The sequence below is a fragment of the Nyctereutes procyonoides genome, unplaced genomic scaffold (assembly GCF_905146905.1).
Source record: "Nyctereutes procyonoides isolate TBG_1078 unplaced genomic scaffold, NYPRO_anot_genome, whole genome shotgun sequence".
In the NCBI taxonomy this organism is placed as follows: domain Eukaryota; kingdom Metazoa; phylum Chordata; class Mammalia; order Carnivora; family Canidae; genus Nyctereutes; species Nyctereutes procyonoides.
The window spans coordinates 26,546,866-27,700,298 of record NW_026575139.1 but is presented as its reverse complement, the minus strand read 5'-3'; the positions used below and the strand labels follow the sequence as shown (position 1 = coordinate 27,700,298).

General features: G+C 41.1%; 4 protein-coding genes and 2 pseudogenes across 22 annotated transcripts in view; 3 read left to right on the top strand and 3 right to left on the bottom strand.

Moving 5' to 3' along the window:
• Window positions 1-3,338: 3,338 nt before the first annotated feature.
• Window positions 3,339-375,613, top strand: SIPA1L1 (signal induced proliferation associated 1 like 1). 12 transcript variants are annotated; one of them, XM_055303823.1, is made up of 26 exons: window positions 3,339-3,401; window positions 4,042-4,101; window positions 39,679-39,767; window positions 85,723-85,789; window positions 114,199-114,291; window positions 181,276-181,337; window positions 233,889-235,688; window positions 256,527-256,657; window positions 261,458-261,646; window positions 277,237-277,411; window positions 286,487-286,590; window positions 289,443-289,600; window positions 299,183-299,756; window positions 300,386-300,660; window positions 308,362-308,631; window positions 324,663-324,812; window positions 329,117-329,241; window positions 332,021-332,139; window positions 334,983-335,425; window positions 348,555-348,797; window positions 349,516-349,681; window positions 354,475-354,721; window positions 369,041-369,187; window positions 370,544-370,658; window positions 372,927-373,011; window positions 373,648-375,613. In XM_055303823.1, the coding sequence occupies exons 7-26, from the start codon at window positions 234,191-234,193 to the stop codon at window positions 373,789-373,791; spliced, it is 5,358 nt and encodes a 1,785-aa protein (XP_055159798.1). In that variant the 5' UTR covers window positions 3,339-3,401; window positions 4,042-4,101; window positions 39,679-39,767; window positions 85,723-85,789; window positions 114,199-114,291; window positions 181,276-181,337; window positions 233,889-234,190; the 3' UTR covers window positions 373,792-375,613. The 12 variants fall into 12 exon arrangements, with proteins under 12 accessions (XP_055159798.1, XP_055159807.1, XP_055159810.1 ...); XM_055303826.1 differs by lacking the exon at window positions 3,339-3,401 and adding an exon at window positions 124,920-125,085 and having other exon boundaries at window positions 3,956-4,101; XM_055303825.1 differs by lacking the exon at window positions 3,339-3,401 and adding an exon at window positions 67,196-67,285 and having other exon boundaries at window positions 3,956-4,101.
• On the top strand, window positions 276,137-276,652 carry LOC129496301 (39S ribosomal protein L42, mitochondrial-like). Its single transcript, XM_055304402.1, has one exon. The coding sequence runs from the start codon at window positions 276,143-276,145 to the stop codon at window positions 276,650-276,652; it is 510 nt and encodes a 169-aa protein (XP_055160377.1). The 5' UTR covers window positions 276,137-276,142.
• Window positions 355,129-355,195, bottom strand: LOC129496504 (U4 spliceosomal RNA; annotated as a pseudogene).
• Window positions 375,614-508,311: 132,698 nt separating the features above from the next.
• On the top strand, window positions 508,312-1,072,695 carry RGS6 (regulator of G protein signaling 6). Of its 8 annotated transcripts, XM_055304454.1 has the most exons (20): window positions 508,312-508,331; window positions 508,799-508,948; window positions 553,473-553,576; window positions 897,038-897,137; window positions 976,297-976,347; window positions 979,290-979,396; window positions 980,618-980,669; window positions 986,597-986,661; window positions 990,117-990,193; window positions 992,585-992,666; window positions 994,409-994,483; window positions 996,146-996,244; window positions 997,352-997,413; window positions 1,014,995-1,015,105; window positions 1,025,369-1,025,494; window positions 1,033,284-1,033,470; window positions 1,046,922-1,047,011; window positions 1,050,681-1,050,734; window positions 1,063,210-1,063,276; window positions 1,071,925-1,072,695. In XM_055304454.1, exons 3-20 carry the CDS (start codon window positions 553,493-553,495, stop codon window positions 1,072,089-1,072,091), a joined length of 1,656 nt encoding a protein of 551 aa, XP_055160429.1. In that variant the 5' UTR covers window positions 508,312-508,331; window positions 508,799-508,948; window positions 553,473-553,492; the 3' UTR covers window positions 1,072,092-1,072,695. The 8 variants fall into 8 exon arrangements, with proteins under 8 accessions (XP_055160429.1, XP_055160428.1, XP_055160430.1 ...); XM_055304453.1 differs by lacking the exons at window positions 508,312-508,331; window positions 508,799-508,948 and adding an exon at window positions 510,208-510,455; XM_055304455.1 differs by lacking the exons at window positions 508,312-508,331; window positions 508,799-508,948 and adding an exon at window positions 529,212-529,497 and having other exon boundaries at window positions 994,409-994,474.
• Window positions 580,654-580,769, bottom strand: LOC129496507 (U4 spliceosomal RNA; annotated as a pseudogene).
• Window positions 1,072,696-1,130,227: 57,532 nt separating the features above from the next.
• DPF3 (double PHD fingers 3) overlaps window positions 1,130,228-1,153,433 on the bottom strand; it is a 249,962-nt gene continuing 226,756 nt past the window's right edge. Inside the window, exons 9-11 of the mRNA XM_055303605.1 lie at window positions 1,141,357-1,141,469; window positions 1,131,150-1,131,231; window positions 1,130,228-1,130,631 (exon numbers count right to left, since the gene is read on the bottom strand). Coding sequence (XP_055159580.1) covers window positions 1,130,561-1,130,631; window positions 1,131,150-1,131,231; window positions 1,141,357-1,141,469 — 266 coding nt within the window. The 3' untranslated portion in view covers window positions 1,130,228-1,130,560. The remainder of the gene's footprint in view (window positions 1,130,632-1,131,149; window positions 1,131,232-1,141,356; window positions 1,141,470-1,153,433) is intronic.

Genomic DNA, 1,153,433 nt, shown 5'->3' with positions numbered 1-1,153,433 from the left:
TTCTGTTACCAGTGACGAGTAAATAGTAGGCCAGGGCCTTGAAAGAGCAGTTTTAGGTCCCCGGGACGGTATCTCCTATTCTACTCTATCTGAAGGTTAGAGAAGTTCACTTCATAATCTGAGGCCAATATCTACTCTGGAGCCTCATAAGCATCGAATAAAGTTAATAGATTTGGCTAGCACTTGGGTCAGTTATTTCAAATGTTATCAAATGGCCATCTGGGAGTCATAAAACAGGTGGCTCTGAAATTGTATTGTGTTAGTGGGTACAGATTGGCAGCCATCCTTTCTTTACAGGTAAAACTGTGTTAAAAGTTGAGCCAGAGCAAATAAACAACTGATTTACAATAGTGTACTGTGCTATGAAAGATAGTTCCTTAAAACACATCAGCAGGGTGGTTGGTGATGTGTTGAGTTTCTCTGTAAAAATTTTTATATTAAAAATACCAGCATGTGAATATTAGCCCTGCCCTCCCACCCTCTCTTCCTTCTCTCCTTCCTTTTTTCTCACTTTCTTTCCTTCTCTCTTTCCTTATAGTTATTTTGGTGGGAGTGTGGACATATTCAGTTTAGGTCTTTGGTTTGAGTTAGCATATTTATAAAATAACAGGGAATCTGTTTTGAGTTAGTGAAAAAACAAATCATGAACAATGCATTCCCTGTGAAATTACTGTAGCATGGTTAATATTTTTGTTGTTTTTACAGTTGGGACAAGAGAAACTTTAAAATCAACTTGTCAACAGCTAGCTAAACTTTGTGAAACTGACCTATAAAATGAAATACTCATTTTTTTCTTTGTAAAAGGAAAATATGTTATTTATTAGAACATTTTTATAGGTCTAAGAGCTATTGAATTGTAAAGCTGACCTCATATCTGGACTACTCCTTCATTTTACAAATGAAGAATCAGCAATTAATTGACTTCTCAAGGAGTCTCAATTATTAGTGACACAGAAAAACTCAAAGTTAGTCTCCTAAAGTTGTCTAGTGCTTTTCAATCATTGTATTCACTCAGGTTTCAAGTGTAAAAACTTTCACCAACCTAGGATTTAAGCTTGACCTAGAGTCTTAACTGCCTACTCTTCATGTACTTTTATGAGTTTTCTAGTTTTTTTTTTAATTTTTATTTATTTATGATAGTCACAGAGAGAGAAATAGAGAGAGGCAGAGACACAGGCAGAGGGAGAAGCAGGCTCCATGCACCGGGAGCCCGATGTGGGATTCGATCCCGGGTCTCCAGGATCGCGCCCTGGGCCAAAGGCAGGCGCCAAACCGCTGCGCCACCCAGGGATCCCCAAGGGTTTTCTAGTTTTGTGGGATTGAATTAAAAATCACAGTTTTCTCATATTAATGTAAGTCGGGATGGGATTTATTAGTTTTTTTTTTTAATTGAGATATAATTCACATGCCATGGAATGTGTTTTTCACTCATCCCTTCTGAAATCTAAAGTTCAAGCTTACTTCTATTCACAGCATCCATTTTATTTAGGCAGTGACTATTTAACCGCCCCCCCAAAGAAAAATTGTAGTTTCTACAATTAAAAGAATAAACAGGGCACGAAAAGATTTCCTCTTGATCCTTAACAGCATTGAAGTAGGTTTTAAGGCATCTGAAAAGCTTAATGATTAAAAAAAAAAAATCTGAACAACAAACCTCCCCCTACCCCAGGGTGTTGTTTTTTTTTTTTTTTCCTTAACAGCACTGAAGTAGGTTTGAAGGCATCTGAAAAGCTTAATGATTAAAAAAAAAAAATCTGAACAACAAACCTCCCCCCACCCCAGGGTGTTTTTTTTTAAAAGATTTTATTTATTTATTTATTTATGAGAGACACTGAGAGAGAGAGAGAGATTGAGAGAGGCAGAGACACAGGCAGAGGGAGAAGCAGGCTGCACACTGGGAGCCCAATGCGGAATTCGATCCGAGGACCTCAGGATCACGCCCTGAGCTGAAGGCAGGTGCTAAACTGCTGAGCCACCCAGGGATCCCAGCACCCCAGGGTTTTTCTGAGACAAAGTTGGAGAAAGGAAGGACTCTAACTACTGAAAAGGACATATTCTATGTGAACAGAAACAGACAGTAATGGAGTAAGAAAATAAAGACTCCTAACTCTGGGAAACGAACTAGGGGTGGTGGAAGGGGAGGAGGGTGGGGGGTGGGGGTGATGGGTGACGGGTACTGAGGGGGGCACTTGACGGGATGAGCACTGGGTGGTATTCTGTATGTTGGCAAATTGAACACCAATAAAAAATAAATTTATTATTAAAAAAAATATGGCGGGATCCCTGGGTGGCGCAGCGGTTTGGCGCCTGCCTTTGGCCCAGGGCGGGGGATCCTGGAGACCCGGGATCGAATCCCACGTCGGGCTCCCGGTGCATGGAGCCTGCTTCTCCCTCTGCCTGTGTCTCTGCCTCTCTCTCTCTCTCTCTGTGACTATCATAAATAAATAAAAATTAAAAAAAAATTTTAAAAAAATATGGCTGTGGAGCAGAATTCTAGGCCTAGGTAGGTACATACTCTATGGGGGTGGGGTGGGGGTGGGCGGTGGGTAGTGAAAGCCAAGTAATGAGGACCCTTGCAGGCTGCCACGCTCATTTTCTGCCCTCAATGGACGTTAAGTAAATACCTACTATGTTCCCAAGCTTGTGGAGGGCTGAGAACACAAAGATGAGTGAGGCTGACCCTCAAGGAGCGCAATCTGGTGGTGGTGGTGGTGGTGGTGGGAGGTGGGGGCGGGGCAAGGGACGAGAGAGGGAGTCTACGGAGTGGTGGTTGGGGGATGAGATTGGGCGGGAGGGTGCAAGGAGTGACTATATGGTAGATATTTGGGGGTACAGATACATGCTGACATGCTGTGTCAGAAATCTCCCCCCAGAACCTCTGGAGGAAAAACCCCAAGGCGAGCGAGCCATTTGCCAAACCCGGCCAGAGGATCATGACGCTGGTCTACAGATGCTCTCTCAAATAGGTTTAAAAAATCCTCCTCCCGCTTCGAGCCGCGCTTCCCCCACCATCAGGGTGTCGGGCAAGGGAGGGGGCAGGCTCAAAACTGCACCCACGTTCGCCGTCTCCGCTCCCTGCGGGAGACAGGAATCCAGGGCTTTGCCGTCGTCATAGCAACTAGGAGTTCCGCGGGCCCCCACCTCCCCGCGACTCCCACTTCCCCCGCCGGCCGGGCCGAGCGGCCGCTTCTCTCGCGAGATTTGCGCGTGGTGCCGAGCAGCCCAGCGGTGATCTCACCCGAGGCTTGCGGAGGGAGGGGAAGGAATGGGGCGGGGAGGCGGGGAGGCCGGGAGGCGGGGAGGCGAGGGGAGTGCAGGGGAGGGAAGGGCGAGCGCGGCGCCGCCACCGCCGGCAACTTTGTGAGCGAGTTCAGTGCGTGCGTGAGCGAGTGAGCGAAAAAGTCAGTGCGGCGCCGACTTCCCGGGAGGAGGGTCCCCGGGCGGGGAGGGCCAGGTCTGGGCTTCGGAGGCCGCCCCCGGCCACTCCATCCCTTCCCGCCTCCGGGGCTCCCTCCCCATTTCCTCCCCCCCCCGCGGTCCTCCCGGGCCTTCCCGCCCCCGGCGGCAGTTACCTGTCCCCTCCCCCACTCGGCACGCACGTCCCCTCCCCGGCGCCCGCCTCCGACCTCCGGACCCCCAAGCAACCCCAAACCCGCTCTGCCCGCCGCCCCCTCCCCCCACCCCGCCCCAGCTTCTCCTCCTGGGGGGCGGGCGGGCGGGATGGGGGGCGCTGAGCTCCGGAGGCGGCGTGAGCGGGGACCAGGGCGCCCAGACAATAGTTGATGCCCGGGGACGAGGGAGGGCACCGCTGCCCGCCCTGCTCCGGGAAAGCGGCCCCCGCCGCCTGCTCCCCAGCCTCGGAGCCGGGCTCAGGAGTTGGGCAGATTCCGCCCCCACCTCCCCCGGGCCCCCCTCCCGCCCCGGCCCGGCCCGGCCCGGCCCCGCCGCCCGCCGCCCGCCGCCCGCCGCCCGCGGCTCTCCGCAGAGGAGGCGGCGAGAGAGCGCGCGCCGGCCGGCCACACGGTTTCTCTTTCTCCCCAGGGAGAGCGCGCGGCGGACGCGCCCCGGACGCGCGGCGGCACCGGGAGGCCGTGCAGGGCGGTAAGTGGCTCCCGCGACCCGAGGCCCGGCTGGGGGGGCCGGGGCTGCAGGATTGTCCCCAGCCCCCGCCAGCGCCCTTCTGGCCGGTGCTTGGGGCCAGGGCCGGGAGCGGGACCCCGGGACCCCGGGACCCCGGGACCCCGGTCAAAGTTTTTATTTCCGATGTGCTGGCTCGCCGGTAGCGCAGCGCGGCGGGGGCGAGTCCGGGCTGCACCGCGCACGGCGCGCGCGCACGCACCTCGGAGTCGGGAGCTGCGGGACTCCCGGCGGGCGCCTCGCAGAGGGGCCGGGAGACCCGCGCCCCGCTCGGGGCGGCTGCGCCCACCCCGGCCCGGCCTCCAGCCGGCACCCTTCGCCTTCAGCCACCTGGGTGAGCGCGTTGCAGGCTGCGCCGGGGAGGACAGGCCGAGGGGTGCAATCCTGGGAAAGGCAGGAGGGAGCTCGGTGCCCGCGGGTGGTTCATTTCTCTCCCCGGGGGGTGGGGTGGGGGGTGGTGCCTGGGGGTGCGCGGCGAAAGTCAGGGATGCTCCGACCTGCTTTTTTCCTTGGAGCGAGTGAACCTCGAGAGGGCTGGAGAGGCGTGGGCGAGCTTCCAGGAGAACTTTTCCTCCGTAGCCTCATCTGTTTCCAACTTCTCCTGACCCTCGAGGGGGTTTGCGAGGCTCCCGCATCGCGTCACGGCATTTCTAGGTGGACAAGGAGCCTCACGGGGGCAGGTTGCAATGTCCTCGCGTTTCACCGTTGTTAAGTCTAGGGGCGAGGGAAGTGGTTCACTTCAGGGAAGACGGTTTTTTTTTTTTTTTTTAATTGAGTTGTTGGAATTCGTTTTTGCAGGGAAGCATTTGGGGTCTGATGGCTCCTGGAGACTGCGTTTGCCCTAATAGATTGGATTTTTCATGACGGGTATTTTTAGAAGTAGCCTTCGCTGAAATTCTTACTACCTGCTAGACGATTATATTTCTCAACTGGGAGCCAGTGATGCGATGCAAATTTCAGAGTAAAGGTGTCGACTTTCATCAGGTTCCAGGTCTATCTGGATGAACTGGGGTTGGCGTTTCCTCTATAAAGTGAGCCTTTCATGTTGAAACTCTGACTCAGACTCTTAAAGCCATTGTTTTTATACTGGTACTCTGTGGGAGTTAAGTGTCAACTTTCTCTTCTTTTCTCATATGGAATATTTGTCCAAGGCAAAGATTCTCTGACTTAATCTTTAGGAAAAGTACAAGATTAAGTCCTGTAGAATCATTCTCTGCAGCCAGTTTAGTAATAGTATTAATTTTCTATATAATCCTGGTTTAATGACTTTCACTCTTCTCTTTTTCATTTTTTTGAAGGCTGCAATTAAACCACCTTTACCAGGATGAAAAGAAAAAAAAAAAAAAACCTGATGGGAATAATGTAGAATAGTGTTAACAGCAGTAGTCTCAAATAAAAGGTTTACGTAAAGCAGTTTATGATCACTGATGTGTCCAACTGTTAGATGACATACTAGTTATTAACAAGAGTATTAATATTAAAACATTTTCCCAGGGAATAAATTATTCATACTCAGGCATCAGCAATTAACAGTGCATTTTAAAATGACTTGGGTGATGATTTGCTTGTAAATGGTTAGGGGCAAAATAAGAGATTTTGGGGATGAATGGCTTTATGTGGGTGACAACTTCTTTTCTTATCTCATTATGCTTAAGTAAAGGACTCTTGAAGTTGACTGTATCATTAGATTTCTCTAGTTTGACTAAGAGAACAAGTTTGGCAGGTGGCTCAAGATAGTCAGTAGGTGTTGCTGTTAGCTTCTCTGCAGTTCCTGGTGCTGCTCCTCTGGTTTGAAACTGCAATTCTGATAGAACTTTTTAGATCTGAAGTGTCAGTCAGTCGTTACGATGCCATGGCAAGGTTGACCAGAACTCTTAGTGATAAATCCAAAGCACTTAGATTTTGTACTGAGATTCATTTAACTCTGTCCTTTCAATACTATTTCCTGGGTTTCGTATTTATTTACTTTCCTTTTGGTTGAATTACATGAGTAATTTTAGGGAACCTACCCCCCCCCCCCCGATTTTTTTAAAACAACTTAAAAATCTTCATGTAATTTTATTGAAGCCATAGTTGGAAGATTGCTTGAGGTTGGTGGTTTTGTAGACTTCGGGGGATCTTCCTTGACTCTGAGTTGAGATGTGTATATATACGTTCTATGTTAACTTTGCAGCTTGAATTTTTCAATAAATGGGTGTTTTCTGACTCTTTGAGCTGTGAAACAGAAGCCCGAGGAGAGGTGGGACAGTGTAAGAGTACAGATTCCCTGAATCTTTCCAATTTAGGGGAAAGTATGTAGTGATTCATGAGAGTATGATTATGTGCTTCCTGTCATTTCTTGTGGTTGTGTTATCATTTCTGCTGGTTCATATCAGTGTACACATAAGGTATGGACATGAAGATATTCAGGTAACATTTCACATTTGAGACTTTTGGTTCACTGATGAAATTGGACTTTGTCAGAGGAAGATAGATTTATTCCTGTAATGGAGAGCTAGATCTCTGATATAGAATGCTTCTTTCTTCCTTTTGATACCAATCATGGAAGTTTGTATCTGAAATTCAGAAAAAAAATCCTCCCCCCCCCAAATAATATTACTATATTCCTAACCTTTCAAGGTTTATGGTGAGTCAGGTGCTATTTACTGAATGTCTTTATCCATGAAGTGTTGCTATTGGGCTCCATGATTCCAGTGGTGAATAAAAGTGTGTTTCGTGGAACTTACAGTCCAGTGGAACCATTTGTAGTAACCTTTCTGGGTTTGCTTTTATGGTACACTGATGCCTCCACAAAGGTTTTACATAGCAAGCTATCAATTATTTTTAAATTTTAACTTATTAAATTAGTTTCTGAAATAATGAAGCCCAGTATTTGTCCTCAGAAGTTCTGGGTTTCAAGTTTTCTGGCTATGGGATCTTAAAAAATAATCAAGCCTCTCTGAACTTTCTGAAAAACTCTTTTTATGCAAAGATGGGTGTAATGCTTCACAGCTTTGCTGCAAGAATTAATGAGAAAATATGTATGAAAGTACTTTGCAAATCATGAATTTTTATTTGCAGTTGCATTTTCTTTCTGATGAACAGGTTCATACTTTTTTGAAGCTAGAAGGTATTTTGAATTTAAATCATTTGGCCCATTTTCTCCATTTTACAGATGATGAAACTGAGGCCCACAAAGTTGAAGTGATTTATCCAAGGTTATAGAAGAACTAGTTAGTGATCAGGCAATGATTGGAAGGCAGGTTTCCAGATTTAACTGTACTCCTTTATTTCCTGCATTGGCTTTAGTTTTTTTTTTCTTTTGAGCCTCTAGGTTACAATTCATTTACTGCTCCCCACTCAAGTATTCAGTGTTTATTAAGTATCTAAAATGAGAAACAAAACTTAAGGAAACAGACAAAATCAACATTAAGATTGAAGAGCTATGAGAAGAGTATTGATGTAGTGTTTGGTAAGTTAGCTTTAGAGTTACTCAAATTACAAAGTTATGGAAAAAGAAATTATGAGTTAGTTAAAATACCTACATGGTAGAGTCTGTAAGCTTTTTCGCCCTTTTTTGGATAGGGGGTGGGGAATAGACTCTGTTAACTCAGAGCATAATATACTTGTATGCTCTTTAGAGAAGCCAAACTTAATTTGTTCTAGCTTACCATTTTCTTTCCTTTGCATCAGTTTTCATTTGTAAAAGAAAGTCACTGTTCCTTCCTTATTTCTGGGAACAGTAGCAGCTTGTGGCCCTTCTCTGTTGTCAGTTACACGTAAGTGTGATGGGTGGTGGTGGTGGTGGTGATGGATCAGGTGGAGGGATAATTGCACATAAAACGGGAACATGTTGAAGGAGCTTCCTGTTGTAGATATGACTGATTTATGTAGCACCACCCTCCCTTCCAGTAGGGTAATCTGAGCCAGGAGAGAAGAAATATCTCTGCCAGTTGAGTGACTGCCCTTTAGATGAGGGGCTGGCTCTCCCTTTCCCTGGGAGGGTTGAATGTTACCTTACTCTTCAGTGCTCATCCAAAAATTTGGGTCTTGTTCCATATCCGGTGCTATTTAAGATTGACAGTCCAACCTTAAGATAGAAGGTTGACAGTCCAACCTTCAGTCCACTGCACTTCTACTTTTTTGGTATATGAAGTAAATGGGCCTCATTGGTTTTTTTTTTTTTTTTTCCCCTTCCTGTGTCTAGCTAATTGGAAAAAAAAAAAAACACAAAAACCCAAACCAAAGCCCATACTACCTACATGGCATTTTATTTTCCAAAGGTTAGGTAAAAGTTAATTATCCTTTAGATGATTGTTCTTTGATTCTTTCAGTGGGCTCTGAAGTAAGTCAGAAGTATGGGAAAAGTTCCCTTTGCTTTGGATCTCTCAAACACAGAGGGTTTGAGTGAAGGATGGAAGAACTTGAGTGTGATTGGGTTTGCGATCAGGAGGCTAAGAAAATCTATTGGGGTTTATCTTTTGAGGGTAGGGGCCAGTGCACATTTTCATTTTCTCTTTTTATTCTGGTCTGGGGGAGAGTAAAGAGAACATGAGTGTTTTCTTGAAGATAAGAGGGATGACCCTGATATGACATGGAAGAACTTCAGGAGCTTTTTTAGTTGGACTCTAGTCAGTAGCCGTGCCTCGGTGGGTGTGCCGTGGAGTCAGGTGAAGCCTTTGCTGTTTGCCTCTGGAGGTCTGAGAGGAGAATTTGCAGTCTTTAGATTTCTAATTTGTTACTTGTCATGTTGCACTGACTTTTCCCTCTAATTAGGATTATAGTATGCCTCACTTTAAATTGTGGGAAACAGGCAATTACATAATGTTAGATTTCCGTCTTTTCAACCCAGGAGAGGCAGGAGCATGTATGCTTCTTGGAGTGTGCCGGCTTGGAGAGGGAGGGTTTCTGGTTTGCACAAGCACAGGGGTCACACAGAGGCGATTTGAGCAGACAGGACAGGATAGGACAGGACAGGACAGGACGTCCAGCCTCGGCTACCACTGGATTCTTTTTCCTTTCTCCTCCCCCAGAATAGGTCTGGGTTAAATGCCTTTTGCAGATACAGTAGTTAATTTTGCTTATTTTCTTTTTTCTTCTACTTTTTTTTTTTTTTACAAGATCTTTTACCAAAGCTATAGGTATAATTACTAATTGGTTTCTGTGGTTCAGGATCTTACTTCCTTTTAGAATGAATTCTCAACTACTCAGAGGATGGCTAGTGAGAAATAAAAAGCAAAGAGCTTCATAGTGAATGATCATGTATCTTTTTTTTTTTTTTTAATGATCATGTTTCTATATCCAGTTTCTTTCCTTGGCTCTTATATTATCTCCCCCCCCCCCACCCCCTATTCTAGAGTGTTTGCTTAGATAGGTATTCTGGTTAGATGTATTGTGAGCTCCTTGTGTTCCCTTTAACAGTCTTAGTTACCAGAATTGATTGACAATTGGTTTTTACAAGTTTCTTTGTGGCTCTTGATGCTCTTAGAGAAGCAACTGATAACCGAACTGTGGTACCTCGCGCCTTCAAGAAGACACAGTACTTGTCAGGAGATGCCTGTAAGATACATCATGTCAGTTAGTTGCATGTACTAAAATTCTCACGCAATTTGACTGTTATTGTTTGCTTCACTTCTGCGTACTGAGGAAAATGGAAAGGAGTGTTTTCACAGATTTTTGCAAGAAATTTAAGTTTATGACTTGTTGGAACTAAACTGTTTTCCTTCAGAAGGCTTCGGAAACATGTTCTTACTCTGGCACCGCAGGTCAGTATGTGGTTGATTGACCTCCTCCCTCTTCCTAAGGCCCAGTTCTGGCTGCTGCAGTGAAGACCTTAGAAGTTTCTGCCCATATACTTTGTCTAAGTGTAATTTCTGAGTAGTTGGCATTTCCTGTGTAAAGCAAGTGTGCTATGTGTCTGTGTTTGGGTGGGGTTTGACGGTGGTTCTTAACCTTTGTCTCTTTTCCAGTTCGGAGTGTGTCCATGTTACTTTATTTTTTTTAATGAGGATCTTAGTGCTGATCCTTTGTAATAGGAAGGTGAGGTATAATAATTGCATCACAAAATGTTTCAGTAGGTAAATGATAGGTTATGGAGAGCTACTGTGTTCACAGGCAAGGCTTATTTAGAGTTCAAGAATGTCAGTCTAATAATTGCTTTCGGTGGGATTGTTCTGAAGGCCATTTTCAAGGTAGTTTTCAAAATAGTGGTTTTCAGTGGGTTGGGGAGGATGTGTGTTTGGAGGAGCAGTAGCGTGCTTGGGTGGAGAGAGTAGAGGATCCCAGTGAACTCTGGGGCAGCATGCTAGATATCAAATGGCTGGGGTGTGAAGAAAGTCAGTGGATGATTCTGTTCTGTTTCTCCTCCACCCACTTGAGAGCACAATAGTTTTCATATCGTTTTTGAACGATACTGCTTGACAGTAAGGTAAACAAGTAGTAGGCTTATACCAGAGAGCAGCTGACTGGGGATTGTGGAATCTTCGTTTTAACTGGGTGAGAAGGGGAGCCTCTGATCCTATCTGCTATCCCATTGATTAAAAAAGACAACTTGGAAAAAACTCTGGAAATACCTGCCAACAGCTGAAAAGATCAGGCTGCTTAGATTCCTACAGTGGATGTAGAACATGTAAATCCAATTTGGTATTTTTTATTTACCATCTTAACCATTTTTAAGTAAACAATGTAAACAGTGTAGCGAAGTACATTCATGTTGTTGGGAAACAGATCTCCAGAACTTCATCTTGCAGATCTGAAACGATACTTGGGAACTCACTCACCTTTCCCTCTTTCCTTATCTCCAGCTATTGCCATTCTTCTTCTGTTTTTGTGAATTTCTCTACTTTAGACACCTCATATAAGTAGAATCAGGCAGTATTTTTGTCTTTTTGTGAGTGGCTTATTTGACTCAGCATAATGTCCTTCAAAGTTCATCCATGTTGGCATATAGCAGAATTTCCTTCTTTTGGGCTGAATAATATTCCATGATATGTATAGACCATATTTTGTCTATGCGTCCATTTATGGACAGTGAGGTTGCTCCTACCTCTTCTGTGAATAATGCCAGTGTGAACATGGGTATATCTTTAAGACATTCGTTTTAATTCTTTTGAATATACACACAGAAGTTGGATTGCTGGATCATATGGCAGTTCTATTTTTAATTTTTTGAGTAATCTCTGTACAGTTTTTCATAGTAGTTGTAAAACCACAGTGGTTTTACATTCCTACCACCAGTACACAAGGGTTCCGGTTTCTCCACATCCTCATCAACACTTGTTATTTTCTGTGTGTGGTTTTTTTTTTTTTTTTTTTTTTTTTTTTTAATAGTAGCCATCCTAATGCACGTGAGGTGAGATCTCACTGTGGTTTTGATGTGCGTTTCTCTGATGATAAGTGATTTTGAGCATCTTTCGTATGTTTGTTGGCCAGTCTATCATCTTTGGAGAAATGTCTATTCTGGTCCTTTGTCCATTTTTTAATCTGGTTATTTCATTTCTTATTGTTGAGTTGTAGGTTCTTTATATATTCTACATATTAACCCCTCATCAGATGTATTGTTTGCAGATATTTTCTTCTATTCTGTGGGTTGCTTTTTTACTCTATTGGTTCTATTTTTTTGATGCACAACACAGTTTTAAAATTTGTCTATTTTTGCTTTTTTTGCCTGTACTTTTAGGATCATATCCAAGAAGTTGTTGCTAGGGTCGGTGTCATGAAGCTTTCCTCCTGTGTTTTCTTCTAGAAATGTTATAGTTTTAGTTCTTATGTTAAGGTCTTTAATCCATTTTGAGTTAGTCTTTTGTACGTGGTGTAAGGTGAGGGTTCAACTTCATTCTTTTGCATGTGAATGTCCAGTTTTCTCAACACTTATTTGTTGAAGAGATTGTCCTTTCTCCCCTGAGTGGTCTTGACTCCCTTGTTGAAGATCAATTGATCACATACATGAAGGTTTATTTCTGGGCTGTCTGTTCTGTTGGTCTATTTGTCTTTACACTAGTACCACAACTGTTTTGATTACATTCGCTTTGTAATCCGGAAATGTGAGTGGCACTTACTTTTAATTTATGCTATTCTAGGTGTTAAATAATAGAGAATAGAGAAGTTGACAATTGAGAAGGCAATTTGAAGAATTTTTCATTTTTTTTAAGGGGATCAGACACTTAAAGAGTGAGGTAACATGATTTAAGTGGCAGAATGTTTGCAAGGCTATCAGTTGGCAGCTTGTATAGTAAGAGCTGAGTGTCTAGCACTTCCTGGTTTGCAAAGTGCTTTCACAGATACTTATTCCAATGGCTTGGGAAAACTTCAAAAAGGTGGTGGACCTTGAATTGAGGATTGGATGTGTACTCCACTGGATGTAAATACTGCAGACCATCTGTGTCAGTTGTGTCACCGTGTTAACAGGGAGATCTTTAATGAAAGTCACTAGTGGTAATCTCAAGATTTTCAGTGGTATCAGTTGTTAGAAGAGCTGTCACTTGTATTGTTTTCCTTGGCGTTATATTGTTTTTCCTATTCCATTCCTGTAGATTCTGCTTTTCCCCGTCTGCTCCTTGAATAGCAGTAGGCCGCATACAAAGAGGGAATAGTTAGCCACGGAAGTGTTTCTTTTCTGGGATGTGCAATGAGAAAACTAACCTGGCTGGGTTGTGTAGGATGAATCGAGTGAGAGAGATTGGAACCAGAACAGCAGTTTAGGTGGCTGTTTTATTTAGTAAGTACTTTAGGCTACTTAAGATGTAGTTTCTTACCTTCTTAATGAAACTGGGGGGATAATTTTGGTTGAGTGTATTACTTGAGGGAAAATTGGTAGAATTGCTAAGGAGGAAAAATGTAGCACACTTGCATGTAGTAGGCCTGAAATAAAAGGTTTGATTAGTGGTAACCAGATGCATTTATGTCTACATGGGTGAATCTCTAAGGAGTAACTTAGTCATTTGTCCCATAAATATTTATTGACTACCCCTGTAATGCCAGGGGTTCAGTGGCTGCTTTTAGTGACAAGGGAATATATGGTTCCTGCTCTCATGTGGCTGATACACTTCTCGTGATTGATATGGTCATTTTCAGCGTTCTGTTCTTCTCATCTCGTTGATTTTTCTTTTAGTCAAAGGCCATCTATTTTACTGCGGATGCAAAAACAGTTTTGGTTGTTTATTACGAAAATAGTCCTGTGTTAAATATTCTTTGTATAGAAGAAAAAAGAAACCCTAGACAGTTCTGCCTTTTTGGTTTCCAAGGAGATAGATCTTGGCAAAATTTATTTTATCAAGTGCTTTTCTAAGTAACAGAACTAAAGGAGACAGGCTTTAATGAATTTTGGTTAAGCTTTTCCTGAGGGTCCAGATAAGGTTTTCAGGTCTTGGTTTCCTCTACTTCTACTTCTGTTCCAAAGGAATCTAGAAACCTAGTTTTGGTTAATCTAGATTTTTCCATTAAGTGTCAGATTTTAAAAAAGTCATACACCCTTTTTGGATCTTCATTCATTCACTCATTTAAATTTTATTGTTCACTTTATTATATACCAAATATCTTTTCCTTTGAAAAGAGGAAGAAGGTTGAGGGTTGAATTAAGTTTCCTTTAAGGCTGTTAGAATTCTGTGAATTTATTATTGTGATTTATTGAGACTGAAGGAAGGCTTTCTGCAGATAGAAATGTTTTTGAAAGAACTAAAGAAAAATTTGGAGACTTTGTTTTTAACTCTAAAACATTTTAGTGAGAAAATTCTGTAATGGTGGATAATTTTAGCATTAGTTTCACTTTGATTTGAAAACAATCAACATTGTAACTCAACTCTGAGAGTCTTTATAATTTTGGTAGGAGATTGTACCTTTCTGCTGTGACTTGTTCTAACCTTTCTACTGTGACTTGTAATACTCTAGAAACTTAATTCCTATTTCAGATGATTGGTATAGTGCTAGTATGGGAGATTTAGAAATGCTTACCACCCCTTTTTCTAGGTGTTTGTGTCTGAGTCTTTTAGAGCCCTTGTCATTAATGTGTGTGGTAGTCTTGAGAGGTGGTGCCATCATGTTACCAAATACAGAAGAGTCACAGATCTGAGTACCAATGCTGTGATACTGAAGCTGGCAATTGCCCATGCTGCCAGATATGTCATATTCAGATAACCTAGTATGAGATTTTATGGCTTTATAAAATAAAAATGATATTTTCATATTAATTTGTTGTTAGAAATTCAACATTGTATTGATTCTGTGCGATAGGATTCAGTTATTCAAAGTAAGATTTAAGAATTTCATCTGATGTAGATTATTTGCTGTTGTAAATGTGGTTTCACTGTCACCAAGAGCACCAGAAGATTTGTGTAATCCTGCTTTGTGAATTTGGTATTTTTATTTTGTTTACTAATCATCAGTATTCACTGAGCACCTTCTAGATGGCAGATAACTGCTCTCATCCTGGATATACAGTAATGAGATGGGAAGCCACCAGAGGGTTTTCCACAAAGGGTTCGATCTGACGTATTTTTAAAGCAAAAAACTCAGTTGTGCTGAGAATAGAATAAAGTATGTATGTGGGGTTGACTAAGGTGGAAGCAGGGAGATTTCAGGGAGTTCTAGCAATAAGCTGGGTCAGATATGATAACCAGTGGAGGTGATGAGAAGTGGCTGGATTCTGGACATATCTCAAGTGGGTCTGACATGATTCCCTGAAGGGTGAAATGATGTAGAGTGTGAGAAGTAGAGTCAAGGATAACACCAAGGTTTTTGGCCTGAGCAAGTGGTGTGATGGAGGTGCCATTCATTGAAATGCGGAAGACAGAGGAAGAGGTTTTGGTGGGGAATTAAGAGCTGATGTGTATTTGCTGGGTATGAGATAGTAGTTGATGTGCAGGTGGAGAAGTGAGGTTGGCAGCTGGCAGGTCTGTTAATCTTGAGGAGCTTCAGCTTTCTCATCTGTGAAATGGGGAAAGTATTTGCTCTTCTCAGAATTCTGGAATTGAAATGAAAAAAAAAAAAGTTAAGGGGCTCCTGGGTGGCTCAGTGTTTGAGCATATGCCTTCATCTCAGGTTGTGATTTGGGGGTCCTGGGATCAAGTTCCACATCAGGCTCCCGATGGGGAACCTGCCCCTCCCTCTGTGTTTCTCATGAATGAATAAATAAAATCTTAAAAAAAAAGAGGAAAAGTTAAAACTTCTAAAGTTATGTCTTGTAATGTTGGTATTATTTCTGGAAAGTAGACTGGTTACTATCGTATGTACTTTGTGGTCTCTTTTGAACTACGTATGTCATAGGCTATAGGCCAGAATGGATTGTGGAAAGTTGGCACTTGCCTTTCAAAGGCTGGTTTTCTTTCCGAATAGATGGAATAGCTTTCTTTTTTATTCATTTTGTGATTCCTGAGCAGCTTCTGGGAGACCTTGGCATTTTGGTTCCCTTCAGAGTGTCAGAGGGCTTCATTTTGTGCAGAGCCCCTGGAGTACCACATGGGCGTGTGGTGCCAGATTTGCCTCTTAATAAACATAGCTGTGAGCCACAGTGATTTTATTTAGGTAGGAGGATATTAATGTAGAAAAACCCTAGCTCTTTCCTTTCTCAAAGACTTTATTATATGAGGCGTCCCATGACTTGCATCAGTTAACAAATAGGGTCTAATAGGTCAGATTTACTAGGGAGACCACTCTTCATGTTACTTGATTCAGAATACCTATTTATATATTCCTAGGATTTTGGATTACTCAGAGTTTTGTGATAGGCAAATGAGATATGTTCAACATGTATTTGACCCTACTGAGTTAAAATTTAAGATCCGAGTGAAACGAGTGAAAAAGTTGAGAGGATCAGTCTTCTAGTTCAATAAATGGTATTTTGAACTTCTTAAAAGCCCTTCCTTAGAGATTATAGTAAATAGTTGTGTCCTTGAGATGCCACCTTTGCTGATGATTGATACCTTGCCAACAGTTAGATGTTGCTTTAGGGGCATCTTTAGTCCAGAGATGTATGTGCTGGATCTTGGCTCTTCCTGTGCACCAGCTGGTTTGAACAGAGCCACTGCCACTTTTTTCACTGCCCTCCTGGTTTGGTTCTTCTGTGCACAGGATTCCATTGGGGGGATCCCTGGGTGGCGCAGCGGTTTGGCGCCTGCCTTTGGCCCAGGGCGCGATCCTGGAGACCAGGGATCGAATCCCACATCGGGCTCCCGGTGCATGGAGCCTGCTTCTCCCTCTGCCTGTGTCTCTGCCTCTCTCTCTCTCTGTGACTATCATAAATAAATAAAAAAAAAAAAAAAAAAAAGGATTCCATTGGGCAGTCGGCTGGGGGCCCACTCCACTGCAGGTTATGTGATTTAGAAAGAGAGAAGGTAAGGGTGCCTTTGAGGGCCTGACACATGCAGTGAGTGTAAATGTTGATGACAGTTGTTAGGAACCGTGTCTAAGTAAAGTATGCTAGGTGTTGAGCATATTAAGAGGGGTAATGGCTTTAATGATGTGGGGAGGCATTGAGGGAACAGGAACCATGTGTTTTAGAGCATGTTGTGGAGGCAGAAATGCTTTGGATATTCCCTTGTATCTCTTTTTTCTGTCAGGCCCTCAAATTTATAAAATAAGTTTACCCTTCTGCTCAGTAATGGTTAAGTTATATAACCTTTTGCTTTTCATTGAATTGACTTACTATATATTATCTTATTTCAGCTTGTAAGAAACTGAACAATAGGTATCTATTGTAATATCACTTGACATGATTGAAAAAAACCCAAGCCTTTGCCTTTACTTTTGAAGTACATATTAGGAAATTTAGACCAGTTTTAAGAAATAATTTGAAAGGGATCTATATATTTAAATCTCTGGCTTATCCAGGCTTAATAATTTTTTCCCCCTCAAAGGAATGCAGCTTACTTAAAATATTTTTTAGAATATTTCCAAATTGTGCCTGATGGCTTTTTATTTGAAGTTGAGTCTAGCCTAATCATTTTTATTGGGTAGATAGGCTCTAAGTTTCTGAGGTTGCAGTACTTGTTTATGGACTCTTAAGTTTTTAACAAATTTCTTTTCTTTATGCAGTGCTTTTATTGAGTTATAATTAAGTTATTACACGGTTCTCCGATTTGAAGCATACATTCACTGAATTGTGTTGTTACCTCCATCATCCCCCAAAGAAACTCCAACCCCTTTTGCAGTCACCCCGTTTGTCCCCAGCCCTAGGCTACCACTAATCAACTTGTTCCCTCTGGGTGTTTTTCCCCCCGTAAATGGGCTTGCACAATATGTGGTCTTTTGTGGCTGACTTCTTTCAGCTAGTTCTACCAGAACACTTTTAATTTTTTTTCAAGCACTTTAACTTTGCTGGTAATATTACAGATTTTGGACTCAAAATCAGATACTCCTTGTCTGCTGGCACAGAAACTACAGCCTGTGCCGGGACCAGAGAAAAGCAAAACCATGAACTACCATGTGTATTTATGGGGTAGGGGGTGAACTGTGAAGCTTTCTGCAGGTGCACTCAGTGCATGAGATTGCATGGTTATTTTGCCTCTTCTTCTCTGAGCCTTGCCTGCTTCTTTCTTGAATTGTCCACGTGGCTCTCGATGTTCTCTCTGATTCTTCCCTTTCTTCTCTCTTTGGGCCGGTCTGAGACCAAGCACTGCCCCCATTTTTTCTCTCAAATTGATTCTTGTTTTTAACTTTTCCTCTCTTAATTGCCACCATTTTAGGACAGACCCTTTACCTTTTTATCTGGGTGGCCGGAGCAGGCTTCTTTGAGAGCATCTCCCCTCCTGCTGTCCCAACATCTAGGCCATCTTGTCTGATTATTCTTTCTAACGTAGTACCTAGTGGGCCATGCTCAGGGAGCTAAAGTGGTTTCATTACTTTGCTACTTCAAACTCACACTCTCCTGCTGGCTCTCGTTACTTTTCTTTTTTCTTTTTTAAAGACTTTTTATTTATTTATTTATTCATGAGAGAGAGAGAGAGAGAGAGAGAGAGAAAGAGAGAAAGAGAGAAAGAGACACAGGCAGAGGGAGAAGCATGCTCCACGCAGGTAGCCTGATGTGGGACTTGATCCCAGGACTCCAGGACCATGCCCTGGGCCAAAGGCAGGCGCTAACCCCCTGAGCCAGCCAGGGATCCCCTCTCATGACTTTGCTCTTGGGTTCCTTCCCTCCTGCTTATCTGATTTCTTTGGCCTCTCCACTGCTGTGTCTCTGCCTTCATATGGGTTTCTGCTTTCTCTCCTCTTCCCAACCATTCTTTCTTTTTTTTTTTTTTTAAGATTTTATTCATTTATGAGAGAGGGAGAGAGAGAGAGAGAGAGAGAGAGAGAGAGAGAGAGAGAGAGAGAGAGAGACAAGCAGGCTCCATGCAGGGAGCCCGACGTGGGACTCCAGGATCAGGCCCTGGGCTGAAGGCGGGGCTAAACCGCTGAGCCACTTGGGCTGCCCCCCTTCTGACTTTCTTTGAGCCTTTGTTCATGATCCATGTTAGTTCTATTCAATTTAAAACACTAAATGCATAAAGACTTCTAACTCTGGGAAATGAACTAGGGGTGGTGGAAGGGGAGGAGGGCGGGGGGTGGGGGTGAATGGGTGACGGGCACTGAGGGGGACACTTGACGGGATGAGCACTGGGTGTTATTCTGTATGTTGGTAAACTGAACACCAATAAAAATTAATTTATTAAAAAAAATAAATAAAACACTAAATGCCTCACCCGGAGCTTTCTTTCTCTTATCCCCTTCCCTGCATATCATGCTCCTTATCATTATTTTGTTTTCTCTCTTATCCCCTCTGATGCAGTACCAGCCCAGGTTCCAGTTTTATCTGTGTCTCTCTCAGCCTTCTGGGCCTACTTCCTTCATTGGCTCTCTCTGGTTAGTGTAACTCACCTTGAGTTCTCCCTTATCTGATTTGATGTTGTATTGTGTTATATACTTAAGAAGCTTAGCATTAAATAATTAATGCATAATTCATCAAGGATGTTTACCCTGGAGAAGACTCAGAAGGGATGTTCTCCCTGTCCCAAGGGTTGAAGGTCCATCAATACTGAAGGAGGAGAGATTACCTTTGTCTTCCTAGGCCCCACAGAGAAGGACACGAATAGAGTAAATACAGGCATTTGAAGGAGCATCAGAAAGGGCTTTGCCTATAGAGCCTTCTGCAGGTGTGACAGGCTGCATTCCCCATCGCCAGCCTAGGCCAGATCATTGTGGATGTGGTCCTGGTAAAGACAGTTCATGGGGGCTCAATGAGGTTAGTGGTTCTTAGTCTCACTGGTGTGTTAGATAGGCTCTAAGGTGCACACCTGGGGAGCGCACCAAGTACATGGGGTCTCTGTCTGCATTTTGGATGATCACATGGAGTAGTCTGTGAAGCCAGGCTTAGAAACTTGTGAGGCAGGTAGCTCTTTGAGATCCTTTGAGTGTCTCATTTGTTTAACACATTTTTGTTGAGTGCTTGCACTGTAAAGCAATGTGAAGTTGTGGGTTTTGCCTTTAGAGGATTTTGAGTTTGAGGGGGGAGTGCAGACAGGTGAAACCGTGTGCTTTCTTCTTAGATGGAGACCTTTGGAGGATAGGGAACATTTCCTACTTTTTGTATGTTTACTTGCCCCAGATTAATGGGCACATTGGCATTCATTCTTGGGTGGCAAACTGATTAACCTGCCATTTACTAATTTTTTTCACTGTCATAAGGCTCGTTACTGTGTTCTTTATCCAACACCTTTTCATACAACTTAATTTCTTAGTTGAAAAGGAGTCACTCTCTTTTCAGTTGCTTCCTGGCATGCTCAGCCTTTGGATTTTGTTGCTTCCTAGTTATAAAATTTACAAAGGCTACTATTTATTGAGTACCCAGTGTGCCAGGCACTTTGTGTCCCATCACTGCTAATCTTTATAACAAGCCTACAGGATAGACATTTGGATGATTCCATGAGTGGGAGCCAAGCTGTTGAGTTCTTGTTATAAATCTTCCTATATTAACTTATATTGTAGAAGCTACTGAGTTGGGAAATTGTCAAGTGCAGTCACCTGTTAGGACTAGAGTAGTTGCAGTCGTGTTTTGGCTGTGTGCATAGAATCTGTTTTCCTGTTGGAATTGCCAGAAAGGCTGTCTACATACCATAGAGTAGCTGTGACCATCACCCTATTTTCATTTATTTATTTATTTATTTATTTATTTATTTATTTATTTATTTATTTATTCATTCATTCATTCATTCATTCATTTATTTATATTTTTAAGATTTTATTTATTCATGAGACACAGAGAGAGAGAGAGAGAGAGAGGAGGCAGAGACATAGGCAGAGGGACAAGCAGGCCCCATGCAGGGAGCCCGACGTGGGACTGGATCCTGGGTCTCCAGGATCACACCCTGGGCTGAAGGCGGTGCTAAACCACTGAGCCACCTGGGCTGCCCCATCACCCTATTTATTTTAAACATTGTGCTGATGATGGAAGCTCTCCACTCATTTCTCCAGTGAAGGGCTGGTCTTGCTGGTAGAATTTTTAAGCATGATATTTAAAAAAAATTTTGTTTTACACACTGTTCACCCTGATGATAGAGGCTCTCCACCCATTTCTTCAATGAAAGGCTAATTTGTAATTTGTTTTAAACACTATCCACACTGATGAAAGAAGCTCTCCACCCATTTCTCCAGTGAAAGGCTAGTCATGCTGGTAGAATTTTTAAGCATGGTATGTAGTTTATCATTTATGTTGTGCCACAGCAGAGAGTTGGAGACTGTTTTTTGTATCTGCAGTGATGATCTGGATTTCCGAGAACTGTCATATGACCCATTTGGCAGTTTCTTTTCTTGTATCTCCTGTAGGACTTTGGCCTGTCAAGGTGACCTCCATAGTGCTCAGTTAATAATAGTCATAAATATCTTTTGCTGAGCTCTACCAATGAATAGGTCCTCTGCTCAGATCGCCTGATTTTATCCCAATGGATTTTCTGTGAAACAGGTATTGTCAACAGACGATAAAGCCGAGAAAGGCTAAGTGACTTGCCTAGCTTGCAGACCCTTGGATATTCGTGTTTTCCTGGAGAGTGAGGCATGGTTTGCACAGGCATTATACTATTTCTTTTCATTTCTCTCACCTCCTCCTGTTGTTGGATTCACTAAGAAAAGTTAGGTGGTACGTGACTGCACTTTCCCGAGGTGCATAAGAGCAAGTATCTTGGACTTTTAGAGAAAATTCTTGGTTAATATATTTATGTTCTCCCTTCCAGTGGAGTCAAGCCATTGGCTGTTGTTGAATATTCTCTCTGGCTAACTGAACTTACTGAGATATGGGAAACAACCTTATGTGGGGCTCACACCTGCTGGAGAAGTTCAAGGCCCAGGGTTGCAAATGTTTCTAGTGCAGATCCTAGACGAAATATAAATATTTATGGTTGTGGCAAAATAAATATAAATCTTTGCAGGGTTTGTAATAGCCACAGAATTATTTTCTAGTAAGAACACTTTCACTTTACTTCCCACTGAAGGCAAGACAGGAAACGTGAGAAATGCATTTACTGGGTGAAATTCTTTCTCATCTTTCAGCATGGGTTCTGCTGTGAAGTTGTCATCCTGTCATTGACTTCCGCCTATTGCCCTAAAATTATCATACTGTCATCAAGTCGGCATCTGCTTTGTTTTGAAATAAGTGGGTTTTAGGAGCCAGGAGGCATGTTAGCGATGTATAGATTTTTAAAGAGGTTAATAGAACTGAAGTTATTTGAAAATACAAAAACAGGTATAAGGTCAGTCCTGGCAAACAGGTGTGCTCCTAGGAATTACACATTCAGTTGATCAAACAGAATTTGAAGTCACTAGTAAAAGCTAATTTAGGTAACTTTGATCATGGTGAAAAAGGAAAACATTTTTACTACCTTAACTTTTCTGTTGACTTGTTGGCTTTGTATGTTTATTGAATCCAGTATACTCTTCTTTAAACTTTCTGTTCAGGTCATTTCTCCAAACCAAATATTTGATAATTCTCTTTCATGTTAAAACAGTCCTTAAAACTTTCTGCTTTAGTTTATTGGATAAGGATTTTTGGTGGAGTGATAACATAGCTGGGGTGGTTTTATCTTAATCCCCTGTTTGCTTTTGTATATCGGCTTTTTATTTAATCTTAAAAACAAAGATCAATTTTAAAGAGTGCTCTTTAACTTTGGTAGCTGAGCATGGTAGTTGAGTAGGGTGGTGATGTGCCCTCTAAATGGGGCAGAGAGCATTTGGGGTTATTTAATGAATCCAGTTTCTGGGGTGCTTACTTACTTTATTTATTTATTTTAAATATTTATTTATTTATTCATGAGAGACACACATAGAGGAGAGAAAGAGAGGCAGAGACACAGGCAGAGGGAGAAACAGGCTCCATGCAGGGAGCCTGACACTGGACCGGATTCCGGGTCTTCAGGATCACGTCCTGGGCTGAAGGTGGCGCTAAACCGCTGAGCCATCCGGGCTGCCCGAAAGCTGTTTTTTTAATAATGATCTATAATTATGATAAGGACATGCCACACTCATACCTTGGTCCACCCACTATTGGTTCAGAAAGCCCGTTTTTTAATATTACCAGAATAATCCTCATTCACTCAGCAGACACTCACTGAACTGTTTTGTGTCAGGCGTCTGCTGTCAATGAGACGCTGTGCTGAGTGTTGTGCAGAGGATTTAGCAGGCCTGTTCTCAAGATGCTTCCAGCTCTCCAGGGAGTTGGGAAGAAGAGAGATAGATGTCTAGCAGGAGACACAGGAGATCATTTAAATGCATTGGCTTTTCTTTCCTTTTCTCTTTCTTTTTTTTGTATTAGGAAGGCACTGCATAAGGATTTTGTTTGTTTGTTTTTTTAGATTTAGAGAATACCAGAAAGTATGAAGAAGAAGAAAAAAGTTCTCCATTATTTTACCACCCAGTAATAACTAACTACAATTATTGTTTTCGGTTTCCTGTCTTTTAAAAATGGCTTCTGAAAGCAAGCAAAAGGGGCTCGAGGGTGAAATCTGATGGGGGAGAAGGAAGAAGCCCTGGAAAGACTGCAGCATTTTCCACCGTGGGCTTCTGGCCGGGGGTGCAGCAGCCCTGCGGGCCGGGTGTCTGCTATTCCTCAGGAAGATGCCATTGAGAGGGAAACAAAACTGAGAGCAGCTTTGACCTTAGGTCTCTGTGAAGTTTGAGTTGCAAGCGAGTTGTGTTCTGAAACTTTGTAAGATGGTTGTTGGCCTTCTGGATGCTTTTCTCAAACGCTGATTTTATTTTAACCTGTCGGATATGAGCAGACCAGAGCCAGCAGTCAAGGACAGGGTGTGAGAGCTGATTTGCAAATTACAGCGCGTCCACTGTGTGCTCCTGGTTTAAGGCCATGAAGTTACAACAGAAGAAGCAGAAAAACAAAACAAAACAAAACAAAACAAAACAAAAGGCATTAAGAAAGAAACAGTTTTATTTTTGAGAGTCTGTTGTGTACTAGTACTTTTTTGGATATATCGTCTCATTTAATTTTCAAAGCCAACTTTTGAGGAAGGAATTTCCCTCCTTTTTACCGTTTAGAGAATATGGGTACAGACACTAAGTTGCATTCTCATGTTACACAGTGTTTCTTGGTAAGTGGAAGCAGCACATGCAGGCTTTGGGAGGAGACCTGGTTTCCACCCCACCACTGGGGCCTCAGGCGGTTCCTCAACCTTTTCCCTCTTTTTTTTTCTTTAAGATTTTATTTATTTATTCACGAGAGACTCAGAGAGAGAGAGAGAGAGAGAGGCAGACATAGGCAGAGGGAGAAGCTGACTCTGCAGGACTCTGATGCAGGACTCAATCCCAGGACACCGGGATGAGGACTTGAGCTGAAGGCAGATGCTCAACCACTGAGCCACTCTGGTGTCCCTCTTCCCTCTTTTTTAAAAAGGGGACAGTGATGATGCTTTCATTCACAAGGTTATTGTCAAGAAGAAATGAGACGATGTATATCATGCCCTCCCCACAGTTTGGGTTTGGTACCAATAGATGGAAACTCTAATAGTAATAATAATAACAACAATAATAATAATTACTATTATTATTGGAGTTGGGACAAGCAGGCTCTCCACTGAGTGGAGAACCTGATACAGGCTTGATACCAGGACCCTGAGGATCATGACCTGAGCTGAAGGCAGACATTAGACTGATTAATAATATAATAATAATAATTATTATTATTATTTTTAAGTAGGCTCCACATCCAGCATGGAGCCCAGTGCGGGGCTTGAACTCATGATCATGAGGTCAAGACCTGAGTTCAGATTAAGAGCTGGGTGCTCAACCCAATAAGCTACCCAGGCGCCCCTGGGAACTCTCATTATGATGGCAGTTGTATGGCAGCAGGTACAGGGTCTGGCACATAATAGATACTCAGCCTAATCCATGTCAACTGCCCGTTTTCCCTTCTTGCAAACTCTCCCAGCTTTCCAGCAAGCCCTGGTTTCTTTCCCTTGGGTTTTTAAAGACTCTGATGGAAAAATGTATTTCATTTGGGCTATAATTATGGGTTCTTGGAGATAATAAATTTTGTCTATGTTACATGGGAACATCCCATCTCATCCTGGTTATCTTTGAAAGGTTATCCTGAGCATTTTCCCCCAGGTGTCAGATGGAGGACAGGCTAGGGGTAGGAAGGCCAAGAGCTCAGATGAAGGAGAGGTCAGGGGGCAAAGAGGCAGGAATCAACCTGGGTTATCTTCTCAGCTTAATTCACTCCCCTGCTGGCCTCCGCAAGGGCTGCACCAAGGCCAAGTATGGCTGGTATTTGTCACTGAGAAGAGGTTAAGAGGGCAGGATGGGTGCTTATGTAGGACGTACTTTGTTCTCCTTGTGTATTCATACTTTCTCATTCACAGACTCAATCAAGACTTTGTTGAAGCTCTCCCATTCAGGTCATTGTCAGTCCTTGGGACTCAAAGGGCACATCCCTTCTCATGAAAGTAAGCTAGGTTGACATACGGGTAACAGAAAATTACAAGTCACTTATTCAGTGCCAGGATAGAGAGAACCTGGCAGAGCTTTGTCAGAATATGTTAATTTTATTTTTCTGTGTTTGCTTCTCCTGTTAGACCTTGAAGGCCAGGACTGTGTCTTTTGCAATTTTGTATTCCTAGAGCCTAATCTTACAGGCATCCCTGAATAAATATGTGTAAGTTCAAAGCTGGCACAAGGATAAGTTAGTTTATAAATGGTGCATTTCAACTATCTGTATATTTGTGGAAATCTCAACCTGATAAATGGAGACATCTGATAAGTCCTTGGTCTACTTTTAGAAGGTAGAAGATGAAAGTTGTGACTCACTGATTCATGCTAAGAACTTTGGGTAAAAGTGGCTTCCATTTCTACATGATGGAAGAGCCTTACAGCCTAGATTTTTAGAAGGAGAGTTCACAAAGCTCAGAGAAAGGATAGGGTACCTCCAAGGCCAGCAGAACTATAAAAAGGAGTATGGTTTCATCCAGATGGATGGGAAGCTCCAAGAAACAAAAGTTGTGATTGTAGATTCCAAATCACACTGATAAGCAAAAATGGATCCGGCTTCTGTAGAAGGCAGCACAGCTGTTTGGGGCCATTGCAAAAGAAGCCAGATTTTAAAAAAAAATAACAGCTTTATTGATATATAATTCACATACCATAATTAGCCCATTGAAAATGCACAATTCACTGGTTTTTAGGATATTCACAGCTTTGTGCAACCACCATCATAGTCAGTATGACAACATTTTTATCACTTCAAAAAGAAACTTAAGCCCTTTAGCTCTTGCCCACCTTTCCACCCCCAGCCCTGCTGATCCCTTCAGACCTAAGCAAGCACTACTCTTGCTGTCTATAGAGTTACCTATTCTGAATGTTTCATATAAATGGAATCCTATAGCATGTGGTCTTTTGTGTCTGGCTTCTTTGAGTTAGCATAATGTTTTCAAGGACCATCCGTGTTGTAGTATTACCGAGTTATATTCCATTGTATGGTTATACACTATTTTGTATATCCATCATTTGATGAACATTGGGGTTATTTTCACTTTTGTGTATTAAGAAGAATGTTACTGTTCATGTGTACTTTTTTTTTAAGAATTTTTTTTTAAATTTTTTTATTTATTTATGATAGTCACAGAGAGAGAGAGAGAGAGAGAGAGAGAGAGAGAGAGAGAGAGAGAGAGAGGCAGAGACACAGGCAGAGGGAGAAGCAGGCTCCATGCACCGGGAGCCCGACGTGGGATTCGATCCGGGGTCTCCAGGATCGCGCCCTGGGCCAAAGGCAAGCGCCAAACCACTGCGCCACCCAGGGATCCCTCATGTGTACTTTTTTGTGTGCACATGTCTTCATCTCTCTTGGGTGCATACCTATCAGTGGAATTACTGGCGACTTTAGTAACCATATGTATAAGCTGTCAGACTTTCCAAAGTAGCTGTACTGCCACATTCCCAATGGCAGTGTGTGAAGACTCCTGTTTGTCCACATTCTTGCCAACACTTGTTGGCAGCACTTGTTGGTGTACTGTTTGGTGTTTTTATTTTAGCAGTCCTAGTGGGTGTGGAGTGGAATTTCATCATGGCTTTGATTTGCATTTCCATAATGACTAATGATGTTGATCATCATTCATGTGTTTATTGGTCATTGTATATCTTCTTTGGAGAAATGTCTGTTCAGATCTTCTGCCCATTTTAAAATTGAGTTGTAGGTCTTTTTATTGTTGAGTCTTTTTTTTTTTTAAGATTTTATTTATTTGAGAGAGAGAAAACACAAGTAGGGGGAGGGGCAGAGGGAGAATTGGGACAAGCAGACTTCCCACTGGGCAGGAAGCCTGATGCGGGCTCCATCCCAGGACCCTGAGGATCATGACCTGAGCCTAAGGCAGACGTTTACCTGACGGAGCCACCCAGTCGCCCCTTTCCTGTTGAGTCATAAGAGTTGTTTATATACCCTAGATCCAAATCTTTTAACAGAAATGATTTGAAAAAGTTTTCTGCTATTCTGTGGATTGTTTCTACTTTCTTAGGAAGGCAGTTTTTAAGTGGTGTACAAAAGAAAGGGGTACATAGTAGTAAGCATTCAAACAAAAGAACAGCCTGAAGGACAAAAAAATATTTAGAAAGGTTATATCTAAGATGACCCATGACTTGGAGAGAAGGATTTGAAATTACCATAGTGATCTAAAAACTTTTTGTAAATATAACACGCATCAAGTGCATTGTAAAGATAGAACTTAATAAATCACCAGTAGATGAAGACGTGTGTAATCACTGTGCAGGGTTGAGAAAGAGAACATTATGAGCCCCCTGAAGCCTTCTCATACACCTTTGCCATCACTAGCCTTGTTCTCCAAAGATAACCACTCTACTTCCTAACATCATAGATTTGTTTTTACATATTTTTGAAATTTGTAGAAATGGGATCGCAAAGCATCTTTTTATTTGTGCCTGGTTTCTTTTGTTTAACGTGTAAAATTTCTTCATATGTTGTTTATAGCTGCAGTTCTTTTTTATTGCTCTATAGTTTTCCAGTGTATGGATATACAGATATTTATATGTTCTGCTCTTCATTGGCATTTGGGTTTCAGTTTTTGATCTTTGGCTATTAGGTCCTTTGAGGTGCATGTGGGCAAGCATTTCTGTTGGGTACATGTCTAAGAGTGGACTTGCTGTGTCATAAAATATATTTTGTGTTCAGCTTTAATAAAGATTAGGTATATGCAAATTAGTTTTCAGTCTATACAAGATGAGGAAGAAGAATGAAGCTAGACTCACTTTACTATTAAAAGAGGGAGTGCAAAGCCATTCACTCCTCCTATCTTCCCTAGCAAAGAGTGGTTTTCAGACCGAGAAAGGTAGAATACAAAAGATGCAGTAAAGTGAGAGCATTCTCACTCAGTTCAAGTAGGTAAAAATCTCCAGGCTGAAATGAGTTGTTTCCTAGGATACTGAAAACTGCAATTATTTTCCAGGAACCCGGTTGGAAACTTCAAGAAATGAGAAGGTGAGAGAAGCTTCTGAAATCAGTGTTTTTGTTTTCTAAAGAAAGAAAAATGGATTGAGTTGCATGTGAATTTCTGGCAGAAATTGAATCTAGGTTTAAACAGGTGATTTGATAACCCTGAGAGAAAGAGGTAGTAGTTATCTGGATCCAGCATGATTTCTGTCATTCCAAAAATATTTATTAGGCTTCCAGTTCTCATAGGTTCCTGGTAGTCCTGGTGCTAGGAATACAAAGATGAATGTCAAGCCCCCTATTTAGGATATCAGCCTGTAGCAGGTATTCTTAGTGCATTTCCTTGCATGCATCTTTTCAGTGGCTCAACTCTGGGGGAAAACGGACCCATCCTGATGAGCAAGTATTACCAAATGTATGCAGAGTGCCTGTGAAGCTGGTTATGAGGTGCTTTGTGACCTTGGGAAGGAGAGGGAAAGAAGAGGAAGTCTTTGTTGCTTCTAAAATAGGAAGATACTAAGGGCTGAGGGAATGAGATGGGTGGGCAAGTATGAGCTGGCATGGGCATAAGAGCATTTCTGCCATCCTGGGCAAAGTGATTATGAAAAACTTTCTAGAAACGAGAAGATGTGGCTGGCCAGTGATTGGCCTTGCAGTGAAAAATCCTTGCAGATCATGCCGAGGAGTTGGGACTTTTATCTCATAGGCTGCAGAAGCTCCAGAAAGATTTAAAATATCCTGGGAGCCACAGATCAGATTTGCATTTAAACAGTTTACTAGTAATGTGGAAAATAAAAAGTACTAATCTGAACCTAGGGCAAGGGGAACCTCCTACAAGAGTCAAGGTAGGGCGGACGCAGGCCAGGAGGCCAAGAATAGGAACATATTCTTAGAGGGATTTAGGAGAGACTGAAATAAGTCATTTTGTGCTAATCTTGTGTTCTTTTTAAAAATAGATTTTAAGAAGTTTAGATAGATTACGAGCTAAGGGACAGCTTTTGAATTCAACAAAGTGTCTAGTTTAACAGAATGCTGTCCTTATGAATGAGAAAATAAATCTGGGTATTTGGTGGGTTTCTTGCTTGTTGGAGAAGTATACTTTAAAAATAGTAGTTTTAATGGATTAGTGTCAGCTGGGAGGGAAGCCTTTCCTACTGTGCTGTTGAACTCTGTACTTCCCTGGGTTACAACTTTTATCTTTTTTTTTTTTTTAAAGTAGGCTCCACACCCAACATGGGGCTTGAACTCACAGTCCTGAGATCAAGAGTAACACGCCTGAGCCAGTCAGTGGAGTGTACAACTTTTATCTTTTACTGAAATGGTTTTATTGTTGACAAATGTCCAAGTGAAGCAAAATTAGAAAGGTAAGGTAGTGTAGTTGATAGAAGTGGGGTTTTAAAATACACACATTCAAGGAAGTGAAATTGAGGGGGCCCAGAAATTTTATTCTTTAATATTTGAAGTGTGATATACATTAGTACATAAATAGACATACAGTATATTTGTGGTATTATAATTTCATGGGGAAGTGTGATTAAGGAAAATGTCTAAGAAGTCTCCTTGGGGACTGACTTAAAAAAAAAAAAGTTGAGAAACACTGCCTTAAAAGAATTCAAGCATTGGGGCTCAGTCGGAGGAGCATGCGACTCTTGATCTTGGAGTTGATGAGGTTTTGGAATATAGGTGAGATCTGGAGCCGATGACCAAGAAAGAATTCTTGAGACGTTTTTGGTACAAAATGATGATTTTATTAAAGCACAGAGACAGGACCTGTGGGCAGGAAGAGCTGCTGCCCGGGGCCTGTGAGGGGTAGCTGATTATATACCTGGGAGTTGAGAGGGGTTTGAGGATACACTCTAAGGAATTTTGGAAGCAAGGTTTCCAGGAGCTTGAGGGGGCTAGCTATTGTTGGGAAAAGGTCACTTACTACGTCTAATAAAACCTGAGTCATGAGACCCTGCAGATGTGTATCGGTGGCCTGTGTGCTTGGAGGATGATTGCCAACATGTACCTTGGGGGTTTAGAGATAAAGGAAATTTCTAAAGGAATTTTTATATCTTGAAGTAGACTCACAGGATCCCCAGGGGTCAGGCTAAGATTGCATTTTGCCCTTAGCAAAGTATAAACATTGAGGCAGTTGAGTCCAGAGAAGGAATGTCCCTCTGCCTGTTTCAAGGACTTGTCCTGTGCTGCCCCAGACTCATGCCCTGTCCTCAGCTAGCCCTGTGTTTTCCCATCAGGGTTGTGGGTTCAAGCCCCCACTGGGCATAGACATACTTAAAAATAATAAAATCCTTAACAAAAGATAAAAAAATGCAAGGGTTGGAATGAAGAGCTAAAACTTGCTCTTGGGATCAGGGAGAGAGACCCCCGAAAATGTCTACATTTAGGTCCAGAAGCCAAAGACCCCAGTATAAGATGGGACTATTTCTTGATTTATGTGTTTATGTGAACAACAACAAAAAATTGAATAGAGATAAGTTTCTTTGTTATGTTTATTTGACCTTAAAACTCAGTATGAGTCCATAGGGTAGATTTTGCTAAGAAAGAAGTTAATGCAGCCTTAGGTTTTATTTATAAATGTGGATGTTACAGAACTTAGAGTGTTAGTGTTGTACCCCAAACTGGCCAGAACCTGATCTGGAAATAGGAAAAATGGGAGCATCCAGCGAGTGATCAGGCAAATGAGAAGTCTGGGAACCACGTGTAGAAGTATGAAGCCAGAACAGAACAGAACTGGCTTCTTGTTGAGCATACCCTGCTTACCGGGGGAGTAAAATTGAATTTACTCCAATCCACGAGCATAATTGCATTGGGCAAGGCTGTGTAATTAACACATGAATTAAATCAGTGTTTATTAAGTGCCTCCTATCGATGCTGGCATTGTTATAGGCACCGGAGACTCAGTAGTGTGTACTCAGCAGAGTGGACAAAATAGTTGTGCTCATTGAACTTTGAGTTTAGTGTGTGGAGATAGACAGTAAGCAAGGTAAGTTTGTAAAATCTATCTGGTATGTAAAATAGACAATATTGAGATATTGGCAAGTGCTAAAGAGGAAAAATAAGGGGGAGGGTGGAAAGGATATGGAATACTCAGCAGTGGTAGACATAGTCATTAAGCCAGGCCAGAGAAAGCCTTACTGAGAAGGTCATTAAAAACAAAACAATATTTTGTGTTATAGTGTAAAAAACATATAGAAGAGTGCAAAAAGCACAAGTGTGCAGTGGGATGAGTTTTTATAAAGTGAATACATTTTTGTAATTGGCACTCAGATTAGTGTAGACCATTACTAGCCCCTAGGGCTCCTGAGTAGTTCAGTCTGTTGAGTGTCTGCCTTCGGCCCAGGTCATATCCCAGGGTCCTGGGATTGAGCCCCACATCGAGCTCCCTGCTCAGCGGGGAACATGCTTCTTCCTCTCCCTCTCCCTGCCACTCCCCCTGCTTGTGCTCTCTCTCACACACACACTCTCTCTAATATATAAAATCTTTTTTAAAAAAAGAATATTACTAGCTCCTCAGAAGGCTCAGTCACCCCTTCCCAAAGTATTACTCCTTGACTACTAATTCCATAATTTGTGAGCTTTATATTAATGCAGTCATATGTAATATATTCTTTTGTTCCCGACTTCTTGCATTCAACATGGTGTTTGTGAGATTCATCCATGTTCTTACAAGTATTTGTAGTTCATTCATTTTTTTGTTGCTGTAGGGCATTCCATTGTATGATGACACCACGGTTGTTTCCTGTCCTTGGCAAGTGAATAGTGCTGCCTTTTCTGTGTATGTCTTTTTGGTGGGGATATAATTAGAAGTGGACTTGCTGGGTCATGGGGTATATGTATATTCATTTTAGTAGATACTGAGAAACAGCTTTCCAAAATGGTTATCCATCAGCACCGTATGGGAGCTCCACATTCTTGGCAACACTTTGTATTGCCTGCCATTTAACTGTAGCTGTTCTGGTGGGTGTTAGAGGTGTTCATTCATGGCTTTAATTTGTATTTCCCTGTAGACTAAGGCAGTTGAGGACTTTTTCATATTTTTTTTTTAAAGATTTTATTTATTCATAGAGAGAGACACACACACACACACACAGAGAGAGAGAGAGAGAGAGAGAGAGAGAGGCAGAGGCAGAGACACAGGTAGAGGGAGAAGCAGGCTCCATGCAGAGAGCCTGACGCGGGACTCCAGGGTCTCCAGGATCACGCCCTGGGCTGCAGGCGGCGCTAAACCGCTGCGCCACCGGGGCTGCCCCTTTTTCATATGTTTATTGGGCTATTTTGATATCATGTTTTGGGGTGATGGAAATATTCTGTATCTTCATTATGGTGGTGAGAAGTAATTGATATGGATGTGTTTTGAGAGCAAGGCTGACAGGATATGCTCATGATCTGGAAGTGGGGAGGGGATAAAGAGGAGCCAAGAGTAGCATTAGGTTTTATTTTATTTTTATTTTTTGCCTGAGCAACTGGAAGAAGGGGAGTTGGGATGTTGGAGATAGAAAAGGCACAGAAAATCTGGAGCAGTGGTACCCAAACTTGCATGTTATAGATCAAATTTTAAAATTTTCATGATTTCAAAATAAGTCAATCAGAGAAAGACAATTTTATGATTTTACTTATATGTGGAATTTAAGAAACAAAAACAGAGGATGATAGGAGAAGGGAGAGAAAACAAAATATGCTGAAATCAGAGAGAGAGATAAGCCATAAGAGACTCTTAACTATAGGAAACAAACTGAAGGTTACTGGAGGGGAGGTGGGTAGGGGATAGGGTAACTGGGTGATGGGCATTTAAGGAGGGCACGTGATGTAATGAGTACTGGGTGTTATATGCAACAGATGAATCACAAAACTCTACCTCTGAAACTAGTAATATATATGTTAATTAATTGAATTTAAATTAAAAAATTTTAAAAATTCAGCATTTCATAAAGAAAGGCTATTTGAATACCAAATGAGTAGAAAGGACATAGTCTCAGAATAAAGAGCGACCCTTTAAATTGGATACATTTAGCTAGCTTTATGAAATACTCATGAACAATTTTTTTTCCCCTCATTTCTCTGAGGACCTATAATTGCAGGTATGGTTTTGCAGACTAGCTTTGAGAATCACTCATCTGCAACATTACATATGTGTTTTTGACTTTGATACTATTAATGAATGAGCATCATATCTATCCTTAAACCTGCAGTGGATTGAGGTTAGAGTCTAAATATGAGAAACCATAAAAAACCTCCAAAGTAGGCTATGTGTCATTTCTAGCCCAGAAATACTTCATTTCTTAAAGAGAGAGAGAGAGAGAGAGAGAGAGAGCCAGATGCATCTCAAGGACACATATGGTGCACGTGTAATCATAGTAAAGCTCCATACTCATCTTAGTAACTTCCTTGCCTAGAAGCTCCATGAAATTATTGTTCTTAAAATTTTGTTTTGAAGAAGCCAAGCTCTGAGTTTTCTTTAGCAACTTGATTTGCCTTGTCCATAGGGAAAAATACAGTTATTTTTGACTTTTGTGGATTCCCATTCTCCCCACCACCAGTGTTAAAGCTAAATGTGCCGCCGAGTATTTGATAAAAGTGATTTGGGGGGGGGGTGGTGCTGCAGTAAGGAAGCTGGAATTGCTCTGAGTGCCTGGGACCCTGGGCGAGGTTGGCACTAACTTTGGTAGACTTGTCTGGAGTCTCTGTTGATGCATACTTGTGCTTTCCTTTGAATTGAATACCCGCTTTCTATTTGGCAGAGTGCTGAGTTGCCTTCTGAGTATCAGTGTCATTAATTGGCTTCAGAAGTGTGTAAGTGATCTTTTTCTACAAAAGTTTGGCCTTTGAGTATTACCTGAGAAATATTTTTGTGCAGTTTGATAGTACAGAGTAATTTGATAATTCAGAGATATCAAATGTCCTTTGTAAGATTCTTCTGCCATTTCAAAGAACAGTATTACTAACAACTGATTACTTTTCTCATTTTTGTCAACTGATTTTAGGGACTTAGTGTCTTTCTGCCGAGAAGAGAATTTTAACATGCATAATCACTTCTCAGCATTTCTCGTCTGCTTTTGGTGTTAGGTCATAGGATTATATTTTAGTTACCTGATGTGTCTGTGATTTTACTATGATTATCTTGCCCTGAGGGATGGGTGAAAATAAGTGAAAAGTTCATTGCTGCTTTGTGAATTAAGGTATGCCTTGGCATAGAGTGCTGATCATTTTGGCATCGCAACACAGCATTAGATCACCTTGTCTGCAGTTTGGGAATGTTCTCAAAGTGCTGCCTAACACTGCAGGCTTCTCCATAAACTTGAACTGGTATGGAAAACGATGTTTATTATATCCTGTTCTCAAATATCTCGCCAAGTTACTGTCATCAGACTCTTTATTGATAGAAAATTAGTTAGGCAAAAATCATTTTCTTCTCCGTGCATGGCAGAGGCGATGAAATTTATGAGAAAGTACGTATAAGGAAAGGTTGCAAGTGTTGATTGTGGATTTGAGCCCTGGCTGGAAACAAAGAACTCTTGACTTATGGTGGAATGTTCTATGTGTTTCTTGTGTCTTTCAATCTCAGCTCTTGTGTATGGAAATAATGAAAGGAATATGTGCTACGTGAATTGGTCAGAGTTTTTGGTTACAGATACTAAGATCTATTCTAGTTAGTGTAAACAGAGGGGGATTTATTAGAGGTGATAGGTAGCTTAGCAAATCATCAGGAGGGCTGAAGAAAGAGCCTGTAGGCCAAGTTTCTGGGAATGGTTGCCCGTACAGCACTGTGGGATTGGCCCTTTGAGGGGCTGCTGCCCCTGCCTGGGTTGGGATGCTCCAAGTCAGGGAGCCAGAGCCAGAAGCACTGCATGTTGCCAGCAAAGTGGGTGCCACATACCCTTCCACCTTGCTTCTTTTCCCAAGTAACATGACTCTGTTCTAACAGAGTCCTGTGTGCTGCGCCTGGTTGGCAGAACCTAATTTACTTTGCCTGTACCATAGGGCAAAGAAGTCAGGAAACAATTCTTCCATCCTCAGTTCGTTTATTTGCTTCCTTTTTAAATCTGCATCGAGAAGGTGGGCTTTACACAGAAGGGAGCTGTTAATGGTGGTGGGAAGTGTAGATCTTGGGGCTCTCTGAATAAGATGCTAATCATAGCACCTATTTGAAATAATATAGTAGTAAGAAGACTAATGGATCGCAAGTAACTTTTATGGAAGCCTACTCTTTAAAAACACATTTTTAAAAATTGGGATTGGTGGTCCATGAAGAATATTTAAAACCCCTCAGCAGGTGCATGCTTGTGTTAGTTTAGGATTTCCATATTAGTCTACTTAAGAGTATGTTGATAATAAAGCAAAGACAAAAATACTATCTTTTTTTGCAAGTTCTTTTGTCTTTGGTGAACTAGTCCAGACCCATCCTTGTGAATCTTTTTTGATCTGAGAGGGAGAGTTGAGACTTGATGCATGAGTTAAGACAAATTCATTACTGTTCTCAGAAGAACAAATTAAAGTGTATGGATCTCTGATGGTGGATTAGCAGTGTTATAATTTTTTGGATATGGTTATTAACTTTTTTTCTGAAGTGAACCCAGCCTTGGAATGGGCTTGGAAATAACTATTCAAACTATAAAATTAATGTGGTCCAGTGGCCTGATGCTATAGTTGAGGAAATCCAATCCCAGAGAGTGAAGAGATTTGCTCAAGGTTAGACAGCTGGTTGGTGGGGGGAGGCCTCCTGGTTTCACAGCTTGCCTGGTCTTTCCCCACCAACCCCTCTGGGAAAGCACAGGATTCTCCCCAGTGGGATGAAGCTCCAGTGCCTCGTGGGTTCTCATACTGAGATTTAAGTCCTCATGTGATAGTTGGGATGTCTCAGTGGCTTGCTGGTTGAATAATACTGTTATTTCATGCTTCAAGGAATACTTGGAAAATTGTTCTGGACTTTTAAGGAAAATGGATCAGGCACTAAGAATTTTGTTCAAACTAACAGGGAAGAAAAAAATGCATAATGAGCATGCCTAATTGAAGATGTAAGTTTCAACTTAGTACACTGAGTTACAAAAATGAAGGCAGTTGATGCACAGTTCTCTTCTGTTTACTCTTCTGGGATGTTCATAAATTTGCTCATATGTCGTTGTTTTGATAAGGCATTTCTGTTACATGCTTGGTCAGTGCAAGGTAAAAATTATAAGGAAAATTTAGTTTGACTCACTTCTCAGCCCTTTGAAGTCTGTGCTCCGATGCTGCCCTTGCTGTGAGTCTTACCCTGACCCACGTAAGATTGCAGTTCGCCTTCCCTCCATTCATGCCTGAATCCCCTTCCTCTGCTGTTCTGGCCACCTCCTTTTCAATAGCACATAGTCCCTCTCACATTGTATGTATTTCCCATGTCATATGTCTCTGTGTTAATTTGACTGTTTATGAGTACGTAGTATATATCATGTCTCTATTATGTCCATATAGTCTGTGTGTCCTGTTGTGTGTCTCCTCCCTTAGACCACAAGCCCCATGAAGGCTGACTTTGTATCAGTTTTTGGATTTCCAGCACAGAGAATAAATATTGCCTACCCTGTAGGAGATGCTCAGTCAGTATATGAATGAATGAACCGGCAAAAAGCAACTACTCTTTAGGATTTCTACTAGTAAAATGCCAGATTCTCAGTCCTAGTGCTTATTTTATTCATAAACTCACTGGGGATGGCACAGTCACTAGTTGGTACATAAAGAAAATTATCTTAAGGTTATGAGTTGTGTTATAAATAGTGTTCTGGAACTTCCTTGCTTATTTGGCAGTAAGGAACTCGGCTTCAGATGAAAAAATCATTAAATTTTCAGATATTATCAGTGGAACATTCTCTAGACGTTAAAAATCTAGATTTCTCTGGTCAAAATGTACAGATTTAGATACAGATATAGATATTTGGATGGTAGCTGGTTTGAAACCTAATTGATAGAAAAGGTTTTCATTTTCAGTATTGTGGCAGATAGAGCCAGATTTCAGGGTATCAGGGTCCTGAGGCAGCAGGGTTGGGAAGAGGAAGGAAGGAGTCAAAGCCTGGGGAGAGTTGGGGAAAACTCTTCAACAGAGTCATCCAGATGTGAAAGTGCATTTTTACGCTTGCTCAGAGAAGCTGGACCACGAGACAGGGAGATACATTTAATGCAGATAAAGTCCACAATGTTCTGAAATTTTCATTTATCTAAACTGCTGGCAGCTTTCTGGTAAGTTCTGGGGCATAATGTAACTTATAAAATGCTTGTTTGTATTATTTAAAGATATATTTAATTTTTAGGATTCAAAGGAAATGAAGATGATCCTTAATGTCTGAGGAGGATGTTCAGAAACCTAGAAAATATCTTAGAAGTTGACTATTTTGGCTTGTTATGTTAGCTTAAGCCCAAAGGTTAAATGACTTGCCCAATATTGCACAACTAATTCATGGCAGAATTGGTACTAGCTTTTGTCACAAATTATGACTGAAATATCCTTAATAATAGGCCTCTCTGATAACCTATGAATTTGTTCAAAGATTTAGGTTTTATCTTAAAAGTTTTAAAAATGCATGCAGATATTCCATCCTATACAAATGGCCTTCTTCTCTTTTTATATGTATAAGCAAGCATATTTTTGTTATTTGTGGAATTGTGATCTGGAATTGGAGAAAATGAACAGAGTGAAAGATTACTTTATTGTTACAGTCTTTGAAGAATTAAATCAGAGTTTTAAAGAAAACTACAATAGGGGAATAAAATCTACTTGATTTGCTCTGAAGTTTAATATATTGTAATAGAGGAAATTAATTATAGCATGGTGAAAATACTTTATTTAGAAAATATTTTCAACCTCAACTTGTGAAGAAAGGATTGTTATTTTTGTCAGTTCAACATTCTGTGTCAGTAAAGTAAGGCATTATGCTTTGTGTTTTTTTGCTGGAGGTGCAAGTTTGGAAGCGATGTATTTTTTTAAAGAAAGAGATGATCTTTGTATATAATTTTGTATGTACATTTTCCCTGGAGATTAGATCGTGTTTGTATGGAGAAAGATGGCCAACCCTGCCCTACCCCTTCTCCAGCAGGGAATTACTCTAAAGGTTTTGCTTCTTAATCTTTTATGTTAATCTTTTTTTTTTTTTTTGCAACACATGGTTAAATGAGATTTTTATCCTGCAGTGGGGTTGTAGCTTGATTTTGATATGCTCCAAAAGATCATTTCCCTAGTTGATTGAAGAGCAGGGTGTGATAGGAAGAGCACTGGGCTGGCAGTTAGGAGATTCTGACTTCATCTTATCTGTAGGATGATGGTTTTACAGTGGTAATGGGGTATTACAGCCTCTTCCAGCTCGGAGAGCTTATGTTATGTATTTGCTCATAATCTGCTTAGTGCCTCCATACCCAAACTTCCTGAAATTTAAAAGTACAGATGGTGCATGTATTTCAAGTTTCACGGTCTCGCCACAGAGCAGTTCCCTTGGGATGCATCCTTTGGGAGCCAGTGCCCCTTGCTTTAGTCTGGCTGATAGATTCTCCTCTGTGACTGCAGGGAGGTTGATGTGTAAGAGCATGCTGGGCGGTCATGGGTGGCTCACGAAAGGCCCTTCTTGGCTAAGCAAGGGGAGCTCTCTGAGCCTCTTAGCATTTCTGAGACAGCCTCCTGAGGCAGGAGGGATATTCAGATGGGGCCTGCAGATGGGGCCTGGAATCTTTAGGACCTGGACAGTTGCTCTTCTTGAGTGGTTTGCCACTTGGAGTCCTTGTATTAATGTTGGAAGTAGCCATCTAAATTGTTATGGTCTTATATTTGCATATTTTCCACTGATTACTGGTGTAAAGGTGAGGAGGCCTTTGGCTGAAGGGTGTACATGATATACCATGCTAGTATCTCCTACCCACGGTCTCTTTCTCCTTGAAGGTGTCCCACAGTGTGTGTGTTTTCAGTTGTCTCTATCACACTGGCTGGTTGACTAGCTCTAGGTGGATATGCAGAAATACCCTGTAGAATTACTGGATTCGTATCCCAGTCTGGCAGACTTGTATGTTGAGAAGCCCAAATACAGTATCTGTTGGCAGGCAGGTCTTGGCAAATGGTATGTGACTTGTGGGTGGGAAGGAGTGCAACTTTGGTTACATGGACTGGGCTGGAAGCCTCTGCTCCACAGTCACACTGCAATTGTAGTCTTGTATCCAGGAGAGATTAGTTTGTAATTTTTTTAGAAATAGTAGCTCCAGTCAGAGACAGCTGTAAAGCCCCTGAATTACTTTGTGATGCAGCTCTCATTATTTTTCACATCTGGATTTGAAGTTTTGAAGATTTGAAGTTTTGTACTCAAATAGAGTCTAGATGGAATAAGGAACCTGTTAAAGCCTGACTTTGAGGCTGAAGAAAGCCTTTATTTTTCTTTCATTTCCCTAAGGTATGACAGTATTAGAGCAGATGGAAGGCTGAAGTTTGAGCTTAAGTTGTGTGAAAACTTCATCAGCCAATTGGCTGACTCTTAATGGTGAGACAGGAAGAACCACCCACGTTTTCCATTTTGGATTTGAGTCACAGAAAACAGGTTTCCTGCAGAAACCATTTGGCTTCAACAAGTGTACGGAAATTTCATCTTTGATCGAATCGATGTTTTTATCTTCATTGTGCATGTATTTCAAATTAATTATTTCCTCCCTTTCAGTCCATAGGTTCAGTTTCAAATGTGAATGGCAGTAAACTAATATCCAAGATTTCTGTATAAGAAGTAGATCGAAAGGACTGTACTTTCAGGTAAGGATCTAATTTTACTTTATCTTTAATCATACACGGCTCCTTTGGCAGAAGGCCGGCATGCCCCCTACCTCCTTTCCCATGAACGGAAGTATAGGTGAACTTTCTAAAAGATAGCAAATTGACATCTCTAGACAGGTTTCTACCTCTTTGGGATTACAGACATGTCACAGGGGTTGGCTACTTAAAACCCTTAGAGAAGCAGTATGTGATGGTAGTTACACGTACACATACTCATTTAAAATGGCTTATAAAATTGTATTTAAGTTTTTTCTTTTTTTAGGCAGAGGAAATCTTCCTTCTAATACCTACCACTTCCTTCCCATGACTGATTGATTGATCTATCATCTGATTTCCATGTATTCAAAGTTTAAAGACGTAGATGGTTTTCACATTAATTTATTTACCTCTGTGGCATCCCAAAGTACTCTAATAGTTGTGGGCATAAGAAGATTATAGAAAAAGCTCTGTACTTGAAGTAATTTGGAATGTATAGGGCCAGAATGAATTTCCCCCAGGAGGAAAGGGGACTGTGTAGACCAAAGATAAACATCTCCCCCCTCACACCAAGTAAAACTCACATTTACACATAGAGCATTGTGCTGAGTTGGGATTGTCATAGTGTTTCTGGATACAAATGAAAGCATATTTCAGAGAAGTGATAAGTTGGTTTTTAATCAGTTATCTAGTTTTCCTAATTGATTTTGAGGTATTGAAGTTCCCCTCCATATTAGCTTTTTGTACCTCCTCAGGATGGTTATTTTTCAAGTTTAAAATCTATAAAACTCAGTTTTAAATTATTGGCATCGTTTGAAGAGTGAGTAATCCCCAAATCACTTATTAGTAATGCATTGTAGAATGGCTCTTTTAGCAGGTTTCATCTCCTGACTTTATTACTAGCTGACAGAAATTCATTTGCAAAACATTAACACACCAACATAGAGAGCTCAGTAGAGAGACACTGGCTTGGGCTTGTAACAAGCTGCAGATGGTGTGTGGACATAGTTTCTTTCTGTTCCTTCCTGGGATCAGCCTTAGTCAGACCTCTGTAGTAACTCTTTTTTTTTTTTCCAAAATTTATTTTTATTTATTTGAGGGAGTGGGGTAGAATGAGAGGGAGAGGGTCTTTTAAGCAGGTGCCACACGGAGCAGGGAGCCCGATGTGGGGCTCCATCTCAAAGCCCTGAGATTAGCACCTGAACCGAAAACAAGAGTTGGCAGCTTAATTGACTGAGCCCCCCCAGGCGCCCAGGTAGTGTCTCTTTACTCATCTCCCTGCACGACTCTTCCTGGGGGTTTAGATACCCTGACCCTCTGCTTAGAATTCTTCTGGGCCTCCCTACCACCTATAGCAGTGGTTGTCAAACTTTTGGGTCTCAGAAACTAATTTAAAATTGTTGAAGCCCCAAGAGAGCTTTTGTGTTTATGTTGATTATATCCATCACTGTGTTGAAGTGGAGAAAAATTTAGAACATTAAGAATATACAAGCTTGCATTCTCGTAGCTGGAGAGTGATGACACCATTAGTCATGCGGCTTCTGGCAAACACTGTACATTTAGGAGAGAAAGAGAAGGAAAAAGGCAAATAGCATACTATTATTTTTACAAGTTAAAATTATTGAAGTGTAACTTCTATACAGTGCAATCCACCCTATTTTAGTGTACAGTTCTCTGGGTTTTGACAAATGCATGTGGTTGTGTAACCACAGTGAAGATATAGAACATTTCCATCACCCCAAAATGTTCCCCTGCCCTTAGCCTTAGCACCCTCTGACCTTTTTTCTGTCCTATAGTTGTGCTTTTTTCCAAATGTCATGTAAATGGAATTGTATGGTCGTAGCCTTTTGAATTTGGCTTTCATTTAATATAGTGCATTTGAAATTCATCCATGCTGTTGTGTGTATCAATAATTTATTTTTTAATTTTTTTATTGTTCAGTCTTATTCCAGTGTATGAATGTACTGTAGTGTGTCCATTTACCAGTTGGAGAACATTTGGTTTATTCCTAAGTTTTGGTGGTGATGTGTGCTAATATTAAAACAGTTAATATTTAATATTAAAACAGTTAATATTTAATATTAAAAGTTTTTTTAAAAGATTTTATTTATTCATGAGAGACACAGAGAGAGAGAGAGAGAGAAGCAGAGACATAGGCAGAGGGAGAGCAGGTTCCCTGTGAGGAGTCTGATGTGAGTGAGACTCAATCCCAGGACCAGGTCATAAGCCAAAGGCAGATGCTTAACCACTGAGCCACCCAGGAGCCCCATATTAAAACAATTTTAACCTCACAGACCCTCGGAAAGGGTCTTAAGGACCCTTAGGATCCTGAGACCATCCTTTGAGGGACCTCTGGCCATCTTGAACTACTAGCCTGCTGGTGGTGTGCCCTCTGTTCAGAATACCAGGATCTAGCTGAGGGTCTCCTCTTTGCAGGCCTTTTTTTTCTTCAAAGGTTTATTTATTGGGCAGCCCAGGTGGCTCAGCAGTTTAGTGCTGCCTTCAGCCCAGGGCCTGACCCTGGAGACCTGGGGTCAAGTCCCACATCGGGCTCCCTGTGAGGAACCTGCTTCTCCCTCTGCCTGTGTCTCTGCCTCGCTTTCTCTCTGTGTCTCTCATGAATAAATAAATAAAATCTTAAAAAAAAAAGTTTTATTTATCATTTGAAAGAGATTGTTTGCATATGCCAGTGGTGGGGGGAACGGCAGAGGGAGCAGGAGAGAGAATCTCAAGCAGACTCCATGCTGAGTGTGGAGCCCCACAATGGGCTTGATCTCACAACCCTGAGATCATGACCTGAGTCAAAATCAAGAGTCAGACACTTGACTGAGTTGCCTAGGCACCTCTCTGAGGGCCATTCTAAGCCCTCTTCCCACCATCACCTAAGGCTGGACCCTAAGGCTGGACTGGTCACCACCACCTTTGTGCCTCTGCTGTGCCTTTTTCCATGGCTCAGCAATTATTGAGGGCATGGCAGTTCTCGAGCTTCTGGAAGGTGATGCCTTCTCTCTCTGGCCTGGCACATGGAAGACATGGTACATCTTTGAATGAATGAATAATAATTCCTTTACATTTGTGAGGTGTTTTATTGTTTATAGGGGACTTTCCCATATAACATGCATCCCTTGTTTCAGCTTTGCAAAGTATATATATATATAGCATAAGTGGTTTTTAATATCTTTTATTTTTAGTTTTTATCAGATAAGGATATCTGTGGTCTTAACTAAGCCCTACCTTAAAATAACCTGGGAAGCTTATAATAAACCTACTAATGACCCAGATTAAGTTCTAATATCTGGAGATCAGGCTTGAGTATTAGAATTATTTAAAAACATTACTGTTGAACCTGATGTGCAGTCCCCTAGAGAATCATTGTTGTAGAGTTTGATTTACCATGAAGTCTTAGTAATGATGTAGTTGAGACTGGACCCTAATCCTGGACTCCTACCAGAATGCCTTTTCCTCCACATTCCAGACTCTCATATGAGTAGAAGCAGTATGGAGATTTAGAGAGTCTTGTAGATGACTGCATGTTCAGTTTCTGGATATACTAATAGTGTGAAGACCAGAACACTGAATTTAGGGTAAGGGGGTTTCTATTTGACTCTGCGTTTATTAACCGAGGATTAATAAATACCTGAGTCTGTTCTCACTTTAAATATAAAAGCTAAAGAAGATCAAGTTAGATACTATGTTAAAGGATTTTTTTTTTTTTAAGTAGGTTCCATACTAGGTGTGGAACACAACATGGGGCCCAACATGGGGCTTGACCTCAAGATCCTGAGATAAAGATCTGAGTGGAAATTGAGAGTCAGATACTTAACAGACACCCCTATTTATTAAAGGATTTTAAAGGATTTATTTAAAGAATTGTAAAATCCTTTTGTAAAGTATACAGTGCTTTCTAAAACTTATTTTTAACTTTCCTTGAGGTTCATAAATTACATAAGTAATGTGTAAGTATGATCTCACTGATATAGTAAAATAACAGATTTATGAAGAATGAAACCAAGAGGTCACCATTGGTTGCATACTTTTGATCCTTTGTGTATGAATTTAAATATGTAAATATGTATGCATGTGACATACTTTTTTTTCTTTGGTTGTATTAATATAGAGTCTTAAGTATTTTGTATTTTTTTAAGTTTAACACCATGTCTTGTATCATTCCATATTAGTATATATAAACTCCTCTTGTTCTTTTTATAGCTGCAAGATTTTTTTCATGTATTTCCATTTTGGTGGACACTTAGTCTGTTTCCAATCTTTTACTTTTATAAAAAATGCTCATGAACATTCTTAATTCTTATTAAACCATTAGTTAATTCTTACTAAAACATTTATTCTGTTTTACAAATACTGGGATATGAAGTAATAAAGTAATAAATGTTTTGTGAATGAAATCTTAGACATTTTCTACTCAAGTCAGTATAGAACTTAGACTTTAAAAAAATTTGGTGAAATATACTAGATTGTGGAGAACTTTTTCATGTGATCTTTGTAAATTTTGTTTTATTTTGTGGTATTATCATTTCACTATTTGGATAAACTTTTAAAGATTAGTATGCATATTTCTTAACTCCTTTAGGTGTGATTGCTCTATACTTTTCCCTTGACTAACATAGGCAATGCAGCAAGCTGGCCAGTACTTACTTATGTCGGGTGTTGGGTTAAGAGCTTATTATATAAATGGCCCTATTAATTCCTTTCAGTAACCTAGTGAAACTGGTGGTGGTCTCCAGGTTAAACATTTAGAAATGGAGGATCAGAGAGGTCAGATCACTTGCCCATGGCTAGTTATGGGTCTAGGATTCAAAGGGCCTGCTTCCACCTATGATGCTAACAGTGCCAGAAATTCACTGAATCAGAGATGGTACATCTCCTTGATGACATCACAGTTTACTTTGTCAATTACTTATATTTGTATATTTTGCTTTTTAGTACCAGTAATAATTTAACCTTTGCAAACACAGTCCATGCTTTGGAGTATCCATTTTGTAGAAAGTATTTATAATAAAAGCAGTATCATAATATAATGAAAGCAAATGCTTATTGAATAAGTAGTTGGTATTTTGGAGTGAAAGAGGCCATTAAAAGGGAAGTTGATACTGAATTCTATTTATTAACTAACAGGATAACCTTGATAAATGAATATTGTTTCCTCAATGGTAACATATTTGACTAAATAGTTCACTGTATACTTCATCTGCCGCTAGTCCTAAATTATAGTAGCGTGAGTAAGAAATAACTTGCGAGAACATTCATCAGTGGTAATGTAGATGAATTGCGAAATGGAATTCTAGTAATGCTTCCCCTAGCCTTGAGTAATAAGGAAAATACTGCCGGAAGGGTTTGTTCATTCATGACAAATGAAAGATTAAAGTGATCTATTCTCCGGTGATTGAAGTACCAGAATGCAGCCTCAAATTTATTTTATTTTTAAATTAAATTAATTATTTTTTTAGAGAAGGAGAGAATGAGAGAGAAAGAGAAAGTGAGAGGCAGGCAGAGGGAGAGGGAGAGAGAGAATTTTAAACAGGTTCCATGCCCAGCACGACTCTGATGGGGGGCTTAATCTCATGACCCTGAGATCATGACCTGAGCTGAAATCAAGAATCACCACTTAATTGACTGAGCCACCTAGCTGCCCCAGCCTGTGATGTTTTTTTAAGTACATTGAAATACAGGCTCTTATGATTTTATTATAGGCATAGTTTTGATATTTTAAGTGGCTATGGGTGGTTATTTCTCAAAAATAATCATTATAGATGGAGTTTTAGCAAAGATATGGTTTCACGTATTTGTGTAGTCTTATGTCACTTTTCACTTGAATGATAAAATTGAGGTCTAAGTGGCATCATAGAGTACCACCATCACATTGATGGTGGGTATCAACTTCTTAACCTTTACTCGGTCTCCTTAAAGCATCTCTCCTTTTTAAGCCTTAAAATATGGTGGCTGGTTAATTGAAATAGATCTTTTTCTGGACTCTTAGCCTTATAGACCGAACTGTTTATTTTATTAAAAAGTAAGAAAACATATGGTAAAGGACACTTCAAACATCAGTGTATTGTCTCATTCCTGGTTTTTAATTTCTAAGCATTTTTAAAAAGAAATATTTTTGGCCAGTACATCTTTGATAATTGTTGACAGGCAGAAGAGAATGAATGTGCTTGTTAACTTTCCTGTGTGGATTTGTTCGCCAAGAGTTAGTCTGGCACCCACAAAGTGGGCTTTGATCCTAGGAAGTAATTAGGTGGTAGTGACTTTTTTTTTTTTTTTTTTTTTTTTTTTTGGTGGTGGTAGTGACTTTTGTTATTGATAGGCAGTAGATTATAGTCAATAACCTAGTGCAGTGTACTCCATACAGCACATTGTAAAACTGTTCTCAGATTCATTTTTTTTCTCTTGTTTGTAGATTTACTGATTTGGTTGGGTAGATCCAGAAACAACATTGTATTTGGGGCAGCTTCTTGAGATGACACACCCCACCCTTCAGAGGAATTCATTTCTTTTTGGAATTTGGCATTTGTTATTTTTATCTCTGTTCTGTATTTAAATTTTCAGTTTTTAGGATGTAAATTCTCAAGTACATTTTCCGTGGTGACTAAGGGGTATTATGTAAGGATCCCTGCCCCCCCCTTTTAGTATGTGGACATCCCATTTCTTAGCTTATTATTTGTTTTGTGTCTGTATCTCAGAATAATCCTAACAAGTTCATTCAGGCAGTGGTTAAACTGAGGTTAAGTGGTATAATGGTTGTTTGGCAGGATATAGACATAAACACGTCTCTTTATACACAGAATGGCCTGAGGTGGCTGTAAGGTTCAATTGCATAATCATAGATTACACTTCACAAACACTGGAATGAGTACATGGGCCACATACATCTTCAGTGAGAAATTGCCCCACAGGATGGAGTCTACTCTAGAAACTATCTATAGAGTTCCCTTGAGTGTTTTCTTAGATAATTACATTAATATCATTCATTTAATTGGAATGTTTCTGATTAGATGGAGCTATGAATAGTATTTCAGGGTTTCCAGAAAGCCTCCTACTTAACATCCAGAGGAATGAGTTAAAATGTTACAAGAATTTTAAAAATGTGTATGTTTCTCAGAATTTTGTCATATTTTCTCGTCTCTTTCTCCCCTTCCTTCCTGGTATTTTTGTGACTTGAAAGCTGTTTTTCAAAACATACCCTCATAAGTAATTCACCTTTTAGAGATTGGATGGGTTGGAGTTTAGAGTCATTCTGTTAGAAATGACTGGTAATGTGCCCTCTGAGGGGTATTGAGGAATATCTCTGTATGAATGTGAGAAACTGGTCTTTGGAGCTCTTAGGTGGTATGGGAAAGTAGCCCGTGTTACTGTGGGGAGCCGAACAACAGAAATAAAGTGCCTATTACTGTGGGTAGAAAGGCCCTTTGGGCATATTAAATATGCTTTGAGGCTGAATTTTTGAAAAAAAATTTTTTTAAGGATTTTATTTATTTATTCATGAGAGACACGGAGAGAGGCAGAGACACAGGCAGAGGGGAGGAGCAGGCTCCATGCAGGGAGCCCGATGTGGGACTCCTCTTGGGACTAAGGAATCACACCCTGAGCTGAAGGCAGACGCTCAACTGCTGAGCCACCCAGGTGCCCGTGATGGGAATATTTTTGAAAAAATATTCTGCTTTCTTAATTATTATTTGTGGTATTTATCAGGAAATTGGATATATTTGATATGGGCCTTAGTGTTTCTGTAATCTTAATTTTTGCTAAATGTTTTTATTCAACTACTTGTTTTTTAAAAAGTAAGTTTCTAAATTTTTTGTAATGGTTTATATATATTTCATGTGTTTTATTCAAACTGATTTTGTCTGAGACTTGCTTAGAGAAAGCAAATTCAGTTAAAAATATTTCCTTGACAGAGACCCCAAGGTTGACAGTATAGATTTTTATTTGAAATATTTATTTTTTATTTTAAACTATTATTTTACTTTTTAGCAAAGTGAAAATATCCCTGGTTTAAATAGTAAGTAAAATTGTAATCAGACTTGAGAAAACGCTGTACTCCACCTGTTGTTCTTCAGAAGCAACCATTTTCAGGTTTTCTTTTTTAGCGTTTACTCTGGGATTTACTGCCATATATTTAAGTACCTTATTTTTACTCCTAGGACTCAGCTTTTCAACTCTTAAGCATTATCTTTTGACTATTTCCCATAGAGGATGAGGATTTAATTAACTTCCTGACTTTTCTTTCTCCATCCTCCCAGTGATAATTAAATAATTTTTTTTTTTTTTAAATTTTAAGTAGGCTCACACCCAATGTAGGGCTTGAACTCATGACCCCAAGACCAAGAGTCACATGCTCTACCAGCTGAGCCAGCTGGGCACCCACTCCTAGTGATAGTTTTATCTAATTTTTGGTCAAGCTGTTATTTAATATTTACAGTATTATTTAAAAATTGCCAGGGTGGGTCAATGGTTTGGCGCCTGCCTTCGGCCCAGGGTGTGATCCTGGAGACCTGGGATCGGGTCCCACATCGGGCTCCCTGCATGGAGCCTGCTTCTCCCTCTGCCTGTGTCTCTGCCTCTCTCTCTCTCTCTCTCTCTCTCTCTCTCTCTCTCTCTGGTCTCTCATGAATAAATAAATAAAATCTTTAAAAAAAATTGCTGACAACAGCCACAGAATACTCAATAATTACTTGCTCTTTCTCTAACTTGGAGATACTGGTTACTTTGTTTTTAATTGGCTTAGCTTTCTACTCATCAGTGATTTTGCTCTAAACATTCTGCTGGAACTGTAAAGACTCAAATAATAAAACATATTAGGGTGTCTGTCAGTTCCAGTTTTTCTGGTGTTGTCACTCCCAGAGTTTCACGTCCTATTGGTGAATGACTTGCTGTCCAGCCTCCACAGGACTGCCATTTTGGGACTCCTCTTTATCACCATCTTGGTCGGGGAGTGGGGATTCCCTTGGTTGTTTTTTCTTTGATTTGTCTTCTATTTTCTGGGTTCTGTGTTGTCATCTCTGTTGATTCTCTCATTTTGGTGGGATGTACACACACACACACACACACACACAGCAATATCCATATGCTCAAGAGTGGGATTTAAAAAAGTTTATTTTCTAATTGTTTGCTGCTAATTTGTAAGAAAATACTTGGCTGTCTATTTTTGCATCAACTTTGTATCCTACAGTCTTGCTAAATTCATTTATTAGTTCTAGTAGTTGTTTTGTACGTTCCCTGGAGTGTTGTACATAAACAATTGTGGGATTTGCAGATAAGTTTTACTTCTTCCTTTCAGATCTTTATGCCTTTTATTTTTATTTTTTTTCTTGCCCTCCTGAATGGCTAGGACCTCCTGCTAGTACTGGCCAAGATGTGGTGTAAGTAGAGCCTATTCTTTGTCTCGGGAAAACAAGTTAGTTTTTCATCTTTGAGCATGATGTTGGCTTTAGCAATTTTTCCGCAGTTGGTCTTCATCAGTTTCAGGAAGTTCTCTAACTCTTCCTACTCTGTGGGGAGTATTATCATGAATTGTTGGATTTTGTCAAATACCTGTTCTGTATCTGATCCTGATCTTGAGATTTTTCTCTTTTACTGTATGTTGATTGATTTTTCAAATGTTAACCAGTTGTTTGGATAAACTGTACTACTTGCTCATAATGTTCCTTTTAATATATTACTGGATTTAATTTGCTAAAATTTTGTGAAAGATATTTGTGTTTATATTTATGAAGCATACAGCTCTGTCGTTTTCATTTTTTATAATGTTTTTGTTGGGTTTTAGTATTGGCGTTATGCTAACCTTATAAAATGAGTTGGGTGGGCAGCCCCCGGGGCGCAGCAGTTTAGCGCCGCCTGCAGCCTGTGGTATGATCCTGGAGACCGGAATCGAGTCCCATGTCGGGGTCCCTGCATGGAGCCTGCTTCTCCCTCTGCCTGTGTCTCTGCCTCTCTCTCTCTCTCTGAATAAATAAATAAAATATTAAAAAAAATGAGTTGGGTGGTGATCCTTTCTCTATTTTCTGAAAAAGTTAAATTTCCTTCTTGAATGTTTGATAGAATCTAACAGTGAAATCATCTGGAGTTGTTCTTTTGTGCTTTAAGAATGTTTTTGATAACAAACTTACTATCTTTATTTTTTTTTTAATTTTTTTTTTTTTTTTTAATTTATGATAGTCACAGAGAGAGAGAGAGAGGCAGAGACACAGGCAGAGGGAGAAGCAGGCTCCATGCACCGGGAGCCCGACGTGGGATTCGATCCCGGGTCTCCAGGATCGCGCCCTGGGCCAAAGGCAGGCGCCAAACCGCTGCGCCACCCAGGAATCCCCAAACTTACTATCTTTAAAAAGATAAAGGCTACTTAGATTTTCTGTTTCTTCTTACGCCAATTTTGATAGATTCTATTTTTCGGCATATTTGTCCATCGTATGTAAGTTGTGCTCAAATTGTTGGCATAAAGTTACACATTTTATTCTCTTGTTATCTTTTTAAATGTTTGTAAGATCTCTGGTGGTATGTTTTTTCCATTTCTGGTACTGGTGACTTATTTGTCTTTTGTCTCTATTTTCGATCTAACTACAGGTCTGTCAGTTATGACAGGTGTTTTAAAGATGTCTCTTTTAGTTTTATTAGTTTTCTCTGGTGTTTGTATGTTTTCTATTTCATTGACTTCTGCTTTTATTATTTTCTTCCTTCTATTTTGAGTTTAGTTTGCTGTGTTCTTTATGATTTCTGAAGGGAGAACCTTAGGGTCATGGTGGCAGATCCTTTTTATTTTCTTATATTAAGCATTTTAAAGTTTTAAGTTTCCCTTTAAGTACTATTTTAGCTGCATCCAGATTTTGATATGTTTTATTTTTGTTGCTCTTTGGTTAAAAATATTTCCTAAATTCCTTTTTGATCTTATCTTTGATCCATGAACTATTTAGAGGTGTGTTGTTCAGTTTTCATACAGTTGGAACTTTCCTAGATATCTTATTGTTACTGATTTCTAATTTAATTCTATGTTGTCAGAGAATATACTTTGTGTGATTACAGTCCTTTTACATTTGTTGAGACTTGCTTTATAGTGCACCATATGGTCTATCTTGGTAATGTGCCATGTGCATTTGAAGGGAATGTGTGTTCTTCAGTTTTAGATTGTCTGTGAATGTCAGTTAGGTCAAGGTAGTTGATCATGTTGTTCAGATCTTCTGAGTCTTTCCTGATTTCTTTTGGGTCTAATTTTATCAATTACTAAGATATAATGTGAACATCTCTTAATATAATCATGTCATTGTCTTTTTCTTTCCTTAATTCTATTTTTGCTTCTATTTTGAGATGCATATACATTTGTAATTGTTATATCTTATGACAAATTGTTCATTTTATAATGTTCTTTTTTCTCTGGTCTTGCTCTTCATTTTAAAAGTTGATTAGAAACTCATCGTGCATGGTGGGGCTAGTGTCTGATGTTCTCCTCTGGATGATGAGCTTGGGCACTGCTGTTTCATTGGGAGTCCCTAAGTGCCAGTTTCAGTTTGTCCTTTCTTTCAGGTTGGTCATTTTCTTTAGAAGAGTCATCCAGTCTGAGTCTGGCTGGCCCTCTACTCATGGTTTCAGTGCAGAGACTCATTCCTTCCCTGAGTCATGCTCATTAGCTGCATTCAGAAAAAACCCTGTTCTCATGCTTATTAATAAGTTGCTCAGTTGTTGGGTTAAGGAATTGGTTCTTTAATACAGACCTGTAAACCAATTCCTTTTGTTTTCAGCCTCAACCCTTACATAGTAACTCAGTTTCTAGCCTTTCTGGAATTCTCCATCATGAACAGACCTTTAATTTTAGTTGAATACTCTTCCTGATGGCCTCATCACTCTTGGTCTTTGGAAGTTAGGTTTCAACTTTCTCCAGTTTCTAAATCAGTTTCCAGTTATGCACTGGTTTCTCATCTTTTGGAATTTTGTAGACATCTCTAATATTCTATTGTCTCTAATTTCATTTTTCTTTTATTTATTGTTCTTTCTGGAGGGAATAGAAGTAATCATATATTCAGTCATCTACTTTTGTCCTATTCTTTTGTCCATCTACTTTCTGGTTTATTTACATGAAGCTTTTAAAATTAATGTACGTTATTTTTAAACTGATCTTTAGTATGTAAATCCCTAATTCAATGTTACTTCTTTGCTGTGTATGGAAAAGAAGAAAGTGCAAGCGCGCGCGTGTGTGTGTGTGTGTGCGTGCACGTGTGCACGTGTGTGTTGGGAGGCAATTTCAGTGATTTGAAAACTAATGTATTTCCTGCTGTGGATTTCATTTACATTAGAAAATGTTAGTGGTGTTTACTTTGGGTTTGGTAGACAATGAGCAGCTATTTGTACATTTTCCATTTTATAGTTTTCCTAGTACTGTCATTTTTTTGGTGGAGGAGTCTAACAGATGTTAGACATGTTATAAATGATTCATTACCCTTTGAATTTTGAGAATTTATTAATTGTTGCCATATTATTTTTTTAAAGATTTTATTTATTTATTTATTTGAGATAGAGCATGGTGGGAGGAGCAGAGGGAGAGGGCAAGGCAGACTCTGTACAGAGTGTGGAACCTGACGTGGGGCTGGATCCCATGACCCTGAGATAGTCATATGACCTGAGCTGAAATCAAGAATCTGAAGCTTAATTGACTGAATCAGCCAGGCACCCCAGTTGTTGCCATATCCTTTCACGTGCCTTCTTTTTGAAGATAAACACATTATGCCTGTTGTATACAATATATGCTTCCTTGACCCAGAATTCAAAAATCACTGAGTTACTGTTTTAATTTGGGTAAGTCATTTGAATACACTGCCTTTCTTCACCTATGAGTGGGAAATGTAAACTTCACAGGCTTGCTAAGGGCACCATCCTTGTAGTCTTTAAAAAATTATAAAGTGGGGCATCTGTGTAAGGCAGTATATTGAGTAATTAATGTGCTCTTGGACAGTCAGGAAGTTAAGTATTTGTATTTATGCTCTTTGGTAATTGAATGGTTCTTGCAAATAACTTTTAGTATAATGTTCTTCATAGTGGAAAACTTGTCCTATGCTTCTCAAAATAAGCTCATTTTGTAACAGTTTCATAGCCTGGTTCTAGTCCAGCGTGAAGGCAGAACAGACAGCTCGTTAAATGCTATTATTGCTAAGTGTTGTTATTTAAAAGATGCTCGAGAATTTACAGACCTCTAATTTGCTCCATGTTTGTCCTGGTATTTTGAGATGCTTTCTAAAGACTCCTGTTTACTATCACTGAAGAAGTTATATGTTGAGGTATCATCTGCCTCTGGCATTCCAGCTCAATATAGTTTACCTGGAGAATGGGACCTTAAGGAAATAGGATATAGGTCCATTGGGTTTTTTTAAAAGGGAGAGAACAAATATAAAATCCAGGGCAATGTCAGGGATAGGAGGCCTTGATAGGAAAGCATAGCTATTAGTGTTGGAAAGCAAGGCCGTGATCTCAGTAGAGTATGGATAATATGGCTGTTTCACAGTGCTTTTAGATCCAGCCATGTCTGATCTCTTAATCACATAATACTTTCATGGTTATGGTCATATTTGAACATAAGGTCCATGGCAGTGGAAGACCAAAGACTAACTACTAGTAGTGGCTTAGCAGCATTTATATGCTGCTCGTGTAAGCCTCTTAAAACATGTTCCAGATGTGAGAAAAATGGAAGTTTTCCCCCTCTTAATAGGGAAAACTAGAAAAAAAGATACTAGTAAGCTCTTACCATAACACAATTAATATTTGCACAGAGTATAAAGCATTTATTGGCATGTCATCCCTCCCCCTCTGTTCTTGTTGAGTCTCTTTAGAAATACCTAGATCATAGAGGAAATAGTAAATTTGTAGTGATTTTGTCAATTTTGGGATAATGGTGATCAATATATTAGAAATTTTTTGTTTTTAAATAAAAGAGTCATGTAGCTATGAACTTTTACATTTTTTGACATAAGGTGTAAACAGTTTAAGTGCTTGGAAAATCATGTGGATATTGGTTTTAGAAGCTACACTACAGCATTGCCTTTCCTCATGATCTTTTTGGTCCTAGAGATATTTAAAACAATCTTAATTATAAGGTAGCCTTATTTTTGAATTGAACAATCCTGTTTTGTTACTTTGTTAGCAACTGCAATGTGATGATTTTGTGGATTTTTAATATATTCTGTGTGCTGGTCAGGTTGTACGTTCTTGGTACCCTCATGTCTGACTATATTTCTGGGCTGATAATCTCACTTCTGTTTGCCTGATTCCTTTGTTTTGAATCCATGATATCCAGTGGGATACTATGGAAAACAATTGCACATTTATTTTAAAAGACAGAGAAGTACTCGAGCTCTGTTTTCTCTTCTTATTTTTGCTTTGTTGAACCATATTTCTTAAGGCTTTATTTTATTTATCTATCTATCTATCTATCTATATTTATTTATTAAGATTTTATTTATTTATTCATGAGAGACAGAGAGAGAGAGAGGCAGAGACACAGGCAGAGGGAGAAGCAGGCTCCACACAGGGAGCTCATGTGGGACTCGATCCCTGGTTCCCAGGACCACACTCTGGACTGGAGGTGGCGCTAAACCACTGAGCCACCCGGGCTGCACAGGCTTTTCTTTAGAAAAGTCACCTATACGGAATTGTAAATGAAGACTGTCTTTGAATTGCTTAAATGTCAAAATATTTTTATTGTAAGAGGAAGCCAATCCTAGTTAACTTTTTCCTTTGCTAATTAAAGTTTAGGATTTTAATCAAGTTGTACTTAGCAATAATTATGTTTTGAGTTAGGTAGGTTTTGGAGAAGAGTAGTATTCTGGTTTTCTAGTGTATTTTCACTGAGTACAGGGACACCACAGGTAAGAATCCTCTGTACCTTGTATTGATGCTATAGTTGTGTGAACCACATGGTCTGGGTGGTTTCAGGCTAGCATTTCTTTACATGGGCGGTAGAAAGTGGTAAAACCAGACAGAATAAGCTTCTGAATCAGGATAAACAATGAAATTGGCATTACTATTGAAACTGTGTCCCACCTTTTGTAAATATGGAACAGAAAAGTAACAATAGCCTAAACAGATTTACGTTAGAACCTGTTCAGAAAATGGAGAAAGGAGAGGGATTACTGTGCCCAGCATTGTTAACTGTTTTACTCCGTTTTGTCAGTTGTCACTCACTTTAAGAATATCTTATTATTGACTTTTCTTAAGATTCCCTTACAAAGGAGCCATGTAAAATTGCACTGAGTTTCTTTCTGGGTAAGGGTTTTTATTAGGAAGAATAGCTTGGTAGATGCTACAGCAATTTTAAAAGCTCTAGTCTATTCTTGACTTAATTAAAGGAGAGAGTATTTTAATTTGTTCAACAGCAGACACTGAGTACCCATATGTGAAAAGGCCTCTCAGTTCCCCAGGGAAGCGAAGATTGGGAAGGTGTAGTCCGTGCTCTTAAAGAGCTGTAGGCCTGTAGGGAAATGAGATATGGGTGTAACGACACTGTAGTGAAGAGTGCCCCAAGTGCCCCAACACCTGCAGACTGCTCTGGGAGTTTAGAGGAGGGAGGGAGATGATCATTTCCCTCATGTGAGAGGCGAGTGGGCTCAGTGAAGAAGCTTCGTGCAGGCGTGCATGCCGTGGGATGTAAGCAGTGTCTTGCTGGGTGGGGTTTGGACGTAGGAAGAGTTTGTCCTGTGGAGACATGGGCAGGTGTTGGGGACAAGAACTTTCATATCTGCTACTATGTCCGGCATGGACAAGTAGATAATCATAGTCATAATAATACGAACACAAGCATTTATTGATTGCCTCATTTATGATAATTCTTGTTTGTTTCAATTCATTTTCTCATAACAATAATTTACCAACCCTGTGAGGTAGGCATACTGTCATCCCCATGTTGCAGATGAAGAAAGTGAGGCACAGATAGGTAAAGAAACTTGTATAAGGTTACATAGTAGAATTTGACCCCAGGCTGGTTCCAAAGAGCCCACCCTTACTTGCTGTGTTATACTTTGAGAAATGTAGAAAAAGTGGATTGGGGACTGTTATATAGAGCCTCAAATGCCCCCAGGAATAATTTAATATATTGGAAAAAATATTTTTTTTTGGTGGTTCTGTATGAGGATTTTAAACACATTCTCTGATTTCTTTCAATGTGCCGTGCTTTACTGCCTGTGAAGGGCCTTTTCTGTGTTACCTAGTCAGTTTCAACTTCTTTCTCAATTTTTTGCTTATGTATTCACTTCCTGGGAGAGGCTTTCCTCAGTCACCCAGGAAGAAGAGCCCTCTTGTGGGCTTGCATGGCACTTTGCCCGCACCTTTAATACGGTAGTCCGTGTCCGTTAGGATCATTGTTTACTTTGTTTCTCAGCTAGACTGAATTAGGTGAGTATTGGGATTGTGTATACTTTTTGTATCCCTGGCGTTAGGTTCATCTGTGTTGCTGAATAAAACTCAGATAAATTGCAGCTGATTGAAAGGGAGGGTGATAAATTTTCAGACATCATACTGACTTTTTAAATTGCTTTCCTTCTGAGTTACTGGTGTTTGAGTACCTAGAGAAGAGATAAATAGATGATAAAATGTTTTGGTTGACTGAGTTCCCCTGAGAAAGAAGGAGAGAGATTATTTGGTGTGAGGTTGCTAGGGACAACTTCTGGGAGGGCCAGGCTCTGGGCTGGGCTCTCATGGAGGCATAATCTGTAAGTTGGCAGAGGGGCAGGGCACCCTGGCTGAGAGAACAGCATGAGCAGGGGACATAGATGGGGTCAATTATGAAAGAACGCTATCTACCCTGACACCTGAGCCTTTCAGCTTTCTGCTACACCCACTAGAGCATATTATAGCACAGAATCTCTTGAAAGCCCCAGTTTTCTTTATAATCTGCCAGAAAGATGTTTGGGCCAGCAGTACATTTGCTGTGGTGTGGTCTGAATTTAAGGTAAGGTAACACATAGAATACGAAATTCAAATATGCACGATGCCTTTTTGGTAGGAAAAGTGCGATTAAAAAAATAGGCCCAGGGATCCGTGGGTGGCGCAGCAGTTTAGCACCTGCCTTTGGCCCAGGGTGTGATCCTGGAGACCCGGGATCGAATCCCACGTCGGGCTCCCGGTGCATGGAGCCTGCTTCTCCCTCTGCCTGTGTCTCTGCCTCTCTCTCTCTCTCTGTGTGACTATCATAAATAAATAAAAATTAAAAAAAAATAGGCCCATTTAGACTAAAACAGCTCACCCTTTAGAAATTTCTTAAAATCTTACAACAAGTAGCCTCACTTTTAGCTTTCATCTGGTCAACCTGACTCGAGGTTTTTTTGTTTTTTTTGACTGCCTTGGGCCTGTAGGGACCTTGAAATTACCATCCTGATTTGTGCTGTTTGAAATCAGCCCCTTGCCCTTTATCTGGAAGCACAGGTGGCTGTGATTCGGGGAGCTGAAGATATGTAGGAGAGTGTAGGAGAGGTGTGGTTCATTGGACCTGTGGAGAGGAAGATGATGAAGAACTCTCATAATGGAGTGTTGGAATCCAGACAGCTGTCTTTGTTAAGAACAACCTCTTTGTACCTACTGTCGGAAATCTTTTAAAAGTGCTTTTGAGGCACGAGCCAAAGTAGCACATATGATGCCAGGAAACCAGTGATAGCCCCAAATTAAAAGCTTTGTTCTTCACTAAGTTTGGATGGATAATGGTCGTGTTTTTAGGAGTGCCTAGCATAACAGGGAAGGGGCAGTCTTTTCCAAGATGGTTGAGGTCATAGCTCACCATTTTACTGCCTGATAATTCTGGGGACCATGGGTCCTACCATGGGCAGAAGGAGGGGCCAGAGGGAAGGCCTGTCTCTTATGTGTGTGACCTCCATCCCAGGCTCCTCTCTACACACAGTTGCTTGTTTTAGTTTTCCTTTTCTACTGATTATTGAAGGTCTTAGGGCCATAGATGTTGAAACATAAGCTTCATGAGGTTAAGAACTTGGTTTTGTTCCCTAAAATATCCCCAGGGTCTAGAATAGCATTTTTAAATAGAAATATAATGTGAGCCTTTTGTGTATTTAACAATTTTTGAACTTCTAGTTGCCATGTTAAAATAAAGTACAAAGAAAGACCAGAATTAATTGGAATAATACATAGGTTTAACCTAATATCCAAAATTTTATCTTTTCAACATGTAATCTGTATAAAAAAATTGAGATAATTTTATTTTCTTTTGGTCACACCAAGTCTTCAAAACCCAGTGTGTATTTTATGTTTATGGGATGTCTCAATTTGGACTAGTGCCATTTTGAATGCCTAATAGCTACATGTTTTACTGCTTTTGATATTGGATGGTGCAAGTCTGGAACCGTATCTGGTCTTTGGTGGAAACCTGGCAAATATCTGTTACATGAAAGAAGAAAGGGCAGGGTGAGAGGGAGGAGGAAATGGCAAAACCTAAAAGACGAGTAAACAGAGGAACACTGACTTGTTTTGGGATGTCCTAGTGGTTTCTAATTAGAATAGCAGCTGAATGGTGTTTCACGTTTTTAGTTTAAGACCATTTGCAAATGTGTTATCTTATTGATACGTACTTTAAACAACACTCTTTAGACAGGTCAAGTTGTACCTCTCATCCTGTCTTTAATTTATGGGTGGCTTAGCTGAGGGTTAGCTAGGTTCAGCGAGTGTTTGGTTTAGCCAGGATTCAAAAGACCTGAGTTTTTTGTCTCAGGTCTTTTGAATCACCAGGTCTTTTGAATCCTCATGCAGTACTCTGTGCTCCCTACTGTGTACCTTCTCATTTGGCTTCTAGAAGGTGTGCTCATATTTCCCTGTGAATACTAGTAGGCTCTTAGATATGAATAGATACTAAAGGATAGACAATCCAGAGCTACTTAAAAATAGTAAAGGTCAGAACTTAAGTTTTTTTTTTTTCCGTCTAAAGATTATTTATTTATTTATTCATGAGAGGTGCAGAGAGAGGCCAGAGACATAGGCAAAAGAAGCAGGCTCCCTGCTGGGAGCCCAATGTGGGACTCCATTGCAGGACTCTGGGATCACAACCTGAGCCAAAGGCCGACACTCCATCACTGAGTCGCCCAGGTGCCCCTTAAAGTTTGTTTTTAATTTAGAAATCAAAGATAGGACTGGGTACGATAGCCAGGAAGGTTATGTGTGTGGCTTTTCTAGGTGATAGGATCTTCTGAATGATAGCACATAAAAGTTGAGCGAAAAGATTGTTCATGGTATGCATACATGTGTTTGACACTCTCCCTCTGCATAACTGTTTATTTCTCAGATTGTTCTCTAGTAGGCATGTGTCATGATTTTCTGTTCTAGCACTTGGAAAAACGTCTTGTCTCTTTCACAGAGGGAAAGTGGCTTCACCAGCAATAATAACCCTCCAGTACTATGTTACTGGATTTTGCAGCTTTCTGGTTTCTCAAGCCATTAAAATGGTTTTATTGTGCTTAATGTTTAAATAAAACCCTAAAGCAGATACTTCTGATATGATCCAGTTTGTTGTGACTAAAAGGCTGAAGAGGAGTTGAGGTTAAATTCTAGAGCATCAGTATGATGTTATGGAAACATCTTTCTGGAGAGAAGCCAACACTGATCACCTTTGTATCCAAATTCTGCTCTGCAGAGCGTAGCATGTTAGTGAGGTATTGATGCACAGTAAGTACTTTATCCAGGGTATTCAAATATTTGAGTTTGAGAGAAACAACTCTAGCTTACAGAAAACGGCAATGTGATTTTAAGGCTTTCCCACAGTCAGAAGATACTGCAAAATACTTTGTTTGCTTTTTCCCAATTTAAGATAATGTGCCGTGAATTTGAAAACAGCAGTGCAAAAGTTACTTAGCAAAAAATGTATATGCAGGTCTTTGTCATAGCAAAAGCCACCACATTGATTTTAATTGATCCAAGCTGTAAGCAAGGAAGTTAATTCTAATTTATCTTGCATACTTGAGAAATCGTTTGTAAGGAATTTCCTACAAAACCACATGAATATCGTTACTACCAAGTATGCTAAGGATTTCAGTGTGGAGAGGTTCTATACATGATTCAGCTTCTCTTTTCATAGCCTAGGGAATGCCATGAATTCACATAAGTGGATTTTTAACATGACTGAAGCTGACCCTTTCTGTGCCAGGTTCCAGACTCCGGAGTTGGTCAAAGTCACACCTGCTCTTTTTTTTTTTTTTTTAAGATTTTTATTTATTTATTCATGAGAGACATAAAGAGAGACAGAGACATAGGCAGGCTCCCTGCAGGGGAGTCTGATGCGGGACTCGATCCTAGGACCCAGGGATCACGCCCTGAGCCAAAGGCGGACGCTCAACCACTGAGCCACCCAGGTGTCCCACACTTGCTCTTTTTTTCCAGCCAGCTAGCCTAGCACCTGAATGGCTGGGGAACCTGGAGGTCCTTCCTGCAGAAGGTGGTGGGATCTTGAATATACTTCCTGCACGAAGGATAGGCGACTGAGGGAACGACAGCAGTTCCCAGACTCGGCTCAACCTCACAAACAACCGAGGAGCTTCAGGACCCTAGAGCTGCCCAGACCCGTTTGTTTCACACCCAGGCTCCCATTACTACCTACATTTCAGCTTTTCTACCTGTTGAAGAGCTTTCTTGACTTTCTAATCGTGGTGTGTCTTTTTTTCTTTTCTTTTTTTTTTAAACCACCGTACCTGTTTATTAGTAATGATTTCTGAGGAATCTCCAAAGTATTCAGGAAAGTTGGTGTGTTTCAGAGACAGGGAAACTTGGGTAAAAGGTGCAGGCTCCTCTGCTAGAAGTCCCGAGGGGAGCAGGCCCCTGGAATTGGGTAGTGGGTGGCACCTGGAAAGAAGGGGGCATGCAGGCCAAAGCTTAGAGCTTGTAAGGGGAGAGAGAGAGATGGGGGTTGTGCATGGAGTCTTAGATGGTTCAGTGGGCTGCAGGTTTGACTCTGTAAACTGCATTTCTTCATAATTTGTACGTTTCCCTTTTGTCATTCTTTGTCATGGTAAGGAAGAGACTGTGTTTGATGGCCATCACTCAGAGAACCTTCCACTGCCTTTTAGATGGTTTTTGAGTTAGTACTGTTTGTAGGAAGTCTGACATCTATTTAAAGTGGTAGTTTTTCCGCCACTGCTTTTATATTTTGTTGTTTTAGATATAGAAGGGTACTCTAGACTCTCAGATTTCTAGGAGATCAACGGGGACAAGCTGGATGCTCCATGTGTCAGAAGACAGTATGGTTTCCTTTTTTGTTTGGTAATGACAGTATTTTGTGGCATGCTTCTTGTTAACTGCAGACTAAGGTATCTCTTAATTCAAAGAGTGGACTTTTATTTAAAGATTTTATTTATTTACTTATTTGGGAGAGAGCAAGGGAGCACACAAGCCTGACTCCCTGCTGAGTGCAGAGCCCCATGGTGGACTGGATCTCATGACTCTGGGATCATGACCTAGGCTGAAACCAAGAGTTGGTCGCTCATCTGACTGAGCCAGCCAGGCGCCTCGAGTGGACCTTTGTTTTATAATAATGTCTAGCTGTTCTCAGAGCCCTTCCATTCCTCGGCTTGATATGCTGAGTGCAGTGTGGTGGTGTCGGTGTGTATTTCATCGTTCGAAGGGCCCAGCTGGGGGCGTGAAAGGCAATCGATGTTCTGTTGGAGCAGTGCAGTCACTGACGCTGGCTTCTGATTTCCTGGTATTAACCTGTAAATTCAAGTCCATTCATGCCAGTCGTCAAGATGCAAAGAAGTAGATCAGAGAATAAATGTAATTTTGGGGGAGGGTGGGAGCACGGTTTGTAATGTTTCTTTAGGACTGAACTCTGTTACCTAGCATTCCTTCTGCTTTACAACATTCACATAAGTATGACCATGAAAAAAACCAAAAAACCCCAAAACAGTCTAGGAACCTTTTCTGAAGCCTAAAGACTTAAAATGTCATTACAGTTTCATCCTAAATGACTTTAAAAATCCAAATGTTTCCCGTAATGATTATGAAGATCTTTATTATAGAATATTTTGGAAACTACAATAGACGGTAAAGAAGAAAATAAAGATGGCTCAGCAGTGACTCTTGTTAATATTTAAACCATCTCCCTTCAGGGTTTTTGTGTTATGTGTGTGAGAGGGAGGTGCAGACTGTTTTGTGTTCTGCTTATTAACTTAATATTATGAACAATTTCCCATATAAATGATGATCCTTCAAATATATTGTTTTCCTTGGTTGTTTTGTTGCCCAGATATTTTCTTTGGTTTGAATTTTCTGGTTGAAACACCACTCACTCAGGAATTGGCTCAGATGCTTTTCTGCCCCTACAATGCCTTTCCTTCACAGAGGAAGTTGAAAGAATCTCCACAGAAGGTTGATTTCAACACTCCTATCACACTTATCGTATCTTGCCTCATGTAATTTTTTTGCGTGCACATCTACTTCTTCATCTGACATTTCTTTTTTTTTAATTTTTATTTATTTATTTATTTATTTATTTATGATAGTCACACAGAGAGAGAGAGAGAGAGGCAGAGACACAGGCAGAGGGAGAAGCAGGCTCCATGCACCGGGAGCCTGACGTGGGATTCGATCCCGGGTCTCCAGGATCGCGCCCTGGGCCGAAGGCAGGCGCCAAACCGCTGCGCCACCCAGGGATCCCTCGTCTGACATTTCTTGAACCCTTTCTTTGGAACAGGGACTATGCCAAGACCTCATAATACATTGGTAATGGAAAATAAAAGCAAAATACCATAAGGTAGTTTTGTGCTGCCTTTGGGATACTGGTGCCTGGGCTGGGGATACAGAGCCATTATTCAAGTAATCATACAAATAAGTGTTAATTTACAATGATCATGAGTGATTTAAAGGAGAGGTAAACAGTGCTTATGAGAACAGTTCAAAGGAAGAAGGACAAGGTGTTTTATTTGACCAAGGATTTATTTTATTTATTTATTTTTTTAAAGATTTATTTATTTATTTATCATAGAGAGAGAGAGAGAGGCAGAGACACAGGCATAGGGAGAAGCAAGCTCCATGCCGGGAGCCTGACGCGGGACTCGATCCCGGGACTCCAGGATCGTGCCCTGGGCCAAAGGCAGGTGCTAAACCGCTGAGCCACCTAGGGATCCCCCTGACCAAGGATTTAGTCTGATTCAGGTCTTGCACTTTTATAAAGGTCTGTGCGATTGAGAGATACCTTGTCCATACCAAGAACCTGATGTGGTTCAGTGCTCTGCTGTGGTTGGAGGGCACTGGGGTCCTTTGTGATCAGCTCTGACCAACAAGAGTGCATTGTAAGGTGGAGAAGATGTTAGAAAGGATTTCAAATGAGGCCAGGTTAGAAAAACTGTAGTAAGTGATTCTGAGTAAGAGAGGATACAGGGAGGACATTTTAGTTAACATTCTAGTTGTTGCCCAATATGGAGCCACTTATCATGGTACATAGAAGGGATTCCAGTAGTTGATGGGAAGTGAGACTGTTCTCCTGGTTCACCCATCTCCCTGCCCAGCAACCCCTCCCATTTCCACTTTTCAGAAGCTTGAGGACCTGAGGGAAAGCTGTGACTCCCAATAACTGGTATCTCCTGAGCACAGGCTCCTGCCGGCAAACACTATAGGAATTCTCATAACACAGAGGAAGAAGTCTGAAGGCCTTAATAATGGCAGAAGGCTATCTTGCTTCCTCTGACCCCCTCCTCCTTACTCTGTCACCGAGCCTTGTTTATCCCAGTGATGGGGAAATTTCTTGCGTAAGATGACTTCTTGTCCTTGGTGCCCTTACTGTTTCTTTTTCTTAAGTACTCCTCTCTCTTGCTAAATAAAAATTTTTTAATTCCGTTTTTAGGACTAGCTTAAAAGTTACCATCTGTAGATCTGTAGAGTTTTTTCTGGTTTCCTAGAGTTAGTTACTTTAGAACACATACCTCTATTATAGTATTACTGGAATTTTTTATCTAGTTTCTTACCTTGCTCCTTTGGATTGTAAAGTATTTGGGATTTTGTATTCTCTTTGACTTTTCAGTGCCTGAAAGGCACTCCATAAGTGGCATATCTAGGGTATTCAGTAACTTGTGAATGAATGAATTTCTTTTTATTAATTAATTAATTATTTTAGAGAGAGTGATCATGTGTGCATGGTTAGGGAGAGGGAGAGGGAGAGAGAATCACAGGCAGACTCCTTATTGAGCATGGAGCCTGATGCTAGGCTCGATCTCACAACCCTGAGATGATGACCAGAGTCGAAACCAAGAGTTGAACCCTTAGTGGACTGTGCCACTCAGGATCCCCATGAGTGGATGAATTTAACTCACATTTGCTTTACCATATTGATACCTTACTAGGGCTTTGCACTTAACAAATGTGCGATAAATAGCTGAGCTTTTTAATTGGCCAGTTTGCACCGTGGAAAGTCAGGAGTACGGTTTTCTTGAATTCTTTATCAAAGATGATAAACATATAAAGATATGTTCCAAATAAAATTGAATGTACACTGTGGGCGACTCAGGAACATACTGTATTCTAATATGACATAGAACACATAGTTTGCAAAAGCTGATTTATAACTGATCATGCTCATGTGTGCAGTAATTGCTTGAAAAGGATCTTGGTAGTTCATCAGCACCAGTAGTCTAGTTATCCAGGGCTGATGGGACCCTGGGAAATCTGATGTGCTTAAACAGAAATTTCTGAACATTGATATCTACTGGAAAATCAGTTGTTAACAATCAGAAATGTATTTCCAAGGAGAAAAGTATTTTATACTGTGTTAAGAGAATCCTGTTCCCAGGTGATAGATTACTAGGGCAGGGTTGTTTCTTCCACTGTGGCAAAGTTCGCTTTATGCCACTTCACTTTTACAAAAGACCTATATTACTACCTGTTTTCACTAACCGAAAGAAATCCAAAGAGGATTTTCGCTTTTATGAAATGGTAATTGTTTTTTTGCTTCACGTTGTTTTGGCTTATGAAAGGTCTCATAAGAATATTCTTCTTTTGGGTAGCAAGGGAAATCTATATTACTATCTTCAGAAAGCTTCCTGGTGCGTATGTGGCATCAAAGCTGGCAAGGATAGACCGAGTTGCCGAAACTCCTATGGGTGAAGCATAGGACTTGCTGCGTGAGTTTTTTCTTTGTTTCTGCCAACATACCGTCCTAGATTTCTTCAGAGAGTTGTTCTACTGGGCACAAATCCTTTTTCTCAGCTTCTGGCTGATTCCAATAAAAATAGGGTGTACCTTCCCCTACTATTCTAAATAGCTTCAGTTCCTCTGTTCATGAAATTATATCGTACTCCTTTCCAAATGTTGATTCATTAACTGCAATCCTCTGTAAGGGACTATTACTTTGTCAATAGAGATTTTGTAAATTGGTTTAAGTTATGAGAATATGGTGCTATCAATCTCTTGTTCCATTGCTACCCTCTGGACTTGATGATTGATAACCAGTTTTTTGTTTATAAGATAGAACTTTCTTAATTGAGAGAATTTCTCTGGTGTGATTATCTCCCTCTACTCAAATTTTTTTCTCTTATTCTCTACCTCCCCAGCTATATGTGTCCTTAATTAGAATGTTTATTTAAAATCAGCAGTGGATAAATGAAATGTCCTTTGTCCAAAAGCAAACTATTCAACTGCATATTTGAATTTAGTGATTTTGGATTCAGGTTTGATTTAAATGATGTGGATTTATGTTGCAAAAAACCAAACCTTTTAGGTATTCCTGATGCTGTAGTTGAATAATATACTCAAAGCATCTTCTAAAGTTAATTTTCTCACTGATTGATTTAAGAGGACTTCACCTGATGAAGAAGCAATAATTAGAAAGATAATATATAAAAATTGTAATTTATTTTGCTACTAACTCACAAGAGAAAACTATTAGAACTCTGTAAAAAAACTATTTACTTTCAATTATATGTCCAAAATTTGGGGATATTAGTCATGTTTTATAATTGGGCTGCATTGTATGATATGATGTTTTGGAAGTATGAAAGGGAATACACAAGGGCATAATTAGAGCCAAATGTGCACTTACATTGGTCTCTTAGAGACAAAGCCTGGATAGGCCCCTGGGGCATTTTTCTTGAAAAGAGTCCTTGATGATCCATAATGTCATCAAATAAAAAATAAATACAACTGACTCTTGAACAACATCAGGGTTAGGAGTGCAGCCCCCCCCCCCCCCGCACAGTTGAAAATCTGAGTATGAGTTTTGAATTCTTAAAAATGTAACTACTAATAGCCTTCTGTTGACTGGAAGGCTTACCGTTGACCTAAATTAGTCAATTAACACATATGTTATATGTATTATATACTGTATTCTTGCAATAAAATAAGCTAGAAAAAAGAGAATATTGCTAAGAAAATCATAAGAGAAAATAGATTGCAGTGCTGTATTGTAATTATTAGAAAATAAATCTGTGGATAAGTGGACCCATGCAGTTCAAACCCATATTATTCAAGGACCAACTGTATACTTCAAATATTGTCAATAAAGTAGATTTGACATATAATAGTAAAGAAAAGTATACCTAATTTTGAAAGTGTGAAATTGTCAGGCACAGAACATATGCTAGTGATTTTGTTTTATATTTCCTTGTACTGGCAGAGGCCACTACCCTCTTTGAATTTTATGTAGGTCCATGCTATGATTGTTAATTTCCTCCAACATGATATAATGAGCCAGGCTTTTGGATTGACATTTTATTTATTTATTAAGGATTTTATTTATTTATTCATGAGAGACACAGAGGCAGAGACACAGGCAGAGGGAGAAGCAGGCTCCCTGTGGGACCTGATGGGGGACTCGATCCTGGAACTTCAGGATCAAGCCCTGGATGGAAGGCAGATGCTCAATCGCTGAGCTACCCAGGTGTCCCTGGATTGACATTTTAAAGTGATGTGAGCTGTCCTGCTGTGGACTGCACTAAGATTCCTTTCACTGAGACCTCTTCCTTGCACTCTTTCCCTAAGACCCAGACTGTAAGAGCACTAGTGTCGTTTCCCTTGGCCCAGGTGTGGAGAGATTTATATTTATTAAGCACTAATTATGTGCTAGATATTTGCTAGATACTCTACCTATGTTATTTCAGTTAAAGCCTTTTTACAACTTCAAGATTAAAGAATTAGTCTATGCATTTCAGTCATGGAGTAATAACTTATCCAGGGACCCACTAAAGGAAAGTCTGAAACTTGGCTTCCCCTCCAGGTCTGACAGTGGATCCCATGCTTTTTCCACTCTACTGTGATAACCTGTATTTTGCGGGAAGAGAATTTAGTGGCTTGGAGAACATTTCTTTCTTCCTTTCTCCTAAGCTGCCAGGATCTCTTTTGGTATACCTAAGCTATGCCATCATTATTATTAAAAACAGTTATTCACTCATCCACCAGCCATCTAGCCATTCATCCATTCATCCACACATCTAACAAATATTTATTGAGTGCTTATATTGTGCCAGGTGCTGTTTGAGAACCTGCTGATAAGCTGGTTACCAAGCCCTCTCTGCCTTATGAAGCTTATACCTGATTATCCAAAGACTCATTATACAGTGAGTATGGGGTGGGAAAGAGGGTCTGCTTAGCCCAATGTTAGACTTCTAGGAAGCCCTCAACAAGTGTGTTTCTTTTGCCCCACTTCTTTTTACCTAATTTTTATGTGCCTGGTCACATATTGCCTCTTGTTTGTTCATTTATGGTTGTACTTTGAATTGTTGACTTGGGTTTGTGTTTTTCTCAGTTCAGGATCAGCCTGTTAATCTTTAGAAACCAGCATGTTCTGCAAAGAGATTTTATCTAAATGTTCAGTTACTGATTTTGAATATTAAGAAGGTAGTATGGGATATAAACTTTCAATTATGAGACAAGTTCTGAGGATCTAATGTATAACATAGTGACTGTAGTTGAGTAGCACTGTATTATTTAATTGAAAAGTTTTTTTTTAAAGGTAAATATGTGAAGTGATGATTGTGTTAATTAACTTGATGGAAGGAATCATGTCACCGTGTATACATATATACATATATCACATCATCTGTTGTACACTGTAAATACTGTATAATTTTTTAAAGATATATTTATTTATTTGAGAGAGAGAAAGAGTGAGAGTGGGGTTTGGGGCAGAGGGAGAGGGAGAGAGAAAAAGTCTTGAGCAGGATTCCCTGCTGAGCATGGAATCTGATGCAGGGCTCAGTTCTATGACCCATGAGATCTTTTTTTTTTTTTTTTAATTTTTATTTATGATAGTCACAGAGAGAGAGAGAGAGAGAGAGAGAGAGAGAGAGAGAGAGAGGCAGAAACACAGGCAGAGGGAGAAGCAGGCTCCATGCACAGGGAGCCCGACGTGGGATTCGATCCCAGGTCTCCAAGATCGCGCTCTGGGCCAAAGGCAGGCGCTAAACCGCTGCGCCACCCAGGGATCCCCTGACCCATGAGATCTTGACCAGACCTAAAACCAAGAGTCAGAAGCTTAACCAACTGAGCCACTCAGGTGTGTGTCCTAATTTTATTTGTTGATAATACTTCAAAGCCAGAAAAAGGAGGCAGTATGATAAAAATGATGAATTTTTTGCTAAAATAGTACCTTTTTAGTTCTTATATAGGCATTAATCTTAACTACATTTTATATGTATACTTTTTATTTTATTGATTTATTTATTTGAGAGAGAGTGTGCGTGCATATGTGCACAAGTGAGGGGGGAGGGGCAGGGAGAGGGGAAAAGCATCTTCCCTGCTGAGCAGGGAGCCGGATATGGGGCTCCATTCCAGGACCCAGGGATCATGACCTGAGCGGAAGGCAGATACTTAACCCACTGAGCCACCCAGGTGTCCCTGTATATGTATACTTTTATATTGTATTCAGTGTCATTGTTAATAATTTACCATATATTATGTTGCATGTCATTTTAAAAGATTTATTATATTTTACAATGTGAGGTAATGAGTTAATGCCAAAACTCATTAACTGGAGCATGAAACTTAGATCCTATTATGAAATTCATTGAGCAAATGTTACTCATTGTGGAGAATCTTGACTTAGTCCTATTTTTGGAATGTTTCTTTTGTACATTATCTTGTATCTTTGATAAATTTAAACTATTTACTGACAGATTTTCAAGTGAAATTAAACTGACACATTTCAACATGCTCCTTTAGAGCTGAGTGTTTCTTGAACTGGTCTCTGCTTGGCTACTGGATGACTTTAGACTCTGGTGAAGATAAATATTAATAATCTCAAACGTTACTTAATGTAACTTTAATAAAAATATTATTTTTGAGAATAGCATAGTTCATTCCATGGTGGCACAATTTCTTATTTTGGTTCCATTTTTCATTATTGTTACATCTAATTGTTTTCCAGGAGGTGTCAGTTTTATGTCCAAGTCTTTCTCAGATTCCTTCATTTCTCAATCCCCACTCTCCTGGTTCAGGCCCCAGTCATCACTTACCTAAGAAGTTGCAACAGCCTTGTTACTAGTGTTTCCTTATTCAGTGTCCTTCTTCTTTCAGGGCTCTCTTCCATATTATTGTTGAAGTTTTTTTGGGGGAAAAGGAAAAAATACATAGATGCGTGTGTGGGGCACACATACATGGAGGCACATTTGTTTCTGATTGTGACGAGCCCTCGTGAATCCCCTGTAGTTCCTCTCTGCCTACAGGGCAGTGGAAGCTCCTTATTAGCAGGTTGTTTGAAAACTTTGTGGAGTAGTTCCAGCTTTCTATCACCAGCCCCTCTGTCCTTCTCCTTGCTCTTCCAGTTGGTTCCAGCCAATGAACGACTTTCTTTGCAATTTGGTTGTTAGTGGTGCTTGGTTGGCATTATTTGCATGTACACTATTCAGTCTTTTGTCCAGGTAGCCTTTTAACTGTGAAAGCCACTAATTTATCTTGTTTGAACACCTCACCTAGGGGGACCACAGGCCAGTTCTGCCATCTAAGGTAGCTGAATTTGCTTTATGTGCTTTGTAAGATGTGAAAATTTTTTTCTTGAAAGCCTTATGGCTTTAGTGGAATTAAATAACTGAAATTTAATTTTCATTCTTTAGACTGATTTGTTGAAGGTTTTTATTTTTCAATTTAGGCACTACCTGAAAATTCTGAACTATTTTTTACTATTACATTTTCATATTTATCATTAAACTTGTAGCATTTTCTTTTGTAATAGTATTCATAGCTGCAGGAGGTGATGGGTGTTAACTCAAATTATTGTGCTGATCATTTTGTGATATATACACATTTCAAATCATATGTTGTATACCTTAAGCTAATATAATTTTATATGGCAATTTGATTTCAGTAAAACTGGGAGGAAAAACCAAACACACTTGCTCACTCTGCTAGCCTACCTCTCCTTGTACAGTGAACATAACAAAAACTTTGTAAGTCATTAGCATCAGCATAGATTAAAAAAAAATACTCCTACTTCCTTGGCCTGATAGAATTGCAAGTCATTCCAAGTTCAGCTGAATGCTTCTCAGTATTTGAAGGTGAGTATTCACACTATAGCAATTCTGAATGACATGCCCTATGCCCATAACTGACAGGATGACGAGATTTGCTAAGTCGTATTTGTAATCGCTTAGTGATGGATCCCCCACAAGTTCATGGATGTGTGTTGAGGGAGGCATTTGGTTCCCTGGCTTTGAGGCCAAAGCTAGATGAGACACTGGATTGATAGTAAAGCCAGTCTAGCTCCAGTGGCTCTCAGGGAAAATTTCTATATGGTCTTTAGAGTTTAAGTTTTTCTTCATATATTTGATATTTAAAACCTGTCTCCATGGTTTATACTCTTTGTTACTCATACACCATGGGCATTGCAGCCTTTTCTGTCTTTATCCTCTATTTCCAACTCCTCATTGATTTTCCTCCTCTTTTTTGCCCTTATTTGTTATTCTTCCCTGATCCTATTGAGTTGATCTTAGAAGCTTTATGTTCTTTTGCCATTTCTTGAGGTAGAACCTGTCAACACTTCGGCTTTTATTTTTGCTGTTTTTACATGTCCTTCACCATGATTTGAACTGTAAGCTTTTTGAGAGGAAGGTCTGCCACTGGGACCTTTAGAGTTCTGCAGCTTTTGGAAACTCAGAGCCTTATACTCAATTGATGTTTAGGAAGTGTTTGAATTATACAACAGAGGAAGTAGTCAATAAAATTAAAAGCCTACTGAACATGAGAAAATATTTGTAAATGGCATATCTGATAAAAGGTTAGTATCCAAAATATTTAAAGAATTTATACAACTCCAAAAAACCCCAACTAGTCCAGTTAAAAAGTGACCAGAAGACATAAATAGACATTTCTCCAAAGAAGACTTACAGATGGCCAACACATGAAAAGATGCTCAAACGTCACTAATCATCAGGGAAATGCAAATCAGAACCATAGTGAGATCTCACCTTATGCTTGTCAGAATGCCTAAAATCAAAAACACAAACAAGTGTTGGTGAGGATGTGGAGAAAAAGTTCACAGTTCACCCTTGTGAATGGTGGTTAGGAAGCAAACTGAAACAACCACTGTGGAAAACATCATGGAGATTCCTCAAAAAATTAAAAATAGAGTTAGTTAGCATAGGATCCAGTAATTTCACCAATGGGTACTTACCTAAGGAATATGAAAACTTGAATTCAATAGATACATGCTCCCCTACGTTTATTGCAACATTATTTACAATACCAAGATATGAAGTAGCCCAAGTGTCCGTTGACTGATGAATGAATAAAAAAGTATATATATATACACATACACATACACACAACGGAATGTTAGTCATAAAAAAGAAGGAAATCTTAACATTTGCAGTGACTTGGATGGATATAGAGAGTATAATAACCATGTGAAATATGTCAATCAAAGAAGACAAATACCATATGCTCTCACTCATATGTGAAACTTAATAAACAAAACAAACAAGCAAAGGAAAAGAAAAGAGAGAGAGATAGAGGACATACCCAAGAAACAGGCTTTGCTATAGAGAACAAACTGATGGTTACCAGAGGGGAGGAGTTTGTGCATTGAGTAATATATGGAACTGGTGAATCACTGTATTGTAACTAATATGAAACTATGTTAACTAACTGGAATTAAAATTTTAAAAGAAGTGTATTTACTTAAATACTTGTTCTTAAGTACAGCAAGTAATTGCACCTTGGTTAAAGTGACTTGCTTGGTTGGTGAAGGTACAGAGAGCTAGGTCTTAGCTTTTGTTGAGACTATGACAAGTGTAACTTTCGTTTTTGAGTGAGGAGACATGGTTGAAACTTCCTTTGTCATTTAGCTCTAACTCTGAGTGGTGCTAGTAACCTGTTCTTCCATGAGTTCAAGTCCTGCGTCAACTGTGAACTTCTGCTTTACTAGAAAGTTTGCTTCATTATTAACTGAATGTTTTTTACATTCTGGTAAAGGGAAGAGGGGGCAGTTGCTTATCTAGTTGCATTATCCACCCCATCTGTTTCCTGTATATGACAGTAATTTCCACCTCGTGCCTTTGCACATGGGGTCAGAAGCACATACAGATGTGATTCTGGTTCTTTCAGTGAAGAGAAAGTTAACTACTCAACTTTCTTAAGATCTGTTTGCTTTTTTTCAGGCCTCAAGCTTGTCATTAATATATTCTCTTGTCACTTTAATACCAAAAGTGACTTTTCTAGTGTGAAGAGTAGGTGGCACACTTTGTAAGGTGTCTCGAGCCTGTGCTTTCCTGTGGGAGATTAGGACTGTCTGTTCTGGAAGTATGCTATTTTGAGAGTTAAACCTATTATTTTCATTTTAGAAATGGATTCGAGGCATACACATAAAACATCTTGGGATTTATGACTAGTTTGGCATCATTGCATAAATAAATTTCAATTTTTTTATTCTATCATATGGGAACTTTTCTGAATTCATGCTTTGCAAAGGAACAAACTAAATATTAGGGATTGTTTGGTATTCATGTCAACAGTGGCTTCGTTGGGTGGTAAAATGTCACAGGTTGGGCTGAAGGGATGTTGAGATGGTGTGTGTGTGTGTTTTAACTAATACAAATATACTAAGAGGAATGAATATTGACTTACAGATATTAAACCTTATTACTTTTCTTAATTTAAAAATATTTCAAGTAGACTTTTATATAATACTATCTTCATCAGATCTTAACCTTCTGCCATATTTGTGTGAGATCATAAAACATTTTGGAAAAAGTTGAAGGCTCCCCCTTTCTCTAATTCCAGACTGGTTTCTTTTGTTGGAATGCACATTATTTGATGGCTTTTAAAATAAATACTATATTTCTGTCAGTTTACCCAGTAAGTAGTTGAGTGGTGGTTTCCATTAGGGAAATGAAATTTATACCCCTCCCATCTGCAGGTTATGGTTATACTGCTTCTGAAGAGGTTTTAGGGAGAGGATGTGGGGTCAGTGAACAAGATGAGAAGTATATATATTTTGGAAAGTAAATTTGACTAAATGTGAGCATTCAATTCTGGTTAGTTGTTTAGTTTAAATGATATTGCAGAGTTACTAAGTCATTTCTTCAGATTAATTGTTAATCTGCTCAAATGTCTGGATGGTCACTAAAACGGACTTTTTTTCTGTGAAGATTTTGTCCTGTAGGTTCTAAGCATGTTTTCTTGCGTTGCATGAACTTGGTTGGTTTTGGCTAATTTTCCTCTAAGTGTTTTTTTTTTTTAATATTTTATTCATTTATTCATGAGAGACAGAGAGAGAGAGAGAGAGGCAGAGACAGGCAGAGGGAGAAGCAGGCTCCATGCAGGAAGCCTGATGTGGGACTCCATCCCAGGTCCCCAGGATCATGTCCCAGGCTGAAGGCGGCGCTAAACCGCTGTGCCACCCGGGCTGCCCTCCTCTAAGCGTTTCATCCAATTTACAGAATTCTGAATATCTGTCTCTTTTACTTCTTTTTTTTTTTCCTTGTGGAAGTATGATACAAAAATCGAAAGCTATTTATTTTTCCTTAATGCTATCGCAGTCTGGTTTAATTCTGTGGCAAAGTTTTCATCGTTCAATTTTCGTTCAATTCTGGATATGTTAAACTTGTATCATGTTTTCGAATTGAAATTGAGTTTTGATAGGTTCCAGAAAACAGAGGGAAAAAAAAATTACTAAAAAGTAGGGCTTGTGTGTGTGTGTGCGTGTGTGTTTTACCATTGCTTGTATATCATAATTAAGGAAAAACTAGGAAAACAGATTAAAAAAAGACTGCCAGTGATCCTGTCACTCATATATCTTAATTTTTTTTGCCATATACCTTTACAGTTTTTTTTTTGAAAAAATAGCATATTTTAATAAATATATAGTTTATCATATATATTTTCATTTAATATTATAAACAGTAAAGTAGTAATTTATAAGTAATTCCCAAGTTGCAATTATTCTAAACACTATAAGGTAGATGTTAAGTAATACAGTAGTAGGAACACAGGCTTTGTTTCAGATGGATTTAGTTTTGGGTTCCTGCTTGTTTCTACTATTAAGTTAACTGTGTTACCTCGGCAGTTATTTAACTACTCTGTTTCCTCAAGTGAAAAAATGTGGCTCATAATAACCATCTTGCAGGGTTATTTAAAGATTAGATGGAATAATGAACAGCTCGTTCATATTGTGCTGGGAACACACAGTGCATATTAACTTATTATTGGAGGTTACATGACAAGAACAAGAATATTAGAAAAGGATTGGTTGTCTTGGGTTTAAATACTGATGCCATCACTTTTTAATTTGCTTTGGGCAAATTGAGCTTTAGGACCTCACTGATTCCTACTTGTATTCCTTGTAAAAGGGGATAATAAAAAAAGGGATAATAATATCCATCTGCTAGGATTATTATATTGATTATATGAGATAGAGACTTATGTGACTGGCATATTGTGGGCACTCAAAGAGTAATTATTGTTATTAATAAGGAGGATTACTTAATTGAAAGGTTGAGACATCGAGGGCTCTGTGAATAGTGTGAATAGGACTGCTGCTGCCACCTGCCCCAATTTTGGAGTAGGTAGCTATCATTAAAATAGCATATTAGGAGGCAGTTTTTAGAGACCTTCAACATGTAATGAAAATCTACCAAATATAATTGGACATGTATGCTGAAATATATAACTGTTTGTGTTTCTCATGTGTAGGTTGTAGATTGCCTCCATCCCTCTCAAGCTGCATATCTTTCTTAGCTCTCATGAGCCTTCCCATGTTCTTTCCCTCATTTCTGTATTTTCTTGATTTTAGTATTTAGAAGCACCAGTTCATGTTGTTATTTCTCCCCTTTACTATCATGATGTACCTCTTAGTTATTTATATGCGTGTGTATAAAATTTGAGAAAGGTTGTAGGAAAGGAATCTTGATCATATTATTCTCACATTCTACTCTGTTGCTTTGGTGATGAATGCTGCCTAGACCCTCCTTTTTTATTACTTTTTATGTCATTTTGTATCATAGAAGCAATATCCCTTTTAATTAATCTCTCTGTAATTGTATGGTTAGGTTATGGAAGGTGAGTTGGGTGGTGAACTCATGTCAGGTGGGTGGCTTGTTGGAGTTGATCAAGGTCCTTGTTTGTGGTCAAGTTGATGCAACCCCCCCCCAACACACACACACACACCCTGCTTATACCTCAGTGTGATCACTCTGTTTCCTCCTGTTGGCCACCCAGTGCCCTGACTCTGAAGCTACTTTTTCTATAAAAAATGTAAGGTGGAGCTTACTTCTTCTTTTTCTTTAAAGATTTTATTTATTTATTCATAAGAGACAAACAGAGAGAGGCAGAGACTTAGGCAGAGGGAAAAGCAGGATTCCCATGGGGAGCCCAATGCAGGACTCGATCCTCGGACTCCAGGATCACACCCTGAGCGGAAGGCAGACATTCAACCACTGAGTCACCCAGGTGCCCAGAGCTTACTTTGTCTTCACTACACACATGTGTGCACATATGTGTAAATGCAGAGATACACATATACACATAACACACATACACATACCCACCCCACTTGGCAGTAAAGAGACTGCATTTGGTTTTATTATTATTATTATTATTATTATATTTATTTATTTATGATAGTCACAGAGAGAGAGAGAGAGAGAGAGAGAGAGAGAGGAAAGGCAGAGACACAGGCAGAGGGAGAAGCAGGCTCCATGCACCGGGAGCCCGATGTGGGACTCGATCCCGGGTCCCCAGGATCGCGCCCTGGGCCAAAGGCAGGCGCCAAACTGCTGTGCCACCCAGGGATCCCCTTATTATTTTTATTTTTAAAACAATTTTATTTATTTATTCATGAGAGACACAGAGAGAGAGGCAAAGACACAGGCAGAGGGAGAAGCAGGTTTCATGCAGGGAGCCGGACAGGAGACTTGATCCCAGGACTCCAGGATCACGCCCTGGGCCGAAGGTGGCGCTAAACCGCTGAGCCTCCCAGGCGTTCCTGCATTTGGTTTTGGATGAGGTCAGTAAAAGGAGACAAAATTAATAAATGCACAAGTTTTGCCAGAAATCTAAAAAATTTCTGTTTTGGAGATTGGCATTCAAGGGTGTAAATATAGTCTAAAATTTTTCTAAGAGGCTTGCTTAAAAATAAGTAACCAGAAGACATTCTTTTTTTTTTTTTTTTTTTTAGAAGACATTCTTTTAATATTCTGGGATTAGGAGCTGGTAAAAGTGACTCACCTTTTGTCTGAAAGTTTTTGAAGCATGTCCAAAGGGTACTTAAAGGGGAAAAACTGTTCTCCTTCAAGTTTATTAAAGGACTAACCATATTCTAATTTCATTTTAAGTTACACATTTTTAATTCACATGTTGATATGCATTTTAATTTTCATTAATAGTTACCCTCATAGTAGGGATCTAGTATATTCTTAATGACTATTTCATGACTATTAACTATTAATTTGTTACTGCTTTTAAGTTATGTTTAGCATTTGCAAGGGCTTCTTAACAGACTCTGTCATTTGATCCTCATAATCTTAGGAGTTAGATAGGGGAGGAATTTTTTCCATATTGCAGGGAACTTAGTGGAATTGCTCAGGTGCCACTAAATGATAACTCCAGGGTTTGAATTTAGTACTTGTAGCTTCTAATGCTATGCTTTTTGGTCAGCGCTATGGTGTTTTCCCATACAGATGTGGAAATATTTCAATACTTTGTGTGGTAAAAGTTGTTCACTCATTCAACAAAGTTTTGTTGAGGGTACGATTGATTTTAAGTTCTAGGCCTTTGTGGATGAATGTAAAGACACGCTTTCCACTGTGAAGGAAGACTGTTCATAAATAAATAAGTAGATGAGGTAATTACTGTGCCTACAGTAATAATGATGGGTACATAGTAGGTGCCCAATAAATGTTTACTAAGTGAATAAATAAGTGAGCAAAGTGATAAAAAGGGAATAAACAGTGAGTGTCTCATATAGATAGATGGACGACAGAAGGTATTTCTGAGGAAGTGATGTCTAAGCCAGAGGAAGAGCATTTCAGACAAAAGGACAGCATATACAAAGATCTAGGGCAGGAAAGAACTTGACCTCGTTGAGGATACCGAAGACGGCTGTGGAGCTAGCGCATAGTAAGCTAAAGAGGCAGGAGTCCAACATGAAATTGAAGAGAAAGAGACCAATTATGTAGGACCGCTCTTAGACCATGGTAAGAAATTTGGCTTTTATTCCAATGTTGGGAGACAATTTCCATGTGTATTGTGTTTCCATATTGATTACCTTTTTTCTGGACTGTAGTTTCAGGGGTGATTTGTGTAGTCATCAGCCTTGGAGGCTACCCTCCAGAGCAAAGATCAGTCACATTTTACTATCTATATAATCAACACAATGTCTCCTTCTGGGGTAAAGTTCAGGCAGGCATACTGCCCATTATAAAAGATTTGGGTTCATTAAGCTCAGGGTTACTCTCCTGTAACAACCCACTGCTGTGTGGGTATTACCTGGTGGGAATTGGGACTTAAGGGACTGGCACCAAAAAATGCTGATACTCTGACTACTGCTATTGCTGTGAGTAATGAAGTCCTTTGTCTCTGACCCGAGTGTCTCATGTCCTCAGTGGTATCCGTACACCTGGGACAGTCTAACTTACTAGCTTGGAAGTTAGGGTAAAATCTTACATCTTGCATACTTCTTGATGTCTCAGGATATGGAAAGCCAGTGGTAGGTTTTCAGCAGGGGAATAATAATACGCAGTTTAACCTTTTAAGAAGTCAGTTCTAAGTACCCTGTGGAAAATGATCATGGCTAGAAGTTAACAAGGAATCTGGGCCAGTTGTCTAGTTGAGAGATAATAGTGGCTTAGACTGGTGTGTTGCCAGTGGATATGGAGAGGAGGGAATTATTCAGGATGGTCTTCAGGAGGTAGAATTTAGAGGTCTTACAGAATGGATATGGGCTGTGGAAGAAAGTAATAGACAGTCAAAAAAAGGAATAGACCGTCAATCTTAGGTTTTTGCTACAACAAATGGGTAGATAGAAGTGACTTTCAGTTGGAGAAGCATCAAGATTAAGATAATTAGCTTGCAAAAGGACTTATTTCTAACTTTTGTGTTTATTTATTTAAAAGATTTTATATATTTATTTGAGAGAGAGAGAGAGAGGCAGAGAGAGGCAGAGACATAGGCAGAGAGAGAAGTAGGCTCCATCTATCCTGGGTCTCCAGATCAGGCTCTGGGCTGAAGGCGGCACTAAACTGCTTTTGTGTTTAGAAGTGCAGGGAAAGGAAGAATAAGTAGTAGGTTGTACAACCTGGGATCAAAGGACCATTATGTGTACTTTCCAGGGGAAGAGTATTTTTCTTTTCTTTTTTTTTTTTTTTAGGATTTTTATTTATTCATGAGAGACGCACACACAGAGAGAGAGAGAGGCAGAGATACAGGCAGAGGGAGAAGCAGGCTCCATGCAGGGAGCCCGATGCGGGACTTGATCCTGGAACCCCAGTATCACGCCCTGAGCTGAAGGCAGGTGCTCAATTGCTGAGCCACCCAGGTGTCCCAAAGAACATTTTTCTTGTGTCTTCATGAGTTGTAAAATCCATTAATGTTTAATGTTTAGAAATTCAAGTCTTGCAGTCCCTTATTAATTGAGTTGTCTCAATAACACTAAATTAGATTAGCTTGCAAGGATTTATTTCTTAAATAGCTGTATTGATTTTTACCCCAAATTCATTATCTGGGAGTTTACAAGGAAACTCTTTAATATGTTTCAAGGTTTTCCCCTTTCCAACATTAAAATAAGAATGAATTTTTTTCATATTTATTTTTTAGATTCTAAATTTAATTTTTTAAAAAAGAATTATTTATCTTAGAGAGAGAGAGCAGGGGGAGGGGCAGATGGAGAGGGAGAGAAGCAGACTCTCCACTGAGCACGGAGCCTGATTTGGGGCTTGATTTCTTAATACTGAGATCATGACCTGAGCTGAAATCAAGAGTCAGAGGATTAACTGACTGAGCCTCCCGGGTGCCCTGAGATTGTGAATTTCTTTTAAAGCTGGGCTGTTGTCCCTAAATTCTCAAGGATAATTATTGCTTGTCCTGTGATCATGTAAGCTTAATATAGTAAGATGTAAGAAACAAGTGCCTATGAATTATTCTTTGTCATTTTCATTTGGAAATACCTCAAGATAACTTCTTGTCTTTCTAATACAGGTTACTGATTTCAGCAGCACCTGATTGCTTTTCATAAAGAAAGTAACTAAAAAGCTTGGGGAGGGGGTGGCCCTGGCCCTGCTTTCTTTTTTATCTAAAGAGATTTATTCTTTTGTGTGCTTCTCATGCGCTTATTGTCTTTACAGGATCATTTTGCATTTCTTAACCTTTATGTATTGTAGACCGTTTTAGGTTACAGCATGAAGTCTGCAATGAGTTTTGAATTAGTTTTGCACCATCTTGCATGTATTCTTTGTTTTCTTTCGTTCTATGGTATTTTCTTTAGTCTGTGGCCTAGGTCTAGATGTTTCCTCTTTGGAAAGAAAAGGAAAGGGAAGATAGAACTTATTAACAGGCTTTTGGGGAGTTGGGGAGGAGGCTAAGCCAAAAATTATTTCTGCTTTAATTTATATTCCACCCCTTGGAAATCAGCAGTGGGAAAACATATTCCACTGTAAAGACAGTCGTCCCCCCCCCGCACCCCGCTAAAATCAAGATCACAAAATCATTAGTGCTGATCATGAGACTTTTCTAGGTGGTATGAGTTGTTATTAATCACTAATAGACTCTGGAGATACTTCTACCAGAAATGCAGTTAGAATGCGGTTATTTCTGACTTTTTGAGAAGATAAATATGCTTTTTTCTTTTCTTCCCATGGAGATCCATCTTTTTGACTTTTAACAATTTTAAACCATGCCTAGGTAGCAGAGTGGGATTTGAACTTTCTGGGATGTGTGGTCTTTCCTTCAGAGAACTGTTGTTGCTGTGCCTCAGTATTCCATTAAACAAATTCTTAAAAAAAAAACAAAACAAAAAACAAAAAAAACAAAAAAAAATTCTTTAAAAGGGCTCAACATTTGTCACTAATTTCAAATTTCACGCAGTGTGCATAAGTGATGTATAGTTTCGCCCTATTTAGGCTGTTTGGAACTTCATGAATGAGTTGCTAGTCTTCTCTCTCGTTTCCTGATTTCAAAACAAAGCAGAACTATTAGTAATAAGATTTTACCAGGGCCTTCTGAGGGATTTTATGTATTGACTTACTTGAGCCCGAATGTGTAGCCTATGGAATGTGCTGGAAACTCCCTGAAGGATTCTTTATATTGTTCTTGCAGTCTCATTAGCCCTTGATCTATAATTCCATCTCTCCTGCCCATCTTCTTCCATTTGAGGTAAAGCTGAGGGCACAGTAATTAGAGGATTTGAGTCAGACCTGGTTTGTGCCTGAGCTCCCGCTTGTTGATCTGTGACCCCAGGCAACACACTTAACCTTTCTTGGCTTCAGAGCTTCACTGTAAAATTCAGACTCTGCTGATGACCTCCTCACGGTTTAGTGAGACATAGTTGTATATGTCAAAGAACTTGTGTTTAGGGCTGGTAGGTTCTCACCAAGAACTAGAACACAATCAGTATTTTGAAGTTGTGTGTTCCCCTATGATCTCATCCTTCTACCTCTGTCTGGATGTGACTACTATCCTGAATTTTCAGCATTCCCTTGCTTTAAAAAATGAATATATTTGTAAACTATATTTTAGCCTTGCCTGTTTGGGTTCTGCAAAAAATGGTATAATATATAGTCTCTAATAATGTTTTTGTCTCTGTGGGCTTCTCCCTTACTGGTCCCTTAAAGAGAGTAGGCTTTTTCTGATACTAGATCAGAGGTTGGGGTAGCATTAAGGTGACATGGGGCACTGAGTCCAAGTAGAAAAAGGGATTATTGGGAGCTGGGTTTACTACTATTATAGGGAAGGGAGAGGGGAAAGCTAGAAAGACCCCATGGTTGGGCAGGAATTCAGGCCATCTGCATGAACTCCTGATCTGGAATAGACATAGATATAGAAAGAAAGAAGGAGGTGTGTGTATATGTATGCATGTACTTCTGTTCTCCTGGCTAGGAGCAGCTATAACCCATTTGCAATAAGCACACCCTGATCTTGGTTTCTAAATACCACTTTTCCCCCTTCTAGAATAGTAGGAGTTACTAGACTAGAAATCACTTTTTGGCAGCCATCATAAAATAATTAATTTGGCCAAGAATTATCCCAGGACACAAATACTGGGTCAAAGTTTGTTGGTAGGATATTTATATAGTCTGAAAGTATCCTACCACAAAGTACGTAAAAATTACAAAGTAGAAAGAATAACTTTGCAGTGAAAATCTGACAGAGTCCCCCCCTTAAATCAGGTGATAGAAGTTCATGTTACCAGTATGGGAAAAAGATTAACATAGTGTATCACCTGGTAGGATACAACAAGGGGAACTATCTTCCTTGGCATTCCTGCTGAAAATTCGTAACTAGAAACTAATCATAAGAGAGTATTAGACAAACCCAAATTAAGGAACATGTTACAAAATTGGCCTGGTCTTCACTGTTGTCAAGGTCACGAATGTCAAAGAAAGTCAGGAATTCTAGATTGAAATACACTAATGAGATGTGAAAACTAAGTACAGTATGAGATCCTGAATGGATTGGACCCTTTTACTAAAATGGACATTATTGGGATAATTGGAGGGTGTAAGATCTGGTCTGCAGATTAGATGATGGTACTATGTAATTTTGATGATTTTCCTGACCATAATTGCAGTTTTGTAGAATGCCCTCATTTATAGAAATTACTGTCTAAACTCTGTAGGGGTGATACTACATGTTGGCTACTTACTCTTAAGTGACTCTGAGAAATAAAGTTATTTGTATGAACTAGTCTTGGGTTGTTTTTTTTTTTTTTTTTTTTGATCTGAGATTATTAAGCAAAACAACAAAAAGCCCCTCGTATTAGTTGACTTAGTAGTTACTTGTTGGCTTATCGGACAAATCATTTGTAAGGTTTAAGAGGTTTGCTTTTTCATGTTGTCTTGTCTTGCAGCTGCCCCATAGTGTAGGCTTTATGCCACATCTTGACTTGTCTTTTGGTGTATTGGTTTTAGAGTATTTGCCATTATTTCATGGGGTGCCTGGGTGGCTCCCTCCATTAAGCATCTGACTTTTGATCTAAGCTCAAATCTTGATATCAGAGTTGTTAGTTCAAGCCCCATATTGGGCTCCACACTGGACGTAGAGCCAACTAAAATAGAACAATACAAAAGAAAATAAAACAAAAATAAAAAAGTATTTACCATCATTTCATTAATATGTTCTTTCCCCTGCTCATTATTTATTGTGACAAACTCCTTTTCATGGAAAGTATGATTTATAGAAATAGGGCCTTTTATTGTTACAATTTAGTGATAATACTATATATAATTTTGACTTTGTATGTTTTACTCTTTTATCCTCAATTTGCTGGGGAGCTATTCAAGCGCTCCTTTTCTCTCTCTCTCTCCTTTTCTTTCAGCACACTGTATCTACCTTAGCATTGAACATATTTCATTAGGCTTTTAGTATAAGGTATTGGGCTGGTTGATTGCTGTTTTAGAATTTAGAGTTTCAGAAAGCATAAACAGGGTAAGGGGAATTACATAGACAGAGTGATGAATTCGATGTTATACTAAATCATAAGCTGGGCAGTTACCTGAGTGGTTAGCCCCCAGAGGTTTAGGATGAAGCATATCAGGACCAAGCTGGTCATACTTTAAAAGTTCTAAGGTTTGGGAGGAGGGTCAGGGAAAGGTAGGGGAACTAAGGGAGAAGGTTAATTGTCAGAGCAGCCTTCCCTCTCTGAAAACATGATGTGCTAGTTATCTGTTTGGTAGAAGTCTGCCCTTTCTTGTTAGAACAAAGAATCATGGGTTAAAGGCATTGAATGTCCACCCATACTTTTTTCTGTGGTGGAACTGAAATCCATCATCGGACTTGTTTTCCTTAGGTAGGGTGGAGGACAAATTTCTCTTTAGCAGCTACACTAATTTTAATATTTTTCAGAATGATCAAGGAAAAAAAGCGTTTAAAAACCCAGAGTGGTAGTTACATTGCACTTAGTATACACCCACACATGCAGGCTTTTCTTCAGCATTTTGTTATTTTTTTTCTTGCTGCTTTTACAGTGTAGGTGGCCTTCTCTGGATTGCTTTTGACAGGAAATTGAGCAACCTTTCTTTTTTGGAACAGAATATATTTTACTGGTGAGAGGAAAAAAAATAAAGTGTTTATGTTTTGAAATTTGATTATGAATTTTTATTTGAAGACTGATTTTAAGTCTAGAAAAATGAGGTTGGGTTAAGTAGATTTCACACTGTGTGTTAATATTTCTGAGCCTCCCTAGTAATTTTTAGGCCTTCCCTTCTTCCTTTTTTATAGAAAAAAAGGAAGGCCTGGAAATTATTTTGCTTAATAAAAAAAAAAAAGTACTCTGCTTTGTTCTCTTAGCCGCTGATGGGTATTAAGAAGTCATCTTTGACCAGGTCATTAGTTTTTTGGCTTTTGTTTGAGGCTGCCTTCCCCAGTGGTCTTCTATCTATAGTGGAGAAGTGATGGGCTCTACACTGGTTTCACAGGCATCTTGAATCTAGAATGGATATTAGCCCTTCCTTTGGACAAGAACATTATTCAGTAAAGCTTCCTAATGATTTGGCTTTTGTAGAGGTTCCCGGAGCACGGGTAGGGGGCTCCAGATGGGAGGGCTGCCTCTGACACAGATCCAGCCTACCCTGCCAGCCCCCCCACCGATCCTTGGGGATGCGAATGCCAGTCTGCCCGCCGCACACCCAGGTGCTCACTGCCTGGGTAATTGTGGTTGAGTACGATTTACATAGTTCCTTTCTACACTGGGGACTCAGAGAAAGAATTCAGTCTATAATTAAAATATAAACTCACATGCTACATCGAGGAAACGTCCAGTCAGAATGGACTAATTCTGATGGAATCTTCCTAAGTGTGTTCATGTAGCATATCCTTTCATTTGGTTTAAACTTTGCATGTTTGTTCATGAATCTAGCCAGATTACTGGTGCATGTCAGCTGTCAGATATGTCTTCGTTATGTAATTAGTTAGTTACAGCTCATTAATTAAGCTCGACAAAACAAAGCATGTGTTTTGAGTGTTACAGGTGTCCTTACTTATTTTCTTAGGCTGTGGATGCAGCCTAAGGAAATAAGTTGACTAAGTGTATTGGTCAATCGTGTAGAAACTGCAGGGTTTAGTATGTGGGAAACTTGACTTTATAGGTTTCTTTTCCCCATAGTGCCCCCCTGCTCTTTGCACCATGTGATTGCAGTAGGGGAGGAAAGACCTGCTACAAGGTCTTGCCAGGGTCTGTTTTGCTGTCTGCATAAAGTCATGGTAGGCTCCGTTTGAACATTTAAAGTGGATTTTGAAGTACCTAGCTGCATATTTGGCTTAATCAGTGATGGGAGTCCTACTATCTAGGGTGAGAAGCCGGGAAGAGGAACTTCACCCCTCTTGGCCTTGCCAGGAATGGGGAATATCTGTGAGGGAAACTAAGCCCTGGTTCTTTTCACTCTTCTTAGTTTCCATTTTCTATGTCTGGGAACAAAGTTGTGGGGCTAATAAGTTAGCATAGTTGTAGTCTGACACAGCATTTCACCTCAGTGAACGTTAAAAAAATTAGTTTCTTGGAAGGCTCTTAAGGGCATGTGTACTTGATTATTTTAATATTTTTAGAATGGATACATGTACTGTATATTATTAATATGGAGCATGGTCATATTCCTTTAAGTAATGATAAGCTTACCAGTCACAGGAAATGTTACTGTCTCTAGTGGGAGCTTATAGCCTATCTGAAAGGACCAGTTGAGAATTGTAAAATTTCTAAGTGATCAGAATAGCTGTTTGCTTTGGAACAGGGTTTCTCAACCTTACTGCTGTGACCTTTGGGGCTGGATTATTCTTTGTAGTGAGGAGCTGTCCCGTGCAGTAGGATGGGGTTAGCAGCATCCCTGGCTTCTACCCATTAAATGCTGGCAGCATACCTCCTCCCCATGTTGAGACAACCAAAAATATTTCCAGACATTGCAAGATATCTCCTGGTGTTCTCACCCCCTGTTGAGAACCACTGGTTCGGAACAGTGGTTCCCCTGGGCACGGACAGGCTGACTACATCAGCATCACCTTGTTGGTGCACTTCGTACACATTCGAGTTCCTGAGTTTCTCCTCAGACTTCCTGAATGGATGATACGGGCTGCAGCCCTGGATCAGCAACCTGCCTAGAGACTGAATAACTGGGTTTAGGAATTTGTTGTTTAAGTAGGAGTGGCTGTTGGTTGGCTTATGTTTAAATATGTGTTGAACTACACATAAAGAGATGACCAGTGAAGGAGAGTTTTAGAGGTAGAGTAAGTATATCCTCTCACAGTTAGGATTTGGTTTGTAGCAGTGATCTTTCCCCCCTTAATATTGTGAGGGACAATTGTATGTTTTTCAGAATTCGAAAATAACCTTATTATGCTAAAGTTGATAATTATTTTAATCCAGGTGTTGAGAGAATACCTCAAGTTGGACTCAAAAGCAGGATTCATTACTAACTCTGACGTGGAAGAAGGTGAGTTGGTGAAGTAGTCACGAAGTCCTGTGGGGGAAGGGAGTGCCACTTGGCTGCCGATGCTTAGGAGGCCTGTTCCTTGTAGGGATATGCAGATTTGTCACACGTGGACCCTGTGTTTGTTCTTCACTGGTTTTTCCTCCTTCATTGTTTTTGCTGCTGAAAGGCAGAAATGGAATTGGGGAGGAAAGGAAACTCTTGTGCAGTTTGTACTCGTTGATTTCTGAATTCAGATTGTCATCTTTACAGATAAAATAGTTCAGGGTTTTTTTTCTGGCTACTTAAATTAACAATAAGAAGGTTTTTATTACCTACTTATGTTCCTGTTGCACAGTAAATCCGTTCCAAAAAATCTATGTGTTTCTTAAAATTTGATGGAAGTTGACACCTTAGCCCATGCTAACCGTGTTGCATTAGTGTGTGATTTCGAATGTCAGGCTTATCCTGAAAAAGTGAGAGGTGGTTGGATGATCTGCCTGACATTTATCATGTGGGTGTCACCCCTGGTCTCAGAGTGGTTCCCCTTGGTTATTACTCCCAGGTATGAACCCAGGCCCACTTTAGGCCTGTTGTAATGTTTCAATGGACATTTTCATCAGTTGTAAAAGGGTATGTACTCTTACTGAGAAAAACAACAGTGTCATTCAGATTGAGAGAGACATTTCCACAAGCTCCAAATGGTGTAATAAGTTAAACTCTTAAATTCAGATAAAATAAGTGTCTTGGGGATGTGTAGGTTTCTTTGGTTTTGCTGAAGCAAAGACTTGGGGATTTTTCTTACCTGTTAACTTCTTTAGAAGCAGAAGCAAATTGCCTAAGGAGTTGGCTCTTCTGGAGCACTACAGCCTACAAAGGATGGTCAAGGTTATCTGAGCATCTCCTGTAGTAAACCTTTGTGCAGAGCCTAAGGCTTCTTTTCCAAAGCCTGCTGAGTAATTGGAGCAGTGCTTTCAAAGTGGCTGGCTGTCTCCGACCTTCCTTGCATTTCAGTAAGAGGAACTGAAGAATGATAATCTCTGACGATGTTTTTAAAGTGTATTAGGACACTTTACTGGTAACATTTATTTGATCAAACTCAGCGTTGTTCTTTAATAAAGTGAAATCTAGGAAGGATTTTTAAGTCTCCGTAATCTGTAGCCATTTGAAAAGCCCAAGTCTTTATTAGCAACAAATTAAAAACCTGTCTTTGAGAATGTAGCATCTGTGGAACCATCAAGAATTGCTTAGTGGTGCAGCAAGCAGCCTATAGACATGCCCCATGACTAGCTCGGGTGTTTTGTGGAGGAAGAGAAATCAGTGGCTGGCATTCAGTGCCCTCTGGTCTTCACTTTAGTCTTGGAAGTTGTTTTTCAAGATAGACTTTTTCCCCTCCAGAGCGCCTGTATACAATGGAAACATGTACCTTCTATGCAGTCCCTGTGTGCCTTACGGTATTTTAAACACTCTTAGGTAAGGATCAGTCTCCTAGTATGGCCGTTGTTAGCAGAAGCTGTAAATTCTGGGATTTCTGTGAGGCTAAGCTTGCTTAGCTCTTGTATTGTAGCAGCTACACCGTGTCTTTTGAATTTTGTTCAGCCTTAATAACCTTAACCTGGGGCACTTAAAACATTCTGTTTAAGTGATTAAAACACTGTTTAATAGCGGGAATATCTGATGGTGCTAGGTTGGTCTATCTGTCCGGTCAGGTGGGAGATTCTTCTCGTAAGCATTCTTACTAGCTCAGGTCTGCTCAGACAGACAAGGGAGGCTTCAATTGGGCCATTTTCCAGACCTCTTGGTGGCATAACTCTTTCTTGGCCTTCTAAATGTGCGCTTCCTTTCTAAAGACTCTATCTCCACTTTAGGGATATCTGAATCAATTCCCTTCTTCAGAAGGAAACAAAAATCCAAAAAACCAAACCAAACCAAATGAACCCACACAACCTTGTATTTTCTAGGCAGTCATATGTAGATTTTATTAAATCCATCATTCTTAAACATTTTTATTTATTTTTTGAGTAACATTATTCTAGAATACAGAAAGCATACTTTTCCTTCCCTTAAAAAAATTGTATTGCTATTTTCTTTCTAAATCCCCAGCGAAAAACAGAGTGCTGTTAATTGATGATAATCTCTCACTAAATCATTTGCTTTCACACATTGAAACATTTGAATAATTTTTCCCAAGTATTGTATTTTTGCTTTGGATTTTCCCTTGTATAGATAGTTATATGCTGGTAGGTGAGATGTTGCTTAAATTTTTCTCTTATTTCAGTCTGATTATTGCATCCCATTCTTCTGCTTTTAATGGGAGAGTAGTTGAGGAAATTTTAAAAAGCTGTGCACTTCTTTCTTTTCCTGAAAATAAAATTTAAAAAGAATAACTGGTCACATTTACATAGACTAATAATTTGCTGACATGATATGCAAAGTAAAGACATACTTCTTACTGTTTTCACAGGAAGTCCCGGTCATTTAGTAAATATAAAAGGAAAAGAAGGGATCCCTGGGTGGCGCAGCGGTTTGGCACCTGCCTTTGGCCCAGGGCGCGATCCTGGAGACCCGGGATCAAATCCCACGTCGGGCTCCCGGTGCATGGAGCCTGCTTCTCCCTCTGCCTGTGTCTCTGCCTCTCTCTCTCTCTCTCTCTCTGTGTGACTATCATAAATAAATAAAAAAAAAACTTAAAAAAAATAAAAGGAAAAGAAAAAGAACACATGTTGGTGCATTCTCCTAGACTTTTCTTGGCATTGTATCAGGTAGTAGCAAGAAATCCAATAATCATAGTGCCTTATATCAGCCATCCACACAGTAGAATGACCATAGCAGATTCAGAGGTCAGCTGAAAAATGGAACCTCCTCCCTGGCTGTCCAGCCTCATGTCCAGTGATGTACCTCATCTCTTTCTTCTGCCTATAACCCTAACAAATCATGTCTTCCTTAAAACTGAAGGGAACGGATTCCTCGTTAAAGGTAGTCCAGTGACAGACAACAGATTAATTAATAAAGGACTTTGAATATAGTAACTTTTAGAAGGGATGAAGTCAGATGCTTCCCTCGAGCACACTTGTGAGGTTCTTTGGGTCAGCTTACCTTGAAGTTTCCCAGTGGCACTGAGAGTACAAAAGGAAGACAGCTTTTTAGGATATAAATAGTGGATGGAATTTTATTAACTAAATGCTAACTATAATATAATATGAAAATACTAAAATTTTATAGTAGTGAAGGGATGCTTGCAGAGTTTTTCCTTTCATCTTTGGCCACGACTAATGGGAATGGGGCTCGGCATGCCTCGTGGTCACTTCAGAATTATTTCACTCTTCTTATTTATTATTCAGAGCCTTCTTTTTTGTTCTTAAAAAAGAAGATTCTGTGAAATCCTTTGGCCTAGCAGACATTTTTACCAGCCTATAGAACTGTGGCATCACTCCTTCACATTGACTGATAATATCATGCCCCTTTTCTCTGGAGTAGGGACAACTTACTCTCACTGAAGTTTTACCCCTTATGTTCTTCAAAACATAAGAGCACAACTGGCCCACATCAAATAAAGAGTTGCCTCTTTTAAACTCATTCTTATGACAAACAGAACAAATGCTAATAGGAATTGATTTAGGTTGTCTTTGGAAGAGTGCCTTATTTCTTAGTACCTGGTCCTTATTTTGGTCCTGGGTTTGTATGGCTATGATCTTGTATACTAATACCATGTTACCTAGTCAGTTCCTCAAACTATTTGTTTTCTAGTTGACTGTCTAATAAATGTAAAATGTGCTAATAGGAGTGGATTTGAGCAAATATCTAAAGAAGAAAGAAAGAGAAGCAAGGACATGAACATTGAATGGATGTGGATGGACATCCGGGTAGGAATGGTGCAGATCTGCCACTGCTTGCCTTAAAAAGTTGGGTCGGTGAAGGAATTTTGAAGACTTGGCTTCTGGGAACAGATCGCAGAGTGGAACTAGACATGAAACTTGTGGGGAGCTCGCCTCTGCTAGTTCTTCACAATATACCTTTTCTCAAAGGGTTTGGGAGACTGTTTGTGGTAGTTGTTTTATTTTACAACCTAGGCTTTATTTTAATGTTTGTCAATACTTGAGCATATTTCATATAAAAAGTTGTAAATATCTTCACGAGCATTTGAATGGCTTTCATCAAAACCATGTGTTCGAAATTAAGGCCATGGTGGGTGAAGTCTTCCATTTAGGGAAGTGCAGTCAGTATGCCATGTTTTGGGGGGTTTTGCTGCACCCAGGAGATGCCTTTATTGTACCTTTTTGGAAATGATTTTTAATCAAGAGAGTATAGAGGTGAATGCCCTAGGCTTGAAGAAAGCTATTGCTCCTATCTGCACAAAACCTGCCAAGGCCCCTAATGAGTAGATGATAAAAAAAGACATGGGAAAGGTGTGGACATGTTGCCTTTCCACATGGCACCAGCCTCTTCAGAGGTAAGGATGTTCCCTGAACCATTGTTTGTCTCAGCTTATGGTTGGCTGTGGGTTCTTGCCATGATGGTGTCCTTAATAAAAATGCACTCATGCACTGCTGTTCTAGGTGAGTCTTCAGTAGGTTAAGTAATGAAATGGTTGCTGAAGAACTAATGGACTTCGATTTTTTTTCCCTCCTCAGAGAGTAAATTTTTTTTTTTAAGTATATAACTTAATTCAGTAACTGGCCTTTTTCTGCCACTGACTGTTTTTCCCCCCAGTGAGTTGGAATACAAATGGCTTGAGAAATTGATAAGGTAACATTTGCTGGGTATTGTTCTATGTATAGGGACCTCTGGGTATGTCTTAGCCTTAAAGCTTTTGTAGTTACAAGAAGTAAGATATTCTACTTCAGTAGCCATTTATCTCCCCTCTGGATTTATTAGTGGAGAAGTTAATTCAATTAAGTAAACAACTTAATGTATATAGAGAGTTTTTTCTGGTTGATGTTGACCAGGCTAGAAGTACTAAAAAACCAAATGCTTCTTGTAATCAAGTTGTTTTTCTAGAGGAGAAGATAAGACATAATTAAAATTTGCCATTACAAATGACCAAATGTAATATGGCCTTTTGTGGAAATACAAGTACAATGCATTGAAGTGTCTATAGAGGGAGAAGTAAATCTGTGGAGATGGTGTCATTGGAACTGAGCATTGAAAGATCCATCCATCCATTCTCTAAAAGGATAACATTTGTTTCTTTAGGTAACCGAAGTAATTCTTACTTATTGTATAGAATCTGGATGTTCCTAAAAGGTGCACAGATAAAAATAAAAATCACCCAGTTCATACCAGGTCACTCAGTCCCCATCACTCAGAGGTAGCTATCCCTGTTAACATTTTTGCTTTTTATTTGTGAAAAATTTTAGACATACACTGAAGTAGAAAGAAGCGCACAGTGAGGCCCCACATCCTCATCATCTAGCTTTAACAATTATAGACATTCTGTCATGCTTGTTACATTCATCTTCTTTTGTGGTTTTTTTTTTTTAAATTTCAAAGCACTACTTAGATATTATATCATTTTACCTGTAAATATTTCAGTGAATATTTTTTAATAGATAGTGACTTTAAAAAAGTCACAATATCTTTACTCTTAACAAAATTAACAATTATTCTTTAATATTACTTACTAGCCAGTCCTGTAATCCCCAGTTCATGTTCAGTGTCTTCCATTCTCTCAAAATTTTGATTTCACAGTTAGTTTGTTAGACCCAGGATCCAAGCAGGTTAAATCCTGGCATTCGTCTCTTTTAAGTCTTTCTTAATCAAACATTTCCTTTCCCTTTCTCATGTAATTTATTGTAGAAGAAACCAGGTCATTTGTTGTTTAGGACTGCTAATATCTTAATAGTGTTCTTTTAGGTTTGTTCTACTTTGTGACCATGTGTATATTTTATTTATTTATTTTTTTAAAGGATTTTTAAAAATTTATTTATCAGAGACAGAGAGACGGGTAGGGGCAGAGGGAAAAGCAGGCTCCATTCAGGAAGCCTGACGTGGGACTCGATCCTGGGTCTCCAGGATCACGCCCTGGGCTGAAGGCGGTGCTATATCGGTAAGCCACCGGGGCTGCCCACCATGTGTTTATTTTATTTTATTTTATTTTATTTTATTTTATTTTATTTTATTTTATTTTATTTTATTTTATTTATTTTATTTTATTTATTTTATTTATTTTTATTTTATTTTATTTTATATTTCATTTCATTTCATTTCATTTATTTTATTTTATTCTTTAATTTTTCCAAAGATTTATTCATTTATTTATTTATTTATTTATTTATTTATTTATTTATTTATTTATTTATTTATGTATTTATGTATTTATGTATTTATTTATTTATTTATTAGAGAGAGAGAGAGAGAGAGAGAGAGAGAGGCAGTGACACAGGAGGAAGGAGAAGCAGGCTCCATGCCCGGAGCCTGATGTGGGACTTGATCCTGGGACTCCAGGATCGTGCCCTGGGCCAAAGGCAGGCACCAAACCGCTGAGCCACCCAGGGATCCCACCTTGTGTAGATTTTAAAAGCAAAATTGAAATCCTGTGCATGCTGTTTTAGAAGCTGTTTTTATACTTAGTGATATAAGGAGGACATTTTCCTGTTATTTACCCTTCCACAATTTTCTTTTTTTTTTAAGATTTTATTTACTTAGCTTGAACAGGAGGGAGGGAGAGGGAGAAGTAGACTCTCTGCTGAGCATGGAGCCTGATGCGGGACTCCATCCCAGAACCCTGAGATCATAACTTGAGCCAAAGGCAGGTGCTTAACCAACTCTGATGACCAGAGTCATTCAGGTGCCTTTACAATTTATTTTCTGTTAAGTCATGGCATTACAGTAACTAAAAATGAGAAAGATGCATTTGGTTATATTTAAAGTATATCTTACTTACATTAGTGATCGGTATTATAACATCAAATTGCTCATTCCTTCCCTTCCTCCCTCCCTCTTCTAGTTCTTCCTTCCCTTCCTCCTTTTTCTCCCCCACCCCTTTTTAAAAGATTTTATTTATTCATGAGAGATACACAGAGAGAGGCAGAGACATAGGCAGAGGGTGAAGCAGGCTCCCTGCAGGGAGCCTGATGTGGTACTTGATCCCAGGGCCCTGGGATCATGACCTGAGCCAAAGGCAGATGCTCAACCACTGAGCCATGCAGGTGTCCCTCCTTCCTTCCTTCTTTTCTTCCCCACCCAGCAGCTAGCTGTTATGGGTAGCTATAACATTGGTGATGCAGTTCCCGGAACCCAGAGTGCGTTTTATGTCCCATGAGCCATGTGGATAAAGGGTTGTGTAAAACCCAGGCTTATGGTATGCTGACAGTGTTGAAAATAGAGGAGTTTGAGGGTGTCCATCCAGCCCAGATTTTCTGGAGAGTCCATGAAAAGAAGGGGACCCTCATTATTGTTATTGTAAGCTGACCTTTATGAAAAAAGTTAAGTTTGCATTCTTACAAAGTGTAGGCCACTGGTGGGAAACCATTCCTAAGTAGTTAAAAGGGAGCATGCCTGTTTTAGTTGAGATGTTAATGTAATGTTTTTATTTTAAAACATTTATTTATTTATTTTAGAGATAGAGAGAGGGAGGAAGTGAAGGGAGAGAATCTCAAGCAGACGGTCTGCTTAGCCCGGTGCAGAGCTTGATCTCTGGACCCTGAGATCATGACCTGAGCTGAAATCAAGAGTCAGACACTTAACTGACTGAGCCACCCAGGCACCCCTTTTTCATCTTATTCTTTAATCCAAAGTTACCTAATAACCCTGTAAAGTCCTTGTCAGATGTTTTTAAGTTAATTTTACTAAGAGTAATAAATGAGTCTGCTTATAAGGTTTTCTCTGTACCATCCCCTTCCCGTTTCCGTATAGCTCTCCAGAGCTAAGTACTTTGTTGATGTGGGGTTTATATTTTCATTTCTAATGTGAAGATTTGGTATTTTTTTGTTTCAAAACTTCATATAATTGGTATTGTATTGAATATCAGTAACTTCTTGTCATTCAGGTACATGCTTTGGAGATCTCTCTTCATATAAACCTAGTTCATCTTTTTCAATAGCTGCCTATTCTGTAGACTCATCAGGGGAATATAGCATGGTTTTTCTGCCATTCTCTGATTCATTCTCCTGAATTCCTAGGTAGTTTTCAGTATTCCTGGTTACAAATCAGACTGCAGAAAATAGCCTTGTCCTTGGCTATGTGCATGTGGGCATAGGTTTCTCTCTGCGGTTGTCAGGCCAGGGGATATTGTAATAGATACTCTCAAATTGTTCTACCAGAATGACTCCCATTAGAAGAAGGAGTTTATCTAGAGAAAGGTTCTCAAATTCCACATATTTATCGAGAGAAATGGGACAGCACAGGAGCTAAATCTAAGAACTAACTTACGGTTTACAAATAAGTAGACCTTATTAACTTTTAATATTTGACTTTGAAATTTCTTTTTTTAAATTATTACTATTTTTTAAGTAGGCTCCATGCCCAGCATGGAGCCCAGTGTGGGGCCTAAACTCATGACCCTGAGATCAAGACCTGAACTGAGATCAAGAGTTGGACACTTAATGGACTGAGCCACCCTAGCGCCCTGAAGTTTTCTTTTTTAAAAGACTAGTTTTATTTATTGGGCTAGATTTTGCTACCAGATGTGAATTTATTTCTATGTAAAGATTTCTGCAATTAAATGATTAACAAGTGAATTATTACAATGGCTACTGTGCTCTCACATGAAAATAACACTTAGTTTTAGAATCTGTGTACTGGGGGTGGAGCTGGGTGTGGGGCTTGTATTAAGTGTCTGTGGTCTGCAAGGCCTTCTCAGTGAACCGCTAATCTGTGTTCTAATGGCTGAGGAATGTTTTGTGTCTCCGGCATCACCCCTGCCACATTATGGACACCACAGGCAGAGGGAATACATAATTAGATGAGGGCCTCCTCCAGGGGAGGGGTAGGCACGCTGCCCTGTCCTTAGGTTTCCTGTAAAGAACATTCTTCACAGTAAAGAATGTTTCCTTTGCATGGTTGTATGGCATGTCAGGGAAGACAGGCACAGTTCTTCATTCCTTCAATGTTGTAAGAAAAGAAGGTAATAATTGTTTTATCAGTTGATCATGTTCAGGAGCTCTGGATTTTGAAGTTGTCAGTCTTTTTTTTTTTAAGTTGTCAGTCTTAAAATGCGACTTCTTTCTCCTGCAGTAGTATTCCTTTTAATTTCCAAAACCCTTTACATGAGGCCTCATGGAGCTTTTGAGCCTTGCACTTTGCATCTGTCAGATGGGGCTCATGAGCCACGGGCCTCACACGGCTGCAGGGATGCCAGGTGCCTGTGGGGTGTGCCTGGTAGGGAGTAGGCTCCCAGCTGCCTGGGCCAGGCAGGGAAGCCTTGTGGCCCCACCTTCTCCTGTAACAGATGAGGAGACAGACAGAGCTGGTTTCTCCCCCTTTGGTTTTTCCTAATGACTAAGATAACCTTTGCCACACACACATCAGGTCACCGTGCGGCTCTGCCTCTTGAGCAACCAGAGGGGCAGCTTTTACGCACAGCTTCTTTTTGCCTGGAATTCCCCTTTCTCCTCACCACCTGTCAGTCACCTTTCCCTCCTTTGAAATACGTTCAAGTTCATTTCCTCAGGAAGGCATTGCTGGCCTATCCTACAGGTGGATATCATTTCATATCCTCACCCACTCAAGTATATCTTTCCCTGTGGAAATCTGTACTTATTTGTATGTTTCTTGGGAAAGTTCTTCTCTGTTCCTAAATTATTTATAAACAACCTTACACCATAAAATGCTGATTGTTCAGGGAGAAAGAACTATAGAAGAAAACCATACTTATTAGTGGCACAATGTTATTTCTATGTATTGAAAGGGAGAATGTCACATAGAGGTGAAGTCTCTGTGTTAGTTCCTAATCCCCTTTCAAGCCAGTAGGTCAAGGTTGAGGCTTATGTTAAATAAATTAGAAAAAAACAAAACAAAACCCAGCAACTATCTACTGATAGTTCATGTATATTTGCATGTGGATGAATATGTCCGCAACTTTCCCTAACATTCTCTTTTTTCCGTGCTACGAAAAGTGGTGAGCAAAATAAAAATATCAAGTAGCAGTATACACTCTTAAAGATAACTCACAGAAGTTATATGTAGACTAACTCGTACATGAAAGATCTACGGAAGCCAAGTTTGAAGCTTAAGTAATCCTAAACATGAATGAACAATGGAGTGGATATTTCACTTACAGCATACACAATTTAATTTCAACACAGAATTCAGTAAATCTTTCCTTATTCACTTGAGAACACATATGTATGCCTTCAGTTTGTAAATAAATGTTTTTTTTTTTTTGTGTGTGTGTGTGTGTGTGTGTGTGTGTTGGGTCACTCCGGAAATAGGAAGGAAACATTACAGGTGGCTCCTTCCCCAGTATATACAGGCAAATGCCTGTTTGGATGGTGTGTTTGTATGAAAGGACTCCAAGGTCTTCGTTTATATTCGGGATATAAGAAAAGAGACGTAATCAACTTTTAGACCTAAAAGGAGCCTTAGCTACTCTGTTTTATAGATGGAAAATGAGTATTCATAGAGATCAGAAGTTTTGCCCAAGTTATATTACTTCATGGTGTTGGTCCTAGGCTCAGATGTGAGTTTGTGGAGATGGATGGTGCTCTGGGGAGAAACTCAGTAGTATTTCTTTGCCCATTCAGGGACCTCTGTATTCTGTGGGACCTATGTTGTCTATCTTTTGCATTTTGAATATTTAGAAAATTAGGTATTGATGGGACTTGAGGCTAGAATTTCTTCTTCAGACATTCTTAAGCATGCTACCTACAAGTTTTTTCCTGAGGAGGCATCATAGAAAACCAAAAATTAGAGTTTTATTATTGTCTTAAATTGCAAAATAAGTAATTTTCCTTGAAAAGTATTTTTTTTTAAGATTTTATTTATTCATGAAAGACACACAGAGAGAGAGAGAGAGAGAGAGAGAGAGAGAAAGAGGAACAGACACAGGCAGAGGGAGAAGCAGGCTCCATGCAGGGAGCCCAATGTGGGACTCGATCCCGGGTCTCCAGGATCACATCCTGGGCTGAAGGCAGTGCCAAACCACTGAGCCACCTGGGCTGCCCGAAAAGTATTTTAAGTAAAACATTTTTGAAAATGTAAGGGAGCATCAGAGTTTCACCTTTTCAAGAGTTGATTTGAATTTTCCCTAACTTTACTCCAGAGACTGTCTTATTTGTCCTTCTATTCCCTACAGCTCCCGGCACAGAGCTGTATTTGCCTCTGTTTTCCTACCCCCATCTTTGGTGAAAATTACTTACCTTTCTTTTCTCTTCTGTGTCATTGTGAACTAAGGACCAAAGGAAACCCCTAGAAGGATTGTTTGGCTGTTTGAAATACAAAATTTCTTACTAATCAAAACTTGGATCACTGACCCAGAACATATGAATTTTGACTTTCATTTGTTGAACCTTTATCACATGGCAAATATTCTCCAGATTCTTTAAGTACAGAGATGAGTTCTCATGGCCTCTATGTTGGGGACCAAAAATATGGTAGGTGAAGCAGGTGGGTATTTAGGTGCAATAATTGGAGTATTAGAAGTGTTGAAGCCATGTATCTACTCTTGATGTTTCTCTTTAGCAGTATATAGAAGGACATGAATACCATGGATGATAATAAATTTAATCACAAAATTGCTTTTTTTTAAATTAAACTTTATGTCTTAAATAGCTAATATATTCCTATAGAGTAAAATCTAAAAGGTTATATATAGTGAACCTAAATGGTATAGATTTTATTCAGATTTCATGAGTATTTCTACTAATGCCCTTTTTCCAGGATCCAGTCTAGAAATGTCATATTGCATTTAGTATGTATGCATTTTAAAGTTTATTTTTACACAAATTGCGGTATATACCACACTATGTTTTCATTCTGTTCCATTCCAGTTTATGGTTGTACTTTATTATCCAATTTCTTATTGATGGACTTTAAGTTGTTTCTAATCTTTCAATTTTGTTAACAATGCCTCGGTGGCTGTCTTTGAACTTGAGTGTGTTCAGGTTTATATAGAAGCAGTTCCAGATTCAAGTATATGTATCTTCCTGTCTGGGATAAATATTGCCAAACTGCCCTCCATAGGCGTTGAACAAGTTTACACTCCCATCACCAATGTATACCTTTCTCCTTCCTCCTGCCAGTAGTGTGTGATTAAACCTTTTAATCTTTGCCAATTTCATAACTGAAAAAGGGAATCTTTTTGTCATTTTCCTTTGCATTTCTCATTATAAATGAGCTTATACATACTGTTGTGTGTTTAAGAGCAATTTCTCTTCCTGTGAATTGACTTTTGTGATCCTTTGTCCATTTATCTGAGATAAGCTCTTTGTATAAAAAGAGAAATTATCCCACTGGGTGTGTATTTTGTCATTTATGTTAACTTGAGATGAATACATTTATTATGTTTGGATAATCAAATTTATGTTTTACTTTATGGAATTTGGGTTTCATGTCCTTCTTAAAAAGGTCTTATGTTCTCTCCAGGAGTGTGAAAAATGTCTCCTGCTTTCCTTTCATATGTATATATTTTTTAATGTTTAGATTGTTTTGACCAATTTGAAATTTTTTTTGGTGTGAATTGGTATCCCATTCTCTTTTGCATGTGGCTGTATAGTTGTGCCAAAACCATTATAGAGTAATTTATTTTTTTCTGCATGGATTTAAATGTCACATTTTATCTTTTAGCAATACGCTCTCCAAAGCATTTTTAGAATTTTTATTTTATCTTTTGGTTTGATGGTCTATTCATGAACCAATTTCATGCCTTTAAAATTATTATGTATTTATAACATGTTTAACTAGGCAAGTATTAAACCTTGGTCTCTTTTATTATTCTTTTTTGTAATTACTCTCATTATTTTTGCTGATTTATTTTTCTGTATGAACTTGACCCTTAGATTCTGAATTTCCAAAAGAATATCCTGTTAATCTTAGTGGGATTGTGATACATTTCCGTATTAATTTAGATTTTTTTTTTTTTGTTAAAGCATTGATTTTCTGGGAATTTGCTTTGTATGGCTCAAATATTTCTCATCTGTTTTTTTTTAAATATAAAAATATTTGATTTTAAAGAGATTTATCACTGGTAACATAAAGGGCAGTCTTTCATAATTGTACTTTCCTATCCTAATAAAGTTTATTGTTTCCATAGCTCACCTTCTATATCCTCTCAGTTTTTGGTAATGCTGAGTCATGTTTTTGGATCTTTATTTTATTACTTTATATTCTGTTATTAGCACAGTGCCATGAATCCAGTAGGTAAATGTTTAAAGAACTCACTCATACTGCAGTGGGACCCTCACTAGAAAGTGGCTTGGGAGTATCTGTTAAGATTTAGCATGTGTGCCTGCATATGCTGTAGCCCTGCAGGTTCGTTACTTAGCATCTTCCTTAATGATAGAATGTGTGTCCCATTGGTGAGGCTTGGAGTCCAAGGGCAATGACAGGTCCTCCTTCTGTAGCACCTCCTATCACCTTCATTGTCTCCTTTTTTTCAGCCATTAAATTCTGTTGAAGATGTGAAATCTTACAGAACAGATTCATAGCCCACGCTGAGCACGTTTGATTCTCTACTTTTTTAGTTAAAAAAAAAAACTCTTCAACATAGTAATCCTTTAGAGAAACATGTCAGAATCAGCTGAATATTTTTTTCCTCCCAAACTGCTTAAATCATCACCTACATCTTCCCTCAATTTTGATCATTCTACTTTTCCTTGTTGAAAATCACCGGGTATGATTTTCATATCATCTAAGCCAATCACCGTCATGAGCCATGGTTCCTGATCGCAGTGCCCTTGGTGAGTATGTTGAGTACAGAAATACTGTCAGTTTCTATATGTGGCTTTCCTCCTCCTGTTCCCACTCCTGCTCGTTCAGCATAAGGAATCCTATTCTCAAAGATAAGGTGGTCTCAACACACTTCAGTGCCCCTTTATCTGATCTTCATTCCTTTTGGGAGTATAGCCTCTTCGTCCCCAGTTCTCGATCTCAAATATTCACCCTGTGTCTTTGAAATCTTTATTTCTATACCAGAGGATTTCTTCATTCAGCAAACATTTATGCACACTGTGATTGGGGAACATGATTGCTTTAGTACCCAGTAGACCTGAACCAAGATTGCATCAGAAAACAGGAAATTGTTTTGTGCAGAGTCCTAGGAAAATAGCCCCTTCATTGTCTCAGCCACACATTAAAAGGAGAAAGGAGAGAAGCATCTGGTAGCCTGGGAATTAAGGGCAGCAGGGAGATAGAATGGGAATGTTTAAGGCACACTGGATGGGTGCCTGGGGCCTGGGTCATGCTCCCATGTGCTTCTGTCTACAGCATGCCTGCCTCCCTCTTGGATGAATTGGAAAGCCGTGGGCTGGTTACTATGGGAATTGATGGGTGCTGCTGGCAGTGAGAGAAGGAAAGTTCTTGGAATTGATACAAAAATCCTAGGAGAGCAGGGTTTTCCCTCCTCTGGTTCCCTGCCTACTGTTCTTGGATTGGATGAGCGAACTTGATTTTAGCTTGGGGAGACCATTTCCAATAGCTCACCTCTGGCATCTTGAGAAGAGGTTGGGGGTGAGGGGGAAGGTCTTCTCTCAGGCAGACTTCATGGAGGACAGGGCAACACAAAGGATCACTAGTTTGCCCAATGACAAATTTCTGTTTTCGCAGTTGGCTCCTCATGCTTTAGTGAGCTCAGAATGAAATTCAAGCTTCTGTTTCTTTTTACACTGTCAGGGAATATGCCACAGACAAGGAGAGGGGAAGTCAATATTTAATTCTGGAATCACAACGTTCCCCCCTTCTTCACTGCCATTACCCCTTACCAAAGTAGGGCTGGGGGTGCGCATTCAGTGTTTGTTACTGGTTTGCTGATTCTGAAATGTCAGAAATAGAAAACAGATGTTTTAATGAAGGTGATACCCACAGTGGAAAATAGTGAATTCAAAATATATTTTATAAGTTAACTTTTATTAATTTGATTAATTAGTAATTGAAAAAAGCTCTACCATTGTTGTGATGGTTTATTTTTATAACTACTCATGAAAATGGAATGTAAAGCATTGACTTGTTTCTCCAAGAAAAGTATTTGGCTTGAGGAGAGAAGAATATTAAAGTACCATGAACATTACACAGTTCTAAAGGACAGAGAGAGTTTTCCTCCCCGATCTTTTTGTTCCGGTTCATTTTTCTGCTGTTTCTGACTCTTTTTACCACTAATGAAAACCTCATTCAGAGAATAGCTTTTCTTTTGATCCTGAGAGATTTTGTTGAATTCCTCCTATAGATGTAAGAGTGCTGTCTAAATCTATTCAGACCTTGACTTTAGGGTCTTAGAGGTGATGAATCACTTGGCCGAGCAACCATGTGATGTTGAGTTACCTTGTGATTTGGATGATTTTGTTCTAGAAGCTTTAACACTCCTTTTTAATTCATTTAATTCCCTTTTCTGTGGTGTGGAAGAGGGGCTGGATAGGAAGGCCAATCACATACAGGCCTTGTTCTTGAGCTTCAGGTCAGGGAGGTAAGATGATTAAAAAAAAAAACAAAACCAAAACATACAAGGAAGTACATGTGGTGCGTTGTGTTAGAGATGAATTGATGAGGTGTGGTGGTGGCTCCAAAGTTAAGTGCCTTTCCTGGGGAAGCCCCAGAAGCCTTCCTGGAGGCTACCCTGTCAAGTGCTGGCACAGCTCCAATGCTAGTATTTAAATAAGTCACAAGTATAATTATTTGAATTAGATCTGAAAGAATAAGCTGGATTTCAACAGATGTTTTCCCTTGTTTCTCAGCCTCAGAATCTCTCAGTGTCCTGATTTTTTGCGTGTGCTTTGGTTTATACTTCCCACCTAAAAATACTTCTTTTTAGCATATGTATTTATCAGGGTGCCGAACAGTCTAGACTTGGCCTATAAATGTGCCACTGAATGGAAGAGACAGGTAATACTGTGACAGAGAGGAGCACAGGGTGTGGTGGGAGCCCACTCAGGCTGAGGATGGGGTGTTGGGGTGTCAGGGCCTAGGGCACAGGAGTCAGAGCTGTGCAGTGGCTTCTTGACCCTTGTCATTCCACCATGAAATGGATGGAGCTCCTCCCAGTTGACCACTGGGAAAGCTGAGGCTTGTGGTGTGTCAGGTTCTTTTCCATGGTCCATCAGTCTGCAGTTGTCAGCAAGGAGATTTGAACACTTGGCAAAAATGTTGCCCAGAAACCCCCAACCCTTGCTGAGTAGTTATTGTAACCGCTATATTGTTCAGATTGAGGCTAGTGAGCAAGTCCTTGCTCAAGGCCTATCTTGTCATGGCAGAGTCGAGATTTCAGTGATTTTTTTTCCCCCCAAAGCACATACCTTTCCATGTAGAGAGCCTACCTTGGAGAAGTTCGGCAGGAGGGACACACACAGGCTGGAGAAGCAGCAGCACTTCTGCTAGGCACAATAGGGTGGATGTAATTTGTAATTGATAAGTAGGCACTTTATCAGTGGGCACTTAGTACAGAGGGAATACATGAAAGAAGGCGTGGAAAAAGTAAAGTGACAGGTGTGTTCAGGTATGAGAGTATGAGAGGACAGTTCACAGGTTGCCTGGAGTGATGGCTCTGTGGCGTGGGTAGGGGGAAATGTGTTGAAAAATCAGTTTGAAAACTCAACTCGTCTTAGACCTGGAGTGCCTCCTTAAAGAATTTGTATCCTTTTTATCTAATTATGGAGAAACCCTTGATGGTTTGGGGTGGGTGAAGGTGGCCAATAGGGATTCTTTTTCATACTGACTTTGAGTTTTAGAACTTTTATTGATATCTTTGAAACTGCTTCTAAATCTTTTAAAAGATAGGGGAAGGAAAGTTAAGATTCAGTAGGAAAAAAAAAACAAGGTTTACTGTCTAGGAAAGATCATGAAACCTAGTTGTTTTATGGACTATAATTCTGTTTATATGAATTTTCACAGTCTTATCAGCTTGGTGAGTTCATGGCTGTGAGATGCTTGGAAACACGGTATTGGTATAAATCTAATTGAATAGTGGTACTTCTTATTTGACTTATTTTATATATACAGCCACTAAGTAGTCTACCACAGATGGAGGTTATTTATGGGTCTGTTTCAGATCCAAGGTCTTACAGAGGGACTTTTCCCCGTGGGATAGGCTGGTAAGCGTTTCGACAGGGGTTCTGTGTGGCCTTCCTGGCCTGGCTTCCTTAGTCCCAGGAAAGAGTCCAGGAAAGAGCCAACTCTGGCCAGACTTCCAGTGGCCACTGTCCTTGTGTTATTGGCCAGAAAAGAATTCTGCTTGAACTTTTGGCCATCTAGATTATTTATAAAAATACAGCCACCGTACTGGTTTTTGGAAAGGATTATAATTTTATCCCCCTTAATAAAAAATTTCTCATTTATTGGTATCATTGTAATGAGAATATTTGTTCAGCACAAATGAGAACTGATGATGAAGCACATTTTCTCTTTGAGCCCAGGGCTGGTGGCAGGCACAGGAGGGTAGTCTGTACAAGTCTTGCAGTCAGGTGCTGTGTTTGTCTTATTCCTCATTGTCTCTCCTCTGCTGAGTATACTGTGGGGAACACAGCAAGTACTACATACATGCTTGTGGGGGGAAAGTTGTGTGAATCTTGGGTAATTGTTCCTATGGAGTAGCTATTGTCATTGATGGAAAAACTGCTTAATTAAAATTGCTTAATTCAGACTCCCTTTCCTGGTTCTAGAGGTTTTGTTTGAGTAAAGATTTTAAAATACTTTTTGATATGTTGCTTCAAAATGTTAATGACACTTTAAAATTCTTTTAAGATGAAATAACCAAATGGAACAGGAGTAACTAAAAATACATACAGTGTGACTGACATGCTGTCCCATTCTCTTTAGAAAGGGTCACTCACTATAAATTAATGTATCTCCTTTCTAGCCAAGATTTCACTTTACTTGACTCAAAGCCGACAGTATAGATTCAAGTACAAGGTTTGCCAAAGCATGGAACAGTAATAATTTTTTTTTGTCTGTGGCAACTTGGAATTTATTTTTGTAATTCTGATAATTATGAAAAAAATTATTTTGTTAACAATTAATGGAAAGTTGAAATAAATGTGTGTTAATATTAAATATGACTTGTTTTCTGATAGAGCGATAGCAAAATAAGAGGAAAAGGTGACTCAGAAGATTAGATCATCCTAATAGAGCCTATGTTTCTGTGACTCCCTTTATTTTCTTCTAGATAATATAGCATTGTAATATGGCATATTGCATGCTGAGGTGATTGTTGGAATATCCTTTGGATATCATTCATTTATCTCCCTGCCTGTTTACAGTAGTAGATGGGAGATAAGTTATATCCTTATAGGTCTTGAGTTTAAAAAGTTCTGAGATTTGATTTTTATACTATAAGAAATTTCACAGTGGTCATTCTGTCTCTGAATATATTTAGACTTTCATAATTCTATTTTGTAATTTTGTAACTCAGTGTCTAGTGTGAAGGAGGTAATTGATGCATTATACATAAGGCCTTAGTGGTATTCTGGGTACTGTCTGCTGTATTTAATATTCCTTTTTTTTTTTTTTAGGTTGATTTTATTTATCTTAGAGAGAGAGTGAGCGAGCATGTGATTTGGGGTGAGGAGCAGAGAGAGAGAATCTTCATGCAGATTCCCTGCTGAGCATGGAGCTCTATCTCTGAGGGGGGGCGGGGGGCCTGTATCTCATGACTCCTGAGATCATGACCTGAGCTGAAATCAAGAGTCAGACACAGAACCAACTGAGCCACCCAGGCACCCCTATTTTTAATATTTTTTTGTAAGGACATTATCTTTTAGGTTAATACCAGTTTTGAAAACTGTCAGGACACCTGGCTGGCTCAGGGGTTGAGTGTCTGCCTTCGGTTCAGGGCGTGATCCTAGGATCTGGGATTGAGTCCCACATTGGGCTCCTTGGGGAGGGGGGGCCTGCTTCTCCCTCTGCCTATGTCGCAGCCTCATTCTGTGTCTCTCATAAATAAATAAATAAAATCTTAAAAAAAAAAAGCTGGTCAAATTTAATCACTGGTAAGAAATTTTGTCTTTTTATACTTGATACAGTTTCTTGTAATCCTTTTGATGGGGTTTTGAATGAGTAAAGATGAAATTGATTTTCAAACAAGCCACATGCCAAATTGAAGCAGAGGATTTGCTGATATTTAATATACTTGAGATGATTTATGTAACAGAATCCTTGGAAAACCAACGAATATACTTGCAGGAGCCCTTCCTGGCACTCTCTGCTAAGACTCCATGATTTTTCCTGATGGTTACAGTTATGCTAAGCAAGTTAAGTAGAATTATTTCTATGTAGAATTTAGATTTTTAAGACCAAACTGAGCTCAGAATATTAAGTGGCTCATATGTACAGCTGTAGTTATAGTTGCAGCAACCCTTGTCTTAGAGAAGAAGGGTGGTCAAGAGAGACCACTTCCATGCAGTGGTACCACACTGTCCCAGTGATGACTCACTCTTGTCCTCCTGCTGCAGAAAATAACTTGCACCAGCCCCCCCCCCCCCCCCCCGCAACCCCATGAGTTCTATGAGTCTGTCTCTTGGCACCTGGCTAGGTGGGAGGAAGGAGAAGAGCCTCGAGTTACACATTTTATCTTTTGGACCCACAGGAGATAAATAACACGTGAAATCCAGCCAGTCTTGGACATGTTTTCCTTTAGTTATCAGTTCCTGTCCAGGCAATCCTATTATAGTCATTAAAACAAAACAGAACAATACATTTTTGAAGGATAGATGTCAGTAGTGTTAACAGAGTTCTGTTTTTTTTTATGTGTGTTCAGGTACTCTAAACTGGGGCTCTAGTTTCTGGGTGTACTTCACCAGGTGCATTAGAGACAGAGCCAGGTTAATTCATGTTTCTGAAAGTAATACTCACAGGCTCCTGTTAGGTGCCCAGAGCCTTTACAAATCGTGGGGAACTGTAGCCCTTCCCAGCCTTCTGTGGACACAAAGAATGACTCCATTTACTTCAATGGGACTATATAAAATTCTGAATCAAATTAGAATTCATTCTGAAATATGCCATTTAGTACTTTTCCTTGGGGTTATAGGAGAATGTTTTGAAATCAGAGCAACTTCAGAAGACACAGATTTAAAGAAATTCCCAGATTCTCTTGACTTGTAGTTCTTAGGACAGGGAAAGAAGATGCCCCTAGCTTCTCAGTGCCTGGAATGACTTCCTCTCTGTTGTTCCCAGGTTGGTATTTCTTTCGCTCATCCTGGGACATCAGGAGACGTGTGTGTTTTTTTTTTTTGTTTTTGTTTTTGTTTTTTTTTTTGCACTTTGCCCATGTACTTTGCCAGGCTGTGAGAAACCAGGCTGACCTCTTTTCCTCTGGTTCCTGGAGAAGGGTATTGACATTAGGCATTATTGAGCTAGAGTCAGGAGGTGTGTGTGCTGCCCACTCCTTGGTTGTGACTCTAGACTTTACCCCCACGTACTGTTGAGTTACAGATCTTGGATAATGTGAGGGGATGGTGAATGATCCTTTAGCTTCGGGAGATTTTGAAGGAAGTGATGACGATGTGGTCCCTGCTGCTAAAGCCTGGAATGGGGAGCTGCCTGAGCTTGTTCTGTGCCCATCAGAGCTAGTTCCTAAACATGGAGGCACCTCCACCCAAGGGCCGATTGGTTGGCCAGAGTTAGAAGGCTGAGTGAAAGCTAGTAGATACCAAATTTAAGTGTAAAATATCTGTGATGGGTTAAAAATGAGCTCATATTCTACTCGGGGAGAGAAAACTTGTTCATATGAGACGATTATAGTTAATGGAATGCAACATACTATCTCATTGCTTCATGGACAGTTTTTATTTATCCCAAAGTTAGAAAGAAAATCCATGTACCAGGCTGAAAATATGAGCGGGAACTTCTGTTGACTTCTGATGTCTGAAGGTGACGGGTGGCGGGTTGGGGGGTAGATAGAGAAACTCTGTTCGTTAAGAAGTGTAAGCTCCTCCGTGTTCCCTGATCCATAGAGGATCCTCAGTTGCCTGGCGCTTTGATGAGAGTCTAGGATTAGAATCAAGGTAAAATTTTCCCCCTTAGGTGAAAATATTTGTTGATTGTTGTCTACCCTATATATTAAGAAAGATAAACAGTTTTCCCCTATCTCTTGTTTTCTTGAAATGAGAGAAGTTATCAGCCTGAAGCTGAAGCTGAATCCTGTTTATCTATACTGATTACTGTTTCTTTCTTGGGAAATCTGTTCTAAAACCAAATTAGGTTTTAGCCTGGCCGAATCTGTCCATACTGTAACATGGACACATGAACTGTGAATGGGAGAGACTGGACAGTTTCTCTCTGATTGATTGTGCTGGTGGTTAATCAACTGAATGCAATTGTGCTATATGGAGATACGCATTTGATACTAATATTAGTAAAGTTACCTCTTACTGAAATGTAAAACACTGATGAGTATAAAAATCTCTTATATTCGTTGATTGTAACAGTTGGATGACAGATATTTCTTTTTTTTTATTTTTTTGGATGACAGATATTTCTTATCCAAATTTCTTTTGCAAAATACATTTCCCCTTCCAGTTACTGTAGTTTTTGTGCCAAACAAAATAAGTAAAATAGATATCAGATAATTTACCAGAATTTTCAGTTGAAATCATATAGTTTTCTTACCTTTTTTGTCTATTTTAAAGACTTCCTTTTTGTTAACTAGGTAAGTAATAGGTGCTAATTTTAGATAATTTGGAAAATAGAATGGGACCAAAAAGAAATCCTCATTTATATTCTTATGTTTTCTTAATTAAAATTATTAAAATACTCAGATGTATCTGAAAGCGCATTTGTCGATTAATGAGCTGGGTAGATCCTACAGATAGAGATTGCATGTTTTTAGAAAATTTCACAGGACTGGAGTCGTCTGGTATCTGTGAGCTTACAAAATTGAACACAAGATTAAAATAGTGCCAGAAGCTTTTGTGTATGTGTGTTTGAAGTTGTGGAAGCCTGAATTGGAAACTTCACCTTCTATTAACTTTTACAATTAGTATTGTAGTGAAAGGACTTTTCGTAAGACATAGTAAAATAAAGAATTAAGTTTGAAAATCTCTTTATTCAGATGTTCACAGCTGAAATAAAATGCAGCTTAGATCTGCATGGTGTTGCCTTGTGGTGCCCCAAACCAGCCTGTGGTTGATGCAGTCGGGTTTCTCAGCACTTGGGGATTGCCTTTAAAACTGATGTTAAAAAAAAAAAAAAAAAAAAAAAAAAAAGGATGTCCAGTACCTGGCTCAAAGTTCTGATTATTCTGTCAGTGGAAGGCTCCAGGTATGTTATTTGGTGTCATTAGGTAGTGGAGAGTTTACCATGCTTTTTATGTATCTGTCGTGAGATTTTAAAAAAGCATACTTGTGATGTTCTTTGTTGTTAGAGTGATGTCTAGAATATTCATTTTATGCCCATAGTTACTTATGGCTCATTGAGAAGTTCATTTTTTTCTAAGGTGTGTTGAAGTCCTCTGGCCAGTGATAAGAGTATGGTGTTAACTTTGCGTCCTATGGCTAAAGATGCTTTCTTGTGGCCCCAGGACAGCCCTATGAGGAGGAGGATGGTGCAGGTGGTCTTATCTCATTTTATACATGAGGAAGCTGAAGGAACTTGTATAATGCCCTTTAACTATGAATGGCCACTCTTATTCTTCTTTCTTGTAGAGCTCTTCCTTTTTTTCTTGGTTGCCTTTCCATTGATAATAACACCAACCACACTGATGATGATGATGATAATAATAATAATAATAGCTGATTTTTATCAATCAGTTGCTACGTGCTGGGCAGTGTTCTCTGTGTTTTTACATGTATTGACTCACCTCACTGCCATAGAGTAGTTGTTACCTTCTTTTTGGAGACAAACTGAGGCAGAGAGAGGATAAGGAATTTGTCCAACATTTGTAACACTTATGTGATAGAGCAATTATTGCGAATGTCAAATGAAAATATGTGAAATTCTAAGCTGGTTCTAAACTCTCAGTAAATGATAGTAGTTATTATGATTATAGCATACATCCATTGATAATTTCTTACTGATATGTCTTCATCCTCATTAGCCATTGAGTTCATTGAGTGTAGTGGATGTGTCTTGCTGGCTGCTATAGCCCCAGGGTATGGTCCAAACTTGGTACCTTGTTGATATTCCTGCCGAGTGATCCTTCGAATATATGGTGTGACTGTACTCTGGGGTTTAGGATTTGATATTAGTTTTGCTCTCTGTCATCTGGTTGATCAGCTGGTTAATCAAGTCTTCATGCTTAATCTGCATTGATTGGTGATACATTGAACACATAGGGGCTAATACTCTGACCACTTTATTCCTTGTCTTCTATTGCACTAGGGGCATGACCCCCTGGGACTGGTTATGTTCTGAGGCATTGATACACTTGAAATGGCCTTTGTGCTAACTCTAGCCACTGGGATTCTGTATTTTGAAGAGCTGCTGGACATTTAAAACAAGTATAACACGAATTTTCTAGTTGAGATGAGGAGAACTTTCCAAAATTGGCTGAAAGAAGTGGAATTCGGGGAAGCTGAAAATGTTTTTTGAATTAGGATATTCTTTTTCCTTTGAACTGTAGCCAAGAGGCTCTTCATAATAGCCTCTATTTAAAATCCAATTGTTAAAAAAAAAAGTGACAACACATTGTGGCTGTTTACTCTCTTAGTTTTGTTTTGTTTGATGTTAGGATGGGAGAACAGGCCAGTATTATCAGTGGGGTATTTACTCTTTGAGTCAGCCTATTCCAAAGTAGGAGTGTTTCTGGTTGAGTCAAGACTGAGTAACTTTCTCGGTGGTTGGAGCCAAAGGGACACCAAGAAAGCTGCTGCTGTTTTAATCCGAGGGTTTGATCTTTGGTTTGCTAAAGCCATGTTCTTAATTACTGTTAATAAGCAAGATACAAATTTAAAGAAAGAAATCAGGAAATTTGGATTCTAATTCTGGTTTCAATTTTGTAACTCACTGTGGATGATTTGATTGGCTAGGAGAGAAAACTCCAATTGGCTTTTGTTTCCCTCTGAACAAATGAAGTGAGCTTAGTCCTCTTAAGGAAGGGTAATTGAGATAATGGGTAAAATTCTAATGGTGAGTAACTTACTCCTGTGTTCCTAGGGAGTGGAAGGAACCTTTGTGTGTGGGTCTCTAGGATATAACCAACATTAGACCTGAGGCTACACTTCTGGCAACAGGGAAGTCTCTAGGTCCTTATTCTTGTTCAAATATAGAGTACCTGTAAGTAATGGTATTTTGATAGCAAACCAGGAAATACCAATATATTTAATTCCATCTTAGAAACTGGGAGGGACTTTATTAACAGAAAATGACCACCTTTGTGAAGTCAAGTCAGGAGCCCTGGCTCAGGTTTAAAGGTGAGGTGGCAAGCTATCTCAACTGAGCATGACTTTTTTTGTGTGTTTGTGGGGGTGCCAGTTTCCCTCTGGTATCCTTTCCTTACTTGTTCTCCTGTCTGTGCTTTGTTGAAAAACCCTGTGTCAGAGGCCAGAAGATTCATGAAAAGCGTATGGGAGAAACATCTTAAAACTGAGAAAATTTTCTTTTGCCAATTTAATTTGTTTTTGTGAACAGGGAAGAAGATGTTGTTGTCTTATTTTAATCAGGGGACTTAATTTCAGATCTTCTAGCTTATTTTTTAATCTTAACAATGATAACTGTTCATCGCAAATAATGTAAGCAATAAAAGAAAACTTAAAAAATAAGGTAAAAAAAAAATAAAGTAAAAATCACCTAACTCCTAAACCTGGCAATGTATTTTAACATTTTGTTAAATACCCTTATAGAATTTTTCTGTATGTGTGTAACATAAAATACATATATATCACATTTTGTTTGGTTTTATATTCTGTTATATTTCTGTTTGGGGACTTCATTGAAGTTTTTTTTTTTTTTTGGGGGGGGGTGTCAGTCCTGTACTGATGTCAATAGATTTATTTCTCAGGGTATCCATTTATAGCCAGAAAGTATTTTCTCCAAGATTCTATACCCATTTATATGAAATGCTTTAAAATTTTTGTGAGAAGAGGAGGCTATTAATTAAGCAAAACTTCAGAGAAATTATTTATTCTGGGTAACCAAGTTTTTCACGTAGTGAAGTGTAAGCTAATGATTAGTAAGATTTCTTAAACAATATTGATGAAAAATTTTCCAGAGTTCTTGTACACTTTTATCATGTTTAAATGTATAATTTGGCCCTAGGGATTTATTTCTAGGAATTTGTCTTCATGAAGCAGAGAACATGTACAAACATGTCTGTACAGTGCTGTTCACTGCACATTGCTTATGAAGGCAAAGTTTTGGAAAAGATGTGCAGTAATTTATGGGTGTGTTCAATACTGTATCCAACAATGCATCCATAAAAATTTACATTCTAAAATATTTGAGAGAAGACAAAGCAGTCATGGTATAGTAAGAAAAATGCATGTTAGGAATTGTACACAGTGCCAACTTTATGAAGAAAAAAAGTCTGTTCTTCCAAATATAAAAAGAACTGTGTCTTTATCCTTAACATAAAATACATAGATACATACACTTATGAATACCTTGATTTTTTCTTATAAATAGAAAAAAATAAAGTGTAACAAGCATATAGAAAAAGCACACAGACTCTAAGCATTTTACCAATGATAAACTTTTGCAAACCCAAAACGTGTATAACCATTAATTCAATTAAAAATTTAGAATATTATCAAATTTCAAAAGCTCCTTCATGTTTTCTTTCATTTTATTACCCTTTCCCACCCCTCCCCAGTACAAGAAAAAGTAACCTTGACTTTTATTGCCATGGGCTAGTTGTGTCTGATTTTGAACTTTATAAAAATGGGAGGGGGGCACTTGGCGGGATGAGCACTGGGTGTTATGCTAGATGTTGGCAAATTGAACTCCAATAAAAAAAAAATTACCCCCCCCTCAATGGGATAATATAGCAATATACTCCTTAGTCTGGCTGCTTTTGCTCAATATTATATTTGTGGGTATGACAGCTCCTCTCTCCCCATGTAGTATTTTGACATGTAACTATACTGCAATTTATTTATTTACTACTAAACATCTGTTTTGTTTGTTTCTGGTTTGTTCTTTTTTTTTTTTCTTTCAGTTTTTGCTATTGTAACTAATGCTGTTACGAGCCTTCCTGTATTTGTTTTTGGGGCACCTATGTGTACACTTCTCTTGGGCATCTGTACCTAGGAGTGTGTTACTGAGGCTGGATATGTGTTCATTTTTAGTAGATAACACAGAACCTTTTAAAGTAGTTGCACCAGTTCACTGTTGCTCATAGTGTTTGAGAGTTCCAGTGGCTCCGTGTCTTCAACAACACTTATTTTTATTTTTTACTTTCAGCCATTCTAGTGGATATGGAGTGGTATCCATTGTTGTTTAGCTTGCATTTTCCTGAATACTAGTGTTTAGCTTGCATTTTCCTGAGGACTAGTGAGAAATTGCACTTTGATTTGAATCAATTCCCTTCTGGAGAAATCTTACGTTTTAAATCTTGTGCTAATGGACTTCATTTTAATAGTAACAAACTGTTATCTTCCTCTGCCATGTTGTACTCTCAAGTTCTTTAATTGTCAGACCCAGCATTGATCCTTCTGCATCATTTAAGCGGGTAGTCCCTAATAGATACAACTTATCACCCATGTAAATTTTGCTGCTTGATGATCCAATTTATGTGGTTTTCTATTCTGTATTAGAGCAAGATTTAAAATTGTGAAATATTTCAAGTTACCTGTTTATTTCACAACATTTAAAATGCTGGCCAAATAATTCAATTTAAGAAATCTAAAAGGAAAAACTTACTGGCTTTAATGCACTGATTTTCTTCAGACCAGTATATTAAGAATGACTCATCCCATTTTATTCAGAATAACTTTTAAAATAATCTCACACAGTAGAAAATTGCAAGTAAATTTAATGCAGGTGGAAAGTGTATTTGAGACTTAAGGCTGGTCTAATTGCTACACAGAATATTTGGAGAAAAGTTCTCAGCTTTTAGTATTGAATTTTTTTTTGATTATGAAACTAAGAGATCTGTGAATTATCAAATTATTGATCTTAGTGTAGAGAGACTTCGTGGTAGAACTTCAGCCTGCCATCTTGAAATATCATTGATACTGAGCAAGTCCTGTGTAACCAGGCTCAATGGCAGGCATTGTCATCCATGTTTTGTCATTTAACCCTCACCAATAGTGAGACAGGGAATGTTATACCCATTTCATATGTGAGGAAGTTGAGGTTGAACGAGGCTAATGGAGGCCTCATCATGACAAGGGTGAGTGGAAATTTCCTAACCCTGATTTTATGATTATGTGATGGAAAATTATAGTGTTTAGGGCCTTTGGTTTAAATCGAACAACTCTATCAACTCTTTAGATGTCCCGGGGGCACCAGTAATGTGTAAAAATGGAGCCGGTAGTGTTTGAATCTCATTTGAAGACCAAGTAGGGTATTTTACGGAGAAAGTTGTTCTTCTAGCTTCATTCTTTCTCATATGGTGTCAAGGTTTTCAGGCAATCACCCTGATTAGAGACACGTTTTTAAGTAAATATAATACTATCAGTAGTGGTGATAAAGTTACGGAAATTTATGACTGAGCTTCAATCTTAAAGGAACAAAACCTTGCACTTGTTAATGTTTATTTTGAACTTTGCAGCTCTTGCAGGGCTCTCTGCCTTAGGGAAATCATATATGAGCCTGTTCCCTGGGAGCCTGAGTTTTTATGGACATATGAGATGTCTAGGAAGGAAACTTAAATATGAGGTAGAAAGGGAAACTGGTAGTTCGTTGTAGGCAAAATGCTATAGGAATTCATGACAAATGACAACTTTCAGCTGAAGCTATCAAGAAATGATCTCTGGAGAAGGTGGTCCTGGAACTACTCTTGAAGGGCAGACAGAATATGGGTACTTAAAAATTGGTATCTCACTGGGATACTATAGAGTTTATCTTTTTATAACTCTGAATAAATATGCCAATTAAATGAGTACTGTAAATAAAATTTAAGAAATTTACTTTATCAACAAAAAGTGGTATATGTTGGAAAACCATGATGTTTAGAATGAAGGTTAGGCAAAAGCCCCTTTTACTTTTGGCTCTGTCACTCCAATTTCTACCTTTATCTGCCCTTTCACTCTGGTGGTTTAAAACGTGCTTTGTGTGAGCCAGGACATCATCGGCTGTGCCTCTTTACACGTTTCATAGATGCCCTTTCCCCTGCAGGAATTGCTCTTGTTATCCTGTAAATATTTGGCAGAGCCTGGCACAGAACTTGATCGATCCTTCATGAGTGGAACACGAATGAAGAATTAAATGAAACAGAATGTTGTGACTTTTTACTAAATTCATATTTTTAGCATGCACAGGTACTTGCTCAGTTAGCTGCAGCCTGTCCCAGAAAATCATTGTAGTGTAACTGCGTCAAGCTGGTTTACAAGCAAGAGGAACAGAGTGTGCAGGTTTGTGACTTTATGTTGAAACAGTTTTACCGTTAGCTACGATTGGATGTGGGCAGTTATTTGATCACATGAATAATTGCCTATAATGGTTGATTCTGAATGATTGTTTTCTGTTTTTTCCCCCTTTTCTTAAATTGTTTGGACCAGAAGGAAAGGAGAAGAACCTATTCCCTCTGACACTATTGCTAGTTTAAAGTTTAAAATTCTGTCAGTTTCCTGCAGTGTTGTTGGGACCATGAGATAAAATTCCTAAACTACAAATCTTTAATTGGCATTTTTTTGTATGATGAACTTTGTTTCTTCTACATTACAGCCTTTTAGCAATTCCAAATCCTTATTGAGGAAATTTTAACTATAAGAGTAACCATTATTGAATAATTTGTACTCAGAAATTTGCCAGACTTTTGCCTCCATGATCTCATTGAATCTCGACATCATCCTGTGAGATGTTGACCGATATCTTTGCGTTATGTGTAAGGCTAATGATTTTGACAAGGTCTCATTACTCATCCGTGGCTGGGCTAGGATTTGAACCTTCATCTGTCTGTTTCAATGTTGAATTGTTCTTTTCTCTTTCTTTCTGTGTATTTATGCTTCTCTCTTCACATATTTTGGGGATAGGATATATCCCTGTTTTAGCTTAAAATAACATACTTTTAGTTATCACTAATCATTTATGTAACAATATTTGTTGGTTTGACATCTTAGCTACTCTGGTCAAAACTCTTTCATTTACGGTGGTGTTAACAGTACTTAGAAATTGTATGGTTTTTCCCCTTTACAGCTAAAAAGTGTATCATTTAGTTTTCACATGAGGTATTCCTTTTTAACTGGCAGTTTATTTTGAACAGGTTCTAACAGTCCTCTGAGACTGAACCCTGGAGTTTAGATATTTATTTTGTTAACTTGTATGAAACAGGGACGCCTGGGTGGCTTAGTGATTGAGCCTCTGCCTTCGGCTTGGGGCGTGGTCCCAGAGTCTCGGGGTCAGGTCCCACATAGGGCTCCCTGCAGGGAGCCTGCTTCTCCTTCTGCCTGTGTCTCTGCCTCTCACTCTCTGTGTCTCTCATGAATGAATGAATAAAATCTTTAAAAAAAATTTTTGTGCGAAACAGCATCTCAAGTTCTTGTGTGGTATAACTGTGCCAAGAGGGCAGCGCATGAATAGCAACAAAGCACCCCTTACGCACTGTTGGTCAAATTGCAGAGAGAAGGGTAAATCAAATGAGAAAGTATAGGTACACATTAACCAATCCATCATTCATAACATGTTTAGATTTGCATTAGAAAAACTTGTGATAAAACCATAAGAGAGATTCTTACAAAAAAAGGTAGATGGGGGAGGGTCTAGATGTGGGCTAGGCATTAAGGAGAGCACTTATGATGAGCACTGGGTGTTATATGTAAGTTATGAATCACTGAACTCTGCTCCTGAAACTACTACTACGTTATATGTTAACTGGAATTTAAATACAAACTTGAAAAAAAAAAAACAAAACCAAAACAAAACCAAAATACCCTTGCAGTGTCAAAAATTCTTACTGTTTCAAGTGGTTAACATCTACATTTTAAAAACATAAAAACATAACTATCAATTTCATGTCTTATAATGCTACAGTGCATAACTGTTTATTATATATTGGTCTGCCAGTGCTTGTGGGGTAGGGTGGTATGCTTTACCAATCTAACATGTCTAGACAGAACCAAATGTATAATTATATAAAATCACAGTTCAGGGATTATGGTTGAAAACCTTTAAAAATTATTGGTAACCATGCACCATTTTGTATTACTTTGCATCCTTACTTTCTTGGCCTGTTGCTGTAAAGGAGTTAAAGTTTATTTTTAGGCAGAACAGATAATATCTAAATTGTGATATGATTTGAATCTAGTTTTTTAAGTTAAATATATTTTCCATGCAAATACATGCTTCTTGAGTTGGAGAATTGAATAAACCTAAATAAGAATTATTGCTTCCAGCATTAAATTTGGATAGAAGCTCTCTGAAACCAGTGTAATACGACAACAAAACTGCCACTTTAAATCCAGATTTCTTTTAAATGTGCATTGACTGGCACTGTGTACAATGTGTTTTTTAGGAGTTCAGACTGTCCTGGCACCTGTCTAGTTTTTATTTTCTGTCTTCTCCCTCAAGTAGTCTTCTACGCAGTCTAGCTACTAACCCTTTATTCTTTGTAGGAGAGAAATTGCCAGCATCTCCTTTTCCCCTGTTGAGCTTTCCCCTCCAAAACAGGCTGTGTTATAAACAAGCTGTTGGGAACATTTTATTATTGAGTGTAGGAGTTCCTTATAGAGACTATATACCAGTCCTTCTTTTTTAGATTTCTATTTTGCCAGGATTTTCCTCCAGTTGTTTTTTTTAGCAGTGTCATTTGATAATCACAAGTTTTAAATAGGATTAAATCTAATGTGTCAATTTAAAAAATGGTTATTGCTTTCTGTGTTTTAGGAAACCTTCACCAATCCCCTCCCCCCCCCATGCATCCTGAAATTTCTTCTGAGAGCTTCATGGATTTAGCTTATGTTTAGGTCTGTGATCCACCTTGAATTCATTGTTTTTGAATAAATCTTACTGATATTCAGTATTTAAGAAAGATTTTTATCTCTTTTATAAATGGAGATTTTGGCACATGGTATGTAATAGTAGATATGATTCTAGCACTTTTTGTGGATAATCATGTTGAGGTTATATGGTAGGGCATATCTGTATATACCATTTTGCTCAAAACTTTTTTGAGTTGTATCTTCATTGTTACAAAAAATGTTACTAACAAATAAATGTCCTTTTGGTGACTGGGTTCATCCCCCTAATGAAACCAGTGGTGTTAAGTGCGGAACAAGACTGCAGCCTTGGTGTACATGTATTTTATCAGGAAGAGATATTCTGTTTATGTGCAAACATCCTATGAAGCTGTCTGCTGTAATTTGCCTGTTAAGATACTTACCTGGTGATAAGAAATTGAAGTGAAATGAGGGCTCAGTGGGTTCAGTATCTGACTCTTGGCTTCAGCAAGGATCATGATCTCAGGGTCGTGAGAGAGAGCCCCAAGTTAGGCTCTGAGCTGCGTGTGGAGTCTGCTTGAGATTCTCTCTCTTCCTCTGCCCCTTCCCCTTCTCTCTCTCTCTCTCTGTGTGTGTGTGTGTGTGTGTGTGTGCATGCGCACGCGGGCAAACTCTCACTCTTTCTCCCCCTCCCCAAAATAAATAAATCTTAAAAGGAAAAAAAAAGAAAATAAATTGAGGTGAAACAGTCAACATGTTTCAGCTATTTAATGTGGCCTATTGAATGGTTTTGACTAGATACAGTATGGGTTCAAAACCAGTGTCAGATTTTTGTTGTCTCAGGGTTATCCTTTATTCCTACCATTTGAGTTCCCTCTTCTGACCCTGTAGTACTAACCATCACTAGTACCAGCATCTGAGGCTCAAGAGAATGTTCAGCAATCGACGTGTCGTTGAGGGTATATGCTTTGGCTGTTTCCTAGGTGCTAGCTGTGCAGGGACCATTATATTTTTCATAACCCTCTCCTTATCAAGCAGAAGTAAAGAAAGATTTTCACAACACACACTTGGGGGTGGCATGTGGGGGGAACACACTCTAGTTCTCTAGTAAAGCTTTAGAATGGTGATTTCTCACACGTCCTTTCATGTGTCTGGGTTGAAGGGAGCAATTGTACATTGTACTGGTAACTTAGTTCAGAGATATGGGTGGAGTACTCTGGGGAAAGACATGGGGCTCCGTGTATTGCACGTCTGTATGTCCAAGACACTGTACTGTAGGGGTAATGCAGAGGTGAATGGGACAAGGGGGAAGAAGCTAATGCTACCCTTAAAGGGAGCTTTACTCTGTCATCAGGCCGCCATCCATTAGAATGTATGATTTAACTCATTTGAAGCTTGCTGTTTATTGGGGAGAAAGGCCGCCCTTTATTTTGAGCTGAGCAGATGAGCATAATGGAGACTGTGCAGACACATCATTTTAAGGACACTCAGATTCTATGGCAAAGCTGTTGTTGCCCATGCTGCAGATCGGGCTTGTGTCTGTGTAAATAGCAAGGGAAACTGGCCAGGCTCACGGCACTCTTTTAGAGTGGCCTTCTCACTAAGGAAACATTAGCTTCAGTTGATAACTCTCAAAGAAACTAGGGCAGTTCTCAGGCTGTTCTTTATTTGTGTAGATAAACAACAGGCATTAATGGAGCCATGCTGAAAGGGACAGTAAAACAAGTCACTATGTTTTAATTGAATTCTCTTAGCAAGGTTATGCTAATTTTTTAAATCTAAAAATTGTGACTAAAGTAGAGATTTGTGTGTATTATGAACCAGATTAAACAGTTTTTCTTAACTAGTATTTGTTTTGCTTAATGTTTGCTACTCTTTCTGATTAAAATGGATGTTTTTCATCTCAAACATGTTGACTGGTTTTCACAATCTGTTCTATATTGTGCACAGGAACCAAATTTAATGGACATAGTTATTTGTTCTTTTGTTATATTTTGAGAACAATTTTCTCTTTCATATTCTCTCCATTTTGATTGAATGAAGTTTTGCTGAGTGCTTTTGATCTATGAATCAGTTACTGATGTATGTAATAGTAATAATTTTAAGGATATAAGTAAAACTGGCTTCTTGGTCCTAGAACTCACAGACAAGGTTTTAGAATGTTTCTACAGAAAAATGTTCTGACTGCTTGGACCAACATTTTTAATTGTGAAAACAGCCCATTGATTTCATTGCCATTTCTCTGTCCAGATTTATGTCAGCATTAATTACAGTCAGTAGGGGATTCTTTGAGTCAACACTGTATGTGGGCATTTAGAAATGCACCGTTGGATGCTACTGTGTCTAAGTGAGTGTTGACTATATTTTATAGGTAAAGAACTCTCTTGTTTTTTGTGGATATTAGGTTATCTGAATCAAGTAATATTTGCTTAGCTATTTATATGTTAATATGTTTAAAAAGAAATTTCTCTACGAAGAGGCATTAATCATTCACTATTTGTTTGATCAGATGATAGCACTGACATTCTATTGTGTAATCATAAAATAGCTTGTCATGTTTAATGCCAAGAGCAGATGCACTTCCTAGTATAAACAGCATGCAAAGCCCAAATCTAAATGCGTTATTTAGGAGCATATTAAAATCTTCGTATTTTTTGTGATTTAAAAAAGTAATTGTGGATTGCATTGTGTCAAATTTTTTAAAAAATGTGATTGCTGCCACAGTTTAAAACTGAAGAAGCAAAATCTGGCCCATATGCTTTCAAGTATAATGTGTTATTCTTGGAGACTATGTCATACATAGAAGTTTAGTGCATTAACTCTGGAACCAGACTGCCTGGATTCAAATCTTACCTGTACCACTTACCAGCTTTGTGATGTTGGGCAAGTTACTTAAACTCTCTGTGCTTTAGTTTCCTCTTTTGTAAGATAGTAATATTTGATAATAGTATATACCTTATAGGGTTGTTAACGAGGATGATATAATATAAATAAAGTGTTTAGGATTGTGTCTGGCACAATGTAAGTACAAATGAGCAGGACTGCAAGGGGTGAAACAGGTAGATATGTATGTTACAGGGGCTTCTCCTACAATCCGCTCCAATTCCTTTAAAAAAAAAATTAGTTATTTGAGAGAGAAAGTGTGGGGGGCGGGCAGAGAGAGAGGGAGCAAGAGTATCTTAGGCATATACCCTGCTGAGTGTGGAGCCCAACGTAGTGCTATGTGGTTGGATCTCCTGACCCTGAGATCATGACGTGAACTGAAATCAAGAGTTGTATGCTTAATCGACTGAGCCACCCAGGCGCCTCACCAATTCATTTAAAATAAGTCTGTGATGTCCTGATCAGTCAGTGATATTTAGAGGATGACTTTCATAATAATAAGTATTATTCCAGATTTTCTGGTGCATACAGAAGGAATAAGAGGTATGGTTCCTTCCTTGAAAGCTTGCACCATATTTAAATAGGTACCCAAAAGGAGATATATGCAAATGAGTGTTACGTAGCAATGTGTAAGTGAAAAGATGTGAATCTTCAGTAAAAACAGAGGGGATGAAGAAGTATAAAAGGTGAATTTTGACCTTGGAGGAAGGAAATGTAAAATCCTATCACAAAAAGTCTCAGCTTTGTGTCTAGGAGAACCACATTACTTTATGGAAGAAAGCTCATGTCCGTTGTTCTCTTATAGAGCTAGTCATTTATCTTAGATGTGTTCTAAGTCCCCTGATTTTGTTTAAACATCTCCCTTGTTTTCATCTGTAGCTCCCATTCTTCCTGTGTAAAAACAGCGTGCTCTCCTCCTGAGTAAAAACAGAGTGCTCTAGCCTAGAGCACCCTGGCTCTCCAGGTCTTTAATATTTTTGGGCCATTCTGGTTTGCATTGGTTCTGGAGTGCTCTGGAATGCCCATCTTTCTCACCTTAGCCTCTCTGAGATCTATTATATATTTATCCTGTCATTCCTCCACAGATCCCACCCCCCACCTTCCTGCCCCAAATCAAGGCAGTAGGGAGCTGTGATGAATGGGTGCACTGAAGGGTGCTCTGCTAGGTGTAGCATCTCTGTGAGGGGGCTGAAGTGGACATGGGTACAGCTCTCATGAGAGCCCATGTAGTTAGTTTGGGCAGAGGAGCAAGGGCTTCCATTTTGAAAGACTGGTGCAGTTAGGACTTGACTTCACTGTGACATTGACAGCTTCCCCTCTCTTCCCACCACCCCTTTGACCGTTCACATTGTCATGTGAAAAATGAGGAAGGCAATGCTGATGCTTACTCTATGGGGTGGTGTTGATGAGATGAGGTGTTTGTGGAAATCTGTTTGCTAATGTTAAAGTGCCTCTTTAGTTGTTTTGAATAAAAACAAATGTTGGGCAAGAACTCCTCATTATGCACTGGATCAGTTTCCACATTGTGCTTAGCCCTAGCCAGGAAGTTGATGTGGTTCGTGAATAGGAGATGGGGGTTTGGGATGACACGGGGCTTCCTGACCTTGACTGCCTCAGTGGTTGTGGTTCTGAGCTGGTAACAGCAGCTGGGGGTGCCTGGCAGGCTTTTTACAGTATGTTGGGGAGCCTGATGAAGTGATAACCACAAGCTTTGTAAACACCAGGGTATTCAGATGGGGACTGGGAAACGATAAAGTCTGTGAGGTGATAACATCCTTCATACCTGTGGGAAGTTTACCTTGAGGGGCTTTCTAGTGTAGGGGGTGTGGAAGTAGAGCTTATGTTACTGCATTTTTTGAAGAACCTGGGAACAAAATATATGAAGCCGAATGACAAGTACCAGATTACAGACACCCAGCTTCTCTCTCTCTCTCTCTGTACTGGAAATTCATAGTAGATTCTAATAGGGAAGAGTTTGTAAAAGAGTGGAGAGAAGTTAACACCTTCCTGCAGTGACTTGGGGAATTTGAATCCAGACAACTAGACTTTTAGTTTCTGTCTGCTGTGTATTGTTTTCTGGTGCTTCAGGACTCTCCAGACTAGTTGTGGGCTTTTCAAGTGGCTGTGCCATTGGGGAAATTGCAAGAAGCCTCTTAAATACCTCAGAATGAAAAAATAAACATCTCTGATTTAACCACTCTCTTCTCCAAATACTTGCAGGAGATGTGTACAAACAAAAGGAGAAGGGATGCCAGAGGTGATGGTTTGGTGGCGTTGCTTGTATATCATCAGACATTTACATTAGGAGCTGTACTCTGATGATCTTGTAAATTCTTTAAAGTTATTTGGACTTTAAGGTTCATGTCTGTAAAATGAGTGTTGGAATACTAGTCCATTGTCATGCCCAAGCCATGAATATTGTAGATTTCAAAAGGGGTTGGAAAATTTTCTCCTGGTCTTCTAATTATACAAGGAAAACTTCCTAAAGGAGTCTATAAGTTTTTAGGAACTCTTTTCACTCAACAGTGTTTAGTAAGGACTTACTGTGTACCCGATACTACTTTGGGGGCTGGAGATAGGTCCGAGAAATAAGGCAAGGTCCCTGCCCTCTAGACACTTACATTTTAAGGAGAAGGAATAAATCCATAAATACATGAAGAGGTGCTAGGAATTACTATTACATTGGATGTGGAGTTACAAATGGGAAAAGTTAAGGACAGCAGCCTCTTGGCCTGAATGGATGGTGGTGGTGGTCACTAGTCTGGTGAGTGGAGCAGGTCTGTGAGGTGAGGAATCCACATTCTGTTCTTTGACATGCATATAGAATTTTAAATTTTATAGTCTTTATACATTTAAAGCTGTGAGGCTGGATGAGCTCAACTGATGACTGAGTTTAGAAAGAAAGGGGCAAGAGATGGGGCCTAAGCCTGGGCTCTGTTTGGAGGTTGGTTGGAGGAGGGAGTAGGAGAGAGAACTTGGTTGGCTGCTCTTGACTTCCATTTGGTAAGTCTGTTAAATGCTAACATGTGCTTTTGCTCTTCCTCTGAGTTCAGGGACTACCCGTGTCTGTGTAAGTGTATACTGAACCTGCATGTATACATAAAGTTTAAAAAATGCCTTTTAACACAGTACTGAGTACTTGCAAAGGGTTGAGAGATGAAGCTCTCTGGCAACTTCCATCTCCCTCCTGCCCAGCTCATCAGTGCCCGTAATGACTCCAACGTGTGTGGGCAGGCACTCTCTAGACTCACATCCTTCTAAGTCAACCGATTGAGTTGAATATTGATCAAGAGTTGGTTTTAGGGGATCCCTGGGTGGCCTTAGGGGTTTAGTGACTGCCTTCGGCCCAGAGCATGATCCTGGGATTGAGTCCCACATGGGGCTCCCTGCATGGAGCTTTCTCCCTCTGCCTGTGTCTCTGCCTTTCTCTCTCTCTCTCTCTCTCTCTCTCTCTCTCTGTGTCTCTCATGAATAAATAAATAAAATCTTAAAAAAAAGAATTGTTTTTGTTTATAACAAAAGCCTGCTTATGTCAGTAGTACTTGTTATTGTGTAATTACATAATTGAAATTTTATGTAATACAATTAAAATGTATAATTTTTCTACAAAAATATGCTAAATACTTTTGAAAGATTCCAAAGGCAGGCCTCCAAAAAGAATGCTGTGAAGTTAGGTATGGTCATGGCAACTGTAAAGGATTGGGGGAGTAAACTTTTTTTTTTTTTTTTAAATTTTATTTATTTACTCATGAGAGACACAGAGAGAGGCAGAGATACAGGCAGAGGGAAGAGCAGGCTCCATGCAGGGAGCCTGATGCAAGACTTGATCCCAGGACTCCAGGATCACACCGTGGGCTGAAGGCAGACACCCAACCACTGAGCCACTCAGGCATCCCTGGGGGGAGTAAACTTCTGTAAGGATTCTCAACTTGTTTCCTGAGAACCTTTGAGTTTGTATTCCATTCTAATAAAACAGGGAGAGTGGGAGTTGTGGATGATGGTTTTTGTTTGTGGTTTGTATAAGAACGATTAGCCTGCAGTCAGTTTGAAGACTGGTTATCCATGGAAAAGATGTTCACTCATCATCAGGAAATTGATATAAGAATGTGTGTTTCAAATTAGAGGGCTAAGCTGTGTGTGTGTGTGTGTGTGTGTGTGTGTGTGTGTGTGTGTGTGAATGTTTATGGTTCTCTGTTTAAATCAGCCTTTTCAGTTTTTAAATCAATTATCATCTTGTTTGTTACCTTAGTTAAGTGGTATTTTACTATGTGGACTTTGTGAAAAAGTTTTATAGTATGTGCCCAAAGCCTTCATGGTGATTATGCCCTGCTTTACCATTTCTAGGACTTTTTCTGTGGCAAAACTATTTTTTTTAAATTCATAAAAATTTATGTTCAGGGATGTTTATCACTGTAATATTTGTAACATAAAAATTAGGTGCAGCCTATCTGTCACATAGTATGCAAAATGGTTTACTTGTGACCCGTGATGTATAGAAGATGGTGATGGTCAAGCACCTGATTTTTGAGGAACACTAAAGAAATGGAGAAGTGTGCGAAGGATAACGTGACATTACAAAAGATACAAAGCATTTTACATAATCTCTTAAAAACTATACCACAATATTAAGAGTTTACCCCTTGGGTGGTAGGATTGTGGGTGACTTTTGAGTTTATATTTTATACTTAAATTTTGTGATTTTCTACTTGTGGTATTTCTGTAATTATATAGTTACTTTATTACAGCAGTAGATGGTTTGAAACTTTACAAAGAGGCCTTTTGAACTTATTTGCTGGTGAGAGGTGGTGCTTAACTAAGAGAGAATGTGAATAAAAACAGTAAGTTTACTTTTAGTTTTTAAAATAATCATTATTTATTTATAATCAAAAATACAAACAAAATTACCTTTATTTTTATATTAAGTACATATACATATAGGTCAATTTACTGTTCATCTATATAATAATGAAGATGACTATAATATATAATTAATATAGGTTAGTATTTATAGGTATAGAAATAAAATTGCTTTTAATCTTCTTAGTTGTTATTAATCATTTGTAATAGTTTTTAATCTTTTTTTATGATAACCAAGATAGGTGAACAAAATAGAATTTTTCTCCTTTTAGAAATAAACAGTCTTAGAAAGGGTCATTTCCCCTGCCCCAAGTTACACGGCTGGTTGGTAATGGTAGGTTTGTTTTTGTTTTTGTTATTTTTAGATTTTATTTATTTATTCACGAGAGACACACAGAGAGAGGCAAAAACAGGCAGAGGGAGAAGCAGACTTCCTGTGAGGAACCCGATGTGGGACTCAATCCCAAGACACCAGAATCACACCCTGAGCCAAAGGCAGATGCTCAACCACTGAGCCACCCAAGTGTCCTGGTAATGGCAGGTTTTGAACTCAGATGTTGTGTTTCTGAATCTGTTGGTCTTTCTGCTCCTGGCACTGTGTTCCAGTCTGTTCTCCAGCAAAGTTGGATGTTGAAAGAAGGAGTCATGGGAATCTGGCTTAAAAGTCCTAAACTGAGGAACTGCTTATGGATAGTAGAAGTTGAAGTAAACTGGCTGAGGTACAAGTCTCTCTTTGAAATGAGAACTTGAGGGACACATGGCCGACTCAGTTGGTGGAATGTACGCCTCTTGATCTCAGGGTCGTGAGTTTGAGTCCCATGTTGGCAGGACATAGAGTTTACTTAAAGAAACAAGAAAATTGAGGGCAGAAATGCTATCAGAAGGAGTCTAGGTTTATGTTTTCCAGGATGGGTACATATGTTAGACAGCAGGAAAAAAATAGTAGAGCAATTACTAAGCTGTTCTAAGAAATAAACTAAAATTTACTAACATTCAACATGGGGATTGAAGCTGGGACCTTTGTGTGGGTCCTGTGGCAGATGGTGTCTTGTTTGGAGCACAGCTCTCCTGGAGCTGGCTTGTGTGGGACTTGCACGATGCAGAGGGTGCGGAGGGGCAGCCTTCCTCTCTTGTTTGCTGTCAGCCTATTGTGACTTGCTGTATTTGTTCAATAGGCTTATGGGTTATGTTAATCAGTTTTAATTAAAACAGCAGTTACAAAATTGACACCTGGCTTAAAAAGATTTCTACAAAGAACCCTAGGTTGAAGGTAATGTTGATGATGCTAACACAAATGAGCTGTGAAAAATTGGCAGTGCTGAGACTTCTCTGTACAAGCTATTATCAACTATGAAATTAGCTGAAGAGTGAATTTTGTTTAAGAAAATTCTGTTCTCCTTTGTGGGATGATGGTAAAAACCCTTCCAAAGTGGAGGAGGTGTTGCTGACGGTCACTACCAGAAGTCCTGGGAGTGCTTCCAGGGGAACAGTGGGTAACACCTACTGGGGGTTATGGCCCTTTTCATTAGGACGGTTTCTTTTTACATTCTTTCTGTTCTGCAAGCATTTACTGAGTATCTCTGAGGTACCGGCACCGTGCTGGCATGGATGAAGAAGACAACGCCTTTCAGGAGCTCACAGTCTAAAAAAGGTCTCAAAAAGGTCTCAAAGTCTAAAAAGGTCTCATTCTTATGCTAAAATTATAGACTGAGAATTTTTTAGTTGTAGAAGATTTGTGGAGTATCTCATCCAATCCTAATACTGCTTAGGTTAGGACTCCTCTGCCCCGCACTTCGAGCTATTGACGCTATAGGTACCTAGGAGCCATTGAAATTTCTCCCCTGACTTAGTAGCATCACAAAATGGCATCTGGTTTTTCCTTTCTGCATTTGGCTGTTTACAGTTACGTTCTTAGTCCTGATTTTCTAACTTGCATTTTTGCTAGGAGGCATTGCTAATATATTCCAGCCTGAAAAAAAAATCTCTAACTTAAGGCTCTAAATCATGTAAAATGAATGAGTTTTCTTTAAAAAAAATTTTGTGTGTGCGTGAAGTTCTGTGTATTGATTTTCTTTTGAATGCAGAATATCTTTGCTGGCTAAGACTAATAGAAATCATAGCATCTTAGGCAGCAGAAAGGAGAGCATGGCCATGATGGCTCACTTGGCATCACATTCTACTTCTAATGTTGAATAGAAAGCAGCATTCACTGTGTGTGAGTCAAGGTTCAGTCCTTTATAGGTTAGCTTATTATTTTTTCACTACATAAAGAACCCTAAGAAGTTAGCACTTTCTAAAAAATAGCATAATATGTACCTCAGGCTTGAAATACTATAATCAGAGTAGGCTTATTAAATGTTCATATGTTCCTCTGTACTGTTCTCAAACAAGTTAAACAGATCAAGGAAGAGTCTCTCCCATTTGAAAATACTCAGTCTCTCCTTATGTTTGTATTTGAATTATTTTTGTAGTAATTGGTGAGAGCATTGTCGGTTTTAGGTTTCAGCTTTCACTAAAATCTGAAAGTTTAATGTATGTTATTCCTGCCCCCTTTGATGATGATAGTAGGATATTAGATCAAACTTAGAAGTGTTTATAATGAAAACGTAATGGTTGTAAGCCATAATTTATGGCAGATTACGTTGGGAGGAGAAGAAAGGGAACTCCACTATTTTAATGTTTCAGTAGAGGGAACCTTTGAAAAGCAGAGAACAATAGAAAGGAAGAGAAACTATCTGTAGCTTCATCATTAAAATAAAAATCCTATCTCAAGAATACTTTTTAAAGTAACACAGTTTTGATTACCTTACACCATTGCATGGCTAGCGCTGAATTGTGTAGGGCATACTTGAAAAAGAAAGGAATATCTTTGAACGTGGGATGGGGCAACATTTGCATTACTCTTTTAATGATTATTATTTTATTTTTTTGAAATAGGCAAAAATGACTCCATAAAAAAATGCTTTGAGGAAATGGAAGACTAACCTATTTTGACAGAAATAGTGCAGAGATGTGTTTTTAAATATGATTTTATCATAGTATCTTAGCCCTGGGTTGGATCATTGGCGATTGAAAGCTCTTCCTCCCTTTCTCTCACTCTGTTGGGTAGAGCAGCAGTTCTAACAGGTATGTAGAATTAGGGACAGACGCGGGCACATTGTGGAGGCACCCACCTTTTGTGGTGGTCATGATAACACGCAGGCGTTCTCAGTGAGACTGGTTTCCCTGACCTCTTCCTTTTGTGACCGTACTCCTCGAGTTAAGTTAACACAAACTGTATGTTCATTGACTGCTTCCTGTTGAGGAATTGGAGGTTTGTGGGCCTGGAAATGAGACCGGGCAGTAGTTGACATGCTGTGGATGGCTTCAAGATCATGCATCTGGTGCCCTGATGATTCATCTGCTTGGTAACGTCAGCATCTTAAAAGCCAGATGCCCATATGACTAGAACTGTTGGCTCTGTCGGATATTGACTTTCTTCTGTTGAACAGTCTATATATATATATATATATATATATATTTGTGTGTGTGTGTGATTGATCAGTTAACTTTGGGAAGAAACAGTTTTGTGGCATCTTTTAAAATGTTTTATAAATAAATTTGGTTTAAATAATACTGAAGACTGTGTGTTCCGTTGTCTTTAAAACCCATTTCTATGGCACTATTCAGTACAATTAATTACACAATTTAGTTATGCAAGATGTTACTGTAAATTCGAGGTATCTTTGTGTTGGTTAAAGATTAACATGGATTAAAATTGCTTTTTTTTTTTTTTTTTGCTGTACAGTTCTGTGAGTTTTAATACATATGTAGATTTGTGTACCCAGCATACAACTGTTTCATCCCCTCAGAAAGTGTCCTTATGCTACATTCTTTCCCACCCCCTAAATCTTGGCAACCACTGGTCTGTTCTCCATCTCTATAGTTTGATCTTTGTAAAGGTATTTAAATGGAAGCATGTAGTGTGTTATTTTTTGAAGTGGGTTTCTTTCATTCAGTGTAATGCCTTTTTATTCAGTGTCATTCCATTTGTGGTTATCGATAGCATGTTCCTTTGAATCCCACACAATAGGATTCCATTGTGTGGAACTATTACTGTGTCCATTAACCCATTGAAGAATATTTGTGGTGTTCTAATTGGTGAGTATTACAAGTAAAGCTAACTATGAACCTTTATGTGTAGGTCTTTACATGAACATATGCTTTCTGTACTCTTGAGTAAATACTTGGGAGTAGAATGGCTAGATTATGTGATAGGTGTACATTCAACTTTTTAAGGAAATATCAAATCACTTTCTAGAGTTAAATATCAGTCTATCAATTTGCATTCCCACAAGCAATGTATGAGAGCTTCAAGTGCTTGACATCCTTGTCAGCACTTGATATTGCCAGTATTTTTTTGTTTTAGCCACTCTAATAGGTATGAAGTGGTATTTCATTGTGGTTTTAATCTGCATTTCCCTAATGGCTAATGATGTTGAACATTTTTTTAGTGTGCTTACCTACAGCCATTTGTATACCCTTTCTGGAGAAGTGTCTGTTCAAGTCTTTTTTTTTTTTTTTAATTTTTAAGTTGACATAAAATATTATTAGTTTCAGGTATAAACATAGGGATTCAACAATTACATACTTTATGAAATGCCTTGATAAATGTAGTAACCATCTGTCACTCTACAAAGTTATTATTATAATATTATTGACTATACACCCTTTGCTGTTCTTTTCATCCCTATGACTTACTTATTTTGTAACTGGAAGTTTGTTCCTCTTAATCCTCTTCACCCGTTGGTCCATCCCTCCACGATGCTTCTATCTGGCAACCACTAGTTTGTTCTCTGTATTTATGAGTCTTTTTCTGTTTTTGTTTTTGTTTTTAGACACAAATTCTGAATGAGATCATATGGTATCTGTCTTTCTTTGACTTATTTCACCTGGCATAATACCCTCTAGGGCCATCTGTGTTGTCATGAATGGCAAGATTTCATTCCTTTTTATGGCTGAGTAATATTTCATCATGTGTGTATACTACATCTTCTTTATTCATTTATCAGTGGACACTTTGGTTTTTTTCCGTATTTTAGCCATTGCGAATAAGGCCACAATAATCATAGTGGTGCATATATCTTTTTGAATTAGTGTTTTTGTTTTTTTTGGGTTAATACTCAGAAGTAGAATTACTGGATCATATTGTATTTCTATTTTTACTTTTTTGAGAAACTTCTTTACTAGTCTTTATAGTGGCTGCATGAATTTACATTCCTACCAACAATGAGTAAGAGTTCCCTTTTCTCCATATCCATACCAACACTTATTATTTCTTGTCTTCTTGATACTAGCCATTCTGACTGGTGTGAGGTGCTTACTAGTTGTGATTTTGATTTGCGTTTTCCTGATGAGTAGTGATGTTGAGCAATTTTTCATGTGTCTGTTGGTCATCTGTGTCTTTGGAAAATTATTCAAGTCCTCTGCCCATTGTTAATTGGATTGCTTACATTTCAATGTTGAGTTAGAGTTTTTTTTTAATACATTTATATTTTGAATATTAAACTTTTTGTCAGATATAACAGTTACAAAAATCTCCTGTTTAGTATTTTTTTTTTTCATTCTGTTGATTGTTTCCTTTGCTGTGTAAAAAAAGCCTTTTAGTTTGATGTAGTCCCAGTTGTTCATTTTTGCTTTTGTTTCTGTTAATGGAAGACATAGTTCCAGGAAAACATTGCTAAGGCCGATGTTTAAGAGTTTATTGCCTATATTTTCTTTTAGGATTTCACATTTAGGTTTTTCATCCATTTTGAGTTTATTTTTGTGTATGGTGTAAGAAAGTGGTCCAATTTTATTCTTTTGCATGTAGCAGTTCAGTGTTCTCAACACCATTTATTGAAGAGATTGTCTTTTCCCTGTTGTATATTCTTGCCTCTTTTGTTGTAGATTAATTGGCCACATAAGTTTAGGTTTATTTCTGGAGTTTCTATTCTGTTTCATTGATCCATGTATCTATTTTTGTGCCAGTACTATACTGTTCTGATTATAGCTGTGTAGTATAATTTGAAATCTGAGATTGTAAATACGCCAGCTTTGTTCTTCCTTAAGATTGGTTTGGCTATTGGGGGGTCTTTTCTGGTTCCAAACTAATATTAGGATATTTGTTCTAGTTCTGTGAGAAATACTGTTAGTATTTTGATAAGGATTTAATTGAATCTGTAGATTATTTTGGGTACTATTGAAATTTTGACAGTATCCTTCAATCCATGAGCATAGTATATTTATCTTCTCTTTTATTTGTGTCGTTTTTAATTTCTTTTATCATTGTCTTAAAGTTTTCAGACTATAGGTCTTTCACTTCCTTGGTTACATTTTTTCCAAAATATTTTATTTTTTGGTGCAATTATAAATGGAATTATTTTCTTAATTTATCTTTCTGCTAGTCTTTTATTAGTATATAGAAACACAACACATTTCTGCACATTAATTTTGTATCCTTCAACTTTACTGGATTCATTTATTCTGATAGTTTTTTGGTGGAGTCTTTAGGGTTTTCTGTATATAGTATCTTGTGATCTGCAAATAGTGAAAATTTTACTTCTTCCATACCAATTTGAATGCTTTTTATTTCTTTTTCTTGTCTGATTGCTGCAGCTGGGACTTCCAGTATTGTGTTGAATAAAAGAAGCAAAAGTGGATATCCTTTTCTTATTCCTGACGTTCAAGGAAAAAGTTTCAGCTTTTCATGTTGAGTATGATGTTAGTTGTGTGTTTGTTATACATAGCTTTTATTACATTGTGGTATGTTCCCTCTAAACCCAGTTTGTTGAGACTTTTATCCTGAATGGTGTTGAATTTTGCGAAATGCTTTTTCTCTGTCTATTGAGACGATTATGTGATTTTTATCCTTCATTTTGTTACTCTGGTGTCATGTTGATTGATTTGCAGATATTGAATCATCTGTGCACTGCTGAGATAAATCTTACTTGATCATGGTGAAAGATCCTTTTAACATATTGTGGAGTTTGGTTTTGCTAATACTTGTTGAGGATTTTTTGCATCTATGTTCATCAGTTACTGGTTTGTAATTTTATTTTTTTGTAATATCTTTGTCTGGTTTTAGTATCAGGGTAATGCCGACCTCTTAGAATGAATGTGGAAAAATTCTTTCCTCTTCTGTTTTTGGGAATATTATTAATATTGTTTAAATGTTTTATAGAATTCACCTGTGAATCCACCTGGTCCTGAACTTCTGCTAGTTGGGAGTTTTTTTGATAACTGATTCAATTTCATTACTAGTAATCAGTCTGTTTGGATTTTCTATTTCTTGTTTCAATCTCAGAAGTTTTTTTGATTTTTTTTATTTATTTTAGTAATTTATACATTTCTTCTAGATTGTCTAATTTGTTAGTGTATAACTTTTTATAGTAGTCTCTTATAATCCTTTGTATTTCTGTGGTGTTTGTTGTAACTTTTCTTTTGTTTCTGATTTTATTTGAATGAGTCCTTTCTAGCTTGCCCCCCCCTTTTTTTAATTAGTCTGACTAAAGGTTTATCAGTTTTTTATTTATCTTTTCAAAGAACCAACTCTTAGTTTCATTAATTTTTTCTGTTTTTCTGTTTTTTAATTCTCCATTTTACTATTTGTGTTCAAGTCTTCTGCCTATTTTTACTTGAGTTTCTTTTCTTGGCTTAGTTTTCATTTTTTTGGAAGCATATTCTAGATAAAAATTCTTTGTTGCCTGTGTGATTTGGAAATATTTTTCCTAGACTGTAGCTATTTTTTCATTTTCTTAGCAGTGATTTTCTCAGAGCAAGAATTTTTAAATTTGAAACTGTGATTTATCTATTGTCTTTTTAATGACTCATGCTTTTGGGGGTGATGTCCATGAATCCTTTGTTTAACTCCACATCCTAAAGATTTTCCTTTATTTTGTTCTAAAAGGTTTATAGTTTTCCATTTTGTGCTTAGATCCATATGATCTATTTTGAATTTATAGTTATATAAGATCTGAGATTTAGGTCAAGGTTGGATGTCTAATTGTTTCAACAGTGGTTGTTGAAAAGACAGTCTTTTCTCCATTCAATTGCCTTTATATCTTGGCCCCAAGTCAGTTGGCTGTCTTTGTGTGGGTCAGTTTCTCCAGTGCTTCTTATTTCTCTGATGCAAAATGGTGCTTTAGAATGGGGCAGTGTGTTTCCTGTGACTGTCTACTTCTTGCCATTTCACTGGCAAGAAGACAGTGAAAAAGCAGTAGACTTAGACCATGAGAGCGTAGCTCCTCTGATCAGTGAGGAAAAAAGGATCCTTTCCCTTGAGGTTTAAATGACTGTTTCCTTCTGTCTACTACCCCCTTGTGATTACCTTGGACTGGGAAGCTAGACCATAGAGAAATAAAAAAGAAGAAAATTGAGGAATTTCCCCCACTTTACAAAGTGTTAGGAACCCTTTCTCCTGCTTCTTAAGCTAGAACTTGGAGTATTTCAGGATTTTCTCCCTCTTTCTACATCCTGGTGCTCACTTTTAGGTGATTTTCCAAGGTGGGAGATTTTGGAGGAAAAAAATGGAGGAAATTCATCACTAGTTTGGTATTACTTTGAGTTTTACTCTTCTCCCCCCCATCAGCCTGCTGTGGTCATTTACTTTCCAGAGCCAGCTCTCAAACAGCTGTTTCAGATACTCTGTCCAAGTGTTATAGCTGCCTGCGGTAGAGAGGCTGGATGGAGTGTGCTTCCTACGTCTTACCCGGAACCAGTCCTGCCATGTTGTTTTTAAACACAAAAGTTGGAGTACTGTTTTAGGCGGATTATGTAAATCCTAAAATAACAGGTATTCTGTGGACGCTTGTGTCTCACAGATCTTTATTTTTTTTTAAATCCTTGTATCTTGGCTGAATTGAATTATTTGTATTCGTGAATAGGATCACAGAGTGGAAACCTTTCAGTTTTGTGGAAATCCTGTGTTGAGGTTACAATGGGATTTTTCTCTTGCTTTTCCTCCCTACTAAAAATGAACAGTTTAACACAAACATTTTAGTGCTGTATGCAAATTTACTTTTAGTACTATTTGATTTTAGGCACACTAATACGTGGGAAGCCAGTAACTGTTCGCTAATCTGTTTGTGTTGTAATTCTTACCTTTTGTGACATCAAGAATTGTCTGACTTTATATCCTCAATATCCATTATTGAGCTGCCGCTGAGATGTGAGTTGACACATCTTCATTCTGAACCCCTTGCTTAAACTTTGAGAGGAATTATAGAGGACTAAGAGAAGTCCAAAAAAGAGTGGCTAATTATTAACATATTCATTCTCTTCTGACTTTAAAAAAATTTAGACTAAATATAATTATCCAGACAGCTGGTAAAAAGCAAATATAGCTCAGTGGACTCCTAGTGGAAACAACTACATGGTCTAGAAATTAGCTAATTTAAGTAATTATTTATCAGTAGAAATCCATTAAAAATTAGTGGGGGAGGAATCAACTGTAGGTGATCATAAATCTCTTGAAATCAACCTTAGGAGGCCTGTTAATGGGATGACAGCAGGTTATAGGAGTAGACAATTAGAAAGGCCAAGTTTAAGGTAATAAAGAATTAACTCCTTTTGGCATTAAAATAATAGAAAGTGACAGTAATATATGAAGAGGGAAGATAGTGGTATAATCTTATGATATCTCTTTATAGAAACAGCACAGTGGTTGTTATTACTGGTGTTTTTATGTTTTTGGCATCTATTTTACACAAAATGATGGAGTTTTTGAGGACTATTCCATTCGCTCTCCTAGTGTTGCCATGCTTTTCCTATTTAAGATTATTAACAATTGGGATCATTTCTGGAACTTCGTAGCAGACCCTGTGCTGAGCACCCTCCATTGTTATCCCGTGTCATCCTCACAAGAACCTCGTGAGACTGGTCCTGATTGACAAGAGAGAGAATAGGCACGGGGTAGGGGGGTGGGGGTGGGGGCGGTAAGTGCTAAGATTGTATTCATGTGGTCTGGCTCTAAAGCTTTACTTTTAACATTTTAACCGTATGATTACTCAGTTGTATGGGGAAGATTCTCAGAAGAAAGGGATTGAGAAGTCCAAATTAAATTCTGAAAATTAACCGTACATTTAAAAGTAAAGAATACTTCGACTAGGTACATAGGAGCTTCAAAAATCATGTGCTGGGTTTAGTGATTATTTAGCTTAAACCAAAGAAAGAGTGGGAACAGTCTCAATTTTATGATTCATCCTGTCATCAGAACATTTCCTCTGCCAGTTTTCCTCATGTCAGCTTGGTGTAAGTCACCACTTTTTATCATCACCCTCTTCCTGAGTCCACCTCGCTCAGTAGAACTGTACCACAGTGCGCTTTCTTAACCTGATGCCAGAGGACTGCATCTAAAGGAAGACTTGGATGGGTTGAGATTCATGGAAATAAGAACTTGGCACTTTTTTCGTATGAGTAATTTAGGGTCCTAATACACTTAATCTTTTAAGCATCCCAAGTGATAGTAGGAAATGAGTCCTTATTTGTTTTCAAAAGAGATGACTCCTCTCTGACTTCCTTCTTACCCAAATGAAGTAAAGTGCTCTTAAACCAGTTGGTTGATTTTATACTTCTAAGAGAGAATAAGACCCTTAAGGAATTGAGGAATGGTGTTAACATCCTGTCCAGATGGATCTTCGTGCCTGGAGGTTCATGTTTATCACATTTTTCTTTGTGAATCCACAGACAGCAGCCAACTCCGAGTCAGCCAGACAACTTGTGTGGTATTCTTCCTTTCTATGAACAATTTGGGCCGATAGCTAAGTATAGAGAAGATCTCTTCTTGATACCTACAGAGCTGTTTTGCTCTCTTTTTAATAAGTGACTTCATAGTTCTAAGCCAAGGACATACTAAAAATCATTGGGGGAAAAGTCTTAGGTCAAAGGTCCTAGGGGGTAAAAGGTCAAAATTTGAGGACTATCAAAATTTTATTCTTTGCCTAACTCTTAAACACTTGTTTAGTCGGTAGTTTATCCATGTTACATAGACAAATGACAAGTGTTTGAGATATTGTTTTTATTTCCGTTCATAACAATTGGTCATAAGTAGAGGCATTTGAGTGTGAAACTGGTAGTGAGAAATGTGTTCAGTGGGATCCTCTTATGTGAAGGTGTGCATTTCTTGCTATGAAGATATCTTCAAATTCATCCTTTGTTCACATGGTACTATGCTTATTGACCATTTAAAACCAGACCACTTTATTCTGTTCTTCTGGAGCTATTGGTATTATTGGGACATTACATATATGCAAAATGTCTACAGAAACTAAGGAAGACCCAGCTTAATTCTGATTCCTTAGAAAAAGCTTATAATAACTTAGATGAACTTAAAATGCAAATTTTAACTCTGTAGCCTTATTCTTGCTCACCTGGATACTAGTTTACTATCCTTTTCTGCCTCTGCACCCTGTTCATTTCCCACATTGCCACCATAATTTCTGTGCAAAACATGTCTAACCATGTCCTTCTCCTGCTTAAAACATTTCCATGTCTCCCTCTAGACTGAGAAAGTCTGGGGTTATTTATGTGTCCTTCCAGATCTCTGATGGAAACCTGGGTAACCTCATCATCTGCCAGCCCTGCTTTGAACTTTGTACTTTTGGCATGCTTGGCAGTCTCTCACCTCAGGGTGCTTGTGCTGTTCTCACTCAGTGCTTCCTCTTTTACTCCCCTTGTTCTGAAAGGTTTTCTTCAAGGAGTTCCTTCCTTCTGATGCCCCTATGTTGGGTGGTATGCCTCGCTACTGTGCACTCTGTATATGCCTGTCTTGTTGCCTCTCACTATATTGTATTTGTCTGTTGATGTGAGGATGCTGGGAATTCCTTGAGAGCAGGGGGCCGTGTCTTAACTACCTGCTCCCTGAAGCCTGATACAGAAACTGACTCAGGGAGTCTTAATGCAGCATTGCAGGAGTGATAGAGTTGCCTTTCCAGCTCCTGAGTTCCCAGCCCTAGAATGTTTCAGGAAGGAGGTGAGAGAACTCTTACTCAGAAGTTATTCTAGTTCTCATTTTACTTTTTATTTTACTTGACGCTTTTAGTTAGCTTTTTTTTTTAAGATTTTATTTATTCATGAGAGACAGAGAGAGAGAGAGAGAGAGAGAGAGGTGCCGAGACACAGGCAGAAGGAGAAGCAGGCTGCATGCAGGGACACGATCCCGGGTCTCCAGGATCCCACCCTGGGCCAAAAGCGGTGCGAAACCACTGAGCCACCCAGGCTGCCCTAGTTAGTTTTTTAAAAAAATTTTATCTTAAAAAAAAAAATATATATATATATATATCATTCACCTCTGACAACCAAATAAATAAAACTTTTTAATAATTAACATCATATTAATAGCTACATAATGCCTAACACATACATAGGACTGATTTTTCCAACAATGTTGGGAGGGGACTGATAGCATTATATTCAGTTTATAGTTGTAGGAGGTGGGGTGGGGGGCGGTGTAAATTAGCCTGCCCAAGGTTTTACCTACAGTTAGTAGAATTAGAATCAGGATTCAAACTGAGGTTTGAACCTGGACATTATGTACATTTCAGTGTCCCATTTTGCCCATAAAGAAAGCTGATGTTCGTATAACATCATGTTCTCTGGCCCCCACTCACTCCGCAGTTCAGCTCTCAGAGTGGGTCCGATGTTTCAAGAATGAGATGTCTTCTGTGCTTAAGGGAAAAAATTGAAAAGATTTACTATAATTTAAAAGGTTGTTCAGTAATGATGTGGATATGTGATTTAGATGACAAAAAGGCAGGGAATCATGAAATAATATGTTTTAGTACTGTAAAACTTTATGAAACTGCTTTTTTGCCAAATCTTACCATATATACCTTAACTATTTTCTAGCATCTGCAATGAGAGTTGTATTTTACTAGTAGGAACATGGATCTGATTTAGCAGGGTTGATTTCTCATGTAAAATATCTGTAGGGAAACCGTCAATGAGTGGTGGTGCAATCAAGTCACTGGGGAGGGACTCAGGCTATTCCGGCTTTTAGCATCCCAAGCAGCATAAGGCCATCATCCATTAAACACGGGACACTGTTGCAGCTCTAGCCAAGCTGTCTGCAGGAGAAGAGGAAAAGAAAAGTGGCAAAAGTAACTTTCTGGACTCTCCACCCACTGGCTTCTTGAAACTCCTTGGCGACCACTGTCTTCAAGGTAGGCTCAACTGTGGTGTTTAAGTGGGCACATTGCCAGCCTAAATAAAGTCAGATTTCTATGACTAAAGAAGGCGGCAATGGACATTAGGTTTGAAAGGGTCGACTCTGCCACCAAATAGGTAGTTTATTTTTTAAGTCATGAATCTGCCTACCCATCTTTTCAGAGTTTAAAGGGAGCCGTATTATGTAAGGCTATTTTAAGGAAATATTTCAGTTTTAAGGAAAGTTTTTTTTCAGTCCACTGCTGTGCTTTTTTGTAAAATGTTCTATTATTTCTCTTGAATAAGTAATCTTTTAAAATTATAAATATTAATAATCTGGGCTTAAAAATAGAGCAGGGTTGATATTATTACATGCTTCAGAATAAAACATTCTTTCATGCTTCTCCTAAAGGCACATAGTTTTAGAAATATCTGTGAAAAATCATGAGGTCTTTCTCACCGAGCCCCTTCTTTTCAATATAACATGTGATAGCCTGTCAGGCGGCAAAAACAGCTTTGGGTGTCTTCATAAGCTGATACCAAAGTCTGCCACCCTCCTCTGTGGTCCCGTGGTCTGTCTTACCTCTAGATTTTTCTGCTTCTACTTTTCAACCCAGGAAAGTTCTCATTTTTCTCCTCAGCTTCCCTGCTTAGCTTTACCCCCTACCTGCCCCCTACGCTCTGCGTCCCATGACCTCCTAATAGGTGTGGTGGCTCAGGTGCTCTTGCTGAGTGTCACCGGGTCTCTGCTGCCTGTGGCATTGAGGGGATCTCCAACAGTGATGACGTGTTCATGAGGTAGCCTCCCGAGGGAAGTGCATGTTGTGCAGATCCATTTTTCACGTTGTGTTGTAATCACTTCTGTGCTTTTTTCTTGCTTTTCTGGATGATAGGTTCCTTCAGGAGAGTCGCCACGTCTGTTCGCTAGAGTTATTCCTGGCACCCTGTACAGTGTGTGGTGGGTAGCAGGTGCTCAATGTCATGAGTGAGCGAGTGTGAGTGAGGAACAAGGGAAAGGAAGACGGGAGCTTCCCAGCGTCCTCAGCCTTCATCCTCCTCCCTCCTCAGCCGCCAAAACATGTGTGAGGGAGGTCCCCGCCCCCCGGGAGGAGCCACAGCGTCCCCACCGCTCTTTGGTCTTGGTCAGTGAGCTGGCCCTCTTTCGTAGTTTTGAAACCTAGAATTCTCTGTCATTGAAAGACTCTGAGTTTAGCAGGTCTGGGATTCATTTGCTTCACGAATTGAGTGTCTGCCTTATGCTGGGTCCTAGAGCTGCAGAAGTGAGGAATGGTAGTCCTTACCTTTAAGTTCTTTTAGGATAGTGGGGGACATGGCACATGGTCTTTAGTGTGTAAATGCTTCAGTGAAAGATTAAAGGTATGGACAGAGACGGAATTGATGTTATGATGCATATGCTTTTTTTTCTTCTTTAAGAACATCAGGTTCTCATGTGACAGGTTAAGTACTGTTCCTTAAGCCCTGTTCTTCATGAGATTTTGTAAGTCTGTTTGTAGTCAAATGCATGAGACAGCAGGCTGTTGCTGGCTTAGTGAGACAAAAGCAGTGCTAGAGGTGATCAGATAGCCTGTGCAGTCCAGTGTCTTTGACCACTCCTACCTTGAGTGTGGCAGCACTGACAAATACACTGCTTAGACCTTGTCTTCAAGTTGTTGGCCATCATCCTTAAGGTGATGGCTTGATAGAAGATAGCTACTGGAAGCATCACATTCATATTCTAGGAGGTGGAAGAAGAGAGAAAAAAGGGTGAAATTCTGAAGAGAGTCAGCTCCTTTTAAGCAACCTTTCTTTGCCTAATTTTCTCGAAACACATATGCCTGTTTCTCATTGGCCAAAACTTAGTCATGTGCACTCACCTGGCTGCAGAGGAGGCTCTGAAAAGTAGTCTTTTAGTTAGATACCTTGCTTTTCTGATCAGTGGGGATTCTGTTAGGAACAAGAGAAGAGTAGGTATTGGGTCTAACAAGCAGCTGTCGGCCATGGGGCAGCTCAAGAAATGTTCTTTGGGTGAATGGGTAAGGCATGACCAAATCAGGGCCTTTGGTGCAGACTCTAAGCATTTACTTTTCCTGGTCTGCAGTTTTTGAATCTTAAAATCAGATTGCCCTTTCAGATATCTAGAAGGATCCCTGGGTGGCGCAGTGGTTTAGCGCCTACCTTTGGCCCAGGGCACGATCCTGGAGACCCAGGATCGAATCCCACGTCAGGCTCCCGGTGCATGGAGCCCTGCTTCTCCCTCTGCCTCTATCTCTGCCTCTCTCTCTCTCTCTCTGTGACTATCATTAAAAAAAAAAAATTAGAAAGTGAAATACGTGGATTTGCCCTGCCCTCTGAATCATGGTGTTGATTTGTCTTTAGGCATGGCAGACTGGGCCAGAATTGTAGGCTAGGGAGAAGACACAGATTTTATGTGTGGTGACATGTACATATGGCCATGTCTGGTGTTTTACTTTTATTCTTGATTTGTAATAGTTTATTTATGGATTTTGCTGAATTACTGCTATTTTAGTGTATAGAAATAGATAATTTATGTAGTTTTATATTTTCAGACATTTTTATATTTATGTACAATTTGCAGTCTGTTAGTGATGTTTCAGAGTTATATATGTCTTATTTTTTCACCTCTGTTTTGATGGCAGTTTTCCCAATGTGGATGCTAAGGTCGATAGGCAGTTTCCTAAGTGAGATGGTATGTGGTGCCAATCTTATACCACTGTGGTATCCTTGAAATAGAATTTTAAAAAATTGTGGAAGTTCTAAGTACTTTGAGACTTCCTCAAAATTGAGGATAACAACTTCCAAAATTATCATCAATTGGTGCTGTAATTATTTAACGGATATTATGAAAGGATATTGATGGTTTTCTTTTATCTTCCAGTTTGTGAACATAAATGCAACAGAAAACTGTCTTTATTGTCAGTGAGACTATTTTGGTCATTATGGCCTTATGAACTTGTACTTTCTAAAAAGAAATGTTCTGTGAGGAACCTTAAAAATAGGATTTTGTTAGCTACTCTTTGGGATGATATTCATGTACTCTGCACTCCATTGAAAATATGTCCTAATACTTCATTCCATTGTGCCGGCAATCGGAAATTGGTTTCTCCAAACTTTCTAAATATGAAGAATGGCCTGCTTTTATTAGTTATGTGAAGAAGTAAACTCCAGAGACCCTCAGCTGCAGGATGGCTCACTCTTCACAGCTGCCGTTCTTCCTTTGTGGAGGATGCCAGTTGCTAAGAGAAGGCTTTGTCTGTTGCATATAAAATGAACTTTGTTTGGACCTCCCTCGAGCAACTTGAACTGTGTATGCGTCCAGCTGGACATTCCTCAGGAGATGATAATTTAAATGCAGGTCAAATTTAGAACCCGACTTATATTAGTTTAAAAATAGCACTGCCTTTAGAAAGCTGACCTCTGGTATATTTGGGATTTGGGATCTGGTATAGAGTATTCCTTATAATTCCCATAACTCTGTCTTAGATTCTGAAAGGCAGTATGCAGTTAGGCTAGATGAATCCAGTGTCCTTGTAACCTGGGACCCTGGTCTCCATGCCATACATCGTTTTTTCCAATGAATTCATGGCAAGATGAGAGATTATGCATCATAGAATAGAATCTGATTTCTGTACATTTTACTGGATATTTTATTGACTAGGCCAGGCTGGAGAACATAGAAAATCTAGCAGATTAATTTTAAGGTAATAAGACCTTTAGATGATAGGTTCTTTTGTTTTCTTTAGATGAGTCGGAACGGAGCTCAAAGTTTATCAAATGATGTAAGTTAACAGTCGTCACGTGCAACTGAATAATCAGTCATCAGAATATGGAGTAATTCTTTCATGTTTCATTTAGCACACCCAAGTCTAAGGTTTGCATAGGGTGTGTTCAACAGAAAAGTTAATAAAGTAAGGTTGAGGTTGTGAAGAAGTTTATAACTAGCTTTTTAATGATCAGAGAAGCAAGCGTATATTGAGCTTGTATGGCTGTATGAATTACTGCCAAAAATTGTCCCAAATTAAAACAAAATGATAAGCTTAAAGTTTTAGATAGTTGAATTAGACTTTGTTAAAAAAAGTAAGCTTTAAGGACAGATTTTTTTCCTTCATGATTTTCCTTCATGGCTAAAACAGACATTTCTTTTTACTCAGTAAAATCTGTTCTCATTTCTAGACACCACATTTCTTATAGTCTTAATGGTTATCATCTTTACTTAATACCTTTATATAAGTGTCTTTGAGGCTTTTATACTTTTTTTTTTTTTTTTTATAAATTAATTTTTATTGGTGTTCAATTTACCAACATACAGAATAACACCCAGTGCTTGAGGCTTTTATACTTTTAAACAGAGTTAGTGTTTAATATTGAGTCGCTGGTATATTTAGCAACACAAAGTTATATATTGTGATCATCCTTTATAATGTAATTTTTTTACATCAAAAAATGTCTTTTAAGAGAAGTAATATGAGTTTTTTGCTTGCTTTTTGTTTATTAGGAGGTCAGATTACGTTGTGTGTACTGTGTGTGTATGTGTGTGGTGTGTGTGGTTCATGTTACAATAATTGATATGTTTCCAACAGAGGTCTGCTGTACACGTAATGTTTAGAAATCTCCCATGATTACTGTGCCATACTAGGATAGAAATGTTATACATCGACAGTTTAAACATTTGTGGAAGTATTTACACATTTTTTTTCTTTGTTGTATGCTTATTTGGATAAAGGCAAAATATTTGCAATAGTCATTTTTCATCATAACATAAAAGCTGAAACTATAAAAAAGTAGAATATTCTTCATTTCTTTAAAAAAGATTTTATTTATTTATTCATGAGAGACACACAGAGAGACAGAGAGAGGCAGAGACATAGGCAGAGGGAGAAGCAGGCTCCACACAGAAACCCGATGTGGGACTAGATCCCGGGGTTCCAGGATCACGCCCTGAGCTGAAGGGAGATGCTCAACCACTAAGCCACCTAGGCATCCCTAGAAGTTCCCTTCAAAAATGGTAGCCTTAGGGATTGAGTAGCTATATTATAAAGAACATTTTTTAAGTTAGTGTTTTAATAGGAATGAAGATCCTGTTCCTGATGCTGGAAAGTTTGTTCCTTTAGCTTAAAAGTAGTATTTGTAATATCTTAATTTTTTATACTGCTCTGTAGCTTGCTGAATGCTTAAGTAATTAACACCCTTTTGATCCTTGGAGTCATCCTCTCAAATAGGATATCCACATTTAAAAACAAAATGAAATCAAATCCACATATAAGGTACATTCCTAACTGAATGGAAAGGAAGTATCAACTACAAATTGGATTGTCAGCAGTCTCTTAATCAGTCTGGTATTTGTTTTCCTCAGTAAACCCTTCATTGTAGTAGAAAATTCAAGCAAAACAAAATGTGGCTCTTAGAAAAAGAGCTATCTCAAGGTGCAATTCTCTGGAGTTCAAATTACATTTGTTCTTATTGCTGGTGATCATCATTCATTTGTGGTTTTCCCTTGAGTCCCTCCTGTGTGTCTAGGCATCATCCTAGGCCCTGGGGGCATTATATTTCTGCACTTGACATAGTACTTGTCTTCAACGAATTTATGACTTAGTGGAAGAGATATGAACAAGTAGTGCGGTCACACAATTCACTGCGTACATGCAAACTGTAGTAAGTGTTCTAGAATCGATGGAACTATGTCCCTCCAGTAACATGCAGGAGCAACCTGATGGTTTATTAAAACACACACATACACACAGACACACACACAAGAAGCAAGAGGTGTGTTTTGTAGACTACATTTTCAGCAGATTGTACACTAACATGTCTTAATTTGGAAATATGAGAATGTACCTGATACTCTTACTTTAGTTCAGGGTGTATGTAAGTTTAAGGTGAGGAAGGGTGTGTGTAAGTTAAAGGTGAGGAAGGAGAAAGGGAAATGGAGGGAGAAAGTACTTCTGAGAAAGATGGGACTTGGGTAGCGGGGAAATGTTGCAGACAAGAAAGCCGAGTGTATTTATTAACAAGCTTGAAATCAGTGTTGCTGGAGCATAGTAACTGGAGAGATGGGTCTCGCCTTCAAGTTGGAAAAATTCATTCGATTATCTTAGGAGGGGAGCTTTTAGAGCCCATCAAGGATTTTTAATTTTATGCTCAGTGCAATGAGAAGCCATTGAATGGCTTTAGGCAAAGGGTATTGTGTTATTACAAAGGGTTGTAGCATGCAGAATGTGTTCAAAGGGAGTGAGAGTCCTGCTGGGAGGACAGTTAGATCTGTTACTGATGTTACTCCAGGGCTTAAAGGGTTGACTGCATTATTTTTTCTTTTCCTGATTAGAGTTGGAATTTTTAGTTTTTTGATTTTGGATAAGCTTTGGTTCCCCCAATAGGGCATAGGCTCCTTGAGGTCCTGCAGTTTGGTCTTTTTCCCTGTGATGTGCCTGCCCATAACTTTGAGCAGAGTTGGACGCAGAGAAAATGCTTAGTGACTCAACTGACCAACTGATGGCCTGAGAAGACTGTGCTTGTTTTCCTGCTCATCCAAGTCCATCAGCGTCTTCTTCTCTGCTACCCAGTGGTCCGACTGTATGGAAACCCATCTAATGTTGGGGGTCAGTGGCAGCCAAGTTGGCACAGACTCTTGTCCTTCACAACAAGGTCTCTGTTGCATACTTTGGGAAATACTGGCTGTTTCCAGGGCTAAAGTGCAAAGAAGTGGTATATTAGCTTAATTTTTGGTGCTAGCCACCCGATGGCAGAGCTATAGGAACGACCTGGCAGTAAGGAGCCAGTTTGGATTGCTTGGAGTTTTAAGTGGGAGGTCAGGTATACCAGAATATTGGAATGTGGTATTGGTTTTATTAGTTCAGAGGTTTTAAATCTCAGTATAACCATGTTTTTTCCAACAGTATTGACAGATCAACTTGATGCTTTATTAAGAAAAAAAGAAGAAACAAGAGGTGGGATTTGAGGCTGCATTGTCAGTTTGTAATCGAGGTCCCCCCCCCCTTTTTTTTCTTAAGGGATAGATCTTTGACTTTGAAACAGCTTGGCAGATAAAATTGTTTAATAGTGTGAACATCCAATGGGGCAGATAGCAGTTTTGTTCTCGGATATAGATCGTATTTGTATAAACTCTGAGTGTAAATGATTTTCGTTCTCTGGTTCAGACTTGTAGACTGTGTGACGGGACCAGACTTATGCATTCACTTTTTAGTGATCTAAAAGTTCAAGTGTCAAAGAAGCATTTGAGGAACCCATTCAGTCTTTGCTCTTGTGGTCAGGAATGGTGGGTAAATGCTCAAGTGTGCTTTTATTCTGCCTTTGGTTTCTAAGCTTCAACAAGGTGGTTACTTGTGCTATAAATGGATCTATAAGTGACTTTAATTGTACTTGTAAAGTTTTAGGTGAATATCTCTCTTTTCTCTTTGAGGGAAGTGAGTGGCATTTTCATACAATTGTCTCTTTTTTTGCTGCCCTTGAAAGCAGGATCTGGGATCCCTTTTACTTCTGTACTGTTCCCCAGTTTCCAATTCATTCTCACCAAAGGAGCACATCAGTGATGGCTGCCCTGCCAGCCCTCCCTTCAAAAATAGTGAACGCCTTGGGTAGATGTGAGGGATTGTTCTGGTGCTATGTTATGAACAGTTCAGTTGCATTTTTTTGTGGATAGGGCTAGAGACTAGTAAAATAATTAAATTGATTGAGCAGTGTGACTGAGGAGACCTTCATTATTTCTCTCCAAGGACAGATAAAGTATTGACAAATGAAGGGGAGCATTTTGTTATAAGTGTCACTGTGAAAGTAACCCTCAGCAAAATATGTAACTTGAGTTCATATTGGAAAGTGGAATAACTGCTTCCTGTGTAACAGTGGAACAAGAGTTATGCCTGTTATGACAAAGTGAAGCTGATATTATAAAGCCTATATAATTTTATTCAAGTAGATTAAGATAAAGTGCATCTACACTTGGAAAATATGTCAGATAATTTAAGATGATTAATTAAATTTTGGCTCAGCACATATATTCTTTTGTTAGTCTTTAAGGTGATATATTCAGTGTGTTGTTTGTGTTTGTTAATTTCATTGAAGAACTTTTGTACTCCTGATCACTGATAATGTTGACAAGTCAGACTAAGGAAAATCAAATCCATGGTTTAATATTGACCACACAGATGGCACATTGATTCTCATTTTTAAACATGAATTGTCTCATTGGGTGGTATATGTGAGATGGGAATATTGGAAATCTAGAAAATTGAGGCTCTGAAAGCTATGTTTCAGGTCTTCCTTTCTAATTGGTATATCTTTAATGTTTTTGCTTTTTTTTTTTTTTTTTTTTGGTTGTTGTTAGCACAGTACTGCAAAAAACCAAACAACTAGAACCTCTAGTCAAATGTTCAGAAGTGATGAAAAATGAACATCCTTAATCTTGTTCCTATGTATGGGGAAAGCTTTTAGTCTTTTACTATTAAAGATGATGTTACTTGTAGTTTTTGTGCAAATACCACAGATTGAGGATATTCCCTTCCATTTCTAGTATGCTGAGGGCCCTTTTTTTTTAATCATGAATGGGTGTTGAATTTTGTCTATATATTGATATGATCATACTTCTTTGTACTTTACTATATTAACATACTGTATTAAATTCTCAGATGTTGTATTACTGATTTTCAGATGTTAAAGCAAACTTTTGTTCCTGGAGTGAATCCTATTTGGTAGTAATTTTTTGTTATTGCTGGATATGATTTACTCATTGAGAGTTGTTTGTGTATATATTCATAAGGGATATTGATTTGTTTTCCTTTTTTGTAATGTCTTTGCATTGTTTTAGTATCAGTATGGTATTGAATTCATAGAATAAGTTGAGAAGTGTTCTCTGTTCTATTTCCTGGAAGAATTTGTGAAGAATTGGCATTATTCTTTATAAATATGTGACAGAATTCACTTTGATATTCATTGTGATAGCTGTGAAACCATCTAGGCCTGGGATTTTCTTTGTTACAAGATTTTTAATTTGCCAGTTCAGTTTCTTGTTACAAGCCTATTCAGATTTCCTGTTTCTTCATATATCAGGTTTGCTAATTTATGTCTTTCTAGAAATTTATCCATTTCATCCAAATTGTCTAATTGGGTGGTGTACGCTTTTTCATAATTATTCTGTAATGATGCCTCTTCTTTTATTCCTGATTTTGGTAATTGGTGTCTTTTTCTTTTTTTCTTGGTCAGTCTAAAGGTTTTGTCAACTTTATTGACCTATTTAAATTAAAAGAACTAATGTTGGTTTCATTGTTTTTTCCTCTGTTTTTTTTTTGGTTTTCAGTTTCATTGATTTCTGCTCTAAACTGTAATTCTCTTCCACTTGTTTGCCTTGGATTTACTTTACCATTTAGTTTCTTAAAGTGGAAATGAATTGAGGTCCTTCTTATTTCTCAATGGCTATAAAATTCTAAGCACTATTTTAGCTATATCTTATAAATTTTAGCTTTTTTTTTTTTGCTTTCATTCATTTCAAAGTATTTCTTAATTTTGCTTACAGTTTTTTTCTTTGACCCATTGGTTGTTTAGAAATTATTGTTTAATTTCTGAGTACCTGGAGATTTCCTAAATTTCTTTTGGTTGTTGATTTAATTCTTTGGAGTTCCATATTTTGTATCATTCAATACTTTAACATGTTTTGTGACATAACAAATGGTTTAATCTTGAGCCTTGAAAAGAATGTGTAAACTGTTATCCGATGGAATGCTCTATAGTTAGGTCTGTATGGTTATTAGTGCTGTTTAGGTGTTCTTATCCTAGCTGAGTTTTTGTCTAGTTGTAGTCATTTTGAATGGAGTATTGAGGTCTCCAGTGAATTGTTGAATTGTCTTTCTCCTTTCAGTGTTTCCATTCTCATTTCTTTTGTTTTGGGGCCTGGTGAGGCAGGGCAAGATGGCAGAAGAGTAGGGTCCCCAAATCACCTGTCCCCACCAACTTACCTAGATAACTTTCAAATCATCCTGAAAACTTATGAATTTGGTCTGAGATTTAAAGAGAGAACAGCTGGAATGCTACAGTGAGAAGAGTTTGCGCTTCTATCAAGTACAACTTGTTTTTGACTACTCTGCACTGAGCAAAATGACTAGAAGGAAAAACTCACCACAAAAGAAAGAATCAGAAACAGTACTCTCTCCCACAGTGTTAGAAAATTTGGATTACAATTCAATGTCAGAGAGTCAATTCAGAAGCACAATTATAAAGCCACTGGTGGCTCTAGAAAAAAGCATAAAGGACTCAAGAGACTTCATGACTGCAGAATTTAGATCTAATCAGGCTGAAATTAAAAATCAATTAAATGAGATGCAATCCAAACTGGAGGTCCTAATGACGAGGGTTAACGAGGTAGAAGAATGAGTGAGTGACATAGAAGACAAGTTGATGGCAAGGAAGGAAACTGAGGAAAAAAGAGAAAAACAATTAAAAGATCATGAGGATAGGTTAAGGGAAATAAATGACAGCCTCAGAAGGAAAAATCTACGTTTAATTGGGGTTCCAGAGGGCGCTGAAAGGGACAGAGGTCCAGAAAGTGTATTTGAACAAATCATAGCTAAGAACTTCCCTAACTTGGGGAGGGAAATAGGCATTCAGATCCAGGAGATAGAGAGATCCCCCCCGAAAATCAATAAAAACCGCTCAACACCTGGACATTTAATAGTGAAACTTGCAAATTCCAAAGATAAAGAGAAGATCCTTAAAGCAACAAGAGACAAGAAATCCCTAACCTTTATGGGGAGAAGTGTTAGGATAACAGCAGACCTCTCCACAGAGACCTGACAGGCCCAAAAAGGCTGGCAGATATATTCAGGGTCCTAAATGAGAAGAACATGCAGCCAAGAATACTTTATCCAGCAAGGCTCTTCAGAATAGAAGGAGAGATAAAGAGCTTCCAAGATAGGCAGAAACTGAAAGAATACGTGACCACCAAACCAGCTCTGCAAGAAATATTAAAGGGGACTCTGTAAAAGAAAGAGGAAGTCCAAGGAAACAATCCACAAAAACAGGGACTAAATAGGTATCATGATGACACTAAATTCATATCTTTCAATAGTAACTCTGAATGTGGATGGGCTTAATGACCCCATCAAAAGGCGTAGGCTTTCATTTGTTTTGGGGCCTGTTAGATTACACAAGCATTTATAATTATTTTATCTCCCTGAATAATCAACCCTTTTATCCTTTTAAACTATTCCTTTTTCTTCAGTAATATTTTTTTGTCTTAAAATCTACTTTGTTTAATAATAGTATGGCTTCTCCTGCTCTCTTATGGTTACTGTTCCTGGTATATGTTTTCCTGTCTTTGAAGGTGATTGAAATCAGTCATTTGTCAATGTGAAAATGCTACTGTGTGATCCTATTATACATTTTTTCAAATCTGCCATATTTTGTTTATATCCATGATAGTGATACCTCTTTTTTTTTAAAGCAAGTAGACTTTATTTTATTTTTATTTTTATTTTTTTTAATTTTTATTTATTTATGATGGTCACACACAGCGAAAGAGAGAGAGGCAGAGACATAGGCAGAGGGAGAAGAAAGCTCCATGCACCGGGAGCCCGACGTGGGATTCGATCCCAGGTCTCCAGGATCGTGCCCTGGGCCAAAGGCAGGCGCCAAACCGCTGCGCCACCCAGGGATCCCAGTGATACCTCTTTAAAGTAAAAGAAGAACCTCTTAAGATTAGCACACAGTTGTAAACTATGATACCTCTGAACGGTTCTGTAAAGTTTAACACCTATTTAGATTCCTGTAACTTCTACCATAGTCAGGCTACAGAACAGTTTCCTAACCCACCTGAGCCCCCTCATGCTATCCCATCATAGTTACTTCTCCCACCCACATCCCCTGGTAATTACTGATCTCTGCTCCATTCCTAGCCTTCTGTCTTTTTGAGGATGTCATTTCACCTTAGGATCATCATATAAATAGAGTTGTACAGTTTTTAACCCTTTGAGACTGGCTTTCTTCATTTAGCGTGCCTTTGAGATTCATCTGAGGCATTGTGTATATCAAGAGTTTGTTCTTTGTTCTTGTTTATTGCTGAAAATTCCATTGTGTGGATGACCCAGTTTGTTTATACATTCATCCATTGAAAGACACTGGGCTTTTTTCCACTTTGGGTGATTTATAAGTAGAAGGACTATGAATATTTGTGTTCAGGCTTTTCTTAAATATAAGTTTTCATTTCTCTTTGATAGACACCCAGGTGTGTAATTTCATAGGCTAAGTGTATATTTAACTTTCCAAAAAAACTGCCGAACTGTTCTCAAGAGTGGTTGTATCATTTTGCATTTCCACCAGCGATGTTTCAGGGTTCTTTTTGCTTCCCATCCTCGCTACTGCATGGTGTGCCAGGATTCTTTATTTTAGCCATTCCAATAGGTATGTAGCAGTACTTGGTCATAGTTTCAATTTGCATTTCCCTGCTGCCAAATGATGCTTCAAATTTTCTAAATTAACCATTTCTGAGAAAAATTATTTTAAGTACAGTGAATGTAAATCTCTTCTTGATAACAGAGATCATTATTATGACCTATAATTATTATATGGGTTTAGAATTACCAGGAAGCTTTTGGGTACTACTGTGCAGTGTTAAGGTTGCTTCTGTCTCTTTCAGGCTTCTTTTCTGTCCTTGGTATGCCTGATTGTAGCAGCAGTCCCATCTCCCATTCCCTTTCTGGTTTACTGCTATTATGAAATGATCATGAATAATCCTATTAGAATTGTGTCTGAAAAAGAATAGTGAAGTGCCTCTCTAAATGCTACAGGAGCTCTTCCCCAAGTAAAGTACCTAAACTTGGTTTTAGTGCTTCTTAAGCTGGGGCCATGAAATCGATTAGGAGGGGGTCTGTGTATGTGAGTCTATATGCACTCAGCATTGAATCAACAGTAAAACTTGCAAAACATATTCTGCTGTTCTTCAGAAGTAATGTGGGTGCTGCTGAGCAACCTTTGATTCATTTTAATAATTCTTTGTTTTTCAGTGTAATTTCTCTACCACCTCTTTTGCTCCTTTCCTTTTTCTTGTGCATTGTAGGGTAAGTAGAGGTTGTCATATGGAGCTTTCCTGTTTTATATATTGCTGTTCATGACTAGTCAGGACAGGATGAAGTTTTTTTTTTTTAGTTGAGTAGAGTTCAGTTTATTTATTTATAATTTTTTCATTTGGGATACTTGTAAGCTCTTTGACTTCTTCAAATGAGATTATCTATTTGAATTATTATTAAAAACAATGTAACTGCACTAAAAAGTGACAAGAAGTATGTTCTCCAAATTATTGTTGCATAAATGAGATTTTTAAATCATGGGCTGCAGGGTTTATTCTTTTCTCATATTCATCATGTCATTTTGATGCATTTGTTATAAATAAATCTGATGAGTGGCTTGGTGGTTTAATACATAAATTATAAAATTACAGAAGGAAACAGTTTCTATATATGTAATTTTTGTAAGCACAACGTCTGCCTGTGTGTTCTTGATCAGATTCTTACCTAACTCTCTGAAGTACTTTGCTGCTTTGCATGCCTCATACTGTCAAGCAAGTTCTCGTTCAAAGAATGTGTAATTATATCATAATGTGATAATTTGTTATGCAGATATCATGTCTTAAATTATCAATCTACCAGCTTTATTTTCCTCAGGTTATTTTTGGTTCTCAGATGTAAGAAGTAAGATAATAATTTCTTTATGTTAACAGAATTTATCTGAGCAAAAGTATAAGAAAAAAGGTTGTTGATGATCAGCACCCTAATTTCAGTTATGAGATAGTGATATAATTTATTTAGGGGGCCCTTTTTATCACATTTACTTAGATTCTCAAATTCTTTCATGATATTCACTTAAAACTTATTTTTAAGAACAGTTATTCACAATTGTTTGAATGAGAGTAGAAATTTAAAATAAATGTTCCTGACTCAGGTGGAGATCATTAATATGGGATGTACCCTACCAGAAAGCAGGGATACAGTTCCTAATCACTTCACACTAGAATGACTCAGAAGAGGTTTTTTTTAACTTGGACAATTATCTACACTTAGAAGAAATTAAAATTTTTGTATAGACTTTTAAAAAGTGATTGTTATATTATGAACATGCTAGTATATTAATTAAAAGTCTAATGTTCCTGTTTTCACATTTTACAGTTCCATTGAGATTAACCATAAAGGAAAAAGTTGATAAATTGAACTACATTAAAATTAAAAACTTTCCTTAAAAAACATTCTTAAGACAATGAAAAAGTAAGCCACAGAGTGGGAGAAGATATATGCTGTATATGTATACCTAACAGAAGACTCATATTCAGAATATATAAAGAACTGTAAACCAGTAAAAGTCCGGCCCTCCATTTTGTCTTACCCTCTCCCGGACAAAGACAGAAGACTTGAATAGATAGTTCACAAAAGAAGATAGTAGTTTGGTAATTGGCCTTTTAGAAGGTTCTCAAAATCAGAGAGAAATCAAGATTAAAAAAACCATAATGATGTAATATTCCACAAGGATGACAAATGGAAAAGCCTGATAATTCTAAGTGTAGAGCAACTGGAATGCACACACGTTTCTGGTGGGAATATCAGTCGATACAATCCGTGGTCCAGCAGAATCAACAGAAACTCATGCATATGTGCCCCAAAGAATATGTTTAAAAATATTCATAGAAGCATTATTTGTACTAATGACAAACTAGAAGAAATGCAAATGTTCTTGGTAGTAAATGGGGAAATGCTCTGTGGTATGTTCATTTAGCAGCACTTATGTTCCCTGTTACAGCATACATGGGCTTCACAGGGTTGTGTGGAAAAAGACAGCATACTCTGTGACCTTATTTAAATAAATTGCTTGCCAACCTTATACTTTCCTTAAACCACAAAGTGACTGGTTCATAAATAGGTAGAACCAGACTGTGGTCCTAGAAGTCCTAATGGTTGCTGGCTTTGGATGTTACTGATGACCTATGAGAGAGGCCTCTGAGGTGTTAGTAATGTTCTTTCTAGACGGAATAGTAGTTACATAGGTGGATTCACTTTATGAAAATTCTGAAAGGTGTACCCTTGTATGCTTATATGTATATTTCAATTTTTATATACTTTAAAAAATCCATTTACCCTGACTTTTTTTTAATCTGCTTATTGCACTCTGACATGGAAATGGTAATCAGAATCCTTTCATGTTAGCTGTAATTTTTCTTAGAAGTCTCATTTCCTTCAAGAGTTGATACTTTCATTTGCCTATTTTGGTTTTATTATTTCTTTGGGTTCCTGGACCTACTCCCACTGGGAGGGGAATGGTTTCCCACACCACTGACCAATCCTTTGGACATCAACTGGGTGTCTTATAGTTCAGCCTCATTCTGACACCTGTATACCCAGGCTTGGTAGACTGGGTTTGGTTGATTTGCCACAGTGGCACACAGAACAGGAAACCTGTTTACTAACTAGATAACAAAGAATTTTAAAAGATACTCATCAATGGCCAGAGGAAGAGATGCCCAGGGTGAGGTATGGGGACAGGGTATGGAGCTTTCAGGCCTCCAGTCATGCCACTTTCCCCAGAGCTCTAAGAGTTCACCAACCCAGAAGCTCTCCAAGCCTGTCTCCTGGATTTTTATGGAGGTTTTGTTACAGGGATGATTGATTGTCATTGGCCATTCTCTTGTCCCTCTTCCCTCCCTGGAGGTTGTGGGATGGGACTGAAAGTTCCAGTCCGCCACTTGGTTGCTCCAGTGGCTACCAGCTTCCATCCTTAGTTGCATTACAGAAGTCACATCATTAACACAGCGTAAGAGACACCTTTAAGCTCTGTCACATAGGAGACTCCCAAGGATTTGGGGAACTGTGAACCAAGAACCTTGGAAAAAAGACCAAAAATACACGAGAAACATGTATTTGGTTATCTGAGTGATTAAATATATATTTCTTATTTCTTACAAATCACAGTATTGTACTATTCTAAAGATTATTGTGATGTCTGAGTATTTTAAAGGGTCAGAAAGAAAATTTCTTGGCTGTTAGGTTAGGAATAAATAAATCATGGTGGGTTTATTGAATGTGAAAACCTGTCAATGTTTAAAAAATGTTACAGAGAACTAAAATGAGGTGTTGATAAGGTCCTATTACTTACTGGTGATCCTGTTAGTCCAGAGAGAATATTTTTCACTTGCCATAATGCAGTTCTAGTTATGGCCTAATACACTTCTTGGTTAATATAATTTTATCATCTTTGTGTTCTCATAAAACTCTAGCACTTACCATATTCTGCCATATGTTAAAGTTATTTATATTTCTTTCTACTGTATATTCTAATTTTCTTGAGGGCAGGAACTGTTTCTTTATTTCTTCTAACATAATGCATTGCTTATATTAAATAATCAAAATGTTTTTTTAAAGAAGAATAAAAACAAATTAGCAAGCAAAAAAAGGAAGAAAATGTTGATTGTCTTTACATTTTGTAGAAGATGGTTGATAAAATCCTGAAAGTATGGAATTCTACTGCATTTTCCCTTTTTACATAAGACTAAATTAGCAGCAATTTCTTGCTTGATGATGTGATGATCATGTAACATCTGTTCTGGCTGATGGTCTTGAAATTTTGTAGCAATGATGCCTGTGGTCTTGAAGAAATGTGCTTAAAAGATGTCAGCACGATGCACTGGTGTAAGTTTACCCTCAGATGGTGTAAATAATATTACTTAAAACTGGAAGATCTAGAATTACTATATTTGGTAGGGTAGGAAAGTACTTTGTAAATTAACAGTTAATCATAGTTAATAATAGTTGTATAACTAGAGGGTCATGTAGGAGTTTTCTGGCATGATACCTATTTTGGCATTGATGCTAAACCCATGTTTGTATTTAGAATCACTTTAAAATACTTTATGAGCCAATCACTGGCCTAACATAAGTTGATTGTGCTGAAGAAACATTTTAAGATGCTAATTTCATTGACTTGATTATCTTGTAGGTTTCCAATTTGTATAGGCAGGGGTATAATAAATGAATCGGCTGGCAAAATTGGTTTCCTTATTTGTATAAAACATTAAAGAACTGTAGTGCATGCCAGTTTGGAATGGTTAATTGTTGTAATTATGGTAATTTCCAAAGGTGTTTAATATTGTAAATGTTTCATCATTATTTTTCTTTACATTTTTTTTTGTTTCCAGACAACCCATTTGTTGAGATTAAAACACATAGAGAAATTGCCAGTAAAATGTGTTTGTTTATATATGTGGTGTGTGTGTGTGTGTGTGTGTGTGTGTATACACACACATATGCATATACGCAGAGTTGATCCTTGAACAGGGTTAGGGGTTAGGGGTGCCAACCCCCCCTCACAGCTGAAAATCCATGTATAATTTTTAACTCCCCCAAAACTTAACTACTATTAATAGCCTACTATTGACTGGAAGCCTTACTGATAACATAAACAGTCAACACATATTTTGTATCTTATATGTATAAAACCTGTATTTTAACCACAGGGTAAGCTATGGAATAAATGTTAAGAAAATCATCAGGAAGAGAAAATACCTTAGAGTACTGGACTGAATTTGCTGAAAAAAAAAAAAAAAAAACCCTTGTGTAAGTGGACCCATTAAATTCAAACCCATGTTGTTTGGGAGGTCGACTATATATACTTATTTAGTTTAGTAAACCCTTTATTTTGGAGTAACTTTGGATTTACAGAAAGCTTGCAAAGATGTGAATATATATTTTAAATTATCCTGAATGATAGTTCCTTAATTAGTATTTCTATGAAAAGTTTAATATTTTCAATGAAGAAAGATGTGCTTGCCTCTGATTTTTCTCCAATAGAAAAGTATTTGGTTTTAAAGTATATTATGTTTATGTGAAAGTAGACTGGTTTAGTCCTTTTTTTCTTAAATGCCACTCTCCCTCTGCTGTGAAATGGCTATCACTTACATGGAGAGCTGTGAAACATAAATGTGTGTATGTGTGATTTATGTTCTACATTTATGAGCACGAATAAACTTTATTGAATCAGGACCATGGGGATCATTTAATTATAGATAGAATCAGAAATCTGCCTGGCCAAATGTTCACAGTTTTATATTTGTAAAAATAAAATAGTTTAAAATTGCATTTGCCAAGATTTTATTTCCCTTTCTTCACTTCTATTGTAGTTATGTGGTAATCTGAGAGAGGGGTTTGCAAGGACAGAGGGATACCACATTTTATTGAATTTAAGATACTTTCAATTTGTAAGGCATACCATTATTTTACGTCTTATGGTATCACATTATTTTATGTGTCATTAAGGAAAAAAACCCACAGCCTTTTAAAACTGTTACAATGCTAAGGTGCCCCAGATTATAAGATAGGTCATGATTTCAGTGTTGTTAAAATGAAGAAAAATGTGAATTTTAGATCTGTGCAAAACACTCATCATCACTCTAACACAGGTATTTTATTTGAAGTGTAACTTAGGGCCTCTAGCTTTTTTAGAAGTCAGTGTGAGAAACATTTATTTGAATTGTGTGGCTTTTTATGTGCAATTCTTATTGGAGACATGTTTTAATGTATCTCTTATTCTAAGAAGATAGGAGAATTTTCACTGGAGTATTACCTCTGGAAACAAATTTAGTGCCTTCCGGGGGCCGAGAAGAAGAAGCCACATTCTGCTCCATATAACTCAAGTCCTTAAGTGATACGACCTCTAGGAACCATTCCATTATGTTCCTTCTTTCCAGAAATTTCCATTTTGCTCTTTACTGATTATTCACTCTCCTAGATTGTAACCTGAAAAAACTTGGCTCAACCCCAATCCTTTCCCAAACTACTATCACCTTTCTTTTTCTCCCAGACTACCTACCACCTGCTTTTTTCCCAGCATTGCCCGAGTCACAGGCACTTCCAGGTAACCTCTGTTACCTGTGTATCGGTGCTCTGCAGAAGATTGAGGTCTCTGCTCTTTTGCTGAAACTGCTTTCTCTGAGGTCCCTAGTAGCCGTCTGATTTTCTAAAAGCTGGTAACCTCTTTTTAGTGCATTTGTTCAAACTCATCTTTACGGCTCTCTCATATTTGGCTCTCTCTGACTCTCTTCATACTCTGGCTGCCGTTTCTGTCTTTGTGCCAATTTTATAATTCCATGGTGCCAGATTTTCTTCCTATTTCATCCACTGTATTATTAAAAGAATACTGAAACATGAAAAAATGCTCCATAAATCTATCACTCTCATGTATTATTAATTATTTCTACATTTTGAATATTTCCATCCTTGGCTTGATCACTGCAAACCCTTTTTTATTTTATTTTATTTTATTTTTTTACCTCATTGTAATCTTGGTAGGCATATTGGGTTTTTTGGGGGAAGGGGTTTAGATAGACCTATGGTCTTATTTCTACCTTCACATGATATCAATTATCTGCCCGGGGTCCACATAATCTTCCTTATTCTTACATTATAGGACAGTAAAATAGAGATTATAGTGTTGATGCACTATAAATTTTTATATAGTAGTTCTATTGTTGGATGATTGACTGGTCTCCACATTCTTTGTGTTTTGTTTAAAAAACATTGTAGCAGAGCATATATTCATTCATGTAACGTTTTGCTTCTATAATTGACATAAGATCCATTTCCAGGAGTGCCATTGGTAACAAGGGTTATGAGAATTTTGCTCAACATTACTTATTTTTAAAAGGTGTTATCCCAGTTTATAATGCTGCAAGCAGTTTTAACTCAGACTTACTAGTATCGAAGATATAAGAACTCTTTTCTAATGTAGGAAAGAAAAGCTCTTCCCTTCTTTCACTTTTTTTTTTTTAAGATTTTATTTATTCATGAGAAACAGAGAGAGAGAGAGAGAGAGAGAGGGAGAGAGAGATGGAGACACAGGCAGAGAGAGAAGCAGGCTCCATGCAGGGAGCCCGATATGGGACTTGATCCCAGGTCTCTAGGATCATGCCCTGGGCTGAAGGCTAAACTGCTGAGCCACCCAGGTTGCCCAACCCTTCTTCCATTCTAGGTCCTTTGGCTTATCTAGCAGTTTAATTATATTTTAAGACAGATGAACAGGAGAAAAACAAATTTTATTTCATATGTATGAAATACATATTTTCCCAAAGATATGAGAAGCTCCTCAGCAGTCAGGCACTTGAGGCGTATAGTCCATTATGAGCTAAGGAGAAGGGAGGGAAGACAAATCCCAGGAAGATTAGAAGAGCAGATGTTGGTTGAACAGATGTTTGCCAGGCCATGCAGATATTACTTCCTCATATAAAAAGTTATCTTTGGTATTAGTTGTCTTCCTATTATAGGCCCTATATCTAAATTCTTTTAGGCAGGTAAGGGAGAAGTAAAAGCAAAACAAAGCAAAGCACCTCTTCCTGAGTCTGGAGGCCTTGATTGCCTTCAGCTCAGAATAATCCATTGTTGGAGCCCTCCCCTTCAGTCTCATCTTTGAAACCTCCTTAAGAACTTTCACAGTTCAGAGGTTGAGTTGGTAGATTGCTCTCTCTTAGTGGACCAGTCTGTTAGTGCTGACAATAGGTCAGTTCACTTAAACTCATATCAGGCAAACAATCAGGTATTTAGTACAAAGCAGTTTTGTGGAAACAAAAGAAAAACCATGGTTAATAAGTAGAGAAGACTGTAATCCCAGTTTCTGAGTTCTCAGAATAGCCGGTTGAGATTTCTGGATGTCGAGCTTGAAGCATCTTTAGATAGAGCAAAGGGGAGAGGCAGTGGCAATCTGACATAGATTTTCCTGATTTGCGGTTTGAATGTCTCTGGTGATCTTTTTTTTTTTTTTTTTTTTCCTCTGGTGATCTTTCTGAGTTACTACACAGCATCAAGCATGGAGATTTTTTTTGTACATGAACTATTGTGGTGATTTCTCTAGTTTATATCAGGTTGACCCACTTTAGCTTACATGACTTAAGGAAAAGAGCAGTGTTAGTTCTCAGTGATTTCAAGTTAAGGAAGTGTGCGAGAAAAATTGAAATTGTTAGTTTGGAGAGTTGTAGGCAAATATTGGAGGAAAGTAGAAGAATTAAAGATCTAGTCCATTTTATAGGTAGAAAATGGAATCTTAAAAACAGTGAACCAGTACTAGGCTTTGATACCCACAAAAGTGTATTACTGAGACACAGTTTTTCTCTTTGCAATCACCCCTATATTTATCAACAGAAATCTAATTTGTTTACATTAAACTTGGCCTGGTTATTTCCATAAGTGCAGCAAGAATAGTGATTGACTAGATAGACTCTTTTAATCTGCTTTGCTGGGCCTTTTTATAAGGAATCTCAGATTAGACTTGTAAAAGGCACTCAAGGCTAGGAAGCCATGCCAATGACTTACCATCAATTTTTAGCCTATAATACCTATAGATTTGGGTTAATTCCTTTCTTCTTGAGGTCCCAAAATATCCAGAGGTTGTTGTATCTGCCAGGAAGTGACATTCTTTACTCCCCTGGTAAGGCTACCAGGAACTCTATAAGGAGGTATCAGTTGGATTTTTTCAGTGGACTTTAATGCTTCATAAAGTCAGCCTTAGTTCCTTAATGCTGTCTGGTCATATCTCAGTCTATCTGCATCTCTTTCAAATATGGCATTCCAGTCAAAGCTTTGGTATTATGACCAATTTCCAAGTGTGTCCTGTTATAAGAAGAACAGATTATTATTGCACTTATACAAGTAACTATATTGTCATGAAAATAAGAATACTCGCTAGGAGTTTTTTAATTCTGGAAGGATCAGTAAGGAGAAAAAGGTCAATGTTTTTTCTTTGTTCATAAAGATATATTTTACAAATTGCTGATAGCTTAAGAGAAAAAAAGTTTCTTTAAATCTAGAAGAAAAAAAACATAAGACAATGAATAGTGTTCCAAACAAAAAGTAATAAGAATTAGAATCATCCTCACCCATTCACTCAGTCCCATGATATTCATTCTTAGTGATCTTGATTTTTTTCTTAGCAGTTTTATGAAGCCATCAATTTCTCCATTAGAGTTTTATAAATTCTTACCCAGTTCACTAGTATGATCTTAAAGTGATCAGAAACCTGTACTCTAGATTACTTGCCAGTCCTTTCCATGAATCTCTCTGAAGATGAAATGTGTTTACAAAAACATAAGTAAAACTGTAGCTCTCTGTAAATGACAAAGACTTAAAAAGCCATGGTTAAAGGTCTGATGAGAGTTCATTATAATGATATTGACAAGGAAATTTCGTTATTTCTGTGACATACAACATTTTAAGATAATAACTAGAACAAGTGATAATATTATACCAGGACATCTGAGATTTTTAGGAATTTCACAAATTTCTAGAACACTTATATCAATAACTCTTACCTATACAATGTAACCTAAGGGAAAACAAAATATATAGCCTAAGAAAGTTTATCATCACTTATTTGACAATGCTTCCCATGTAATTTAACACACCAGATAAGTCTAATTGGTGTAACCTCTTTTTTTTTTCCTCCATAAAGAAGAACACATCTTTGGAGATGTTCCAGGACCCTCTGAAAAATCCTAAAGTTAGTTCAAGTCAAAGAAACTTCATTTAGAATTTGATTTTTGGGAAGTTTGTCAAAACATCAAAAACTTTGAACGTTAGACTAAATGCGATCATGGATCATTATGAAATAATGCTTAATTATCTGTTTAATGGAAGTGACAATAGAAGATTTTAAAGGCAATACAGAAGGTTACAGAGTTGGGTTAAAACTTAACTCTTTTCATATTCAGAAGATTGAGTTTTCTTAAGAAATCAGAGACCTGATAAAGACCATATGAAGCATACTAAATTATTTTGGTAAGATACAAAATCTTTGCTTTTCAGGCAGATTTACTTAAAAGATAAAGAAACTTTTTACCATCCGTTACCAATAACAGACCAGAAGTTCAAGAAAACCTTGTCCTTTTAACAAAGAGACAACTGCATTCTGATTTTGCACCAGTACACTTTTGATACTAAAATTCATTTTTAATTAGATCCATTCTAGCCTTAGCCAGCTTGACCACACATGAAATTTCTTTCCCAGATTCCTTTTCCATAATCCTTCTACAACTTTAATTTTTATCTCCATTCAAATTTTGTCTCTTATTTTTTCCTCTTTCCCTCTGAAATAACCAACTTTACTTTAGGACAAGATTACTTTCTTTTTCCTCAACAAAATGCATCTCTACCCCTCATACCTTTGTTTACCAAAACACACATCTTACTTTGCTTTCATGCAGAGATATTTCTGTAGTTATTTCTAGTAGCTTTAGTTATGTGTATTATATTTTCAGACCCTTAAAAAGTTAATTTCTAATGAAAATTAAGAAGTGGACAGTTGTGTGTTACTGGCAAGTTTATGAGTACATTTTATAATTTCTAGAATTATAAGCTGCCTCATAATGCAATCTTTCAGGGTGGCAGAAGACATGCTTACTTACATCCAAATTTATCTTTAGTTTCTCTGTAATAAGCCAAAAGTAAATAAACCTGTTCAATAATTAATGTTCAGTATTTCATATTATTTGGAAGTAATCTAGATATTCAGTGAATTTTCATCATTTAACCTAACTTAGCAAAACTATTGATGGAAGTTACTGAAGATTTGGGAAAGTATTTTTAAGTATACATACCATAAAACATAATTACTGCTGAAAAGTTCACCTAAAAACTTTAGGCCCACTTACATCTATTTAACTCACTTTTTTTATTATTATTTTTTAAAAATTTTATTTATTTATTCATGAGAGACAGAGAGAGAGAGAGAGAGAGAGAGAGAGAGAGAGGCAGAGACACAGGCAGAGGGAGAAGCAGGCTCCATGCAGGGAGCCCAATGTGAGACTCGATTCTGGGACTGCAGGATCACACCCCGAGCCAAAGGCAGATGCTCAACTGCTGAGCCACCCAGGCATCCCCTATGTCACTTATTTTTCATAATCATATTTAGATTATTTATTACGATTTCATGAGCTATTAAATCAGTTAACCATCATCTTCAGTTATTTTTCTTGATGGCAAATTTTAACAGATGTAACATGAGCTTATTTGACTCTTAATAAGGCTAGGTAGACTAAAAAAGTATTATATTTAATGCTGACAAGTTTGAAGACATGTCTGTATTAATTAAACCAACAAACTTAAACTAGCTCTTACTTACCAAAAATTTTCCTAGATCATGTGAACTTAAACATTTGGGTTAGTTTCTTTCATATATCTGAGATTTAGAAATACTTAATTTTATAAGCATTTATGTGTCTTTAGGCCAGTTAAATAGAGCTCTTTACAGATTAATTTTGTCAATACCATCTGGTGGTAGAAAAATATCACCCATATATAACATACATTCATAGACATACATAAACACACAGATGCAAACAGATATCCTCCTACAACTTCTGTTCTAAGATTTTAGCTATGAATCAGGTATAATACAAAACTTACTAGTTTATAAATAATTGTGTCTCTGGCAGAGGAAATGGTTAAGGTTATCCACTTAAATGGTTAAAATTTTTACTAATATTTGTGGAGAAGACTTTTTTATTGTTTTTTGTTCGTTTTTAAAGATTTATTTGAGAGGGAGAGAGTGCATGGGGTAGGGGCAGAGGGCAGAGGGAGGGAGAGAATCTCAGGCAGATGCCCTGATGAGTACGGAACCTGACATCGGGCTCAATCCCACGGCCCTGAGATCATAACCCGAGCCAAAATCAAGAGTCAGATGCCCAACTGATTGAGCCACCCAGGCACCTCACATGATGAAGGCTTTTTAAGATTTATATTTGTCCATGAGAACTAATCTCACGGAGGATGTGGAATAGATTGGGCAAGGGAGCCTTTATAGCAATTTGTATTTTAAAAAGCATGCCCCACACACCTTTTTCCCCTTCCATTTTAGGAGATTGTGGTCTGTGTTTAGTTATCTACTGGGATGTTTACATTTTAAAGACATGCGAAGATTTATACCTTCAAGGGACAGAGAAAGAATGTACATTTTTCACCTACTTTGGGATATATTTGTCTTTTATCAGAAGCCTAGAGTAATTACTATCTAATTTTTACTTTTTCTCACATGCAAGACAATTGTACTTCCAGTGTCTTCAGTTTTTGCACTATCTGCTACTGTCTGAAGACAAACAGGAATGGATCTGAGTGGGTTTTGAGTTGGTCTCAAGAGTTCATGCTTTTGGTTCTCTCAAGATGCAAGTTGCAAATCAAGAATTAGTGATGTTAACTCTTTTTCCCTTGCATTCTTACAAGGTAGCTTCAAAGGATTGGGTAGCTACTTCCATTGTAATGTTTTGAGGTTGACTACCATGTTATTTGGAATTTGTCTTTTTAAATCAGGGAGAAAATGCCCTACTAAGGTGGAAATTAAGAGATATCTGTGTTCTGGAGCTTCAGGGTTTAGTGAAGTATGCCTTTGAAAAGTCTATAAAGTGTTCAGCAGAGGCCTTCAGATGCTCTTCTTTATGTGTATACAATTTAACCTTAAACAAATTCACCTTAGAGAGGAAAGCCTGTACTAATGTTTCTATTAGCCCCTGAATATCAGCCCTAGCTGAGACATTTCCTGGTCATTTGCAGGAGGCCTGGGAGAATTTTAGCCGCCGCCCCCCCCCCATCTTTTTTTGAAGTCTCTTTCCCTCCCACCCTCTCGAGGAGTTCCCTGGCTTCTGATAACTACACTATAATCGTGGGAGGGAAGAACACCAGCAGCAAAACAAAAGTCCTTGTGAGAGGAACTATGGATGGCCATTCACCTTTTAAATTTCTCTTTAAATTTGATAGGATCTTCTGAAAGTGGAGTTAAATGGGCTTTATGATTTAAAAGATGTTGCTATCCATGGGACATGAATTCTTTGTGGTTTGGGGGATCTAGGATATATCCACAAAGGATATTACACAGGAGAGCCTGAAGCTGGCAGAGCCTGATTATAGAGCCCAGCAGAGCAAGCCTTACTATAGTCTGGGTGCTTCTGCTAAATTCACTTCCTGGCTTGCAGCATTGCCATGAGTAACCTATTCATTCTGGGCCTAAAAATTAGGCTGGAGTGCTCCTTGTAAATCTTGCAGGGGAAGGGAAGCTAAAACAGGCAACTGGATGTTTAAGGGATTTTTCTGAGGAAGGTGGAAAGGTTTGGGAGCTAAGGGAATTTGCTGAGGAGGCTGGATTTTAAGAAAGAGGATTAATATTGGTTGTGGACATTAGTTTTAAACTAGGTCTAATTTCTGTTCTTTCATCTTATTAAGGCAGACTCTAAAGTTGGCCATTATATTCCTTTGTGTTCTCTTACTAATTTTGTCTTTCTGTAGGACGAGAGTGCACGAAGTTTTTTTTTCTTTCACATATAGCCAGTTCAGTATGGCCATCATTTGGCCATTGACAAGCAGGATCTTGTATTTATCCCAGTAACCACACAAATCAATAAGCCTTTTTATGGCTTAACCATGGAAATGAGATATCCTCAAAAAAGGTACAAAAGCTGCAGCCCTCACCAGATCCAGAGAGTTCTTTTCCAGAGTTAGCCTAGGAAAGGGAAGACCTTTGTCATAGGCAGTAAGAATAGTATAGTAGAAGAAATGAGACCTGGGAATCTGTGACATGGGGCAGGCACTACCAAAATGGCACTTCTCTAGCACTAATAGGACAGGGAAGGTTGAGAAGACAAAGATCCTTTACAGACCAGGACCCTGTATGACAAACCCCTGAAACCTGGCATGGCTGGACAAAAAGGATACTGCTTGTGACTTTGTGTCTTGGAATCCTAGTCTATTTGGTCACCAGTTGCATCTTCTGGATGGCAGAAACCAGAGAGAACATTCTCACTGGTCACAAAGCCAAGCCCTCAGGGCTTAGAGCAAGACAAAAGGAAAACCTCATCTGGTTTTTACATAGGGCACCCATCGCAAAGTTTGTCTAAACACACCCTGGTCTGGTGAGAACTGTGAACGCACCAGTCTCAGGTTGGCTTGAAGGACGGACCTCTGCCTGCCTTCTGCCATCTATGGTTTTTCTTCTTATGACAAACCATGCAAAAGACAGATAAAAGAAACCAGTGATCATCTCTGAGAGGAAGGAGATCAATAGAAAATAAGAGCACTCGGGATCCCTGGGTGGCGCAGCGGTTTGGCGCCTGCCTTTGGCCCAGGGGCGCGATCCTGGAGACCCGGGATCGAATCCCACATCGGGCTCCCAGTGCATGGGGCCTGCTTCTCCCTCTGCCTGTGTCTCTGCCTCTCTCCCTCTCTCTCTGTGACTATCATAAATAAATAAATTAAAAATTAAAAAAAAAAAGAAAATAAGAGCACTCAAAACTAATCATTACTGGAGTTGCTATCTATACTCAAGGAACTAATTCACACAGAGTAAATATTTTCTCCAGCTGATTCGAAAGACTCTTACCACTCTCACTTCCACATGATCCTGAAGGCAGGGACCCGGGAGATTGGTGTGGTAAGAATTATTAGCTTCTGCTGGATTCTGTCCGCTCCCGCAGCCCCAGAATGTGTAATGTCCAGCCAATGGAGAGCCCCACTTTAGGTGCCAAAACTGCAGGGGAGGAAATTTTTCTCCTTTCCCTTCTAGGATCTTTAGCATAATAAATTGACATAAGACAGATGAATAGGAGAAAACCAGATTTAATTTAGTTTGTTTAAGAGCCCTAATACATGAGAGGTTCCCTGGTAGTCAGGGAATTAGGGCTTATGTTCAGTTCTTAGGAGCTGAGGAGAAGGGAACAGAGGTCTAGGTTCCTTAAGGAGGGAAGACAAATCCCAGGAAGAGGAGAAGAGCAGATGTTTGGTAAACAAATGTTTGCCAGGCCATGCAGATAGGTCTTTTCTTTTCTTTTCTTTCCTTTTCTTTTCTTTTCTTTTCTTTTCTTTTCTTTTCTTTTCTTTTCTTTTTTTTTCTTTTTTTTCTTTTTTTCTTTTTCTTTTCTTTTCTTTTCTTTTTTCTTTTCTTTTCTTTTTTTTCTCTTTTCTTTTTTCTTTTCTCTTTTCCTCTTTCTTTCTTTCTTTCTCTCTCTCTCTCTCTCTCTCTCTCTCTTTCTCTTTTTCTTTTTCTGATTTTACTTATTTATTCATGAGAGACACAGAGAGAGGCAGAGACACAGGCAGAGGAAGAAACGGACTCCCTGTGGGGAGCCTGATGCGGGGCTCAATCCCAGGACCCCGGATCACGACCTGAGCCAAAGGCAGATGATCAACCACTGAGCCACCCAGTTGCCCCAGTAAGTCTTCCTGATATAAAATGTTATCTTTGTGGGCAGCCCCGGTGGCGCAGCGGTTTAGCGCTGCCTGCAGCCCAGGGCATGATCCTGGAGTCCTGGGATCAAGTCCCACGTCAGGCTCTCTGCATGGAGCCTGCTTCTCCCCGGGCCTGTGTCTCTGCCTCTCTCTCTCTCTCTGAATCTCTATGAATAAATAAATAAAATCTTAAAATAAATAAATAAATAAATAAATAAATAAATAAATAAATAAATAAATAAATAAATAAAATGTTATCTTTGCTATTAGCCCCCTTCCTGGTACAGGCCCTCTATTGAAATTCTTTTAGGTAGTGAAGGGAGAGGTGAAAAAAAAACAAGACAACAAAAAACCCCAACTCTTCTTGAATATGTAGGCTTTGATTGCTTTCATCTACATGGTAAAGTAGCATATTTTGGAGTCACATGTTCTGTTCCCCTTCACTAAATAGTTACAGGTATGCAAAATGGTACTTAGGTAATTTGATAGTTCTAAATTGATGACTTGCATTTTCATTTTTGCTTTAATGTGAATTTTTTATTTTAAAGAGATTTCATTTGTTTACTTGACAGAGAGCACACAAGCAGGGGCAGTGGCAGGCAGAGGGAGAGGGAGAAACAGATGCATCCTTCCATTTTTTCCATAACCAATTGCTCTGTAATCTAGTTTCCCAGGTAGTATAAGTTGATTTTGTTGCAGATTTTGATTGATGTTGTTGTTGTTTGTTGATTTTTGTCATTAAATAAGTTACTTTATAGGCGACCCTGACCTCTCTGCGGTGCTAGTGTCACATTTATTTGCTGTAATCTGTGCACCATGCATGTATGTAAATTCTTCTTGAATATCCCACTCTTTGCACTTACCTTTCACTTACTATTACCTTTCTTTTACGGTCTTGAATTATGGGCATTTCCTAGAGTTCCATCCAAGGTTGCTGTCTTCTTTTACATTCTTTTTTGTGTGCTCAACCCTCTTTCATTGAACTTATTTCAAAACCACCTTAAACCACACCTCAAGCCCTGTCTCCTGTGAATAGCTAGAGACCTGTATTTTCTACTCCTTTCTTAACTCTGGCTTCTACAGCAGATTTGCAAGCTTGGGTGCCTGGCCAACAATGTCAGTGAGCAAAAGCAGGCCCAGGGTAAGAACAAATATTATTCTACACTAAGAAACATAAGAGAGTAAGTGGAGTGATAAATGACCGTTGACATAGGCTTAGGGTCAGGAAGACAGAGTTGGGGACAGTGAGGAGGGGAGATTGCAGGCCCCATGTAGGCTCTTTGGCTCTGGCCATTTGATGCTATGTGGGAATGTGGGCCCAAGGTTACCAGATCTCCCGGGTTATTTTATTTTATTTTATTTTATTTTTTAAGAAAAAGTGTAAATGAGGATTTGCTCATTAAACAGTCTGAATTTTAAAGGATGGGTTGAATTTTTAAAACACTGGGTGGGCCAAAAAAAATATATTCACGGACCAAGTTCAGTATATAGGTTTCAGTTTATAAGCTCTTTCTGTAAAGACCTCTTACGTGTTCTGTGTTGTGATCAAGCATTCCCTTGTCCATCTCCCATTCTTCCCTTTTGTCTCTGTACATCTAATGAGAGAACCATCTACTCAGTTATTTAAGTGAGGAACTTCCAAATCATCATTGATACCTTCTTACCTCATTGCTTCTTTACTCTGGAGAGAGATCTGGGTCAAGGGAAAAGGTTTTTATGAATGAAGGGAGATTTGGACTTGTTGATAGGCAGAAGGGATGAAGCCAAAGGGAGAGGATAATGGACAGAGCCCGGGACATCCACTGGGGCTGGATCTAGGGTGTAGAATCCATCTGTGGGACCTACATGATCTGCTGTGATCTGTCCCTCGTTACTTTTATTTCCCAATAATTTTATTTTAACCAAGACCAGTTATTTTCTCTCTCTCTCTTTTTTTTTTTTTTTTTTTGTATCCAGATATCGTATTTCCTTTAGTTTCTTGGGATTTTTCATCCTTTTAGAAACATGTTCTTTGTTTTTTCATTTTAATTCTTTTTTTCTTTAGCATTGTTGAATTTGATGTTTCTTTCCATGCTGCTGATTTTTCTGGAATGGATAGTGATGATGTAGGGGAGGTAAAACTTTACCCTTTTTGGGTCTCTGACTGGGCCTGTTAATTAAGTTGACATAAGACGAATTAGGAAAGCTTACGATTTCTTTCCTTTCTTTTCTTTTCTTTTCTTTTCTTTTCTTTTCTTTTCTTTTCTTTTCTTTCTTTTCTTTCTTTTCTTTCTTTCTTTCTTTCTTTCTTTCTTTCTTTCTTTCTTTTTTCTTTTCTTTTCTTTCTCTTTTTCTTTCTTTCTTTTCTTTTCTCTTCTTTTCTTTCTTACAAACAAACAAACAAACAAACAAACAAACATAAAAACATGTGCTTGAGGTCTTTAGCAGGAAAATGTGAAGACCTGAAGAACCATTTGGGCCTAAGGGTTTCTGTATTAGGTTTGGGTTACTGTATTAGTTTGAAGAGTGGTGATTGTGGAAAAGAAACTAAAATGTATGGAGAGGCTAAAGTAAGATAATAGGCTTCATTTTATAAAGATTTGTTTGTACAGTTTCTTCTCAGCCTCGATTCCCTGTCTCTGGTGAAGAGAATGTCCGTTGCCTCCAGGGGCAGAAACTTCATATGGGAGTTTTATCTCCTGTTTTCAGGAAAAGTGGGGAGGTCAGCGTGCCTTTCTTACCCTCGTGGTTTTTTAAGTCAAAAAAGTCAGTATACCAAATCGACATGCTTTGAGGTGTCATGTTTTAAACTCCTTTGATTGTTTATCATGAATTTCTTCATGGTAAATGATAAAACCAAAAGGTTGGATTCAGCATTGTCATAGAGGTTCTGTTTACCTGATTGTGCGTATGGGCTCTGACTTACAGGAGCCATGGTGGGTGGGCAGGGCAGGCCATATTGGTAGGGTGAGTTTCCATAAGATGTGTGGGTTACTTGTCTTCTGAGTGCAGATAAACTCTGTTATTAGTTATGTGGAACATTGTCCAGCGTCTCTAGTCCAAAGGATCACTGTGGGTGTTTCTCATGGCTTTAATCCAGGGGCTCATACTACCCATTGGGGCCTAAGGGTTTCTGTATTAGGTTTAGGTTTCTGTATTAGTTTGAAGAGTGGTGATTGTGGAGAAGGGACCGGGCAGGTGGCAGGTTCTTTAATTACCTGCCTTGCCATCCAAGGTGTATTTCTGCTGACACTTATTTGTTAGATTTTCCTAGAGTCTGCTAGAAACATTCATTTGGAGGTCTATTCTCTTATTTCTAAGGGGTCTTTCAGCTCTGTTGTATTTCATTTTCAGTCTGCTTTCTATTTCTTAAAATTTGTCACCACTCTGACCTGCCAGTGTCATCTCTACTGGGATTTCCTGTAATTTCTGTGCATTTATTTGGATTTTATATTTCTTACGAAATTTGACTGAGATAGGAGGAAGGTCAAAAGGTAAATTTGTGAGTTATTAGCAGTTTTGAATCAGAAATCCTTAATTTTTATGCATTTTTGCCTTTCTCTTTCTCATGCCGCTTTCCCTCTGTCCCCTCTCTGTGGACAGACCGTAGATGTCATTTGCTGCTTACTTTTGACATGCTATGGCACTGCTCATAATGTTCTTGGGCTTGGAAGGTTTTTGCCCTGTTGTTCTGCCCAGGGAGTACTAGTAGGGAAATGTAGAGCTCGGTAGCTCAACTTTGAGCAGAGGTTCAAAACTGGGATCCAGTACCACTTAGAAGCCGTATCACCTTGTAGAATTATATCTTTAGCTTCCCCGACCCCCCTGAGAATTGTGGACAGTAGTATTACCTGCCCCTTAATGTTGCTGTAAACAGGTGGATGGGATAGACAGGGTCAAACACCTGCGATATAATACGTCCTAAAATACTGTTAGCTGAATTGGGAGGGTCAGCTGAGTAAGTTCTGACTTTGACAGCCCTGCTATTGTGTGACCTTTGCTGTTTTGCCTAACTTCCTTCCAGCTCTCCTTCCTCTTCCTCAGACCCCAAGTTAGAACTCCCGTTCCTCTGTTCTTGTCACATTTTGTCATACTGATACTGTGGTGCCCTTCTCGCAGCCTACTTCTGTTTTAGTTGGGAAGTGTCTTAGTCACCGGGTGTGGTCTTTTGGTGGGCTCAGGATGCTCTTGTTTTCATAGGTAAACTGAATTAAATTAAGGTTTTTCTTTCTTTGTATTGACCCAACCCTTTAAAATTCGTAGAGGGATTCTCATTTTGCCCAGTGTATCAGTCAAGACTCTGGAGAAACAGAACCAATAGGAATACATACATAACGCATATATGTGTGTATATATATATTATACATGTATATAAAATATATTTTCCCCCAGTTTGATTGAGAGATAATCAATGCCCATCGCTGTGTAAGGTTAAGGCACACAGCATGGTGGTTGATTCACATATTTTGTGAAATGATTGCCATAATAGGTTAGCTGATGCCCATTTTCTCATGTAGATAATAGTAAAAAGAAAAGAAAGGGAAAAAAAGGTTTTCCTTGTGATGAGAACTCTTTAGATTTACTCTCTGAATAGCCTCCCTGAGTATTATACAGCGGTGTTATCTGTAGTCATCATGTTGTACATTTCATCCCTCCTACTTATGCATCTTGTAACAGGAGGATTGGAAAATTGTACCTTTTGACCACCTCCTCCTTCCACCTTCTGCCTCTGATAACCACAAATATTTCTTTTTCTGTGAATTTGATTGTTTTGTTTTAGATTTTGCATATAAGTGAGATCATATAGTATTTGTCTTTGTCTTTCTCTGATTTCACTTGGCATAAAACCTTCAAAGTCCATCCATGTTATCGCATATGGTAGGATTTCCTTTATTTTATGGCTGAGTAATATTCCATTGTAAATGTGTACTGCAGTTAATCCATTCATCCTGAGAGGAATACTTAGGTTTATTTTAAAGAAGTGGCTCATGCATTTGTGGGGGCTACAGATCTGAAATGTGTAGGGCATCCTGGCAGGCTGGAAAACTCATGCAGAAGTTAATGCTGATGGTTTGAGGAGTTCTTTCTTTTTTAGGGAACTTTAGTCTTTGGGATTAATGTCTTCAACTAATTGGATGAGGTCTTCCCACATTATCAGGGATAATCTCTTTTACTTAAAGTCAAATGATTGTAGCTGTTAATCGCATCCACAAAATATCTTCAACACTTAAATTCGTGTTTGACTAAATAACTGAGCACTATCTAGCCAAGTTAACATGAAGCTGTTATACCTAGTGTCGGCTTAACCCGTGTAGAAAGATATTATGTGATCGGTTAAGTGTGCTATCAATAAATTTTAGGCCACCAGTGCTTATGTCATCAAACAGCCAATTGAATATTTATGCTTCAAGGTCTTAATGATTCTGTTTTTAGTGGCAGTAGAGCATGTATGGTGATGGTGAGGTCTGTGCATGTTTATACAAATTATCTGAGAAGGCTGTTCACTCCCATTTTGAGTAGTTATAAATTAGACATTTATGATTTGAGCCTGTTTCCTTCATACTTATTTTTAGTGAAAAGATCTGTATATTGGCTTAATTTCAAAAGAACCTGGTTATTTAGAATTCAGGCCAAATGCACAGTTGTTACTGTAGAGAGGAAAGCAAACATTGCCTTCTGATTATTCAGTGTTCTCTAAAGGAAAGAATAACAAATTCGTGTAGCAAAATTATGGCTTAATAAATTCAGTGACTGGTAGACTGATACACTTAGTGCATACCCTTGAGAATGAAAACTAATGGTTTCCCCGGCATACTTCTAGTGTGTGCCACTGCACTTAGTTTTTTCTGTTACCCAGTGTAATTGCTTCTTACATAAGTAAAGATAGTTACCTCTGCTTAAAATAGAAATCTCCTCTATGGGCTGTGGAATTGCTCTTTTTAAAATAATGTTGTTAGAAAGCAAACAATGAATTAGAGGTGAACCAGGTAGAACTGTCACTTGTCTTTATGTGACTTGCAATTCGTTTTGAAGATCTTGCACATACTCCTACCCATATAAAAATATGGACCATAATAAGTCCTGAACTCTATAACAGCCAAAATCAAGAAAAATGTATCTTCGATGCCAAGTTTAAATATGTAGCTTACGATTTTTCCACACTGTTAAAGTATGTTAACCTTACGGTGTAAAGTAACTTTTGCTTTGAGGGTGGTTACTTAGGGGTGCAACTCACTTGAACCTCCCGGCCAGGTCTGCTTAGCAAATGGTGGGTGACTTCAGTGTTGAGCACTATTAGAGGTTTAATGCTGCAATTCTGAGCAGTTGTGTTAGTACAGATGTTATGTTTCTAAACTCATAGCATTGATTTGAAAAGTTACTTATTTTTAGAGAAAGTTAAACTGCTGTAATACATATTTTTAAATGAATCAGTAGTCTAATTGGTATGAGCCTAAGAGAAGCAATCTCATCTGTCCTGGTAGCTGACTGACAGGATAACAGGGATTTTTTTTGTCTTTTCTTAAATATATAAACATATATTTTTTGAAAAACCGCCCTGTGGGTGATGCCTTCTCAAGTGTTTTAATTGCACTTTGGGAAATAAGTATATCCCCTTCCTTAAATAACAAACGAGATCTACAGTTTTTTGTTTTATTTAATCTAATGTTTGCCATGGACTCAGTATTGTGTTCAGAGCTATAGAGAATTATCTTATTATCTCTTGGAGGACTTAATGGCCTATGTCTTCAAAACATTCACAATACCGAGCATAAAACTGTAGGAGGCTTTTAATGACTATTAAGTGGTATTGACCCAGCCTTTAGTGAGCTCGTAATCTAATTCTTTAAAATTTGTATGTAACTAATTCCTTATTGTACAAGTATTTAGGGAGATTGTCCCCTTGAATTTTTCCACATTAATGCATTTAGCATTAGGGTTCACTGATTTTGCTGCAAACAAAACCACATTTTTTTTTTTCCTATTCTGCTGGAATTTGGGTGGCTTGCACTTTTCTGTGGTTACGAACAATTGTATTTGTCTCTGGGTGTCAGTTCTCCTGGTGACCATAAACTTAGGATAGTAATTGTTGGCTAGTAAAATATACCTGTGCCTGACTGTTTTCCAAAGTGTTTGCACCAATGTAATGTACAACTCCAACGGGAGAGTCTGAACATTTGCACTGCTCTACATCTGTGCCACACACTTCACATTGTCCAGCTTGTTAAATTTAGTCAGGTTTGTGGGTATGTAAATGTGCTTTTTATTTGTGTTTCCCTAATTACTAAAGATACTACCATTTTATGTATATAAGGACCTTTAATATTTTATGACTTTAGTCCATTTTTCTCTTGGATTGTCTCTTTCTTAAAAATTCATAAAGATACATTCTAGATAATGTTTTGTTAGTTATAGGTTTTCTAATTTGTGGTTTAGCCTTTTTTATGGTGAGTTTTAATGGACAGAAGTTTTTTATTTTAATGTAGAATGAATTTATCTTTCTTTGTGGTTTTTCTTTTTCTTTTTTATGGTGCTAACCTATTCTGAAGCCAAAGAATATTCTTTTATTGTCTACTAAAAGTTTTACAATTCTGCCTTTTATATGCAAGTCTTTAGTTAAATTAGAATTGATTTTTCTATAGAAAATGGAATAGAGATTCAATTTAATTTTCCTCCACATGAATAAACACATGAGCAAATACCATTTTTAAATAATTTAACCTTTCTGAATTCCTGCTGTGTTGGAATTCAGTGTTGATAGGGCAAGTACCTCACTGATATCTTCTTCTTATGCAGTATCTTAGATTCTTCTTGAGCCTTTGACTTTTCATGTAAACTTTATATATAATTACCTTGTTTGGACCTTGAAAAGTTCTGTGGATATAGATGTAAGAATGTGTGTGTGTGTGTGTGTGTGTGTAAGTGCATATACATGTATATTCCCTAGCTCAATCACTGTGAGAGTGTCTCACAGTACAATGTGAGATGTGCAATGAACACATCTAGCCATTTGGATTTTGCTTTCTAAATACCACTTTCTAATCAAAGGAACCAGGACTCCTTGGCTCATTTCAGGGAAAGAAAGCACAAAATGAGACTGAAACATCTATTTTCAGAAAGTAAGGAAATGCTCAGAGAATGATGGGTCATATAAATATGACCTAGAAGCCATCTTGAAGGGGTTTCCACTGGCCAAATCTGGGACAGGTTGGGCTACAAAATAAATAATGGTAGTAATGTATTATAAGAAAGAATAACAGTGTAGGCATACCTTGTTTCATTCAGTTTCACTTTATTGCAAATCACAGATAATTTTTTTTAATAAATTGAAGGTTTGTGGCAACCTGTTTGAGCTCCATTTTTCCAACCGCATTGGCTTACTTCATGTCACTCTGTCACATTTTGGAAATTCTCATAATATTTCAAACTTTTTCATTATTATTATATTTGTTATGGTGATCTGTGATCAGTGATCTTTGTAATTGTAACTACTGTAATTGTTTTGGGCCTCATAAATCATACCCATATAAGATGATGAACTTACTTGATAAATGTGTGTGTTTTGACTGCTCCACTGACCAGCCTGTACCCATCACTTTCCCTATTCCCTGAGACACAACAATTTGACGTTAGACTGATTAATAACCTTGCAGTGGCCTCTAAGTGTTTCAGTGAAAGGAAGAGTGGCATCTCTCTCACTTTAAATAAAAAGCTAAAAGAGATTAAACTTAGTGAGGAAGGCATGTGGAAAGCCAAGATAGTCCAAAAGCTAGGCCCCTTGTGCCAAAGAGCCAAGTTGTGACTGTAAAGGAAAAGTTCTTGAAGGAAATGAAAAGTGCTACTCCAGTGAACACATGAATGATAAGAAAATGAAACAGGCTTTTGCTGATATGGAGAAACTTTTAGTGGTCTGGAGAGAAGATCAAACCAGCCACAACATTCCCTTAAGCCAAAGCCTAATCCAGGGTACATCCCTAATTCTCTTCAATTCTATAAAGTCTGAGACAGGCGAGGAAGCTGCAGAAGAAAAATCAGAAGCTAGCAGAGGCTGGTTCTTGAGGTTTAAGGAAAGAAGCCATCTCTCCATAACATCGAAGTGTAAGATGAAGCAGCAAGTGCTGATGGAGAAGCTGCAGCGAGTTACCCAGAAGATCCCACTAAGATCATTAATGAAGATGGCTACAGATTTTCAGTGTAGACTACACAGCCTTCTGTTGGAAGGAGATGCCATCTGGAACCTTCTTCACAGCTAGAGAGGAGAAGTCAACACCTGGCTTCAAAGCTTCAAAGGCCAGGCTGACTGTCTTGTTAGGGGCTAACACAGCTGGTGACTTTTCAGTGGAAGCTAGGGCTCGTGGACCGTTCTAAAAATTCTAGGATCCTTCAGAATGATGCTAAATTTACTTTGCCCTTGTTCTCTAAATGGAACAACAATGCCTAGATGACAGCACATCTGTTTACAACATGGTTTACAGAGTATTTTAAGCCCACTGTTGAAAACTGCTCAGAAAAAAAGAGTTTCCTTTCAAAATATTGCTACTCATTTACAGTGAGTGCATCTTGTCACCCAAGAGCTCTGATGGAGAATGTACAAGGTTAAAGTTTTCATGCCTGCTAACACAACATCCATTGTATAGCCCATGGATCAAGGAGTAATTTCAATTTTCAAGTCTTACCATAAGAACCATAAGAAATATATTTACCATATACCTTATATACCATACCTTATATACCATAAGAAATATATTTCATAAGGCTATGGCTGCTACAGATAGTGATTCCTCTAATGGGACTGGACAAAGTAAATTGAAAACCTTCTAGAAAGGATTCACCATTCTAGATGCTATTAAGAACATTCATGATTCATGGGAAGAGGTCAAAATAGCAATATCAATTAACGGGTTTTAAAGAAGTACATTTTAACCCTCATGGATGACTTTGAGGGGTTCAAGACCTTGGTGGAGGATATAACTAGATGTGGTGGAAACGGCAAGAGAACTGGAATTAGAAGTGGAACTAGAAGATGGGACTGAGTTGCTGTGATCTCATGATAAAACTTTAATTGATGCTGCTCATGGATGAGCAGAGAAAGTGGTTTCATGACATGGGATCCACTTCTGGTGAAGATGCTATGAAGATTGTTGAAATGACAGCAGGGATTTAGAATATTACATAAACTTAGTTGATAAAGCAGTGCAGCATATGAGAGAGTTGACTCTGGTTTTGAAAGAAGTTCTGCTGTGTGTGAAATGCTATCGAACAGCTTCACAAGCTATTGAGAAATTGTTCGTTGAAAGGAGCAACCCATTGATGCAGCAATTTCATTGTTGTCTTATTTTAAGAAATTGCCACAGCTACCCTAACCTTCGCCATCCACCACCCTGATCAATAGGGAGCCATTAACATCAAGACTAGATCTTCATCAGCTAAAAGATTACAACTCAATAAAAACTCAAATGATGGTTAGCATTTTTCAATAAACTATTTTTAAGTTAATGTATGTATAATGCTATTGCACACTTAATAGACTATAGTGTAGTGTAAAAGTAACTTGTTTTTGCTGGGAAGCCAAAAAATTTATTTGACTTGGTTTATTGCAATATTAGCTTTCTTGTGGTGGTCTGGAACTGAGCCCACAGTTTCTCCAAGGCATACCTTTATCTATCATTATCTGTTGAAATATATATATTAAAAAGCATAGTATCTCTGACTTGAGTTCAACACCGTAGAGTTTATTCTGGTCTTTCTACTTTCTTTGTTTTGTCTCTAGCCTCGGAGTATGTAGTCAAGATAGTGGTCTCCAAAGAGCTAGGTTAGTTTCCTCCCCAGCATTTCCTTAAGTATGGTTATGTTGTGCATTTATAATGCAGTCCATTTGTCACTGTGTTTCATTTTGAATTATCCCCATGTACAGGTTGATTTTAATTATTTACTTTTCTTGATTTTGTGAAGTATTACAGTGTTTCTGGATTTCAAAACTAGACAAGAAGGTATATTTGGAGACCTGTCACTCCCCTCTATTCCTTGTACTCCATTCCCACCCCCCATTTCCTATCCTGGTGGCTTTGTAATGTCTGCAGAATACAATTCCAACTTAGTATAATTAACAGGTTCCTCTGCCATCTCCATGTTGGCTTGTCCTTGTCCACCATGTTCTGGCTGCTGAAAGTTTCTTGTTACTCCTCAGATATGACTGGCTGACTCCTGCCTTTGCATGTTCTCTCCCTCTGTTCTTCTCCCTCTTCTTACCTTGCTCATCTTTTGAAATTCAAAACCCGTTTTGGCTCTTACCCACTATGTATGGGAAGACTTCCTGTCCTCACCTTTTCTCCCCATCCTCCTCCTCCTCCTCCATAATTCTCTTCTGTTAATTTCTAGCTCCATCACACTTATGAATACTGTGTAACTTATGACATTTAACTTAAATTATTGATGCATAGGCTTGTCAGCTTCTTTCTGACTGAACTCCTTAAAGACAGGAACTTTATCTTGAATTTCCAGCATCTAGGTCAGTTCCTTGCACATACCAGTTATGCAGTAAATGCAGGATAGTAAATGGATTTCACTTTCTTTTGTTCAAGTTTTCTCTACTCCTTTGTTCTTTATTTCATTCATGATATAGACACCAAAAGGAGAATATGTATCCTTATGACATGCCCATGATCTTGTTGTCCATTGCATCTTTGTATTTTCTGCCTTTCCCAATATATTTATTTGGGCATAACCCTGGTAATTTAATAGGTTCCTCTGATCCCTGGAATGTTAAATATCTAATTAAATTTTAGACATGGTATGAATGGTTAAGATGAAGTCAAGATATAGATACTGTTTGAAGTATGCAGATCTAGAAAGTCAAGACTATTTTATCTGTCACGTTTGCTTCCTCAACTTGAGAAGCTGGAAGAAATTGTCCTGAAAACAAATCTATTGAAAACAAATCAACACTATTTTATGAGCCCTAGTTAGCTTTTAAATTCATTATTTTTATCCAAAGGGCAAATTCAGTGACCTTCCAAACTGTGTTTCTAAGCTGCTCATGGATTTATATTCTGTGTTTAGATTATTCAGCAGATGATATTAAAATGTGGGGCTTATATCCACCAGTCTCTTCATCCACCATCTGTTAGTTTCCTCCTTCCCTCCGGATTGCATTCCTTTCCTGCCACTCCTGTGTGTTTTGTCTAATCACAGTTCATCTCCACAACCCGACCTGGAACTCAGAACAGAGGTTTGGTTGTTGGGCAGACATCACACAAGATAATGTGTGTGTGTGTGGGGGGGGTGGGGGGTGGCTTCAGGATCATCCCTTGCGGGGGCTCAAGGCATCCTACTGCTCAGAGTAGTTGATGTCCAGGGAGCCTGGGCTTTGAGGGAGTGTCCACTTACATTACTGGCCTGTATTCTTTTTTTTATTTAAAAAAATACTAAAAATTTTTTTTTATTCTAGTGTAATACATATAAAGATAAGTAAACTGTATGTGAGCACTATGATGAATTTTCCCAAATTGAACATGATCACAAAAACCACCACTCATATCAGGGAGTCCAGTATTACTAGCCCCACCAAAATTCCCTGTTCCACTCCTTTCTGATTTCTTCTTCTCCCTCTTCCCATCTCTAAGGTAACTTTATCCCAATTCACATAGGTCTACCTATTTTTGAACTTCATAAAATGGATCATATAGTGTATTCTCTTGTGTGTGGCTACTTTGTTTCAATGTTGTTTTTGAGATTCATCTGTCGTATTAGTTATAATTCATTTATATGTATTATTGTATGGCAGACCAATTACAGTGTGTGGTCTGGTTGCTTGTTTTTGTAAATAAAGTTTTATTAGTACACAGCCACACCCATTCATTTACATGTTGTCTATGTAAATGCACTCCAAATGCAAAGTTGAGTAGTTGCAACAGGGCACAGTGACTAGATGGTCTGAAAAAACAAAAATATTTACTGTTTGGCCCTTGCAGACAAAGCATACTAACCTCTGTTATGTAATATTTTCTGTGTGAATAGTTGACAATTTATTTGTTGCTGAGTTTTGGCTATTAAAATTTTTTTTTAAATTTTTATTTATTTATGATAGTCACACACAGAGAGAGAGAGAGAGAGGCAGAGACACAGGCAGAGGGAGAAGCAGGCTCCATGCACCGGGAGCCCGACGTGGGATTCGATCCCGGGTCTCCAGGATCGTGCCCTGGGCCAAAGGCAGGCGCCAAACCGCTGCGCCACCCAGGGATCCCTGGCTATTAAAATTAATGCTTGACTATTACTGTGTGTGTGTCCTGGGGGCTAGGCATGTGCATTCCTGGTAGGCATTTTCCTGGGAGTGGAGTTGTTGGGCCACATTGTAAGTTTATGTTCTGCTTTATTAGATTCTTCAACTGTTTTCTAGTTTACCCTCCCACCAGCATTGTATGTATGAGATTTGAATTGCTTACATCCTTAAGACTTGGTATTGTCAGATTTTGGTCTTAGCCATCTTACTCAGTATGTAATTTCATCTCATTGTGGCTTTATTTTGTAGTAAACAAATGAATGAGGTTCAGGACCTGTTCATATGCTTATTGACCATTTGGGTATCTTGTTTAGGTGGCCTTTTTATAGAGTTCTTTATATATTCTAAACTAATTTTTTGATGGATCTATGTGTTGCGAGTATTTTCTTCCATTCTGAGACTTGCACCATTATTATTTTAATGGTGTTTTCATTTCTATGAACCTGAATGAAGATCATCAGAATATGCCACCCCAAAATATGCCACTTGGCACAAGGATTATTTTGAGTGAAGGAAATTGAGAAATAGCAGATGCAAGACGAGTTGTGTGTGTGTGTGGTGTGTTGTGTCATGTCGTGTGCCCCCCCCCCCCTTCAGGCTTCCTGTCTGAAAATTAGGGCATAAATTTCCATTTATAAAGGTACATCCCATCTCTCTACCAGGAAGAGGAGAGCCATTCTTATCACTGGAGAAACTTGAGTCTACATGATCTTACTGAACAGTCCTATTTACCATTTATTTCCTGGTCATCTTTCCACAATTTATCATTCTTAGGAGCTCCAGTCCCCCTTTCCTGTCTCATCACTTCTGCACAATGTATTGCCCCTTATTAAGGTAGTATTTAAGCCCCTGGGTCAAACTGCTTCTTTGCATTTTTTTCTTGTTTTCTATGATATCCCCATGGGTGTAAAAATATTAACATCAATGAAGAAACATGAACCTTTTCTTCTGTTAATTTGTCCTCATCAGTTTAGTTAGCAGGCCCCTAGAAACTAAACATGAAAAGGTAGAGAAAAAGTTCTTTTCTTCCCTACAAACTACTGCCCACGATATTGTTGAACTTACTTTCACTGAAGAAGGTGAAATTAGACCTGATATTTGTAGATATGTGGACAGAGCCTATCCTCAGCCTTGTCAAGGGACACTATCCCCAGGAAATATTATAGGAGAGATTGATTTGTATGTTTTTAAGTCCTTGTGATTTGCTACTTTGTTGTTTGTCCTAAGGTCTGAATAGAGACAGAGTTCTCATCTTAGAATATTTATAACTTTTCCAGAGTCTTGGAGTAGTCTGGGTCCAGTAGTCTGGAGTATGTTTCTTTACTGTTCCATGGTATTCTGAATAGTCAAAGTTTTAATAAACATGCAGTACCGAATATTTGATAGGTGTATTTATTCTGAGACCTATTCTCTCATATCCCTGAGTTTAGAAATTTCGAAATCGAAGCTGATTTATCTAACTGTGATTTGCAGTGATTTGAATAGGGTAGATATGTTTTCTAGGGGATAGACTATATGATTTTTGAGGTCCATTGAATAATTCTGGTTTTGTTTCAGTTTTACAAATAGCGGTCCAGGGCAGTATTAGTTGATCAAAATATAATTAATCAAAATATATTTAGTTTGTTTGACAATAGATGCAGATGATGAACATGAAGGTATTCTAATACTATAGATGGTTTCACTAACTTTTTTTAAAAGATTTTATTTATTTATTTATTTGAGAGAAAGGGGGAGATTGAGAGAGAGCAGGAGGTGGGACAGAGGGATAAGCAGATTCCCTGCTGAGCCCAGAGCCCTAAAAGGGGCTCCCATCCTGATCCCAGCACTCTGAGATATGCCCTGGGCTGAAGTCAGACACTCAACCCAGAAAACAGGTGCCCCTGTTTTCTCAACTTCTAATTTTAATGCAGCTGTCTACTTTCAAAAGGCTGGTTTGCCTCTTTCAGAAAAAAGATAAAACTTTTTTTTGCAACTGTTTCTTTTAATGAAATCTCTTGTACACTTAGCTATTTTTTTCTGTTTTTAAAAACTTTTATATTTTTCTTATCTTTTCAGGTTATTCATTCTTCATATGGATGCTACTGTCTAAATTTCTGCAGCCATGGCACAAGAATATAGTAAGTGCTATACTATACTTTCTATGGCCTACCTGCTTTAAAATGTGTTGACTTTGTGTCTTTAAGTTTCTCATTGGAGCAGTGGAAATATAGAAACAAAGTTTTAAAAAATCTGCTTTTCTCAAAGGGATCAATTCTTTTGTTCCTCTGCTTTTGGAGTCTATAGCTTTATTTTTTTATTTTTTTATTTTTTATTTTTTATATATAAATTCATCATGATAGTGATTAATTTCACCTTCAGATAAACATGTTTGCTCAGGCTATTCCCAGTCAGTACCAGCAGAGCACACATTAGGGGCAGATCCATATCATGCATCTCATCCATCTTCCATATAGGAACTCCAGGATAGGCCCTGGTTAGGGTCAATCCCATCCCTGCTTTGTCCACAATTGACTCATCATGGATAAAGTGTCAGCCAGTGTTGGGTGCTACCTGGACAGAAGGATAATTCAGGAATGGTCCAGTAATCCTGTCCTAGTCAGTGAGACTCCAAGGCAGCTTTGCCAGGAACTTCTGGCAGAAGTCTTCTCATACTTGAAACAGGGCTACAAGAAGAGCCTGCCTCTCTTTCTCTTCTGGATGTTGTTATGTGCTGGCACAAGATGTGCTGTGGCTGCAGCCTGAGCAAGAAGCCACACAGGGCGGAGGACAGAGAAGCAAGCCCTGAGGCCTCCCGAAGTCCAAGCATTTGAGCCAATGCATTTCCTTTTTGTTTAAGCCAGTTTACATTGGGAGCCAAAACATCCTAAGTGATTCACTTAATCTCCATTTTATTTTTAGTAATCCATTAGTTTCTCCCTGGGGAATGTGGGAGTAATTGCAAAGCAAGGCAAAATAATACCGTTAAATTAAACTGGCAGGGTATGCTGGTGTTGACTGGCACCCTCTTCCCTCTTAACAGTTAACTGGTATAGTGATTTGGTATTCAAAGACAGGCGAATAAAATATATCGCTTTCACTCTCTCTCTTTTCCCTCCGGAAGGTTTTGCCTTTTAATCAACCCACTTGAGCTGTGAACTCTGCAAAGGGTCTTGGCCTCCCTGTGTGAGAGCCAGCTCCTTGTAGGGATGTATATTTGGCAGTATGGACCTGTTCTTTCTGTTTCCTTAGAGTACTCTGTGCCCAAACTTCTGATGCCTTGTTTGCTTTGGTTCTTCAAAAATTAACATGAATATTTCAAATATAAAAACAATGGTATAAGGAATAATACAAATACCCAATATGTACTCTCCCTACAATACCCTGGAGAAAACGAATGTTTTCTAATTCTGTGTGGAACAAGTAAAAGTCCGGGGTAATGCCCCCTAACAGCAGCGCCTTTTTCTCCCTCCAAGGAAGCACTCTTCTGATTTTATTCTTTATTTTTCCCTTGCATTTGTCTGTGCTTTTATCACATTGGTGCAGTATGATTTTCTGTCCGCTTTTTAACTTCAGGTAAATGTGGGTACTCTATGTATTTGATTTAAAATCTTTAAAATCACAAAGGAGTTGAGAATAAATTCAGGATCATGAAAAGAGGCTATGAATTTGTTTGAGACACTAGATGTCCCAGTGATCTATAGTAAATGTGTTAGACTTTAAATTGTTGAGTTTAATCAGCTTGTGGACAGCTTTTAATCTTATTCTTTAAACCGGTGTCTGGTCTTCCAGTGAGCTCCCTTCCTTGACCTGCTTCTGCACTCTAATGCACACTTGGCTTTTATGGGATCAGTTGTGTCGTCATGGGGCTTTTCAGGGTGTGGGGGCTGCTTTTTTATTTAAATAGCTTGATTCACCCTCTGCTCAGAATGCATGCTTTTGGCAGACTTGGGTAAATCTGCATTTTCCTGCCATTACAACTTCAAAATTTATTTTTGTGCCTTCTAAATTGTCCGTTCATATTTGTGGCAGCAGTTCCAGCAGAGGCATCCCATCCCCTCCTGTGAACAGGTTGGGAAACATGGTACTTTGAAACACAGTGCCTCAGTCCCTGGCACCGTGTCATTACTTCCTTTTATGTCCAACTTGAGTCTTGGAGATCATTTTGTATCATTCTTACCCGAAATGGATCTTAGGTCATTTAACTTCTACAATCAAATAACTGTTCTGTTGCTCTTGGAGGATTCCTATTACCCTTTGTTCTTGTTTGGGATGTGGCCTCCACAGAACTGAATAGTCATTTCCATTCAGGGATCATTAATCCTTTCAACTTGGGCACATAATTACTGATAGAGTGTCAGAGAAAGATTTATGACAATCGGAAGAGAATTTCTTTCCTTTTTTTCCCCAGGATGTTATTTTTATTTAAATGTTTGACTGTGGTGGGGGGGAGTAAGCTCAAAAAATATTTTTTCCTTCATTCATATAGTATGCACGTTACAGGAAGGAAAACAGTAATATCTTCTGTTGATATAAAATTGGGGATTTTTGGACTGTGCATATACATTTTTTTGTTGTTAAAAAATGGGTCCTCCTTTTAATTTTATTTAAATGTAAGTATCTTTAGCTTTTTTTTCTCCAATGTGGATCCAGGATCTTAAATTAAAATGTTGCCAGTGTGAAAAGATAGCCATCAGTGGAAACACCCAGTCATTGAGGCCCTTGTGAAAAGAGCTACTCTTTCATTGGAAGATGATCAGAATTTAAGATAGCACGCCATGTTGTACGTCAGGCCAAATATAAATACAAGAAATGCAAGACATTTAAATTGTAATCCCATAGTATGTTTTATGTGCATTTTTTATTCAAAATTTAGTGTTATAGTTGCTTTTTGATGGAATAAGCCTATTGAAATTATTCTTTTGAGAAATCAGTCCTGTGAATTGATGTTTTTGTTTTGTGTGTGTATGTGTATGTGTAATGATACCTTCTTATTTATTTTTTTATATAAAGGGATTGTAGACTTGGCTGGATTTTATACCTCATAATGAAATGGTGCCTTTGTGGGGGATGGACCATGGATCTGAGAGAACTGGTAGACAGTGACTCAGACCTGTAATTAGGTCTTGCTCTCCGCACCCTTGTTGACTTGAAAGCACTGGCCATAGACCATTTAGTCTGGGAAAGCGATACATGAATCATCTAAATTGGCACAAATTATCTGGAATGCTACTAAGTGTTTTCTATTCTTTATTCTGATTGAGGGAATAAGAGAGGGAGATTTCTTCTTTGAGTTGGAAAGTACTCTAGAGGATACATTAACATTTGTGGAAGCAGATGTTTAGTCTTTACTTAGAATGGAAAGCAATTGAATATTTGACATTGGTAAAAACAATTTTGATTTTGTGGGTTGGTTTTAGAAGATTTCCTCCAAGCTCTGTATCCTTACCTTTGTGAAGAAGGTTGTGAACTGTTGCCTGTCTCTCTTTCAGGAAGAGGAGTCCAGGGACTGTCTTACTGTCTGTACCCTTAGTTTAACCGCCATACCACAACTGGGGTTATGGGGAAATTCTAGAAGTTGATATTGTATTTATTTTGCTTCCTCCTAACTTGCCACTCATCAATGTCTCTCATATTTAGGATAGAGTTTTGTTATCCCTTTCTTCTCTTTCTCAGAATGAAGGGTCAACAGGCTTGTTGAGACCAGTTAGGTACCTGGCAATGAAGCTGATGAAAATTTTTTATCTTCACTAAATAAGTGTACTTTGTTTCAACTTGTTTTGTAGCAAAAACTTAAAAAAAATCATATTCATTCTAAAGTAGCAGACATTTACAAGTCATTTAGGTTAAAGATAAAATGAAAAATTTCTATAGAAAGTAAGCCTTTTGGGGTGCCTAGGTGGCTCAGTCAGTAGAGTATCTGCCTTTACCTCAGGTCATGATCTCTAGGTTCTGAGATTGAGCACCCTGCTTAGCAGTGAATCTGCTTCTCCCTCTGCACCCCATTCCCCCTGCCCGGCCCCAGCTCATGCTCTCTCTCTGAAATGAATAAATAAAATCTTAAAAAAAAAGAAAGGCTTTTTTTTTTTTATTTTTTTAAAAGAAAGGCTTTTAATTTTTTTTTCTTTTGGGTATTCTCTGATGGTGCATTAGGGGTTTTGCCCAGTGTTTACTATCCTACTAATGTCTGCTCTAAAGAGAAAGACAAGCAGATTTATCTAATCCATAGCAAAAAGACCAGATTTTCAACTTGTAATGTCACTTGACCTTTTGATACATAGATAAATCTTTATTTTCATTTTGGAATATATGTGAGTGGGCATCTCATAGGAATGCATCTTTTGACAGGAAATAGAAGAAAGCCATTGCTCACCGTGTAATTTTGTATTCTGCAGGCATAACTACTGTTTTGTGTCTGTGGGTATATGTGCACAAGCATGTGAGGTTGTTTTTGTTTATCTAGGGCATAGCTCTTTGATAGACATTGCCACATTCATTTTGGTTGTTGAAAATCAGGTGTTCAAATTAGAAAATTATTATTAGCACTTATGCTGAATTAAGCTAATAGATTTTAGAGTAAGCTTCTAAGAAACTGTGAAATAACTCATGAATACCCTTGACAAAATTCTGAATTATGTGGTTAGTTAAGCTTTTTTCCCTAATATGTCACAAAGACCTTCATGTTCACAATTTAAGTTATGTTTATGAAGGATGCCTGTTCATGAAGAGCTGTGATCCTTGTTTGTCACGAGGACTTGTTTAGTACCCAATTAACCTTTCACTTAATCTTTTTCTGCAATTAGGAGCCAAGAGACCCTGCCTCAGTACCAAATACAAATCACCCAACCTTACAACCCTTAGTTTGCATATTGTGTAAATAATTGGGTCATTAGCCAATACCTAAACAGAGGGGCATGAAAGGTATATCTCTAGTTAGAATTTAACATCACTTTATGGTTTCCAGATTAGTTTCTATAAATTATTTCTTCCATGGTAGTCCATACCTCTTGTTTAATGGGTGCAGTGAATTGTTAAACCTCAGTCATGAATTCCAAAGTTCTTAATGAGCGTTAAAGTACCTACAGGAGTTTAAAGTTTGATTCTGTCCTATCCCCTCGGGAGCAAATACCTTCTGACTTTGTGCAAATGAAGTCTCAGTTTTCTGAGTGAATGCTAATCCTCAATGAAAATTTCCCATCTCTCTCTCTCTTTTCTTAAAGTTCTCAAATCAATTAAATAAAATTAGTCTGGTCTGTAGGGTTAGGTGCTCCTTCTGTAATCTGGAGAGCTCTGCTAAACTGTGTGTGAAGGTAGACCAGCTGTCTCTTTCTGTCTGCCTATTTTACCCCATCCCTAAAATTTGATAATGTACCCCCTCTATCCCTTCATTGAGGTACTAGTCGATCGCTATACTCTGCAAATGTTTAGAGTTTATTGGTTGTAAAGATTTAGCCCAAGGCCAAGCATTAGTTGCTGGCATAACTTGATCCTTCAATTGTATTTTGATGATCATTTTGAATACCATCCATTCAGTTCTATTTATTCAAAGCATCAAGAAAATCTCATTTAACACTGAGCATATTTAAAAAATAACATTAATACATGCTTATGGAAATGTAAAGACAGATAAACATAAAGATGAAAGTGAGAACTGTGTATAATTGTACCATCTATAAGTAGATGTTACTAACATTGGTGAATCGTGTGTTCTCACAGGACACAGATCCTATCACTAAAACCGATAAATCTCTCACACCACTTATTAATAAAGGACTGATGGGAAGTTGTGACACCCAGAAACCCTTAAGCACCTCTATCTGGTACGTGTTCAGCCAAATATCATCTAAACTACTGCCAGTGTTTATTTCCACGGGTAGTGACCACTTCCTCACAGGGTAAGGAGAAGCTGGACTGTGGCCCATACTGGTTTCTTTTGTTAACATCCATTTTTAGGGAGAGATTTTCATGGGTAGGGCGTATTTCTTGCTTAAGTGAAGGAGTATTGTGAAATAAGCTGCTATATAGAAAGAGTAGAAGAGTAGTATACTTTTAAAAGAAAGACGTTTTGCTGATAGGAGAGAAAAGTCAAGCGGCCGAAGGCTGTGTGTGCTGATTCTTCAGGGATCACTGAAAGGCAGAGTCTCTCGTGGGCTGGCTGTTTTTGAATCCAGTGTATCTGGCCCCTGGCACATCCTCTCTGATGTGCCTCTTCTCCCTGCTCCCCTCCCTGTCCTGTAGCACCTTCACACGACTTAGCAGCACAACAGGGCAAAGCTGTGGAGCTCTGTTCTGCATTGACTCAGACCTCTCGTTATCCCACTCCGTGCTTTAGTTTACGATAACTTGGGTTATTGTCTGGTTTTCCAGACATCACACCACAAAAACTCAAACAACAGACATCTCCCTGCATCTGAAAGTATTTGTCCTTTGTGGTGGTGTGACAGTTTCTGAGCATTTGTTTGCTGGCCTCCTTCTCTGAGGCCCAAAATAACTTGGTATGCCACAGCCCTCTGAGCTTCCAATGGGATGCTTTTAAGTGGCCTTAAGTGAGGCATTCTCCATGAGCAGGGATGCACTCCAGCCGGTTGGCCAGTAATGACCCCCACAGTTTCTGGTCCTGAAGCCATTGTGGTGTAAACAGAACAAATGAGAAGAGCTCTGGCCTTTGTCCTCTCCTCCAAGGAAAGAGAGTAAAAGTTGCTTTAAAGGAAGTCTCCATTTTGTGGTATCATTCAGTTTTGTTTGGCGCAGTGTCTTTAAATTTTAGCCTGGAATTCTTTGGGAGGCTCCTCCTCTGGAACTGAATGAGGATTTTTAAAAGAGTGTTAATGCTGAAGCTGTGAACATTAGCAAGAACATTCTTTGTTACACAGCTGCAGCTTACTGATTTCACGTTTGCCATTGCAGTGCCTTCCATTGAGAGGCCAGGGAATTATATTAAGCAAAAAAGGTCAGCTTTTACATTACTTGATAAGATTGTATAATTGGAAAACACTTCAACTTAGGTTCTTTGGTGTCACAATGTGTTTTTAGTTTGTTTTGTTTTTAGTTTTAAGCACAAAATTGAGATCTTTGTATTTTAATGGTTGAAGAAAGCAAATTTTAAGTTTTTATAAGTTATTAATAAATAATAATCCTATCTTTTCTACCTGTTCTACCTGTGGAACATTTAGAAATTACATGATGATGTTCAGTAGTTGTGAACCATTGTCTTTTTTTTTCTTTAAGATTTTATTTATTTATTCATGAGAGATAGAGATAGAGATAGAGAGAGAGAGAGAGAGAGAGAGAGAGAGAGGCAGAGACACACAGGCAGAGGGAGAAACAGGCTCCATGCAGGGAGCCTGACCTGGGATTCGATCCCGGGTCTCCAGGATCACACCTGGACTAAAGGTGGCGCTAAACTGCTGAGCCACCTGGGCTGCCCTGAACCATTGTCTTTTTATCCACAACGTTGGGATTGTGTATCAGTTGGATAGCACGAATTAGATTTATTTCAGGCAACTCTTCTCAGCCCTGGTCCTAATGCCATAAGTAAAGAACCCTCTCCATTTGTTTCTTTGCTACTTGTACTCTTAACAAGTTACAAGACTGTCAGTGGGTTCCTAATTTTATTAAGTTTACTACTCCACACCAAGACAGCTTGATGGGTTTTTTGTTTTTAGGTATAACTCCAATGTAATCCCTTTTTGGAAAGGATTTGGAGAAGTCATTTTTAGTGGGTCTCCCAGTCCCCTTGTTCCTTAGAGTGGGCTACCTTTTTCCTTCTCTGCTTCCATTTGTTTCTCCTTTTCAGATGAGATGGAGACATGGAAATGGATATTGGGTTGGGGAGATGTATAGGTAGATAGGTTTGACTTACTTATTTTTTTAAAGATTTTATTTATTTAATAGAGAGCAAATGAGAGGGAGAGAGAATCTGAAGCAGACTCTGCACTGAGCACAAAGCCTGATGTTGGGGCTCGATCCCACAACCATGAGATCATGACCTGAGCTGAAACCAAGAGTTGGACGCTTAACTGATTGAGTCCCCTAGGCACCCCGGGTTGACTTTTTCTAAGTGGAGAATGAGAATAAAATAGAGTTCAGTAAGGAATAAAGTGATGGACCTTATCCGGGGGAAAAAAATTAGGGTAAAGAGTTTGGGTGAGGAATTTGTAGTCTAAAGAGTAAAACACCAAAGAGAAATTGCTAACTCTGCCATTATTCTGTCAACTGTTCACTTGCACTGAGTAGTCGTTATTTGCTGACCAAGGTCTGAAGACAGCTTTTGAGCAATAGTTAACTTGTCAGTGGTTTTTTTCTTTTCTTTCTCCATAGTAGATGCTCAGTTAATAGAATGTTTGATTAGCTTGCTCACTTAACAGCAGGGGAAAAAAAAAAACAAAAACCAGTCCTTAAAATAGCCATTCTAAATTGCTGCTAGGTGAGTTCCTCCTTCATTAATTCTCTGAGGAGGCTAGAAAATAAGTGGACCACTTTTTTTAAAAAAAAATTGGATCTTCTTCCCTACTGTTATACACTGAGATCTCCCACCTCCCCTCATGCTGGGAACGAAAAATGTGAGAAGTTATTCAGGTTTCAAGGTAAGAGGGTGCATTGTTTTTTTTGTTTTGTTTTGTTTTGTTTTAATAAATTAATTTTTATTGGTGTTCAATTTACCAACATACAGAATAACACCCAGTGCTCATCCCGTCAAGTGTCCCCCTCAGTGCCCGTCACCCATTCACCCCCACCCCCCGCCCTCCTCCCCCTCCACCACCCCTAGTTCATTTCCCAGAGTTAGGAGTCTTTATGTTCTGTCTCCCTTTCTGATATTTCCCACACATTTCTTCTCCCTTCCCTTATATTCCCTTTCACTATTATTCATATTCCAAGAGGGTGCATTGTTGTCTAACTCCCAGAGAAGTGATTTCCAACCATTCTTAACATTTCATTGTCCTCTGTAAATTGGTTGAATTACAATTTTGTTCTGAAATTTTGTCACATCCTTTGAGATTCTTGGAATCCCCTAGAGGTAGAGGGGAAGCCACAGCTCAGAATTGCTGTATTAGGGATAATCCCTTGGCCAGAAGGCAGTTAATCTGTCAAGTCTGGAGGAATGGGATCTGGAAGCTAGAGTGTTTCTTTTCTGCCTTTTCTAGTTTGCTACCTCAGATCTCTGTCCTTATCACCGCATCTTTAAACCTCAATGTTAAGTTTACTTTCTTCCTAATGTTACAAAATAGAGGTAAGGTCATGGCGCTTCTTGGAGGAGTTTGTATATGTTTTTTGCTATTTCTGGATGCAAAAGGCAAAGTCGGCCCATTCTTCTAGGTTTTAAATGCTTGAAAAACAGATGAAGGAGAACGAAGGAAAGAAAGTCTGATTTCTTAAGTAGTTACTGTCTTTGTTTTGCAGACTCTTTTTTTTTTTTAATCATGATTATTGAATGTAGTGTACCACTGACTACAGTCATGAAGTGTTTCAAATCTGGGAGAACACTATGATCTGTAAAATAGTTTCTTAGTTACTTTTTCTCAGCTGTTTTTCAGCACAAGAGAGATGCAATTATCTCAGTTTTGTTAGTTGTTTTCCTCTGGAGGCAGAGGAGAACATTGTTTTTCTGTGACTTTCCTAAGGCAGTGTGGTCTGTTTGATGCTGGATGTTCCCTGTAGTCCTGCATAGATTTGGCCCATTTTTCCAAAGGAGATAATGAATACAAAAATGCTCTCCTAGTAAACTGTAAAGTATAATAAATAGTTATGACTGTTATTCTGTGCTAGAGTTGGTGACCATAAATATTCTGTTCAGTTCGTGACCTTCTGTCCAAGAATGGCTACTTTTGACAGTCCTCTTTCCAGGGAATAGCTAGTTCTTGATTACACCATTTTTTATCGGCCTGGACCTTTTGCAGAAGAAAATGATTTGCATATTGAACAAATGTAGTGTACATTGCATTAACATGAGTTTCTGACATTTCACAATATTTACAAACACAGGAGTCACTGCCCTTCATATACGGCAGTAATTGTTGGCAATGACCATGAATTTCCTGGCCATGTGAAAAATTATTTCAGAGTCTTAATCTCCTTGTTCAGCAGAGGGACTGCTTCTCTGGCAGTTGGACGTATTGCCTTTGTGGAGCTTTTGTATAGCATATTGCTTTTTGTTTGGGCTTAACTCTTTGCCCTCAGGCTTTTCAGTGGTACCTATCTATGCGAAAGACTATGCTGATTTAGAGATGGGTAACCTGGTCTACAAAAAGTATAACTTGTAAGGAAAATAAAGAGGGGGCAAAAGATGCTTGCTCTCTCTCCCAGAGGAACCACAAACCAGAACCGTTCTTGTCTGTTTTAAGCCCTAAGCCCCAGTAGGTGAAGAGACGCTGCTTGTGCAGATACTGTTTGAACAGGTGCCTTCTTCAGTGGGACAATGCCATGTGACACTTGCAAGCAGCACTAAAAGTGCTTTTGCATTGGCAGCAACCACCTCATCAGAAATGCTTCCTTGGGTTTCATAGTGAACCTGTGCTGACTTTCTGGGAGCTCTAAAAATACTGTCTTGTGGGGATTTGACATTCACGGTAGCTGGCCGATAGTTTACATCGACAAGCCTCTTGGAATTATTTCCAGATGCTGATCGCTGGCTATCCGAGACTTGTTTCACTGAGGGGAGGAGATGGGCTGATTGATGATTGCGTGTATTCTAAGACTGCCTGATTAGAGGGACATTTCTGAGCGTGTCACTGTATGTTCTTTCCTTTCCAGTATACAGATCTTCCTCAGCTTAGGAGGGGTTCCATTCCAGTAAACCTATCCTAAGCTGAAAATAGTGTAAGTCAAAAATGCATTTAATATACCTAACCTACTGAACATCAGAGCTCAACCTAGCTAGCCTACATGAAACGTGCTTAGAACATTTACATTAGCGTAAAGTTGGGCAAAATCATCCAACATAAAGCCTATCTTACAATAAAGTGTTTAATATCTTGTGTAATTTGCTGAACACTGTACTGAGAGTGAAAAAAAGAATGATCATATGGGTACAGAATGGTTGTCAGTGTACTGGCTGTTTACCTTTATGACCGCACGGCTGACTGGGAGCTGCAGCTGGCTGCTGCTGCCCAGGAGCATGAGAGAAGATATTAACATATCACTAGCCCAGGAAAAGATCAAAATTCCAAGGATGTTTTCTCTTGCTTTTGCACTATTGTAAAGTAAAAAAATCGTGAAGTTGAAGCATCATAAGTTGGGGACCTTCTGTATATTGAAATTACAATGTATGAAAGGCTGTGATAAAGTTGATTCATAGAATTTGTTTTTAGGCATTTTGGGTTTTTTAAAGCACAGTATTATAGCTGGCTAACAAAGTTTTCAGTTATCTTGGAAGTGATGTCTTGGCTAAATATGAAAAAGAAGAATAAAATAGCAGTGGAAACACTTGATTCATCCTGATGAAAACATTTTAAACTCTTGTTAGTATAGAAGTCTCTCCTCTTTGGGGGGGCACCTGGGTGCCTCAGTGGTTGAGCGTCTGCCATAGGCTCAGGTCATGATCATGGGGTCCAGGGATCAAGTTCCAAATCAAGCTCCTCGCAGGGAGCCTGCTTCTCCTTCTGCCTATGTTTCTGTGCCTCTCTCTGTGTGTCTCTCATGAATAAATAAAATCTTTAAAAAAAAAAAAGGTCTCCTCTTTCAAATGAGAGATGATATTTAAACTTAATTATTGGGGCATTTTAAAATGGAATTAGGGTGAGATCAAGAGCGCTCAAACACAGAGAAAACCAAGTGTAAGTTGTAACTTCCGCAGCAACAGACTTGTTTATGCCACAAGGAAGCAATTTCTTGTCTCCACCTGTGGTACATATATATAATTCACTACCCCATATGAGGTGAATTAGCTCTTTTATTGGGCCATTTGTTAAATGTTAAGTTCCATCTATTGGTGAATAAATCAACCTAGTGAGCATGTTCCATATTGTTTGTCTAACCTGAGGATTCTCACGTTTATTACTCTGTGATATCTCCATTTTAAGGATAAGTAAATACAGGCCTAACTGCATAGTTATTTGTTAAAAGTAGCAAACAAGTCACTTGAAGGGCAGGAAACAGATGGATCCTTGCATACTTCTTCCTCTGAAAGATAATCCATGTTGACACAATGCATGCTTCATTCCGACAAGAGAGATTCCAGCCCTTTGCCAGATACTGTCTCATTATCTTGGGTGGGTAGTATGGCTGCTGCGCATGGTACCTAGAGGTCCTCCTCTCCATACCTCTCCCATCAAATGGCACAGAAGAGCTCTGCACACCTGGGGACTGACTGCTGGGGTAGGAGACGTGGAGGAGACAAAGGCAGCTCCTTCATCCTGCCCATCCTATGGTTCTCTTGCCTTCCAGATACTGATCCATCTCTCCCTGCACATCCCAGTTCTGCCTATGAACTCCATGACGGATCTTCCTACCTGTCTCAGGCCTCTCATCCTCTCTGGTTTCCAGTGCTGGGAAGACAAGCGTGGGGGAGGGGATGTTTACATCATCATTCCTTTATGCCTGTCGTCTTCCAAGATTTGTTTTGTTTTGTTTTTTGAGACATAATATATATGCAATAAGATGCATAGACCTTAAGTGTTAAGATTTAGGTTTTGTCTGTTGGCAGTTATGAATAAGGCTGCTGTAATTATGAAGTCATTTTCTGGGCATATATTTTCCTTTCTTTTGGGTAAATACCTGTGGGTAGAATTGTTAGTTCATGGAGTAGATGTATGTTTTGCTGTATAAGAAACTACCAACTTGTTTTTCCAAAGTGGTTGGGCCATTTTACACCAGCAGTTTATGACGTTCTAGTTGCTCCACATTCTTAATCAGCATTTGGTATTGTCAGGTTCTGTTTAGTTTTGTTTCTCATTTTAGCTATTTCTGGTGGACTAAGTGTGAAACAGTATCTCATTGTGATTTTAGTTGTTTCCTGAAGTCTAATAGTTTTGGGGATCTTTTCATGTGCTTCTTGGACGTTTATATATTTTTTTCAGAGTATCTTTTTTTCATGTCTTGACAGTTTTTCTAAATTATTTTTGAATTATCTTTTAACTCCATTTGTAAGATTTTAAATATATATTAAAATACCTATTATGTATATTTTAGTAATAAAGTTACATACAAACAGACACACACACTTATGGTGCCTCTTTAGAAGAAGGCTCTGTTTTAAATTTAATTTATCATTTTTCATGGTCATTGCTTTACTGTGTGTTATTTGAGAAATCCTTGCCTCTCCAATATTGGGAATATATTTTTCCTATATTTACTTAAAGATGCTTTAGGGTTTTATCTTTTGCATTTAGCTTGATAACCTAACTTTAATCTTTTTGGTATGTGAAATAAGGTAATTGTTGAGGTGAACCCCCCCCCCATATGTATATCTAGTACCATTTATTAAAAGACATTTCTATTAACTGAGCTGGTGTTTTGTTGAAAATCAATTGCCCATATATGGGTGAGTCTATTCTTGGGCACTCTTCTGTTTCACAGGTCTGTTGTCTGTTCTTATGCCAGTTACACATTGTCTTGGTAACTTTATAATAAGTTTTGAAATTAAATAATGAAATCTTCCAACTTTGTTTCTTATTTTTATAATTGTTTTGACTATTATAGATTCTTTGCATTTTCAAGTAACTTTAGAGTCAGCTTGGCTTTTTTTTCCCATAAAGCTTTCTAGATTTTTTTCCTTTCCTTTTTTTTTTTTTTAAGGTAATCTCTACACTCAAAATGACGCTCAAACTCACAGCCCCAAGATCAAGAATTGTATGCTCTACCCATTGAGCCAGCCAGGTGCCCCTAGAGCTTGCTAGTTTGTGTGTGTGTGTGTGTGTGTGTGTGTGTGTGTGTGTGTGTGTGTTTAATTCATGAGAGAAAGAGAGACAGAGAGACAGAGGCAGAAGGAGAAGCAGGCTTCTCGCAGGGAGCCTGATGTGGGACTCAAATCCTGGAATAATGCCCTGAGCCAAAGGCAGACACTCAACCACTGAGCCACCCAGGCATCCCAGAGCATGCTAGGTTTTGGGATTTCATTGAGCCTAATTTTCAATTTGTGGAGAATAGACATTTTGGTAATACTAAGTCTTTCATCCACAGACCTCTCCATTTAATTTCTCTGAGCAACATTTTGTAGTTTTTAATATAGAGGCTTCTCACATATTCCAGTAAGTATTATGCTTCTGTAAATGATTTTTTAAAATTTTATTTCCAATTTTTCACTTGCTGCTTATATATTGACCAGCAAAACTCCTACGTTCTCTTGCTGGTTCTAATATTGTGTGCATGTATACTTTATAGGCTTATTGACATACATGATCATGATAGATGTCTGTGAATCGTGACAGTTTCACTTCATCCTTTCCCATCTTTAAATCTTTTTAAAGATTTATGCCTTTTGAAAAGATTTGCTTTTCCTGGCCTTACTGAACTAGCTAAAACTTTCAGCATAAGGCTAACTAGTGGTAAGAATGGAATCCTTGCTTTATTTGTGATCTCAGGAAAAAAGTTTTCAGTGTTTCCCTCTCAGTTTATACCTAAATTTTTTACACAGTGGCTGAGCCCTATAATTCTTGATCTCCTTATTTCCAGGAATGGAGTTCTCAATCTTCATGTTCCTGTTCTTTCCTTTGTTTGTGCATTTGTGCTACATTACCCTCGTTCTTCTCTTTGTTTTCTGCCTCATTTCCCCAGAAGTGACTCTATTCCTCTTCCTCCCCCTTATCCTCCTTTTCTTTTTTATTCTTCTATCTCTGTGAAAATAGCTTCTTTTCTTTTACTGGCTTTTCTTCTCATTCGTTTATTCTTCCATCAAATGTTTATTGAGCAGATACAGTGTGGCTGACTAGGCTGGTGTCTGGGCCTATGTAGGTTGATGAGACCTGGTCTCTGCTCCCAAAGAGGTCACCCTAAAAGCACGGGAAGTGCTTCAAAAGAATGAATGGCTCCTTGGAATCCCTTGGCAGAGGTGAACATCTCACCTAGTCTGGGGGCCAGAGAGGCCTCCTGGGGGAGGGGACTGTACTGTTCTCTCCTCTTCATGTGCGGTCACTTGAGATAGAGGTGGTTGTCCTTTATTCCTCCATGTGCAGTCATACCTCTTCTCAGTCATGTCCATCCCCAGGCAATTTCCACATCCAGCTGGAGGCACAGGTGTTAGAATTACTTTGCTGCTTACTGTTTTGTGTCCTCTGCGGTTTTATGAAGAGCTAGCCTAAGAGTTGTTCAGCACTTAATTGTAGTAACTTGCTTTTTAGCTTCAACAACTGTAGAATTTTATATGACTCAGAAACAATGTTTTTGAATACATGAGCTCCTTGAAAACCTTTTTTTTTTTTTTTTGGTTTATTTGTATCCTGTATTTTACTATTAGATAGATTTTTAAATTATGAAAATGATTTTGGAATGTATTAATTTTCCAGGATTATTTATTTTGCTGGAATGTTTGCAGGCAGGGCTCCTTTACCTCTGAGCTACTGGACAGTAGGATGGCTCTCTGGTTTGTTACTGTTGGCAGAGCAGACTGTCTTTCCTTGACTAGCAGATGTTCATGAGCTATGCTTTTTCAAGATTCCTACCTAGGATTTTCATCTGTTTCTTTATCCAAACAATGTCTGTTTCTTTTCCTTTGTCTGTCAAATTGCTTCCCTTATTAAAAAGCTGTACTGGGATCCCTGGGTGGCGCAGCGGTTTGGCACCTGCCTTTGGCCCAGGGTGCGATCCTGGAGACCCGGGATCGAATCCCACGTCGGGCTCCCAGTGCATGGAGCCTGCTTCTCCCTCTGCCTGTGTCTCTGCTTCTCTCTCTCTCATTCTATGTGACTATCATAAATAAATAAAAATTAAAAAAAAATAAAAAAAAATAAAAAGCTGTACTGATCCTTGTAGAGCCATTATGATGCCACAGAACACATTTCTTAAAGGAGGTACCAACTAAAGATTAATGTATTTTCAGATCATTAAATTATAAAGCTATGAATAGTGTCTTAATGCTAGTGGATCAGATACACTAAGCATTGTTTAGTGATTTCACCAGAGTGAAGGTGAAGCAATGAAATACATTAAATATATACAAATTGAATTATATATTTCTTCTTTCAGGCAAATATATGCTACTTAGTATCCATTAAATGTGTCTGAATAGCTTTACTGTGCTTAAGCATCATGTCAGAAGTCTGTAAACCCAATTATGTAATGAAAAGTCTGTTATCAGCATTTTATTCAATGTGTTTCTGTCATTTACAAAATTTAAATTACTTTGAAAGATAAAGAACTTATCTTTTATTACCAATGGATTTTTCTTTTATCCTTACAGAGAGGAATGTGCTGGTTATAGAAGGTATTTATGTATCAGTTAAAATCAATACATAAGGGTGTATGTTTTATTGTGATTTTTTAAGTGCCCTAAAAATGCAGTTATCAACATATAGTCAACAGGAGAATCACTATTTTAAATATAATTTACACTAGGATGCAAACATTTCTAATATTCTTAATTAAAAATAAAATAAATATTGTATTCAGTGTAAAAGTGAAATGAAAAGACATGATTAGACAATGAAATATTAAACTGTTTGACCAGGAGCAATTATTAAGCCTTATTCCTCAGAGGCTTATTATCATTGTTCTTGTTTTTAAACTCAGGTCTGCCTTTTCTGTTCTTTTTCTTAATACATGATTAAAAATTCTTCACCTTGGGGTATCTGGGTGGCTCAGTAGGTTAAGTGTCTGCCTTCATTCAGCTCAGGTCATCAGGTTATCAGGTCATGAACTCAGGGTCCTGGGATTGAGCCCCACATTGGGCTCCCTGCTCAGCAGGGGGCCTGCTCATCCCTTTCCCTCTGCTCCTCCCTACACACTCTCTCTAAAATAATTAAATAAAATCTTTTTAAAAAAATTGCTTTACTTTTATTGTACCTGTTAATAGTTCATAGTGATTTAGTATGTTTTCAGCTCTGGAGAAAGATTTGGGAAGTCCTCCCAAAGGGCAGTCACAGTGACTCCATTGGCTTTTATAGAGGGCCTCACGATGAGGAGGGTCCATTTATCAGTAGATTGGGATTTGCTAGGTGTAATTTATTTTTATCGGTTGACTTCTCTCTGAATCCTACCTTTTCAATTATCTTACCATCTTTTAGGCAGAGCCTTACTTCTGAGAGGTCACCTTTTTTCTTTCTTTCTTTCTTTCTCCCCTGTTACACCTTGGGTCTTATTTTCCCTATGCAGGATGCTTGCTTGCCCTTGCAGGGAAGGGGCTGTCCCACAGGGAAGCCAGGTAATTCTGCTATGGCCATTCCAAGCCATTGGACCTCTTTTGATTATTTCTGATGTGTTATTTATCCTCTTATTCTCTGTGCCCAGATTGTCCAGATAGAGTAAGACAAGGTCAGCTGCAAACATGTGATATTTTCAATCACAAATTACTCAATCGGGAGAAATCTTTTTCGTTCTTGAACTAGGTCACCAGACACATTGTGTTAATCCCATAGTTTAAATGGGCCATCTGTTGAGTCACCCTGGTAATTGTTCCCTTTTTGAGTGCTAGTGTACTCAAGTTAAGCTGCAGCCAAGGATGTTCAGAGTCTTTTCAAAGAGACTAATGCATTAACTGTGGGCCCCTCTCAACTGAAACTTGCCCTTGGAGAGTTTCTATTGTCTACTTCCTTGCTTCTGTATTCCTTTTCCTCAATTGTGAGAATTTTTTTTTTTTAATTATGAGAGTTTGGGATTGGAAAAGTTGAAGGTCATGCTTGTTGAGGATAATTAGAAAAAAGGAGAAGTGAGATTGGGAGTAGGAAAAAGAGGCCAAACGTTTGTCAGTAGCAATAGTGGATTTCTTTACTTGGGAAGCTTCGGGAAAGGGAAGGAAGAGGATGAACAGTAAACCTGTTCTGTATACTTGGGCTTCTCTGTGACTCAGGAGAGGAGCTTAGAAGGGTAGGATGGGGGTCATCAGAGCTGAGGATTTTAGCAGAAATGGGTTGCCCAGAGCCTCTGGAATGTGCATTTTACCTTGTGTTTCTGATTTTCTGGGGAGATCTGGAAAGAGTAAAAAACATGGAGTGTGAAGTCTGGAAGGCAGTGGCCATGTAGGTGGAGAATTGGACTGTCAACATGTTATCCATGAAAAAGAGAAATGCCAGCTCTGTCATGTTGGCCTCCCTTTCCTCTTGTCTTCTCTCGAGATGATGTCTTCTGGTTCCGGGACTTTCAGTGCTGTCCATGTACCTCTGTGCTACTCCATCCTCTACCTCCAGCTCAGCCTTGCTTCAGATTTGTATTTTCAGCAGCCTCCCTTATATCTCCATATAGATGTCCACTGGAAGTGGTCAACACAAAACTCTTGATTTCTATGTACAGTGAGCAACTTATCTTATCATGGCTTCTCAGGACTCTTAGGTTTTAACACCCTTTGGGGAAACCTCTTAGTCCCAGGCAAATCAGCATGGTTGGTCATCCTATTTCAATCCCTTTTTTAAAAAAATTTTTTTTATTTATTTATTCATGAGAAACACACACACACACACACACAGAGAGAGAGAGAGAGAGAGAGAGAGAGAGAGAGAGAGGCAGAGACACAGGCAGAGGCAGAAGCAGGCTCCATGCAGGGAGCCTGATGTGGGACTCGATCCCTGGCCTCCAGGACCACACCCTGGGCTGAAGGCGTTGCTAAGCCGCTGAGCCACCTGGGCTGCCCCCTATTTCAATTCCTTAAGCCTGCTTCTCTGCCACTCTGAATTTCTCGGGAGATTGATCCCTCAATTCATAGTGTTATACATTCAGCACTGTGTTATGTGGCTTACCAACATCTAAACTGTCAGCATGCCTTGTCTCTGTCTTCAAAAATACCCACCTTGTCCACTTCTCTACATTTCTGCTGATCCTACCTTAACTCATGCCATGTGAGTCTCATGCTGGGTATGTCATAGGACAAAGCTGTGGAACCCTGTGACGAGTTCATATTGCTCTAACCAAGGCCTCCAAACTTTCTTACAGTCTAATGCCATCACCTCTCCCACCTCTGTAGCCATACTGGATCTCTTTACACTGGGCATGCTAAATCTGTTCATATTTTAAGGTCTTTCTTCTTGCTCTTCCTTCTGCCTAGGATGTCCTCCCTTTGTTATTGTGGTGGTGGTTGTTTAAAGATTTGTTTATTTATTTTAGAGGAGGGGGGATGAGGGGCATTTTATCCCTGAGGTCACAACCAGAGCCGAAATCAAGAGTCAGACACCCAACTGACTGTACCACCCAGGTGCCCCAGGAATGTCCTTCCTTTGGGTAGCAGATTCCTTCTTGACATTTAGGTCTTCTTATCTTAAATGACTAATTAACAGAGAGGCCTTCCTTGACCAACCAATGGATGAGAGTAGCCAACAAGACATCTTGACCATATTACTTTTTTTTTTTTAAGATTTTATTTATTTATTCATGAGAGACACACACACAGAGAGAGGCAGAGACACACACAGGCAGAGGGAGAAGCAGGCTCCATGCAGGGAGCCCAGTGTGGGACTCGATCCTGGGACACCGGGATCGTGCCCTGAGCCGAAGGCAGTTGCTCAACCACTGAGCCACCCAGGTGTCCCGACCATATTACTTTTTAATTTTATTTTTCTGGCTAGCACTTTTCATTCTCTGACCTTTATATTATTTGTTGATTTGCTTGTTCTTGCTCTTCCCTACTAGAATGTAAGCTCTTTGAATGACAGCTTTCCCCCTGTGTTCACCATCCTATCCTCAGGTTTTAGAACACTTCACAGAGTAGGTATTCAGGAAATATTAATTGAAGTAAAGAATAAACTTAATTATCTTAGATAAGGCATCTAATTAAAACTTTGAAAGAAAATTTTGAAAGATTTTTAGCAAGCAAAGTCAGTCAGTGGAAATTGTGGGCCATCTGTCATTGCTGTCACAAAATGTGTAGAATATCATTGATGTAATTCATTTAATGACATCATCCTTTGCTTCGTGTTGGTTAAAATTCTTTCAGAACCTTTCCAGGTTTATTTGTAAATATATATTTTCCTATGTCTTATGTTTTCCTATGTCCTATATTTCTTTTTAGCTCATAAGTCATTCAGTGGCGAGCTCCCCTCTGTAGTTTTCATGACTGTACCCCTGAGTGTAAAAGTAGAATCGTGGTGTACATCGGTCTGTGGGCAGTGCAGAGACCCTGAGAGCCTTCCTTACTTGTTTGACCTAAGGAACTAGTCTTGGAACTTGGGTGGTTATAAATCATTGCATTTCATTGTCTACACCAGAGTCTGAACCTCTGGACCCTGGCACTTGAGGCCAGATGATTCTTTGTTATGGAGGCTGTTTTAACCAGAAGATGTTAGCAGTCTCCCTTGGCTTCTGCTCACTGGATGCCAAGAGCACACTGCTCCCCAGTTGTAACCATGAATGACTCCAGATATTGCCGAATGTCCCCTTGGGGACAAAATCGAAACCACGGTTCTAAACAACCCTGTCTTTCCTTCTATATTCTTTACATTGGGAAATTACTATGCAAAGAAATCAAGTTGATGGCTGATTGGGGGGGGGGGGAGGAGGGAATGTAGCGGATTTTTAAAAAGCTATTATAAAGAAAGTTTTTTCATTTTACATCATTACTAAGTTATAAGAATCTATTTTCAACTTAGTTTGCCTCTGTAATTCCACAGTAAGCTTTGCGTTAGAAACCCTAAAATATTCTGAGGGAATTTGTTCTTTCAGTGTTTCTATATTTTTCGCCTGCTCCCATCACCATGGAGCTAAATACTTTGAGAGACATGTTAGGTTAAAAACAGTAATGACAGAAGAGGGAAAAATGTGTTTCTTCTGCTTCATTTTCCCTTCTCTTTAGTTCTTCTTTCCCCCTCAGTCAACTGAATGGGATCTTTAATTTGAATGTTGTTAAATTTGGCATCAAGGTAGGAAAGGCATGTTTTTCAGGAGGCGGTCTTCCCCCCCCCCCCCCCTTGGAGAATGCTCACATCAGAATTTGAGCAGACCTATGAATTGATGATATTCTAAGATAAGGGAAAATGTACCAGAACTGGGTAGGGAGGGAGCCTTTTCCCTTGGCCTGCACCTATTTTATATAGATTTATGTATATTAAAGGTCACATTGAACTGCTTATGACTCTTCTACACCATATAGAATATTTTTACATATGAAAAGCAATTATCAAAATGTGTATATGCTCACTTTTAGTGTAGAGCTGATTCTTTGAAATAAATGCAGTCCTCATCAGCTTTCTTAAACTGAGAACTTAGCACAGTACTGTACGTGAAGCATTAAGTACTCAGATAATTATTAATTGAAGAATTTGAGTTTCTAATCTGCTTTATTAGTAGTGGAGATGTTGCAGATTGGTGAACATACCATGCTGGAATCAGTCATTTCCTATCCACAAGAAACAAAAGATGGCTCTGATTGTTCTTTGTATTTTTCAGGATAGGGTTTTTATTTGAAATATATGCCCTCACCCAATTATATACTTTGAGCCTTGACCTGTCTGAATGGAACATTTGCTAGTACTTTCACAAGGATTACTCTCAAATCTGGGAAAATTCTTTTCACCTAATATTTATGAACAGTAGCATCTTCTGTGAGTTTCTAGGAACGTGTACTGATACATTGTTTCTGTTCAACAAAGGTGGTTTGGAGAGTTCTTCTGTTTAAATACTACATTTTTCTAAACAAATTAATTCATGTCTTTTATTATCAGTAAGCTAGTGGGGGTTTCACTGTGCTGAAACCTTCAAACATTAATTTCAGGAAGCGTAGATGCCTCATTTCTTTTTAAGCAATATTACTGCTTCCTTTTGTATGAGTGAAGACGTGGTATTGAATTTAAGGGTGGATGACTCTTAAACTATGGAATTTAAACATCAGAGACTTAAAAATAACTGCAAAGATTAAAAAACAGGAAGGTTAAAACCTTGTATCTCATTTTGTGCTATGGACTAGTGAGAAAAGACCATCTTTTTCTAGTTTCGTGAAGTCTTTAGCTTCTTATCAGTTACCCCCAGGATGAAACGTAAGGAGACATTCTTTGCATTCTTCAGTTAAACTCCTGCCATGTGATCTTCTGTATAAATTGCTGGTGTGTGCTTTTTCTTTGTTCATTTGTATATTGATCAGAACAAAGATAACAATTCACAAATTACAACATCCTCTGGTTTTATTAAAAAAATATTTCTGGCATGTTTTTCAATGTTTTCTTTCTTGTTCCCCTTGCCTTCAGTACCCAGACTACCCTGCTTTTTATATTTTATAAATATAAACATACATACAGAAAAGTTAATATTACCTCTTACATTTTTAGTATTCCTATTCTTTTTACAAGTATATATAGATACATCCACCCACATGCATGTATATTTACATTTGTATGTATATGTTTCTTTTTCTTTTCTTTCTTTTTTTTTTTTTTTTAAGATTTTTATTTATTCATGAGAGACAGAGAGAGACAGAGACACAGGCAGAGGAAGAAGCAGGCTCCACACAGGGAGCCTGTGGGACTCTATCCCAGGACTCTGGGATCATGCCCTGAGCAGAAGGCCAACGCTCAACTACTGAGCCACACAGGCATCCCATGTGTTTATTTTTCTATGTTAATGTTTTTCTTTTGGCTTTCCGTGTAAGCAAGAGATATTTCTAAGTACCGGCTATGTGCCGAGTGCAGTGCTTGGGAGTGTGATGAGCTGGTAAAGACCCTATCTTCTTAGAGCCCATAGAAAACCTGAGAACAGAGTAGCATGCACAGGGAAGGAAAACAGTCGGTACTCACATTACCGTCCCTGAAATACTGCTTGTTGTGGCATTCTCCCCATCCACGTATGTGCGGTTATTAGGGTTTTTTCTTCTTTCCATTGTTGAGATTGTATTACATAATTTTTTAAATTTAAACTTAACATTATGTTGTGTTCTCTGATGTAGTTAAACACTTGAACATAGTTATGAGGAGTATATGGTGTTGTGTTTGTGGACATTCCATAATCTCTTTAGAGAATCATATGGTATTTATCTTATCTCTGTCTGACTGACTTATTTTGCTCAGGATTATCCTCTCTAGCTACATCCATGTCGTTGCAAATGGTAAGAATTCATTCTTTTTTATAGCTGAGTCATATTCCATCGTGTGTGTGTGTCTGTGTGTGTGTGTATGTGTGTACTTCTTTATCCATTCATCTATTGATGGACACTTGGGTTATTTCCATAGTTTGGCTATTATAAATAATACTGCAGTAAACATAGGGGTGCATGTTTTCTTTTCAGGTAGTGTTCTTGTTTTTTTTGGGTAAATATCCAGTACTGTGATTGCTGGATTATATCTATTTTTAATATTTTGAGGAAGCTCCATACTGTTTTCCATAGTGGTTGCACCAGTTTGCTTTGTCACTGACAGTGCAGGAGGTTTCCTTTTTCTCCACATCCTCGCCAACATTTGTTGTTTCTTGTGTTTTTATGTTAGTCATCTTACAGGTGTGAGGTGATAACTTTTACTGTGGTTTTGATTTGCATTTGCCCAATGATCTGTGATGTTGGGCATCTATTCCAGGGTCTGTGGCCATCTGTATGTCTTCTGCTTTTTTTTTTTTTAAAAAAAAAGATTTTATTTATTTGAGAGAGGGAGAAAGTGAAGGAGAACAGAGGGAGAGGGAGAATCTTAGATAGTTGCCCCACTGAGTGTGAAGCCCAATGCAGGACTCAGTGTCACATCCCTGAGACAATCGAGAGTCATACGTTCAATTGAGCCACTGGGGCACCCCCTCCCCATTTTAAAATTGGATTATTTGTTTCTGGGGTATTGAGCTGTATCAATTCTTTATATATTTTGGATACTAACCCTTTACTGCATATGTTATATTTGCAAATATCCTCTCCTATTCAGTAGGTTGCCTTTTAGTTTTGTTGATTGTTTCCTTTTTTATTTTAATGTAGTCCCAGTTTATTTTTGCTTTTATGTTCCTGCCTTCAGAGACATATCTAGAAAAAGATTGCTACACCCCATGTTGAAGATGACTGCCTGTACTTTCTTCAAAGATTTTTATGGTTTCAGGTCTCACATTAAAGTCTTTAATCCATTTTGAGTTTTCTTTTTGTGTATGGTATAAGAAAGTGGTCTAGTTTCATTCTTTTTCATGTTGTTATCAGGACAGTTTTGCCAACGCCTTTTGTGGAAGAGACTTTTTCCCATTGCATATTCATTCCTCCTTTGTCAAAGATGAACATATAATTGTGGGTTTATGTGTGGTTTTTCTGTTGTGTTCTATTGATCTATAAGTCTGTTTTTATGCCAGTGCCATACTGTTTTAAATACTACCACTTTATAATGTAACCTGAAATCTGGAATTGTGATACCTCCAGTTTTGTTTTCTTTTTCGAGATCACTGACTGTTCGAGGGCTTTTATGATTTCATATAGTTCTTTTCTATTGTAAATAATGCTGTCATGAACATTTTCTCCATAAGATATGTCTTTTGGATATTTCCTTAAGTTAGTTAGTTAGTTAGTTTTATTCATTTATTTATTCATCAGAGACAGAGAGAGGCAGAGACACAGGCAGAGGCAGAAGCAGGCTCCATGTAGGGAGCCCGATGTGGGACTCCGGGATCACAGCCTGAGCTGAAGGCAGAGAGATGCTCAACTGCTGAGCCACCCAGGCATCCCTCCTTAAGATATTTTCAGGAATAAAATAGCTGGGTAAGACTATGTAAACATTTTATAATGACTCTTGGTACTTATTTCTAAAAGTTTTTTTTTTCTTCTTAAACTAGTTTTCACTCCTCCCAGTAGCCAGTGAGCACATTTTACAAAAAATGAGAACAACCCCTACCCCCCCCAAAAAAAACCCTCATTTTTATTTATTTACTGAAAAATTTTCAAAACGTTTAGCCAATTTATTGTTTTCTCCTTTGTGAATTGTCTGTTAACACTACTCTTCCTAATTCTCTTTTAGAGTCTTAGTATCTTTATTTACATGACTCTTCATATATGTTTAGTATGTAAATCTGTATTGAATTCATTCCAGTTTTCTTGCTAGTTTTAGGTTTGCCATTTAATACACAGATGTCTTAAAGTTTTATGTAACCAAATCTATCAGCCTTTCTTTTCTGATTTCTTGCATTACTTTTATACATAGAATATCTTTCTCTATTATATATCATTTCTCCCCTCACATTTTATTATATTTTTCGTTAGGTTCTTTGCAATCATTGATTCTGTAAGAAAGGAGGTCTGCTATTTGTAAACAGGGAGGACGTTGTTGCCAGTGATGGCAGCCACGGGTTGTGTTTTGGTGCTTCTCTCTGAACAGATGGACCCTGAAGCCATTTACCTTCTGACTCTGGTTCTGGATACCAGAGTGCTTGTTGAATTCATAGGCTGTGGTTCTATTAAACATGGTACTTTATTGAATACAAAGAATGGAAATGAACAAAGTAAAATAAAATTAAAGTCACGATTGACTCCTACTTGAGTTCTTACTTGTTTTAAGAGGCCCTGCAATGAAGGTTGACTTCTTTCAGGTGTAACTGATATAAAGAAACATACTTTACTTTTCCGTGGTGGGAATACTGTTACATTAGGCTTGAGTTGACTGCCAGATAGAATGTAAAATATTATTTCTGGCTTATTTTATGATGAAAACCACTGATTTTCTAATTTGTACAAGTTTAGTTTTTTAAAAAATATGTAACTCATTTGAAATGAAAACACTTCCAATTTGCTGGAAAATGAATACTGTTAAGCTATATTGTAGCTAACTATTAAAAGTATTGGTTTGTGATATGTTAATGTTGCCTTTCATGATTTTTAAGCCAAAATTAATTTTTTAGAGTTAATATCTTTGGTGGCATTCTAGGTGCAATAGCTCAAAATAATATTGTATTGAATTCAAAGCCTAAGTACTGTCTGTTACGTTTATGTCATTTTTACCTGTTTATTGTCTCTCCCACTAAATGTAATATTTTTAGGGCAGTGACTAATGCATTAAAAAGTTCCTCAAGTATTTGTTGGATAACAAATACTTGCAAGTGAATATCAGGGCAGACTGAAAAAATAGAAGGAAAAGCAATACTTTTTTGCTTGAGTGTCCAGAACGTATGAAGCATTGCACTAGATACTCACTGTTTTTAATGACTATATATAGATATAGTGCTTTGCTTTTCTAATGATGAAACTGGTTTTTACCTTTTCTGTTAATTTTCTGGATACCTTATGAGCAGTAGATTGTTAGACAGTAGGAAACTAGACATGTGGAGAATGCCAACCAGTTTGAAGTTAGACGTCTATTCTGTGAGAAGTTGTGTCAAGACCCTCCACAAACCACTACCTGTGCTTCCATTTAACCAGCTATAATCCGAAATGGCGTGGAAGGCAGGTGGAAAGCTGGTGGGTGCTATGGAATTGGCATACACACATATAGGTGATTTGCTCATGAAGGTTTAGTTTATGTCTCTAAATAAGTCACCTGTTTTATTTTCTAAAGCATTTTAAATGTGTGCAAACTAGTAGCAGATGTCAACATTTTCATTTGCTGCTCCAACTTAACTATAGCTTCACTTTTTGTAGAGAAATGCAAAGCAAGATAAAAAAAAAGTATTAAAAGCTTTTCTTAATGTGCACATTTCACGGATTTTTTTTCCCCCTCAGTGACATTGGACTCCCCCAAGAAAACCTATATACCGGGATTGTGTCAGAACATTATGAAAGATCAGGGTGCTACCATTTAGGATAGTAATAATCTTACAGAGATAGCCATGTGAAATATCGTAACTTTTTTTTTCTGACAGGTTAATGTAGAATAATCATTTGATTACAGTCAATTTGATTTTTTTTTCAATTTGATTTTTTAATTAAATAATTTGGATTTCATTCCTGATTCTTACTAGAATACTTTGAGGCTGATTCACCTTTACAAACAATACAAAGTTGGGCAACCCGGTGGCTCAGCAGTTTAGCGCTGCCTTGAGCCCAGGGCGTGATCCTGGAGACCTGGGATTGAGTCCCATGTCGGGCTCCCTGCATGGAGCCTGCTTCTCCCTCTGCCTCTTGCTCTCTCTGTGTCTCTCATGAATAAATAAAATCTTCAAACAAACAATACAAAGTTTTCTGCATTTTTTTATATGTAAAATTTAATTTGGGGGTATTTCCAAAAGCAGGTTTTCTAACTGTTGAAAAATAAGAAGCCAGCTCCCATTTAAAGTAGGAAAGAATTACATAAGTTTATTTTTTGTGTAAAGACTCATACTGTTTTCCTGAGAAAGATTTGACATGGTATACTTTTTGTGGCTAATCATTAAAATATAGGCTGAAAAGAGACTTCTTTATTAACACCCCAAATTTATACTTCATGTGTAAGATTTTTCATATATATTCTACTGGACTCTAATTACTGTAGGAGCTAAATTTAGAGAACTATCTTAAAGATCCTATTATAATCTTCCATTTATTTATTCATTTGTTTCTTCATTTCTTCATTCTTCCTACAACCTCTTGTTTAAATATCTTTGATCAAAATAGCATCTACTTTTGGTAAAAATTAAATGGCAAATATTCATAAATAGAAATCACCTTTATGCAGATTTATTTCTTCTATAAGTTAGGAATGTGATCTGCTTCAAGTATTAGAAAATCACAGTGGTTTAGGCAAAGGGAAGTTTATTTTCTCAATAAGTCAACACTTCCAGGTCTGGCACACACGCTCAGGGATGCCATGGAGGAACCTGGGTTTTGTTCTTCATTCCATTAGTGTCTTTTCTCAGGCTGGCCTTTGTAAATATAAGATGCCTGTTGCTCTTCCTTGTTTCCTGTACTTCCAGAAGGAAGAAGGTGATAGGCAAAGGGCCCAGTCCATGATTGATTTAGAGAAGTCCTGCTTTCTTCCCTGGGGCTAGGATAGAGGATGCCTACCAAGGTGCTCCTTGGCTTCCTGAACTAATTAAGATTCTATAGTTAGGGTAGAATTGGGAGGGATAAATTCGAGGTAGGTAATGGAGGTAGGTAATTTGTGTCTTCCATACCTGCTGGAATGAGTACAGTATGTACTAGGTAAGTTTAGAAGCTCTGTGCATTTTCAGTTCCCTAGACCCCTTAACTTCTGGGAATAAATTATAGATATTTTTTCAAAATTTCATTTCAGATATTCTTACGTAGTCATAACCTGTCATTTTCACAGATGACTCATTAGGACAGCAAATGCTGTGTTTTCCTTAATATTATGATGAAAAATGGGACTTTAGGGTAATATTTTAAAATTGGATTTTGAAATCTGAAGAATTTGTACTTTATAAAAGGAGTTCTTTTTAGTAGCTAAGGATTAATTTTGTTTTGTGATTAAAACCTGAAGATGATTCATTTTCAACATGCATAAACAACTGTATATACAATTTTGCATTATACTTTTTAAGTTTAATATTGTATCATAAAATGTTTCCCTTGTAGTATTTATGCCACTTTAAAAATCCTCTGGGGTCTTAATTTATGTAACCATGTTCCAGTTATACATTTAGTTTACTTTCATTTTGTGCTATTAGTAATGCTTTTTCTTTTATATCTTTATTTGTATAGATTGATTTTTAATGTTATGGATTTTTATGTTGTTGTTAAATCCCCATATTTTAATGGCTTTTGAAACAGTTATCTAATTGCATCCTGATAGCATTGTATTAAAGAATTAGTTTGAATTCTGTTTGTTTTTGTTTGGTATGGTAGTAAAGTGAAACATTTTCTTTCATATTTTCTGGTGAATAGACTCTTCCTGTTCCTTTTTTCAGTGTGTTACTTTTTAAAATAAGTACACTTTTTATACTGTGAAATTATACTTTTTCACTTTGAAACATTTGTTAGCCAAGTGCTGTCATCTCACAAACTACTACTAATAGTTTCTGAACAACTTGTGTAAGCTGTTTATGCAAGTGATTATATATTTTATTCAGAATATACATACTATTCATTTGTTTCAGTCTATGTGCCTGATAATATTAGACCCCAGGAATACTGTGGTTAATATAACAGCTATCATGTCCATGATATCAAAAAACTAATGGCACATATGTCTCAGTTTTTTCTAATACTTGTGTCATTTTTATTTTATTTATTTTAGTCATAATGAATTATTCAATTTCCAATAATAATTTATGTTTTTTGTTGCCTAAAATAAGTACTTTTACTAAAAATAGAAGGCATTTGTATAGAATTCTTGTATAGAATTTTATTAAATCCCTACTTTGTGTCTATTAAGTGACCTTACACTTTTGTTCTTTTTTTAGTTATTTATGTGAAATACCAACAGCTTTAATAATGTTGCCTAAAATTTGACTTGTGTTTGTTGATGATGTATGTGAAGTTTTCATTACAGTACTTGGCAAATGGTTATTTCTCAATAAATAAAATACAAGTTTAGTTTTCTTTTCTCTAGTATTTGAATATTGAAATTGGAACTCTATTTAACTTAGAATTGATTAGATAAACTGCCAGCTTTTATTTTATTTTATTTTATGGTTTGTGTTTTGCATGTATTTTTTTCCTATGCATATGAAACATATAATACACGATCTCTTAATTTAATTAAGAAATTAGGATTTCTTCAAGTTGGAAAGAATTTCCAGCTATTTTGTATCTCATATTTGGGAGGTATTTTATTGATATTTTTTTTTGTTTCTTCTTTAGCTTTATTGGTCTTTTTTTGATATTCTAATTCTTCATATTGTTGTTTTAATAGGAAATTACCTGTATCCTTGCTTATTCATTTTCAGAGGTTTAAAAATATTCACTAGTTTATTCTAATCTCCAATTTGCTTCTCTTTTATTTCTACTAATATGACTTCTAGAGATACAAAGATTTTATTATTTTTATCAAAGAATCATGTCTTAGGCATATTTATTTTATCATTTTATATTTATAGCTTATTAAATTTTCCTTTTTCCTTTTTCTCTTGACATTTTCCTGTATTTTCTGAAGGTTACGAGTTGAATTCTCAGTTTATCATTTATATTAAGAGTTACAAATTTATCTCAGTCTGTGACACTGGCTTAGTCCAGTAGGTTAGAAATTTCCCTCTTCAGGTTTCAGGAATTCTAATAGTTCTTTTTTATTTTGAATTTTTTTAGTGAGAGAGAGAGCACATAGGGAGAGGGGCAGAGGGAGAGAGAAAATCTTAAGCCCTCCATTCCCAGCGCAGAGCCTGACTCAGAGCTCAATCTCACAATCCCTGAGATCATGACCTGAGCTGAAACCAAGAGTTGGGTGCTTAACTTACTGAGCCACCCAAGCACCCTACAGTTTTCAGGAATACTAAACATCTTCTCATGTTTTCAGTTTGCTCTGAAGTTATCTGTAGTTATTATTTTGTTTTTATTGGACATGCCTAAAAGTTAAACTTTGATCCAAGTCTATAGACTAAGTTTTTAAAAATCCAATTTAGATTTTTTTTTTTTTTTTTTTTTTTGTGATAGAGACACACACACACACACAGAGAGAGGCAGACATAGGCAGAGGGAGAAGCAGGCTCCATGCACTGGGAGCCCGACGTGGGATTCGATCCCGGGTCTCCAGGATCGCGCCCTGGGCCAAAGGCAGGCGCCAAACCGCTGCGCCACCCAGGGATCCCAATTTAGATTTTTAAAATACTTACTGTTGGCTCAGTTTATATATGTATATACACACACCATAGAGAATGAACTGACTAGAATGGTAATTCTATTTTTAGGGCATAAGAGGTCAGGATAATTTTTATTTGTTTCATGAATTTTGTCCTTCAGTGTCTCTTCTCATTATTGTGTACACTGGATCTGTGTGACACTGCCTGCCTTGTTCCCTTTTCACCTCTTGGCAGAAATGTCCACACCTTACTTTTGGTCTTCTCTGACCTTGTTTAGAATTGAGATTCCCAGGATACGTGGGTGGCTCAGTGGTTGAGTGTCTGCCTTTGGCTCAGGGTGTGATCCCCCGGGGTTGGGGATTGAGTCCTGCATCAAGCTCTCCGTGGGGAGCCAGTTTCTCCCTCTGCCCATGTCTCTGCCTCTCTCTGCCTCTCACGAATAAATAAATAGGGCAGCCTGGGTGGCGCAGCGGTTTGGGGCCGCTTTCAGCCCAGGGCGTGATCCTGGAGACGTGGGATCTAGTCCTGCATCTGGCTTCCTGCGAGGAGCCTGCTTCTCCCTCTGCCTGTGTCTCTGCCTCTTCTCTGTGTCTCTCATGAATAAATAACTAAAATCTTTAAAAAATAAAAAATAAATAAATAAAATATTTTTTTTTAAAAAGAACTGAGATTCCCATCACTCATTCTCTCTTTTACTTTATTCTTTATAGCACTCTGCAGGTATAAAAAATATTATTTATTTTTTGCCTGTCTCTCTCCCTAGACTGTAACTCCACCGAAGGCAAAGAGTTTTGTCACTTTCATTCAGTTCTGTAGCCTGGGTGCCAAGAATAATACCTGGTATAAAGTAGACACACAGTAAATACTTGCCTAATTAATAATTGAATATGATTGTTTTCACTTGATTCCTCCTTTTTATGTTTCAGTTTTTCCTTGATTTCATTTGTTAGGTAGGACTTGATGTAAAATGTCATATTTTATTACACGTTTCTTTTATCGTAGCACCAGCTTGGTGTTTTGTTTTTTTTTTAAAGATTTTTATTTATTTATTCATGAGAGACAGAGAGAGAGAGAGAGAGGCAGAGAGACCCAGGCAGAAGGAGAAGCAGGCTCCATGCAAGGAGCCTGATGTGGGACTCGATCCTGGGACTCCTGGATCATGCCCTGAGCCAAAGGCAGATGCTCAACTGCTGAGCCACCCAGGTGTCCCACTTGATGTTTTTATTTTAAACTTGATATCCATTAATTTTGCCTCCTTTCTGTTTTTTTAATCCAGTTTTGTAAAATATTGCCCTTAAAATTTTCTGTTTTCTTTGGGGTTACACATTTTGAAAACATGTGGGAGTTTTTGTTTTGTTTTATTGCAAATTGGGTTCTTTCTATAAGTTGAAGTAATTTGCTTTTATTTTCATATTTATATTACTAGATTCTTTTAAAATCTGAGAACCTGTATGATAGTGTTAAAAGCTTTGACCCCTTAAAAATTATGATAATTCCTTTTGACATTTGGACCATAATTTGTTTCCATTTATACCTTCATGTAATTTGGAGCATAATCTCTGGACCAAACCATTTCTCAAGACCTATTTATGTATTATATTAATGTTCTTAATCCCATCATAATTATTCTGTATACCTCATAATGCAGCACATATTTTGATTGATTCACCACTGCTTTAGCACCTGTTCCTCTTTTACTGAACTGTTGTCTTCAAGCTTTGCCTCCCAGCTCCCTCCTATTTTATCTTCAGGCAGCAGCTCACTCTACACTCTGTGAAGCCCTCCCTCTGCAAATCTTAAGTCCTTCTCCTGGGTCCTACTGCACTCTGTTCCTCTAATGCAACATGTCTTCCGCGGTCCTTGATACACACTAAGTGCTGAATAAATATTGCTATTTATATTTTTTTATAATATCTTTTGTTATTTATAGCACTTCCTATTCCCAAACAGGAAGTAAGGGAGTAGGGTGACTAGCCACCTGTATTTTTTCATCTTCTTCTTTTTTTTTTTTTAAGCTACAGAACACAACTCACTTTATTTTTTATTTTATTTTTTTAAAGATTTATTTATTTATTCAGAAAGAGAGAGAGGCAGAGACATAGGCAGAGGGAGAAGCAGGCTCCATGCAGGGAGCCTGTTGTGGGACTCGATCCTGAATCTACGGGATCACACCCCAGGCTGCAGGCGGCGCTAAACTGCTGCGCCACCGGGGCTGCCCTTTCATCTTCTTCTTTAATGCTATTTTGTTTTGTAATTTATAAGGTAGTTGTTCCTTTTTGTGTTCCTTTCTCTAGACCCACTTTTCATTGGCTTCATGTGAATAAATGATGTACTTGATGAGTTTTTTTTTTCAAATACCTGGAGGCCTACTATGTTCTGGCATGTAGTCCGCTTAGAAATATGAACAATATTTCTCTTCCTTCCTTGTTGTCATCAGTTTAAAAAATTTTTTTTTGTTTAAAGTAATCTCTTGGGACACCTGGGTAGCTCAGCGATTGAGCATCTGCCTTTAGCTCAGGGTGTGATCCTGCAGTCCCGGGATTGAGTCCCACATTGGGCTCCCTGCATGGAGCCTGCTTCTCCCTCTGCCTGTGTCTCTGCCTCTCCATCGCTCTGGGTCTCTCATGAATAAATAAATAAAATCTTAAAAAAAAAAAAAAGTAATCTCTCCATTCAGTATGGAGTTCAAACTCATGATCCTGGGATTAAGAGTTGCATGCTCTACCAGCTGAGCTAGCCAAGCACCCCACAGATTTTTATCAGTACTTTTCTGTATCCCCAGCTCCTGACTTAAACTATCTTTTTTCCATTTCCTTTCATCCTCTGAATCATGCCCCTCCATTTCTCTCTGTAGAGAAAATACTTGGATTTCACATCATCAAATTGGCAGAAATTAAAAGCTGTTGAAGAGAATGTGGAGAAATGGGTCCTGTCTTGAAGAACATTAGTGCTTTTCTATTTGTTTATATTTTCTCCTTTGGAAATTATCATTTTTCTTCTAGCGTATTTCATTTTCATATATACCCTAATGCCTATCATTCACTTTATTTCTCTGACAATTTTCCCTTCACGTTATTGTCCAATTTTTGTTTTACTTATACCATATACAACTTTTTCAGTTGGTCAGCGTATCATTTTTTCTGTTTTCTAAGTCACTAGGTCTTGGAGACCTAGTCTTTAAGGAGACTTTTTTTGAATTCATTTCTTGTATGTGCTCTGAAATAGAAAGATCCTGAATTTGGTTTTGGGAAGGGGGTGGGTAGCCCTGCCTCATAGTTTCATTGAAGATTAGATCTTGATTTTTTATAATCAAGTCCAAACAGCATTTAAAAATGCTTTTGAAAGTGTAATCAATCTCTTTTCCCTACCAAAATCATAACAAACGTAATGTAAGAACACAACCTAAAGTGTACTCCTTGCCATAGGCTTTAGTGAAGATATTGGGCTGTATGGAGTAGTGTCATATTTGTTAACTGACAGATCCTTTAACATTGCACAAATACCCATATATGATAAGATTTATCCCTTTTTAAAATATTCTGGCATATTTTCATCACTTTCATACTGATTGATCTCTCACTAGTTTTAATAAAAATTATGGAGCATATGTTATTTTGTTGCATATTACTTCCAAAGTAGTTGTGGTTTTTTAAACTACTCTATAGCAAATAGCTATAAAGAAGAAAACCCTTTCTTCCAAAAAAAAAACTATTTCAACTGTTCAACTAAATCAACTCTTTCATTTCCCTTGTATTTGAAGTCCTCGTGTTTTTACATATATAAATATATGTTTATAAAGTAGAATATAGCAAATCTGTTTTTTTTACTCCGTTGTATCTTGGGCAGCCCCGGTGGCTTAGGGGTTTAGCTCCGCCTTCAGCCGGGGTGTGATCCCGGAGACCCGAGATCGAGTCCCACGTCAGGCTCCCTGCATGGAGCCTGCTTCTCCCTCTGCCTGTGTCTCTGCCTGTCTCTTTCTGTGTCTCTCATGAATAAATAAATTTAAAAAAAATGTATCTTAAAGGAAACCATATTAACCATTAGCCAATTCAATAAGGCAACAAAAAGGAAAAAAAAATATCATTTTTGCAAAAAATTAAAAAGAATCATTAAATTTTTAATACTAATAAGAGTTCAGTAAGATTACTGGATATGAAATAAATAAAAAGTCAATAGCTTTTCAGTATACTAGCAACACTGTATTAGGAAATGTGATTATATGAATGAATCTAGTCTGAATAAGAAAATACTATAATGTACCTGATAGTAAATATAACAAATGATAAGCAGTGACCTTTGGATTAAAAGATCTTAAGGAAGATCTAAATACATAGAAACTATGTATGTTATTGAATAGGAAGACTCAATATTACAAAGAATTTAAAGTTTTATGAGTTAATTTATAAATTTAATGCAATTCAAAAACAAAGCACAATGACAAAACCAAGAGAGATTACCATGAAACTTGATAAGAATGATACTAAAATTAATTGAAAAAGGAGAATTAATGGGGTCAGCAGGTTATATTATAATATTATGATATTTGAATTGGTTCAGCATTGGCAGATAGAAAAACAGACCATCCAAATAGATAGGGAGACTATAAGAAACCTCTGTATACATGAGGACTTGGCTTGACATGGTATTAAAAATTAGTATAGAAGAAACAGGCAAAAAATAATGGTAGGGCAGAATGGTAAAATTAAAAATGTATTCCTATAAACAGATTTTGGCTGAAAAAGACATGCATTTTAAAGAGAAACTCTTGGGGTCACTTAGCTGGCTCAGTTGGCACGTGGGACTCCCCATCTCCGGATTGGGAGCTCTAGCCCCACATTGAGCATGGGGCCTACTTAAAAAAATAAACGGGGACTTTGCAACTTTTAGAAGAAAATCTAGGAAAGCATCTGTGTGGTGTTGAGGATTGGGAGGATTTAAAAAACAATTTAGGCTCCACATCCAGAATGGGGCTTGGACTTGTGAGCTCAGTATCAAGAGTCAGATGCTTTGCCAACTGACTGAATCAGGTGCCCTGGAAGGATTTTTTTTGAGCAACATACAAAGAGCCCAAAATATAAAGGGGAAGAATGATAAATTTGTGTTAAAAATTTTAAATGTGTATATGAGAAGATATACTGTAAACAAAGGTAAAAGGCAAGCTACAGAATATAAGAATACATTCAAATACATAGGAAGGATCTCATTAAGGATCAATATCCATAGCATATAAAGAAGTCCTACAAGTCAGTAACAAAAGTGGACAAAATGTAAATAAGACCAATTATTTAAATGGTTTATTAAATTAAATTATTTAATTCTTACTTAGTTATCAGGGAAATGCCAGTGAGAGCAACAAGGTAACATTTTATACTATCATACTGGTAGTAATTTAAAGGCAAAGATGATGGAGCAAGTGATGTCCTGTATGTTGTTGGATTATAAAATTGTTTCAAGCACTTTAGAGAGCAGTTTGATGTATCTAATAATGTTGAAAGATGCTCTGACTCAAGGTTTCAGCAATTCCCTTTCTAGAATCCTTTAGAGAGACTTTCACACATCTTCCCAAATAAGATATAAAAGCAATGGCCATTCTTTTATTGTTTGTAATAGCAAAAAGTTGGAAATAACCTAGATTTCACTCAATAAAATCTGTCATATACAAAGAATGGAAAATATACAGAGGTTATTATAAAGGCTCTATATCTTTTTGTATCAACATGAATAAATCTTTAAAAACAATTTTTTTGTGAAAAAAATTGTAAAAGGATGCGTTCCAAATGATATCATCTGTATAGATTTCATGAATACACAAAATACTTATGGGACGAATGCATAGCATCTTTCGTTGAGAGGTTTCTTCAGAGAAGCTGAGAGTGGAATGGGATTGGAAATTAATATTTTAACTGTATTTGTAACATTTTATTCCTTTGTAATCTGAAGGAAATTGGCAGAATATTGTCATTTATTAAGTCCAGATGATGGGTAATAGGTATGTCTGTGTTTTTGCATATTTCAAATATTTTGTCATTGAAATTTTTCAATTTAGACTAATAGCATCACAGTCTCCAGTTTAACACATCAAATTGAACATATGCCACAGTTCTTTCTTTCCCCTCTTAAAGCCCTATGCCTTATTAGAAATATAAAAAATTGTAAATATTTAAAGACAAGAGGAAAAGTAGATTAGAATTATCAACAGAATTTTGGGAAGCAGAGAGGGATGGATGTTTTGTAACTAATTTCATGATGTGGACAGAGCTGAGAGTGAATGCCTTTACAGAGGGGCTCCAGGTAATGTTGACCTTGTACAACCCCAGAAGTGGAGGACCCAAGTTGGAGGGAAGATTGGAGAGGTCGGACTAGTTGTAGGTAGATATTGGGGTCCCTTCCCTATCCTGGTATAATCATAAAGCCTCCAGAAAGCGGGAAGAATTATTTAAAATAGTTTTTGCTAAGCTTGGTTCTTGGAATGCTGAATGCTAGGCAGGAAGTGGAACTGTTCTTTTCTAGAGAAACTGAAGTGTATCCTAAAAATGACCTATATACACTGGCATTTGTGGGTTCCCCCAGTGGAAAACCCTCTGTCTGACTTATGTTGGAAAAAGAATTTAGGGAAATAATATTTAGTGACTTGCAGAATCACTGGGAAGGCTGCAGAACTAAGTTTGGAAAATAGACGAGTACAAGGGACGCTCAGTCACACAGAACACTGAATGTCCAGCTTTGTGTTACCACTGAGGGCAGCACTAGAATGAGAGGCACTACTGCTGCCACCACTGCCCATGTACATGGATTCACTACCCCTTGCACTCTCCAGATACTGCCTTTCAATTCAGAGTTCAAGATGTGCATATCTCATTGACTGGGGGCAGGTTGTATGTCTGTCTGTACCCTGTCTGTAAGATTGTCTACTTAAGTGACAGTGTGGCATTTGTAGCTTCCATTGTGAAAGATAGACTCTGTATAAAGCAAGGAATTTCCCTGGATATAGGAAGAGAGGTCAGAGACTAAAAAGATGCTAGACAGTGATAATTATATTGTTCCCTATGTTCAGTTTTCACAACTAAAACAACTGGGTATCCTAGGAAAGTTTGTGTGGTAGTCAGCAAACCCTGCTTCAACACAGAGCTTTTGTCTTACTTTTTAATGCCTGAATATGAAATATAAAAGGATAGCTAGTGATAGTAGATCTATGAACAAAAGCCTCCCAAGTGAGAAAGACAGTAATCACAATAAACAGAAGAAAAGTATGTATGTGGAAGATATTCATACTGAATATGAAGAAGCTTTAAAAATTAGTTTAATTTTAGTGAGGATGAGGAAAAAGTATTATAGTTATGAAATAAAAATAGAATTTATTTTTTAATGGAAGAAACAATCACTGAATGCAGTTTTTTTTTTTATTTTTCAAAATTAAGTACGAGAGTCAATATGAAACATTTAATAATATGGTTAGGAAATGAAGGTAAAAAAAATTCTCCCCAGTACCTGAAAGAAAAAGAAATGAGTGGTGGGAGAGAATAGATAACTAACTATTCAGGAGATCCAGTATCCAATAAATACAACTTTCAAAATGAAAGAGAAAAGGAAAGGACGGCAATTATTAAAAAATAAAAAGAAAAGAAAGAAAACTTCACTTAAGTGAAAGACATGGATTTTTTTTAAAGATTTTTATTTATTTATTCATGACAGACAGACAGACAGACAGACAGAGAGGCAGAGACACAGGCAGAGGGAGAAGCAGGCTCCATGCAGGGAGCCTGATGTGGGACCCGATCCCGGATCTCCAGGATCACACCCTGGACCGAAGGTGGCACTAAACCTCTGAGCCACCGGGGCTGCCCAAAAGAGATAGATTTTTGTATTTAAAGGCTTAATGGGTATCCAATACAAGGATTATAAAAAGACTCACAGAAAGGCTACTCCAGTATTTGAAAAGATCTTAAAAACTTCTTGGGGGGAAAAAAAACCCTAAACATGTAATGTATAAAAGAACAGGAATCAGAATATCACTGGACTTTCAGTTCCAACAATGGAAGCTACAAGATAATGAAATAATACTTCTAAATTCCAGTGTTAATGGGCAGCCTGGGTGGCTCAGTGGTTTAGCGCCGCCTTCAGCCCAGGGCCTGATCCTGGAGACCCGAGATCAAGTCCCACATCAGGTTCCCTGCATGGAGCCTGCTTCTCCCTCTCCCTCTGCCTGTCTCTGCCCCTCCTCCTCCCATTAATAAATAAATAAAATCTTTAAAAAATAAATAAATAAATTCCAGTGTTAAATGTTTTCCTACCCAGAGTTCTATACCCAGCCAAACTGTCAGTTTAAGGCTAAGACATGCCAAGTCTCAAAGCTTGTACATACATACTTCTTCTTAGGCATTTGCTAAATGAAGGTAGTGGTCATCAAAATGAGAGAGTAAACTTAAGAATGATAAAGATGTGAGAACTGGGAAGCGTAGGATCCATCAGAGGGGAAGAGAGAAGGAACTGTCAAGATAATAATGATGGGATGCTTCTGAGAATGCCAATGCAGTAGACCTAGTAATCAGCCAGGTCAGGTGGGAGTGCAAGGATGGAGGGCTTAAGGAGAGAGGGTTCCAGAAAAGAGAAATGGAACTGATAGGGCACATGTTATTTTTAACACTGGAAAGCAGTAACAAACTTTTTATTCTTCTGTTGTTGAGTTTAGGGGAGAATTAAGGGTAAGGTATATAGAAACTAAGCAAATGGGGGAAATGAAGCAGTTGGTAACTCCAGGAAAAATAAGGGAAGTAATTGAGCAAATACAGCCACAGTAAGACAAATCATGCTATATATGTATAGCTATGATACACACATGCACATACAAAAATATGTACATAGTATAGGGCTAAGGACAGTGAAGTATGCTTATTTCTCATTTTCCACAATAGAGCTTCAACAGATAATACTTTAGATAAATCAAGAAATAGCAGTATGAACATGTTATTTAGGAATATGGAAATATTGAAGGGAACAATGGCATGAATTGAAAGGGATAGCTCCTGTGAATGGAGAAGACAAAGCACTCTTGTTTTGTTTTTATTTTATGTTGTACTACTATTTGCCTTTAATTATTGTATGCAGTACTTTGATTAAAATGTAAATGAAAAACTAAATAAATAGCATAGCAGTGAGTATTCTTGTACAATAGGTTTTCCTTCTATGGATTGTAAAATCACTTCTTAGTGTTTGTTATCCCACTTGTTCTTGTAATCAAATGTGGATGACATTTATCATTAAACTTCTGTAGGAACTAAGTATCCTAAAGCTAAATAAGGCATAATCCCTTGCCTCATGGCCTACCTGTGGCTTAGTTGATGGTGCATTAGAAAACCTTGAAACAGCAGGATATTTTGTATGATTCTCTTTTGGGAACCAAGGATGTGATGGGAGTGTTAGAGACTTTAAGACAAGAGAGTGAATATATGCCTAGAACTCATAAGGAATGGAAAGTCTGGCAGAGATTCCAGGGTCTGCTGGAGAAATAAAGATAGGAAAGAGCTGGCCTAAGTATGAGGAGGAATTCTGGGGCTTACCAGAGGATAATGCCTTTTGCTTCTGGACAACTATACATTTCCAAATGTTGAAAGAGAGATTACAGAGCTCAACAATATGAATATTTTCTGGTTTATCTTTTTTTGTTTGTTTGTTTCCCCTGAAAGGGTTTTACCAATTTTTATTGCCGTTATCAACATAAGGATGTCTGGTGCTTTTTTTTTTTTTTTTTTTTTAAGGTTTTATTTATTTTAGGGAGAGAGCATGAGCAGGAGGAGGAGCAGAGGGAGAGGGAGAAGCAGACTCTCCCACTGAGCAGGGAGATGGTGCTAAGGATGTCTGTTTTAACTGTGCACCATTACCAGTGAGTACTGGCATTCTTAGGATTTTTCCTAATGGGTATAAAATGATGTACCATTGTTTTGATTTGAATGTCTTTGATGCATATTATACCCATAATTGTTATAACACTAGTTAGGCCTTTTTTTGCACCTGTGTTCTGTTAAAGAATTTTCTTTACTCCAACATATTTTTTCTTTCAAACTTGTTATAACTGCAATTTTGTCAAAAAAAATTTCAAAATCAATTATTTTGTCAGAAGACATCAAACTGAGACTCCTTCATTTATTGCCAGCAGAGCTGGTGTTAGAAGATAATGATGCATAGTAGTAAAGTGATGATTTCTTTTAAAGTAGAGAATCCCTGTCTTGATTTTGAATCACCAGAAGTTACATGCAGTACTCTAAAGGGATGCTGTATAAAAAAAGATAACATGGCAGGGGCTGGGCTGGGGTGTAGACAGTGTCCTAGGAGAGGCTATACCCAAATGCAGTCTTGAGGAGTAAGAGTTGAACAGGAGAAAGAGGGTGGTAGGAACAAGCCAAGAGAATGAGGGAAGAGAATTATAGGAGGCTGTGTTCCATCACAGGTTGCCTACTTGGTTTTTCTGAAGTCTTATTCAAGATACATTCAAGGAATTGTAGCTGGTTCTCTTGCCTTTTGACTGGAGCTGAAGATGTAGAGAGTATAAAGAGACATGCTGTTAGAGGGATCTATCGTGCATTTGGAGATTGTTCTTTTGCCTTGAAAGTGGTGGGAAGTTATTGTGAGGTTGTGTTTTTTTTTTTTTTTTAATTTATTTAATCATGAGAGACACACAGAGAGAGGCAGAAACATAGGCTCCATGCAGGAAGCCTTATGTGGGATTCGAGCCCAGGACCCCAGGATCATGCCCTGAGCCAAAGGCAGACATTCAACCAATGAGCCATCCAGGTGCCCCTATTGTAAGGTTTTAAGCAGAAGAATGTAAGTATTGTGCTTGCATGCATATTATAAACACTCAGTATGGAATGGAGTGATGAATTTTAAAGTTTGAGTGCTAATGAAGACACACAAGATGACATTTGAGGATCAGACTTACCATACCAGTCAGAGGATTTATTTCACTTTGTCACAAAAATGAAAAGCATGGCCAAGAAACAGAAAAAGACTTCTTGCCTCAAAATTCTATCTTTGAGCACTTGGTTTGCATTTTAGTTAGCTTTTTTTTCTCGTTTGTAAATGAAAGTTCAAATGATAAAGTTAATATATTTGAGAGTAATGTGGAATCTAAAAACAAGCCCCTCCCCCCCAAAAAAAATCCAACCTCATGGATATGGAGAATAGATTGGTGGTTGCCTGAGGTTGGGGAGGATGGGGTGAAATGGGTGAAGGTTGGGAACCTGGGTGGCTCAGTAGGTTGAGCATCTGCAGCTAGTCTGCTGCTCCCTCTGCTCGTGATCTCTCTCTTTCTCTCTCAAATAAATAAAACCTTTAAAAACAAAGAATAGAAATGGGTGAAGGTGGTCAAAACGTACAAATTTCTGGGTTTAAAATGAGTAAGTCATGGTGATCTAATGTACAGCATGGTGACTGTAGTTAAGTATGGTATTACATATTTGAAAGTAGGAGAACAGAACTTGAAAGTTCTCATCACAAGAAAAAGCTTTGTAACTATGAATGTTGACAGGTATTAACCAGACTTACAGCTAACATGCAGTTACCATTTTACAGCATATACAAATATTGAATCATTGAGTTGTACACCTGAAACTAACAATGTTATGTCAATTATTCTTCAATTTTTACAAATAATTTGTCAGTAACTCTCTTTAGAAGTCAGAGATTTTTAAGTATGAGAGAATCAATAAAAATAACTTTATTTGAGGGTTACGTATAAATGTGTATGAGTATTTATATACATACATAATTAGTGAAGGAAAAAAACCTGGGGGAATGGTGTACATTGGTTTAAAAAAAAGTTACTTCATTTGTTTTTGTCTTAATTGCTGTTGACAAGTTGCCAGAAACATTTGTAGAGGGCTCATATTTTCAGAACCAGGATTTATATATACATGATTTAAAATATGCCAGTCGTGAAGTGTTTCATCAAGTATTTTATGTCAGCTTGGCAAGGGAGGAAGTCCTCTGCTTCTCCTGGATGCAAGTATACTTTGTACTTCACCATCCACCCCTTTGCCTTGGTTTCCTGGCTCTGTACTGGATTAAGTCTCTTCAGAAGTGAGCTCTCCTATGCTCCAGATCCTTGCCGGCTTCTGTTCTTATCATTCAGTGCCTGTCTTACTGTGAGTGCACAACCCACACAGTGTCTGGAGGAATTCACAAACTATTAGGAGTAACTGCCCATTGAGTTAATATCGGGTGTCCTCAGTAAGAGAGAGATTTTTTTTCCCTTTTTCTGCACTATTTCTGTTTTATGTTTTTTTTTTTTTAATAAAGCATAGAATTCATAAACTTGAAAAACAGTATTGCAAAAGGGGGCAGCACTTGTGTGGGAGAAAAAAATTACATGAGCAAAGAAGATAATTATCTTGACCATAATGAATTTGATGGCAGTTATTTGTAATTTCTGGTTTCTGTTGCCCTTCCCACCTGTGCTGTACTAACCAGCCCCCTCTCTTTTCCTGTGAATGTGTTTATTTTTAAGAGCTGATTTTAAGAGCTGATACTCTTGTGCATTAGTTTACCTTGTGGTGACTTCATTGTGATGGTGCCTTACCCAGTTCTAATGGATGAACTTCTGGTGGCTCTTTTAAAAGATTTGCTCATTTGTGTGGCTATTTTTTCATGCCTTTTGATGGTAACTAGATAGAAGAGAAGAAAGTCAAGTTGTTATTATTTTTGATTCACTTCTGTTGTAGTTGTGAAGTCTCCTAAAGAAAGATGAAGCTGAAATCTCTATTACATTTTGGTTGTGTGGGGTCTTTTTTTTTTTTCCTTGACCCATCCCCCTCAACACTGGTATTTATGAAATGACCATAACTGGGCAGCCCGGGTGCCTCAGCAGTTTAGCGCTGCCTTCAGTCCAGGGTGTGATCCTGGAGACCTGGGATCGAGTCTCACGTCAGGCTTCCTGCATGGAGCCTGCTTCTCTCTCTGCCTGTGTCTCTCTCTCTGTCTCTCATGAGTAAATAAATAAAATAAAAAAAAAGAAATGACCATAACTGCATGTATGCATTTAGTTATAGATTTTATTTATTATTCATGAGAGACACAGAGAGACAGAGACCTAGGCAGAGGGAGAAGCAGACTCCCCGTGGGGAGCCCAATGTGGGATTCGATCCCAGGACTCTAGGATCATGCCCTGAGATGAAGGCAGACGCTCAATCACTGAGCCACCCAGGTATCCCAACCATAATATTAGAATTCTATTCTATTCTGTTAATTTCTAATCCATTTTAACCAAAATCAGGTGATTTTTGTTTCTTAATGATTTCATTTCAAGGATATTAAGCTTAAATGCTTTTGAGATTTAAAAAAAAAAAGCCCTCAGGAAGCTAAACATTTAATTAGGGAGAAAAGGCAAAGCCTCGTGTAGGGTTAATCATGAATTTCAGAAAGGAGGAAGAGGAGAGGCATTTTTAGGAGAGGGCGTGTTCTAGTGCAAGCAGCATGGTTTAGGAATTGGACCCACGCACTGATCCAGTCTCTTTGGATTGGCAGGATCCTCACACATGAATTCTGTGGATCACACCTCCCAGCATTTACTGTGGGGAGTAAACAAGGTTGTGTATAGAAATTGGTACATAACGGATACTCAAACTATAGTTAAAACTGATGGCAACAGATCGTTGGGTGTGTTCGAGAAGAACATCGTGGCATAACTGACAGGATAGGAGCCTGGGAATGAGGAAATCTGGCTTCACACATGGGCTTTGCCCCTCTCTTTTTGCCTTTGGTGAACTGACAGTTGCTGAACCTGAGAGACACTGTGGAAGATGAAGGGTTTGGACAAGGTATTCTTTCTCATAAGTCACAGTTTTAAATTTTGAATGTGAGTTCAGAGAAGGATACGATTCAGGTTCAGTCATCCAGTAGATATCTACGGAAAGGTGCCACAGTTTGTCCAGGCCTACGTCAGACAATAACAGGGTGGCACTTGAGGAGCCATGAAGGTTCCCAAAAGACAAGTAACTTGACACTGGCATTTTAAGGAAGTTAATTATCAATATTTTTCTCCCACTAGATGTATTTCTGCTAGATGTAGAGATTCATACTGGAGTTGGACTTTAGATGTAACAACTAAGGCTATACAGGGAGACTTTTCTTCTTTTATAATATATTTTTGAAGTAGTTGTTTGCCATAAATTCTCTGCCAGTCAGGTATTTACTGGGAGCAAGCTCACTGGATGTGAGCACTTTGTGTCATATGCAATCTACTTATGTCCCTGAACATGGAGATACCACCTCACAGGGGGCTCATGAGGACTGAAGGCATAGGATATGTGTTGGGGAATGAAATGGATGGGAGTCCTGGCACTTCAAAGCTCCATAGGAAGAGCTTATTAACATCAGAAATAAGGGTATGATGATACAGACAAATGAACCATCTGCAGTCTGTATTTAAGGAAATGCTAAGACAGTGTTGGGTGATTTTTATGTTTTAATTATTTTTTTAAAAAAAGATTTTATTTATCTGAGAGTGTATGCACATTAGCAGGGGTAGGGGCAGAGGGAGAGAGAGGATCTTAAGCAGTCTGCAGCCTCCCCACCGAGCTCAGAGCCCCACGTGGGGCTCCATCCCATGACCCTGAGATCATGACCTGAGCCAAAACCAAAGTTGACTGCTCAACCAACTGAGCTACCCAGGTGCCCCTTTAATTTTTTTCTCTTAAGTCTTGGTCTGTGGGTGGTATTTTCAAGTCGTCTTAAGTGAAATATGGTTATTGCTGATATTAATCATGACTACCAATTATTTGGACATCAGAGTTGTACATAGGAATAACTTTATGTTTATCTATTATTCTTACACTACTTTCTACTCTTTATCTAAGCTGAATTTACATGTGCTTTTTCAAGTGTACTTTCTTACTTTCTTTTTGGAATATAAATACTCAATTGAAAGAACTGCAATATCTTTAATAAAGCTGTTTGTGATGTTCTATCTTACTTGACCCTTTGGATTCCCAAATTCCTCTCCTCTTGTTCCAGGTACTTTAGAGGGATTAGAGGGTGGAAATGTTCCCTCTGTGTCTTCTGGGAGGGTAACTTAGCATAGTGCAAAACACTAACCGGTGCCCTGGTGTTCACATTGGCAGCCCGACAAGCTGTCTTAATGATGCGGATTCTCTGCCTTTGATCCACACATGAGGAACTGTGTGTGGATCAAAGGCAGCTTTCATAGCTTATCTAATTTAAATCTGACTTAATACAGTTCAGACCTCTTTTCCTCTGTCCCCAGAGGAGAAGGTCAATACTATTAGACTCTTCCTCTCCAGGTTATGTACTGTTTGAATTTTTTGAGCCATTGATATCTCGTGGGAGAGTCAAATGGTGACATTCTTAACATTGAGTCTGAATCTCTGCAGGAGGGGGACAGTGAGGACAGAAGGTGAGATGTCTTCAGACATGGGGAAGTATCACTCCCCAGGAAGGGGGACGAGTGATGATGGCTCAGCCTCACTCCTGTTAAGCAGCCTCACCTGGTTTCCCAGCTCACCACCACCTGATGAGGTGCTGAAATGGAGGCCTGTTGGGCAGGAGGAGACTTTTATATTGATACTAAGTTTAAAGAAATCATCTGTAAATGAGGAAGTCCAGGCAGTTGTGTTAATCCTGTGTGAAGTAATTCATCAAATCTGTAAATACTGCTGATCTTACAGTCTTGAATACTCTACACTTCATGTAGCCCTCTTTGATTTAATTTAAATCAGGCAATTTAATGGAAGAACCACAAATCTGTTGAACTTTGACTTGTTTGGTGATTTGAGTGGTTGGAGCTTTAACATGTTGCGGTATCTTATAATTAGTATTCAGATGTGTGTTCATTGTACTACATTCCCAGGTCTTTTTTTTCTTTTTAAGTAACAGAGTGAAAGGTTTATTTTTTTTCTCTTAAGTGTTTCTTCTGATTTTTAAAGTTACACATGTTCATTTTAGAAAATAAATAGTACAAGTACCAATAAAAAAAAAAAAGAAAGAAAGAAGAAAGCCCAGAAGTTATTCTTAAATCCAACTATCAAAAGACAAGCATTGTAAATACTTTCAGGAATTCCCTTTGGCTTGCTTATATATCTACATATGACTTTAAAAAAGAGAAAAAACAGCTGTATTTATAATGTACATACAATTTTGTTTGTATCCTAGCTTATCCTAAAATTGAGCATTCTTGTCCCTAATTACATTCTCAGTAGGATGCACAGTGTAAAAATGTTCTATTTTTTGAAAAGTGAATCCATGATCCTATTAGTTAAGAAATCCTAGTCTAAATAAACTAATTTTTTCTTTCATGAAACTTTTAATCTACTAAAAAGTACTATCATGTCCTGAGGGAGGTGATATGTAGTGTGTCCCTGCCTTATTTATGGGACCCTTTTTTGTGGATTAATAACTTGCAGAATTTGAAGCAAAATTTGAGAAAAGCTGACAAGGATTTTCCTCCTGCATATGAGACATTTGTTGGTTGTTCCCCTGGCATCCATTTGTCACATTCTCCTTTCCCTAGATCATATTTAGTATTAATTGGTCTAGCACAGATCAGCTGTGTAGATCACAGTGTACAGTACTGATGAATACAGTTTTTATGTATTTTATATGAATATAAATGTACAAATTAGTACATTAAAAACACACATTTGTTTCACTGATCTAGTCTTGTCACTTAATATCTTGGTGCCAGGCATGGAAATCCTCAGTTCCCCTGATGAGTGGGTATGCTCTGATTTCTTTTCCTTGAAAGTATTTACTGTACCTCAAACACCTATTATTTTCTCTCTAATAATTCTGAGTCACCCTCCTACTTGTTACCTTTTACTTTACTTTCTACCTTGAGCTCTTCAAACCTAGCTTATTAACATTAGTAATTGCTTATTTCAGTCATATTTAGGTACAAGAGATAAATATTTCCATTTATTTCTCTTCTCTTCTTGTTTTGCCAGCTGTTGAATCATTTCATTGTTTATCAGTAAGTCTGCCATATAACTTGCTCAGTACCTTCTTTATTCTAGCATTCTTTTTCTGCCATCAAGCTTTCTGCCAAATTTTGTTGTTTCCTTCATTAGGCCTTTGAAGTGTAACCTTTTTCATTGAGCTTTTTAAGTCAGGCAGGTGGGTAGGAGCCAGATGTTACTCTCACTTTTGGTTCTTGCTCTGGCCTGACAGATACATTTTAAACTGCTTTCTTATCTACAAATTCAAATGTAACTTGATCCTGTTACATAGGTTTTGTATCCCATCAATTTTTTACTCCGTTAATTTCAGAGCAAGTTTTTTGAATCTTTTTTGCCTCCATCAGTGGTGTCTTTTTCAGATAGGGAATATTTTGAGAACAGGAACTAGATTTATCAACCCTGTTTTTCCTCATCCTTCCTGCTTTTTGTTGGAGGGACAGGACGGAAATGAAAGAAGGAGGAAATTCCTGTCTAAAAAGTTGTGTGCTGATTCATGAATCTTAAATTTTACAGGACATTGCACTGAGATGTATGTGTTTCAGGCTCGCTTGAAAGAGTGAGACAACCCTTCCATCTGAGATGGTACTTATATGTAATGTGAGTGAAATTCAGGAAAGTCAGGAAGGGAAATAAAGGAAAGAGTTTACCTTATTTGATTCTCTTAGCTAACCTCATGTTTAAGCACTGTGAGGTTCTATTTCTATTTTATTTTTTTAAAGATTCTATTTATTCATGAGAGACACACAGAGAGAGCAGAGACAGAGGCAGAGGCAGAGGGAGAAGCAGGCTCCCTGTGGGGAGGCTGATGTGGTACTTGATCCCAAAATGCCTGGATCACTAAGCCAAAGGCAGAGGCTCAACCGCTGAGCCACCCAGGTGCACCATTTCTGTTTTAAAATAATGCTTTCTAAAATAAAATATAAAATAAATAATCAAATAAATAAAATAAATAAAGTATATTTATGGGCATTCTAAATCAATGTATATACACAACTTTGTAAACTATTTCTATTGATATTTTCATAAATACTCAAATTTCATAACTAATATTAAATAAATACCAGTGAGAGGAATCTAACAACATCCCATTTTGGAGTGCAGACATATTTGATGAGCAGTGCTACATCTTTTTGGTGAACATACTATATTGTGTTGTAAATCATTTCAGGACAGGAAGTATAATTGTTGGGTTTTTTGGTTTGGGGGTTTTATTTTGTTTTTTCCTTTCCACATTTTCTTGTGTAGCCTTTAAACTATTATTTATGCTCTTGGCACAAAGAAAGTTTCTCATGTTGTTCCTTTCATTTGGTTCCTTCAATTATTTATTGTTCTGACTTCCTTATCCCTCATTCATTTCTTGAAAAAAAAAAGTTGTTTTTCCATTTTTCTGGTAGTTAATTCATTGTACAAAATGGGTAAATAAGGAAGATCTGAAATGAATACTTGCATATATTTTATCTGGAGTTTACAGAGAGGGTCATGAGTAGACATTTGGAGGTAATTGCACAGAGATTATATTTGAAGGTTCAGGTACCTCTGACATCACCAGAGCACACTGGCTACCATGCAGTCATCTCCCCCCATAAATCCATTATTCTGTCTTCATTCAGTTGCATAGGCAGCTGTGATCCAACCAAGTCAACAACATCCTACTCACCAGAATAATATTTTTGAGTGTCCCCATGCCACCCCATACTGCTATCTCATCTTGCTGTACTCAGTTCTCTCAGACATCCTAATACTCTCTAAAGCCCCCCTGCCCAAGGTAGGAAGGATGGTAAGAGAAGCCAGCCAAAAATGCCACTCTGGAGTCATTAGCTTTTAAGTGGAGCCCACCAGTGATACTGAAGAGTGAGCAAAAAGACAAAGCAAGAGAAAACAAAGAACATGGTTATCATGGAAATCTAGAGAAGAGCATTTTAGGAAGGAGGGAGGAATCAAGAGTCTAAATGTCTCAAGGAGCCAGAATGATTAGGATTGTTTTTACACCTATAGGTTCCCTTGAATGGAGGGTTTGTTTCCTCAAATGCCCCTAACACTAAGTGTGTGTTGATGCTCAGAAGGAAATTCAGAAATGCTGGGAATGATTTAAAACAGAGGAGGAAGTCCTTCTGGAAGACTGGCATTATCAAAAAAAGGTGGTGGGTTATGTTGTGGTAGACCTTGAGTGATGAAAAGACCGTCAACCACTAGGATTTGAATGCATCTTCTTGTTTTCTGATAAACAGTGGGTTGATATTCTTGCTGAATGGGTCTACCATAGACTCAAGTAGTAGTACCTAGAGGTGGAAAGTGAAACATGTACAAAGGAAATTTTTATATAGCTTATCCTTCCAACAGATGGAGATGACATGATATAAATTAGTATTGTTCTATTTAAATCTATTGCTTTTTACTGTATGTAATGATGCTTAAGCAGGTTTGCTGATAATTAAGAGAATTATTAATAATTATGAGCATATGTTTGTTCTCTCAACCCTCAGCAATAGGTCTTAGGTGTTACTGATCTGTCACACATGGCTGACATCTTTATTTTTGGCTAGTTTAACAAATGCAAAATATTCATATATTTCTACCTATACCAATCTCTGTCCAAAGTTCATATTGTGCTGAAAGGGGTTTGATGCTATAAACAGGATAGGGAGAAAGAAAGGGGGATGGGGCAGGGAGGGAATGAGAATAGTAGAGAAGATCCAATGACAGCATAAAAACCTCATTATTTAACTTAGTTGTCTGTCTTCAGTGCCTTAGTTTTTACAGGTCATTGAACTATGGGCACGTTCTCTCCCTATGTGCCCATCTGTATTTTGAAATAAAAAGAAAACTTGCAGTGTTTTACAAGATGTAACAAAAGTCTTGGCATTTCTTTCACACTGCAAAGAAATTTTTATGAAATATAAGATTTTTAAAAACTCATTAAAAAAAAAATCCAGGAAGGCTTTGAGATGGTTCTGAAGAGGAGGTCTATAGTAGAGACAGCCAAGCCTGGGCATTTCCAAGTCAGTTCTATTTATTGTCTTTTAGGGCTGGCTTTCAGTTCCCTCCTCCAGTGGACACAACTTCACATATCCTAAAAAAGACAGTTCTGCAACAAAGTATTTTCTAAGGGAAATGAAATGTGACAAGAATGTCTTGTTATCACGGTGGCATTAGTGTGTTGGCCTTTTAGAGACAAAGCTCTGGGAATAGTATATTTATTTGGGTTTCTGTGAGCTGGTGAGAAAGCATCTGATTTTTAGAAGACTCTGCTCAGAATTGTTCTTTATGTCAGTGTATTCTTTGTTTGGAAGATATTTCATAGACTTAAACAGCCCACCCCCCCAGTTACAAAACAGCTCATAAATTCTAGCTTTGGTTGTCTAGAGTTTTTTTTTCCTTTTGGAGATGGACTGGAGATTACTTTGCATTTTGGCTCAGTTGGCTGGTTTTCCTCCCATTTTACGCAGAGCACTTCTCGAACCTCAGCTGTGGCCCCATGTGCTGCCCCTCTGCTTCTGGAAGCAACAGTTAGCACGTTATTCCACTTGAAGGCTTACCGTTCAAGAGGAGCCTGCAACGTTTTGAATTGTAAAGGAAATCCTAGCAATCCGAGGACAGAAGTATCTAGAAAGCTCCAAAGCCAGGTTTAATTAGGTAGCGGTGCAAAGCCTTTATCCGGGTCACAAAAGCAAGGGAAGAGGAGCCAGAGTGAAAACAATTGGCGTTTATCTGCCTGGCCTACGGGCCCTGCCCCGGAGCCCAGCTGGAGCTCAGCCGGCCCTGCATTCTGCAGGCAGCGTGCAGTTTTTGAAACTCCCCTAAATGTTCCAGCCTTTAAATAGCAGCGAGGCTTCTAAAATGATGCTGCGTACTGCAAGAGGAATTAAAGCGGCTGCCTCGGAGGCAGGAGGCCGACTAGCGAGATGCTTAATTACCGTGGAAGTAAGTGCTTGTTACCGAGGAGCGGAGTGCAGCGAGCGCGGGTCGTCCTCGGGGTGTCAGCCGTGATTTGTAGACAATGCAGCCCTGTCAGCGCAGTGCTGGTTCAGCAGCATCCCTCCAAACATGTCTTTGGCAAGAATTTAAAGGCCACCCCTTGGGTAATTTGTGGAGCCTTGGAACAGGGTCCTCTGCCTTTATTTTCAGGATGTATGCAACCGTGCGGGGTGTTGTACTCAGAATGTGTGCCTCTTGCCTCCTGCCTGACGGGCTCACGAGGAAGTTGGTGTTCTTCACCCATCACCTGCAAGGATGCTAACACTCCTCTGTCGTCTGTCGGGGAATATGGAGAGGTCTGTCCAGAGCAGCATTTTGTTTTTGCTGTCTTCATAAATCAGCACCGGAGGGTCGGGGAGGATGCAATGCGTAAGGAAATGCAGGCGTTTTGTTAATTAGCCGAATATTTCTAGCTTCAAGAATAGACTAAGGAGTGCTGGGGAAGAGGTGGTGGTGAATGCGGGATTCATCCCTTCCTCGCAGGGGTAAGTAATAAAGTGAGGGAAATGCAGAGGAGTGCTAATGGACATAATGGCTCCGGGAAAACCCTGTTTATTTTCTCTCTATTGTATTTGCTCTTGCCAACTATGTTAAGCGTTTGTAAAGAAACCGAAAAAGCAAGTCAGGATTTTAAAATGTGAAAGATGGCAAAAAAGTGAGTGTTGCAGTGTACTCGATAACACCATTTTTAGTCTTGTTAAAAAACTGACCGTATGCTGCTCTGATGATTGAACTCTGTTGGTCACGTCTCTCGAACTTCTGGTCGGCACAGTGGTTCGTGATGCTCCACGTTATCGGAGGTCACTGGAGCCTGTACTTGGTCCGTACTTGGGGTGGGAGCCTTGATGTCCTGGAATAAGATCCCCACCCTACCCTCCCTACTGCATGAGACCGTTCAGTGAAGTTAAAGTATTAATAGTCTTTCAAGATGTGTATCATTTAAAAGATGGATTTTATTAAATGCTTTCACGTTCCTCCTTTCTTTCAAACCTGCTTTACTAAAAACATGGGCTCTGAACTGTGAACCACAATCCATTATCGAGTCTTTTATTTTCATGCGTCTGGGTTTAGCAATTGCATATTTATTTTTAGAGATATTTATCAAATGCTAATTCTAATTGTCCTTCCTCTCTCTTTTAGAGAAAGCATGGGATTGTGGCAGTCACGGAGTCCCCGTAATACAAGTTCCATTCAGTTTTTTCTGAAAGAAAGCTGTCTGTGAAAGTAAAGCAAAGGAACCATTGTGGATTATAATGTTGTGGAGATCTGGATTTTCAGCGGTTTGGAAATAAAGGATCGTTTCACCTTTTAAATGAAAAAGATTAAGATCTCATGCAACTGCTGTGTTTTCTGGAAACCGTTCTCCAAAAGGGAAGTGCACATTTAAAACTTAGATATGATGGTCCTTGGTGGAGGGATTTGAGTCTGATTGCTTCTACATCATGACCAGCTTGAAACGGTCGCAGACAGAGCGGCCTGCTGCCCCCGAAAGGGCCTCGGTTGTCACCACAGATGGCGCTCCCAAAGTCCACTCTGACGACTTCTACATGCGGCGCTTCAGGTCCCAGAACGGCAGCTTAGGGTCCTCGGTCATGGCTCCGGTAGGGCCCCCCCGAAGTGAAGGTTCTCACCATATAACCTCCACCCCCGGAGTCCCCAAGATGGGGGTTAGGGCTAGGATTGCGGATTGGCCCCCAAGAAAGGAGAATGTTAAAGACTCGAGCCGTTCAAGCCAGGAAATAGAAACCTCAAGTTGCCTTGAGAGCCTGTCCTCCAAAAGCAGTCCTGTGAGTCAGGGAAGTTCTGTTAGCCTCAATTCCAGTGACTCAGCCATGCTGAAGAGCATTCAGAACACGCTGAAGAACAAGACGAGGCCGGCGGAGAACATGGACTCCAGATTTCTCATGCCCGAGGCCTACCCCAGCTCGCCGAGGAAGGCTCTCCGCAGGATCCGGCAGCGGAGCAACAGCGATATCACCATAAGTGAACTTGACGTGGATAGCTTCGATGAATGTATCTCGCCCACATACAAGACGGGGCCCTCACTGCACAGGGAATATGGTAGCACCTCGTCGATCGACAAGCAGGGAACGTCGGGGGAGAGCTTCTTCGACCTGTTAAAGGGCTACAAAGACGACAAGTCCGATCGGGGTCCCACTCCAACCAAGCTCAGTGACTTTCTCATCGCCGGTGGGGGCAAGGGCTCCGGTTTCTCTCTGGATGTTCTCGACGGGCCCATCTCCCAGAGAGAGAACCTCAGGCTGTTTAAGGAAAGGGAAAAACCACTCAAGCGCCGTTCCAAATCTGAAACTGGAGACTCGTCCATTTTTCGGAAATTACGCAATGCCAAAGGTGAGGAACTTGGGAAATCGTCGGATCTCGAAGACAACCGGTCGGAAGACTCTGTCCGGCCCTGGACGTGCCCAAAGTGCTTTGCCCACTACGATGTCCAGAGTATATTATTTGACTTGAACGAGGCGATTTTGAACAGGCACAATGTTATCAAGAGGAGAAACACCACCACGGGGGCATCGGCCGCTGCCGTGGCCTCCCTGGTCTCGGGCCCTCTGTCCCACTCGGCCAGCTTTAGCTCCCCGATGGGCAGCACGGAGGACCTGAATTCCAAGGGGAGCCTCAGCATGGACCAGGGAGACGATAAGAGCAATGAACTGGTAATGAGCTGCCCGTATTTTCGGAATGAGATCGGTGGAGAAGGCGAAAGGAAGATCAGCCTGTCAAAATCCAATTCTGGTTCATTTAGTGGGTGTGAAAGCGCCTCCTTTGAGTCTACGCTTAGTTCCCATTGCACAAATGCAGGAGTGGCAGTACTCGAGGTGCCCAAAGACAACCTCGTGTTGCATCTGGACAGGGTCAAGAGATACATCGTGGAGCATGTGGATCTGGGTGCATACTACTACAGGAAATTCTTCTATCAGAAGGGTGAGTGGAGATCCTGTAGCATGCTATATAAAATAGTTGAATGTTACTTACTACAACTTACCTCTCTTTGCCTTTTTGAGTTCCTTCCTCCTTTTTGAGTGTAAAAATGTATACTTAATTGTTTTTTAAGTTAAATGGATGAAATTATAGTCTTTATGTAAAAAAACTTGCTCTGTTACGTGGAGAGGGAAATTCATAAAGATGAAAATATTTTCTTATTTTTTTTTTTTAGGATTTTTATTTATTTATTAATGAGAGACACAAAAAGAGGCAGAGACACAGGCAAAGGGAGAAGCAGGCTCCATGCAGGGAGCCCGATGTGGGACTCGATCCTGGGACTCTGGGATCACGCCCTGGGCCAAAGGTAGACGCTCAACCACTGAGCCATCCAGGCATCCCAAAAATAAATTAAATACAGCTTTTTTTTTTTTTTTTTTTTTTAAGGACTGCGGAAACAATCATAGTGCCACCTTTTCTTAGCACTTTTGTAGTTTGTACAGAACCACTTCTTTCCTGCCTCAGTGTTCTCATCAGCAAATGGGACTTCTACATTCCTATCCTTTTGATAGGAATTTTAGTGAACATTAATTACATTATTTGACAAAAGTCACAGAGCTCGTCTTAGGCAGGAATCAAATCTAGGTTTTATTGAATGGGGTAGAAAAGGAACTAAAGAGTTAAGTACCCTGAACATGTTGGAGACTTCCTTTCTAGTCTTTTCTGTTTGGGGTGAGGGGGAATACATATGCATATATTTTTGGGTTGTACTTTATAGTTTTATCTCATGCTTTGAAGAAAGGCCCAGTGATTTACTGAACAGTACGTAGTTTAAAAGAAGTCTGAGGAGCCATCTAATAGTATTTTTGAGCCACATTATTAATTGAAGAGTGAGCTTAAGTTCTGTAAGTACCCAAGCCAAGAAACAGGATGCTTGCCAAGGAAGGACCTACACTGTGATCCATTAGCTGCTCAGGAATCTCTGCAGCCTGGTTAAGTGGTCCCCTGGATGCAAAGTACTTAGAGCAGTGTTCTGACTTTCCACCTACTGCTTTGAGGTTTTTGAATCTTACTTAGTCGACTTCTTCCTAATCAAGTTCCACTTCCAGGGCTCTTGTAGTTATATTGCATTGCTCACATTGGGATAAAACTTACTGTAAGGTTATTACATCATAGACCTTATTCAGGAGGGTTTATTGACCATAGGAATCTTGTCTTGCTGCTAAGTATCCATGTCTTCTAAATATCTCTGTCATATACATTTGACAATATGATAATGGAAATCCCATTTTCACTTTTAAGCAATCTATGCTCTCAATAATTTTATAGAGTTCTGCTTTTATATTTTTTTTGAAATTTATTTATTTATTGATTCAGAGAGAGCGCGAGAGAAGGCAGAGACACAGGCAGAGGGAGAAGCAGGCCCCATGCAGGAAGCCCGATGCGGGACTCCATCCCGGGTCTCCACCGGGTCTACAGGATCACACCCCAGGCTGCAGGCGGCACTAAACCGCTGCGCCACCGGGGCTGCCCGAGTTCTGCTTTTATAAATCACTTTTTCCTTATATACTGTCCTTTAAGGTACAAGGTTTCTCAGTGTTGCCATCTTGGCATTTGGGCCCAGATAATTCTTTGTTGGAGGTGGCTGTCTTGTGTGCATTGTAGAATGTAGGAGGATTAATAGCCAGCCCTGGCTCTATCCTATGCCAGTAGATAGACCTCCCCAACTGTGATGACCTAAAATGTCTCCAGGAATTGCCAGATATCTTTTGGGAGTTGCATCTAGCTGAGAACCCCTGCTTTATTGTACCTGGGGACATTTTCCACAGGTATTTCTGAGTTGTCTGTTGGTGGAGGCCATCTTGTTAAAAAAGACACATTGAGAACATATTGGTTATGAGTTTACTTATGGAGTAGTAGGCACTTTTTCTATTAGGCAGTATAATATTATTAATGAATATTTTTGAACACTAAACTATGTACCAGGAGCTGTTCTTAAGTATTTGGTATGACCTGTGTTTTCTCATTTCAACCTCAAAATGCCCACTGAGATAGGTACTGTTAGTGATGGCATTCTCCAGATGAGAAGACCGGGGGTTATGTGGTTAAGCACATGTAAGCAGTTCAGCTGACATGGAGCTAGTAGTGTGGGAGCCAGGATGCCACTTCTGGTGTGTCTCATGTCATGTTCTTAACCACTGTGCTCTTCTCTCTACTAGACTGAAGGGAAAGAATACGTTTTTATGTTTAAATCTGGTAGAAATTTATATGGGATAAAAATTCGGACATCTATATTCCAGAGGAATCCAGCTTAGATCATAACACTTCATAAATTTAAAAACCACTAATCCAAAGTCATTTCTGTTTTGAAGCATGGAAAATACCCTCTTGCCCAGCATAATTGGAACTGGTTAATTGAAAATAACCAGTTAAAAGCAGGGAATCTTTAAAAAGTTATACATACTCAAAGTATTTTATTTTCATTAAAATATATAAATATATATGAAATATATTCAGACTCTTGTAAAGCCAAGGGTTTTTCTTTGACAGTGTGATCCTACTATTTTGAGTTTTACATTGTATTAAGAGTATAAGCCATAAGCACTACCACAGACACTAGCAAAACAATCCAGTCTTACAGAATCTTAGGTTTCATTTTTTCCCCCTTTTTTATAGTTGTCTTGCTCACTTCTAATCCAGTAGCTTTCTTTTTAGTGACTTACTTTTATTAAGTCTTTCCAAAGCCTTCAGCTTAGATTTTAATAGAAACAAGATTTATCTTTTATACTCTTATTCCACCAGCTTTCATAATACTTAATTAAATTTCATAATTGCAGTAACAAGTCTACTGGCATGAACAGGTTTGGGAAGACACAGCCTGGCTTGGTCAGCATGAAGTCCAGCTGGTGGGAACAGCGTGTGTGGTGCTGGAGATCGCCCATTTGCGTTCTTGGGAATTGCGTTCTTGGAGTAGGGAGAGAACTCTGAGCACGAGTTAATCCAGGAAGTTGGTCCAGTAGGGGGCAGTTTCAGAATGCCTACTGTGTTTTTTGGGGCCACACAACTTAGCATTTTCAAATCAGACAGGTCATTTGTCATAATATGGTAATAAATTATGGCTCTGAATAACCTCATTTGAAGCTGAAATTAAGTCCCTGAAAGTGTAATTGTATATTTAAAAAGTTATATATCTGTATTCAGTCACTATGTAGAATATGGTTAACCTGTAGAACTTGAGGCCTTTCCTTTATAACTTGAGTGTATTAACTCCTTTCTTCCTAATCAGAAGCTGAAAGTGAGTCCTCTTGTTGGAGGAGTACATCGATGTTAGGTGCAATTTCTCTTCGAGCATCAGAGTATAGCACTGCTGATCTGGCTGTCAGTCCAGCCTCTTCATCACCAGTGCTGTGTAATGCATTCCTGACTTCACTGTGGCTCAGTCTCTGGTGGGGAGGGATTCACTTGTGTGAAGTACCCTTGGCAGTCGACGTTATATGTAAAATTTAAGTTTGGCTCATGAAACTGCAGTCACTCTCTGATATCACACTGTTTTTATGCATGTTGTTATTTTGTGTATTTAGACTTCAGAGGCTATCTGGCTATACCGTGTAAGCCCCGTCTGTTGCTGGATAGAGGCTGGGCCAGTGGAGGAAGCCCACTGTTTGCACTTACTAAAATAGGCACCGCACCATCAAGCTTCTGCTCCTCACTCCTTTCTCTTGCCCACTCCCCTTTGCTGGTTTGCTAGTGTGTGTGACACTTTATTATTAAAAGACAGTAATAATATAGTTAACATATATTGTGTTTTTACTTGGGGTTTGATTGATTTATTTATTTATTTATTTATTTATTTATTTATTTATTTATTTATTTATTTATTTATTTATGATAGTCACAGAGAGAGAGAGAGAGAGAGAGAGGCAGAGACACAGGCAGAGGGAGAAGCAGGCTCCATGCTCCGGGAGCCCGATGTGGGATTCGATCCCAGGTCTCCAGGATCACGCCCTGGGCCAAAGGCAGGCGCCAAACCGCTGCGCCACCCAGGGATCCCTTACTTGGGGTTTTATGCGGACTTCTCTCTCTCAGGCCCCTGAAGCAAAGCTGTCCTTGTGATGAGTGCAAGAGATGAACCAGAGCCTTCCTAGAGAGACACAAGACAGGCAGTAGGATAACATTAAAATTAATAGAGTCCTCCTTCTTTGAGTCCATATATGTATTTTTGTATTTAGTTTTTTTTTTTTAAAAAGACTTATTCATGAGAGATGCACAAAGAGAGAGAGAGAGAGAGAGAGGCGCAGAGACACAGGCAGAGGGAGAAGCAGGCTCCACGCAGGGAGTCTGACGTGGTACTTGATCCCGGGTCTCCAGGATCAGGCCCTGGGCTGAAGGCGGCCCTAAACTGCTGAGCCACCTGGGCTGCCCTTGTGTTTAGTTTTTATTTGGATAGCATGATCAAAGTACCAAGGAAGTTTCTAAGTGGAGAAAACTGTTAGAGAATGGTTATGATGTTGCCCAGAGCCAACATGGCCTGTTGAGGAGGAGACTCTCCCAGCCATCAATCCCCTCACTTTCTGTGGCCATATAGGATTTTTCTAATTTTGCACCAGGTGTATAATTGTCAGGGAGACAGGCCTTCTCTGAATCCCATTCAGAGTGATGCATGTATGGAAAAGAGGGGCCCACAGGTTGTCTCAGCAGTGGCGTCTGTTGCATTGTAGATCAACAGTGTTGATAGGCTAGTCCCTATGCCAGGTGGGATGTCGCTCTCAAAGTCCAGTTACTGGAGATGGTGTGGTAGGGACAGGCCTCTCTTTGTTGCTCAGTGGCTGGGAGAGACTGCCATTATCTGGTCTGAAGCTCATCTAAGAATAGTTTCCCACTCCTGATGCTTGTATATCTAATTATTATTCTGATAACCTTAAGCCATAAGATTTGATTGCTTTTATTGTTCACTCCCTGTCTTCTGCCTCTACCTCTCTTCACCCCACCACACATGTTTGGGTGTGTTCTCTATCTCACATACATGTACACATCAGTTATAGCAGTAGTATGCTGAGCCCCAAACAATCAATTGATAATTGGATTTCAGTTGCCCTTGTAATGTCCACTTTTCTGTATAAGAGGGTGAGAGGTAAATCAGCCATCTTCAGCATCATTTCTTTAGAATATATATGCCTTAACTTCATGTGTACATGAAGTGATAGTTTTAGCACTGATATATTCTCAGTTTTGCTATCGAGAGCTCATCTTGAACTCAAGTTTGTTAGATGAGCATCAAGGAGCTGGTGTGAAGTTTTACTGGAGGAGAGTGTGGTGCATGTAGATCATCAGGGAACACTGTCCAGCCAAGCTTACTTGAAAAATCTGTGTTTAGTTTGTTGTTTAATCCTCCTATAAGTATTGCAGCGTTAAACTTGAGAAAAGTTAGGTTGTCTTACAGTTCAGGGTTCTTTAAGGTTAATGATGCTGTTTAGTGTTTTGATGTGGACAGTTTTATTTTTTTTCAGGGAGGTGATAAGCCAACAAGTCTACTTGACTGAAACATGTTGGGCTCTGTGTTCCTGAACTTAACAGTTAATTTTGGCCAACATTCATAAGGAAGGATTTTATATGTGTATAATAATTCGTTGTTTTAATAGCCTTGTTTTTAAACTGAGATCACATAAACTGTACGTGATTGGTTTGAAGGTAGTTCTCTACTTAGGTCACCCTTTCAGGGAGATTCTGGGCACTAAATACCTTCTTGAGCTAACCCAGGAGTGTGATTTGTTACCATCTTTTTATCTGCTCAGGGCTTCCAGAAGTAAGGAGGCCATTAGGTATGAAGGTTTGCATGTGGCTCCTTTGGAAACAATCCTCCCCTTCTTTCTTGGCTGTGATCCCCTGAATTTTAATACTGATGATCTGCACTCTGTACGGAATTCAGGATGCCATATGACCTGAGCCATCTCAACTTTGTGAAGTTGGTTAAAAAGGGTATGTGCCTCAGCTGTTCCTTCCTATGTTTTATTTTTATTTTTTAAAGATTTTACTTATTTATTTATTCCTGAGAGATACACACAGAGAGAGAGAGAGAGAGAGAGAGAGAGAGAGAGAGAGAGAGAAGCAGAGACATAGGCAGAGGGAGAAGCAGGCTCCATGCAGGGAGCCCGATGTGGGACTCGATCCTGAACCCTGGGATCATGCCCTGAGCCAAAGGCAGACAGACGCTCAACTGCTGAGCCACCCAGGCATCCCCCTATGTTTTATTTTTAAGTCAAGATAAACCATCAGAAGGCCACATTTGCGCAAACACTTGACTTTATTCAAGGTCATCTTTTTAAGATGCAGTCATATAAAAACAGAATTTATTGTTGCAATAAAACTAGAGATGAAGCATTGCCCATCATGTCATTTTTTAGCCTCTTTGGAGAGTTCCATACAAGAAATTTATTTTAGAATTTGATGCCAGGACTTGTTTTCTAGTGGCTCCTGAATGCCTGCCCGCTCTCTGGTGATAGGTACGCTTTATTGGTTTGCTTGCTTTGTTTACTGTGTCTCCTGTTCCACTTCTGCTCCAACAACCAAATTTGATTCTCAGCTATCCAACCTTTATTATTAACACATTGTTTCCACTTGGATCTTTTATTTCTATTTCATCAGCATGATTTATTTATTTCCTTTATAATTAATGACCTCAAAAAATTCTCTTTGGAAAAGATAATTAGCATACTTCTCCAGTTGCAATCCCTGTGTGCCCAGGCTTTCCCTTCTGTTCTAGATCCCTTTACTTTTCTTTCTAGTAGGCTCTGTGCCCAGCATGGAACCCAGTGTGGGGCTTGAACTCATGACCCTGAGGTCAAGACCCTGAGTTGAGATCAAGAGTCAGAAGTTAACCAACTGAGCCACATTGGTGCCCCTAGCTACCCTTTTTGTCAGCTGTCACCTGCTTCCAACTAGATGGCTGTCAAGTTGGCAACTCCAAGCCATGCACATAAATGTTGACTTCTTAGTTTTTTCTCCCTAATCAAGCCTTCCTCATCAATGCCCTCTTGCTGTAAATGCCACTGGTTTCACCAGTCACTTGGTTTTGAAGCACTACCGCCTCTTTGACTCCTCTGCTTGTACTCCAGCTCTGATCAGTTGGGAGGGCTCCTTGAGTCTACCTTCAGATGGCTGCTGACTTCCTATTCTCCGTGTCCTGTTCTCAGCATTCTGGCTGTAGGCCCTCATTGCCTCTTTTTTTTTTTTTTAAGGTTTTATTTATTTAATCATGAGAGACACACAGAGAGAGAGAGAGAGAGAGGCAGAGACACAGGCAGAGGGAGAAGTAGGCTCCATGCAGGGAGCCCGACGTGGGACTCAGTCCCGGGTCTCCAGGATCATGCCCTGGGCTGAAGGCAGCGCTAAACCACTGAGCCACCTGGGCTGTCCCCCTCATTGCCTCTTGCCCAAGCTTTAGCTTAGATGTCTTAGTCTCCCCATCTCTAGTCTACCTTACTCAAAATCCAGTCTCTTGACTTTGCCAAATATAATCTAACCTTACAACAATGTAAATTTATATTATGTTGTGAATTTAATCCTGTAACAAATACATTGTGTAACTTGAGTCCTCTGAGAAGAAGATGTTGAGATGGTACAGACTTTCAAGTGGTTTGTGGGGGGTTTGGGAGTGATGCCTGGGACAGAGGAAAGGGGAGGAAGCAGAATTGAGTAGGGAAAGCCTTCAGTCCATGATGTAGATGTGAATCTTGAAAGGAAAAAGAGCAGAAGTAGACAAGAGGAGCCTCAAACCATGGTGCAGATCTCCCAAAGTTGTAGTCAACACAGTGGAGTGAAGAATAAGCTTTAGAGGACTCCTGTGTTGGGGCAGTAATGGCCAACCCCAGCATGCTCAGTTCATGGATGGGAAATGTCCAGGAACAGAGTGGCTGAGCTGGAAAACTCTCAGGAAGGGAGACTCAAGTGTTGCATGTCCATGGCTGTCACATAGGCATGAGTGTGTACATCATGCTTGGCAAGGTTTCAGGTGCTGGAATGGTAGGCAAAACAGACCACCATCATGGAGGGTGGAGGAAACTGGCAATAAACAAGTCACACAAAAAATATACACATGCTTATTATAAAAATTAATAATACAGAAGTGAAGAAAGTAATCCCTCTCCTAATATAATCTTCTATATCTTACATATACGACACACACATTCATTATCCCACTTAGTATTAACAGGAGTGTTCTTCGTGTTTTTTAAAGTAGTTCTAAAGAAAGTAACAAGTAGGGGTACCTGGGTGGGTCAGTCTGACTTGAGCATCTGACTCTTGGTTTCAACCCAGATCATGTTCTCAGGGTGGTAAGATCGAACCCAAAGTCAGGCTCTATGCTTAGAAGGAAGTCTGCTGGAGATTCTCTCCCTCTCCCTCTGCCCTTCCTCCCACTCACATGTGGGCATTCTCTCTCTCTAAAAATAAATAAATCTTAAAAAAAAAAAATCAACAAGTACACATGGAGCACCTGGCTGACTTAGCTGGTAGAGCATATAACCTTTGATCTAGGGATTGTGAGTTTAGGTCCCATGTTAGGCATAAAGCTTACTAGGAAAAAAAAAGGCACATATTTATATCTTCATTCATTAAATAGTATTGATTGAGCATTTACTCTGTCAGCTACTATGCCTGGCAGAGAGCAAAGCACATCCACCGGTCTTCATGGTGTTTAAAGTCTGATGTTGAGACAAATGAGAAACATTTGAGCATTATGAGAAATACTTGAGAATTAGAAATAATTCAAGCATTATTTTTTCTGAATTTTAAGAAGTAGTTTTAAAAAATCTACAGTTTATTTGTGCCTTCTTTCCAGAGTCCATTTAGATGAACAATGGAACCTCTGAATTTATCCTCCGTGCTTTGCTTTTGTAATTTGTTTCTTTTTTATTCTATATTTATCAATTTTACTTCTTGGACAAGGGATTGGTGTACGCCTTTCTGTGTTCTTTTATCTAGGCCTTTCATTTATTTCACTAATTGTATAGTTAATCCCCAGGATCTCATTATTTTTGTTTCCCTGTAGTTATGTTTGACAATAGCTTCTCCTTACTTTTTATACCCCACATTCCTCCATTGCTGTTCATTAGAAGTTTTTTCACCTAAGTTCTTCTGGTGATCTGTATCTTCTTGGATTTATTTTCTGTTTTCTTATTTTTCTCTCTCACACTGTGATTGGTTTTCCTTAGTTGTCTGGTGATCTTGTTTATGGGAGAATTAGTGTGGGTGGCAGGCTTTCCCTCAGCGCTATGGGTCCCTTTCCTCAGCAGGCCTCACTGGACAGGGACAGGGGGATGGAGGGCAGGTGCTGGAACAGTAGTGCAACCTCCTAACACAAAAATGTCCCTGGAGAGTGAGAGGGCAGTGACCACCATGCAGGAGGTGATCCACGTGGGTGTCAGCCTTGGGCAGACTTCATGCTCTGTTCCTGCCTGGAGCTGCCTTTCCTCCTCCACCCCGGTACACACATGTTGTATTCCCCCTCTTAACCACCTGCCAGGCTCCTTCCTCTCATGGGCCTTCCCTATCACTGCCCTAAGTCACCCTGTGCCCGTGTTTCTGTGTAGCGTTTTCCATGATGTGTTGGTTCGTAACCAGTCTGAGCACTCCTTGAAGGCCAGGACCCCAGACCAGGCAGGCTCTGTGAATGTTCCACAGTAGAATGAGTGTTTGGTGTGGATGTGAAGTCTAAGATCTATTGAGTATGTCCCATTTTTATAGTGTCAGGGAGAGGCCACAAGGGTCCTCTGTGCACATGACCTTGTGTTCTACTACAGACCCCAAATAATATGTGGCAGTTCCTTTCCCTCTCTTTTCAGGAAATGAGACCACAGACAAGTGGTCATGGTGGTTTACTGAGAATTAACCAGGACCACCAGCTGATCCTCATAGGCCCAGAACACCCGTATGGAGATTGGATTTTACTTTTGTGAACTGTATTAGACCAACTGATAGATGATCTGTGAGTGGCAGGTGAGGAGTAGCAGGGGTTGTGTAATCTCAAAGGATCTCCCTGCAAGATAGGACCTGGCAGGTGCCACCTTAATGGACTGAACCTCAGGAATTGATACACTGGGAAGGTGACATCATTTCTGTGGCTCTCTTGCCCAAAGTACATACCCTCAGTCCAGTCATGTGAGACCACCAGGCAGACCCCAGTGGATTGGTAAATACTCTGACCACCAGGTGCCATAGTCATGAAAGAATGGCAAAAACCAAGTAGCTGTAACAGACCGTGGGGGACTAAGGAGAAATAACAAAGTACAACATGGGACCCTGCTGGGATTTGACTAAAAGCATTAGTTAATGGGAGTGAACCAGTGTGAGCCTCCTGGTTCTCATTATGATAATTGTTACTAGATGGAGTCACATAAGATGTTAGCTTCTTAGGTGACTCCATCTAGTCCACATCCCAGGAGGACCCTGGGTCATGGATCTATGGAAACTCCCTGTACCATTTTTGCAGCTTTTCTCTAAGTATAAAGTAGTCAAGATGAAAAGCCAAAAACCAAAAACCTCAGGTGTGATCAATTACAGTTGCTCACATAGGATAGGAACCATCCACAGGGGAGGTAGGAGTGCTTCCCCAACTTCCTGTTTCAAAGTGCATCGAAATGACTGCCATGCTTATGGATTCCCATATGCTCTTTCTTCGCTTTGCTGTCCCAAGGGAAGAAGGGTTCTTTAGATCTATTCTTTCAGTACAACTTGACACATAATAAAAGCCTGTCTCACATGTTTTCCAAACATTATAACTTTAGACACCCAGTGATGATCCCTTCATCTTGAGCTCTTAAATTGGATGCTCAAGCTTTACTGTGTCAGTTCCTTTCCTGGGCTTCTCATGGAGCCCCTCTGCTGTACATGGAGGCCATTCAACAGATCTTCAGGGCAGCAAGAGTCTTTTTAAAAGATTTTATTTATTTATTTGAGAAAGAGAGACAGAGCACATCAGTGGCAGGGGAAGGGCAGAGGGAGAGAGAGAATCCTCAAGCAGACACCCCGCTCATCAAGGAGCCTGACACGGGGCTTGATTCCACAATCCTGAAATCATGACCTGAGCTAAAATCAGGAGTCAGGCACTTAACCGACTGAGCCACCAAGGCGACCTCTTTCTAACTGCCTTCAAGTCAAGTAGAAGTTTTGGTGGTAGAGGAGCATCGGCATAAGCAACGTGTGCAGCTGGTGTAGGCAGCCAGTAAGTCTGTGGGCTGTGCTGTTTTGTTGAAGACACCCTGCGTTGTCCCTGACCCCCTGAATAGCAGCAACTTCTCCTTTGACTGCATTTCTGGCTGAGATCTCTGAGGGACATTATTCCAGATCCTTTGAAAGCATTTTTAGGTAGGAAGACCTCTTGCTACAATATCTCTGGTAAGGAGGGACGAAGGGTGTTTTAAGTATAATAAAGTTGAGTTACAGACCGGTGTTTCATTGTAATTTCTCTCATTTGAATGTTAAATGCATTTTTTTTCTGACCTGACATTTGAATTAGTGTTAACATGAAAAGTAGAGTTACTAATACACAACCTTTTAAAGTGTTTTTAAGACTCATTGGCCATTTGCAAGCCAAATACATTTTTTTATATTTTTAAAAATCTTCCCATTATGGGAGTTGCATATATATTCATTACAGAAAAATTAGTAACTATAGAAAATTAGAAAGTTAATCATGGAATTACTAGTGATTTTGTTTCATCTTTTTAATACAAGCCTATTCATTTTTTCAGTAGATAGGATCATTAGATACAGTTTATAAATTTTTTCATGGTTCCATAATTGGCTGTGCCATCATTTATTTAAAGTTTTCCAGCAAATGCAGATATAAGATTTTCCAGATTTTCATTATTACATGTTTATTTCAGATATTCCTAAGGTTTGTTTCTTTCACTTTTGTTTTTATTTTCCCCCATTGGCCTCTTTGGCAGTTTGGCAAAACCTATGGATTCTCCTTAGAATCTTTTTTTTTTTCCTCTTAAATTAGAATAGTATATTTAAGTGTATAAAAATACAAAGCAAACCAGGCATATTAAAATACAATTGCAAAAGTGTTTAAAATTTTGTCGACATACCAATAAATATGTTTCTTTCTTCTACATTGACAAAGTGATCTAGCATCAGGTCTGATAACTTTCAAAGTAGTGATGAGCATAATTGACATTTTGATATGTCTGTAGCAACTATAATATGATGTGAAAATTTCTGTGGTTTCTTTTGGTGTCAAAGTCACATGTACAGCTAGTATATTATTGTAGTTTGTCTTACATTGACAGAAATACTACATTTCATTTAGAAGTTGATGAAAATAAAGATACATATTTTTTCATTCATGTTCATGGGCCCCATAATTTCTATCCATAGATAAGATTAAAAAATCTCTGACCATACATAAATGACCTTGTTACATAACTTTCCCCCCACCTACCCAGTTACTTCCATAAGGTAGAGACCTGTAAATCAAATGCTGTGAACTTTATAGGACCATTGATTTTTACTGCCAAGTTGTTCTTAAGAAAGCTTAGAACAGAAAGGTCCAACTGGTATGTTTAAGATTGTATAGATGAACATTATCTTGTTCATCATTCCATTACTTGGAATACTTATAGTTTACATTTTTGAATACTTATTATAGTCCCAAAGCATTTTTATTTCTTTCAAAATTAGTGAGCTTGAATTATTGGCTAATTGTCATAGATCAGGGTCAATTAAAATTCCTCCATTTTGATTCTGTTACCCTTTATTGTCCCTTTATTTCAAACAGTTTTGTGTTTTTTTCCTTTAATCATTTTGATGTAAGTTATTAATGTCAACATAACTTCATATTAAAGTCTACGTTTTATTGACAAGTTAGGGGGCTGTTATGGGCTGCTTAGTCACATGGTTTCACAAGCCCCACCACTTCATGCAGTTTTGGCAAGTAGATCACTCTCCTTTTTAAGAATTACCTATGGTAAAAAGAATTGGGACTTCAGAGCACTGTGTGCTTTGTCAATGTGCACAATGACTCTTATGCAACAATAATTATAAGCTTAGTGGAGTGCTTTGGGACAGGCTTCTGGCATGTGGCCAGTCCTGTGTAAATGTCCCCATCCATTACTCTGACCTGCTTTTGATTATGATGCAAAGTCCTGGGCTATTTAGTTCTCATGGAACCTCCACCCTTATAATTAGGATGAGCCCTTTGGGGACCAGAGACTGAGAATATCTGAGTGGTGCACTTCTCGGAAAGAGCCATTCTTTACAAAGTTGGCCTCTTATTGCCTCTCCTTTGCCAAGCCTGTGTTTCATTTTTAAAAGTAGAATATGCTGCTGTTGCTTTCTTTTCTTTTTTTTTTAATTCTCCTAACTTTAGACCTGTCCTCTCTTTCTAACCTAATTATTAGTCTTGTTAAGATATAACAAGTTGCATGGAAATGAAACCTCTGTACAATTCGAACAGGCAGAGAGGAGCAGCTCTGCAGAAGCATGTGCTGCAGTGAGGGATCTTCCTGTTGGACTAGGATTCTCTGTCTGATGACAATACTGAAGGTCAGAGTTCAGGTCGACGGCATTACCAGTGCACACTTGTAACCAACCAAGTAGACTGTTGTACGAAAAAATAGCTTAAGATACTGAAAATGGTGAAATAATTGTAATAGTTGTTCCATTCTCTGACCTGTAGACATAGGGAGACCCAAGTCTGTCTGCTCAGCACTTGTATCTATAGAGTTTCCTTCTGCAGGGACTTAAGATGCTTTTTTTTTTGAGAGAAAATGGAAGGGGCCATTTTTCCTCCTGCATAGTCAACCAGGGTAACTAAGATGAAAATCTGAACATTTTTGTGATGTAGCATGTTTAGATGCTGTCTGAAATGGCTGGTATCAATTCACAGTGCCACCAGTGGAGTATGAAGGTGACAGCTCCACCAAGCACCATCTTTCACTTCAGAACTGTGGTTGCTAGTTTGCTAGGTGTGAAATAGTAGCCTAGTTTCATTTGCTTTCCCTTTGTTTTGTGTTTATCATGTCTGTTTTCTCTTTTTAAATTTCTAAATTGACAATTTTGAGGAAATACTTTAACTTTACAAATTACTTATTTAAAAAAATATGCTTCTGTTCATAATTCTACACAGTGCAGATTATGCCAGTCTCTCTAGAGAAATGTACAACTGAAGTATTAATACAGAGTCTGCAAATATCATGAAGACCCAACACAGATGATCCAAAAATTGCTGGTTGAACCCTATAGCTCTTGTGACTGTATTTTTCTTTCTTCCTTTATGGTTAAAATACCAGGCTTATCTTTTTGTTGCCTTGCACACACCTGTTTATATGCAGCTCATAACCAGGTGATGTGACTGTACTTGATCTAATTACTTGGGGGCGTTGAACTACTTACTACTTCCCCTTTCTCAGAATGTGAGATCACTTATTATTGTGAATGTGTTGACCAAAAATATTTATGTGGAATATTCTAGTGATGGCACAACTGCTCAGTAACACTCTTTGTTTCTCCCTTGCTAAAACTCAGGAACCAGAGCTAAGAACTTCAGGGTAATTGTTGGTTTAGGTGTGCAGTGTGAAAAATGAAGGTTGGGGGGGACAATCAACCATCTATGGATAAAATGTTAATATCTCTCCCTTTAAGCACAGGGAAGCCATGACTTATAGTATATCAAGGAATAAAGCTTTTGTTTTGATACAACCTCTATTTTTTAAAAACCTGATTTCAGATATTTTCAGAGATTTCTGATTAAGATACTTCTAAATTATCTTAACTTTTTCTGGTAATATTAAACCAATCCAAAATCCAGGGTGTTTTTTTTTTTCTTCCAGAAAATGCATAAATCGCCCTTCTGTCCACTTGAGCAATTTAAAACTTTCTCTACGCATGATCTAGCTAGTTAATCCCTTTAGGCATCCAATTTTATTAGACTTTTGTATTCATAATATAATTTCAGAAACTTTAGGGAAGATAATGTTAATATAAAATGGCTAAAAAAATGAGCTTTGAAATCAGTAGTTAAAATCCTGTGTTTGAAATCTGTTACAGTTGTTTGCTGGTTGTGGCTGTGCAGCGACTTACTCTCTCTAAATCATAGCTGCCACATCTGTAGAAAAGAAGGGAATACCTATATTTTCACGGTGGATACAAATATTAGAGTGCTTGGCAAAGTGCCTCACTTCCCTGCATTATATCATTCTTATAGAGTGTTTGCAGTATCGGTTTCTGGCATTCTAGTATGCTGGCACTAAAATGTCATTAGTTTTAGTGGCCTAATACCTACCTGCATTTCTTTTTTTTTTTTTTTTTTTTAAGATTTTATTTATTTATTCATGAGAGACACAGTGAGAGACAGAGACACAGGTGGAGAGAGAAGCAGGCTTCCTATAGGAAGCCTGCTATGGGACTCCATCCCAGGACTCCAGGATCACACCCTGAGCTGAAGGCAGGTGCTTTAACTGCTGAGCCACCCAGGCGTCCCAATACCTGCATTTCAACTCTTACAATCAGTCGATTTATCTTTTAAAAAAAAAAATATTTTATTTATTTATTCATGAGAGACACAGACTGAGAGAGAGGCAGAGACACAGGTAGAGGGCAGAAGCAGGCTCCATGCAGGGAGCCCGATGTGGGATTTGATCCCGGGTCTCCAGGATCGCGCCCTAGGCCAAAGGCAGGCACCAAACCGCTGCACCACCCAGGGATCCCTCAGTCGATTTATCTACTCTGCTGTAATACCCACCTCACTACTCTTCCTTCTCTGGCCTCAGACTTCATCATACTGATTTCTCTCATCACAGGTTTCCGGGTTTTCTGTAACTCTCATCCTGTGCAGCTCCCTTTCCTCCTTCCATTCCTGCAAAAGACAAAGCTGATCCGTGGGTTTGGCTGAAAGAGCTCTCTGCAATTGACGAATAACTCCGCTAGCAGAGCTTGCCAGGTGGATGGCCGCTAGGAGGAAGGTTCTGAGTCCACTGAGCTTGAAGGACAGGCAGAGCCAAGACTGGCCAAAAGGACCAGATAGGATACCTCTAAAAAGGCTGGTGTTTTGATTTAAAAAAAAAAAAGTCAGTCATTTGTTTTGAGATCAAAGTTTAAGGACCCAGATTTAATTTAAAGTGATGTACTGAGCCAATGTTCTCTGCTAGAGAGTTACACACTGTGTTGGGATTTTAAACTGAATAAAATTATGTTCACATAGAAAGGGTATGTTTCTAGGCCTCTGTAGTCGTCAGGAGCAGGAAACATAGGGTACACAAAAAACCAAGCTTTTATTATGAGAATAATTCTTACTCAAGTGGAAAGACATTTTGAACAAGCAGTGTCTGATCATGATAGTAGTGAATTTAACATCAGAAACCAGACCAGAATTTCCATCTGAACTAGATAAACAAATGGAAATGCTTTCTTGGAAATAATAGGTAGAGCTCTTTTTCAAGAAAAGAAAATGGAGGTTTCTGCACAGATACACATGTTAAGTTTAAAAGGCTCTTTTTAGAGTTATCAAACTAGAGATGGGTTTGTTTGAAGATAGACTCTGAAGGAAATATTAGAAATTAGTTATAATTATCCCATGAACATTCCCCCAATTCATAAATGTACTTCTTTAACAGCTGCAAAAATTGCAAAAAAAAATATGTATATATACATATATGGTCAGGACTTGATAATAGCATGCATAAAATTTTTAAATGATCTTTTTTATAAATATTCTTCAGTTTTATGTAGTTTAGTTTATTTTCAAAACAATACTATCTTACCAATTTATACTAAAGTGGTAATGCTTAATGTCTACATTTTTATAAATTTATATTTTTGTGTCCTAATATTTCTAAAATTTTATATTTGAAATATTTGACTTTAATAATTTGTCTTTTTATGAATTCTTACTTTAAAACGAAGTATTGGAATTAATGTACAGAGTAAACACTTGGATTTTACTCCAGTGTTGTCACTTTTTAGAGGATGCCTAGATAGCACTTCAGTTGAGACCTGCAGGGTGAGGGGACTTAGTCATATCAAGTGGAGCTGTGGGAAGAATGTTCTAGGCAATCTTTGAGGTGAGAAAGGTATATTAAAGTTTGAGCAACTGAGAAAAATTCAGTATAGTGGGTTTGAGAGGATGATGGAATGGTCTAACTTGGCCTCGAGTGACAGGCTCATGACAGAGAAAGCCATGGATAGGATCCAAGAACCCTTGGGAAACTAGAGCATTTAAAACTGAATAGTGATGATCAGGTCAGCATTGTAGAAGGATCATCTGGCTACTGTGTGAACAATTTGGATATAAGCCAACCAGTTAGAAGACCTACAAATATCTAGGCAGATGATGCTGAGGGTAAGCCCATGGCAGTGGGATGAAAAAGAAGGTAGGTAGATTTGAGAGCTATTTAGGAGCTAGAATTCCCAGGGTGTCTGGCATGGGCAGCTAGGTCAATGTCATAGCAGTTGTTGAAATCAGGACTGCAGGGAAAGCTGTGCAGGCTTCTGTGGACGGTAGTGAGTTCATGTTTGTAAATGCTCATGGACAGAGTACCTTTGGGAAGATGTGAAGATAGTGGGTTTGAGATGTCTATAGTAGGCAACTAGACTTTCGAGAGTCCTCAAGTTTGAGATTATGGTAGAAGTTCTTTCTGAGTGTGGGTGAAATATTCACAATGGGAAGAGGAAGGGCGGGAGTAAGAACAGCCAGAGTGCAGAAGAAAAATCTACAGAAGAGTGTTGTCACAGAAGCTAGGAGGTGAATGTCTTTCTAGAGAAAATGATCATCTGGGCCAAATGTTATGGAGAATTTGGAGCACAATAAGGGCCAAAAATATCTATTTGTTTTAACTTAAAAGCTGGTGTTGGTGGCTGTGCAACAAGAGTCAGGTTGTAATAATTGTAAGGTGAGGAACTAGGCAGGTCTTTCACAAAGTTGCCAGTGGAAGCAAAGACAGAGGAGACAACCTGAAGGGTGATAAGGAGTTGAAAAGTTTTCTGTTTAAAGATGATGGAGACAGGAGTCTGATTCAGTGATGATGGGAATGAGCAAAGTAGAGAGGGAGATGCTAAAGATGAAGAAGGCAATTGAGGCATGAGAGTCCCAGGGAAGGTGGAATGAGTGAAGACCAAACTTTAGGTGGGAGATTGGGTTTGGGATTATAAAGAAAAAGAAGTAAAAGTCTGGCTCCAGGTCAGTTTGTGTGTATGATGGTGGAAAATGATACAGCTCCTTTATTTTCCATGTGGTGTTAGTGCTGTCATTTGCTAAGATTGAAGAGAAGGTAGATTATGGGACGGGGCTATGTGGAATGAGAACAGAGGACCTTTGAAGTATCTGCCCCAGGACAACTTGAAGGGAGTTGAGGTTACTGGCAATGAACTGATAGCAGCTTTGAACCTCTCCAGCCACAGAGAACAGCAGTCTCACCTGCCCTTCCTGAGGTCTATGAGGTGTGTTGGAGACATTTCTAGAGTGTTGGATTCCAGTCAGGTCCACAAAGTGCAAAGAACAGAATATAACGCATGTGGCTCACACTCCCCTTTGACACATCCACTGTATTGTTCTGTTTTGTGGTATTAAAATACTCTCTGAAGTTATTTAAGTGTGTTAATAAGCCCTTTGCTTAAATGGCTAGGACCATTTGTTTTTCTTTAAGTTCTCTCTTGTTTTCCTTTAAGTTCTTGTTCACTTTTTCATACAGTGTCTGTCTCCTGCCTTTCTGTTCTCTTCCTTGTTGTCAGTTGTTCTTTCACATTGCTGTCTGCATGCAAGCCTTTGTCAGCCCTACACTCTGGACTTTGTCAACATCTGGAATGATCACACTTCTGAAATAAAGCCATGAACTTGAAGACCAGATAACCAAGCTTATTAAAATTTTTTGCAAAGTAAGAATAAACAATCTTGGAGTGCAATTCTTACAGTGCTGGATTTTGAGGGTATACGTGAGTGTTTGTACATAAATTTTATGACATCTGTTGGGTTGCTTCTCCCATTGTCCATGTATGAGATGTTTGCTGCCTATATTCCCATTCGTTTCCTTCTTTTGAATTTCCATGGATTATGATAATGTTTTTGGAGAGCCCTCACTGTGTCATTATATCTTCCATAATCATTCTTTAGTACTTGCAAGGTAGCTTCATATACGCCACCTAAATTTTAAAACTACACAATCAGACATTTCATGCCGTTATTTCTTCTTATTCTCATGGATTTTCAAATACTTCTATATTTTATATGGGAAAGACATGTATTTTCAATTGTATACATTTTGTATGAAGATAACTTAACCATGTCATGACTCCATCATCTAGCCTTGTCACATGTAAATGAGATAGGACCATGTGAAGTATTGTGGAGGTTTGAAAAATAAGTTATCTACTTTAGCTTTTCCTGTAGTTCTGTGTTTTATAGACTTCCTTATCTGTGAACATCTAATTTAATTTTTTTAAAGAAGTATATACTTAGTGTGTAGTGAATATCATTTAAAAAATATTTTTGTAAGTTAGTTTAATTTTGATCCTGACTTTCCATCTGGTCCAGAGGAAGAAAGTATTCAACCCAAGTCATTTGGAGACTTTTCCCCAATCCCAAGGTTGTGCTAAGGTTTGGGGTCTTGAGCAGTGCCAGCACACTGAGAAAACAGCCCTGAATCATCAGGCACCTGACCACACTACTTAACCCAGGAGAGACCTGTTATCCCAGCCCAAACCTGCCCTTGAGGTTCATGGCTTTCCAGGGTGTCTCTAGTGCTCACTGTAGGGGAACCAGAGCCCTCTGTCTCTGCTGCTGTCTCCTAGGGGCTCTTAGAAGCTCTTTCCTCATAGACCCCACTCTTGGTGGGAGAGAGTGACTCACAGACCTTTCTCCCCTCTCCAGTTCTGGGAAGTATCATCATCATCATCAATATTATTAATTTGAGAGAGAGAGAGAGAGAGAGAGAGAGAGAGAGAGAGATGGAGAGCACAAGCAGGGGGAGGGGCAGAGGAAAAGGGAGAAGCAGACTTGCCACTTAGCAGGGAGTCCGATGCGGATGCCCACCCTCCATCCCAGGACACTGGGATCATGACCTGAGCCAAAGTCAGATGTTTAATGAACTGAGGCACCAGGTGCCCCCTGGGAAGTCTTTTTAAATCTGGGGGAAATCCCTCAGTCCTCAAATTGTATTCTCAACAGGTGTAGGGTTGTTTTTTGTTTTTTAACAAAAGCTAAGAAGTGCTGGCACAAACCTTCCCTTAGGCAAGGAAGCCCACACTGTGTAGCCTATTTAAATAGTAGAATATAGGGACAGAACACAATTTCTAAAATAAAAAAAAAAAAAAAAAGTAAAGTGTAGTAAGTTGCAAAATAGTTTAAAAAAAAAACCCCAAAAACCTCTGTTCAGTGCTGACCAAACTTGCGAAGCCAAGTCTGGTTTTATTTATTTTATTTTATTTTATTTTATTTTATTTTATTTTATTTTATTTTATTTTATTTTATTTTATTTTATTTTATTTTATTTATTTTTGATAGTCACACACACACAGAGAGAGAGAGAGAGAGAGAGAGAGAGAGAGAGAGAGAGAGAGAGAGAGAGAGGCAGAGACACAGGCAGAGGGAGAAGCAGGCTCCACACAGGGAGCCCAACGTGGGACTCAATCCCAGGACTCCAGGATCACCCCCTGGGCCGAAGGCAGGCTCTCAACCACTGAGCCACCGGGGCTGCCCAAAGTCTGATTTTATAACTTATTGAAGAATATTTATTAAATGTGTTGACATTTTATTGACATAACTTCTGAGTGATCTGAACCTCAAACAGATTATAACATTTTTAAAGTGTTGTGTAAATGTTCTAATTTTGTTTTCTTATTTTGCCTAAGAACACTGGAACTATTTTGGGGCCGATGAGAATCTTGGTCCAGTGGCTGTGAGCATTCGAAGGGAAAAACCAGAAGAAACAAAGGAAAATGGATCTCCATACAACTACCGAATAATTTTTAGAACCAGTGAGGTAAGTTGCAAACCAGAAAGATTGAGGCTTGATTGGAATGAGGAGCAGCAGTAGCGAAGCAATTAAATTTAATAGCACATAGCTGCAAATGTCTTAGAATAAACAATGGCTCTTTTCATTTGTTCTGGTGGTGATGGGGGTGGACCTAATGGTTAGATTTGGGTCCTTCCTTTCCATCTACCCTGGAGTAGATGCAGTGAATGAATGGGAGTTTTGATTCGGAGAAAGATACCGCAGTTAAGCATGGCCCCAGGAAACTGGAGCCTGCAGGATTCCAAATTGGATGTTGCATATCCTGCTCCGTGGGCTGCTCAGTTGGCTGGAAAGCACTGAGCCCCAGCAGCCCTGCAGATGAGAGAGGGTCATCCAGGAGTTAACCGCCCTTCCAAACTGTTGCTTCGGACAGTTCTTGACCCAAAAAGGAGGAAGGAGACTCTTCTTCTGCTTCTACTTTGCCCTCTCCTGGGCCTGTTCCCTAGACTGTGCGGAGGCTTAAAAATAACCCTGCAAACCCGAGGCTCTCTCCAGACTGGCTCTTGGAGCTCTGTAGGAATCAAAGCACACAAAATATTTGAGTTTTTATTTTAAAATGAAATTCAAGTCAGAAAAGAAAAGGGAAAATCAAATGGCCAACAAAGCAGTTTGTTGTTGTTGTTTGTTGTTGTAAACTCATGAACAAGTTTGGGACAATAAGGTTTCTCCTTTGTTTTCTTTCTAAACATGTCAGTGTGAATTTATTATTGCCTCCCTGCGCCAAGTGCACTTTAGCATTGTTGTTATGCATTAATGCCTAATACTCCCCTGAGATATCTAAGAAATAATGGTTTTGAAACTAGTTTAAATAGGGCATTTACTTCATTTCCCCCACTGAATACAAGGCCAGGTTTCAGGGGTTGGCTTCACTTAGTAATTGGTCTTCGGCTTGAACTCCAGGGAAATTAAAAATAGGATTTTTTTAAAGGCATGACTTCAGCATCTAATAGGTTGTGTGTAGTGGTCAGAGAGAACTGAAGAGCTCACATGCTCTAGTGCACTGTCTCTCCACACCAGAGCTGATCGTGAAGAGGGTAAATGCTTTCGTTGAGTGTAAAAAGCACAGAGAACATGCTGGTTTTGAAGTTGGACTTAGGGAGTCGCGCCTTTCTGGCTTCTTGGATTTCTGTGAGCATGTTACTTTGCTTCAGGTATTTTTGTCCTGTTCTCACCTGTTTCCCCTCCCAGGGCCACTCCACTTCCTGCTGTCCTTCATGCTAGAGGTTGGAGTGTTCTAAGTGAAGGATTTCTTCCCCCATCCTGTCACTGGTCTGTTGCCTGCAGCTTGCTCTGCGGGTATCCCCATCTGGTCCCCGCCCCTCTGTCTCCAGCGTAACTGCTGTGCTAGGTGAATGTGATCCCCCGCCGTGGTTGGGGGCTTTGCCTCTCCTACCTCCGTCCTTTCAGCCCTTCATCCCTCGCTACCTGGACCCAAAGTCGGCCCATCCATTGTCCCTTCGGTCCATTGCCTTAGCCTTTGACTGGAACATCCAAGTCAGATGTTGCTCATGGTTTAAGATACCATCATCACTTGCTTTTATGTTCAAATTAACGTTTAACTGACAACTCTGAAGTTACTGAAGTTGTTCAGGCCAGAAACTTAGTCACACTGGACCCTTCTCTCCTCCTTGCCTCCCAACCCCCAGTCAGGTCTGTCAGCACAGCTTGTTGACTACATCTCCAAAATATGCCCAGAATTCAGCCCCTTCTTTCATTCCTCCATTTGGGCCTGGGCCCGGCCGCCACCACCTTTCTCTGCTCTGTGCCGAGCCCTGCAGGGACCCTACAGAAATGTAATCCCTGTCTGTTCTTCCTCAGTGCAGAACTTCCCCCTCTCCTGACTACAAGCCAGTCGGTGCCCTTGCTACTTAGGACACCATGCATGCTGGCCTCCTTTCCCCCTGGGCCACCTCCTCACCTCTGCCTCAGGGCTTCACTGCCCTGTTCCTCCATCCCGCTGCATCTTCCCCTGGTCTCCTCCTGCTGGGGTGCCCTCATTTCCTCCTGACCTTTACTCCTGAATCACAGGGGCCTTCCTTGGCCACTGGATCTAACATTTCTACTCCCACACATCCCATTTCATGTCTAGTGCTAGGCTTTGTTTTTTTTTTCACAAACACTTCATACCATCTCACCTCACTTGTTGCACTTTTTATTGTGTTTGTTTTTTCCCTCCGCTAGAATTTAAGCCCCGTGAGGATGGGGACTGTTGTCTGACTTGCTCATGGCTGCAGGTCTAATGCCTATAATCGAAGGTAGTGCTATCCCTTCCTCCCCATGGCCTGCCCTTCCCTCTCTCATGTGTACATAATGAAGTATCCTTAGCTTTCGTGTCACTTTTTCCTTTCCAATAAAAGTCATCCTTAGATGTGGTTCAACTGTGATAGGTTACTGAAACTTTTCACAGAAATAAACTAACAGAAGTCCTTTGAGAGAAACCTCTCTAGATGGTTGATCCCTGTCCAACAGGCACTTCACTCTTTCCTCTTTTCATTTCAGTAGAAATCGTCATTGTAAAACATAAACAAAAACATTTTTTTAAAGATTTTATTTATTTATTCATGAGAGAGAGAGAGAGAGAGGCAGAGACACAGACATGGGCAGAGGGAGAAGCAGGCTCCATGCAGGGAGCCCAAAGTGGGACTCGATCCCAGGACCGCGGGATCATGCCCTGAGCCAAAGGCAGAGGCTCAACCACTGAGCCACCCAGGTGCCCCAACAACATAAACAAAAACATGAACATATTTGTAAGCCTCACAGTCTATGAACAAAACCTGACAACATGTGAGTGTTTTTAAGCAAAGGTGCACAGGGAATTAAAAGGATTCTTGTCTTGTTTCTGGAAATCATTTAACAAATCTAGATATAAAAATGAGTCCTTCTTTTTCTCCTCTGCTTTGGCTTCCTTGAGGTGAGCTGCTGTCTGTCTGTGGTGCAGGATTAGCATTCCTGGTTTTGGTTTCTCAGCTGAAAAGACTTCCAGCGCCTGCTGCTTCCTGTCTCTCCGGCACAGGTTATCTCATGGAAGGAGGAGCACAGTAACTGGGTTGTTGAGCAGTTTCCTATGACTTAAAACACAAACATACAAAGCCCCAGAAGCCATTTCTGCCAAATTCGGTATTAAGTCACAGGGAAAATTATTTTTTTTTTTACATAAGTGTCATTTGAAAACAAGTGATTCATAAACGAAAGAAAAGACATTAATCAAATGAATAGTACCTTGTTCTTGTTTGGAGAGCAAGATGTTGGTAAATTTTGCTTTTCCTGCCATCTTCTGTCTTACCCATCAGTTGGCAGATGTTAGGGATTCGACTTCCCTGGTGATTCTTCATTTGGTTTCCATTTCCCTGCTAACCCTGTGTCATGTCCTCTTTGACTGATTTCCCAGAATGTCTTGTCTGCCTGCAGCTCCTTCCTCTTGCTGTTCATCTTAGAGTACACGTCACCTTCCCTGTTCAGACAGGGCCTGAGGCTGCCTGTGGGAGCCTGATGGGGTGCACACCCCTCAGGTGCACGCCTCCCCCACCCCGCAACCTGCCGGCTTCACCAGCCACCCTCTCTTCAGATCCCGCTACATCACAGCAGTGGCTCTTTCTGCCCCACTTCCTGTTCTTCCTTACCTCTCCACCTTTCACTTTCTGACATTATTTTTTATAGAATTTCCTCTCAATTCCAGGGCCCCTTCTTAGTGCCCCCCTCTTCCATGAGGGTGTTTTCTTATGCTCTGAGCCACAGCGCTCCACTTCCTGCCTTGGGACCCTTTTCCACCTGAACATGTTACACTTCCCTCAGTAAACACAAGCCTTCTGAATTGCCATCGTGTACTTCTTCCCCCTGCCCTTCGCACACCCCACACCTGCCCATCAGCACGCACTCCTTCCTTGGTTAGCTCTTGCCACTCCTGCTGCGATCCAGGGCCTCACCCTACCCCCTACCGGCTTCATGGGCAGGTGTTCCACATGATGGGTCACCATACAGTGTTTATGGTGTTTACATTGTATTAACAACTGTGCAGCATGACAACGTTTTGGGAAATGAGACTGCTCTAGGCTTCGTATTTACTTCAACAGATCATTATTTCACAGGGAAATTTCTTTGCTTATGTTTCTATTTCATAATAATGGAAAGTATCTTAAGAAATAAGGGGAAATTGAAAGTGACTTGCAGTGCTATTGACTATGCTGCTGTACTAACTACAGTCATGGTCTTACTGTAGTAGCATTTGGGGATACAGATAGCTTGTGCTTGTCAGCAGTATGTTATGAAATTTAAAACTTTATCCTTCCCCTTATCTTTTGTAATTAAATAATGTAATAAAGTTGTGTAATAGAATAACAATGTAAAATAATTGTGTAATACTATAACATAATGTAAAATTTTTTAAAAGGTGCAACATCTAAATCCTGAGCATTTGTTCTTCAGATATTTCTCTGGGATATCTCCTCAATTTGGTTAGTGGCAGTTTACAGCCATATGAAGGCCTTGAGCTTACTGAGGTCTTTATGGAAATGCTTTATTTGTTCTTGAAGTAGGTGTCTTTGGAAGGCCTGATGATGTGTTCCTTTGGACTTGCCTGGGTCTTCTTGGAAGACTTGGCCTCGTTTTTCATATGCAGAGTATTTTCTGTCACCCTCCTCATTCAGAAGCCTCTCCCCACTTTAAGGGTCATCACAGCCTCGGGTACGGGTGCCATGTGGGTGCTGTCAGCGTGTTTGCACCTCTCCCACACCGAGAGAGGCCTCATCAGAGCACATGTCTGTCTTTCAGCTCATGACACTGAGAGGCTCGGTCCTGGAGGATGCCATTCCCTCAACGGCAAAGCACTCGACAGCCAGAGGCCTGCCCCTGAAGGAAGTGCTGGAGCATGTGATTCCTGAGCTTAATGTCCAGTGCCTGCGGCTGGCCTTCAATACCCCCAAGGTCACAGAGCAGCTCATGAAACTGGATGAACAAGGAGTGAGTTTGGTTGCTGGGGGAAAACATTCTTGCTGCCCAGATTTCCAGAATACAGACCTTGATATTTCTCTTTTGACAAGGAAAACAGATACCATTTATTGCCAAGGATGATATCTTTGCAATTATTTATTTTCTTTCTTCTTAAGTCTCTGGGCTCCGAACATTTCTCATTTGATGAAATTTTCTACATCCGAATTGATGGATATGGTTCTTTTTTTTTTTTTTTTAATTTTATTTATTTATTTGTGAGAGAGACACAGAGAGAGAGAGAGAAGCAGAGACACAGGCAGAGGGAGAAGCAGGCTCCATGCAGGGAACCCGATGTGGGACTCCATCCCGGGTCTCCAGGATCACGCCCTGGGCCGAAAGTGGTGCTAAACTGCTGAGCCACCTGGGTTGCCCTGGATATGGTTCTTAAACTGTGTTCAACTCTTCCAGTATAAGATTTTCCAAAACTGCTGTGAGTTTTTCAGGTACTCTAGGAATAAGTAGTAGCAGTAAGAGTAATATATTCACCAGGCTCTGTTGTAAGTGCCTTAAATATGTTACCCCATTTACTCTCCCACACCTATGAGAATGGCACCATTATTTACAAATCCCCATTTAGAGAGGACCCTGAGGACCCTGAGGCACAGAGAAACGGAGTAGTAAACCCAAGTTCATGCGGTTAATAAATTTGGAGCCTGTGCTGTTAGCCACTATACCATGATATTCTTAAACACTTCAGTTTTCAAAAATCTATTTATACCACTAAAGATGTATTCTAGCCAAGATTTCTAAATATGTAATTTTTAAAATTTGTGTCCTAATGAATACAAAAGGAAAATGCTCAAGATTTTCTCACTTCCATACTTCTCATACCCTAATGTGTGGCCATTTGGTCAAGATGCAGATGGGTGATAGGATAATCCATACAGAGACAGCAAAAGGGTAGAAAATGAACCAATGGCTGGACACAACTTTTCTAATCATTACTCTCTCTGTCCATTCATTTCCCCAGTCAACCCAACTGATGTCCGTTCTGTACAAAGAGATCTCAAGTAGGCTCTGTGTGTCCATGTTTATAACATACAATTCAGACCACGTGCAGTGCTTCAGAAGATCACTGATGTAGCAATAAGCTTAACTGTTTGGACAAGCTGAATGTTGTAAATCCTACATGAGAACAGGTTATTTTATAGGAGGGAGGTATTTATCACCATTTCCCCCTTTGTTGTACCCATATGCAGTGAAAAGTAGGTGCCCTCACTATAGACATCTCGTGTGGTCTCTGGCCCATCTTATTAGGCCCTCTCTTAGTGATGAATGAATGCTTTCCGGTCCCATCAACATAGAAAAGATAAGAGCACTATATAGCGAGTTTCACTTAAAGCTAAATGTATTTAATTCACAAAACTGCCTGTTCTAAAATTACAGGCTGCTTATTCTAAGGGGGTATTAAAATATCCTTTCCTTCATAAATTGATGATAATATGTGTTGGTTGTTTAATGGCTCTTCTCTGCAAAATTAAAATTTGGCAACCTAGGATAGTCTCCCTAGTTTTATTTTGGAAATTTTACTAGGCAGCAGAACTTAAGAGTTTAAAACCTATTCTATATAAGCAGCTCTAAATCTGGACAAAGGGGCACCACCCCCCTGGCCTCTGTCTTTTCATTTATATCTCCATAGCTCTCAAAGCCAGGATTGTGCTGATAAAAAGCAGATGACACGCATACTTGGGAGTTTAGTCTGGGGAGTCTTTTTTTTTTTTTTTTGGTAGGAAATCTCATTAACGCCTTGGAATCATTTTGAGAAAATGATTATTTTGGTGCCTTTTACATGTACAGATTTTTAAAAAGAAATGTGTATATATACAGTAGAGTACACATTTAAATCATTGCAAAGCATTTTGTTTCCATCCATGTCATCATTTTAAAAAATTTCATGCTTTGTACATCCTTATATTTAAAAAGATTCATAGAATAAAATCAAGAAACTAGACTCACTGAGAAGGACTTCTAGATCTCCCCTTAAGTTTAATTTAAATAATTCCTTTAGTATCTTTTTTCCCTTTAAACATCTTACATAATTATGCTTGGAAAAAGAAAACACTGTTGGCTTCCTTATTCGTGACATTTTGCCTTTCAGATCTCTGGTGCTTTAATTTCTCATTTTACCACATTTATTTATTTATTTATTTATTTACTTACTTATTTATTTATTTAAAAGTTTTATTTATTTATTCATGAGAGACAGAGAGAGAGGCAGAGACACAGGCAGAGGGAGAAGCAGGCTCCATGCAGGGAGCCCAACATGGGACTCAATCCCAAGTCTCCAGGATCATGACCTGGACCGAAGGCGGTTAAACCACTGAGCCACCCGGGCTGCCCCATTTTACCACTTTTAAACGCTGAAATGAATAGAAGAACAAATTAAAATTATATCTGTAATATATAAAAGAAAGTATGTCACAAAAATAAAAAAAAATGTGTTTTTTATTTTATTAGGCTGATGTGTTTGCAGGAACTGAAGTTAGGCATTTTAATTTTTAGAAAATTTTTAAGTTTTAGAAAATTTTTCTAAATTTAAATTTAAAAATTAAAAATTTTTTAGAAAATTTTTAAGTTTTAGAAAATGAATACGTGCTTATCCAAGTTTTCACATTCTCCTTCCTGATATCCTTCTGGACCTCTCACTATTTATTAATGCCCATGTCCGTCTCCCTATACAGGGCAATAACCTAAGTGATATCACACTGTCAAGAATTTAGAACAGATTGTGGCTCAGAAAATTTAGGTCAACTTTGGATTGACTTTATCTGTCTTGACCCTAAGATGTTCACTTATTAGATAATTAAGAGCATCATTTATGATAAAAACAAGGTAGACCAGTTTTCTTATTACACTGTTGTAAGAACTTCACCATGTCCCAATTTATTCCTCATTGCACCCCGCACAGAGGTTCTAATCATTGGCCTGTTTTATGGTTGAGAAGATGGAGACTTTCTCAGCACTGTTTTCCCTTAGTAGTCCTGATCACTGGGTACACACATTTGTAGAATACTGCCCTTCGTTTTTACAGTTTGCAAGTTTTTATACTTCTGCATGTCTCAAATTATTTAGATCCTCAAAACTGTGCTGTGAAATATCAGGAACTATTCAAGCCAACTTTTTAATGATACAGCTAATAGTTACTTTTAAATTTGCCATGTCAGAGCCATTTTTCTTCATCAGTCATTTAAACAACACGTTTATGTTATCTACTCAGTGCAAGGGGAATGAAAAGCCCCTGGGCTCGGCACATGATACACACCAAAGAACTATTAACTGTGGTTGATAATGATAAAATAAAACCTTGTTAGTAGCCCATTACATGCACTATCTCATTTAATCTTTGTAAGCATCCCATGAGAGAGCTGCTAGTACAGGCAGGATAATGTTATGCTCACCATCATAAGTAAGCACAACTGTTTCAAATCTAATAAATGCTTATTGAGAACCACTCTTTGCAGATTGTTAAATACCATGGAGAATAAATAGGCTAGTAAGACACAGTCCTCACCCATGAAAAAGACAAGGTCATAAATTACTATAATGAAAGTCAGGTTTAATATAATGAATATAATAAGAGAATTGCAAACGAAGAGCAATAGAGGTGCAAGCCAACAGGGCCAAGTCATGATTGGTTAGGCCCATTCCCAAGATGGGCCGTGGAGGGGAAGAGGATTTCATCAGGCCAGAGAGCAAGCAGTGTGGTGGTCTAGATTCAGAACAATAAGAACAAAGCGCAGAGGGATGAAAGCACTCTAGCTGAACAGAAGTACGAGGCACATGGAAAAGAGTAATAAAAATAGATACTTTTTTTATTGAGCAGTGACCAAGCCAGGCACCATGTGAAGCAATTTACATGAATTACTTTAATTAGTCCTCAGAACTCTTTGATGTCAGTGCTGTTAATGTTCTTGTTTTACAGACAAAAACACTGAGACATAGAGGCCAAAAGCCCCTAGCATTCATAATTAGGGTCTGGTGGAGGCAGGTCTTATATCCAGGAATGCAGATTCCAGAGCCTACATTCTTACGCAATGCACCAAACACCCCATTCTCCTTTCCCTCCCATGAGTCGGAGAAGAAACTGGAAAGATGGCTCCAGACATTATTGCTGCTGGCTTGAGTGCCCAATATTAAGTATAACATATTAAAATACAATTGCCAGTTTGTAGTAGAGAAAATCGGTAGTCCTGTTTTCAATAGGAAATGTCAAGTTTCATGTTCACAGTGGTGGTTTTACCTAAATGAGTATCTCTACTATTTTTCTAGATAGTTCTTAAAAATACAAAGAAATGAAAATATTTATTGGGTTTTCTATTCCTTAAAAACTTATCCTTCAAGTTACTGAAGTTAAAGGGGAAAACGATCATATCTAATTAGGTCTGTAATATTTCAAGAATAAATGTTAAGGAAAGCAGCAATGTTTATTTAATAATGGATAGTGTGGATTCTTTGACTAAGGATATGGAGGATATTCTCTCCTGGCGTAGCCTATTCATTGCTATATTGCACTATTTTACTGAGGACAAATGAGTTTGACCAGCCACTTTCTTCTTTGATTCAGGCAGTTAGATTTAAAGAATGAACCATAAGGAAAACATTTTTCCCAAAACCCATGTTATATGAATGAAGTTTTGGCAGAACAATTACCATTCCTGAAATTTTATTCTTCGTCTAGATTATGATAACAGCTAATACACAGTTAAAGTTCAGGTGGACACCACATTGGTTTTAGATAACTCAAGGATGTATATGTACATTATCAGGAGGGAAATACACGTGACAGTCATCAGGTGGCATTGGTAGCTTTATCTTGTCTATTCACAAGTAATGATTACTCTGCACTAGCTCATCTGTGTTCTTTTGCCTGGGTGAGGCTAGGTTTGGATGACTGGTTGGAGTCCTTTCCAGTGGTAAGATTCTGTGATTAACACAGCTGATAGCAGTAGCATTTGGAAGACATTTGGCTATGATAGGACTGCGGTTTACTGTGATGGAGTTGGGCATGGCACAGACATGCAGTGAAGACTCTGGTTTGCAGTCCAAAAAGACAGAGTAATTGGGTGCAGATATTTCAGTCCTGACTTTCAGTGGTGGATTGTGTTTTAAATTCAGTTTTAATATAAAAATCTAAACTAGTTTCTTTCCTGTGGAATGTACCATAACTAGCTGATATCTTCAGGTGGTACAGAAATCAAAGTAATTAAATCAAAGTAATTATGTTTCCTCAGAAGGATTCCATTCCTACTCTGTTCTGTCTGCCGCCCCTTCCTACAGTTACCACTTTTATCAGTTTCTTAAGTATTCCTTTCTTTCTTTATATAGATATCATCAAATATGCATATAGAGACTTAATTCTTCCTTATACAGAATATAACATCTTGTGGACATTTTCTTTTTTCACTGAGTAATGCATTTTGGAGATCTTTCTCTGTCAATATTTAGAAAGCTTTCCCATTGTTTTTATGACTGCATAATATTCTATTGTATTGCTATACTATAATTTATCAGCTTCCCTATTGATGGGCATTTGGATTAATTCCAGTCTTTTCCTATTAAAAACAATGCTGCAGTGAAGAGCCTTTTTCTATATAATAGAAATTCATCTTAATGTCAAATCAAAACCAGGTACATTTGTCACCAATTTAATACCCATTATGAAGCTTTTTATTTTTTTGAGAAATTTCACACATTAGATTATTGTGTTTGTTTAGAATTCTTTTAATGTTATGTGAAGATAAAAATAGCTTAGAATATGTGCACAAATATAAATAATTTTGACAGCATCTCAGTCAGATTTTTTAAATAACTTTCCTACCTAGTATCTATGTCATTTTTAAAAAGCAATCTAATTTTTGTTAGTAATTTCCAATGAGGATAAATTTTCTAATTAGCATTTTTTGCTCACAACAGTGAATTTTTCCAGTCTCTTTGACATTCTTCTTAGGGGGCAGTATAGTGATGAGTCTTTAAGAAGTGGTTAAGAAAGTGGTCATGTATATGAAGAACAAGCCAAAGTAAACACTATCAGTGTGAATCATGAGGATTTTAAAAAATTAGCAAGATCTTCATATCCAATAATGACAGAGTAGCTTGCTGCAGACCAGCCCACCAAATGAGAATAACCAGAAACACTGAACAAAATATTTTTTAGAAGTAAGTTTGTACCTTTGCTCCTGGAAATATGAGATAGATCTATTTTTTGCTTATTCTTCCTGCTAGTACAGGTAAAAACCTTGTACACTGTATATGAAGCAAACATAAAGTAAATTTGCAAAGTAGAGAGGAGGCAGATTGACTAAGGACCATGGGATTTGAGGAACAACACAGTGGTCATTTATGATAAAAATGGAAGTAGGGAGAACTTAATGAGAAGCATCTATAGCTCAAATCCTATTACTGATGAAAGAATTAGTGTTAAGAAGGCAAGGATATACGCTGTCACCATTGCTATTCGACATGGTGCTGGAAGTGCTAGTTAGCACAATAAAGCAAGAAAAGGAAATAAAAGATGTTAGATGAAGGAAGTAAAAGAATAAAACTGTCCCTATTTCAGGTGACATGATGGTCTGTGTACAAAACCCCTGTGAATCTACAAAAACTTCCTATAACTATGGAGATGTGTTCAGCAAGATTGTAGGATTAAGCATCAATTCACAGTAATCAATTTGATATCTTTGTTATTTCTTTTAATTAAAGTATAGTTGACACACAGTGTTATATTAGTTTCAGCTGTACAGGGCAGTGATTCAACAAGAGTATACACTATGTTATGCTCCCCACAGTGTAGCTACCGTCTGTCGGTATTACAGCATTACAGTAATTACAGTACATTACAGTACCATTAACTATATTTCCTATGCTGATCTTTCATCCCCATGACTTACTCATTTCGTATCTGGAAACCTGTACCTCCCACTCCCCTTCACCCATTTTGTCCTTGCTGCACCCACCCACCCCCGCCCTGCAACCACCAGTTTGTTTTCTATATTTATGGGTTTGTTTCTGCTTTGTTTGTTGGTATATATTAGATTTCACATATAAACAAAATCATATGGTATTTGTCTTTCTCTGACTTATTTCACCTAGCACAATGTCTTCTAGGTCCATCCATGTTGTTGTAAATGACAAGATCTAATTCCTTTTTATGATTATAATCATAATATCAGAGTAATATCCCATTGTATATTTATTCTACATCTTCTTTATCCATTCGTCTATTGATGGACACTTAGGTTGCTTGCATATCTTGGCTGTTGGAAGTAATGCTGTAATAATCATAGGGGTTCGTTTATCTTATTGAGTTAGTGTTTTCACTTTCTTTGGGTAAATACGCAATAGTGGAATTACTGGATCATTTTCAATTTTAATTTTTTTGAGAAACCTCCATTCTGTCTTCTACAGGGGCTGCCCCAATTTGCATTCTCACCAATTGTGCATGAGGGTTCCCTTTTCTCCACATCCTCATCAACACTTATTATTTCTTGTGGTTTTGCTTTTAACCATTCTGAGGTAATATCTCATTATGGTTTTGATTTGCATTTCTCTGATGAGTAGTGATGTTGAGCATCTTTTCATGTGTCTCTTGGCCATCTGTATATCTTCTTCAGAAAAATGTCTTCAGGTTCTCTGCCCATATTAATTGGATTACTTATATAGGGTTATTTTTTCTTTATTGTTGAGTTGTATGCATTCTTTATGTGTTTTGGGTATTTATTAATCCCTTATCAGATATATTATTTGCAAATATCTTCTGTTCAGCAGTTTGCCTTTTCCTTTTTTTGATGGTTTCCTTCACTGCACAAAAGCTTTTTACTTTGGAGTAAAAGTAATTTGATTTCTCAATTTGATTTCTCTTAATGTGTGGAACCCAAAATTAAAATACAGTACCACTAACAATTCCACAATAAAAAATGAAGTGCTTGATTATATATCTAACAAAACATATATAGGACTAGTGTGCTAAAAGCTATAAAACGTTGCTGAAAGAAATCAAAGAAGACCTAAGTAAATGGAGAGACATGCCATGTTCATTGATTGGAAGATTCAACGTATTAGTGATTCAGTTCTCTCCTAATGGATATATAGTTAACACAGTATCAAAATCCCAATAAGATATTTTGTAATTGTAGACAGGATTATTCTGAAACTTATATGGAAAGGCAAAGAAACTAGAATAGCTAAAACAATTTTGAAAAAGAAGAATGAAGTGGGAGAAATTATTATTCTTCCTGATTTTTAAGACTTAATATGTGACTATAGTAATCAGAACTATGTTTTATTATTGGGAGGACAGATTAAGGGATCAATGGAACAGAATAGAGAAACTAGAAATACCGTCTATCCCCATATATATCCAAGTGATTTTTAACAAAGGTGTAAGAACAGTTCAGTGTAAGGATAGGTTTTTCAAGCAAAGGTGCTGGGATAATTAAATATCCACAGACAAAATAAGAATCTTGATCTAAATATCACACATCATGCAGAAATTTATTCAAATGGATCATTGAAATGTAAAACTATAAGAGTTTTGACATACTGTCATAGGAAAAAATCTTTGGGACCTAGGACCTGATAAAGAGTTCTGAAACATAACACCAAAAACTTGATCCAGGAAAGAAGTAATTGAGAAAATGGTATTCATCAAAATATCATGCAATGCTTTTTTCCTTAGACATTTGCTATTGTATGAGAGGCTTGAGGCTTAAGTCCACATAAAGCTGCAGATAAAAGTTAGGTGACAGATGAACCTTAATTTCATGAGGGCTACAGAATTCAAAAATGAAGCTCAGGGATCACTGCATCTGTAAGACCATCAAATTGAAATTCTGGAATGGAAAAATATAGCCAAAAGTTAACATTTCAATAGATGTGTTTAAGAACATATTGAGCAAAAGGGAAAATTGATGGATTGAGGATAAGCTATGAGAAAATTGTTTTTCTTCTCCTTTTCCTTTAAAATCATGATAAATGTACTCTTTAATTTCCGTCCCCTTCATCCCCTTCTTCTCCCCCTGCCCACCTCCCCTCTAGTAGCTATCAGTTTGTTCTCTGTAGTTAAGAACAAATGGTTTGTCTTCCCCCCATTTTTTCCTTTGCTTGTTTGTTTTGTTTCTTAAATTCCACATATGAATGAAATCATATGGCATTCGTCTTTCTGTGATTGACGTTTCATTTAGCATGATACTCTCTAAATGCATCCATGTTGTTGCAAATCACAAGATTTCATTCTTTTTTTATGGCTGAGTGATACTCCATTGTGTGTGTATATCCACATCTTTATCCATTCATCAGTCAGTGAGCACTTGGGCTGCTTCCATAGTATGGTTATGTAAATAATGCTGCAACAAACTTAGGAGTGCAATTACCAGAAAAGTTATAACTGAAGAATGGAGACAAAAAAGAACCCCCCAAAAAAATATTTTTTAAAAAATGAGAAATACAGAAAATTACGTTAAAGGCATTGAGCCAAAATGAAATACATATATGTGACGGAATTCCCAGGAGGAAAACAAAGCATTATTTGGGGTACAGAATCAATATTTGAAGAAATATTGGTAGAAAGATTTCCAAAGTTGATGAAAGATAATGGATTAAGATGGATTTATGGAGCACTGCCTGCCCTAACCACAATAAATACAAAGAAAATCAGGCATAAGTCCATCAGGATACAAATTTCTGAAAACAGAAAGAGAAAAATTACAAACCGTTGGAAGAAGGACTGTAAGTAGAATAGAACAATTAGTTGTTAACATCAACCATTTGTTGGGCTCAGAAGCCTAAAGAGAAGGTAGAAGCCAGCACAGGTTTCTAGAGTGCCAGAAGAGTAACCCTCACAGTGGATATTACCCAACAAAAATATTCTTAAAAATGTAGGCAAAACTATTTTATAGTGGGGGAAAAAATACCAGTGAGCATCTGAGTGAGTTCATGCAGAGATTGACTACAACAGGAATCAGGAAACTTGGAGATAATGGAAATTTTCTGTATTTTGATGGTGGTACAGTGTATTAGAGCTCATTACATCAAATGGATGCAGTTTATTATTCAAAAATTATATACCAATAAAGTTAATTTAAAAATTCAAGGCAGATTTCTGCTTCCAGCTACGATTAAGAGGGACTGGATTTATCTTTCCATCTGAAACAACTTTAGAAACAACTAGGCAAAACAATGAAACAGTGATTTTTTTTTTTTTTAGGACATTGGGCATTAGGCAGCAAAGGACAGTGATCTCTGAGAGGTGGGCTACAAATTAAATGAATGGTTAGATCACACCAGCTTTCTGCCTGAAGAGTTTCCAGACCGCACTATTGGGAGGGGCATCTGGGAGAAGCCCAGCAGTCTCTCTGGGTTGAGACTTACATGTGAGTTCAGGGAAGCCAAGGAGGGGTGGGGTTTGCAGAGGTAAGTAAGTACTAGTAAGTGTGCGTGCATTTGAGGAAGCTACTTGAGACTAAGGTAAGAACCACCCTACAGGTTTAGGGGGGCAAATCCTCGGACCTCCCATAAGTCTGGGAATAGTTTCTGCTTCCACCAGAAGCAGATGGCAGAGAGTAATCTCAAAATGATTTTGCCTCAGTAGTGGGGCAAAATTGTCCTCACATTAAACACTGCTGTTGTGCTAATGAACAGAATTTAAAAGCACGAACTGAAAGGATCAAACTTTTTCCAAATAGCTATGTCCCAGAGCAAAGCTCAAGCACCCTCAGGGCTTTATGGCCCACACTCTGAGAACTGCCTCAAAATGAAATACTATGACTCATAGTGACTTTTAAATTTCTGGATTAAGTCAGACAACATGAAGATTTTACAGGAATTTGAGAAGTCAGTTGTTCTCATGGTCTTTGCCACCCCAGTAGCCTTCCTGAGACTGGGACACTAGGCAAAAAGAGTTGAAAATGCAGAACTTCAGATCAGTTCTGAGAAGCTGATGCTTCATCTGTTTCTGTTGCCAGAGGGCTCTGACTTTATCATTCATCTTCCCAGAAACTCAGGGCTTTGCAAATCAGATGGCAGTATTTGTTCCTTTGATTCTGTTGAAATATCCACTTCATTAGAGGAAGAGCAATTTTGTGTACTGATGGTTCCTAGCTGTGAGAGCCCATGTCCCTTTTGGTGGGTTTTAAGGATACTTTGCTTTCAAGAGCTTCATCTCAAATATAGCCTTTGTCCTATTGACCATCATTACTTTTTTTTTTTTTTACCATCATTACTTTTTATGATAGAACATTGTTGAGGTTCCAAACACTTCCGTAATGCTCTCTGTGAAAAGCTGATATGCAAGCATGGACTTTTGTATAGCATGACCTTGAGATTATCCAAAGCAATAATCCTAAACTGTGGATAGATACAACCTGTTCCCCGAATGGCTTCTGGTGTCATCATAACTCCATTTTGAGCATTACGTGGAGGTATTATATATTCATATATGTAAACCCATACAGATGTGTTTGTGTGTGTCTGTTATATATATAACCTAATAATGACTCAAAACCCCAAACCTTAGCTCTGACTCCGTGTACATTTGCTCTTTCTCATGACACATTCCTTATTATATTTACATAACTCCTCCTTAACAGCTCCTCTTACCCTGGCTGGGAACATGGTTGCTGACTAAGGATCCCAGGAGCCTGCATTCAGAGAATACCACCTACCTTGATTTAATTGCAGTAGAAACCAAGAATAGTAGTATTGTCACATTAGAGGATAGAACAGTGACATTTGGCACAGTTTCAAACCGGAGGAAATTTGACATTCTAACACATTTCCTAATCCTCTTAAAGGCTCCTTCTTCTCACAAGCAGCAGACACCAGTTTGTGCTCCTAGTTGCCAATGGAGTTCACTAGAGTAGGAGAAATCCGTCAAAAGACGGCGGCACACTGTCTCATTGGCCTTGGATTCAGCTTCTCCAGAGGTTTGGGGCAAGTCTCTTTACTTCCCCTCTGTAGTGAACTCCTTTTTTATATAAACGAATCCTTTTGAACATTGCCCAGTGAAATCTTAGGCCTTTATCTGAGAAGTTTTAAAAAGCCATCTACAAATCCAGTGTCACTGTGATGCTTTCTCTGGAACAGAGTGACTTTTGTTTTGCATTGTGGCACAAGAAGACTGATCTGAGAGGCACAGAGCCAAACAGCAAATCACTCAAAGCCCCTTCCTTTCTCCACATGGTTTCATCTCTTTGATAGCTTTCCATGCAGGGAGAGAGTAAGGATCTGGCTGTATTAAGGACTTCTTTTGTAGTTGACACAGAGCCTACCACTACTTTTTATTTGTTGAGACCTAACAGGGTAGGTACTCAGATTAATTCTAAAGCCAAGGTGCGATCTCTACCTGTGGGGGTCCCACTGCAAGCATTAGTCAGCCATGGTCAGACATTTGAAGCAGGCCAGCAGAGAGAAGGGTGCAATGTCAGTAGTGTGCAGTAGGTTTTATTCTAACTTCTTCTGTTTCATTTTTCCTACATGTGGTTTATGAAAATAAGTGAAGTCAAATGTGTTTCTGTCAATAACTTAAATGAAATAGAAATAATATTCCATTATTGCTGTATCCAGTTATTTGAAAGTTTCAGACTTGGAACTTTACCTTCTGCTTGCTGGTATAGGCAGAGCAAGGTGGAATCAATTCTGTGCAATTATAGCACTTTTAGGGAGCTCTCATGTCTGGGGGGGTCATATAAAGGCCGTGGAGCTTCCTTGTCAAATAGGTAGTATGCAGTGGAGGGAGGAAGGCAAGTGAGAGATTTTCACCCATGACATTTTCTTGTTACTATTCGGAGTCATTTGGTTTAGAAAGTTGGAAAGAGTAGCTCAGGTTCACAGTCCCTTATGTAAAATGGCAGGGATTGGATGTGTTTCAGAATTCAGAAATGTCCACATTTTATAAGGATAACAATGTATACATCATATAGTAACATTCCAGTCGGTTCTGAGCACCCCACAATCACATTAATATTTCCACAGGGGAAAAATGTGAATATTCATATAATGTAGAATAAATTAAAAGTACTAATGTACTTAAATAAATAATAATTCAATTAATTAAAAGTACTAATCCCATATCAAGTTTTACTGCCAGATGTGTTTGCTTAAATTTGATTTTTAACCTTTCAACTTCAGAAGTGCAAATCAGAGGCTGTGGACTATGTTGGAGTGCTAGAAATCAAGACTGCTTGAATCTTGGTGATATTTAATGGCGCTGAGTCACGGGACTGAGTTTGTGGTTTTGTGTCTCCCTACTAGACCAGTCACTTCCTCTTTCTGTGCTCCTACTCTGCTGATATGTCACACAGGATAATATTAGCTGTATGGGCTGTTGTGAGGATAAGCTAATGTATCTTAAATCTAAACAGCAATTGACATATAGTGAATATTCAGTAAATGTTAGCTATTAAAATTTTGCCTCTTCCCTTCCCCTTTTCACTTTGGGAGATGAAAATTAACTGATGCAGTGGTTGCAGTGCCACTCTGGAAAGAGGACAAAGCAGTATGGAGCACCTCGATTTCTGTGGGGAGTTAAAAGTCTAAATTTTTATATTGGAAGCTAACATCTTGGGGCCCCTGGGTGGTTCAGTCGGTTGAGCGTCTGACTCTTGGTTTCAGCTCAGGTCGTGATCTCAGGGTCTTGGAATCCAGCCCCATGTCAAGCTCCACACTCAGCAGGGAGTCTATTCCAGATCTCTCTCTGTCTACTCTCCCCCCACCTTACTTTCCCACACATGCACTCTTTCTCTCTCAAATAAATAAATAAATAAATAAATAAATAAATAAATAAATAAATCTGAAAAAGAAAAACTAACATCTTGTTAAATGACTAATACCACCTTAAAATTTGTTTGCAGAATGACTAGACTTTTCAATGATGTATAAATATTTTGATTAATGTTATATCATATTTAAATCTCCTGAATGATTTGTTTTAATGTCTCTGAGGAAGGAATATTTGCCACTAGCTGATTTGCCATTATGAAACCCCTTTTAAAGTTTCTATTCAGGCACTCATCTTTTAGAAAAATACTTGAAAAGTACACTGTTGATGATGCTAATGCTCTAACAAAGATATAACTCAGATTTATAATTTAATATATTGAAATACATATTATATATATATATATGAATATATATATATTCAATATATTTAATATATTGAAAAAATGAATGAAATCTTTTCCAGTTTTACCAAAGGCAAAAAACTTCACAAGTAGATTTATGGGCTTTTTAGTGTGAAACAATATATTTTTAAGTATCTTTTATAAAGTGAACCTCTGCTTTTAAATTTGTAAAGCCTTCCCTTTCTAAAAGGATTTTAAAAAATGATTTAAAAAATAACCGGGATTGAGGTAAAATGGCGGGCTCGTGGTGCCACTGACACAGGGATGAAAATAGTTATGTGTGCAAGCAGAATTTAAAATCCATCTCTCTTCAAATCATCTTTCACACCACCCAATAGCATCTTGATTGACCATGGCATTGGCAGCAGTAAAATGGGCAATATCAAACAGAACTGTCTGGAAACCTTTATTTCCAATTCAAAATGGAGCTTTATATTGTGTTTGTCATAAATCTACGTATTCTCCTCTACCAGATGACTATAATTGCAAAGTAGAGCTTGCTTTGACATCTGACGGCAGGACAATAGTATGCTACCACCCTTCTGTGGACATTCCATATGAGCTTACAAAACCTATCCCTCAGCCAGATCCTGTGCATAATAATGAAGAAACACATGACCAAGTGCTGAAAACCAGACTAGAAGAAAAAAATGAACACTCTGAGCAAGGACTCATGATAGAACAACTTAGCAAAATGTTCTTTACTACTAAGAATTGTTGGTATCCTCACGGACAGTATCATAGACGTCTTAGGAAACTGGATCCTCCAAAGACAGATGATACTGAGGTTTTCAGGAATCAAAAAGATGTTGTCTTTTGTCACATTTGCCATTTGAGAAACGCAATTGAGTATATTCACTAATATGTTATATAGCAAAATAATAAAATGTCTTTTCATATGTTAAAAAAATTACCTTTTGTTGTCAAGATGTTTTTTTATAGACTCATTTTGTATTTGTAATCCATTCAGAGAAATTCCCTACAGTATCAAAATCTGTTCTAATGATGTGTGATCTTGGTGTACAGGAAGTGTTAATTTGTTTTCCTAGCCTTTTATCTAAATTTGTGAAGATTATAGTTATAGATGCTTGTTCTACTGTCTTTTTTTTTTCTTTTTCTTTTTTTTGGATTAGAGGCAGAAAAATTAAAACAGAATGGTTTCAAGGGGGCTGTCTGGGTGGCTCAGGGCTTGAGCATCTGCCTATGGCTCAGGTGGTGATCCCAGGGTCCTGGGACTGAGTTCCCCATCAGGGAACTGTTTCTCCCTCTGCCTATGTCTCTGCTGTCTCATGAATAAATAAATAAAATCTTTAAAAAAGGAAAAATGACTTGAAGAGAAGAGAGATGTTAGCTATATGATGGGCGTGTGCTCTATCGACTCCTAAAAGTTAGTGGGCAAGGTGGGTCTGTCTCTATTTATACGCACTGTACTGCCTCTCTCCACAGCTGAACTATCAGCAGAAGGTTGGCATCATGTACTGCAGAGCCGGACAGAGCACTGAAGAAGAGATGTACAACAATGAGTCAGCCGGCCCGGCCTTTGAGGAATTCCTTCAGCTATTGGGAGAGCGTGTTCGGCTCAAAGGATTTGAGAAGTATCGTGCGCAGCTTGACACCAAAAGTAAGAAATACTTAGACTCTCCTGCTAGGCTTATTTCCTTCCTGCTGTGTTGATGTTCATCTGCTAAATTGCCCATAAAACAACATTGCCATTTACTGCAGAACACTGCTGGTGATAGGGGAGAGGAAGCCAGAGAGGGAGGATGTGGCACCAAAACAATTGAAGACTATAATCAGAGTAGCTAGGATTGGACTGTTAAAAAAAAAAAAAAAGTGTTATCAGAAGTGTTGATGAAGTAGTAGAGCAGTGGGTGCAAATCATGCAGAATTGCTCCTGGATAGTGTTGCATAAATTTCACTATATTTAGCTGAATGTTAGAGTGAGTTAAAAATGCCAGAATCTTAGAACCATCTGGTTGTAAGCCCTAGAATTTTTTACTTTCATTAATTTCTTTCGTAATCCTGATGCAGTCATATATGCAGTTAGCCTTTGTATGGTATGTATGTATTCTATTAACATTGAGGGCTTTTGTTTGCTTATTTTCTATTTTTATTATTCATCGTCTAATTGAATCCCTAAGAAAATTGGCTTCTTAGCTTTGGTATTAGTTTCGCTCCTGATATGTGTTGATTAAAAGTACAATGATGAAACAGTTGTTTTAGCTATGGCTTATGAACATACAAGGTTTTACACTGTCATTCTCCAAATCTTTAATAACATAGTTAAGTTCTTAAGTATCTGTTAAGGTTAGAATATGTTGATGTCTGCTGTGTGTCTGTGAGGAGATAGTTTTAAATTTTATCTCAAGATCCATCCATGGACACCTGTGACCTGTTTTTCTTTGAGAGGGTCTTTGGATTAGCACATCTGTATTGCAGTCTATAGTAATCTCTCCGATTTTCTGTACAGGAAATTAAATAAGGAGTTGAGTCATGAAAACAGAAAAGCATTCATAAACTACACTGCAGGGAAGAATTTCCTGTTGCCATGGTTTTGCTGTTGCCAACTTGGAAACGACATGCAAGAGAGACTATTAAAGCCCATAAATAGCCTCAACTCTTAAATATTATTTTAACGTTCCATACTGTGCCTGCAAGTGCATAAAATGTTCAATCTCAATATGCCCTGAGACCCTTCTTTTCCAGATGCTCTGACATTTGCCCAATACGCTTCATTCATGTTGTCCCAATTTGTTGTGTTATATAAATTATCCTTACCACAAAGAGCTATATGAAAGGGTCTGGGAAGAGAATATAATAAGCACCCTGGTTGTGGTTTTTTTTTTTTTTTTAATATATAGTATGTTAGTTTCAGGGGTAGAATTTAGTAATTCATCAGTTGCATGTAGCACCCAATGCTCCTCACATCAAGTGCCCTTCTTGATGCCCATCACCCAGTTACCCTATGCCCCCACCCACCTCCCCTCCAGCAACCCTTAGTTTATTCCCGAGAGTTAAGAGTTTCTTATCGTTTGCCTCCCTCTCTGTTTTTGTCTTATTTTTTCCTTCTCTTCCCCTAGGTTCATCTGCTTTGTTTCTTAAATTCCACATGTGAATTAGATCATATAATTATCTTTCTCTGATTTATTTCGCTTAGCATACATAATACCCTCTAGCTCCACCCACATCGCTGCAAATGGCAAAATTTCATTCTTTTTGATGGCTGAGTAATATTCCGTTGTATGTATATACCACATCTTCTTTATCTGTTAATCTGTTGATGGACATCTGAGCTCTTTTCCAGAGTTCAACTATTGTGGACATTTTAAGCACCCTGATTCTATACATGAATAGCCAGATTAGAAACTGATAAGACTGTATTTTTTGTGCATTCACATATTCCCAGGCACCTCTTCATGATAAAAGTCAATGTGAGAATTGTATGGTAGGATGATACATTAAGCAGTGTGGCATCAAGTAAGACACTGGAATAAGCAAAATAAGCACTCTATGCATATTTTGTCCCAATATCCCAATGACTGTGAAAGCTAGAGGGGGATAAACCTAGATTAGCAAACTGTCTCTAATGGCACGTTTTTATAATGTAATAATTCAGCAGGGAAGGAGTTCCCTTTTCACTTACAGTGCCCTCGTGACAGGCCTCTATAACCTTTCAGGGCAAAACTGATGAGCAGAAGAGTCTGTAGTTTCTTTTTCTGCCCTTTCAGAGTATCAGTTTTTCTCCAGGTAACAGAAAGAGAATATTTCTATTCTAAAGCTCAGAAAAGAGGCAGTTTGTTATCTCTGAGCTGATAGGGTCAAAACCAGCCTCTGCATACTCCAGCAGCCTCTCACTGGCCATGGCACACCCAGAGATGAGACTTTGCTCTGTATGCTAGGAGGTCATTTCACCATATTTTGTCCAATCTTACTTTGTGTCACTTGAGTCTTTCTTTTAATATAATAATTGAAAACAGAAAATACTGGGGTGCCTAAGTTGGTTAAGCATCCCAACTCTTTATTTCAGCTCAGGGTCTTGATCTCAGAATCATGAGATTGAGCCCCAAGTCAGGCTCTGCTCTGGGCATGGAGTCTGCATAAGATTCTCTCTCTCTTCCTCTGCCTCTCCCCACTCTTTAAAAAAGAGAGAGAGAGAGAGAGAGAGAGAGGAGGGGGAGAGAGAAAGCTTTCCAGTTCAACTGTTCTTAAAGAATCGTATTCTTTACATTCAGCAGTGTAAATGTGATTGGATCTGTTGATTTGTAGTTTTCATCAAATAAAAATAGTAATTGCCAGTTTTTTTTTTTAAGATTTTATTTATTTATTCATGAGAGTTGCAGAGACATAGTCAGAGGGAGAAGCAGGGAGCCCGATGTGGGACTCAATCCTGGGACTCCGGGATACCCTGAGCCAAAACCACTCACGTGTCCCAGTAATGGCCAATCTTGATTTATTTTTTCCTGTCCCCATCTTCTGAATATTCAATTATACATACATTAGGTAACTCACTGACATACCATGGGTTAGTGAGGCTCTGGTGATTTATTTTTTTAACCTTTTTTTCTATGCTTCCATTTGAATAATTCTTATTAATATATCCTCCAAATTCACTGTTTTTTTCTTTTCTTCCATAGTGTCTTAATCTGCTCTTAATCCATTCCAGTGAAATTTTCATCTTCGGGGCCAGAATTGAATTTGGTCCTCTTTTCTTATATTTCCTACTTTCTCATTAAATTATATTGTTCTTTAAATACTTGAACGTATTTATGATAGCTGTTTTAAAGTCTTTGCATGCCAGTTCCATCATCCTTCATATGAGGTCTCCATTTAACAGATTCTCTCCTGCTTTTGAGTTCTATGTTACTGCTTCATGTGTCTGGTTACTTTTGATTGGAGAGTGTATATTGTGAATATTTTATGGTTGAGTGTCAAAATTTTGTTGTCTTTAAAGAGTGTTGAGTTTAGTTTTGGTAGGCAGATAAGTTACATACAAAACAGCTTAATCTTTATAAACCTTTTTCTTAAGCTTTATTAAAGTATACCTAGGGCAGTTCTTTACTGTCTAATTTATTTCTTCTACTGAGGCACGATTTTTCTTATGTCTGAATACCTGCATGTTTAATGAGGTCTCTACTGTGGCTGGTTAGAACTTGAGTGTCTTTGAACCTTATGTGGACTGTGAAAATTGTTTGCTTTACAATTCTCTGGTAGTTTTTCTTTGCCTAATAGTTTTTCTGTTATTGAGGTATAATTGACACATAGTATTATATTAGTTTCAGGTGTAGAATGTAATGATTCAATATTTGTGTATATTGTAAAAGTCTAGTTACCATGTGTCACCATACAAGGTTACCAAAAATTTTTTTCTTGTGATGAGAACTTTTAAGATCTACTCTTCACAACTTTCAAATATGCAGTACAGTATTACCAACTATAGCCACCATGCTATACATTACCCTAATAGTTTTTCTTTGCCTGGCTTTTGGAATCTTACTCTCTGTGTGTGCAGCTTATACTATTTAACCCAAGACTCAAAGGGGGCCCTTATGCAGATTTCTGAACCCCTTTCACAGTGTAGCTCTGCCCAGCAATTATCAGCTACCTCAGACTTCCTAAACACAAGTATATTTTGGCTTTCCTCTTCAGATCCATGCTCTGTGCTGTTGTTCCAAAAGTACCTCCAGGTAGAAAACCTAGTGGGATCAGAGGGTTCATCTTGTTTGGCTCTTTTTTCTTTAGGATCATTACCCAATGCTGCCTATTATAAAAATGTGTGAAAAAAGGCTGTTTCAGATATTTTGTCGGTTTTTTAGTTACTTATAATGGGAAAACAAGTCCTATACCGAGTACTTGTGTGGCTGGCTGGAAGCAAAAGTCCCAGGTACTTTTTATATTTGTCATCTCATGTAGCCCCTCACAGACCTTGCTGAGTACTAGTTATTCCCATTTTACAGACTTGGCTTCTTTAGATTAAAGTGCCCAAGGTTAGACAGGTAATAAGTACTTGGGAAGTAGAACAGACCCTAGTGCTATGGTTGATGAAGTGTTCAGAAAAAGCATAAATGTACAATTAAGTACAGTGAAGCCCAGAACTCTGCCTTGTGGTTGTGTCCATCCCTTTCTTAAGCCCTTGGGCTCAAAGTACCCAAGCCATCTCAAGAAACGGCTCTGCTTGTCATGCATTACAATTCTATTCAGATTTTTGATGGAGCTATTGAACCATTTCTTGTTTTTCCCAGTTTTTCATACAAGTCTCTTTTCTTGGTTCAGAAATAAGGTCTTTTAGCAGACAAGCTACAGATGTGACGGGGGTTGGACCAGTTCTATAATGAAGACATTTTCATTGGTGGATTTTTTTTCTTCCTCACTTTGTCTCCGTATTTGGATGACATGACCTCTAGATAATTACCATCCTCTCATACAGCAGTAAAGACAAAAATAAACTTACCACCAAGCAGTTTGTTGTTTGAAAGCTGGAGACCACCTTCATGTTTAGCTATGGATATGGATGATTATTTGGAAAATCATTTCCTGGATGAGGCTCATTTGTTAAGACCCAACATAGGAGACTTTAGAAGCCCTTAGTAAAGCATTCCTTAAAAGCCTTGCTTTCATTCATTTGCTGCAAATTAGTGAATGCTTGTTGCTTCCCCATTTTTCAGCAGTGTTACGTACCTCTGAGATTCAGAGTCTCAGAAGAGATACAAGCTTTTTCATAAAGAAAATAAGTCCTTTATTTGGAATATTTAAACTTTGATAAAGAACTGGAGACAACTACCATTGCTTAAATGCTCTGTATATGCAGAGGGCCATTTGGAGTTGTAGGCACTAATGAATGAAGAAAAGGATTCTTTTTTCACCTCTTTAACTTTGAACTGTTCTAAGATTTTTCTTGCGCGTGTTCCTGGAATGCACTTGGCAAAGAAATTAAAATATGTAAAGGTTCCTACTTAAGGAAACTACACTTTTTTACCTCAACTGCACAAAATTCTAAATTCTAATCACATCTTGAGCATCTTCTTTATGGGCTAGCCCTTTCATATACATTATTTCACTTAATCCTCACAGCTGTAAGAATATCAACAGGCAGAGAAGTGAAATGACCTGTTGTCTTTTAGCAAATGATGCAGCTGTTCTTCAAATTCAGATATTCTTACTTCCAAATTGGGAATCCAGGTAATTGTAGGTGTCTTGCCAAGTGAGTCATTAGCAGAAAACAGTAGGGGCTAACTCCTGAGTGCCAGCCTCGCACCGTCTCAACTTTTCTCACCCCTCTGTTACTGATTTTTAAGAAGCTCAAATGTGAGGCTCCATGCACAGTGTACATTCACGTGCACACTCACACGTGCCTTGAACTGAAACAGTGTGGATTCTTCTGTCATGGTCAAGGGCAGGACAACAAACCCTTCTTGGTCTGACCCTTACTGAAGTAAAGGAACACATCTCCTGGCCATGGCTGAATGTACCTTGAAAAAATACTAGTAGACACGGTGGATGCCAGAGCAGGTAGAAATTCTTGATTTCCCCAAATACTTCATTAGTGAGTGAGTGTGTAGTACCGCAAGGGCAGAAGTGTGTCTCCTCTTGAATATGTGCTGATGTTCCAGATGTCAGTACGGGGCCCTGGCTGTGTTTCTGAGCATTGACTTCTGCATTCCCCAGACCCTAAGGCAAGGTGCATAAATGGGACATCTGAGGGTCTTCAAGGGGTGGTCCCCAGCAGCCACCTATTATTATATTTCAAATTAAATAAAGGGATAAAAATGCAACCTACAAGCAATCTGATTTCATCTTGCATTTGACATGTTCTGTAGCGGTGAGTACATTTAATTAATGGAGCTTAAGCCTTCTTCATTCTGTTGACTTTATTTAGCCAGCGTGTGTTTAGTTAATGAGATTACTTTTCTCATGTGTTCGTAAATATTTAAAACTAGAAACTTTCCTGAAATCAAATTCCATAGGCTTGTTTTCTTTCATCTAGCTTTTCTTAACTCCAATACATCTGTTAATGACTGAGAAATGGTTGTTATGAAAGTCTGATTACTTTTCCTCATTAAGATTTATATACATTCACCTTATCAACGAAGGTTTCAGACTACCTAAAAGTAAGAGTTGAGCCCAAAAGAGCAGTCAAGGATGATTATGACACTATCTGAAACTGTTCTCCAAACTCATTAATTAACCAGTTCATACCATCTTCAAATAGAAATGCCTAATGTAGGATGTTATCATGTATCTCCACTTTTTCAAAGCAGCTGAGAAAAATATTGTCACCATTCCTCAGTTATTCAGTGCCTTTTATCTGCACGGAATATTAGAAATTTTACTTTCTATGACTTAGCATAGAGTGCTGACCTTATTAGTGGGTGTGTGCCACTTGCTGGTAGTATGATTTGCAAGCAAATAATGTGATTATCAAGATGACCCATAGGATACCGGAATTTACTTTTTGACTTTTAAAGCTCCTCACCAAATACAAAGGAGCATTATCTTCCTTCCATAACTCTCTTCTTAAAGCATATTTCCCTTTAGAAAATTTTCAACATATGTTCTCTTCAGCCAGAGAGAAAAGGACTTTTGTCATTTTCATTTTCCTGATTGTCATGCTATTAAATTTTTCATGGATTCAGGGTTTCAGGGTCACTAAAAATATATAGTAATAGCAACATTGGATGCTGTATTCTTTAGAATATATAACAAACCTCATTTTCCATTCTCCCTGGTAAAGGTTAACAATTTTGTTTTTATGTACTTAGTATTTTCAGGATTTTGGTATTCCTTTCTTCTCAGAAAGGAAAATTTCATTATTTTGGCCCTTTTTCATCTCGGAAATTTCTGAAACTATTCAAACTGTTTATCAGCAAAACTTGGGGGTTTCCAAAAGTCCCCAGAAAAAGGCTGGTCAAGCAGTGTACATTTTGTAAATGAGGCATGCAGAAAGGAAAGAGAGAATGTGCCAGCAGTAGAAAAACAGATTATCTTCAGCGTTGTCTTCCATATCAGCTTCTCTCTCTGGCAGTAGAATCCTTTTAGAATTAGACAGACATAGAAAGCGAAATGTAATTCATGAATACTAGATAACAGTCTCTTTTCTGGTTCATTAATTTTGCTCAAAATTGACTTGAAACACATGTAAGTACATGTCAAAGCTGACACATTCACTTTAAGGTTTTAAAATGTCCTAATCAGTTCAAGAGTTATTTATAGCAAGAGTCCTTAACAGTAGGTATGTTCTTCATACTTGAGACCTGTCTTAGATAGTTCAATTATTTATTGTAGTAATTTGTAGTTTTTGTGTTGGTGGTCATTAGCATTTAGAAGATTTTTTTTTCCTTGGGAAATTATATGTTGGTACATATTTTTTCAATTTTTGAAGTGTAATCTATGCTTTATTTCACTTTTAGCTTGCTTTTAACCCTTTGCATCTAATGTCAGCTTTAAAAATTAAGATCCTCCAAGAAGCTTGAGGTTGAAACACCAGGCCCTTGAACATTTTTACAAGTCTTTCTGCAAGCCACCATTGTGGTCTATTCTTGGAGCAGTGCCTAAGGGCAGTGGAGCTACTTCATTACAGTCATCCTGGGGGTGTTTATTAAAATAGATTCCTCTGCCCAGCCCCAGAACCACTGGGGGTGGTGCATAGGAATTTGCCTTTTAAACCAGTTCTCCAGATGCCACTGTGCATACTAAATTTGAGAACGACCGCCTCTTGGTGTATGCCAGGGGCTTTGTCTTGCAGCTTCTCTAAAATGCAGGAAACTGTTCTGGTCCTCAACGGTATGGTTGATGCAGGCTTGAGTTTACCCAGAATGAACGCACTTCTGTCATTTTGCAGCCTATTAAGTCCAGTGCTTTTAAGACTAGAGGTACTCCCTTTCGTTTGGACAGTTAATAATTCCCTTCTCTGGTGTCCAGTGGTTTGTGGGCAATTGGTTTGTTAATGATCAAGTGGTAGAGGTTGCTGTTTAAGAAAGGTGAGAGCAGAGCACAGTCTTAAAACATTGTTGGACATTGCTCTAATATCTTTGTTATTCAGTGTTACAGTCTTGTTAAATTTTGTTTCTTAAGAACAAAACATTTCTCTTAAAAGTATTGGAAAAGATGTCCTTCTTCTGATGTCTGTGGACAGAATTCAGGGGTGTATAAACTTGGATGGGAAATAATTTTACATTTATTTTCACTGACCTCTAATTAAAATGTAACACTTCCTTCAGTTTTGAATGTAGGCAGCCAACTACAGTTGTGTAAGTTCTACCTATGATTTTATTGCAGGCAGAAAGTGAAGATATTTTCATACTGTATTTTTCTTGGAGATCCTTCAAAATATTGCTTATGTACATCACTACTTCAAAATCATAGTGGTTATTATTAAATCAATTGCTAAAACTTGTTATAGAAATCTAACATCATATTTTAAAATTATTTTTGCTAACTGTATTTTACAGTATAATGGAGTTCTATTGAAATCATATATATTATACATTTACAAATATTATTCTGAGAAGGTATCTTCACTAGACTACCAAAGAAAATCAAATACAAAAAGTGGGCAAGAACACCAATGCTAGATCTTATCTAACATCTTTTCATTCTAAACCATTTCCCCTTTTTTTTTTTGAGATATTTTCCTTAAGTGAACTATTTTTCCTATTCTTATAGTCATCTCATCATTATATATATACTTTTTTTACTGTAGCTGACTCCACTGGAACCCATTCTCTGTATACAACATATAAAGACTATGAAATTATGTTCCATGTTTCCACCATGCTGCCATACACGCCTAACAACAAGCAACAGGTAAGAGATCCTGGTGTTGTCTGTGTTTCTTCGCCCTTGTTCATTTCCCCCAGAAGCCTAAGTGGCAAGTTTGTAAAATCTTAAACCAGAATTTAATGTTGCACCTGTCACCGCGGCAGGAAGCTTTGTACTTTGCGGAAATAACGAATAGCAAATGAGCTGAAAACAAATGAAGAGACACAAATTCTAGGTTAACAGCCAGCTGGATGGCTTTGTGAATTAATCATTTGCTTTTCACCCACGAGGATTGAAGTTTTCATGGAATCTGAAGAGAACAAGTTGAAATCATGGTGATTAGGTGACCCTGCAGGGTTGCGGAGAACAAGTATGAGTGGGTGAAATTCCATCTCAAGAGGCTAGGGTACAAAACAGGAAAGTACTGATGTGTCATTTCAGTTTTCAAAGGAGTTCTGGTATACTAACTTGGAGAAAAACCAAAATAAATGTCAATGGGCTCTCAGAAAAAGTTTTTTTCTAGAGACAGCAAAGAACATAAAAAATGTTGATTGCCTTTGTGTACATCACAGAGTTTCTTTTAAGAGGATCTAAAAGCACAACGCCTATCACTAAAATGTGGTCATTGACATAGTAAATGAAGAAAACTTAAAGTGGCAGATTGTTACAGAGCAAAATAGAAACGGGTACTATTGTTTTAGAAAGTATGTGGTAGTTGCTGTTTTTAAAAAAACATTTCAGAATAAATGATACCAAACTGACGTTTAAAAGAGCCAGAGAACTAACAGCTTCTCCTTTCAATAGCAGTTATAAACACAAGTGGTCCAGTATTACTTCTGACCCTAAAATGGATATAGATTTTGTTATTGTCAACTGTTGTGCTAACAGAACACAGGCCAGCTGCAGAATGAATCACATCCTCTTTCCCAGAATTTAACCAAACACTGATCTAATCTAACACTTCATCAGTGCAGGTTTGATTAAATCACAAATCTAGGTAACAAAATTTTGCCTCTTACGATTACCACAGTAATCAAAAATAGGAAGCAAAGCAGTGAATCAGTCACAAATCTGAAATAAACCTATTTAAGATAAGTTCTATGATCTGGAATATGTTGATAATTTTCTATGCAAATTCCAAGTTCTAGATTATCCAGAGAGGAAAACATCATGCTAAGAAAAAATATGTTTTTCTTATTCTGACTGGTAAGTAGACAAAAAATTTCAGAACATTGACAAACGATCTTTAAAGGATCCTTTAAAGGATTATTCTTTCTACCTGATTACTCAGCAGAGAAAGTATGATATATGTAGTTAACAAGATTCAATTACTTGTTTATTTCTCCTAAATGAGTTGAAGTGTGTTGAGCAGCATAAGTTGGCATTTAAATGGACAGCTATTTAAATTATTTAATTTGGAGGTCCACTCAAGGTAAAAGTGTTTTTATGGTCCTAAGTCAGAGTGAAGAAATAATTTGTATTGTTGCATATTAAGAGATTTTAGTTCTCTAGCTAGGGAATTTATTTCTTCTACATAGATCACTTTATGCTTGGGGGGGGGGACCCAGAAAGAACATATCTTTTAAAATCTGTGGCAGGAATTTGTTTATAGATACTGTCTTTCATTATAGATAATGTGAGATGGGTAAATGGATTTATTTCTATTTGGGTCCTTTATTAAGACCTTAGTGTTACATATCAATCAATTTTTGAAGAAAGAACGACATTGCATCAAAAAGGCAATGAAATCATCTATGCAGGAATGACATGATACATAGACCAATTGATTTTGTTGTTGTTGTGTCCAAGATCTTGAGTAGATTAATAATGTTTAATAATGGGTATATTCTGTATAGCAATCAGTACAGACCTTTATTTCTGTAACATCCAATAATATATCATGTTTAGAAATGAAAGTAAATGGCCTCATTAGAAGATAATTTGGGATGCTTTTAAATTCCTAAGGTTAAAAAGTATATTTCTGGAACATTCTAACTCCCAATTCTCAACCCTAATCTAAAAGGCTATTGTTTCTCCCAGCCGGCAGCCAATATTAGATCATTGATTTTACTGGTATGTAATTTGTGTAAGTTAAAGTCGCTGGAAAATTAAGAAAAAAAGTTTTATAAATGTAAGCTTATGCCTAACAAAGTTGATATCAATGGTATATTTCATTATTTTTCTCATTAGAGGCTCTATATAATAAATATGAGAAATACAAATTTTGTTCAACTTTATTTCACACTACTGAATTAAACTATCTAATAAACCCCTCTTGGCCTAGCCTGACCTGGGTTCCCTGAATTTGAAAGCCACCTTTCCAAAACACCATTTAATGTGAAACAGAAGGTGGTCTTAAGCAGCTTTCATTGTAATTAAAAAAGTGATTTAAACTTGTAATTTAACCTGCTTTAAGGAATATTAGTAATTTCTGCATTCCCAGCTGGTGACACAACAAACGTGTTCGAAAACACCTTCGCCACATTTCTTTAAATGAAGTGAATTAAAGCAGAACATAAATTGCATTGTAATTACTTCAGCCATTCTCTTTTCTAAAAAATCTTCCCTATGGCAAGTTTCTTTCTTATGTGAAAATGGAACAAAACTGTTGTTATGGAAACTGAGACTTTGGAGAGGCTAGAACTTGGTGTAATATGCCAGATATTGGTTTGCTCCTGAACGGGCTCTATATTTTATGCAAATTTCAGAATATTCATTTCTTTATTCTTCCTGGGAGGAAATAAGACAGGCTAAAATATTGACAGCAACTGTGGAGATTGCCTACCTTAATATGGCCTGATTAATAATGAATGTTTAAAATACAGTTACATAAGGGAATTGAGTAAAATGCGGAGTGTTGTCATTTATGTTGTTTGCTTATTTTTTTTTTTTTTTAGCTCCTACGGAAGCGACATATTGGAAATGATATTGTAACAATTGTTTTCCAAGAGCCAGGAGCACAGCCATTCAGCCCAAAAAACATCCGATCCCACTTCCAGCACGTTTTCGTCATTGTGAGGGTTCACAACCCCTGCACAGACGGTGTCTGTTACAGGTACTGGCACAACAGCAGTAGCTGCATGGGCGTTGGCCGGTGGTCACACAGAGGGCCCCATCCAATTCTTTCTGAAGTGTCAGTGGGAAGCTATTACTATTTATTTTTATCTTTAAACTGTGCATGTAGATGGCCAGATTCACACAATGACGTAACCTGACGGCACTGACATTGCCCAGACACGTTGGTTAGACACCTGCTATTTCCATTTGCACCTCCTCCTTAGGTGGTGTCCTTCATCCATACCATCTGGTCACCAACTAATTACTCACACTGCTAATTATATTTAGCTTTTGGTGTGGCAAGAGCAGAGAAGAATGATCATAATAAGTAGAAAAGTTTTGTTTTGTTTTAATTATTATTATTTAAAAAGCTCAAATCCTTGCTTAGGACTGATGGGATTCAGTTTAACATTTCTGACTGCAATCTTTGAGGCGTTTCTATTCTTTAGTAAGCCTCTGGTAAAATTGTTTTCATGTTGCTTGTTCACCTAGTCTCATGAGTATCAGAATTCAGGTATCTGTCTGCAAGAGGCCTTTGGGTGTTGACAAGGATAAGGACCTGAATTGCTGGGTTGACATGGACATAGTACTAAGAAGACGTGTAAGGCTATTCTAGCATTAGTAAGATGTTTCTGATATGAATCTGTCCTTCTAAAATACAGAATTTTGTCCTGTCTTTCCATCCCTAAAATTCAGGAGATTGGACTTTGTTAATGTTGGATATTTGCTTTTGAATTAGTATAGCCACCTACACAAAAAGTGGCCAACACAGACTGATAATTGGTTTGTTGTGAGATCCACAACTGTCTAATTCTGGGTGTCAGTGTGGGTTAATTACAGGAGTTGAATAAGTGGGTTCAGGGAACAAAACAAATAATAAAGGCTGCTCTGGACTACTGCGAACTGTCACCTTCCCTGCACATCCTACGAGAACTATGTATGTTGGCCTCCTCTGATAAGCCTAGCACTAATTCTAGGCACTTTACCTGGGCTACCTCATTTGATTTTTAAAACCCATACATTTGGTACTGTTTCTAAAAATCCCCATTTTCAGATGAAGTTTAAGCCATGGGGACAGGTAACTTGACTGTAGTTAGCTGGTATCAGGTAGTTTATTTATTTGACAGAGAGACAGAGAGAGAGGGAGCACATAAGTAGGCAGAGCAGCAGGTAGAGGGAGAGGGAGGAGCAGGCTCCCTGCCCAGCGAGGAGCCCAACATGAAGCTCAATCCCAGGACCCTAGGATCATGACCTAAGCCGAAGGCAGACATTTAACTGAGCCACCCAGGTGTCCTGGTATTGGGTAGTTTAGATTGTAATATACTAAATCTGGTTCCAGATTTAGTGGAACTACTAGGACTCGGCCCCTTCACTGGTTCTAGAGCCTAGCCCCTCACAAGGTCTGTGAAGCATGGGTCTGTACTGCCCTTGCTGCTGACACACAAGCTATCCCAGAACTCTAGGCTGAGAAGTGGAAACTCCAACAAAAGAGACCCGGATCTGCAGCCTCTTACCAAGAATAATATGGTCTCTGGAAGCTGCTTTATTTAGGTATAAAATGACAGACTAAGTGCAGAACTTTTGACTGTAACTGGGAGGGATGGCTATTGCATTTAGAAAATACCCCAAGCAATTGAAACATCCTCTGTACTGGATTCATGCAAAGGAGTTCATACAACTTTGATAGAAAGCTAATACCTTTTTGATTGGTCACTATGAAGTTTGGGAGTGGAAAGCTATACAGTTTGTTTTACAGAAAGATTCTGTCTAAATAAAATGCTGTTCAACAGAAACGTAATGTAAGCCATATATTTTATATTTTTTGATAGCCATATTTTTAAAATAACAAGAAGTAGGTAAAATTAATTTTAGCAGTATGTTTTTGACCCAATAATACATTTTATTTACCTGTTGTATCCAAATCTTATTGTTTCAACAGGTGATTTTTAAGTTTTAAAGATTATTGACCTATTTTACTTATTTTTGGACTAAGATTTTGAAATCTGGAGTATGTTTTAGACTTGGAGCTCGTCAGGATGCTTGATTTTCATTGGAAATAACTTGTGTTTAGATTTCAGAGAATTTGCAACTGGCAAAGTAGATTCATATGCTCAGAATGTTCCAAACATGCTTTTTCAAAGCTTTGGAATAACTGAATTGTCACTTTTAAAATTATAATGTAATTTAATATTCTTTGGTCATTTAAAAAAAAAAAACCTCCTTGGTCATAATTTGGAGTGCTCAGTCGCCTACATGTGGCCAGTGCAAGTCTAAATAGAGTAATCAGGAGGAAATATCTCTTAACCTTCTTCAACACTTTGCTAGATGAGGAAGTGATGTCTGTCTTATTCTTTAAACCCCACCCCTACTCCAGTCTTGAAAATCATGCTTTTTGTAGTCTCTTTTATTTATTTATTTACTTATTTATTTATTTGAGAGAGAAAGAGAGCAAGCATAAGCAGGGAGAGTGGTGGGTGGGGGAGAGAAGCAGGTTTCCTCCTCAACAGGGAGCGTGACATGGGGCTTGATCCCATGACTCTGATATCACCACCCAAGCCAAAGGCAGATGCTTAACCAACTGAGCCACCCAGAGACCTACTGTCTCTCTTATTTTTAATCTGTTGCCTGGAGAGCCCATCTTCTTAATCCCACCATGCGATATGATGTTGGACCCTTTATGGGAGGACACTGAACACCCCAGGTCAGGCCATGTGAGCTAGCCTGGGATTTCCTAGTTGCCAAACTTGTTTGAAGACCCAACATGCAGTTAAATTCACATATAAACTGTGAATTTGGGCCTTTTTTAAAATCCAAGAGAACGTATCAATTTGTAACGTCAAATCACAAGAAACTAAAGTAGTGATCTTTTCTTCTTGTAAACTTGTGGTGTATTAATTGTTCTCATGTTTCCTGGGGTGTGTGGTAATGTTAGGAGATGTTTAAAATCCCCGAAAAGATAAGGCAACTCTCTTGTAGTTAATGCATGGGGGAAAGTGTGTAAAGGGGATTCATGTTCTCATGAAAATAAACCTATTATGGGGGGCCAAGGTGGCTCAGTCGTTTAAGCAGCTGACTCTTGACTTCAGCTCAGGTCATGATCTCAGGGCCCGGGGATCAAGCCCTGTGTTGGGCTCCACACTCAGGGAGAAGTCAGCTTGAGGATTCTTTTTCTTCCTCTCTGTCTGTTCCTCCCCTGCTGCACGTGTGTGCACGCACTCTTGCTCTTTCTCATACAATCTTTAGAAAAAAACAAAAAGAAGAGACACCTGGGTGGCTCAGCATTTGAGTGTCTGCCTTGTGCTCAGGTCATGGTCCCAGGGTCCTGGATCAAGTCCTTTTTTTTTTTTTTTTCTGGATCAAGTCCTACATCAGGCTCCCTGTAGGGAGCCTGCTTCTCCCTCTGCCTATGTCTCTGCCTCTGTCTGTGTGTCTCTCATGAATAAATAAATAAAATCTTTTTTTTAAAAAAAGAAAAATATATTATGAAGCAGAATAGAAAATTTATATCAATTTTAAGATAAAACCTAAGTGTTTCAAAGAGTTTCCGTACCTGTGAGTTTTTCTCCAACCCCAGCCACTCCCCAAACTACAAGGGATATGAATTTATGGGCCTCTTTTATTAGAGGTACTTTGATAGAAAAGCTTAGAACTGCATTGATTTATAATAAATTTGATTTAAATGTAATTTAACTATATCCATCAAAGAGTAATTCAGATACTTTTTATCATTGAAAATCTCGTTTCAAACTTTCTCCCCTGAGAACATTCACATTTATTTATTGACATCTATCTGGTGCCTGTAATGAGGAAAGTGCAAAAGTTGTTTCCTCAAAGGAGCTTCTTGCTGTAATCGGGTAGAAAAGTGTAGGGTCAGTACAGGTTAAAGAAGTTACAGGGAACATTTAACTGAGAAAATGGGGTTTGGTGTGTTTTAAAGCACAGATGGATGAAATTCGGTGGGAGAAAGAGAAATAATTCTGGGAGTGGCCAGCATTATACAGAAGTTTAGACACAGGAAGGAAGGTGGAAGGTATAGTGAAAAGGCTGCTGCTGTAGTTGGGGTTACCAGGCAGCAGAGGCCCTTGGAATGCTAGGCCATCTGGTAGCACGGTATAAATAGAGTTTTAAGGAAATACACCCAGTGTCACCATGTAAGATCTTTTGTATGCAGAAAGGCAAATTTGGAGCTTATTGTTGTTCATTTATTTTTTGCCAGTTTTTTACAGCCTTTATTGTATATGTGCTAGGCATTATTCTAGGCCCTGGGATGCAGCAGGTGAACAAAGAGAAAAATCCCTGTGGTAGATATAAAGAAGAGGTCCTGAAATAGTGGGTGTTATTTCCCTGAATACTGAAAAGTTTGTAACAGGAAAAACTGACTATTTCAAACTAATTCCAGAGGTCAGTTAACTTTGAACAATAGACAGAGCCAAGAACTCAGAAATTAATCACTAACTCTGTACTATGCCCATACCTGATGAGAGAACCCTCCAGTTTCTTCATTTTATTAGGTATCATTACACTGAGTTTAATTGTCTGGTCCCGGTTGATAGAGCAGATTAAAAACAACAAATCAAAAAGATGAAGAACTATTCAGTGGCAAGGATATGCTGAAAACATCAATAAGTGATTACTGATAAGAGAAATGCAGAAAAACTCTTCACGTCAATGATACAAAGCCAATCAATAAGCATAACAGTCTGGGATCACTTAGTTTGGGAGCAAAGGACCAGATATACTTCATTCACACCTCAGGGCCTCACTCTGTAAAAACTCAGCGTAAAGTTTTTTTCAACATTTTTTAGCACCCAGTGAATTAGGAGATCTAGGCATTGATCTTCAGAGAATGCAGATATAACAAAAAGAGACAAACGTGTCTCATAATGGAAGGACACAACCCCACTTATGAATTAGTCTTGTTCCCTACCTCCCCCAGCATGCTGAACCTGAGTCTAACCAAACTTCTGGAGAAGCCAGTTTACAGGAAATACAAAAGACAGAAGAACATGCCTGTATTCAGCAAAATTCAGATACCCCACAACAAACAGCCCAATTTCCTCAACACATAAATGCAAGAAGTAAAAGGGAAAGTGAAAGAAGTGGAGAAGAATTAACAGAATAAAAAAAATTAAGATATGATTAATTAAAATATGTGGGTCTTATTTGGATCCATTTTAGATAAAAAGACTTAAAATTTTAGGACCTCTTCAACAACTGAAAATTGGAACATTGACTCACTATCTGACAAAATTGAAGAATTACTGTTAATTTTAAAACTAGTATAATAATAAGTGGTTATAATAATAACCTGAGTCTTCAGGTGTTAAACTGTGGTAACTACATTTAGAAAGGTAGAAATGTATGTTTCTCCTCTCAGAAAGATTTTCATATTCAGAGGTCAAAATATAATGAATGTTGAAAGGAGGTAGTATGATATAGTGCAGAAAGCACTTGGAACCAGACCAGATTGTTAAACCTCTCAGATCTTAAATTTCCTTTTTCTGCAGTGGATGGTTGCTTGACATCTACTTAAAATCCCATAAGTAAAGTATCTGGTGTAGGCTGGGACTGTGGTGTGTGCATATGAAATGTGCATGCCCTTCTCTTGATTAAAAATAAATAAATATGCAAGCTTCAGCTAGGAAGAAAAAATCCAAGTGGGTCAAGTTGTAGACATTTCTTTTAGAAAGACTCTTCTAGGCCTAATCAGCATCCTTATTGTCCAGTGTAGCTGACCTTTTTTAAGACAAAAATCTGAATATGTTACTCCTGCTGCTCAAAGCCATTTTGGAGAGGTTCAGACACTCTAGCGTACAGTCTACTGCCTAAGGTCCTTTGGGTCTGGCCTTCCCACTCTGAGCCTCCACTGGGGCTTCTGCCAATTCTCCTCCCCACCCCTACCCCTGGAGCTGTGTGGAACTACTTACAGCTCCCAGAACGTACTGTGCTCTGCCCCTCTTCTCTGCACATGCTGCTGCTCTCCAGGCAGGAATGCCTCGTCTTACACACCTCTGCCCCTCCTTCAGCAGATGAATTCCTGCTTTTCTTTGGGAGGGCTCCCCTGACCTCCCAGGTCTAGGTAAATTGCCTTTCCAAAGTGTTTCCAGTAGCGCTCCACACCTCCCACAAGAGCAGTCTGACTTCTGTATGTAGCCCTGCTAGACTTGGAGCTTCTGGAGGGCTGAGCCTGTGACAGCTTATCCTCGATCCTTAGCAAGAGCACAGTGCCCGACACATAGGAGGTGCTCAGGGAGCATCAGTGAGTGAATATTATTAGAATTCCAGAACCCCCCAGAGAGGGAATGATGGGCACACATTTATTTCTTCTGCCACTGATCTTTCCTGTCCTTTGCCCAGGTCTGCTTTCTGAGAAAGCTCTCCAAGCTGGCAGTGTGATCCAGCTCCGAGAAGGGGAAAATTTCCCTCTACCATTCTGATGCTAAGGCCCCCTCCTCTAAATTTGGGGTTGGAATTGTTTATTGCCATTTTCATGGTGGTTCAGAAATTCAAACATCATCACCTTCTCACTTTTTTCCATTGAGACTTCTGTTCAGATGTCTCTGGAACAGCATCATGTATCAACTTGAAATTGGCTTTCAGTGTCGAGATCTGCTACTTTATCTAATGTCTTCTATGCCAGCACATGCTACAAAGCCCAGCTTAATTGGGGTCTCTTCAGCTGTGTGACACTTGCCGGTGGTACCTTTTTGCAAGCCCCTCAAGAGTGGAAGGTTTAAAAATGTTCCCTCAAAAGGAATAATGTGGTACTATCTTAGAGCACTCTGCTGGCCATCTGCAAGTTCAGATTCCAGTCCAGGCTCTCTATCTATATCAGGCTTTGGGCAAATCACTTTACTTCTCAGAGTCTGTTTCCTGGAGAAGTGAAGATTTCTTACCAGCCATTCAAATGGAAGTTCAAGGCTATGCCATCCATCAGTAAAACAGAACATTTTCCTAGTCTTAAATAGTACTCCCAAGATTTGGGAGACAGGTTATCTTTTTGTGTTAAAATGAACTCCGATATTCCTCAGGAGAATGCAAAATCAAGATGACTTTTTAAGGTGAAATTCAAGATTTTATTGGCAGAGTTTGAGGAACACTGAATTCACCATGTTCTCTTCCGGTGCTTTCTGTAATTGCTTCAGCCTCTGAGCTTCTGTCTGTGGGATAACTCTCTGCAGTGGAACATCCAATCCTCAGCACTGCTGAGTACATGAGGCATGGCTATGATTGTAAGGAATGTATTATTTCTAAGGTGATACCGTATTGCATATGAGGCTAACACAACTGTGTCCAAGCAGGAGCCCTTCTGAATCTGCTTTTACAAATAGCAAGAACCATTTATAATTAACACATCTTAAGTATCTATATATAGCAAACTGAAGTTCTAGAAAGGCTTCTTATGTGGCAAAAATATTTTTTCTTCTGAGCTGCAGGCAGGCCTTATTATCAGGAGTTTGGAATCTGTGGCATCTAAATCCATGAGCTTTTAACCTTGTAGAAAACCTTGAAGTTAGTAGATTAACCCAAAGCAAGACCTTTCGTTTGAAAAAAGCATCCCAGAGCATCATCCTCCTCATCTTCTGCAAGGGTTCTATTTCTAATGATGCAAAACTGATTTTAGCATCTGTATCATTTACCTCTCTACTGATGAATCATTGATAATTATATGTTAGGGATTCAGTTCTTTCCCTCATAGCTCATTCTAGAGGCTTCTAATTATCATTGGGTTTTCAATATATGTTTGTCTCAAGTTCCAACAGTTAATAAATAGATCTGTAGAAAGCCAGGGTGTTTAAGAGGCAAGTGGATAGATGGTGCTCCTACTGGCACCCCCTGGTAAGCATTTTCCTCTCCTTATTTGAAAGAAGACTACAGCTGGTTCTTGAGAAAGGATAACAATTTGAAGTGAAATTAGCAAGAGAAGGAATTGCCAATTTAAAAATGGGTGTTTCTGGATCCTTATAGGATTCTTCTTTAGAAAAGCTGGAATATCTGGATTTTAACATCTTTTGCTTGATTTTTTTTTAAACGATCAAATTAAAATTATACAGCTGTCAGCATTCAAGCCAGACAGACAGCTCACAATAGACAAGAATTGCCTTTCTAATACTGGTGTAATTAGGCTTCTGTGAATTCTCCTCTCCAGTTAGAAAGTGGAGTGTTGCTTGCCACCTTTCTTGGTCATGAAGCCAACTAGATAGCCTTTTTTTTTTTTTTTTTAAATAAATTTGTGAAAACCAACCAATAGGCCATTCCATAGCACCTTCAGACAAAATAGATAACTTCTGTCCTGGGTTTCCTGATTTTTATTCATGTATCCTATTTTCCTGAGAAATAATCCTTTTTTGAAAACCAAGGCTAAGTATCTTAAACCCCTCCAAAAACAAAACAGAACAAAAAATAGTAATGATATAGAGCTCATCAATTTATTTGAAAGATATATACACTCTCTTATTATGATTTTTCCATTCTGGAAATTCAGAAAAAGCATTTTGCATTACTTCCCTAATACTTAGTACAATGCATAATGGACTGACTTTTAAAATAATTATATAGTTTGAAAAGATGGACATTCAATCTGTTAAAAACATCATTTCCAGCCCTCTCAAACTTCACTAAGGTCCTAGAATGTGGTCTTAGAACATGACAGAAAACTTACACAACCTTTCTGTTTCCATTTAACTTTTGTTGTTACTGTTTTAGGAAAAACATGATTTTTTTTTCCTTTTTGAGATTAAAAATAACAGGTTATTACAGATGCTCGTAAGATCCTTATCTTAGTCCCAGTTTTAGCAATATTATGCAGGAAAAGTGACTGTGGCAAGCTTTCTCAAATCAATCTTGCTTAAAGAAATAGGAAAAGGAAACTATTTCCTCACAGAAAAATTGTCAGAAACATATACCAAAGGTAGAGAATGTGGACCAAAGAATAGCTCAGTCTAAAAATTTTATTTTAAAGCACTGTTGCTATTACTTAAAAATCATAATCATTTTAATACTGCAATTACAATTTTTATTTTAAAATTATGCTTTTTGGTCTGGTTGCATAGGCCAACAAATAGTGATTTGTTTATTTTTTTAAAAAATCCATTGCTTTTATGTCATGCATCTTTGGATATTTTCATTATAAGCTGTGTGCACATAGACATCATATCTAAAATGGAGACTACAATTGTGTTCTTAGAAAATCTGTTTGTTCTAAAAGGTTATGCTGATTATAGTAACCCCTGCTTAGAAATAATCAGTAGGTATTTAAAGGTAGAATATTACAGTACACTTTTTTTTTTCCATGAAGTATGGTTGGTTTACCATCCATTAATGAGAGGAAAATTTTTACTGTAAGCTTTTTGGGTTTTTTAAGACTAGAAAAAATTTAATGTTCTATAAATCCTAAATGTGGTTGAATGAAAAGGTGTGCTCATGTTAAATAGAAATATATATTATTTCTTGTGGGACAGTGATAGTTCTTTTCCTCGTGAGGTATGCCTTTTTCTTGGAGCAGGTGTTATTTTATTCTCATGTTGTGAGACCAAGAAGGACTGACGCTCCTCTTTTTGCCCTTTGCTTTGTCTCTTAGTGTGGCCGTCACCAGGTCCAGAGACGTGCCTTCCTTTGGACCTCCCATCCCCAAAGGGGTCACTTTCCCTAAGTCAAACGTGTTCAGGGACTTCCTTCTGGCCAAAGTGATTAACGCAGAAAATGCTGCTCATAAATCAGAAAAGTTTCGGGCCATGGCAACTCGGACACGCCAGGAATACCTGAAAGATCTGGCAGAAAAGAATGTCACCAACACCCCTATTGACCCATCTGGCAAGTTCCCATTCATCTCTCTGGCCTCCAAGAAGAAGGAGAAGTCCAAGCCATACCCAGGAGCTGAGCTCAGCAGCATGGGGGCCATTGTGTGGGCTGTCCGGGCCAAAGACTACAACAAGGCCATGGAAATAGACTGCCTGTTAGGGGTCTCCAACGAGTTCATCGTTCTCATCGAGCAGGAAACAAAGAGTGTGGTTTTCAACTGTTCCTGCAGAGACGTGATAGGGTGGACCTCAACTGACGCCAGCCTCAAAGTCTTCTATGAGCGAGGAGAATGTGTTTCGGTGGAGAGTTTAATTAATAATGAGGATATCAAAGAGATTGTCAAAAGGTTGCAGGTGAGTCTTTTCCTTCCACTTACCCAGTTTCCCTTCCCTAAAGCTTTCAGAACAGACTTTAGAAGCAAGTTACGAAATTGGTGCTGTTTTGTCGGCTCCTCTGAAAACTCCCTTGATGGTATGAAGCAAGCGGAGTCTACGTGACACTCATTCTCCATCATTTTTCAGAAGGAAAAGTAGAACCAGTGGGAGAAGACACATTTGCTGTGCTTTTGTGTTGGAGACCATTTGCATGTGACCTGATCCCACTGCCTTGCTGGCTGGTGAGGTAGCCCAGCCAGTCTGCTTTAGCTGTTGAGAGGAATTGTTCGATCGAGCATCTGCTGCCTCGAATTTTTTAAGGGCGAAGCAAGTAGCAGAATACAGCCTCTGTTGGCTGCCAGCTCCCTGTAGGTCTCTGTTAGAGGCTTCCTTGTAAGCTCACTGAAGCCATTGAGTTCTTTGGATGCAACAAGTATGTTCTTTTTGGCTTAATGAATGGGGGTTAGTGAAGGGGAAGTAACCAGACGCTCTTCAGCTGGCAGCAGGGTATTCAGAAATAACCCTGCCTGCAGTTTTTTTCCAGTTCCCTGTCCGCCACTTAACACCCTCTGGCATTAAACCATGATACCTTTTGTTTCCTTGTCCAGTTTGTGTCAAAAGGTTGTGAATCGGTGGAGATGACTCTGCGAAGGAATGGGCTAGGGCAGCTTGGCTTCCATGTCAACTATGAGGGCATCGTGGCAGATGTAGAGCCCTACGGCTACGCCTGGCAGGCGGGGCTGAGGCAGGGCAGCCGGCTGGTAGAGATCTGCAAGGTGGCGGTGGCCACCCTGAGCCACGAGCAGATGATTGATCTCCTGAGAACATCCGTCACGGTCAAGGTCGTCATCATCCCCCCTCACGATGACTGCACCCCACGGAGGTAGGTCTGAGTTGGCAGCTGTGAACCTGGGCATCCGAGGCCGGGTTTGCACACCATGTAGAACACCTCCCACTGGGCCGGGAGGTAGTGAATCATGCCAGGTTACATGTGGTGCTCCAAGTTCCATCTGTGGAAAGTCTGACTCGGACTTAGCTCCCTCTCCATTGTGGCAGCAGCAGCTGGAAAGAGTGAGTGACTTGGACCATCCCCAGGATTTACATCTGTGGGTTTCTAAACTTGCCATTACAGATAGAGGAGGCCAGTAATAGCCATCTTAAATATCTTGTGCCAGTACCTAAGAAACAGTGAGTGCTTAATATTAGGAGACACTCAGCAACACAGACTGTCAGGCTTCTTTCTTTTATGTTCCATGACACTCTTACTGCTTTTTCTTTCCAAAATTCAGAGTGCTGTTTTGACCTCTCCTCTCTGTCTGGAGCCCTGGACGTGACTTAGCAAGCATTTTCTTAACTGCATCTGTGTGTGTTAGGAATTGGCTTCACATGAGCTGGTCCTGCTTATGCTGGTTTGGCTGTTTGGTCCCCAGCCTTTTCACTGAGGGAAGTCCAGGAGCTCCTGTCCCTTCTAGCTCCTGCCAAGCCAGCAGCACTCTTGAAAATTTAATTTCTCGGTCTCTGGGGAGGTTTCTTGATGGAACAAATTTAATCAACTGTTTCTTTTCTCCTTTGGGCATGTCCATGCTATTTTTACTAGGTATTTTGTTCCCCCCAATAAGTCAATTTGCTTTCAACCCATTATTTTCCAAGAGTTTCTCTTAAGCTTTGGCAGTTAATTCTTAGGCCTTCTAAAGCCAAGACAACATCCTTAACCTGGTTTCTCCCCCCTAAAAACATGACTTGTCCTACACCTGAGCTCTCACAGATTCATGAACAGTCGATGGTAGATCGTGTAAATAGTTAGAGTGGGTTATTTGTGTCCTTTAAAAAGTAAGCAGCAATGACAATCTACATGTACTTCAGTTCATCAGACCACCTGTTGCAGACCAGATTGCGCTTGAGGTAGTGTTTCTGAACATTGCTGACTGCCTAGACAGCCCAGAGATGAGGTGCCTCTGTCAGAATATTGTGGACTCCCTTTGTCTAATAGCTTAAACACACATATCCTGCCTTAGTTAACCAGGTGTTTTCTGGTTTCCTCAAGTGCATTACCATTAATGTTTAGGCATTCTGCTGAACTGGGATTCAGGAATGACTCTGGAGGTGGGTCATATAGGTGGTTAGGTCCTTATGACACTCCCCAGCTGCTCTGCGCTCATCTTCTGTCCCTTGACCTCTCCTTCCATCATCTACTTGATTGCTTCTAAATAGGCAGCTCTAAACTGGAGAAGATAACCAAGCTTTGTAACTTGTCAACCTTAATTACACACAGTACAGAATAAAGACACTGGTCTAAGGACTAAAGGTCTGAGTGAGTCTGTGGATAGTGTAGTGCCATGTAGTCTGCTCAGAAGCCTTTCCCCTGTCTTCTAGGCTCCCCAGCTTGTATCGGGTGGGGAGAGAAGGAATAGGTGCCCATGAGTGTTTGTGATGAATGGATGGGCAACATTACCAACACTGAATTGTGTGTGGTTGTTCCTGGAAAGATGGGTTGGGAGGCCTGGCCCTGGATAGATAGATCTGTAGTAGGAGGTAGTTTATCCATAGCAATATACTAAGCCAGATAAGTATGCTGTGTTGTGTTGGTAAAAACAACTAACATTTGCTGAGAATTTAATTTGCCAGGTCCTAGAAAAGACACTTTTACATGGATTTGGACATTTAATCCTTATAACAACCTTATGAGGTGTGTTAATATTATTTGTATTTTAAGGAAACCAAGACTCAGCTTAGTCGTGAACTTGTCAAGCTTACCTGGCAAATTTAGATCTCACTTAGAATCCAAGCTCTTAACTACGTCTTTGTATGCTTGGGGCACAAATCCTTCTTTATATATATATATATATATATATATATATATATATATATATTATATATTTTTTTTAATTTATGTAGCATAAGCAGAGATCTGCTGTATGTTGGCTTTCTATTGAAGAAAAGAACCTAGATTTGTAGCATTTGATGATTCCCAAGATGTAAATACTGCTTCTGTGGTCGACTTCTTGCTACCAGCATGACACCGCTGTACTCAGAGTTGGGATAGATGCCCACGGTCGGCTCTTTGCAAGCCAAGACAGGCTGGCCCCTGCACATCCCTGAATGAATGAGCTATATTTGTTTCATCTTCTAGCAGTGCTGCTGAGACACTGATTGCCAATTTCCTGGCCAGTAGAGCTGGTAGTGACAGGACAGGAAGGTGTTAGGAACCTGCCCTCTTTAGGGTGTAGAATGGGAGATTGGGATGAAGGATCAGTGCACTGTACAGCCCCATGCCTGAGAAGCACACCATGTGCCTTTCACACTACGGCTTCCACGGTTTCCCTCCGAAAAGCCAGTTACACCTTCTGGGCAGGTGTGAAATGGTGCCATGGATGCCTTAGGGGGACTGGAAGCCCTGCTTTCCCCTTCACTCCTTTAGAAACAACTTCAAAGGAACAGTTGAAGTATTAACACCTTGCTGTAATTTTCAACAAAATAAGATAATGCTCTTCTGTCACTTTTCTCTCCTCCACACTTCACACTCCCACTGCTGTTTTCCTAGCAACTGATTACTCTGTTCTTTGACTAGTCACTCTCTTTGTCAGCTGTTACTGCAGCTCCAGCGAGGGGAATAGGCATCTTCTGGGTCCCCTGTCCCACGGCCCCTCAGCCGCCTGCTGCTCCAGGTGGCCAGGATCCTGATGGGTCACACGTGCCTGGCGTGCTGACCCTATGTAGCTACAAACACCCATGTGTGTTCACATGGGAGAGTCCACAGTTTTGAAAAGGGAGGCTTTTTGTTTTACTGAAAACAGTTTAACAGCAAAGTGGGGCTTCAGTAATACAAAAATAAAATAGGACTCTTTCCATATTTCTAGGACATAAGCAGATCCTCTATGAATTGTATTCATACTAAAGCTGTTTTTAAGAGAAGCAAGAACAGGGGAAGTAAAGTAAAGTTCCTGAACCCCTACTGTGTATTGGGCATTAAAAAAAAAAAAAGTCTTCCATTTCCACTAAAACAATGAGAAGAGGGTTTGGAGAGGTTCCATCACTGCCTACCCATCAAGTGGGACCAGTGAAGACGATAACTTGCTGCAAGCAGTCCTGCAGAAGGGATTCAGTGTTTCCTCACGCCTCTACCAGAAAGTTTCCCAGGGGATGAAATGTCTGACATCAGGAGGGGCCCCTCACCCCCACCCACCCGATCCTGACTCTGGAGTGCTGGAGCCCGTGACCTGTGGTTGTCTGTTGGTGCCTGTGATCTCTGAATCCTCAGCAGCCATTCTCTTGGCAAGGTGAAAAACAGCCTGCTAGAGATTTCACCCACATGAAATCATGATGTTCTGAGTGGTGTTGCACAGGAGTGGTGGACCTTTATTCTGTAGAGGGCCACTAGCCTACAGCTTTTGAAGAAAGCAATCAAGGACCATTCAAGAGGAAGAGCTAAAAACAAACAAGTTACATAAAAGGACCAAATCACTTTTTAAGTAGGACGGATCACAGAGTTTTGTCTTCATTTTAAAGCAAGTATTCAAAATGCAAAAGCATACTGCTTTGGAGCAGGAAAGGCTGTGAGAGATCATCTGGTTCAGATCTCTCATTTTTCAGGCAAAGAGCTTTGGTGCAAAGAGGTTAAGTATTTTTTCCAAACCCGAATCACATGACCTGAGGGACCTAGCTGTCCTCAGACATCGGACTACTGATTCAAGAGTCCATTGTTGAGACGATCTGTGGGTATGCTGTACGATGGTTTTTCTATCTGTATTCTTAGTGTTGAAAGGTTGAGAGTAATGGGTAATCAGAAACCAAAGGAGAAAGAAAGAATAAAAAGACCGAGAAAAAGAGTAGGGAGGAGGAGTAGCTTTTCAACCAGCCGGGTTTCAGCATAGTGCCATGTGTCTTGTAGGCCTGAAATACTGAAATTGTAATTGCTGTTGCCCATCACTCTCTAAAGATTGTTAAGTTTTCCATTTTGTTGCAGACTGTGCCCTGAGTGAAATGAGTGGTCCCTTGAAGTGGAGAAGTCTGGGGATTTGGAGTAGATGTATTCTTCAGTTAGGGATTAAAATGAGATTGTTAGATTTAAATATTCTAATTTCCACATAGATTAATTCTGGGAGTTCAGATCCTGGCTCTGCCACTTCCTGGCCTTACAGTCTCTGGTGGATTACTCTCTCCAGGCCTCCATTCCCTCACATCTAAGAGAGTGGGGATAATGATAGTGCCTACTCTAGACCTGCTGCGGCGCCGCCAGATTAGCGTCTGGCCCCTTGTCAGCGTTCACTGCTGTTCAACATCACACCTACTTGAATGACATAATAAAAATCCTTCTATGAATTTTCATGTGTGTCACTAAAAGCCGGCTTTTATCTTTGTTCTTCAGTGTACAACTGACTTCTTGATTCCACATATCATTCTTATATTTTCAGAGATAGTAAGTGATGGGAAGCTAGCAAGTGGTCTGTCCCATCGTGGATGGCAGTTAGACATGGCGAGTTGGCCAAGGTTTAGCATTGTGGATCTGCTGTTTTTCTTTTCTGTGAATGAGTCTTCTCTCCCTGTTGCTCTCCCTTATCATAATGCATCCCGTTATCATCGACTGTGCAGGAGGTTTCTAGCCCCACGTTAGAGGTGGTGGAAATGAAATACAGATTAAGAAAAGACAAAATTTTTGGCTACTGGAGTCTTCTAACCGATTTTACCATGAAATGTTATGTAGCTTAAAAGACTATTTCAAAGAGTTTTTTGAACTAGAAGAGACTTCAGTGATTACCAATTCCAAATCTTTCATTTCCCAAAGAAGCTAAGGCCCCAGAGATGAAAGCAGCTTGTCTGTTACATAATACATTAGATTTGTTTATATTATCATTAGTTACTTATTACCATCTGCCGTGATGCAGTATGGACATGAAGCAGCCTGTGCCTGTAAAGGTGCATGTACGGGTACCATGGAGTTAAAGCCAATGGGAGAATCTGTCGGGGGGGCGGGCAGGGAGGGAGTTGTGGATGTGGTGAAGAGAAAACATGACCTGTTGGGACATTTTTGAAAAGTTTTTGCCCTTGGGGATCCCTGGGTGGCTCAGCAGTTTAGCATCTGCCTTCGGCCCAGGCATGATCCTGGAGTACTGGGATCAAGTCCTGTGTCGGGCTCCTTGCATGGAGCCTGCTTCTCCCTCTGCCTGTGTCTCTGCCTCTCTCTCTCTCTCTCTCTCATGAATAAAGAAATAAAACCTTTAAAAAAAAAAAAAGTGCCCAAAATAGATGAAAATAATGTTCTGAATATGTGCTGGTTGCTAGCACCCAACAGAAAGAAGGGGTGTGTGTGTGTGTTGTGTGTATGTGTATAAATGCTGTAGAAATGATATGATTCATTTAATTTACAAGTTAAAACAGACCACTGCTGAAGCGAAGCAAGAGCTAGTCCTGATTTTGAGGTGGAAGGAAATTTTCCCATGGATTTTTGCAAGTTTTTATTATTGCCCCTTTTGCACGCTGCAGCATTCTTGCATTATATTTATAGACCCAGAGCACAACTGACTGTATAATATGCCATATTTGGTCAGAAATGGAAGACTTCAAGCCATACTACAGTAATATCTCTATTAAGAACCAAAAAAGTATTGCAGCTTTTTTGTCGGAACTATCAGAATCAAAACTAAAAATTATGTCAAAGCTTGAGGTGACATTCCTTCCTATCAGAGGAAAGGTTTATTACATAAGAAGTCATTATCTGCCAGAAGTCATGTCAGATGTGCCATAAAGCAGTGTTTTGCACACTGCAGGTTGTAACTCCTAAATGGATCATGAAATTCATTTTGGAAGCTGCATTCAGTGTGTTTCTTTAATGAAATGGACTAACAGAGAATATAGTAGAATAAAAGGGTGTGTGTGTGTGTGTGTGTGTGTGTGTGTGTGTGTGTGTATTTGTGGCTGGGCTGCATCACAGTGTAATATGTATCTCTTACTAGGCTCATGGTCCCAAATGTTTGAAAGCCACTGTCATTAAAGCTTCTAAGGGGTACAGTGGAGCCTTGGGCAGAGAATCAGATTAAGGTTAATTTAGGCTTTTAGGGAATCAGGAATGGTAAGAAAACTCTAAAAAAGGTGCCTGTTGGATACTGAGGCTGAGACTGAGCAGGCAAGGATCCCAGCAAATACACGTGCCTCAGAAGCAGCCCTTCTGAAAACCCATGTCTCTCGTGGAAGTGTGGGAGAGGGCACGTTGCAGCGTACACGTTAGAAATGCCAGGAGTCCTACCTAACACACTGGTGCCTTCCACTGTGCTTATTCTCCCACCAACACAAGCCCATTTCCCAAATCAAGACCCAAGCTTTGGACCTGTACTGTGTGTGCAGTCAGGAGCCACAAGTCACCTGTGGCTAAGGGGTCATTGTCATGTGGCTAGTGAGAAGTGCTATACATGTAAAAGACACACCAAATTTAGATGAGTGTACATCACCTAATCGCTAATTTTTTATATTGATTTATTGATTACATGTTCAAACAGTAGTGTCTTAGATATAGTAGGTTAAGTAAAATATTAATTTCACCCGTTCCCTTTTACTTTTTTCATGTGGCTGCTAGCTTGCACTGTCTCTATGGACAGTACTGTGTGGACTCTCCTTCCTCTCTAAAAGTGTTTTAGAATCACTTTTAACCCTTCCTTTACCAGTCCCCCCACCCGCTGCTCAGTCTTTGAAATTCCTTTAAGCAAAAAAGTCATTTTTTTGCTTAGTAATGAAAACCAAGTACACAGTTTGAGTTAATGCTTTATTGGGCATAGGTTTTTCTCAGTAATTTGTCCATCAGTCAAGTTTATAATAGACTGAGCCTTGGTTGTTTGGGTAAAGGAAGTGGAGAGTGAGTTCCACATATCTTAAGGTTTGGGGGTTGGGACAGTAGCACCAAGAAAGGGGGGTAAAGCCACAGAGGACATTTGGGGTGTCAGTTTCACTCAGGCTGCTACGTGGGGTCAGCCCAGCTATGGGAGCTGTTTGCTGGTGGGGGGAGGGGGGGTCTGATTTCAGATTATGCTTTGTTCCCTGGTGATATGATAATTGCAGAATTTCTGTAATTGGCTTTTTGTTTTCTCCTCCTGAGCTAAATTTGGCTCTCAATTTGGATTTCAGAATTTATCACCACTTAATTTTTTGACTGTTAAGATTCCAAACAAATTCAATACCTTTTTAGGTCCCCAGTCATGACACTAAATGAAGGATGTGTAAAGCTGACTGCCTGCTTCCTCCGAGGCCCAGTGTTAGGGTTCTGCTGGCCTGTGGCCCACCCTCCTCAGGCCTCAGTACTGACTCTGCCCTTATCTGTCCCCCCCACCCACCAGGATGACCGTGAATCTCACTGCTTTTTCAAGACTCCATATCTCAGATGCTTTAGTTGAGACTGAGCAAGAGAAAATATACCAGTATAGTACTTCCTGGGGTTCTGGTTTTTGAAAGGACAGTAATTACAGGGCCCAATGATTAAAAGACAGTTTGGAACAAAGGATGATGTGTTTGATCCATTTTAACTGTTAATGAGAAACAGTGTGGTTCCACCCACAAGAAAAAGCAATATTAATTTTTCTTCTTTCTGTGCCCCTGATAGGAGTTGCTCTGAAACCTACCGCATGCCAGTGATGGAATACAAGATGAATGAAGGGGTATCATACGAATTCAAGTTTCCCTTCCGAAATAATAACAAATGGCAGAGGAATGCCAACAAGGGGCCTCATTCGCCTCAAGTCCCCTCGCAGGTGCAGAGTCCCATGACCTCGAGGCTGAATGCTGGGAAAGGAGACGGGAAGATGCCTCCTCCAGAAAGAGCCGCCAACATCCCTCGAAGCATCTCCAGTGACGGACGCCCGCTGGAGAGGCGGTGAGTGTGCCTTTAAAGGTTTGCTCTGAATCTCGGCCCCAGATTTAAAGAGCACCAGACCCACAAGCACTAGCTTTACATTGTCCCATATTTTCCTAGAAATCAGGAATTGTGAGGTGCCTGGGTGGCTCAGTTAAGCATCTAATTCTTGATTTCAGCTCAAGTCACAATCTCAGGGTTGTAAGATTGAGCCCCATGTCAGTTCCACAGTGGGTATGGAGCCTGCTTAAGATTCTCTCTCTCTCTTCCTGCCTCCCCCCCCCCCCAAAAAAAAGAAAAAGGAATAAAAAAAAGAAATCAGGAATTGAAACAGAAACAGGTGCATGCCCTAGTGGCTTTCAAAGCATGGTAGCATTCTAAAGCCATAAGGATGCATGAGGACACATTCCAGCAAAGCATTCACCTCTAAGTTGGTGGTATTTGTGCTTTGTGCTTTCATTTCTGTGTGATAGCAACAGAAACCATCACGGCACACTTAATGATTACGTGGGTTAGAACTTGGCAGACTCATTGAGGGGACATTGACCATATTATCATCTTTGACAGTCTTCGTCTTTTGGGGAGAAGTGATACAATAGTAGCAAAAGAATGCAGGTTTTTTTTATTGTATTTGTGTCACTTTCTTAATAAAGATTATTAAAAAATTTAAATAATGACACTGTAAATTACCTATGCTAATGAAGGATACAGTTTAATTCAATAAGCTGATAGTCGCCCACTAGAAGCCAACTTCTTTCTGTTCACCGCCCTTTCCTCAGCACTTCTGCTTATCTTGATCACATCTCAGACCAAAATGTGAGTCTAGTTCAAGTGAACAACAGGAAACGGGGCACCAAAGAAAGTGGGCCCCAGCTATGCTCAAATAAGTCTTTGACTGGTTCAGATTGGGAGCAGAAAGCTGGGTTTTAAAAACTACACTGATGTCTCTTACCTTAGTTTAACTTTTGAACTGTTGCATAAGACATCGTCACTTAACTAGCTCATAAATATTAGGATATCAGATAGAAATAATTTATGGGCAACAACATCAAAAAAACGAGTTGTCTTTCTAAACTTCCTCGCTTAATCCTGGAGATCTACTTACAGAGCTTTCTTATTTTATCTCAATAAAAGACTGCTCTCCCCAAGTGGCTGCTTTCCCATCTGGACTCCTCTTGTTTTCATCATTTTTGAGGAGGAAAAACATCCAAGAGATCTCTGAATAAACTCTTTGTTCTCCACATTCCAAACTTGGCTTTCCCCGAGGTGTGTGTATGAACTGGAATTCATGATTTGGCCCACATTTGGAAAGATGAACCCTAGGAAATCCTTGTTTAGACAAGGACCTTTTTAGTGCTATTTTCTTTCTCTTCTGAGACGGTCATCAGACTTTTACAAGTTAAATTGTTTTGTGTTGTTTTCTCTATACAGTATTCCGTATAATAAAAGAACAGGATATATTTTGATTCTGTGTTGAATTTAATTTCTGCAACAGAAACTAAAGCCTGAAAAAAAAATAACTAAAGCCTATTGCTGGACATCCTGACTTCAAAAGTGGAAATATTTTTTTGTAGTTAACTATCATCTTATAATGCAAGCAGCTTTTTAGTGCTAGAGAATACATCAGCTCCATTATTTCCAGATGGAGCTCTTTGAGTTCGAGAGGTGATTTCTGGAGATACGTGACTTGTGTCTGCCATTCCATCTTCACCACCACCCAGTCCCCCACCCCTGGGGAGAAGGAATTTGAGTGCTCCCCCTATAAGACCATAGGAGCAGCCCTAGGACTGTTGGAGCTTTACAATGAAAGTGGCAGAGCGAGGCTAATAGTGGTTTTCGGAGAAATTTAACCTCAGTTCCCTCTAAGACTGAGTTTCAGGTATTCTTTAGGACACTGGAGTAATACTTCAGCTCTTATGGTGGAGGCTTAGGTGGCTTATAAAATCTCAGTTCTAGATATAGAACTATAGTATGTGGGTTATTTGGCTCATCTTCCTTTTGAAATATGTGGTAATTGGATATTCTTCTTCTGTGAAAACTTAAGCATTCAATTTCCTATCCCATCATTGCTCACTTTTAGGAATACATTACATATTTCTTTTTAAGTTTTAACTTGGAGTCACAAATAGAAGGTAATACTTGAGAAATTTTGTTTTGTTACTGTTTCGAGGATATTTAGATACAAAATAGACTCATGCCATTCATCAGGAATACTTCTGAGTCCTCCATGAATCCTCAGATTCAGATATTTACCCGGGAGTATAATTTTCTCTGTGAAATATCATAAAATATAACTGGAAAGCATCCCCTTCATGGTGTTACTGAGAACAGAACACCTAAGAGAGGCCCCTGGCTGCCAGGCTCTCTTCGCCCATTCGGCCTTCCCCTTCCTACCAGTCCTGCCCTGGGTGCCATTTGCATATGTACCTGTGGAGTCTATAAAGTGTGACTCCTTTCAGATGAATCGCAAATGGTCAAAATAAATGGCAGGATCTGCTACACCTTAAATCTTACTTTACCAATAAGGGCATGAGCCTAATCCTGGATTAAAGTACTGCCTTTATGCCTTTTACATAAGTTTCATTCCATTTATTTTCCTCCCCCACGTTAGGCAAGTTGTATTTAACTATAGAGAAACCAGCTGTATTTAAGTTGAAGCCAGCAGCTCTCTCAAGTGTGCCCTGCCTAGATTGCTACACAAATCTGCCTGATTCATTCACCCTGGCTGCTTCCACCACGGTTCACTGTAGATAACACCACCAGTTTACTGCTTGTAGAAGCATAGTTTTTCTTGTATTTTTATGCAAGATCCCAGACTTAAAGGTCATTAGAAAGAATTAAAAAAAAAAAAACTTGTGGAACAGATTTTCCTTTTTTCTTTAATACGAAGGGCATGATTTATATAACATACCAAAATGTGTTGGTGTTTGAAGTTTCTAAGAAGAATTATTTCACTGAATTGTGTTCTGGATACATTGTTTAGAGAAACTGATGCGGTAAAAACAGAGGATTCATTTGCTATCTAAATAGACTAAAGTCTAATTCTCTTTGGCTTACATATGTGAGCATTATGCTCTCCAGGTGGCCTTTTGAGTACAGAATTTTACAGTATTTATGGGGAGTAGTATTTATGAACAGCATAAATATTTATTCAACAAAAATAGGTAATAAGACACAATCACTATTTTAGCCTCAAATTTATCTCCAGTGTAAGGGTAGGAATGGAATTAAAATATCTGTTGTGCATTGAACTTATCACATCACAGTGTAGGGTTTTCTTAAATTTTTATATATTTATTAGAGAGAGCATACAAGTGGGGGTTGGGGGTCGGGACAGAGGGAGAGGGAGAAACAGACTCCCCACTGAGCAGGAAGCCTGACCCAGGGCTCGGTCCCAGGACCCCAGGATCATAACCTGGGCTGAAGGCAAACACTTAACCGACTGAGCCACCCAGGTGCCCCCACATGACTATGTTTAAACATAGTGTGGGATCAGCCATGAAGCCCTGATCTGTGTTAACATGCTCAGAAAAGTTTAGCTATTTCAGGGGCTTTGCCAAACAGGCATCTTAGCGTAAGAAATTTTCCTTTCTCTCTCTCTTTTTTTTTTTAAGTTGAAGCATCACCAGCCTTTATGCAGATATTTGCTGTTGGATCTTAACCACCATTGGTACTTTTAAGTCTTACCTGGATGCCACTATCCCCGCTTCCCTGCTGCTTATAGCTCCTAGCAGCTGGGGGAGCACCTCCCCACAGGAGGTTAAGGCTGGCTGCATGTGCAGCCTGGCAGAGAGCATGACAGTCATATGTCTGTTTAGTTTATAAGGAGATGATCTCTAAGATTTCAGCAGTCCCATACCAATCTTCACTGTCATTTTCTGCTTTGGCGTAAAGCAAGCAGCCACTTAATCCCTCCTCCTCCTCCTCTATTAAGGAAGTCAGCTGTGGTTAGAAGTTTCAGGGCTTGCACATTCCAGATGCTCTCCACCTGGATCATAGTTTTTTAGCATGACTTGAGGACCCTTAAATCCTAGAACTTTAGAGCTTCACTGGAATCGCTCCGGTTACAGCTAAAGCCACTGGATGTGATGGCTTCGGTGCATCTGACCCCATTTGCCGCTCCCTCCTTCAGGACTCTTTTCCCTGTCCTCTGAAACTTTACTCCTGGTGCTTTTTGGTCAGCTCTTTGCACCTGTCTCCTCGACACCACCCCCTCAATTTTGTGTTCTCTGTGGCTCCCTTATCACTTTTTCTTTTAATCCGATACCATGCAGTGTCTTGGGGGGGCTCGTTTATCTCAGCAACGTCAGCCGTCACCCGTGTGCAGTTCCGTAACGGTGCATATCTGCCTTGACCTCCTTTGTACTTTCCATATCCATTTGCCTGACACCGCTCCGAGTTTGCCCCCGAAAGTCACGCGAGTGTCTCCTCCTCACCAGCCCGAGTGGACTGCTCCTCTGTCCCCTCTCCTTTCTCCCGTGTCACCCCCCACGGCGAAGGGCCGGCTCCCCGAGTATCCAGGGCAGCGCCAGGATGCATAAGCAACTTCCTCTCCACCCTCCTCCCCATCCCACACCCATCTAGGGAGGAGTCCCAGACTTCTTGGAGTTCCTGGTTTTCAAGCCTCCTCCCTGTCATGGCCGTGGGGGCTGTCGGGTCACGCTAGGATTTTTCGGGCACGGCAGCTCTCCACCACCTCTGCTGCGTAGCGCGGGGGCAGGCTGGTGACAGTGGAGGCGCCCCTCACCGCCGCCCTCTGCACGAGCCCACCTCCCCGGGGGGGCCGCTTTCCACCTGCCACCCCAGGTCCAGCCCCGTGAGGGTCTCTTGCCAGGTTTTCTCTCCTCGATGCCTTATGCGCGTGGCCCTACTCGGTCTGCCCGTCCATTCCTTGTTTCCGCAGCTAACAACTGGTCCTCCACAGAATTTGTTATAGTTGACCCTTGAACAACACAGGTTGGGACTGTGCGGGTCCACTTACATGCGGGGTTTTTTTTCGGTAAACACAGTACAGTACTACAAAATGTATCTTCTCTTAAAACTCTCTATCCGCTTACTTTATTGTAAGAATATAGTATATAATATATACAATATGTATCATATGTGTTAATCCACTGCTTATGCTATCAGTAAGGCTCCAGGTTGACAGGAGCTTATTAGTAAAGTTTGGGGAGAATTGAGAGTTATACATGTATTTTCACCTGTGGGTATCGGGGGGGCGGTTAGTACCCCTCAAACTCACATTGTTCAAGGGTCAACTGTATATTTCATTTTAATCTTATTTGTCAGTTTTTCCAACTCTAGCCTGTCTTATTTATCATTGTATCCCCAAGGATCAGCTATAAATTCTGGCATTGTCATAGGCCCACCATCAGTTTTTTAAAACCTTATTTAGTAATTAAACCAATAAGCAAAAGAACTAAAAGAAGTAGGAACCGAAGTAAATCACTTCAGGAGAAAATAAATCCTTTTTTATTTTATTTTTTTTAATTTATTATGGTATAATATACATAACCTAAAACTTCCCACTTTAACAGTTTTTAAGTGAGGGGTTCTGTGGCACTGTGTACAGTCACCCCACCATCCATCTCCAGAACCTCTCACCTAGCTGAACAGAAACCGTCCCCATGAAACAGCCCCTTCCCGTACCCTCCCCGCCCCTGGTCACCGCCATTCTACTTTACATCTCTATGAATTTGACTACTTACGTAAGTAGAATCATAAAATATTTCTTTTTAGGACTGGTTATTTCGCTTTAACATAGTGCCTTTGGTTTCACCTGCATTGGAATTTCCTGTCTTAGTAGTGGCTGCTATAGCAAAACTCCATTGGCCAGGCAGCTTAAGCAGCAGTTGTTTGTTTCTCAGAAAGTTCTGCAGCTGGGAATGCCAAGATCAAGGCTCCAGCAGATGCAATTCTTGATGAGGACCCTCTTCTGGCTTCTTATTATACCCTCACATGGCAGAGAGAGGGAAGCTCTGGTTTCTCTTTTTCTCCTTACAAGGATATATTGATCCCATTGTGGATCATGACCTTACCTAAGACTAATCACCCTCAAAGGCCCTCCTCCTGATATCATTACAATGAGGATTAGGGCTTCAACACATACACTTAGTGGTGGTGGTGGTTTAGGGGGGACACACATTCAGTCCATTCACACTTCCTTTCAAAGGTTGAATAATACTACATTCTGTGTAGATACCACATTTTGTTTATCCATTCACCCTTCAGTGCACACTTAATCAATCAGTTCATTTTTATAAAAATTAAAAGATCAGTAAAAATGAAGACTCAGTAGTCTGACAAAGCTGTAGAATTAAAGCTGGATTTAAGTAGAAGTCCTTGATTTTTGTTGGCTGAGTTTCGAATGCTCCTGTTTTAAAAGTACATTGAGTAAAGCTGTCTCACACTGACTTAAAGTGAAATGTGAGTTGTTCTTGATTGAATTTCCTATAAAAGCTTTCAGTTTAGAGGAAACTGAATTATGGTATTGTATTTATCGGCCAAGATGAGGAGGAAAAGCAGAGGGCCATACTTGACTTAAACTCACTGGTCTCTTAAGGCTCCTTTGCCTGCAGCTCTCCAAAGGAGCTGACATACTGTGGCAACCACACTGGGATTACAGTTAGACGGTGTGCAGGCTCACATGTTCAGATTATACTGCAGTGATGTTTCCTATGTAAGTATTCAGGAAATGTGCACAGTGCTTGAGTTCCTCATACCCTGCCCCCATTCCCTTTCCTTTATGCACTCCAGAAGGACATAGGGAATGAAATCAGAGTGTTCCAGTGTGGCCCCCCAGCTCAGGCTCTCCAAGTGCTCAGAAGTTACTCTTTGGGCCAGCTAAGTAGCTGTCGTGCATCCAGCCCAGACAGATGTTCCCACAGGGCTTCCACCCTACAGAGGTTCCAGGAGCGCAGAGGCTTTGGTTCACATTCTGGCCCCACCACTTGGAAGCCATGTGGGAAGTTCCTTGTCTCCTCTGCACCTCAGGGTGCCAACAATCCAGTGAGCACCAGCCCCATCCCCTAGAGTTCATATGAAGATTGATTAAGGTAGTAGGGTGATCCTGTATCTGATCTGAACTTTAGGACAGGCCTGCCACATGTTGAGACTTAGAAAATGGTGCTTGCTCTTTGTCATTTTGTAGAGGCTCTTCCAGACACAGCTTCATGGAGGGGAAACAGATCATGTTCGGGGAGTTGGGGGGCCCCTCTCAGGCTGTGGTGGCTGCCAGCCTGGCCTGGTGAGTCCCTCTGCAGCCTAACCCAAGCTAAGTATGTGGTGGGTCACTGAATTTGCACAAGGAGGTCATGTTTTCTACAGCAACAGTGTCACGGTTTACTGTGCTGAAAACAGCCCTGGTAAGCTGTGCATTTGCAGAAGGTGTAGAAAATTCTGGAAAACTCATCCATGCAAATTAGAATGACCTTCAAGAGAATTTTATGAAAAACAGTTCAGAGTTCTGGGAAGAGTAGTAAGGTGGCATGTGACCACGTCACTACGGAACTATAGTCCTGTGAGCAGCCAGCAGCACGATCTTACCCCCCTACCCAGCTCAAGGGGTCTGCTGCATTAGGACTGCCCGAGGAGGCCTGGCCTGGTCACACCTATGGGAGGCTCTACAGAGGCCCACCATGGCCCTGGGGCTTCCTCAATTCTTACACACACACACACACACACACACACACACACACACACACACACGGCCAGCCTTCCTAGAAGCTAGATCTAACATATGTCCTGCTGTCACCCTCCTTCCCGTGGAGAAGTTAGGCTTTGGTGATGAAAGCACATCAGCTACATGAACACGTGTATTGAGAATTTAACTCACGGGGAAAAAAGTATATTCTGCTGCCTTATATTTGAAACCCCTGACATTTTTAATATTTGTTGATTGCATAATACATATATGTAAACTTGTAGAAATTAGTGATAATTATGACAAATCAGCTACCAAATCCACTGCCACAATCATCCGGGTGAAATTTTCCCAAAAGCCTTTTGTTCAGAGTCCTGGACAGTGAATGGTCTATGGTCAGCATCCACTTGTGAGAATCAACACAGTATGGTTACAGAGTGGCCATTCTGGATCTGCTTAGCATTCAAGTGCTTGCTGAGAGAAGTAGATTTAATTACCTTTTGACTTGGAGAAACAGTTGCTATATATAATGGGATGGGCAGAGTGTCCTTAGGGCTGGTCTTCAGAGTTGAGTCGCTCTCCCACTCGAGAGTATATATTTGTGTTGGGTGTGTTTGTGCTAAGTGCTGGGTGCTTGGCTGGTGGCCATGTCACAAGAGGGCTTGTTAGACACTGCCTCAGGCCACATAAAGTGGCCCTGGACCACTTTCTGTGGAGCTGCAGGCTCATTTTAAGGAACCTAGTGTGAATACATCAGGGGGCTGGTAGGGGAAGGGCTGACTCCTATGCTTGTGGCCCTGCAAACATGTATGTGTAGGCATTCACTGTCCCAACCAGTTCCCGCTCTGGAGAGAATCAGGACCCAGTCTCATTGAACAGCCTGGAGTGTCCCAATCTGTCACTTTTTGCTTGACTCTTTTGGTTTCCCATTATATTTTTAAAATGACAGATGATGATGGCATATGAAATGGCACAAAATAAAAATAGGGATGTAGAGATGAAGATGTGGTGCAGCCCTGAACCGTGGTTAGCAATATGTGCTTGTGAATAATTGATGGACTAGTCTGCAGATGGTTCAGGCCCAAGTCCTGGTAGGGTTTTGTAGGAAAGGAGAGTGGGTTGTGTGGTGGTGTTTTTCTCTTCTCCTAGCTCAGGCCAGTTGTGTGGAGAGGGCTGGGGGTCTCAGAGACCCTTCGAGGAAGTTGCCTGTGGGCAGCCACTCTGAGCAGAGGCCAGCATGGCATCTATATTTCAGCTTCTGCTTCCCATGTTCTTATTTGTAAACTGGGATAAAGAATGAATTTATCTTGCCTGGTTTTTTCCAGTCTTTAAAATCTCAGCATGTCAAAAAAAAAAAAAAATCACTTAGCCTCTCACTAAAGATTTGATTGTGACTTCTTTTGATGAAAGATTAGTGAACGTTGGTGGAGGAGAGTAGGACTAATCGAAGAGACAAATGTTTTTAGTGGGCTAATGGGTTCATATCTGTCTATATCTCCCTCAAATTTGCCTGCTCACGTAGATGCTCTGGATTAGCTCTGGCCAGACCACTGCTTGGCTATAGAACCTTCTATGCGTCCCGGTTACCAGACAGAGAAGGGAAGTGCTTCCTCAGCTTACCATAGAGGAGCTCACCCTGCAAGACCCACAGTCACAACCCCTGTAGATCTCCCACCCAGGATAGTGCTCCAGCCTAACTCAGCATCATGGCAATCACATACACCCTCGCACTCATAAGTCCTAGCTCCTGACTTCTGTGGAAATCCTTGGTTTCCTGCAGAGTTATTTCACATGCATTTCTTCATAAAGCTTCCTTTCTCCTAGTTTTCACAGTAAGAGTTGGCTTCTAACCTGCCTGAGCCCGCCTGCACTCTGTGTGTATTGCCCTCATGCCACTTCCATTTTACTTGTGTTTTACTTAAAAACTTTTAAGTAGATAAGGCAGCCCTGGTGGCTCAGCGGTTTGCCTTCAGCCCAGGGCGTGATCCTGGAGACCCGGGATCAAGTCCCGCATCGGGCTCTCTGCATGGAGCCTGCTTCTCCCTCTGCCTGTGTCTCTGCTTCTCTGTCTCTCTCTGTCTCTCTATCCCCCTCTCTCTCTCTCTCTCTCTCTCTCTCTCTCTCTCTCTCTCATGAATAAAGAAATAAAATCTATTTTTTAAAAAAACTGTAAGTATATGATATTACTGAGTTCATATTCTAGGCCAGGCTCTATTGAGTCATTTGTGTGAGTTTTCTCAGTTCATCTACCCAAAGCCCAGTTGCTCTTCATGCTCTATTTTCAAATACGGATGCCCAGGGATTGAGAGATGGGATAATCAGTGCAAAGTGACAGGAGTTAATGGTGGAGCTGAGATTAGCATCCAGGCCATTGGACTCCAGAGCTTCTCTCTTAACCACTGTGCTACTTGAATGAAACCTACCGGGATCCCTGGGTGGCACAGCGGTTTGGCGCCTGCCTTTGGCCCAGGGCACGATCCTGGAGACCCAGGATCGAATCCCATGCCGGGCTCCCGGTGCATGGAGCCTGCTTCTCCCTCTGCCTGTGTCTCTGCCTCTCTGTGTGTGTGTGTGTGTGTGTGTGTGTGTGTGTGACTATCATAAATAAAAATAAAAATAAATATTAAAAACAAAAAAAGAAAGAAACCTACCGCCATTCATAGACAAGAGTTCAAGAAATACTTGTCAAATGAGTGCATGCATGTTTGTATGCTTGGGAGGCCCAGTCACATGCACTGCAGTCAGAGCCAGCTTCATGGGAGTGCAGCCTTGCAGTTGCACAGACCCCTGCTTAGAAGGGTCCATGCTGAGTTTTATGCTCTGCTGTCATTGTCTTAAAATTTGCAATACTGTGACAACACGGGGACTTTCATTTTCATTTTACACTGAGCCCCATGAATTATGTAGCTGGTCCTGCAAGTAGTCCATTTTTATTTTCTGTTCTTTAGAGTCACCCTGAGATATAAAATTGACTCTTCTTAAGAGGCACCTATGATGTGTGCCAGGCTGTGAACTTCTATCAGCTTGCCAGCTGCTGTGACGTGATGATCCATTTATCTCACTGTGATGAATTGCTGTATTTTCCTAACTGTGCAAGGGAATTAGTCCTTGTTGTAAATTGACTTTGTCACAGGAGGCTCATCAGAACAGGATTTCCATGATTCAGTCCAAACAGCTGATACAGACTGGTCAAAAAGCCAGGGGTAGCTCTGGTTCACAAAGAACACGGTAGGAAGAGATAAAAAGACATAGAGACGAGTGGCTTGAATTTGAATATAGCTTGTTCAAACTCTAGTCTGGAGATAGCACTCAGGTTACATTACCTTGAATCATTTGTGAGGGTTTTTTTGTTTTGTTTTGTTTTGTTTTGTTTTTTACATAATTCTGGAAGAATCCGGGTTGATATACATTGCTGAAGACAGATTTTAACTTGGTCCTCCTGTTCCCTGGGTGAACAGCATTTTAATTGCTAAGTTGTGGTAAAGTGCTGTGCTTAATTATGGACTCAAGTATCTAATTTGTCAGTCATTGGTACTATTTGAAACCCTCTCTTGTTTTTACCATCATTCCACCAATGGCGCTTGGGTTACAGAGGGCCTTATCTCCTTGGACACATCTAGGCAGTGCTGTCACTTTGGAGTACAAAGCAGGAGAGAGAGGCATCATTAAACCTACATATAATTACTCAGGAAAATGTCTTAGAGGCAGCCACTTGGAATCTGAGAATTCTTTATCCATAAGTTGATAAGTTATAACCCATCACAATCTGAAGAGATCAACTCAGTGAGAATCTATTAATGTTAACACTATGTATAGTCCTGTGTGCTGATTTATGGGAAGGGTGCTGTAAAAAAGCAAGAGTTACTTTATTAGAAATCTGAGTTTTGTGGGTCTCTTCTCCCTTTTACCCTGGTATAAGAATGATTCTGGAAAATGTACTGATTCTGAAATTGGACCACCTCTTCCTAAATGTCCATTCCATTCAGCTCTTTGTTCTCATTGCAGTGAAATGCATTGCATATAAATGAAAAGCTGGTGTTAGTGGAGTCTTGGAGACTATGGAGGTATTGTCTGTCTGGCTGATGATCATGACTTTTTCAGTTGCTGCATTTTTCATAGAATCAAAAGGTCCTGGTGTTTTATTTCTGCAGAGGGAAGTAATAGGAAGCTCCAGAGAACTTTTAATATCAGTTACTTTAAAAACATTTAGTTATTTCTTGGCTAAATTTACAAAAATGTGGAGGAAAGAATCTGCTGAAATTAACACTGAAAAGTTTAGATGTTTCCTTTCTCACGGTGACCAGCGCATTCTTGAAAATTCTTACATTCCACAGAATTGAAAAATCTCATAGCAACTGAAAGATGTGTTAATGTTAGTCCCGTAAACCCATTTGGCATTAATACCCAGATGTCAGAAGCTCTTCAAGATGAAGAGAAAGTAGAAAGATCTCAGTTTCTCTCAGAAGAGAAGAAAAGCCTTGGTTGGGATCTTTCACTAACTCTTCCCTGGCCTCAGCAACCCTTAAAGTACAGTGGGTGGTGGGGGATGGAGATTCAAGAAGTCAGCATGCTGGCTTCCTGTGTGAGCCAGTTTGGGGGGTACCCCTTTTCAAAGTGGCAGGACGGCACACAGCCCAGCTTGAGTAATGACCACAGCTCTCTCTGGCAGAAGTGAGCTGCCAGGGCCAGGCCGGCGGCATCTCCCGCTCCCTCAACAAGGTCTGTTCTCAGATAATATTTGTGTGATGGTATCAATGTCAATGTGTTTGAAAAGAATAGTAAGTCATCAGAATAAGGGCTAATTCTGAAATTCTTTTGTCCGCCATACATACATCTAGATTCGTAAAAACATTTGGGTGGAATTCCATCAGTTTCTGTTTGTTTGTTCAATGTGTGTGAACAGACCGAAAACAAAGCCACTATTGAGTTATATAAATGCAAAAAAGGGATGGGAGTGAATGCTGGCCTTCTGGAAATGCTATTTTTTCACTTTGGGATGACTCCAGTAACCAAGTAGAATTTTCTGATACATTTGCCAAATAAAAGAGCTGAGGTTGAGAACTAGCATGAGATATTTTAAATTAATGTACGTTTTGGAGAGCAGAGTAAGAAAAGCAAGCTCTAAATACAAATGTAAAAGTTACATCTTGACTTTTCCTATGGAATCAGTGGTCACTTCTCACAGAAACAGAAACATTTGAAGGTTCACCATACATATAGTTCACTGGCATTACTCGCTTACCCTGAAGACAGTTGGAATATCACGGGCCTTCTGGATGTTGCACTGGCCCTGTGCACTGGCCCTGACCATATGAACATGCTTGTACTGTGTTTCCTTAATTTCCATCATTCTGTAATACCTCTTCCTCTGCACGATAGGAAAAGCAAAGCACCTACAAATGAAACTGCGTTTGAAGTTTCTCTGTATTATGAGTCTATAAGGGCCAAATTCTTAAGGCAGAAAGGAGTATGGTGTCTTGTTATATTTGGATCCATGCTGCTCCTTATTCCCTACCTAGTTTCCTTTGTAATTTACTTCTCCTATGCCTCCTCCACTCCAGCCCCCCTCTGATTATTTCAGAATAAACAGCGGGAAATTAGGGAGAGGTCTTAATGGAAAAGAATAAAGGTAGGTCTCTTTTACAGTCCTCAGATAAAGTGTCTTGATCTCTCTTTTATCAAAACATGTTACCCAAAGTAGGCACGAGCCAATGTTCCAGGACCCCACTAATCCCTGACCCACTGTGGCTGCCCTGCCCATACTCCTTTCCTGAGTCTGTATCCTCATGAGAGAACCAGCTGTGTAGCTAGTATTTCTCTGAGTCTGTGCAGCAATGACAAGACTGGTAATAACAGGAGGAACTTAGGAACTCTGCCTTTTCCCCTAGCTTCTCATGCCATTCCTCCAAGGGCCTGGCATCCTTGGTGTCCTTGCTTGCTCCACTGGATAATACCCAGAGGAGCCATTAATAGTAAGTTCTCTTGCTTACTATTACCATTATATGTCAGAGTGATGATATGCTCAAGGGTGTCTGCGTAGAAGTCCATCATTCCTTTTTCTCACATTTAAGGAAGAATATTAACTTTGAATCTGTTCTCGTTGCTTTTAGTATAATATTCAATAATTGGGGCCCTTTATTGTTAGCGATCAACTGTTTTTCAACTGATGTAGACCCACCATGGCTGAGAACCCCTAGCTTGGGCATCTGATGTCACTGTGGGCCTTTATTCTGAACCCACTTACTGTCCTTCATTTTCTGCACTACTGACAGGGATTCTCATTCATTCAGCAAACATGTTTTAAGCAACCAGAGATGTAAAGATAAAATGGCTCAGCCCTGCCCCTTAAGGGGCAAATCTAGTTGGGAAAGTAGATACATGTAAAACTAACCATGCTGAAGGATGTGCTGTGGTGGCACAAAGAACAGACTGCATGATACTCAAGGAGGTTCTAACTAATCTATAAATTCAGGATTATGATGTTGGAATTAGGCCTTGAGAAAAAGGAAAGGAGGAAAGAAAGCAGAGAGGACAAGATGAGTAAAAGTATGCATATGGTAGCAGAGTCTAAAAATAGGACACATTGAATCTGTCCAGAATGTAAGGTGCATGGATGCAGGCAGAAAACATGGAGGGGAGGGAGGGCTTGGACAAGATAGTCCAAAGCCTGGAAAACGGGACCAGGGATTCGGCCCTCTGTTCTATAGGCAAAGGGAAGCTACAGAGAGCATGTTAGTAGTCAGATGACTTGGCATGGTGGAGACTGGAGGAATGGGGTGGACAGAGGCTGGAAATCGAAGACCAGTTAGAGCACAGTTATGCCAATCCAGGCTGGAGATGGGGGAGTTGGGACGACAATCGACGGGTTGAAGACCAGTTACTTTCCTAGTCTTTGTATTGTCAAGACCAGCACCCAGGGTGCCTGACACACTGTACTCATTAAAAGTTGAACTTAATTAGACTAATCGATGTGGAAGACGAAGGGGAAAGGTGCTTAGCTTGAGATAACAAATACAGGATGGACGGGGGACAAGGGAATGGAAAAACTGTTAGGTTTGACATGATTTAATTTGAGTTGCTATTGAGAGCATTCGGTAAAGAGGTCTAGGAGATGGCAGGAGATTCTTCTCAGAGCAGAGAGATCTGGATTCTGAAGTCAGATCCACCTCTTGGGCATAGATGGATTTGGGAGTAATACTCTCAGCATCCATCCTTATTCTTGTTCTGTTAGAAAAGCTTCTCATTGTGTTTGTTACCTCTTCTGTCAACTTCCTGTACCCGAAACCCCATCCTGCCCTGAGACAGAAGGCACATGGGTTCACCTTTAGAAAATGCTCTATTTCAGTGAATCAGGTTCTCTCCCCAGGCTTCAGAACTTTGGTTTGAGACAAAGGTATCTTCTCACACAAAAGCATCTGACTGACCATGCAGACCCACTGCAGGCTGTCCAAGTAAGAAAACCCAGCCTCTTTGGCGTTCAGCAATTGCTTAGCATAACGCAGTGGATTGACAGTCAAGAGGCCTGGCTTACTGAACGAACGACTTAGACTCCACTTTCTCAGCTATCCCATGGAAATGACTTACCCTAGTGCAAGAGTCAGGATTTGTGCCAGCTTTCACTCCTGAACTAAAATATTAGTAGTAAGCTGTATTTCACACCCAGTCACAGTTGCCAGAATCACTTACTGATGTCCCTGGGGTTGCCCAGTTGTCTGTGAGAGCAGAGGATCTACATCTGTCCTGATGACAGAGCTCTGATTTCTGTCCCCAGTGCCCATCAGCAAGGTCTGCAATCTGTGGAGTATACCTCTACTGTGATAATCTATAAATTCAGTAATTCCAATTAAATTCAATATCTGGCATTGTAGACTTTTTTCATGGAGATTTTTATATGGTGATGCTATGCTATCAACCACATTTAGAAATACTAAACACCAAAATCTAAGTATTCATTCCAGGCTTTGAGTAATAAAATTGGAAAACAAAGACACATACAAAGAATCCACTAGTCTCACTGTGGTCATATACTCTGGGAAAATTAGTGTGAAAAATTGGAATTAATTGCTATGTTAATGTCACTGGGGTTCAATTATCCTCTGCACTGCCATCCTAGGAAACTGTATAAGCAATTCAGCGCATTGAATTTTGGCAGCTTTGGGAAACATACATGTTTTTCCCCCCCTGTTATTTTTTTATGTTCCCTACCCCCACCCCCTGTAGGACCATTCTCTAGCTGTTCCCTTAGGGAGTAGTTTTATGGGGAAGTTTCTTTCATAGGCCTCCAGCTGGCTTCGTTTTCACTATCTCCATGAAGTCACTTTCCTTGTCACGTTTGTATGATATTATCCATCATGCACTGCCTCGGAACTTCCCCTTGGATTGACTTACTATTTCTGGTTTGTGTTCACAGGCTGTCTCCTGGTTCCGACATCTACGTGACAGTCTCATCCATGGCTCTAGCAAGGTCCCAGCAGTGCCGTAACTCCCCGAGCAACCTGTCTTCATCCAGCGAGACTGGCTCTGGTGGAGGCACTTACAGGCAAAAATCCATGCCCGAAGGGTAGGTGTGCTGCCCCTTGCATGTGGCCCCAGTCGACATCACTGTCTTTCATCCATAATAAAGGAGCAAAAGGGAAAATGTGGTTAATATTCCAGCTAGAAGAATGTTCTAATGTCTAGTTCAAACCACTTCTCAGGAAATTTATCATTCTCTAGCCTTCAAGGGCTCCGTGGCAAAGACATCAAGTCACATCATTTTCTCCAGTTGTGTGCATTGTCTAGTTTCATAGTACAGATTGTGTTACATCCTCCAAAGCCAACTCCGTGGTGCTGGCTGGAATTCATGTTGCTGTTAAAGTAGGGGAAATGATCATCCTATCCAAAGCTTAAAAATATTTTTCTCACACTCTCAAAGTCTTCTGTTGTTTCAGCTTATGGGTGGTTTTCTTTTTTTTGAAAACACAAAACACCCAAAAGTAAAACTATTTGCTCCTGACACGACTTAAAAATAATAGGCTAAATGTACATGATGTTAGAGGCTACTAAAAAACAAAAACAAAAACAGCCACAACCACTCCCGGAAAGTCTGAAGCTGGGAAGTTATTAGCAGCAAAATGTTACATGGCACACGCATGCCATCTTTGCCCAGAGGAAGAGTAAAAGAACCATCAAAGACTTCCTGCTGGCTTATGTCTCTGGGGGAGTTGGTGGAGAACTTGGAACCATTTGAAAATCAAACGTGAGGTATTTATAAAAACTGATGTTTCTATTCTTAGTTTCCCACAAATATATTTTTAACAAATACATAATTTGATTACTTTCTTGAAATTTTACCCTGTTATAAAATAGTCATACTTCCTAAGAGTACCTTTATAATGGGTATTTTCTTAATCCTATAGCATTTTGTTGGTTTTTGCAGCTATTAAGTGTGATTTTGTTGTTGTTGTTGTTGCCAAATATTTATGTTAGCAGAAAGTAGGTAATGAAACCACTGTAAAATACGCTTCCCCCACCTGCCTGCATCCTGATATTCCCGGATTCCCCTGGCAGTATTTCTAAAAAGCACATGTCTTCTTTTAATTACTTTAATGACAATCAGAAAAAAAAAATTAGCTTTTATTTATGAGTTCCTGCAAAGGGTTTTATGAGTTAAGTATTACTATCATCCCATACCACAAGCTCAGCTAATTATTTCTTGTTTTAATTAGTAGATTTTAAATGGCTGGGTTTGACTTTGAAAATAAGAATTCACTGCAACTTCAGTGTTGGTACAGCAAGAAAACATAAATGTACTAAAACAGCAGCACTGTTTTCTTGTGACCGTGATACATTTTAAATGTCTACCAAAAATGAAAGCTGAACATGAGTGTTTTGGTGAATTTTAATGTCAGAAACATGGTTTCTGCACAGTGTTTTTAATGAGGTGGTATTTATTGGACCTGATACAAAACACCAACGCTACCACAGGTGGTATTGAGGGTTTCTCCGTTGTTGGCAAGGTTACCCAGTGGTTTACCATACAGTGTAACATCTTCTTTACCCCGGGGTGATTGGGGACAAGAAGGTTAACGATACAGTGTTCTCCCCTGGACCCTAGTAGTTCCTGCCTATACCACTGATGCAGGAGACTGTGGGCTTCTGATTTACATACATTGTCCATGGGCTGGGTTGGATTCTAAAGTTACCCTTATCAAAAAAAAGAGGAGTGCATCAACCTGCAGCATAACCCATAAATGTAGGTATGCACAAGCTGACAGTGGGGCAAGACCGTACATAATCCACTGCAAACTCAGTAATGCTCAACTCTAAGAAGCTCAGAAGTGTAGGGTAGTAACAGCAGATCAGATCAGGACACAGTTGCTGTCCACAAGTGTAATCTGCTCCTTCTTGGTCCTCCATCCACCTTCAGTGGGCCCAGTATATGCCAGGGGTGGGGGTGGGGGGTGGCGTGCTTGTCCGCTCCCTGTACTGATGCCATACAGATTGGTTGAGAGGTGAAGTTTCACAGGGTGACTAATAATGCCGTTCCATGCAGGTAGGGGGAAAGGCACCCACATGAGTTTAGGATGGCAACAAGAGATAAGTTACAAAGCAACACTGTTGAAAAGACAGAGTCTCTTCGCTTGTCCTTGCATCTAGATGTCTTCAGGCCTCCTCATGCTTTGAGGAATGTTGACTGGGAGGCAGACAAAGGCCGGAGGGAGGGATGGGCTGGGTAAACAAGGAGCTTGGAGATGGTGGCCAGAAGCATTACTGAGGGCATATAACCCAAAGACCCGACCGGCAGGCAGGCCGGCCACCCACTGTAGCTTTCTTCCAGCACCCATATAGGAGGAGGGAGGAAGCCTGTCCCCAAGAACCACTGAGACCAATAAAGGAAGGTTGCAGAGAAGAAGTTGCCAGCCCATGATGAGGAGAGGCAGTGAGCCTGCCCTGTAGAGCCATGGACTGGCTCGTGAGGTGTAGAGAGTTCATGGTCACGGAGCAAGCCTCACGTGCCAGCCTGATGATACATGCTTCTCAAGGCAGGGTTGAAAGACAGCCTTGCTTTATCGTCATTTAAGACCAGCCAGCCAGAAAAGCATTGGGCTTTAAAGCCAGAGGTTTTAAAGGGTGTCTTTGGTTTCCACTGCTACCAAAAAGGAAAAGCAAAATTAGAATCCCTGTCTAACTTTTATCTCTGTGCCTTTTTGTGAAAGTCTTCATTTATTGCAAATTTAGAATAAAATCATAGGGCCAGTTGGAGGCTGTTCACTGTTCTCAGCTAAATGAGGACCCTACTTAGGAAGGAGATGGCAAAGATCATGATTAGTGACTCTCCCCCACCACCCTTTCTTGTTATCATTGTTAATGAAAAGAAGGATTATTGCATCAAGTAATAAATACCTACAAAGATGCAGACAGTTTTAGTCATTTTCTTCCAGATGTTTGGATCAATTTACAGGAAAGGCAGAACTGAAATCTGCCTTTGGTTCCTTTGTAGGAACCACCTTCTTGTTTTTTAAAGAGCACCTTTCAGTGAAATTTTCATACATCAAGTTTTTCATGTATCACAGTGGAGGTTACTTGTTCAAGGAGGCTTGGATTGAATTTGTAAACAATTGTCAGTGTGCAGAAGTAATGAGGGAGATGTTACAGCAGGAGGTCAACATTACAGCCTTCTCTGCTTTGCAATGCTTTTGTAAAGATTTGTCTCCCCAGATCCATATCGTAGAATTGCCATTTTACAAATAAAGAAATGGAGACAAAACTCAAGTGACTTTGAGAGAGGGAGGGGCTGGAACTTGGCTCCTCCTCCTTGTCTCCTGCTCTTTCCAGGACATCACTAACTGTTCTCCCCATGCATTTCTCAGCCTTTAGCAAATAAGACACCTGTCATAAGCATCAATTAGCCTGGGCTCTGTTGATCTTTTATTGTATCGATTACTCATAAGCTCATTAGTAACCACACACACAAATGTATAAATGTCCACATGAGTCTTTGAATCTATGCTCTGGCCCATTTTCCTGGGCTCAGTCAGGATTTACCTACTGATACTGCTAATCAAAGCATATGCTTTAATTAAGCATATATTATTATTCTACCTAGAGTAAAATAAAACAGGCTCATGAAATAGCTAACTGTTCTTTCCAGAAGTAGACATTTGCCTTTATGTATGCCAGTTTACCTACTTCCAGATTGCCTTTCCCAAAGGCAGTTTAAAATTTATACATTTGGGGATCCCTGGGTGGCGCAGTGGTTTGGCGCCTGCCTTTGGCCCAGGGCGCCATCCTGGAGACTCAGGATTGAATCCCACGTCAGGCTCCCGGTGCATGGAGCCTGCTTCTCCCTCTGCCTGTGTCTCTGCCTCTCTCTCTCTCTCTGTGACTATCATAAAAAAAAAAAAAAATTATACATTTGGAAGTCTGTACTGTAAATAACACCTTAGAGCAGATGCTCCGAAAATACTGACCCCACAAATGAGTGACTTAGTGATTTAGCAGGTTACCAAGTTCAAAGAAACCCCCTGACCTGTTCCAGTCAGAAGATATACATGGAACATGAGGATGGTGAAATCCTTCCTTTGCCTGTCAATGAGAATCTGAGCTTGGCTACATGTGGGCTAGAAAATTTGGGTTTTCTTACTCTTTTTTTTTTTTAGGTTAGCTCGTGCTAATGTCTCCTGCCCTTTTGACAGTGTATGTACTGAGCATACATACCTTTCTTGAGCAGAGTGAGGTGTGTTGACCGTGACACAAACACAGGCGTGAGCATGCCAGTAGTTCCTGTTATTAGAGTTGAGATTGATGTCCCCAGGGCTGTCTTCCCCTTGTGGGTAAGGTCCCTGATATCCTCTTTGCCTTTGTTTGGGGGAATGGCCATAGGTTTGGAGTAAGCCGCAGATCACCAGCCTCCATCGACCGACAGAACACCCAGTCAGATATTGGTGGCAGCGGGAAATCCACGCCCAGCTGGCAAAGAAGTGAGGATAGCATTGCTGACCAATTGGGTAAGTAACTAATTCCTACAAGAAGCAAGCTGCTTTTATACCCAGGTGACTTTTGGCCACCTATTGACGATGTCATTAAAGCCTTCTGTGATAGAATACAGTCTTGGTTAATGTGAATAAGAATTAAGTCTCAGTTGGATTATGTATGAGTAAGGGCAGCAAATCCAGCCTGAGAGAGAAGTCAAGGAAATCTAGGTGACCCCCCCCCAGTTTGAAACTAGAAAGGGCATAAGAATTATTTTGATCACCGAGATTAAAATGCCAGACTGCCAAACCACATGTGTCCTAGGTATCCCCCTCGGCCCTTGTTTGTTTGTTTGTTGTTGCCTACTATAAGAAGCGCCCTGAGAGAATTGTTGGTATTCTTAATGTCAAGTTAAAAAAAAAAAAAAAAAAAGCAAAAAAGAGCTTTACAAAGTGGGAAAGAAATGCAGTTGCTGTTCAGTCACATCTGTAGTGTGATTAGGATCTCTCTCCTCCCTCCTGTGCTGTTCCCCCACCACCGCCGCCCCCCCCCCCCCCGCTCTGCTATTAAGCTGTCAGCTGAGGACATGTCTTGTAGTATAAAACAGCTGGATGGGAAAGATTTGCATTAGTGAGCTCTCATTTGGATTTCTGCATAGCCCTTTCTCTACATGCATTTCTTCTACAGTGACACTGTAACACTAGTTGATACCATAAACTTTTGCCATGAAACAAGACTAAGTCTCAGAACAGTAGCATCAAGGATTTAGTGTCAACAGAGTTGACACATCAGGAACCTGAATCTGGACTGTCGGGTGGGGAACCTTTATCCTATCTCTAGTAGCATTTCCACCGCACAGGTAAAAAGAAATAAATTTCAGGGCTGAAAAAGGTAAAATTTTAAGGCAAAGACCTATCTCTTTTATCTTTTTTGAAACTACATTATTTTGCTCTGTTTTAATGACTTTTCCCTTGTAAATGTACTAATAACCGCAAACGTAGAAAGGAGTGGAGACGTGTTTAGCTAAGACAGGAAATGAGGAGGAGAAATGTAATTCTCAGGTTCTGAAGATTTGCTTTGTTCCAGTAACTTCAGTGAGATGTGCCTTGTTACTGAAGCCATCTGTCATTCCCCACTGTCACAGCTCCCACCCCCAACATAGAAAACCTGAGCATTTTCCGATCTGCTGTTCTGCTCTTGACAGAATGTTTTTAATCCCATATGTTTTGATACTGTTGAGATGGTAACGACACATATGAAAAGGATCCCTTCTTCAACATGACTTTAGCAGCTTTTTTTGGCTCGTAGCGCGGGCTCCGAACAGAGCTGCCAGCAAGCCCTTTGTACAGCTCGGTGCCACACTTCCCACTCATGTGAAGTCACTAAGGTATCTTGGGACTGGAAAGGGTAATTATGAGCTTTGTCCTAGACCCATATTCATTCTTTCACGTAAACCTCCCTCCAGTCTTTTTTACTTTGCACCTACTCTCATTTGGTGGTGTCCCACCCTTAATAGATTAATAGATGAGACTCTGAAATTAATATCAGTGACTCTTTTTAACATGTTTGTTCATCCTTTTAGTAAGATACACCTTTTTTTTTTCTTTGAAGTAAGATATCCCAGAACCTGCCAGAGAAGCCTTTTTACCAACTGGTGGCCTTTCTCTATCCAAAATCGAAGGCTTCAAATAAAATGTTAAAATATTTTTTCCTAACTTTTTTTATTCCACCATTCTAGAGAAATGACCAAGCTTTCTCTAACTGGCACATCAGCCAGAATTTGGGGCTTGGTTGGTATAAGCCATGCTAGGGAGAAATCAAGAAAAATCATTGTTCTGTTCTCGTTACTTGGCACACTGTATACAGAATGTATCAAGGGCCAATCCTTTATACATTAAATTTGTAAGAACGATTCTCTAATGACTTTCAGGTCACTGAGTGAAAATGCTGAGGAGACTTTTATTTGTTAGCCAGACCCACCTGTCTTTGTACATCCGTGTGTGACAGACTGGTGCCCTGGTGGAAATGAGTTGAGCTTAATTGGCTCACCCATCTCAGCGGATTTCATTTTTCTGCCTCTGCTGTTGGAGATGGTTGAGAGTCAGAGTAAAAGAGGATGTCGCCCCGTCCTTTACGTTTAGGAATGGTGTTGCAGAAGTGCAGAACTGTTGCCGTTAGCTATCGGTGTGTTAAAGAAGCCTATATCGCTTACCTTTTACCTTTGGAACCCCATCTTGAACGCCAGCTTGGAGTCCAAAAGGAAGCAATTGTCTTAAGTAAACTAGTTGCTGTGTGTCTTTTCTGTTGTGCTTAGCTTACAGTTATAGAGGACCTCAGGATTTCAATTCTTTTGTCCTCGAGCAGCATGAATATACAGGTAAAATATTTCCAAAGTGTCCTGGTAAGTAACACGTGATTGCATCCGTGCCTGTCTAGGTAATGTAGACCAAGCTAGGTTAGCCATACTTGGCAATGAATGACTTTCATAAATATAATCCATATATTCTCAACTTGCCCCCAAAACCAAAAGTTGATTCCTAACTTTGCCGCGTTGTTCATGGCCTTTGGTTTGGTGGTACTTGGCTATGCTAATGTGTATGATGTGACACACTGTCACCAGCTGCAAGCTTTACCCATCAGCCACTTAGTTTCTGACATGCTGTCTATTGTGTAAACTCTCAACAAGCTTATCGCTGAAATTCAGAGTTTGCTGGTCAGTGACCTGAGAGATGCAATGGCAAGCCGTCTTCATTTGTCAACATGTGCTTGTACCCGTTTAGTGCCTGCACCATAATGTCCTGTGCTGTATTCCAGAGCCAACGTGCCATCTTCCAGCAGTATCAAAGGTACTGCCTGCGTTCCGAGAGAGCCCCAGTGGGAGGTTAATGCGGCAGGATCCGGTGGTCCATTTGTCTCCAAACAAACAAGGGCATGTAAGTTAACTGTAAAATAATAAAAATGACGAGATTCCTAGCAGTGTAGCGATGTGCAAAGTGAAAATGGCAGAGGTGTGCTTTGCTGTTTGTTCCACATGGTCAAAGAAGTCATCCTGGCAGAAAGTGGAGCATTTGCCATGACCCTGGAATTTCTACTGCCAGTGGCCCTAAGTCTGCTTGAAAATATACTCAAATTCCTCTTTGGTATGCACCTGCCACCCTCACAGATCTGGATGGAAGGCCATGTGATGCAGACACAAGCAGTCCTAAAATGTTGGGAACAGAAATGTGCTAAAAATGGATTTTATTTGCTTATACAGTTGTAAGCATGAGATATGGTTGGAGCATCAGTCAAGGGGACAGACAGCTTCCTGACAACTGCCCTTCCTGCTTCTCTTGTGTAGCTACACACATTTTTGTTTTACCACACCTATACATAATTCCTTATCACTTATGGGTAGAATTAAGAATAAGAGCTTTTGCTCTAGTAAAATGAATATGAAGCTAAAGAAACAGAGCGCATGCCCATGCCTGGGAAGGCACCTTGCACTAGGCTATGTGGTGAGAGATTTACTGAAGGAACGTGATGTTATCATAGTTCTACTCCTAAGTGATAAATTGCCCAATCTGTCAATTTCCCTTCCTTCTTTAACACTGAAGGAACATCATTTACTGATGACACGATAAAATAATATTTTGAATAGATTGGGTTAGATTAAATATATTCTTAAAATTAATTTCACTTGTTTCTTTTTAACTTCTTAAAGTCTGGCTACTATAATGTTTAGGATTACAAATGTGGTTCATGTTGTGTTCCTATAGAAATCTGTTACGTATTTCACACTCTCAGCATATCTCAGTTCGGACTAGCCACGTTAAAAGTGCTCAGCAGCCACACGTGCAAAGGGTCCACCAAAGCCCACAGCACAGATCCAGAGGTGAAGAAGTTCTGTCCTGCAAACATTAAAAATAAATGAAGGCCTTCTAACATAAATGGTGGTGTTGCAAAAAACTAGAGCGGCACCAGTAAAGTCACGGGTTAATTGGTTCTTGTTTAAGAAGACATCTTCAACTTTGAGGTGTAATGTTTGTGTCCTCTCCTACTGCTTCCCTTCCCCTGGGAAGAGCATGTCCCCTCCTCAAGCAATGGACACACACACTTGTAGCTCCTTCTCTCTTCCTTTCACTCTGTCTCCACCAGCTATCCAGGTGTCCTGTCTCCCATCTAATTTAAAATATTGTTTTATTCAGATACCTTTTGAAATATCATTTCTTTGGTGTAAACTATAGAATGTTCTAAACAACTAAGCCACTGTGTAGAAAGGGTTCTATACACATTTTAATTGAAATAATTCACATACCATAATATCCACCCATTTAAAGTATACAGTTCAGTGGGTCTTAGTACATCCACAGAGTTGTGCAACCAACACCATGATCTGACTGCAGAACGCTTTCATCACCCCAAAAAGAAATCCTGTATCCTGAGCCATGCTGGCTCTTCCCAAAATTCCACTCCAAGCACTTGACCACCGGTCATCCACCTTCCATCTCTGTGGACTTGCCTATTCTGGACATTTCATATGAGTGGAATCATACAACATGTGGCATTTTGTGTCTGGCTTCTTTCACTTAGCAAAACATTTTTAAGGCTCATCTGTGTCATAGCATGTATTAGTACTTCACTTCTTTCTATGACTAATATCCCATTGAATGGATATACCACATTTTTTAAAATCCACTCATTGGGTGATGGACATTTGGGTTATTCCTCCATTTTGGGCTATTATGAATAATGCTGCTGGAAATATTCATTTAGAAGGCTTTTCATGAACATATTTTTATCTCTCTTGAATAGATACTAAGATTGGAATTGTAATCATTTTCCCATAGCAGTTGTCCCATTTTACATTCCTACCAACAATGCCGACCATTATTTCCATCTGTCTTTTTGGTTAGAACCATCCTAGTGTGTGAAGTGTTACCTCATTGTGGTGGTGTTTTGTACTTCTCTAGGGACTCAAGATTTTGAGTATCTTTTTATGTGTTTGTTGGCCTTTTGGTACATCTTTGAAGAAATGTCTATTCAAATCCTTTGCCCATTTTTTTAATTGGGTTCCTTGAAGCACAAAAGTTTTTAGTTTTAATGAAATCCAGGTTATTTTTTTCTTTTATCTTTTGTGCTTTTGGTGTCCCATCCAAGAAACCATTCCATAAATAGGTCATGAAGATGGACACGTAGGTTTTCTTCTAAGGGTCTTAGAGTTTTAGCCTCATACATTTAGGCCTTTGATATTTTTTAGTGTATTTTTCTGTGTGGCAAGGATTTAACTTCCATCCTCCCTTTTGCATGCAGATACCCAGTTGTCCTAGCACCATAATTCTCCCCCTCCCCTGCCCAATTGTATTGATTTGGCACCTCTGCATAAATTTTACCTTGAAGGACTCCTTAGAAAGCTGTTTTCTAAATAGCTGCCAATTGGGGAAGGAAAAGGAGATCTCTTTGGGAATAAATCTTATATTCTTCCTTATATTTATTCTGAGTGGAGGACTTTTGGAATCCAGCATACTCTCCGATTAAGGTGATCTCAATACTATTGCTATTTTAGCCAAGTGAATGAAAAATTGATTCTAAAAAAAACCTATTTCTAGCACTCTTTGCCGTGAACATTCTGAATAGGCTTTTCCAGGCATCTCCTATCTTTGGTTTCTATCATTGGAATTTTTGTGCTGTGAGAACCCCATAGCCAGAAACATGCCATGGGGTCTTTGTCCCAGTATTTCTTCCTAGTGTTCAAGAAGCAAAACGTACACTTAGGTCAGTCTTGCTTCCCTTGCAGTCCGATAGCCACTACTCGAGCCACTCCAGCAGCAATACCCTCTCCAGCAATGCATCGAGTGCCCACAGTGATGAGAAGTGGTACGACGGGGACCGCACCGAATCCGAGCTTAACAGCTACAACTATCTGCAAGGCACGTCTGCCGACAGCGGCATTGACACCACCTCCTACGGCCCCAGCCATGGCAGCACAGCCTCCCTGGGGGCCGCCACGTCGTCCCCTCGCTCAGGGCCAGGCAAGGAGAAAGTGGCACCCCTGTGGCACAGTTCCAGCGAAGTGATCGCCGTGGCTGATCGGACTTTAGAGACAGAGGGCCTCGGCCTGGAACGGAAGACCGAGTCCTCCCTGAGCTTGGATATCCACAGCAAGAGCCAGGCCGGCTCAAGCCCCCTGACAAGGGAGAACAGCACTTTCAGCATAAATGATGCTGCTTCCCACACGAGGTAGGTGCCCTCACCTGCCTAGGCCATGCCCAGCCCAGCCCTGACCCGGGTTTCCAGCCTCAGCCTCATCCCACTTCCCTTCGCTCAACACAGTATGAAGAAGGGGTTTTCCTTGCACTGACTGTTATTTTCACGTATGCCTGGTATTTGTCACCAAAATATTTTTTTCCCTGTAATCCTAATGCATTATTTTCAACTGAGGAAGGTTTACGGATTTGGTCTATAAAAACTTTCTTTGTACCAGAATCAGAGAATTTTAGGACTCTGGCTTTCAGGTAATGATAGAGAATGAAACAGTCTTAAGACACTGAAAGAAAATCTTGAGCATATTTTTAAAAGAAAGGGATCTTTTCTAAGACTAATGCATCATTATTTATGATGCTAAACACATCCTTCACGCTGCCTCTCTGTCAGGGAACATCACTTAACCAATGCTTGCATGGTAATTCCTCCTCACGAATTGCCTCCTGACAGTGTGTGTTGAGTTGAGGGTGGGGTGGGGGGTGTCCAGTCTAAGAGTGCAGCTAAAATTAGACATCCCATCTACCTTTCCAAATAGGAAAGCACACATTCTCCTGTAGCCTTGGAGATCTTCTGATAGGCAAAATAAATAGCATTCTTCATTTCCTCTTTTAGATTTGAGCTCCAAATCCAAAATATGACAGGATTCTTCCTTTTTAAGGAAAAAATACTCCACCACTATCTTTCTGAGCCTATGGTGTCTGTGGTGGTTTCACCTTTTACCTTTTATTGTTGTCAGTCATTGATTATTTTTCATGACAGCACCTAACCTTGCTGTCTGCTGGGCTTCCTTTATTATCATGCCCTAAAGAAAAGTAGCAGAGAAACTAAATTTAGTTTTACTTTTCTGCTGGGAATCTAGGCACATAATCTGTCAGTAAACCCCAGATAATCTTAATAACAGAGGATGTACTCTGTTTAATTTGGATTTAACATGATCAGTTAAATATTCAGTCCTCTCATTGTGTCTGTACTGTTACTGATGAGATTCTTGAGCTTCCCGTCTGAAAATGCCGAGTTGGCGTTTGAAGCACTTCACAAGTTTTATTTCTGTTTACACTACCACGTTATCCATCTAAAAACCACATGACCCCCCCTCCCCCCAGCGTAAGCAAAAAGGCAATGGGAAAGTTGTCTTGGTATTCTCGAGTACCAGGCATCCAGTTCCCTTTCCACAATTAAGAAAATGTTTGCTTCAGATAGGTGAAGGAAGTTTTTGGGAAAGTAGAACAGAAAGCTGAGTGAAATACCATAATGATGTACCGTGGACCTAGAGTCCTGTGACAGAATCATGACAATGACTCGCTGTTGAGGACATGCCCCACCATCTCATCAGCGAATCCTGTGCCCTGACTCAGACTGTTTTTCAGTTCTGAATGGTTTCTGTGTTGTTTCTAGGTTTAGCTCAACTCCTGTCTTGTTGGTATTCAGTTCTTTATTTTGAAAGGAGGCTATCTTTTTAAGAATTATACTCCATTTGGGGATCTATCTCTGGTCTAATTTGATGGCAGAAGAAAGTTATGGAAGTCTTACCTGGAATAGCATCCTCATGAAGTAAGGTTGAAAAGGGTTGGACCTCTGAACCCAAAGCACAAGATGTCAGCTGTGCCACCTAACAAACCCCAGGGGATCCAGAGTTCTCCCCCCTGAAAAGGAGGCACCTGGGCTTACATCCTCTGAATGTGCTGACTGGAGCTGCTTGCAGGCCTCAAAGGATTATCTAAATTTTCTGCTTCAAACTGACCATGCAGAAATCATTTAAATCATCATTTGGAAATAACTCTTCTGTTGAAAGTCAAACTTACTGGAGAAGAGAAGAATGTGGCCTTTCAGGGAGGGTGGCAAACCATTCCCCCCCACTGATAGGTTGAGTCACATTCATTTCTAGACTCTGGTAAGCGAGGATGCTTTGTGACTTCAGTCTGTTGATCTTGGCAGAGTGAGCTGGATAATCAGAGCTTTAGCAGACTTCCTTCTCTGGAGGAAGAAGGACTTAGCCACCAAATGCACAGTGCTGGAGAAACTAAAATCACTGCAAATTAGAGTGTTTGTGTCCTCAGAAGACAGGAATAGCAATTAATGTGGAGATCTCTTGACAGTGCATAAAAGAGCTCGTACCTGGGTCTCAGTGACAAAATCTAAATTACAGTGATTAAGTTCCATTGCGTATTTCTGGCTGGGCCGTGTTCCTACCCTTCTGTCCTCCAGTCCCCCCCTGTTGATGATCGTGCAGGTTTTTTGTGGCACCCCAGGAGAACTGCATTAATGTAAGTTGGTAATTACACAGGGTTGTTCTGTTCACATGTCATTAAGAGAAGCCATACACACTGATAACTTCCTACAATTAAAAAGTCTATTAATTGCTCTGAAGTGTTGCTCCCTAGAATATGTATATATTTTCTGTGAAGTTTGGAAATGTAGGGAGAGATTTTTATTTTTTCTTGCAATGGCTATTTCACTTTCAGGTCTTAAACCCCTCCAAAAGAAAGGTTTATGGCAACCATGGGAGAGATGAAGACCATTCTAGTTTTAAAACATTCTTACCAGGGGCTCCAGGGTGGTTCAGTCAGTTAAGCATCCAACTCTTGATCTCAGCTCAGGTCTTGACCTTAGGATCTTAGGTTCAAGCCCCACATTGGGCTCCATGCCCAGCATGAAGCCTGCTTTAAAAAGATTGAAAATAAAAGTTAATAAAAATAAGACTCTTACCAGCTGGGCTCGTCTTAGAGTTCTGGCCTGGGCTGTAGGCAGTGCTGGTTTGTGTGGTGACCAGAGACTCCCTTAGCATAGTGTTCTCATCCTCCATAGCGAGTAGTATTACTGATGTCAGAACTAGATTCAAGACACACATTTTAAAGCTAAAAACCCCACCACAGAGTTGCAAAAACACATTTCTTCTGTAATGACCTGACCTGACCTGACCTATTTCAGCATCCAGGCTTCTACAGCCACCCTCACTTGCCAGCCATTCTGCTGCTTCCTTTTGATTCCTGTAGGCCCCCTTAGAGCTCTGTAGCCAGTGAGCACCTACCCGTGTGATGACGTACTTTCTCCCTGCAACCGCTGGGATTTCTCAGATAAGGGACACCTTATCTGAGGATTTCTCACCCGCTCTGTTCATCCTAAGCACCTTTGCATATCGAGTGCCACTGTGCATATAGTAGGTAGGTGCTCAGTACATCTTGGTCATCAAATAGGGAGAACTTGTTCCTTTAAGTTTCCACTCTGTTGCCTGATGACTCCTCAGAGCCCCCACTAATAATCTAGTTCAAAAAAGACATGAATCCTCAACTCCCGACTACCACTGTATTTCGTACCGTATAGATGTGTCAGTATCTGCACACAGTTATAGTGCTTTTATGTTTAGGTATATGTATATGTTTAAGAGTATACAAAAGTCCCAGTACAGCATGGACTTTTAGTAGAGTCGTCTCTATGTAAGATTTTTTTAATCTGCAAAATACAACCGGGAAGCATTTCAGTAGCTTATATGCAATATCAATCAGTATCTGGATGTAAGTTGGTCGGTGTCTGACATTCACTAGAAGGAGTAAAGTCCAGGGAAAATGCCTGCCCATGCTCATCAGTATGGTTCAATTTCATGAATGTGGTTTTTCTGGTTGACCTAATAAGTTAATTCTTCATGCCAGAAACGCTGTTATGTCTCTTAAGAATAGAGGTAAAGAAGGATTTCTTATATTTAGTTTATGTCAAACGCCAAGACGTGCCTTGGGCTTTTGGAGTACACTGGACCATCTGTGTGTGCAGTAGAGCTGGTGTGTTTAAATCTTGTTCTCTGCCCTCTCTGGTATCTGTATATGTGAAAACTCAGCCTTCTTTGTTTAGAAATTATCCTGTTGTCTTGATCTGTAATACTTCTCTTAAATCTGTCCTGCCTGGAATTTTTTTTTAATTGCTAACAATTAATTGCCTCTCATCGATACTTTTTTCTTAAGGTGAGAGTTTCATCTAAGTTATATGGGCCATTTCAGAATTTAAAAGTGCACCCTCTGGAATGATAAACCCAGAACCTATCTTCAAAACATTGTTGGCTCTGCTTATCGTATGTTTGTGGGTCATTTGCATTAAAATTCCTTCTTTGTGGTCCAACACACAATGGATATTCAGGATTATATTATATTTTGCTTTTATATAGCAGAACTTTAGGTGACCCTGTGCTAAGCTCTAGTGTCCCATTTCTTTCAGTGGGTGATTATTTTATCCAGAATATAGTAAGGTTCAGCTAACCTCAAAGGCGAGAAACAGAACCACTATGGTTGAAATTTCAAGTGAACATTGAGAAAGTGAGATCTCTTTCAAGCCACAGATGTCAGATTGCTCGATGCAGCCCTCACTGCCCCTAAGTTTATCACTACTTTGCTCAGTGATGCAACTAATTCATTCATCCTGTCAATATGAAAAGCCTAAATTCTCCAAATGCCATTAAATCATAAGGCCAAAAGGAATTCTGAAAGAACAGAGTCCATCCCTTATCCTATTAAAACCATCCTACCAGGATGAGAACTTGTCCAACTGCTTCAACATCGGGGAGAGGAGAGAGAATCCCAAAAGAGAGAGTCCACACCCTTTCTGAAGATTTCCAGTGCCGACCATGTCCTCTCCCTCCTCAAAACTTTGTCCCATGTCTCCATATCTGAAATTCCACTCGCTGCAGCTTAAATACACAATTAAGAGATAATAAATGGTTTCTCTGAGCTGAATTTTTTCTAAACATTAAGATTTTTGAAGGCTAAGATTATAAAATTTATAGACACCAGCAAGAGACCATTGGGAAAAAATTTTTTTTTAATTTTGTAACAGCCCTCTACCTCCAGGCAAGTCGAGAGGGATGTTGGGGAAAGTAGATTGGCATCCTGAGATGCAACTGCAAGTCCACTTCTGCCACTGACCAGCGCTCTGGCCAGTTGGGGCATTTCACCACACTTGTCCCTTATCTGTGCTCTCATAAACACCCTGCCTTCTTACTAAATTGTCATTTTTATATGTCTGTGAGAATAAGAAAAGGTTATTGAGTATATTGCAAACTGTAAATGTTCTCTTGAGATGAAAGGTTTTCTGGCATTTCCTTGTTTAAGCTCTCCACCACCCGCCCTAATGAGGCTTATCTTGCTACTTTTCCTTCAACTAACACAACATATCTACCGCAGGTCCTGTGATTATCCTTTATGTGTCTCATTTTACAATTACAGTTTTGCTTCTCAACTTTCGTGCTTTGTGTTCTTTGTTCTTTTTAGATGCCAAACCCGAATGTGACATTCTTATCAGCTGTGCCTAAAAAATGATAATATTTATAGTTCTCTTGTTAGCTCCCTACTTTATAACTAGCTCAGCATTGCAGACTTGTTGAGCTTGTGGTCCACTGTGACCCCTGAAACCTCTCCTAATGTGTATGCCCAGCCACCCATCTCCCTGTGCTTTATATATTAGTGTGCCTTGTACTCATGAAATAACTCCTATTACTTATTTTTATTCTAGTTAACATATAGGGCAATAATTGGTTTCAGGAGTAGAATTCAATGATTCACCCCTTATAGGGCGCAGTGCTCACCATATAAATATCTCATGTTGTAGATGAACAGCTTTCTTTACCACAATTACTTGGATGTCCCCTTTGCCAGCTACATCATTCCCTACTTGTTTCTCCCCGATCCTTTAGAATTAGTGTCTCCTGAAGCCCAGTATTGGACAGAATCGGTAGTGTTGAACATAGTAGGAGCAGGAGTCCTCCTCAATCTCATATCCTCCACTTTATTTGTCACCCGAAGGCTTATTTGTTATTTGTCCAAGTAATCACAGGAAACCCAGTCGGCTCCCCTTCCCTTGGTGTTAAGCCAGCACTCAGCCTTTGCGCAGATTTTGTCATAGTCATTAGGTGACTAATTGCTGGTCTCCCCTTCCTGAAAAGATCATCCTTCGCAGACTGAGGCAGTCTAAAATCTGGCCCTCTGTGTCACGTCTGGATAGTAGACAACCACATGTTTCCTTCGGCAGCACAGTGTGGCCGATGTGTTCCACAGGGGCGGTGGTCTCAACGACAGTGCAGAAATGCAAGACAGCTTCCCAGGCCCTCAGCACTTGGGCACTGGGGTCTTTGTCTCCTGACACTCAGGCTGTTCCATCCTCTGCAAGGTCGACAAGCAGATGTAACTCCCCCTTTGTGACGTGGTACCTGCCGTGACCAGCAGATTGGTCATCCAACAACCTCTCCTATAAAATTTTACCACAGCGGGGAATGTAAAATAACCAGGTTGCAGTGCATTTGGTTCATGGTTTCATTGGATTGAGATTAAAAGTTTGGAAAGACACCATGTTACTACATGTTGAGTAACACTGTCGCCTCTTTTCTCTTTGTATGACGTACCCTGTGTGTGCCTGTGCATGCAACGCTCTTCCATTTCAAAATTTATGTCCTGAAATGACCAAATAAATCAAAGCTTGGTCCCTTTTTAGGAAAGGGGGAATACCCTGTAGTTTATATAAAAAATAAAGTTAGTGGCTTCTTCGTGTGGCATCCAGGAGCACTCTGACCAAATTGTGAGTGGCTCCTGTTTGTCCATACAGTTAAACTCACTCTTGATACCATGAGAAAAGTAGCGGGTATTGTGTTTGTCATGTCCTAACATACCGATTACTTTTCTCTTTTTGTTACATATTACTCACTCATTACATTCTTACCCAAGTCCCGTGGAGAGATCTCATTTGCCATGGGTAAAAGCAGATTGCAGCATATTGAATTAACTTGAAATCTCCAGGATAACGAAACAACCCAGCCACACAGTTCCTCTGTAAAAGTGAGCTGATGGCTTCGTTTTAGTTGTTCTGTAATTAAAGGCACCTCACAGATTCCCAGGGGCAACATGCACGTGCACGGCCCGCTAGGTGGTCCAAGGCCAGCAGGTTAGTCAGCTTCAAGGAGCCCCACCAACATCGGGGCCCGGGGACGAGGCTACAAAAGAAGGAGACCACCATTTTAGAGTGGGAGGAGATGAGAGGCCAACACAGTAGTCCTTAAAACTCTAGGGACATAGGAATCCTTTGGGAGTTCGTTAAACTACAGCTCTCTGGGGCCCTCGAAGATCTGCCACAAGCCAAGGAATCCTCATTTATATAGATTCTTGCAGGTGGCCGCAGGCCATGGCTGGAGGAACACTGCTCTGTGGCTTCACCTTCTTGATCTTGACGATATGAAGTTAAATTTTTGATGAAGTCATAACAGTGTGAATAATTCATCTGATTCCAGCAGTTCTCAATCGGTGTGCACACTTGGGGGAGAGTTGGCAAAAATACATATAACCCAGGCACCACCCCGACTCTATCAGATTAAAATCTCTGGGATTAAGGCCCAAGAATGTGCGCTTTGAAAGCTCCCAGGTGAACCTCTCATGCCTACTTGGAATTAGAGGCCAAGTGAACCAAAGTACTCACCTTGCTTCATGCTGCGAGTTGTATACATTAAAGGAAGAACTGCCTATGAATTATTCATTTGTTTTTGCTTTTACTTTTGTTCCCAAATCTAATCAATCGTTAAGAAGGGCTGTCTTGATTATAACCATTAGTGAATACGAGTGTGCTTTTATTTCACACCTGGGAGCTAGTGCCAGCCATCATGTTCACAGATAAAACCAATAATCGGGTCTGTGGCCTTATTTAAGCAATTATCCTTTTAAGAATACACTTGTAAACAGAAGCATAATCTGTAGATTGGATTATTTCTTTCAATAAAAATAAATCGACACCCAGTTTTAAATACAGCCTGAGTAAAACACACTGTTTTCATGAATAAATCTCTCATACATTTCAAATGAATAGCTAATTTATTTGACAGTTTCTTTCATCACATATTGAATGCCTACAATGGCCAGCGACTGTGGTGGGCATGGAGAATATATGGCAGTGAAAGAGAAAAAGTTCAGCCCTTGTGGGGGTTACATTTAAGTGGGGGAGACAGACACTCGATAAGATAGAGGAGTTAAATAGCACACTCCATACATGCTAAAGAGATACCCTTTGCCCAACAACTATTTCATTGGCAGTCTACTGTATTCTGACATTGTTAGATACACAAAATAAAAATTCTGCCTTCAAAGACTTATAATCTCGTACAAAAACTTACTGAATGCCCCTCAGGGAAATGATACTAATTAAATTCACACAGGAAGCAAAGATCTCTGAAAACTGTATATGCTGTATATATTGCTCTCTCTCTCTCTGATGTTTCCAAGCCTTTTCTATAACTTCCCCTTTTCAGGCAGGCTGGACATTATGGCTAAAACCAGCATAGCTGTTTTGTAAAACATGGAGAAATGATTTTTTTTGTTTTTTTTTCTTATTGTTTTTAAGGAGAAGTGATTTATAAATTAATTGGACTATGCAATTTGCTTTTCTTCTCATGCTAATTATTCCTGTTTTGACCAAACATTTCATCTTTGAAAGCCCCAGCGTTTTGAATGCTCATGCTATCGTATCAAGATTCTTGCTGCAGAGAAATGGAAACGGTGGGCATTTCAAATGCACATCTGGTATGGTGGTTTTCAGGTTATGAGTTAAGGACCACAGCATCAGCTGGGAACAAGTCAGAAGTGCAGATTCCCATGTGCCTGCCAACCTACTCCATCAGAATCCCTGGGGTAGGGTCCTGCAGTCTGTATTTTAACATGCCCAAAATGTGAGCACTAGCTCTAGTAATGCAAAAGCACTTGCATTCGCTGGTGGACGCTAATCAAGGCAGGTAGAGCAAGCAGGTACATGATTATCCAAGACCAGAGGTGTGCATGTTAGGCCCCAATTTGTTGTTTTTCACTTTATGGGAGTCTGCTTCAGACCAGGACCACGGAGGAGGCTTGAGACACCCCGACATCTGTGTTATATGTGTGCATGAGGCTAGGTATAGTCAGGTGGGGAAAGTGCAAACCTGAGATAAGCTCTTGTTCCTAAGTAAGCAATAAACAGCCACCTGCCTGTCCTCTTGTGGCAAATGACCCCAAAGGCTACTGCATGCTTACCACTTAGGAAGCTCCTTTTGATGCTCCTGGAATTACAACGTGTTGCTGATAACCTGTGTCTCTGGTACTGCCCCTCGTACTACTACTGTCCTTACGTCCTTCGCTTCATTTTTCCTTCTGGTTCATCTTGCACTTTTTGTCTGTTTTCCATAACAGACCTATTATTTTGTTCTTGTTGATTTAACGTATGGCATTTGTGGGAGAGTTCTGCATTCCTTTTCTTCATTTTAAAAGCAAACAAATGGGATATTTGTTATCAAGAGGTAAAAACTAAATGAGATTGCATGGCTTTTAAATTTATGTTGCCCTTTGAGGGGTTGTGAGGGTTTTGTTTTTTCTTTCCCTTCCTCTCTAGCTACAAAAATCTCTGGGGAAAAAGGAAACTGTTAGAGCAACCAGAATATGGCTAGTCGTTTCTTCTTATCATATTTTGTGTGTGTGTGAAGTTTGAGCCCGGTACCTCCTCCTAGTTACAAAAATAAAGGAAATGTTTATATCTGATCTGCAGCAATAAGGCTCAGTTATGCGGAGAACCTTCCAGATCACCTTCGTTCTGCTCCCTGTTCCCGTGTTCCATCCTTTGCCCCCTCCCCTCAACCTGTGGCAGAGCCTCATGGACTGATAGGGCCTTCCCCTTTCAGGTCCTCTACTTTTGATTTATTTTTTTGTGGGTGTGTTCTCATTGAAGTATAACACACATACAGAAAGAGGTTCAGGTCATACCTGTGCATCAGCATGAATTTTCACAAAGTGAACATACCCACGTAATCACCATTCAAATCAAGAACTGGAACATAGCCGACATCCAGACACCCCTCCTCTCACTTGCCTTCCCTGGTCATTCCCACCTCCTTCCCAAGATAAACACAATCTTGAACCCTAAAATCACACACGCATTTTGCCTATTTTGGGCTTTATATAAATGGAATTGTACCATATGTTTTATTCTGTGTCTGGTGTCTTTAAGTCCGCATTATGTTGGTGAGATTCATCCGTGTGTTGTAGGTAGTAGCATTAGTTTATTTTCATTGCTGTGTTATATTTACATTGTGAGAACATACCACAACTCGTGTATCCATTCTACTGTTGAGCATGTGGAGTGTTTCCAGTTTTGGGGGTATTACAGATTCTTGTGTATGTCCTTTGATACACATATGCGTGCATTTCTGATGAGTATAAACCTAGGAGTAGTGTTGCTATGTCCTACGATACGCATACATTCAACTTTAGCAGAGAATGTGAGCCAGTGTGTCACAACCAGACTGTGACAAGTAGCACTCGCATCAGTAGAGTGTGAGAGTTCTGGTTGCTTCACACCCTTTCTAGCACTGGATATTACAAGTCTTTTTCATTTTAGCCATTCTGATTGGGGTGTCCTGGTTCTTCTTTTAGCTGCAATTTGCATTTTCCTAATAACTGATAATGTTAAGCACTAATGTTTATTGGACTTTTAGATATCCTCATTTGGGAAATTCCCTTTCATCTTTGCTTATTTTTCCTATTAGGTTGTCTGTCTTGTTGATTTTTAGGAATCTGTTCTGCATAGGAGCCCACTGTTGGGTACATGGTTTACATCTATTCTTCTCCATGTCTTCTGAGGAATAGAAGTTCTTACTTTCAGTGGGGTTCAATCCTTTCCTTTATGATCCTATTAAAGAAACCTCTGCCTCTATCATAAAGATGTTCTCATGGGATGGCCCAGAATCTTTAGATCTGCATATAAATATACAAGCCAACTGGAATTGATTTTTCGGTAAGGTTGTAGGTGGGGGTTCAAGACTGACTCTCATCTGTGTGTGCTCTCTCAGTACCACTACGATTTGGGTGGTTTTTGATTTTTGTTTTGTTCATTCATTTTTTTCCCTAATAAAAAATTGTTTTTATTTTAGAATAGTTTTTGATTTGCAGAAAAGTTACAAGGCAGTACAGAGAGTTCCCACGTACCCCTCACCCTTTGTCTATGTACATTTGTCGTAGCTAATGCATCACCACTAAGTAAAATCCATACTTTATTCCATCAGGACCATTGGTTTTTGACAAACAACGTTCTGCTGGCAAATGCCATGAGACCACATGCTGGTAACTAAACCTTCAGGGACAAAGTCCCCTGTCATAGGAGCCAGTGTCTCTGGTCTCAGCCTAAACTGGAGAACTGAGCGGGGCTCACGTGTGGACTCGGATCCTGTGAGGTCATGGGGAGGGATGTGTGGAAATTCTACCACTGAAGGGCCTCCAGCATTGTGGACCACCTGAACTCTCAGCCCCAGGCCTAAAACTCCTGAGTTGTAATGTGTGAGAGTAGCCTTCTCCTTGAGTCCCTTAGACTTTAATTTTGTAATCTTGAAGCAAAGTTTAAAATGCATTGATGATGAACAGCTTTGTACTTTAATATTTAGTCAGCGTGCTGTACATTTCATCCCCGGGACTCCTCTTCTATGTGGACGTTTGTAGCTTTTGGCCCAGTTCCTCCATCCTCCACCCTCCACATCCCTCCCCCTACACCCCTCCCCCCACCAGTGGCAACCACCAGTCTAGTCTCTGTATCTGTGAGCTCAGTTTTTTTTTTTTTTTTGGATGGCATACAGTGACATTATACAGTATTTGATTTATTTCAGTTAGCATAATGTCCTCCAGGTCCATGTTGCAAGTGGCAGAATTTGCATTTGCTTTTTTTATTGGCTGCATAATATTTTATTGTATATGTATACTACATTTTCTTTATCCATTTGTCCACACTTAGGTTGTTTCCACAGCTTGGCTATTGTAAATAATGCTGCACTGATCATGGAAGGGAGTGTAGATAATTTCAGATTAGTATTTTCACTTTCTTTAGATCAATACCCAGAAGTGGAATTTCTGGATCATATGGTAGTTCTATTTTTAATTTTTTGAGGAACCTTCGTATTGTTTTCCACCATGGCTACACCAATTTACATTCCTGCCAATGGTACAGAAGGGCTCCCTTTTTGCCACATCCTTGTGAACACCTGTTATCTCTTGTCTTTTTGATAACAACCATTCTGACAGGTGTGAGTGATAATTCATTGTGTTTTAGATTTGCATTTCCCAGATAATTAGTGAGGTTGAGCATCATTTCATGTTCCCATTAGCCATCTGTATATCTTCTTTGGAAAAATAGTTATTCAGTTTCTATGGCCAATTTTTAGTCTGATTTTTTTTTTCTATTGAAATTTTTTTCTATTGAGTTACAGGAGTTCTTTAAATATTTTGGATTTTGTGCCCTTATCAGGTATACGATTTATAAGTATTTTCTCTTATTCACTAGGTTGCCTTTCACTTTGTTGATGGTTTCCTTTGCTGGACAGCTCCTTAATTTGAGGTAGTCCTCAAATTATTTTTGCTTTTGTTGCCTTGCTATTAGTGTCAAGTCCAGAAACATCATTGCCGAGATTGATGTCAAGGAGCTTACCCCCTGTGATTTCCTCTAGGAGTTTTATGGTTTCAGGTCTTATGTTCAAGTCTTTAATCCATTTTGAGTCGTTTTTTGCATATGGTGTAGGATAGTGGCCCATTTTCATTCTATTGAACAGCTTTTTAGAGAATCCTTCTTTATGCCAGACACCATGGCGAAGGAGACGTCTGTGGGCCCCTTTGGCCTTGGATGTGGGTGTTTGGAGAACTGTATGCTGATCCAGCTCTGACCTGGGGAGCCATCATCATGACCCTTAGTTCTGAGGAAGGCAAGGCAGACAGCCACTGAGACTGCCAGACATTTTATTGCCAATTCTCCTGTTCCCTGTCTCTTCTAGACCACCGTAACAAACTCCGGTGTGCCAGCATGTTTCAGAGCATCCCTGACAGTCCCAGCTATTTTTACCTTTTAATTTAAAGTGCAGACAAAGCCCCAGTGACCATGTTTCATTTTTACAGCAGACATTTAAATTATTGCGAGAAAACAAAAAAGACTAGTCAGCCCATGCCATTAATATTTTATGAAATAGTCATTGTTCTTTAACCTGGCCATAACCCCTGTCCTGGACGACACTTTTGCAGCCATCGTGCGGACCCCGGGGATGCACACGTGCACACTGGGGTTCTTCTGTCTTTGTCATGCTTCTCCTCAGTACCATGAGCTCCCGACACTCTGCCAGCCCGGTGGTCTTCACCAGTGCCAGAAGTTCCCCTAAAGAAGAGCTTCATCCTGCCACATCACAGCTCGCACCTTCCTTCCCCTCCTCGTCCTCCTCCTCTTCTTCGTCCGGCCCTAGGACCTTCTACCCTCGCCAGGGCGCGACCAGCAAGTACCTGATTGGGTGGAAAAAACCCGAAGGAACCATAAACTCCGTGGGATTTATGGACACGAGAAAGTAAGAATTCTTTTGCTTCTCTTGCTGGGTGGTTTGCTTTTAATGTGACGGAGAACAGAAAAGGTTGAGGCAGTTTCCTACCCCAGAGGAGTCCAGCTGGGGTTTGGTAGGGAGAGGGGCTTTTTCCTCCCGTTATTTCTCTGCTTCATTCCTTAATAAGTTGTGTGGCAAAACACTGATTTGAGAATCTCAGATCTCATAGGAAAGATTATGTCTGAAGAACAAACCTCAGAATAATTGACCCTCAGGCCCAAAGACAACACGCTCCCTTGGATGATATTAATCACAGCCTTCCCATGTAATTGGTAACTCAGGAGCCACCAGAGGGAGTGCTAGAAAGTGACTGCCGTAAATATAAAGAACTTTTTGACAAAATAGTACAGAAAAAAGCAAAAACACCTCTAAATGATTCATTCAATTATGTTGTTTGTGTTTGTACAAAAGTTACATTTGGGATTCATAGCCTGTGTTCTTACTAATAAGTCTTGCTAATTTTGGCTTAGTGGAGCTAATAGTTTCCTGTAGAAGGGCAATTTATCCATCAGCTTTTTTATTTTTTGTTTCCCATCAGTTGTGTCTCTTGCACGAGCATTTATGTGAACAGATTGGCCTTTGCCCTCCTTTGGTATTTCCCCCCTGACTTACAGCCTCAAGGTCCATCGTGCCCTTATGTCACCCGTGTCTGTTGGTCTCTCCCATCTCTTCCCTTCCTTTCAAGGCGCCATCAGAGTGACGGCAACGAGATAGCGCACACGAGGCTGCGCGCCTCGACCAGGGACCTCCGGGCGTCCCCCAAGCCGGCCTCCAAGTCCACCATCGAGGAGGACCTCAAGAAACTCATCGACCTGGAAAGCCCCACCCCCGAATCCCAGAAGAACTTTAAGGTACATACGAGGCAGAGCCCAGCGCGTTCGGGAGGCCAGACGGGGTGGAGCTGCTCACCGCAGCGGTGCCCTCCGGGAGGTGTAGACTCCAGGCTCTTGCCACCACCTGCTCCCCAAAGTTAGCTCAGTGTTTTCCAAGTGTTCTGTCCCCGCTCTCACACCTTAGGCCAGCTCTATATCTGCCTGTCCCTGCCGCCAGTCTCGTATCTTCTTCAGTGTACCCTGCTCCACTGCATGAGCCATGCTTTTTCACGGACGTTAACTCGATGACATTGCTTCTGAGAACTTTGCAGAGGCATCCGTGGTTCCCTCATCAGAAAGTTTTCTGTAAAAAAGTGCCTTCTATCCGAAGGGTCCCTCCCGGTACCAGGAGCCCCCAATTCACCTCCTCACTGAGGCCCCGCCTCTGCCCCCTGAGCCCCGCTGGGCGAGCCTACCAGCTGTGCACCACATCCTGTGCAGTCTCTCAGGGAAATAGCCCGATGGACACCCACTCTCTTCACCCTTCATCCCCAAAAGCCACCTCTTCAGCCCAGAAAACTAGGTCTACATACTTACCTTCAGAACTTTCTAGACTCTTTGCTTCACAGAACCTTCTCTCCACTTGCCTCACGGAATTTCAGACTAGAAGTGTCTTCTTTAAACCGAGCCTCCCTTCCCATCGAGCACATATTCAGGGTTTACGTTTGTGTGTCAGTAGCCAGAACTTTGCAAGACCCTGTGGAAGAATTTGTTTTTCCCACCTCAGCTCAGAGGACCCCTGAAGCTGGTACTTTTAAGGCTCTTTGCTTTCTTGTCCTGAAAGTGTCCAGTCTTGCCCTCCCAGGGCTCAGAACTGGTGTTTGTTGGGTGGGGCCCGAAGGTACTGTGCTCTGAGCACAAGGCATTCTACATGCAGTGTGTTGTGTAGCCCTAGGAGGAGGGACTGTACCCCCAGGAAGGTCAGGGCAGCAAACTTGGACATGTTCTCTTGTCCAGGCTCTTAGTTGAACGACTGGGTAGTCTGTTTAAAGTTACTAAAGAGTGTAATTTAAGAAGAACTCTGGCATTTGATTGAAAAGGTAAGCTGAAGTATTTCCCTCACCACTTGCTGTCCTCAAACTGGAATCAGAATGCAGGGGGCAAACCTAGTGGGATGAGCTGTGTGCCCTTGTCCATTCCCATTCACGCTTTCTCATCACCACTCTGGGGTGTATGTGCATGCCTTCCTCAAGGGTCAGATAGACACCCTAACCTTGAAAGATCAGCATTTACAGAAATTAAATGTACTCCAAAGGCCATTCTGGGGTTCTGCTGAGAAACAAAAGGTTTATTAACATAAACATTAACATCATAAATCATTTTAAAGACTTGCCATTCTTGATTTCTGTGATTTTTGTTTCCTAAGCCAGCACTTACCAGTTCTGAAGCATCATCCAGGGTATAAATGGTTTCCTTAGTAACCTCGCAAAAGATAGTCCTTGAAACTTCTCTATCCATCAGAACCCACAGAGGTGTATTAAAACGTTCAAGTACCAGTTTCAAAATAAAATTTTTTTCAGATTTTTTTTCCTTTGAGGTTAGAGGAGAATAAAACTTGCCCTGAAAGGAGTCTTCCCCCAATTCTCAGTTTTAACATTTTTGGAAAGGGGCAAACTCAGAGCTTTCATTCTTTTGATTTACTGATGCAGTGGAAATAATTGAAAGCAAATGTCTGTTTTGTCCTTATTCCAGTTCTTGGCTTTTATTTCCAAAATGAATTATTTTAATATTCCTAGTTGAAGCAGGGGTGCGCTTTCTTTATGCCATGACGGCATTACGACGAGACCCTCTGCAAAGAAAGCAGAGGCTACTCTGTTACTGGGCAAGACTGGAAGCAGGGCCTGGAAACAAGGCTGTTTTTTTCTCTAGTATCCTCCTTTCCAGCTTGGTTTCAGATGAGTTTAGCTAAGTAGCTCTGTGTGTCTTTGAGATTCTCCGTCAGAATGCCCATGGCTGTGCTGTGTCAGGAAGGCCAGCATGCCCTTGAGAATCTTCCAGGCTGTGCCTGGCTCAAGGCACCGAGCCACTGCATCAGGTGTCAGGATCCCAGCAGTGGCCAGCTTTGGGCTGTGACACTTGGAACTCATTGGCTTTCTTGGATAACAAGTGCTTCCTATGAGTTATCATTAATATCAAATGACCACGTCCCTCTCCGGCTTACTTGCCAGCAGAGCGAGCTATCTGCTGCAGGACATGGCAGGCTCTGCAGGGCAGGCCTGTGGCTCAGAGGTAGGTGGCTGCAGGGCCTAAGCAGTGGCCGCAGAGCTCCTGCCTCAAGGGAAATGGCGGAGCTCTCACATTCTAAGGAACCCCATCGGCAGGCAGAGAAGGGATCACCTTATCTTCCCTGAGGGCTATGTCCAGCGGCAGGTGAACAGAGCAAACTACTGCTCGTGCTTTGCAGCTGGATGTCTCAGGCAGAGACCAAAGGGAGAGGCTTCGTGCAGCTCCAGGGTTCAGGCAGAGCCGTCCTGCTTACTGCAGGTGCCTTACCCACCTCCCGGAAGCCAGGACGACTGGCCTCAGGGAGCGAAAATATCACTTCCCTAGGCCTTGTTCCTCAGCTTTGAAAAAGAGACCCAGAGTAGATCAGTGACGTCCAGATGATTTTAAAATTCAGGGAACTTTTTAAATGAAATTATACACAGAAGTCCCATACGTAGAACTGAGAAAGCAGAATTTCTCTGAAGAGAGGGGTGGGTGTCCTGGATGCCTGGGCCCCTGCTGAACGTCCCTTCTCCCCAGGCAGGATGCTGGGAAGAACCCATAGAGCTGAGAACCCCCCGGCCTAATGTGCTCTCAGGTCCCTTCCAAGCCAGCTGTTGACTCCATCGTGGTTCTTGCCCAGGGCTGGCAGCACTGGGCACCACCCAGCAAGCACCCTGCATAGCAGGGACAGGGCGCTCCTGGAACTAGACCAGTGTGCCTACCTTCAAGACTGGAGTGGAAGAGGGACAGAGTGGGGGGCCACCCCAATAACTTGGGACAAAACTGCTTGTTAATGGGTGGAAAGCAATAAGGCCGATTGCTACCTTCTGTCTCCTACCCTGTTTCCCTTTAGCGCAAGATGTTAAAACTTTTAATAAAGCATGCTGCCTAAAGGATCTCTTCAAGGTAGCAGTTCAATGCCTCGATTAAATATTTTAATATTTCCCAAAGAGGCTAAAACTAGAATTGGTGGAAAACCACCTTCCCATATAACCATCAGGGTGAGGATACTCCCTAGAAAAGGATGTCCCTTTGCTGAGCTCAGAGGTGCCAAAGAAGATCGGGAGCAGTGTTTGAATGGAGAGATCTGGGGCCTGGCCCGGTAGGCAGGAGCCTTAATGTGGTCCTAGAAGCTTGCAGATAGGAGAGAGTGAATCTGGCTATATTTTTTAAAATTATAATCAGCAAGCCATTTAACCTCTGTAATGCCCATTATCTATGAGGTGAAAAGAGAAATCACTGTTTCCATACCCAGTTCTCTGCATTTAAAGGCACAGAGCATTTATCACAGCAGCTTCATCTTCCGGGCAAGCATATATGTACCTTCCACTTACTCATGAATTTTTAGAAGGGAGCACAATTTTACACAGTTGGCTACACCTGGGGCTCATTTACAACACGTTTGATCGATAATTGCAGCAACTGTGCACACCACTTTGTGGGTAGCTTTGGCTTAATTAACTCTTGGGTTGAGGAACAGAAGCATGTTAGACCCAGAGCACATGAATGAGCCAGGTGTCAGTGCTGTTCTCAAGGTCCTAAATGGAGACGTGGCTGTGTCACTATCTCTCTGCCCCTCCAGAGTGTCACGGAAAGTCCCACAGAGGCTTTCTGCCAGCTATGACTCAGCCCTCCTACTCACATCTTCACCTGTCCTCCACATTGTTCTCCCTGTCAAGGTGAACACTAATCTAAGGAGGAATGAATATAACTTTATTGCTAACAGACCAAATACTCTTTTGGCTCTCAGACTGGAGATTTTAAATATTGTTAATGTGTCTGTTGTTTCTCAATGCATGGAAGTCGAGCTTGCTTTTTGCAGAAGAATCTCATGTAGAATCAAATTGGTAAGCAAGGCAAAAGACAAGAGATAGCAGCTATTTAGAACTTCTGCCGTTTATATATCAGTGTATAAATATTTGTCACTAAGACGGCTTCCCTATTTTAATGAATAGAGATCCATCCTAAAAAAAAAATCTGAAACTCATTAAATACACTATTAGTAGTTGATGTTTATCAAGAGGCATCTACTTACTAGAGTTAATCTGTTCTGATGATCTTTTGCTCATTGCCCAGCAAATATGGCATCACTTGCTACGCTTCTCAGGACACCCTCCGGGCACTGTGGCTATTCCCCTGGGGACCACTGACAAACGCTGTTGTGATTAGTCCAGTGGCTCATTTAATCCTCATAATAATCCTGAAACATATTGGGCTCAGATTCGGTCAGTGGCACATGATTCAGATAAAACTCCTATTTGTCTGATTGTCATCTTCTCTTACCACAACATGGTCCTGCTCTATCTACTTACTCTCACATCTGAATCGTGTGGCACCGACAGGCTACAGGCAGCATGTTGAGCCACAAGGATAAAGGAACTCCCACCTCTGCTCTGAAGGATGTGTAGATAGAGACTCTGAAGCCTGGAGGCTTCCTTGCCAAGCTCCAGGATTTGAAAGGAGCAGTGAGTTTTGTCAGCCCATTTCCACCCCCACCCCCCCAACCCAGGACCTGGGGGTGTGGCCCAGGAGACTAACTTTGTTGTCTTGACTCTGTTTTACAGTTCCATGCACTCTCCTCTCCTCAGTCTCCATTTCCTCCCACCCCCACCTCAAGACGGGCCCTGCACCGAACTCTGTCAGATGAGAGCATATACAGTGGCCAGAGGGAGCACTTCTTCACCTCCAGGGCTTCACTTCTGGACCAAGCCCTGCCCAACGACGTCCTCTTCAGTAGCACATACCCTTCTCTTCCCAAGTCTCTCCCATTGCGGAGGCCTTCTTACACCTTGGGAATGAAGTCGTTGCATGGTAAGTTTGTGTTCCCACCGCAGCCCTGCAGACAGAGGCCAGTCCCCAAAGAGAATGGCCACTCCGTGTGCTGACAGAGTGGTGCCTGGAGGAGGGTGTGGCCTGCCTGTTCCAATTCTCAGCTCACCAACCTCCCTCTATCAGCCTGGCACCTGAAGTCCTAGACCATGGGGTATAGGCACTCAGCCTCACCAGACCAGAAGAGTCATCTGGGATGCTTGTTCTATTTTTTATCAAGATGTAACTAACTTACAACATTATATTAGTTTCAGATGTACAACATAATGATTCGATGTTTGTATCTGTTGTGAAATGGTCACCACAGTGTCTAGTTAATACTCGTCACCTTGCATAGTTGCAAAGTCTTTTTTTTTGTGATGAGAACTTTTAAGATTCATTCTTAGCACCTTCTATTAGCAATAATCGTGCCTCGGATAACCCTCATTGACTACGATACTACCACTGCACAAAGCTCATTCTTAGCACCTTCTAAATATGTGGTAATTATTACTGTAGTCACCATGCTGTACATTACAGTAAGCCCTGTGACTTATTTGTCTTTCTTTTATTTCAGTCAGCCTAGGGCCCTCAAGTTCCATCCATGTTGTTGCAAGTGGGAAGATTTCATTTTTTCAGACTGAGTAATATTCCATTATATATATCATCCATCCATCAGTAGACACTTAGGTTGTGTCCGTATCTTGGCCATTGTAAATAATTGTGCAGTGAACATGGGGATACATTTTTTTTTTCAAGAATGTTTTTGTTTTCTTCAGATAAATACCTAGAGTGGAATTTCTGGATCATATGGTAGCTCTGTTTTTGAGAAACCTCTATACTGTTTTCCACAGCGGCTACACTGATGTACATTCCCATTAACCATGCACGAGGGCTCCCTTTTCTCTACCACCAATGTTTGTGTCTTCCCTTTTGGATAATAGGTACTCTAACAAGTATGAAGTTGTATCTCACTGTGGTTTTGATTTGCAATTCCCTGATGATTAATGATGCTGAGAAGCTATTCCATTTACCTCTGTTGGCCATCTGTATGTTTTCTTTGGAAAATGTCTATTTAGATTCTCTGCCCATTTTCTAATTGGTTTGTTTTTTGGTTATTGAGTTGTAGGAATTCTTTATATATTATGAATATTACCCCTGATCAGACCTGATTTTCAAATATTTTCTGCCAGTCCATAGGTTGCCTTTTCATTTTGTTAATGGTTGTCTTTGTTCCACAGAAATTTTTTCATTTGCATGTCGTCTACTTGTTTGTTTTTGCCTTTGTTACCTTTGCTTTTAGTGTCAAATCCAAAAGATTATCATCAAAACTGATGTCAGAGAGCTTACTGCCTATGTTTTCTTCTGGAAGTTTCACAGTTTCAGGACTTACGATCATGTCTTTTATCCATAAGAAGTTAACCTTTTTTTTTTTTTTTCATAATGAGTTAACTTTTGTGGATTGGTGTAAAATAGTGCTCTGGTTTCATTCTTTTTCATGTGTCTGTCCCCAATTTTCCCAACACTGTTTATTAAAGACTGTCCTTTCCCTATTGTATATTCTTGGCTCCCTTGTCATAAATTAATTGACCACATATGCATATGTTCATTTCTAGGCTCTCTGTTCCATTGATGTGTCTGTTTTTATGCCAATAACATATTGTTTTCATTACTATAGCCTTGTAATGTAGTTTGAAATCAGGAAGTGTGATACCTCCAGCTTTGTTTTTTGCCCAGGATTAGCTTCGGCTATTCAGAATCTCTTGTAATTACAATCTTAGGATTGCTTGTTCTACTTCTGTGGAAAATGCATTAAAATTTTAGTAGGGATTGCACTGAATCTGTAGATTGCTTTGGGTAGTATGAACATTCTAACAATATTAGTTGTTTTATGAGCATGGAACATCTTTCCATTTATTTGTGTCTTCAGTTTCTTTTATCAGTGTCTTAGAGTGTACGGGTTAAAGTTATTCCTAGGTATTTTATTCCTTTTGATAGACTTATGAGTGGGATTGTTAATTTCTCATTCTGATATTTTGTTATTAGTGTATGAAAGTGCAACAGATTTGTGTGAATTGATTTGGTATCTTGCAACTTCACTGAATTACTTTATTAATTCTTAGAGTTTTTTGGTTCAGGGTTCTCTAATATAATATCATGCCATCTGCAAATAGTGAGTTTTGCATCATATTTGGATGCCTCTTTTCCCTTGTCTAATGCTCTGGCTAGGACTTCTAATACTTTGTTGAATGAAAGTAGTGAGGGTGTGTATCCTTGTCTTGTTCCTGACCTTAGAGGAAAGCTCTCAGCTTTCACCATGGAGTATGATGTCAGTTACGGGCTTGTCATACATGACCTTTATTAGGTTTAAGTATATCCCCGCTATACCCACTTTTTGAGATTTTTTTTGTCATAAATGGATGTTGCTTTTTGTCAAATGCTTTTTCTGCATCTACTGAGTTGATTATATGATTTTTATCCTTCATTTCATCAGTGTGCTGTATCACATTAATTGATTTGCGGATGTTGAACCATCTTTATTTTTTTTTTTTGAACCATCTTTATATCCCTGAGACAAATCCCACTTAATCATAGTATATGGTCCTTTTAATGTTTTGTTGAATTTGGTTTGCTCATATTTTGTTGAAGTTTTTTATATCTATGTTCATCAGGGATATTGGCCTGTGATTTTTTTTTTTTCTTGTGGTGTCCCTATCTAGTTTTGGTATCCAGGTGAGTAATGCTAGCCTCATAAAATGAGCTTCAAAGTGTTCTTTTGCTGCTTTTCCTTTTTTGGGAAGAGTTTTAAAAGGGTTTTCTTTGAATGTTCGGTAGCATTCACCAGTAAAGTCCTCTGTTCCTGGGTTTTTTTTTGAATCAGTAATCACAAACCTCCCAACCATTTCCTTACTAGTTTGTTCAGATTTTCAGATTTTCGGTTTCTTCATGATTCAGTCTTACTGACTTAGCACAGGAGGTGGCATGCCAGTCTCATAATCATGATTCAGTCTTGGCAAGTTGTATGTTTATGGGGTTTATGCATTTCTTCTTCTGCACAGTTTGTTGATGTGTAATTCTTTATAGTAGTCTCAAGATCCTCTGTATTTCTCTGGTATCAGTTATAATGTCTGCTTTTTCATTTCTGATTTTGAATCTTCTCTTTTTCTTGGTGAGTCTAGCTAAAGCTTTGTCAATTTTGTTTATCTTTTCAAAGAACCAATTCTTAGTTTCATTGATCTATTTTTTTGTTTTGTGTCTTAATTTTTGTTTTTTATTTCCACTCTGATCTGTTCCTTTCTTCTACTAATTTTGAGCTTTATTTGTTGCCCTTTTCCTAGTTCCTTCAGGTGTAAATTTAGATTGTTTATCTGAGATGTTTCCTGATACGTAGACATGCATTTGTCACTATGAACTTCCCTCTGGGAACTACTTTGCCCGCATCCCATAAGCTTCAGTATGTTGTATTTCCATTTTCATTCTTCTGAAAGTATTTCTTGATTTCTCTTGTGACGTCTTCTTTTACCCATGGTTGTTTAGTAGCATGTTATTTAGTCTCCACGTATTTGTGACTTTTCTTATTTTCTTCTTGTAATTGGGAAGAGATGTTTAATTTCATTTCAGTCATCTTAAATTTATTAAGACTTGTGTTTTTTTTTAATTTATTCATGAGAGACACATCGAGAGAGAGAGAGAGGCAGAGACGCAGGTAGAGGGAGAAGCAGGCTCCACATGAAGCCCAATGCGGGACTGGATCCCAGGACCCCAGTATCACGCTGTGGGCCGAAGGCAGGTGCCAAACCGCTGAGCCACCCAGGGATTTCCTTAATTTTATTAAGACTTGTGACCTCACATAATGATCCATCCTGGAGAATGTTTTATGAGTGACTGAAAAAGAATGTATATTCCTTTGTTTTGGGATGGAATATTCTGTATATAGCTGTTAAGTCCATCTGGTCTAGTGTGTCATTTAAGGTTGGTATTTCCTAATTGACTGTCTGGATGATCTGTCCATTGGTGAAAGTGGGTTATCAGAGTCCCCTTACTATTACCAAATTGCTATTTCTCCCTTTAGGTCTGATTATATTTGCTTCCATATTTAGGTACTCCAATGTTGGGTACATAAATATTTTACAAATGCTATATCATACTCTTATTGGACTGACCCCTTTATCATTATGGAATGCCTTTTTTTGTCTTTATTATAGTCTTTTGTTTTAAAGTCTTTTTTGTCTGATATAAGTGTAACTATACCAGCTTTCTTTTGGTTTCCATTTACCTGGAATATCTTTTTTCATTCCTTCACTTTCAATGTGTCCTTACTTCTCGGTTGCATGTTCTTCTCATTTAGGACCCTGAATATATCCTGCCAGCCCTTTCTGGCCTGCCACGTCTCTGTGGAGAGGTCTGCTGTTACCCTAATATTCCTCCCCATGAAAATCAGGGACTTCTTGTCTCTTGCTGCTTTAAGGATCTTCTCTTTATCTTTGGAATTTGCAAGCTTCACTATTAGATGTCGAGGTGTTGAATGGTTTTTATTGATTTTAGGGGGGGATCTCTCTATTTCCTGGATCTGAATGCCTGTTTCCCTTCCCAGATTGGGAAAGTTTTCAGCTAGGATTTGTTCAAATACATATTCTGGCCCTCTGTCCCTTTCGGCGCCCTCGGGAACCCCAATTAAACGTAGGTTTTTCTTCCTTAGGCTGTCATTTATTTCCCTTAATCTGTCTTCATGGTCTTTTAATTGTCTGTCTCTTTTTTCCTCAGTTTCCCTCTTTGCCATTAACTTGTCTTCTATGTCACTCACTCGTTCTTCCACCTCGTTAACCCTCGTCGTTAGGACTTCTAGTTTGGATTGCATCTCATTGAATTGATTTTTAATTTCTGCCTGATTGGATCTAAATTCTGCAGTCATGAAGTCTCGTGACTCCTTAATGCTTTTTTCTAGAGCCACCAGTAGCTGTATAATAGTGCTTCTGAATTGGCTTTCTGACATTGAATTGTAATCCAGATTTTGTAACTCTGTGGGAGAGAGGGCTGTTTCTGATTCTTTCTTTTGAGGTGAGGTTTTCCTTCTCGTCATTTTGCTCAGTGCAGAGTGGCCAAAAACAAGTTGTATTGGGAAAGGAGAGAAAGAGAGAGAAGGAAAGAAAAGAGAAAGAGGAAAAAGAAAGAAAGGTGAAAAAAAAGGGGGGTGGGGGAAGCAATCAGAAATCAAAAAGAAAAGAAAAAAGAAAAAAAAAAAAACAAAAAAAACACGGGGGAGTATCTTCTGAATCTGTAGACTTTAAGTCCCTTGACTTCCCCTGGAACTGGTCCGTCCAGCTGGTCTTCTGGGTGAGGGGCCTGCTGTGCTGATTCTCAGGTGTTAGCACTTGGGGGAGCTGCTCTGCCCCTGCCTGCTGCAGGGCTCAGCGGGGGTTGTTTACCCCGTGAGGCCCCAGGAGGAACAGCCGCAGTGCTATGGCAACTCTGGAAGCCTGGATTCAGCCTCCGCAGGAACTTCGGGGCTCTCCGTCTGCAGGGCCTGGAGGCTCCGGGGCGGGGCCGCTGATCTGCTCAGCTCGGGGCAGGAGCGTCCTCGCTGTCCTGGGCCCTCCCGGCCTCTGCCTGTCCCGGGGGAGGCCGGATCCTGGGCTGTGTCCCGGCGCCCTGTGCTCCGGGGCCTGCGCTGTTGGATTCGCGCTCCCGCCCCGCAGCCCCCTCCGCGGAGCCGCCGCCCGAGCCCCTCCGAGCTGCTCCGGGTCCCGCCGTGCGCGCTGCAGCCCTTAGGGAGCTCGGAGCACTCCCCCGGGGCGCAGGTGTCTGTTAGTGTCCCAGGGAGCCCGAGGGCATCCCCGCCCTCCTGGGTCCTGCTCCAACTCCCTGCGGGCGCCTTTCCGCCCGGGAAGGTTGGTGCAGCTCCTGCTCCTCCGGGACGGGGCTCTCCTGTCCTGGGGACACTCGCCCCGGCCTCAGCCCGGCTCCTCGCGGGGCCCCTCCCCCTCGGAGGCCTTTTGTTTCTTTATTTCTCTTTCCCCGTCTTCCTACCTGGAGAGAAGCGCGAACTCTTCTCACTGTAGCGTTCCAGCTGGTCTCTCTTTACATCTCAGGCCGAATTCGTAGATTTTCAGGATGATTTGAAGGTTATCTAGGTAATTTTTTGGGGACAGGTGATTTGGGGACCCTGCTCTTCCGCCATCTCGCCCCTCCTCCCTGTGTCCTTACTTCTCAAGTGACTCTCCTACAGGCAGCATATAGACGGGTCATGTTTTTTAACCATTCAGCCACTCTTTTAATTGGAGAATATAGTCCATTTACATTTAAAATAAATAATGATAGGCATATCCTTTTGGCTGTTTTGTAGTTCTTCTGTGTTCCTTTCTTCTGCTGCTGCTCTCTTCCTTTATGGTTTAATAACTTTCTGTAGTGTTAGGCTTAGACTCCTTTCCCTTTATCCTCTGTGTGTATCTATCATAGGTTTGTGCTGTGTGGTTGCCATGAAGCTTTCCTATAACTTATATTTATTTTCAGTTCATAACAACTTAAGGTTAGAATGCATTCTAAAGTTCTACATTTTTACTCTCCCAACATTTTCTGTTTTTGATGTCACAGTTTACATCTTTTTATCATGTGTATCCCTTACCTAATTACAGTTGACCCTTGAGAAACAAGGGAATATGGTCAAAAATCCATGTAAACCTGACTTCCCAGAAATATTAACTACTGAGAGCCTAGTGTTGACCACAAGACTTACCAATAACATCAACAGTCATTTCAAATATTTTATATGTTATAGATCTTATATACCATATTCTTACACTAAAGTAAGCTAGAAAAAAGAAAAGTAAAAATCATAAGAAGACACATTTACAGTACGGTCTTTACCAATACCGTAAGTTTACCTTGTCTATTTATATGATTAACCATTTATCAGTACCTACCCCAATTTTGTCTAATATGATACAAAATACTGTAGATATTACACATATTGCTAAGACTAGACCTCAAAAGTGAAAAGGAATGCATACTTATTTACAGATGTAACAATTCATGCATTGATAGTGAAGCAGCAGCAATATGATTGCTCTATGGTAGCCTAGTGGAATTGATAAAATTCTTCACAGTAGCCTTGCATATACACTAATGAATAAATCAATAAAAATATTTTATGGCATAAAGTACTACAGTCATATTCATAGTACAGTTTTAGAAACATTTACATTTTTAAAAAAACCACTTACCTGTGATAATAGGCTGATACATAGTTTCTCAGTTACAAGAGAGGCATGCTTTAATGTAATTCCTTGAAAGCAAAATTATAAAACAGTAAGAAAACTAAAATATTAATTTTATATTAAACTTCACTCACAAATGCCTAGGTAAGGACAGGCTATCCGGTTCCATACAAGACTTACACTCTCAGTTTTCTTTCTATATGATGAATACTTTGGCAATGATGATGACACAAAAGCATCTCATACAATTCTTGCTGTAGAGTTATTAGATTTTCACACAAAAACAACAGATAAGTTTATTAACTATATGGCTTGATGATTATTTATTATTCATTAAATGGAAGTGGATCATTGTAAAGGTTCTGCACCCTTGTCTTCACATTGAATAGAGGAGAGGGAAGAAGATGAAGGGATGGCGAAGATGGAAGGAGAGGTGGGAGAGGCAGACACATTCCATGTAACTCTATGGAAATTCATTGTCATTTTTGGCTTTTCTGCCTTTTTTTTTTTTTTTTTTTTTTTTTTTTTTTTTTTTTTGCTTTTTTCTAGATATGTTTTTATACAGTACCGATCCTTCCACTGTGAACTTTAGTTTTGGGGCCCATATCCTAGAATGGTTCATGTTGTAAAAGAAGTCAGAAGCAGTCTTGGAGAATCAGAACCCTTCTGCCAGACTATCTAATGTCAATTTGTTTTCTGGCACTTCTTCTAAGTCTTGTTCCTCTTCATCTGGCACTGGTTTGGAAGCACTCATCTCCATCAAGTCATCTTCTGTTCATTCCTCTGATGTGGTGTCTATTAGTCTTGGATTTCTCCAGGATCTGCATCTTAAAACCCTTCACCTCCTACCTTTTTTGCCATATTCACAGTCTTTTTCATGATTTCCTTGATTGGCTCTGTCATAAATCCTGTGAGGTTATGTACAACATCTGGACGGTTTTCTCCAGCAGGAATCCATTATTTAGGGCTTGATGGTTTTCATGGCTTTCTCTGTTACAATGATGGCATCTTTGACGGTATAATCCTTCCAGAATTTCATGATGTTCTATCACAGTTCCCTTCTATAGTGTTGACAATCCTTTCCACAGAATACTGTGTGTAATCAGCCTTGGAGGTTCTTATGACCTATTGATCTGGAGGTTGAATTAGAGATGTCCTGTTTGGGTGCAAGTAGACCACTTCGACACCTTTGGTGTTGAACTCATGGGGTTCTCGGTGGCCGGGGCATTGTCCAGTATCAAAAGTACTTTAAAAGGCAATTCCTTACTGGCAAGGTACTTCCTGACTTCATGGACAAAGCATCAATAGGACTAGTCCAGAAAAAGGGTCTTCTTATACAGCCAAAAGTCTGGCAGCTGGTATTGTTTCCCTTCAAGATTCAGGGGTTGGTAGGATTATAGAAAAGGGGAGTTTTCATCCTAAACCAAACTGCATTTGCACAAAATTGTAGTCTGTCCCTTCCTTAAATCCTGCTGCTCACTTCTCTTCATATGGAGTAAATAATAAATGTCTTTTGTGGCATTTTATTCCAGAACAGGGCACTTTCGTCTGCATTAAAAAGCTGTTCAGTCAGATATCCATTCTCCTCGATGATTTTCTTAATGGTGTCTGAGAACTCGTCTGCTGCCTCTTGTTTGGCAGAAGCTGCTTCTCCTGTTATCTTGACATTTTTAAAACCAAACCTCTTTCTAAAATTATCAGACCATCCCTTGCTGGCATTAAATTCTGCAGCTTTAGATCTTTCACCTTCTGTTTGCTTTGAGTTGTCATATAATGACTTTGCTTTTCCTTGAACCATATGAGAGTCTGTAGGAATGCCTTTCTTATTAGCAGTCCTGGACCCACCTAAAAGCTACATTTCTGATAGGAGATAAAAAGTTCTTTCACAAAAAGTACAAGGCTTTTGTGGCTACTGGCACCACTGCAGTGACAGCTTCGTGCATTTCCTCTTCTTTTTCCACAGTGGTCCTTAAGCTATGTTCATTTACCTTGAAATGGCAGGCGACTGCAGCAGCAGACCTCAACCTGTGATACATAGCAAGCAATTCAACTTTTTCGTGTTAGTTCATGTCTTTTCTCTGCTTTTTGGAAACACTTCCAGCATCACTAGTGGCGCTGTTAATTGGTTCCGGTGATGTTATTCAAGGTTTATGGTATGGCACTAAACATAATGAAAGTACATGAGAATGGAGAGCAGTTTTTACCCTGATACCCAATTTACTGGTTATATGAGATAAACTGCTCATATGGAGATGATTAGCCTCACATGCATTTTAAATGGCTACTTTGAACACTAGGCCTCACTGCAGTAGCAACAGGAGGTGGCTACAAAATTATCACAGTAGTACACTGCACATACCATAGTTAATTTTGTGCAGTTATGACTTAATACTGCATCTTTGGTCACATTCCTCTCAACTGGGAGTGTGCCATGTACAGTATGTGCACATTTTGGAAAGTTGTAGCTTTTTATAATAGATTTGTATATATTTTCTGTATTCATGACATCCTAAATTGTTGTTTGCCAGTTTTTGAAATTGTTGCAAATCTTCAGACATTTTTCTGAAATATTTATAGAAAGTCCACATAGAACTATACCCTTGCAGTTCAAACCTGTGTTGCTCAAGGCTAACTGTAAAACAATTGTTTATTATTTCTGTCTTTTAACCTTCTTACTAGCCTTGTAAGTAATTGATTTACTATTCCCTGCACTGTATGTTCACGTTTTCCAGTAAGATTGATACTTTTATGTTTTCTTTTTACTAATTAGCACTCCTTTTAATATTTCCTGGCAAGGCCAGTCTAGTTGTGTTGAACTCCTTTAGATTTTTTTTTTTTTTAAGATTCATTTATTTTAGAGCACAAACAGGGGAGGGGCAGAGAGAAAGAGAGACGAGGAAATTCCCCACTGAGCAGGGAGCTGAATGCAGGGCTCAATCCCACAACCCTGAGATCATGACCTGAGCCAAAATCAAGAGTCAGACACTTAACTGACTGAGCCACCCAAGCGCCCTCTTTAGCTTTGTTTTTCTGGAAAACTCTTGATCTCACCTTCAATTCTGAAGGACACCTTTGTTGAGTAGAGGATTCTTGATTTGCAATTTTTTTCTTTCAGCCTTTAAATAGGTCATGCCACTCTCATCTGGACCAGAAAGTTCCTGCTGAAAAGTCTTATGGGGATTCACTTATACATACCAGGTTGTTTGCTGTTTTTAAGATGCTCTTGTCTAACTTTGGGGACTTTAATTATAATGTGTCTTGGTGTGGGTCTTTTTACATTCATCTTACCTGGAACTCTCTGGTCTTCCTGGATCTAGATGTGTATTTCCTTCTCCAGGTTAATAAAATAGCTTAAGCTATTTTTACTCCTTTTCATTCTTTTTTTCTTTTTGTTGCTCTGATTGGGTGAATTCCATTGTCTTGTATTCAAATTCACCAATCCTTTCTTCTGTTTCATTTGATCTGTTGAACCCCTCTAGTATATTTTTCAATTCAATTATTGTATTCTTTGGCTCTGTGACTTCCATTTGATATTTTCTTACATTTTCTTTTTGTTGAAGCTCTCAATGTGTTCATCCATTCTTCTCCCAAGTTCAAGCATCTTTATGTCCATTACCTTGAACTCTTTGTCAGGCAGATTACTTATCTCCCTTTCATTAAGGATTTTTTTTTCTCTGGTTTTATCTTGTTCTTTTGTGTATTACATATTCCTCTGTTTCCTCATTTTTCTGGACTCCTTGCATTGGTCTATCTGTTAGATAAAACAGCCACCCCTCCCAGTCTTGAAGGAATAGCCTCGTGTGGGAGATGAACTTTATTCAACCCTGCCCTAGCTCTTTTCTTGTCTCTCAAACATTTGTTTGTCCAAACAGCCTATTTCATTTTTAATAGATCCTAGTAGTTGAGTGTGCCAAGACCAGTGTCCCAAAGGGGAGCATCTCAGTCAGCACCAGATTTAGCCTGATTATAAGCCAGACCCTCTGGCAGCAGCTCTTAAAGTATGCAAATATATAGTCTTTTGGAATCTCAAATGTAAGCCCCACTGACCACCAGAGCCAGGTGACCTCAAAGTGTCCCCTGGGTGGCAGTCATAAAAACCTGGGTGCTAAATGCATATAGAAGTTCCTTTCTCAGAGGTAACAGTGAGCCAGAGGAAAGCAGAGGGCAAGTACAAAGATAGCATGCACTGGCTTCTATGTCCCTTGGGCACATCCATGGTCCCTTACTTATGTGCCAAACCCGAAGCATATCCCTAGGCCAAAGCTCTGGAACCAGCAGATAAACCTCTTTTACAGAAAGATTGGAGTTTGTGTCAGTCTGCTTTCTGTGCAGTGCCCTGCTTTCTGTAGCCGGTCAAGGACCATCCCTCCAATTGTTAAAGTTCCATGGGACCCAGGAATGCAAGCTCCCCTGGCCACCAGAGCCAGGCAGTCAGGGGGTATCCCTTGGATGCCAGCCATAAATACTAGGGCACCAGATGCATATAACAACCTCCTCCTGGCATGCTTGGTAAAAATAAAGATTTCTAGAACTTACTCAAGACCTGCTGAATTTCCATTTTAATACAGAGGTGTAGTTCGGGGATTATATTTTTACCAAACAAACCATATGCTGCTATTATTGGACAGATTTGGCTAACATTAAATTATTTTTTGGAGACTTGTATCTACTGGCTCCTTCAAGCCACCATAAGAACCTGGACTTACCATTGTTCTGTCTCTCCTGGACTGTGAGGATACGGCCTGTGGTGTCAGCCAGTCATGTGTTAACTGATTCATTCATTCAGTGAAGAGCAGGTATTGGTTTAGGGGAAGGTGTATTGATGCCAGGCACCTCCTTGTTCTTGCCTTTGGTTCATAAATGCCTTGTTTGCTCTGTGACCTAACTAGGTCCCAGGCTAATCAAAGGCCATATTCTGGGACTATGGGTTTACATTTCTTTTCCTTTCTCCTCAGTCTGTCCACCTCCATTCCAGGGTTCTGCACCCACCCTCCCCAACTGTGACCCACCCAGTAGTGAGCCTGCTATGGAGCCTGGGGTCCTGCTTGTTCATTACAGATAAGCTCTAACCCTGGCTCCCATCTGCCCTTTTTCCTTCTGGGCATTCTGCCTCTATTCATACCCATGTTTCTCTTTCTTTCTGCTGCTTCTCTGAAGCAGTATTTTCTTTAGATATCCTGCTTGCCTCATTCGGTTTCTCCCCTCATCACACCTGAGCTCTCAACCCACTCTTGTGTGCATTCCTCCAGCACCTCCATCCTGCTCACCTTCTCCCCAATGGCAGACATCACTCACGGATCCTGCCAGCTTCCTCCTGCTGCCATGCCCCCATCTGACTACAGCTGGAATCTGGCTTCCATTTTCTCCATGATGTCACCCTCCAAAGTTGACATGTGAAATGACCACTTTTTGCCATCCTGACTTTAGGAGAAAACTTCATGGTAGTGCCCAACTAGGCCCTAACCTTTTCTCCCCATGTGCCTCCAAGTTGGGGCCACTCTCCACTGAGTTCCACTGCTCCTGCACCAATAAACCCTTTGTGAAGGCATGTCCGCATGTGTCACGTTGAAGTGGACCCTGTCTTTTAGACGTGTACATTCTAAGAGCAATGTGGAAATCGCATGTGTGGTCATGGTCCAGCTGTGGGAGGGAGGGAACGGGCTGCCCTCCTTGAGCCCCTCTCGTCCCCTCTTCATGCTTTCCTGAAAGTCAGGCAGCAGCACGGTGACCCCACATCCTAAATGGAGCAACCCTAGTTGGGCTTATCCCCAACCTGGCCTTGTTTCAGCGACTGTCACTGGGCAATGGGGAGGAGCAGCTTCTTTTATACATATGGAAATTTGGGTGCCAGAGATAAAAGGGCAGAAGGGCTGTGAGTGACACACAGAATTGTGTTCCACCTACTTACCCTTGGTGGGAACACGTTTAAATAGATCAGAGCATTTAATATCTGGCAGTATTTGTTGATTTCCATTTACTCATCATTTTGCTAATTTAAGCACATTAATAACTAGCAGCTGTACTTCAGAGCAGTTCTTTATGTAATTTGAAAGGGAAAACAAGCACTAAATATACTCTAGTTTACCAGGCTATCATCATTTGGGAAACTTTTTAACTCCTTGTAAACAGGTATTTCTGGAGTCACTCAGCAACTTTAACTGAGATTTTAGCTTGTGTTGGCATGGATTTTTAGTATCATCACATTCCGAGGGTGGCCTCTCTCCAGGAGTTGCACACTCTGCCCTCGTTCGTCCCTGTGCCAGCTCCTGCCCTGTTGAGAGCATGAGCCCAACAACACCCCTGCTCTGTTCTCTGCCTCCGTGAACTTGAGCAGTAGCAGCACGCACTCAGATGGCACACAGTGGCTCATTGTGCCTACTCCTCCCTGCCCCAGGCCACGCAAGGGTTAGTTGTTATGATGGCTTCATGTGTTTTTAAAGTTGTCACCTTAGAAGCAGCTCCTGCTATTGGACTGCTTTGATCCAAAACTGATCCCAAGAGTTGCTGCCTATGTTCTTGGGAAGGGGAAGAATGCCAAAATCAACCCTAAACTCACCTTCCTATAGTAACTCCATATGAATAATCAAGCCCCCCCCCACCCCAATCTGATTTGTTTTTCACATCACCCTGCAGACACTTCCAGCCATGGAAACCAACAGGCCATCCCCAGGGGACAGGGAGTCCACGGGCAGGTGGGTCAGATCCCAGGGCCCAGTCCAGTAAGAATAAGCCTCATTATCCCTCACGACAGGTATCAACAAGCTTCTCTGGTCTGGCTTCAAAATCCAGAAACAGGCCTCATTGTCCTGGCCTGAATCCTTGGCTCTGCGGCAGGGAAGCAAGACACTGAAGCTGCCCTGGATCCCACTGTAGACAGCTCCCACAAAGACAGATGCAAAACTAACTTTTCTACGTCTCACACTACTAGAAATGAGACAGTGGGAGATGATTAAAAAATGAGCTAAGACTGGAGGAAGCCAGTTCCTAGTTCATGTCAGCTTTAGAGTAGCCCCTGATGGTCTGCTGCACTAGAAACGGATTTTGGGTAACAACTGACTGGTTGTCCTGTGGGCACAAGAAGGATTTTACCTCTCATCTCTTTCTACAGGAGAGTTCTCGGCCTCAGACAGCTCCCTCACTGACGTCCAGGAGACCCGAAGGCCTCCCATGCCTGACCCTGGCCTGATGCCCCTGCCTGACACTGCTGCGGATTTAGATTGGTCCAACTTGGTGGATGCTGCCAAGGCCTACGAGGGTGAGTACGCTGAAGAGCCAAGCAGGAAAGTGCAGGACTGACAAGGCCAGGCTGAGTTTTGGAGGGAGGGGAGGTGTGAGGCTCTGGTCAGTCTCCCTCCACTCTGCTGCTGTGAATACACTGACGGCACATGTACTAAACTGGCACAGCTGGAAACCAGTGGAGCTAACAGCTACTGGGCATGCGGTAGGGGCTCACGCTGTAGGATTCAATCCAGTGGAGCCTGACGTTCCCTCTACCTAGGAATTCATAGCATGGATGTCTCACCTCCCCATACGTGGGAGGGGCAAGGAGTGGGGGAAGCCCAGCGGTCACTGGAATGAAGAACACAGGTCCAGAGAGAGACCTTCACCATGTCCTAAGGGTGGTAGTGCTCATGTAGTGCTGCATGTGTTAGGGCCTGGCCCCAGGCTCCACACATGTCGGGGACTCCCTGACCTCTCCCAACTCCATGTGCATTCTCCTGTGCCAGCCCACCATCGGGGTGCCTCCCTCGGTGCAGACCCTCACACTGCAGCTGCTTTCTCAGACATCCTAAATGCAGTGCTATCTGTGGACGTGGACATAAATGCCTTTTTTCACTCTATGGTCATCATTCTAAATTCTTTGGTGCTAAAATATTCTTCATCAAACAGTGATAGCAGATGAGTGGTTTGGGTTTTGTTTTGTTTTGAATTGCTCATGTTTAAAGAATTAAAAGTGGCTATTCCATCAAGTTACAGTTTTCAGAAGAAATCGAATAGGCAACCATGGAATAGCCCATGAGGCCATCCCCATGTTAGATGATGGCAATTCCCCAGGACTACACTTGATTTTAAATTTCAATTTGTTAGTCACTCTCCTTTACAGGAGGTGGCAATAGTTTTGTGTTTTTAAAGAGAGGTTTTAAATTTTTGATTTTGGTGTCTTGGCTCAAGTCTTTAAGTTGGGTGTATTTTGAAACACGTATGGTTGGACTTTGGCTAAAACCCACTGAGGTAGCCAGGAATCTTGTGGAAAACATACTTCTAGAAATGCATTTTATATACTCACGAGTGGAAAAAGCCTTGGTCTGGAAATTTGGCCCAATGCCTGTTTCCAGGGAGACATTTCACAGAATGCTACTTTGATGAGTAAGAAAAAGAGGACTACAAATTGATTCACAACAAGTGTTTTCAAAAGGGCTCTTACAATGCTACTATCTTCTTACCACTTAAACCATAATTTTTTCCTACACGGGTCAGGAGACAGGGTTCCTGATGCAGCCCCACACGTAGATCAGATTTGACTGTCCTTGTGGGCCAGCTGTCGACCTTTGATGGGACTAGACCCAGGACATGGTTCCAAATACTGAACAGCTTCTTCTCTCCCTTCCAGTCCAGAGAGCCTCCTTCTTTGCTGCTAGTGACGAAAGCCACCGGCCCTTAAGTGCTGCATCCAATGGTGACCAGCTTGAGGAGCAGGCTCTGGCCCAGATGAAGTCTTATAGCAGGTTGGTCACCCAGCAGCGAGGTCATCACTCCGCACCGTGTGTCCCCTGCACTCGTGACAGCGAGTGTGGGGAAGAGATGGAGGCCACATGGATTAGCTGATTGAAGCTCACCAGCATGCCAGACTCTTCACATTCTAGAATGCTATGTAACTAAATACTGTAAACATAATTAAACTGTTCTTGATGACTTAGTCATCATCATGAATATTCATTATTATTGAATGCCATAATGCATTTATGATCTCAGGGTTTATCGTGTTAAGGTGAGAAAAATCATTTGCCTTATTACATCCTTGAGCCTGGGTTTTGAGTTTCTCTCCCTACTCTCAGTTGGTCAGACATGTAAATCTGCCTGCATCTTAGCAGCTTTCCAACATGCTGCTTTGGATCTGCATTAGGTCTGGTCACCAGGATAGGGAAGATTCAATACAGAATGAAAAGCAAATGGTAGCTGAGGTCCAGAGAGTTTCCTTAGGAGTTAAGAGCAGAAATTTTGACTTTTGTTTCACTCTGCAGAGGCGGTCTTCCATTTTCCCCTCTTTCAAGTGGTGAGGATGTTGGATAGATGTGTCATATTACTCTATATGACCAGAGGCTGCTGTGCTATGTGTCATAGGTGCTCCCTGATGCAGAAGAATTTTCATCGATTTGAAATCTCTCCTTTTAAAACCTTTTGAGGATGGTTAAGAATCCAGGTTACCTATAAAGTTGGACAGAAACAGACAACAATAGGAAAAGTGAGGCTGACTTAGGTTGTTTAAATAGCCCAGGGGAGGGGGCTGGTTCCTGAAGACCTCACTGAGCAAATGTGCAAGGAAATGCTCTTGACAGAGAAAGAAGAGTTCATGGATAGTGCATTCACTCTTCTCACTGAGGCATCTAGGGAGGGAGAGGGGCAGTTTGTTAGTTTGGCTGTTGAGAACTTAAAAAAAAACAAACTGTAGAGTCAAGGGTGCAGTGAACCCGAGGTATACCTTCTTAGTACGGGGCCTCCCACAAGGAGAAGTCAAAGTGAACAAATCCATTCTCCTAAGAAAGGATGATTGAACAATAGTTCTTAAAGCTTAAGCTGAGGGTGATGGTTGGCATTTTTCTTCAGTGAACAAATGGAGTTAAAGGTGTCTTTAAAAATCAGAGCATATACAGACATGTAATTCACTTTGGAAACCTTCAGACATCAAGATAGGCTGCTAAGAATTTTCCTTGGTCGTCCCATTTTAAAAGTTTGAAGATTCTTATCATTTAACTTATTAACATACTTGAGACACACATGCCACTGTGAGTTTTGCCTTATGGGCTTGTAGATCTAGAATCATCAGGAGACAACGATACAGCTCAAGTAAAGACTGCCTTTTATTCCAGCATTCATCTGTGTTTTGACCTCTGGAAAGAGGCAGCTGCAGGTTCTCCCAGTGGAGGGCTTGAGACTCTTGTTTGTGTGACTCTGAGGTTGTGTGTTCGGCGAGAACCCAATTGGAAACTTTCTGCAGCTTGAATACAGGTAGACAGGAGTTGGACAAAGGACAGTTGACAGGGGTCTTCAGCCCTCGCCTGCTGTGTCATCTGTCCAGGTAGTTGGGTGACCTTCTCATGCTCTAACTCCCTGGGATTTTATTTTTTGGTACTCCACTAGCAAGGCATTACTAGCACTTCTATAAATTGGGAGAAAGAAAATGGGGGGGCCTAGTTTGCTAATCATGATAGTAAAGGAGACATTAGCATCGGACCAACGAGCTTCTGAAACATATTTTTTAAATATTTTAAGATACTTAGATAAGCTTTCAAGACGGAAGCACGGTAACTTAGCTGTACCTGGACGAGTAACCATAGACAACTGTTTTCTGGGGGACTCAGACCTCCCCTGTCCTTATCCTGGTTGCCCGAGGTAGAACTGACATCAGCCCTCTGCACACAGGCGCTCTTCTTGAAGAGCACAGGAAACACTCCACTGCTTGACACCTGTGCCTGCCAGAAAATACCTCTCCAGACAAAGAGACCATTTTCACTTACTGTCCTATATTCCTTTGTCGTGAAGATCCAGCATCTTTAACAGAGGAAGCTACTGGTTGGCTGTGGCTCACCCTTGTATTACCCTTTGTTAAGATTACCATTTTCTTTTTTAAAGTGAAAATGCACATTGGGCCACCGTACTGAGTAATTTGACATTTAAAAAACCATTTTGCAAATACAGCGGCCTCGTTAAAAAATGCCAAACAAACCCAGCCGTGGAGGCTTCTGCCAACACCATCTTTTGTTTCTTGTCCCCAGCAGTAAAGATTCCTCCCCCACTCTGGCTTCTAAAGTGGACCAGCTGGAAGGTATGCTGAAGATGCTCCGGGAAGATTTGAAGAAGGTAAACACATCTTCTCAAAGCAGAGTGCCTGGTCTGTGCAAACTGCCCTTGAACAAACGCCCTTTTAGTGGAACAACATGTGGGTGTTCTGTTTTCTCGGGACACACATTCCACGAGCTGCTTGGAGCTCTGTTCCCACTGACACCCCTGTGCAGGCAGGCCTGCCTTGTCATGTGTACAGAAAGGTGGTTCCCGGCTCGTGAAAGCCTTCAAACCCCAGCCAGCCCCTCTGAGCCCTCTCTCTCGACCTCCCCACCCCTTACCTAATGGGTCAGTAGCCCAGACCCACACACCTCCATAGGCTTTCACACCAGGAGAACTGAAGGTTGCAGTTGCTTTGTCTCTTCCATGGCTTTGACTGTATTAAGACAGCGGCCAGCAAAACCATAGTCCGAAAGTCAGGACAGTCCTTACCAAAGACATTAAAGTACACATTAATGTCTTTGCATTCCAAAATAAACTTTAGTGGGTCTCTGGTAGACCCGTTCCCTGGCTTGAGTAGCCAAATGCCTACTATCAGGCCACACATACAGATGTTTAGCAGATACTCAGGACGAAGAACAGAGTTGGGTGAAGGGGACAGATGGATCCCTAGCCCCCCGTCCCAGCCCTTTTCTACCCTGCTCTACCTCCCAGGAGAAGGAAGACAAAGCCCACCTGCAGGCAGAGGTCCAGCACTTGCGGGAGGACAACCTGAGACTGCAGGAGGAGTCCCAGAACGCCTCCGACAAGCTGAAGAAATTCACGGAATGGGTCTTCAATACCATAGACATGAGTTAGGGCGAGCAGCCATGGCCAGTCGGGCCAGGGGGCCCCGGGGTGCGCTCTAGTGAGGCCCGGCAGTCCCTCAGCCCTGCCACTGGACGCCTTCTCCGCACACCCGCCCTCGCTTCCTACTTCGGCCCCTTTTGGGGAGCGCACAACACAACAATTGCAGATCAACAATCATTATCTGCCTTTTGTAGAAAAGAAAAACAAAAAAGTAAATAAAAATTTTAAAAAGTAAAATAAAAGTTTAACTGCTAAAATGTGAATGTCTTTATTTTTTTGCACAATATCTTTATCTGTTACGTATTTAAAAAAGAAAGTGGGCCAAGGCGCCCTGGCCCATCTGCCTCTATTTCCATAGCTCTTACGAGTTCAGGTAACCCAAGCTTTCCCTCGTTATACTGACAAATGTCATTGCTCCTAGGAAAATAGAGTTTTTTTTAATTGTTTATTTGGGGAGGGGGGTTTCCTTACCTTTATTCCTAAAATGCCTGGGGAGGGCGGTGCTTTGAGAAAATGCCTTCCTCCCCTGAACGACCTGTGCATGAGCTAGCGCCCTTGAGCCCCTATCTCCCCATGTCCGTGTCTGGCAGGGGCAGAGTCAGCGCCCCAGAGACAGAGCCAGGGCCTCGCGCCATGCCCCTTTGCGGTCCTGCATTGTGACGTCACTCCCCCCTTCCTTTCCTGGGGGAGATGGGCCCAGGTGTGCACTCCTCAGAACTAGAGCCCTTTTGATCTGGTTTAAGGGAGTCCCATCCAATTGGAATCCGCGCCCCTCCAGCTTCCTGGCTCCAAACATTAATTGGTTTCAGAATCCCTCCAGAGTGAAATCTTACATGTATGCATTTTGGTTCAAAGTATAGCTTTTGTTTGAGATGTGTAAAGATGAAAATGTGGCAAAATTGTATTGTTAGCATACTCAAAATGGCCAGATTAATCCTTTCCAAAGCCAGACTTCACCAGTACTTATAACTAGGGAAAGTGAATGTTAAATTGTTTAATACTTGCTTGTTGGGAGCAACGACTGTGATCCTAGGACAGGCTTATGAAACCTGCATGTCCTGGTGTGCACTTGAAGCACGGTGTTTCCCGAATCCTTTTGTGGCCAGCCAGAGGATTCTGTTGCAGAAATGATTGATGTGCTGTTTTTCCTGTCTAGTGATGCAGCTGCTCTGGGCCTCTGGCCATTGTCCCAAGGCCCCCAGCCCTGCAGACAGACACACTGGGCCCACCAGTGTTGAGGGACCCGGGGAGCCCCTGGTGGCCTTGTTTCTTGCCTTCATAAAATGTCATGCAGCTGACACCCGTGTCCCTTCAGTGGCAACCTTGATGTAGGGAACGTTCAGCAATTTAGTGTCATCTGCTTGGAAGCTCCCCACCCCAAGTAATCTCAGCTCCTTCCTCCATCCCTGAGAGAAACGGGATGGATTTTCCCTCTACTCCTCCCACCCCCTCCACCAGACTTTTATGGTTTCATTCATGATTGTGATTTTTTTTCCATGGAATTTTTTTTTCGGGTGACATTTCCATCATGGAAATAGGAAGATTTCGGAGTGCTTTGTAAAGATCTCAATTGTCTGTCTCTTTTCTCTCTTTGACTTGTATGAAGGAGATTGTTACGTTGTCTGGTATCTCTTTGTAAATGAGAAATATCGCTAACATCCAAGCATTCTGAAGTCTTGCTGATCCTTCCGAGTTTTAGTTTTTATTTAGTCTTTCATTTGTTTGGGGGCTTGGGGCAAGCTATTTATTAGAGTTTTGCAACAGAGTTCTTGTTTGAAGTCTTTAAAGACTACTTGTAAAATTCAAACAATAAAATTCATTTTAAACGCTCTTTTAAAATGCCTTGGTATTATTGCTTGAGGTTTTCTTATTTGAAAGACCACCCAGTAACTCATTGACCCTCCTTGCAGCCGATTTTTTTTCATGAGGTTCCATAAACACTGAAAAAGGGTTCTTCAAAGTTTCTGTCCCTCATAGAATGTTAATGACCTTTTTTACTCTCTGTACACACGTCCTTAGAGAATTCCTAATTTGGCTTCTCTGCTTATAATTTAATATTTGCTGAGCACTTTCTAATTAGTTCCCTCTTCATTATCCATGTGTGGATTTTCCATAACAACACCATCATTCCCTGAGCCCAGCACATTTTTGGACCTCCGCTACTGCATCACCCGAATCTGTGTTAGATGTTGTGTGCTCAGGGAATACAAATGCCTGTTAATATTAGGCTGTACAAAATATAATTAGAAAAGTTAATCTACTGAAAAAGTCATAATGCATTCCAAAGCCAAATGGAACCAAAATTTTAAAATCTTACCACATCACTGTTCCTCTCCACTGGTGCAGCTAATTGAGAACTGACAGTTTCTTCCTTTTATTTGGTTCAACAGTTCTACAAATTCTAGAATTACAAGACAGGGCAAGACTGGATGCCACAAAATAAATCTGATTAGCAAGCTAAAAGGGTCTGTCTGGACCATGATTCTTACCTGGAAGGAAGGGCTTATCCTTTATTTCTGAAGGGCTTGGAAGTGGGTTGAGAGTCCCTGGGAGACATTTCCTGCCTCTCCTCAGGCCATTAGCCTACGTTGATGGAGGGTCTTCATCCTTGAGCTGATTGGAGGGCCATCTGGTTGTGCTTCATATCTGCTGCCTGGGATAAACAGATGGGGTTGGGTTGGATTACCAACTCCTCAGACAGGAATAAGATGGGAGTCCAAGGGCAAAGGAAATAGGCCCAGTGAGGTTAAGCCCCTCGTCTCTAGTTAAATACAGAATGATAACCTGAACAGATTCCAGTCTTGAAATTGATTCATTTCAGCAACCTTTTGGTGCTGCTTCCCCATTTCAACCAAAGTTGAGATGAAAGTGCAAGATGGCACACCTGGGCCAGAAACACATGACCAGTAGAAGACCAGGGCATTGTTCAACAGAAATTCTGTTACTTTTTAAAAGAATGATGCCACAATAATGTTGGATGCCTTTTCTCTGTATGAATTGTGCCACTAACAACCTACCTGTAAGGAATTAACCTTGGATCCATCAGATAAACATTTGATGTAGACTGAGACTCAAACCCCACCCAACTACACAGCAGCTGTGACTTTAGATAAATTACCTAATCTCAAAAAAAAAAAAAAAGTTAATCTCTGAGCTTGGTTTCCTCATCGGATAAAATAGTAAGTTTCACATAGTTTGAAAGATTAAATGTGATCACACATGTAAAGCCAGTGATTGGGAAACCGAAGACACAATAACTTACCTTGTCCTCCATCTCCAATATGTTAAGGCTTTTGTGTTGTTTTCTGGGCCAGTGTCCTGGCATGTTAATAGCAGAATGGGATGGAAGGGCCAACATGAGCTCCTTTCCTGTCAGGTGCTTTCTACCCTTTGCTATATATTTTAGAATGCTGACTCAACACTTACGTTTCCATCGGAATTACTTGCAGATTTTGTTAAAATGCATCATCACAGGGCTGCATCCCCAGAATCTGTGATTTAGCAGGGCTGGGATGGGGACTTAGTGTTAACATTTTCTAGAAGTTCCCAGGTATTGGTTTAGAAGCAAGGCTTTCAAAGAGTAAACAGGTGGACATCCACACCCAGTAATAATGAAAAGAAATAGATGCTACTACTGTAGCACGTACTATGTCCACATGCCCAAGTATCATTTTTGATGGGTCAGCCAACCACAGAGCACCTTGCAGGGGAAACGGGCTTAAACTATACTAAGGAGAGAGTTTAGGTACAATAATTTTTTTCTTTTTTCTTTTTTCTTTCTTTTTCTTTTCTTTTATTTTATTTACTAAAGAGGTAATTTAGATCCCCCTTTGCATGAATTTTTTTGCCACTTCATTATTTTAAATTCCTGTGTTACCTGGACAGTACTGGAGTGTCCTCACGACTATTAATGGGATGAAACTAGTTACCAGGTCAGCAAGAATGATCTAGGTCACCTTGCTGGGGCGGTGGGTGGCTGACTGACAGTTTGGATGGCAGTGCTGCCAAGGAAAGCAAGGCATGGGAAAGCAGGTGAAGAGCCCTTGGCCAGGGCCACAGTGTGTGGCCACTGGGAAGTCCAAAAACTGGGAGACTTGGTTCTAGGCTAGAATGCTGAATTCCACTCACCCACTTCCAGATTCAGTCCAGCCTGCTTACCCCAATCTCCAGGAACCTATCAAATCTCAAAATTACCTATCAAATCTCAAGTTTCCAACTGCCCTCATTCCTGCCGCTACTGTTAAGAAACCAAATCCTCATGCTGGAAGACCAGCCCATCTTCTCCACTTCTGTCTGGAGAGGAAGAAAGGGTTGCTTATCTTCCATATCCTTTGGATAAGCTGCAGCTCAGAGATCTGAGGACAGTGGCTCTCTTTCCTGAGGTGATCATCAGAACCTTGGTTTTCTGGGCTCCTGCTTTGGCCCCTCATTGTTCCCCTTTCCAACAGATCTCCTGCCTCTCCTCAGGCCTGCCAGCCTTTGCTCCCTCCGTTCCTTGTCAGACTAGCCCTCTGGCCCACCATCCTTGCAAATCTAGCTTTTCCTGCTGTCTTGCATTTGTGTGTCTGCGTCATCGCACCTGAGACCCGAGAGCTTTCACCTTCACCTCCCTTCACCTCTCTCTCTTTTTTTTTTTTTTCCCCTTCACCTCTCATTACACCCCTCAGCCAAGCTCGCCTTCAGTGCTGGTAGCCAGCAGCTCTCACATTGCCTTCCCTCACTTACTTTGAGCACATCCCTTATGCCTCTCTCCTTTACAGCTCCTCTGCCGGGCTCAGCCCCTCCTTTAAATACATGCAGCTCATTTTATCCTTCAATTTGGACCTCTCATGACCCAGTTTCAACCTGAATGATCTCCCAGACAAAATAACCTAAGCCTTGGGTACCTTACTCTGTATTTTTAGACAAATGCTTTCCATAAGGGATCTTGCCACATATTCCAAAGATGCATCCACCATTCTTTTTTCCTTGACCAAAGTGTTCTGTGTTCCTTTAAATAGACCAATCTCACTACATGCTTTGTGTTGTTGTTACATATTTGTTAGCACGCCCTCAAATCTCTAGTGAGTCCACCCAGCCTCATCTCTCCTCTAGAGGCATTTCTGTAATTCAGCATGTAAGAAAAGCACCATAAAATGATATCCACCAATAAAATCCAGCCTCCTTTGCAAAAGTATAAATGGCTTGGGAGGGTAGGGGCTCTCCAGGGCAAGACAGACGCCTCCACCCCTACTGCCTTCCACACTCCCAGCTCACCACACACATTTATGTAACTGGCTTGGTAAATAGGCATTCAAGTGGCTGTCCTCTGGATCCTCTTGCGAAATCCAAGAGAGCCATTAGCTTCACCAGCCTCAGGCCCTATCATACACATGCACTCCCATCACACCCCCACCCTCACCCACTTGCTGTTCCCGGGAGTGAACGCTCTTAGAAAATACATGGAAGAAAGTTCTCAAGTTCAAATAGCAAACTAGAAGTGACTAAAACGTTGCCTGGAAGTGTTCCTTCAGTCACCTATCTTAATGAAGAGGGAGGACGGATTTGTAACTGACCTAGTAATTTTTCTAAAGAGCTTAAGGGTATCTGAACACAGTTACTTTTTTAAGCTGCTTAAATGTTCCATCATCTTAAAACAAGGAATAGGCTTAGCAAACTTGTTTTAGTTGGTACAAAGATAAACTCAGCCCAATGTAGGTTCATATCAAATCAGTGAGGCTATGCCTCTTAAAACACACATCATAAATGCAGTCTAGCTTATTCCTAAAGATTCCAGCTGGAGGAGATGCTCGGGCTTCATTCACATATACTGGGAATGAGCAATTTGACCACCTGAAAGAAAAGACGTGGTGGAAGATCGGAGTGGTGGGGACATGGAGTTCCTGACCACCGCCTTTAAGGATTTGATACCCTGCACTATGAAGGAGAAACCAGCTTCGATGTCTGGGGTTCTGGAGGCAAAAATGGAACCAGTGGATGTTTGTTGCAGGAAAAATTTTGTCTCCAAGATAGCCGATCGATGGCGACAGGGTGGTTTCCTGGGCTTAAAGCCAAGAATTAAAGAGTCAAACTAGGATCCTCCTTGTGAAGATGCCATCCTTTCATCTATTCAAGTGGGCTGTTCTCTTTATTTTTTTTTAAGATTTTATTTATTTATTCATGAGACACAGATAGAGAGAGAGGCAGAGACACAGGCAGAGGGAGAAGCAGGCTCCATGCAGGGAGCCCAACGAGGGACTCCATCCCAGGTCTCCAGGGTCAGGCCCTGGGCCAAAGGCGGTGCTAAACCGCTGGGCCACCCGGGCTGCCCTCTGGTTCTCTTTAAATAAACGTGGAGTCATGAGTCACAGACTCGTGGATAGAAGGGGACCTTTAAAGACAGGCAATTCTACCTCCCGGCCCAGACAGGACTGAATCTCATCTTCATCCTCCAGCCACCTGAGCGTGAGCACCTCGGGTGATGGGGAACTCATGACTTCTGGGGCAGCACACTGTATCTTTCAACCTCTCTTTTAAGTCATTCCTTTCAGGGACGCCTGGGTGGCTCAGTGGTTGAGCGTCTGCCTTCAGTTCAGGGTGTGATCCTGGAGTCCCATGATCCAGTCCTGTGTCGGGCTCCCCACAGGGGAGCCTGCTTCTCCCTCTGTCAATGCCTGTCCCTCTCTGTGTCTCTCATGAATAAATAAAATCTTTTTTTTTTTTTAAAAAAAAAAAGCAAAATAAAGAAACTCATTTAGGGAAAATCCACTTCCCTGTAGTTTTTGTGACTGCTCCCAGTCCTGCCATTTCAAATTACACAAACATAAATTTTACTCCCCAAGCAATAACCATCAATATGTTGGAAAATATCAAGTCTTCCCAATGTTATTTATTCCCTGGACAAATACCCCCTATGCTCTCAACTTTTCCTCCTGTATCATGGATTCTGGCCCCTGCTCCACAATCGTACAATCATATATCATATGCATTAAGGGCACAAATGCCCTACATGCATCGGCCCACTGGGCCCTCACACCCACCCTGTGGGCTGCGGCTATTATTGTTCCCATCTTACAAAACTAGAAACCAAGGCCTAGAGAGGCTGAATAACTTGTTTGTAGTAAAATAGCTGGTGAATGGGTACAGCTGGGATTCAAACCCACACTTCAGATTCCAGCACTGATATTTATTGAATCTATACTTTCTCAATTCCATTGGTCCCACCTATGGTCCCCTTATTGCCTGGTTTCATGGATCCCTGCTGAAGGGAGCCAGGCAGTGAGCATCACGGACACTAACTCGTAAATGGGGTGGGGTTGGGGGCCACAGAAGACAACCGAAAGTGTATCTAAAGACCAGAAAACTAGGATGAAACCACCCATTTTGGGAGCTCTTAACAGAGAGAGGGGGCTCTGAGGTGCTTCAACCTTCTCTCACATACAGTATAGATGTTCTCCCTGCAAATTACAATTCAAGAAAACATCTCCGTCCAACCCCAGGCCAAGTGTAGAGGTACAAGAATCTTTGAAAGCCTGAGTCAATGGTTCCTTGATGTTAGCACCACCTGGACAAGTTGTTTAATTCCTATTCTTTGACTCTAGGCTTAGGGATTCAGTATTAATAGGTCTGGTGGAGTCAGGGAATCTTCATTTTATTAAGGACACCAGGTGTTTATGACATGGATGATTCCTGAATCCATTTCTTTGAGAAATTCCACCCTAAGCTTTCAAAAACCGCTGGCCAGCTCTTCTGAGCAAGGGAGCAGCAAGTCCCAACAAGTGTTATAGGTGAATATATAGGTTATACCTGGACACTTGGCTGGTTCTCGGGAGAATGGCTAGCTGGGCCCAGCTGGGCGGGCAAAATTCTCTATGAGAGGAAGGTAGAGTGACCCTTTGAAGAGCCATTTACTCAGCGGCTAAAATTTTCAGCTTCACCCCACTGTATACCCAGGCTTTTTTTTTTTTTTTAAACCAAGAGGCATTTGCTTAGTGGGAGTCAATGAAAGTCTTCTTTTAAGATTTTATCTATTCATTCATGAGAGACACAGAAAGAGACGCAGGTAGGGGGAGGAGAAGCAAGCTCCACGCAGGGAGCCCGACACGGGACTTGATCCCCAGACCCCAGGATTACGCCCTGAGCTGAAGGCAGACACTCAACCGCTGGAGCCACCAGGGGTCCTGAAAATCTTTGTTTTAAAACCAACTTCTAAATGCTGTATATAACACTCATCTTTCCTTAGGATAAATTGCAACGATGTTAATTTTACAGTCTGGTCTAATCAGATCTCATCACTGATGTTCCTGTAATATCCTGCTACCCGTTCTGTATCCTTCTCAGTGAGCAGATCGGGGTCATAGATTTCAAAGTTGCTCCCAGTTTTCAGCAATCAAATAAAAAAAAAAGAAGAGACTTTATGCCTCTAAGCACATCTCTTAGAAAACCTCCCAAGGTCCTCGGAGTCTGCTTGCTAAAGCAACAGAGGGACAGAACAAGCCTAGGTTCCCACTGTCAATCCTGGCAAAAGCCCAAACTCTGCCCAACTTCCAGCTGACCAGCACCTAGGGGGCAATGTTCCTGGTCAGGATCTCTTCCTTTAGTTGGTGTTCTGGTTATCAATGGCCATCGAAGTACTTCATACTTAGTGACTTAAAACAACTACCACTTTATTAGGTAGCCATACCTCCTTTTATTGTGTTTCACCTAATTGCACTTTGCAGACATTGCATTTATTACAAATTGAAGGTTTGTGGCAACTGTGCATTGAGTGAGTCTATCAGTGCCGTTGTTTCAACAGCAGTTGCTCACTTGAGGTCTGTCACATTTTGGTAATTATCACAATATTTGAAACTATTATTATTATACTTGCTATGCTGATCTGTGATCAGGGATCATAGATGTCACTATTGTTTTGTGGTGCCCGGAACCATGCCATCACCTTAATAAACAACCATTCCTCCATCTCTCTCCCTCTCCTCATGCCTCCCCATTCCCTGAGACACAACAATATTGAACTTAGGCCAATTAATAACCCTACAATGGCCTCTCAGTGTTCAAGTGAAAGGAAGAGTGGCGTGTCTCTCATTCTAAATCCAAAGCTAGAAATGATTAAGTTTAGTGAGGAAGGCATGTGGAAAGCCAAGACAGGCCAAAAGCTAGGCCTCCTGCATCAGTGAGCCAAGCTGTGAACGCAAAGAAAACATTCTTGAAGGAAATGAAAAGTGTGATTCCAGTGAATGCATGAATGGTGAGAAAGGAAAACAGGCTTGCTGATATGGAGAGTTTTAGTGGTCTGGAGAGAAGATCAAACCAGCCAAAGCCTAATCCAGAGCAAGGCCTTAACCCTTTTCAATTCTGGGAAGGCAGAGACAGGTGAGGAAGCTGCAGAAGAAAAGTCTGAAAACTAACAGAGGATAGGTCATGAGGTTTAAGGAAAGGAGCCATCTCCATTACATCAAAGTGCAAGATGAATCCCCAAGTGCTGATGAAGAAGCTGCAGCGAGTTATCCCGAAGATCCAGCTAAGACCAGTAATGAAGGTGACTACAGATTTTCAGTGTAGACTAAACAACTTTTTATTGAAAGATGCCATCTGGGACTCTCATAGCTAGAGAGGGAAGTCAATGCCGTGCTTCCAAGCTTCAAAGGCCAGGCTGACTGTCTTGTTAGGGGCAACACAACTGGTGACTTTCAGTGGAATCCAGGGCTCGTGGACCATTCCAAAAATCCTCCGGCCCTTCAGAATCATGCTAATCTACTTTGCCTGTGGCACTATAAATGAAAAAACAAACTCTGGATGATAGCACATCTATTTATGACATAGTTTACTGAATATTTTAAGCCCACAGTTGAGACTACTGCTCAAAAAAGAATTATTTCAAAATATTGCTGCTTTTTCATTAACAACTCACCTGACCACCCAAGAGCTCTGATGGTGATGTACAATGAGATTACTGTTTTCAGGTCTGCTAAGACAACATCTATTCTGTAGCCCATGGGTCAAGGAACAATTTGGGCTTTCAAGCTTTATTGTTAAAAAAATACATTTCATTAGGCTATAGCCACCATAGATAGTGATTCCTCTGATGGATCTGGGCAAAGCATCTTGAAAAACTTCTGGCAAGGATTCACCATTCTAAATGGCATTAAGAACATTCATGACCCTGTGGAAAACAGGATGGAGGTTCTTCAAAAAATTAAAAATAGCATTACCATATGATCCAGTAATTCCATAACTGGTTATTTACCCAAAGAAAACAAAAACATTAATTCAAAAAGATATATGCGCTCCTGTTTATTGCAGCATTATTTACAATTGCCAAGGTACTCAAGCAACCCAGGTTTTCATTCATAGATGAATGGATAAAGAAGATGTGGTATATATTTATAATGGAACATTACTCAGCCATCCAAAAGAATGAAATCTTGACATTTGCAACATGGGTGGATGTAGGGGGTATAATACTAAGTGAATTAAGTCAGTCAGAGGAAGACAAATACCATATGATTTTACTCATGTGTGGAATTTAAGAAACAGAGAGAAAAAGAGACCAAAAAAACCCAGACTCTTAAACATAGAGAAATTACCAGAGGGGTGGGGAGTGGGAGAATGGTTGAACTAAGTGAAGGGGATTAAAGAGTACAATAATCATGATTAGCACAGAGTAATGCATAGAATTGTTGAATCACTATATTGGATACCTGAAACTAAGATAACACTGTTCACTCTACTGAAATTATAAAAAAACAAAAAAACTCGTGATTCATAGGAAGAGGTCAAGATGTCAAGAATAACAGTTTGGAAGACGTTGATTCCAGCCCTCTTGGATGACATCAAGGGGAGTGGAGTCTTCAGTGGAGAACATAACTGCAGGTATGGTGGAAATATCAAGAGAACTGGAATTAGAATTAGATTCTGAAGATGGAACTAAATTGCTGCAATTTCTTGATAAAACTCTAATAGATGAGGAGTTGCTTCTTATGGTTGAGCAAAGAAAGTGGCTTCGTGAGATGGGATCCTCTTCTAGCATGAAGGATGTTGAAAGGACAACAAACGTTTTAGAATATTACAAAAACTTAGCTAATAAAGCAGTGGGAGGGTCTGAGGATGACTTCAATTATATTTTATTTTATTTTTTAAAGATTATTTTTTTTAAATATTTTATTTATTTATTTATTTATTTATTTATTTATTTATTTATTTATTTATTTATTCATAGAGACACAGAGAGAGAGAGGCAGAGATACAAGCAGAGGGAGAAGCAGGCTCCATGCAGGGAGCCTGACGTGGGACTCGATCCCGGGCCCCGGGGATCACACCATGGATGGAAGGCGGCGCCAAGCCCCTGAGCCACCCAGGCTGCCCAGATTATTTATTTATTTATTTATTTATTTATTTATTTATTTATTTATTTAAGAGAGAGATAGAGGGAAAGAGAGAGAGAGAGAGAAACAGGCAGAAGGAGAAGCAGGCTCCATGCAGAGAGCCTGACGTGGGACTCGATCCCAGGTCTCCAGGATCATGCCCTGGGCGGAAGACGGTGCTAAACCACTAAGCAACCGGGGCTGCCCTGACTTCAATTTTAAAGAAGTTCTGTGGGTAAAATGCTATCAAATAGCATCACGTGCTACAGAGACTGTGTTCATGAAAGGAAGAGTCAACTAATGTAGCAAACTTTTTTGTTGTCTTAAGAAATTTCCAAGCCACCTCACCAAGCAGCTACCACCACGATCAGTCAGCAGCCATTGACATGGAAACAAAACCTTCCACCAGCAAAAAGATTACAACTCACTGAAAGCTCAGATGATGGTTAGCATTTTTCAGTAATAAAGTATTTTTAAATTAAAATCTATACATTATTTTTAGACATAATGGTATTGCACACTTAATAGACTACAGTATGGTGTAAACATACTTTTTTTTTTTTGTAAACCTAACTTTTACATGCACTGGGAAACCAAAAAAATTCATGTGACTTGCTTTATTGTAGTGGTCTGGACCCAAACTTGCAATCTCACAGGGTAAGCCTATATACAATTCCAGAGGTCAGGAACTTGGGGAGGGCTCAGTTGGGTGATTCTTCCAGTCCCTGTGCTATTAACTTGAGTGACTTAGTGCTGTTCAGCTGGTTGAGAGAGTCCAAGATGGCCTCACTCATATTTTTATCCTCTCAGCAGAGCCCCTTCTTCTCTCTAGATAGTCTCAGAGCCTTTCTATGTGCTCTTTTTTGTTGTTGTTACTCATGAGAGACAGAGAGAGAAAGAGAGAGAGAGAGAGAGAGAGGCAGAGACACAGGCAGAGGGAGAAGCAGGCTCCATGCAGGGAGCCTGATGTGGGACTCGATCCTGGGACTCCAGGATCATGCTCTAGGCCGAAGGCAGGCACTAAATCACTGAGCCACCAGGGATCCCCATCTATGTGCTCCAACTAACAGTGTAGTTGGGCTTCTAACATGGTGTTCAAAGCTCCAAGAGACCAAGGTGGAATCTGCCAATCTTCTTAAAAGCTAGGTCCAGAAATGACACGGTGTCACTTTCCCAAGTTCTTTTAAGTCTAGTAGAAACAGACTCCACATCTCCAGGAGAGGCTTGTCAAAGAATATGCACCATCTTTAATCTCCCTCAGTTGGCCTCTTCCTTGGTTCTGATGTGACCAGAGTCATTCTCTCTCAGACTTCTAAATCCTTCACAAAAACTAGAATATGAGGTTCTAGCTCAAGATGGCAATGTAGGAGGATCCTGAATTCACCTCCTCCCACAAACTCTGAATCTACTGTTATATATGGAACAATTTCCTCTGAAAAAAGAGCTTAAAACTAGCTGAGTGACTCTTACATATTAGGCAAATGAGGAAGAAACCCACATCAAAGTGGGAAGAAAAGGCTGAGATACAATCCCATCCCTGGTGTGTGGCCCACGATGGGGAGAGAACATACAAACCAGAGTTTGCTGAGGAGCAAAGGGTTTGAATCCCACATGTAGCACCTGAACTTTTAAGACCTGCACCTGAGAGATAAGCTCCCAAAACATCTAACTTTGAAACCAATGAGCTTGCATCCATGAGACCCACAAGGCTATAACAAATAGAGAAATAGTTCCTAAAAGGTTCACAGAGGCAGGCTCTCCACCCCAGGACACAGAGTAGAGGCAGAGGCTTATTTGCTTATTTTAAAGTATCAGCCTGAGGAGCAGGCATCTAATTTAACATATATCTATCTAAAGGGCTACTCAAAAATACACTCTTCTAAGGCTGGGGCCAATGGGCACCATCTTCATCTTCTCCTTCTATTTCTTCCAGTTCACCAGTATCTCCCAGAAAGGAGCTTTACTTTCATCTGGCACCTGGTTTTTGTGGCTGCCACCAGAGGGACACAAATTGCTTGGCTCTGCTAGCCAGGAGGGCTTATGCTCATCATGGGCTTCACAGAACTATAATATATGGAGAAAGAGTACTTAACTGGCTATCATCTCTAGAGCACAGCAGTTAGGAGAGAGACTCCCAGTCTCTCTATGAAACAGGCCTATTAGTCTATCTTCATAGCTCTGCCCTAAGGGCCAGGCTTCTAATTAAATACACATCTAAAAGCCAACTGTAATAATCTCTGGGAATATCCTCCCACTCTCCCTCTGCAGTGCTCCAGAGCACAGGTACTCTAGAGGGGAGCCTGTACACATGTCTGGTGCCCCAGTTTTTAGTCTAGTGCCCTGGTTTTTGTGGTTGTCATCCAGGAGACATCCCTTGATCACCTGAGTCTTGTGGCCAGTAGGACTTGTGTTCATTTCAATGTGATGGTAGCCAAGAAAGAAACAGTTCTTTACTGGCTATCATCCCAGGGCTCAAAACAGAGGGAGCAGAGAAAACTACCAACTCCCAATGTTACCCTCCAAAATATATTTGCATATTTTAAAACCTGCAGCTTAAGGGGGTGGCTTGCAATTAGTCTGAATTTAGATGTTGACTTAGACCCCTCCCCTCCTCTTTGGGATACTGACAAGTGTTAGCACACTGTCAACTACTAGGAGCCACTAAAAATAAAGTTGGCTGCTTGGACAATCACAAAGGTTTGGGAGACAATTAAGAGCTAAAGCAGGGTTGAACAATAAGCTTCATCACCTATACCAGACCATTCCTTCAAGATTGGGAGAGGTGACTGTTTTATCTAATACATAAAAACCAACACACACACACACAACCTACCTACAAATAGAGTCAAGAAAAATAAAGAAATAGATGAATACATTTCAAACAAAAGAGCAAAATGAAACCTCAAAAAAAGGCCTTAATGAAATGAAGATAATTAATTTACCTGATAAAGAGTTCAAAATATCAATCATAAAGATGCTCACTGAGCTTGGGAGAAGAATGAGTTAAAGTGAAAATTTCAACAAAGAGAAAAATATTAAAAGTACCAAGTAGAAGTCACAGAGCTGAGGAATACAATAACTGAATTAAAAAAATACACTAGAGGGGTTCAACATCAGACGTGATAAAGCAGAAAAAGTAAAGACAAGGCAATGGAACTCACCCAGTCAGAGCAGCAAAATGAAAAAAAAAAATAATGAAAAAGAGCAAAGGTAGTTTAAGGGACCTATAGACAATATCAAATGGACCAAAATTTGTATTTTAGGAGTCCCAGTTGGAAAACAGAAAGAGGTAGAAAATTTTGAGGAAATAATGGCTAAAAACTTCTCTAACCTGAGGAAGGAAACATACATCCAGATCCAGGAAGACCAGAATGTTCCAAATAAGATTAACTCAAAGAGACTCACATTAACACACATTATAGAAGTTAAAGACAAGGAGAGATCCTCAAAAGCAGCAAAGGATAAAACAACTTGTTATATATACAAGTGAACCCTCATAAGACTTCAGCAGATTTTTCAACAGAAACTTTATAGGCCAGAGAGAGTGCATGATATATTCAAAGTGCTGAAACTAAAAAAGCTTCCAACCAAGAACACTCTACCCAAAAAAATTGTCTTTAACAATTGAAAGAGGGATAAATAGTTTTCCAGACAAGCAAAAGCTCAAGAAGTTCATCACCTTCAGACTGGCCTTAAAATTATTTTCAAAGCAACTTTAAACTGAGACAAAATGGTACTAATTAGAAACAGGAAAAATATATGAAATATATATCTCTCTGGTAAAAGTAAATATATAGTATAGTTCATAATAATCTAATGTTGTAAAGATGGTAGATTCATCACTTATAAAGCTAGTGTGAAGATTAAAAAACAAAAGTAGTAAAAACAACTATAACTACAATAATACATTAAGAGACACACAAGATAAAAAGATGTAAATTGTGGCATCAAAAACAAAAATGTTGGAGGTGGAAATAAAAAGGTAGAGTTTTAGAATGTTTTCAAACTTAAATTTTATCAACTAGAAATATACTATTATAAATATACATTCTTTTATGTAAGTCTCATGGTAACCCTGAAGCAACAAATCAATAGTAGACACACAAAAGACAAAGAGAAAAGACTCTAAGCACAACACTAAAGTAAAGCAGTTAACAAAGGAAGAGAGCAAGAGAAGAAGAAAGGAACAAAGAAACTACAAAATAGCCAGAAGACAATTAACAAGATGCCAATAAGGGCATACCTATTATACATCACTGTAAATGTAAATGTACATTTTCCAATCCAAATACATAGTGGCTGAGTGGATATTAAAAATAAACATAACCCACCTATATATTATATGCTGCCTACAATTTGCTTTAGATATAAGGACACATGAAGACTGAAAGTGAAGGGATGGGAAAAGACGTTCCCTGCAAATGGAAACCGAAAGAATGTCAGAGTAGCCATACTTACGTCAGAGAAAATAGACTTTAAGACAAAGACTACAATAAGAGACAAGGCCATTACATCATGATAAAGGGGTCAATCCAATAAGAGGATATAACATGTGTAAATATTTATGCACCTAGCATATTAGCACATAAATATATAAACCAAATATAAACAGACCTAAAGGGGAAAAGAGACAGCAATGTAATAATAGTAGGGGACTTTAATATCCTACTTGCATCAACGGATAGATAATCCAGACGGAAAATCAATTAGGAAACATCACTCTTAAACAACATGTTAGATCAGGTGGACTTAAGAAATGGATGAAATAAATGGAACATTCCATCCAAAAACATAATATGTATGCTTCTCAAGTGTACATGGAACATTCTCCAGGATAAATCATATAGTAGGCCATGAAACACATCTTAATACATTTAGGATTGAAATCATATTAAGTATCTTTTGTGGCCACAATGGTAAGAACTAGAAATCAGTTACAACAAGAAAACTAGAAAAACACAAATACATGGATATTAAACAACAACCAATGAACAATCAACGCATCACAGAAGAAATAAAAAGATACTTTAGACAAACAAAAATGGAAATGTATCAAAATTTATTTGGTGCAGCTAAGGTAGTTCTAGGAGGGGAAGCTTATAGTTATAAAAGTCTACACATCAAGTAACAGATATCAAATAAACAGCTTAAGTTTACACCAGATGAAACTGGGAAAAGAAACAAAGCCCAAAGCTAGTAGAAGAAAGGAAATAAAGATCAGAGCAGAAATAAAATAAAGACCAAAAAGGCAACAGAAAATATCAACGAAATCAAGAGATAGTTCTTTGTAAAGATAAACAAAACTGACAAAACCATTAGCTCAATTAACTAAGAAAGAGAGAGGAGGCTAAAATAAAATCAGAAATGAAGGAGAAGATTTTACAACTGATACCACAGAAATGTAGAGGATCATAAGAGACTACTATGAACAATTATATGCCAACCAGTGGAACAATCTAGAAGAAATGGAAAATTCCTAATCATAGAACCTACCAAGACTGAATCATGAAGAAATAGAAAATTCAAGGACCAGCAGATTATACTGGGAAATTCCACCAAATGTTCAAAGAATAATTAATACCAATCCTAAGACCTATGATCAAGTAGAATTTATTTCAAGGATGTAAGGATGGTTCAACATCCAAAAATCAATCAACATCATACACCAGATTAACAAATGAAAGATAAAAAATATATATCATCACAACTGATACAGAGAATAGTATTTAACAATATTTGACATCAATTTATGATAAAAACTCTCTCAATAGAGTGGATATAAAAGGAACATATCTCAACATAATAAGGGCTTTATAAGACAATCCCACAGCTAACATCATAATCAATGGTGAAAACCTGAAAGCTTTTTTTCCAAGATCAGGAACAAAATGAGGGTGACTACTCTTGCCACTTGTATTCAACAAAGTATTAGAAGGCCTAGCTAGAGCAATTAGGCAAGAAAAAGACAAATAAGGCATCCAAATAGGAAAGGAAAAAGTAAAACTGTAATTTTGCAAATGGCCTGATACTATATATAGAAAACTCTAAAGATTATACCAAAAAATGTTAAAACTAATAAATGAATTCAGTAAAGTTGCAGAATACAAAATCAATATACATAAATCTGTTGCATTTCTTTACACTAACAATGAACTATCAGGGAAATTAAGAAAACAATTCCACTCACAATTGTATCAAAAGAAATAAAATTCCTAGGAATAAATTTAACTAAGGAGGTGAAAAACTTGTACACTGAACACTGTAAGATATTAATGAAAGAAATTTAAGACACAAATAAGTGGGAAAATATACCATTCTCAAGGAATGGAAGACTACTGTTAAAATGATAATTATTGATAACATTTTATCAAATTTGGGTGTTGAATATTGTTAAAATATCCATGCCACCTAAAGCAATCTACAGTTTCAAACAATCTCTATCAAAATTCCAATGTGGGATTTTTTAGAGAAATAGAACAATCCTAACATTTGTATGGAACCTCAAAAAATTTAATAGCCAAAGCAATCTTGAGAAAGAACAACAGGGCAGGAGGCATTAATGATACCTTTTCCAAACTATGTTACAAAGCTATAGCAACCAAAACACTGTAGTATTGGCATAAAACAGACACCTAAAGAAATGGAACAGAATAGAAAACCCAGAAATAAACACATACACATGTGGTCAATTAACTTATGATAAAGGAGCCAAGAATAATATAATGAGAAAGGGTCAGTCTCTTCAATAAATGATGCTGGGAAAACTTGAAAGCCACATACAAAAAGATGAAATTGGACCACTATCTTACACCATACACAGACATTAACTCAAAATGGATTAAAGACCTAGATGAAAAACCTGGAATCACAAACTCCTAGAAGGAAACAGGCAGTAAACCCCTTCACATTGGTTGTGGCAGTGATTTTTTATATATAACCCCAAAAGCAACAAGAGCAAAAATAAACAAGCGGGACTACATCAAACTGAAAAGCTTCTGGATAGCTAAACAACCATCAACAAGATGAAAAGGCAACTTACTAAATTGGAGAAAATATTTGGAAATCATATTTGATAAAGGGCTAATATCCAAAAAACATATAGAACTTTCACAACTCAAGAGCAAAAAATCCAATCTGATTAAAATATGGGCAGAGGACCTGAATAGACATTTTCCAAAGACAGCATATTGATGGCCAACAGATACATGAGAAGATGCTCAGTATTACTAATCATCAGGCAAGTGCAAATCAAACCCACAGTGAGATACCACCTTAAGCCTGTTTGAATTACTATTATCAAAAATGCAAGAAGTAACAATATTGGCAAGGATATAAAGAAAAGGGAACCTTTTCTAGTGGGAACATAAATTGGTGCCACCACATGGAAAATAGTATGGAGGTCCTCAAAAAGTAAAACTAGAACTAACATATGATCCAGAAATTCTACATCTGGGTTTTTATCAGAGGGAAATGAAAACACTAACTCAAAAAGGTAACTGTACCCCCACGTGCATTGCAGCATGATTTACAACAGTGAAGAAGTGCCCATCAATAAATGAATGGATAGGAGGGAGGGGCAAGATGGCGGAAGAGCAGGGTCCCCAAATCACCTGTCCCCACCAAATTACCTAGATAACCTTCAAACCATCCTGAAAATCTACGAATTCGGCCTGAGATGTAAAGAGAGACCAGCTGGAATGCTACAGTGAGAAGAGTCCGCGCTTCTATCAAGGTAGGAAGACGGGGAAAAAGAAATAAAGGAACAAAAGGCCTCCGAGGGGGAGGGGCCCCGCGAGGAGCCGGGCTGAGGCCGGGGCGAGTGTCCCCAGGACAGGAGAGCCCCGTCCCGGAGGAGCAGGAGCTGCACCAACCTTCCCGGGCGGGCGGAAAGGGGCTCGCAGGGAGTTGGAGCAGGACCCAGGAGGGCGGGGATGCCCTCGGGCTCCCGGGGACACTAACAGACACCTGCGCCCCGGGAGAGTGCGCCGAGCTCCCTAAGGGCTGCAGCGCGCACGGCGGGACCGACCGGAGCAGCTCGGAGGGGCTCGGGAGCGGCTCCAGGGAGGGGCTGCGGGGCGGGAGCGCGAATCCACAGCGCAGGCCCCGGAGCACAGGGCGCCGGGACACAGCCCAGGATCCGGCCTCCCCCGGGACAGGCAGAGGCCGGGAGGGCCCAGGACAGCGAGGACGCTCCTGCCCCGAGCTGAGCAGATCAGCGGCCCCGCCCCGGAGCCTCCAGGCCCTGCGGACGGAGAGCCGAGAGCCCCGAGCCCCGTAGTTCCTGCGGAGGCTGAATCCAGGCTTCCAGAGTTGCCATAGCAACTGCGGCTGTTCCTCCTGGGCCCCACGGGGTAAACAACCCCCGCTGAGCCCTGCAGCAGGCAGGGGCAGAGCAGCTCCCCCAAGTGCTAACACCTGAAAATCAGCACAGCAGGCCCCTCCCCCAGAAGACCAGCTGGACGGACCAGTGATACTCCCCCGTGTTCCAATACAACTTGTTTTTGGCCACTCTGCACTGAGCAAAATGACTAGAAGGAAAACCTCACCTCAAAAGAAAGAATCAGAAACAGCCCTCTCTCCCACAGAGTTACAAAATCTGGATTACACTTCAATGTCAGAAAGCCAATTCAGAAGCACCATTATACAGCTACTGGTGGCTCTAGAAAAAAGCATTAAGGCCTCACGAGACTTCATGACTGCAGAATTTAGATCCAATCAGGCAGAAATTAAAAATCAATTGAATGAGATGCAATCCAAACTAGAAGTCCTAACGACGAGGGTTAACGAGGTGGAAGAACGAGTGAGTGACATAGAAGACAAGTTAATGGCAAAGAGGGAAACTGAGGAAAAAAGAGACAAACAATTAAGGGACCATGAAGACAGATTAAGGCAAATAAATGACACTCTAAGGAAGAAAAACCTACGTTTAATTGGGGTTCCCGAGGGCGCCGAAAGGGACAGAGGGCCAGAATATGTATTTGAACAAATCCTAGCTGAAAACTTTCCCAATCTGGGAAGGGAAACAGGCATTCAGATCCAGGAAATAGAGAGATCCCCCCCTAAAATCAATAAAAACCGTTCAACACCTCGACATCTAATAGTGAAGCTTGCAAATTCCAAAGATAAAGAGAAGATCCTTAAAGCAGCAAGAGACAAGAAGTCCCTGACTTTCATGGGGAGGAATATTAGGGTAACAGCAGACCTCTCCACAGAGACCTGGCAGGCCAGAAAGGGCTGGCAGGATATATTCAGGGTCCTAAATGAGAAGAACATGCAACCAAGAATACTTTATCCAGCAAGGCTCTCATTCAAAATGGAAGGAGAGATAAAGAGCTTCCAAGACAGGCAGGAACTGAAAGAATATGTGACCTCCAAACCAGCTCTGCAAGAAATTTTAAGGGGGACTCTTAAAACTCCCCTTTAAGAAGAAGTTCAAGTAACTCTGAACGTGAATGGGCTTAATGACCCCATCAAAAGGCGCAGAGTTTCAGACTGGATAAAAAAACAGGACCCATCTATTTGCTGTCTACAAGAGACTCATTTTAGACAGAAGGACACCTACAACCTGAAAATAAAAGGTTGGAGAACCATTTACCATTCAAATGGTTCTCAAAATATACCCTAAAAACTACAGAACACTTCTGAAAGAAATTGAGGAAGACACAAAGAGATGGAAAAATATTCCATGCTCATGGATTGGCAGAATTAATATTGTGAAAATGTCAATGTTACCCAGGGCAATTTACACGTATAATGCAATCCCTATCAAAATACCATGGACTTTCTTCAGAGACTTAGAACAAATTATTTTAAGATTTGTGTGGAATCAGAAAAGACCCCAAACAGCCAGGGGAATTTTAAAAAAAGAAAACCATATCTGGGGGCATCACAATGCCAGATTTCAGGTTGTACTACAAAGCTGTGTTCATCAAGACAGTGTGGTACTGGCACAAAAACAGACATATAGATCAATGGAACAGAACAGAGAACCCAGAAGTGGACCCTGAACTTTATGCTCAACTAATATACGATAAAGGAGGAAAGACGATCCACTAGAAGAAAGACAGTCTCTTCAATAAATGGTGCTGGGAAAATTGGACATCCACATGCAGAAGAATGAAACTGGACCACTCTCTTGCACCATACACAAAGATAAACTCAAAATAGATGAAAGATCTAAATGTGAGACAAGATTCCATCAAAATCCCAGAGAAGAACTCAGGCAACACCCTTTTTGAACTTGGCCACAGTAACCGGAGAAGGACAAACAGTGTATGTTCTCATTCATTTGGGGAATATGAATAATAGCGAAAGGGAATATAAGGGAAGGGAGAAGAAATGTGTGAGAAATATCAGAAAGGGAGACAGAACATAAAGACTTCTAACTCTGGGAAATGAACTAGGGGTGGTGGAGGGGGAGGAGGGTGGGGGGTGGGGGTGAATGGGTGACGGGCACTGAGGGGTACACTTGACGGGATGAGCACTGGGTGTTATTCTGTATGTTGGTAAATTGAACACCAATAAAAATTAATTTATATAAAAAAAAAAAGAAAACAGTGAGGGTTTTAAATTTTTTTTTATTTATTTATGATAGTCACAGAGAGAGAGAGAGAGAGGCGCAGAGACATAGGCAGAGGGAGAAGCAGGCTCCATGCACCAGGAGCCCGATGTGGGACTCAATCCCGGGTCTCCAGGATCGCGCCCTGGGCCAAAGGCAGGCGCCAAACTGCTGCGCCACCCAGGGATCCCCAGTGAGGGTTTTAAAGGTTTTAGAATCTCTAAAGTTCTTTCCAGCCTACTAAAATAATCACAGGATAAAGAAATGTCCGGAATTCACACAAGAACTCCAAGACTGTCAAGCTAATTTCTTTAGGAACAATTAAGTCTGATTTATGAACCGACCCAGACAAAATCAACTGCATTGCTAATCCAAGTGTATCTCTAACCAACAAATTAGAAAGGAGGAGTAGGAGGAAGAGGGGGAGGGGAAGGGGGAGGAGGAGGAGAAGGAAGAGAAGAAGAATACTTAAGAAAAAGTTACCTGGCTAACTCTGTCTAGTTTGGGGTAAGTTCTCACATTTAACTAGATACTGCTATCCCCTGCTACAGATGAGAAAAGAGAGCCTCCTTAGGTTAAGTAACTTGTCTTTGCTTGCATAAGCAAGAAAGTAGCAATTTGACATTTGAACCCCATGGTTCCAAGATCAAAGTCTTCACACCACAGCTCACTGTGATAATTCAGAAAATTTTTTCCCTGAGGAAAAAGGCATAAAATATCTTCATTTGTGGGGTTCCTGGGTGGCTCAGTCGGTTGGGTGTCCCTCTCCTTATTTTGGCTCAGGTCATGATCTCAGGATTGTGAGATTGAGCCCTGTGTTGGGCTCCACACTGGGCATGGAGGCTGCTTAAGATTCTCACTCTCCCTCTCCCTTTACCTCTTACTCTGCTTGCTTGCTTTTTCTCTCTCTCCTAGGGGGAAAAAACAGCTTAATTTCTGTGTTTTTCCCAGGTTCCCAGATTCTTTTAAGAAATAAAAATATTATAATTCTGCTTGATCATCTATTAAAACCTAAGCCTCAAAATAAAGTCTTTAAATTAAAAAAAATAATAAATGAATGGATAAAGAAAATGTGGTACACACACACACACACATACACACCGAGGAATATTATACAGCCATAAAAAATAAGGAAATCTTCCCATTTGTGGCAACATGGATGGACCTTGTAGGCAACATGCTGAGTAAAATAAGTTAAAGACAAACACTTTATAATATCCTTTATTTGTGGAATCTGAAAAATGCCAAAACTAACAATCCCCTCTACCAAACTCTGAACTTACAGAGAACGGATTGGTGGTAGTCAGAGGTGGGAGGTGCAGGATGGAGGAGGTGAGGGCAGAGCATCAAAATCTATAAACGTCCACATAGAAGAGGAGTCCTAGGGATGAAATATACAGCATGCTGACTAAATATTAAAGTACAAAGCTGTTCATCATCAATGCATTTTAAACTTTGCTTCAAGATTACAAATTAAAGTCTAAGGGACTCAAGGAGAAGGCTACTCTCACACATTACAACTCAGGAGTTTTAGGCCTGGGACTGAGAGTTTACGACGCTGGAGGCCCTTCAGTACTAGAATTTCCACATGTCCGTCCCCATGACCTCACAGGACCCGAGTCTACACGTGAGGCCCACTCAGTTCTCCAGTTTAAGCTGAGACCAGAGACACTGGCTCCTACGACAGGGGACTTTGTCCCTGAAGGTTTAGTTACCAGGATGTGGTCTCATGGCATTTGCCAGCAACACATTTTTTGTCAAAAACCAATGGTCCTGATCGAAATAAAGTATGGATTTTACTTAGTGATGATGCATTAGCCATGACAAATGTACCATAGACAACAGGTGAGGGGTACGTGGGAACTCTCTGTACTGCCTTGTAACTTTTCTGCAAATCAAAAACTATTCTAAAATAAAAACAGTTTTTATTTAAAAAGGCAAACTAAGCAAATGAACAAAACAAAAATCAAAAACCACCCAAATCGTAGTGGTGCTGAGAGAACACACACAGATGAGAGTCAGTCTTGAACCCCCACCTACAACCTTACCGACAAACCAATTCCAGTTGGCTTGCATATGTAAGCGTAGATCTAAAGATTCTGGGCCATCCCATGAAGAACATCTTTATGATAGAGGCAGAGGTTTCTTTAATAGGATCATAAAGGAAAGGATTGAACCCCACTGAAAGTAAGAACTTCTATTCCTCAGAAGACATGGAGAAGAATAGATGTAAACCATGTACCCAACAGTGGGCTCCTATGCAGAACAGATTCCTAAAAATCAACAAGACAGACAACCTAATAGGAAAAATGAGCAAAGATTTGAAAAGGAATTTCCCAAATGAGGAGATCTGAAAGACCAACAAACACTGATTTTCAGCACCTTCAGTTTTCAGGAAACTGCACTTTTATCACCAGCTTGGTCTGAGGGCCATGGTCTGGCAGAGGACGAGGCTATCAAGCGTCATCCCAGGCTCTCTTCCCATGAAGACCAAGAATTTGATGCTACAGCCCTGGCAAAGGTGGACAATCGCTGTAAGTCCCCAAACCTGAAGGGCTGAGAAAGAGCAGTCTCTCTAGGCCTCATCTCATTCCCGAGAAGGTGGGTTTTGCTCTATATTTGGGGGAGCCCTCACAGCCCCCAGAAGAGCACCTGAAGCTCCCAGAAGGACAGGGGAAGTGGGGCAGCGAGAAGGTAGCTGGCAGAAAGTGGTAAGGGAGGCCCCAGCCAGCAGCAGGCCGCACGTCCACCCTGAGGCCCCGAGGCCGGAGCAGGTGGCCGAAGCTCCAGGAAAATTTCATAGCTGTTCTGGGAGCAGGAATGACAGCACTTCTGTTGCCAGGGAAGGGATGTGCCCAGAATTGCAGTTTGCGGGGCCATGACACCCTCTGCCTGCTGTCTGGAGGTATGGACGGCAGCCTGGCTGCCCTGCCTTCTGGGCCTCAAGCCTGGGTGAGCTTAATGGGGGAGATCTGTCAGCTTAATCCCCTAAACATCCTCCTCCTGTGAACCTTGTGCTCGGCTGTGCATCCTGCCAGCTGGCCCCCATCCTTAACTTGCCAGAGAACTGGTCACAGGCAACAGCAGGCATGGGGATCAAGGAAAGCCCCCAGCTGGGGTGCAAGGAGCATCTCCTGGTACCACCGTGACTCTTTAAGAAAGATGCCGCCGGATGAGGAAGGGACATGCCCGTCCCCCTGATGCCTACAGGCTTCTTCACGTCCCGGCCGCCTCCGCCGGTGTCTGCCTTCACAGCTCTGGGCCCCACTTCGTAGCAGTGACGGGAACCACTGCCCCAGGTTAGGGACAGCGTCCCCGTGTTTAGCCAGGGGGGCTTCACGCCTCCACTTTCCTGGTGGAAGGGGGTCTGCGCAGGGTAGTCAGAGAGGAGCCAAGCACAGTTCTTCTCTCAAAGGCACGAAGAGCATAATCACTAAACTCTCCCTGGAGGTAAAAGGAAATACTTGCCATCAATCTCACTAGGCCAGCACAGCACATAAAACCATCCCGTCTTCTGCATTATAACCACCCCAATGTCCAAAAGCTGCCCTCTGTGGAAGAGAAGCCCCGAGTGCTAGAAGCATCTTTTACACTTAAACCAAAAATTGTCTCCCTCTAATTGTTGTGTAATAGTAGCCAGAGGGACACATTATCAAGCACTTACAGGGTTTCTGGCCCTCTGTTAAACTCTTCACGACTGTTGTCCTGTCCTGGGGGTGGTTCTGGGGTGCAGCTGAGAAAGCCAAGGCCCAGAGGCCTAGGGAGATCCCTGAGTCACTCAACTGGGTTTGGACATGGGTCTGCGGGATCCCCATGCCTTGGGCCCATGTGCCTCCCAGTCTGCTGGGCCTGGTTCTATCCTCTGAAGCCCCAAAATGCCACCCCTCTTTCCCACCACCGTTCCACATCCCTGTCTTTGCTCCTGGACCAAATGAACATCCTTGGGTCTCTCACACTTGCCAGCTTTGGCCTCAGTCCCCTCCCTATCCTGGGGTCCTGGGGTCCCTTCTAAGGGTGACGAGCAGGAGTGGACACAGTCCTCCAGCACTGGGAGCCACCTCTCTGATTCTGGATTCAGTATCCCTCATTATGCAGCCGATGATTCTCACGGGGTGTGTTTTTTCCTTGTGTGCCAGGTGCCGAAAAGCAACTCCGACACCTGAGAGTTTTTCACACGTGGCGTTTTAGTTGTTCCTTCTGCCTTCAAAACTTCACATTTATCTCAAATCTCATCTGGTTCAATGTGACTATTTCAGTCTGTTGAATACTTTTAACAAGCAGAGTCTGCCATTTAGGACAATGGCCATCCCTCAAGGTGTGTCACGGTAACCATGATTGACATGCCTCAAGCCTCCATGGCCATCCCTGAGGACCATGCTGAGTGGCTGAGGACGTGGCCTGTGGCCGCCACCCTCCAGACCGGGACCCCTCGCTTTTAAACAGGAATCCTCGGGAAGCATTGTTCAGCCAGTTATGAACCCTCGGCTTAATCCAAAGCCATGCCCACCCTTCCAGGCTCCCTCCTGGCCCTTCAGGCTGTAGGCTTGTGCGTCAGAGCAGATGCAGGCCGCCTTTGACTCCTGTGGTGAAGAAGCATCGTCGAAGCATCGTCGGCGTCTGCCCCGCTGCCAATGTTCTCTGTCGTGTGTCTGGACAAGGTTGATGGTTGGGTGGCTCAGGCCTCCTGATGCGGCCGGGGGGGATCAGGGCACAAGTGACAGGAGGAGGCCCTTGGGAAACAACCGGGTAACTCAGTGGGGAGGAGGAAGAGGCAGGGGAAGGTGCTCTCCTGGAATACGAAGGTCGGAGCGCTTCTGAAAGCAGTCGGTGCTGATGGTCAGGAATCTCCGGCACCTGCCCTGTGACTCTGTGGAGAGGCCGTGGGCGCTGTGGAGAGCTCGAAGCCTTCGCAGAGGGAAAGACAGAAGAAGTCCTGGCCTGGCTGAGCCCACAGGCGTGGGGAGCGGACAGACGTTGCCTCTGCTCCTTTTTTTTCTTCCCACTTTGCTCAGGAGGGGTTGTACCCACATTTGCTCTGACTGGGCTCAGCCCCTCTTTGGAAATGACACCACCGCAGCACCAAGTGCAGGCTGCCTCACTTCAGGAATGCCTCTCCCCAAAATCTGGCATCGGAGAGTTGGCTGAGTTGATGACTTCATGGCCAAAAGGTGCTTCTTACAGACGATGCATTCATTCAGGGCCCTCAGAAGCTGGGAGCTCCTCGAACGCTTTCCCACAGGTCCGCAGATGAACCAGAGAGAGCCGGAGGGAGGGGCCAGCATTTCAGACTGTCTCCTGCAAAGGAGTGGGAAACGAAGGGAATTCCCTCTGGAAGTCTCTGAGGAAAGCCTGCTCTCACAGATGAAAGCTGAGTCTCTGCCGGCTTCTGAGGCAGGGCCGCTGTGGAAGGCCGGGTTGACATGCAGACGGACACAGACCCTGACTTGGGAGGGAGCCCACAGTGGGCCCTTGGGAGGCATTCACCTAAGTGACCGTGTTTCCTGTGTGTCCCAGCGCCTCGGGACGAGCCACCACGGCCTCCAAGTTACCAGAGTCGCAGCCTGAGCGCGAACGGCAGGCGGCTGGCTCCCTCTGCTGTCTGCTTCTGAGCTTTGCCTTCGAGGGAAGGAGAGCTGCGCCCCGAGAAAATCTGGAGGCCCGAAGACTGGGCTCTCCCAGGCCCCCGGGGGCCCGAGCTGGACCCACAGCCCCGTCAGTGTCCGAGCCAATGGCTGGAGTGGCCCGCTCTTGGGCCCGGTGAGCCCGGCGTCCCTGGGGCGGGGTGAAGAGGGAGTCCCTGAAAGCAGACGGATCCCCAGAGCGCTGAGCAAATGACAAAGACATGGCCTCACCCAGGAGGCGTTCAGAGGAAAGCCGGCAAAATGTCCTGCCACCGTGACCTCGCTCCTCCAAAACCTGAGCCAGTGTGGAAAGAATTAGGGACGGGGATGGGGATGAGGTGCTTGAGTGCGGGGAGAGCTGCCAGGCCCTCGGTTCCTCTGACCGGGCTTCCTTCCACTGTATGACCCGCGCAGCGTCCAGATGCAGAAACACAGATCGTTTCCCCCTACAGTATGTTCCCGAAGCACCACCGGCTGTCCTGTACGGAAGGCCCCAGTGCCCACTTTTCTCCACACCATGAGCTCCCCCTCACTTCTAGATTGCGGGGCAGAGAAAAGGGGGGGAAGAGTGTCAGGATTCACCAAACTTATGTATGTGATAGATTATGGTTTTGTTGAGCACAATGGTGTGTACGAAATGTCGCATTTCTTTTTCCTGCTCCAAATCTGGCTAATGGGGTCTGATCTGGCTATGTTGAAAGGGCATTCTAGTTTGGAAACTACTGAGGCTTTCACCTGCCCTCCAAGTGTCATCTAAATGTCCCGAGGGTCCCAGCAGGGAGGTCTCTGGCCTCCCCATCACCACATCCCCGCGTGTGCTCCTTGTTCTCAGCCGCTGAGCTGCGGCCTGGAGGTCACCGCCCAGCCCGGGGCCCCTGCCTCTCCAGCTGTGTGCAAGCAGATATTCCTCTGAGGTCCCCTCACATCCCCGGGACACTGCGCTCAGAACCCAGGAGCTCCTGTCCCTTTCCCCGGGCTCGGGGGATGCTCTCAAGATGTCATCCTAGACTTCCTGCTTTTCTGTGCCCGGTGCAGCCTGAGGCAGGTGGACCCCAAAGAAAACGGTCCCTGGGGCAGCCCAGGTGGCTCAGTGGTTTAGCGCTGCCTTCAGCCCGGGGTATGATCCTGGAGACCCGGGATCGAGTCCCACATCGGGGTCCCTGTGTGGAGCCTGCTTCTCCCTCTGCCTGTGTCTGTGTCTCTCTCTCTGTGTGTCTCACATGAATAAATAAATAAAATCTTAAAAAAAAAAAGAAAAAAAGAAAACGGTCCCTCAACAGCAGCAGCACCCTTAAACCTAGGTAACAGGGCGGACACGGTATACAGGGCTCACAAATCATGCACCCAAGCAACATACACAGTGTGCAAGAGAACGCCTAGGTCACTCAGGTTGCGCCCCCAGTGCTAGTACAGCATCACTCGCAACCCTAAACCATCCTCAATAACACTGTCAGGAATCAGAGAAATGCCTGTCTTTGCCTTTTGCTCTCTGGTTTTAAAACAAAAGGTGGCTGAGGTCGAAGCCTCCCAGGTTTAAGGGTACCTGATGCTGCTGTGAAACATGAGAAGGATTTGCACCCCGGCAGTGCTTAGGGTGGAGAAAAGACAAATTAACTTGTCAAATACTTCCTCATAGACGGCATCAAAGGAATAATTTTGTGCACAGTTAAGTGTTGCTCGGGGTGGTGTCAAGTGTCCATTTTCTTGTTTCTCTTTGTGTGCTCATTCAGGATTCCCATTCCATAAGACGACAGGTGCATGTGGTGGTTGAGGAATGTTTTGTAACATGAAATAGTTCAAACGACTCTTAAATGCCTGTTTGTAAAGCTCTAGAGCTAACCCGTTTGAAAGTGTGATACCGACTCATTGTTATTTTTACATTTATGGTAATTGACTTTTTTTTGATAGATACAATTCCATTTCATTTTTCTAGTTCCTTGAAAGCATGGGAACAAGTCAAGATAATGATAAAAATAGAAAATATGACAGCAGAGCTCAGAAAAGAAAAAAACCAAAATCTTCAGAGAAATGAACTGCTTAAATTCTTAAAAACTGGAAACACTAAGAGTGAGCAGGTTTGCATGTCAAAATGCACTCATGCCATCATTAAAACTGACAGAAGAAAGCCGAATAAACAGCCACTAGTCACAGTATTCAACAAAGAAAATAAGTATCAAGGCCTGAAATAATATTATACATCAATATTTAGCCAAATATAACGATGCTTTTGACGGCAATAGGAGTGCAATATTTACAGAAAACAGCGGATCATTTTTAACTTTAATGGAAATGATTTTGAAATTTGATGCTAGAATGGTTGAAACGTGTAGTTTGGATAAAAATCAAAGAAATAACCCGTCTCTAGGATGGGAGATTCCAAATGAGATTACTAATTTATGAGTAATAAAGTGAGAAAAGAAATCATACATATAATATAGCCAATTGAATTAAATTATACTAGGGAGGGACAAAGATCCTAATGCATAACTAACATTTATTACACATTGAACTACGAGGAGAAAACAAGGAAGCTGCATTTAATGTTGTTAGCTGGTTTTACAAATACTGTAAAAGATAATATTCTTGTTCTGAGCGAAGGACTGAAAAAGCTTAAATTTCAGGCATTGATTTAAAGTAGAAGTCCACAACCTTTTTATGTAAAGGGCTAACTAGTAAATATTTCAGTCTTTGCAAGCTGACTGTGCCTCTAATTCTAGCTCTCTCAGGCACAAAGGGCAGGTTCTGGGATCATACTGGGGTCAGCCTGTCCAAGCTGGAACGCTTTAGGAAATGCTGCAAGACATCACGGGATCCCCAGCTCCGGATGCGAGGCAGGGTTCCTGTTTACAAATGTGCCCCACGAAGGGGCTTGTGCAGAGTTAGAGACCCCCATCTCTATTTTTCAAACATCCTGTTTACCATCTGCCACTGGAAGCACAAAATTAGACATGCCTGTGGCACATTATGTTTAATACTCTTCTTGATGCTGCATATTTTCTTTGTGAAAATTTAGGACTTTTCTCATTTAACTGGAGTCTGACATCCTCTACGGGATCCACCCTCTTTAACCAACCAAGTTGAGCCTTGACATTGAAAAGCCAATACAGAAGAATTTCCTGGTTCTTTTATATTTTTTTAGGTTTCTTTCTTGGGTCCAGCCCATCACCTTCGTATTTCTAGAAGAAGGAACATGAAAAGAAAAAGAACAAAAGCCCTCACAAGCTCTTGGGGTTTCTATTACCAGCATGTCATGCCACTATCCTAAGGAAAGCCGACTGCAGAGTTACAGGGAAAACTTAAGAAGTTGAGACTATATTTTACTGTATGTTCATAAACAGTTTGGTTATTTCTCTAATAATACATGCAGTCTCCTTTGAAAGAGGGAAGACAGAGTCTGAGAGAGGGAGGGAGGGCTTTCCATTTCTTTTTTTCTAAATGTACCGACAGGCCACCCTGGGCTGGGATTAGACCCAGAACTTCAGAGAGAAAAGGTAGGAACTCCTCTTCTCTTGAAGTTTGCCTGCTGGTCTCCTAGCAACTGGCTTCCTGTCGGAGGTAGAGCTGAGCTGCGTGGGGACTCAGAACCCTGTGAGGGGGCACATAGTCGCTCCTCCCCCCCCATGATGAAAGTGTTTGTAATTAATATAAATGCTCTTTGTCAGCAGCAAAGAAGGAAAGAGGAAGAGTTTTCAGAAAGAGCTTTCCTGAGTTGCTGTGCCTGCTGCTGGCACCAGAGGCAGGTGTGTGAGGCAGGGCTGCTGGAGGGAGGGACCATGCTGGCTCTGCCACAAGGGCCACAGGGCCCAGGGGGGCTACCCGACTGAGGTGAGGCGCTGGAGGGCAGAGCCAGGTAGGAGGCATTCACTCTCACTCGCAGGGTGAGGCAAATGCTGACTCCCCTCCAGCAGGACCCTGAGAGGGAATCCTGCTGGCGTGAGGCAACAGGCTTACTCAGCTCACGCCCTGCTGGGAGGGGGCCTCATCCAAGTCACCTGCAGAAGAGGGCAGCATGGGATCCCTGGGTGGCGCAGCGGTTTGGCGCCTGCCTTTGGCCCAGGGCGCGATCCTGGAGACCCGGGATCGAATCCCACGTCGGGCTCCCGATGCATGGAGCCTGCTTCTCCCTCTGCCTGTGTCTCTGCCTCTCTCTCTCTCTCTGTGACTATCATAAATAAATAAAAATTTAAAAAAAAAAAAAAAGAAGAGGGCAGCATGTCTCACCTGAGACAGCATTTATTTGCCCTGAGACTGTGAGCCCAGTTATCAGATAGTTTGCTTTTTCAAGAAACAATAGGAATCTAGATTTGTGTGTGTGTGTGCACAAGTGTGCACTAAACTATCCCAGTTCAAAATATTTTCCCTCAAACTTTTTCCACTCACTGGAGACCTGTGAGGGCCACAATCTGAACAATAACCCTCTGCTTAAATCTTTTCTAAGCAATCTTTGCTGTTACAAAATCTTTTCTCTCCCATTTTTAAAAGCCATACCCCTCCTCTTGGAGCAGGGTGATGATCCGGGAGCGTGAGGGGCATCTGACGCTTTCCAGTCTCACAAACACAGGGGGGGCTGGTGAGCCCTGTCCCCAGACACAGGGGGCTGCGGCCTCCTACAGCTGTCCCCCGCTGAGGCAGATCCCTAGTGGAGGGCCGCGCTGAGAGGGGAGACCCTGGCCACGGGGGACGTGGAGGGACCAGGGCTGGCCATCTGCGTGCATGAGGAAAATTACTGCAGAGCAAGGGATGGAGAGTGCACACTGGGGGGGGGGGTGGTGGCAGGCACAGGGTGGGCCAAGGCGTAGCCAAGGGCAAGTCCGTGAAGCCGAGTTCTGCTTCTAGGTAGGTTACATGGATCACGGCAGGCCAACTCCCCGACTGGCAAAGAGCAGGAAAAAAACCTCGGTGAATTCCCAAAGTCCTATTTTTGTATGGCATCTGAGAGTTGAGGACGGTGCAAGAAGTAATGGGCTAAAATTCTAGAAAGAGGCAAACCGTTAGAGGAGGGAGACCGTTGGCTGTGCTTCACTTTCCTGCATCGTTTCCTGCTGGTGATCTGGGCCCAGGCTGCTCGGTCGGCCAGGCTGGGGCAGAGGACTGCGGCGGTGCTCACGGTGGCCCCATGGGGTGGGGTGTCCTAAGCAGGGGTTTGAGGGGTCTCCCCCTGGATTCTGGAAGCTACCAGAGCCTAGGAACCTGGGCTTGTCCCTAAGTCGGCTGCTGGAGGACCAAGAGCTTATGACATTTATGAGACACCGAGGAGACCCCATGGAAGATCAGAGACCTCAAGCAGATGGTTGGGCTCCCTGAGGTGAGGCGCTCGAAGCCTCAGCACAACACCTCTGAAGGCAGGGCTGAAATCTCCCGCAGTCTTTCCGAGTTAAGGGGCTCTAATTGAATTCTCTGGGGAGTCTCACCCTGGGACCGGGGGCAAGCTGAGGGCAGATGGGGTCTTCCCACAACTCTAACTGGAACTGTGTCCACGTCTTGATCCAGCTCAACCTTTGATGAGCAGTCTCCTGCTGGGTGCCTGAGGAGAAAAGGGCTGATAGCATTATCTGGAGCCTTTTGGGGTCTTTATCAAAATGTCTGGCATGCAATAAAAATTTGCTAAAGAGCAAAGATCATGTCACAGACAGCTAAGTTAAAAAAAAAAATCAGGCAATAGAAATAGACCCACAGGTAGCCCAGATGTTAGCAGTTGCAGAAAGACCTCTGTTCCCTCTCTGCTGCTTGGCTAGATCTTCTAATGGAAGGAGGCATAATTTTTTGGACTGCAGGGTCAGAGAAGTCTGACACTTCTCTGCCACATATTTCTCTATTTGGGGAGGCTGATACGTTAAAAATGTCTCCCACACATGGCCTCCCTCTCTCTTCTGCATTCAGCCTTGTGTGAGGTTGTCAACAGGCCTGCCTGCTGCTGGCTGACCCTGCCCTGCTCATCGGGTTTCCTCTTGAACTCACTATGTGCACAGTTTCTGAGATTTAGACTTTGAGAGAAATATAACGATGATTTTTTTTTTTGCCTGTAGGCCCAAGCCTCATTCTCTAATCCAGTCTTACATGCAATATTTTACTCCCTATTATATTTCTTAATTGCTTCAAACTCCAAGGGGATAGAGTGAGCTTTATTATCACCCTTAAAACCCCAATAAAACACACCTCAAAAGTTACATCTTCTCTTAAGCCTTTCTCAATCCTTCAAAGCAGAATAAACTTCTCCCTTTCTGGCTCTCAAGCACTTTATTATAGCAACCTACTGCCTGGTAATTATTTCTTAATCTAGAAGCCTTCCATGCTAGGGCAGGCTCTTTGAGGCAGGCACCATATCTGATTTTTGTTTCCTTGTATCCTCTGACAGCATCTGGCACATTCTAGGTATTCAAGATTTGTTTAAGGAAGGAAGGGACTCTGGAATTCACCAAATATCACGATGTGAGAATCACTAATGGTAGCAACTAGCTCTTTGCTGTGCAGCTGTTTTCATTATTGGCTTCAGTGCCATTGAGACAGGGACACTGAAGGGACCCCAGGAAGAAGTGCTTTTTTTTTGCTCCTTTTCCTGCCTCTATTCTTGTTAGCACCTGCACGCCTGCCTCCACATGCTGTATGTTACAAATCATGTATGTCCCCCTTGTGAAGGTCAAGCAGTTAATGATTTCTTTGGAGTCTTGCAGCACGATAGATAACATCTAAGGAGTGACTGGGTGGGGTGGTCATGTTCCTTTTTCAAGACAATGGACTCCAATCGAAAGATGAATGGATAAAGAAGCGGTGGTCTATATATACAACGGAATATTACTCAACCATTAGAAATGACAAATACCCACCATTTGCTTCGACATGGATGGAACTGGAGGGTATTATGCTGAGTGAAGTAAGTCAATTGAGAAGGACAAACATTATATGGTGTCATTCATTTGGGGAATATAAAAAATAGTGAAAGGGAATAAAGGGGAAAGGAGAAAAAATGAGTGGGAAATATCAGAAAGGGAGACAGAACATGAAGACTCCTAACTCTGGGAAACGAACTAGGGGTGGTGGAAGGGGAGGTGGGTGGGGGATGGGGGTGACTGGGTGATGGGCACTGAGGGGGGCACTTGATGGGATGAGCACTGGGTGTTATTCTATATATTGGCAAATCGAACACCAATAAAAAATAAATTTATATATATAAAAAAAGACCATGGACTCCAGACACCACTGACTCCTGATGCCAAGACCCCTGGCTCCAGGGCATAAGTGACTTATGGAGGATGCCTGAGCACTCATCCTCACTTTGACCAGTTCCTGGATGCCTGAGAGGACTTGTACACCAGACTACCATCCTCCATAAAAACTCCAGACCCCAAGTAAAGATGAGACTCTCTCCTCTTCTTTCCTTTCTGAGTCTCCTAGATGCTGTGTCTGCATCTGCACTATCTCTAGGTCCTCAATAAACTCTGCTCTCACTTCTTCCCTGCTCACATTTGACTTCTATTCTGCAGGAAGTCAAGAACCCTCTTAGCTGGTCCTGCAGGACCCTCTCTGGGTCCTCGGACCCAGCCTGGCTCCCTCATAACAAGGAATGGGCAATTTAAAAGGTTAGCTCTTAGATTTAAAAAAAAAAAATTCTAAGTGTCAAGTCTAAATTTTTTAACCTTTTGGAAAAATAGAATTTCTATACATTTTTAAGTATATTACTATATGACTTTATTATATATATTCTTCTGCTCTCTGAGATAGAATATCTTGAGCATAGCATAATGTTCCAAAGTCTCAGGACTATATCCCACAAAATTCTATTGAAATCTAAGTTTCTGGGATCCCTGGGTGGCGCAGCGGTTTGGCGCCTGCCTTTGGCCCAGGGCGCGATCCTGGAGACCCAGGATCGAATCCCACGTCGGGCTCCCGGTGCATGGAGCCTGCTTCTCCCTCTGCCTGTGTCTCTGCCTCTCTCTCTCTCTCTCTCTGTGTGACTATCATAAATAAAAAAAAAAAAAAAAAAAAAAAAAAAAAGAAATCTAAGTTTCTTTGTGCCCGCATCAAGTGACTGCAATAATTTTCAAGTTCAGGGCTTTTTATCTTCCCTTTTCTGTTCTCTGACACTCATTGCCTCTGACAGGGCCTTAGCTCTAACAACCTGTTAGCCACTTCCAGTCTGATGGTGTTTAGGAAACCAGGTAACAAGGGCTGTCATAACTACGTGTTTAAAAAGAGTTAAGGGCAGCCCGGGTTTAGCGCCACCTTCAGCCCAGGGCCTGATCCTGGAGACCTGGGATCGAGTCCCATGTCAGGCTCCCTGCATGGAGCCTGCTTCTTCCTCTGCCTGTGTCTCTACCAATCTCTCTCTCTCTCTCTCTCTCTCTCTGTATCTCTCATGAATAATAAATAAAATATTAAAAAAATAAATAAAAAGAGTTAAAAAAGATTCTGAGAAGCTCTTTTAAAGAGTCAAGAGCCTGGTTTAGGGCATGGATGTCATGAGAGCCATATTAATGGTCTACACTGCTGGGTGATTTCTGTGTCTGTCACCCCCATACTTGGATCAGGTGCTGGGGAAGGTGTAGGTGTGGGAGTAAGGGATATATGTCAAGGAGCACAAGAGAAAGTGAAAATCCCAGCTCTGGAAGAGGTCCCATTTCTTAAAGAGATAACAAGCATGGGGAGGAGGAGCAGGGAGGGTGAAAAGACAGCTGTTGAAACCACTTACGGGAGAAAGATCGGATTTGTTGTGCTTCATTTATTGATGAGCTCACACTTAGCAGTGACTCTGAATTAATTTACTTTAAACATCTTAAATACAGTACAACAATATAGTTTGGCTCCATGAGCGAAGCAATCAGTTTTTCCCAGACTGAGCTGGCTTAGGAATGAAAGGGTCCTCTAGGGAATTTAACACAGAAAGAATTTGGTTTATTTTGTAAAGTAAAACAATTTTTAATAGCATGTCTTACTAATTACCAGGGAACTGAAATATCAGCTCTGGAATCACTTAGGAAGTTTCAGCCAACATCAGATATATCCAGATGTTGACCCCACTCCCAAATTGGATTGTATATGTTTTGGGAAAGACCTGTGCAGGTGGTTCTTATCAACAGTGTTATACACAAAGCAGGAAAAGCAAGGGAATCATGTATAAGACTTTATTTCTCCCTTGTATTTATCTTAAAATAATTTTTTGTTTCATACGAAATTGTTATTGCAGTTTTATTTGGATATTTTCTCCCACAATTTATGGACAAGTGTAGCTTTGGATATTTTCATTTAAATGAGAGAAATGACCTGTGTCCTACAAAGGATCTCTCGTAAATCCCTCTCAGTTATGTAAATACAAAGAGAGTTAGCCTCATTGGTCTAAAATCAGGGATAAAAAGATTCTAGAGTTTTTTGAGCATCCTAGAAAAAAACACCCTCTCCCATGGTATGCAGTGTTGATTTCCAAGGAGGAAATGAATTGATGCAATGATCTCTTTGGTTGCTGGCTTTCTTTTCTTCTTTTCTCTCTCTCTTTTTTCCTTTTCTTTCCCTTTTTTTCATTCTTTCAATAGTTTTCATGAGATAAAACTCACATGCCATGTCTCAGTCTACTTGGGAGCTGAAACAAAGTAGACAGGCAGTTTAAACAACTGATTCTGGACTTCCAGACTCACAGTTCTAGAGGCTGGGAAGTCCAGAATCAATGTCCTGGCAGATCCTGTTCTTGATAAGGGCCTTCTCCTCACTTGTATGCAGCACCTTCTTGCTGTGTGTTTACAGAACGTTCTTGCTGTGTGTTTACCTTCTTTGCAGTGTGTTCCTTGATGCATGCACCTGGACAGAGAATCTCCTTGTCTTCCTTACAAGGGCATAATCCCAGTCTGAAGGTCCCACCTTCATGACCTAATCTAAACCTAAATATCTCCCCAAAGCCCAGCCTTTAAATACTATTATGATGGGGGTTAGGGCTTTGACATCAGAATTTTGGGGAGACATGTTCAGTCCAAAACACCCTATAATTCACCCATCTAAAGTATACAATTCAGTGATTTTAGTATACTCACAGATACATGCAACCATCACCATGGTCAACTTTAGAACATTTTTTATCACTTCAAAAAGAAATCTCATACTCTTTAGCTATTAGCCCATTCTCCCCTAGTACCCAAATCCAAGCAACCACTAATCTACTTCTGTCTCCATAGGTTTGCCAATTTTGTACATTTCCTCTGAATGAATTCATATAACACATGACCATTAGTGACTCAGATGGGTGGTGTGGATAAGGCTCTGTCATGAACTTGCAGTCAAGATGGTGGCTGGAGCCTTCATGGGCAGGAGATTTCAGTTCTTCATGACACAGATCTCTCTCTATGGCTGCTTGAGTGTCCTCACAATGTGACAGGTGACTCCTCCTAGAGCAAATGACCTATTATAAAACATTTTATGACCTTGCCTGAGAAGTCACACATCATCACTTTCACTACATTCCATTTGTTAATGCCAGTCACTAAACCTACACTCAGAGGACAGGAATGGGATCCACCTCTTGAAGAAAGGAGAATCCAATAATATGCGGACATATTTTAGATCACCACAGAAATATTGCTGGATTAAAGATAAGTTAAAAACCAATACCAGGGATGCCTGGGTGGCTCAGCGGTTGAGCATCTGCCTTTGGCTCAGGGTGTGATCCTGGAATCCGGATCAAGTCCCACATTGGGTTTCCTGTGGGGAGCCTACTTCTCCCTCTGCCTATGTCTTTGCCTCTCTCTCTGTGTGTCTCTCATGAATAAATAAATAAATCTTAAAAAAACCCAAAACAATTTCTGGGGTGCCTGGGTGGCTCAGTCAGTTGAGCATCTGACTCTTGGTCTCTGCTCAGGTTACAATCTCAGGGTGGTAAGGTAGAACCCTGCATTGGGCTCTGTGTTCAACGGGGAGTCTGCTTGAGATTCTCTCTCTCTTCCTCTCCCTCTGCTCTTCACTCATGCACAGGAACACTTTCTCTCTCTCTCTCTCTCCTCTCTCAAATAAATAAATAAATAAATAAATATTTTAAAAAACCCAGTACCATTTCTTTATACAAGCAATAATAAGCTAGAAAGTATAACAACAACGAAACACACTACTTATCACAGTCTCAAATAAAATGGATTTAAGAATTAACTAAGAAAAGCAAGTCCTTTATAAAGGATATAAAGAAAGATCTGATAAATGAAAAGATATTCCATGTTTTAATCATGGGACAACATACTAATATAAAATATTCAGTCTCCTTCCTCAGTTATTTAAAAATTTATTATCAAAATGAAGATTCAGTTTTAACTGTTTGAGATTTTGATAAGCTTATGCTAAAATCTATACGGAAAAAGGGCAGTCTACAAATAGGTAAAATAATTTTAACTTTAACAAAGAAGCATAAAGAAGGGCACTTGTAGGGTACCTGGATGGCTTAATCATCTGGATTTAGCTCATGTCATGATTTCAGGGTCCAGGATCCAGTCCCAGGTCAAGGTTCCCTGCTCAGTGGGGAGTCTGCTTGTCTCTCACCCTCTCCCTCACCCTCCCCACTCGTGCACACACTCTCTCTTTCTATCTTTCAAATAAATAAATAAAATCTTTTTTTTTAAAAGAGGGGCATTTGCCCTATCATATATTAAATGTATTGGAGAGTTATAATAAAAATCACACCAAGCCCCAAGCAGTGTGATATCAGCACAATAACAGTCAAATGGACTGTTGGAACAGGGGAGAAAGTTCATTAAGAGAGATACAAATGTATATCAGAACTTACAATAAATATGATGCCACAAATCAATGGGGATTGCTTCGCTTGTCTGACAAATGGTACTGGGAAAGCGACCACTATATAGTGCAAAGCACAACGCTTGCCTACCTAACACCATGTAAAAAGATGGACTCAAGATGAATAAAAAAACTAAATATAGAAGACTAAACTATCTGATTCATAGGAAAAATGTCGACAATATTGCTCTAAATTAACAGTATAAAACTTGACAAAATTATATTTGTTTAAATAAAAAGTATTGCTTTTCAAAAAAAATAATAAACCATGGATATCTTTTGACAGAATGAAAGATGTTTGTGATGTCTAAAACTGAAAATTACATTCATATTTAGAATGTTGCTTCTGAAACTTTAATAGGCATACTAATTCCTTGGGGATCTTGTTAAGCTTCAGGTTCTAATTCAGTAGGTCTGGGGTGGGGCTCTGTATTCTGCTTTTTTAACAAGCTTCCAGCTGATGCAAATGCTTCTGAAAAGCAAGGATCTAGAATATATAACAAACTTCCCAAATAGGAGAAATCCCAATAGAAAAATGGGTCATGAGCACATAATTCATAGATAAAAAACTCAAAGGCCATCAAAAATATGAAGTTTCAAACTCGTTAGTTATCAGATAAATTCAAGTTAAAACAAAAGCAAGGTATTATTTTGCCAATGTGTCAAAAAATTTTAAATTTAAATTCAATTTGCAATGTGTCAGGAATTAAAGAAGATTGAAAATGCCAATTGTTGGCATGGATTTGAGGAATATGGAAACACTCATGCATTGCTGGTGGGAAGGTAGATAGACATAGCCATTTTTCTGAGAAGTCTAGCACTATTTAACAAATTTAGATATATTCACATCAGATGTATAGGCACTCTACTCCTGGTTACATTTTTCCCCAAAAATTCTCACAATGGCTCATAAAAAGACATGCTTATTTATAAAGATGTTTATTAGATTGTCATTTATGGTGTCAAGAAGTTGGAGGTTCTCTGGAAGTCAGTTCTTGAGAGAGTGGACAGTGCCCATTTTAGAACGTGCACCATGTTAATGGATCAGAAAACTTAATGTTGCTAAACTGACAATACTCCCCTAATAGATGTACAGATTGAACATAATGCTATTAAAATCCAAGCTACTTTTTCTGCAGAAATTGACAAGCTGATCTTAAAATTTGTATGATAATGCAAGAGACATAGAGTAGCTACATGAGGAGTGCCTAGGTGGCTCAGTTGTTTGTCTGACTTCTGCTGAGGTCATGGTCTCGGGGTTTTGAAGTCAAGAGTTCCACGTTGGGTTCCTTTCTCAGCAGGGAGTCTGCTTGAGATTCTCTTTCTCCTTCTTCTTCCTCTGCCTCCCTTCCCTCTTTCTCTCTCTCTCTAAAATAAATAAATAAATCTCTCTTTTTTTTTTAAAGAATAGCTACACTATTTGGCACGGTGGAGTGAGGAGTTTAGCAAATCCAACAGCTAATCTTACTCAGTGGTGAAAGGCTGAATGCTTTTCCCCTAAGATGAGGAACAAAACATTTATGTCCTATGTTGACACTTCTATTCAACATTCTGCTGGAGGTTCTAGCCAGAGGAGTTAAACAAGAAAAATAAGTAAAAGGCATCCAGATTGTAAAGAAAGAAGTAAAACTATCTCTATTTGCAGATGACATGATCTTGTATGTAGAAAACCCTAAGGAATCCACTTAAAATATTATTAGAACTAATAAATAAGTTCAGTAAAGTTGAAGGATACAAAATCAATACATAAAAGTCAATTATATTTCTACATATTTGCACTGACCAATTAAAAATAAAGTTAATAATATAATTCATTTATAATAGCATCAAAAAGAATAAGAAACTTAGGAATGCATTTCAAAAAGGGGTGCAAAACATGCACTCTGAAAACTATAAAACATTGTTAAGATAAATTAAAAGAAGACCTAATAGGTGGAAAGTCATTTCATGTTCAGGGACTAGGAGATTTTCTATTTAGATGAAAAAACTCCCCAAACTGATCTGCAAATTCATTGCAGTCCTTATCAAAATCTCAGTTGGCTTCTTTGTAGAAATTGACAAGCTGATTCTAAAACTTGTATGGAAATTCAAGGAACCCTGAATCATCAAATAATCCTGTAAAAGAACAATGTTTGACAGTTCACGGTTTCAGAACTTAACTATAAAACCATAGTAGGGATCGCTGGGTGGCGCAGCGGTTTAGCGCCTGCCTTTGGCCCAGGGCGCGATCCTGGAGACCCGGGATCGAATCCCACGTCGGGCTCCCGGTGCATGGAGCCTGCTTCTCCATCTGCCTGTGTCTCTGCCTCTCTCTCTCTCTGTCTGTCTCTCTGTGACTATCGTAAATAAATAAATAAAAAATTTTAAAAAAATAAAAAAAATTAAAAAATAAAAATAAAACCATAGTAACCAAGACAGTGAAGTACTGGTAAAGATAGACATAAGGTCAAGAGAATGAAAATTAGAGATAAACTGTCATATTTTTAATCAAACATTTTTGACAAGGATACTAAGATAATTCAATGAGTAAAGAATAATCTTTTCAATATATGATACTGAGACAACTAAATATCCACATGTAAATTCATACTTTGGACTCTTCAAACCATGTACAAAAATTAATTCCAAATGGAGCAAGACCTAAATGGAAAAACATTGAAACTTTAATACTTTTAGACAAAAACATAGGCATAAACCTTCACCACCTCCCATCAGGCAATAGCTTCTTAGATATGAACCCAGAGGCACAAGTCAGAAGAGAAAAAAATTTGGAGCCCAATGCAGGGCTTGATCCTAGGACCCTGGGATCATGACCTGAGCTGAAGGCAGATGCTTAACTGACGGAATCACTCAGATGCTCCCAAAATTAAAAATTTTTGTGCATCAAGGGATACCATTAAGAAAGTCAAATGGGAACCCACAGAATGAGAGAAGACTTTTAGAAATTATATGTCTAATAAGGGACTGATATCCAGAATATGAATATATGGAAAGAGGAATAAATATATAGAAAGATAGATTTGCAAAGAGCCCTTAAAATTCAATAATAATCTAATTAAAAATGGGAAAGGATCTGAATATTTCTCCAAAGAAAACATACAAATAACCACTAAACACATGAAAAGATACTTACATGACAGGCCATCAGAGCAGTGCAAATCAAAACCACATGAAATAGCCAGACAATACAAGTGCTGGTGAGAATGTGGAGAATTTGGGACCCTAATAAATAGATTGCTAGTGAGAATATAAAATAGTACTGCCATTTTGAAAAACATTTTGGTAATTTCTTAAAAGGTTAAATAAACTTTCTGTATGGTCTATCAATTCTATTCTTAGGTATTTACCCAAGAGAAATGAAGCATGATGTCGACACAAAGACTTGTAAGGCACACGTGTAGAGACAGGAAATAGATCAGTGTTGGCCTGGGTCTGCAGGTGAGAGCAGGTATTGACTGCAAGTGGAATGAGTGAACTTCTGTGGTGATGAAGACATTTTTAAATTGGAATTTTGTGAGGGTTACACAGATCTACAAATTTAGTTAACAGCATTGACTTACACGCTTACAGTGGGTGAATTTTATGGTATGAAAATTATACCTCAGTAAAACTGTTAAAAAAATAACCAGTAAGAGGTAGGAGGAATGGTGGTATGGATAAATTAAGACTGGAAATATGTTGGGGTACCTGGGTGGCTCAGTCAGTTAAGCATCTTACTCTTGATTTTGGCTCAGGTCATGACCTCAGGGTCGTGGGATCAAGCTCTGCATGGGGGGCTCGTGCTTCAAATTCTCTCTCCTTCTCCCTCTGCCCATCCCCTTGCTCTTTCTTTCTCAAAATAAATGTATAAAATTTTTTAAAAATTGGTGATATGTCAAAAATTGTTGAAGCTTCATGATTTGCAGAGGTTCCATTATACTATTTCTTCTACTTTTGTATATACTTAAAAATTATCATGGTACAAATTTAAAAAATAAACTAGTGGTATTCTAAGAAAACTTTGAAACCAAAAAAAACATGTGACAGGAAAAGTCTACTTAATGATAAGACTATTCAGAAAGAAATTGCACATTGAGATTAATTGTACACATCTCTAATAAATTCAAACAAAGCATCTGAGTTGTCTTTCTTCAACTACCATTTAAAACTACCATTCAACTACCATTTAAAAAGGTAAATTTTGAAAATCTGTATCACAATGCTCACAGGTCTGTGTTCCCCAAAACACCATTTTGCTAGTGCTCAGCATCTCCTCCTGTGGGCAACTGAGATTGTCCACTGGGTGATCCCTTTTGCTCTCTGCAGGTTGCCTGGCAACAAGCTATCTGGGATAAGTAGGTTTCCCTCCTCCAATATAAGGGACACAGTCTTGACTTTCCACAAGGTCTCCAGGTGCTGGCAGCACTGGTCTGCAATCCCCCTGGACAGCTAGAGTTTATGTTCAGACTATTTTTTCCTTTTGTGAGGCTACCCTATAAAAATGCAGAGCAACAGAAAGAAAGTTTCCACATGAAGCACATAGAGCTTGTTTTGCTTATAGATTTGAAAAAGTTAAAGGGGTCAGTTAGATCATCCTTACTGTGGGAGACATGGCTCCAGGGGGCAGTGGTAGGCCACTGGTCTAGCTGAGACTGTCAGTGACCATGTGGTCCAAGATCTATGCCCATGGACTGCGGGAACCATAGAGTAGTGGTTCAAACTATAAAGAAGATATATAATGGAAGATAAGCCTGCCAATAATTCTATTACTTAGCTTTTCTGGAAAATATTTTGAGCTCTAAGGACAAGAAGAAAGGAACAAAAGAGGCTTTCCTAGGCCACCAACAAAACGGCTTGTTCATCCGAACCAATTAGATCTGAAATCTATTAATATGCAACAACCGGGATCATTTTGTGGATAATCAACAACAGCAGTGTGAGTTGGGCTCCCTCCATCATTGCCACCACTGGCCAGAGGAGTCCTGAGAAATGTGTTTATTTATAGGACATGAAAGGGCCACATAGGAGAAGTTAAGGGAAACCAAGAGGCAGGCAATAGAATGGGTGGTTAATCAAGATCCTCTGCTGCTAAGTGAATTGTCTAGAAACTGTCCAATTTGTTTTTAACATTTATTTTATTTTTTCACCATGATAATTTACTCTCCAATTGCCATCTTCTATTTCCCTCATCCCCTCACTCACCTCCCCTTCCTTTAAAGATCAGATTGTTCTCTATAGTTAAAAATCTGTTTCTTGGTTTATCTCTCTCTCTTTTTTCTTTGCTTTTTTTTGTTTGTTTCTTAAATTCCATATATGAGTGAGATCATGTGGTATTTGTCTTTCTCTGACTGACTTATTTATTTTAACATTATATTCTCTAGATCCATCTATGTCATAGCAAATGGGCAAGAGTTCATGATTTTTCATGGCTGAATAATATTCCATTGTTTATATACACCACATCTTTTTTATCCATTCATTTATTGATAGACAGTTGGGCTGCATCCATTATTTGGCTACGGTAAGTAAATAATGCTATAATAAACATAAGGTTGCAAGTATCCCTTTCGATTATTGTTTTTGTATTTTTCTTTTTTGGGGGAAAATACCCAGTAGTATGATTCCTATTTTGTAGGGTAGTTCTATTTTTAATTCTTTGAGGAAGCTCTGTACTGTTTTCCACAGTGGCTGCACCAATTTGCATTTTCACCAACACTGCATGAATATTCCTTTTTCTCCACATCCTCACCAACACCTGTTATTTCCTGTGTTAATTCTAGCCATTCTGACTGGTATGAGGTAATACCTCATTTGTATTTCCGTAATGATTAGTGATGTTCAGCATCTTTTCATGTGTCTATTGGCCATCTGTATGTCTTCTTTGGATAAATGTTTATGTCTTCTGTTCATTTTTAAATTGGATTATTTGTTTTTTGGGTATTGGGTTGCATCAGTTCTTTACATATTTTGGATGCTCTCTTTCAGATATGTCATTTGTAGATATCTCACCCATTATGTAGGTTGGCTTTTTGTTTTGTTGAATTTTTTCTTTGCTGGGCAGAAGTCTTTTATTTTGATGAAGTCCCAAAAGTTTATTTTTGTTCTTATTTCCCTTGCCTTAGGAAACATATCTAGAAAAATATTGCTACAACCAATGTCAGAGAGATTATTGCCTGTGCTCTCTTCAAGGATTTTTATGGTTTCAGGTCTCACATTTAAGTCTTTAATCCACTTTGAGTTTATTTTTGTGTATGGCATAAAAAAGTGGTCCAGTTTAATTCTTTTGCATGTAGCTGTCCAGTTTCCCAACACCATTTGTTGAAGAGACTGTCTTCTTCCCATTGGATATTCATTCCTCTTTTGTCAATGATTAATTGACCATATAATTGTGGGTGTATTTCTGGGTTTTCTAGTCTGTTCCACCAATCTAAGTGTCTATTTTTATGCCAGTACCATACTGTTTTAATCACTACTGCTTTGTAATATAGAACCTATACAGTCTTGAATTGGGTGCCAGGGGATTTGGGTCCACAAAACTGAACAAAGGAGACATCTCTAAGTCCTTGGATGGAGAATTCTACTGATGTCATCATGGTCATTTGAAATAGTTTGTGCATCATGAGGAGCTTTCTACAATACACCCCTGACTGAGAGTCTTCCAGATGATTTACCATGGACAGAGATTTCCAAATAGAAAACACACCTAATCTTGTTCTGTTAGTGAGGGGGTAGGGAAGTATCATGAGATGTAGGATAATGATTTTAGCTGATGTCTACCACGACTCAAGGGAGAAGATGGAGTTAAGGAGCCAAATAGGGGCCCACATGTCTAGCTGCAATGGAAAGAAAGGGGTGGAAGTAGGAGTGAGCAGAGAGAGAAGACCTAAGGGTCAGATTCATGTAAGACAATGGCTGTTGACCAAAAGGGTTGTTACTGGGGAAGCAGACTGACTGACTACCTAATCCTAATCTGTGAGAAAAATAAAAAGGCAAATTTCTGAATTCTGAGCTGCTGTGGGCTCTGGGATCTCCCTTCCTTCCTGGGCCAGGAGCCTAGGAGGGTCCTGAGGGGCTGTATCTGTCTCCTTGCTGAGCCTTAACAAGTGGCCCTCTGGCCTGAAGGCCTCTCCTGGCCAATCTTGGCCCCTGCCTAGGGGGACAGAGAAGACAGAGGCCACAGAACAGTTGTGGGGGTGGAGGAGGTAGCTTGGACATGTTGCAAGCAGGGATCCTGGAGGATACAGTCTTGGGTCTAGGGGTCATCTAGTGGCTTCTGTTTTTGTTTTTTAAATCTCATTATTGCTTTTTTTTCACCTCCTTGTTCCCAGGATACCTGTCATAGCCTGAGTGATCTTCATAATGGACAAGTCCTGGTTTACAATGGAGAAAGTGTGATGACCACGTGGGCTTTGTTTCACTGGGAAGTGACAACAGTGGCAGCCATAGTAATAGCCAATCCAGGCTGATCCCTCTCCCAGTGAGGACTTTGCACATATTAACTCATAAATCCTCACAATGACTCCAACAGGTAGATTACCTCTGCTTTACAGATGAAGAAACAGAATCACAGGGAAGTTAAGTAACTATCCAGGGTAAAGTTACCAGTGAGATGATGTAGGTGTTTAGAAGAAACCACTGTCACATGAATACACAGACATGGAAGGACACAAAGACTGCCTCTCAGACCACAGAGTACACACCTGTGCCGCTTTCCCACCTCACCTCTGTTGTTTCTCAGAAAGGCTGGGGCAGTGAGTTGTGGGGTGTGGTATTAAAGAAAGTGAACTATGGAGTCAGATTGTCTGAGTTCAACTCCTGGCTCCACCATGCAGTCCATGGCAAGTTACTTAGACTCTCTATGCCTCTACTTCCTCATCCTTAAAAAGTAGATGGTTATATTAGCACCTCCCTCATAGGACATTATCAGTATTAAATGAGACAATGTGTTAATTCTAGACCCAGGCTGGTTATGTAGGAAGCCCTCAGCAGATGGTGGTCATTGTCATTACCCATACAGCTAGAGGTATGACTCACACATATATGACTTCTTATATCCATACATCCATATGTACCCAGGCAGCAGGAAGGAGGAAGGCAGGAAGGACAAAAAGCTACCTTCTCTGTTTAAAGGAATCCTTTAGGAAGTCCAATACAACTTTCCAGCTTGCATCTCAGAGGCCAGAACTTTTGTCACGTTGGCCACTCTGGGCACACAGGAGACTGAAATACATGGTGGTCCTGATTCCAGGTTCTGATTCCAAGGAGGGAGGGATCATGGATGATGAGATTCATTCTCTGCCACACTTCTCCAGACACGTGGAGGTTTTCAGAATTTCAAATTAATTATGGAGATGGACGATGCATTCAATTTCACATTGTAGCAGAATGTGGCTACATTCTTCTTGTGGCTTCCTCAATCAATACCCATTCTCTCTATCTCCTTTCTAGCACATTCCTTATTTTTGAGGAAGAGAAATTCAAGTTTGAAAGAAAGCTGTTTTCTTCACTTCCCTTGTGTAAAGTGAATCCAGGGGGCCCACTTTGGACCTATGAGGCATAAACTAGCATCTTGCTCAATATATGGGAAACCCTTTGCTTCCTAGAGAGAGTCCCTTTCTGTTGTTTCCCCTCCTTCTTCCTGCCTAGAATGTGGATGTGATGGCTTGAGCTGAAGTATCACTTTGAGCCCAAAGGCAAAGGCCAACTATAGAGGAGACCTTAGTTTTAATATCCCGAAGCCTCTCAACTCACATCAGCAACCATGCGTCTAGACTTCTTATAATGAGAAAAAAACAAAACCCACTTCGGTGTTTAAGCCACCACCAGCCTCTAGAACTGTGAGAAATTTATAAATGTCTGTTGTTTAAGCCACCTATGTTATGGGATTTTGTTTTAACTGTCTAAACAGACTAGGACAAAATGCATACGAATAAACTGAAGAAATTAAAAAATTCCCCTGCAGGGATGTATATCAGACTTGAAACAGATGGAAAGCTAAAATATTTCTGATAAGAAAATTCAAATTTTAGAGATGTTATTTTACCTATGATCATTTATGCCATGATCCTGATTAAAAAAGGAATATTAACTGGATATTATTGAGAATTGGACAACCTGGTGATGAAATTCAAATGGAAAAATAAATGGGTAATGGAGCCAGGCTATCTCCAACCCAGTTCTTCAATGAAAATGGAAGAAAGCAAAAAACAAACAAACAAACAAAAACCAAACAGAAATGTTCTGGTAAAACTTAGCCTATTCTTCATTTAATTGGTAAGATGGAGTCATGAGGCCAGACCTGGCTGCTGGTGAGGGGGTGGGGCTGGGAACATGGTAGCCTCCCAGTGGCCCAGTACCTATGGAAGGGGATCCTTTGCCTTAAGTATTTCTTCCAAGAACTCACAGGAAGATTATTATCATGCCTGTTTTAGAGACCTTCCTGAGCTTTAGGGAGGTTAAAAACCTTCCCAAAGTTCATAATTAGTAATTGTCAGCACTAGGAATCAAACTGGGTTTGTTTTGCAGCAATGAATCCCAAGTCTGAACTTTTTTTTTCTCCACGGCATGTTAAATTTTAGAGCTGGAAGGGAATTTAGAGATTACTTAGTGCCCCTGAGGCTGTAAAATGCATGTGGGCATCTCCTGGAGTATCCACTCAATTATACACGTCGCCTGCCGGATTCTCCTCCAGATGAGCAAACTGAGGTCCATCCAGCCTTTGAAGGTCCTCGGCTAGTTAATGGCACAAGTGGGATGAGGCCCCGTGTCACCATATCTCTCCATCTTCTAGGCCACAATACCACGACGTCCTCTCTCCTCTATATGAACACTTCCCAGCCCATCCAGTCCTTCTCGCCACAGGCTGTCCTTCATCCTGCACTACGAGGGTTAAACGCAGCTCATAGGCAAGCCCTGTGCAGTTCTACATGCAGCGATAATTTCACAGAAAGGCCTGACTTCTCCTCTGAGGTCCTTCATTTCACTTCTGAGGCTTGACCAGCCTTCTTTCTTGCTGATCCCACTTCTAAACAAAAGCAAAGTTTCTTCTGGCTTTCCTCCCTCCTTGAATTCAGTTTGGAAACGGCCCTAGACTCTTCACACCTGGACCTGGTTTCTCTCTCAGCTGCTTCTTTACAAATCTGGACTCTCTTAAGTTGTCATTCCCTTACCCTCCTAATCTGAGGCCAGATCCACATTTGGTTTAATTCCAAATGCCTTCTGCCTAATAATTAACCATTGCAATTCCCCGCAGTCCCAGGGAAGAATCTTGCATTGGGCCCAACCCTATCCCCAGATGTCTGCTTTGGGTCACATTTGCTCTGCCCACACCAGGACTCTACCACTGGACTTTCCCGCATGGTTTAGTCCCCACCAGTAAGCTTCTTACCTATTACCAATTTGCACTTACAGGACACACATACATGCACACATACCCCTTACAGACACATATAGCCTCACTATTTATATGGGTTTGTTCTTACCTGCACCTAAATACAGATACATGTATTATACCCCCAGAACCAGTGGGTTATTCATCACAGCAGTAATGAATCTGGGAAAGCCCAGATCTGCCCTTGGAGCTGACTTCACTTTTATTCATCAGGAATGATTCTCCTGGGTGACAGGTGGAAGTAATTCACTATCATTCACTGAGATGCAAGAACTGAACCAAACCAAACCTCAACAACTCATAGCCTGAGGCACTGAAGAACTCTAATTAAAACCTCTTTAAAGAAATTTTGAGAGGCAATGGTTATCTTACTAAGTAACCCCTATTTTAGGTGTCCTCCTGAGTAGGAAAATTTCTGTCTGAATAGGCCAGCATCCTTTAAATTTCATGCTGATGAAAAATGTGTCATAACATTAAAGATACAGGAATAAAAAGAGTTCCTTCAACTCATGTATTTATTTGACACTGAAAATAAGAGCTTTCATCACAAGTAATATTTTGTGATGTCTTGAGCCTACTAAGTTGGACATTCGGTTATATCATTATATCATTTATCCACATTCACATTGTACATTCTCATCTTATTTCAGGGAAAAGAATGTAAATCCAAATAATCACAATGTAATCAAGCCATAAAGGATTCGTTACAAATCCGCAACAGACACTGCATCTCTCCCTTCCTATGATCGCTTCTTTCGGCTAAGTCTGAAACACAGATAGTAGAACTGCAAGGACCACCCCAGCTAAAGTCTTGAGCTCACTCTCTCTCTCTACATCAGGAAAAACTGAGGGCCACATAGTCTGAATGCAACATCATTGAATTTCTTCCTGTTCATGTCCTAAACCTCCTGGTTTATTCTTATCCAGGGAAGGAAAAGGAAAGTTAGATGTTCCCGTTGAAAGGAGGTTGCTGTGTGAAAGTCACCCAGAGTGAGCTGCCAGGGAGGAGGTTTTATGGAGAGAAGGGAAGATGGAGGAGGAAAAAGCAAAGGTGTTCACCAGGCTGGGACCAAGGCAAGGTGGCTATGCCAACAATTTGCCATCTCTCTGGAGGCCATCACAGGGCTGTGGTGCAGGGGTGGTGAAACAGGAGGACACGCGAGGGGTCTAGCCTGTGTCTTAGGAACAGCAACTGAAGCAGGAAAGACCATGTGTATTGGGCCAGAGCACACGGATGATGCGCTTTATTGGGTGTCTTGCAGATGGATACAAGAACGAGGCAGAGGGATGCCTGGGTGGCTCAGTGGTTGACCGTCTCCCTTTGGGTCAGGCCATGATCCTGGGGTTCTGAGATCGAGTCCCAATTGGGCTCCCTGCGAGGAACCTGCTTCTCCCTCTGCCTGTGTCTCTGCCTCTCTCTCTGTATCTCCCATGAATAAATAAAATCTTAAAAAAAAAAAAAAACAAGGCAGAGTGAATGCTGGCAACAGGAGAAACATCCTAGTTGTAATAAAATAGTGAGAAGAGATGCCTTTTATATGGGTAGCATAGTTGTATTCTTGGATCTCCAGAAGCTCGTCGGATAGGCCAGTGCAATGGGGTGATGTTCTTTATTTCCATGACACCCCTGGGGCCCTACCCTTCCACTAGCATCAATCAGTCTGTGTACTCAGGGGAGAGCTGTCAGAGTGAAGTGCTAAGGACAAATGCCACCCATTTCTTGGGTTTTGACTTTCTGAATGGACGTTTGTTTACATGGCTAATTGGGCAAAAACCTAACTTGTGAGTACCAAAGCCACAGTTTGTGCCATACATACACAAGGAAGCTGGATGCTGTTGTGGCCAGTTCTCCTGCCCTAAATTTGATCAAAGGTCTGCTGGCTGAGTCGAATCAGGGAAGAAGATGAAAGCCATGGTGCTAGTGTGCGGCCCTGTGCTCTTGCCCCATCCTACCTCTTTGGAGGCTGAGTCTGGGAGACAGATCCCTTTAGGAGTATGGGGGAGAGAGAGAACATGTGCCTTGCTATCCATCTGGTACCCTGAGAGCCTCACAAATGTGTGGATAGAGACAGTTTTGGCTTGGATGGTGTCAGGGTATGAAAGGCTTGATGCTGGCACAAGGGTAGGCAGCTAAGAAGGGCGTTTTCTGTGTGAGATGGGGAGGGAGGAGATAGACTGGAAATGGAGATGGTAAAATGCCCAAGGTCATTAATCTCTGCAGAAGTTTGAGTGGGGCGGGATGAAGATGAAAACCCTACTGGGATTTACAGCTTTCAGCCCTTCTCTCCCTCCTGGGATCAGGAATTCCACAAGTTTATCTCTTTGATTGTTAGTTTGCTTGGTCATTACTTGATCATTCATTTCCATTGTTTTCAGCACCTACTATATTTCTAGAGTTTAAATCTTAAAAGAACTACCTAAACAGCTCTTCCCAGCTTTAGGGAATGTTTCCTCATTCCATCCTGGGAAGTGCTGATCAACTGGGAGTTGCTCTGTCCAGACTTCTCATTGTTCTGGATTCTGTGATCATACTCACTTTCAGCTGGAAGGATAAAGTTTTTAGAAATTTTAAATCATCAAACATCCGTGTGGTCATTTTGCGGAGAAGAGAAACACATATTATCTCTCTGTAGAGCTTCCTGCAGCTCGGCAGTTATTGCACTTATGAAATGATGTGAGAGAACACCTAATTTTCAGAAGTCAAAGACATTTAAACTCTTCTTCTTCAGGATGGTGAACATATAACTTCTTTGTGGATCTCAAGATCAGAGGGCTCAGAGAAAAGTTCCAACTGCCTTTTAACTTCAAGCCCCTTGACTTACTATTATTTTTCTCCTTGTGCAAATAAGGCAGTGGCTATGTTCCAAGCGTTTCTGAGGAATAGACTCCATAAACATTGGAAACTCAGTAAGTGAGCCATAGAAATTTAAGTGATCTAGGACAAAAGTGTAATGGCTCCCAGAGGCTGTCAAAGAGCTGCTTTCCTCAAGCTTCTTTTATTCTTAGGTTCCTCTGGGGGAAAGAGGGGTGGTAAGTGGATTTATGGACCATACATTGGGTGGATAATCAACCTCGACATTTCTAGAAGAATCCATTAACATAGCGGTAGACATTCAGACATCCTGCCTCCTGTGTATAGAATTCAAGACAAGGTTATTTTCTATACATTTGCAAAGGGGACTTTTTTAACACCCATTTCCTTAATGTAAAGAACAAGAAAAGTGGCTGAGGTATTTTGCATGTCAAAGTGTGTAGATATCTAGGCTGATCACCGTAGTAATTAGAGCAACAGTAATGAAGCTAAGGGGTTAGTCCATACCTACACTCATTAGCTTCAATGTCTGCCCACAACTTATCCTCCTAATGTGACTTGCAAATGCCTAGCATTGGTCATGAAAACTGATTGAGAAGTACAGATGGCTCAGTGCATATCCATCACCCCCAGTGGGGAAGTAATGCCAAGTGCATGCTGACAGCTTATTCCAAGCGACAAATGGCTTCCTTTATGGTTGTGTTGAAAGCTGAAGGTTTTTCTTATTATAAAAAGATGCTATTTAAATTATTGTTTGCTTTTGCTCTGATGTGAGAAAGGAAAAAAAGAAAGTGTGGATGCAAAGACCCCTTTCCTGCTGAGATGAAACTGAGAAGGATAGGCTGCAAGCTGAGAGGGCATCTGTGGTCTCTGCTTGCCTATAGATCCCGGGGTAGCAGGAAGACACCTTCATTCCATTATAGGGGTAACATGGATTCAGAAAGGAAGCACAAAAACCTCCAAGGTCACGGGCTCTGAGAGGAAAGTCGCTAATGAAGGAAGCCACAAAAGAGATGGCAAGGAAACCAAAAAGGAATGAGTCTGTCAAGAACAATTTTCCATCGGCTTTTGTTATGCACAAGACAATCAGGCGATATTCAAGGCCATGCCCTTTGAGGGCAGTCATAAACAAAGCTTTCTCCAGCATCTGCAATAGGATCACAGATTACCTACCTGGGTCAGTGACTCATTTGCAATTCAGCTGGTAAATGATGCCCCTGCCCTTCAGACATCATGTGGCAGGTTGTTCTCTGGGCTTTGAGGAATTAACGAAGATAATTGGTAAGATGAAGAGTGATGTTCAGAGCATAGCTGGTATCACCTGAGATAGAACCTCTTGGGGGAAATTGAGCCTCATTCTGAGCAGGCCCATACATTTGTTTTTGGTTTGTGTGTTGAGAGTCAGTGCCCAAGGATCTGACTCACACTAACGAAACCCACAAGAGGCAGAAGCAAAAGCCCAAATAACAACTCATTAATTCGTAGCAAGAAATGCAATAGTGGCATACTATTTCAGCTGGTCAACATGTTGGCTCCCCAGAGGGATGGCAAACCCCAGAGCTGATAAGGCCAAGCAGGTAATCAAATGACCAAAGATAAGGCGAAAGGGAATCATGGAGATTGTACTGAACAGGGAACCCTTTCCCCTGATAAAATATGCAGCCCATGTGATCTCTACCAAAATGTTGGTCAGAGTTTGCTGTGTCCAGAGGTTCCTTGTTTTTCAGAAGTTGAAGATCTAGATTTATATGAGAAATTTCCTGATTTATAAATATTAGCAACTAATTTTTAAAAGTTTAAAAAATCACTGTGCAAGCCAAACATGCCCACACACTTCTCATTTATAACCACTAATTAAATTAAAACCAGATTGCCGCTTTGAGAGCCAGTTTTAGGACAAAGGAATTAGTTGATTGACCTCAACAGTTAGTGTCATCAAACTGTAAAATTTGATGCATCTGTTTCCATCCTGCAGCAGGCATCTGTCAGGAAGCATGGAAATCTCTAGTCCAGATACTCCATCAATTTGTCCCTGCCCCAATAGCAACTCTCTTCATTTACACTGCTTTGCAATATTTACCAATTAAGGCTCCACCTTTCCATACATCTTCTGGGACTGCATTCTCATTCCCCAGTTGGATTTTACCAATAGCCTGCTTTTTACCAAAGGATTCAGGAGCGTTCTGTCCATGTGGATACACAATTCATTAGGAATTGATTTTTCTTGTTTAATTTTCCAAAGGAAATAATGACAATACTAATAATATTCATTAATTCAACAAGTGTTTATTGAGTTCCTACATTGGACCAAGCACTGAGCAGGACATTAGGGATGCATTAACAAACAAGAAGGAACTCAAGGAGCTTACATTCTAAGCACTGCCAACATTTATCAAGCTCTTTCCAGGTACTAGGCTCTGTGGAAGACATTTTATGTAATTACCTCATTTAATCTTCAGGCCAACTCTACAAAGCCAATATTAGAATTATTTCTGTTTTATGGTTAAGAAAACTGTGGCTAATCAAGATCAAATTGAGACAGGGAAACTAAAGGGATCCGGTGAAAAACTGCTTTTCTTTGCTCCTTTTCCTGCTCCAGTTCTCACTAGGACCTGGACTATAGTACAAATGATGCATGTCCTCCTTGTTAATGATCTCTTTGAGTCTTGCAGCACGATGGATAGTATCTAAGGAGTGACCAGGTGGGGTGGTCATGTTCATTTTTCAAGATCACTGCTCCAGACCCCTAGCTCTGGGGCAGAAGTGACTTGAGAAAGACACCTGAGCACTCATCCTTGTTTTGACAAGTTCCCTGATGCCTGAGAGGATTCCTACACTAGATCACCGTCCTTGATTAAAAACCCACCATCCTGAGCAAAGATGAGATTTACTCTTCTCTCCTTTCTGAATCTACCACTCTGTCTACACCTGTACTCTATGTCTTCAAATAAACTCTGATCTCACTTTCCACCCACTCATACTTGATTTCTATCCTGCGTGAAGCCAAAGATCCTCTCTACTGGTCCTGTGGACCCAACCAGCCTGCATCAAAATGACCACATCTCCACTCTCTAGAGAGGCACTATGGGTCTCCAACTATCAGCCTCAGTGTCTAACTAGGTTCTCATGACTCAGCTCCATTTCACACAATGCTGTTTTAGAAGGGGACTTGGTGGAAGGTAGCAGCTCTCCTTATGGAAATTCCACATAAGTGTTCAAGATCTTTCCAATTCAAGAGTTATTAATAATAATTATTTTTTAAAAAGATTTATTTACTTGAAGGAGTGAGTTCAAGCAGGGAGAGGGGCAGAGGGAAAAAGAGACAAGTTGACTCCCTCTTAAGAGGGAAGCCTGATGCAAGGCTTGATCCCAGGGCTCTGAGATCATGACCAGAGCAGAAATCAAGAGTCAGACCTTTATCAACTGAGCCACTCAGGTATCCCAAAAGTTATTAATAATGATTATTAAAAAGAGACATCCTTTTCTGAGTGCTTACATTGTGTTAGGCCCATGATAAGTACTTTACAAATGTAATTCTATTATATCTTCAAAACTTTCATATGAAGTAGGGATTATGGCCCCTTTTGACAAAAGTAGAAACCGGAGCTCAGAGAAGTCAATAATTTGTCCAAGGTTACACAGGGGTCACTTTATATCTCCAAGAGGCATGGATACTATAGAGCATAGAGTTAGGTGGTACACAATCTAGTCAGTTGTTCACAGAGTTAATACATAGTAGTGTCGAGAAATAAACCACAGCAAATACAATGAGATTGGAGCATAGGTGAAGGTGGAAAGGAAAGAGAAAGCCAAGGAGGGATTTGAGAGAGACCTCCCAAAGTAAGTAGGAAAGGCCAACATATATATGGAAGCAACCTCACCCACATCCTGATTTAGCTTATGGTCAATCCTACCCATTGGAAGAGCTGGCTCAGCTAATAATCAGCTCTAAACACAAGCAACTGCTTGCACTTATAAGATAGAATCTTGTAAAACTGTTCAATTTGTTCAACATCTTTGATCTGACTGACCTCAGAACAGAATTGGCTTTCTTGGCCAGATATTTTGACATCGTGTGGACATGTGGCATAAACAGTCAACTCTAAGAAAGTCTAGGTCAAGACGTGATTAAGAAGAGTCAGAATGACAAAAAAAAAAAAAAAAAAAAAAAAAGAAGAGTCAGAATGTTTTGTAGATCATGGGGCTTTCCCTATTTATGGTTTGTCCTATTGTGCTACCTGGGTTTGAGGAAGGAAACATTTTCTTAAGGTTTAAAAATATACAAGTGGAAAAAAAATATATGAGTGGAATGCTATCAGAAGCTATAGATGAAGACAGTCCCTGGAGAACAGCCAAACAGGATTTCTTGGTGTGGCAGCCTTCCTGAGGAACACGACAACTCCCCAACATGTCATATGGCTTGCAAATGGTAGTCTTGAAATTCTAGAATATTACACCTGAAAGGGATTTTAGAAGCCAGCTAGGCCATCTCTCTTTTTTCTTAAATGAGGAACAAACTTAATGACCAAAGAGACAGAGTTACTTACCCAAGGTCACACAGCCAGTTATGAAGAAATATTAGGGTGAAGTCTTCCTGAAGCTCTTATAATGTGCATTTCTCTAACCCTAGTCCTAACCTTAACCCTAACCCTAACCCTAACCCTAACCCTAACCCTAACCCTAACCCTACTTGGGGCTATTTGGGGGATTTAAAATAAATAGTTGATTTTATTAATGTTATAAATTCAAAAACATAGTTTTTCTCTTTTATATTCAATTTATGTGTTATATTTTATATTTATCAAACGGCTTTATTTAACCCAGTTAATAAGATTCTTTTAAAATCCATTAAACATTATTTATAAAGGTCATAGATTTCATTTTCATTTTTAAAGGTTTTAAAATGTCTGAACTAATAAACAACTTTCCCAAGTACTTAACCCTAACAAATCTAGTAAATCTAGTAGAATTTTTAGTGACCATCAATTTTAACTGCTTCAGTAAAATGGTAAAATTCTCCTAATATCTATGAACTGAAAATTGCAACCTAAAGTCAACTACTCAATCTTACATTTTTAAATTGGAATCACAAGGCAATGTTTTATTCTCTAATATACCAAATTCTCTCAAACATTTTAGACATTGTAAGCATCAAATATACACAGACTATCCCAATGTTCATAAAATCTGTTCTTAAAATTAATAAGAAAGTATTAGTTCTATGCAGTTGTTGTACTTCATCATCTCTTTATTTGAGTCTAAATCCTCCCTTGAGGACAAAGCAGCCATGACTCCATCTTAGGTTGAGGATGTCATCTCAAGAATTGAAGTTGCTGATGGAGAGCCTTGAAGAACTTGGCTGTGATGAGCAGTTGAGAGGTTTAACAAGTAGAGGAGTCATCCCAGGATGTGCATTACATTTTGAACACTTTTTAAATTGTTGCTTCAATAACATGGTCTCCCAGCCCAGTTCCTTTGGTTTGAAATGATACCTAAATTTTTTTTTCTTAGAGAAAGAGAGACAGGGCACATCCCTGTGAGTGGCTGGTGGGAGGTATAGAGGGAGAGAGAGAATTTTAAGCAGGCTCCATACTCCACACGAGCTGATGGGGGTGGTGGTGGGAGGCTTGATCTCATGACCCTGAGATCATGACCTGAGCTGAAATCAAGAGTCAGATGCCTAACCAACTGAGCCACCTAGGTGCCCTGATATATTCTTTCTTTTGACTTACATCTCCATTCCCTTCCCACCCCTAAGTGTGTTTTGCAATTTGATTGGATTCTGTTAATCTATTTACTGCCTGGTTGTGTTCAAAGATTTTCCCTTGTTCCTGTTGCCCAGACTACAACTCTTACAGATATTTAAATGACATTTGTTTGGGTATCTCAGACCTTTGTCCAGTTCTGTGGTCTCTGTGGTCACATAATCTAATGGCACCCCAGAGGTCTTCCTATCACATATCTTTCTCTGTTGACGTGACGGTCAGTCTTTGGGAAGTGTCTGGTGATAGTAGCCCTCTCCTTACTGTCTCCCAGAAAAAAATATCTCCCAAATGCTGATTGCCTCATAGGCCTCTGAGCCAGGGCCCAATTCTTCCCAGGGAACTAGTTTCCCAAGTGTATACAGCAGCCTTATTATGGCAGTGCTCTTTTCTTTACTTTTCTTTTCTTTTCTTTTCTTTTCTTTTCTTTCTTTTCTTTTCTTCTTTTCTTTCTTTCTTTCTTTCTTTCTTTCTTTCTTTCTTTCTTTCTTTCTTTCTTTCTTCTCCTTCTTTTTCTCCAGTGTTGTTATATGGAAGAAATTTCAATAAAAAGCTTTTTAAGATAATGAGATTTTTGGTGTCTCTTAATGCATCATATGAATATAAAATTTGGAGGGTATATTTTGGTAGAAATAAAATAAAATAAAATAGTTATGTGGTATGCCCAAATTGTACTTAGAAGAGTCCTGGGAGCTCCAAAGTGATTGGGAGGCACACTTTAGAGAAATAGAAGCTCAGGTATAATAGGAAGTCCAAAGGGCTTTTAGTCAGGAGTAATCGATTCCATGTATTAAGATACTGTAAACAGGGAAAATAAGTAATGGTTTAAAACATGAGTTCCTTATCAAAACTCACCTTGAATTACAGGTGTCGATTTGCAGTCGAGATACTTCTATTGTTAAGTATATTCCTGGGTACAGGGCAGTTGGGGATGAATGATTAAACAAGGCTCTGTGATTGTGTGTTCATATACGTGTGTACTTTTTCAAATTAAAAAAAGAAACAGGGGTGCCTGGGTGGTTCAGTCAGTTAAGTGTCTGCCTTTGGCTCAGGTCATGAACCCAGGGTCCTGGGATCAAGCCCCACGTGGGGTTCCCTGCTCCATGAGGAGTCGGCATCTCTCTCTCTCCCTCTGCCTGTCACTCCCTTTACTTGAGCTCTCTCTCTCATTCTCTCTCTGTCAAATGAATAAATAAACAAATCTTTGAAAAAATAAAAAACCAGAAGTTCCTTTAGCTATTTTGTTTATCTACAAAAACATTTATCTGAGCTTGACGAAATTTCTGAGCATGTGCAGCAGATGTTATAAATTTGTGCTCCTTTGGTAAAACCCAGCCTGTAGATAGGGTAGTTTAGTCCACCAGCAAATATTTACGAGTAGGAAGGTAGCACATAAATCTTTGAATTTCTTAACAGTAGGGATACTTGGCTATACAACCAGGGTTCCCACAGGGTCATAATGCTGTCCCCACTAGAAGTGGTTTGCATTCTCCAATCCGTCACAGTCCTCATTGGTCTCCATTTCTACCTGACATTGCGTGCCGGTTGCTGTTTATTATCACTCTCACCCTGTTCTTTTTCTTACAGTGGCATTAAGAAACAGCAGCATAATTCTATCCAAAATGGAAGAAAAAGATGAAAGGAGTTGTGTGTTTCAAGGAATAAAAGAGTATTTCTGTGCAGAAATAAAGAGTATTCCTGTTTTTAACATGCGAAGTTTTCTTAGACCTGACATTATGCACTGACCTGGGGTTTAGCACGTAAATACGCACGGCCCTGGGTAGACTGTGCTTGGGAATAGATCCTTATATTTGGCTTCCTGACAACAATGAGAGTCAGCATCCTGTAATGTACTGAAACTTTCATCACATGGAAGGTTGGTGAACCTCACAAACTTTAGTTTCTACTTCTTATGCTCCCTAAAATCTTAGAGTGAACCCTCTTTTCTTATGAAACTTTCAAGCCAGTTGCATAACTCCACTTTACACAAACATAATTGCCTTCCCAGGTACCTTTGCTTTTCCAATCTCCCTTGAAATAACTGGGTTATTGCATTAGAAGGGTTCCTGCCGATAGAAGCTAATAGAGATAGGTAACACAGAAGGCTCAACGCTCCCTTAGGAAATTAGAGTGGAATAGAGTCGAAAAGGGAAGATATTAAAACCAAGACAATGTTGAATGAGATTGAAAAGGACACACTGTAATTGAGGGGAGGAAAAGAAAGTCGTTGGAAGGATTTCTTGATTTTAAAATTCATTCTACTGAGGCGCCTCAGTTGCACAGTAGGTTGAGCATCCAACTCTTGATTTTGGCTCAGGTCATGATTTTAGGGTCGTGAGATTGAGCCCCCCAGCAGGCTCCTTGCTAAGCAGGAAGCCTGCTTGAGATTCTCTCCTTCTGTCCCTCTGCCTGCTGGCTCTCTTTCTCTCCCTCCTCCTTTCTCTTAAAAAAAAAATCATTCTATTAAAAGGATATTGTTGGTTTAGAATAGGCCCTACTCTTAGCTTTGATTAAAAAGTTGGAAGAAGAAATAAATATTTCAAGCCTTAATATGGGCAGAAATAGGGTGGTGGATCACTCATTTCAAAGGAGAAAGAAAATGTTTTCTGACAGTAGTGGAAATAGTACTGAAGAAGAGGCATATTTTTTCAGACAGTGAATCTGATCTACTTAAATTCAGGGTCTGGAGAAGCATAGAAATAGCAAAGTGCTAGGGAGTCACTGTGATCATGTCCTCACTTTCATATATGAGACTCGCTTATGGAAAACCACAACCAATGCAATGAACAGAAAGGACTGAGTGCTAAGGTACAGCCCTAAACAACCTGACTGGTACTCCTACCCCCAGATCCTGGCTCAGATCTGCTCTATATAGCTCCTTTTCCTGACTCTCCTGAGATCTAAGGCACATTCCAGATTATCTTGGTCACTTGCAGATAAGAAAAAAAAAAAATCTGAACACCTCAAGTCACAAAATCAGTCTCCTCTCAGTAATTAGGATATTTGGTTCTATGAAATCATCAAAGTTCCAACTACATTTAGAGTTACAGCTTCTTTCCTTCTTTAACTCAGCTGGGCCCTAGGAAAAGGGTGGTTGATTGAATTCTTCATTTCCGAGTCTAGCACTTAATACCAACTGTCTCCACCCTCCTTACTCAGTTTGCTAACCACCATTTCTGATCATTCTAGGGCAAAGGAAGAAGAGGAAAGAGAGGGAAGTTGTCAGGAGTACACTTACCTGACAGAAATGGACGTGACTGTCATTAGGACACAAAATTCAAGGGCCCCCCAAAGTAGTAATCAATATAAATAACATTTTAACATATAATTCTAAAGAACTAACTAATGCAAAAATCTCTGATGAATAAAAGGTTAAAATTTTAAATAAAGACAGGAAAAGTTGAAATTCATTAAAAATTATTTCAGTTACTTAGACAAGAAAAGCTGTCAAACACAGCAATTCTCTTCATTGAAAGTGACACAAGCAAATATATTTATTTTGAAAATATTGTTGATAAGTTTATGTCCATAAAAGCCAGGTAATTAAAATGATAGATAGTAAATCAGTTTGGGATATAAATCTGTTTAGGATATAAATGAAATATTTAAATTAAAAGTAATGTTGTTTCAATACACTTCAATTTTTCAATATTTTTTCAACTCTGTTAATGTTCTGAAAAAAATTTACCATTAAAAAAGACACATTAAAAATGTATACAGGGGATGTATATCTTTCCTTTCACCTTAGGCTCCAATATGGCTTGGCATGACACTGTTACTAATTCCTTCTATATTTAAAATTTTATTTTTTTGTTCATTCATCGTGGATGTTTTAACTTTAATTTTTAAAGATGTTGCATCAAAATATTATTCATCTTGATTACTGAATTTTTTGGTGTCTCCTTAAATTTTGTGCCCACCTGAAATTCCTTAGTCCCCTTACTCTAATCCTAGCCTGGCTGACACTGTGTTTGACAGTAAGCTGAACAGATGTTTAAAGGTGACTTTCACCTGGGTGGCTCCCTTGCTGCAGGTGCATATACTCTGTCTCTAGATACTCATAGTTTCTCCCTCAGGCTTTGGACATCCCACAGGACACTTCCAGGCCTCTCTGTAGCTCTTGGGCATGGTCACTAAGCACACCTAACTGACTGTCAGGTGCCCACACCTTTCCCAGAAAGCAGGTGCCTTCAACCCACTGTTAGTTACTTCAACTATACTGTTGGAGTATAGATATATTTCAGCTATAGCCCTCTCTTGCTGTCACTACCTCCCGCCTTTTAGAGTTTTCATGTGTAAGTCACTGTATGCCCCAGGGATTCATATCTGGTTTCTAAAGTGATGTCTGTCTCACTAATCTTGAAGTGAAGGAAAGGTAGCCCTACATTACCCGCCTGGGGGAAATTCCTCTGATCCTCTCTTCAGTATCCAACAACTGTTTCTACCACTACAAATTCTGAGACTGGAAGACTTGGCTTGCAAAACTTTTTTTTTTTTAAATAATAGCATTATTGAAATTTAATTTGCATATAATATACCCATACAAATTTGCATACAATGAATCCATATAAAGTATAAAATTCATTGATTTTTGTATTCATAGAGTTGTGTAACCATCACCACAATCAATTTTAGGGCATTCTTACTAGCCCCAAAATATAATCCATACCCATTAGCAGTCATTCCCCATATCTCCCAGTAGCACCGCTAACTCTAGATCAGCACGGATCCACTGTCTCTATGGATTTGCCTATTCTGGACTTATCATATAAATAGAAGAATCATGCAATGTGAGGTCTTTTGTGATTGGCTTTGTATAATTAGCATAATGTTTTTAAGGTTCATCTACATTGTAATATGAACCAGTACTTCATTCCTTTTTGTTGCCAAATAACATTGCATTGTAGAAGGAGATGTCTATTCATATTCTTTGCCTATATTGTTATGTATTCATTTACGATAATGTTGTAAGAGTTTTTTCTATATTTTGTATAAAAGTCCCTTATCAGGTATATAATTTGCAAAAATGGTTCTCCCATTCTGTGGCTTGTTTTTTCACTTCTTGATAGTGTTCTTTGAGGCAAAGAAGTTTTGAATTTTGATGATGTACTGTATATTTATTTTTTTCCTTTTGTTACTTGTGCTTTTGGTGTCATAGCTAACAAGTCACTGCCTAATAGAAGGTCATGAAGATTTATATCCATATTTTCTTCCAAGAATTTTACAGTTTTAGCTGTCTGATTGAGGTCTTTGTTGAACTTAGAGATAATTTTTGTAAATGGTATGAGGTAGGGGTTCAAATTATTTTGTATTTTGTATGGAGATATCCAGCTGTCCCTGTACCATTCATTGAAAAGATTGTTCTTTAGTCATTTAATTGTATTTGTACCTTTGTTTAAAATCGACTGTGATTGATATGGTTTATTTTCCAATTCTGTTCTGTTGACTTATATGTCTATTTTATGCCAGTACTTGACTGTCCTGCTTACTATAGCTTCATAGTAAATTTTCCAAATCAGGAAACATTCATTTTTTTCTTCCTTTCCAAATAGTCTTGGATATTCTAGTCTCTCAAATTTCCACACTAATTTTAGGGTCAGCTTGCCAGTTTACACAAAGAAGCCAGCTGGGATTTTGATAGGGACTGCACTGAATTTGTAGATCAATTTGGGGAGTATTGTCATCTGAACAATATTAAATCCTCTGACCCATGAACATGAGGAGTCTTTCCATTTATTCAGTTCTTCTTTGAATTTCTTCCAACAATATTTTATAGTTTTGAGAGTATAAATTTTGCACTTTTTGTGAAATTTATTATATTTTAATTCTTTTTGATGCTATTGTAAATGGAATTGTATTATTAATTTTATTTTTGGATTTGCAAATCCAAAATGCAAATGTATAGACATAAAATTTATTTTTATATATTGATCTTATATCCTGCAACTTTGTTGAACTCGCTTACTAATTCTAATCATTTTTTAGTGGATTCCTTAAAGTTTTCTATGTATAAGACCATGTCATCTGCACAGAGGGATAGTTTTACCTCTTTCTTTCCAACATGGATGCCTTTTATTTATTTTTCTTGCATAATTGCTCTGGCTAGAATCTCTAGTACAATGTTAATAGAAGTGACAAAACAGGACATCATGTTTTGTTCCTTATTTCATAAATGGCATATTTCAGATTAAAGAAGTTCCCTTCTCATCCTACTTTATTAAGTGTCTTTATCATGAAAGTTTCTAAATTTATTCAAATTTTTATTCTGTAGCTATTGAGATGATCATGTGGTATTTATCTTTATTCTATTGATATGTTGTAGTATATGTGAACCGTTTTTTGGATGTTAAATGAACCTTGCATTTCTGGGATAAATCACACTGATCATGGTGTATAACCTCTTGTATGATGTTAGATTGGTTTGGTAATATTTTCTTGAGGGTTTTTGGGTCCATATTTATAAGAGATATTGGTCTGTTTCCTGTGATGTGTTTATCTGCTCTTGATATTGAGTAATAATAGCCTGAAAGCATGGATTGGAAAGTAGTTTCTCCTCTTCCTATTTTGGATGATTTTGAGAATGATTGGTATTAATTCTTCCTTAAATGTTTGGTAGAATTCACCAGTGAAGCCATTTGGGCCTGAGATTTTCTTTATGGGTAAGGTTTTTTTGTTTTGTTTTGTTTTTTTGTTTTTGTTTTCCCTAATTCAATATCTTTACTTGTTACAAGTGTATTAGTATTTTGTTTCTTCTTGAGTCAGTTTTGATGATTTGTGTCTGTTAGAAATTTTCTCATTTTAACTAGGTTATCCAATTTGTGGGTATGCGGTTGTTAATATTCTTTTATAAACCTTTTTTTACTTCTGTAAGATTAGTAGTAATTTTCCCTCTTCATTCCTGATTTTAATAATTTGAGTCTTCTCTCTTTTTTTCTATGCCAGTCTAGTGAAAGGTTTGCAATTGTGTTGATCTTTCTGAAGAATCAAGTTTTCTCTATTGTTTTCCTATTCTCTCTTTTGTTTATTTCTGCTCTAATCTTTATTATGTTATTCCTTCTGTTTACTTTGCACTCAGTTACTCTTCTTTTTCTATTGTCTTAAGGAGGAAAGGTGGGTCATTGATTTTGAGACCCTGCTTTGTTATAAAATAAAGTTTATTTGTAGAAGTGTTTTATATTTACAGAAAAGCTGAGCAGATAGTACAGAAGTTTCTTAAATATCCCCACCCCACTTTTCCCTATTTTAACATCTTACATGAATAAAGTACATTTGTTACAATTAATGACACAATATTGATACTTTATTAATAATGAATGTCCTTAGTTTATTTTTATTTTCTTAATTTTAACCTAATATCCTTTTTAAATTTAAATTTTATTTTTATTCAAAATTTTGTAAATAAGACTTAATTATTTTAGAGCAGTTTTAGGTTCACAGCAAAATTAAGAGGAAAATACAGAAATTTCCTATATACCTTCTCCCACACACATGGATAGACTCTGCATTATCAGCATCTTCACCACAGTGGTACATTTGTTACAACTAATGAGCCTGCACTGACACATCATAATCACCTAAAGTCTATTGTTTGCATTAGGATTTAGCCTTGTGTTGTCCATTATATGGATAATAAATTTTCATAATGAATAGCAGAGACGGCACTACAAAATCCATCAATATCTAATTGAAAATTTCTTTAACTTGACCAAAAGAACACATTTTTACCCACATATCATTTAAAATGGAGCAAACCAAACACAATGATATGTCAAATTCATTAATCGTTTTAGTCCAATCAGAAGTAAAAATGTGATTGAATTTAGTCTCTCAGAGTTCAGATATGTCTTTGGAACATGTAGAAATGCATCATCTCAGTTTGGCTAACTCTTTTTCTTCTTCTTTTTTCTCCTAGAGGGGGAGAAAGAGAGAGCACCACAGCGAGCAGGGGAGAGGCAGAGAGGGAATCACAAGTGGTCTCCACATCCCACATGGAGCCCAGTGTGGGGCTCAATCTCACCACCCTGACATCATGACCTGGGTTGAAATCAAGAGTTGGACGCTTAACTGACTGAGCCACCCAGTCGCCCCACTTGCCAAAATATGAAGTGTTTCTGAAATTTTGAAAGAAGCTTTAAGCAATTTTATTTGCTTTCCATTGTTATTTCTAGCTCTGACATCTTTTTTGTTAGCCACAGAACTTCTGAAACTCATTCAAAACTGCATGATTGATTTTTAAATGACACTGCAGTAATGGTTCTTTATTGATCAGTTTTATCACACAGAGTTTTGTCATATCAGAGTTTATGCTGATTTGCATCTCCACAATGATAAAGCCCAGGTTTAAAATTAGCATCTATGTACATCCTATACTTAATATTACCCACAAATTACTTGTTATGGTTTTGGAAATACCATCTTCTTTTTTATAAGATGACACCTAAAAGGTAATGAACATGCATTCAAGCAGCATAAGGAGATGCTCATGTACACACATGGGCAATGCTTAGGAGAAGCAGCCCACACCAAAGCCATGGCCATGCACCAAGAGTCATACCACACTTATTCAGATCACCGTGCCTCAAGGGGTCTGTATTTGTCAGGGTAGAACCAATAGGTTACATATAGATATATGGAAAGAGATTTATTATTTGGAACTGATTCAGGTAATTATGGAGGCTGAGAAGTCCCACAGCTTCCTGTCTGGCAGCTGAAGGTTAAGGAAAGCCAGCAGTATAGATCCAGTCCCAAAGTAAAGGCCTGAGCACTTGGGGAGCAGATGTAAGTCCTAACTTGGGTCCAAAGGCCTGAGAACCAATAGTGCTAATGTCCTGGCTTAGGCAGAGAGTAAATTCATCTTTCCTGTGCCTTTTTGTGGTATTCAGGCCCTCAATGGATTGAATGGTGTCTACCTGCATTGAGAGGTGGGGTGGGGGGTGAGGATGTTTTCTTTACACAGTCTACTGATTGAAATGCTAGTATCTGCAGGAAACACCCTCACAGAAACATCCAGAAATCATGATTTGCCAGCTGTCTCAGCATCTCTTAGCTCAGTCAAGTCAACGTATAAAATTAACCAGCATAGGGTCTGAGTCATGACCTTCTTGGTGGGCATCAGTGCTCTCACTTTGCTCACTGGTAAAAATAGCATATAAATTATGTGAAGACCAGTAATTCAAACACTTGCTCCTTTTGAGAAAGTTGAAAGTGTGTGCCAGCACATATCTACATGCTCTCCAGGCTGGGACAAAGCGCTCATTAAAATTTTCAGGCCAAGAATTAAACTGTTGTTTGTCTTTGTGGAGACAATGTTAGACCTTGTAGCAAAGGTAAAAGCATGAAAGGGAAAATGATTTTATTGCTAACCTTGATGATAAAAAGTGACTCACAAAGTTGTCTTTTTGCAGCAGATATTCTTTTCAAGATTGAACATTCTCATTCTACATAAAGGCAAAAATAAAAATTTTAATTGCACTTGATCACAAATAAAACTGAAGTTTGAGAGCTTGGTGAAGGCAGTCAATTGTGAGGACAATGAGTCATTCCAGATGCTATATACCTGCATCCAAAATTGGTAAAATAAAGAACAACATTGGTAGTTATCTTTTATCACAGAAAAAGCCACTTAATGATTATTTCCTAAGAGAGTTAAAGAACCAGACAGGGGCTTCTGCAGGACCTCATGTGACAAGAGCAACCTGACCTCTTAACAAATATACATTTGTTGGGGTGCCTGGGTGGCTCAGTTGGTTGAGTGTCTGACTCTTGATTTCTGCTCAGGTCATGATCTCAGGGTCAGGATCTGATGGGTTGTGAGATGGAGCCCTGCATTAGGCTCTGCACTCAGCCGTGAGTCTGCTTGAGATTTTCCTTGTCCCTCTCCTTCTGCACCCCCATTCCCCAACCATCCGTGTTCTCTCTAAAATCAATCAATCTTAAAAAAAAAAAAAAACCCATTTGTTGACTTTGCATGAACTGAGTTTCAGTAGCCTGAACACCCACTGCTACAGACCTCTTAGGTATACTTCTGGCAACTCTGCTTGGTAGTTACTGTGACATTTTTTAAGCTGTAAAAAAAAAAAAAAAACCACTTGTAGCCATTATGTTTATGTAAATCTCTATTTATAAACATATGACACCGAGGTAGAGAAGAGATGTTACCTCAATGGTGGACGTGCTGTGCGTTCCCTTACACACCCCAGTCCTCTGTCCTGCCAAGGCAGCTCCAGTTGGCAGGACTTGGCTCCATTTCCCCTGTTGCTTCCTCTTTGTCAAACTTGGGGAAATCAGTCACACAATGATCACTTCCTTCCTGGGATGTAGTGAAAAGAGTTCTTATTGACCTGGGAGTTTTTTGCAAAATGCTCTTTAAAGTCTTTCTGGCCCAGTTCCCAGGTTATCTGGTAGGTACTTCATCAACATGTGCTGTTGAGTGGTGTTCAGCTGCTGTGTTTTGTGGGCTTTCCCATTTGGGGTACTTGGGCTCTCATTGCAGTTTTTGAAAAGCGTTTTCATTGTGGCATTCTTTTTGACTTTGCTGGTTTCGAGTGCTTGGTATTTTTGGTCTTTGGCACACTATTCCTGGGTTTCCAGTAAGAGGCCATTTAAATAATGTCTTGCCTTCCTGTGGGTTTGTTTGCCTGTTTTTTTTTTTTAATCTGCTCACGAGTGTCCACATGCTGTCAAATTTCCCTTTTCTAACATTGAATGGCTATCCTTGGTTTTCTCTCTCCCTGTGGGCAGTGGAAGAGAGGTGTGGTTGGTGTTGAAAGAAGAGAACGTTCATTATAAATACAGTATAGCTACACATGTAATTTTATTTAGTCCTCACAAATGCTTATGCCCAAGGTTATTATAATAAAAGAGGCAATATTTACTGAGCATTTACTACCTCACTAAAGACTCACCTTTTGCTAAGCGTATGTGTACTATTTCATTTGATTCTCAAATGGAGTAGAATATAGTATTCCCACCAATTTAATTGTAGGGAAGCAGAGGTTCAGAGAGGCCAAATGACCTGTCCAAGGTCTCATGTCTAGGAAATGGCAAAAATAGACTTCATGCTCTGTCCAGAGCTTTAGCAGCTGTGCACTTGAGCATCCTGTTAACAGCTGCTGCAGGCAGGGTCCACAGCCCAGCTGGCCTGGCTGTGTTGGCCGTGCTCTTCCATTACAGCACCCCTGCCTCCCTCACCACCATGTGCTTTTAGGCTTAACTGCAGCACGTGCAATTTAATTGTCTTGCAATTACTGGCCTATGGTGAAAAGGGAATATCCCCACATTGCCTCTACAGATGTAAAGCCATAATATGGCTGAACAACTGTAGGCATATGGATATTAAGGGAAATAGATGATCTGAAAAGTTATGCTGAATTTTGAATAATTTGCAATAGGTTAAATGATATTAAGAGGCTCTTTCTGTACAGGATGCAAAAGATTCACTAGTCCTGTATGAACTTGACCGTGTACAAATGACTCCAATTCATTCATGTATTCATTTGTTCATTCAACAAATATATATTATTAAGTCCCACCAATGTGCCAGGCATGGTTGTAGGTAATGTGATTATATACTAAACAAGACCAATAAAGCCTCTGTCCCCTTGGATTGTAGTCTAAGTATGACAGGAGCCACTGGGAGGTTTAAGTAGGGTTGGTGGATTGTTCTCATGTATGTTTTAAAAAGATCACCTTGGGGCTCGTGGGTGGCTCAGTCAGTCAAGCAACTTTGGCTCCGGTCATGATCTCAGGGTTGTGAGATGGAGTCCTGAGTTGGGCTCCATGCTCAATGCGGAGTCTACTTCTCTCTTAAATAAATAAATAAATAAATAAATAAATAAATAAATAAATAAATAAAATCTTTAAAAAACACAATAAAATAGAAGGATGACTCAGGATGCTGGAGGTCAAGAGTGGAGGAAGGTAGGCTAGACGGAGGGATTTTGTAGTGGTCTGCACAAGAAGTCATGGCAGCTTGAATCATCAAGGTGATAGGGGTAGAAGGCTGAGGTCAGGATGTATTCTGAAGGCACAACCAATGTGACTGCCCACAGATGAGCTGTGTGGGGTGAATGAGAGAGAAAGTGGAGGATGCTCCCAGGTGGGGAGCTGGATGGTTGGATGCATGGAAATGCTGTGTACCGTGTAGGTGAGACCTGTGGGGGAGCGGTGTGGGGAAGCAGTTCTGTTTTGACACGTCCATCAGGTGTACTTTCCGGTGCCACTTCAGGGTGATCGAAGATGTGTGGAGCCCTGGGGAAAAGTCAGATGCTCCCTGCATCTGAACTGCCCCACCCAACACGGGTCATTCAGAGGTTGATAAACTGGGACTACGGTTTCCTGCCTCTTCTACTAGCCAGCGATTGACCTCACAATGCAAGGACCTAGAGGAGGCATATGTGGTTTCCCTGGTGTGCCCTCCTGAGGGGCACCTGACCCCCAGTGCTCCTCACATTTCCACAGAAGAAAATTTCAAGACAGAGGACATAGCTTCCAGGGCTCTGGAATGGGGCACCCAATGGCCAGCTGGAAGAAGTTTCAATTAACTCTCCCTGCTGGATTACTTTGCTACCTCCACTCCTCCTTCCTAAATCTGTGGTGAAATAACAACAATACACACTCACAGGAGCCAGACGCTGTTCTAAGCACCTGAATCTATCATCCCATTAATCCTCACAATCCCATGTGGAAGGAGCTCTTATTATCTGGATTTCTGAGGCACAGGGAGGGTATGCAATACGTGACCAACGGCTGGGCTGCCCCCCCCCATCCTTCTGATTCCAATGAGGTCCCCCTTCCTTGGACCTGTTACTTACTCTAGTCCCCCACCTCCAGTCACAGCCTGGCCTAGGTTAGTGAACCCCACTTCTCTGTTTGACCTCTGAAGCATCTTGAGCAGTCCATCCTCCATGAATTTGCCAGACAAAGTATGACTGAGGAAGTTCCAAATACAGGAAGAGAAGGCCTCATGGTTCCTTATACTGCTTAGAGCACGTCACCTGGATGAATCAGTGCAAGAGCTCCCCACTGACTGTCTGTTTCTGCTCTACTTGATCACGTCTCCTTCTGGGTCTCTCCATAGTGTTTAAAAATTTTCCTTCCTATATCCTTGTACACTTTTTGCTAAGTATCTTGTTAGGTATTTTATCTTTCCTTATTGTTACTTAAGTTATAAAGAATTCCCACTTTACAAACTGGTTACCATTTATATATGTGTGAAAACTACTGATTTTGTATATATTATGTTGTATCCCACAAGGGCACTGAATTCTCACTGTTAGCCATGACTTTTCACCTAGTTTTCTTGGGTTGTACAGGTAAAGAGCAATATCTTCAAATAATGAGGATTTTAGCATCTCCTTTTCAATTTTTTATATTTTTAATTTCCTACTCTCTCCTGACTGTGTTAGCTAGTACCTACAGGATAAGGTTAAATAATGGTGGTGAAAGAGAGCAGACTGACTTCTTGACTTTACTGAGACTGCCTCTCCTAGCTCCTGATTTACTCTACGTCAGGCATGAAGGAGACACATCACATTGGGAAAGATATATATATATTCCTACCTGATTGTGCATTTTGATCAAAGTGGTTTACTAATTTTGTCAAAGGCTGCTTCAGGTCTATGCACATTATTACATGATTTTCTCTTTAGAGTTATTAATATTGGTAAATTATATTAATAGTTTCTTTAAATATTGAATCATATGGGAATTCTAGGAATCAACTCCACTTGGTCATGATATATTGGTTTTAAATGAGTTGTTAAATTCAAAAATGATATCCACACCTGAGAGTGATCTATAGTTGGTTTGCTTTGTACAAGTTTTGACAGATTTTATCATTACTGTACTGACTTCATAAGAGGAATTTGAGCTTTTTCCTTCTTCTTCCATGCTCTGAAACATTGTGTGATAGAATAATCTGTTTTTTGAGGGTTTGGTAGAATTTTTTAATGGAACTTCCTGACACCACCTTGGTGGTCAATTCTTTGACAACTTTCTCTCCTTATCCTATGGAATAGGCCTGCTGTGATTTTTCTCTTCCTTCTGGGTTGGTTTTTTATTAAGTTATATTTTCCTAGTGAATTGTCCATTTCATTCCTATTGACATGTTGTAACTCTCTTAATTTCCTGTGTATCTATGGTTATTGTCCTCTTACTGTTGATCATTCTGTCTCCGTGTACTTTCGTCCTCCCTCTGCTGACTGGAACTGGTGGTTTGCTGGGAGTTGGATTCTCAGGGTAGTGGACTACGAGGAGAGTTGAAGGTATAAGATGTTTATTAGAGAACACAGCTAGAATCAATATCTGTGGGAGGGAGAGGGAGGAAGTAGGAGCGGTGCAGAAGTGAGGCAGGTCCCAACAAACTCTGGTGACTTCTTGAGCAGTTCTGGAACGAGAACATTCCTCCAGAGTTGTTCCCTATTGGGCTGGGTGGCCAGGCCTCTCTTCCTGCCTCTAACATATAGTGGATATGGGTCACTTCAGAAGAGCTGGATCTCTACAGCTGAGGCAATCCCCAAAGTTGCTGACAGCTGAAATGACAAGTCTTTCAAGAACAGAGAATTGGGTTTTGTGGCACATCTCTGCATCTCCCACGTGGGTTATCAAAGTTTTACTCCTTGAAGAGTCTCCTTTTTGATGTATTTACTGCCTTTGCTGTTTTTTCCACTAACATATCAGTTTCTGCTTTTATCTGTATTAATTTCTCCTGTCTTCTTTTCTTATTTCCTGACTTTCTGAGTCAGATGCCTAGTTCATAGGTTTGGTTTTCTTTCATGTTTATTTTTATAAATATTTTTAAGGTTCTACGTTTTCTTCCGAATGTGACCAGCTGTATTCTGTAGGTTCTAATACATCTTTGTTATCCTTTCTTTTCCTTTCTAGGAAGTTAAAATTTCTGTTTGCATTTCCTTTTGGACCTCAAAGTTCTTTAAGAGTGTTTAAAATTTGCAGATGGAAGGGACTTTGTTTTCTGATGTCTATTAATTTCTAATTTTATTGCCTTTGACTAGAACATGTTGTCTGTGCAATTTCTACTACTCGAAGTTTACTGAGGTTTTTTTTGCAGATTCAAAATATGGCCAGTTTTTAGGAAAGTCCCACAGGCACTTGAAGAGAGTGTACACTTTTAATTTTTAGGAAACACAGTTTGATGTGTATCAGTTTAGACAGACTTTATTAATTATTTAGGCATTCTACATCTTATTTGTTCTTTGCTCCACTAAATGCTTTTTAGCCTATATTCTAGCTTAGCTTATATTTAAGACTGTAACCTCTGCTTTTTTTGTTTGCTTGCTTTGGTCTAGTATATCTTAGCACAGATTTTTGTTTCCAATTTTGCTGTATACATTCATTTTGGGTTTTTTTTATGGGTGCATTTTACATGTTGCATAGAGGTAGTTTTTGCCTTGTGATCCAATCTGAAAGTCTTTCTAGTTTACTTTTTTAAAAATTTTTTTACAATTTTTTAAAGTAGTCTCCACAACCAATGTGGGGCTCCAACTCATGACCCTGAGATCAAGAGTCATATTTTCTATCAATTGAGCCAGACAGGAACCCTTTGAAAATCTTTCTATTTTCATAGTAAGTTAAGCCATTTATATTAATTGATGTGACAGATATATGATTAAAGTTCTATTATTTTTATTTATATTTTCTGATAAATTTTTAAAGATTTTATTTATTTATTTATTTATTTATTTATTTATTTGAGACGCAGAAAGAGAGAGAGGCAGAGACTCTCTGCAGAAGGAGAAGCAGGTTCCTTGTGGGGACCCTACTGCAGAACTCAATCCCAGGACCCTGGGATCACACCCTGAGCAGAAGGCAGATGCTTAACCACTGAGCCACCCAGGTGCCCCATATTTTCTGAAGTTCTTGTTTTGTTTTTTTTAAATATTTTATTTATTTGAGAGAGAGAGAGAGAGAGGGAGGGAGGGAGGGAGCACACACAAACGAGTGGGGAGGGGCAGAGGGAGAGGGGGAATCTCAAACAGACTCTATGCTGAGCACAAGCCCAATGCAGGACTCAATCTCTCAACACTGAGATCACGACCTGAGCAGAAACCAAGAGTTTGGGCGCCTACGTAACTGAGCCACCCAGGCATCCCTAATTACTTAAGATTTTTGTTTGTTTGTTTGAAAGATTTTATTTGAGGGAGAAAGAGAGAGAACATAAACAATGGGAGGGGCAGAGGGAGAAGCAGACTCACCCTGAGCAGGGAGCCAGATGTGGGACTTGTTGCTCAATCCCAGGACCCTGGGACCATGACCTTGAAGCAGGAGCTAGGTTCTTGTCTCACAGAGTCAAAGAATGAATCTCGCCGACAAAGGAGAGTGAGTAAAGCAATAGAAGTTTATAAAGTAAGGATACAGAGAAAGCTCTCAGAAGTGAGAGGGGTCCCGACAGGGTTGCCACTGAAGGTTTTTTAGGCTGGTTTTTAATTGAAAAGTTGACTAGGGAGGGTGTGGCCTTGAGATTCTTGAGCTATTTTAGTTTGAGCAAGGACTATTGATAAGACACTTAATGACTTACTTCTTTGTGGTCTGGTCATTTTCTGCTATTACATTGTACCAGCCAAAGAAAATACTCCCTAACACCTGGAGCCAGGTGGGCTGGTCTATTCCTTTATCTCTGGTTTCCTTACATCTCAGCATTTTTGGGATTTCTGTGAGCCTGGACACATAGCCCCCTATCTCTTTCTCCTTACTTAGCCTGCCTGTCCCTTATTCAACCTGAGTTGAAGGCAGATGCTTAACTGACTGAGCCACCCAGGTGCACCTTCTTGTTAAGTTTTAAATGATATCTTTGGCTCTTATTTGTACAGATGAGATCATCTGCAAACTTACTCTACCATCCCTAATAAGCTTCCCCTCCCTCTCTCCCATTTTTTTATTGTTTAATTTTTACACTGTCAAGAATAAGTTTCCCTGACATGTGGTGTGCCATTTCAATATGCAAATTTAAGATCAAGGAAAGAGCTCTTGAATTTTACTTGTTCTTCTCTTTCATTGTCTTGACGTTTTTTGCTTTTATTAAAGGCATATCTAGTTTAATTCATACATTCTCCATCTGTCTTCTCTAACCCTTTTTCCTTTGCTGACATTTCATTTTAGTCTTGGTTTTTATTTCGAAGCTCTGTGTCCCTTATTACCTTTTTCGGGAATGCCTGTGTTCCCTGCCTTCCTTCCACATTTTGCTTTTTTTTTTTTCCTTTAACATTTTTCTTTCTTTTTTTTTTTTTTTTAGATTAGATAGCAAACTAAATTTGCAGATAATTTTTTTTTATTTATTTATGATAGTCAGAGAGAGAGAGAGAGAGAGAGAGAGAGAGAGAGAGAGGCAGAGACATAGGCAGAGGGAGAAGCAGGCTCCATGCACCGGGAGCCCGATGTGGGATTCAATCCCGGGTCTCCAGGATCGCGCCCTGGGCCAAAGGCAGGCACCAAACCGCTGCACCACCCAGGGATCCCTTCCTTTAACATTTTTCTGAGTTCTACTAGCTCAGGTTTTATCTCCTCCTGAAGCCTGCTATCTCCTCCTTGATTTCTTACATTTGTGCTTTGTAGATCTTCCTTTGCAGAAGCAATTACTTCATTAGGTTAATTTTAATTCTTAGCAAAATATCTGCCAACCATCTCCATCCATTTCATTGTAACATTTTTCTGCTAGCAATTTTATCTGTTGGTAAGTTTTATTGCTCTTCTCTGCCTTTTTTTTCCTTATGGTACCTTTGTATCAATATTGTGTCAGTCTCCTTATGATTACTCGCCTTTGAGTGAGCTATATTTTTGTGAAAGCTATTTGCAAGAATTTTCCTTGGGGTAGGGAAGCAAGTAACTTTTAAGGCTTCATAATTCAAAGGCTCTCTACTATCTGCTGCTGCAGAGAATGCCTTTTGCAAATATGGCTCATGTTAGACTGCCTTCTGCAAACATGGTTCATCTGGTGACTCTTCATATAGCTCTTCGCACCACTTCTCTGATGTCACCCAGACCCAGGAGGTCACCTGTCACCAGCCCTACTCATTTCAGTTCCCATACTTGTGTTGTAAATAAGAGATATTTGCACTTTGGGTGAGCCTTGTCACTTTCAGCAAGAGTATTTTATGGCACTTTCATAGATATCATACCACTGAACCTTTCTGTAATTCTCTATGTCTCACCTTTACGTTCTATCCTGTTTTAGCTGCTTTGGGGCATCTTTTAGCATATTTTGAAGACTATGAGTATATTTGTCTCCTAGTATTGCTGAAATTGAATTTGTGAGTTTTCTTTCCCATTTTCTTTATTGCTTCTGTATAGTTTCCAGGAGAAGGGAAAACATATTGATTTGGATACTTTGTTTATATCAGAAGGTCTGAAAAATGACCACCTTAAAAGAAAAATCAAATCCTCTCATTCCCAGCTTGAAATTCTTTGTGGATTCACATTTCATATAGAATAGAATCCAAATTCCTTTGTACTGATAAATCTTGTGTGGTGGCCTAGTCTCTGTTCAGCTGTCCAACTTAACCTTAAATCTTCCTCACACATGTCATGATCTGGCCACATTATCTTGGGGTTTCTAGGACATACCAGGTTCTTGTTCACCTAAGGGTCTTTGTCCATTAAACACCCTTCTGCCCCCCTCTGGTCTCGGCAATCTTTACAGTAGCTCCTTTTCATTTTATAGGTCTCACTTAAATAACACATTTCCAGTGATGGCCTTCTCTGACTATCCTATTCCAGCCCCTTGCTTGTGATGGCAGCACAAAATGCCATTCTAAATGTGCACCTTTGGCATATTGATTATTCTGAGCTGCAGGAACTTGGAAACCAGCAAATGCAAGGAGAGGCTTTCTCTGAACTCCCCTATAGGCCTCAAGACAGACCCTCCAAAAGGAACTCACTTGTCATAAATCCCCTTCCCCAGAGTTTCATCAACCAGGAAAGATGGACACTTAACAACAGGAGAGGAGGCCAGAAGTCAACACCACGCCCAGACAAACTTTGTCACAAACCATTCTACCTCCCACCCATTTGTCTAAGGACCCATTCATCTTCCCTAGAGACCTACAACCCTTCTCTTCTTTCCTCATTAAGATGGTATTAAAAAAAAAAAAGATGGTATTTAATCCTGAATTCAAATGGTCTGGGGGAGTAACTCAGTTTTCCTGGGTATCTCCCATGTGTATGTGTAGTATACATGTTAATAAGCTTCTGTTTGTTTTTCTCTTGTTAATCTCTCTTTCATCATGGAACTCGGAGAGCAGGAGGAAATTATTTCCACTCTATGCTTGCTTCTTTCATACATTTCGTGGTTTTTTTTTTTAAAAGATTATTTATTTATTTATTCATGAGAGACAAAGACACAGGAGAGGGAGAAGCAGGCTCCCTGTAGGGAGCCCAGTGTGGGACTCCCATGACCCAGGATCACTCCCTGTGCCGAAGGCAGATGCTAAACCACTGAACCACCCTGCTGCCCAATATTTCGTGATTATTTGTCTCTTTCTCTTCTCTCTCTCCTTCTTTTCTTCTCTCTTTTCTTTTTTCTTTTCCTTATTTCCCTGCTTCCCCCCCCCCCCCGCCTTCCTTTCTCTCTCTAAGCTTTAGGAGGACAGTGAAAGAATCGTGATTATCTTATTCTGTGTTTATCTTCAGCTCTAACACAGTGCCTATCGTCAACATGTGCTCAGTCAGCATTTGTTAAGAGAATTAATACTAATACATGAAGATTGTTTTCACATATGAGTGTCCTATTTCAATAGGGAAATCGATAGGATCTGTTGTTTGCATTAGAGAACACATAGGTTGGAAGGAGGTTTGGAGACTATCTCTTGGAAGAGTTGGTTGTAGGAATAAGGGATATTTCATTTTGGACAAAAGAAAAGTTTGGAGGTAGATATTAATGACCTTCAAATACCTAAGTTTAATCTTGTAGAAAAGTGGTTTTCATCATCAGAATCACCTGAAGAGCTGCTTAAAAATATGGAATCCAGGCTGTTCCCTGATCTTTGATTCTGTGAGTATGAAGTAGGACTAGAGAATCTGAGATTTTCTGTTTCGTTGGTTGGTTTTTTAACCCCAGTTAGTTCTTTGTATCAGAAAGTGTTGGGAAGTGCTATCTGATAAGACGGCAGTTTTGTTACTGTGGGAAAAAACTGGAACGCACCGGTTGAAGTCATAGAAAGGCGAATTTGATTCAACAAAAGGAAGAGAGCTTCCAAACCAGAAGGGACCAGAGTGGCTGAGGCTGCCTCCCTGGGGGGATGTCCGTAGAGCTCATCACTCTCCAGGGGCCAGTTTTGCTGTGGATCTTGCAGGGAGTGAATGTGAGTTGAGAGCCAGGCCAACATGGAAATGTAGAGTGTTTTAAATGCTTGGGGCTCGCAGCTATTGTGCCAGTGGGAAAAGGCAGGAAACAAACAACCCCAAACAAAGAAGAAGAAAAAAGAAAACCACATACACAAACCCAAGGGAGATTAGAAGCACAACAGGGGATATAATAAAAACCTCAGAGGACTGGAAAAGCAGAGGAAACCTGACATTTTCAGTACAGGTAGAGCCACAGGACAAACAACGATGACTGTGAAGTGAGTTGTAGTCTCAGTTAGTAACTAAGTGCAAGAGCCTCAGCAATGAACTTGCCCAACTGCTTTGCATTTGCAAACAGAAAATTGTGAGGGAACTGACTGGGAAGCAGCAGGGGGATGAACTTGCCAGTGATTGTTTCTCTGTGGCAGGTAATTCCCCAGGTGGTCCCAGGGGGCAGGGAAGACTGTGGCCATTCTGACTTCCACAGGGAATACAAGTCTAAAGCAAAAGGTCTGGTTTGTTTCTGGATCCTAAGGCTGCTACAGAAACAAAGCCTGATTCTAGAAACTCATCCTAGACTGGTCTGTAGAAGGCTCAGAAAGTTGGACTTGATCATCACTGTTAACATTTATTAAGTCATGTATATTATGATTTCATCCTCACAAATATCTTGAATGATGGATCTCATCACCCCCATTTTACAACCAGGATACCAAGCTTCTGTGAGGTTATCCATGTTTCCCAAAGGAACATCGCTTTCTCTGAACAAAGACCTTGTTGAGTATTTTCTGGTACCAATAAGTGAGAGTTTAGATTTGAACTCATATCTAACTCTAATGCTCACACTTAAAAAAAAAAAAATCTGTTTTAACAAAAGGTCAGTTTTAACAATAAAGAAAAGGCTATTATAAACCTGTGAGAGAGGGCGGCCCCGGTGGCTTAGCGGTTTAGCACCGCCTACAGCTCAGGGTGTGATCCTGGAGACCCGGGATCGAGTCCCACGCCCGGCTCCCTGCGTGGACCCTGCTTCTCCCTCTGCCTCTCTCTCCTCTCTGTGTATTCTCATGAATAAATAAATAAAATCTTTAAAAAAACAAAAACAAAAAAACCCAAACCTGTGAGAGAAACTCCAAGAATCCAAAAGGAAAAATGGCAAAGGGCAAGAATAAAGAGGCTACCAAAAAATTAATACAAGTGAATTTAAAGGACATGAACGGGTGTAAAAGTTTAAGGACATCACAATAAAAGGAAGGCAAGGAACAATCAGTGGCATATTTGTTGGAGAACATATAAACTAGTGCAATTTTTTGGGGGGCAAGTTAGCAGGCAGTACCTATGAAGATTTCAAATACACATTCCCTTTGGGGCACCTGAGGGGCTCTGTCAATTAGGCATCTGACTCTTGATTTAGGTTTGGGTCATGATCTCAGGGTCCTGGGATTGAGCCCCATGTCAGGCTCCACGCTCAGCAAGGAGTCTGCTTGAGGATTCTCTTCCTTTACCTCTTTCCCTCCCCTGCTAAAATAAATTTAAAAATCTTAAAAAAACACTGCAAACACTGCAAACACTGGCCTTGGCAGATGCAGAAGCACTAGACTACACCACTGTGTCCTTGCTGGAGCAGGAACTGCCACACTCCACCCAGCCAGTGCCCTTGCCCACACCCATAAGTAAAGGTCATTCCCCACTGAAACCAGTTCCTAAAGTCTGGAAGACATGACTGCTGCATCAAATGCATAGATGTCAACATCTACAGAACCATGAAAAATCAAGGAAACATGAGACTGCCAAAGGAACACAATAATTTTCTAGGAACTAACTAAATGGTATATAAACAAATGGTAAGTTCAGCAAAGAAATAGAAATCATAAAAAAGAACCAAATAGAAATTCTGGATCTGAAGGGTACAATGAATGAAATAAGAAGTACAATAGAGGGCACCAATAGCAGACTTGAATAAACCAAAGAAAGAATCTGAAAACTAAGAGATAAATCATTTTAAATAACCCAGTTAGAGGAACAAAAAGACCAAAGAATGAAAAAAGAATGAAGAAAGCCTGTCAGTAAAGGAAACCACCAACAAAATGAAAAGGCAACTTATGGAGTGGGAGAAAATACTCACAAACCATATATCTGATAAAGGATTAATATCCAAAATATATAAGGAACTCATACAACTCAGTAGCAAAAAAAAAAACTCCAAATAACCCAATTAAAAAATGGATGAAGGACCTGAATAGATTTTTTTTTAAAGACGTAGGACAGTATATGGAAACATGCTCAACATCACTAATCACCAGGGAAAATGCAGATCAAAACCACAATGAGATATTACCCCCACACGTGGTAGGATGGCTATCATGAAAAGTTGGAAGATAAGTGTTAGTGAGGATGTGGAGAAAAGGGAGCACTTGCACACTCTTGGTAGAAATGTAAATTGGTACAGCCACCAGGGAAAACAGTAGGAAGGGTCCTCAAAAAGCTAAAAATAGAACAACCATATGATCCAGCAATCCCACTTCTGGGCACATAGATCCAGAGGAAATAAAATCACTCTCTCAAAGACATACCTAAACGCTCATGTTGGTTGCGGCATTACATTCACAGTAGCCAAGATAATATGGAAGCAAGCTAAGTGTTTGTTAATGGACGAATGGATAAAGAAAACATAATATATCTCTACCTACCTACAGTGGAATATTATTTAGTCCTAAAAAAGAGGAAATTCTGCCTTGTATGGCAAAATGCACAGACGAGGGAGACATTTTGCTAAGTGGAATAAGCCAAACAGAGAAAGATAAGTACTGCATTGTTCCACTTATAGGTTGAATCTAAAAAGTAAGTCAAACTCATAGTAACAGAGAGTAGAATGCTATTACCAGGGGCTGGGAGGTGGGGGAAAAGGGAGGTGTTTGGCAAAGGTTATAAGGTAGATTAAGTTCTGGATACAGAATATCCAGCATAACAACTATAGTTAATACTATTATTAGTTATACTATTAATCACGTATTATATACTTGATTGAAAGTAGCTCTCAAGTGTTCTCACTAAAAGGAAAACAAAAGGTATCTATATGAGGGGAGGGCTATGTTATTTAGCTTTTGTGGTAACCACATCATGATGTATACGTATACCGAAACATCTCAGACACCTTAAATATAGTTTTCTTTTATCAGTCAGACCTCACTAAAGCTGGAGAAAAATTGCTAATACCTGGATCCTGTTCCCCAAGTTTCAACTGTTACAGGTTTCTGCCTTAACAATTATGTCAGCCTCAGGCTGGGAATTAGTGCCACAGAGATTTTCAAAATTGAATTCTAGAAAGTCTAGGTGGAGCCATTGGATCAGGACTGGCTTCATGGAAGAGGACTCCCAGGCTCAGATGACTAGAGGGCAGCTTTAACCTCTGAGATGCAGCCAGCCTATCATCAAGCAATGATATACAAGCTCCCAGTTCTCAAAAAGATTCCAGGTAAGGCAGGGAGGGAAGCTTGGTATAAATGAAATATGATGAATAATGCAGAGCTTAAGAAACTAAGCTCCAGATTATGGGAAGAGGAAGAAAGTGTGAAGATTGATTTGTCACCGGCAACTAGGTATGTACATGTTGGCAATAGTATACTATCAGAGATCTTTCTGAAGGAGGCCAGGAGTAGCCCAGGGCCAAACTTAAAGAGGTTACATTTCTAATTAATAAAACATGTTAAACTACACACAGACACACACACACACAGAGCACAGCACAAGTGAGTGCCAGAGGCTGAAATACAGATTGTTTAGAGAGAATATTGTCTAAATCAGTAGTTTCTTCCCCCCCCCTTTTGGTTTTAAATTATTCTTTATATATTTATTCCTATCAATTCCTTTCTTTGATCTTATAATAAACACATCTTACTCATTCTTATTGAAAAGAAGCAGAGTAACTCCATGTTCTTCCCAAGCCTCCTAAGAGCCAGCAGACTGCTAGGAGGCTGGCCAATTAGCCCAGGATGAGGCTCTTGGGAAGGTAGGAAATGAGGGCTAGAGGTTGCCAGGAAATAAAAGGAAAAGAGCCATTAAAAAGTCAGCCTATGCCTATTTCTTCTGATCACACACAGGTGAAATTCAAAAAGACCTTCAGATAGAGTGAAGCCGACAGGGGTAGGGAGGAGGGGTGGCAAACATCATCCTCTGCTGTGACTCACAAGTTGCAGCTGCCCTGACATCCCTCCCAGGGTACTGCAGGGAGACTAGTGGAGAATGCAGACAAGCCTGGATTGTTCTACAATAATCTCATCTTCTATAATACATTGAGACTGAAGTGCTGTACACACTTTAGGTATTTTTAAGAGATAAGGATTAGAACAAGATATTGGAAAGAGCTAAATTGAGGCACTTGTGGCAGGCTGCTACTTATCCCCCATATTTTAATTCTCTTCTTTCTTGTTAATACAGCTACCATTTCTTAACTAGGCAAATGATTATCTAGAATAAAGCCCACTCTGTGGTTTGTTGAGGCTTTGTGGCAAAGTTCTGAAAATAAGACAAGGTTATGTGAGGTTGTAGAAAATGTCCTTCTGGTGAGGATATGCATTTTTTTTTTTATCTTGTCCTCTTTCTTATTGACTGGAATGAAGATGTAAAAACTGGAATATTGCCAACTATCTTAGACCATTGGGGATGACAAAGAGCAAGATGGAAGGAGCCAAAGTTCTAATTGCTGGTAAGATGGAATAGACATTGCACCTTGTTGCAATGAACACAGCTATAAAACCTGGATGGAATACTTGGAATGGATATTTGAGGATTCTAAAAAATAAATGACTGTATGAAGATAGGGGAAGAAGACCAGAATTCAAAGAATCACCAAATCGGTGATTTATTTCCCCCTTTTTTCTTCTGTTATCCCCCAGTCAGGACTCAAGGTACCCTGAAACCAAAAGTAGGCACCAAGGTATGGATGTCAGGGCTCCAGGAGAGGCCTTTAGCTCTGGCTTGAGAAGTGGGAAAGGGGATCCCTAACATATTGAGAAATCTTCCTCGTTTTCTTTATTCTCTTGCATCTTAGCCCTGAGGTAATCCTATGATGGTGGTGTCCAGAGCAGTGACAGTGGCCGCACTGGAATCTGCAAGTACCTAAAACTGAAACAGAGAAACCTTCCTCTCTCATCAAAGGGACCATGGTCCCAAAAGTATAAGGCTAATTTCTATTTTGTTTTGTCTTTGACTTTCTGTCACTTGTCCTCTGTTAACAGGTACAGTTGTGGGAAATATGTAGCAGAGCAAAATAAGAAATAAACCAGTTGTCTGGCCAGTGGACCACAAAGAGGAGCCCCTGAAAATCAGAAAGTACCAGAAATATGACAGAAATGGGGGATCTTGGGGAAAAGAATCTCATGAAGTTCCTGGGTTCATCCTCAGATTGTACATACTTGGACCTGACCCCAAGAGCATACCCTAGATGTGGGGAATGAGCTACTGGTTAGGCTACTGCCTAAGTCCCAGACTGGCCACGGAGGGGCATACATGACTGACATCTGAATAGCACAGTAAAGACTTTAAAAACAGATTTGATGCTGGCATTACATTCCACGGAAGACCGGTCAGAACTTGATGTCCAAACCCATGCAGGTCTATATGCTGGCAACACAAAAATATCAATGCTCTCTGTGGTATTTAAACAAGACTTGGAATCTCATAATATTCAAAATGTCCAGGATACAATATAAAATTATTTGGCATATTAACAACCAGAAAAATCTCAATTTGTATAGAAAAAGACAATCAACAGACGCTAATCCTGAAAAGATATAGATGTTGAGATTACTGGGCAAAGACTTTAAAGTAGCAATTACAAATTTTTGTAAAAAGTAAGAGTGATTTTTTTTTTTAATGAATGGAAAGATAAGCTCAGCAAAGAAACAGAAGATATAAGAGAAAAAAGCAAATGGAAGTTTTAGGACTAAGAATATAATAAGTGAACTAAAAATTTCACTGGTTGGATTCAACAGTAAAATGGACAAGGCAAAGGTAAGAGTTAGTGAACTTGCAGATTAGAACAATAGAAATTATCCAAGGTAATTACAGAGAGAAGTAAATTGGGAAAAAAATTAAGAGCCTTAGGTACTTGTGGGACAACACTAAAAGGTCTAGAGTCCTACAACATGAGGAGAAAGAATATGTTACAGAAAAGAACATTTGAAGAAATAGTGCCAAGAGCTTCCCAAATTTCTCTCAAGACCTAAATTTACAAACAAAACAAAACAAAACAAAACAAAACAAAAAAAAACCCAAACCTAAATCTACAGATTCAAGAAGCTCAGCAAACCTCAGACAAGATAAACCAAAGAAATCTATGTCTAGCTACATCACAATCAAACTGCTGAACACTAAAAGCAAGCAAAAAAATTCTTAAAACAGTGAGAGAAAAACAACACACTGCTTATAGTGGGAAACAATTCAAGGGATATGGGTTTTTCATCAGAATCCACAGATGCAAATAATAATAATAATAATAATAATAATAATAATAATTATTATTATTCACAGATGCCCAGAAAGAAGTAGAATAGCATTTTAAGGTGCTAAAAGAAAGTAAATATCAACTTAGAATTGCATTCCTGGGATAAGCCAAACTTGCTTATAACACAGTCTTGTTTTTATAACTTTGCTGGATTTGGTCTGGTAATATTTTGTTTAAATTTCCCCCATCTTTGCTCACGAGTAAGAGCATACAAAGATGTGTTTTACTTGTCAGATTTTGGGTTCAAGGTTATGTTGCCTTATAATACAAATAGGGGAGTGATCTCTCTTTTTCTATACTTGGTAATAGCTTGCGTAAGACTATTTTATTTGTACTTAAATTTATTTGGTAGAACTAGTTAGGAAGCTATGTGGGGCTCAAATTTTCTTTATGGGATTTTAAAAAGTCAATTAAATTTCCTTAATGTTTTTAGGGCATTCATATTTTCTATTTTTTCTTGAGTCAGTTCTGGTAAGTTACATTTTTCTAAGTATTTACTCATCTAAAGTTCTGAACGTATAGGCACAAAGTTGTAGATCTTTTTTTTTTTTTTTACAAAGTTGTAGATTTTATTATTTTTTAAACGACTGCATCATTTAGAGTATATTTCCCTTTTATTCCTAATATTGTTTAGTTTGTCTTTTATTACTTTTATTAGGAGTTTTTCCAGAGATTTTTTTCAATTTTATGAGTTTTCAGGCAATCAGCCTTGAGTTTTAACTTTCTCTATTTGCTATTTCATCAATTTCTGTATTTATCTTTATTATTTTCCTCCTTCCATTGCCTTTGAGATTATCTTACTAGCCTTTTTCTAAATCTTTATCTCATTTTCTAACTATAGCTCAATAATTTCCAGCCTTTTATCTTTTCATATATACACATAAGCATGTAAGATTATAAGTATCCTTGTAAGTTCTACTTTATCTTATCTCTTAAGTTGTAATATGTAATGTTATTTTTATGATCATTCATCTCGAAATAGTTCTAATTTCCTTTATGATTGAGAGACAGTCTAGCATTTTGATTACAAGTGTGGAATCTAGGGCTTTACTGACTGAATGTAGCATTGCCAGCTGTGTGAGGTCGGGTAAATCACTCCTTGGGGCCATTGATTCCTTTGTTTGTGGAAATGGGAGAAAATAATAATGATGTGTACCTTGGGTGAATTTTTGCACAGATTAAATGGAGACTGGTACCTTGTAGAAGCAATGTACATGTTAGCTATTATTCAGTAGCTGTTATTTCTTCTTTAATTATCATTCCTTAATTCCAAATTTTTTTCTAGTTATATTTTACAATTTATTTCTAGTTTTATTACACTGTAATCCAAAAACATTTTCTGTATGATTTCAATTAATCATGATGATCCAATGAATCATCAAAGCTGCAAATATTCTGAGTAACTGGGTGGCTTAATCAGTTAAGCATGGGACTCTTGATTTCAGCTCAGGTCATGATCTCAGGGTCATGAGATTGAGTCCAGTGTCAGGCTCTGTACTGGCATGGAAATTGCTTATTATTATTTTTTTAATAAATTTATTTTTTATTGGTGTTCAATTTGCCAACATACAGAATAACACCCAGTGCTCATCTGGTCAAATGCCCACCTCACTTGCTTAAGATTCTCTTTCTTCCTCTCCGTTTACCCCTCCACCTGCTTGCTCACCCATTCTTCTCTCTTGCTCTCAAAAAAAAAAAAAAAAGCCGGAAATATTTCAAATATGTTGGAAAAAAACAATGTATTCTGCAGTGTTGAGTGTAGTGTTACACTCTGTTGGTGTATCAGTATCCTCTGAGCAAAGTGGAAACCATTCTAGGTACTTTAGAGAGAATTTAATACAGGAAATTTGTTACAAATTTGTTAGAAAAGCAAAAAAAAAAAAAAAAAAAAAAAAAAAAGTGTGTGTGTGGGTAGTATGCTTAGTAACTGTAGAAAGCCAATGCCAGCCATTAACTTTTCTTAGAGTTTCTCCCAGGAGAAAAAGTTAACATGGCTTTATCCAAGAACCCAGTATTTCCACACATCTGAGTATGCTAGAGCACCCACTCCGACATTAGAACTGTTGCTGTTGCTTTGTGCAAATAGGAGCCTGGACACCCGAAAAATGATGTAGGAGCCCAGCAACCAGCAGTCATATGGATTGTTGCTGCTGGTGGAGTTGCCATCAAAAACAGAAAACAGAAAACAGAAAACAGAAAAAGAAAAGAGAAGAAAAGAAAAGAAAAGAAAAGAGAAAAAAAAAGGGCTTCCCTTTCTCTTCTGCCTTATGATCTCTGACCAGTACCTCCCTTTGGTAGACTATAAACTGTTGCCAACTGACAAAGGAATCTGGAAATGTACTTTGTGGGATTCAAGCCTGTTCCAAGACAAAGCAATGCTTGGGAAAGTCAATGACTAACCAACTTAGATGTGTTGTTCAAATCTTCTCTATCTTCACCGATTTTTTTATTGTTTGCTTTATCAGTTATTGAGATAGTGAATTGGTATATTTCTTAGAATTCTATTCAGTTTTTCCATAATTACTTGGATGCATACAAATTTAACATTTTTAGAGCTTCCTAGTAAACTGGATCTTTTATTTTATTATTATTATTATTTTACAAATTACAAAGTGACCCTCTTTATCTATCTCTAGTAAGCATTTTTGTCCTGAAGTCCATTACTGTGATATGATAGTTTGTTCTAGGTTGGGTTCCCTAAGAGCAGAACAGGGACAGCGATTCTGATGCAAACTTTATACCATTTTACTCATTTTTAAGTGCACAGTCCATTGGCATTAAGTACACTCACATTGTTGTGTAACCATCATTGCTATAGATTTTTAGTAGATGCCCTCTATCAGACCGAGGCAGTTTCCACTTTTCCTGGTTTGCAGAAACTGACCATAAATGTATGTTAAATTTTATCAAAATGTTTTCCTCTAAGATAACTATGATTTTTCTTTTATTCTGTTAATTTAACAAATCATAATAACTTTGTATTAGAATATTCCATGAAAATATTTTGGATTAAAACCTACTTGTTCATGGTGGACTACTATTTTAATATATTGATGGATTCATTTTACATTTTGTTAAGGATTTTAAAGTTTATGTTCATGAGTGGTATGGCTCTGTAATTTCTCTTTCTTTTAATATTTTTGCAGTTTTGTTATGGCTAAGCTGGTCTCATAAAAACAAATTGGGTAATGTTTCTTCTATTATTTGAAAGAATTTTTATGGGATTAGAATTATTTCTTCCTTAAATGTTTGCTAGAATCATCACTAAATCCACATAGGTCTGAAGTTTCCTTTGTGGAAAGGTTAATTACAAATTCAATTTAACGGATGTTCTATCTCTTCTTGTGCTTTGGCAACTTGTATTATTGGCATAAGGATGTAGTATTCACTTATCTTTTCATCATATGTGATATTGTCATTATCTTCTGATATTGGTATTTAGAGTTTTTTCTCTCTCTTTTTAAAAATTCAGTCTCGTGGGATCCCTGGGTGGCTCAGCGGTTTGACGCCTGCCTTCGGCCCAGGGCGTGGTCCTGGAGTCCCGGGATCGAGTCCCGTGTTGGGCTCCTGCATGGAGCCTGCTTCTCCCTCTGCCTGTGTCTCTGCCTCTCTATGTCTCTCATGAATAAATAGATAAAATCTTTAAAAAAAAAATCAGTCTTGTTAATGTTTACCAATTTCATTAATTTTTCAAAGAAGCAATTCTGACTTTTAAATATTTTATTGTTGTTTTTCTATTTTCCTTTTTAAAATTACTGTTCTTTTATCATTTCCTTCCTATTACTTGTTTTGTGTTTAATTTGTTTTACTTTCACTAGCTGTTAATCTAAACCATTGTTTTAAGCCTTCCTTTTTAGTAAGATCAGCATTTATGATTATAAATTTTCCTCTAAGTAGTGCTGCATCTTACACATTTGTTGTATTTTCAGGGTTGTTCAATTTAAAGTATTTTCTAGTTTCTTTTATGATTTCTTCTTTGACAAGATGTTGAGAAGTATGTTGTATGATTTTTAAAATATGGAGTTTTTATAAGTATCTTAGTTATCAATTTCTAATTGAACTTTATCATGGTCAGAACATACACCCTGCATGATTTCAATATTTTGAATATTTTTGAGATTGTGTTATGGCCCAGCATGTGGTCTCTTGTGGATAATATTCTATGTTCACTTAATTAGTATATTCCACCATTTTTTGGTCATTATGTTCTAGAAATGTCAATTAGGTTGAGTCACTTGTTAGTATTCATTTTTTCTGTATTCTTACTGATTTAAAAAAGATTTACTTGGTCTATCTATCATTGAAAGAGAACTGTTAAAATTTCCAAATTTGTCTATTTCTACTTTTAGTTCTACCAAATTAATTTCCTGCATTTTGAAACTCTAATATGAGATACATAATGGTTTAGGATCATTATATTTTCCGGAAGAACTTAGCCTTTTATCTTTATAAAATGTTCCTCTGTATCTCTGGTTACAGTCCTTATGATTTTTTTCTCCCTCTACTTAGTACCAAGGTTCAAGACAATTAACTTTCCTTATAGTCTCATGATTTTGTGGGGGCAGACATAACTAACCTTATACCAATTATGTAGTTATTTGGGGTTCCGTAAACAATAGGTGCCACTTTTTTTTGAAAGAGAGAATGCTAAAAGAAATGTAGCATCTAGGTAACCTGAAACTTGCAGACTTGATATATTTGAGATTCCTAAGAGCTATACAAATATAAGTGGAAATATTTTTTGAGCCTTTTCTATATGACAAGCACAATTCCAAATACTTTACACATACTAACAGAATTGATATTTGTAACAGCTCTATGAGGATAACATTATTATTCTTTCTCTTTCTTTCTTTCTTTCTTTCTTTCTTTCTTTCTTTCTTTCTTTCTTCTTTCTTTCTTTCTTTCTCTCACTTCCTTTTCTCTTTTCTTTTTTCTTTCTTTTCTCTTTTTTTCTTTTCCTTTCTTTCTTTCATCTCTATACCAAATGTAGGGCTTAAACTCATGATCCTGAGATAAGGAGTTGGATGCTCTACCAACTGAACCAGCCAGGTCCCCCCCCCCCCACTTTTTAAAAATTTGTTTTTATCAATGGGAAATGGAAGCTCAGACAAGTTAGATTATATGTAGGGGTGCCTGGATGGCTCAGTGGTTGAGCATCTGCCTTGGCTCAGGTCATGATCCCGGGGTTCTGGGATTGGGTCCCACATCAAGTTTCCCACAGGGAGCCTGCTTCTCCCTCTGCCTATGTCTCTCTGCCTCTCCCTGTGTCTCTAATGAATAAATAAATAAAAATCCTTTAAAAATTAGATTATATGTAGAGCTAGTAGAGGGCAGAGGCAGAATGTGAGCTTAGGCAGTGATGCTCAGGGACCCAACTTAACCACTATGAACATATAGTGGTAGAATGATCCCAGGTAAACTCTTAGGTTCCGAATCTGATATGCTCATCTGATCACAATATTTGACTGCTCAAATCCTTTTAATGGCTTGTCATGGTTCTTAAGCTGAAGACCAAAATTCTTTATCTGTTCAAGGAAGATTTATCTCCTGCCCGCTTCCCCAGCTTCGTTTTGAGTTACTTTCTCCCTTGGTCTACCTCTTTCATACCATTTAGAGAAATCCTCCAAGATTTTCCAATCTAGTATGCTTTCTCCTTCTTCAAGAGCATGACATATACTGGATCCTTGACTTGAAACTCTCTTTCCTTCTATCTTTGTCTCATCATCCTTTAAGTCTCAAATATTATCTCCTCCAGGTAGCCTTCCCTAATGTCCCTTGATTAGATTCTCCAGCCTTACATGCTCATAGCAATCTCTAACACAGCATGCTTGGAAACCCTTGTTGGATATATGCCTTCTCTTCTTGATTTTAAACTCAATAAGACCAAGGAGGGTAACTATCTTATTCACAACTGGGTCCCTATAGCTTAACAAAGGGTTTGACATATAACAGTCATATAAATAAATATATTTTAAGTCCCAAAGTAAAACTGGCATCTTTAAAAGATAGTCCTCTCTCAGGGCCACAGTCTCTGAGAATTTAGATATCTTCAAGCACTTTATAAGGCTTACATCCAGGACATAATTCACTATCTGAAAATTAGTTTAGCATTCTCCCGGGACCAACCCTCAGGAGATGAGATGTTTGGGAATTTTGCTTTATAAAAGTTAGAGAAGCATTTCTTCTGGTGTTTTGACCTCATAGATTCCAGTCCCATCTGGAGCCTACAAATGCAAAATTATGTATACTTATGAGGAAACACATGGCTACAGCTGTGAGCTAATTCCTGTTTTTCAGATTCCAAATAAATTTGTTTTAACCAATGAATAGAGGGCATAGGGGATATTGTGTATGGAGGGATTGATTTAAAGTATGAAATATATGTCAACAAATCCCCCATACCCCGAAGCATTTCCTTGATGCTGCTTTTTAGTTCCTCTTGCAACATTTGTTTATTTTGGATTAAAGCAATTGCCTCTTTCTTTAAAAAAGAAAAAATTATTTATTTATTTGGGAGAGAGCATGCATAAGCACAAGAGCTTGAGCAGGAGGAGGAGCGGAGGAAGAGGGAGGGGAAAGAATCTGGAACAGACTCCACATGGAACTGATCTCAGGACCCCCTGAGATCATGACCTAAGCCAAAACCAAGAGTTGGTTGCTTAACCTACTGAGCCACCCAGGAACCCCACAATTGCCTCTTTTAAGATGCAAATACCTGGGCACCTGGGTGGCTGAGTCAGTTAAGCAACTGCCTTTAGCTCAGGTCAGGATCTCAAGGTCCTGGGATCCAGCCACCACCCCTCCCTGCTGAGTGGAGAGTCAGCTTCTCCCTCTGCCCCCTCCCTCTACTTGTGCTCTCTTTCTCTCTCTCTCTCTCTCAAATAAATAAAATCTTTTAAAAAATGCAAATATCACCAGGGGTTGAGGGGACAGAGCTAAAGGAGGTAGCACGATGAGCTGCTTTTCATGTTCACTTGTTTGATTCTTTCTCCTGCAATTTTCTGCGAATTAGTAAATCATCTCCTTCCCAAACCCACAGACAAGTTGAAAACAGGTTCCATGAGGAGGAAAAGGGAGAGAAAGGACAAGAGGAATCACTGTCAAGGTGATCCTTCTTGGAATCAGTGTGGCAAACCCTGGACGCCAGGTCAGCAGGAATTCCACAGAATGCCAGGGAAGGAGGAGAGGTCCCATTTACGGAGGAAGGAAAGCTTCACAAAGAAACTGCGTCCTGTTCACACTATTTCAAGGGACAAGTTTTTCTTTTTCATTCAGCATTGCTTAATGACCAACACATACCTCTATCCTACCCCTATTCATTTGAAATAAGAGATCTTTCTTTAAGGACAGTTTTATTGAAGCATAGTTGGCATACAATAAATTACACATATTTAACATGTACAATTAAATATTTTACTCTATGAATACACCTGTGAGCTTTTACCACAATCGAGAAAATGAACGCATTTGCCAACTCCAAAAGTCTCTTTGTTCTGTTTGCAAATTCTTCCTCCTTCCCCTTCCTGCCATCTTCTAGGCAACTACTGATCTATCACTATAAATTCCTTTGCATTTACTTGAATTTTATACAAATGGAATCATGTTGTATATATTTATTTCATTTGGCATAATTATTTTAGATTCATCCGTATTGGACATATTGATAGTTCATTACTTTTTCACTCCGTTGCCTGTATATGCCACAATTTGTTTATTTATTTGCTTATTGCCCATTTGGATTGTTTCCAGTTTGGGTCTATTACAAATAAAGCTGCTATAAACACTCATGTACAAGTCCGTGTAAGTCTCTGTGTAGACATATGATTTTAGTTCTTTTGGGTAAATACTAGGACTGCAGTGGCTGGGTCATATGGTAGGAGTATTTTAACTTTTTTAAGAAAAATGCCAAACCATTTTCTGAAATGATTGTACTATTTTGCATTTCCACCAGCAGTGTGTGAGAGTTCTCATTTTTTGGCATCCTTGCCAGCATTTGGCATGGTCACACTTTTTAATTTTAGCCGTTCTATTAAGTGTGTAGTGGTTTTTCCTTGTGGCTTTGTTATTTCCCTGATGACTGATGATGCTGAGCATTTTTTCATGTGTTTATTTGCCATCTGCATGCCTTCTTTGGTGATATGTCTATTCCAATCCTTTGCCCATTAAAAAAAATCGGGCTGGGGGGCAGCATGGGTGGCTCAGCGGTTTAGTGCAGGCTTCAGCCCAGGGCCTGATCCTGGAGTCCCAGGATTGAGTCCCGTGTCAGGCTCCCTGCATGGAGCCAGCTTCTCTCTCTGCCTGTGTCTCTGCCTCTCTCTCTCTCTCTCTCTCTGTGTGTGTGTGTGTCTCTCATGAATAAATAAATACAATCTTTTTTTAAAAAATCGTGTTGGTTTCATATTTTTGAGTTTTGAGAGTTCTTTATATATCCTGGATATAAGCCCTTTATCACATATATGCTTTGCAAATCCTTTCCTCCCACTCTTCCAGTTATTTTTTGTTGTTGTTGTTGTTCTTATTCTTAACAATGTCTTTCAGAGAAAAGTTTTTAACTTTTGTGAAGTGCAATTTTTGCTGTAATGGATTATGCTTTTGGTATCACATCTAAGAAGTCTTTGTGTAACTCAAGGTCACGAAGAGTTTTCTCCTAGAAATTTTATAATTTTAGTTTTTGTATTTGGGTTGTGATCCATTCTGAATTAATTTTTGTACATCCTGGAAGACTGAATAGAAGTTCTAAATTTTGGCTTATGGGTATCCAATTGTTCCAGCACCATTTGTTGAAAAGACTGTCCATTCTCTAGCAAATTGTCTTTGCAACTTTGTCAAAACACAGTTGTCCATATATGTGTGGGCCTATTTCTGGACTTTCTTCTGTGCCATCCATTTATTTTTTAGTCTTTATGTCAATGCCATATTGCCTTGATTATTATAATTTTATAACATGTCTCTAAATGAGATAGTGTTAGCCTTCCAAATTTGACTTTTTCAAAGTTGTTTTTGGTTAGCCTAGATCCTTTACATTTATCCACTAAGTGTAAAATCAGCTTATGAGTTTCTACAAAGAACCTTTTTAAATTTGGATAGAGATTGCATTGAATCTATAGAGCAATAGGGGAAAACTGACATCTTAACAATTTTGAGTCTTTCAATCCATGAATAATATATCTCTTCATTTTGGACTTTCTTTAATTTCTCTTAGCTATTTTTGTAGCTTTCAATGCCCATGTTTTAAACATCCTTTGTCAGATTTATCACTATGTATTTCACATTTTTTAAATTTATTTATGATAGGCACACAGTGAGAGAGAGAGAGAGAGAGGCAGAGACATAGGCAGAGGGAGAAGCAGGCTCCATGCACCGGGAGCCTGATGTGGGATTCGATCCCGGGTCTCCAGGGTCACGTCCTGGGCCGAAGGCAGGCGCTTAACTGCTGAGACACCCAGGGATCCCCTAAATTTTCTAAATAACCATATTAAATGTGGGCTACATATAAAGACAACTTTATTTCTTTCCAATCTGGATGCTTTTATTTCATAGTCTTCCCTTGCTGTACTGACTAGAACCTCTAGTACAAAGTTGAATAGGATTGGATAGAGTGACACCCTTGTCTTGTTCTGGATATTAATGGTGAAAGACTGAATGTTTTCCTTGAAGCATTATGTTAGCAGCTAAGTTTTTCTAAATTGGTAATATCTAGGTGAGAAAGTTCCTTCTGTTCTCAGTTTGCTTTTTCTGCATCTATTGAAATGATCATATGACTTTTCTTTTTAAATAACTTTTAAAAAGTGTGTTACTAGGTGAATTATATTGCTTTTCGAGCATTAAAACAATATTGTATTCATGTGATGAATTATATTTGGTCTTGATATGTCATACTTTATATATTGTTGGAATAAGTTTGATAATATTTTGTTTAGAAAGTTTACATATATGGGGGGCCTGGGTGGCTCAGTCAGTTAAGCATCTGACTCTTGATCTTAACTGAGGTCATGATCTCAGGGTTGTGAGATTGAGCCCATTGGGTTCTGTGCTGGCCAAAGAGCCTGCTTAGGATTCCCTCTTGCTTCCTTTCTTAAAAAAAGTTTGCATATATGCTCATGAGGGATTTTGATCTGTAGTTTTATTTTATTGTAACCTGTCTGGGTTTTGGTATCAGAATAAATGAGTTGGGATAACATTATAGAATGATTTGGGAGGTATTCCTTCCTTTTCAATTTTAAGGAAGAGTTTATATAGAACTGATATTATTTCTTCCTTAAATATTTAGTAGAACTCATCAGTGAAGCCATCTGGGCCTCAAATTTCCTTTGTGTGAAAGTTTCTAACTACAAAGTCAAGTTCTTTTTGATATAAAGTTATTCAATTTGTCTATTTTGAGTAGATTTGACCCATTTCATCTAAATTATCATAAAGTTGTTCACCATATTTCCTTATTATTTGTTTAATATCTATAGAATGTGTAGAGAAATAGCCATTCTCATTCTTGATTTTGGTAATTTGTGTGTGTGTTTTCTTTTCCTGATCAGTCTGGCTAGAGATTAAACAATTTTATTGATTATCTCATAGAATTAGCTTTTAATTTTACTGAGTTTCTTTATTGCATTTCTGTTATTTAGTTCATTGACTTTTGTTTTAATATTTATTGTTTCATTTCTTTTGCTCTTTTTTTTCTAGTTTCTTCAGGTGAAAACTGAGGTCATTGGTAGCATATCTTTTTTTTCATAATACAAGCATTTAAAGATGAGAGATGGGGGAGGGGCCAAATGAGTGAAGGGGAATAGGAAATATAAACTTCCAGTTATGGAATAAATAAATCATGGAAATAAAAGGTATGGCATAGGGAATATAGTCAGTGATAACGTAGTAGAATTGAATAGTGACAGGTACCAGCTACACTTGTGGTGAGCATAGCATAAACTATAGAGAAGTTAAATTACTGTGTAACAATATCTGAAATGAATGTAACATTGTATGTCAGCTATCTTAAAAACAAACCAAAAAAACAGCTATAAATTTCTCCTAAATAATCATTTTTAGCATTCCTTAAAATGTGGATTGCTATATTTTCATTTTGTTCAGGTGAAAATACTTGCTAATTTTCCTTTTGATTTCTTCTCTAATTCATGGATTATTTAGAAGTGTGTTATTTAATTTTCAAATAATTGGAGATTTTCCAGAGGCCTTGGCAATTTAATTCTGGTGACAGAGAACATTCTTTATATGAGTTAATCCTTCTAAATTTACTGAGACATATTTCATAACCCACAATATGGTCCATCAGGGTAAATTTTTCCTCTGCACTTGAAAAGGATATGAATTCTGCTATTGTTGAGTGGATTGTTAATTAGGTCACCTTGGTTAATTGGTGTTGTTCAAGCCTTTTCTATTTTTACTTATTTTATCTTTTTATTTTACTAGCTATTGAGAAAGTGGCAATACAATATCTGGCTATAGTTACAGATTTGTTTGTTTTTCTTTGAAGTTCTACCAACTTTTATTTTATGGACTCTGAAGCTCTATTATTAGGGGCATAAACCCTTATTATTGTTATGTTCTCTTGATGAATTGATGCCTCGTCATTATGAAATGACCTCTTTATGACTGGTAAAATGCTTTGCTCTGAATATTACTGATATTAATTTACTCACTCCAGCTTTCTTTTGATTAGAATATACATTTTTCCATTCTTTTACTATTAACCTGTGTCTTTAAAATAAATGAGTGTTCATTATACAGAGCATATATTTAGGTGCATCTTATTTTTCCCCATCAATCTGACAATCTTTACCTTTTGACTTTTTTTTACCTTTTGATATTTTTGATATTTTTGTCTTCCTAAAAATGTTCCTAAGTTTAGTTTTTTTAAAAAAAGATTTTATTTATTTATTCATGAAAGACACACAGAGAGAGAGAGAGAGAGAGAGAGAGAGAGAGAGAGAGAGGCAGAGACACAGACAGAGGAGAAGCAGGCTCCTTTCAGGAAGCCCAAGGTGGGACTCGATTCCGGGACTCCAGGATCACACCCTGGGCCGAAGGCAGGCACCAAACTGCTGAGCCACCCAGAAATCCCTCAAAACTAAGTTTAGTTTTGAGATACAATTAAACTACTTAGAAATATTTTGCTCCTTTAAGGTTTTGCTTTTAAGATTCTTTAGGTGGTATCAGAAGTTCCCAAAACCCTTCTCAGTAGTCAATTTCCTTGACAATTCTGAGGTTTTTGACTCTCCCATCTCATCTTTTAGAGTGGTTCTTTCCCTGGTCTTGAGTAATTTCCTCACATGAATGTAATGATCGGTATGTTGCTGAGTACTCAAAGCAGACCCTCTGCATATCTTCCGGATTCTTGCTGTGTAGTGCTCTTATTTTGATACTCTGCCCTGGCAGCTCTGCTTTGGTCTCCACTAGACTCTGTTCTGTGTCTTCAAATTGGGAATCTGCTGGGCTCTACATAGGTTCCCCCTCCACACACTACAGCTTGGAAATTCTTTCAGGACAGTAAGTGAGGGCAATTGTAGGGCTCACTGTCTCTTTGGATGACTATCCTTCATTTTCTAATGTACAGTGCCACTGATGTGGAAATGTTGGGATTCAGAGCAAAGAGTCAGAAAGAATTCTTGTTAGAAATGCAGAATCTCATACCTTGCCTCAGAACTGTTGGGCCAGTCTGCACTTGGTAAAAGAAGGTCTGGTAGGAGACACTTCATTGAAGGAAGAATATCCAATCTGAAAGCTGAAGGACAGGTAGATGGTTTCCAGGTAATATATGGGCCTGGTGACATCTTTCAGGTAGAAAGAACAGCAAGGCCTGGAGATAGGAGAGAGGATGCTTGAAAAAGTGAAGGAAGGCCTTGCTGGCATGGTTAACATGTTAACTCAGGATAGAAGGGATTTAATGAAGGTAACAGTCAATTGCAGTAGCGTGGTTTTGTTTAGATCCTATTTTGAGGAAACCTATGATAAAAAAGATGTTTTGAGACAATTGAAAACTTGAATATAGAGTAGATATTAATACCATTGGCTTTGGTGATGGTTATGTGTTTATATAAGAAAACGTCTGTGTTTAGTAGAGATATGTATGGAAAGATTTGGGGGCAAAATGACCTGATGACAGGAACGGGCTTGAAAAAATAACTGCAGAAAATGGAAGGCAGATGAAAAGGAATGAAGAAAGTAGAGCTCAAAGTGAGTGACTGTTGAATCAGGGGGATGTACACATGAGGTTCATTATATTATTCTCCCCTCTTCTGTGTATTTTTGACAACTTTCATAATAAAAAGTTAAAACATTTTGGACTTCATCAAATCTCTTATCTTTGCTTTTATATGAAGTTCAGTTCATGATTAAACTATCCCAAGAGCTATGCACAAAGCAATATTTTCCTTCTTTGAAGACAATTCAGAAGCCCTTGACAGAAGGTCATTTTGAGCCCTGTGAATCTACATGCATTTTCTTTTATTGGAAAAAGCAGAAAAGCATGGCTTTGTGGAGGTTTGACTCATTTCCTTAAGCAGATGCATCTGGGTCTAGGGCTGGGGAGACTCTGCTCAGAGGCTGCAAAGACTAGCACCTAGAGGGTCTCCTGTGGTGCAGGCACAGCCAGGCCTGCAACTTGGTGGGCAGCACTGTGCTCTGGACATGAGAAAAATATACACTTTTGTGCTCCTGAGTTTGAAATCATGTGTATACAATAGTGGCTTTTGATAGTGAGGATTATGGATTTTTCAATCTACAGAGACATTTACCACATCTCTGGGAGGCTCAATAAAAAGGAAATGAGGACAGAGTAGAAGGGATGGCTTTGGAGCCCCCATTTATCAGCTCTGTAGCCTTAAGAGAACTACTAGGTCTCTTGAGGCTTCATTTCATCACCTGTAAAATGATTTCACCTGCTCAGTTGGGTGGCTGTGAAGATTTAATGAGATAATTTGTCTAAAAACTTGGTCTCATTGGAAGCTGTAAAAAATGATCAATAATGTTGCATTTTTCCTGAATTGGACTTCTTAGTATTTTCCCCTCTTTCTTAGGAGGGCTTAGAAAACTTATTTTTGGCTCTCAATTTGACCACTTTCCTTGAGACCTATCTTCATTTCTAATGCAAAAGGTGACCTTTAGCATGTGCCTCTTAACCTGGATCTTTCTGCCTGCAAGGTTGATGTGATCCTGGAGGTGCAGTAGCCATCTTGCCATCATGAGGATTATCCTATACCCTAAAGGTATCCAGGCAGAAAGATAAGGAGACTTCAGTCCTTAATGGCAGTGTTGGATGGTACCAGGGTTGGACTACCCACTGAACCTCACCTTTGAAGACCACATATTTTAGAATTTAAAACTCCAAGTGTCACTAAAATGGAAAGATAATAGGTGTAGGTAAGAAAGTATTGCAGAATACTGATAAATGATGATCTGAAGACTGGATATATGCATTTACTCTCTTTTTCTACTTCTGTGTGTGTGTGTGTGTGTGTGTGTTCATGTGCACATGTGTATGACAATTTTCATAATAAAAAGTAAAATATTTTTGATCTTCAAAATATTTCCTGTCTTGATTCTCATATGATGCTTCACCTCATGATGAAGCTCTTCCAAGTGCAGAGCACAATGGTTTCCTGTTGGCAGAGTTTCATTGGCCTCACCATATACCCAGGCCTGCCTCCACGTTCCTGCCAAGCTGCTGCCCCCTGCTGGCACCTGGCATGTTGTACGTCTGAGTTTAAGCCTTCCAAACACTTCGGAAGGTCCTGGTTGTAGGCTCTCTCTACTGAAGGTATTCAGGGAGACATCTGTCTCTTGATTTCAAATTATATTTAATATGTGAATGTCCCTTCTATTCCAAATTTCTTTTTTTAAAGTTTTATTTATTTATTCATGAGAGACACAGAGAGAGTGAAGCAGAGACAGGCAGAGAGGGAGAAACAGGCTCCATGGAGGGAGCCCGACATGGGACTCGATCCCAGGTCTCCAGGATCACGCCCTGGGCTGAAGGCGGCGCTAAACCCCTGAGCCACCGGGGCTGCCCTATTCCAAATTTCTTAATGTCTGCTTTTTACAAAGTACCATCAGCCCTCAAAAATGGCATATATGGAAATACAAGAGGCATAAAACCCTATTCATGTTGTGAGGATGAGGATTCAGAAAGGTCCCCTGGAGTTGATGCCCTCCTTTTTATTCTCATTCCTCCAATGTCTTCGGTTATCTACTTGTGGACATGTTCTGGGATAGGATTCTGAAAGCCCATCCTTTTCATTTTTATTTGATCTTAGATTTCATGGGAGTGATGCTGGTGAAATATTTGAGATGGATCAGGGAGAGAGAAGAGACTGGGTGTGCAGTTCACCAAGGAGATTATGGAGTGACTTTTGTGACGGCAGATCTAAATAGAAATTGTATCACTAGACTAACTGGCAAGAGACTGAAGAAGTTGCAATATCTTTTCAAGTTTGTAAAAAATGAACAGATTCACATCCTCCTTTCTTAATATTATTAAGGCTGCAGAAAATGCCTTGTAGGAATAACATTTTTGTATGTTGTTCCTCAAATTCCTCATGGCTTCTGGGTGACCAAAGGCAAGGCTTTGCAAACAGGTTGTATCTTCCATGTCCATTTATTCCGGAGCAGATAAAATTGATTTGTTATTCCTGAGGGACGAACAGGAAGGAAGCTGTTTCATTCCTGCTTATTCATGGCAGGAGGATATGTATTAAAGACAGGCGCTGGGCAGCCCCGGTGGCGCAGCGGTTTGGTGCCGCCTTCAGCCTGGGGTGTGATCCTGGAGATCCGGGATCGAGTCCCACATCGGGCTCCTTGCATGGAGCCTGCTTCTCCCTCTGCCTGTGTCTCTGCTCCTCTCTCTCTCTGTGTCTCTCATGAATAAATAAATAAAATCTTAAAAAAAAATAAAGACAGGCACTGATAATCTAGATAATCTAGAGATTATCTAGTTCATTCTAATTTTAAGTACATGGGAACAGAGGGTCATATGAGATGTGGTGATTTACTAGATGTCCCATTGCTAGGTCAGTGGTAGGCAGGCGCTGGAGCATTGACATATTTTCAAGTGCGCTTGGATTATTGCCAAGAAAGATCAACTCCTGGACCACAAAAGAAACCTTAAGATATTTAACAGAATTGAAATCATACAAGTATGTCTTCTAATCATTATGGAGCTAAACCACAATCCATCAACAAAAAGATAATAGGAAAATCTCCAAACACGTGAAAAAAATCAAACAACACATGTCTAAATATTCATGCCTCAAAGAATAAGTCTCAAAAAGTATGAATATTGTGAATTGAATTAAAATGAAAATATATTAAGACTTGAATGCCATTTAAGCAGTGTTTAAGGGGAAATTTATTGTATTGGATGATAAATCTTTCAAATTAATAATCTCAACTTCCACCTTAAGGAACCAAGAAAGAAGAGCAAAATAAACCCAAAGCAATCATAAAGAGGGAACTAAAGATAAAAGTAAAAATTCATGGAATTGAAAACACCAGAAAAATAGAGAAAAACCAATAAACCAAAAACTGATTCTTGGAAAAGACTAATAAGATTGATAAACTTCTAGCAGGACTGCCAAAGGGGGGAAAAAGGAAATAAGAGCAACCACTTCATCCTGGTTTGCCTGGGACTTTCCAGTTTAAGCACTTTAAGTCCTGCATCCCAGGAAATCCCCCTGTCCTGAGCAATCTGGGATGGTTGGTCACTCTATAACAAATTACCCAGATATGAACAAGGAAATTTCACTACAGACCCTGCAAAGGATAAGAAGGAAATACTAAAAACAACTTTATACGTATAAACTCAACCAAACCAGAAGAAATGGACTAGTTCCTTAAAAACTATAAGTTAACCAAAACTCACCCAATATGAAACTCACTCATATAAAACAGACAACCTAAATAGCCTTATAAGTACTAAAGAAATTAAGCTCATAGTTAAAAACCTTCTTTAACAGAAATCTCTAGTCCTAGATGGTTTCACTAATAAATTCTACCAATTATTTAAGGAAGAAAAAAATTATTTAAGGAAGAAATAGCACCAACTCTATACAATCTCTTCCAGCATGAAAGGAACACTTCCCAATTCATATGATTATTCAATTACTCTGATAGCAAAACCAGGAAAGAGATTACATGGAAAGAAAACCACAGACCAGTATCCCTCATGAACATAGGTACCAAAATTCCCAATAATACATTAGCAAATTGAATCCTGCACATTGTGTCTGTCTATCTATCTATCTATCTATCTATCTATCTATCTATCTATCTATCCATCCACCTACCTACCTCTCACCATGACCAAGTGGGTTTTATCCTGGGAATGAAAGAAGACTGGCTCAAGTTTTAAACAACAACAAATGTAATACACCATATTAACAATCTACAGAAGAAAAACCACTTGATTATACTAATTGGTGCAGAAAAAAATGCTTTTGACAAAATATAATGTTCAATCATGATAAACATTTTTGGTTAACTAGAAATAGAAGGTAAAATTCTCAACCTGATAAAAAGCATCTATAAAAAATTTGCAGCTAACATCTTACCTAATGGTGCAATGTTTTTCTTCTAAGATCAGGAATAAGACTGGGATGTTCACTCTCCTCACTCCTATTCAACTTGGTACTGAGTCTTAGTTGGTGAAATAGGGCAAAAAAAAAAAAGGCATACATATTGGAAAGGAAGAAATGAAACTGTCCCTATTCACAGATGACATGACATCATTAAGAAAATCCAAAGGAATCTACCAAAAGCAAAGACAAGACTTCTCCTAGAACTAACAGCTGAACTTAGTGACAGGTACAAGGTCAATTTCCTATTCAGTTTTATTTTTGTATATTAGCAATAAATAATTGGAACCCCAAATTTAATACAAATATAGTAGTCAGCACCCCTTCCCCAACAAAAAAGAGAAAACAAGAAAGAAAGAAATACTGAGGTCTAAATCTGACCAAACATACATAGGTTCTGTATACTAAAAATTACAAACTCATGAAAGAACTCAAACACCTAAAAAAATGCAGATATATATCTTTTACATGAGTTGGAGTTCTCAACATAATAAAAATGTCAGTTCTCCCTAAATTGTTCTACAAATTTAACATAATTCTAATACAAATTCCAGGAGAACTTCTTGTAGATGTGGCAAGCTTACTCTAAAATTTATTGGAATGGCAAAGGAACAAGAATAACCAAAACAATTTTGTAAAAAAAAAAAAAAGTTTGAGGAATCACACTATACAATTGTAAGACCTACTATAAAAAGCTACAAAAATCAAGACAGGGTGGTATTGGTGAGGGAACAAATAATAGAACAACAAACAGAACAGAGACACCAGAAATCAACCTACACAAATATGGCCAATTGATTTTTGACAGAGGTTCAAAGGCAATTCAATGGAGAAAGAGTTATCTTTTCAACAAGTTGTGTTGAAACAAGTGGACATCTATGTATAAAAAAAAAAAATGAAACCTAAGCTTCACACAAAAACAAAATTGAACTAAAGTAGATCGTAGACCTAAATGTAAAACATAAAACTATAAAAGTTTTACAGGAAAAGGTAGAAGATCAAGATCAGGATTAGGCGAAGAATTCTTAGATAGGACACCAAAAGCATGACCCACAATAGAAAATATTGCTTAAATTAGACTCCAACAAAATAAAAAGATTTCTCTGATAAAAATACTGTTAAGAGCATAAAAATACATATTACATACAGGGGAAATGTTTATAAATCACATATCAAAGGTCTTATATGCAGAGTACATAAAAAGCTGTCAAAATGTAATAGGAAGAGCAGGATTGATCCAACTATCTCAGTCCTCCATATTTACCCTAGGAAATGAAAATTTTGGTTCATGCAGCTCTATCTAAAGTCTACCCAAACTGAAAACAACTCAATACCCATCAAAAGGGAATAATAGCCTTGGTGCCTCAGTTGGTTAAGTGCCCAACTCTAGATTTTGACTCAGGTCATGATCTCAGGGTTGGGAGATGGAGCCCCATGTAGGACTCCATGCTAGACATGGAGACTGCTTAAGATTCTCTCACCTTCTCCCTCAGCCCCTCCCCTCTCTCTCCCTCTCAAAAAAAATTCATTTAAATAAATAAAATACATTTTTTTAAAAAAAGGTAATAAGTAACGAACTAGCACATCCATACAACGAAACATTATGCTGCAATAGGAAAGACTGAACCATTGATCCAGGCAACAATCTGGATAGTCTTCAAAGCACTATGCTAAAAGGTGATATATTCTTGAAAAGACTAAAGTATAGTAAAAGAAAATAGATTGGGGTGGTGTGAAGGTGTAATTACCCTGCTGTACCTTTTTGGGTTATGTGAACTGTTCTGTACCCTGATTGTGGTGGTAGTTAACAGAAATCAATACATATGTTAAAATTCACATAACTTTACATCATATGTTAACTTAAAAAATAAAATAACAGCTGGGTCTTTAATAATAATAGACATTTACTTTCCTGCAATAATTTCTAAAAACTTGAAGAATTGGGGGTCAGACTAAATGATCCCTCATGATTCTTCTAGCTCTAATTTTTATGGAGCAGTTCTTTTGGAAAAGACTAAGGAGAGATTCATCTATATTTAGTTTAATTGATTATGATACCACAATTTTGGGGCAGTACTCACCCTTCAATACTCAAGATCGAATGCTCAATCTTTAATTATAGAATAACAGAAAATTTTAAAAGTAGATATTTTATTTATCATGGAAACAGTCATTTTTGTTAATGTGTGAGGCAAAAGATAGGTGAGAATAGAATAAGAGTCATTTTAACCTAATTAGAACACATTTTCATTTCAGCCAGGAACTGTTTTGACCACAGTGGTTTAAATATAATAGAGACTCAATCTTCTATTTTTCTCTCCTCCATCCTTAGCATATAGCCTGCATCTTCAAGGATGCCTCATGGGCCAGAGCTGATTATCTCCAATGATTGTGTTTGCTCTCCAAGGGAACAAGAAAGATGGAGAGGAGTATTTGCAAAAGGGTACATCCTCCAACTGAGTCAAGTCCCTTAAAGGAGTTTTCTTTGGTGTTCCTTATATACTTCCCCTCACTGGCCAGGCCTTAGTCACATGACTATAACAATATGCAAGAGAGGTTGAGAAATGTAGTCCTTTAGCTGGGCCCATTGAGCCCAGGATAAAAATCAGAGTTTTGTTACTTAAGGAAGCAGAGGAAATATATGACAGGAATTGACTCATGAGATTATGGAGACCAAGAAGTTCTATGACCTGCATTCTGGAAGCTGGAGAACAAGAAAGGCCAGTGGTATAGTTAGGTCCAGGTCTGCAGGCCTGAAAACCAGGAGTGCTAATGTCCAAGGGCAGGAGAAGATGGGGATCCTGGTTCAGGCAGAGAGCAAATTCACCCCTCCTCCACTGTCTTGTTCTAGTCAGGCCCTCCATTGATTTGATGATGCCCACCTGCATTAGTGAGGCCATTCTTCTTTGTTCAGCCTACCAATTCAAATGCTAATCTCTTCCAGAAACACCCTAGCAGACACACTGAAAAGGTTTCACCAGCTATCTGGGCATCTCTAGCCAGTCAAGTTGACATATAAAATTAACCACCGTGACCTACATTTATTTGGCATTTGAGCACAGTAATGGAAGGCACTGAGAAGCCACAGAGCTCTGAGTGAATTTGGGGAGCTCTAAAGTGATAAAATGTGGCAGCCATGATAACGACAATAATGAAACATACAGACTTACAGCCCCGCCCCTCTCAATGTAACCCCTAGACCTTGTAGCAGTCATTGTCAATTTCTGGCCCCTCTGCCCCCTTCACCCCCACCCCCCCACCAATTTCTTTGGGTAGCACTTGCATTTCTTTGCCTGGGAACCTTCTCTTGCTACTGGAGCCCACTTTGCTGCTTACACAACAGGCCAGAAATAGTGGGGAGTTAATGCCCTCAACCAATAGCTTATGTGAATTGGTGTATAAATGACATCCTGTGTGGGCCAACTCTGAGGCACCCACTTTATGCGGGCTGCCAGGGTCTTCCCAACGGGGATAAGCAACAAGCATCCTTTTGGTAGTTGCCTTAAGAACATACTCTTAGCTGCCACTGGTCTTCCCTTTACTTCCCCCCCCCAAAAGTTTATCCTTAGGGTCTGCTTCTGAGTGAACCCCAACTAAGGCACGTCCCAAGTGAGAGTACTGTGAGAAACAGCACGTACAAGCAGACAAAAGAGACATCACTAATTTTGTGCACTTTTCTTTTTTGAGGAGCACTGCTGAGTCTCACCCTAATGACTTAGCTATCATTTCATATCAATTCTAAGCAATCTTAGATGTCTATTTTCTAAACCCAGAACAGATCAGGAGTAAAAAAATTAGAAGGGAGTAGTTTTATGCTCCAGGAAGGCATAGAAAGAACCAAAAGATGAATATAAGGGAAGGGCAAAAAATGATTGAAAATATGCAGCCATGGGCAGCCTGGGTGGCTCAGTGGTTTAGCACCACCTTCAGTCTGGGGCCTGATCCTGGAGACCCAAGATTGAGTTCCACATCAGGATCCTTGCATGGATCCTGCTTCTCCCTCTGCCTGTGTCTCTGCCTCTCTGTGTATCAAATAAATAAATAAATAAATAAATAAATAAATAAATAAATAAAATAAATAAATAAATAAATAAATCTTAAAAAAAAAAAAAAGAAAATGCGCAGTCATAATTCTTGGTAGCCTCAGCGCATGGGAGCCATCTGTTTAGTTTAGGACTTGCAGCTCTACACAATTCAGGTGTGGCTTCAATGGATCGGTGTTTACAGAATTACAGATGAAATGGTTTTAATTACTAAATCCTTGCTCTTGACCTGAAATCGTAATCCATTGGCCACTGCTGTTGGCCAGGTATAGACTCCTCTTATTTCTTGCTTAGACTCTTAGAATAGCCACTTACCTGGTCTCTTTGGCTCCGCCTCACCTCTCCTTAACTCATCCCCACTGGTGTTGCCAGAGAGAGCCTTTAAAAATGCAAACCAAGTTACGCTTTAAATCCATTAGTATTTCCCAGCCAGGGAATGTCTAAGATGTCCTAGGGGGTTTATGCCCTTAAAGATTTTTGTTTTTTTTAATTTCCAGCTTCAGTTTCTATTTTTCTGAATATGAAGTTTAGAATTACATTATTATTCCCACCTGTTGAGGCTGAAGCATTTGCTCCCTTCCAAGTGGGTGTACAGGGTGGTTATGAGGTGGGAAGAAGGAAAGCTCTCTTGAAGCAATTACTCAGCTGGGATTTCAAGGGACCACTGATATGCATGGTGGGTTTTTTTTTTTTTAGCTGTTATACTATTTTAAGTTATTTGTATTTTAGATCCTATATCTTAAAACATATACCCACAAAGGATTAAAAGCTAAGAATGGGATACCTGTAGGTACTTATGTTGAAATGCAACAAACGAATGGAAAATATAAGAAAGACATTTTCTAAATCCCAAGATGATTTCATCAGATCTATAAGTTGCTGTTATATAATAAAACATCTTAGATAGTATATCAAGGTACTGCTGATACTTGTGACTCGTATCCAGTTTATTGGGTACGGAGACCACTAACACCTGTAAAATGTTCTTTGCTAGGAAGGGGTGGACAAGAGCAGCCTGAAGGCTTTTTCTAATTTCATCATTTAGAAACAAACATGAATGTTTCAAAAATAAACCCTTTGGCATTTTTTTTTTCATAGCAAAGGCAAGCATTCCAACATTAGGTCATGAAAGGAGTTTTCATCTATTTTTGATGCTGTAAAATGTCCTCAAAATCATTCTATATTAGGTGTGTTCACTCTCAAAACACACAATGTAAGATGTTCATATTAAATGTACTGGCCAAGAGACGATGCCTTTCTTTTCATAATTAATAAGGTAAACTAAGGAGTGTGTATTGCTTCTTAATGGAACAAAGAAGAAATATGTCTTTTAAAATAGATGTTATAAAGATTATTAAAAAGTGAAACTTGTAATCTGTTAATATGCTAATCTGAAAATATATATGTTAAAGATTTTATTTATTGATTGATGAGAGACACACAGAGAGAGGCAAAGACATAGGCAGAGAGAGAAGCAGGCTCCATGCGGGGAGCCTGGTGTGGGACTCGATCCCAGGACCCCAGGATCACACCCTGAGCCAAAGGCAGATGCTCAACCACTGAGCCACCCAGGCGTCCCCTGAAAATGTTTTTTAACTCAAAGATAATTCTTTAGCATATACCACAACTGACCCTAGAAAATCCTCCAAGAATATCTCAAGCCTACTTATTATCTATCTCCAAAGGGCATTCTAGAGTCCTGTTTAGACCTCTCTGTGGCACACTAGCCTCTCTGAGGCATGGACTGCATTCCTGCCCTTTAGCAGTGCACAATGCCTTCCCAAATTATGAGAAGTTTCACTAAACGTATCCTCAAACTCTGGGTTTTTGCATGCACTTCTTTTTGCCTGGAATGTTGTTCTATCATTGTGACCATTTGGGAACGGAAGCATTTCTTACTTAATCTTTGACATCAATTTCTCTCTAAACATTTCCCTTTCTGAAAGTCAGGGAGAGTTAGATGTTATGTTCTGTGTTTTCAAACCACCCTTTTCACAATCCATTTAATTATCAGGAAGTTTTGTGAGGAGTTGATTAGTCCTCTGTCTCTCCCACGAGGCTGTGGAGCCTTTGCTGTGGGGCTTGTGTCTTATTTATGTTTGTATCCTTTTGGCATAGTGCCTGGAACAAAAATTGGCTCCCAATAAAAGTTTTAAATGACATACCATAAAGTGACCCTATCAAGAAAAGGCTTAATTATACTCTACATATTCTTCTTTGAGAGCCAGGAACTATAAAATGCATTTTGGAGAAGATTACCATCACAAATGACTAAAACAGAAACAAAGATATTGATGCTTAAAAGGGTGTCGTCTCAGATCTTCCTGGCAATGGGCTTCCTGCAGAGCCCATTCCCTAAGGGATCCTGGATGGGTGGACTGTGCTGGGCTCAGAGTTGCCTATTTGCTTCTCAACACTGACTTCTCGTTATCTTTGGAAAGGGCCCTATTGCTGGAATTAATGGGATAAAGTTAGAAAAGGGCAAAGGAGCCAGGCTACCATTGCCATAAGACATTATTTTAGTGCCTCGAGAGGAAAGAACCCCTTGGAGAAAGGAATCCATGTGCATGAGCATGTGAGGTACATTTAATTTTGCTTCAGAGAAATCCTAAGAAAAGCTGAAGGAAAACAATGATTCCTTTTCTCTTTCTGGCACAGGAATAAAAAGAAATGAATGCTAAAAGCCTCCCCGTTCCTAATAAATCAGGGCAGGGTGGGGCTGCTGGGCATCCTCTCTTTATGTCTGATGAATGTCAGAACATCTCTAATTAACTATTTGAAAAGGTGCTCTAAACTTTTTGGAATTTGGTCTGAGTAAAACTCCAGGGATGAGGAAATAAAAAGTCAGCTCTTAAAGTCTACTTCTGTTTTCTGCTTGAAAGGCCACTAGTGCATTCGACAAGCTTCATCCGCACTTCCCTAAAGAAGAACATGCAGGTTAAGTGGGTCACCCTTAATCCTTTCCAAGAGAGTTTAATTATTTAACTCAATTTCAGGTGATTTAGTTGAAAGCAGTTTAGGCAAAGCAATTTGGTCAAACATAAGTTGGCCAATAAGAATATTTTGGTCAAAATGAATGTTTCTTAGTCATTGATTTCTCATGAATTAGTCATTTTGGCATAACGTGCAGGTTTTGCAACCCTTACTACATACTTTTGAGCATTTTTTGGGTCTCTTCTCCCTTTCTTTTTTTAGGTACAAGAAATTTCCACCATTCTTCCCTTATTCCTTGGATATTTAAAATTTGGAATTAATTTTCAAGTAACTATTCCAGTTTTGTGCTCCATATGATAATGAAAAATTGGAAACCTCCTAAATGCTTAGCAAAGAATATTAGTTGAAGTAGCCTCCATGTCCAAAAATAGGTGGACTGCTCAAATAAATTATGCAGTTTCAAAGAAATGTGAAAATCCTCAGCTATTCCCCTCAGATTAGCTATTGATCAAGACTCAGTCTTAATAACTCTATATTTATCAAGAGCTATAGATGTGTAACTCATTCTTATAGTAAAGATATATAGACACACAAAGAAAATATCTGGGGACTCCTGGATGGCTCAGTGGTTGAGCATCTGCCTTTGGCTCTGGATGTGATCCTGGAGTCCCAGGATGGAGTCCTGCATCAGGCTCCCTGCAGGGAGCCTGCCTCTCCCTCTGCCTATGTCTCTGCCTCTCTCCCTGTGTCTCTCATTAATAAATAAATAAAATCTTAAAAAGGGAGTGGTGGTGGACAGGGCCCTTGCCCTTCCGTTCTTCTGTCCTGTTGTCTGAACTGGGATGTGATGATTGACATTCTAAAAGTTAAGACTAGGGATAATTGACTGAAAATGAACTAAACAATAAAGGAAAAAGCAGCAAACCTCACTGGGCAGGACATGAAGATATTTAGAAAAACAGACAGGCATTCATAGAGGTTGTAAAATCACCCCAAAAGGCACTAGAATTGCTAATATTAAAAAGGGTCTGTATGTAACAGGATGAAGACCAGTACCAAGTGAGACTTTTTCTTCATCTTGGTTGGAACTGATAACTAACTTTACTGCTGGAAACAAAATCTCAAGTTTCCCTACACTGTAAGTGCAGAGAATGGCCAGCTGTTGGGGATGGCAACATTCCAAAGTGATTTGCTGAGAGGCAACATTTCCAGCAGATCCTACACCACCACTCCATACCAACTCCAACCTTCCAGGGTCCCTCCAACCCCACCCTAAACTTCCACACCATCTCCCAATAGAGGACTTTGAGGGAGAGAAATGGTCTCCTAAGTAGGGGGATATGATGAAGAACAGCAATGTCTTGCCTTTCTTGCACCCCTCATGGGGATGGGGAGTATGATCCAAGACAAGGAGAAGGAGCTGGACCTGGAGAGATTCACTCGTACAACTTGGGAGTGTCTTCAAGGAGGGCAGGCCAACATCTCTCATCTTCTGGCTGGGATTAGAAAAGGCACCTTGGAAGAGATGAGAAAGCCAAATGACCAAGCAAGGCAGGAAAAAGGACCACACCTTTAACTTCTCCGTTCCTGGGGTCTGGAAGATGGGTTCCACTTATGCTGGCATATTTCAGGATTATGGGCCTTCTCAAGTTGATGAAGTAGGCGTAGGGCTCACTGGGGTCCATCATAGCAAGAAGCAAAGAGCCTAGATCTCCCAGAGGTACAGTTTAGACTGCTCCTGGGGGTCATCCTGAAGATGGGATCACTCCTCTTGAGGGATCCCATGCACTTTGGGAAACTGAGTCTCACATTGATGAAGCCTATTGAGGCCATCAACCGTCCACATCCAGACCATAGAAAACAACTAGGACACTAATTATGACAAATCATGGAAGGGGTCATATATCTACTAGGCCTTTGTGGAGACAATGCCATTCCCTGCTCTTTCTTCCTCTTACATACCCCAGGGGAAGTACATAGGAAAGAAGCAGGGGAGGTGTTGGGGAGAGTCCACCATGCCCCCCTCATGGTCCAATCCAGTTCAGGCTTGGTAGGGATGTGAGGGGATGGAGAGCTTTGAATTGAATTTGAAGTGGAAAGATTCAAATACATAGGACTGAACTAAAGGACTAGAATAAGGCGACTTTGATAACTGGAAAGAATTGAAAAGGTGTGGGCTGAAGTTGAAATAGCATTAAGGAAGCTCCCTCCTCCGTGGGCACGGGTGTTCCACAGGGCCTGTAGTGAGCAGAGAGAGAAAGCAGATTCATTTCGTGTTTACACCCCAATGTGGGATTCCCCCTTCTGAAACCAATTGTAATCCTTTTCAGAAAAATTGTCCAGCTGACTATACTATTTCTTTTCTTTCTTTCTTTCTTTTTTTTTTTTTTTTGACTATATTGTTTCAAATCAAATGGCATGTCATCCTGAAGTCTTGACAGGACCTTGCAACGAAGTGCTCACACAGTGCAGGTATGGATAAAAGTTCTAGAAGGGCACCTTGTGGTATATTGTATCGGATACGTTTCATGCACCATTTCCAATCCTCTTGATCTCCCCTGTCCCTGGGACCTTTGAGTACCTGACCGTTCCAGCAAACATTTCCAGCAGCCACTTTCAGGAGGGCATGAGCCCACAGCCCCTTAGCCTTTTGCTCCACTGTGCTCTTTCTAACTCCTTCCTGGGGCATTCCTGTTGGTGGGAGCCGCAGCTCTGCTGTGAGCTCAGCTGGGGTGCCAAGACGAAAAGCATGGGGGTTCACGCCCTGTGGGACAGCCATCCGCCCCACAAGCAACAGAATTTGCAAATACAGCCTGTCTTGAGCTGCAGTTTACAGCACCCCTCAGGAGGCAGTGGAGGTGTCAGTCAACTCCCTCCTTTCCTGCTCATCCTTGTCCTCCTCACTGGCACTTCCCTGGGGTTGCAGACTTTAATAAGGAGTAGCGTGCCTCGGGCTGTGCCTCTGGGGGAGCTCAGGTGGGGACAGGTGTGCAAACCCACCTTGGTTTCAGAGTATTGCTTCCTGGGTTCCTAGGCCAAATTCGCCTTGAGAATCACCTTGAGTGTCTTGAGCGCTAGAGCTGAGGACGCCTCCCACTAGAGGTTAGCCAGCAGGTTGCTTCTCGGCCTTACACCCAGCGCCCACGGGGGTGCAGCGCCCATGAGGGTGCAGGTAGAAAGCCAGGAGCAGACCCTAGCTGCAGTGTGAGTGCCGGGACTGGACTGCAGCTCCCAGGGCCCTCTCCCAAGTGAGGGAAGGGAGACTGTCCTTCGCTTCGCAAATGCAATCAAGTTGAAATGACAGTTCCCGGAGACACTAAGTGTCTCTCTAGACTGTGTTGCTATCGTCACTCTGAGACTAAAACCCAACCTGACACGCTTTCCCAACAAAGGAAAATGACACAATGTGCTAAGTTCAGAGTAAAATAACCGTTTTGAAAGAGAGAACATCTGTTTCGGCTATAGAATGACTGTTAATAAAATGAGGCAAAGCCTTTAGGTAAAGCCCCCTAAGCCACTTTAGCATATCAAACCATGCTTAACACAGTATAGTTTACCAAAGGAATAAACTCCATGCTGAGGTCTTTGGACCCCACCCAGTTGATTCCTTTTGTAAGGATGTGGTACCCCAAAACGCCAAACCATCTCTACTAATCTTTAGCATTTTTGTTGCTTCTTCTTCCCATTCAACTATTTGTCCCTTTGCAACTAGGCTCAAGAAAGCTGAGTAGAGTCAGAATAACAATGATGTCGATGTGGGATATATATATATATATATAATGGAATATTACTCAGCCATCGAAAAGGATGAATATCCATCATTTGCTTTGATGTGGATGGAACTGGAGGGTATTATGTTAAGTGAAATAAGTCAGTTGAAGAAGGATAATCATCATATGGTTTCACTCATATGTGGAATATAGGAAATAGTGGAAGGGACTATAAGGGAAAGGAGGGGAGGAGTAAGGCACCCTTCCATGTGTGATACCCACTCCATGTCCAGGAAGTACATCCAAGCTGCCAAGAGTCCCCAGAGGAAAGGATTCTGAGGCTGCGAGGCTTGGCTGCTGTCACTGCCCAATGCCTGCCTCAGGCCCCCTGGAGCCCTGGCACAGAACATCCAGAGGGGACCACTGGCAGGCAATGATGCTAACCAGAAGTCCAGGGGAGCCACTGCCAGGGTCCTGCCCTCTCCAGCCTGTGCCCCGGGTGCCAGGACTGTCCCCTGAGATCGCAGAGCTAAGGGCTGCACTGCCTCCCACTCTGGGCCACTCTGTAAGGCAGACATAGTGTCGTGCTTGAGCCTCTGGGGAGAACAGAGGTTGTTTACGAGTTCTGTGGAGAGGAGGCCAGCAGGCATGGCGTGGGAGTACCCGAGAAGTCGGATCATCTACTTCCCAACTCTGTTGAGGTTTCATGCTGACTTCTGGGTCAGAATGGAACAGCCCAGGTAAAGCTTCCTCCACCAAGACCCTGTTCTCAATGAGTGTGCTCCTTATGGGTGAGGAGCTACTTGGTGAGTTCAGGGTAGTTAGAATGGTTGAACCAGACCCACACTCTCAAAAAATGACTGAAGGGGAAAATCCCCAAATAGAACAGTTCCCCCAGAATCTTCTACTCACACAAACGGAGGCTAACACAGACCACAGATATGTAGTTGATAGAAGCCAAACTACCTCCCAAAGACACCAAAATCCCTTTTTTGCTAGTTCCTGAACAACTATTGTGTTCCTTCCTTTTGTCTCGTATTTGGTGACTCTTCTTCCTTTAGACCATTCACTGAGTATACCAAGATTTGGTTTTGATCGTCTTTGTTCTGAATCTCTTCTCTTTTGAGAGCTAATTCTCAAGAAGCCCAATCCCCAAATATTACTTCCTTGGACTCCTGGCAAAATCCCTTTCTGGTCCTGCCTACCTGTGAGCCTGTCCATGTGAACACTCCTATGACCCAGGTGTCAACCCACAAACTCAGAACCTGGATGTGTCTCCTACCCCAACCACATTTGATGGCCATCGAGTTGCACGATTTCCTTCATCTCCTTCCTTTTTTGCTGTTCCCAGGCCTGTCACGCTGACCTCAGTTCACCCCTGAGTAACTGTGCCAAGGGATCCAGCTTGCAGCATCCTGTGCTCTCCCGCTCACTGCACATCTCATTGTTGGATGAATCGTCCTCGGGCATCCTTCACCACGTCCTGCCACCCACTCGCAGCCAGACCTCTAACGACTCTTTCCAGATGCCCCAAATTTGAGCCTGACCCGTGTGGGGATGGAGGGGGAGGCGCGGGAGAGAGGGGAGGCGAGCAGAGCGACAGGGCAGGCGTCCCTCCTTGACAGCTCTGCTCGGAGCAGCCGTGGGCAGCCGCCCAGCAGGGCTCTGGCTCTGGTTTAGACTGAGGTTTATTCGGTTCTAATTACAAGTGAACACAATGCCACCCCCTCTCCTTAGCCACTAACTCCTGTTACTCTCACTAAGAGGAGCTGAAAAATGAGCAGTTTTCCACACTTCCTCCCACGAGATCGGATAAAAGAAGAATCGATTCGGTGACTCAGGGCTTCCTTCTCCCACTGACAATCCCACCCTCCCGCCCGAGGGGCACCCAGTTTCCCAGGATTGGGCCCGCCTGATCCTGGCAGGGGCTGGGTGGGGGGATTCTCTAATCAGGATGAAGAGGGGAGCCACTCCTTTCCCCTCCAGCTCAAGCAAATGCTGCTTCTCCCTCTGGGGCCTTACCCGGTGTGAGGGGGTCTCAAACCATTCATTTCCTTTGTCTGGAAGCCCCAGGACTTTTCTAGGTCTTAAAGGGAGTTTTTAATCAAATGGTACAATTGATCAGAATCTAGCAAAATTGAAGTAATATTATGTATAAATGTAGAAAATCTATTCTAAACCCTCATTGAAATGATTTAAAAAAATCCAGCAGTTTTATTCTTGCCATAGCTTCTTTTCTTTAGGGATGGTGATTTAGACTTTTATTTCTTAGAGTCCTACCAAGACTCTGCTTCTGTGTCTGGTGGTGTGCCGTTTTACCAGACATATTCGGCATATTTGTTTGCTTTTCTGGATCTCATCACTTCCTGGTCCATTCTCTTTTCCGTCCTCCACAAACCCCTTGTCTGGGTTCTCAAACTTTGTAGGATGCTGAGCCTGAGGATTACGAAAAGGGAGAAAAAATTGAGACTAGAGCTGTAAGATCTCGTAGGGAAAAACTCGCTGTAGATTTATGGGAGAAGGTTATTTCCATTCCTTCTCTTGGAAAGCACAAAATGAAAGAGCTTGGAAATATAGCAGCTAATTCTGAAATTTGCTTTATTCAGAAGTGGAAGATCTGACTGGAAAGAGGAGGAGGGGCAGTAAAGAGGACTGGTGGAGAGCATGGTGGAGACCGAGCTAGCTTTGCTGTGTGACTAAAGGGAACTGACTTAACCTCCCTGAACCTCTGTATTCTCATCTAGAAAACAAGCAGGTTAAGTCCTCACAGTGTTGTGAAGACTAATGAGAGGGGGCTTCGCACACAGCCTGACACACAGTAGCAGACAAAAATCACAATCCCCCCAAAACTAAAAGTAAGCCCAGCAATTGAACTGCACTTTTTTTCTCTCCTTCCCTCCCCTTCCCTTCTTCCTTCCTGTCCTCCCTCCTTCCCTCCCTTCCTTCTTCCCATTCTTCCTTCCTCCTTTCATTCCTCTTTCCTTTCCATTGTGGTAAAATATCCACAATATAAAATGTACCATTTTAATCATTTTTAAGTGTATAAAAATGGCATTAAATACATTCACACAGTCATGCAACCATCACTACTATCCACCTCTGGAACATTTTCAGCATCTCAAACAAACTCTGTATCATTAATTCCACATTCCTTCCTCTCGCCCAGCATCTGGTAACCATGATTCCACTTTCTGTTTCTACAAACGTTACTATTCTAGGTGCTTCACATAAGTAGGATCGTGCACTATTTATCCTTCTGTGACTGGCTTATTTCACTGAGCATAATGTCCTCAAGGTGCATCCATGTCCTTCCTTTTAACAGCTGAATAATATTCCATTGTATGACTCTATCACATGTTGTTTATCCATTCATCTATTGGTGGGCATTGGGTTGTTTCCTCCTTTTGGCCATATTGTGACTAAGCATCACAATGAACACTGGTGTACAAGCATCTCTTGGAGTTCCTGCTCTCTGAACAGCACTCTTAAAAGCTGTAGTTTGTCATAAAAAATTGTCCAAAATTTGGAAACAGACAAATGGGATTATTGGATGTGCTCTCAGGGCTGTGCTGGGTCCCGTTTAACAAGTCAGTCTGGTGTCAGGATGATCTGATTTTCTAGGGATGTTTACCTTTGTTTGATTTCCTATTTATGATTGATTCAGTTATTTTATAACCTGTAAAGGTAGAGAGGTTGCAGAGTAGAAAACGAGGCATGTTACAAATGATGCTCGTCCAGTCTCAGTGCAAATGATTTCTGTGGAGGAAAGAAACTTAACCCCAAGTTTACAGTTAATACCTGGTAAGATATTTTGGCAGGTTTAATGGAGGCAGTGAAAGAAATAGAAAATCTGTATAATGTGAATAAGGATGACTTTTGCTTCTTGGTCTGTCTTGCTCTGCTTCCCAAACAGCAGTGTTTTGTGGACTTGCTTGTCCCTTTATCTTGTTTGGGGATCGGAGGATTTTTTGGTCAAGAATCCTTATTCTTGATTGGAGTCTTCATTTCTTATAGAGAATTCTGCTCCCTCTTCTCAGCAGTTCAGACATATTTCCCTCCCCTACTTCATTTTTATGACTTACATTTGTGTATTATTTTAGTTTGGTGATGGGCAGGGTGTGGAAAAGAGATCATGAGTGAGCAGGAGGGGGCCAAACTGATACACTGAGTTTTTATAACCAGCCCTCCTAGTGCCCTCGAGAAAGTGGCCCTGTCTCGTCTAAGACAAGACGTACTTCATTCTTCTCATCTAGAGAATAAGGTCTATTCTGTTTTAGTAGTAGAGCTGTTTACCAGCTGTTCACCAGTCCTGTTTTCCACCTGTTTGTGCCCATTTGTCATGACTAAGAGAATCTGTGTCTAGATCTACTCTTTCTCTTATATCCTTGACAGAATTCAATTCCCTGGAGCCAGAACTAGGAGCTAGATGCAGGGGAGCCTGGACACACAATGCCAGCGTAGTACAAGGGCAGGGTCGGCACCCTGGAGTGATGATCCCTGCTTCCTTGGTGCGTCAGAGCTGCCTCATTTGCCTTACCTTGGCCCCGGCCCTGCTATCCCCATCCCGTGGAAGCTGACACATGGCCAATCAAAACTTTCTCTCCAATGCCATCTCTTCCTCAGCTGAGCTCAGACAGTTTCACCCATCTCCCTTTACTCCCCTTAACCCTACCATTCTTCTACCTCACCTACTGGAAGAAACAATTCTACCAAGATTATTAACAAATGGTGGTTTAACCAGCACTAAGGAAAACAAACATTTCTACTTCCCTAATGTGACCAAGTCCATTTCTTTTTCTTTCCTTCATAAACTAACTCAGTATATACTAAAGACACATCACATTGATTTCTAGAATGCCTGAATGAGGCAATAGGACAGCCATCTCTGGATGTTAGAGATTAAAAGTATTCTTCACTGCAGTTCTTACAAGAGCAAATTCTAAAGGAGGCAGCTTACTGTTTTGGGGAACTGAAGTGGTGGAAAGAGGGCAGAGCACATGGGGAAAGTCTTGGTTCTCCTCCTCTTTCATGAGGGCTCCCTTGGTGGGTCAGCAGGATGCAGAGGGGATTTGAGGAGGAACAATGATTGAGGCTTTTGAAGAGTTTGAAACATAAACAAGGGTTGCAGCATTAATAATATAGTACATTCCTTTGAACATAGGAGAGTTCAAAAGCTCTTCTTTTGGGATATTAGCTATTGTTTCCAGGGCCAGCTGCTTTCAGAGAAGACCCTCCCCTTCGGTGTTGTTTTTTACCAGTAGAACATCTCTCTGTGGCCACAGAGGAGGAAGTGTACTTAAGCGGAGGATGAAACTCCTTCCTTCCCTCCCACTCCCCCCTCCTTCCTTCATTCCTCCTTCCCTTCCTCCCTCTCTGCCTCCCTCCCTCCCTCTCTCTTTCTTTCTCCTATCTCTTTCTCTGCCTTTCATTTTCTTCAGAAATGCATGTGATCCTAAATTCCAAGAAGGGAAATTCATCATCTAATCCCTTAGAAAACAATACACTCTCAGGACTTGGACTGTTGAGGTTGAAGTAATTACGGTGTAAAGCCATGTTGATGACAGTGAATTGTGCTTAAATATGGCCTTCTTGGAATATTCCAGGATAGTAGATCCACTGCCTACCCTAATAATAGCTCTCTGAAACTCTTCTTTTTCTGTGTAAGAATTGATGGTCTGTCTCTCCCACTAGAAGTGAAGCTTGTTGAGGGCAGTGACTTTGCCTTATGCACATACCGCTGTGCATATCACATCAATTAATGTTGGATAAATGAATGAATAAGTGTATGAATGAGTTGCATTTCAATAATGAGTAATCTAAATGCGTCAATAACAGTGTGTTGAAATTGTTCTATTTAGTCATTGTTCTATCTAAAATATCACTGGGGACATATGCCAGGCAGAGTGCCAAGCACTGAGGATAAGGCAATGAACAAGACCAACATGGCTCCTGCCTCATGGGGCTTAGAGTCTGGTAGGAAGTACAAGCAATAAATAAGTAATTTCAGTGTACTGCATTTTTCATAAGGTAGAACTTTAATTTTGTTTGTTTGTGGGAAAAATAATTGAGGTATAGCTTGAAGGCTGCTGGGTATAGCTTGACAAATTCTTGAAAGACACCCAGGGCTTCTGATAGGCCATTATCCATTAGAGGTGGCTTTTGCTTGCATATAATGGAATCTTGACTCTGGAAGTGTAACTAAATTCGAATTTACTTTTCCTCATAGAGAAATAGGCCAGCTGGGCAGCCTAAGACTGGTCCAGTGGCCCCCTGATGCTATGATTGTTTCAGAATCTTTCCATCCTCCTGCTCTGCCACCTCAAGCATTGGACTTTACTCCTCAAGGTGCAAAATGGCTGTTTTACCTCAGGCCTCATATCTACTTTCCATTCACTAAGAAGGAAAAGGAAGAGACACTGTGGAAAGGGAGGTGCCTGTATTGGGAAATTAAAATCTTCCTTGAAGTCATCAGAGACTTCTTCCAAAACTGTGCCAGATGTTCATCCTCAGATGCAAGGAACTTTTTGACCTTGGGCAAAAGATGTATTGAGTTGAGGGGGAATGGCAGGTGCCACTCCATTACAAAATGGTTCCTATTTCTAAGGGAAAGGGGGAGAATACATAACAGGTAAACGACGAGCAATTACAAGAATCTTCCACAGAGGACTCATTTCCTCCCAAACTCATTCAGATGGACTGAGCTGGCCTGACTGTTGGTTAGTGACTGGAAACAAGAACTTAGTGAGTCACGTAGAAAAACACACCTTCTGGATGCTGAGTTTTTAACAGGTGGTGACAACAGACTCAAACACCAACAGCAGGTGCGGTGACAAGGCCCAACAATGTACCTCTCAGTTTGGTGACAGCAGCAACCAGGATCTGGTGCGTGTTATATTAAACAGGGGACAGATTAGAGTGATATAAGAGAGACCCCAAAATACAGTGTCTTGAGCAAGATCGAAATTTATTTCCCTCATATGTAACATTCCAGAGGTAAGTTGTCCAGGGCTATTTGAATAGCTGTCATTCTCAACTTGTGGCTTCCATCTCAGTACAAGAAAGCTACTCCAATTTTCTTTATGTCTTGGCCAGAAGGGAGGAGAAAAGGGCTAGAGATATATGTGCCAATTTTTTTTAAAGCAAGGGCTAGAAATGGCACACACATCATTTCTCTTCATATCTCATTGGTTGGAACATAGTCATATGAATACCCAGATCCCAGATGCATGGGATACTGGAAAATGTAGTCTTTTTAGAAAAGATTTTATTCACTTATTTGAGAGTGAGCAAGATTGAGAGAGAGTGTGTGTGTGTGTACAATCAGGGGTAGAGCAGAGGGAGAGGGAGAAGCAGACTTGCTGCTGAGCAGGGAGCTTTATGTGGGGCATCCTGGGACTCTGGGATTATGACATGAGCTGAAGGCAGATGCTTAACCAACTTAGCCACTCAGGTGCTCCTGGGAAATGTAGACAGTTATGTACCCCACTAAAGACAGTTATGTACCCCACTAAGACTATATAACTAAGTAAGAAGAGGAGGATGGATCTCAGCAGACAATAACCTCTCACACTTATAAGATCTCCTAGCCTCAAGGGGTCATTTTGATTCTATTAGTGATTCAGGAGTGTCCAAGTCTGACTCTCTGTGTGTTAGTAAGATTTGAAGTCCATAAGAGGATGAAGATTCCAGAAAAAAGACATATTTTTAATTAAAAGGTCAGATGAGAGCTCAAGTATTGAACTAGCAGATAAGTTATGAACTGGTGGATAAATATTGAACTACTAGATTCTATAGGAAGGCTTTTATTTGTACTCCATTCTGTGAAGTGGAACTCCAAGTCTCAATAGCAAAATGTGATGATTAATAAAGGGAACTATCTTAACCTGAGTACTCCAGAAAATAAAGCCTGAGGCAAGGATTAAAGTGCTAACCCCCTTTTTAGGGATGCATGCCCAAAGCAGGAAGAGTTAAGGAAAAAGAAATGAAGGAAAGATGGTAGGACATGATGCTCTGCAATGTATCACCACACTAGTCACCACTTTAGTGAACTACAAAGAGACAAGGGACACAGCTGGCTGTTCAGCAGATGTGCTCATTCAGCATCCAGGACTTCTCCTGGGAGAGTTGTAAAGAGAAATCACACCCTGGAGTAGCTAACAGGCAAAAAAGAGGAGGGACAATTTATTGATCTTCGTCCCATTCATATCCTATTTCTCGCTGATCAAGGTTCACTTTGTAGGAAGCATCAGTTGACCCCTCAATAAACCACTCAGATTGGCCAGATTCCATGCTCTGCAATACAATGTTTTTAAGTCCATAAGTGGAAGGGTGACTTGATATAGGTAGGCTGCCAATCAAGCGAGAAAAAGAATGAGGTAGTCAAAGGAATTTCCAAAGATGTACAAGTTTCTGTTCTAATTATAAGGAGATACAAGCTGTGATGAGACCTTAAAGGTCCAAGAAGACCTACTCTGTTCTAAAGGGTCAATTGAACTGCACTAGTGTATCTTCTCCATTTGGCTTCTAAGGGGCTAAAAAAATATCCTTAGACATATCCCTTAGAGTTACTGTATTGTTGAAAGCAACTAGAATAATAGGACTTAAATATGTTACCTAGGAAAAGTACTTAGGAGTTTTTGATATAGATGAGCTCTTCACTAAAGCATTATTGTCATCTGATATAGGTTGAGTATGAAGCACGGTGCACCAGAGATCCCAGAGATGCATGCTATTGTTACTGCCCCATATGGAGAAAGAAAAATAGAAATACACAAATAACATTAAAACACAGCACGTGCTAAGTGCCAGGTGAGTGATCTAGAATTCAGAGGAGGACATGATAACTATGGTTTGCCAGGAAAGAAGCATGCTTCCTGGGGGTGGTCAGATTTGATGTGGGTCTTTCAAAAGAAAGGTGGACTTGGGTATGTTGGAGTAGGAGGAGGGCATTCTGTGTTGGGGGAAAAGCACAAAGACATGGTTGTAGGAAAATACATGTGAACAACAGCAGAAGAAACAGTTGATATCTGCCTTTGTCTGAAGGAAAGATTGAGAAATAGCTGTAAGATGGGCTAGACCTTAAATTGTAGATATTCTTAAATACTTAGGTATAGAATTTGGATCATTTCCCTAACAGAGAGTTGTGGAGGGAATTTAGCACTCCAAGAAGGGGACACTGCAGAATAGCTTTCAATGACTGGGGGGAGGGGGTTAGCAAAAAAAATCCCATTATGGAAACCCTCCCTTAAAAAGGATCCTTCAAGGGTGCTTGAGTGACTCAGTCAGTTAAGCTGCCTTCGGTTCAGGTCACGATCTCAGGGTCCTGGGATTGAGCCCCACATCAGGCTCCCTGCTCTGTGGGGAACCTGTTTCTCCCTCTTCCTCTGCTCCTCTCCTCCCCTTCAAATAAATAAATTAAATATTTTTTTTTTAAAGGGCTCTTAACCAAATAGGTCATACCCACTTAGCCAAAGGGGATGGTTAAGTGGGATGGGTTTGTGGGACTGTATATTTCAGGGGGGGGGGTATAAATTGCAAAAAGGAAAAAATAGGGAGACAACAAAAAATAATTTTTCTATGTTGTCATTTTGCCAAGTTTCTGCTCTGAACAGACCAAAGATTTGGCCAGCCCGATTCACATGGAGTCCTTCTAATGCTCTGTGGGCAGCATAATCACGCAGGAGAGGTCTGCCGTAAGAAACTGCAGGAAGAGGTATTAGTATGATTTTAGGGCTCTGTACTTAAGGTTTCCTTTCAACGCATCACAATTTCATGGCACCTGCCTTCATGTTAGGCCAATTGTCAGGTGTTTTTTGGTGAGCATACAACCTTTGCTCAAACCCACCATATAAAAGGTTATTTTCCAGTTTATTCCTTTTCTAATCATGTACCTGCTGCTAACCTTTAGTGCAGTTAATTCTAGGGCTGCCTGAAGATTGTGGCATGGATGTTTTGTAACTGTTACAACTTACTTTTCAAAAGCATTTGGGATGTTTTCCCTGTAGTAACTTACCCTTCTAGAAAGTCTTTAGTTGCTGCCCACACACCGCATGAGTCACAATAGACCTTGATTCACAGCTAGTGAAACCTTTAAGAATAAAACTGTTATTAGTTCAGTTCAGGAGCAAGCAAGGAGGATTTGATTCAGTTTGGGCTTAAAAACAGTAAATTCTTTTCAAATAAAAATTTTCTTTCCATCTCAAATCTATGTGTTTTGAGAAAATGTTAGTATTCAGAGGGAGTTCTGATAAAATAAAATGTGACAAAACTGATTCCAAAAAAAAAAAAGTAAGAAAGAAAGAAAAACTGATTCCAGAATTAAGGGGTGATTTACTTCAGTTTTATTTGATGTCTGGAAGACAGGAGGACTTCTCTGGATCTGGAAAAATAAGAAGGCTCCACGGTTGTTAGGACAGTCTGCCAGAACCAGACAAGTCCACTTTTTTTTTTTTTAATTTGCCTACTGCAGTTTACAGAATATGGTAGTTCATAACATTTGTTTCCAGATTTTCTTTAGGTCATTGAATCAGTCCTTGTTCTTTATCATTGTTGTAAGAAAAATTATTCCAGGGACAGAAATTCCAAAGGGCTTGGCTGGGTAGTTCTCACTTGGTGTCTCTCACGTAATTGGTCAGATGTCTACTGGGGTCACAATCATTCGAAAATTCAACTGGACTAGATGTCCAAGATGGCTTGTCACATGGCTGGCCACGGATATTCCCTGTTGGATGTAGGAATATCTACACATAGTCTCTCCAGTGTGGCGGTCCTAGGGTAGTCGGACTTCTTTCATGGAAGCTGGCTTCCCTCAGAGCAAACATCCCAACAAACCCAAGTGGAAGCCATATGGTTGTTTCCAGTCCAGCCTTAGAAGTCACATGGTGCCAGTATCTGTTGAAGCAGTTAGGCCCACCCACACCCAAAAGGAAAAGGCAGAGACCTACTCTTGATGAGAAGGTATCAGATAATTTGCAACCCTTAGGATAAAAAGAAATGTCAGCAAACTGCTATCATCCTATACAGACAGCTTTAGGTCTCTCTGAGCACCTTTCTAGGGATTCCTATCAAGTTCACATCTAACGTGGTTAGTATCCTGATATCCACTTAGCAGGTTATCTTCTCCCCCTTCTTCCCAGAACCTCCTTATCACATTTTTTCCATTTCTTTCTATCTTCTTGGATAAATAACCTGAAGGGAATATCTCATCCTTTTTTTTAAAGCACTTTCTGCCTGATTTGATTTTAATCAGTTAATGGATTCCTAACATGTGTATAACATGTCCATCATAAAATTTTATTTCTGTATTTATTACAAAGCAGATATTTTAATATAATAGCTTAGTTTTTGAAAGATCTTTCAAATGATTGCATTACACATGAATCTTCTTATAATACATTGAAATAATCATTTTGGTGAAGAGTCAGTGTTTTTCATCTTAACAGCATCTAATTGCCCTTCTATTTCAAACAATACAATGAAATTCCTTCCTGATAAAATATTATGGACAGTCCTTTGGAAACAGTTGTAATGAGTTGGGTCCATATTAGAAAAGGAAAGGTACTGAGAGCTGGTTGATTGCCTGAGAAATTGTGTTCTGTCAAATATTTCAAGCAATTAGTCACCAATAATCCTCATAAAAATAGATTCTTCCCCGCTTTAAAAACTGGATAATTGCAATAATCTTCAGCCAAATGGGTACAGCCTTCCTACAATCACCCTAGAATTTCCTTCTCAGTCTTCCTAGGGCAGTTTGAAAGTTATACTCCCATTACTTGCTTCATAATGAATGGACTGAGATTAACAGGCTGGACCCCTTCTTGAGTAAGGATGCAAGAGTGGTCTCTCTTTTTGTAGGAAGAGGTTCCGAGGATGGATGGTGTCAGGGAAGAGCAAATGTCACAGTATAACCTGAGTACTTTACACTGAGGGCTTCCAAGGGTGTGGACTTTGATTTGCAAACTGTTTAAACTGCTCTCTGAAGCAAAAGAAAATGGTAAATTTAGAGAGAATAGCATGAAATGCCAATAGGGTTACTCAATAATCTATGAATGCTTTCTCAGAAATTAAATGTAGGTTTTATAAGACAATGGGTTATTAGGGATCTACAAATATAATATGGTGTCTATAATATGATGGCATTTTATGGCTTTTCATGATGATTTTGTATTAATGTTTTGTTTTGTATAAAGTTTGGTCTTACAGAAATAGTGTAACAGGACAATATAATGTGCTCTACATATAGATCAATAAGTGACCTGAGCCCGTATCATAGAGGCAGTGTTCTGCCCAAGGGTATTTATTTGCTATGTTGTTTGTAATTTCCTTTAAAATATTTCTGTGTAGATACTGTAAAATCTGTATTAGTTGGTTTTTATCTACACTTCAGAAGCAGTTAGTTAATATTTGAAGTACTCTAATCGGAAATTATACACCAAAGGGATGGTTAATTAGCATTTGAAAGTTCTAAATAAAGTCTATACTCTAGAGACAACTGGTAGGAGAGGGACTTAAACATTCCTTATCCCTGATCTGCACTAAAGGCTTTGATGAATAGAGTGGATGTTATAATTTTGTCATCAGTGAAATGAGTGCTCTTTAAATGTGTGGACTTGCTAGAAGTATCATTTGGGCAGTTCCACCTTCAAATAGATAGAGTATAAGGATCAAGCAGGGCGAATACCTCTCTCTAGGATTCTGATTCCACACTCATCTTGTGCTCAGATACTGACTGGAGAATTTTCATGACCCTGCTTTGGGTTGGCAGCTGAGTCTGCTGCTAAGACTATTCACATTTACTTTGAGTAAACTTTCCCTGAAAGATGCTCAGTACCCACAAGGGCAGAAATCTGGAACTTTATTGAGTGTACAGAATAGGATGCAGGACTCATTTTGTGCTTATATTATGAAAGTAATGTCTCAGGCAAATTAATGACAAGCATGTATCAAAGGTATTTTTCAAACTTGCTGCCAGGGAAGAGTCTTATGAGCACACACTAACTTAAGTATTTCTTACTTGATACAGATTTTGTAGGAAAAAAAAAGTTGTTTAGATAGTCACTATTTGTATTATTTTTTAAAAAAAAGAATGTTTAAATAAAGGTTGTTAAACACTTGGGAGACTGGTCACAGGTTGCTAAACAATTCCTGAGGCTGACAGTAGATGTGTTAGTTGAAGTCATAGTAGAAAGCAATGGCTCACTCAAAATGGGTTATGTAAAGACACTGGAAGAGAGACTGTTACGGTACATACAGGGTTTGTGGATACCAACAAGGGATGGTGTGGTCCTCAGGGCTAGCAACAGTGAGAGCCATTTCTACTTCTGGGTCTAAAGGGGCAAGGGAAGGGTAGACCCGAAGATGGGAGCTATATAGAAGGTGCCACCTGCCAGGAGCAGAGGCCTTCAATAGAGAGGTAGAGCCCACCCCTCACATCTCTGCAGGGACAGAACCAGGCTGTGTATATCACCTCCATTCTGCTGCCCTTTGCCTTCCAGTCTCCTGCTGGTGCTTCTCACCGGGCCAGGCTTAACTCAAACTGCAAGGCCACGAAGCCCAGGAATGCAGTCCATGCAGGCTAGTTTCCAGGGCCTAGGAGGGTGGGGAAAGGTGTGGAGTAGAGATGGGGGGCAAACAGAAGATCTAGCACAGTAAATATTCTAGAAAGGGCTCTTGAGCTCATTGAAATCTATCAGGAAATAGCTTCTGTGATTTATCAGGAATAGTAATTACTTCTCCAAAGGAGCAGCTAATCACTTCAGACCACAAAGTTCTGCTTCAGTTCAGGGACAATTTTCTTTCTCAGTGTGTGTAGCAGAAATTGGTCTGACCTGGCTTTTATTATAAATTACCACCTGGTAGGAGGCCTACTGCTTCATCTACCTATAAGTAGTGGTAGCTATGAGGAAGGGATTTTCTTCTTGATACCTCATACTTGTGAAGTGTTAGATTGGATTAGGCAAACTTTCTACATCTTTATACAGAAAGCATTTTGTTTTTTTTTTCCTCATCATACTTGTTGCCATTCATAATTATATATTTCTTAACTTGCTGATTTGTTTGCCTGCTATTCCATTCAGTGACTATAATCCATGAACACCAAGTGATAGGTCTCTCTACACTGCCTAACATGGTGCTGGGCACATAGTAGGTGCTCAATAATTATTATTTACTGAATGAAGGAATAAATGAGTACTCTGGTTATCTGTCAGCAAGGCAGCTCAGTGAAGTGGAGAGAGTGTGAGCTCTGGAATAAGGAAGAATTAGGTTTTGAATCTTGGCTGTACTTAGGAGTTGAGAAGCCTTAGCAAATTGCTTAATCTCTTAAAGCTGCAATTTCCTCCTCTGTAATATGATGATTATAGAATTTACCCACCTAAATTAACTCACTTAAGTTTGAATCAGACACACTGTTAAGTGCCTAGTAGGGCTGGGAACATGGAAGAAGGCAGTTGGGAATTAGAGGGACACCTGCTGCTGTCCTCATCCACCATTGTTGTTTTTGTAAAATAATATTTACAATAAGGGAAGACTCTTTTTAAAAGAGTAATGATCATTAAAAAAAGTAATTTTCTCAAAGGAACAATGAGGGGCTTGACATATAAAGTCTTTGTCTTTTTGAAGGTTATTGGTATTTCTCTTTTAAATGATCATTGGTCACTAGTGTTTAGTAGAATATATATGCAGCTGAGTCTGAAGCATCTGTGAAATAGGGTATTCTATGAAGTTGGCATGGTATATGCAATAGAAATGTTCCTAAAATATGTAGGAACACTTTTATTGATTATAACACATTTTAAATGCATTAGGAGCATTCATCCTGTGAGTTTTCCTCTAAAGCTAAGAATGACCTCACTATCAATTATTTTGAATCCAATTTCCTTTAAGTGATGTTGATGTGGGGAGAACCCATACACTGATGATGTCCTCTGGGCTGGCTTTCCAAGTACTTGTCAGTAAAGCACTCTTCCCCCCCCCTTTTTTTGGAGTGGCCTTTAAATTCTTTTTAACCATACAAGTAGACTATAGAAAGAAATACAGTTGAACAAAAATAATTTAAAAAAAAATGTAAAACCCACCCAGAATCAAACTTTTCAAGTGTGAATTTGTATTTACCCCCCCCTTTTTTTTCTTTTTTAAAGATTTTATTTATGTATTCATGAGAGACACAGAAAGAGAAGCAGATACATAGGCAAAGGGAGAAGAAGCATACCCTGATGTGGGACTTGATTCCAGGACCCCGGGATTATGACCTGAGCCAAAGGCAGACACTTAACCACTGAGCCACCCAGGTGCCCCTGTACTTACCTCTTTATGGGCTTTACTAAGAAAATTCTTCATCAGAGGTACTTTTTCCTCCCTGGAGTATCAGTAGGGTTTCAGGAGTTTGAGTATTTTTGTAAACTGGATCCCTTTTGCAAATTTCCTCCACTTTCCCACGGCAAGAAAACGCTATTAAGAACCTATGATTGTCTCTCTAACATTGACTTGAACGCCTCCACAGTAACAACTATGTTGTTTAGGTGGAAATGGCTCAACCCCTCAGTTTTAGGGATGGGCACTATGGGGTTTGAGCCAGTCCAGGTAATCTTATTTTCCTTTGCTGATGTGATTGGTTCAAGCAACCTAGATCCTGCAGCCCAAACATTTCTAAATTCCTGGCTTCCCCCAGCAAATTCAAGAACTACCTATATCAAGAGTATGGACTTTAGAGTCAGATAGCTTTGATTTCAAGTCCTGACTGCCCCAAACCATTTGTGTGAATTTTGGCAGTTGCTTCACTTCTCTTGGCTCAGGTTTTCATCTGTAGAATGTATAAACCATGTAAAGTATTGCATGCATTGCAAGCACATGGTGAGCATGTAATAATGTCTCACCCAATTATTAATGTTGTTTCCAATCTGACTCAGAGTTACCTTGATTGGTAAGTTCTTGTCTACATGCCAGCAGACATGGGTTACCTATTGGTCGCTCTTTTTGCCAATCAGTATATATACATTTTAACAAAGACATCCTAGAGACAATATACTTAGTTCAGATGCTGGTGGAATGGCTCCAGTCGTTGAAGGTTCAGGCCAACCATAAGGTGAGAATTGTATGACTGCCTCAAAGTTGCTTGGATCCTCATCCCATCCCCATCTCCTTGTTTTTCAGTTGGTCTTGTGCACAGAAGCTGTTGATTGCCCTCATAATATCCATTTCTCCTTGCTAATAGAAAACTAATTTTTATGTTTATTGGTCATATAGCTACTTTAGGGGATTGAATCTTGATGATACCAATTTCTAGGCCAGTGATTGGTTTAGAAATGAATGTGTAATACAATTTTCGTCAAGGAAATGTGAGGAAAGCCTTTTCACAGGCTTCTGGAAAAGAAAACTTTCTCTTAAAAGGCAAATAGAGATGGAACATTCTGTCTTTGGATATTGATATGCGAGGAGGTGATGCTTCAGGTCACTGTGGCCATTTTTCTATTATAATGGGTCAAATTTAAGACCAGAGTCTACATTCTGAGGAGAAAAGACTCTGGTTCTTGAAGACATTGTTGAACAACGGAAAACCAAAGTGCTTCAGGACTTCCTGTTGCGTGGTAGATTAAAGCCTTTTATTGTTCAAGCCACTGAGAGATGAGTTTTCTGTTACTTGCATAAAAAACAAAACAAAACAAAACAAAACTTCTAAATGGCTCAACTACGGGACATGAAAAACCTATTTTCTCCTCTTAGATATTGTTCTTTCTATTCAGAGAGAAGCAGGCTGTGGAAAAACATGAATTGCTCCATTCATTTTGTAGACAAAAAAAATTACTAACGGTTCTTTTGGCAACTCGCTCTTTTCATAGCCACTTCAGTGACATCATATCTTATTGGCTTAAAGAAAAAGCAAAACCTTTTGTTCCTGTTAGATGTGGAGACTTGGGTACTTCCAAGAGAAATTTGGGTATCTTTGGCACATTTTACTTAGTACAGTTTTTAAAAATCTGTATGCTCACAGAGAGGTATGGAACTGTTGGAGAAATATAAGATTCAGATAGAGAAAAATTCTCTCCTTAAGGACAGAGAGGAAAACTCTTGGAACTGCAACTTCTGGCAAAGTCGATATAGTTTAGAATAGATACTGTTTCTGGACATGACAAAGGACATAAATCAAATATATAAGCTTATTTGCCTTTGGAAAGTAAAAGATTGTGTGATATTTATTTAAAGGCAGATCAATTCCTCTCTCTGGCTAAATGAGGAAGAGATTAATTGAAATCTTAATGAAGCATAAAATCGGGCATTGGCGATATTGCCTGCAACCATTGTAGATCGACAGATAATGCGGCCAGTCTGTTTACCTTATTGGAATGAGCCCTGGGATGTGATGCGCCTGATTCCTAATCTGGGAGTCTAATCTTTACTCCTTAGATTTTGTTGACAGGCTGATTTCCTGACTCACTGGATCACCCAGGTATATATCCAGTCTCCTTTGTTTCTACCTACAACAGATATACTGACATTTGTCTAGGCATGGCAGGGTTCCAGTACTCTATATGGAAAAGAACTCCAGAAATCTGGGCTGCAGGAAGACCTGGTCATGTTAAAAGCAGTGCTCCCTTTAAAACTGCATTAGAGAAATGATACCTTTTGAAGAAAGCACATGTGGTAGCCATCCTCCCCTCTCTATATGTCAGCCACCTTTATAATTACATGACTTCTTTTCCTAACTAGTTGAGTTCCTTGGAAGAAAGGCCTTTCCCTTATGAATCTCTTTATCTACCTCTTCCTGGCATAGTAGGTGTTTGATAAATCCTACTTGGCTCACTGTTGAGGTCAGCCTGTTTTCCAACCTACATTTTGAAAGGTTGGGTTCATTAACAGTGAGGCTCTAGATAAAGATCACCAGGAATTAATAGATTGTACTACTTGTGTTCCACATTGAGTGTGCTGGGTCAGAAAGAAGGTGGGTGTCCCACTTCAATGAGGTCAGCTTCTGAGAGAGAGGTCCTGGGGTTACTCAGACAAATCATAGCATCAGGCAGTGAGTCTGAATGATGCTGGGTGGGAAGAAGAGAGACTGGAGGGTGGGAGGCCAGGAACTGGAGGAACAAATTAACAAGTGGAATTCACATTCTTCTCTTTGGGCTCTTTATTACCATTACCACTTCTGAACATAATGAGTAAGTCATTGCCAATCCATATATCTGTATACTAAATGTTAATAAAGCTTCCTTTTATCCCCCTCCAAAGTTAGGTAAGAAAAAAATAGAAATTCTACTACTGTTGTAATTCACCACTTTTTTGCGCATCCCACTATAAAGACTGTTTGCACATGGATAAATAAGATAAATACAGTTTCTGCCCTCACGGGGTTATTATTCACTGGGGAAGATTAGTGACAAACAGGCCATTGCAATAATATAATATCTATATTCAGATATAGGTCTCTATAGTTAATATTAAAAGAATATTAAAATAAGTAAATATTAACTGATATTATGGAAATTAATACAAGAAAACTCCTTTAGAATGGAGTTGGGGGCCGGCAGGGGGAGCTCTTACCACCCTAGCAATCCTGGTCAATCCTAGACCCAACAGAAATAGAAGGATGGCACATGTGGATACTACTTTACTGTCCCAGCAGGAAGAAGACTTACCTCCTTCCCTGGTAATAGCGCAACCAATGAAAGAAGCCACTACACTTCCAGCTTCCTAGTTTACTCCAATGGACCTTTTGTTTATGACAGCCATCCCAACTTCCCTGTGTGTTGTTTTTTTTTCTATAAAAGAGCATTCTTCTCCTTTGCTCAGTGGGACTTGTCTATGGTTTTGCAGTAGTTTACTTGTCTTGGATTACAATTCTCCACTACTCTCCAAATAACTCCCTTTTTTTTCCCACTGGTAAAATAACTGGCAGAATTATTTTTCAAGTCAACACAGCATTTTTTATGTAATTAAACAGACAAAGATATTTTTCAGCCATTGTAGCAGACCATCAGAGTTTCTACTACCAAGAATCCATTTCTCGTTTTTTGGGGAGGGAGATCTTGAGTTTTTTTTGTAGGAAACTCTCTCTCTTTTGCCCTGTATTTTTAATGCATGGGGTTTGGTCATCCCTCCATCACCCCTCCCCCCAGATCTGTGGGTAGGAAAATGATCCAGATCTCAGTGATATTGTATTTTAATCCCAGGCTAGAGAAACTGTTTTGGAAGTAGTCATGTGACCCATACTAGTCCAATCAGAGGTAATCCTGGGATTTTTTTTTAATGGAGTAACGTAGAAAAGGCGTTTTCTTTTCTATAGACTTGTAATCAAATATGAATGATCAGAACTTCAGGCAGATATCTCCTCCATAGGAGGAGAAAAGAGAAACCAAGATAGAGGTAATGTAATATTCAAGAGCCAAAGGCAGAGCAATTGAGTTTTAATGTTGTTGAGCTCCTGAATCCCCTGGAGACCCCTTCTACTACTTCCATTTACATGAACCAATAGATTCTTGATTTTTTTTTTTTTTTTTGGCTTAAGCCAGTTTGAATTGGGTTTTCTCTCACTGAACAACTGAAAGGAAACTTGGTACCTGATTTACGAATTTGGAGCTGCTTTCACTCAGTGGTAAGCTAACCTTGGTCTTGTCTCATGTCTGAATGGAAATCACCTTTCCAAGATCCTGAATTTTTTTTGGATTTATACTTAATATTTGTCTTTCATTCCTGGGCTTTTAACAATGACAGTGAATTCTAGATACCATTGTCCTCCCCCTGCCCCCAATTGTGATTTTAGCTATTCTAGCATGGCTTTTCCCCAGGTTGTTTTGGAATCTCATGTGATGCTCATTGAAAGTGCAGATGTTGAGCCATATGCCATGAAGATCTGAAAATCTGCACTTTTTGAAAAAGATTTTATTTATTTATTTATTTATTTATTTATTTATGAGAGTTGGGGGGGGGACTGTGTGAGTAGGGGAGGGGCAAAGGGAGAGGGAGAAACAGACTCTCCTGCTGAGTGGGGAGCCCTATATGGGACTCCATCCTAGGATCCTGGGAACATGACCTAAGCTGAAGGTAGATGCTTAACTGACTAAGCCACCCAGATGCCCTTCAAAATCTGCACCTTAAAAATGCTCCCAGATGATTCTGTTGTAAAGTTTGAAAAACAGAGTCCTAACACGAGGCCCTCATCTATGATTGCTTTCTGCCGTTACCCCTAAGCCCATAGGTGACTCTCTATCCTTGATCAGTTTCTCTTCCCATCCATGGGTAGATCATAAATAAGAAATAGTAGAGCTACATGGACTTCCCATTGGTTACTGTGACTCTGAGCTTTCCCTGTCATTCACTTAGCTAGTAAAATTTTCCTGGATGAACTATCTCAAAACTCAGTTCTTTGCCCTTTGGAAATCTGAGCTTATGCCTTCTAATAAGATATACTGGTGTAGTCTTCTGTATTCTTTGGAGCTGTAGTATTTTTTTAAATAATTTATTTATTTACTTTAGAGAGAGAGAATAGGGGAAGGGGCAGAGGGAGAGGGAGAATCTCAAGCAGACTCCATGCTAAGCATGGAGCCGAATGGGGGGCTTGATCTCATGACTCCAGCACAACCTGAGCTGAAACCAGGAGTCGGATACTTAAACAACTGAGCCACACAGGTGCCCCCACAGCTGTAGTTTTTGAAAGGAGCACAGAATTCCTAAAACTCAGCCCAAATCAGAGATTGAAAAATATACACTTAGATAGAATATAACACCATATTTAAATATTTTCCTTTTTCTTCCACTTGTATGAGAGACAGGAGAGGTCTGAGGCTGCCTTCCCTCTCTTCTGTAAGGTGAGTCCATTTATCCTCTGGGCTTTTAAAGCAGCACAGTATCAGGCTCTTTAAGCAAAATACCCAAAGATTTTCTCAAATTTGATGGATTGTTGATGATTGTGATACACAAGGCTAAAGGAAAAGTCATGGGACAGACATAGAAGCCAACTTTGAACTGTAAGGCTTTCCCAGGACCTGTGCCCCCAAAATAGTAGCTCTCTGCCAGTGACCATCTGCAGCCTTGATCTGACCCTGCCCCAAACATTTGGCATGTGGAAGCTGGCCCAGTTGTCACAGAGCAAGAAGATTAATTTCCCAGTGCTTACAGCCTTCTCTTGGGCTTCTGCATGTCCTCACAGTAATCACTGTTTAAAAACACTGATAAAATTCAAGAATGTGCCAATAATAGCTCCCTCATCACAGGCTGGGGTGGATTTCCAAAGCACCAGAAGCTGAATGCTGATCCTCCCGGGAAGGCGGTGAGTAGGGTGCTAGCGGGGGCCCTACTGGGGGCACTGTTCTCATGTTGGCTCCCAGACCCACCTTATACCAAAGCACAGGACAGGTCCACTGCAGAACAGGGAGATATGGGTGGGGCAGAGTGGACAAGAAAGGAAATCTCACTTTTTACATTAGCCTTTCTTAACTTTCCTCTGCCTTGAAGATCCTGCTGATTGTCTTGCTGTCTCTGTCTCTCCTTATTCCCCATGGAAACAGATTCCTTAAAGCTTCATACAGAAGGCTTTGGGTCACCTCCCTTGACACACCATTCATTTTTCCTCTTTGCCCTCCTTCCCAAAACCTCCTCCACTATTCAAGTGAGTACCTAAGACTTCATCTGCATTGAGATGTTAGAAAATATGTATTTTTAACTCAGTGGGGAAGATGATATATGAGATCTTCCATTTGAATCAAGAAATTGAAAGAGGCACTCTGGTTTATTTAGGGACAATTCCTTCAGAAGATCCAGGCTGAAGTCAGACAAGTTAATGGTGAACAGCATAATACTAATGCATTCCTAGCACTTCAGGGAAATTCAAGGACACCCACCCCTCAACCTATTGTCTACAGAACATATCCCATCAGGAGGACTAAGGTAAGGGTGAGAAATAAGAGGGTTTATGGGGCTGGATCAAGGTAGAGGAAGTACTATAGTTGAATGCGGTAATTCTTTCCTTTCTCTTGGGAAGGATCTCTGCAAGAAAGAGAGGCTTGGGTCCTCCAGGGGATTGATGTTTATATCCTTCAAGAAACATTGAATGTCTGTTGTGTGGTAGGCACAGTATTAGATATGGAGGATACAAGGATGAGCAAACAAAATTGGTCCCTGCCTTCATGGAGCCACCATCAGGAGGGGTAACATTAGTAATCAATTAATCATTAAATAAATGTGCAAATGAAGCAGTGATGACCGCTGTGAAGAAGAGGTCTCTTTTGGGCTAGGACAGGCAATATGGGAAAGGATTTGACCCTTGTCTAAAGGGTCAGCAAAAGCTTTTCTAAAAGAAGTGATGACTAGGTTGAGGTCAGAATGATGAATAAGAATTAGGCAGATAAAGAAGGAAGGACGGGGCATGAGCTAGGGCCCTGTGGGGACCTGGTGGGCAGAAGGCACTGGAGTAAGGACTGTGCATTGGAGCAACGAGAGCAAAGGGGTGAGGGGGTGAGATGGAGAGGTTCTAGGACACAGATCAGGGAAGACCTTGCTTGTAGACCTTGTCAAGGATTCCAGTCTTTATCATACAAGTAACTAGAAGCCATGGAATGGTTTTAATTGGTGGTGGTGGTGGTGGTGGTCATGGTAGTGGTGGGGGATATGTCCAGCTTTGTGTTGGAAAAGATTGGTTACAGTGTGACTGGGAGTGGAGGGGGTAGATTCAAGGAAGAAAGAGCAGGAAGGAGGGTCTTGTAGCAGCCCAAGCAAAGAATGATGGTAGTATGGACTACATTGGTGGCAGTGATGGAAAGAGACATTCAAGAGGTAAAATCAACAGGGTGTGGTGTGTATGCTCCCCTTATCACCTTCTAGCTTCCTCAAGTGTAAATCTGACAGGAGCCCGAAGGTAGCAAGCCCTGCGTGAGAGAGCAGGTCGAAGCTAAATTATGTGTATCTGAACAAACAGCACTGGTGCAAGATCCCAAGGAGCATTTTCCAGCCCTCCTGCATCTTCAGCATGAGCAGGCACTGAAAATGAAGTGTGAGGGAAGGAAGCAGGCACCCAGGTTATTTTTAGCAAGCTATAGGAAATAGCCAACATTCTAATTTGAATTCATCTCATTAAAACCCAGAGCCTAACCCCACACAGTTCTTGTTTCTAATGTCTGCAAACTTCTCTTTCTCCAGATAATTGACAATAGACCCCCGTAGAAGTCTTCTCAGCATTTCTGCAAAAATTTAGCAAACATTAGGTTTGACACCATCATCATGTTTGCCAAGACAGCAAAAATCCCAGCCGGCGAAACTTCAAGTGTGATGAAATGGAACAGAGAGGACAGCATGGAGTGACTGATCATTTCAGGATATCTTCTAGCCGGTTTCCAATGTTGGAGTTTTCCATGGTCTTTGCAGTAGGAGCAGTAGGGAACATGTCATGGTGATGTAGGTAGGGTTTACTCCTCTTTCTTTCCTACTTTTCCTCCCTGTCCTCAAGTGGTTCCCAGAGTTAAATTTTTAAAAAATGTTTTCATTTTATAACAAAAAACACTTTTTTATTCAGTAAGTTCAAATTGTATAGTCAGTGTTTGTATTATTGCCGAGCGCTGATCTTTATGTTAGCATTTTAGGCCTTCCCCCAGCTTGACCCAGGACATGTTATTTAGCTTCTTTGGGTCTAGATTTCTCTACCTGAGCTATGAAGAGGTGTTAGACTAGCTCAGCATTTCTTCAGCTTCAGTTATTTGGCTATCACCTTTGTAATACTCACCATATTGACTTTTCACTTATTTTTAGACATTTTTTTAAAGATTTTATTGATTTATTCATGATAGACACAGAAAGAGAGAGGCAGAGACACAGGTAGAGAGAGAAGCAGGCTCCATGCAGGGAGCGTGATATGGGACTCGATCCCAGGACTCCAGGATCACGCCCTGGGCCAAAGCAGGTGCTCAACCACTGAGCTGCCCAGGCGTCCCTAGTTCTTAACATTTTCTTCTCTAAATCGATTCATTTGTTTACTTAAGTCCTTTTAAAAAAAAAAGGCTTGGCAATAATATATGTGAAACTGTGGGACTAAAGTGATAGTGACCTTTTTTTCGAATACACAAAAGTAAGCACATAATTAAAATAAAAATGTAGGGATCCCTGGGTGGCGCAGCGGTTTAGCGCCTGCCTTTGGCCCAGGGCGCGATCCTGGAGACCCGGTATCGAGTCCCACGTCAGGCTCCCGGTGCATGGAGCCTGCTTCACCCTCTGCCTGTGTCTCTGCCTCTCTCTCTCTCTGTGTGTAACTATCATAAATAAATAAAAATAAAAATAAATAAAATAAAAATGTATATATATGTACATATATCTATGTAAAATCAAACTACACTCTACCTTGGTGATCTGTAGATCCCACTGTAGGAAACTCTGGACAAGCCAACCTCTAGCTCTCTTGCAGTACTAGTGTATTATCATTCATATCTGGCTTACCTACCTAGACTGATTTCCCATAGCTTCCTAAAATAAAACCTCAGGTTTGGCCAAATCAATGTCCCTGTTACTCCTTATGGACAGGATGTGCAAGCTATTCCCTTCATCTAGAATCAATATTTTACTAAGGAAAGAGAAACCAGACCTAAGTAAGAATTAACAAATTGGGAAATTTTATGATTGGGTCAACAAGTTACCCTTGATCAACAGGCCAAGAAAATCCTTAGGGTTGGCAGTTGCTGGGGGAAGGTCAAGTGTAAAGAGTTGAGGGATTGGTCATTTATGGGCTGTTTCTTTTCCTTGAAAAAGAGGGTTATCCATTCATAGGACAAATTTGCTGGGCAAAGTTTTTAGTATCCTCTGGAAGTCTTCAACCTTATCTAACAGAGAAAAGATCTAACTTGAACACCTGCTGAGTAATCATTATTTGATATAGAAATTTATTAATTCATTTATTTATAATGTATGATGTTTTTTCCATGCTAGGGACTGGACACACAAAGATCATTAAAGATACTTTTCTACCCTCTAGGAGCTCAAGTTTGGCAGGAGACAGAGAGAAAATAGATGAGCATGATAAGGCATCGTAGACCTCCAAAGTATGTCCAGGGTACAATGTGGCACAGGATGGGTAGTGTCAGTTCTATTGGATCAAGTATAACTCCCTAGGGGATGTAACTTGATATATAAGGTAGGTCTTAACTCATAAGCCAGTGCTGGTTAGGTACATGGGGGCAGTGTAGGATGGAATGCCCTCCCAGGGACAATAATTAGTTATAATATTTTCTGGGATATTCAGAAAACTGAATGCAATTTAGTAGGGGTAGATCATACAGTTGCCTCTCTGTGTGTAAGAGAGAGAGAAATAGAAATAGACAGACAGGAAGAACTCTAGAGGTCAGACTTCTTAATTCAAGAAGGAACTGTTAAAGACTTTTAAGCAAGTGGGAGATATGTCCAGAGCTGCATACTGAGAGTTCACTCAAGCAGCTGGGCGGTGGATGATTGTGTAGGGAAGAGTTCCCAAACCATAGGCAGAAACCCATCGAAAAACACTATTCCAATGGTCCAGGAGAGAGATGATGAAGCAGCGGTGGGGAAAGAGAGAGGACAGCTCTGAGGGATAGTATGAAGGAAGTGCTGATGAAACTGGGAGGTGTCTAAGCAGATGTCAAGGCTGCCAGCTTGGTGATTGGGTAGTGGTGCCCTTCTCAAAGTTGGAAACCAGCAGGAAAGGTGTAACCTGGGGAAACATGAATTTCCTTTGGAACTGTATCCCCTGGGCTCTGCATGGCAAAGTGACAGGGCATGGGAGCAACGACACCCGAGTTCTTTAACTAGCTCTGTTGCTATGACCTTGTTTGACTTCGCACCTTTTCTGAGCTGTCTCTTTGTCCCTAAGATGTATTGCCTGCTCTGGCTTCATTTGAAGTCTCGGGGAAAAGAAATATGGGCAAGTACTTTGTAAATGTCTTCACAAATGTAAATATTTATGTCTTCAGGGAAGTGCAAGGTGTAAAAAGCAGAGTCATCAAACATTTAGCTTGTAAATAGGCAGAGTATGTGGCTCCTGTGCACCATGGCAGAGCGTGCAGCAGACATTTCTCTGCAGGATTGCCAATATCACCGCTTGTCCTTTGGCCAAGATGTCTTCATTTCTATGAGACAAAAGGTATTCCTTTGTTCTGCCACACACCAATTCACCAGACATTACATCTCTGTTTTCTTCTAAATCTTATAAAATCATTTTTCCGTTCCCACTTGCTAGGGTGGGCAAAACAACCACCTTTGGATCACATAAAAATCTTGTTTTTCACTGGTGAAATGAGTGACGTTTAAGACATGTAGGTAGACTAGAACTACTACACAGTGTTGGTTTGCAGCCCTCTCAGGAGCTTTCCTGGTATAATCTAAAACTGGCCTCTGCCCTCAGAAGGCAGGGAGAGATGGAAGAAAGAGGTGGCCCACCTCTTTGGTAGATTGCAATTTTAATAATAGCAAAGGGAGCTTATAGCATTTCTGGTTGGGTATCTCAAATGCTAACTCAGCTCCTGGGAGGAGAGAAAAGCCCACCTCTTAGAGCAATGTTTTGAGGGTGGAATAAATATTCTACTGGTAGCCTGTAAGAGGATGGTTGGAGTTAAACATATGAATATTCTTCTATTTTAAAAGTTGCATGTTTATTTGATGACAATCATTATCTTTGATAAGTCTTTATACTTTTCTGTTTAAGGCACTGGCACAACATTTTCTCTTAAACTTAATCTGAGGGGGGAAAAGTGAGCTGATTTAAAGAAAAAGGACTTATTATAAACAGGTGAGAGAGTATGGAAACCATAGGCAGTATTAGAACAACCAATGCTTGGGAAACATCAAAAGTTGTGCTCTGTTTTGGTGGAGAAGCAGGAAGGAAGGGAAATAAGTACTTGGTTTGTGATGGCCCACAGGTGATGTCCTACAGGTGATAACTCACACGTGATGGCCCACAGGTGCCTTCGCAATCAACTCAGTTCATCACCCGGGCTCTTTTCTCATGAAGATTATTCTCTGAAAATGGAAAAAAAATCCAAGTAGAGAATCATATCTTAACATATGATTAGCAGGTTTTTAAATGATCTGCCTACACTCTGACCTAGACATGTCTGGAAGAAGGTAAGAGATTTCCCCTGCAGTGGGGCTGCAGTCAGGGTGAAGTGGAACCCACCCCAAGGCAGTTCACCAGTCTCACAGTTTCACCCACGTCTCTGGCGGAGAGAGTCCTAGGGTAGCAACACTTAATCTAGTGCAGTGACAAACAAGTGGATTGAATGAAAATGATCTGAAGGTTTAGCTTGAATGTGATGATGAGCACCCTCTGAGGGTAGTATATGTATGTAGATCCTGCAGTTCTTAGAACCATGCTCTGCACATACATGTGTGCTCAGTAAATAGCATTAGAATATCATTCTACATGAAAGAATGATAGACTCTGGAAATGGCACAATATTTTACATTTATACTTGGAAAAGAGGAGAAAGAGGCCAGGTTTGAAGTGATAGAGAACTGAAATCACATCCCATTTCTGCCCTTTACTTGCTGTGTAACCTTGGGTAAGTTACTTAACCTCTCTGAATTGCATCTATCAAATAGAGCTAATCAGTGGTGTACACTGATTTTACAACTGGCTCTCCAGGAAGAAAAGCTCTGCTTTGTAGTACTTGCTGATTTCTGTGGTGTAAATATGTGCATTCAAGCTAACAACCGTTTCACAGCTAGCTTGCAAAATTCCCGCAAATCTAAAAATCAGTTCTCATAAACCCCCAGATACTGTTAACCACTGGATGTAGTGATACCAGCCCCACAGGGGTGTCAATCGCTCTTGGAGCACTCACTGCCTGCTAAGCACTGCGCTTGGATGATCTCATTTTGTTCTTGTAGCAATGCTATGAGGTAGTCACTATTATTATCCCTATTTTAGGGATAAGGAAACAGGGTGTTAGAGAAGTGAAGGGATTTGTGGGTGGACACACAACCAGCCTATATTCTTTCTACTAGACTGCCTCATCTATTCCTCGAATGGAATCAAAACAGGGCAAATACTACCTGCAGTGTCTGGTACGTAATAGATACTTAATTCATACCACTTTCCTTGCCCTCTTTACTGTTTCTGTAAAATAAATATTGGTAGAAAATGTCTTGGACCAGATCCCATAAATCCCTGGATAGGTGTTAATATTGGGGCAGGAAAAAAAGAACAACGTAAGAAACTGAAGATATGATAAAATCCAGGCATTGTTTTAAATATTTCAAGGATCAAATTGCTTTCTAATGACCCTTTTAACAAGCCAAGGACTTTGAACATATATGATTCTCCTACAGGAGGGCACGCACTACCTCCACTAACTTTCTGCCCAGAGAGCTTTGTAATGATTTAAACCAGCAAAGCGAAAGCTTTTTCCTTGCCTGCTCTCTCTGCTGTTGGCATTTCACACAATGAGCAACTCACAGGTGTTTCTAAGAATTTGAATCCAGCTATTCATTAGATATATAATATTTAGAACTAAGCTGATAGATTATTATATATTTTGTGCTAGAAGAGTATGAAATTCTTCCTTCAGAGAACTTGGGTTGAAAGAAGTTGGGCTGGAAGATTTGGCTAAGTAGACCGGGCCTCCTACCCAGAAGTCATTCTCCTCCCATGTCCTCCTGCCTAACAGAGCCACCTCCATGAGATGCTGGAAGCCACCACCAAGGTACTTTCTTAAAGGGAGGGTGGCTGGGCAGCCCCGGTGGCCCAGCGGTTTGGTACTGCCTTCAGCCCCGGGGTGTGATCCTGGAGACCCGGGATCGAGTCCCACATTGGGCTCTCTTCACAGAGCCTGCTTCTCCCTCTGCCTGTCTCTCTCTCTCTCTCTACCAGTCATGAATAAATAAATAAAATCTTAAAAAAAAAAAAAAGGGAGCGTGGCCATGTAATCTGCCCAATTCTGGCCAATGAGATTTAAGAGGAAGTATGCTAAGTGGCTTCAGCAATTTTCTTTCTTGGACAAAGTAGAGACGTGAAAACAACAACAACAACAACAATAACAACAAACAATTCCATGTCTCCCTACCAGCTTTTTGACATTGCTATCTGAGGATGACAGATTTGGAGTCTAACTAGATGGATAGCCTAGAAGTACCTACCTACTTATTCCTTTTCATTCTTTTTTTTTAATTTTTAATTTTTAATTTAATTTTTAATTTAAATTCAATTTGTCAACAAATTGAACAACACCCAGTGCCTACTTATTTCTTGATAGGAGAGATGAAGAACTATCCTTGTTGTTTAAAACCTATTCGTCATGCATTTTGTCATTTGCAGCCCCAAACATCTACCAATAATAAAAATGGATTGTCAAGTTTACCTGCTTGTTAGAACTGTTTGGGGTTACCAAACCCCACTGTGTCTGTAAGGAAGCTTTCTGCTGCAAGTAATTCAAAGTCTTGACTCATGCTGGCTCAATGTTGGGAAGCTCATTACCTTATGTAACAGGAAGAACAGAGTCAGGACAGGCTCCAGGTGGCACCCATGCCCTGGCTTTGCTTCTCTGAGACTCTCCATCCTGCTCTCCCCTGTGAGTGGGTTTGGTCCTCAGGTCAGCTGACTGCCAAGCTCTAGGGACCACATCCCAATGAGACAATGCCTAGTGGAAGCAAAGGGATTGTCCATTCCCATGTCTCTTCAGAGAAGCGAGGAGAAGTTCTTTATCAGTCATGGTCCATATTCAGGCTATCCTAAGTCAGTCCCTGGCAATGGGAGCAGGGTTGTGGCATTCCTCACAGGCTACCTCCTATCTGGGGGTGGGTGGTGGGTGGGATGGATGTAGGGAAACCTTCACCAAGATACCAACTCCAGGTGTCACTTGTCTTGTCTCTGCTTGGAGAGCTTGTTTTTCATGCTGGGAACCCTAAGTGATCATGTATTTTTTTTTCTTCTGGCTAGGCTTTGAGCCTTCACTCACACAGGTCCCTCCTAGCTGACAAGTGTTTCTTTCATTTTGCCAGTTAGTTTCTCTTAAAAGAATCCATTCTTTTTGTTTCTGGGTCTTTAATGTCCCAATTATAAAAACAGGTGTTCTTTTTTTTAAAAAATATGTGATATCAATGTCTCGACAGAAAAAAAGAATCTAGACATACACACTGCTGTTTTCATGATTAAACATGTTTCACTTCCCTTTGCTCTTCTGCTTGAGCACATTTTTATGTTCACAGAGAAAATAGGTACCATGCCTTTAAGAGTAGATACCTGTCAGATTTTTAAATTGATACAAAATTACTTAAGGAATAAGAGCAATTAAATGTGAAGCCACTTTTATCTGGGGGAAAACTTGGAGACTCAACTTGGAAGAGATAGTAGAGGAGAGAAAGGTGTGTGTCAGGGAAACCCTTTGATGGAAGCCCTGCCCTTCTTTCTCCCCTCACGGCTCTTTGACCCCTCATGACACCTTCACCTGTATTCACCTGTAGCAGATACACCACCAAGGTTTGTTTTGTACCTGATTTCTGCTGCTTTGAGTCTAAGAGATGCCTGTGAATCCCCTGGGTGAATTGTGAGCCAGCAGTACTGGTTTGGCCATGGTTAGGAGACAGCCTGGTACCCCATTCCTCCCTCCCTCTACCCTAATAGGACCCAGTGTCCATACACCCTGGATAGCCTGTGCTATTGGGGGAATCTGAAGCCACCCCTGGCTTTAGGTTGGGATTGGTCAGTCAGCACATCTGCTGAGATCTTTTATTTTTTAATTACGAGGGAAAAGATACAAACAGGGATCTGATTTATCCTAAAATAATTTTGTGTTCGCATTTGAGTTGATACAGTAGTTAAAAAAAATCTCCTACTTAAAAATACTCTCTCAGTATAAATATTTATGTGTGTATATTTTCTTAAACCTCGATCTTTTTCCATTACATGAAATAGTTTTCATTCCTGGTACGCAATTCTATTAAACAACCTATCATCTCAAAACTAAGCACTCTAATAATTTCCCCCTGGCGATTAGTTTTTAATCTTAATTTTCATCAGTTCTATTTTTTGGGGATAATACGATTTTACTGCATTTTAAGATATTTAAATGAAAGGCAAACAAGTGGGAAGGGAGTTATTATGATAAAGATTTGTTTGAAACCCACCTAAGGTACAGGACAGCTGTGGATTCTAAGCAGTTACATTTATTCAAATTTTCCTCTTCTTGGTTAGAGAATAATTTTTCTTTTTCCCAAAAAAGGATGTTCCTAACCAAACCATGACCCGCCCCAGTGCTGGGGTAAATAGGAAAGAGACAAGGGCCCATTTCCTCTGTGGTCATGCGCCTGGAGAAGCTTGGGGAACTCCAGATAAGGAAAGGAGTGGGTTTTGTCATCTGTGGCTCGTAAATCCTCCAGTTGTTCCCAACTTGTGCGCGGCTTCTAGCATAATCTGAACCTTGGAAGGGAAGAATGAGGGCTGGTTCTTTCCTTGACTTGTTTAGATTTTCCAGAGTGAGTACATGTAGGGGCCAGGACAGCAGGAGTCCTCAAACTTTCAGCTGTATCTGAACTACCCAAATTACCCAGAGAGCGTGGCACCTCACTGATTTTTAGCTCCATTGTGAGTTTCCGATTCAACAGAACTTTGGGGATGAGGAACTTGTGTTTTTAAACTGCATGTCAACAAGATGTACATGTGTTAGTGATATTTAATGAACAGATAAGCTTAATATTTAAAATATCCTAGTCAGGAGTGCCTATTCCAGGAGTAGTTTAGGGAGTTCCTAGAGACTCCTCTGAAGCCCACGTGTGTGGGGAAGGGAGGTGGGCTTGCTAAACACAGCTTCAGTTATCTTTATATCCCATCAACACCAGAGGATCTGTTAATTAGCACAATGCACATTAGAAATATTTTTTTTTCTGGCTTGGTAAAATTAGCAGCACTCAAAATACATAGAAAGGCTAAAAATATTACACAGGTAGCCTGCCCTTGCAGTAACATGGCAAACTAGTTGTCCTAAGTTTAGGAAAACCCATAACACCTGTTGATTCAGACCCAGGTCTTTGCAAGCCATTCCCTCTAGGACTGTGGAGAAGGAGAGACCAAGGTACCCATGCCCAAGACTTATCAAGACATACCTAAGACAACTCAGCAGCACTGTTATCCAGACCTTTGGGAATTAATTTTGGTTGCTCTTGTGTTCCCGGTTTGCTGCAGAATAACCATGTTCTTCATAAAGAGGAGAGCTGTGATGTCAACAGTGTGGAGAAGGTGAAGGTGGAAGGTGGAGCTGGTGAGGAGGGCTGATGGCTGAGTGTGCGTGATGGAGCGGAGGTCCATTGCAGAGAATGAGGGAGAAAGGAGAGACTTCTTCAGGAAAGGAGGTCAGATGGAGAGAAGTAGGAATGAGAAGGCATTTTGAGTTAATGGCAAAGAACTCAAAGACCTATCTTATAATTCCTTCTTGCAAATGGAGAGAAGATTAGCTTGGGGCAACCCTCTTCTTAGAATAACATTTCTCGTCAGGGTATTTTAAATGCTAACTGCTTGCTTGCATGTATATTAAATCTAGTGGACACACTTATATCTTGCTGAGATGCAAGTTAAAATCCATTTAGTTCCTGATGCTCCAGCTGGAAGTCTCTTAAGAAGGACTAGAAGAGTGATTTTCAGTAGGAGGAATCCATGGGCTTGTATCAGAATATATGTCTGTGTATGAGTACGGGTAATGAACACAAATTATATGCTTGGAGGATTCTCCCAATTTTGAACCTGTTTTGGTGTCTGTCACTGCTACAGAAAATTCTCTAAGTTCCATGGCTTTAACTTCCACCTAGGTCATATCTCTAGCCCTGATTCCCCAAAGTATTGCAGGAACCCCCAGCAGATTTTCCATCAAGTCTCATTGGTCATAACTCTACAACATGGCCACAGAAATGGAACTCCCATGAGTAGTGTAGTCTAATGAAGATCCACTCTGGTGGAAGTGGGACTAGGCTGCCAAAAGTGGAGGAAGCCAGCAAAGAAGTAGAGAATAGAGAGGGGTCAGAGATGGGGATGGCACAGGGGGTAGGTTTGGTAGACAAACAGTGTCTGTTAGAGTCTATTTATATGTTCTACAGGTCAGTAAATTTCAAATGGGTCATGTCCTCCTGGGAGAAGAGCATACCAGAAGTGTGATACTTATCAAGACAGCCAGTATGGCTACACAAAATGTGGTATGTCCATACAATGAAAACACTAGCTGGCAGTGAAAGTAAACAGACGAGGCTACTTGCACCATTGTGGATGGATCTCAAAGGCATTATGCCAAGAAGCCTGACACAAACGACTGTGTACTGTATGATTTTGTTTATATGACATTATGGGAAAGGCAAAACCATATGGACAGAAAACCGACTGATGGCTGCCTCACAAGGGTGGAGGGAGGTGGCTGAATACAAAGGAGAAAGGAGGAACTTTTTGGGGTCATGAAAATGCTCTACAGATTAAAGAGAAAACTGCTACTGGGTCTTGGGTGATGGTGTGAAAAGGGGCAAAAGCCATTGCAGGAAAGTTTATTTTGGGCAGAGGATACAATTCTGTTGTTTTGAAAAACAGGGTTATCTGCTCAGGCTTTGGTTTGGGCAAATGGCACAAGTTTTATTTCTATGTTCTTCAGGATATCAATGAGGAGTGGGCAAACACAAGGTTGAAGGGGGCTGAGAATACCCTGTGAGCTGAGCCCCAATTCTTAAACACCTGCTAATGGCCTCTAATGGATTAAAATATGTTCTTCTTCTTTTTTAAATATTTTATTTATTTATTTATGATAGACTAGAGAGAGAGAGAGAGAGAGAGAGAGAGAGAGAGAGAGAGGCAGAGACACAGGAGGAGGGAGAAGCAGGCTCCATGCAGGAGCCTGACATGGGACTCGATCCCAGGCCTCCAGGATCAGGCCCTGGGCTGCAGGCAGCGCTAAACCTCTGTGCCACCAGGGCTGCCCAAAATACGGTTCTTCTTAAGAAGAAAGCTTTGCCGTGTTTTAAAGAGGGTGTTATATGTTCAATGTTCTCGTTTTTTTGGGTTCCCTGTGACCTTTGGTGGCTGGGAATTTTGATAGAATTTGTAACTGACAGATTTTGCCTCAATAAAGGATCCTTCTTGTTGAACTACCTCCCTGGCCATTTACCATGGTCCTAAACAAACATGTGTGTAACTGACTTTGATAAACTATAGGAATCCCAGCACCTAGCAGGAGAGTGCTGGGAGGAGGTCTTTTTAGTTGAGGGGACCTATTGAATATTTCAGGTCACATCACACAAGCAGTTGCCTATTCTGTGACAATTCTGACCACAACATCTGGTGGTTATATGAAATAGTGTCTCTGAGGTAATCTGATGAAGAAGCTTGGTCCAAACAATTGGTGTGAACAGAATCCCATGGTTATTTTGGGGCTGGTGTGGGTTTTTAAAAACTTATTGTTGATATAAATTTTCTTTCATGTGTATTGTATATATACACGCATATTCCTGCATCCTAATTATTAAAGCACCGGGGCTTTGTAAATATGCCTTCCATTCTGACCTAACATTACTTCTGAGTTTCAGACCATATCATTCCAGCACCATGAAATAAACACATCCATTCCCAGACACATGTTTTTCAAAACCATAGATTAAGTGCTAAACTATCATCATGAAATCCACTTCATGTTGTAATCTGCTTGCCTCCTATGGCCCTCTCCTGGGAAAGAGATTATGTAATTAGTAGTAACAGAAATGCTAGGTATTCTAGGAAGGAAGCATCCCACAGGTTGTGGGTCAGTCACAAACTATCAGAGGAGGTAATTGAGAAGACATGACCACTGTTTGACCCTCAAGCTGGTTGTGGGCAACTAGAGGCTTCTCATCCCCTCCTCTGTCCTTGGAATGTATGCTTTATTCATTGTTCCTGCACTAGGAACCATTTCAAGGATGCAGCCTAGTGAGAATAATGTGTTGTTGAGACCATCTGGATTGGGCATGTGGGCTGGGCTCTGCTGAGGCCTCTACAGAAACTTTAAGATTCTAGCAGGCGGGTGCAGAGTTCTACTCTTGTGGCTGCTCAAGACAAGCCTCATATGTAAGTCCCCTTGCTTATTAGAACTGTTGCCTACCCCTCTGGAGTGGCCTGCCTCTTTTCTCAGTCTCCTTGCTCTCCATTTACAGAGGCCGGTTTGCAAACCAATGCAAATTTTTATTCAAAAGCACATTCCCTGATCCCATCCTTAGAAATTTCAACTGATGTCGGAGGTGGGGTTCTAGAATCTTTATTGCTAAGTTCTCATAAATGCCCCAAGTGATATGGATGCTGTGGCCTTCAAGCCATCCCTTGAGAAAGATCCTTTACCAAAATACCTAACCATTTTTGCCTCATTAGTGGCAAAAAATGGTTTCGCATTTTTGACATTAGTTTTCTCTCAGGATTGGACAGGAGGCAACATTTACTGAGAATCTTTTTTTTTTTTTTAATTGTCAAAGTGCAAAGAAAATAGGCCTTAACTCTCAGGAAAAGAAAAAAAGACTACACTACAGAGTGAGGAAAAGAAAATGTGGGGGGGGGTCTTAAGAGAAGCACATCAGTTGTCAAGTGTCACAAATTCACAGCCCTAGGAAATAGGCCACGTGGTGCCAAAGCCCTTATCCTCCCTGAAGTCATTGCCGTGCACATACACACCAGATGCACTGACACTAATCACATTTTTTGACCTTCACCTGCCAATACAATCATTGCAACTAAATTGCCAACTTGTTTTCATTCTGTTCAATTTGTCACCAGGTTTGATCAATTCTATTACATACTTTCCTGCAACACCTCACTTGGTAATGAGGTAATCAAAAGACACAGGAAGGGCACCTGGGTGGCTCAATGGCCGAGTGTCTGCCTTTGGCTCAGGTCTTGGTCCGGGGGTCCTGGGATCGAGTCCCGCATCAGGCTCCCTGGGGAGAGACTGCTACTCCCTTTGCCTGTGTCTCTGCCTCTCTCTGTCTTTCATGAATAAATAAATAAAATCTTAAGTAAAGATTTAGGAATTTACCTATATATTTCATATTATATTCTAGAGGAGTTTTGGGAAAGATCCTAATACAGCATGATTTCTGAGTGAATGAATGAAATGTCTTGCTGAATCACATTGTGTATATTCACAAAATAGTAGATCAAATCATATTTTCAGTACAGTTAACAGAGAGCTGGTTTTTTAAGAAAATCTATGGTGAACACTTTTTTTTTGTTTTTTTTTGTTTTTTTTTTTTTTTTTGGTTATGGTGAACACTTTTGAAAGTGTAGGTGATTTTTATTGTTTTGTTTCCTTTTTTTGCAAGAAGAACAATTATACTTTGATATATTTTTTTAAACTTTTATTTTGAAATAATTTTTAAAAAAGATTTTATTTATTCATGAGAGACAGAGAGAGAGAGAGAAAGGCAGGGACATAGGCAGAGGGAGAAACAGGCTCCCTGCAAGCAGCCCGAAGCAGGACTTGATACCTGATCCCGGGGTCATGCTCTGAACAGAAGGCAGACACTCAACCGCTGAGCCACCCAGGTGTCTCTGAAATCATTATAAATTACAAAAACGTTGCAAAAAATAGTTCAAAGAGCTCCCTCATATTCTTTAAGGCATTAACATTTCTGAATCATTCTGACAGTAAGTTACAAATGTGATGCTTCTTTTTCCAGTCATATATCAGTGTGTATTTTCTAAAAACAAGGAAACTCCTAAATAACCACAGTACAGTCTCACATCAGGAAAATAACATTGATCCAATTTAATCTAACGAAGTCCACTGGTGAATTTTACACCAGTTATGCCATTATTGTCATCTATAGGTCTTGGATCCCATTAAAGATCACCTGTTGCATTTAGTTGTCTCTTAGTGACTTTTAACCTAGGAGAATCTACTTTCATAACCTTGGCATTTTTGAAGAGTACACACGAGTCACTTGAATTTCTCTCAGTTTGCATTTGTCTTCTGTTTCCTCTTGACTTATATATTTATGTAGAAGAAGTGCTGCCATGTTCTTATTGTATTATTCTCACTGTATTATATCAGGAGGCAACATGAGGTTGGTTTTCTCCATCACCAGTTTTTACTTACGTGAACTTTTGCCAGTTGATTAAGATGGTATCTTCCAAGTATTATAGCTGTCATGTCTATTGGTAAACATGCTGTTGTTATTAATTAATAATTAATAATAATATATTGAGAATGAATGAATATTTTGGGGACATACATAGAGACTCTGTCAATATCTTGTTCCTCATCAAACTTTTACTCACAAATTTGAGCATCCATTGATGATTCTGGCTTGAATCAGTTACAATGATGGTTGCAAAATGGTGATTTTCTAATCCTATCTTTTTTCTTCATCTATTAGTTGTATCCTACTGGTAGAGCTTTCCTTTCTCCTTTTTTTCTTTCTACCACCATGAACTCATTGATTTCTGTTTTACTCAAAGTTTGCAACTTGTTGCTGTCATTATTTATTTTGATGCTTATATTGTTCTAGATTTGGCCAACCCTCAAGGCTCCTATATTCTTTTGACATGTCTCCATAATTCTTTAAGTACCTTATTTTCTTGCACAGCAAATTATTACAGGTTCATCCACTACACCATGGAGCCATAGTTCCTTTCAGTGGAAAATGGTATTTAAATATCAAAGTTCGAGTGTTAGGTGTGTTCATAGCTACTGTGGTACTATTGCATTTAGACTCTCTCGGGGGACAGAACTAGGAAACATATCAACATAAACACACACATATACCTATACTTATATTTTTCTTTTTATCTATGTAAAGTACAAATTATTTCATACCATCACCTCTAATTTCCAGCCACATTACTGGAGTTTATTGCAATCTTTCTTCCTTTTATACGTGTAATTCCCTTCTCCAACAGTGAGAAAACTGCCTACCGAAATCCTTATGTATTTATTTGTTTGCTTAATTCCTGGTGTGTAAACTAATCTGTTGGCCATGGTAGCAAAAAGTGTGGGCTTGTTCTAGGAAGTTAGTTATTTTTTATCATTTTTAAAATAGATATAAATTATATTTATAATATAATGTATGTTATATTAAAATTATGTACAAATTATATATATTAGAATATATATGTGTCTGTGTGATATATATACAAATATATGTATATGTGTGTAATTAAATATTTTACATGAAATGGAATATAATGAAATAAAATGTTTTTCATATGTATATAAGAAATTATATATATCACATATTAGAAAGCCCATATAGTACATAAAATATATCAATATAAGCAAATACATATAAAATATCTGATTTTATATGTATGTTTTCCCCTAGCTTTACTGAGATATTACTTATATAAAACATGAAATTCAAGGTGTACTATGTGATTATTTGATATATATTGCAAAATAATTACTATAATAAAGTTAGTTAACACTTCCATCCCCTCACATAATTACTACTGTTTTCGTATGTGCATAACTATGACAATTTACACTGTTAACAACTTTGAAGTATAATACAGTATTGTTAATTGTAGTCACCATGCTATACATTAGATCCCTAGAACTTATGCATCTTATAACTAGGTTTGTACACTTGATCAGCATCTCCTCATTTATCCCACCCTCTGGCAACTACCATTCTACTCTGTATTTCTATGAGTTCAACTTTTTTAGATCCCACAGTGAGTTCATACAGTATATATGTGTCTTTCTCTGATTTATCTCACTTAGTGTAATGCCCTCAAGGTCCATCTATATTGTTGTAAGTAGCAGGAAAATGATTGCCTTCTTTTTTGTATGGCTAATAATGACTCTTCCTGTGAAAAATGCCACTGAAATTTTGACAATAATTTTGATAATCATAAATGTGTATATGTGTGTGTGTGTGTGTGTGTGTGTGTGTGATCCATTCACGTGTCCATGGACACTCAGGACATGTTTCCATGTCTTGGCTATTGTAGATAGTGCTGCAATGAACATGGGGATGCATATATCTTTTGAGCTAGTATTTTTACGTTTTTTTTGGATATATATCCAGAAGTGGCATTGCTGGATCAGTTGCTAGTTCTTAATTTTTGAAGGAAACTGCATATTGTTTTCCATAGTGGCTGTACCAATTTACATTTCCATCAACAGTGTACAAGAGCTCCTTTTTCTCTAGTTCCTCGTTGATATTTGACTTTTGTCTTTTTGAAAATAGCCATTCTAACAAGCATGAAGTGATATCTCATTGTGGTTTTAACTTGCATTTCCTTAAAATTAGTGATTAATGATGTTGAACATTTTTTCATGTACCTGCTGGCCATCTGTATGTCTTCTTTGGAAAAATATCTATTCAAATCCTTTGCCCATTTTTTAACCGTTTTTCCCCCTATTGGATTATATGAGTTCTTATACATTTTGGATATTAACTCTTTATCAGCTAGATGGCTTGAAATATTTTCTCCTGTTCTATAAGTTGCTTTTTCATTTTGCTGACTGTTGCCTTTGCTGTGCAGAAGCTTGTTAGTTTGATGTAGTCCCACTTGTTTATTTTTACTTTCGTTACTTGTGTTTTTGGAGTCATATCCAAAAAGTTTTTGCCAAGCCCAATGTCAAAGAGATTTTTCTCTGTTTTATTCTAGTGATTTTACCACTTTGTGTCTTATATTTAAGTCTTCAGTACATTTGGAGTTAATTTTTGTGAGTTGTATAAGAGAGGGGTCCATTTTCATTCTTTTGTATGTGAATATCCAGCTTTCCCAATATCGGTTATTGAAACGACTATCCTTTCCCCACTGAATATTCTCAGCTTCTTTGTCAAATATCCATTGACTGTATATGAGTGGGCTTATTTCTGGGCTCTACATTGGTCTATGTGTCTGTTTTTATGCTAATACCATGCTGTTTTGATGACTATACCTTTGTGAAATCAGGTAGTGTAATGCTTTTAGGTTTGCTCTACTTGCTCTATACTGTTTTGGCTATTTGTTTTGTTTTGTTTTTATCGTACCATGTACATTTTAGGATTCTTTTCCTACTTCTGTGAAAAATGCTATTGGAATTTTGACAGAAATTATGTTGAATCTGTAAATGGCTTTGGGTAGTATGAATGTTTTTACAATATTAATTCTTTCAATCCATGAACATGGGATATCTTTCCTTTTATTTGTATCTTCTTCAGTTTCTTTCATGAGGGTCTTGTGATTGTCACTGTATGAATCTTTCACCTCCTTGGTTAAGTTTATTCCAAAATATTTTATTATTTTCAATGCTACTGTATCAAGGGAAGCACACAGTAAGGCCTTTCTTCAGTTGCACCTGGAACTCACTGCTTATATTTCCACATGATTGTTCCCTTATGCCTAGTCCTCAAGAAACTGTTGGTCTCAGAAATGCAGAGCTCCCCAGAGGAAGAGCCCTAATAACCACCCATCTCTCAGTAAGCATCCTATTCTCGAAGTGTTACAAACAGCTGCAGCCAGCTCTACAAAGATGCTTAAGCCAAATGCTAAACCCGGGGAAGGAAAATTTTTATATTTCAATTTTAATAAATGAAATAACTGGCGTATCCACTGAAATTATATTTTCTTCACTAGGTTAAGTGTGGTTTCCCTAGGTTGCAGGTTTTCTTCTTGGTTTTAGAGGTACCACTTCATGACTTAGCCCAAGGTAATACATATATCTGCTTGTGTACTGTTCCCATTAGGCAGAATGGTAAGGGCGGGACTTATTTCATCAATTTCTAGTGCTTAGCAGAGGGTCTAACACATGGCAGGTGCTAATTGCTGCTTATTGAATGGAAGAGTGAATATATTCATTAATCAGTATAGAATGATGGGAAAGGAGATATACCTCGGGAAGAAGACTTTAAATTTCAACCTCTGGGGGATGCCCGGGTGGCTCAGTGGTTGAGCATCTACCTTCGGCTCAGGTCCTCATCCAGGGGTCCTGGGATCAAGTCCCACATCTGGCTCTCTGTGAAGTGCCTGCATCTCCCTCTATGTCTCTGCCTCTCTCTGTGTGTCATAATAAATAAAATAAAAATCTTTTTAAAAATAAATATCAACCCCTGGACCCACATGGATGAAGACAGCCCAGGTCACCCATCCTTAGAAACCTTTAGATATTTTATGTCAAATTTTTGTTTTCCTGGTAACACAATACAATTCAAGAATAAACCTTGAATTCTTTCTTGATAATGATTACGTCGATATTGCACACCAATCCATGGTTGCCATCCAGCACCAAGAATCTTGTTCTCTTTTCACCCGCAGCTTCCTGAGTTTTTAACTAAGTGTCTGATTTCAGAAATCCCACATTAAAGAATGTTGTCCGTTCAAGTCACCCTTTTTCATTTTTGTCTTCAACTTTTTTCTTTCTTTCCCCAAGAATACCCGCAAGAGTTAATTTTTCTTGAAAATTCTTTTGTGGTGTTCCAGATGCGAATGATCATAAACCATTCCAAATGCAGCACGTGGTGTAAATGCTGAATCGATAAAAATGACGAGGTTAGCCACAATATCCCTGACGATCGCGGTGGCCCGTTTTAATTTAGAGGGCGCCAGCTACATTTAAGCGATTCAAAGCTCCCGGAGCAAACCCCTCCGGACCTGGAATCCCTAAGACAACCCTGACTGACGCCGCTGAAGTTTCCAGACGCGGCCAGCTCTCGAGACCGACAGGAGGAGACTCCGCATCGCTGAGCCGGGCTCCCAGTTGTCTGGGCGGCACCTAAACTGCTAGGAATTTCCAGGGTTTCCCTTCCTCGGGCGAATCACAGTCTGCAGGGTCCGCGGCGCTGGGAGCAGGTGAGCCGGGCGGCGGCTCCCCAGGGACGCGCGCAGGTGCTTCGGCCCCGCCCCCCCGCCCCTCGGCCCCGCCCCTCGGCCCTCGGCCCCGCCCCCTCGGCCCTCGGCCCCGCCCCGCGCCGTGCAGCTCGGGGGCTCGGGGGCCCAGGTGCCGGCGCCCAGGTGCGCGCGGTCCGGGGCTGCAGCTCCGCTCCACACCCGACAGCGGGCGCCGCTGCGGCGGTTCGCGAGCGGCGGAGCTGAGCGGCTTCGCGAGTTGGGGCAGCTCCTGCGCCCGGCCCTGCTCGCGGCGAGAGCTCCGCCCGGCTCCGGCTGCCCTCCGCTGCGGGAACCGGCGGGCGCCGAGGGGGCGGACCGACCTCCGCGGGCCCCGGCGGCCCGGGGCGGGCGAGGCGGGCGAGGCGGGCGAGGGCCGAGCGCCGGAGACCCCGAGCGCCCCGCGCCCAGGCACCATGCGCCCCGCCGCGCCTCCTCGCCGGCGCCCGGCTTCGCTCTCCGCTCGCTGAGCCCCGCGCTCGCCGCCGCCGCAAGTCGCGAAGACGCGGCGGGTCGCTGGAGAGCCGCGGGGAGGCCGCCTCGGACGTCCCCTCCGGCCCGCGGAGGCTGCGGCCCCCCGTCCCCGGGGCTTCTCTCTAGCTTTACCATGAACCTGGCGCGGGCTTGGCTTTAGGAGAAATTCAGAAGCCGGAGGGCGAGTCAGTGCAATTCTTTGGTTGCTAAGGTAATTGTAGTTGTGACAAAAACGGGCAAGAAACAAATGGGGGGAAAGATGTTTTAAGGCGGTAGCTCCCCCTCCCCCCCTTCATCTGTGTTGATTTCATCTGAGTCCCTGAGTGTGGACGCTGTCCATTTCAGATGCGTGACAGGTGTCGGAGCGTGTGTATGCGTGTGTGTGCAGTTTGGGACTGTAGAGGCACGAGCTTACATAAGTGGTTAGGCAAGCTGGCGTGCGGACTTGTGTGGGATGGGTGCAGGTCTGCATATAAATCATGTTCCCGGGTTCTGGTGCCAGGCGCGCACTGACTGGGTCCAGCGAGCACAGGGTGCGTGCTCTTAGGTACCTCCAGTCTTAGGACTTTGTGATAGCAGGTGGGGCACCTTTACCCCAGAAGCAGACGTTCATTAAGTTTTTCTCTGGAGAAGCTCGCCCTTTTGCAGTTTGGAGGAAAAGAAAGCAAGTGGTGGTGAGGTGTGGAGGGCAGGGGGGGGGGGGAGGTCAGCCCTTTGGGACCTGCTGCAGGACAAGCAACGGTAAGGTGTTCACGCTCTTAGGGCGACAGCTAAACTGCTTGCACGAAGAGACCCTATCTACCGCCACTGTCAGGCTGTAGACGTGGCCCGGGGGAGACAGAAAAAAGTGACCCAGAAAATTTAGTGTTGTTCAGAATGGAAGCTGTTGCATTTAATTTTAATTTTTAAATTTGATGGAGGAGGAACGTTATTTCTTGTTGAGAGGAGCGGCTTGTCTGTGTTACAAATCGAAGGTATTTTGGGGCTTGTTGGCTTGGGATTGTTCCCTCAGCATTGATCAATGCTTAGAAGCTGGGTCTGCCGGTACTTTTTAATGAATACCTTTTAGCAGCCCCAAAGTAAGACTGCAGAAATAGGCAGCCTTAGGCAAAACCCGCACATCGGACCCTTTTCTCACCAGAGGGGGATGAGAGACGGAAGAATGAGAACTAGGCTTCTAAGTGTCTGTAGGGAGTTACAGACCCAGCCACAAGTTTGTGTGCGTTCTGTCAAGAAGTGTTTGAAAGGGGACTGTTAGGTTTAGCTTCATGTTAACCGCGGAGCCGTCTGTAGATCAATTTGCGTAGGCAGGTGGGTAATTATATGGCGTGGGAACTGGGGGTTGGAGACACTTTCTGAGAGTTGTACATTCTTTATGTTATTTATTATTACTAATTTATCAATTTTGCAGTGGGTGAGACTGCTCTGTGAAAAAAAGTAAGCAGAGGACTGAGGGAAATTTAAGGCTCTTTGGCGGATGCCCCTGTGTAAGTGAAAGCTTGCATGCTCAACAGCCAAACCCAAGATAATAAGTTTTTTCTGAGTTCTCTAATACTACTGTTAAGAGAATTGTTGCATAAGTCTGGTGATCTTAGATAGTATAAATGTTGAGGTTTAATATATTATCCACCCCCCCCCCGCAACTCATTCTTTCCTGAAAGTGTCTGTAAATTCTAGAAATGTCAGCTGTTGTGAGGTATTTTGGTAAAACAGGTAGCCGCTAGAATTTCCTTTTTCATAGTCATCACATTGGTTAACTTAACTTTCCTGCCTCATTTAAAAGGCTTAATTAACACTCACTGAATTTATTTTGCTCAGAGTTTCAGTAAAACAATGCTAGCTTTTCTTCAAGGGAATGAATTTGTCTTATCAAGTGAAATTACAGCAGTGCTTCTGCAGCAGAAATGTCTCTTTAAATGAGACGGTTCTTATTTATTTATCTACTTATATATGGCTCACTGAGTAAGGTAACTGATGTAGATATTTTTTAAATGAGCAAACATTTCTTGAGAAAGAAAAACATTTTTTTAAAGGGTATCAAGGACAATGAAATTTGCCAGTAATTTTGGATGCCTTTTTGTCCACAGGGACAGAATTTTATATGAAAGTAGGATCACTCTGTTTCTTATTTCTCTGATATTTTCCCGTGCATTTTATCCCCTGAACTCCTAAGACATTGCCAGGAATTGCTGAACATTCTGTTTTGTGCCAGGGGTTAAACATCAGGGCGGTATGAGTAAGGAGCTATGTGTCACATCAATGTTTTTCAAAAGGGATGCTCTCAGAGATTTCAATAAATGTTTCTTTTAGCTTCACAGTTAGCTTATCTTAATTCATAGTGCTTTGAACCTAGGAAAGCATTTAACCTCTTCATTTTTAGTGCCTGCTGGAAGGAATGTATTTACAGAATTTCATCTTCATCGTAACATATGGCATGATATAAATAATTACTACACACAGTATCCTGCTGTATGGAGAGAAATGGAATTACAAAATAAGCCTTCATGTTGAGTGATTTGGAGGTAACATTTCAAGAAGCAGTTTTACTTTTCTTCTTGATTACCAAAGTAATATACAACCATTGGGAAAAATTCAGAAAAATACAAAGAAAAAAGATCGTTTATAATTCTCCCCTGGAAGGCGAACCACAGTTGACACTTCTGCATACTGTATATTTTTCCAGATTTTATTCAGATCACGTTATTCATTGTATTTTTATACTTCTCTCCCCCAGCCTCCCAATTTTCAAGTCTTGTAAATGGAACTTGGATGTGTAAAAGGTTTGGGAAATTACTGCTAGTTTACTGGATGGTTTCAATAGATCAGTTTTAAATTTTTGTTAGTGGTCCTTATTTTCAAAGACAGTAGTTTCTCTTCTGTTTTCTTTGCAAAGGGAAGGTTTTTTTCTTTGGGTTGGTAGTCCTTGGGGTTCCCCATAAGATTTGGGGATTAAAGCATCAGAAAAGAAAAAGGATGTTGGCTATATGTAGAGTTGGGTGTGTGTGTGTGGGGGGGGGCAGGTAACTGAGTTCCAGTTTCAATTTCTCCACCTCATGTGGCCTTTGGTCCATGGGCTTCTGTTTCCTCAAAAGATAAATGAAACTTTGAGATTTAGTTAATAAACTATCATACTTGTTATTTTGACATTTGATGACAATGATAGTTGTTTGAAGCGGACTTTTTCAAACACAAATGGCTGAGGTCAACCCCAGAGTTTCTGATGTAATCAGGTCTGGGGTGGGGCCTGAGAATTTACATTTCTAACAAGTCCCCAAATGATGCTGACTCTGATGGTTTGGAGACCACACTTGGAGCTAGATGATGAGCTCTTTGGGGGCAAGAATCCCCTTTTCACTTTTCTTTGGATCCATCTGCCTTGTACCCAGCAACGCACCTGCCAGTAGGACCTCAGTAAGCATCGGTTGAATCAATATTAGTTTTAAAAATGGAGAAAAACTTTCTGAAATAGTCAAGATGAGAAAGATAATCACCCAGAATTTGGAACCATTAAGTCTATAGTAAGAGCAATAATCAGTCATGAAACCCAGTTCTTTAAAGTGCAAGGAAAGCAAAAGTGCTTATAAGTAGGCCGTTAAGATGAACATTAAACCTAATGAGTTATCTTAAATAATAGCTCAGAGTACCTGCTTGAAGTGTTACAAACTGCAAAGCTTATGAATGCTTCACTGTTGCCTTCCTGAGACCTAGAAGAGGCAATTCATTTCCTGCCACAGGTACATTCCCTAAAGGGTGTGTCTATGTGTGTAAATTCACTATTAATTTTCCTGGCTACCAAAACAGAAGATCAAGGAAGCAATGGCCTAGATTCCTGCCCCCGACCCTGTCCAAAAGGTAGAGCAATGCTTCTTAGAACATGGCAGAATGGGGACCTAAGACTTAGAAAAAGCATTAACCTACATAAGTCTACAACACTGCTCAGTGGCAGCACCAGAAATCAGACCCAGGCCTGATTTCTGACTGACACCCAAGGATATTCTTCATCACTTCCCCCTACAGACAGGACACCGAGTGAATGCATTTGATGGCCTGGAGATTACAGCTGGCTGAAATACCCCCCCATTACAACTTTTGGTCATCCTTGCGTGGCTGCTTTGTGACTAGAAAATTAATCCTTCTACTTAGGTCTTAGAAACATAGGGTGTAGACAATCTCCATTCGTATGGATGGAGAGTTAAAAAGTGTAAATATTTGAGTAGGAACAAAGTAGATGTCACATCACCAGGCTATCCAAGTGAGTTGTGAGATGCACGGTCTTGGCTTTTGTCAATACTTAGTAAAAAAGGAAAAGTCATCTTGAAGTTTTTGCATGGTAGAGTTCTCTTATTCACTAGTATCTGCTCTACCCAGGAAACTATTTCCTTGCCTGGAGGGATGCACACCTCAGGCAAAGCCCTCTGAGATGAGCACTGCATGAACCTGTGTGAATGGGATGAAGTGGTGACAGCCCTTGGTCACCTGTACCGGGCTTCCTGAAGACCTGGCCAGCCCCCCGAGCCCAGAGACCTGAGACTGATGGGTCTTAAAGTCATACAACAGGCTATTAAAAACCCTGTTGATGGTGTTTCTGAACGTCAATTTCCTCATCTACCAGACAGGAATAACCAAATGCCCCTGGAGGCTGAGTGGTAGGGAGGAAACGAGAACCTGCTGGCATGCTGCACAGAGGAGGCACAGTGACGCCAGGAGGTGGAGCCTGTCACACCAACTGCCTATTATGTAATAATTTTGATTAGAGTTGTTGGTTTGCAGCCCTGGGAGTTTCTCGGGTGTAATCTGAAACCCAGCTGGGTACAAGGAGGGCAAGGGGACAGAGGAAACAGGTCACTTCTGAATGGTAGGTGGCAGGTTTAATTAGCAAGGAAATTTACATATGAGCTTTGTCTGGAGCAGCTGCAAGATAATAGACCTCTATACTGTATTGCCTGCCTGAGTCTTAAGGTTTTTATAGCAGCCTTAATGGGGTCCAGGTAGGCATTCAGTCTGGAGGGAGTTCAACAACACCTTATTCTCCCGGGGCTGTGTCCTTGCAGAAGGCTCCCACTGTGGGAGCGGTGGGCAGAGCAAACATTCCAAGGACAAGAGGGCGTGGGGAGCCTCTGAGTGCCCAGGTCCAGCTCCTGGGTCACCGGGTGGTCACGTCCTCTCAATGACCTCCTCCAAAGTGAATCTCTTGGGAAGTCTGTATTTCAGGGTAATGGTTCCCTCTTCTGTTCCTGGGGACTTGCATTTGAGGCACTCCCAAATCCCTTGGAGAATCTGCTCCATAGTTCTAAGAGTGGATTTGAGAAGGCTCATAGAAAACAAGTGGCCCAGACACTAGGTGGAGAGGGTGGAATGGGAAAGATCTGCCTCTGCAGTCGCAGAGGATGAGTCTGTTTCCTCAAGCCTAAAGGCCTCTAATGCCCACCGGAAGAGACGTGAAAATGAGAGACTGCTGCTGCCTGGCTGTGTCTCGTGCCAGATTGTGAGCCACCCTTGAAGCACCCTTGAAACACCTTGCGGTGTTTTTCGTCTCTACCCTTGGTATCTCTTACGTGTTTGGAGTAATAGGAGTTTGGTGAACATTTGTAGAGTTATTGACTTGTAGAGTGGCAGCTCGAGGTGGGTGAATATGGGAGGGAGGATGAACAAGTATTGGTAGAGATACATGGACTAGTCTGGGTGCAGGTGTGTGGGCAGGTGCAGGTGTGGATACAAGGTGCAAATGGTTATTACCCCCATTCTTATTGTTTACTTGATTTTGCCTGGCTAGATAATCTTGGATTGATGATATACTGAAGTCCTCATCCTGGTTTGTACTTACACTAATATTTGTCTCACCCACTGTCTGTGGTCTGCATTTTTTTTTTAAACCATGATTTTTATCTTGGATCCCACACAAGGCCACTCACATAGTATATGCTTGAGAAAGCACTTGTTTTTCTAAATAAAAAGTCGCCAGGCCTACAAAGCTGTGAATCTGTCTTAAAGTAGTGGACTGATAATTCTCAGCACTTGTAAAGCTTTTGTAGATCACAGCCTCTTAGCAAGAATTAGGTGCTATTACTCCCATTTTATGGACAAAAGACTGAGGCTGAAGAAAAGGTTCAACCACATGCCATATGTTAGATAGTTATTGAGTAGAGGGACGCTGGGAGATTTATTTATTTTTTTTGTAGATATATATTTTTTATTGGAGTTTGATTTGTCAACAAATAGTATAACACCCAGTACTCATCCCATCAAGTGCCCCCCTTAGTGCCCATGACACAGTCACCTCATTCCCCTGCCCACCTCCCCTTCCACTACCCCTTGTTCATTTCCCCGAGTTAGGAGTCTGACGCTGAGAGATTTAAACCCAAATCTTATCTCACCACAAAGTCCTGAGTCTCTCTGACCTATGACAAAGTGGGGGATATACAGAGACCTTACCTTTCAGATCATTTTACTTATCTTGGAGAGATATTAGAAATAAACAGAAAATTTACAATGAAGGATGTTAATGACAGTTTAGGAGAAAATGCATGGAATTTTATAAATCAGATTAGATAGCAAATAGATAACAAAGCCAGTAAGTACAGTTCGGTGCAGAGGGAGAACATTGTATGATCAGACCTAGTAGAGACAGGCTTTGAGAAATAGGTGGAAATTTCATAGGTGAAGAGAAGGATAACAGCAAGCTCTGCAGGTAAAGGTGTTGATAATTGGTGAGTAAGGCAATTATTGTTTGCTTTCAGAGTTAAGGACCTATGTTCCTGGAAACATGGGGCCTTCTGACCCAATTTTGATAGAAATATGGGTACCAAACAACACTTTCATTTTTTTCTAAAAGCAAACCAAGCCACCCATGTGTGATGATGAATGGCGTGTGACACTGAACGTCAGGGCTGGGAAGGTATCAGGGACAGGTGAGGACTGTGTTAAAGCAAAGGGTATGTATGTGCTGCTCAGAAAGCCTTGTTGCCATTCATTTTTAGTCACTAACAACTCATTTCAATTAGAAAAACATGTAGATGTACATTGCCCAGTCCAAGCCAAACACTTGTTTGAGCTAGCTTTGTTTTTCATGTTTGTGACCTCTCTAGGAGAAAAGCAACTTGAAAAAATGTCCAATGTATTTTTCCCTGAAGCTGCTATGTAAGTGCTACAGTATTCAGATTCCAAACCAAGCAGGAAGATGCCATTATATCATTTTGCTGACCATACATCCTAAAACAAAGACTGATTCAGCAGCTGGTCAAAATAGAAAGGATGCATTCCCAAAGAATAAATTTATTGATTATATTTTAGATTTTTTTTTTTTTAGGGGAAGGCACTTTACCTTTTAGAATAGATAGTTTAGGGGCTTGGCTGCTGGCTGGCTTCTGCCGGAACCCCAGGGTCTGTGACATTGCACAAAGTAGCTCAACACTATTGATCTGCATTCTCCCCAAATGAAGAATAGGGCTGAGAAATTGTGAGTGCTCTGAGGGCATTACTGAAAGAGAGATTGTTCCTGGAAGTCTCTGGTTCAGGCAGCATTTAGTTGGGGTGAGGGTGGGGGTTCTTCCACTAGGGCACAGTTTGTCTAAGGTCTCTGCTGTTCCTCCCTGCTTTTCGCCTGGCTTGTCCTCATCCGCAGTAGGTCCCACTACTGAACAGCCTTTTCTAGATGATGATTAATGAGGTATGACTCCTGTTTTTGAGAAGTTTAAAATTCTGTGGAGGGAGAAAAGAGAACCAGAATGTGGTAAGACAAGCACATGTAAATGGGATGGGGGAGAGATTTACCAAGAGATTTCATGGAAGATGTTGGATGGGTGAATTGGACATTTGATAACCCAGGGCTTTGTGGCCTGCAGAGATGGGGGTGGGGGATAGAGTTAGCAAGGGTATGCTTGAGGCATTTCAGTGTAAATAAAAGGACAGAGATGAAAAAGTGGGCAAAGAATATCCCCCTCTTGAGAATCAGGTCCTTAACAACCCTTTAGGCAGGACAAGTCCATGTTAGTGAACTTGGAACTTAAGGGGATACAGGGATAAGGGAAATCTAGATGGTAAGCAATATTGTTTAATAAATATTTATGTTTACTGAAAGTAAAGAGAAACCAAAGTAGATCCTGAGTGACGTTTTCTTCACGTTCTGTTGGTAACAGAGAGTGTGTCATGGTGAATTTCTAGTTGCTATTTTTCTAAGAGGTCACTCCCCTGCTGAAATGCTTGTAATGGTTTTGCTTTATTAGAGTCAATACACAATTCCCGTGCAAATAAATGAGTACTTACTTCCCTGCACGGTGTCAGGCTGTCTGTCCAAACATTCAATACCTTTTAGACTTTCCGACTGAGAGCTTGACCGCTGACTCCCAGATCTTCCTGTGGCTCAAGGGTAAAGTGGATGAATCTGGGATAAACCTCATTTAACTTGCTTGGCAGAACTGATTAGGAAGTTCTCAGATGTCTCACCCCAATGCGTAGGGTATTTAGCTTCGTGCCAAAGCATATGCTGTCAATTCCAGGTTTTCATTTCTTTGGCTTCCTGTAGCTTTCAAAAGCTTCTCTGCAAAAACCGCTTCCCCTGCCTGCCATCTGCCTTACAACCTCCCTCCCCCACTTTACAAAAATCTGTGCCTAAGCCCCAGTTTCTTGTATTTTCTAATCATCCATACCAGGAATGATGTGTTGGCTATCAAATGTGTGTTTGGGAGTAGATTGGTTTAAGTTGAACTTGGCTTATTGGTAATTCTTGGATGGGGTATGTTTCCCGGGGTTGAGATTGGACATGCTGTTGGCCATAGGAAGATGGACAGTGATTGGACAAGACTAGAAATTCAAATTGGGTCCAGTCTGTTGGGTACTTGAATGCCACATACATACATAGTGGTGGGGGTGATAATGGAGATTCAGGGCTTTCTGGCTTATAGAAAAAACCTGAAAGAACTGAATTAAAGCAAAATTTAAACCAACTCAAGAAAAGGAATTTATGTGACTCATACATCTGGGAATTCAGGCATGGCTGGATCCAGGGACTTGAATGGGACTGTCAGCATTTTTAACTTGATACCTCATTGTCTTGACTTCTTCCTATGGTGACACTAGAGAAAAAGAAGATGGTCTCGCATGTCCATCTACTAATATCCTTTTCACACTGTCCCTCACATGAAAGGGGTGTTCTTTTTTCCAGTGTCCTTATCTTGGTCTCCAGGAAGGATCCTGATTGGTCCCGATCGTCTAACTTGATCCAATTAGTATGCCCAGTGATACAGCATACTCTAACTGGGATAGATCATGGGCCCATCTTTCCCTCTAAGAAGCAAATTCGAGAGCAAAAAATATACTGGGTAATAAGAAGCAGTAGCTGTCTCAATCTTCTAACCTGGTTGAAGGACTTTGGGTTTCATTTACTAGACGGTAGAATGAAAGCAGAGTATTTCAGCCACGATTTGAAAATTGTGAGATACTTTGTGTAAGAGTTGGAAAATTTCATTATCCAAAATAAAGCTTTTGGATAATGTGAAACATTCCCTCAATTGTGTGTTTCTAATCTCGTTTCCCTTCTATACCAGCTTTCTCATTCAAGGATTACTGCTTCTGATCTATAGCTGCTGCACAGATGCCAGAGCAAGTGTGTCTAATGGTGACAGACACCACCTCTGGCTCATCCACCATCCCTGCAATCCTGCAGCTCTATCACTTTTTGCATTGCTATACCTGAGATAGCTCAGGTGCCCCCTTGAGAACAAGAGATGCTGTATCTTTCTCCCAGAATATTTGCACTATTCTTCTTTAAACATACAACTTTAGAGGGTAAGACATTCACAGAAAAGCACATAAATCATTGCTAAATACATTTTCAAATAGTACATACGTCCATATTTTCACTCCCAGATCAAGAGAGAGAATATTACTGTTCCCCTGGAAACTACCTCATGTACCCTCCCAGTAATTACACCCTCTCTTTCCCCCATTGTAACTACTAAACCGACTTCTAATACCATGGTGTTCCAATTTTGAAAGTAGATGAAATATACATGGAACTTTCGATATATGTATATACCCCCTTTTTTGTGGCTTCTTGTGCACATTATTTGAGAGAGTCCTCCACATTGTGATGCGGAGCAGTAGTTTCTTTTTATTGCTGTATAGCAGTCCACTTTGTAACATTTTCCAGATGGTTCATTCATCTACTATTTTTTGATGGGCATTTGGGACATTTCCAGTTTAGGGCTACTATGAATAATGCTGCTCTAAACTGTTTTGTGTGTTTTTTGGTGTACATGTGAATGCATTTCTGCATGGTATACCCCTAAGACCAGATTGCTGGGACTGCGGTATGTATGTCCAAATTTAGTAAGTTCTTACAAAGAGTTTTTCTAAGTGGTTGTACCAGTTTATATTCCTGTCATCAGTTTGAGTGTTTCAGTTTCTCTACCTACTTGTCAACACTTGGGATTGTCAAACTTTAAAATTTTAGACATTATGGTGGGTACGTAGTGGTGCTTCATTGTGGTTTTGATTTGCCCTGGTGACTAATGGTGTTGTGTCTTTCTAATATTTTTTTGGTCACTTTTGTTTAATCTTTTATAGTCTCTGTTCAAGTTTATTGCCTATTTTAAAATTGGATTGTCTTTTCCTTATTGATTTGTAGGAATTTTTAAAAACAAATCTGAATACAAATATTCTACCCAGTTATATGTATTTAAAATATCTTTTATTATTCTGTGGCTTGCCATTTGACTCTCTTTGATTAGGAGATCTTGCTATAAGTGTAATTCAACTTGCTAACCTCTTCCTTTATGGTTATTGTTTTCTGTGACTGCTGAAGAAATGTTTGCCTACCCTAAGGTCATGAAGTTATTTTCCTATTTTGATTTGTAGAAGCCCAATTGTTTTGCCTTTTACCTGTAGGTAAAAGATCCACCTGAGGTTGATTTTTTTTTTACCTATGACATAAAAAAGAGATCCATATTTATTTTGTTTTCCACATGTATATCCAATTAACCTCCTATGCTACGTATTGAAAAGTCTCTTCCACAGCTCTGAAAGGTCATTTCATTATAAATCAGGTGATCATTTATACGTAGACCTCTATCTGCTTTCTAGCACCTTCTATTGTTCTTTTTTTTTAATCTTTTTTTTAAGATTTATTGATTTATTCATTCAGAGAGAGCGAGAGAGAGGCAGAGACACAGGCAGAGGGAGAAGCAGGCTCCATGCAGGAAGCCCGATGTGGGACTCGATCCTGGGTCTCCAGGATCACCCGTCCAGGATCACACCCGGGCTGCAGGCGGCACTAAACCGCTGCACCACCAGGGCTACCCCACCTTCTATTGTTCTATTTGGCTATTCTTATTCTGATACCGCACTGTCTTAATATAGCTCAATAAGGAGTCCATATCTGATAGCATATGTCCAGTTTTGTTCTTATTTAAGAAATGTCTTATTCTTAGACATATGCATTACTCTATAAATTTTAAAAGCCTCTTTTGATGGGATTTTGATTGGGACAGAATTAAATCTCTAGCCCAATTTAGGAATAAGCTAATGTCTTTTTTTTTTTAAGATTTATTTATTTATTTATTTATTTATTTATTTATTTATTTATTTATGATAGAAAGAGAGAGAGAGGGAGAGAGAGAGAGAGAGAGAGAGAGGCAGAGAGGCAGAGACACAGGAGGAGGGAGAAGCAGGCTCCATGCCGGGAGCCTGACGTGGGACTCAATCTCAGGACTCCAGGATCGCGCCCTGGGCCAAAGGCAGGCACCAAACCGCTGAGCCACCCAGGGATCCCCTAATGTCTTTTTTTTTAAACTAATGTCTTTAAAATTTTGCCCAATTTAGGAATAAACTAATGTCTTTAAAATTTTGCCTCTTTCAATTCATTAATGTGGTGTATCCCGTCAATTATTTAGATCTTTCATCTCTGTTCTCCATGTAGTAAAGGTATGCACATCTTTCTTCAGATATAGTTGTAGTATTTGAAGTCAGTTGATGCTATTATAAATGATAGCATTTTAAAACATATTTTCTGGTTGTTAGTCTGTGGTATACAGAAATACAGCTGATTTTTATTTATCCAATGACTTTCCTAAATTCACTTATTAATTCAAATAATTCTGTGTAGATTATTATGGAATTTCCATGTACACAATCAAACTACCTTCTTCCTTTGCAGTCTTCCCTTCCTTCCTTTCCTTTTATTTTCTTGCCTGTTGTGCTGGCTTAGACCTCTATGATAACACAGAATAGAAGTGGTCATAGCAGGCAGCCTTGTCTCATTCCTAATCTCAGTGGGAAAGTTTTCAAAGTGTGACTATTAAATATTATGGTTGCTATGTTTCGTAAATACCCTTTATCAGGTTAAGCAAGTTCCTTTACTTTCAAAATTGGCTAAGAGTATTTTCATGGATAGATGTTGAATTTGACTACATGCTTACAGAGTAGTTGCATGGAATATCTGGCTCACCTCTGCACTTCCCTTTTCTTTTGGATCTTGGTCTCACATGTCCTCTTTGCCCCGGGAGCTCTCCTTTTTCAAATTTTATCTGTCTTTTCTAGTTCTTGAGGGTTGTTCTGTAATAAGGTAGCCGCCGTCCCCCCCCCCCCCCCGTAGGAAGTGGTACATGCTAATTGTACTGTTTTTGTCTTCCATCAAATACAAGTAAAAGTGTAAGCAGCCCTAGAAACCTATTCAATTGTTATTTCTTTGACCTATATTGCTTCTGCCTGATGAGCTTCCTGAATAGATCTTTTTTCTTTGTTTCTTAAATCTTGCTATCTCCAGAAGAGAAAAGGGTATTACTGCTGCTCCAAATGTAGGCAGTCTGGAGTCATAGAATAGATGCACTTGATATTTAAATGCCTAGTTTTGGGGTAAGAAGATACCGATTTTACCTGTTTTAAAAAAGAAGAAAGAAAAAAAAATCAAGGAATATAACTGACATTCTTAAAAAAAAAAAGCCAATAGGAGTGCCTTTCTTCTTGGGTCCCCTGGGAACACGCACTCCTCTTTATTTCTTAGTCATCCCCTTCTTGTGTATAAAAATTGGCAAAGCTTCTCTGTCACTCCTACTTCTTCCCTGGCAGTGATACAGTCTTTATCATGTGAAATCAGAGAATAATAAGCATTGCTTCTGCAGTCCCTATAGTCAGTAGTATTAGACACAGTGATCTTAGAGCTCATACTAATAAAATGTAAGTTCTCTCATGTGGGAGGAAAGATCCTTGGAACCTGAAGACCTAAATTTTAATGCTGCCTCTATTACTAACCAGCAAGATGACGTTAGAATATGATTTGATCTCTCAGACTTTGGGTTCATCCTCTGAAAAATTAAATGATTGGGCTTGTTCAGGAAACAGGAAGTTTTTTATGAAAAGGATCAAAACAGTAAATACTTTGAGCTTTGTGGGCCATATGGTCTCTCTTGCAGCTACTCAACTCTGCTGTTGTAGTGCAAAAGCAGTACAGACAATAAGTAAACAAAAGTGTTTATTTATAAAACTTTATTTATGGACACAGAAATTTGATTCTTGTATAGTTTTCATGTGTTAGAAAGTATTCCTCTTACCTTTTTTCAACCTTCTAAAAATGTAAAAACCAGTCTTAGCCCACAGACCATACAAAAACAGTCAGCAGGCTAGATTTGTCCCCTTGGCCGCAGTTTGCCAACCTTTGAACTAATTGATTGCAAAGCGCTATTCCAGAGCTCTGTCTTAGGCCTTAACATACTAATCTCTCTCTCTCTTTTAAGATTTATTTATTTTGAGAGGCAGAGAAGTGGGAGGAGAGAGAAATCTAAGCAGACTCCCCACTGAGTGTATAGCCTGATGAGAGGCTTAATTTCACCACCCTGAGATCATAACCTGAGCCAAAATCAAGTTGGACACTCAACCAACTACACCACGGAGGTGCCCCTGGTATGCTAATCTTTAAAAAAAGTATGTTTTTTATTCTTATCCCTTGAACATTCTTCAAGAATGTCTATTCTTTTCTCCTAAATCAATTAAGAATAAAAAAGGAAAATATTTTATTTTCCCTTTATTTCTTCCTTGATGATGCTTTATTTTTGTAGACCCAAGTTTTTGACTTCTATAATTTTCTCTGCCTAAACCAGCATTTCCTGAAGGGCAAATCTACTAGTGATAAACTTACTCATTATTTATTTGTCTGAGAAAGATGATTTTTCTCTTCATTTTGAAGAAGAATCTTACTAGATGTGGAATTCTAATTTGGCGTTTTTCCTTTCAATATTTTAGCTATTTCACTCCACTCTCTTGCTCTTCTGTGGTTTCTGATCAGAAGCCATCTGTGATTCTTGTGCTTGTTCCTTTTAAGGTAAGAGTTTTTTCCCTGTGGGGTCTTTTGAGATCTCTCTGTCTTTGATTTTTTGCAATTAAATATATACACCTAGGGTTTATATATATATATATATATATATTTTTTTTTAAATTTATAGTGATTTGTGTTATCTGATATTTCTGTGTTTGTGGTTTCTAGACCTTTCTAGATTTATTGGAATCTTTTTAAATTCCAAAAATCTTGGAATGTTCTCAGTTATTATACCTTCAGATATTTCCACTTCTTTCTCTTTCTTCTCCTGGTATTCCAATTACACTTATGTTATACCTTTGGCTATTGTGCCATAGTTTTTGACTATTCTGTCTCAGTTCTTAAAAATCTCTCTCTCTCTCTCTCTCTCTCTCTCCCACCCTCCCTCCCTCCCTCCCTCTCTCTTTTCAATTTGGAAAGTTTCTATTGACCTTCAGGCTCACTGACTCTTTCCTTGTCCATTTTGAGCCTACCAATGAGCCCTTGGAAGGCATTCTTCATTTGTTACAGTGTTTTTGACTTTTAGCATTTACTATTTTTTTAAAGATTTTATTTGTTAATTGATGAGAGAGAGAGAATGAGAGAGAGAGAGAGAGAGAGGCAGAGACACAGGCAGAGGGAGAAGCAGGCTCCATGCAGGGAGCCTGACATGGGACTCGATCCCGGATCTCCAGGATCAGGCCCTGGGCGAAAGGTGGCGCTAAACCGCTGAGCGACCTGGGCTGCCCCTAGCATTTACTTTTTTGAGGGTTTTTTTTTTTTAAAGAGTTTCTATCTCTCTGCCCTCATTACCATCTGCTTTTTCTATCAGAGCCTGTAGCATATTTAATCACAGTTATATTAAATTTCTTGTCTGATAATTTCAACATTTGTGCCCTGAGTCTGGTCCTGATGATTGTCCTTTCAGACTGTGTTTTTTCTTGCCTTATATATGCCTTGTAATTTTTTTGTCAAAAGCCACGCATGGTGTATCTGGTAGTGGGAATTAAGGTAACTAGGCCTTTCCTGCAAGGTTTTATTTAATTTGGCCAAGAGTTGAGCTGTGTTTAACTGTGTATAGCTGTAGCTGTAGGTGCTAGAAACTTCAAATTCCCCTCGTGTCCTTGTTTATGCATCCTCTCTTGACTTTAGGTTTCCCTAAGAAGTCCTCAGAGAGTTTGTGTCTTGCAGATGTTTGGCCTATAATCCATTGTTATTATACTAGAGCCCTGTTGGTGTGGTGCTAGGGGATAAGTGAGGAGGAATATTCTATCATCTTCCAATTAAGAGCAAGAGTGGAGCAATTTCCCTTTAGTAAATATGGCAACACTTCCTCTATTGCAAGAGGAGGGAAGTCAAAGAACATGGTGGTTTAGATGAAGGTGCCTCAAGATGAGAGACTTGCCTTTTGATGGCTTCCAATTCTTCAATGAATTTTGAAATGAGCCTATCAACTGAGACTGTGTGTGAAGCTTGAGCAAAAAGAGTACATGAGCTAGCCAATTCAGATAGGGAGACAGCAAACTCGTTGGGAAAACATCTTAGATTTGACAGGCAGTGTTGACTAATTTAAAGTTTGTGCTCATGAATTTAAAATACAGCCAGTCTGGTTGTGTGATTTCTTCCTCACTCCCACCACAAAGAGTGCACCTGCTTGGGTGTGAGTTTAGATGTTGAGATATGTGGATATTATATGGTGGATATTCTGGGTCCATCAGCATCAGAGTTTTGCCTGGAAATCTGCCACAGAAAGGGCATATTGAGGCAGTTGAGGATGTTTGCAAGGGTGTGACTATGAGTGGCTAAAATGATGGGACTACTGAGAGAAGGATGTGAAGGCAGAGTGAGGAGGAGTAGTAATGGAGGGTAAAAAAACTTATGAGTTCCATGGATTAAATGTCTAAATAAGTTTGAAAAAATGTGTGCAGTGAATGTCAAGTAAGTAGATTGGAAAGAACTGGTAAGTGAACTGGGATTTGAGGTGGTACAGTCACCATTGATGATGGGGTTCAGCATGTGGCCATGTGCAATGGTGGCTGAGGTAGAGGGGTGTAGGAAAGGGTTTAGGTTGGGAAATAAAAGGATGGAGAAACCCACCTTCCAGATAGATCTTTGACTCTGATGTTCAAGTCATTGAGATAGATGAAGGAGTGAGGGATGGAGAAGAAAACCTCTGAGAATGGGAAGCAGGAGTTCTTAGGAGATGAAAAGGCTTCATGGGAGGGAGGCAGGAAATAGTAGTGAGGGTGGGTAGAAAGTGGCATAGCTGGATGGTCTGAGTGCCACAAGTGCAGGAACTTGTGTAAGAAGATGGAAGGGAAATACTTTGAAGCAGCAATGGGGAGCCAGGAGGATGCTTCTCTTACTTCCTGGTTTGAGATATGTGGAGATGAGAACAGCTGGGCTCCAAGGGAGGAGAGTGTTTTGGGGGGAAGCCAGGTTTTCATGAAGGTCACTGAAGGTCGGAGTTCAGAGAGCAGGTTGGAAGGACATAGCGGGCATACTGTTTAGGGAAGAGTTGGAAAGGCAGGAAGAATGGATGAGTTGGCAGGGTCTGGGGCTGTCCAGGGAAGTGTGGAGTCCAGAGCCCTGGTGAGAGAGGATGCCTGGGTGGAGCTGAACTTGGAGTAGCAATTGCAGTAATAGGACTGTGAGCCATATCACATGACCAAGCACATCGCATTATGTGAAAAACTTTCTGCTTCTCCCTCCCAGATTAATTTTTTTAAGGACTTTTGTTTAGTATGAAGAATGTAAAAATATTTATCTTTATAAGCAGCTTTTAACAAAAATTTAGTTTGTTTGGGCTGTAAGGCAGCTGTGGCAACTTAAAGAGGATTGTATTTATATGTCTTAAGGTTGGGTTAGTATGGGGAAGTCAGCCTCACTGATATACTAGGAAGCAGTAGGCAGGAACCACAAATCTGTTGAGGTCCTACTATGTATCAATTGTACTATGTGTCATAAGTACTTACTACTAAGTACATTATATGTAGTATAGAGTTGCTAACTACTTTAAATATATACTAAATTTTGTATATTTACAAAATATTATTTTGAATATATTTTGAATTTTGATGTCACTGGAGACCAAGTCTGACAAGTTGGAAGTTATATGGGCATTGGAGGCAGTCCTGGGTTTGGATTTTAGTTTCTTGGTTGACAAGCTGCTTTACTTTTGGCAAGTGACCTATGTTCTTGGGCCTCAGTTTTCTCATCTGTCGAGTGGGAATAGTATCAGCCACTTGTTAGAATTGCTGTGATACCTTTGCTGGGCAATTCTGAGAAGCAGACAAGGCTGAGAACCCCTGATACAGGTCATCAGTATTTGTTCCATTTTATAGATGAGGAAACCAAGGCTCAGAGACACTAAGTAAGTATAGCCCTAAGTTGTTCATGATCACATGGCCTGGCCAGGATTGAAAGCCTGTTCTTTGACTCCAGGACCCTTGCTTTTTTTTCAGTACAGAGAGTTTCTGCCTAAATACAAGGGAAGCTGAAGGCGCTCCACCTCCACATGGTTGCCCAGACAGTAGCAGCGTGGCTGGGGTGGAGGGGTTAGGCGAAGAGAAGAAGAGAAGGCAGGCTCGTGGAATCCAGGTCAGTGGTTCCCAGACCTGACTGGGCTTCCACATCACCTGGGGACTGCTTACATTATAAATCTCCAGGGGCCACCCTAGGCCCACCAGATTGGAATTTTGAGGGGCATGGGACCCAGGAACCTGTATCTTTAGAGTCCACCTGGGTGGTTCTGTGGCTGCCAGTCTGGTTCAGGTCGTTGGACCAGCTTTTGGGAACCACTGAATGCTAACTAACGTCCTGAAATGATCAAACGATTACATCCCAGCAGAATCCTGGGTGCCTGGCATGGCCACCAAAACTGGCCCCTAGGGATTGAGCTCTAGCACCTTGCTTTAAGATCTTTGGTGTCAGACCTGCAGCCGACTCTTGCTCTGTCACTGAGCACCTGGACTTTGAGTTCGCCTATATAGAAGCCATCACGTCAGCAGGACCACTAAACAGGAAGAGTCATGTGTACTTCAGAGTCGTTGTTCTTTCTTTTTCCCCCCTGGAGGCTCCTGCCCACTCAGTCAGATTACAGCTATATAAACAAGCTTGTACTACTGAGCTAGCACACATCTTGTAAATCTTTTTTTCCTCAAGTGCTTAACATTGCTGATGTCAGAAAAAAAAAATCCATTGGGTTTTAATGGGCTGAGGCAGACAATGTGAAGTTGATACAATATGGAGGAGAGGAAATCACATCAACAGAAATTCTCCTTTGGCAGCACAAATATTCAGGCTATATTACAGTCAGGCTTTGTTTACCTCTCCCACAAGATATTTCCCTGAATAGAATTTTGAGGGCTAGATACAGAGAGGGGCAGGCATGACGTTTAACACGTTCAGTGGCATGTGATGGTGATCTCAGCGGCATTGGCGTGTCACTGAGGTGGTCTGCCTCTTAGTTGTGTGTCAGGGTCACCAGAGAGGCTTGCTGAACAGCTGATGGCTTCATCTCTGAATCCCTGAGGTGGGGGGAAGGGTTTCTCCAACGATTTTGATTCTGGTGGCCTGGGATTTCATGAAACCAGACTGCCGGTCAGTCGCTACCTTCATTCTGCACCAGGGAATGTGCAGGCCTTATTTTATTTCCTCTTCAAAAGCAACTCTGCAAAGTAGAGGGGTCTTATCTTCCAGATGGGAGTGAGGGGGGAGGTGGTCAACTGCCAAAGGCTACCCAGCAGTCTTGGCGTAGCCAGAGGTGAGATGCTATTTCAGGTGTGACTTCAAAGCCCCTTCCTTATCCACATTACTGAGGTCCTTCTACCTGCTGGGCTCAGCATTGTTATCTGCTGGACTCTAGGCTTTGCTCGCTCTAGAGAGGCTGGCATTACAAAGGAAGACAGCTGGCATTTGTTGTAACTGCAAGCTACGGATGCAACATAAGTTTGGAGTAAATTGCAGTCCTGATTTGCAGAAGATTCACTAATCAGAGTTTGAGTCATAGAAATGCTCAGTTGTTCTGTTATTCACAGGGTCTCTCCTCACTATACTTTCCATCCTCCCACATATTCCTTCTTATCTAAATTGCTCATGGATGGAACACCTGGGCAGCTCAGTCGGTGAAGTGTCTGACTCTTGATTTCAGCTCAGGTCATGATCCCAGGGTCGTGAGATCCAGCCCCATCTTGGGCTCCGTGCTGGGCGTGCAGCCTGCTTAACATACTCTCTCTCCCTCTCCCTTTGCCCCTCTCCCCCCTCCCCAGCTTGTGCCACATGCTCTCTCAAATAAATATAGATAGCTCATGGATTCCTGAGTTCAGGGCTGACTCATACCAATAAATTCTGGGGGAAAAAATCTGATTCTGTACATAGTTCTTTGTCATTAAAGAGCCTTCTTTGTGGGGCAGTTTTAATGGCATTTTATCTAGATGAATGTTCCTGAAGGAGTGCACTGCATCTTGGTAGAATATTATCAATTTCATCATTTAGGAATATTTGAGTGCCTACTATGTGCCACACCCTCTTCTAGGTGTTGGGGATAGAGGGGTGAACCCCACCGACAAAGACTCCACCCAAGCAGAATTGGCTTTAGTAGAGATCCCTGTTGAATGAGTAAACCAAGAGAGGTGCGAAGCCCTGTTATTTCTTACCCCGCATTTGACTGTCTACTTAATCTCCTTGAGATGATATTGTCTTTATGTTTTTTTTTTTTTCTCTTGGGTGCCTACTGCTTCTGGGACTTCAGATGGCCATGCCTGCATTGTCCGCTAGGCTGAAATGGCCTCTTCTGCCTCCCCCAGACTCCTATCCATCCTTCTGCTCTGATCTCAGTTGCCAGGTTCTATTCTGTGCCAGGATAACCAAACACCCACATGTTACGATGTCCTGCGTCTGTGGACATGTCTGTCCCCCCTCCTGGACTCTGAACACTTTAATGAGAGCATCTGTGACTAATTTATCTTTATATCTCCAGGGCCTAGCATGCAGCTTGAGTGAGTGGATGCTCAGTGTGTTTGCTCCAAGAAGAAATGTTGAGTCCCACCGCACCTGGTGGTGGGTGGTGGTGTTACGGAAATTGCTTCAAGGGGAGGGATGCCCAGTCTGGGAGGGGACGCTTCACTCCAGCAGTTCTGTGATTCTTTGACAAGTTCAGCATGAGCATTGCCATGACTCAAGGACACAGGCTAGGATATAGGCAGTAATGATTGAAGAGAGGTGGTTTGAAGGAAAGTTAGAAACATGAAGTTCTGAGGTTCTGGGCAGCTGGGAGGAATAGTGAAGATGCAGGGTTTTACAGTTATTGTCGACCTGAGGTCCAGAGACGCTGTGGCCTCACCTGGTTCTGACAGCTAGTTAATTGCAAATCAGTTTGGGGAACCAGGCCACTCAGTTCAGAAGGCTTTCTACTATGCTGGGATGGTGGTGACAGATAAGGAAGCAAAGGCACAGATAGGCGAAGTAGCTTGCCTCAGGTCACACTGCTTGTAAGTGGTGGAACCTAAATTCGGATGTGGATCGGTCTGATGACAGATGCCAGCTTGTAACCACTGAGCTACCTGTCTCTTCTTGGGGACTTCAAAAATCAAGCTCTTAAGGTGTTTTCAGTTCTCCTCTTTGTTAGCTGTAAGCCATGATAGGAAAGGAATATCATTACTGTGCTTTCTTTCTGTTGAAATGTAGGTGTGCGTTTTCAGAAAAGCATTCACATTCTCCAAATATTAAAATAAAAGGTCCTGAATTATTTACTTTGTATGTGTACATGCAGTATATATAAATAACATGAAGAAGTTTTTGGGGTTGTGCTACCACGAGATGCAAAATATTCCTATTTCATTTCTATTGTACTTCATTTAAAAATAAATATTTCATGCTATATTGTAATGAATGAAAATATAGCCCTTTAATGTCATGAACTCTAGCATCATAGTCAATGAATATAATTATAACCTCCTTACCTGTGTAGGTTTTGCATCCTGTTTCTCTAACGTCTGTTGACACATGGCCTGGAAAGTGGTTATATCACTATTTTAGAAATGATCCTTTCTAGACACAGGAAAGTTAAATGACATTGAGTTTCAAAATGAGCTGCTAGAGGAACCAAAAATAGAAGCTTTTCTACTACATACTAGACTCACTGAAATTCCTAACATGGAGACTGTCTGCCTGCACTTGTAGTCTGAAGTCCCAGCCCTGGACCAGTGGCTTGTAACACCAGAAATGTTTCTGTAGGGGGCGGGGAGCGGCCAGGGAAAGGCAAAGGCAGGGCTGACAAGATTGTTTCTAGGTCATTCCCAACCTTGCTGTTTTAACAGTTTTCTAGGTGGGAGATAATATGGTCATTAAAGTCAGAGTGTTCATTTACAAATAAAGCCAGAAACCCAAAATGGCTCTATTACATATATAAATGAGCAGTCATAAATGGACTCAATTTTTGTTTTTCACGCTCTGTTATATTCTGTGTTCAGGCAAAGGAGTAGGCAAATAAGTAGCTGTTGAAAAATAATAAAAGTGTGTTGTTCATTTAACTTTAAAAGCTGCTGATTGGAATTAATAATCAGCGTTGCATGTAGCACTACATTCATAGAAACACTGATATTACAATGTGTAGAGATAAGAGAAGGATGTTTTTTATCTCTTCATGTAATCTAACTTTAAAAATGCATCTTAATTCACAAATGATGAAGAAAGCAAGCAACATTCAAATGGTTATACTGTGGGCATTTAAATTCTTAGCACAAATGACAAATTCCTGTCTCTTGCCCATCTTCTATCCAAATCTGTTTTTATGGAATGACCTTTGGTACCAACTTATTTTACAATAAAATATTTCCTGCATTTTTATTTTGAATTGAAATGGCCTTTTCTGCCAAGTATGGTATTTATAAAAGTTTCTTTGATGAACAGCCTATGAATTTTGTGCAAATAACCCGGGCAGGCTCTCAGCTTAGTGATAACATTTGTATAGGACTTTTATGGCTTTATATGATACATTCACATTCAGTTTATTAGACCCTCACCTGTGAGTACTCCATGGAATTCACATTTTACTGATGAGAGCAATGTAGAGGGAGGGGCCTCAGCATGATTCTGGGTATACAGCAGGCATTCAGCATTTTGTTTTAAAAGGAAGTTAACAAAGAGAACCCAATAGGTTAACTTGTTCATAGTAGCACAGCAAATAGAGTATGATACCAAGAACTGAACTTCTTTTCTCAAAAATTCTGTCATTGTTTCACTGATACCTTTTTAGGCTTTTTAAAAAGGTCAAATTAAAAATATTCACTTTACTTAATTGAGGTAAAATTCACATAACAGAAAATTAACTACTTTAAAGAATATATTTCAGTGGCATTTAACACATTCACAACGTTTTGCATCCTTCACCTCTATCTAGTGCAAAAATGTTTTCGTTATCCCAGAGGAGACCCCATATCCATTAAGCAGTAACCCCATTCCATTCTCTGCCCAGCTGTTGGCAGCTACCAACCTGCTTCCTGTATCTACACATTTACCTGTTCTAGATATTCTACATAAATGGAATTATACAATATGTCTCTTAGTCTGTTTGGGCTGCTGTAACAGAATATCATAAATTGGCTGGCGTATAAACAACAGGAATTTATTTCTCATATTTCTGGAAGCTGGCAAGTCCAAGATCTAGGCTTGAGCAGATTTAGTGTGTGGCCCATGGATGGCTTTATTCTCACTATGTCTTTAAAATATTTTATTTATTTATTCATGAGAGACACAGAGCACGCATGAGAGAGGCAGAGACACAGGCAGAGGGAGAAGCAGGCTCCATGCGGGGAGCCCGACGTGGGACTCGATCCTGAGTCTCCAGGATCACACTGGGCCGAAGGCGGCACTAAACCACTGAGCCACCCGGGCTGCCCTCACTAGGTCTTCACATGGCAGAAGGGAGCTCTCTGAGTTCTCTTATAAGGGCATTAATCACCTCCCAAAGGCTATACGTCCTACTACCATCACACTGGGGGTTAGGATTTCAACATATGAATTTGGATGGGGCTGTGAACATTCAATCCATTGCAGTGATTTTTGTGTCTGGCTTCTTTTACTAAGCATGATGTTTTCAAGATAAACCAATGTTGTATCAATACTTTACAGATTTTCATGGGTGAATTTTATTCTGTGGTAGGGATAGACCATATTTGGTTTATCTATTCATCAGTTGATGGACACTGAGTTGTTTCCATGTTTTGGCTGTTGTGAAGAGTACTGCTGTGAATGTTTGTATTCAAGTATTTGTTTGAATACTTGTTTTCAGTTCTTTGGGATATAGTTGAATTTTCAGGTTATTGGTGATTCTGTGTTTAACTTTTGAGGAACTACTAGACTATTTTTCATAGCGACTCAACCATTTTATATTCCTACCACAAGACACAGTGCTTAGATTTCCCCACATCCTTGTCAACACTTGTTATTTGAGGTTTTTCTTTTTTACTATGACCATCCTAGTAGATATAAAGTGGTATTTCCTTGTGGTTTTGATTTGCATTTTCCTGATAAAGTATTTCAGATTTTAAAACATAGAATTAATCAGAAAGTGAGCTTTGGTAAGACAAAATCAACATCAAAATGAGTGTGCTTCATCTGTCTTCAGGAGATTATTTAGAACTGGCATGAGCTTACCTTTAGGGTACAAGATTCTGGGCTGAAAATAATGAATGAACATGAATGATTAGAAGAATGTATGTGGATAACAAGACCCCAGTTTCCCCTAAACATTTTTTTAAATACTGCTGAAATCAAGAGGAAAATATGAAATTCTTCATGTTTTATTTTCATATCACCTGCCAAAAGATACTTCTTTGCATTAAGAGCTTTCTCTATGGAATTTTTTCATGTCTTAATGGTCTGTTCATTTATTTTTGCAGCGTGAGTGAAGACATCCGGCATGGCTCAGGGATCTGGGGACCAAAGAGCAGTGGGGATTGCTGACCCAGAAGAAAGTTCTCCAAATATGATAGTCTACCGCAAAGTAAGGCCTCTCATTAAAAGCTGGGGGTGCTGCCTGTGTGTTTGTTGTGTGTAGGGTTGACTGATGGTTGACAGCTTGACAAATGTTTTCTGCCTAAACTGCCTTGACTGCTAAATGAATATCATTTTCTTCTCATATCCTCTGATTTTCCAATTCAAAACTCAAGGAACTTAGGTTTGTCATACTTGAAAAATATGATTTGATTTTCTTTAAAGATTTTATTTTTAAGTAATCTCTACACTGAATGTGGGGCTTGAACTTAACAACCCTGAGATCAAGAGGCACATGCTCTATAGAGTGAGCCGGCCAGGCGCCCCTGATTTGGTTTTCTTTGAAAAAGCAAAGATTGCCCAAGCAATGCAGAGGGAGATCTATTCTCCTTCAAGGTAAAGGCCTTTGTATAACATTGTTTTTGAACCCTTATTGTACAAGAACTGGTCTAGATGCTATGGGAGATACAGAGGTGTGCATGTATTCGCAGTTGGTAGGAGACATAAGATATACAGAAATACCTGTAACAGTCTAAGTGTTAATTTTCAAAAAAAAAGGTGCAAATAGAGTGTTACATGAAATCAGAGGAGGGGGTGATTACTTCCAGGCTTAGAGGTCAGGTGTGGCCTGGTGGAAAAGTAGTCTTTGAACTCAGTTTTAAAGGATGAGTAGGACTGCTTTATGTGGAAAGCAGAAGGGAAGAACAACATTCCAGGTGGTGAGATGCATTCAGGAGAGGGAAGGAGCTGAAGAAAGTGAACAGCAACCAGAACCAGTGAGCTTGGGGGCATAGGTGGCTTACATGGAGTAATGGAGGTTAGGTTTTGGGAAGAGAGTCTGGATGGAGCCAGATTTTTAGATTGTCAAACCATAGGCAATTTAATCATGAACAACTTTTGTGCCAAGAGTTGTAAAATTAGTATCTCTTTGGAATTGTGAGTCTTGCCCCAGGGTGCCAGATGTATGGTTGTGAAGGTAGATTTGAGGCTTGAGGGGGTGCTGTTGGTGTTTTTGTCTCTGTGAGAAAGGTAAGGAGGATGTTAATTTAGCAGGAGAAATGCCCCCTCAGAATTGAGTGAGACTGAGCAAAGGGATTAAAGAGTCTGCATTAAAAATGACTTGGAAATGGAATGAATATAGAATTAGGAGCGGAATAAAGAATCAAAGATGACTGCGTTTTGACCTTGGGTTATAGAAAGACATTGCTGCTGTTCATTCAAATGGGGACATTTGGAAGACTGTCTTAAAGGAAGGAAATATGGCACATAGGTTTTATTTGTGCATATGTTGAATTTGAGGTAATTGTGGGACCCAGGAAATTGAACAGAATCCCCTACCCCTGGACAAGCAGAGCAGGACTGATACTTGGACCCAGGCTCGAGCTTGTAAATAAACCCTCGTGTGATTGCATTGGTGTTGGCTCCTTGGTGGTTTCTCGGATTCGCGATCTTGGGCACAACAGTAATAACTGCTTCTTATTAATACAGCTTTTTAAGGCTTCAATGTTTGTGAAAGTTTCGCCTAACTGTATTACATATTAATAAGGAAAATGAGTTTATGTTCATTCATTTCACTAAATATTTGAGTTGTCTACTGGGTTCTGTGTATTCTGCAAGACTCTGCGTTTGATCTCTGCTAACCACGTGGGCAGGGTTGAACTAGATATATTCCTGGATGATCAATATGGTGAATTTTTCCCTTTTCTTATAAAAATAGAACTCAAACTATTCTTGCTTAGAGTATCAAATTTTTTTAATCCTTTGCTTTGTAAGAGAATGCTTAGATGCATTTCTAATAGAGATGTCTATTAAGTTGTCGTAAAGAAAAAAGAGATTAACAGGGCTAACCAATTAGTGAAGCATACAGAATAAAAGAAAGATGTTTTTTCATTATTACCTTCTTAACCCACTCCATGCTGGGAAACCCTGTGCCAAGCTCATAGGAACATGAGCTTTGGAATCAGATGTAGGTTTAAATGATTGCAACTCTACCATTTCCTGGTGGTATGACCTTGAGTTAGTTATTAACTTCTGTGAATCTCAAGTTTCTTCATTTTTGAAAAAAAAAAAGGTGGGAGAAAGGATAGTACCTCTTGGGGTCATTGTAAAGATTCATTTAGACAAAGTAAATGAGACATCTCCCATCTTGTTTTGTATAGAGGCAGTCCATAATGAATGCTTCTTTTTCTTTTATCTTTAGGTCATATGAAGACAGTGTCATTTGTAGAGGAAATAAATTATAAAATGTGTAAATGTTGGTGCTGTTAATAAGTTGACTAAAGTATATTCATAGAATGAGTTGCTTTTTTTAAGACTCTGGAAAACAATACAAATATTTTTATATTGTTCAGGAGACTGTAAACCAATGGGTTAGTAAAGGTTAGTAGGAAATGTAAAGGTCATGCAACCCAAACACCTTTCTACTAGAAGGTTTGGTATTATGTTGAAAGGAAAACTTCCTTCAGGTTTGTGGGAACTCAATTTTTACTTTTTAGGTAGTAGGAGGGGACTCTTTTCTGGTTTAATTTAGATACAAAGTTGTCGATTGCTGTAGTTCTTCAGAGATAGAACTAGTGGCCATTTGGTTTCTATATTGGAAATATATCTTCCTTCCTTATGACGAATTTGTAGTGGGGTATGCATGTGTTCATGTTATTTGCTATATTAGTTAATTACTATAAAAGGGATATTGCATCTGTTCGATTTATTAGAAAGAAAGATGGCATTGCTTAGTATGGGTCTAGGGCCTGGAATCATTTAAACTTGGTTAATTTGACTAAATCATGGTTATGTTCCAACTGTGCGAGATTTACCTAGCTCTTTGCTTGCACTGCTGTAGATCAGCTGTTGGCTACTACCAATACAACCAATATTGCAGGACACTATCCTCAAGGTGTCAGTAAAGATTAAACCTTGAAACCAAGGTCAATTCAAAACATTTACTATATAAGTCCTTTTCCATAGTGATTTTTTCAAGGTTGTAAACTCTAAAACCAAATCTTTTCTTAGAGGTCTACAACAAACATTTACATTAAAATTTATGCAAATAGTGCTTTCCTTTTTGTTTTTGTTTTTTTTCCTCTTTGTTGTTTCTTACTCATGTCAGATGTTTTTAGTGTGAAGTTTTTGCTTGGACTGTGATGTGTTGATTCAGATGCTGACATTTAAAAAGCCAAATCTAGAGAAATGGAGCTTTCGGGTAAACTTCCGAGTAATAAGTGGGATGATTAGGTCCATAATGTTGTTGTGACTTTTAAATGCCATTTAGGATGGTAACCTTCTGACATATGAGTAATGATGGGTGGGTTTTGTAAACCTACACTCTCAGAATCCTCTTCATTTTCTTTTCATGTTTTCTGTGTCATTAACTGTGAGATGTTGTACTTTCCCAAGGCATGATTTATTTATTGAGTGGAACAGACTTTCTAATTTAGTTTTTCATCCTTCACATTCACATTTTGGATTGGAGGTGTGTATGAAAAATGTATTGGTCACATTAAAAATCTATTTAAGAGAAAAAGCTTAATTATTCATTAAGTCACCCAGACCCTTTTTTATATTCCTGGATCCAAAAGCTCCTGGGTCATTGAATTGTCCGATGTAGGGATAATATTTGAACCTGACTGAACATCAGATCATTTAGGGATGTTTTATAAAAATATTGATCCTCAAAGGATCCCTTCTCCAAGATATTTTTGTTTCATTAGGTCTAAATTGGGTCCTGGGGATCTGAATTTTTTAAAAATTTTTTATTAAAATTTTTTTTAAAAAAGATTGTATTTATTTATTTAAGAGAGAGAGAGGGCATGAGTGGGGAGGGAGAAGAGACAGAGGGAGAGGGAGAAGCAGACTCCTACTGAGCAGGGAGCCCGACACTGGCCAATCCCAGGACCCTGAGATCATGACTTGAACCACGGGCAGACACTTAACCAACTACCCAGGCACCCCCTGGGAATCTGAGTTTTAAACTCTTCTCAGGAGAATCTGAGTTTGAAATGTACTTATTTAGTATCTTTTACAATATCCAGGTAGAGTACATATGGCAAAGTAAAGGGAAAGTTGATGTTTTGAAGTGGGTTTTTTACTTTATTTATAGATCTCTCAGATGTGGAAGGACCAGTTTCCTGTCATAGACTTACAAGTAAGGGATTTTAGTAACATCATCATTTATATGAGCAAACTGAAGTATGGAGAGAGCGTGTAACTTGCATAATGTTACCCAGCAGTTTCCAAGTGAAGCCATGATTGTGTCCAGATAGTCTGACTCTCCCCGTTGGTGTCCCTTCCACGACAATGTTATCAACCTCAGACTGCCATTGCCACATAGTTGGGGCTCGACAGACATTGGATGAATTAAATAAATGAAAATACTGTGCAGCAGATCTTTGCTTTCATGCTGATCCTCAGGGATTTGACTTGAGTAAACGTTGAACATTTGTAATGCTAAAGCTTCCTTCTACTTGCTGGTGCTCTTGTTTCTTGGGTAAAGATATTCTAAAATGTTTACTTTCTTTTATAAACTCAGGATTCTTTTGAGTACAAGTAGGTTGCTTCCCGATTTTGTTTAGTTCTCTGAGTGGTGTTAATAACATCTCTTGAAAAATTTCCAACTGGACTGGTAATTTGATTTAGAACTCTGGGCAATTAGATGGTAGTTGGACAGAGAAAATTGTAGCTTAACTTGACCCAGACTTGGGTCATGAGGCAGTACAGTGTGATGGAAGATACCAAACAGGGAGCAGAGAGCCCTGGATATCTGGCCCCAGCTCCTACTCTCACTGCTTTGGTTCTCTGGATGGGCAACTTCATTTTCCAAGCTCTGTTTCATATTTTGATTTCTTTCTCTCTCCTTTCTTTTCCTCCTTCCTTCCGAACCACAAAATACTTCTTACACAAACAGAATATATTCATTGTCCACATAAAGTAAAAAGAAGCATGATAAGGTGAACCCTGTGTACCTAGCAACCCATCAATATAATAAATAAAATACTACTTTGGCTTCATTTCCTTTTCTGTAAAATGAGGGGATTGGACTAAATATTGTAAACATACTTTTCTGCAATGATTTACAAGTTTCATTCTGTAAATTTTTAATAATTTAGAAGTTAATAAAGTTCCCTGATGTCAAAACAGTGTTGTGAGACTGTAGGTGTACTTAGGGTCTTTTGAACTTTTTTTAAAAAATATTTTATTTATTTATTCATGAAAGAGAGAGAGAGAGAGAGAGAGAAAGAGGCAGAGACACAGGTTGAGGGAGAAGCAGGCTCCATGTGGGGAGCCCGACATGGGACTCGATCCCAAGTCTCTAGGATCAGGCCCTGGGCTGAAGGCAGCGCTAAACCGCTGAGCCACCTGGGCTGCCCATCTTTTGAACTTTTCTGGAAATATTTTAAGCAGTCCTACAAAACCTAAACTGAATTGAGATAAAACTTAATGTAGTTCAGCATCAGAAGAAAAATTGTACTTTAATGATTTAACATTCAACAGTTAAAGTGTTTTCTGGGTGGCGACTTGTTTCTTTGGCTAGCCAGTAACATTTAAAATGTTTGTACAGGTATCATTTGGCGGTACTGATTGTATGTTAGATAGTAGGAACTGTGTTTAAATAGTATCACTGGGTACTGTCAGTAATGCATAGTGTTAGGGATGAATTAGAAGTCTTAGAGAAAGAAGAAAAGGCTAGTGTTATTATATGTCATTGCTGGCTTCCTTCACTTGTTAGTTTCCAGTTTTTTATTCCTTCTCTGCTGGGATTTTGGTCTTGCCTTTGTGTTGCCCTGATACTCCAAGGTCACTTTCCCTAATATTCTAGGACCCTTGCAGTCCTGGGCAGAAGTTGCTTTAGGCATATTTCCAAAAAGTAAATGTAGCACTATTTTAGTTACACAGGCAATGGTATGCAGCAAGAAGGTAGGGGGCAGGGGAAATCTAGCCTGGAAGAGACAAGCCTGATGAGCAAGCTGGGAATAGGACATTGTTTTGGAATTCATGGAAGGCAGTTGTAGTGGCCAGCACAACTGAGGGTCAGGGAACCTGTAGATCTTGGTGACCAAGGCACAATGAGGATTAGAAATAATTTAATCAACAAATATGTATCAAGTGTCATTTGTGTGCCAGATGCTAGGAATGCAAGAAGAGGTCTGCCCTGACAAAACCTAATGGGTTTTGGGTACCTAGATAGTTGCAAGAGGCAATTGGTAGAGGTGAGCTGAGGAATGTGGAAGGATGTAGAAGGGTCAGAAGCCCATATCAAGAGAGAGGATAATAATGTCATAGAAGACATCCTGAGGATTTGGCACCTACCTTAATTTGTGAAAGAGGACTAGGAATTACCCTGGCAGAGAAGGAAAAAAAGATAAGTGCAGGAAGGAGAATAACTACCACATGGAAAGGGACAGAGTGTGATGTGATAAACTGAGTTGGGGGAACGTCAAGTGGTTGTTTTCTTGGAGCTAGGTGTATGTGCTGGAGGTTGAGAAATAAAGTTGGCTGAGGAGATGAGGCCTGGATCATGGAAGACCTTACATATCATGCCCAAGATTTAGGACACCATGCAGTTATCTTCCCTTTGCATCTGCACACTCACATTCGACCCTTCCAGGCCCCAGGAGGTAGACTCACCTGCAGGGCTTTTGGTATCTCTGGCTTTGATTCAGATTTGGTCAGTAGAAGCCTGGAGAGAGAGGGGAAAGAGGAAGAAGAGCAAAGCCAAGGTGTTCCTTCTCGTGGCTCTCTCTCTACAGAGTCTTCCTTCTTTCTTGCTCATGCCCCTTGGCTGAAGGTCATTGTTCCTCCCAGGGCAGACTTTTCTCCTCTGCGTCCTGCTACCCTTGTCTTCTCCTCATCTTTTTGTGCATCTGGGTGGCTCCAGTTTGTATAGTCTTCTATGGCTGTATAGCCAATTACCTCAAAATTTAATGGGATTAATTGGCTTAAGCACAGCCAATGTTACCTCATGAAACCTCATAGTTTTCATGAGTCAGTATTCTTAGGTAGGTCCTCTGGGTCATGTCTCTCACAAAGACCACATTAAAGATGTTGGCAGGATTGCAGTTTCATTTGAAGGCTCACCTGGGGAGAGGTCTACCTCAAGCTTCCTCATGTAGTTGTTGGCTGGATTCAGTTCCTCTAGTGCTGTGGGAATGATAGCCTCAGGTCCTCACTACCAGTTGACTGGAGCCACTCTCAGTTTCTTGCCACATGTGTTTCTCCACGGGGTAGTTCCCAACACAGCAGCTTGTTTTATCAGAGTGAGTAAGAAAGAATGGGAGTTTCACTCTTTGATAACCTAATCTTGGACATAACATCCTATATCCTTTCTGTTAGGAGCCGGTGAGTAGGTCCACTGCTAGGTGAGGGGTTTATGCACAAGTCAGAGGTTCCTGAGTGTTCTCTTGTGGTTCTCCTATACTCTGCCACTTTTTTATACTTTATCCTTTTTGAAATAAACCTTTTTTGAATTGTCTTATGTGTGCCATCTGTTTTCTGACAAGTCTCTGACTCATGCAGGTATTAGCCCCAAAGCAAAGGAAAGCCACTGAAACTTTGTTTTTCTTCATAAGGAAAGTCACTACAAAAGAACTTAAAGCTGGGAAGTCATATGGTCAGTGGGGAGAATTCACTTGTGCTGAGAGGGTGTAAGAGAAATGGTAAGATTAGTAGACAGAATGGTTTGGTGATTTTACAGGAATTCAGGTGAGGACAAGATGATATGTTAATGGCAGTGGTAACATAGCCGAGGGGATGTATTTGGAAGGTAGAACCAACAGGATTTAGTGACCAATAAGATCTAGAGCGAATCTGAGGGGAATGAGGAGGTATCTTTTCACCAGGTTACACCTGGGAAATGTCAGAAGGTCTCCTGGAACCAACAAAATTTTGAACCAAATAACTGTAGAACAGGATTGCCTGCACCTCCACTCCTTGTGTGTAGAGAAATCAAATGTCATGGAAGGAGTATGTAACTCGGCCACCGTGTCTCTGTATCGATTATGGCTACACCACTAGCTCACTTTGGGCCATGCCCAAGTTGCTTCTCTTTTAAGTCTAGTTCTACAATTTGTGAAGTGAGGGGTTAGCTAGGCTGAGTCATCTTGAAAGTACTTTCAGCTCTAACATGCTAGGGCTTTCATAATCTAAAATAAAGACATTTACATTTCCTTACCTGTTTATTCTTCTCATAACCGTCTTTTCTTTTAAATTTTCTTTAAAAAGTTAACCCAAGCAAAACTTTAAAAAAGTCATGTAAGTCAGTGTGTTTCAAACAAATGCTTTTTGGTGTCTTGAACATTTAGGCCTTCTTTTCCTTTTCTTTTCTCCCAAGGACTAACTTCAGAGAGGTATTCTGGGTAACTAATTTAATTGTTCAATCTGCATTTTAAGATTCCTCTCATTAAGTATTTTGAAGGTTTTTTATTGCCTTAGGAAAAAACTGTTCTGTTTTCCTTTTCCCCTAGGATTGGACTTGCTAGAGGAAAAGCTCCCCATCACATTATCTTGGTTGGCAGGAGACAGGAGTGTGGGCAAGTCCCCGACCAGTGGTATCAGTGTCCACAGATGAAAGGGATGGTATTTTTAGTGTCGAGAATAGCTCAGTGTGGTTTAATATGATGTGTTTCCACGAGTATAGGTTTCTAATTTGGAAAGCCCTTGGTGTGTTCAAGGCTTCGTTTTATTTTTTCCTATTTCCCACTCTTCATTTCAAAGAGTCTAAGATTTTACATTTTGGCAATTTATTACTCTCACTATTGACACTCCTTTGCAGTATCCCTACACTGTGGATAACTTGAATAGCCATAGAGTGAAGGCCTCATTCTCATGATTTGAACAAGAAAAACTAAAAGCCTACAGATATCTGTGAAGGGAAAATACATAAATATTTCAATCATTGCGATATAGGAACATTGTTAAGAAATGTTTGCCAATAGAAATCAAAATAGAAAATGGACAAATCTTTTGACCTGCATTCTCAATTCTAAAAATGTATTATAATAAGGGAATGGAAAAAATATACAAATATGGACATATAGACACACATTCATAGCAAGAGAATATTCATACCTCTATAGTAAAGAACATCAAAAGATATAAATCAATTGAATATTTGTTGAAAAGGAATTAAATAATCATGGGGGGATAGGATTTATATTTGGGTGACCCCCCAGTTAGGTTACTGGATCCCTGTTCTGGTAGACCTACTAATTTCATTGAAAGGAAGATGGTTATTGACATCCTAGGATGTGGTCCAATCAAATATTCTGTACTTTTAAAACCCTACAAGACTTTGCCATTTTAGTTTTATTTGCTAAATACAATCGATGGTGTAGATTTACAAAAAATATTGTTTTCATTGCTTTATTATTTTCTACATCTCTGTGCTTACCTCTTGGATCATTTGTTTCTTTTGTCTGGAGAGCTACCTTTAGTATTTTCTTTAGTCAGGTCTGTTGATACAAATTAAGAAAGATAATAGGGATTTATTGGCTATCCACTCTATACCAGGCACTGCTGGGTACTGCACATACACTGAATCATGTAATCACCAGAATGGCTTGTTAGGCAAGTGATGATCACCCTAAATTTACATGTAAGAAAACAAGATCAGGGAGATCCCTGGGTGGCTCAGTGGGTTAGCACCTGCCTTTGGCCCAGGGCATGATCCTGGAGACCCGGGATCGAGTCCCACATCAGGTTCCCCGCATGGAGGTGCTTTTCCCACTGCCTATGTCTCTGCCTCTCTGTCTCTCTCTGTGTGTCTCTCATGAATGAATAAATAAAATCTTAAAAAAAAAACAGGATCAGAATGAATAAGTGACTGGTATTGAGATTTGAATCTGGGGCTTGCTTTATTCTAAAGTTTGTAATTTTTTAAAAGAAATTAAATTATGTAGAAAAAAAGATCTCAAAGTAGTTTGTGGTTAATTATAGGAAGGTTGGTGTTGACAAGGTGGGTTTACAGAGGAGGAAGGAATTTTTCTATGTGTTTTTTTAAGATTTTATTTATTTATTCATGAGAGACGGGGGGGGTGCGGGGAAAGAGGCAGAGACATAGGCAGAGGGAGGAGAAGCAGGTTCCATACAGGGAGCCTGATGCGGAACTCGATCCTGGGAGAGCGGGATCACGACCCGAGCCAAAGGCAGATGCTCAACCACTGAGCCATCCAGGCATCCCAGGAGGAAGGAATTTTAAGAGAAATAACTTGAACTGCATGTTTAAGAAAGGGGAGAATTTTGTTCTGTAGGAAAAGCCAAGAAATGATTTTAGGTGATGGGAGTTGTGGAAGCAAAGGTATGGTGATAAGAAAGCATAGATATACTTAGGAGGCAGTGTATTTTAGAACACTAAATCTCGGAGGTGTGCCTGGTGTAATAATAGCCTTATTCTTCATATGGAGAACCTGAAGCAAGAAAACATTAAACATTTTTAGTTCTGAAACTCACATGGTAAAATATTGGTAAAGCTTCTGCCAACTGCTTTTCTTTCTTTCCTTCTAAAAATTCATTGTTTTCTATTTTAAAACTAATAATTCATTTTTAAAAGAATATACGAACTGTAGGAAAAAATATCTCACATACTCCTATCATGCAGATATGACCACAGTTAACATTTTGGCCTGTTTTCTTCCAGGCTTTTATGTAAGTAGTATATGTATATATATATATATATATTATATTAGCACATATATAATATATAATATTCAGGGCTACCCTGAATATTATACAATCTTGAAAAAGGGGAACAAACCTGGAGGTATCACAATCCCAGATTTCAAGATATACTATAAAGCTGTAGTAATCAAAACATTATGGTACTAGCTTAAAAATAGACACATGGATAAATAAACAGAATGAAGAACCCAGAAATAAACCCACAATTATATGGCCAATTAATCTATGACAAAGGAGGCAAGAATATACAATGGGGAAGATGGTCTCTTCAGTGGTGCTGGGAAAACTGGACAGCTACATGCAAAGGAATGAAACTGGACCATTTTCTTCCATCTTATACAAAAATAAACTCAACATGGATTAAAGACCTAAATGTGATACCTGAAACCATAAAAATCCTGGATGAAACATAGTAATTTCTTTGATAGTTGTAGAAATATTTTTCTAGATGTGTCTCCTCAGGCAAGGAAAACAAAAGCAAAATTAAACTATTGGAGCTATATTCAAATAAAAAGTTTTTGTGCAGTGAAGGAAACTATCAACAAAACAAAAAGGCAGCTGACTGAATGGGAGAAGATATTTGCAAATATATTTGTTAAGGGTTTGTTATCCGAAATAGATGTAGAAGTCATACAACACAACAAAAAGCCTCCAGATAGTCTGATAATGGGCAGTGAAACTGAATAGACATTTTCCAAAGATATGCAGATGGCCAGCAGTCACATGAAAAGATGATTAACTTCCCTGATCACCGGGACACCTGGGTGGCTCGGTGGTTGGGCTGCTGCCTCCTGCTCAGGTTGTGATCCCAGGGACTGAGATCGAGTTCCGCATCGGGTTCCCTGCATAGAACCTGCTTCTCTGCCTGTGTCTCTGCCTCTCTCTCTGTGTCTCTCATGAATAAATAAAATCTTTTTTTAAATAAATAAAATCTTAGGGATCCCTGGGTGGCGCAGCGGTTTAGCGCCTGCCTTTGGCCCAGGGCACAATCCTGGAGACCCGGGATCGAATCCCACGTCGGGCTCCCGGTGCATGGAGCCTGCTTCTCCCTCTGCCTGTGTCTCTGTCTCTCTCTCTCTGTGACTATCATAAGTAAATAAAAATTAAAAAAATAAATAAAATCTTAAAAAAAAACTTCCCTGATCACTAATCATCAGGAAAATGCAAATTAAAACCACAATAAGGTATCACTTTATACCTCATAGAATGGCTAGATTCATAACCAAGAAATAACAAGTGTTGACAAGGATGTGGAGAAGAAGGAACTCTAATGCACTATTGGTGGGAATGCAAATTTGTGCAGCTACTGTGGAAAACAGTATGGAGGTTCCTCAAAAAATTAAAAATAGAACGACCATATGATCCAGTAATTGCTGTACTGGGTATTTACCCAAAGAAAATTAAAACAGTAGTTTGAAAAGATATATGCATCCCTATGTTTATTGCAGCATTATTTGAAATAGCCAAGATATCGAAGCAATCCAAGTGTCTGTCTATGGGTGAATGGATAAAGAAGGAGTGATATATATATATATATCTCATATATATATGTGTATATATATGATATTACTCAGGCAATTAAAAGGATAAAATCTTGCTATGTGCAACAACATGGATGGATGTAGAGGGTATAATGCTAAGGAAATTAGGAAAATGCCATATGATTTCACTAATATGTGGAATTTAAGAAACAAAAAAAAACCTCAAATAGACAAAAGACTTTAAAAAATTTAAAATAAATTAGCATGGTGTATTACTAGTTTCAGAGGTAGAGTTTAGTGATTTATTAGTTGCATATCACGCCCAGAGCTCATTACATCAAGTGCCCTCCTTAATGCCCATCACCCAGTTACCCCATCTCCCCACTCCCACCCCTCCAGCAACCCTGTTTGCTTCCTATAGTTAAGAGTCTCTTATGGTTGTTTCTCCCTCTCTGATTTCATCTTATTTTATTTCCCCTCCCTTCCTCTATGTTCATCGGTTTTGGTTCTTAAATTCCACATATGAGTGAAATCATATGATATTTGTCTTTTTCTGACTGATTTCATTTCACATAATACCTTCTAGTTCCATCCATGTCATTGTAAATGGTAAAATTTCATTTTTTTGATGGCTGGGTTATATTCCATTGTATATAAATACCACATCTTTTTATCCACTCATCTGTTGATGGATATCTGGGATCTTTCCATATTTTGGCTATTCTCAACATTGCTGCTATAAACATCAGGGTGCATATGCCCCTTTGAATCGCGATTAAAAAAACTCAACAACAGGGGTGCCTGCGTGGCTCAGTCAGTTAAGCAGCTGCCTTCAGCTCAGGTCACTATCCCATAGTCCTAGAATTGAGCCCCACGATAGGCTCTCTGGTCAGTGTGAAGTCGGCTTTGTGTTCTCTCTCTCAAATAAATAAAAATCTTAAAAACAAACAAACAAAAAAACAACGAGACTCTTAAATACAGAGAAGAAACTGGTAGTTATTAGAGGGGAGGCAGAGGGATGGGTAAAATAGATAAAGGGGATTAAGAGTACATTTATTGAGCACTGAGAAATGTATAGAATTGTTGAATAACTATATTGTATGCCTGAAACAAATATAATACATGTTAATTATACTTCAATTAAAAAATTAAAAATTAAAAAAGTATTTGTTAGCCTCGTGGGTAATCATAGCATATATACTATTGTATGTTCTCCTTCCATATCCTAAGTATTTATCTGTGCCACAATATACCATCATAATCATAAGTTTTGAAGATTGTATTATATTCCAAGTAGATAATGTGCTGTAATTTAGTTATTCAGTTCTTTGTTATTATTAGCAAAATTTGGAATTTCTAGGTCAGAGGGCATGACTTGTGTCATGACTCCTGATACATATGTTTTCCAGAAGGTCAGTGTTAGTTTCTACATATATAGGCTGGCCTTCCATGGGTTGCTGTCAGTGTTCATTGAACGTCAGAAAGAGGGTGAAGGGATCTCTAATAATTAGGGCTGGAGTATGTTTTCCTCTCTTACCTTGAAACCAGATCCCTCCTAAAGTCTGACTGGCTTTGCAGCACCACCCTTATCTGGAGAGCCTCAATGCCTGGGTATGGAGAAATTTTCAACTTGGAACCTTTCCAAGCCTCTTGCTATTTTATTCTCTATTTGTTTTTCTTAAAGCAACTAACTAAATAAGAATAACATTTCAACCTCTTTCTACTCCCCAGCCCCTGCATTTTTCTTGCCCGCACCACCTCTGCCTCCAGTTTAACCAGGGGATTGCTTCTTATATTTTAAAGCTAAATACAAAAGCACAGTTCTGAGATGCAGCCAAGTTCTGCAGCCAAGTTTGAAGAATAAAACTTTAAAACAGCTCTTCTGTCACACACTTGTGAGGGGAGGCAGGCTTTGCTATAAATAAGGCACATTCCATTTCTATCTCATCCTTTGCAGACCTCTTGGATAATGCTTTTTGTATATGACTGCAGTGTTCTCTTGCTGCCCACTCACCCTTTCAACCTTCCCTCTTATATCGCATTTTATCTAAGTGTTCAGTAGTTCTGGAGTTTAGAGACCCTGCTTGAGAGAGGAGTAGAAGTTTCCTTTCATTCTTCAGGGTTAAGTGTACTGAGATAAAGTGGCTGACTTGTAAGAAACTACATTTTATCCGGGACATTTTTAGCAACTGCTGTATTAGTTTCCTATGGCTGCTGAAACAAATTACCATGAGATTAGGGGCTTAAAAACAAAACAGATTTATTCTCTTATGGTCCTGGAGGTCAGAAGTCTAAAATGATTTGGCAGGGCTGTATTCCTTCTGGAGGCTCTAGAGGAAAACCCATTTCCTTCCTTTTTTCTAGAGGCTGCCCACATTTCTCGGTTTTTGACCCTGCATCCCTCGGACCTCCTTTGGCCACCGTGTCTCCTTCTCTGACTCTGCCCCTCTTACATCCATCCCTCTTTTGGGAACCCATGATTACATGGAGCCCACCCAGATAATCCTGGGTAGCTGTCCCATTTCGAAATCCTTAACTTACTCACACTTGCAAAGTCCCTTTTGCTGTGTGCGCCAGTATATTCCAAGGATTTGGGAGTTAGGATGCAAGTATCTTGAGGGGGAGGAGGGCATTATTCTGCCTACTACACTATCTTGGGGAAGGAAAAATAATTTTGGAATTTTATCTGTTTTTCATAGCTACAGAGAGGATGTGCTGAAGGATTGGTTTTCCTTTCAGTATTTGGGATGGTAGATGTATGACAACCTAAATTAAGTCGAGGCTATCTGTTAGTATTTGCTAAGGTCCATATGAAGACAGGAAAGAAAAGCCTTTCAGTGACTGGCCACAAGGAAGGGGATGGGTGTCTTAGTTAAAGGCCTTCCTTCCCTCCTTACTGGGTGCTTATTTTAGGATCTTCATAGGTCACTGAGGGGAAATGACCAAGCAGATGCAGTTTTGTTGTTTTGTTTTGTTTTGTTTTAAAGTAGGCTGCATGCCCAACGTGGAGCCTAATGTGGGGTTTGAACTCATGACTGTGAGATCAAGATGGGAGATGAGATCAAGAGTCGGATGCTCAACCAACTGAGGAGCCATCCAGGTGCCCCCCAAGCAGATGCATTCTAAATAAATGAAGGGAAACCTCCTTTACTATAGCCTCCTACAGTGTGATTTTCTTATGGCACTGTTCATCTCTAGTTATTTTATATTTTGGAATACATAAAAACTGTGATACTGAATAGTACAGTTAATAAACACTTTCCTGGTGGTTGGCCAGAGAGTATAGTAGAAGGAAATGACCTTGCGTTCTTTTCTCAAGCAGTAAGAGAGCACTGGCAAAATGCAGCCCCGTTAGCCTGAAGGCATGTACCAGTCTGCTTGTTGACTCCTGAGGCCTCTCTTTTCGCCATTATTCATGTTCTGGTGAGTCATGATACATAATGGCAAACAAAAGGTACACAGGTGATAGTGTTGGCCATAAAACCATCAAGCAACAGGGTTTCCTGGATGTTAAAATGACTCAAGGCAGATGAGTCCCTCCAAGGAGCTAGTCAAGGAAACAGATGATAAAGCCTAATTATCAGCAAGGGCATGGAATGGGCTTTTTCTTCCTAAAAGAAATGAGTACTATCACTAACTTCACTGCCTTCTGGGGAAGGAGAGGTCACTAGTTGAAAACAAAATTTACTGTGGCTGATGACATGTTACAATTTTAGGGCAGAGTTCAGCAACTACATGCCCTTGGACCTAACTCATCCTCATATCAGTTCTTGTATAGCACTTTAGCTAAGGATGGTTTTTACATTTTGAAATGGTTGGAAAAAAATAAAAAAAGAAGCAGTATTTCATGATGTGTGAAAATTATGCAAAATTCAGATTTCAGTGTTCATAAATCACATTTTACAGAAACATAGCTGTGCTATTCATTTATTAGTTGTCCATGGTGACCATGGACGAGTTGAGTGGTTGTGGTAGATGTTGACCGCATGACTGGCAAAGCGTAGGATATTTACTAACTGACCTTTTACAGAGAAGTTTGCAGCCTCAGCTTTAGAGGACATGGAGGAGACTGAGAAAGCCTCTACAAATATCCTTGTTGGGACGATATTTCCATAGGAACCAAGACCCCGTGATTCTGCACAGTGGGAACTCATTTCTAGGAACCTATAGGGGATCTAGCTGGAGAATGGGTATACAAGATAATCTGGAAATCACATATATTCATATGATGCTATAAATAATACACAGATCCTGCCATTCACTCTTTGAATAGTGTGTCTCCTTCACTAAGGGGTCATGGAGTTTATTCTAATACTTTACTGAAGAGATTTTATTTGGTTGGTTGTTTGTTTTTTTAAATGAAGAAGAGCATATTGAGCTGCTGGAAGTGTTGGGCTGTGTGTTCTGAAATATCCCAGTAGGATAAGCGCCAGCTACCTACGTTTCAGATGCGATGTCCAAATGGCTCTCATTTCTCCAGGACCCACTTTGTCCAGGCATTGGGCCAGTGCTTTGGCACATGATGGCTCACACTGACAGCACCTCTGCAAGATCATTGGTGCTGTTCCCACTCTGCCTGGGAAGAAAGGGGCTCTCAGTGGGAAAGCCTATGCCTGAGGTCCTGCTTTAAGTGTGAGGTCACTTCTTCACAGCCCTTGCTCTTTCACAAGACCTGGAAAGAGCAGGCCAGCCACTTGGGGCACCACTTAGTTCTGGTCTTTTCTTTGTGATAGCAGGGCTATAAGAAGCTCATAAGCCAAATGCTCTAATCACTGAGTTCTAGTACTCAGGGATAGCATTAATTTCCGTCACTTTGGTGAGTGTGATATCTTGACTATAGGGACTAGTGCTGCAACAAACAAGGTGCAAAGATCTTTCTGAGATACTGACTTTGTTTCCTTCGGCTATATACCTAGAAGTGTGGGATTGCTGGGTCATATATATGGGAATCCTGTTTTAATTTTCTGAAGCTCCATACTGTTTTCCACAGTGGCTGCACCAACTTACATTGCCACTAGCAGTGAATAACAATTCCCTTTTCTTCTCATCCTCACCAACACTTGTTATTTCTTGTCTTTTTGATAAAAAACATTCTAACAGGTGTGAGGTAACATCTCATTGTATCCTTGATGTACATTCACAATAGCCAAGATATGGAAACAACCTAACTATTTGTCAGTGGATGGATGGATAAAGAAAATGTGGTATGTATATACAGTGGAATATGATTCAGGCATAAAAAAGAAGAAAACCTTATTATTTTAGAAGACACGGATGAGTCTGGAGGACATTATGCTAAGTGAAATAAGCCTGGCAGAGAAAGACAAATACTGTATGATTTCACATTTCATTTATATATGGAATATAAAAAAAGATTAAAAATAAAAATGAACTCATAGAACCAGAGAGTAGATGGTGGTTGCCAGGAGCTAGGGAGGGGAGGAAACAGGGAGATGTTGGTCCAAGGGTGAAAACGTTCTAAGATGAATACATTCTGAGAATCTAATGTATGGTGACTACAGTCAATAATACTGTATTGTGTGCTTGAAATTTGCTAAAAGAGCACATCTTAAATGTTCTCACCACACACACACACACACAAAGGTAACTATGTGAGGTGATGGATGTGTTAATTAACTTTGTTGTAGCAAACATTTCACAATGTATATCAAATCATGGCAGTGCATTTTATATAGGTACAATTTTATTTGTTAATTATACCTAATAAAAATATTACCTTCCATTTTATAGTTCCTTTCAGCAGTCATATTCATTCCTTCATATTATGTTTGTGAAAGCCCTGAGATAGTTTATCTAAACTTAATAAATGAGGAAACTGAGGCTTTTGTGAAGTCAACCAGCCATTAGTAGCGGAGACAGACTTTCTGACCTTGGGATCTGGTGTCCTGCACACTACTTCTCATAGCTGCTCTGGGCAGGGCCAGGCCTTCAGCCATACAGCCATGTCACTTACACCAATCTTAGCAGAGGTCTGTGCTACAGTCTAGGCATCTGGTACTTGGGTTCATCCTAGTGGTGGTCACCAACTGATCTCCAAAGACCAATTTTACATCCTAGGTATTTTTTGGCATTACTCTAAAATTGTGACTCTGTTGAGCATGGTGTACTGCTCAGTCTCTTTCTTTTCCTCATCACCCCACTGTTGCTTGTGTTACAGCCCCAAACCAAACCAAAGCAAACCAAACTAATAATGGATTCCCATTCCCATTCCTCTTACCACATGGCTTCAAATGAGGAAAGGTATAATGCATGTATTCTGCTCAGAAAAAGGCTGAAAAATTGTGGGAAAACACACTTTCAAAGAATGTTTGTGTTCTTTGGGACATAGGAATATAGCATTCATCACAACTGCTGCTTACAGCTGCACAAGTTATTAAAAGAGTTCATTTTCAGCAAATTTTAAATAGTGGAGATGGTTCTTGAGCGCATTTAACAAGCACTCTGTCCTGGTTTTGCCCCAATCCCTGCATGTTCCTTCTCAGTCTTCATCCCTCGAGTGGCCCCCTCTGTTCACCTTGTAACGTCTTGGCCCCCTTCTCTTCTGTATGCTGTCTAGGGGCAACGTCATGTTGTGCATACACTGGTTTGGGGATTCCTCCAAATGCTATCTCCTCTCCAAACTCCACATGCCTATACCCAGCTGTCTAAAGGACATGTCTGAATCTTCCTTACTTATTACAGATTCAGTAGATAGAACATAAGTGAAAGCGTTCTCCCTCTGGAACTTAGTGGTTGGTGTGTCACATTCATCCAGTTAGCGTCTTGACTAAAAATCCGAGCATGATTCTCCTTTATGGGACTCACCACTCCACCCTCTTTGCTATGTAAATATTTTTATTTTTGTGTGTGTGTGTCACCTTTTGTGTTTGCCTCCCTATGATACTGTAAATGCTTGGCATCAGGTAGGCAATAAATAAATGTTTGGTGGACAGTGCTATCGATAAGCATTCCTGAAACGTATCCTGTTATCGTTCCCAGATCGTTACCACATGACTTCTTATACTGGCTTGATTGTGTAACTCAAACTTTGGTGCAAAGATTCGTAGCATCTCTCTGAGCTTTGCAAACTTATTTATCTTAGGAATTATTGAGCTTGGCAGCCATCCACATCGTGTAACAACTCTGCTGTCACATTTCTCTCCTTGCTTGCTTTGCTGTCTCCCCACTTTTCACATTCCTATCTGTGCAAGAGAATGAGAAGAAATGAAGAATACAAACCCATATTTCTCTCACCAATTAAAAATATCTTTCCATCTTGTTTTACTATTAAATCAGTTCCTTGTCCTCTTTCTATATCACAATTAAAACAACTTCTTTCCTGTTTGGTGTCTTTAACATTTTTTATGGCAGAAATGATTCATGTTTATTATACCAAATTAGAAATTCTATACAAACGTAAAGAAGGAAATAAAATGCATAATCCTCCTCGCTCAGAAAGCTATAGTCAACTTTTATTTTTAATTTTTTTAAGTGTTATTTATTTATTCCAGAGAGAGAGGGAGAGAGGTAGAGATGCAGGCAGAGGGAGAAGCAGGCTCCACCCAGGGAGCCTGACGTGTGACTCGATCCTGGGACTTCAGGATCAGGCCCTGGGCTGAAGGTGGCGCTGAACCGCTGAGCCACCTGGCTGCCCCCAATAAAGCTTTATTTTCAAAAATAGCCAGTTGGCCAAATTTGGCTCATAGCTGGGCCATGGTTTGCTTATGCTTGCTCTAGAATACCATTTTTAAGGGCTAAACAGTGTGCTGCTTATCAATGTATCATGATTTACTTAACCAATCAGAATAATAGCTAATGTTCTTTGAGGCCTTACAAACTCTTTGAAGAGTTTGTTCTATCTCCTTTTTCACTCTTCCTGCCCACGACTCTGTGAAATATAGGTATCATTTTTTCCTGTTTAACAGATGAGGAAACTTAAAGAACAAGTAGGTTATTTGCCTAAGGCTAAATGGCTATCAAGTAGAAAAGACAAAATTTAATTTGATATTTAGAAGCCATGCTTTTAACTATTCATTATATTTTTATGCACATTGGTGGTTATTTCCTTGAGACAAATCTCTAGAATTAGAATTACAAGGGCATCTTATGGCTTTTGATCTGTGTTTCCAGGTTGATAAGTATGCCAGGTCCTACCTATTTCCTGGGTGATCTAAACCTTAGCGATAATACTTCATTGTTTCAAGTCACATTAGAAATTATAAATTTAAAAAATTATAAGTGCAGTGATAAACATTTATGCATATTTCTCATCTGTATTTCCTCTTAGGTGAATTTCTCATTAATGTCCTCTTAGTATTCTATAAGAGTTGTCTTTTCTATTGATTTATTGGAGCCTTATATATGGAACTCCTCTGGTGTTTTAGTTGATAGCACATGGCTTGTTATAAAAAGGGTCTGTTTACTTTAAAGAGCTATTGTCTTTACAGTTAAAGAGAATTAAACAAAAAATTACTTGGTTTTAGCATAATAACACTAATTAGACTTCTGGAATTAAACAAATAAATAATAATAATGATAAAAAAAAACCCTATAAGGTAAGAGAGAACTTACTGCTGCTGAGGAACTTGTCCCTTTAGTTCACATCTTTTAAGTCACTAGGATTTGGGCTCTTTAATTGGAACTACTGCTTTGCTGTGGCTATGGCAACATATCTTAGCTGCCATGAACAGCATACACCTTGACAAAATATTTTTTAGAGAGTGGGTTTTAGATGGAATTCATTATCCAGTGTATTCATGGAGAATCTAGATGAATTAATGGGTGGTAGACCAATAATTGTATAATCATAACAGTAATAAAAATAGTGAAATTAACAGTTACTGTCTACTGATCACTTACTGTATCCCAGGCACAATGCTAAATGCTTTATATTTATTTTGATCTTAACTGTAATTCTAGATCATAGATATTGTTATTACCCCTGTATTATACATGAAGAAACAGACCAAAATCCTAGGTGCCCTGGACTCTACAGCTCCTAAATAGGAGTGGAGCTTGACTTTGACCCTGATGTTCTACTGTCTGAGACTTACAGATGTATTACAGAAAGATGTTAGGGTATATGCTTACTTGTATGCACGAGTATGGCATATATCTTGATTGTCAAATGTTGAGTCAGTACTACTAGACTCTAATAACACTAGGATCAGTGGGCCATGAATCTGACCCAGGATTCAGAACCCCTGCTCTTATAAAGATGAGAGTTAGGATGCTTTATGAGATTCAAAGAGCCCAAACCCAAAGGGTAGCTGCCCTAACATATTCTATCTTGGGTTTCTCTTGAAGACCATCAAATTGGAAGAGGATTTATATAATGTGGAAAGGTAGAGTTCTAAGACATCTTAGGCAGTAGAATAGGAGAACACACACACACACACACACACACACAGGGACATAATCATTTGAGAATGTGCATATTATGAAGTATTTGCCACGATAAAGGTAATGAGCACATTTGTCACCTCACATAGTTACTTTTTTGTGTGACAAGAATGCTTAAAATCTACCCTTTCAGCAAATTTTATATTCAAAACACAGTATAATTAACTATAGTCACCATGCTATACAGTAGATCCTCAGAACTTATTCATCTTATAACCAAAAGTTTGTACCTTTAACCAATATCTCCTCATTTTTCCCCACTTCCCAACCCCTGGCAGCCACTCTGGTTCCGAGTTCAACTTAAAAAAAAATTTCACATGTAAAGTGATATCGTACAGTATTTGTCTTTCTCTGTCTGGCTTATTTCACTTAACATAATGTCCTCCACATTCATCCATGTTGTCAGTTTCTTCTTATTATAGCTGAATAATATCCTGGTGTGTGTGTGTGTGTGTGTGTGTGTGTGTGTATCATATTTTCTTTATCCATTCTTCCATAGATAGACACTTAGGTTGTTTCCGTTCTTAGATACTGTGAATAGTGTTGCAGTGAACATGGAACTGTAAATATCTCTTCAAGATACTGGTTTCATTTCCTTCAGTTTTATACCCAGAAGTGGGACTGCTGGATCATATAGTAGTTCTATTTTAATTTTTTTGAGGAAACTACATAATGCCTTTACCAATTTACACTCTCACTAACATGTATACAAGGGTTCTCTTTTTTCCACATCCTCACCAACTCTTATTATTTCTTGTCTTTTGTTAATAGCCATTCTGACAGGTGTGAGGTGACATCTCATTGTGGTTTTGAATTTCATTCCTCTGATGATTAGTGATGTTGAGAATCTTTTCATGTACCTGTTGGCCATTTGGATATCTTCTTTCAAAAAATGTTTACTTAGGTCTGTTGCCTATTTTTAGATTGGATTATTTTTGCTATTGAGTTGTGTAAGTTCCTTATATATTTTAGATATAACCTCTTATAAGATAGAATTTATGAATTAGTTCTCCTACTCTGTAGATTGCCTTTTCGTTTTGTTGATTGTTTCCCTTGCTGTGCAGAAGGTTTTTGGCTTATTGTAGTCCTACTTGTTTATTTTTGATTTTGTTGATTGTGCATTTGATGTCACGTCAAAAAAAATCATTGTCCAAACCAATGTTAAAGAGCTTTTTTCCTATGTTTTCTTTTAGGAATTTTACAGTTTCATGTTTTACATTTAAGTCTTTAATCCATTTCTAGTTAATTTCTTTTTTAGAAAAGATTTTATTTATTCATGAGAGACACAGAGAGAGGCAGAGACAGGCAAAGGGAGAAGCAGACTCCTCGCAGGAAGCCTGATGCAGGACTCGATCTCAGGACTCTGCTATCACTCCCTGAGTTGAAGGCAGACACTTAACTACTGAGCCACTGAGGCATCCCATTTCCAGTTAATTTCTGTGAGAAGCGTAAGATAGAGGTCCATTCTCATTCTTTGGAAATAGATTGTAGTTTTACTAACACTGTTTATTGAAGAGATTATCCTTTCTCCATTGTGTGTTCTTGCTTCCGTCCAAGATAACTTGACCATACATGTATGGGTTTATTTCTGGTCTCTCTAGTCTGTTCTATTGGTCTCTGTATCTGTTTTAGGTCAATGACATACTGTTTCGGTTACTAGAGATTTGAAATACAGCTTGAAATTAGGAGTTGTGATGCCCAGCTTTATTCTTCTTTTTTGAAATTACTTTGAATATTCTGGATCTTTTATGGCTCCATATAAATTTTAGGGCCGTTTTTCCTATTTCTGTGAAAAATGCCATTGGACCTTTGATAGGCATTGAATTGAATCTGTATATTGTTTTTTGTAGTATCGATATTTTAGTATTAATTCTCCCAATCCATGGATATGGGATATCTCTTCATTTATTTGTGTCTTCTTCAGTTTCTTTCATCAGTATCTTATAGTATTCAGTGTATAGGTCTTTCATGTCCTTAGTTAAGTTTATTCCTGAGTATTTTATGTTTTTCATTCCATTGCAAGTGGATTTTTTTAAATTTCTCTTTCAAATAGTTCATTTATAGTGTATAAAAATGCAACTGATTTTTGTATGTTGATTTTGTATACTGCAACTTTACTGAAATCATTTATTTTAAGTTTCTTTTTGGTGGAGTGTAGGGTTTTCTATATATTAGGATCATGTTATTTGCAAACAGAGACAATTTTGCTTCATTCTTTCTAATATAGATGCCTTTATTTCTTTTTCTTGCCTAATTGTTCTGGCAAGGAGTACCAGTATTGTGTTGAATAGAAGTGGTGAGAGTGGGCATTCTTATCTTGTCCCTGATCTTAGAAGGAATGATTTCAGATTTTCACTGTTGAGAGTGATGTTAGCTGTGGGTTTGTCATACGTAGCTTTTGTTATGTTGAGGTGCATTCCTTTTATACCTAATTTGTTGTAAGTTTTTATCATGAATGGATGTGGAATTGTGTCAAGTATTTTTTTTTTCTGCAGCCATAGAAATGAACATATGATTTTTATTTTTCATTTTATTAATGTGTTGTAACGTATTTATTGATTCGCATATATTGAACCTCCTTGCATCCGAGGGATAAATCCCTCTTTATCATGGCATATGATACTTTTAGTGTGCTGTTAAATTTGGTTTGCTAGTATTTTGTTAAGGATTTTTACATCTATATTCAACAGGGTTATTGGCTTGCAAATTTTCTTGTAGTATTTTTGTCTGCCTTTGATAGTGGGGTAATGCTGGCCTCTAAAATGAGTTTGAGAGTGTCCCCTCTTCTTCAATTTTTTGAAAGAGTTTGAGAAGGATTGGTATTAATTCTGTAAATGTTTGGTTTAATTCAGCAGCGAAACCATGTGGTCCTATGATTTTCTTTGTTATGAGATTTTTTGATTACTGATTTAATCTCTTGACTCATTGCTGGTCTGTTCGGATTTTCTATTCATTTATGAATTAGTCTTGGTAGGTTGTACGTGCATATGAATTTATCTATTGCTTCTAGGTTATCCAGCTTGTTGGTATATAGTTCATAGTAGTCTTTTATGATCTTTTTATTTCTATGGAATCCGTTATGTCTCCTCTTTCACTTCCAATATTATCTGCTTGAATTCTCTCTTTTTTCTTAGTCTCGCTAAAGCTTTGTCAATTTGGTTTGTCTTTTCAAAAAATTGTCTTTCCATTTTATCTTTTCTATTATTTTTTGAGTAGCTTTCATTTATCTCCACCCTAATCTTTATTTCCTTCCTTCTGCTCATTTTAGCCTGAGTTCTTTTTTTTTTTTTTCTATTTTCTTGAGGTGTGAAGTTAGGTTGTTTGAAATCTTTGTTTCTTTTAATGTAGGTGTTTATTGCTATAAACTTTCCTCTTAGAATTGTTTTTTCTGTATCCCACAGATTTTCCCATGATGTGTTTCCATTTTTGTGTGTTTCAAGATATTTTTTGATTTTCCTATTATTTCCTCAGTGATCCATTGACTGTTTAGAAGTGTGTTGTTTACTTTTAACATTTATGAATTTTCCAGCTTTCCTCCTGATTTCTAGTTTCATACCATTGTGGTTGGAATAGATACTTGATACAATTTTAATCTTATTAAATTTTTAAAAGACTTGTTTGTAGCCTAGCATATGATCTGTCCTAGGGAAAGTTCTGTGTGCACTTGAGAAGAATGTGTATTCTGCTGCTCTTGGATGGAATGTTCTATGTATCTGTTAGTTCTGTTTGGTCTAAAGTGTAGTTTAAGTTCAGTGTCTCCTTATTGATTTTTTTTGTCTGTGTGATCTATCTATTGTTGAAAGTGGAGTATAAAGTCCCTTGCTATTTTGGTATTGTTGTTTATTAACTCCCTTCAGATCTGTTAGTATTTGCTTAATATGTTCATGTGCTCAATGTTGGGTGCATATGTATTTACAATTGTTATATCCTTTTGATGAATTGGCCTCTTTATCATTATATAATAACTTTATCTTATTATAGTTTTTGATAAAATCTGTTATATATAAATAAACATATAAATATTTAATGATATAAATGCAACTATCCCTGCTCCCCTTTGGCTTTCATTTGCATGAAATATCTTTTCTCATTCCTTTACTTTCAGCAATATGTATCCTTAAAGTTGAAGTGAGTCTCTGGATTGGCAGTATATAGTTGGGCCTTAAAATTTTTTTTTAATCCATTCAGTTACTATATGACTTTTAATTAGAGAATTTAATCCATTTACACCCAGTGTAGCTATAGATAGATAAGGATTTACTTTTGCCATCTTGTAATTGTGTTCTGGTTATTTGCTAGTTCCTTTGCTCCATTCTTTGTCTCCTGCTATCATCCTTTGTGATTTGATGATTTTCTATAGTGTATGCTTAGGTTTCTCTTCCCCTGTCATGTATGTAATATAGCTTTTGCCTTGAGGTTATTATGAGACTTACATAAAATATCTTATAACAGTCTATTGTAAGAGGATAACTTTGCATACAAAAACTCTGCCCCCCTTTTATGTTTTTGATAGCACAATTTACATCTTTTTATATCATGTATCCATTAACAAATTATTATACCTATAGTTATTTTTTTAAGATTTCTTATTTTTTAAAGTAATCTCTATATCCAACATGGGGCTCAAACTCACAACCCTGAGATCAAGAATCACATGCTCTACTGACTGAGACAGCTAGGTGTCCCATACATATAGTAATTTTAAGTCTTTTTTTTTCTTTCAAATTCTTTTCTTTATACCAGACTTAAGTGATTTACACACTACCTTTACAGAATTAGAGTATTCTGAATTTGACTATATACCTACTTTTACCAGTGAATTATATACTTTTATCTGTTTTTATGCTATTAATTAATATCTTTTCATTTCTGCTTGACAAGTCTCTTTGGTGTTTCTTGTAAGGTGTGTTTAGTGGTAATAAACTCCCTCAGCTTTTGTTTGTCTGGGAAAGTCTTTATCTCTCCTTCATTTTCAAAGGGCATCTTTGATAAGTATTCTTGGTTGGCAGTTTTTTCTTTCAACACTTTGTGTATGTTATCCTATTCTCTTTGAGCCTGCAAGGTTTCTGGCAAGAAATCAGCTGATAGCTTTATGAAGGTTCTCTTGTATGTAACAAATTTCTTTCTCTTGCTGCTTTCAAGATTCTTTCTTTGTCTATGATTTTTGACAGTTTTATTATATAGTGTTTTAGTGAAGTCTTCATTGGGTTGAATCTGATTGAGGACCCATAAACTTCATGTACCTGGAAGTCTATATCTCTCCCAAGATTTGGGAAGTGTTCAGCCATTATCAGAGGAACTACTTTTTTTTTTAGATTTTACTTATTTATTCTTGAGAGACAGAGAGAAAGAGAGAGAGAGAGAGAGAGAGAGAGAGACAGGCAGAGGGAGAAGCAGGCTCCACACAGGGAGCCTGATGTGGGACTCGATCCTGAGTCTCCAGGATCAGGCCATGGGCTGAAGGCGGCACTAAACCGCTGAGCCACCCGGGCTGGCCAGAGGAACTACTTCTGTTGGCCACCCAGGTGCCTACCAGTTTACACATAAAACTCCCTTTCCTGACAATAAAGCATTCTATTAACTGATCCCAATTAGCAATAATCATGCCTTGGGTAAACCTCATTGGCTACGATACTGCCACTGCGCAAAGCTACTAACTGATCCCAAACTATGATTTTAGTCTTCAATCACATGACTCCATAATATGTACCCAATTCTCTGGGCAAACAGACCTGATTCAGACAGCTTGTGCTTTTTTTCTCTTTTGTTTAAACTGTTTTATCTACTTGAAATGTCTTCAGTTTCTCTACATCAAACCCTCAAAGTCTTCTCTGTCAGAATTCTCTGCATTCCTCAATACTGGGTTAAAATTCCTGATTTTTATTTTTTACTTTTAAAAAACATTTTTTTTATTTATTTATTTATTCATTCATTCATTCATTCATTCATTCATGAGAGAGAGGCAGAGACATAGGCAGAGGGAGAAGCAGGCTCCTCACTGGGAGCCTGATGTGGGATTCTATCCCAGGACTCCGGGATCATGACCTGAGCCAAAGGTGGATGCTCAGCCACTGAGCCACCCAGGTGCCTCCCTCAATTCCTGATTTTTATAGACAAAGTGACTACCCTACCCCATTTGATTCTAATGGTATTCATATTACTTTCAAGTCAACTATAACCTACTTATTTGTAGGATAGTTTTTGTGAATGTCTTCTCACTTGGGCTTCATTGGAAGGCCCTTGAGAATTAGGATCTAATTCATTTTTGTATTCCCTGTAGGACTTGCATGGTTCGTTGAACATAATGATTTTCCAAGAGAACTGTTCTTATGGAACCTGATTTTATAAGAAAGGAAATCTCCATTTAAAGCTTTGATATAGATTGAATTGTGCCCCCCCACAACTATATTGAAGTCCTGTCTTTACCTCACATGTGACCTAGTTTAGAAAATCATTGCAGATACAATTAGTTAAGATGAGGTCATACTGCAATAAAGTGGGCTCCTAATCCAATATGACTGATGTCCTTGTAAAAAGGGAAATTTTGACATACACACACACACACAGAGAGAAAGAGAGAGAGAGAGCACGACATGTAAAGATTGGAGTTCTGTTGCCACAAGCTAAAGATCTGTCAGAAACTAGGAGGATAGATGGGAACAGATTTTTTTCCTGGACTGTTAAGAGAGAGCATGACCCAACTGGCTCACTTCTCTAGGCCTCCAGAACCATAAGGCAGTACATTTCTGTTGTTTAAGAACTCAGTTTGTGTTACGGAAGCCCCAGGAAACTAATTCCAGCCTGTATTTTCACCATCCTCAGAACAAACAAAAATGGGGTGTTTTAAATGATCCTTTTCTTGGTAGAACTGAGGGCTGAGGTGGAGTAGCCTGAGAACAAAGTAACCAGAATCTTCTCTATGAATTTGTACTCCTGGTCCTCTGTTCCAGTCTGAGTTTTTATGGACCCTCAGAGCATCTTTAGCACTGGAAATTCAGCAAGCCAGAACTAGGCAATGTTTTATCTTTAACCCTCTTCCTCCTTCATAAGGCTCTCTCAGTTATTACTACCATATTCCTTTCAGTCCCTCTGGCTAAAACCTTTTACAATTCTGCCCTTTTCTTATCCCCAATTTAAAAAATCTAGATTTCAGGTCACCTGGGTGGCTCTATCCATTAAGCATCTGACTCTTGGTTTCGGCTCAGGTCATGATCTCAGGATTGTGAGATCAAGACCTGCATCGGGCTCTGTGCTGTGTGTGGAGGGTGTGGAGAATCCTTAGAATCCTTTCTCTCCCTCTGCCCTCCCGCCCCTCCTCTAGCTTGCATGCATGCTCTCTCTCTCTCTCTTAAAAAAAAAAATCAAATCCTCAGTAGTGATGGCAATAATTGGCCATATTGAGGGGCAGATCCTTAACACTGTAACAAGACCCTCAGTCCTGCCTGATAGCACATGCCCAGCTTTGTTGGCATTGGGGACTGGGACTCTGGCCAGATGAGGTGAGAGCACTGCCCCTCTATCACAGGGATATAAGTGTAGATTTTCTGATCCTGGGCTGAGTCAGACTGAAAGTTTGCATCCTGCTATGTCACTTACTGGCTGCAGGGCAGCCATGGAGAGGCTCCTTAATCTCACTGGGCCTCTGTTTACTAATCTGTAAATGAGATAATAATGGAACTCACTTCATAGGGGCATTGAGAGAATTAAATGATTTAATGCACATCAAGGGGTGAGAATCTGGCACATGGCAGGTGCTTCATAAATGTTCACTTGTATCGTCATACATGCAAGAAAATCTCATTGGTATTTATCCAAACAGCTTGATTATTTTTTCATAAGGAAGGGCTATAATTAATCCTCAGTTTTTCTTTGCCTTCCCTCATCCCCTACCAGTTTCACACACATTAAGAAATGTGGTAGTTTATACACACAGACTCAGGGCTGGCCTAGCAGGGAATTTGCAGCAAAGCTTCTGGGATCTAACTTGGCTGAGCTCCTGGGCCTCTCCTAGCTGTCAAGTCCCGTGGGCTTACCTGTCTTCGATGTTGTTTAGGTTCCGGTGACCAAGGGCACAGCTTGGTGACTCACCTCCCGAGGCCTCTGGAGTTGCCAGGGGGTGCCTCTAATTAGGTACACTGTTGAACATGCAAGTTTTTATCCTACAGGCAAGAAAGGCTACTGGGAATAGCTGCTTAACATGAAATGCAGGCAGCAAGTCCAGTTGTTAGTTAGAAGGTTGTTACCTTTGATTTGAATCATTGGCAAAGCCCAGGCAAGCAAATAGGACCCCAACCCCAGTTGTTTGCATTGTATTCTCCTTATAGGGTCACTCCTAAGCTGAGCTGATTCATTCAGCTGATATTTACTACTGAATTTTCATAATCAATAGGGATTTATTAAGCAATTCCTAAGTACCAGATACAGTACTAGGTGTTGATGATAAATGAAATGATGAATAAGACACAGTCCTGCCTATAACAAGTTTGTAGTCTGGTCATTGAGATAGATGGATGAGCTAATAGTGGTCTTGGGGTTGGGGCACTAAGGATGTGGTATCCCAGAGTTGAGGGTGGGGATCCTGGCTTAGCCTGGGGGCAACTACAGGGCCATCATACTTGTCATTTTTGATCTAATGCCCCTATAAGACTGACTTTGGACAGGATAAGGATTGTGACTGTCTTTTTATTGCTGTATCTCCTGTGCTATTTGTGGTTGGCATGTGGTAGAGGCTCAATAAACATTTGGTAAATAAGGCAATAGTATCTAAACTGAGTACTGAAGGATGGGGTGTTAGCAAGGAGGAAAGTGTGTGTTGGGGGGTAGTAGAAGAGTGGCAGTAGGAAATAAAGTGGTGAGGAAGTACATCATGGGGAAAGAGTGACATGTACTCCTTGGGAAGGACAAAGATTGGTACTGAAAACTGCTCATATGGTAGGGTAGTATGGAGGCAATTCAAGAGGCGTGGGGAAGGCTGATGGTGAGAATAAGGTGAACTTATTAAAGGTTTTAAACAAGAAAGACTGGTTGGATTTGACATGCATGTTTTAAGGTGTAGGACGGGGATTGGAGAAGACAGAATGGAAGCAGAAATGCCAATTTGAGGGCTTCTGTAGCAATCTTGATTAGAGATGGGGGTGGCTGGACAAATTACTGACAATAGAGAAGGGGATGGGGATAGATACAAAAGCAGCTAGGGATGTAGAATCACTAAGACCTGGCAATTGTATGTATGTATGTATTCATTTATTTATTTATTTATTTTATTTATGATAGTCACACACACAGAGAGAGAGAGAGAGAGGCAGAGACACAGGCAGAGGGAGAAGCAGGCTCCATGCAGCGGGAGCCCGACGTGGGATTCGATCCTGGGTCTCCAGGATCACGCCCCGGGCCAAAGGCAGGCGCCAAACCGCTGCGCCACCCAGGGATCCCGGCAATTGTCTTTAGAGAAGGAAGGAAGGAAGGAAGGAAGGAAGGAAGGAAGGAAGGAAGGAAGGAAGGAAGGAAGGAGGGAGGGAGGGAGGGAGGGAGGGAGGGAGGGAGGAGGGAGGGAGGGAGGGAGGGAGGGAGGGAAGGGAGGGCACTACATCTTTAAGGAATGCTAGCATCTTTCACTTACTTGATAAACAACAGAAGAAGAGGAGCAGTGGAGAGATAAAACCATGTGTGAACACACTGAGCTTGAGTTGCCTACACGTGGTTCAGTGGGCAGGTGTATACATCAAGGTTAACCTCAGGATAACAATCTGGTACTCAATATACAGGATTAGATGCTCATTAGCATAGAAGAAAAAGGTTTTATAACTTAGAGATCCACTGACGAAATTCAGAAGGCCCACGAACTCAGAAATTACATTGAAGTTTTAATGCACGTGCATTGTTCTGGAGAGCTAGCTTTGTGTCAACCTTTCAAAATAAGTTGACCCTTGATCCTTAGGGCCGCGGGAGCTAGCAGGAGTGATGGGATTGCTCAAGTAGAGTGAGGAAGAAGAGAGCTGTGGGAGCATCAGGATTTTGGGGGTGGGGTGCTGTGCTGAGTCAGCAGTGGGGGGTCAGTGTATGAGGGATGAGATGAAGATTTACAGAAAATATTAGCTTTACTGTTTATAAAGTGCTTTCACAGATGCTGTCATTTCATGTCTCAGTAACTCAACTAGATGTTTATCATTTGGTTCTGTGTCAGAGTTCAGTACAAGACACAGAAACCTGGCTATAAATTTTAAACAAGAAAGGATTTAATACAGAAAATTGGGTGCTTACAAAAATCACTGGAAGGGTGAGTCTCAGGGAAAAGATTTCCAGAACAAGGTGGAGCCAAGGTAAAAATGTGCCCCTGCAGTTGCCATCCGGCATTGGGAAGCTGGGATCAGAAAGTCCCTGTGGCTACTGCCCTTGCTGCAACTGCTTCTCAACCTACGGAAAGCTGGAGTAAGGCACAGGGACACTGCCGGGCATCAGAAATCTCATGTTTCCATGAACACCCAAGGAGCCAGAAGATGGCCACCATCTTATCTACCTTCTACAACTCCTTGCATGCATGCATGCATCTAATTAGTGGAACCCAATTAACCCCTTTACCCCTAGATTCAGGGAAGTCTGGAAAATATCTACCTCTCCACCTAAAAAAGAGAGTGAATTGGAGGTAGAGGTTTTTCTTTTCCCCTAGGGACCAGATAATAAATATTTTAGTCTTAGCAGGCCATGTGGTCTCTAAAGTAGCTACTCAGCTTTACTATTGCAGTGCAAAAGCAACCATAGAAATTACATAAAAGAATGAGCATAGTTGTGTTCTAATAAAACTTTATAAAAATGGGCAGTGGGCTGGATTTAGCCTGTGGGCCATAGTTGGCCCACCCCTGAGAAGACAAGTTAATTATCAATAATTACAATGGGTTCATTTTACAGGCAATTAAGCTGAGAGATTTAGCACCACTTAGCCAGTGTAAGTGAAAACATACCCTCATCATTTTGGTTTCAAAGTTCATGCTGTTTTCAGCAAACCTTGATGCTGAGTCCATCCCTTTGAGAGACTTGTGATCTAAAGAGGAGATAAAATGTGCACCTCACTTACGGATGTAAAAGCCCCAAGAATGGTGCAAAATGCTTTTGCATACAAGACACGTTTGACAGAAGAAATCAGAATAGCCTTCACTGTGGAAGTTGTTTGATCTAGGTGTTAAAGGGTAACCTTAATAGGTGGAGATGGTGGTGGAGCAGGTGGGGTGCAAAAGAACATTTAAAGTGGAGTGGGAAACTTCAAGGCAAGTTTACAAAAACAGCTAGCAATCCAAACTCATCTGAACATTGTGGCCTTCTAGGGTTTTAAGAGAGGAAGACTGGCTTATAGACTTCTTCAGTGCCCGAACACCATCAATAACCTCACTTGTCAGGATGTATCCTGATGTCTCCCGCTTCCTGACCAGACCTCCCTAAGGAAACGGTGGTTGAAGGAGGAGCACCATCTATCTATTCTCTCTTGATTTCAGGATCCATTTTTTGGTCACTTGTTTGCATCTGACTTGACTTTGCTTTTTGGCTCTGCGGGTGGCCTCTCCTGGCAACCTGTGAGGTAATACACAAATGTGTGCAGTTGTTAAGCAACTGCTTCCAGCCGTGGAGGCTCTGCTAAATTTGGAACACACATGAGTCCCAATCTAAGTCTTCATTCAGCAGTGAAAAGATAAGTCCCTGACTTTGAAATTTCAGAGGTTATACATTTGTGGAATATAAAATCAGTGCGCTGAGGATTTTTGTCTTACCTCCCAGGATTCCTTTAAAATCCATTAGAGAATTGCTGTGCAGTGAAGATTGCGTTCCCGCCAGCATCTTTTCTAGAAAGAAACTAGGTATGTCCAAGCTCCAGAAGGAATGGAGTATCTTACACCAGTGCTTTCTGTGGTACTAAACAAAAACAGAATCTACACAACAACAACAACACCACAAACTCTAGAGTCTCAGATGGAAATGATTTTATTAGTCTAAATTAAGGCTCTTTATTTATTCTAACTCGCATTTCCTTTCACACCTTAGTCAGTAGCTTCTACTACGTAATCAGCTGAGTCTCAAGTAGGTTATGAAATGGATGCATGAAGAGGTAACTTGGATTAATATTTTTCCCTCTGTCGAATTCACTTCCTTGCTTTCGTATTTAAATGAAATACAAAATATGCTATTCTCAAAGGCCCTCAGCTGTGCTGCTCTGGAGCTATTTAGAGATTGGAAGTGTTCTAGTCCTCTTTCACATTTGCATAGAACTTCAGTTTTGTTTTTTTTTAAATAATTTTTTAAAAGATTTTATTTATTTATTTATTTATTCATGAGAGACAGAGAGACAGAGAGGGAGAGAGGCAGAGACACAGTCAGAGGGAGACGCAGGCTCCATGCAGGAAGCCGGATGTGGGACTTGATCCCGGGACTCCAGGATCACGCGCTGGGCCAAAGGCAGGAGCTAAACCACTGAGCCACCCAGGGATCCCAGAACTTCAGTTTTTGAGATGTTTAGACATTCATTAATTTCACTGGACCTCATAATAATCTGTGCGATAGGCAGTATGTTCATTAAGCCCATCTTACAGATAAAGGAACTGAGATTCAGAGTAGTTAATTAATTAGATCAGGGTCACATAGGATGCCAACCCCAGATTCAAGACTGATGCGCAAATTCCCTAGATTCATATTTATCCATTTTTTCCCCATTGTGCTCCGGGTGGCATTTTGGACATGAGTGTTTTCTTTCATTCTTAAGTACTTCAATGAATAAGCTGTGTACACCGTCATGTTGGTTTCTGGTAGTACATTGATTGTGGAGGGCCAGGAGCAGAAACCACAGACTCTAAATGACAGTTAACCCTTATTGGAGGTTTAGCCTTTATTGAATGAAGGGCTCTTGTTAAGGAAAGGTGTGCATTGAGACAAGAGGCTTGCCAATCTTTCAAAAAATGGAAATTCCTGGGCTCCTTGGGGATGGCTGATGATAGTGATTATGGAAGAGTTTGCAGATGTGAAGTACTTTATAAATCCTGGAGGAATGGCAGTAGACCATGTTTCTGGGGGGGTGGTTATTTGCATTTGTCATCTTCTGGACACTGCTGCCGTTGGCACCTTCTTGTTTTTATAAACAAGCCTATTTTGCTTCTCTTTAGAAACAGATCTGTTATCTAGCTTCATGGTGGCTTTCTATATACGTGAGCTGGTGCTCCAGTAAAATGGAACATTTGTACTGCTGCAAAACCGAGTTTAGTGACGTTGCCAATATCTTAGCCCTCAAGTAGTCTTTAAATATTCTCAGTCCTGGGAGCTGGCCCAAGAAATTGCTTATTCTTTTCCTCATACCACTCAGCATATAAATCCTGAATTACTGCTGACCAAAGATACGTAAAGTACAAATCAATAAGCATTTTGTTTCTGTGTTGCAGGGAATGAGACGATGAGTGAGAGAAAACCCTTCGATGGGGGTTTCAAATTATTGTCACTGTCCTATGTATTAACAGAGCCAAGACTATTACTTTACTCATTTGTTGACCACTGTATCATTATGCTGCACTAAAAGGATTTTTTTAGTAGTTTTTTGAAATATAATCCACACACCAATGATTCACACAGTTAAGGTATACCATGCAATGGTTTTTGGTGTATTAATTTTTTGAAGTCATGGTCAAAGGCATAAAACAAAATTTGCCATTTTAACCGTATTTAATGTACAGTTCAGTGGCATCAGCTATAACTCAGGTTTGTGTGACCATCATGACTGTGTCCAAAGTTTTTTGTCACCTCCAACAGAAAACCTTGTACTCATTTAACAATACTGCCACCTGAAAGGATGTTTATGCTTTGATTACTACCTTCAGATGGAGAGATATTGTGCCTGGTTTAATTGATATGGAGTGAGAAGTGGGTGGCAGGGGTTTTAAGAGCTTCCCAGGTGACTCTGAAGAGCAACAGTTTGGGAGTGCCTGCCTTGGTCCCTAGGAAGCAGCAGGTCAGCACAGCCGCCACCCCCACCCCCACCCCCACCACTACCACCACTGTGGGAAGAGGCTGCATTTCGGAGTCAGGGAGGTTTGTGTGTGGTGCAGCCATTTACTAGCTCTGTGAGTTCTCATTTATGTTCTGCTGATAAGACTTTTTTGCTGGCCTTAAAAATAAATATGAATGGAGGTGCATTTGGGTGGGTGGGAGGAGACTTACATATAAATCAATACAAAAATGGCGAACACTTCCAAGAAAATTTGGCAAAAAATGAGACTGCATAATTTACAAAGTTCACATAACTTAAACACTTGAGGATATATTGTCTTAATGTATTAATTGCCTCTCGTGTCTGAAGAAATGAAAGTTAAAACTATTTGCTTCTAGCACTCACTAGTGGTCTAGGTGGTGGCTGGAGACATTTTTGTATGTGTACATTGATATGGCATTTGTGGTGGAATATGCATGCAGATTCTTAGAAGGTGAGTCAAATCTAATTCCAGAGGTTTACCCTGAGGAAATAACTGATTGGTGTGTCAAGATGTGTGCGTAAAGGTGTAATTACTGAGCCTCCTTGCAATGGTGGGAGCTTGGGAGCAGGACAAATGCTCATTAATAGGGCATTGGTTAAATAATTTATGGTGCCTATCTATCCTGAAACTATGTAGTCATTAAAAAAACAATATAGCGTGCATGTATTAACAGAGAAAGATAGCCACTGTGTATTTTTAAACGAGAGAAGTGGTAAACAGCGCGAGCCTATTTTTGCATTAAAATCATATTTGCATTGAAAATGCCTGTAAGAAAAATACCAGATGTTAGGAGTAAACAGTGTTTTTACCTCATATCCCTCCATAAAGCTTACGACTTAAATCATTACTCGTATATTAATTTTTGTGTTAATTTTATATTCAGGAAAAACAGCCACTTCCAAAAATGACATGTTTCCAAAATTAAACACACACTTCTCCATCCATATGTGCTTATGTATGTGTGTCCACCCTCGTCTCTCCCCGAGTGCTCTGAAAGGGGACAGTCTATAATTTAATTAGCCGTTATCCCTAGAATTGGGGGTCATGGGTGATTTTTGTTTTCTTCTTTATGCTTATTTATACTGCGCAAATTTTTATATGATTGTATCACTCTTTCAATGAGAGATACAAAGAGGGAGATTTTAATATCTCAGCATGCTTGCCTGCCCTACTTTTATATCCACACTTTAAACAAGGCTTACATCTATCTCTTGTAAAGGGTCCTTTGGTTCACATTTCTTTCTCCCCGCCTTCTTATTTAAATAATCATTAGTATGTGTTGCATAGTTGTGTGCCTTACAAAATTAGGGGCATTTATTCTGACTTGCACATTTGTTATCAAGCTGTGCGCTTTCACTTTATTTATTTTTTTTACCTAAAGTAAATCTGACCTTTAGATGAGGCATTTCCAAGCATAGCATCCATCATCTACCATTATACTTCTGCTTCATCTGTTAAATGGTAATGTGTCCTCTAAAAATATTGATATTAAATTAAGTCATTCCATATTTGCTCTTAGGAAGAACTTTGAGGTTATCAAATTTACCAGGCAGGTAGGATATGCAAAAAGAGAAATGCATGGAAAGCTTCCAGCAGACCAGGGCTCTTCCCCGGGTCTGACAAATTTCATTCATTCCTCTAAGCCCTAAATTAAACCTCACCTCCCCTATCCTATATTCTTAGCTCCCCCAGGGTAAGCTGGTGCTGACTTCTCCATATGTTTATTATGGCCCTCATTGAATTTAATTGTAAGTAGTTGTTGATGGCTGTCATCCCATTAAGACTTCCAGATAGGTAGCCACCCACCAAGATGGTCCCCAGTGAACCTTACCTCTTGGTATTCATGTCCTTGACAAATAAATTATAATAGAAGTGATGATATGTCATTGCCCAGACTAAGTTATAAAAGACTGAAGTTTGTGGGCACCTGGGTGGCTCAGTGGGTTGAGTGCCTGACTCTTGATTTCCACTCAGGTCATGATCTCAGGGTCAGGAGATCGAGCCCTTGACGGTCTCCCTGCTCAGCCGGAAGTCTGCTTTTTTCCCCTCTCCTTCTACCCTATCCATACTCATGCCCTCTCTGTCTCTCTCTGAAATAAATAAATCTTAAAAAAAAAAAAAAGACTGTGGTTTCTATCTTGGGTTCTTTCTCTTAAATCATTCACTCTACGGAAAACCAGCTCCAATGTTGTGAGGACAGGCAATGTGTGGAGAGAAGCTCATGTGGCACGGCTGGCCAACAACCACGTGAGTGAGCTTAGAAGCAGGTCCCCCCCCTTGTTGAGCTTTCAGATGCTACACGCCCTACTGCCAGCTTGATTGCAACGTCATGAGAGACCCCAATCCAAAACCATCTAAATGCCTTTTGATTTCTAACCTTCAGAAACTACGTGCAACAATCCATGCTGTTGTTTTAAGTACTAACTTGGCGGTGACTTATTATTGCAGCAATAGATAATTAGTATGAAACTGGTACTGGAAGTGGGGTACTGAGATAACAAAAAATGAAGATATGGTAGTGGCTTTGAAACTAGGGAGAGCACAGTAGAAAAGCTGTAAGGATTTTGAGGAACGTGTTAGCAAAAGTTTAAAGTGTCCTGAGTACACCATTCACAGAAGTTTGGACTTTCAGGAGGCATAAAGGAAAATGAGGAGAATCATGCTGGAAACTAGAAAAGGCAGTGTTTATTATGTAGTGGCAAAAAAAAATGTAGCAATACTGTCATCTACAGTACTGTGGAAAGTCGAAAACGTACCTAATGAACTGGGTGATGCAGTTAAGGAGATTTTGAAACCGTGTTGTGCCTTCCATTTTTTTCCCCTGTTGCTTATAGTAAAATTGCAAGGAGAGAAAAACTGAAGGCAGAACTAGTGGAACCAAAGGAGCTGGGACTAGCTGTTTTTGAAGATTTCCAGCCTCTCCAGATGTTACATGATATTAAAATTAAGAAATGGTTTTGAGGGAAGATCAAATTTGGGGGCACTTTTAGGAAAAGAAGTTCCAGACATTAAGCTGAGGGTGTGACTGTAAAATCTTTTCAAACTCTCAAAAATCAAAGATAGTGTCTCAGAGAAATATGCAGTTGGCCAAAAGCCCTCTCAGGAGATAAGAGTTTGGCTTCTAGACCCTCTTGGTCAATGGTAGGGCTTCTTGGAAGCTCAAGGACATTGTACCTGAGCAATGGTACAAAGAGGAAGGCCTTGAGTGAGGAAGGCCTTACTGCAAAGAGATTTGTGGGTGTGGCCTCTATCTAATGGAATGAAGCCTAAGAGGATTCACAGAAGACCTTGAAAGGTTTTAAGAGTTACACTTGAAGAGACACCATCAGATTGAAATGAAAGGGCCACAGAACAAAATGAAAAGAGGACTTTAGACACCTAAGTATCAAGTGGGAAGCAGGCAGAGAAGACTACTCAGCAGCAATTACTTCTCTTTCATGAAAATGGAAGGCCCACCTGGAGGCCCAAACCCAGAGTTCAGAGGCTGGACTTAAGAGTCCTAGAGAATTATTTCCAAGCCTCAGCAAGGAACCAAACGTGTTTGGTAGGATTTCAGAATTGCTAGCCCTACATGCTTCCTATTTCCCCCTCTGTGTACAGGAGTGTTTATAGTGGTTATCCTCTGCTTGTCTCCCTGTTGTGTGTTGAGTGTGTGGGGACACATAACCAGTAGCTCCTTCCATCAGGAGGAACCGTAGTCAGCTGTATGTCAGAGGCCATACCCAATGTACCTCATCCGTGTCTAGACCTGATTTAGGCAAGGGGAGTCTGGACTGGGAGCTGACGCTGGGGTTCAATGAGACTCTAGGGACTTTGGGAGAGGCTAGTGTATATTGCATGTAGGACAGATGGGAGTCACTTGGAGCCTAAAGATGACTGTGGAGCCAGCCTCTAAGATAGTCCCCATTAATCCCTGACTCTTGGCATTCAGAGTTGTTAATTTCCTCCCAAACCCACATTGTGCTAGGGTTGGTCTTTGTGACCAAGAGCAGAAGTGATGGTATGTCACTTTGAACTACATTTATTAGAGATGGTAGCTTCTATTTGGGGGATGCTCTCATTCTCTTGCTGTCTTAGATTGCTCACTGTGGGGTACACTGTATGTTGAGGACATTCAGGTATCCTCGTGAGGAGAACCACATGATGAAGAACTTCCAACCTCTAGCCAAGTAAGTGAACTTTCTTACAAGTGTACCCTTCAGCTCCAGTCAAGGCTTCAAATGATGGAGTCCCAGCCAACAGCTTGACTGCAATTTCATGAGACACCGTGTGGAAAGGAATTGACATAGCAGACTCAAGACTGCTATCCTTAGAAAGGCCCACTTGCAAGATTGGCCCTTGGCTGCTATCTGGGAACTTGGATTTAGAGAAGGTTCCCACCATTCTCTAACGATGAGCAGTTGACATTGCCGCAACTTGCAAACAATATTATTTATGGTGAACACCTGCATTTATTTGGGTGTCTGGAATTTTGTTATGTGCTAGGCAGAGAGTACATGCGTGAGCACCCCCCAACAAAACCCTTGGACATTGAGTCTCTAATGAGCTTCCCTGGTAGACAATATTTCACAAATTGCTGTCATGGTATGATGCTAGAGGAGTTAATTCTGTGTAATTCCATGGGGGGAGGGCTCTTGGAAGCTTGTTTCCATGGACTTCATTTCCTATGGACTTCATTCCATGCACCTTTTCCCTTTATTGATTTTTGCTGTATATCCTTTTGCTGTCATCAAAGCCACAAGTAAAACTATATGTATATGAATCTTCCTAGTGACCACTGAAACTGGAGGTGTTCTTGGGGACACCCAATACAAAGACCCAGAGCAAGAACCACCTACTCAGAAACTGAGATAAAATTTGTTTATTATTTTAAGGCACTAAGTTTTGGAGCAACAGATAACTAATACATGAAGCCAATTATTTCTCTCTCCCCAGCATTTAGCTTAGTGTCTAGGACATAGGTGTTAAATATTTGTCAAGTGAGCTGATATTTCTGCCTTTGAAGAATTTTACAGTCCATCTGGTGCTTTTGCAGGAGAAATCTAAATCTTTGCTTGATATTACGAAGCTGGCTTACCTTCCCTTTCTTTTGTTTGGAAGAATCAGTCCCAGTGGCTGCAGCCTGCCTTCCCGCATCAGATTCTGTTCTCTTCCTTTTTGGGTGAGGCTCACGTGCATAGAAATCAGTCTATGCCCATGCTTCTCTGTTACTTCTTAGCTTCCTTGGGTTTTTTTTTTTCCCCTTTTCTATACCTTGGTAATGACAGCTATTCTTACCATTGGAATAAAACCTTCTTCCTGCTGAAAATTTAATTGCTGAGTGTTTCAGGGCCTTATAAGATATTAATATTTCTCTCTTGAATCTTGCCTCTTAGTCTGTCATATGATGGCCTTGACAAATGAACGTTGTTGTTTTACATTGTCCCCTCCTCTGCACAGTCCTGAAATAGAGTTATATACAAAGATAGCAATCATTCAGGCTAACTTTAATGTGGGAGAAAAACCCAAAATATATACTAGAAGTAGACTTCCTGGAGTTATCTACAGTTTCTGAAAGAAGTATTTTAATCAAAGGGTGTGTGTCTATGCTAGTGTATAGATGTGTGCATGTGCACACAAACTCACACACCTACTCCAAAGTTTTGATTTCTGTGACCTACCTTCTGGTACTTAACAATATTTTCCCTCCCTTCAAGTGTATTCCAGTCATAGCAGATGACCTTAAGTCCTATTTCCTGATAATCTCAAGGTGATCCAATAGTTCTCTGATTTGATCTCCTTTTCCTTTATTAAAAAAAAATACGTTCCCTCTTTTATCAAAAAATCTATTCTTCTTTCAAAGGGTACTCTCTATAGTCTTTCCTCCCTCTTCTTGAGCATTAGTTTATCCCTGATTCTGCTTTTTATTCTTGCATTTTCTTTTTTTCCTCTTCTTACCAATTTCAATAAGGATGCTCAGGTTTCTCTAACTCTAAATAGAACAACCACCCTTTTCTTTGCCTTGCTTTCTCTTGGAACTGTAATTCTATGTACTTCCTTTATTTTGTTGCCAAGCTTCTCAAGATTAGTCATTTCTGCTGGCTGCCTCACTTCCTCATCATTCACTCACTGCTTAACACTTAAAACCCACTATGTTACCCTTTCTACTCTGAAATTCCCTCCGAGGTATTTTTATGACTGTGTCTTTTAACACTGTGCCCCCCCCATACCCTGCTAACAGATTGTTTACCTTACTGAAGCATTTATTACTGTTGTTGTTACCTTCTTTGAAACTACTTTGTCTTCTTTATTTGACCTACGATATTTTTGCCTTGGTTCTTGTTTTATCTTTTATAGCTATATTTCTTAAGATTTTATTTATTTATTTATTCATGAGAGATACAGAGGCAGAGACATAGGCAGAGGGAGAAGCAGGCTCCTTGTGGGGAGAATGGTGTGGGACTCGATTTTAGGACCCTGGGGTCACGCCCTGAGCTGAAGTTAGGTGCTCAACCACTGAGCCACCCAGCTGTCCCTATAGCTGTATTTCTGATTATTGACTAATGGACCAATCAATCAAGACTTATCCAAGCTGGAAGAAATTGATTTCTGGAACAAATAGTCTATTTACAATAGGTCTGTTCTCTCCCCAGAATTTTTAATTCCCGGAGGTTCAGTTGCTTACATAGAATGTGAAACCATTACATCTGAATGTGCCATCTAGGTACTGTTTTTAGCAGTCTTGTTTATTCTAACATTTGGATATGACTCCAAAATTCTACCTTTCAAGTCTCCTATTTCAACCAGAAGTTGAACATATCATCCTAACTTAGTTTTCATTTTCCTCCCTCACCAGATAGCTCCTTATGACTTCTCTATTTTTATCTGATTCTAAGATAGGGATCAACTTTTGTCCTTCTCTTAGATCCTTGTGTCCAAACAATCCTCAAGTCCTATCAGAATTTCTTATATAATATTTCCTTTGTTTGATAGCTTTCTATTCCCAGTCCCACAATTACTGTCTCCTAGCTCCTGCCTGTGTCTCCAGTCCTATTTCACTCCCATATACTTGGGACCAGTGGCTCTTTTGAAAGTGAAATCCTCACCCATCATGGCACCATCTGAAAATCGTGTTTCTGACAAATAAAGGGTAAATGTTGCTCTTCTCTTCCTCCCATATGCACACTGTGCCCTTCCCTTGTAGGTGCTATGGCTCTCCTGCCTCTATTTTGCTCATGATGCTCCCTTGAGTTAGCTTATGTAAGTAGAATGCAACTTGGCAGGCAATTCTGGAGATCAAACAGAAAACCAAGAGTTTGGAAAAAATATCTATTTGTTAAGAAACATATACATGTATGTCATTGTTACCTGTTGTTCTTACCTTAAGCTTCATTTCAAGTTTGCAGTTTTTCCATGAAGGTTTTCATGCTTTCCCAGTGATGGCTGCCGCTTTCTTCTGCATTAGGTTGTGCTTTATTTCCAGTACTCCAATGCTTTCCAGTACTCCAGTACTCCAGGCTTATGAGTGTTTGTGCTCTGTTGGCACTAAGGGTTTATGAATGATAATTCATTAGGATATAAAAATGTGATAGTAGAATTGCTATTTATTTTTAATCTTTTTACTAATTTTTTATTGTGATAAAATATATGTAACATAAAATTTAACATTTTAACTATTTTTAAGTGTACAGTTCTGGAACATTAAGTACCTATTCACATTGCTATGCAGCCATCACCACCATCCATCTCCAGAACTTTTCATCTTCTCTGAATGGAACTCTTACTCATTAAACACTACCTTTTGAGATTTCTATTTTGATAGAAATTTAAAATGTATATAAAGTTAGATAGTCTATGTATTTTCAAAATAATGAAATTTTGATGTATTGGAAAGTACATGCTCAAATTTTTAAGTGACGGGGTAACACAATCAAAAGATTTAGAGGTCAATAACAATCCTGTGTCACTTGGCATTTTTCATACTTTAAGATAAATATTTATAAAAGTCACTAGGCATTTTATAAATATTCTTTGATGTTAACTTTGGTTGTAAGTTGTTGACTGACACTTATCATTTAATTATTAGAGGGATTTCTGCTTTGTAGAGAAAAACTTTAAATAGACAAGCAAAAGTTAATAAATTAACATCACCTGTAATAAGACAATTCCTATAATTATTAACATTTGTATATTCTTTTCTGCTAGTTTTCTAGGCATACAGATATGATTTCTTTTAAAAAGGAAAGGTTGTGTTCAATTTTTGTAAATTTTGTACACTGCTCTTTGCGCTTTCAAGATTGTCATGACTGTTTCTTTTGGTACTAAACATTCTTTTTCCACACATTTTAATGGCTTTATTGTAAAGTATAAAAGTAATTTATTTAAATACCCTAATTCCTGTGCTTTTGGATTTTTAGGGTCTTCTGGTTTTTTTTTCCCCTCCTCTTTTGCTATTTAAGCAGTTCTATAAAATAGATGCTATTAACCATGTTTTATATACCTATGACATTTCTTTAGGAGAAATCCCTGAAATCTGCATGTTTCTTTAGGAGTTGAGGTTTTACTTCCATCTTTTCTGTCTGTGTCTGAGGCAATTTTGTGTAGTGGTGAAGAGCTTGGATGAGAATTTTAATTGTACCTCAACCATTTACTAGCTGTGTGACTTTGCACAAGTTGTCTTTGTATGCCTCATTTTTCCTCACCTATAAATTGGGGATAAAAGTAATGCCACGTTGCTGGGTTGCAGTGAGGATTAAATGAGTTAATAAGTGGAAAATACTTAATAGTGCTTGGCATAGAGTAAGCAAACAAGAAATTTTGGCAATTTTTTGTCCCCCTATCAAGTAGGGGACATACCTACCAGGTATCATCAAGTAGCTCCTAAAATAAAGCAGGGTTATATTCTTCAGTAAGATGAATTACATATTAATGACTCAATTTCATCAGTTCTACTAGGTAGAGACCGTGAATACTTCAATTGCAGTGTGTCGTAGTTTGTAGGGACAGAGTGTAATCTTGTAGATTTGAAAGCTTTATACAATCCCTTTTGTAGGTAGATTTCTACGGTGACAAATGAAGGAGGAATTAAAGTCTTCTTAGAAGAAGTTTGTTGTTTTGTGAGGGAACAATGTGGTAAATTTCTAGGCACCTGATGAGGGCGGGGATATGACTTCTTTCAGTTCACCATTTGTATACTGGTCTAGCATTCGGCCATAGTAGGCACTCAATAAATATTTGTTAAATAAAGCAATATTTATTAATAAACATGCCTATGCTTCATCAAATGTATTGCAATGTGTGTTGTAAACATAATGAAGGCTTTGTATAATGCACTGACACCTGCCAGTGGAACTCTTGTCTGCAGAGTGGGCTGGAGGCTTTCAGGCTCATCTGATTATTATAGGATTGGAGACTGAGCAGATTCAGAAATGATGCAGGTGGCTTTTGCTTTTGGTGAATGCCTCACTCTATGCTGGTCAGGTTCTCTGATTCCTCTACCAGTCCCGGGTGTGTGCCCTGTCCTTACTGCCGCTGCTGGATCTGATCTCACTGTGAAAACTGTGTTGCCTTTCTGCAGACCCATGGGGTTCAGTGTTTGATTAACATGTTTCCCATTTTCTGAGCAAAATACCTAGGTAAATCCCCCTTGGATGAGGTGAGGATCTGCAATAATTTACAACCACCGTGTGAGCATTGTGTTGAATCACATGCTCTTTGTGAGGATGTGGTGTCATTTTAAGGCTGGCACCAGCATCCACTCTTAGGGCACTCTCCATGTGATGTGTTGACTCCCACATTGGAGAACACTGACAGTCATCAGAGGAATGACTTAGTTGCTGCTGAATTAAAAAAAAAATCAGACTTACAGTATAAATGGATTTTACTCCCTTCAAAGTAGTGACCTTGGGATAGATGTAATTCTATGATGCTTCCACTAATGCTGCTATTGCCCCAGATGTTTCTGGAATCCTTTTTAAGTTGCCTTCAGAGCTATGAATATGAAATGTTCACATTCTTATGAATATTCCTAAGTTTGACCAATATTCATTCTTTGTAGGAAGCTTTGATTTTGGAAAAAGGAAAGTGCCAGTGGCATTGGGTCCAGCTTCTGAAGTGAATGTGAGGGCTGTGAGTATTGGTTCTGTCCAAGGCAAAGCAGGGTTTTCGACGTCTTGTAATTATGTCATGAGACATACATGTGTGTTCAGAACATGACTTCTTTTGTAAAATAACGTTTCAAGTTATAAAATACATCAAGTGTAAAGAACACTATGGCGTACTACATGACAGGCGTGCTACCAGCCCTGTTATACAGCTGCTAACGTTTGCTGTGTATTTGTTGGTCCTGTGTCCTTTCGTCTTTCTTTTCTTCTCCATTCTTTCTTTGACAGAAGATATTGTAGGTACTCCTGAAACGTCATCCTAACCCCTGCCCATTGCCCACCCTCCTTCCCTCTACAGTCACCACCACCACCACCACCAGAATTCCTGTGCTTCATTCCCAGGTATGTTTATACTTTTTGGAGGAAGTGTTTTAAAATTTACACGGATTGTATTTTATTGTACGCATCCCTTTGACATTGTTTTTGAGATTTATCCGTGTTGATTTAATTTTTCTATATGAATAAATCAGTTGATCCATCCACTCACCTAAGAGAAGGTTAAGATGATTCCATCTATTTGTTGTTGCAGGTCATGCTGTGGAGAACATCCTGTGCTTATCTGCTTAGGAATATGTGCTAGGGATTGTCTAAAGCAGGTATCTGGGGGAGAAATTGCTAGTTCTAGAATAGGCACATCTTCAGTTTGGTGGATATTTCCAAGCCGCTCTCCAGGGCAGTTGTAATTATGTTCCCATTTGCAGTTGTTTCCCTGCATTCTCTTGATTGAACAGATTTAAAATTTTTGCCTATTTGATCATCATCGATTGTATCTCCTCATGTTAGCTCCCATTTCTCTGCTCCCTAGTGTGGTAGAGCATCTTGTCATCTGTTTGGTGGTCACTCGAGTTTCCTCTTCTGTGAATTGGCCATTCATTCTGCCATTGGCCTTTTTATAAATTAATGATTTATAAGAATCATTTATATTCTAGGTATTAATTCCTTGCATTTTGATGGGCTACAAATATCTTTGCCTAGTCTGTGGTTTATGTTTTCACTTTTTAATGATGTTCTTTATTTAACAGCAGTGCTAAATTTTAATGGAATATATTAATTTCTTTGTTATGGTACATGCTTTCTTGTGTCTCGTTTATGAAATCTTCCTCTACCTAATTTTACAAAAATATTTCTTATACCTTCTTTTAAAGGTTTTGAAATGTAGTGTTTTACAGTGACTTAGAATTAATTTTTGTGTATTAGTTGGACATTGGAATCTAATCTTTTTCCATATGGGTGACCAGTTGTCTCATTCCATATACTGAAATTTCTCAGTGCTGTCATATACCGCATTCCCATCCATATGTGGATGTGTTCTGTGGCTTTGTGTTCTTCATTAATGGTGTGTTTTTCCACTGTGCCCCAGCCACTCTTTTACTTACTTTGGGCTTAAATTCCTCCTTCAGAATGGCTTTGACTACACCAGGCTCTTTACACTTTCAAATATATTTTCAGACTGTAGAGGCCTCGTTTTGCTTTGTTGGAATTACTCAGTTGTTTTACAGATACATGTGAGAATTTATCCTCTTATGGTACTGAGTCTTCTCATCCACAAACGTGGACTAGTTATGTTTATTTAAGTTTTTTTTTGTCTTTCAATAGAATTTCATAATTTTTACCATACTTGCATATCTTTCTTATTCCTAAGTATCCCATCATCTATATTGCTCTTGTTAATGGCATCTTTTTATTATCCCTTTCTATTGTTGCTGGTGTATAAGAATATTATTTGTTTTTGTACACAGTCGAAGTCTCATGAATTTTCAAGTTTTATTGTAGATGCTCTTGCATTTCCTACGTAGATGGATATATAATCTTTTGATAATGACAGATTTTTTTCCCCCTAAGTTGCATGATTAAAGGAAAGCTGTCTCTCTACTTGTAACATTTCTGACACCAAATATGTGTTTTCCTCACATTACATTTTCCAATTTTTTGTAGACACAAACTGGGTGTCATACAATTTAGTTCAATTCTGGCATTAACCACCTGGAGTTAAACACCTCACACGTTAAAGGACTTAGTTCCACAAGACCACCCCCCACTTCAGACACCATTCACAATCTGGGTCTCCCATACTTCTAACTGACTGGGTATAAATTGGCTACCTACTGATGTAGGAAAGACATGAGGGTTTGAAGCTGATGGCCAAGAAAGAATTCTTGAGATGTCTTTGGTGCAAAAAGGTGGTTTTCTTAAAGCACAGGGATAGGACCTGTGGGCAGGAAGAACTGCACTAGGGTCATGACTGATTATATACTGTCAAGTTGGGAGGGGGTTAAGGAGAACTAAATCTCTAAGGAATTTTGGAAGCAAGGTTTCCAGGACATTGGGGGAGCTAGCTATTGTTGGGAAAAGGTCATTTATTACTGTCTAATAAAACCTGAGGCATGAGACCCTTCAGACATATATCAGTGGGTCATATTCTTGGGGGATGATTGCCAACATGTATCTTGGGGAGGTAGAGACAAAGGAAGTTTCCAAAGGAATTTTTATATCTTTAAGTAGACTCACAGGATCCCCAGGGGTCAGGCTAAGATTGCCTTTTGCCCTTAGCAAAGTACTAACACCGAGGAAACAGAGTTCCTAGAGGAATGTCACTCTGCTTGTTTCAAGGACTTGTCAATGGGCTATAAGTAGGAAGGAAATTTAATTTTTTTCTTGCCTTCTTTCTCACTTATTACCCCTTCCTCAGGTTTGATAATATGTTGGAATGGCTCACAGAACTCAGGAAAGTGCTTTACTTACCATTCCTGGCTTATTATAAAGGATACAACTCTGGAATAGCCAAATGGAAGAGATGAGTAGGGCAAGGTATGAGGGTGGGGTAAATGGAGTGTCCATGCCCTGTCTAGATGCACCACTCTCCTGGCACCTCTCTGTACTCACTAACCCAGAAGCTCTTCGAACTCCATCATTTTGGATTTTTCTGGAGGTTCCATTATATAGGCACAATTGATTAAATCATTGGAAATTGTTGACTGAACTCAATCTCCAGCACCCCCTCCCCCCTCCATGGTAGCCAGCCTCTTTCCTCTGGAATCATTCATTAGCATAAATTTAGGTATGGTTCAAAGAGGCTGATTATGAATAACAAAAGACACTCCTCTTACAAAATCCAAGGGTTTTAGCTCTGTGCCAGGAACCAGAAACAAAGATAAATATAAATTTTGTATTACATTACAGTATCAGAGTGACTTTCACTAATTTTTCTTGTATTAAGGTACTGGCCTGGATTATTACTATACTGCCTTTATAAATAGTTTTATTAAAACACAGCCACACTCATATTGTCTATGGCTCATTTTGCATTACAGTGGCAAAATTAACTAGTTTGGACAGCAAATTTCTAGTTTGCAAAGCCTAAAGTATTTGCTATCAGACCCTTTACATATCATTTTCTGAGAAGTGATAGAACCTTTTTGTCTTATTCCTGACCTTAAAGGGAGAGCTTGTAATGCCATGTGGTTAGGAATGTTGTACCTGTAGGTTGGTTGATGTGGGCCCTTTTACTGGGTCCTTCTACTCTCAGATTTGTAAGAAGTGCAGAAATTCATGAATGAATGTTGAATTTTCATCAAATGTGCTTTTAGCATCTGAGATTTTTCTTTCCTTTTAAACATACTTAATTATATTCTCTTTTAGATTATTCTATTTCCAGCTCTTGAAGCTAAAATCCTCTTGTTTAATGTGCTTTTGTAACTTGTGAGTTTCGTGGGCCTTTTTCCGTGGGAATTGTCTGTGGCATGGGTCATGGGGGGTTTTGTTCTAGTTTTTCCATGCCTCTTAGTGGCCGAGGACCAATTGCTTTGTTACTTTCTCAGGTTGGGCATTTCTGGACCATGCAGGTAGCCTGAAATTGTACTCCAGAAGGAGAGATCTGGGGTTTAAATTTAGCAGAGAGCTTTTTGTCTTCCTTTCCTGAAGTTAAACATTTACAAGCGACCTGAGTTACTGGGAGAATGCTTTTCAGCTCATTTTTCCTGTGGTTGCCACTCTTTGCAGGGCCTCCCTTAGGGCAGCAACCAGAATTCCACCTTGGGCAGGCCCTTTGGGCTTTGCTTCTGGTCCCTATGTGCTAGGTGAAATCTAAACCTGGATTTCACCTTTTCCTGGATCAATATTCGTTCTACTCCATCCTCTTCCTCATGATCCACTCCTTTTACCCTTGGGGGCAGTTGCCCAGTGATTCCTCTGCTTACTTCTGATTTTCAGTTGCTGCTTCATTTCTGGCACCTGCTAACTTCTCTTTCATCATTGTAGGTTCAGTTATGCATTTAAAAGAAACCTAATATTTCCAGGTGCTTGTAGCAGGAATATGTGAATGTGTCATTCTGGCTTATCATCCTGCTAGAATGAGAGAGGCTGCCCTCTAAATGTAATTTCAGCATTCAAGAAACAAAAGCAAAGCACAATCCAATAAAACAAAAAACAAAACTCAAAAATTGGCTCCCTAAAGGAAATAACCATGGGCCAGGCAGCACACAAAGTCCTTTGCTATCAGCTCATATAATTCTTACAAAGACCTCATAAATTCTTTTTAAATGGAAAAGTTAAGTAACTGGCCCAGCAGTTAGTCAGAGGGAGACCCAAGAAAGGAACTCAGCTTTGTCAGACATTCCTTCCTCTTAAATGGCCTGAACAGTGGTAGTAGCACTGGTTATTAACTGTGCTAAAATGACTACTGTAAAAGTCAACACTAATGTCTATCTAACATTCCTATATATTGATACAATCGTCTCACCTGGTAATTCTAGAACAGACTCATTGCATTTGTGAGAATTTGCAATTTGGGGTAGATTTAAATCAGTCTGAAAAGCAATTTTTTAAGGGTTTTTCAACAGTTGAAGAAGGAACATGGGTATACTTCCTTTTCAGCATAACAGAGGCTCAGGGAATTAATAGGGACCTATTGTTTCCCATGTTGGTTAAGATTTTGGAGAAATGTATCTTATTCCCAGGTCTACTTTAAGGATATGGTTTAAGTATATGCTTTAAGGATATGTTGTCATTGTCATGCCTGTGGTTTCTGGAAGGCCACAGAGAGTTAATTTTTATATCCTCTCTTGATTTGTTTATTCATATTCTGAAATCAAGACCTTTATAAAGATGGAGTCTGTGGTCATTATATTTTGTGATTAGGGGATTGCAGATGGCTAACATTGTAATCTCACTTAATGGCTTGAGGATGGACTTCAGGGCACTCCACCACCACTCACCCTTGTTCACCATCTAATTTAGCAGCATCTTAACTTGAATCGAAAGACAGCCTTGGAAATTTTTGCTTTTGTAAGAGCATTCTGAAATATTGCATGTTACCTGATGCTTCCTGAGAGGAGGTGCTTGAGCAGTTGTGGCTTCCCTGAGGCCTGATCTGTTATCTAGGAGAGGTTGAGAAGTGGTGGAACTTCTATTCCACCAGCAGCATAGACCTGTTGCACTGTGAAGTTGTGTTAATGACTTTGCCAAAATTTTTCTCAATGCATAATAGGCGTATTTGCTGGAGGAGCTGATCTTGCAATCCTGTATATCTGGAGCAATTATGAATCTGCTAATTAGCTTGATGTTTGGTCTCCCAGCTAAGTGAGCTCTTGTGAACTCTGCCAGAATCTGGATTTCCAAATGACTTGACAAGAGAAAAGGGAAAGTTTGGGCCAAAGAGGCCATCACAGGTCTATTTATTATAGTCGGAAATTTGCTCAGCCCAAGCTCCTTGCTTTTCTGCTGCCAGAAAATATCCATTCTTCCCCTTTCATAGCTGTTAGCCTGTCCCAGTATAAACTAGTTTTGCCTCTCTTTTCTGTCTTCATCAGTAGCTTGTGGAAAAGCCTATGGCTATACAGCCTCCCCAGGGACGGATCTCACCTCCCTCCCTACTCTAAAAAAGGCCCAACCTTTCTAATCTATAACCCCAGTGGCTCTGTTAATTCTTCTTCCTCTTCCTGGGGAATTAGTGTAAATTCTCTAAGGTATAGTACTTTTCATCTGTCTCTTGCTTTTTACAATTTTTTTGGAAATATTCACTAATAAATGCTAATCCTATTGAATGTGTTTTATATGCTAGGCACTTTTGAAAACACTCTAGTAACAACAACTAATATATATTGAGTAACTACTGTGTGTCAGCACTAATTTAGCAAGACAAAACAAAGACTGTCCCTCCTAAAAGCATATGTTTTATTGAGCAGGCAGCCAGACAGTAAAACCCACCAGGAAACAAACATATACCATGTCAGGTAGATCCATGTGCTCTGAAGAAGTGGGGTGGAGAGTGATAGTGCAGGTAGGGGCTGGTTGGGGAGAGCTTCTGGGATGAAGGGATATTTGGGAAGAGCAGAGTCTCCAAGGGATTGAAGGAGCAAACCCAGTTTGCTTCCGACCTCCTCCGTCTCATGTCCTGCTGATTCAGATCCTGTGCAGTGTAGAACTCCAGTGTAGAACCCCTTGTCTCTGCTGGTGGTACCATTTTCTCTCAGAGCCCAGGCTATGGGCCTGAACCTGATCCTTCCCTCTTCTTATCTAATCACCAAACCTCTTTGATTTTCTTTGAAATATGTGTGGCTGCAAACCCTTTGTTTCCGCTGCCTTTGTGGGAAGGACACCATTGCTTGGCTGAGCACGTAGCCATTCCATTTCAGAGTTATGGTAACAGCCTCCTACGTGATCTCTCTCAGCTGGTAGGCTGTCTTCTCCTGATCTATTACCACCAATGTGCTGGAACACATAAGCTGTCATTTGAGTGCTCACTTGGTGTTAGACATGAGATCTTCACAAGGACTTGATGACACTGGCATTATTCCCATTTTGCAGATAAGGAAATAGATTTTCTCACAGCCACGCACTAACCCAGTAAGTGGTAAAACCAGGATTTGAACTCCCATCTGACCAAATCCACAGGCCTCTCCCAATCTTCAGCCTTGGCTGCCTCTGCCCTGATGTTATGTGTGATCAGACCCCACTTGGATCTCTTAGCTCCTTTGCTCAGAGTTCTTTCATGCTTCACAGGATTCATAGGGAAATGTTCAAACATTTTGGCATAGTATTCAAAGCTTTCATAACTGGGCTGTGCTCCACCTGTCTTCCAGTTTTACATCTAACTTCCCTCCAGTGACAACATTTGTTGGGCATACACAAATGTGTCACATAGGTAAATATACCCATGCTCACAAGGTGAGCACTTTTTCATTTCCTCTATGCTTTCTTGATGCTCCAGCTCAGACTTCCCTCCTCTTACCTGTATCCATCTTTACTTCCAGTGTCCACGCAGTTAGAAGGGTGTCCTGCCTCTTTTAGGCCAATCCTAACTTCAGAGGATGTGCCGGGTCATCCCCCCTGAGCACCTGTAGCTCTCCCAGTCCTGATCATCCACCTGCCATCCCCATTGATTTCCTTAGTACTTTTTCACATGTGATCCTAAAAATGTTGAGAAAACTTATGCATCTGAAATGAGTATAACTTTTCTAAGTAAGGGCCTCGGGAGATATATACTTATTTCACTGAAGCTTCTCAGAGCCCAAAATACATTTGGAGGAGCTCCCTTTCTAAATTGCCTTCTAGCTACCCAAGAAAGTCAATTTCCTTCTTTAATAGCTACGACTCATTTTTGGACTCATGATGACATGAACCCAGTTCAGTCACCTATCTGAGTCATCAGTAGGGACTCCATTTAAAATTTGACTATTTCCCCAAATCAAGTTTATCCTCAAGGGATTAAAACCAGATATTCACTAGAATGTGCCACGGGAAATTCTGAAATAAGAGTTCTGAAAATGTCTGCTTAAAATGTCAGGGGATGAAACTGGGAAAAAGAATTGGAATGTTCTTTTTATTTCTTAATCCATTGTCTTTCACTTGTCTGTTTCTTAGCAGAAAGAGAGGGAGAAAGGGAAGCATTCCAAGGCAGGTTGAGTCATGGGAAGCAGTTAAACCATACAGAAAAGAAAATGAACAACATTGCCCCCCAAATTCAAGTCTTCCTCAGGGGAGGATTGGGCAAGAGATTTTATTTTGAATGTTGAGTAAGACCTGGTCCTGGTGCAGTTGTAATGATGGATAATAGAGGCAGGAGGAATGAGGTGGAAAGGCCTCTGTGCACTCAAGCAATGGAGAGCCATTTATTTGCAAATGCTTCTCCTGAGGTGAGGGAGGCTGGAGGGTCAGCGCTTGGTCCAAGTTCCATTGGGAACTTGATCTCTACTCTTCTGGCTACATGTAACCGCATTACTCAACAGTTGTCTTGACCAAGGGCTCATTGAAAGCTGCCACTGAATCTTATTCTGCTATGTATATCCAGCACTTAGCACTTCTCTGGTGCATAATAAGGACTCAGTAAATATTTTCTGAATGAATAAATAAAAAGTAATGAATGGGTTACTAGAAGAGATCCAGAGGCTAATTCTATACTGTCATTTCTGGTAGCAGCAACTAGGTGGTGCCTTCATGAGAGCAGAAGGGAATGAGGTCTTGACTTCAGTGGATAACTGGAGAGAAGCCTTAGGCCTCTCCCAGAACTCTCACTGGAATGCACCCCTCCAGCAATTCACCACACTTTCCTGATGTTGAATGTGCATACAGAATTCAGATATGTGGCTAGCCTTGACTTTATTTGGCTCAATTTCACAGGAGACCCATAGGAATCCTTCAGGTTTTAATCTATGGCTCAACTTTGGGATATGAAACCTTCACTGAGTCAAGGGAGTCTCATTGTTCTGGATTATCCCCTATTCTCCAAGAGAACATATACTCCTACTGATCCTCTACTTTCTCTGAAATTCTTTTCCAAAGTCACTGATGGTCTTATACCCAGTTTTGGCAGCCTGTGGATTGAAGTGTTGGGTACCCCTGCATATTTTATGCTGCTGCCTGATAAGTACCTGCTCTGTGCCTGTGGCTTATATGTTGATATTCTCAAAACACTTCCACAAGATGGGCATAAAACCGCTCAACAGGCATAGGCAACTTTCCCAGAGTGACACAGCTAGTAAACGGGAGAGGGAAGATTCAAACCCAGGGCCATCTCCCCACAGGCTTTACTGTGGTCTTTATTACATTTCACACAGAGCACGGTTTAATGTATCTGTATTAATGAGATCCAGGGACAATAATACTATAATAAAATTCAGATAATGTGAAACAATGTCTTACAGAGAGACTATAGTTCACTATCAGTGTGAGCAGATACACTTAGCTCTTGTCAGTTTTCAGACAGTTCCAGAGGAATAAATACTTAGCCTGAGGCTCCTTTGTGCCCATAAACCTAATTAAAGGTACTAGAGCTTCTGATTGGCAAGAGCTGGGATTGCTGCTGAGTGAAGTGCTCTGTGTGTGTGTGCGCGCGCGTGTGTGTGTGTGTTTGTGTGTGAGAGAGAATGTTAAATCTCATGAAGACCTAGAAAACTATCATTTTTGCTGGGACTGGACTTGGGCAAAGCAACAGTGTGGATGGACTTTACCTTGAACCTCCAGGCCTATAGAGTCCTCTGCCTCAAAAGGTCCCTTTAAAACTTAACTTTTGTCTTGCTGTGTCAGGTTTCCGCTATATCATAAGCTGCAGTGAGTTGGACAGGGTTAGCCACATAAATAGATCAACATAGTACACTTGCCAAATAGTGTTTCTTTTGGGAGAAAATTATTTAACTAAGTTAACGTATCTACAGGCTTGGGAGATATCAATGCTGGGAATATCAGGAGTGGTTGGCCTGTGCAGGGAGGATGAAGGAAGGCGAAAATTCAGGTGGTAATGAGGGGTGTAGTTGAGAGGATTGAAGGAGAGGGGATCAGAGGATTTAGGGTAGGAGGACCTCTTGGAGCCTCTTATTTCAGAACCTGCTTTGTTCCTTTCCATAGGACCAACCCAGAGCAGCCTGGGTTTTATGATCTGAAATGTTTTCTTTGAGCCTTTCAGAGACCTTCCAAGTAGTAATATATATGATTCATATTTTTGAACACTTAACATGCTAGAAACTGGGCATTATTTCCATTATCCTCAGAGACCTTGGGAGGTAGATACTTGTGTTCTTTCCTCCCACTCTCTTTCAAATAATGAAATGGAGATTCAGGAAGACCATAAGCTAGTTAATGGCAGTCAAAGTTGAAAGGCAGGACTGTATGACTATAAAGCTATGCTCTTCACTGCTACAGTATGCTCCGAAAATAAAGAGGCAAACTTTAGAAGTGCTTATTATCAGTAATCCTGCCAAAAAATACTAATTTATTCATCCAATAGTGAATGTGCCAGATGCTATAGTAGGTAATGGGGATATCAGATGAATAAAACAGACAAACCTGATCTTATGGAGTTTATCTTTATAGGATAATACAACAAGATTTCCCACAGACTTAAGAAAAGTCTGATTTTTCTGTAGCTATGGTGACAGGTAGCTATCAGAACTAATTTTAAATCTGTTCACTAGGTCAATACCAACTTGTCTTGGTGAAAGCTGGTTTTAAAACCAGCCAGTGTCAGCTCCTCACTTCTGAAAGTCAGGCAATCAGGGATAGATACTCTCCAGAAACCCTGCCTCTGAGTGCCAGCCAATTAATAATAGCCTTACCTGAGCACCCACCTGATGTTAGTCCACATTTGCCTCTGAACACCTGCCAGTCAGAATTTTATGTTTTCCAAAGCCTTCTATGAGATCAGCCATCTGTTTTGCTTGGAGAGGCCTTTTGGCCAGCATTGCTTATCTGTATTATAGTGAATAATAAATTTAGTCTTGTGGTTTGATTTCAGATACTGAGAGGTGTTCTCATTGTCCTCTGATAAAATAAATACGTGCACCACATCGGGTAGTGTCTGGCTACAGAGAAAATAGCACAGGCAAGAGGTTGGAGCATGTGAGGTAGGGAGCCGTTTTTACATGGAAGCTCAAAAGAGGCTGTTTGGTGGTGGAATATTTGTAGAGAGCCTAGAATGACCAGAGAAGTGTCCAGACATGTGTCAATCTAGACCTAGAGCTTCCAGAAAGTGGGAAGGGGCATCGAAGTAGGAGAGGATGCCTGTGGTGGTGGTGGGAGGAGTAGAAGACAAGGCTGGAGAAGAAATGGGTAGAAGCTGATTCTTCAGGGCTGTGGGGGTTTAGATTTTGCTCTAGGTGTCCTGGGAAGGCAGGAAACTACCCAGGAATGGGTAGTTATGTTTTAAACATGAAGTGTATATGCTTATGTATATGTTTCTACACAGGCATACACACACAGTTTGAAGTGAGGTTCAAAGAACTTTTAGTTCTATAATAGTGTTTATTATGCCATTGAACTTGTGGGTCTGTGTGCCTTCCACAGCATTCTGCTGAACCTGCTACTCTCTCCAACTGGAAGTCTCATAAACAAATGATTTACTACCAAAGATGTCACCCAGTGACAGGCAATCAGTGATGTTAAAACTTGTGGGCCTGAGAGGTTGTTCACTTTGTTATAAAGATGCTGTATTGTCTCAGGTGCAGGGGTGACATAGAGTTCCAAAATACTGTGAAACCTGCCCAAGAGTTGGGGTTGGTCCACTCCTAAATATATTAGCCCATTGTTTTCCTTAGTCACTACCTGCAAAGCTCAATGTCTATATTTTGCCATCATGATTTATCCTGATCATTGTTCTTACAAGGGGATAGATGCCAATCAAAGGCTGAAACCTACTCCATTTTTATTCTTTTTACATGATTGTTTCCTCAGCAAATGCACCTGACCATCTTCTGTTGGGAATGTTTTTGTTAATTAATTGATGAAACATGATTGAAACTGCTTTAGGCTATGAATCCCATATACACTCATCATTTCATCGACTGATGCTGGACTGGATGACTACATGTTTGTGCTGCTGGCTCTTGCTGACATTGACATTGGATTTACACTGTGCAATGACAGGGCCAGCCTCAGCTTTGTGTGGGTAGGTAGGCTACTCTCTGATTCCTGGCTGTTTTGCTCTTCTAAAAGCATTAACTCAAATTTGGCTAGAAATCATTCTCAGTCACAGCTGCTGAACCCATTCCTTTAGCCACACCTCCAAACTACCTTGGACACTTGGGTATGTGTTTTGCTTATTCATATTTGAATTGCAGCTTTACGTGTGGACTCTCCCTCACCTAGATTGGCGGTTGTTTGCTGAATTCCTGAGTACCAATTACACTGAGTAGCAGGAAATAAAAAGACAAGGAACTAGTAGATGCTCAGAGGGTAGCCCTATATCATTTTTCCCTTCTTAGCTAATACAGATTATTATTATTTCTGAAAGGAGAATTTATTTAAATCCTGTGGATGGTGACTTTTATGTTTGTCATAATAATATCACTGCTACTGCTTTCCTTCAAAATACAGTATATAAATCTTTAAAGAAATATCTTCATAATACAGTTTTGAAGGATGTGATCCTTCTGTTACATGTTGCTAATGTAGTGTTGTTATTGTTGTTTTTTTTTAATTTTTATTTATTTATGATAGTCACAGAGAGAGAGAGAGAGAGAGAGAGAGAGGGGCAGAGACACAGGCAGAGGGAGAAGCAGGCTCCATGCACCGGGAGCCCGATGTGGGACTCGATCCCGGGTCTCCAGGATCGCGCCCTGGGCCAAAGGCAGGCGCTAAACCGCTGTGCCACCCAGGGATCCCTGTTATTGTTTTAATTAGCACAGAGGAATCCCATTCTGAGGTTGTATCCATGCTCCATTGTAATGTGTCTGTAATGGGTACAGAAGTCTTAGAGGATTCAATGTGGGTAGCTGAAGTATCTAGAGAAGACTTAGTACTTACTTGGTTTTGTGGCTCTGGTGAAATTCTCAGAAGATATAGTTGAAAAATAAACATGGATTGACTCTTTTATTTGTTGCTTTTGGTTGTCTAGTGAATTAAAAAAAGAAAATGTAGCTATGTAGTCTTCCTGCAGTCTTTTTTTTTTTTTTTTTTGGTTTTATTTATTCATTCATGAAGAGAGAAGCAGAGACACAGGCAGAGGGAGAAGCAGGCCCCATGCAGGGAGCCCAATGTGGGACTCGATCCCAGGTCTCCAGGATCAGGCCCTGGGCTGAAAGCAGTGCTAAACTGCTGAGCCACCCGGGCTGCCCTTCTTGCAGTCTTTCTGATAGTTCCTCATCTATAGGTCCAGTTGTAATTGACATATGACCAGAATGGTTGGAATCATGAAACAGAATCCTTGTGACCCATTATCTGGTTTCCAGCATAATATGGACTCTTATTATTTGGGTTCCATTGATAAGTTAAGGCAGGATTATATTTTATTAGGAATCTCCTATCATTGGGAATAGTCAACAGTGGATGGATAACATGGATTGGATGTGGACATTGATTGTAAGTCACAGTGCCACCTGAAGCAGGACTCAGTTTCTTATGATCCCTCTTGCAGCGACCACTAGCTGGGTCTCTGTTATGGAAGCCTATAGTTTCAAGTGCAGCAGCAACTGCATAATCCATGTAAGCCAAAGACTGCAAGTCTTGCCAGAAGTTGTCCAATAGTTGCCTTGCTGATTATTGACACACATTTATCTTGTCATTTGGCCATGTAAGAAATTTGGAACCATCACTATATTTTAATGTGTCAGGCTCTGCATCCTCTGAATGTGATTCAAGTCCTGGGTTTCTTGGTCATGGAAGTATTGAGACCACCTGATGCTCAGTGATGTGAACTACTATGGAAGTTCCCAAGGCTTATTCTGAGTTCTAAAGTTGTACCTTACAGAGAGGCTCTTCCTTTGCAGAGTCTATATCCAGCACCCAGAAATACTCTCCTTTACTACAGGAACCAAACCAAATGGCAGATGTGGTTGGGAACTGTTGTTTTCTGGTTCCTACTGACTAGTGGTATGATATGATGAGCTTCAGTGCAATGCCTTATGGAAGTGTCCCCGACCTTCATGTGATGACAAGCATTTCTCTCTTTTTTTAGATAGAGGGAGGGGCATTGGACAAGAAAAGAATGTTCTTCAGTCTCAAGATGGGGAGAAAAAGGTCATATGTTTTGTTCTTTCTGTGATGAGAACCAGCTCATTATAGAACTGAAAGTGAATGCTGGGTGTTATATTTAAGCTAGGGCTTGTGTTGAAGTCTAAGTAGTGATGGGATTTGTTTTTTTCCCGTGAGGAGGCCAACAATCTGCTCTCAAAGGTTGAATGGGAGTCTGAGTTCTAGGCAACATATTGAGGCTTTTCTCTTTTAATTCTTCATCCTGTCTGTTGCTCCCTCATTGTTCTAAGGGAAGTTAAAAGGTAAGAAGTCCTGAGGTCCTTGCATTTTCTGGGACAAAGTAGAAGTATCAATTGATTTTAGTCTTTGATAAATTAATGACATATTGTGATTGTTAGAACAACCCCTAAAAGAATAGTAAAAGAGTGAAGAATTTCCATGCTAACAGGTTAAAAATAAAATAATTAAAAATAAGCCAATGCTAATAAGAGGAAAATTTGCACAATGGGACAAAAGTACTGTACACAATGGTAGATATAAATCCAAACACTTTAGTCATTACATTATATATAAACGGACTAAACATTGCAGTGAAAAAACAAAGACTAGCAGATGGATTTAAAAAAATTTTCGGGGGACATATTCAGAAAATAAGGAAATAAAATTTAAAAAAATAAAAAGATGGCAAATATGTCATGCAAATAGTAAAGAAAAGAAAATATCACTTGATATCATTGTTGATCATATGGATGTGGTTGACTATGGTAGGGCTTTATACTTTATGTCATATATTTTCATAATCAATGTTTATTATAGTTAGGAAACAATGATCAAATTCTATAATTACTAGAAAATATTTCATAACTTTAGCTGATTTCTTTCTTTCTTTTTTAAAAATAAAGGTATAGGTATTTTTGCTGCATTTGATGAGGTCTTCAGCCATGATGTAAGCTACTATACATCATTATATAAGATAAGTGGACCATAAATACTTTGTTTAAGTCACTGTAAGTTATTTGGAAATATGTTAGCAATATCATTATCTTCATGGTAAAATGGGTGGCATCGCAGTAGAAATTAAGTTCCCTGGGAAATATGTTCTATAGCTAAAAGTAAAGTCATTCTTTCCTGACCAGTGACTTAGCTTATTCTGAGTTAAACCGATCAATGATGTTCTTTAAATAGCAATATTTAATTGGATTGATTTAACTGATATGGATTCTGTAGGCCTGAATAGAATGAGGTATTGAACTGGGAATCTGGAAAGGAGAAGAAATAAGACCTTTAGCAACAAAAATATTCTAGTGTTTGAGCTTAGTTAAAACAGGGTACAAGATAAACAGTGTTAGATTTTAAGTTTGTGGATAATTATAAATATATGCTGAATAGATTAAAACATTGTCCAAGTAGCTCCCATTTGTCAGAGGGACATGTTTATAAAAGGATAATCCCGTCTTTCTGGAAAACATTTAGTTTGCAAATATTAAATGATAAGCGTTCCCTTCTGAACTTTTTTATTGTGATATCTTTGCTCAATAAGAATTGTTATTTTTTGGGGATCCCTGGGTGGCGCAGCGGTTTGGCGCCTGCCTTTGGCCCGGGGCGCGATTCTGGAGACCCCGGATCGAATCCCACATCGGGCTCCCGGTGCATGGAGCCTGCTTCTCCCTCTGCCTCTCTCTCTCTCTCTCTCTCTCTCTCTCTCTCTCTCTGTGACTATCATAAATAAATAAAAATTTAAAAGAAAAAAGAAACTTTTAAGAATTGTTATTTTTACCCATTAGACATAATCTATGAATGCATGCTATAAAGAGATAGGAAAAATCCCCACATATCCCTCAAAACACAATCACTATCAATATTTGGGTGTGTGGTCTTTGATCTTTTTCTAGGACTAGGATGTCTATATAGTATGCAATGTTTATTGTATTCTTTTATACTATTTAATGTAATTTGCATTTTTCCCATGGAGTAGATACTATATCAGTCTATATTCTTGGTAATATAACTCCTCAAATCTTAGTGACTTCACTCAACAAAGGTTTATTTTTTGCTCATGTTACATGTCTAATGTAGATTGACAGAGAAACTGTTTATTCTAAATCAGGCATCCATACTGACACTGATGGAGGCACCATCTAGACATAAACATTCACAGCCACCAAAGTAGAAGAAAATATGGCCACCTTGCATGGGCTTTTAAAGTTTTCCTAGAAGGGAAACATCACTTGCTTACTTTGCATCACTTTGATTAAAACAAGTCACACAGCCAAGCTAACTTCAAAGAAGATGGGCAAGTGCAATCCTACTAAGTGTCCAGAAGGGAGAGAATTAGAATATTAGGGAACAGAGATGCCTGGGTTGCTTAGAAGTTGAGCATCCACCTTTGGCTTAGGGCGTGATCCTGGGGTCCCGGGGATCGAGTCCCACATCAGGCTTCCTGCATGGAGCCTGCCTCTCCCTCTGCCTGTGTCTCTGCCTCTCTCTTTCTGTGTCTCATGAATAAATAAATAAAATCTTTTAAAAAATGAATATTTAGGAACAGCTCTAATGCAATCCCAGATGACAACTGAAAATATTTTTTTGAATAGTTGGGAAAATGTCCCAATGAATGTCTATGCCATAGTTTATAGAGTTAGCTTTTCTGTTTGTGTTTCCAATTCCAGTACTTTATTAATAATGCTGAAATTAACATTTTGGTTTAATCACCATACCCCACTCTGCCCCTTCTTTTGGGCACTTCACTAATCCTTATACATTATATACTAGCTTAAGTTCCTTGCTATATACTAATGTAGCATTTAATTTCTGCCACCACAATCTAAGTTTCATATAGGGACCATGCCTTTTTTTTCCAGAGCTGTATCCTCTAAATGGAGCATAATAAATGCTAAATATACATTGATGAAGGAATGAACAAATTATAAGAGAATGGTAAAGCTATTATTAAAGCTTTTTCTGTATATTGCCAAATTACTTTACAAAACGACCAGTTCACTACCTATTGCTATCACTGGTTATTTTTCTTTGCTAAGTGGAAAGGCAGAGTAAAGAGTATCTCAGCATATTTTCAGCATTTTAATTGATTACCATTAAGATTAAATATTTTTGTACATTTTTAAAATTATGGTAAAAAACAAAACTTTTATTTCATTAAAGGTTTTATTGTTATTAACTTGACAGAGCGCACAAGCAGAGGGAACAGCAGGCAGAGGGAGGGGGAGAAGCAGGCTCCCCACCAAGCAGGGAGCCTGATGCAGGACTCAATCTCAGGACCCTGGGATTATGACCTGAGCCAAAGGCAGAAACTTAACCAACTGAATTACCCAGACACCCTCATTTAAATGATTTTAAAGTATACTGTACAATAGTGTTAACTATATGCACATTATTATGCAACAGATCTCTAGAACTTTTCAAAAAATTAAAACTCTATACCCATTGAACCCTTATTACCCTACCCCAAGCCCTTGAAACTCCCATTCTACTTTGTTTCTAAGGGTTTGACTACTTTTGATACCCCCTATAAGTAGAATTATTCGTCTTTTTGTGGTTGGCATATTTCACTTAGCATAATGTCCTCAAGATTCATCCATATTGTAGCATATGACAGTTTGTTTCTTCCTTCTTAAGGCTGAATACTATTTCATTGCCTATGTAGATCATATTTTATTTATTCATTGATAGACTTCTTTTTTTCTTTTACCTCTCACCTATTGTGAATTATTTGTAATGAATATCAGTGTGCAGATTCTCTTCAAGATCCTGTTTTCAATTCTTTTGGATATATATCAAAAATATATAGAAGTATGGTTGCTAGATCATATGGTTACTCTACTTTTAAGTTTTTGAGGAACCTCCGTACTGTTTTCCATAGCAGCTGCACCATTTTGCATACCTACTAACAGTGAGTTCCCACTTCTTCACATCTTTGCCAATGCTGGTTTTCCACCCGCCTTTCCTTTCCTTCCTCTCTCTCACTGTCTTCTCTCTCTCTCTTTCTCTTTCTCTCTCTCTCTCTCTCTCTCTCTCTCTCATAGTTGTCATCCTACTGGGCATGGGGTAATATCACATTCTTATTTTGATTTGCATTTTCCTGATATTAGTGATACTGAGGATCTTTTCATGTTTGTTGGCAATTTATTGATTTTCTTTAGAGAAACATCTATTCAAGTTCTTTTTTTTATTTTTTTATTTATGATAGTCACACAGAGAGAGAGAGAGAGGCAGAGACATAGGCAGAGGGAGAAGCAGGCTCCATGCACCGGGAGCCCGACGTGGGATTCGATCCCGGGTCTCCAGGATTGCGCCCTGGGCCAAAGGCAGGCGCCAAACCTCTGTGCCACCCAGGGATCCCCATCTATTCAAGTTCTTTGCCTATTTTTAATTAAGTTTGTTTGTTTGTTTGTTTTTGTCTTTGTTTTTGAGTTCTAGGAGTTCTTCATGTAGTGTGGATGTTAACCTCTTACAAATATTTTCTCTTGTTTGGTAGGTTGCCTTTTGATTCAGTTGATTGTTTTCTTTGCTGCACAATTTTTAAGTTTAATGCAATCCTGTTTGTCTATGTTAGTTTTTGTGGTTTGTGAGTTTGGTATTATTTGCAAGAAAGCATTGCTAAATCCAATGTTATGAGGATTTCCCCTAATTTTCTTCTTGGATTTTTATAGTTTTAGGCTTTACATTTAGGCTTTTTAATCTACTCTGAGTTAATTATTGTAATATGGTGTAAGATAAGAGTCCAAATTCATTCTTTTGTATGTGGATATACAGTTTTTCTCAGGACCATATGTTAAAAGACTATTCTTCCCCTTTGTGAAGTCGTGGAACACTTGTTTAAAATCATTTGACAATGTACCTGAGGGTTTGTTTCTGGCCTCTCAGTTCTGTAATATTGGTCTATATGGTTTTTATCCTTTATTCTGTTAATGTGATGTATCACATTGACTGATTTTTCAAAAGTTGAACCATCCTTGCATTCCAGGAATAAATCCCACTGTCATGGTGTACAATGCTTTTAACATGCTGTTGAATTCTGTTTGCTAGTATTTTGTTGAGGATTTTTCATCAATATTTATCAGGGATATTGGTCTAGAGTTCTTTTTCTTGTAGTGTCCTTATCTGATTTTGGTATCAGGGTAATGGGCCTTATAAAATGAGTTTGGAGGTATTCCCTCCTCAAGTTTTTGGAAGAATTTGGGAAGGATTGGCATAAATTCTTTAAACTTTTGGTAGAATCCTTAAGTGAAACTATCTGGACCTGGGCTTTTCTTTGTTGGGAGGTTTTTGATTGCTGATTTAAACTTTTTACTATTCATGTTTTTATTTCTTCATGATTCAGTCTTGACAAGTTGTAGCTTTCTGGGAATTTACATTTCTTCCAGGTTATCCAACTTGTTTGTCTATAATTATTCACAGTAGTCCCTTATGATTCTTTTTATTTCTGTGGTATCAATTGTAATGTCTTCTCTTTCATTTTTTTTGTATATTTTTTTATTGGAGTTCAATTTGTCAACTTATAGCATATCACCCAGTGCTCATCCTGTCAAGTGCCCCCCTCAGTGCCTGTCACCCAGTCACCCCAGCCCCCCACCCACCTCCCCTTCCACTACCCCTTGTTCATTTTCCAGAGTTAGGAGTCTCTCATGTTCTGTCACCCTCCCTGGTATTTCCCACTCATTTTCTCTCCTTCCCCCTTTATTCCTTTTCACTATTTTTTATATTCCCCAAATGAATGAGATCATATAATGTTTGTCCTTCTCCGATTGACTTACTTCACTCAGCATAATACCTCCAGTTCCATCCACATCGAAGCAAACGGTGGTATTCGTCCTTTCTAATGGCAGAGTAATATTCCATTGTATACATAGACCACATCTTCTTAATCCATTCATCTTTCAGTGGACACCGAGTTTCTTTCCACAGTTTGACTATTGTGGACATTGCTGCTATGAATATTGGGGTGCAGGTGTTCTGGTGTTTCACTGCATCTGTACCTTTGGGGTAAATCCCCAGCAGTGCAATTGCTGGGTCATAGGGCAGTTCTATTTTTAACTCTTTGAGGAACCTCCACACAGTTTTCCAGAGGGGCTGTACCAGTTCACATTCCCACCAACAGTGCCAGAGGATTCCCCTTTCTCCACATCCTCTCTAACATTTGTTGTTTCCTGTCTTGTTCATTTTCACCATTCTCACTGGTGTGAGGTGGTATCTTGTTGTGGTTTGATTTGTATTTCCCTGATGGCAAGTGATACGGAGCATTTTCTCATGTGCTTGTTGGCCTTCTCTTTCATTTCTAAATTTTTTTATTTTAGTCTTATTTTTTTCTTATTCTAGCTAAAATTTTATCAATTTTGTCAATTTTCTTAAAAAAAATCAACTTGTAATTCTATCAAGTTTTCTTTAGTTTCTTGCTTTGCTAACTTTGGGTTTAGTTTGTTCTTTTTCTCATTCCTTGTAATGTAAAGTTCAGTTGTTGTGTTGAGATCTTTCTTCCTTTTTAATGTAGATATTCATTACTATAAAGTTCCCTTTTACTACTACTACTACTACTACTACTATTACTACTACTACTTGTACTACTACAGAATCCTGTAAGTTTTGGGACATTGTGTTTTCATTTTTATTTGTATCAAGATATTTTCTATTTTTTTTGTGATTTTTTCTTTGACCCCTTCCTGTTCAAGAGTGTGTTCTTTAATTTCACATATTTGTTAATTTTCCAGTTTTCCTTTTGCTATTAATTTCTAGTTTCACACTGTTGTAGTCAGAAAAAATACTTGATGTAATTTTAGTGTTCTTAAGTTTGAGACTTATTTCTGACCTGACATATGATCTATCCGGGAGAATGTTCTGTATGTGGTTGAGAAGAATGTATATTCCACTATTGTTGGGTAGAGTGTTCTGTATGTGTTCAATCACATCCTTTTGGTCTAGAGTGTTTTTCAAGTCCTCTCTTTCCTATATTACTTCGGTTTGGTTGTTCTATATATTAGTGAAAGTGGAACATTGAAATTTACTATTTTATTGCTGTCTATTGCTACCTTCTAATTTTGTCATTGTTTGTTTCTGTATTTGGAATATATATATGTATACACACACATATAATCTCTTGGTGAATGGACACTTTTATCATTATATAACACTTCTTGTCTCATGTGACAATTTTTGACTTTTTATTTGATATAAATATGACTACTGTCTTTTGGTTACCTTTTGCACAAAATAACTTTTACTATCCTTTCACTTTCAGCCTATGTGTGTCCTTATATCTAAAGTGAATCTTTTATAGATAGCATATAGTTGGACCTTGTTTTTTTAATCCATTCAACCACATAATGAACTTGAAGGACGCCCTTTAGCATTACTTGTAAGGCAGCTCTAGTGGTGATGAACTTGCTCAGCTTTTGTTATCTGGGAAAAATCTTTATTTCCCCTTCATTTTTATAAAATATATATTTATTTCTTGGTGGGGAGGGGAAGAGGGAAAAGAAGGGGGAGAGAATTCTCAAGCATACTCTCTGCAGAACATGGAGCTTGATGTGGAGCTTGATCCCAGGACCCTAAGATTGTGACCTGAGTCAAAATCAAGAGTTGGCTACCCAACCAACTGAGCCATGCAGGCACCCCTATTTCTTCTTCATTTTTGAACAACAGTTTTACCAGATACAGTATTCTTGGTTAGCATTTTATTTTTCCCCCAGCGCTTTGATTATCCCACTCTCTTCTGTCCTATAATGTTTCTGCTGAGAGATCCACTGATAATCTTATAGGAGTTTCCTTGTATGTCATCAGTTACCTCTCACTATTTTCAAGATTCTCTTTTTGTCTCTGGTGCCTCAGCATGGATTTTTAAGGCACATCTTAGTAGGAGTTCATTGAGCTTCTTGAATTTGGTTGTCTGTTTCTTTCCTAGTTTAGGAAGTTTCTGGCCATTATTTCTTCAAAGAAGTTATTTTCTCCTCTCTCCTTCTGGGCCTCCCATAATGTTGTATATTGATTCAATATAGTGTCCTATAAGTCTCTGAAGCGGTCTTCACTTTTCTTCATTTTGTTCTTCTTACGGGCCTGACTGGATAATTACAAATGACCTGTCTTCAAGTTCACTGATTTTTTTTTAATGTTTTATTAAGTTGAACTTCTCTAGTGAATTTTTCAATTTAGTTTCATTCTTCAGCTCCAGAATTTCTGTTTAGTCTTTTTTTATAGTTTTTGTCTCTTTGTTGATATTCTCCTTATGTTCACTCATCGATTTTTCTGATTTTCTTTGATTATCTATCTGTGTTCGTTTAGCTTATTGAACTTCAGTAAGATAATTTAAATTCTTTTTCAGGTGATTAACAGATACCCACTTTTTAAAGTTCAGTTCTAGAGATTTATTTTGTTCCTTTGATTGGGCCATTTTTCCCTTTTTCATGTGGTGTTGTTTTTGCTGGAATTTGGCTACTTTAAAAAATCCACCTCTCTTAGGGTTTATGGACTGGCTTCATATACTGGAAGACCACTGGTCAGCCTGGTAAGAGAATCTGGGGACCTCTCCAGCCTTTTCTGGGAATCATCTATTCTGAGCTTGTATGTATAATTTCCCAATCAGAGAGATTTGCTGATTTCTTTTTCCAGAGCTCATTTTCATTTGCTCTGTCTGGCATTTCTGCAGTACTGTAGGTTCTTCAGTGAGCAACAAGCTACCAACCTCTCCTTTGTTCTCAGTGGCCCTCAGGCATCCTAAGTATGTCAGTTCCCATCAGTGCTCTGAATCAGGCCCTCCAAGTCAGGCAGCCCCCTGAAAAGTCAGAATGTTGGACACATATTTCAGTCTTCTGTCTCCTTCCTAAGGGAGAAGTTGCTAGTTGGGTGTTTTTTCCTGGTGACACTAAGCTGTGCCAGGGAAAGCTTATCAAAGGTGAAATGCAATGGCTCTGTCTTACTGGTTTCAATGAGATTGTTCTTGGCTTTGTGCTTGCCTGGGATACTGTGACTTGTTCACTGGTTTCTGGGTTTCTCATAAAGGCTTTTTGGACTATTGATAAATCAGTGTCTCTGAGAGGGAACAACATCTGAGGCTGCTTATTCTATCATTTTGCTGATGTTACCTCTCAGGAAGATCAAATTTTATACCTATCAGTGTAGGGGAGTGGAGAGACCGTTTTATTGGGAGTCAGGAGATAGGTTCCATGTCTGTTTCTGTAACTAATAGGGAAACCACTGCTATCTTATGAAAAATTAAATGGTGCTAGAATAGAGATTATAACAGCATATTGTTGAAACTATAAAATCTACAGGAATTTATTGCTTATTTCTTGCCTACTCTCAAAGTTGCAATAGTGAAGAAATTTCCTGTGGTAATTTTGGTATCTTTCAAATTATGAACCTAATGAATGCTTATACATAGGTGCATTCATTAATGTAATATATATTAGTGTACGCATTTGATAGGTTCATAATTTAAAGGCTACTCTTTCAAAATCATCTGTAACCCATTCAGCTTGAATAATGACTGTTAACATTTTAGAATATTTCTTTTACATTTTGTATGTACCTGCATAATGTGTTCAAAATTACATATATTTAAATTTTATCTGTACACAGTCATGTTCACTCTCTGATCACTAGACTTTATTTAATGAACTTTTTTCCCATGTTAAGCATTTAATGATTTTTCAAGAGCTATATATTCTAAAATATGACAGTATTGTACCTGATTTAATCATATAACCATATCTCCTATCTATTTTGGGAGATTATAAAAATGAACATCTTTGTAGAAATATTTTATATACTTTAAAAAATTTAATTTTAGTTAAATTTGTTAAATGCAGTTAATTAACATATAGTATATTTTTAGTTTCAGAAGTAGAATTCAGTGATTAATCAGTTGCATTTAACACCCAGTGCTCTTTCCATCACATGCCCTCTTTAAAGCCCATCACCCAGTTACCCTGTCTTTCCACCCATCTCTGTGCCAGCAACCCTCAGTTTGTTTCCTATAGTTAAGAGTCTCTTATGGTTTATAAGTCTCTTGAAAATAAGATTTCATTTTATTTTATTTTTCCCTCCCTTTCTTTATTATCCTTTGTCTTGTTTCTTAAATTTTACATGTGAGTGACATCATATAATAATTATCTTTCTCTGATGGACTTATTTCACTTAGTGTAATATCCTCTATCTAGTTCCATCCATGTCAGTACAAATGGCAAGTTTTCATTTTTATGATGGCTGAGTAATATTCCATTTTATTTATTTATTTATATGTATACACACACACACACACCACATCTTCTTTATCTATTTATCTTTTGATGGACATCTGGGTATATGCTTTTAAAATGATATTTTCTTCAAATAGATTTTTGGAGATGAGGTTTCTAGATCAAGAAAGAGTGTAGACATGAATGGTTTTACACCACATGCTAACTGCTATTGAACAAAGTAGACAGTATCTCTTCATTGCTCTTTTTCCTCATGAGTATTTAAACATTTTTATGCTAATTTGATAAATTATATTGCATTTTATTTATATTCTTTGACCATTACTGAGCTTTATTTCTTAATTATTATGCTTTTGTGGTTGGTTTATTCTTATCCCTTTTTTTGCCCCTGTTTTTCTGCTGAAATATTAGAAATTTTTCTTTCAATTAGTTTTTACTCTTTAGATATTAGGGCATTACATCTTCTTAGTTTTGTGGTAAACATTTTTCCTTGATTTATAGCATATGTAGCTTTTAATTTTATCTCCTGTTCTGGCATGTTGAACCTTTTACTTAGTCAAATTTATACAGCTTTTTAGTGAATTTCTTCCTTTGTGATTGTGCCTATAGTATGTTTCAACCAGATACTAGATAAATCTCCATGTAGATTTTCTTTTGACTTTTAAATATGAATACACATTTCTGACCTTCTTCTGAAAGAACTTCTTTTGATAGTTTTTGCAGGACAGGTTTGATGGGAATGAGTTCCCTCAATTTCTTTTTGAGAAAGTCTTTATTTTCTTCTTCACTTTGAGGGAACATTTTGTTGGATATAGAATTCTAAGTTGGTAGGCCCTTCTCCCCCAAAACTTTAAATATTTTACTCCATTCTCTTCTTGCATGGTTTCTGACAAGAAGTGCACTGTAACTCTTACTTTTATTTTTCTGTAACATAATTCCTTTTCTCCCATGATTTCTTTCAAGATTTTCTGTTTAACTTTGTTTTTTGGTAGTTTGAATATGATAGCCTAGATATAGACTTTCTGGTATTTTTTCCTGTTCAGTGTTTCCTAAGCTTTCTAGATAAATATTTTGGTGTCTGTGATTAATTTTGGAAAATGCTCAGTCATTAATATTTTAAATATTTTTTATCATCTTTTTCTTCCTTTTCTGATTTTCCAGTTAAACATATATCATACCTTTGAAATGTCTCCACAGCTCCTGTATGATTTCCTCTTCTTTCTTCTCCTCTGTTCTTCTCATCCTCTCCAACCCTTTCTTTTTCTCTTTCCATCTCTGCATTTCCATTTGAGAAATGGCTATTGACCTATTTTGAAGCTCTCTGTGGTTAGTCTCCTTATGAGCCCATCAATGGCATTCTTCATTTCTGTTTTAATGTGTTTCATTTTTCTCATTTCCTTTTGATTCATTCTTAGTTTCCATCTCTTCACTGATATTACCTATTTGTCCTTGTATATTGCCTACTTTTCTCATTAGTGCTCTTAGCATATTAATCATAGTTATTTTTAAATTCCCTGTCTGAATATTGCAACATCTGTGTTATATCTCAGTCTGGTTCTGGTGATTGCTTCATTTTTTTCAGACTGTTTTTTCCTTGCCTTTTAGCAGCCTTGTAATTTTTATTGAAAATTGAATATAATGCATTGCATAGAAGCCTTTAGTGTGATGTTTTATTTTAATCTGGCTAGAAGTTGGGCTATGTTTAGTGTTTGCTATAGCTGTAGGTGCTGCTGGCTTAGAATCCCTCTATGGTCCTTGTTTTTGTCTTTCCTTTTGACTTTAGGATTCTCTAAAAAGTCCTCAGATAGAGTCTGTATTTGGCAGTTTTTTCAGCTATAATCTACTTTCTTATGCCAGTAAAGTTTCATACTAGCTCTAAGTTTGTGGGAAAAGGGTAGCATTCTGTGACCTTCACTGATATTTCTTAGCTTTTTTTTTCTTTTCTTTCTTTCTTTTTTTTTATCTTTGTTAGCTGAGATAAGAAGGCTAAAGTGTGTTGGAGTGGGAGAAATGTCTTTCCCCCAGGTGGAATAAATCTTCTCCCTTGGAGAATATGCCTTTGTTATTGAGAATGCTTTGGGCATAGTTCTTAATGGTTACTGATATGGACTGGATGTCTCTCAAAATTGATGTTTTTTGGTTTGTCTCATTTTTTCTCCCTTTGTTCATTTGTTTCTTAAATTCCACATATGCATGAAATCATATGGTATTTGTCTTTCTCTGACTAGCTTACTTTGCTTAGCATTATAACACTTATGTTAACTACACTGGAATTAAAATTTTTAAAAATCATGTGTTGAAGCCCTACACTCCAATGTCATGTTATTTGGAGATGGGGTCTGGGAACATGATTAAGGTTAGATGAGGTTATGAGGGTGATGCTCTGCTCAGATAGGATAGTGCCCTTTCAGGAAGAGACACCAGAGAGATTGTTCCTGCTCTCTTTCTATTTCTCTCTGTTTGTCTATCTCTCTTTCTATGTGTACATACTGAGGAAAGGCCATGTAAACACAGCAAGATGGCGGTAATCTGCAAGCCAGGAAGAGGGCCTTATTAGAACCTGACCATGCTAGCATCTGATCTTGGAATTCCAGCTTCCAGAACTGTGAGAAAATAAATTTTTGTTGTTTAAGCCACCCAGTCTATGATATAGTTCCTCTTCTTCCATGAGGGAATCTTTGGAGTTCTTGAAGGTAGGTAAAACCCAAGAAGTGTAAGGGTCCCCTCAAAAATGCAGCCTTTAGGAACTTCTTATTGCCACATTAGTCCACATTCAGCTTCCAGCAACTTTGGAGAACTACCCTTTAAGCATCCTTACATGGTCCTAACAGCTTCTGCTTCAGAGAAACATATCTTGGATGTGATGCACTGAATTCACCTGTCACTCCAGATTTGGGGTTGGTAGTTTGCCCTACAACCTCAATTCTTTGACAGGTCCAAGAAACATCGTTGAACACTTCTTATTGTAAGGATGAGAGTGATTACTTCTAGGTTCTTTATATATCAGAGCTGAAACTGGAAGTCTTTGTATTTTAGAGTTTTACTTTTTTCCCTTGAATTTCATAAAATATTTAGTATGTGAGGTAAAGAATATTTTGAATTTCCCCACAAATTACCAGTTAAGTAATCCATCTCTTTCTCAGTGATTTATGATGCTTTCATTATCATGTTAAATACATTTTCTTTTTTTTTAAAATAAATTAATTTTTATTGGTGTTCAATTTACCAACATACAGAATAACACCCAGTGCTCATCCCGTCAAGTGTCCCCCTCCGTGCCCGTCACCCATTCACCCCCACCCCCCGCCCTTCTCCCCTTCCACCACCCCTAGTTCATTTCCCAGAGTTAGAAGTCTTTATGTTCTGTCTCCCTTTCTGATATCTCCCACACATTTCTTCTCCCTTCCCTTATATTCCTCTTCACTATTATTCATATTCCCCAAATGAATGAGAACATACACTGTTTGTCCTTCTCCGATTGACTTACTTCACTCAGCATAATACCCTCCAGTTCCATCCACGTTGAAGCAAATGGTGGGTATTTGTCGTTTCTAATGGCTGAGTAATATTCCATTGTAAATACATTTTCTTTCACTTTAGTATTTTTTTCAGTACTATACTGCTTGTGTGGTTTAGTCTTTTTTTGTTTTTTTTGGTACTTGAGTCATACTATTTTAATTTTTTTCTCTGATACATTTTGTTTTGATACAGGACAAATATTCCCTTGTTAACTTTCTTTTAAGTCTTCCATTCCCCATTAAGTATTAGTCCAGATGAATGTGGTTATTTTTGTTATCTCCCTAAACCCATCCCTCCCTAGAACAATCCCAATGGGATTTTGGTCAGAGCTATACTAAGTCTACAAATTAACATGGGGATAATTATCATGGCATTAATAAGTCAAGTTATGAGAATTCCTAATGCATTTAAAAAATAAACTTTATTTTGGAACATTTTTAGATATACAGAAAGATTTTAAAGCTAGTACAAAGAATTTTTACACAACCCACTCCCAATAACTTTTATTATTTGATATCTTATATTAGTATGGTACATTTGTCCCAACTAATGAACCAGCATCAATAAATATTGTTATAACGAAATCCCTTAGTTTTTACCTAATGCTTTTTTTAAGTTCTAGGATCCCATCTGTAGAATCACACATTATATTTAGTAAGTTATGTCTCCTTAGACTCCTCTTAGCTATAACAACTTCTCAGAGTTTGTTTCAGAGGAGTACTACTCAGATAGTTTGTGGAATGTCCCTCACTTAGGCTTTGTCTGATGATTTTCTCATGAGTAGACTGGGGCTTGGGATTTTGGAAAGAAGACCGCAGAGGTGAGTGCCATTTTCATCACATTATATCAAGTGTACATTCTATTAACATGATTTATCACTCTTGATGTTAACCTTGATCACCTGGCTGAGATAGTGTTTGTCAGGTTCTCCACTGTGAAGTTACTCTTTTATCCCCCTTTTCCACATGATCTTGTTTGGGTGGAAGTGCCTATGTGCAGCCCACACTTAAGTGGGGAGTTATTTCTTCTCCTCAAGGGCACCCCGTATATGTATGTACGTATGTATGTCAGTATGGACTCATGAGTATTTATTTTGTACTTTGAGTTTTAGGCCAATAGAATTGTGTTCCAATTATCACAGGTTTGGTCATTCTTGCAATTGGCTCCTATGTCTCTTGGATAAACCCCTAGTTTGTGTGTGTGTGTGTGTGTGTGTGTGTGTGTTGAGCACTTTCTTATTTTCCTGTATCAGAAGATGCTCATACCCATCTTGTATATTTTCTGCCCACCTATGGAACCTACCATTTCTCCAAGGAATTTTGGCTCCTTTTATTGGAGAATAGTATTAGAAACTAATATCTGGGCACTGGATGTTCTATTATCTTTTAAAATCCGAATTTAACAGACACTTGAATTTTTGGAGAAATTTTCTTTGCCAGATGAATTTATTGCAGATTTGACGTATTTATTTAACTTTTCAGGAGGCATAAGAGTCCAGTGGTGGTTTGGTATTTATCTGGGTCCAGTTATTATGCCAGCTGCTTAGGAGAGATTGGGAAGTGATATATTTTAGATTTCTGAAGTACATATTCTAGTTTGTGTTTGGTTGGTGGGGGAGGGGACATGGGTGGGTGGAAAAATAGACAAATAGATGATTTTGATGAAAGAGAAGCAGGAAATGAAAGGGTAATGTAGGGAATGACTTGGGATTGGTTCTACTTAAGCAGTGGTCACTGGGGAAGTTCACTCAGATGAGCTCCTCTGAGTTACTTGAGTAATGCTAAGAGGCAACTCTCAAGATCAGGGAGCAGATTGCTCCCAGAAAAAGGAACCAGAATCCAAGGAAATGATTTGACATGTTGGAGGGACAGAATAAAGACTAGTGAAGGGTCATTTGGGAAGTAGTGCTTGAACAGGAGCATGGAAGCAGAGGAAGTCAGAGATCTAAAAAGGACCAGGGTGGTAGTCATTGTTTTGGGGTAGAGAATGGGTAGAGCAATATATCATGGGAAACCATGCCTGGGATTCTGTCCACTTTAATTTCTCTCCAGACTTGCCTCTCTCTCCCAAACCCTGATTGTATTGGCTTTGGGTTCCTGGGGGGATTTCAGGCCCTTGTCTGTTATTTTAGTTTTGGACTAGAAGACTTGCTTTGGGAAGTGGCTCAGTGGCAAAGAAGTATTATGGTTTTGGATTCAGAAAGTTCTAAATTTTAATTTGTATTCTCTTGAGGAATTTGCTTAACTTCTCTTGACCGTGTTTTTGTTAGAACCTCGCAGGAATCTTATGTGGATTGGAGGTGATATACATAAAGTGCCTTGGAGGTATACAATGCATATGGCCTATTATTTGTCATCAAAGTTTAATTGTACACTGTGAAAAGAACTCTCTGGTACAAACTGAATAGTTGAATCATAACTAAGACTAACTCAGTTATATACTCTCATGAATTGTTAAGCAGTTAGAGGATTTGGTTTAGATTTAGGAATTATCCTTGTAGAAACCTCTGGGCAGTGGTGACTTTCCATGGACCCTCCTCCCAGCTTCCACTGGTCTTTTCTGGTCTTCCATTCTGTATCTAGACATGTTTCTGGGTTGTCAGTGTTATACCACTTGCCTTCTCTACTTGCTGTCTGCTAGCTGGCACTGAGTCTCAGGCAGGGACCACCTTACCCTGGGGCTCTTACAACCACTTGGGCTGTTTGTGATTTTCCGCGAGCCCACCAAGCATTTCATGGGTTCCAAGACTTCAGTGGAAGCTGGTGGTGGAGGTCGCCCACAGAGTCATAGTCCCTTCTGCTGGGCTTCTCTCCTTTCCCCTTGTCTTTCTTCTTCCCCCTATGCTTCAGAAGCAAATCCGTTCCTTTCCATCTGAGTCAGTCCTTTGGAGACACCATCTGCTACTTCAAACTGGCCTACCAAGACATTTCTTCTCAATAAATAGATCAAATCTCACTAAGAAGAAATCCCGTGATTAACACTTTTCTCTGTATTTTTTTAAATTTGTCTCTCCTATTTTTCGAGTGACTGCTCAGATGTTATCTCCTAGGAGAGACCTTTTCTGATCATACTATCCAAAAGCTTTCTTCTTTCCCACTAACCACCCCTGCCCCATCACTGTCGCTCTCCTTACCTGGCTTTATATTGGTTCATGGTATTTATCACTACTTGATGCTATTTTATGGATGTGTTTATTTTATTTTTTTAAAAGATTTTATTTATTTATTCATGAGAGATACAGAGAGAGAGAGAGACGCAGAGATACAGAGAAGCAGGCTCCATGCAGGGAGCCTGACATGGGACTCGATCCTGGGACTCCAGGATCAGGCCCTGGGCCAAAGGTGACGCTAAACCACTGAGCCACCAGGGCTGCCCCTATGGGTGTGTTTATTGCCCCATATGGCAAGAACTTTGCCTTATTCATGCTTCCTCTCCAGAGGCTGGAACAATGCCAGAACATGTAGGTCTCAATAAATTGTTAAATGCCTATCATTTGACAGTCTATTGTACTGGGTCCATGGCACATAGAGATGAATTAGATGATCAGATCATGATTTTGTATAGAGACAGACATGTGCAGTATGCTGTAATAAAAGTGTATACTATAGGCACCCTAAGAATAGCATCTTAATTTGGTATGGGTGAGGGAGGTAAGGATGATCTTTCTATAGGAGAAAACTTAGGGACTGAATTGAAAGAAATCTAAATCTCAGTGGAGAAAATTCAGTCTAGATGGGGAGTGCTAGCTGCAGATATGGAAATGCTAGCTGCAGATATGGAAATGTGGCACCACCCGCATGCTAGGGAAACTGCAAGTGAAGGGAACAAACAAATGTGCAGGAAGACCAAGATAAAACTTCTCGGGATGGAACTTGGTGCACATGGCCTAACTTGTATATTCCAGGCTCTTACTCTAGAAAATTTGATCTCATTAGGTCTTATCTGCCTGGATGTGTATATTTTAGCCTCTAGATTTTTCTCTTAAAACACACTAAGATTCTGTTTAACTCTTATGGATTCCATTCAAGGCTGTAGTGTTGCCAAACACTGAGGGGCAGTGCTCATGGCAGTTCTGATTTGCTTCTGTTACTTCTTCTGTCAAATATAGACCCTGTCACTGCTTTTGATCCTCTTTTTCTCATGTTTTATGTTGTGCTTATTTCTGGGATCTTTGCCTTACCCTTCTGCTATTTCATGGTTTCTTTGGTTCCTACTCCACTATTTCTGGTTGATTTTTGATAACTGCACTATCATAGTGCCAAGGGCTACTATATATCCATAATTTCTTGACATCACATAATGTGTGACATCACATTTATATTTTAACAGGGTCATATAGCTTGAGTTGAAAAAGACTAGAAGAGTAGAAACCAAGTTAGAAACAAGTTGGCAGAGGAGGTTCACACCAGATTTGAGTAGTGTTGAACCTTGATGTGCTCCCAGAGGTCTTGCTGCTCTAAGAACTAAAGCAAATACTGCTGTCTTGGGACGCCTGGGTGGTTCAGTGGTTGAGTGTCTGCCTTCAGCTCAGGGTATGATTCCAGTCCTGGGATGGAGTCCCATATCCCACGTGTGTCTCCCTCCATGTGTGTCTCTCTGTCTCTCTATGTGTCTCATGAATAAATAAATAAATAATCTTTTTTAAAAATGCTGCTGTCTTAATCTATGGTGACTATGGTTCTAGGACATATCGTAGAACATGTCATGTGTGTTATGTCCGTTTGTGTGTTGGTCGGGTATTGGGGAATTCAAACTCTTCCTCAAAGAGTTTGGTAGTCACGAAGCTCTTGGAGGTCTCTCCTTTTGTGCTATGGAGTCTCATTGAGATTATCCATTCTTGGTTATAGAGGTCAAAATGTTAGTATTTTTCCTTGGGTGTATTTTTTTTTCCTTTTGGAATTTCCATGCTAGTGTAAGGGACAGATTGACTCCTTGAATTTTGTTTTGCATATCTGACCATGGCTATAATGTTGAAATTTCAGTTTTGGACTTTTGGACATGGCACATGTACACATCTCTCATTTTATTTTATTTTAATTGCTTTTAAAATTCCCGTGTCCAGTACCTATTTTTAACCTTATATTTGGCAATCTGAGACATTTATTTCTAAAATTATCTAATTACATAGCACTTATATGATTTGTAATAAAGATATCAGGTAGTCTAGATTCCAACACTTAATATTTTATTATTTTATTTTTAAGAGTACCTTATTTTCGTCAACATAGAAGAGGAGATTGAAGGGTTCAAATGTGAGATATAGTGTGTAAGAATAGTTACTCCTTTCTCCTTCATCCTTCTTTTTCTCCCCCCCCTTTTTTTGGTCTCATCCCCCACTCAAGGGAGTTATGAGGGCATTAGAAATATCCCTTAATGACTATACTTTTCAGAAATTATCATTGTTCCAGAATTTGCTGGCTGATTATAGGAACATTTGGGACAAATTATCACATAGGAAGGGCTCTTTGAGTTCAGACATGGCAAGAAATTTATCTCCCTCAGTTGAAGTTGTATTTGTTTTCAGCCATACTGAGCAACTCCTGGTCTTCTAATATTAACAAAGAATAAAAAAAAAATTGATGCTACATAATAACACATTTATTCACCTAATTGTATGGTCCTCTGATTTTGTTAGATGATCCAGAGGCTGAAATATGCACCAGGACTAATGTTCACATAGTCCATCCCCATTTTTACGGTGGATACTTTCCACACAAATACCATCTGTAGTAGGCATCTGAACAGGCAGCTGTTCACACATGTGTAATATGATGTACACCTAGAAGCTGCAGCTGGACCAGATAATATTCTGCTCTGGTAAACTGTGGTATCTAGGATTTCCTTCTGGCCACTTCAGACTGTTAAACCTTAGAAGTCCCCGATTAAGCTGTGTTGTTTCTGTAAAAGAGTAACTCAATCAACAGAAATGGCTATTTTATGAGTACTTATGTGTGCCAGGCCCTGGGCCAGGGGCTTTATGTGCCTTATTTTGCTTAATATGACAAACTTGGGAGGTGGTATATCCCCCTTTTGCACATGAAGACACTGGGAGTCAAGCAACTAATAAGTGGAACTGGTAGTTAAATCCTATTCTAGCCATGAACATCTATTGCCTCCATCACAGAGACACACTTTATCAGGTTAGTTAGCCAGTCAAGTGACCACTGTGGGAACCAGGTAAAGGAGAGGTCAGTACTGACTGGGGCAGAGGGCGAAGAAAGTTTCACTTGCCATAGGAGTGTGAGTCTGGGGTTACTGGATTTAATGCTGAACAGATGTGGCAGCAACATTGATCACACTTATTCCAAGTGTGACATTTGACCTTTGCCCTTCTATCACAGTCTGAGTCTGCAAACCTCAGAAAGGGACATTAGCTCCTGTGGAGGCAGCCCACTGTTGAGTTACGTGGCACCTGGATGAGGATCTTCTCCAGGCAAAGCAAACTGAACTGAAGAGAATGTTGACTCGGGTTTTTTGGAACAGATCATACCTGTGCCCTAGGGTGAATAGTGATAGCTAAATCATCATGACCTGTCTTCAAATGTCTTCACTTTAGCAGAATTACCAAATGGCACTTTAACCCTGATTTTCCATCAAGCTTCAGAACTACAGAATTTGTTTTAGTCCATCCTGGGATTTTCTGAATCAGTGAGGCCCTTAACCCACTACACCAGATGTCACAACTTTTCCAAAGGTGAATGCAGGGGACTTGGTCTCATTCCCTTTAAGTGGAAAGCACCTATCTCCCTGGGCACCTGCTGCCTGTCTCCCCTTACACTGCAACGACAGAGAATACATGCAGCAAGTAAATAAGAAGTGGGAGCCTTTTCAGGACTGATTTTCTTTTTGAATCAGAATGGAGATTTGTGGCCATAACACTTTCCATCAAGTATTTGCAAGTTTTGGGGCAATCAGTGCTCTTCTGAGTGTCTCTCACAGGTAGTAGGAGGTTAGCCTGCTCTCAATATAGACTGCCCTTTGTTACACTTTTACTTTTAGCAGGCTTTTTTTCCACTGAAGCAGAAAATTCGAGATATAAAATTGTTTATGCCATCTCTAAAATAACATGAAATCATTGACATTCCTATTTTGTTAAACTTTTTAATTTCACCAACAGTACATGGTGATTGTAGAATTTTTAAAAGAAAAACCAAGAAGAGAAAACAAACAAAACAAAACAAAAACCCAATTAACTAAAAGCCTATAATCCCACCCAGCCAGAGATAAGGTCCAACTCCATCAACCTCGCAAGTTCTGTGCAACGATTGCATTCTGTGTTGCTGATTCACTGAATATTGAGAGACTAATATAACTTTTATTATGATGGTGATTTGTAAATAATTGCACAGAGTTAATTCTCAGAGATTTGAAATTATGGCCATAATAGAAAGCCAGGATTTTATTTTCTCAATTGGAAAGTAGAGAGTAAAAAATAGATAAAGAGTGAAAAATGTTTTTCTAAGCCTGTATTTGTTGGTGGTGCTTCTAATTTTAAGATAGAGAAAAAGTTTTAACTCCTGCCTTCCTGATTCATTCTTAGAAATAAGATGAATCATTTTCCCAATAAAACCTTGGAAACCCCCAAGGAAAGAGGCACTGGGATAGCAGGAGGAATATGGGAACGGGACCTGGTGAAGTAAAGGATTTTAATTTTCTTTTTGGAACACAGAAGAGTTGCTGCTAACACTGGCCCCAGCTTTACTCTTCTTTAATAAGGGCATTAGTTTGAAGAGGGGGCTTCTAACCACAGGTCAGGATATTGGGAAAGCACAACAAAATGTTAAGTCTCTTATGATGTCTACCTTTCTGCTTACAGCTTCTCTGTAACAGTAAAAACAGAGCTAATCTTTTGAAAAATGCCCTAAGATCCCACTTTTGTTAGAAGCAAAGGAGTAGGTGAGTCAGGAGCAGTGAGCCAGAAGCAAACAGGTGGGATTGGACCTGGCACCCCCGCAGCCCACACAGAGCGGCAGGGCTATAACACCGGCCCCCAGAATCCCCTTGGTGCTCACAATTAAACATAATTGGAACTTTGCCTCTGAGCTTTGTCCTCTTGCAATCACCTGCCTCATTGCTGATGGATTTCTGCTCATGAAACCCTGAGAAGGAAACCTTCCGTTGACCCATCCCTACTTTTCAGACAAGAAGGGGCTATTGATTTTACCTGCCATGTAGTCTCCCCAATTCTTTTATTTTTTTTAAAGATTTTCTATATCAAAAAAGCGATTTTTAAAAAAGCAATTTTAAAAAAATGGAATAAGTAAAAATAAACACACAAAAGAGTGACACGTGAAAAAAAAAATCTGAATGATAGGCCTGTGTAAAATTGACCATCATCTGACTTTGGAGTAAAGACATGTTTATTCGGTCAGTAAGAGGAAAGAATTAGAAATTCTTAGGGAAACAAAACTGCAAATTCCCACCCGATGTGGGAATTAAAAATTCTGGGGAGGGAACAGACCTATTGTAAATGGACTATTCATTCCAGAAACCAGTTTCTTCCAGCTTGGATAAGTCTTGATTAATTGGTCCATTAGTCAATAATCAGAAATACAGCTATAGGGACACCTGGGTGGCTCAGTGGTTGAGCACCTGCCTTCAGCTCAAGACATGACCCCAGGGTCCTGGAATCAAGTGCAGCATCGGGCTCCTCGCAGGGAGCCTGCTTCTCCCCCTGCCTGTGTCTCTGCCTCTTTCTCTGTATGTCTCATGAATAAATAAATAAAATCTTAAAAAAAAGAAACTGTGATAAACAGTTATGCCATTATATTTCTCTATTAGAAGACAGAGTCTCAAATGCAACAACAACAAAAAGCACAGTCTGCCTCCATGTTGTTTACAAGAGAAGTACCTGAGCAGTATGGCACCAAGTCTGACAATGAATAGACAGGCACAGATTCTAGGCAAGTACGAGCAAAAAGAAAGCAGAGCTGGCAAAATTAGTCTGGGACAATCCCAAGGAAAAAAGCATTATGTGGACAAGATGGGATATTTTAAATGGTGGAAGTTACAGCCCACTGTTAAATTACTATCATGGATCTTTACCCATGGAAAACCAGCTCCATAATTGCTAAAACAGAAACTATTAGGAGAGAAGAGAATTAAAGAATAAAGTAAGAGAATGTTAGCACATAGAAAATTAGAATAACAATTAAATGGCTTAATTTAATATACAAACCCAGAATATACCTAAGAAAAAGTCTGCATCTCCAAAGAAGTCTTAAAAGGCAGGGCTCTTGGGCTTGGGGTAAGTAGAAGGTACAGTTTATTCTTATCAGGTTTCAGGCACTTTCTAGAAAAAGGAATGGAAAGTTTTATTTCTGTGACATTTCCTCATGGTAAAATTCCATAAAATTGAAAACTTGGAGATAAAGGTATTATCAGGAGATACGGTCTTGATTTTTAGTATATGAGCTGTAAATTCTGTCCTTATCACTAAGTCACTGAGAAGATGGCTGATTTTCCCAAATCAGTAAAACAGTGACCCAACCAAAAATGATTCTATTGACCTTCATTCTTCTGCATCCAAACCCTAATGCCCTTCCTGCTTATATAGATTCTAGTCGATACAGAAATTTCAGTGGCATGGTTTGCTTCCTCTAATGGAAGCTAAGGTTGAAAGCAAAAGGAGGTTTGCTGGGTACCTGCGCAAATGTCAGGTGGAGGGGAAGGGTGGCAGGAACAGCCAGGAGACTGAGAAAGATGTGCTTTGAGCACCAGGAAAAGCTTCTCTAGCATCAGAGACTTGGGAGAGAAATCTAGCTCTAGGCCAGATGAGTACATTTTGTTTAAAAACAAAAACTTCCTGGTATACACGTTTTTTTTTAAACATTTTATTCATTCATGGGGGTGGGGCAGAGACACAAGCAGGCTCTATGCAGGGAGCCCCACATGGGATTCCCACCCAGGCTGCCCTATACTTCTTAATCAAACAGCATTGTGATCTTATTACAGTCTTTGGACAACAGATATTTTTAGTACATTGGTACTTAACATAGAACATGTTGATGTGCTATTTCATCAGAAATCTTTCAAGGAACATTATGGACAACCATAATGAACATACATGGTAGGATTTCCTTACCCTCAACCCCCACCCTTTCATAATATAGTGAATTGAAACACTCATGAAATCAATACAGATAAATTAACTTAGTGAATAACTACTCCCCAGTGTCTGGCTATAGTGATGAGGCTCATTCCGGATGGACTTGATAATCAGCTTATCAAGTCCAAGGGATACACAGCTTATCAGTGTTCTGAGCCATACCTGTTTAGATGTCTTAATCTATTATGATCTCAAGGAGCTAGGTTCCCTCACATGAGGAATTTTTCTTATAGGACAGGACTTTTGCATGCCATTATTTGGCAATAATTATTTGAATGAAGGCCTCAGGAGAGCCAAGGAAAATAGCATTTTCAAATGATTAAAGCTACTTCAACATTGTTGCTTTTTGTTTAGTCCTTTAAAAATGATCAGGCTTTATGGGTAAGAGAGGGAATACTTTTTCTGAAAGCGTATTATTTCTCAAAGGCCACAAGAATGTCTTTTAAAACTTACTGATAAAGTCGAATGAATACAATTTCAGACCCACAGAGGTTCTTTCAGTGTGCCTGATGTCCAGGACAGAGCATACGTTTGCTTACATTTTTATTGTCATCATAAAACAGCATTTTCTACAGAGTGTGGTTCAGGGCTCTCTTACATCAGAATGGCCCAGAGGGCTTATTAAGAATGCAGCTTCCTGGTCTTCTCCCCCAGTTTCTGATTCAGTAGCTCTGGGGGGATACTTAGGAATCTGCTTTTCACCATGGTCACCCGCAAGTGTGTAGGCATCCCCAAATTTGAAAACCACTGCTAAGGGGCATTGCAATTCTGCAAACAAACCTAGTCTTCTGTTTTCATTTTATGTCATACAAAGTAGGAGTTTAAGAATTTATTTTTGGGAGGTCCCTGGGTGCCTCAGTGGTTGAGCTTCTGCCTTTGGCAGCTCAGGTCACGATCCTGGGATCGAGGCCTGCATCTGCCTATGTCTCTGCCTCTCTCTATGAATAAGTAAATAAAATCTTAAAATTTATTTTTGGTAACACTGGAACACTGTCTTCAAATTAATAGGACCCTGTTGTTTAGGAGAAATAGTCTCTGCAAAATTCCTCTATGAAATTGATCTTAAAAAGACCTGCTGACTCACATGCTAAGCAAATCTGTCCTCTCTCCGCCTGCTGCCTGTCAGAATTGCTGACCTTATGCCTATGTATTCAAGTGCGTCCTGAAAGTCAAAATGTATTTTCTGTAGTTTCTAATGGAAAAGAACTGAGCCTGTCATTTGGTTTTAAAAGGAAAAATTGAGAAAAGACACAATGGTTCAGATAAATTTTACATCAAAGAGTAGAGGGAAGAAGAGAATAAAAATTTCCATAAGTGTTGTCAGTTATCTTTTGGGTGAGGGTATGTAAAATAAATAATTCCTCCCTCCCTCCCTCCCTGAATGACAGTGAATATTAGAATATTAGGCATCACGCCTCATGATTCCTGCTGTGTCAGAGACTAAATTACAATTAACTTCATAGTGAATCATGAGGATTATCACCCTTAAGAAACGGAATTGTTACATTAGAAATTGGATTTTTGTGGAGTTTTTTCGTTTCTTTTTCTTCTTCTTCTTCTTCTTCTTCTTTTTTTTTTTTTTTTTTTTTTTTTTTTTTTTTGCCGTTTGGGAAATTTTTCTTTTTTCTTCTTCCTAACAGTTTTCTGCTAGGCTGGCAGGTGTAGGAGCTGCTTTGCTCTTGCTCTGAGATGACAATTCTGTATTTTGGCTGGACAACTCAGATTCTTTCTAGGTAGAACCTAGGAGATGGAATAATCCTAGCTTATTAGTATTTGACTTAAATTAGAATCATCCCAAATCCGTTGAATTTCCCTCTCACTGGTATTGGGTTCTATTGTGTTATACAATTTTCTTTTCCTTCCATTCTTTGGAACTCTAGTGCACAGAATTAGAATAATCATAATTCTTGATCCATGACATACCACCAACTGTCCATGCATGGCCTTCTTTGATTTTTCTTATTTTTAAAGTAAAGACTTGTGAACACATTGTCTAATCCAAGAATCGGAACATTATTTCTTTTTTACATCAATCTCCATCATTCTTTTATCCCTCAGCCTCTCCATCTCTCTGCCACCAGTGGTAACCACTACTCTGAACATTATTGTCCTCTTGCTTTAGCCAAATGTATGTACGTGAATGTTTAAGCAATACATTGTTTCATGCAGCCAGATGAAGAGGCATCATCCCTGGTTTATACGGTCTCCTAAAACTTGCTTTTCTCTCAACCTTGTGTTAACTGAGATTCATCCATGCTCTAACTGCCATGTAATGTTTTGTTTTGTGATTATAATGCAATTCCTCTGTAAGCTATAGTATACTTTATACTGTAATTTTTATCCATAGTGCTATCATCGGTCATTTTTTTTAAAGATTTTATTTATTTGTTTATGATAGAGAGAGAGAGGCAGAGACACAGGCAGAAGGAAAAGCAGGCTCCATGCAGGGAGCCCGACGCAGGGCTTGATCCCGGGACTCCAGGATCATGCCCTGGGCCGAAGGCAGGCGCCAAACCGCTGAGCCACCCAGGGATCCCCCATCATCGGTCATTTAAGATATTTCCAGTTTTGGCTTTTATGACCAGCGCTGCTATTTGGTGACATGTGCCAAGGTTTCTCTTGTGTGTGTATCTTAAGGTAGAGGAGCATCGACTCTGTGTTGCAGGATGTGAGACTGTTCAGCTTTACAGAATAATATGAAAGCACTTTCCAGAGTGATTGTATTGGCGTCCACCTACCAGCTGTGCAGGAAATGCTGTTAAGCTATATCTTCACGACGCCTTTGTATTTTCAGACTTACTTGTTTTTGACGATTTGTGAGTCTAAATCTACGGATACACTAAAGTATTCTGTTGATCACTTTAGAAAAAAGATGGGGCGTGAGATCTGGCTCCCTTCATGTATTTCAGCTAGAAAACAATTAAATTATTATGCCTGCTTCATTTAACAGCACCCAAGTTTTTCTCTCCATTATCTCACTGTAGGCTGCTGGCATTCTTTTCCCATTATTCCTGAAAATATGAAAACTTTGCTTGTACAATGAAATCACTTGGGAAATTTTTAAAAATGCTAATGCTTAGACCCCTACCTCCAGAGACTGATTTATTCGTCTGGGGTGCAGCTTTGAACGTGGGGAGTTTTTGAAAGCTTCCCAGGTGATTCTGCTGTGCAATCAAGGTTGAGACTCACTGCTTTAAATTCGAGAGATCTTGATAAGCAAATATGTCCTTGGGGTAGCTGTTAATTATATATATATTTCTCTTTTCTAAAGTATAAGTTTTATGTTGTTTTGAAGAACTCTCCTGCCTCTAATTAACCTTTGAGAGATTGTGTGTGTGTATGTGTGTGTGTGTGTGTGTGTGTAGTTGATAGAAGTAAATAGGCACTCAGTGAAAGTTATCATGGGTTAGCATTATGTTTGGCACTTACTTTATACTTACAACTATGGATAGTTTTAGGGTACATAATAATCACCTGGGAAGTATTTTATTTGTTTTTTACAGTGCAGACTTTGGTTCAAAAGCCCAGGAATCAATATTCTAACAAGCATGTTGGGTGATTCTGAAGCAGGTGGTTCCAGGAGCATCCTTGGAGAAAAATTGCCTCCTCATAGGCCTGCAGTGTAGATGGTAGTCTCATTTCCAGATGACGGAATGTGAAGCTCAGAGAAGTTAAGAAAACTGCATCAGATCACACAGCTCCCCAGTAGTGAAGCCGTTGCTGTATCTTCTTAGCCCTTTTCATGGTGAGCTTCTAACGAGGCCCCCAGAATTTGGGGGAGTTTAGAACGTGTATTGTCTTCTCCACATTTATGTTCCTTCCTCATCTGGGGAAGGATTCTCTTCACCAAAACAACAAAAACAACACAAAAACCTTTACTGTTCCACCGAAATTCACCTCATTCCTGCAGACCTTCAGGAGGGCTGCATTCTGGGTGTGGTCCTGGGCTGCCCTCTGTGACTCATTCCTAAGGTTTATAACCAAGAGCATATGTTTTCCTTTAGACTTGCATGTATAAGTTTTATTCGCTCCTGGGTTTTGGTTACCTGGGACCCTTTGAGTTGCATAAGAGAGAATACTAAGCTGAGCAAGCAGAAGGGAACTTAGGGGTTTACATAACAAAGAGCAGAGCAGGGAAGTAGCTGGGGTTCAGATATTTCTCAGCCCTCCAGACCCTGATCCTAAACCTGAAACCTCCTTTCGATGATGTCCTTCTATGCCTGGCTTCTCCCACTCAGTGGCTGTTGTAGATTTTGGTAAGAGTGCTGATTGTGCCTCATGGCTTCTCTGGGAAGGGAACACTCCAGAATGTACACCCTGGGAAGGCTCTGGCTTGGTTTTGGTGACATTCCAGTCCAAGATCAGTTATCTGTGCATCGAACATGGTGGAAATGATTGTCAATCTCATGGTAGGAATGGGGAAGGGAGCAGTTTTCCTGTAGAAGGAGGGAATGTGTTCCAGATAAAGGGTAAGGCAGTTGCTGGGCAGTCAAAACAATCTATACTTAATTTGGTGTTGTCTGTGTCTAATTTTGGAGGGGTGTAAATGACTTGATGTATTCCGTGGCTGTTTGTATAGTAAAAGTGTTTATTGATGTGTAAATCATTTTCTCTGGTACAGCCATCCCCATAGATAACCAAAGATAAGACTAAAAATGTTTACTTGCCTGCCATTGGCTCAGAGCTCTTGATTTTGAGTTTGAGGTGATTGATTCTTCTGAGAAAACTTTGTATAGAGAATTCTTTTTTTCTAAAAATTGAGCTTGCAAACAAATGAAATGTGCTATATTTTTGTTCTTAGTTGGCCCTAGAACAATGGCTTTAGTTGTTGATGACACGTGTGTAACTTTAAGAATTATTTCTAGGGAGGCCTGGGTGGCTCAGTGGTTGTGTCTGCTTTCGGCTCAGGGTATGATTCCAGGGTCCTAGGATCTAGTCCTGCATCAGGCTCGCTGTGAGGAGCCTGCTTTTCCCTCTGCCTATGTCTCTGCCTTTCTCTCTGTGTCTCTCATGAATAAATGAAAAAAGAATTATTGCTAAACTCATGTACAAATGAATGGAAATATTTCTGCATGCATTTTAAAACTTATATTCAGTGCATATTCTCTGCACCCCCCACCAAATTAGGGCTTTCCTATGAAATCCAGTCCTTTGGCCTGTGTGTTTCAAATTACGTTCATATTGTACTGCAGCTGCAACCATCTATAATACAGCCTTGCATGTCTACATGAAACACAGTATGCTTTTAAGTTTCCATTCCCTTTGTGAGCAGATGATAGCTTGTCAAGGAAACATCATGAGGGTGCCAGTGTCTATATCTTGGCACATAAATCTTATAATCACTCTCAAGAATTACATATCCTTTCCATGTTACCTATAATAAATGCAATGCCAACATGTGTGTTGGTATCATGACAGATCTCTTTTTTATGTGAAGACAATCTTCTTAAGAATGTTTTCTGCTGTAGGCCCATTTCTCTGTGCACTGTATGTATTGCAAAGGTATATGGCAGTTCATATCTGCAACTGCTTCAAGAAGGGTGTGTAGGGTCTGTGATTATGTTCTCGCTTGATTCTCACATGGGTATTTCCCAGTGCACTTGCTCCAGAAGAGCTACTGGTTCTCTTGGCAACATGTCAAGTGTGTTGGTTTGTTGATGCCGTTGCCTGTCACAATAGTTACCGCTGAGCTACTTTAGAAAGCTTTGCTTCACTGTCATCTCCCTTACATGTTCTCATTTTAACTCCTTATCAAACTTGCAGACTTGCATTACAGTGACTTCTTGAATGACTTCCAAAATGCTTCCTTCCAAGGACCTTTTGAGGGTCATCTTATGCTTTTTTGCTTGATGCTCATTGATGGTACAAGGTCAGTTGTTCAAGAAACAGTCCTGTCACCTACGATCTCTCCAGGTCCTCAGTATGTTCAGACAGTTAGAATTTTATTCTTTGTAGAATTTCCATCTGGATTGGCAGTAAAGGCTGACATAGCTCCACATGCTCTCACCACGTCTCTTAAAGGATATGCTGATCTCTTCATTGAATGCTCCTCCCGAATCAGATCTCCTCTGGATGCCATGAGGCAAGAATGACAGTGATAAGTGACTGCCATTAAATCTGCTGTGATGAAAATGTTTGTTTATCCTGGGATATGATGCTGGTTATCATATTGTCAGTTCATGACTTTTATTTTTGCTTGTGATCTTCCATGTGAGTATTTCCAGCGCACAGACATTGACTTGCAGAAGGCGTGACTGCAATCAGTCCAGTTTTCTGAGCTGTGCTGAGGCTCCAACAAGGGTCTTAAACACTCACGTTAGAAGACCCATCGTCAGAAAATTTCCTCTGAAGTTGGTGCAATGACACAGACAAGCATACATTTTGAGGCAGTTTTCTTTCCATGGAGTATTTACGCAACCTTACTCTCTTCCTGGTGTTCTTGATATTAAATATTTTAAGAGAGCTGGTTAGAATTTGGGAGTGCTAATTCAGTCATGAAAAATGATGAAGAAACTCTAAAATCACATGGTTATGCATCAAAAGCATTTTTTTTTTTTGCATCCAACAACTCATTTATTTTAGTAGCCTCTGTGAGGTAGGCTTTTGTAAAAAGTTTTTTTGTTTGTTTGTTTGTTTTTAGTCGAGTGTTACTTAAAAGCAAACATAACATTTGAGAAAGGGAAACCTAATTAGTGATCACACAGTCTCATTCTTTCCTAGACAGAGGAAGAAACTAAATTCCAAAGAGATTGAGTCACTTGCTTATGGTCCCATAGCTACCTAGTGGTCCAACTTATGATTTCCCAGCCCAAAGATGGTTTCGTGGATAAAAACACATTGAGACTTGATTTTCATATTTTTAACCAGGTGGTGTTATACCAGTAATCTAACATTTCTGGGCCTTAGTTTCTTTACCTGTAAAATGGATTATTGTCCTTATTACATTAGGCTGCATCTAAAGAAGCAATTAACCTAGTGCCTAGCATCAAGTAAGGAGTTAATTATGTTAGCAGTTCACAACTGAATTTATTTTCAATATTCTTTTCTCAGGGACCTTGAGAATCAGAACAGGATGGAGATTTTTCAGTTTTTTAAATGACTTTGGAAACTTTATATGTATGTATCTGTTTCATCATTTATAATTTTTCTAATACAATTAGAAGGCCTTACCCTGGAAGAAGAGTAGGGACACTGTTTCGGAGAGTCTGATAGAACATGTTATGTTCACTCAAAGGTGGAATTGAGGTCTCTTTTTCTTGTGCATTCTCATTTAACTTGCAGTGCCTTTGTACTAAAACAGGATGCCATATTATTTGGCACCTGGGACTGTGTTTTGAACCCATGCTTCTGAAAAGAGTCCATGTTTCATTACTGTCCAGTTATGGCATGTGTGTTACCTCTTGTTATGGTTTGAATATTTGGTGTGCCCCCACCCAAGTTGATATGCTAAAAACTCTAATGAAGCCTGAAACTCTAATGCTAAACGTGATGATATTTGGAGGTAGGGTCTTTGGGAAGTGATTAGGGTTAAAACTGGTCATGAGGGTAGTGCCCTGGCAGTGGAATGAGTGGCCTCAATAAGAGGGGAGACAAGGGAGGGGAGGGAGGGAGGGAGAGAGAGAGAGAGAGAGAGAGAGAGACTGATCTCTTCTGAGTCCAGAGAAAAGGCCATGTGAGGACTCAGTAAGAAGGTGGTCATCTGCAAGCCAGGAAGAGGGCTCTCACCAGAACCTGAATCCTATCAGACCTTGACCTTTCCAACCTCCAGAACTGTGAGAAAATAAATTTATGTTGTTAAGCTGCTCTGTCTATGGGATTTTGTTATGGCTGCCAGAGCAGACTAAGATACCTCTGCTGGAGTGTGTGTTGTTCAGCGGCCTACTTCCTTGTTTGCCTAAGTTACACACACTTTGAGCAGGTCTCTGTGATGGGAGAGACACGATGTTCAGATGCCCTGAGATTTTTCTCTTCTCTATCCACCATTATCATATATTGTGAAGGCAGTACTAGGTGAGGCACACAAAGGGGCAACAGTCAGCACACCCCTTTTCGCTAGGTTTTTGATGTTTTAAAATCTCCTCTTCTATAAATCAAGAGGTTGGGCAGGTATTGATTGTCATAGATCTGTATAGACCGTGAAAGCTTTGTAACAGTTATTTGGTATATAAATAATTCCACTGCAAGCATTCATTCACTTACTCTTTAGTTCCTTAATTGTTTATCATCTTTATATTTAGCATTTCTGCCTCCCCACACCCAACCTTTTTACTATGGTACATGGTTTTATGTAACATGAACCTTAGAAGCCTGGAATATTGCAGATATGTCTCCACTTTCATCCATTGGTCATATCTGTCATTGTCTTACAAAACATATATAATCTGTCATATACAAATCTCAGGATAGTCACCAACACTTTTTAGCTATTCATTAATCTTATCGTGTTTCTTTGGCTTCTAGATCATCTTTAGCTGAATTTGAAATCATCTGAGGTCAGAGCTCATTTTTATCCAAATAGATAGGGTGAAGCTAAACCTGGATTATAGCCAAGAAAGATCTTACATCAAGTGCCTACAAAATTAGAAACATCACCAGGGAAGCATCAGCAGAGTTTTGTTTACTGGTGTCTTATTCTCAGAGTTTATGCATTGGTGATGGAAGCTTTTGGTTGCTGCTGTGAAATGCCTAGGAAGTGTTTAATTTTGCTTTTGTTTAAAGTTAATTAATTTAATTCAATTAAACAGTGTTCAGTATTGTTTAATTTTGCTTTTTATTTTGGAAACATGAGTTCTTTCCTTTCTTCTTTCTAGGGTTTTTGTTACTAGGGGTTGGGGCTATCCATTTAGGGCCATTTATGTGCTCACACATGTGACTGGGAAGAATGTATGAGGTCACAGGAATGTCTTTAGCTGCTATTAACAAGTTATTATTCAGGGCTTTGTAAGAGATATGTGGCAGTCATGAAGGCTGCAAGTATTCTGGCAAAATTGTAGGATCTCTTCCTTTGAAAGTAGGGAGGAACTATGTGACTTGCTTTGGCCACTGAAATGTGAGTAAAACACGTGTTGGAGGCTTTAAGAACTGGTACATGATCCACCACATCCTATCCCACTGTCATAGTGATCTTTCAGGGTCCTTAATTAACTATGATAAACTGAATTATAGCCAATCTGTATTAGCTATGTATCTTAAGTACTAGTCCTTTGTTGCCATTTTTGGGGAGGATAAATACCTGATATAACCTAACCTATTCTCGTTCTTAGAGGGAGACTCTTATACTCAGGGAGCTTGAGATCTAATTGGGCAGAGAATATGCACTTGCATAATGAAGAAAGAACTGGCATTTGACTGTATCCCTTATTTAGCCATATTTATTACTGAACAATAAAGATGCTGATTATGGTGTAAGATTGAGCCTTTGAGCATATTTCTGAGAGCCTAAATTAACAATCGGAAATTAACTTTTTTCATGAGCTTTTAGATCACAATTGATCAAAACACCTATGCAGGGAATTAAAATTTGCTATTAATTGTCCAGTGGATCCATGATATCTTTAATCTGAAACTGAGGGTAAGGAGACCAATTTGAGTTAACTCTCTGTTGTTCTTTCTACCTTATTATCTACTTAGGAAATGGAATGAAATTCCTTAATACAGATTTGCTTTGATGGCATCTATTAATCAAAATTGTACTTTATCTTTTTGGTATGTGGGGGCAGCCTGTCTGACTACACATACTCATAGCTAATATTGGTTAAATTGGTTATTCATTCATTGTTTAAATTGGTAATTCACTCAGCAAACATTTATTGGGCATCTGGTATGAACCAGGGTTCAGCTCTAGATGCTGTGGGTACAATAATGAACAAGACAGAGTCTCTAACTTCATGAATCTTACATTTTAGTGAGGGATCTGGATAATAAACAAAGATGCAATATGACACTAGTGAATGAATGCTATGAAGACAAAACAGGGAGACAGGATAGAGAATGACAAGATGCATGGTTTTATATTAGGGAGGCGGTTAGGAAAGACCTTTCTGAAAAGGACTCAATTGAACAAGAAATTAAAGGGAGTGAGTGAAAATAGACTCATGTGTATTTACTGGAGGAGAATACTTCAGGCAATGGGTGTAGCAATTGCAAAGGCCCTGAGGTAGGGACATTGTAGGGTATTTGGAGAACAATCAAGAGGCCAGTGTTGCTCAGAGAGGAGGAATGAATACAGGAGAAACTGGGAGGAGAAAAAGCCAAAAGGGTGGTCAAAGAAGCCAAAGAACAGAGCCTTCTGGATCTTTACCACATCTGATGGGAAGCCATCGAGGTTTCGAATGTGGGATAGCCATGATCTGCTTCATTTATTTATTTTATTTATTTATTTTTTTATAAATTAATTTTTATTGGTGTTCAATTTACCAACATACAGAATAACACCCAGTGCTCATCCCGTCAAGTGTCCCCCTCCGTGCCCGTCACCCATTCACCCCCACCCCCCGCCCTCCTCCCCTTCCATCACCCCTAGTTCATTTCCCAGAGTTAGAAGTCTTTATGTTCTGTGTCCCTTTCTGATATCTCCCACACATTTCTTCTCCCTTCCCTTATATTCCCCTTCACTATTATTCATATTCCCCAAATGAGTGAGAACATACACTGTTTGTCCTTCTCCGATTGACTTACTTCACTCAGCATAATACCCTCCAGTTCCATCCACGTTGAAGCAAATGGTGGGTATTTGTCGTTTCTAATGGCTGAGTAATATTCCATTGTATACATAAACCACATCTTCTTTATCCATTCATCTTTCGATGGGCACCGAGGCTCCTTCCACAGTTTGGCTATTGCGGACATGGCTGCTAGAAACATCGGGGTGCAGGTGTCCCGGCGTTTCATTGCATCTGAATCTTCGGGGTAAATCCCTAACAGTGCAATTGCTGGGTCGAGAGAAGACTCAAATTAGTAAAATCATGAATGAGAAAGGAGAGATCACTACCAACACCAAGGAAATACAAACGATTTTAAAAACATATTATGAACAGCTCTATGCCAATAAATTAGGCAATCTAGAAGAAATGGACGCATTCCTGGAAAGCCACAAACTACCAAAACTGGAGCAGGAAGAAATAGAAAACCTGAACAGGCCAATAACCAGGGAGGAAATTGAAGAAGTCATCAAAAACCTCCCAAGACACAAGAGTCCAGGGCCAGATGGCTTCCCAGGGGAATTCTATCAAACGTTTAAAGAAGAAATCATACCTATTCTACTAAAGCTGTTTGGAAAGATAGAAAGAGATGGAGTACTTCCAAATTCATTCTATGAGGCCAGCATCACCTTAATTCCAAAACCAGACAAAGACCCCACCAAAAAGGAGAATTACAGACCAATATCCCTGATGAACATGGATGCTTCATTTTAAATGGACGATAACCCCAGGATAGTCTATAGAGGGCAAGAGAACAGACAGGAAGATGGGTTCGGAGATTTCAGCATGAGTCTAGGTGGGGGATTATGGGGTTTGCAAACAATTATAAGTGATGATCTTGAGAAGTGATTGGATTCAGAATATATTTTGAAAGTATTGCTGTTAGAATTTGCTAATTGGTTGTGGACTTTGGCCTGGCCATCTGGCTTAATGATGATACTATTTTCTTACATGAGAAAAACATTTGAGAGGCTATTACCTATTTAAGAGATGGCCACATTGAATATTTGTGCCTGGAGTTCCAGCCATTGAATATATGGCTGGAAGGGTAAGATTGGGTGTTTAATTGGCAGGTGGATTTAAATTCATGAGATTGGATAAGATCCCTAAGGGATTAGTATTAAGGGCCAAGAGAGGTTGCCCGAGGACTGAATCCTTGGGTTCTCTCAACATTTAGAGGTTGAGAAGCTGAAGAGGAACCAGTAAAGGGGACCAAGAAGGAACAGCCATTGAGAGTAGAAGGACACTCAAGTAAGTGAAGTGTCTCAAAGCTTGAAGAAAAGAGTGTCAAAAACTAAGAAGGAACGCTGCTGAGAGATTGAAGACCTTCCCCATGGACATAAATGTTGGACGTAGACGCATGAGATTGTGTTGCTCTTGACGATATCAGTGTCACTAGTTGGGTGGAGGCACTGCTGGATTGGAATTAATTCAGATCAGGTGAGATTGAATGATGAGGAAATAGAGACAGATACATAGTTCTTGAGAGATTTTTGTTATGTGGGGAGTGTGAGGGAGGAGAGCTATATAGGATGTGAGGTCAGAAATACTTAGCTTATTTTTTTAATGGGAATTATTATAATATGTTTGAAAACTGATGGGACTTATTAGAGATAAAGGAACTGACAGAGGATCTCTAAGTAGGTAAGTGGGGATGAGACCTAGTGTATCAAGTGGTGAATTGGCCACTTTATCCAGTGCTAAGAAGGTGCATGTTCTAGTTTGGTACAGACACTTGTAGGTGAGTACACATAGGTACTGAAAGGAGCTCTGTTGTCTTTTGCTTGCTCCTATTTTCTGAGAAAAAGTAAGAATCAAGAGCATCAGATCAGTATGAGGAAGTATAAAATGGTTTTCTAGCAATCAGAGTATAAATTGGCCAGGGAAGTGTGTGGTAAGATTATTGAGCAGAGCTTGAAAGCCTTTGAGATTAGAGTCCTATCTTTAAAGCAAAGCCAGCCAGGACAGTTGTTTATTTTCTCCAGATTGGGTCAGTTTCCCTGGTGGAGGGAGAGAATCCAAAGATAATTGTATTTAACCAGGGTTATAGCTTTGCCAACTGAACAACATGGAACAGAGAGAAAGACAGAGATGGACTGGGGACAAATGCAAAGGGGTGATTCCTGTGAAGCTCAGTGGGTCAGGCTGGATGACTGGGATGGTGGAGCCATGAGGCGGGGGATTGACCATGAAGAGGTGGTCCAGTCAACAGGTTCAGGGGCCACAGATATCAAATAGTTGACATTGGGGCACTGGAGGGAATGAACTGAAAATACCTCCGAAAATAAGAGTTGGCAGTTTTCCTCAAGCTTAATCTCAAAAAGAGACTTAAAAGAATTACTTACTTTGCTGCATGGCTGGGGACAAAAGGTATTTTTCAAATATGACTTCAACTCATTTTGTGCCAGGATGTTCACCCTGATATTCTTGGGCAAGTCATTAAAACTAGGCAACTATTTCTGTGCCTTCACCCATAAAAGGAGATGAGCGAGAAAGCAGAACTGAATACTTCGTGATTGTTCGATTCCACGGGATTTCACTGCTTTGTTGCAGTTTCACTGACAGGCTAGAATTGCAGAGATGTCATTTCAGTTGGGCTACCAAGCCTCACATAAGGAGATAAAATTGGAATATATGGTCTTGGTTGGCACAACAAAAGAAGCTCAGTGTGTCACAAATGAGAGGTCATTGGACAGATGTCATCTATTTGGTTGTTAAATAATAAGCACGCAAAGAGATCTCCCTCCTATCAATTTGTCCTGTGTATTTATCTTGTGAAGCATCAGTGAATAAAAAACTTGCTTTGAAAATATAATAATGTCCACATCAACGATATGGCAATTGCAAAGTGTATTATATATGCAAATATACTTAATATCACAGGTAAATCTTGTCATTTCTTTTTACAGTATCTTGGGCATTATAGGCTATAATATTGCAATAGTCAGAATTATTTTATATTTACCAAAAATCTACTGTAAGCTTTCTCACATACATTGTGTTCTAAGGGGAAGTTTTACCAGTGCTTAACATATGTTGTCTAGAAGGAGAGCCTTCTGAATTGAAACTGAAATAGGATAATTGCCACTTTTATTAAATATCCAGCTGGCACACTTCGAAAATGTTATCTCAGCATCTAGCACTGGTTTTATTTTGGTTTCCAACTTCCTATTTATTTTATTCTACTTTTTTTTTTTTGGAGGGGGATTTGAGTCACAAATTTTATTTTTTCCCTGCATTACTGGTTCTTATACAGTAGTTTACAGGTTAAAGTTTGTGGATCTGTTGGGGGCTTCATACCAGAACTGTTGGCACTATTTTTTGAAGTAATTTTAGATTGTTGCTTACAGTAATATTTGTTTGGGGTGAATCGATGGTGCACCTCCTAAGTCTTAATGAGTGTTGGTTGATTTGGTAGAGTTAGGGTGAGGTTCACTCATTGTTTAATTTACTCATCCTAACTTCCCAATAACATTTTTCCCTGTTAAAGTGATCTTTCTGTAGCCATATTCTTCTTGTCCCTAAGACAACAAGCCATCAAAAGCCACTGGGATCATCAGGATGTTCATTTTCAAACCTTTGATAGAGCCTCTCCACTAACTGAGGGTCGTCAAATGACTATTTGAGAAAGTGCACAGTGGAAGGCATTTGTGTCTCATATGGCTTTTGAAAGTGGCCTCATCATTAAATCATGCCTGTTAATGGATATGGTAACTAGTTACTTTATGGACTGAGGTCCACATCTACTATAAATGATTGCTAGTATGTTGTCTTTCTGCACAGGTGAAGTTTAAAAGTCCTCCATAAAATGGATAAGGCTTCCAAAAGGAACAAATGTAGCAATGCCTGATGTGACCACTTTATTGCTGCCTTTGGAAGTATTTTTAATCTCTGAAGGTGTATGGCTTGACAGTGGGAGGGGACAGGTCACTGGAAATTTTACCTTTGCTGCCTTTCCAGGTTTCATGCTTTGAGAATCAAAGATCAATAACAGTTGGGCAAAATCCTGTATGGGGCCAAAGATTTTTCTAAAGGTTTTTAGGTCTATATATAGACCCACATATCATTACTTCAAGCTCTGCAATTGGCAGTTTGAATTTCACTGAGATTGTGTTTTCACAATATAAGAACACTTTCATAGGAACCACATTTTATATAGATTTATTTAGCCTCATCAAGAGTTTTTTTTTTCTGGGTTTAAATTAATTTGGCATCTATCTCAGAGAGTGGCATATCCAAGGAGATAACCCTGCCTCTAAAGTACTCAGTGGCTATCCACTGAGAGCTGAAATTAGGTCAGTATTATTTTGTTTTCAGGTAACAAAACTCCATGTGAATATTGACGTAGGATTTTACTTAAGTACTTCACTTCCAGGAAAAACAAGTTTTGAGAATGAATAATTATTATATTACTGAATAATTGTATCTTTCTTTCCTCTCCCAGTTTTCTTAGACTTTAGAGACAAATGGTTTTTAGAGACAAAATCTCCAATTAGCTTAAGAATGAAAGAAATGCACTGTGGATCTACAGTGGCTTACCCAAAACCTTCAGGACAGATGTATTTTGGAATTCAAGATTTTTTGGATTTTAGCAGGCCCTAATGTGACACTTGTTAATCATACCCACGGGGGACTTACTCCGTGAAATGCGGATATTCAAACTAAGTAGAATAAAGACTAACCTCCATCAGTTCAGGGTAAGGTTTTGCCTCCTTTTGAGTCTTGGCAATCAAACTTAAATAAAGCCAGGTAGCCAACCAACCAAACAAAACTTTGTTTTCAAGCTTTTGAAATTGGGACTTGCGGTTAGATTGTGGGCCTATGCTTGCTTTTCTCTGGATTATCTACCTTATTTATTATTCATTTATTTGTAAAGAAAATGAAGCCTGTGTTTACTATATGCTCTAATATTTTGCTACTCAAAGTGTGGTCCAGAGCCAACAGCTTCTGCATTACCTGGGAGCTTGCTGGAAATGCAGAATCACAGGTACTTTCCTAGAACTGCTAAATTAGAATCTGCATTTTAATAAACCCTCAGTTGACTTATGTGGACATAAAAGATCAAGAAGCACTGATCTAGTATTGAATTGAATTTAGGGTTCAAGTTTGGCAGGACAAAGGCTCACGTGGGAATGTTTAGTTTTTCAAACTCTTGGAGAATCAAGTTTTCTGTCTCCCATCTCTGTCCCATGGCATCCCCTTTCTCTGCAAGCCCCATCCTATGACCCTAGCATGACTGGCTTTTATACTCAGTATTTCCTCAGTCTTTTATTATTATTTCTTAATCAGTCTGACAGCATTTGACTTTTAACTGGATCATCTAGTTCGTATATTTACATCTGTCATAATTCTTGATGCATTGGGATTTATTTCTCTCATTTTGTACTTTATTGTTTGTTTTCTCTTGTATTTTTCTGGATTGACATTTCTTTTCTCATCTCATTTCCTTTCTATGCTAGTTTGTTACATATTACATTTCTGTATCATAACAGTACCCTAGGAATTTGACCATATACACTCATAAAAGTCTAAATTTAGCCAATCTCTTTCCTCCTCCCAAATAATACCGTAGAGTATTTAGCTCCTATTACTCTTGTGCTGCATGCTGTTGTTATTGTGTAGTCTTTTTAAAACATTATTAATCACATAAGAGTTTGTTATTGTTTTAAGGAGGCTGTTTATTTACATTTATTCACATATTTGCCACATTCTTTGCCTACTTATTTTGGTATTTTAGATCTTCTAACTATGATAATTTTTTTCCACCTAAATTTTGTAGACTTTCTTCCAATAGAGGTGACATGCTCTCTATTTTTGTTTGTAAATGTCTTTATTTTTGCCCTTATTCTAATCTGTTGTTAAATGTATCTATTTGGTCTCTTATTTCAATTTCAATATTTTTATTTCTAGAACCAATTTAGTTTTTTTAATTCTTAATATTTGTTCAGTTTTTTATAATAGTATTTTTTCTGACCATATTTTCAAATCTTACTGCTTAAACATATGAAAGAGTATTTTGTTCTGAATTTCATAATTCCAATATCTGAAGTCATTATGAGTCTGAATCTGTTGTCTGTTATTCATTATGTCTTGTTTCCTGGCTTTGTACACGTGTGTGTGTGTGTGGTGTGAATTAATTAACCAGTTAGTTGATTCATTTTTAACTGTGACCTACTCATTTTTCTAAAAACTTGGCGAGGATTTTTCCAGATATAGGTTACAGATGAATTCTTCCAGAAAATATTTAAGGTTGCTCAGGTATATGCCTGAGGTATTACCAACTATGACCCTTAACATTAAATGTTCTGCTTCAGGGTTTTGGGGGACCCTGCTTGTATGAATTTGTGCTACAAACTTGCATGAGTTTTGGTTGGTTGCAATGAATACCTAGGATTGATTTCCTCCCCCTCTTCCATCCAAGATTAGGGACAGGCAAGTTTCTTTGCACTCATCCAGGAACACAGTGTAATGGGAAGTTTGTGGTGGTTATACTGGGGCGGGTGTCCTCTCCATGTAGTCACACAGCTTGGTAAAGAGAGCATAGTCTGGACTTGGGCAGCTTCCCTGTTTGCTGTGGTCCTTCCTGCTGGGCCTTAAACCAGAGCTCATGTACTTGAGTTAGACAAGTGATCTCAAGGCAAAAGCCAGCTTCAGGGCTTAGCTTACTTCATAGGATTCATGCTCAGTCAGATCTCTATATGCTTATATGTGCATATAGATACATATGTCAGACTGCATGTGCATATAGGTACATATGGAGCCATCTGTGCACATACAGGTATGTATATGTAAGGAGCAGGAGCTGTAAGAAGCGTTTTATTTTTTATTTTATTTTATTTTATTTTATTATTTTTTTTGTAAGAAGCGTTTTAAAGAGAGAATGGTGTCAGGGTGATGGACAGTATAACTGGTTCCTTCTAGTGCTATTGTAACCCATCAGCCTTTACTCACACATCTCCTTTAACCCTCAGTCCTCTTTTTTGGGGGAAGTAAATGTAGGTCTGGGAAGCTTCATGTGTTTTAAATGAGGAGGCAGAAAGTTTCCTGTTCATGAGAAAGCAGTGGTTTATAGTCCTTTTAGGTAGTAACTAGTTCTCTACTCAATTGGCGACTTAACCTGTGTCTTACAAATGAAGTTACTGGATGTTAATTTTCATGTCAAAGAGATGCAAAGGCATCTTAGACATAAAGTTAGCCTTGTAACCATGAAAACAACATTGCATCGTGCCCTGGAGCTCAAATATGGCTGCACATCAGATCTACCTGGGAAACTTTAAAAATACTGCAGCCAGAAAGTTACCCCCAGAAACTGGTATCTCTGGTCTGCATAAAGACTGGGGCATCAGGAGTTTTAAAAGCTCCTCAAGCATTTCTACTGTGCAGATGAAGTTGAGGATTACTTGGTAGTAGCTAATTTATGCAGGTGCCACATTCACACTACCTAGGTTGGTATCCTAGCTCTGCTGCTCAGTAGATGTGTGACTTTAGACAAATTTAATAATGTGGCTCGATTTCGTCATCTGTTAAATGGGGATGATGATAGTAGGACCTGTGTCTCAAAGTGTTGTTGTGAAGATAAGACTAATACATAAATGCAAAATGCATAGACTAGGACTGGCACAAAGTAAACATTTATTGTTGCTATTTTATATATATTATTGATGAAAATTATTACTATGATGGGATACTTTTCTATCTCAAAAGCATTTTGGGGATTAAGAATTTAAATCTTGTTTTGAATAGTACCAACCTAACTGGTGTTAAATTCATTTTGCCTACTTTTTTGTTTCACCGTTTTATTTAAAAGTTAGTCCTAATCACCCTCTAAATTTAGGCAGTATCTGCTGGAATCATTTAAGATGTTTGTTTCTAAAAGACTGCAAAAATTAAATCAAGGTATTTGCAGAGAAAAGATTGACAGCTTGTCAGTAGCCTAGAGAAAATGCCCCCCTCCTAAACAGAGAAGAATGTACAATAGGGAGCTTTTCCTTATACTAGAAATTAGTGCCTTCATAATAATTTAACATATGCTATTATTGCTGAAGATATTCAGATTTTAGAGGAAAGCTTAACATAAATACATAATTTTTCTGAAGTTGTACCAATGTAGAGCCCATTTTTTCTGAAGATTTACATACTCTATGCTTTTTCTCATTTTCCAGTGTCACAGCAGTGGTTTCTATCTCACATACAAGGTGGTTTAAATGTATTGTATTCTTGGTTTTATACTTTGACTCTCCCTCAAGTGAATAGTAAGACAGATATCAGCAGATATTGCATTTGTAAGTCATATTATTTTCCCATGAAATTACTGGATAATTTATTACTGGATAGACTTTATTCCTATTTTTGATTCATTTTCAACTGGCAGTGCCCCTACTTTCAGGTCCTAGATTTAGCTTCTCTTCTTATTGATTTAGAAACAACTTTTATTTTTTTAAATCATGGCGATTTTTTTCAATCTTTTTTTTTTAAGATTTTATTTATTATTAATGAGAGACAGAGAGAGAGTGAGAGAGAGAGATAGAGAGAGGCAGAGACACAGGCAGAGGGAGAAGCAGGCTCCATGCAGGGAGCCTGACACGGAACTCGACCCCGGGACCCCAGGATCAGGCCCTGGGCTGAAGGCAGCACTGAACCACTGAGCCACCCGGGCTGCCCCAACTTTTATTTTTTTAAAGATTTATCTATTTATTTGAGGGAGAGCATGAGCATGTTGTAGGGAGGGGGCAGAGAGGTAGAGAGAATCTCAAGCTGACTCCCCACAGCAGGGAGCCCAATACCAGGCTCTATCTCATGCCCCTGAAATCATGACCTGAGTCAAAACCAAGAGTCAGATACTTACCCAAAGCACCACCCAGATACCCCTGGAAACAAACTTTTAAATGAACTACCTTTTATTTATTTTTTATTTTTTTATCTTTTTATTTATTTATGATAGTCACACAGAGAGAGAGAGAGGCAGAGACATAGGCAGAGGGAGAAGCAGGCTCCATGCACCGGGAGCCCGACGTGGGACTCGATCCTGGGTCTCCAGGATTGCGCCCTAGGCCAAAGGCAGGTGCCAAACCGCTGCGCCACCCAGGGATCCCCATGACCTAACTTTTAAAGAAATATTTTAGAAAAGGATCTTTTGTAATGTAAATCATGTTTTGTTCAGGATTTTCTGCAAATATCTGCCATATTCCTTTAAATCTTTACCTCTAGACTGGATGTGCTTTCATTTATTTTGGGGGTAAAGGCATGTGCAAGTATAATTTCTGCTTATTTCAGTCTGACCTCTCCAATTAGATATCATCATTAAGAAAATCAACTACTTTTCCCATCGAATTTAAAAGTAGACTAGGACTTGTGACATCATACTAGTCAGAGCATATATGAAATATTATTTAATTTCTTTGTTCTCATTTTGAAAAGTCATTTTCATTAATTCATAAATTCACATATGTATTCATTATTTGTGTACCCAACAAAGTAATGTGATGCTATCTTGCACTTAAAGATTTTATAGTCTAGGGCAGCCCGGGTGGCTCAGCCGTTTAGTGCTGCCTTCAGCCCAGGGAGTGATCCTGGAGACCCAGGATCGAGACCAGGGATTGAGTCCCACATGGGGCTCCCTGCATGGAGCCTGCTTCTCCCTCTGCCTGTGTCTCTGCCTCTATTTCTGTCTCTCTGTGTCTCTCATGAATAAATAAATAAAAACAAAAAAAAAGATTTTATAGTCTAGGAAAAAATATATGTATACACACTATGTCTGAAGATGTGAACAGACATTAAAGCTGAAGGTAGAATCCAAATGTCTTTTACATTTTGTTTTTCCCATGATCTAGCCTGTCTTTTCCTTCCCACCAAGTAGAATAGATTGCTTTTTATTATAAACATAATACATGTTCACTGTAAAAGAGATAATGAAAGGTGTCTAAAAGAAAGAGAATTACCTGTGATTCCCCACCTAGAAGTAATAACCATTGTTAATATTTTGTTATTTACTCTTACACATTTTTGCAGGCTGACCTTATTTCTTGCAGGCATTTTCTCTGTGCATTCATAAGCGGCTACAATTTTTGCCGTCCCTCACCAGTTTATGCAGGTCAGCAGACAGCAGCGCAAGTGGGCTGAAACCTAACCAATTGACTTTATTGGTCCAACCAAAGTCAATAGAAGGAATAAGTCAGGAATACCCAGGAATTTTTCCCAACACAGGGCTTGAGTTAATTTTGGTGCATTCTTCAAATTCTTTCTTCAAATTCTAAGACTTTCTCCTTTTTGATGGAAAACATGCTCCCAAACTCCTAGCTAGACCCTCTCTCCAGGAGGTCCTGGCCAGAGCCTGCGTGAGTTTACATCTGTCTTCACAGCATTAACATTTTGCTTCTTCCTTTTATAATGCCATTACTAGAAGGAGAATAGGCCAGTGCCAGAGCAAGCTGGGGGTGAGGGTTCCCTGTAGGACCCACCATGAGCACCATAGCCTTGCATGGCTATGTTCCCGTTCCGTTCTTCACTCCACAAGGTAAAAAGCATGATGAAATATTCTGTAGTCATACCTTTCTTCTGTTCCAGTTTTATTGTCCTCACTCAGGCCTTATTGCTGATCTTACTAGTTTTTTTTCCCCATTTATTAATCTAAGTTCTTTTCATTTCTCCTCTTTGGTATAGTTTTGTGTGTTTTTTAAAGATTTTATTTATTTATTCATGATAGACATAGAGAAAGAGAGAGGCAGAGACACAGGCAGAGGGAGAAGCAGGCTCCATGCATGGAGCCCGATGTGGGGCTCGATCCTGGGACTCCAGGACCAGGCCCTGGGCCGAAGGCAGGCGCTAAACCGCTGAGCCACCCGGGCGTCCCTCTTCAGTATAATTTTAGTGTGTGTGAATTTCCTCACAGACTCGTACTGACTGTTAAGCAACAATGGGTCAACTTATACTTGATGCTTTGGTCTGTTCACCTCTTTCTTCTCTCTTTTCAGGTATCTTTTTCTTTTCCTACGTCATTGTAACTACATAAAAATAGTTTTTAATAGTTACATAACATTCCGTTGTATGGTTATCCTATTACATATCAACTGTGTAGCATTGGAGTTATTTTCAATTTTTCAGTATACTCATTAACACTACTATTAACACTGAATATCCTTTTACTTGAGATTTGCTTCTAGGTACAGGGTTCCTGAATTAAAAGGTGTCTAATATAACAGAAATGTGTGTGTATGTGTGTGTGTGTTTGTATACATGTGTATATCCAAACTATCCTACAGAAGAATTGTACCAATTACATTCCTGCAAACAAGGCCTTATCATTTCCCAGAGACTTGCCAACACTGGTTATTCATAATCCTTTTTAGCTTTGTGATTAAGATTAATAAAAATATATTGATTTATAATTATTTACTGGTAAAATTGAGGATCTTTCTGTATTGTTCTTAGGCTTTTGTATGTGAGTTTCCTCTTCATATTTTTGCTTGCTTTTCTGTTTAATCGTTCTTCTTATAGGAAAAACCTTAATCTTTGCCTATTTTGCGTAGTGCTAATGTTCTCCCCAGTTTCCTATTAGTTGTTTAACCTTAGTTTAATGTTTTTCTTCTTTCAAAATGTTAAATTGTATGTAATCTTATCTTTCAGTCTTCTTCTTTATTGCTTCTGGCTTTGATGGCATGCAGAGAAAGCAGTTCCCACCCCAACGTTGTAAAACTACTGGGATGTGATGTTGAAATGACGTGTTTAATATTTACTAAGTTCTCCTGCATAATTTGATCTACCTTGAAGCCCTCTAATTCTTGCTTTATCTGTTCATCTGTTCATCTGTTCCTCTGTCCCTAACTATTGTGTCTATAGCAGGATACATACTTATATCTACATAGAAAGGATATATACATAAAGCAAACACACCTGTTACTCTCCCTTTAAATTTTTTTCCTCTCTATTCTTGAAAGCTTATTTTCTTAAATGAGCATTCAACGTTTTGTAATGTTCCAAGAAAGATTCCATTGGTGCTTGTGTTTAGGTTATATCAAATTTTTAGCTAACTCATGAGAGAATTGCATCTTTGTAGTATTGTCTTCCAGCACGTCTAAGCTGGCATGTAGGCATTGTCTGCCTTTATCTCCTTAAGCTTTTTCAAATTTTCAGTAATTAGATCAAAATTCTCAAATACCTCTGCACTGAGATTCCTCTCCCCCAGCACCCACTGATGGCCCCCCAGTGCTCAGACTGATGCTACACTTAGACTTCTCTTCATTACTCTTTTGGATCCATATCTCCAATTTCATCTGCTCACCATGGTTGTAGCTTATGCCTTTGATTTTATTTCTTCCATCTTCTACATCTTATTTAAAATTTTGTTTTCTCCATTCCCCTTTTATACTTTTACTGGATTTATCAAAATTTGTAAACCTCCTTTACCCCTCGTCATTTGTTAATTGAATATATCTGTTTTGCCAATGCTTCTCTTCCTGTTTTTAACATCCATATATCAAACTGTATTTCTCCACCAATATACCAAAATTAAAGAGCCTCTTAGAGGCCCTCCCTCAACTCAAGTGTTTATTACTATGATCTAAACCCACACATTCTCCCACAATTGAAGTAGAGCATTTAGAAAGCTTCTGTGTCCTTATTTTTCCTTCTTATTTCTTCTTTAAAAATTCCGAGGCTAGTTGAATTCATTTAGAATTTTAGTTTTAAGATGCTGTTAACTTTTGGGATGCCTGGCTGGCTCAGTTGGTGGAGTGTATGACTTTTGAACTTGGGTTTGTGAGTTTGAGCCCCACATTGGGCATGGAGCTTACTTAAAAAAAAAAAAGATACTGTTTTTAATTTTTTTTACAGCATGCTTCTGCTGTTTAAAGAATCAAAGCTTTTAAAACACGTCACTAGTCACATTTATATACTCTATTTGACTTCCCTACACTATCATGTATTTAACCTGTTTTTGCTGTCATTCTTATATTCTAACTCTTGAGATCTTTGTTTCTGTGTAAGTTTTATTTTATTGGGGTGCTTTCTTAGAGTCCACTGTTGTTATACTTTTTTAAGTTTGTTTCTAAAAGTATCTTTTTTCCCTCAGTTGTGTGGTCTTGGATTGCCCTTCTCTTCCTCCACATGTGTGTAGACAAGGCTTCATTGTTATTTGCCTTTCAGTGTTGTGATTAAGAAGTCTGATGTTAGATGAATTATTTTTCCTTTTTTAAAGTTACTTGGTATTTTCAGGAAGATTTCAGAATTTTCCCCTTTATCTTTGAAGAAATTTCTCCAGAATATGTCCAGATGTGCTTTTTATTAAGCCTTCCTAGGATTTCTAAGCTTTTTTTTTTTTTTATTCTGAAACTACAGGTCTGTTTTCGACTCAGTAAAACTTTTCAATCTGAAAGTTGAAGTTTTAAAATCAAGGATGCTTTAGAGGTGCCTGGATGGCTCAGTTGGTTATGAATCTGCCTGCAACTAAGGTCATGATCCTGGGGTCGTGGGATTTAGCCCCACGTTGGACTCCCCACTCAGCATGGAGTTTGCTTCTCCCTCTGCCCCTCTTCCACCTCTGATGTACTCTCTCTTTCTCTCAAATAAACAAATAAAATCTAAAACAACAAAAACCCAAATAGCTTTAAAAATAGAAAATCAAGGAAGCTTTCTTTTACTTTAAAACAAAATTACTACTACACTTGCTTTTTTCCTTATGTTTGTTTACATGTTTTCCCCAAAACAATAACAGCAACAAATGGCTCCCCTAACCCCCTAGACAAATCAACCTACAACAGTACAGAAAGTAATGTGGTAAGTTTTCATTTAGCCAAGGCAAGAGTTAACTGTTAACTTTTTGTTATATTTGTTTCAAATATTTTTAAAAGTATAGCTTATATTGAAATACTATCCAGAATACTAGAGTTTGAGCCATTTAATCATTTCTTCATTGTACTTAGACTGTTAATTGTGAATGAGAGGAAATGGGTAGAAGGAGTGCCAGAAATGGCAGAAAGAAGTCTTGGGGATGAGGGAAGCATATTTTACAGCTTCAATAAAGTGAATCCTAGATCTCAATATTGTTTTGTCAATACTTCGAGTACACAACACAATGGGGGCATTGCGTCAAAATTTTGGGGCTGTTATAGAGAACCCCAAATCCACTTGGCATAAAGGGAAATGAAACAGTTCCTTTCCGATAACAAGGCCTCCTCAGATTTTTTTGTTGTTGTTGTTTTTAGTTCTTGTATAGTTAACATACAGTCTTTGTGTGTGTATGTGTGTGTGTGTATACCGACTGACCACCCAGGTGCCCCTATGGTGTTAGTTTCGGGTATATACTATGGTGATTTGACAACTTTCTACATTATTTAGTGCTCAGCATGATTAAGTGTATTCAAGGCCCACTCAGCTTTACCCCAGACCAGGCCCTCATGTGCTCACATTGTGGGTACAATGATTCCAGGTGTACTCACACCTGGATCCTTAGCTCCAGATGTAACAGTGTCCTCAAGAATGAGAAATGCCATCTTTTGTGTTATTTCAGAGTGAGGAAATCTGCTTGGGGATTGAGGTCTGAAGGACAGAGGGGAGGTCTTCACACAAACGAGCAGAGATGTTCATTAGTACCTGTACCTCCAAGCATCAGGGTTGAGAATTGGTGAAAATTCTCATTGCCAAAAGTAGCCATGGTAATGTGATTAAATTCCACATTGCATGAGCCTTTACGTTTTTTCCCCTCCCCAAAACAGTGGTCTCGGAATTAGTAATATATCAGGATTTTCTGGATTAAGCAGTGAAGGGTTTCCTGCAAGTCCTAGATTGACCACTTTGAGAAGTTGTTTTCAGTTTGGGTCCCTTATCTGTAAAGTTAAAAACCTTAATTATAAGATCACACAGGTCCTGTAATTCCTCTTGCCTCAGATTAAAAAAAAAAAAAGTTTTCTTAATTAGAGAGACTACACAATTGTGATGGTAGCTACAGTGAGCATCTACTTGCTCTTTTGTTGTTTTTAGCAATCAATGAGAAGTGTATCAGTTGAAATCTCTAAAGCCTGCATATATCTGGTCAAAGCTCATTTATTGATTTTTCTGCTGAAACTCGCACATACATAGAAAACAGAGACCAAAGTTAATTTTCAGCAGCTCAGTGTATAATACTGTGGCTGCTTGACTCCCCGAAGCCTGAGTTATTCTCAAGTAATAAGCTAAGTGGTAAATATTTAAATATTTGAGCAGGTGCATAGCCTTTCTGGAAGGATCCTACATATGTGCACATGCTGTTTAACTTTAAATCCCCTGGCCACACCCCTGATTGATTTCCAGGGGGAATCTGATGCATAAGGAGCCACCCCACCTTGGGCAGCATCATCTTCACTGTGGACGCATGCTTTATTTGGAGCAACTTTCTTCCTCACAGAACCTGGTGGAGACTCCAGGTACGTGGAAGGACTTAGAGTAATTGCTGTTGCAACAGTAAGGCACAAGGGGAAGGAATCAAGGAGGTGAAAGGGAAAGGAGTTAATGTTTACAGAGTGCCTTCTGCACACAGCTGCTTAGCTATTTTATTTTAATCCCACGAGGTCGTTGTCATTGCCTTAATTTGTGTATGAAAGGAAATTGTTGCTCAGAGAGATAAACTGGCCCAAGGTCTCCAGTATTGATTGGTAAAGCAGTGATTCCAATCCAGGGCTGTCTGGCTCTGCACATGTTGGCCTCCATCTGGAAGCACTGAGCACCGAGCCCACATGTGAGACAGGGTTTCTGCCCAGGGGCTCTCCTGGTCCATCATCACTTGAGGAAATAGATTATTTCCAAGAGGGCAGACACTGGGGCTGTGCTTAATAGGAAGAGAACAAGCATCAGAAGGGTTAAAATGATCCTCCTCGTGAGAAGGAACTTTCCTGACTATAGCGTGTTATCTTTGCTTTATGGCACAGTAAATGCGAAAGTTTTGTCTTCCTTGGGCTCACTTATATTGGCCTTTTGTCATTCCTTTTCTTGCATAGAATGCCAAGACTGTGTTTATTTCTGTTCTTTAATCTTAGAGACATATTAAAGTTGTTTTTTTTTTAATATTGGAAATAAAAATACAGTGAATGATTACTGTCCTAGAAAAGACTCAAGTGAAGCTGTGTGCACATCCAGAAGAGCAGTAGGGCTAACCAGTTTCTGCCTCCTGCTGTCTACTGCTGTAAGATACTGTGGAGAATAAAGCAGTTTTCCCAAAGATCTGGAACAAGATCTCAGAGATGTTTGGAGAAGGACACTTGTGCCCTCCCTTGGCCCAAAGGCATCAGAGTTTTTCTCCCCCAGTGTTTGGCTTTCTTGTTTTTTATTGATGATGATCTGGTTGTTGGGGTTCTGCTCTTTGCAACCATGCCTAACTCCTGACCTCCAAAGGAAGCCATATACACACTTTACATTAGGCTGGATATTTCCACGTAGTAACTTTAACAATGTTTCCAGCAATATTGTGCTTGCTCTTAAGGGCTGCTCCCTTTCTTCTGCTGTCCTACAACTTCTCTCTTCTCCCTACTACACTTTATCAGTATTAGCACATTTAATTCTTCTTCCCCTCAAAAATAATCCATACCTGAATGCTGAGCAGGAGATCTATGGGGTTCGTTTCTGGCATGCTCTGACATACCTGAAGTTGACTCATTCCTCAGCAATTAAATGACAAAATAAACTTTTGTAAATTGCTTCCTAAAAGCATGCAATAATATAAGTTTTCTACCTAGAACTTGACAAATAAACATTTTCCTCTTGATTCAACTGCTAATCAGTCAGCTAAATAGTGCTGGATATTTGTAGCTAATAAGCAAGTCCCGCCCCACCATCCCCCCCAACAGTTGATGGTCTTGATCAGACACTAATACCTAAAGCCCATTTCCCCTGAAGTATTTATCACCACGTGCTCTTAGGACCATACTTATAAAATACTGAATTAGGGAGACTTGGAATATTTTATTGTGAATATTTTTGCCTCCTTTATCAAGTCAGATGAAACACATTTTTAAAAAACAGAGCTCAACAGAATATTATGTAGTAGTGAAACTTGATTCAAGTACAGGTATATTCAACATAGATAAATCTTAGTAATGACTCAGTGAAAAAGGAAGTTCCATAAGGATACAATGTGTGTGATAGCTTTTCCATAAAATTCAGAAATAGAAAACCTTCAACAACTACTGCTCCCTGTTTTTGTTGTTTTGTTTCTTTGTTGTTTTATTTTCTAAAAATATTTTATTTATTTATTCATGAGACACACAGGGAAAGAGAGAGAGAGGCAGAGGGAGAAGCAAGCTCCATGCAGGGAGCCTGATGTGGGACTCGATCCTGGGTCTCCAGGATCAGGCCCTGTGCTGAAGGCGATGCTAAACCGTTGAGCCACCCAGGCTGCCCCTTGTTGTTGTTTTAAAGATTTAAAGAGAGGCAGAGACATAGGCAGAGGGAGAAGCAGGCTTCATGCAGGAAGCCCGGCGTGGGACTTGATCCGAGGACTCCAGGATCATGCCCTGAGCCAAAGGCAGCCGCTCAACTGCTGAGCCACCCAGGCATCCCTGTTGTTGGTGTTTTTTTTTTTTTTTTTTTTTTTTTTTAAAGAAGAAAAGGAATGCACAGATCAGGAGTTTGATTACAGCAGGGGGAGGGTGAGCACATAAGTAACTATTGGTTTGTTCTAATTTTTGGCTTAAATCATAGGTTCATGGCTATTTATTGTTTCTTATTTAAACTAATTTCTTTAAAGGCCTCATGTGGACCAAGGAGGATCATTTCTCCTCATTATGAACAACCGGTTCTGATCCTGCAAGATCTTTTCAAGTTAGTCACATGGATGAGCTCGTCCCTCCCAGATTTGGGATTTTTTAAAGTTTCTGCTATTCCCTATTTATATTGATGATTCTAATCCTCAGGGTACCGTTAAAGAAAAGATGATTCAGTCACTTGTTAAAGCTAGTAAAGAGATGTTTAATCAAGGTGGCTACTACAGCATAATTTTGCAGTAGGGGAGAGAAATCAGGCCCAACTCTAAAATACAGCAAGGCATAGCCAAACAGCAGGATGAAGGTCAGTGGACACGAAATTTGTAAGGAGAAACACCAGGGGTGAGGATGGTTCTTGCTGAAGGCAGCCTGGCCAGATCTGGAAGGTGGGGGATAAAGAATTGGATCAGATATCAAGGATGCCAGGGTGGGGGATTTTTCCCTAAATGGTCTCAGCAGGATTTTTGCTAAAACTGGAATAAGCAGGTCAAGGACAGAAACCAAGGGCAAGGCCTGGTCCAAAAGAAGACTCGGAGGAATCTAACTAGGGTTTGATAAGGGAGGAGTCTTAGGATGCCTGGGTGGCTCAGTGGTTGAGCGTCTGCCTTTGGCTCAGGTCATGATCCTGGGGTCCTGCAATCCAGTCCCTCATTGGGCTCCCAATAGGGAGCCTGCTTCTTCCTGTATGTCTCTGGGTCTCTCATGAATAGATAAATAAAATCTTAAAAAAAGAAAAGAAAAGAAAAAAAGGAGGAGTCTTTGTCAGAGCTAATAGGCCTCTAGATCCTAATGGCAGAAATAAAGGTCAGAAAAGTCTTAGAACCTCAGGGCCAGGCAGGAATGGGCAATCTATGGGATAAAGACCAGGGAGCAAGAGTTCATGCTGTGGGCTAAGCCAAGAGAAGACCAGAGTCTTTTTGAAACATCTCTTTCTCTTCACTGAAGATAAGAATTTGTTTAAAAAAAAAAAAAATAAAGGCGGTTGCCCCTCTGTCTCTGTGTTGCCAGGTGTTGGTGGCTGGGTTTGATTCAGTGGCATCCTATGCTCATCAGTGATTTCTGGGACACATTGTGTTCATGAGAAATAAATGTGGGCGCCCTTCACCTGAATCAAGGATGAAAGTGCCAGCCGTGATGCGTGCCTGTTTCCCACTATCACATAAACGCGTCACGGAGTGGCCGGCTTCTGGTCCGTGCAGCTCCTTCGCCTGCTCCAGGTGCCGGCAGATGTCATCTCCGCATTTGCCACGTATCACCACATTTCCATTAAGGCTTCTGCTCTCTTTGGTGAAACCGAAGTGGGATTTCATTTGAAATGATTCATTAAAATAATTTCGCTGCTATTACAGACGCTGTCACCATTATCTTTTGTCTGGACAGTGAGGAGGTCTCTGCTCCCTTCACGCCACCCCCGCCCCCCACCTCCCTGCGCCCTTCTAGACCATTCTGCCCTCCGCCTCAGTGATCTGTTGCAGGCTGAGATTTAGACCAGATCATTCTCTTGCTTTAAAAACTCTCCATAGTTTCGCATTACCCTTAGGATAACATCTGCATTTTTATCAAGTGCCCCTGGGCTCACTGCAGTCTGGCCCTTGCCCTTGTCCCTCACGTTGTCTGGTGGCGCTTTGCCCCTTGTTTTGGGTCCTCAGCATCCTGGCCTCCTTTCTGTTCTGCAGCTGCCCTGAGCTCCTTCTCTCCTCAGGGCCTTTGCATATGCTGTTCCTTCTGCTAAAACGGTTCTGCCCCAGATCTTTGCACAACTGTTGCATTCTCATCATCTCCAGGTGGGTCTTCCCTGGCCACCCTGCCTAAGGTAGCCCCAGCCCCACCTCGAGGGATAGACTATCTCTTTGTACCTTTATATTCTCTTCACTGCCTTTACTGCTCTCAGATATTATTCTGGTCATGTGTGCCCCAGTGAGAATTAATTTCCACAAGGAGAATTGGAATCTTGACAGGCTCACCACTGGGTTCCTGATGCCTCGAGCACTGCCTGGCACATAGAAAAGCACTCAGGAAATGAAAGCGGGACCGGAGGTGGGAACTTACCCACTGCTCTGCGCCTCTGCCACATATGTAACTGAATCAGATTGCTTCCAGTGTGAGCATGGGAGAGGCCTTCCTATTTTTCTGGAATAATATTAAAAATGATGGAAAATAAGTGCACACAGCTGGAATGACACTAAATAATGCAGTGACCTGCTGATACACATTTAAATATCACCAAAAGAATTAGGCCAGTGTCAGGTGACCTGAGTTGATATTCCTATATAGTGTATATTAGTTTCCCAGTGATCAAAGCTGGGTTAATTAGTCTACACTATGTGTTTTCCTGTTGGGGATATGAGGATTATCTGCTCTATCCAATTTGTGTTTTTTTTTTTTTTCTTAGAAGAGGAATCATTGTTGAATTTAAAAAGCAACTTGCCTGGCCCTGTTTCCTGATCTTTTGATGGAAATGTTTTAAAGGGAAAAAAATATTTACTAGAACCAGATAATTAAATCGTTTCATGTATTTTTTTTTTTTTTAATGTGGATGCTTTTCATTCCTTTGAGGGATAACTCCATGGCATAAAGCAGCAGTGAAGAGGATGATCAACCTTTTCCCTGGCCAGATCTGGAACCTCCTCCTCCTCCTCCTCCTCCTTCTTTCTTCTTTCTTCTTTCTTCTTTCTTCTTCTTTCTTCTTCTTCTTCTTCTTCTTCTTCTTCTTCTTCTTCTTCTTCTTCTTTCTTCTTTCTTCTTCTTCTTCCTTTTTTTTTTTTTAACTAAGTTACAGTTCAGCGTGGGTGAAAGGTCCTCAGGTATGCATGGGACAGCCCTTCCTTCTCCCCTCACACAGCTCAGCAATAAATCCCCAGAGGGGCTGATGCAAAGGGAGATGGAAATAGCCTTAGAATTAACTGGTACTTTTGGGAGGCATGTTGTAAGATGTTAGGTAAATGGAACACATCAAATTTTATTAGCAACAAAAATTCTTTCAGGAATTTTATTTCTACACCCTAACTCTTAAGACTCTCCTTAAACCAGAGCTTACATAGATTTGAAAATAAGCAAATGAGTAAATGCCCATAGCAGTCACCTTGTTTCTAACTCTCCACCTGGAGTCAGATAATCAGACTGTGAGTTCTAGGTGGAAGAAGAGAGAGAGAGTCTATGTGTTGGGCTCTACTGTAGGTGTTTGTACACTCAGCCCATCCTCATGTCCTGAAGGAAGGCAGGCAGATCTCACATGTTCCACTTAACAGTTGTGCAAACAGAGGCTCTGTGGTTTGATGCAACTTGCTCCAGAGTGACCGTACTGGGGCTGGTCCCCGGACTGGCAGGCAATGTGAGTCCTTGGTCCATTATGGCACACACGCCCCCCGGCTCCATCATGTAACATGGGACTTCTAGCATATTGGCTTCCTCAGTGTGGAGGGAAGATGAGAAACCTGCATTACCTCCCTCCCAAGGTGACTTGAGAGTCCACTGCTATGGGAAGGCAGCTGTGTGGAAACGATGTGGAGCCCTGTGAGGATGAACAGAACAAGCAGCTAAGTTTGATTAGCAATTGAAGCCAGAACCCACATTCCATCATGGTCCCTTCTCTTCTACTCCTTCCCTTTGTTCTTCTAACCCCTCTCCTTGAATTCATCTCTCTTTCCTGCATAGCCACAGTCCTTCTTTCTGTCAGACTGAAGTTGTGTACCTGGAGGACTGAGCTTTGACTCTAGAAGGTACCCTCCTCCTCTTTTCCTGTTCAGTGTTCAACTCACTGTGCTGGGGCTCTGTCCCCTCCACTCTGCTGAGACACCAGTAAGTTCATGAGCACGTTTGGTGTCTGTGCCCCCAATTAGGGAACACACATCCCTTTGCATGAGGGGAGGAGCACGGGGTAGGTTGATGTTCTTGTTCAGTCAACAACTTGTACAGCTATATTTGGCTGGGGAATCCTGCCTTGGCAAAGTCATCAGTGCCATCCTCCTGGAAAAATCTAATAGACCCTTCTTATAGTTCATCTTAAATTCTTTTTGACCCTTGACATGGTTAAGAACTCCCTTCTAGAACCAACCTCCTTTCCTCAGTAGAGCTGATACCATCATCTCATGAGTCTCCTCCTAAAGACCTGATGGTTTCTTTTAGTCTCCTTACAGGCTTTTCTTCTTCTAGCTGCTCTAGGTTCTGTCTTGAGCCTACATTACCACCACACAACATAAATTCTTTAAAAACCTTCTATAAAAGCCTTCAGTAGTGGGATACCTGGGTGGCTCCATCAGTTAAGCGTCTTCCTTTGGCTCAGGTCATGATCCCAGAGTCCCAGGATCGAGCCCTGCATCAGGCTCCCTGCTCAGTGGGGAGTCTGCTTCTCCCTCTCTCTCCACTCCTCTCTCTGTCTCCCCCACTTGTGTTCTCTCTCTTTCTCTCTCTCAAATAAATAAGATCTTAAAAAAAATGTCTGCAGTAGTGGCTAGACATAAAACCTGAATCCCTTTAGATTTATGGTGCCTTCATGGTTCCCTTGTTGGCAAAGTTAAATGAGTTTTATAGGCAGCTCTCCTTTCAATGGTCAAATCTACACATGGACCAGTGAAGACCTTCCTGGAAAGGGTTAATGGGACAGTTGAGCAGTTTCCACAAAGTTCTCCTTTTTTGGAGACTTCCAGGCTAGTCTACTTGGTGGAATGGAGCATTAGCCAGACCCAACATGGCCTTGCTGATGTCCATGCCTTTAAATCTAGGCAGCATTGACTCATGCCTCTGGTACCACACTCCATGAGAGTCTTTGGTCCTCCCCAGTATTTCTCATTTCCAAGGTATTACTTCCTCTCCATCATCTGGGCACAGAAGTTCTGCTTCAGTGATTTCCACAAAGCAGACCCCTCCAAATGAGCATTTGTGAGTGTGGTGGGCTCCACTAAAGACAGGGGAGATCAGTGTTTAAATGCAATAGGGCAGGCTACCTGGGTGGCTCAGTGATTGAGTGTCTGCCTTTGGCTCAGGTCGTGATCCTGGGGTCCTGGGATCAGGCCCCGCATCAGGCTCCCTGAGGGGAGCTTACTTCTCTCTCTGCCTATGTCTCTACCCCTCTCTGTGTCTCTCATGAATAAATAAATAAAATCTTTAAAAAAATAATAAATGCAATGGGGCAGAAACATCAATACCAGTGTGAACAGGCTCACCAGCCACTCTGGCACAGAAGGGCCACTTCCTCAGAGACAGACTCTGCCCTTACTGTCTCTCAGGCTCCCGGCCTTCTCTCCCTGGGCTGTTCTCCCTCAGAGTGCCATGGGCATTTCCTCTGTTGCACTGGCCTTCCCTTAGCCTCACCCTCCAGTGCAAGCAGAGAGGCTTAGGCCAGTCTCTCCCTCACAGGAGTCCTGGTCACTGCTGAGGTCCCATTTTCCCTTGTTTATAGAAGGAGGGCATTAGGTGCACTTAGCTTCCTAAGGGGCACAGTGGAGTCAGGGGGCCTTGACCAAGTCACTTCAACTCCCCAGACGCTGCTTAACTCATCTTTAAATGAGGAGGTCACAGGAGCTAAGCTCTACCGTTCTTTGTGGATCCACACTTCTGTGACTTTCATCTCATCTGAGCTTACTTTGACAATGCAATTCAGTTTTTAAAAACTTTTAGTTAAATTCAGTTTGCTAACATAGAGTATAATGCCCAGCACTCATCACCTCTTGTGCCCTCCTTAATGCCTCACCTGTTACCCCATTCCCCCACCCATCTCCCCTTCTGAGTTAGGAGTCTCTCATGATTTGTTTTCCTCTCTAATTTTTCTCAACCCAGTTTCCCCTCTTCCCTTATGGTCCCTTTCACTATTTCATATATTCCACATATGAGTGAGATAATATAATTGTCTTTTTCTGATGAACCTATTTCGCTCCGTATAACACCCTCCAGTTCTATGCACATTGATGTAAATGGTAGGTACTCATCCTTTTTGATGGCTGAGTAATATTCCATTATGTATTTATACCACATCTTCTTTATCCATTCATCCGTCAAAGGACATCTTGGCTCCTTCCACAGTTTGGCTCTTGTGGACATTGCTGCTATAAACATTGGGGTGCAGGTGACCTGCTGTTTCACTGCATCTGTATCTTTGGGGTAAATATCCAGTGCAATTGCTGACTTATAGGGTAGCTGTATTGTTAACTTCTTGAGAAACCTCCACACTGTTTTCCAGAATGACTACACCAGCTAATGCAATTCCTTTTAAATGTATTGGAATCCAGGTGATATGCCTGTATTTGCCATGCAATCTGTTTTACATTCTTTTCCCTTAAAGAGGTTGTAAATAGTTTGGCTTCACTTGACTATGAAAATGGCCTAAACAAGGAGGACAGAGACACTGCTGGGAGAGATGTTCAGAATAGGAAATGGCCACGCCAGGTAGGAAGCTGTTTGCCCTGGGCCCCTTGTTCTCAGATGGACTCGCTTCTTGGGAACAAGCCCATGTTTGACTAGTATTCAACTTTTACAAAAGGCAAGCTTGAGCCACTTGATGTTGGAGGGAAATAATAGCAGTCTAGGGAATGTATTACCTTGCTCTTCTCTACATTCTCTCTGCAAGTCGGATGATCAAAAACCAGCATGCTGGGACAATAGGAAGGCCGTTACTGAACATAGTGGTTTATTACAGCATATGCTTTTTTTTTTTAAGTATTACTGTAGGAAAAGTCCCCTTGAAGAATATTTTTGTGGTATTTACTTTTTAAAAAATGAACTTACTTTGAAACAGTTTTAGATTTACAGAAAAATTGTGAAGGTATTTCAGAGGGTTCTCATAATACCAGTGTATCCAGTTTTTCCTCTTATTAATATCTTACATTAGGGTAATGAATTTGTTACAGTTAATGAAGCCATATTGACATTTATTATTAACTAAAGTCTATCCTTTTTTCATACTTTCTCAGTTTTTACCTAACATCCTTCTTCTATTCCAAGATCCAGCCCAGATTACCATGTTACACTTAGGTGTCATGCCTCCAGGCCCCTTAGAATCCTCTTGTCTGTGACAATCTCAGACATCTCTTGTTTTTTTTTTTTTTTATTTTGAATTATCCAGGCATCCAAAAAAAAAAAAGTGTGTGTGTGTGTGGGGGGGAGCGAGCATGCACCCTTGGCGCATGTGTACACCACATGTGGATGGGGAGAGAGGGGGAGAATAGCCTCATAACCATCATTCAGCCTCAGAAGCAGAATAGCACAGATAGGATTGAAGCCCCATGTGTATCCTTCTCGATCCTATTCTCCTTCCCTTTCTAAAAACAAACCAGTATCTTAGATTTGGTGTTTTTGCCCTGTGCATACTTTGAAACAACTATATATAGTGTTCTGTTGCACATTTTAAAATAATATGAATGTTACTCCATAAGCCTTGTTCTATGGTCTGCTTTTTTACACACAACATTTTTAAAATCTACATTGCTCCAATTTATTTTAATTTCTAAGGCAGATTCTATTATATGAATCCACTCTCTTGTTGGTAGACATTATGTTTTCTCCTTTTGATTGTTGCCAGGGTTATTGTAAGCATTGCTGAGAAGACAGGTTTTACATATCACCTTATGCACGCGTACAAGTGTTGTACCTTGTGGTTTGGGAAAGAGGATTTCTGAGTTTCAAATTTTACCTTTGACAAAATTACCTTTTACCTTTATTTTATTCAATAAATTCTGATTGAAAATCTAAAATGGGTCAGAAACTGAGCCAGGTTCTGGAAGAAAACAAATAATCCCACCCTCCTCATGGGGTTTGAAGTCTATTTGAGATGACATATTAAAGAAGAAACTGAAGATATGGATGTAATACACAGATTTATTCTAAAAATATGGAATAATAAATTGTGTTGTGTGCCATGAAAAAAAGGTGGCAGAGAGATGATGAAACTTAATATTTCTTGTATCTTAAGTTAGCAAATGAATTCCCTACGAGGACAGAGCTATTCTCTTATTGATGTATACGCTTTCTTTTATCTAATAATAGAAGCAACATAAAGCAAAAGGTTTCTCTTTTTGCCTTAGCTACCAGGAATCTCACATCTAAATGTAGTGCCCAACTACAGTACCTGCCTCATCCCAGTTACTTGTACTATATTTTGGCTTTATGAATAAAAGGTTTTCTTTTATTTTTACATATTATCTTTTGCACACTCCAAATCATTTTAGAAGTAACTAAGGTATAAATCTTGGGAGGCAAGACAAGCTCTTGAAAAGCTGTTAGTCACCCTCACTTTAGCCTTTCAGAGATGAGCAGCCTTCCTTTTCTTGAGGTTTGGGTGTTCGTATAAGGGTCTTGCTGTGCTGATATGCTTATTTGATTCCAATATGAATTCTTCAGATTAATTTATTATCCATCAAGAGGCAATTTGTTCCCTAAATAATTCACTTGGATGATGATTCTTTTTAATCACCACCAACACACACACAAACAGAGCTCCTTAGCAATTCCACTTGGCTCTGCTGCTATCTTTAGGCACATTTGTCTTGCCTTAACTACTCTCCTTTTAAAGACATCTAGTTTTTTTGTGACACTGTTTACTTTCATTATGCCTTAATTATGGGATTCTGATAACCATGGAGGAGTAGAGAGACAATAAATAGGGTTTTGTGGGTGATTAAATGCTAAAGCAAAACTGAGATGTTTGATAACCACAACAGTTGTTTCTGCAAGTATATTCCAAAGGCAGGAATATTATTGCTATTACACAGCAATCAAGCAAGCAAAAAAAAAAAAAAAGTCCTCCCACAAATCACTCCACTCATTACACTGTGCCTTTGAAAGCCTAATGCTCTTTTATCTGATGTTCTTTTGACTGTCAGTCAGAGTAGTTGGCTCTTCATGGCAGAGCGTTACATGAAGGACAAGTTCTCAGTGCTAAAATGTCGTTTATCTAAATGAGTGGTTGAAGTGGACAAAATGTACCTCATCAACCATGAGAACCATAGTATAGAATGAAGAAAAATTATATTTGAGTAGGTATAATTGAACTCAATCTTACTTGTTAGATTGTAATGGATAATCTAGCACTATCAAGCAGAAATGCATTTGGCTGCAGGTAATAAAAACAATCAATGGTGGTTTTAGTAACCAGGGTATTTTCCTCACATTACAAATGTAGAGATAAACAGTTTATAGGCTTTGTTCAGCTGCTTGGCAGTTCTATCAGAAATCCTGATTATTTTGTATTTTCTGCCCTGTTCTTCCTAATGGGTTGGCATTTATCCTTATGCTTATTGCCTCACAGTTGCAAAATGGCTGCTGCTATGACTACAGGCATCATGTCCACATTTTAAGGATTTATTTATTTATTTACTTATTATAGATAGAGAGAGGGCATGAGCAGGGGAAGGGACAGAGAGAGAGGGGAAGAACATCTCTAGCAGACTTCCCGCTGAGCATGGAGCTCCATGCAGAGCTTGCTCACATGACCCTGAGATCATGACCTGAGCCGAAATCAAGAATCAGATGCTTAACCAACTGAGCCACCCAGGTGCCCCCCCACCCCATCATGTCCATACTTTAGAAGGGAGATGTGAAGTGATGGTGCTGGCCATAGCTCTCTCTTTTTATCAGGATCGCAAAAGTTTCATCAGAACTCCCTCATAGTCTTGCTCTTAATTCTAAATGGCTGTAATAGTGTCCAGTTTCAAGAATAGCTCTGTATTTACCTGACCCATAAGGCTTCAAACAAAATGGAGGGCACTAACAAAGAATACACAGGGAATGGATGCTAATGGAGCAACTAATTGCTGATCACCAGCCTATCATATATGGCACATAAGAGTTTTGCTACTAAGCATTAAATGTAAAAACAAATCCCATCACCATGAAAATAGAAAACTGTTACATTTCTAATGTCATGCCAATTTCATAGTTAAAATGGAAAAAAAGATAGGAAATGCTGGTACAGAGCCTGTATCAGTATGTTTGAGTATTGATTTTAATACATGAACGATTCTGGTGGAGACTGACTAATCTTGCTTTGTTCCTGACGCCTTTGCTTTTGTTTTTCTAGGCTAAAGAGTGAACTTTGAAGGTAATTAAGAAGAATACATAGACCTACAAAATGAGGCCTGTTAATTCTGTTTCTATTCCCAGAAAATGCATGCATTTATGCCTTGATTATCCTCAGGTGATCACTAGGGAAATGGGGTGAGAGATAATTAATAACTACATTCAAATTTAAAAATCTCAGGCCACAAATTTCAATCTCATTTACCGTGTTGCTACAAGTAAAAAAGTCTGGTTTAATTTCGGGTTTTCCCTTCTCTTCGGGTGATATCTGTCTTCTGGTCCTGTCTTGCTGTGTATTAAGTTGCTATTCCAGGAATTGGTTTTGCTCAGCTTGGTTGTCCTTGCTGGGTAGGGGAGTGTCTCATGCCCTTGCTCTCAAATGGCACCTGGGGCTGGAGTCCTCTGAACACTCGCTGAGCTGAACGTGTCCAAGATGGCTCATCATGTGGCTGGCTGTTGATCTCACCTTGGGTTCTGGCACGTGGCCTCTCCATGTGGCATGGGCTTCTCCTAGTCTGGTGGTTGGGTTCTGAAGCTGAAAGTCCCAAGAGATCAAGGCAGGTACTGCAAGGCTTCTTCTGATTTAGCCTTAGAAGTACTACAGCCTTAACCTTCCGTTGGTTATGCAAGACAGCCCAGACGAAGTAGGGCAGGAGGTCCACTGATGGTCCACTGGGGACCGTCTTTGGAACAAGCCACCACAATCTCCTTTCTTTCCTCCCCTTGGGGATTCAAGGGCCATCAGGAGCCAGTCAGAGGAAAAGGGTGAAAATAACTGCTCTATGTAGCAGGTAATGGAGCCAGGATTCTAAAAGTTACTCCCCTAATACCCCGAGAGAATCCTTTCATGGCATTTTGAAACATGACAATGGTGGTCCTAAGTTGAAATCTTTAGCTTTATACCTTTTGAACACTCCTTTTCTGAGGAAAAAATAAATACTAACTTAAAAACTTTTTAACACTAATAGTTGTCAACCAAACATAAAACATACAACCACCCTAAGCTCAAAAATCAAAACCAACCCTGAGCTTTGTGCAATTTCTATTCTTAATAAGTGAACATCTCCTCATGTATTTAGAGGCCAAGCAGAGAACATTCTATCCCAAAATAAATGAGATCAGAGTTGATTTTACTGACAGCATTGTCCGTGTGCCCAGACTGCACAGACACAGTGAAATGCATCTGCGTGTAAGGCAACTGTAAGACTTTATTTTTATGTTGGTCTTTGGTGGTTTTTAATCTTTGCTGCTTTTTCATGTGAATGAACGGCACACTAGAGCAAGTTTTAAGAATCTTTAAGGATCTTCAGAGATTCCCGTCTTGCTGAGACACAGGAAGGCCGTAATTAGCAAACAGACCAAGAATGAAGAGGTGGAAAAGAGGGCGGGGATCTTTGCTGCTATAAACTACTAGCTTTCACCATTCTACGCCTTGTCCTGTGTTGCGGCAGCTACCTGGAACACCCCTTCTCCCCCTTGTCTGTCTGGCAGACTCCTACTCACCCCCAGATGCAGCCCAGCTGGTGGCTTCTGTGTGAAGGCACCTCAACTCCCTGGACACAGTGTTCCATAGCTATCACCCTGTCGCTGTAGAGTCACACTCCCTCACTGGACTGTGGCTTCTTATGGGCAGGGGCCACCTCTTGGCCTAGTGCCACCAGCCAAGCAATGCATAGTGTTCGGGAGCTCAGAAAATGTTTGAAAGCAGAATTTATAGTCAATGACACCAACATATGGGCCATTTTTATGGTAATTGGCGGCAGTTGTGTTAGGGGTGGCTTAATACCTTTCCCTGACCAAAAGAAACACTAAAAACAAACTGGACAGGACAGACTTTTCCAATGTTCATAACATGAGACAGCTGTGCTGCTGCTCATTTCACCTCTATTATTTGGAGTGTACCCTTCTATCTTCTCCAGAGGCTCCCCTATCCTTATGATCTGGTTCAGGACCCCTGTCCCAAATCCCTCTGGTGCCTTGAATGGGCATCACACAATTGGACAATTATGTCCCATGTAATGCTTGCTGTCTCTTCACCTGCATGTGTCTGGCCTCTTCACTGAGAGGTAAGCTCCCATTCCTATTTCTCTGTCCCCTGAAGATGGGTAAATAGTCATGGTTTAGTGTATGCAACAGGACCTCCCCGGAACTACTGTTGACCACCCAGAAATGGCACAGTGTGGGGGTATTTGCTGAGCACTAAGGCTCTTCGCACCTTCAAGTGGTGGGAACGTAGTGGGAATTAGTTCTTGGGATGGTATGGGGCTGGGGGACACTGATTTGGGGACATGGTTTTTCTCCAAGTTTAAAGAGGACACACTATCAGAGTTAAGGCCAGATTTGTCTCACAGATATATTTTGATTGACTTGTTTTTAGAAACAATTGAAGTAGTTGCCAACATTTAATGATCCAGAAACTACATAAGTATACAGAGTTCTACTTTCTTGTAAAAATTTGGAAGATTTGGTAAAATAGGGCCTGGATTCCAATTATTAGTAATTGCTTCAGATGATCTGGTGACTGTTCTGTTCAGACAGAAGATGAGCTTCCTTTCCTTTGTCCCCTGTAAAATTGCACCCCCACACTTTCTTCTTTCATTTGTGTTACCTTCTTGTTTCTTAGGTAAATTATTCTAGAAAATGCCTTTTACATAATAATACTGCTAAATGCATGGAGCCCTAGTACACACGGGGCTGCCAAAAGAAAACCTTGTATACAAGCAGTTTATAAATGGACTTCTTTCTCATTTTATAATTTGAAAAGATATATGAGCTCTGCACATCCCTCAGAATTGTGATGAAGAACCAGTTGGCTTATTTAATAATGATCCTAACCACTCCCTTTTTACTGAGCACTTACTATATACTAGTGACTGTTTTGAGTATTAACTCATTAATTTCACAACAACCCTGCCCATGAGATTGGAAGTGTTGTCATCTCCATCTTACAGATCCTCATTTTTTTTTCTTTTTTTCCCAGTTGAGAAGGTGAGAACTTAGGACCAGGTTCACACAGCTAGGAGGTGGTCTACAGGCTTTGAACTCGGACATGGGTGAAGAGAGTTATTATACATGTTTAAGATTTATTTCCAGGACAGTAATATAATCTTCTTTACTTGGCTGCTTTGTGGGCATTTAAGTGCGCCCTCAGATATAGATATCTAGTTTTGGGGAGGGATGTTCCTGTTGCTTATCCACAGGGCTAGTTCATGATGTAAACAGAAGAACATATAGATGACTCTGCTGTCTTGTTAAGTAACAGTCTGCTCTGAAGAAAGTTCCACTCGTGATGGCAGGGAGGGGAGGTCCTGTTAGTTAAAATGCTCAGTATAATTGGCTCTAAGAAGCCATTACATTTCTTGTTTTTTTTTTTTTTTTTGCATGAATGTAAAAGAGGATTTAGAGGTGAAATACTTATAGAGTGGCAGATTTATATATTTAGTCCTGATCATGACCTTGAATCTTGTATCTGGAGCCACCTACTTGTAGCAGAGTTCCCAAATGCTCATAATCCTACTTGATTATTCCTTTCCCTCTCCTCCAGCTTTTCCTACTTTCCCGGCTCCTTTCTCTTCTCCTCTTTCCTCTTTCCTCTCCCTTTTGTATCTCTGCCAACATCTTTGAGTGTGAATGCTACAGAGAAAAATATGGTAGTTTCTTCTCTCTGAAGACTAAGTTTAATGGAGGCAGGTAGACATGTAAAAAAAAATCACTTTTTAAAAACCTCATGTTGTAGTGCATCATTTTTCATCAGTTTTATGCTCAAAAATACAAACAGAACAAATGATTCCTAATGCTGGCAGAACTATAATGGAATCGGTCCTCTTGTACATTATTAGTATTATAAAATACTTTAGCATTAAAGAAGTATGTGACTTTTACATTATCCAATGTACAAATCAACAGTTGTGAACTTCAAATAGGTTTGCATTTAAAACACACTGGTCCATTGAGGAATAGGCATCTGTGAGAAAGATATATCCCATCTGTGAGAAAGTTCCTTGCAGAGAAAAGGAGGCCCCAAGGAACACATGAGACATGACTTTTTCAGGGAGTCCTGGACCAAGGCAAGACATTCAGGGTGTCTGTGGGCAATTGGTGTTTCCACAGGATAGATTGTCCGCAGGTGGTGCTACAGACAATGGGGAGACAAACTGGGAAGAGTGAATGAGGATGTAAGGGAGAGTAGACAAGGTGAGTTGCTTGGAAATGGCTGAGATGCAAATAGGTACTTATGCACAAGAAACATCTATATACTTGTCAGAAATGATCTGACAATATATATCTAAACCCATCACAGTGCCCATTTCTTTTGAGCCAGTAATGCAATTTTGGGGCAACTAATTTTAGGATATATTTCAAAATATGGAAAAATCCAAATGCATGGAAATTATTCATTTTAGTTCTATTTATAATAGCCAAAAATGGGGTTGCTCTGTATGTCCCTCAGGAGAGGCATACTTAAGTAAATTAAAAACATTTCCTTGGTGGAATGTTACACAGTAATTCAGTGATGCTCTTTGAAGACTGCGAAATAATTTGAAAAATGCCCAGATAATTGAAAAGTGCAGCAACAATTGTACATTTGAAACTATGTATGTACGTAAATCAAAACCATGCAAACATGCCTAGAGGGGGAAAAAAAGTTGGGTGGGAAACCCAGCTGAATATTTATGATGTGTTGGATGTGAGAGTATGGATGCAAAATGATGATTATTATACTAAGCCTGATTGTAAGATGAATTTGCAATCTCCTTAACTATGAAAATGACATAAATTTAAGCATTTAACAATAGTACTCTGGTTAAGTGCATGATAGATACAGACACAGGTGCCTCAGCGTGTTATGTGAGCAGAATTAATGGATATTTTATCTGGAAGATAATGTCATAGTTGAGTCAGTAAGGTGTGTGGCTTGACTCATAGTTGAGTCAGTAAGGGCCCAGGAGATGAATGCAAAAGAGCTGCAGAGGTGGGCAAAGGGTAGACAATGATGGCCCCACTGAGTTGGGAGTGTGAGCTTTGATGTGGTATGTGTATCCAAACATCCAAATCCCATCCTGTCACAGCTGGTGCGCCAAGAGAAATACGGATTTTTCTTTCTTTCATTCTTTCTTTGGAGCCCTTTTCTTCTACTTGATTAAGGTTTCGTAGGTCTGGGGTTGCTCTCCTTGAGAACTGTTGATGCCCTAGAGAAAAGCTGGGCCAGATGTAAAAAGATAGTTCTGTCTTTGGTCTTATGAGGACCCTACTGTCTTCCCTTTGGCTCCTGCTAGTATTAATTGTCATTGGACTCATTACTTTTTATGGCAGTGACGGTAGCAATAATCATCGTACTAGTCCCAGATACCTTTGTTGAGCCCTCACAGTGTCATATGTTATTGTAAGCACTCTCAGACTTAAAGAGGAGACATTTATTATTCTCCCCATTTTTTAGATGAATGCATGGAGGCTTAGAGAGGTTAAATAATTTACTCAAGATGACGCAACCAAGCCACTGGCAGAAATACAATTAACTTTTAAAAACCTGTTTATTTTTTTTAAATAATTTCATTGGGTGAAAGTTGGCAATCCCATGTCAGTCCCTCAATCACTATTTTTCCCCCCAAAAGTTTATTTGTTTATGAAGTCACAGAGTCTAGGAAACCCTGAGCCAAAATTGCATTGAAGATTTCACAGTGGAACAGAATATTTAAAATTGGAAATGTTCTAGAAAATCCAAACTATAAGATTACCATAAGTTTCAGAAGATGGACCAAAAATTGGCTCGCTGCTCAGAATTGCAAATGGCGTACAAGATATCTTTAGAACTTGATAGTGCCATTAGTTAAGACCTAGGTAGTAGCCTGTTCTTAGCATTTGTACAGTCCTTTTTTTTTTTTTAAGATTTATTTATTTATTTATTTATTCATGAGCGACCTAGAGAGAGAGGCAGAAACACAGGTAGAGGGAGGAGCAGGCTCCCTGTAGGAGCCCAATGCAGGACTCGATCCCGGAACTCCAGTATCACACCTTGAGCTAAAGGCAGATGCTCAACCACTGAACCACCCAGGCGTCCCAGTGCTTGTATAGTCTTACGTGTGTCTCCACAAGTGAGGCCCCCTCATAGCTGTGTCCCAGCTGTCCCAGCACTGTCCTTGACTACTCGGAATCGTCTTAAAGCATGTCTCCAAACTACAGTATAAAGATATGTGTCAAATGTGGCATGCGCTGTATTTAATAAGTAGGATTTAGGAAGAAAAGCAAAAACCTTAACACTTTGACATGACTTTCAAACTAATGGCTATGCAACTAAATAACTTCTGTATCATTTTATCAAGTTCTTGAAAACACAAAGGTAAACAATACCTTTTCATCCTGTCTCCTTTTTTCTCAGCAGTAGCCATCATCAAGCTAATTTCCAGCTCCTTCTTGCTTTCTTGAATTTATATATTTCTATATATACAACAATTTAGGGAAAGTCATAATATTAGAAGACAACTTTTCCCTTAAATAAAAAATTATAGAAGCTCATAATTCCACTGTACCCATCAAGGAAAGAAAATGAAATAGTGAATTTTTTCCCCTTAGATTGAATGAATAGGCCTGGGTTTATTTGCATAGTAGACACAGGGTTCTTAAGAATGTGCTAGATGGGGACACCTGGTTGGCTCAGTGGTGGAGCGTCTTCCTTTGGCTCAGGGCATGATCCTGGGGTCCCGTGATCGAGTCCCTTCATCGGGCTCCCTGCATGGAGCCTGCTTCTCCCTCTGCCTGTGTTTCTGCCTCTTTCTCTAGGTTTCTCATGAATAAATAAATAAAATCTTAAAAAAAAAGGTACTAGATGCATGCAAGGCCACTTGAAGCCTAGACTCGGAAATGGTACATCATCATTTATTTCTACCATATTCCTTTGGTCAAAGCAAGTTATTAAGACCAGGCAATTCAAAAGGTGGAGAAACAGATTCTACCTATGATTGAAGGAGTACGGCCTTTCTTACAGTCTACCAAAGGAATGTGTCATAGGTTATTAATAGAGATAAATGAGCTAATATAAGTGCTCAGAAGAGTCCCTGGTAGTAATTGCTATTTTGTTGCTGTTATTTCTATAAGTTTCCCCAGGAGCTTATTGAATATCTTTTTATTTTAAGATTTTATTTATTTATTCATGAGAGACACACAGAGAGGGGCAGAGACACAGGCAGAGGGAGAAGCAGGCTCCATGTAGGGAGCCCGATATGGGACTCTCTCCCAGGGCCCCAGGATCATGACCTGAGCCAAAGGCAGATGCTCAACCACTGAGCCACTCAGGTGCCCCTTATAAAATATATTTAATCTTACTTTTGCTTAGTTTTTTCAAATGATGTGGGAGGAAGAGTAGTGATTTTTCAGGCCCCGAAAATGCTATTTATGGGCTGATGTCCTCTGCCATCCAAAACAAAGGTATGTGAGGTAGGAGAGAAGTTTCTTTGGCCTCTCAGAGGCCCATCTGGGTGGTGTTGTTGGGGACTCCTAGGTATCCTGTGTTTTCATGCTTTTTCCTTTCTTCTGTCAAAACTAATGCCCATGCTTTATTTTTACCATTGTAGGGTTTATTAAATATGAGAAATATTTCCCTTTAAAGGAAAGCAGTCAGGCAGCCTGGGTGGCTCAGCGGTTTAGTGCTGTCTTCAGCCCAGGGTGTGATCCTGGAGACCCAGAATCAAGTCCCACGTCAGGCTCCCTGCATGGAGCCTGCTGCTCCCTCTGCCTGTGTCTCTGCCTCTCTCTCTCTCCCTCTCATGAATAAATAAATAAAATCTTTAAAAAAATAAAATAAAGGAAAGCAGGCTTGTGAATATAGATGTGGTGTTCCATTTTTTTTTTCTAAAGATTTTATTTATTCATGAGAGACACAGAGAGAGCAGCAGAGACATAGGCAGAGGGAGAAGCAGGCTTCATGCAGGGAGCCAAATGCAGGACTCAATCCCAGACCCCAGGATCATGCCCTGAGCAGATGCTCAACCACCAAGCCACTCAGGCATCCCTGGTGTTCCATTATTATTATAATGTTACTTAACCATGTGCAAACATAAAGCCATGTATAAACTAATTATGCTTGCTTATTGCCTTTATGCATCTATAAAACAAAAAATTGAAAATGAAATTTTAACAGAACAGATTTAAAAATTAAAAGTAAGGAAAACTTCAGAATTTCAAAATAACAGCATTAACCTAACATGACAGATGATGTTATTTTTACTAAAATGACATCCTGACTCAAAACCACCATGGCCTTTGACGCCTTCATTTCCCCACAGTTTTCCCTGTTAAGATGACTATAAACCCTTCCATTTCACAGTGTGCTGCAAATTATTCATCCTTTGTTTGGTATGAAAGCACCATTAAGACATCAATTCCACCTCTGTCCACTTCTCTGTAGCCTACAGTAATTAGCATGGCACTACTTGGTGTCGACTTGATTATAAACACAAATATGAACACTGAAATTACCTGGCATTGCTTGATTATAAGATGGTTATATAACCTAGTGCCTTTTAAATTTTAATGTGCAGATGAATCACCTGAGAATCTTGGTGAAATGCAGACTGGGGTGGGGCCCAAGATTCTGCATTTCCAACCAATTTTCAGGTTTATGATCATGCTGTTGGTCCAGGGGCCACTGTGAGTACAAGGAACTGATTATGCCTCTATGAGTATTTTTAGGTTATTATTTAAATACATAAATGTTTGTCAGTAGAAAATTTACATGTCTATGGATATGTTCATGGTCCCCAGTCTAAAAATAACTACTAAACCATAAAAGGCAGCTAGGTTATTAGAGTATTATATGGGCCCTGTAGGAATCAGATCCTGACACTAGGTATGAAGCTGAATGCACTAAATGTCAGGCATCAGCCAATAATATACGAGGAATGAGGATTGTATGAAGGCCTCTCTGGACATTCCAGATATAACTCATAGATGACTCTTCTATCAGTGGGACAGGTCAGCTGTGGTTTTTGCCTGTCATAAATCGAATCTCTCTCTTTTACCCAAGCAAACATTTTTCGTGCCTTGTATCACCACTCACATTTTTCCTGATCTTAGAGTTAAAAATGTGATAGAGCTTCCTTTTTCAATTTTAATGTCCTGAGGGCAGGGATTATGTTCTATTCATTTTTGTACTTTCATGCAGCGAGCATATAAACAGTTGTGGAATTGAATTTATTAGCTAGATAAATCTTGTGAATGCCCTTTGCTATTTGCATAAGTAAGGTTTGATTTTCTTACAATTTTAGAAATTTTGCTCTCTTTTATATTTCAGGACACTTATTATTTTATTTACTACTTCCACTTTTTCTTTCTTTCTAGGAAATACTCCCCAACTTAAATGACTGAAGCTCGGTCTCTGATATTTGAACTCATACAACATGTTTTATTCTTGGCTCTGAAATACTCTTTGCTTTTTATTTTGGTCCAAGGGTAAATGTTGAGAAGATAAGAAATGCTTTAGATATATTCTTTAAAAAAGATTTTATTTATTTATTCATGAGAGACACATGGCAGAGGGAGAAGCAGGCTCCATGCAGGGAGCCTGACGTGGGACTTGATCCCAGGACTCCAGGATCATGCCTTGGGCTGAAGGCAGGAGCTTAACTGCTAAGCCACCCAGGGATCCCTGCTTTAGATATTTAATTGATAATTTGTATGACCAGGATTAATCTTTTCTAAATAGTCCCACAGAAGTCTTCTAGAGAAAAGTCTGTAAGAAGATGCAATAGAGTGAATTTGTCTTTAATAAGAAACTTCAAGATTCTAGAGAGATTCTGAGGTGTTGGCTCTGTGCATAAAATGTTTTTCCTATGGGGAAAAAACAGTGCCCAACCTTATCAATAAACCATTAGAAGTTGTCTTTGACCTGGGCTCCAAGTACATTTGAGTCCCTCCTTTCGATTGAGAAGCTCAGATAATGACTGGGAAAGAAAGCTCCAGAGGTAACAGAGGGATACCTAGTAAACATGTGAATACCTTGGATAGCACATAATTGAAAAAAGAGAGACCAGGTATATAAGATAGGAGTGGTAAGGCAATCTTCCCATGGTTTGATATGATTTTTTTCCCTAGTTCTGTTTGTCAATCTGTCTGTTTTTCTACTCACCCACCCAGCCTACCTGCCTGTCCATCCATCCACCTATCCATTTAGTCTTTTTATTGAAAAGTAAGACACAGACTCCAAACCAGACAAAACAAGGATAGCTTACTGCAGAGATTCCTGAAGTGTGGTCTCCAGATTAGCAGCACCAGTATTGTCTTATACCTTGCTAGAAATATACATGTTTGAGCTTCTGCGTAGACTTTTAAGTCATAAACTATGGAGGTGGGGCCTATGTTTTAACAGATGCTTCAGAGGCTTCCCATGCATGTTGGAGTTTGAGAACTTAGCTTAGTGAACTATGGTAAGGTGGACATTTTTTAACTACCACCTAGATCAAGAAATAGAACTTTGCCAGTCAGGTCAGGAACCACCCCCCCCCCCACACACACACACTCCCCACCTCCATGTCCCTCTTCCCAACCACATCTCCTTCCTCTTTCTGAAGAAGCCACTATCTTGAGTTTCACAGTAATTGCTTCCTTGTCTCTTTATAGTTTTCTTCCTGAATCCCACATCTGTAGGTACTATAGTTTAGACTTTCCTGTTGATAGTAACTTTGTGTCTCTCAGTCTACAGCCCCCTCACCACCATTGCTTTTGCTTTCTTTTTCATACAGTGCATCTGCTAAAGAAGCTAGATTGTTTGACTTGCCCTAACTTACCAGAGTGTAGATTTTGCTGATTATATACTCATGGTGCGGTTCCATGTGACCCTCTGCATTTCCTGCATGTTGGCAGGTAGGTGTGGAGGCTTTGTCAAACCCAGGCTTGATCCTCTTCCCAAGACTGTAGGTGGGTTTGCGTCCTTTCATCAGGAAGCATCTGGTTTTACAGTTTGTTTGCTTTTTTACGGTTTTTTGATGTTATCAAGCATAGCTGTTCAATACCTGGATCTGTTGGAACATGTATATTGGCAATATTCTGTCATTTTGTTTTCACTTTTACTTATTAGCTGGAATAATTTATGTAGAATGAATGTTTATGACTATGTAGCTCCCCAGTGATAGAGTCATACATGAAAAGCAGATCAAATGCTCATCTTTCATTTACCTAGTTTTCAAGATGGTGAATTATTTCTCTGTCATGTTCAGAAATGACCAATTATTTCTTACAATGTCCTTCTGAGCTAGTAGACTTAAACATCCTGGAAGGCCAGCAAACAAGCTATTTTATCCTTTGGCCATTGGGAGCTTCTTTGGCTTGCTTCCCGATTCCTCTTGATCTGACTCTAGTTTTCTGACTTCTTCCTTTTCTTCCTTCTTTGTTTCACACACATCTGGTACATTACTTACCCTCTACCAGTAATCAATTTTATCTTTAATGGGAAAATGATAAATAAAACCACAAACTAGGCACTCATGGCTACTGGCTTTGTCTTTTTTTCTGCATCTTTTCCGTGATGGAGGTAAGAAATATTTATATCTACATGTCTTTTTCTATACCTACATAGAGATACCATGAATTTATATCTATTATAATTAAATATGTATTTAAATAAAGTTAAAATACTTCACAAATTTATCCTCCTGTTTGCAATTCAGGACTACAGAGTTTTTACTTCTTCTAAATGCTATGCATATCTCCTTTCTTCCATCTAAAGAATCTTGTTTCTCAAGGGCATAGAGGATGCTAGATTTGAATATTTCATAATTATTATAATTATTCATTTGCTCTATGCCACATTATACACACACATTATTACCGCCACCAATTATGATCACTGAGAAGAGTTTAAAATTTTTTGTGCACATTATTTCAATTTTCCCTATACTTTATGGTTATACCAAATCTGTGTTATCAGATAATAGTTATTTGTATGCTATACTTTCTTTCATTTATCCCTCATTTCACATTAACTCTTAGTTTTATATATTTAATGCTTACCATCATCTCTGTGTCAATGGTTCTCTAGTCTCTTGGTTGTCTGAAACTCATTCTCTAGTAGATTCCTTAGGAAGGAGTTACAGTTCAGTTCTGATGGATATAAAATGCTTGGCTTTTCTTTTCTTTCCTTGCATCCCTAGATGTGTTACTCAGTTATCTTCTGGTGTAAAACATTGCCACACATTCTGATAATCCAGGGTTCTTTCTCTTAGAAGTCATGTTCTGTTTTTGCCTAGGAGCCCAGAGTTTTTTTCTTTCTTTAAAAGTCTTGAAATTTTGGTAGTGTATGTCTTAGTGTTCGGTAGTTGTGGGTCATTATTCTTACATGTGTAATTTCTTTTTTTCGCTACATGTTAACATGCAGTTTCTAATGTTTGTATTTTAGGAAAGATTTCTTTATCAAAGTTTTTTTTTTTCTATATATCCATTATGTTCCCTTGCTTTAGATTTTCTTTCCCTTTCAGAGTCCCTTGTTATTTTATTTTGTTGCATCTTTTTTGCTTGTCTTCAAAATTTGTCACTTTTCCTTGTAACATTTTCTTGGTTATCTCAAGGTACTATTATTATCGTTTTGATTCACTCTTAAGTTCCTTCTAGTTAAGACACTATTTCTAAAATTGCAAACCCTCTCAAGTCTTGTCACCTCATTTCTGAATTTTATTCTTATTTATTCTTGTTTCTTTATGGCTAATACATATTTTCAGTGTCTATTGGCACATTAGAAATTATATATTACAGTTGTGATCTGATTTTTGAGGCTGTTTTCTTCAGTGTGCTTTTATTACCTGCGGAGATGTTATTTTATTCCCTTTTCTCTTGTTCTTATAGTAATATTGGGTAGAATTTGATCTCAGTGCTTCTCTGTTGCTCATTTTCCTCAAGTTTTACCAAGAGACTTGGTTCAGGGATGCCTGAGTGGTTGAGCCACCTGTCTTCAGCCCAGGGCCTGATCCTGGAGTCCCGGGATCAAGTCCCACGTTGGGCTCCCTGTGTGGAGCCTGCTTCTCCCTCTGCCTGTGTCTCTGCCTCTCTGTGTGTGTCTCTCATGAATAAATAAATTTTAAAAATCTAAAAAAAAAAAAGATATTTGGTTCAGATAATTTTTTCTAACTTCACAGAATTCCTCCTCCTCCTCCTCCTCCTCCTCCTCCTCTTCTTCTCCTCTCTCTCCTCCTTCTTCTTCTTCTTCTTCTTCTTCTTCTTCTTCTTCTTCTTCTTCTTCTTCTTCTTCTTTCTTTTAGAATTCCCTCTTCTATTTGTGTAGTGTTAAAAAAACGGACAAAACTTATGGTCTGAAATTTCCTACTATCCCTTTCCTTCCCCACTGTTACCTGGATCTTTTGCCTTTTCATCTTTGTTATTCCTGTTTTGCTCAATTTTGATTTTTCTCTCAGGAGTTTCTCTCCAGTGTGGGGCTCTGTCCTGGGAACAGGAGCTGGCTAGTCACGTAGCTGTTGGTGATTTATCCTTACCTGCTTGAATTTTGGTGTTTGAGGGGGAGGGTATCTTACTACCTAGTTTTGTTGTAAATAGTATTTATATGGTTTTTTATTTTTCTATTTAATTGCTGCATGTTTATGGATGGGAATTCCAGGAGACCTCAAAAAAACTCTGTAGCTACCACCACCACCACCATCTCCGACTTCAGTTTTTAAAGTGATGATTATAGAACTTTGGATTCTAGAACTTGAGAGGCCTAGCATTTTTGGAGCTGGAGCAAAAATGTTTTTAAATGTAATATGAAAAGGATTGGCTTCTAAAATGTAATGGATTACAATTCAGAGATGGGTAAATGTGCTCTCTGTGTTTTGCCCAATCACAGGGCAAACTAGGGATGAGGATGACAGTACAGAAGGGGAAGGTGTGATCCAGGGCAGCAGTAGGATATAATCCACACAGTTAAGTCTTCCTTTCAGAACATATACTTTATTTCTTCATAAAGTGAAGAAACTTAAATAGTTCTTGCAGTGGACACATAGTATGTTAAGTGCTTTAAGACTGTGCCGCCCATGGCCCTTGTATCCCACCTCACCATGCTGGTGTCCACCAGCGTCACTCACAGAGGTGATGCAGTGAATGGAAGTGACTGGCCCAATATCACATAGGTGCTTTAAGAATTAGACCTCAATTCTGCGTTTGCTTGACTCCAATCCAAGATTCCTTCCACCGCCATGTTTTACCTTGTCACCAACTAGTAAGATGATGGATTTATTAGCCAAAAATAAAACTTGCTGATGTGGAATGTATGCTGTTTTTTTGAAGAATACTGTGAATTCTCCTTCCTTAAAAATCAGTGTTATAGCTATCACTGTGACATTCTTTTGTTCAGGCTCATGTACTCCCCTAGCTGAGGCTATTCAATGAGTGGCATACTGTATTCCAGACCTTGCTGGCTGCTCGGCACACATGTTCTTATTTAATGCTCACCACCTGGCAAAGTATTATCATCATCCCTAGTTCATACATGAGGAATCTTAAAATAACTTAGAGTATGTTGCCCTGAATTACTCTGCTAATAAACTGTGGATCTGTGGAAATAGACCCTCTCTGATTCTTGCTGTTTTAGGCAGCAGATAATAGCTTGTCTTCTGTCACCATGGCCATCATGGTCTGTGTCCCCCAGTACCCTCCCCTCTCTGCCCCATTGTATGCAGACACACAAAGAGAGGAGGTGAAAAGGGGCCTCATAGGAGGCACTGTCTTCCTGTCTCTCCCTTTTCCATCTCCCTCCCTCCTTAGCGATCAGTTCATTGGCAACCAGACTGTAGATCTAGTGTGTCTTCCCTACTCATGCCAACCCAAATATCCTTGTGCCATTTTCTATGTAAAATTTCTACCTGAACTCTTTATAACCTATTGCTTTGGATATCCACAGCTATACGATAAGCAGTAACTAAAACTAGAAATGTTTAAGGCAAAAGAGCTTTACAGTGATTCTTTATCTCCATTGTCCCAAATCATCATCATGAGGACTGTGTGAGGCTGGGGGGCAGGAGACATGGTCCACACTTTGCCAGGCTTCATCTTTTCAGGGGCTCATCAAATCTACTAGCTTCCTCACTGTCTCCTTTTCTTGAACTTTATCTTTCCCAAATCCATTCAACACACTAACCAACTCAGGCCCTAAGATTCTTCTTCTTCTTTTTTTTTTCTAAAGATTTATTCATTCATTCATAATAGACAGAGAGAGAGAGAGAGAGAGAGAGAGAGAGAAAGAGAGAGGCAGAGGCACAGGCAGAGGGAGAAGCAGGCTCCATGCTTGGAGCCCGATGCGGGATTCGATCCTGGGACCCCAGGATCGTGCCCTGGGCCAAAGGCAGGCGCCAAACCGCTGAGCCACCCAGGGACCCCCCCCTAAGATTCTTCTTTCACTCCATCACCTTCCTACCTGGCACCATTGATGCCTTCTTCTTGTACCCCAAATCAAACCCAAACTCCTGCCTAACTTTGAAGACTCTATAATCTTGCCCTCACAAAGCTCTTTGAGAGGAAAGCCTAGGTTTGTAATTGTCTATGATCTTTGTCTTTCTTCCATCCTGCCTCTCTCTGCCCCCTTTGCTTTTACTGAATAACGTTTTCTTTTCCACAGTTACTGTAAAAAGAAATCAATTCTTTTTAGCTAAAGTAAGTTATATCCAACTCTCCTTATGTGGAAAAAAAAAAGCGCTAAAGTGCTGACGGATACCATCTCAGAAGTGGAGGGATGTCCTTGCTGTTTTCCTTCTAGGATGACCAGAAGCAAATTTAACTGGAGAATGGCCATTCCATGCGGCAGAGAAGTGGTAATTAACGCTGAATTAGTAGACCTCCCAGTAAAATTCACTAATTTGCCATTTCCACATTACAAATCAAATAGAATCTCAATTGGGAAGACAGGATGGGCCATCTACTCTGTCCACATTTATGTCTTTACAATATAGATTAACAGAGCCACATAAGCATGTTAAAATTTCTGGAGCATTGCCATTAATATTATGCATGACACCCCCAACAGGGTTTTGATAAAATGCCATTTCTTGACAGAGGGTACCACTGCTGCAGATCAAGAGACCTGAGGAGGATCTCAGGTGTGTTTCTGTGGCTAGCAGCATCCGGGGAGTGGGGAAGGGGAAGGTATGGAGCTCAAGGGAACTTCAAATAGCCATTCAACATGGACTCAAAAAGGGAGTCTCAAAAAAGCAGACAGGCCATTTGCCTAAATCAATGTATGCCCATAAAAATTGTCAGACTTCAACTGGTGTCCTGATAGATTTTAATCCATGTCCAGGATGTTTCTTAACATAAATATCAAAGGAGTGGAATGGGTCCCTGTCTGTGGGCAGTTTCTCAGTTTTGCCCTCTTCCTTGGCTATGATGCTATTTTTCTCTTTGGTATAATCTCTCTGGGAAGCCAGAATCCATTGGCAGGGTTCTGGGTTTTAGAGAAATATGGCTATAAAATGCATGAGGTTTATTCTGTTGGTACTTGTCAAGCTGGGCAGATGGTGGCATTTACCATGTTGATTGGTGAGGAGTGTTTATGCTCCCAGCCACAGATGGGCCGAGAGGCCATCCCTGCAATCTCATATCCACCCTCTCCAACACACATCATGGCTGCTAGTTAGCTGCTCCCTCTTTTTGTTTCTATAGCACTTGTGCTTGAGTTTCTTTCATGTTGCCCATTGGGGGTGATTGTGATCATCTGTCTTGATGCATACCCCCTGCAAAGCTGGCTGTCAAGTCTTCAAGGGCAGGGACCTGGTTTCTACTCTAGGGGCTAATAGGTTCTGCACTGTGTGCAAGGTCACCACTCAGTGACTGGCAGCAATGCAGGATTCCAAGCTTCAATCATCAATCTCTAAAGCCCAGGCTCTTAATTAGAAGTCCTATCATGTTATAGCAATCATAATGGTCCTCTGAGGGCAGAATAATGGGTGTAAAATAGTCCCTCATCCATTGATAATTACAACAGTAATTGTTTATTGGGTTCTTAGAAACTGCACTAATCATTTTATAGACATCATTTCAGTTAATCCTTCCAATAATCCTATACGTAGATCATATAATTGCTATTTTCAGATGAAGAAACCAAGGTTCACAGAAATTAAAAGACTTGCCAGCCAGGTTGTACAACTAGTACATAGCTCTACCCCTCACCCAGATTGGTCTGTTTCCAAGACCCTGGTCTTACCTGCTATGCTTTAGTGCCTGTTGGCACAAATGGGCCCTTGACATCTGAGAACAACTCCAGACAGGGAGCCACTCATCTGTGTGCCTCTCTCTTGCTTCACCAAAGCCCAAACTCTGTAGATCATTTCTTGTTGCCTTGAGCATAAGAAAACACACAAAGGGATAAGAATATTTTATATCTATAATTTGTTATACACTCAAAACAAAGTGTAAAAAGTAATTACGTGTTGCCCCACATTTCATTTGAAGTCACTGGGGGGTCTTGGGAGGGACCATTGAAAACTACCAATCATATCCTCTGTCGACCCCCCCAAACACACCCACTTTTGCTTCAGTCCTGGTGAAGGGCATGGCTCTGGCAAGTCTACCCTACAATGCAAATGATTATGGTGGGAGGGGGTGGTGGTGATGGCAATGATACTTTCTATCAGTCTACCCTCTATTTGTTCACGTATCCTTGTATAATCAACTTCAGAGAGTGGTGGACAAAGCATCATACATTATTATTCCCCTTTTCCTCACATAGGAAGGAACTGAATCTCAAAGGTGGTTGAGTGACACAGAGTGGATTCAAACTCAGGACTTCTATTTTCCGATCCAGTGCACTTTCTGTTAGAGTGATTGCTTTCAGACTCTGGTGTGTAGAGGTGCCTCAGACCTGTCATGATGAGGCAAGGGGGCCCAAGGACCTACATCCTGCCTCAAATAGAACAGACCCATTTTATCAGATTGATTGATAGGGGTCTGCATGAGGTTTTGTTTGTACAAAGTTTCTGGCATTCCAACATTTTGCTATTTCTGTGTAACCATTACAAAACTGAGTAATTATTGTGCATGTGGGGGGCAGGTTGGTAGGGGTTTGGCTAAGCTCTGCCAGGCTGCCGTACTTCTGGAGGCAGCAGTAGGGCGCTCTGCTTCTTTTCTACAGGTGTATGCTTCAGCTGTGGTGGCTCTCTTCCACTGGTCTCTCATCCTCCTTGGACCAGTGGACTAGCTAGGGCATGCTCTTCACATCTCCTAGGCTTAGACTTGGAACTGGTGTACTGTCTCTTCCAAAGCAAGTCACATAGCCAAGCCCAAAGTCAGGAGGTGGGGCGGTTCCCTGCTCATTTATGGGACTGTGGCAAGGCATGGATGCAGAGAGGCATGAAAAATTGGGGCCAATAATGCAATAATCTATTGCAACTACTTTTAAAAATTGTAATATCGCTGTACCATCTGTTAAAGTTCTTCCAGACTCATGTACTCGAAAGCTCCATGGAAGGTGGCTGTACAGTAAAAGGTAGGAGCTTTGTACTCAGATAATCAGGCCCAAGGATTGTTGCTTGTGAGTGGCGGCCAGGTTTGGTTGTGGCCGGTGTCCTCATCTTTTCTTTGCTTGCTCAGGTAGGTTGACGTTTCAGTGTGTGTACATGTGCGTGCGTATATAAGAGAGCTACAAGATAGAGAGACGTGCCTCTGCTTACCATCCTCGCTGTAGCTGAAGGCTTTCTTCCGCACTTCACCTTCCCCTCCTGTCCCCGCTGTCCCCAGCATTCACATTAGATTGCTCTATAGATCCAGCTCTCTTCTGCCACCAGCTCCCTGGCTGTCAGTGTCAGCTACACATCTGAGCTCTAAGCCTTTACCTGCTGAAAGCCATTCCTAGGTGGTTTGTACCTTCTGACCCTAGTCTGGCTAATTTGCCTTCATAAACTGTCAGATTCTGCTAAGGTCATTTAATTCTGTCATCTTTGTAATGTGGTTCAAGAAAAATGGATAAGAGGCCAAACGATGAGCAATCTGCCCTGGAACACAACACGCCAGCAGTGTTCCATTTCATCATCGAAAAAGTGGTGCAGGAGTTACCAAGCAGAATATTTATTAAAATGGACTCCATGAGGAGGTTATAAAGACAAATGCAAAAGATTTAAATGCACAGAGTTACAGGCACAGAATAAAGGTTATTTCTGGAGGATTGGGGCATGCAGAGCCTCCATCTTACCGCCTGCTTTTGTTCCCAGTAAGTTTCATTACTTGGGTGACAGTCATTAAACACTGCAAGCCATGTATGCCAGTTGTTCCAAGGGCTCCTCACCAAACATCTGAGTGGGAGGGCGATTATGCCATGGCACAAGTGATTTTGATAAAGGGAAACGAAATTATCAGATGATACAAAAAGCCAGGCATCCGGTCTGTTTAATCAAAATCGATTCCAATGACATTTAAAAAGATGGAAAGAATCATAACCATAGGCACTATATGAGTATGACTACTTTATCTGATTTAGTAAGTCATTTTCTAATTATCTGGAGTCAAAGCTGAGTGTATCCACATGCTAAAATCCATTTCCTTCTAATAAGATCCCATCTACCTGGGCCTCTCAACTATGTGGCAATCTTGTCAACATGGAGCATGTCTCAGAATTCAGAAGGATGTGGGAAGGTCACCAAAGCATCATCCCAAGTGTTTCAGTCAGGGTTTGATCAGAGAAACCAAGCCACTAGGATTTATTATCTGGACTTCCCTTACGTAGTTGTGGGATCTGGTTAAACAGTCAGTGGAAGGTTGTCACATCTGTGGCTGATGCTGGGGCTTGGGGTCAGTGGTGCAGGAAGTGGGGAGGAAAGATGCAAGTGAAGTCGAGGAGGCAAAGATGAGTGGAACCCATGAGGTTAAGCTGGCATTCACATGCATGGACTAGAACCCATGTTATTAGTCTCTTGCTGCTGTCAAACATTCACTATGGGGTCGACCTCCAGGGGCAGCTGGCTGACCTTCATCACGGAAATGAGCATGCACCTGGCCAGGAGTCAGAGAAGGTGAAGGAGGCATTCCAGAAAGGGCTGGGTATGCCTGTTCGCTGACTCTTGACATTTAGGTGGCCGGCAGCAAACAATGACACCCAAGAGCTGCCGTTAGCACCTGGTATCTGCACTGACCTATCAAAACAGCTGCTACTCCACTTCCTCCTTTCCGTCTCACCCAGAACACGTCCTGGGGTCTGTGCTAACCCAGAGCATCACAGGGGAGGCAAGTGTGGGAAACAGTTCCAGTTTGGTTATGTTAGCACAATGAAGACCTACCACCCTTGATCTCTAAGCCCATTTATCACCCAGATTGGAATAATCCTTGTTAGCTCACCATTTTGTAAGGGCCACTACTTACCTCGTTTGTCCAATTCTGGCACTAGGTGCACAGATGCAAACATCAGTCTGGATTGCCCGTTAATGAACTGTTTGCCTGATAGGAATCTTTTAACTCTCAAGTTTGTAATGACATCAAAAGGATTATTTGAGAATAACCAGTGACAGAATGTTAGCACGTTGTACTTATATCTGCTATGGAGATACGTAAACATAAATGGGTAAGACTATTATACACACATATGTGTTACAAATATCATACAGCTATTGATATAATATGGTCTAGCAATGACACACACAGTCCTTATCAGTGAATCCCAGGAACGAGAGTAGTTTTGTAGGTTGACAAATACTGATTAAGCGCCCACTGTGTGTCAGGTAGTGCTAAAGCCACAGAGGATTCGGCAGTTTGTTGGAACAGTATCAGCCCTAAGGAACTTGCATTTCATCCCAGGGTCACTCAGCAAGGCACTGTTGACACTCCTCGCTGGACACTTCTTGGCTGTGGGATTATTCTGTGCATTGTAGAACGTCTAACAGCATTGCCAGCCTCTACCCACTAGATGCCAGTAGTCTTTCCTCACTCTTCTCCCAGTGAATACAACCAAAAATATCTTTAGACATTGCCAAATGTCCCTGGAGGGCAAAATACCCCCAGTTGAGAACTACTGTTTTAAAGCAAAAGACAGATAATAAGTCCCATCGAGACCCTTTCTGGTGCCAATAGGTGTCACTAAGAATATTACATGACCATGTTCAGGGTAGTTAAGAAAGCCTTACAGAGGATTGGCATTTGAGATGCAGATAACTCTTCAGAGACCTGGGGTCAGAATACTTGTAAGCAGGAGGAAGATCAGCACCCAGGACCTGGGTCAGGGCAAGCTTGGGATGCTGGGCAGCAAAAATGCCACAGGACTTGGAGCACACATGATAAGGGGAGGGAGGATTGCATGGGGAGGCAACGGGACCTTGACCTGGGGGTTTGTTACAGGGGCCATTGAACAGACTCTGCATTTAATCTTGGCTACTCTGGGAAGTCGTGGGAGAGATTGGATCAGGGAAGTGATAAGAATTATTCCACGCTGGCTGCTCTATGGTGAGTGAACCAATGCTTTGTTGTCCTGTAGTGCTGGGCACTCTGCTTTCTCTGTTCAGTGGCCTGTAGGGATCCATGATAACCCCTGCAGCTGGCTGTTTCCATTAACAGACTAATCAGCTAATGCTAGAGAGTCTTGAGTCTCTGTGCCTGCTGGTAATGGAAATTGGACTTGAAAATACGACCACTTTCATCATTAGCATTTCTTAAATGCTGGTTACTTCTGTTTCTGGTCCTTGCATGGATGCATTAATATCCTTGCTACACGTGCCAGGCCCCGTCCTCATCACCCTTTTAAAAACATGCCTTCTGCATGCAGCCTTTGGTAAACATCAATTTCTGACTAAGGCTGTAGTGGAGGGACCTCCATAGAGTTCAAGTTTGGGTGAAATTTGAATGTCTCCTGCCTGATTGCTGCCCATATTATTTTCATTTTGATCAGAAAGCCTTTACTCTCTGGGTCGCTTCTCTCCTTCTACTTCCTTCCCCTCCCACACATACCTCATACCATCATGAGATGTTTCTCTTTAGGTTTTATGCCCTCATTTATATTTGAATTATACAGATGAGTATTCATGCTCCTTACTCATAGAAGGGACATTCTGTTTTTTCCTGGAAAAATTATTTACTTTCATTTTGGACAGCCGTGAATACACCTGGTTGTCTGAGTGGAAGCAGGAAAGTAGATCACAAGAAGAACCACTACAAGCAGGGGTGAGATGTGGCATCTGACAGCCCATCATCAAGAAAGTAGGTCCAGGTTTCAAAAGCATTGTCCTGTGGTCAGTATAGGGTCAATAGCCCCAGACATTGCCATACCCAGGTCCTCCTCAGGCATTCTTTGGGTGGCAAGCCAGCATGGCAATGGATTTCCTAATGAATATCATGAAACCTTGAGATAAAATTAATTTCTTTTTAGCACAGCCTACTTAGCAATGCAGGAAAATGTTATACTTTTTAGTTACTCTTTAATTGTAAATGATAGGGAGAAAATTGAGTGGTTTTGGTGCTTAAAGAGTTACTTGGGGGAAAAAAATTGATCCTCCAGAATGCTTCTCTACAGCTTACTCCTTTTCCAAATTTTATTATTTGGCATAGGTTTCAGTGGAATCTTCCAAGAGACATTAATCCATTCCTTTGCTTCGATGCATGTTTTCTTGATGGATATTATCTATTTTTCTGTTATATTGTAAGGTTTCCAGGGCACATAAAAGTTGGAGGATTTATGGTCGATGCAAACTAATTCTAAAGAGTAATGAGATTGATTTTGAGGGGTAGTTTAAGGAATACAAATGCCTTTCTTTCAGTTTTCCTAAGTAGATATAAAAAGGAAGGGAAGGAAGAGTATCTAAAGCTAAGGAAGGAAACATTTGAGGTGAAGAATCACTAAATAGGAGTCAGACTGAGCTTTTTTTTTTTTTTTAAGATTTATTTGTTTATTCATGAGAGAGGGAGAGAGAGAGAGTCAGAGACACAGGCAGAGGGAGAAGCAGGCTCCATGCAGGGAGCCCGACATGAGACCCGATCCCAGGTCTCCAGGATCAGGCCCTGGGCTGAAGCTGGCGCTAAACCGCTGAGCCACTGGGGCTGCCCAGTCTGAGCTTTTTAACAGTGCCAGATAGCAGTTGCCTTAGACCATGGGGCAGAAATGAGCACAGCAAGCACTTGGGAAGCTTTTTTTTTTTTTTTTAAGATATTATTGGGCTTTGACAGGAAATCACATCCTAGTTGTCCTGAAAGAAAATCGGCAGTAGTTTTCTATGGGCCATTTGTGCCAGTGCTGGTTTTGTGGGAGGCAAGATTTACAAAATTGACCATGCATTTGAAAGGTCATTGAGCAACGTAAGCTTCTAAGTGAAGGTTCCATGGATGTCCTTTAGGTTTTGCTCTTTCTGTGAACAGCCTGCATTTTCACTTGGCTTAAAGATTTAGGAAAATAACAGTCATACATACTCACAAATCACATTCAGCCAGTATTGATTTTAGCCTTGTATGAAAAAGGACTATTCTTGGTGCTATACATGAATCAAAGGAGAAAGGGAGGGAAGGAGACTATCTCTGGCTCTTGAGATTTAGAAGTAAGCATCTAGGTGTATGCACATGTAGCTATGATACTGTATGCATGGATAACATATGTATTCTTATGGACCCAGATAAATATCCCAGGTTTGTAGAAAACTGTAGATTTCAATCTGGTTTAAAAAAGAATTGGACCCTGGCAGGTGAGGTCAACAAGAATATTCCAGTAGCAGAAATAACTAGCGTGAAGGTACAGAGCTGGGTGTTACCAGCTCTGTTTTGTGAGGACAACAGAGTCCTGTGATTGGAGCAGTGAGGAAAGTGAAGTATTGGAGATGCTCCTTGAAAAATATCCAAACTGACTGGGAGAGCAATTATAAAGGCCTTGCTGATGAATTTGTATTGTATTTTCCAAGCAGTGCAGGATCTATTACAGGATTTTGCATAGGAAATTGTCATGGAAAATTTAGAGGACCTCATTTAAGTATAAACTGTGAAATATTTTATTTGAAAGCATTAAAGAATCATAGATTTTTAGAGCTGGAAGGGGCATTAGCAAGTACCTATTGAGGTGGTTTTGTGTGAAACCTCCTTTCTTTCCTCCAAATGAGATCTTGGTAAATGCCTCATCTATAAAACAGATGGAAGAACAGTTCTGGTGGAAACATGATGGGAAGAGTCTTGCATTTGCTCCTTTTGCCACCCTTTACCCTTGTAGCAATCCCCAAGGTACCTGCAGAGAAAGCTCATAATCATGGGACAACCTGCTATTTTAAAGATGAAGTTACTCAAAAGAAATTAAAACACATTTACGAAAAGACATGTATGACAAGGTCACTAGCAGCCTTATTTATAATAGCTGAAAACTGGACCTGACCCAAATGTCTATCAATAGGAGAATAATAGATAAGCAAACTATGGTGTACTCGCACAATGGGGAATACTATATGCCACAGTAAAAGGAATGCCCTTCCAGATACACATAGCAACATGGATGAATCTCACAAACACTGAGTGAAAGAATCATGACATCAAAGAATTCACATTCCCTAATTCCATTTATGTGACATCCAAGACTTTGTAAAACTAACCTATGGAATTAGAAAGTGGTTGCTTGGATGGCGGAGGGGAGGGTTGACTCAGAAGGCACACAAGGGAACTCTCAGGGGGGTTGGAACTGTTCTGGAGTTTGTTTTGTGTGATGGTTACATTTATGTGTTCAACTGTGAAATCTCATGAAACAAAACACCAAAGATGTATGCATTTTGCTGCATACATTATACCTTAACTAACAGAAGTTGAGTTCCCAAAGTCCTTAAGGGCAAGTTGCCAGTCCCCAGAGCCAGTGATGAGGAGGACTAGGGGTTGGAGCTGAGGTTTCCTGGATTCCTGGTCCAGTACTTTTCCGCATATCCCCCTCCCTCAGACCCATGTATACTCTTGACCAATACAACATCAACACTGATTCACCCCCCACAAGATACCCCCCGCCCCCCGCTGCTAGCTCAAGACCTTCACTGTTGCTGAGAAGCATTGACTTGATAGCACTGTGGACCTTCTGACTCAGCTCTTTAAATTTTCCTACAGTAGACCAGATCTGGCAAACACTTTTCACATACTGTGCTTCATCTGTTTGTATTGCCAGCTGATTGATAAATGGTGTTCTAACCCATAGTCATGGCTGGGCTTGTGTTGCTTAGCCGTTTAAATGCTAGGTGGAAGGAGGGCAAAGGAGAAGGCACTGGTGGCTTCCATTATAAACCTGTCTACCCCAGTATGATGTCAGCTCTCAAAGTGCACCTGTTGGATAGCCTAGAGGTTCACCTACAGAAATGTACAGTTCAACTCCATAGTGGTCACCAGTGGAGTGCCACACACTGCTCTGTTAAGGGTATCATTCCAGGAGAAGGTGGGAGGTAGTGGGTGTTTATTACAACCTTCCTGCTCATAGAAGCACTGGACAGCAGGGCAGCCCCATTGAGTCACTGACCGATCTTCAGGAGAATCGAGCTCTTTTACCCTCTGAGGGTTTGCTCATGGTCTCTCTGTCTGGAGTGTCCTGGAGTACATTGCCCATCTCAAATGTCACATGTATTCATGTCAAGCTTTCTCATACTACTTAGAATTTTTCAAGGACTGAGACTGTATCTTAGTCTTTGTGTTCTCAGTACACACAACAGTGTCCTAATCTGGAAAGATGGATCTTAACTGGGAGCTATTTTGCCCCATTACCCCAGGGAACATTTTGCAACATCTGAACTTGTTTTTTTCAATGTCAAAACTTGGGGGCAGTGTGTTACTGATATTTAGTGGATAGAAGCCAAGGATGCTGCTAATCATCCTATAATGCATAGGGTAGCTCTCCACAATAAAAAATTACCCAGGGATCCCTGGGTAGCACAGCGGTTTGGCGCCTGCCTTTGGCCCAGGGCATGATCCCGGAGACCCGGGATCGAATCCCACGTCGGGCTCCCGGTGCATGGAGCCTGCTTCTCCCTCTGCCTGTGTCTCTGCCTCTCTCTCTCTCTCTCTCTCTCTCTCTCTCTCTATCATAAAATTTAAAAAAATAAAAAAAATAAAAAATTACCCAGCCCAAAATGCCAATAGTGTCCAGGTTGAGAAAGCCTAATCTAGAATATACTTTACTGTATAGATGATAGGCAGTCAGTATGGAATAATTGCTTGCTCAGGGCTGAGACCAATACTTTCCAATATTAGGATGGTTCTCTTGGCTTCTGTTCCCCCTTTTGATTCTCCAGGCATTAAAGTCAAGCTGCTTGAGTTGGTGGGAGGAGGTGTCTGAGTCAAGTAGTCATCAGCCAAATTGGAACAACCTTTGGTAGAGTTTGAACCAGTCCATCTCTTAAGCCAATGTTGCTTTAGCTTAGCTTTGGATGTCTCATCCCTTAATCTGTAGCCAAAACAACAGAGGCCCTTGGAAAAAATAGTGGAGATCTGCTTGCTCTGTTTAAAAGAGGTCTGTGGGGGTAGAAAATGAGCTCAGATTAAATTTACTTGCCTATGGCCACACGGCAAGTATGTTTTGGAGCTGCATTCAAATCTAGGATGCTTCCTTTCTAGCTTTCTTGGATTTCATTACATGTTCCTACCTTGCCCTGGTAGAATTGATTTCCTGTTGTTACCAGTTCTCTAGGGACCTTGGTCCAGGGCTGATGTTCTTCAGTCAGTACAGGGACATCACTGTTAGGAAACCTAGTTTTACCTTCTCTGTCCTGAAGTTGAATCAGGCCAGCACTCTGGATTCTAGTTTATCTTTTTTATTCATCTTGTACACTTCATAAGAGTATTTCTTTTGTTTATGGTAGAAATTGAAATGTAGAAAAAAAATGGAATGGAATGAAAGACCAAACATTTTCTAGTTAGATTACTAATTAACTAGATGACTGAGGGCAAGCCACTTGTAAATCTTTCATCTTTAAAATGATAAACAAGACTTCATTCTAGATCTCAAAATTTATGATCATAGGGCTAGGGTTCTTTTTATGATAACATATCCATTTTTCTTGGTTTAAATCTTCAGTATTCAACAGCTTAATGTGTAGGAATTAAGAAAGAACTGTTTTAATATAGAAGAATCAAGACGATGTAATTGGCAGAAATCCTGAAACTCAGGTTTAAACTCTGAGTGTGGATTTGGAAGCTCCTTCTTTTTTCTCTAAGAGGACTCAGTTTCTCAGATAGTCTCTGTCTCAGTTTCCATATATTTTAATAATGGACTAAACACAGCATCATCATACATGACATGATCATAAAGCTAGCTATGACTGATTCTTTGGAAACCTGTGGCCAAAATCAAACTCAGAATCAGGTAAATTAGGAACTGTCTTTTGTTCTTGTGATGAAGAAGTATTCATAATGCTGGAAAACTAGTAAGAAGGTTTTTTTAAAATAACAGACCCAATTTTGAATTTTAAGAATGCAATTTTCAAAAATGTGACCTGCACAAAACCTTTCCCCAAAAAAACCTTATATAGAGCAAAGATGGTGTATCTTTACTGAGAAATAAATATTCCTCTAAACTTTGAAAAACATTCAGAAAAATGTTTCAGATGAAAAACACAGAAATGCCCTCTTCTTGACTCTGTAACAGATGCCCTCTGTCTCTAGTCTGTCAAGGACTGACTTTATCTTCAATTGGCCAGAGCTTGATTACTCTGGGTAATCTGACTGAAATGACCCCAAAGTATCAATAAGGAACAGTATATAGAGTCACATTATATAGCAGGCACTTAAAGCTTCCCTTAAACTGCTGGCTGAAGCACTAATTAAGATCTGACATGGAAGCTAAGTGACACACGCTTTTGTGGTGTCCTGCAGTGTGAGCGCACAATGGAAGTGGGTTCTTTCACCTACTACTGTATCATAATAAAACAAACATTTAATGTCTCTGCTGATACAGTCTGCTTTATTATGTTGTTCATTCCATGTGAGCTCTCAATAGTAGTTATAAAAATGTCTCTGTGTCTGCAGCTGCATTTTTCATCTTATAAACTCCCAGGGATCTCATCAATTCAACCTGCTTTGTAAGGTTTGCAGCAAACCACTACAGGCAAGGATAGGCTTAATCAAAGTTTCTTCTTCATAATGAACATGACACACAGAAAAAGCATAGCAACGAATGAGCCTGTGATTGTAGGTAAAGACTTATTATATGAAAATCTATATTTAAATTAAGAGCTTTGCAATAGGATTCTTCTATGTACAAGAAAAATCACCATAGGATGCCTCCAAATAGCAAGTGTGTCCTAGGCACTTGAATAGAATTTAATCTATAAACAGTTTACCCTAGGTTCTAAGCAATTCATTGCTGGTGTAAAAAAGAAATCTGGATTCTTTAAAATAGAAATAGAAAAGCATTTGCAGTAACTGGGCATTATTATAGCTACAGAAATCCAAAGCTAATTTTCTTTTGTGTAATTTTTGAATTATAAATTGTTTATCTTTCCTTAATAACTTTCACTATAGAAAGAACTCTCTCTTTTTTTTTTTGTTCAGTTTACATAAAAGTGCCTGGAACAGTTCAGGGACACAGATGTTGGAAATTAAGGACTGAATTCAGACCAAAGCCTTTTATCTCCAGCCCTCTCCCCACAGTGCTTTTATCCAGTATTAATTAACGTAAAGACTAAAAGTCAGACAAAATGATGTGTAAAGGGAAGGTAACGGCACTGGGGACAAGAACAAGGCTGTCTTATATAATGGAGGGACTCCAGTTGACATTTTTCAAAGGTTTTCAATGATAACCATTTTCAAAGGTTCTCTTTTACTAGTCAACAAATATAAATACGTCAACTTCCTCCAGACTTCCAAAAGCTTGTAACAGAAAGTGTTCCACCTTTTCCTTCCAGATAGCCAGAAAGGATAGTCCTGGTTGGCAGCCTGATGCTGAGCCATTCATACCAGCCTGGGAAGGCTAGTATCATCTGGCTTGAAAGGGAGGCATAAAAAGGGGGATTGACCCACCCATCAGGTGCTGAACAGAGCTTTTTAGACCACCGGTTACCTGGCAAGGTGATAACCGTGCAGTTTGTGTCTCCTTAGTTTTGTTGTAAAAAATGCTAACTCACCAGTATCATGTACTAGGTTGGGGTTTGCTGAATTGTGAGGATGTGTGCCTAGCCTGTGCTGGCGAACTGGCCTCCTTTCCTTCCCCACCTCCTCAGGTCCCCTTCCATCCCCCCTTTCAAGGTCATCTTTTGCCCAGTAAAGTACAGGGGACAGATAGGACCCAGCTAATTCTCATGTGCTTATTTTCTGAGAGGTCTGAACTGAGGGTCTTTCTTTCAGTTGCCCGTTCAGAGAGGAAGGCCTCATTTTCCTAATGTGTTCATTCGTCTGCAGTTCACAGAGATTGATGGCAGGCATGTCGCAGAAGGGCTGCTTGGTGGGGTGAGCTGACTTCCTAGCAGGGACCACCATGCAGTGAAGGGGTTTCTCTCTGGCCGCCTGTCGGGTGAGGGAGAAGGCCGCTGTGTAGTTATGCAGGTGGTGGCTACTGGGGAACATTCCTGTCCTCAGAGCACAGACGGTGGGCAATCAGATGTGCTGTGCCCAGTCCTAGCTGTCTGGTGCCTTCTTCTCAAGAAGGGGTTGCCTGCTCACACAGTATCTTTGATAAAGGGGTGGTACTCATTTTCCACAAGGGAGGTGTAATGATGACTGTGCATCCTGCTGGTTAGTACTTGGGCATCAGGAGCATTTTTATCTATTTGGTCACCTGATACCTTAGAATTCCTTCAGGCCTTTTGGGTGGGTGTTATTAAGGTGAGTCTTACTAAGAAAATAGAAACACCTGAGTTCTCTGTTTTGCACGTGGTGATCTTTTAATCAGGGCGTTTGGAAGTGGCTGACTCTATGTAGCCAATTCCATGAGGTTATTTTGATTAGGAGGACATTTGACCTGACTGGACTAATGGGGCTGAATCTAAGGCAAACATACTTTCTACTTTCTTGTGTCTTTTGAATGACTAAGTAATACACATGATGATTCCCCCCATTACTCTATGTAAGCCCCCCACTCTGGACTTCACAGCCCATTTTCTCACCCTGTCTCTCAGCTTCAGCCCACCCATCAGTAGGTGGAGGGGAGTCATGAGGTGGTGGGTGTGGGGACACATATGTAGATTATGCATTACTCAGTAGAGAAAAAGCTGATGCTTGATTTTTTTTTTTTAGGTTTTATTAAAAAGTTCCCAAGTCAAAAGAACAGTGCTAAAATTGTCTTATCAGAATGTCCTGTACTTTTGCATTTTCCTATGTAAGGAGACTGCCATGCATGAATTTTGGGTCCTGCCTATGTGAGGGTCTTGAGAATGTGATTAAAGTGATAGGGAAAGTGATAAAAACAGGAAAAAACAACAACAATGTTCAAGGGTTTCCCTTTCTTCATATCCTCGCCAACATCTGTCATTTCCTGACTTGTTCATTTTAGCCTTTCTAACTGGCATGATGTGGTATCTCATTGTCGTTTTGATTCGTATTTCCTTGATGCCGAGTGATGTTGAGCATTTTTTCTTGTGTCTATTAGCCATTTGTATGTCATCTTTGGAGAAATGTCTGTTTATATCTTCTGCCCATTTTTTCACTGGATTATTTCTTCTTTGGGTGTTGAGTTTGATAAGTTCTTTAGAGATTTTGGATACTAGCCCTTTATCTGATATGTCATTTGCAAATATCTTCTCCCATTCTGTCAGTTGTCTTTTCATTTTGTTGACTGTTTCCTTGCTGTGCAAAAGCTTTTTTATCTTGCTGAAGTCCCAATAGTTCATTTTTACCTTTGTTTCTCTTGCCTATGGAGACGTGTCTTGCAAGACATTGCCGTGGCTGAGGTCACAAAGGTTGCTGCCTGTGTTCTCATCTAGGATTTTGACATTTAGGTCTTTCATCCATTTTGAGTCTATTTTTGTGTATGGAAACAGTCCAGTTTCATTCTTCTGCATGTAGCTGTCCAATTTTCCCAACACCATTTGGGAAAAAGACAGTCTCTTTTTTTCAGTTGGATATTCTTTCCTGCTTTGTCAAAGGTTAGTTGACCATAGAGTTGGCAGTCCATTTCTGTGTTCTCTATTCTGTTCCATTGATCTATGTGTCCGTTTTTGTGCCAGTACCATACTGTCTTGATTACAGTTTTGTAATAGAGCTTGGAGTCATGATGCCACCAGTTTTGGTTCTCGTTTTCAACATTCCTTTGGTTATTCGGGGTCTTTTCTGGTTCTATACAAATTTTAGAATTATTTTTTACAACTCTGTGAAATAGGTTGATGGTATTTTGATAGGGATTGCATTGAATGTATAGATTGCTCTAGGTAGCATAGATATTTTAACATTATTTCTTCTTCCAATCAATGAGCATGGAGCATTTTTCCATTTCTTTGTGTTTTCCTCAATTTCATGAGTTTTCTATAGTTTTCTGGGTACAGAACCTTTGCCTCTTTGGATAGGTTTACTCCTAGGTATCTTATAGTTTTTGGTGCAATCGCAATGACATTGAGTCCTTAATTTCTCCTTCATCTATCTCATTGTTAGTGTATATAAATGCATATGATTTCTGTACATTGATTTTATATTCTGCCACTGTTGAATTCCTATATGAGTTCTAGAAAATTTGGGATGGCGTCTTTTGGGTTTTCCATATAGAGTATCGTGTCATCTGCAGAGAGGGAGAGTTTGACTTCTTCCTTGCCTATTCAGATGCCTTTTATTTTTTTTTTGTTGTCTGACTGCTGAGGCTAGGACTTCTAATATATACTGAACAGCAGTGGTGAGAGTGGACATCCCTGCTTTGTTCCTAACCTTAGAGGAAAAGCTCATAAGCTGGTGCAGCTACTCTGGAAAACAGTATAGAGGTTCCTCATAAAGTTGAAAATAGAGCTGTGCTATGACCCAGCAATTGCACTACAGGGTATTTACCCCAAAGACACAAATGTAGTGATTGGAAGGGGCACCTGCACCCCAATGTTTATAGCAACAGTGTCCATAATAGCCAAACTATGGAAAGAACCCAGATGTCCATTGACAGATGAATAGATAAAGAAGATGTGGTGTATATATACGATAGAATAGTACTCAGCCATCAAAAAAAAAATTGCATTTGCCATTTGCAATGATGTGGATGGAACTAGAGGGTATATTATGCTAAGCAAAATCAGTCAGTCAGAGAAAGACAATTATATGATCTCACTCATCTGTGGAATTTAAGAAACAAGACAGGATCATAGGGAAAGAGAAGAAAAAATAAAACAAGATGAAATCAGAGATGAGACAAACCATAAGACACTCTTATCATAGGAAACTAAGGATTGCTGGAGGGGAGGGGGTGGGGGGATGGGGTAACTGGGTGATGGGCATTAAGAGGACACGTAATGTAATGAGCACTGGGTATTATATAAGATTGACGAATCAGTGACCTCTACCTCTGAAACCAGTAATGCATTATATGTTAATTAATTGAGTTTAAATAAAATTAAAGAAAACAGAAAAAAATACTTTGGATACAAAGTCACCAATTAAGCCACCTTTAGAATGATGGATGAAGATAACAGTATTACTAAAAAAAAAAGGTTGGAATTGTTACCTTTACTTTGAAATCAGCATGCAAAGGAACATTTTATTACACTAACGCTTCATCTTTAATTTTTAAAATTATGAGATTTATAAGATCTAAGTATAGTCTGAGTACATTTTAATATTTAATTGTTAATTTTTTTCTTAAATTATGATTTAAAAACAAGTCATAATTTTAAAGCTGGGTTTCATTACTTAGGGAAACAATGATGTTTTCTAGTAGAACACATTAATGGTTTAAAAATGTAAGGTAATGAAAAAATAGTATCCACCTCAAAGTATTAGCAGAGTTCTAGCACAGGACACAATTAGCCAGAACTTTAGAACAATTTTTTAATTTTCAGGTCAACATAGATTCACATGCGATCTTAAGAAGTAATGCAAAGAGATCCTACATTTCTCTTTACCCTGTCCTTCCTCCACATCCCCTTGTAACATCTTACAGAACTATAGAACAATATCACAACCAGGTTATTGACATTGATACAATCAAGATATACAGAACAGTTCCATTAACACAAGGCTCCTGTGAGCTGCTCTTTTGTAGCCTAAATAGGAAAGACTTCAGCCCTCTACCTGAATTGGGAAAAATCTAGTTCTTCCCTACTGTTTGTTCCCTGTGAGTCGTCTTCATTACTCACACAACACTTCACATCTGACACTTCTAATCACCAAATGTGCGAGTCTCCCCCACACTGGGCAATTCTCTGTGACACCAGCTCTGTGCCTGAAACTCAATTCTGGCACTATCTACATGGAGACAGCATCAGATTCCACAGGTTAAGAGTTCAATTCTTTAAGAATCTTCCCTACCCTCTACTTCAGATGCCAGTCATAAGCCCCAGGTTGTTACCTGTGCTTCTCATCAACCAGCTACAGTTTGGAGGTTCCAGCGACCTCCTCAGGTTTGATTAATCTGCTCGAGTGGCTCACAGAACTCAGGGAAACACTTACCAGTTAATTTAAGGATACGAGTCAATAGCCAGATGAAGAGATACATAGGGTGAAGTCCCAAAGGAGCTTCTGTCCTTATGAGCTTGGGGTCAGGCTCTGTGGCATGGGGAAGTATTTTGGTTCCCCAAGTATGGAACCTCTCTGAAAAAGGCCCAAAAGTTTTCCTCTTGGGTTTTTATGGAGGCATCATTATATAGTCTTGATTGACTGTCATTGATCATTGACTGATTCAACCTGTGGACCATTTCACCTCACCAGAGGTTGGGGGAGGGACTAAAAGTTCTAACCCTTGAATCACATCATTGGCTTGCCTGTCAACCAGCCCCTGCCTTTGGGTAGGGTCCAGAAGTCACCTTCATAAATAACAGGACACCCATTTTACCTTTATGGCTCTGAAGCATTTTCAGGAATGTGGGCAAAGACCAAATATATCAGAAATATATTTCAGTGATCCGAATGACTAAAAATAAATTTCTTATAAATCATCATATCACATAGCTACACTCCTTTCTCCTGATCTCTGGCAACTAATCTGTTTCTGTTTCTAGAAATTGTCATTTCAAGAATGAAATCAAACAGTATGTAACCTTGTAATATTGTCTTTTTTTCCCTGAGCACAATTTCCTCACAATTCATCCAGGTTGTATGGATCAATAATTCAATTCCTTGTTTATTGCTGAGATGTATTCCATGGTGTACATGTACCATTCATCCACTAAAGGACATCTGGGCTGTTTCCAGCTTTTGCCTATTCTTAAAAAGCAAGGAGGACCTTTTTAAAGACATAGAGATGCTTATGACTCTTTCTTATTACAGTATACTTATTAGACTGAGGAGAGTACGATTCAAGGCTTAGAGGCATGTAGGACTAAAACAAATGATATAAGCTATGCCAGTGTAGCTCTAAATAGTTTGATTTCATTAATGTAGTTTATTTTTGATGTTCAGTCAAACTTAAGTTTATTATTGGCCAATGTCCATCAGTAGAATGTACAAATAGTTGTAACGTTTTCCACCTAAAGGATTGCTCAACATACACTGTAAAAAAAATCTGCTTTTATAAGTTGTTTTATAAGTGTTGCTCACATATCTCATTGTTGTGTTCTGGCATTGTAATAGCACATGATTGTGTTTATTTTTTGCAGCCAACCCCAATTGTTGGGTGTTTAAAAAACATTAAATACCCTTATGCACTTGGAGGTCTCTGATGAAGAGGCTTAATTAAATAAACATTCCATTATGAACAGAAGTGCCAGCACAAGCATAGTCTGTGAAGTATACAGCTTATTGATGGATGGTAGGTTATCAGTTGAGGGACGCTCAGAAACATGTGGTTATATTGGTAGGAAGTAGAAAGAGCCTGTCTACTTCCCCTTGGATCCCACAGAGTATATGCGTGCATCTGTTCATGCTCCATGTTAGCCCTGGCAGAGATAAGAAGCAGAATAACTGACATCTTATCTGCCCAGCAGGTGCTTCTAGCAATGGTCATTTGTTGACATTACTTTTAATATAATTCACAGAATTTCTCTAGGCCAGATATGTTAGGGCTGACAATAAATGTCATCTGCTTAGTAAATTTTTCCTACAAGACTTAAAGGATTTTAAAAAATGCTCTGGTTTGATCTCATTACTATCTTTTGGAAATATTGTTAGCCCTCTTTGGGGCCTTAGTTTATAATTAGAGAAACTGAAATATAAAGACCAGGTTGGTCTGGGAAAACTTCATGGAGATAGGGAAATGAGTTGACTCTAACCCTAGGTTCCCCTAGAAAATGGGGAATCTAAAGAAAGAAATAGTTCTGGAGGATACAAGTTGACAGCTTTATTAAAGACAAAAGGGAATGAGGTGATTAGGCTGCACACTCCCTGAAGGCAAGGATTCTCTTCATCTGTGTTCCCAGTACCTAGTTCGAGTCTTGCCCAATGGATGTGTTCAATAAATATTTGTTTAATGCATAAATAAACATATGGATGAACAAACTGCAGTGATTCCTGATGTGATTAAAAATGCCTTTCTCAGACTGTTCCACTTATCCTGGTGATGTTGTTTGTATTGGCTATTTATTGCTGCATAACAAACTAATCCAAAACTAGTGGCTTACAGTAGCAGTTCTGGAGGTTCACTGGATGCTCCTGGACATTTCTTCTGGTTGTCCTTGACATAGCTCTTGTAGTTGGATAGCAGCCGGGATGGAATCTCCACTACAGGGATGTCAGGCCCCTTCTCTTTCCAGGTGGTCTCAGGGCCTTTACTCTTTATATGGCCTTTCCAGCAAAATAGCTGAACTTCTATCTTGGAACTACAAGGTGGAACCTTTCAGGTTTTTCAAAGACTCAGGCCTGGAACTGTCAGCATGCTACTTCCTCTACCTTCTTCTAGTTAGACACTTATGGGCACCAGCTCAGCTTTAAAGGGAGGGGAAATAAATCTCACCTTTCAATGAGGCACCACTGTGGTTTTCTAACAATTCTCCAATACCAACTGGGCATTTTACAATTCCATTCAATTCTGACACTACCCAGAGTTAGCACAGACCCCCCAAGTTAAGTGTTCAGTCTCACAGAAGTGCCCCCGACTTCAGACCCAGCCACAAGCAAAGGTATTCCCAAGTTATCCACATTTCTCCCTAGCTGACTGCAGGTTAGGGGTTTCCCCAAATCCCACCTCAGGCTTAGTATCACTAGAATGACTCAAAGAACTGGAGAAAATGCTATATTTAGGATTACAGTTTATTATGAAGGATACAAATGAAAAACCAGAGGAAGAGGGATATGGGGAGGGCCAGAAGGATCCTGAGTATAGGAGTCTGTGTCCCTTTGGAGTTGGAATATACCAGCCTCTTGGTACACCAATATGTTCACCGACCAGGAAGCTCCCAGACCTCCTTGTTCAAGGGTGTTCATGGAGGTTTGTTGACTAGGGATGATTAATTAAATCATTGGCTATTGGTGGTTGTACTTGATCCCAATTCCCTCTCCCCTCCCCAGAGGTAGGGGGATGAGGCTGAAAGTTCTAACCCTTTAATTACATATGTAGCCAGCCCTTCTTAAACTATCTAATGGCCCATCTTGAGTGACCATGATAGCATAAACTCAGATAAAGTACACAGGGTTCTTTATGTATAACAAAAGGTACTTCTATTATTCAGGACATTTCAGGGGTTTGGGAAGTTCTGTGGCAGGAACCAGAAATGGAGACAAAGGGAAATTGTTTTTTTTTTTTATATATATATCATAGGAGTAATGACAAAGAATTTGTGGCTACCTCTAGTCTACCATGTTAGACTCAAGCTGGCCTGTAATCTTACACAAAATAGAAGACATTTTAAAAGTGACTATTTTCCTATCATTCACCTTGTTAAATAACAAAAATCTAACTCATACATTTTAAAGATTGAAGTGACTTTATTAAGCATAATTCACAAATTGGGCAGCATCCCATCAAGTAGAGGAGAGCTCTAAGGACTTGTACAAAATTTTTAGGGAGGTGGGTAGGACAAGAAGTTAAAACAAAAGAAAAAAGATTGTTTCAGGCAGGGTCACCTTCCCTTAGGGGGAAGGGAAGGGGTCTTATTAGGTGGGGGGATAGAATCCACGTGACAGATTCCTCACTGATGCTGATCAGAAAATTCTTGACTCACCAGTTAAGACTACATTTCTGGGGGAGATTGAAACTGTGGTTAGGTTAGATATTGAGTTTGGTTAACTGGTTTAGTTATCTGGCTTACATGATGCCATTTTAGACTTGTGTTATTGTTGCTTTTTAACAATTCCTTCCTTTTGATCAGACTCTCAGCTTAGTTGAGAGATGTGATCAAAATTTAAGGCATTTAGTGCCACTCTTGTCTATTGCTCTGAAGTTATCATAGTTCTTTCTTTGGTATCCAGAAATCATGATGTTTTTGCTTAACCTCTGGGATCTTCATAGGTCATGACTTTGGGATCACATTCTTTAAGTTGGTCATTTTCCTTGTTCCCTTTTTGACATTCCAAGCTTAGAGAGAACACTTGTTTACTGGTTAGTGGCTACAAACATGCATTTAAAGCTTTTGAAAGAGTACAGTGCCCCAGGGAGGTTATTAAGATGATTATAATAAACAGGATCATTCCCAGTGTTTGGATTGCACTTTGGAGACATGGTCCCCAAGACCCAAACCAAAGAAAGACTCTGTTGAAGGAGTCACCTTTTTATGCTAAGTGGCTTGCTCTATGTAACTGAGTTTCAGCTTCCCAGATGTATTCGTCCAGGTACAGCATACGGTGGTAACCACAGTACAGATGCCTCCTTGGCTCAGCTGAAAGATACTCAAAGGCTTTCCTGTTATCAAAAACAATTTTTGCCAGAGTGTCTAAGAATCTTTGTTGGGCTGCTTTAGCAGTAGATTCTACAACAATTTCAAGAATTAAGGAAAAGTCGCTCATTATGCCTCATTTACATTATCTCTAAACACAGAGATAGAGACCTGCAAAAAGGGTGAGTCCTGAATCCTGAAAACCTGTAGGCTTTTCTTTTCTTTTTTCTTTTCTTTTCTTTTCTTTTCTTTTCTTTTCTTTTCTTTTCTTTTCTCTTTTCTTTCTTTTTTATTTTCCTTTCTTTTCTTTTTTCTTTCTTTCTCATTCATTCATTCATTCATTCATCCATCCACCATCCATTCATTCATTCATTCATTCATGAGAGAGACAGAGAGGCAGAGACACAGGCAGAGGGAGAAGCAGGCTCCAGGCGGGGAGCCTGATGTGGACTCTATCCTGGGACCCTGGGATCAAGGCCCTGAACCAAAGGCAGATAGATTCTCAACAGCTGAGCCACCCAGTTGTCCCTCCTGGTAGACGCTTTCTAATTCAACAATGTAAATTCAGGGGAGTCGACCAATGAAATGTATTGTTTTCTTTGTGAAAAGTTAGAGGCACAATTTGCTTTTCTTTTAGCCTGAAATAAAAGGTTGTTCTAAATTCCAGAGATTACTCGCCTTAGCAGTGGCCTGGGAGATACAGAGGAGGGCATTCTCTTTCCAGGCTAATGCCAGAGTAAAAGAAAGAAAAATAAGGAGAAAGGGTTTCATGTTCAGTTAAAGTGTGAAGTCTTTACCTGTTGTCTTGGGCAGAAGCAATCAACTTTGACGTCAGCTCCTTCCCTTCCTCATCAATATGATTCAAAGCTCTCCAGCATCTTTGAGTTTTGCAGCAATATCAGTGGTTACGAGCACTTGATGATGTCCTTCCAACAGGACTTGAATGCTGTCTTCCTCTGATAACATTTCCAGTGTACCCAGTCATCAGGCTCTAGACTGTGACCATCAGCAACCTCTGAATTGGGATCTAAAGAGACTTCTGTAACCTGTTAATGACATTGGTCAGCTAGTGACTGTCTCATGTAGAATGAGTTTGTTTCTCAAAGGGGGAACTGCAAACAGTCAGCAAGATCCAAGGCAATACCTTAGCCCAGGGAAGTCTAGTAGTTCCAGCACATTTAGAAGTTTCAAGTTGGAGAATCCTATTTTATCTTTCAACTTTGTCTGATGATTGAAGTGATAAGGACAGTGATAATTCCAAGAAGTTTGCAAGGTTTTCATTAAGGCTTTTATGATTTTTTCAGTAAGATGGTTTCCTCAGTGACTGGAGATTGTGGAAGGTTCCCAGTGGGAAATACATTCTCTAATGGTGTCTTTGTCACTAAGAGACCTCAGCTTTGTGGCAGTGGAAGGCCTCAGACCATCTAGAAAACAAACTTAATGATAATAAGAACACAGTGATAACCCATTCTAAGTGGCAGTTGAATGAAGTCCAGTTGCAGGTATGCCAAGGCTCCAGGGGGAGAAGGTGTGAGGCCAATGGGGACAAAAGTAATTTTTCCAGGATTATGGACTTGACTAGTCAGACATTGCTAGTAGACTATTTTTGCAATTTTATACTAGTCTCCCCACCCATGTGTGTTCATAATTTGAGTCATCTTAAATGTCCTTTGGTAGGTGAAGGAATATAAAAATCGAAACATGGGGTGTGCCAGGGAGCCAGGAAGAACCAAGTGGCCATCTTGGGTTTCCTTTAACTATGACTGTTCGTTGAATTTACAATGATCATTTGCCCACCTTGATTATTCTGATCTGGGAGCTGACTGTTATGATGTTGGAAGGACGTCAGGATTGCAAAAATTCATCAAGAAGAGATCAGTTTTGTAGAAGCAGAATGAACTTCACATGTGCCATAACTTTTACAGATTCTGTTGCTGTTGGCCTTTGCATCAGACAACTAGTCACATATTACATTTTTTTCTGGATATCCCTTTTCTATAATCCTTAGTAGCTTTAATTATATGTATTAGAATTGTTTTTTAAATCCTCAGAAACCTCGCTTTCTAGTGAAAACCAAGTAGTAAGCAATTATGAACTGTTACACCAGCAATCTTTAGATCTGCAAATTTATGAATACATTTCATAATTTTTAGAAGCCTATTCCTTTTTCATTTTCCAGTGTAGCATGAACACATCCAAATATCTCTTACTTTAATAAGAAGCCAAAAGTAGATAAACCTATGTTCAGTAATTAATGTTTTTGTATTTTACCTTATTTGGAAATGATCTAGATATTAAATAAATTTATCATTTCGTCTAACTCAGCAAAACTTTAAGGTTTTAGGTTACCAAAAAAGATTTGGGAGACCATTTAAAGTCTGCCTGAACTTTTTAATTTATTTACATCTATTCAATTTACTTGCTCTTAACAATTATGCTTGAATTGCCCATAAAAACTTAATGAGACGTCAAAATCTGTCATTATCCCAAGCTGTTTTTAAAAAAGCATTTTATAACAGATAACATTGATGTATTTGACTTTAAATAAACCCAGGCAGAATAAAAGTTTTTATTTTAATGCTGATTACTCTAAAGACCCGTCTATTATAATTAAACCAACAATGGAATATTTTCCCAGATCACGAGACCTTGAAAAACCATTTGTGTTAGTTTCTTGTTGAGAATTCTAGAATGCCCAATCCTTACAAATGCTTGCCTTCAAACTAACTAGATAGAGCTCTTTTACAAATGAATTTTAGTGGTACTATCCAGAGGTAGAAAAATATCTCACTCCTACAACGTGTGTGTGCCTATATATATAGGCACAGACCCATAGTTACCAGTGTTTGTGGAGAAGATTTTTAAGATTTGTGTTTGTCCCTGGAATTAATCTTAAGGAGGCTGTGCTGTATAACTCTTCTAGCAGTTTTTATTTTATTTTGTTTTTAAAGATTTTTTATTTTTAAGTAATCTCCACACTCAACGTGGGGCTCAAACTCACAACCCTGAGATCAAGAACTCTCCACTGACTGAGCCAGCCAGGAACCCCTAGCAGTTTGTGTTTTAAAAAGACCTCCTTTTAACATTTCTCCTTCAGTCTCAGGTGATTGTGGGCTAGGCCGACACATTTCAAAGACATAAGATATATAGCTTTAAGGGCAAAGAAAGGATGCAAGTTCTGCCTAAAAAGGACTTTGGTTTCCTAGAGCCAATAGCTTATAAATTGTTTGAGATAAGAAGTTTCGGAATTGGTAAAGGAGTTGCCTCTAGAGCTGCATTTCTAGTTTTGTAAAGATTTGTAAGATAAGGACAGTTATTTCAATTCCTCAAAGAATTGGGTTGTAACTTAAATGAGATCATATGTTGTCATTACCCTCAACTTGTTTCTTTCCTTCTGGGTACGTAGTTCTAATTTTTTTTTTTAAGATTTTATTTATTTATTCATGAGAGACACACAGAGAGAGAGGCAGGCAGAGACATAGGCAGAGGGAGAAGCAGGCTCCATGCAGGGAGCCTGATGTAGGACTTGATCACGGGACTTCAGGATCATGCCCTGGGCCAAAAGCAGGAGATAAACTGCTGAGCCAACCAGGGATTCCCAAGGGACCCTCACTTTTAAGTGCACTTCTTAAATGAATGATTGTCTAATTGGAACATTCCCTACACTGGCTATTGTACTTCTAAGCTGAAATTCCCCTGCGAGCCTCAGCAGTTTGGTAGGACCCGAGCTGCAAATGGAATTAACCCATATTTCTTTCCAGCCATAGCTAGCCACAGCGGGGGTGTAACCCACATTTCTGTCTGGCCTTATTTTGGGGCCCCCAACTTAAACCAAATTCTTCAGGACATAAAACAAGCTTAGTAAGATTTTGCTTTTTTTTTTTTTTTTTTTTTTTTGAGCTACTTGCAACTTCCAGGATTATAATTCTTAGACATAAAATAAGCAGGTGTGCCTAAAGGTAGGATGCTTGACTCTTTAGAATGTAAGGATTCTGGTAGCTAAGCCTTTGGGTTTCTCAGAGCCAAACTAATACCTGGAAGGGATGTGCTGCTGGGTTGGGGATTGTTCATGTTTTACAATGTACCTCATTGCATGGAAGCTTTCTTGAGGTTGGTGACTGACCTACCATCAATTTCACCTGTTCCATGACCAATTTATCCTACCACAAGAATCTTCTGGAGGTGGTGAGTACTCTAGCCTTTACATACTTGGCTTGTGCCCACCAATTTTTGCTGCTTTCTGGCTTCTGAGATTCCCTTAGCAATAACTCATTTTAAAAAATTTTTTAAAAGATTTAGTTATTTGAGAGAGAGCATGCACTCATGCATGTGCATGCAAGCTGGGGGAGGGGCAGTGGGAGAAGGTGAGAGAGAATCTCAAGCAGACTCCCTGCTGAGCACAGAGCTCGATGTGGGGCTCCATCTCATGACTCTGAGATCACAATCTGAGCTAAAACCAAGAGTCCATTGTTTAACCGACCGTGCCACCCAGACACTCCAGCAATGACTTATCTGCACAAAACAAGACAGACAAACATGTGCACCTCAAGGTATCAGCAGTAGCCAAGAGATGTTACTGAGTCTTGGCCACAAGAAGGCCCTGTTCATACCACCACCAGTTCCTGTGGATCTTTGGACAGGGGAAGGGGTTAAAGCAGCAAACCCCAAGGAATGGGGATCGAGGACTGATTCCAAACAAAATGGAGAATTCCAGCTGCTGCCAACAGTTCCCAGTGGGAATCCAGGGATAGATCAGGGCTAGGGTTTCCCCGCTGGGGAATTGTGGTCTGAAAGGCTGGAGGCTTGAGCTCTGGGAAGTTACCTTTTTGCCAGCTCAGTTGGGCTCCAGGCAAAACTACCAGCTCAGTGGGGCTCTGGGCAAACATGGAGCTCAGTTGGGCTCCAGGCATCACAGTCTGCCCCGTCAAGCTGACCCACCCTGTAAAGGAGAGCCAATTAGATGGAGACCTTGAACACAAAAGAGGGTGGAGCTCAGAACTGAGGGGGGCTCACTCAGCCCTCAGAAACGGCAGGAGAGACAGTAAACATAGAGCGTTCATGGGGTACCACGCTTGTGTTTCTTGTCTCTGGATGCCACTGGAAGTTCGCTTCAGATGCCAGCACTGCCATCAAATCTGTTAAATAATAAAAATCCAATTAAGTACATTTTAGAGATCTAATTGGCTTAATTAATCAATTCACGCAGCAGGCTGTATCCCATCTAGCAAGTAGAGGGAAGCTCTAAGGAAGGTTGTTATAGGCAGGAGGGTGGGACAAGAAGTTCTTAGCAAAGGAAAAAGAAAGATTGTTTCACCTTCCGTTTAGAAGGGCAAAGGTCTTATTAGGTGTACTACCTTATCTTCATTTGGGGTATAGAGAAGACCCAAGTGACCAATTACCTCATTGATGCTGATCAGAAAATTCCTGCCTGGCCAGGTAAGACTACATTTCTAGGGGAGGTTAGAACTACAGTTAGGTTAGGTATTGACCCCCGGTTTGATGGGTTGGCCTATTTTGGGCCTGGAAAATGACCCCGTGTCTTATCCCATTGCCACTAGAGTAGGCTCCCAGGTGGTCAATGCTATACCTATGGCAAGTGCCAGACATATATGTGGATTAATCAGGAAAAGCTACTGAACTGATGTGTGTGGGGGAAGAGGATGGTAATGGGAAAGCCCCCTCAACAGGCCTCAGTGTTGGACTCTGGTCCTCAGTCATGGCTTCTTTGGCAACTACTCCCTAACCTCTCATGCCTGCTAGGCTCTGACTTGAGGAGAGCTCAGACTCTATGGGTTCCCCTAAAACTTGACTGTCTCCATCATTTATTTCCCACCTCACCCCATCTGTTCCTTTCTCCCAAGGCTGACTCAGCCCTAGTTTTTGCCTGTTTGTTTTCTTTTGCTCACAGACTATTCTCTTGGGGCAGATTCCTGCCCCTACCCCCCAATCATCTTATTCTGGCTCCTCAAATAGTTTTTTCAAACCAATCTTGCTAAAAGCTATTTTAGGGTTTGACTGTGGCTGTTTGACATCATTATCTCACTGGGTCTAGTTTGAAGATTCCAATAGGATCTCTTGCTGGAGTCTTTTCTTTTTAGGATTTCCTAGTCTATGTCAGAACATATAGAAAATCATCACTTTGTCCTGGGAGAACTTTATTTTCTCCATTCAGATACTTAAAAATCTTAATGCTCCACATCCAGAGTTTTATTTTGTAAGGGACATTTTCTGGCAAGCTGCCAATAACAATGTGTAATATGAAGTTCCATATGCCCCTTTGGGTTCAACTGTAATCTTTATGAGATAATTTTATCCTCTTCTCTCTTGCTGTGGAACTGAAATCCTCAAGTGCAAAGAAACTTTCGTATCCCTCCCACATCCCAGAGCTAGCTTGGAGTTTGGCCTCAGGCAACAACCAACTAACAGTGCCTTGAAGATAATTCTGTGGGGAGTTAATTAGGATAGACTGAATAATTTAAGGGGCAGTTTTGGTGAGTGAAGTAGAGGAAAGCATTTTGGGTGTCAAGGGTTAATGCATCCCCCTTTTCATTATTTAAGCTCTTACCTCTACTTTCTTCATGAACATTAAAGAAAAGTAAACCTGTTTTATAGATACCGTTAATTAATTTGGTACTCACTATGGGCTCACCTCTGGGCTGGGTTCCATGAAAATTTAAGTTGTGATTATAAGGTAAGTTTTTTAATTGCACAATAAAATCCTAGACAGTCTTCAAGATCCATCCCAGAGGTCACCATCTCCTAGAAGTCTGACCAAGCTCTTCTTTGGTTTGGGCACTCCCTCATCCATACCCCATAGCACTTTTTTTCTTTCTTTCTTTCTTTTCTTCCTTCCTTTCCTTCCTTCTTTCTTTCCTTCTTTCTCTCTCTCAAAGAAAGAAAGGGAGAGCATGAGCATAAGGAGGAGGAGGCAGAGGGAGAAGCAGATACCTCACTGAGCAGGGAGCTCAACTCAAGACTTGATCCCAGGACCCCAGGATCATTACCTAAGGTGAAGGCAGATGCCCAACTGACTGAACCACTCAGCACCACCCCCTCATATGATTTTCTACACAGCTATATTACAGCTTTTCAGATATTGTCTTGTAGCCCTTTGTTTATCCATCTTACCTATTGGTAAGATGAGCAACTGGGTGGTTGGAATGGTTGCCTTCATTTGTTTATTCAATTATTTTAATTAGGTATTGAATATGTATAGGTGTTGTTTTTGGTCCTGGTGTTTCAAAGAATGAAGACAATCCTCATTTAGTGTATATTCTCTATATTTGTTGTGTACATCATTCTGTGGCTCTATTTCTGCTTCACACTCTTTTTCCTGTGGACAATTGATTCAGCCATTTTGAAGAATTATTTGACTATGACTTGTTAAATGTTCTCTAAGCTTTGTTAATACATCAGCAGGCAGAGGTGTAGAAGCTGGACATATTTTGTTTATAGTCTTTTCTCTGCCAGACACAATCTGCACTATCAGCTTCTGATGGATTCTTTTAGGCTGGTGACTTGGCTTCATTGATCTTGGTATCTTCAGTAGCGTTTTGCTAGTATTTAGTGCAAAGGTGTTTGGCATTGAACTAAAGGAAAGGTGCTCCACTCAGCATTTATATGCCTGTGGTTTATTTTTAAAGCCATGTTTTATTTAAAATGAGGCTGACTTTAAATGCACAGGGTTGGCTTCTTCTTAGAAGGAATCTGGAAGACCAAGGAAATATGGCAGAAGGAGAAATGACATTTTTTTTTCTTATTGAGTCATGATTGCACCCATTTATCTGTTCCTACATCACCTTGAAAGATTGATTTTTGGCTCCAACACTAGCTGCATTTATTTCATCTGAATTTCAAGACCTTTCATGATGTTTCACTGCCATACCTTTTATTTACCTTACTAGCTTTTCAATATTTCCAATACTTGCAATTTTTTGCCCTCTTTCATCTACTCTTTTATGTTTTATGAATTTAAAGATGTACTCTATTCTGCTCCAATCCTAGAACTGAGTTTCTGAAGGAGTCTAGAATTTCCCATTAGGGACTCTTTGCTGTATGTGGAAAAGGGGACCCTTAGACTTTAGCAGGAAGATCAGTAGATGCTGACCATGCTGAACAATGAAGTCTGTTAATACTTCCTGCTTCTCTCCTTCAGAGAATTTACTAGACTTCCCCTCTCTCAGGCTTGCAATAACGCCCTTCTTTAGGAAAGCCCATGCCTTATACATATGCCTTTTCCAGTGTTTCCTCCATTCAGAGGATAGGAAGATACTATATATTAGGGTACCCCAGTGTGTGAATTGATAGACATAACTGATATTACCTATTCTTCAGTATCAGGTAAGTCCCTAAATTTGTGTGACTCCACTACTTTCTCTGATCACCTTCTGCCATGAACCAAGCTTGTCTATTATGGTAAGCAGTCTACTCATCTCTCAAAGCAAAGGACATACTCTTATGTGATTGGTGGACACATCATATTACTGCTTTATGGAGAATATCATTCATATTCAGTCTGTTTTCTACACTTACCAGTAATGTTATGGTGTAGACTTTGTGGAAGTGTGTTTCTCTATGGAAGATGATAATCCTCTTTCTTGGCTTAGCATTTTTCTCAACACAGAACTCTAAGTTACCACTATGTCAATTGATTGAAGCTGTTATTCAAAATGAAGCCCATTTGGCATTCCTAGCAGCTAGTCTTCTCTTGCCTAGATTATTCTACGCTGGTTTCTAACAATTTCCATCAACCCCCTTAAGTATATTGCTGCCAATATTTTTATCCCTTTGTCAGCTTTGACTGGATTACTTATTTATTGAAGCTCTCTGGTGATTTCCTGCTGCACCTAGTTACCTCTGAATGTGTTGGCCATATCTAGAAGGATAGGTATCACCTGTTTCTACACCCCCCCTCCCACATCCATTCAGGTTTTTGTCTCTATTTGGTCCATAAGTCTCTCTTCATAGGTGGTGGCCAATGCCCCATAACTCCTTTCAAGAAAGACCACACATAGTTGTTCTAGGATTGCCTGGAATGCTATGCTAATATTTCAGTGTTGGGGCTTCAGAGTTAATCCAACAGAGGCATTTCAGTCTTCCCTGGTTCTATGTGCATAGACTTACTCATTAATTAGATCTCCGGGGCCACAAATTGAAGCAGGAATGTGCCATTTAGTATGCTTCCCACATGTTTTTAAACTAGTTTAAATTTTTTGCCTGTGTTTCTTGTACATGTGCAGTAGTTGAGTTACTATCTTATCCCTTGACTTCATCAACCACTGGGGTAGGATCAGTGTCTTGTAATTCTCTTTATGGCATTTAACACAATGTCACAAAAACTTTGGCCTTCAGTATTTCTTCTTGTGATAAACTTCATGGGCTCTTGGTATCTTGAAGAACTTCCTGGCCTATGGGGCAGGAGATTCACTTGGTTCTAGACCTGGCACAGACTCTCATTTGATGCTACTCTGGGGTTCAGCTAAGGACATGGGCCTCAGTTTTCTCAGCTGTGAAATGTGAGGCTGGGATTATCAGCAAGTTCCCTTCCAGATCTAAACTTAACTGAGTCCTCATTTTCCTCTGTTCTATATCCACCACTTTCTGAAATGTCTTCTGTATTTAATAAATTTGTCCCCACTTTCAGAGCTGTTTATGACACGAGAAAGAGGTGGGAAATAGTTAACATAAACGCGTTCTGAGCAGCCTAATACTTTTTTTCCCTGCCAAACTTCTCTCTCTTCCTCTTCCCCCGATATTTTTTGGGGGGTGGGTGGATGGGTGGGTGGCTTTTGCAATATTGATATTCAGAGAAGAGTGGAGAATGCAGGACTGCAAGGGTTCATAACAGATGGTTATATAGTGCCATTTTAAGAGGGTTATTAAAATAACACATCTATTTTCCTGAATAGTAGGATGTCTTAAGTGTTTAGGCTTCACCCTACTGTTGAAATAGAAAGAGGAGGAGGAATCAAGGAAACACCTAGCTAGAACATTTTTGCATGATCTCAACTTTCTTATTGTTCCTGAGTATCTTAATTTGGACAGTGGTATGTGTTTGAGATTGAATGCAAGGAAATTCATTGCATCATTTTTCTGGCACATATTTCTCTTCTCTAAATCCTGCTTTGCTGGTGCTGCCTCCTCCCCTGACCGAGGAGGCCTGTCTTCCCAGATCACAGCTGCAGTATATTGACACAACCTTTCTCTGGAGGAATTATATTGCACTCTGGGTGGATGTAATTCATGGACTCACTATCCCCAAAAGGAGAGGCAGTCTCTGTACTGCGAACTACAAAGAAGAAACAGACCTTGTATCCATAGTATAGTGCAAGTCTATGGTTTATGTTAGGTGTTCAATAAAATATTTCTTAACTCTAAGACAACTGAGATATAAGGAAGTAAAGAGACTTGCCAAGCAGCCTTTGAACATTTTTTTTCTTTTGCTCTGTTCATTGGAATATGCTGCCTGTGAAATTGTCACTTCAGTGGATTATCATACACTCAGTTGTATTAATGTAATTGCTTTCCTTACATGCTGAGTTGAGAACCTAGTTCCTTGGGAGGTGTTATCCCATTAAATTCTAAGTGAAATAGAAAAAGGATGTCTTAGACTATTACTTTTCTTGTGTTTACATTCCAGCCTTGCTTTAATATCTTTTCTTTATCCACCCCTGACCTTGCATGCTTTTCAGTAAAATAAAAGCCATTGGGATTGCTGTACCTCATGGATGTTAGTGAGAAACATCCTGAAACTTGAGAGAATCCCTAGATTCTCAAGTACTACAAACTGGGTGGCAACCACCGGGTGTCAAGCTGGATTTCCTCAGTGGTTTTATTCCCATTTGTGCTAGGAGCCTTATGTATATCATTTTGTATAATCCTTTCTGCAGCCCTATATGGTAGATATTAACAGTATTATAAAGTTGATACTGTAAGAATAGAAGGCACAGATACAGGGGCACCTGGGTGACTCAGTCCATTTAAATGTCAGACTCTTGGTTTTGGCTCAAGTCTTGATCTCAGGGTTGTGAGATTGAGCTCATGTTGGGCTCTATGCTCAGTGTGGAGTCTGCTTGAGGTTCTCTCCCTCTGCCTGTGCCCCTCCCCCTGCTTGCTCGCTACCTCTCTCTCAAGTAAAAAAAAATAATTAAATCTTAAAAAGAAGGTGACACAGATATGGAATCCTCAGATGCAAGAGCCTGCTAGATGCCCTGAATGAGAAAGTGAGTTCTGTCGCCCATTATGGAGACCAGAATGCAAGTGCAAAATGGATAAAGACCTCCATGGGGTGAAGTTTGATGCTTTTCCAGCAGTACAAAATGTCACAAAATGGACATCGTGAGTACACTGAGAGGAGGAGTAATGTCCTCATCACTCTTCCTTTGCATCATTCCTGATGGAAACATACTTTATTGTAGTGGGTCTTTACCTTTGTTTCTCTTCTTTTGGAGGGATTGTTCTTCTGTGTCATACACTGAAATGGCTGGAGACTGTCTCCCTGCTCCCTGGCAATGAGAGCAGGGGTACGTGGTGACTTAGGCATGGCCAATTGGCACTCTTCTGCTGCACTTTGGAGCTGGGGGACATGCTGTAGAGATCAAAGGACGCTTGAGAAAGTTCTTAAGGCAGCCATGTTGACAGGCAGTGAGAGAAGCAGCCTGGCATCCAGTGTGCTGCTGCCATCCACCAGACCTCATATAGGTAGCTTCTGGGGCAGCCACCCTTGGTTTCTGCCTGGTTTCTTTCTTTTCTTTTCTTTTCTTTTCTTTTCTTTTCTTTTCTTTTCTTTTCTTTTCTTTCTTTCTTCTTTCTTTCTTTCTTTTCTTTTTTCTGCCTGGTTTTCTAACACTTCAATTAACTCTCTTTTTCAGTGTTCTTTCAACACATTTCTTTTCTGCTTAAGGCAGCCAGACCGAACTTCTGTTGCTCACAACCAATGACCCTGTATAATTCAGTCACATAATGCAGTGTGGTTTTGCTTAGTCACCTGGCATAACGTACCTTCTGCTCAGGCAGTTTAGAGACATCCATACTCCATATGAATCACTGTTAATTTAACTTTTATGGTGAAAACTTGTTCCATGTGGAAAAGCATGATTATTTTGTTTTGAGTTTAATAAGCAGAAAACAAAGAAAAAGAAATACTGTGTTGGCTCTGAGCATTAAAATATAAGGAAATAAAGCTCATGATAGGTAGAGTATTAGCTAAGCTCCAAAGGTTTATATTTTCCGTCTATTCATTTAATAAAAGGAACTAGGAAAGTTCATGGTAAGGAGAAAAAGCATCAAATAATATAAAAATATTGAATAAAATATTAGAAGCCCAATCACCTAAATAGTTAACATCTATTATGAGAATATTTCACATTTCTCCGGCAGATTATTTTCCACCACTTGGTATTCTTTGCCTACACTTGCATATTTAAATAAAAAAATTTAAAATCACATAAAAAATGGTCAGACTTTTTTTTCCTCATTTGACTCTGTTATTTCACTTCCATGAGACTTGCTAAAGAAACCATTAAGAGTTGTAAATGCCACCAAGTCATTCCAAAGTAAAGATTAGAAATTCTCCTGTCGATTGCTAGTTAAAAAGGTCCTGACATTTCTCTATGGATTTAGCCCATGTGATCATTTACTGGTGACCATCTGACCTCCATGCTGAACTGCTTCTCACTGGAATGGGCATGATCTTTGCACAAGGTAGAGCGACACTTCGTGGGTAACAATGGCTATAATAGCTTCTTGAAAAGCAAATTAGATTCACATTTGGCTTGAATGCTGGGTAAGATCTTTTGCAGGCAGAAAAGGAGCTATACATACTCCTATTGTCATTTCAGCTTTTATATGGCAAATCTTTATAGTTGAAAAAGGCTTTATAATCATATTTAATTAGTGCGTTCTCACCAATGCTCTGGGTGTGACATGACTGGCTGGCACCTTTTTCTAAGAAAACTGTAGTTAATGACATGGAATTGACACAAAATACTAATTGGTGGTGAGCTGGTGATAGCATCAGAGTGATGGCAGAGAGGCTCTTCCACAGCCTAGTGAGCCAGGCTGTTTCCCCTATATTTGGAGGGTTAAGGAAGGAGGAGGGAAAGGAGCTGATGACTATGGGATTGTTACAGTAAAAAGGGCAGACATGATTTCCAAAAGCATCATTAGAAATGTTAACAGAAGTCCATTTCAAAATTAAAACAGGGTTTCTCAAAACTCACACCAGCACTAAAACATTCTCAATACATTAGCCAGCATGTAACCAGCGTCTGAGATCACATTTGGATTTGATCCTTTCCAGAGTGGCTGTTTGTGCAGGCTTCTTGTCTTCACCTGAGAGTTTTCAGCTGGGCTCCTGAGCAGGCTGGGCCTGGGAAAAGAGGTGAGCGAGGCACAGGATTTTCAGGCTTTTTGCAGTGGACTGCTGGCAGACCCACCTTAATCCTTCATTCATAGGCATGGACTACACCCCAGCTGCCTTTCCTTTGACTTGAGAGGGGTTATTTGACCATTCTAGCTCTTTCTTTGTAAAATGTGCAGGCATTCTTGTCAAGACATAAAAAACTCTATTTGAACATTACTATTTACTGTTATGTGTAGATGGCAAATACTGTGAGGTAAAGACCTGTCCTTCTCCATTCACATCATAAGCAAGCATCTGGTGTATTCTGAGTCTGTATGTTTGATCACAGTCCTCGCGTGAAGTTTCCATAGCCATTCCCTCACTCAGCAGACCATGACATGGCACATGAAGGGGACAACACCTAGCTAAATAGTGTTAACACAGGTCTTTAGTGCTCTGATCCCCATTTTGACCACTCATCTGTGACTCAGGAACTCCAGTCTTCATGGAGATTCCATCACCCTGAGGACCGGTTTTAGGAATAAGTTTCTTCAGCTTCCCCAAGGTTATCTCTGTCCTCAGCATGCAGCACTCGAGCTGCTGTGTCTGTCAGTCTCTGATGATTCTCAACCGTCTCCCAGGTCACTGGGCAGTCACAGTGCCCAGTGGGCCTGTAGGAACAATTCTGAGTTCCCACCCCTCTTTGCAGGAGTTGATTCTCTAGGCAATATCTTAGGCTTTCAAAAGCTGCAGAGAGACATACATCTCTGCTAAGTCTCATTTGTCATCCTCATGATTCTCCTTGAGCTTGTCCTCCACTGGACAATGAGGAAGGGCACAAGGCCAAAGATCTTTACTCCAGGTGACTTCTCATACTCTACAAAGATCTCTGAAGGGTGTACTTCTGGAAGCCCATCAATTCTTCACCTGGATTCCTACAGCATGTGGCATCAGCCCTGAACACATCTTTGTATGCCCTGCACAGGATCTTGGGACTCAGAGTACACTTTAGTACCAGAAATAACTTCCAGTACCATGTTCCATACACTTCCTTATCAAATTACATTCCTAGACTATGTATTTTACACTGAAAAAAAAAACCTCTCAAATATCTACTACCATACTGGGCCCTAAATAAATGCTTGTTAACAGTGTGGCATCCATTAAGTATATATTGAAGTAACTTTTTCTCCTCTGGTGTTCCTCTCTTGATCCCTACTATTAACTTCCCTACTTCGAGGAGCCACTCAGCCAGGACTTTTTGAGAGAGAAGAATTGGTATATTTAGCAGTCATCAGATAGTTACTGTTATGGTGCTGAGTTTTTAAGAACCTGTTAATTGTACAAGCTTAAACCTAAATTGCATGTTCCTCTCTTCATATGGTGATGATGATGATTTTATAAATGCTGGTTGGATAGCACTGTAATTAGTGGGCACCGGCTTCTATTTTGGTAACAATTTATTCTTATACCACATTTGAGAGGTTTCTCTTTCCCTGTGGTCACAAAGAGGTAAAAAAAAAAAATGACATCCTTTTTAATAAGGCATCCCAAGTAGGCTGAGTACCTATGAATTATAAATGAAAACTTTTCAGTGATTAAAATAAATATACTGATGCAGTCCCCTTTTCTGCGTCATTGCTTCACTAGGCTGGCATGAAAATCACTCAGAGGAAGTCCCAAGGGTCTCTGAGATCATCTCCATCTGTTTCATGCATTTCTCTAATGTAAATCAATGGGAATTAAGGACAATAGCATATTAGCTGGTTTGAAGAGAGGGGCTCTTTCTTCCAAGGGAGTCATCAGCCATTTGCTGATGGCCAGGTAGGGCCCTGAATTCCAGCTCTTCATATACTAGTCTTTATAGCTATGGTCTCATAATATAACCTGGTCCATGTTTTGTTCCCTCAAGAATCAGTTTCCATTTCATTTTCAAGGATGCTTCCATTCCTCTTTTTCACACAGGTAAGGCTTTATTTAGTAGTGACAGTTGAGAGCAGGTGCTAGGGCAGATGATTTAAGGGGGTCCTTTAACTTATGAGCAAAAGAAGCTCATAAATTGAGGAGCCTTGAAGACTGTCACTCTAAAATAAGAGCCAACACAATCTCAGATGGATACTAATCAATATAAATTAATAGCATTTGCAGGAATCCTCCTTTCCCACTTCTCAGAGCAAAGCTCCTGCTGTCATCAATGGCCATTGGGTGAGAGGCAGGTAGTAGAGAAAGAGCTCTTAAAGACCATGATGAGGTACAGGAAGAAAAAGAAGTCTGAACAAAGAAGAAAACTTTCTTCTAGCTTTGTTATTCCTCCCTGCCTTCCATTTGCCTTTTATTTTATTGGTTGTTGATTAAATAACATTAATGTCTGTTGCAGAATTGTGCATGAGGGACTTCTGGTCTTTTGCTGTTCAGGTTGGAAATGAAGGGTTATAAGCATTGCAGGTCATCAGTTCTGAAATGGCCCATTTGCCAACAATTAATGACTTTTGGGGGAGCAATTAGCTTTCATCCCAAAATGAAAGCAATGAGCCCTTCAGCAAAATGGACAGTGGTTTCTGAGCTAAGGGAAAATTCAGCCTTTCATGACTTTTCTCCTGTCAAAACCTGTCTTTAAGGTCCAATATCTGATTATTTTTGACTTTGTATCTCAAATATCCAACTTACTTAGAGCTATTTTGATGGTTTGTTTAGATTATTAAGTCACACTTTTTTCTCAGCAATATATACAACAAAAAGTAACAAGAAAGATAATGCTTTAATGTCAATGATATTTATTGCAATCAGATTAAAACCAAGATAATATCAGATTAGTAAGTGGCATCTCAGTCACAGGAATTTTTTTTTTTTTTAAGTAGACTCCATGTCCAGTATGGAGCCCAGTGTAGGGCTTGAACTCATGATCCTGAGATCAAGACCTGAGCTAAAATCAAGAGTCAGACATTCAACCAACTGAGCCACCCAGAGTGCCCCTAAATCACAGGACTTTTAGAGATGTGAGGTAAAGAAGATGAATGGAAGAAGCAACTGGATTCATCTTTGGAGAATCTCAAAATCATGAATGAGATACTGACAAAACTGAGAAATCATTTCTGAATCTTGAGCCAATGACATCCTATGACCAGATCATTTAGCTATTATGTGTTTAGAAAGTCATCATGCTTCTTGGTGTTTTTAGTCTAAAAAACCTTTATCCACAAAAATTAGAGAAAAATTAGTGATGGTTGCTGGTTGGAGCTGGGAGGGGGAGGTGGTTGGGCAAAATGGGTGAAGGGGAGAGGGAGGCTTTCAGTTATGGAATGAAGAAGTCATGAGAATGTAAGGCACAGCACAGCATAAGGAATATAGTCAATGATATTGTCACAGATGGCAGCTACACTTGCAGGGATCAAAGCCCAGTATATATAAACTTGTCCAATCACTATGTTGTAAAGCTAAAACTAATGTAACATTGTGTGTCAATCATACTAAAAAAAAAATTAGAGAAAACATACAACCATAGTAAATTGGTTTAAATCGGTCTCAATTGCATGGATCACGAGACTACTTTCTTTCCATTTCTTTCTCTTTAGTGTTATTTTCAATTACTGCCCACTCAACAAAGTTTGGGAGTCATAACTGACAAAAAAACTAAGACTATAACGAAAAGTTTACAGAGTTACATCTTCTATTTTTCAGCCCCTTTCTTCTAGTGGACATTGCCAGACCCATAGAACAGTCTCTTTTTTTGAACTCACAGATTACCAGTTAGAAGATGGTTGTATTTTTGAGCCTTGAAGCTCTTCTAAGCCTTTTATGATGCAAGAACCCTTTGGAATGACTTGAAATAGCACTCTTCATTTATTCATAATTTATTGAAAATCTATTTGGAGCAAGGTATGCTAGATTTAAAGATAGAGGAGAAATAGTTCAGTCACTCAGCAAATATCTGTTGTGCACACAGTATGTGGGTAAGAACTAGGAATAGTGGAGAGCAAAAGAAGACATTGCTCCTGCCCTCTTCAAGTGGAGGTTAGTAGAGGAGGCACTTATAAATAAAAAAAATCACACATATAGGTACACGTACAACTACAATGTATGATGTGAGATGTAAAATAGAGGAATCACATTATCTGGGAACAAAGAGCTTCTATGAAGAAGTGATTTTTAAGGGAAGACTGAAGGACAAGGAAAGATTAACTTAATAAGGACTAGGGTGCAGAATCATATTGCAGGTAGATAAAGTAGCTGGTGCTGAGGCTTGGTGGTGAGGGAGAGCTGAAAGAGCGTATCAGCATCATGGCAATGGAGCCCAAAGAACAAGGGGGAACTCAGAGTGAGATGAGTCTGGAGTGGGAGGTAGGGGCCAGACCATGCAGGACCTGACAACCATCTTAAGAATTAGGGGTTTTATCCTAAGAACAGTGGGAAATTATTGCTGGGTTTTAAGCATGAAAAATGGAGGAAATACATCTATCATTTGCAAAGATCACTCTAGTACCATTAGAGTAGAGTGGTAGCAAGATCTGTTAGAGCACTGTTGGGTCCAAGTGGAAGGTGACAATAACTCAGGTAGACATCGTGAAGAAGGGAGCCACGAATGGATTCTAGAGATGTGGAAGAGGCATAAGCAGTAGAACTTGGTAGTTATTGAATATGGTCTGGGAGAGAGGGGTCCTGGCATGATCTCTAATGTTTCTAGCTTGCTTAGTAGGGTGAACAGTGGTACCATCGACTTAGGTAGAAAACTAGGATAAAATAAGCTTTGAAGGGCAAGCTGAGTTTTTGGACAAGTGGAGTTTGAACTATTATATGGTGTTGTAAAGTAAGCTCTTGTTACATAGTCTAAACAAATGGATCTTTTTTTTAGAGGTAGGGGAGGGGCAGGGGAAGAGGGAGAGAGACAATCTTAAGCAGGTTCCATGCTTAATCTCCTGATCCTGAGGAGATCATGACAACATGACTTCAGCCAAAACCAAGAATCAGACACTTAACTAAGCCATGCAGGCGCCCCAGAATGGATTTTTAAATATTCAAGTGGCTAGAGGTAGAATGTTCCAGTTATCTAATATTGCATAACAAGCATCCAACAGTATGGTTTAAAACAGCATTCGCTTTGCTCAGGAATCTGCAATTTTAGGAGGCATTGGTGTAAATAGCTGATCTCTGCTTCACTCCAGTGTCAACTGGGGTAGCCTGAATGCAGGAGACTGGAATCATTAGAAAGCTGGCTCACTTCTATGTGTGGCAGTTGATGCTGGCTGCCAACTGGAGCCTTAGTTCAGGCTGTGGCCAGAACACTTAAACATGACCTTTCCATATGGCTGTTGGGCTTGTGGCTGAGGTTGGTTGGTTGTCTGGGTGCCAAGGTGACTGTCACATGAGTAAAGCGAGAGCCAGGCAGAAGTTCCATCATCTTCCATAACCTAGCCTCAGGAGTCATGCAGTATCACTTCTGCTTTCCATTGTATTCTGTTCATTAGAGGTGCCTCGCTAAAATAGACCATGTCTGGAGGAAAGGAATTGGTTTTCCTTTTGATGGGAGGAATATGGAGAATTTGCAAATATGTTTTAAACCACCCCATGGGGTAAGAAGTTAGGAGAAGAAACCAAGGAGCATTCCAGAAGGAGGGAACAGGTTGAAGCAAAAAGTAGAAGTTGTATTTAATAAAAGTGCTGCTGACTGAAGAGTCATGAATCATGAGAAATACAGCTTAAAAGAAAGTTTGGGACCAAATGATAGTAGAGCCTAAATTTCTGGAAATCCATGGTGTTGAACTCTGAAACAAATTGTCAGAGAAGAATTCAAGTTCATGTTCAAGTAAAGATCAAAAGTAGAGGTGACAGGGGTACCTAGGCGGTTCAGTCGGTTAAGTGTCTACCTTTGCCTCAGGTCGTGATCTTGGGGTCCTGGGATTGAGCCCCATATCGGGCTCCCTGCTCAGGGGAGAGCCTGCTTTTCCCTCTACCTCTGCTATTCTCCCTGCATGCACACGCGCACTCTCTCTCTCTCTCTCTCTCTCTCTCAAATAAATAAAATCTTAAAAAAAAAAAAGTGGAGGTAACAGTCCAGTGGCTGGCTGGCATAGGTTAGGAATAATTATACTGGATGATTAAATGATGATAAAATGATTCATGCCAATTAGTTCTGGTCTACAAATTTTGGATCCTGTGTCTCCAAATTTAAACTGCTCACATCTTCAAATCTTTTTATTTGGACTTTGTGGTTTGCTTTATGCCAGTTGGAAATGTGAGCCACAAAAAAAAAAAAAAAAAAAAGAAAAAGAAAGAAAAAAAAAAGCATGCCTGCAAGTTTCAAGTTTCATTACAGGGTGCTCCTCCTTTATCCTTTGGTGGATTAGCTACAGGAATCTTGGTTTTTCTGTTCCTGGTTGTGGGTTCAAATTTTTCCATGTTCCTGTTGGACTACCCCAAAAGGCCTGGATCAGGATGAGTATAGTTAGTTGAATAATGTCTCCCCAAACTCATTTCCACAGAGAACCTTATTTGGACATAGAATCTTTGTGAATATAATTAGTTAAGAATCTCAAGGTGAAATCATCATGGGTTTAAAGTGGGCCCTAAATCCAGTGACTGGTCTCCCTGTATGGAAAAGAGAGAAGTAGTCCATGTGAAGATGGAGAGGCGGAGGTGGGAGTTAACGCTTCTGCAAACCAAGGATTGGCAGGAGCCACCAGAAACTAGAGGAGGTGAGGAAGGATTCCCCTGTCGGGCTTGTGAACACCTTGATTTTAGACTTCTGACCTCCAGAACTGAGGGAATCATTTTCTGGTTTTCTTCTTCTTCTTCTTCTTCTTCTTCTTCTTCTTCTTCTTCTTCTTCTTCTTCTTCTTCTTCTTCTTCTTCTTCTTCTTCTTCTTCTTCTTCTTCTTCTTCTTCTTCTTCTTCTTCTTCTTCTTCTTCTTCTTCTTCTTCTTCTTCTTCTTCTTCTTCTTCTTCTTCTTCTTCTTCTTCTTCTTCTTCTTCTTCTTCTTCTTCTTCTTCTTCTTCTTCTTCTTCTTCTTCTTCTTCTTCTTCTTCTTCTTCTTCTTCTTCTTCTTCTTCTTCTTCTTCTTCTTCTTCTTCTTCTTCTTCTTTTCTTCTTCTTCTTCTTCTTTTTGTAGGGTTTTGTGTGTGTCTTTATAGTTTTTTGGGTTTTTTTTTTTTTGCTTTTTTTGTGCTTTTTATTTTATGTTTTCTATTTGTGTGGCTTTTTTTTTTTTTCATTTCATTTTTTCTTTTTCTTTTTTCTCCTGCCACCCAGTTTGTGGCATTTTGTAATGGCCGCACTAGGAAACCAATATAAGGAGTTTGAGCCAGGCATAGAAAATATGGGTGTTGGTTTGCCAGATGCCAAACAGAAACAATTTTGAGTCTGTTGATAACTGGGTATCATTTTTGTCATTTCTACCTTCAGGAAATCAGAGAGTCTAGCGTATTTTCTTAACATAATGGCTAAATATATCACACTGGGAAAGGGATAAGAGGAATAGATAATGGGCTCCATCAAGTGTTCTCAGGTAACTCTGGGCTGGCACGTTATCTGCACTGGTCGATGGTTACAACAAAGGGAAATGTAGAATGAACACTCCCTTGTGTAACCTAGTGGCTAACGGTGTTCATTCAATGCAGGAGGTGTTGCTGCTGTGTACAGAAGGAGGGAGCCTGGTTCTTTATCTCTATTATGGTAAATAGGGAAGAAAGCAAGCCTTCCTATGGCAACAGGGGATTTTTAATGAAGTAAAGGAGACAGAAGAAGTGTCCCAATGGAGAATGAAGTGTGTCAAAAACAGATTGTGCACGTAATTACTTTCTCAGACCTTCCTGACATTATCAGCAGGACTGGTGTTTTGATGAAAAAAAAACTTAATTAAAATTTAATTTTTTTAAAAGTGGAAAATATTCAGCATGGTTACAGGAGGATTGAAATCAGGGCACTGTGTAATTTTAATTGCTTTTAAGAGATGCGCTCCACGAAGACTAGCGTGGGGAAAAGAAGCCAAGGGACAAAATCGGAGGTGAGTGGCCGTGCTGCATCTCCAGCATGGGCAGGATAGGTGGTGACTGTGCTTGGGCCGGGTTCTTCCCACTGTCATGGGTGATGGGATGTGAACTCCGTATCCATTGTGGGGCACAGCAGCCCAGAGTAAGAAAGGGCGTGGATCTATTTTGGAGTGTACAGGTCAGGACACACTTGGATAACACCGTGGAATCACATGTTGATTCGTTAAAAATGAAGGTTTCTTCCCCCAAAAAGGGAAACCTCAAGAGTTGAGGAGGTCAAATATTACACAAGGCAGCAGTTTTTAAATGCTGATCTCTGAGTTAGTTCTATCAGAACCATCTAGTTCTGGTTTGTTACATCTCTTAGAATCTGTGTGTTTCTATTTTTAAAATAATCCTTCCCAGGGTGTTCTGGGGGTCAGATGTGGGAACGGCAGGCTTGTAGTAAAAGGAGTGTGGCCTGGAGAACAAGTCAATATGGGCTCTGCCCTCTACTCTTGTGTAGATTCGAGCTGCTTGCTTAGCTTTTCTCCATCACATTGGGATAATAAGCTTACCTGATGGGGTTTTGTGATGATCAAAGATCACATCAGGAAAGTGACTGAGACACAGTAAGTGATCTAAAAATGATAAAACTGTATAAGAAGAGTTGAATCAGGCTGCTTGCTAAATCGGGGAGATAAAGCAGCTTTCTTCAAATATTTAGAGGGCAGCTCTGTGGAAGAGGTAACAGATTCACATTTTATGGCCTTTCAAGGTCAGACTCTGGCCCAGCAGACAGAAGTCACAGGGAGATGAGTTTCAATGCAATATTAAGTGGAACTTTCTTATGAATGGTCTAGGGATGACATCGGCTCATGTCTGAGGGCTGTACATGCCCCATCACTGGAACAGCTGCCATATTGGAGCAGCTGCCAGTGAGCACCTGGAATCAGCTCTCTGATGGGGTTTCTGGCTTCCGGTGGAGCAGTGGCCAGCATATAATCATTTTGTAAACCATCAACACTTGTTTGAAAGAAGTTTTGGCAGAAAGCATATACAGATAAGACCTATAAGAGCAGGGATGTCCGTCCTATCAGGGGTCCTCTATGGGGGACAATGTTGACGCTCTTTCCCCAGGTCTTTCAGAAAAGAATAGGGCATAGTTAGGTTTCTCTAATATAACTGGGGAGCTCTACTGGCATTTTAGGGGAGGGGGCTAGTGCTGTAAAACATGCTGAAATGATCAGGACAGTCCCAGACAGAAGTTATCCCAACCTACTGCCAACAGTGCTCTGTTGAGGAATCTTGTACCTTGGTGAAGGTCAGAGGGATCCCCTGAATCAGTCCTGGAGGGTTCTCTTTACAGCCTAGTTTGGAAACCTCTGGGGTGGGATGGGTTACAGGGCAGCTCAGCCTTCCATCCTGGCACTCCCTGGTGACCATGAGTTCAAAGCAGAACCTCAGGAGGAAGGGGGACTGGGCCACTTTCATAAAGCAGAGTGCAAAGACAGTGGTGGGAGGGAAGGAATTTACCTCGTTTTCACCGGAGATCATATTTGGATGAACGCTGACTCATTTTGAGAAGCACAGTTAACCATTTTCCCAATCTATCCCTTCGTTATTAATGAGACGTTGGAGGACTGCTTGATGGGGGGACGAGGCATAGTTTGTGCTCACAGAGTTTGGTCTCCCTGCATGGTGCTAACCAGCTGTATGGAGATCAGATGTCTGACTTTGGCCTTGGCACCAGGTTCCAGCCAACTGACACATAGTTCTTTTTAATTAATTTAATTAGTTCCAGCTAATTCAAGTTTCCAGATTTTCTCTTCTAAAGAGATAAATGATACCAAGTGTTCCTTCTGACTCCTTTATTTATTTGTTTGTTTTTAAGTGCCTCTCTCCAACTCTTACGTTGTTTGCTCTGATTTCCCAGTGAGTGGGAAGATCCCACATCCCTTGTCTGAGGCTCTTCCCCAGGGAGGCTGGTTGTCACAAGACACCTTGATGAGTTATAAGTGCAGGACCATGTTACCAAGCAGCATGCTAAGAAAAATACATCTCAGTGCTCTGCAAGCCTAGGAGAGGCGAGACACCATCAGGTAGTGGGAAGTAACAAAAGGTCTGAGAGAATTTGGTCCTCTCTGCAAAGGTGGGCCAGGCCGAAGTAAATATTTCTAGTGCTACATGGTTCACTCTGCCGGTTTCATGTTGGCTTTCTGGGAAGCCAGTAAACAAGGCAGAGAAACAAATTATTCTCTCCAGAGTACAAGGGCCCCTCTCACCCACACAGACCTCCTGGTTGTCACTTTGAGTCACACCCCCGCCTTTCTGGAACTGGAATGATTGTCTCTAGTTAGCTCGGGTCTTATAGAAATGACAAAGCCACCCTCTGACCTTGTCTGAACAGCAGGACATTCTTTTCCCCCTGGCTTGGTTTAGCTCAGTGGAGCAGAACAGTGGCCCAGGTGAGCAACAGGTCGCTTCCTCCCTACCATGCTCTAGAACCTTCAGGGCTTGTCACCTGGAATCAGAGACTTGTCAGCACTAAAGAGGATCTTAAAGGTCAGCTAATTCAACCTCCCACCCAGGAAATGCCTTCCAGAACAAACCACCCACGTTACTGATTAATAATATTCTATGTGGTTACTCAGTGCCATTGTGTCATTTCAGGAGAAAGGACTCATTCACGGGGTGTCATGAAACCCATGGCAGTGAGCTGGGCCCTGGTAGAGGTTTGCTCTGGTTACCAACCTTACATTATTAGTGGTTTAGATTCCTTAAATTTATGATGGGTTTTTTGGTTACCAATTATGATTCACTACATGCCATTTTTTAAAAAGATTTTATTATTTAAAAAAAAAGATTTTATTATTCATGAGAGACACAGAGAGAGGCAGAGACATAGGCAGAGGGAGAAGCAGCCTTCTTGAGGGGAGTCCAACGCGGGACTTGATCCCAGGACCTGGGGATCACGCCCTGAGCAGAAGGCAGTCTCTCAGCCACTGAGCTGCCCAGGCATCCTTACATGCCATTTTTTGAATATAACATGAAGCTCTGACCCATTTTCTACAGGACAGTAGCAAATGTCTGACAATCGGCTGTATCCCCTTCTCATATCAGCTGTTTGAATCTACTAGGGTGGCTGGGGCCCCTTTACCTTCATTCTCTCAGTTTGGCGTTATATTATCTATTTAGGTACAGCCCCATGCTGTGCTGGGTGGAACCTCAGCTCTGTGCCAGTGAGGAAGTGAGGTTCAACCAGGGAAAGGAGCTGTGGGTTGTTCTCAGACTTCACTGGACAGCAGAATCACCTAGGACCTTTAAAAAAAAAAAAAAACAAAAAAACTGCTTAATCACAGTGTGCAGGCAGGGTTGTGAACCAGTGGCTGGGGAACTGGTCATCAAGAAGAAAGGCAATCCAAATGGTGGTGGCCAAGAGGGGTTGGGAACAGAGTTGTGACAATGTGATTGTGTTTTAACCCTCAAGATCTAATTGGATGGTAGCAGGAGTTTCAGTGGGAACGTTTTGATTCATCAGGTTGACAAGGGTGCAGGGACGGGATGTGGCTGCGAGAACTAGAAGGATGGCAGGGACTGAGCAGATTGACAGTTCTCTAGCAAATAAGATGGGATCTACAGTTCTAGTGGGAGGCAGCAGCCTGATGGTCATGCTCACGTTGGGCTTACCACTTGCAGGGACAGTGGGACAGCAGAACAGCGGGACAGTGAGTCTAACTACAGAGCCTGCCTGCTGGCTGGGTGATGGGGCTCCTTTTTCATCTCCAGGCTGAAGGCTGGAGTTCTTATGTCAACCAAGACAGAGGCAAGCAGAGGCTGATGGACTCAGAACAGGGAGTTCTGGATAGAAAGACTGGCTCTGGCTCTGTGGTAATTATCAGGGCAAGTCATTGGGACTGACTGGAAAGGTAAAGGTATTCTTTGCTGTATCTTCTTGGGAAAGTAATTTCATCTCCCAAACCACACTTCTCATTTGGAAGGGCTGAATTAAGTAATGTCTCTGAAGATCTCTCTAGGCTCCTTAGGAGAAAAGATCATTCAAACACGGTGCACAGATAGGACAAAAACGGTGACTGAGCTAAGCCATGCCTTACAGCATTCAGTATTCACCCCAAAGTGGGCTCCGAGTAGCTGGAGGCAAAGTCGTCAGGGTGGGAAAGCTGAATATCTGGCCACTGGAGCAGGGCTGCAGCTCAGGATTGGCAGCGCTAGAAGTTCGAGAATCTTTGGATTCCCAAGGACATATGTCTGTTACTCACTTGAAACTGGGGAGAGTCTCTCCTGTAGGAAATCTGGCTTTTGTCCCTTTGTAGCCCAGGTGGTATGTGTAGGTGCCAAACATCCTCCTTGTTCTAGGAGGTGAGTCCCAACTCTCCTTGACCACCGTGCTGTGGATGTGTGCTCCTGTAAGAGTACGTTTTCTGTTCTGTGTCCTATCAATGAGATATGTCCAGGGGAAGAATCTGAACCTTTCCCTTGGGACAGCGGGGAACTATTGGATATGTATGGACAGGTGGACAACATGCTGGAAAAAACTTTAGGAATGTATGCTGGGCTGTCGTGTAGGTGGGGGATAATAATACTTGACTGCTGGCTTGCTGTGAAGAACAAACAAAATGGTATAAGTGAATGTGAAGATGCAGGACCTCCATTCCTTCACTCATTCTGGTGCTTTCTCTGATGCCTCATGCCCCCAATGACACAGTTTTTTCTTGACCGGTGCATTAGTTTGCTAGAGCTGCCATAGCAAAGTACCACAGACTGGGTGTTTTAAACAACAGAAATTTATTTTCTCATAGTTATGGAGGCTAAAAGTCCAAGATCAAGGCATTGGCAGTATTGGTTTCTTCTAAGGGCCATGAGGGGAGGATCTGTTCGAGGTCTTTCTCCTTGGCCTATGGATGGTCATCTTTTCATTGTCTTCCCTCTGTGTGCGTTTCTGTGTCCAAATTTCCTCTTCTTACAAGGACATCAGTCCTATTGGATTAAGGCTCACCCTAATGACCTTATTTTAATTTAATTCTATAAAGCCCTTATCTCCAAATATGGTCATATCTTGAGGCTCTGGGGATTAGGACTTCAACATATTAATTTTGAAGGCACACAATTCAGCCTATAACAACCAGTCTTCTTGGAGGCGAAAGAGAAATTTTTTAGGACCTTATACTTAAGTAATTAGAGTCTATTTTAAGGGGTATTTAAAGACCCAACAACTACCCCCCTCAACGTACCATCTGCCCAAAATTATGTTCATCATCTCTTGGTACTTTGTGTCCCATCACTAGAATTATTTGGTTGAATAAAGAAGTTTGCTAAGATGATTTCCATATATATACACTCCTTTTATGTAGGAGTAATAATAGCAGCCAATTTATTGGATGAATTTGTTTCCCAAATTATGAACAAATGCTAACATATGAGGACTAGTTAGGGAGCCAAAGAGCCTACAGTACAGAATATATAGTCTATCCCTATAACACTGTGGGACATAGCAAGGGCTCTGGAGCCAGTCTGCCTGGGTTTGAATAGCAGCTCTGTTCTTTTCTCTGTGTGACCTTCGGCAAATTATTATTCTCTTTGTGATTTTTGTCTTCATCTGAGCAATGGGCATAATAGTAGCACCTGCCTTATATGGTTGTTTAGAAAATGAACAAACTAGGGTGCCTGGGTGGCTCAGTCAGTTAATCATCTGCCTTCAGCCCAGGTCATGATCCCAGGGTCCTCCCCACTGAGCAGGCCTGCTTCTCCCTCTCCTTCTGCCCTTCCCGCTGCTTGTGCTCTCTCTTTCTCTCTCTCTCTCTCAAATAAATAAAATCTTAACAAAAAAAGATAAATGAACCAATACATATAAAGTACCTTGTCTATAGTTAGCTTTCAATTAAAGTTAGGTGCTGGTATGATTGTTGTTATTATAATGTGTTATGAATTATGAAGCACAGCCCTGTTTTCTTTTTGCTCTTGAAACAACTCTGTGGAGTAAGAGTAATTAGTTCCACTTCACAGATGGAGAGACTGAGGCTGTAAGACATCAAGCGAGCTATCCTAGGACATATGCGGTGTTCCCAAATTGTATCTCACCACTGATAATGCCTTTTGGAAAAAAAGTAGAACTCCAAAATGACAAGCTTTTTCCCTGGAAGGTAAGGCCAGAGTGTGGGTTCCTACAGGACAACCTTAGGGCTGAGCAAGAGTGTAAGCTCCTGCTCTGGGGAGAGGCATCCTGAGGAGAAAAGTGATGAGTGGAGCAAACAGGTGAGAAAGATTTCAGAGAATTTTGCCTCTTAGTGCATCACCGGTTGTGACACTGTCCAGGAGGTTGTACTGTGAAACTTTCTAGGCTGTTTGATGCTAAAGACAGTCTTTGTTTTTGTTGTTGTTCTTTTTTAAAGATTCTATTTATTTTTTTCATGAGAGACACACAGAGAGAGGCAGAGGCATGAGCAGAGGGAGAAGCAGGCTCCCCATGGGGAGCCCGATGTGGGACTCGATTCCAGGACCCTGGGATCACGACCTAAGTTGAAGGCAGATGTTCAACTGCTGAGCCACCCAGGTGTCCCCTAAAGGCAGTCTTGGATGGGATGGTTTCCTCTATTGGATTTGTGGAATTCAGTTCCCTCAGATTTCCCAGTCCCATGGCTGCTGTGCCAGGTGACCCCCTTGTGTGCATTTTATGATGCTTCCAGAGCTCAGTGTACAGCCTATGGGTTTTTGTTGTTGTTGTTGTTGTTTTCAAGATTCCCAATGGTATACTCAGTGCACTGACCCAAAATAAGTTCCTCCCTATTCTCTGAAGTGTGGCCCTCACCAGGGTCCACTGCATCCTTAAGCATGGGCACCAAAAATTAATGGGGAGAAGGTCCGTATTCTCTTAGTGATAAGGCAGGGTTGGAGGAGGACACTGTTAACATATCTATATATTGCCAACTTGGAACTTTGCACATGTCTGTAAAGTTGGCCAATCAGGCTAATTTTAAAAAATTTAAATCAGTTTAAAGTGTTTTATGAAATTATTTTTTATAATATTGTAGTTCTTTATGCATGTGTCTTTTCCCCAGTAGGTGATGAGCCAACTTATGGATGAGCAACCAGAACCCACTTAACTTTGCACCAGAGAGCTCAGTAATGCCTGAGAAATGGGTATTTGGTAAATGTGGTCCAAAGCTTAGATGTAATCTATAAAGATTTTATTTATTTATTCATGAGAGACACAGAGAGAGAGGCAAAGACACAGGCAGAGAGAGAAGCAGGCTCCCTGTGAGGAGCCCGATGTGGGACTCGATCCCAGGACCCTGGAATCACAACCTGAGCCAGAGGCAGACTCTCAACCATTGAGCCACCCAGGCACCCCAGCTTAGATGTAATCTAAACCGCCTCCCTGGGCAACTGGAAATGCCTATATTGTGGTCTGAAGCACGCTGAATTCACATGCAAAAATAGAAGTTATTTTAACAAAACCGCGTGTTTTGATAAAGGCAGAATTATAGCTATTTCTTTCCCCCTTCTTCATCAAAGCAGCCAATAAAACTGGAAGCTAATAAATATATAAAACAGTGATTAAATGCCATAGGAGTAGATTACTATTTGGTTTAAAATGATTCCTCTTGTTGAGTTGCATGTGACAGGAAATGGACAGAGATGGTGTCAGGTAGAAAAAGACTCAGTTGATAAATAGTTTACCTTGACTACCATTATGGGCTCATTTGTGTTCCCCTCCAAATTCATATGTTGAAGCCCTAACCACCACCACTGCCACCACCCCGCCCCAGCCAGTACCTTAGAAATGTGATTATATTTGGAGACAGGGCCTTTAAAGAGATGATTAAACTAGTTTGGGTCCTAATCCAACCTGACTGGTATCCCTATAAGAAGAAGAAATTTGGGCACATGGAATGACACCAGAGATGTGTACCCACAAAGGTAAGACCACATGAAGACACAGTGAAAAGGGAGCCATCTGTAAGCCAAAGAGAGGCCTTGGCTTCAAAAGAAACCAAACCTACCAACACATTGATCTTGGATTTTCAGCTTCCAGAACCATGAGAAATGTTTACTGTTTAAGCCGGCCAGTCTGTGGTATTTTATTATAGCAACCCGAGCAAACTAATATAAGCACCTACTTTTCAGCATCTGCAGGATCCAATGAGTAGAGATTTCAAAAATCAAATGGGAGGTGTTGGGAATGGACATAGACTTTTTCTTGTTTAATGGAATTATTATATCCCAGTGGACTATGAAAGATCTATGAGTTTTGCAGCCTCTCTCCTTGGCTTACAGATGGCTCCCTTCTCACTGTGTCCTCATGTGGCCTTACCTTTGTGCGCACACATCCCTGGTATTGTTCTGTGTGCCCAGATTTGCTGGTATCTCTCAAGCAAGTAGGATTTTATGGCCAGCCTTGCTTGAATTAAACTATTTGACCAAATAATAAATGAGAAAAACAAAATGTGAGTCCTTCCTTCTACTGTATGATGATGCTTCTGTTTTCCTTGTTTTCCTCCTGTTCTTTAAGTTCTGTGGGAAACCCATGGGAAGGGAGAGATGCTAGCCAGGGGGCTTGACTTCAAATCCCTTCATCTCCTTTGTTCTTCCTCTCATCTATTCCACTGTGTTCTTATAATATACTCAAGGGCAAGATTAATAGCAGAGCAGAATGCTGCTATGAAAATTTGAGTGATGTGAATTCATCAAGATTTCAAGAATCAAAACTTTGTGATATAGTATGTAATTGGCACTCGTATGCACTTGACATTGTTAATTTACATTAACTAGCATAAAATGCCTAATGAGTGTAGTAGAAAGGCAGGGAACTGCTCTATGGGAAAAAAGAAATGATTGTTCTTCTGTTTCCCATTCAAGGGAAGGGTTGGATTTATTCTCAATTCTTTATGGAGGAAGATACTTTTGGTGGTCTTTTCAGAGTGGGAGAGCAGTGGAACCCAGCCTGCCTCCGTTTCCCACCTAATTGTCTAGAGGGAACACTTCTGAGTAGAAATGATGCAGAATTACTCTCCAAGGTGAAATCAGGGGAATTTTATGAGTGGTGGAGAGAGAGAGGTGAGGTGTGATGGGAGTGAGGGTCTGGAGCCAGGGATTACTGAGAAGCTCAGCCCAGCTGGGAGATGGTTGCCAAGGTGGGGGTCAGGACAGCAGGGACTGTGGGACTTGGCTAGGATGTGACCTCTGCCCATCACAGAGGTCATAAAAGACCTCCAAGTGACTGGAAACTCATCTCTGGGAAATGAACACTCTCATGGTTTCCTTATTAGAGTTAGTATGTGGGGCAAAACAACGTCACAACAGGAGGTAAAATGCGAATGACACTTAGTAGGACCAGCAGATCAGAGTCAATAGGTGACAGCGACTGTAAACCCTCCAGGAGTATACAGAAATTTTGAGGAGGGCACTGGACTCCCACAAGAATGTGCAATTAGTGAGGTTTGCTTTAAACCATTATAAATAAGTACCTTCATAGTAACACCTAGAAAGCTGGAGATCTTTGGAGAAAGCCAGGCCCCAAATGTTTGAGTTTTGCTTTGTAGAAACTTTGAGATCTCTACTTGAGGATAGGGAGAGAATGTTTCTGTTCATATGCCTTTGGAGACAGGCTCTGGTTGCCTTTCCCAGGGGTGGTGGCAGGAGAAAGGTGGGCAACGAGGGAGGTAAATAAGATGGACACGTCTCATGCAGCGGTGGGTCATCACCTAAGAAGGTTTCAGAAAAGAACAAAAAATGCCCTATTCTAGCCAGCAAGCTGAATTGATTGTTAAACTCCTACTCTCCCAGGGTCCACTGGCCCTCCCTGGCTGGAAGATGCCTTTTATAGTGTAGTGTTTTGTACTGTTTTATGCAAAGAGATTTTCTGAGAAGAGTAAAAGAGAGCTTGGGAGTGGGGAGGGGGAAAGGCGGTATCTGGTTATCTGCCTTCCTGGCACAGGGTTGTGGAGGTGTGTAGCTCTCTGGAATTAAAAAGAAACCTGTGTGTGATCTGCAGGTTGTTTTGCTCTCTGTATCAAGTACAACCCCGAGGCACTATTTCATCTGGCAGCTCAGTGAGTGCAGTCAGTGCCTGCCTGACCTGCTGCAGGAGGTGGCCTGGGTGGACTCGGCATGCAGTGTTGGAGACCATCTCTGTGTCAGCTATCTCAAGTGGATCATCTTACCCAATCCTGAACACAAGCCTTGGCTATGGGGTTGATTTTTTCCATTTTAGAGATGAGGAGACCGAACCACAGAAAGCCTTAGCAAGTAGCTCCTTGTTATGCAGTGGCCTGGTACAGTTACGTGCTCAGAGTTCTTTTGTCAGAGATGGAAAATTTCATGGCTAAAGCCTCCCCATCCTTCCCCCCTTCCCCTCTCCTCCCTTCCTTTCTTTTTATCTGTCATGAAATCAAGGGTGGTTAACTCTTGAGGAGTACAGGTACAATCTGAATAAATGATGACCCTTAAGTTTATAATCATATTTTATTCTACAATTTTAACAGAGGTGACAGGTTTCAGGTTATTTTTCAACAGGCCTGACAAGGTGGTGTTTGACTGTGACTGTTGTCATTTATTTTCCGCTCCTAAATTCAGGGCCAATGTGCAAACCTCTAAAGATGACATGGTACCAGCAACCACCTAGGGCTGGGGTGGGACCAGGAAGGTGGGGTGTGTTATAATAGGTCTATCTCTTTTGACTCAGGGGCACTGCTTCAGTGGTCACTCGACGACTACTTCGTGAGTTCCAACAAGGAGCCGAGTACTGTGCCAGGGATAGAAAAAGCAAAGAAGGGATCCCTGGGTGGCGCAGCGGTTTGGCGCCTGCCTTTGGCCCAGGGCGCGATCCTGGAGACCCGGGATCGAATCCCACGTTGGGCTCCCGGTGCATGGAGCCTGCTTCTCCCTCTGCCTGTGTCTCTGCCTCTCTCTCTCTCTGTATGACTATCATAAATAAATTAAAAAAAAAAAAATTAAAAAAAAAAAACATATAGCAGAAGTTCAAAAAATATTTAAAAAAAAAAAAAAAAAAAAAAAAAAAAAAAAAAAGAAAAAGCAAAGAAGCCAGGGCTCACTTTGGGTTGTTCACCAAGCCTAGAACATGAGTCAGACCCCAGCAAGGAAACACAGTGCACACATGCTCCAGCCTAGAGATGCAAGGAACACTTTCCAGGGGACTTGGACCCAGCAGATGGACTCACTCGTAGGAAATAGAGCATGAAGGAGGAATAAAGCAGTCCTGTGGTTGCATCGTCAGGAGGAAAGGTGGCGGGCGGCAGTGGTGTGTTTAATCTGGCCTTACCTGGCCTTACCTGGCACGAGCAGTTGGGTTCCCACCACCCCACCTGCAGGTAGTTATACTTTACATCCGATAGCTTTCCCTTAGCTCACAATTTAAGAGTGTTGCTGGGTTTCCTTTGGGGCCCTGCTTTTATTTGTTGTGGTCTGGCAAAATGTACTGCATGGATTTTTACAGCTTGCTTTGTGCTTGGGCATCTTTCCACCCAAGCAACATGTTTACAAATGCCAGCCCTTCGTTTTCTGAAAATACCGCTGAAAAGAGCAACTGTGTTGGGATGTGCCACGAGTGTGAGGAGACCAGGCAGCCAGCCGCCAGTACTGGCTCTTCTTGGTGAGGTTTCTGCTCAGACTCAGGCTTCACTATGCCTGTGCATTGTGTGGTTCCCCAGCACTAATCCAAAAAGGGCCTGTTCTCTGTGGACATTATGTTCTTTTGGAAGTCAAAACCCTTTCTGGAAATTCCTGCTATGCTTAGTGTAATAATGCGCTGACATAAATTTGTCATGCATTCTTGAAAACCCCTTTTTATAAATTTCCCTGTATTACTGAATGTATCAAAACTCCATAGGGAACATACACTAAGAGATCCTAGAGTTATTTTGCAATAACTAACCTGAATGTTGAAAAATTTGCCTTCCCTGCGCAAGTCCTTTCAAACCACCCCTCCTTCTATCCCCATTTTGAGAGACAGACAGAGACAGACCCCACCATACCTTACTTTCAAGCAGTTAAAAAACTGATTGGTTAGGTAAGTCCCTCTTCTCTGCTACTTCCATTATCTTCTTGCCATCAAGATCAGTCCTTCTATTGTAATTCTCTGTTTCTTTTACTATGTTTTTTACTTTCAAAGACATGCAAGAAAGTGGAAATTAAAGGGCATTTGTTATATTTGCAAACTTCTTTCCTCTGGTAATCTGGAATACAGACCAGCAAATTCTTAGTGCAAGAGAGAACAGAGGGTTATGCTGCTTCACACATTCAGGAGCTTCCCAATTGAGGAATTTTCAGTGTGGGGGAAGATCTCATGACATGGTGACACTCGTCAGCCTGGTGTCTTACTGGACCTGTCAGTGATAGGTCTCAGAATTAGACCAAAGATGGAGGGGAGTTTGAAAAGCCCAAGTAAGGAAGGACAGGAGCTGTTCTTAAGACTCGAGGTAAAGAATGATCAGTAAGAGGGATTCCATCTCATGACTGGAAAAAGTATAAGGAAAAAGTACACTTGTCTATGGACCTTTTGATTTCAGCAGATAGAACAGTGAGAGAGGAGGGCAGTGGTCACACTCCGGACCTTCCTTCTTCTTCTATGTTCTATGTTCTTCCTTCTCAGATGTTCTCAATGTATTCTGAATGTTTTCTCTACCTAATTTTCGATGGCAATTTTTGAGGGCTGGTAGCTGGACTATTCTTATTCATTCACTTGTTCACCATATCATTTTGTGTGTGTTTTTGCTACTGTTTTAAATGTTGGGCACTGCTTTGGATTCAGTAATTTATTTCAATTCCTTACCAATTCACTAGCACCTTTCGAATGAATAAATGAACCATTCTTAGGGAAGTTTTTTTAATTTATTATTATTTTTAATTGGTTTTGTTTTTAGTGAGCTCTACCCCAATGTGGGGCACGAACTTGTGACCTGGAGATCGAGAGTCACATGCTCTGCTGACTGAGCCAGCCAGGTGCTCCCTACCCCCTTCTTATTTTTTAAAGAGATAATGTTTATTTATTGAGGATAGTGACCTAAAGAAAAAGATAGCAATGGGCCCACCTACCCCACTTTGAGTTCCCAATCCTCAGCATTTTGCATTCAGCCAGGTGGGCTGATACCAAATGCTGTGTCAGTGTTGCCTCTTGGTCTAAGACTTGATCTGTGGGCACCCCCGTTTCTGCTCCTTGTTCTTAAAGGGGAAGTTTGGAGGGAGGGGTCAAGTGGGATTAAAAGCATCATCTGAAAAAGCAAGAGGTGAACCACAGCACTGTCTCCTCAACACAGTTTGAGATCTTTAATAAGGCACACCCCTGCTCCACACACCTGAGATCCTACCAGTGAGATCAGCAAGGCTAGCCCTTTGATGGTCCCTTTCTTGCAAGCTAGTGCATCAGAACTAGTGGACTCGTTGTATTTACTTAATCATCTTATTCTAGTTAGAAATACAAGACTGAAATCCTAAAAATAAAAATATTTTCTTGAACAGGTTGTATTATTTGGAACAAAATGGTTTCAAATCTATTGTACATTTAAACTAGATTTTTTCTTTTATTTATAAAAATGTAAACACAGTGACAAAACTAAAATAATACAAAAGCTTATACAAGCAAAGTAAAATCTTCCTTCTCTCCCCTGAATCTGAGTGTAACTTAACAAGTAACACGTTAAGGTAAGAGTTTATTAGTCTAAGAATTTTATATTTGTACACAGATTTATACATGTATGTCTGTGTATACATGCATATTTGTACATTTCAACCAAAACACACTTGCAAACTGTGTTAGCTATCTATTTCTTTTTCTTTTTCTTTTTTTTTAGCTATCTATTTCTGTGTAATAAACTACCACAAACTTAGATGCTTAAAACAACACATATTTGTTATCTGACAGTTTCTATAGATTAAGAATCTGGGTCTGGCTTAACCGATCTTCTGTTTCAGGGGCTCTCATGAGGTATTTGCAGGACTGGCTCCTATCTGCAAGTTCAGCTAAGGAAGCATCCATATTGAAGTTCATTTATGTAGTTGTTAGCAGGATTCATTTCCCACAGAGCTGTAGGGCTGAGGTCCCTCAGGTCCCAACTGGCTGCGGGCCAGAGACCCCCTCAGTTCCTTGCCAAATGGGCCTCCCCATCATGGCAGCTTGCTTCATCAAAGCCAGCAAGCAAGAGAGTCTGCCAGCAAGTTGGGGTTACAGTTCTGCATAATGTAATCACAGAGTGACATTCCCATCACCTTTGTCATATACCATTGATTAGAAGCAAATCACAGGTCCTACCTACACTCAAGGGGAGGGGATCACACAAGCACATGAATATTAAGATATGAGGGTCATTGGGGAGCCATCCTAGACTCTGTCCTCTCCACTATTTGAACATTGAATATTAATATCGTTTGTACGTCTGCATAACAATGCTCTCCAGAGGAAAATTCGCTGTGTACCAGGTGATAACCCTGATCTTCTTGCTTTAATTCCTTGCCCCATCGGTGATTATAACTAACAAAACTTTAGGGCATATCAGTGGTAAAACAGAATCCTTATTCTAGAAATGTAATTAATAGCCAACATGAGATAGGACCGTTTGTGTATTGTAGGTAAACTAACACATTATCACCAGGAGAAATGGGTCAGAATATATAAAACACAGTAGCTAATATTAACCAGCTAGGGGTGATAGAATAACGAACAGCCTATACAGAGGGTGTTGATCAATGACTCTGGCACTGTTGGAGCCCTGCCTGGAAGATCCTGGCTGTGCTTGGTACTAAGCCATCAGTTGCTGAATAGTGGGGAGATTTCTGGTGGAAATTTGGGGGAAAGAGTCTGAGTGGTAGAGATAGAGGACGCTGGGGGAGCTCAGGGTAATTAGATTTACTAACCATTAGAGACGTATTTTAATAATAATAATAATTGGTACACCTGCCAGCACATACTGTCTGAATATCAGCTCTTGTTATTAGCTAATAATTGTAGCCAGTACATTGCATTCATAATGCACAGAAAGAGAATGCAACCAATATTGCCTGTGCCGGTGTCTAAGCTCTATCAGAGGGACTAGCAGTCCATGTGATTTGATTTATAGCTTTTCATATAAAGGCCCAAAGTAGAAAGGATAATTTATTCAAAGACAGTTTGCCAAGCACCTGCTATGTGCCAGGCCCTGTTCTAGTTTCTGGGGAGTTGGAATACACAAAACAAGGGAACAAAGGCATAGTTTAAAGTGCAGTGCTTTTATTTCCATAATATAAACATGTCCAGCAATATCTTTAGCCCTAAACTTTTGAGGACACAGACTTATCTGAAACCTCAATGCATTTACCTGCTGGGGTGTATTACAAACAATAAAGCACTGGGGCTCAGTTCTGACCAGGGGAAGTACGGGACAGTAGGAAGTTGTCCATCCTCATACAGGGAGCTAGCTCTCTGGAGCTTCACAAATCGTCCTAGGTTATCCACTGCCTTGTTCTGAAATTAGAGTACGAGGTTCTTTTCCTCTGCCCTGGGTGATTGCAGATTTTGTTAGTAGTCCACGCTTCTACTGTTACTGTTTTATCAGATTTTTAAAGTAACTCCTACTCCCTTAATATTATGGGGGGCTGGATCAAAATACCAATAGATGAGCAAATACCAAATGGGAAAATATTTAAAAGATATAAATCAAGGCAACAAAATAAATGTTTTCTATCTTCCAACCTTGACAAATGTGCCTCTATAAGGATCTCCAGGCCAGGTTTGAATTTAGAATTCTTACATACTTTCAGGGCCTGTGTGACCACATGGTGGGGTCAGGGGGTGGAGCCAGTTTCTGGCCTCCATTCTGCTTCCTTCCATCTTCCATCCCTGCCACATTCTTTATTGTGAAATGCCTGGCACACCTTCAGGGATGCAGCCTGCATCCCGATGCCCCTCAAACGCCTACTCTTTGGTCCCCCTCAAACCTTGGAGCATGGGGCTCGGCAGAGGCTTTCCCAGGACCTGGGAGTGGACATAGGATCCTGCCAGTAGCGAATTCTAGTATCAATAACCCAGAGCATGCTCTAGAACTGTGCTCTGAGACACAGCAGCCACTTTGTGGCCATTGAACACTGGTTGAGATATGCTATAGTTGTAAAGCACACACTGGACTTTGAAGACTTAATATGAAAAGGGAAGTGAATATTTTATATTAATGATTACTATTAAAATACTAATATTTTGTATATATTGAGTTAAATAAAATATATTATTAATTTCACTGGTATCTTTTTTACTTTCTAATGTGACTACTAACAACTTTAAAATTATGTGAGTATCTCCTGTTTGTAGCTCCCCTAACCTTTCTATTGGGCTCTGCTGGTCTAGTAGGAGGAAATGGAGGTCTGCTAGGGTACATCCCCTTGGTACCTTGGGCTTCTTGCCTTGGGAGGAGGAAGAGCCACAGCAGAGCCTTCTAAAGCATGGGGTCCCAAGTCCCTTGTGGTTTTCTTTAAGGTGATGTTCAAAATTAATTTGCTTTTCCATCCTCTCCTGGCTAAATGACCCCCGACCTCACTTCCCTTTGCTCATAGGTGGTTCTACCAGAGGCAGAAAGATCACCCTCACACCCCCACTGTCACAACCATTTCTGAATCAACATGTACCAGGCACTGGAAGTAAAGCTGTTGTATTTTGACAATGATCTTTTGAGAAGCTGTCATTCTTTGGTTAAAACAGAATCCAATCACTGAACAATTTCTCTGCAGGCACAGAGCCTCCTTCCTCCCTCTCCTTTTAGTCTGGAGAGCACATTTATCTTTCTGAATTGATTCTTCTAGTAAAATGATGACAAAAGGATCAGGAATACCTTTCTGTATTCAAGAGGCAAACATTTTGCTGTATTTTAGGGGTTAACACAAACTATTGAATTACAACACGGATACTGTCTTAGAAGAAAATTTATTTATCTAATCTCTAGAGAGAGAAAACTGTGGCTAGTCCCTTATGACTTGCTTAAGAAATTCATGTTCATGATATATTGCTTTATGACAGCTTTAAGACTTTACAATGAATGCTTTAGATTATGGCTTTAGGGTTTCAATAGAAACAATGGCTTATGGGGGGGGGGGGCAGGTTGTGCCTTTTGTTCCCGAATAAATCTGATTTGAGTTTACAAGTAGGAAGGATTAATAATTTAGACGTTTGAAATCTCTTTAGTTCATTGCTTCTTTTCTTATTTGAGGCGGAGGGTGACTAATTCTTAATAAAACTGCTTTTTTCATCCTGAATACATAGCTGGAGTACATTACCCAGGCTCCTTTGGAATTAGGTGTGGCCATATGACTGAGACAGGCTCTGAGATGTTGGGCGGTAAGATGTATTCCTACCCACATTGTCATTTACTCTTTGTCCTTTTCTTCCTCTGCCTCTAGATAGAGTCTCCATGGGAGAGATTCAGAATCTGCGTTTTGACAAGATCTTCAGGCCCATCCCTATGCACATTAACATTTGAGAAATACTGCCCTAGGAGATAACAGCTGCCTAGATGGAGGGACCACAGGTTCCTTCCTTGTGGCTTAGAGGAGAGCCACCCATCCACATGCTGGGAGTAAAAGTTTATTGTAGTAAGTTACTGAGATTTGAAGTTAGTTATAACAGCTAGCCTTCCGTGGCAAATATATTCACAAAGTATTTGAGGAACTCTGCACGTGTAATGTATTCCCTTCTTACTAATACACTCTGCCCATCAAAATGATCTTATATACCTCCATTATCCAAATTATTTAATAAACACTAAAGTAGATCTTATAAATGATATTTCTGTAACCTGGTGGATAATTTTTAGAAATCACCAAAATTATAAAACATTGGCAAATTTGCATTTGCCCTATAAATATTTTACAAATTTCCTCTTTCCATTCTTTTATTTTTTTCAACTGCCTCCTTCACTTCCCAGTAGTACCAAAGGGGTGAAAATTGTCTTTGCTTCCATGATGGGTGAGGAGGTCACTCATTTACAAAATCCCCATGGAAGCTGGAGTATAGGAAGATGCAGAGGCAAGCATATACATTTTCATTTCTCTTAACTCCATTATCTTAATTTTCATGGGACGATCTTTAATTTCCGTAGGCCAACATTGGTTTCTATAACTTAATTATACAAGTTGAAATAAATTCAATCTTTATCATTGCAAGGGGTACAATTATTTGTATATTCATCCGTTCATTAATTCTAGGTATAGAGACTAATCCAATCAAAAATAATCTGTTATACCTATGATAGGTATAGAACAGCCCTCAAAAAAAAAAAAAAGCCTCTAAGGCGATAATAAGAGATTTACTGATCCCCCCCCCCACAAAGATTTGGAGATGCAAGGTATTCACGAGATGGATGAGGTTATTGGATGTCTATGTGTATTTCTGAGTGTATCCAAGTAGGTAGCTGTCTGTGTTGGATTAGGCAGAAACAATATTTTAAAACCTTCATCAGAATTCCCTATATTTATACATTTTATATTAAGAAATCCAGGTAGTATTTTCTTATTGGCTTATACATAGAACTAAATTATTAAAGCACCAACATGTCTAAATCTCATCATTTTCCTTAGACACATGTATGCATGCTTGCACATACATGCGTGTACAGATACTCCCAGGCACACACACAGACACAGACACATACATTATAAAGAAAGAAGCTGAAGGGATGTGTGCACACATGCATGCACATATTCTTTCAGCTTCCCCTTTTTTCTTCCAGCCAGTCATTGCAGTGAGGAATGACAACTTCCATTTATTGCAAAAATTCAAGCAGAAAAGTGTAATATGCAAGAACCATCAGCCTAATAGTAGAGAAAAGAAGATTCTTTGAAGCTTTTTGCAACTGGGCTATACTAGCAATAGACAGATGTTTCCCAACACAGAGATTCATCAAGACATTGACATTAGGTGCCACCGAGACAGAGGTTTTACCAAATTTTAGCTTTCCATCACTTCCTACCTAAAATATCGTTGAGGTTATATGTGTTGAAATGTCATTTTTTTTTTTAAGATTTATTTATTTGAGCGAGAGCAAGAGAACATAAGCAGGGAGAGGGGCAGAGGGAGAGAGAATCCTCAGATTCCCTACTGAGCAAGGAGCCAAACCCAGGGCTTGATCCCAGGACTCTGAGATCATGACCTGAGTAAAATCAAGAGTCAGCTGCCCCACCAACCAAGCCACCAGGTGCCCACCCCTCTACTTTTTTTTTTTAAGAGGAAGCTGTCTTTTTCTGAAGTGGGAGGAAGAAACACAGGTCCTCTGGTTTCTATTGTAAGACTTCACAGCCTGATTGTTACTCTCCTTGATGGCAAAGGAAAGGGAAACAGACAATTACAAAATACGAGCTCAATTAGCCCAAACTTCCATACAGAAATCTAATTTATTAACAAGTGCTTTGTGTACCTTTTTTCATTTAATTCTTAACAACAATCCTGTGAGATGGGTACTATTATTGTACCATTCTGCAGAGGAGGAAATAGGCACAGGGAGTTAAGTTACATGGCCAACGTCTCGTGGGTTCCAGCCCAGGTCATCTGGCTCCAGGAGCTGGCCTCTTAATCAGCCTTCGTCTGCTGTGGAGTCGATGTGCTTGCCCACACCTCATGGTCATTCCCTGAGGCTTTGCATCCTGTGATTCTGGCTAACTCCCTTACATTTGGGAATTTCACAAAGATTCAGATTGCTCAGGGATATGAAAATGGCTCATGGGTAGGGTGGGGCTTCTAAGGAAATCCATTTCATTCCCTTCTTAATGGGCTCTGCTAGTTTGCAGAAATCAAGAACTGTGATGATTTAAGATGTGTTTGAACTCTTTCAGATTTCCATAGAATCTCACTCAGCAGTCCTTTTGAGATGATGTCATAGTTCTTCTGTGTAAGTTAGTATTGCCTTCCAGGGGAGGAAGCCAATGTATTTTACAAATGTTATCTTATCCTTACAGAACCCTTGAGGCTCAATGAGTGGTATTTAGTTACTGTTTTATAAAAATTAGGTTGTGGTTTTTAAAGTTTATTTTTATAGAATTGAAAATTCATATACTTACATGTGTATGCTGTCTGCATAATATTATATATCATGTATCGTATGTATCTACACATGCATATATATTTCATGAAACACTATTAGTATATGTGATGTATCTTGATATGTTGCATTCTGTTCCTTTCTTCTCCACTAAGAATGCTGCTTGTGATCCACAAAGCTGACTGTATTACCTACAAATGGAGTATAACCTACAGTTTGAAAAACATGGACTCTGCAGTGTTTATGGACATAATACAGGCAGTGCCCCCATTGACCCCCTTCTAGTATTTTGCAACTACCACCAATTGTGACTTTAAAACATTATTTTTTTTTTTAAGTACATGGAAAGTTAGCATTAGATCTAGCACCATGTCCTAGAATCTCTTCCACATGCTCAGAGGATATTTTTAAAGTGCAGGCTATGTGTCAGGCCCTGGCATTACAGTAGTGACTCAAACAGAGTCAATCCACTTGAGGAGCTGGCCGTCTAGTAAGGGGAGCCAGAGAGAAAATAAATGTATTCTCTAACAGGTGGCAGGAAGTGCTTCTGAAAAAAAGATGAAGTCAGCTAAGTCAGAGTGACATTTCAGCAGAGGGATACTTCTGCAGCTTTTCCCAGATCTCACTTCATCTGAGGCTTTTCTTGCTCTCAAGCAATGGCTCCCAACCAGGGGCAATGTGAGCCTCCTAGGGACATTGGCAATTTCTGTTGTCACAACTTGGGGAGGCAGTGCTGCTGATATATAGTGGATAGGGACTGAACATGCCGCCAGCATCCTACAATGTGCAGGACACCCCCGCCCCCCTGCCACAAAGAATTATTGACCTCAGAATGTCAGTAGTGCCAGAGCAGAGAAATCCTGCTTGAGAGCCATACTCAGAGATCTAGTAGTAGATCTTCTGAAGTAGACAAACTCCTTTTGTCAGGGATCCCTTCTGGCCCAGGAGAGTCTATGCCATAGCCTGTCTAGGTGACAGAATTGTTTTCTGTTGAGCCCCAGGGTTACTGGTACCAGGATGCTGCCCTCATGCCAAGAACACTCGCAGTACAATGTGCATTCAGGAAGAGGGCCATAGCGATGCGACACAGTTCTCTGTTCTTCTCCATTAACCTCCTACCTTGAATGGGTGCTGGAGAGTCCGACAGGAGCTGCTTATCTGGACTTTGGGCCTATGTCGTGGATTTTATTTAAAAATACTCCATGACCCAAGGTTCTTAGGATTAAAATAACCGAATGGCACCCTCCTGCCCCTTCTCCGTCAATAGAAAAATAAAATAGAAACATCTACTTTGTTATGGCTGTGGCTCCAAAAGAAGATGAGAGATTTACTTCCTTTTCAAAAACATGTCATACTGCTCCCTTTTGTGTCCTCTTCGTAACTGGCCCTCAGCTGCTAGAGTTCCCTGTCCATGAAGTGGTTTGAGAGGATGCTCAGGCCACTTGTGCAAGGAAATACCTTTCCAGATTTCTAGGGCCACAGCCTCTTGCTCTGGGTAGAGCACACCAGCAGGCCCCTTTCCTGCCCTGGTGTGCAGGAGAGAGGGCCAGCACGGTAGCTTCTCCCTGGAGACATGCTTCAGCCCCATGCGCCCCTGACTTAAGGCAGCACCATGAAGGATGGTTAAGCAACCTAGTAGGTTAAGCAACCTAGTAGGAGCCAATGCTTTGGTCTCCCATGATTCTTGGGAACAGTCTTTTGAGCCTCCCAACCAAGTGGCCCAGAAATTCCAGGATATTTTTAGGAGTAAGCTTAAGAAGAGGGGATCTCAGAAAAAGACTCCCTAGGTTTTTTCCAGCTCCTGGAGATCTTGATGTCAGTATGTAGCCAAGCCTTAAGTGGGCCTGGTCAGGGTGTATGGACTGTTTGTTAATTCTGCTTATGTCTGGGTCTTCACCCCTTCTGCGGGCCAGGAGCCTCCCTGGGACCCTCAGATTGAGAGGAACTTAGTGCCATGTTATATCTTTAGATAACCCACAGACCCATCAGAATAATCAGTCATGTTATGGCATGGCTGTGAGTTTGAGGGTCACAGTGATGTCAGGAGATGGCCGTTTGGGTGGCTGGTGGCTCACACTGAGGCACTCATACAGAATGAATCTATCAGGCATCTTTCTCACTGGTTATAAAATAGAAAAGGAAAGAGGACATTTAGTTGTTGCAGAGAAAGGAAAGGAGTCAGGTTGGTTTTCTGGACCTTCAGAGCTCAGACGTGTCTATTATCTGGAAAATACATTAAGAGATTGATTTACCCTTCCTGGGAGCTGTTCCACATGTGGGAGAGGCAATGTACTGTATGTCATGGAGTGGCCATTCAGAACTTTTTTGTTACTGTTGGCTGATGTGTACAATTATTCAGTGTTTTTCTGGCAACTTCTCTGTTTTGATCAGGAGTCTCCCCCACCTCAAATCATCTTCTCTACCCTCTCAGAAGGCTGGATGATTCTTTCATTCTCTTTGCCATTTTCATATCATGCACCTGGAACTCCTATTCTGGTTAAATATTCCAGCACAAGAAAGAGGAAGCAAGAGAAGGCATGAGAGGGTGTGTCTAAACACACTGTTACTGCTAGAATTTTCAAGTTAGTCATGCTTCATAACTTCTGTGCCAATAATCAACTTTCCTTTCCCACTAGAGGCAAAGTAGCATGGTTGTAACATCTCATATGTATAATGACTTACTTCATTCATGCATACATTTATTAATTCATTCAACAACGTTTTATTGAGTACCTGTTATGGTCTAGGCATAGGGCTGGGCTGGCCCTGTGGGAAGTGCAAAGATGAAATAAGACACCTTCCCTCTCTCAAGCAAGTTTGAGTGGTATGGAGAAGACTAGGTACTGGCTTAGGAAACTGTAAACTATCCTGGCTGGATGACAGTGGTTTGAGATGAAACAAGGCACTGCATAAATGTCAGATGAGTGCTTCAGTCAGTGAGGCTGGGTCAGAGCTTCCTTGAGGGTGAGGACTGTGCTGAAGAGTCGTCACTGGTTGCCACTGTAGTGCCTGTTGGCTGATGTGTGCTTCTTAAGTGTCAACTGAACTGCTATGGTAGTGCTGAGGGGGAGGCAGAGGAGATGCTTTCTGGAAATGATCCACGAGGGATAAGAAGTTGAGGAGACTGGCCTAGGAAGATGGGCAGCACTGGTCCCCACCATTCCTCAATCTTGTAATGAATGAGCTCTCAGCTCAGGGGGTTTGGATGAATGTGTCTATATCTCTCTGTCATGAAGCATCACTAAGACATGCCCTTCCTTGCTCCCCAGGTTATCACTAAAGTGACCCCTCTTCCTCATCTCAGGAGTAATTGGAAGGACATGGAATCTTGTAGAGGGAGCTTTCAGTTGCAAACAAAGGTAGCAAATTCCAAGGGAGGAATCTCATGTGGAGCCCCAAGTCAGTGTGCAGATTCTTCCAATCCACACCTTAGGTAGAATGAGATAGAGATTGTTTAGTGTCACGTATCAGCAAGATAAGTTGGCTGTTTTCAAGCAGTTGGGAGTGAGGAAGCATGCATTTTGTAGAACCATAGTTGTGTAGCCCAAGAATGTGATGCACTGTCCTTTGTCCTTTTCTTCCCCTCCCCCTGTGGGGAGAGATGACTTAGGGCATGCTTCCCCATGCACTTTGGAAGATTCTGCAAGAAAAGGAGAATGGCATTCTGCTCTTCCACTTAGGTTTCCTGGGGCTAAGGGCCTGCAGACCTGCTCTTGTGCCCCCAGAACAAGGGGGAAAGAAGCAGATGCCATCAAAAGGGGTGAGGATTCCAGTTAGCACACAGAGCTGGTTGAGGAGGTGGCCGTGAACCAACTTCACTGTGTCCTGTTTCCACTGACATGCCTTTACCCACATGCCAGCCTCTTCTCTGACTTTGATGCCAAGAAAGAGCAAAGAGCAAGCCTGAAGCCTTTTGGGAAAGCAGATGCTAGAAAGTAGGAGAGGAGGCTGAGAAAGAGCCAATTTAGGGCTGTGAATGGTGATGAGTTAAACTATTTGAATCTGCCTGAAAATTTACCAAGAGTTTAAAAGAGGCTGAAAATATAAGATGCACTAATTTTGCCTGTCTTTGGTAAACTTCCACACACATACGTATATAACCTGCACTTGGGTCAAATATAGAGGATTCCACCACCCAGATGACCTCTTGCGTTCCTTTTCAGTCACTGTCTCCCCAAGATAACCATTATTCTGACTTCTATCTCCCAAGGTAACCATTATTCTGGCTTCTATCACCAGTGATTAATTTTGTCTGTTCTTATTTTTTAACTTCACATAAATGAAGTCATATAATAGGTACTCTTGTGTGTCTGACTTCTGTCCCTCCACATAATGTTTATGAGATTTTTCCACATTGTACATATCGGTATTTTTTTTTCTTATTTTCAAATACCATGTATCATTCCATAGTATAAATAAACCACAATTTGTTTATTCACTTGTTGATGGAAATTTGAGCTCTTTCTAATGTGGGATACTTTTGAGGGAACCTCCCCATGTGCATGCCTTTCGATGGACAAAAGGACTCATTTCTCTTAGATACACGTTTAAGATTGAAATTATGTGTTGTGAGATAGGTCTAGGTATAACTTTACACCTGGTTTGTTCCCTTCTTCTGCCCAGGATAAAGGTAGCAAACAGGGTATCTGAAAGCAGGAAGGTTGAAAAGGCTTGAGCAGGATAAGTGGATGGCTTGTGCAGGCAGGGGAGCAAGTACTGGGGAGATGCCAGAGGAAGCCTGAGGCCAGGCCGGCCAGAGACTCAGGAAGATTCATTAGGAATCACTTTTTACTATGTCTGGGTTCAGGGAAAGCTGAGTAAAGGGCCAGAGGGGTAGATTTAAGAAACTGGAAGATTTTTAGTCTGTCTAGTTTTGTCTACTAGCACAACATAAAGTAATTCACCTTGGGCATATCACAGGATCTTTCAGCTCTACTTTCCTATTTATAAAATAAAAAGGCTGTTCAGGGTGATTCCTAAATGATCTTCAAGGTTTCATCATCCCATTATAGGAATAGTAGCTTTGTTGTGAATTATCAATTACCGTATAAGAGAAAAATCACATGGAGATTACTAGGAAAAGCTCAGCAGTTGCTTCCTTCTGTTGTCTTAACATCTACCACTGAAGGTTAAGAGAGTATGAGAATTCTTCCTAGGGTTAGATTAGTCCAGCTATGTACTCTTGGTCCTTTATGGGCAGCGCCTGAGCCTCTTCTTGTCCCCTGCCCCAACTACATGTCTTGCACCCTACCCAGTAGCACTGTGCCCCACGGATGCCAATCCGTTTCCTCCCCATATCTCACTGATTCAGCCACTGCTCCTGGCTGGTCTGCTGGCTGTTCTGATGCACTCACTAAAAACCACATGTGAGGGTAGACACAGGTAGGTGGACGGTGTTCTTTTACTCATTTATCCATTCACAAAGTAACTCTGGTTAGGGCTTCTGCTGCCATCTCTGAGCCACACTGAGCTATGATACCCTTCTTGACATTTTTCTATGGCCATGGCTGCCCAGCCTTGGTCTACCCCTAGAAATGGCCTAGATCTCACTCACCTTTCTTGAGTTGGGCCAAATCATCTCCCCAAATCAGCCGTCCCCAGAGGACACTCCTGATTCCTATTGCTTCTCCCCAGCTTTTCAACTCAGGGACTAGAAAGAAAACAGTTCAACCCCAGCCTTTATGATGCTCATCAGGGGATATGAAATAAACCTCCCATCAAGATGGTGCTCTTGGGGGCTGCTAATTCACAACCTACTGGATAGAGCCCACGCTTGTGATATCTCAGGATGCTTCCACCTAAAGAACCCAACCTCCTGCAGGAGGGAAACCCCTTTATCTCCTAAAACTATCCTGGTCTTGGAATGGACATATCACCAGAGACAATTTATTCCCCTTCTACCTGGGAAGTTCTAGACCTCACCAAGTTCTAGGTTTTTTTTCCTTCTTTTAAGAGCTGCATTAAAATACCTTTACAACTTGTGTTTTATTGTTTGTTGAAATTTAGCTACTTTTTAAAAAAATTATATTTGTGATAATGTAAGGGCCATATCAGTCCATCTTCCCTATTATTGATTCTTAGTTTGATATCCAGTATATACAAAGCATTCATGCTGAATGAAATGAAAATGGGAAGTAATTTTGCCAAGAACCCTACTCAAGGCTGAGAGGTGCTGACCTGGTGACATATTGCCACCTGGTGACATATTACCACCTGGTGACATATTGCCACCTGGTGACATATTACCTAAATTGCAGGAATATGCAATATGACAGGATATTGATAGTGAAAATTTCAGATAATACCACAGAATATTTTAAAGGAGAATGGTCTTCATAATTAGTATAAGTAGTTCAACATTTAATACTTAGAATAGTCCTGCACTTGTGGCAGTGCTGTGATAAAAAAAAAAATGGATATTTGGGGGTCTGGGGGAAAATCCCTCCCTTAAGTGTAAATATCAGTCACTATAGTCTCTAAACATTTTTATACCACATTTTGTCACATGGAATCAAGCACATAGTTCTGATCTGGTGAAAGCTAAGAGAAGCTCAGTCATAAAAATAATCAGAAAATTATAAGATAGAAATCTGGCCCAAGACCGTTTCTTGGAAAAATAAGGTACTGCTTTGAGAAATGAAAAAAAAAGACAAATGAGTCCTAGCATTGGAATAGATTTTTCCAAAAACTGCAAGCAAAGATCTTTTTTTTTTCCTGTTATGCAGGTTATCTGATTTGCAATTCTCCAAGGGCTAAAATAGGTGCTTAACCTGCATCTGAGTGTTGGCCCCAGGTGTGGAGGGCCTGTGGGGATCCCTCAAACCCATATGACTTAGTTAAGGAGGGCTATCAGACTGGATTTCATATTTCAACAATTTCGACCCAGCCACCCTGAGCTGGCAAGGGCTGCTTGATTTGTAATAGAGCCTGGCACATGGTGGGTGCAGTGTTGATTGAACGAGTAGATATTCCCACCAGGTGTAGGCAGCAGCACTGGTGATTAGCTGTAACATAGCCCCTGGCAGTGACAGGAAAGACAAGCCTTCTTTAAGCCCCTGCTGCACACAAAGCATGTCTCTGGTCATAAAAGGAGCAGGGATTATTCAGCCAAGTTATTTGCACTTGGCTCCTGCCAGCACGAATTCTGCATGACCTAGATGTCTTCTCCCTCCACTATTTTATTAACTCCATATTTGAAGAGGCTGTTCTTTTAGGTTATTTGTGAATGGAATCCTCTAGTGTAACAGTGATTCTCAAAGTTTGGTCCCTGAGCCAGCAGGCTGACATCACCTGGGAATTTGTTAGAGAGGTAGTCTCAGGCCCCACCCCAGACCTACTGAATCAAAGATGAAGAGAGGCAGCAATCAGTGTTTTAATAGGCCCACCAGATGATTCCAAAGCACATTAAAGTTCATGAACCACTGCAATCTAAGGATTGATACCAATCTAGTGTTACAGTCAGAACACAACTTTTTACCTGTTTGTTCTGATAGGTCAGGTGTTGTCTATGTTGATCCTCTGGCAGATCATCTCTTGATAATTACTCGGATTTTCAGAGGTGAGAAATGAATGGGAGGTTAAGAAGGAAGTGTGAGCTTTTACTGATGGGAGAATTATAAGAAAAGTTTAATTCTTCTCCATTATTTATGTTATGACTGAAAGTGGCTGGGGTCTGTTGAAACTTCAGTGAATTACACCAGTGCTTACATTTGAGCCGCCACGTTGGTTGTAGCACTTAAGTAACATGTGCCCCCCTATGTGAAATCTTAACACCAAAACTCTTGAGCTAGACTAGACAAAGGGACTTCCTATATAGCAGCTGTTCTTATGACTGAATGTGAAAGATGCTCAATGTTTAATTGCATAGAGTTGTTGCAGTTGTTGAGTGGCTCTTTCCTACCTTTATAAACAACAGCAGCAACTTGATCTTAGCCTTTATGATACATGACTTTTCTTCTCTTAAGACAATCTCAACCACAGGTCATTATGCACTCAGTTGGCTATCATGGGAGACTGTCTCAGAAATGCCCCCAAATCTATTCTTCTGAGGCATATTTAGGTTCATCATCCATTTTAAAAATTTAAAAATTCACCCCATGTGTCTTGATAGCCAGAGTCTTTTTTTTTTTAAGATTTTATTTACTTATTTATTCATGAGAGACGCAGAGAGAAAGAGAGGCAGAGACACAGGCAGAGGGAGAAGCAGGCTCCATGCAGGGAGCCCGATGTGGGACTCGATCCTGGAACCCTGGGATCAGGCCCCAAGCTGAAGGCAAACGCTCAACCACTGAGCCACCCGGGCATCTTGATAGCCAGAGTCTTAGTAAGAGCCTCCTGTCTTGTGTGGTACTGGCACAAAAGCAGACACATAGATCAATGGAACAGAATAGAGAACCCAGAAGTGGACCCTGAACTTTATGGTCAACTAATATTCGATAAAGGAGGAAAGACTATCCACTGGAAGAAAGACAGCCTCTTCAATAAATGGTGCTGGGAAAATTGGTCATCCACATGCAGAAGAATGAAACTAGACCACTCTCTTGCACCATACACAAAGATAAACTCAAAATGGATGAAAGATCTAAATGTGAGACAAGATTCCATCAAAATCCTAGAGCAGGCAACACCATTTTTGAACTTGGCCACAGTAACTTCTTGCAAGATACATCCACAAAAGCAAAAATGAACTATTGGGACTTCATCAAGATAAGAAGCTTTTGCACAGCAAAGGATACAGTCAACAAAACTCAAAGACAACCTACAGAATGGGAGAAGATATTTGCAAATGACATATCAGATAAAGGGCTAGTTTCCAAGATCTATAAAGAACTTACTAAACTCAACACCAAAGAAACAAACAATCCAATCATGAAATGGGCAAAAGACATGAACAGAAATCTCACAGAGGAAGACATAGACATGGCCAACACGCACATGAGAAAATGCTCTGCATCACTTGCCATCAGGGAAATACAAATCAAAACCACAATGAGATACCACCTCACACCAGTGAGAATGGGGAAAATTAACAAGGCAGGAAACCACAAATGTTGGAGAGGATGCGGAGAAAAGGGAACCCTCGTAAGGGGTTCCCACTGTTGGTGGGAATGTGAACTGGTGCAGCCACTCTGGAAAACTGTGTGGAGGTTTCTCAAAGAGTTAAAAATAGACCTGCCCTACGACCCAGCAATTGCACTGTTAGGGATTTACCCCAAAGATTCAGATGCAATGAAACGCCGGGACACCTGACCCCGATGTTTCTAGCAGCAATGTCCACAATAGCCAAACTGTGGAAGGAGCCTCGGTGTCCATCGAAAGATGAATGGATAAAGAAGATGTGGTTATGTATACAATGGAATATTACTCAGCCATTAGAAACGACAAATACCCACCATTTGCTTCAACGTGGATGGAACTGGAGGGTATTATGCTGAGTGAAGTAAGTCAATCGGAGAAAGACAAACAGTGTATGTTCTCATTCATTTGGGGAATATGAATAATAGTGAAAGGGAATATAAGGGAAGGGAGAAGAAATGTGTGGGAAATATCAGAAAGGGACACAGAACATAAAGACTCCTAACTCTGGGAAACGAACTAGGGGTGGTGGAGGGGGAGGAGGGCGGGGGGTGGGGGTGAATGGGTGACGGGCACTGAGGGGGACTCTTGACGGGATGAGCACTGGGTGTTATTATGTATGTTGGTAAATTGAACACCAATAAAAATTAATTTATTAAAAAAAAAAGAGCCTCCTGTCTTATAATTCCCTACCTATATTTGTATTCAAGTGCTCTCTTAATCCTGGCAAGTCTGGTCGAGGGATGGAAACTTGACATTGTAATGCATGTCTTCAGTGTCTCTGCAGTGTTGATTTAATTAAAAATACTCAGCTTTATTTGTTTCCACTAAATAATAATTCATATATTAGAAAATCATTGTTGGAAGCTTTGGTTAGTTCAGAAAATGGGGAATGGTATTTCCTATCCTTGACCTTCATGACTAGGTGAGTAGCAGATGAAATAACCTGTGTTGCTAGATAGTTGTTATGCCATCATGGTAGGGAAGGCCGTGTTACCTGACGTTTGATCCAGGCCCTTGTAATTGCTGTACAGACAGTGTTCAAAGCCAGGTCTTTTTTGACCATAAGGTGCTGACAGGACACTCATTTTTGCCATCATTCAGAACTCTGCGAGAGAGCAAATTGCTTGTTACTTAAATGTGTCTACCTTTGAAGAATAAAAAGCTGAACTGACACCACTGGGATTTGAGCCTCTAGGTTGTAGGGATTCAGGAAACCTACGTATGGCATGGAGCGTGGCTTAGCAGGACTAGGTGGATTCTGTCAGCATAATCTACTACATACAGTTTACATTGTGTGGAGTGGAGACCTCTTCAACCACATTTGGAAGATGGATATTTTCTTGGAAATATTTCAACAATGTGATAAAAACCATCAGGTTCTTGCTAACCGAGAACACAAGCAAACTAATTCTGTGGTAGTCCTACCAAGAGTATGAAGCTCTTTTTTTTTTCTAACCAGCATTTGAGTGCCTTTTATGTGCCTAATACACGGTGTAAGAGTAGCTCACATTACAATTAATTTGAGTTATCAACAATTTGTCTTTATTATGCAAATATACAGTGGCAGCAATAGGAATGATTGTTAGTGATGAATGTCTGTATACTCGCAGATTACTAAGTGACCAATTTACTACAAAAAAGAGAAAGGAAAATTACTGAGATTTGTTGCTTTCTGCTCCTCGTTTTGCATTATGGTTCAGTTTGGATTTTTGCAACAATTCAGAAATGAAAATTGTTCTTTCCGTAATGGCATCAGGGTTGGGTTTTCTCCTAATTTTTTTTTCTTTAGAAAATGTACAGCTTATTAGCTCCAAAAAAAAAAAAAAAAAAACCACCCCAAGTTTTAAAATGCAAGGTTGGTGCTGGGGGTGCAACCCAGCAGCACCGTGGGCTTTTTAATTCAGTGAGTGAGAGATGGTGGGTGGGCTATTCTGGGAAAATGCTGACAGGAACATCCATCCATGTTGAAAGTCGAGTGGGAACCTGGTCCAGATGAGAGCAAATTAAAATACGGATGATGTTTTCAAAAAAGCAGGGAGTCACAGAAGAGCACACACTGTTTTAGATAAGGTCAGCAGCAATTTCATAGTGTGTGAGAAGGAAAATCCATCCTGGGGAAGCCTGCCAATGACTGTTTTTAGTTAAATGTTGGAATGGACAAGATTTAGCAGTATTTTACAAAATGCACTCTGAAGCTCTGAGAAAGACATCTAGTGTTGTGGTCATTGATGACTTCTTTTTCACACTGTCTCTTGTACATGATACATGTAAGAGAAAGAAAGAATAATGTAGGGTTAATCCACTTCCCTTGGCCCATCCTAAGCTAGTGCTTTCTTCAGCCACATAGTAAAGTTCCTGTAACATTTGATGGAGACCATGGAGGGCAAAAGGTAAATGCTTCTGTGGCTGTGGTTTTGGAAATGCACTCTTATTAGCCTTCAGATTTGCTATTAATTACAAGATGAAAAACCCCCTTCTATTTGATCTGATAGGATAGCCTTACTTTATGTCACTTTAAAACAAGAAGCCAAGCACCACAGATATCAAGTATTCAATGGCAGTGCTCCATTTCTGCTAGGACAAAGAAAGCCTGGCATAGGTAATTGTGCTATAATGTTCAAAACTGACTGGATTGCTTCTGTCCCCGCAAACCTCTCTTTTATCTTTTACATTCATACCAGTGCATCTCTGCTGCATGTACACCCAGAACTTAGTGTAGCCTCTGATATAATTTGAATGATTAACGGACTCTAGGTCCAGCCAATTCCTTATATTGTAGGTCTCTAAGTTACCATAATAATATGGGCATAATTGCAGATACGTTTTTGTATCTGCTGGGTTCCACAGTGGTTTTATCATTCATTCACAAAGAACAGTTATTAACTTTCAACCCCAAGGCAAGACACACAATCCCAATTTGGTACATAAACAGTACATCAATTTACAATCGGGTGAGGAGCAGGGAGACAGTGTAGTTTAAAAGACATAACCGCTAAACCTGAAAACAGGGAGAGGGACCTTGCAGCAAGTGGGGAAAGAGATTGCAGAGAAGTTTAAACACAGGAGAAAAGAAATACCAAAGCAAATGTGCTCACATCTCAAGAAGAATGCTTTTTCCTTCCTCTGTGAATCTGGGCTGCCTCTGTGTGACTGGGTCTGCCTTGGGGATCAAAGGGCCTGGTCAGTGTTGGGAATCAAGGTTCTTCATCTTGGAAGGCATATTTACTTGTGTTGGCTCGACTCTGGGTAAATATTCCAGATGATCAATGTACCAAAACCTAAAAATATGCCATTTAGAGGATTGTTCATCAGCAGTCTACACATTTAAGGAACTTCCTGCTAGCTAGCACCCTCTGTAGTTTCTGGGACATTAGAGTCAGAGGTTTAGCTTTTAATAAGAATTTTCTAATTAAAAGCAAGTTTATTGTCCCTACATCTTGTCTCTGTGTATCCCCAGCTCACACATTCTTTGAGGCACTGATCAGATGTTGTTTGAGAAGCTCTCTCAAGAAGCTTCTTATGGGCAGAAATTGGACCTCATGGATCTTTTATTTTTTTACAGTGCTCTCCACAAATATTTCCTGACTAAATAAATGATATAATTTACAGAAAGAGTCTGTAACTTTCCAAACATCTTCTTTAAGATATTTAATAAAGCAATAAAAAATACTGGCATTTAGCAACGACTTGTTCATATAACAAAAGTATTTTATATACATAAAAATAAAACAATTCAACAAGCCACTTAAGGGAAACCATTAAAATGATATCGTTGTTGCTAGTTACTGAGTTTATAGTTCATGTATGCTTTCCCTGGATGTATTTTGTATGCATTATATAATAGCTACAAACAAACAATGACCATTTCCATGGTTAACACATATTCCAGGCCCAGAAATGCTTAGTTTGAAACAACAGACAGGATAAGAGAACTTGTGTACATTCCTTTACATGGTTAGTCTTGGGTTTCCTATGGAGTTGATGCAAAAATGTCACATTTGTTTTTCTGTCATTTGGCAAAGCATATCATTTGCCTAAGCACAAGAAGATTTATACTTTTTTTTTCCTCCTGGCACAAGGTATTGTTTGCATAAATGTAAATTGTTAAACGTATTTATATGTATATTCCTTTCTGAGTGTTTCTGTAAATGACAAGCTTCATTTTGTGCCAGGTCCAATCTTATTAAAATCCCCTCACAGAAAACTCTTGATAACCTTCGTGATTATACTCAAGTCTTCTCAATAACATATTTATTTCAGTCAGTATTTAATACCGCAAAATGACAATACTACACATGAGGGACAGGATGTAGCTAACTGGCATTCAGTGAGTTATTTGGATGGGATTATAAAGTAGATCTAAATGCTCTGTATTAAAGAGATTGCAGTAATTAAAAATCATGAACAGTAGCATCTGTACCCAATTTTCTGATGTATTGACTACTTTCCAAACATTATGTGGTTGATCTTCAAAACAATCCTGTCAGTGTCACTATTATCTCTTGTATCAATGGCAAAAATGAATCTCTCAGAGGGGATCGGCCTTGGGGCAGCTAGGAAGGCGGTGCCTGATTTGGTGATCTGAGTCTGGTGCTTTTACCTCCAGAGATGTTGGCCAAGCTCACTGCTCTTGCTCTTTCAAAGACCAAAGCTGATGCCAATGTCTGATCCCATTTCTCTCTCACTGAGCTAAGTGAAGCCCAAGTATCCCCAGTGTAGACAAAATCTGTCTGCTCTCCTGCCCTGTATTCCTTCAGCGTGCATTTTTTCTGGGCATTAGAAATGCCAGAAATGAATAGTGCGAATGAATAGTGCAAATGAAACACAGCCAGAGTTTGTGTAAGAAACGTGTGGCCTATCACCAATGCCTTGATGTGAGCCTCCAAGTCTCCGTGGGTTGAAGGAAGTAGATTTCCTGTAAGAGGCGTTGATTTGTTTATCTTCTCCAGGACTTTTGCCTCCTTTGGGAGAGGGAGGGGTCTTCTGCTAACCATCTACTCCCTTTGTTTCTTACTTCCCAAAAACTTTAATTGGACAATTTTACATGTGCTAAGTGACCTATTTCTGTCCGGGATAACAAAAACATTCCGGATGACTGACGCCTTTTATTGGGGACAGGTTGACCTAATTCTCACCCTCCTGCTCTACTTGCCAAGGAAGATGATCACTGATAGGCCTTAGTGCCGACCTCTTTTTATTTCTCTACATTGTTTTTCTATTTTCTTGCAAAAATAGCAGACTTGTCCAAGTGCCTAGCTACTATGGCAATAAGTGCTATTTAAATAGATGCTGAATACATGTGTCCCAGCTACAGTGAGTCAGTGGAAGCAGTTGTGGGATCTGATTGCATAAATGCATGGGAATAATGTTTGTCTCTAGGGCAACAGAATTCCTTTTGAGCCCTTGAGAGGACTGTGTTCAGATGCAGAAAGGCTGATGTAATGATCATACACGTTCAGGTGGAAGGGTCAGTTTCTCCCTGAATGCAAAACGTCAAGAAATGGCCATTTGGGTTTTCTGCTTTGTAACCACAGCAAATGCCTCAAATAAAAAGAGAATGAATAGAAAAGCCCTCAAAAAGCTCAAAATGTAAAGCCATCATGATTGGCTCATGGTCTTTATGTGTCTAAGCAAATAGCCTGGCTTATTCAAATATATGTATTGATTTTTTTTTTTTTGAATATACAACTGACATTAAGAAACTTGGTCCTAAATAAATGAACTTTGGGAGAATCCTGCTGACCATGTCTTGAATACTCTGGGAAACCACTGCACACTATTACAAACACCTAAACTTGGTGACACAATGACGACATTTTCTGGAGATGTCTCTGTCATGTGGCTACAAGTGTGTTGTGCTGAGTCTACCACCCTAAAAAGCTTAGGGCACATGGGTGGTCCATTAGTACTAGTTAGTTACTAATTCTCCCATAAAAATCTAGCTTGGTTCCTTAGATCAGATTCCTTGAGAATTGGCAGTGGACTTGAGTGCCTGTATATGCACAGAGATTAGCAGCCTCTTTCTGTCTGGCAGTAGGCAAAACAAGGAAGGGGTCTGAAATTTCAGTCAAAGACAAGTTCAACATTAGAAAGGCCTTCCTGATTTTAAACACCCATTAATGTTTCCTTAAAAAGAAAAAAATGCGGGATGGGACGCCTGGGTGGTTCAGTGGTTGAACATCTGCTTTCAGCTCGAGTCATGATCCCGGGGTCCTGGGATCAAGTCCTGCATTGGGCTCCCCATGGGGAGCCTGCTTCTCCCTCTGCCTGTGTCTCTGCTTCTCCCTCTTCTCTGTGTCTCTCATGAATAAATAAATAAAATCTTTTTTAAAAATGCAGGAATCTTGCAAGCCTTCTCCTTTCCACTCCTCCCCCACCATTCACTCCTGCTACCTTTTCTTTTTGCCTTTCTTTAGAGATTTCCCATCTATAAAATGGGGAGAATATTAATAATACATTTGAATCAAATCCTTAGACTCCTTGCTTTCACCCCTTATGCTGTAAACAGTGTCTTCTTATCCGCCTATTTGGTGCCACATTTTTTTTGCATTCTTTGTTCTCTTGGTTGGTGATTTTACTGTGCTGTCTTGTGCTCCTAAGTGCAAGAAGGCTGTGACGTGACTCAGAAAATGTGTGTGTTAGGTAAACTTTGTTAAGGCCCCAGTTACAGTGCTGCTGCCTGTGAGTTGCATGTCTTAAACAGAGACATGCAAGCCAACTTTTTGTGTTGATTGGTTGATGAAAATGTGACAAAAGGCTCTCAGGAACCTAACTCAGTTTCTCCAAGGAGCAGTAGTGCAGTATTCACAGAAACTTTGTAGAACATAATTATCACAAGTAACAAGAGTAGACTGTGCCTTGCTCTGGCGTTGTCGTGAGGACCACATGAAGTAAAGCTTGTTGACTGTGGGGTGCCTGGCATGGTGGCCATTGGCATCATCATCAGTAGAGGTTAACACATGGGGAAAAAAATCACTGATACTCCACTATTTTATCTCAACATCTTGCTTCATTTTGAGTAGTCCTTTCAGACTTTGTTTTTCTGTATTCACATTTTTATACAACTCATTACAATGCATACAATTTCAAATAATTCTTTTAAATTATTGTCCTGTCATGTGCTTCTTTCTGTGTTATGACGCAGCCTTCATTTCCCTGGTCTTGTTGAAAACTTGGTTCCTGGGATGACTTCAGTGCAATCTTTTTTTTTGGTTTGAAGCTGATTAATCCCTCATGATCCCAACAAGCCTTAAAATTCTGTAATTAATTGTTAAAAAAAAAAAGAGCTCAGCAATGGAATAGAGAGAAGACTCTTACTGAGCAATTTACTATGCAATCTTTTTTTTTTTTAAAAAAAGATTTATTCATTTATTTAAATAGAGAGAGTGAGTACAAGTAGAGGGAGGGGCAGAGGGAGAGAATCTCCAGGGGACTCTCTGAAGAGCATGGAGCTTGATGCAGGGCTCAATCCCATAACCCCAGGATCATGACCTGAGCTGAAACCAAGAGTCAGGTGCTCAACCGTCTGAGCCATCCAGGTGCCCCAACTATGCAATCTTTTTATGTCTAGTGAAACCTGTTTTTTAAGCCCAAGGGTCTGGGGCATTATTCAGTGGCAAAAGGGTGCTGGGAGTACAAAGGAAGAGTAATTCTAACCTTAGTGAAAGCCATGGTCTAAAATAGAGGTTGGCAAACTTTTTCTGTAAATGGCCAGATAGTAACCACATTAGATATTGTGGGCCATATGGTCTCTGTCACAACTACTCAACTCTGCATTGTGACTAGAAGGTAGCTGTGGATGATACCTAGCCAAACGAATGTGGCTATATTCCAGTAAAACTTCACTTACAAAAAAAAAAAAAAAAAACTTCACTTACAATTAAGGTACCACAGAATGTCTGAACGCTCAAGTGGGCACTGCCTGTGTTACTCTGTTACCTACACTTCTAGTATGTGTCACGTCTCATTCTGGCTGGAAAGAACAGCAGGAGTACCAAACACAATTCTCCATGTCTTGTGAGATTTACAGTCTAGAGGGGAAGAGAGAGATCTTAATGAATAATTATACAAATTAACATTTAATTACTTATGCTGATAAATGCTGTAAAGGAAGAGACTAGTTGGGCAATAAGGCTAAAGATATGCAGACATTAAGTTAAGAGAAGGAACTACACTTTGAGGATGCATCTAGAAGTTCATTGGAGAAGTAGGGCCTTGATCATTGTGGAATAAGTGAGTTTCATTAACAAGAACTTGATGTGCAGGCCCCGTGGTGAGTAGATGCTAGCTCTTAAGAAATTCGCAATGCTCAGTTGGTCATTGAACCAGGGCAAAAATTGGAGCTTTCTACCTTGAACAACTAATCCCTCAGATTACCCCTCAACTTTTACCCTGGATGGTTATAACAACCATGCCATCTGGATTCCTATTCTAAAACTCAGGGTTTCTCCCCCCCCACCACCTCTTTTTATATAACATCCTTTTTTTCTTATGGTTTTACTTACCAGTTCCTCATTTGCTGCCTTGGGGCTTGATTTATTAGTGTTGACCACTCCCTGTGTATTTTATGTATGCATGCATGTATGTATGTATTATATTATTGTTTTTTCCTAGGAAGAAATGAGTAGAGTATGGTTGAGACATGCATAAGATTCAGAGTCATCCTTAGCTCTGGGCAGCTTTCTGTTAATTCAAACTTCTGTCCCCTTTACTCAACCAACCTGTGCCTCCTTTCCCTGGTGGAGGGGCATCCAATGAGTACCTGCTCCTGCCTCTGCCTTCTCATCACTTGGCGCCTATAGAGGCTGCCTGAGCCTAGTAGCCCTGTGGCTCCTCATTGATCGTCTTCCCTGGGGAGAGCAGTACAAAGAACTCTCTGGGAAGTGCAGTTGTTCTCTCACTCTGGTAAATAAAATGTTCTACTTCATTACACTCTACTGACAATTTCAATCACTCTTATTTCTGTATGGGAAAGGACTATTTTTCCATGGTTTGATTCTGTGAATCAAATGTAGAATAAAAAGAGAGACATCTTGGAACTCGTATGTGTGGGAGATAGTGGGAAACAGCTGGCTCGGGCTGGCATTATGGCCACTCATAGGATTACTCGGGGTGACTGTGGCAGGGAAAGAGGCCCCCAGAGCAACTGCCCAACAGCTGCCCAGCAACTGATGCTTCAGGAGCAGTGAAGAGTCACTGGGCTCATGCTCCAGACCCCAACCCTCCACTGATTTTGCTGGGGCAGGGTCTGGGCACCCATAAGGGGCTTCCTGGGATGAGACATGTTGGTGCACTTACATGGGAAAAGACCAGAGACTTTCTAAAACTATGTAGAGCAGATTCTAAGGGATGAAGGGTGGTCAGCTGAGAATTTGATTTTTACAGTTTCTTGCTGTTTTAAGTTTGTATTATAGTTTCTTACTGTTAATGTGATCCCAGTTTTCTGCTGTGGATGTGATAGGCTGTGCAGCCCATCAAAGCATGGATTACATTGTTAATGTGCAGAAATTTCTGGTGGTGCCTCTTTTTAGCTGTTCAATACTTACAGTAGTCCTTTTGAAATCTCTGTAAGTCTTTGAGATTAGAAGTGTAGGTTGTCCCATATAGTGAGCTTGTCAAACCACTACTGGGTATCAGGTAGCAAGAGATTTATCTCTCCTCCCTAGCAATGTTTTTATTTTTATAATGGGTTTGTTATCATTTGTTCACTTTCTATGGGAAGGCTTCCTTGCTACTCTACTATTCCTATTTTTAAGTAGGCTCCATACACAGCCTAGAACCCAACATGGGGTGTGAACTCATGACCCTGAGATCAAGACCTGAGCTGAAATCAAAAGTCAGATGCTTAACCAACTGAACCACCAAGGTGCCCCTTGCTACTCTATGTTATTATATTATATTTTTATTTTTAAAAATGTATTTATTAAAGAAAGAGTGCATGTGCATATGTGTGTGTGTGAGTGGGGAGAGGGGCAGAGAGGGAGAGGGACAGAATCTTCAAGCAGATTCCCCAGAGCGTGGAGCCTGACACAGGACTCAGTCCCTGACCCTGAGATTATGACTTGAGCCAAAACCATGAGTCCAATGCTTAACTGACTGAGCCATCCAGGTGCTCCTGCTACTCTATTTAAGAAATTATCCCATCATTATTATTCTAAGTAAATTCTGTAGTATCTTTTAAAGGGGGAAAACTAATCATGTGACTCCTTTTCTTAAAACCCTTCCTAGCTCTCCAAAGATGTTAGGCTTAGGGGGTGGAGACAGGATGCAAATGAAAAGGAGTACCAAAAGTCAATAATCAAGATACAAAATATTTAATGCACTATTTTCTAAAAATCTAATAGGCAAACTATGGCTCACATCTGTATTTACAAATGAGGTCTTGACCCACACTCATGTCTCTGTGAGGCCACTGTAGGCCTCATCACACCTCTCTACCTCCTGTGTTAAACTCCATCCACACTGACCTCTGTGGCCACTTTCCTTTCTGGAACCCACACAATGCTCCCTCCCCTCTAAGCCCTTGCATGGGTTGCTCCCTTTCTGCATCCCTCCCTGGGATTGCCCCAGCTCACCCTTTAGACTTCACTCAGGGTCAGGCAGCTCTACTGTAAGTCCTCATACAGGTGAGTGCCCTTCCTTAAAAGTGTTGTACAAGTAGACATGCACTGGGGCATTTTGCTTATTGACTCTAACTCTTCCCACTGGCCATAAGTTCCCTGAGAATAGGGCTGATTCCTTTATACCTTTCTTAGCACAGTGGCTCCCACCTCAGTGATTAATAAACAATGGGTGTTTGTCTAATGTGCTTCTGGTGTACCCCCACAATATTGGATATGGAGAGTTCAAATGGTTGTTTTCCTGGTAGTGGGAGGAACAGCATACCTGTCCACCATTTGTGGAGATCTTTCTCATCTTCACAGCAGGCAGCAGGTAGATTAGGATACACCATTATCTCTGCTTATCTCTGTCTCAAATCCTTAAGAGGAAGGAGTACAATGGTAAAAAGAAAAACGAAGCCATCACTCTACAGATGAGGAAACTGAATCTCAGAAAAGTTAATCAGCTTGCCTGGGAGTCTGTGGCACAGCCAAGAATTCACCTGGATGTTATGACTCTTGGTGTACATCCTCATTTTACTCACCTCCACTCACTCTGTCAAGAGAAGGTACTGAAGGAGATTTTCCTTTTTCTTTCCAGCAAAAGGGCAAAGGAGATTAGGAACCTTTTTTTAGCATTAATGCCTTGCCAATTTCTAAACCTCTTTTTCCTGTTAATCCCTAGAACATCTAATTTGCACATCTCTGCACTCAGAGGCTGAGTATTTGGTATCAATTCCACAGCGAATAAAAGGCAATAAAACAAATAAATAAAAAGCAAAGAAAAGTGTGTCCTAGTAGAAGATAATTTTCTTTCTCTTGTCTGCTGTCTCAGGTTAACTTTATCCTCTTCACCGTGAGAGACTTAATTGGAATTGGCTCTTATTAGCCCTCAGGTTAAATTGGCTTCCAGAGAGATACTGTCTCTTACTAGACTTGTTCACTTGACAAGCCTTCACGGAAGCACTTATTCATCAGTGTAAGGACGGAACCATAGTTCTGAATGGCTCCTTGTGGCCATGCAGAAGCCCTTGGCTGCTGTTTGCACTTCTGCCTAAACCCCACTGTAGTAAAGGGTCAGGCCTGGGAAATACTCTGCTAATAGCATTTGTTCCCTCTAACAAGAGGCCACATCATTCCCCCCTGCCCTGCCCCCCCATAGACACCGCATGCTTTAGAGAGGATTGGGCGCTACCTCAGAGTTTTTTTTTCTTTTTAAATAAAGATTTTATTTATTTATTTGAGACAGAGAAACAACCAGTGGGGGCAGAGCAGAAGAGGAAGCAGACTCCCCACTGAGCAGGGAGCCTGACTCAGGGGTCAATCTCAGGACCTTGGGATCATGACCTGAGCTGAAGGCAGGCACTTAACTGACTGAGCCACCCAGGTTCCCCTCTCAATGGTTTTCTATTCATTCATTCAGCAAATATTTACAGAGCATCCACTACATGCCAGGCATTTTGTAGGCTCTGGGCATATGTGGTGAACAACTTAAAGCTCCTGTCCCTTTGAAGTTTACATTCTCACGAAGGAAACAGTCAATAAACAAGTAATCAAGTAAGTTTTATTTCCAGTACAAGTGCTGTGGAGAAAATTTGATTAGGACCAATTGGGATAATGTTTGGTGATCATGGAAGGTGGCATATGGGGTGGTCAAGGAAGGCCTCTCCAGAGAGGTGACATTTGAACAAAAGGCTGAATCATGGGAAAAGGAAGCCACATGAATGTCTGGGGAAAAGTTTACCAGGCGAGGTACAGAGCATGTGTAAAGCGGAGTCCAGAGTAAGGTTGATTGTCCATCAGTAAGCAAGAGGCCACTATGGCTGGGAAGCATGGAGTGAGGGGCAGAGTGGCAGGAAGTGAGACCAGAGATGTGGGCAGGACCAAAGCAGGAGGAACTATTATGCAGACCATAGTCTGTAATGGAAGGAGCATGGTCTAATTTATGCTCTAAAGAGACCATCCTGGATGTTTTGTGCACTGAAGAATGGATTCTAGTTGGGCAGGGAGATCCAGTGAGAGCCTACTGGAGCAATCCATGTAAAAGAAGAAGGAGACTTGGAATGGAGTATTAGTGGAGGTGGTGAGAAAAGGTCTGGTGCTTGTGTGTTTTGAAGGTGATACTGGACCAGATGTGGGCTATGAAGGAAAGAGGACCACCACTTGTGGACCACAAGTGATACTGAACCAGATGTGGGCTATGAAGGAAAGAGATGAGTGAAGCATCACTCAGGAGCTCATTTATGAATATTTATTGAATGTCTATTATGGACCAGCCATGGTTCTATGTGTTTGGATATACCAATGAGTGAAATAGTCAGAGATTCCTAACCTTGTAAGGCTTACATTCCAGTAGAAACAGAAAACAAAGTAAAAAAAAAAAAAACAATAAATTGTATTGCATATTCAGAAGATGATATATTTTTATGGCAAAAAGGAAAAAATTGAGCAGAAAAGGGACATTTGAGACAAGGATAGTTACACTTTTAGTGAGGGTGAGCTCACTGAGCATGCTTAAGATCTGAGCATGCTTAAGATCTGCTTAAGGAGTCATCCAAATTCTTGGTCTGAATAGTTAAATGGGTAATGTGGCTATATAATGAGGTATATAAAAAGAAAAAAGAGATAAAATCAGAGGAAGAAACAGATTGAAAGGGTGGTGATGAGCTGTTCAAGTAGTGATCTTGGACTGCCTCTTAGAGAAGATATCAAGTAGGTAATTGGATATTCAATTCTGGGCTTTGGGGAGAGGTCAGAGCCTTAGATTTCAGTCACCAGAGTCTAGAAGGTCTTTTAAAAAGCTACAGCACCAGGGATGCCTGGAAGGCACAGTTGGTTGAGCATCAGACTCTTGGTTTCAGCTTAGGTCCTGATTTTGGGATTGTGAGATTGAGCCCCAAGTTGGGCTCTGTGTTCAACGTGGAGTCTACTTAAAGTTCTCTTTCCCTCTACCCCTCCTGCTTGTGCATGCGTTCTCTCTGTCAAATAAATAAGCCTTTAAAAAGAAAAAAAAAAGCTATAGCACCAGATGAGACCTCCAAGGGCATGGGTAAAGAGACTGAAAAGAGGGCCAAGAGTTCCTGGGTCCTCCAAGGGGAGGAAAGAAAAGAGGAATTAGCAAAGGAAACCCAGAAGGAGTAGTTGGGAAGGCAGAGGAAAGACCCAGAGCATGTAAGAAGAGAAACAGAAGCTGGATTGAAGAGGGAGAGAGCAACTGACTGTGTCCAAAGCATCCAATGTGATGGTGATCGTTTGGGGCAATGAACAAGATCTTTCTCACAGGCTACTTTCTTGGGTGTCAAGTCATTACATTACCTTGTGTCACCATTTCACTGTGGTGTGTGGAGTTACAGAAGGGTGTGCTCTCGCTGTGTGCCCACCGAGGCTGAGCCCTTTGTGTTGGCCAGTGTTGGTGTGGTTCACTTAAGAATAAGTGCATGTCCTCTAAGGCAATGCCATTGGTTCATTCAGATCATGGAAGACTCTGAGTGCCACACACAAAATCGTGGACTTAATTTTGTAGGGGGTTTAGGTAAGATTTTTTTAAGCAGAGAAGTGACATGTCTTAGCCTGTGTCATGTAGATCTTTTCAGGAATGGAGGGAAGGATGAGGTGGAGTGGGGAGAAGTGGGGGATAAGCAGGGAAACTTGTTATCAGTGGTGGAGACAAGAGATGGGAGGTCTTGTGCCAGAGGAGAAATGGAGAATGCAAAGGGGTGGAGATGTGAGAGAAGGCAGATTTGACAGTATTTGGTAGGTGATGGGGGTGGATGTTGAGAGAGGGAAGACTGAAGACAATTCTTGTGTTTCTCTCTTGTAGTGACTCAGGGACGGACCCACTGTGGATTTCCATCGGGAGATGAAGGGAAGGGGCTGCCAGATTAACCAGTTTATGGATTAATTATTAAGACACAGCAGGGACCTGGGAGCTCCCCTCCTCACAAATTAGTTAGCTGGTAATTAGGCAGTGGCTGATTAATGCTATTGCCTGCCCCCTGTGGGGTGGGAGGAGAGCCTCTGAGCCTCCCCCAGAGTTGCTGTGGTGCAGGAGGGAGGGGGACCCAGAGTCTCTGCCACTCTATGACAGCTCCTCTGCTCCTCCCAGAAACCCAGCTCTGAAGGGACATTCTGGACATCCAATTCTGTTTCCCCATAATTCTTCAGATGTTCTTTGCCTAATGGTGAAAAAACAGCGAAAGAGGACAAAATGGGCGCCACAGAATTGTTGTTCTCAGTAGCAGTGTTACACAAAAACACCATGGCAACTTTCCTTTTCACGTAGTTGGGGTCCGATCTTCATGCATTTGTCAAGTGCACATCAAAGTTTTTTTCCACTTTGGACCTACGACCTGAGTCCCTCTTCCCCTGCCCTGGGCTCTGTCCTCCTGAAAACTGCCTGGTCTAATATGAAATGAAAATCCCCCAAGGCTGATACAGCAGCTCAACCCTGAGTGTTGGGGAGAAACCTGAAGCTGAATTCAGTAAATGCTTTTGAAATCCACAAATTCCACAGAGACCTAAGTTGCTTTAATTCATAAAGTACGTTTTGACCTCCTGTTGGAGCCATGTGAGAGCTAAAGAAAGGGTGATTGAGTTGGAAGGAATGTTCAGGATCTCCCTCTCTAGTCTCCTAAATTCCAAACTTTCTCCTATCACTTGTGCAAATACTCATGCCAGACCCCATTAAAGATACCTCTCTCAGGCAAGAGTCATGCATCTGCAAGGTTCCCCGACCTTCAATGGACACATGGACAGAACGCTGCCAATGCAAAAGGGCCCAGAAGAACAGTGGGCAAAGAGCAAAGAAGACAAGAAGGGGGCAACATAAGGGCTGAGTGAGGGCTTTCTTTAATAGTATTTTTAAAAATGAACATTAAGTGCCAAATTTTTAAAATTGGTAATTTTTGTTTAACAAACCCAAAGAATCCTGCTTCTTTAAAAAAAAAAAAATCAAAAGATGTGGCACATCAGGGCCATAGTTTCCATTTGGCCTCCATCAACTGGAGGTGAGTAGATGTCCTTCAGAAATGAGCCCATGTGGTCCCCAGAGGGTCACAGCCCCCACCCTGCTTTGCTGTCTTGGCTTCATAGCACTGAGGTCCTTTAGGACTCACTGGTGAGTGATGTTCTCCCAGAAGCCTTCCTTAGTCCTGCATGCCAGGGTCAGGGGCCCACTGATGCTTTATTGATCAATTGACACATATGAGCAATTAAAATATAGCAAGTGTCACTCTGTGTGTGTGTGCATGTGTGTGTATGTATATATATATATATATATATATATATATATATATATATATATAATTTTTTACTATTTATTTTAATTTTTTGCTGACTTATGTCAGCCCCTGCACTGTCATTTAGGCTCCATGGGAGCAAGTATTTTGTCATGTTTGCTATTATACCTCCAACACCATGCACAAGGCCCAGCCCAGAGCAGGCATTCAAATCAATGAATTCACAAAATAAGGATAGTAGATTCAATGAACTCTATGGTTTGTCTTAGTTGTGATGTTTTCCTTCAAATGTGAACCAGCATTCATGAGATTCCTTCTATGAGGAAAATATTCTCTTTGTCTCTATGTACACCCAAGTAAGATGCTCCTCTTTGATTTAATTTCCTCCCTTTTGGCTCATAGCAGTAGAGGATGTGAGGGATGGAAAGGATTGTGGAAGGTAGCCCCTTACTCCACAGCTGGGAAGCTGAGGCTTGGGGAATATAAGTGACTTTTGTAAGGTCATGCGGTCATAATTCAGGTTAGATCTTGAGCCTTCAGAGAGAATAGTCTACCAGCCTCCAGCTCTTGGCTGAAGAAGCTGAGCCAATGATCAATGTAGAAGGAAAGAACAAAGTGTCTCCTGCCCAATGTCTCCTGAATGGTGAAAATAATAAGCACTAGAGGGTTTATAGGAGGATAGAAATCCCTTCAGAAACATAATTAGCCTTCAGTAATCCAGTGTCCAAAGCAATTGGCTTCAAACTGGGGTGTTCAGGGGCATTCCCAGGGAAACTTTGGGTTCTCTTTGGAAATAGTGCATATGTGTACATTTGGGTCACCTGCTGCTGAATTTCAGGGGCTTTGTTTCTCCAAGAGCGTTTGGCACTGTCCTGGCCACTGAGGGGGAGAAAGAAGGGAAATGGATTTGTAAGTGGTGTCATGTATTAAGTGAAGTCCCAGTGATGGCATGGTGCTATTTTGCTGTGGTTCGGGGTGGTGGCAGTTAGTGACATTTCATTCTGCAAGCAATGATTTCATTGCAGCAGACACCCTCCCTCATTGTGTTATTTTAACATAGTTGACCATTACTAGTTTTGTATTTAATTTTTGTATTTATTTTGGTTTAAGAATTACATAAGAACAGTAAGTAAGCAAAAGCATTTTGCATCAAGTCGTGTTAATTTTATACATACTTAAGCAAAATTGCAATAAAAATAATCTAAAACAATGCTTTTGTTTTAAAAGGAAATTTTATCTTTCCTTTAAAAGGAGCTTATATATTATTCGAGGTTGTTGCATACACTGACTTCCTGTCACATTTGCATTTAAGTTACGAGACCCTGTTGACATGAGAGAGAATTTCACTAGCATGAGCTCTTCTTCAGAGTGAATTACTGAGAAGGAACTCGGTATGGGAGATGTGATATACTCTTCTCTCAGGAGGTAGCTGTTCCCACAGGTGATTCTAAAATCTAAGAGGTAATTCTGACTATTGTTTTGCTAGTCTTAAAACCTTATCCATTGTAAGATGTTATGATATACAAGGTCTGAGGGGTGAAAAGGTCTATCTTCCATTTAACACGATGCAATATGTTTAACATGAGGTCAGGAGACTGTATAGCCTGTGGGCCAAATTTGGCCCACAGATTATTTTTGTCAAGAAAGTTTTATTAAAACTTAACCATACCTATTTGTTTACAGATTGCCTGTGGCTGCTTTTGCATTACAATACACAGGAGGATAGTTCTGATGGAGACTGATGGCCCCTAAAGCCTAAAATCTTTACTATCTGGCATATACCTGACATATGTATTCTAAATATAATCATTTCTGCACTGTGCTTTCAGCTTCTGTACATTTCAGTTATTTGATTCTCTAAAGTGACCTAATCTGTTCAGTTTTTACAATTATGAGATTCAAATGATTGCTGTTTTGTGTAAGATTCTTTGATTTCTCTATGAGGAAATCTAGTCTGTCTCAACATCAATTGCTAGTGTCTTAAAATAGTTAGGAAATTGGAGGCTGGTGTGATGCTGGTGTAATCCTTGACCCCTACCTGGTAGAGCTGGCCTGAGCTGAGCTGTGAGTTAGATGCCTGTGTTTTCATCTGTCAGCCTTTCCCGTCCCACCTGTGCCCTGGCTCTCTCTCACCACCTCTGGGACACAGTGCTCTGACTCCTTGTGTTTCAGCCACATCACTGAAGCCTCTGATGCCTTACTCCCAATCTGCATTCAAATTCATTTTTCCACTTCTCATTTCCTCTGAGGTATTTGCACTTAAAGCTTTTACTCCTACTGGGGAGTAAACAGCATTGGCCTGTCTCTTAATGATTTGACCAACTTAGAGGTGTTGGGGGAGATTGGTAAGATGGGAGTGGCACGAGGAGAAAGGATGGGGACAGAGATGACCCTGGAAATGGCACGAGTCCCCCTCGGTAACTGTATGGTTCAGTACATCTAATTCTGAGTTTGCTGTGAACATCAGTCTATGCCTCTCTTACCTCAAAAGCCCCAAATTTTCTGGAGGATACCAGACTTTAAAAAAGTTCTCTCAATGAAGTTGGCTTTTTTATAGAACCACCTAAGACTAACACAAAAAGCTGAAGACTCAAATGCTGTTTGGGACACTTGACTGGGGATGACTTTTACTTGGACATGACCAGGGAAATAATTGAAGCACTAGGGTAGTATGGGATGATGTAAGGACAGTTCCTAAAAGGAGATATTTACTGCTAAGTTTACATTGCTTAAAAAAATAAATTCATGTGGGACTAACCAATAAGGTGAGACACCAGGGGTATCTTAGCCAAAATGTGTCATTCCTGGTCACACCAGCATTGCTCGCCCTCTGAGGATTAGGTGAGCTATAGTGAGCACCCCTGACTGATAAAAACAACTTGGAAACTAACACATTGGTGCATTTAACATTGGTTACGAATCTAGGCAGAGTTGGGTTTAAATGAAAATCACATATCTACCTCTTCTATGGGAAGCATTAACATGGTGGCTCTGAGGACTGTTGAGCACTTCCTTACTTCAAGTCTCTATTGGTTTCATGTGGATGTCTCTTTGTACAAGTTAGGGACTACTCTATACTTGATGAAACAACCCATTTTCACCAGCAGGAGAAGAATAATACTGAAATCTGGTGATGAGGTGAGAAGGGGGGAGACCAGGCTGCACCACCACGACATGATTAGAGGAAAGCAAAGTCACTCAGCTGAGGGTACAAAATCTCTTTGGGAAAGAGATGTCTCAACAGAGTAAGAGTCTGTGTGGTGTATCTCAGTAAAGTTTCCCTTGCCCTCCAGATTCTTCAGCAGTCCAGCACAGAGTCCATCCTGCAAGAGGGCCTCTCTCTGGATCTAGAAACTCAATTCTTAGCCATTCTGCAAGCCTTTATTTCAGAGGCTATGGAAAGAGCTCACACAATCAGTCTGTGCCCTGTGTTTCACAGAACACTTTAAAACAACTGGCTCTCCTTATCTGTAGCCGAACTCAGAATGAGCAAGTCCCCTCTCCTGGGAGCAGAAGGAAGACCAGCGCCCAGGTGTCCCTGCATGGCATCTTTGCCTTCAGCTTTTCTGCAGACTGGAGATGCCCTTTGTCCACAGGCACTGGAGCAGCAGACCCCTGGAAGGAAGGAAGGAGGCAGGGAGAGCAGGCCTGGGGGAACAGGGGTGGCAGATGGAAACATGCATGGCTGCAATTGCCCACCTCTGCCTAACTGGCAAGTTGGTCCCATGATGTGAAGCCAGAGCTTATGTAGAATGGATCCTGTTTTTTTTTTTTTTTTTTTTTTTTTTAGAAAAGGTAGACTCTTAGTACATCACTCCAGAAATTGTCCCTAGCACGGCGGATACCAGGTACGTAGGGATCCTATGTCTGAGAGAATGCATGCATTAATGAATTAAGACCTCAGACTGTGGAGACAGGCAGAGTTGGGATGAAATGCACTTTTGCCAGTTGAAAGCTGCTTGTTCTCTATGGCCACATTATAAATTACTCTCAAATTGAGCGGTTTCAGTTCTCTGACAGTTTCTGTGGGCAGGCAGGCTGGTTATGGCTTTGCTGGGTCCCTCTGCTTCAGAGTCTCTCCCAAGGCCTGACAGTCATCTCAAGGCCTGACTGAAGGAGGACCTGTTTCCAACTTGACTTACGACTCCTGACTCCCTCTGTCATGAGGCTTGATCCTTGGACCCTGACATCATGACCTGAGCTAAAGGCAGACACAACCCCCTGAGCCATCCACACAGCCCAGTTTACTCTCTTTCTTCTGTGCAAATTTCCAAACATCTCTTTAATGCATCTCCTCTCTTCCCTGATGAGCTGTCCTATGCAGTGAATAAGAAACAGTTCCCCTGGAGCTCTGCACATGGGATTATGTAATGAATAAGGAGGCTTCTTTTAAAACTATTCCTTAAAAATTTCCAAAGTGGCATTATATGTATCTGACCTTGTCCTGTCTCACAGGTCAATCCTACCCAGGTCAGAGTTTCCTTCCAAACCCCAGCATACAGAGGTGTTCTGGGGTCACCATACATTCCAGCCATATCTTTATACTTTTTCCATAGTCCTATAGGAGACTATCAACTTGGATCCATAACTAATCAGCTAAAAATTAATTCAGATTTTAAGTCAAAGAAGTGAATTAATATTCTGTACAAAAGTTTCCAGTGATGAGTATTTTGGAGAGATTATTGAAGACATTTGAAATAAAAATAGTTTCCTGGCTAAGGCTCAAAAACCAAAAATAATTACTGTACAGTGTTTCCCAAAGTGTTTCTGTGGAATGAAATGCTATTTGCTTGCCCCCTGACCAAAATTAAATTGATGATCTCTAGGGTTGATGAGAATATGGTGAAATAGTCATAAATTGTTTGCTCCTGGGATGATAAATTGGACTCTTCTTTGGGGAGGAAATTTGTAGTTTCTATCAGAATTTAAAACATATGTACTCTTTGACCCAGAAATTCTACTTTTAGAAATTAACTTAAATCATCCTTGCACACCTACAAAAAGGTACATAAATAAGGAGCTTCACTGTGATATTGTTTGTAAAAAGAAAAAATTAGAAATAATTCAAATGTTTATTAATAATAGACTAGGTAAATCAATCACAGTGTGCCTCTATTTTGGAGCACCATGCATTAGTTAAGACAATGAGGCAGATTGATATGCCTGCACATGGAAAGATGGGTAGTATTTTGTTACTTGGATAAAGCAAGTCATAGAGCAGTATTTCAGTATGACCTCTTCTGTAGGAACTTATATATATATATATATATATATATATATATATATGTTATATATAACTTGTAGGAACTTATATAACATATATATATGAGTTATATGAGTTATATGAGTTATATATATATATGAGTTCATATATATATAAGAGTTCATATATATATATGAGTTCATATATATATTAAATATATAGGAATATGTATGAAATCATTTATATATAAAATGTGTATAATATAAATTATATTTATCTCATATATATTCTTTATATATGTATAATATTATATATATATGTATACTCACATAGATTTATTTGGAAGGATACACACCAAACTGTTAATAGCGGTTACTCTTCCTCTTGGGAAAGGAATGGAATTTTCTAAGGGATGGGATTGTTGCTTTTCACTTTTTCCACAGCCTTGCATATCATTTGAATTTTTTATAATCACATACATTGCTTTTTAAAACTTACTATGGAAGTAACATATGCTTATTTTTAAGCAATGGAAGCAAAAAAGAAAAAAACCTGTAATCCTTCACTCAGATGCAATTACCAATATAATCTCTTATGCCTTTTCTTACGTGTGAGTTGTTTTTTTAAAATGTAATTATTTCATATAGACTATTTTTTTAAAGATTTTATTTATTTATTTGAGAGAGAGAGCTCAAGAAGGGGATGGGTAGCAAAGGGAGAGGGAGAAGCAGGCTTCCACTGAGCAGGTAGCCATATGTGGGGCTATATCCTAGGACTCCAGGGTCATGACCTGAGCCAAAAGCATATGCTTAACCAACTGACCTATGCAGGTGCCCCCCCTATAGACTTTTTAAAGCTACTTATTTTAATTAAAAAATGATAGAAAATATAATAAATTTGATAATTCCCTAAAGAGTTACATAATAAACATATTTATATATCAGTATGTATTCAGTTATGTCTAATGGTTATAATATTGTGGTTTTTAGGTACTTGAGATCACTAGAAACTAGGAATTAGAAATGGGGAAGGTCAAGTTTTAATGCAAATACCTTTTACTTGGTTCTGGGCATTCAGTCTTGTCCATCTCTACACCCACACTATCCATAGTCTATACCTAAGCTCTGTCAATGTCTTAACAAATCCTCCGTAGCCACCTGTTGCCCTCAAAATCAAATTTTACCTTCCTCATATGGATTACAAGGCCTGTCATTTTCTGGCTCACGATTATCCTCCAGCACATCTTTGGTCAACCCCTGGACCTGCAATTTCTGCCAACCTCCCTCCTCACCCCGGCTTCCTCTTCCTCCTTCACGTTTCTGCTTTCATTCCTCCATTTCAGATTCAACCACTTCTCTGATTCCCATAGTGTCCTGAGCTTACCCTTAATCCTGGACAGCTCTTATTTTTGGTACCCAACAGGCAGTCTGCCTTTTCCTCACAAAATCATTAATTGTGTGTGGAGACCTGGGGCAAGATTATTAGGCAATCTCTACTTTTCAAGCTTATCATCCATGATTAGGATAATAATAATATCTACCTCCTAAAATTGCTAATTGGACCAAATGAATGAATGCATCTTAGTGTCTTAGAAGTGTCTGGTGTATAGTAAGGGTTCTGTGTGTTTATGGCTGCAGATGCTATTTTACTTTTTTGGTTTGGTTGAGATTGATTTTTCCTTCTGCTCTAGAGGTAGATTATGGATTAGCTAAAGTGATCAGTTATCTCCTTTTACATTGTGTGATTGATCCAGGGAAGGGCATGCAACCCAATTTGAGCCCATGAGAGCCACTATGAAACCTTTAAAGTTTGAAGGAGAGAAACTCTTCTTTCTCTGGGGTTGAGCGTGATGTATGCCAGACTCACTGCTACTGCAGCCAAGAGCCAACATAGAGGCAAGCGGAGCAGAACAAAGAGAAGGAAAGAATGGTGACACTGTGTAGGGCCCTTTCATGAAGCTGAAGCTGTGCTTGACCAACTCTTCTCTCCACTCTTTAGTCACTTGAGCCAGAATGTTCCTTTTTCTGCTAAATCACTTAGGGTTGGGTTTTCTGTCACTTGTGACCCAGAGTTTCAAGACATGTATCCCGTGTCTAACCAATATCAAACCTTCATGTAATCCTGTCTGTTTGTCTTTCCTTCTCACTGGGACTAAGCAGCTCTGTGGGGAAAGGACCTGGGTCATACTTACCTTTGTACCTCCAGCTCCTAAGACAGTACTGGAATATTATATGCTATTTCTCAAGTGAATAAAACACCCCAGAGGCCATTTCAACATATCATTTGAGTGTTTCAATATAGCCTGTTTTGTGCTGCTGGCTTATCCAGGCCTAAAATTCTCCTGATTCATTAGGAAGACATAGTGGGATAAGGGGATGAAATTAACATTATTGAATACCTGTTAGGAGCTATGTAATATATACCTTAGTCCCCTCTTATCCACAGGGAATACCTTCCAAGGCCCTTAGTGGATGCCTGAAACTACAGATGCCTGAACCCCATATAGACTCTGATTTTTCTTATACATAAATGCTTATGATAAAGTTTAATTTATAAATTAGTCACAATAAGAGATTAGCAACAATAATAAAATAGAAGAATTTTAACAATATACTGTAATAAAAGGTACATGAATATAGTCTTTCTCTTTCAGAATACTTACTATACTGTACTTACCCTTCGTCTTCTTGTGATGGTGTGAAATGATAAAATGCCTATGTGATGAGGTGAAGTGAGGGGAATGACATGGGTATTGTGACACAGTGTTAGGCTACTCTTCCCTTTACGATACATCAGAAGGAGGATCATCAGCTTCTGGATTGCAGTTGACCCCAAGCAACTAAAACCACAGAAAGTGGAACTGGGGATCAGGGGAGACTACTGTACAATACTTTACATTACATGATATCATTTAATCAAGAAGCCCAATTGCTCTTCTCCCCTACCTGCTTTCCCATGATGGAGAGTGATTTTATAATATGGAATAATGAAATAATCACTGTGCAAGTGAGTGATGAAATAAGAACAAAATATGAACTATCTTCAGGCATCTAATAAGAAAAAATGGAAAGCAGATAAAAAGCACACAAGTTATGTACTTTAAAAGGAAGCAATCATTTGAGTCTTTTGAGCTCAAGATGCTAGGATTTATAAATTATTACCATAGTTTTTGAAAGGAGTACTTTCATTAAAATATTTTTAAAAATGTGTCAATTCAATTACAAAACATTACAATTCAGAATTCCCTTAAGATACAGAAGAGTGAGGCGCTTGTACTCAACTCCTTAATTAGCTGAGGGAAGTGACGCGGTGGCCAATGGACAGGCTAATTTGCAAGTCACGGTGACATTCAGTTTGGGGGACAGGTGTCCAGGAGAGCAATACTCAACAGCCTTCACTCCAGGAGGTTTTTTGTGTTGACTCTGTCCCTGACTTCTTTTGCTCAAGGAGTGTGCAGTAATAAGAACATCAAAAATATAATGCTTGTCCTCCATCTATAGGACACATATGTGTAATGTCTTGCAATATCCTATTGGCTTCAGGTGTATATCATAGTGATTCGATATTTTTATACATTATGAAATGATCCCCATGGTAAATCTAGTTACCATCTGTCTTCATACAAAGTTATTACCATATTATTGACTCTTCCTTATGCTGTACGTTACACATTGTTTTGGGTTAGTTTTTCAGAGTATAAGAATGAAGATTATAGTATGGCCCAGCTCTTTCTTGTGTAATTACTCTTTATAAAGCAATCTATACAAGTATATTGACAAAGTAAGAGGAGTTATTAATCACCAAGTTATCTGTATAATGCTACTTAAGAATTATTGAAACTGATTATTGCTATATTGATTAAGTGACCTATAGAGCATCACTCTATGGATCAAATTCTTTGGAATAAAGAGATACCCAGGGAACAATGGGTCTCTTGTCTATAAGTTGCTGATAATCAGGCTGAATTGTCCTTGAATCACTTTATTTCCTTTGTGATGTGAATTTTGTGGATGGAGGAATTTATCTAGAAAAGTGTTGATTTATCTAGAATGTGGTTGGCCTGCATGTGGGTTAAAGATTTATATGTTAGTGAGAGCCAGAGACAGACCAAGCATACTGTTCTTAGGTCAAAAGTAGTGGGTTATTCAGAAAAGAATGTGTAAAGGCAAACTGGAACTAGTGCCTTTTTGCTCATTGTCAGAAAGTTGAGTTTCTAGAGTCTTCTAGATCAGGTTGCTATGCCTTTCTCACATACTTTCGTGCCCCCCAAATCTTCATTTTATCCCCAAATTAGCCCTAAGTTTAATACCTATTTGTGCCTAATAAGGGAGAGACAGGAGACCATATTATGTGTACTTTGAAGTGGAAAATCTTTGTGAGAAATCATTTTTATGTCATTAGAAGGAAAGAATTTGAGTTTTGAGTCCTTGCCAATTCAGATCTTTGTCCTAAGAACAGAATCAATGTTATTTATATTCTGTCTCAGTGAGAATGATCTTGGTGGAAAAAGCACTTCCAACTCATTGCATCCTATACTCTAGAAAACGTAACTAACGTTAGCAGTAGAATACCCCTTTAGGATTGATCTACTTGGTCGTCGTCTTTTTCCTTTCTCCATCCTGTCTTGAATCCCCAAGTACCACATCTTAGAACTCTCCTAAAGCTATTGACTCTCCTTCCCTGCTGTCCTTTCCCTGCTGGTTTGTTTTATAAATTTTCACCATCTTATAAAGGGATAGATTCCAAACAAATCTTAAGTGAGTGATAAAGGACAAAGAAGAGTAAACGTTACGTGTATGTATTCATATTATCAATCAATATACTTAATAACAAAATACTACTTGAAAAATGACCTGTGTCACATTTTTCATCCCTGGTCAAAATCAGAGCTCTCTTTTATTTTTTGCTTTTGAATATGAGAGAGCCTGAATTCCTAAGAAAATGCCCAACATATCCAAGAAGTTGAAACAGATATATGTGAGCAGAGGAGGGCACTGACACTAATCTTGGCCATAGCCTGGAGTCATTCAGAGAAGATATCAAAAGACAAATCTTGCAGGTTTTCAAGGACCAGAAAGATAAAGGAAACCCAGGATATTGAGGTGTCACAGAAGCTAAGGGTAGGTAGTGTTTCAAGAAGTAAGAAGTGGTCAAAAGTGTCAAGTGCTACTAAAATATCAAGAACAAAAAGGACTGAAATGTATAGTTTGGGTTTAGAGACTTGAAAAGTCATTAGTAACCTTTATAAGCATTGTTTTAGAGGAATTCTGGGTCTTGAAGTCAAATTGGCAGGTGGACAGATGAGTGGAAGGGAAAGAAATTGCAATGTGGATATAGACACATCCTTCAAATTAGCTATGAAGGGAGTAATAAAACAGTAGCTAAAGGAATATGGGGATATGCGAACTAGAAAGTATTTATTTCAGATGGGAGATGTTTGAACAGGTTTAAAAGCTGATGAAAGAATTCAGCTAGGAGGAAGAGACTGAATAGGCAAGAGTGATGATACATGTAATAGATGATGTTAAGTTCCTGAGATCCACAATGACCCCAAACCCAATAATCATCTTAGAATCGACCTGATATACCAGGTTCACCTGGAAAAGACCCTATTTTAAGATGACCTTTGGATTTAGAAAACCCAAGGTTCACCAAATTAGCCTAAAGTTTAGAGGGAAGAGAGGGGTGAGTTTGCTCCTTCTTTGACTCTAAAGAACTCAAAGTTATATGAGACATTTCATCAGGCCTTGAAAAAATAAGGAAAGGAGAAGGTGATGAGGATGTATACGGTTAAAAAGAAAACCTAGACATGGCCAGTAAATTTGTAATAGATAAATCTAGCTACCTTTGCCATAAGTTGAGAGAGATGGGTGGTCAGGCAGCTAGGTTTTATCTGAAGTTGGACTTGCAAATATTGAAAGTTGTCACCAAAGAAATTAATGTAGAGCCAACCCATTAGCTGGGGAAGAATACCTAGCGCCATAGATCTTGGTGTGCCTGAAAAAGGCCAGAATTTTAAAAATAAAATTAAAATAGCTGTGACTAATGAACAGCTCCCTCCTGACACCTCATTTGCACACCACTCCTTTTATGTCCATTTTGAGGGCTCTCCACCAAGACTTCTAAGACATGAATCACTGGGCAATGCTTTGGAGAGGTGACAATGCTAATTATGCTGAGTACCCATGATTAGCTGTCTGGTCTTATATTCATATCGATAACTTAATCAGAGTCTCAGTTCAGCCAAGCTGACCTTACTGATTGCCTGTCTTGGCTGCCGACAATTTCAACAGGGAGGAGGGAAATGGGGAAACTGGAAACAGATTGTGTTGTGATTTATATGGAGCCATGAAGGTAGTGTTTTTGTCAGTGGGAGCTGTGAATAGATGCTGTGGGTAGCTGGATATGGTTGGGATTTTTCAAAAATTGGCAGGCATGTTACATTTGGAAATTCTCCAGGGAAACATCAGAGATTTAATAAATTATTACAGTTTTGTGTTCTTGCTCTCTGTGACATCTCTCCTTTTTATGCTTTATCAATGTTTGTTTCTCAGTATGTGTCACTGTTCTTAATTTTGGAAAATACAAGAAAACCTCCAAATTAGTACATGGCATCTAAGAGTGATTTTTCTATGCCTTTTGTTAGACAAAACCCCACAATATACCTCTTTTGTAGGCTGATGCAAAGGTACTCGTGCATAGGTACTAGACCATTTATTCCTTTTGAAAGACCCTCCTATCAGGTATATAACCTCATTGTATTCCAAAGGAGTAAAGTGGGGGGGAAGAGAGTTGGACAGGATGCCAGAGTAGTGAGACCAGCATTCCCCTGGATTATTTTATAATTTCTTGTGTTAACACTAAGGGCTTACTTGTTAGGTCTGTAGGTTTCTTCTTGGAGGAGAAATAGTCTTGCGGCATCTTTGGGCTGCTTTCCCAATTCTTACCATTACTTCTGTATATCTTCCCTTGGAAGCTATGAAGTAGGTGGGATGGCTACTCAAAGCTTCCTGAGTACCTCTTTGATGTTATTCCCAGGAGCTTCCGGAAGGGGTCAAGAGAGAGCCCTAAAACACACTATACATGGGGTTAACTCACATACTCTTCTCTCTCCCATCTCAGATTGCACTCTGTTACATTAACTACCCAAGCTGGCTGGAGGGTCCTATGAAACACCGTGGGAAACAGCACTATCTAATGGGACTAACAACATACTGGGTAACAGTGTGCGAGGGCAGACTTTGAGCTTAGTACTAGAACCATAATACACTGGCAGCTGCCATTGTCTCGAGTACAGATGGCAAACAGTTCCTGGTAGGTGAGAGTTTATTCATAAACATCAGCAATTTGGGAGTTAAATGGAATTTTTTATTTATTGACAGTGTTGAACTTCACCTGAGCCCTGTGCTTCTGGAAAAGAGTGATGATTAAGAAACACCCCCATTCTTTTGTGTATTGGGAGACAGCTTACTGCAGAATCACCTTCCCCATGTGACTTATATAAGATGCACGAATGACCTCTGTGTTTACCTATAACAAGGCCAGATACGCTCCAAAATGCCATTCTTGGTCTCATAAATGATTAGTGAATGTGCCCCACCGATCAGGCTGGACAAAATGCCTGCTAACTTGATTTGACCAAACTTTAGTTAAGCCCAGAAGCCTCTGCTCACCCCTGAGTTTCAGCAAGCTTTGGAATAAGGAATAATCCCTCCTTAATGGTGCTTCCAGAAACTGCTGACTGTGAAGAAAACCTTTTCTACTCAACTGTTAGATTGTGCCACCTGATTATCCCTCTACACCTGCTCCTCCTAGCCTTGTTTATTCCTCCCTATTAAAAGGGAAGCCCTTTCTGCCTAACCTTTGATGAGGCAGAGGCTTAGAGATCTTATGGTCAAAGCATTGTCCCTATTGCACTAACTCCCCTCCCCTTCTGAAATAATCTTTTAAAATAAAGTCTCTCCTTATCTAAGTCCAGATTTGTTTTAATTTGACACTATTTTATTATTTAACACTGAGTATATTGAAAATGACTTTTTCCTGGTGGCTTGGCTTCCTCCTTGAGACTGTAAGTCATGGTATTGTGTTCAAAAGGTGGTTGTTGATAGTAAAGCTAATGCTGGGTGGTATATTGACTCATCTGACACTAATACTTTTTATTAGTTTATTTTGTGGTATTGAGCATCTACTTTTCTTTCATGTATTTTTGCATTAATGTTGAGTTCATTGGGTAGAGTATAATGGAGACCTTTCACTTAGCTGGAAACAAAACAAAATGAAACACTGTTTAAAAAACAATCAGTTCACATACTACACATACACACACATATATATTTATATATCTTGTAGCTACTTTCTAAATATGAGTTTTTATTTCATATATACATACATATGTAAACAATACACATATGTGTTTATGTAATATATATATGTATCAAACTATTACATTTAGAAATTGACTATAAAAATCAGATGTGAGGTAACTTTCTGAAAGGCTACTGAGATATAACACAGGCATCTGGCTGCCATCTTATTTTTATCCCTGGTACATGCAAATGTTAGCAGAAAAAAATTAAGTAGCAACTTGTTAGCATAATTATTTAATTATACCTATAATATCCAGAAGAACATGTAGGTACAATTCGTTTTCAGAAAGTAGTAGGGAAAGAAACAGTTTAGGGTAGAAGAAAACCATCCTGCCATGAGCCTGTAAGAGCATGTGATGTCAAAATTATTCCCATATTGCAGATAGAAGAAATGAGATTTGAGAAAATGTGATTTGCATGGTGTCATCTTACTTGTAAGAAGTGGAGCCACAACTGAAATAAGTGATTCTATCTTCTAGACTAGGGTTCTAATCAGTTCTCCATGAAGCTCTACCTCTAATGATTCCAGAGGAGAGTTCCAATTTTGCTCCTTGTTACTCATTTCACTGTCAGACTCTGCAACTTGTCGCCTTCATTGCTGTTTTCAGCACCAGAAGTCACTAATCTCTTCTTCCTTTTCTAGCCAGCTGTCTTATTAAAGCATGTAGGAATACATTCCTGATATCTAGCCAGAGGCGTGGTCTCCACTCTGTCCATTGTCTCTTTGGGGTATTTCTGAGAACCCGAGGGGCTACTGCTTTCCTGGCAGAAATGGGGATAGAAAGAATGCTTTGTTTCTCTTTCAACTTCCCAGCTCTCCTGGAATTCTTCTTTAGCTTCTGAAGGACAGAAAGCATCTTAGATACTGAAATAGTGTTGTATTCCACTCAATATCGATTCTATCATCAAAAGATCTCATGATTAACAGTGTGCATGAGCACACATTTTACTTTATGCAGTGTAGCCAAATTCTCTTTTGAGAATTACATGGACTACAGATCTAGTTTGTTCCGTGGAGGTGGCATTTTCATTTCAGCGAGATTGGGTGATAACCTTAGAGCCTCACTTGGTATCTAGCCAACCTTCTGGGTGCTGTCCAATATTTTAGCTGTCAGATCATACTCTCTATAAATGCAAAGATGCCATGTATATTATGGAGAGACCACAGATGTATTCAAAGCATGCAGGCTTTACATTTATCCTAACTCCTCCTAATAGCTACTGCCAGGACAACAAAACAATTGTAAGACATAGCCCCAACATGAGGAGTTATCAATCTTGTTATTGAGGGGAGAGAAGAATTCTTCCATATAGGGTAAATTTCTTTCCAGGATCTTTAAATGTGAAATATAGTAAGATATTTAAAGATCATTTCACTAAAACATAAAGGAAAATACGAACACATGCACATTAAATTGCAGGTCTCACAATTTTGTGCTAAGGAAACAGTAATTAAAGTAAGTTCAAAATGATACTTGCTGACTGGGAATGGATGAATTGAAATAGTGAACTTGTAAAAATAGTATGGAAGAGCTAATCAGGCTTAAACCACCCTCCCCTTCCCCAACCTCTCTCTCCCTCTCTGCTGTTGCTCATCTCTTGCTTTTTCTCTTTACTTCCCTTTTTCTGTGCCTTTCATGAAACACATAATTTTTACATTGGGCAACAAAGTCACAATTCCTTTTAGTAATTACATAGACTGAGAATATATTTGTTTTTGGAGGGAAGAAACATTCACTTTGCAAATATAGAAAAAAAAAAGAAAGAACTTGGACTTTGTGGTACAGATAGCCAAGTCCTTCCTTCAGCAAAGGAAAATAGGCACACAGAGTATATGGGTTTCACTATATAGTGAAGGCTTCTCCTAATATGGATCTCATGACAAAAATGACAAAGTTGTTTGTTCAGGGGCTGACAGCAGACCCCTCAACTAACATCTTGAAGATAAGGAAAATCCAGGTGCTCCCTAAGGGTTAAATGAGGTAAGTGCACACACAACAGATACCATTAGCCATCTGTGGTGGGAAAGAAACAGAATTTCCAGCAATGCATGGTTGAAGAGTTTGAGAACACCCATAGCTCCCATCAAGGTGATATGGGAGCTACTTCATGGAACTGGGTGATAGTTGCATTTAGTTGTAACAGCCTCATCAGTGATGTTCTCTTAGGAAGACTGGATGGAAAGGGTGATGTTAGTCCAGAGCTGGGTTTCTCAGGGTGGTGAGAATCACCAGCCCACTTAGGAATCTCCTGAGATGCCTGTGAAAATGCAGATTCTGAAGCTTCATTGCACAAACACTGGAAATTTGGGGGTGGGATAAAGGAATCTGCACTTGTTTATTCATATCCAACTGATTATTTGTTTTTATGCTTTCTCTTTAAGTTTCTTAAAAATAAAAATGTGTGGGGCACCTGGGTGACTCAGTTGGTTGAGCATCTGACTTCCATTTTGGCTAAGGTCATGATCTTAGGGTCATGGGATTGACCCTGACCCTTAGGTCAGGCTCTGCACTCAGTGGGGAGTCTGCTTGGGGATTTTCTCTCTCCCTCTTCCTCTGCCCCTCGACCCACTTGTGCACGTATGTGTTCTTTCTCTCTAAAATAAATAAGTAAATCTTTAAAAAAATAAAATAAATAAATCTTTAAAAAAATATGTTCATTGTAAATGAGAATACAAATATGATTGAAAAAGGTAAATCTTACCAGACTCTGTTTCTCCTACCCTGAAGTAACAATGTTAGTAGCTGGGCGAGCATACTTCCAACCCCATTCTCTACATTACCCATTCAAACATATATACAGTCTTTGGAGGGTTTTTATTTTTGTTTCTGTTGTTTATTTTTATAAACTGGGTCATATTACATATATTGTATTAAAATCTGTATTTCTCAAGTCATAAAAAACCCTCCAGGTTTAAAAAAAGTATGTTTATACACACACACACACACACACACACACACAAATATATGTGTCAGCTCGCTTGGAAATATAGCTCGATGGACGATAAACTCCATGTAAGGCCAAATACTGCCCACAGTAGTTAACCAGTACCATAAAGGAAAGTTGAAAAAAAAAACTCTGAAGTTAGATATAGATACAGATATAGATTTATATATTTGTTTATTTACCCATTCATTCCTTAAATTTGTAAAATTTCCCATCGCATGGATATATTCAGATATTCAAGCATTTCCCCATCAATGAATATTCAGGTAACTTCCTAATATTGTTATGTGTTTTGTTGCCATTATAAACATTGCTTTTATTTTGGGGAATAGATTTGCAGAAATGATATTTCTGGATCAAAAGCTATATTCATTGTTAATATTATTAGTATTGTAATACTAATTTCTTAAAAGCTCGAGTCAAATTACGATTGATTAGGATTCCACTTAATTATGGACTATAAAGTCAAAGAAAATGGAAGATTACCTTGTTTGACTTCAACTGGAAATGTGCACAATGAATGACTCAAATTTTTCACCCTTCTGCACATATCCATGAATGACCACAAACGGCTGAAAAATCATTGCAAGTATTGATTCTGAGGTTACAAATAAATTTCAGGGCAGGGTGCCTGGGTGGTAAGATTGAACCCTGCATGGGGCTCCCTGCTTAACAGGAAGCCTGTTTCTGCTACTCCCTCTCCTGTGCTGTCTCTCTCTGTGTCAAATAAATAAAGTCTTTAAAAAAATAAAACAAAAAATTTCAGGAAGTAGGTGAATTTGTACATACAAAATTCTCAAATAATAAAGATTAACTATATTCCCACCAGAAATGTATTTGTCATGCTCATCATCATTCATCTTCACTGAATGTTCTCACTTTTTGAATATTTGTGAAATTTTTGTGAAAAATAATTCCTTGTTGCTACTAGTGAGGTTGAGAGTGTTGTTCTGCATTTATTGTACATTTGATTGCAGTCTTTGACCACTTGTCTGTTCATGTACTTTGCCTTTTTTAAGTAGCTTATTTATTTACTTATGTATTTATGTATTATTTATTTTAATTTATAGAAACATTGGATCTTTAGGGATGTCAACCCTTTGTCATATATTATACAGATATTTTTTCACTCTATTGATTGTCTTATTTTTGGTTTGAGTATCTTTGTCATATTCTTTATTAGCGAAGTATATCTCTCCCTTTTGTGACTTAAGGTTTTTTATCTTCTTATATTTCCAAGATTATCTAGACTTCAAATTTTCATCCCATATTCTTAGGATATAATTTATATTTAAATCTGGAGTTAACATTGCATCATTGAGATCAGCCATCCCATGGAACAGAAAATAGAAACCTGGTAAGTTACAAATTAGAAGTGTCCATTCAAGCACTGTGTAAGGAAAAGAACACCCTAGCTCAAAGACATGATCTTTGTGTCCACATGGTAAGTGTATCTCTTAAATCAGTTAGGACCCTATGTTAAAATTAAATTAAATTAAAATGATATACTAATAACAAATTCATTCACTTATCTCCCTGGAAAATCCAAGGTAGAATGGATTTTCAGGGGCCACCTGAGTGGCTCAGTGGTTGAACGTCTGCCTTTGGCTTAGGTTGTGATCCCAAGGTCCTCAGATCCAGTCCCACATCAGGCTCCCTGCAAGGAGCCTGCTTCTCTCTCTCTGCCTGTGTCTCTGCCTCTCTCTCTGTGTGTGTCTCATGAATAAACAAATAAAATCTTAAAAAAAAAAAAAGAATGGATTTTCAGGTTGCTTTGATCTAGTAGCTCAATGATATTTCAAAGACTTGGTTTCTTTCTGTTTATGCTCAGCCTTCCTCAGTATCAGCTTTAACCTAAAGCTGTCTTTCTCCATGTTCATAAGGTGTTTACCAACAGCATTAATGAGGACTATATATTCTTTCTTATGCATGATGGCTAGGGTGGACATACTTCTACATGGATGTGGTTCTTCTATGGTGGTTGAGTCTCTAGGATCTAGACAAGTAGTGTTAGTGTCACATAATGAAGATCATTGTCAATGTGTGATGTGGTTGAGTGTTTTTTCCTATCTGAATTATTTCTGGATCTGCCCCCAACCAAGCCTATTTCCAGGCCCTCAGGCAATTCTGTGAGCAACCTAGTATCTTTTATTAATTTCTTTCTTCTTAGCCTGGTTAAAGTAGATTCTGTTTTTACAACTAAGTGTAGTAATTGGTGCCTGAAATGTTTTCATATAACAGACTGTCTGGGAAATAGGAATCTGGGATTAGTTATTTAACCTAGTTGGGTTTGAAGGCATATGCAGTGAAATATTTTCTTAAATATTGGCTGTGGTTAATTGAAGTGAACTGCCTTTTGAAGTCAAGACTGGTGGGCTCAAGTGGCTGCTTCGATATAATATTTCAGAGAAATGTGTTTGCACTGGCTTTGTGTAATTGTGCTAGAGAATTTAAAGAAATAAAAAGAAAACAGCCTCAAGATTTTCAATTCTTGCTTCAATGTAGGTTCAGAAGACAAGGGAATTTTCTATGCTTGATCTTAAAGAATATCATCTCTTACAGACACGTAGTTGATGAAGCTGAGCATAAAACATAGGTTCTGATCCTATGCCTTGTTGAATTACAATATAGGCTGAATTCACAAACTTGCTAGGTCCCTTAAGTGAATGCTAAGGCATTAAGAAGGGAAGATAGAACCCTGAGAATTGAAATGGAGACACTTGGGAGAATTCAGATGACTCATAGCTCACTTATTTCTGAAGACCTTCTAAGAGGATGCTGATTCTTCATTACCCACTCCTCTGACCCCCCACATTGCTCCATTCCTCTATCTGAAACCAGATCCCAGTATATCACACAAAGCTAATCATAACATCATCTCTTGCAAAAAAACTATTTTTCTATTATTTCTATTATAGTTTTTTATATGCCAAAAGAATTTACAAGATTTTTCAATTTTTATTCACAAAGATCTGCATGATGTTATCCATTACACACTTTAATTTGCTTCCTAACTAACATGAACATCTGTTTTTGCAATGACTCAGCTAAAATACCATATTTTCCAAACTTCCTAACATCTAGAGATGGCCATGTGACATAGCCAATGAGACACAAGTGTAAGTCTACTGATTATTTCGTTAAAAGCTTTGCTGCTGGAACGCCTGGGTGGCTCAGAGGTTGAGCATCTGCCTTTGACTCAGGGTGTGATCCCAGAGTGCTGGGATCAAGCGCCACATCAGGCTCCCTGCATGGAGCCTGCTTCTCCCTCTGCCTATGTCTCTGCCTCTCTCTGTGTGTCTCTCATGAATAAATAAATAAAATGTTAAAAAAAAAAGTTTTACTGCTTTCCAAAGTGCTGTTCTTCCTTCTTGTACCTTCTTCCATTCTACTGCCTGAGAATGGTCATTTCTGAAACTGTAGAAGTCATCTTGTGCTCATGAGGGAAAGATGGGGACAACTCATTGGACCTTAGATCTGACCTTTTTAAGACTCTGAATAAATGACAGTGATTACCTACTACTACTTTTCTTTTTATTACTTAATAGAGGGACAAAGAAAGGAAGAAACCTAATTTATTTAAATCATTGTTTTAGTTGAATTTACTTTTATGTCCAGCCATATACCATCATGAACAGGTGATGTGGCAAATGGAAAGCTTCTATTTCCCCTATGAAAAAGTAAAAATTCCTGAGGTTCACTGATTAGGCCAGTTTTGATACCATACCAAGCTCATGTCCAATTATGTTAGCAAGAGGAATGCTGTGTGCTATTTGGTTAAAGCCAGTAAGAACCCTCCCTTGGAGCTGGGGTCAGTCTCATTAAACATATTTGTTTGCAGCTCCACAGGGTAGAAGTGCTGACAAGAAGAAGAAAGGGAGGTATGGATGTGAAGTAGGCAGGTAACATGCCCACTCCATCTCTATTGTGGGCATGCCATTAAAATTTATTACTAATTACTCTTACTCTGCTTTGATGGTCACTGAGCAATCTGTTAGTTTTACTGGACTCCCAAAGAATTTATAATAGAGTGATAAGCACTTCTGATATGAGCCTTGTGGTCTGATTGCCAGTTTAGTTCATATACTTACATACAAGTTTTCGTGACTCAGCAGATCTGAACTTAATTAACGTGAGTTCTTTATCCCCATCTTCAAGATATAGATCTGGTCTGCCTGTAATAAACGAGGTTTTGAGTCTGGGAGCTGAAGACCACATCCCAGAGCAGGGAATACTCCAGATAAATGGCACCTTATGAGCCATCCTGGCATCCATCCCACTTGCCTTCTGGGGAATGCCCTCTGCTACACTTCTTAGCATCTACTTGAACCCTTGAAACTGACATGAGTGCTATGAGTGTTACATTTTCCTTATGAAACATTTCAGCAGTAACATTTGCCACATCTCCAGAAGAACCTAAGAAACAGTGCAAGGTGGGACAGATTCAATTCATATCTTCATGGAGTGAGCATGATTGAAGAAACTTCACCTCTATAAGATGGAATCACATTGATGAGCTGCAGTTAAGTTTAAGGGTTATGTGACCGATGTAGCTCGGATCATTACCTATATTGTAGAAAGAGAGGGTGAATCCGCAAAAAGAAAAGTGAGATTGAGGGACACCTGCGTGGCTCAGTCAGTTAAGCATCTGCTTCTGGCTCAGGTCCCAGGGTCCTGGGATCCAGTTCCACATTGGGAATCCCTGCTCAGTGGAGAGTCTGCTTCTCCCTCTCTCCTTATCACACTCTCTCTCTAGCTTGCTGTCACACTCTCTCTCAAGTAAATAAAATCTTTAAAAAAAAGTCTGATGGATTCTGTAACCCTTAGGCCACCAAGTACTTAGTAAAAATCTGAGCTATAGGTAACTGGCTAATATTTATGAGTATAATAAGAGATAAATATTTTTTAAGATTTTATTTATTCATGAGACTGAGAGAGAGAGAGAGAGAGAGAGGCAGAGACATAGGCAGAGGGAGAAACAGGCTCCATGCAGGGAGCCGGATGTGGGACTTGATCCTGGGTCTCCAGGATCACGACCTGGGCCGAAGGCAGTGAGAAACCGCTGAGCCACCTGGGCTGCCCAATAAGAGATGTATCTAATAGAAATATTATCAATGATAATCACTAGGATGATGAGGGTTCTGGACTGGAATAGAGGAGCCCTAAGTGCTGATATTGTTTACTGTGGGTGCAACTGAGAATCAGTCACCTCAGCTGAATGATCTTGAAGTTTCCTTTCAGCTCCAAAACAGTAATCATGATGATTAAATGTTTCCTGGGCAGTTTTATTTATCTCATTAATTTACTTAAAAAGGCCTCTCTTCATATCATAAAGCCCAACTTTATTGTGGGTTTTTTGAACAAATTATAACAAATTTTGTGTTTGTGGAATCCAAATTAATGAGATTTAACTGCATGCTAATTAAAACTCCTTAGAATTCTATACAGACTTTCCCTTCAAGAGTTCAAATTTGTTGATGAAATTTTCTCATTAGTCTTTCACTGTGAGCTTGGGAAACAAATGATCAGGCTATCAACCATAAAAAAGAAAAATTCTGAGCTATTCTTCATACTTTTTACTAGGAAAGGCACTAACAGAACAACATAGAAACCTAACCTTCTGGTTTTAACATCTTGCAAATAACTCACTCTCTTAAGGAGATTTTTATAATGATTAAAAACCAAACTGAAATGTAGCAGTGAAGCTCAATTAGTAGATTCATTAGTTGGGTCTTGATCATACCTCTGATTGTCACCTCTATTAGAGTGAGTTAAAGTGTTCATTCATTATAGTCGTTAGTCCCTGTCCCTGATAAGGAGAAATCTGTGTTTAACTTCTAATGAGTGTGTTAAGTGATGTCTCTGATGAGAACACATATTGGTTGTGGTTCAGGGTGGTGTAGCTCATTTAAAAGCCATTCATGTAGATACAGCCTGGGAAGTTTGTAATGGCTGGGACAGGTGACACCACCCAGTCTAGTAATAGGAAAGGACAGTTTAGAAGACCAGACCTTCCAGAGTCAGGAAGGAAGGTGTTTTACACCTAAGGGAAAGGGTAATTGCTTCAGCCCATCCAGGAGGGACGTTTTGCAATGGAAAGAAGGGTTACATTAAGCCAGTTCTATTCCACATATGGTGGGAAGACCACCTTCATCAGAATCATTTAAGAAGCTTGTATGAAAAAAAAAATGTCACCTCTTAGGCCACACTACAGACCTTTAGAGAGAGGGTCCAGGGACCCGTGTGGTTAATAAGCCCTTTGGGTTATTCTGGGCAAACTAAAATTTGAGAAACACCACAGAAGACGTCTGTAAGAGGAGATAGAAAAGCAAATTAGGTGTGGCAAAGACATCAAAGCACTTTGTAACAAAATTTTGGGGAGCCATTCAACTTGTACTTATTATTAAGATTTTTGCCCTAAACAACTGAGGTAAGTTACTGAGAGGGCAGGGGTCTAATTTGTGACAAGTAGCATGAGAATGAAGTTTTTTATCCTTTAGACATTTTGATTTTTCTTTTGCCCTTATATGTGGTCTTATTTAGTTATATGTGTTTGACTTGGCTAAATAAAATAATTTTTGTGTTTCTTATGATATATATAAGAAACATGGATGTGCTGAAACCTTTTTCCCTGCTTCTGAAAAGTTGCACATCAGTAATTCAAGATACTTTTTAAGGTACTTTATATTTCAGGGGTCCCGAAACCCCTATGGGTTCTGATTTCCACAAATCGTAAGTGTACATAAATATATAAAGTTTCATATTTAATTCCTGGTGCAATTCATAAACCTCCCCTAGATTATGAAGCCCACATTGAGAATCTCTGACCTATAAATCACCCACTAGCTGCTCTTTAAACTCCAGTAGCCACACCTATCACACAACTAAAGTACAGAGAAAAGGGCATAGTATTTGTGGAACAAATGGATGGTAGCAAGCCTGCAAAATTCAGCATCCCTCAAAGCCTTGACCTGGACTTTCAAATATGTCAGAATTGCCACAAAAATATTTGCTTCCCTGTAACATTAGAGGTTTACCTAGCTTGGGTGGCAAGTCTCAGATGTTCCCCTATTTGCTCATTAGGGCCTGGTGGGAATCATAATTAAGCACAGGTTCAATACTGGTCTGCCTGGGTGGCTCAGTCGGTTAAGCAACCAACTCTTGATTTCAGGTCATGACCTCAGGGTCCTGGGATCAAGCCCCACATCTGGCTCCCCACTCTGGGGAGTCTGCTCGAAGATTCCTTCTCTCCCTCTCCCTCTGTCCTGCAAAATAAATAAATAAATTTTTTTAAAATTTGTATTTAAATTCAATTAACATGTAGTGTATTATTAGTTTCAGAGGTAGAGTTTAGCGATTCATCAGTTGCATATAACACCAATTGCTCATTACATCAAATGCTCTCCTTAATGCTCATCACCCGGCTACCTCCTTTCCCCACCCACCTCCCCTCCAGCAACTCTCTGTTTCCTATAGTTAGGAGTCTCTTATGGTTTGTCTCCCTCTCTGATTTCATCTTATTTTCTTTTTCTCTCCCTTCCCCTATGATCCTCTGTTTTGTTTCTTAAATTCCACATATGAGTGACATTCCATAATAATTGTCTTTCTCTGATTGACTTATTTCACTTAGCATAATGTCCTCTAGTTCCATTCCCATTGTTGCAAATAAGATAATTTTTTGATGGCTAATATTCCGTTATATATATATCACATCTTCTTTATTCATCTGTTGGTGCACATATGGGCTCTTTCCATATTTTAGCTATTGTGGACATTGCTGCTATAAACATTAGGGTGAAGGTGACCCTTGAATCACTATGTTTGTATCCTTTGGGTAAATAATATTGCAATTGTTAGGTCATAGGGTAGCTGTGTTTTTAACTTTAACTTTTTGAGGAACCTCCATACTGTTTTCCAGATAGGCTGTACCAGCTTGCATTCCCACCAGCGGTGTAAGAGGGTTCCCCTTTCTCTGCATCCTCGCCAACATCTGTTGCTTCCTGAGTTGTTAATTTTAGCCATTATGACTGGTGTGAGGTGGTATCTCATTGTGGTTTTGATTTGTATTTCCCGGATGCCAAGTGATATTGAGCATTTACTGCTCTCCACGTTAAGCCCCTGGTCAGGTTTAGGCTCTATATTTATATTTTTCAACAATAAATAAAGATGCTGTTTTCTAGCATTTGAACTTTGCATTCTTGTTTAGTCTAGGGATGTGTGGAAGTAGGCCCATTATAAATTAGATTTTTTCTATTAAACTGTTGACTTTGGAAAAAAGAAACATATTCTGTAATACCATTACCAAAATACCTAGTATTCATAATTTAGAATGTGTTACTGTAGCAAACATTGTACACTTTTTTCCCAGAAATATGATCATACTAAATGTAATCAAATATGATTTCTTCACTTAATGTATATTAAATATCTATATCAGTAAATACATCTACTTTGTCATATTTACTGGTGGCTGGTATGTGTATACTTTATTGAACTAAGTGGCCATAAATGGATGCTTAGGGTCATTTCGTAAGTTTGATTTTTCTAATATCTTTCTGTGCTTAACAGCTGTTAACATGTGGAATTCTTGCCGCTGTTAGGACTAATCTTGGAGTCTCTGAAAAAAAAATGGGTGCTTTGTAGAGTTCAGTTTTCTTGCTTAAAAGCAAATTTCTCAGAGTCAAGGGTGTTTAGATGTAATTTTCACTTCATTCTGGAAAACTAAGAATAAATAAAAATCCAAATCTATAACTGATACCCACCCACCTCAAGAAAGTAATCAGCCTCAGTCTCTGAAATTTCAAAGGGAAACAGCTGAAAATGCCACTTAAATCATTGTTAATTAGGCATTTAGCAGTTCCTGAAGCAAGTTATAAGTTGGCCTTCAAAACCAGTATTTTTAAAGAAAGGGCCATTTTAATTGGTATATTCTTGTTTAGCATTTTATATCAGATGGTAAGTTTTAGAATTTAGATCATATCTAAGTGTACCAGACTAAGAATATGATTTCTTCTGTCTTCTAACTTGCTAAATGATGGCATATTACTGGATATATCTGTGTGGGTATCTGGGCGAAAAGAGAAAATTTCCTACTCACTACGGCTTGATATCATGTTTGGGGCTCTAGAGCTGCCACTTTTATCATGTTCACCTTGTAGAGCCTCACTACACACAGTGTGGTCCATGGGCCAGTGATATCAGTATCACCTGGGAGCTTGTTAGATGAGTAGAACCATGGGTTCACCCCATACCTCCTGAATCAAAATTGTCCTATTAGCAAGATTCCCCAGTTAATTTTTATACACTGTAAAGTTTGAGAAGTACTGCTGGACAGGACACCCAATAAATCAGACCAACCAAGTATATAAACACTGTCCATCTATGGCTCCCCGTTAGATAAACAGAATTTCTTTTAAAGGAATTGATTCTTGTAGTAGTGTTTATAAAGGGACTTGAATATGAAGATGTTGTATGTGCCTTAATGTTAAAATGCTTGTATTCAATCAAATTGACATAAAGGAAAATTTTACATATTATGAATTTTCTTTCTTATTTAATTTTCATAATAAAATTAGATACTTGCAGATAAGAAAAATATCCGAGTGTGTAATATTATAATGAAAAACAAAGAGCAAGTGAAGGTATTCAGCAAACCCCTGGTATTTTGGTTGATGGTGATCTTAAAGGTTTTGGAGCCTCTTCCCAACACCAGCCATTCAACAAACTATTCATGAGCACCTACTGTGTTCCATGTACTTCACTGGGGATGGGGGAAAAACAATTCATGGACCAATAATCATAAAAGCAGAAGTGCCCAGAGATTAGAGAGGGCACCTAATTTTGCATGAGGGTGCCAGGAAAGCTTAACAGTTGAAGAAGCATTTGGACTGAATTTTGCTGGATAATCTTTCCCAGGAGGAAAGAACACATCAAATACCAATAAGAATGAATATAAATATACAAAGATAGGCTGCCATTGTTAGTATATGTGGTTGTCATCTTGGTAGTGGGGAATTGCTGGGGGATTTTTTTCAGAGGCCTGACCCAATAAGATTGTATTTGGGAAAGATAATTCTGGTATTTAGAGGAAATAGGGAGAGGTGAGGGGGTGGGGGGAGATAAACAAATATGTTGTCACAACAGTGTGAGTGGTAGAAGCTGATCTTGAAGAAAACAGTTGTTGTAGCCACAGTAGTGAGAGGACTGAGTTCAGAGAGATGTTGGAAGTGGAATTGACAGGATCAGTGGAATTGTCAGGATCAGGACATTGACAGTAAAGAGGATAGGGAGAGTAAAAGGACAAGACAGATTGAAGATTCTAGCTAGGCTAACTTGATAGTTGTTGGTGCCATTAAATGAAGATAGAAACATAAAGTGTTTTCCTGCTTTTGTTCTACTACAATTATTCCTTGTTTGTATGTCCCCTTCTGTGTGAGACCACTGTAGATACATTGGTAGGAAATAATACAGAGAGAGCCACATGCCCCTAACCCAATTTCCCCCAGTGGCAACATCTTGCAAAACTATAGTAAAGTAAGCTGTTCTAAAAATTGTATGATCTGGGGGCACCTGGGTGGCTCACTTGCTTAGGCATCTGACTCTTGGTTTCAGCTCAGGTCCTGATCTCATGGTTTGTGAAACTGAGCCCTGTGTCAGGCTCCATGCTCAGTGGGAGTCCATTTGGAAATTCCTGCTCACACTCTCTCTCTCTCTCTCTCAAAAAAAAAAAGTCTTTAAAAATAAAAATTGTATGATCTATGAACAATTTTGAGTTAAAATATCCATATACTTTAATGCTGATTTTTATTTTTTAGTTTTTAAAAGATTTTATTTACTTAGTACATGTACACATGCACACATGAGTAGGGGTGGGTAAAGGAAGAGGGAGAGAGAGAATCTCAAGCAGACTCCACACTGAGGGCAGAGCCCAATTCAGGGCTTGATCTCACAGTCCTGAAATCATGACCTGAGCCGAAATCAAGAGTTAGAACTTAACTAACTGAGCCACCCAGGCACCCCAAATGCTAATTTTTATTTAATCAATTCTCTGAACCCTTGCCTCCATCCCCATCCTATCCACTGGCTGTAAGTCCCAGCTCCTGTTCCCTTTCTCCCCTGGTGGAACAGGTCTTTACTTTGGTGTGGAAAATCATGTCCCTGGTGGTCAGTAGATGCTTGGTGTCCATCTGATCCCCTCAGGGCTGGAGTTGTTCACTGTAGGCTGGTGGTCCCACAGAGCCACCCTCTGGTGTCTGCTTGTAGGGACTATAGACTCAGCAAGACTCTTTACCATATTGTTAAACATGTGACATGTCATTGATTCTGGCCCAGCTCTCCCCAGATGACTGATAGAGTCTTTTAGGGTTTTTATTCCAAATTTCTGGAAAATCTGTTCCTATAGTATTCAGGACTTTGGTATGCAAGTGACAGATGCACAGATTAAATTAACTTGGAGAATCATAAGTGTATTGGCTCACTGAACTGGGAAGTCCAGGGATAGAGTTCCCCTCAGAGATTTCTGACTCAAACAATATGATCAAGACTTTCTTTCCTTTCTCCCTTTCTTGCCCATCTGTTGACCTTATGCTCTTCCTTGTATAGTAGATCTAACTCACATCCTTATAGCTCAGAGTGATGCCTGAGGAATAAGACTTGTCCCTGTATCATTCAATATAAAACCCTACTGAGAAAATCTCTTTGGATCAACCTACATTTTATGCCAATCTCATAGACGACATATTCAGAGTCATGTAGTATATTTTGAAGGACTCAACCAAGCTACTTTTCATCTGATGGTCCTGGGATTATTGAGGTATCAAATTAGCAACCTTGACAGATCCCAATGGAAAGAAAGGATTCTTCCAAAGGAAGGAAAATGCAGTGCTGGGAAAAACAACTAGTTGATGTCTAGTTTAGTTTCTCTAGGATTGGCATTTCCTCCTGTGGTGAGGAGAGAAGCAAAGTCACACAGTACCTGTGGATGTCCCTTCTGGGAATTATGGTCAGTGTTGATAGAAAAAGATAAGGGTGACTGCAAGCAGGGTGACTTTTATACATGTGAGGGTGGAACTTGAAGTTCAGACCTAATAGCCTTAATTGTCTTCATGAAGTAAAAAATAAAGCGGCCTGCTACAAGAGACTGGGGCAGAGTATGAAGCTTGAAGAACTAGTTGAGGGTTTGAGGAATAAGGGCATAGATGACTGGGGATGATAAAAAGAACTGCTAAGAGATATTGGAGGCCCGACTAAGATCGGAAATTCTATAAGTCAGGATTCTCCAGAGAAACAGAATCAATAGGATGGAGGTGGATGTGTGTGTGTGTGTGTGTGTGTGTGTGTGTGTGTGTGTACACATACGGATTTATTTCAAGGACTTGGCTTAGGCAGCTGTGGAAATTGTTACGTCTGAAATCTGTAGGGCAGGTCTGTAGAAGGAAAACTCTCAGACAGGAACAGATGCTATCTTGAGGCAGAATTTCTTCTTCCTCAGGGAAACCTCAGTTTTGCTTTTAAAGCTTTCCCACTGATTGGATGAGGCTCACCAACACTCCTGAGAAAAACCTCCTTTACTTAAAGTCAGCTGATTCCAGATGTTAACCACATCTGCAAAATACCTTGACAGCCACACCTAGGTTAGTATTCGACTACATATCTGGGTACAGTAGCCTCGCCAAGCTGACATGTAAAACTACATGTCACATAGAGACCATGAGCTCTAGGGACCAATCTGCATTTTCCTTCCCTCTTCAGTTCAGCAGAGCAGGTGGGAGCAGAGAAATGTGCTGTCAAACTGATAAAAGATTTGAGGTGATTTTCAGGGTGGGGACAATAGAAGTTGAGAGGAGATGATAGGAAGTCACTGCTAAAGAATGGGTGAGTGCCAGCTCCCTGTGGGGAGCCTGCTTCTCCCTCTGCCTACGCCTCTGCCTCTGTGTGTTTCGCATGAATAAATAAATAAAATCTTAAAAAAAAAAAAAGAATGGGTGAGTGTTGTCCATTGGGTAGAGGCTGGACTAAGAAGCTCGTTCCCCAGCGTACAGTGGAAGTAATGAGGATATCAACCACATAGGTTAAATAATGCGTGAAGAAGACTTATATTGGGCACTGAACTAAGCACCACATGTAATCATTGTTGTGGTTTCATGTAACTGCCAAGGAATGGACAGTTCCCATAAAGTCAAAAAGTAGGTTCAGTGGAAGTAAGAATGTGAGGTAGGTGTGATGTATTGGAGTTTATTTATTCACTCCTCCAACAGTTATTGAATGAGTACCATTTATGAGCCAGGCACTCTTTGAAGTCCTGTTGATATAGCCGTGGACAGAAGTCTCTGCCCTCACATGGCTTATGTTCTGTTGGTGGCAGGAAGCATCAGCCAATGAGCAAATAACTTCAGTGAACCAAGCAGCAACTGGTCCCATGGTAAAAGTGCTGGGAAGAAAAATAGAGTTAGGCAATAGGGATAAGGGGGCCAGGAGGGCATGGGCAGGATGACAGGGTCACAAGGAAAACCTTTGTGGTAAAGGGACATTTATATAGGAACCTGAAAGAATGAAGGGAGAGAGTGTTCCAGGGAAAGAAAGTAGTACATGCAAAGGGCCTGAAGAAGTAGCCTCTTCTTCCCTGTCAGGAGTAGAGAGGTGGGAGATGAACTCAGCTTGGTGGCAAGAGACCAGATGAGGTTGAGTGTGGTCAGTCATCCTAAATTCTCTGGAGTTTATTCTCAGCAATCCAATGGAGAGTTTTGAGCAGAGGAGTGACACCATCTGAGTTATCTCTCATTAGGGTCATTTTGGAGGCTGTGTGAGGAATGCTCAAAAGGAGGACAAGGGTAGAAAAAGACCAGTTATAATCCAGGCAAGAATCTGTGATTTGGAAGCTTTGCCAGGCATTAACAAGACCAGGATATGGCTCTAGGAATGCATTACCAGAGTGGCCTGTTGGCAAAGATCAACGTGGTCCAGGACCTTAGAACAGCATTTCTGAGAGAATCTTCTACATTGACATGGAACTTGTTCAAGATGTGGCAGGATAGATAGGACTAGGGATAGAAAGATGGACAGTGATCTCAGCTCTAAAGTCCTTCATGAGGGGGTATATAACTACGAAAATGGTAGGGGACAGCTGTAAAAGGGTGTAAAAAGGATTTAGATTGATGTCAGGCTCCTGCCTCAGGTCCTTTGCATTCACTGCTATCTTTCCCTGGAACATTCTGTCCTTTCTCTATTGAGGTTTCTATTTAGATAGACTAGAAGACTGTTGGTCAGGAAATAGTATAGTAAGAATTAAGGCAAGAACTAAGAACTAAGCTTCTACCCCTTTATCACCTGGGATGCACGAGAATGGGCAGCTTCCACCTGAGATGTCTAACATGGAACTAGTGTCCACAGGGATGAGGCAGGTCGGAGCTGGGCCCAGAGGTGGAGGAATTATCCTGTAAAAGGGGTAGGAAGGCCAGGGACTTTATTGACCCTGAACCAAGAGTCTGAGTAGGCACAACAGGGATCATCGTGTCTGAGGAAGGTCAGTAGAGGAGGAGAGAACCAAACGGGGAGGAAGTCCTGAGAGACCTGGAAGGGACAAGATAGCTGAGGAGACCAGACAATGTGGTAACTGAACTTAGAATCCTGGCAAGCCTAAAGCCAGACACTTCCTGACTCCAGCACTGACAGTCACCCAATTGGGCTGATAATGTTCTTCCTTTAGACATTTTAATGCTAGGTCTTCTGTCAAGTTGTAGTCTTGCTTTGAGAGTAAGTTTCCTCTGTGTAGTCTTTTTGCCTATCACTGTTTCTATCCGTTATTTCTGTCTTACGGCTGTAAGTTCTTTGGGAAATCTTATTCCATTTCCAAATTTGGGGAGAAGGGTAAGAAAAAAATGGGAAAAGTAGGGAGGCACTGTATTGTCAACCCCGTCTCCCACCAAGAAAGAATATTACTCTCTCCATTTTACTGTTGAGTAAATAAGGTTACACTGCTGGGTTTTTTTTTTGTGTGTGTGTGTTGTTGTTGTTGTTTTTCCCAAGCACTCATTGCCATCCAACAAAGTATTCACTTAGGTGTTTGTATATTGTTGACTTCTCTCATTAGGATGTCAACTTTGGAAGAGCAGGGTCTTTATTTTATTCACGACCATACTCCCAGTACCTGGAAAAGTACTTAGCACAGTGTAGGTGCAATATATATATATATATATATATATATATATATATATATATATATATATATATATATAGTGTGTGTGTGTGTGTGTGTGTGTGTGTATACACACATATATATATATGATGGATGAATGATCAGACACTCAGTCTTAGGTCTGTATGGCTCTTAAGATGCTGTAACACACCCCAGACTCAGTTTGGTGAGACAAACAAAGGGAGAGAAATCTGACACTATCTGAGTCCAAACAAAAATCAAGTGAAAATTCAGGGCATGTTCTAGCGTGACTGGTGTCCCTCCCTCCTCTTAAAGAACCAGGCTGGCCTAGTGGAGACTGGAGCTGGTGACATAGTGATGCAAGAATGTTGAAGGCCTTTCTGAGCCTTCAACAGAAAGGCTTGATTAAAATGATTGAATTACCAGCATGATTGAAATAACCTTGATGCTAAAGAAGGAAGCAATTTGTCCTGCTTTTAATATTTTTATAAACGGTATCTGGATCTAGATGAGTCATTTATAATTTTTCCTTTATCAATTTTACATATTTTTATCTATATGTCACATGCAAAGGAGACACTGTTTACCTGGTAGCAGCTCCCTGCATGTCAGACATAAATATCAAAGACAAAATAAATTGGCTGAGAGTTACTTTTTTGCACCCCCAAACCCAAAATGTGATCAGATGACTTCACTATAGTCTGCTAATTTGCTAGTTGTTAATAGATAGTTGATGGACATATGTATTATTCTGCATATTTTATTCTGAACAATAAAATTTGAATAACCAACATATTTTAACTTACGTGTCCAGTATTGCATATCAGATGCACCTCTGGTACAGAGATAACATAAATTCTAGAAATTGTTCTATATTGTGTTAGTAGAATTATTTTCTCTGAGTCTTCTGAAAGGCCATTAAAAAAATATCTTGTTCCAAATCCAGTGGAGCTACTTACTGTGAGTTTTGTACCTTCTTCAATAATTAAAGAAAGCAAACAAGATTTATAGACAATGCAATTTACATGATGCATTGAAAAATGTGTTCTCACAGCAACTGTGTTTATCACCACTTTCATTTTCTTAATATCTTAAAATTACATGGCAAAATGAAAGGGAGAGTGGTTAGGGGACTTTCCAACATTTTATTAGTATATAAGAAGTATATAATTATATTATTAGTATATAATTTTCAAACAAATAGAAAATCTGAAGGAATTATACAGGAGTACCCATGTACCTGCCACCTGTATCTTACAGTTAACATTTTGCTATATTTACTTTGTCACTATTTATCCCTCTCTCTACCATCTTATTTTTGATGCTTTTTAAAATTTTTTTGAGGTTTTATTCATTTATCTGACAGAGAGAGAGAGCACAAGTAGGAGGAGTAGCAGAGGGAGAGGGAGAAGCAGGCTCCCCACTGAGCAGGGAGCCCAATGCAGGGCTTGATCCCAGAACCCTGAGATCATGACCTGAGCCGAAGGCAGATGCTTAACTGATTGAGCCATCCAGGTGCCCCTGATGCTTCTTAAAAAAGATTTTATTTCTTTTCAGAGAGAGAGAAAGAGAGAAAGAAAATGTGAGCAGGGGGAGGAGCAGAGAGGGCAGGGGAGAGAGGGGAAAGAATCTCAAGCAGACAGGGCTTGATCTCATGACCCTGAGATCATGACAGGAGTGGAAACCAAAAGTCGGATGCTTAACTGACTGAGCCACCAGGCACAGTTTTCATGCTTTTAAAAGTAAGTTGCAGAAATCAGTACACTTTACCACTAAATAATAAACACTGCTAAATCCTAAATAAAATAATACTTATGGATTTTTCAAGATAAAATTTTTGAAACTTTATAAATTTCATTTTATAAATTTATAAAATTTGGTGACATATACAAAGTCTAAATTTTCTATTTAATGATCTAACAAGTGCTTATACCTATGTAATGCCAATTGCACAGAGGTAACCACTGTTTTGAGTTTTCTCTTCTAGATTAGGTTAGCCTCTTCTAAACTTTATACAGTTCTAGAATTCGAAAGTATATATACTATTTGGGGGTAAATAGATATAGTCTATACTATTTTTTATAAGATTTTCATTCAGCATATTTTTGAGATTCATCTTTTTTTTTTCAATGTATCAGTAATCAGTGCCTTGTTGAATACTGACTAATATTCCTTTGCATGGATATGCCAAAATTTATTTATCCATTTCCTGGTTAAAGTTCCCCTAGGCTGTTTCTAGTTTGGGGGATATTATGAATAAAGTTGCCATGTACATTCTTATCTAAGTTGTTTTGTAGGTACATGCTTTTTGTTTATTTTTGAAACCCCTGGACTGTGTAGCCTGGCACAGGGTTTATATAAGTAGTGGATAGCTTATTGACCTGGCACAAAACTTACATGACACATTGGGCTTTACAGTGTAGCTGACACTTTCTTCCTCATCTATTCTTGCAAAAGCTGGTAAAGAGACAAAGGAGATTCACCGAAAAGGAAGCTGAGAAGTTAAGGTCCTTGCTAAGTGTCATAGTAACCTCAAACCAAGATTTCCTGACTCCTAATCCAGTGCTCTTTTGACTACTATCAGAGTACCAAACAAAAAGTGTTCCCTCTTCACATCCTACCCTTCCTTCTGTGAAGCATTTGCTGTACCATGGTTATGACCTTTCATAGTTTCTGGTTTATACTTTGGCAAAACAGAAAACTCGTGGTTGTTGCCACTTAAGCTCCTGCTCACTGGATGTATGAACGTTTTTCTCTTCTCCATCATCTTGTTTACCCAGTGCTAGGCCTTCACTGTGTGAGGTGTGAGGGGGCTGGAGGAGGTGCTGTGGAGGGGAGATGTGGAGAAGTGGCCTAAGCCAATCTGGTAGCTCTTGTGGGGGCTGTCAGTTACCTCCAGTGAGAGAATTCAGCCATGAACACCCGAAGTCTCTCTCTACCATCTCTCTACAAGTGGGTCTGTGACAACAAAAACCAGCCTCAGGCCTGATTCAACAAAACACAAACATTTATTAGCAAGAAGATTCAAAAGCTCTTGTACAACCTGTTCTATAACCTCAAGGATTCTTCCGTCTGTCCTTTTAGGCATCCCAGTGAGCGCCGCTCCCAGGTAGTGGTCTAATTGCAAGGTCCAGTAGCTTCCTACTCAGGACAGAGAACCAGATGAAGTTCTAGTCCACCCTTCTCTGAAAGTATGATTAGGCTATCCAGGCTGGATACCTCCTTCCTGCAAAGCGTGAGGTTTCTACCCAATTCACACATCACTCATATCCCTCCTTCACCACTGGGAAATTATTTCTAATATCCCTTTATGCCAATCAATGGACTTTCTGGTGAGATTCAGAGAGGGATATTTGACACTTCTGTGAAAGCTACCTCAAGGAGCATGGACTCCAAATGGGATCTTTCAAATACTATCTATATATTTCTACTGAGGATACTTCACTTGTTAACTAATAACCCTCAGGGGTGGCTTTAACATGAATCCATGTACACAAAGCTCAATATTAAAGTATTTCAGTGCAAAATACAGATCATGCTGGGGAGTTACGAGAGTTCATGCATACCCTTCAACCCCCAACCTCTCTTTCCTCCAACCCCACTGGAGTGCCCCTGTAATCCTGGCTTTTCTGTAGGATCTTCCATTTTTTTTCCATTTGACGTGTTGAAAAATAAAATTCAATTGTGTAAATTTTGTCCCTGTAATACTGGCTTTTCTGTAGGATCTTCATTTTTTTTCTGTTTGAGGTGTTGAAAAATAAAATTCAATTGTGTAAATTTTAAGACTCTTATTGGCTTTATTCAGTGATTCATGGATTGGGCAGCATCCTGTCTAGCAGATAGAAAGGAACTGTATAAAATGGAAGAGATTTATAGGCAGAAGGTAGCAGGACAAGGAAGTTATTAGCAAAAAGTGGATTGCTTCAGGCAAGGGGAAGGCAGGGGGTCTACTAGGCAAATAACCTCACTAATGCTGACCAGGTAATTCCAGACTAACTGGTTAAGATTATATCCCTGGGAGAAGCTGAAACTGCAACCAGGTTAGGTAGTAAGTCTTGGTTTGATGACATGGCCTTAGCATAGGTGTGACTCCATTTTGGGCCTGTTGTCTCTTTTAAAACAGAGGAAATCCTTTAAACTAGTGTCAGTTTCTGCCTCTAGATTTAATGTGATTTTAGAGCTCCAGCCCTAATGCTATCTCCCTCATCCCCTCCCACCCTCATTGATGGCAAACCAGTGTGAGTTAAGGATTTACTGAAATTCATTCCTGAGGGATTTTTAGATGCAAGTCTAATGTTTAAATGCAGCTCTCATTATGGCTCTTGGCTATCGGAAGTGACTTTTATTTGGATAGAGAGCTGTGATGCTTAGGGCAAACAGCACAGAAACCCCGAGCAGCAGTGTATTGCTTTCAAGTGACTCTTCAGGCTATTAGAATGCCACCCATTTGGTAACTATTGCTGTTAATTAAGTTTACAGCCTCATTATTAGTTCCTGGCTCTGCTATTGTTATTAATTATGTCAATATCAGTTTATAGTGGAAGGCGGTTCCTCAGGGGATTTTTTAAAATTGTATGTTAAAATTAAAAATAAATATTTGTTTCCTTATCAATATACTAAGAATTTGGGGATTTTATTTCCAGAACTTCCTAAATTTGATTGTGTGATGGCTTGAAAGTTATGTTATGAATGTTATTTTTGTGGTTTTGTAGCAGAAATGTTTACAACATTTAACTGTGTGGTTTAGTATTTCAGTGTTCACCCATTCAATGGTAACTTGTAGCTAATTCCAACAATTAAAATTATGCCTTTATAAGGGAAGGAAAAGAAAAGGTCTGGCATGGGACTTTGTGTACTGTAGGAATTGAAATTGGGTTGGACAAATGCAGATAGAAACAAGCTGGTGTGTATGTTGACAAGAACCATCCTTCTCCCTTTACTTAATAATACTGTGTGCTATATTGTTTAATTTTTGAAAGCTTTAAATCCTTCCCTATCCCTTGATCCAACTTTCCTGATGATGTTTGCTAACTGGGAGCCTAGGTAGTCATGGTACATATTGGCTTTTTTACCTACAGCTTGGTTTTGGCTTTTGGTTTTTACTCTTGTATCAAGAAAAAAGTCAGGTGCTCAACCACTGAGCCACCCAGTTGTCCCCCTCTAGAAACCTTTTGAAGCACATATATCAAACATAATTTAGATCACAGTTTTATGACTTTATCTTACCCCCCTTTTATTTAACTGTTCTTTGTTACCAGGCATTTAAATTGTTTATAATTTTTGGGATTATGAAAATAAATATATATTGAGCAGCCCTTTAAATAGATATTTGAGAGCATCTCCAGTTATCTCCTTAGAAGCCTAGAAAAGAAATTTTTCCTGAAGACATGAACATTAATGATACATATTTTTTTATTTATTTTAAAGATTTTATTTATTTGACAGGGAGTGAGTGAGTGAGACAGAGGGGCAGGAGGAGGGGGAGAAGCAGACTCCTCACTGAGCAGGAAGCCCTACACGGGGCTTTATCCAGGGACTCCAGGATCATGACCTGAGCTGAAGGCAGATGCTTAACTGACCGAGCCACCCAGGTGCCCCTAATGATAAATATTTAAAAATTGCTTTCCAAGGAACTATACTAATTTCAAGTCCACTAGAAGCATTTCAGAGTGCCTGGCCCACTGTAGCCATACCACTTACTGTATCTAATAAGCTAATAATATCCACTTGCTAATTTAGTAATTTTTGAATTTAGAAACTTGATGAAGGAAATATGCTGGAATATCAAGTAATGACCTTTTCTTTTCAAGGCTTTATTTTGCTTTTGTTGGGGAAAAAAAAAAATCTTTTCTTTTTTCAAATTGTATCCAATGGTTGGCATCCTGCAAATTAACAGTAACAACAATTGACAGGAGAAAATAGAAAGTTTTTTTTTTCCATGAGCATGTGAGAACTGCTCAGTAATTAGTTACTTTAGCCAGAGGTAGTTTTATATATCAATTTAACAAAGGACAGGGAGGTGGGAGTGGTGGGTGTTAGGTCTTCAGTGGGAAAATATGGGAGATTCTATTGGTGTTTTGATGTTAATGGCAGTGAACAGTCAGTATCCCTGAGATACTGAATTTTGCAGCAAACTTTGAGGGAGCTCAATGGCAGTTGTGTGTTTGGGAGACTCTGCTTTAGTCAGATAAAGGAAGTTCAGAGAAGATTTCTTTATCTTCTGTAGCTCAAAAGTTTTCATGTCAAAATAATCTTTATACCAACAATGGGGTTCTGAGTCCCTATGCTCCATTTTTAAAAATATCATAAGTAAGTGTGCTGAATGATAAATATATTTTCTATCATGAATTATGCTGAGGGTTAGTAGTAATGGTGTTTTCTGTCATTTATAACTGGTAAAAATTGCCAGTGAGGGGTGATATAGGAGAATAAAAGAAGAGAAGAAAGAAGTTCCAAGTATAATTTTTATCACAAATATGAAGATATTTGCTTGGAACTAACAATTAGTTCTAGAAGAAAATTAGGCAGAAATTGACCCTAGTGTGTTGGGGGAGGGGAGAGACAGTAGTTGTGTCTTCCAAAGAATTTTTAACATACCTTTCAATATAGTATTACCTGGAGTTCATTTATTTTAGATTATAGTCATGGGATATGTTTAAGACTTCTGAGCTTTACTCTTTGGGATAGTCACAAATATCAGAGACGGAAAATTAGATTAATTTCTCCTTGTGTTGATATTCCCCTAGGAAATAGTTTGTTCTGCAGATATTATTCAAACAAATCTCAGTTCCTTGAATCTTGACTTTTGCAGCCACCCCTGATTTAAATATCCCCTAGCAGCTTTGTGGATAATGCAGTGTGAGAGAAATAATTGAAAGGCATGACAAGTAACAAAATGGATTATATACCTCAAAACAAAGGCTCATTATACACGACAATGCGATTCATTTTGGGCTCTCCATTGCATACTTGTCATATATATTCATTGCCTTCCAGTTCTTCCCAGATCCTTTGGCACATCCTACAGGCATAAATCACGAGTTGGAAAACGTTTCCATTTTAACCAGATAGGCCCCTTCCCCCTTCATTTAGATTTAATATGAAAGTTAAATATGTTGTTTGCAGTGAACCACCTTGCTTCCTTTTATTTTGTTTAGGGAGGGGGTATTTAAACATTTCCTCTAGGAAATGTACGTTTTTTTCTCTATCTTCATAACCCTGGCATCTGGTGTGACTGATTCAGCTCTTCAGTCTGGGACAAAGCGACTTTTAAGTTTCTAGAGCTATGAGGAAGCTATAAAGGGAATGCAATTCACTCTGTTAGAGAAATAACAGCCTGGGAGCTCAGGGACCAGAAATGTTGCTCTCCAAAGGTTTGTTAGAGCTTTACTTTGAATTTTATTCCTCAATATTTTTGTTGGCCTGAATCAGTGACTCTAATTATATATAGAAGATAGAAATAGCAGATATATTTAGCAAGTTGGAAAAATTCCTGCAGTCTACCCTAGGAGCAGCTAAACATATGGAACCAACCTGGGACTCTGAAGACCCAGTATATTCCCTAGTAGTTATTGATGACTTAATAGCCATAGCCCAGGGAACACAGCAGAGCTAGAACACCGAGAAGGGAAGGCCATCAGTAAGACCTCACCTCCAGAAGAATCCTCAGTCCCCCCTCCATGCTTTTATTTCTTATTTGTCTTTTTTTTTTTTTTTAATTTTGGAGATTTTCTGTTTCAGACTTTCACTACTTTCTTCAAGTGTCAATTCTACCTACCTTTCTCTAAGCAAACAACCCACACTTACTACTTCACCAAGAAAACTGCCACCAGGGGAATAATAGTTCCCACTGCTTTGTGATCCTATTTATTCCTTAGCCTGTGCTTCTACCTTTCCCTTTCTCTCAAGAAGGGGATGGTTGTACATGATCTCATTGTGTCATTCCTTGGACCTCCACTGGGAAGTTGCTCCAAGAACAGTCAAACTCCCTCCACCAGCCACTGGTTCCTTTCCTTACACTAAGAAGCCAGTTAGAGTTGCATAGTAACTGAAGGGAAAAAATGATGTCTAACCTGGGCCCATGGGTGCCAGAGCACCCAGCTCTGAGGTCCCAAATACACCAGGCTTGGCCACTCACCTTTGACAAGATCCAAAGGCAGAGAGATGAGTGGTGGTGAAACAAGAAAGGGATTTATTTCAGTGAGGCCAACGCCAGGAAGACAGTGGACTAGTGTCCCAAAGATGGTCTCCAAAGTGCTGAAAATACTTCCAAGTTTATGTAAGGAAAATGTGGGGCAACAGGTGATGGGTATGTGCAGATGAGCAGTAAAGGTCAGGTCAATCATTGTCTTGGGGTCAGTTATACAGGGTCTTGCTGGTGTCAGGGTAGTCCCTATTGCTTGAGGGAGTAGTTTTGATTCCCATCATAGGATCCTTTGCCCACCAGATCTTTTGCCTGAGTTTAAAAGGTAAGCTGGAAAGAACTTAAGCAGTATGAAAGTACAGACTGAGGTCAGAATGCAGGTAGATGAAGTCCTCTTTCAGATAGAGGGAGAGCTTGTGTGGGGCCTAAAGCAAGGTTCCCCCCATCCCTGAATCCCACACAGATATTACCACCCCCCCATATCTAGAGTGAACCAAGGTGAGGCCATGAGTGCCATCCACCCCAGGTGCAGATAATAGGGGATGTGCCATCTGTGGAAAAAAATGCTAACACAATAATAAAATAAATTAAGAGTTGATCTGCTTTTTATTATTACTAGGTTCTAGCAATTCTAAATTGTCAGCGAAACAATATTCCTCCCCAGAAAATTCTTCTGTTGGTTTAAGTTCTAAACAATTGGTACAATGATTGTTTAGTCTTAGTAATAATAATAAAGTATCACTGTGTTAACTAACTGGAATTTAAATAAAAAGTTAAAAGAAAAATAAAAAAATAATAAAGTAGCATCTTTATGACTTACTAAGTACATACAGTTCTATTTTATGCTACTTGGAAGTTAATTTGGAGAACTCTCAGATATACATTTTGACTTCTACACACATGGACTCAGTTACACACAATAAAAAATGTGATGGTTAATTTTATGAGTCAACTTGACTGGACACAGGGTGCCCAGTTTAAACATTATTTCTTAAAAAAATAAAATAAATATTATTTCTGGGTATGTCTCTATGTTCCAGGTGAGATTAGCATTTGAACAAATAGACTCAATAAAGGAGTTTGCCTTTCCAAAATGTGGGTAGGCATCATCTGATCTGTTGAGGGCCTGAGTAGAAAAACAGAGGAAGAAGGAACTCACTCTTTTTTTCTGCCATGCTGTCCTCGCTGGGACATCTCATCTTATCTCCTGCCCTCAGACTGTCATTTATATCACTGGCTTTCCTATTTCTCAGGCCTTCAGACTTGAACTGAATTACACCTCTGGTTTGCTGGGCCCCCAGCTTAGGGCAGATCATGGGACTTCTTACCCTCTGTAATTCCTCATTATCTATCTGTCTATCTATCTGTCTATCTATCTATCTATCTATCTATCTATCTATCTATCATCCATGCATGCATGTATCCATCCACCCATCATCTATCATGTCTCCAATTGACTCTTTCTGTGGAGAACCCTGACTAATATAATTAATAAGAGCTGGAATTATTTGAGGTTACTTTCAGCACAGTCTATCTCTAAGCCCTGTGATACTACATAGTCCTGTGTTTAAAAGTAGATTCAAAATAAACAATGATAGCGTAAGAATTTTAAGGATAAAAAAACAAGGCTTGCCTGACTGCATAAGTCTTTCTCTGAACCTTATGAAGTTTACCCCTTAGAAGTGCTTCTTTCATATGCCTTTAAAAATACTTTATTATAATTAAAAATTATTAATCCATTACTTTTTCCCTCGTTTTTGTATTATAGCAATTAATTACTGGCCTAATTATATATGCACAAAATTTAATAGAAGACAATATCTTATATTTTAATTTCTTTTCTGGCCTTTATTATTGTTTGCTTTTTTAAAGATCATTTCTGAAGACAATTTTGTTGTATAGAGGAGGGAGGTCTTTAATGATCCACTCTAGGTACAGCTCCACTCCTATCCCCACTGCTCCATGCTGTCCCCACTCTTTCCTTCCTCATTCCCATGCCTCTATAAACACCTAGAAGTACTTCACTTCTGTGAATACTTGTCCTGATTAGTCTACCTCCTTTCTTTGAATTTCTCTAACATGTTATGGTATCCCACAAGATGTAGCATGTGGCTGTATGCTTAGTTTTCTTTCTAATATATTCTTTTCTCAAATAGAATGTGAGCTGCCTGAAAGCCTGGGTTATGCCTCAGGTCTATTCTTTTGTGTTCCCCAAACACACTTACTAGAAGTATCTGATTGATGGAGATATGTGCTCCCTAGGACCAACAAATCCTTCCATAGTAACTCCTCCACCCTTGAGAACATCATTGTAAGAGCTCTTACAATTTTATATGATCATTGTCTGCCATCTTTCCTGAAACTTTGATCTGAGTGACCAAATTCAACTGCTTATCTTCAAGGAAACAGAGCTTGTTTCAGACATTCATTCTAAAGGCACATGCAGTGAAAAAATGGGAATCAATAGTGGGAGTTAATTTCTGACTTTACCCCCCCCATGTAGGTACTTTTACAGCACTGAAGTGGAACTGATAGGAGAGATGCTAGCAGACTCTAAGCTCGGTCAGTGAAAACGAGCTTTATTTGAATCTTCTCTCTTGAGGCAGCAGTCTCAAAGTATGATCCAGGGGTCCCCTGGAGTCCCAAAGACCTTTTGAGGGGTTCCATGAGATCAAATGCTTTCCATAACATCACCTGAACATCATTTGCTTCTTTCATTCCCCTCTCACAAGCATATACTGGAGTTTTCTGGATGCCGCCTGACATGTAGTAGTCTAATAGAGTCAGTGTGGAAGCAGAAATGAAAATCTAGTGTGGTCCGTTAAGGCAGATAATCTGTAAAGAGATTTGCAATGAATATAAAACTGTGCCAGTCTTCTCACTACATTTTTTGGGGGGGAAATAGAATTATTAGTCGTGAAAATATTCTATTTGTTAGCATGTAGTGGGGTTTTTTTTTGTTAACTTTTAAGTGTAGCTTTAGGTACATATATTTTTAATTCTTCCAATTCAATCTAGCAAATAGCACTAAATGTAACCCACAGAAACAAAAGCTCTTTGAGGTCCCTCAATAAGACTATGAAAACCAAAAATTTGGAATATCTGTTTCAGTCCAACTGTACCCATCTATGCCTTTCTGAACTAGTCCATTATTCCACCTTCTACCCATCATGCTGATCAACTCTCTCTTTTTTTCTCTCCTAAGCCAGGTTTTCAGCTCCAACTCAGGAATTTTATCGGATAAAACTTAGCTCCTAATGAAACCTGATGAGTGGCTAACCTCATGTGTATTTACTCTGCAACATGAATAGAGAAGGATCTATTTGCAGTTGTGTTTTTGATGGCCTTTTGGATTAATGGAGCACAGAGGAGTGGAGTTAATACGTTAAGTCAAGTAAAGGAATAAGCAACTGCCAAAAAATACCAATGTTTCCTTCTGTTTCATCATCCTTATAGCCTCTCCCATAAATTCCCCTTGTGGATATTCTGGAATTCTCCTACCTTGAATTCATAGGGAATTGGACTTTGTAAATTGGGTGATCAAAAAATCCCAAGCAATATGAAAACATTGACAAGACTCTGCAAAGAAAAATAGTCTGACATCCGATGTAACTTTGATAATAAAAGAAACTCCCAGGATCTAAGAAGATATAGGAAAATATTCTGGCACTCAAAATTAAATTCATTTACTTAATCTTAGGGAAGTAATAGTTATTGATATAGGTCGGTGGGTTTTGACCATGGACACACATTAGACTCACCAATTAGCCTGTGAAATGAAGTGTTCATGTCTGGGCCACTGAATCAGAATCTTGTAGGGCTCAGGTACCTCTCCTACATTTTTAAAGTTTTGGTGAGGTGATTCTGATGCATAATGAGGATTAAGAACTGATGGTACAGCCCAATACGTGAGCAAACACCAAACAAAAATCATAATTTTCAAGTGTATGGATTCAATCACTTATTCATCTAGCCTTTATTCAGAGCTAGGACCTGCCCAGAAATTTGAACTACAGTCCTATATAGGACTTTATTTTCTGACTTTATAAGCTAATTGTTAGCCCCAATGGAAAATTTGTTGAAGGTAGAAAGAATTTTTGTTCAATTACTCAATTGTAGTTTACTCCCTGGATAAGCAATGTCATTGAAATGAAGACTCTGAATTAAACTAGAAGCAATGTGTTAGGTTAGTTTTTACACTACAGGATGAATTTACCTGTGTTTCTTTGTCCCAGTGATCCCAACTCATGGGACAGAGATCCCTGGAGGGCTAAGAAAGTATCACAAGGAATGCAAATCAGTATAAACATCAAGCATTATCTGTAAACAAAACATATAATAGGATTCACTCACACATATGTCAGACTTTTTTTTCAAATGTATGCATGGGCTTAAGTGACAGAAAGGATAAAAATTATTAGAAAGCATATGGAACACATGATTCTTTTTATCAATTAATTCAAAAATATTTAATGAGTACAACTATGTACTAAGTCCTGGGTATTGAACAAGATAGCCCCAAGCCACAGACACCCACAGATTAACAGATGATTGTCATCTAATGAGTTGAGTACCAATCCCATTGTATCTATCTGTGGCATAAATTTAGGTGTCTGTAATTCTAGAATAATTGCCTTTAAAGCCAGCATGTCTGCTCTCATCTCCCTGTTAGCCTGTACAAATCTGCTCAAGTGGTAATTAGCCATCCCAGGAGAGAAGTAATGTCATTCACAACTGTCTCAACATTACCTTTAGATATAGTAAGCAATGGTTTGTGATTGATGACTATGATGGTTTTAGCCAAATTCATTTTCTTAGTCTATAGTTACTCAAAGTAGAGCAATAGTCATGTGGGGTGGGGATAGGGGGCACACGATTGATCCTCAAAATGCATTGACATGAAATGGTTGAAAACACTGATGCCTTCTGATCACCTCCTTTTACAGAGGAGGACTCTGAGGTTCAGAGAAAGACAGTGGCTTGTTCTAGATAAACAGCTTATTAACTCTTGGTCCTTGGACTTTTCACTGTACTGAGCTGACTGTAGCATACCAGGGTAACTTCTTACTGTCTTTTGCCAGCCATTGCTGCTTTCTCCCCAAACTCTAACATGTAGGGATGGTCAATTATGTTATTACTCCTAATTACTGTTGCTTGTTTGTAAGAGTATTATATATCCCTGTAAGTAGTCGGGTAACTGACAGTGCCTCCTTGTGGTGAAGAGGACACTTCTCCATCTAGTGATTGATGTCAGGCTGGGCGGTGTGACTTTCTTTGGCCAATAAAATGTGAACCAAACTGATATAACTATACACATCCATGCTTAAGCTTTAAGAACCATCGTGGGACTAAGCCATGCTTACTATATGCTAAGTCACCTCTGCCATGAAGATGGCATATTGTAACAGGGAATTCTCTAGTAGCTTTTGAGGAAGACCCAAATCAGAGCTCAGCCTGCCTATAACTGATATGTAATGTGAATGACAGATAAATTTTTGTTTTGGTAAACCTCTGTGATTGTGAGGTTGTTACTGCAGTGTAACCTAGTGAAAGATAATTACTCCAATTGGCCAAAGATCCACAATTTTGTTCTTTTTTTGAAAATTTTTTTATTTATTTATGATAGAGAGAGAGAGAGAGAGAGAGAGGCAGAGACACAGGCAGAGGGAGAAGCAGGCTCCACGCACCGGGAGCCCAATGTGGGACTCAATCCTGGGTCTCCAGGATCGCGCCCTGGGCCAAAGGCAGGCGCCAAACCGCTGTGCCACCCAGGGATCCCACAATTTTGTTCTTAAAGGATCAAATAGTAACTATTTTAGGCTGTAGACCACATACAGTTTCTGTCATAGCTACTTAACTCTATGGCAAAAGTAGCCATAGACCTATGAAAACAAGTTGATGTGGCTGTGTTCTAATAAGACTTTATTTACAGACATAGAAGGCTATAGTTTCCCTACCTCCTTGAAGTTGGATATGGCCAGTGAAATTGGATATGACACTTGCTTTGGCTAGTAGAATGTAAGCCATTTTAAGAATTAGTGCAAGTGGTAGCTTCTCTGTCAGCCTGAATCTTGAGAAAGAATATCAGTAAGCTGAGTGCTAGCCGACCCATGTAGCAGGACTAAGAAACAAACCTCAGTGATTTAAACCAGTAAGATCTGTGGAGTGTTTGTTACCACAGCATAACTTGGCCTATATTTATAGATATAGGTCTATCTGTTTTAGAGAACCTCTGCTTACTACCATCCCAGTGGTGGCATTCTACATTACTGGCTTCTTTATCGCATTCAGGTTGTTGATCATAATGACAGAATTTACTTAGATGATGTTTTGATTGTGGTAACAGTGTGTGGGGAGGATTGTTCTATTGAACCAACACAACCACAAATATTTTACAAATAGTTCGATTACCCTCTGAGTTCTTGAATTTTTTTTAATTTTTATTTATTTATGATAGTCACACAGAGAGAGAGAGAGAGAGAGAGAGAGAGAGAGGCAGAGACACAGGCAGAGGGAGAAGCAGGCTCCATGCATCGGGAGCCCGATGTGGGATTCGATCCCGGGTCTCCAGGATCGCGCCCTGGGCCAAAGGCAGGCGCCAAACCGCTGCGCCACCCAGGGATCCCTGAGTTCTTGAATTTTTTTAAAGTATGAATCCATCTGAAATAATTTTTAAGTTAAATTTGTGGTAGATAAAATCTGTTAGTGGTAGATAAAATCTGTTAGACAAGGCTGGTCTTTGGAAAAGCACGGAGGCCATCATATGAGCCATATTTTCTGTGATGTGTAAAGATTAATTATCAAACTTGGTGCTTGGAGACAAAAACATGAGTTCATAGAGGTCATCACATTATGTAACCAGAAGCGTCTTTCTTCAACACTGTCAAGTCTAGGCCAATGTGTGATGGCCTGCTCAGACCTGTGGCTTCCTTTGTGTTATGCCTTCCCATGTAGAGCTGTGTCTGCTTCTTGGCAGTGAATAGATGAGAGCTGTCCTTTCCACATTCCCCCTCAGATCTGGTTAATTGCTTCTCTGTATAATGTGTCAACCAGCAGCCTTAAACTGTTATCCAATTTGAGCTTGCCAGAAACACCTTTGCACCTACTCCGTGAACTCCACTGTTATTTCTGGAAAACCCAATTCACAAGGGGCTCTTTGCTTCCCTTCGTTGTGCCCAAGGGAGAGCAAATCAGAGAGAAGCAACAATCTCTCTGTGTCTCAAGCTACAAGTCCTGGGTGGAAGAACGGAATGAAAGATAGAATCCCTTTGTTGCCCAGAGAATACTTAGTCCCTGTGCAGCAATCACTCACAGCGGGTGTGGGCTTGTGGGCACTATGACAGTGGCTCATGCTTTTCAGATGTTCTCTATAGCTTCACCTACAATTAGTCTTAGAGTTTTTGTTTTTAGTGAAAGGTAATAGATTAGTGTTTTAATCATGTTACCTTGGGTGAGGTATGGTGAGGCCAGATCCAGATCAAGAGAGAGAAACTGGAGAGTTACAATTTTGTTACAGCTCCCTGGGGAGAGAACACAGGGCCACTCAGTGGAGGCTCCAGGTCGATCGCCAGAGTGGGGTGAAGAGTGGACAAGCCTGCTTATTGTGGGTAAGGAAAGGATAAAGCAGAGCAAATGGGTTCATGATTCAATAATTTAAATAATTTCAGCAGACTCTGTGGCAAAGGGGCTAATTAATCCTGGCTGTCTGGTACCTGACCCAAGGTGATTAGGGTGGGTGCACAATGACCCACAGTGTGAGAGCCCCATAGAAGAAGTGACTGGGGATGTGGACTTAATTAGCCATTCAAGAAGGGGAACTGACTGGCCTCAAGACAGCACATAGAAAAACAATAATACAAGAGACACCATGTGTCTCTACTAGGGCAAAGGCCCTAGTACCTGCCACAGTTCTTCCATAAGCTGTGTTTTGTTATGTCTAGTTAGAGTGTCATTAATGGTTATTTGACTGAAGTCTGTGTTTGTTTAGATAAAAGTTCTGAATTTAGTTTCCTACTGGTTCCCAGAGATGGACAGAGACATGTGGATACCTCAGGCAGGTGAGGAAGGGGACACTCACATTCTCCAGCTCATAATTTTTGGGGAAGCTTTTGAGGAAGCTGATTTTCTGTTAATAAAAATTCCATACTTTTTTCTTTATGTTCAGAATAACTACCATATCCAGTATATATAAAAGAGAATTTTTACTTATTTGTAAAACTTTTATTCCCATTTCACATTTTCTGCCATTCCTTATTAAATAGAATTCATTGCTCACATTTACTAGGGATAGAAATAAGTAATGATTTACAAGGAAAATCCAATTCAAACATCTATATTCTTTTCTGGTTTTTATGTCAGTAAAATGTCTCCCCTTTTTTGTTAGCTTTTCTTTGTGACTTCTTTTGTGATTTTGGAAACATAGAACATCTTCTGACACATGTTAAAAATTCTCAAATTTAAATACTAAACCACTTGTTCCTTGTAAGCAGTATCATACTATGCTTTATTTAGTTTTAGAATTTCATTTGAATATCACTAATAACTACAGGCATCTATCAATTTACTGGTCTTGGGATTTGGGGCAAGATCTGTAACAATACTCTAACACAAATGTGTACCCCTAAAATGTGTCATAGAGATGAGTTGACACCGACAAAGAGGAGTACTTTTTAAACATTTTTCATGTGATGATTCTTTCTACTTCAGTGGGAGTTTTGCCAGTGTTGTTAGAAGTTGCTGTGGAAACCAGAATTATCTGGCACTATATTTTTGATTTGTTTTAGTGATCTTGTAATGCCCCTCATGGATTATCACCCAGGCAATTACTAGATTGACAATATGTCCTGAAAAAGAGTAGTTTTTGAACTATGTTCCGTGTAGCCCTAGGATTCTTCGAAATTACTTAGAGGTTCTGCTAACCATCTGGATCACATTAAAGCAGGCTCCTTAATAAGACAATAGCTGAGGAGCCGTGAGGGTTGGCCATCCTGGAGGAGAGAGTGGAGGGGTCAAGCTGTCTTGACAACAGCTCTGGTCTAGAAAGGGCAGCCCACCCAGGGCCAGCCCACAAGCCTCACCCCCAGTAATCACGTAGCCACAAAATACTGGAGGTGCGTGCAGGATCTGGAAAAAAAGAGATTTGCTGCTTAAAAGGCTTAAAAACCACTGCTCTAGCATTGTTTATGAGGAAAGAAATTGAGATTAAGAACAATACAGAATTTGAACATCTAATGTCTTAAGACCTGGGAACATCCTGTGCTCTTATACAGTTATAATTTAATCAAAATACATTGGAACCACACTATAATTCAATTCTAGCCAAAGAACAGAGTTTTGTACACAGCTGATTCATTTTGGAACACACTCTGGGGATTTGGTTACAGAAAAGTGCAAAGGACTTGTTTGTGTTCCTTCACCCATAAAGCTGCCCCATAGCCTGATTTCAAAGACAGCATTATACCCAGAGCACTCGGTGGACATTTCACTTCATTTTTACAAGGCTCATTTGAGTTGCACTCTTTATATGATGCATACACATATTATATTTAGCCAGATTCTATAGACTGGTTCTCAAACTGGGGTTCCAGATCAGCACATTAATTTGTAGTCATTAGCACAGTGGATTTTAATGCCTCCCAAAGGGGCATGCTGCATACACTGTACGACTTTGGAGGGCACCATTTGTATCATGATCACGTTGTGTTCTAGGGAACTGTTCACCTTCACAATGTAATAGCTCTGGGCAAGCCCTTCTCCAGCTCCTATAGTATCCAGGGGTGGGTTACATCTGAGTTTGAGACCCCTGCTATGGAACTGTGTTGTTTTGAATAGTCAGTCGAGCATTTGACATGGAGCCAGAACAGATGGGTTGGGTCTTCACATTTCCTGATTCAAGTGTCAATGATCAAGTCAGTTAACCTCATGCAGGCTCAGTTTACTCAGTTGTCAGATGGGATCAGAAATGTCTATTTCACAGAAATAATGTCTATTTCATTGAATGTTTCAATGTTGTAAAGATCATTTGTAACCTGCTTTGTTCCAAAGAGGATTTAAAATTGACCTATATCTCTGCCTCTCTCTGTGTGTCTCTCATGAATAAATAAAATCTTTTAAAAAATGAAATAAAATGGACTTATACATTTTTATGAAATGCAGCAAGATGACATAAGTTAAAAGTAGATGAGAAATAAAAGTGGACAAAAATGGTTAGGGGGTTGTACCTTCTGTCCAGATCTATAAGCTTGCTAGGATTGGGCCACAGATTTGCTTCTGTGCTCTCTGGCAGTCAAAGGGAAAGGGGAAGTTTGGTCATTTTCTTTCATACCAGTGTCCACAAGATCAACAACAAACTGGAACTTAGGAAAAATATTCCTCTTCCAAATACCTTAACTGAAGGAGACTACTCTCAAGGGTCTGCACAGAGAAGATCCTCCATTTTGGAACCAACAATATCTGCTACAAAGGGAAGTCACAAACTAGCAGCCTGCAGATATCAGCATTTGTGGGTTTTATGTTTTGTTTCGACTTGATGTTTAAAAATTTTGATTTAGTATCAATTTGATTCAATACAATATCAGATTTCACAACACCTGAAATTTTAAATTTTCTTTAAAAAAATCAGTTAATATCTGAACTGCACACCAAAGTTAGTTGGCCCTGAAGAGCAGCTATTTCTTTTAATAAAGATCTTATTTATTTTATTTTATTTTATTTTATTTTATTTTATTTTATTTATTTATTTATTTATTTATTTATTTATTTAGAGCAGTGGGTGGGGCAGAGGGAGAGAATCTCAAGCTGACTCCATGCTCAGCATGGAGCCCAATGTGGAGCTTGATCTCATGACTGTGAGATGACCTGAGCTAAAATCGAGTTGGACGCTCAACCAACTGAGCCACCCAAGTGCCCCTAGAAGCTACTTCTTTTTATGTAGCATAAGATTTCAAGTTTGTCACAGTCCCCACTCTTCTCTACTATTACTTTCTACTTATATTACCTGCTTGATAACTTAGGCATCTGAGTAAGTGACTCCTATATTACAACATCCTTATTATAGGCCCAACAATATGTTTTATCCTTGAGAGGACTAATTGAGAGAAGATACTGGGAGATGCCAGCATAGCATACAACATTATACTACAGCAGAAGTGTACAATATTTTCATTGTTAGTCTTCTGAAATCAGGTCATTGAAGGTTAAAGAAAAACACTTAATGAACAAGAATTTGAAATAGCTAATTAAAACAGCTTCAACAAAGTCATAAATCCCCCAAAGTACTTTGCTTCTAGCAAGGAGCTTTCCCAGAGCATCTGCTCCATTTGTTTTCAATCAAATAAAAGTTTAAGAATATTTCATTTAAATATTTGCGTAGCTATATATTTTAATCAGAAAACAGTATTATAGCAAAGGCATGTTTTATGTAGGCCTTTACATGTATAAAGTATGATTATTGTGCTCTATTATATGGTTATAGTGGTCATCACTATTAGAGCAGAATCCCTGTAAACTTGGTGTTTTAGTCAAGGTGAACTTCTGGCTCATTGACTTTGGTAAGATGTTTTCAGCACCGAGTTGCTAATTTTCCAGCAAAATAATTTGAAGTGAGGATGCTGAATGGGCCATTTTTAATTATCAGAAGGAATTAATACTCCAAAGTTGAAAATGAGTGATAATTATCTAATGTTCTAAAATGGAGTGCTAGACATGGCTATGGAGTGTTTAATAAAGATGTCAAAACCAGTCTAGTGACTACCAGTCCTATCCCAGCTCTAGCCTACATTACAGATGACTAGTGACTCATAAGGAGATTGGAGACAGTCGTTTCCATAAGGAGCCCTGAGCTTCATAAAGAGGGCTGGGACATTTCCCTCCCAATGCCATGGAGCAAGAAGTGGAGTGCTAAGGGGAATTTCTCTCATATGGAGACTGGAACAAGAACTCCACTTCCCAGGGGGCTGCCTGCTGAGCTGCCTCCAGCCAGTCAGAGTAGAGCACAGTGAAGACATGGGGGTTTGTAAATATAGAGGCAGGTGTCAGTAGCGGCAAGCTCAGCTTCTGCCCTTTGATGCAGAAAAGTGTGTATGTTCTCCTTAAGTCAAGCAACACTGGAAAAGTAGAGAGTTTGAGCAGTTATTGCTATCTTTGCCTGGGAGATAGAACTTTTGGGGTAAGTTGACCCAGGCAGTGGACCCAGACTGTGATGTTCATGCTGAAGTAGGAGATTTTGTGTATGTGTATGTGTGCATGTGTGCATGCACATGAGTGTGTGTGTGCTTGTGCATGAAGGGGGATGGGAAGGTAGGTCATAAAAGACCAGTCAAATGGTTGTTCAACCACAATAGGGAACTAGCCCTGGGCAGTTCCATGCAGGGCCCTGAAGAACCTACAAATGAAAGCTTCCCAGGAAAGTTCCAACATGTGACTACTTGCTTCACACAGCTGAGTTTGATAGTCAAGAGAGAATTGCCAACAGCACAAACTGATGATGTAAAAAGATAGTCAGCCTCCATTCCATTGATGTCTCTCTCCTAGTGCTGACCCTAGAGGAGCTACAAGCAGCCAGGTGATGGGGGGAACAGTGAGCAAAAGGAAAGGACACTGCAGGTCACAGAAGATGGGCAGGAGGAGAGAAACTTTGAATTGGCTGAAATTGAAGTTTTGATATGATATCACTAGACCTTTAATAAATGAATGCACCTTAGTTTCTACAAATGAGACTGTTCTTACAAGTGAAAGTGATTGGAAATCTGTGAGGTCTTTCTGAGATGCTGTCCAGCCATAGGGAAGCTAGATACAACAAAATATGCCACAGATCATGATGAGAGAAAAATGAAACCATATCCTTAAATCCCTACCATTCAATAAACCAGTTACCAACCCCATAGAACACTAATGATAACACTCTATAGAAAAATTGATAAGATTCTAATATGAATCTTTCCAAACTAGGGGGCCTCTTCTCTTACCATCTTAAGTATCTTATAACAAATTTTTTGGGGGGAGGGTGGTTCTTGTCTACAACTGAAGTCTTCTAGCCAAAAAATCAAAATCATCCTCTTATAAGCTTTACTTGAAATATTTCTCTTACAATTGAATTAGAGCAAATTGTCTTCATTAGTTAGTGTCAAAGGTGAATTTATTCTAGAGAGTTTTTTGAGTCATGATACATAATAAATTTAAAACAATATTGTGATTTTGATCTTCAGTCATGGTGATTTCGAATGAGGTTATTAAATTACTGTAACTTTTGAAGAAAATATGAAAAAAATTAGCCTAAAGCATCTTGGATTTCTTCCTTTATTATGTTAGAGTCACTAGTGTCTTCTAGCATTTCCAGATTTGGAAGGCAGGCTCTAGTTTCCTCATCATGGCTTTTCTTTTGAGGGCTGTTGGTGGTGAAGAAAGCAGGACTGGGGTGACCCTCACAATGGGACAAACTGTCGGTTGCCTCCTTCAGAAACTTCACAGGGAATGAGTAGTAGGGAGCCTGCTTGAGCAGCCATAACAAAATACCACTGACCAGATGGCCCAAACAACAGACATTTGTTTTTTCACAGTTCTGCAGGCTGGAAGTCCAAGATCAAGGTGCCAAGGTGCCAGAGTTGGTGTCTGGTGAGGTATCCCTTCATGGCTTGTTTATGGCCACCTTCTTATTGTGTCCTCACATGGCCTCTTGTCTGTGCAAAGAGAGAGAGAGTGAGAGTGCAGGAGAGCCCTGGTCTCTCTTCCTCTAAGAACACCAGTACTACTGGATCGGGACTCCACCTGTGACCTTCATTACCTCCCGAAAGGACCTGTCACCAAATACAGTCACATTGAGGATTAGGACTTCAACATATGAATTTGAGGGAAGACATAATTCAGTCCCTAACAGGGAGGAAGGAAGAAATTCTTTTAAAGTTTCTTAAAGTTGACATGTCTGAGAAGAACATATTTAATCTCCAAATTTGGAAGACTTTTCAAGCCAATTGCTTGTGGAATTTTCTTCACAAGTGACTGAAACCCAGCTCAAATAAGCTGAAGCAAAACTGGATATTTTTTGGCTCACATAGCAGATGGCAGAGGGTCAAATATGTTAGCCACAGCTGGATCCAGGGATTCACATCATCAGGTCTCCATTCCCCTCCCGCCAACCCTGTTTTCCACGGTGTTGGCTTCCTCTTCAGGTGGGTCTTCTCTCTTGGTGGCACTGATGACTTGGGGCTCTAGGCTGACCTGATCCTTAGCATGTACAACTCTAACAGGAGAGACACTCTCTCCCAAGGGTCAACTCTGATTGCCCCTGCATGGGGTGGAGATACTTGCCGGCAGCCTGGACCTCTGCAGTTATGAGCTGGCCGATCCAACAGGTGGGAGAGGACCAGCTCTCAGAGAAGATTCTGGGCAGATTAAACTGTAAGATATGCCACAATCTTACCCTTCTAAGTTCCTGACATAAAACCATTTGTTTGTACCTTGTACCTTGTAACTTGTAACTTGTATAATTCTATAATAGTTAAGAGAAGGTTCAAGTTCACCTTTATCATACTCTAAGACATTCGATTTTAGGATCATTAGAATCTTTTGAAAAGCCAGCTGGTATCATGTTGACCTTTGCAGGTGTCTCTGCAGACCCTTCAAACTGCCTCGCCTTGTCACCATTGGCAGATTTGGTTATGGCTTCTTTGCTGCCTGCAGGCTGTCTAGAGATATGGCCTTCATCTCTGGCCTGCTCCTTAACCTTTCCTGTCTCTGCTCCCTTCTGCACCCTCAGTAAGCCCCTCTCATGTGGGTTCAGGTGTCTGAAGCCTTGTCCAAAATTCTTGGGCTGAGATATATTTCTAATTTTAGAAAGGTCACACAGTACATATACTGTATATTGACATTCCTAGCAGGGTCTGGGGCAGCAGCCAGAGATTCAGCTCCTTAACACATCTGCAGGGCAATATGTGAATATTAACACTAGGTGGAAATAAAGGGAAGTCTATAGTAGCCTCACATAAATCAGTTTCGGTCAAGTGTGGCCTTCAAATAAGTTAGGAGAGATTTGTTTTCAAGGTTCGTTGTATGTCAGATTTGTAAACAAAGAATCCCAGGACTTCTATCTGCTTGTGTATGGTAGGTGTCCATGAATGGGTTGTTGGAATCTCACTCACTCTGACTGGTGTCTATGAAATTTAAAACTTAAGGAACATTTTAACATAAAGCACTTACAGCAGCATTTTCCAGTGCTTCAAATATGTAAGTGTATCCATGTGGGTAGATAACTATAAGGAGGAATAGACTTCACGCCAGTGTCTTCACTTTGAGATGAGAGCTTTCTGGTGGGCAAAGAGTTAGAAAGTCACCAAACCTGAAATTAAAAGTTTTTATTTATTCATTTCTTTAAGGTTCAGCCTACTATCCAGGGGAGAGGAAAGCACTCTCACCAAAAATGCTATTACCAAGTGAAATGAGGTCAACATGAAATGAGGTCCTAACCCTCTTTTTCAGGCCTTCTGGGGTTTTCACAAAAAGATTTTCCAGATCTTTTGTCTCTGAGCACAGAAATTAGAGAGCACTCTTACCAGGAGTGAAAGCAATTCAAGCATCCAAAAATAAATTAGTTTACCACTTGGAACTATGAAGTTCAAGAGAATTTTCAAGTTTACAACATTTGGTCTCTACCAGGGAGATGCAGAGGGCAGAATCAATTCTACTTTTGCTAGTGTTGCTGCCAGCTTATGTCAACCATTTACCATCATGGTATCTCAGTTGTCCCATCTGTCAGCTCAAAGAGCCTTTGATGTATTTCAACATATCATGTTTTTAAGAACTTCTCAACACTACATTCTGGTTCTTGGCAACTATCATGGGTGGATTTGATGCACCTCTCCCTGATGCCTGCCAGGAGGGAGCTGAAGGAAGGGCTTAGAGAATCTTCTCATAAATCCGCATAATGATCACATACATGCTGCCATCAATGTGGGAGAATGGAATTAGGGGTAGCCGTCTTACTAGAATTGTGTGAATTCACTTGTCAAATACTCTATGTGAGAACTTTGGGGTTGGCCAAGTGCATGTGAAATGTCCTAATCTGGAAAACATTTTGGGGTTGATAAAATTGGTGGTGTTTGAAAAACATGCTTGGTTAGAATGGTGGCACAAGACTTGGCATCCTTGCATAAATGAGGCATCTTCAAAAACCCAGCAAGCCGAGGAACTCTCAGCAGAGCAGCATTTCCAAGCTCACTGATCCTGGGTCTCTATCCTCTATTCTGAGGATAGAGATTCATGGGGAATCTGCCCTCTGGGTCAGCCATAGGCCTGGTGGTTCAAATGGAGCATTGCCAGCTGGGGCTGGTCATGGTACTAGTGGGCAGAGAAGACCTCTTAGGAATTACCTGCCTGTATAGAACCTCCCTTTCCTGTTTGAGCCAGCCTCCAGTTTCTTTCCTTCCAATAGCTTTCCTAAATTAGTTACACCCATATTGACCTTTTGTTTATCTAAAGTTTAGTCATATCACTTTGGGGGGGGGGTTGGAGGAATACTCACCCTTCTGCTTATCTATGCTATGCAAAAAACTACCCCCAAATTGAATGGCTTAAAACAGTTAACATCTTATCATGTCGTATCTTACAGTTTTGTGGAGCAGAAATCCTTGCAGAGCCCATCTAGGGGGTTGTTTTGCACCCTGTGGCAGCAATTGAGGTTAATCAGTGGTTTCACTTGGCAAATGGGTGAACTGAAGGATTCTAAACTTCACACACATGCCTGGTGCCTTCGTGGAGATGGCTAGAAAGGGGGGCTCAGGTGGCATATTCACTCGAACACCTACACCTACACTTGGTGGTCTCAAGTCTATTTGCATGGCAACTGGTTTTCCTAAGAGTGACCACTTCAAGAAAAAGGACATGGAGGCTACATGTTTCCTAAGCCTCAGCCCAGAGTCACGATTGCCATATTCTAATGGTCAAGCGGTTAGAAAGTCCTCCCAATTTTAAGGGAAGAGAACCTAGAACCCACCTCTTATTGGTGGTATGCAGAGTTGGCTGCCATCTTTAATCTACCACACTTGCCTTCCATGTTATCCAAACTTCTTCAGTGTTGTGCTGCTTTCTCCAAATCAGATTGTCTCATAAATTTTTGGTATGTAGGGCAGGATTCAAGAAATATTCATTGAAATGAAAAGAGAGGAGAGAAGATTTCTGCCTCTAACCACTTTCTCAAAGCAATGTCAGGGCTTCTTGGAACAATTTGGGAATACTTCTTATAATCTCATAGTTTAGGGCTCAGAACTAACCTGACAGTCATTTCTGGATTTCTTTCCAGGTGTAGCAGGTTGGGGATATGAGGCACTGCTCTTTCTACCCAGGGCTTAACCACATCCAGGCTGAGCCAGAGAGCGGTTCTCACTGTCTGGCTACATGAAGGCTCATTTACTGCTCACCTACTCCCTGCCCCCCCCCCCCGCCCCCGGTCACAGTACTTTATTTATTTTATTTAAATTCAGTTTGCCAACATATAACACCCAGTGCTCATCCCATCAAGTGCTCTCTTCAGTGCCCGTCACCCAGTTACTCCATTTCCCCACCTACCTCCCCTTCTGCAACCCTTTGTTTGTTTCCCAGAGTTAGGAGTCTCTCATGGTTTGTCTCCCTCTCTAATTTTTTCCACTCAGTACTTTAGATCAGGGGCCAGCAAACTGTGGCCCACCGGCCAGATCCAGTATGCTTCCTATTTTTAGGAATAGGAATAGCTCACCCATGAGCTGACTGGGTGATAATGTGACAAGGGACAAAGATGCAAACCATGGTGACAAATATATTTTTTGTCATTCCAACTTCCTGGTGCAAATGACGTACTAAAAGTCAGAGAAGAAGCTAATTACTTGGACTGGGGAAAAAAACGAAACCCTTCTGTTGTTAGAATATTCCTAACACTTGAATTTCTTCTTTCAGCCCACTTACATTAGTGATTCTTAATATAAGCAAAAAAAAAAAAGTATTTTTATCCCCATAGCCAATTAATTTCTACCCTGAAGGATATAATATGATTATTTCTGTCATTATCTTAGTTTCCAGAGCCACTGATGACTCAATGACATACATATCCACACACTCATATCCACACATACAAACATTTATCAGAAGGATCTGACTTTTCAGGAGTGATAATTTCTCCCTAATTATTTTACAAATGGTTATTAAAGTATTTATGTTCTATATACTGAGATTTGCTGGCATTTATGCTTGCCTTGTAGACTGTTGTTCTCCAATCCAGGACATCATAGGAGATACTCATTTGCAATAGCCCACCCCAGTTTCTGGTGAGCTCATCTTTCTGGAACTCTTATCAGTCCCGAGGGAGGCCCTCTCTTGTTAACAAAAGAATGACAAGCCGGTACCTGAAAGTGAGTTTTTTCCCCCCAAAGATGTGGTATTGGGAGTTTTCTGTTTCTCTTTCCCTCTTATATGCTTTGTTTTCCTTTTAAATTCCATGGCGATTTTTTAACAACCTCCCTGCCGGTTTGATAGGCAATGAACTTTCTCTCATGGTGGTTTCCACCTGAGGGAAATGAGATAGCATTCCCCACGATATTGTTCTTACTTCCTCCCACTCTCCATTACAGATTAAGGAGGACGGGGCTGCATCCGTGTGCTTATTAGCATGGGCTCTGTAGCATATGAATTTTCAGTCACACTCACCTGAAATAGGATTTCATTCGCCAGTTCCTATAGGTTACTTGTGACTTCTAATGGACTTTGCCGGAGTTATTCATTTGCCCTTGGCTCAGAGAGAGAAAGATTTGGGGTGAGGAAGGATGGTAGGGAGAGGGGAGATAGGGAAGCAGAACAGCTATAGCAGAATCCCTCCCCACAGGCCGTAACAGCCTTGGGGTTACATGCTTTATGCCAAGAAAGATGGCACCTTGCACGTTTCCTGGTTGGTTCTTAGAACAATTTTGCAAAGTAGACGGACGTTACCAAACACAGAGGGGGAAACTGAGGTTCAGAGAGGCCTGTAGGGGCTTACCCAGTGATAAACAGCTTGTAAGTAGACCTGATCTTCCTGCCAAAATATGCTTCTTCAGAGCCTTCTCATTTCAGTAAATGGCAGTGCCATCTTCCCAGATGCTCACGTTAAACACCTTGCTATGATTCTATTTCTCCCACACATCCCACATGTTCTCCTTACATCCTTCTTTGAGAACAGTACTGAATCGCTGTGAATCCAGCATCTATCACGTCTGCCAATCTGGCCCTCTTCCAAGCCGCCAGACCAATGTGCTGTCCTCCTACCTGGTTTCCCTGCTTCTCCCCGTGCTCCTCTACAGTGTGTTCCCAACACATGGGCAGATAAGCCAGACTGAACTCTTGACTGGAAATCCCATTTCATTCCTAATAAAAGCAGAAGTCTGTACAGAGTCTGCAAGCTGCCCCCTCATCCCCATTACCCTTCTGGCCTTATCTGCCATTATTGCCCCCACTTGGTCACTCTGCTTCAGTTACACTGGTTTCCTTGCTGTCTGGAATAGTTGGCGCCTTTGCACTTAATATGCCTTCTGCCTGCAGCACCCTCATCCCAGGCAATGGAAGGACTTACTCTCTAACCTTCTTTATGTCCTTGCTGAAAGGATACTGTTTCAAAGCCTATCCCATGTAAAAACCTTTCCCACTCTCTCCCTGAACGCTCAGGATTCCTGGTTTCTGATACCTGCTTGAGTTTTCTTCATAGCCCTATTCATAATCTGAAACACTGCACAGTTTACTCATTAATTTGTGTGTTGTCTATCTCCTACTAGAACGTAAGCCGCGTGAGGGTATGACTTCTGTCTGTGTCATTCAGTACTGGGTCCCTAGTACCTCTCCCAGTGCCTGCTACATAGTAGATGTTCAATAAACTTCAATGAGTGAATGAAGGAATTATTCAATCTGAGGACTTGAAATCCAAGCATGTCTGCTCTTTCCAGAAGCCATCCATGCTGCTGGTTAATTTGTATATGATCATAGTGATAGAAAACACCTCACTTCAGGAAATAGATGAAGAATGGGTGTATAGGAGAGGAAATTGGCCCTGACTTCTGAAATCCATTTGGACTTGGATATTCTATGACAAAGGCTGGTTTTGTGAGACAAGATTTTATCTGAGTTCTAGAGGGTGGGTTTCCCAGATATGGGGTGTCCTTAAGCTTTGGATGTCATCTCTTTGGTCCTCAGCTTTCCTGTCTATAAAATATGCAAGTTGGGTAGACAGTAATTACTTTTATTTCACATCAAAAATGATATCCTTTGGGGATCCCTGGGTGGCGCAGCAGTTTAGCGCCTGCCTTTGGCCCAGGGCGCGATCCTGGAGACCCGGGATCGAATCCCACGTCGGGCTCCCGGTGCATGGAGCCTGCCTCCCCCTCTGCCTGTGTCTCTGCCTCTCTCTCTCTCTCTCTGTGTGTGTGTGACTATCATAAATAAATAAAAATTAAAAAAAATTTTAAAAAATGATATCCTTTGATCTGTTAAGTTAAATAAAACCTGATGCTTGGTTTGTGTTGCCTGTTACTAAATGTGTACTAAAAGTTCAAGCTCTGACAACCAGAACTGAGCTTTCTTTCTCTTGATTTTTTATTTCCTCACATTCCTATATGTAATGTCCTGTGCTCAGTTGCATTCAATATCCTCTGTTGACACAACTGAAGACAAAATTGCATTGAGTGCTAAGCTCACCCTCAGTTTGAATTCTGTTGTTTGATAAATTAGGTCTAAGAGAATAGTCCCTGTTGCCAACATCAGAAGTCATTACCTTTCTGTGCACATATGGCTGCATCCACAGTCATCCTAATCAATAAGACACTTCTGTTTGGTAAAGTTAATTTCGCACAGAGATCAACATTACAGGCTATCAAGAAATGTCAGAGATATACTGAAAATCTTCATGCTGAAAATCTTAGGATTTGTGGGTTGTAAGAGGTTATAAGTTCAAAAGTCACCTTACATGAAGAGATGAGAGTTAAGACACCAGTGTGGTTCGATCAACATTGGTGGGCTACTGCTTATTATAGAAGATTAGAGGAAAGTGTATATGGGAAAGGAAACAGCTTTCAGTATCCCAAATATGCAGCCTCAAAGACATTAAGGGTTTTGAAATATTGAAAAATGTTTTAAATCTTGATGGACCTTTAATGACTGTGATTCTGCTGCTAAAGATTTTTAATGATAAGAAACACAGGTGTGTTTTAATGTCACAGTCGCCACATTTTAGTAAGAACTGGTTGATTTTCCTTTACATATGAGATTTTAATGTATGTTATTTTAATATGATATTATAGATGGTATTATATGATAGGACAGAATGTTTTCTCCCTTCAAAGGAGCACTTCCTTCATTTTATAGAGAAAATACGTTTTGAGAAGAGCTCATGCTCAAGAACCAACTCTCTCTTCCCCTCCCCCCAACCCCTGAACATTTTATCTCAATGAAGTGCTACATACCTTTAATTTTATGTATCAATGCGGGCTTAGTCTCTACTGAGTAAACAATTCTGTAGGGATATTAGAGGATAAAAAGATGAAATATATATATATATATTTTTATATATATGTTCAGCCCTCAGGAAGCTTACGTTTTGGAGAAAGGAAAAAACAAAAAGCTAGAATTTATAACCGCATGACATACCTGCCAACAATGTTGCAAGGGGAACATTCAGAAGAGATTTCCTGGAGGAGGGACTAGGAGGGGAGACACAGGAATACAGATGATTTAGATCAGGTCCCCTTATGCCACATGCTCCTGTTTGCATTCAAAATGCACTTGTGTACAAGATGTCAGCTTATGTGCAACTTTTCTGCACTCAACCATCATTTGTAATGAGGTTCATGCCCACAGTGTTGGTCCATGGAAAAGAATGAGACTGGGTGACAGCCAGAACAAATGGAATCCTCTCGGGCAGGAAGCAAAATTGAGGAAATGAAATGGCATAATCCCAGGAACTACCAATGGGAAAGGCTGGGAGAGGACAACTGGCAAAGATAACGACGTGGTGTTGTCAACTGGCCAGCCTCTCAGATGTCACCAGAGGACACCGCCACAATTAGCATGCAACCAGACATGCACAATGACTACACATTTTGGCTTGGTTGGCGGCAATAGTTGAGTCTTAAACAAAAGCAGTTTCAGTTGCAGATCTTGTGCCAGGCTTTCAGAGAAAGAGAATAAATTAGGCTGCTGTGACAAGCTGTTCCACTGCAGCGACAATAGTTTGGACTTCCAATGCTGCCTGTCAACCAGACATTGAAATACATCTTCATTTGTTGCTGGCCGGTTGGGGAAGATGAGTCATTCAAAAACTTTATATTAGAGGCCATGATTGTCACCTCTCATGCAGGCACACCTGACCCCAGCCCTCATTGGCCACAAGAAACTATTAGGATACCTAAAGTGAGGTAGAATCCTTTTATTCATATGCTGTGTACATATTTTTGAGAACTGCAAAAAGACAGAGCATCCTCTTAGGCATGCATTTCAGTTCTACAGGTGTTTATTGACCACCTCGTGTATGCCACGCATTATACCAGTTGATGAATAAAAAAAAAGTTGTGGCCAGGAAACCTGTGCCTCCCATTCAGTGCAGGAGAAGGAGCATCCATGTTGTGTTCAGAAGATCAGGGAAAGGAGAAGTGGTGCTTTTAAGAAAGTGAGAAACTAGTGTGTCCATTCTGCTTATTTCCATTGTAGGCACCACCAGGTTCACAGCTGGTCAAGAATCAAGGAGCTGGCTGGCGAAATATGCCATTCCTTCCACATAAGAACAAAGCATTTTAACATGTGATGGATTTGTGTGGCATCATTCCGACTTTGCACTGGGTTTTTAGGGTGGCTATAACCAATTACAACAAACTTAGTGGCTTAAAAGAACACAGATTTATTATCTTACAGTTCTGGAGATCAGAAGTCTGGCATGGGTTAATTGGGTAAGATCCAGGTGTTGTTGATACGATGTATTCCTTCTGGAGCCTCTAGGGGGAATTTGTTTTCTTGCCTTTTCCAGATTCCAGAGGTCACCCGCATTCCTTGGTTCATGGTCCTCTTCCCTCTTCAAAGCCAGGAGCAGTGAGTTGACTTCTTGTCACACAGCAAGTTCTTGTCATCACTCTGACCTTTTTTTGCTTCTTTCCACTTTTAAGGACTCTTGTAATTGCATGGGGCTCACCTGAATAATCCAGGATAATCTCCTTATTTCAGAGACAGCTGACTAGCTATCTTAATTCCATCTGCAACCTTAATTCCCTTTTACCATGTGACCTAACCTACTCACAGGTTTTAGGGATTATGATGTGGACATATTTGCCAGGGTGGGGCATTACTCTGTCTACAATAAACAGATCCATTCAGTTTCCCAAACCAACAGTTGAGATCAATTTAACAGCTAGGCATATGTACTCTGGGCTCAGGAGAGAGGAGGGTTACCTGGCCTTTGCCAAAAGTGGCCTCCTCTCACCATACCCAATACATCTGAGGTTATTCATTCAAGGGGAAAATGATGAACAGCATGTTACAAGGGAGCAGCACTTGCCTTATCAACAAAAGACCTGGACTTTGGTTTCTCTTCTGAAACCTAGTTATTGTAGGCAAGTCATTGGATTTCTCTGGCTTCCATTTTGTTCTCTATAAAATGAAGGTAGTAGATCAGATGTTCTTAAGTCCTCTTTCAGTGTCTCGCTTTCCATGGCTCTTCACTAGGAAATGTACTGAAAATAAGAAAGACTGGCCTATTGGAAATGCACTGCCATCATGATGGTATCAAAATGCTAGACTAGTGTGCAAAAGGTTGTCTATATAGAACTCAGTGTCTGTACCCTCCTGGGCTCGGCCCCATCATTTTGCCCCTGATAACTGTAATGCACGGTAGCCACCCACATTCTTTTTTCCCTAAATTGGAAATTATACCGAAAGAGTAATGCCAGTGAATTAGGTGAATTAGATATAAAATCATGGTTCTACATTTGAGACACGACATTAAGAAAATCGACTTGGAGATGTCTGAGGTCACATATAATTGAAAGTGAGCATTCTTGGGTGACTTGAGAAGGTTGAGTCACCCTTTCAAAGCTTGTATGATGGGTAAGAAACTTGAGCCTAAGGAAATAATATGCATGTGGGTCATTAGACAGCCTCCTCCCCCAGACAACCTCCTCCCTCACTACCTTTTTTCCTTTAATCAAAGAACCATACATATGCAAGTAACCGGATCACCTCTCTTCTCTCCTTTTTTTCCTTTAATCACAACGGAGAGGAAAGTTTCCAGCCTAGCATTAAATTAGGTCAACAGCTTACACAGCATGAAGGGAGACAGCAGAGACAGCAAGGGGTATAGACACAGGAAGTAAATGACAGTGTGCAGCCAGTGTCGATAAGCTCTTGAATAGTGCAAGGGTCCTATTAGGATGTAAAGGTAATAAAAGATGGGAGGAAATATGGTTACCAGCAATGGATCGACATTCTTGCCTTATAAAGGTGTTCATTTCACTTACTGACTTCTAGTGCCTCAGGTGTAATCTCTCATGGTGACCTTTATCCCCCAGAGCTAGCCCAAAGAACACCTAGAAAATGTCACCTTTGTAGTTGCTCAAAGAGTAATTTTGGGTGGCTGCAGGCAGATCTGACAACAGTAAGTGTGGCAGGTGCATGGAGTTGCATCCATTTGTGAAAGCTATCATTGATTCAGCTTAAGGAGAACTTTAAAAGCGTTTTAGAAAAGGATCATAGGAAAGCTGCACTAGCCCTGGTATATGCAGATAGACATGGCATTACATCAGGAGGGTGTATAGAAATGTGACTAGCTGCAAAGCACAGGCATTTTCTGCTCAAGTATGGAGAAGATTTGGAAACATTTACTGGTGCCCAACAGTGATATTTCCTCACCACGAAACCCTGCTAATATTGGACTCTGACCATCCATGTCTGGCAATATCTAGATTGTTCCTTGAAATCTGGGGGAATCATGGCTTCCCATGCCATACCCAGTTAGGTGTGTACCAGATAGCCATTTCATTTCCCTCAGGCAAACCTGCAATAGCCAAGGCAATGGGGTAGTAGTGGTTCTAGCATCAGTCCTCACTGGGTCCAGAAACATCTTTACCTGTTGACCTAGAAAGTAGGGTCATGATCTACTTGAGTCTGTTATCTGACTTGTCTCACTACCCACCAGTGTGATTGGAACTCAGGTTTGTGTCCATGAATCCTCAAACCAAGGCCTCCTCAGTGCTGCATCTAAGGCTTGGGGATTCTGCTCCCTGCACTGGTGACCATGTAATTAGGGCAGCTCAGTCCCCACCACTGGCACCTTCCAGACTTTCCACTGCCTCCAAGACTGAACCCAAAGGCCACAAGCATCAGGCCCAAGGCTTACATAGTACGCAAAATACTGGTCCTCAATGATGTCCATATTTGAATGCCCAGAACCTGTGTATATATTACCTTACACGTCAAAAAGCCCCTTGCATATGTGGGTTAAGATCTTTAGTAAGGAAAATTACCCCAGATTATCTGCCTGGGCCTCACGTCATCAATAAGGGGATGACGGGGGCCAAAGGTCAGAGTGGTGCTACCACTGGCTTTGAAGAGGGAAGGAAAGAGTTGCAAGCCAAAAAAAAAAAAAAAAAAAAAGAGTTGCAAGCCAAAGAATGTAGACAGCCTTTAAAAGCTGAGACGAAGAAGGAACAGACACAGCCTTGCCACCCATGTTAGACTTCTGAGCTCCAGAACTGTAAGAGAATAAACTTACGTAACTTGAAGCCACTGAGTTTGTGATGAATTGTTACAGCAATTGGAAACTGCAGTTTACCTTCTTCCCTGCCTCAGAATAAGCCACTTTATGGGTTAATTCACAAGAACACATTCATTTCCTTTAACAGAAGACTTAACCCTCACTCACCACCTTGGTTCCAACAAGTGCCACAGAGCACTGTAGCATCAACCCTTGTCTGCTATAGTATTTTGCTTTCATGTTACAATTAACAAAATGTTTATTTCTCTTGTGTGATGGTTAAAGTTGGTGCGTCAGATTACTACTATTCTAATTTTCTAAGTGTGTCTTTAATGAGCATACATTAATTTTGTGATTAGATGATGTAATAGTTTAAAATGCTAAAGGAAAAGAGAACTCTGTCATTTCTGTAGTGCATTAATCTGTGTACCTAATCACTAATGAGAGTGTGAGTGTCGTTTGCCCAAATAGAAGGTAGAAGAAGGGTAGAAGAGCAGTCCTGTAAAGTGAAAGCAGTTAATTACCTCACATACAATGCGCAAGAGTGAGGGTAGCCTGTAGATTTCCAGATTCTTAGGAGTTTACTAAGGGCACTGTGATGGGTAGAATTCTAAGAGGGACCCCAAGGGTGTACCTGCCCTGCATAATCTCTGGCTCTATGAACATGATGGATTTTACTTCTATGATTAAGTATGTTTTATGGCACAGACTTTGTGACAGGGAGATTACTTGGGTGGGCCTGATCTAATCACATGGAGCCTCTAAAGGCAGAGAGTTCTCTCTGGCTAATAGCAAAAGAGGAAATCAGCCTTGAAGCATGAGTAGGAATTTTTGTACCATTGATGGAGAGAGAGACAGAGAGAGAGGAGAGAAAAAGGCTATAAGGAATTGGCTCATGTAATTATGAAGTCTGACAAGTCCCAAGATCTGCAGTATGAGTCATCAAGCAGGAGACTCAGGAGAGCCAATGGTCTAGTTCCAGTCCAATGACTGGCAGGCTCAGGACCCAGGAAGAGCCAATGTTTCAGTTCAAGTCTGAAGGCAGGAAAAACAACAACAATAATGTCCTACCTCAAAGACAGGCAGGAAGAATTCTTGTTTAGGAGACCAATGGCCTTTTTGTTCTATTCAAGCCTTCAACTGGTTAAACCACATTACAGAGGGTGAGGGGCTCTACTAGATTTGTCCATTTAAATATTAATCTCATCTAAAAATACTCTCACAGAAATCCCCAGAATAATGTTTGACCAAACATCTGGGTACCCATGGTCCCGTCAGTTTGATCCACAAAATCAACTGTCACTTCATGGTACAAAGAATGTGCACATGGAGTCAAGTCTCAGCTTTGCCATTACCAGCCCACCATTTATAATCTCAGACTACCAACATGTGAGGTGGGGATGATGTATTTATCTTCCAGGACAATTGTGAAAGCCAACTGCTAATATAGTTACTCAACAGATGTAGTGGGCACCAGCTCTAGGCCAGGCACCGTTCCCCACACTGCAGACATAGTAATGAAGAGAGAGACCATGACCTTGTGCTCATGGAGCTCACAGTGTAGTGAGAAGAGATAGAGGAAAGCAAATAAATCATAACTGATTTAATCACTCAGTGCCCAGTATCAGATTATACAATCACTTGCATCCTGGGAAGTAGTTCTTATTTTCCTTTCACAAACGTTGAAACAGAAGTTATTTGCCTAAGACCTCTCTAGGATCAAGTGTCAAAGGTGAGACTCAGCCCAGGTCTTCTGACTCCACATCCTGTGTTCTTTATATAGTCAAATCCCTTTCCTGACAGAAAACATAAGTGTGCAGTCCTCACATACTTACAAAACATAAGTGTGCAGTCCTCACATACTTACTCTGAAGTAGAGTACAATATCTCATGTAGACAGATGGTTATGGCTTTATATACTAACAAAATCTACTTAGGCAGATGTTTAGTTGATGACAATAAGGATGAACATGACCCTAATGGATTTGCTGAAAGTTATTGGTTCCTATTAATACAGAGATAATTTATTGGTGTATTAGTACAGAGAGTAAGTCTTATGTAGCAAGCTAACAGTGAGAAGTTAAACAGGATCCTTAGGACAAGAGAAGCCACTGGAAACTAGTCACATTTATTTCATGAATTCCAATGATACTGAGTTTCTACCACTAGAGTGGTAAATACAATGAAGAAAATAAGAGGGGGTGGTAGGATCAAGTGACTTGGGGAGGAGGCTTCTTTATGGCCAGCCAGAGCTTCTGTAAGGGGCAGATATGCAAAAATATGGAGAAAGCTCACTGTAGGAGAGAGAATGCAGGGGGCAAGGGCCCTGAGGCAGGAGAGTGAGCTTAGTGTGCTTGAGGAACAGGATGAAGAATGCCTGGAGATTGATGAGCAAGTGGGACATGATAATCCACGGGTTTAGGAAGGTAGAGAAGAGCCAGATCCCGCAGGGCCTCATAGCCCACACTGAGGGATTTGAATGTTATACAAAGTGTGGGGGAGGCCATTGAAGATTTTAAGCAGACTGAAATGATCTCATTTGTGTGGTTTTGGTTGGTTGGCTGGATTTTTTTTTTTTTTATCACTGTGACGGCTATAAAAGTATCATCGCTTATAGGGCACTTCTAAACTTTGAACTCTTTTCAAAGATCGTTGAGAGCTGGTTCATTCATGCATTCCAGACTTGAGATGAACAAGTGAGGGAAAATGTGGAACTTCTGAAAGAGTAAAGAACTGCTAGGATCCTGGCTATGGTGTAGACCTTTGAGTCATGGCATCCACAGAGGAGTCTATGATGAGTACAGTCCCCTGATTGTCACTGCTCTCCATCAAGCATACCTGACCTTCATATGACCCTTCCCACTGCTTGGTGATGGGGTTCCATGAGATTAACATTGATCAATTTCCAGGTCACTGTGACAGATAGTCAATGTGTTATCCTTTTCAGGTAACAGGGTTCCTTAAACCATTTGAAATGCCCAAATTTTCAAAAATCCCTTAATATGTGGGATTTCTAAGTCTGTAGCATGCTTCAAGGAGAGGGTCTGGAAGACAGGACAATAAACATAGGCCACACTGGCCGCATGCCTCTGCTCCCTCCCATTTAAGACATGAATCAAAATTTCCCTTTGGCTTGTAGGATAACAGATATATTAAACATGTATAATTTTATAAGTAAAAAACTCTCCTTCAGAAAGTACTAGAAAACTCAATTCTTGTTAAGACTCTTCTATTATTCTCATGTCTTGGCTTCTTACGTAATGCCACGAAACTGAGAATCATTCCATAATACTATGGAATGAAAAGAATTCACTGCTAAAAATAGACTTTATATTCACCCAAGTACAGCCTCCAATACTACTACGGTAGGTTGGTGAAGGGGCTTCTCCCCCTACCCTGCCCAGAGATAATAAGGGGGCTACTCCCCCATCTGGGGGGTAATAAGCAAGGAAGAAGGTCCTCGTGGTCCAGTTGACATGGCAGAGGAATAAAACCTCAGTGGCCTGCCAAGGTCTGCCAAATCAAAGCACAAAGATGAAATTGCAGGCAGGGGGAAAGTCAGAGTCATAATGCAAGGAGACTGGCTTGTGTGCTGAGCTGAAGACGCAAGTCTAGTATGTAATGGTGGATAGCTGTAGGGTGGCTGGCCAAGAAGATTTAGAGAATGGAGTGAGACCTGGGGTAAAGAAGACCAGGCACTTCAGATGGCTGGGGATTCGAAGAAGTGTGGGCAAGAGTGCTGGGTAGGACGGTTCCTTGAAGGAGCTACTTTGGTATCCTTTTATCATAGAGGTCTCACCCTACCAAAAATGTCTTAAGACAGCATTTTAAGGGGAGACAGTTTCCCTGGTTTTTCTTACTGGGGGTACCTGAATCTTGATTCTAAGACTTACCTAAGGTCTTACGTTGGCCTAGGTATTTATAAATGCCAATATCTAGGGGAGCCCTTGGAAGGATAATTACTATGAGGATGGCAAAGGGCCTGGATGAGCCACTAAGCCCACATTTTAACATGAGGATTAAAACCAATGTATACACAATAAACCAGAAAGGATTATGCAGTGTTTTCTGATAATAGTAGTGAAACTCTCCCTTCCAGGAAATTGGTATTCACCCCTAATCAGCAGCTCTGGGAATCATCTTTAGTCAAGTGTGAATCTCCATGTTTGTATCTCCTCACTGTCTGGTGATTGCTTTCCACCAGCTTGATCTGGAAAGTGATGGCTGATTCCAGATCTCTGAAGCTTATGCTCTCCCTCTATATTTTATTTGGCTCGAAAGTTCTCCCTGTGGGCTTCTTTTTTCTTTTTGTCACTGCGGTGTTCAAAACCTGTTGTCAGAGAACATGAGAGACTCCTAACTCTGGGAAACGAACAAGGGGTAGTGGAAGGAGAAGTGGGTGTGGGTGATGGGGTGACAGGCACTGAGGGGGGCACTTGACGGGATGAGCGCTGGGTGTTATACTATATGTTGGCAAATCGAACTCCAATTAAAAAAATATACGAAAGAAAGAAAGAAAGAAAGAAAGAAAGAAAGAAAGAAAGAAAGAAAGAAAGAAAGAAAGAAAGAAAAGAGAACCTGTTGTCAGGATGAGTCTTTTACTACTTAGGACCCAATATGTGAATGAATTGCCACCCATTTCCCATTTCACAGAAGCATGAATGTCATGCTGCTTCCTGGGCAACACAGCTAAGTAGTAGAATCCCCCTCTTAGTAAAAACTCCTCAGGACGTTATGGTTTAATCACTCAATGCCCAATATCATAGAAGTTGTACATTCTCTGTATAACTATAACTTGCATCTTGGGAAGTAGTTATTACTTCCCTTTTACAAATACTGAAGCAGAGATCTCTTGCCCAAGACCTCTCTGCTACCAAGTGTCCAAGGTGAGTCTCAGCCCAGGTAGTCTGATGCCACGTCCAGCATTCTTTATGCAGCCAGAGCCCCCTTCTGACAGGAAACATAAGCCTGCAGTTCTCACATACTTACGAACCGAAGTAGAGTACATTATCTCATGGGGACAGATGGTTATGACTTTATATACTAAGCAAACCTATTTAGGCAGATGTTTAGTTGATGACAAGAAGTGTAAACATGACCTTAATTAATGGATCTGCTGAAAGTTTTTGGTTACTCCTTGTCAGAACTGTTGTTTTGCCTGTCACTCCTCACATTGGAAACAAAGAGAGAAAAATAAGCATGAAAAAAAATTGGCATTTAAAATGTGTTCATTCTTCACCATTAAGCCCAATGGAACTCTCCATTCAAAAAAGAATGAACTTTTCGTTTTGGTGTGGGGCACCACAAATCAGAAAGAAGGAATAGAGAAATCCTAGGAAGATCCATCTCTGGGAAAACAAAAGGACAAAGGAGAAAGGAGTCCTTGCTAAGGATCCTGCCACAGCGTGAGGGCTGCTTGCACTGAACTCTGGGCTTGAGAGCCACAGGTACCCTGTGCCCCGTCTGGGTTCGTTTTCACAGAGACAGCATCATTCCCACATTCCCTCCCTGCTGCACCTGCAAGCTCCTCAGGCAGCTTCCATGCCACCCTCTCCCTTCCCACGTGCCTCCCTGGGCTTTTGCTTCCTGGGTGGCTAGTGGTCAGGCTTCCCCCAGGCGGACCTCTTCCTTCCCAGCTCCGTTCCACCCTACAGCTTCCGTGTAAGGTGTCCAGGAAGCCCCTTTAAGCTGATCCTTTATCTAGTCTCAGACTTCAAAAACTTCTTAGACTGACAGGATCCCCTCTCCTAGCTGGCAGCTGGATTGGGGGTTGATTTGCTGGGTCGGGGGTTGATTTGCTGATTTGATACGTAAGTGTTGCTTCTACAGAAGCAACAGGGGAACAGTAGGTGGGGAGTGGGAGAAAATACACCTACTTAAAAATGGGTCCTCATGGGGGTCTCACAGGCCTGCCTCGATCTCGGCAGATCCTCCCACTAGTTAATGAAAGCAACTCCTCCCACCAGCGAAACCTCTGCAGCTGGGTTGAACCATTTGCAGCTGGCAAACCCGTACAAAGAGGTGGAGGGTTTGAATCTGGGTTCTTTCCAGTTCAGAAGGTTCTTTCATTCTGCAGACTCTGGGGAGCAGGCATCTCAAGGCCAAAGATACAGAAGAGCAGGGGGTGAATTTTGCCCCTTGCTTTGGCCTCTCCCCAGATGACCGCTCTGCCAGTCAGCTCTACCCTCTGCTCCCCTGCAGTGCTCCAGCTCTCACACTGCCCATCCTGGGCTGCCCTGGCCAGGCTGCAGCCAGATCCTTCTAACTGACCTCCCAGGCTCCAACTTCCAACTCCTCATTCCCTGCATTACTAAATTCAAGCCCTTTGCATGGTGTTCTCCTTGTCTCCTCTGTGACACACTCTACCTTATGTCTTTCCATGAGCCTGGTAGGCAAGCCAGGCGGACAGTTGCTTGTCTCCTACACATCCTGTCGACACCCAGGTAACATCCTCCCATCATTTCAGCGAGGCTACCCCTTCCTTCTTCCTCTCCTAGGGAGGCCATTCTGTTAATTCTTCACCACTCAAACCCACCTCCCGCACTCCTTGGTAAGAGTTCACTGTTCCTGTCCTAATGCTGCTGAAGTACTCCCCTCACACCAGCACCGAAGCACACATTTGTTCACCTTTGTATTACAGTGGTGTGTGGCTTTTCTGCCCACCCAGCTGAAAGTTTTTAAGATCTGGGTTGTGTCTCATATCATCTCTGGAAACGTCATAGTACCTGATAGAGTTCTTGGTAGAAACCTGATGTTGAAAAGTATTGTTGAATTGAGAACAGCAAGCCAACCTTCCTGATGAGCTAGAAAGATAGAGCTAGAAAGGCAGAGCAGATTAGCTTTCCTAAACATGTGAAGGGCAAGGCAAACTGAAATCTTGCTTTTAAGAAAGATTCCCTCCGAGGACTCATCCCTCCACTGCGGCAGATTTGGGTCTGGGGGGAGTCATTGCTGGGTTCAGCGGTACTGACGGAGTACACATGTGCACAGTAGAAAGCTGCAAGAGGAAGAGTAGATGCTTTTCTTTTTACTTCAGGAGCTGGTTGTTTTTCAGTGATTTTTATCTAAGGCCCCAAAATACCTTCTAAAATCATTATACATGAATGTCCAGCTGTATATCACACACATGCACGTTGGCATGTGTGCATATATGTATTATATACCCATACACACATATATGCTAATGTGTTTTTCTTTTTAATTTTTTTTGTTAAAGATTTTATCCATTTGACAGAGAATGAGAGAGACAACATAGAGCGGCAGGCAGAAGAAGGAGAAGCAGTCTCCCTGCTGAGTAGGGAGCCTGATGTGGGGCTTGATCTGGGGACCCTGGGATCCTGACCCAAGCCAAAGGAAGATGCTTAACCAGCTGAGCCACCCAGGCACCACAGTGGGTTTTTCAAAATCCAGCGTTAAGTCACACATTCCAGAGGAAGCCTGGTCTAAGAGACATGAGCACAGTAACTTGATTGAACCCAATGCTTCAGAGCAGTAGGATCCAGACAGTCTGGGTAAAAGAGGCTATGGGTACAGATCCTCCCACCAGATGTGGAGCCTGCTATCCCCAGTTTATTGGTTTTCCCTGACAGGGTGAAATAAAGTTAATCCCTCCCAGGGCCTCAAGCACTGTATTTAGTAAATTTATATTCGAGTCACAAGCACAGATTTGACCTCTGGATGGCCACCTCTGACTGTCAGCGGTTCTGCTCAACCCTCTTCTGGCACAGTGGCCAGAACCTGCATCTCAGATGTCACAACACTTCACTTTCCCTGACCATGTGTCCAGAGGAAGAGTGACAGCCACATCTCCCTCTGCCAGGGAAAGGGGAGAAGTTGAGAGTCTGGGCCAACAGAATGAAGGCTGACACAGGACAAGGAGGACTGTGGAATTAAAAATGGCTGAGGAATCCCATAGACTTAAAATTATCCATATCTGTGGACCAGAGGGGAAGGAGCTGGTCCTTGTCAAAAAACAAACCTTTCTTTTCATACTGTTCCGTTTACTTACATTTTCCCATCAGGCTGTTTTAACAGTGCCCTCTACAGTCTATTTCTAAAACTACAGAGCCCTGCAGACCTGCAGACCTGCTTCCCTCCATCCTCTCCTTGTTGAGGATTTTTTTCCACAGGAAGGGCAGAAAACAAAGCTTTCGTGACTTAAACAATATATTACGGATCTGTAGCTTCTTAAAAGCTTAGAAGTGAACCCTCCCATTCCACCGGATGGAGGGACTGTCACCCTCATAGGAGATCTCTTTGTAAAGATCTCACTTCTGATCCTGAACGAGGAAGAGAGGCCCAGAGCTGTCCTGAAAAACAGGATTCAGGACCCTTGACATGGGCAGTTGAATTGAGAACAGTTGAATTAACATGTTCTGAACACGTGACTTTGCTGAGAGCTGTCAGTCTTCTATGACGGTTCTTTCTATCCTTAGGGCATACTGATTTTTCTCTGGTGATATTTTTATTGTCGTTATTCTGCATCTATCAGAATTTCAGCCCTTTTTAACTCCTCTTTTGCAAAAAAAAAAAATCATTCTGGGCTTGTTAGCTCCTTTTACCTCTCAAACAGACACTAAACAAAAACCTGCACGTAGTTACACTAAACAGGTGTTTTCTGACTAGATATTTCCAGTTGAACCCCCATTGCTCCTATTCATCAATTTTGGTTCATTCTAAGCCACTATCATGTAACAAGTGCAAGAAATTGTGTTTTGATCCCCTATTATTATTCTCGATCCCTCTGCAAAATTGAAGATTCGGGAAGCAGCACAGAAAAGCAGTCAAGCAACAGATGAGGCCATTTACGAAAACTCGGAACTGGGACACGTGTTCCACACATGGTGATTAGGGGAATGCTTTGAAAGTTTCTTCTGATGGGCTAGCGTTGGGCTTTTGTTCTCTCTTCCCACCCCTGAAATAGAAACAGAATCATGCAGATTCTTTAATAGACCTAATTTACCTTGCCAGAGAACACACTGAGAGCTCCACCTTTGGGGTATAAATGGATTCCTTTGGGACCCCAGCATTGCACTGCATGTATAAGCCAATATCAACCAAGGGGCCTACATCCCCATTCTATTCCGACAATTGAGATGTGTATATTCTACACCCCGTGGGTGGTTCATTCATTTCATTATTAAGGAGAACAGACCTAAGGAAAATGGATGTCAGACATGGCTAGGTCCTTTTCTGTAAAGGGCCAGATAAATACACATTTTCAGCTTGTGAGACATGCGCGATCTCTGTCGCAACTACTCAGCTCTGCTGTTGTAGTGCAAAAGCAGCCACAGACAATAGAAAACACATGGGCATGGCTGTGTTCCAGTAAACTTACTTATAAAAACAGGTGGCAGCCTGGATCTGACCCAGAAGCCCTCGTGTGCCAACCACCAGGCTCAGCAGGACCATTAGTGATGGATATGCAGGCTGGGCCCCTTCATGGTCGTGCCCGGCCAAGGGAGTGAGTGGGACCTGAAATCCAACCCAGGCTGTGCTTCTCCCTACCTCCTACCACAAGGGGCACTTATAATTCACACAGAAGTACCGTCTGCTTCCAGGCTGTGTCCATCCAGAAGGAGTTAGGATTTTCCAGAGAGGCAGAATCAATAAAATATATATAAACAGGAAGAGATTTATTATAAGGAATTGGCTCACATGATTATAGAGGTGGGCAAGTCCCAGAATCTGCGATGTGAGGCAGCAAACTGGAGACCCAGGGAAGCTGATGTGTAAGTTCCCATCCAAGTCCAAAAGCTGAGAACCAGGAGAGCTGATGTTTCAGTTCCAGTGTGAAGGCTGGCAGGCTTGTGACCCAAGAGGAGCCAATGTTTTGTTTCGAGTTTGAGAGGAGGAAAAACTCCCTCCTGCTAAAAGAGGTGTCAGTCTTTCTGTTCTATCGGCCTTCAGCTGATTGAATGAGGCCCACCTACATTGGGGAGGGCAATCTGCTTTACTCAGTTTACTGAGTCAAGTGTTAATCTCATCCAGAAACACCCTCCCAGACCCTGGAAAATAGTTTCTCCAGATTTCTAGGCACTTCGTGGCCTAGTTAAACCGACCCATAAAATTAATCATCATACCTAATTAGCAAAAACGATGCCAAATGTAAAAACAGTGGTGCTCAGTACTTTTCATTATTTGGTGGGCTTTGTTTTCAAAAGTAGCATCTTACTACATCCGTTTTAGTATTCCTATCCCTCTTTTTTAGACACAAATACTGTCCAAACATAAATGAGTGGTACCACTGTTAGGACCATTTGTCTGCAAGGAGTGGAAGCCCATTTATTCTCCCACCTTAATAAAGAGTCTAAAAAGAACAGAGGGGCAGAAGATCAAGCACAGCAGGCTACGAGCATAAAAAGCAGGAACTGTTCCCTCTCGTAGGACCACACATGGTCCCCTTATCATTGCCTCTCTCTATTTCTTCATTTTCTCACCCATTTCTATGTACACATGGTCTGCCTCAGCCCTAGATCCATGACTCATTTCATTTTAGGCATTTGCCTCTCACCTCCAACCACCTAACTGATCTACTGCTAGTTGTCCTAACCCCAGATTGGACAGAGAGGGACCTCATTCTCCTGGATTAGCATTAGGGTCAACCTTTGATCTAGTCGACTTTCTGAAATGAACAGAGTCACATGGTTGAAACATGGCTTCCTTGGCCAACACCTCAGGCTTGGGAGGAGGTGATATGAGGAATTCTAAAGGAGCTATAGACTGGACAGGTACTCCAGACAAGGGGAACTCTGAAGACCATGTTTCATTTGTTTAGGGAGTGCTATGATCTGAATACTTGTTTCTCCCCCTCCCCAAATTCGTATGTTGAAACCTAACCCCCAAGGTGATGGTATTAGGAGGTGGGGCCTTTGGGAGATACTTAGTTCAGGAGAATGGATCCCTCATCAATGGAACTAGCTCCCTTGCCTCTTCTGCCACTTGAGGTCATAGTGAAAAGATGGCCATCAGTGAACCAGGAAGTGAGCTCTTACCTGACACCAAATCTGCCAGAACTTTGATCCTGGACTTCTCAGCCTCTAGAATTGTGCAAAATAAATGGCTTCTTTATAAGCCACCCAGTTCATGGTGTTTTGTTATAGCAGCCTGAATGGACTAAGGCAGGGATCTTGTTAGGGGGTATTGCCAAAGCCATAGTCCTCTTAAAAATTGTGTCCTAGGCCGCTAATCTCCATCTTAGAATAGCAGAATTTTTAAAGTGGGAGGAAACAAGGCAGGACTTTTTTTTTTTTATAAATTTTTATTTATTTGTGATAGTCACACACACAGAGAGAGAGAGAGGCAGAGACACAGGCAGAGGGAGAAGCAGGCTCTGTGCACCGGGAGCCCGACATGGGACTCGATCCTGGGTCTCCAGGATCACGCCCTGGGCCAAAGGCAGGTGCCAAACCGCTGTGCCACCCAGGGATCCCAAGGCAGGACTTTTGTTTTGTTTTGTTTTGTTTTGTTTTGCATTTTAACACCAGAATTCTTTTTTCTCAAATAATATATCTTGTATGGAGCTCTAGTACACAACACTGAGAAGGCAGAGAGCGAGAGCTCTGGTACAATTGGAGAAGGAAGCTCACAGCCCCTCACTGTTCACTTCCCTCCTTGGCCTCCTGTCAGCCCCAGGGTGGCTGCTGAACCTCCTCCAGGGAACCCATGTAGAAGCTGCTGATGTCACTCTGCACAAAGAAATGAGATAATTTGGGTTAATAACGTATTCTTCCAGCTTCTCTTTGGAAAAAAAACACCTTTTCTTTTCAAACTTCCCCCTCTGTAAACTTCTTCGATGCACATATATTTAGAATATTTTATAGAGATTAGTGTATAATTGTGAGGCTTAATGTAATATTGGTATTTGACATTCTTTCAGATCTAAGCAGCCACTGAGGGTGGAGTTAATAAAAATGACTGCAGGAAAGAAACTGCCATTACTGTTAGTTCGCATGGGGATGGAACTGCGTGTCAGCTGTGCATATAAACATCTGGATAGACATTTTCTCAGCTATTTGTTTGTATAGAAGCATATTTACATACGGTGAAATGCATAGCACAGTTTGAGCTGTGCTGACAAATGCCTATACTTGGGTAACCCACAGCTCTGTCAGAATCTACAAAATCTCTATCACCCAAGAAAGTTCTCTTGTTTGCTTCTCCCCTCCCAAGATCCCTCCTCACTTAGAAGGGAACCACAAACATGATTTATATCACCATAATCTGTTTTTCTATTCTAGAATGTCATATAAATAAAATCACACTGTATGTGCTCTTTTATGTCTGGCTTCTTCCTCTTAGCATAACATTTTTGAGATTGGGGCACCTGCTGGCTCAGTCCGTAGAGCATGCAACTATTGATCTCGGGGTTGTGAGTTCGAGCCCCACGTTGGGTGTAGAGATTACTTAAAGAGATTTTAAGATTCATCCATGTTGCAGAATATGTCAATATTCATTCCTTTTTATGTTTGAGTAGTGTTCCCGCTTGTGATAGAATATACCATAGTTTATCCATTCTCCTGTTGATGGATGCCTGCAATGTTTCTGGTCTTTGGTTAGTACGAAAAAACTAGTAAGAATTCTTGTCCAAGGCTTTTTGCAGACATATGTTTTCATTGCTGTTGGATAGTACCTGGAAGTAGAATCACTGAGTCACAAAAGAAATGTAGGTTCTCTTTTTTAAAAACCGTCCAAGAAGATGGTAGCTACACTTGTGGTGAGCATAGCATGATATATAGAGAAGTTGAATTGCTATGTTGTACACCTGAAACTAATGTTAACACTGTGTGCCAACTATACCCAAATAAAAAAAGTCATTAAAAAATAAAAACCTAAGAGTTTTCCGAAATGGTTCTCTATTGTACACACTCAGTGGCAATATATGGGTACTCTGGTTGTTGCACATCCTTGCCAATGCTTGATACTATCAGCCATTTCAATTTTAGCCATTTTAATGAGTATATAGTAGTATCTCATTATAGTTTTGATTTCTATTTCCCTGTAACTAAGGACATTCATTGCCTTTTCAAGTTTAGTGATTGGCCATTTATCTATATTTTGTGAAGTTTCTGTCAAATTTCTTGCTGTTTAAAAAAATATGTTGTCTTTTTGTTGCTAAACTGTAGGGATTCTGGATACAAGTTCTTTGTCAGATATTGTCTGGCAAACATTTTCTCCCAGTCTGTGGTTTGCTTATTTTATTGAGGGTATCTTTTTTTTTTTTTAAAGGTTTTATTTGTTTATTTATGAGAGACACACAGAGAGAGAGGCAGAGACACAGGCAGAGGGAGAAATAGGTTCATTGCAGGGAGCCCAATGTGGGACTCAGTCCCTGGACCCAGGATCATATACCCTGAACCAAAGGCAGACACTCAACTGCTGAGCTACCCAGGTGTCCCTGAGGGTATTTTTTGATGAGCAGTTTTAAATTTTGAAGTTCAGGTAACAAATATTTTTTCTTTTATGGTTATTGCTTTCTGTGCTTTAAGAAATTTTGCCTTTCCCAAAGTCCAAAGATATTCTCTTCTAATTTCTTCTAGAATATTATAGTTTTAACTTATACATTTATGTCTATAATCCATTTTGAATTAGTTTTTATGTATGATATAAGGTAGAATTCAAAGTTTTTTTTTCTTTTTCTATTAGGATATCCAGTCATTAAAACACCAATTGTTAAAAAGATTTCCTTTTTCCATTGAAAAAGCTTTGATGACTTTGTTGAAATTTATTTGACCATATATGTGTAGGTATAGTGGGCTTTTCAATTGTATTCTATTTATTGTTCTATTTTGCTTTCCTTATAGCAGTTTCATAGTCTTGATTTCTGTAGCTTTCCTGGTAAATTTTGGAATCAGATAGGGTAAGTCCTCCATTTCTAGAATGTTTTGTCTATTTTGGATCCTTTCCTGTAAAATTTTAGAATAAGCTTATCGAGCTAATCACACGCTTTCCCTAGGAACAAGGAGATACTTCATCCTTTTTTACTACAAAGTCTGTCTCCTATAGTCCCTACGGGCTACACTCCAGAGTATGTGGCCCAGCATGACATACAGTGTCCTCCTCCCCCAGGTGTGAGTATATATGACTGATAAATTGCCATCTATCTCATTTGCCTGATGTCAGGCATTATATCTTTCAGCCATCTCCTACTATCTAGGGAAGAGGATCCCCCTCACTAACTAGGTGAATAAGAGACAATTAGAACAATTCCACATTAGTATGCATAGTAATAACTTATTCTTTTAGACAGCAGCAAAGAATTTCACAGTACAAACTAATTTACTGATGCGGTTCTCCACTAGTGGACATTTAGTTTCCACTCTCTGGTAGCACAGCAATACTATAGCGAATTTTCTTGAAGAGGTCACCTCACCTCTAAAGGAGTAACTTCTAAGAAGTTGAAGTATGAATCAAAAAAAAAAACCCACAAAAAAAATCACAAAAAACGTCACATTTGAATTTTTCATAAACAGTACTAAATTGCTGTCCATAGAATATATACTGATTTAGACTCCCACAGACCATCCCCACAACCTTGTCAATCCAGGAGGTTAAACTTGCTGATCTTGGTCAAGGTGATGGGTGAAAAAAAATGTCAAGTCACTGTGCTTTAGTTACATTCTTCTTATTAGAAGTGAGGGTATCTTTTCATATATTAAAGAGTCACTTGTATTTCTGGTCTTTTTCATATTGACTTGAAGAAGTTTTCCTATTTAAGTAATTAGAAATTGAAAACTTGTCATTTATCATGGGACTTAATTTATAGTAGGTTTTGCTGTCCAGATTTTTATTTCATTTTACGTTGTCAAAACTATCTTCATTTGTGGATTCTGGTTTTGGGGTCATACACAGAAAAGTCTTCTGACTCTGTAGTTGTATAGAGATTCTCTGTATATTTTTGTCTGGTTTAGTGATTACATTTAAATCTTTGATTCATCTAGAATCTATATGATGATATAAGTTATTAAAGATCCAAAACTTTTCTTTTTTCAGTTGACTACCGATTTGAGAATAATTTGTCTTTTCTCTACGAACATGCAATGTCGCCTTTATCAAATAATAAGAGATTGCTTTTGGTATGTGATCTGTTCCATGGATCTGTTTCTTCCTGTACTAATACAAGAATGTTTTAATTATTATGTATCCAAAATATATTTTCATATGTTACAATTTCCATTTTCCTTCTTTTTCTTATTCTTCATTTTGTTTTCCATGTGAACTTTAGAATTATCTAGTCTACACATATTCAATTGCTGTTTTTGTTGAGATTATCTGAAACATATACTAAAAGAGAATTGAATCTTTAAGATGTTGAGTTTTCCAGTCAAACGATGTGATATGCCTTTTGTTTCTTTAATGGTCTTTATGTCCCCGAACAGTGTTTTAAAAGTTTAGTTTATACAGATCTTGCATATTTCTCATACATTTATTTCTAGGTATTTATATAGTAGTCTTTACTTCCTTTGATATTTTTCTAACTAGTTATAAATAGTAAGGGCACTGACTTCTTGATATGAACCTCCCCCAGACATCTACTTGAATTTTTTAATATTTATAATAGTTTTCTAGATATATAGTCATATTTCTAAATAATAATGATTTTACTTCTTCATGCTGTTTTTGTAGTTCTTATTTCTTTCTCTTGTCTGTTTTGGGTTGGACTTCAGAACAACACTGAGTAAAAGATAAAGGATGTCTTTATCTTATTTTTGACTTTAACCTCTGTGGTTTTCCCACACCAAATATCAACCAAGTATCCTCTATATTCTAAGAACCAGAATATAGCACATCCAGCGTCATTCAAGACTCCATTCAAATCCACCTTCTTCCAAAGCCCCCTTTGATCAACTCAAGCAGAAATTGTCTTTCTCTCCTCTCAACTTCCTATTTTCCTCCCTTGTGTCCCATCCTACTTTTTATCCTGTTTTAGAGTTACTTATGTCTTTGTTATTTTCGTTATTTTAGTTTCCTAAAAAATAATGTTCAGGGGAGGTAGGGTCTTTGACGAATCATCCATCGTGCTCAGAATTCTGTCTTGCACACAAATGCAAATGCTCAGCGCTGTGCTGTTCAGTTCATTATTAACCCAATAGTATGAAGCTCTGCTCCAGGAAACTTTAGGTAAACATCTGTTCAAATAAAATGCCGGATTCTCATACAGAGCACTTAGCCATGAGTAATAAATATGAATCCAGCTGATAAAACACACACATATGCATGTTTATATTCAGCACTAGCTAAACAGGGGGTACAACATTGCCCTTTCAATTGTTAGGGAATAGAACAGAAAGGAAATAGCCACTTGGAGCCAGAGGGCTTGGAACTTTGGACGTTGGTGAGTTTTCTAAATCTAGGCAAAATGATACAAATCATCAAGTTATTTCATGCCTTTTAGGTTTATCCTCAGAATCTTTTTCTCTAAAAGGCCTCTCTCAATAGGGATAATAGAGTGAGTGACCTTAGTATTACTGCTTGGTTTCTCTGTAATGTGCAGTTGGTTTTATCTGGTATGGCATGACCTCTGGATTTTAAATTCCTATTTTTAGCTTCTCCACATATTATGTTGTGTTCCCTTCACCATTCCCCTGACACAGTGATTTACCCTTTGCAAGTCTATGTAAAACCTTTAATGGAGAGCTGAAGCTATTTGGGGGGACCTGTTATCAGCCCACTGGCACCTCCTACCAATGTCCTCAGAGGCCTGAGTGAGGGTGGGCCTAGGGAAGTGGCTGTGGGAGCCTGAATTTCCTGACTCCTCGGGTTATAACCCATAATAGGAAGAAAGTGTATCTTGTCTAGGAACCAGTGATGAGGCCCTGAAATGTAGGACACCGCTGGCACACGTGTAGCTCTTCATCAATATCTATTCCATGAATGACTGACCAAATGGGGATGAATGAATGAATGTGCTTAAGTCTCCACAGGAGCTAGATCGTGGACTGACTTTCACTAAAGGCTTTTCTGATTTGCCTGTATGGTTGAAGCTGGCAGCTTGTACGTTCGCATTTGGTTTAGGAAAGTTCCTATATACTGGTCCTCATGCAATATTGTGAAGTTTAGGTCGCTGGATAAATATGGTTTTATTATTAATTCATGCATTTGAAGGAACACATGCATTGAAAGCATTGGCAAATCTTAAGCTATGTGCTCTCTTGAAGAGGTTATTTCTTTCAAGTTCAGGGGAAAGCTCTGGTGATAGTGGCTATGTGCTTGGTCTGCTAAATCTCTGGTCACGGCCTATGGAGGAGAGTGCTCACAGCTACAGGCCACCTGTATCTTCATTTCTGCAATTGGCCAAATTGCATTTTCAGGATTTAATTCAAAGAATGATTTTGTGATTGGGGACATATTCTGGGCACTGTGACCAGTAGTTGGTCCCAACCTTTCTTCTAAGGACTGTCATCATTTCTTTCTCCCCCTCTCATCACTGGTATGAAGTGAGTTTTGTGGGTGCACACTGCCTGTGTGGGCTCTTTCAGAAGACAGCTCCTCTCCCCCTCCTGCCTCCCCATCCTTCCCTCTCCGCCAGCTCTTCCCGGCATGTTGGTCATGCATTATTGATGACCTTCAGGTCCTCTCTCCACCCCAGTGTTCCCGAAGCCCTTGTGCACCGCTGAGTGGAAACAGGTGCAGGGCCTAGTGGGGGGCCAGGACTGCTGCTCCACGGCTGCCAGGGGTTCCTTTCACTTCTTGGCCTCCGGAGCAGACCACTGGCACCGGAGATAGGGCAGCGGCCAGGGCCTCAGCCGTATTAGGGAGGGTTTCTTTCTTCCTCTGTTCTCTAGGAAGTAAAAGGTTAAACTGTTCATTTTAAGAGACCCCCTGGGTATAAAGTAGTGACCTTTGTCTTTCTGGAATCGGCTGATTCCTAGGCTCTTGACCTTTACTCCGACACATCAGCTGCCCATTCCTCACAGTGGTTTCCTTTACTTCCTATTTGGTCACGATGAAGGAGGCTAGTGTGTGTCATTAGCTTAGTTATTGGGGGCAAGCACTGCAGGAGAGGAAACATTCTCTTTGTTCCCCCCTTCTTATTCAACCAAGTTTTGACAAGATACAACTGGCTGAATAATTTCCACAGAGTGTGCTTTCTGAAGATTCTCTGCTTGAGGATTCAGCAGAGAAGCCTGGAGTCACACCGCTGGGACCGGTCTGCCTTTACATTTATATGCATAATTTACACACATTGAGCTCCGTCCACACGTCCACGGCCAGCCTCTCCTGAGGCTTCACATGACACAGGCTACTGCTTCAGGGAATATTAGCAAGCCAGACCCTTCAAGGGACTCATTTGACTTTGGCTTCTTCCACAATGGTCAGATTTCCTATTTGAGGATTCAGAATTCACAGGGACCGGGGTAAAGTTGGCAAAAGAATCAGGTATCTACTTCCCAGTTCTGAAAAGTTAAACTAAGTATTCTTGAGAGAATTACATAAAAAAAATTGAACTCTGCTGTGTGCCAAGCACCAGGCAACCTTGTTTTAGAATTATTCTGGAAAATAAGGAAATGATTTGTATGACCGCTCTAGCTAAGAAGTGAGGAGAGAAGGGGAGACTATCTTTTTCATCCTAGACTCCTACAAGGGACAGTGCACCTAAAGCTTTTTGAGCCTTGCTCACAATCGTGTCACAAAACGAACAGTCCTTTGCTCCACAAAATATTTTAATGAAAGCCAGAGATTAAGAGCCTCATGTACTACTGGTCCTACCTAGTTCTCATCTTCAAAGGCCTTTAATAATCTCCATTATGTGGCTATGTGATTTTTATCACACAACCTCAGACTCTTACAATTTTTAAATAATTTACCACCAAGAACCAATGTCAGAACTAAAAGCTAATAAGATTTGGTCTGGAAGACTAGCATGGTAAGATCGTTAATGTTTAATGCACTCACATCAAAGTGGGATAATCCTGTGGCTGAAGGTCAAGAAATCCTTTTTTAAAAAATAAATAGGACAGAAAACAGTGTAGATGTTCCTTTTTTTTTTTTTAAACCCCCACTCAAATGAATCTAGCATAAACTTATTTCAGCCAAAGCCAGCATAGACATTTCCTGGTGATCTGGCACTTCCCCTTGTATCATTCTTGTGGTCTGACTCTTTCCTCTTCCTCTTTGTTTCTGATGATGATGATGATGAAAAGCATCTCTGGGATATACCGCATTTTCCAAGTGCTCTCCTTGTCCCTCCAAAAGACCGCTGTTAAGTTTTATAACAATCCTTTACACACACAGCCAGTTTGCATACAGAGTTGTGGTTTGGTTTTAGAGCTGTCGTAATAGAAGTTATCTCTTCTGATGGGAAAAGGAAGAATGACCTTCAGCAATGCAGTAGGCAACTGCAAAGAGTTGGACTCCCTGTTCCCTTGCTAAATCAAAAGATTACAAGAGTCAAGATCAATTTCTTCATTTTCTTTAGGCAGTATTCTGAAAGGGCCCCAACAGAAAAATCCAGCCCTAAGATTTCTGGTAATTGAAAAAAGAAGCAACAGTTCTTGGGTACTGTGTGATGCCCATAAAAGGGCACCAGCTCGTGGGGGCAGCCTTGAGTTTTGGGGTTCAGTTGGCTTGTGCTGTGCAAGGATGGCTCCTGCACTTTCTGCTGGGGGTATGCATCCTAGTGTTCATTGCTAAGCTTCTAGTCAAGCTTATAGAGTTGCTTAGTTGCCTAGTGTTATGTGTTTTTGTTTTGGAGTTTTTTTTTTTTTTTGGTACCCAGCCTCAATTTTCCCTGGCAAATTATTCCATCACTTTGAAATAGATGCACCTATTGAAAACTCTGGAATAAATTTCTGTGTGGTTCTACTATCACTAAGCATTTTGTCAAGAAATGTTAGTGAAGAAAGCTACAAAGTGGCGAATTTTTTTTGTGGTTTTTGTTTGTTTTCTTTGGTTGCTGCCTTTTCATCGTATTGTGTTTTAGTGGGAGAAGAATCCATCTGAGATGAGAGGGTCAGGTTCCAGTTTTAACTCTGCCCACGAATAATGTGTTTCTTTATGCAAAGGTCTGAATCTTTTCAGGAATTAATTTCTTTATTTGTCCATTGATGCTAATAATACTTGCCCCAGCCATCCTATACCATAGTGGTAAGGGTAAAGTGAAATCACAGATGTGAAAGTGTTTGCAAAATTCCAAAATGTTTAGATAGTGTTTCCTCTTGTGTCAAGGGAGTAATGAATTACACCTCTGCTGCAAAAAGACGGTTGGGATTGAATGTCAAAGGGCTTAGTGGAGACCCTGGCACATAAATAGCATCCTATAGATGGCAGCTGGAGGACCAAACAGCAGGGGTGTTACCCCCCGAATCTCTTTCATAACCCTCTCCCATATGAAGCAAAGGAACCCAACTAGCCTCAAAGGTCACTTCAGTGCTAATATTTTTTTGGCTTTGGGGACTCTATCTCCTGGAATCTCACATTCCTGCTTCCCAGATATTTGCAGAGTTTAACTATTCTTTGGAAGGGAATGAGGCATCAACCAAGAATGACATTGGAGCTGGAATGACGCTGGAGCTGGAATGACCTTGGAGCTGCAGCAACTTGAGTTAGAATTCTACTCTGCTTTTTGCTTGCTGGATGTGGCTTGTGCTTCTCTTTCTTCATCTGGAGATGGTGTTATACTGTCTCCCTCACAGGGAAGTTATGCATTAAAATGGCACAATGTCACTGTCAGGAGATACCACTTTTCTTGCAGGGTATAGTACAAAATGAAAATGTGGGGTTCCTTGTTCAAACATTATTAAGAATGTCAATATGGCAACAGCAGAGCTGTTTAAACACAGCGTGGGGACCCTTCTGAGGTCAAGGTCCTGGATAAGTGTGCAGGGCACACCATGAAGCCAGCCCTGGCCACAGTTCCTGGCACAGTGGCAGTCTGCTACCTGGTAGGCACTCGTTGAAGACCAGTTGTTTTTCTTTCTTTTCCTCTCTCTTTTTCTCTCTTCTTTCCTTTATAGCTTTATATCCTACTGCAGTTTCTCTTACAAGTCTCTTAGGATGAAGTTCTCTCTGATGATGAAACTCCTTCCCTTTTGTCCTGAAATCAGGGAGCCAGGTGGTAGGATCGAGAGAGGACAGTTTACCTCCAGAACCCCTCCATCTCTGTATCTGTATTTCCCCAGCTCCTTCAAAGACAGTGCAAGAAAATGAGAAACAGAATCATGATGCAAAACATGGGGCATTTAACTCTGGAGAACACACTGTAAATGCTGGAGGGGCTGTGGGTGGGAGAGAGGCTAGATAGGTTATAGGCACTAAGGAGTGACCTTGTGATGAGCCCTGGGTGTGATATGTACGTGATGAGTCACTAAATTTTACACCTGCAACCAATATTATGCTGTATGTTAACTAAAATTTAAGTAAAAATTTGAAATGGACAACAACAACAAAACAAAGAAGGGGCTAGACTGTATGTATATGGGACAAGAGGAAGGGAAGAAGGATGGAGAAGACAAAGAAAAAAGAACACAAGAAAATGAAGGTATTAGAAGAAGATAAACCCGGCATTTCCCAAAGGATATCATTTTGCTACCATATGTCCAAGCACAACTGTGGCTGATTATATAATCACCTTCTATGCTTTCTTCCCCAAATCTCAGCCATTTTCTTGAAGTCAAAACAAACATTTTCTGAGGTCTTGGCTCTCTTGTCTCTGAACTTTATAATTAACAAAGTATTTTGTTATGCATTACTTTACAGAATTCACAGTACCTGTGAGTTTGGGTATGCTACTTATATCTTCATGTTACAGAGGAGGAGAGAAATAAATTTTCCATAGTTACTGTGTCTGTTGGGAATGTTTGGCTCCAAGTAGCAGAAAATCTGAATTACTGTATCTGTATTTGGGGAGAAGTCCTCTTTAAAAGAGGCTTGGAGGCAAACTGCTGCCTCAGGGGTTGGATGGATGCTCACAGACATCATGGTTCCTTTTTGCTGTTCTCTTGACCTTTCCTTCAAGGTCACAAGATGGCTGCTTTGACTCTAGGCATCGCATCACATAGTCAAGAGAAGAAGAAATGTGAGAAGGAGCAGTATCAGCCATCCTGATGTCTTTTCTCATGGAAGTTAAACATTCTTGGGCATTCCCTGGCTTGCAGACTTTGCTCATGTCTCATTGGCCAGAACCATGTCCCGTGGAAGTCTTGGCTGCATAAAAAGGCTGAGAGAGTGTTTAGTTTTCCTAGCCTTTATACTGATGATGAGAGAGAAGGGTGTTGAGACACCTCTTGGGTGAAGCATACAACAGCGTAGGCCATAGTGACACAGATAACAAGTGGCAGGAACAGGGACTGAACCCAAATCCTCCATTCCTGAGTTGAGTGATTTTACCACTGCCACATTGCTTTTCTTTTTAAAATGTGTTCAGCACCATCCAGCTTGGCCACTTCCTGCTGAGACAAGCAAACAGAAGTCACTCCCTCCACATTATGGAAATTTAAAAACAGGGAATACATTTACTATGCCCTGCTTTAAGGCTCCTCAGAGAACCTCTTCCAAATTATGTAAAAGTGAGAGATAGATGGCTTATAGAGAATTTTTTTCTTACGTGAGAAATTCTGTGCATTCGAAGTTTCACAAAACTAGTTGTATATTTGGAACACATAGCAGAAATTGTGTGAAACATTACTTTAGGCTCTGTGCCCTGGAATTTCCAGGCTTAAGCTGCCCCTCCTCCCACCCTGCTTCAAATCACAACTAACTTGTTTTTTGGTAGGAACTATTTACATGTGAAGATGATATTTAGATGCCCTTGATAAATTGTTAAACCTGCCTTCCTAAATGAGACCAGAGTAAAAAAAAACATGCATAAATATCACCCTGAGAGATTAGAAACAAAAGCCAAGATGGAATTTCTCTGCTGTTATCACCACATACAGTTATGACAGCAGAAAAGCTGATATGAGTGATTCAGTCCAAGGTAGAGACATAACAGAATCTGGAAATGTAAATATGTTCTTGTTGGAGATATTTGAAATAGCATTATCATCAGCTTCTTCCTTTTTAGCTGGGGAATGTTGTTTGAGGAATTTTTGTTGTGTTTTCTTTAAATGCTCCTGGCAGTAAATTGGAAGTATAGCACCTGCTAAATGTTTAGTTGTAGTTGAAGCATTGAATAAATCATGAAATCTGTGTAGGGTGAACTGAATAATAGCTGCCCTGGAGAGAACTGTAATTCAATGTTGACAAAATAAATCACCTTGCATTTTCTGGAGAATCTTTTTCTTTTAGCAAGAGTGTTTGATACTCCTAAGTTAATTAAGAGTTTTGACAGATTGAAATGTTTTAAACCTAGCAGTTATGTTTAAGAATTACCATTTATGTGCTAGGCACCAGGTTAGACAATTTTATAAGCATTAGGCCATTAAATTCTCCCCCAGCCCTGTACAGTTCTTAGCCATGTTTTCCCAGATGAACAACAGAGATTCTGAGAGGTCATGTAAGTAGGCCTTCTAGCTAGGAAGGAGTGAAGTTCTTCCACCATTTATTTGTAAAAGTTTTTCCCAGGCAGTGTGACAGACCTGACAGACTGGCTCATTTAACCCTTGTCACGACTCTTTCTATCCTATTTCCACCACCAAGGCCAGACACCTCAAACTCTAGCCTTCTCAGCATTGGTGTAGCAGGAAGTCCAGTTCCTTGATGATATTGGCCAGTTGCACTAGCCCTAGGCTGTGTGATGGGAGACTCCCTGTGAAACAAGAACTATAATCTCTTAAAGTATTCAAGAGGTCATTTATTGCTGTTCTGTCCACCTCCTCATCCCACATAGCCAGATCAGTTAAACCTGCTTCCTCAAAGTGGCCATGTGGTAGCTCCTAGTATGTAAGTTGTTCCTTAGGTATAGATGATTGAGAAATGTGATTACACACACACACTTACACACACATTCAATGTTGCTGTTAAGAATTAGAATGCAATTTCATTGAAATGATAGTATTATCTAGATGACTGATGACTTATGCTGATTAGAGTAAAAGATATAATAGCACTTATTGATTTTGTGATCTTGAGCTAATTAGTTAAACTTACCTCATTCATGATTGGGGCTAATAATACTTATATCTCATAGAGACTTGGGGGGTATTTGGCACTGGATTGGGCACATAATAACCACTCAGTAGGTGGTACTATTGTTACTACTACTAATAGAATTAGTCAAGACTTGCATATTGAGGGAATATTTATAAAATATACAACCAAAGTAAAACTGTTCTAATTCTCTTTCTCTCTCTGGATTCATGGGTTACGGTTCCTTTTAAAATTAATCTAACATTACTATCCTTCCAGAATTAAATCAATTATTTCTTAAAGGTCAATGATTTCTCATCCTAGGAAAGCTTCTTTAAGGCCTTTTGGATGGTGATAATGTGTGTGTTTGCCCCTTCTCTCTATTTCCATTGTCAAAGGCCAAAGCTACTTTACCTAATTACCCTAGCTAACTGCTTCCCAACACATCTAGGGCCTCAAGGTTCACTACTTGATTAGGTTTCCTTTGACTCCAGTGCCCTGTGTGGTGTTGATTTGTAAAACAGCTATTCTAAATGCTAACCTAGAAAGAATACCTATATGAGTCTGCTAGAAACTCTGGAGTAGTAAAAACATCATGATAACACTTTAAATTTTAAGATGTCCTCAGAAAGAAAGCTCTTCACATTTTCTTATTGAAAATCCTAAAACAGGGATCCCTGGGTGGCGCAGCGGTTTGGCACCTGCCTTTGGCCCAGGGCGCGATCCTGGAGACCCAGGATCGAATCCCACATCGGGCTCCCGGTGCATGGAGCCTGCTTCTCCCTCTGCCTGTGTCTCTGCCTCTCTCTCTCTCTGTGACTATCATAAATAAATAAATAAAAATTAAAAAATAAAAAATTATAAAAAAAAGAGAATCCTAAAACAGAAAGACAAGATGAGGTACCTAGGTGGCTTAGTCAGTTAAGCATCTGCCTTCTCCTCAGGTCATGATTCGGGTCCTGGGGTTGAGCCCATCATTGGGCTTCCTCCTCAGCTTCTCCCTCTCCCTCTGTCTCTCCCCCTACTCGTGTTCTTTTTCTTTCTCTCTCTCTTCCTCCCTCTCAAATAAATATATAAAATCCTCTTTAAAAAAAGAAAAATGAGAGTTAAATGTATAAATTCCATTTTCAAAGAAGCTGGGAGACTCTGTATCCACGAAGCACAATATATGACATAGGGCTGGCCAAATGCAGTGAAACAGGGGTTCAGGAAGAGCTAAGAGGTGACTGTGACCAGCCTGTAGCTTTTGATAAACTGAGCAGAAAATACATCCCCAAAATTGGCACTCCAGAGTAGATATACCCTGAACAATAAAACCAGCAACCCTTTGACAAATGGCAAGAGTATTACAAACCTGGAAGCATAAACATTCTTGGACCCTACCTGACACCATGTGGTAGTCCATGAAGCTGAAAAGGGAAATGCACAGATATGCTGTGTATAGAGGAAACAGTCTGTTGGTAAGACATTGCTGCACCCTGTTGGTTGAGAAGAAGCAGTGGCAAAAATAACTCGTAAACACACAAGCATTCGTAGTAAGACTTAATAGTGAATCAAGGCAAATTTTTACCAATTCACAACATCCTGCCTCCTACCCCACATAAACTTTTTCCAAATATCTGGATCAAAAAGAATTCTCTGCATTCAATTCAGAGTGACAATAAAAAACCAGTGCAGGATGCTGTAACATCCTACATGCTGACACAGAGACACTACAAGGGAAAAGGAGAAAAAGAAGTGGAAAACAAATGGTAGATACAGAACTCTCTGTAGTGATTCTAACAGCCAAATTAAAAAATAATGTGATCATGAACTCAAAAATTTAAAGAAACCACCAAAGAACTCAAAATAGAGATAAAGCCATCAGGGGTGATGATACAGTGAAATGAGAGGAAAAGAAACAAATGATATCATTCACCAAAGAAGTGAAGGATGAAAATCATCACAGAAATGAAGGTGATTTTAAAGCATCAGAAAGTAAAATAGACACTGCTGAAAATAGAATAGGGGCTCTGAAGGATGGGATTTTCAAAGCAAATAAAATAATATGGAAATAACAGATTAAAAGGGAATTAGAGATAAAATGGTAGACTTGGGTGACAGGGAAGACCCAACGGATACATAGTAAAATATCTCTGAAGAAGAGAATTAAACAAATAGAACACAAACCGCTGAGGATATAATTCCACACAACTTTCAAAAAAATAAAAGATGATTTGAATTTATAGATTTAAAGGATCTACCATTTTCCAGAAAAATTTGCTAAAGAGCCATCAACACTATGCTATGTTTTAGATTTAGGAGTATTAATAAATTTAAGAGATAAGAAATAATCATTTAGTCAACCCAGCAGGAATATCAAGTGACCTAAATAAAGCCATATTTTTAAAAGTTAGCTTAGCCTAAGAGTTCCTTATGGGAACATCAAAAGATAGCAGAGATAATGCCTATGAAGCCCTCAATGAAAGAGGGGAAAATGTGTGGCCCAGTAAGAATTTGATGCACAGCCAAACTGTCATTTAAAAAAAAAATAGCAATAGGGGATCCCTGGGTGGCTCAGCAGTTGAGCACCTGCCTTTGGCCCAGGGTGTGATCTTGGAGACCTGGGATCGAGTCCCACATCGGGCTCCCTGCATGGAGTCTGCTTCTTTCTCCCTCTGCCTGTGTCTCTGTCTCTCTCTCTTTCTTTCCTGAATAAATAAATAAAATCTTTAAAAAAATAAAAATAAAATAAAATAAATGGCAATAGATAAAACTTGTCCAAAAAAAAAAAAAACTTGTCCAATATTTCAGAACCCAGAGTAGATAGTTCCCACTGAGTCATGCTTTAAATACTGTGAAAAGGAAACTAATAAAGAAAGGACTTTAATGAAGAGATGAATGGGGAATTCCTGGCAAAAAAAAAAAAAAAAAACTTCTGGTGAACACTGAACCCACTTAGCATTTAGACTCCGTCTAAAATAAATGTGGAAAATTTGGTTGAAAAAAGTATAAGCTCTGAATGTATATAAACGTTAGAACTGATGTAATATTAAGAATGGAGAAGGCAGGGCATCCCGGGTGGCTCAGTGGTTTAGTGCCTCTTTCAGCCCAGGGTGTGATCCTGGAGACCCCGGTTTGAGTCCCATGTCAGGCTCCCTGCATGGAGCCTGCTTCTCCCTCTGCCTGTGTCTCTGCCTCTCTCTTTCTCTCTCTCTCTGTGTCTCTCTCATGAATAAATAAATAAAATCTTAAAAGAGAGAGATTAAAAAAAAAAAAAGAATGGAGAGGGCAGAAGATGGTGTATGTTGATTTTTTTTCATCATTTTTAGCCAAAGATTAAAGGATCTCATTTAAATGTGATAAATCAAGAACTTGACACATAAGTACAGTTAAATATACAAAGGTAAAAATTGTAGGAGTAATTGTATATATTAGTTTTATGTGTATATATAATTACATATATATTACATGTATATTTTTAAGTGAATTCAGGTGATGGAAGGGAAAATGCAGAACAATTTTTATTATTCATAGTGAATGTCAGTGTTTCAAGAAGTAGAGGATTTAAATAATTAAAGTTTAGTTATAAAAGAAGATCCCTGAAAGAATTAATCATAATACAAACCTGCCCAAATAGTATAAGGAACACTCATAAAAACAAAACAAAGAAAATAAAGACTTTAAGGGTATAATATTTTTTAAAAAAATAAAGCAATAGAAATAGAAATGTAAAACATGACAAAATATTGTGAGTGAAGAAAAAATGTGTCATAGCAATATATATAAGTGGGCAAAACTCACATATTAAAAGGAAAAGATTCTAAAATTGAATAATAAAGTATTAACAAAGGAATTAGGAATAAAGGATTAACAAAGGAATAACATCAAATGCCAACAAAAAGAAAAGCAGAGGCCATGATCTTAAGTATAAAACAAAATTGAATTTAGAGGTGAAAGCACTAAAAAAGAAAAATAAAGATACTTAGTATGATAAAGTGTGTCTTCCACACTGATCTAATAGTTATATGTGTTTCTGCACCAACTAATATAGTATGAAAAGCCATTAAGCAAGAACTACAGAAAATACGAGGAAAAATAGAAATACTTTAGTTACAGGAGGCTTAACAGATAAAGTGGACCAGAGAATGTAATGATATAGATGGCCTAAATGACATAATTAGTAAAGTGAGATAGATCAAAATCTATCCCTAAAAACTCAGAGTAGATCTTTTTGTTTAGAGGTCCATAACACATTTCCCAAACTGTACTTCAGACCACACAGAAACCTAAATAAACTTTCCAAATAAGAAGTGGTATAGATATGATCCTTTAATCACTATGAGTCAAAAGGGATCAATCTGAAATTACATAATATTTAAAATGACTAACAGTAGACTGGGTATTTACCCAAAGACAATGAAAACACTAATTTGAGGGACACCTGGGTGACTCAGTGGTTGAGTGTCTGCCTTTGGTTCAGGACGTGATCCCCAGGTCCGAGATGGGGTCCCACATCAGACTTTCTGCAAGGAATCTGCTGCTTCCTCTGCCTGTGTCTCTGCCTTTCTCTCTGTGTTTCTCATTAATAAATAAATAAAATATTTAAAAAACAACACTAATTTGAAAAGATATATGCACCCCTATGTTTATTGCAGCATTATTTACAATAGCCAAGGTATGAAAGCAACCTAAGTGTCTATTGATAAGTGAGTGTATAAAGAATATGGTTCTAATATCTGAGTTCACTTCTTTTTGTATATAGATCCAGGGGGATATTACTCAGCCATAAAAAAGAATGAGATTGTTGCTATTTGCAACAGCATGGATGCACCTAGAGGGTATTAAATGAAATAAGTCAGAGAGAAAGACAAATACAATATGATTGCATTTATATGTGAAATCTAAAAACAAAACAAATGAACAAAAAATTTTTTTAAAAAGCCAAAACAGACCCATTAATGCAGAGAGCAAACTGATGGCTACCAGAGATGTGGGGTAAGGGGGATGCATAAAATAGGTGATGAAGATTGAGAGATATGGGCTTCCAGTTATGAAATGAATAATTTACGTGGATGAAAGGTACAACATGAGGAATGTAGTTAGTGGTATTGTAATAGCATTATATAATGACAGATGAGAGCTACGATTCTGGTGAGCATAGCATAGTATATAGGCTTGTCAAATCACAATGCTGTATACCTGAAACTAATGTAAATGTTGTGTGTCAACTATACTCCAATTAAAAAAATGACATAGTGGTTATAACCACATTGCATATCCTATGGGATTAGCTAAAGCAATTGCATAAAGAAAAATTCATAGGCAGAACTACTGAAATTAATGAACAAAAAGGAAAGGAAAGGAAAGGAATTCATTGTCTTATATGCATAAGGCTAAAAAAAGAATAATGAAACTAAGAAAAATATAAGAAAGATTGTAACGATAATGAAGTCAGAAAATAATAACTTAGTTAAAAAAAGAACAAATACACTGGTTGGTTTATTAACCAAGTAAGTTGGTTCTTTAGGGAAAAAAAACAATCATCAGTAAACTAATCAAAATAGATGCAAATAAATCATTTACTAGGAAAATATAAATACCAAGCATGCCCCAAATAGAAAAAAAAAAAACTAAACTAATTAGCATAGAAAAAAAACACAGAACATGGACAAAAAATAAACCTCTCCAAAGAGAGCACGAGGCCCAGAATGTCTTGCAGATTACTTCTACCAAACCTCTAAGGAAAAAAGTAGGTCCCAAATTAAACTCTTTCAGAGTACATAGAAAAAGAAGGCTTCCAAATTCTTTTTTCTAAAGCTAGGATACATCAAACACATCCTGATAAAAAGAGTACAAAAAGGCAAAGCAAAAACCAATATTGCTTATGAATATGAATACAAGAAATCCTAATTAAAATATTACTAAATAAACCCAAGCACTCACAAAGACAGAATTCACTACAACCATGTGGATTTATTCCTTTAAACTGTTTAAGAATGTTTTGAAATCCAGAACCATGTTAATTTAATTGATATGACATATCAAAATTAGATCATTTTTATCATCTCTATAGATAACTGAAGAGGTATTTGATAAAATTATGCTTCATTCTTGATGAAAAACTCATAATAAAATACTTCATCACACACACACACACACACACACATATTCTCACACATACATAATAACATATGTCCCCAGAGCTACTAATATACTTACTGGAGAAAGATTCGAAACAGTTCCCTTAATGTCTACATTACAAGAAAGTATACCTTAATCAACAGTATTTGTTAACATTACTCCAGAGATCCTAGCCAGCCCAAGTAGAAGACAAAAAGAAATGAACTCAGATATTAGAACCAATAATTATTTAAACTTATCGTGACACACAGATTATATTATTATACATTGTAAAACACAAAAATATCAAATGGAAAGAGATATACAGTTGTAGATAGGTAGGTAGTTCTGTAGATACATATAGATAACAGATATAGATAAACATGATATGATAGATAGATAGATAGATAGATAGATAGATAATAGATATAGAGTTACACGGTACCATACTTGAATAGCCAGGAAGCTCAATGGAAGAATGTTTAGAAGTAGACTAGACTACATATGCTAAATATAGTGTTACATATCAATGTAAAAAAGCTGTATTCAATATACTATTGAAATAATTGGATATTTCTTTGGGAAGAAGGATTCCATCCTCAGAAGAACCCTGGATTTCATCCTCAAAACTTACACCAGAAGAAAAGCCAAATAACTCAAAAATTTAAAAACAAAACAAAAAAATACCACAAAGGCACTGGAAAAAAATGGTAATTTTTATGAGCCTGATGTGGGGAAGACCTTTCCATTTTTTATTCAAAATGCAAAAGCTATAAATTAAAATATTAACAAATTTTGTTTGCTCTAAATAACACATTTGCATTGCAAAAAAGCACCATAAACAAAAGAAAAGAAAAATAGCATGCTGATAAAAATAATTCGCAAAGGACTTCTCTTAACATATTAAAGATGATAGTTAATTGTTCAGTATTACACACTTAAACACTTATGAAGAGATGTCATATTAGGGGCACCTGGCTGGCTAAGTTGATAGGGCATTTAACTCTGGAGCTCCAGCACATGAGTTTGAACCCCACATTGGGCATAGAGATTATTTAAATGAATAAATATTTTTTTTAAAAAAGAGTTAAAGTGTTCTTACCACACACACACACACACACACACACACACACAAAAGAAGCAGGAGGAAAGTTTTGGGTGTGCTTTAACTTGATTATGATAATGGTGATGATTTCATGGATGTATGCACATCTCCAAATACACCAAATTTTATACATTAAATACATCTAGTTCTTTGTATGTCAATTGTGCCTCAATAAAACTGCTATTTAAATATAAAGGAAATGAAAAAGGACAATGATTGCAAATAGGTAGTTCTGAAAAGAAATATTCATGATGCACACAATGGAAAAAATGTCTATTCTCCCTCAAAATGAGAGAATTGTACATTAAGACTACTGAGAGATTTTCAAAAACTTAACCAGATTTCACATTGACAAGGATCAAAGAGTTTAGTCACTTATTGTTGGCAACATTATAGGAAAATCAAATACTCTCATAGATTTTTGGTGGGACTATGAATTATTACAATATTTATTTGGAACAAATTGCTAGTATTCATCAAATTATAATTTGCTGAGTCTTCTGACTCAGAAATACTGTAGAAATTTATCCTATATTGCATTTGTGTGCAATTGTGTATGTGCAATTGTATGAAATATTGCATGTATAGGAATATTCCTTGCCACATCATTTGTAAGAGCAAAAGATTATAAACAGAGTGATGTTTAAGATAGACCCATTATTGCAAAGATCTGGTCAGTTTATATGAAAGGTTATTATGTTCTTTAAGGAAAAGGGCTCTAAAAAACAAAATGCTGAGAGTGCTGTAGGGTATGCTGTCGTTACTCTAAAATAATGATGATGGCAATCATGGCTACTATATATAAAGTGCATGATTATATGAATAGAATATAAATGACAGTATACATGTGAACCTAGTAGCAGTGGATGCCTCTTGAGAGGGGGCTTCAGAGCCTGCGGTGGGCAGATGATACCTAAGCAAGGTGATACCTAAGCAAAAAATGAATTCATCTTCAATTAATTTAGACCTCAGTTCAAATCCTACATCTGTTCTTTCCAGCTTTGTGACTTTGAGCAAATTTCACCCCCGTCTCCCTCTCTGTGAAGCAGGGACGATCAGAATGGCCCCTCGAAGGCTATGATCGGGGCTACATGAGACAATTGTGAAAAAGCACCCTGCACAGTGCCCAGCAGTGACATGTAATTGCTTAGCAAATGCCATCCACCTCTTTTATCCAAGAATTAAAGTAAGTTTCACCTAAATATCACAACTTAATAAGGTGTATAACTGTCCTTTGCTGTGTTTTTAATTTTCTTTGTAATACACAAATGACTTCAACATCTGGCTTCCTTAGGCATAATTAAGTACAAGGGAGGACAGTATGCATCACCAGTCAGGCATACCTCTTCCCCTGCTGGAAAATAACACTTTTTATTTCAAGAGCCAAGTCCAGGTGTTAACTAGTCCTTGGCACAACTAGAATAAGATGAAATGGACTAAAGCTGCCAAAGTACTATTTTGTACTGGCCTTGGCTCTCAGAGACCTGGGCCCAAACCCCTCTCTGTCCCTCCTGACTGCCACTTAGCAGTCCTGTGCTTTACTTCTCTGCCCTTCCATAGCATCACCTTAAAAGAGAATACCCTACAGAGCTGCTATCTGGATTAATTACAGTCAGTCTAGACAAGCATGCAATCCATGCTAGGCACCCAACAAATATTTTTGGAAGAGTACTAGACACTTACTTGTGCAAGGAGCAAGAAATGGTCTCTGCCTTCAAAGTCCTTACAAACTGACAGATGAAACAATGACTCTGGTAACTCGAGCCAAAGCCACTTCGTGGTAGAAAGTGAACTGAAGGGGCCCCTGGGTGGCTCAGCGGTTGAACATCTGCCTTCGGCTCAGGTCATGATCCCAAGATCCTGAGATCGAGTCCCCCTTCGGGCTCCCTGCAGGGAGCCTGCTTCTCCCTCTGCCTTTGTCTCTGCCTCTCTCTGTGTGTGTCTCTCATGAATAAATAAATAAATAAAATCTTTTTTAAAAAACTGTCCTGGGAGGATGTCATGGGGCAGCCTTTCTCCTTATCACTTCTGACACGACTTACTGCCCTTGTCTCCATAATGAATTTTGAGGTCAGAGGCCACTCCATCAAACTTCTAAGTAAAGACTCCCACGTGGGGGCACCTGGATGGTTCAGTCGGTTGAGTGGCTGCGTTAAGCTCAGGGTCTTGGCATCCAGCCCAGGGTCCATCGGGTTCCCACGGGCTCCCCTCTCAGCAGAGTCTGCTTCTCTTTCTGCCCCTTCCCCTGCTCTTGTTCTCTCTCTCTCTCTCTCTCTCTGTCTCATATATATAAAATCTTAAAAACTAAAAGCTCGCATGAGGTGAACTATTAACTCCTTGACAGTATTGTGTGCATTTTGTGTTGTCCACAGTACCACACGCAGCAGGTGCAGAGTGTCAGTGAGGGATGGACATTGTAGGTACATTGGTCTCTCCAACGTCCAGAGTCTTGCTAGGCTCTGCTACTGCGACTCCAGCCCAGTTTGGTTTTAAACATTCAGTCCGCTTTTCCCCCTACTTGGAGGGCTTTGACCGTGACAATGACTACATTAAATGCATGTATTAGATGCCCACCGTGTGTGTGTGTGTAACACACAGCCCATGGGGTGCTAGGGAGGCCCCATGGAAGGAGCGACGCTTCTGCCAAGGAGGTTTTCCAAGCTCTTGCTGTCTTTCATTGGCATGTCTGTGATTTTGAGTGTACCCCGCTGCACCCCTCTGCTATGAAGAGCAGACTATAAACGAGGGAGAAGTGCTTGAGAACCTCGGTGAGTGCCTTAGGGCAGCAGCACTTTGCATACTCCTGAATGGGGAAATGGGACGCTGGGTGAGGACTTAGCACAGTCTCCCCCACCCATACCAGGGACGTTGTTGGCAGGTTGAAAAATCGAGGCATTTGCCATGTCTCTCCCTGAATTTGATTCATCTGCAAGGGCATTAACTTCTCCTATACCTCCACTAAGCAGGATTTGAAAATCTGTGCAAGGGAACGGCTATTTCATTTCAGATCCACTGGGCCCACATCTCAGCTTAATATGGCATGCTCATCAGAACGAGTTCCAAACCATCTCACAGCAGCCTTGCATGGGACCTAGAGACTCCTGGCCAGATGGAGGTGACATTTTAAAAGTTTTTGGTGTGTCCCATCTGCCCAGACAAGATGTGTGTTTTTGTCAGTCTTACCTCTTTCCAGAGTCCAGTGGTCTGCAGGGTGCCTTGGAGCAGAGCTTCCCCTCCCCTCAGCTAATCCGTTTATCAGAGATGATGCAGGCAGGGCTGCCAGCCCAGGCAAGCAAGGGCTTTGAGCAGAGCCCATCTGGAGGGGTCAGTCCACAGAGGGATGCAATCAAGGCAGGCAACAGGCCCGGGATTGTGCTGGGCACAGAAGGCTGCCTGGCTGAAAGCGGTGGTCAGGAAGACTCGGGACGCTTTTCCCCCTGCTGTGGTAAAGCACCCCCACACCTAATATCAGGAAGATGGAGCTGTTCATTTGCAATCTGGGAATAACTATGAGGCTGTGTGTTCTTACAGGGTTTGTCCCCGTCCTCTGCTTTGAGAGACGGGACTGCCCAGCTAACCTGTTATTATGGAGGGTTGAATAGGATGAAATACTGTTTGGAGAGTTTTGTCCAGGGAGGGCAGCCTACAGAGCTGCATTTCCACTTGGTGTCAGGCAAGGTCTGCCGGGCCTGGGGCTTCAGTGTTCCTTTCAGACCAAAGCTCCAAGGTCAAGAGTGTGCTGCCTTTTTCTTTTGTCCTCATTCTTTCTCTGTCTCTGTCTCTCTTTCTGTCTCTGTCTCTTTCTCTCTTCTTCTTCCTCCCTCTCCCACTTCCCCCCTCCTTCTCTCTTTTCCACTCACTCTTTTCTTTCACTGAACTTCCTTCGATGCCTGCACAAGCAGTATCTCCCTCTGCCCTTGAGAACCTCTCTTTAAGACTACTCCCAATAGAAGAGAGAAAGGGGTCCAATTTATTTTTGTAACAAATACCCAATTTTGTATTTCTCCATGGCCTCTCCAGATGAATGCTTCTTTCACAGTTCACATTTGCGGTATTTTGTTCCTTAGAGAGAGAAAAAAAATTGTTTACAAAGGTGAAATTATTCCGATTATCTAATCTGTTGCATTCCTCTGCAATGCAAAGAGTTCAATGATGCATGAAATCACCTGTCAGCCCACATTAGACAGGGCTGTGTCTATATACCCAGGGGTGGCTTGTGAATTATTTAACCAAAAGGACTCTTGGCTCTGTGTCTGGCTAGACACGGTCCAGCCACAAGTTACTCTGGAGGTAGTGTTTGCAGCCCTGAGCTTCCACTTGGCTGTGGAAACTGTCTGCCAGACACTGTGGGCCGTTGCCAGCACCAGGTCTCCTTGAGAACAACTTGAACTTAGCTCCTACAGGCTCCAGATGGCTCGCAAACTAGAATGGAGTTTCTGGCAGTGTTTGCACCCAGGCGGTAGGTTTGCCCTCACGCTGTGAACCTGAGGGTTATTGCTGGGGTTTAGGAGTCCATTTAATAATGACACCCCCAGTTTCCACCGGAGTTTGGATGCAATGAAAGCAAGGGAAGAATGAAGTATGGGAAGATCAAAATATCACCTTTATTACTGGTTGACCTGCTGGAGAATGTGGGGAGACGTCCTGATTTGAGACCCCAGAGTGGAGGCATGCTTCCTCACCCAGGGCTGGAAATCAGCCTCTCTTGTGGAGGAAGGGGAGAGGCTGCACCAAGAGACAAGGGCATGGGGTTGGGGGTCAGGTGGTGGCAGCAGCATTTCCTGTCTGTGTCTGTCCTGAGCAGCTGTGAGGAGCTCTATCTTGGGTGGACAAAATTGTAGAAACTGGAAGAGCAGGTGCAGATTTCAGAAGCCATTGAAACCCTTTTGTTTGCAAAAGGAAACTGAGGCACAGAGCTATTAGGGACTTGCCCACAGTAATGCAGCTTTCTAGAGGCAAGGCTGAGTTCTGCGTGCGTCTTGGTCCATGGGGGGCCAATTGTGGATCTCAGGCCTCAGGCCCACCCCTACCTTTACTCTCCCCCATGGCAACAGGACATGCTTCAGGGATGCACAGTGATCTGACTGCTGTGTGCACTAAATGGTAATTTAGAAAAAAATTACTATTCTGAAATCGAATCAAGTCAAGGTCTTTGTTGATGCTTTGTCTGAGCTTTTTCAACTCTGAACACGCACTTGGGAATGCAGTCAGCTCCTGCCTGAGCCATAGGGCAGGACAGGCAGCTAGGGGAGAAACCAGAGAGGGCAGGGGCCCTCATTGGTATGTCGCCGGGAGAATGCTGATGCCTCCCAGGCAGATGGCAATCACTGTCCTGCCTGCTTCTGCAAGTGCTCAGAACTCTAGGCAGCTCCTTGGCTTCTTTGTGTCCTTTGGACACAGTCCCCACTGCTGTATTTTGCCCCAGCAATGATTTTCCACTGTCAAAAGCCTGCCTCTCCCAGCCACTCTCTGCACGGTGCTAGATTTATGAAGTGTTTCCCCGCAGCCGGTGCTTGGGGCTCAAACCCCAAGCGTTTTGCTCTGGGCCCCAGGCGAGCACCAAACCTGGGAGAGGGCCCTTCCCGATGCCCCCAGTGACTTGGAGGAGGCACGCACTCCTGCCGTCACATTCCTCAAGGGCTCTCCTTCCCTCAGGGCCTGAGGAGCCCCTGACATCGAAATGCCCACCGGCTGAGCTATCTCCAGCACTGCAAGGTAACACGTTCACACGCACACTCACATGCATGCACACATGGACATAAGCACGCACACATCCCATTTCTATTCCCATCAAATCTCCTCATCCCAAAATGACCTACGTGATGGAAAAGGCTTTTTACCTGTCAGAAGTTATTATCAAATGGAAGCTTCCTCTCTCCGTGACACACACATTATTGCAAATGCAGGTTGTACAGTTTCCCTCCATCCTGCCAATGCCCCCTCCTAAACCCTCTGCCCCCCCCCCAGGTTCCTGTAACATCCAGGGAGAATGTCTGAGCCAGCAAGTCAATGGTTCAAAAGGAGGCCCCCCCCTTGGGGATAAAAGGGACATGTTTGAGAACTCACTTATATTTCAGATGGTGCTGTCCATCCCCCTAAGGCTCAGTGCTGGAAAGCCCCCCACTATGCCAGAACCCACCTCTCCCCAGGGGCAGCTGGGCCTGGGGCAGCCTGAGCATAGCCCCTCCCAGCTCTCGAAAGAGCTTCCCATACGTCTCGTCTCGTTTGAACCCTATGCTGACTTGGGGAGAGGCAGAGCAGGTGGCTAAGAAGTTTAGGCCACAGGGTAGGCCAGGGACAGGGAGCGCTTCTTCCTCACTTCTCCACCCCTCCCCATGGAGCCATCATTACCTTGTAGGTAGGAGGGATGAAGCAAGCTGGTCCAGATGGGCCTGGAAACACCCAGAAACCCAATGGTACCCATACCAGCACTGGGATTTCAGGGAAATGAGGGAACTTATCTGTCTTAAACATTTTCTGCAAAACCGTGTTCCATGATGCAGCCGGTCCGATTCATTCACAAGGAGACTAAGACCCTGGAAGGGGAAGTGATTCCCTCATGACAAAGCAAGGTTAAGACCCACATGTAGAAAGGCCACTCTGAGGGCTTATGGAGATGAGACATCTCTCCTGCCTCCAGGACACTGTGCCCCCCACCCCTGCCAGGGCTCTGAGGGATCCTTCTATCCCACCATCACCCACACCCCTTCTGCCTGCAGCCCCTCACCTGGACCTTCCCTACCTTAGAATTCAAGTCTCAGGCTCCCCCCTCCTGCCACATCCTCACTTCCCTCTGTCCCCTGTCTTCTTTGTGGTCCTCTTCTCTCAGTTCCCTGGTAAAAGTTAGCTCACTGGATGGACTGACTCACCCCAGGGAGGGCTAAGCTCATGGACTAACAAATTTCTCTTCCAAACTGACTTAGGATCATTTTAGGTTGCAAAAGCAGCTTCTAGGGGCCATGACTTGACTCAAGAAGTGCTTTAAGAGTTGGGCAGTAGCATCTCCAGAATCTCTACATAGAAAGGGCTGTGGTCCTTGCTTGGAAGCTGCATTTGCAGAGCAAACACATTTTTTACTGTGGTTTTTTTTTTAAGTTGATATTTGGGATAAAGGAGTAATCACTGCCCTACCAACTTCTACCTCTGCCATTTAATGCTTTCATTAAGATCTAGGTCACTTCACTACAGTTTGTGGGTCCTCTTCAGTCTGGTGCTTGAAGGGAACTTGGCATTTTTAAGTGCAGCCTCATCAGTACAGATGAGGGCCCTATCACCTCCCTCATTAAGGGCAGTATGTTTCTGCTAATGCATCCTAAGATCAAATTAACTTTTTGGGTTTTGTTCGTTTGTTTACTGTCACAATACATTTTAAGTTTTCAGTTGATTCAATGGCAAATTAGTTTACATTTGGGCTGCTAAGTCATTTATCTCTCAAATTATTTACATGGTGTTTATCTATATGTCTGTGCTGTACGTAGTTTCTATATATTCCCTATCACAGATAATTTTAGAACAAACAAAAGACCAACTCTAATTGTGATACTCTTTACTCTTGATTCTGGAAAACAAGAGTCTTCCTGACCTTCCTAGTTATGAATCTGGTCTGTGAATCCCAAACCTAATGTTAGACGTAGTCTTGGCTTTCAGAAAGCCAGAGCTTCAAAGTAGTATGCTGTGTGGCTTCCTGGGGACCAGACAATACACAAGATGTCAAATTAGTTAATTTTGCACATGGAACACTGTCTAATCTGAATATAAGTAGTCATCATCTCCTGAGACAGTGTGTGTGTGTGTGTGTTTGGGGGAAAGGGAGCCCAGGAAGGGAAAGGAGATGGGGAGGAAGAGAGCATGAGAGGAAATTGTTTTCATTGCATGCTGAACTGAAATAGCTGGAAAAAATTAAAGTCTGTGGCCTGTAGTCAGGAGGAGTGTATCAGTGTGCTAAGGCTGTAACAAAATGTTGCAGGCTGAGTGGCCTAAACTACATAAAAGTTTTGTCTCAAAGTTCTAGAGTCTCCAAGTCGAGAATCAAGGAGTCAATAGGGCTGCTTCCTTCCAAAAGCTGCGAGGGATGGATGTGTCCCAGGCCTTTCTCCTTGGCTTGAGGAGGCTGTCTCCTCCCTGTCTCTTCACATCTTGCCTTTACACATCTCTGGGTCCAGATATCCCCTTTGTATAAGTCTTATTGGATTAGAACCCAACTTGATGGCATCATTTTAACATGATGAGCTCTACAAAGACCCTATCTCCAAACAAGGTCCCATTCTGAAGTAACAGAGGTATAATTTGGGGTGGACACTGTTCAGCCATAACCAGGGGCTTCACAATGAGGCATATGAAGAACATCACCGTGCAGCAGGGGGTTCCTGTGAAGCAAGAGCCAACTTGTGGAAGTCGCACCTGAGACTGGGTCTTTCTGCTGTGAGTCAGCGGAGTCAGGGCTGAAACTGCCCCTCACCCACCAGCCATTGACCTAGTTGACACCCTCCCCAGGTGACTTAGGCCCTGTGAAAGCCCTCCTCCTCAGGTGAGGGACAAAACCCACTGCCTCCCAAATTGTCATGGTCAGTGTTTCAAATCCGGTTTCTTGATAGGTGTCGCCCCTCTCCACCTCCTAGATCCCCACAACTCCTTAATCCATAAATAGAGAAAAAAATTTCTTTTTATTGGAAAGAGGCACAGATAGTTTTATTGGAAAGAAACATAAGTTTCTACTTACAATCTTTTTCTCCTCTGTTCCTCCTGATGACTGTGAGGTAGGCAGCATGGCCTAATGACTGGCAAGCAGGAGGACCACGTTCCCACCCACTTGCCTCCCCCATAGGTGGGGGCTGGGCCCCCATGGCTCCTAGAGCCTACCTGACTGGTCAGCATCCAGGCACCACCTGATGCTTTCTTGCCTTCCTGCTGCAGAAGAGATGCAGGGAGACTGCAATAATAATAATAATAATAATAATAATAATAACTACAAAAGCTACTTAATCTGGGTGATAAAAAGAAGTCATTGGCAAATGACCCTGCCATTCTCCCTGGGGGCTCGCCTGTTTTATTTTCAGATATGGGTATTTACCCCGGGTTTTCCGACGGTCCATCAGATGCTTCCCTGAGTTGCTCAAGCTCCTTAGAATAAAATCAGAATTAAATCGGAGAGATGCATACTGCCTTAAATCTCATTTTCTTGAAGATAAAAGCTTTTCTTTCAGGCTGTGATTTCAGGAGCAGTAGGCAAAGGGCTTGGAGATTAAAAAGAACACCTGTTCCTGGGCTTGCAAAGCTTGTCCTTCCTTTAGGCAGATATGCACCCCCCCCCTTTGGCAAATTCTGCTGCTTATCCTGGTTTGTGGTGGGACTTGGGATCTAAGGCCAAAATAAAACTGCTCTGGAGAGCTCAAGCTAATACAGAGTTGGGTAATGAAATAATAATTTTCTCTGTAGTTGGAAACCTATGCAAAGTGGGTCCCATTCAGTGAGAAGTGACTTTAGGGACACCTGTTTGGAAAGCGTGGCTCTCCGGGAGCAGCTGCTGTCCTCAGAGGCTCCCTTATAATCTCCAGGGAGCAGTAGAACCTCCTGTGGTTACTCCCTTGTCTCAGATGGAGAAATTAAAATATATTATGAAGGAGGAGAGAGTAACATTTCTCGGGAGCAACTATCTATGTGCTGGGCACTGTGTGCTAAGAACTTTTGCCTATATACTCATTTAAATCTTAGAAATAAACTGCTGTTCTTGGAAATAAAGTGGTTCCTTGATTTTAAAGAAATTTGGGGAAATACCAAGCTTAAGAAGAGGATGAAATTACCCATGATTCCTTGACCTGTTCTGTTTAATCCCTTGGTGGCTGGAATGAAAGGGAGAGGCCAGCCATTTCAGAAAGACCCGAGTGTGCCACGGTCTTCTTTGAGTAAGGAGGGAGAATGGGCATGCAAGGGGCACTTTCTGGCACAGGAATGTAGGGAGGTGAAGGACTAGAACTCTGCAGGTGGGATCACAACCTCTGGGCAGTCAGTTCAGCCCAGAAAGGGGAGTCCGTACGGCATCACTTAGGTATGTATTCCAGGAAACATCAGCCCCTGGGGCTGTATATTCAGAAGTAGCGTTAATTATCCACAGGAGAGCCTTGAGATATGAGACCCCAGTTGGAAGCCTTGCTATCGCCCAGTGGCAGCACAAATCAGAGTTGTCCAGAGCCCTGCCCACGGTCCAGTAGGATGCTGGATGCTATGGGCAGTGGCTAAGGGGCTTCCTCAGGAGAAGAGGCAGGAATCACCTGAAGTTAGTGGTGTCATTGCAAAATCTTTTGCATGGCCCCCTTGGGGACTGTACCCCTTTTTCCTTTGGCTCATTAAACATCCTGGAGGGGCCTCCCCGCCTAAAAGGTGAGCAGCGAGGGAAGGACCTGCCTGTCTGGTTTCCCAGCACCTAGCACATCGTGAGTATTCAAATATATTTGGAACAAGCAATGATTCACCTCCCATTTCTCCTTTAGGACTGCTTTGCCTGATTTTGCCTCTATGGAAGCTCCCCGCACCCCACTGTGATTTGTCTCAGTCTCCTCCCTCAGGGGTGACTCTTGCACTCACTGGAGCAGCTCGGGCATCAGACATGAAGAATGGTATAATCAAAGAAAAGGCCCCAGGAAGAGAAAATGACACATTTGGGTGCAGAGAGGCTGTGATCTGAAGAAATGAAGAGCATGCCCCTTGGGTCAGGCCAGGGAGGGGGACAGATGAACCCACACTATGTAAAATCACACTCACTGAGCTGAGGAGAGGTAGGCAGGATGAGCCCTCGAGGACCAAGGGTGGTACCATGGCCAACTTCAATGAGATGCTTAGCACCAAGAAGTGGTGCCACCTCAGGTTCTTCTGTAACAGGCAGTCCGGAGCAAAGCAGGCAACTTCTGGTTCTTGCCTCACATCCTTGGAATGGAAAAAGGGGAGCAAGAAATATAGACAATTTATAATGCCTATGTGTGCATGGACTGGAAACATCAAGGGTCATTTCCTAGAAGAGGGGCTTGCTTTGGAGGAAGACCTAGAAGTATGACTAGGATCCAGGTGGGTTTGCAGTAGGTTAGATGAAGCATAGTGTGGGCCAGGAGAGAGAGCAGGGAGTTTTTGAAGATAGGTGTGTCCAGAAACAAAAAGCATTGTAGGAGTTGATGCTGGAAAGGTAGTTTGACACCAAATAATAAAGGACCCTGAATTCCATAGGAGGAAACCTGGCATTTATTTTGTGGCAGGAGGGAGCCACCACAGGTTTCTGAGGAGGGGATAATTTACATAAATTATTTCAGGCCCTGAAATTCATTCTAGTTGCCATTTCAGTTGTTCAGTTTGGAGTAGGACAGGGTGTTGAGGTAGAGTCAGAAAGGAAGTGAGCCAGAAAGAATAAGTGATTTCAGCATCCAGGATGTCCTTGGGGTCAGAGGGAGGACAGGTCTCATGTTCTTCAATCCTTTCCAAGCGGAAAAAAATTGCAGCGATATTCTAGGACACTGGGTGGACTGGTTTTTCCTTAGAAACAAAAGTATTGTTAGGCTCTTTCCAGCAGTAAGGGGAAGGTGATATACATGTTAAAACTAGAATCTTTCTATAGAAACTTAATATGAAAAGATATATCTTCACATTTGGAGCATTTTATCCTGCTTACCTAATTATTTGGGCTGTGTTGCCACGTGATATTCCTTGTGGGCTAGTTCTCCCTTGGCGGGCCAGGTTGAAGAATGTGGCAAGATAAAATTGAGATGGGAAATAAAAAAGGATATTTGTTTTTCCATGTATTGATGCTATGTTGGCATTAATTAATGGGCTACTGTGACCCACTTAAGAAGCCCTTAAAAGTAACCTCTGAGCCACCATCTAATTGGTCCCAGGTAGACCAGAAACTGAAGCGTTTAAAATGTCATGGAAGCAATTACTTCAGGTTATAGACAGATGTTTTTGTTGTCCTCAACTCTGACATCTTCCCCCGAGCAGACTATCACAATTCCTTGGTTTGTCTGTTAAGCGGTTCAGATGAAACAGAGAACAGTGGAATGTGGGGAAATCCACCCACTTCCTCTCTAAAATACTAATCTATTTTGGAAACAATGCAGACTACTGATTTTCCAGACATTTATTCATGAGTATGGGTCACTATATGTATTAGTTTTCTACTGCTGCTATAACAAATTACCTTAGGCTTAATGGTTTAACACAAGATACATTTACTATAGTACAGTTCTTGTTGTCTGAAGTCTGATGTGGGTGTCTCTAGGCTAAAATCAAGATCTTGGCTGGACTGCACACCTTTTGAAGGCTCTAGGAGTCAATCTGTTTCCTTGCCTTTTTCCAAGAGGTCACCACATTCTTTGCCTTATAGTCCGTTCCTTCATCTTTAAAGCCAGCAGAGTCTCATGTCTCGGACATTTTTTTCTGTGGTCACATCTCTCTCTAAATGACTTAGCTGGGAAGAGTTTTCATCTTTCAAGATGATTAGACTGAGTGCACCTACATAACCCAGGATAATCATTCACCCACCTCAAGGTCCTTAACTTGACTCACACCCGTAAAGTCTCTGTTGCCATACAAAGTAACATCTTCACAGTTTCCAGCAATTAGAATGTGGACAACTTTTGAGGGGATCATTGTTTCTGCCTTCCACATTGTGTACTGAACGTTGAAGCATAGGATGTGGCCTCATCATCTGCATTTTCTTCTACTCTGCTAAAGACTCAGGTGAACCAGGGTCTGCATGGAAGTTGCCCTGACATCTGGGATAGTGATCCCAGGAGACAGCTCTGGGGCAAGACTGCCTGGGTTTGATACCAATGATATCATTATTCAACAGCCTCATGTGGCCTTGGACAATTTGCTTGCCCTAAGTATCAGTGTGTTTTTTTTTTTTATAAAGGGCGGAGAATAAGAAGCAGATGGCATGCAAATTAGGGCAATTTGAGAAGATTATAATAGAGATTTTAGGTCCTTTCCCATTGCTAGAACATCTTCTTGATCAGTGTCCCTTTTCCTCATAGCTGGCCTTCTGCAGTCAGAGATTCCTTATTCTATGGCTCACCCAAAGGACCCTCTCCACTTATTTCCAAGCAAACAATAGATGCTTATACAAGAGACACTATGCCTTCTAAAGCTTTGCCATTCCTTCAAGCTGAGGGGAGTCATTTGCTCTAAAATATCATCAATAAACCATTTATTCACTAACCAAAAACGTCATTCTTGTCTGTTTTTCTCTTCAAGTAAATGGGGGAAAATGTTTTCCATAAAAGTAATTTATGAAGCACTGCATATAGTAATACTAAGACCATAAAAATAAGCTTCCAGGAGACAATACAAGTAAAACAACTTTGTCCTTTTACCCTGGCATTGCCCCTGGGTAATGTCAGGCATAGTACATTAGGGAGCTGCTCTAAGCTCAACTGATACTCGGGTGCCTGTTGAACAATTCTTTGAACATTGTAGCTAAGATTCATTTATTTAATTCATTTCCAAAGCAGAATGATCTTTAAAAATGTAAACACCAAGTTCACTTTAAAGTTCAGATATTACCACCCATAAGATACTAATATATTAAGAATCCCATTTAATGCTGGAATCCAAGACAAAGTTCTTGAAGAATATAATGCTTATGGTGGGTGCCGGGATGGCACAGTTGTTAAGTATGCGACACTTGATTTCAGCTCAGGTCATGATATCAAGCCCCATGTCAGGCTCTGCACTGGGCATGAAGCCTGCTTAAGATTCTCTCTTTCCCTCTCCCTCTGACCCTCCCCAACCCTGCGCACACATACATGCTTTCTCTCTATATCCTTAAAAAAAATAGTACGCATGAGATGGAAGCAATTTCAATGTCCCTCAATAGGTGAATGGATAAAGAAAATTATATATATATGAAATATATCTATATCTATCTATCCATCCATCCATCCATCCATAATGGGATATTACTCAGCCATAAAAACAGAATGAAATCTTGCCATCTGCAGCAATATGGATGGACTTTGAGACCATTATGCTAAGAGAAATAAGAGAGAAAGACATATGACTTCACTTAAATGTGGAACACAAAGCAAATGAACAAACAAAACAAGTCCAAACAAACTCATTGATACAAAGAACAAACTGATGATCCATGATGAGAGAGAACAGACTGTCTTTTATTCACTGGTGGCTGATACGGAGAAAAAACTGGTGGGGAGGGAGATGGAGGGATGGGCAAAACAGGTGAAGGGGATTAAGAGGTATAATCTTACAGTTATAAAATAAAGAAGACAAGGGGATGTAGAGTACAGCATAGGGAATATAGTCAATAATATTGTAGCAACTGGGTCTGGTGACAGTTGGTAACTAGGTTTATTGTGATGACCATTTTATATATAAATATTGAATCACTATGTTGTACATCTGAAACTAGTATAATATTGCATGTCAATTATTCTTCAATTTAAAAAAGGAATAGAATAGCACTCATGTCATTCATATAATTATTCATCAATAAATATTTACTGAGCACCTACTATTAGGATTAAATGATCAGAAAAATAGTCAAATGGGAAAAGCAAGTACAAGTTAAAGTGATAATTGATATAGAGAAAAGACAGAGGGTCCTAACAGACCTTATAACAGAATAAGCACTGAGAAACCATAGACAGATTTTAAGCAGGGGAGTTAAACGATGAATTTTTTCCTTTAAGGATATCACACGAGCTACAATATGGAGAACAGATCAGAGAGGAGTCAGGCCTGCCTGGTCATCCTTTATGAATGTTCTTTAATACAGATCTTTGTGGCGGACAGTGTTATTTGGTGAAACCAACCCTGTTTTTATTCCCCCTCTCCCATGCTTCCATGTGGTATGGAGGCTGGATAAGCTGAATACCCTTTGCCCAGCTCCCTTTACCATGCAACATGCTCTGGCCAATGAGACTAGAGCACAGATCTGTTGGCCTCTTCTGGGAAGGTGTGTGCTTTCTGGATAAAAGGAACAAGTACAGATCTACCAACACTCTGCCCTTCTTCCTGCCTTTCTTCTTATTGTCAAAGGTAGAAGTGATGCCTAGAGCTGAGGCCACTCTCTGGCAAGCACGAGGGAAAGGCCAAGATGATGATTCACATAGAATTGCATAACCCCAGTAATGCTATCAGCCATCCATGCACAAATTGCTTGTTATTTGGGAAAAATAATTCCCCGTGTTTAGAGGTTGGATTTTTTTTTTAACTTTCTATCAAAAGCATTTCAGGCTGATACAGTGATTCAGAAGTAAGTTTAACTGAAAATAAATTAACAGGCATTTCAATCATTGTCATAGCTAGCACAAGGACTCTGAGGATTCCCCTCCTGCCATTGAAATCACCATCTTTTGAATGGGATGGTGAAAGAGGGAGGGAGGGGTTCCCCTTTTTGATGACCTCTGAAAGTAGTATTCCTTAGTGTTTCACTGTCAAGTTCTTTTGAGCCTGTACTTGGCTCTGCTGCCACATCCTTAACTTTGAACCCCGATGCCAGAATCTTTCTGAACTCTCTTAGTCCATGATGAAAGGGAACAGACTTTTACCCACTTCTGTAACTGTAGAAACTAAAATGGTGCCTGGCACTTTGTAGGCGCTCAATAAATGTCCACTAACCTGGTAAGTGAAGCTGAGTACATTTATAAGTTGAAAATAGCAATGTGCTATGTTTTTAAAAATAAAAATGAAAAATAGCCTGATCTTATGGAACACATATGGGGATAGAGCATGCTCAGTGAAGCATACACATTTTGGATTAAGAAATATGATTATCATTTGCCAGCTCTGATTCCTGCCTCTGGGCTGATAAGATGTGTCCAAAGAGTCATTTTCACTCATTCATAGACACCAAAACAGAAAGGGTCTTTAATGAAATGCAGGAACTGGAATGACAGGCATTAGTGGCGAGAAATAGGCAATTGATTGCAAAGTCAAGATGTCAAGATGAAACGCTTCAATAAAAAAGACCTTCACGCCTGAGGCATACTTTTTGCTAAAATTGTGGTGGGTGTATATATATTATTTTTAATAATGGCAAAATAGTTTTCCTATTCTTGAAGTTTTTTAATCTTCCACTGAGGAAAAATTAGAGGAGCTAAATAAATCAGTTCACTGGATAATTAATTTACACAAACAAAACTACTATTGGCCTTTTGTCATTTCTGTTGGGAGCGTCATCTGTATAAGCAGAGATGAGCAGGCAAGGAACTGATCAGTAAGGAACAGTGTCAGGGCCTCTTTAGATCATGTCTCTGTCTGGCTTCTAATGCCGTTTGTCCAAAATGATTTCTGAAAACACCAAAACTTCCTGGTCCTGCTGTGCACATCACCTTGCACCTCAGCCCGGGGAAGAGTTCTGTATGGAGCCATCTGGCCAATGGGCAGCAGGGAGAATGGAAAGCCAGAGACGTGATTGCCTGTCCTGTCCTTTTCTTGCAGACACAGCCTTACATTTGTTAAGTCAGGGAAAGTTCTTGTGTCTTAGAACTAGAAATCTTAGTTTAGCCATCAGGCCTATCACTGTAGAGATGAGGGCACTATATCCAGAGAGGTTAAGTAACTTGTCCAAGGTTGACACAGCAGATCAGTGAAGCTGAGGCTAGCCTTTCTCCTGGTCCTCAGACCAGTGTTCCTCCTGCAGTCTTGCTTCGGCCTCACTTTGTGGAAAGGTGATTGCTTCTCCCCACTCCTCTTACACCCCACAGTTATATCAGTGAATTATGTCTACTGTCTCATGACATTCCTCAATTCAAAGGAAACCTACCCTATAGTGTAACAGTTCCCATTTTCCCTGCTCTTTGGAAGAATGTTCTACGTGCATGTCAGTGCTGAGTCTTGAGCTCCTTTGTAGGAGGGTGTCCTGGTTGTTGGGACTCATCCAGGCAGAACTGGATGATTGGTCAAGGAGCTTTTCTGCATTACTTGCTGTCAAATAACAGCCATGTCTTATTGATTGGCACAGGGAAATTTAGGTCCAACATTCTCCCTAATGATACAGAGCTTCATATTAAAGGATGTCAAGAAATTGATGTTGCTCTTCTTTAGGAACAAAAGGTGTCTGAAGTTAGATGGGACTGAATAACCAAGAAAATATAAATAGACACCTTCCTATCTCCCCAGTCCCCACCCAGGAGCTGTGATCCACCATAGAAGATAAATCTTGCCAAGTCTCTGGGACAAAGGAAGAAAAAACACAGAGCAGCTAGGCATCAGCAGTCATTGGACCAAAATAAATTCTGAGATGGTTGATAATATGATTATTTGGATCAATTTCTCTGTTTCCTTCTCCACCCCCTTAGGACTGAGCTGAACTTCCCCTTCAATGCAAACAGTATTAGGTGCCTTGCATCTGAAGAGCATGTCAGCAGACACTGGTCAAAAATAATAGGAATCTTGGATTTGATGGAGTTTGGACATTAGAGTCAGGAAGACTTGGACAATAATTTGGACTTTGCCACTTACTAGCCTTTTGTCCTTGGATAAATCTAACCTTCTGAGCCTAAATTTCAATATCTTTACTAAGTAACTTTTAAGACTGAGAAATTAATTAGATAATTTATTTAAAATAATACCGGGGACAGTGTTGATCATTTGTAGATGTTCTGAAAATATTTGCCATTATAATTTATATAGCCTCCTGGGATCCCACTCTGGATTTTTTGGTAGGTCTGTACTCTCAGCATCTCACCAGAAAACTTGACCAAAAAAAAAAATCAGAAGCAGTATTATTAGCTGATGTTGCAGAGGACCATGCTCCAGAATCAAACTCAGCTATCACAAATTTTCCTGACACAACAGAATGGGCTACAGAAGAGTATAGGCCCTAAGAATTTTTTAAGTAAATTGTGGATGGTATTATTGGAATTTCTGCATTCTTAAAAAGCATTGGATTTTAGGATACCCCACCTCTAGGATTCTTGATCCTTATTACTAAGTGTTTGTGTGGCTTCAGCAATTTTTGATAGGTGCATTTATTTTAGAGCCCTGCTGTGTCAGTAAGCTATAGCCACAATTTTTCTGGATAGTAAACCACCCAAACTCAGGGCCATATAACAATAAACTCATGAGTGTGCAGATCAACTAAGGTTTGACCTATCTAGCTGTAGGTTGGGTCCCTTCTGATCCAGATGTCTCTCATCCTCCTTGTGATAACTATCTGATATAGGAATGCAGGAGAAGAGGGTGAGCATGACCATGCAGGTACATTGAAAGCCTCTGCTAACCTCATGTTCAGTATCCTCCCATTAACCAGGCAAGTCACATGGCCAAGCCCAAAGGTCAAGGGGCAGACTCATGGATTTGGATAAATATTAATACTATGGAGAAGTCAAAAATTGGGGACCAATGAACATTCTTCCACACTTCTGGTGTTGTAAACTATTGCTGCAATGTAATTCCCTTTCTGGTCCCTTAAGGGTGTTGTCTTTTTGACCTGGCTATAACCTCTGATAAATAATATGCCTCATACATCTTGGCATATTGTGAGCCCACATGAGAAGATAGGTAGGTATTCTTTAATAAATATGTCCTTTTAAGATTTGGTGTTGGGATGAAATGACTTCATAGAACATGGAAGAAAAGAACTGTGGAGCATGCCTCTGCACAGCCAGTCCTTCAATCCAGCCCACATCAGCAGGGAATGGTAATTACTATCATCTAATGGCAAGTCAAGAGTCTAACTGAATTGAAATATTGGCTTCCCTCCAATTCCCAATGATTTTGAGTCCATTCTATAAAAAGCATCAATGTAACTGATACATGTGGGTTCAGATAGCACACCAGATCAAAAGCATAGATTACTTTGAAAATATGACCATTGTTTCTAGGAATAACTCTTCTTGACTATTAGTAAGGAATACTCAGCTACTCTAAATCATTGGGCTGAGGTGAGGGGCAGTAAGGCAAGGCAGTAGCTGAGACGGTAACATGAATGTGGATGAAAAATCTTCTTATCCTGTCACTTACCAGAATGTAGGTCTTCAGAGAATAACCTTTATTCTTAGCATGATATATTCATCTACTCCCTAAAGGGCCAGGAGCTTAAGATTCTTTCTCATTATCACTACTTCTCGGAAAAACCCAGAAATAACCAGAGGAAAGTGGTCTTCCTGCTTGGCTGCTTTTCTGGGAATCTTATTGAAGGCAGCACAGCTCAGGGGTTAGAAACCTGAGCTCTGAAGTCTGTGGCTGTGTTTAAACTCAACTGGGTAGCTGTGTGACTTTGAGAAGGTTGCTTAACCTCTGTGGTGGTCATTGGGGCTGTTCACAGATGGTCAGTTTCCCTTTCCTCCTGGCACCCAAAAGACTCAACCCCCTGGCTCCTTTGTAGTTGGGTGGTGCCATGTAACTAGTTCTGGTCAAAGAATTGTGAGCAAAGGTGTTGTATATAGGGTTTCTTGGCTATAACATTTAATAATCAATGCAAGATTCTCCAGAATTCTCTCTTGTCCCTCTAGCACAATGATGAGCAACATTCAAGATGGTGACCATTCCATCAACCTGGGTCACAGAATAACTGAGGAGAGGCCCCCTGGTGACCTGTGATAGACTTGAAGCATGAGAAAGAAATAAACTTGTTTGTACCCAGCCTTTATGATTTTGAGGGTTATTTGTTACAATAACCTGATCTACCCTGGTTTGATATGTGAAAAGTGAGGGTAACATAGAATCTAGATTATGAAATAATCATGAAAATTAAGTAAGTTAATATATGTACGATATTGTGCCACATAGTAAATTCTTAATATAGTTTAGCTATTATATTTAATTAAGTAATTTTGCATTCTAACTAGTCTCTAATGAGTTATTTATATCTTTCAAGTAAGTTGCTGTGTGATTTTGAGAAATTCAACCTCAAATTGCAATACTAGTATGTTAGACTAGATGGGCTAGAGTTTTAAATCTCTAGACTTAAAGTTATGTGCATCTTTTATGGAAATACTCAGAGGACCCATCCTGGTGTTTCACAAATATTCTGTTGAGTAGGGGAACAAGATATGTGATAAAACTAAACATCATTTTCTCCCTTTTCCCAGTTTCTCCCTACCCCCAACCTCCCAAACAATAAGATCTATGTCCTTGTCAAAGATTGTTCTGTATTCTATTCTGAAACTTTCTGCCCAGGAAATTACATCTGGCCTGTAAATTCTTAGCTACAAATTGATTTCCCAATTTATGCACCTATATTCTTAGTAATCCATCTTCTCTCTCGGTTCTGTATTCAACATAAATACATAATATCTTGTTTTATTAATAAAATCTCACTGGCTTCAAGCCACAGCCCACCATGGTCTTTCTTTTGGCAGTATGGTCTTCTTTAGTCCAAAAGGAGTTCCGCTTTAATCCTGGCTCAAAGTGACCACGCTCACACCACCGCAACCAACCACTGAAACCTGTCCTCCAATTTCTCTGGATCAGAACTTTCCACATCTTGATTTACAGTATTTATTTTTTTCTCCTTTGTGATACTGTTTGGATCCTACACTTGTCCCAAAGGCCACATAGCTCATATTGTTCAGCCTATATATAAACCAAATTTGGGAAAGAGGAGGAATCTCATTGCATACATATTGACTTCCATGTTGGAATCAGTTCATTAGGAATCCTAATATTTTTCCCTCCTTACCTTCTTGATCTAGGAGTCTTTAGACCATGCTTTATGTTCCTGTATATAACCTCATGGCCTCCCCACCCACCTCTAGTGCTTGGTTTATTATAGATCCTGCTACTGTGTTTATTGACTGTCTAGGTGGAGGACTTTTTTTATATCTATTGTTCATACATATTCATACATGTTCATTTTGGGAGGAAGTGACATTTCTTTATCCTCTTTCAGAGGATTACTTTATGGGAGGAAGTGACATTTCTTTATTCTCTTTCAGATTGAAGATATCATTACGAAGATGCAAGATGACAAGACAGGTGGTGTGCCCATCAGAACAGTCAAGAGCTTTCTCTCCAAAATTCCCAGTGTTGTCACAGGTAAACATTGTCCTTTCGAGTGTTGGTGGCAATAGAAGAAGGCTGCTAAAAAGAGTTGTGTAGTCTTGATTGTTTCCTGGGATGTGTCTAAGAATTTGTGAATAGTAAAGATGATACATTCAATGTGCTTCTTAATGTCAAATTCTGGTCATGGTTTCTGAAAGCTACTCTTTGCCAGTGATTCAGAATGGTCTTACCATGACCAACCCTTCTGTGTACAGGTTGAGGCTTCTAGAAAGAAACAAACTCATTAGTGAACTGGATAGCCCATCAGTAACTTGGCCTATGAGTTATACACAAGCACAGATATATTAAAGAAAGTACTTTAGTTTTAAACAAGCTTTAAGAAAGTCTTACGTACAAATTCTACAAAATGCTTGTATTTTAAGTTTTTAAACTCATTATACTTGAACTTTTGAAAGAAGTGATTTTAGAATATTTTCTGCATTACTTTGAGGACTTTGTATATTTTGTATGCTCAGACATTAAAAAAAATTAACTATGATATGTGGCAAACACATGGGTATAGTTTCAAGTATAATATTAAAATGGGCCACCTGTGCCTACCACCTTTGCTTCCTAAATAACATTTCATCAGTATCTTATAGCCCCTCTGAACCTAATGGATGACATCTGCCTCCCTTTCTGCTATAAGTAATCACTATCTACTTTTTATCCTAATCAGTTTCTTTTCTTCATAATTTTACCATATGGGTGTGTGTCCCTTTTATCTAAACAAAAAAACAAATAAATTAAAATGAAATTTTAGGTAGTTTTCTCATTATCAAAATATAGCTATTTCCTTTCCAAATTATAGAATAATTAAAATAAAAAATAAAAAATACTAACAATACCAAGTGCTAGTGAGGCTATAGAGCAACTGGAACTCACACATTGCTAGGAGAAAGGTAAAATGCAGCTACTCTGGAAATTTCTTATAATGTTAGACAAATGCTTACCATCTAACCCAAAATCCCACTCCTTTGGTATTTATCCGAGAGAAATGAAAACATGCATTCAGACGAAAACTTGTAAATATATATGACAACTTTATTTATAATCTCCAAAGCCTGAACACAACCCAAATGCCCTTCAATGGGTGAATGAACAAACTGCGGTAGACCCATCTTCATCAATGAAAAGGAGTGAATCATTGATATAGGAACTAACTTAGATGAACCTCAAAATTATTTTTCTGAGTGAAAGAAGCCAATCTCAAAATATTACATGCTATATGATTCCATTTATAAAACATTCTAAAAAAGCCCAAAACTATAGTGATGGAGAATGGATCAGTAGTTGCTAAAGATTGAGAGCTGGGGGAGCATATGACTATAAAGAGGTCACACAAAGGAGTTTTATAAGGTTACAGTGGAACTATTTTGTATCCTGATTGTGGTGGTGGTAGTGACATCTATACATAGGTCAAAATTCATAGAATAGCACACCAAAAAAAAAAGGCTAATATTAGTATGTTACCTTAAAAAATAAATACATTCAACTGAGGTACCCATAAGTATCCTAAATCATTATTCAGACTGTCACTGTTTGAACTCGGGTACCAAATAGATCTGGATAATGAAGGATGATTGTATTGTTAGTATGCTCTAATTCTGAAATTTATATAAATGAAATTATAATATTGGCTGTGATATATTTTTCATAAACTTCTGGATTTTGCTTGATAAGATGTTTATGTTTTTTTTTAAATGTTTATGATTTTTAAATCTATTTTAATGGGAAGATTAGTTTGTTGTTTTTCTTACCCTCGTTGCTGGCTTGGGTATCAAATTTATGGTAGACTACTAAGATGAACCATGGAGTATATTTCTTTTGTTGATATTGTGGTTGTTCTCTGAAAAAATTTTTCTCTTTAATCTAGATTTTAGGTGTTTAGTTTCAATTATTTTATTTATTTTTTATTTTTAGAAATTCCATCTGGTTCTTTTTCCAATATACTTGGTCATTCATTCAACACATATCTATTGAGTGTTTACTATTTTCTAAGTGTTACTAGGCAGTGGGGATTCAGAAAAAGTAAATGAAACAAATCAAAATGTCTGTTCATGGAATTATAGATTCTAGTGGAGGAAACAACAAAATAAATAAGGAAAATCTGCAAGATTTGAGGTAGTGATAAAAGCCGAAGAGAAAAATAAAGTGCAAAAGAGGGATAGTATCACAACTTTGGAACGGATGGCCAAAGAAGAATTCTCTGGCCAGGTAACATTTGAGTAAAGATGGAAGAGAGATGAAGGATTGAGTCACATGGATATTGAGGGGAAAGAGCATTCCAGAAACCAAGTCCTAAATCTCCAAGGCAGGCATGTTCTGGAGTATAAAAATCAGGTAGAAAAACAACAATAGCAACAACAGAAGGAACAGCTAGAGATGAAGAGGAAAATCAGGAGGACATGGTTTCTTGGATGCCACATTTTCTAGAAAGGAAGAATAGTGTTATCTACTGTGTCAAAAGCTGTTGATAATCAACTAAGATAAGCACTGAGAATCAACCATTGAATGTAGCAACAATTGAATTCCACTGCTGACCTTGATAAGTGCACATTCCATGAAGCATTTGGGAGAAGGGGTGCAAAAAGCCTTATTGTAGTGGGTTCAAGTCAGAATGGGAGAAGGGTGATTTGAGGTAGTGAGTATAATTAATCTTTGAAGGGGTTTTCCTTAAAAAGAAGAAATATAGCAGGATCTAGAGGGGTAAATAGAGTCAGGACATGCAGGTTTTTTAAGTAATATGAAAGTGACAGTACGCTCATATGATGATGGTGATGACTCAGTAGGGAGGGGAAAATGCTGCAGGAGAAAGAGGAAAAATTTAAGAAGCAATATCAATGAATAGGTAAGAGATGGAATCTGGTGCTCTTTAGTTGAGTGGCTCTAGCTAGAAACATGTACAATTTATTCATAAAAAGAGGAGTAAAGGCACAGTAGATGAACCAAGTTACAAATAAGCATGGTGATGTGGTGGGAGCTTGTAAGAGTCTCCTTCTAATTGTTTCTATTTTCTTAGTAATTTGGAAAGGAAAGAAGGTAGAGATGTCAGGTTTGAGAAGAGATCAGAAGCTGTGACTTAGTCATTTAGGGGTGTAAAGAGGTTGTCTGGACTAAAGAAATAGAGTTTTGGCTGTGAGGTAGCATTAAGGACCCTCTTGAGATTATTAATATTTATGAATTTAAAGAGAGGCTATTCTTTCTCTATCCACATTTAGCTCTCTGGACTTGGATATGTATCAGGTAGAAAGCTGGACTTAATTAAAGCTATAGCAAGTATGAGAGTATAATAAATCAAGAGAGAGGAAAGAGAGTGACTGAAATGATTGACCATTAAATTTTAACTGAGTAAGGAAGAAAGTGAAACATGAGATGCGTGAGCAATAGTGAAGAGTAGTGATGACCATGAACTGTAAGTCCAGTAGAAAAGGAGTTTTGGAATTGGAAGCCAAAGTAAGAGAACTAGAAATGTAGGGAGTTGTGATTAGATACTAGAATGTTTGAAATTGGGATTATGAAGGGGTTTCAATGTCTTGGTGGTCACTAGATAAGAGGTAGGTATGACCATGGAAATAAATGATTGAGATGGGATAGAAGGCAAAATCATTAAAAGAGAGGAGGTCAAGGAACTAAGGGGCCATGATTTGGGAAGGCTGAGCTATGTGAATATTGAAATCACTATTGGGGGATAATAAGAGAGGGAGATTGTGAGTCTGTGGTTAAAAATCTTCATAGAAGGAGAGACAGAGACCTAGGCATCAGTAGATGACTTTCACAAATAAGAGTTATAGGTGGTTTAACCTGATGTTATGAGTTTTTGGAGAAGAGGCAGGGAATGAAGACAGTCTAAAAGAAGACATGAGAAGCTAGGGCATTGCTTACCTGCCTTCAAAACCATGGTGTGTACAGCATGGGAGAAAAAATAGCCACCACCTCAGAGGGCTGCAGGGAACCAGAGCCACCAGGGAAGAATAAGAAGATGAAGGGAATATTAATTGAAAAGGATGAAGATATGAAAAATTTTGCTTATGACTGACCATGAGTTCCAGAGGGCAAATTTCAGGAAATGGTACATACATAACTTGGGTAATAAATGTCCACAGTTTGCTATGTACCAGGCACTAGGGTAGTCATAGGAGATGTTAAGATAAATAAAAACCCAATCTCTGCTTTTCAAAAGATGTAAATCTAATGAGAGAAACAGTCACAGGCAGACCAATAATTACATGAGCAATGTGTTATGATAGAAAATGAACAAAGTCCAGAAGAAAGAATCATGTGTTTTTCTTGAGTAGGTCTAGAACATTTCTCTGAAGTTGTGTATTATTTTTCTATTGCTGTGTAACCAGCTACCACAAATCATAGTGATTTTTTAATTTCTCGTGATCTTGATTCTATGAATTAGTGATCTAGCCAGTTCTGCTAGTCTCCCTGATGGTTGAGTGGAGACTAGAGGTCTATGATGGCCTTACTCATTTGTCTGGCAGCAGTGCTTACTCCTAGATGGGGCTTCAGTTCCCCTATGTGTCCCCTTGTATCACCCAGCAAGTTATACTGAGCTCCTTCATGGTCTGATGATCTCAAGTTTAAGGATTCTTAAGGCCTAAGCTCCAGAACTCATGCAATGTTAAGTACATGCAATCTGTTCTTCAAAGCAGATCACAAGACCAGCCTAGATTGGGGAGGCTGGGGAAACCAACTCTACCTTCTGGTGTAGAAGTAGAATGCCACACTGACATAGGGAGACATGATTCCTTAGAGGCCATTATTATAATGATCTACTACATGAAATAATTTTAGAACTGGATCTTAAACACAAATTGAAAACTGGGGAAGGTCATTCCAGGCAGAGAAAATAGACTTTTCATGGACCCAAATGCATGAAAAGTATGCCAGGTTGTAGCAAAGATGAGGTCATTTATGTATGTGTATATGTGTTTGAAAAGAGGAGCACATTGGCCAAACACCCAGAGGAATTAAAAGGATATGAGACTTAACCTTCAAAACAGATTATAGGGGCACCTGGGTGGCTCAGTTGGTTAAGTGTCTGCTTTCAGCTCCGATCATGATCTCAGAGTCCTGGGATTGAGCCCCACATCAGGCTCCCTGCTCAGTAGAAGAGCCTACTTTTCCCTCTCCTTCTGCCACTCCCCCTGCTTGTGCTCTCTTGCTCTCTCTGTCAGATAAATTAAACAAATAAATAAATACATACATAAATACATAAATAAAATATTTTTAAAAAATAACAGATTATAAAGGAACTTGACTTATAGACTTTATCCCAAAGGTAATTGTTGTAAATAGGAGGTGGCATCACATCCATATGTTAGAAGCAGGAAGAGACAGGGAGCATGAAAACTGGTTAGGGAATCTTTAGATGAGGGAGTCTAAGCAGGAAATAAGGAGCCACAGTATCAACCGGAACCACAGCTTTAGAGCCACACCTCATTTAATCTTCCCCAAAATCCTGTAAGGTAAGAAGTGTTATTATCTCCATTGTACAGGGGAGGAACCCACTAATTTAAGAGCCTAAGTTATTTTTCCAAGGTCACACAACTAGTCAATCACAGGACCTCCGCCTCCAGCGCCCCCTATAGAAGTAGAGTGACTGTAAGATTCCAGACATCTGAGAGAAAGCTACAATATAGGATTGATAGGACTTGGTGACTAGATGTGGGGCAAAGGGGGACTCATTCAAAATAAGATCCCAGTTAGCATGATGGATCGGATATATTCATCTTTTTCTTTTTTGAAACTCCATAAAAATGATAATAAAGGATTTTTTTTTTTACTAGGGGTGGTGGAAGGGGAGGAGGGCGGGGGGTGGGGGTGAATGGGTGATGGGCACTGAGGGGGACACTTGACGGGATGAGCACTGGGTGTTATTCTGTATGTTGGTAAATTGAACACCAATAAAAATTAATTTATTAAAAAAATAAAAAATAAATAAATAAATAAAGGATTTTTTAAAGATAAAATCCCAAAGTTGGAGGCCATTACTATAACATTCCAACGTGAAAAGTAAACATCTTTGGATTAAATAGCCTCCAAAAGATAGTCCAATGCCAAAGACAATCAATGCCTCACTCTCAAGATGTGCAGATATGTGAGATCTCCATGGAGAACTATTTCCCAACACAGAAGACAGTAACAACAAAAATTAGGGATCTGAAAAACAAATGGGTATATGGTAACTGGCACAGCTCTGAGGCAATCTAACCATCACTAGTCAGTGGAGAAAGCTAAAAAACAACTCTATTTATGTGATGGAGTCCTCAAAAGGCTCAGACACTAGCAGTTCTATCTAGTTAGAATGCATTTTGCCAACATACTTTCTGCTTAACCACTACTGCATGGGCCAGTCACTAACTCAGTGTCTACTACTGAGCACTTTCAGGTCCCACACTGCCAGCACAGCTCAGGCTGGAGTTGAGGTTGCCCCTAACACCAGTCAAACTCCAGGACAAAAGATAAATCTCATGCTCAACCTGTTCAAGGTAGCAAACATGACATTCAGCCAGCACCTGCTGTGACACAGGGAACAGTTAGCAATTGGAATATAGGAACCTCAGTTGGCAATGCCAACAAGCACAGAAGAACTTAAGTCTGCACCAGTGGATACTCAGCAGCCACAGACTGAAACAGAATTTAGCTGTAATATTGTCAGATGGAGCCACAGTTGTAGCCAGTCCCATGAGCAGTATGTTTAAACCCATAGCCAGAGTGCTAGCACCAACACAGCAGCCCCAAGCTCTTCACCTCCATCGACGTCCCCTAGACAAAAATCTAGGATGATATTTCAGGAAAACATTATACCTCCTCACCCTCGTAAAGTTGCTGGTATTAGAGTAGAGACTACATCCAGAAAAAATCTAGATTGCTGAGACCTTCTGGTATGAAACCCAAGGTGAAAATCCATGAATATATGACCACTCTGCTACCGTGCCAATGGAGATTGTATGTACAGAACAGTAATCAGCACACACTGCAGCCTTTTCTCCCACTCAGCACCTCCATCCATCTTTCTAACCTTTAGTGAAATAGTCAATCACCCATCAAAAACCAGCTGATACTCTTTCACACATTTAGGGAGTTTTGTCACCAACATTGAAGTTTCCCCTCCATGGGGGAACAGCTACTCCTAACTTTCTTCTGTATTAGGACCCCAGTTCCTCAGTAAAGATCAAATGGTAAAGATTTAAAATGATGAATGAAATGAGGCTGCTACTCAGTGTCTACTTTTGAGCACTATCAGTCCCATCCTACCAGCACAGCTCAGCCTGGAGTTGAGGTTGCCCCTAACACCAGTTTTATCCAGGACAAAAGATAAATCCAACACAGTGTTTCTATCACTTATATTGATGGACAATAAAATATCCATACCTAAATGTGACCTACCAACTGAATAAAATAGAGACTTCCATGGGAGAGGGAAGGAAGATGGAGACAAATAATACAATAATGAGTGTCCTGTGGTGAAAGCTAAGATGTATGAGATTCCTCCAAAAGACTGTATTGATGAGGGCATGTAAGTTGTGTCCCAGGGCATCCAAGACCCCATCACTGAGAGAAGCTCTAGAAAGCTACTGATCACCACTTTCTCAGAAGCATGGTGAAAACCATAGATGAGAATACCATTAATCTGAATGTATCCCTGCTAGAAGGCCCATCTCTGTGCTGTCCAGCAGCTACCCTGAGTTGAGAATCTCACCAACTTATCCAAATCATCCCAAAGATAGAGAAGAAACAACTGTTAGTGACCTACGCCAAATAAGTAATACATGGGCATATGCAGATGTGTATGTTTGTAATAGATCAAATGAGTGGGTCTGGGTGAGAGATTCCAAACTAAAGGTTCTAGAGTATAAGGAAAACATCCCATATAAAGAATGCATTTGCCAAAAAAAAAAAAAAACAACGTTGAAATAAAGAAAAATATACAGACTCAGTAAATAGACTGAAAAAAAGAATTTGTGAGGCATAAGGGTATTGGTGATGGGAAGATGGAACATTGAAACAAAGAAAGCTTTCTGGAATTCACAGGTGAAATTAAAAGGATCCATGACATCCAGTGACACAAAAAGATCAGAGTTGAGTGGACGTTATTTCTTTCAGATGATTCCCTTTGAAACAGGCTTTATGGTACATTTGTTTACAACTTTTCTAATGTGTTGATGTCTGTCAAATGAAACTAGTGACACAAGAGGTGGTAGGCATTTCTTGATCTTCCATCTTACAAATTAAATTTATCTGGTTAATTCACGCAGGACCCACAGAGAGCCTGTGGCAGAAAGTACCTATTTGGATCATTTATGCTGAAAATAAAACATTTTCCTATCATGTTACTCTGTTCTTTTTTTTTCTCTAGCCTTTATATATTTGACCTAACTTTATTGGTCACATCTTTATTAATAATTATTATTTAATAAAAATAAATATAATTTTAAATTCCAATACAGTTAACATACAGTGTTATATTAATTTTAGGTGTACAATATAGTGATTTAACAACTCTATGCATTAAGATAAGTGTACTCTTAATCTCCTTCACCTATTTCATCCATTCCCCTTCATCCTCCCCTCTGATAATCATCTATTTGTTCGCTAGAGTTAAGAGTCTGTTTGGGGTTTGTCTCTTTTTTTTTTCCTTTGTTCATGTTAATTTATTTTGTTTCTTAAATTCCACATATGATTGAAATCATGTGGTATTTGTCTTACTCTGACTTATTTTGCTTAGCATTATACTCTCTAGATCTCCATTCACGTCATTGCAAATGGAAAGATTTCATTTTCTTTTATGGCTGAGTAATATTCCATTATATATATACATATAAAATATATATATAGTATATATGTGTGTGTGTGTGTATATATATATATATATATATATATATATATATATATATACATACCACTTCTTCTTTATCCATTTATCAATCAATGGCTACTTCCTTAATTTGGCTATTGTAACTAATGCTGCAGTAAATATGGGAGTGCATCCTTTTAAATTAGTGTTTTTGTACTTTTAGGGTAAGTACCCAGTGTGTGATTACTGGATCATACTTTAATTCTATTTTTACTTTTTTGAGGAAACTTCATACTGTTTTCCACAATGGCTACACTAGTTTGCATTTTCACCACCAGTGCAAGAGGGTTCTTTGTTCTCCACATCCTGGCTGACACTTGTTGTTTCCTGTGTTTTTTGTCTTAACCATTCTGACAAGAGTGAGGTGCTATCTCATTGCAGTTTTTATTTGCATCTCCCTTGATTAGTGATGTCGAGCATCCTCTCATGTGTCATGTCTTCTTTGGAGAAATGTCTGTTCATGTCTTCTGCCCACATATAATTGGATTATTTGTTGTTTTGGTGTTGACTTGTATCAGTTCTTTATATATTTTGGATATTAACTTTTTATTGGATATGTCACTTGCAAATACCTTCTCCCATTCCAAATAAGTTGTCTTTTAGTTTTGCTGATTTTTTTTTCTGTGAAGCTTTATATTTTGATGTAGTCCCAATTGTCCATTTTTGCTTTTGTTTCCCTCACCTCAAGAGACCTATCTAGAAAAATGTTGCTCTACGCTATGTCAGAGACATTACTACCTGTGCTCTCTTCTGGGATTTTTATGGTTTCAGGTCTCATATTTAGGTCCTTAATCCATTTTGTGTTTATTTTTATGTACAGTGTAAGAAAATAGTTCAGCTTCATTCTTTTGCATGTAACTATCCACAGTTTTCCCAACACCATTTGTTGAAGAGACTGTCTTTTCCCCCATTGCATATTCTTGCCTCCTTTGTTGAAGATTAATTGACCATATAATTGTGGGTTTATTTCTGGGCTCTCTGTTCAATTCTATTGATTTATATGTCTCATGTTGTGCCAGTACCATACTGTTTGGGGCTTTGTAGTATAACTTGAAACTGGAATTATTCTACCTTCAGCTTTGTTTTTTTTTTCCAAGATTGCTTTGACTATTCAGGGTCTCTTGTGTCTCCATATACATTTTAGGATTGATTGTTCTCGTTCTGTGGAAAATGCTGTTGGTATTTTGATAGAGACTGCATTGTCTGTAAATTGCTTTTGGTAGTATGGACATTTTAACAATATTTGTTCTTCCAATCCATAAGCATGGAATAGCTTTCCATTTGTTTGTGTCATCTTCACTTCACTTCTTTCATCAATGTTTTATAGTTTTCAGAGTACAAGTCTTTCACCTCCTTGATTAATTTTATTTCTAGGTATTTTATTTTTTTTGTTGCAGTTGTAAATGGGATTTTTTTCTTAATTTTTCTTCCTGCTGCTTCATTACTAGTGTATAAAAATGCAAAGAATTTCTGTAATATTGATACAAATCCTGAGATCTTACTGAATTTGTTTATCAATTCTAATAGTTTTTGGTGGAGTCTTTGGGGTTCCCTATATATGGTATCATATCATCTGCAAATAGTGAAAGTTTTACTTCTTCCATATCAATTTGGATGCCTTTTATTCATTTTTCATTTTTTAAATAGTTTATTTATTTGTTCATGAAAGACACAGAGAGAGGCAGAGACATAGGCAGAGGGAGAAGTCGATGTGGGACTTGATTCTTGGACCAGGGATCATCCCTTGAGCTGAAGATAGATGCTCAACTTCCGAGCTACCCAGGCATTCCTCCTTTTTCTTGTCTGATTGCTGTAGCTAGGACTTCCAGTACTATGTTGAATAAAAATGTTGAGAGTAGACATCCTTGTTTTATTCCTGATCCTAGGGGAAAAGCTCTGTTTTTCACCATTGAGTATGCTGTTAGCTGTGAGTTTTCCATTTATGGCCTCTATTATATTGAGATGTATGCCCTCTAAAATAAATAAATTTAATAAAAATAAAAGACCTTTATTGCCCTAACCCTATTAGACTTTACCCAGTATAAAGACTTGAAGAAGTTTCAGGTTTAGAAGAGAAGACACAGGATCAGTATTAAGCATGTTGAGTTGGAGGTTTTGAAAGGATATTTAGGCAGTATTATCCAGGAGACAGTTGGAAAAGAGGAAATGTCTGGGAGGACATTTTCATAAGAGATTTGAGTTTAGGAATCATCTGATCCTAAGTGGCAGGGGATTTCAGTGATCTGATGATGAGTCCCTAAAATTTTTATATCTTCATGTATAGGTTATATGCCAGTCTATCCTCTATCTAGTCTGAGATAAAGCACCCCCATATTCTGTAATTTTGAATTTGAAATTTTCCTACTGAGGTGAGAAAATTATCTTAACCTCTCAGACAAAAACTCATGTACAAATTCATAGATGCTGCTAGGATGAAGAAAGTGAAGGGATGACCATTGGTTTACTGTGAGTTAGACTTTTTTTTTTTTTAAGAGAGAGAGAGAAAGCATGAGCAGGAGGGAAGGGCAATGGGAGAAAGGAAATCTTAAGAGGCTCCATGTCCAATGCACAGAGCCCAGGGCTTGATCTCATGTCCCCGAGATCATGACCTGAGCTGAAACCAAGAGTCAGATGCTTAACCAACTGAGTCACCCAGGTGCCCTTGTGTGTTAGACATCTTGGGTTTGGGAAGGTCAGCCCAGAGAGTAAATATCCTGAGAAAGGGAATGAATATGTTTAGAAGAAAAAGAGCAAACATAAGAGATAGCCATTAGAATACAATCCCTCCCTAGAAAGTGAAAAATTAAGAGCTATAAGAGATGAGGCTTGAAAATAAATGACCCTCAGGGAACACAGATAGAGAATACGAGAGAGAAGAAGTAGTGAAGAAAAGTGAAAATAGAACCCAAGATCAAAAGCCAAAGCTCATTGACTTTTGGGAGCAAGGTTCATTTGTTAGAAAGAAAAATAATACTAGCCTAGCTCACCTTCCAGAGGCTTGGTATTTCTAAGCAAAGTGGACACAGAAAGGGCACCTCGTGATCACCTTAACCACTCCCTCCTCAGGACAGCAGAACAGCATCCTTGGGTCCTTTTTTTTTTTTTTTTAATAATTTTTTATTGGTGTTCAATTTACCAACATACAGAATAACACCCAGTGCTCATCCCGTCAAGTGTCCCCCTCAGTGCCTGTCACCCACTCACCCCCACGCCCCGCCCTCCTCCCCTTCCACCACCCCTTTTGAATAATAAGTAGGTAACAAAGATGGTTGGAGTTAACATGGTGAGGTTTCTGAGTTTCCAACTTCTAGCCTGCCAGTCCTATCTACTCCCCACTTGCCCTCCATGTGACAGACACATCCTGGGCCGAATGCCTGCCAACTCCAGGAAACCAGCCAGATTGCAAGGCCTTGCCCAGCTGTCACAGACAGTCATTCCAGGATAGTTCTCTGTCACGTAAATGTCATGAGGAATTTTCCAGGGATTTCAAAGTTTAGTTTCTCCTAGTCCACCCTCAGCAACACAATTTCCTAGCATGTAAGAACCATAAGATTCATCTAGTCTCACTTATTTGCAGACAGGAAAATTGAGTCCCAGAGACATGATGTAATGTGCCCAGAAATCACACAGCTTGCTAGGGACTGAACAAGATAAGACCTGGATTTCATACTAACTTTGCAATGCTGTTTCCACTACTTTATGCAAAAAAAATTATAGACTCTTGAATTATAATAGTTTAGATGACTGATGTATTCCCCATGAACATGAGAATCACTTGGGTAACTTATTAAAAATATAGATCCCAGGGCCTCCCCATGGGCCTGGGGTCTATTTTTACCCTCTGCCCATATTATCTAATACAACCTGTCTGAATTTGGGAATCAGTACAACCACTGCATTCCTGCCAAATGCTCTCCATTCTCTGCTTTAATAGCTGCCAATGATGAATATCATCATCTCTTATTCATCTTTGGACAACTTTGACCTTTAGAAACTTCTTCCTTATAATGGGTAGAAACTTATCCACCTCCCCATAGCTTCAATCCATTAGTCCCAATTTTTACCTCTTTATCACAGAGACTAAAGTAATGAATTTGATTAAAATTACATCCACCTAGCTCTTCCTTATGAATTTTTATTATACAAATAATTTTCAGATTATACACTAGGTATATACATGTAGTTTAACTCTGCTTATCTCAACACATTTCCCCATATGTGCATTTCTATCTCCTTTTATAGTCTACAAATTTATTTATTTTTTTAAAGATTTTATTTATTTATTCATGAGAGACACACAGAGAGAGAAGCAGAGACATAGGCAGAGGGAGAAGCAGGCTCCACACAGGGAGCCCGATGTGGGACTCGATCCCCAGGACTCCAGCATCACGCCCTGAGCTGGAAGGCAGGCGCTTAATCACTGAGCCACCCAGGCATCCCTACAAATTTATTTTTAATGGCTTTATGTTGAAATAAAGATTTTAAAGTGTTTTCCTTATGGCTTCTTAGCAGTACGGTCTGGGTAAAAGAATCTTGGGCTATACACTGATTTAGTGACTTGAGCTGGTAAATGTGTGAACTTTGACCTTCTTTGGGCCTCAGTTTCCTCATCTGTTAATTAATAATTTTGGATTAAACAACATCTGTGGTCCATGTTGGCTCTGCCCTTCTGCAGTTCTTCACCAGATGAAGAAAGGCCTGTCTGAAGTTACTGCGTTCCACTTGGTGCGCTTTTGATATTCTGACCGAATATACTCCTGGGTTAAACTAGGCCTTCAATATTCTCTTAAACTGTGATACTTACAGATGAGAATGTAAGAGAATATGGTTAGGAAACTTGAGAGGTACCCCCAAATTAATCAACCTTCTTGGTCTTTGTTACTCTCTTTCTGCTCCTATATCATAGAGAGAAAGGGGAACATAAAAAAAAGACTCAAAAAAGAGATAATCTATTGGGTGCCATGGCAGGCTTAATAGTAGTGTCCAAAGATATTAATGGTATCAGTGATAAAGGGCGTTTACCTATGTGATTAAGTTAAGGATCTTGAGGTGGGGAGATTATCTCAGATAATCTTGTGGGTGGACCCTGAATGCATACACAGATATCCTTATAGAAGAGAGTCAGAGAAAGATTTGACACAGACAAAAGAGGAGAAAGTCACATGATGACAGAGTCAGATTGCAGTGATGTGACCAAAATCAAGGAATGGGCCAAGGACCAGAACTCCCCTAGAGCCTCCAGAAGTAGTGTGCCTCTACCAACCCCTTGGTTTTGGCCCAGTGAACCTGGTTTCATACTTTTGACCTCCAGATATAGTAGAATAAATCTCTATTCTATGCTGCAAAGTTTGCAGTGGTTTGTTATAGCATCCATAAAGAACTAACACTGCCAAAATTGTACTAAACACATTGTAGCATGAAGAAAATGACAGAGTATGTGATGTCATAGAAGACTGGGATGTTATTAATTGAAAAAAAAAAGGGCACAAGTTTATAAATAATTTTCTTTCAAAGTTTAGTGGAAAATATAAATTATAATATTAGTCCTGAAAGCGAACTGCACTGACATGTACTTATATTGTATAATTACTCAATGAATAATTAATTAGCTTAAATTACTTCATAATGCTATAATACAAATTTTATTTGCCCAAGTCTCAATGTGGACGCCTTTTATATATCCTAACTATTTCTGTTATTCCTGCATTTGTAATTAATTATATTAAATCAATTAGTAGTATATACATATAATTTATTTTTAATTAGCATTCCAGAATTTATACATATGTATATATTATTCCCTTCAGTGACCTTGAAGAGTGGCATATTTATTTTAAGAATGCTGTCATTGCTTTATTTCCAGAATTTCTCTCTAATAAGAGGTTTTAAAGCTTTAGAATTTGTTTAAATATCTTCAACAGAAACAAAGCCATAAATCCATATCCATAAATATATGCATACACACATACATATTGTCAAAATAGATTTTCAGTTTTCTCCTTTGGAGAATAGGGAAGTAACTAGTCTACCCAAACCAACTGGCTGAGAGCAATGCTGAAATCTGAAGGAAAAAAATAAACTTGATATTATTGTAGAGTTAATGAGAGAATGAAGAATTACTGGGCCAAGATTCATGATGATATGAAAATCCATAGATGTAATCCTGGCTCAGGGGACTATTTTTGCCATGGAGAAATTTGACAATCCAAAGAGGCAACGGCAAAGCTGAGCAGTGCTTTTAATAACATAATGGAATAAAGACAACTAAAATTGGAGCTGAGAGACCACTGAAGATGGGCATTCTGGTAAATTCACCACTCTTTGAATTGAGATCCTGAAAGGCTAAAAGTGAAGTGGAAATATTCAATCTCCACACAGACTGAAGGCCAGCTCCCAGTAACTGACACAGACCACAAAAATCTAACTGCTGATGAAAAGTGATCCCAGGTTGTTTGTGCCCCTTGGCACTTGGAAGAAGCAGTTAACTTTATTCTAGTCCTCCAATTATTTCTACCAATGACTTTCCAAATATAAAGTTGGTATGCAATCAAAGATAACCAGGCACAAAAAAAAAAAAAAAAAAAAAAAAAAAAAAAAAAACCAGGCACATAAGGAGACAACATGAATGAGAGCTGGTAGAAACAACAGATGACGGAAACAATCTCGAAGGAGCTCCAGACTGAAATTACCAGACACTAACTTTGAAATAATTGTCATGACTATGTTCAAGGAGATAGAGAGCAAAAAGGAAAATTTCAGCAAGGAACTGCAAACCATAAAAAACAAACAAAAAAATTCTTAGAACATCTTTTTTTTTAAAGATTTTATTTATTTATGCATGAGAGACACAAAGAGAGGCAGAGACATAGGTAGAGGGAAAAGCAGGCTCCCTGGAGGGAGCCTGATGTGGGACTTGATCCTAGGACCTGGGATCACAACCTGAACTAAAGACAGATGCTCAGCCACCGGGTGCCCCTCATAGAACATTTTTTGTGGATTGTGGCTGAAAAGAGAATCATTGGACTAGAAGTTCATTCAGGAAAAAAGAAAGAAGAAGAAGGCAGAAAGTGAACAGGATTTAAAATTGGGAAGAAAGGGTAAAAGGCATAGAATATATGAGAAAGTGAAACAAATGTTTAATGGAGTCTTAACATATAGAAGAGAGAATAAGGCAGAAACAATATTTGAAGATAAATTAAGTGAGAATCTTTCCAAAACTAAAAAAACTAAAACTAAAAATAAACCAGCTCACACATTCAGAAAGCCAAATAATCCTCAAAAAAACAAAAATCTACACCTAGATAAATTCAGGAAAATTACAGAAAACCAAAGACAAAGAAAGATACAAATTATAAAGACAGCAAGAGGGGAAAAAAACTAACTTTAAAAAAGTAACAATTAGAACAACAGCTACTTTTTCTTGAGAAGCATGGATACTGAAAGACAATACACTGAAAGCAAATAATCGTCAATCTAAAATGCTGTATGTAGCAAAATTATCTTTATGCCAACAAATTTAACAGCTTAGATAAAAGGTAAAAATTCCTTGAACACAAATTACCAAAAATGACAAATAGAGAATCTTAAAATTATATAGAACCCTACCTGTTTAAAGGAATTGAATTCATAGTTGAAAATGTCCCCACAAACAAACAATCAAGCTAATTGACTTCCTAAGGAAATTGAATTAAAGATTTAAAGGAAGAAATACCAGTTCTACATTGAGAAGGTAAGAACACTTCGCAGCTTATTTTCTGAAGCCAAGATTATTCTGGTACCCAAAATAGACCAAGATATTGCAAGAAAACTATAGTACAATGTCTCTCATGAAAATAAATGCAAGATCTTAAAATATTAGCAAATTTGAATCAAGCAATATATCTAAGTCAGAGGTTGGCAAATTTTTCCTGTAAACACCATGTAGCAAATACTTCAAGCTTTGTGAACCATACAGTCTTTGTTAGAATTTTTTTTTAAGAGTTTTAAATTTTATTTATTTGACACAGAGAGAGAGAGTGCATGCATGAGCAGGAGGGGTAGCAGAGGGAGAGGGAGAGGCAGGCTCTCTACTGAGCAGAGAGCCAATGCAGGGCTTGATCTCAGGACCCTGGGATCATGACCTGAGCCAAACACCTAACCGAGCCATCCAGGCACCCCCTCCTTGTTGCAATTAATTCAATTCTGCCATTGAAATGAGAAAGCAGCCATAGATAATATGCAAATGAGTAGGCCTGGCTGTATTCCCATGCAACTATATTTACAAAAATAGATGGAAGGCTGTAGTTTGCCTCTGGTTGTCTTAGGTGTATCTCATGAACAATATATGAGCAAAAGAAGGCAGAAACAAAAGGATGTATGGTGTACAATTTCATTTACATAAAATTCAAGAAAAAAACTATGGAATGATAGTATTGGGGGATATAGAATAGGTAGTAAAAGTTACAAGAAAAGTATGGAAGTGACCACCATTTATCTTGAAGGGGCAGGGAATGTATCATAATTGAGACAATACATCTGGAGTATTAGAAAAAAGTTTTAAACCTTAGTTATGGTAACATGAATGTTTTCTTTAAATTTAAACTGTTTTGTGAATGTAGTGTTTCAAAATAAAAACTACTTTCTGGGATGGCTCAGTGGTGGAGCGTCTGCCTTTGGCTCAGGGGGTGATCCTGGGGTCCTGGGATCGAGTCCCTCATGAGGCTCCCCACAGGGAGCCTGCTTCTCCCTCTGCCTATGTATCTACCTCTCTGTGTGTGTCTCTCATGAATAAATAAATAAAATCTTTTAAAAATATATATTTTCTTTTTTTCTCTTTTTATTATAAAAAGTAATTGGAAGTCAGTCTGGTGATGAAGGTCTGGGAAATGCTAATTGCCATGCTATTTTGTCTTAAATAAGGTATGACTCTGAATAAATGAAGCCGGTTTTCTTGTTGTCCTTATAAACTTGTTTATGAGTTTATTTCCAGAAGATTAAAAAAAAAACATTTGTAGCACAGCCAATACAGATTGAAATAAGGGTGTAGCCTCTGAGGGGCCAACTCTGAAAAGGACAATGCTTAATTAAATATTGACTATGCTGTGTTTGCCTTAACAAATATAACTCTACTAACACATTTTCTTTAAATGTATGCATTTTAACTTTCTTCTGATGAAGTTCCTTTTAGTAACAACATCCTGAAATCCTGTCAAGTTATAATTGTGAAAGCAAAAGGCATAACTCTGGTATTCTTGGCTTTTGTGCCATTAAAATCTTACTCTAAATGTCACATTAATTCATCTTTTTCACATTTTTCCTTGTTTGATTTTTTTCCCTTTGAGAAGAAATGCTAAGTGGAATGAAAGCAGAAAAAGACAGCTCATTTATTAAAAGTGAAACTATACCACACAACCCTCTAATTTGTTCACTAAAATTTTTTTTAAACACTTCTATTAAAAAGTCTGTTTCAGATGGAGATAAAACTTAAGAAGAGACTAGGTCCAGATTTATTGTAATTGATCCAGGGTCACTGGTTTCTCTTTTAAAGAAAGAATCATGAACACTGTGCCCTGTAACAAAGGGGGTTGGGTTAGCAACAATGACTGTTGATTTCATAGCACAGAATTCTAGACACTGAGGTGGCTAGATATATGGCTGGTAGGAAGAGTAGCAAAATCATGTTACTGGTAAGAAGTCTATATAAAGATGGTGACCATGGAGACCATTAGTTTACAGCTTACCAACTTATGTAGTTGATTTTTCATTCTGTTCCTCGGTGGACAATGACACCAGATAAAGCTTTAATTTATGGAAACACAAAACATTTTTACTGGTGTATTAAAATAATTACGGCATGTGTTATAGATAAAAAATCTTAAAGCCAAATTTAGAAGTTGTCATTGTGTCATCTATGAAGGCTATTTTTCCTCCTTAAACATATTGACTTTAATATGTTCTGCACAAATAAAGCCTAATTCTTCCCTCAGTTGCAGCCAGGGGAAATTTGAAGTCATTTTTATATAAAATTGGATTGCAATACTATACCTAGTCTATTATTCAAATACATCATTTTCTAGATCTAAGAACAATATCCTTGGCTCAGGATCTTTTGCAGAATCCTACCTTATGTATTCTGCAAGTAACATGCCACTAGAGCATTATTTTCCTGATAATTAATGATGACAGCAACATTTATTGAGCTCATCATAGCTAACTAACATTGGTGACTATCAATATTGTCTAAAAAACTCCCACTTTTATCCTGATACCTATGAGCAAACTGCTGGAGTGGAGGGAGGGTTGGAAAGTACCAAGAAGGGACTCTCCAGATTTTATGGATTTTATAGCTTTTACTAAACAATACTTCCTAAATCCAAGTATTTCCTTCCTCTAAACCAAGGGAGAAGGGCTCCAGGAAAATCACTGGTGATGATAAGAGATGCCACAAGAAGAGACACATTGATTTCTCACCCTAATTAGATTATTGCTGAGCTGTTGAACCCCTAATTCTTTACTGCTTCCGTCACCAAGAAGAAAAATATAGAAAAGTTCATGGGAAGCTTGACAGGTACCTCTTTGAGTTTGTGGCTATACGTGAATAAAGAATATCTGCTTCTGAAGCTAAGAGGCTGGATGGGGCAGCTTGTGTTGTCTTAACAAATATAACTCTACTAACACATTTTCTTTAAATCATCACACCAACAGGCAAACAGGGACCATAGTGTGGTATAATGCCCAAGGAGAAAAATATGGAACTCTGAACCCCAGGATCCCTGTGACCCTTGGAGGCTCAAGGAAGGATCTCCATGGAAACTGAAGAAGAGACAGAGAAAGGAGAAATAGAGGAGCAGAACTTACCCTGTTCCACTATAATATCCCCGGAAAGGGCTGGTAGGAAAGAAAGAAGAGTCAATTGGGACTTAAATTTTAAATAGACCTGATTGCAAGTAGCCAGAAAGCTAAAGGCTCTGACTAAGAAGGCAATAAACAAGGGCAGTGGAGATTTGACTTTTCGTGTTTCAGGGCAGTGATCAGGGAAAAGCAAAATCATTTCATATTTGTGCCTCATTTAGTTCATATTGTTCAATAAACTATATAATACTGAGTGACAAAAGGAATCTGGGGCTTCTATCTCTGGTCATACAGCCAACTTGATGTCAGAAGGACACCCTTTGGTACAGAACATGGAACTGATGAGAATGTCAAGGAAATCTTTAGAGGCCATAAACTGAAAAGTAGGAATACAGAAAAGTTACTGAGTATTATATTAGCTTTTTTTTTTAAAAAAAGAGGACATCTGTTAACCCTGGCTAGTCCAGAGCCTGGATTTTAAGAGCCATGCATGTGAGTGTCAATAATCAAAATTGAGTAGGGAGACAATCTTTTCATAGATTCCTGAGGGGCAATGCCGTCTTTGGGTGAAAGGGACATAATGAGAATAATTATTTTAACTTGGGTTATTATTAGAGTGAAATAAAGGGGAGAAAATTATCTTCCTAGATAATTCCTAATTCCAGATTCTAAGTCTCCCCTTGCTGGTCTGTTTCACCAAACTCCATGTGACCAACAAGGGCCAAGCAAAAAAATATAAAGTTTCTCCATTTCAGTACTTCCCCCAGGTACTGAGAAAACACATTGCCACTTTAAATATGAACCTCAAAAATCCCCAGGAAAAAAAACAAAAACAAAACCAAAGATCACTAGAAATATAAGAAAACAAACCAACATGTGTAGAAACATGTGTAGAAAGCACAAACTACAGAATAAAGATTGTCGTTGCTGGAATTATCATACAAATATAGAATGACTATTATCTATCATATGACATATTTCATATGTCAGACCATATGAAATCATCATTTCTGTAGCTCAAAACTGGTCAATATCTGCAATTTCGTATGTTTAACCTAATATTTTTAAAGAAATGAGATGCTATTGGAAGTATTTTGAAGGACTGAGGATCATGTACTCTCAAAAAACAATAGAAGTTTTTATAGAGCCAAATAAATAGAATCTCTAGAAGCAAAATATTTAAGAGTTGAAACTTGAAACTTAATAGAAATGTTAAACAGATTTCACATGGCTAAAGAGAAAAATGGCAAGGTAGAACGGATAGAGGTGTTCAGAATGCAGTATGAGAAGGCAAAGAAATAATATGAAAAAGTAGTTAAAAGACTTATAGAAGAGACTGAGAAATTCCATCATATCATATTTTGAGAAGGAAATAATATAGAAAATTAGAAATTAGAAATAATATAGAAAAAAAGAAATTTATTATTTCTTTTTTTATTTAAAGGCAAAATAGTTGACAGTTTTCCAGAGTTGATTAAAAGCATCAGCCCTCAGATTCCAAAAGTCAAACCAGTTTCAAGCAAGATAAATGAAAACAAATCTATCCAGCTACATTAACATCAAGTTGCAGAAACACATACCAAAAAGAGATCTTCAGAACAACTGGACATACGGGACAGATTGCTTATCTAAAAGATTATTTCTCATGCAGTGACTTCTCATATATCAAAATGGAAACTACAGGACAATGAGAGAAAAATCTTCAAAAATGCTTAGAGAAAGAAATAGTCAAAGTTCTACGTGCAGTGAAACTATTTTTCAATAAGAGCAGAACTCTCATATAAAACTAAAGGGAATATATCATTATAACCTACATTAACCAAAGAAATTCAGAAAGAAGGAAAATTATCCTAGGGAAAGTCTGAGAATGGTAAGTAAGAAACATGATAAGTGTGGGTTAATCTAAGCAAACATGGACTACATGAAGGAAAATCAATAATCTCTAGTGTGAAGAGTGAATTAAAAAAATACTTCTAAATACTGGAAAACAAAAGCTTGCAAATTGAGAGGCGGATGATCAGTTAACATGTATAAAGGTCCAGTATTGCTTAGAAACAGGATAAAGATACTTAGTAGTTCTAGACTGGCACTGTCCAATGTGGTATCCACTAGCCACACAGGGCTTTTTAAATCAAGATTAAAGTTAAAATACAAAAATTCAGTTCCTTAGTTGTACTAGTTTCATTCTAAGTACTCAATAGCTACTTGTGGCTGGCGGCTACCATATTGGTCAGGACAGAAATAGAACATCCCCATAATTGCAGAAATGTCTATTGGATAATGCTGCTCTAGACTTTAAGATTTATATATGTGTGTATTAGCTTCCCATTGCTGCTATAACAGATTACCTACCACAAAGAGTGGCTAATCAACACAAATTTGTTATCTTGCAATTCCAAGTGACAGAAGTCTGAAATGGGTCTTATGGTGCTAAAATTAAGGTATTGGAAGCACTGTGTTCACTCTAGAGGCTCTAAAGGAGAATGTGTTTCTTGTCTTTCCTAGCTTCTAGAGGCTACTCGCATTCCTTGCCTCATGACCAACACCTAGCTGAGCCTTTCTTAGACTGCATGGCTCTAACACTGAGTCTTCTGCCTCTCTCCTTTACATTAAAGAACTGTTTTAACAATGTTGGGCCCACCTGGATAATCCATGATAATCTCCCCCATTTCAAACTCCTTAATTACATGTCAAATTACTTTTGTCATGTAAGGTAATATATTCATGGTTTCCAGGAAAAGTATGTGGATATCATTGGGGGCCATTATTCTACCTACCACAATGTGTACTAAAATTTTTAGGGACCATAAGATAAATCTCAATAAATTTTAAAGATTTGGTGTCATATCAACCATATTCTCCTATAGAGAATAGGCAATGCAATTACCTTGGTAATAAAAACAACAATATAAGTAACAAGATTAGAAATTTAAAACATACTTCTTTTCTCAATGCCTCATATCAGAGAAAAATTATGATAGAAATTAATAGAGAAAAAAAAGAAATTAACAGAGACATAAGTCTTTACTGAAATGAAAACACTTTGTTTCAAAACTTGTAGAATCTGGATAATGTAGAGGGAAATTAACAGCTGAGAACAAAGGAACTATGATTCTAATTTGAGAAGTATAAAAACAAGAGAATAAACCATAGAAAATAGACACATAAATTGATAAAACAGAAAAATCTAACTAAAAGGTCTAAATCATCTTGGAAAGATTGACCAAGATGACAAACCTTCAGCAAAATCAATTTGAGAAATATAGAAAGATGTATATCAGAACAGCTAAATATCAGAATGGAAAGGACATACAACCACAGATGATGTTCAGAGTATATATATTAAACAACTTTATGTCCCAAACTGAGAATTTGTGTGAAATGGGCAAATCTTTAGAAAAATATAAATCATCAAAAATGACCAAAAAGTTATGATTATTCCTATAATTTTCAATGAATGTTTTAAAATATCCCTACAAGTATAATACTAGTTCCAGGTTCTTACACATAGGTTCTGCAGACATTCAAGAAGAAAATTAATTCAATCTTACACAACTCTTAGAAACAACAGAAAAGACAGATCATTCCTCACCTCATTATATAACATTATTCAACCTTGATATCCGAACTAGCCAGTGCCAGTATGGCAAAGGGAAAGTATAGCCCAATTTCTTTTGTGAACATAGAGGCAGGAAACATCACAAATAAAATAATAGATGCTAAATCTAGAAACACTGAAAAAAGGAAAACACAATCATAGCTTTTGTGGGATAAAAAAATAAAAACTCAAAGAGAGGGACTAGCTCTTGCAGAAAGTGTGAAATACTGGGGGTGGAGACACATGGGATCACAAAGGGACTGGTATCACTCGCTTGCTTTTACTGGATTGTGGGTACTGTAGGTGGTTGTTTGATTATCATTGCATATTTAACACCAGCATTGTTTAGAATTGAATGATGAAACCTATACTTTAGGTATATTTATACTTTATACCTTTTATGTGTGTGTACATATATTTTTGAGATATAATTGACATATAAAATTTTATTAGTTTCGGCTGGACGATTTAATTTTTGTATATATTGTGAAATGATGATCACCACAATAAGTCTAGTTAACATCTATCACCACACATAATTACAAACACTTTTTTCTTGTGATGAGAGCTTTTAAGATCTACTCTCTCAACCATTTTTTTTCCAAATATATAATACAGTATTTTTTTAAATTTATTTATTTATGATAGTCACAGAGAGAGAGAGAGAGAGGCAGAGACACAGGCAGAGGGAGAAGCAGGCTCCATGCACCGGGAGCCCGATATGGGATTCGATCCCGGGTCTCCAGGATCGTGCCCTGAGCCAAAGGCAGGCGCCCAACCGCTGCGCCACCCAGGGATCCCTATAATACAGTATTATTAACTATAGTCATCATGCTGTACATGACATTGCCTGACTTATTTATTTATGGCTGGAAGTTTGTACCTTTTGACACCCTTCACCCATTTTGCCAACCCCCTACCCACCACCTCTGGCAACTACCAATCTGTTGCCTGTATTTATGAGTTTTGTTTGTTTGCTTTCTTGCTTTTCAGAATCCACACGTAAGAGAGATCATATGGTATTTGTCTTTCTCTGTTTTACTTATTTGACCTAGCATAATGCCCTCTAAGTCTACCCGTATTGTTGCGAACGACAAGATCTCCTTATTTTTATGGCCAGACAATATTCCATTGTGAATATCTACCATATCTTTATTCATCTATCCATCAAATGACACTCCTTTTGTGTATGTATTGGTAATGTATTTTTCAGGAGTTTACAACTGTATATATGTATACACTATAATTACAACCATGTGAAAATCATGTATACATGCACTGGTGTGTCTGGATGGGTGAGAAAGAGAGAGACTGAGACTGAGATTTTAAAGAAATATAAAATAAAAGCATATCATAAGATGGAGATAAACAAGCACATTTACTTTTAGAAGATAAACTTGATCATGCCATACTTTTGAGTTATACATAGCCTCATGAATCTAACTTCGGGCTTTTAGCAGACAGGAGACCATTGAAAACCACTCAAGCTCATATGTTTTTGAACAGGCTGTCTTACTTTGGGTGTTGTGTGTTTAATCCATACTGTCAAGTTTCTGTAAACACACCTGCAACGTGATCCAGCTGACTGCTCCCTGGTTATTATCCAATTATCACCTATTCTGCTTATTAACAACCTTAAGTGGGCGATATTCCTACATGGAGCTGACACCCTCCCTTGATGGGTAACATGCCCAGCTCTACTCAAAATTGTGAAGGGAGAAAGCAGAGAACTTCATCTTCAGTACAGAATTCTCTTTCCTAATTCCTTCTGGTTTGCTGTTTCCCAAGGATGGTCACCTGTCCTCCAGTGGAGAAGCCAGGGAAGGGCTGTGGGAGCCTCCAATCCAAAGGCAGACATTAAGGATGAGGAGCAGGGGAGACATTATCCGTGGGGAATTTTAAAATGATAATAAAAAGGAATGAAAGATCTTCTTTATGTTATCACCATACAAGTCTAAATAATGTTGGCATTAAAATATTCTTCCCCCTGGAGTGCCTGGGTGGCTCAGATGGTTGAGCATCTAACTCTTGGTTTCTGCTCAGTGGTGATCTCAGGGTCCTGATATGGAGCTTTGCATCAGACTCCACGCTGGGTGCAGAGTCCGCTTCAGCTTCTCTCTTCTTCTCCCTCTATTTCTCCCTCAGCGCTTGCACTCTCTCTCTAAAATAAATAAATAAATGCAATCTTTAAAAAAAAATTCTTCCCCCTAAAATTTTGTTGGCCTAGGAGTTTATTGCTACAGTTACTATTGAGATATGTTATATATGTATGCTTCAAATTAGGACATTGTAATTACCAATCCTTAATAACCTCCTAACTACATGGAAGTTAACCCAGAGAACCAATAGTTATAGGGGACTCCTAACCCAATTAGCAAGGCATCCATCATTCTGAGACTAAGTGCTTAACAGTTTGGAATTAGGCACAGTTCATGCCTCAAACCTCTACAGCACCATTTAAATAGTTCTAATAGATTAAAATAAACACTGATAGCACAATGAGGAGACATATATATGCCTGTTTTAACAATGAAACAGACATAAGCTATTTCAATTCTGTCATTCTGCGTGACCACTTGGCATTTATACTTGAATTTAAATTTTGTATTTGAAATGGAAAACTGTGAAAAATGCAAAGTGTAATATTTTTGTTTGGTAAGTATAAGTCTCAGTCTGTGCACGAAATATTTACTGCATCTTAGAAATAGCTTTAAAAGTGAAATTTATTCTTTTTGATCATTTTGGGGATTGAAAAGTAAGAAAATATCAAGAAAGTGACATGTTACTGAGTGGTATGATTTAGTAGCTACCTAAATTGTGCTGTTTTTTGCAGTTATTTCTGTTTTATTAAAGTTCACTTGTTAGCTATTGTCAGTGAGGAGAGCATGTCTTAGGTGTCAGATACATAGGTACACCCTGGAATCCTCTTTTCCTCCTACTTCCAGAGTCTCGGTAGGAAATCTAGAGCTAAGGGCAAGTGGAAGAGGAGTCTTTTCACTGGAGGGGACATGGTTTGAATATTTTTAAGGGAGTTTTCAATTTCTACGTATTTCCCTAAACGAGCTTTGCTTGCCATTTTTGTTATATGGCAGTCCTTTTCCCATGAACTAGATGATTTGAGTCTCTGAGGTTTTTGTCAAAAATAAATTTAAAGCTTGGGTGTCATATACATTGCACCTGAAATTACATCCTTGCAGCCATTTTAACATCCTTTTAAATGTTTAAATGTGATGTGAACATATGTAAGAGGTTTCCTAGTTCTTCAGTATTCTTTTGGGGATAACATGAGGGAGAACAGCATCTGAGGACCACCGCTGTGCAATAGTGTTAGCAGGCAGGGTGTACATTTGGGGGATTTCAGCAGTCAGCAGCCAACTGTCCTCAGTATTGCTGCCAAAGAATTCTTAAGACAGAAGGTTCAGGCAGTTGGGATGTATTCCTTAAGTCACACAGTAAGGAGCTTTGCTTTTGGAAGTTTGTTTGCTCCTGGTTAACCACTACTTAATACATGTTTTCTTATTTAATACTCCAGACAATGATGTGAAGCACCGCTACATAGGACTCTTGATGAAGGTGAAGCTGACTCACCCTGCTGGGGAACCCTGGGGTTGGTTTGTAATGGGGCTGGGATTTTCACCCAGAGGGCCACAGGCATCCCCCTACCTCCCCTGCCGTGTGTCTAGGGCTGGCTCTGACCTGCTGTGTAATGCTGAATTAAAGAGTCCCTGCCACATTGCTGAATTGCTGTATGAGTTCTAGCAATCTTGGGGTGGAGTCTTTTGGGTTTTCTAGATAGAGTATCATGTTATCTGCAAAGAGAGAGAGTTTGACTTCTTCCTTGCCAATTTGAATGCCTTTTATTTCTTTTTGTTGTCTGATTGCTGAGGCTAGGATTTCTAGTACTATGTTGAATAACAGTGGTGAGAGTGGACATCCCTATCGTGTTCCTGATCTTAGGAGAAAGGCCCTCAGTTTTTCCCCATTGAGAATGATATTTGCTGTGAGCTTTTCACAGATAGCTTTTAAGGTACTGCAATTCAGCAATGTGGCATGATACAAAATCTATGCACAGAAATCAGTGGCATTTCTATACATTAACAATGAGACTGAAGAAAGAGAAATTAAGGAATCAATCCCATTTACAATTGTACCCCAAACCATAAGGTATCTAGGAATAAACCTAACCAAAGATGTAAAAGATCTATACCCTAAAAAATACAGAACACTTCTGAAAGACATTGAGGAAGACACAAAGTGATGGAAAAATATTCCATGCTCGTGGATTGGAAGAATTAATATTGTGAAAATGTCAATGCTACCCAGGGCAATTTACACATTCAGTGCAATCCCTATCAAAATACCATGGACTTTCTTCACAGAGTTGGAACAAATAATCCTAAGATTTGTGTGGAACCAGAAAAGACCCTGAATAGCCAGGGGAATATTGAAAAAGAAAACGAAAGCCGGGGGCATCACAATGCTGGATTTCAAGCTGTACTACAAAGCTGTGATCCTCAAGACAGTGTGGTATTGGAACAAAAACAGACACAAAGATCAATGGAACAGAATAGAGAATCCAGAAGCGGACCCTCAACTCTATGGTCAATTAATATTTGACAAAGCAGGAAAGACTATCCATTGGAAAAAGGACAGTCTTTTCAATACATGGTGCTGGGAAAATTGGACAGCCACGTGCAGAAGAATGAAATTAGACTATTCTCTTACACCAGACCCAAAGATAAACTCAAAATGGATGAAAGATCTAAATGTGAGACAAGATTCCATCCAAATCCTAGAGGAGAACACAGGCAACACCCTTTTTGAACTTGGCCACAGCAACTTCTTGCAAGATACATCTATGAAGGCAAGGGAAACAAAAGCAAATATGAACTATTCAGACTTAATCAAGACAAAAAGCTTCTGCACAAAAAAAGAAACAGTCAACAAAACTCAAAGACAACCTACAGAATGGGAGAAGATATTTGCAAATGACATATCAGATAAAGGGCTAGTATCCAAGATCTATAAAGAACTTACTAAACTCAACAGCAAAGAAATAAACAATCCAATCATGAAATGGGCAAAAAACACGAACAGAAATTTCTTTAAAGAAGACATACACATGGTCAACAAGCACATGAAAAAATGCTCTGTATCACTTGCCATCAGGGAAATACAAATCAAAACCACAATGAGATACCACCTTACGCCAGTGAAAATGGCAAAAATTAACAAGAGGAAACAACAAATGTTGGAGAGATTGTGGAGAAAAGAGAACCCTCTTTCACTCTTGGTGGGAGTGTGAACTGGTACAGCCGCTTTGGAAAACTGTGTGGAGGTTCCTCAAAGAGTTAAAAATAGAGCTACCCTATGACCCAGGCAACTGCACTACTGGATATTTACCTCAAAGATATAGATGCAGTGAAACACCAGGACACCTGCACCCCAATGTTTATAGCAAGAATGTCCACAATAGCCAAACTGTGGAAGGAGCCTCGGTGTCCATCGACAGATGAATGGATAAAGAAGATGTGGTCTATGTGTACAATGGAATATTACTCAGCCATTAGAAAGGATGACTACCCACCATTTGCTTAGACGTGGATGGAATTGGAGGGTATTATGCTGAGTGAAGCAAGTCAATCAGAGAAGGACAATCATTATATGGTTTCACTCATGGGGAATATAAGAAATAGTGAAAGGGACTATAGGGGAAAGGAGAGAAAATGAGTGGGGAAAAATTAGGGTGACAAACCATGAGAGACTCCTAACTCTGGGAAATGAACAAAGGGTAGTGGAAGGGTAGGCAGGCAGGGGGATGGGATAACAGGGTGACAGGCACTGAGGAGGGCACTTGATGGGATGAGCACTGGGTGTTATACTATATGTTGGCAAATTGAATTCCAATAATAAAAAAAAAGCATTCCAAAGGGGCAAGTATGGAAGGTGACATATTTCTTGAACTGTGCTTTAATTTGTAAACATGGCCAAAATCTATTCTTCAATCTGGAACACTTTTAGTCATGAATGAGGGTAGAGGAAAGCTCTTACAAGTTGACCTTTCATTTTTGCCTCTGAGAAGCTCCCCTTGAATGTTGTGAGAGAGAATTCACTCTTGCCAGGGGGAAAATCTGAGGAACTTCATGCAGTTGGGTGAGCATTTCTCCTCCTCAAAGAGCAGTTCCCGGGGCTTTCTGACTTCCTCATGGTCATGGGCAAGTACAGGACGTGGACCAAAGGGAGAGGACTGGCATCTTGGGCAGCAGGACTTTTCTGACTTCTATCCTAGTCCTGGCACATAGGGCACCCCCCATCCTTCTGTCCCACTTCCTCCCACCTGAAAATGCAGAATCATATCTGATGGTAGCCTACTTTTATAGTAATTAGTATTGGGGCAAATTTTTTTACAGAATTTTTCAGAAAGCATTTGTACACGAGTGAAGTCAGTGAATAAAGGGCCAATGCCATATAAATTGGAGCAGGAGCTCAGATTTCAGCTGCACTAATCAGGCTCTGCCTCTCATTGAGTATCAGACTGTGTGGCCCTGTCTCATCTCCTGCAAAAGGGAGACAGGGGAACTTACTGCATAGTATTATTATGAAGAGTGAACGAGAAGATGTGCACAGGTGTTTACTGAGGGCTACCTCCTTAGTCATTGTCATCAGGATCATTATCATTATGAAAGGAACTGGAACCACTTATTTCTCTTTACAGGAAATGGAATAAGCCCCGCCAGGGTCTACCTCTAGGGCAGAATCATAGAGGCCTCCCTCACAGCCCCGAGACCCAACATCTGGGTCACTCCTGACCCAAACTAAGACATTTTCTTCCAACCTTGAGTTCTTCCCCTGTTACCCTCTCTTCCCCTAATGCATATAATGAGAAAAAAACCTCTTCATTTTTGTCTCATAATTGGCCTACTTTAAAATCCTAAACTGTGGGATGCTTGGGTTGGCTCAGTGGTTTAGTGCCTACCTTCAGCCCAGGGCATGATCCTGGAGTCCTGGGATTGAGTCCCATGTCGGGGTCCCTGCATGGAGCCTGCTTCTCCCTCTGCCTGTGTCACTGCCTCTCTCTCTCTCTGTCTCTCTCTCTCTCTCATGAATAAATAAAATCTAAAAAAAATTTTTTTTAAATAAAATATTTTTTTAAAAATCCTAAACTATAGAGTGACTCTTCATTTGTGACATAGTTTTTGAATCCCAGTATGTCCTGGCCTCTAGAGGCCATGTCTTTGTGAAAGCAAATAGCAGGCGCCATTTGTGACATCCAACAAACTCAGAGGAAGAGGTCTGATTTAAGTCCTTGAAACATGAATGTAAAGAGAATGAACCTACCATTTGCTGAGCTAACTGTGGGTGTGCATAAGTTGTACCTTCTTCACAGGACTGTTGGAAGGATTATATGAGTTAATATATAAAAACATTTAAAATAGTGTCTGCCCTGTAGCAAGAGCTATATTCCATATATGTTTCTTAGGATTAGTATTAGTTGTAGTATTCCTCTTGTTTTTCATGTACTTCATCAGTGCTTCTTCAGAAGCACATAAAATAATCAGTTTACTCCTCAGAGCTGTGAGAAATCCTCCTGGGCATCTCAGGCCCATCTGCTAGATGTATTATTTCTGCTCCCACATCATGCTGAGAATATCAGATACCAATTGTGGGGCTGAAGTGCAGAGATGTAGGACCTTGCAGACTCCCTCTGTTAACCTTGGGGAGGGTAGGGGTACAGGTCATCTGTATCCCAGAAGCCCAAGTCTTTGTTTTGTCAACTGTGCAACCAAGTACCAAGGCCTGTCAGGGGTGCCTGGCCCCTCAGCTTCCTTTTTTCTCTCCTTTGCCACCATTCAACCCATAGACTGCTTTTTCTGGGAGGCCCTAAAAGCTTAAGTGGGCTTTTTAGACTCATCTGTGGAGGACTGAATCCTGGTCATTCCCTCCCAAGACAGGGAGATCTTCCTAGCTGCTGCCTGGGGCAGGACACAAGTGAGTCATGGAAGTGTGGTAAGGGAAAATCACTTAAATTAACTTATTGAAGTATTACCCAGCAATGCCAGAGAAACTTTAGAAAGGCCCCTCCAACACCCGAGAGTGAGACTTTGTCACTCGTGTCTCCACTGGATCCCCAGGGCCTGACGCATGGTCTAGGAAATATTTGGAAACTAATTGTCATGAGCAAGAGCCATCCTCAGTAGTATAGCTGTTTACTTCCCAAGATCTACCAATAATTATGGCTGGTTAGTTTTTTTTTTTTGTTTTTTTGTTTTTTGTTTTTTGTTTTTTTTTGTCATTTAGACACAAACTCTTTCTGAAGACTCAGAGAAAAAAAAGTCCCACAATAAAACTGTTTGGATAATTTATATTCAAGTTTGAATAGTTCATGTAAATTAGCAAAGTTGAAGCCTGTCCCATGTGAATAAAACTATTGGAATCACATTAACTAAATGAGTCCATCGAATTAATTCTCATAGATTTTTCTGATTCTATTGCACGTCCTCAAATTAACAATAAAAGTCAAACTGAAATTTAAAGTTAAGGTCCAAGAGGAGCACATGCTGAATAAACAGACTTGTGTAGTTAAAGACTCAACAACAGATGGTAGGAACAGCAAAGTGTAGGAAAACTGCAAAAAAAAAAAATCTTCAAAAAAATAAGTGGGTCCTTAAAATAGATGAATGCCAAATAAAACAGAAGAGTGTATAAGCCATAGTTTTAGTGAAGCCTTTCACATCAGCTATTGTGGTGGTTTGGAAAATTCCTAAATATGGACATTAGAGAAGGTCTGATGGGGGGAAAAAAAGGAAAACATTGGGACAGTTATGAAAAAATTTAATTATAAACCACAATGTTCACATGAAGTGAAATTATGGGATACTTTGCATGCAAAAAAATGTTAGATTTAAAATGTTTCTGTGGGAAATGTTCAGAGGTAAAATGTTTTAAGGGAAAAATAGAACAAAGCTTGTGATTAAGTAGTAATTTCATAAATTTAGCTATTACACAATCTTCCTAAAAGTTATTGTATCTGTCTAAATAAGAGCCATTTACTATGATTTCTGCCAGAAACAGTAAACCTTATAATCATAATATACCAGAGTTTAAAAGTCCTTTGTGATCCCCTGGTCCAGCTGACTCATTATGCAGGCAAGGAAGTAGAGAGTCAGAGATGCTGGTTAAGTGAGCTAGTTAGTGGTGTAATCAAAAACTAAAACTAGGTGTCCTGGCTTTTATTCCAGGTCTGAGTTCTAAAGACATGACCCTTCCAGTTGCTGGCTATTTCCTTTTGGGGCCACAGATAAACACTGATCTTCTAGAATCTTCCATTCAGACTTCATGCTCCAGGGTTGTGTCCAGAGTTAAGGAAGGTGCTGTGCTAGGCTGGAAGCAGAAATTGTGAAATTCAAATATGTTGGCAAATGCAAGCACATGGAAAAGTCAACTAAAATCAGGGCAGAAAGCTTTTCTTATATAAATTACCATTGGAAAGAATGATAAAAACTTACTCATAATCCATGAATGTGTTAATTGTTTTCTTTCTTCCGCAGACACTCACTAATTTATTCTGAAGGGAATGATACATTTCCAAATTCTACTTTTACTTTAAAGAAATTCAAACTTCAAGAAAAAAAAAGTTGAACACTGTATTGTGGTTTCAATAGTTAAGAATATCAGCTGTCATGACTTTGAAAAATCATTAGCAAAAATTGCCCATGGAAAACGGAAATCTGTCTAGTTCACAATAAGCATTCATCTTATACGAGTAAGTAATTCCTAATCTCTTGTTGGAGAGAAGAGCAACACCTAACTGTGCTGTCAGGATCAGCTCCTCCATCCCCCCCCCCACCAGTGGCTGGCTCTGATGGACCCCGAAGCCTGGCTGGACTCCAAGCCTTGGCTGCCTTCACACCTCATCCCCTTGGTGGTTTCCTGCTGCTCCTCCTCCATCTCCTTCATCTGTCTAGCATCTTTTATTTATTCTTATTCCACTGATATTTCTTGTGCCAAGAAAAAAATTGTGTGCCAAGCAAGGTACTGGGTAGGTAGAGAAAATACAATGGACAGGAGAAATAGCCCTGTGTGCCCTCCCAGAGCTTAGAATCCAATGGAGGACAGAAACGTTAGGCAAGGTATCCCACAAATAAATGAGCAAGCATTGAGTGAGGACCCTCAGAGGAGAGCTACACAATGATGTAAGCGATCAGCACAGAATTTGAGTAGGCTGACTTGAAGCTAAAGTCTGACAGTCAGGTTGGTGTGAGCCAGGTAGAGATGGCTAAAAAGAGAGAAGTGGGCAGCGGGAACAGCATGTGCAAAATCCCTATCACGAGTCAGCACCTCAAGTACAGAAAGATGATGATGGTGGCAGGAGCAGAGAGAAGGCAGAGGGACATGGTGTGGTGTGAGGCTGCAAGGGCAGACAGGAACTTTGGTCTCCAGAGCAGTTGGAGCCTCTAACGATTTCAAATAGAGGTAACACTGGATATGAATATTGAAAAAGTTACTCGGTTCACTCAGAGAAGCAGAACCACTGAGAGCTCACATTGAATGTCAGTATAAGTATAGATATGAATGTATGTATTTGTTACAGGGATTGAATGTTATGCAGTTATTGTGGTTGTTTGCGAGGTCTCTGTAAGGCTGCTGTCTTCACCTTGGATCCTCTGATGTTGGAGCTCAGAAGTCCAGAGGCCAGGCAGTCAGCAGGGGAAGATGGATATAAAGCAGGGAGCTCAAGGACTAGCTGGGACCCACACTGGAACCCATAAAGACTGACTTAGACCCATCTCAGTTCTCATTGCCTCCCTTGATGATATAGCTGTCCTTTAGCACATTCTGGCTCCCATCATTACAGAGATAAACATGTACCTGGCCCCGGAGTCAGAGAACCTCAAGGAAAATCCAGGGGAAGGTGGAGCAGCTGCAGGTCCGGCTGCTGCCCCATCCCAAAGAGGTGAGCCCACCAATAAGACAAGGTATGAGTTATGTTCACTTCCCCTCTCCATTCCACAAGGTATGCCACCCTACCTGGAAACATTGGGGAAAGGGAACCTGGGGAAGGTGGTTCAGCCTGGCCAAGTTGATGCTTTACAAAGCTTCCTACCCTAGGCGGAGGTGGTGGCCAATGTGGGCAATGAGTGTGCAAAGCCTTCCACATTCCTCTCTGGATGCTCCCACCCTCGTCTCCTGAGTCAATGTGTGCTTTCAGGGACATAGCCTCTCCACTCTGTAAGAAGCTATCCTGGGGAAGGATTTGGAATTTCTAGATGAGCTACCAACAGGCGAAGGTAGGGAAGCAGTAACTAATAACATTATATGTCCATTTGGCAGTGATGCAAACCTCCACCAGCACAAGTAGGATGAGTGGAGGGAAAAGTGGCTCTCTTAATGGACAAATCAAATAAAAAGTGGCAGGCTTCTGAAGATAATGCCGAACCCTGCATGACATGTCAGTGGAACAAAGAGTCTGATGTCATTACATCTTTGGTATGTCTGCTTAGATAGAGGGTGTTTTTCTGTCTCCTCCTACCTGAGAATCTCTAAGTCATATGCAAGAGGGTCTAGTACAGTTTGGCCACCTCTTTTCTCAGTGTTGGGGAAGCAGAACCATGCCTGTCTTAAGACCTCCTGTGATTTAAGATAGGATTTGAGAAAAAGAGATTTTGAGTGGTCATATAGCTCAGTGGTCCTTCAAACTGGCTGTGCCTTAGAATCGCCTGCAGAGCTTTACAGTCTGTCCAAATCTAAGTCCCCCCACAGCTTGGGATGAAGCTGAAGCCATAGAGAAGCCATAGAGAAGTCAGGCATGTTGGCCAACGGTGCATACAAAGGAGTGGGATCCCAGTATCCTCACTCTTAAACTGGGGTACTTTCCACTGTGTAGACAATATCCCCTGTCAAAATGAAGAAACATAAATTAAAACTGCATTCTCTACTGTGTTCTGAGAATGTGGTTTCAGAAAACAGGTTATTTATAGAAGACAAGACTGATAACTCAGTCATTCACTCAAACTCTTGAAGCATGTAGACAAACACATGTGACCCTATAGTTTCCATACTTCCCAGCAGTCTGCCTTAGGTTACCCTGTCCAAAGTATGAGAAAGAGAAAGGAAAGTAGGGGTGTTAGGAATGTATTGTTCCATGAGATGCATTTTAGAACGATTCTAGAAATTACAGGACAGCCTTAATAGCCAATAATTAGGTCTCCTAAAAATGGAACCATCTTAGCTAGCATATGGTCACATGCTCAGTCTAGAATAGAGCCAGGAGCCCCTGTGACCGTTGCTTTAAAAAGAAAAGCAATAGAGAGAAGGAAATGGTGAATTGGAATAAGAAAACTTTTGCAAATAAGCAAAGCAAGATTCAACCTACAGTCTGTCCTCATAATTATCATTAATTATTTTTTAATAGAAACAAAATCAAAGGATCAAACATTTTCGTTCTGTAGCGATCAAATGTTGTACCAGTATTTACTCTACTATCTCCTTACTTTATTGAAAAAAATTTAAGTACCAAATACATTTTAATGTTAGAGCAAAGTATCTAGTGGTAGGGAATATGATGTTCACATTTATGACATAAATATCCACAGATTTCAATTCAAGTATAATTGACATGCCATTGTTATATTAGTTTCAGGTGTACAATATAGTGATTTGACAAATCTATACATTACTCAGTGCTCACCATGATATGTTGTATGGTACAGATGGCGAGATGGTGACTATTTTTATAAAATTTTAAAGAAATGATTACAACATTGTTTCTATTAAAATCATACTTTCTCATTTCAAAGAATTCAAGAGTTGTGGACAAGTACAAAGAAAAAAAAAAGTAAAATAATCTTCCAGATTGCACCATCCAAAAATAACAATGTTGAGTATCAGGTAGACATTAGTTTAGATTCTTTCCAAGAATGCGTGTCTGAGAAAAAAGCTGGCTGGCTAGATAGACAAACTGTAAAATGGGGATCACATGCTAACGCCTTTTTTAAATTAAAAAAAATATAGTTAGGTCAATTTTACTTATATACAGAAGTAAAAGAAACTGAAGTAACACTGAGGGAATTCCTTTTTTTTTAAGATTTTTTTTTAAGATTTTATTTATTTATTTATTCATGAGAGACACAGAGAGAGAGAGAGAGGCAGAGACACAGGCAGAGGGAGAAGCAGGCTCCATGCAGGGAGCCCGACGTGGGACTCAATCCTGGGTTTCCAGGATCAGGCCCTGGGCTGAAGGTGGCGCTAAACCACTGAGCCACCCAGGCTGCCCACACTGGGGGGATTCTGAACCTCATGTAAATGTTTACTACCCAACATATTGTTTCCTTAAAGATGCCTTAACAAAAAAGATTATGGGATTGATTGGAGTCATAATATTTGTATTGACTCATGGTTCAGTTTTATATCATATCGATCCACTCCCTGATGTGAAAAATATATATTAAAACTTCCCATTTTGCTCTCTCCCACCTCCCCATTTTAGCAGTTCATTTTGATTCTTTCACTCAACAAATGTTAACTGAAGGGCAACTTTGTGCAGGGCACTTTCAAGGTACTGGGCTTGTCGCTACCAGCTGTAGACAGAACATACAAAACTCTCACCTGTCATGGTTCTTACATTTTAACAGAGAGAAAAAAATAAATGACAATTTTGCCATTATACTGATTCTGTTCACTAAGCCTCACAATTGTTCAGTGGTGTTTCTATAATTGAATCCGTTCAGTGCATATATCTAAATAGAGGTCTGGCAGATGAAAGAGAGAGCCAGACACCAGACACACTTTATGAAAATGGGAGGATGCTTGAAATTCCCTTCCATCATTGAAAGGCAGCCTATCCTTGACTTACCTTCTTACCTTCATTTGTCCCAAATCCCTCACCACTCTACCTCTTTAGAAGAAGGAAAGACTTTCTCCTTGTCAGATTCACAGGAAAGTTTCCCCATTCTGCTTATTCTCATGTTCGTTTTTGAGAAGCAAGGACCAGAGTAAGGATGGTGTTTACAGGCTTTCCCTTTGTGGTTGCTGCTAACAACATTTTTATTTGGTTTTCACTATTTTGATGTTGTAATTATTCATTTTATTAAGTATCACTAAGTTAGAAAAATGTTATGATCAGAAATTGCTATCTTATTTACTTGAAAATACCATTAAGAACACGAATCCCTGATATAAAATCAAACCATCATGTGTTTCCTGGAGTGGGGTAGAGAGGTATGTTAACTAAATTTTCCTTGTCTGCGTCATGTTGGATCAATTCCTAGAGAATAATTTCCACTCTGTCTCTTTTAAGCTTTCCCAGGCCTGGCTTGTTCTCCTGAAGGGCTTCAAAGCAGATGGGAGAATCTTTGATAATTGGCTGGGTTCACAAGACTTATTGTTGCAACACATTCCATCACTTGTGGGGGTATCACAACTACTTTGTTACTAGAAATAAAGAGCAAAATTCACAAATGATTTTATATCTGTGAAATGTTGCTCAAGTGAGGGGATGATCAGTGGAGAAAGTTAGGCTACATGACCTCCCAGGTCCCTTCCAACCTTGCAATTCTGTGGCAGTTTGGGATTTCTGAGTGATTTGAATGAGAAAGAAAAGGAAGGTATTTAAATAGATTTTTTAAGCTACATAGGAAGCTTTCTGTAGGGCTTAGATAATAAAAGGATGCATGCAACAAAGCAAGGAAGCTAAAGAGAAAAACATAAAGTATCCAAAGCTGAAAGAATAATATTCAAATAGGCTAGCAGTGAGAAAGGTTGGAGTCTTCTGAAACATCCAGAGGTCAACAGCAGCAACAAAATCCAGATTTGGTGTCACAAGAAAGATGAGTGAAGATCTCAGAGGAAACAGATGGCTCACTGAGGATATTTGAGGGTATTTTAATAAAAAGACTTTTAAAGGTATGGGTAGAGTACAGAAAGTAACAAGAGATGAAGCAAGTCAGAACCTGAAGAGAGTGATTGGGAAGCTCTCAGTGGTGGACCCCAGCCAAGCCAAGGAATCACACAGGGGTGAGCCAACCCCACTTTTTCTTTTCCCTTCTCCCTCTGCTGCTACCTTCCATTGGCTGAACCCAACAGAAACCAGAAGGTAAGGGGACCCATCGATGTGGTCAATTCGGGACCCAGAGCATGGTGGAGAAAGGTGGTGTTTCCCAAGGGATAAACAGATGTCCAGCAAAAAGGACAAAGAGGGAACAAAACTACTTCCTGCTTAAAGAGATTGAGTTGTCACCGTACTTGACAATAGGAAAGCAGGTGAATTCAGTACCAACTCCGTGTTTATCCTTCCCATCAATGGCTGTGTTAGATCTAACTGGAGAGAAATAAGCAAACAGGATTGAAGCCCAAATAGTCAAGACCATAAATCAATACTTAATTATTTTAAACCAATTCAATCTATAGGCCTATGTGAATTTTATCTGAGGGTGCTGAAAAAAAGATGACATTCAAGTTCCAGAAAGGGTCAAAATAGCAATTATTGAATCTGTAGTAAAATTACTGGGATGAAAAGGAATGGTAAAAGTCTCAGGTATCGTAACTTCAGGAAGATATTTGATGGTGCCCCTCACAGTTGGGTTGGGGATATATTGCTGGAGCCATGCTGGTGTGGAGTAATGTTGTGTTTACCCCTGGCCAAACAGTTCTACAGTGAGGGTTCACTAGCAGGGATGCTTCCATGGCATAGAGGAGAGAGAGCACGGACCCTCTGTGACCCACTCCTGTTCAAGCTCTTGTGAAGGACTTGAGTGAAGACAGGAGATATATTCATATCAAAGTGTGACAGATTCAAAACTGGGAAGGAAGAGCTATTCTGAGCCAATTCCTTTAAGACGCCTCAGGGCATGATGCCATGCAAGGGGTGGAAATTCCGGAGCATTGGAATAATACTAACAGAGGCTGGAGGAAAGGTGTTTGATGTGCTCTGGATGGAACCAGAGCTGGGACAGTCCTTTCGTCTTGGCCTAGTGCTGCATCTGAACTTCAGACGCCAGTTCCTATGAATGCCCCTTCACCCCTCAGGGAAACCCCTGTTGCCAGTCCCTCTGCTGCCACCCAGCAGCATGCTATGTGAATTGTTCCCAGGAATGCAGGACACCGCATGCCTCACGATGCTCTCTGTGGCCCCATAGAGCAAGCATGACAAATAGGCCACATGACAGTGTTTTCAAAGAATTCAACTAATGGACCAAATGAAATGAAATGCTATGTGATGGAATGTTATGGCTTATAGAGCTAATTTGTCTACCCTATGCAAAGAATGGGCCAAAACTAAAGCTGAGTGACAGGACTGCCACTGCAGTCACCGCCACAGGTGGAATTACAGTGTCTAAATTAGAAGTGGCATAACAAGAGCACATCAGGAGTGCTCTCTACATCATAAGGCACCCATTTTAAGAGAACAGTAACAAATCTCAGTTTCTCACGGGGAGTGTGACCCACAGGGTGATGAGGCTGAGAAATTCATCAGTGTGAAGGACCGTGCAAGCCAAGGGGGACCCCAAAGAAGAGAAAAATTCAAGGGGATTTACAAGAAGCTGAAGAAGGCAGAACTAAGAGGGATGCAGTTGCAGGAAACTCATTTGAAGATCTGTGCAAATGGAAAAAAATTCCTTGACAATCAGAGGTGTTTCACACAGAACCAGCCACATTTGGAGACGGGGTCACTGGAGCAAGAACATGAGGAGAGAGCTGGGTGACACCTGGCAGAGAGGTTGGACAATCTCTTGTTCATGAGCCTGAAGCTCATGCAGGACAGTGGAAGGCAGTGTGGAAAAGATGGGGAAGAGGACCTTTTCACAATATCTTCACACCTCCTTTCCCCAAAAAAAGTGACTAGTTCTTACTCCCTGAGCATTATAGCGAACTGACCCCAAATGACCGCTCTACACTGGGCATAATACCTTACGTTTGTTTAGCCATTTAAACTCTCAAAAGGACATTTTAAACAAAGCCAGGAGTAAAGAACTCATTTTGGAAGAACCGGGTTCAGAGTCTGGCCCTACTGAGGACTGACCGTGGCATCCTGGCAGTCACTTGAGCCTCAACGCCCCCCCCCCCCCGGCGAAGCAATGCTGCCCACCCAGGCTGGTGGGCATAGACAGCACTTGTGTGTGCACACATGCAATCGTATACATGTGTGGAAGCAGTTGCCACTGTCACCCGCACAACCTCACGTCACCACACACAAGCTCACGGAACTCCCAGCACTCAGAATTTGGGGGAGGCACAGACCTCACCCCTTACCCTGGGGCTCTGTGCCTGCCCTTCTTAACTGAAGGAGTCACTGCCACTGCCTTGGGTGACTGGGATTCCCTTTTCCACTCCGTGACGTGTCATCAGCTCTCACTTCCAACTGTGGTCACTGCCTTGTACCTTCTTTTGAAAATCAGAATGCCACCTTAGTTTCTCAGGGCTGCTGTCTTCTTTATAGAATGCTGCCCTCTCCTGTGCAATGTGTCCACAGGCTGCTGGGGCTGTCGTGAATCCAGATTTTAACATTACTGTAGACACTAAATGGGAGGGAGTGGAAGGGGGTGTTTAAATGTTACCCAAGAGCCTTGCAGGAGGTTCTCAACTGTAAAGGAAAATACCACTTTAGCAGAACATCCCCTGGGCCCTTGTGGCGCCGTCTGCATGTTCAATGTTGTGAAATTAAGGTAGAGGCAGTTGTGTGTGGGTATAGGGGACTGGCACCAGGAGTACACAGGGGCTGTCCAGTGTGCTGGAGGGAAGTATAGGCTGGGGGGCGAGAGGGAGTGCTCAATCCTATCCCTGGCTCTCAGACTTACCCCAGGGATGAGAAAAGCCCATCTGTAGCTACAGTCTCCAGGTATGTACTGTCTTTGTGCTTGGTGATGTCTGTTCTTCCCTTCTTCCCCCTAGTTGATGTGCACCTGTACAGGTGTATTCACCTGGGCATTTCAGGGCCCAGACTCACAAGGCCCCCACCCCATCAAGGTTGGTTACAGGTAATAGACTCAGGGAAACCGGCCTTCCTAAGGCTGTATTTGGTAAGAAGGGAGGAAGGAAGACAGCAGCCTGCTGTGGGCTTTTGGTTTTGCCCACTGTGGGCATCCAGTCTTGATTGCATAGTTGAGTTGGTACATATAATTGAGGTACTACATGTAACATTAACCCAGATTTGATGAAAGCAACTCATGAGAATGCCTCAGGCCACATTTGGTAATGAAAATAACGTATACTAGACCTTTGATCAATGCAGGCATTGGAGCACCAACCCGCCTACCCTCCACCCCTGTGCAGTCAAAAGTCTGCGTATAACTTTGGCTCCCCCAAAACTTAACCAAGAGCCTACTGTTGACTGGAAGCTTTATGGATAACATAAAGAGTTAACACCTATTTTGTACATATGTATTATATAGTGTATTCTTACTAAAGAAAATGTTGAGACAATACATTTACCGTACTGAATTGTATTTATTGAAAAAAATCTGCATATAAGTGGACCAGTGCAGTGCAAACCTATGTTGTTCAAGGGTCAATCAACTGTACAGTGTTCTTTAGTTACATTGACATTGGGACATACCGTTCATAATTAATTATATTGATTTGTAGTGTATTGTGTCATATGTCATTGTATGTTCTAATACCAAGTACCAAGGTCCTCCTCTTAAAAATTGGTAGCCATCATGGGGTGCCTGGCCATCTCAGTTGGAATAGCATGTGACTCTTGATCTCAGGGTTGTGCGTCCAAGCCTCATGTTGGGTGTAGAGATTACTTAAAAATAAAATCTTAAAAAAAAAAAAAAACAACTGGTAACCATCTATAATCCCTATGGCAGAGCACAGATAGTTCTGGAATGCTTTGGGTTCTCTCCTGTATATCCCATGCAGCATCACCCCAAGCTGCCTGTGTTAAGGTGCCTACATTTTTTTCCCTTCAAAACCGTCAGGTATGCTTGTTCAGAGAACCATCTTGGAATAATGAGCCTATATTGGTTAATTCTATGGAAAGTTTTCCTTCCCTCCAGTACTCTCTGGTACTGCTGTCCCCTGTTCCTCTGATAAGTGCTGTGTTACTTCGCTGCCCCTTTCACCCAGCAATGTAAGTGTTATTCCAGGTAGTGAACTAGAATAGCTCCCTTTTAAAGCCCCCTTTGTTAGGAAGCATTTCTTCCTTATAGAATCTGACCTTGGGTGAAACACAGATGCCATGACCTATCCAATACAATGACATTAAAATCCCCCTTTCCTCCTATAGTTGATGCTCTGGGAAAATGGCTCTTAGCTGTGATAATGGGACCATCTCATGGTCTCCCAATAGACCAATAATAACATCACCATCTTTTTTTCTTGTGTTTTACTTTTTTTTTTAGATTCTATTTATTTATGCAGAGACAGAGAGAGCACATGAGCAAACAGAGGGAAGAGCAGAGGGAGAGAGAGAATCTTAGGCAGACTCCCCGCTGAGCACAGAGCCCATAGCATGGAGCCTGACATGGGGCTCGATCCCATGACCCTGAGATCATGACCTGGGCCAAAACCAAGAGTCGGTTGCTTAACCAACTGAGCCACCCAGGCACCCCTTGTGCTTTACTCTTATACTTATCAGATAAGTCATGTTTGTGGTGATCGGTATGAAATGGGGAAGGTGATCAGTGTAGGAATAGGAGCCCTATACTTGAAACAGCAGAACCAATGATTAAACCTCAGGGTTTGCTTTGCTTTCTGCTCTCGGACAGTCTTCCTCTCTACTCCGCTGGAACAGAGTCATCTGAATACTTGGCTCCTGCTTTCTACAAAAGACATGCTCCTAAAAAGGTTGTATTTCAAGCAAGTTTTAATAAACTGCTCTCGTGAATGTATGAATGACTCTTCCTCATTAAAGGAAATGTTGAGGGACCTTTTTGTTGTGCCAGTGCAAGGCTGACTTCCATTAAGATCTCTAAACTCTTAATGGTTCTCAGATTTGAAAATTCTGCTACTCTTTATAATTTTGTCTCTTGACTTTTTAAATGATCATGGTTTTCAACTCTTCTGGCAATCTTTTCAATGCTTATGATAGTTATCTGTATATGTAATGTAAACGACCACTGTATAACTAAGTACTGCCACAAGGTATCAGTGCCTAAAACCTAGACATTATCTAAAATAACATCATTTAACTTTGAATGGTTGCAAGGCATAACGGGCTGTCATTTCGTTGACAACATCTGTCTTGTTTTCATTTCGTACTGTGTTGAAATCTATCACCAGGTGCAAAAGCAAAACTTCTCTTTTGCCATGAGAGTTCACAGTTGAATGACATTTTTCTAGACTGGAAATTTAGTTTCTTGGGGTAGTTAACAAATCGATTTGGCATCATAGAAATGGCATAATACATCAGAGTCACATACTACTTGAAGTGTCGCAGTCTAATGATAAAGGACAGAAAAGACCATATTACGTAATTGATACATTTCTGCTAAATGAAGTTGTGGCAGTCTGTACAAATAGAAGCTTCATAGTAATTTGGAAAGATAAAAATGATAGGGGAATAGAGTCATCACAGGGAGCCTGTAACATCATACCTGGTTCACTGTGCTAGCAGATTCTTCTTTGGGTTCCAACTTGGTACAAACAACTCAGCAGAAAATACAAAATGACTCTATTTTGATGAAATAATGTGCTTTTAAGACACCTGGGCTGCTCAGCAGTTGAGCGTCTGTCTTCAGCTCAGGTCGCGATCCTGGGGTCCCAGGATCCAGTTCCGCATTAGGCTCCCTGCAGGGAGCCTGCTTCTCTCTGCCTGTGTCTCTGCCTCTCTCTGTGTGTCTCTAAATAAATTGTAAATAAATTTTTTAAATATTTTAAAAAATAAAAGTAAAGAAACAAAGTTTCTTTTTAAGTTTTTAAGTCATGTATCTCAGGGTACACTTGGATTGATTCTGTAAAGGAAATACATTATTTTAAAAATAGTGATGATAGCAAGAATAATAATAAGAGATTCCAGGAAGGGGATTCCCCATAGTTCATTGTCCAAAGACTGAAGTTAACAAAAAGTACAACATGTAAGTTACTTTTTTTGCCACTGGTATTCACGACCTACAAAAATGGCAAGTGCATATCATTTGACCGAAGAAGCGCAAGAGTGGCAATTTAGTGTCAGCAAAGCAACATCCATCACAAGGATTAATGCTTCTTAATTTGAACTTCACTCTTCTGTATCTCTGTATTGCACATTCATTGGCTGGATGGCTTATGTAAGAACTAAAAGCATAAAAAGCTTATTCCTCATTTTATGTTTATGACATAGAAATAAAAAGAATGTAAATACTGAAGCACCACAACAATGTGTTCTTAAACAGAGCTCCATATCATTACTCACTTTTGAGAAACGTTGATGAATATTCCTGCCCCTGGCGGACCCCAAACCCTTACCACAAACGTTCAAGCTAGTGTTCTTTTCTTCTTATTATCTGCCTGCAGCTCTGAACAGGAGAAGTTTTACAAATATTCCAGAACTGCATATTAAGCCTAAAACTCATAAAGTATCAGATTTGTCATGGAGTTTGATTCTCTTTGATTCTCAACATGTTTCCAGTTCAGGTTAGCCCCAAAGTATAAAGGGACACTACCACCTCCAAAAAAAAGTCAAGCAAAGTCATTCTGTGTAGGTCTTTTGGTGGAACTCCATGAGTGCTGTAAGGAAGTGGCATTTGACACTTGACCTTAGGGTCCAGCGCCAACATAACCCGAGTCAGTAGCTGCCCACCACTAGCAAGGAGCTGATCCTCCAAACTCAGGATGAAGCAAATATTTCTCTCTTTGAGGTTTCTGAGCCAGCTGGAGAGTGTGCTTACAAGTAGGGCCTTTGACAACAGATTGCCTGGGCTCAAATCCCACCTCTGACACCAGCTATGTGGTGTTTAATTTCTCAGTGCTTCCATCACAAAATGGGTCTGACACTAGTGTAAGTACCCCTGTGGCAATGGTGTGAAGGTCAGACAGCTTAAAGGGTACGTGGAAAATGCTTAGAATAGTGCCTGGCACATGGTAAGCATGCAGGAAATGTTAGCCGCCAGCATCATTACTTCTACAATCACTATTGTTACTACTGCGGCCGCCTAGGAGGGCCAAGGGACCTAACCCTCCAGGTATTACAGTGTTGCACCCTGATTGTGACATCTGCATAAAGAGAAGAAATGGATTGTGGGCAGCCAGTGTTCTGCTCCTTGCCAGCTGAGCTGCATGATAAGCATCAGGCTTGGAAAGAATTGGAAAGATTTACCAATCTATTGATTGATTATGTCATTGTCAAACATGTCCAGCTTCCTGAAACCTGACGGCTGGTCGGCCTGGGAGGGTTTGGTTCTTCATTTATTCTCTCACATCCATCTATACCTTCCCTCGGCTAGCAGTTGACAGAGGCTCACACACTGGCAAAATGTGGCAGCTAAGTGGAAAAGATGGCTTGGCAATAGGCCAGCAAGGGACAGAAGGCCAAGCTGAAGATCTTGGGTGTGTGTGTGAGTGTGGTTTTTTTGTTTTTTGGGTTTTTTTTTTTTTTTTGCCCTGAGACAATAGAGAATCTGAATTTGGAGACAAGAAGTGCTTCTAGAACTTGTGGCACTCTATCAACAGTGCAATTGTAAATAACAATGAGCCTACTGGGGAGGCAGGATCATTGGTAAGAGGAGATGCTGGGGCTGGTTCTGGGTTCCATCCTGGTTCTGCCATTCATTGGCTGGATAATCTTGGACAAATTACTTAGCAAATCTGTGCCTTAGTTTCCTCACCTACAAAATAGACAAGAAATATACATAAAACAGGACCAGGCGTGCCCTCAGATCTAAGTGGGTGTCTGTCATTGTTTCCTGTCTCTTTGGGCATCAGAGACAAGACACAATTGGACCACATAACATCACATCCTCTGTACTCAGGGTTTTAATGGGCAGATCAAATGCTCTGTTTTTGGCTTCATATGGTGGTGGTTTATAGTGTGGCTCTGGAGATGTAGGGTATCTTGGAGGCAGGAAGACAGGTTAGGCTGTCTGTTGTTTCCATGACTCTCCATCTGTCCCTCTCTGCCTCCCTCTCTCCATCCCTCCTTCCCTTCATGCCCCACACATCCACCTGCTGGAGCCACGGTCCCAGGTCACTGAATCTAGGCATTGTGGGAGAAGTCAATGGGGCAGCCATAACCTCCTCTTTTGGTGCCAGGATCTACATTTAAAATTACCTTCTTTGCCAGGAAATAGATTTGGAAGTAGGTAGAAAAAAATTGCAACAAGATCATGAAAACAGGAGGATGTGTCTGGGGTTTCTTGAGGTCTTTTTTTGGTATTTTGGTTTTGTTTTTTGTCTTTTTCAGAAATCATGGTGCAGCCAATATGCACTTGCGATTTTTGTGGGTCATGAGCAGGTCCACGGATAGGGAAGCACACTCATGGCTGACCTCTAAGCCGGAGAGAATGTTCCAGACCTCCCCTCACAGTAGGTGACTCAGAGCACACTTATTCTCCCGGGTTGTCCTTTCTCACCTCTCTTCATCCCCTCTCCTGTCTTCCTGGCTATCCTTGAATCCCAGCGGATAAAGGCACATATCTGCTGAGAGGATGCATGTCACAAGTGGTCAGGTGAATTACAGCCATAACACCACAGAGATAAGAAGCAAGACTGGCGCCTGGGTGGGCCTGGGAGGGGGATGCAGGATACTCACCATTATCAAATTGTGCAATTTAGCAAGTGGCCGGTGGCAGGCTGGGATGATAGCCAGTTAATCTGTTTTGCATGCACTCTGAAGATGCGAAGCTGGAACCCACCCAGGGAGCAGGCTGTCTTGGGTGGCTTTTCCCAGCTCGCTGCACAGAATGCCAGTAAAACTAACCAGAGATGTGAAGGGGCATAGGGATAAAGACAAGGGTGTGTGTGTGTGTATGTGTATGGGGGGGGGTGGTTAACCATGAAAGAAAGATATTACTAACTAGCAGGAAGTCCTAGGTGTTAGTATTGTAATTAGTAATGATAAAAAATACTATTCAAAGCTAGCATTTATGGGGAGCTTGCTCTGACTGGATACTTTTTCAAGTGCATGACTTTTTTTTTTTTTCCCTTACTACCCAGGCAGGTGAGCCAGGTGGGGGCAAGGGGATCAGCCAGTTTTGGTTACTGGGTGAGTGATAGTGCAGGAGGCCAGGCATGGGAGTCACTAAAGTGTTCTCTTACTTTTAAAGGGCAGCCCATGAGAGGTTATTAGGAGCTCCATTATCTGGTAGGTTTGGGAAGCTGGAAATGAGGCTCCCACAAGTAAATACCTTCTCACATCAGAACATAGAAGTGGTGCCATGGATTTTCCCTGACTTGAGTTTAAGTCACTCTGATAAGGCATTTTTTATCCTCCCAGCACCCATGGGAAGTGGCTGTTCTCATGACCCTCACCGTATAGGTAAGGCAACAGATACACGGAGAAACTCCAGAGCTTGTCCAAGTTTACCCGGCTTGCTAGTGTCAGAGTCCGGCTATGAACTCGGGTAGTCTGGCTCCAGAGTCCCAGCACTGGCCATCTGCAACCCCGGCCATGGGGGACTGCACCATGGGGGGCCATGGTGCAGGAGAGACAGTGTGAGGGCACCAGGGACAACATCCCGCCAGCTGAACATCAGAGTATTTAAGTCAAACTCAGATCCATTACGCGAAATAGAACGTGTGTGTGCATGTGATTGCTAAGTCCTTCAGCCATCTCCTGGGTCCCTGTGTGTGCCAGCCCCTGGGCTGGATCCTGTGGGATGGGTGAATCAGATGCAGACATGGCCCTGAAGACCCAGGGGGTACAAAAACATTCCAGAAATCATAACACAAGAGGAAAATGGTAGATGCTAAAAGGGAAGAAGTATAGACAAAGTACAGCAGATTCATAAAGGATTGGGATACGCTCCATACCTGTGAAGCCAGGGAAGTCTCCTCAGAGGAGGTGGCCTTTGTGCTGAGACTTGAAATAGGAATAGAATTGGAGAATGGAGCAGAAGGTAGGAAGGGCAAATAGGAAAGGGGGGGTTGGTTCAGGGTGCAGTTAATGGTCCAATTTGGCTACCTGAGGGTACGGGACAGAGAGAGATAGCCTGAAGGACCAGGAAGGCTGTCACCGGTGGGCAGGATGGGGGGAGGAGAGGTGTGTGTCACACTCAGAATGACTCAGAAGGCAGCTTGGCCAAGTCCCCCAATTTACAGATGACAGACAAGACTTAGTGGCTTGCACAGTGCAATCATTAGTTCACCGCAGAACCCGGTCTCAGACCTCAGGCTTGCCCCGGTTTTCTCTGTCCTCCTCCCCAGGTGTAAACACGGGCGTATCAAGGGCCTCACATTGCCAGAAAAGCTTTACTTTTCAATAACCTGTTCTCTGCAAGGTTCCCCAAATACATGGCCCGCATTTGGAGTTGGTATCAGCTAAAGACTGCCCCTGCCTGAGGGCAAAGCCAAGCACCCATTCTGTGTGGGGAGAAACTGAGGCTTCAAAGAGGCAAGGTGGCTGCAGACACTTGGGAGAAGCAAGGCCTCCAATCCAGTCTCCTGAATTCTGGCCCTGCCGGCCTGATTACACTTCTGGACTAAGCAGCCATCACAGCTGCGTCATTTACAAGGCTTGCGCCACCCGACTCGACTTCCCCTCTACCATTTTTTAAAGATTTTTATTTATTTATTCATGAGAGACACACACAGAGCGGCAGAGACACAGGCAGAGGGAGAAGCAGGCCGCACACAGGGAGCCCAATGTGGGACTCGATCCCAGGACCCCAGGATCACGCCCTGGGCCAAAGGCAGGTAGGTGCTCAACCGCTGAGCCACCCAGGCGTCCCACTACCATTTTTTGATAGAACTAAAACTCTTCTTTCCTGCCTACTCATTTATTCCCCTTGTATCTCTTGGACCACAGCAATTCACACGTTCAACTAATCTGTATAACCGGAAGATCCAGAACACACCCCCTTTTTTTTTAAGTTTTATTTTATGTTACATTTTTTTAAATTTAAGTTCAATTTGCCAACATATAACACCCAGTACACATCTCATCAAGTGCCCTCCTCAGTGCCCATCACCCAGTTACCCCATCGCCCCCACCTCCCCTTCCACAGCCCTTTGTTTCCCAGAGTAGGATGAGAGTCCAGAACACTCCTAAACTCAAGGAAGAGCCTTTGCAAGGGACCTCAGCTGGAAGCAGATTTCCCTTGGCCTTCACTGTGTGCCCCTGGAAAAGGCTGTGACGTCACACAGACTTCAGATACCGCCTCTAGAACTAAGAAAGGAAGCACTTTGATTCAGAGCACCGATGTTTATTAATTTAGAAGAAATAGGAAATCAATACTGCCGGCGTGGATCCTGGCATGTTTTTCCTCCTGCCTGTGGAAGCAGTGTGGCTTTCAAGGGCAACAGCGCCCCCGTGTGATGATGGTGCGCATTGCGCCCCGGGAGCGCTTGAAAACTCCGGCTGGAAGGAATGTCAGCGTCCTGCAAGGACGTCTATTCGCCCCAAAATAATGTCCGCTTTAAACCAACAGGCGGGGCAGCCCAGGTGGCCCAGCGGTTTAGCACTGCCTTCAGCCCAGGACGTGACCCTGGAGACCCTGGATCGAGTCCCACATCGGGCTCCCTGCATGGAGCCTGCTTCTCCCTCTGCCTGTGTTTCTGCCTCTCTCTCTCTCTCTCTCTCTCTCTGTGTGTGTGTGTGTCTCTCATAATAAATAAATAAATAGATAAATAAATAAATAACCTTAAAAATAACTTAAAAAAATAAAAAGTAAACCAATAGGCCGTGTCTGCCGAAAAGACGAGGGCAGTGATGTTTTATTGTACCTGATATATTGTCTTAAAACTTAGCGAGGATCTCTTTTCCTCTGTGAAACGAGAAAAGGACAGCAAGCAGCAGGGGTTGGTTGAATCATGGCCAGGATTTGAAAGCGTGGGGTGAGTGGGAGGCATGGGACTGGAGAGATGGAGTGAAGGGCAGGAGAGAGGAAGAGTGAGTGGCCCGAAGGGCTGGGAACCAGGGGGTAGAGGGAGGTAGGCTAAGATCTGTCTGGTAATAAAAATGATGGGAAATGTGGTGGCTTGGGATTTAAATGAAGCAGAAGCTGCATAGAAATGTCTTGCAGGCAGAACAGAGAAGTAAACTGGTCTCTCCAAAATTCAGAACTCCTAGCTATAAGGTCATGCCTTCAGTGGCTGCCTCCCTGCCTCAAGCTGACACTCCATGCTCTCTTGAGAAAGGAGGATGTAGTTTCTCCTAACCGTGAGCTGTGTCTGGGATGCTACCCCTCCAGGAGCCTCCAAAACCACTGTGCCCTGACCTCTGAAGAGGCATGTGGGAGAAGGACAAGCCCTGGACTCAAAGCCCCATGACTGGATTCTGTTCCCAGGGGCAATGGGGTGCTAAGGGGTGGGGAGGGTACTTATCACTGACATCTCTGATTGTTCTGAAGTTCTCTGTGGACGGCACGCTTCTGAAGCCCACACCCTGCCTGTAGCTCCCACCTCCTCCTCTCTTGGAGACCACTGCACCCTTGACCTGTGGCGTGCCACAAGGCAGATGGGACTCCAGTGACCTCATCTGAAAAGTGGGACTAATGCCACCTGCCAACTTCACAGACTCATCTCAGGGGTTCAACTGGATAGGAGGATGGAATTCTTGAATCATCATAACTATAAGTACAGCTTTATATCTGCAATATAAGTAAATATATAATAGCATAAGTTAATATACATAGTATCTTTATTGTAATAAAGGGGTGAGATAACCTAGTAATTCTTGTTAGTGTCTACATCCTTGGGGAGACCAAATCTAGAGAAATGAGAAGTCTGAGATGAAGAGGTGGCCCTGGGAGTGAGTGCCAGTGTAGGATGGGGTGGGGTCAAATTGGAGGAGTTTCAAAGAAATGAATAAACTGGTGTCACACGTGAAGGAAAGTGCCATCCAACAAGCGGATGCTGGAATGATGCATCTACCAGCCAAGGAATGCCAAGGATTGCCAGGAACCACCCACCAGAAGCCAGGAGAGAGGTACCAAACAGTTTCTCCCTCACAGCCTCCAGGAAAAACCAACTCTGCTGACACTTTGATTTTGAACTTCCGGCCTTCGGAAGCCGAAGCAATGTTTTGGATGAGGAGCACAGCTCGGGATAGATTGTTTTAGGAACCATCAGTGCCAGAGCTGGCTATAGATGAGATCACGAAATAGCCAGAAATGGGTCCCCCTGATAGGCGTTTTCTTTTCCACCTGTATTTCCCCAGTGTCATATCTGTCTGTCCCTCCTATTCATGCTGGATGGCCTCAGGATGGCTTTCTCCTCTCAAAACCAAATGGCTGGTACCTAATTCAAAGATATAAAATGGGATAGAAACAACTATTAGCAACTTACTCATTGCAAAGCCATTTATCACATGCAAGTCACAAGCCAGGGTGCCTGCCCACCCTCCCATTCATTCCTTCAGTGCTAGGCTAGGGTTAGGAGAAACAGGAACAGACATATTCCAGTGACTTCCAGTCTCATGAGGACACTTACTCAGGTGGTGCTGCTCTACAGGTGGCATTTTTGGCCTGAGTTGGTTCAGTAAATGGAGGTGGGATGGTCTCCTTGGGCTGCCTGCCACCTGCTTGGAGGTTTTCTTGGAAAGGCCTGGTGCTCTGCCTGGACCTAGATAAACCCATGTCTCTTCTGCCAGGGTAAGGAAAGTAGTCCATGTATCCTGTCCTGTTCCAGTCTCTGCTAGAATGCCCCACATGTTATGGGCTGAGCCTTTGTGCCTCTTCCAGAACACTTAATTTGGGGATGAGTTTTCTGAGGATTAATTGTTCCACTTCAAAACAAAAATTTGGGATTAATAGTGTAACAGATAAATAAACAGAGATTTGTTCAGGTTGGGGTTGGCAACCTGAGAACATTGTGACCTCCCTTGAGTCCATGAGGTCCAGCCAAGGGGCAGTAACCCAGAGATGCTCTTTCCTGACTCACGGGCCTTTCTCTGTGAAAACTCTTCAAAGGAAAGGTAGTTCTTCCCTTGCTGGAATTCTGTGATTCAGGAAGACTCTAAAAGGAGTCTTGAGGGATAGATAATATCTGCATTTAACTGACTAATGAAATGAAGCATTATGTCATTGATGATGATTCCTTTTGGGCGGATATGGAGGAACAAAGTTTATCAACTACTTTCTCCAGCATCATTTCAGGTCTTCCCATCCATGGCTGTTCATGTTCCCCTTTCCTGGGCATCATCATGCCTATAAGATGCCCTGAAACCTGAGAATCTGAGTGCGAAGCGGCATCACTATAATGCCTATGAGGGGCCAAGGCCTTCTGTGCAGCTAGTCTTTCAGTAGACCGGAATGTGTTTTGGGTTTGTGCTCATTTCAGTCTCTAAACCTTTCCAGGATAAATATTCTCATTCTGAGCTCAGCTCTATGCTCTAGATAAAACTCCGGTGCTGAGAACAGTAGCAGCCATGCAGGAAGCGGGCAGTATTTGTTGAATGAATGAACACGTGAATTCAACAAAAACTCATAGGACCTCGTCCCTTAAAAAGCCCTCACAATATTGCAGGCACAGCAACAAAGGCGGAAACCATAGAAGAAAGAGTTGATGGAATTGAACATAAAATATTTAAAAACTCTACCTCTGAAGGCATCTTAAGTGTAAATAACAAATTGAAGGGGGGACATTGTATAGCACAAATTTCAGATAAAGTGTTATATCCTTAACACTTCATAAGTCCCTATTAATCAATATAAAAAGATGGGTCCCACAGTAGAAGAAATACAAATAGCCAATAAATGTATCAGAAACATTCACAACTCACTGATGAAAACAATTCTTTTCTGAAATGGGCAACCATTAACTCCCAGTTGGGTTGGCAATGATAAGCAAGCATGCAGGTATCCAGTGCTGTGTAGGGTCCAGGGAGACACGCATGAGTGTGCATTTCCAGACGAAGAAGAATTTGGTGTCGTAGGTTCTGAAGCCTTGAAAGTAAGCCAGAAATTACACTTACAGAGATTTATCTTGAGGAAATCATGGAAGCTATAAAAAACTTACAACTGTTGATTGCTGTAGTATCGTTGCAGAAACAAAGTGGAAAACGAACTACAGAGAGCTACATATAAAAATCTAAACATTGGTTTTTATAAAAAGAGGAGAAAGAGAGAGGGAGAATCTCAGGAGGAAATTATGTGTTGTTTTTCAAATTCAGGTTAGTTAATATATAGTGTATTACTAGTTTCAGAGGTAGGATTTAGTGCTTCATCAGTTGCATATCATACCCAGTGCTCAGTACATCAAGTGCCCTCCTTAATGCCCATCCCCCAGTTACCCCATCTCCCCTACCCTAACCCCTACAGCAACCCACAGTTTGTTTCCTAGAGTTAAGAGTTTCTATGGTTTGCCTCTTTCTCTCTGTTATTATTTTATTTTTCCTTCTCTTCCCCTATGTTCATCAGTTTTTGTTTCTTAAATTCCACACATGGGTGAAATCCAATGGTATTTGTCTTTCTCTCACTTAGTTTGCTTAGCATAATATACTCTAGTTCCATCCACATCATTGCAAATGGCAAGATTTTGTCCTTCTTGATGGCTGAGTAATATTCCATTATAGATTTTTCTCTCTCTCTCTCTTTCTATATAGATATAGATATAGATACAGATATAGATATATATTCCTTATCCATTCAACCATCAGTGGACATATTCTTTATCCATTCAACTGTCAATGGACATCTGGGCTCTTTCCATTGTTTGGCTATTGTGGACATTGCTGCTATAAAAACTGGGGTGCAGGTGCCCCTTCAAATCACTATTTTTGTATCCTTTGGATAAATACCTAGTAGTGCAATTGCTAGGTCATAGGGAGTTCTGTTTTTAACACTTTGAGGAACCTCCATACTGTTTTCCAGAGTGACCACACCAGATGTGATTTTTAATGACTTTTTTTTTTGCTTAGTTGTATTTTCTGAAGTTTTTATTAAAATAAAATCTTTGGGATCCCTGGGTGGCGCAGCGGTTTGGCGCCTGCCTTTGGCCCAGGGCCTGATCCTGGAGACCCCGGATCGAATCCCACGTCGGGCTCCCGGTGCATGGAGCCTGCTTCTCCCTCTGCCTGTGTCTCTGCCTCTCTCTCTCTCTCACTGTGTGCCTATCATAAATAAATAAATAATTAAAAATAAAATAAAATAAAATAAAATCTTTTACTGTGGTATTGACAAGATTAATTCTTCAGGGATAGAAAATCATGGGTGCTCAGGTAACAATATAATTATTACCAAGTGACCTGTTCCATATTATTAAGTCTCTACTATATGCCTCTGAGTTCATCTATATCAAGTCCTTACCATAATTCTCTGAGTTAGCAGAGAGGTGGCATTCTCCCTCCATGTCATGACAAAACTGAAGTTCAGAAAAGGTAATGACTTGTTGAGTATCTCAGTTAACAGCAGGTCTGGTCATAAAGTCAGGGGCACCACACCCACGGCTCAGCAGGTGCTCCTTCTTCTGTGGTCTGTTGCTTCAGGATAAAAATCCAAATGAGCATCAGACCATTGTTGGCCTGCAAAGGTACAGAGCGAACTGTCCCGTGGTTTGGGGAACATTTACCCAGGCATTATCCTATTAGATTGTTAGTGTCAAGAGAGCAAGGTAAGTTTATTATTCCCGTTTTACAGATAGGGAAGCTGAGGCTCAGAGCCGTTAAGTGACTTTTTCAAGGTTGTGCACAGTAAGTGAAGTCGGGGTTTATTTAAACACACTTTTAGTCCAAATCCCCTGCTAGGTCCACTTCATAATAAACTGTCACCTCATCAATATCTGTTAATTTGCCTGTCACATTCTCAGAGGTTTATAATTTGTGTAAGTCCTTCTTAAGTGCCCTTTCAACACGGTTGACGTGTTGACAAGACTTTGGTGCTAACCCCATGTGGCAGATTGCATTCCCAAAGATGGATGGAATACTATCCCCTATCCCACATGCTCTTCTAGAACTTTGTCACTCTTCCATCTCCAAAGGTGGAGCCAATACACCATATTGACATAATGCTTTATAACATGGTACTTCATGTTAGCCAAGGCGAAGTCATAAAAATGCTATGCACTTCTGTCTTGTTCTGTTGGGATGCTTGCTCTTGGAATCCAACTACTGGGCTGTGCTGAAGCCCGGAGCAGCCCATGGAGAAGCCCATGGGGAAAGGAGAGGCCCCAGCTCACACTTCGGCTCACACCCCAGCCATCAGTGAGAGCTAACTTGCCAGCCAGGGGATGCGTCTTGAAAGTAGATCGTCCTGCCCCCAGTGGAACCATCTCAGCTAATGCTGCATGGAGCTAAGTGAGGCGAACCCATCAAGCTCTGCCCAGATGGCAGATTCCTGAGCAAAATAAGCAATGTTATTTGGGGGCAGATTTTTTTGTTTTTGTTTTTGTTTTCAGCAACAATAGCTGACACATCTGGAAATCACATCATTCTTTTAAAAGTAATTCTACATGAAAAACGTTCCTTTTGTGAAGTACCTACTATGTGCCAGACACTTTTCCAGACTCTTGGGATGTGTCCGCACACAAAATCGAGGAAGTCCTTGACCCAGTGAAGTAGTTCAGCCCGAGGTACAGACACTAGGTAGTAAGTGAAGCATCTGGTATGTGAAAGGGGATAAGTGCCTTTGAAACTTTAACAAGTAGGGATGCCTGGGTGGCTCAGTGGTTGAGTGTCTGCCTTTGGCTCAGGGCATGATCCCGGAGACCTGGGATCGGATCCCACATCGGGCTTCATGAATGGAGCCTGCTTCTCCCTCTGCCCTGTCTCTGCCTCTCTCTCTCTCTGTCTCTCATGAATAAATAAATAAAATCTTAAAAAAAAAAGAAAGAAATTTTAACAAGTAGAACAGGGAAAAGAGTCAGGAGAGCAGCATGGGGGCAGTTGACTGTGGTCCTAGTGTAGTCAGAGTGCCTCAGTGAGAGGGTGACTGAGAATTTGTCCTGTAGGTTCTGGGGAAGAAGCCAAGTGGTGGGGGAGGGGTGTGCTCAGATGATGGAGAGTCTTGTGGGGACTTATAAGGACTTTGGCCACTTCAAGGTTCTGAGCAGATCTGACCTGATTGACACCTGTAGCTGCTTTTTCTGCCATGTGGGGAAGCAGCCACAGGAAGGCAAGGGTGGCAGCAGGAAGATCAGTTAGGGATCCAAGCATGAGATGGTGGCCAGTCCTGGACAGAAGCAGTGGAAGTGGTAAGAAGCACTGGATTCTGGGACACATTCCACGTTTGGAAGGTGAAGCCAAACAGATTTCTTGAGACATTGGATATGAAGTGTGAGAGAAAGAGAAGACTCCAGGATCACTGTGAAGTATGGCGCTGAGCAACTATAACGATGGAGCTGTCATCAGCCATGATGGGGGGATGGGTGGGGGATGGGAACGGGGTGAAAGGGGAGACGAGCCACTGTGTTGTCGGGTATTTGGACACTATAGGTTGTAAAGGTCCATTGTTCCACAAGTACTTATTGAGTGGCTACTAAATAGTGGGCACTGAACCTGGCAATGGGGATTTAGAGACAAATAAGGCTCAATGGGTTTTGCAGGTGGTTGCGAATAGTGAGAGGAACAGATCCTGGGCAGACGACAGCAATGCAGTGTGGCAGGCATTTTGATGGAGATGCATGTGTGAGGGGAGACGGTGGCATGTGAGTGGGGCCTTGAAGAGGACTTGGCAATAGGAACAGCATGTACAGAGACCCAGGGAGTGGGCAGGGAGAGGCTGGAGGATGGGCTTGGCCTTTTCTACGTCCTACCAAGAGTCCTGAACTTTACCATTCAAAATAGGACATGACTGGAGAGCTGGGATGTATTTGGAGAACTGGAATGTTTAAGTATTTGCACAACCTTTGAAAATCATTCTGTTGTGCTGTCTAAATTCTGGTGCAGAACCCTGATCACTTTGACTCAGCTGTGATTCCAGAATCTCCACACAATTTGTAGACAGGAAGAGGGCTATGGTTTGAATTTGAAGGTCATTGGAGTGAAGAGCAGTGAACGGAGAAGCCGACATATTAAATGGGTCCTCCATGTGGATAACGGGGTCATAAGGATAACATTTTATCCATGTGGATAACAGCAGGATTTGGGGTGGAGAATAAAATTGTGTCAAAGTCTTTCATGAATGAGGAGGAATTAACAAAAATAGAGATGACAGGCCAGAAGAGGAGTTGAGAGGGACCTAGTTGAATATGTAAGCCTCAAATCATCAGGAATTTTTACGTTAAAAAAAAGAACAATCATAAAGGGCGTCAGAAGCAAGGAAAATGCTTACTTTCCCACCTAACCCCAAATTAGGTGGTGGGGCGAGGGATGGGACATAAAAATAAAGGCACTGAAGGGGCACCTGGGTGGCTCAGTCAGGTAAGCCTCTGACTCCAGGTTTCAGCTCAGGTCATGATCTCAGGGTCGTGAGATCAAGCCCCGCGTCAGGCTCTGAGCTCAATGAGGAGTCTACTTGAGATTCTCTCCTTCTCCCTCTGACCCTCCTCACCATTCATTTTCTCTCTCCCTCCCTCCTTCCCTCCCTCTCTCCCAACCTCTAAAAAAAAATTAAAAACAAAGGCATTGGAAACAGCAGCAGGGAAGACCAGGAGGAAGAGGGTCCTTCTGTGCTTAGGTGAAGACTTTTCTACCAATGGAAGCAGAGAACAGAGGTTTCAAATGTGTGCATGGGAGAGGTGAGAGGCTGATTAAGGGAAGAAGAAGCTCAAAGCAACAAGAAATGAGACAGAAAAAATCAGGTCCCAGAGACACTGGAGTTTTACTAGTGACTAAGGACAAAGGAGAATCAACTGATCCCAACTTTTCTTCTAGCTCAGGTTACAGGTCATCCAATACATAGTTGTGGGTTATTTGGATAAAAGGATGGATGGACAGATGGATGGATGGACAAACAGATAGGAGGATTTATTTGTCTCTGGAAGATTCAGCCTCGCCTGGAATGGTGCTGTTTCTGAGAAAACCCTAGCAGGATCTGTTAGCTCCCAGGCCTCGCCTCCTGTTGGAAGCAACAGATGGCAAAGAGGAGGACCCCTGAGCATTCTTGGCTTTCTCCAGATCAGCCTCTTACTGAGGCCTGCAGGCATCCACTGCAGAATGCCTTGTCTGGCCACCTGTGATGGCTCCTAGAGCCACCCATTAAACTCCATGGAGCAGTTGAAGTGCCCTCTGGCAGCAGTAAAATCTCATCTCTGACTTGAAAGTGGAAAACCCGGTGGGCATGACGTGTACCACTTTCAACCCTTTAGAAATAGGATAGCAATGGTGTTGGTAAAAAGGAGTCCACTCTTGCCAAAGTTTTTCCAAGATCAGTGGTCACCAGCTTGATTAAGGCTTATTCAAACACAGATTCTTGGGGTTTGTGATTCCATAAGACAGGCGTTGGTTAGGTTGAAGGTGGGGATTCCTGTGAGCGTGGCCGGGTAAGTCGATGTCAAAAGCCCCCGGTGTATCCTTGGGAAACAGAAGGGAGTCAGTGATTGGTTGACCAATCTCTGCCTTCTGTTGAGGCTGTTGTCTGGCTTTTGAGAGCTGGGCTGTTTGCCAGCTGAGGGGTTCTCTCCTGTGAAGGAGAGAACTGGAAAAACTTGGGATGACAGGTTGAAGCTGGCCCTGAAAGAGAAATTAGGGATGGGGAGGGGTGGGAGTTGGAGGTGAAATATCTCCTATCATTCATCAGAACTTGGATATGTGTTTTTAGGGAAGGCATGACAGTGTGTTCATCTGGCCTCCAGGCGTGCACCGCAGCAGGAGACAGAGGTAGCCCCGGGAGGCCTTGTCATGTTTGGGTTAATATGTCACACACATAATACGAAATAAAAAAGGTTAGAGCAGTGTTAAAAGGCAATCAGCCACGTCACCTAAAGGCGAACCTAAAGTTTGCCACCCCCAAGCTTCATGAAGTTTGGACCCAGACAACACTTTTTGAAAGAGCCCTTTCTTTTCTGCCTTTTGCTTCTCTCACACGCTGGAGCGGTTCCGCACTGTCTTCTCCATCACCTCCACCCTAAACAGAACAAAACAGGAAGGCCTTCCAGTAGTTACTTGCCCTGGCCTCCTTGTGCCTCCCTGGCACTTTCCTCCCACCACATCTTGGCAAAGTCCATGGAATGCTGTGGCTTTTCCTTTGAGGGCCGAGGTGGTGGGGGCATTGGGGGGGGTGGCCAGAGACAGAGGGACCAAGCTGGAATCCTCATCAGCAGACAGGCGAGGCAGAAAGACGGGAAAGGCACACTCTGACTTTTGTTTTCTGCACAGATCTTGGCTTGTGCCCCCAAACCAAGGTCTCCAGCTAAGATGCCCTCGGCCTTACTCAGCAAAATTGCCACCTTTTCTGAATTACTTGGTCCTCTGAGAGCCCCAGCCTGCGTCTGGCACCTGCAAAACCTCCCTCACTACTTTCTCAAATTACTCTGAAGGCTAGTAGCTTTTTTTTCCCCCTGACCAGGGGGTTCCGTGTGCAGTTAGGCATATTATATATAGTTACTTACTTTGTGATCCTCTACATCATTTGTTTTATCTTGTCTCCCTACCCATGGGTATGCTTCTGAAGTGTAGGAACCGCGGCTTTAAACCCCTACAGCACTAGTGTCTGTGGTTGGCAGGTCCCAGAAAATAGTATTTAATCAAAAGACACGTTCCTTTGTTCTGCTCCACTTAATTCTTGCCCTGCTGGTTGTCTTCTTTCATCTGATTGGAGGAGATGTTCAGAAGCTCTGGTGACAGCCTGAATGATGTATATGCAAGTGTTGCATCATGCATGCGGCAAACATTTCTTAAGCGCTTACGCTATACATTGCTACTGGGGACCATAGACAGGAATTAGAGGGAAAAGTCTGTATGTGTTAGGATCTTGCAGTCTAGTAGGAGAGAATGGAAACAAGGATCTTTTGTGGAGAGAAGGTGCCTGATTTTTTCAACAGCCAGAATCTTCTGAGTGGACTGTGGACCATCTGTTCCCCAATCACCACAGGGATCTTTTAAAATGCAGATTTCAGGATTCACCACATGCTTTTTGGGGATAGCCCCCCAAATCTGCAATCTCAACAATCACTCAGTTATTTCTGCTCCTTATAATCAAGGCTATTGCTTTTCTACTGTGTGAGAGAGGGTACAAGAAGGCAGTAGAGTCGGAAGGATTGCTGTTGCCGTGCTTTTGCATTTTTAATTTGTTTTTTCAGCACCCTCAGAAACTATGCTTCTGACGTGTCTGCTCCCCTGAATCCTTGCTATACTTGATGCTGTATCAGTACCTCCCGTTTCTCTGTGATCCTTGACTCCTGAATGCTGGCTTGGCTATGACATCCAGTCTGGTTTTTATCACTGTTTCCTGCATTTCTCCATCTGCTATGGTTTCAGATTATCTGTTATGCCTGCCTCTGTTTTGCTCTTGAACTTGGCCTCAGTAATCCTGGTGGGCATCAAACAATTGCCTTACCTCAAGTCTGGTTTTCTAGTTCATCAATGACAGGTTCTGTTCTGGTAACTACCATGATCCTAGGGAGTGAGAGGTGTCATTGAAAGGGAGAGGGAAAGCCTTTGCCCTGGTCTCTCACCTTCTGAAGGTAAAGCGATGCGCCCTCTGAGCTGGCTTCCTGGCTACAATGCATAAGAGAAAAGGTAGTAGAGAAGAGAAGACAGCCAAGAGTAAAGATCATAGAAGAGACCTGGCGTCATTGCCCCAACCAGATCTATATTCTAATCTTCAGTCTGTGTCAGAAAACACTATTCCTCCCTCACTACAGTAGCCTCAGCACACATCGCAGAAGGTCTCACCTGATCCTTCCTCCTGCCCGCCCACCCCCCTTCTCCAGGGGGGCAGAACAGAAGAATCCATCTCACCCTGGTAAAAGTACCTCTGCTTCTGAAGTGAGATTTAGAAGGAGCTCATCCTTCATGATGTCCTGTAGCTTTCAAGTTCTGGGTTTGCTTGCTTTCTTATTCACACTCTCTACTACTCCTCGACCCTTCCCTGGAGCCATGCAAATGCTTGACCCCAAGCTTGGATTCTGGAACCAGTGTGTCTAGGTTCAAATCCCAGGTTCACAGACCGTGTGACCTCAGTCAAGGTACCTAACCTCTCTCTGCCTCACTCTTTCCACCTGTCAGATGGGGATAATGACAGTATCTGCTTCATCAGGTTTCTGTGCATATAAATGAGTTAATTATTTTAAAAAGTGTTGGGAAGAGTGCCTGACGTTTAGTAAGTACTTTACCAATGTTTGCTGATTCTGTGGCTTTGCATATGGTACTCTCTCATGCTGCAATGCCATCCCCCTACTCGCTAATTCTAGCTTGTTCTTTAGGATTCAACTCAAGCACCACCTCCTCCAGCAAAGTATTCCTGGCAGCCAGGGTTGATGTAGCTACCCTTTTCCTATTCTTAGTATCCTGCAAATATAACTATCAGTGTGCTCAATGTGTTGAGGAACAATCATTTGTTTACTTGTCCATCATCCTCCTGAGACTGTGAGCCCCTTGAGCATAGGAGCAACATCTTATCAGACATTGAACCCAGCAGGTAACTTAATCTTAAGACATGGGAAGATCTCCTGCTGAATGAGAGAATGAAACCATCCTGAGATCCACTAAGTTCATATGTTTTCCCACCTGTTCACTTACTCCTTCATTCATTCAAGAAAGAAGTCTACTGAGCATCTGTGGTATACCAACTATATTTTCCATGTACTTTCTGACCATCTACCTATAATCTCTGTGGCAGCCCTTGCAGCTAGCTGGGACAAGAGAGGAAGTAGATTTGGAGCTATAGTTACACATGGCCTGACTTCAATAAGAGAAATTTTGGAGACCAAAAGTCTTACTGATAACTGAGTTAGCTATTTCTCTCAAATTCAAAGCTGTGCTGTAAGCCACAGACTTCCCAGCTGGGCTTAGACAATGCTACAGGCCATGGCATGTCTGATTATTTCAGCTAAAATAGGCACGATAGAAAATGTTCTGCCAAAAGAATTACTTGAACCTCTTTTTTTAATCAGTTGCCATAATACTTCTCAAGGTTTAATGCTACCTTCTTAGGTGTATTTCCTCAATATAGATTCGACGTATTGCCAGCTATGGTTTGAGAAGAATGCTTTTCTTCCTTCCTAAATATAGAGACCCTTCCATTTGCCTAACAGCCCCATGTGCAAGCCTGCTGTGACTCACCCCAGCATCCACTTCTCCTTCCCTCTTTAGTAAGAAAGCCCCATTTTTGGCTAAGCACAGTGTTGCCTGGAGTAAGAGACTATTTCCCGGCTTCCCTTACAGGGAAATGTGGTCAGTGACTGAGCTCTGGCCAAAGACGTGGATGGTTTCCTATTGCAGCTACAACAAATTACTGCAAATTCAGTGGCTTAAAACAATAAAGATGTATTATCTTATGGTTCTGGAGGTTACAAGTCTGACGTGGGTCTTAGAGGGCTAAAACCCAGCTATTGGCAGAACTACATTCCTTCTGGAAGCTCCGAGAGAAAGTGTGTTTCCTTGTCTTTCCCAGCTTCCAGGGGCTGCCTGGATTCCTTCGTTCATAGGCTTCCTCTATCCTCAAAGCCAGCAGCAGGCTAGCCTTGCTCTCTCTTTCTCTCCCTCTCTCCATCCTTCCCTCCCTCACCTCTCTCTTCTCACTTGCTCATGCTCTCGCTTTCTCTCTCTCGCCTGCACGCATGTGTACACACACCCCTTCTGCTCTCTCATCCTATCTCCTTTTCCTGACACCCCACCTCTCTTATAAATATCCTTGTGATTACATTGGTCCCTCCTGGATAGTCCAGGAATCTCTCCATCTTGAGCGCCTTAATTTAATCATATCTGCAAGACCTTTTTGCCATGTAAGGTAGATAGTCACAGTTCCAGGGATTAGGACATGGGCGTCTTTGGGGAGCCATTATGCTGTGTTCCACAATGTGTAAATGGAGTAAGGGACTCCCAGAAACGTGCTTGAAGGGAGATGCGTCAACTGGGAAAGACCCTTGTTAGCTCTAGTGTCTTTCCTTCTTTCTTCTGCCTGAAGCTAGGAGGTGATGCCTGATGCTTTGACAGAATTTTGAACCATCAAGTGACCTTGGGAATAGAAGCCAAACATCAGCAAGGGTGGAAGAGAAACATCAAGGCATGGATTCGTGAGGTCCTGAGGATCTATGGAACCACCACCTCTAGACTTCTTTTACCAAATATACTTCTATCTTGGTTAAGTCACTCATTTTATTTGGGTTTGTTTTTCTGGAATGTGCAGCTGAACCTAATCTCAATCCTTCAAAACTATACACAAGTCTCTACTTAATAAACTCCAAGTCTGGTTCTCTCAATCCACTACCCTCCCATCAGCCTGGATATGACCACTGCTCAGAAAATGTTTTAGCAAAATGGACAGGGCTTTTATCATGTATTGATCAGACACCAGCCTTTAGTTCTGCTTAGGCTGGAGCTGTACAACTTCAATATTAATCTTGGCTTTAACAATTCTTTCAGAGCTTCGACCATATTTTACTATGATAGCACCAGGAGAATCAGCGAGGGCAAGACTGGACTAGTCCTGAATAACTTAAAATAAGACCTTGGGCTGGCTCCGTCATCTTTAACACACATAAATAATCTGCAATAGTAAACAGAAGGTAACTCTCCATGCCGAAGATCTGGCCTGTCTTACTATCAAGATTCAGTAGCGGCCCTAAGAAGTAACCAACCCTATTAAAACCAACATCTAGAAGAAAAAGGCATAGTTATTAGCTATACCAAAATCGATTTTGGCCAACACTCTTTAATATATTCATCAGATGTTTATTGAAAATCTGTGATACGCTCTGTGCAATGAGACAGGGAGGCAGAGCTGGGAAGATGGGCATCTCCTTAAAGACCCTCATATGCATCAGTGGAGAAAACAGGCCAAGAAATGAGTGCAATCAACTTTATCCTTTTATTTTTTCCAAGAATCATAAGCTAACTTCTGCGCTCACAGATCACTTTGGCTCGGGGTACCTCGTATAGCTCTCCCCGCTCATCATTTGGATCCTGTTGTATTCTCTTTATTAATTCTAGCAATATCTTTAATTATTCACCACCTCAAACCTATTCCATTTTGGAAGTATCCAGCACTTGGGCCAGGGGTGGTGATGAGAAAATGGGGCTAGAAAGAATAAACTCATGTTGGGTTTTATACTTATTCTTTCCTAGTTAATTGCAGGGTTTCTTCAATTGGGAATATTCTCAGTATCTTCCCTAAACAGAAGCTGTCTGGAGTTGATTGGTATGAAATGAGGCTTGCACTTCAGGAAGACACCTCGCTCCTACTCCCAAGTCTTCTAACACGGTGGGATCTGAAGCTTGAAGTCACCTCCAGGTTGAGTGACTGTGTCTGCTCAGAAGCAGTGTTCACACAACAGTGCTTGGCCACAGGCCAGCTCCAGAATCACACAAGATGCTTTCAAGGAGTCTGCTATGATTTAGTGTTAGAAAAGCCAGAAAACATGTTTAAACTTGTCATAAATCAGGAGAGAACACCAAAATCCTAACTGTCTCTTTGGCTTGGTCACTGGACAGAGCTGTCAGGGGCCATAAATGGTGGTAGTATGGATTTTCCCCCGAATTGAGACCTGAGCAAGAGCAAGAGTGCTAATGACTCCAACAGCAAGTTGTGGTAGAGCCTGGCAGAGAAGATCCGGTGTTGGAGCTCATTTCCCTGCTGTCTCCCGAGGAAGGGAATGGAGTGCCACGATCCCAGGATGAGTCACAAAAGAGAGCAGCCTGGGCATTCAGAGTAATGGAAGGCATTTCAGATTGAGGAAGGACAGGCTTGTGTTCCCTGGCAGCTGCACCATTTATAAGCCAAGGGCTTCATTCCAATGCACTCCTCTTCTCGTCCACATTTCCTCATCCAGCACCACTTCTTTGAAGTACATTCCTATATCCCAATCATTCCCAAACAGTATCTCCAGTCTGCTCTGCCCCCAAAAATCCAGACCCATTTCCCAATGACCCACTTGACTTCTTTACTCAGATGGCTGCTATATATAAATCTCAGACAAGACATGGCCAACAGATGAGTCTGGGCTTCCTCCCCAACTGGCTTCTGTACCTCACTTAGTCTGAGTCCCACTATGTAGGCATTTGGTTAAGCTGGAAACCTTGGGGTCGATCCTGACTCCTCTCGTTCTGAGACTTCGTGTCCCATCCATTAGAGAGGAACAGGAGCCCTGCCTCCGAGGTAGGCTGGACTCCACTTGCTTCTCCCAACCCGCCACCACCATTGGAGCCCCACCAGCATCGGATTCCCCCAACCCCTTGAAAATGGCTGCTAGCTGGTCTCCCAGCTTCTCCCCACTCCTCCCAGCAGCCCAAACCATCTTTGACAAGATCTCAGCCCTTTTTACGGCTGCTTAATAGGCTATTGTGTGTACATACCGCATCTTTCTGATCCGTTTGTTTATTTTTTATTTTTTTAACCTTTTTTTTATATCCATTTGTTTATGGACAGACACTTCCATATCTTGGCTGTTGTAAATAACACTGCAATAAACATAGGGCTGCATCTATCTTTCCAAATTAGTGTTTTCATTTTCTTTAGGTAAATACCCAGTAGTAGAATTATTGTTAGATCATATGGTATTTCTATTTTTTATTTTTAAGGAGCCTCCAGAAAGCATAATGAATGAAGAGATCACAGGGACATAAGGGAGGCAAAGCATAGGGAATGTAGTTGATAGTATTGTCATGGTGTTATATGGTGGCAGTAGTAGCTACACTTGTGGTGAGCACAGCGTCACGTCACTTGCTGAATCACTGTGTTGTACACCTGAAACTGATGTAACATGGTGTATCAGTGTAACACTCAAATAAAAAAATTGAAATAAATACTTAAATACCTAAAAGAAATGAAAGCCCACCTCAAGTCCCTCCTCTTCTCAGAACCCTCCAGAGTCTCCCATAGGTGCTATGTCCCCTCCTTCTTCAGTCTCATGTCCAGCCTGGCCTGTGTCTCCAATCCCACATGGCTGGCCTCTGCTCGGTCCCACCCGGGGTCTTGGCATCCCTGCTCTTCCCCCAGGTACTCACACAACCCATCCTTCCTGCTGCTCAGGCCTCCAGGTAAACGCCATCCCACTCACCTCCCAGCCTCCACAGCCCACAGCCTCCCTCTCTCCCATCACCCCATTTCGTCTTCATTATTGCACTGGTTGGTTGTTGTTGTCTTTGCTGGCTTGCTCCTTAATTGTCTGACTCTTCCATGGAGGTGTGAGATGTTCAGATGAAGAACAGCATGGGACACAGCAGGAGCTCTGCAGATCTCTCTAGAACAAATAAACAAATAAGCCATTAGGCTCTGAGCCTTTGCTTTCCCAGCTGTAAAACGGGAGCATCTGAATGAAAGCTCAGGTGTAGGGATCCCTGGGTGGCGCAGCGGTTTGGCGCCTGCCTTTGGCCCAGGGCGCAATCCTGGAGACCCGGGATCGAATCCCATATCGGGCTCCCGGTGCATGGAGCCTGCTTCTCCCTCTGCCTGTGTCTCTGCCTCTCTCTCTCTGTGACTATCATAAAATAAAAATAAAATTAAAAAAAAAAAAAAAAGAAAGCTCAGGTGTACTGTGACGGAGCCTTAGGGCAGGTATGTGTGCGGCCCCTTTGAGCACCGCATCTCCTCATAGCTGTAAAGTATCAGTGTTGGCGGAACCAGGACATCAGAACAAAATCCTCCAGCCCTGCCTTCCGCTACAGTAAAGCATGTAAATGTGCGTGAACAATGATTTATGGATAGGCCTTATAATAAATGCTTCCTCTCCTCCACTTCTGTGCTGGATCCTCTGCCTGGGTCCCTCCAGAGCCACCCTCCACCCTTCCCACCCAGCTCTGCATCCTCAGAGGCTGTCACTGTCAACTGCATTAGCAGGCAACCTTGCCCCTTCATTACGAGGGATTCAAGCCTCGGGTGGCACCAGCAGGACATCAGTGTAGACGAGGAGAGGTCACAGCATTTGTTCCTTTGCGGACCTCGGTCTGATAGTGGCTCTATTCTAAAGGCCACAGCTCCTGTCCAGCCATCCTATCCTATAGCAGCCACCTCCTCTGGGTTTCCATAACTGCCCTATCTTCCTGTCCCCATTGGACCTAGCAGAGGAAACTTCTCTAGCTGATGCTCTGGTTCCAGACGGCTTCACCATCCCTTAACCTGACCACACCTTTGTCTACAGCACCTTCATTACACGCTCCCCCCGCCAGGGCCTCACTGACGCAGCATCCGCACGACCGTGCTTTCCACAAAACGCATGCCCACTTGCAGGGTGGCACTTATGCTTTTCTTCCTGGCCTTTTTTTTCCCATCTCGTATCCCAATCCTCTGCTCTCAGCTCCTCCTTAACCATGGAAGACAACATCACCTGGAAGCTTAAAAGAGAATGTGTTGGGCATCTTGGAGATGCATGCAGATATTTATCCCTTCAGTGGGCTGAGCTCGTCCTCTCTTTTTCTCTCTCTGGCTACTGTGTGGAAGCAGTCAGGATTCCTCCCAGCAAGGGGACTCAGGGCAGCTGACCATATGCATCATTCTGATGTTGGGCCTATACTTTGTATCACTTAGTTTCTAACAGATAAAAACCATTCTGTCTTCAAAATTTGTTCTGAATCTAAACTTTTTGGTCATTTGTCAGGATTTTAGGGATGGGGTGTATTACAGGAGCAATGAGATATGACATATGGAATATCAGAGGGTGTATGTGAGCGTGTGAGTGCATGTGAGCATTAGGGCTTGTGTGCTCGAGTGTGTGTCGGCTCTGTGTATGCGTAGGGTGTGCATGTGTGTGTGATGTGTGTGTGTGTGTGTGTGTGTACAGCATGCGTGCTAATAGGGCACGCACAATCACTGGGAGGGATGGAGGGTGGGGATGGGGGGAGGGAAAGCTGGAATGAGAGCCTGAGGGAGTGAAGAGGAGGGAGCCAAGCCCTGCTAGCCTCAGGGTCCTCAGTCCCCACCCTCAATGTCTCTTACATCAGGTAAGATGGGTCTGAACTGTAGACTTTTCTAAACTCCCCTCCATTCAGTGGCCACATCACTTTTCCCTCAAGTCCTTCAAAGGGCCCTGGCCCCTTACTCATCTGCTTGAAGGAGAAAAGCAGTTAGGGATTTCAGAAGGCAAGAGGGGGGCAGGAAAGGCGGGCAGTGGGCCAGCTCCCGTCTGGGTGCAGCCCCATGTCACAGTGATGGCCGGGCAGTGAGTGCCATTCTGCTGGCCTCCTGGTTATCCGGGTCCTGGCCTATCAGCAAATGCAGGACATACAGGCCTCTGACCAGCTCCTGTCACTCTGGCCACTGCTTGTGTTTGGTGCCAACGCCTCCATGCTACCAGACAACCCAGCTCTCTCCTTCAGCACTCAAGGCTGTCAATCCTGGTGGAGTCAAGGGAGAGGGCTCCTGTGAAGGCAAGATAACAGCAGACCCCAGAGAATCCAAAGCTGCTGGCCCTCCCCTGAAAAGTGGGGAGGCAAGGAGATGACGGGGGGTGTGCTGCTCCCCTTCTGGGTTCAGGGGGGTGTCACTGTCAGTGGAGATCCAGGGGCTTCAGACCCAGCAGGGTTCACGGCCACCCTGGCAGTGGCCATGAGGCTCAGGTTGAGAACAGAACAGAGGGAAAGGCCAACATCCTTATGCTGGGAAAACATGAGATCATTCCTCAGCAACTCTGAGATCATTTCCCTTTAGCTCTTCAGCCTGGTTCTTTTTCTGATTCATGCTTGAATCTCAGCCTTTGCTGTCTCGCCACGGTGCTTTGCATGTAAGGGATGCCAGCGCATGCTAGTGACTTTTTGCCCTCCTAGGACTCTTCCTTTTCACAGAAACTTGCTATTAATCCACCTTAACCTCAGCATAAATGTTAGATGTCCCAGGAGCCATTCATGTGGTTGCTTCAGGCTGCTGTGGGAGACTCCTGGGTTCTGCATCCAAGACTCCCTTTTAGCCAGCCTTTTCTCACCATTTCCCATGGATCCCAAACACCTGCTTCCTGATGCTGGTTGGCCAGAACACTCCCAGTCTGTGTCCCCAGAGCACCCCACAGATACTCCAGTCAGAGTCCTTGAAGCACATTGGTGCCCCTTTTTGTTTTAAGGGCAGAGCTGTTTTATTCATCACTGCAGGTAGATGAAGGAAATGTTCCAGTCAGAGTAACAGCAATAATAATCATCAAGTCAACATGTACTCATCATTTGCTATGTGTGGAATGACACGATCAGCTCATGTCTACCCTCTCAGACTGTGTTTTTTTTCGTATCTTATAGAAACTGAAGCTTATAATTTCAGGGCAAGACACATCCCCAAAGTCCCAGAGCTGGTGGAAGGGGGCACCTGGATTCACACCCAGGCCACTTGCCCCCTCAGCTGCTCCTATGGGAGAAGCCAGCCTAGAGCTGGGCCATAGCTGGGCTAGAGGTCTCGGATGGGTCCTCCTGATGTTTTGCCTCAAGAACTTAAAGTGGACCTGGGAATGAATCCCCTGCTGATAGAGAAGACCCCACTCCAAGTTTGAAAGGGTGGGCTCATCCATCTGAACAAAACAAAACAGAGAAGCTTGGAAGAGCCGTACTAGAACACACTGTGAACTCTCTGGAGGGCCTGTAGCATAGGACTGGGGAAGAGTGGGGAAATGATGTAGGAAAGATGTTAGGATTCGAAGCTGATGGCCAAGAAAGAATTCTTGAGACATCTTTGGTGCAAAAAGGTGGTTTTATTAAAGCAGGGGGACAGGGCCCATGGGCAGAAAGAGCTGCACCGGGGTTATGAGGAGTAGCCCATGATAGACTTTCAAGTTGGGAGGGGGGTTAGGAAGAGCACAAGTGTCTGAGGAATTTTGTAAGCAAGGTTTCCAAGACCTTGAGGGGGGTAGCTACTGTTGGGAAAATATAATTTATTATTGTCTAATAAAACCTTAGCCATGCGACCCTTCAGATGTGTATCGGTGGGTCACATTCTTCAGGGATGATTGCCAACATGTATCTTGCAGGGTAGAGATAAAAGAAGTTTCCAAAGGAATCTTTATATGTTAAAGTAGACTCACAAGATCCTGGGGGTCAGGCTAAGGCCTTTTGACCTTAGCAAAGTATCAACATCAAGACAGCTGAGCCCCTAGCGGAAGGTCACTCTGCCTGTCTCAAGGACTAGTTGATGGGCTGTAGGTAGTAAGGAAATTTAATAATTTCTCTTCTGCCTTTGTTTCCCACATCAGAAAGAGGCTTGATTCCAGGTTAAGGATCTTCCCCCTGAGAGATCTGCTCCAGATTCCAGTTTGGGCAGATGGAGGGTCTACATTGGTTGTAGGTAAAAAGTAGACTCGGATGATGTCTATTCTGTTACCTCATCTTAATCATCATAACAATGTAAGGTGGATTCTGTGATCAACCTCATTTTGCAGGTGGGCAAACTGGGGCTCTGCGTGATGGAGTTACTCATCCAAGGTGATGCTCCTGCAAGGGCAGAGTCAGGCCTTGAACCTGGGTCCATCTAATTACAAAAATTCACTCCACTAGACTGGAGCTGTTCTTTGACAAAGCCTAGAGGCAGGCTCCCAGGGACCGGAGCCGGAATTAGTACAAAACTGATAAAATCTTTGCTTACAAACCTGTGTGTCCCTGGCTCTGCTTAAACCCTGGCTTGCTCACACTCCCTGCTGTGCACTCCTCGTCCATCCCAAGGTGGTGGCAGATGTCCAGTGCCCTTTGCAACTTGAAACCTTAAAGCATGCTGCTGAACTGGATCAGTATAATTGCTATAATAGTGTGGACGGATGGATCGCATTCCAGATAAGTGACTACAGCCTGCGGACCTGGGCATCATAAAGGCAAGATCTTCCCCCCTGCTCTCCTCAAGAAAGGCTTAGGCCCACAGATTAACTTAAATATAAATTCATGTGTTCCTAGACCACATTTCAGATTTAAAATTTGCACAAAGGAGGTGACCATTGGACAATGCTGGGAGGCAACGTAGCCCTGACACCTGCCAGCCACAGAGGCCCCTCCAGCCCACCCCAGAACCTCCCCGGAACACTCAGCCGCCCCCAGAACATTTGTAATGCTCTCCATTGGGTGCTGCGGGAGGCCTGGCATTAGCTCACTTCTCTCCTGGAGCCTCCAGTCTGCTTTTGGATGGAGCTGAAGGCACGCCTCTGTGGCCACCACCCTCAGGGATCAGAGGCTACACCCCCTGTGGCCATATCCTCCATTTCCCTGCACCAAAGCCCAATCAGTATAACCATGTTCAGCCTTCTCTTTAATAAGCTGATTGTGAAGCTAAATCCTGAGTGCTCCCCACCTCCCCTGGATGCTTTTGATTGACAAAACTAATCTCTCCTCCACCCCCACGACTGCCGCCACCGCATCCTCTTGCAAATCATGTACTCGGCTGCTGACAATTAGATATAAGGCCTGGGATTGGGACACAGGAGGGTTATGAGGTTATGAATCAATCGTGGGGGCTTGGGTGAGATAACAAACCAGGGGCCCATCTCAGACACCTCACCACAACCCTCAGAGCCTCCTGGTTGATTTATGAGTTGGTAATAACCTCGCCTGGTCTCCTGCCCCTTATTATTTTTCATAATGCACAGGGAAGCTTTAAATTTGAGAGAATGGGGAAACGCAGAATCAGAGCAAGGAGGCTGGGCTGGGGGGGGGGGAGGGCCCACCAGGGGTTTCCCAGCAGCTGGTCCTCTTTCCTGCTGTGTGGGCCTTGGGTCACAGAGGGGCGCGGTGGCCACACACCCAGGCAGGTCAGCAAGCTGATTTGCCTGGCCTAGAAGAAGACCCCAGGGAGGTGACCCTGACAGGCCCTGGTTTAGGAGTGGGTATGGTGGTCATATGTGGGTACCACTGGCTTCAAAATTATATTTGACATGTCTGGGTTTAATTCCTCCAACCTGTTCAAAACCAAGTCAGACTCTGCAGAAGCCTCCCTGTGAAGAAGGGAGAATCACACACTGGATCAAAGCCAGTCAAAGGCGGTTTGAACTCTGCAGTCTGGAAGCCAGTGGAGTGAGCAGAGAGCCAGGCAGAGAGCTGGGAGGGGGATGGTGGCTGTCAGCCCCAAAGGAGAGAGGCGAAGACCGCCTTTCCTGTGCTCACTGTCCTCTTGAGTGACCACCAGTGTTGCATAAAGAAAAGAAGAAGGCTTCGGGTTGCTGCCTAATATTTTTTTCAAGTGTTCATTCGTTGAGCTTTCTCTATACAAAAGAAGATGTGACTTTTGAAAGATAACAATGTCCATAGGTAAAAAAAAACCCCAAAACTTTCACCTAAAGCAGTGTTTGCAAAATGCCCATCCACAGTGGATGGGCATTTTGATACTGGTTTCTGATGAGTTTTTCATGGGCCACAAAAATTGGGAGAAATGTTTAAAATGTAATGAATATGTGCATATGGATGGGTATATATTACATAATGTATACTTGGATATAATCGTTGCTCAGTGAGCATTTATTAAACCCCAACTCCATGTCAGGTCTTCACATGGTGCCAGAGATAGGACAGTATGACGAGTCTGCTGGCCCGGAGCAATAGTTTAGAGAGTGTTAGGAATTGAATTGTGTCTTCCCAAATGTTGGTATGTTAAAGTCCTAACCTCCAATATCTCAGAATGTGACCTCGTTTGGACATAGGGTTATTTCAGATGTAATGAGTTAACATGAACTAGTTAGGGTGGGCCCTAATCCCTTATGACAGGTGTCCCTCTAAAAAGGAAAAGTTGGATGCAGAGGCACGCACGCAGGGAGAAGGCCATGCAAAGATGAAGAGAGAGATCAGGGTGATGCGTTTGCAAGCCAGTGAACACCAAAGACTACCTGCAGAAGAGAGGAGACAGGCCTGGAACAGAGTAAACTCTCCCTCACCGCTCTCAGATGAACCAACCCAGCCAACACCCCAGTCTCAGGCTCTGGCCTCCAGAACTGTGAACCAATCAATTTCTGCTCTTTGAGCCACTCCGTTTGTGGTACTTTGTTGCAGAAGCCCTAGGAAACTAATACACAGATGGGAGAGGCAGACGATCAAATAATCACATCATGATGTCTAATTCCAAATGGAGGGCAGCCCCGGTGGCCCAGCGGTTTAGCGCCGCCTTCAGCCCAGGGTGTGATCCTGGGGACCCAGGATCGAGTCCCATGTCAGGATCCCTGCATGGAGCCTGCTTCTCCCTCTGCCTGTGTCTCTGCCTCTCTCTCTGTGTGTCTCTCATGAATAAATAAATAAAATCTTAAAAAAAATAATAATTCCAAATGGAGAAGGAACCCCATTCTCTGCAAGTGAAAGTCAGAGAACTTGACCTTGTTTGGCAGTGAAGGCTTTCCTGAGGATGTTAGGGCCAAAGGACACACGGGAGTCAGCTAGAGGTGGGGTGGACTGGAGAAAGGAGAAAGCATTACTAGCCCTCAGAATAGCTTATGCAAAGGCCCTGCAGCGGGATAGATCATGGTGCATCCCGGGAGTGGAAAGGTGGCCCATGAGGCAGAAGGGGAGAGAAGAGAGAGGAAGAGGATATGTTGGGATGTCAGGGACCAGCGCACGCAGAAGAATGATGCTCAGTTCACTATATTGGACTGAATTGCAGTGGGGTGAGTACACATGCTCTGCCTTCCACTGTCGAAAATTCCTAGTTGCTGCTGCTGCTTCTCTGGGACGTGCGGATCACGTGATTAGACACCTGGCTGCAAGACACGGTCCCTGAGGCACAGACTCTATCCGTGGCTAATGTGTGCTAATGCTTACTCTGTCCGGGCACTGCGCTGGCGTCGCACGTACAGCACTTCCTTGGATACCTGATCTTCCTTTACCCTCTAAGCAGGTGGTATTTGCCCCCTGTTGACCCATGAAGAAATGCAGGTTGGGGTGGAGGGAGGTTCAGGGACCTGCCCAGGGTCACACAGTGTGTAAGTGATGCAGCGTGAACTCAATCCGACTTTAGAAACACCGTGCCTTATTGCTTCATATACTTGGTAAACAAGCATCTATCTGTGAAATTTGCCACACTTTTCCTTGGAAAAACTCAAACCCATTGACCAAACTCTACTCCTCAAAACGCCACTAAATTTGTTCACGCCACACAGTTCTTCCTCCTGACGCTCCTTCTGTCTTCCTGCCAGCTAGTCACTGCGTCCAAAGCCCTAAAGTTTAACATCTCCTCTTAAGTAAGTTCAGCTTTCCCTGCTGGCTAATTGTTGCATTGTGTGTGTGTGTGTGTGTGTGTGTGTGTGTTTTAAAGATTTATTTGTTTGTTTGAGAAGGGGGAGGGGCAGAGGGAGAGGGAAAAAGAGAATCTCAACAGATTCCCCACTGAGCATAGAGCCCAACATGGAGGCTTAGGAGTGGAAAAGGCACTCAGGGAAAAGGCAGCTTTGAGTCATGCCTTCATTGTTCTCTGCCCTTTCCCTGGAGGGCAGGAAATGCCCAGGGCCCAGGGGCAGCAGGAGGCCACTCGAAGTTCCCCTCACCCTCTCTACCTCGTGTCTGCAACCTGATTCCTCACATTCTCTCCACTCCTGGTCTCAGAGGCCTCCATGTCCCTCTCTGTTCTTTGGAATGAAAAGTATTTTTCTTGGTGCCTAAGCCACAAATTAATGTTCTGTGAACTCCAAATAATAAGTACATGTAAAGAATAGAAGTTTCGGGATCCCTGGGTGGCTCAGTGGTTTAGCGCCTGCCTTCGGCCCAGGGCATGATCCTGGAGATGCGGGATCGAGTCCCACATCAGGTTCCATGCATGGAGCCTGCTTCTCTCTGTGCCTGTCTCTCTCTCTCTCTCTCTCTCTCTCTCTCATGAATAAATAAATAAAATCTTAAAAAAAAAAGAATAGAAATTTCCTATAATTTGACCCTCCTCCTTCTCCAAGATCACCTGACCAGTTTAAATATTCTTCCAGAATTTTCCTTCTCAGTATCCATATATGTCTGTACATACATGATTAATAGGATACAAATGTAAATATGTCTTTTCTGTTGTAAAAGCGTCATTAAAATTTTTTTAAAGATTTATTTGTTTATTTATTTATGATAGACATAGAGACAGAGAGAGAGAGAGGCAGAGACACAGGAGGAGGGAGAAGTAGGCTCCATGCAGGGAGCCCGACGCAGGACTTGATCCTGGGACTCCAGGATCGCACCCTGGGCCAAAGGCAGACACTAAACTGCTGAGCCGCCCAGGGATCCCCCGTCATTAAAAAAATTTTTAAATGTCATTTTACAATACACACTGTTCTTGATCTGTTTTTTCATTTAATACAGTAGGTGTTCAATAAATATGTATTGTATGGACAAGCCATAATTAATTATTCAATACCCTACTTGAGAACCTTTGCGTTATGTACAAATACCCTCCCAATACACATGCTTATATGTGAAAGATATAATTAAAGTACTTGCATACAACACATATAAAAACATAAGTCATACCTGTATATAATAAATGTATACTTCAGTATACTAACAAACCATGCATGCTATGCAGGAGAGTTTCAGGTGCCCTCTGATGTTGTTCATGGAAATCCCTGGAATATATGTGAATTATATTATCCTCAAAAAGGAAACTTTCAGCCAAGTGTTTTAGAACCGTTGGGGATAAAGGGTGGCTATTCTGCATTGGTCCCTAATGTTTCTACACTGGCTTTAAAGCCTTGGTAGGGCAGCTTGACTAAGATAAGAACCGAATCCAACAGTGGTAACAAAGGACAACAATTAATTTGAGAGAGAATAGAAAAATAATCCACTTCAAATTCTTTTTAGAATAGGAGGGAAAGAATGGTTGGGGGCCAGAGGGGAAAAGGAAGAAAGGAAAGAGAAAAAAGAAGAAAGATCTTTCTCCTGACGGTTGTTTGCACAATTCTCGCCTGATTCTGCAGTGTAATAATTGTAGGTCTTTTAAAGGACATAATATTATGACAGATTTCCCTCCCTTACTTGTTCCCGGGGCTGACATGCAACATTTACTTCCTGCCACAAGGCTGGAAGCTGGCCCCTCCTGGGTTAGTCCGAGGAAGCCTAAAATACCCCACACCCAAGATGAACGAGAATGTCCAGCACCCAAGGGGTTGTCATGTTCGCTGAAGGCCACCACGCAGGCCGCAGTGGTGAGGGACAGTGGGGATGTGGCTACCACTGCAAACAGGGCAGTGGCCCAGGACTGCCAGGGGCTTGAGGATAGTCACACCAGTCGCCAGATGAAGACCCTGACTGTTACAGTGGCTGCATCAGGGCAAGAAACCCAGGTCTATGGTCCTCACATTGCCAGGTAAAAAGGAAAGAGGATTTTGTGACTTTCCCTTCTTTACCAAAAAAAAAAAAAAAGAAGGTGGGGGTGGCTTAAATGTGATCCTTCAGCTCTGTGAATGCAAACCAGGGCCTGGTGGACTGGGGAGAACAATTAGGCCAGACACTGAGCACAGAAAACCAAAAGGGGGTAGAAATCTAGACAATGGTGCTGAAGTCTCGGGTGGGGTGGACGGGGGAGCGGATATGATAGCAAGGAAGGAGTTTCAATGTGAATGAATACTAATTAGTGACATGGATATTAATGATGACAGTAATTAACAGGGGAAAGGAAGGGCTGTCATTGTCCCAGGGTGAGTAATCAATCTTGGCAGGTGATAAATAATGGTTCAGCAAGCTCAGCAGAAAGATAATCCGCCTGCCCGGGGGAGAGCTGTTGCTGATGCTGGAAACCTATCCGTTTCCAGGCAACCCACAAAAAAGAACTATTTTTCTTTTGAGGAAAAAAACAGGTTAGAGTCTCTCCCCCACCCCCAACTTGGGATTACAGTTCTTATTTGATTTCTGCTTTGTTCTTCATTTCCTAGGACAAATGTTGAACTTGTATAATTTGGAGGAGATGGACACACACGCACAAACACACACAGACAGACTCTCCTTTCTCTCAAAGAATGTGAATGAATAGGAGTGGTTTTGATCCAAAGTTTAGCTCACAGACGCCATCCGGGAGCAAGAGCGGGGAAAAGCTTAGAAGTTCTGCTTTTGAGGTTGAAATGGGGGGGAACTTGCTGGGCTGTGTCAGTGGAGGCTGGTCCCGGGGGAGCACAGAAGGAGTAGGATGGCGCCCTGGTTGTCTACTGAGCAGGGTTCATTCTCCCTCCAGAGAGCCAGAGAGAAACAGGTCTGTGTCGCTCTCACCTCTGGCAACCAGTCAAATTTCTGAGAAACTTTATTTCTGGGAAAGGCAATGCTCCCTAAAGACTTCTGGTAGCTCTTCATGTTTGCAGCTGGGAATATGTTCCAGGAGAGCTATGGGCAGACCCTGTCTCTCACACCAAGCCTCAGACCCATGCACGACAGGACTCAGACATCTAGAAATGTTGCCCTTTTCAGGCTGCTTGCCATCAAGCATTCCATCCTGAGGTGACAAAGCCACCTTTGAAGATCTGCACTGGGATCTTTGAAGATCTGCACTGGTTTAAAGTGAGATGGTTGAGTGAAAAGGTGAATTGACTGGGAGTTCAGAACCTTCCAGAAATTTGGACATTTTCAAAGAGAGGCAAACAAAAGAAAACATATTCAGAGGATTGTGACCAGAGTGGGAAGGGGGTCTAGGTCATGTCATGGGAGGAAATGGCTGAGGGACCCAGATATGTTTCACCTCAGGGGGATAAATTCAAGAAGAATGTTGATAGTATATTGAATGGACTCCCTCCAGAGCAAGAAGGTCTGGGTTTGTTTTTCTGTCATCAGAGGACAAATGTTAAGTCCAAGAGAGGAATTTAGAGAGGGTCATATCTCTGTTCAGAGAAATCAAAGATGATTTCACTGGGACAGGCTAACAAGGGGGGAACTGTGATTCCCAGGTAAGAGGGTTTTTCCCAGTGGAGATTATGGCACCTCCTGTCCAGGGTATTATGGATGGGACTCCAGTATTGGCAAGGATTGGAGTACGCAAGCTTTAGAAGTCCTTTCCAACTCTTACAATTTTATGTTAGTTAAGGTTGGACTCGATGTCAAAACAGATAAATCCCAACTTCTAGGGCTTAACACAACAAAGTTTTTGTTTTTTGGTTTTTTTGTTTGTTTGTTTTTTAGTTTTTTAAAATCAAGTCAGAGCCTAAAATGGGCATCAATTTTTGTGGTTGTTCAGGAGCCCAGGTTCCTTCCACATTGCAGCTCTGTCCTTGCCTGGGTTCTTGGGGTTCTCTCCATTCAGCCAGCAGATAGAGAATGAAAGGGTCAAATGGGAGTTTTCATGGTCCAGGACTACAAGGGGTATATGTCATTTCCAGCCATAATACATTCAATCTATACCCAAATGCAGAATAGTCTAGAAATGTAATGTAGTGACCTAAGGGTTAGAGGAAAGAGGTTTTGGTGAATAGAAATTTCTCCCCAGAAATAAGGTCATTTTCATTTAAAATAGGCCCATGCCAGAAAAAAAATTAGAGGTGTTTTTTTTTTTTTTTTTAAGGACCTGTAAGGTCACCTTTGTTGGTCAGGCCTTGTCAGTTAGGGTAGGATGCTGAAGAGACCTCCTCCCTCAGGAAATATCCTGAGAACCAGGTGTGATAAAATTTCACCTCACCTGTCTCGGGGAAGTCATTGAAATCTGTATTTGCAGGAAGTCCCCTCTAGATACTCCCTAGAAGTATGGACACAAGATCATCCTGAGTCATCAGAAGTGGATTTTTTTTTTTTTTTCGGAAACAAATAGGATGGTGACTACGGAAGTGTCCCACTAGATAGACATTGTTAGTTAGGAATGAAAAATCATCAATATTACCTAGCTCTGTGGGCATGTGCTAGTTGGAATTAGGACTTTCTTAGGTAACCATGTTTCTTCTGCCACAGGATAAGCATCATGACATCTTCAGTTCAAAGTGCTTTATCGTTTCAGGTACTGACATTGTGCAGTGGCTTATGAAGAACCTTTCCATCGAGGACCCAGGTACTTGACCCTGACCATCCTCCATGGTATTGAGGGACATCCCACAAACAAATTCTAAACCAGATTCTCCTATCTTCCTGAGAACTAGGCTTATAAATGTGAATCCCAAGATATGGAATCACTCTATTTGCAAATAAAATTAATTTATTTTCTTGACTGAATATCTATCTTTAAATCTAAATCACCCTTTGAGGAAATGAGCAATTATTTAGAGTGCCAAAGAGCCCAATACAATAACATGTGAAATGAGATGAATTCTCGTTAGCCACAGCAATTAAAGATAAGTTGTAGAGCTATCACAGAACAGCCTTCTAGAGCCAGCTCTTAAAATTAGATTGCTTGATCCACAATTAAGATGTTTAATTATTTGCTAAGACTCCTTCTGTTTTCTGCTTCTACAAGAAGTGAAAGAATGATTTTTTTTCCAACCTTAATTGTGCATTTCAATTAGGAAAACCTTACCAGAAAAACAGCAACAAAACCCTGGCCAATAAAACAGTTTCCAAATCTGTCCTCTCACCAGAAAATAAGTAGTAAAATTTATTTTCATAGCATAATTGGAAAATGAGGAGTTTCAGAAAAATGAAAATTACACATAAGCAAATCTTACTATCTGTGTTAGTTAATATTTTTCAGAGTTTATTATACACTTCCTGTTTTGACTGAGTATCCTTGATGCCTGAAGGTCATATTTATAAATATCCATTAATGTGTTCTTATGTTCTTGGGGATTAAACCTATCTACCCCAAATTAAATAGCTTCTAGTGGCTATGCTTTCTAAAGATTTTTTTTAATACCCTTTCTAGGCATCTGACCTTCAGCTGTGATTCCTTCCTGGGGTCACTATGTCAGCTCAGGAATTCCTATATTTTAATCTGATGCTCCCAATATACTATTGACTATGAAACAATATAATTTAACAATATAATTTACACAGAGTTCAATTAAATACAGTTGCCAGAAATCTGAGTGCACAAAAGCAGGTCATTAATGGAAGCGACACTAGCCTTTTTCACCATCATGATTAATGGTCACTTCCATGACTAGTGAAAATTCTTAATTCTAGTCAAGCTCTTAATCCACAGGGAGAACCTGTGAATTCAAATCCTTTTAAGGAAAGAGCCCGAATTAACTACGCCATGTGTTTCCCTCATGCAGACTGGACTTCCAATTGTCCACTTGTAAAAACTGGACTGATACATGTCTATGGGTTTAGTTACATGCATGTAAAGCCAATGTTTCTTTGTTATAATGCTAAGCCTAAGGAGTCCTTTTCTTCAAGGTGGTCTCTTCTCTTCCAGTTGCACTGTTTTCTTTACCCTTCTACGATTCTCATTATGTTCCTGGCACATACTTTATTATGATCATTAGTAGCAGTAGCAGTATTGTGAGAGCCCTGAGCCAGTGAGTGGTAGAGGAATAGGCTTTAGGAGACCTCTGGCCCTCACCTGAGAAGCTTCTCTGAAAGGTCATGAATAGTAAGGATCATATCTCTGAAGGTCTCTTATACTCAAATGGGCTTTAGGAGGATATCAAGTTTTTGGGAACTGTTTGGGCTTCTGAAAAAAATGGATGAGCAGGAGGAGATAAGATTAATTCACCAACTAGGAAAAGAAGTGTGGAAATGAGGCAAATCAAGGCATCGGGAAGCCAGGCACATCCAGCGTCTGCCCCTCCTTCCCCATTTCCTCCCCATCTGCCATATACCTAAGCAAAACCACAAAGGATGAAGTGAGAGTTCTAGCTCCTACATTGGTGACATGAAAGTCACCGTCTTACCAGATTTTGTTCTCTCTTCCCTGTGGAAGAAGCAGCTGCCAGTGATGAAACTCTTCTTTTGCTGGACCCATGATTCTTGAAGCATGTAGACTTTAAAAAGCAATCTGGTCATCACTAAGCAAATAAAATACAACTTCATTCATTCTGATTCCACAAGCTATTTCCCAAGGATAGGTGGTTCTAAATAAGCAAAACACTTGGATTATATACACCCCCTTGAGAAGTTCGCAGGACAAAACAAAGTACTTTAAAAAATTCAGAGCTAATGAAAATTAATAATGTCTGGAGTCTCCCTAAGCATATCAGTAATTTCCACATCCAAAAATTAGTTTTTACCAGTAAGAGTAATTTTATATTTGGGAAAGATTATCATGCATGGTAGACCCATTTAGATTTGTTATTTTTTCCTTAACTCTGCTCAGAATAAATGTAAATTCTTAACTGTGTGACTCGATTTATGGCCGGTACAATGTAACAAAAACAATGGATTAATTGTGGCAAAAATATAAATATTTCTGTCAAGTTGGTCTCCCTATGCCACTGCCCACTATAGTGCCCTTTCTCCAATCTCATAAGAAAGTGAGGTTTTACTCTGTGTCCATAAGAGAAGGGCAATCCTCTCCTCCTCTCTGGTGGGACTGTCATATTGGGGAATGTAATGTGAGTCCAGAGTCTCTCTGGGCAGTGAGGCCATGTGCTTGTTGCCGGGGATGATAAAAATGATGAAACTACGAAGATGAATCAGGACTGCCAGCACCTACTGAGCACCAGGCCCTGCTAAGCACCTGCATGAAACATGCCCTTTGATTCAGTACAGGTGTGTATGTGCCCGAGCCAGTGCTCTTAACTGTGAAGCTACTTTCTTCTGGAAGTCTTGGGGGAAGTTAAGCAATGTCAGATTCTCAGAGCTGGAACCCAGATGGGGCCTGGACATATGTTGTCCCTTCCCAACCCCACTCCCTGCCTCCAACCCAGTACATTTATATCAAAGGTTATCAATCAATCAGTCAATCAATCATGCAGTTATCTGGGGGTAAGGACAGCTGGCTTCCAGTTGCCTGACTTACGATCCAGCTAAGGAGCCCTGCACTCTGACAGCTTGCTAAATACTTCTCTCTCTCTCTCTCTCTCTCTCTCTCTCTCTCCTGCCCTGTCCATGCAGTTGAAGCAATACACTTGGGAAGCCTTATAGCTGCCCAGGGCTACATCTTTCCAATCTCAGACCACGTTCTCACCATGAAGGATGATGGCACCTTTTACCGTTTCCAGGTAGGCCTGCCAGCTCGACCCCCTGAAGAACGTTCTCTAATCATCTGATCTCAGATTAGAACTACCTACAAAACTGAGGGTATTTAAGGGAGCAACCCTTATCTCCCCCCAGCACTGGGAAGGCCAAACAAGCTTTTATTTGGGCCATTTGTTGGTGGATGGGGTTGGATTTTCCCCATATTTCCTCATTCATTCTGAATAGCAAACTTTTGGGAGGTAAATATCACCCATTTGACAGATGAGAACACTGAGGAGGTGCTCTGAGGATTAATAAATCTGGGAGGTGGCCTTGATTTGAGCATAGGTCAGCCCAATGGCAAAGACTTCAATCTTTCTACTTTGGCATACTGTTTTCCTAGTGTGCAGTTTCTATCTGCTGCCTAACCCTTCCCACTGATTTTCCTCTCCTTTTCTCAGATCCTGTCCTAGAAGGAATTGAGGCAGAGGATAAGGGGTTGTGTCAAGGTCACCAAGGGGTTTGGAGTGGAGTTTTTCAGATAGAATCAAAGGGTATCCTAGTCTGCTCTAGCTACTATAGCAAAATACCACAGACTGGGTGGCTTGAGCAACCGAAATTTATTTCTTACAGTTCCACAGGCTAGAAGTCCAGGATCAAGGTTCCAGAAGGTTCCATCTGTGGTGAGAGCTCTCATCTGGGCTTTCGGGCAGCCACTTCTCACTGTGTCCTCTCAGTGAAACCCTGCCTGAAAAAGACAGAGAGAAAATGAGTTCTCTAGCAATTCCTCTTATAAGGACACTAACCCTGTGGGGTCAGGGCCCCACCCTTGTAACCTCATTTAACCTTAACTACTTCCTTACTCCAAATACAGCCACGCTGCAGACTAGGGCTTCCACATATCAGTTTTAGGTGGACACAATTCAAAGGGATAAAAGGAACTTGGAGTTTACATCCCCGTAAACTGTGCTCATCTTACTTCTACTGTCTTAGGATAAGAAATCTTTGCTGTATAAACTCTCTCATTTTTGCATTTATTTTGCTCACCTTGGATTTCATTTCTCAATACTGAGATTAAAATGTTGACAGCCTCAGATGCATTAAGAATGGGAGAAGAGGGTGGTGTCAGCACAAAGGAAACGGGGGTGGGGCGTGTCACTAGGAGGGTTCCTCACTAGGGGCTGGAGAGGGTAGATCCTGGCTCCAGGCAGAGGAGAACAGGGGCTGCCATTCCCTTGAGTCCTGACATCGGTGCTCTTTTGCAGGCCCCATACTTTTGGCCTTCGAACTGCTGGGAGCCTGAAAACACCGACTACGGTGAGCAGTGAAGAAGTGTCACTTCTGGGAGTGTGGAAGACAAATGCCTGGTGTCTGGGTGACTACCACGCAGGGAGGAGGGGTCGCTATCCTGCTTAATCCTTTTCATACCGTTGACATGTAATATGCTCCCTGTTCCACATAATGAAGAAAGGCAGTGCACACCGACAGTTGCAGCCTCTGGAAGGGAATGGGGGAAGGGAAGAAAAGTTCTATCAAGCTGGCCAACATGCTCATTCCAGGGAGCCATGGAGAACCAAGATAGTGGCTGCTGACCAGTCCTTTCTGGGGCAGAGTTTCAGGAAGGGCTGGATCAAGGGGCCACCTCCCCCTTGGTCTTTCTATTCTCATAGCCTTGTTGAGACTTACTAATAATTCATTGGTGGTTTTGATAGTTAGAAGTTAGGGGGAAAGGGAGACAGACCAGAGAGGAGTGTACAGAAGTTACCCTGGACTAGGAAAATAAGAGTGGCTGAAGTTGGGAGCTTGTCAAGAACAGAGTTACTTCTGTCCAGGCAGATATCTGTCAGACTCTTACCACATAATCTCCATGAGACTCTTTAATATTTCCACATGCCAACCCTCTAAAGAAGTTATATTGTCTCCATACTCCAGATAAAGAACTTGAGGCTCAGAGAGGCCACACCCTCACTCTTATCACCTTGTATTCTACTTATCTGGATGTCCAGTCAGTCGTAAGCTCTAGGCAGGTACTGGGCCTCCCTGTTCATTCTCTTTTTTTTAATTTTTATTTATTTATGATAGTCACAGAGAGAGAGAGAGAGAGAGAGAGAGGCAGAGACATAGGCAGAGGGAGAAGCAGGCTCCATGCACCGGGAGCCCGACGTGGGATTCGATCCCAGGTCTCCAGGATTGCGCCCTGGGCCAAAGGCAGGCGCTAAACCGCTGCGCCACCCAGGGATCCCCCTCCCTGTTCATTCTTATGCTCCCCAGTGCAAAGTTCATGGCTGAGGTTTAGTTGGCACTTTGTAAATAGTTGCTGACAGTTCTGGTTCTTTCTTAAAGGTGGTTAACAGACACTCAGTAGAAGCATCAGAATTGGAACTCAGATCTGAGTGGCTTCCAGGCCCATGCTCCTTTCATGGCCTGTCCTTTTGCACAGCATCCTTGTCACTGACTTCAATGCTAAGGCAATCCACAGTGGCTCTCCTTGGGACTGGGGCACTTGGTGAGACACACAGCTTCTCCCGAGGTACTTTGGAGGATTGCTTGCACAGGAAGGCAGAGGCAGCTGAAGAGTATGGAGGGAGGTGTGCAACTGGGTAGTGTTCAGGGAAGCCTGTCCAGAGACCTTGAGATAAGTTAGATTGGCTTACTCCCAACACCAGCAGGTGGGAGTGATGCCAAGGATGGGGTGTGGATGACTCATGGCTTGTAAGGCGACAGTTGTTGTTTTCAGGTCTGAAGGACGGCCATCATGCAGGGGTCTCTGCAGCTATCTGCAGGTACCACAGTGGGTCCCCCTGGAACTGGGCTGTGCTCTAAATGATGTGATAAGTGGATAAGCAAAGCTTCCAACTCAAAATCAGAGCTACATTTGGCTATTCACAAAACAAGTTCTTCTGGGGCTGAGGTACTGCTCACAAAAGCCAAACTGGAAATTTGAGTAATTGTAGCTCAGATCCATGCAGCAGCCCATGTGCCCTTGTGAATGTAAAATCCAATATTCTTACAGGCCGTGAAGAGTGTGGGGAGGATGACAGGACCAGATAACTAGACCCTAGTAAGAGGAAGATACCTACTTGAATATGAACCCATAAAGCTTCAGTTATTGGAGTTATTGGGCACTAATACACCAGGGCATTAGTTCCTTTTCTCTACATGGCTTCTCCACATATGATTTTAGTTGTGCAGCCTGAACAAGGATAGAAATAACTATTTATATCAGACTCTCATTAAAACAAAATTATTTTGGCAAGTCAGATGGAGAAGTCAAGGTATGAGATGCAAAGGTACTCACCAGCATTTACAAAGCAATTTAGTCAGAAAATCAAAGTATTTACCAAGAGAGAATTTAGGACAGCCGCTCCAGGGTCAACTGGCTACACTAGCTGTGTGATCTTGGCAAGTTAATTAACCTCTCTGTGCCTCAGAAACTTCATGTGAAAATTAGAATAATAATAGTACTCATTTCCTAGTGTTATTTTGTTAAGATGAAATGCAATGCCTATTACATTTGCTGTGTGACCCATGGTAAGGACTCAATAGAAACCATGGTGATGGTTAGTATTACTACTACTAAAGTAATATTTGACAGTATTAGTTTTGTGATGACCCTCTTGCCAGAGAGGATGTGAAAGCAAAGCTTAGAACACAAAATAGGGACAGCCCCGGTGGCTTAGTAGTTTAGTGCCACCTTCGGCCCGGGGTGTGATCCTGGAGACCCGGGATCGAGTCCCACGTCGGGCTCCCTGCATGGAGCCTGCTTCTCCCTCTGCCTGTGTCTCTGCTTCTCTCTCTGTGTGTGTCTCTCATGAGTAAATAAATAAAATCTTAAAAAAAAAAAAAAGAACTCAGAATAGGTATGATTTGGATTGATGAAAAACCAAAAACTTTCATTCAACAAACCTTTACTGATCACCCACTCTGTGTCAGTTGCTATGGCACAGATTTGAATAAACCACAGTCTTATCATGTAAGCTTTCCAGGCTTGGGGAGGAATCATGGTGGGAAGGAAGAGAGTGAGGAGGAGTCTGATCTGAGTATTCAGAGGTTTCATGTTGATGAAGAATGACTGAGAAAGTTGAATTGTTTAGGAGGGGCAGTTTATCAAAAAGCCTTTGGAATCGGGAAGAGACATTTAGAATGGATGTAGCAGCCTTAGGGAGTCTCAACAATGGGGAATGACCTGCAAACATTCCCTCATCTGTAAAATGAGGATAATCATAGTGTTATTTGAGGACTGAGTAAGTGAACATTCGGAAAGTCTCTAGAATAGCACCTGACATTCAATGAGCTTCATGTAGGTGGTAGGGGCTGTTATGGTGATATTCCAACATGTAAAACACTACTTGGCACATAAGAGGCACTCAGTAAATGTTTAAATGGGTGAATGAATGAATAAATGAATGAGTATATAGGGCAGCGAATGTCATTATGGGAAAAGCTCTGAACTAGACATCAGTTCTAATTCCACCTCTGCCACTAACCGGCCTATGGGTAAATCACTTCACCTCTCTGGGCCTTTGGTTTTCCCATCTGGCCATAAGGGACCTGTGCTTGATGGTTACCAAGGTTACTTCCAATGCTAAAATCCCATTGTACCAAAAAGCAATTCGAGGGTATGAGAAGCACAGAGACATACATGTTAAGGCAAACTTTGAAAAGGGAGTCTGTTCTTTAAGTACATTGAAATAGGAGGAGGTCAATATTTTTATTGTTTAGTTGCACATGTAGTATACGAATCTGTTCACTTCAAAAATTTTTAATGTTTTCTATTTTTATCATGGTGAGATGTGATGAGCTTGAAATGGCAGTGGGTCATCCAAATGAGATGCCAGGAGGTAGGATTGCCAGGTGTGAGGGCAAGGAGACAAAGATTTTCCAATGAGAAATTAAATATCTGAGAAAAACCAACATCTGAACTTAAAGCGAGTCTCCCAGATGCCCTGTGATAGGACTGGCTGTCATTACCAGGGGCCATTTGATTGCTTAGGCATTAGAGCAAGCATGGTTGAAGGCACCATAGTAGTACAGACAAACCCCAAGTTCTATACCAAGGAAAGTTTAACAGCTACAACCTACCTACCTAGTTGTGGTGAAGAGACTCCTTAACATATGGCATTAGCCCCAGGGGAAGCAAGCTGAAAGCATGTGACCAAGTAGCTCAAAGTCATCAAGAAGGGTACTAGCTTTGCATTCCATGCACAGTATTTTACTTTACAACCTAGCTGGCCCATTTTGACCCAGATGAGTTAGATATTTCTCAGGATGATTCTGCTTAAATGAAGTCCATAGCCCAGCCTGGGTTAGACTTTCTTGAGTCTTATATTTATCCAGTACAAAATACTGTTTGGGACAGCATTATCAAAGCAGCTTTCACCTCCACTGAGCTGCTCTGCTCCTGGGTCCACAAGGCCAGTGTGGTAGGGATGGTGACAGGCTCCTCTTTAGTAGCCCCCAATTCCACAGGCTGCCTAAATGGCGGTCCAAGAGAGTAAAGGAGGTAATTTGTAATAGAGCAGATGCCCCTTCATCAGACATTATGGAGAGTTATGGCTGCCTGGTTCTTTGAAAAAGCTGGTAAGTGGAGGGTTACGAAAAAGAGATACATTCCTACTATAATCACTTCATATCAACCAAAGCTAAACAAAGATACAATCTTTTGACAGGTTTATGAGATGGACCAAAGACTCTCATCGATTATGGGCCCCAGTAATTTGAGTTTCTTTCTTAACTAAAGCACACTCAAAATAAACCACCCAGTTTTGCCATCTTTAAAGTGCATCAGGAATTTAAAACCACTTTTGAACCAACCTGTATGTTTACCCCTTTCAGATTTTTAGTATTTTTCCTCATTTTTTTCAGTTATTTCACCTCCACCAAACTCATGAGCATTTGTCTTAGCCAACTCTTCTTTATCAAATTGTTGCAAACCATTCACCCGGGTCTTCATAGAAACAGCAATCTCTTTTCACATCAGTTTCATCAGTGATATATGATATATAGTGAACATACAGTATTAAAATAACAGGTGTGTCTGATATAGACAGATTTGAGAGCAAACACAACTGACTCTCATCCATATATAACTCAACTGGCATGAGCGGAAGCATGAGCATGTCAGAGGAGGCTGCCAGCCATGAGGTGCAAGCATATTGTAAGCTGCCATGAGCACGTTTTTCAGACCACATGGAGGAGGTTGGTTGATCCAGCAAGGATTTGACCAGATCTCCTAGTATAACTAACTTGTCAAAACACAGGTCAGCCACAGGCCCTCTCTGACCCTCTCTCCTGGTCATCCCATTGGTCAATCATATTGTCTACTTGGCACTGGAGAAGGAAGGAGATATTGAAGAAGGAGACATAGGGAGAGGAAGAAGAAGTGGTGAAGTCAGGTTTCAGGAAGAATCCTCTGGCAACTGAGGGCCAAGAACCCTTCCTTAGCTTGGGAAGAGAGACCAAACTGTCCATCCTTTCCACTGTTCATTCACTCCACCTGGCAGTCCAACACTGATGCTAGGTATAGGGATTCAAGCTGAGCAGGACACAGCTTCTGCCCTTGAAGAGCCCTCGGCCCAGAGCCAGAGACAGTCTAGTAAACCCGTAATTATGGTGCACTGGAATTAAGTTCCATCGGTGAGAATTGGTAGATGCCATCTGGAACACAGAGCTAGGTCTTCCAAGATTAGTAGAAGGTTACCAGAGAGAGGAAAAGAAGAGGGAAGTGGAACCTTTCATGCAGAGAACACACAGGTGGAAGAGTGGAACTGAAAGGGGTTTGGTAGCCTCATATGCCCAAGTGAGGCAGGGAAGGAAGAGATTGACAAGGTAAGCAAATGGATCTTAAAGAACCAAGCATGCCACCATAAGGAGCCCAACCACTCTTCTGAGGTCCCTGAGGAAGCAATGCAGAGAGTGTAGGCAGGAAGGTAACATGACCATATTTGTAAAAGGTGACCCTGGTGGGGGATGCTTGGAGTGAAACAGAGTGAGGAGGGTGAAAGGGAGCAGTCAAGACTTGGAAGATGGAGTCCTCATCTGATCCTGACCTGCTGGAAGATTCCTGGACATCAGGTGTCATGGCTCCCACATGGAAGCATATCCTGCACAGATCAGGGCTGAGCACACAGGGAACGCTGGCTGGATGGCTGGGTGAATGAGTGGATGGACAGACGGTTGGATGGATTTGTGATGCCACCACACTGCTAGTTTTGCACATGTTGTAATTTCTCTTCTTCCGTCAGCCATCTATCTCTGTAAGAGGACAATGCAGAATAAAGCAAGGCTGGAGCTGGCAGATTATGAAGCAGTAAGTATGGTTGTATTTCAGCTTTGGTGTGGGTGGAGAATAAAACCCTATCTGCAGCTCTGTTTCTGCTTCTATTTTTCCTTTTTTCTTTCCCTAGTCCCTTTCAGGCAGTGGAAAGGAAGTCCCTTTTATTTCCCCTCCTTTGTTCTCACCTCTTCTTACCATCCAATAAAATTGCATCTTTATTTAAAGAGCTCTCAAAACTCAGCAATAAGAAAACAAACAGCTCAAAAATGAGCAATGAACCTGAAAAGACATTTCACCAAAGAGGGCAATAAGGATGACAAATAAACACATTAAGAGATGTTCAACATCATTAGCCGTTAGGGAAATAAAGATTAAGTCCATGGTAAGAGATCACTTTACTGACCCATGAGAGTAGCTAAAATAAAAAGTCTTGGGAATGCCAAGTGGGAATGCAAAATGGCACAGCCACTCTGGAAAAATGGTTTGGCAGTTTCTTACAAAGTTAAACGTACACTTCCCATATACCCAAGCTGTCCGGCTCCTATGTATATACCCCAGAGAAGTCAGAACTTCAGTTCACACAAAAGCCTGGGTAGAGCAGCTCTGTTTGTGATAAGCAAAAGCTGAAAACAACCCAAATGTGCTTTAATGTAAATGGTGAAATAAACATTGCTGTGTCCATCCAGTGGACTACTCCTCTGTGGTGAAAAGGAGTGAATTATTGATCCACACGACCACTTGGATGAGTATTTAAGACATTACATTGAATGAAAGAAGCCAGTCTCAAAAGATTACAAACTGCATGATGCCATTTATGTGACATTCTCTTAAATACAAAACGGTCATGAGGGAAAACAGGTGACTGGTTGTTGGGAGTTACAGGTGGGGGTAAGATGTGGCTACAAAGAGACAGCACAGGGAGTTTTCTGGGGGTGATAGAACTATTCTATATCCTGACAGTGGTGGTGGTTCCAGGAATCTAATCTATACATGTGTTAAAATGCATAGAGCTGTATGCAAAAAGGAAAAATAAAGGAGCCGTATGAGAATTTTTAGAACTTACTATATGATAATTTTTAATTGCATCTTTAAACCCAACTCCCCTGTTCTTGGCCATAGAATCTAAGGACCAAATTCAATCCAGAAGATAAGATCCATATCAGATGAAGTATATGCATTCCCCGTTTTCCTCCTGCACCACCTTCTTTCACAAATGTGATTCCTGCAAAACTTGGAGGTCCTGCCACCCTCATACCCATTCCCATTTAGCAGGGCCAAGGCACTGAGGACTCAAAGACTCAGATAATTTTTTAAATATTTCAAATTTATGATTGCAGAATCTTTTCCCCAAACCAAACTTTATATGGATCACAGAGAATCTGGGAAATTGGCCAGATTTTCATTTACCCTCCAGAAGGCATGGAAGCTGCTGAGCCATAAAATAAATGACTAAAGCGCTGGCAGCTAGGGGGAGAGGCAGCACTGGGGACAGTGATGAGTACTTTCTTGATAATCCAGCATTAATAGGACTTCCATCCGGATCCTTCCCTCCAAACGTCCCTCTTGTGCTGCCTCAGTTTTCCTTCCATATTAAGTGTGAGGCCCACTGCATCAGACTGTCACTGCTAGGTACCTGTGCATGAGCCAATGGGGAAATAGTCCCTCCAGGACTATTGACCTAGGGCCCCAGGACCTGGCCACAGTGTGCTTATCAATGGGAGCCATTAAACATAAATATGTGGGAACATTACGATCTTCCCAAGCAAATCCTAGCAAGGCTGTTCTGTGGATCTGAGCATCCTGGGCACCCAGTTCCTGTCCCCATCACCCCTCATGTGCCAGCCATCACCTCTCTTTCGGAATCTTCTATCCTACTTTTGTGCACACAGTGTGAAGTGCTACATCCCTCCCCTAACACGACCTACAGAAAGACCCAGCCTGCAGAAGTGTGGGTCCCCTCCATCCTGTGTCTCTCTTCCCCACATTTTCCATGTTTTAGAAAAAGTCCTAAATAGAAAAAGAAGCATCAGCTCCTGATATATTTCCATTTTCTCTTCTGTTGCCATATAATGTTCTGCTTTAGCATTTGTAAAGAATATGGCATTAAGATGTTCTTTCAGGTTGAAGTTATGCCTAAAAGGGGGTTAGAAATTTTTTAAAGTATTTTGTTTTCAAAATTCAGTAATTTTATTAATTTTTTTCTGACGATACATTCTCTTTGTAAAATCAAAACTTCAAACAGCAAAGAAAGGAGATGAAAGAACCTGCAATCCTTCTCCCCTAACCTTTCTTCTGTACATACATTTTTTTCCTTGACATAAAAACTTAAACCATACCCTGAACACTATTCTGTAAGCCACGTTTTCCCCAATCATGTGCTGTAAGTATATTGAGAATCTTTCCATGTCAGTAATAATAATCTAGATTATTGGTTTCGATGACTGCCTAGTATTCCATGGTATGACCGTTCATAATTTATATAACTGCTCCCTAATTGACTGATGTATAGGCATTGCCAGCTTTGCTTCCTAGAGCAGTGGAAGAATCAAAGGAACAGGCTTTTTTGAGGTACTCGTACACTGAGCCTCGGTAATAACAGTTTAGGTGTGTTGATCTTCAACTGAAGCTCCTTTTATATTAATAATCCACTAATGAGGGTAATCAATTAGCGTTGGCATGAGCTCTATGAAAATACATAGCATAATGTGGGCTCTGTCCTGCATTCCATCAGAATTAGGTGGGTCATTAGGGGACCTGTCAAACACCACCACCCACCCCTCACTGTCCTATTGTGCCACCTGGTAAGCCTACAGACTTAGAGAAAAGGCTTCTCCCCTCTTCCTCCAAAGGCAACCCTACATGCCTTTTCTTTCTTTCTTTCTTTCTTTCTTTCTTTCTTTCTTTCTTTCTTTCTTTATTTTTGGGTTTTCCTTTCATGAACATTACAAATATAGACACTCCTTTTTTCTCTTGCTTTTGAATCCAAACTTTCAAAGGCATGAATGCCAGGTCATCAGCGTTTTCCTTTCCTGCCACATTCCCAGGCCCCTGCTTGCTGGAAAAGGAGTCATGGAAATCCATACTTGCTTTTGCTCTCAGAAATGTCCAATAGCCTGCAAAGAGCGCCCCCCCCCCAATCCCTTCCCCAAATCCTGCATAAATAGCCACAAACCCTTCTCCCTATCTTTAGCGGTCTTGATGACAAGCAATATATGAGTGGTGTTATAAAATACACAAGAGAAGAGGAATCAGGTGAACCACGGAGACTTTGGATTTAATGGGTGTGTAAATGAATATTAATAGTTCTACTCTGTACAGCAGGGTCTGGTGCAAAATCACATTGGGTTCACGGCCAGTGGATTTAAAGTGGGGTGCTGCTGTTCTGTTGGGAGTAACCAAAATAGATGACTGCCTTGTAATAAGCATAGGTGTCGATGTGCAAACTTACAAAGATTAATGCCCTCTCGTTGATTTTCATTTCTCATTAGGAAAACTTAGCAAGACTCCAGAGGGCCTTTGCAAGGAAGTGGGAATTCATCTTTATGCAAGCAGAAGCACAAGTGAAGTAGGTGAACTTAACAGAGACCCTGGAAAAGAGAAAAGACTCTCTGGAATGTGGAGGTGGTGTGAGAGTGGTATTGCCAAGGCGGGGTTTCCTTCCACGGCGGGCCAACTATGGTCAATGCTGTCATCTTGCATGAAAGCAGCAGAGTAGAAATCAAGGCCTAGATGGATAAGTTTCATCTTTGTCATCAATGGCACTCTGAAATAACTTCAAAAGCAGGTGTTCTAGCAGCCAATGGGCTTGCTCCGCAATGTAGAAATCTGGTTAGAAGATGTTCCTATTTCCTAAAGAGATTGCCAATGATCCTTCTGTGCTCAAGAGCTGAAAAACATCAGACCTTCTTTACCTGTAGGTCTGGAGGTTTTGTCTTCATAGGAAAACATTTTGGAGCTTTAGGGAGCCAACTCTTCTCCCTTTCCCCCCAGAGGAGGGGTTCAGAACCAATCAAAATAAGGTGCAGAAGTCAGATGTTGGAAGCCAGTGTGTTTAAGATTATTACTGATAAAAGGCAGGTTATAGGGTGCAACTTTGGATCTGTGACCACAGTTCTTTACCTGGAATTCAACTAGCCCATGCTGAGCAGAGCCGGATATCTGCAGAGCCCCCCACCCCAGGGTAGAGTTGAGCCCTGTAAGTTCACTGCATGCAGAGGACAGGCAACCTGAGGACAGGCTGACCCAGGGCCCAGACAGGACCCACCCTAGCTTTCTCGATTTCTTCTTTCAGATGAACCAACAGGATTCAGGCCCTCTTTCTCCTCCCAGAGTACAGGAGATGAAAGTCTAGCTGGAGTGTTTGCCCCACACTTTTCCTTCCCAGGGAGTGTAGTGGAAATTTCTCCCTCTCTAAGGTAATATGAGAAGTGGCCAATAACTGTCCGCCTGCCCACAAGTGTGGTTGTCAACCAGACCCTTTCAATTCTAGGCAATGAGATTGCTCAGGTTGGGTTCTCTCTTGCCCCTTCCAGCAATGATCTCTGATTTAGCTGGAGGTGTTAACGGAAGAAATAGGACAGAGGAGGGGATGAGAAAGGGATGCTGAGCTAGGCAAAGGTGAGCATTTTTTCTCTGGGCACCACTTGTCCCTGAGCAGCATCTTCAAAGGACTCCCTCTGCACTCTGGGCAGTGTTATAGCCCATCACCCAGGGCTGGGTCTCAGGCCATGTGGGTGAGCCTCCATCACAGGTGTGGTTGTAGTTGGAAATTACCCGAGGACTTTAGGTCCAGTGTCCGGCATGATTCTATTGCTCTTCCCCTCCCTCTGCAGTGTCTGCCTTTCCCCTCTGCCCATGACTCCACACCCCTGCAGACCACCCTGTGGCTACCGGCAGCCCAGGAGGGAGGAGGGCACTGGGCACTGGACACTGAGCTGAGCTGGAGAAGCCGTGGCGGCCCCTAAGGAAAGAGAAAGTGGGAGGTGGTGGGGGAGGAGAAGACAGTTGAGCCTGTGTACTCAAAAGCCACTGCGAAGCAAAGAGGAGACCTAATTTGCACTTCAGGATCACACAGCAGTGCATGTTAAAAAGGAGGGGAAATTGTCACTTTGTACATATATGGTATTTCTCGATTAACTTTTTTGATTAACTCTGAGATTACATTATAATTGTGGGCCATTGAAGTACACAGTAATTATCACAAAAATCACAGGGTGATTATGGTTTATTTCAGGCCAGTAAACTAAAGTGCTCCCAAGAGAGCCAAGAACCAGAAGTTACACAACAATTAATCTGTTACTTTTTACTTAGAGAGGTAATATGAAGTAATACAGGCTTGAAAAAAAAAAAAAGAAAAAAAAACCCTCTTATCTATGTTACTGACCAGAACATAAAGAATTTGTCTTTGTCACCTGTAATTTCCCTCTTGCAATTTGTGCCTCCCCCAGCTGAGGCCAGTGATATTTGCCTTCTGGATCTTGTCACATGCTAGGGATATTACTCTGCTTTAGAAAGCCAAGTGCTTTAAGTGACTTTTAAAACATGGGACATTTCTATTGACTGTCTCTAAAGCAAACTTTCAAATTTGACGATGAAACACTGCAAAGCCTATGGTTATATTCTTTCCTATAATATGAATGCAGTCTCCACTTTGATGGGGGGCATGTCCATTGATAATTCAGCTCTGAATAATCTAAATCCTAATCATTCAAATGGACAGTTGGGTTCTGGTTCTCTCCTTGGGCCCAGCATGTTCATCCCACGTCTGTGATGATTTGTGGTCCAGCCTAGAACAAGTACTCTTCCCACGGGCTGATTTCCCGAGGTTTCCTTGAGGGAATGGTCTGCCACATTTTACAGCTCTGCAGAGACCAGAGACCACACAGATGCCAAGAGCCCTGTGTGCACTAAGCTCCTAGAAACGAGAGCCTCTGATTTCCTTTCTTTGCTCTTTCAGGATAGATCGAAAAAAGGACAAGACAGAAAGGAAAATTTTGGATAGTCAAGAACGGGCCTTTTGGGATGTGCACAGGCCAGTGGTGAGAAAACTCTGCTTGGTTCTCTATGATTCTGTCTGTTTTTTGTTTTCTTTCCCTCCTTCTTCACTCAAAAGAAAAGACTATCTTTAGCCACCAGGTGTCTCATTCTTAAAAGTAAAGTGAATTGCTAAACTTGGTGAAATTGGTTTTGCCATTCAGTCAATTTAATCTCGGTAGATAGTGCAGAATGTATGACAGTTGCAGCTTTTAAAAATTATTCATCCATGAAAATATGGACTTGGAAAAGGAGAACCGTGGGAATTCCCCCTTAGGACCTCTGGGCCCCAGAAGTTTATAGCCCCAAATTAGGCAGTTTCTGTTTGTTTGTTTTTTTTTCCATGCATTTGGGTGTTCCCAAATTGGGTACATAAATATTTACAATTGTTAGACCTTCTTGTTGGACTGTCCCCTTTATTATGATATAGTGCCCTTCTTCACCTCTTATTTGTCTTTGGTTTTAAGTCTGGTTGTCGGATACAAGAATGGCTACTCTGGCTTTCTTTTGACATCCATTTGCATGATGGATGTTTCTCCATCCCCCCACTTTCAATAAGCAGTTTCCATTTCTACTGTCATTCGACTCTAAATCTTAGAATAATTCGTCTTCAAATGCAGCCCATTGTCAGTATTCACGGTAGTTACCTTCTGCAAAGGAGCCGTGCATGCTGAATTAGTGAATGCTGAGCCATTATCCTGGGAGAAATCCAGGGTTAGGTTCCTGCCAGCAACTCGATGCCATCTTGTCTTCAAGTGATCAATACATAACCATGTCGAAAGCCTTTTTCTGTTTAAAGACATCTTATTTAATGTGTGTGGATTCATGAGTACTGAACTCACGGCCACCAGCACTATATAGCTCATGCCTGAAGGGGGCTCACCTGACACACCTTGTTCTCTGACAGGCACCTCACGGCCTTCTTGCAAGCAGGTACACTAGACGACACCACACTATGCTTGGGGGCCATGTTAAATAGCAAAATCACCAACCAGAAGCACAGAAATGTGGAAAAGGTGGTCCTAAATAGACTGTGAAAAGGACACTGGTTTACATTAAGAGATGAAACGAGAAGCCTCTCTTGGAACAGGCACATGGGGGCATTCACAATTTTTGCTGTTCTGCACCTGTCCATGAATGATCACAAATGTACCACAAATATGAATTTGGGGGTTATAAATAGAATTTAGCTCATAGGTCAGTTCACAAATACAAAATCCCATGCATAATGAGGTTCGACTTTATTTCGAATTTCCTATGATTAAAACAACCCTCGCATTTTCTTCATGAAATGGAACTAAAATGAGGAAATTATGTCAGTCCTTCCTAAAAGCTGGTCAAAAGAAAAACCCAAAAGCAATTCCCCATTGTGCTATTGGATTGTGGATAGATGGTCAAATAATGTCTAGTAAACAAAGGCTGTGGCTAAATCTATCTGGCCACTCTGCATAAGAAGTTTGCTCTTATAAACTGCACATTCTATCCTCTACATGTCACCCCCTACATAATGGGACGTAGGCTTTTATATTTCATATGGGAACTCTGTGCAGAAACACATAATGAAGACGAAACATCTTGGTAAAAGGCATTGTAAATGGCGAAGTAGAGATAATCATGTATGGTCTGTAACGGGAAAGACAAAGACTGGGTCTGATGATGTTATTTGAAAGGTGTGATTTTCACTTAGTGATTTATATGATTTGTATATGATTTATATGATTTATATGATGATTCTTTTTTTCCTCAGCCAGGCTGTGTGAACACAACAGAAATGGACATAAGAAAATGCCGGCGTCTGAAGAACCCACAAAAGGTTAAAAAGGTTCGCTAGTTTAGCTGAATTAAAAATTCTTGACGCAAATAGCCCTTCTGTTTCTGGTACTGTTCAAACAGTCATTTGCTATTTGTTAATTCTACCCCGTTTTGTCCTTTGAAACCATTTCATTCATTCATTCTACAAATATTTGTGGAGTGACTGGTGTGTACTTGGCACCGTTCTTGCTGCTGAAATAAGGTGGTGAGAGTCGTCACAAAGCCTACAGTCTGGTAGGGGGGTGGGGAGAGGTGAACCCCCAGACAGAAGTGTCAGGAGGGCTGCGTCAGGGAAATGTTGAATGGCACCAGGAGGGGGTTCGGAGGGACCCCCACACTGGGGGCTTTCTAAGGGCTTCCAAAGCAGGCTCAAGTGTGCTGAAGCCTGCAGGTTAAGTAGCAGTTGGCTCTGGAGAGGAAAAGAAACTAAAGGAACAAAAAGTATCAAAGTCCCACAGGTGAAGGTGAGCTTTATACTTTGAAAGTCCTTTATATAGCTAGATCATCCAAATTCAAATCACCATCACACCCAACTGTGAATGGGCCAACCATCATTTGTGTTTCACTGTCCTTGAAGGGACAGTGCCCATGGTATACTCAAGGGTGCCACACTCAGCCCACCCCACCATTGGCATATCCCAACTTCACAACAGCACCAGGGACCATATTGTAGAAAAACATGTCTGTCCCCCATAACATGAATTTCAAAAGGTTAGAGATGTAACCCCCAGACATTCCTATTTCTTGTAATAACCAATGCCCTCCTTTTGTCAAACACACACACACATGATATGATATGTATATCAACTTTTTGAATCTATTTACATATTTTATTCTTTGGATAGTCATGCCCTTGTATGTATTAGACTTTATGATGTTCATCTTAAAACATCCTCATTTAATCTTTAAGGGCCCCCTAATTCTAATATTCCAGAATTTCATGGAGCTCACATCCACTCTATCTGAGCCCTTCTTGATTTTACAGATTTCAGCTATACATTGCATAGCCTTTGGGGTTTCATTTCATTCCCAAAGCAAAGATTGTCTTTCATCTGTCTCTAGCACAAGGACCAGCTTAATAAGCAGCCATAGCATGCAGAGAAACTGAGGCCAGAGACCTGTTTGGCTGAAAAGGAAAGAATCTGAAACCCTGCCATCTCAGATTGTACCAGATGAGCATGTCATCTGCTGGGGAACAGAAAATCTAGAGAGGATCTTTTGTGCATAACTCTCAACAGTTGTTCTTGAAACTTCCTGTGCCTTAGAATCACCTGGGCCCTTTGATAAAAGTGCAGGTTCCCAAACCCCACCCACAATGACTCCGATTCAGTAGGTGTGGGGTGGGGCTCAGCAATGTGCTTCTTTACCAAGTACCCCCAGATCATTCCTTGCAGATGGTCTATGGACCATATGTGGAGACACACTGATACTCAAGAGACTGTTGCAGCCTAGTGAAAGGAAAGCTCTTCTCACAGTGCTAGCCCAAAGATGGGACAAGCTGCCTCGAGAGGAAGAGCTCCCTTCACTGTAGAAATTTGCACAGAGGCTGATCACTTACTGTCAGGATGTCACAGAAGGGATAGGAAGCATCAAATGAGCTCTTGCACTGCCTACCCTGAGGCGCCCTGCAATTCTGAGGGTGCGTGATTCTGTGTTCTTGCTTCTTCTCTAGTCTGTGTATGGCGTGACTGAAGAATCCCAGTCGCAAAGCCCCGTGCACATACCCAGTCAACCAATCAGGAAAACTACAAAAGAGGACATCCGGAAACAGGTGAATGAATTGACTACTGCACTCCCAGGAGGAGACGTAGCCAGTTTGAAAACCCTTTGAATGTTCACCTCTGAAGGCTGAGTGAGCTTTGAGTTCCTGGAAACCACAGTGGAACCCAGCTGTGGATGACTTGAACCTCTGAGTGCTGTGTGTGAACAACCCATGGAAGCTTGAGAGGAAAAATGCTCTACCAAGCTCCCCCCAGCAGTTATTAGAGAAGGACGCAACGGAGTTGTCCCAATGCCTCGGGGTGACTGCTGTAGTCGGGGTTCCCACAGAATAATATGGGGGCTGAAGGGGGAAGGGGCGGACTGGTATCACAGGGTCCTTAACATAGTAATGCACTGACAGAGTAAGCCAGCTCAGAACCACCGACTTTATTGCTATGATTCAAAAGGCAAGTTTACAAATAAAGCCATCCTCACTCTCAGAACCACTTCAGCATTACTTGGTTCAGTGTTGTCTTCCTTCATGATGAGAAGCTAACTGGTCAACCCAGGTCAGCAGACAATGGCTAATTACATTACTCCTTTCTAGAATTCACTGGCAATTAAGTAACTTTAGGATCTTTACATTATGTTTTACTGGCTTCTGGCAGTGGCGGTGGGGGGTCCTGAGGTGCCTGCCCTTGACAAGTTTATATTGGGTGGGGAAGAGGAAACAGATGTATGCGAAGAAGCTATTTGATGATCTAGTCAAGTATACCAAGCGCATGGTGGGTGTGATGTAGGTGTGAAGGGTGCACAGAGGGAACTCACTAGAAATTAGTCCAACCAGATATTTACAGTACCTGTAAGTGTTGCTAAGCTTTGTAGGATATACACCACTGCCTCTAAGTTTGCAATCACTTTTGGGAGTCAAGACTTAGGCTACCACCCAGTACAGAAGAATATTGACATAGGCTAAATGGTAGAGTGTGATTCCTGAGTGTGGTGGAAATTTCCAAAAGAGCAAATGATCATTGGAATACAAAGCTGGAGGGTTGGCAAAGGCTGGCCAGAGATGCTGCTGTTTGGATATTTTTGGAAATACAAGGTTTGGGTTCATGGGGTGAAGGGTGAAAAAAAAAAAGTTTGGTCTTAACACCTCTGTTCTATCTTTCCCCAGATAACATTTTTGAATGCACAGATTGACAGACATTGTTTAAAAATGTCCAAAGTGGCTGAAAGGTATGTTTCTCCTCAATAATATTACTACTTTCTTCTAATTTAACAAAAGAGAAGTGTGACGGGGTCGTGGCTAACAAGTATGCACCACGTCAAGAGGCAGACTGTAGTCATTTCTTAAACTGATGAGTAAAAAAAAACTGCAGGCCCTTGTGCGAGTACAGCTAAGACAAGCAGACCTCCCTTGAGTGATGTCAAGAAATGTTTTGTTGCTGAAGCTTTTCAGGGGTGACCACGGGACCCTGTCAATCTAGGAAGAATGTCCTTAAAAGCTACATAATGCATTTTTGCCTTCAGCCTCTTGATGAATTCAAATAGAATTGCTCCCTTTTCAGCTATAAAATGCCCAGGTTCACTTTATAGGGGGAAAAAATTATGTGTGCCCCTTTGAGGTGCTGGCCACGCAAACAGGAGGGGGCTGGGCCATCAGGAGGCGTTCCACCTCCACACACCATCAACCACAGAACTGCATCAAATCAACTGTAAAGAAAATATTTGGCACCTCCAGCCTGGCTTCCTCAGGAGCATTTGTGCTACAATCTGCACCGGTAGCTGGTTCCACTCCCACTCCGTTAACTCATGGGAAACTCAATTTTGTCAACTAAATGGTCTGTTTTTCGAATTCTCAGTGAAGAGGAGAGACCACCTGGGGAATCTGTTATGGAATAAATCTGATCGGACAGTCCCAAACTGAACGTTTGTTCAGCCATATGCTACTGTTGAAGCGATGACCAGTATCCGAGGGATCAAGGGCTTATGCTGGGTCTTAGCATTTCCTGGATATCAGAGTAAAGTGGATCCTTTAAACCCAGCTCACACAGAGGGCTGGCTGTGTGTGCAACCTGTCAGCCTTTCTCTGCTGGCCCCAGGTTGATCTGCATGCTCTTTCTAGATAAATAACAACAAATCGAGGCTAAGAAAATTCTACTCCCAAACCCAAACCCCTCAGTGAACATCCTGTGTTCAGGGGGCAAGGGGAGCCCTGGATTTGCACTGGCATCTCTGATGGCATCTCGTATCTACTCCGGGACTTAATGATAGTGTTACTATTGATATTCTGGGCAATCTTGTACATTTTAGGATAGTTAGCAGCATCCCCGACTTCTTCCAGCTAGATGCCAAAACCCACATCACAACTGTGACAACCAAAAAAAAGTCTTCAGACATCATCAAATGTTCCCAGGGCAGGGCCAGAGGGGAGGCAGCATCAAGTCACCGAGATTCTCAGTAAGAGTCACCGAGATTCCCATTTTCCCCAACACAAGTACTTTGGAAGGTGGCCACTGACTGGAGCTCAGTTTGACTTCGACACAGATTGCTGTGGAGTCAGGGCTGCAGCTGACTCTGCAAGTCACAGAGCACCCCCTCTGCCCCCCTCTACTGTCATGATGCGGGGCTTCCCAAGTACCAGGCTCTAAAGTTGCTTTTCCGATCTCACTGTGGTTGCCTTTGTTCCAGAGAGTGCCCTTGAGTGAGGTAGCAGGATGACCTTGACTGCATTGGTGCTAGAGCCTGCAAGGGACTCTGCTCTTCTTTCTCTGTGGAAGAGGGACAGGAACGGCTGTCCTTGTGTGCTGGGGGGATCAGTGCTAGAAATGCCTGGCCTTCAAAGGGCACATGTGAGTTTGCAGTCCTAAGAGAGCAATGTGGGGGCGGCTAGAGGGAGCATCTTCCCTTGGGTCAAGTCACGCAGGTCCAGTGGTTTTGAGCAGGACAGTCCAGGCAAGGAGGGGTTCAGAATGGGTTTCTCAAACCCTCGCTCTGGGGATTTGGATTCAGTGACTCCAGGTAGATCCAGAGGAGCCTGCATTTTGAATAATCTATAAGAGGACTGACCAGGTCTTTGAGAACTGGGGGGAATTTGGAGGGAATTTGCCACTGCCTGGCCCTCACTGACCTGAGAGCTCACAGGCGAAGAGGCATCCAGCTTTGTCTGATCTCTGGGGGATATGGGGAAAGAGCCTGAACCGAGAAGCCTCAGGGAAGCCCACTGACTCCAGGCAGGTGTGCTGAGGCCTGAGGCCGGCCAGGGAGACAGTCCAGGTGGGGCGGGAGCCAGGCAGGGCCTACTGTTTGTTTGTTTACTGCTGTCAGGAAGGGCCCCACCTGATAGCATCTCATTATGTCTGAGAGGCTGCTCCCCTGGCACTGGAGAGATTATTCCAAGGAGCCACTCCGCACGCCTAGCTCCGAGCTTCAGGAGTCTCCTCCCAGCAGAGACTAGATTTTATTCCCAGCAGCAATAACTGGCAACTTTTCAATGTGACACAAGGGTTTTTCATTAGAACCACAAGGAAACTCCCAGATAGAGAGGAGGAGGGAGAGGAGCCGGGTGTGAGCAGGAGATAAAGCAGCCTGGAGCCTTGGCCTGTCAGCGGCTCAGTGGGGGCGGGGACAGGGAGGCGGTGCTGGCAGCTGGCCTTGGGTGCGACTGCTCTGCTTCCCAAAGCTGAAAGCTGAGCTGTCTCAGGTGGGCACACACGTCCCCATGCTGGGTGTGCTTTCCCTGGGCCTGTGGCCGGTGATGGGTGGGGATTAGCCATCAGGCAAAGGACCTCGTCCATGTCATGCAGTTCCCCGGGAGCTGATGCTGGGGAGAGGCCTGAGGGCTGGTGATGGTGAAGATCCGGTTCCAAAAAGGCAGGAGTCAGGATTGGGTCAAAGGTTTTGGCCACACCCACCCATTCCCCAGAAGGGAATAAGGAAACTTGGCCTACTGAAGGAACAGAGCAGAACAATGTAGGGGATGGGTGTGGAGCCAGCCATCGGGGTTGTGATCCTGCCTCTGTCATTTCTAACTGTGTGACCTTGGGCTGCTTGCTTCATTTCTCTGCCCCTCTGTTCTACTTCCTTAAAGGAGAGAGAGCAGTAGCACTTAACTTAGAGGGTTAATGAGCTCATCCAGGGCAGGAGCTTCACCCAGTCCTTGGCACTATATTTGCAATAAATATTTGCAATAAATATGAACCTTTATTATGGTTTTCCCCTGTGGTGCTTAATGGTGTCTTGGAAAGAAGCAGAATTCAAGTACGTGAAACAGAATGAACTGGGTGCGTGGTGTTCAAAGGAAGGAACAAAGGGCAAGCCACGGAGTGAAGCTGGTCCTGCAGATGGCAGCTTTGTGCTAATGCACTCCTTCCACCCTGTCTCTTTTCCGTCTGCTGCACAGAGAGCCCTACAAAGACCCTGCAGTCCACAGTCTGTGTGTCTGCCCTCTGGTGCCTCTGATAGCACCATTAATCTGGCACCTTTGAGGAAGGAAGGGCCAGATAGGGAGAGTTTGGTTCTTCTGCGCAAATCTCAGGTCGTTCTGGTTTCAACTGTGCTGTCCCGTTGTCACCATGAGTGGTTTCAGGCCAACATCATGGCAACCAACCTCCATTTCCCAGCCTATGCTCCTTTTGCACCTGGAAATAATACAAAGTCCTATCTGTTACCCGATTTTTGCTTTGGATAGTATGGTCTCTGCACACATAAATGAATTTCCCAGATAAATAACATTTAACACCTTAAGCTTTTTATGTGAACTATTTTAAATGAGAATCTTTTACTTTAAATAAAAAAAAAAAGATTTATTTATTACAGAGAGAGAAAGGGAGAGTCTCAAGCAGACTCCACACTCAGCACAGAGCCCAACACAGGGCTCGATCTCACCACCCTGAGATCACCACCTGAGCCAAAACCAAGAGTCAGATGCCCAACTGACTGCACCACCCCAGTGCCCCAAAATGAACGTCTTTCTTAAGTATGGTTCATGCATTTTTCTTCTTAAAGAAAGGACACTATTTTTCAGTTAGTTTTCCTAGATGACTTTTATACTGTGCTTTAAAACCACCAGTGGTCAGGGTCTTACAAAGTGCCACAAACTGCTTCCCTTTCCCTAAATAGCCTCAGACCATTACAACCTTTGAGTGTCTGTTTCTGCTTTTTTAGTTATTGGTTTGTTTTCTTGTTCCCAGTCAACAATCTATAGCAGACCAGGTGTTTCAGTTAGATATCGCTGAGTAACAACTGGCCTCAAAACCTAGTGGCTTCAAACAACAGGCATTTGCTACTGCTCACATGATTATGTGTCAGCTGGCTCCACTGGGTTCATGCTTGCATCCGTGTGCAGCCGTGGATTGGGGAGGCAGCTCTGGGATCATCTTGGCTTCAGCTGGTTTAGGATAACCTCAGCTGGGATACTGGGCTCTCCTTCACATAGTCTCTCATCCTCCAGCTCACATGAGAATAGCAGAATTTCGAGAGTGTAGAAGCAGGCAGAGCTTCTTGAGGCTGGGAACTGGCACTCTCACTTCTGCTGTATTTTATTGGCAAACACATGCCACAAGCCCAGACCAGATTCTAGGGCTGGAGAAATAGATTCTTTTTTAAAATTGATCTGCTATACCAGGAAATCAAATGATCAAGTTCCTTAGCCTTCGTCCTAAAGCAAGAGTAAAGAGTTTTTTCCAAGGGGTGTGCTCTTCTGAATTCAGACGATGAGCCTCAAGGCATAGGGTTTATGTCCTTGTAAACTCTGCTCAGAGGCCCTTTGGGTCGTATAGCTCACCAGCGTTCCCTCAGTAGTTAAAGTTACCAAATAAATGAAGTCTTACTGTCCTTTGCCAGAGTTCTCAAGGGAGCCCCTTTTTTACTTACCCAAGCCTTATAGCACTTGACAAACCAATTTGGGAATGCAAAACTCTATGCATTTTAGTTCAGCATTTGCCTGAAAAGTCTCTATGTTTTGTAGGGTTTCTGCAAAGACTTCTCCCCATTCACAGGGGCCCTGAGCTATGCCCAATCACTGCAGGAGTCACACCACGCTGCCCCACACAGATCGAGTTGTCTCATTTCGTATCCGCCTGTGTGCTTGGCTGTCCTTACCCTATCCCTGGGAGTCATTTGTGCACCACAGCTGACTGCTGAATTGGTTTTTTACATCATCTTGCTTGTCCATCTTAGGATCGCGGCTACTCTCTGAAACTGGATGCTGGTTCCTTCTCTGCCTCCCAGCCCTCCACGATCATGAAATGTAATTAACGAAATGAGATAAGACAGCAAGGGGCTGGATACCCTAAGGGTTATTAAAAACCTACTAGGGTGATGGAAGTCCAGGAATTTAATGCCTAATGATAATTTCGGGGAAGGAAAAAAGAGGCCAAAGAGGTCATCGCAACGTGGCCTTTATGTGATTCCAGACACCGTGAGATCCTTGCTTCTCCTTTTTCCCAGCCTACTTTAGGTGACAGAGAAGGAAAGATCAGAGGCAATGTAATAGCCAGGGCGATTGTATCCAGACCAAGACCTAGAAGCGCTGAAATATCTGGCCTGGTATATACTCTTCTTTCTGAGGGGCTAATTTCAGCTTCACGTCCCTTCACTCATCCCAAGTTTCCCCAAGGAATGTATTTTCTCTTGGTGATCCCCAATTTAGGAGTTCTTTATATCCTCTCTTTTTCTCACCTTCTCCAATGTGAAAAAAAAATGTGATGAATGAATGAATGAATGAATGAATGAATGGGAGACCAATGTTGCTCTTTGCTCTCCACAGTGCTACTTGGCTTTTCCCTTCCCTCTCTAGCCAGAGCCTCTTCCTATCCTGGTTCTCTTTAGTGCAGAGTCTGGAAAACTGCACATACAGTTTGAGGGGCTGCAAACACACTCTTCTAGTCACCTTTTCCACATTCAATTTCCAGGTTTCCTCCCCATGTAGAGGCCCCAATTTCCTAATGAGTGCTATAGCACCCTTGTATTATATTTCTAAAGTAGGAGTGATGGTCACTGGCCCAAAATGCTTTATACTCGATGCCTTCTTGTCCCACAGCTGCAAGCCATCCCTCACTGTCCATCTCCCTGGTCTCTGTGTCTCCATCTTCTCTCCCATCTGCTCTGTGGACCACAATCCATACGTGTGCATCACTCTAGGGGGCACTTCCAGGCACCCCTCAACCCATCACTTTTTCCTCCAACTCACCTTACTTTTTTTGTCATATTCTTTACAAAATGTAGCAAAATTATGTCATTGTTTTTTGCTAAGGGAGAAAGGATGAATTCTAAAACTTCTCTCTCAGATTTTTTTAAGTAGTTGGACTAAAAGTTTTCTAAATTTGCTATTGTTATTTCTTTCCTCTCTAGGTTTATCAAAGGTAGAACCTAATTAACAAACTGTATTAATAACCCCTTATTATATACATACAATTAGTTGACCCTTGAACAACGCAAGTTTGAACTCCACTCATACACAGAATTTTTTCAATAAATATAGGACAGTACTATAAATGTATTTTCTCTTCCTTATGATTTTCTTAACATTTTCTTTTTTCTGCTTTATTGTAAGAATACAGCACATCATACATATAACATACAAAATATGAATTGTTTATATTATTGGTAAGGCTTTGATCAATAGTAGCTATTAGCAGTTAAGTTTGGGGGAGTCAAAAGCTGTATGGATTTTTGACCACACTGGGGTTCAGTGCTCCAACTCCCATGTTGTTCGTGTTGTTCGAGGCTCAACTGTAATATATATAACATATATATGTCATATATATGAGTCCTCATATATAAAATATGTATATGTGTGTGCATGTATATGTATATATGTGTGTTTATAGTAACCCATGACTACTAGTTAAAGTTGTTAGAAGCCATGACTTTGCTCTTAGTTCAATGTGAGCATCATCCTGTGATCCAGAGAGCTGTTCACTATTTCATGGCACTTATAGTTCAATAATATTGACTGAATGACTGACCATGGACTCTACTCTTGACAGCCAGATAGTGAATTTCTTCCCCTTTCTACAAGGAAATGGAAAGAACTATGGGGATAAATTGGTCAGCTCCACACTCCACCCAGGAACCAGTTCAAAGCACCTGATGATGGTGGATAGCCTTTTTGCTAATGACTGGTGTGTCAGCATCTTCTAATGATGTGAGAATTTGGCATTTGATAATAACAACACCATATACTAATCAGAAGGAGGCAGAAATAAAGGGACAAGGATGTTAAAACTACTCAGTGAGAAGTCATGTTCCTAATGGACTTCCCCTGGATTTCTTGTATTTAGTTTTTTTCCATTTCTTCCTGTACTAGTTAGCTCAGGTGGCCATAACAAAATACCACAGACTGGGTGACATAAACAACAGACATCTATTTTCTCACAGTACCAGAAGTTGGAAGTCTATGATCAAGGTGCCAGCAGGGCTGGTTTCTGGTGGGGCCTCTTTTCTTGACTTGCAGATGGCCCCCTGCTTGCTGTGTCCTCACATGGCCTTTCCTCTGTGCACACACACACAGGCAAGAGAGCTCTGGTATCTCTTCCTCTCTTTATGATTTATGATGAAAGTCCTAGCAAAACAGAGCCCCACCCATGACTTCATTTAATCTTAGGCTCTATCTTCAAAACAATCACATTGCAGGGTTAGAGCTTCAACCTAAGAAATTTGGTTGCGGGGGGTGGGTGGCAGGACACTTCAGTCTGTAACACTTCCCTGTTCTGCCTTAGGCCCACCAACATACCCAAGGATCTGTGAGCATTGTTGCTTGTATGCTATCATGTGCCAGCTGTCTGCAAAGCTCTTTCCTTGCCTCTCTGTTCTCTCTCTATGCTTTTCCTATCCAACTCAAGTCTTCCTGTAGTCATTGATGTTGACTTTGGACTCAAACTTTCTATCAACCACTGCTACCTCCCTCATTGCCTACTGTCCCATTTCATTGTCTTTGTGTGTCTCCAGGAGACTCTGGTATCTTGTCTATGCACTGCAAGGAAGTGCATGTTCTGGGGGAAAGGAAGCCTCTCTAGCTAATGCTACAAAGAGCTGCCTTCATTAACTGCCCTTCACATTTCCATCACCTTCATCCTTTTTTTCAATTGTATTGCTTTGCTGCCAAGCAATAGAACCCCAGCTTGAACCCAGTTCAGCTAAAAAGAGCATGTGCTGACCCACAGAATACGAGGAGGAGCTGCAGAATTAAGCTCTGGGATGACCAGCGATACCACTAGGCTTAAGAATAGCTGGATCCAAGGGGTACCTGGTGACTCAGTCAGTTGAGTTGACTCTTGATCTCAGCTTGGGTCTTGATCTCAGGGTCATGAGTTCTAGCCTCATGTGAGTGTGGAGCCTACAAAAAAAAGAAGAAAGGAAAGAAAGAAAGAAAGAAAGAAGAAAGAAAGAAAGAAAGAAAGAAAGAAAGAAAGAAAGAAAGAAAGAAAGAAAGGGAAAGAAAGAAAGAAAGAAAGAAAGAAAGAAAAGAAAGAGAAAGAAAGAAAGAAAGAAAGAAAGAAAGAAAGAAAGAAAGAAAGAAAGAAAGAAAGAAAGAAAGAATAGCAGGAGCAAATAAATAATAGCTGGAGCCAGGACCTTCAACACTCCCAAGACTCCTTCACTACTTGTCCTGCCCCACTTTCCACGTTGGCGTCATCATCTTTCATCACAGACAGGTGTTAGAAAACAGGACTGTCTCCAGTCCCTGAACTTTGTGACCACAGATCCTACACTTGAAGCTAGAGAAAGAGAGTATTAGCCCAGCTTAGGTCAGTAAGGTATCCATTCAACTGTGGCCAGGAGCGCAGTTTATAAGTACATGGCAGCGCCTAAAGTAGCCCTGGTGCAGCCCTATGTGTTGGGGTGCAATTCCCAGAAGATAGGTAAAATTGAGCAAGAACCCAGAGATGTCTTCTGGGCTAGTTCACGCATTCTGGAGGGCTACTCACCACCCAGGATCCCTAGCTGCTTCACTCAAACCCCAAGTGACACAGCACAGGGGTCAACCTAACCAAATGCACTCACTATATTCCTGGATGGCATTTCTGTCTCCCTTTGTACCTCTTTTCACACCTAAGAAATGGCGTTGCACAGCCCTGGTGCAGACCCAAAGGTATTCTCTCTGCATGAAGCTTAGGTCTTATCCTAGGTAACCAACCCTTTGTTTCTTTCCTCTGTATCCCACTTTGGGGATACCTTTAGGATACCACCTCCAGGGGAGATGAAAGAGACAAGAGAGCAGGGACAAGATGAGCAGTGCTTGCTTTCACTCCACCCCTTGTACGGTTTCTGGCCAGTCTCATGGTGTTGAGAAGCATAGGGAAGAGGAGAGCCCCTTCCATCGCTTCCTGGTGTGGGGTACTCTTTCACCTTCTCTCAGTCCTCTGCCACCACAATTATGGAGTTAACCTTCTCTGCCCCTCTCTCTGAGAAGGATCAACCCCCCAAAAGTTAGGAGAGGAGTTAAGGCAACGGACTACTAAGAGCCAAAGCCACTCAGAGGAACCTCCAAGAGAAGGCACTTTGCTGTCTCCTGTCTTTTCCATGCAGTGGTGACAAACAGGACACAGGCAAGCATAGATTCATGAACACTGAGTTTATTTGCATAGGTTGTAACAATGACAGTCCAATAAAACATGTTGGTGCCATTCCTAAAAAGTCCATGCCAGCCTTGTATACACCTTTTACCTACCACCACACCCTCTGTTAAGTGACTTCATTCTCTACCTTCTGGACAAATGCCTCTCATATTACACCTGTGGAAGATAGAATAATAGTCCCTCAAAGATGCCCAGGTCCTAATCCCCAGAATCTATAACTGTGTTAGGTTACACGGCAAAGGGGGATTATGTTTGCAGATGGAATTAAGGTTAGTAATCAGTTAACCTAACATAAGGGGATTACCCTGGATTATCCAGGTGGGCCCAGTGTGACTAAGAGACTCTTTGTTGTAGACAAGGGAGGCAGAAGGGTCAGTGTCAGAGTGATGTGACATGAGCCACCCTTGACCAGGTATTGCTGGATTTGAAGAGGCTCTCCAGGAGCGAAGAAATATGGGATACCACTACTAGATGGGAGGGAAAGGCAAGGAAATGTATTTTCCCCTTGAGCCTCCAGAAGGAACATGATCCTGCTAACACCTTGACTTTAGTCCCACAATGTCCATTTAAGACTTCTGACCCCTTAGAACTATAAGATAATACATTTGTGCTTTTAAGTATGTAGCAGTTTGTTCCAACAGCTGTAAGAAACTAATATACCATCCAATATCTCACTTCCTCTTAGAATCTCAAGATCTTCCTTTCTAAACTACCTTTAAAAATGTCCACGTCTTGGGCACCCTGGGTGGCCCAGCGGTTTAGCACCGCCCTCAGCCCAGGGCCTGATCCTGGGGACCCAGGATCGAGTCCCATGTCAGGCTCCCTGCATGGAGCCTGCTTCTCCCTCTGCCTGTGTCTCTGCCTCTCTCTCTTCTCATGAATAAATAAAATAAAATCTTTTTTTAAAAAAATGTCCATGTCTCAGGGCACCTGAGTGGCTCAGTTGGTTAAGCATCCAGCTCTTGGTTTCATTTCAGGTCATAATCTCAGGGTGGTGAGATTGAACCCCTTGTCGGGCTCTGCATTCAGTGGGGAGTCTGCTTGAGATTCTCTCTCTCCCTCTGCCCCTCCCTACTCCCTCTTTAAAAAACAAACAAATTCCAAGTCTCTTGCTTGATCAGAAGGTCCTGGTGTAGCCCTAATTCTTTTCTTTTTTAAAAAAGATGTTATTTATTTATTCATGAGAGACACAGAGAGAGAGAGGGAGGCAGAGACACAGACAGAGGGAGAAGCAGGCTCCATGCAGGGAGCCTGATGTGGGACTCGATCCCAGGACTCCAGGATCATGCCCTGGGCCAAAGGCAGGCGCTAAGCCACTGAGCCACCCAGGGATCCCCAGCCCTGTCTAATTCTGATGATTCAGTCAGTACATCCCACTTCTACCAATAAAATATTACATTCAAAATGTACATACTATCTTCTTTACAAAGCCTCTAACAAACTTTATTTATGTAGCTATACTCTAACAAAATCGCTGTATGTCTTCCAATACAACAAATTTCCCTGTTGATCAATGCTGTCTACCATCTGCGCTGGTTGACTGATTAGTGATCATGCTGATTTGTTCTCTGTTGCTTCGGTGCATATTGCAGGACTTCTGCAGGAGGTTCTTACCTCTCTCTTCACGTGTTCTTCCACATATAGTCAGGGTCCCATCTGAACCCTGCTCTGAGAAAGCACGACGTGGGGTGAGGCCATAGGAACTTCATTCACACCTAATGCCGGTTACATAGTCCTATCTCGTGCTCTTAATTTCAGTGGTTATAAAAATCCCTCCTTGGGCTCTCAACCACTTCTCTAGAACCATCATCATCATTAATCTCACCACCTCTTCTCCACCTTCTGAAGGTATCCCCTAATTTCTCTTAGAGACCTGGCTGAGAGCCAATGTTTCATTACAACTTGTGTCCTCCTAGCTGTTCCCTGGCCTTGTAAGGTGCTGCCGCCTTGGGCTGGCCAGCACAGCAGCTGTCTTCATTAGGCAATGACTAACAGGCCGCCGAAAGGCAGGCTCCCCCGAGTGCCTGAGTACTCAGAATTCTCACCCAGCCTCTCCTAAGCCTCCCCTGCCTCCCCTCACCCCAGGTACTTCTGCTGGGCTCCATCCAGGAACCTAGGTATGGCGTGGCCGGTCAGACCTGCCTTCACCAGTTGTAGGTGTGGCCACATAAAACAAGCTAGAGAGGCATCCAGTGCAACCTCTAGCTCATCTCACAGAAATCTGAGGAGGGGTAAGGAAGGCAGGGAAGGAAATCTTGTTTTCCCATCCCCATGTATTATTACTTGAGGGAAATCCATTTCTGGTTTTTAAAAACATCCTCCAAGACGCCTGGTGGCTCAGTGGTTGAGTGTCTGCTTTCAACTCAGGTCCTGATCCCAGGATCCCAGGATCCCAGGATCGAGTCCCATATCCCCGCAGGGAGCCTGCTTCTCTTTCTGTGTATGCCTCTCTATGTCTGTCATGAATAAATAAATAGAATCGTTTTTAAAAATTAAATTAAAAAATAAAATAATTTTTAAAATCCTCCATAACTTAAAATTAGTTAGGAGACACACTCCCCCACTCCAAACACACATACCCTTTGCCTTGGGTTGCTTAGGTAGAAGTCTTTCATTTGAGATTGGGGCCACTGGAGACTGAGGTTATTGGAATGGCTAGGGGCACATTCTGGGAGACAAAAGGGTCTCCATTGAAGAGAGCCATGGACTACACCCACCATCTCAAATTCTGAGAATGCAGTGGACACCCAAGTACATCATAATCAGGAAAGCCTCACCACCTCACCATGCCTCAGACACATCTCCCATTGGCCCGTCATCCCTCAAACAGGATTGAGGTTATCAGCTGCTGCTTTGTTTTTGTGGCATCTTGAGCGAAGGAGTCAGGTGGTCAAGTGTGTCCTCTCCAGCCTCATGGCCACATTCTTTCACGTTCCTTGCAGTGGGTTGAATAGTGGCCTCCAATGGGGTATGTGCAAGTCCCAGTCCATGGGCCCCATGAATGTGACTTTATCTGGGAAAAGAGTCTTTACAAATACAAATTAGGGATCTTGAGGTGAACTTGTCCTGGATTATCCCTGTGGACCCTAAATCCAATGACAAGCAAGAGAGAGAAGGGAAGAAGGCCCAGACCCAGAGGAAAAGTCATGTGAGGACAGAAGTAGAAATTGGAGTTACATACCTACATGCCAAGGACTGCCTGGAACCAACAGAAGCTGGAAGAGGTGAGGAAGGATTCTTCTCCCTCAAGCCCTCAGAGGGGGCATAGGCCTGCTGACACCTTGATTTCAGAATTCTAGCCCAGGAATGAGAGTAGACTTCTGTCATTTTAAGCCACCAAGTTAGTGGTCATTTGTTATAGCAGCCCTAGGTGACTGTTATGTACTTTAATGTGCAACCCATTTCTTTCAGAAAGGATGGAATTATCCCATGTGGCAAAGGATGGCTCCCTGTGGAGCTGTCACAGCACAGGCTTGTAGTCTGAGCCTTCCTGCCACGGTGCTGCCCCAGAGCCTTAAGATGCTACAAAGCTCTTAGGGGTGAAGGCTCGCCCGGGCACACTGTCTACTTTGTACTCCTACAAGGACAACATGCCTCCACTGTGCATGCTGGTTGCAATCACATATCTTACACGTGTAGAAGACTTGGAAGATTCTTTTGAAATGCTTTCCCACTTTTTCTCAAATGGTCCTGAGTGCTCAGCAAGGCCATTATGTAACATGGTGAGCTTGACAAAGAGCACTTAAATGGTTCACCCGAAAATAAGAACTAAGGTTTTCCAATTTGGACCAGTGCTCCTTCTACCCCCTCCCCTGGGCAACAGGCCACACCTGGGACAGCGAGGAGGCTGTGAGGCTATAGGAAACACGGAGTCATGTTTAAAACCAGAAGTATCCCAGGCTCCTTCATTTTGCTTGGATGAATAAAATGTGTGTCCTGAGCCCCTGGGAAAATTAAAGAATAAGTTGTGGTGCTTCCCAGACCTCAGTGTGCATATAAATCACCCGAGGAATCAGATTAAAATGCAGTTTCTGACTCTATATGTCTGGGGTGGCACTTGAGATTCTGCATTTCTTGGAAGCTCTCAAGTGATAACTGTACTGCTGGTTTGCAGACCACACTTTTTGAGTAGCAATGAGATGTAGCTGCTGGCTAATTTCTTCAACTTTCAGCAGTAATTGACCGTGCTTGCTCTCTGCAATTCAGTATTAAGAACGGTGGCTCTGAATTTATCATTTCAGGAGAGATTGGTGACTCTCAAGTTGTCAGTGCTTAGAGAAAAGTTTTATTGTGAATTGATAACCATAAAAATATTCATATCTTTTGGCCCAAAATTTCCATTTATGGGTGTTAATTCTAAATAAGTAACCCAAAAGATGGAAAAACCAGTATGAACAATGGTGTCCTAAAACACTTTAAATTCTGTGTCTAGTATAAAGGAAATGATTATGTTAATTATTATAAATTCACTCAAGACAATATTGTGGACATATGTTTATTTTCTCTCCCCCTCAAAAACAATATGTAAGCAAAGGAATAGAAATGGTATAAACTGACATAGTCAACAAATTAATGGATTAAGAGTTTCAACAAATTTTTCCAAGATTGAGAGTCTATGGAATTAGGGCATAACCATGGTCTCCTATCTCTATTTTTTAACTGGGTGGTGGGTATAAGGGTGATGTCCTTACAATTTTTATGTCTTTCTATATCCCGGAAATATTTCAAAATTTAATTTAAAAAAGAAGGTTGGGGACAGAGTGAAGAACATTATATCCTACATATTAAGAGTGTAAGTATTAAAACAAAGTGAACCAGATTACCCAACAAAATCTGTTCTTGGCTCTTGAAGTTCTAGAGACCATGGAAGTTAAGAATAAAGCATGAGGCTAACCCAGACGAATGGGTAAAGTCTGTCTCTGGATTTTTGGATGCCTAGATCCATGCCCTGTAGGAAATCATCTCTCCCCTGTTTCTACCACCATAAAAGATGGGCAATTTATTCTTCAGAAAAATTGAGTCATATCAGCTCAGAATTCAGGCACCTTACGTCATAAAGAGCTAGGTGAAAACAAGCAGATTAACAGAAGATCTATATACTGAACAGTGGGACCATCCACCCCTCCTCTGCCTGGCTCTCAACTGTCCAGGAGCCAAATGTATATATGCCCACAGGCAAGAGACTCAGAAAATACAATCTGTGGGCCAAGTCACGCCATTCTACTGTTTTTGCAAATAATGCTTTATTGGAACACAACCACACACATTCATTCATGAATTATTTATAACTGCTTTTTGCTGCAACAGAAGAGCTGAGTTATTGCAACAGTGACCTTCTGGCCTGTAAAATCTGAAATATTTACTGATTCTTACAGAAAACATTTACTTACCCGTGCTCTAGAGAAAAATCAATGTCCCCTGAGGAGAGGCCCCAAATCCCTCATTTGGAGATCTAGTGAAAAAAAGTCTGGTGAGCTGCCCATGACCTGACGATGAAGCCCTGTCCACATACACCTGTGTCTCCAAGCAGGTTTTAGTATCTTACTCTTACACACAAGCAGATGTGTGTAAGATTTTCCAGACACTCAAGGGAAACCCCAGTGTGAAGGATTGTGATGCAAACAAGAGCAAAAGCGACTTGGAGGAACCAAAAACTATTCAAAAAACAGAAAACAAAAATATGGAATTAATATCCTCAGAATGTTAATATTGGGGGCACCCGGGTGGCTCAGTCAGTTGAATGTCTGACTCATGATTTCAACTCAGATCATGATCTCAGGGTTGTGGGATTGAGCCCCATGTCCAGCTCTGTACTCAACAAGGAGTCTGCTTGAGATTTTCTCTCCCTGCCCCTCCCCCTCCACTCACACTCTCTCTCTTCTCTGTCTCTAATATATATATATATATATATATATATATATCTATATCTTAATCTATATCTTATATATATATATATATATATATATATATATATATATATCTTAAGAAGAAATAAGGATGCCTGGGTGGCTCAGCATCTGCCTTCGGCTCCCAGGATCAAGTCCCATATCAGGCTCCCTGCGAGGAGCCTGCTTCTCCCTCTACCTATGTCTCTACCTTTCTCTCTGTGTGTCTCTCATGTCTCTCTTCTTTTAAATAAAGAAGAAATATTAATATCAGATATCAGAAGTTATTTCATCTATGAATCAAGAACTAGATCCTATCATAAACAAGAGTGAACTCTGGAGACTTAAGAAAGTGATAGCCCAAATTAAATAAATAAATAAATAAATAAATAAATAAATAAACAAACAAACAAACAACCAGATAGGAAGGACTGTCAAGCAAAAAGACAAAAAAGATGAAAAGTGGCAGGGCAGAAGAACATTCTAGAAAAAAAAATCTAAGAAAATTAGATTACCAATCCAGAATGTCCAACATCCAACTAGAAAGAATTATAGCAAGAGAAGACCAAGGAAATGAAGGGCATGAAATTAGCAAAGAAATAATACTTCTGGGAAATGATATTTTTTAAATTTCTTGCACCTTGTACCCAGCATAGTAAATAGAAATAACCAGCAAGGGCCAGGGTGAAATTTTAAGGCACTACAACCATACAGAGAAGACACTGTTTCAAGAAAGGAGAGACCTAAAGCCAAAAAACAAGAATCGAACTGAAGCCAGACTTCTCAGCAGTAACACTGGATGTCAAAATATGCAGTAGAGCAACGCCCTCAGAATTCTGTAGGAAGGTGATTTTTAATTTGGGGTTCTGTGTCCAGCACTTTCAGTCAAGTATCAAGATAGAATAAAAATATGTTTCTACCTGAAAAGCTTTAAAATAGTTTTTATGTGTCTTTTCTTAGGAAACTACTCAAGGAGTGTTTCAACCCAACCAGGGAGTAAAACCAGTCAACAGATGTGAAGCCCAGAAAAGCAAGGGCTCCACACATAAGTGAAGGACATCCCAAGAGGGCGATGTGACATCACATGTGTGGAACAAATAGTCCAGTCTGGAGCAAGAGTACTCAAGACTTGGAAGCGAGGGCCTCTGAGAGACAGGGAGACAGAACTGAACAACGATTATGTATTGTCTTTAAGATATGGAAAAATTATTGCTAGATGTTTTACAGATTTGTTAGAACACTTGAGGAGGGTAGTAGGCTACTTAGTTCAGCAGAAAACAATTTGTATCTAGTTTAATAATGTGGACGCTGACTATTGATTTAACAAAAATTATTATATGTCTCCTAGGAGGATCATGAGAGGAGGTAGAGTGGGGGTAAGTTGGGGACTGGTGAAGGGAAAGTTAAATTCTCATCTAAAATAGATATTCAAGGGGTGCCTGGATGGTTCAGTGATTGAGCATCTGCCTTCAGCTCAGGTCATGATCCCAGGGTCCTGGGATCGAGTCCCACATCAGGCTCCCCATGGGGAGCCTGCTTCTTTCTCCCTTTGCATATGTCTCCGCCTCTCTCCGTGTGTCTCTCATGAATAAATAAATAAAATATTTTTAAAATAAAATAAAATAATCAAGAACAACTGTAAAAACAAAATTTAGAAATATACAGGTAAGTCCTTAAGGAAACAGAATGGTAGAAAGTGGATGTCTCTGTGAGAAAGGATGGGAGAAAAAAAATCTCTCTCTTCTCTTTTTTTTTTCTTTCTAAATTTGCTATTTGTGTGTGTATGTGAAATCACTTAGTACTGTTTTATTGTTTTAAAAAGATTATATGGCTGTTTAAATTATAACTGAAAAAACTAAGTCGCTTTGTGGAAAAATGCTTGTAATGCATTCCCTCCTTTTGGTCTAGCAGGATTTTAGTCTATGAAATAAGGACATTCCCCAGTTGGGAACCCGTGGCTGGCAGCCTGGAGGAACTCTGGTGTCCTTGGTGTGACCCAGATGTCCTGAGATCCATAGTCTCTGTGAGGGGTAACACACAAGCAGGTGTAGACCTATCAGTCAGGATAACCGCAGCCAGGAAGGGTGCGCCAGGGTCCAGGTAAAGAGGAAAGTGGGGAAAAGATATAAAATGCATATGTATAATATGACTGCATGATGCAAAAATGATACACTGGCCATGAGAAGGAAACAGGCAGAAATGAAACAGTTGAGTTTATCAGAGGTGGAAGTGAAGGTGTTTTTCCTTTAACTTAGAATTATACGAAGACAGTTTTAATGTTTGTGTAAAACAGCATACAAGTTTTTATGGGAAATCAGCGGCATTCTTTGCTCTGCTTCCCTCCTGCAGCTTAATTGCTTACACGGAACAGTATGTGGAATATGATCCTTTGATCTCCCCAGCCGAGCCGTCCAATCCCTGGATCAGCGACGATATCACTTTTTGGGACATAGAGATGAGGTAAAAAATAATAATAATATTAATTTTGTTAAAAAGTGTGAATGTTTGAGAAGGAAAGAGATGTGGGGGGAAGATCATGAGATAGTGAGATTCCATTATTTCCTATCTTAATTTTATTATTTTTATCACTAGAACAGAAAGCCTTCAAGTTACCTCCTAAGTTCTGCTTGCACATGGCCCTGCCTCCCTATGCCTATGGTTTGTGCATGGATCCTTAGTGGCTTCCTCTGACCTCTCTCTGCCCCTGGGATATCATGCTAACAGGGACAGTCCTTCACATTTCTTAGTTCTTTTCTTTTCTTTTTTATTTATTTATTTATTTTTAGAGAGAGAGAGCATGATGGGGTGGGGGGCGGGATGGAGAAGCAGATCATGACTCCAGCCAAAACCAAGAGTCAGGGCCTCAACTGACAGTGCGGCGTTTCCTAGTTATGATTGCTGGAGGGGAAAAAGTCTGTTGGCCAAATTTTTTATCTATATATAACAGTGGCAACAACAATAGTTAAGTGTTACCACTGACTCAGCACTGGCCACGTAGTACGGGAGTGCCTGGAGTCCCCACGGCAGGTAAACATTATTCTCATCATTTAACAGAGGAGGAAACTGAGGCACAGGGGAGTTAATGAATTTGCTCAAGGTCACACAGCGAGTGGGTAGCAGAGTTAGGATCAGAACCCAGACAGCAGGTTCCAGAGCTGTGGTTTTCATGGCTCTGCTCCTCAGGAGGAACTGCAAGGGGCTCTTTGCCTGTGAGGGAAGCTAGTGGGTTTACTTAACAGCTGAGAAGCCGAAGCCCGGAGGGACCTGGACCAGAGTCAGTCACAGAGGGAAGTGCACAGACAGATCTCATGTGGTGTGTGGTGTGCCCCTGCACCCTCTGCCCCTCGGCTAGAGTTTTTATTTCATTTTTCTTTCCTGTATATCACCCTCATCTGCTTTCATTCTTGCTCTGTTTCTGGTTTCTTTTCTGGAAATGAAGAAAAATAAACCTTACAAAAAGTAATAAAAGTCTGGGGCGCCTGGGTGGTTCTGTCAGTTAAACATCTGCCTTCGGCTTAGGTCATGGTCTCAGGGTCTTGGGATTGAGCCTCCCACCTGTTGGGTTCCCTGCTCAGGAGGGGAGTCTGCTTCTCCCTCTTCCTCTGCCCCTTTGTCACTCGTACTCTCGTGTGCTCTCTCGCTGTCTCTCAAATAAATAAATAAATCTTTTTTAAAAAGATGAGAAATCTTTTTAAAAAGTAATAAAAGTCTTTTATTACTCTTATATTTTGCTTGTTATAGAAAGTTCAAACTATTCAGATGTGCTTAATGAAGAAAAGTCACTCTCCCTCTCATCCAATGTCACTTTCCAGAAAGAGTCTTTGTTTAGGATCTAATGCATAGGCCCCAAACTGAGCCAGGGCACCCTGGGCCGCTGCAGGGAATTCACAGGATTACCCTGGGCTACTCGAAACCCCTGGGGAAGCACGGTTGACATCTGATGTGTGTCAGAGACTACATGAAGTACTGCTGGAGGCCCTTCCCTGTTTTCAACATTTCACTTTACATTCCTTTCAGTGATGTCATATCTTTGTAAATCTGGGTTTTCAGGGCAGTTGCTAGATAAAAAGCCAGTACTGTACATCAAAATGGAACAGAAAATGAGCATGTTGGGTTCCAGTCTGATTCCAAAGTACAAGAAGATCTACGGTGCTCAACAGGCCCACATGGTGGTTGCTTAAGAATGAAGTAAACCTTGTTTTTTTCTTTCAGTTTGTATGTACTTTATAGCTACTAAGTTTTTAGGACATAAATATATATTAAGTCTTCTGGACCTGACTATTTAAAAGACAAAGCTATTACATGGTTTGTTTGGGTTTTTTTTTTTTGGCCCAGAGGCACCATGCAAACGTTACTGAGACACTAAGGGTACGGTGAACTTGGGAAGTTTGGGAAGTTTTGATTTAGAGTCTATCCTTTTAGATTCTTACCTACATACAATATCATATTCTATTGCATAAATTAATTCATTATATATACATTGTCTCATAATTTTTTAAATAGCACATCAAGGGAATATTTCTCTGTAAATACATATAAACTCACCTTACCTTACCCTTTTCAATAACTATGTAGTGTGCCCTTGCATGAGTGTAGTATAAAGTATTTAACAAATCTCCAGGTTGTAAACATGAAGGTTATATCCCCCCCCTTTTTTTTTGGCTAGTGTAAAAAATGATATTAAAGACATTCTTATACACAAGTCCAATTATTGCTTTAGGATAAATTTCCAGGAGTGGAATTGCTAGGCCTGGTATGTATATTTTGATTTTAGTTTATATGGCCAGATTCCTCTTGAGCAAAGTAATACCATTTTTTTTCATGCCTTCAGCTTAAAAGTGTCCATTTCCCACATTTATCACCAACCCAAATGTTATCAATCTTTGTCATCTTTACAAGTGTAATAAGTTAAAATAAAAATCCCATTTCTTTTTCACTTCTTTGTTAAGAGACTAGAGAATCTTTTCTCATGGTTGGTATTCATTTTTCTCTTGTGTTTTGACTGTTTTGTGTTCTTCACTTACTTTTCTAGTGGCATGTTTTGCTTTGGACATTGAGATATAAAACAGTTACATTTACTTGGATTATATATTTTATCTTTTTCCTGGTATTTCATGTTTTCTGGATCTTATTCTTTTTGTTTCTTTTCCTCTTCCCTGATTTTTGCTTTACTAATCAAGTGTTGTATTAGCTTTCCTTACCCTAGTTTCTATTCTAGTCATATTTACTTTTAAATGTCTTAAATTATGGGCAGCCCTGGTGGTGCAGTGGTTTAGCGCCGCCTGCAGCCCGGGGTGTGATCCTGGAGACCTGGGATCGAGTCCCACATTGGGCTCCCTGCATGGAGCCTCCTGTGTCTTCTCCCTCTGCCTGTGTCTCTGCCTCTATCTCTGAATAAATAAATAAAACCTTTAAAAAATAGAGTTTTTTAAATTCTAACTAATGGCATCAATTCATACAAATAATAATAAAGTGTTTAAAATAAAGAATAGAATAAAATAGATTTCCCTCCTCCAAATCCCATTCTTCTCGATAGATTTGTTAACCTGATATATTTTAAACCAACATTTTGGGACTTATATTTCTCCATCAACATTAAATGAAAAATAGTTTATAGATGAGTATCTTTTTTCTAATAGTTCTGATGTGTCCTACATCATCTCTTCTAATCTGATCCAAGAATTTAAATCTTTCTTTAACTCAAGGTATTTTCTCTCCTTTTCTTTTTAATCACTACTACTCTTTCTTCTGTTTTATCCTCTCTTTTCAGGAAATCCTTTGGTAGAAACTCAGCCTCTGGAATGGAGCAGCCATATCTCTCTTTTCTCTTTTATAACTCCCATCTCTTAGTCCTTTTACTCTATATTCAAGGATAGAATTCCTTGAGTTACTCTTCAGAGCCTCCAGCTTGGTGTTCAGAGATGCCCATTCTGTGATTTTATACTTCACGAGTTTTTCTTTTCCTACTGAGTGTTGGGAGGGCTGAGCGACAATCACGCTTTTCATTTCCAAGAATTCTTAATACTTCTTGGACTCCTGCTCTGTTCTTCTGATATGTATCCTTTTAAGTCCCTCTGAGGATGTGATACAGGTTTGGTTTGGTTTGGTTTGGTTTCATACTTCCTCTCTATTTGTGACAGTCTGTTTCATTGGTGATCATTTATCACAGAATCAATCACTGTGACTAATCACCACCGTTCAGAGCAGATCAGCCTGTCTTTTCATATACCCAGCAATTTGAGGGACTGTTGGTTTTCATAAGTGAAGCTCTTGGCTATCAACTCTAGCCATACATTAGAACCACCTGGAGAGTTTATTAAGACAGCAAACAGAAAATAAAAACAACAACAACAAACAATGCCCAGTCCCCTCCCTGGGACAATTAAATCAAAATTTCTGTCAGTGGGGCATTATTTGTCTGTCTTTTTGCTTGTTTTTAATCTGTCCAACTGATTCTAAAAGGCAGCCCTGATCCAGATGGACTAGATTATAGCTAGTGAGGACTCCCTCAGTAACTTTGGGGGTCTGTGGTTCCCAAAGCACGGGGTACATCAGATTCACCTAGGATGCTCATTAAGAAGACAGATGCCCCAGAATGGTTCTGGGTGTCTGTATTTTGAGCAAGTGTTCTAGGTGATTCTGAGGCACAGCAGTTTGAGAAGTCCTTGTGTGGTTCCCAGAGTTCCTCTGACCACCACCCCGCAGGCTCTCCTCTGAGCAGTCCATGTGGCTGTAGGGCTTCACTGGAGTGTTATGGGGGGCCATAGGTGAGTCAGCAGGGTCTGCCTCTGGGCCCTGGCCATCTGGGCCAAGAGCAGACTGAAAGACTCCTCTCAGAGCAGGACAGGTGGTTGAGCCCCACCTTCCCTTAGCCTGACATCCCTGCAAGCTGGGTGTTCTGCTCTGCCTCAGATCCCGATGGGGTTTCTGAAGTTCTTCAGTTTCTTGTCTTTATGTTCCCAATAAGTCCACTCTTCTCCCTTCTGCTGAGGAGTGATATGGATCCTGATTAGATTACAGAAGCCAAAGAAAAGTAGGAGGAAAACTGAAAGTCGTTAGAAGTTTCCCTGTTTTGCTGAGATGCTTTTCCCATCTATATTTGCTGTTCACCCAAGATTTCAGAGGCGCTACTCTCTGGTTTTATTACCCATATTAGGAGCTAACTGGAAAACACCCCCATTTGCTGAAGAGACCCTCTCTGCCATAGGGAGCCTCTGGTCCATATTTCTTCTTTCTTTCTTTCTTTCTTTCTTTCTTTCTTTCTTTCTTTCTTTCTTCTTTCTTTTTTTTTTTATCTGGTCCATATTTCTGAGTTTCTTCCATATGTCCCCTGTCCAATGCCCACCAACTGCCTCAACTTCCAGTCCTACTGCTCAGAGCTTGGGGTTTTCCCAGGCTTCTGGGGACACAGCTAATTTCTTTCCAGATGGCCCCAGAATCAGGTGGCTCTCAATCAGTTGACACCAGTTCAGTCCATCTGCTTTATACTTTCCCCAAATTCCTCAGTTTATCATCTGCTAATGGCAAATTTATTTGCCTCTACATTCTATGGACTTTTTTTCTTTTTAATTTTATTTTCTTGAACCCTAGACTCTTGCCTGTTCTCTCTTCCTGGACCACTTCCCCAGAACCTCCCCTGGCTGGTTTCCCTTCTCATTCGAGTCTCACTCAGTATGGGTGACCCTTCCTCAGAAAGGTCTGCTGTGATCATTCACTCTCTAGTGGTCACGCCACCCATTCAGCTATTCTCTAGCACATCATCCCCCTGGTTCTCTTTCTAGTTAGGACTTAAAATAAAACTGAAATAGGACTATGTCTGACACATAGTAGGCATTCAAAAAGTATAGACTGGATGGAGGCTAGATGAAGGAGTGACTATTGCAAATACGTATTGAGAACTTACTATGTGCTGCTTCCAAACAAAATGATCTCTCAAGATGCAAATGTAACAAGGTGCATAAAACATGCTATCCTCCCTCCCAGCCTCAGGATTCCTTCTCATTTGGCAAAGGACATGGTTAAGTCACTTAGGCACAAAAATCAGGCTCTGAAGGCAGGGGTGCTGACAGAGACTCAAACAAGGGGAGGGACTTGTGACATAAGAAAATGAGAAGAATGTATTTTTTGTTTCTGAGAGGGGAAACTTAAGTGCAGTGAGAAGTGCACTGAGAAGCAGTGAGAAGTGCAGTGAGAAGCAAGGAAGAGCAGAGTGTGGGAGAGATCAGGCCTTGGTGCAAGGCCAGGAGGAGCCCTAGTACTGCTGGTGTCCAGGGACTTTGCAAAAGCAGGAAAGTCAAGCATATGATTTTTTAAAAGCCTGCTGCTGGGTGGTGCAATAGGTAGCCCCCTTCTCAAGACCTTTGAATCTTAGTAAAGGCTTCTACCCCCTCCAACACCTCATGGGAAGGAGATTTGGGGTGAAGATGAGTGGCGGGTTGTGGGAGGCTTGTTGAAAAGTGGAGGACGTAGGTAGGAAAGCAGGACTCCCCTTGGGAACTCAGGTTAGTCTGAGCTGGGCTTTGATTTCTACTGGGCCTGAGCAAGGAGCTCCTCAAAGTCTGCAAAGGGCAGACTCGTTATGATGTCCAGAGTAGGGGGCATCACACAGTGTCTGTATTCTACGGAGTTCATCATACTGTCTCTGCCATATAGACGGCCCAGTGGAGGACAGCAACAGGACTTAACAGGATAACTGGCAAGGCGATACAGGATATAGCATAAATAACAGAAAATTGTACTTAAATCCTTTCTCCTTCTCAGATAAACTATTAGATCTAGAAATCCAAGGATATGTTCAGAGGGCAATAAAAGATTGCCCTTTTAGGGATGGGCAAAGATCTTATTTATGTCTATCTGATAAAACATTCTGAGAAGTAAAGTTTAAAGAGAAGAGTGACAGCCAGGGCTCACCGTGGAGGAAGAATCAGCTGAAAGTTGCCAGGTTGCAGTTGGAGAGAACCCTGTAGTCTAAATACCACCAGGAGAGCGTCTCAGGGAGGCCTCTGGAAAGTACTCCTGGTCATGCCATCAACCAGATAGTGGATCTAACAAAAATGTGGCATTGCCAGAATTGTGGTTCATAATTTGCTTTCTCCATGTGATTCAGGTTTATCTTTCTTTCTCCACTGGACATCAGGTGCATGAGCCAAGAACCACAAGGAATCTGGTTTATCCTGTTTGGCCCTAGGTACCCAACTACCAGCCAGGCTGACCTGCTGAGAGGCAGCGACTATCCCCAGACACCACTGCCTATACTCAGCAAGTCTGACCAAAGTATTAGTCCAGCATATTAGTCAAGCTTCTTCCCTGTGGTGGTCAGTCTCTAAATACGGCCCCTTCTGCGCCTTCCCTCTTTGTGTGCATGGGCTACTTCTTACATCAGAAGGTGACACCTCCCTACCTTTTCGCCTGGGCTGGCCGTGGAACCTCATTGGAACAATAGAGTGTGGCAGAAGTAACATTCTGAGAACAGGTCATAAAGCAGCTCTATGTCTTATACCTCAGTCATTTAAAGACATTTGCTCCTGAGACATTCCTTCTTGGAAGCCACCGGCCATGCTGTGAGAATCCCAGGCCATCGATGAGACCATGTCATCAACAACCCCGGCTGAGCTCCTGACAAACAACCAGTATCCCTTGCCATGTGATGCACAATCTTGGGTGTGCAGCCCAGTTGAGCCTTCCAATGATCCCATCCCCAGATTCTAGCTACAGCTACTTAAGACCACATATGAGGGATCCCTGGGTGGCGCAGTGGTTTGGCGCCTGCCTTTGGCCCAGGGCGCGATCCTGGAGACCCGGGATCGAGTCCCACGTCGGGCTCCTGGTGCATGGAGCCTGCTTCTCCCTCTGCCTGTGTCTCTGCCTCTCTCTCTCTCTCTGTGACTATCATAAATAAATAAATAAAAATTTAAAAAAAAGACCACATATGAGAACCACCCAGCTGAGTCCAGTCAACCCAGGGGACAGTGAGAACAAATAATAAATCACCATTTTAAGCCAGAGTTTGGGGATGATTTGTTACACAGCATTACATACCGGGACCACTTGCCATCAGAGTAGTCAGGACCCCACAGCCGTTCTTGGGGCATCAAATAAAATTGCCATTGTTCCTTCAATAGCCTTGATCCGAAAGTGGCATCACTGGATATTTTCTGTTTAAGGAACTGTCCCTTGTTTCATAATTTTTCTAACGACTCAAAGGTATTTTCAAGATGACTTACATCATTCCCTAAATCTTCATTTGGATATCAAATGAGGGAAATGTAATAAAAGGCAAGGTAATGGGAAAAAAAGAAAGGCTTTAGATACAGGCAGACCAAGTACCAATTCCAGATTGCCTTTTACCAACCATGTGGCTTTGGGCATTCTGACCTCTCTTGAGCTCTGGACATCTGAATATAAATCTTCACTTTGCAGGCTTATATTGAGATTCAAAGGGACCACAGTAAGGAAATCTCCTTGTGTAGCACTACATTGGCCCTGCAGAAATGTTTTACAGATGGCTGCTTCTTCTGAGTATGGCTTTCTTATTCTCAATGTGGGGGATTTCTACCATGCTTAGGCTGAGAGATCAGTGGAAATGAAAGATGGACTCCACTGGGGAGCCACCTGTCTTTGCTCCCTGCTGGTTTGAGCTGCCCAGTGGGCCATAGGAATTTGGTGAGAACTGGACACAGAAGACAAATTAAAGAAAAGGCATCCACCTAGCAATTAGAAAATCCTGTCAGGATAAGGACATATCATCCACATCACTATACACATTTTCTTATTGATTTCCTCTTAATGCAGAACATTTGCGGTGTGAAAACCCTATGATGAACACAAAGATTCATGAGACATGGTCTCTGCCCTCAAAGAGCTCACAAGGTAGCTGGAGGGCCAGTGACATACCCTTGAAAGGTTAAACAATGGTGCAAACTGTAAGCAAACATATGTCATAAGGAGGCATTTCTATGCAATGATTAGAAACAAAGGCTGTGAGTTCCATGAATTATTTGTTGGAGTTAGGCCAAGGGAAATTTATTGTACCAGTTACCTGGTGATGAATTTCCAGAGATGTTTTAATTTTCAAAATTATTTTATAACCACACAAACCATTCAGTGGTAGCAACATGTTCAAATCTGATCTTGAACCTTAAAGAGAGTGATGCTTGAAATACCCAAGTGATGCAGGAAACACATGTCTAGAGAAGCTGGGTCTAAGAAGCTCTTAATTGAACAGATCCCAATGGCCAAATGTACTAGGACAAAAGGAACAGATGTGGAGCACCCACATGTAGAAACAGGACCGTGGATAATGGATAGTTGAGGGAACCCAGATGTACTTAGGTTGAGTAGTGTCACCCAAAAATTCATATCCTTCCCAGGACTTCTGAACTTGATTTTATTTGGAAATAAGGCTCTTTCAGATACAGTTGGTTAAGAAGGGGTCAAACTGGAGTAGGTGGCCTCCTAATCCAATATGACTGGTATCTTTATATAGAGAGAAAACAGACACATGCATGGGCAGAGTGCATGCCACATGAAAATAGACATACAGGGAGAACACCATGTGAAGACAAAGGCAGAGATTGGAATGATGCCTTGTAGGCCAAGAATCACCAAGAATTGCTGGCTTCACCAGAAGCTAAGAGAAAGGCATGAAACTAAGTCTCCCCTACAGCCTTCAGAGAGAGCATGGCCCTGCCAACACCTTGATTTTAGACTTCTAGCCTCCAAAACTATGAGAGAACAGATTTTTGTTATTTTAAGCCACTCTGTAGGTTGATATTTTGTTATGGCCACCCTAAGAAACTACTGCATCAGGGCATCCCGTCTCTCCAGACTACCTTATTTCTGCTGAAGGCTGAACTTGCAGCTATCTGGATGTCCTGATCTCTGTCCTATGGGCAGTTATGGCATGTGGCTTATGACTTAGGACCCTATTTCTACTTGAAGGGTCAGTGGAATATGTACACAAGTGAATTGCAAATGGAACTACAGAGCTGAAGGAAATAGTCTTATCTTCTGACAGCAAAAGAATAAGACCAACCCCTCCTTTGGTCTGAGGAGGGTCCCATGGGTGTGGGACAGCACAGCCAGGCTAAGAGCTATACTCTGGAGCCACACTGTCTGGACTCGTCTGGACTCCCATCACTTCCTAGTGTGTTTCTGGGCAAATGATCACTAGGCCTCAGTTTCCCTATCTGTAAAGTGAGGACCCAGTGAGTTAGCAGAGTTAAGATGCTCGGAACAATGCCTGGAACATAGGAAACACTGAGCAGGTGGGTTGTCCAAGAGACACAACATTCTGCTTCTAAGCAAGTGGTAGGGTTTATCCTGGATGAGCTGATGCATTTCTGACCCTTCTCATGTCACTCAGATCTAAATGAGACTAAAGGTGGTAGAGTCGAGAGTTGGGCTATTACTGACAGGCCCAGGCCATGGGAAGGGAAGCCAAATCAACGGGGCTGTTTCATTTCCTGAGGACAGCGGCCACTAGGTGGGTATCCTGGTGACCCTCACCTAAATGCCTTCTCCAAAGAGACGTTTTACTGTTGGCTGATGTTGTGCAAAGTCTGCATCTGGCGTGTGTGCAGGTTTATAGAATCCATCACTTAAATTTGAGACGTTGCCCTTCGGCGTGTGGCAGCAAAAACAGATTTGAGCTGGCGGAGGGAATATGACACAGGTTTTTGCCTGGCATTGATCATTTTTCTAAACCTTTGTTCTCCTCAAAAGCAAAGAGCCCAGCCAGCAGCGAGTCAAGAGATGGGGCTTCTCTTTCGACGAGGTATTAAAGGACCAGGTGGGGCGGGACCAGTTCCGGAGATTCCTGGAGTCGGAGTTCAGCTCAGAAAACCTCAGGTAACTCTCGCAAAGGCTGCAGCTGCGTGCCGAGTGTGTATATGAGAGTCACATGTTCAGGCTTCCTTTCTCAATAAAATGTGATGGTGCCGACTCACATCCCAGCTAACCTGGCTCTGGCAGGAGCGGGGAAGGGCAGACTTGATGCGCAGCTCTGGTATCACCATGTCAGCACTCCTCGAAACCAGCATTTTTTGTTCTGTAAGTCCAGGTGACATCTGTTCAAGCTGTTGGAAACATGTCTCCCGTAATAAGTAAATGATCAAATGGTGACATGATCATTTGATGACACCGTGCATTAGCTAAAACCAGAGAACCATAATGCTGCAGAGTGGAAAGGCAGCTCAGAGAGCCTCGCCTTCAAAACTTCTCACTTGGGGATCCCGAATGCTTGACAGGCTAACCAGGAAAAAAGAGGGATCCCTGAGCTCATTTCAGAATTTCAAAAAGCCAAAGTAGATACAGTTCAATACCTGGAGACATAATTGTAAAAGCTAATTAAAACATGGTTTTCCTTTTGGAGGGATGCTATCAACTCCGTGTAACGGTCGCTCTGGTCACCTGCTGCCAATGAAAACATCTGATGGTTGCTGTTGGTCTCCAGCTAATCAAGATGAGGGAAAATGTATTGATGCATTAATAATTACTGTTCAGTGGAAGGAAAAAACAAAACTTTCAGAACAAGAAGTCCATGGAGAGAGGGAGGAGAGAGCATTCAAAGGGAAAGGGTCCACTGTCGTGAAAAGTTTGGGAACTTGTGGTTTATTCAGATTTCTATTGTATTAGAAGTAGACCTAGAGATCTAGGGATCCCTGGGTGGCGCAGCGGTTTGGCGCCTGCCTTTGGCCCAGGGCGCGATCCTGGAGACCCCGGATCGAATCCCACGTCAGGCTCCCGGTGCATGGAGCCTGCTTCTCCCTCTGCCTGTGTCTCTGCCTCTCTCTCTCTCTCTCTGTGTGACTATCATAAATAAATAAAAATTAAAAAAAAAAGACCTAGAGATCTATGGAGAAGGTGACTGGTCGGAGCCCCCTTAGTGATCTTAGCAAATTGGTGACTTCTCAGATGGAAATCTCAGTGTGTTTTCATGGTACCAGGTTCCTTTCTGTATGCTAGGTTAATTCCCATCTTCTAGTGTTTTTTTTTTCCAGAAGGGGTGGTTTTATTAAGTTTTAAAATGTTTTTTAACTTTAAAAAGTCAGAGCATATACTGTGGGCAAAGGACTGTCCACTCCAGTGTAAATGTGCAAAGTCCATGTTATTTATTTGGCAGTAGAGACCATATCAGTCCCATATATCAATCAAATGATATTTATCCACACACCTATGTTGTATCAAGCCCTGCAAGAGTTTGCTGAGAGATGCACAAAAGTCAAGATACGTGATCTTTGCCTACAACGACCTTGTGGGTCCTTGAGGAGAAAACACAAGAAACTATTAAATCATTAAATGAATGTAAATGAGTATAAACTCTAAGAACTCTTTTGGAAATGTTTTTAAAAGGGAGGCATGAATGTAAGCCAGAGTAGGCAAATCATAAGCTGGACTTTGAAGAATGCACAGGATACCGATAGACAAAAAAGGAGGGAGAGTATTCTAAGCCGAAGACCCTATGAGCAAAGGTGTGGCAGTGGGACTCCCACATCACACAGTCCCAGGAGGACGCATAGATGCCAGTTAACTGTATGCATCCAGGCCTTTTCTAGGCAACCAGGTACCTAACGTAAAACAGATAAGGGCTGCATATCTGATTCCAGGTCAGGACACAAGGGTGTTTCCTTAACGCTGAGGCGTTATTCTGAACACACTTCAGAGCTTTGCTTCAATTCCTAATCAAAATTTGTAACAGAAGGCTTGACTTCTAAAACTCCTCATTAGGGCAGTGTTCGAACCAGCCTCCCCGGCTGTGCGCAGAGGTGGGTCCTGATTAGGAAGCATGATGCACTCAGGCAGCCTTTCTGTGCACCAGCCCAGGACCCACGCAGAGCTTGGTCCCCGGGAGCCACCCCTGGGAGTCTTGCTTTCCCATTTCTCTTTTTCATCTCTGTCCCCTGTGGGGCCCCCAAAATAAAGTGGTATAGAGGCCTCCTTTACCAGATTATTTCTCAGCCCACGAGTGGCCTTTTATGATCCTCGGCCACCTGCACCATTACACAGACTTTGCAGAATGACCACAGGGTCCTGGTCATTTTGAGGGTCATTTTGATCAGGAGCATCTGCTGGCTCAGCACGTCTGTGCCCAGTCTGAGTGCAGCCAGAGCCACACATCGCTTCAAACTAGTGTAACAAAAATGCATTACATTTAAGGCCAGGAGGGCCTGAAGGAGTATGTCCCTGGCAGGTGTTCAGCACCTCATCCTGCCATTACTCTTGTCCCTCTGCCAGTTCCCTCCTCCTCTGTCAGGAGGCTACACTCAATCTTGAGTGAAAGAGTTGGGGGGGGGCTTGCGAGTGTGCCAGTGGCTAATCTACACCCCCGGCATGAATGCATAAATCCACACTTAAAGAGGGACCCCCTCTGATCCATGGCAGGAGAGAGGATAAAGAAAATAGAACAGCCAGAGATAAAAAGTACAGCCCAAGAGCTTATCAAATCCTCTCTGGAGACCCAAGTTCCACTTTTATGATATTCAGCATAATTGGATATATGGGGGAAAGTTCAGTTTGAAATCACACAGCTACCTAGGACTCTTCAGTCATCCAGAACCAGGTGGTTTTGCTCTTCCCCTTTGTATTCATTCCTCTGGCCACAGCTACTGGCTTAGCAGCCACCAGGACCCAGGACCCAAGGACTCAGAGCTTTCCAGGGCAGCCACGGGGGCGCTGCAGTTGCACCTGCACCATGGTCCATGTGAATGGCACCCCCTGGAGCTGTATCATGTGGCATAACTCGGGGATCCTGCCATCTGTTGTGTTGGCCACGCTAGGGATCATCTCTTCTTCCAGGATTGATCAACAGCCCAGGCAGTTGGCAACAGAGGATGGGAAAAAAAGAAAAACCAGAACTCGACTGGATACATTGCAAAGGGCATCTCCATTTTGTCTTCCTCGCATCTTGCCAGCAAAAGGGCTACTTAGATCATAACATTTTTGCACGGCACCTGGAGTGCCAGTTAAGTGACCAAGTGGAATCTGTACCAGAGCTTCAGAGTACAGAACAGAGGAGCCCCAAAGGACGCAGAAATCGCTCTCACGACAACAAAGTGTCACCCTGGATCCTTAGAGGAAAGAGGTCTATGATAAAACGATGTAAGTTCAAGTCCCCTTTCATCAGGAGGTGAGATGGGAGAGAGGCGTCGTCCTCAGGACCTGGACGGGGCATGGCCAGTGCATTTTGCTGCAGCCCGCACAGCGTGAGAATGTACGCTCCCTGTTGACACCCCGAGCTGAGCCCAGGGCTCCGTTCAGTTGGAGTGAGCCCCTAGAAACAGCTGTTGGGGTCGGAGGGGCTGTAGAATGCGCATGGGCTCTCATCCACAAGGCGAGAAGCCGAGCCTTGGAGTGCATTATCTGACTTCGTCCTCCCGGCTCTTGAGTTCTCCCAGAATGGTGACAGGAGTCCCTTGCCCCCTCTCCACCTCCCCTAAACCAGTCTCTGTCCTCCCCGGCTCGAGGCACCCTCTGCTGCATGGCAGGCCACGAGTTAAAACTCAAAACCCACAGCAAAGCGCGTTCCCCCTACATTTTTTATGAGCTGTAACGTCTCCTGAGAGGACGTGGTTGTTCTTCTAACCTGCAGATTGATTATCCCAGTTCCACGCGGTGTCAGCTGAAGGGAGAAGCAATTAAAGAGAGCATGGGGGAGTTGCCACGTTTGCCTGGAGAGCCCCGCTCTCCGCCAGTTGCCCCCGGTCCTAGGAGGACCCGGCGGGGACTCACCGCTAACCAAACACCTGATTAATCGGAACACAGGTGGCTCACACGTGGCTGTGGCAATCCTCGGCACCTCAGCCGCTGCCCGGTGAGCGTGAGTCAGCCGCCCGTGGCCGCTGGTGCTGGTGGCCTGCCTGGTGGCCGCCAGGCCCCTGAGGATTTCTGCCCAGCCGGGGCCCCAAGTCACCTGCCTCGTCTTTTCCCTGAGTCTCTGTTGACCAGCAGAGGGCATAGAAAGCCTTCCTTCCGCCTAGAGTTTGCTTTTCAATGGGAATGAGCTAAAAGCTAAATTTTTTCCTCCCTAAACCATGAAAATCCCTGTTTATGGAAAAAATAGGTAAAGTAAGAACTGAGGGGCTGCCCAGAGCCCCTGGCAAGAGGCAGGATGACAACGGCTGCGTGGTTTTCCTGCTTCCAGCCAGTCTCCAGGAGAGAACCCCAGGGCTCATCAGCACCGTCCGGGGGACAGAGGGGGCGCCCCGGGGCAGGGGCAGCGCGGGCACTACCCCCAGGCCCACCCGGGCTGCAGGGCCCGTGGCCTCTGGCCCCCGCCGCCTCCCTGCACAGGCCAGCGGCTGCCCGCATTCCCGAAGCGTCCGCAGGGCTCGCACGCCGGCGCCCGGCTGCAGCGAAGCGGGACAGATGGTCTCCCTGATACCAGCGAGTCCTCGCGGCCTGCCAGTCATGACAGCCCTTCTGCCGCAAGCCACCGAGGCTTGGCTGGCATCTTCCTCCCTGCCGCGGCCCCCACGAGGAGCCGTACCTGCAGGCTTCCGACAAGGGCAGACGGTCGGAGCCTCGGGGGCCGGCCTCTGCCCTAGGTGGGGGTGCCGTGGCCCCGGGGGGCAGCGCGGCCGGGGGTCTCGGAGGCCTCGGCCCGCGCTCCCGCCTGGCCCGTGGGCTCACAGATGGCAAACGCAAACCACAGCCTGCTCTGAATTTCAAATTGACACAAAGGTTCTTCGAGGCCGGTGACGGTAAACACATATGGGATGTCAGGATGCTGTTGTGACAGCATTTTTGCTGTCACCTGAGAAGGATAAGGCAGGTCACCTCCAAGGCAGACAGAAGGCTGGGTGGGTCCCCGGGAGGGCGGGGAGGGAAAAGCGGCTGTCTGAGGAATGCCATCTCCTCCTCCTCCTCTTCTAACGGGCCGTGGTTTCCCTCTTGTACTTTTATTTTCAAAAATTCTTGGTGTATGACCAAGGGAACCTTTTCACTTTCATGTAAAACTTTGTCACATTGGACTCTGAAATCTCCATCCACATCCACTTTAGCCCTTCTCTGTACCCGGCTGGGTGATGTGCCTTCATGTGGCTCCCAAATCATTCTGCCCAAAGGGGCTCTGAGGCCTCAGCAACCACGGGAGCCTGCAGAGCTCAGAAGCTGCTGGGTCCTCAGGGCCTTCCCGGAGCTTGAGAGCTCCTCCTCGGAGCAGACTGGAACAAGTGACAGAAGGTGACGCCCCACATGACATTGATTGAGGGAGCAGGAAATTGCCCGGGAACCATCCATTTGTGTGAGAAACTACAGGGTCTAGTAGCCTGGGAAGGATGCTGGCCCAGAGGAGGTGCTTCCAGCCCAGGGACTCGGCCCAGAGGCGACTCCCTGAGGGGGGCCCTTCTCCTACCAGCCCCACGACTCACCTAGTCTTTGGTGAGTTGCTCATGAGCACTCTTCCCAGTCCTTTGAAAAACCCACCCCAGCTTCCTTCTTTAGAGCTGGGTTTCCTAAATCTCACCTGCCCTCCAGACAAAGAAAGCCTAGAGGCACTGTCATCACCAGATGACTATTTTCATCTTTGTGTTCCGGCCACCTCCTTCATTCCATGGCAGACTTGGAGGGTGGGACGGGGAGACCTAAGGAACCTGAGGCACAAGGCTGGGAGGTGAAAGAGCCCCAGTCCCCAGCTGAGTCTCAGAGGCCGCCTGAACAACCAGGCAGGTTCATAGTCCCTTTCAAACTCTGCCTCCAACCCTTTGCACTTTGCTCAGGGAACCCTTACAGTCCTCTCCCCGGTTGCCAGAGAATATGAGCACCAGACCTGTGGAAGAAAGAAAGCAGGCTGATGGTGAGAGGCAGGTGACCACAGATGGCAGCAGCAAGAACCCCTGGCAGTTTCTGCCCAGCCACCCAGGAGGAAGGGCTGGTACTGAACCTGTGGTCGCCGTCTTGACCCCTCCATGGCTCCCACCTGCAGGACCTGAAAGCATTTTGGTTACACCTTGGTGGGAACGTCTTCAGGCCCACATCATATATCCTGCCACCCACTTCGAACCCACTTTACAGATAAGGAAAGAGATACCCAGAAAGGCACAATTCCAAGACAGCAGCATAGTCAAGATGAAGACAGAACTGTGTTTCCTGATCTTCTGGCCAAGTGAGGTCATTAAATCTCCTTCCCTGCCTCTCACTCTTCAGGACCAACAAGAGAATCATGAAGGTTTTCTTTAAAGAAATTATTAGAATCCCAAAGGGCAAAGCAGGGGAAGAGTTGGAGTCCATTGAGCCCCAGCACATACTCACACACACACACACACACACACACACACACACACACACACACACAATCTCCTTATAGAAATGGAGCTGTATTCCCGCAGTTAGCCACTGAGTGGCGCCTTTGGGCCATGCACTTGTCTCCAAAGACAATTCTAGGAACAGCAACAGAAAAACATGCTTAACCTTTAAAAAAAAAAAAAAAGGAAAAAACAAGTACATCTTACTTTGGGTGCAATTCGATGACAGATTGAATGCACTTTCCACCATGCCGTGGTTCAGCTTCTCTGTCCCTGCCCTTTCACTGACTTGAGTATGTGTGAATCCTGTGGTTGTGGGAACCACATAGCCCGGGGCCTGTCCTCATGTCTCATTGATGAGGACACTGGCCTGTCTTGTTCACAAGGCACAAAGTGTGCTACCCAGATCTGGGTCCTGCTGCAAGCCCTCCCCGGGGCTGCCTTGGGAACCATCCTCACGACCAGGGAGCTGTTGTCCAAGCTTAGCTCTGTTTGCTGCTGCTCTCAGCAGAAAAGAGCTCACACCCAGCTCTTCCAACAGCCGCTGCCATGCTGATGCTGAGGAATTCATGAAGGCACATATGGAAATGAGAAAGAGGCTTTTCGCTCCAGTATTCTTTTGGCATAGAGGTTCCCCATGTATGCCTCTTCAGCTTTGTTCCTCATGAGCCCATCTTCAATCCAATAGCCACTTATTGAGCACCTACTATATACCAAGCATCATGCTGGACACTAACCTTGCAAATTGGCTGCTTTTCCAACTGCAACATGAATAGCTGGGTACTTAAGCTCAGATATTCTCTATGATCCCAAGATTCTATCTGTCTCTGTGATTCCCTTAATTTTGATGCTGCAAGCTGATCCCAACCAGATATGACAAAGGAATTCACATTATCTGTGTCAGGCACCTATGTAAGAGCACTGGCTCTCAACCAGGGGTGACTTAACCTCCTAGGAGACATTTGGTAATATCTGGAAACATTTTTGGTTGTCACAACTTAGGGAGAGGTCACCACTGGCATCTGGTTGTGTAGAGGCCACGATTGCTGGTAAACATCCTACAGTGCACGGGGAAGCCCCACAACAGAATTACTGAGCCCAAAATGGAAATACTGCTGAGGTTGAGAAACGTGGATATAAAGGGAAAGAAACCTCTTTTTGGTAACCAGAAGCACAATGATTTTCTAATGGGCACTTCCTTTCGGTTCTCCACAGTAATGGAACACCCTATGAATTTCCAGCAGTCCCTATCATCTTTGTTACCTAGGCAGTGGCAGCAGGGAAGGCTGGGGGATGCAGCAGAGTGAATTTCATAGGATGTCAGTTCTGGGACCACATCCAGCAGAGTCCAGATGCTGAGCCCCCTGGAACTGACGTTCTTTATGCTTCCACTTCAGGTTCTGGTTGGCTGTCCAAGACCTCAAGAAACAACCCCTACAGGATGTGGCCAAGAGGGTAGAAGAAATCTGGCAAGAGTTTCTGGCTCCAGGGGCCCCGAGTGCAATCAACCTGGATTCTCATAGCTACGAGATAACCAGTCAAAATGTCAAAGATGGAGGGAGATACACATTCGAAGATGCCCAGGTTTGCTTATCTGCTTGAGTGGTTCTTACCTACTCAGAGGATATTCATGTGTCCACTCCACCAATCCAACCTTTAATATAAGTCCAAGGCATTGTGTATAGCTAGAATTTCAGGTTTTAATATTTGTAAGGCCGTCAGTGGAAACCATTCCAGGCAGGTGCATAGTGAACTCCTTCCTAGGATTGTCTTCCTAGGTTAGGTGTTACATTGTTACAGAGAGATAGACACTTAGTTATATGTGTTATCTTTTCCAGGACAATCTCAAAGTGTTTTACAAAATCTGAAGTCCTGTAATGTCAGTAGTAGAATCTAGAAACCATAACACAACATCAGCAAAGTGTGTACAGTGAGCTGGCAGGGCGGTGAGTCAAGCCCACATCTAACCAGGAAGCTCACGCTCATGACCCCCACCCTACACTGTTTCCATAGCGATTTCCAACTCTGCAGTTACTATTTGGGGAGCACTTCTATATCCCAGGCCCTGTGCTATGTGATGAGACACCACAAGGAAGGATAGAAGCCCTGACCCTCAAGGAGGTTCCAGGCTAGTTGGGGAGAAAGACAAGAAAATGGGGAACTTTACCAATGGGAGAAGCGGGGTGAGCTCCCAGGTTTAAGGTTTAAGGAAGCCCACAGGAGGAACTGGCACAACTGGGCACTGTTGCTGAGGAAGCTGGCAAAAGAAACAGAAGCCATGTAAGTCACTCTAAACAGAGTTTTTTAAAGATAAGAATCTAGTCAGTTTTCCATTTCCTGGCCCCTAACTATGATTCCCCCTTACCCATCCTACACCTGGTGATGGGGCTTAAGGGTTCACTCTTGTCTCCTCAGCCCTCTTCATTTCTCTCACCTGTGGGGTCCCCACATAAATAATTTGTATAGTTTGCCTTCCTACAGACATTAGTATCCAATTTAGGAAACTCAGTGGCATTGATACACATAATAGCTTAGGAACACAACCAGTGTCCCTTGTCAGCCAAATTTGCCTTGTTATTTGCTCAGAACTTCAGAACAGAAACACCTCCCAAGCCCAACACCATAACTGTCTTTCTCTTTCCCTGGCCATGAGTTCTGCTGAATGTCGGTGCCAGGCAGATTTGGTTCTATAGAGTTCAGTGTTAATTGCTTTAGGAAAGTGCAACTTCCTCACACTCTTTGCAGCTTCAAGGCAAAATATTTAAGTCATGAGAGATCTTTTTTTGTATGTGTCTATGTATATGCTCCCAAGCGCATATTGATGTATCCTGATAAGGAGAGTGATGGAGAAGCTCCATGGGTGATGAAGAAGCTCCTTGGGTGATAGAGAAGCTCCTTGAGTGATGGAGAAGCTCCGTAGGTGATAGAGAGGCTCTCAGATGAATGGTCTAAAACACAGAACTCAACTCTCCATTATTCATAAAACACGAGACCAGGGATACTGGTCAGAACCATGATGCACTCCATCTACCATTAGCACTCTGGCATGATGTTAGGAAGGACTTATTTTAATCTTTTATTATAGATATGTGTAAACATGTGGCAAAGTAGGAAGAGCAGAACAAAAACCTTTATGGGCCCTTATCCAGCCTGAGCAATCATCAATACAGGACTGATCTCATTTTATCTGTGTCCCCACCTACTTTTTCAGCTACCACTGGGTTATTTTAAAGCAAATCTGAGACATTTCCTCAATTTATCTGTGAATACCTAGGTATGTAGCATCACCAGCACCACTATCACACCTTAAAAATTATCTTTTTAAGATAATTCTCTTTATATCACCAAATGCCAAACAACTGTTCAAATTTACAGCAGTGGCATAAATACCATTTTTTAATCTTTAACTTAAAATCAGAATCCAAATCAGGCCCACACATTGCAGTATATTGACATGCCTTTCAAATACCTTTTAATCTACAGGTTTCCTTTGTATCCCTCTTCTCCCCTCCTTGCCCCCTTGCAATTTATTCCATAAAGAAATTGTATTCTTTGTCCTGTAGAGATTCTCACAACCTGGCTTTTTTTTCTTTTATTACAGCCCTGTGGTGCTATTTAACATGTTCTTCTACCCTCTGTATTTCCTACAAATTAGTTTGATTTAGATATGTAACTGGGTTTACATTTGATGTTTGTGAGCAAAACTACTTCATAAATTGTGTTGTGCTTTCTTGTCAGAAGACACATAAGGTCTAGTTTTCTCTCGTGATTTTAGCAAGTATTGATGTTTATTGCTTAGATCCATTCATTAATTAGGAATTACAAAATGGTAATATTCTAACTCTATCATCTCACTTCATTTATTAACTGAAATACAAATAATCAAATACATCTCCTATTAGATTATCTAATAATACAATTTGTATAGGAAAGATAGGATAAGTATTTGCTTCTATCCCTTTATTTTCTAGTTTTCAAAATAATGAGTGGTTTACTATCATCTTCTAATGGTGACCAATTAGGGCTTTCTGTTTTGCTTTTAATATCATTGTAAACTCACACATTTAAACATATTTACTGTGTTTTGGTCCATTTTATTTATTATTTTTATTGATGCTTGGATTGTGCCATCTCTGTCAGTGGCTCCTTTTAACATGATCTGGGTAGTCTTTGATGTCACCCAAACAGCAAAGAAGCTAAGCCCCAAATCTGGAATCAACCATTTCTCCAAGGATCCCTAGTTTCTCTTGGTGAGAAATGGTTCTTAGAGACCATAATCTAGGCACTGGAGGTGCACATTGTTCATGGGTTGGTCATCCTTTCTAGACCTTTTCAGTGGCCAGAGCTAGGAAATTAGTGGTTGTTGTTTGTGATTAAAAATACATCATAAGTTCATACTGATACTTTCTATTCAAATTGAAAATTACAGGGGATTTTATTTAACCTCTGCTTTTTATTTTTTGTGCCTCCTTTCTCTATGCTGAGAGTCTTGGTTCCCAAGGATGCCACAGATGATAGCACTAGCACTTCACATCGTTACTCTTTCACTTTCTCCTGCCTTACTACACAGCAGCCTCAGAGCTACAGTACCAACACTAGCAGCAACAATATGATTATCTCCCGGTTCTTTCATTGCTGCATAGTATTCCCTTGTGTGGAAGCACCATAGTTTAACCAACTAGTCCCCTCTTCTTGACATTTATGTTGTTTCTAATTTGAGAACGATTTGATAGGAACTCTTAGGAAGTCATCAGGTTGTTCCTTGACAAGTTTCTGAATACACAACCTTCATTAGTACAGTGCTCTGCCATTTTTCAGGCACTGCCACAAATATGATGCCTCCTTATTGAGGTAGAGTGGACACCAGGCTACTCAGAGCCTCTCTAAGTTCCTTATTATCTGTTAGGATTCATCTCCTATGAATTCAAATAAAACATTCTTCCTAAATGAATTTGTTTCAACCTGTTCCCCTTTTGTTTCTTAAGTGTATTTCCATGTAAACATACAATGTGCTTCTAACTAGCATTGTGACCTTGGGCAAGTTACTTAAACTCCCTGAGTCTTCCTTTCCTCCTCTGTACAACAGAGGTACAGGGGTCCCTACACATGGCAGCAGAAAAAGGACCAGGTGAAGTGAAGCACATCAATAACTAAAATGATCTGGTCCACAGTAAGATAGAATAAGTACTTACTATTTTATTTTCCTAATGTGATTAATATGTTTATACCTTTCTGTTTAACATGCTTGGTGAAAAAATTCAAATAATTGCATGTAAGTTTAGCACCCAGAGATAATCTTCATTTTAGTGTATTTTCCTCCTCAATTTATGTGTACAAGGTGATTATGCAGATATGGTGATTCTGTAGCCTGCCGTTTACATTAACCAGGGTTTGGTTAAAAAAAACTAAACTTTTCTGTAAAGGGCCAGACAGTATAAATTTTAGGCTTTGTGGGTCATATGGTCTGTGTCACTACTACTCAGTTCTGTGATACAAAAACAGCTACCTTGTAACATTACAATGTAAACAGCATAAAGAAGTGTATATGGCTGTGTTCCAAAAATCTTTATTTATGGGTACTGAAAGTTCAATCTCATATAATTTTTCATGAAATACTATTCTTCTTAATTTTTTTCAGCCATTTAAAAATGTAAAAACCATTCTTAGCCCACAGAGCATAAAGAAATAGTGGGCCAGATGTGAGTTTGAGGCCTGCAGTTTGAGGCCCCTGTGCTTAACAGTATATCATGAAAATCATTGAAACACTTTAAGAAATCCAGAAAGGCAGAAAATAGAGGGTCAGGAGTGGTTAATCTTCCACTTTTTTGGGAGAGAGTATCAGAGGGGATCTGTCTTGGTGCAGTAGCACAGAAAAACCAATCTGCAAATGTTTCCAAGTGGGTGTTGGATGTCACAGAGCAGACTGAGAAGTCAACCAGTCCCACTATCCTCTCACTGCTTACCCTTCCTGATCAGCACTGCTTCCTGTACCAGCTACTCAGGTGTGATTCAGAAGTTTCCAGGTAAGGAATAGAGCTTAAAAGCCTTAGCAGCCCATGACCAGTATAGACTTGCACTCAGGTCTCCTGACTTATTGGCCAAGTGTCTGCTGCTCAGATCACACTGCCCCTGGATTGTTAGTTGTTGAGGGCTCGGTTGTCATGCTGAGAGCTGAAGAAACTCCTGTTTAGAAGGGCCCAGTCAGGAAGCAGGCTCTGATCCTCCTTCTGCCACCTGCTTTGTCTAGGATTGTACATTTAAGTCTTAAGCTTACATTCCTCATTTTGCTCATCTGCAACATGGGAATAATATCACCCAAGCCCTTTGAAATCCTTCCCAGTTGGGATCAGGAGCTATGAGTGGCTTCTTGAGCTGGTCACAAAGGTTCTCAGAAGGCCCTCACAGGGGTCAGAATGCCATAGAACTGTGACTGTGTGCCCTACTATTAGTGGTCAGTAGCCAGAATGGCTCAGCCAGATTTATGGATTCCTTTGAAATGGGAGGTGGTGGGGAGGCGGGTGCTGGCTCTCTTGGAGGATTTTGTTTTTTATCTGACCGCATGCATTGTTATAGCAAAGTTAATTGCCTGTGTTTGCTTCCTGTGGAAATATTTCACAAGACACCCCGTCAGCATGGGCTCTGCATTTGCAACTTGTGTTTTGCTGATCCATTTGGCTTTTTTGAAAATTTGGGCCAAGACCAAATCTTCCATAAAGGTCTGTGGGCTGTGACCATAGCCCTCAGCTGTTTGCTGTGTTGTTCCAATTTCATAGATTTAGCTTTGCAAGGGGAGAAAAAAAGAAAATGGGCCATGATTTAAAAAAAAAAAAAAAGAAAGAAAGAGAAGACTCAGTTCTTTACGATAGGGATTGAATTCTCTGTTCTCAGCCATGGGGCATCAGAGGACCTGCATGGCCACTCACTTGCTATGTGGTCCCAGGCAAGAATCTTGACCTTTCATGCCTTAGTTTCCTTACCTAGAAAATGGGGATGATGTCTTCTATATAGCCCTCTAAGGATTTTTGAGAAACCAGATGAGCTAATGGCCTTGAAATTTTTTTGAATTAAGTAAGAAGTGCTACATATTTATATGTATGAATGCACAAAATTAATGGCTCTAGTATTCCCAAGGTCTTATAATTCCAAGCTAGACCAAAAACAAATTCTCCCAAGAGGTCTGCTCATCTAAGGAGTTTTTAGGAGAAAAATGCAGAAAAAAGTTTATAGGAGCCAATTGCTAGAGGCCTCAAGTGTCATCCTGAGGAATTCAAACTTTCTCACCCTGAAGATAGTAGGAAAGCATGGAAGGCTTTTAGCTAAGAGAGGGTATCAGAGAGTAGTGGGCAGAGTGAGCTGCAGCAAGAGAAGTCTGAATCTTGGAGCATGTAATCTAAAGCTTTGCTCGTGGTGTTTGGAGGAGAAAATGAAACCACAGAAAGTATTGAGAACCTAAGGCTTCCTTTTAGGGCGTTCACCCCTTTCCAGAGCCTCTGAAGGCTGGAGGAGGGAGATGGGAGTCAGCCTGCTGGCACAGTGGCTGCTTGCTTCAATTTAAAAAGTCTCAGATGTTCCCAGGATTGTGTCACTGGGTCCGTTCAATCATTCGTCCATCTTCCCATCCACCCATTGCATGAGCAGTCATTCTCCCATTCCATTCCAGTTGGGAGACCTTGACCTGTGAGCTGTGAAGTTCTATAGTGAGGGAAATTGCAAAGAGAGTAGGAGACTTGGATGACTCTGCCATCAGAAAGAGCTTGTCTAAGAGCACATCATTCTTTACAAATGAAACAAAACAGGTCTAAGAAAACACTTCATTGAAATTGGATTGGATTGGAAATCTGTCCATCAAATGGATTGACAGTTGAACTGGGCAGACCAACCCAGCCTTTGCCTCCAGTTCCTACAGGATCCTGTGTTGGCTTCCTAGCTGTCCAAGCCCTAGTACTTTCCTGCCCTGCAGGAGCTGCTGAAATGCCTCACCGAGGCCCATGTAGGCCTTTCAACACTTCTGGACTTGAAAGTTCTTTGATGAGAATTTGGTTTTCTTTGCCTTTCATAAGTCCTCACAGCACTAAAGTAATGTTCTGCGCGGTTCAAGTCTTAAAAAAATTTCCTTGACAACTCTGTCCAGAATTATAATACTCTGAGCTGCACTTGTCATTAGAAAAAAGAAGGACAATTTGTCCCTTGGCTTTCCACTTTGAAAAATCTTGCCAAACAACCTTGGGGAACACATATAGTAGTTGATCAATAAAAAACAGTTAAGCTACATTTCTACAATATGCTAATTAAGCAAAACTTGGAATACTCACTAAGAGTCATGTGTTCTGCGAATATACAGATACATAGGAGGGTCCCTTCCCTTAAGTAGACCTCAATCTAAGTTACTGAAACTCAACTCAGCCATCATCCATGCATGGAATAATCAAAGGGCAACTTCAAGACCAAAATGAGGATGGGTGATGAAAGAGATGAAAAATATACCAGCAAGTGTACACCTACTTTAAATAGACAAGAAGCCTCTAGTCAAAAGTTTCTATTATTATCTCAACTAAGATGTTTAAATGCAACTTGATTAAGGAATGCAAGGCTTCTAACATGTGCTTTGTTTAAAAGCCAGAGCTTTTATGTGAAGTACACATTTACGTTTGTCCCAGTTTATTCAGAAGTAGAAGTCTTCGTAGTCCGATGCAGGCTGTTCACCTTTGCTCTGGTGGTGGAGGTGGTGGCATTGTGTGCCTGTATCACAAGACTGCACCAAGTTTCCTGATATTAATCCTCAATTGGAGGGCATTTCCTGGTATGCTTCCCATGCCAGGCATAATTTAATAAAGAATGCCATGGCACTGCTTGCTCCAGGAATTACTCATTTTATTCTGTGGGTGGTTTTATTTTAGGGAGATGAACAGCAGAGGGAGGGATGCATTCTCCAAAAGAACAGATCCGTTGTTTGTGATCTGGTTCTGTTTATCACCACACAGACTAGTAGTTCCTAGAGAGAAGGCGCCAGAGAGCTAAATTCCAAAATTTCTTTGTGGATGCTTCAGAGCATAGATTGCTTGCACCAAACCCCATGACCTTGAAGAGGAAAAGACAATACTTCTGAGATAATGCCCATGGTATTTTGGGGAGGTAAAAAGCAATACACAAAGTTGTGTTCAAAGCTACTCTTCTCTCCAGAATAGGGATTGAACAGCATCAAATGCCTGCACCCTTTGGTCAGTTAAATTGAACACATTGGTAGAGACGCTTCACAGGGTAAAGACAAATAAGAATGCATTCTTACACTCTCTTATGATTTGAATGCTACATTACATGGAAACAAGGGTTCCTGTGTTCCGTTTAGAAGGACAAAGAAATCAAACAGGGGCTTCTCGTTTAAGAGCCACATGATCCTAGGATGGTCATCCAAAGCTGCTCCATGAGGACAACATACTGCCACCTTTCCATACCGTCATGGAACATCTTTTCTGTTACCTCTCCTGCATCTATTTAGCAGATACTGATTTAGGACCCGCATTAAGTCCTTACCCCTGTGCAGTCCCATCTCGTGTCCTCCTGCAGGACCCATGTTGAAACAAGTACTAATTTATCCTAGGCCCCAGATAACCATGCCTAGGGTCTGAGGACCTTTGTTTTATGATATTCAAGAGTCTCTTGAAAGGGATAACTTGCTTTGATACAGACCTGCTGCTTATGGCTTGCCAAGGGCCCAGTCAGCCCCCAGAGCATTGCCAGGTCAGGACATTCCTTCTAGTATGAGAGGCAGGTTGCCTACAGTCTGTGAGGTAAGACAGACTTGTAAGAAACCTGAGCCTGTTGCCCTGGGTGTCCCAGCTACCACCATCCCTGATGGTGGAGATAGTAAATGGCTCCCGAAGGGTGGCTCATCTACTACAAGGATGAGTCAGATCAGGACTTGAGAGAAAACCCCTAACGTTTCTGCCAAACACACATCGAAAACGTTTTTCACGCAAGACTGACTCCCCTCAAAACTCCAACTCAAGGACAATGAAAAGCAACATGTTGCTGGGGGAGAGTGTGAGCTTTGGGGTCACACGGTTCTGGGTTCAAATCCTAGCTCTTGTACTTGTTAAGTGACCAGTCACTTAACCTTTCAGAGTTTCAGTATTCTCATCTATAAAGTGGTTGTTTAAACCTAAGCACAGATTCAGAGCAAACAATAGCAACTAAAAGAATGTAACCGGGCTCTGCTTCACTTTTTCTACTACCTCAGGGCTCTTGGAGTCTTTGGGCTCACCCCCATGTCATTCTAGCAAGGACAGTCACAACATGGAGGCCAATTATTATTATTACTTTACACATGTATGGTTTTTACAGTGCTTTCACTTCTATTTCCTCATTTAGTTGTGTGATGGATAGGGCCAGAAAGGGGCAGGGCCAGGACCTGAATCAGAGCCTATGGCTCCCAGTCCAGTCTTGCTTCCCTCACTCTGCCCAGCAACATCACATTCTGCCCCACAACCTCATCTTCCTCCAAGGGATTGCGATGGACCCAGCAGTCCCCAAAGCCTAAGATGTTGTTCCAGGAAGTCTAGATGTGGAGGGCAGAAATGAGGCACATATCTCTACAAAAAGAAAAATAGGACACTTGAAAATCACAAGAAGGGCTCTTGGCAGCTGTTGCAATGCTCCAGCTGAGTGGTTTCCCACTCTAGGAGGATGTTCGAAAGCTGGGAAATGAGACCATAGCTGTTTTAGGGACCCATAGCAAAGAGGAGGACATGAGGGTGCTCTTAAGTAATTCGACTGCTCCAGCATGCTTGGGCCCCAGGCTTCAGGCATTGGCCGTATTACCTTCTCCAGTGCTTGTGAGGGTCACTGTGTTTTGCCTAAAAATAAGGGAGATTTCCAAACAAGGACTATCACAGCAAAACATTGATTTGAAGCAGGTGTGGTTTTGAGACAGCTTGCACTGCTTGCTCCTTCCAGCGCCCACATATGTCTCGCGCCCTACCGATTCCAGTTGTTTTTGTTTCTGCCTTAGCATCCCAGGCGAGCCGAGCTCCCCATCCCAGGCCTGGGTCCAAAAAGGGAAATGAGGGTGGAGTGTCTCATCAGGATGACATCTCTGTACTATAATTGTCAGACACTACAGGGGTTGATTCCTTCCCCACACTGAGAATTGTGGCGAAGATGTTCAGTATGCTTTAGGGCCCCAAAGCATCAGTTGCTCAGCCCCATGGAGAACCATCCTCATTCTCCCTGGAGTAGGAAGGCACCCTTCCCATACATCAGGAAGGCTAGTTCTGCTTGTGAACTATGTGTAGTCCACTCACCTACCCCTTTCTGAGGGGGAGAAGAAATAAGGAGGAGGAGGGAGGAAGGGAGGGAAGGAAGGAGTGAGGAAAGAGATAAAGATGGAGGGAAGGAAAGAAAAGAGAGAAGGGAAGAAGGAGAGGATGGGAAGGGAAGATAAGACAAGACAAGAAAAGGCAAAGAAGAAAAGAGAAGATCAAACCTCTTTTTCTCTAGCCCCAGAGGAATTCCATCAGTGGGGGCTTCCTGGTTTTGCCAGTGGCTCTTTGCAGATTCTGGATATACATTTCCCTTAAAGCTGGTTGTCTTCAGAGCAGGGGAAACAAACCAGAACCTCCCATAAATCAGTAGAGGTCACTGCCAAAAGCTTTGTACACTTGCTGTCCCTGGCAGTGATAAACTCATTGCATTTGGGAACTGGCCAAAGACCCTGAGTCCTATCTTAATTCTCATTCCCAGAAAAACCTCAGTGCTCTGTTCACCCACCCCCTGTTTACTGTCTTTGTGCTTCTTAGACACAAGCTGGCAAGGAGGAAGGACCAGTGTTCCATAACCGGGTATATCAAAGGCCCCACTTCTTGGCTCAGTGGAGCAGAGGAGGGTAGGGGACAGTCATGGATCTCCGGACTGTGAGAAAGGGAGGCCCGGGCAGGGATAAGTGGGGACATACGCTACTCTAGCTGGGTAGGTCATCCCATATGTACCCATTCCCTGCTCCCTGTGCTGGCACTTTGTCATTGGAGCCCTTAGCTCAAACATACCCCCAGATCTACAAAAGTTGCAGATTTACTCTCTTGCTGATGGGAGAAGCCCACTGCAAGGAGCCACACAAAATTCACTAGCGGCTGGGACCTGAGACTGCTTTGGGAGTCATAGTCTGTCACTTTGTGCATCAATCTTGCCTCATAGCATCTAAGCTTTACGACAGCAGGGACCTAGTCTTATTCAGGCTGTCACCTCAATGCCTGACAGAGTGCCTGTACCTAGTAGATGCTCATTAAATATTTGCTGACTATTCCTGTGACTAAATGTTTAGACACCTGCTTTATCCTGCTCTTTTTAAATTGACAAGTTCTTTCTTTTAATGGACTGGGCTTTTCCATCCCACAGTGAAGCTGGAGGAATTAGCTGGATCAGGGGTGAAATTTGTTGCCAAGGCCAGAAGTGCTGGACTGGGAGAGATCTCCTTACTTCTCTTGAGCCTGTAGGGGGGTATTTTGAGAGCTACACCTGGGATTTAGATTCTTCTGAGAAGCCAAAATAAGAAGCAGGGACCTGTTACCTTGAAGAGGGGTTTGGAGAGGGTTCAGGTCTGAGTGACAGGTCTCTCCAGACAACTCAGGAGCCACCTGGCTCTGTCAGCCAGACACAAGCGATGCCTAAGACAAGAAAGAGACAGTGAGTCATTAACATTTGTACCTAAGATTTAATGGTAGAACAATTTAAAGAGACAACATGTGAGAACAAAGACTGCAGTGCCTCAGCCTAGGCTCTGAGGCCATTAGAGATGACCCAAGATGCTCAGGATTCCTTCAAGCTGAGTGTGAGCCCCACTCCCCTTCCACGCAGAGGGCAGGAACTGGTGAGCATAAACAACAAGCATGGAGCCTATAAACTTGCTGGATGTTACACACACACAAGCACTCCAGTGAACCTGGAAACAATGTCACCGATGTCAAACCTGTGCTGGACACTGCACATATATAAGAAATAAAGACATACTGTTCCTACCCTTAAGGAACTTAAACTAAAATGGGCTCAATTTTTGTCTGAAACTTGCAGGAAAACACTAAGTGAAGCGTGTTCTCACTAGGTTTATTAAATGCACCATGTCTGGATTATCAAAGTCAGTTCATATCCAAGCCACTCACTGTTGAATTTTGCTTGGCTCCTTGCAGTAGGCCATCCCATTAAGCAGCTTGCATCCTGCCTTTATAAATATGGGGGCATCACAGGAAGAATGACACTGGTGCCCAAACTGAAGATGATTTGGAGAAGGGTCCACACGTGGCCAAGGACTTGCTTGCTTTTTGCTCTCACTTTCTTTTGAGGTGGAAAGGGAGAGGCTCCCAGAAAGCCCTTGCCATTGTTCCAGGTTCCTCTGGGGTGTGACAGCAGCTTGGCCAGGTATCTCTAAAGTGTACCCCCCGGGGATGCCTGGGTAGCTCAGCGGTTGAGCATCTGCCTTCAACTCAGGACATGATCCTGGAGTTCCAGGATCGAGTCCCACATCGGGCTCCCTATGGAGCTTCTCCCTCTGCCTGTGTCTCCGCCTCTCTCTGTGTCTCTCATGAATAAATAAATAAAATCCTTAATAAAAAAAATAAAATGTGTCCCCTGGCTGAGAGGAAGCTTCCCTTCCTTTACCCTCTCCTGGAAAGTGAATACCCTGGGAAGAGGTCCTTAATGACCAGTCCTGCCTCTCAACTGAGCACTCTCTCCTCACCAACCCACTCTTCATTCCCCTGAGCCTCGGGCCCAGGTCCAGTTTCATGGGATGAACAATGAGTATATATAAGGGAAGATGCTTCCTCTACCAGGCCAGCCTCTGCCAACAATCCCACCCTCCCTAGTGAAAGCCTACCATCCCTCTTAACACAGGCTTTCCTGTATAGCTGAGCTACATTCATTCCATCACAACTGATAAGTAATGCTTTTTCAATCAACAAACTCCTTCTTTTAAGGTAGCAGGCTTTCTCTGCCCTTGCTGAGGACAGATCTGTTAGGAAGGGCCCACAGACTATAGGAATTAGCTGGAAATCAAGGGTGAAATTCATCACCAAGGCCAGAATACAAATGCCTCTAGAAGCCCGGGTGAAGAGAGGGCATCACGCCACAGCATCTGCCTCTCCTGGATGTAAGCCTTAGGTCTGTTATATTTGCTCACATGCCCCATAAATGGTTGCCAAGGGCACCCTTCCAGGATAGGATGGTGGCCCTAACATGCACAACTGACCTATTTGCATCATTGCCTATGGAGTTGTTAGGGTTTTTTAAATGAAGCTTCTTATTTTGAGATACTTCTAGATTCACATACAGTTGTAAGACATAATACAGAAATGTACCAGTTCCCCAGTTTCCTGTAATGGTAACATCTATTAATCCATAGTATGATATCATAACTGTAATATTGACATTGATACATCCCACTGAGTGTATCAGATTTCCCAATTTTACTTGTACTCATGTGTGTGTTTAGTTCTATATAGCTCCATCACCCCAAGAATCCTTCATATTGTCTTTTATAACCACACCCTTCCCTACCTCCTCCCATCCTTAGCCCCTGGCAACCACTAATCTGTTGTCTGTTTCTATAATTTGTCATTTTAAGAATGTTACATAAATGGAATCATACAGTATGTAACCTCTGGGGATTGGCTCTTTCACTCATCATCACTCCCTTGAGATTCATCCAAGTGGTTGGGTCTATCAGTAGTCTGTCGCTTCTCACTGCTGTACCTGTGGCTTTAATCATTAAGCAATATTTGCATCTCAACGTGGCACCAAGGCCCAATTACAAAGCCTTTGGGACATGATCCTCAAGGAGATTTCATTTTAAGAGAGAAAATATATTTTGTTTGAAGTTTCTGGGAGGGGAAAAAACAAAACAAACTGTTGTCGAGTGTTTCTAGGCACATGCAAGCACACCTCAGTTTGTTTCTTTCCTAAAACAGTGGCCGGTTGGGTTGTGATTCCCCTTCCTTAGCAGCAGTTGACAGTGCTTTCTTGTGTCTTCCCACCTCCTTCCTTCTCAGGAACACATTTACAAGTTGATGAAGAGTGACAGCTATGCCCGCTTCCTCCGGTCGAATGCTTACCAGGACTTGCTGCTGGCCAAGAAGAAGGTATCTTTGGGAAGGGCAGGCCTGCCTTTCTTAGCACTGTTAACCCTTGCCTGCTGCTTGCTGCTGGTGTAAAATGAGAATATCATCCCTTGGGTTTTATTTTTCTCTTTTCTTCTTTCCCTTCTCCATCTGCTCCCACTCCAAGGGAAGACAAGTAGAAACATCACCACCCCAGTGCACCCCCAAGGTCCAGGGGGTGGCATCCTGGCTCCATGTTCCCATTACCTTGGTCTGCACGTCCTGCCCACAGTAGGGAGTATGACCAAATACGAAGGCCACAGAGTGGCTCAGCACAAGGGTTCAGGACTGGCAGTGATGCCAGTGAATCCCTTAGGAAACCAGAAAGAGCCCCTCACTGGAAAGTCTGGTCCCCTTACCTACCACAGACTTTAAATAAAGTCTGACCAACTCAGAGATGAGGATGAGGCAAGGATAGGCCAGCCCCCTCACTGAGTAGAAAACCTTCCAGGTTTCAGGCCCTCCCCACAAGCCCCCATCTGGCCCCAGAAGTCACTCCTGGGGTTGTTCCTTCCCTGGTGCCCCCACAGCCATGAAATAACTGTACCCTATCTTCTTATTCCTCCTTCCCTTGGAATCAAGTCATAGTCCCCTGCAGCCCTTGGCGTCTGGATGGGGGTGCCCAGGGACCCTCAGCATGTAGATGACAAGGGGCAGCTGAAGCAGGAGAATGCAGCTGGAATCCTGGGAGGAGGGAAGGAAGAGCCTTGAGGGGCCTGAGGTCTGAGAAAGGGGAGGAGGCTCGGGATTCCAGTATGCCTGCAAACCCTCTGCACTTTCCAGCTATCGTGCTCCGAGACCCACGTGTGGTTAAGCGTGGCTCTCCTTGCACCCAAAGCCGCAACTTCCGTGCCGTGCCACTTAGGAATATGTGCGTCCCCTCTTCTCCCCTCTCAGCCCGCCAAGCCCAGTCCCTAAGCTTGCGGTGGTCCACCGACATGCTCTCTGTCGGGGCTGCCTCTGCCCGCCACGCAACCCTTCTCTCTGTGTACTGTCCACCTCGTGTGCCAGGACCTGTCTGCGTATCTGGTTGGTACCATTTAACTCTAGAGTCTACAAGAGCATTTATATCCTATTCTCCTGCCCTTAGGTAGCCCTGAGAATATCCCTGATAGTCTGAGCAAGGAAAAGGGACTTCTAGAATGCCCAGACTTATTAGTTTCCTGCACCCCTTCCATCAAGTGTCACTGCTTGATGGAAAATGTGAAGCCTGGCCTGTTGCCAGCTCCCTTGAAGGAGGATGTAGGTAGAGGGCCTCTGATGGAGGGGAACATCAGATGCTCATTTTTTCAAGAAAAGTTATGGACCCTTCTGGTATCTCCAGCCCAGATCTCATGGGAGAAGGTCAAAATGAATGTTCCTATTTCTCGTGCCTCGAGACTCTGAACCGATGACAATTTGGAGAAGTTCTAAGGTTCTGGCAGTCTGGCTTATCCGGACCCATCTACATACCCAGGAGAAGCCGGAGGCCATTCAGTCTCCGTAAGAGTCTGAACACAAAGGGGAAACGCACCCTGGCACAGGGAGTGGAGCTGATACACACCTGTGCCCGCAGGTCATCCCAGAAGAGGAGAACTTCTCAGAGGAGATCCCTCACGTGAGGAAGGGATCCATGGCTTGCCTGTGAAATGTTACATGTGAAACTCGTTAGAATTATCCTCCCAGCCCCCAAATGAAGAGACGTTCTTTGGCAGGAAACTCTTGCAGATGCCAACACCCTTGCAATGCCCAAGGGTTAATTGTTTCCAAAAACAGTGACAAAACCTCCTTTTTCTTCCATTTCTCCCTGAGAGTCTCCAGGTGTGGATTGGATTTGTAACTCGGCATTTTCAGGTAGGCCTAGAAGTACCTTGATTTCAGAAATGGGCTTACCGTGCGATATAAATGTCCAGGTCATAAAGGTATGTGAGGGTCACATTCTCCAGCTACAAGAGGGGGCCTGGATCGGCCTCACTTTTCAGCTTTTCCATCTTGTGATGGAGTCTGAAGCCACAGCCTCCCGAGCCTTCAATCCCTAGTTCATCCTCTATCCTAATATTGTTAAAGATAGTTAGTTGTTCTGGCAAACTAGGGGCCTGTGCTGGATTTTGCGGGCTGCTCCAGCACATGCAAGGCAGGAACCCGAATGAGTCAGGTCAATCATGACCCTTTGTGAGCAGCAACCCAGTAGCCAGAGACAAGAAGGACAGGCACACTGTGCTAGCTGCAGGGACCAGGACCAGCCCGACCCAAGCCAAGTGCGTGCCACCTGGGCCTCGCATGGGACTGAAGCTGGGTCCTGCCGTCCCCAGAGCCGGGACTTGGTGTGGTAACCTTCGGCTCCTCGTGTGAGGAGAAAGACCAGCCTGGCTCTGCTGTGGTGTGTTGTGTGTGTGTGTGTGTGTGTGTGTGTGTGTGTTGTGTTTTCCTTCTGCAACATCCTGTCTCCTGGCAGCCAGCTGATGGGTGAGGGTCGTGACTGCCATCTGAGAAGCCCTCCGACCTTGTCTGCACAGACAGGTGGCTGCCCTTTCCTGCCCCTCTGCTTCCAGCACACTGCAGACCCACAGGCACCTGGCTGTGTCTTCAGCTCTCCAGTTCCATTTTTGCTGGACGTGTGTGTCTGTGTCCATGTGAGTGATTATACTCTCCAGATTTCCCAGTGTCAGGATGCTGAAATGGGGCTCTAGGATAAACCAGCCAGTGTTTGGGATGTAGTTCTCTCCCAAAGGTCTTGGGAAAGCAGGAAACTTAGAGACAGGGTCAGGTGCACACCACAGCCTCCCTGTGGTAGGGAGCGATGAGGCCTGGGGAAAGGATTCAAGGGCTTTGCCTCTTCTTGCCCTGGCAGGGGCTCCTTAGCTAAGAGTTCTCCACAGAGGTGTCTGCGCCTCCTGGAGCCTGTCCTGTGTGAACCTTGGAAGTGGTCACCTGCCTGCACCCGAGAGAGCGTTTTCTGTCCGAAACACTCCTTCTCAGGCCCAAGACCCTTTGTCAACACAAAGGACACGCAGGTAGACCCTCCTTGCTCTGGGAACACAGAATGAAAGTCAGTAGGGGGCCAGGGGGAAGTCACTGGAGTTAGCACACTTTCTGGCTGCGTCTGGGTGGGAGGAATCTCAGACTCCTAACCCAGGCTCCGGGAAGAGTTGATGACCTCACCTTGCCCACAGCCACCTCCTGATGTCCCGTCAGGATGCCCTACACATACTCAGCCTTCAGAGGTGGTAGCCTTTGCTGGGGTCCCACTCTAAGGCCCCCCAGGTGAATGCCCCCGGTCTCAGGGACCCAAACCAGGGGCTCCAGCGGCCCACACGGCCAGCGGGAAGCAGGGAGCAGGCTGCTCCAAACTGCCACCCACGGGAGGCCCCATGCAAAGGCCCGGGGACCTCGACCCTGAGCCCCCCACGATCCTGGCCGCTCTAGAAGCAGACACCCCTCTCTGCTAGCTGCTCGGAGGAGGCGGCACCACTCCTGGCGGGCTTCTGTTGGCTGTCTCTCCCCCTGACTCACGTACAGCGCTGGCTGCTTCTCTTTTCCCCGTTTTTCCGCCCTGTTTTGCTGTTGTTTTTGTTCATTAGCTGCCGCTGCTGCTGTTTGGAAACCACATGTAAGCTGAAGAGGTTTTTTTTCTGTATTTTTCTCCCTACCTTTTTTTTTTTTCCCCTAAAGCCAGAAAGTGAGCCAGGTCGTAGAACTTCCTTAGAAAAGTTCACTCGCAGTGTGGTAAGTTCAGCTGGTTTTCTTCCCTCAACGTTTCTTCTGGGGTTTTTGTTTGTTTGTTTCTTCCACCTTTTTTTCTTTTTCTTTCTTTCTTTCTTTCTTTCTTTCTTTCTTTCTTTCTTTCTTTCTTTTCTTTTTCTTTTTTTTTCTTTTTTTTTTTTTTGGTGTTGGTTGTTGTTTCCTTCGGGGTGGGAGGGAGTCCAGTGCTTTCCCCCCACTCAACACACCCTTTTTCTTTTGCGAGCGTCTGCAGCTTCTCTTCTAGGGACGGGTTTGCAAAACCCGAGCGGCTCCCTCTGCAGAAGGTGCATATACAGCTGCCCAGCCCCAGGGCCCCCCCGCACTTGATCTTCTGTTCGGGGCTTTGAGGAGGAAGTACCCCACTGCCCTTGGGGCTGCACAGCTTGTGCATCTTCTGCAGCAGCTCAGGGAGAAGGCCATCGAACTGTACCATGAAATAAATTGGCTCAGAACCATAGCTCATCTTAAAAAAAAAAAAAAGAAAATCCAAATTCCCCTCTGTGAACTCTGGCAGTCATGCAGGTGCAGGTTGCGAGCTGATGCTGTAACGTGGCGGCTTTTGCGTGTGCAGGAGGTGGCCGAGCTGCATGGGTTCTGGCGATGCGGTCTAGCTGGCGTGTGTGTTAGTGGCCTCTGCATGAGTTCCGCCGGCCCTTACAGCCCCTGTCAGCCTCATCCACATAGTGTAACAGGGAGAGGAGGGCAGTAGCCGTGGGGTGGAAGGAACAGCAAGTCCCTGCACTGTCCCTGTGTGCCCAGGGGCAAGACCTTAGCAAAGTCCCCAGGTCGTGATTGTGACCCAAGGGGTAAAGGTGGGCTATAGATTCACTCTTCTTGTAGGGAAGCTGCTTGTTTCTCATGCACATCCAGCCTAGAGGGTGGTAGAGAGCAACACAGTGGCATATAGGAGACCCCGTGGTGAGAGGGGAGAGCACTGAATGAGGACACCTTCCCCATGGTACATGGTGGAAGTTCTGTGCTGTGGTCTGTAGAACAGCACAGACCCATCTCTCCTCTTCGTGCCATTTTCTCCAAGATTTGAGCATAGGGCTTAGTGTACAGGAAGTACTCCGTCTCACTCATTCACGCACTCATCAAAAACGAGCTGCTGAGTTCATGGGGCCCAGCCAGCCCTGTTAATGCCATCCAGCAGAAACCAAAATGGCAGTCAGGGAAGAGGACTCCCCTGCCTGGGACCGGCCCCACTTCCCTTCCCAAATGACAGGAACCCACTGAGGCTGACTTTCCCCTTGGTTGAAGAGGAGAGTCCTTGTAAACCTGACTACTATGTGATCCGTATCTTTATATCATTTTTTTATTGTAAATGCTAAGAATTCTGGGTTGAAAGCAATATGTCATAGCTAGAACTTAAATATTATTTCGAATTTGCTTGATGTAAACATCACAATAGCTGTAGTAGGTGGCAGTTAAAATATGTGTGAGTGTTCATCCCTTTTCTTCTTTGGTCTTCTCTCTCTATGGGCTTTCCTCATTAGAAATCAGAACTTGCAGGATGGAAGGCCTACTGGTCCCTGGTGTGTCTTTGTGACTGGCGTGTCATGACTATGTGGCTTCACACACCAAGAAGGTGCCTCAGGCTGTCAGAGGCAAGGCCTAGGGGAGTTTCTCCATCCCTGAAGCCCTATGGAGAGTGGTGGGAACCCATCCTTCCCTATTGCTTTTGAGGCCTGCATGCTGTGGGTAGAGGATGTTTAAGGATTTTGCTGATAAATCCAGAGTGTAGGCAACTTGGACCACTGGGTGCAAACTGCAGGAGAGCGGAACTCCCACAGACCTATGGAGGTTCTCATGGGCTGAGAGTGTAAGAGAGGAAGGAAGCCTGGTATCCAGACAAGATGTTCAAATATCTCCAGGCTGCTTTTCACAAGAAGTAGATATCAGGAAAGGCAAGAATGATCTCAGTGAAACTCTGTGAAGAGCTTTTAATGATGTCTCTTCATCCCATAAGTAGTGTTGGGTCAGTGGTTCTGCAAAGTCTGTTAACAGAGCATTTGGAACAAGAATATACCAGACACCTTCCAAGCGTCTCAAGTGTGCATGTGGGACAACTTACAGAGTTGTTTTCAGGACTAGCTGAAGGAGAAAAATCTTCCAAGCTCCTGAGATTTTTAGCATCTATATGATAAAAGATCCAAACTTCAAAAAAAGTTTATAAATTCCCTGCTGTTCTTTTTTGAAGACTCTAATGGGTGTTTCATTCCAATCTTTTGGTTCCAGTGGTGGAAATGGATCTGCATTGAGGCATCCACACTCCCTGTGCGCTCAGGGCAGCACCATATACCCACAAAATGTGGCTGTGTGAAAAAATGGTCTATGCTTATATAATAGTGGCAACTCTCAGGGCGCTTGAGGTTGGAACCCCAGAACTTTGTCTAAAACAGCCCGGTGTTCTAATCAAATGGAATTAACCAACTAACCAACATGTTTTGCAATCTGATAGTCATTTTCTAGATATACTACTATACATAAAGTGCTAAGTTTTTCTAAAGGAAGATCTATACGAATATATCATCTAGTACCTACTGCAAATTATAAAACTCAATGAAAGACAAGTTGAATAGCATTTCCACATTGCTGGGAAAGGTGTTTAAGAGGGCATCTATGTCATGGGACTAGTAATGGAAAAATTAAGGAGCGAAGCTAGGGAGTTTGTGGACCAAAGATGTGGGCCAGCAGCCATTTAGGACTCTTTGGTGGCAAGAGGCCTTGATCCAAGTGGTTGGATAGCTCAGTCAGCTCTTCTCTCATACTAGTTTCCTTTCTTTTCTTGGTAAAAGAGAAACCTTTGGAGAACTCAGATTGTTCTTTCCGAGTTTTAAGATGTATTATGACACGGAGGGATTATCTGTTGAAGGCCAGAGATGGCCCCTTTTACATGAGATCCTAGAGAGCAGTTTAATGTGGTTCATGGAAGCTGCTAGGGCCTTGCGAGTAGAGGCAGCAATGTGTGAGCTTCTCCTTCCAATGGAAATTGCATTCTGAGTCACCCAGAATTTGAATACAATGCAATTATCAGTGGACAACTATCATGTAGTTGGGTGTCCTAGAGCCACAGGGTCCACACAAAGCCCTGCTCATTTGACAGAGAAGGCTCAGATTTTTTTTTTTTCTAGAAGGCTCAGATTTAAGACCAAACAGAACTGAAAGTCTATGGGTTGGTGCAACCAGCCCATGTTGTACCTTCATTCAAAACAGAAAATAGGATTCCTCCAATGGGGCCATGCCCCACAGACGGCCAGCTGGCCAAGCACAGTACAGGCTAGATTTCGGCCCTTACTTGACCTCAGCTGCCCTTGGGCAGTGACTGACCTATACCACTGTACATGGGGGGCCTGGTCCGAGGGAGCCCAGTCCAAGAACTCGAACCAAAGCAGCCTCACAAGGGGGAGCCCCACATGTGATTTCAGGCTATACAAACACAGCCTATCTCTCTCCTAGTCCTGTGTGCTGGGAAGCTTCCTTCCACCACAACTATAAAATATGTAAGCCACAGCAGGAAACCTGCGGTGCATCACGGTGGCTCACCTTTGCATCACCTTCCCCCTCCTCCTCTGATTCCTTGGTGGAGGTCCTGGTGGTACCGCGTGGTGGAGCAGGGGACTTCTCCAACTAAAGACCACTCCGTACTGCTCACTGCCCAGCAGCCTGCCATTCTCTGCCATCGGCCTGGTTTTGCTGTTGACACATGACGAGGAGGGCGTGAGGGCGGCCAGAGCTGCAAGACTTGCCGCCCCTTTGCTCTCCCTTAGGTATGCTCCTTTCCTCAGAGTCTCCTGGGACAGGAAGGGCCCCACCGTGGCTGCCTCTGACACACAGGACCCGGGATGCGTAGGAGGAGGGTGAGGGGAAGCAAAGCGCCTTCCACCGAGGCTCAGTGGCAGCAATTTGATTGTCCCTTTCTGGGTGGTGGCTGAAGCTACCTGGTGAGAACTCCAGCCTGGGGAGGAGAGAATGTCCTCTGTCCTCGTGTACAGTTCTGTGGAAGAGACCACAAGGGGGCCTCGAGGGAGGAGAAATGGCAGCCCAAGTGATGCTGGCAGGAGCTTCCCCTGACACCTTGGCCGAGGGGGTTGGTTGAAGCCTCAGCTGCCCTCTCAAGAGCTTCATCACCCAGAGCCTCAGACCCTAAAGATGGGAAATGGGGTTGCTGGGGCCTGAGCGAGCACTAGAGGCCCCAGAGAAGAGCGGAGATGAGGACCAGGTATCCATCCACCTATGAGGACATGGCAGTGGAGCTTTGTCAAGGTGCTCCTTGGAATTGAAACCATGGGGCCCGAAGCCGAGGGTTGCATGGCACATTCCCAGTGGCATCTCCACAACGGGCATTTCCGTCCTGCCTGCCAAGGCTGCCAAGGAATGCAGCAGGGAAAGTCAGCTGGAGACCAGGAAGCTCTGGAAGCCAGCTGTCACCCACCCTCCTTCGCCCCTCCCTCCCTCTCCCTTTCCTCCTTCCCGGCCAAAAGAAAAGCTAATGAGAAGGGGAAAGTCAGCAGCTCACCTTCCCTCCTTCCCCAGGCAGCTCTTCGGAAGAAACCTTCAGCCCCAGGCCCAGGTGCTGAACAGGAAGTGGAAGGCTGAGGCTCCTGGCAGGTGAGGCTGTAGGCAGACCAGGAGGGGGCCACCCCAGCCCAGCAGTAGCAGCCCCTTCCCCCAGGAGGCTGTCCCCCACCAGAGTGTCATGGGGAACAGCCACCCACTCTGGTGGCATGAGTCCTCAAATACCTGGACTCAGCAGGGCCCCTGAAGGGCTTTGACCTTAGGCCAAAAAATCCTTTTGGGCCTCCAGCAAAGTACTCTTAGCTAAAAATCTTTACATAAGGTTGGTTTTGACTGCAAATAGTTCTTGGGCCCCTTTGAAACCACGGGATCAGACTGTCGTTCTAGGCTCTCTCCTGCCAGAGCCCTGAGGCCCAGCAATAGTGAAACCGTGGCCTGCCTGGAGATGGAGATGGACTTCCATGGTAGAATTTGGGAAGGAAAGCATAAAATCCTACCTCTTTTGAGCAGTGAGGACTTCTGGGACCCTGTGGAACTCCTCAGCAGCCCCCATGCAGAGTGGCTCCTGCTTCCAGCTGCAGCTTGCTCGCTGGACACGTCAGGCAAATCACTAGTCGTCTCTGAGCCCTGGTTTCCTCCTAAATATACTGGCTTGGGCTAAATAATCTCTACAGGCTTTTCCAGCTGGTCTGTGCTTCTTCCTAGGCTAAGGTTCCTGAATTGTGCTAATCATCTCTCAGGATGAGCAAAGAGCAACCTTCCTGATTGGGAAGTGGCTGCGAGCCTTGGAGACCAGGACAGAAACCATGGAGAGCATTGAGTTGAATCTGTGTGTAAAAGCCCTGGGCAGGGCTGTGAGAATAAAGCACCAGCAGAACTCAGACTGCCACAGGCTCCCGAAGCCGAAGCCGTAGGCCTGCTCTCATCCCCAGGGCTCACTCACACACTGTGACCCCTGGAGGGCAGGGAGGGAGGGGTCATCAGAAACAGGGTAAGCAACACATGCCAATCACTCCTGTCAGTTCTGCAGTCCCTGCCCTTCCAGATGGATGCCCAGCTGGGTGTGTGTTGGGATTAGGTAAGGGGTGAGGTCCGCTGGGCAGAAAGGTGGGCTCCAGAGTGGGTGCTGTGGCATCAACTGTGCATTGTGGGGCTTGGGAAAGAATGCATGGTGAGCATCTGGGGACCTCAGCATCGCTTTGCTCCTCACCTGCAACCATACTTTCTGGTTCCCTGGGCCAGCTTGCCACTATCCTCTCTCAGAGGTGAGCAAAAGGAGGTTACCAGAGTCTGTGCTATCCTGGTTATAGCCAGTGGTCAGTTAAGCCTCCTCTGTACCTCTCTCTCCATCTTGGCTCCAAGCAAAACTTCAAAAAGCATATTTAATACTATAGCATTGTAGCTGAAAAATGCAAATATAAAAATTTATTTTTTATAAACAAACTATATAATATGTAGTGAATCACCTTAGCTGCCAGGATTCAGAAAGGGAAAAGTGATCAAGTGATTCCCTATGGCAGGGAATAGGCTGGGGTCTTCCAAAACTCTGGGAAAGGGTGAGATTTCTGTGTATCAAAGAGGGTTAGGCATTTTCAGTTTGAAGAAATTTAGCCCTACATCCTGCCACTCCTTTCAGAACGAGGAACCCCCAGCTGTTGCAGCTGATGGTTCAACCTGTCAACCCAAAGCAGCCAAAATCCTCTTCCCACGGAGTGCCCTCCCCCAAGAGAGAAAACCCAGCAGTGGCTCAGCCTCCCCACCCAGGGGGCACAAGGAGGCAAGCTCTGCAAAGCAGCTCCCGCTTCCTCTCGCCAGCCCTCCCTCCCCACCACCCAGACCCTCTTTCGCCTTCCCCAGACCCCAGTGTGACGAGCAGTCAAGTGAAAATCCAACTCCTCTGAGGCAGAAAGGCACAGCTGTGTGTTTACAGCCACTGATTCAGATCCAAATCGCATACCCTGCCAGTCTCCCGCAAGGCAGGCTGGGGGCAAACTGTGTCTCTATGTTCCAGGAGGGAATCTATTTTGGGAAGTGACCTGCAGCCCTTTGCCATAACAGAACCTTCCTCTCACTCCCACCCCCCACCCCCCCACTCAGGAAAGACGTCCTTCTAGAAGGAGCTTTCACTTTACCAGTGGCTGATGAGGTTGTGGGATTTCACCCTGTTCCTTGTCACTTATATAGTCAGACTTTTGGCACATGTCCCCAGGCAGCCACATGGGAATAGCCATGGGCTTCCATCTGTCTAGTGAGAAGGCAGAGGGTGAAGGTGACCGCAGGGCCGTCGGTGACATGAACAGCGGGAAGTGCAGACCGCTCAGCAGGACAGGACACCCACTTCTGCAAAGGATGGAATCTGCCTCTGTCTGGCCAGGGGGACAACGGGGCCGAAGAGAGAGACCCCCAAGTGTTAGTCAGGCTTTGGGATAGCAGGAACTTAGGAAGGGGACAAAGTTGCCAATGTCAAGGTCAGGGAGAAGAGCCCCAAGTCTGCCGGTGTCCAGCCGGGAAAGTTAGAAGTCAGAGAGCTCGAGGTCTAAGGTCTAAAACCACGGTGGAGTTCTCCCCAAATGAGCTCTTGGTGAAAATTACTGGTGGTGTTGCGGGGGGGGGGGGTCTCCCCTTTTGTATACCAGAAAGTGAGTATCTTTGGTTTGACTCAAGTTTGAGAATCTCAGCATTCCGGAAGGAGGGCAAGATATAAAATCTTATGTAGGGACAATCTGTGAGATGTTGCTGTGCAGCAGAATGCTAAATGGAACACTGCCTGGGGGGCTGAGAAGGCTCAGAACAGGGGGATTGTCAGTTCGACCATGTTACCTGAAGGCCAATGAGAGAAGGACCCTTCGGTGGCTCCCCAGCAGATGGGAAGGCGAGGCAGGGTTGGGGAGTGTGTAACCACCCCAGCAGTGGCAGGGTCCAGCTAGCAGTGATCTTTGCACTCTCCCTAATCCCAGCCAAATCCTTTCAACCTGAGGACCATGGCCCCCAACAGGAGTGGTTCTTCTCGGTATGATATTTGGCAGGAACTTTCCACAACTCCCCTGTCAGCCTGGCTGATTATAGAAGGATGACTGTCATCACTACACCCCTTGCTCCAGAGAATATTTATTTGTGTCCTGCTGTTAGTGCAGTAAGGTTGAAACCAATATCTGTTCCTTCCCTTCTCCCCCTCCACCAACACTCTCTCTGTGTTTGCCAGAACTGGGTAAAGCAAGTGTATTCATGGCATCTTAATGACTGGTAAGAGGGTGAACTCATAGATCTGTGTCAACTAGAAACTGCCTTTCTGGTAGGCCACATGGCCCTGTCCTGTTGACCTCCTTTGTGAGGACTCAGATGAAAACACCTCAGTCATATTAACAGATCTGAAATTGCAAGGTGTTGCTCATTCGGGAGACAATGGAATTCTATTTGAAAAGTATCTCCTTCTGGTGGGATCGTAGGTCAAAAACAACTACATAAAATTTAACAACATAAAATTTATGTTAAAAAAATTCAGCCTCATAACTATAGGATGCATTCATAGCCTTTGCTGTAATCCAAGTAAAAAAAAATATCTTGGGTTGTAGCTGGCTACAAGCTTCATATAAGCAAAAGCAAGATGCAGTTGCCTTAAAAAAAAAAAAAAAAAGCTACTTTAGGCTGTAATAACCAAAGTGGAATGGCCAAAAGAGAAAAGAAAAGTGGCTCACTGTTTTCATGTTATTCTAGGCTGTGTTGAGTCTTGGTTCTGAGCACCCACAATTTGTCAGGAACTTGAACAATCTAGGGAAATTCTGGAAGAGAGTCACTGGAGAAACCATGCCAGGGGGGATAAAGATGTCCAGCCCCTCAGGAGACTAGATAACCATCACGAGATATATTTGTATCTTCCACAGTAAGTGGACCTTTCTAGGGAGTTCCAGGCAAGGCTAGAAGAAATGGGTAGAAGATACAGGGAGGGCCGCTGTACTGGAGAATAATAGTAGCAACTTCCCAACAGTGGGATATGTCACCTGGAGGATCACTGAGCTCCCTGGAAATATTCAGAAGCTGAATGGCCAAGGGTATCACAGAGCAGACTTCTGCATTGGATTCTATCTTTTTTTTCTTTTCTTAAGAAAAGGAGAAATGGAGGGGAGGGGGAGAGGGAGAGAGAATCTTAACGCAGTCTCCACACCCAGTGTGGCAAAGCCCAATGCAGGACTTGATCTCACGACGCTGAGATCACAACCTGAGGAGGAATCAAGAGTCACGTGTTCAACTTACTGAGCCACCTAGATGACAGCCACCCTCTATCATCTCTTTTAGCTGGAATCCTCCAATGCATTACTTGTTAAATGGATCCTACTGTATTTTATTCTATGGTTTATAAATAACCCTTAAAAAAGGAGAATGGATCATATGAGGGAGTTTGCTGAGATTGGAGGAGTCAGATTAGCCTCTGCCTTTGAGGGAGAAAAAGCCAGATGATGACACAGGCAAAGCAAGGAAAACTGTCAAGGAGTGGAATTACTGCCTTTCACATGTCATCCTTGCCTTTTGTTTTTTTGGGTTTTTTTTTGTTTGTTGTTTTTTCGTTTTTTTTTTTTTTTTTTTTTTTGTTTTTTTTAAGCCAATCGCTGCTGCTGCAGCTGAGCTCTGGCAAGAGGGCTTTCTCCCCTGAATGCCTGAAAGGAGGTCAGCGAGCAGAGGACACAGGCGCCCGCTGGCACAGGGCAGCTGAGCGGCTGTAGCGCAGTCAGGCCGAGCACAGCCGGGGTGGGCATGTGCGTGGGACACCCTGGCTCTGAGTTGGAAAACGCTTGGCCTGTCCTCATTCCCATCCAGAAAGGGTGCTTTGTGGAAAGTGGAAAAGGTGAGAAAGCCAGTTGCCTCTTACCCAGTGCCAGTTGCAGATTTCAGGTGGGCAAGCTGGCACCCATACTATCTCCACGTAGCCAGGAGCAGAACACGCTCCCAGAGGCCTTAGACCAGGGAGAAACTGCCCTTCTGGGGCGCTCACCTCCTGGGCTCTGCCTTGAGGACTTATCTTCAGCCTAACTCAGGGGAAGGAAGGGCTCTCATGTCACATTCTTTCCAGCTGTCCTGAAGACCAACACGATTGCAGATGACACTCGTCTTCTCTCGGGCTTCACCAGGGCTGCTTTCAACTCATCATGGGATTGTATAATTATGGTGATTACAGCTTATGGCTTTTTTCCCTCTCTTCATCTCTTGCTTTCAGATTCTTTAAGGCCTCTCATTATACATGGCGATCCCCGTGAAGTCAGCAAAGTTTTAATAAGACATTTTTTAAAGCTAAAGAAAACCCAGTTAGAGCTGATTGGTACTATGTCCCCTCAGACAGTCCTTTAAAACTCTGTCGGGCACCATTGGTGCCTGGATATGATATGGGGAGGGAAAGGTAATGGGGATCCAGAAGGCACCCATGCTTTTTCACAGGCTGAGAATGGTTTGAGAACCATTCCATGCCATGTCCCTGGCCTTTCTCATTTGCGCTAAGAGTGGGGTGCATCTGAACCCCCATGCCTAATGGGAAAAGACAGCCCATCAAGCAAGGATAGCGGCCCTGGCCTTTACATCATAACAAATTAAGTTGGAAAATAGACATAAAGCAGCCAATACAAAACTCAATCCAACCTTGTAATCTGCGGCAAAGGTAGAGAGGAAATTCTGATGGATTTTCTGTCCTGGATGATACTGGAAGGTTCTGGGGCATCCATTTTTCTAACTATGTAAAGGAGCCAACCATTAGCATTTGTGACCGATCACAACACGGCAATCATATACTTGATGGTGGTTTCCTTGGTAATGGCACAGCTCCAGAGCCCGTCATTTGCTAGCTCTCAATAACAGCTTTTCCTAAATTGTTTCTAGATCTGTAGGATGTTATGGGAAGGATCACAGGAAGGAGTGCAGGTGGGGTGGCCACTGGAACCCCCGACCTGCCCTTCAGTGGCTTTCCACAGGTTTAGTTTCAGGGGCCTCTTCTTCTCCACACTCCCTGGGACCACATGAATAACCACAGTGAGGTATACAGTGTCCCTGCGGGACCCACCTCGGAGAGGCTCCTTAGGGCTGACTGCCCAGAGCTGTCCAGACTACTTCTTACCCTGACTGTAGCCAGGGGGTCACACCTGGAGCGTGCCTGAGCAGCACCTGCCACCCAGAGCCAACTGTTGTTGAAACCTGGCACAACATTTCCAACTGCATTCTCGTCCCCCACTGAAGACTGACCTGCTCACTTTGCCCTGAGAACAATGCCCCTTTGGTGGCCACCAGAGAGCATGGAAGCGCTGGGTTAGAGATAGACAGCCCTGGCTGACATCTGTCCAGCCACCTGGGACTGGCACAAGACCCCAGGGGAGCCGCTCACCTGGCCGATGGTTAGAGCACAGCCCCAGCCTGCTGCACAGGGGGATGCTGGTACTAAACGAGGACAGAATAGTAGTCACTGCCATTTCGGGGGGGCTCGCAGTGTTATAGTATGGGTGTCTGCCCCGTACTGGGCTTGGCCAGCGAGGGACTTTGCTTCCATTTCAGCGCTACCACTTAGCAGCCTCTCTGAGCCTCGGTTTTCTCATCTGTGAAAGGGAGATAAGAGCAACAATTAAGTGGGGAACAAATACACTGGGGGCTTAGCAGAGTGTTTGCAGTATACATGCTCAAGTGGAACTCTTTGTATTATTATTTTCATTATTACGCTGTTTGCACCCCCCCCATGCTTAGCTTGTATTACCTTACTTAATTTCCAACAATATTCTCTGCAGTAGGTATCATGTATTTTGCGATCGAGGCTGGGGACGTGCATATCCCATGTATGACAGTGGTGTGCAAGGCACATCTAATTATGATAGTGACCGCTTGCCGAACGACTTGCTATATGGTAGCTATTATTATTGGCTCACTTTTAAAGTCCAGAGCTAATTTCTCTGCTTTCCTTGGGAATGGAGGGACCGAGGTGACTGGCAGGCCAGCTTCTACCCTGCGGTCAGTTACGTGGGGCCCCTAAGCACTTCCCAGCCCATGAGAGCTGTGTGGTGCTGGGGTGGGGAGAGCCACTTAGAGAATGTTGCATACACTGTCAGGATCTGGCATTTGCCACCGCCGCCCCCTCCCACCCACGCATCGAGGTGCACAACCCTGAGACACCTCCTGCTTCCAGATACGGATCAGGAGTAGTTGTCTCCATGGTAAGAGCGTGAAATGCAGTCCTCCAGCTGTAGCACTCTGCACAACAGAAGCCTCATTCCCAGAAACCCTCACCTCTCAGCTGTCTGCCTGCCTGGAGCCACCCTGAGCAATACAACCTCAGCGAGTCTGGTTGCTCCATCTGCCAGATAAACAAAGGCTTGTATTTTTTTAGACACACACTACAAAGTGGGGTTGTTGGAGGAGTCAGAAGCAAGTGGCAGGGGATGCTTTGAAATCCCTCCTAAACCAGATCCCTGGGGTACATGCTTTTCCACTGCTTGTAGTATTGACAGAAACAGAAGCAGAGAGGCCATTTCCACTGACACGAATGGCTTCTTCCGGGGGAGAATTTGGGGTTTATATCTGTATCTTAAAGTAAATGCTTTAAGTTTGCAGTGTTTGTCAAAGATTGGCATCGTAGGAGCCTGATATAAAGCTCTGCGGCCAATCACCTAATTGCTTATGCAGCTTGCATGAGATGCTTCTGTAAGTGCCTATGGTGTAAACACGCACATGAATATGTGTACACGGCTGTAGCACACAGGTGCATGTATTGCCTGCCTGACCTATGCCTCTGTGTTCAGTGTATGACTTGTGAGTAACATACGCTGCAGACTCGCATGTGCCTCTGCGCATGCATTGCATGCCCGCTGCAGCTGTGTGCATGTCTGGGTAGGGGCACCCCGAAAGCCACAGGTATTCATGGTTTCAGCTGGATAAGTTATTCTTCACTTCCCTTCTTAAAAACACAATTGCCTAGTGCTGCTGGCGCAGAGTCAGAATGGCCGCTGCATTTCACCCCCGAGGTGGCTTCCTTCCAGCAGTGGGTGAGTGATCCCCGCGTCCGCACTCTCTAACCTTTTTTGGGATCCTTCTGCACAGAAGGTGCTCCAAAATCTGGAAGAGATGATCTGTTTGTCCGTGGCCTTGTCTCTGCCTACCTCCCTTGTTCCCACACCCTTGTTCCAGGAACAGTCAGCAGCACCTAGTTTTTGGTGTCCCCATTTTTTTCTGCCCATTTTTTGCACCTGTAGTTTTTTTTCTTCCTAAGGGCCAATGAGCCAGGGGTCCAGAAGTGATGCTAAGCTATGAGTCCCTTGTCTCAGAGGCAGTGTGCAAATAATGTCTTTAGGTGCTGATCGCTTCTCCTAAACCCCTAGCAGAACAAGACAGAAATGTTCACTACCTTTGATGGTGCTTTTAAATCCAACAGCAGCATCCTTGCACTTACAGAGTCCACAACCCTTCCCCTGTGGCCCAGGGCCAAGTCCCCCAGGAACATTTCTACCTACTAGACCATCAGGAGAGATGAAGGTTGGGCAAGCACCTACCCGCTGTCCCATGGGCACCAAAAGCATTGCAGCAACATATAAAAAGGGTCTGTAGGGAAGAAGGTTCCCAGTGGATGGGAGTTCCACCGACCTGAGTTTCTATCTAGAGATCCCTGAAAATGCTGTTTGACCCATCCCCTAATGTACTTTTTCAGGTTGGAAATACATGTGTGATAAATGCCTACTGAAGCGCATTCCTGGTGGTAGGGAAGAAAGAGAAATAAGCCAGCCTTCCTTGCATTTGTGTCCAGATGGACATGGACATTCATGGAAGGATTATGCTTTTGGGCGGTGGGGGGCAGTCCTCATGTTGACTGCCTGTGCCTTCTAGACTCTGCTTTGGCAGCCGGCTTAACCACAGACCCCAACCTATAGATGAGTTTTGGCTGAACTTGTTCATAGGAGGTGAGAGGTGCCCTTGGGAAGGAGATTTAGAGTCCCCATGGTTCTGCAGGAGAGTTGCCAAGCAAATGATTCCACCTGCTGTCTCTTCCACTAAACTTCAGTGGCACTCTCCCCTGGAGCCATGGTCAAGGGTCACTTGCACATCCTACTTGGAAAAAAGTATCACATTGTTGCTAGTAGCAACACAGCCATGTCCCTGTTTCCTGGAGTCTCTTGACCTTTGCCTAATTTGGAGTGAACCGGAACTAAGATCCTAAAGCATATCTGGGGAGGAGACGGAGGAACAGGGGAAGAGGAAGGCATTGCATGGGCTACAGGAAGGCATACTACTGAGGGGCCTTGCAAGCGGAATGCCCACCTCCACTCCACTCCTGAATCCACCAAGAACTTCCCTGTAAGCTGAGTATACAAAGAGCACCAGGGTTGTTCAGTCAGAACCAGAGGAAGGAGAGATGGAGATCTAATATGAAAAGGGGGACATTTCTCCCTGCATAGAAAGAACACAGGCAAGGTGGCAAGGCACAGCTTGGAAAGGAAGCTGGGGAATCTGCGCCTGGGCATTGTGCCACCAGCTTAGGGCACAGATGCTATCCCCCCTTGTCACTCTTGGCATAGCTGCCTGGTTCCGGATTTGTCCCTGCGTAGCTGGGGGACCACGGAGGAAGCTCTCCTACCACCCGCCAAAATTAACAAGAGAGGCTGGCCTTTGCAAAGAGCCCCATATGTGATGAGCATGATGGAGGGCAGGAGGCAGGAGGCAGAAATGCCACCCACAGAGGGCTCCCCCAGCCTGGCTGGGACACCTGGATTTAGGCACTTGGTTCTAATTGGAATTGGTTCCAATTAGAGTAAGACAGCTCCGCCTGCCCCTCCTTAGAAAGGTAAACATTACACCTGCTTCCCTCCTGCCTGGGACAGTTGCTATGGAGACCCTAGAGGCATCAGCACCAATAATATGTGAGCACAAACAGAAGTGCTAGCTTCACCTGGCCTGCCCAGCAGGTGCACTTTAAAGCCATGCACGCCAGGCTTTGGAGACAGGGGCCCCAGCTCAGTGCAATAGCCAGTCTCACTTTGCTGGGCTAGGCCAGCCAAAAGATGACGGCTTCCCTCTCAGGAGTCCCAAATATGATGAGGGGAAGGACCCCAGACAGAGCAGAAATGCTTGCAGTGGTATCTGGCATGTCCGGGAGTGGAAGCTTCTTTCTCAGTGAGGATGAGGAGATCTCCCTGGGCTGCCCAAAAAGATTGCCCAGTGTGGATTGGCATGGAGGCGTCGTTAGTCTCTGAGCATCTCCATCTGCCTCCTTCCTTGAGCGTGATGGCCACATACAAAGTAGAAAGCTTATGGAGCCCGACCCGCTTAGCTCTGCCACTGACTAGCTGTATGCTCTCGGCCCAGGGACTCAAGCTCTATTTGAGCCTGTTTCTTCATCTATCCTGACACGATATATCATAAGACTTTAACCTAAGATATCGTAAGACTTTAAAGTAATGCAGAACTGGCAAGGATGGTGTGGACATTAACACCAGTGTCTGTAAAATGCCTGGTGTGTTTGACACACAATAGTTGTTCAATGTTCTATTGTCAGGTAGCTGTTAGTAACTGTCCTCAGTAGTTAACCCCGACCCCTGGTAATGGGACCATTCCCACCCCATCACCATCAAGGTCCATGCTAACTGAAGAGGAAGGCACTTGAGATGGGAGAGTTCCTGGGATATTGACGCCACCCCATTGGGCAGCAATAAGAAATTCAAAGAGAAAGTCCCTGGGAGATCACAGCATAGATTGGTCCTTTCACATTTAGTACCTTTCACATTTAGGAGCACTGGCAATTTACCTTTTCTAAGTTAAAGGAAAAAATTAAGACGAAAAAGCACTGGTAGCTGCCATTATAGGCCAGAGTAAGGTTTCTGAAACTGCTAATGGCCCCAGTGATATTTTATGGGAATTGTTTTCAGATGATATAACTACTGGTAGATTCCATAGACCCACCATTTTACACGGCAAAATCTGGTTGGTTTTTTACCGCTGTACCTAAAATAGTGAGCTGTTTCAAAAGAATCCATTACTTTTATTATGATCATATTCCTTATTTTTTGACAGGTTTAAATGCATATGAGTGAATATTAATTCTTTAGCCAGTGAACTTTTTTTTATTATAATTCAATTTTCACCTATTTCTGGATTTTTTTTATTTGAGCGTTGTTTTATGTTTGTGGTATCTTATTTTTAAAAGTCAAATAGAATATTTTAAAGCCAAATAAAATGCCCTTCAGCTCCTGAGAGAGATCAGAAAGCTTTGCAAGGACCCAAGTGTAATGTAGACCCCAGGAATGGATCTTGCCACAGGCTCTGGCCCCCAACTACTGCAGAGTGAGGAAGCCTAAAGCATGCTTCCTCCTCCCTGTGGGGCTCCAGCCTGGCCCTACTGTGGATTAGCAGTGTGTGATCTTTGGCTAGTCCCAAGACCGGGTTTTCCCCTTTCATGTGCTCCACTTGGCCATGAAGTTCAGCAGAGGCTGAGTTGATGAGAAATGGAGACTTGAGAAGTTTTTTGAAACTCATCTGTATTAAGTATGGATTTTCCTGTCTTTCTCTGGCAGATTCTAAAACCCCTGAACTACCCCAAGCAAGTGGCACTCTTTCCCCAGAATGAAACGTCATTGAGAAAGGAGGTGTCACAGAATCCCTTATATGCCTGTTTGAAATCATCCCTTTGGCTTTGCTCAGTAGAGACGGGGTGCCAGGGGCACCAACCTCCAGAAGAGTCACCCGATGAAGTTAGGCAGGTTCTTGACTGCTCCCCTCCTGCCAAACCCAAGCCAGGACCCTTACCTTCCCACCTGGCTCTTAGGCTCCTGATTGCTCTTCTCAGCAAGCCCTCCTCCCCAGGCCCGTGATTTCATGCACACTCATCATTTATGAGCCCAAGCATCATCTACTCATGGGTGACCTTCAGTCTCCTTGAAGAGGACAGCTTATCCCGGGAGCCTCCCCCTTCTTGCTTACTGAGGTCATTTGGTGAGCCCTATTCAGCAAAACACAATTTTCATTAGCCAGGATGAAAAATGCCTGTATCACAACGAGAATGATCAGTTTGGATCAATGCACTAGGAACAGTGTTCCATACAGGTTCTATTGCAAGTTCTAGTTCCTCTTGCTGAAGAATCGGGTTTCTCCTACACTGGAGTAGATAAAGCACTGGATTAAGCCCAAAGGCAAAGTCATAGGGCCAGCAACTGAAAAAAGAGGAAGGAGTGGGAAATTTCAAAGCAGAGATGCAATGGCTGGATTTTTTTTCCCTAATCTCTTTTTTTCTCTTGGGTTATAATTACATAATAGCAAAATGAACAGATCTGAAATGTGTGGTTCTGTGAATTTAACAGATGTTTTGTACCGGTGTCACCTATGCCCCATGACCCTGGAAGGTTCCCCCATGCCCCTTTCTACACGATGCCATCCTTCTCCTCCAGAGGCAACCACAGTTGATTTCTATCCCCGTAGTAACATGGATTTAGACTTGGCAGACTTGAGATTTGTAACTTTGGTCTTAGGTCACCTGGGCAAATCAGCTTGAGAGTCTCAGCAGCAGCTCAGGTGTCTTTACTCCCTTAGCATTGAGAAGGGTCCTGCCTGAGTCCCTAGTGCTTGGCTCTGCTGCCCCCAGTATGCCACCTAACCCTCAGGGTTACTGTCTGAGCCACAGCCCTCCTCCCAGCCAAAGAGTTTAGCATCAGTGTCCCAGGTAAGTAAGCGGTAAAAGCTCCTGGTAAACTGGACCGTGCATGCTTTGTTGATTAATATCTGGAAGTGCAATGCACAGAGCCACAGCATGTCAAGCAGCATGTTGATTTTTCTTCAAGCACTGCCCAAAAGGGAGCCGTTCCTTTTGTGCATTTCCTTTTAGAAACAAAGGATTCCATGACCACCTTCTTCCAGGCTTCTAGCCATCAAGATGGCCACAGAGCTAAAATGATTAGTCAGGGTGGAGGGTGGATGTTTGTGAACCCAGTCCATGAAATTGAAGGATCCTAATTCTATTGGATTAACTTTGCCAAATGTCTCAAAGGTGAAAAGCACATTGTCTGTATGCAAAGCTTCGGGTGTCTCTGGAATGTACCTTCTGCAGTTCAGTTCTTAATCACTGTATATTTTTTCACTTGGACAAAGGCTGCCTGCTAATAGCATTTTCAACCACCTTCAGCTGCTTCGCTCAGCTACGCCAAGGCCTCAGGCTGAGCTGGCTGCAGTTTCCTGGCACCATGATCCATTCCCAACTGACCAGCACTGGGAACATCACACATTCACACCCTGAAAAAATGGCTTCCCTTGTCACTATGCAAGATGCCAGGTGGAAGTAGAACTACCACTCCCCTTCCTGAGTGTTTCCTACAGAATCATCCAATGAGAGGCGGGGAAGGGGGTGAAGAAGAGGGAGAGAGGAGCCTGAGAGGGTGCAGGGCAGGAGCGCTCTTCACTCTGGACAGGGCAGGTATAGCTCAGGGGCTCCCAGCAAGCCCCTAGCGGCATAGAACTTGGGGCAGCTCATTTCTGAACACAGGTAGTCTCTGCTGTCAGATTTCACTTTGATCCCTGAAAATTACAGGAGCCTCAGCTCTTCAGAAGAGAGGCAGCTGCTGAGCTGGTGTGATTGCAGGATTTCTTCCCCAAAGCCCGAGGCCAGGCATCTAGCCATGCCTGCGTCCTGCATGAATAACCACCTGCCAACCCCACCCAGGAGGTTACTGAGTAGCGGACAGATTGCAGTTGGACCGAGCTGCCCCCTGAGCCGACCCTAAACCTCACGACCTCCTTTAGCAGCAGAACTGGCATTTGAAAAATGTATGTGTGCAGGGCTGGGGGGAGGGAAGGGAGACAATAATGCCAAGGAACACCACCTGGATTGCTGAGAGGCTGGGAACAATCTCAGGGCAAGTTCCCCAGGCTGGCCTCTGAAGTCCTGAGAAATGGAAGCAGCTGGGGGGAATGGGAGGGGAAGGCATTGACGGCTGGCCACAGGTCCTTGGAGTCAGAGCTGTGAGGCTGAGCTCCAGGACTCAAGCAGGAAGAGATTAATTAGTGCCTCCAAGCCTAGCCCAGCCCCTTCTACAGAACAGGGAGGGGTGGAGGGTAGGGGACCTCAGGGCCAAAGGCACCTAAAACAGTCCCATAATAATCCAGATATAGAATCTCCAACCTCCCTCAACGTACAACCCCCTCTCCAGCCAAAATGACCTCACTAATGAGGAAGAAGCTATAATGAGGGTTTAGATGCCTGGTAAACCTCACCTTCTTTGTTTCTGGGCTCTTAACATATACACTAGCAATAGACTTATTCAGGAGCTTTAGTGATTTTTTTTTTCACATCCACCAGCTAAATCAGAGCCCGAATACCACGTATGGCAAAGCCAAACATACATATTTGGTGACATAACATGTAATTTGTTGCCCTGGTGGAAAAGGGACAGAAGGAGGGGGGAGGAGCCAGTATTTGGTGTGTGGCTACTGCAGCAATAACGGACACCAAGAGGCAAGCAGAATCCGTCTGTGCCCTTCAAACAAGCAGGGATGGTCATGGGTAAAGTGGCTGGTGGGATGGGGGGAGGGTTAGAACCCTCGGACCAGGAGGCCCCAGCCTCATCAGCTCCACATTTCCCCAGAGGGGACCTCACACACATACCCGCGCTTCCTGCCTTCAGGCCTGCGTCAAGAAGGCACAATCCCAGATGAACCAACAGGATGACAAATGCCTCGAGCTCCATCTAAGAAAGGGCAGTCAAGGAGAGTAGCAGCCATGTGTGTGTCTTAGAATCCAGGGCTGGAGAAAGTCCCTGAAGGTCAGCCTCTGCCAGCTGCGAGCTCTTGTCCTACCTAACCCGCTCTCCACAGAGAAGTAGCCAGCCACCTTGCCTTTAGTGATTTTGCAAAGACTGGCACTGTAACCCTCTAGGATTAAAAAAAACAATCTGATTAAAAAAAAATCCTTACCCTGGTATAAATGTATCTTGCTGCAGGCTAAGTTTAGTGTATGTGAAGATTCAGATAAGGTTGCTGATGGGGAGATTCTGTGTGTTATGTGTGTGGGGGGGCTTAAAATAGGGGAGAAAAAAATTAAGTTTTGTCTCACTAGGGAAAAGGAAGAGTGAAAGAAAAGGAGAAAAAGAGCAAGGGGATGTTGATGCAGACTTTCCAACAGCTCCCGAGGGCAGATCCATTTCTGGACAAGCTCCCATGCATGCCACTGGAATTCTCAAAGTCAATCTGGCATGTCCCTCTATGGAGAGCTAAGCCAGATGACACGTTGTCTTGCATCCAGCAAACTCACAGCCCTTGCTCATTTATTAGATATACCCATTATCCATCAATGCATCAATCAGCAGGTTTATTGAGTACTCTACCAGGCTTCACAAACCTGATCAATTTTTTTTAATTACATCCAGCTTGCACACAGCCAAGCCCAGTAAACAAGATGAGCCCTGACACCCCCACTTGGAAATGGACATGAGGAGCTGCTGGCCCTTGCAGTCTCTCACTACCAAACACCACAGCCCATGCTGATGAGGGCCACGTGCTCCCCTTTGCAGATGGTGATGGTGTTGCTGACCCTCTGTCAATAATAGCATGGGTTTCGAGTATTTTCTCAGATACCGTGATCAATCTGCTTGGGTCCAGCCACACTCTCCTCTAGACCCCTGTCCGATGCTCGGGATTGCTAAGGAGGGTGAGCAAGGAATGGGCCCAGGCTGAGTCAAGGGAAATAAGCAGAACACCTGAGACTCGCTCATCCCCCTCCCCCAGCCTCCTGGTGCTCAATCCCACATCTGAGGCTCCTCGGCCACCTATTCCTTGGCACAGGAGTCACTGGCCTCTCTCACGATCTCAGTGCCTCACGCACCAGGCCTCACGGTCCAGTTTAATGTTTTCATTTTCAAGAACTGCTGCATGGGCGGCAAGCGAAGGGTTTGTAGATAGCCTGAAGTGGAGTCCTCAAACACAGGCCCCCAGGGAGCCAGGAACATAGGACCTGGCAGGAGTGTGCCGCTCTGGGTCTTGCAGTGGCACCTGTTCACCAGCCCAGAATCCTGTCATCAAGAGTTCCCAAAACTTGTGTTTCTCTCCCGGGAAGGGCTCAGTCCTGCCTTTCAGCCAGGATCCTGGGTCTTCTGCATGCGCCTGCATTCCCCCATCTCCTGCATTCCTAAGACTAGTTCATTCATTAGCTTCTAGCCACCTGGATCCTTAACCATCACCTGTGTGGGTCAACCCCCCACCCCACCCCCCCTCCCCCCGATCTTAGGACTCCCCAGTCCAGCTTTATTCCAGCGAGGAAGAACTGCTACAGGGGCGGCAAGTGAAGGGTTTATAGATGTCCCAATGTGGAGTCCTCAAACACCCTGGAATAAAATCCTTCCTCGCTGGAATAAAATCCAGGCCAGGGGCAGCCCACAAGCATCCAGAGGCCCTCTACCTAGGAGTGGCAGCAATGCCTGGTTTGGGGTAAGTACAGTTCCCACACACATCCCGCCTGGAAAAAGAAGAGTGCCAGCAGCACACCTGCACTCCCCGCCTGGCCCGGAGGCTCCCCGGACCCCGAGGTCGCCAGGGTCACTTAGCTAGGTCGTTTGGCCTCCGTGGCTCGGGCGGCAAGGAATTCACCGTCTGGCTGTCTGTCCTTGTCTGTGTGTGCGGGTGCGCGTGCGCCTGTGCGTGCCAACCCTGTCGCCTGTCTCTGCAGGGAAAGTCGCTGGCGGGCAAGCGCCTCACCGGCCTGATGCAGTCCTCCTGACGGTGCCCACCGCAGGGCCCGGGCCCGACGACCCCGCGGGCAGGCGGCGGCGCTCCACCTCCGCGGACAGAGGCTCCCTGCGGGGAGACCTGGTCACTGTGAAAGAGAAGGAGTGAGGGCGCTGGCGGGCGGCCGAGGGGAGCCTCGGTGGGTGACCGGGGACGCCGCCGTGCCAAGTCCGCAGAGCCCGGGGTCGGCCCCCGCAGAGGCCCCTGTTTACAACCCTCTCGTCCTTGTGTACTTGTGCGCCGACACCCCGTTCTCTAGGAGGTCCTGGGCCCTGACTCGCCCGGGCCCGGCGCCCCGTGGGGCTCCCGTCGTGACTGTCACTCCAGATTACAATCTTCCCCCCCTGGCTGGGGGATCAGGCCTCCCTGCAAACGCCAGAGGGGCCGGCTGGCCCTGAGCACATCCAGTATTACGCCCGCCTCCCCACCGGCTCCGGTGCACCCACAGCACCCCCGTAGTGACAGCCACTGTGTCCCGACCGCCCCCTCCCCTCCCCACGTCTGTGTAAGCCCTCCCCCCCAATGCCACATGTCCCCGGTGCGGCCACAGTGCTGAGCAACCTCGCCGATCGCTTCCCCACCAGCTCCTTCAGGCCCCCGAGGCCAGCCTTCCGAGAGGTCCCCGCCGCACCTGTCACATGCCTCAAGGCCCCACACCAGAGGAAGCACCCGAGTGGACGAAAGAGCTTGTGGCTCCGCAGGCTGTGGAGGTTCTGACCACCTTTTAAACCATTTATTATTTCCCCATTTATTCTGGTTTTGCCCCTTCTCCTTGGTTTGTTCCCCTGTGTTTTACTCAAAATAAACATGGCCATGAACTCAGGGCCACTGGGGTCCTCCCCTCTGGCAGCTCCCCCGCCCTGGGGTGGGGGGAGGTGGCTGGGTCACTCGGCTGGCAGCCCCAACGACATGGTGGCGTCCTGACAGGCATGGCCGGGCCCCTGCCGGGCCAGGTCTCCGCTGGGGCTGAAGTTGGGACTGAAGCTGCCACAGAGGGCCTAGGCCAGGGCCAAATGGTTCTCCGACAGCCCGGCGAAGGCACCGCTAAACAAAGTTGGTCCTCAAGGGAAAAAGCAGACACAAAGCAAAACCTGCAAGAACCTGCAAAAAATCCACTTGTACTCCCTTCATGTGTATGTCAAAATGACTATCTGCCAACTGGCCGTGAGGTAATATATGTAAAGCACCGAGTCAGGTGCCTGGCGCGTAGTAGGTGCTCAGCAAACGGTAGCTATTACTCTCCTAATTGTCACTGTCACCATTGTGATGCCTGTGAGCCCTCGGACAAAGTGGTATGAAGCCACATGTGGTTGAATTCAGACGCTCACGCCACCTGCTAGAACTAGCCTCCTTTGATCTGTTTTTGTCCATAGGTAAAAATTTTCCTGGGGGAGTATATAAACAGCAAACACAGAAGCAAAAAAAAAAAAAAAAAGTGATCACTGGTATTTCTTTACTCACGTAGGCAGATTCACCAGCTGGTGACCAAAGGCTCATAAGCTTATTCGCAGACCTTGCCTCCTGGGTGCTTCCATGACCATCTCTGCAGCCCCATGTCTGTGCTGTCGTGTGTCCGTTCCACAGAGCCCCGTCCCCAGGGCACCAGCCTTCCATCCCTCCCAGCAGGGCCACTCTGGGCAGTGGGAGACTTGGCTCCAGTTGTACCCTTGTGGGTTCTTGACTACTATGCCTCAGTCTCCCCCACTGGCAGTTGTTGCTCTCTCTGCCAAGTACACTAGACAGTAGAGAGATGACATGTGTTAGGTCCTCAGGTTGCCTTCAGCAGCGGCAATAGACACCCGGATTCTCGTCAGGCATTCCCACACCCTGGTTCCACAAAACCTCCGCACAGGTCCTGGCCCTTGTAGATACTCGGTAACTACTTGATGAGTAAATGAATGCAAGGAAGCCCTATCCCATGTTATGGGGTCTCTGGACTCCTCTCTTTGTTCCACCCTTTTTTATCTCCCTGCCTTTCACACAAGGCTCCTTTTCCAGAACCAAAATGCAGTCCAAGTTTTTCTGCACCCAACATTGCCCCAAAGAAGCTCCTCCCGGTCAAGGGTCCCCAAGATGTTGTTGACATCGAGGCAGTAGGTATGTGGACAAAGGACATTCTAGCACAGCAGGTGCCTCTGTGCCCTCAGTTACCCAGGGCAAAGGCCTGGCTGCCTCCTGCCCTTCCCCATGGGCTGCAGACAGGGCAGGGTTGGCTTCCCCAGTCCTCCTGGCCTCTGCTTCTGAGCGATGGCGGCCAAGACTTGGCCAACCCTGGAGGGCCCCAGAGGGCCCCCCCCCAGAGCCAGGTGGACTGTACCCCTGAGATGGCACAGGCTGAGAGTATCCAAATACCCCTGGGGACATCCAGAGGGAAGGCATGCCAGAAGGCTCAAAAGAGGAAAGGGTGCTCCGGATGCATTCAGACACAGAGCAATAAATCCCATCACCCCACCTCCCAACCAGGCATGCTCAGTTCTGTGGCCACCATGTGCTCCCCAGTAGATCAAGCCAAGCAACATGGGGAGTGGGAGGTGGGGTTGCTCTGCCCAATTGGTCAGTCCAAGGTCAGTCTACTGTGCAGACCTTAGATTGCAAGCACACTTGGAAAATACAGTCTTGGCCAGTTCCCCATTGGCCTGGTCTACACAGCCAAAACTTCAAACCAGATTAGACTTTGGAAAGCAGTTCTATAGCAAAGCAGTTTCCCCTCCCTCCAGAAGCTTCCTTAGCTCCCTTGACTGGGCACAGTCTCTGGACTTGGGATTCTTCCCATTCAGAGCTTCCGGGACAAATATCACATTGGCAGCCCCACAGCCAAAGCTTCAGGGGAGCCACAGAAGCAACCACCGAGCCAGCAAGTCAGATGCACAGACATCAGGCATTGGACATCAGACTGAGATCACCTCCACCTCAAGGGAAGAAGAAAACTGGGGGGCTGGGCCCGTGTAAGTGCCCAGCAACAGCCAGAGGGCTCAGTCCAAGCAGCAGGAACTCTCTCGCTGGGGAGAGGGCTCCTTCCCTTCCAGAAAGTGACGCTGTCAGGTGTGGCTGTACCCCAGGAACATGGTGGGGCCCGGCTCCCCTGGGCAGTCAGCTGAGCTGTGCTACTGGCCCCACCAAGGCCGAGGGGTCAGGCACAGGCCAGCACCCCAGAGTTGTTGCGTAGACCTGTGAACACGTGGGGACATGCTCCAGGGGCGCTTTTCCTGGCAGGATCGCTGGGGTGTTCAAACTACCTCACCAACGGGACCCTGAACCGGGAGCCTGCCACCCATCTGGCCTTTTTGCTATTGCTGGAAGTTGATGTTTCTCCTAAAACGCACCCTTCCCATTGTGCTCCAAATGCATGGGCTTCAGAAGCCACCACTAAGAAGCCTTGCGCCATGCTGGAAAGGATAGGGGGCTGTTGGTCTTTGGGCCTTGTGGAGAATGTTGGAGGGAGGTGCTCCAAGAAGGGAGCTGGAAAGCCCTGAGGCTGGGGGAAGATCATGGGCCACCAGCCTCCAGGGGGTCTGGCCAGGCCGAGTATGGAGCGAGGGCCGTCAGAGGCATAGTTGACTAGCAGTCAAATGAACTCACCCCAGGACCCTCTGAAAAGAGTTCTGTGCTATTGTCACAATGGCAAGGGCAAATGCCAGCAGCCTACTCATTAGTACCACCCAGTGATAAGGCCTCCCCTGGGTGCGACCCAGGGGCCATCAAGTAGCAAAGTAGCAAATGTAGCAATAAGGGGCTTGAGGCCTTAAGGGACAGGGTCCAAATGATCCAGTCTTGGCCCTCTCCCCAGTCCCAAGGAGGGCTCAGAGCCAGCTGCTGCCAGCTGTCCAGGGAGGGCTCCTGGTCTATATACTATGCCCACTCACAGCATGATCACGGACACGTCGGAACGGCCTTCTCATAGTGCATGGGGTTCTCATTATTTTTCTGGAATTTGGGGTTCAGACCCCAGAACCAAACATGCTGGTACCGTCTAAAAATAAATGACTTTAACCCACTATAATCCAACTAACTCTGTGTGGCTACTTGGTTTGGGGGTTTATTGGGCAGGATTGGCCTCTAGAAAAAAAAAATGTACTACCTCTCTTCCTTCTCTGCTCCCTACCCAGCCCCATTATCACACACACACACACACACACACACACACACACACACAGTCTGTCCGCCCCCCCCCCCCCACTCCCTAGCAGAAAAGCTCTGGAAAGTCAGATCTCTGGGGTGGGGGACATCCTGGTAGGGTGGAACAATGGTGTCACCAGAAGGCTAGAGCCCCCTGATTCTCCCAAGTTCTCCCTGGCTGCTTGGCCTCTATGCCCCCTTGTTTGTGCTCAGTCACAAAACCCGGTGGCCTGATGAATGCCAGCAGTGGCCAGACTGCACTCTGCTGCCCTTAAATAAAGTCCCAAGATTGAAGTCTGCTGCATACAGATGGTGCTCCTCACAGGGAGCCTCGGTTTCCTGAGCGACAGACAATCCCACCTCCCACTAACACTGAAGCAGCGGGGCTCTGAATGCCTGGAAGTCAGGTTGACCAGAGGAGGACAAGAATGAGGTAAAAAGGAGCCACATAGTGCTGCAATCCTCTCTATTAACAATAAGGCAGGTACCTAGCAGCTTGCTTCAGCGGCAGAAACTTCACTTCTGGAAGTAGCAGTGATCTTAGAGGCATGGGAATGGGTTTTTGGGCACCTGTGCATGGGAACAAGCCTGCCTGGGTAGCACTCCCTGGGCTACTTCCCAGAGCCCACACCAGCCACAGTGCCTGAATTGTCAAGTCTGTGGTGTATCCCACTGTCAGGTCTTGGCCCACCATAAAAAAGCCTTGCTTCCCTGTCCTCTATGATCAAGGCCACCACCCCCAAGGAACTCAGAACTCCTCCTACCCAGCAGAGCTGTGCTTATTTCCAGAATCTTCCTTTAATAAGTGACCTCTGTCTATGTATCCTACTAACCACTGAGAGCAGAGATCTGTGCAGGTTCAGGGTGGAGGGGGCATTTGAGCTGCCAGTTATACCACTAAAAGCTGTGCCCACCTAGGAATGCCTGTGTAATCCTCTCTCCCCCACCCCCTTTCCAAGACTTCTGATGCAAAGGGCATGAGGCTATTCCTTCCCGTGGTGCCAGCATCCAATTGCTCATTAGTCTCAGCTCCCAGGGGGTCAATGGGGCATCTCTTAGGACATTTTCTGGGATGCGGCAGCCTCTAACTCTGTGGCTTGGAGAAGCAACCAGGAGGCCCTCTGAGGGGCATGTCCCCTGCTGGGCCACAGAGTTCTGATGGCATGCTTTCCCTCAACCTGCCTTCTGGAGCAGAGAGTGCCCACGTGATCTCCTGGCTTTCCTTACTGGGACTTGCAATTCGTGAGCTGGGCCCCCTTCCCTATGCCCAGCCCTTCAGCACCCACAGTGGGGTTACGGGGGCTACCCTTGAACCCATACACAGAGGGGCAGGGCTTCCTGGCCAAGGAGAAGCTACAGGGCCTCACTTGTTCTGAAGGGGCTCGAGGTGGGGGATGCAGCTTGGCATGAGTTCCTTCCAGAACAGAGCTGTTATGCTCCTGCTCCCTTAAAGCCTAGGCTCTATCCTCCCAGAGTCTGGCTTATTTCAGTGGACAAAAGAGAGAAAGGGACACCTGGGTAGCTCAGTGGTTGAGCGTCTGCCTTAAGCTCAGGGCATGATCCTGGGGTCCTGGGATCGAGTCCCACATCAGACTCCCCACAGGGAGCCTGCTTCTCCCTCTGCCTGTGTCTCTGCCTCTCTCTGTGTGTCTCTCATGAACAAATAAATAAAATCTTCAAAAAAAAAAAAAAAAAGAGAGAGAGAGAGAGAAAGAGCCCCTGATTGCAAGGCTGAGCCACACAGCCTTGGTTGGAGTGTTAGTTCCTTCATTTGTAAAACAGGGACAAGAATTTTAAAATGTTATGGTTGTCATGAATGATATGTGCCTGGCACATAGTAAGTGCCCATGAAACAGGAGCTGGAATTAGTTATTGCTACATCTGAGAGAGGCACGGAGAGGTGGCGAGGGTGGGGTATGTTGGCAAATCCCTCCTAGGCAGCTTTCCCTGCAGCCTGGCCCTGGACGGACCGACAGACAAATGGAAAGTTGGCTCTTCCTGCCGGCAGGGAGGCCATGGCTTATTTGCCTGTGCAGGGAGCATCTAGCCCTGCCTGTGTGAAGCCCCTTGGTCTCCTTTTCCTACCTGGGACCTTGCTGTGTGTCACTTGATGGTCTCAGCAATTCCACATTAGGCCTCAGTAAATCGCAGAGCAGAGGGCCGAGGGGCAGGGAGGGGGAGTTTCCTCCTTCACACCCTGGATGGAAAATGGAAGCAGAAAAAAAAAAAAAAAAAAAAAAGGAAAATGGAAGCAGAAGCCCACATTCTCCATCTGACAGGCCACCATGGCTGTTTCATTGGAATTTGGATTCTGAGCTGTTGTTCAGAAATAGTCCATTTCAGGCCAATGATTCAGACCTCAGACCTAGGACAAGCAGCTGGGCAAGGCCTGCCCTCTGAGAATGTTCATCACGCACACAGACGTGTATGTCCATGGAGGGACTGGCCTTGTTCCTGAAATGGCCAGCCAGACGAAAGAAGCCTGTTTTTCCTCCTTTGCCCATTACATCACAGAAAGACTGTTTTGAGTTGGGGAAGGGTAAAAAAAAAAAAAAAAAAAATCAGGGAAGGGAAGTTTTAAAATGAGATGAGGCCCAGGGCATCTCTTCTTGCTGCCCTGCCCATGACCGTATCTCTGGTGGAGAACCAGTGATTCCTGGCACTGAGAGGGACCTTAGAGAGTTTCAAGTTACATAGTGAATGTGTTTGAGTGTGTGTGTGTTTGCGCACATGCTTGTTTCACATTTTTGTGGTGTTTTAAAAAGATTTTATTTATTTGAGAGAAAGAAAGAGCATGAGTGAGCAGCAGGCAGAGGGAGAGAGAGAAATGACTCCCTGCTGAGCAGGGAGCCCAGTGTGAGGCTCGATCCAGGACCCCAGGATCATGACCTGAGCTAAAGGCAGAGGCTTAACTGACTGAACCACCCAGGTGCCCCACAGTTTTGTGTTTATTGAAGTATAATTTACACACAGTAAAATTCACTCTTTTTAGATACAGCATTATAAATTTTGACCAACTGACACAGTGATGTAACACCATCAAAAATCAACATAGAAAGTCTATCACCCCAAAAAGTTCCCTTGTGGCTCCTTCTAGTTAATCTCTTCTCCTCAGTTGCTTGCTTCTGACAACTATTGATCTGTTTTCTGACCCCATAGTTCTGTCTTTTTCAGAAAGCCACATAATAGGAATCATCCAGTATGTGGCCTTTTGAGTCTAGCTTTTCTCGCTTAGCACAATGCACCTTGTTGCATATATCAGCAGAACATTCTTTGATGTTTTGTTTTTAAACATAAAGAAACAGGCCCAGAGTGGGGAGGCAAAGAAGAGGTGGAAGAGCAGGGCCTGGAGTCCAGGTCCCCACTACCAGCCACCCCACAGCCTTGTCAGCCACAATTTCTTCAGTAAAAAAGTCATTTTTTACACCCCCAAAATCCATGCACTCCTGTCTGAGAAAGCACATGATGACAGAACCTGCACACTGAAGAGAATGCATGATTATTCATCTACCAGAAGCTTACTTGGAAGCGAAGGAAAGCAATGGTGCATATCAGAGTGAATCTTTATTTTTTATTCAGTTAGCGAGTAGTGCTTTGTAGACCACTACCAAGAACTCTGGGGTTTTCCCAATCCTTTTCCAAATAGATTAGCACAGAATAATGAAGTGATAAGCTACCTGGAAGCAGAGTGCTGGAACAGACCCCAGGGACTTAGGGATCTAGGGTAGAGTGGTACAGCCATGAAACCCAGGCCATGAGGAAGAAATGATGTGGGGCTCTCCTGGTTAGAGATCTCAAAATCCAAAAGTTCCAAATAATTGAAGGTTTTTAAGCATCATTATGAATTCATGAATTTAAATGTATTTGAAGTATTTCCATCTATCACATTTATTATCTTTATTGGTATCCAGAGTGTCCCATTTTGAGCCAGTAAAGTCAACTTTACTGTTCAAGTTGGCTCCTGAGTCCTTTAGATAGAACCTTGGAGGTCTTTGACAGCTTTGTTATTATGTGACATGGCAAGATAATCTAGAATCATCTTGTACATTTCCTGTCTCATACCTAAATTCCAGATGAATGAATGTCTAATGAATGCTTGGTCATAACATCAGGGGGTCCTGTGATAGATTTTGTCTATAGAAACTGAGTCTCCCATGCCTCCAGACTATTCAAATTAAAAATTCCTTTAACAATCAATCAGCCCAGGCTCTTCATTCTACAGAAAAGGAAACAGAGGCCCAGAAATATGAAGTGACTTACATAAGGGTATGCAGGGCTATAGATTTAAAAACTAGGCCTCCAGAATCTTGATCCCTTGTGCTTCTCATAGACCAACCTCTCCTTACATGCCCTCAACCCATCTACTCAGGCCCTTCCACTCAAGCTACATCCTAGCCTTTGCCATTTGTGTTGGAAAGTAGAGACAGAAAGTGAATGTACCCAATTTCAAAGCTTACTATAAAGCTACAATAATCAATACAGTGTGTTACTGGTATAAGGATAGACATATGGGTCAATGGAATAGAATTAAGAGTCTCAAGAATAAATCTATACATTTATGGTCAATTGATTTTTAACCAGAGTACCAAAACAATTCAATGGGGGAAAGAATTGTCTTTTCAACAAATGGTACTAGAACAACTAAATAAAGGTAACGAATGAAGTTGGGCCCCTGCACCACACCATATAAAAATGAATTCAAAGTGGATCAAAGATACTACTACTATGGAATTCTTAGAAGAAAATATAGACACAAATCATGACGTTGGAATAGGAAATATTTCCTTATATATAACACCAAAAATACAAACAATAACAAGGAAATTGGGCTTCATCAAAATAAAAAACTTTTGTGCTTCAAAGAATACCATCAAGAAAGTGAAAAGACAATCCTTAGATTGGAAGAAAATATATGAGAATTATACAACTGACAAGTACTTCTACCTATAGTATATATCTCTTAAAACTCAATAATAAAAAGACAACACACGTTAAAAATGGGCAAAGGATGTATATAAACATTTCTTCAAAGAAAATATGGTCAACAAACACATGAAAAGATGCTCAATACCACAAACAATCAGGAAAATGCAAATCAAAAACACAATGAGGGGCACCTGGGTGGCTCAGTGGTTGGGGATCTGCCTTTGACTCAGGTCGGGATCCTGGAGTCCTGGGAGAAAGTCTGCATCAAGCTCCCCATAGGGAGTCAGCTTTTCCCTCTACCTATGTCTCTGTCCCTCTCTCTCTGTGTCTCTCATGAATAAATAAATAAAATCTTTTAAAAAACACACACATGTGAGATACCACTCCACACCCACTAGGTAGACTATAACCAAAGAGACAGGTAATAACAAGTGTTGGTGAGGATATGGAGAAACTGGAGTTCTCATACACTGCTGGTAGGGATCTGAAATGGTGAGCCATTTCAGAACTTTGGAAAATATTTTGGCATTTCTTTGAAAAGTTAAACACAGAATTGCCAGATAACCCAGCTATTCCACTCCTAGGTATACATCCAGAAAAAAGGAAAACATGTGACCATACGAAAATTTAGACATTAATATTTATAGCATTATTTTTACTAACCAAAAAATAGAAATAATCCAAATGTCTGTCAACTAATAAATGTATAAGCAAAATATGATATAGCCATACAATGGAATATTACTTGGCCATAAAGAGTACGAAGTACTGATCCGTAATACAATATAGATGAGCCTTGAAAACATACTAAGTGGAAGAAGCTAGTCACAAAAGACCATATACTGTATGATTCTATTTATTTGCAATATCCAGAAAATGCCAATCTATAGATATGGAAAGTGGATTAGTGATTGCCTTGGGCTAGGTAGCTTGGGCCAGAAGAGGGGACAGAAAAGTCATTGATAATCGCTATGGGATTTTTTCAGGGGTGATGAAATGTTCTAAAATTGATTTTGGTAATGTTGTACTACACTATGAATCTACTAAATACCATTGGCTTGTACACTTTAAGTAAGTAAATTATATCATATCTAAATCATATCCCAATAAATGAGAGAGAGAGAGAGGAGAGAGAGAGAGAATGGGAGAGAAGGAGGAGGAGGAGGGAAGAGAGGAGGGATGAAAGGAGGACAAAGAGGAGGAGGAAAGGAAGGAGGGAGGGAGGAAGGGAGGGAGATGAAACAGCTATAGACCAGAAAGAAATCCAAGCCTGTTTTTCTAGGTTGCCAAGAGAGTAGGCTGGTCTCCAGAGAGCATGGGTGGAAGTAGACACAGAAGACTTTGAAATCCTACCTAGTGGTAAAGACAGGGTCAGCAGGTACTAGGTCATCCCAGAGCAAGTGGTCTATTTCAACCGTCTCTGCCTGCTCTGGGAATTCAAGTCCTCAAGCCCTGCCATGGAAGGAACTAATTAAATTAGGTGGATTAGTGGTCTGTTGGATAAGAGATCCACTCAACATACTCCCCTGCATCCAATATGAGCCGTGTTTCCCAAAGCTTTAAGCCCTAGGGACATTCAAGCTGTAAGAGGAAATGCCCTTGATGGAGTCAGAAGACTCGGGTTCTAGTCTTGGATCAGCGACCATTAGCTGCGTGACCTTAGGCAGCTTATGATACCCCAAGCACCCATAGCAAATGTTGAAAATAAAGAATGCCAAGCCCCACCTCCAGAGTTCCAAATCAGGGGGTTTGAGCAGGACCTCAGGAATCTTCATTTTTAGTAAGTAATCCTATCTACACAGCAAAGAAAACCATCAACAAAATGAAAAGGCAACCTACTGAACGGGAGAAGATATTTGCAAATCACATAGCTGATAAGAGGTTAGTATTCAAAATATATAAAGAACACATGTGGGATGCCTGGGTAGCTCAGCGGTTGGGTGTCTGCCTTCAGCTCTGGTTGTGATCTTGTGGTCCTGAGATCGAGTCCCATATCAGGCTCCTTTCGAGGAGCCTACTTCTCCCTCTGTCTGTGTCTCTGCCTCTCCCTGTGTGTCTCTCATGAATAAATAAATAAAATCGTAAAAAAAAAAAGAACACATGCAACTCAATAACAAAAAAAAAACACAAACAACTCAATTTAAAAATGGACAGAGGAATTAGACATTATTCAAAAGAAAATATACAAATGGCCAACAAGTACATGAAAAGGTGCTCAACATCACTAAACATAGGGAAATGCAAATCAGAACCACAGTGAGATATCAGCTCACATCTGTTAGAATATCTATTATCAAAAAGATAAGAGAAAACAAATATCGGTGAGGATGTGGAGAAAAAGGAACCCCTATCCACTGTTGGTGGGAATGCAAATTGTGTAGCCACTAGAAAACCATATAGATCTACCTCAAAAAATTGAATATAGAACTCCTATATGATCCAGCAATTCCACTTGAGGGTATATATCCAAAGAAAATGAAATTATTGTCTCAAAGAGACATCTGCATCTCCATGTTCATTGCAGCATTATCCACAATAGCCACGACATGGAAACAATCTAGGTGCCCATTAACAGATGAAAAGATAAAGAATGTGGAAAGAAAGGAATATATATAATAAATAATAATGACATAATAAATAAAATACATATGAAATATTATTCAGACATTTAAAAGAAGAAAATCTTGCCATTTGAGAAAACATGGATGGACCTTGAAGATATTATGCTAAGTGGAATAAGTCAACAGAAAGGACAAATATTGTATGATCTCACTTATATATGGAATCTAAAAAAAACAAACTCACAGAAACAGAGAACAGATTGGTGGTTGCCAGGGGCAGGGATGGGGGATGGGGGAAAGGGATGAAAGTGGTCAAAGTTACAAACTTCCAGTTATAGGAAAAATAAATTCTGGGGATCTACCGTACAGCATGGAGACCACAGTTAACAATTCTGTACTGTGGTGGTCATTTCACAATATATACATATATCAAATCATTATGTTGTACACCTAAACTAATACAATGTAATATGTTAATTAAATCTCAATAAAACTGGAGAAAACGTAATGCTAGATGATTCTGACAACACAGACAGATGTGCTCCACTGGACTAGATGCTTCCTGTGGGTCTTTCAGCCTGAGAACTGTATGGGAAGAGGGTTTGATTGAAGTTCAGAAAAGATACGTAACTCCTATCCACTTCTCCAACCAAAGATAGGTAAAGGCCTATGTGTCTGGCTATACTCAGAATTTCTTTAAACCAATTACAACCCCCTTTATTGGTTCTCTGTTTGTCACCCTCACAAAGCAACCAATCCTGGGTTCCTCTTCTGGAAGAAAGGCCTCTCACTGGAGGATTAAGGATGCTCCATGTATGCATGCACACACACAAACGTACACACACACACGCGACTATGAGCCAATCTATCGAGTAGCTAAGTGCTTCTATGCATGCAAGACTTTGCCATCATGAACCCACTGAGCTTACAGATCAATGCATCAGGTCAGAAACGAAGGGAAAAGCATTGGGATCAAACCAAACAGTAAATTTCAAATTGGATCAGTGGCTCTTCCTCTAGTTCCACCGTGGAGGCATGTTATTAGCTCTCTGGACATGCTCAGTGGCTGGCAACATCCACACACAGGAACACACACACACAACATCCACAAGGCCCCTCCCTCCCTGGTCAGGCATAAAGCAGAGGTGACCTTGATATTTGTCACTCCTAAGGCTTTTGCACTAAGACTCGTGACTGCACTCAGGAGTCTGAGCTTTGGGCTGGAGAGAACCAACTTTCCCTTTGGCTCTCCCACATGATGCCAGCTGGCAAGCCCACAGAACTTATGCCAGTTCACTCACACAGTGTTCTGTGCCTTTCACCAGTTCCCTGCTGCCCCTTCAACCCCCTCCACAATCCAGCCTCATGTTATGGCAGAACAGGAAAGACCACCCAGCAGCTGGCCCCACAGAGGAAGGCAGGAGTGCATCTCCCCCAAAGAAGATAGATGGAAATGAGGCAGGATTTGGTAGCTGACCTGACAAATGACCCAGGGAGCAGTTCTAATGGAAGACACATCCTGGGAAATATCAGTCTATAACGATTTATTGAAATTGGCCATGTGACAGGTGTTGTGCTCACTGCAAAGCTTATACAGTTGAGTAAAAGTAGTCCTTGTCCTCAAAGACCACACTTTCTAGTAGAAGACACAGATATGTAACCAACCAACTGGGACAGAGGGCAGAGGCACACAGGTACACATAAAACGCATATGGCTAGGGGAAACTAATTCTACATAGGCAGAAGACAGGAAGAGGGTGGCATGAAAATTTCTGGCCTGTTTAGGGAGCAGTGAGTGGTCCCCACAGCTGGAGCATGCAGAGTGTGGAGGCCTGCAGTGAGGGTGAAGGAAGAAAGATCAGAGCTACAGACCAAAGAGAGACATCATGATGGCTCAAACCAGGGCAGGGCCTGGCAGTGAGGTTGCAGAGAGGGGACAGACTCACAGGATGCTGGGGGAAATATAAGGCCCCATGGTAACTGAACAACTATGGGGGTTGGACAGGGAGTGGTGAGTACAGGATGTTTTGGAGGATTCAAATCAGGATAGAGGAATACTGTAGGGTCAATAGACCTAAAATCTGGTCCAAGGGGCCTGAGGACAGAGCTAGTCGACTAGGAGCAGTCTTCCTGAGAATAAAGGCAGTGAGGGAAGGCAAAAGATAAGAGGTGGTGTTTTTAAGGGCATTTATTATTTCAAAGGTAGAGCAATTTTAGGTCTGGTCATGGGGTGGTGGAACTTGAAAGGAACAGGCAGGCCACAGTACAGGAGGTAAGGGTTGTCCCAGTGGATGTTGAGGCCCCTGGGGATGACAGCAGGAGGCAGAATGGAGGAAGAGCATAGATGGTGGAGAATATGGAGAGGCTGGCAATATGGAGCCCCTTACCCTAGGGGAATATATAGAGAGGTGACCTGGAGATCCATAGATGGGGGACTGAGGATGAGGAGAGGATGGACCAGCAGCCAACATCCCTCCAGATGGAGAAGGACTCCTGGGCAGAGTTCAGGGGTTAGTGGCCTAAAGACAGCAGTAGGAAAGGATGGGCATGCCTGCTTCCAGCTTCAACCAGATTGCCCTCAGATGTGCGTCTGGGATGAAACTTTCTCTGCCACCTCTATCAGTTCTAGAAATAAAAGCCAGTCCCATTTGGAAGCCGAAGCTGTGTCTGGTGCTCTGCATAAAGCTGAACCCCAGGCTGGATGACTTTTGCTCTCAGACCTCATTTTCATCTGCCCTATTCCACTAGGAGAAAGTGTCAAGGATGACTGGAAGCTCCCCCTTCTGGTCTTCAAGGGCTGTCTGGTAAGACTGCCTCTCAGGAAAGCAGCCTGATGACAGCATCCTTTTAATTTTTTAGTCATCAGACCCCTCTGTGGGGCTCACGGTGAACCGGCTCTTATCAAATTCCAGTCTCTGTTGAACAGGGCTAAGGAAAAATTTTCCTTTGTTTGTGGCTCTCCTATCACCTTCTTGCTTTCCTTTTCACACAGGCAATACAGATTTTATTCTCCCAGTTTTTCTATTTAGGGCATTTCCTCCAAGTCCTATAAAACCAGTTTAGACATGTCTCTGTTTGGCCACATAAAGGTGGGCACCTGCACACACAAGCCTGCCACATACGGAGTTCCCAAGAACAAAGAGAGATCCTGTTGTCCTCTTCCCCAAAAGAGTGCATACAGAGTCTTCATCGATGGCATCATCTTGAAATCTGTAATAGAAATAAAATCAAAGATGATGATTGATAGCAGAAGGATTTATAGCGGTTAGGTATCTAACACAATAAGGTTCTTCCTTTAGTGTACCATTAAAGCAGCAGACAGGTTAGGACAGATCTGTAATTTCATAGAATGTTTTCTGCACCTTGAAGCATAAACTCTATTGTTGGTTTTAACCATTTGGAACAGAACTATTTGCAGAAATGTCAACAAAATGAGTATCCATAATGATATGGCTTTGTGATACAGCACAGTCACAAGGGCCATGCTGTGGTCCCAGGATGTAGACAGCCTGGGGGGGGGGGCAGGAATTTGTCAGTCTGGGGTTCTCAGCATGATGGATCCAAGGCTGCCCTCTTCCAGGCCCTCAGTACTCCTAACCTGCTCCACTATCCTTTGGGAAGAATGAGTGATCTTCAGAGGAGCTCTAAAATCATGCAAATGTCATTAGTAATATTAATTTACACCAAATTTAAAATCTGAGGCCCAGTTTGAGAGCCCAAGGCTCTGAGATGCCTTCTGTATGCCTTTCAGGTGAAATAAACACAAGGGCTTTATAACAGCATTGACCTCTGTTGCGGAGATCTCTTCCCTCTTATTTCTGGAAATATCGGTGCCATCTGAAGAGTCGGGCTGCTGGCAGAGGGCCTCCAGGCTCACGAGGCCGAACCCCATTTTGTTTATTAAAGTCATCTTCATGCATACATGCACTGATGTTCCCAAGGGGTGGGCTGTAACAGGCAGGGATGTTATTGATACTAATTACACAACCCTATGCTGTCTCTAACTCGAGGGTGGTACCAAAACTATTAATAATTTTCTCTTGCCCCAAATTCTAAACTCATATCCATATGAAATTCATACCTATATGAAATTTTTCTGAACAAATATATTGAAAATTTGAAATGTCATCTGTTAAGGGTGGTCTACTGTGCCTAGATGCTGGACATCTCTTAAAGAAGAAACAGAGTTCCCTATGTGGAACCATGACCAGGGTTCTACATTCCTGTAGCATTCACCAACTCTTAGCACTTACCTCTTACTTCTCTCTCTCCCCTTCCTACTTCCATAGTTGACCCCTTTGTACCCTGCCTCTGAAAAGCTCACACATCTAGCACAGCTCCATTTCTTGTCATGTCAAGGCAATAGCTGAAATGTCACCATAGAGCATCATAATTTGAAGAAAGCTGGGTGGGTTTGCCCATGTACGTAATAAAAACACACCCAAGGACATGTGTTTTCACACCACACACCTGTCTGACCCATGACACTAGAGCTCCAGGTACATGTGCCATCTGAAGCACTACCTCCCACTCAAGTCTGAAAGGTGACTTACGTTTCCCAGTATCCTTGGAAGAAGCCCAGCACAGCCCCCACTGGAGAAAGCCACTTCCTCGTGTCACTGAGCTGCTATTTCCAGATCTGAGGGACAGGGGAACAGCTCAGATTAGTGGCTATCTAACCCAGGCCATCAGCCCCAGTAACAGATAGACATTGCTTTCAAAACCCGAATCACATCTCACTTTAAAAAGAGGAATAAGTCGGAGTGTGTCACCTTCAAGGCAAGTGCAGGGACTTTATGAGTGGTCTGAGAATTGGCACAGGATAAAAGCCTCTTGCATCCCTCCAGGGGTTGGAACTCTTGACCTCTGCACTGCCTTGGCTCCCACAGCAAGCAGTTGAAATTAGCTGCACTTACACCTGGATTCTGACTCAGGGCTTGTGTACCCCTCCCTTCAACCCAGAACACAAGTAACCGATCTATCTGCCCTCCCCATTAGAACTTCATTCTGCTCATTTGAGAGCTTCTCATTTTACTGATTTGGGGGGGGGGTGCTCTGAGTTTTTCTTTGGGAAGAAGGTCTTGGGAAGACCTTCGCTAGCTTCTGGGACACGGCCATGTCCTCCTCTTCCTCCCAAGTGTCTGTCTCCCTTGGTGATACTACACGGCCTTGCGTCCCAACAGCCTGCAGCCAACCCTGACTGCTCCTCCTTCAGCCTCCAGCCCCACTGGACATTGAATCCTCTCAGTTCTTCTCTATGCCATCCTTACTGCCTCTGCCTTAGCTGAGGTACAGAACTTGACCTTGACGGTTTGCAGTAACATACGTGTCTCTGGTCAAAAGCCTGAAGCACTATCGAAATACACTCATTTTCTGCTTAAACATCAGAATCCACTTAGCTCCATCGCACAGTGTGTGTTACACACTCATGATGTGTCAGGCTAGTGTCAAAGATAGAAAGGCGTCCAAGGCAGAGTCTGTGCCCTTGAAGAGTTCCCAGGAGTCTGCCAGGGCACAGGCACATGAATGAATATGGCTTCATGTGAAAAGCGCTAAAGTGAAAGGAATTATAAAATATTTTGGAATTCTGGGGGCCAGAGGTTGGAAGAAACTACGGAAGACTGGCGATATTTGGACTGAGGCTTAAGGGTTAAGTGAGCATTTGTCAAGGGGACACTAATGAAAGGGATCCTGAGGGATCTTTTAGGAAATGAAATGACATGGGCAAAAGCACAGGATTATAGAAGCCCCTGAGTGGACAGGGCCTCTGAACAGGTAGTTAGTGTCCTTGGCCATCGCTGCCATGTGCCACATGTACCATCTCTAGCAGATCATCAAAATTAGGCCAGCGTACAGCAGCATGCTGGCTGGCTGCTACACCAGGTGGGAAGCAAGTCATCCAAATAGCAAGACCAATTCAGACTATATCCTACAGACCTACTAAGAGGCTATGGAAGGGCAGAAGGAAGAGGAAATGTCTGGCCCCAATGCCCAGAGACACTACAGGGAAGCATATGGACAAGTCTTCAGTGGCATCTCTCTCAAGTAGGCTTTCTTATAGCCCCAGGATAATGATATCCAGTGACAACATCCAGCACCACTGATGTCCTAGAGACACATCCCTTAGAATGCTGGTCGCTCAGCACTACTCAAAGGCCACCAGAGACCAGCAATGCACAGTAAAGGGCACTGTGTCTGACCACAGAGTGCTCACAGTCTCGGAGCACAGAGGAGACCCATGCAGAGCAACGAGTAAGCAAACAGCATGTAATGACGTGCCCAACTGCAGGTTGTAGCACTGATGCAGCTCTTCAGAGAGCAAAAGTCAGCTCAGTGGGGACTGGAGTCATCAGAGATGGGTTCAAGGAACAGGTAGGTGGGGCATGAGCTGAACCATGGAGGTTGGATGGGACCTGGGCTATAAGAAAGGGGACAAAGGACAACCGGGGAAATACTACCAGCCAACTCCTGAACCAGGACACCCAGTTCCTTAAGACTGGAAAACAACAACTTGATGCTCATCCATCCAGATTCCCAGCCATCACAAAAACCCTCCTGCGACCCCAACCATCCAGGCTCTTCACTAACTGGGTGCTGTCAGGGCAACAGAAAAGAATTGAATGGAGGACTGTCCAGCAGACACAAATCCCTCTCTGTGCAGCGTAGTAACACCTTTCTCAGAGAGGCCAGGATCCTAAATCTTAAAAGATTTTGCCTTGGGACTCAGGGGACAACCCTTCCCCTGACCCTATATCTCAGCAAAAATGTCATCCCCACCTAGGGCAGCAGTTTTGCCCTGCAGGACGGAAGCAATCAGTCTCCATCCTCGGCATCCATATTCATGGCAATTGTTCATGTCCTGACCTGTAGCCCTGTGTGGGATGTCACCCTGGGAGCTGGGGCTGATGGTCCCCAGAAGTGCACTTCAGGAATTAGCCCACAGCCATCTGCCTCTCCTCCAAGTAACTCGGGCCCTGGGAGAAATAAACAGCTGTTGTCACTGCAGTCCCAGAGATGCATGAAATAGGGCAAGGAGGAAGGGAGGCGGTAACTTTCAGAGCCAAGGCCGCTCCTGAGAATGTTTGAAGGTTATTAGTGTGGCTATAATCAGGCCATTAGCCAAATGCAGGTGGAGAATGAAGTGGTTTTGAAATTGCTTTCCAGAGAAAGCAGGGTCTGTGTTGGTGTAATCTATGCATGTGATCTCTTTCAAGTAGCTCTTCTGCTTACTACATGACCAAGGAGCTAGGACTCGGGTCTCCAGCTAACCACAGTCAGAACCAGCCACCTCCCTCGCCCTCGAAAGGGGTCAGGACGCGCCAGCCAAAGCCCCGCCGTCTACCTCTTCCACCTGCCCCGTGTGAGCAAGTGCAAGCCATGAGTCGCCTTCTCAAACTCCCAGTCTAGGTCCAGAGACCCAGTTGGCTCATAAATACTTCCTTTTAGTTCACAGGCAGTGGTCTCACTCTGCACCCCAGCATGGGCAGTGTCTAGGGGCCATCCAAACCCCTTCAGGTTTCCCAAGGGGATTCGATGGCAGTCTCATTTCTAAGAACAGCTTCTTTATAAGAAAAGGGTCCTCAGAGTCCCTGCAGATGAAACCTCTTGCCCAGCTCTTTCTTAGCCACTGAGCAGATCCAGGCCTCCTCCCAAGGCCGAAGAAGAAGAAAGGATGTTCCCACCTGCTCCTCCCTGAGATGCCTTGTCATCGTGAGCAGCACCCCCATCCATCCATTTCCTCAGGCCTAAAGCAGGAGTCCTATTCTTTCCTTCAGCCCCTCCACAGCCAATCGGTTACAAATTCTATCTTTGGATCTCTTCAGCCACCCTCCTCCTTCCCACTTCATTCCAACTGATTCCCACCGCCACAGCCTAACTGGGCCCTCTGTGTGCAATTCAGCCAGAATCATCTCCCACAGATTTCAGATCTGACCCTCTGACACCTCTGATCAATCCTTCCAGAGCTCTCATTGTCCTTCAGACTATGTCCCAATGCCTTGTCTGGCCCTTGCCTTCTTGTGCCTCGGCTGCAGCCCTACCAAGACCACTCACGGCGTCCCAGGAGTTCTGCTTTCTCTCACCAGCAGGTTTCACACATGCCACCACCTGTACCTACAATGCTTTCCCTTCTCCTCCCTCCTCACTAAATCCGACTCCCCCTTTGGAGCTTGGCTCAGGCTCTACTCTTTTCCAGAAGCCTCCTCTGATCCCTCTTTCACCCAAGTTTGGATAAAGGCCCCCTTTTTTATGGGCTTATTGCAGTGTATTATCTGTACATTTATCTCTCTCCCCTGCCCTTCTGGGCTCCTTCCAGGCAAGGATGCTGTTGGTATCAGCTTTGGATTCCCTATGCCTATACAGCACGTAACACTTAAAAAAAGCATTTCAAAAGGATCAAATAGTTGAATTTGTGAAAAAGCAAATAAAATAATGGAGGAGACTACAAAGCATCCGATGACCCAATGGGACAATACCTTGTTGAGTAACTGATTAAGATAGCAGAACCATGTGTGCACATCATACCGGCAGATCTTAGGAATGTTTTCCAATGGAGTACCTTCAGCTTCACCTCAGAGATTTCCCTGCATTTTGGACTGGTCCCATCCAATCAAATGTGCTGACTTTTGGTTCTGTGAGTCTTATTATCAACCCAAGGAACAGCATTTGTAATTGGCCCCTAGCCTGACAAGGTGTAGGATGTATGACTTGGCTATAGTGCAAGGACTAGGAGCATAATCACAGCCTCCATCCAATGTAATTCCCCTACCATAGGAACTTTGATGCACCCAGGATGTGCCTCTTCACCCTGGACTAGGTAAAATAACCTTTGATATGCTTATCTACTCTCTTCAGAGTGGATTGATAGGCACAATGAAAGAACACAACCTTCTGGACTGGCATTTGCTGGTTTCATAAACAAGTGAAGGGAGGCCAACCGAATTATAACCTGATTCACAGAATGGAAACTGTTCTGTCCGGCTCAGCCTTCTTCTTCGGCCAGTATTTCTGTCAATCCTCCTTGGTGCCCCTGGTCTCTTCACAAGTCGGCAGATGTGTTTGATGCAATGCTGGCAAAATGACATACAGATGGTTACCCATATGGTGCCAGTTTGAATCTGACTCCTGGAGAAAATTCTGGAAGCCCACTCAGCTATGAAGGACACCCGCTAGCTTTCTGCACTAGGTCCAAAGCTGACTGCTCATGGGGACACAGGTGGGAAGCAGGTGTTTCACATAAATGGACTACCCTCTGCTAATCACTACCAATCAAGCCAGTGGTGCAGGGGAAAACAAAATGAGAAAGAATCATCATCCAAGAGGAGAAATGACTGGTGGCCAAGGAAGGGATGGTCTGGATTCACAGCATAAATGACCATATTTCAGACAGGCTCTGTTTCAGAGAATGACAGAAATGTAGAGACAAAGTGTTTGGGGACTTCAGATTTAATTCCAATTTATACAATATCTGGGGTGCTCAGTCTTAATAAATTCCATCTAATAAGTGTCCACAGCAGACAAAGAACAGATTCATTCAGTCAATTATTCAAGGTTTATTGAACACCTACCATGTGCCAGGCACTATTCTGGATGCTAGGAATAGAAAGGTGAGCAATTTCCATAAGGACCCTCTGTTTCAGAGACTTACATTCCAGTTGGGGGAGGATAGAGATACAAATAAGAATATGTCAGATAGCACTAAATGCTGTGCAGAAAGGTAAGATGGAGTGATGTAATAACAAAGAAGTGGGTGGCACTTTAGATTGGGTGACTAAGAGGTCCTTTTGGAAAAGCTGACATTTGAGGCTACAATTTGAATGACAAGGAGGAACCAGCTAACCACACAGGCATCAAGGGAATAGCAAATGCAAAAGCCCAAGGTGAGACAGATTGATGCTCAGCTAACCCCAGAACACTAATGACTCCCAAATTTACACTTGCAGCCTACAGATTGACTTTGAAATTTAGTCTCACTCCCCGAAGTCTCAGGAAGTTTAAAGTCAACTTTTCCAAAGGTGAACTCATGGAATCCCTCCCAAACCACCTCCTCTTTCTGTATTCTACATACCAGTGAATGATGTCACCATCCAGGCTCCTCACAAGCCAAGGGATTGGACATCATCCCTTGGTTTGGATTTCCCATGAAGCAGCCTCTTAGATGAAGATTAGCATTAGAAGATGTGCTAGAAAGTGCTCTTGCAATGTCTACCTGTAGAAAGGAAGGAAGGAAAGCAGATTGGAAAAATAAGATGCTGAGCTGCAGTGAAGTGTCAACTAAGGCTTCTTAGCAACCCCAGGGGAGCTCTGAATCTGTGATGGCCCTCAGAGTTGTATCAAGGCAGGACAAGGGGCCTAGGTTGTGGATTTTGTACCCTGATGTCAACCCACCACCAAATGTGCGCTGTCCATGAAGGTGGTGTGCCTTGGGCAAGATAACTGTCTTCAGTTGAGGGCGATTCTCCCAGGGGCTGATGGTGTAAGTCCTTCGGTCCTGTAGGATCAGGATGGTGTAAGTCCTTCGGTCCTGTAGGATCAGGACATCAAAACATCTACTTCTCACTTTGCCTCATTCCCACCATCCTATAGAGATGAGGTCTGTCCTAGATGTGAGTGGGGGAGAGTCTAACTTTTATACATCTCTCCCACCTATCTTGTCCTCCTCTTCCACTTTTCAAGTCTCAAAATTTCTCACCTGGACTAGGTCTTCAACCTGCTTTCCCTAGCCCCCTCCAGTCTATACTCCACATGGCTGCCACATGGCTATCTTGTTTTTCTAAGATACAAATCCAAGCCCACTACTCTACTGTTTAAAGATCTTCGGAAGCTATCTTCAGAATAAAATCTGAATTGTCTTCAAGACGAAATCTAAATTTCAGATCACAGAATTTCAGATCCATCATGACCTGACCCTGTTTATGCCCTGTCCTTATCTCACCTTACCCCCACCCCAGATTCTATGCTTCTTTGGTCTTTCTACATGAGTCCCGTGTTCCCTAAGTTTTTCTTTGCACATATGGCTTTTTGGTCAGGAAGGTCTTTCCAATCTCCATCCTTCTGCCTTTTGGGACTCATTGAAGTGCTCAATCCTGAAACAACATACCCATCATGATCCATCCTACTACCCCACTCCTGCCAGGTCATCTTGGCCTTCCCTGTAGCCCAGCATTCACAGCTCTCTCATAATAACCTAATGCCTTGTCCCTCTTCCCTGTAACACAGCAAGATCCCTAAGAATAGAGACTATATCATATTCTTTATTACATCCCAAATACCATCACAGTGCATGGCACATAATAGGAACCCAGTAAATATGTGATGAATGAATCAGCTGGGCAACCAATGAGAATAAGAGAACATTGTCTAACTATTTAACCCAAAATGAGGTAAGTAAGGATTTCATTTACCTAATAGGGATGTAATAGCTATAAGGAATGGAGAGTGTGAATTTTCATACCAGGGCAACAGCCCCACAGAGGGTTAGGACTGTATGCAGCCATGACAGCCCTTTATCCCTGAACACAGTTCTCACATAAGCTGAGGGTCAGCCATGTCTGTGTATTTCTGGTAAGCTGGTGGACATGTCCATAAGAAGCCCACCACGACTTACCTAATACTCATGCCAAAGCCCTTCTCACATGCTTTCCTGTACTACAGAAACTGAAAGAACCACATCTATTTCCAGACCTCATGTGACCTACTTTCTACCAAGCAAACACACCCATCAGATAGTCAGAAAGTAGAAATGAGTAATGTGAGGTGGCAGCCATGTACCACAAGATCAGAACTGGTAATGGAAGTGTTTTGTTCTTGGTAGAAGCTGTAATAGTTCTACTGCTGGGGTCCTGTCTCAGAAGTAATAAATGGATGCAGGTGGACTCAGCAGTGGGCTTCTGCTCCAACAGTCAGGTGTTTCTCCTGGCTGGTCTCCTGACCTTTGGTAACATCAACCCCAGACCTTATAATGAATCCATTTGTCCTTAAACTAGGGTATGGACAATATACCCATTTACAAGAAGGCCTGTGTATCCTCCTTGGAAGGGGTTCATTCTGGGGGAGAACCAGCCAGATGTGATGAACCTAACCCAGCAGCCAAGCCTCTGTCATCGGAAGGATAATTCTGTCTTCAGATGCATCTCCTGGCCCAGGCCACAAAGACTCCTATCTGAATCCCATGAAGAACAGGAGAACTGTCAGTAAAAATAGAACTGTCAACTACCACTATGCAAAACACTGAGTCTCGGCCAGCCCTGCTTGGCCACTCCCTCTCTAACAGGGCAAGAAGATGGATTCTGCCCCATGTTGCTTCCAATTATTCTGCAGCTAGGGCATCTCAAAGGCTTCGGTCAGAGGGGCACATCATCACCAGTTGGAGCTAGCAGTGCCCGGAGGCACTAGAACCAGGGGAGCCCCCAGAGGGAGCAGTGGTTATGCCACAAAGGGGATGCCTTGTTTGTGAACTCTGGTGCAACTCTCCCTGGGTTCTTCCGGAATATTGGGGCAGAGGAACACGTTGAGGTGCAGGTGTGAGATGCTATTTGGGGACCCCAATAATACTGGGGGAACTCTCATCTGTGAGCCCCTGGGAGTGCCCAGAGATATGTGGGGAAGACTTGGTGGACCAATATATGGGGCTTCTCAGAGACTCCCATAAATGTTGTCAAGAACATGGGGGGACATGTCCTTGGGACTCCCAGAAGGACCACCCAAGGACTATGGTTGGTGAGTGCATGAGAGACACCCTGGAGACTCCTACCTCTTTACCGGAGTACTTACTGGGAGAGTGAATGAGGCACTCTAGGGCTCCAAATATTCCCAGGGGGCATTCTGCATGACTGAATTGAGGCAAAATCCGGTGAAATTTAAGGTTTACAACTCGTGTGACCTTCTTTTTCCCCACAGTCCTTGGAGCATTTTCACATTCATTTTGGTTACTGAGCATCGCACCCCATCCCCCTTCCTGAGAGACAAACTTATTATTTAGGTCTGGCAATTCTTTTGTTGAGGTCACTATCAAAACTTGTGGGCCTGGGAGCCATTTTGACCCTGTCTGGTGACCTTGCATATCACTGCTGTGCTCCATTAGGCAACAAAGTTACAATTTAACTCCCAGAAGGCAAGCTTTTATCCCTTCTCCTGTGGGACCCCCTGGGGGTTTCCCTCTTGCTATTCACAGAGCTTTCAGGTGGCCTATGTGAAGAAAGGAGTGTGCAGGGTCCCTGGGTGTCCCGGGGTGCCCCACTAAGCCAACACCCTACTTCTTGGTCAGCTGCCAGCCCAATTTTCTCCTCCCCTACCTCCAACGCCGAACACTTCCGCCCACTGCGACTTCTTTGCAGAGTTGGGAAACGTGCCTCAGAAACTCATCAGAGAACGAAAGATATGAATAAACAGTTCACAGAGGAGGAAAAACAAGTGACTACTGAACACTTGGAAAGGTGTCCAAGCGCACTCAGAATTTAAGAAATGCTGCTTAAAACCAGCTATCACTTCTACCCATTAAATTAGCAAATTTTTCTCAAAGAAGGATACCCAGAGCTGGCAACAGTGGTGTAAAGCGGGGGTCTTGTCTCCTACTGGTGACACTTGAAATTGGTAGAAACTCTTGGGGAAGCAATCTGACAGTACATATCAAAAGCCCTTAATATGTTCCACACTTGGACATTGTCACTCTGCTTCTAGGAATCTATCTTAAGGAACAAACCAGATTCCTGCAAGAGGACATGTGCTATAGTGTTATTAGAGCAATCACAAAACAAACATAGAAACATATATGTTCAACAACAGAAACTCTTAAATAGATAATGGTACATGAGTATGGCAAATATCAAGAAATGTTAAATATCATGCTTTCAAACAAAGTCATTGTGTGAAGACCTTCTTATTATACAATACTAAGTAGGGAAAGCACAGGGTTCAAAGACACACAGGGATTACCTGACCAAAGACCTAACTCAAAAATATAAAACAACTTTCCAACAAAATAGGATGATAACCCAGTTAAAAAGTGAGCTAAAGATTTGAAGATACTTCATAAAAAAAGCATGTCAATGACCAAAGCACATGCAAAGATGATACACATCAGTAGTCATCAGAGAAATTCAAATCAAACCAATGAGATAACCCTACACACTCACCAGAATGTCTACAATCAGAAGGGGGATTAGTCAGTATTGCAAAGACTTAGAACAAATGGAACTCTTGTTGACTGCAGGTGAGAGTTTAAAATACTTCAACAACTTTAGGGAACCGTTTGGCAGGTTCTCATAAAGTTAAGCACACTCTTAAACCACATAACCCCACAACCCCACTCCTAGGTATTTAATCAAGAAAAATAAAAGTGTATGTCCACAAAAAAATACTTGAATACAAACACTCGTCATCACTTCATCAAAATGGGCAACAACCCAAATGCTCACCAACAGGTAAACGAATAAGCAAACTGTGGCTCCCATAAATAACAGAATATTACTCAACAATATAAAAGAACAAACTAGTGATTTATACAACAAACAAGTGATTTATACAACAAAGATTCTTCCAGAATCTCAAAAACCTTATGCTGGGAAAAGGAAGCCAGACACAAAGTGTACATACTGTGTGTTCCATATATATAAAATCCTAGAATAGGCAAAATTAGAGGAATGTAATTAGAGGGATGTAAGAGGAACAAAGGAACATTTTGGAGATGGGAAATGTACTACATCTTGACTGTGATGTGCTTATTCAAAGTCCATGAACAGTATACCTCAAAGCAGTGCATTTAAAAAAATTTTACCTCAATAAAGTTGTTTTTTTTTTTTTTTGCTTAAAAATATGTTATAGAACTAGGGGTGGTGGAAGGGGAGGTGGGCGGGGGGTGGGGGTGATTGGGTGATGGGCACTGAGGGGGCCACTTGATGGGAGAGCACTGGATGTTATTCTATATGTTGGCAAATTGAACACCAAGAAAAAATAAATTTATATAATTTTTTAAAAAATAAAAAATAAAACTGTGTTATAGAGACTTCCAGTTAAAAAAGAAACAGTGCATTAACTACATGCATGTCTCTTTGAGACCCCACTAAAAGATAGCAAAGAAAAAAAGAGCAAATAGGGGGCTCCACTTCAAAAGATGTGGCCAAGTTGGAAATTAGATGGAAAGGTGGTAACTCACCCAATGGGGTGATGAGTCCCTCAGCCTAGAGCATATTCATTAGATGATTTGGCCAAAGGGAGAAGGCTGAGCACTCAGAAATGTCAGTGGGAATCGGGGCAGGTGAAACCAGGGATTGACTGCAGAAGGATTCATTGAATAGCTGTAGATGGGACAGTCTGTTCCCATATTGTGCCATGCTCTGGCATAGAAAGCAGTCAAGTGCCCCCTACACAACCTCTGATAAGACACCTGTGTGTTCCACTCTTAAACACGTACACACACACACACACACACACACACAGAGAGAGATTTATTGATATAAAAGACCCAGATTAGGGGTACTTGGGTGGCTCAGTCGTTGAGCATCTGCCTTTGGCTAAGGGCATGATCCCAGGGTCCTGGGATCGAGAATCACATCAGGCTCCCTTCAGAGAGCCTGCTTCTCCCTCTGTCTCTGCCTTTCTCTCTCTCTGTTACTTATGAATAAAGAAAATCTTTTAAAAATAATAAAAAAGACTCATATTATAGGAACCCTCTAAGAAAGTAAATCAAAATTATAAAGGACAGAAAAGATGAGGAAATCAGGATTCAATCCAGAAACTCCACATTCAAATAATAGGCTTCCAGGGAGAACAGAGAAGAAATTATCAAGGAAATAATACAAAACTTTCCAGAGCTGAAGGACATGAGCCTCCGGAATGAAAGACCCCCCAAATGCTTAGCACAATGACGGAAAAACCACCGTACTAGTTACATGACTGAAAATTTCAGAATCCTGGGGATGAGGATAAAATATTGAAACTTTCCAGGGTGTAAAAAACAAGTCATCTGCAAGAGACTCAGAATCAGGCTGACCTTAAGTTTCTCATAAGCAATGAGGGTGACAATTTCAATGTTCTGAGAGTGAATTGTCCTGAATCTAGAATTCCATATGTGAAAAAAGCACCAATCAAGTGTTACAGTGGAATATTCAAGGACTTAAAAAATTTACCTCCTTCAACCCAGATTTGTGGAAGTTACTTAGTGGACTGCAACCAAACAGAAACTTAGAAGATGTTGATCTACAGGCAGTGTAGATCAGAGCAAGACAGGGAACATGGGAAAAGAGACTCTGGAAAGCAGTATACTTCCTGGCTTACCTGGTTGGATGAAAAAGTTGGAGTAAAATAGAGAATTTGATAAAGACAGAGCAAATGGACAAGGAAAACCTAGGCAAAACAGAGCTCATTCAAACAGCAAATGCACCATTGAGGTACTGTTGGGTACCCCAATGCAGGAGCCATGGTGACATAGTCATGACGACATAAACACTGTTTACTGATTCTTAGTTTTCCAGAAGAACCTCAGGAAAGATGGAAAATTTAATTGTTGTATGTGGAACACTCTGGAAAAGCCAAAGTACTATAGACAGAAGTTGATCAATGGAATATAGGAAGGGGACCTGAGAAACGGTGGGTTTCTGGGGAGTGTTACTGTCTTCCCTCCCTTAGAACATGAAAGGCCAAAATAACTGTAGAGTTGATAGAACAAGATTAAAAAGATGTGAGTTTGTTGCTTGTAGTGAAAAGTAACCAGTAGGGGGATGATTTCAGTGAAGGAGACGGGGACAGAGAAGCCATATCATGAGAGCAGGAAGTCTAGCGGATAATGTCTAACACTGATAAGCAGGAAATAGTGGTAGACCCGTGTCAACTGGAGATAGAAGCTGACATAACCACCAGAAGAAAATTCCAGAAGGGCTAAAAGCAGCTGCCTCTAAGGATCAGGACTAGGGATGGGAAGAGGTCAACAGTGGAATTGCTCTTCATCCTAAACTCTCTTGTATTTGCCATTCTTATTTAATCATGTGTACATATTACCTCACTAATTAAAAAACAACAACACTTAAAAGAACTTTAAACAACATATGGTTGCCAATATTCTAAAGCATACACAAATAAGTTCATAGGAAAAAAAGACTTGAAGGAAACATAGTAGTTGTGTCTGGGTGGAAGTTGTGTTAAGCTATTTAGCTGCTTTACACTCTTCCATTTTCCCAAATTTCCTATAATGAGCATCCATTATTTTTAGAAACAGAAAAGAATGTTATACAAAAAATCAAAATGGCATTTAGGAACTAGCTTTACGTGATACTGGAAATGAAGGGAAGGAAACAAAATTGAATATCAAAATGAATTCATTTATATAAAATAATATGCGTGAAGGTAGAGAGACTTAAAATATTGACAGTAATTATCTTGGTGGTAGCATTACGGGTGATTTTTCTCATCTTATCTTTCCTTTTTCCCCCAGTATATATTTTTTATAATAAGCATATTAAACCAGGTTTGACTGGGGAACTAAATCTCCTCTTTCTATTGGCTTCAGATCAAAATAATTATGTAATGCCTGTGCATGGTGCTGACACCTAGAAGGCCCTGGATGAGCACTTGTGGCATTAATGGAACTAAATGTAAATGAGGTTTTCTGGTTTCTGCTTCTAATAAGCCTGTGGGCCTCAGCAACTCAGCATTTACCTGGTGCCTACTGTGTCCAGTGACCTGTGAGAGAGACTGTGTGGGTACAGGAAGTAGAGGGTGCAGGCCGACCCTGATCTTGCCATGGGGCAGACCAGTTTGCAGAAAAGAAGAAACACCCACATGTAAAACAGATGGAAAACATGCCCATAGCTACAGTGAATGGGTACATCTAGGCTGAAGGGATGGGTATCCTTTCTAGGCCAGTCCCACCTTCGCAATCCTCAATGGCAGCCTCTCTTCTCCCCTCCTGCTTCTCCCAATGCACACTTCCTCTCTGCCACCTAAAACCAACAGAGGCCCTGAGAAGCCAGTTCCCCTCCTCCTCCCCAGCCCCAGGTAAGAGTCCTCCAAATACCTGAGACAAGGATAGAAAACAACAAACACTTGGGATTCTTTACCACCCAACCACACTTGACTCCAGGAGAGCTAGCCTTAATCGGTCTTCCTATGGAGAATCGAAGAAACCAGTAAGAAGAAAAGAAAGAAAAAAAAAAATAGTACACTGAGCTCTCTCTGAAAATGCTCTCCAGGGGAAGGCTGAGAAGTACCCAGTGTGTTCTCTGGCCAAGTGCATCCACGAGACTCTCTGATGATCCTAGCCAAACTTACTGTTCCCAAGAGACTGTCAACAACAAGACAACAAGAAATGCACAGCATGGATATGGATGTACTGCGATCTGTATTTCAAGCATCAAGAGTTCCTTGACTGCCCCATCTTCACCCGCAATTGCATCAATACCAAAGTAAGTATAAAAAGATGTTAAATTGAAAGTTTTGCGTGAGGCACCGTGTTACAGTAGACATAACATTCTAGTGTGGTGCCAGAAGAAGATGCAAATTTTCAAGGTAAGACACAAAATTTTGTTACCAAACTCAAACTTCTCACCGACACTCACACTGAAGGTATGAAATGGTCTGGCTTTTAGACATTAAGGGAGAGGATCTAGAGGAAGACTTATTTGAAGAAAAAACAAAACAAAAACATTGACCTGCTATCATCTTCAACCCTTCCAAGAGGTGGGATGGGAGGTGCTTAGCTCTCTTCTCAAATCTCATGGAAGGGGCTTCAGAAAGCTTGGTACATGTCCCCTGGGACTGGAGAGACACAATGGACCCATGTTGGATTCCAGACTGGAAATGTAAAAGGCAGGGAGAGATGGGCTGGTTGGCTTCTCCCATCATTGATGGAAGGAGATATTTCTGCAGCCTAGAGACTGACCTGCAAATCCCAGAGTATGCCTGGGCAGGAACACCTGGGTGTTTCCCTTGGATGGCATGTGACCCAATGATGCAAGAGAGAGCAGGTGTGGTCAGGATGGGCACCGTGTAAAAGGGGCCTCCTTGAAGAGTTAACAGTCCTGTAAGGAGAATCTGAAATGATCTCCAGGGCTTATGAGCATGGGGAGTGTTTTAATGAGCTGGAGGAGAATGACTGCCTAGGAGGAGGAACTGAGAGAGAAAAAAGAAATCTACTGCCCCACCCCTCCATCAACCACATGCTTCCTGCCTACAAGTAGCCATGTAGCCATACTGATGGGTTGTAGAGATGGTATGGCACGGGCATGGGCATTCTGATTCCTGGGTTGAGACACTGATGACTTAGCATGTCTACAGGACTTTTATTATCTAAGAGGGAGCTGAGAAGATATGAAATAGCTTGAGTTTCCAACCAGTGGGAAGGGAGAACTTTCCTCCATGAATACGTTTGAAAAAGACAATGGAAATGAAAATAGCATTGCTGGGGCACCTGGGTGTCTCGGTTAGTTTAGCGTCTGACTCTTGTTTTTGGCTCAGGGCATGATCTCATGGGTCATGAGATTAAGCCCTCCAGTGGGCTCCACACCCAGCAGGGAGTCTGTTTAAAGATTCTCTCCCTCTGCCCCTCCCCCTACTGGCATGTGCATTCTCTGTTTCTCTCTCTCTCAAATAAATAAAAAAATCAAAAAAGAAAGAGAAAGAAAGAAGAAAGAAGAAAGAAAGAAAGAGAAAGAAAAGAAAAGAAAAGAAAAGAAAAAAAGAAAAGAAAAGAAAAGAAAGAAAAGAAAAAAAGAAAAGAAAAGAGCATTGCTTTATACTTACCTCTCAGGGGTTCTGAGTGCTCAAAGTCCACATCATTCCCTCTGCCCTGGAATCCACTGCTCTTCAAAACCAAAGAGTGCTCTCTCCTCATAGTTGAACTCAGTTCCAGTCCTTTAGCTACAACTATAGGCTGGCTTACAAAAATATTCAAAAGGAAGGGAGAGGCAATTCCAAGGAAAGCAAAGAGCATCATGAATGCAGGAAACCCTACAAAGGAATGGGTAAGGCCACTCAGGCCACCATTACTGTTGTCGGGACCTGGATATTCTGCAGTACAAAAACAGAAGGCCCAGAAAGTTTCACCAGCTCTACCAGCAGTACCAAAAGGAAATACCCATGGATAGAATTATGATTTGGGGAGTGCCTGAGTGGCTCAGTCAGTTAAGCATTTGTCTTTGGCTCAGGTCATGATCCCAGGGTCCTGGGATTGAGCCCTACCTACATCAGGCTCCCTGCTCAGTAGGGAGCCTGCTTCTCCCTTTCCCCTGCCTGTCTCTTCCCCTGCTTGCACTCTCTCTTTTTTTCTCTCTCTCTCTGTCAAATAAATAATTAAAATCTTAAAAAAAAAAAGAGAGAGAGAGAGAGGAGAGAATTATGATGTGGGGTGGGGGTCGGGAAGGAAAAAAGAAAGAAGGAAACTAATGTCTTGGTGAGGACTTCACATGTGCCAGTAACTTTTACACATGTCATCTCATTTCATTTTTGTCACGGTCACCCAAGGAAACACCATTATCCGCATTTTGCAGAGGAGACACTGGGACTTATAGAAGTTAAGTGAGTTGCTCTTGGTCATTGTCTGCTTGCAGAGCCCATTGGCCTTTCCACCATACCAGGCTGCCTCTCTTTATTGTACATATTTAGATTGTAAATATTTTTTTATAAATTTATTTTTTATTGGTGTTCAATTTGCCAACATATAGAATAACACCCAGTGCTCATCCCATCAAGTGCCCACCTCAGTGCCCATCACCCAGTCACCCCCAACCCCCGCCCACCTCCACTTCCACCACCCCTAGTTCGTTTCCCAGAGTTAGGAGTCTTTCATGCTCTGTCTCCTTTTCTGATATTTCCCATTTTTTCTCCTTTCCCCTTTATTCCCTTTCACTATTTTTTGTATTCCCCAAATGAATGAGACCACATAATGTTTGTCCTTCTCCAGTTGACTCATTTCACTCAGCATAGTACCCTCCAGTTCCATCCACGTCGTCGAAGCAAATGGTGGGTATTTGTCGTTTCTAATGGCTGAGTAATATTCCATTGTATACATGAACCACAGCTTCTTTACCCATTCATCTTTTGATGGACACCGAGGCTCCTTCCACAGTTTGGCTATTGTGGACATTGCTGTATAAATATCGGGGTGCAGGTGTCCCGGCGTTTCATTGCATCTGTATCTTTGGGGTAAATCTCCAGCAGGGCAATTGCTGGGTCGTAGGGCAGATCTATTAACTCTTTGAGGAACCTCCACACAGTTTTCCAGAGCGGCTGCACCAGTTCACATTCCCACCAACAGTGCAGGAGGGTTCCCCTCTCTCCACATCCTCTCCAACATTTGTGGTTGTGAGACAAGTTTCCATCAAAATCCTAGAGAAGAACACAGGCAACACCCTTTTTGAACTCAGCTATAGCAACTTCTTGCAAGATTCATCCATGAAGGCAAGAGAAACAAAAGCAAAAATGAACTATTGGGACTTCATCAAGATAAGAAGCTTTTGCAAAGCAAAAGATACTGTCAACAAAACTCAAAGACAACCTACAGAATGGGAGAAGATATTTGCAAATGACGTATCAGATAAAGGGCTAGTTTCCAAGATCTATAAAGAACTTATTAAACTCAACAGCAAAGAAACAAACAATCTAATCATGAAATGGGCAAAAGACATGAACAGAAATCTCACAGAGGAAGACATAGACATGGCCAACAAGCACATGAGAAAATGCTCCGCATCACTGGCCATCAGGGAAATACAAATCAAAACCACAATGAGATACCACCTCACACCAGTGAGAATGGGGAACATTAACAAAGCAGATTGTGAATCTAATAAGCAATGTGATGCCAAGAGCTATGGGGTGCTTGGAGGATAGCTCTATGAGTGACACCAGAAAACCAGTACAGGAAGACAGTGTGCTAGATGGGCCACACCCCAGAATTCAGGCCCTTCCAAGGGACTCCCTCCCATAGCCCCTTGCTAAGAGTAGCAGATCCTAGACACCAGTGCCTTGGCTGACTGACCCAAGGCCTCCGGTCTGTATATGGCCACAGACTCAGGAAGAGACAGAACCAACAGGAGATTATGCATATATATGGAGGGAGAGGAAGAGAGAGAGATTTAAAGAAATTGGCTCACAGGGCAGCCCCGTGGTCCAGCGGTTTGGCGCTGCCTTCGGCCTGGGGTGTGATCCTGGAGACCTGGGATCAAATCCCGTGTCGGGCTCCCTGCATGGAGCCTGCTTCTCCCTCTGCCTGTGTCTCTGCCTCTCTTTCTCTCTCTGTCTGTCATGAATAAATAAATAAAATCTTTAAAAAAAAAAAGAAAAGAAATTGGCTCACAGAATTATGAAAGCACGCACAGGAACTAGAGAGCCTCCTGGTTCCTAAACTATGTTCTAAGGTCCAGGAGGCCTGGTAATTTAGCTGTTCTTGCCTTCCCATAAGAAACCTATCTTCCTTTAACATAAGCATCAACAAAGTAGGGACCATGAGTCAATCTAGCTTGCCACTTGCTACTGTAAATAAAGTTTTATTGCTATGCCCATTCCTTACAATATTATCTGTGGCTGCTTTCACGTCACAGAGACAAAGTTGAGTAGTTGTGACAGAGACCACATAACCCATAAAGCCTATAATATTTACTATCTGGCTCTTTACAGGACAAGTTTGCCTTCAGGTAATGTTTATTACTGAGCTCTTTCTATATGCCAGACGCTGTTCTCAATGCTTTGCTTGCAAAATCTCACTTAGCTCTCACAAAGGCCCTGTGAGATTAATCCAGTTCTCTCATTATTCAAATTTTACAGATGAGGAAACAGACACTTAGAAAGGTTAAGTAACAATTTGCTCCAGGTCATAAATGCTGAAGGAGAATTCAAACCCAGCAGCCTGACTTTGGAGTTCTTTTAACTTCTGAAGCTCTGTTGCCATCCTGCCACTATGAATAAAAAAATACCCTGTTAGAATACAAGCATTTTTATACCAGAGACTTTTTTTTAAAAAAAAGATAGTTCTAAAAGGATTTTTGTTTTACCCAGAGTAACATCCAAGAAGCATTGGGGGTGGGGTGGCATGCCTGTGATGTGCCGAACCTCCAGGCTATGGCTGCGATGGGTGACTTGCTGACCACTCCAGTCCCCAACATGAGGGGGGAGGTGAAAAGAGGGCAGTCAATAGTCTTGGGGACTTCTCGGAGGCTGTGATCACTGGTAGAAGCATCATTGCCAGTAAATGACCTTCTGCCATATTGAGATGAGCTGAGGGGGGCCGCTCCTTGCAATCAAGAATCTAACACAAACATTCCCAGAAGGTAGAAGATGCACCACCATCACCTAAAGAGCTAGCTACTCAAACCAAAAACAAGCTGGAAAAATTTTGGAAATTCATGAGTTGTTCTTGGTTTCCACCTCCTCCCATAATGTTGGCCAGTTCATGACTCCTCCCGTAACTCCTCCCATTACTGCTTTAATGAGGGTAAGCAGGAGTAACATTGAACTATTTTATGGCTGTTGTGGCCCAAGTACCCATCAGTCAGAAGACAGGTTGGCCCACAGCAATGTGACCCACCCTGTGTCCGGTGTTAATCCTTTAGTCACTGGGTTGTGCAGAGATGGGAGAGGGCCCTCAGAGAAGAGGGTTCTGGGAGAGGACACTAGAGAGAAGTGGGGGCAGCAGCCATTTACCAACTGGATGGAAGAACTTCCTGTTTTGACACATAATATGGCCAGATCTGTGCTCCTTAGCTGACCATCCACTCATAGCGAACAGTCATAGACTTCAACCCTAAATATCATTCGATTAGCTTTGCCAATTATTCCTGTTCATATGAGTCATCTGATATGCTGGTTCAAAATGCAACTTCCTGGGGCACCTGGGTGGCACAGTCGAGTCGGTTAAGTGCCAACTCTTGGTTTCTGCTCAAGTCCCAATCTCAGGGTCTTGGGATCAAGCCCTGTGTTGGGCTCCACACTCGGCACAAAGTCTTCTTCAGGATTCTCTCTCCTTCTGTCCTTCCCCCAACTTGCTTATGCTCTCTTTCTCTCTCTCTAAAATAACCAAATAAATCTTTTTTTTAAAATGCAAATTTCCAGAGGCACTTGAGTGGCTCAGTTGGCTGGGTGCCCAGCTCTTGGTTTCGGCTCTGGTTGTGATCTCACAGGCATGAGATCAAGCCCTCATGTGGCTCCGCATTCAGTGTGGAGTCTTCAAAGGATTCTTTCCTTTCCTTCCCCCTTTGCTCCTTTCCCTCTCCTCCTGCTTGCTTTTGCTCTCTCTCTATAAATAAAACATTTTAAAAATAAAAATAAAAATGCAGCTTCTTGGCCTCCTTGCTAGAGGTGCTACAATCCGCATTTTTACCTCTATCCTATGACTCTTATGATCTGAGATGTTTGGAAGACAATAACCTAATCCAGAGTTCTCAAACATCTCCAGTGCAAAGAAACAAATTCCTAGGCCCAACCTACCTCTTCTGAACCAGAACTTCCAGGAGAGGGGCCAGGGATGCTGAGTCACCCAGAGAGTACAGAGGCACCTGTATGACCCCTTTTTCTATGATAAGGGAATGGGCTGCTGGTGGAGGTTAGAAGAACCATAATCTGCTAACTGCCGGGGCCAGTAGTTTGTCTCCTTGCAGCCCTCGAAAGTAGTACATGTTTATTAACCATCTATTAATCCTCATAACAGGGTAGAATTTTGTAAGATGAGTATTTTGACCCTTACTTTACAGATGAGCGCAGAGCAGGTAAAGTGACTTATTTAGGATCCAACAAGTCAAACATGGTAGAGCAAAGATTCAAAGCAAAGTCCTCCTGCCCCTGCATGCAGCCTCCACTTCCTCTTCAGCAGGAGGTCTGCTGTGATTCAGACACACCTGCAACAAGCAAAGACATTTCCCCTCACTTATTGACTGTAAAGGAAACAAAAAGCCTAGGTCAAACTGCACCCTTGGGCAAACTCCTGTACAGTTCTTTAGTTAGCTGATTGCTTCCCCCAGCCTTCTAGAAAGATCTTAAGTTCTATTTATAGTTGACCCGCAGAGCACCGATTCTTTCCTTTCTGGGCTCCTGAGGCCCCCATCGTTAGGCTATCATGGCTCGGATACTCTGAGTGTGGGCAGAGTGGGGATTTAAAAACTTCTGCTGGTTACCCAAAAGCCTTGATAACATCACACCATCTTTCACCAGCTTTGCTAGGAGGAAACCACTTCCTCCCTCTTTGAGCTGCTTGCGTATTTAAAAGTTAATTGCCCAAACCTCAGTCCTGTTGAATTAATCACCTCTTCAGCAGACCTCTCCTCCTCTGGCCTATTGTGAGAATCAGAAGGAGAGTAAGGCCAAGGGCACCTTCTCACACGAGGGACCCCTCACGGTCTGAGTATCACCACGTGGTGACTTGTGAAGGCCGCCCCTTGAGCTCACCTCTGTCTTCCCTTCCACCTCAAGGCTTAGATCTTTACAGTGTGTCCAGGCCCATTTCTCTGGTCCGCAGTCACGCTTGAAAGCCATCCAGAAATAGTGACTGAGTTGCCCTTAACAGCCATATTTTCATGGTTTTTGCTAAGCGTGGTATCTTCCATAAATGATTCATGCGGCGACTCTCAGTGCATTTTATTTTCTAATAACCATCTCTCTCTGCCAGTCCATTACAGATGAACTAAGATACCGAAAAGTGGTGAACCCTCATGAAAGATTACCCCCTATGTGCCCAAAATGACCACACTGACCTTAGCAATATTAATCCCTGGCCCAATTTTGCTGAATATGTCAGATGCATCCTCAGGTCACTGGAACTATGGTTCAGTGTGTTTTTCTAGCTATATTAAGTAACCTGTGTAACCTGTGTATATGGTTTAATCACGAGTGTGAATGTGCAGGCGCAAATCACAATCTTTGGATACTGGAATTTTTTTTTTTTATTTTTTTTGGATACTGGAATTAAAAGGTGGCATATGAAACATCCAAAAGTCATCTCAACCATCCTCCTGCATCTCCAAACGCATTACTTGAATCATTCCAGACAAACTCATAGGCAACCTCTTGTTTAAAAAAAAAATCTTAACCCCAGGAAAAAAGGTGTCAAAGCTTTCTCTGTAATCTATTTTGTTGGTTAGCCGGTCTCGTGAAGGTCCTTGCCCTGTTCTGATGGATTTCCTCCTTTTTCTTTCATGCAGATGGAGAACAGCCCACTGAGTGAACAAGGTTGATTTACCGTCAGTAAATTATGAAATGGTGCCTCTTGTGTTTACACTCCTATTCTCCATCAAGGCATCTGTTTATTTAATTGATGGTCTCTGCCTTCTTTAAAGGTTACTCTGATATTTAGCAGGGTGTTGAGAGGGGCCAAGATGTAATAAATTATGCCTACATTTACTCTTCTCCATCACCACAAACCCCTATGCTCCGCCCATCCTGTGCCTCCTGGGCTGCTCACCTCTATGCCACCAGTGAGCCAATAATTGCTAAATGTAAGGATCTCTTCTCGGTTCTGATATTGTTCGCACTCTTAAAACATGCATGTGAGAAATACTCAAAGGACCAGGGTTTACAGTCTGGAGGAGAAGACCCTGGAAGGAATAGGATTGTGGTTTGAAGGTTCTGGTTTGCTTGGAATGCCCCTGTATTAGTTTTGGGTTTTGTTTTGTTTTGTTTCATTTTTTAATCATTGCTATCATAAATATAGTGCCTTAAAATAACACAAATTTATTGTCTTTGGTTTTGAGATAGAGGTCCTAAACTCTAGGTGTCAGCAAGGCTGGATTCTTTCTGGAAGCTTTAGGGGAAGATCTGCTGTCTTGCCTTTTCCAGTTTCTAAAGGCTGCCTACATTCCTTGCCTTAAGGTCCCTTCCTCCATCCTGAAAGCCAGCAATGGCAGGTCTTGTCCTTCTTCCATCACCTGACTCCGAAGCTGACTCTTCTGTTTCCTTCTATCTTTAAAATTCCCCTTTATGTTGGACCCATCTGCATAAACCAGATGAATCTCCCTATTTTAAGGTCAGCTGATCAGCAACCTTGATTCCATGTGCAATCTAATGCCCCCTTGTTGTGCAACATACACATCCTAAGTTCAACGATGTGAACATCTTTGAGGTGCCATGTTTCTGTCCACCACAGCCCCTAACTGGTAGGGTTAGGATCAGTAGATAGAAGTTACTGAGAATCCAATTTTGGGTCAGTCTAAAAGTTCAGGAAAGAAAGACCTTTTCAGTGGTCAGATGCCTAAAAGCAGAACTGAATTCTACTGAACTCTCAGTTCCTACAGGGCTTTGAGGGCCACTTCATCCTAAATAAGTGGTTAGCAAATGCCAAGCACTCTGCTAAACCCTCATTATACTTTATATCACGTATTGCTCATAAGAGTCCTACTAAATAGAAGTTACTGTTTTAGAGAAGATAAATCTGATATTCAAAGGGACTCAGATAAGGATTCCAGCTCAGCCTGGTATTAGCTGCATGACCGTAAGCTAGTAACCTCACCTCATCAATCTTCAGCTTCCCCATCTATAAAGTGGGTAGAATATCCCACCTCAAAGGATAGTTATAAGGATTAAATGGATAATAGTAGCATCTAATTCATTAGTTTGTTGAATCATGTATGAAATATGGTTAGCCCGGTGTCTGTCTCATTGTAAAGGCTCACTAGCTCACACTATAATTCAGCGCCTTACACCCCATAGGATGCAGTAAACACTCCTTGGGTGTCTTCCCAGAACCTAGAAACCATCTCTCGGCATCTGGCTATGAACCTCAGGCAGCCATGTTTCTCCTCTATGTCCTTGACCTACTGGCCATGGCTGACTGGTCCAGTGGTGATCACCTGACTCAAGCCAAGCCAGTAGGTGTTCTCTACAGGGAATCTGAAATCAGATCCCTGCCAGATATTTGAGTCGGTCTCTGTGGGTCACTTTCCCTGGACCTGGTTTTGAAGGATATTCATTTTGTTCACCGAAGAACAGAGAAATATCAGTCTTAAGAGAGAAAGGAGATTAGGGGCACCTGGGTGGCTGGGTTGGTTAGGTGTGGACTCTTCATTTTGGCTCAGGTTGTGACCTCTCAGGGTTGTGAGATTGAACCTTGTGTGGGGCTCCATGCTGGCATGAAGCCTGCTTAGGATTCCCTCTCTTCCTCTCCCTCTGCTCCTCCCCTGCCCTCTTTCTCTCCCTTTCTAAAGAGAGAGAGAGAGAGAGAGAGAGAGAGAGAAAGAAGAAAGAGAGAGAGGATTAAAATAGTTTTCAACTAAGGAGCTGAGAGAAGAAATGGAGGAGCCAAACAGCTCTCTATCCTCCCCTTATGAACCTACCCCATCACATCTCTTGAGACACACTCATGTCCTCTTCCCTCTGTTAATTTAGTGGCCTGCATTGGTGTCTGTTATTTACAACCACACAACTTTAATGCACAAACATTCACAAACATTTGCAGACTGTTGGAGCTGGAAAGGACATTCAGCCCCTCTCTTTGTTTACCCACTGGGGACACTGCAGGGCAGAGAGATGAGATGAGGTGGTTCATCCCAGATAAGAACACCAAAACAGTGGTAGAGCCAGGAGCAGCACCTAGAACCTCTTGGCTGTCTAGGCTGGATCCTGCCCTCTGGCCCTGGCTGTCTTCAGCTCTAATTCCTAGGGATTGAGGAGCTAACATGACTGGAAGGGAGGTAGAGTTGGGACTGAGAAGGTTCCCAGAGTCTGGGAAGGAGTTCAAAGGAAATTTCACATTGGGAGACCAAAAAAAAAAAAAAAAAACCCGTTCAAGAGACTAATTTTGATGCAGGATCTGGGACTCTTCCAACAGCACCTGGGTCTGCCTAGATGATGCCGGGGAAAGAAAGGAGCCAGGCACTCATTTGCATATATGCAAACGAGGCCTTACACAGCTGTCCAGAAGCCACCTCTGCTTGGAGCACCCTCACTCAGCGGCTGGGGCCTGCTTTCATCTGTCTACTCAGCCTTGGAAGAAAGAGAGAGACGGGCTTGCCAGAGCTTCCCACCAAGCTGACAGGCACAAGGAGTCCTCCCAGCATCCCTGCACTGGCAGCCTAAAGAGCTTAAACCTTTGGAGTATAAAAGTGGGGTCTCCCTCCCCCTCCCACACACCTCCACACCCCTTATCCCTACCCTGCAGCTGTTTCCCTGCTGGGGAGGAACAGAAAACCAGGCCCAGGATCTAGGATTCTAGCCAGGGCGCTATGGTGAGGCCTTCCCCATGCTTTGGCGGCAGCAGGGTTGTACGTTTCTGGGGTTCCCACATCCCCTTTCTCTGGCCTCAACACCATCCAGCCCCATCCCTTTCTGTAAGGCCATCCCTTCTCTTGCTGAGCCCAGGGAGAAAGAAGGCAATTGGCCTGGGGGTGGGGAGGCCTGACCTGAAACCTAGCTCAGCCACTAGATTTCTAATGACCCCCAACAAGTCTTAGCCTCAGTTTCCCCTTCCATAAATTTGAGGGTGGGGCAGGGAGGTTAGAATCATGTTTTAAGCCAGGGGAACTCCTTCTGCCACAAAATCGTAGCTTGACTGCCAATCAGTAAAGCTGTGCTGTCTAGTTGCCACAGCTCTGGGAGGGAAGGGGGGTCAGTCAGCCTTTCCCCCACTTGTTCAGCTTGTGGAGCCCCCGAGGTCCATCAAAGTACATTTTGAAAACCACTGGACTCACTGGTCCCTAAGATGGCTTCCTGCTGTCAGAGTCTATGATCTCTTTTTTTTTTTTTAATAATATGTATTTATTCATGAGAGACACACAGAGAGAGAAAGGCAGAGACACAGGCAGAGGGAGAAGCAGGCTTCTTGCAGGGGGGCCCGATGTGAGACTTGATCCTGGGACCCCAGGGTCATGCCCTGGGCTAAAGGCAGATGCTTAACCGTTGAGCCACCCGGGCGTCCCAAATCTATGATTTCAAAGCCAGTAATGGCGGCCTGAGAAACCAGTAAGGTGGGCCTGAGAGGGAATGAAAAAGGATTTTAATGCCAAGACCCAAGAGCAGTCAGCAAACCTGTAGGTTGACACACTCTCAGCCTTTAAGTTCAAATTTGCAGAACTGCCCTTCAGAAAATCCTGGTGGAGGCTCTCAGCCTCCCTCCACCCCCATCCTGGCCCGGAGGCCGAGGCCGACTGCGGAGCCTAGTGAACTCCCCTCGGAGGACAGCTGAAGAGGGTTCACTCACCTTCCAGGTCCTCAAGCATGAACTCCCGTATTCTCTCTCTCTCTCCTCTCCCCCCTCTACCCCACCCCCACTTGCCAGTCCCGCCCAGTCCATCCCTGGGAAAGTATTTGAACAATACTTGGAGAAGGGGATCAGGTATCCTGGGGGGGACTGGCCCCTACAAAACACACAGATGGTTAATCCCTGGGCAACTCTGGCCTTTCCTCTCCTCTCCTCCCCCAGTCCCTCTCTCCTCTCTGTTTCCACTTCTGCTCCAGCTCCCAGCACCCTGGCTCTCCTGACAGACATCCTCCTCAGAAGAAAAGGGAGTTTGCCCTGGATGGTGCCGAACTCATTGAGGGACCCAGGGAGTCACTCTCCCTCCCCAGGCCTCAGTTTCTTCATTTGGAAAATGGGATTACATTGACAAGGGCTGGTGTCACAGATCCCTTTGAGAATCTGAGGAAACCAGACACACACACACACACACACACACACACACACACATAAAATTCTAGAGACAAGATGGAAGCCCATCCACAAATTGGAGAGAGGCTCCCCAGGGGTCTTGTCCATGCTCAAGTTCTAAGGCTAGGACTCTGGGCGCAGCTCCTCCACACCATGGCAGCTGAACCTCCTCAGGCCCTGGACTGGAAATGCCAGAGGAGTCACAGCAGGGTGGGGGCCCCTGCACAGCTTCCCCCTCCAGTGGTTAGCATATGCGCTCAAGAGCGTGCACACACCCCGACAATCTGGGAAAGAGGCGGAAGGGGGTGTGGGCCCCTCTGTGGACAGGGTAGAGAGCAAAGGGGCTGCAGCCTCTGACGGCTCCTCCTCACTCCCCAAGCTCCTGGCCTGGAGCTATGGTCTGCAGCGCACCTGCCCACCCTTGGTATCTGGCCTTGGCCCAGCCGGTCTGTCCCGCTGCAATCATCGTCAGGCTCTGCATGACAGGGCCCTGGTCCTCAAATCCAGCCTGCTCAGCACAGTTCACCACACCTCCCCTGCTCAGGATCCTCCAGCCGCTCTCCGTGGGCAGTTCCCAACTCTGTTCTCTTGCCGAAGGCTTTCCAGGTCAGACCCCAGCCCCAGGCACTCTTGCCTCAGTTCCTGAAACTCTGTCCACACTGAGAAGCCTGCACTACCAACCACATCTTCTTGCCTCTACACGTGTGCCTGGAGTAATCTTTCTCTGTGTCTCTGCTCCTCCCATCACCTAATGTCCAAATTAGTGAAAAATGCCACCTCAACTCAGAAGCCTTCCTAGCTTTCTCTCTAGCTGGAAGGCCTCTCCCCGCTGAACTCACTATCTGACAGGTATTGTGACTTTTGCCATGTTCCCCTCATTTCTGAGGATAAACTCCACAACCAAAGACCATGCAGCTATTTAGTGGGCACCTGGCGTGTGCCAGGTGCAGGGCCAAGAGCTTTATCTGCATTGTCCCATTTAATCTTCCTACAAACACAAGACAAGAGGTAGATGTAATTATCTCTAGTAAGAGACAAAGAGGCAAAGCCCCCTCTCTCTGACTCCCAACTCATGTACTTTCCTTGGCCCTTTTGTGACTAAATTTCTTAAGAGTCTTCCTCCCATCTTGAGGGCAGGATCTTATTCTTCTAGATCAAAGCTGTTGCCATAGCTGTCATTAAATGGTGGGAGAGAGCATGGTAGGAGAAGCGGGAGGGAGGACCACGTACACCAGGCACTACACACGTGACCATCTTTTTTTTTAAGATTTTTATTTATTCATTCATTCATTCATGAGAGACAGAGAGAGAGAGAAGCAGAGACACCAGCAGAGGGAGAAGTAGGCTCCATGCAGGGAGCCCGACGTGGGACTCGTTCCCGGGACTCCAGGATCAGGCCCTGGGCTGAAGGTAGCGCTAAACCGCGGAGCCACCCGGGCTGCCCAACCATCTTTAACGTGGCCTTTACGGCCACTCCGTGAAATGGGTATCCTCAGCCCCATGTTACAGATGAGGCAGCCAAAGCCCCTAGAGGTCAGGTAGCAGTCACCATGAGGGGCAGCACTGGCCTTCCCTCCAAGCCTTTGGGGGCCCCAAAGCCCCTTCCACCGGCAGCTTCTCAGTGTGCATTGAGGCAGGGATGTGCTTCCCTGATGCCTCCTTCCAGCCAACAAATAAGTTCCCAAGTGTGAGAGTCCAGTGACTTTTGTAATTGAAATGTATTTTTTACTGCCTTCCATGATTGGAACTGGGTTCCCAGGGGCAATCATTTTGGCCTCAAGATATAATTAAAAGCATACAGGAGTACACTGTATATTCTTTAAATGGTGTAACTAGAGGGAAGCTAATGATTTTATGGCACAACAAAAGCACAACAAAAAGATCCCCCCAGAGGCTGCGTCACCATCCCTCCATAGTTAGATCTTAGTTGGAGGAAGATGAGCCTTGATTCTTACCTAGCCCTTAAAACAAAAAGGTAGTTATAAATCACCCATTTTAAACCCTATTCTTTCAGGTGCTCTTTACAAATGGCATAAACCTCTCATTGTCTGTTTAGGGACTAAGCTAATAATGTGTTTTTTTCAGGGTCCTTTATGAGCTCTTTAAGGAAGACTCTGGTCTTTTTGCCCAAGAGAGGCACAGAAATCATTTTCATAATTTATGAAAGTGCAGGGTGGATTTCCTTTAAGAACATAAGGTGGCCCACTTAATACAGATCCTGTTAATAATGCAGTGGGACTTGAAGGATTCAGATTTTAAGTGGGCATAGTAACCCAGCAGAGAGTTGGGTAGAGGCCCGGCCACCCAGTCCTTCCCACCTAATAGAGCCACCTCCCCACAGGGGCCAGGGCCCATGGCACAGGACCATCTACTGGTTTTGCCAAGGCCTTGCTCCAGAGGGGAAAAGACCTGTGTCTCTAAGGCACTGTGCTCCCTGCCCCACCCCATTTACTCTGATTTGCTCGCTCATTTATTCACTCATTCATGAATCCATCCATCCATTTATTGAGTATGTACCAAGGAAGCTGGGATTCAATGGTGAACAAGACCCAGTGTGCCCCCAAAGAGTCTGGTGGGAGATGCCAGCAAGAAAGCTGACAAATGAATCAGGGAGTGGCAGGTGCTATAAAAGGGGCATGTACCAAACATAGTGGGGGCTCCGTTGAAGGAACAGATCCTCCCTGGGCAAGTCAGAAAAGGCTCCATAAGGAGAGAGGGCCGAGTTGAGCCTTAAAAGTTTTTGTAGGTGGAGAGAGTAGACATGCAAGATGGTGAGAGCCCGGAGCTTGGATGGCAGCCTTCTAGACAGAACACAACTCAGACACATTGACAAAAGGCAAAATGGAAGGTTGGAGAAGTTCTGAGTAGTTGTGGGAGGATTGTGAAAACCCACCTAAAAAGGATCCAAACAAAGATTCAAGAGCTGGGAATAGTTTAAGGAGCTATCCTTGGGGAGGATGTGCAGAGGGCAGGGAGAGAGTATAAGGGTTGCAAGGATTGAAGCCCACACATCAACCAAAATGGCAGGTGAATTGCTCATCTCCCACAGGTTAAGGGCTCTGAGAACCTCCAGCACCAGCTCTCAGCTTCAGAAGAGGCCCTCAGTGTAGCCCTGTTGGCAACTAGGGCTCCGTGGAAGAGTTTCCCCCAGATCTGGGAGGCAGCGAGGGTCCCAGCGCCCAATACACAGGTCCCAGGCTAGGCCACCATCCTTAGATTAAAGGAGGCCTTTGGTCCCATTCCTGTCTCCACTTGGAAAGCCCACTCCCAAATTCCACATCACTGTGATGGAAGGTCCACATGTCCCTCAGTGTTCGGCCCCAAGGTGCCCAGCCTTTCCTAATATGTTCTCCCCCACTGTGTCCATTCAGGACCCTACCTCTGTCATCTCATCCTGAATTCAAGTCACCTGTGTACATGTTGACTCGTACTGTCAACTGACTCCTCAGTTGACCCCTGGTTCCCACTGAGAGGTTCTAACGGTTAACACTGAGCTCCGTGTCCTCCAAGTCTGTGGCTCGTCGAAGACAGTCAAGTTATGTTCCTTAAAGATGTCTTAGCTGACCCCTCCAAGCATCTCTGTGGACACGGAGGACCCAGGGTGGAAGGGGAGTGGAAAGAGGAGACACCGGGCCCTCCTCTGCACCCCCAGACCCCAGGGAGGCTCTGCGGAATTGTGTTCTGCCCCTGTTTGGGGTTGAGCCTGTGTGGTTGTCCCTGGTGGGTCCTGCATTATTTTCCTCGAGGTTTCCAGGGGGTTGAAAAGCGTTTCATATTTCTCTGTTTGGCAAATAGTCTGTCCCCTGCCTCCCTTCCCAGGCATCAGGAATCCCAGAAATTAAAACCAGAGGGGCTCGGGTTTCTTTCTGAGGAGGGGCCTCTGCAGCAGATGCCAGTTGAGCTGAGCCTGGGGAAACCCAGCCAGGAGGTGGGGTGGGGGCACCAGGCCCTGGGTTTTCTCCACCGAGGGCCCAAGGGGGCCCAGCAGAGAAGGAGTGAACAGCCCTGTTCCCCAGGCAGCACCTCTCTCTCTCTCTCTCTCTCTCTCTCATTCTCTCTCTCTCTCCCTCTCTCTCTTTCTCTCTCTCAGCTGAGTTGGGGCTGAGAGGACAGCAGCTCCCTGGTGTCCCTGTCCGGGTGGAAGGGACAGAGCCTTCTGCTGGAGAGAGATGGGAGGAGGCAGGCACAGCTGAGAGCGGGCCCAGATGCCAGCAGACCGGGAGCGGGAGCCCAGGAGGGCTGGGGACGGGACGGGCCTCTGAACAGAGGCCTGGAGATGGCAGCGGGCGCTGTGCGCAGAGCGGAGCTGACACCTGAATCTGGGCTTGCCTCCCCCTGGAGAGCACTTTAATGAGGCTCACAGCTGTGATATCACAGAACGAGCATTAACAATGCTAATTACCTCAAGTTTAGCCCGAACATTCTCAACCCACCCGCCTTGGGAGCACGCTGTTGTTCTGGCCCTGCGAAAGCACTGATGGGCTGGGGCTTAGGACAAGGAGGTGAGAGCAGACAGCAGAGCACCAGGTAGGCCAGGCTGGGGGGGGGGAGGAGGTGGGAGTGGGGGAAGGAGGGTGATGAGTGCTGCAGGCTGCAGGGACCCCCGAGAGAGGAGCAAGTGAAGCCTCCAAGTCATGACACCGGCGTTCCTCTGCTCTGCTCTAGAGGAACCCAAGGGAGAAGCCCCCTCTGGAGAAAGCTGGGAGCAGAGATCGTTTCTATTTGTACTTGGCAAAGGGTCATGGGCCCATGATGGCCTCCCATCATCACACTGCCTTCTGCAGCCTCAGGGATGCCCCTCCCCTGGAGCCCCAAAGATGCTTTCAGATTATGGGGGTTATTAAAGCAGCAGAACCAGTAATATAGGAAATAGATGACATTGGAGTTGTGCTGGTCAGTGGCTTGAGGGGAAGTTGGGGCTCAGGAATGTTTTTCCCACCCCTGCCCCAAAGGCCCTCCCAGAAGCCCTCTGCAGAGTTCACTTGGAAGACCAATGTTGTCGAACAACCTAAACCTCTGGCTTCCTTGGGTCTGGCCTACAGCTTGCCCTTATGTGGGGCTGCGTGGAGACAGACTGTGTTAGCCACCCCCGAGGGCCTGTGACCCAGGCCAGGAGCTTGGGCTTCAGGGCTGCAGGATGGATACGGGTGCTTGTGTGCACATGCCCCTGATCTGCTAGCTCCTTACCCAAACCTGCTGAGTTTATGGAAGTTCGTGCCTGTGTCTACACAAGTCAGACATCAGCGGGCTAGATAACACAGGACCTAGAGCTTCTGACTCCTCTCCCAGCATCCCCTCTGCTCCAAGAAGGGGAGACCATGTGGTATCTCTGCCACAGGTCCACACCCTCAGGCTCTCTCTGACATGGGGAGCTGTCCCCTCAGCCCCTTCTTAGTCTCTTTTCCTCCTTATGAGGAAAGAACAAGGGAAATCCATTCTGCTCTGGCTTTGCTCGAAGGTAACGCGAGTCACCATCCCTGTGACTCCCCAGAGCAACATGGGTCTCTGGGCAGTGTTAGAGAACTTTCCCAGGCCCAGCTGACCACATGCATCTCCCAACAACTGGCAGCATGAGGCTGGGATGCAAAGCTGGGTTTCCTGGGATCAAAGTAGACACCTCACCCCCATCCATGCAGACGAAAGGCCTATGCATGGGGGTCTGGACCACCTCTTCCCACCTGGACTTTGTCCTAAGCTGACAGGCCCCCAAAGCTGGCATCAGTGTTCAACATCTCACCTGAGATGGCTCTGGTTCAAGGCGGGGAGGACATCACTCCCTTTGTAGAGATGGCTCAGCAACCTGCCAGATGGCACACATCTGCAGTAGCATCCGCGGCTCCTGTGCTAGAAATACCCACCCCAGGTTCAGCTCGGACAGGAAAGGCTGAAGGTGCGCCGTGACTTCTTGGAGACCAGGAGAGCACTTCTCCAGCAGAGGGACAAAAAGTGACCTGGCCATGCCCACCCGTGTCTTACTGGGAAGCCCAAGTAGGTCCCATCTACAAGCCCACTGATCCACTGACACAGCAGTCCCTGCTCAGGTCTAGCTCCCCCATTTCCCACTGGACCCCATCGTCATGTGCTGTGTTGTTACCTGTCTGGCTTGTAAGCCCTGTGAGGGGCAGGGCCTTGTCTTGTCTGGGTGACCCTCAGTGCCTGGCATATGGGACAGGCTTTATGTGATTTGTCTTAAATTTGTTTTTAGAAGACTGACTCCTAGCTTGCGGCCTCAGGACGCCACCGGCTGCGTGGTGCAGGAGTCCCACTGTTCCTTTATGGCGGTTGCTAAGCAGGCTCAGGAGACTCTGGGGGCAGATGTGTCTTCGCAGAAGCCTCCCGCTCCTTGCTCTTGCTCGGGGCAGCCATCGCACTGCCTTTTATGGAAGGCGATTTCTGACCTGAGAAGGGAGGGCCAATGACTCAGCTGACTTCTAGGTGGGTCCCCAGCCTGAGGCCTCTCTTCCCCCCACCCTGTTCCCCCACCTCAGCCATGAGTCATCTGTGAATCATCCACCTGCCCTCCCCTAGAAGTTCCAGGGGGTTCTCTCCAAGGGGTCTCTTCCGGTGAAGCTCTAGGTTGTGCTGCCGGCTGTGCCCACGAAAGCTGCAGGGACTGACGCTTCCCCAGAGCTAGTGGGGGTCAGAATTCCATCACCAGCAGCGACTGAGACTCGGACCGGACCGTGTTGCCCCTGGAGTCTGCTTGCAAACATGGAAGCACCAGGGCTTCTCTGGAGCCACACACACACACTCGTGCACACAAGCATGCGCACACGACATGCACACGTGTAGTCCTACTGTATACCCCAAGGGGAAAAAGCCCTGCTCCTACAGGAGCTGGATGTTTCCAATTGGTTTTTTGGGGAGGGGGATAGGAAATCACCAAAAGTTTCCAAGAGTTTTAAAGCCTTTTATTTGTTTACACATTCTCTAAATTGCAGACAAAAAAATTTGGCTACATAGGTCATCAACACTGCTAACCAACCACAGAACAAGATACTAACCACAGCAAAGAAGGGACGGGGCCTGTGACTCAGTCTTTGTGAACGTGCAAGGGGCTGGGATGTCCAGGGGTCCCCAAGATAGACAGCGTGATGCCAACCTTATGGTGGCTCCGGGTCTTGACCTCTCCGAGGCCCTCCTCCCAGAACCAGGTCAGGACAGGAGCAAAGGCAGGAAGGGAGGGAGGGGTCCTGGTTCCTGGGGCAACCCCACCAGGCAGCCTTCCTGAAGAGCCAAAATCAGGATGTGGGCTCTTTCCAACCTGGAGATCTTCCTGGAAACTTTCACAGTACACCAGCTCTCTGAGAAGTCACAGAACCTGTGTGTCCCCTTTGGACAGTGGGAGAGGTGGCACTGCCTCCCCTCCAATACTGAAACACGAGAGATCTTAATACATCCCTTGAGAGGGCAGAAACAGCACAGCACTCTTCACTTCGGGTGCCACAAAAGAGGGGGGACTTGACACACGGGAGAAAGAGCACCCCAGGAGGGAGGAGCAGAGGGGTGCACACACACCTACACACTGAGACTACATCACATCACACCTGAAAGAGTCAGGGGCGGGGCGAGGGGCTTCTGTTGGCTTGCCTGTTGCTGTGGTTGCTTTTCAGAGGAGCCAATGGGGAATCTCTTCTTCAGACCATTACGTACAACTTCCTAAGCCTGTAGCCCTGCTCTCCAGTCTCATGAAAGCCGTGCCCTCCTCAGTTCTGGATACTGTCCAATGTCCCCGAGCAGCTCAAGGCAAAAACCCTAAGTTGTCCAGTCAGCAGGAGGTAATGCGGTGTTGGAACCCAAGGTCAAAGGGGGAGGGAGTCCAAGGGAACATAAAGGAAGACCCTTGGTAGCAGGCATTTCTACCGCCAAGGCCAGCCCTCTCAGCCATTCTTGTATGACTAGGAGTCTCAGAAAAGCTGGGGCGGGATTGGGGTGGGGTGAGAGAGTACAAGACACAAGAAAGCACTTTGGAAAGATGGCAATGAGCTATTGAAAAGGCTTCTCTCTCTCGTGCCCACACCTGGAAGAAAGTGACTCTGAGTTTCGTCATGTCTACAGGTCTAGAGATATCAGTGGAGACATAGCAATAGGAGGTCACTAGAACATTTCCAGGGCTATCCTTTCCAAATACAGCCCAAGCCATCTGGGGGCAGTAAATTCCTGAGGCTGCAAGGCACCCAGGGTCTATTCACCAGCAGGGAGAGCAGCAGAGACCAAGCCCTTCCCACACTTCTCCAACTCTGAGCCAACCAAAGGGCTTCCGTGCCCTTCCCAGAACCGATGCGGAGCTGGGGAGGCACCTCCTTGTAAAGGACCTCTTCATCCTTTCTACCCCAGCGCACCCAGAACTCCAGGCTTCAGATGTGGTGGCAGCCATCACCAAAGCCACCAGAACCAGCCTCCTCCTGAGGAGAAGCACAGCAGGGCATCCAGCGACTAGAAGAAGGACAGCAATTTCTTTTGGCTTCTGGGCAGAGATGTTCCATTTCTTGGCTCTCAAAAGAGAATGTTCTCAAAACTGGGCTTTAAAATTGCCCTCAGCCTAAACACACAGTGGGTGGACCTACCTGCACCAGTCCATGTGTCACATGCACAGGCCAGTCTCCCTTTCCAGTGTCTGCTTCCTAATTGGTCTAGTGGGTCAGTGTTGGGCTGGAAGGGGGTCTGAGCTGACCGTTCTCAGCCTGACAGTCTACAGAAGTGGAGGTGGGAGGAAAGACCATCTCCAGGCTAAGCCCACGGGGCCAGCAGAGCTCTCCCACTCCCGGGTCCATCCCTCATGGAGCTCGGGGGACCAGTGGGCTCAGAGTCTGAAGCCGGCTGCCTGGGAGTGGTGCTGCCAGTCTGGCCTGGACGGGATCCAAGTCAAATGACCCTCCCCCCCGCCCAACCGCCTCTGCCCTGCCACCAGCACAAGAGACAGGGTGAATCAGGGTCATTCAAAGGAGGCTCAGTTCAAAAGAACTGAAGGCTTTCATATGGGCAGTGGGTCAAAGCCTAGAATGCACTGCAGGTTCTCAAGCACTTTAAAACCAGCCTGGCAGCCCAGCATCATGAAAGCCTTATGTCCCTGAGTCTCTCACAGACATAACCAAAATTCTGCCTCCTTGGAGCCAGGTGCTGTCCAGGGACCCCAAGGAGCCTTCCTGCCCCACTCTCCCAGCCCCCAGCAGACAAACCAAGGGATGCTTCAGGCCAGCTCCGCACTAACACCCAACCGGGGCAGATACATGCCTTCCCCGGAGCCCAGGCATCCAGCTTGAAGGCGAGCTCAGTGTGAGTGCTTCAGGGAATAGTGAGGAACTGAAATCTGGCTGTCACGTGTGCAGAGAAAAGGGGAGATTGAGCAAATGGTTTATTCCTGATGCTATAGATTCAGACAACAGTGGGTCTACTGAAGCATGAAGTCAGGATCCGATGAGCACCTGGCCAAAGGTGGGCACAGAAGCTTTGCTGGAAATGCTTCCAACGTTCAGCCCCTCCCCATGCCCACCTCCTGCTGCCACACCTGAATCATGCAGGAGGCCGAGACATGCTGGTGGGGGTCTCCGTGGGAGTTCACCCAGTCTGAGCATGAGGCCCTCATCCCACCATTCCCCTCTGCTCTTTCTAGTGGGGACGGGACAAGACCGTGAAAAGAGTCACTTTCCAGCTCTCATCAGGCCCTGCCAATTACACCTCCCCACTCACCACCCCAGGAGCCCACTCCAGCATTTGGAGGGCATGACCTCTGTTGCCTCTGGCCATTCGGCCCACTCCAACCCTTCATCATCGCTGAGGTTCATGGTAAAGATGGTCACCTTCCAAGGGCAGCCAGTGCTTGGGCAGATGGACACAAGCAACTAGGTTGAGGGCAACTGTGTTCTTCCCCTCAACCCCCAGAGAGTAGAAACAACTGGACACTTTAGCCAGCTCATCTTCAATCCATGAACATGCATGAACACAAAAAAGAAGGACCTAGATCTACATACACCTTCCCTGATGATCCACTACCTGACATGTGATCAGAATGCCATGGGAGAGTGTAATTTTGGAACCCAAAAGCAGGATGAAGCCTGGGCCAGGATGCAGTTTATTTTTCTAGCCCCTATAGGACCTAGTATGTTGCCCTGCACAGAGTGGGTGTCCTGCCAAGCATTTCAGCCAGTACCAGCCTGCCCAGCAATCCCTCTTGGTGGCCAAGAAATGGGCTCATTTTCCTTCAGAGCAAAAACACCCTGTGGGCAAACCTGCAGATGAGTAGTGAGCAAGTAGGATGGATAGCTCTCCTTTTTCCCAGCCAAAGGCACAAATGCTCCCAAAGCATCTGACCATTTACTGCCACAGCGTGACTTCTCTGCTCTCCCAAATGCCAGAGGGACCAGATGCTAGGGCTCTCTGTCTCCCCACCCCCTCTCCAGCCACCTGCTCCCACCTCCTCTGCTCTGAGCTAACCATTCTATGGTTTCATTCTCTCACTTACATGTTATCTAGCAATGATTCCTTCCTTTTTCCCTAGTACCTAATTTAGGCCTCTTCAGCTACATGTTGAAAATACACAGGGGGTATATAGTTTTCTTTTCCTTTTGTACTGCTGCTTGTTCTCATCATCACCCCACCCTTCAGCATCTTGGCAGGAGGGAAGGGGGGGGCAGGTGCAGGAAAGGAGGAGGGAGGCCATGCAAGAAGAGAACCAAGGTCTTGGCGGAGAGTAAACACGAAAGGGCGAAGTCAATAAGAACCGCAATCCCAATTCCAGCCATAAAATCTGCTCATCCCTTTGACAGCAGAATTGAGACTTTTGCTTCCAAGTCCACATCCATTGCTAAACCTGTTTCCCCAAAGAAGCAGAAGTGAGGGAAGAGGGGAAGGAGTCCATGCGCCAGTGGTCCTCTGAGCCTGAGGCTCCCCATACAACTCCCGGAAGTGTGCAGGGGCTGGGACCTGGGGTGGGCCTGGCTGGACGGCAGGGAAAGATCCCCTGTGACAAGCAGGTTCTCCCTCTTATCCTGGAGCAACACAGAAGGTTCACTTTCGTTTGTTAAGTGAAGGGTGTGTGCATGTGTCTCTGTTTTCATCATCAATATTGATAACATCGATAGAAATAATGGAGATGCAGAGAGGCAGGCAAATAGGATGCAGTGGGTGTGAGTATAACCTGGAGAGGGTGCAGAGGGGAAACATAGGGACTCAGGGGCCTCCCCCAAGTCCTACGGGACCCCCCCTCTTCCCACCACGGCAGCATGTATGCGCCAGACTGGGTTGGGGCCGTCCTGAATGGCCACTTTGCTCGCTGCCTGGGCTAAAGGTCATCATTAGTATTTATATCTCTGTCGACGAGGGTTCTGGCTGCCTGCCAGTCCTGGTTCCTGCCTTCCTCTGGCCTGGCCTGGGAAATGTCACCATCAGCACAAACGCTTCCTTCTCTTGGTGGGGCCAAAGAGGGGGAGAAACCCTGGAGTGACCCTCTTTCAAGGCACTGAAGCAAAGAAAGGAAGGCAGTTGGGAACAAAGGGCCTGACCAAGGAGCATTCCTGTACCCTCTGCCCCCTGTTATCCACGAACCTGCCGCCCACCCCACAGCCGCATAGGATCCTAGGGAGTAACCTCCGGTCTCAGCCATCTGTGGGGACATGGCCAAGCCTCACTCAGAGCCCAGAGACAGCCTTCCCTGGGAATCCACCAACTTCCAGACCTTTCCTCTCACACAGGGAGCCCCCATTCATTCTAGGAAACCAACTGGAGGAGGACAGGGCCAGGCCCAGACTCCCTCCTTCCCCATCACCGTTTCCTGGAGGTGCTTCCTTTGGGCCTCTCTTCCGGCAGCCTGTGCAGAAAGTATGGAGAGGGGGCCACGCAGCCAGGCCTTCCTAAGAGCAGCTGCTGAGAGGCTAGAAGGAAGCCCCCAGTCTGTCCGTCTGGGGGCTCTGTTCATCCTCCCACATCCAAGGCACCCTAGCAGTTGGCAGCACTCTGCCTCCCCACCCCACATCCTCTAGGTATTTAGCTCCAGGACTTCGAAGTGCAAATCAGGTTTCTGGGCCCTCCTCAAGTGCCCGCCTCTCCCTTCTCTTCATTTGGCTTCGCCTGACATGAAGGACCTTTGACCCTCCCCATCTCCTTCCTCTGGGCCCCCATTCCTCCCTCCTCCTGCACAAAAACGAACCCACTACAGGTGATATCAATGCACAGCTCTGAAAAGGAGTCAGCTGTGGCATGCTGGGCGTCTTCGCCAGGAGCATGAGCATGGCTCTGGCCCAGGGAGCCAGCCCTTCCCTGCGGGGGTGGGGTGGGGGTGACACAGGCACATCCTGAGGAGGGGCCTGCACTGGGGAGGGGTGTCAGGGAGTGAGAGAGGAAGGGACGCTGTTGTCCCTGCACATGTAGCAGGCTGAGAACCAGCCCAGGGACAGGGAAGGTGGTCCTTGGGGCTCCCAGCAGGGGGGTGCAGGGGGTCTCCCCCACGCACCACAGACTCAAAGAGGAAACCAGGGCCCCTCTGAGTCTAAAGCCTGAAGTTGCCAGTAATCTCTCTTCAAGAGCACAGGTCTGTCTCCTAAACTTGCCCCAATAGGAAAGGTAATAATAATCATCTCATTTTTCGTCCTTAAAATATCTGAACTTTTAAAGGGGAGGGCCGGGAGGAATCGTGCTGTGTTCAAAGCACAAAGCCTAAAATGCAGCACGAGTGTAAGTCTCCGGGGTATCATGAAACCATCACTGTGAAATCCAAACCCTCCCCCAACCTTAAAACCTGTTATCTTTGCCAGCTCTGGAGGAATCTGGCCTCCTTCCCACCCACCCACGGCTCACTACCCTAGTTCCAGCCTCGCGTCTGAGCGGGCTGGGGAAGCAGCCGCTCCTTGCAGCCTGCATGGCCTTCCCACCTGGCCCTGGGGACCCCCGGCTCCTGCTCTAGGTGCTTTGAGTCATTGGGGGGGCGGGGGGAGGAAATCTGAATGTCAATCTCCTAGTGGAGGCCTTGTCTGGATATCCTCACAATGTCACCTGCACTGGATTTGCTGCAGGCCTCAAAAGCGGGGTTTCAAACACAGAGGGTTTCAGCTTCCGGCCTGGATCCTGCAGCCTCTTCTCCTCTCTGGCCAGGTGGAGCCACAATATTGGGGTGAAGCAGAGTAAAGGCACTCTGGCTGTTCTAGGGACTCGAGCTGGCAGGCAAGGGCATCATTATCTCCACCGGGTGGCCTCTGGACCCAGTGACGAGAGATACCACAGTGTGGGGGCCTCCATCACGCCAGGCCCCATGCCAGGCCCTTCAGCAGCACTAGCGCTAATCCCGGCAACAATCTGCTGGACAGGCCGTACCTCCCTAGCTCACAGATGTGAAAAATGAGCCTCAGACGGGTGAAGTCACTTGCCCAAGGTCAACCAGCCAGAAAGTAGTAGAGCTGGGCTCTACATCCAAGTTTCTAAGTGCCTGTTACACTGAACTGAATTATAGCCCTCTCCAGGAGGTGGCTCCCCATTCTAGGTCATGATGATCTTGTAGAAGGGAGTATCCCAAGAATCTTCTTTCTGAAATCCCCAACCCCAGAGTAAATCCCTCACCTCCCACCAACAGGAGACCCATGCGCAGGTCCTTGTCACAGCTTTGACCTATTGGCTCTGCCCACAGGCAGCTTAGCCCCTAAAACATAAACCCATTTTGGTCAAAAGGGAGATTCTGAGAAGGCATCTAACCTTGGCTAATTCACACAAGAAGGGGGTATAGAAATCATTTGGGATCCCTTGGAAGGCCCTGCTTTCCAGTGGTTATTTATATAACATTATGCTTTCTTCAGTCTCCCAATGTCACCGTGGAATGGGCAAGGCAAGTATTATTATCTCTGTTTCATAGGTGGGCAGACTGAGGTTCAAGCCCTGATCATCCACGTGCACCCCATGATTTTAGTTCATTCTCTGGGGTTCAGGAAAAGACCAATTGGAAGTTTACCATCCCTTTCCTTGTTTCAGTACAAAAAGTGATAAATGGGACTCTGGAGGTTTTGTCTGCTTGCAGTACCCCAAAAGTGCCGTTCCACAAGCTGGCTTTGCTATCCCCACTTTCCAGATGGGGAAACTGAGACCTCCAAAAAGGGAAGAAGTTGGACCCATCCTATAGGGAATGCAACCGGGAAGGAGACTCTGGACCCTCTTTACGTCCATTCCAGATCCTGGAGCACCCCACCCCATCCCCACTGCTGGGTTACAGCACCCTCCCTCGCAAGGCCCAATCCCTCTTCACAGCTTCTGTGGCAGCAGGTGCGATGGAGGTAGAACAGGGCCACCCCAACATCTGCACTGAGGTGGGGAAGGAATTTGCACACACTCCAAAGAGGACTTGTCGAGTAGCAGGACCACAGCTAGGGGTTTCAGACTTGCTTTTTAAACTGTGAAGCCATTGTGGCATTTGGGAACATTTTGCTAACTTTTTTTCTAAAATTAAGTCAAAGTGATCTTCAAAACCAATAATCAGCCTTTGAGGACACCCCACTTGGGGTTTGTGGGAGGACAGCCAGCCAGAGCAGTTGGAAGACGAAATCTGCTCCTCTGATGTGACACCACTGGGTAAACAGGGGACAAGATGGTGCGGCAGCTTCCCAAGCCCTCCCGGACCTCCGGAATCCCAAACAGGTTTCCCGACCAGGAGGCGGAAGGAAGTATCTGGTGAGGAAGATGAAAATCCCATCTGGACGGGGCCCTTTAAACAACATCGTTAGGGAGGCGTGTAGCTCCCTTGGAGGCCACAGGCCCCCACAGGAGATGACCCCGTCTCTTGCCACAGGTCACCCTGCAAGGGACTGGGGGGTCCAGCGTGGCTCGGCCCCACTGGCCAAGAGCAATTAGCCCAGGAGGGAGGCTCCTGCCAAGCGGTGGAGCTGACGCGACAGGCGGGCAGAAGTGGCCCAACCAGCCCGAGCCTCCAGGGGCTTCTTCGGGAGCTGGAGGAGTAAAAATAACCTCGGCCTTTGTTGGAAGCGGCCGGGCCACGGGGACGGAGCTGATTTCAGGGAAGCCGAGCATGCGCCAGGGTCCCGCTGCCGAGACCTGCCCTTTGGGCAAATGATTTTTCCAGAAATGTGTCAGGTATTGTGTGCTGCTGCCATTGCCACTGCCACCGAGATTCAAAGACAGCCCGGGCCGCTCCCGCCCTCGGGGCTGACTTCCAACACAGACTTCTCGGAAGCTCAGCCTCCCACCTCTTTCTTCTCAAAACATCTTTGGAAAACAAGACTCCGGCACATAATTGGGGAGTTTGGGGGGGGGGGGCAAGAGCAGCCCTCAAGCTGAGGATTCTGTACCGTTGCCACCGTGATCATAAATCACCCCATCACCCCGGTTATTTGTTTAGGTGACAATCCTCTCTTCCCTGTCCTAAAATCCCCAGAGTCCGGTGTCAGTAGACAGTGGCAAACACACACCATGTAGAAGGAGGAAATTACTTGGGAAAAGGACTTTGTGGTGCCAAAACAATACTGAAGGGCTTTGCAGAGCTGCAGTCCTTTGTGCCGACATTCAGATTCTGGACTGCGCAGCCTTCACCCGCCTTCCCGGCTCTTGAGTCCCACCAGGGAAAGCTCCAGACCCAGGCTGGTTGGGAGGCAGAGCCTCAGCATCCTCCCCCGCCATAGGCTGTGGCTTGTCTCACCTCAAGGATGTCCCAGCTCCGAAGGTCAAGGAACCCCAAAAGCCTGACCCCTTGCAAAGCCACTCCCGATGGATAACAACTACCGATCGGCTGTGGCAGGGCCTCTGAATTTTCTTCCCAATGTCTCTGCCCACCCCTCAGCACTTCTACTTCCCTCGCCAGCCCCATCAGGAGACCCCCCTGGCTGCAGACACCACTAGGTGTATCTGCAAGGGGTCCAGAAAACCACTTTTCTTCTTCACAGAAACCAAGGAACAAAGAGGGATTTTCATCGTCAAGATGACCTCCCGACTCCGAGTCTAGAAGTTTCCAGGGAGGCTGGTAATAAATAACAACTTCTCCACAGCCTTTTGTCCCTCTGCTGAGTTCAGGATAAAGAGCTGAAGCAGGAGGCGGGAGGCTGCGTGAAGATTTCTTGGAACACAATAGATAGAAAACACCAAACTACACGTAAGTGACTGATCGGTGGTCACAAAACAGCTTCCCTTAAAATGGGAACCAGGGCCGGGGTAAATGTGAGGGGGTTCCACAGGGCCGGGGCCAGGGGTGTTCTTCAAACGTGAAAGATCCTTCTGGTGGAAGCAAGGAGGGGCTGACAGAAGTACTGGAACCTGCATGTAGGGGGTAAGCAGACACCTCACCCTCTCGGTTCCACATGTCCGTGCCCTCCATGACCACAGGTGTTCCTTACAGTCGGTCTGTCTGGATAGATGGGTGTGGGGACTTGATCCGGTGTGAAGTGGGCTCTGCCTCAGCCTCTCCAGCAGCAGGTCACAGTCTGTGACCCGGGGCCCTAGGCTTGGCAGCCGAAGGCTGAGGCTTTTTCTTTGAGCAGTTCCCAGCACAGGTGGCAGCTCCAGCTTCCTATAAGAAACAAGATGCCCTAGTTGCCAGCTGCCCTTCGCCCCACCCCTTGGCCCTCACTCCTGCAAGTGCCTTTTCTCCTTTGACTTTCACAGTTCAGAGATGGAGGCCTAGGCCTGAAAGTGGGCCAGAGTCTGTAACTCGTGGCAGAGGGTGAGCGCTCCTCAGAAAATAGTTAAGTGTTCAGAGGCGATCCGCTGAACTGTTGTAAAAACCCCCACTGTCCTTGACAGCGACATAACTGGCAGCACTAGGCCTGGGCTGGTTCCCCTGGAAGCTGACACCTCCCCACCACTTTGTCTGCATGTCCAAGAAACATCTCCTTGGTCCTCAAGCTGAAATTTCAGAGGGTTGAACTGTGCCCTCCATTTCCTCATCTGTAAAATGGTAGCATAGGGTTGTGATGATTGAATGAGACAAGACATGTAAAGGCTTTAGCACGAGACCTGAACGAGAGTGAGGGCTCCCTAAGTGATAGGGGTAGCTGTTGTTGCTACAGTCGACATCATCATCATTACCTTCTGGGGGCTCAGCCACTGGAGGATTTAAACAGTACATGTGATAGCCACGGTCACAGTCATCACAGAAGAGTAGCTGGTCCTGGTGGAATACAGAGTAGGTGGAGAGGAGGAGAGAGAGAATGAATTATTTAGGGCCAGTGTCTGGCCACCCCCTACTCCTCCAGCCTCTCCCATGCAGACCCACCTCACTGAATGCTCCTTTCCAGGCCCCATTTGCAGTCTTCCCTGTCCCCTGAATATGCTTTGTGCTTTGCCCACACCTGCAAATTCCTGCTCTGTCTCCCCAACTATGCCAACCCTATCCCCACGTTAGGGTTCTGCTCAAATCATACCTCCTCCAAGAGGCCTTCCTTTACTATCTCACATTCATGTTTAAAGAGATTCCTTACACTTCTGAATTCCCCTAACCAATAACTCTGTTTCTGTAAGGGAGGAAAACCACTTTTATGCACTTCTGTGTTCCCCATAATGATTGCCTAGTGCATAGAAAGTACTTTAAATGTTTGCAAATTTTAACTGAATTCCTCTTAACCTCACCCTTTCCACCTGTGAAAAGGGCAATGGCTATACTTGACCATAACATCTATGACACCTCAGAACCTCTTCAGGGTTTCATTATGTAAGTACAAAGAAATGGATGGGATGTGATGCCACCTTTCAGATCCCCAAAGCATCCTCGGGGGCTGGAGGCTGAAGCCCAGGGGAGAATAGGACCCTCTAGCTCTGTGTTGAATGTTGCTCCTGCAGTTTGCACCTTCGCTCCTGCAGTTCCCTCTGCCTGGATGCTCTCCCAGTCCCTGACCCCTACTCTTCTAAACCATTCCCTACCCACTCTTCAAGTCTTCCAGCTCTTCTGTCCTACAGAAATGTCACTAATCTAGCTCAAATGGAAGTTCTCTCTCCCCCTTGCATCCCCATAGTCCTCTTTCTTTCTTATGACATTTAATTGCATTTTCCTTTATGCCTCAAAGCCTGGCATGTGGTAGATATCTACACACAATTGTTTTCTTGAATAGCTCCTTTGGAATATACCTTGTCTACTCCTTTACAGATTGTAAGGCTCTTGGGGCAGAACCTTGTCTTAACTCATCTCCACATCTCCTTCAGAACTTGCACACAGTAGCTACACGTTTGTGATCTGTTCCTCATTATCCAGGTTCAGCTCTCCTCTATTCTTTGGACCTACCTAGATGGCTTATAAGACTTTGCAAAACTAAGTTTTGCATCAAATCTCACCTTGGCTCCCCTCAGCACAGAAATCCTGGAAAAGGTAGATATTGAAGTTGGAAACACCAACAAGCAAGCAATAAGGCAGGAGATATCATGAAAGACTTTTTTTTTTTAATCACACTAACACCTTTCAACAGGGCAATGGAAGGTTTTTGAAGAGTTAGCAACAGAGGAGTGACTGGTCACACATGGAATTTAGAAGGATCTCCCTAGCTGCTGTGTAAGAAGGAGCAGGTTGGGAGGAGGCAGGTTGATCCTAGAGGCTGGAAGACCACTTAGGATGCTACTACCACCATCCAGGTGAGCAGTGATAGTGTCCTAAACTAGGGTTGTGGCATGGGGAAAAGACAAGGGTCTTGTTCCCATTTGAAAGTCACTAATTAGATGTAGAAAATGATAGCAAAGAAATCAAGAATGTCCCCTAAGTTGTGGCTTGGTCAGCAAGCCAGATGATACAGCTACCCATTGAGATATGGGCAAAAGAGTAGATCCACAGGAGCCAGAAGGCAACCTCAGCTAGAGACATGTTCTACACATCTACAGGTCATGCAATGGAGGTGCCCTGGAGTCAGCTGGACATCAGTAGAGATCCCTAATCATGAGATATGGGTTTGGGAGTCATTGGTGATTAGATGATAATAGAGGTCCTAAGAGAAGAAGCCCAGAGTATGTTACAGATGTCCTTGAATTTGAGCTCATGGAGGGACGTCCGTGAACTTTTTGAAATTATATGCACAACTTTGTGCATAGGTACAAATGTACATATTTCTGAGAAAAGAGTAAGTACATAGCTTTCATTGAATTTTCTGAAAAATTAAGGACTCAAAAAATGTTACTGAGATAAAGGCCAAAAACAGACCCTTGAGAACACCAACTCTAAGGGACAGGCAGAGAAAAAAGAAACTGAGACACACAGTCAGAGAGGTAGGATGAAAACCAGGACAGTGGTTTAATCCAAAAAAAAAAAAAAGTTACACCATTGTCTTGGAGCTAAGTAAGCTATTTTACAATATGATTTAGGAATAATACAAGGACGAACAAGTTAGGATGGGAACAGAAAATAGGGAGGCTTGTCAGGAAGAGTATTACTAAAGTCTTAAAGATACATAACTCGGGCTATAGTGCTGATGCAAGAAATACAAGAAGGTAGGATACCCTGGGAAGTTACAGATGCACTTCCCCAAAGAAAAATCAAGTATTGTGGATTTGAATACATTTATCATGGGCTGATGGTTGTCTAGCACCACATTCTCTTCTTTTTCATGTGCTTTTCAGGATAACTGCCTGTCAAAACCACCCAGATCAGTCAGCTCATGTTAACCCCCATGAAAAACATAACTTAAGTACCCTTACTCCCAAGTACCCAAGAACCGGTTCCAGTAGAATGGGAACCCCATTCTGGGATGTGCAGGGTAAATCTCTGAATATGTGAGAGGAACCCTAATGCCAAGTAGCCTCACTGCTGGAACTCCTCCCCTACTCCTCTGCCAAGTCAATGAGAAGCCTCTGTATTAACACTATTTGTAAAGCTAAAGACCAGAATCAACCCAATGTCTATCAATAAGAGACTAGTTGAATAAACTAGTGAAGAACTATGCAGCTGTAGGAAGAAATTAAGATTATGTCTATATATTGTGGTAGAGTGAGTAATCTCAAGGGCATCCAGTGAAAAAGCAAGGTGAGAAAACAGGTGTGTCTGTTACGATTGTATAAGACAATGCATTCTTTTTTATGGATTCATACACATGAATTCTTATGTATTCACACACACAAACAGGTAATATGTTATATTTAAATAGGATGAAAAGACAAGCCATAATTTTTTTATATGGTCACCTATGAGCGGAGTGAGGGAATAGAGTGAAAGAGTAGGGATAGAAGCTAGATTTCTTTGACTACCCTGTTTATTTTAATAGATTTGATTCTGGAACCAGTAAATATTTTGCATAGTCATAAAACAAAATTCACACTGTTATTGTCCCTAAAAAAACAAAAAAAATGAAACAAGTGAATCTAATTATGTATTAGTTGATGGCATAACCACACAGAAAGTAACTATAGAAATAGTTGACCAAGTGACTTTATTTTTTTTTAAAGATCTTGTTTATTTATTCATGAGAGACACCGATAGAGGCAGAGACATAGGCAGAAGGAGAATCAGGCTCCATGCAGGGATCCCAATGATCCCAGGACTCTGGGATCACACCCTGAGCCAAAGAGCTGCTCAACCACTGAGCCACCCAGGCATCCCCTCAAGTGACTTTATTTTTTTTTTCCTCAAGTGACTTTAAAACAAGTAGTTTGACTATAAATCCTAGTCAAATATACTTTAAGGACAAAAATGTGTGTGTGTGTGTGTGTGTGTGTGTGTCTTTCCAGCAATCGTATTGTTGGTGGTAATAGTGGAATTAATATTTGAGACCTGTGTGTATCAAATGACTGATTATGTTGTCACTAAGAAGCAAGAATTTTTACATACTTGAAAGAAAATACAGATGTAATATCAATGAAGTTAAATAAAAACCCTACAATTAGTCCTGGGTATGAATTAGAAGTATCAGTATAAATTCGAGCATCCATAGAGATTCAGCATTCTATCTTTAAAGAGTTTGTTTTAAAACAAACTAAACATATTTTCTAGTTCTTTCCATTTAAAATGCCCCAAAACAATGACTACTGCTGTAAAAATTAGCACCCCTAGCACTCCTATTATGTTCTCTAAAGATCATTGGCCACTAAAAGGAACCAGAAATCCTTTAAGAAATGGCTGGTTCCAGCTCCCGGGCATGAAATGTATAAATATTTTCACATATTGGAAAGCAAGGAAACCACCAAACACTATTGGGATCATGTCAAAAGGACTCAAGATCCAACCTGATTACATTCTCACTGGCCAAATATAGGACAAATTAAGCTGTAGTGGATTAAAACAAATCAAATATGTTTAAATCCCTGAGTTCATACAGATACTACTTAGAAACAAAAACTTTGTCACCTTTGGAAGATGCTAGGGAAACATCCCATTATTTTTTGTTATCTTGACATAATTTTAGTCTCAGGGAAAGTCACAAAATGGTACAGAGAGTTTCTGTACACATTTTACTCAGCTTCCCTTAATGTCATCATCTTACATTACAATAGTACAATCACAAAAAGCAGGATATTACAGTAACATTATACTATTAACTACTCTGCAGACCTCATTTGAAATTCACCAGTTTTTCCACTTCTGTCTCCTTTCCCAGCTTCCACTCCAGGATCTCGCATTGTATTTAGTTGTCATGTTTTCTTAGTGTCCTTGAATCTATGACAGTTTCTTTATCTTTCACAACCTTGATGCTTTTGAAGAATCTAGGCCAGTGATTTTGTAGAATGTCACTCAATTTGAGTTTTTCTGATCTTTTTTCATACCCTCAGTATGCATTTTTGGCAAGAATACTACAAAAGAGATGTGCCCTTCTCAGTGCATCATATCGGGGCATTGATACCAATATGTCTTGTTACTAGTAATGGTACTCTGATCATATAGTTAAGGTAGTGGCTGTCAGTTTTTCCACTATAATGTCATAATTTTTCCCTTTGTAATGTATTAATAAGTAATCTGGTGAGGGAAATACTTTGAGATTATGCAAATATTCTGTTGCTAACCATACTTTTGCCCACTAATTTTGGCATCAATTGATTGTTCTTTCTTACATCAACCAGAAGAGTGATGTTTGCCTATTGGTGATTTCCTTTTCTCCTCTACATTTATTCATTGTAATTCTGCTCCGAGCAACAGTTTAATTCTTCCTTATTTTTTTACTCAAATTTTTAAAATATCATGATGGATTTTGTTCTTTGTGTTATAATTCAATATTATTGTTATTTATTTTGTTGTTCAAATTGTCCCGGATTTGTCATTAGGAGTTCCTTCAAGTTAGTTCCTATATCCTTTAGACATGACTTATCAATTTTTATGCATTTCCCTACTTTCTAGTACCAGAGGATGCTCTGGGCTCCTCTTGTATTTTCTAGCCCTAGCATCAGCCATTTATCCAAAGGTCCCTTTGGATAATCCAAAGGTTTTATTGGAGAATGGTATGTGGAACCAATATCTGGGGACCATGGATCCCATTGCTTCTGGGTTATCATTGCTTCTAGGCCCAGAATTAGGAAGTAAGTGTATGTGTAGTACACACACCTATATTTATTTCTGTGTCTATCCATATGTATGCATACATGTATATAGCTATAGATATATATAAGCATATAGATACACAATGTGTTATATAAAAAATCATCAATTTATACTGATACACCCTACTCCACCCCAACATCATAGGATTCAGTCTCTCCTTCCCCCTTTATTTGATTATTCTTTCTCTGACATTGAGAAAACTGGCTCTCATTACCACAATGTATAATTATTAGTTCAGACCTGCACACACATCAAGCAGTTTCAGAATGACTAACTTACATGCCTGTAAGAAACACATTTACTAAATAAAGTATAACATTTATGCACTCATTTCTGCCTTTAGCCTTAAAATACACAGTCATGTACTGCTTTCTAAAGTTACCAAAGTTAGTTCTTTCCTTCTCCACCCTTCAGTATGGTTATGCTATCTAGGTTATGCTATCTGCTTCAGTAGGTTATGCTATAGTTAGGTTCATTAGGTTCATGTTCCAGTTTCAGTCCCTGCCCCCCACATCCTGGTTGATTTTGGCAGTTACCTGTAATAGGGTATTGTGATAATACCTTGGTCATATGTGTCAGAGCTCTACAAAAAGGCATTCTCAGAGAAGTGCCATCTCTCCCTTATCCCTACTATCCCACACCTGTTTTCCCATTCCTTCTACCCCATTTCTACCCACTGCTGTAGGTAACCAGTCTCTTTAGTTTCTCATTTATCCTTCCTGTATTTCTTTGACACAAGTAAACAGATATATGTATATTTTCTTACACTTTTCTAACAAGGATGGCAGCATATTATAGATACAGGTATTGTCTTTGCTTTTTACATTTAACAATATTAAATTTGGAAATACACTGGAAATTATTCCATATCAATTTATAAAATCTGCCTCATTTTTTATAGCTGCAAGTATTCCATTGTGTAGCCATGCCATCATTTATTCAACCATTTTTCTGCATAACATTTAGGTCCCCTCCAAAACTTTATAATTATAAACAGTGACACCCAGGAACAACTTTATGCACATGTATTTTCATAGCACTATATCTTTATGATAGATTCCTATAGATGGCATTGCTAAGTCAAAAAGTAAGTGCATAGTAGTGTTAGGTATTGCTAAATGTCCCTACAGAAAAGTGGTACCACTTTGTATTCCCACTGACAATGTATGAGGGTAATAATTTTCCCACACCTTTATCAAGAGAATATATTCTCATACCTTATTTTTCAGTTTTACAGGTAAGTAGTATCCCAGTTTTGTTTTACTTTGCGATCTTTAATTGAGTGCATTCAAACTTTTTTTAAAAGATTTTATTTATTTATTCATGAGAGACACAGAGAGAGAGAAAGGCAGAGACACAGGCAGAGGGAGAAGCAGGCTCCATGCAGGGAGCCTGACCTGGGACTCGATCCCAAGTCTCCAGGATCACGCCCTGGGCTGAAGGCGGCGCTAAACCACTGAGCCACCCGGGCTGCCCTCAAACTTTTTTTTAATTTAAGTTCAATTAGCCAACATAAAGTACATCCTCAGTTTCAGATGTAGTGTGAGATGATTTATCAGTTATATACAACACCAAATGCCCGTCACATCACGTGCCCTCCTTAATGCCCATCACCAAATTACCCCCATCCCCCCAAGCCAACTCCCCTACATCAACCATTTCTTTTCAAATGTTTAAGGGCTATTTTTATATCTTTTGTGAATTGTCTTTCATGTTTTTTTCCCATTTTCTATCAAGTTTCTGGTCCCTTATCCCTCAAATTTTCAGAGTTCTGTGTATATTAGGGATATTAGCTCTTTATCTGTAATATATGCTGTAAATATTTTCTCCCAGTTTGTCAGTTTTCTTTTTACTGTATCATGTTTTTTTACTATGCAAATTTTTATGTGGCCAAATTTGTCAATATTTTCTTTTATTGCTTCTGAATTTTAAGTCACAGAAAATCTTTCCTTATATTTAAAGAGGAATTTATCCATGTTTTCTTCTAACATTAATATGGTTTTATTTTTTATATTTAGATTCCCCAGTCCATTTGGAGACTTCTTATGTATTACATGAGATATGGACCTAGTTTTATCTTTTCCCAAATGGTTACCCTATTATCTTAGCACCATTCATGAAAATATAATTTTAGAGGCAACCTTTATCCTAATACTAAAGGTCTATATGTAGCTGGGTCAATTTATGGGTTCCTTTTTTATTCCATTGGTCTATTTGTCTATTCTGTTTTAATTAGAGGCTTTATAATATGTTTTAATATCTGGTAGTCTCCCCCCATAATTTGTTGTTTTCAGTGTTTTTTGACTATTCCTGCATGTTTATTTTTCCATATGAATTTTAGTATCAGTTCATCTGATTGGTGTTTTTATTAGGTTTGAATTAAATTTCTAAATTAACTCAAGAAGAACTACATCTGTATAACATTGAGTCATTCTATCCAAGATCACACAATGTCTTTCTATTTGTTCAAGTCTACTTCTGTGTTTTTTTCAAATGTTTTAAAATTTTCTTCAAAAAAATCTTTTTTGCTTCATATAGGTTTTACATATTATTAAGCTTATTTCTAAGTATTTTTTTCTGTTGCTATTAGAAGTGGGATTTCTCTACTACTGTATCCTTTGGTTGTTATTTGTGCATATGAAGGCTATTAATTTTTGTATAATAATTTTATACCCTGCTACCTTTAAAGTTTGAGTTAGCTTTATCATGGATTCTCTAGGGTTTTCCAGATACACCATTATAGTTTGTGAAATAAAGTTTTGCTACTTTGTTACTATTCTTCTACCTCTAATTGATTTCTCTTTTCTAATCACATTAGCTAATATCATTAGAATAATGGTAAATAATAATGGAATAATGGACATCCTTACTTGGTTCCTGATCTCAGTAGAAATGCCTCTAGTGTTTCCTCATTAAATAAAATTATGGCTTTAGTTCTAAGGTATAAAAAGTTTATCATATTAAGAAAGTATCCCAGGGTGCCTGGGTGGCTCAGTTGGTTAAGTGTCTCCTTCAGCTCAGGTCATGATCTGGGGTCCTGGGATTGAGCCCCACGTTGGACTCCCTGCTCATCAGGGAGTCTGCTTCTCCCTCTCCCTCTGCCGCTCGCCCTGCTTGTGCTCTCTCCCACTCTCTGTCAAATAAATAAATAAAATCTTTTTTTTTTAAAAAAAAAAGAGTATCCCACAATTCCTATCTTCTTGAGTGTTTTTTTTCTTTTCATGAATAGGTGTTGCAACTACCTTGTGATTTTTTGAAACTGATAAAGGGAAAGAAGTATTTATCCAACCTTTTCTATGGAATCTAAACCTGAGAGTAACCAAATATAAGGTTAGAAAAGTTTCTCTTTGCAGAATTACTCCAGCTAGTAAACAAAGAAGAAATTACAAAATAATATTTTGCAACCTCTAGTGAAATAGTCGTCTCATTGAAGATCATCAATAGCTGATACCTTCACAAAAAAAGAGATATACCACGCAGTTCATACTTCCTGATAAAGAAAAATACACCACTATGTATGAAGTAGTCTTGATATATATAATATATATAATTTTATATATGTTTATATATAAAATCAAATCAAGGCCCATATATAATTTTTTTTATATTGGAGACAGAGAGAGAGGAAGAGCCTGAATTTGATCAGGATTCTAGTTCTAAACACCCATGTGTAAGAAATATAAGAGACAGAAGGAAATGTCAAACACCACTGCAGGCATGCAGTCAGTAAAAACTCAGTCCTGGGAAACTCTATTGAACAAACTAACTGATTTCTTCAACAAAAAAAATCAAAGGGAAAAAATAGAGCAAAATGGAGGGGGAACCTACATATTAAAAGAAACTTTAAAAATAAGGGTGCCTGGATGGCTCAGTTAGTTAAGCATCTGACTCTTGATTTTGGCTCAGATCATGATCTCACGTTGGGAGATAGAGTCCTGTGTCAGCTGGGCTGACTCAGAGCTGGGTGTGGAGCCTGCTTAAGATTCTCTCTCTGCCCCACTCCCCAAAACATATCAACTGGTTGCAATGTATGGGCCTTATATGGATCCTAATTCAAATAAATAAGCTATAATAAAAAATATTTAAGACAATTAAAGACAAAGCAACATTTAAGACAACACAGCAATTAGAATATTAACCGGATGTTTGATTATATTAAGGAATTGCTGATATTTTAAGCTATGTTAATATTTTTCTCATTTTTGTTGGAAAGTAAGTCCTTTTTTGATAAACAAATGAAAAATTTACAGGTAAAGTGATATTATGACTGGAATTATGTGGGAGGAAGTGGAAGTATTTATAAAACAAGATTGGACATGTAATGATCAGAGTTGAAGCTGATGATAGGCTACATCAGTTTCATTATTTTCTGTACCTTTACATAAGTTTGAAATTGTCCATAACAGAATGTGTGGGGTTTTTAAATTCTGCATTTATTACAGTTAACATTTAGACCAAATGAGAGCAGGTACTCTGGAACCTGGTGGAAACAGTTGAGTACATCCCAACCATAGGAGCAGGCACCACTGTCGATCACTGAACCCTCAAGGGCAAATGGCCAGGGAGGCAGCCTCTGGCCATCACCTCCTGTACCTCCCTCCGCAGGCACAAAGACCACCCAAGGTCACTGTGATGCAAGGATCCCTAAGGTCCTGGAGGCAAAGAGAAGGGGGAGGTTCTAACTGACATTTTCCCCTAGACCCCAGTGACAAGAGTCCTGCTCCCCTTTCCACTCCTGTAAGGACTCCCAGATCCTTGGATTTCCCCCTCCTGCAAGGGAAGTCCCAAACTCACGTCATTCTCTGAGGTTCCACAAAGGATGCAGGATTTGCATTCTATGCACTGCCACTTGTAGGTCTTGACAGCCTCCGTCATATTCAGAGTGAACTGCAGGCAGGTTGGGTGACCTGCAAGAAGCAGAAATGGCAGCATTAGGGTCAGAGGATCTGACCTGTAGCCCCTTGACACCACTTTAACCAAAAACGCATTCATGCCCAACTTGGAGGGAGGGCAGGGTATCATAGGCTGGGAAAAAAACAGGGCCCTACCCACACCCCTCACAACCACCTGCAGTTACATCATTTTGAGGCATTAACATTGAAAGATGGCATTAACATTTTTCAGGGATACATGCCATCCAAGTCCTCTTGCCCTAAGAGATGTGTCCCCCTAAAGGTGTAACCGGTTGATGAGGACAGAAAGTGGTGATTGGAAAGGAAGAAAAAGAAACGGTGGAGTGCACTGCACATGGCAGCACTGTGAAAGTCACCAGCATTTCTTCCCAAGCCCTAGCATCAACCATGACAGGAGCAACACATCAGAGCTATTTGGAGCTGGGCCTTCTGACCTGCACAGTTGTTCACATTGCCTCTGGGCACAGGCAAAGAGGTCAGAGGGAGTACATGAAGTTTCCCAGGGCAGAGCCCAGGGGTACTGTGAAGCACTGCGCTGCTATGGAAAGAATCCATGCCCATGCCCAGGAGACTAGCAGAGGTCGGCACCCTGCACAATAACAGGAACTATAAGGGAGAGTGGCCTGGCAGGCAGGGCAAAGAAATGCAGCAGCATAGCATCATAGCGACCAGGTCTACCCACTGGTTCTTACTCTTCTCCATCCCAAGTATCATGGTAGCCGAACCAACAGCAAATAGGGAGGGACACTAAGCTGTGACCTTAGAGCACACAGCCCTAGTGGTCCATAGCCCAAGGATTGGTCTGAAGGTCTGGACTCAGTTCATAGCCACAGCCCACCCAAAAGAGAGATGCCAGCACAGAGTGGACAGCTATGACCTGCAGAATATGAAGACCCTTACCTCCTATTTGGCAGGGAAGAGAGACTTGGATGATGTTCCCAGGTTTTGCAGGAATCTGCCCAGAACACCCATGGCAAAGCCCATAATGGAGTCTGTCACAAAAGAACTGAGAGCTTGGCCTACTGCTGGGGGCTCGCCCTTCTCCAAAGCTCCCTACTCTGCCAAACCAACCACATAGTGCATTGCATTACTTCTTGAACATAAGGAAATGTGTTTTTAAGGAAGGATACTAAAGAGAGGAGACACCAGTTAAGTTAGTCCCACCAACCTAGTACCCTCCACAGATGGTCAGGACCCCACATGGTACCATTACCCCTTGGCAAAGTCACATCACAGCAGGAGACCCCCATTTCCTCCCTTCCAAATATTCAGACAGCCAGTTACATTGTGGTCATTTGGGAACATACCGCCTATTCAGTCAACATAAGGATCCTTCAAATATGAGGCTTCACAAATGCAAACCCCACTGACTTGTCTGAGAAAATAAGAGTGGCAATGGAAATGACTCATCAGTGGGGAGTGTGGGGGACACTTAGCAAGGAACACATGGAAGCATTGAGAGAGGGCAGATCTAAAAGCCTTTCAAGGACTCATCAGGTACCATCCAACTTAGAAGCACCCACAGCTCTGAACTAATAACCCTCTCAAAGTGACACCATGGCAATGACCCCAAAGAGAAATAAGCTTAGATGAAGATCCAGCTGATATTCTTGAAAGGATATCAAAGATCTGCCTAAGAAGACACTGGCCAGGGTTGTTCTCTATTCCAATCTCTCAGGCAATACTGGAATAGGAGGAAGAGAGAAAACACCAGCTTGAGATGGTGCGGGCCATCATGCCCAGGTTCTCAGACAGGCCACCCTTGGCAAGGTTGAAGATGAGTCCATGGAACAGACACCCATATATGCAAGTGTACTTTGTCAGTTATATGGCCTCAGGCTACATCCCAGCGACAACCAGCTGGCTTGTGATAATTGTTCATGAACTTAAGATTCGCTGAGCACCTGCTAGCCCAGTCATTGCTGTAGACAATAAAGATATAGTGGTGAGCAAGTCACCCAAGCCCTTCCAGTCCAGCCAGAGAGAACTCAAATTAATAAGCTACGTGAGTATCTATTTACTTACAATCATACTTACAATCATGTCATAGGTTCCATGAAGGAAAAGCATAATGAAAACAAACCACAGGAGAAGCTCACCTAGTCAGAGATGTCAGGGAAAGCCTTGTGAGAAAGATCTTTAAAGCTGATACCTGGAAGATGAAAAGGACTTAGGTGGGCTGGCGGGGGGAGCTGGGAGGCAGCTGAAGAGGTAGCTGGAGAGGTAGCTGGAGCCAGATTACACAGGGACCTATAGCACTTATTTAATGATCTGGGGCTTCAAAATCACTAAAGGTTTTAAGCAAGGCAGTGACTGGATCACATTATGCTTTAAAGGAGCTTTCTTTAGCATAAGAGATCTTTGTGGTGATGAAGCAGTATGTACCTTGATGGTGGTGGTGGTTACATATGTGCTCAGATTGCAGAGAGCCATATGTATACACACATAAGCACCCATGCACATGTATTGTATGTGAAACTGGTAAAATATGAATACTTGTATTGATGTCATTGCCTGGTTTTGAGAGTGTACTATAGTTATGTAAGCGGTTACCATTGGGGGAAACTGAGTGAAGGGCACATGGGACCTCTCTATAATATATTTTTGTTACTTTCTATGAAGCTACTATCATTTCAAAATAGAAAGTTGAAAAGATATTTTTAAATAAGGAAAGCACAAATAAAGATTTAAATCATCAAAAAGGAAGGTTGGAAGGAAGGAAGAAGCTGCTGTCTAAGAAAAGAATTTATAGGGGACAGGGGAAAGGAGAAGTGCAAGAATTGCTGCCAGGAAGCCAGTTAGAAGGCTGATGCCACTACTGGGAGACAGACAAGGATCATTAAGCCAAGGTGGAAATTTCAGAATGGTAGGGAAATAATTGATAGGACTTGACCACTGTTTAAAGGTTGAGAGTGTGGGGTTAATGAGACACTGTCTCAATTTTCTGACCTAAGAAACTGGGTGTGTTACAGGGAAACTTACTCAGATGAGAACGAGTATAGGAAGCATAGAGGAACCGGATATGTGGGGGGAAGGGAGATCACTGTTCAGGGCATGGTGGTTGAAGTTGGGGAGTTTGGGAGACTGCTGGTGGAAATGTCAAGTAGAGAGTCAACCATATGGGTTTATAACTCGAAAGAGAACTATGGATTTGACATATAAATTTAGGAGCCATTGGTAAATAGGTGGTCGTCGAAACCATGAGAGCTAATGAAGTTATCTAAGAAAAGGGAAAAGAGAAGAGAAAGGATGAGGAAAGAAGAGAAGAGAGAGGAAAAGGTCTAGGACTGTTTTTAGAGGAGTCCTAGACTCAACTACCTAACGATGAAAAGAAAACCAACAGCAGAAACTGGGAAGGATGGCCAGCGAGGTAGACACAAAGTGCGAGCTTGGGGTCAGAGCAGCCAAAAGAAGAGACTTCAAGGAGAGGGTGGTCCGTTGTGTTGACTGCCATAGGTTCTTGAGTTTGGCATTGCTTAATAAAGACCCGGAGTGAGAGAGTGTTGACAGATCAGAGCAAAAGCTGCCCTACTAATAATAACACTCCACTAGTGTCATCTTCCCTAGGAAGGAAGGTCAGCACATTCCAGAGCATGACATGGAATTCAGTAGTCAAATGTGCATATGGAGCTGCCTCTGTGGGTAGGCATGGAGACTGGTACATGTGCTTTGTGCCAACTACATTCCACAAATATTTATTAAGAGCTAATTCTATGTTTGAGTTCTCTTAGAACACTGTGCCATGCTCTGAAGACATTTTCTGGGATAGCTTTGGACCAGTGAACAGTAGCAACTGGGTTTTGGGAACTCCTGTTGGAAGTTTCTGAAAAAAATCCCATGGGCTTTTTCTGCATTCCTGTCTTGAGAAAGTCATCAGCCTCCAGGAAAGACCTTCAAACCCAAAGGAAGGGAATTAAGTTCACACAGCCTCCTTCCAACTACCAACACCCACGATAAAATGCAGAAATAAGATTAACCTCATTGCTGGCTAGAATTCCTGCAGCTCAGAACTCAGGAATCACTGAAGGTCAAGAGGGAAGTAGGGGATGCAACTTCTCAGCTGGAGAGGATGAGGCACAGGAGGTTAAGTCACCCCAGCAGCCATTAGTAGGTGCAAAAATTATGTTCAGAACTAAATCCTCTGTGTTGCCATACAGGTTGGCTGCCTATCGCCCATCTCCAATAACTGGAGAAAGTCATTTGCCAGATAAAACCATAAGAATACAAATCCTTATCTACCATGGAGATTACTGAAATAATGCACACCGTTGGACAAAGGGAAAAGTTTCTAAGGAAAGTGACAGTAGCCCATTTCTAAGTTTGACTGCTAGAACTCCTTATTTTTGCCCAGAACTACTTCCTAAAATCCTTGGAAGTAAGACAGTAGACATAGTCTTCCCAATTCAAGAGTAGAAAAAAGAGAGAGAAAGAGACACTGTGGCAAAACAATTTGCTTTATAGTCACTCACTACTTAAAGATTCCGATCTTAACTCTTTTGTAAAGTTAACTATCAGTCTCTAATGCATTTGCTTGGAAATGTACATGTTTCATATCTCCAGTTTTCTTAAAGCAAGGAATATCTGTATTGCTATTTAAGTAGCCCAGCGGAGTGAAGGGGAAACAACCCTTCCCAGGTCCCCCTGGGTGAGATGATTCAACAGGACATTTATAAGATTCCAATTACCAAAATGAATTTAGAAAGTGGTGCAGTGTGCATGATTCATCCCAGCCAGATCATTGGAAACCAAGTCCTTCCTGAGTGCTCCGCCAAATTCGTTCAATCAGGAGGGTTCAGTAAATCTCCTGCCTGCTTGTTTAGTTGGTCCTATAGTGACATGGTGTGAAGACACATTCCTAATCCAATGCCAACCCCTTCCAAAATTGACCTCAATCCTCTGTAAACGTTAGAAAAAAATTTAACACACGGCCACCATCTGCGGGAAACCTAGCTTCTGAACAGGGCCTTCAGACAATAGGAATTTGGCTTCAGGGTGCTATTTCAGAAGGTGGGAAGAAAGAAGAAACCAGCGGGGTGTAAGAAGCTTCTCAGAAAGAAGCCCATCCATGAGGCTGGGGTGAATGACACTACAGTCTGCTGGGCTCACTGAAAGAGAGAAGAAGGCTGGCAACTGAAAGCCATGACTGCTCCCTCACCACTCAAAGAACACCTCTCATGTCTTTTCAGAACCCCTAGACTAGATATGAAGAAGTTCCAGGGACAAGAAACAGGATTTCATGATATTTGAGTGAGAAGGCACACAGATAAATATCTAGGCAAAAACCAGTTTCATATTCAGAGCTGCCTATTCCTACACATGCTCATGTACAACTGCCTGCACACACGGATATTTCCAACCTTTCAGAGACAAGAATATCTAAATAGACCTTGTTGATTAAGCTCACATTACGATTGTGACTTAGAAGCTAACAGAAGTCATTAACCAGTCAATGTCACTCTATAGATATTCAGCACAGTGAGACAAACACGGTTCATTGTCAACAAACCCTGGGCAAAACTGGACACGCTGCTGTGACACGCGTCTCTTACATTATGGGCCTTATTAAAAGAGTTTTTTATTTCATCATCACCAATATTTAATTTGGACTAGGCTAAGCCACATTGCTGATTAAATTACAGCTCCAGGAAAAAAAAACCCACAACATTATCTTGCTAGGTATGTGCTGAAAATATAAATAAAACAGATACAAATAACTGTGGAACTAGCATAGTCTATTATTTATTCATTGTGAAATTATAAACACCTAATTATGTTTTATTACCTTGTTTATCAATGTTGATCTCTTAAAAACTAATTTCTCAGGAAAGAAAAACCTAAATATCCATGATTTCCAGACAAGTAAGTGCAAACCTCAAATTGTGCTCCTTGGTCTGATGCTTAGTTTATAGAAATTACATTATATAAAATACGTAGGATCAATTCCAGTCTGAAATAGCACCAAAAACAAGTCTCCATGGGCATTCATTAAAAAATAATTTGCTTCAAATTTCTAACAGTTCTCTATATTCATACACACATAAAATTTGTAATATTTACATATCACAAAAATATATAAGAAGCTTTAGCTGAAGAATTATGCAAAGTGCAGTCAAATCAGAATCATACATGCTAAAGAGTAATTTAAGAAGAAAAAATAGTAGTAGCTCACTTTGGGAAGCCTCTCATTCAATCAGATTCATTCATTCTCTCTTTTTTTTTTATGATAGTCACACACACACACAGAGAGAGAGAGAGGCAGAGACACAGGCAGAGGGAGAAGCAGGCTCCATGCACCGTGAGCCTGACGTGGGATTCGATCCCGGGTCTCCAGGATCGCGCCCTGGGCCAAAGGCAGGCACCAAACCGCTGCGCCACCCAGGGATCCCAGATTCATTCATTCTCATTTATTCTCTCTCCATCACTCCTCTCTGTCTCTGTCGCCCTCTCTCCTTCTTTCCATCCTCCTCCACTTTGAGATCCAGCTTGTCAGGTGGAAGGAATGAGGCTCTGAGTCATTATACTTCAACTGTAAAGGGGTGAACCAATTCTGAGCAATCAAGAATTCAACCTCTGCATACATATATTATGATAAGTATGTTAACCAGGTACTGCTTCTTCACATAGATTATTTTCCAAGCCCTGTGTTGTAAACCTTCTGCAATGGTTTGCAGATTCAACTCTCATCTGCTCCAGCATTGCTTTCTAACACCTAAGACATCCGCAAATCGATGATACAATAGCATTCCAGAGGCACCTGTGTGGCTCTCTTTTTTCCTTATCATTTTAATGTACTTCAAAGAGGAAAAGAAGAGAAAGAGAGAAGAAAGGGTAAAGACCAAACAAACAAAAATGCATTAAAAATAAATGATGGTGTGAGCCCTAGCTGTCTTTTTCTTGGGCAAACACTTCACTGTGCAGCAAATCCAACTTATCCTAGAGGTCTGCTTATCCTCCCTCAAAACTACCAAATTCTAGGGCACCCAAGTACCGTGTGGAAGGCAAACCACAGAGATTATTGCACAGGTCATTATTATCAATAACTATAGAAAGCACATTTGTGTAAAAGCATTAGGGATGCATTTAATGGGCTAAACAGCTAAGGACTTGTGGCACCATTCTCAAAGGACCCTAGAAATTCCCCCCACCCCCAAAGTTTTCATGGTCAAGAATGGTCCAAGATAGAGTCTCATTTATAAAACTGAAGGCACATGGTTTATCCTCGTAAAGTGAAATAATCAATCAAGGCAGACTTGACCTGGATTTATATAACTTACCTAACTGGCCCAGGTTAAGGCCAAGGCACAGCACTATAAAAATGTCAAGAGCTACAATAATGACCCCAGCATCCCTAATTAGTCACTGCAGCTGAGGGCCAAGGATAACTTATCCATTTACTCATTCCCTCAATAGTATTTATTGAATAGAGGTGCCTGGGTGACTCAGTCGGTTAAGCATCTGCCTTCAGCTCAGGTCATGATCCCAGGGTTCTGGGATCAAACCCCATGTAGGGCTCCTGTTCAGTGAGGAGTCTGCTTCTCTCTCTCCCCCCATTTGTGCTTTCTCTCTCACTCTCGCTCTCTCAAATAATAAATAAAATCTTTTTTTAAAAAGTATTTGTTGAATAGACAAATTCAGTAGGCACTTTTCTAGGCATTGGGAATACTGCCATGAGAAAAACCAAACCCTGCCCTTATGGAGTAAGTACCACAATCTGAGATGTATTGCAGCATCTGAGTCCCTTAGACAAGTCATTTTGCCTCACTGAGCATTAGTTTTCTGATATATTAAATGAAAAGATAAAAATCTGCCATCCATGAAGCTGTGGCTCTGCCTATACCACTCCTAAGCAGTATTTATAGAGATACCATTAATCCCAAATTGCCCATCTGGTTGGTGGGATAAACGAGCCTTAAAGTTTGCCAGCTAAAACTCAAAGTAAAAAAAAAAAAAAAAAACTAAGAAGGAAATCAAAATACACAGTTAGTACTGCTAGAATTCATGTTAACTTTTCCACTGGACTAGCCCAGTACTAGTCCAATACCATGAAAGAAAGCAAAAGAAATCTAGAAACCTAAAGCACTTCTCATCAACCCCATCACCTACCCCCATGAGATAAGTTTGGCCTATTCAGATGTGTTGTCAATGAACCTGTACACAGAGGTCTTGGGAAAGTTTTCATCCAAGAATATTAGATATGGGTTGAGCTGGTCATGTGACAGTGAGCAGGTATTGCATGGTAGGCAGTTGAGGAAGAGGGTCACCTATATATATTCAGGAGACAGGACAGGCTAGAGATATAGATTTAGAAATCATTAAGTGTGGTTGGTAGATGGAGCCTTGGCACTTAGTGAGATATTCAGGGAGAGACCCAGAGTAAAAAATTAAAAGGAACCTTTTAGAAGGAGGGGGAAGAGTAACTATTGGAATGAAGCAACCAGGGTTGACTCGCCTTTCAAATCTTTAGTTGAAACTGTAGATTGTAGGCAACCATCTGCCAATGATGCTTGCTACACAAGTATGTGGAAGCCAGACTGAATCACTGTCCAGAGCCAAACCTCAAAATCAGATATGAATCCCGGACACTGGCTATGCATTTCAGGCTGCTCTAGACATCAAGAGCATCCAGCTATGGGCCTTGGCTAAAGGCTCTGGATTTTCCTTAGAAAAGTGAGTCTGAAGAAGAAACTGTTGCTCAGATTGGAGACCCTGTAATCTCCTTCTTGAGAGTTTTGTGGTCTAACTTATGGGTAGCTGGTGAAAAAGAGCAGTGATTCATCAACACGTGATTACCTGTATCCTCCAGCTGCCAACCTTCCATGAATTGAAAGATGGATTCATGAGTGATCTAAGTTCTTGTGTTCTCTGAGGACCTTTGAGATGCTATTCTAATTTTTTCTTTCAAAAATATTTCAGAATTGAATGAAGCCAAAAGAAAAAAGATACTTTCTTGCTTTTTTGTCTTTTTCTATGTGAACCTGGAAAACAATCATAGAAGCACCTAGAAGCAGAGGACTGACAGTATGCCTGTGACACGTAGACAGTTTGTTTACATTTCATTTTTTAAATCATTTTTAGTCTATTTTTGAGGATTCTTCTGGCTGCAGTTCACTTGATTTTGGTCAGGTCCTTACAGAAAAATAACTCCATCTAATTTGACCAAATTCACTGAGTACCTGACTAATTGCTAGGAACTATACTAAGTGATGAAGTTTCAAAGAAAAATGAGACATAGGCCCTGCCTTGAGAAGCTCAAGTTTAGGAGGTGTAATAGGCAGCCTGTAAGGTCACCACCAAAACTCCCCCTCTCTTGGTATTTATAACTTCGTCTAATTCTCTCCCCTTGAGTGTGGGCTGGACTTACTAACTCATCTCTATCAAGTAGAATCTGAAAAGTGATGGGATGTCCCTCCTAATACTGAGTAATAAAAAGACTGTGGCTTGCATCTTTGGAACCCTCTCTTATGTTTTCTCACAAACTGCTCTAAGAGAAGCCATCTGCTGTGTTGTGAGATGCTCTATGGAGAGGTCCATATAGTGACAAATTAAAGGAGGACTGAGTCCAACAGTCTGGGAGGAAATGGATCCTGCCACAACCATGTGAGTGAGCTTGGAATTGGGTCCTTGCCCGTCGAGCCTTCAGATGAGACCACGGCCCTACATGACAAGTTGACTCACTTCATGGAAGACCTTGATCCAGAGGCACTCAACTAAATCACCTAGATTCCTGCCCACGGAAACAATGAGATAATAATTTTTTATTTTTTTAAGCTGTTAGGTTTTGGGGTAATTTGTTATACAGCAACAAATAACTATTATAGGTCATATTCTCTTTAAAAATGACTATAATACAATATATTAAATACTATAATAGGGGAACAAATAAAGTACTTACATATGGAAAAGCAATAAAAATTAGTGAGCTTGAGGAAAGCCACAAAAAGGAGGTAATATTTGATCTGGGTTTTGGAGGATGAAGAGGAGTTTTCTAAGTGGAAAAAAGAGAGAAAAGAGCATGACAAGGAGAAGAAATATTAGGAAATTTAAGGTCCATTTAAACAAAACAGAGCAGCTCTGTTTTGAGAGTAGGAAAAAAGGCAAGTGGCAAAAGATGATGTTAAAAAGGTAAGGAGAAAGACTGTCAAAGGTCCCTTATAGGCATGAAGATCTGAATATGACTATGTAGGCACTAAGGAATCCTCAGAGATTTTTTAGCAAGGATCTGATTTGCTTGTACATATGCTTTGGAGAGATGACTAGTGGTAAGGCAGAGGGTAGATGTAGTGGAAGATGGCTAGGGCAGAATGAACAGTCATAATATTCATTTATTCTACAAATTTTTATTGGGTGCTTATAATATGCCAGGCACTGTGGGAAGTCCTAAGCAATGAGTTACACAGACAGAGGCTCCTACTAATGTGGAGCTTAGGTTCCAGAGTAGGGACACTAGTCCAGAACCAGTCTTATAACTGTGGGGATAAATGTGGGAAACATTTGGAGGTAGAAACGGTCAACAGGACATGATGCCTGCCTGGACACAAGCATGAGTGAGAGGGGGGGAGTCAAAGATGGCACCAAGATTCCCAGATTGGGCCACAGAGGGGGTGGGCCACACCGTTAGCTAAGATGGGAATGGCGGGCTTGCAGAGAGTAATATAGATTCAGTTTTGGCACATGGCATTTGTTGTATAGATGAGACATTTGATGTAGATGTCCAGGTGTCCATGAGAAAATACAGGTCTATGTTCAGGAGAGAGGACAAGATGTCAATTTAGAAATCAACAGGTATGGGTGGTAGATGGAGCCTTAGAACTTGGTGAAATACTTAGGGAGAGACCACAGAGGGAAAAGTAAAAAAGATCTTGGGAGGATGGGTAGGAAATCAACCACTGGAATTGAAGGCATCACAGGGCGTCAAGAATAAAACAAGAGGCAATGTGGCCACAAAAGGGCCAGGAGGGCCTCGGGAGAGGCCTTCATGGCATCCAAGGAAAAGCAAGGGAGAGCCACACCATCAAGTGAGAGATGAAATAATAAAGGAACTGAAGAGAACATGTTAGTTACCCTGAGGAAGTCACTCACTGGTCATTGGAACCGGATAAAGTGGTTTCCTGGAATAGTGCCCCCTTGTGCCTTTCTGGATGACTGGATGGTTTCAGTGTTATAGAAGGAAGAATTCACAAGATTCTCTCACAACATGCTTCTCCTTCCACAGGCTGTGCCTTTCTCTCTCGAGTTTGTAAATGTGGTATGAAATAGTCTCAGGAATATTGTCTTTATCTGATTCCATTTGTTGATAGCAGGGGTCGTTTTTTGATGGAGGCTCCATGGCCAAAGCTAGGCCCTAGCAGGATCAGTTTCCATCTTTGTCCCAGGAGACACATCAGGTCTCTGGAAGCCAGTTCTTTCTCTGTGACTTTGGATTGAAGCTCCTCAGTCCTTGGTTTTAGAACCCTGCCTCCAAGACTAGGGCAGGTCCTGGTGGAGACTTCTCTCCCAGCCCAGAGTCTGGTCAAGTGGACCTTCATATTCTCCAGGAATGCCCAGATCCAGGAGGGAAGTTGGTGGCACAGGCAGGAGAACAACATTGTGAGTCAGACTGAATGGTAAGGAGAAGGGAGGATGGAAACAATCACTAGTCAGCAATGGTGGTGACTGTGGTGCTTTTTTAAAATGCCCAAAATTCTTTGATCCTCCTCTTTTCAAGAGGTGGAAGCTATTCCCCAACCATTGAATGTGGACTGGACTTAATGACTTGTTTTAACAAATAACAATAAAAAAGGAAGTAACATTATGCAACTTTGGAGTTATAAAAAGGCAACTCAGGTTTCTTTTTTGATCTCACCCTCCCTGTCTGTCCCCAAACCTTCCTGCCTCCCTCCTTCCCCTCACTCTGGAGAAAGTCAGGGGCTGCATTACGAAGTGCCCAATGGAAAGGCCCACATGGCAAGGAACTGAGAG

Coding starts and splice junctions, on each gene's coding strand:
- SIPA1L1 (XM_055303823.1), top strand. CDS start 234,191: ATGACCAGCTTGAAACGGTCGCAGACAGAGCGGCCTGCTGCCCCCGAA. Junction 335,426..348,554: donor GATGCTGCTTCCCACACGAG/GTAGGTGCCCTC, acceptor GCTTCTCCTCAG/TACCATGAGCTCCCGACACT. Junction 369,188..370,543: donor TGCTGCCAAGGCCTACGAGG/GTGAGTACGCTG, acceptor TCTCCCTTCCAG/TCCAGAGAGCCTCCTTCTTT.
- LOC129496301 (XM_055304402.1), top strand. CDS start 276,143: ATGGCATTGGCAGCAGTAAAATGGGCAATATCAAACAGAACTGTCTGG.
- RGS6 (XM_055304454.1), top strand. CDS start 553,493: ATGGCTCAGGGATCTGGGGACCAAAGAGCAGTGGGGATTGCTGACCCA. Junction 997,414..1,014,994: donor ATGTCCAAAGTGGCTGAAAG/GTATGTTTCTCC, acceptor TCCCTCCTGCAG/CTTAATTGCTTACACGGAAC. Junction 1,015,106..1,025,368: donor TTTTGGGACATAGAGATGAG/GTAAAAAATAAT, acceptor TCTCCTCAAAAG/CAAAGAGCCCAGCCAGCAGC.